This window comes from Malaclemys terrapin, chromosome 2 (genome assembly GCF_027887155.1).
Source record: "Malaclemys terrapin pileata isolate rMalTer1 chromosome 2, rMalTer1.hap1, whole genome shotgun sequence".
NCBI classification, from domain to species: Eukaryota; Metazoa; Chordata; order Testudines; family Emydidae; genus Malaclemys; species Malaclemys terrapin.
This window is the reverse complement of record NC_071506.1, coordinates 6,907,778-8,061,210: the sequence shown is the minus strand read 5'-3', so window position 1 is coordinate 8,061,210 and position 1,153,433 is coordinate 6,907,778. Positions and strand designations below refer to the sequence as shown.

At 45.3% G+C, this 1,153,433-nt stretch overlaps 2 protein-coding genes across 6 annotated transcripts; both read right to left on the bottom strand.

The window, feature by feature from the left end:
* Positions 1–269,954: 269,954 nt before the first annotated feature.
* LOC128831951 (t-SNARE domain-containing protein 1-like) lies at positions 269,955–969,673 on the bottom strand. 5 transcript variants are annotated; one of them, XM_054018910.1, is made up of 14 exons: positions 969,590–969,673; positions 879,786–879,858; positions 859,749–859,920; positions 777,399–777,520; positions 685,636–685,713; positions 671,114–671,183; positions 603,979–604,069; positions 595,992–596,066; positions 593,186–593,242; positions 546,053–546,220; positions 498,928–499,000; positions 486,488–486,570; positions 360,056–360,170; positions 269,955–272,191 (listed from the first exon to the last, which is right to left on the bottom strand). In XM_054018910.1, the coding sequence occupies exons 4-13, from the start codon at positions 777,481–777,483 to the stop codon at positions 360,075–360,077; spliced, it is 876 nt and encodes a 291-aa protein (XP_053874885.1). In that variant the 5' UTR covers positions 777,484–777,520; positions 859,749–859,920; positions 879,786–879,858; positions 969,590–969,673; the 3' UTR covers positions 269,955–272,191; positions 360,056–360,074. The 5 variants fall into 5 exon arrangements, with proteins under 5 accessions (XP_053874885.1, XP_053874884.1, XP_053874888.1 ...); XM_054018909.1 differs by lacking the exon at positions 859,749–859,920; XM_054018913.1 differs by lacking the exon at positions 859,749–859,920 and having other exon boundaries at positions 546,053–546,217.
* On the bottom strand, positions 467,265–471,876 carry LOC128831950 (uncharacterized). Its single transcript, XM_054018908.1, has 2 exons — positions 470,607–471,876; positions 467,265–469,982 (listed from the first exon to the last, which is right to left on the bottom strand). Exons 1-2 carry the CDS (start codon positions 471,142–471,144, stop codon positions 469,423–469,425), a joined length of 1,098 nt encoding a protein of 365 aa, XP_053874883.1. The 5' UTR covers positions 471,145–471,876; the 3' UTR covers positions 467,265–469,422.
* Positions 969,674–1,153,433: the final 183,760 nt, after the last annotated feature.

The following is a 1,153,433-nucleotide window of genomic DNA, read 5'->3' as shown; positions in this document are numbered from 1 at the left end:
GCATCCAGCAGGCAGGACTAACTGTTAAGGCTAAAAAGTGTCAAATAGGCCAAAACAGAGTGACTTACCTGGGGCACCAGGTGGGTCAAGGAACTATAAATCCCATACAGGCCAAAGTGGATGCTATCCAAAAGTGGCCGGTTCCAAAGTCTAAGAAACAGGTCCAATCCTTCTTAGGCTTGGCTGGATATTATAGGCGATTTGTACCCCACTACAGCCAAATCGCCGCCCCGCTGACAGACCTAACCAGAAAGAAACAGCCAAATGCAGTTCAGTGGACTAATGAGTGTCAAAAGGCCTTTAACCAGCTTAAGGCAACACTCATGTCTGACCCTGTGCTAAGGGCCCCAGACTTTGACAAACCGTTCCAAGTAACCACAGATGCGTCCGAGCGAGGCGTGGGAGCAGTTTTAATGCAGGAAGGACCGGATCAAGAATTCCATCCTGTCGTATTTCTCAGTAAGAAACTGTCTGAGAGGGAAAGCCATTGGTCAATCAGCGAAAAGGAATGCTATGCCATTGTGTATGCGCTGGAAAAGCTACGCCCATATGTTTGGGGACGGCGTTTCCAACTACAAACAGACCATGCTGCGCTACAGTGGCTTCATACCGCCAAGGGAAATAACAAAAAACTTCTTCGGTGGAGTTTAGCTCTCCAAGATTTTGATTTTGAAATACAACACATTTCGGGAGCTTCTAACAAAGTGGCTGATGCACTCTCCCGGGAAAGTTTCCCAGAGTTAACTGGTTAACAATTGTTTTTGGAATGAAACATATTGTTAGTTTTTATATAATCAGTAGTATGTCTAAAGGTACATGTGTCTTATTAACTCTGTTTTCTCCTAAAACTCCAGGAAGAAATCACAGCCAGTGTGGAACCGAACATCCAACACTATCTGTGATTTGGGGGGCGTGTCATAACTATAAAGGGAAGGGTAATAGCTGTCCTGTGTACAGTACTATAAATCCCTCCTGGCCAGAGACTCCAAAATCCTTTTCCCTGTAAAGGGTTAAGAAGCTCAGGTAACCTGGCTGGCATCTGACCTAAAGGACCAATAAGGGGACAAGATACTTTCAAATCTTGGGGGGGGAAGGCTTTTGTTTGTGTTCTTTGTTTGGGAGTGTGTTCGTTCTCGGGGAATGAGAGGGACCAGACATCAATCCAGGTTCTCCACATCTTTCTAAACAAGCCTCTCCTATTTCAAACTTGTAAGTAAATAGCCAGGCAAGGCGTGTTAGTTTTCCTTTGTTTTTCTCAACTTGTAAATGTACCTTTTACTAGAGTGTTTATCTTTGTTTGCTGTACTTTGAACCTGAGACTAGAGGGGAGTCCTCTGAGCTCTTTAAGTTTGATTACCCTGTAAGGTTAATTTCCATACTGATTTTACAGAGATGATTTTTACCTTTTTCTTTAATTAAAAACCTTCTTTTTAAGAACCTGATTGATTTTTCCTTGTTTTAGATCCAAAGGGGTTTTGGATCTTGATTCACCAGGAGTTGGTGGGAGGAAGGAGGGGGGATGGTTAATTTCTCCCTGTTGTAGATCCCAGGGGGGGGTTGGAACTGATTCACCAGGAGTTGGTGGGAGGAAGGAGGGGAATGGTTAATTTCTCCTTGTTTTAAGATCCAAGGGGTTTTGGATTTGTTTTCACCAGGGATTTGGTGAGGGTTTTTTCAAGGCTTCCCAGGGAGGGAATCCATTGATGGTGGCAGCCGAACCAGAGCTAAGCTGGTAGTTAAGCTTAGAAGTTTTTCACGCAGGCCCCTACATTTGTACCCTAAAGTTCAAAGTGGGGATCTCAGTCCTGACATGCTCCAACACCCTAATCAATTTTGTTGCCCTCTGCTGGACTCTTTCCAATTTTTCCACATCCTTCTTGTAGTGTGGAGCCCAAAACTGGACACAGTACTTCAGATAGGGCCTCACCAATGCCGAATAGAGGGGAATGATCATGTCCCTCGATCTGCTGGCAATGCTCCTACTTATACAGCCCAAAATGCCATTAGCCTTCTTGACAACAAGGGCACACTGTTGACTCATATCCATCGTCTCATCCACTGTAACTCCTAGGTCCTTTTCTGCAGAACTGCTGCCTAGCCACTCGGTCCCTAGTCCGTAGCAGTACATGGGATTCTTCCATCCTAAGTGCAGGACTCTGCATTTGTCCTTGTTGAACCTCATCAGATTTCTTTTAGCCCAATCCTCTAATTTGTCTAGGTCCCTCTGTATCCTATCCCTACCCTCCAGCGTATCTGCAAACTTTCTAGATGACCTCCTGATCTTCTAGGATTCTATAATTGGGCAATATGGGCCACAGGGTTGTTGAACTAATACCTTTCACCAGCACTTTGAAGTTCTAAACAGATTAAACCCTGGCCCCATTGAAGTCAATAGCAAAACTCCCTCAGCTTCAAGGAAGACCACTCCTCTCTCTATCCACAGTGGAAAGCTAAATAGCCTCAAAATAATGCAAAATGCCGATTCCTGAAGCCTAAGCTTGAGAAACACAAAAGAACCCAATTTCAGAGAGTGTTTTAACCAGGTCGGAAAGTCTCTGAGCAGCTCAGCTTCCCCATGGAAGCTTTTGTGGGAGCCTTTTACCAGATGCTCTCTTTGACCTCACTCTTATCTGAAAGGTGTTTAAACTGTAGTTATTTCAGAGAAAATCACTTTTATATCCTCAATTACCTAAATGATTGTTTTGCCCCCAGGATAAAGAAAAGAAGAACTATTTTTAAACAGTCAATAGGAGAGGAATGTAGTGCTATCCTCTGCCATCATACTGGATCGTTTTTACCAACTGGTAGGAAAAGCTGCAATACCTTAAAACTAAAAAGATTTAGAGAAAAAAAAATCACCTTCATGACATTTTATTTTTATTTTGTTTTTAGATAACATAAAAATAAAAAAGAAATGATGGTGTAAATCCTCAGCTAGTGTAAATCAACATTGCTCCATTGACTTCAATGGATCTATGCTAATATACATCCCGTGGGAATGTGGCCCTATCACGGGGTTCACTCACCACTAGAGGCGCCTCCTTGTAGTTACATCCGGGAATTAGCTCCACTCAGGTCTGACGCCCCCTTCCTCGCACAGTGGCCCCTCTCTCTCCCCAAGACTCAGGGACTTCCCTCTTCGTGACTCAGCCCTCTGGCCAGGTCACTATACTCCTCCCCTTCTCGGATAACAAAGTCTCTGGACCAGCTGTCCAGTTGGTGTCCCCAATGCTCCTGTGCCACTTCCCAGTGGCTAGTAGGGGGAACCCAGCCCCAGCCCCACCCTCTACACTAGGTTCCAGCTCAGGGACCCTATAACAAGCAGCCAAGATCTGCACAGTTCCACCCCTTGCTGATGTTTCCCTGGGTTTCTTCCTATCTAGCTCTCTCAGGCTTCCTTTCCCCACAGTTCCTCTGGGGCTGACCCTTTTTCTAGGGCTAGAACCCCAGGACTTATTCTCCCTCTTCGGTTTTCCCCTCCCCTCCTCTTTGCTCCCAGACAGTGACTGCAGACTTTCTCCCTGCAGCCCATTTCTGATGCAATTTCCTGGCTTTATAATCCAACCTACTCTGGCCCAGCTGAGCATCTTGTTCATTTAATCCTGGCTTTCCCTCCAGGTGCAGCCAAGTACCCTAACTGGCCCCTCAGGCCCACATTAACCCTTTTCAGGGCCTGTGTGGGGTACGTACTCCATCACAGGCCCACAATGCCCATGCTACCTAAAATTCCCCTGCAGTACAGAATTCTTCTTCCCTTCCTGAGCTAACAGATTGTTCAGTGTTCCTAAATGCCACGTTCCACCCTAGAAGTGATTCCATTTCAGTAGTGGGTTCCTAAATATAATTTTGCTTGCAAAGCACTTTGGTATCCTTCTGGATGAAAGGTGATATATAAATGTAAGTCACGGTCTCTCTGCCTATTGGCACTGTAGAACATTCCACACATATGTCTGTTTACATTCCATACATATGTCTTTTTCAACAGAAAATCTTAATGCTCTCTCTTTTTTTTAAGATAAACCATTTATTTACAAATAACTTCAGGCTTCACATTTAGGCTTCATATCCTAGCTACTCTGAATCACACACACAGTGCATCCACAGACGTGTCCAAGAAATCTATTTGACACAGTTTGGTTTGCATTAGATCTCCGTCAAATTCTCTTCACCCAGATGAGTTTTTGTATGAATAAAGTATGGGAGATTAAATTGTTGATACAACGGAGCAAAGCAAGACAACACACTAAATGTTTAACACACTGATAACACGGGTTTAGTAACATTTGCTTTACTCCAGTGCTCTACCTTCAGCATTGGCTCCCCATTGAATAAAGAAACCAATGTGGACAATTAAGTTAATTCACCTTTTGACTGAGCAGGAGGTGGAAGATTACTTGATTTTTTCACTGCATAGGGGGAAAAAATTATATGACTTACAATAAGTCAGTGATTATTCCCCTCTATTTGGCACTGATGAGGCCACATCTGGAGTATTGCATCCATTTTTGGGCCCCCCACTACAGAAGGGATGTGCACAAATTGGAGAGAGTCCAGTGGAGGACAACGAAAATGATTAGGGGACTGGGGCACATGACTTATGAGGAGAGGCCGAGGGAACTGGGCTTATTTAGTTTGCAGAAGAGAAGAGCAAGGGGGGATTTCAGAGCAGACTTCAACTACCAGAAGAGGGGTTCCAAAGATCATGGAGCTGGGCTGTTCTCAGTGGTGGCAGATGACAGAACAAGGAGCAATGGTCTCAAGTTGCAGTGGGGGAGGTCTAGGTTGGATATTAGGAAACACTATTTCACTAGGAGGGTGGTGAAGCACTGGAATGGGTTACCTAGGGAGGTGGTGGAATCTCCATCCTTAGAGGTTTTTAAGGCTTGGCTTACAAAGCCCTGGCTGGGATGATTTAGTTGGTGTTGGTCCTGATGTCTCTTTCAACCCTAATCTTCTATGATTCTAAGTATGGGTAGTAATGATTTTCACTGATTATAGAAATCCAGAGATGGAAAACACCTGATAGATCATAATGCCACTAGGAGACGGACTATTATAATCACAGCCATCTAATTTCACAAAGTGATTCAAGAACTTCTGGTTGGGCTCTAGCAGATCTTTAGAAAAACATCTGATCTTGATTTACAGCTGCTCCCCAGGTTACACAAACCTGTCTTACAGAAAAAGTTCTGTAAGCTAGAAATAGGAGGTTTTTTGCATAATTGTCAGGTATACGTTTCTGACTTATGCAAGGCATTCTGGACCAAAATGCTTGCATAAGTCTTTTTTATATGGAGACATGCCTATCTCATAGAACTGGAAGGGACCCTGAAAGGTAATTGAGTCTAACCCCCTGCTTTCACAAACAGGACCAAGTACCACTTTTTGCCCCAAATCCCTAAGTGGTCCTTTTAAGGATTGAACTCACAACCCTGGGTTTAGGAGGCCAATGCTTAAACCACTGAGCTATCACTCCCCTAGGGAGCATTTGAAAAGACTTAAAATCATGGAGAATTTATAGTATCCCTTAGGAAGGTATTCCCATGTTTATTAAAAATGTGCATCTTATTTCCAGGTTGAATTGTCCAATGTGCCCTTCCAGCCATTGGATCTTGTTATGCTTTTGCCAGCTAGGTTAGAAAGCCTAAGTGCAAATATTTCTGTGTAAATAACCTTATCCACATGTAAATATGGGTATGTGCATAAAGAACAACCATTCCTCAAATAGTCATGGAAATAAAGAATCATTTGTGTGAACATTCACAGATAAGCGAGGAAAACGAGGTGTGGATGCAACCAAATTGAAAAGCCATGCACAATTTACAAACCCACTCTTGACCCAATTCTAATATTGACAGAGTGGGGTAGAAATTATAGTTTCTGATCATGAAAATGACTGGCTTGTGTAAGGGTTTTCTATTGGTCACTCTAGAAATGTTGTGCAGTTCACTAGTACTCAAGAAAATCTTCACTCAGCGGGAACAATCACAGCAATTACCATTTAGTTTCAAATCTACCATTTCTGAAGAATGTGACTGAGAATTTGACAAACTACTGTTTCCAATAGTAACTAAGCCTAGACCCCTCACTGCCTCAGGTGAGAATATAGCCCTAAGACATGCTTGGTTGTGTTGATGGATATTCTAACTTAAGTGATGGCAACGAAAAAAACATCCATGCCCATATTTTGAGATCTGCCTGCAGCATTCGTAACTGAATGAGGCATAACTGAATCAACTCAGAGATCTAATGTGTATTGTCCTATTCTAGTAGCTAGTCCACTTAGTGGATAACAGCCTTCTACTGCTGCCAGCCAATGGAATCACTAACTTAGCACAGGTTGTGTTGGTCTGTGCTGTGGTTCTGAATTCACATCCTGCTCAGCACTATTAGTGGGGGGTTATTATGTCAACAAGGGTGGACAGGCTTTCACTGTGCTTGGACATGACAGGAAGTCGCAGCTCTGTCTCAAAGACCCAGCTACAGAATCCCATAAGGCTCAATCGCTTTCTTCTATCTCATGCAACACATAAGATGTTAAGCTTCTGGTCCACAGGGCACGTTGATACTAGTACACTCCAACCTGCCACCCTAGCTATCATCAGAATAGGAGCTGAATTCCGACAGAGGACCCAGTCCTGGAATCTGATTGGTAGAATGCTGGGCACCCTGATTGGTTCACAGCATCTATATAAACCCAGCATAGGAAGAGAAAGTTGTCCATGCCAGTGGGTTCTCCCTTCTCTGGACTACTTCCCCTGTGATACTTGCTCCTATTGCCTGCTGCTGATCTCCTGGTAACCTGACCCTGCCTGTCTTCTGACACCTGGTTTGTCCTCTGATCTGTCTTGGACTCTGACTTCCTGGTATTGGACCCAGCCCGACTCCTGCTCTGACCACTAGGTTAGACTGCCCATGATGCAGTCATGATATTAGGGCACTGAAACAGCAGGTACTGGTTAATGCAGAGACAGGATCTGGAACTTTCTGTTGAAAACCATAATTTTCTATTCTGAAATGCTTCTGTGGCACCACATGGGAGCTGTAGTTCAGGTGCCTTATGTTCCCACTCTCCTCTATGGGCTGTGCTCCCTGACTGGACTATATTTCCCATGATGCACTATGGTTTCCCCTTTTGCTGTACCACCACAGTGCATCATGTGAGTCATATGTAGGGTGACGTTATTGACATGAACTGTGACCGTATAGATCATTGTTGCAACCAGGGTCCTGTGGTTGCACCAGGTCTTGTACCGAGGAGGTCAAGTGGAGTGTCTATGGAAAGGTTGTAGTTTGCTGGTTATGATTATGCTGTCTGTATGTGTGTATCATTTTTGTATTTGAAGGTATGAATATTGGCTATGTACTTGTATCTCAATGTGTTTGATTCTAAGTAGCCTCAGTGAAGCATTTGGTCAGCTTCTTGAGAAAGGACTATTTTCAGTAAGTGCCCAATCAAGAAACACTTAACTGACAATGGACTTTGGGAGATGCCAATCCACATCGGAGCTTTCCTGGGAATGTTCAAACTAACATGTAAATAATGGTGTTGGTCTGCAAAAAGCTGAATCATTCATAGATATGTGACTTGCCCAGGTGTTTACAAACTCCATCTTGTTGCTGTGATTTTGCACAGGAGAACAAAGGGGTTTCTGCCCACAAGAGTAAGAATATAAAAGGCCCTGGAAACCCCTCCATTTTGTCTTCAGATGTCTTAAGAGATAGCCTCTTTATCCCAAAGAGATGCCTGAAAGAAACTGGAACAAAGGACAGTAACCACGGGGGTGTGAGTGATTGCTGAACCCAGACTAGCAAGGAGTCCAGTCTGTGAAAGAAGCTTATTGGACCATCTCTGGGGATGAGATTTCATCTTTAATCAGTTTCTTAATGTATTAGGCTTAGACTTGCGAGTTTTATTTTATTTTGCTTGGTTAAAAAAAAATTAGAACTGGATGGGACCTTGAAAGGTCATTGAGTCCAGACCCCTACCTTCATAGTAGGACCAAGTACCATCCCTGACAGATTTTTGCCCCAGAAACCTAAATGGCACCCTCAAGGATTGAACTCACAACACTGGATTTAGCAGACTAATACTCAAACCACTGAGCTATCCCTCCCCACAACTTACTTTGAGGGGAGGGATAACTTACTTTGTTCTGTCTGTTATTATTTGGACCCACTTAAATCCTACTTTTTATATTTAATAAAATCACTTTTGCTTATAAATTAACCCAGAGTAAGAAATTAATTCCTGGGGGAGCAAACAGCTGTGCATATCTCTCTATCAGTGTTATAGAGGGCAGACAATTTATGAGTTTACCCTGTTTAAGCTTTATACAGAGCAAAACAGATTTATTTGGGGATTGGATCCCAGTGGGAGCTTGGTGTCTGGGTGCTAGAGACAGGAGAACTTCTTAAGCTGGTTTCAGTTAAGTCTGCCACTTTTGGGGGACATGGTTCAGACTTGGGACTGTGTTGGAGTTGACTGGCGTGTCTGGCTCAAGCAGACAGGGTTCTGAAGTCCCAAACTGGCAGAGAAAATGGGCTTAGCGGTAGTCTCAGCACATCAGGTGACAGTCCCAAGGGGGTTTCTGTGACCCAGCCCATCACACATAAGTCCCGTTTTGTCCTGGACAGTCCCTTTTTTAAGCCCTGTCCCAGCTGTCCCGACTTTTTTGGCAAAACTGGGCATTTGTCCCATTTCTCTTGTCATTAGTTGCATGGGAGGGAGGGCTCGGGAGAGTAGCTAAGGCTGGGCCAATCCCAGGTGGGTGGGTGGCAGGGGGCCCGGAGCTGGCACCATTCAGTGTTCTGTTTTCCTTTTAGGAAAATATGGTCACCCTAGTCATATGACTGTGATGCATCTGCAAAAACCAGTTTTTATAGGACATTTCCTGTCAGCCTTCTCAGTATGGCAGTTTCTATGTTCCTACGAGAAGCTGGATTGAGGGCTTATTTCCACAGAAAAGTGTTTACCAGTTAGTTAAGCCAATATCTTTATACTGGTATAACTATATCCATTTAAATTCATACTTTCGTTTATACTGGTATAACTTCCCGGTGTCAACAAGGCCTGAAATGCAGAATACAAGAGCTGAGGGACGCAGAAAAGTGATCAGCCAAGCAGATGTGTTTTTATTAATGTCCTCTCTTATTCCAAGTGGGTGAAGATCCTTCTCTAAATAACTGTGTAACAGGGTGACTTGCCTTTGGGCTGGAGAACCTGGGGCTAAGTCAAACCTGATTGCAGGATGAGCCGGGCCTGTGAGAAACCAGGTGATTCTTTTATAAAAGGAGCCTGGTTTCAGTGCTGACAGAGCTCGGGGAGGGAAATAGCTGGAGGGAAAAGTCAGCGGGGGAGTAAGAATGCTCTGGCAGGGCCCTGAATCTGTAGGGAAAAAGCTCAGAGCAGGAAAGGAAGTGGTAGGGAAGAGAGTTAGTAAGGAAGGTTCTCTAGGCAGGGAAGCCAAGATCCTCATCATGCAGGGAAGAGACTGGGAGAGCGAGAGGGGAAGTAAAGAGGTGAGGTAGGAAGTGGCCCAGGGAAAACAGGAATACTGGTAAAGGAGCTGGCGTAGCTGTGCAGTACAGGGCCCGGGGCTGAACCCAAAGTCAAGGATGGGAGTGAGTGCCCCAGCTCTCCCCTAAGAAGGGGACGTGTGAGCCCATTGTAAGAGGGCAGCAGGCTGAGCTGAAGCCTGGCGGAGGAAGTACCCCAGAGAAGGAGGATAGGTTTTTGTTTGTATTTAAGACACTTTTGGACTCTGTCTGGGACAACTGGGACCTCAGAAAGAGTGAATTAAAGACGGGGACCCAGCTGGAGGGCTGAGTCACCAGGCACAAAAACGTGGGGTGTTAGCCCAGCGAGAGAGCTGCGATGCCATGGCTGGCCACGGAGGGTCACCAAGTAGTGAGCAAACTTACTTACAAACTGCAAGACGTAGCTTTCAAAGCAACTTTTATTTAAATGTTTTTCTCCATTCACTGGGTCTTTATTGCCTACAGAACCATGCAAAATAGAACTCTACCTTTCTTCTTCTTAGGTTATATACAAATTCTGTGGTGTTTCTCCATGCATTCCATTTTGCTGACTAATCAGGCTAAAAATATATAGATTTCCTCAGAGCCAACTGGAACAAAATACCATTCAGCATACGTCGTGCGATGCCAGGAACAAACTCAAGAGGAGTATTCTATTCACCTGCAGACAGCCAAACAGGAGGGGGAGAAAACAAACTATTTGTAATATTGTATCCAAGCTAGGGCATTTCTGATTGATGGGTTGTTTGTTGTTGTTGTTGTTGTTGTTTTTCAGATTACAATAGAGGTTGAGATTGGAATGAAATAATTTCACAATAAATCTGTCCAATGGCTTGACATATAACTATTGGATTAAGACAACAGTTCCCAAACTAAGCCCTCCTTCAGGAAAATGAAACTGGTCATTCCCCCATTTTACTTATTGTGTGTTATTAAAGGCCTACCCTGAGTGAACAGAATAGATTGTGTAGATCTTCATTATGTGATGCATCCTCTCCTTTCTTACACATTTTGAGGAGCAGTGAAATAATAAATACTCTCGAAATTTATGGTGTCATCACTGGGATCTGAGTTACTACCCATGGAGAAGCACAGGGTAGTTCACACTCAGAGCTATTGTCTCAGGCTCTTTGCAAACTCAGGCAACTCAGCAGCAGTTTCACGAGTCATGTTTTTCAAAACTTCTTTGAAGCTACAACAGCTAGAGATTTTTCAAAGGAAAGTTTAGAACTTAGAGAGCTAGGTATATGCCTCCACACACCCTCTCCAAATGAGATCTAGGCCCTGATTTTCTATATTCTGTAAAAACACATACTACAAGACAGTCCCAACCCTGAAGAGATAAACAACACAAGCAAATGGTCCTAGTTCTTGTTCTTTAGAGTATCTAAGGAGATGTACCACTGTGTGTCTCAGTTTATGAAATGGTGCATTAAGAGAGGTTGATAACGCGGTAGTTAGATTTCATACTGAACCAATGCCTCAAAATGATTTCAAGAGCCCCTGGGCTGCTGGTGGGTAGCATCTTTTGATTTGTAGTAAGATGAGGCCCTGAAACATAAACCCTTATATCAGAGGCCCAGTATGAGGCCTAAGGCCTGCACTAAAGTAATGGTCAAGACTTTGTTAACATAAAGCAAAGTTAAGCTGTGAGCCAGAGGCAGGCCTTGCTCACAGAAGCTGGCAAGGAAAGGCCTGATATTGCAAAAAGATACATACCTAAAAAGGTACTGGACACTAGATATCAGAACCCTCCAATACTTGCACATTCCACACACGTAACAAGGAAAAAGCTGACCCATCCTAAAGACAGGGGCAAAAGGGGAATATGATGGATAGAGTTGTTTTGTTCGAACCAACATGTACAAGGTGAGGGGTGGCACCTTACTGCGTAGAGGGGTTGCACCTCAATACGTCAGGAGTGATGTGTAACTTGTTTGTACCTGTGTATAAGAATACATCCCTGGGGCGGTGCCTTTGTCCGGCCTAGGAGGCAATGGAGTGTCCCGCCACTGACTGAGCTGTGTCCATTGTCAGGGGGCACAGATTCGTAGTGTGTCCTGTAGTGTCTGCGAGAAACTATTACTGTGCTTCGTTGGACAATAAACCTGGCCGGGTGCCTTCGTGCCTTATCGGAGTCTGTGGACATTGGGGGTTCTCTCGGGGTCTGCTGAGCTAGCGATCTGCAGAGCCGGAGCAGCACGCAGAGGGAACACACGCACGCAGCTGACTGTTATCAACATTGAACAGAGCAGAGCACCACACCGGTCGCGTCTGACAACATGGTTGAAACATGCAATTGAGCTCTTGACCATGTTTGCCCATAAAAAGAACAGAAAGGGGCTGGTGGATATAGCACTAGACTTGGAATTGAGAGATGTGGGTTTAGAACCTCTAGGTGCTCCTGTCATAAACACAATAAATAATAACATCCCATATTGCTCTTTGCTAGAATAAGGGCTTGCTAGAACATAGCAAGTTACTGCATGGCAAGCCAGGGTGTGCATCTACAGCCCACCAGCTTGCCATACACTAATGTCCCAGGTAGATACTGCTACACCACTGTAGGTTACTCTGCAGTCACTTGTTGTGTAGACCAGCCCCAAGAGGTGTTTAGCACAATATCCTCGCCAATGTCTAGTTCTACATTCCACCTACCTTAAATTCCTTCTGCAATTTCAGCTGGGTCCAGCAGTCTTCATTTTTTCCTCCCCGGCTGTAATCTAGCACTGCTGGGTTCTGTTAAACAGGCGATGTGTCCCATCACAGAGGTGGCTGCATTTTCTTGCTGGCTAATGAACTGATTTCGGTATAAGTGCGTTGCTACCTTTTAGGATTAAATATATACATGGAAGATAATAATGATTTAATAATGATTTGATTTAGTTGGGGATTGGTCCTGCTTTGAGCAGGGGGTTGGACTAGATGACCTCCTGGGGTCCCTTCCAACCCTGATAGTCCATGATTCTGTGATGGGGTTTTGATATACCCCTTGTACACACCAGTTTAATGGCCCCAGGCAATCCCCTGTCTTTCCTGAACCTGCAGTATGTTTGTAGCTAATTGATGAAGGAATGTGTGCTATAGAACAACAATAGATGTCAAGTGATCCTGAAATAAAAACATTCTGCTGAGTAAGTGTCTCCCAGGGCAGTCATAATGAACGTGATACCACAATTACAGGGCTGTGAAGTCACCCCCAAGATCTTCCAGTAGGAGGAGGTGACAGCAAGATGCATAGCTTTCAATTAAAGAGGCCAGCCCTGCCATTCTAGAGCTAAAATTCTCTCCATATCCCCGTCTACCATGGGCTTGTCTCACCTCTTTACAGTGTAATTTAAAGACATTAGAAGTTTTAAATTAAAACGATAGTAACCCTTCAGTTACTTAAACCTTCTATTACTTTCCCCTTCAGACCCAATTCTAGACAGCTGTGATTGGAATTGCAAAGCATGTCAGACTCCAATTCTATCATGTTCACCACAGCACCCAGCCGGAAAAGAAGAGCCATCCATTGTGGGTGACTTGTGCCGCAGTTAGTTGGATGTGAAGTTACTAACCCCAGATGACTTGCAGAGTCGCTCTCACAGAGCTCACGTGGGTAATTACCAGGAATGCATTACAGCCAGGGCTTTGCAATTGTCTGCTTTACTTGAATTACAACTCCTGATGCTATTAAACTCTATTTACATCCCGCAGCCACTTCCCAGGAGCCATGGGGCAGCTAGTTGAGTCTAAGTTTGAACACGCTCTGCATAGGAATTGCCGCACCAGAGCAGACCAGTCTTTCTCCTAGTCGATAGTCTGAGACTTGCGGGGGGAACACCCTGGGTTCCATTCCCGCATCTGCCACACACCCGATGGGTGACCTTTGGCCAGGCTCTTGCCCGGCCATCCTTTCTCTGCCTTGCCTGCTCAATTTGTAAGCACTTCATGGCATAGGCGCTGATTCCGTGGGTGCTCTGGGGCTGGAGCACCCATGGGGAAAAATTGGTGGGTGCTTAGTACCCACTGGCAGCTCCCCGCCCCACCCCCCATCCCAGCTCTCCTCCGCCTCCGCTCTGCCTCCGCCTCCTCCCCTGGGCACACCGCATCCTGCTTCTCCCCCTAGCTCCCAGCGTTCGCCACCACGAAACTGCTGATTCACGCGGCGAGCGCTGGGAGGGAGGAGGGGGAACGTGGCGCGCTCGGGGAAGAGGCAGAGCCAGGGCGGGGATTTGGGGAAGGGGTCCAATAGGGGTAGGGAGGGGGCGGAGTTGGGGTGGGGACTTTGGGGAAGGGGTTGGAATGGGGGCAGAGCAGGGGCGGGGAAAGGGTGGAGTCGGGGTGGGGCCAACGGCAGGGGAACACGAGTGCCCACCGGTGCCGGGGAAAGTTGGCCGTGCCTAGCATGGCCATGCCTAGCATGATGGAGCGTCTACAGGTATGTGTATACTGCAGCTGGGAGCATGTTTCCCAGCGTGAGCAGATGGACGTGTGCTAGCTCTGCTCCAGCTAATGCACTGAAAAGATCAGTGTGGTCGCGGCAGCCCAGGCTAGACACCCGTGTACAATCCCATCAATTGCTGCCAGTCCTGCCGCGGCCACCCCGCTATTTTTAGCACGCTAATTCGAGCAGCGTTAGCTTGCGTCTGTCTGCCCACGCTGGGAAGCACACTCCCAGCTGCAGCATAGACAGACCTGAGTCTGTGCCACTGCAATTATGCTACAACGAAGAGCAAGTGGTCAAAATGGGATGCTTCAGAGGAAGGTGTGAGAAATTCCCTCGTGGACAGTTATGCAATAACCTATTCACAGGTGAGGCTACGATTTTGGCACAGGTATTTTGATTAAACGTCACGGGCAGGATGCGGTCAATAAACAATCATGAACAACACGGAGCCCCACCGCCAGAGGTTGTAGCGGAAGCCAAAGAACTCGCCGACATCTCTTAAAATAACAGAATCATCGTCTGGGTCATAGGACCCCAACCAGCTCCGACCCTACCCACACTTTTAATTGCTCTCACTTGTGCCATTTTTATACAAGAACATTCAAAATTTTAAAATGTGAGGGAACAACCCTTTTCCCCTCCACACACACACACAAACAAACACACACACACGCAGCCCTCCAACAAGAGGTTTAATTTCACAGCCTTTGGCTTCCCTGTGTAGGAATGACAACATGTTCTGCTTTTCTTTCTGGTCAGTTGTCCCCCGACAATGCAAAGGCAGGGTCTGTGCAGAAGGCAGAAGCAGCCAGTGAAAATGTGAAATGAAGGGCAGTCACAAAAGAGCGAGCTCACCTTGGTGATTGTCCCCTTTTCAAGGGAAGGAAGCAATCAGGCACGACAGAAGCCAAAATGCATCAAGGCCACAGACCGGGCGCAAAGCACAGGAGTGGCATTCTAGGCTATTATTTCAGTTTGTTGCAATGCAATCATGCCAATGCATGGGGGGGTGGGGGGGGGAGGGAGGTACAGTATTTCTCTAACCTCTTTGAGATCCTCTGAATGGCTGTTTCTAGCCCTCAATACATAATTAGATATGACCTTTAGACACAGCCACTGATAACGAGAGCTCTGGAAGCCAAACTGGACCATGGAGAACACTGGAGGCATTGCACTTCAGAGAGCCACCTTGTGGCCCAATTCCTCCCATGATTCCCTGTGGTGCCAGGAAGGGAGACCCCTTTCCAGGATCCAGCACACACAGACCACCCTCCGTCCCATCAGGGTAGCCAGCTCTGCTGACTGGCTCACACAGGGGAAGGAAACACATCTCTAAACAGGTTCTGAGCCATGTGGACCCACTATGGGCTGAGCTTGGGAAGTCTTTATTGGGTCTTCTCTCCAGCACTGCTCCATAGAGCCAAGGGCATCAGCCCACAACACGTCAGAGACTATTTTACCAATTTTGTGATGTTCAGCTGGTTTTGAATTATTTAGGCCAATTAAGAAAAAGAACCTTTAGTTTTTCTAAGCAAAGGATATTATAGGTCTTTTTTCTTTGATAGGTGAAAAATGGCTCAATAGGGTTTTTTTTCCTCCAGCTTAAAAAAAATTCACATTTGGGCTGATGCAAAAGATCCTAAATTTCAGCCCAACCTCATCCTTTCTGATCAGTCAATATCCCCTGGGTGGCTGCTAGTTCTAAAAATCAAGACACTTTTCTGCTTTCATGGTCCATTACATCACTGCCTCTGGCCAGCTTTTTTTAATTTACACTAGAGTAGGGATAAAAGAAACTTGGTGGAATAATAGTCATGACTGGAGTACAGGTATTGAAGGGTATGTAATGTGAAAGAAAGAAAGAAAGAAAGAAAGATGTAGTGGAGTAGCATTGTGTATTGATGATGGGATAGACTGTAAAGAAATTAGAAGTCATAGAATGGATAAGACAGAGTCTGTTTCGGTCAAAATCATTTTGGGGAAGAAAGCGACTAGAGGCTCCCCTGGGATAGTGCTTGGGGTATGTTACAAACCACCAGGATCCAATTTGGATATGGATAGAGACTTCTTTAATGTTTTTAATGAAATGAATACTATTGGGGCTTGGGTGATTATGGGAGACTTTAACTTCAAAGATATAAATTGGAGGATACGTGCTACTAAGAATAGAAGGACCCAGATTTTCCTGGATATGATAGCCGACAGATTTCTTCACTAAGTAGTCACTGAACCAAGAAGAGGGGATGCCATTTTAGATTTGATATTAGTGAGTAGTGAGGACCCCATAGAAGAACTGGTTGTAGGGGAAAACCTTGGATTGAGTGATCATGAGTTTGGTGTAAACTAAATGGAAGGATAAACAAAAATAGATCTTGCAACTGGGCTCCTAGATTTCAAAAGGGCAAACTTTAAAAAATAAAGAGAATTAGTTAAGGAAGTGGACTGAACTGAAGAACTCAAGGATCTGAATGTGGAGGAGGCTTGGAATTACTTTAAGTCAAAGTTGCAGAAACTATCTGAGCCTGCCTCCCAGGCCAGGGGAAAAAATCGTAGGGAAGGGTTGCAGACCAATCTGGATGAGCAAGCATCTCAAACAGGTGATTGAGGGCAGGTCTACCCTAGAAGCGCTACATTGGCACAGCTGCATAATTACTCCACCCGCAAGGTGGAAGCTATGTCGGCAGGAGAGCATTTTTCACTGACAGAGGGCCAGTGTGGACAGCTCTCTGTCTTTTTCATACCCCTGAGTGACGTAAATTAGAACAACTAGAGTGGCAGAGTAGATATGCCCTCAGAGAAAGCAGAAAGCCTACAAGGAATGGAAGATGGAATGGATCAGCAAGGAAAGCTACCTCTTGGAGGGTCAGAAAGCATAGGGATAACGTGAGAACTGCCAAAAGTCCAACAGAGTTGGGCCTTGCAAAGGGAATTAAAACCAGTAGTAAAAGGTTCTATAGCCATATCAATAAAAAGAAAGCAAGGGAGTGGGACAGCGAGGATGGGGTGGAGATTAAAGATAATCTAGGTGTGGCCCAACACCTGAACAAATACTTTGCCTCAGTTTTTAATTAGACTAATTAAGAGTTTAGGGGTAGTGGCCGGGTGGCAAATGGGAATGAAGACATGGAGCTAGAATTTACCACATCCGAGGTGGAAGTCAAACTCAAAAAACCTTTATGGGACTAAACCGGGGATCTGGATAATCTCCATCCAAGAATATTAAAGGAACTGACACACGAAATTGCAAACCCAATAGCAAGAATTTGTAATGAATCTGTAAATTCAGGGGTCGTACCTATGACTGGAGAATTGCTAATATGGTTCCTACTTTTAAGAAGCGGGGTTGGGGTGGGGAAATGATCTGGGAAACTACAGGCCTGTTTGACTTCAATTGTATGCAAGGTCTTGGAACAAATTTTGAAAGAGAAAGTAGTTAAAGACATAGAGGTTAATAGTAATTGGGATAAAATACAACATGATTTTACAAAAAGCCATGATCTCCTTCTTTGAGAAGATAACTGACTTTTTTGACAAAGGAAATGCAGTAGATCTAATCTACCTGGATGTCAGTAAGGCATCTGATACAGTTCCGAATGGGCCAGCATACCCAGCACGCAAACACTCCTCAAACAGAGACACCTCCACTGGCTTGGGCATGTGTGCCAAATGAATGATGGGCACACCCCAAAGGATATCCTCTACGGCAAACTGGCATCTGGACAAAGACCCAAAGGACACCCAAAATTGTGTTTCAAGGATGTCTGCAAGTGAGACCTCAAAGAAATGGACATGGATGTGGATAACTGGGAAGATCACACTCAGGACCGCAGCCTTTGGAAACAAGAGCTGAACAAAGGTCTCCAGAGTTCCGAGAGGAAGCCGTCCAGCTTAGGAGAGGAGAAAAGAGCTTTCAGAAGGCAGAACCCAAAGGGCCAAAGAATCACCTTTAAATGTGACAGATGTGGCAGAGGTTGCTCTCTCGAGTGGGTCTCTTCAGCTGCCATAAAACCAACGGAGTAAATTCTTTACCTCTCAGGGGCGCCTACCCATGGTCTCTCAAGACTGAAGGATACCTACTACTACCACAGTGCCACATGGGAAATTATTAGTTAAATTGGAGAAGATGGGGATTAATATTAAAATTGAAAGGTGGATAAGGAACTTGTTAAAGGGAAGCCTATAACAGGCCATACTGAAAGGTGAACGGTTATTCTTGAGGGAGGTTACCGGTGGAGTTCCTCAGGGATTTTGTAAACTGGAGCAATAGAAATGGGATGATATGTAATAGTGCAAAGTGCAAGGTCATGTATTTAGGAACCATCAACAAGAATTTTTGCTATAATCAAGGGACATATCAGTTGGAAGCGACAGAGGAGGAGAAAGACCTGGGTGCATTGGTTGATCATAGGATGACTATGAGCCGCCAATGTGATGCGGCTGTGAAAAAGGCTAATGCAGTCCTAGGATGCATCAGGCAAAGTATGTCCAGTAGAGATTAGGAAGTGTTAGTACCATTATACAAGGCACTGGTGAGACCGCATCTGGAATACTGTGTGCAGTTTTGGTCTCCCATATGTAATAAGAATGAATTGAAACTGGAGCAGATGCAGAGAAGAGCTACTAGGATGATCCAAAGAATGAAAAACCCACCTTATAAAAGGAGATTCAAAGAGTTTGGCTTGTTTAAGCCTAACCAAAAGAAGGCTGAGGGGAGGGATGACTGCTCTTTATAAGTACCTCAGAGGGATAAATACCAGGGAGGGAGAGGAGTTATTTAAGTTAAGCCCCAATGTGGACACAAGACCAAATGTATATAAATTGGCCATCAACAAGTTTAGGCTTGAAATTAGATGAAGGAATGAAGTCCTGGAACAGCCTTCCAAGGGGAGCTGTGGGGGGAAAAAACCTAAGTAGCTTCAAAACTGAGCTGGATAAGTGTCTGGAGGGGATGGTGTGATGAGACTGCCTACAGTGGGATGTAACCAATCTGCAACTGCTAGTAGCAAATATCTCCAATGGCCGGTGATGGGACACTAGATGGGGAGGGCTCTGAGTTACTACAGAGAATTCTTTCCCAGGTGTCTGGCTGGTGGGTCTCGCCCACGTGCTCAGAGCCTGACTGATCACCATAGTTGGGGTCAGGAAGGCTTTCCCCCCCGGGTAAGATTGGCAGAGACCCTGGAGGTTTTTTGTCTTCCTCTGCAGCATGGGGCAAGGGTCATTTGCAGGTTTAAACTACTATAAATGGTGGATTCTCTGTAACTTGAACTCTTTAAATCACGCTTTGAGGACTTCAGTAACTCAGCCAGAGGTTATGGGTAGGGCTCCGTGTCTGTCACAGAGGTCACGAAAGTCACAGATTCCATGACTTCCTGCGACCTCCATGACTTCTGCAGCGGCCAGTGTGGCTGACCCCAGGGCCGCCGAAGCAGCTGGCCCCGAGAACTGCCTGAGCAGTGGTCCCAGGGCAGCTGTAGCAGCGTCTGGCAATTGCCAGAGCAGCCGCTGGCCCCCCCGGGCTCTCCCCCACCAGTGGCCAGAGTCACTGCTGGACCCACAGGGCTCCCCCCCCACCCCTGCAGTTGGCCCCGGCTCCCCGCAGTGGGCCCTCCCCCAAGATTTAATCAGGGGTATTTATGGTATAAGTCATGGATAGGTCACTGGCTGTGAATTTTTGTTTCTTGCCCATGACCTCTCTATGACTTTTACTAAAATACCCATGACTAAATTGTAGCCTTAGTTATGGGCCTATTTCAGGAGAGGGTGGGTGAGGTTCTGTGGTCTGCGATGTGCAGAAGATCTGACTAGATGACCATGATGGTCTCTTCTGACCTTAAAGTCTATGAGTCTATGCACTTACACCCCCCCAGAAGGATAATGTACCCCTTACAAAGGGAACGTTGCCATTCTGTGCACTAAGTTTACTCCCTACTGCTTGCAGACTCAGTGTTTCAATCCTCTCCTATTCAACAATAAGCTGTGTAGGTAAGAGGAAACTCTAGGCCTGTTGGATCTTATTTAATCTGAACTGGGTCACCCATAGGAATTGCCATACTGGAACCAGACCGTCTAGTCAGGTTTCCTACCTTCAATATACAATGATCTGGAGAGAGTAAAGAGGAAATAAAATAAAGCTCACAATTCACCTGGCCAGTTGTGCAATAGTGTAGATGAAAAAAGTTCTTTTGATTGGTAAGAAAACAACCCTGGAATTGGATTGCATATGGTATCATGAGATTCTCTAGATTACTATCATCATGTTCATTTCTACTTTTATCTTTGTGTTAGCTATTTGCTACTCCCTTAACTCCACAAAATGTAGCATCCAACAATGGACTGTTATCCCATTTAGTCTTTCTCTAGCCACTTGCGCTTCTCTCCCATGAGATTAATGTTTTCAAGTCATGTTACAACAATGCTGTAACCTTCAGTCCACTGGACATTTTACTCATTTTAAGTAATTCTCTGCCGTGTAAAGGCACCAGACTAACATTGTAAAGGAGAAAAGTAATGCCAGTGAAGTATTTAGCCAGAGTAACTGATAAATGATGTGTCTAATCAATTGTGGTATGGGTGATTTGATTAACTCCTCTGCTAGCAACTCCAGAGACTAATTACTGTCAATCATTTGCTTTCTATTCAGCTACTAAACAAATTCATTAGCTCTTAATTTTACCAATTCTAGGAACCATGAGCCTTCCTAATTGTCCTTCTCCATGGAAGCTCAGATGAAGCATTTCAGCTTCAGCGAAATGCTTCACCCAAAGCTCTTACAACTTCAAGCAGCTTCACCAAGCTCGTCCATGAATGTAATATGAGATTCCATGAACATTGGTGGCCAAAACAAAGTGATACATAACCTCTACATATTATCTTACAGAACCAGTCTTGTTTAAGCTGATACGGGTGACTTACATTTATGTAGCAAATTAGAAAAAAGACAGTCGGGGGAAGTTTGGGTTCTCACAGTAGTTCAAGAAGACTTTGGAATATCACAATTTATTTTAGATGGATGCCCGAAGGTCAAACCTAAAACACAAAACCCTGCTTCCCCAGTACTGAGCAAAAACTATTCTACCAGATATTGTAGAACCCACATGGTTCCAAGAGGTTCTAGGTGATCCTTTCAACACTAGTTGGATTTTTGATTGTTCTGAGCTTATTGGGACTTTATTGGGAAGTTTCTTCTGTTTAATCATTTTCTCCTTTATGCTGTTCTGTTTTAGCTCATGAGAAGGTTATCTCACATGAGTTCTGTGGAACAGTAATACAGCTATAAAAATGAATTCCTACCCCTCTTTTTTTTTTTGCTTCCTCAAAGATGGATCTGGACCAACACTTTCAGAAATCCAGTCTCTATAAATGGACCTGAATCTACCACCCTTACTAACAGGGTTTAAATTCAGCCAGAGCTCTCCAGAATAAAGCTCTGGTAAATATTTTCACTCCGCGAAGCTGAAGTCCCAAGCACTGAATGGGGACAGACATGGGGGAGCTCCAGGAAATAGTATATGAGAATTTAAGCCCTGCTTACTAACATAGGGTAATTATTTTTCTTCACAAATTGGCTGATTGATTTCCACTACTCATGGAGCAAGGTACCGCTTAGTGTGAATGAAGAGGCTATAGCCTAGCCCTTTGTATAGTCTGCATCCATCCTGAAATCCAGATGCATTTTTGTGGAGCTATTGACCTTGGCAGAGCTGCAAAGCTTAATTTAGCGTTGCTCTTTTCTTAAGTGAAATGTACATATTTTAACTGGCTTGGAAGTTGTGTGTGTGTGTGTGTGTGTGTGTGTGTGTGTGTGTGTGTGTGTGTGTGTTTCAGGCAATAAATGACTTCAGGCATTCAGATTCTACTAGTCAGTGAGATCTACCTTCCTCTGTTGTGAAGGCTACTACATTTGATAGTGAAACGGTTCAGGATATTACATACTGGCTATACTATACATAGATGCATGCTGCCAGGAGAAATTGAAAATATGTATTACCTGCACTTTTAAAAAAACTGTAATATTTTATTGAGGCTTTTAAAAACCTGTTTCCATCTCAAAAAAATGCTTCTCTTATTCTATGCACAAGCAGATTGCTAATTCCTTAAAGAGACAGGATCCAAATTAGGAGGGCCTCCCTTTCTATGGCTGGAGACAGGGTTCTCAAATTACATAATAGTCAAAACTCTTATTTCTACAAACAAAAAGCTATTTAGAAATGAATAACTATGAGTGATCTAGTTCTCAAGAGAAATCCTGCAATAACAAACCAGCACGTGCAGCCCAACACTCATTCACACCTTTAGTTAATTTGGATTAATTTTCCTGGACGTCCCCATGCAGACAAGTTTTACGTGTTTGTACAGTGCCTAGCGACCAGGACTCCAATCACGGTTGCAGCTGTATGATTATTACTACTGTAATACAAACAACAAATATTAATGGACCAACTTCTGTTGACCCGATAAAAGGTATTACCTCACCTACCTTGTTTCTCTCATATCTAGGGACCAACACAGCTACAACACCACTGCAAACAACAAACATGATTTAATGTGTTACTTAAATAGGGTAGCGCCCAGAAACCTCAATCAAGTGCTAGACCCTGTACAAACTTAATCAAAACAAACTCAGTTTTAGCTGATCCACCCCTGAGAGATTGACAGTTTTTCTAGCTATCTCGGAGCCTTTTCCAGGTAAACCTGCTGACTGGTGTCACATCCTCCATCTATTAGCCTGGGGGAAAGAATAATGGTAGGGTAGCCGTCAGTGGTACTACAGTGCAGTCCTAGCACATTTGCTTTCTCTGTAGTTCTCACATCATCTGTCTTCGTATGCATGGTACCTGTGGATTCACTTTATGGCATGAGTACAATTCCCTGGCCTTAGATTAATAGCTTTAAGACCACATTATGATCCTCTAAACTGACCTCATGGAAAACTCCGGCCATCGAATTTCACTCAGAAATTCCCACATTGAGCCCAGTGGCTGGGCTAGAGTGTATCTTTTAGCAAAACCCCCATTCTCAATGTAAAGACTCAAGTGATGGAGAATCCATCATCTCTCTTGGGAATCTGTTCCGCTGGGTAACTGCCCTCACTGGTAAGAAAGAAAAAAAAGTGTCTTTTCTTTCCACTTTGAACTTTGCTGGCTTCAATTTCCAGGGATTGGATCTTGCTGTGCCTTTCTCTGCTCAGTTAAAGCGTGCTCGACTGTCATTCTGGGGGTTATCTTTCCCAGGCTTGGGGGTTGCTTTGACTTTTTCAGAACTCGAAACCGAAATGACATGCTTCACCCCAGATTTAAGCAACACACAATCTCGATGTTATGCTTTAATCGAACTGAAGTGACATTTAGTCAAAGCTTGGCATTCCTGCTTCGCTCCGATGCCGTTGTTTTCACACTCCCAGCTTTTGCGCTGGACGTGTAATGTTTTCCCTCTTGAATTATTTAGCACGTGAAAAGCTGAGCTTTGTCACTTTTATTCCCATCCCCCGTTTTAGTCCCATCGACGTGATTTACAAATCCAGCCTTGCACCTAATGGCGCTGTGTATTTCCATTTCCAGTGCTCTCCTTTACTGTCGGCTCTCATTGGATGGGGCAAACTTCATCCCACAAATAACCAAAATTAATGTCAAATTGTATAAAGTGCTGCTTGAATTTCAATTATCCTATCAGAGCAAAATGCCTGTTTTCGGCAAACAGCAATAACATTATGCAGCTTACAGCCCCTGCATGCACTTTACTAGAAAGCAGTCAAGTCTAGACAAAAATACAAGATTTAGCAACCTTAAACCCAATCTGTTTCACATTTAGTTAAGGCCAATTTGCAGAGAGAAGAACAGCTGGCTCTAGGTTTCATCCAGGCCCCACTCCCCCCTTGATGTCTGTGGTTGAATCTCAGCAATTTCCTCCTCGCACAATGCGAAATGATTAGATCTGAACCCGACCCCCAAATGCTGGATGCAAAGACCCCCTACCTCTGGGGAAGTTCAGATCCAAGGTTTGTGGCTTAGCATGTCTCTATTAGAGACATTTCTGCATTCCCCGCATGGCACTGTTTGAATTGGCTGGGTGGGAGGGGGCAGGGATCTTTCTAGCTGCTGTTTATTCTGTTTTGATCAGGGCCCAGCATAGCCAGCATGTTTAAAAGAGTGCAGTGGCCTCGTTCAGCACTAAAACCAGGGGCCTTGTTGAACGCACAACATTGGGCTCTGAGTTCTGACCAAATCCGGTCCCTGTTGTGGGTGCTGAGCACTGGGAAAGCTCTCCCTGAGCTTTTTGGAAACTCTGGTGTCTAAAGCTGTGTGCCAAGCTAGACTCAACAGAGACAGTCATAGTTAATACAGAGTTAGCAGCGCATACCATCCAGTTATCCTGATTGGTTGTTGTTCCGAAAAAGGTCTCTCCATCCTATTGCCACTTTCTTGCTTTATCTCCTGCTCCTTTCATCCCTGTCCCTCCTACCCCCCACATCTGCATTGACAGATGATGCTCAGTCTCTGCGAACTGTCTGCAAGCAGCACTTCCTGTCACACAGTCTGACAGACTTCCTCTTGAATCTTCAGCTGGCTGATGCCCTACACATCAGATCATGTCCTGAAGATAGTCCCTCAAAACAGATTCCTTGGCAGACCAGTCACACTTGCTTTCTCATGCCTTCTCCCATCATTTGTCTTCGCACATGTATTGTGTCTGCATAGGTCATCTTCCTCCATACATTCATATTGGGGCATGAATGTACTTTCACTGGCCTTCGATTAATAGATTTTTAAGTCAGAAGGGACCATTATGATCACCTAGATGGACCTCCTGCAGAGTGATGGTTTGTTGCCAAGAAGGCTAACGGCATTTTGGGCTGTATAAGTAGGGGCATTGCCAGCAGATCGAGGGACGTGATCATTCTCCTCTATTCGACATTGGTGAGGCCTCATCTGGAGTACTGTGTCCAGTTTTGGGCCCCAGACTACAAGAAGGATGTGGAAAAATTGGAAAGAGTGCAGCGGAGGGCAACAAAAATGATTAGGGGGCTGGAGCACATGACTTATGAGGAGAGGCTGAGGGAACTGGGATTATTTAGTCTGCAGAAGAGAAGAATGAGGGGGGATTTGATAGCTGCTTTCAACTACCTGAAAGGGGGTTCCAAAGGAGATGGATCTAGACTGTTCTCAGTGGTACCAGATGACAGAACAAGGAGTAATGGTCTCAAGCTGCAGTGGGGGAGGTTTAGGTTGAATATTAGGAAAAACATTTTCACTAGGAGGGTGGAGAAGCACTGGAATGGGTTACCTAGGGAGGTGGTGGAATCTCCTTCCTTAGAGGTTTTTAAGGTCAGGCTTGACAAAGCCCTGGCTGGGATGATTTAGTTGGGGATTGGTCCTGCTTTGAGCAGGGGGTTGGACTAGATGACCTCCTGAGGTCCCTTCCAACCCTGATATTCTATGATTCTATGATTCTAAGGGCGGGTTTCGAAACCACACAGCATTGGCCTATCTCTGAATGATAAAAACTCCATTGTCTTTAATGCCTACACGATACCTTGTGATGGGAAGAACTCCCTTGTCAAATTAGCAAAGCCACCAAATTAACCTGTTTTAAATTCTTTCTTAAAATCTATCTTTGCTGTGCTGATGTCCCTCTGGCACTGGTCAGCCTGTGTCTAGACTACAAAGACCTCTGTGACTAACTGATGCAACAATTCCTGTCTCTATTGGTATCTTGTCATTAGTTAGATTGGGACTACAGTTACCACCATGACAACTAACCAATGCAAGTGAACCTGCCTCTATTGTTACCTTGTCCTCCCGCTTTTCACTTGGTTGTCTATTTATTCACCTGTGTGCGTTGTCTCCATCCTGGAGAGGAAGGGTGGTCAAAGGGTTAGGCTGATAGCACTGGATTCAGGACACCTGAGCTCAATTCCCTGGTCTCTCCCAGACTTCCTGGGTGACCTTGGGCAAGTCACTAAGGATAAGATCCTCAAAGGTATTTAGGCATCTAACTCATGGTGATTTGAGGCTCTGGGCTTTAGTCTCTCTCTTCTTTCATACCCATCTGTGAAATGGGGATAATCACAGTGCCCTACCTCACAGGGAGGTTGTGAGATAAATACATTCAAGACTATGAGATGCGCAGATATTACTGTCAGGGGGGCCCCATAGGCACCTCCGATAGATTGTGAGCTCTCTAGGCTACGACACTTTGTGTCACTGGTTTGTCCAATCGGACCTGATCCTAGGCTGGGATTGCTAAGCACTACTGCAATGTAATTAATTAATATTTGTGCTATTTTAGCAGATTCAGTGGGCTGCAGTGAGATGCGAATAGAGAAGACTCTTTGGCTGAAATCACTGCACAGTTCACAAGCTTCTGCTTCCCTTCTAGTCAAAGGCAGAGGCACGATCTTTTACTAACCAATCTGGACACACCGTTGGAGCAGGTTATAAAGAATGACTCTGAGGGTCATACTTGTGTTGTCCATAGCTACACTATTTCCCACTCTCCCCTTGTGGCCTTTGAAGTAGAGCTTGACGGCTTAATTACAGTGCTGGGGTGATGACCACGGCCATCCCATTCTGTTCTAATGGAACCAGCTCTTTCCTGGCAGGGTGGAGCTAGTCTAAGCCACACATCCTGTGCTTTTTCGCTTGCTTTTGACCCTTGAGAGTAGAATGCATGTCGGCATATGAAAGGATCACTCCTTAACAATCCCAGCTGAAGGGCACAATGGTTCTACAAAGTATGAGCAGCAAGTTAGTTTCCTTTCTAAGTTCAGAAGCAATGGATTCCCTTTGGGTGCTGCACTGGGAGTATTTCAGGCATTGGTGTGTGCGTCTGACTATGAAGTGAAGCCCTGTCCAGAGCTGTCCGCAACTATTGCAAAAGAACTTGAAACCGGACTCAGCCTGGTCAAGTGGGACTGGGGATGCGGGTTCACTGTAGGGCTAAGAAGGGACTCTTGAATTCTCCCCCTTCCTCTGCTTCTGGCTCACTCGGTGGCCTCAGAGGAGTCACTAAATATGCCTTAGCTCCACCACTACCCTCCTATATCAATGACAATAATAACTCTCTGGAGCATTATGAAAGAGATTGTATTTCGTTGCAAAAAGAAAGAGTTCGGTATCACTGGTCCCTTCAGCTAGGTTTGTGAACATTCGCTGTCAAATCTGAACTCAATTTTAACCAAACTCAGACCAGTTTATGGCAGAGACTGAAGCCATGGAGGGCTCTGGGGCGCCTCATGGTTTCAACCCCAAGCCTGTCGAAACCTGGCAATTTCAGTTGACTTAAGCATTGAGTTTGGGGATTGGTCAAGTCCAAAACTCAAAGGAAAACTAAAGATGCAAACTCGCATGAACCAAAACCAAACTAAAGATTGTCATGGATCCCTGGGAGTCAAAACTAGCAACTTTGCTCCACTTTAGTTCTGTCCTGGTGTGCGAACTGCTCACTGACACTTTCATAAGCTCACTGACACTTCAAGACAAGCTGGAGTCAGCCTTGTGTGTGACTTTGCAGCTATCCCTCAGCCCCACTGGTGATGTAGCTGATAATTAGGGATCTGGGTTGGGTGTGATGGAGCTAAATTATAATGACAGATCCCTGCTGTGGGGGATCAGGGAGAGGACTATTTAAACAGAGCTGTGAACTCAGTCAAGGGGAAAAGACCCAGCGGAGAAGAACAAGGGGAGCTCCCTCTCTGGGAAAGGCTTGGGGAAGCCAGGCTGGAAGAGGGAGCAGATCAGACTCATGTGGGGTTGAGATAGGGCCTGCTAGGAACAGGGAGATCCCTGCAGTAAATTGCCGGAGTCCTTGGGGGAAAGGATGCCGCAGCAGAAAATCTTCTGGGGAAGAAAGCTTTGGAGAATCTCTGCAGGACCTGAAGACTTTAGAGTGGCCCAAGAAGACTCAGACGGGAACAGGCTTTCAGCACCAAGGGAGTGGCCATAGAGAGGTGCAAGAAGCAAAGTCCCCTGTAGTGCTAGGATCTGACACCAGGGGGCGCTATGTCAGTAAAAGCAACCTATTACATGCACAGGTGTTCTACTCTGACCACAATTGTTTGGGTTGGATGCAGGAGTCGCTGGGTGAAATCGATGGCCTGTCTTATTATTATTTGTATTACAGTAGTGCGTAGGAGTCTACAAAGAGTGGGGCCCCAGTGTGTTATGCAGTGCATAAAGAGAGCAGAAGACAGTCCCTGCCCTGAAGAGTTTACAACCTAAATAGAAAAAACTGATGAAGGGTAGAGGAGAGGGGTGTAACTTACAGAGGGATGGCTTGTAAACTGCATGGTAGTGCCACCATTTTATTCTAAAATTGTGCTGTGGAGTTTTGACAGGTGGGGATGAGCTCAAGAGAAAGACGAGGGATGGGAGAGTGGGCACAGAGGGGTGACAGGGCAGAGGGAAAGAGAAGAGGGAAGGGAGGGCGGAGGGGAGCTCGAAGGGCAAGAGATAGCGAGGGAGGAAGTGGGTTGGAGCAAACACCCAGTCAGCACAGTGGGGAGCATGTCCAGAGTGAAAACTCTGTACAGCAATATGATGACATCATGGTCCCTGCTTAAACCGCCTCTGCAGCTGTTCCTGCCACCTTCAGTCACTGGCTGTTTTGCAGTAATGCAGGAGGTCAGACAAGCTGATTATCACGGCCCCTTCTGGCCTAAAAAGGCTACGGATCGGTCGCCTAGTCTACACTAGAAAAGGTTTATGGGTGGAGCTAGATCTGCAAGCTCTCCTATTGTACATGCAGCTTACCAGCAAAGAAGTATTTTGCCTGTGTAGTTTATACTGCTCTCCCCAGCTAACGTAAGCTGTATCAGCAAAAGCACTGCATGCCAGCGTAACTGTGTCTGCACTATGGCTTTTGCCCATATAGAGAAGTCACAACACAAAGGTCACATCCCTACGCAACACTATTCTACTGGCAAAAGTGTCTATTGTAAATCTGGCCTATGGCACAGGTCTTCCTCTAACTCCAGGAGAAGTGAACATTGGGGCCTTTTCTACCTGCATCATGAAGCACCACCAATTAACAGTGAAGTGGAGAAAAATCAATTGTATTTAAATGTGCAGAACAATTTTCCCAACCCCATTTGCGGATGTGTCAATATGGAACAGTCCTCTGCCTGTCATAATCAGTGTTAGGTAGGAGCTCTTGCTGCTTGGGTTTTGGTACTGGTAAAGCATTTGAGAGGGAATAAGGCATAGAGTTTGGATCTGGGTTTTAATTCCTCCAGAGTTCTGGTTTGAGCAGGTCTCGATTCAGCCCATGATAGACGTAAGGGCCTGAGATGCGATAAATGGCTCCAGATTCCAACTGCCACAAAGTTCAGGCACGCTTGGAGCTGGGGTCGTGGTTGGGGTGCTCTACTCACCGCTGGACAGTGCCACCTCCTGGTGGTTCTGGGGATTAGCTCGGCCAGGCAGATGTCCCTTCTGGCCGTTGTACTCTGTCTCTTTCTTTCTCTGTGGCCCCTCTCTTGTTCCAGGGTCTGCAGCTTCCTCTTCATGATTCGGCCCTTGGGCCAGGTCACTAAGTGGTTTCCCCTTCTGGGGGTATCAAAGTCCCTTCTTATGAACAGGTTCAGGCAATCTTCCCATTCCCTGCCCAGCCAGTGCCACTTCCCCTGTGGCTGGCAGTGGAACCTGGGCCCACACTCTACTCCGGGTTCCAGCTCAGGGACCCTCAAACCAATAGCCAAGCTCTATTCCCTCTTGAACCTTCCCTGAGCCTTTCCTACCTGGCTGGCTTCTTCCCCCCCTCTGGGTTTGCCAGCCTGCCAACTCCGTCCTCCCAGGGAGTAACTGTGGGCTACCTGCCTCGGTAGCCTCCAAGCACACCTCCTTTCCTCCAGGGAGTGACTGCAGCCTCCTCCTGGCTTTGTAGAAGCCCTGCCTGTTCTCTCACAGGTGAGCCTCCCTCCAATTAACTTCCTCCAGCCTAAATCTCCCCCCTGTGCAGCCTAATAGGCCTATTAGGCTCATGTGGCCAACTTCCACTCTTGCAGGGCCAATGTGGGCAGTGCACTTCTTCCCAGGCCCATCTCCAGTTGCATCTTCAGGGCACTAGGAACCTATTGTCCAAAGGCAAGAGGGGGGAAAGATTCAATCAAGCAAGTATTCAAATTGCAGTTCATTTACAAGTCAAATCCAAACCTGGGATCCACCAATCTGGCACTGCTTTCTACCTCTCCCATTCATGCAGGAAATAAAGACCCAGCAATCAGAGATTAGCTGGTGATTTTGCAGATGATGGACAAGGCAGAAGAGACTCCATCTCAGTCTCCCATGGCTGCATGAGCACTGCACTCTAATATGATAGAAAACTAGTTCTTGCCAGTAAAATAAGCAGCTCCATCTCAAAGACACATGCACAGGGAGCAGACAGAAGGTGTCCAGGTGTCATTTTAAAAATGCCTATTGTGATTATTACCACGCTTAAATGTTTCATGCAATTATCATTGAGAATCTGATGTCCTGGGTAAACTAACGGCAATTCGGAGAGCTGGCAAACTGCTATCTCCTAATGTGATGCACATCTGTGTGTCATCATCAGTTTACAGCAGATGCAGAATATCTATCCTGACAGGAAGCATTCAGCCAAGCCAACTTTTTTAATGCTATTACTTAAAAACACAGAGTTTATAAAGAGATTTGAAGAGGGATGTGGATTTAGTTTTAGAATGACAACCTTGGTGGCTGAAGTCCTCTCCTCATCTGCAGAACAGAGGCAAGAACAATACAAACTCGCCTGTGTTGTCACCCCCACCTCAGCCCTAGGAGTTCAGATTTCACTGCTCATTGAATCTTTTGGCTCTCCGCTGATTCAGCTAGTAAGGTGGTTGCTTGTCATGATGTGGCCACTTCTATTCTCTGAACTGGACAGAATCTACCAACTCCGTTCACATGTGCCACTGAATGGTTACAACTTTCTGTAGCTACTTAAACATGCTGGAATTGAACTTGTGATCCTAGAGGTTCAAGGCTCCATATTTTTAATGCAATTTTTAACATCAGCCTTTTTAATTTGGAAAGAAACCCGAAGTGTGATTGAGCTAACTGGTGTGTCAAGCAAGATCTATCTAGAGACACCAAATAATGCTCTGTAAAACAAAAGCCAAATTCTCCAAAAGTGGCCACTGATTTTGGGTGCCAAGATGCACCCAAAATGGAGGCATCCAACATCAGTGAAAAAGTTGCTCTCAATCTCAAAAAGGCTTTACAGAGTTAAATCATTGCAGAGACGCTGACCACTCATGCCTCCCACTGAATACAATGGGGACTGCTAATGCTCAGGGCCCATGAAAATTGGACAGGTGCCCACATATTGAATGTAACTGCCTACGCTCTGGTGCACTCAAGTTTGAAGTGTGGCCTCAACTTCACTGTTTATCCATCTGTGAAATGGGAATAACATTCACTCTTTTGCACTCTTGGAGATCCGTGGATGGCCAGGTTCTCTGTAGGTACAAGGTATTAGTCTGTAAAGTGCAATGCAAATTCTAAACATCATTAGTATTAAACAGACAAAAGGTAATTTTGGGTTGACTATTAAGCAGAAACTCCCTAACAATGAGATCTTATAAGAGTCTTTAACAATCCCTGAGGGAAGTGGTGGAAGCTACATCACTAGAGACATTTTGATCCAAATTTTCAAACGCTGCCTGTATATTTCCATGTTCTAATTTTTCTGAACACATTGCGGATGTCCAAGTTCTTTTCCCTCCCTAGAACTTGGATGATCATCTTCAAGCCTCACAGGCCTGCTAATGCTGCTTTAAGTTCATGAATGGACTATGATTATTTTCCTCTGCTATTGCCAGCACTACATGTCAGATTTTTTAGCACATAAAAAACGAGGGCAACCAAAATCAAGCACACAAAAACCTGAGCATGCAACCTTAGGAGCTGAGCTGAGGTTATTCTAGAAATGTTACCCTTAAAATTACACTGGAGAAAGAAGCACAAAATATACTGTAGCGAACAATCTTTTGCAGGTAGGGGAATGAAAAGGGAAGTCTAATAGCTCTTTTGTATCTCTGCCTTATATGACTTTGCAATCAAACTAAGGACAATCTTCAAGGGCAAGAAATGCACCATGTCCTATTTCCATCAGGTTCTCTGGTTCTATCTTGGGGCAAGACCTGCTGAAAGTGGACTTAAAGACCGCTATTAGGACATTGATTAGGAGTATTTAGGTTGGCGTTTATTACCAAATATAAATAAAACCCAACTCGTTTACAATATTAAGCATAGGCAAGGAAAGGGCACTAGCACTTCGAGACTGAAATGATCGTTACCAAGAAATTGTGTTGTCCAGTTACTCGCCTTCATGTAGGGAAAAACAATTATGTTGCGCGTTTTAACTTCTTTCTAAAGCCTTGTGAAATTGATTTCATACGACATTGAGACTACAAGAATAAAGCAGGACTGAGAGTAAAATGAAGGGTAGAAAGCAGACAAAATGGGATGTGCAATGCCTGGGTGTGTGGGTCTAATGATGAGGAAGCAAGGTTGACAGCCATTCTGGGTCAGATATTCCGCTGGTGGTGTCAGATGTAATATGTAGAATGTATATTTTAGGTGTTGGGACATGTGAAAAGATTCCTGGCAAGGAAAGAGAACAGCCACGTAAAAACCTGAGCCAGCAACCTGATCAGGTACACAACTTGGTCAGCAATCCAATCAGATAAACAACTGAGTTAGCAAACTAATCTTAGTGCTAGGCGGAAAAAGTGTTTATACAATATAGAATGAGTCTTTGTAATAGTGTATTTAAGGCAAGCACCTGAATGTAGGGGTGCGCTTTCATTTAACCCTATGCCTTGCCCTGTCTCAGTGGACTGATCACTCACTGAAGCAGCAAATAAACAACATACTTCTTCAGCTCAAGAGTTTGTGGACCTGCAGGTTCAGGGGAGGGAGGAAAGGAACCAGTCAATAGTTGGAAATCAGCACAGCTCCATTACAGTCCACAGAGCTGTGCAATCCCATGCTCTCTTCCATTCCACAGAACTACTCCAATTTACACCAACTGAGGTTCTGGATCCATCCATGTTTTGTATGAGCAGTGCAATTCCTCTCACATAGCCAGTCCCCCACTCACCCATCTTTGGGAAGGTATTTTTCAGTCTAGTAGTAAAGACAAGGGGGTGACATTATTTACCGAACCCAGGGCTGAGCTCTGATGCAAAGATGAACATCCTCAACCTGTGGTGAAGTCAGGGGAGTGAAGAGTCCGGCCAGGGGTGGCTCGCCAACAGCCCAAACAGTGTTTCTTCATCTTGTCCCCTTCATTCTGCCCAAGCAACACAACATGCCATGCCCTTGAGTCCTTTTGCCACTTGTCACTCTTAGCTCCATGTGAGCCCTGGTCTTGCACTCCTCTTTGTGCCCGCCGTCTACCCTCTTAGTTAAAATACCACCTCAATATGGACTTCTCCCAAGAAGCCCATAAACCCTTGTACTCCTCTCAATGGTGTGTCAACAACAGCTGCGTGAGGAGCCAAAGTTTCATGCAGGATGCTTCCGTGTAATGACATTACATGCATAGGAGGTAATTGGTCCAATTTACTCTGCATGGGTGAGGCCTCAGCTGGAGTACTGTGTCCAGTTTTGGGTGCCACACATTAAGAAAGATGTGTACCAATTGGAGAGAGGCCAGAAGAGGGCAACGAAACATGATCAGAGGATTAGACAACATGAGCTATGAAGGAAGGCTGGAAGAATTAGGCGTGTTTTTTTTCTAGAGAAGGGAAGGCTGAGTAGCAACATAAGTCATCAAATATGGAAAAGGTGGTGATAAAGAGGATGGTGACCGATTGTTCTCCAAGTCTACCAAGGGTAAGTCAAGAAGTAATCTGCCTAGTTTGCAGCAAGGGAAATTTAGGTTGGATATTAGGAAAATGTTCTAACTAAAAGGATATTTAAACACTCAAACAGGTTACCAAGGGAAGTTGTGCAATCCCCATCCATGGAGGCTTTTGAATATCAGTCAGGGATCTTTACTTAATCCTGCCTCAGTACAGGAGGATGGACAAGATGACTTGAGGTTCCTTCAAGCCCTGCATTTCTATGATTCCTCCTCTACCATAAGTCAGCAACAGCAGAGTTTCAGTCAAGGACTTTCCGCACCACAGTACACAGCTCTACCACTTGAGCTAAAAGAATAACTCCATTGGCTGGCAACAGTAGTAGGCAATTATTCTATAGTAAATGAGCCTCTGGAGGAGGGGTGACATGACACACATACTTTGCCACTGTGTTCCATGAGCACTTTCAGAGAAGACTTTTAAAATGTCCTTGTGTGTGGATATTAAAATATTTGCTGTGCGATTTCCTGTTGGGCAGGTGGGGTTAGTTCCACTCTGACTGCCTGTCACTGGTGCTGTACATACGTATACATTGGGATGGAAGGAGCTATATACATGTAAAAATATATATCCTTGTAATGGTATAAATATTCTGTATTGCTAATTGTATTTCACTTGAGGAACAATACCCAACCCGTCTCCTGAAGTAGACTGCGTTTGAAGGACAAAGCTCCAGACATGATGGCACTCTGCTTCCCTTCCGGTCTCCTCCACTCCTTTAGAGAGATTGTGTTTGCTTGATTGCACGGTGCTTACCGTGCAAAGGTGTGAGAAATCTACTTTGTTGTAGTCTTATCTTCTGATCAATGTATCGAAAGCCGGAGCTTTAGTTGGAGTCAGATTGAAGCCTAGTTGAAGGGATTTGCAGCTTTCGGAATCAGAGCTGCCAGGAAACAAGATATTGAGATAAAATAACGTGATCCATCCCTGGGATTTTAGAAAAGCAGAGAGATTTCTGTTACGTGTTGTGACCACTTTGCTATGACTTAGAATCTGAAGCAAACTTATTCCTGATAGGACAGATGTTTGGTTCCTGTGAACTGCTTTAGCTTGGGATAGCTAATAATAAAATTGGTGGAAGTAGAAAGTTTTATCAAATGCCTTAGTCCTATTGTATGGAGCAGCGAGATTACCTCAGACCTTAAGCGCTGTCTTTGTGAGTCATTAGCACTTCAACAAAGCAGCTTGACTAGCCAAGACCCCAGTTGGGAAGCCAGCTTTCGCTAAGATGTAGAAGGGTCAAGAAAACGCCAATCTGTTTGCATATAAAGTTGGTTCTGGGAAGGGTGAATTTAGCGCTTGTGGCAACAGCTGGAATGAGAAATCCTTTCACCTGTTCCCCACCCCCTACCCCCATTCTTTTTAGTATTAAGTTTAAATATTTCAATAGCAGCACATTCATGGTGGGGGATTGTGGGGGAGGGAGAGAGAAACTACGATATAACACATACAATGTTATTTTATAAATACTAACCATCCTTTGCTTTCTCCAATTATTGTCTTCTCGTACCAGGCCCCTGAAATAAGAAGGATGTAAAATATTTCTTTGAATGGAGGGCAAAAGCACATCAGTTGGGCCCAACCATCAGCAAACTTTGAGGGAGGGGGCAACACAATTTTTTTCTTTATTATTTGTATTACCAGGTACAGTGGTGCTGGAAAAAGGGGAATAGGGAGGCCGGGGGGGCCATGGCCCTCCCATTTTTCAGCAAGGCCCCTGCCCCCTCCTCTTCTCCCCTGAGGCCCTGCCCCCACCCCGGTCAGGCTGGTAGCTGGAGACTGGCCAGGGAGCCCAAGCAGCTGTGGGGCACCACACTGTGGACCCTCTACCTGCCCAGGGTGGGGGGTTCAGAGCAGCCCCAGCCCATTTCCCCACCCCCCCGCAGGCTCCCCTCCCCCACCCAGGGCAGGAGGGTCTGCAGCTTCCCACAGCTCCTGTGCACGGCTCTTACCTGGACCCAGTTGGGAGTCCGCAGCCTGGGCATGGTGAGAGCTGCACAGGCAGCTGTGGGGAGCTGCACCATGAACCCTCCTCCTGCCCTGGGCAGGGGGCCCGCGAGGTGGGAAAATGGGCCGGGAGCTGCTCTCGACCCCCCCACCTCAGGTAGGTGGAGGGTCTGCAGCTCCTGGCCCACTCCAGCTTCCGGCTTGGCCAGGGGCAGGGCCTCGGGCAGAAAAGGAGGGTCAGGGCGCCTGGTCCCCACACTTTGGGGCAGGCTCTGGGTACATAGAAGCCTTCCAGCCAATGTCTGCATCCCATTGTGCAAAGTGCTGTACATACACATAGCAGGAGATAGTCCTCACCCCAAAGAGCTTACCATCTAAATAGAACAAGGACGTATCGTTATCCCCACTTTCCATAGGGGAAAATGAGGCTCAGACAGATGAAGAGACTCACTCAAAGTCACCCAGATAGCCCGACAGGGTCAATCTCCTGAGTCCCAGTTTAATGCTTCAACCACAAGCTCATCCTTTCTCACATAATATTGCTCATCCAACTGGCATGCTCAGCATGGAAAGGTCAGTTCCCCCCACCAATGTAGCTTGCAATGGTGAGCTATCAAGAAAGAAGTATAGTAGAGCAGTTATGCATATTATGTGTCTCCCCCTCTAGCACAGGGAAAAGGGCAGGGAAAAGGTTCAGGGATTTCTCCCTCTGTGCAATTGTGGACACAAAAGATGCCCTCAAGGAAGCAGGTGAGGGCAGGGCAGATGCATGCCCCACCATGCGTCTTGGGTAGCTTGTGGAGAGACTGTGCCTCCCAGGTCACAATGCCTTCCTATCCTCCTCCTGTGGCGCTGTGGTTCAGTGCCTCCCCCACTGGTGTTTTTGGCTAAATGCCACAGTTCGGCCCACTGAACCTGAGAAGTGTATGGTTTAGTGGGAGTATCATAAGCATCCTCATCCTGATTGGTACAGCTGAGGCAGCAACCCTGAATCCCTTCCTCTGCTTAATCCAGTCAGACAGGTGTGGACTAACCTCATACTTCTTGGGAAAAACCTGGACATTTCAAATGAACCAAAGAAAATGTCCAGTGCATGACGATAGCATGCAGTCCGGAGCTTAGAAGGGGAAAATGGTTACATGCCATCACTGTCGAAAGAAATATTCCAAAACAGATGAACTTTGACTAGTCATTTCTGGATCAGTGCAAATTGATACAGCTCCATTGACAGCAGATTGCATTCACTGCACACCAACTGAGGAGCTGTCCTCTTATTCCTATCATAGCTCAACATACCAATAGCCACGCATTCTCTCTGCATACCGTTACCAATTATAATTTATTCACAGCACAAGCTAGCTGGCCTCCTCAGTGAAAATGTAACTATGAAACATCCCCCAACAATTCTCCTCTGATTTTCCAGGAACACTAAAGCACAAGAGGATAGAGAGGACAGTTCTCATTATTATTTATTATTATTATTATTATTACTACTACTTCAGTGGAAAGTTCTGGAGCTTTAATTTTCCACCAAAAGGTGAATGACCAGAGAAGAATCTCACAAAACTACCAGCTTAGATGTCAGTTGCAGTGTTGTTGGAGCCTTGTTGGTCCCAGGATATTAAAGGTGGGTGAGGTCCTATCTTTTACTGGACCAACTTCTGCTGGTGAAAGAGACACGCTTTCGAGCTTACACAGAGCTCTTCTTCAGATGCGGTTATTTCACCCATTTGCCTTGCAGTTCTCCAGATTGGATTTTTGTGACAAAACTGAATGTCTGGAGAGTCAAAATGTAAATAAAGAGTTCTGTCCTTCAAGTGTTCTGCCTGTGAGAGGAAGGTTAGCATCAGATTAAAGAGTGCGTGGAGAGCGTGTGTCTCTAAAGCTTTCATTAACCTTACAAAGTCTTCCCAGGTGAAAGTTCTAGCAGCTGCTCTGTCATTCAGATGGATTCTCTTGCCCTCATTTTGTTTTCCATTGAATCAATGTTATTATTTAATATTTCTATGATGCTAGCACTGTTGGGGTTCCCCTTACACCTCTTCCACTTGGTTTCTCGGCAACTCAGTTCAACTCCAGTCTCGCCACTCAGATTCCTTTCTATGGCACACTGCAAAGCTATGCTGAGTTGATGAGATGCAAGTGTAGGAGGTGGGTATAGGGTAGACCACACACTCAAATTTACACAGCAAACCTCTTCATATACATTTACACATATTATTGCATTTACTATACATTGCATTACACGTTTTTGGCTTGCCTTGGTCACTTTGTAGGAACCAATCTCTGAACAGCATGCTTTGTTCACACTCTGTCCACTCGCGACCTAACTCTTGAGTTCATCTGTACATTCCTGACTTATCTTGTCCATGGTTATCTTGTTCATAGTGTAAGCCGGGCCTGTTTGGTGTGGCACTCTGTCCCCCTCTACTGGGGCTAGGCCAGCTAGAGATGGATGAGCTTGCTACAGCCTTGGCTAAAAGATAGGTGTCTTTTTGCTCCGGCAGGAGAGGGAGCAAATTAAGAGGTCAGAGGATTGATCCTGGCTGCCAGTGACTCACCCAGAGACGTCAATGTTACAGTAGTAAACGGTTCCCGGAGCGTGCTCACTCAAACGTTCTCTCTTAGCTTACTGACCCATTTACATAGCTTAGCACAAATATTCCGTTTTCATCCTGCTGCTCAATTTACCTCCCTACTCCTGTTTTCCAAGAAATTTGCCTTCCCCTATGTTTAATCACTTATGTCAGGCCAGACCTGCATTCATACAAGCACTTAGAATCCCCTCTTGGATTAGGAACTGCACTAACATGCATTAAAATCAGCCCCTGCCCTGATGAGTTTACAGTCTAGACAAAGGGTCACAGAGGAGAGAAGGTTCATTATCCCCATTGTACATGTGGGGAATTGAGGCACAGAGAGATTTAAGTGACTCACCAGAGGTCACATACGGAGTTTGTCGCAGAGCAGGGAATGGGACCCAGATCTCCTGAACCCCAGTCCAATGCCTTCAGCGGAAGACCAGCCTTTCTCATGTTTTCTTCTGAAATTTGATTTTTTCAGACAAACCTCCCACCGCAATCCTCTGATCCCTGATCTCTTATCTTCATTTGTGTGGTGGCAAGGTTTGAACACACCATTTGAGATGTATTATCTAATGTAACCATTGAGTCATTAGTAACTCATTATTTTTAGTAATCATATTGGGATAATGACTGGGCAGGGCTCAATTTTTGGGTGCCCAAAACGGGGGCCTGATTTTCAGGAAGTGCCGAGGTCCCCCCACCTCTAGAAATCAGGCTCCATTAAGACGTTGAAACTTGAGCATCCAAAACCACTTGGTCACTGTCTGTGCTGGGACTTGGGCTGAAAAAGACACTGATGTTCTTCCTTGTTTGAGATGATGGAGTCCAGTTTCTCAGAAGAGCCTGCTGACCCTACCCTTTTGGCATTTTAAAAGTTGGCCAGAACTGGATTTCTCTTCGGCTTAAAAATTCAATAAAAAGACAAAGATCTTCTGTGTAGGATTTCAGATAATACCTCCCATTAAAGAGACTCACAAATCCAAGAAAATGACTGCAAAGGGGTCAGTGCGATTATAGGTTCAAATCAGGAAACTTATAAGTCTGACAACAAAACAAAAGCAGAGTTATTTATCCCCATATCACACACAAAGCTATCTGTCTTAGGTATTTATATAGCTCCCAATATTGTAGTAACTGAGTGCCCCACAATCCTTAATTTATTTATCCACCCCTGTGAGGTGGGACAGTACAATTGTCCCAGACTTACAGATGAAGGACATAGTACCTTGCACAAGGTCCCACAGTAAATTAGTGATAGAGCAGGGGGCTTGAATCCACGTTGCTCAACTCCTAGGGTAGCAACCTAACCACTGGATCATGCTTCTACTCATTTTATATTTACTCCCATCCCAAGCTCCAGCTGGGTGTGCGCCAAACCCCAGAAGGTTTGCATGAGCATCTGTGAGGACAGATCTCTGAGATGCCCATCGCTCTACCTGCTATCTATCACAGCACTCCACAGTCTAAAAGCTCAGGGCTAGAATTTCCATCGTGCCCAAGGTCTTGCTGGGGATACAGCAGAGATGGGGGAGAGTTCCAGCAGAGGCTTCAGGCAGCCCACAGTGGTTCACTGACTCTGCACTTCCTGGCCCTGGTGTAACTCAGAGCTGCTGAGAAGCAGGTCTAATCTAAACCAATGACATAAGGTCCCTTAGTGAACTTATGCCAATGGAGATCTGAGCTCTGCTCCTCCACAGCCCTTCCCATCCTGGGCACGTCTTCCCTCCTTGCACCAGGGACGGATGGGGCACCAAGAACCAATGTGATGTTCTGGGGAGCATCCAGACCAATAAGGGGTTCTGACATGGCCTGCCCTGAAATCCTGGGGGCCTTTGTGCTGTGTAGCTATGGTTCAGATCCTTGACACTAGTAGCCAGCCCACAAGCATAAGGTCTCACCCTGCTTCTCACCTGCCCAGTTAGTCTTTGCAGGGTGACCCCAACAACCTTCACAGTTCCAAATCTCCCCAAATCCGTCCTCCTCAAGTTTTTAACTACCAGACACTTTTTTTTCCCCTCTGGTTCATCATCCCCGAAGGCAAGAACCCAGCCTCCCAGATACCAGTTTGCAAACCAAAGACCTGCAGGAGATGAAAGTAAACAAAGGGTTTATTTAATAGAAAATCCACAGATTCCAAGATGAAATAGTGAGGGGAAAGCAAACACATATGGTGCGCTGAAAATAAACATAAAGACACAACCTCAGGCTTGATGCTTTCATATTAGATAAAATCCCCTTTTCTGATAAGAGTTACCTGTTGCCTTCAAGCACTTTCCCAGCATATCCCCTAACTAAAAGAAGGATCCAGCATTCACAGACACCCTGCCACCTCAAGACTGTCCCCCAAGTTCTGGATAAAACCTCAGTCCCAAGCCTGCTTTTAAAAGGCTTTTTCTCTCTCTCAGTCCAGGGTGGAGGGATAGCTCATTGGTTTGAGCATTGGCCTGCTAAACCCAGGGTTATGAGCTCAATCCTTGAAGGGGCCATTTAGGGATCTGGGGCAAAAATCTGTGTGGGGATTGGTCCCCCTTTGAGCAGGGGGTCGGACTAGATGACCTCCTGAGGACCTTCCAACCCTGGTATCTTATGATTCCATGATGAATCAAAGTGAGGAAATTCCATCTTGACTTGATGTTCAATAGGCAGGAGGATCTTCTCAGTTTGGAGTTGTCTCAGGGCAGGTCAACACTTAAAACACTGCATTGGCAAGGCTGCAGTACTCTACTGACGACACTCTACACTGACAGGAGAGAGTTCTCCTGTTGGTGCAGTTTACCCACCTCCGTGAGAGGCAGTCGCTATGATGGTGGGAAAAGCTCTCCCGCTGACACAGCCCTGTCTACATCAGTGCTAAGGTTGGTATAATTGTACCACAGTAATTCTGTAGTTTAGACCTGCCCTCAGTGTCTTCCCATTAACTCTAATGGTCCACCATTGTCTTTTCCTGGGTGGGACAATGGATAGATATTTGAAGTCAGTTTCCTGTAGACGACTGGTTTGGAGGGTGCTCTTTCCTGCTTGACTGCTCACTGCCCCGCTGTGAGGAGGAGCTGAAGTTGCACTGCAGATCGAGCACAGTTTTCTATAGACACCAACACGTACATTCATACCCACAGTCTGTCTAATGACCACAAAGTTCAGAATATTACAAGCTTTCATAACAGACCTTCCTTGATAGAACCAGGCCACGCTGCAGCAAGGCTTGTGGATTTATTTGTTTACTGTCAATGAATGGAGTGTTCCTGAAAGTGAGGCGCTCGCAATAACCCTGCAAGTTTCCCGCACGCACTCGCAACTCTGCCAACTGCAGGCGCTTCAGTCGGAGTTGCCGCCTGGCCAGTTACGTTCATTGCTTGGCTTGACCTGGTTTTTCTTTTTAAAGCCACCTGAAGCCAAACCCAAGCCAGCTGCGGGGATGTATCCAGCAATAACACAGCAGCTGCTTAGAGCCCCAATCCTGCAAGTGAGCGCCGTAGGGAAGCGTTCCTGCACCAGAGTGGAGTTCCTTACAAGGCAGAGGCCTAAGGCTGCTTACAAAGGAAGCTTGCAGCAGAATCCACAGCAATGCAATGGAGGTCTCACCCCCCTCTGATGCTGCAAAGGCAAAACACTGACTCGCTGGGCCAAATCTGATCACTGCCCCTGATTGAATCATAGAATCTCAGGGTTGGAAGGGACCTCAGGAGGTCATCTAGTCCAACCCCCTGCTCAAAGCAGGACCAATCCCCAACTAAATCATCCCAGCCAGGGCTTTGTCAAGCCGGGCCTTAAAAACCTCTAAGGAAGGAGATTCCACCACCTCCCTAGGTAAAGGAGAAGCTGGAGATTGAACCCAGGGCATCATACATGCAAAGCTGAGAGCTGCACGCCCCCATCCCCCAGCCTGCTCGTTTTGTCTTATCCACCTATCTTGTCTGTCAGACTACAAGTTCTTTGGGGCAGGGACTGTCGATTACTATATGCTTGTACAGCACCTAGCACATTGGGGACCCGACCTTGTAGGCATTACTACAACATTTATTATTATTATTTAACATCGATATATACAAAGCCCCAGCCGTTCTGCAAGAGGATGCAGTAAGAACCCAGCTGAACATTTGCTCCAAACTGGAACTAAGCCGTCTCCAAAGTTGAAGTCATCTGGGGAATTCATTTATTCTGATTTATCTATTACATCCATCCATCATTGCTTCTGATCAGGACGACAAGCAGGGCCCGGGAGGATGCCTTAGTAACTGGCCGCTTGTGGTCCCTCGGCACCTGCCCAAATTAGTTCAGGTTTGCGTCCCAGTCTGGGATTAATAACTATTAATCTCCACCCTGACTGTCTTCTTCTGAGCTTGTACCTTATCGTCCCTTTCCATCAAGTGCGGGGGCCTGATTCTCTGTACCCTGCTCTAACAGCCTGAATGGACCTTAACGTGTGTGGAAATGGTCCCCTAAGAATATCCGCTGGGCAGGGAGTAAAGCTGCTGCAAGATCTGTATGCCAGTCCTGCTCCCAGCAGCCCTGCAGCTACTGCCTTATGGCTATTCTCTGCTTCCCAGGCTCCATGGGGGACTATACGAAACAGAGTGTAATTTAAAGTCATCCTGAGGCTGCTCTAATTTACACCCAGAGCTGGGCAAGCCCTTACATAGCCCCAGAAAAAAGGAGCACTGAAATGGCCTAGCCTCTCTGGCCCTCTTCCTCCATCTTTGCCCCAAATGCAGGAAAAGTTATAGCTGAGAATCAGGCCCAGGCTTTTTTCCCACCTCCCTCCTGGTTTTAAGGACTAAAACAGTTAGTAAAATAAATAAATACATTCCTTTAGGAACGGGGTTTGTTTTCCTCTGGGATTTGCTTTCCATTTCCAGATTAGTGTAAGGACAGAATGTGGATTTTGTACTCTCCTCCCCTAACAACATAAGCATCTAGAAATCACAGGGCATTCCTAGCGTTGTCCCATCATTTCATCCGATCATCCATCTTAACTATCAGGCATAGACAAAATTTGAGACTGCAAAGATCCCTCTTATTATAAATGTATAAATCACACAGCAGGTCCAGTCCTCTGTCATGCTCATTCGGTACTTTGTCTCTTTAATGAGACCTCCAGCAATGATGCTGCTTAGTGTTTATAACATTCTGTCTTCCTGCCAGGGAAACCGTATGATTTGCAAGACAAATCGCAGAACTGTACCCAATATGGGCTCTCAAGATGTTTCCTGGGTTAATCATTATTTTTTTAAAGTTAATCTGTTGCAAATTTCTGCTTATTGGAACCTTGAAGTAATTCGTTTCCCATTACTCGTTATTACTTTTTTCTAAAAGATAGACGTCACCAAATTATGTCTGTATTAAGCATCTTGGATGCTGCAATAAAGGAAAACTTTAAAAAAGTAAATCCTGCACTGGAACCAGTTACTTTAATCTCCCTGGCTGTTACTAGCTTGTGTTGAAATGCTCTGCCATGAACTCTGTCTTCAAGTATTATTATTACTAGTCCCAACATGCGTTGGAGACCAATTAGTACCAAAAATTCTGATGTCTACATGGTAGTATAAAGGGAAGTATTAGCAGAGGAAGGATTGTAGAAACTGATTTTTCCCCTTACTTCTGCTCTGGTGTGAAATCAAAGACCAAGTCTGGTTCAAACGTCTTATAATTAAAATATGAGTTTCATCAAAAGCAGATAGAACTCCCTTCTGCAAATCACACTCTTCTGACAGTCATTGGTCCTACAGAATATTTATCCCAATTTCTGTTTCAAGAATGGCTGATAACTTTCTTATTGCAACATATTGAAAAGCAGCCAAAATCTTGAGACCTGTACTCAGGCAACACTGCCATGAAAATCATTGGGGGTTGGCTGAACAAGGGCTGAGGAAAACCAAATAAGGACTTTGGAGCCTGATTTAGGCAACAATTTGCCCCTCGCTCTGCCCTACTGCAAGGATCCACACAGCTCAAGGTGTGCCCAATTCTATCCTATATCCATCCAAAACAGAGAAGAGAAATGATCTTGCATTTGGAATCCAATTTAGCTTCTGTGGCTCTACATTTGACGGTGAGAGGAGGTTACTCAATAACCCGCTTTAGCTGATTTCATCAGATGACAGAAGCCATCATGGACAGAGGATTTTCTTGAGTGGCATTTTTCAGATGGCTAATCTTTGGCAAACTGTAGGGTGACAGCTGTACGGAGCCCTCCCCAGGTATGTATGACACTTCAGCAAACCATACCGAGCCTATCACTCTGCAAAAATCTGTCCTGTAGTGCAATCTCCGATTGACTAGACTGATGTGTATTAATTGCAATCAGGGCCGGCTCCAGCATTTCTGCCCCAAGCAAAAAAAAAAAAAAGCTGCGATCGCGTTCGGCGGTGGCAATTGGAAAAAAAAAAAAGCCGCGATCATCGGCGGCAGTTCAGCGGCAGGTCCTTCGCTCCTAGAGGGAGTGAGGGACCTGCCGCCCCCAAATTGCCGCAGGTGCCGCCCCTCTCCCTTGTTAAGCTGGTGCCTGGAGCCAGCCCTGATTGCAATACCACAAATATTAAATTAGCAATGGAATCTTTTTCATTAGCGCTCTCTCTCTCTCTCTCTCTTTCTCAAATTTGTTTGAATTATGCAGCTGAAAGGAATTTTTAGCCCAAGAAGCTTGTTAACTAAAATATACACCTCTACCTCGATAGAACGTTGTCCTCGGGAGCCAAAAAATCTTACCGCGTTATAGGTGAAACCACTTTATATCGAACTTGCTTTGATCCGCCGGAGTGCGCAGCCCCGCCCCCCCGGAGCAATGCTTTATGGCGTTATATCAGAATTTGTGTTATATCGGGTCGCGTTATATCGGGGTAGAGGTGTACTTCTTCTTTCCCTTGATTTCATCTGCCAAGAGCCTCAAGCAAGAGCGCAAGTAAGGATAGCTAAAAGGATAATAATTAGAGCATTTTGAGATCGTTTTTCTTTAAAATCACGTATATGGTATCTAAACTGCTTTCAGTGCTGCTTACAGTTCTTTTTGAAGTGGAAATGGCAGGGTTCCGTGATGTCTAATCTGTCATGTACATGAAGACACACAGCGCTTCTCATTGGTGGATAGGTCCCTGCCTGGTTCCCTGATGTTAATGAGAGGGAGGGAGCTTTGCTGGAAGCATTGTTGAGGAGAGACTTCTTCTAGGTCATTGTCTTCTTCTGGGTCTAGTTCTTGCTTTGGTGACACATCAGTTCCAAAGTGGTGCACAGAGCAAGATAGGTGGATAAGATAAACAAGCACGCTTGCGGGCGGGGGGGGCGTATTGTGGTGGCCAGAGGTATAACTGAAGAAAAGAATTGGATAAATTCATGGAGGATAGATCTATCAATGGCTATTAGCCAAGATGTTCATGGCACAATTCCATGCTCGGGGCAATGCTAAACCTCTGACTACCAGAAGTCAGAAGTGAAAGACGGGGTGGATTGCTCCATAATTGCCCTGTTCTGTGCACTGCCCCTGAAGGTCTGGTACAGGCCACTGTTGGAGACAGGATACAGGGCAAGATGGACTATGGTCTGGCCCAGTGTGGCAACTCTCATGTTCTTATTGTTTTCCGAAGCGCAGGCCAGAGTTATGACTTCTCAAGACGTTTCAGAAAGCAATACAAAGAGTTATATCCCAGGGCTATCATATCTAAAAGCCCTGGTCAGTAGGTGTTCCTATTTCCCAGTCGGCCTCAGAGAAAGAGTACACACTTACCAACCTGTTAGATGGGGAATGTGGCTTGGATGGATGAAGCTACATTTATAGCATGAAAACTTTCATTGTAGCACTAAGAAAACCATATAAGTCAGAAAGATCACTGGAGGGAGTGTTTAGCTATTAATGTAACTAGAATGTTCCTTGTCTGCAAGTTCAGGGTGCAGCTCCTTGGCTGTGCACATTGGAGTAGTTTACAAAACGTCCTTTGGGCTAAACCTAGACCTCACTGCTCTTGGGTGCCACCTATAGGAGGGGGGAAGTTGAGTCTTGGGGTTAAGTACTGGATGCAGACTCCAGAGAGCATTGTTCACTTCCCACTTCTGCCACATGGTTGCTGTGTGACCTTGGTTAAGTCACTACAGGTCACTACACTGGCTCCATTGAAGTCAATGGGAGCTTTGCCATTGATTTCAAGGGGGGCAGGATTTCATCTTTCAGTGCCTCAGTTCCCTGACTGGGGACGACAATACTTCCTTCTTCTCTTCCTTTGTCTGGCTTGTCTCTTAGCCTGTACGCTCTATCGGAGTTGGGCTATCTCTCACCATGTGTTTGACAGTGCCCGGAAAAATGGGGGCCATAATCTACATAATAAGAGGGCATAAGGAGCCTCTACCTTCACGCAAGTCAAATGAAGAGGCTGATGCACTAGCCTCAGCAAAGCATGGTCTGTAGGCTCATGTGAACATGCATAGCCCTCGCCTTCCAGCTCTACAGACAGGTACTGGTATGATATATAGTGTGCACATTTACTTGCAGACTGAAATTGGCTGGAATCATTGCTCTAACTCCTCTGCATAAATGGGAGGCTATAGGAAAACAACTTGCATTATGGATTGTCCACGATGCAAGGCACAGTCTTTGCGTTTTGGTAAAGGTCACCGATGTTGTTTGTTGTGGAGCTGGAAGCATGGTGCACTGTGACTTTTCCATGCAAAGAGCAAATGGATGTGGTTTCATCTCTGCGAAACAGACAGGCATGTAAATATCTGCTACCTAAGCCAGGCCAAAACTTGATCCACCAAGAACACAATCCCCACTCCCTAGAACAAGTCATCCTGCAATGGAAGCATGGGATGAAACTAAAACGCCAGCGCATGCAGACGGAATTGATGGGCTCATTCCAGTTCGTAGTGGGCAGATGTCAGCATCACAAAACTCACCATTGCAGTTGGCACTCCCGTTGCGTTTCCCTGGATTGAATGAGTAATACTAAAGTGTCTTCTCTGCAGCAGAAGTGGGCTCTCCAGAGGAAGGTTAAGGGACACTGATGCATAGCAGTATACAAAAGTATACAACTTACAGCCTTATGTCTTCAAAGCTCTGTACTAAGGCAGCTGCTTCATCCTCACAACACCCGTGGGAAGGTAACGTCACCATTTTACACATGAGGAAAACGTAAGGCTTTAGGGCCATGTTTTCAAAAGTGGCCTTTAATTTGAGGTGCCAAGGTCAGCCAAGAAGTCACTGGCAGAGGCAGGATTAGAATTCAGGAGCTCCCAGATCCCAGTTCACTAGATTGCATTGCCACTCTCAGTGCTTGCAGCCATCATCCCTTTTATTCATGCATAAAAGGAGAATTTTAGTTTTCAGGGTTCTCCTCTTCCAGCCCTAGACCCTCCAAATGTAAAACTCCCCCACTTCTGCACTTTCATAGCAGGAAGTCACCGATGTGGGTTGAGCACATTGCGATACGTTATTTATGTTGCAGTCACAAGTGTCACATGTTGAGACAGTTGCACGTTGAAGACACAGCTGCACTGTAACAAACCCGCATTTCACACAGGGGTGACTTCTGGGGTAGGGAAGCAGGGTGAAGACAGCAGTGCAAAAAAATTGCCTTGGCATTTTAAAATTAGACAGTGGTGGGTGGGTGACATTAAAATTGCATCTTACTTTGGAGATGTAGGAAACTAGGATTTCATGCTACATAGCGCCTCTCGTTTCTTCATAGCAGTTTGTAATCGGATGGCCAAGCTGAACACCAGGTCTGAAATAGCTACTTAGCTGGGAATTCTGTTGTTTACTCTCGGGGTGGAATTTTGGAACAATTCAGAATAGATGTTGTTGGGATTTTGTGGTTCCCAATGAGTCAGATGCTAGGCAGAATCAAGGGTCTTCGATTCAATTCGATTCGATTCAATTCGATTCAACAAGGCTTTCTTCAATGTGCACAAAGGGAGAGCTCCTGGTACAAAAATCAGGCAGTCCCCCAGCAAGGAGCCCCTCCCATGCTATTTTATAGCCCATGGCAGTTACATAACAAGTTACATAACACAAACCTTTCACCAATCATATTTAACCTTTTATACATGGATTTGTTCATCACATGCCCATACTTCTCCACTCCACATGCTGAGCTTGCCCCCCCCCCTTGGCCTTCTCTAGAATGTTCCTCGGGTGGTGAGCCACAGCATGCTTCTTTATGCATAAGTACCTTATAAATCACATTTTATTTAAAATGAACACAAGCATACCCTTCAATGTACATCTAGGAACTGAGACTGCAGGCAACACTTACGGGATGGCAGACTTTATCCTGGAAAGCAGTGACTGGAAAAATGTCTCAGGGGGTCATCATGAATAACCAGTCGAACATGAGCTCCCAGAACAGTGTTTTGGCTAAATGGCTAACATGATCCCAGGATGTATAAACAGGGAATGTTGAGCAATAATAGAGAGGTTATATTACTTCTGTCTGTGGTGCTGGCGAGCCCATTACTGGAATGCTGGGTCCAGATCTGGTGTTCACACTTCCAAACGATTGTACAAAGTCTGGAAAGGGTTCATTAAAGAGCCACGCACATGAGACAAGGTCTGGAAAATCTGCCTTACGGTGAAAGACTCAAGGAGCAGAATCTGTTATTTACCAAAGAGAAGGATAAGAGATCATGTGATCGTGGGCTGAAAGAGCTTGTCCACATGGCCCCACAGTGCAGACTATATAGGAGTGTGAGTTTCTGTGCACATTGAAGTGTCATGCGGTAACTGCCCCGTGTAGACCCTGCTAGTGTGAACTAAAAGGTGCCTAGTTTGGATTAACATAGATTATGTTAACACAAACTAGGGACCACTAACCGGGTCTCTATGGGAGCAATAACAGCACGACACTTTAGGGCATGCTACAGATCACAGCCCTGTAGCCCAGACTGTGGGGCTGTGTAGAGGAGCCCTAAGTACCTATGTGAAAAGTTGTTCAAAAGTTGACCCTTTAATCTAAGAGACTGAGGCATATCAAGGTTTAATGGCTGGAAGATGAAGCTAGACAAATTCGGAATAAGGTGACGATTTTTAACAGTGATGGTAATCAACCATTGGAACAATTTACCACGGGATGTGATAGGTTCTCCATTACTCTGGAGTCTTTAAATCAAGACTGGGTGCCTTTTGAAAAGAGAGACTATAATTCAACCACAAGTCATTGGGTTGGTGTAGGAACACTGGGTGAAATTCTCCAGCCTGTCTGATGCAGGAAGTCAGACTAGACGATCATAACAATCTCTTCTGGCCTTTAATCTATGAATAAAGCTTTTATGAATGCTGACTTGTACGGCTCGATTCTGCCCTGATTACACCGGTGTAACTCCAGCTGAGGTCAAGAGAAGCAGCGTGTGCATATCTGAGGGTAGAACTGGGCAATATGTATATTAATTCTACACTCTCAGTCCTCTGGAACACGCATAAAGCATGCGTTAGGTGACCTGGATGTGGACAGTCATGCCTAGTGGTTGGAGCAGGAGTCGGTAGCCAGGAGTTGGAGCCCAGGGTCAGAGCCAGAGCCAGAGGCCAGGAATCGGAGCCCAGGGTGAGAAACAGGTTAGCTGGAGTGGGGCAAGGCGCAGGGCAGGGCTGGGAACAAGTAGGTGCAGAAGCTATCACCGCCATAGGCAAATGCTTTGAGCAGTCACTGAACTGTTACTGCTGCTTCTGGGCTTAAGACCCTTCGCACCAATCAGGAAGTGTAGCAATCAGGCAGAGCTTGTTAGGTTGTCCAGAGACTGACTCTGCTGCAGGCCGTGAATCCTGACACCGTGAAAGGAAATTCCCAGCTTGAACAAAGGGTGTTGGAACTTTTCCTTACATGATCCTCTCTTAAAAAGATCAAATGAGATCAACTTGCCCCTCCACCTTCCACCCCCTCAGAATATCATCAACGCTGAATATAAATTTGCATGTGCTTACATATTGCTAATGAGCCTGCATAGTAATTTGACCTACCATAAATTAACGTTGTATCTCAAAGACCATGGAGAATTGAACCCCGAAGCGTCCATCACAATCCTTTCTATTTTCAGCAGGCAGACCCCATCGTTTTTTCTGAATTTTTTAAATCTACTTTCTGGCCTCTGACCTAAGACAGGAAGATCAGTTTTGGAGGTGAATGCAATGTAACAACCAATTGCCAGCTAACGGTGATGCTCCTCGTTTCAGAAATCAGAATGAGTTAGAATGAATGAATGATTATTCATTGTTTAGAGCTTAAAAGAAAAAAGGAGTTAGCAAGCCAATTCATGCTACATTTCCGGTAGGCACAGAACCCTCAAGTAACAATCACAGCTTTTGCTCCAGGAAAAGCAACAAATCCACCAAATATTACTTGGGGTGGAAAGAATAGAACTTTATTAAAAGGTCACCCGGAGGAGCAAGTTCGGGGGTCGTAATGCTACCATAGGAAGTGGCGTTCTACAGAGCACAGAGTATCATGCGGTTTCACTCTGATGTGGTTTCACGTTCCAGACACACATGCACGACACCAGGTATTATCCATTCCGTCACTGCGTTCCAAGCGAAAAGCCACTTCCACGTTCAAAGCAAAAATGTGTTCTGCCCTTTTTTTCCATGAGTTCCCCAGTAAATGCAAAAGTATTATGTTCTCTTAATTAACGAACTAGATCTAATTGCATATTTCCTCCAGGTGTCTTATATTATTAAAGAGTTTGTAAGAACACAACGTTTAAGTCAATGCGTGACTAAGTCAGATATCAAGATAGAAATGGATTGTGGTGCCGTTCCTCTGCTCATTAGATGTTCACAATTACAGATGTTCACTTCCTATGCTATGGACTGTTTTAGGCTGGTACTATATTTATCAACCAAAAAATACATTCAAGAACCCTTTCAGGCCAGACGTTCCTGAGCAAGAGTTGAACCATTGGTTCATAAATCATGTTAACAATTTCACTATCACTCCCTTACTTTATATCTTCCACTTAAAGGCATCCAGTCAGTGCACAGACTTCCTTCAGCTGAGCTGTATAAAGTAACATTACACAATGCTGCCTAAGGGTACGTCTACACTACCGACTGGATCCAGTGGGTAGTGATCAAGCTATCAGGAATCGATTTATTATGTCTAGTGTAGACCCAATAAATCGATCACCGATCGCTCTGCTATCGACTCCTATACTCCACCGCAGCGAGAGGCGGAAGCAGAGTCGACGGGGGAGCGGCGGCAGTTGACCCTGCACCATGAGGATGTGAGGCAAGGTGACCTAAGATACATCGACTTCAGTTACGCTATTCTCATAACTGAAGTTGCATATCTTAGGTCGATTCCCCCCTCCCCCCAGTGTAGACCAGGCCTAAGTCAATCTGAGTTTACTACATGGATGCAACTCTTGTGGGGCAGAGTCAAGGTCATGGTGGTGATTACAGTATGATTCTAGAACATAGAATCCGATCAGGGATCCATCTAGTCTAGCAGCCTGTCTCTAATAGTGGCCAATACCAAATGCTTCAAAAGAAAGCTTACAAAAGTATGTACTGGGCAATTATGGAATAAAAACCTAGCCATAAGGAAATTTCTTCCCCGCCCCCATCAACAACTTGTTGAATTATGCCCTGAAGCATGGATATTTACATCCTGTATTTTAACCTTGTGGTATTATTTGCATTAGAATAGTAAGGAGAGGTCCCAACTGAGATCAGGGCCCCGTTGGGTTAGGCACTTCACAAACGTGGCAGGAGATAGTCCCAGACCCAAAGAGTCCCAGACCCTAAATAGAAAAGGCAGACAAAATCTGGGAGGGGCATAGAAAGGTAAAGTGATTCACTCAAGGTCACACTGCAGGTCAGTGGCAGGAATAGAACCTGGGACTTTCCGAGTGCTAATATGAGCCCTTATCCTCGGGATCTGTTTTTCATGTTCTCATCTTCCATATAAATGTCTAATCTGTTTTGAACCTGAATAAGCTCTTGCCTCATTTGTATTTTGTGGCACTTATATTAGAAAAAAAAGACTCTAGGGGTGATCTGGGGAATCCTAGACCAGTAAGCCTTACAAAACTCCATATGACAACTGGCTGAAATGAATAGAATAGCAAAACGCATGAAATATCATGATACAATATGGTTTAGCGAGCACATTTTCTGCAAAGGAAAATCATATCTCACTAATCTCTTCTAATGCTATGAACATGTCAGTAAAGCAGCGGACAAAGGAGAACTGGGTGACATCATTTATTATGAATTCCAAAAGGTCTTTGACAAGGTCCCCCATAAGAGGCTCCTAAAGAAGATAAGTACTCATGAGGAAGAAGCAAAGTATTGTCATGGATCAAAAACTGACTAGGAGACAGAGGAAGGAGTAGGATTAAATGGTCAATTTTCACTGTGGCAAAAGGTTAACAGCTGTCTCAAAGATTTGTGCTGATCTGGAAAGGGGATGAGTAGTGAAATGGCAAAATTTGCAGATGACACAGAGTAGTTTAGATTAGTCACGACCAGAAAAGACGGCGAGGGACTTCAGAGAGTCCTAAACAAGCTGGGCGAATGAGCAACATGATGGCCAATGACATTCAGTGTTGATAAATGCAAAGTAGTGCACATTGGCAGGAAAAAAAATTAAACTACTTCTACATATTACAGGGTCCTAAATTAAGTAAATCAACTAAGGAAATGGACATTAGCTTTACTGCAGACAGCTCAATGGAGATCTCTGCCCAATGTGCAGCTTCTTCTTCAACGCTTAGCCGAACGGTCGGCTGTAGCGATTGTTCACCGTTTGGTCTGTTCCTGTGTGGCCGCTGGGGCTTGATGGGCTGAAAGTCCAACTTCAGAACAGACTTGATGCACCCATGTAATAAGGGGGCTGCCTCTGGGCTACCTCCACCCCTTGGTTGGTGGAATTTTATTCCAGATGTTCCAAGCCACCTGGAGAACTGAAAGGAAGAAATAGTCCAGTGGAGAGGTTACAAGGGAAGGTCGAAGTGCTGGACCCTATTGTTCTGTTCTGTGCATCAGTGTGCAGGCTGGGGTCTGCTGGACCCTAGTCCTGCTCTCAGAACACTCAGTATATAGAGAGCTGAATTCAGCTACCGCATTTCCCCATCCAGAATCAATGAACATAATTAGCAGATGAAAGATTTGCAGGAAATGGGTAATTTTCCATCTCGGTGGATAGTTGAGGAGTCAATGGGGGGTGGCTTCATTCCCTCATTCAGCCAGTTTGTTCACATTAGAAGGTGTAACTCAGCTTGTCTAATGCAGAAATCTTTCATCGGTTGAGATGCCTCTGTCCAGATGCAGCGTAGTGGCTCAGGCTGCGGTACAGAACATGAGGAATCAAGGGGCCAAATACTCAGCTGGTGTAAATGACCCTAATTCCATTTACTCCAGCTCAGGATCTGGCCCAAGATGCATTACTCCCAATCACATGCATCCACCCCCCAAACTGGATTTAAAGCAGATTGTGCAATATGAGCCAAATTCTGTTCTATTTTCCCTGGAGTGAATCTGGATTAATTCCATCAAAGTCAATGAAGTTACTCTGGATTTACCCCGGTGTAACTGAGAGCAGAGTCTGATGCTTTATATCCCAAAAGGGAGGAATCTGCATTGTACCCCTCCCCATTGGAGATCTGACACGTAGGCAAAGGAGAGAGCCAGCTGCTCTCTTGAGGAGTGGACAAGCTGGGGAGAGAGCATCAGACCTCTGAAAAGAGCCCTGGGCAGTGATGGAAGGATGAGTGTTCCCATTCTCACCTCTCTACCCACCCTACCTCACATGAACACATCTTGCCCAGGCTGCTAAAGAAGTATGATGCACAACAGGATAAGAAAGCTTTATGAGAGCAATTGTATGATGGGTTGCTTGTGATTGGGCGGGGGTGGGGGGGAAGGCAGGGCTGAATAGCCCTGATGCTCACTTCCAGTTTATGTCTTATGTTCCTAAAGCTCATGCTTCAGGGTGTCAGCTGGCCACCGACTGGGGTCAGGAAGGGATTATTCCCCCTCACTCTATTCTGGGAGGGTTTTTGTCTCCTTCCCCTGGAGCATCAGGGATAGCCATGGCTGGAGATGGTACATTGGGTGGGGAGGGCCAGTGCTCTGAGGTGGCACTGAGCATTTTCTCTCTCAGGGGCTTGACTGGCTGGTTCTCTCTCCCATGCTTAGAGTCTAACTAATTGGCATGTGTGAGGTCAGGAAGGACTTTCCCCCCAGGTTAGAGCAGGGCTGCCCAGAGGATTCAGGGGGCCTGGGGCAAAGCAATTTTTGGGGCGTCTTCCATAAAAAAAAGTTGCAATATTATAGAATACTATATTCTCGTGGGGGCCTGTCAAGGCTGGATCCCCACTTTGAACTTTAGGGTACAAATGTAGGGGCCTGCATGAAAACTCCTAAGCTTAACTACCTGCTTAGCTCTGGTTCGGCTGCCACCATTTCAAGGGATTCCCTTTCTGGGAAACCTTGAAAAACCTTCACCAAATCCCTGGTGAAAACAAATCCAAACCCCTTGGATCTTAAAACAAGGGGAAATTAACCATTCCCCTCCTTCCTCCCACCAACTCCTGGTGAATCAGTTCCAACCCCCCCCCCGGGATCTACAACAGGGAGAAATCAATCAGGTTCTTAAAAAGAAGGTTTTTAATTAAAGAAAAAGGTAAAAATCATCTCTGTAAAATCAGTATGGAAATTAACCTTACAGGGTAATCAAACTTAAAGAGCTCAGAGGACTCCCCTCTAGTCTCAGGTTCAAAGTACAGCAAACAAAGATAAACACTCTAGTAAAAGGTACATTTACAAGTTGAGAAAAACAAAGGAAAACTAACACGCCTTGCCTGGCTATTTACTTACAAGTTTGAAATAGGAGAGACTTGCTTAGAAAGATGTGGAGAACCTGGATTGATGTCTGGTCCCTCTCAGTCCCAAGAACGAACACACTCCCAAACAAAGAACACAAACAAAAACCTCCCCCCCACCCAAGATTTGAAAGTATCTTGTCCCCTTATTGGTCCTTTAGGTCAGATGCCAGCCAGGTTACCTGAGCTTCTTAACCCTTTACAGGGAAAAGGATTTTGGAGTCTCTGGCCAGGAGGGGTTTTATAGTACTGTACACAGGACAGCTGTTACCCTTCCCTTTATAGTTATGACAGGGCCCCTGCGGGGCTCGGGGCAAATTGCCCACTTGCCCCCCCCCCCCCCGGGCAGCCCTGGGTTAGAGTGGCAGTAACTTTGTGGGGGCTGCACCTTCCTCTGCAGAAATAGCCCAGTGGGGACGTTACAAGAGAAGGTAGAAGTGCCAGACTCTATTGTTCTGTTCTGTGCATCACCTGGGTGCGGGTCACTTGCCAGAATTATCTGGGTATATCTCACTTACCCAGCCGTTTCCAGGGTCCTTGGGCATTGGTGCACCTTGGTCCCTCCTATTCGCTGCCGGTGGCATGAAATAGTCTAGTCTCCAGTGTAGCCTTTTATTTTATGTAATGTTAATTATATTACAGCACCATGGGTTCAGCTCTGGCGGCTACAGTCGCAAGTTCAACAGCGTTATCTCTGCTTGTTCTAGATCTAGAGCTATAGATCACCAGTTGTAACTACAGACATACTCAAGTATCAGAGGGGTAGCCGTGTTAGTCTGAATCTGTAAAAAGCAACAGAGGGCCCTGTGGCACCTTTAAGACTAACAGAAGTATTGGGAGCATAAGCTTTTGTGCTTGCATCTGAAGAAGTGAGGTTCTTACCCACAAAAGCTTATGCTCCCAATACTTCTGTTAGTCTTAAAGGTGCCACAGGACCCTCTGTTGCTTTTTACAGACATACTCACATCCTCCCAGACGGTGTTAGAGTCTCATGACTCTCTCATGGATTGATCATCAAGAAGGGGATGGTCCCTGCTGGAGGATTCCCTTAGGAAGCTCAATTTTCCCATTCTGGGCACTCTTTTTATAATATGATTCTGTCTAAACCTATATTCTGAACATGTACATGAAAGTGTCCAGCCCTCTCTTTTCTTATTGGTCTATGTTCCTTAGGAACATAAGGGACTGAGATTTTTATAGGCTGCATAGGTTCTCTTTATTCTCATTAACATTGATGTACCACCTGTATCCTGTGCTTAAGACACGTGTTGGAGACCAGAGGTGCTTTTACAACATTTTTATAATGTAAAATTAATCTTCCAGCTAAATTTTTGCAATATTACCACTTGGTAGCTCTTTTCCCATAATCTTAGCGCATCGGGCTATTCCGCGGTCATTTACTTATGTCTGCTTGTCTTATCTCCAAGGCCTAAAATAACTAAGCTAAAATCTTGCAGGCCTCAGCATACAGGTTCTTGCATTTCGGCTTGTCTTACTTATATCTAATACATGATTTCTTCTAAATACTGATCAATGGCTAATACATTAATATCACTGGCTACACCAGTGGGTCTCCTTTACTTTGGTCTAATGTGGTTTTTGGGTTTAGCGTGTGGGCATTGGTGGCCTGTGATATACAGGAGGTCAGATTAGATGATTTACTGGTTCCTGCTGACCTTAAACACTATGGCTCGTGGTACACAGCACCCTCATCAGACCCTCACACATCCCTGTGCTGCAGCAGCCAAATACATCAGACAGGCTGGAAACGGCCCAACCTCTGAATAGCACAAGCATGAGAACCCAGTGGCAGAGCATAGACCCGGATACGTAGGGAACGGGGTTACGAACTGGAATTCCATCCATCAAGCCTTTGTGACCATGACCGTGCTATGGCAAGTGCCCCCAACAACGTTGTGCTCTTTGCTCTCCATTGTGAGCCGGGACCCTCATCCTCTCCCTTCAGCCCAATGCTTCTGGTGCCCTTGGCCCATGTGATATGTGGGATTTGTGGGTTCCTGATTGGGTTCCCAGCCCTCCCACCATCCCTGCTGGTGGCGTGTCAACCTGTTCACAAGGCGAGGGAGGTGCATCTAGAGTCTAGCTATTTGCCTGTGTGGTTTGCATCAGTTCCATTCCCCTGCCATATATCATAGTATTTCTGACCCTTCTTTTGACCATGCCCTCCTCCGCCTGTGCACCAGCACTGTCAGCACATTTTAAGGGGAACAGTGGGGTGCCAAGCCCACTGCTCTCATCCTTTGGTGAACTGTTGGCTGGACTATTTTAGCCCTTGCAATGGGGCCTGGGAAGACTTTGGGGGACCGTTTGGGGATGAATAAGATTAGCATCTACTATCTATCTAATCTATCAATCTAAGCACCATACTATCTGAATGCCAGTGTTCATGTCATGGTTGATTCTTTCTCTCCTTTCTTCTTCCCTCATGGAGCTTCTCTCCTGACAAATCTCAGCTTCCTAGGAGATGCCTTAAAGATGTGTAGCCTCCCATTTCATTCCCACCCCCAGAATCAGTCTCTCCAGGTCTATGTTGAGGGAAGAGCCAGGTGAAGTACGGAGACTAATGCTGCTCTTTGTTAAACCAACATAACCCCAGTCACTCAAGATTCACAATAGCATAAATGTATGTGGAATTTGGCCCCTTTAATTTCTTCACCCTGAAGCTTTAAAATTCCCTCACCCTTATAGGATGAAGTCTACTGATCACCACTGAGTTCCTGACAAAAAAAGACCTTCCTTTCCTGTAGTTCCACCTTAAATGCGTGGGTTTGCTATAAATGACTATGGAGCACTCAGCCTTCTGGAGCCATTGTACTTAATACAAAGGAAGACATTTTGCTTTCACAGTCAGTATCTCTCCTTGTGCATTTGTCCCTGGATGTTTGATTCCTAAGGGCTGAAACATAAACGTGCTAATAGTGTGTGTGTTTATTAAAAGGCTAGCAAAATCAGATTTTCAAAAGAGCAATCTTTACAGTTCACTGGTAAGTTTTTAGTAAGGTCACCGGAAACACATTTTTTTGCGTTCTGCCCCCGTTGCTGCTGCCAAGAGAACGGGTAGCTTAATTGCAATTGTCATCATTATGAGCAGCCAAATTAGACATGCATATGTAATGTATTTAAATTTACATAAATTGATTATTAGAAGAAATGGAAATTCAGAACAAGCATCTCCCCTTTGCACAGTGAAAGCGCTGTCCTTCTGTTGTCTTCATCAAGGACTTTGCAAACAAGTTTGCACCACCTCTGCATTTACTTTTTGGAGTCATTGTGGGCATGCCAGCAGTTCTCGTTCCCTTTGCAGTGACCTATAGCAAGGATGCTTGGGGATGACTCTTTGTGAGTTGACGGCTCCTTTGACTGAGAGCCCTATCTAGGTCCACTTGAACCATAATCTGAGGTCTTAAGAAGAACAGAGGCCTTTTGCCATACTAGGGATTGAACCAGGGACCTTCAGAGCTAAAGAAATAAGCTATTGTAGCTTGAGTTAACAAGCCAAGCCAAGTAGGAATATAACCACACCTCTCCTCTATGGATTGGACACAGAGGGGGGCAGTAATACACACTCACCAGCAGGTTACATTGGCCCTTTGCAGAGAGGTGAATATTGCCTCCATAGAACAAGTATAATCAAATCTCATACCTCAGCCAGTCATCTGTAGGGGTCAGGAAGGATTTTTTTCCCTGAGGCACAATTGACTAGATACATTCTGAGGTTATTTTTTTTGCCTTCCTTTGAATCATCGGAGATTGGCCACTGCAGGAGATGGGACACCCGATGGGGTGGACCAGTGCCCTGAGGAGGCACAGAGAATCTTCTCTCTAGATGCCTGGCAGGTAAGTCTTATTCACTTGCTCAGGATCAAATTTGGGGTCAGGAAGGAATTTTCACCCCAATCAGATTGTCAGGGAGCATGGGGGGGGAGGGGGAATTCACTTTGCTCTACAGCATGGGGCTAGGATCATCTGGGCATATCTCACTTAATCAATTCCCTGCCATTTCAGGGGCTTTGGGCATTGCTGGAAGCTTGGTCTCTCCGGTTCTCTGCCTGTGGCACACAGTTTAGTCTCCCGAAGACAGAAATGCTTGTGTCTAATTAAAGTTGTTAGGCTCAATATAGGGTTATCTGGGTGAAAACTAGTGGTCTTCATTAGTCAGGCAGTCAGAGTAGATGCTCAGATGGTCCCTTCTGGCTTTAAACTCTATGAAACTATGAAGTAAATGTGTCAATTTCTTTTTACAGCCAGCCTGGGCTGGTTTTGACCCAGTGACTGCGGGGTGAGAAGGAGAAAAACTCAACATGATTTATTGAGGCTCTCCAAAAACTTTTGACACAATCTCTCACAAGAGGATTTTGAGAAGACAAAGTTCAGATGTAGGTGAGAGGCAAAGGACTGGATCAGAAACTGGCTAAGAGAAAACAAAGAGTCAAAGAATCAACAGTTTGACTGTTTTCATTATGGCAGCGGGACGCTACAAAGTTCCATAGTCAGACTGACATTGTGTAATATATTTATAAACTCTGTGGAAGAGGGAGTTAGCAGTGACATAGCAAATTTTAGAGATGGCATTAAAGTATTTAGTGTAATCAAGACCAGAGAAGACAGCAAAGAATATCAGAAGGGCCTTAAATAGCCAGGTGACTGGGTAACATGATGGCAGATAGAATCCCGTGTTGACAGGGTAATGCACATTGAAAGGAATAGTTTGCACTATTCATGTACATTTCTGGGGTCTGAATTATCTGTATCAACTCAGGAAAAAGACCTGGGCATTGTAGCCCATAGGGCTAGCTTGCCTTTATTATGTTCAGCAGTAATGCATGGACCCTACAGGCCTGTATCCTGTAAGACATTAGCTTCAGCAGTTTTAGCATAAGGCTTGAGGCCTATGAACTTTGGCATGGGCCTAACGGAAAACCCCAAGTATTGGGGAGCTGAAAATAGAGTGTTTAAGGGGAAATTCTGACCACAGGAACATGCGTCCAACCACAAGAGTGCCATGGTGACGAATTGATGTACAAAACAATAACCGGTACATGAGTTACATCCACAGATATCTCACCACAAGAGGGCCACGGCAATGAATTGACATATCTGATAAAAAGTTGAGATCATTGATATACTAACCTATAGGAGAAGGGCACTCCAACATTCATTTATTCATTGGTGATCCCTCGATTCAACGGTGATCTCTACCATGGATTTACATATGGGTCCTGAGATGACTCAGGAGTCTGATCCTGGAACTGCAAATCCACACGCAGTAGGTACAGACATTTCCTGGCGGGCCAGCTGCCTGCTGGGAGAAAGTTCTTTCTTTTTTCTTCCTCCTCTTTCTCTTTTCAGCTTCGAGGGCAAAGCGCTTCTCCTCAAAGCGGGCCACTGCCTGATGGAGGATATGACGCCATTTGCGTCAGTCGGTGGCTTTCTGCTCCCAGCTTGTGATGTCCACATCAGTTTTCTTAAGATAGGTTTCAGTGAGTCTTTGCAGCATTTCCTCTGACCACCACGGGATCTCTGACCATGAGTGAGAGTAGAGGGCTTGTTTTGGGAGGCGAGGGTCTGGCATCTCCGCATAATGTCCGGCCCAGCGAAGTTGGTGCAGGAAGATCATTGCTTCAATGCTGGTGACATTGGCTTCAGCAAGGATGCTGGTGTCAGTGCGGCAATCTTGCCACTTGACGCAAAGGATCTTCCGGGGGCATCATTGGTGATACCTCTCCAAACTCTTGAGGTGCTGTCGATAGGTCACTGTAGTGGGGCGGACTGCCCCACCCCATGAGAGTGTGGGCTGCAGCAGGCCAGTGCGCCTGCGCAGACAGGCAGCCAATCAGAGCATGGCTTAGTGGGAGCCTATCGGGGCCCAGATTGGAGGCAGCCAATCAGGGCCCGGCTCAGCCCTATAAAAAGGCTGCTCAGGGAGAGGAGAGTCAGTCTGTCCCAGGCCTTCGACAGGGGAAGGTCAGTTTCCAGAGCAGGAAGACTAGCACCGCAGACAGCGCAGTGCTGGCCAGTCTCAGGGAGCAGAAAGGAGCTCTAGCCTGAGGCCTGCCAGGCTGCAGGCCCTGAAGGGAAGGGCCTAGCAGGTGCAAGGGGCCATAGGGGAAGCGGCCCAGGGAAGCGGACAGACGAGGGGAGAGAAGGAGGACAGCGAGGCTGCTGCCAGAGGGTCCCTGGGCTGGGACCCAGAGTAGAGGGCGGGACTGGGTCCCCTCCTTCCCCCCTTGCAGTACACCCAGCCATCGGCCGTAGGGCGCGGCCATCATAGACTACGCCATATCCCTGACAAGAGGGATTAGACTTTGGGGTGTGTAGTTGGACATGGTGGCTGGGGCATAGAGAGACTGCTGATCAACCCCCACCCCCCACCCCCCAGAAGGGGGTGTGAATAGACTAAGGGCACTGCCGGAGGGCAGTGGCTCGAAGAAGACGCCCCGAGTTGGGAGCAACGTGGGCTCAGACGCCAACCAAGGGCGAGACAACGGGTGGGACACCACCAAGAGAGGGCGCTCCACTGGACTGAGCTAATTCCCGGAGGTAACCAGCAGGAGGCTCCAGGTGGTGAGTCCCAACCCCGTTACGGTCACCCAGGTGTCACATCCATAGAGATGTGTAGGAGCAACAATTGTCTTATAGACCTGGATCTTGGTGTCCTGCCATAGGTCATGGTCCATGAAAACGCATTCAAGCAATTTCCCAAAGGAAGCACTTGCACACTGGATCCTGTCCTGGATCTCACTGTCAATTTTTGCGTTTTGAGAAAGTTGGCTACCGAGCTGTCAAAAGTGCTCAACTGTCTCCAGAGTCTGACTCTCAGTGGTGATGACTCCAACATGAGTAAGGTGAGGAAATACAAATAAGGAAGAGGGGAGAAACCCCTACTGAACATGCATCAGACATATCGGCATCAACATAACATGTTATAAAAGTGGCATCCTGGACCATAGACAGTAGGAGAAAGAGATGTAGTACTGGGGAGGTGCCAGAATGATAAGCACAGGTGATGAGGGGGAAGGTGATGGTGATAAGGAAGATAGTGGCTAACATTTCAGCTTGCCCTGAAAGGGACGGTGTGAGAATGGATGGGCAGAGGTGCTTTCTGTAGTATCTCTATCTACCTTACTGAGCTGGAGTGTTTGTGACTGTGCTAAATGGGCTAATAAACTATTTGTAAACATAGAAGAGTCCCTGTAGTGTGCACAGCGGGGTTCCCAGTGATATAATCATTTGAATAATACTGGGCCTGATCTTGGGACAAGAACCTGTCCAACCTTCAAAGTGATAACTGGGAAGTCTTAAATAATCAATATAATTAATACATAATCCAGAGATCAGGCTACAGATTTGCTGCCCAAACAGGGACCCCAAGGGATGCACAGGGGCAACCTCCCTACCCAGGATCAGTAACTCATCTTTAGTAAAAATTCTAAATTGAAATCCAGGTAATCTCTCTGTCAGAAACACTGCTGCTCGCCAGGGACTTCCTATTTTCCCTCAGCTGTTGTTTCTCTTTTCTATTTCTTTGCCTCTAGTATATTACTTCTACTTTCTTCTCTGCTTAACTTCACAACAGAGGGCGGGATATGCCCTCTTGGGGGGAATAGTAGACAGAGACTCAAGCACACGGATACACACACACACAGAGATCAAACAAAGGAACGCTCGAGGTCTTGACTATCAGACTCACTTGGCATGCCTTGTGGGTGACCATGTGTCTCCCACCATTAGGTCTCCATGGAAATTTTAACTGTATAAGGATTCCTCACTGCACACTAAGGGCATCCTTGCTGCGTATTATCGACTAGTCTTTGGGGTTTAGAATCTTTATACGCACATTAAGGGGCTTTGTAAGTTGAATTGTGTCGTAAGTATTGAGGTACCTGAAGTTGAAATTGCAGTTGCATCAGGGCCTGGTGACTCATGCTTTGAGGTGGCGGGAGAGTTGATTTATGTTTTGTGCCATCAAAAAGGCCGTGGTACTTCAGTCCCCTCTGCTCTCCCAGGCTGCACCCTGATCCATCTACCACCAGCTTGTTCCTTGCTACTCGGTAGGTCCCAACTAGGTAATCACCTCTCAATCTGCTAAGAACACATTAGCCATCAATGGAAGAGAGAGGGAGGGGGATGCTCCTTCCCTCTGCTTTTTCTTGGGACTTGTTTAAGTAATTGTTGAAACTGGTTAAGGGGTTAACTATTTAAGGAGGGATGCCTCTATATAAAGATAGTATTAAGTGCTTACTGTGTAGATTTTGAATGAAGCTAGTTAGTAAAATGTAATTGAACTTATTTGGTGTAGAAGTTGAGGTGAGTGGCATAGAGTTAGTCAAGATTTCTGGGAACCCAGCTGTGGTCGACCACAACACAGCATAAAAATATATTAAAGATCATGGAGGAGGTTTTGTATGAACGTAACATAGCCAGGCTATTTTTAACCACCCGAATCTGTGGGGTTTGATCATATGATCCTATGTTTAATGTAATAGTCGGGGAAAGTACAAAAAAAGCTGTACTTGCACATATCACAGACAACTAATGCTTGTCTGGAGGGAGAAATGAGAAACGAGACTGTCTAAGCACAGCTGTAAATAGAAGTCCAACTTCCACCAAAGGAGCGTGTTAAAATCCAGAGGACTAAATTAAATAATAATATAAAGGAATGGTTGAATAAAAAGTATCAAAGGAACAAGGGAGAAAAAACCCCACTTACCAGAAAGTAACGAAAGCTCAGTCCTCCCCGCGCCGTAGGTCTTAGAGACCCTGTAACTATGCATTTAGCCCATATCCTGTAACCCTGTAAATCTCTGTGCCTTTAATTTGTAATTTCTAAGACAACAGGAAACAAGAAGTCACTGAGGCTTTGACCAGTAGCTAACACGTTGCTGTAAAAAATGGAGAGGAAGTGCTTTTGGGCATTTTCTGTCTAGGAGGACAAGGAGAAATAGGCAAAGCAAATTGCTTCTAAGAGGAATCTGGCAGAATGATATTCAAATTAGGGACCCATAAAGCATCTAATTACAAGGTTCAGCATCGTTTTAGACAAGGCTATGTCTAATGTACATGTGCAAGGTAAAGCAAACCCTGTTTACTATCCCTCTAACCTGTAAATGGTGTGGGAAGCAGTAGGAAAAGAAGCAAGGGTAAAACCCTTGGGTAACATTCAAGCATTAAGTATTTATATTGTTTTGCTACTTGCATATTTGTATTAGTCAAATTGCAGCCACAAAACTTATTGGGTTTAAATCAGTTGCTGTGCATTATTATTCCAAAAATAGATATCGAGTTAGTTGTGATTCCAGACGTACCCCACATAGTAAAGGAAGCCAGCAACGAATCATATTTCTTCTTTACACAAAAAATATTGAAGCCTCTAACAAGCAAAATGTAGCAGCCTTTGCTACCCACAACATGTATCATGGTTATTGTTATAGGTTTTAATTCATCAAAATATAGGAAAAGCTGTGTTATCTGGCCCTGTACCAGCCAGAAAGCTCTATAAACCAGCATTTCTAATCTTCATGGAAAGTCCATTTTATAGTCCGGTTGGCGCGGGGCCGACAGGCTCCCTACCTGGCTTTGCATGGCTCCCTAGAAGCAGCAAAGTGTCCCTGCCGCTCCTAGGTAGAGGAACGGCCACGAGGGGTTCGGACTGCGGGAGGAGGTGCCGGGCTGGGGTTTGGGGCATGGGAGGGGGTGCAGGCTCTGGGAGGGAGTTGGGGTGTGGGGGTAGTTTTGGGGTGCCAGATCTGGGGGGGCGCTCAGCTCAGGTGCCTCCCCGCAAGTGGTGACCTGTCCCGGTTGCTCCTAGGCTCTGAGCGCTGCCTCTGCCCGCAGGCGCCTCGCCCGCAGTTCCCACTGGCCGCAGTTCCTGGCCAATTGGAGCTGTGGAGCCAGTGCTCGGGGCGGGGCAGGGTGGGGTGGGGGCAGCACGCAGAGCCACCTGACCCGCTTCTGCCTAGGAGCAGCAAGGACAGGTAGCCTCTTGCGGGGAGCCACCCAAGATGAGTGCCCCTCAGATCCGGCACCCCGCAGCCCCTCCTGTGCCCCCCAACACCCTGCCCTGAACTCCTCCCACACCCAAACTCCCTCCCAGAGCCCACACCCCCTCCCGCGCCCCAACTCCTAGCCCCGAGCCCTCTTCTGCACCCAAACTCCCTCCCAGAGCCCACGCCTTGCACCCCAACCACCAGCTCCATGCCCTTTCCTGCACCCAAACTCCCTCCCTCTTAGTTAACCAGCATTTTTCACTTACCAGCATCTCCCTTTCCCCCAACATGCTGGATAAAAAGAAGCTTTTACTGTAAAATGTTCAATTTATCTCTTGCAATTTTCCCTTTATATTTCCAGATAAATAAAGCACATGTTAATATTTTTCTCTTACCCACTTGTGTTTTAATCTAGGGTCTAAAGACTCAAGGGAAATGCCTTTGGCTCCTAACTAAATCATTAAACTTCTTTTATAGGCAAACCAAGGGGTATACCCAGGAAAAGTAATGATTTCAACCCTTAGGTTTCCTGGACCTGCTCTAAACATTTAATCCACTGGTGGAATGGTTTGTTGGTATGTTGGAATTATTTGTTTGTTTGCTAGATTGATGTTTTGTGTCACATCACTAGATTATGATTTTTCATACTTTTGGGGAGTTTTTGTTGCAACAGCAATAGTTTTGCGCACAAAGGGGTGAAGAGTAAAAATATTAATAGTAAAACATTTTTCTTTGTGGTACTACACTATTCCAATATTATAATTCGGGATTAACCCATGGGATTAGGATTGTCAACATATATAAACTGCCAACTGTGCACTGGGCCCAGTAGGGCTTCCCAACGCTTGATAATGATCCAACCAGCAGACCAAATTCCGTGATGAATCCTGGCCACGTACCACTCAAGACATGTTGCACATATGCTAAGAACATCGTCCAGCAACCTTCACTGGAGATTTCAACCATTATCACTCTGAGTGGGGATACACTGATTCGGATGTAAGAGTAAGGGTTTGCTGGCCTCGGTGATTAACAACGACTTTGTACTGATTCATGAGGGGGCAGGGATAGCTCAGTGGTTTGAGCACTGGCCTGCTAAACCCAGGGTTGTGAGCTCAGTCCTTGAGGGGGCCACTTAGGGATCTGGGGGCAAAATCAGTACTTGGTCCTGCTAATGAAGGCAGGGGGCTGGACTCGATGACCTTTCGGGGGCCCTTCCAGTTCTAGGGGATAGGATATCTCCATGATGCAAAACAACATAGCACATTTCTCTTAGCCAGATGGTCAAAAGTACTCACCTGATCTTTGTTGGGTCAGTTTGCTAGATAGCCATCCACAATCAATAAATCATAAAGTACTCAATAGCTTCCCTCACAGCCAACATAGACCATTACTCCTCCACATCAGGCTCCAGCTACCCATCATTCAAAGTTCAATTGAGCCTCAGTGGAATTTTCATAAGACAGGTTGAAAAAAGTTCTGCAATGCACTGGAATGTAGGGTGGCTACCATTCCATCATGTTGTATCCCAATCGATGAACCTACCGCCGATTCCAAGGAGCCATTTACAAAGCTGCATGTTCAGCTATACCATGGGGCTGTTGACCAATTTATACTCCCTGCCAAGTGCCGATTACCAAGCCTTGCTCAGGAAATTTGAATTAACTGGTGACCCAGACGTTGCAGACCATCTAATTGAGGGTCTGGATACTGCTAGGCTCACTCGGTAGAAGGAATCTGTGGAGAAGCTTGACTTCACTTATTCCAGATGGAAGTGCTGGAACCTGATCCACTGGCTGGTGGCTGCTCAACGACTTCCAGGCCAAAATAACCCACTGGTTAAGCCCAGTGAGGTTGCAAGACATCTAATGTGGGTAGCAAAGGTTCCGCTAGAGAAGTAATTTAAACACAAAGTATATGACAAATGGTGTCAACTTCAACATCAGAATGTGGGCAGGAGTCAACCAGAGCTACTCTGGGTCAATGAACTAGATAAGGCCCTTAACTCCATCAAACCAGGCCCAGCAGCGGGGTGTGATAACATCTCTCCAGAATTCACTAAGCACCCTGGACCAAAGGCGTCAGAGAGGCTCACTAATTTCAATATGCAGGTCATTAATGAGAAGAAGCTACTGCGCACTTGGCATCAAGCAAAGATTATTGCCATTCTCAAGCCAGGCAAGGACCCCCACAATGTGGTGATTTACTGCCCAATATCCTTGCTGTCAGTGTGTTTCAACGTGTTTGAGCGCTTGATCCTCCAACGAATCGCTCTGACGTTGAATGACGTCTTGCAGGTTGACCACATAGGGTTCAGGAAAGGACATAGGCACCTGTGATCAAGCCTTGGCCTTAACCACCTTTATTGAAAATGGTTTTCAACAAAATCTAAAGAAAGGACTGCCTGGGTGTGACCATCGCTAATGACATTGTTTGGCACAAGGCCTCCTGTGTAAACTCTCTCGAGTTGCCCTGCATTGGGTGGCCGAAGTAGTAGAGCTCTTCCTCCAAAATAAGTGGTTCAGAGTACACATAGGTGATCACTGCAGTTCCTGGAAGTGTCAGATTAATGGTCTTCCTCAAGGTTCAGTGCTTTCACCAATATTGTTCAATGTGTACATCAATGACTTGCCAGCAACAGTCTTGCACATGACATCTGCTGCAGCTATCAAGCTCAGTCCTTCTCAGAAATTGACAAGGTCCTGAATGGTGATCTGAAGCTCATGCCAGACTGCCGTAGTCTATGGCACCTGCAGCTGAGCTTTTCCAAGACAGTTTCTAGCATATTTCATTTGCATAATGCAAGCACAAGCCACTAGTTAAATATTTTCTTAAACGCCCCATATTTGCCATGAGGGAGCCTCCGTCAAGTTCCTGGCCAAGTTCCGTGAGAACAGTGACTTTCCTCTGTACTCAAACGTCTTCATCCACCCAACACAGTTGTCTTCTATACGCCCTTTATGGTTACTTATGCCACCACAGTACATGAGGCTGGAATCTGCTTGGCGTAATGAGTGGTCAGCGATGGCAGTCGTTAATCACTCTCTTGTCACTGACCCAACCTTCTGCCCATCAGGTTTTGACCTGCCAAGGCACCTGTGGTCATCCCTGAACTAGTTTGTAACAGGACAGAGCAATTGTGCGCCCAATCCCTTCAAATGACCTGCGTTGTAGACGCAGTCAACTTCGGACTATGTTGCATATTCTGGACAAGTGCCCGCTAACTTACTTTGATGGCAGGCTACCAGCTCTTCACCTGGTTGATGACGATGCTATCACAATGGCTGGACACACTGCGCATACGCTGAAGAAGAAGAAGAAGTAGAAGAAGAAGCAAAACACCCTGAAAGTTCAGACAGGTTTTAGGGTCTAATCCAATACCCACTGAAATCAGTTGAAAGGCTCTTATTGATTCTAATGGGATTTGGAGCAAGTTTATTAACCCTCATGCTTCAGGGCATAAGCTAACCTCTAACTCAGGGGGTAAAGTAGAAACTTTTCTTAGGGCAGGTTGTCCCATAACTGCCTACCGCAGGGCTTCTTCCGCCTTCCTCTGAGGCAGCTGGTACTAGTCATTGCTGGAGAAAAGATCCCACTGGTCTGATCAACACTAGCAGTTCCTAGGTCCTTATGATTGCAATAGTTATTTTATATGTATAAAATATTAATGATTATTAAAGCATATTCATTGACTTTTAATAACTATATAATCGGATGTGGGCCTTACATAGTTTATAAAGCTCATTAATTTTTGTATGTAATTGAGATGTGAAAAGTGCCTTATCGACCCTACATTAAATATTTATTTGAGACACTTGATTTAAAATGTGCTGTGTATATGTTTTGAGTGGATTCTAGGCTTAGGTTGAATACATGGGTTTTGCACTATAGTTCCACAGTACAATACAACTCAGTGAAACTCAAATCTCTCACCCATAGCATAGGAGGTGTTTACAGCCAACTGTAGATATCTCCAGAGATGAAAGCAAAGGTTGGCACTCTAATTAGCCAGTCAAATCTGCCTAGGTTCCCAGCACATCCTTGTAACAACTGCTGTTGCCCCTCACAGATAAAAACATGTTTCTCTGTATCCTTCTCTCATCAGTTCAGGCTGTCACAACCCTTTACCACAACGCTGTGTTTGGTTCTTACCTTGTAAGTGTTCTACCAGCTTTCTTTTTTTCTTCTTCCATATTTATGTCAAGGACTCCAAAATCCATCTCTGCCGGTGTCAGTCGTTATCTCACAGGGGTGCCTCCTTGTCACATTATGAGGGATGCGCTGGCTAGGGAAGAAAAATTGTCTGGCGTTCTTCAACAACGTCAGCCCAGCTTGAGTGCAGAACACTCCGTGTGGCGCTTGAGTGCCGCGTAGGGCGCACTGCCTGCCTTTCGCACCCATGCTTCACAGCCCATGAGCTTTCTGTTTCGGAGCCTGTAATGCAGAAGTGATTGTGAGCAGGGGGAAAATTAATTGTGGATGCAGAAAAAAAAATAACAACTGTGTTTATTGAGAAGGATTAATTCAACGACATGAACCAGCGAAGGAGAAAGGTTCTGGCTGGTTCCGGAGCTCTGTCCAGAGTGGTGTAGAGAGGCCAGACCCACTTCAGCAGTGGGTAGGTATAAATAGTTTATAAAAACCCAAGGGAGAATTCCCCCAGCACAGGTAGTGTGTTGATGTAATGCTGACAGACCCCAGTCAGCAGCACCTGGAATCAAACTTGGGACCTTTGGAGCTTAATGCATGAACCTCTACTGCCTAAGCTAAAAGACAGCTCCCTCTTAGCCAACCTACAGGTGGCTTCTCAAGCTCCAGGTAGTTTAGTTGCCACTAGAGGGTGATAGAGTGCCACACTAAGCAGCATGGGTTACACTGGGGTCACAATAGGGGTATGCTGAGGAAGGAGCCATGCCCGGGGCCATAGAGCACATTGTTACCGCCACTCTGGCTAGTGCCCCAGACCATGCAGAGGCTGTGGTAACTTATGGAATTGATATGCAAACTAGACACAATCAACTCAGATTAAATAAGGACTGGGAATGGCTGAGCCATTACAAACATTGAATCTATCTCCCCTTGTAAGTATTCTCACACTTGCTTCTTAGCTCAGTACAGACAGTTTGATATCTTGATTATCACTTCAAAAGTTTTTTTTTCTCCTACTTAATTGGCCTCTCAGAGTTGGTAAGACAACTCCCACCTGTTCATGCTCTCTGTATGTGTGTATATATATCTCCTCAATATATGTTTCACTCTATATGCATCCGAAGAAGTGGGTTGTAGCCCATGAAAGCTTATGCTCTAATAAATTTGTTAGTCTCTAAGGTGCCACAAGTACTTCTGTTCTTTTTGTGGTAACTTAGAGAAGAGTCAGGGTCGCCTAACGTATACTGGGAGTTGCTGCAGCAAGTGAGACAGCACAAAAATGGCTTTTGCCTGCCCTGGGAGCTGTCGTTTCCATCTTTCATAGTGAGCCTCCTAGGGATACGGCACAGAATCTGACCCATGGCCTCATCGGAATACAGCACTCTGATTAGTCGCAACCCCAGGCTTTGAGTGACCCTACAGAGCCGACTGTCAGAAGCTGGGACCGGATGACAGGGGATGGATCCCTCAGAATTGCCCTGTTCATTCCCGCTGAAGCATCGGGCACTGGCCACTGCTGGAAGACAGGATACCAGGCTAGAGGGACCCAGTATGGCCAATCCTATGTCCTTATGTTTATAGCCTGAGCCCATGTCACTGTGGCGTTGCAGCTTCTGGGAGCTGGTTAACCTTTAAGTGGGTGTCAAAGAGAGTGACTATGTGCGGTGCCTCCTGCAGGCTGCAGGTTTCCAAGCTGGCACCAAATAGGCAAGCATGGAGGGGACAAGATGAGGAAGGGGCTAAAGGATCCATATTTATGCTGCTCCAGCAGCTCCAAACTCTCACGTCAAGGGCAGCAATTACTTTTCCAGCCCATATACTAGAGCAGCAGCTGCATGCTTTGGGAGCATGAATTCAATGCCCACTTAGTTCCCCACATGATGCCCATTTATTTGGCCTTTGCAACAAGCAGGGGTGAATTTCCCCCTAAAAATGTGTTGGCAGGCACAGATTCCACATAGCTGGCAGGGTCACAGAATCATAGAAGTGTGGGACTGGACGGGACTTTGAGAGGTCATCTAATCCAGTCCCCTGCTCTCACAGCAGGACTATGTAATAACGACCATCCCTGACAGGTGTTTGTCTAACCTGCTCTTAAAAACCTCCAGTGACGGAGATTCCACAACCTCCCTTGGCAATTTGTTCCAGCATTTAACTACCCTGATGGTTAGGAAGTTTTTCCTAATGGCCAACTTAAACCTCCTTTGCTGCAATTTAAGCCCATTGCTTCTTGTCCTTGCCTCAGAGTTTAAGAAGAACAATTTTTCTCCCTCCTCCTTGTAACAACCTTTCACACACTTGAAAACTGTTATCATGTCCCCCCTCAGTCTTCTCTTCTCCAGACTAAACAAACCCAATTTTTTCAATCTTCCCTGATAGGTCATGCTTTCTAGACCTTGAATCATTTTTGTTGCTCTTCTCTGGACTTTCTCCAATTTGTCCACATCTTTCCTGAAATTGGGCGCCCAGAACTGGACACAATACTCCAGTTGAGGCCTAATCAGCGTGGAGTAGAGTGGAAGAATGACTTCTCGTGTCTTGCTTACAACACTCCTGCTAATACATCCCAGAATGATATTTGCTTTTTTGGCAACAGTGTTACACTGTTGACTCATATTTAGCTTGCAATCCACTATGACCCCCAGATCCCTTTCTGCAGTACTCGGGGTGAAAGTACCGGTATGCAGGGCAGCCGGGCTCCTGGGTAAGGTGTGGGGGGGGTGGCTCTGGGCCCCCAGAAGGGGTGAGGCCTCGGGCAGACGACGCCGGGCTGGGGCCAGACTCCCCCCAGCCACCCTTCAGCACTGCCTGGCCCACGCCGCCCGGGGCTCCGGCAGCGATTTAAAGAGTTTGGGGCTCCAGTCACTGTCAGGAACCCCAGGGCCTTTTAAATCGCCGGGCCCTGGGGCAGCTGCCCCTTTTGCCCTCCCTGCCCCCTGTCAGTGGCCCTGCCAGTACAGTGCTTAAAGCGCTGCCGTGGCAACTCTTTAACAATGGCTGTGTACCGGCCCGTACCAGCGGCCACTTTCTTACCAGTACGCCATACCAGCCCGTACCAGCTTACTTTCACCTCTGGCAGTACTCCCTAGGCAGTCATTTCCCACTTTGTATGTGTGCAACTGATTGTTCCTTCCTAAGTGGAGTACTTTGCATTTGTCCTTTTTGAATTTCATCCTGTTTACTTCAGACCATTTCTCCACTTTGTCCAGATCATTTTGAATTTTAATCCTTTTCTCCAAAGCACTTGCAACCCCTCCCATCTTGGTATCGTCCACAAACTCTGTAAGTATATTCTCTATGTCATTATCTAAATCATTGATGAAGATATTGAACAGAACCAGACCCAAGACCGATCCCTGCGGGACCAGCTGCTCCTCCTTCTCAGGCAGATGCACAGAGACCAGACAGTTTGCTCTGTGTGCGTTTGTGTGTGTGTGTCTTCTGGAAGAAACTCTAAAAAATGAGATTTTGGGGGCAGGGATAGGTCTGTGGTTTGAGCATTGGTCTCCTAAACCCAGGGTTGTGAGCTCAATCCTTTAGTGGTCCATTTAGGAATCTGGGGCAAAAATCTGTCTGGGGATTGGTCCTGCTTTGAGCAGGAGGTGGGTTGAACTAGATGAGGTCCTTTCCAACCCTGATATTCTATGATTTGTGTGGACAAAGTGATGCAGGGACAGCTTCATTCCCAATGCCTATAGGTTATCCAATGACCAATTTGTTCTCTAGTTGAAATGTGTGTCTCTTCTTATTTAATATTTATGTTACAGTAGCACCAACCAAAATCAACACCCCATTGTGGTAGTTTTGTGTTTGCAGGACACACACGTAGTGAGGAAACATTCCTTGCCCCCAAAAGCTTACAATATAAATAGCTGACAGAGGGTGAGAGGAGAAACCGAGGCAATATGATGTACCCCAGCACCAGTAGCAGAGTAGAACATAGACCCGTCTCCATACTCCCACACTGATTCCCAATCCTCTGGAGCACAGACTCTCCCTCTATGTCTTTCTTTTTTTCTTTCACGCTTATCCCAGTGTTATCTGATCACCACTTCGGTGGCCTCAGTCCAATCCCTAATGGACTAATGTCTGTATTATGATCACAGTTGGCACTAATTGGTACTCTTAATAGCCTCCACTGTGAGCTCAACGACTCGTTGTGCTGCTTTCTCACCTCCTGGTACCAGCGCCAGCGGAGATCTTGCGGAGTCAAGGCACAGCTGCTGGTGTCCTCTACCTGTTGTGTGGGTAACTAAAGACTTCAGTCTCCAGAGATGACAAGCCAGTATCTTTCCCAGATACTGAATCACTTTGAAATAAAGAATACGGAACTGTGCAGCAGATACTTGGGAGACATTTTGCATTTTCCGTATCAGACCTGATATTCCATTGTGGCTTTTCTTAGAAGCCTTTTGTCTGTATCTGCCAGCACAAATCAACATTGTTTTTATTAGAGGGATGATTGCTTGAACTGCTGCCAGAAGTTGTTTGGGTTATTTGGGGGTTTAGCAAGAGACATGCGCAATAATCTCTCTCTGTGTGTGTGGACTGGCTACTTTGTTTGCTTCCGATTCTCCACAGCCGCTCAGTTCCTTCTCTCGGCCCTGTCAATTTTGTTTAAAAAAAATAAACAAAAAGAAAAAGAAATCCTTGCCCCAGACAGCAGGTTCCAGCTATAATCGCATCCTCCCAGACCAGGGTTGCCATCAAGCTTTGGAGACGACCCTTTTTGAATTATTCAGAGCAATTTGTACTGTAATCATAAGCCTGTCAATACAGCTCTTCACGATTTTAATTCAAAAGGGCTTCGCTGCTATGCCCCGGAGCTGCTCTCCTCAGAGTTGGAGATAGTCCCTTTGAAATGCTCCCCTCTTCTGCGCTGCGTGGTGTGAACAAGGAGACGCTGCGCCGCTTGTTGTTTCGTGGAAGAGATCAATAGCTTAGAGCTAGTATCAGGGACCAAGGCATGCGTCAAACTGCACTGTTTAGAGATGCCATCAAAAGTTGGGATGCTCGCCCCTGTTGTTGTGGAAATGCTAATGGAAAGGAGCTGGCTTTGCAGTCATGGAGCCTGGAATGCAGCATGCTCCCATAGTTAGGGCACTGGACGGGGCCCAAAGAAGCTACAGTTCTAGTTCAGGGTCTGCCACTGACCTGCTGTGTGACCTTGGGCAAGTCCCTTCACCTTTCTTTCCCCTCCTACTCTATCAAGACTGAAACCTCTTCTGGACAGGGATTATCTGTCTCTATGCGTTTGTACAGCACCTAGCACAGTGGGGCAGCCAGGGACCTCTAGGCACAAACAGTACTGCAGATAATAACTAATAATAGTATCCAGAGGACACAGAGTTCTGAAGCCTTCGAAGCCCATCTGTCCAGCAGAAAGGGACGCTTGTTTCCTTTTAAAGGTACTCAGCATAATTCAATGGAATTCACCCTGCAGGCCAAGTAGAATTCACCCATGCAGAGTTCATTGCTAAACAGGGCCTTGGTGTTTAGGCTTTCTGCCCAGACTGCTGAATATCAATGAAAAGAGTAAACAAGGGGTTAACTCCGGCTCGCTTTGCGTCTCCCCTTGAATAGGTGCTCAGGTTTGGGGCTAAAAGAATGGCGGCTGAGATGCAGCAGAGGGAGCCTGCCTGTGGGAAAGAGACAGGATTCCATTCCCAAGTTTTGTGCAGATCACAAGCTGGGGAGTAGAACTGGTTGGAAAATTGTGAATGAAACATTTTTCCCATGAGGTACTGTGGCAGCTCAGCCACAGGGAGGGACCGCATTGCATCATGGGAGAGGTAGTCTAGTTGAGGACCAGGGCTGTTGGGGGGAAATGGGAGCACAAGGGACCCAGAACTACAATCTCCAGGGATCTCAGGTGGACACTGGGATTAACATTAACCCGACCTGACACATTTCAGCATTTCCAAATCCAACATTTTTTGTTCAGTGAAAAGTTTTGTTATTTAGATTTTTTTTTCTCTCCCAATTTGGGACAAAAACAGGTCTCACAATCTTGGAACTCCCCACAGGACAGAAATTCAGCTCAGGGAGGCCTCGAAGCGGGGGAAGAGATTTGTTTGTCCTAGTTATGCTAACTTGTTTGGTGTTTTCCAGTGATTGGAGTACAAAGTCTTCTTCTTTCTATTTTACTTATTCATCAAATGTTTTTATACTTGCAGCTGAGAGGCCCCATAGAAAACTTCCCCTTCTAAAACCCCAGCAGACTCCAACGATAATAACAGCAACAATAAAGAATCCGCCTCGGCTGGGAAACAAAACCCAGTCCGCTTGTTCTTGGCTTGTAATGATCATGCAAATACAAGCTGATAAAAGAGGGTAAGGCGGGCTTAGGTTTGCAACCTCTAAACGCATTATAAATATTGTATGGCGCCGTTCTTCACTGGAAAACCTTGGCTGATTAAATTAACTGGTTTGCTGTCCCTGCTTCAGTTGATGCCCCTGGGACATATTAAATATAGAAAGCTCTCTCCTAGGTTTCTGCACTGTTGCTGGTTTGAAGGAGGATTTATTGGTACGGGAAGAGAAGCAAGACCACTCAGGGCCCTGCTGGTTTGTATTTTCTGTCTTCTGAAACTGTGGGTATTATTTTTCCCCTCTGCCCTTTTCCTCCAGGAAAGTGGGGGAAAAAATAAATCAGCAAACCAACCACCAGCCTTCCTTTTCCTTATTTACCAAGCTGTCCCAGAGAAGGGTCAACCCCAAGCAAGCTTAATGATGGGTAAAAAAATGCATTTCTTTCTGTTGAGAAACTCTTGGGCTTTTTCCCCCCCTTTTCCTTGGGAATGGCTTTTACTTTTTAAATCGGTATCAAAACGAGTGGAGATGAGAGGCAGCAAAAGCTGGTTCTACTTGCAGCAGGAAGAAAACCCCCGCCTCCAGTTACAGAGGGTATTTACATACAGGGCTAATGGAAGAGGCAGTTTCTGTTTCACATGCTTGGTATAGGGGACCACAGTAGCACCTGCAAGGAGGGCTTGATTCTGCATTGCAAATGGCCAGGAACTGAAAAGGGAGTATTGCCCGAGGAAGGGGTCTGCTGGGGTGACTGTGGAAAAGCATTCTGAGACAGACTCTCTGCTGCTCTAATGGGCTGCGGGGGCTGTCAGGGAGCTGGTTATTATTCCCGGATTCTCAGACCTGGTGCTGTTCTAATTTGTGCTACCTGCCAACAGTCCCTAAAGGGCCATCCGCCACCTGGAGATGGCTGCCCCCTTTCCCTGACCCCAGCCCACCCCTTTCCACTCTTGACACATGCCTCATGCTGGCTTTATACTTGCTAGGGTCCCCCCATGCTGGGTATCTGCAGCAAGGGGCCTGAGGCCTGTGGGACCTTCCTGTGGGACTCTCAGGTGGCAGGAAAGGAGCGGGTCAGGGCAGAAATCCATCCCTCTCTACACAAGCATTTAGGTCTATAATTAAACTAAGAAACTACATGAATAGCAATTGCGATGGGCACTGAAGGGTCAAGGGCAGTTGGCACATTCAATTGGGGCGTACCCGGGGCCGGCTCCAGGCACCAGCCTACCAAGCACATGCTTGGGGTGGCACCTTGTAAGGGGCGGACAATCTTAGGGTGGCGGGGGGCGCTCGGGTTTTTTGTTGTTGTTGTTTTGGTTTCGGCCAGGAGGCGCTTGGGGGGTGGGTTGTTTGTGTTTCGGCGGCATGGCGTGGCGCTCGGGGGGGGGAGTGTTTCGGCAGCGCTCGGGGGGGGGGGTTGGTTCAGCGGGGCAGCGCTCAAGGTTTTGTTGTTGTTATTGTTTTGGTTTCGGCCGGGCAGCGCTCGGGGGACTGGGTTGTTTGTGTTTCGGCGGCGTGGCGTGGCGCTTGGGGGGGGGGGTGTTTCGGCGGCGTGGCGCTCGTTTTTTGTTTTTTTTCCCAGCGGCGCGGCACTCGGGGGGGTGGTGTTTCAGCGGCGCGGCACTCGGGGGGGTGGTGTTTCGGCGGGGCGGCATGCGGGGGGTGTTTCGGCGGCGCAGCGCTGGGGGGGGGTTCGGTCGTGCGGCACTCAGGGAGGGTGTTTCGGCGGGGCGCTCGGGGGGGATGTTACGGCCGGGCAGCGCTCATTTTTTTTGCTTGGGGCAGCAAAAAAGTTAGAGCTGGCCCTGGGCATGCCAAGCTCAATGAAGGATCAGACCCAGCTGGGGAAGCTAATATAAAGGGAAGGGACAGTCTTGGGCTCTCTCTTGAGATGGGAACTCTGACAACTACCCAAGATAGCTACTGAGATGCCACTGGAGGGAGGGAGCCCCTTTGCTGAGCCTTGATAAAAGGGTGGGAACTGGGTCTCCAGGGGGAAAGCCCTGGGAAGTGTGACTTGTCACCAGAGCTGGAAAGGACTCTGTGGAGCGTGGTGAGGGGCTGGGTATAGGCGCGGGAACTAGGGGTGCAGGGGGTGCTGCACCACCCCCAGGTTTTATGCTGGGCCCTGGCTGCCGGCCCTGTGCCTGGGAACCCATGCCCAGAACCCCGCTCCTAGCCCCATGCCTGGGGCTCTGCTCCTGGCCCTGTGCCAGCCCCCAGCTGTGGCCCTGCCCCCAGCCTTGGCTTCCTTACCCCTGTCTGGGTCTGCCCCCAACTCCCAGAGACCCGGCCCTGCTGCCGGCCTCAACTCTGGGGGATCAGGAGAAGGTATGGCAGGAGTAGGGTGGGGGAGGGATAGCTTGGTGGTTTGATCATTGGTCTCCTAAACACAGGGTTGTGAGTTCAATCCTTGAGGGGACCACTTAGGGATCTAGGGCAAAATCAGTACTTGATCCTGCTGGTAAAGGCAGGGGGCTGGACTCAACTCAATGACTTTTCAAGGTCCCTTCCAGTTCTAGGAGATAGGATATCTCCATTTATTTATAATGAGGTAAAAAGTAAAAAACTGCTTTCAGCACCTCCACTATTAAAAGTGTTCCAGCGCCACTGGGGCTGGGAAAAGGGGCCTAGAGACAGGTCAAGGTAGGAAGAAGTCCAGGGGTCTGAGGGAGCAGAGCTTGGCTGCTCACTACAGGTTCCTGGACTAAAACCCAGATTAGAGGGGAAGTCTGGGTTCCCCTACCAGCTGCTGAGGAAGGTGGTATGAAACCCCCTAGTACAAGAGGTAAGAACTAATGGAAACTCTGAGATACGGGGAGCAAGGCTTGCTGGGCCAGAGTCAGGACTCAAATCATTGAACTCCGTGTGCTGGTACCTAGGACAGAGTGGGACCGATCAGGACCTGGCTGGAGGGCTGGATCATGAAGAGACCTTGTGCCACTTAGTCTCTCTGCACCCCAGTGCCCGTGGGTGAAACAGGGTATGCCAGATGATGAGTCACTCTTCTTCTCCTCTGGATCTTCTGAAGGGCCAACTACAGACGTTTTCTCTTAACCCCTTTCCTGGTGCTGCCTGAGGGACCTTTCAGATTTGGAAGTAAAAACCATTTGCCAGGCCATCTCTGATACGTGGCGACAAGGTTCAGTTCTGCTTTGGATGCACAAGTGTAATTGCTAATGACTCCCAGAGGTAGGGTGGGTTTGCACCTCTGCATTAGAGGGAAGAATTTGCTGCCTTGTCTATGTGTGCTACACCAAGTTACTGCTTGTAGCTGCCTGGTACAGCCAAGGGTTTTGTTATATCTCTCATCAGCAGCCTTGATCCTGTTGACCATGTTCTGTTGAGCTGTCTGCTCCCTTGAGGAAGTAGACTTGAGTTATCCCATTCCAGTTTCCAGGGGCTGGTTTGGGGGGTGATTATTCATCTGCTCCAAGGAATCTCCAGTGCAAGGCCTAATTGTAATCACCCTCCCAGTTCAATGTGTATGTGAAGCCACTGGAGGAGATAGTGAGACCATATAAACTGTGGTTCCATCACCAATGTATTATTGAACTACAGCCATGCTCATCCCCATCATACCCACATGGAACAATGTCTTTGCCTTCCTATCCATAGCCAGGACTGGGGTGAAGAGGTGCGCACTCTGTTGGGTAAGTTCAGAGTTAATGTGGGTGGGATGGGGAACGATCTTGTAGACCTGGCGAGATGTTGAGGTTGGTGTTTTACCCCCATTGTGGGTGGGGGGGTCTCATGAATCCTTCCAAGAAGTTTGCAGTTCGGAGGTGATTTTGGCTGCCCATCCGCTCCCAGGGTTACCAAAGGTGTCACAGAAATGCCTGTTTATATCGATGACTTGATAGACATTTACAGTCTCTTTGCTCTGGTGATCTGCAGCTCTGTGTTGCCTAAACTGGATGATTGCTATGCTCTCTGTATGGGGCAGCATCTCTCTATGTGGGGCTCATCCAAATGCTTGTGTTGTGGGTGCAGACTGTGACTTTGTGCAGCCTTAACAGTGCTAACGTTTTCTTTGAGAGTTACACTGTCATAAGGAAGCAGACGGATGGTTTGGGGTTTAAGACAAAGAACTTGTATGTAGAACATCTGACTTCAAGACCAGTTCTGTTGCAGACCTCCCTGGGTCACTGAGGCTCTCTGTGCCTCCATCAGCATATGTGATATGGAGATGATAATGCTCCCCTGGTCTATTTTGATTGTAAGCTCTTGGGGGCAGGGGCAGCCTCTTGATCTGTGTATGTCCAGCAGCTGGCACAATAGCACCTTGATGTCAGTGGGGGCCTCTCGGCACTTCTGTCCTATGAATAACGATGCACAGTGTGGAGCATTTTCAAAATAGCGACATAAATAAACATATGTAGACAGTAAAAGGCTGCCATCATATTTTATTCACAACACCACACAACAAATAAATGCCGTCAGGCTGTAATTTGGGCTGGCTTCTACCGTTTCCCATTGGTTGCACGGTGGCCTGCAGCTTCCCTAACCTAAACAATGATTTAAGCAACACAGTAGAGCCAGTGCAGGGGATTTGTCAGTGGGACTTTCTGGCCCAGGTATTTCTCCTGACTCGGTTTGTCTGAGTTGAAGGGCTGTAAAGTCCCATTAGAGAGGGAAGAGCCTGTTGTGACTGCAAAGTCAGCTCCTGGTGTCTGTCCTTGTACCTTTAAGCAGGTCTAAAATAGTTCAAGGAGGAACTTGCTGTTTGGTGATTCCTCTTTCCCTTGTTAGCAAAAGCACCATGTGCCCTGGCGTTATTCCTGTCGTTCAGAGCTCTGTGGGGGCTTACAGCACATTCCCTGCTACCTGAGACCAACGCAGCCACGGATTAGCCTAGCAAATACCAAAGCATCTTGTCCCTAAAGGACCAGCTGATTGCTGAGTTCAGGAACCCAGTTGGGTTGGGTACTGCTATGAATTCTGCTAGATGGTGCAGAAGCCATGTAGCAGATCTACACATCTCAGTCCCAACCCAACCAAGGAATGCTCCAGTTCCCTACAAGCGCCCCCGCTGCTGTGACTGATTGCCATATTCTGCCAGGGGGGTGAATATTTTTGCTAGCGCTGTCGGGACCTTCTTGCAGAAATGTACTGGTTTCATCAGGAACATTTTGGGGGTGAGGGAGACTCTATGGCTGAGTGGTTCTGGACCTGGCCTGATCTGGAGTGAAAAGCTCTGTTCTGACTCAGGCAGAACCTGGGTTTCCCGCTTCCCAGGCTCGTACCCTAACCACCAGGCTACAGGGGGTACATCTACCGGGCAATCACAAAGCTACCCACGGCAACGAGTCTCAGAGCCCTCGTCAGCTCATAGGGCTCAGGCTGTGGGGCTGAAACTTGCAGTGTAAACATTCGGGCTTGGTCTAGAGCCCAGGCTTGGAGACCGGCCCTCCTCACGGGGTATCCGGCTTGAGCCTGGTTGGCTACACTGCAGCCTGAGATCCACGAGCCGGAGCCAGCTGACCCGGGCTAACCTCAGCCAAGCGGCAGGATTTTTAGAGCCGTGGAGACGTACCCAGCGGGTGAAGCCTGCACATGCCCAAACCTTCCCCGGCCACAATTCTGTATTCGCAAAAAGGAACCGAAAAACCTACAAAAGTCAGAAGTTGCTGTGGAATGTCATTGTTGTTCTCTGGTCAGCTCTACGTACGCACAACCTAAGAAGTCAGTTCAAGTACCCACAGTCCGTAGGCAATACCCAAAAGCCACATGCTGTCTAACTCCTCTGCTAATTTCACTTTATTCTGTGTCTCCTTTAAAATGAATGGATACGGGTCTGGGTTGTTTTTTTTTTTTTTCCAGAGGAATACAATGAGAAACATGCTCATTGACAGGCCCAACAAAGAAAGTTTCAGAGTAACAGCCGTGTTAGTCTGTATCCGCAAAAAGAAGAACAGGAGTACTTGTGGCACCTTAGAGACTAACAAATTTATTAGAGCATAAGCTTTCGTGGACTACAGCCCACTTCTATGCATCCGAAGAAGTGGGCTGTAGTCCACGAAAGCTTATGCTCTAATAAATTTGTTAGTCTCTAAGGTGCCACAAGTACTCCTGTTCTTCTTCCAACAAAGAAAGTAACAGAACGCCACTAGCTGTCACCTACAGCCCCCAACTAAAACCTCTCCAGTGCATCATAAAAGATCTACAACTTATCCTGAAGTATATGGGTGTATATATATCTCCTCAATATATGTTTCACTCTATATGCATCCGAAGAAGTGGGCTGTAGTCCACGAAAGCTTATGCTCTAATAAATTTGTTAGTCTCTAAGGTGCCACAAGTACTCCTGTTCTTTTTGCGGATACAGACTAACATGGCTGCTACTCTGAAACTTATCCTGAAGGATGCTCCCTCACTCTCACAGACCCTGGGAGACAGACCAGTCCTCGCTTACAGACAGCCCTCCAACCTGAAGCAAATACTCACCAGCAACTACACACCGCACAACAAAAACACCAACCCAAGAACCAAACCCTGCAACTAACCCCGTTGCCAACTCTGTCCACATATCTATTCAAGGGACACCATCATAGGACCTAACCACATCAGCCACGCCATCAGGGGCTAATTCCCCTGCACATCTACCAATGTGATATATGCCATCATGTGCCAGCAATGCCCCTCTGCCATGTACATTGGCCAAACCAGACAGTCTCTACACAAAAGAATAAATGGACACAAATCAGACATCAGGAATTATAACATTCAAAAACCAGTCGGAGAACACTTCAGTCCCCCCAGGTCACTCAATAACAGACCTGAAAGTGGCAATTCTTCAACAACAACAAAAACTTCAAAAACAGACTCCAACTTGAAACTGCAGAACTGGAATTAATTTGCAAACTGGACACCATCAAATTAGGCCTGGGAGTGGTTGGGTCATTACAAAACCTAAACCTAATTCCCCCCCTACTAATTTCCCCCTACTGTTACTCACACCTTCTTGTCAACTGTTTGAAATGGGCCACTCTCATTACCACTACAAACTTGATTTTTTCCTCCCTGGGTATCCTACTGTTAATTGAATTGTCTCATTAGACTGACCTCCCACTTGGTAAGGCAACTCCCATCTTTTAATGTGCTGTGTATTTATACCTGCTACTGTATTTTCCACTCCATGCATCTGATGAAGTGGGTTCTAGCCCACGAAAGCTTATGCCCAAATAAATTTGTTAGTCTCTAAGGTGCCACAAGGACTCCTAATTGTTTTTGCTCCTCTCTTTGTTCAGCAAACCTGACACTGCTAATTAGAGGTACTAACTGGTACATCTGATTAGACACACACAATCAGCTCTCCTTTTATCTCTTTCTACCTAAGATGCAATGGAGAAAAGTTTTTGAATTCTCTGTATCTATTATACATCAGAAGACTTGTTGGTAGGTACCGAAATGTCTAATACCAATGATACTCTAATTCCTCTCTCAGGATCAAAGCATGATGAGGTCTCTCTGTCTCTACAGAGCTCAAGATTCCTGTCAGGTTTTTTGCCAGATTGGTTATTCCTTAGTTACACATTTACTTACTGCAGTCACAGTAAAAGATGTATGTGCACTTTTCTCTCACCTTCTACTCACAGTAATTGATGTATGTGAACTTTTTCTCTTATATCTTTTACTGTGAGTAGAAGGTACATGCATTTTCCTCTTAACTTGTACTGTATTTACACATACTAACGCAAGGCCTGATCTAAAGCCCACTGAAGTCAATGAAAAGACTCCAATTGACTTCAGCGGACATTGGGTCAAGCCCTCAATGATGGCTAAATATTCTGTGATGAGAGAGAGGCTGAGCTGAATTCATTTGTCCACATTCCAGTTATTTTATTTTTCTCACCTCCAGTAACATTTTCTTCTCCCACCCACATCTTCATGCCTTGAGTCACACTGGCCCCTATGCATACAGTGACCTCCCAAAGATAAATTAGATTAGGCCAGTTTTGAGGCACATGCACTGGTATTTGCAGAAGTAGATTGTTCAGCATGGTAAATTAATGTGTATGGGATCATAGGCGTCGATTTCCCCTCTTCCCGGTGGGTGCTTGACCCACCCCGTCCCTGGCACCGCCCCCGCACTGCCCTCTTCCCGCCCCCATTCCACCCCTTCCCCCAAGTCCCCGCCCCTGCCCCACCTCTTCTCTGCCTCCTCCCCTGAGCGCACCACATCCCCGCTCCTCCCCCTCCCGCCTGGAAAGTCCTAAGCGCCATCAAACAGCTGTTGGGGGGTGGGAAGTACTGGGAGGGAGGGGGAGGAGTGGGGACGCGGCACGCTGGGTGGGGAGGAGCAGGGTGCTTGGCTGCCGGCGGGTGCAGAGCACCCACTAATTTTTTCCTGTGGGTCCTCAAGTCCCCGGAGCACCCACAGAGTCGGCGACTATGTATGGGATGGAAAAGCCATGCTTTATTTTCAGTAGCTTCCTAAGGATTGAGCACGGAACAACAAAACCCTTAGACGTAATCAAGGTTTTGTAAACTTTCCACTCAGGAAAGCCAAGGATTTGGAGAAAGAGGCAGACAGAGAGAATCGTAAATCTGATCCTCTTCTGTTGTCTGACCCAGTCAATCAAAAAAGTCCTTACTTCTGTGAAAGGAAGGTCAAACAAAAGGACGTACAGGTGAATGATTGATGGTTATGACTGGGAATTAGAAGATCAGCGTGCTAGACCTCACTTTGACATAGACTTAGTGTCTCACCTTTGGAAAGTTACTTAACCTCTTTGCCTCAGTTTCCCTGTATATTACTATTCATATTAGTTTAGTGCCTAGAATAGGACCTAATCGAGATCAAGTCCCTGTTGAACTCTTGATAGTCAATTTTGGACTTAACTATCTAAAGTAATGTTGTATCATCTGCAAATTTTGCCACTTCACTGTTTACTCATTTAACAGCCACTGAAATGGTTGAGAGAGGACTGTTTTGGTCAGCAATTCCTTCTGCCCTTGTTAGTACATCACAAGACATCAAACCACGTGCTGTCATGGTATCCCTATCATTCGGAGCCTCCCAAAGGATTAAAAACACCGTCTGTTACTTGTGAGTGCTTCAGACACTATCATGCCAAGTAAGAGGAAAGGGAACAATTCCCCTTCCAGAAATTTAACATCCTTGGGGGGAACGAGTGGGGGAACCAAAGACACCCACCACCTAGCATTTAACTTCAACAAGGGGACCTACACAAAAACCAGGAGGCTAGTTAAACAAAAATTTTAAAAGGAACAGTCACAAGAGTGAAATGCTTACAAGCGTCATGGAAACTTTTTTTAAGCACCATAATAGAGGTTCAAATCGTACGTATACCCTTCAATAACAAAAAAGTAAGAGGAGAAGAAAAGAGATGGTGAGAGACAAAAAAAAATCTTTTAAAAATTGGAAGTCAAATCCTACTGAGGAAAATGGAAACAAACACAAACTCTGGCAACTCAAGGGTATATGTATAATTAGGCAGGCGGAAAGAAGAATTTGAATAGGAACTTGCAAAAGATGCAACCTACCAGCAAAAAAAAAAATGTAAGTACATCAGAAGCAGAAAGCCTGCCAAACAGTCAGTGGGGCCACTGGGCAATGGAGTTGCTAAAGGAGCACTGAAGGAAGACAAGACTGTTACAAAGAATTCATTTAGCTTCTCTGCATCAGTCCTCACTGCAGAGGATGTGAGGGAGATTCCCACACGTGAGCTATTCTTTTTAGGGGACACGTCAGATGAACTGTCCCAGAAGGCAACTCCCATCTTTTCATGTACTGTTATAGATATCTTCCTACTGTATTTTCCACTCCATGCATCTGATGAAGTGGGTTTTAGCCCATGAAAGCTTATGCCCAAATAAATTTGTTAGTCTTTAAGATGCCACAAGTACTCCTCGTTGTTTTTCAAGACTGAGATGTTAATAGAGGAGGTTTGGGAACAAATTTGTAAGTTAAACAGTAATAAAGTCACCAGGACCAGATGGTATTCACCCAAGAGTTCTGAAGGAACTCAAATATGAAATTGCAGAACTACTAAATGTGGTATATAACCGATTGTTTAAATTAGCCTCTGTACCACAAGACTGGTGGATAGCTAATGTAATGCCGATTTTTAAAAGATTCGAGAGGTGATCCTGGCAATTACAGACTGGTAAGCCTAACTTCAGTAACGGTCAACTTTGTTAAAACTCTAGTAAAGAACAGAATTATCAGACACACAGATGAACAGGATTTGTTGAGGAAGAGTCAACATGGCTTTTGTAGAGGGAAATTTTGCCTCACCAAGCTATTAGAATTCTTTGAGAGGGTCAACAAACATGTGGCCATGGGTGATCCAATGGATATTGGGCACTTGGACTTTGAGAAAGCCTTTGACAAAGTCCCTCACCAATAGAGTTGCTAATTTTGGTTGAACATATTCCTGGAGGTTTCATCACATGATATAATCTTTAAAGAAAGACTAATCTTTAATTCTTGGAGACTCCAGGACAATCCTGGAGGGCTGACAACCCTACTCACCAAAGGCTCTCAAGCAAAGTAAGCAATCATGGGATAAGAGCAGCGGTTCTCAAACTTCATTGCACCGCGACCCCTTTTGACCCTGTAGTAGTTCTGGGGTGGGGCTCGTCCCTTCCCGGGGTGCCTGGGAGCCAGGCCGCCCCGCTACAAAGCTAATAACAGTTAGGGCCCCGACCTTTGGGCAGGGATTGAGCACACAATTGACAGTTCAGGGCTCAGGCCCTTAGGCAGGGGCTGAGCACACAATTAACAGCTCCGGCCCTGGGTCAGGGCGGGGCAGCAAACCAATAGTCAATCAGCAGCCCAGGCCTTGTAGCAGGGGCTGGGTCAAGTTGGGTTAGCCCAGGCCCTAGGGCAGGGCGGGGCAGTAAACAAATAGTCTGTCAGAGGCCCAGGCCCCTTGGACAAGGAGGAGGAGAGACTGCCACCCAGCGCGGGGTGGGAGGGGGGAACACAGGCCCACCCACTCCACTGTGTTCCAGCCCGGGGCCCTATCCGCAGCAGTCCGTCTGCCGCGCAGTCAGTGGGGATCCTGACCGCAACACACTGACATGGGTTCGGGGTCTGCTATCCCCGGGCCACTTCCCATCTCCTCCTCCCTGGGTACCTGTTCCTCCTGAGTTCCGTCTGCTGGGTTGCAGATCATGGGCTCCTCCGGGCCCCGAGCAGCAGGTAGGTTTGTCGCTCCCTCTGGGCCCTCGGCGGGGGGAAGCTCAGACCGCTCCTCAGGATACCGGGCTCTTGGCAGGCTCGGCCAGTCCTCCTCAGGGTACCGGGCTCTCGGCAGGCTCGGCCAGTCGTCCTCGGGATACCGGGCTCTCGGCAGGCTCAGGCCCGCGGGAGCTCGGGCACCAGCGTCTGTCCTCTCCCGCTGCCGGCCAGCTACTGAGCGCTGTGGCCCGGCCTTTATACTTCCTGTCCCGCCCCTTGACTTCCGGGGGGTGGGGACAGGCCGCGGTGGCTCCGCCCACTCCAGCGGCTGCCCTGGCTCGTCGCTTCCAGGGGCACCTGAGAGCCAGGGCGCCCCGCTACAGACCCCAAGAGGAGGGACCAAAGCTTGAGCCTGCCCGAGTCCCATTGCCCTGGGTGGGGGGCCAAAGCCAAAGCCCAAACCCCACCACCCCTGGTGGAGGGGGGGCAAAGCCCAAGGGCTTCAACCCCAGGCAGGTGGCTTGTAATCTGAGCCCTGCTGCCCAGGGCTGAAGCCCTCGGGCTTCGGCTTCAGCCCTGCATCGTGGGGCTCAGGCTTCAGCCCCGGGCACCAGCAAGTCTAAGCCAGCCCTGGTGACCCACTGTTGGCCGACAGGATACTGGGCTAAATAGACCATGGATCTGACCCAGTATGGCCATTCTTAGATTCTCATGTTCCATGGATATAATCTCATTACATCAGACCTGAATGTCCTACTCAGTGAGATAGAGCCAGAATCTTTTAAGTGTGCCACAAATGTTATTTATTTAGCACCAACCATGGGCTCGATGCTGTAGAGCAGGCAAAATCAAGAGTGCCTGCCCCAAAAGCGGGCAGTGTCCCAGGATCCATCCATGGCCCCTTCACCCTGCTCTGGTGAGAATGCTCAGGCAGATCTCCACACCAGGAAGTCCTCCTGACACGGTGGGTTTAGAGCTGGTGGAGCATGGGGACATGCTGAATGGTAGGGGGTGTGCCCAGAAGGTACTGCACTCTGGCTATTCTGGGCCAGCAGAGCCAAGCCTAGGGGAGCATTTAAGGCTGCTGTAACTCACAGCCGCCCCTCTTCACTGTTTCTTCTGTGTAGTCAGTTTCCTCTTTGCCTTGTGTGGCTCTTCCACACAGCAACCAGAGATAGAAACACAGGTTAAAAATAGATAAATGATGATAGTTAAACTACCAGAATTGGCGGGAAGACTCAGGGACAAGTGTAAGATGTGAAATTACTCCTAACTATTTTTTTAATGGAATTGATTTAGAGTTGATGGTCTCTCTTTAACAGATTTAAGTGTGGAAAAAATAAAAAATGCTCCATCCTTTTAATAGTGTCAGTTCAATGCAGTTCGAGTCCTTGCCCAGAAAATTAAGTAGAATCTGAGTGTATTATACTGTAGCTGCTTTTATACGCAAAGGTGTCTCCGCCTGCTTAACAAAATAGCAGTTTTGTTCCACTAGCAATGGCCGTGCATTGTTTAGCAAGTCAGTCCTTGGGTTAATTGGATTGAGGGTGCATACAAGAAATGTAAACGATGACACAGACTCAGTCACATCACAGAATGTGTGATGCAAATAATATATCTGCTAGAATGCTGTCCAAAACACGTAGCAAAAATAAGTTACACAAGATGCAACCGTAAGAGTTGCATGAAGTGCACTGTGTGTGCAAAGGTAGCAGTTTGCCAGCTGTTTTCGACAGCTGCACAGCCATCAACAGCTGCCGAGCCGAACTGTTTTTTTTTTTTAAATAATTTTTTTCTAAAAATACATGGGGAAAGATACTTTTTTTTCCCAGCACATGCAAAAAGTATGCTGATTTTGGTCCCGTTTCAGGAAAGCGTGTGTTTAAAGTTAACCAAGTGCTTAGCGCTGTTCCAAATCTGGCTAAGGTAATTCCATAGCCCCCCCCTTGCCACAGCATCCCCCATTGCCACTTCATGATCTTTAATATGTTTATCCTCACAACGCCCCCGAAAGGCAAGGAAGTCTGTGGCAAAACAGGGAATCTAACCCAAGTCCCAGACTAGTGTTTTAACCACCAGCCCATTTTTCCTCTCTATATACAGATACTTTCCTTGATTAGGGGTGTGTGACTGGAGTCCTAGGGGAGCCACTCTGCAGTTACTTAATTAGGGCAAGCTGCAAAGAATGGGGCAGACAATCCCCAAAGCTGGCGGTCATTCTAGTACTTAGAGCCACCAAGCGAGCCTCAAAACAGCGTCTGCAATACCTTACTGGTTACCCAGAATCCAAAACAAAGTTCCTTAAAGCCACCCAGCCTTAGGCCTCCACCCAGACACCCAAGTCAAATATGATGAGGATCACTGGAAATCTTATTCATCATATAAGAAAGTTTTACCAATCCCAAAGGATTGGACACATTATCTCCCAGGTTAATGGATATTCCAGATCTTATCCAAATACACGCTTACAACCAAACTAAAATTTATTTAAAAAGAAAAGAGAGAGAGTATTGGTTAAAAGATCAGTATACATACAGACATGAGTACAGTTCTGAGATCAGAGTCATAGCAGAGATGGTGAGCTTTGTCACTGCAAAGAGTTCTGTCAGAATTAGTCCATAGGTTATAGTCCAATGTTCATATTCAAGGTGATGCAGGAGGGACTGGAGATCTCAGTCTTATGACTCACGCTTCCCCTGCATAAAGAATCAAGCAGATCTCCCAAGAGCCTTTTATACACTTTTCTAGCAGCCTCTTGACCATGCAGTCCTGGGTGAACAATAGGTTTTGAAATAACCTTCTATTTCCCAATCATCACCGGTCATTTTACCACAAACTTTAAAAGACACATATAGGTAATGACATTATTTCACCCAAGATTCATCTAAATGTTAATATTCCCTTTTGAATCAATAGTGATAGTAATAGACAGGAACTGTCTGTTTCATGGCTAACCTCTAACTTAGGCCTAGTCTTCACTTACCGGCTGGTCCGGCAGCACGCCATCGATGTTCTGGGATCGATTTATCGCGTCTGGTTAAGACGCGATAAATCGATCCCGGATCAATCCCGGAAGTGCTCACAGTCGGCGCCGGTACTCCAGCTCGCCGAGAGGAGTACGCGGCATCGACGGGGGGAGACTTCCTGCCGCGTCTGGACCGCGGTAAGTTCGGACTAAGGTACTTCGAATTCAGCTACGTTATTAACGTAGCTGAATTTGCGTACTTTAGTCCGATTTGGGGACTTAGTGGGGACCAGGCCTTACTTGATAAGTAAACACATACAATTAAGTATCATAGGGGTAGCTGTGTTAGTCTGAATCTGTCAAAAGCAACAGAGGGTCCTGTGGCACCTTTGAGACTAACAGAAGTATTGGGAGCATAAGCTTTTGTGGGTAAGAACCTCACTTCTTCAGATGCAAGTCACAAACAATTAGTATCACCTCTAATTCTCTAACAATACAGGTTTGCATTTCAAGGTTCTAGCCTATCTAACATGGAATGGCTCTAATTACCATTTACATACTTTTCTAACATGTCTCTAAAGGTTGAATCTGGGTCAATTAGCCTGTGAGCTGCCTAAGCCTTTCTGACCATGTGTCACAAGGGGGTTTTTACTTCTTACACAGTCAACCTGTGGAACTCCTTGCCTGAAGATGTTGTGAAGGCTAGGACTATAACAGGGTTTAAAAGAGAGCTAGATAAATTAATGACGGCTAAACCCATTAATAGCTATTAGCCAGGATCGGTAAGGAATGGTGTCCTTAGCCTCTGGGGCACCTGTCATTGGCCACTGTCGATAGACAGGATACTGGGCTGGACGGACCTTTGGTCTGACCCAGTACGGCCATTCTTATATTATGTGCTTCCCACCTGCTACACCTGATTTGTCTGCTTCATCCACCTGTTGTGTCTTTTCATAAAGCTAGATTGTAATGTGCCCTTTCTCTGATTGGTTTGTGAAGCATCAAGTGCGATGGGACCCCAATTCTTGACTGGTCCCCCTCAGTGCTACCATTAAAAATAATAATAGCTTTTTACAGCAAAAAACATCTAATGGCTGTAGGGTGCGGGGGAAGGAAGGAAGAATCAGCAGCAGACATCCTCCTCCGCTGGCATCGCTCTGTTCCTTTGTGGTATGACAATCGCAAGTACAAAATATCTAGAGATAAAGTATCATTGAATATGATGAAGTATTTGAAAAACAATTAGAGCTCGTTGGAAAGAATGACACTTGGCAAAACTATTAAATTTGCTCTGCGATGCCTTCTCCCATAAGTATTCGTACGGCAATATGAGCCGGTCACCAGCGGGGCATGTGCAAATATCGCTCTATTTCATTGTGTTTACGTGGGAGCTAATTGAATACAATGGAACTGCTGGTATGAAATAACTGTCTCCTCTGGCCGGAGCTGACCGGAAAATGTGCCGCGACTCCCACTCTGAGGAGTGGATTTCACCACTAAGTGCCCTTGTTCCCCAGCAAAAATGACAAAACGATGATGCTTTATTGTCCGTAAAGGGCCTGATCCAATGAAAATCTCCTTCAATGTGCATCATAATCATCATACTCTGCTCTTATGCAGCACCTTTCATCTGTAGTTCACAAAGTAGGTCAGTATTGTTATCCCTGTTTTACAGATAGGGTTGACTTAACCAAGGTCACCCAGCAAGCTAGTAGCAGAACACGGAATAGAACACTGGTGTCTTAAGTCCCAGCCCAGCGTGCTATCCACTAGGCAAGACTGTCTCTATCAGCTGATCACCCTCTACCTATCAATGGCTTCTGTGTGAGCAAAGGCTGCTTTGAACTTCACATTGCTACAGGATAGTGAGCTCTTTGGGGCAGGGACCACCTTTGTGTTCTGTGTTTGTACAGTGCCTGGCACAGCAGGGTCCCAGTCCATGACTAGAGCTCCTACGTGCTATGGGAATATAAATAATAAGACCAGCTTGTGCCATTAAATCTCCATGCCAGGCGCAGTTGGATGCTGCCAGTAATGGGATGAGACGATGAAAAATAACCCTGATGAATATAATGTATAGCATCGCCTCCTCCCGATGTGGTACCAGCGGCTTCTGTAAAAATATAAACATGATTTTTTAAAAATCACATCTTTGCTATCACTTTCCTATAACTTCACTTATCTTCAGCAGGCTTCGGTTGAGGCCCACCATGCTATTGCTAGCAAAGGTTAAGGTGGAGAGTGGTAGATTTCCTACTGACCTCTACTGGTGTAAAACATGCCGCACCTAGGGCAATGGGCCCAATCTTGACGAAGTGCCATTCTAATATGAATCAAAGCCTTTATAGTTTTATAGTAGCTAGTGCACAGGGCCTCCTTTGAAACCCAATCAGAGTGGGACAGGAAATTCTTTTTTCTGTCTTAACTTTTAATGCAAATTAAATCTTTCTTTTTTGTCAACATTTTCTAGGAAATTTTATAGATTTTGTCACACTGAAAATCTCCAAATTGGAAATATTTTAGCTATTTGGGGTTTTGTTTTTTTCTTGATGAAAACCCCCAAATTTGGGACTCAGGAAACTTGGTTTCTATTCCCAGCTGTGTCACTGGCCTTGGGTTGGGCCAGTCACTTTGTGCCTCAGTTTCCCCATCTACAAAATGGGGCTCATGTTAGTGACCTCCTCTATAAAGTGCGGAGAGATCCACTAATAAAAAGTACTATACAAGAGTTAGGTGGTATTATTATGAATCAAGTTTCCACTTGGCATCTGACACTAGCGGCTTCCAAGAAAAATCTGGAAAAACATGCCCTGAATTTCTAACAAACTATGTTAAAAATAAATCATATCTGAGAGCTTCTCTGCACGGTGCATCAATGTGCCCCACAGGGCTGGACACTGTAGAGAGATCTCAAGTGGTGGCTTTAGCCGCCTGTGTACGCCCTGCTGACGTGCTCTAAAAGGTACCTAGTGCACGTTAATGTAGTACTGTCTCAAATGTGCACCAAGTACCATTCAGTGAGCCACAGCAGGGCCTACAGGCGGCCATTGGAGCATAACACTTCAGAGTGCTGTACAATTTCCACCCTCTGGCGCGCGTTGCCACATGGTACATTGCTAACAACTAAGTCTGTTGAATGCTGTTGACCACTTGGACATGGTGACTTCTGTGTCCTGCGCTGCCCGTCTTGCCAACCTTCTGGCCTTCACCTGGAACCTTTAAACACTTACTACCAGCTACCGCACCATTGCTCTTTGTAGAGCCTATGAAACTGCCCGTAGAATATGGCACGTTAATGTGGATTATTTTTAACTAAATGGCTGTTTTCGATATCACGTGAAACAGGGTAGAAATGGGGAAACAGGGTAGAAAAAGGAGTAATTACAATATCTGACCCTATAGGTCAGATCCTTGGTGGGTCTAAACTGAAGTCAATGGATCACTGCCAAGTTACACCAGCTGGGAATCTAACGCATGGTCATCTAGTCAGAGAGATCACCAGGGCTGCATTTGCAATGCTTTTTTGATGCATACTCTCTCTTCCCCGCCCACCCCCGCACTCTACTATATCTCCATCTTCCCAGGATCCTTCCTTTGCCCCTCTGCAGAATAAGAAGACCTTTCATCCAGTTGTCCCACTGTTGCTCATTTGCTCTCTGCCCATGCAACCTTCTCTTAGCCCTGGGCACCTCTTGCTGCTTCAAAGCGACTAATAGTTTCCTCGGTGTATTCCCCAATGCATCTCTCTCTCATAGTAAACGGTATCTTATGAAAACAATGCTTTGAAATTCACTAAAAAAATATTTTTAAATAAAAGCCGTCAGGAAGATCACAAATGTCTCTTTCAGCTCCATTTATCTGGATTAACGGAGCGAAATCCTCCAACCCGTGCCTCTTTTAAAGACAAAAATAAAAGAAACCCTTATGGCATTTTCCTGGGGTTCTTTCCCTCTGCTCCCTGCTAGAGGTAATTTGGAAAATTCCCCTACCTTATGATATAACTTTTTTAACAACACCACAGGTAATAGGAACTTTTGTGAAAGAGAAACATCACCAGCCACATCCTGATCGATTCACCCCACACTACCTGTGCCATCCCTATACAAATCCAGTGAAGAGGGCCGGACCTCACCTGGAGCATGAAAATTATTTCTGCTCTTTCTTTTCAATGTCTTAGTCAAATTCTTAAAGCCTCAATTTTCTCTGGGCATCTGTGATCCCAGTTCCATGCCCCCCCCCCCCCCCCACACACACACACACATTGTGAGCAAAGTTTTTTTCTGAATGTCTCGTATTAAAGAAAAGAAAATTCACCTAGCCAGCCAATGCAAAGATTCCAAAAGCTGGAAGCAGATGATTCAACAGGGGAAAATAATAAAGATGGCTTTGTGGTATTGGCACGCAGGACAGCTGGGTTCAAGTCCCAACTCTGCCACACATTTCCTGTATGATCTTGGCAGAGGCACCCAATGCTTCTGTTTCCCCCCTGTGAAGTGGAGATAACAACACTGCCTTTGTCTAGTGAGATTGTAAATTCTTCAGAGCAGTGACTGTGTCTTACTTTGTACAACACCTAGCACAATGGGGCCCTTGTCTTGTCTGAGACCTCCGGGTGGTACTATAATATAAATAGTGATAAGATAACACTAATCACCTTAGCAGATTCAAGAAGGGTAAACAAAGGAAAGGATATTGGCTTGGATGTCAAGAGTAGCTCAGGGTATAAATGGTATCAGATGTGAGTCTGTTGATTATTGCTTGCTTGGATGGAGCTGGCTGCCAGATTCCTAGCCACCACTTCTCCACCCTCTCGATCAGCGGTTCTTAATCAGGGGTCCGCAAGCAGGTTTCAGGGGGTCCGCCAAAATAAACCAGAGAGCAGGGCTGGTTTAAAGTCACTGGGGCCCAGGAAAGAAAGCCGAAGCCCGAGCAACTTAGCTTCACGGGGACCCCTGTGGCGTGAGGCCATGGGCAATTTCCCTGCTTGCTACCCCTAATGCCAGCCCTGGATTTTAATCTGCTGGATATGCAGAAAAACAGTTGTTGTGGCACAGGTGGACGGTGGAGTTTTTATAGCATGGGGTGGGGGGGAAGGGACCGAGAAAGAAAAGGGTTGAGAGCCTCTGCCCTAGATCAGTGGTTCTCAACCTTTCCAGACTACTGTACCCTTCTCAGGAGTCGGATTTATCTTGCATACCCCCACGTTACACCTCACTTAAAAACTCAGGCTTCTGCTTCAGCTGCGGGGCTCGGGCTTCGGCTTTCTGCCCTGGGCTCCGGTGAGTCTAACACTGGCCCTGGCGACCCCATTAAAACGAACTTGCTCACAATTTGAGAACCACTGATCTAGCGTATGGAACAGTATAAACAAGTCATTGAATGAATTTTCAGCGTCTGCTGACTTCGCTAGTGCTTTTTATGTAGCCTGTTGTAAAACTAGGCAAATATCTAGATGAGTTGATGTCCCCCCTGGAAGACCTCCGCATACCCCCACGGGGACACATACCCCTGTTTGAGAACCCCTGCTCTAGGTCACATTGGCAGGGTCTGGGGCATTGAACGAGGAGCAATTTTGGCTTTCCAGGTATCAGCTGTAGCTCGTGCCCCCCTCCCTTTCTTTCCCCATCTGTGGTTAGATCAGAACTTGTCTTCTAGCTCACACAGACCTCACCTCAGCTGTCCATTCTTGTGTCACCTCCAGGCAAAGAGAAGTTCAGCCATTTACACAAATACACAGCAGCTCTGTGTCAGAGCTGAAAACAGTGCCCAGGTCTCCAGATGTCCTCCAGTGTTGTTCTTTGGCCTTGAGAGCCTCCCCGAGACACCTGTTCTTAGCCTCAGGTACAGCTTCCCTTACACAAATAATTGACCTCCAAGAACACCGTCATTTATTAGCTAGCATGTCCTGGAGCTCCCTTTAGAAGATCAAAATTCTGCAAGGCATTTGTTTGGCTGTTTGCCCACAATTCAAAGCATTTAATATCTAGTGCAATCTTAAATAATTCATTAGCAACTCAATCTGCCTAGTACCTCTGTTGAGAATGCTGATGAATGAGGTTAAATGGGATTCCTGCTGTTTTCTTGTGCAGTTGTTGGTTTCAACTATGACAAATATATGGCTTACCAGCTATGCAAGGAGCAGGAAGGAACGAATGCCTTTTTGTCAATGAAATAAATGTGACGCTTTTTCCTCTTTGAAAAAATAAAGATGACTCCTCCCCACTTCACCCCGGGTGCTTCTAGGAGTGAGGGCTCCACTGCGTTGTACCCGATGAATTTGAACTAGGGATTCGTCCCTAAAGGCTCTGCTGGAAGGAGCAGCTCACTGGCTTCTAATACTCAGCACTGCCTCGTGCTGACCTGCTGTGATAACCAGTGTATAGTGAACACGTGGTTGTGTGTCCGTGTGGTGGCTAATGATTGGAAGTTGTTTGGTAGCCACGCTGCAAAATAGGTCCACTTCCTAGTTCCCAGCCACCCACCACACCTCACTATCACCATCGCAACTGGAGCTTGGTCTTTTAGATGGTCAGCTCTTTTAGGCCCAGTGCTGTCATTCACCACATGTTTGTACAGTGCCTCTCTGTGACGCTTTCTGGGGGTACCCAGGGTTATGAGGTACCCCGCGAACACCCGCCCTTAACGGGAGGGAGCCCGGTCTGCACCTTCTGTGGCTCAGTTCCCAACCCCACCAGCCTCTGGCAACACTAGCATGCCCCTCCAGGCCTACGCAGGCCCCGCTCCCTTTTTGCAGGATAACGATAGGCACACACCAGCTCCTGAGCCCTCCAAGCATCTCCCTCTAGCATCCAGGCCCCATGCCTCTGGACAGCCACAGAATTCACAGATCTGCTGCTCCCAAAGGAATAGTACACCCCAGCTTACCAGTTACACCCAGGATCACCACTCCGCTCAACACACAGCCCTTAGACATGCTTACAGTAAAAACAAGACGCATCTTTAACAAGGAACAGAGACTCAAGAAGAAGCTAGTAGATGGAAGTATTGGAAACAAAGGGTTACACATAAGATAAAAGCAACACACCTTCTAGAAGCTAGTGATACTCACCAGCAGTTTTCAGCCAGGTGGGCTGTGATTCCTTCGCCGTGACACAAGCTGCGCTCTCTGCTTGGCCCCTCAGTGAAGGATGCAGAGTGTAGTTCTGTCCTGACAGCCAGAGTCCAAAAATCCAGTCTTCACTTGTAAACGGGCCTCCTTGCTGCTGGTTTAGTTCCTCCTGTAAATTCCCTCTCTGGGAGCGCTCACTGCCCCTTCGTTAGCATTCAGCTCAGACTGGAACTGGGCCTCCATTGTGAACCGTACTATGTTCAATTTACATCTAGCCAGACAGATGGATCAACATCTTTTGCCTGAAAGAAACCTGTTTCTCACCTCTTGGTGACCAGCTCCCAGTCACAGACCTTAAGGCCATATTTTTCAGTGTATATGCACAACTCCTCACACATTATCTGTACATTCATCGCACAAGGATTTGAGGTCCAGTGTGACACAGACCTTACAAGATGCTGCTGGTGAACTAGAATGTAGACACCAGACCTAGGGTATCTCTGTACCCTTTGCACCACTGTGCTCTCTGCCAGCTGGCACAAGAGAGCCCTGGTCACACTAACACAATGGGGCCCTGGCCTGGTGCTACCACAGTATAACTAATCCGTAATAACTCATCTGTGCCTTCCTGGATGGCAGCCCCGGTGGAGAGACCAGGGATTATAAGAATGAGAAGGGTATGAAGAATGAAGGTCCCTCTCCTTACTAAAAGTGGTCCCTGAAGGTCAGGGCTGAGCTACAGTGACAAGAGGCTGCTGTGGGAATGCTTCTGCTGCTACTAGTCAGCAGACTGGGATGAGGGCAGTGTCGCCTAGTGGCTGGAGCAGGCAGCAGGCCTAGTGGCCAGAGTCAGAGTCAGAGTCAAAACCAGATGTCAGGAACTGAATACCAGAGCCAGGGGGTCAAGCCGGAGTCTGCAGTCAGGGGCCAGAGCCAAGGGTCAAAACCGGAGGTCAGGAACTGGAGCGAGCTGGGTATCAGGCAAGGAAGGGCTCAAGGCAGGGATGGGACAGAGGCAAGAGTGGGAGCAAAGCAGGAGTTGCAGGAACCAGGTAACACAGGAGCAGGCACAGCGGCGGGCATGAGCATTGAGACGCCAGCAAGCTGCTGCTGTTGCTGGCTTACGAGCCAGCCTGCTGGCCTCTGCCGTAAATCAGGTGGTGTGGCTAATCAGGCAGCTGCTGCAGGCCAGCTGTAGGGATGAGCTCTGCTGTGGGCCCTGATTCCTGACGCTTCCCACCCTGTCCCTGACCTGTTAGATAGAAAGCTTTGGTCTACTTCTATGGCATCTTCCACCAGCACCAAATTCACAACAGTAAATGGATGAAACCCCCTCTGCCAGCTGTGACTAGAAAGGTATTAACAGAGATGTCAGTTTTATATGCAAATTACACTTCAGATCATCCAGACTTCACTGTGGTGGGGCGATGACTCACCGGCACGGCGCCTCCTGCTGGTCGCCCTGGGAATTAGCTCTTCCAGCCCAGAGCGCCCTCTGCAGGCCGGTGTCTTGCCCGCCGCTGGCCCCCATGTCCCTCCCGGGTCCCAGTGCCCTTTACTTCAGGGTTCTGCCCCCTGCGGTAACCCACAATCTGGGTCTCCCCACCCCGGGGAACCTCCAGCCCTCTATCCGCACCTTGCCTCGGTGGCTACTGCCAGTCACCATCTAGCCCCCGCTCACAGGGGCAGACGGCAGTCTGTAAACCACGCATCATCAGCAAGGGGGGTTGGACCAGCTGCCCCTGCCTATCTGTGGGCTGCCCCGCCGCAGCTCTAGTACCTATTTGGCCCTGCAGCCTGGGGTTTTTCCTGGCTGGAGCTACCCAGCTCCCTCTGCCCTTCCCGGGCACTGTTTCACCTCAGTTACCCTTCTCAGTTCCCAGGCAGCCCAGTCCTTCTCTCTCAGGAAGCTAGAGAGAGAGTCTCTGCCCTCAACCCTCTTATAGGGCCAGTTATGGCCTGATTGGGGCGTGCCCCCTCCCTCCCCGCCCCCGTGGCTGCTTTCCCCCAATCAACCGAGCTTTTCCCCTGCCACAGCCCTCTCCCAGGGATGTTTTAAGCCCTTCAGGGAAGGAGCAGGGTGGCCACCCCGCTACATTCGCATTTGTGTTTACAATAATATCAGAAACCCTTGACATGAATAGACCACCTGTAATTCTGTGTTAATTTTCTATCACATGCACACATCCCTTTATTAAAATATTTGGGTTATTGTACTGTACATTATTATCCCTATTACTGTAAAACCTAGAGACCCCATGTAGGGCCAGGGCCCCATTGTGCAAGGCACTGCATAAACAGAACGCGAGGCAGCCTCTGCCCTCACCCGCTTACAGTCTAATCAGATGAGACAGACAAACGTTGGAAGAGGAAATGCAGGCGAAGTGGCTTCCCAAGTCACAGAGAAAGTCTGTGGCAGAGCTTGTAATTAGGATTGCCAACCCTACAGGATTGTCCTGGAGTCTCCAGGTATTAACAATTAATCTTTAATTAAAGATTATGTCATGCGATGAAATCTCCAGGAATTCGTCCAACCAAAGTTGGCAACGCTACTTGTAACTGAACCTAGATCTTTCAAGTCCCAGACACCTACCTTAACCACAAGATCATCCTTCTTCTCGGTGTGGAAGTCTTGCGACCAAAACTTATTTTTTCACTGGGGCTAACAAAATGATTTTATTTTGAATGCTATTAAAACCAGGATTCGAACCTTGTGGGTGTTCTTTTTAATGCCTTGAAAGATCATTACTCAGACTAGCATCTAACCGTGAAATATTTTTGTTTCTTGTAAAAATAATTTTATTCAAAAATACATTTGCCTGTGGCATTTAAAGGAGATGTAAACCAATATTTATGATCCTTTTCAAATAAAGTGAAACCTTCAGTTCTTCCCTTATGATGCTTTTGCTGGACGAGACAAGCTCATTCTTACTCCTTGAAAAGCAGTTTTTGACAAAATGCTGATCCTAACATTCAATTTGCAGAAGCTCAACTGTTTATCTGCTTCGCCCACAGACACCATACGGTGCATAATATGTAGGACACATTGAATGGTTGGAATTAGCACAACCATTTGTGAACTGCATATAAATGCATAATTTGCACCCTAATTCTCTGTGATAATAGGCAAATTATGGAAAGTGATCGCATCATTATTTTTGTAAAGTTGGCGTGCACTACTCAACACAGAACCAGAACTTCACGACATAATGGGCATACATTGTCAGAATGCCCTGTTAAGCGTGACTTGAACCAAGGAGTATTTGTGGTTTTGGAAGATTTTCCATACCGGAAATACAAAGGGTCATATTTTGCTCTCAGTTATAGCAACTGAAGGTCCTGCTCTAACAAACCATTAGGCTCAGATCCTCAAAGGTATTTGAAATCAATGGGAGTTAGGCACCTAGATAACTTTGAGGTTCTGGACCTCAAGCAGTTGCTTACCTTTAAGTAAGTCAATTGGACTGCTGGCATGCTTAAATTTAATTGCTTTCTTAAGTGCTTTGCTGGTCTAGACAGTATTTGGTCCTGCCATGCAGGCAGGGGACTGGACTCGATGACCTCTCGAGGTCCCTTCCAGTCCTAGAATCTATGAATCTATGAATCAAGGCCAACGCAAGCCCAGAATCAGGCCCACTGGTAGCAAACAGGCTCAAGGAAGAGTATGATAAGAGACAGGTGAAACACTTTAGTTTAAAAATCACAAGAATGGGGTTTTTTTAATGTATTTCAAAAGAGGTTGGTATTTTAAATGTTTTGTGCAAAACCTTTCTCAGCTTTTGGGCTGCAATTAATTTGTAATCGATTTTTCAAAATACCAGAGCAGGTGAATGTTTTGTGATGATCTGGATCTTTTCTAGTAAACTTACCTAAATCTTTACAGTCTAGAACCTGATCCAGAAAGAACAAAGCTTTCTCCCAGAAAATTCCTGTGCATCCCTATATTCGCAGGGCTGGAAATATGCCAATAACAGTCTCGCTTCATATTGCAATGTATTGTCTAATGTTAACCACTGCCCTCGACTGGATGTTACCAGAACTGCTCATCTGTGTGTCATAGGCTCTATATTGTTAGTAGCTAAAGGGGATTCTCACTCAGCTTGAGTGATAGGGCCTGTGCTTTTGGAGTAGGAGGATCTGAGTCCTATCCAAGCTGCCACTATGACATTAATGGCCTTGGTTTGCAGTTAAGGTAGCCTCAGGTTTATGGTATTTTAGTATGTCTGCAGGGGAAAGGTGCACTGTTTGTGCAAAAAGAAGAACAGGAGTACTTGTGGCACCTTAGAGACTAACAAATTTATTAGAGCATAAGCTTTCGTGGACTACAGCCCACTTCTTCGGATGCATATAGAATGGAACATATATTGAGGAGATATATATACACACATACAGTTTGTGCAAGTTAACTCTAGCCCTGCTCTAAGCCTAGCTTTTAACCAAACTTCTTGAATACTAATATTGATCAAGATTCAGAGATTGGTGTCAGGTTTGATCTAAGCTGTGGCTGGCCCTTAACTTCAGGCCAACTGGCTGGCCCACCTCGTGTACAATAGTGTTGGAATGGCTCGATAGCCGGTTTAGATTTTGCTGCCAAACTAAGGCTAAAGCATCAACATAAACACAAATGGAAAGCAATGTCTTTTGGATGGCAACTGGACTCTGCGGGGAGATTTGGTCAAGATCGTCTCTGCTGAGCCACCTTTCAGGCTCACAGCAGCCATTGCAGGTCCTGCACCGTTCACACCCGAAGACCGCACTGTCCCCATGTGCAGCGATGCACTGCTTCCACCCACAGCCTGAGGCAGGGAGGGTGCTGCGAGTGAGATAAACGCACTCTGAAATGAGACTTCCCCTATCTCCTCCATTTCACTCCACCGTGACTGCTGGAGCTATTCAGCACTGCAGGCAAGTAATCTCTTTGTGGGATGTTTTATCAGAAATCTTCACAAGACAACTATTCATCTTCAATCCTACTTTTATCAAGGGTTTCTTTTTGCCCCTTAAGGCTTTTGAGATATCAGTATCGTGCCTGTCACAAACAGTTACAACCTCATCTTCTCCACCATTACAGAAAATAAAGGAGCCGGAGAAGAATTGACATGGCATTCACAGAGATGAACAGCTGATCTAGGAATCAGAGAGAAACTGGCCAGCGGAATGGTAGTAGGTTGTCATGCCTGTCTGGATACCTCCCTAGCAATCATGAGGCCCAGTGTAAATATACTGAGGGGGGACAAAGGGGAACTGGGTTGTCGTGGGTTGTGTCCACCACAAAACTAGGATGTTTGGAGCCTTCCAACCACACAAGCTGTCAGGGACCCACAGCTGAACACAGAGGCAGCTCACTGTCCCCAGCTGATTCTGCTAACGAACATCCCCCCCTGACTGGATGAAAACTGCAGCAGGCACATTCCTAAATCTTGCATCAAGCCCAGGTCTCTTAATAGTGTTTCCTGCGTGCGGCTGCCTTTCTGGGTCCTGCCTCCTGCTCCTTGTCCCTGGTTCCTGGTCTTGGTTTCCTCCCCCGGGTTCCTGGTTTCCATTCTTGGCTCCTGCCCCTACTCCAGCTGATCCTCTGGCTCTGATTCCTGGCTCTCAGCTCTGGCTCGCTCACTGGACCAACAACTCAGCTCCCGATTCACCTCTGGCCTGGTCACCTCTGCACCAACCACTAGGGAACCCTCCTGCCTTGCAGGGCCAGCTCTAGGATTTTTGCCCCTCCCCAAGCAAAAACAATTTTGCTCCCTCCCCCTGTTTTTTCTTACTCCACCCGCGGCCCCTCCTCAATTCCGCCCCTTCCCCAAATCCCCAGCCCTGCCTCCTCTCCCCAGGCTCTCAAGCCTAGGAGGGAGGGAGGGAGAGGGAGAAGCAGCGCGTGCGCCGCGGCTACTCGGGGTCTCCCTCTCCCTCCCAGGCTCTCAAACCTGGGAGGGAGGGGGAGCAGCGGCGCGCAAATCAGCTGTTTCGCGCGCCGCGGCCACTCGGGATCTCCCCCTCCCTCCCGGGTTTGAGAGCCTGGGAGGGAGGGCGAGCAGCGGCGCGCGAGCGGCAGCAGCGGAGGTGAGTTAGGGCGGCCGGGGCACATTTTTAGGGGCGGCATGGCCCGCGCCAGAATGCCGCCCCTAAAAATGTGCCGCCCCAAGCACCAGCTTGTTTTGCTGGTGCCTAGAGCCGGCCCTGCTGCCTTGACCATTAGGCAGGACTGCCCACGCCTGATCCTTAACACAAATTTGACAGCGAAAGAGGCTCATTCTGATTCAGGAGACACTGGGAGTAAGAATCAAGGGCTTGATTCAACTCCCACAAAGTCATTTTAAAATGCCTACAGTATTTATACGCCCCCATTACGGTAGTAGCTGAGTGCCTCACAGTCTTGAATGGATTTATTCTGATGACATCCCTGCAGGATAGGGAAGTGCCATTTTATAGATGGGGAGCTGAGGCACAGGGAGATCAAGTGACTTGCCTAAGGTCACATAGAAAGTATGGCAGAGACAGGAACTGAATCCAGATCACCTGAGTCCCAGTCCAGTGCCTTAACTACAAAGCCATCCTTTCTCGGTGTGAGAAGGTGTCTTGTGGCCAAAAAGAGACTAGTAACTTGCCCACTGTCACATAGGAAGTCTGTGCCCAAGGTGGGAATGCTCTGTAGGTAGGAGTTGGATCAGGCCCCTAGAGCTCAGAATTAGGACTGGAGACCAGAACTCCTGGGTTCTGTTTTTAGTTCTACTGTCCCACTGGGTCTGCTTCTCGCTGCCTTGTTCTCGTTTATACCTGTACAAAGTGGGTGTCACCAGAACTCTTTGTGGATATGAAAAGACATCTGATATGGTCAGGATTTTACCACATGTGAGCAACATGAAAACTAGCACCGCCGAAATTCTCCTGGAAGGGCCAAGTGCTATGAGAATGGCTTTCTTGGACCAGCAAATGAAGCTGCTCTCTTGTCCTTGGCTTTCCACCAAGCACAATCAGACTAGCTTTGATATCTTTCTCACTTCACCGGGTACGGGGCAAGTAGTGCTAATGTGAGTAAAACACCCTTGACCTTCATCAAAGCATGAAGTTAAATCCAGCAAGTGCTGTTGAGTCTCTGGGTTCATCTCACAGACTCGCTGTGTCCAGGCTGCTCCTTATTCACAGAACACAATCTCTGAACCCAACCGTGACCCTCCTTCACAATCCTCCTCAAGACCCATCTTTATCTTATAGTCTATAAGAAACCAGACAGTCATTTATGGCTAGGTTGAAGGGTGGCTGGGGATCGTGGATGCTAACTTTATTGATTGATAATAATATTTTAAATATATAGATATTAAAATTGTATATATTTGTCTGTATCCCTCTTCGTTGCCCTTCCTAAGTCACTTGCCCTCTTGCATTGTAAACTCTTCAGGGCAGGGAACGTCTTTTTTCCTATCCATTTGTACAGCACCTGGCACAGTAGGACCCTGATCCTGATTGGTGCCCCTTGGCACTACTGCAATAAAAGTATTAAACAATAATGACAATGGCAGCCAAGGATGCAGTCAAAGAGAGCAACTTTTTGGGGGGTGAGGATTCCCAGCTGCCGTGGGCAACTGTCACAGGGTGAGCTGGTCCTTTGGGAGAGTTGGGGCTCAAAGTCTCACCTGCGCAAGGTATCACCTGTCTCCCCAAGTGAAGGGAATGACTTTAGAAGAGTCACGTGATAGAAGCATGTGACTCAAAACCAGGCCTCATAGGAGATATAAAGGACAGGTCAAGTTCAGTGAGCAAGGGAGTAGGAGGGATGTCTGAGCTGTGTTAATTGGGGATTCCCTCCTTAGCTCTCAGGCAGAGGGCCTGGGAAGAGTGTGCCTTCAGGAGCCAGCTAGGAAGGCCAGAATGTAGGGACCAAGTTTGCGGGAGGAAAACCTCAGCAGAGGCAGGACTAAGACACTGGCTCCAAAGGGATGAACCTGCTGGGTGCAAGTTTGTTATGCTTCCGTTTGAACTATATATTAATGAACCAGACCAAGAACGGGTGGTGTTTGACACAGAAAAGCCTAGGTGAAGTTGGTCGGAAGCCCAAGCAGAGGACAGTGAGATGGTGTCATGACTTGCATCTGAGACCTTGTAATCGCAACATCGATGTGCAGCTCCTCATAAATAGAGGTTACAAGGATGATGGTGAATCTGGCCCAGTCTTGCCATGCACTATCCAAAGGACATTCAAGGTTATCCAGACAGAGCAGAAAAGTTCATGAAGCTGCTCCAATGGCCAGTTTCCAAGGCACAAACCAAATTCAAGGAAGCGATGGCTGGTTTGCAGAGGTGGTTCAATTGTCCTTTGAGGCTACATTTCAGTCAGGTCAAACTGTTTAGCTAGCAGGAAAATGTAGTGCTCCTGGGGCAGAGAAGGAGGTGCAGAGGTCATTCAGACTCAGGCCTGGTCTACACTGCGGGGAGGTGGGAGGAATCGATCTAAGATACGCAACTTCAGCTACGAGAATAGCGTAGCTGAAGTCGACATATCTTAGATCAACTTAGAATCACTTACTTCACGTCCCCGTGGTGCGGGATCGACCGCCGCCACTCCCCTGTCAACTCTGCTTCCGCCTCTCGCCATGGTGGAGTTCAGCAGTCGACAGGAGAGCAATCGGGGATTGATTTATTGCATCTAAACGCGATAAATCGATCCCAGAGAGATCGAACGCTACCCGCCGATCCGGCGGGTAGTGTAGACATACCCTCTGTATGTGGGGGAAGAAAATGTACCAGTCAGTTTATTGCTGCTTCTCTTATGGGAAGGCCTTTACAAAGAGGTGCATCTTGCATTAGGGAAGTGGAAGGGGCTATAATGTGGAGTCAGAGGATGAAATTAAGAAAAAGGTAACTGTAAAATGAGTATCAGGAAATGAATGATGAGAGACAGGCTGTAGGGGAGAACTGGTGACCACAGATTCCAGTGATGCCAGCTGTATAGTTACTTGAACCAATGGATTGATACGTAGAAGTGGTGGAAGCCCCATTGATTAAGTCATTTACAAGTGGTCTGTACAAAGCACTGAAAAATAACACTGTAGGGAACAAGGGAACAATTCATGGACCAGACAAGCTAATATCTCTTTCTCTAACTACAGTTAAAGCAAAGTCCTGCCAAGTGGGAATAAGAAACCTTTGTTTCCAGTACTTCCAGTTTCCTGGCTTACCTACTTAGCCCACCTCCTGCCTTCTCAGCAGTTGTTTGAACAATCAAGATCAGGAATATCTACCAGCTCTAGACCTTTGTCTGCTCTCGCTCAGCTCAGGACTGAACCTTGAGTCATGATCTCGGTGACCCTATCTGCCCTTCCATTCCACTCCACTCATAGCTTTTATAAGCAAACTACTTTGGGAAAATAATTGAATGCAAGAATTAATATTTCTGTGGGCTTTTTTTCCCTCAAAGATCAATGTGCATCCAAGTGAAGACGCATGTGATCTGAAATACCATCAATTATGTTTCCACTTTGATGTCAACCTTTATATGATCCTCTGGCAGATCTGAACTAAAAGGCATACATTAATCAAAGGCTGTCTTTATTATTTCCCTGGCACCACTACCCTTGGAAAAACATCAACACTCCTATCTACTAGGAACATACTTGATGATAAATTGGATCCTTTTCAGGTAATAACAACATATAGTCTGTGAATAGCACAGATCTGTAGATCTTGAAGCGCTTTACAAAGGAAGTATTTATGAATGGGGGAAACTGAGGCATGCAGAATCACAGACAATGTGCATGGTACCTGGGAAAGAAGAGTGTTTAGCTTGCTGTTTCATCTATAGCCTCCCTTACCATAGTATCCTATTATCTCACATCCTTTAATGGGTTCATCATCATGACGCCCCCTCAGAGAGCAGGAAATACTTTTTAAGCCCATTTTCCAGATAGGGAACTGCAGCACAGAGAGTAAGACCCACAAAGGTACTTCGGTGCCTAAATCTTAGGTTTAGGTGCCTAAGTCCCAGTTTTGACTCCACTGAGAGCCACAAAACTTCACCGAGCCCTATAGGCACCTAAACTCATTCAGTGTAGAAGAGTGTTTGCAGTATAAAGTTCCCCAGGCACTTATGTTTCTGCCTCTGAGCATGTGCACTACTGCCACAATTCTAGGCATCTGGACCCCTATCTACAGTCTAAGCCCCAGAGCAACTCATGAACAGGAGGGAAGATAGCCCTTCGTGTGCCTAAGTCGCATGCAGGGCCAATCCGGCAGGCGTGCTCAGAGGTTGCCTGCCAGATAGGGTCCCACTGTAAATACTTAAATAGCTATTGGGCCAGAGAATGATGCTGTAGACCAGCGGTTAGGGCGCCTACTTGGGAAGTTGGAGACGCAGACTGCGGTCCCCCGGCTCTAATCACGCTTTCAATCTTTATACAAACTGGATCAGCTTCAACGGGAAAGACTGAGGGAGCCCTGCATCGAATATCCCATAGCATAGGAGTCCCCTGTTCAAATCCTTTCTCCCCCTTTGCCAGAGGGGGCAATTGGACCTGGGACTCCCACATCCCAGGGGAGTGCTCTAACCACTGGGCTTAAAAGTTTTAATAGGGGGCGTCCTCTGACTATTTTGTAGGGAGTGAGGCCAGCATGTAACTCGATGCCAAATGCCTTAGGCACCTAAGCCACCGGGGGGCAGGTTCTCATTTGTGGATCACTAGCAGAGATAGGTGCCTCCCTGCAGCCCAGACTTAGGTGCCTATTTCTGAGGGGGCGGGGGTTGGGCTGAGGACACAGTCCTCTTGTCAGCATCTCCCACTGGGAGCTTAGGCGGCACCCTGCCTAGCGCACTTGCCTTTGTGGATCACATTGTAAGGTGCCCATCTCTCCCCATTCATAGGGGCCTGACTCAGGCTTTGTGGATTGCAGTGTCGTTCTTGTGATTTTTCTAGGTGCCGTGACACTCAGCATTGTGACATCTAAGTCCCTTTGTGGATCTAGGCTCACACAAGAAGCCTGTGACAGAGCAGGGAATTGCACCCAGTTCTACCAGGGATCAGGCTAGCACGCTAACCAATGGACCAGCCTTCCTCCCAAGTAGATCAGAGCATCCCATGGACATTTTAGGCTATATTATACCCTGACTTTCACCTGCTGCAAGTTCATTGACTTCTCTGGAGTTGGGTGGCGTGTACATTAGCTTAGTAGAAGGCCCGTTATTTTTAAATTAAGGTTTGCTGTGAGTAAAAGGTACAATAGCCGTGAGTGATCACATCCCTTTGTAATGGATACATTAAAGCAGAGAGTGACAACTGTTGATCATATACACATGACACCCGCCAACTGAGCCTTCTCCTCAGGTAGGGAGGTTGGTAAGGATGGCTCCTAGTCCTTTCACCCGCCCCTAATCCAGGTAAATCCCTTTCACCCGCCCCTAATCCTTTCACCTAATCTGCTGTGATGGTAAAGGGGCCCCTGAAAATCAGGATTACTTTGTGGTTCCTTGGAGAGGCTCCCATGTTTTTCTCCTGTGTGATTTGTAATCTACCAATCTGGGCATTTATAACCCCATCTTCACTATGATATCAACCTCACATTATGCCGGTTAGGAATAATCATCTCCTCCCAACGTGGAAGCCAGACTGTCCCAGAAAGATGGAGCTTCCCCTGAATTCCCCAGGGTGGGGTAAGATGCCTCTCCACCATCAGAAGTACGGGTACCAGCTCATCATGCTCGCTGCCAGTTAAAGAAAATGGAGTGGCACCTCTTAGAATGGTCTGCAATGGATCCAGAGGCATTTTAGCTCCTGGTGTGAGTTCCTGTGCATGTGTTTCTGAGGCTATGTCTACGCTGCAGCTGGGAGGTTCCTAGCTCAGGTGGACGTACATGGGCTAGTTGTAGTATATCCGTGTGGCTATGGCGATTCAGGCGAGCTGCCCGTGTCTGTACCTAGGATCGTGGACAGGGCTGTAGTCAGGTGGCTAGCCCAAGCCGCCATCCATGCTGCTGCAGCCACGTTGCTATTTTTAGCATGCTAGCTCAAGCAGAGCTAGCACGTGGACATCTGCCTGAGCTGGAAATTACACTTCCAGCCGCAGTGTAGACAGCGCCTCAGACACCAGCAACCAAGGTATGTCAGCACTTGAGCACCTCTTTCCATCCAAAAAGAACAAGGAGTACTTGTGGCACCTTAGAGACAAACAAATGTATTTGGGCATAAGCTTTCGTGGGCTAAAACCCACTTCATCAGATGCATGCAGTGGAAAATACAGTAGGAAGATATATATATATTTATATATACAGAGAACATGAAAAAATGGGTGTTGCCATACCAACTGTAACGAGACTAATCAATTAAGGTGGGCTATTATCAGCAGGAAAAAAAAACTTTTGTAGTGATAATCAGGATGGCCCATTTCCAACAGCTGACAAGAAGGTGTGAGTAACAGTAGGGGGGGAAATAGCATGGGGAAATAGTTTTACTTTGTGTAATGACCCATCCACTCCCAGTCTTTATTCATGCCTAATTTAATGGTGTCCAGGTTGCAAATTAATGCCAATTCAGCAGTTTCTCATTGGAGTCTGTTTTTGAAGGTTTTTTTGTTGGAGTATTGTGACTTTTAGGTCTGTAATTGAGTGATGAGGGAGGTGGAAGTGTACATGGCAGAGGGGCATTGCTGGCACATGATGGCACTGCCATGTACATTGGCCAAACCGGACAGTTTCTACGCAAAAGAATAAATGGACACAAATCAGACATTCAAAAACCAGTAGGAGAACACTTAAGTGCACCAGGATCCATCTCCGAAAGCCTGTTCTCCAGCTTAGATCGGCGCTATTGTGGATCGAGATGTTTTAGGCCCAATGACTCATGTCTCTTTCATCTCCCAACAAAGTATTTTGTAAGTACAGCAGTTCAAAGCAAAGTAAAACCAGGTCTCTGTTCGGCCTCCCACGTGAATTCTCTGGCTGAGCTACAAGGACAGCCCTGGATACGGAGGGAAGATGGGATCTATTGAGAGAGCACTACACTTAGAGACTGCAGTTATTCAGAGCATGAGACTCTGTATTTCCAGCAGAGCTCTGACTGCGGCCCATTGTGCGGGAGATAGAGAATGTTCTTTCTGCCTGCACTCTGGGAGCTCTCAGGTTCAAGCTAACAGCAACACTCCTAGACCCCGAGTGAAATGGGGTCCCTCAAAGCTCTCCACCACGGCACATTTTAAAAGCTCTGAGGAGTAAAAACAAAAGCAGGATTGTGTTTGGTTTGTTTTTTTTGTTTTCAGCTGAGAACCAGCACATTTTGACATTGCATTTAGTGCAGGGCAATTACCAGCGGAATTCAGTCTTGCTTGCTGGTCGACATTGTGACCTACCCAAGGTGCAATCTAGACTAATGAGAAGCTGTGTCACCTCTGCCCCCTTTCCTGGAGTGCCATTTAAAATGCCTTGCTGCTGTATCCTCCGGCTCGGCTAGCTCAAACAGCCTCCAGCATGCAAGTCACTCCCAGCTATGTCTGTGTGTGAGCGGCAGCCAGCCAGCCACACCTTGGCTTGTAACAGCCTTGGTTATATTGCAGGGGGACCCCCAACGCACCCCCACCCCCAGAAATGTATGTCCTGTACTGCCCAACCCTCTCCTGCCACAATACAAATATGTTCAATCTGTTATTTCTTTACGATAATAATATGCCAGCTTATTAATTCAAATAGTTCTTCAGAAACTTCCACCTGAACACACTGGATTAGCTAAAACACTAAAATAAGATGAGTAACAGAGAGAGAGAGATTTTAAGTGAATACAAGTAATGAGGCATAAAAGTCGGAAATGGCGACAAGAAAAATAAAGATAAAACGCAACGGATGCCTAACTTAACAAACTATGTTAAATTCAAAGCAAAGTTTTTTCTCACCACATGCTCTCAATTGTCTTTCTGCCCACACTTCTTAGGTCAGGACTGCTTCCTCTGTTTAATGGCTGCTTCCTTTGGCCCTTCTCATTTAGTGAACTGATATGTAGGGATAGAGAGAAGAGGGGGACCCCTTGAGGCATAGGTCCCAACTTCCTCTCTAGTCAGGAGGTGCTCGACTCCCACTCTGTTCCAGGCCCTGCCCTCACTTCACCCCTTCCCCCAAACCCCACCCCCACACCTCTTCCTGTCCTTGCTCTTTCCCAGCCCCAGCCCCATTCCACCCCTTCCCCCAAGGCCCTGCCCCTTCCTACCCCACCTCTTTCCATCTCCTTCCCCCGAGCATGCCCCATCCCCTCTCCTCCCCCTCCCTCCCAGTGCCTCAGATGTTCCGCGGCATGCAGGAGCTACTGGGAGGGAGGGGGGAGGAGGGGAGCTTGGCCACCTATACCTGAGACATTTATTCCTCTATGTTATAGTGTCAGTCCCTCTCCTGGAAAACATTTCCAGCTGAGATTCAGGAGTCAGAGTGTCTATATGTAAGGATATTCCCTGCTGGTTTGCCCACCTGTTTGAACTCCCTTTGTCTCCCTTCCTGCTTGGTGACGCTGTGTGCTTCTTAATTGCACATTAAGCAATGCACATGTAACCCTTCTGCCAGGCCGAGTTGCTACACACATTCATTTGTTTGATTCATTTGCCAACCTCAGTTTGGAACATGTGTGAATAACATCTTGTAACTTCACAATGTTGCCACAAATATCTGACCAGGACAATATTGACGGGCAAATCATGAGTCTTCAAACGATACCTTACAAGTCAGACCTGCAGAGGTGAAAGTAAGCCGGTACGGCCAGGAACGGAGTACCGGTAAAAAAAGGTGCAGCAGTGTACCGGCAAATAAGGGAAGCATTCAGTACTGGCTTACTTTCACCTCTTTTGGCTGCATAAAAAACAGTTCAAACTCAAAGCTAATAAAAGCTTGGAAAGGGAAAACTCACTCTCACATCTGTTTGCTGTTTCTCTCCCTCTCCTCCTCCAGCCAGGCTGCCTGACGCGGCTAGGGTCCGCATTCCCCCGACCCTCCCACTCAGCAGGGGCTGTAGGGGCTCCCCTCTAGCTTGTAGCAGGAAACAGGGGGACTGGCTGAGGGAGAAGCCTGCCCAGGTAGCCTGCTGCCTGCATAGGAACAGTTTAAATTTAGCTGTTCACCCCGCGGTCTGAACTGCGGGATTAGGGGCTAGTTCTGGCATCCTTGTTAATTTCACTCACGGTTGTTTGGGGGGGGGAGGGGGATGACCAAAGCCGGGGCAGTTCTTTTCTGCCCTCTGGATGAGGCGATCTTCAATAATATAATACTCAAAAAATACAATCAAAATCAGGAACCATTTCCAAGTTCTCTATCGTAGATTTGAACTTGGAAATGGTTCCTGATTTTGATTGTATTTTTGTCATTATGAGTCAAACCAGTGCTCCATCTATTCAAGTACCCTGTCTCTAACAATGGCTGCTACAAAGTGCTTTAGAGGAAGTCCGAGAAATTCTACAGTGGATAATTTACGGAATAACTGTTCACCTGGGCAAAGTTCCTCCTAACTCTCAATACTTAGAGCTTGGTTTATGCCCTGAAGCATAAGAGTTTGTATCCCATTGGCAACTCCTGTTTATTATTCATATTAGCAAACACCTGGTGTTGCTTCTGGGCCTTTCCATCCTCTATGATCTTGTGATTCCCTCTGTATCTAACATTAAAATGATCAATAAGAGTAAAATCCATCCTGTGTAGAGGACAAATACAAAGACTGTGCACCCCTTAATTTTATGGCCGTGTTATGGAGGAGGTCGGACTTACTGATCAGAATGGTCCCTTCTGGCCTCAAAATTTATTAAGAGATATTCTGAGGTCCTAAGTGGTTCACAAAGGCACGTGCTGACTTCATGCATGGAGGTGAACTTTACCCTAAAACAGAGCCTTCAAGCTCTACAACTCTGCTGCAACTATTCAATGGAAGGTCTTTTTATTGAATGCAGCTCTCGAAGATTAAATAATGTGACAACAGAATCCTGGCTATTTAGAGATGAATTTGCTTAACGTGAGGAGCTAGTGTGCAGCTGACATTCTTATCAACTCCCACAAATACTGTGGTTAGGTTTTCGTTTTGTGTGCTTGAGCTTTGTCAAAGCATTTTATCTCCTGATGTTCCAAAATGGTTCTCTGCTGAGCAGAGGTACATAACAACATTTTTATTCTGATATTGATTTGGAAGCTTTCTGCACTGGTAACTATTGTTATCTTTCCAGCCATCGATGGGATAATGTGAGATTTCCCAGACTTTTTGTTCTTTGTTTGTACAGTGCCTAGCACGATAGGTCTTGATCCATGACTGGGGTTCCTAGGCATTCGTTATACAAATCAATACTACTAATAATTAATAGCAACAGAGAGAAGTGAGAAAACTTGGGTTAGCAGCCTCATTCATGACCTGCAGAAGTCACTGATTTTCTAATTGGAGATAGCAGACAGTTAAAGAGTTAATAATGTAGGTCTCACCCTATCTGGGAATGCGAATCATTTTGTGCCCCTTCTGGGTTATTATTAATAAAAACATTTACTTTTCATGTAACCACATGTGTTCTGCTGTGCTCTTTGCACCTCTCGAAATGATCCCATACAATTGGCATGTGGAGCTCCTTGCCACTAGAAAACATAGATTTTAAGGCCAGATATAATGGAGGCCAAGAGCTTTATAGGATAAAAAAGGAGTAGATATTTATAGGGACAGTGAGAACAATCCACAGTTGTATGATAGAATCATAGAAATGTAGGAGTGGAAGGGATCTTGATAGGTCATCTAGGCCAGTCCCCTGCACTGAAGTAGGACTAAGTATTATCTGGACATCCCTGGATAGTTTTTTTTTTAAAAGGAGGTATGTGAACCCATCTATTTCAGGACATTACCATGATTCAACTGGGGGTTAGGAAGAAAGCTCCATTATGTGCTAATTATTTCACAATTATCCACTTCAAGTTTTCTTTCACCTTCCCCTGAAGCATTTGGTACCAGCCACTCTCTAAGACAGGATATTGGATTACTTGATGGATCCATTAGGGAAATTTCTATGTGGCCAAGACCCAGAATCCATTTAATCCGGCCCCCCAAAATTCTCAGGCATATGGATAAGCATATGGGACCACTGAGAGAATGCTGGAGTCATTGGTCTGACCCAGAAGAGCAATTCTTTTGTTATCCTAAGGACTCCAGCTTTGGCTTTTTTTTTTTTTTTTTTTTTTTTTTTTCGAAACTATTTACGAAAAGAAAGAAAAGTTTCTTTGCTTAAGTTAAAAATTGCCGAGGCATGTTTTCTTTGATCAACACATAAGCGGAGGTGGTAGAAGACATCTGAAAGATAGTATCTTTTAAAAAAAAAAACACTGATCAATCCTTCCACACTTTTTTTAGTTATTTTCTTTTTGGGGAGAGGGGGGGTGTTATTGAACAAGCAAAAGTTACAACACTATGGCACAATCCTGTGAAGACAGAGGAGATTTCATTTATTTTTCTCAATAATAACACACAGTGATTTACAAGCGTCCCTTTTTTTTAAAACCCTGAATTCCTCAGCTGGTTTCCTCAAATGAGAGAAAGTGAGTGTGTGTGAGAGAGAGAATTAATATTTTTGAGAAGTTACGGTAATGCAGGAAGCCCAGCTAAACAAAAAGAAAATTAGGCATTGATCACAATATTTTTGCCCCACATTTTTCTTCGTGGTGCTAATTGGAGAGGATCCGTGAGTTGGACTTTGGTGTATAAATTACACGGGGGAAATGAATGTTTTCAGGAACTCAGTGGAGGATGAAGCGAAGCAGAACATTTTTCAGAGCTGGCTGGTAGCTCATTGCCTGGGGGCTAAGAAAAAAAAAAAAACTCAGAACAACCCATTACACTATTGATTGCAATTCCTTATTGTGCTTTAGTGATTAAAAAATCAACCACCCCATCTAAGCATTAAACCCTGATTAATCATTCTCAGAAGCCCAAAGGTAGTAAAAGGAGAATTTATTTAAAGTGTAGGTAAGAAGATCATTTTAGGGCCTGGTCTGTCGTTTTCCAACCTGTGTGTAACACCTTACCTCCTGTGGAAGGTTCCCAGCAAAATCCCAAACCTTGTGATACTCGGTACCTCACACCAGCGTCATCACGAACCTCTCCGTGAGCCTGGCACAAGTCTCAAGTGAATCTGTGAAGTCTCTGCGTAAAGACTGGGCGTGTCTTTAAAATTAGTCGGCCAACGTATGGTTCTTGAGACCGAGGAAGAGGTGGGGGACAAGGAGATGGGTGCACTTTCAACCCGGAAAGCACCTTTGTTGGCACACTGGATCCATGGCCGTGCCGCCATCCCCCCGCAAAATACACCCAGTCTGCAGTGTGATGTGCTATGGGAAGCAGTAGCAAACCCACTTGTGCTCCCCAGCATTATGCAGCCTCCTGCATAGAGGTAGGAGATGTCTTCCCACCTGGTTTCCCAGGCAGAACCTGCTTGCAATGCCCAGGCTCCATAAAAATGGATGGTTCACATTGATATTGTGCCTTACCCTGCTGCAGAGGGACACTGCGAGTACTGTGGTGCATCTGTCCCCTAGATATCTCTTGATGCCCCCCTGGCCAGCAGCAGGCTGCTTCCCAGCCCATCTCTCAGCCCCAGTCCCCAAATTGGCCAGCCTTCTCTTTGCAACCCGCTCCCAGATTGCTGCCACCAGCAGGTGGTTCCTACTCCCAGGCAGCCTCTGGGTCCCTCGGCTTTCCGGCGATTCTTCTCTTTACTGGCTGGAGGGATTCAGGATGCACTGCTGGCTGAATGTGGCACTGGGGGTTAACACAGTGCCCAGCAAGGAGCCACCAAGGTCGTTATAATATTTTCCACTAGCAAAACGGGAGAGGTAATTAATGGGCAGCTGTTTCCCTCAGAGCGCAGACTGAACTGAACTGGGACCAGTCCCTAGCTTCCAAAAGTCTAGTAAGTGCAAAGAACCCAGACTGGGAAGCAAGGGCTTAGTTTTGACTGGTTTAGAGGCTTAAAAAGCAGACAGACCAAGCAGTTATGCCACAGAAAATAGGCCAAGTTACTGAGATTCCTTAAGGCAAGCTGGTAACAAAGCAGAAAGGAGAGACTCCACCACAGTGAAATGCCAAAAAGGCAGAGGGAAAAAGACGGTGGAGTAGTGTGACAGAGGAAATGTCCATGTGAGGCCGACTCAGGCCACCTAGGAAATAGACCTGAGCTCTGGAAATTCCTGCTCCCAAAGGCATTTATTGGGAAGAAAACCCCCATTAAAAACAATAAGTAGGAAGACTTTTAACCCTGGAATAAAACTAAGACTTTGCCACCCAGAGTCCTTGGGGAGGCAATTCCATGCACAAATGGGGAACTGGGAAGTCATAGCCAACAACTAAACAACTGGTGGCTTGAGCACTACGGACTAAGAAAGACTTAAGCACCTGAGGCTATGTCTACATTACACAGCTTTTAGCAACACAGCTTTTCCGCTACAGCCATGCCGCTAAAAGGCGCGCAGTGCAGCCGCTGTTTGTCGGCAGGAGAGAACTCTCCTGCCAACAAAAAACTTTCACCCCCCCCCCAACAAGCGGCATTAGCTTTGTTGGGGGTTGGTAGGCGGGTGTTAACATCTCTGAATGACAAAAGTTTTGTCTTTCACTTGCCAGTGTAGACAAAGCCTGAGAAACATCAAGAGAAAGAGAATGCACGGAGTTGGAAATTTTCTGTTGAAACTTTGTGTGTGTGTGTGTGTGTGTGTGTGTGTGTGTGTGTGTGTGTGTGTGTGTGAAATTATCCTTTATGGGGCAGAGAGTCCCCACACAGGCAATGAGAGGGCTGAGGAGAATGAGAAACATCAAGAGAAAGGTAATGCACAGAGACGGAAATTTAGGGCTGAGGAGAATGAGAAACAGCAAGAGAAAGGTAATGCACAGAGCTGGAAATTTTCTGTTGAAACTTTGTGTGTGTGTGTGTGTGTGTGTGTGTGTGTGTGTGTGTGTGTGTGTGAAATTATCCTTTATGGGGCAGAGAGGCCCCACAGAGGCAATGAGATGGCTAAGGAGACTGACAGGCTCTCCACTGGCAAGGAAAGGGTTATGGAAAGCCTGTGGAGTGAGTTGGCCCCGCCCTGCGCCCTGCTACACTTGCAGCCAATGGCAGGTGTGGAGAGGGGAGATAAAAGGAGAGGGGCTAGGCCAGAACAGGGCTGACCAAGAAGGAAGACAGAGCTCTGTTTCTCTTGCTGGGAGAGAAGAGTGACTTCAGCCATGAGATGGAGCTTGCTTACCATCCAGGTCACTCCTATTGGATTCCCTGGGTAGGGAATCGGTGGAAACAGAGACTGCTTAGGAGACAAACCTTGAATAGAAGGTGTGGAGTGACTTGGATTTTTATTTGTTTTATTCACCCCTGATTACCTTTGAACTTTAAATGCCCTGAAAGGGGTAGAACTGAAGGTTGTTTTGGACCAGCAGGCTGAAGTCCCACTATACTGGGCATTGTTGTGACAGAGACATACCAGCAGAGACCTGCAGTTGGGTGAGTTGTTCCTGGAAGGGCTACATAGGGAAGCACCTGGTTATATGACCATTTTTGATGAACATTCTTGGGTTGTCACCCAAAAAATTGAAAATTGGCTTTGGGTTTTTCAATATTTAGCACTGAAAACCGAAAAGAATCAATTTAGAAAAAAAATATTTTTGTTCTCAGTTTTGCTGCAAGATTTCTTGGAAAAGCTCTAGGGTTTTGGCTGCTGAAACACCAAAAAAAAATTGGAAGGACATTTTCAAGGGATGAAAAATATCATTTTTTGTCTACATTTTTAGTAGAGGGACAAAACAGTTTCCCGATCAGCTCTAGAAAAGTCCCATGCAACTAAAAGGCCAGTTGACTGGTGGAGGCAGGAAATAGAACCACTATGGTATAAGCAGCGTCCCATCTGCATTCACCAGGAACTATGGATGACCACATCCCAGGGCAAATGCTCCTAGTGCAAAGGTATGATCTCGTAGATAAGGTATGATAATGACTCAGGCAGGGCCGGTGCTACCATTAAGGCAAACTAGGCGGTTGCCTAGGGCACCAAGATTTGGGGGTGCCAAAAAGTGGTGTCCCCAATTTTTTTTTTACAGCATTCCTGGGCTGGGCTGCCAGCAACGCGCTGACACGTGCGGCTCAGACTCCCTCTCCCAGCGCAGCGGCCGCTCCACTTCTCCCGCCTCCCAGGCTTGCGGCACCAATCAGCTGTTTGGTGCCGCAAGCCTAGGAAGGGAGGAGAATTAGAGCGGGGGTGGCGTGCTCGAGGAGGAGGTGGAGCAGAGGTGAGCTGGGGTGGGGAGCTGCCGCACGGCTCCCCGGGCCGGGGGGATGGGGAGCTGCCACGGGGGGGGCGCCTCAGGGCGGAGGGCTGCCGCAGGGCTGGGGGGCGGGGGGGGCGCAAGGTGGAAGTTTCGCCTAGGGCGCGAAACTTCCTTGCACCGGCCCTGGACTCAGGAGTCCTGGGTTCTATTCCAAGCTCTGCTGTGTGACTTTAGGCAGGTTTGCTTTGTTCTCCCTCCCTTTGTCTATCTTGTAATCTCTGCCATGGAACACTTAGTCTTTCACTATGTTTGCTAGTGCCTAGACCAATGGACCCCTGATCTTGTTGTCGGGACCTCCACATTCAACTAAAATAAATAATACTCGGTCCATGTAACAGGATGCTTGGGGTAATGTCGTGGCACAATCCTTTCTGCACTTCAGCGTCTCTCTTCGCCGAAGCACAGGCCAGAGTGTTTTCAGAAGGCACTACACAGGTTCTGGCAACCTTTCCTTTGAGTATCTTTAATGCCCTATGCTTTGGAGGAGGGACTTGACATTTGGCAGTGGGTGTCCTTTGCGTCAGGCTCGGCCACCAAGCCGAAGCCTGACGCAAAGGCCATCAAACTTGGTCACCAAATTTGACCAAGTTAGAAGCCTTTGAAAAACAGCAGTTCTCACATGTTCAGTAAAGGCTTCATAGATTTTAGCAGCTGAATTCCCCCAAAGAATGTCTGCACTGGACAGGCTCCAGCCCAAGGCTGAGCAGGACTTTCCTTGCAATTGCATCTTTGGGCTGCGACAGGCCCTGCTGGGGCCAGGTCTGGACACCTCAAATGAGAGCAGGGAGACTGTCTCTCCTGTGTGCCCATTGATCCTCTGCTGGGCCAAGGCTGCCTGACTTGAATGCAGAGGGGACAAGAGCCAGACCTGTGGGTGGGAGTAGGGGAAGTAGATTGGGACAATTTGTGGGGAGACTAGGACTGGAGGCTAGGAGATGGGGAGAGGGAAAATGGGAGGTGGAGCGGAGGAGACTGAGACTGGCTGGACAAAGAGACTGGGACTTGGAGCATGGGAAGACTAAAAGCCCGTAGGCCGGGGGGGGATTAAGACTGGATAAGGCGCTTGTGCAGGATGGGGACACTGGGACTGGCTGGACAAGGAGACTGGAACTGAGAACCAGTGGGACTGCAGTAGGCAACAGTGAAGCCTGCAAAGGAAACTACCGTAAAAGAACCAGCTGACTTTAAACTTTGTTTTCCGATCTGTGCTTTCCAAAGAATAAAAGGTCAGGATAGGAATCAGAAATGCCACTCTTAGATGACATAAGATTAGTCTGACACACTGCAAGGCAAATGTATAAGACTCTGGGACAGTTATTATATTGCAAATATCCACAGTTTAAATCGTTGCCTCGGAGGAAAGCTTTTGCCTGGAAGGAGATGCTTTGTTTTGGTTGAAATGAACACGCACTCAAGCTGTAAAAGGAAATTTCAAGCAGGCTCTAACGACAGATGATGTTGTGATGAATCCTGAGCTGCTTCGGACTTGGAGATTTCATACTTTGTTGTTGTTTTCTCTTGTTGTTCGTGTTGTTTGATCTAAAATAAAAATAACTCACACTGAAATGTTGCAATATGTTTGCCATATGGGTATGAAAACCCAAGAAAACAAAATTCAGATTTTCGTGCTCCAAAAAGACAAGACCGCTATCGTGTGAGATAAAGAGGATCTCCCTCACCGGCTAGCAGTATAGAATGTGATCCGTAGCGGAACAGCTCTGATTCCATCCAGCAGAGGGCAGTGCTGTACATGCACACCAGATAGTGTGCCCTTGTTGCCAAGAAGGCTAATGGCATATTGGGCTACATTAGTAGGAGTATTGCCAGCAGATCGAGGGAAGTGATTATTCCCCTCTATTCAGCACTGGTGAGGCCACATCTGGAGTATTGCATCCAGTTTTGCCCCCCCCCCCCCCCAACTACAGAAAGGATGTGGACAAATTGGCAAGAGTCCAGCAGAGAGCAACGAAAACAATTAGGGGGCTGGGGCACATGACTTACGAGGAGAGGCTGAGGGAACTGGGCTTATTTAGTCTGCAGAAGAGAAGAGTGAGGGGGGATTTGAGAGCAGCCTTCAACTACTTGGTGGGGGGTTCCAAAGAGGATGGAGCTCGGCTGTTCTCAGTGGTGGCAGATGATAGAACAAGGAGTAATGGTCTCAAGTTGCAGTGGGAGAGGTCTAGGTTGGATATTAGGAAACACTGTTTCACTAGGAGGGTGGTGAAGCACTGGAATGGGTTATCTAGGGAGGTGGTGGAATCTCCATCCTTAGATGGTGTCAAGTATCAGGGGTAGCCGTGTTAGTCTGTATCTACAAAAACAACAATGAGTCTGGTGGCACCTTAAAGACTAACAGATAATCTGTTAGTCTTTAAGGTGCCACCAGACTCCTTGTTGTTTCCATCCTTAGAGGTTTTTAAAGCCCGGCTTGACAAAGCCCTGGCTGGGATGATTTAGTTGGGGTTGGTCCATGATTCTATGATTCCATGATAGTTCATTCTTGGTTTTTCACTCAGTTCATTCAATTGTTTTCCTCTTTAACTTGCACGGATTCTTGTGAACTAAAGATTAATACAAATCGTAGAAATTAGAAATAGAAAAGGTCTCTTAGGACACTGAATTCAACACCTGCCAATGCAGGTCCGTTCCTTACAGTATGTGCACCAGTGTTTCATCCAGTCTAATTTAAATTAACCAACCAATGGGGCAGCCACTACTTACTCTGCTGTTCGGCAAAGTTCCCTTTGCACAGTTTTATTCCATTACTCCTTGTCACCCCAGGAAAATAACCATCTAAGCTACATTATGAATACTAAAAGAAGCTCATCATAAGTCTGCCACATTCCAGAAAACCCTCGCTGAGTCTAAAATGGTGAGAGATCCTATGTATTTTCTGACTTTCTGTTGTGACCTGTTTCTGCGCTCCTGTCCCTCCCTTCAAGAGCGCTATAGGGAAGGAGGCAGCACATTTGTTCCCTCTCTAACTCTAAATCCATTACCCATGGATTGGGCAAAATGCAGAGATGATCTAATCCTGATCTGGTTTCATGTCATGGCAAGGAAGAAAAAGGGATTTTTTTTTCAGTGTCCATTAACTAATTATTAAGTAATTCTCCATTTCAATAGGACAGTAAGGGAAATGCAAGTGAGGTCCTTCTGAATAACATACGACCTCATTGTGATGCATGGCATTAGAAAGAGGGAAGGTAACACACAGCAATAAGTGGTCATTAATGCTAAATTGCAATGTCATTCCTCTGGAACTACATGTTGTACCTTGTGTGTTTTAGAGTGTTCCTTCCTCATAATCAATGTGCTTACATTGACTACCAATTCTCATTTTTCCTGAGTGTATCTAACCTAGTTTAAAAAAAAATCTCCTGACTATAGATGCTTTCTTCATCTCTTGAGACTATTAGTCCTTCCCCTGGGATGAATAATCTATATTCCTTCTGTTCTTCTATAACTGTAACAAGACTGTGTCTGCAAATACAGTTGCATTAATAAGAGCCACACTTTCTCTGAGTCTAGATAAGCTATTGCTCCAGGCATTATGAGTCTGGTTTTCTGAACTGTGTTCATACAGTTATGCAGGAAAAAAAATTTATTTGCTATGGCCTGGCAAAGTTTCATGCATACAGACTGCCTTTCCGGTCTCAAATTGGGTATGTGCAAAAAGCCAATTAGAAATGCAAGTAACCATTTGTAAGCACATTCACTAGCTTTGCTAGCACAATAACAATTGTGTCCAACAAACTGTAGACACATCTTTCCATGTGCAATTGCTCATGCCCAACTTTCACAGTCAGGCCTTATAATTATACACAGTATGAAATTCTACCACTCAGGAGTGTATTTTCTCTTTAGGCCAGGCTTGCATTCGTTTACTTATGTTCCAAGTGCTCATCTCCTTTATGGCCAGGCACTCTGGGGGTTGTAGTCCCAGTGGGGTCAAGTGACCAGATGATGATAAGCTACAGCACAGCCTTCTGGGGGATAGAAGCCAAGATATAAAAAGAGCTGCCTGTAGCTCAGAAGGGACTGGAAAGGACCTGATATGAGTTTCTCCATGGAGTCCCCAGGAGGAAGAATGGGAAAGTAGCCAGCAAAGGGGACCATGGCCAGATGCTGGGGAAGAGAAAAAGGCTTGGGGCAGTAGGTTTCGGATATGGGCTGTGCTTTCTGGAAAGGGTGGGAGGAGCCCCTCATAAACTCTGCCTATGGTGGCCTCCTTTGCACTGTCTTCCCCATCTCTAGCAGCTAATTTAGACCTTGTCATTTTAGATGTATAGCAGGGATTTTTTTCCTTTATCAACACTGAATTTCATCTGCCATTTTGTTGCCCAGTCATTCAGCATTGTGATATCACATTGTAGCTCTTTGCGATCTGCTTTGGCCTTAACTATCTAGAATAATTTTGTATCACTGCAAATTTTGCCACCTCACTGCTTACCCCTTTTTCCAGATCATTTACGACTATGTTGAACACTGGTTCCAGTACAGATCCTTGGGGGACCCCAGTATTTACCTCTTTCCATTGTGAAAACTGACCAGTTATTCCTATCCTTTGTGTCCTATCTTTAAACCAGTTACTGATGCATGAGAGGACCTTCCTGTTATCCCATGACTGTTTACTTTGCTTAAGATCTTTGTGAAAGGCTTTCTGAAAGTCCAAGTACACTATGCCCACTGGATCACCCCCTTGTCTACATGTTTGTTGATCCCCTCAAAGAATTCTAATAGATTGGTGAGATATGATTTCCCTCTACAAAAGCCGTGTTGACTCTTCCCCAACAAATCATGTTCATCTATGTGTCTGATAATTCTGTTCTTTACTATAGTTTCAAACAATTTGCCTCATACAATAGTTAGGCTTATCAGCCTGTAATTGCCAGGATTGCCTCTGTCGCCGTTTAAAAAAATTGGCATTACATTAGCTGTCATCCAGTCACCTGGTACGGACGCTGATTGAAGCAATAAGCTACACGCCACAGTTAGTAGTTCTGCAATTTCAAATTTGAGTTTCTTCAGAACTCTTGAGTGAATCCCTGGTGACTCATTACTGTTTAATTTATTAATGTGTTCCAAAACCTCCTCTATCAACATCTGAGTCTGGGACAGTTCCTCAGATTCGTCACCTAAAAAGAATGACTCAGGCATCGGAATCTCCCTCATCCTTTGCCGTGAAGACCAATGCAAAGAATTCATTTAGCTTCTCTGCAATGGCCTTATCTACTTTGAATGCTCCTTTAGCACCTCGATCATCCAGTGGCCCCACTGATCGTTTGGCAGGCCATAGAGTGGTATCCACTTATTCCTATAACATATTTGACTCAGGCATTCAGTCTTTATTTGAAGGTCTCCAGAGATGGTGAATCCCTTGCTAGTATGTTCCAAAAGTTAGTCATCCTCACTGTTAGAAATTTGTGCCTTATTTGTAATTTGTGTTTCTCTGGTTTTAACTTCCAGCTGTTGGTTCTTGTTTTACCTTTCTCTGCTAGATTAAAGAGCCCTTTAGTACCCAGTATATTCTCCCTGTGGAGGTACTTGTACGTTATAATCAAGTCACCTCTTGATCTTCTTTTTTGATAAACTAAACAGATTGAGCTCTTTAAGTCTCCTTAAGCCTATCACCATGATAAGCTGATGAAAACAGCAACAATGTGAGGCTCTGCTCTCCCATCCCACCCCCGCCCCAAAAATATCCAGGAAAATTATGTGGCCACGAGGTTGGGAAAAGCTTGCTGGTCAATATACTTTGAGGCTACACCGCAGTATCTAGGCTTCAGTTAGATGAGTGCATTCAATGTTGGGCACCAGCTGTTCTTTTAAGGGCGAGTTCAGAGGAGCGAAACAAAAGAATGACAAAAGTCTGCAACATCCTACAAGATTTATGATAGCGAGAGGTTGGTTGAACTGTTCATGTCTAGACTGGTGAGAAGAGGCCAGAGGAGAATTGTAGTAGTTGCTTAAAGGGATGGTGTGCAAAGGTCAGGGATCAATTATTCTCATTAGTCAACTGGAGTAGAACAAGATGTTGCGTGACAAGCTAAAGCTGCTGCAGCTCGGAAGGTCTGAGCAACACCTCAAGAGAAACGTTATAATTGCAAACAGTGTAGCAGTGGAAGAAGTTGCTATGGGAGGTTGTGGAATTGCTACCACTGGAGTCATTCCAGATGAGACCCCATATATCTATGCGTTAGAGATAATAGAATCAATATGCCTGGGTTGCCATTGGGAAGGACTTGATGGCCCACTGGAGGTACCTTCCAAGTCAAATAATTCTATGCACAGCAATTGTCGGTGACATCACACCAGCTTCTTTAATTTGGGTACAAAGAGAGAGCAGGTATTAGCATTTAACAAGAGGCAGGCAGCCAACTCTGCAACCACAGGGGGCCTATATGAGGAGTGTAGTGTTCCCAAACGGTGGGATTTATGGACTCTGCTTATTGAAGCAAAGCAAGTCGGTATGAGGGATGGGATTAAAATTTACGAGCAACCAAGTCCCAGTCCCACCCTCAGACCCTGGATTGTAACCTCACTGAATCTCAGTTTAGGCCCTAAGTGAAAATGAGTCATCTGCTCTCCTGCCACTGCCTGATGGAGGTTTGTTCATATCAGAGATCTCTACTTCCATCAGGCACCGCTCTCAGATACGGATGGGTAGAAGCCGTCACAGGGATTGTAGGTCTGGACTGAGGTGAAACTAAGGTGACCAGATGTCCCAATTGTATAGGGACAGTCCCAATTTTTGGGCCTTTTTCTTATGTAGGATCCTATTACCCCCCTGTCCTGATTTTTCACATTTGCTGTCTGGTCACCCTAGGTGAAACTGTGGGGGCGGCCATGACTGGCATAGCAGGGGAGCTTGTTGGTCAGGATTAAGGTTTGCTGACAGAGCTGTGGGGGGCTATGAGGGATGAGCAGTGTTGGGGGCAGGGCTGGACTGCAGTGCACTGACAGAGCTCTGGGGGGTGCGGGATCAGGGACCAGATTATCTAGCTGTGCTGTGAATCCAAACTGAGATGCCATACACCTCACATCACACCTTCAGGCATCCTATAAACATAACAAGGACTGAAATATGAGACAGTGATGCCAGTCTGGATTGCATTGCAATGGCAAAGCTGGGAGGGTGGGGGCAGTGAAAGGGCTAAACCAGAAGGCAGTGCTGCAGGGTGGGTGTGATGGGGTGTTTACCCCGCACTTGCCTTGAAAGGGTTAAAGCAGATTGAGAAGGGGGCTAATTAACCCAACAGGCCACAGCTGAGAGGAATCAGGCGGCCATGCAATCCCTTCACTTCAGGAGGGAGCCCAGCTGAGGAGCAATGCGCTGGGTTGGGGCTGTAAAGATAGGAAATTGGGAGCAGAAAGGGGCTGCAGGGAAAGTCTGCAGTCACTCCCTGGGAGAAGGGAGGAGTGTTTGGAGGCTGCAGAGGCAGGTAGCCCACAGTTATTCCCTGCAAGGGGGAGTTAGGAGGCTGGCAAACCCCAGAGAGGGGGGAGTGACAGATGGTAGGAATGGGCTCAGAGAAAGGCAGTAAGGTCTAAGAGGGAACAGATCTGGACTGCTGTCTAGAAGGTCCCTGAGCTGGAACCTGGAGCAGAGGGTGGGCCCAGGTTCCCCTGCCAGCCACTGAGAGAGTGGCCCTGAGGCAGTGAATGGGAAGACTATCCAGAATTGTTGAAGGACCCTTTGGTACCCCAGAAGGAGAAAAGTCATATAGAGTCCTGGCCGGAGGACTGAGTCATGAAGAGAATATAAGAACATAAGAACGGCCATAACTGGGTCAGACCAAAGGTCCATCCAGCCCAGTATCCTGTCTTCTGACAGTGGCCAATGCCAGGTGCCCCAGACAGAATGAACAGAACAGGTAATCCTCAAATGATCCATCTCCTGTCTCCCATTCCCAGCAAACAGAGACTAGAGACACCACCCCTGTCCATCCTGGCTAATACCCATTGATGGACCTATCCTCCATGAACTAAAGAGGTAGCAGAAGCTCATGGAGTATGAGAGGGGCTGAAGACCAGGAGAGGGAGATGGAGTGACAGCATGTAACTGCAGGAAGGGGTGTCAACCCGGTGAGCTATTCCCCAGAGTGACCAGGAACAGGCACCATGCTGGCAGTGAGTGGAGCATGTCGTCACAGTGGGATTGAAGAGAACTGGGTGTAGGACCCAGAAGTGAAGAAGAAAGGTGGTTTAAAGCTCAGGATTCAGGTCCATGAAGGAAGTTCTTAAAAATGTATTGTCAATAATACACAGTCAAATCAAAACTATACACTTTGTGGTGCCACTATTTTGGGCCTTCCTTGTGTAACATCGAGAGATCCCGGTCGGGGATGGGCAGGATCGAACCGGGGACCTCTGGAGCTAGTGCATGAGCTAAAAGCCAACTGGCCGTTAGCTGAGGTTTTAGCAGACTCATTAATCTCTAAATGGCCTCGGTGCCACTAAATGGGACAGAACACCACACCCAGGAGGTGTGTGGGTTACACTCGGTTAAGATGCCTGCATCCTCCCAAACTGAATCTGTGGGATCCATATGGCCATTCCAGTTTGGCTTGGTGTAGTACATGGGATGGTGACAAGAAGCCATGTTAAGGAGCCTCACTTAATCAGCAAGAACAAGGAAATTCCTAGGCAAGCCTGCCTTGCTGTCCTCAAGTCAACCTATTGTGTTTTGGGATTGCAGAAGCTTGGCTGTGCAAGTTCACCTTCTGCTCTGAGACTGTTGCAGCTCCTAAGGGGGAGTTAAGCTTGGAGTAGCAAGTCTAACGCTGTATTTGTTATTCCGTTGTTTAACAGAGTTCCTCTATTGGACAATTTATACTTCAGCTAAAGAAATGAACAGTAATTGTCTGCTCACTGAGGCAGCCTCCCTGATCACGATGTTGGTGCCTTTGTGACAACCACAGCTGATAGGAAATAGAGAGGGTCCAAAACCAGAATGATTTATCCAAATACTTTACCCTCAGCCAGATACAACGGGATTCACAGTTATAATTTGCAAACCCAAAGCCACTCATGGTGTTGTTCAGCTCTCATGCACTAGAGGGGCCATGGCAGTGGAAGCCGCTGTGGGGGATGCACTGAATCAGTGCTACATATTCCTGCAACACAGCAGCATAGCCTGGGCCTCTGACCATCTGTGCTAGGACCTCTACCCCAGGTGCTACCTGACTCTCAGTTGGCTCAGGGAATTAGGAAGTCCAAATGCCCCTTTGTGCCAGGAAGATAGGTGAAGAGATTTTTTTTCCACTGGATGGACCAAATATCTGTAATAGGGCCAGGAAATAAAGTTTAACTTCACTCTGTGTGTCAGGCATTTATTGCATGGTCAGAGCTGGGTGGGATATGGGGTGACACCACTGGGTGAGCTAGACAGGGTGTAAGCATTTGTACGTGGAAGGGTACATCATGCTGTGATATATGGAGTCACAGTATGTCCTGGAGAGGAGCCATTTCTTCAATAAAACCACTACAACCGCAATTACAAACAGGCTTCCATGCAGCTTGAGTTCTAGCTTTGTCTCCCTTGGTTACCAGAGTCCATGCGCACAGTCTACAATGCCGTATGGTGCACAGTGACATCTAGTAGTTCAATCATATAACTGCAGGTAAATATATCATTATACATTGAGTGACTGGAGAGGGCAGCGGGGTGCTGGAATGAGCCTCAGGCCGGGTCTACACTGGGGGGGGATCGTTCTAAGATACGCAACTTCAGAGCGTAGCTGAAGTCGCCGTATCTTAGATCGACTTACCTCCTGTCCTCACGGTGCGGGATCAACGGCCGCAGCTTCCCCGTCAACTCCGCTTCCGCCTCTCGCCCCGGTGGAGTTCCGGAGTTGACGGCAGAGCGTTCGGGGATCGATTTATCGCGTCTAGATGAGACGCGATAAATCGATCCCCCATAGATCGATCGCTACCCGCCAATCCGGCAGGTAGTGTGGACGTACCCTCAGACTATGGAGTTCAGATAGGTGACTGCAGAGGCTGAGAACTTCTGCTTGCAGTCAATAGTGAAGTAGGAGAGAGATATGGTGAATAAACAGACAGGGGAAAGGGGCTACATGAAACAGGCCTCCCTGCACAGGCTCTAGGTTGGAAAGAATCTCACTAAAAAAAAAATGTGTATGTTCAATATAGTCACAGATCAAACAGACTTCAGAATCAAGACAACTCCTGGCAGAAGTGTTGAGGTCAATCTGTAGTGAACTGACCTTGTGCGCGTGAATGAGTGGTGTCTCCAAGTGGCTGGGCCTATAATATAAGACCTACTATTACTGTTAGCTATGAAAGATCTTGTTTTAGCTCAAGTGGTAGAGGCTTTCTTGGGGTTTTGGGGGAGCTGAAGGATCAGACTCAAGGGCCAGCTCTGCAGGAATGTGTGTGTTCTGCAGCATGTGGATTTGATACAAGTCACGCGAAAGAGCATCTTGAATTGATGTCTGAGAAGCAGAAGATGGAAAAGGCTGCTTAGGTCAACCATCACATCGCACTGGGAGCCTGGGTGGGGTTGGACCCTGCATTGCATGCTGAGCTGCTCTGGCCAATAATACAAGCAACGGGTCATCTATCACATCCCCTGGGGAGTCTCTCTCCTCCCAGGCACCACTGTAGTGTGCAGTATTTTCCTCCACCATGATGGAATTTATGTTTGGGCCACCTTGGTGTTAAATATTTATCTGGCTATGAATTATTTAGTATTTAGGAAGAACTTTCACAGTTTATGTTGTTTATGTGGCCAGCTGTTCCTGGGACCTATAAACAGTTTTAAGCTCTATACCAGTCAGTGGAGAGCTTCGTTTCATGTACTTACTTCTGATAGGCCCCACCAAGAGCCCAAACTCCTTTCTTTGTCTTTTATTTATGGAGCACTGACTGCCAGCCACGTGGTTCTCCAGCCAGACCATCAAACCCTGTCAGCTCAGAGATAGAGGGTGGGGGACACAGCATTCTCCTTACATCATCCGGAAGCAAGGAATGTGGTTTCAACACACATTGTTTTGACTGGGAAATCAGAGGAATGCAAAGATAATGAGACAGAAAAATAGCTTAATGACACTATATAAATCCATACTAAACCCACACCTAGAATACTGCATCCAGTTCTGGTCACCCCATCTCAGAAAGGATATAGGGGAACTTGAAAAGATCAGAGAAAGACAACAAAGATGATCGGGGTGTGGAGTGGCTTCCAAACAAGGAGAGACTAAAAAGATTATGATTGTTCAGCTTTAGAAAAGAGATGACTAAGGGGGAGGCAGGTATGACAGAGATCTTTATAAAATCATGAATTCTGTGGAAATAGTAAATAGAGAAGTGTTATTTACCCTCTCACGTGATACAAAAGCCAGAGGTCACCCGATGAAATCAATAGGCCGCAGGTTTAAAACAAATGAAAGGAAGTACTTTTTCACTCAGTGAGCAGCTAACCTGGGGTTGTGATGGCCAAAAATATACCTGGCTTCAACAAAGAACTGGATGCGTTTAGGGAGGATAGGTCCATCGATGACTATTAGCCAAGATGGTCAGGGATGCAACCCCATGCTCAGGGCAACCCTAAACTTCTGTCTGCCATGTGAGTGGAAGACTGGGTGAATCACTCCAGAATTGCCTGTTCTGTACACTCCCCCTGAAGCTCTGGTACAGGCCACTGTTGGAAGGCAGGATACTGGGCAAAGGGGACCATGGTCTGACCCAGTAGGGCCATTCTTATGTTAAGATGAACAAGCAAGAGAGTGCTGGAGGAATGAAAACACAATTATTAATGGGTAAGCCTTGTAGTAACTCTTAAACAGCTCTCCTAGTGGGTACCTCCCAGAAGTGGAAAGTTATTAGATTGGGTTTAGTATCACAGACATGGATAGGAAATTCTCCTAGTCGCCCAGGCTACTGTACGCACCCCTTTGCCTTCCTTCCAGATTTGCAACTAATCTTCTGCACTGTTTGGGGAAACCTGAACCAATCATTTTGTTGGTATAACAGACATCCTAGCCAACCTGGGAGGCCAACTTCACACATCTTCAGGGGCTCTCATCCCCAGAGGGCAGGGCCTCGGCACTTTCTGAAAATCAGGCCCCTTTAAGGTGTCTCAAGTTGAGCATATAAAAGTTGCAGCCCCCAAATCACCAGTTGCTTCCTATAATCTTGACCCCTTGATTGGATTTGAGACTTGAACCTGCCCAGCGTAGGTATGAGTGCAGCGTGTGGATAAGCATGAGGAACCAAGTGAGGAGAAGGATGTGGGGAGAACCAGGGAAAACCTGATCCTGCATTAATGAGAATGTTTCTGCATCGCCATCAGGTTACTCTTGTCAGGTCAAAGGATATGTCTGCGCTGCAAGTGTAGTGTGATTGTAGGCACGCCCGGGCTAGCTTTAGGTAACAATAGCCCATGCCACCACATCTACATGGCTATCTGCCCAAATACAAGCCAGGGGGGACCCCTGGGGACTCTGTTTGCTGGCCCATGCTGCTTCTGCTACTGTTACCTGTGCAAGCTAGATTAAAGGTAGCATGGGTGTGCACACCAGCACTACGTGCTCACCTTCATATGCTGTGTAGACATGCTCCAAGAGGGGAAGTGCACAGAAAAGCAAATCATTGGCTTACCACACTAAAGCCTATATGTCCTCAGACATCATTTCTCTGTTCATGCCCTGCCCCTTTCTTGCAGGCTAGAGCCTTAAACACAAGACCATCCCATCTCTCCCCAAAGCCTCTCTTTAAGATTAAGTGACTTGCCCAAGACCATGTGAGGGGACACTGTCAAAGCCTGGATTAGAAGTCAGTAGTTTCTGTTGGCCACTACAGTGCTTAGTTCATACCTTTTGTACATGTGCTCCTAAGCATCTAAGCATGAAGTAAGTGAATGTCTGTGGGTGTGTTCTGTTGCCTCTTCATACTTGAAAGGAGTCCTTCGGACCACTAATGCTTGAAATGACACATGTTTCAGTGGAATATTTGTCTTTAGGCAGATGACATCAAGAAAAGGAAGGAGGGGAGAGAAATCTGACAATATCTAATCTCCCAGAAACAAATGGAATGGGTTACCTAGGGAGGTGGTGGAATCTCCTTTCTTAGAGGTTTTTACGGTCAGGCTTGACAAAGCCCGGGATGGGATGATTTAGTTGGGGATTGGTCCTGGTTTCAGCAGGGGGTTGGACTAGATGACCTCCTGAGGTCCCTTCTAACCCTGATATTCTATGAAATGAGAACATTTATTTCAGATAATTAATTCTCAGTTCTCTGCAGCAGTGGTGATTGCAGTCAGTTCAGTTTAGCAGAAGTCTTTAATTTTGTACATCAATAAATGTTAAATCAGGGCATGGGTGCTATCAAGGACTGTCATTGTTTATAGCATACTCATCTTCATAAGCACTAGTCTATAGACAGAATATCTTTTCATTGAGGTTTGCATAAAAATATCCACCAAAATGCCTTACAAAATCAAGAAAATGCTGGGATCAAACCAACAGATTTTCTGTTAAGTTTGTAAAATTATGATGTGTGCTATCTCAAGCACTTTGGGGCCTCACCTTTCTCTTTGTGCACCATACAGAGAGCCAGTCCCTGTCCCAAAGAACTTCCAGTCTAAGGGTACGTCTTCACTACCCACCGTTTTGGCGGGTAGCAATCGATTTATCCAGGATCGATATATCGCGTCTCATTAAGACGCGATATATCGATCCCTGAACGCGCTCACCATCGACTCCGGAACTCCACCAGAGCGAGCGTCGGTAGCACAGTTGACGGGGGAGCCGCGGCCATCAATCCCGCGCCATGTGGACCCCAGGTAATTCGATCCAAGATACTTCGACTTCAGCTACGCTAGTCGCGCAGCTGAAGTTGCGTATCTTGGATCGATCTCCCCCCTAGTGTAGACCAGCCCTAAACAGATGAGACAAAGGGTGGAAAGTGAAATTGAGCACACACAGGGCAGTGACTTGCCCAGGGTCATGCAGCAGGTTTGTGGCAGAGTAGGAAATAAACCCCAAGCCTCCCATAAAATACATTGAGAGGAAGGATGGTTCAGTGGTTAAGGAGCTGACTTGGGCGGAGATGTGGATTTAATGCCACACTCTAACTCAGACCTTGGGCAAGTCACTTAGCCTCTCTGTGGCTCATTTCTTCATCTGTAAAATGGGCTTAATATCACTTTCCTGCCTCACAGGGGTGTTATGAGGATAAATACATTCAAGATTGTGAGGTGCTCAGATATACTGCCTCTCATTGCCAGAGTAAGTATACCAGATTGTGGTGTTAGTATTGTTTATAGTTCCTTCATTGTATGTCATAGAAAATTCCAAACTGATCAAAGGAAATATTTTAAACACAAGGTTAATATTAGCCTGTGGAACTCAATGTCACAAGGTACCACTAAGGTCTAGAGTACAACAGGATGCAAAAAGGGACCAGGATATATGTTGGACAATAAGAATATCCAAAGTTTTTGTATTAAATAATAAACAAGAGAAAGGGTAGGTTATAGTAATGGGTGCCATAAACATATTTAAGATAGATATCCACTGGGCCATACTACAGACGCAATGTTTCTAAGACTTCTCTTCTTGAATTCATTGAAAAGTCTATGACTTGATCTTTTTGCATTTGATGATGCTGTGATACGCATATTATCCTGCACTGAAAGATGCATAAATAAGGGGTGGGGGAAAGATGTCTGCATACCATGATATTTTTCCCCCTTCCTCAAAATCAGAAGACTGTTAAGTTGACATTTGTGATAATGCATTATGGCAGGTGAATTAGGCAAAGAGTTAATTAAAGTCTGAAAGTTAATTAATGAGATCCACTGCACATTAAACATCATTACTTCATCTGAAAAGAGTAATTAGAGAGTCGTTTGTGGTGCACTTTATTCTCCTGGGTGCTCCGCTGACATGCCACGTAAGTCATTCAATGTTAAGCAAATAAACCAGTGGTCACTGGATAAATGTGGCAAGTCAAACATTCCACTAAGATTTTCACCCTGTCTCTTTTTCCCTCCCCATAAGCCCATGGGTGGCAATGATCATTTGTGTGCCCCATTTCAGCAAGTTGGTCCTGCCTGGAAAATGCTTTGTTCTAGAAATGCAGTGTAGTTGGTCCCAGGATACTAGAAAGACAAGGTGTGTGTGGTAATATCTATTATTGGATCGACTTCTGTTGGTGAAAGAGACAAAATTTCGAGCTGCACAAAGCCCAGACCTGAAGAAGAGCTCTGGGCAGGGCCGGCTCCAGGCACCAGCCCTCCAAGCATGTGCTTGGGGCGGCACCTGGAGGGGGGCAGCGCTCACCTGGGGAGAGCGGGGCCGCAGCTGGGCTCGCTGCCCTCCCCACGGCGCTCTGGCCAGTCGGGGAAAGCGGGGCCACGGCCGAGCTCTCTGCCCTCCCCCCAGTGCTCCGGCCGGTCGGGGAGAGCGGGGCCGCGGCCAGGCTCACTGCCCTCCCCACGGCGCTCTGGCCGGCCAGGGAGAGCGGGGCCAGGGCCGAGCTCTCCGCCCTCTTCCTGGCGCTCCGGCCGCTGGGGAGAGCGGAGCCACGGCAGGCTCGCCGCCCTCCCCCGGCGCTCTGGCCGGCCGGGGAGAGCAGGGCCGCCCTCCCGCGGCACTCTGGCCAGCCAGGGAGAGCAGGGCCGCGGCCGGGTTCGCCACCCTCCCCCCAGCGCTCCGGCCAGCAGGGAAGAGCGGGGCCGCCCTCCCCCGGCGCTCCGGCCAGTCGGGGAGAGCGGGGCCATGGCCGGGCTCTGTGCCCTCCCCTGCCACGCTCCCCGCCGGGGGGGGGGGGTAGGCTTTTTTGCCTGGGGCGGCAAAAAAGCCAGAGCCAGCCCTGGCTCTGGGTGGCTTGAAAGGCTGTCTCTCTCACCAACAGAAGTTGATCCTATAAAAGATATTACCTCACCCACCTTGTCTCTCTGTTGTTCTAGAAAGGCAGCTTGCTGCAGTGAGCAGGGCAGCAGAATGGAACTCAGGAAACCTGTATTCTAATCCTGGCTTTGCCACTGCCTTATGTGCCCTTGGGAAAATCACTTTAACTCCTGTTTTCCGCACTTGGTCTAGTTAGACCGAAAGCTCTGCAGAGCAGGTGTTGTCTGTTCAGTGGCTGGCTTGTGAGCCTGGGAGTCAGGAGAACTGGCTTCCAGTCCCTGCTCTATCAACAGTCGCTCCGTGCCTCAGTTTGCTCAGAACCCATCTCTTCCTTGCAGTCTAACAATATTGATCCACCACTGAGTGGCAGTGAGGTCCAATGGACAGAGCAGGACCCTGTGTGGGTTAGGCCATCTAGATTCTATTGCCATGCTATGTATCTTTGGCCGAGTCACTTTTCTCTGTGCCTTGTCTATTTAGACTTCAAGATCTTTAGGGCAGAGATTGCCTCTTTCTGTGTGTTTGTACAGCATCTACCTGGCACAATGAGGCTCCAGTCTTGGTTGGGGTCTCTACACATTTTTTTTTTAAACGGGTAAAAAATCTCACCCCTTGAGACCTGTATCTACAGACGTCCATATCCATCCATATGTCCAGTTTCCAAGTGTTCCCACTTGAGTGTCTAAACGTTAGCACCTAAATAAAATGGTGTTAAGAACCCATAGCTCCCATTAAGTGTTTATTTAGGCACCTGTATGCAGATGTAGTGCCAACATTTTCAAACGTGGATGTCTTAAAGCTAGGCTCCTAAACCCAGAGGGGCCGCGACTCCCGCAAATGCTGATGTATCAGTGACAGTTGCAGGTACACAGATGGTTGGAAAATCAGCCAGACTTGCTTGGCGAGAGGTAAAATGGGTAAAACCCTAACTATAACACCCACATTAGAATGTGTTGGCCTGTATCTGACCTATTCTAATTCAGATTGTAGACCAATCATGACATTTTTCCTCTGATGTCCCTTATAACTCCGAGCACACTGTTGCTCAGTAAATAGCTCCTCATGCCTTCTACGTTGGAAGTCTTCCAGCCATGAGTAGCTTTGGCTGCAACTGTTGCTCCCAACAAACGCTTGGTGTATTGACATCTCTCTTGCTGTTTGTGTTAAGTCTCTCTCTCAAATTCATCTGGGGAAGCCTTTGAGAGAGCAGCTTATGTTTGCCCTCACACATAGGCATGGCAAATATGCTAACAGCTTGCAGCTGACTCCAAGTCTCACTGGTTTTCACGTAGACTTATTTTCATGCTGTTTCTCAGAAAGGTACCATTAGCAGCTACACATGTGTTTCCATTTAAGTCCATCGTTTCTTGTCTGTCATTATTAGCACAGTCTCTCTTGCCCCTCTGTAGGATCCTTCTATGCCGTTCCAGAATCACATTCCCCTGTAGCCTCTGACTTTTTTCCGGGCTGTGCACACTGCATTCTCTGAATCTTTCCTCCTCATGCAGGACTATCCCTGTAAACATTTGAATTCCGCATTCTCTTCTGTGCTCCCCATTTCTCTAAATGCTTTCTATCAAGTAGCCATCCAAAGCAGAAATTGTGGACACAGGAGTCTCTGAAGTGGCTTAATTTCAAATCTACCCTTATGGACATTGGCATATGTGCTTCCCCCCTGATTCCTTGCATCCAGCCCTCCTGATCTGAGGCCACTCTTTTGAAATACACATGGGCTCAATTACAAGGGCCAGACTGTTCCTGGTCCTTAAGCTGGTGCACAATGGGGGAGATGGATAAAGTTGTACGGGGCCTCCTCCATTCATTTTGACTCTTCATCTTCATCGTCCTCAACAGTCTCCTTGGAGATTGTGCATCACCTTGATCAATCTCTAGCTAGGTCCTTAAGGTGATCAACCTGGATATACAGTTTATGGACATCATTGACAATCTTATCGCGCCACCAAGGCTTTTGGCAACTACATGATCACTAGCCATGTAGCGGCATTTCTTGGTAAATACACTTTCTTGATAAACACGCTTGATTCTGCCTGTGCTCAAATGCAGCCCCTGTTCTCTCCTGAGTTTGCTGGTATTGTGCATGCCTGGAGACAGATGAGGAGAGGCAGACTATGGCCACCAGAGAGAAGAGAAGCAGCAGGACTTCCACACAGCGAGAAGTTTCAAATCGATATCAGGTCCTCAACATGGAAGCTAGAAGATACCACTCAAGATCTAGCAGGTCCAAGACTCCAAGTTAGCTCCTTGAGAATTCTAGGATGTATTTAATCAGGCCCTGGTGACTTGAAGATATCTAACTCATCTAAGTATCAGAGGGGTAGCCGTGTTAGTCTGAATCTGTAAAAAGCAACAGAGGGTCCTGTGGCACCTTTGAGGCTAACAGAAGTACTGGGAGCATAAGCTTTCGTGGGTAAGAACCTCACTTCTTCAGATGCAAGACATGCATCTGAAGAAGTGAGGTTCTTACCCACGAAAGCTTATGCTCCCAGTACTTCTGTTAGCCTCAAAGGTGCCACAGGACCCTCTGTTGCTTTTAACTCATCTAAGTAATTTTGAACTTGTTCTTCTCTATTTTAGCCTCTGATCCTACCTCATTTTCACTGGGATAGATATCCATTCGCTACTAATCTTTTTGGTGAAAACTGAAACTAAAATGTAATTTAGCACATCTGCCATTTCCACATTTTCTGTTATTGTTTTTCCCCCCCTCATTGAGTATCAGGCTTACCCTGTCCTTGGTCTTCCTCTTGCTTCTAATGTATTTGTAGAATGTATTTAATCTCTCTTTTTGGCACTGGTGCAACCTTTGCTGGAATGCCATGTCCAGTTCTGGTTTCCACAGTTCAAGAAGGATGTTGATAAATTGGAGAGACACCCAACGACTCAGCATTGCCCCAGGTATGTACCTGTACTGTAATGGATGACTGCAGGAATATTTACTCTCTGAGCAAACAGATGTCTGGTTCTTAGTCTAGCTGACAGCTCAACTGCATCAACTCCTAACCCTGCCTCCCTCCCAACTGCACAAAATTCATGGTTTATGTATGTTAAAAGTTTTAGAACTTTTAAAAATCGCACACCAAGTCAACAGATTAGGGTGTTTTTGGATAGACACTAAATAATAATCATAGGGTTAGAAGGGACCACAAGGGTCATCTAGTCTAAGATCTAGCTCTTACATAGTATGTCTCATCAGTAGATCTCAAAGTGCTTTACAAAGGATGACCTGTCATTTTACAGATGGGGAAACAGAGGCACTGAGTGGTTAGGAGACTTGCCCAAGATTAGCCCAGTGTCAGAGCAGGGGTAGAACCCAGGCCTTGTTGGCCATAGGCCATTGCTTTATCTACTAGATCACATTTCCACTTCAAATGCAGAAATCGAGGCCTGTGCATTCAAGATAAATTGTATTCTTTTATTTTGAAGTATTGCCTAGATACCATTTCTATTAGTTAATAAAGTAGTTTATAGTAGGTAGATTAAATACAGCATTAAATGTGGGATGAATACCCAACTGAACCATATTAGCACCAGTCATCCCCACAGAGAAGCAAGTATTAAAAGTGGTAATATAGTAATTGGCTCTTAAAGAACGCTGAGACCCACGATGTTAGGTCTTGACATACAATGCAAAGGAGTCTAGCCTAGGATTCAGTGGCATACACTGGTGTAAGCCTGTTGAAGTCAATGAGGAAAGTGGGTGCTCAGCATCTGTACAACCTAGGCCACTTGTCTAAGTATGGATTACGTAGGTGTGTAACTTTAGGTACCCTGGAAAATGCTGGAAAATCTTAGCACAAGTCCCAGTCCAACCACTAGGCAATACTGCCTCCCTCAAGGTCAAAGGAAAATGCAGTGCGTCTGGGGCCAGATGTGAGACTTTGCTCAGGTGCCGATAGAAACAGAGAAATAAGACTGAGTAAATGTGCCCCAGACGATGCCAACTCTATCTGTCCCTGCCCCAGTCCTTTTGCTCTAACCACACAACCACCCTTCCTTTATTGTGTCTATGCTGTCACGCTTTGATCCTGTTACTAGGGGCTACGGAAAGCATTTACTCCACAGTCACTAATGCTCCCCGAAGGCCTCAAGATAGAAACAGTTTCTTGACTTATTAGTTTATGTGAGAGCTCCAATGAAGGAGTCAGCTATTGCTGAATTCCCTGCCTTCAGCAGGCTGCATATTGAGAAGCAGCAGTTAATTGGCTCTAAGGATAAGGCAGGCAGGATGTAAAGAGAAGACACTAACCCCCAAATATTTTAGTATGTATGACTACAACTCGCATGCCGTATCTCTCCAGCTAAGCTTGAGTGGTAGCAATTACACGCTCAGGCAAACCTTTGAGAGAGGAGCATTCAGACATGCTAATGTTTGCAGAATCTCGCCTTTGTTTGGGACAAGGCTCAGGATCAGGCGAGACTTCTTATGCCTCCCCACACTCTGCTCAGAACTTGTCTCTTCCTGGAAATACGTTTTAGAATCTAACGTCTTCAGAGCTGAGCTGTAAAATAAACATCATGAAGGCTCTGGATGGGGACTCGAGAAGCCACAGGCTCCCTGGGTGATCTTGGATAAATCTGCTAGAGTGGGATTTTTCAGAAGGGCATAAAGGATTGAGGCACCTAAATCCCATTGAATTCCATCTCTCTGTGTACCTCAGTTCCCCTTTAAATACTTCTTTTGTCTGTCTCATTTATTTAGATTGGAGTGTCTCTTATGCAACCCACCCCCAGCCGGTGCGGTGCTCAGTCAATGGCTGGTTATGGCTAGGCCACTGAAAGGTGATTGAATCTACTACAGCCTTGGAAAACAGATGAGGGTCTTTTAGCTCAAACAGTGGAGGCTCATGCATTAAGATCCAGATGTTCTAGGTTTGATCCCCGCTGCTAGCAACACATCCAGGGTGCAGAGTGACAAGTGGTGGCCTGTACAGGGATGAACCCCTCATCATGACAATGTTAACCACGTGGCCTGAAGCACTAGAACGTAGGAAGTTCTGTGCTCCTATATCCTGGTGAATAGAGGGAAGAATGGCCTCAGAGCTGCCACATCTGTATAAGATACCCCACAATTCCAGATGGAGAAATGCTCCAGAGGGAAGTCGCTCTCTGCCACAATTTATTGATGAAAAGGTGGAAGTAGGGCTTCATTTGCATAAGTTTTCTACTGAGAATTCCTTGAGTTACATTTTAGGAGTCACCATAACTGTACACATACTCAGAATTGGTTGGGAAGGGGAATTGAAGGCCAAGGAGGCAAGGATTTTGACTAGCACATCTGAAGGCACCGGAGACAGGCCTGTGTGAGTGCATTTCAGGACTCTGGGACTGTACTATTTGCTGATACCAAACTGTGATTGGGGTTTACAGGGTGGAAGTAGTGAAGAGAAGGGATATTTGCTAGTGGACGTTCATGCCTATGGATGAGGGATCAAGTTAATGGATTATTATTAACATTGACTGGAAGAATGATATATATATATATCATTCATTTACATAAATGGCAGCTATGTTTTCCCAAGTTGATCTTGTTCGCTTCCCGCCCATAAAGTTTTCCTGTTTCTTATGCAGACATAGCACATGTGAGTGGGGCAGTATTGCCTGTTAAGGGCAGTCAGGGAAGCTATTTAGTGATCTCAGAAATTTGAGCCAGAATCATTTCATTTTAAGAGGGAGCCCTAGCTATTGAATCCTGCCCTTGTTACTGCCATTGACAACTGGTGGAAGAATTACACTTGTGTTTGTACAGCACCAAGCACAATGGCGCATCCATCTTGGTTGAGGCCTCTCAGTGCTGCCATAGTACAAATAATGAATCGACCGTCCCCCAAGTTTTTTGGGTCAGGAACCATGTTGTCATTCAGGTTTACACGATCAGGAGTAGGTCCTGACCTGGGCCTTGGAGCTCTAGTGTGGTAGCAGGACTTGGCCTTAGCGTCATGCAAAGCCCATTTCTCATTTCTCCGATATTTTTTGATTGATCAAAACCAGCTTGTAAATCATTAACTGCCCACAGCCCCAAGTCTATTATAAAGTTTTTTACATTTGATTTATGACATAATATATGAATCTTCCAAATGAACCCGGTGTTTTGTTTGAAGTCGTACATGACTCCAAGAATGAATTAGTCCTTATCGTCTCATCGCTCACATCTAAACTTATCAAATGCAGCCACCACTCCTCCCAAGTGGAACGGTTTGTAAACAGTGGCAATTAGACTTTTGTTCTGCTCCAAGCCTGGGACAGAGCAGAGAGAGAGGGAGAGAGACCTACTGCATTACAAGTGGGATTTCTAAATTACATATGCCGAAGCTCTAGTAAAACCCTTATCAAACAAAGCCAGCGAGGGGAAAGAAAGTGGACTAATTATCAGAGGGTGCTAGTAAATCAAAAGGAGCAACCAAGTGTATTTTGAAAAGTAAGATACATTGAGATAATTGAACCATGTAGTCTTACCTAAAAGATACTTGCCCATGTGTGAAAGCATTTATGCAACCTCGGTTTAAAGAAAAGCTGCAGTGGAAGGCAAAAGTTATTCTCGTCCCTCCATCTAGTTATGAGAGAAGAGGAGAAATTGCAGAAGAATTATTTTAGTATGCCAATGAAAAAGCATGATTAACTATTGGATAGGAACCTGCCATCTTTGTCATCTGAAGGAAGAGATGTTTCTAAGCCACCTAAGAAGAGTTGGTCAAAAATTTTCCATTTCTATAATTTTGTTGGAGCTGGCTTTTTGACAAAACTGACATTCTTGTGGGAAGGAGAATGTACAATTTAAAAAATAACGAAGGTTTTCATTAAAAACAACCCCCCACAAATGTTTGACCTTCATTGAAAATGTTATATGGGGCTGGGTGGTGACAAAACAATCATTTCCCAACCAGCTGTGCGCCTAAGGGATTTAGGAGTACACATCTTATTGAAAGTCACCGCAACCTCTGCTTCTAAACCCCAGAAGCACTTCTGAAAATCTTCCCCCAAGGGGACCTTGATCCAAAGCTAGATGACCTCTTGAGGTCCCTTCCAACTCTGATATTCTAAAGCTCAATGTCAATGTGGATCTTTCCATTGACTTCAGTGGTTCTGGGTCAGACCCAAAGAAAATGCAGCTCCCATTTGAATATGTGGGGAGAGGAGCGATTTCCAGTGAGGTTGTATAGTCAGTGTGGAGGACGTCGGGAGAATGCTAGAAGACACTATAAATATGGGGATATGCACTGGGGCTTCCTCTGAAAAAGAAGGGAAAAGAAGAGGCCAGTATGATTTTGCATGGACTGTTCCAAGATCTGAGGTTCAAGTCAAACCGGTGCTGTAAAGGGAAACCCAAGAGACAACTAAACAAGAGCACAATCAGTGAATACTTTCAGACATAAAGCACGGGCAGCAAGATAGCAGAATGGACAAGTATTAGTCACAGGCTTAAAGAGAATAAGTTGGGATTTATAAATACATCGGGGAGAAGAGAGAAAACAGGTTCATTGGTAAATGGAGACAGGTATGAAACTGATGACTTAAAAATGGCCGTGATAGTGGAGTGTTGTTTATTTTCTCTTTGCATATGGATTTTAAAGGAGATGCATGTAGAGAACTAGGAGACACCTTCTAAATGTACTGTAGATTGTCAGCTTGTCAGGGCAGGCACTACCCTTTTGTTCTGTGTTTGTAGAGCATCTGGCACAGTGGGGTCCTGGCCTCTAGACATTAGTGCAATACAAATAATTAATCAATATAGCTATTAGTAAAGGGCAACATGGAAAATATGAACATATACAGATCAGCCAGTCTGGATGAGATGCATGCTAGGATATTAAGGGAAATAACAAACAAACTTACTGAAGCAGTCACAGTTACGTTCCCAAAACCCCTGGGAAATTACAGAGGTAGCAGAAGAATGGAGAAATGCAGACCGAGCACTGATCTTCAAAAAAGGGCAACGCAAAAACTAATCCTGTCCATTGTGGGCCTGCAAGTCAAGTCTAACACCTGCCGCCAGTAATATAACGGTCCCAATGAGGAGAGAGGAAATCATTCAGTAGGGAACAGTGAGCAGCATGGAAGGTATGGCTCTAAATAACAGATCTGACCAGAAAAACTTGATTGTTGGTTTGTTTTTACTTTTAAAAATGACAAAACTAGTGAAAGAAAAGAACCTGGGAGAGCTTCGGATTTTAGTAAAGTGTTTGGGGCTATGGCCCTGACTCTGATCTCTGGGGTAAATCAGGAGTAACTCCATTGAAACCAATGGAATTACATCTGTATCAGAGGAACTAGACCAGGGATCACCAACCTTTCAGAAGTGGTGTGCCGAGTCTTCATTTATTCACTCTGATTTAAGGTTTCGCGTGCCAGTAATACATTTTAACGTTTTTAGAAGATCTCTTTCTAAAAGTTTATAATATATAACTAACTATTGTTGTATGTAAAGTAAATAAGGTTTTTAAAATGTTTAAGAAACTTCATTTAAAATTAAATTAAAATGCCCCAGACTGGTGGCCAGTACCCGGGCAGTGAGAGTGCCACTGAAAATCAGCTCGCGTGCCGCCTTCAGCACGCGTGCTATAGGTTGCCTACCCCTGAACTAGACCAATGTCTCATGCAGTCTCCTGACTACCTTCTAGCTCCACAGTGGTCCAGTTCTCAGGAGCTCCTGGTTGAGTCCTTTGGATGGGGTGTTCCACACTGTGGAGTAGGGGCAGAATCAGGTGAGCGAATGTAACCAGGATCAGCATGATTGTCTAAAATCCCCTAACCCTACCCCCTTCCCAGCCAAGCAGTGCAAGTTCTGGCCAGAGAGAGACTTCTGTGAGATCAAGGAACAGTGCTTGGAGGAGGCATTACCTCTTTCTGTCATCACATAGCAGGAATCCTGGGGGTGTTCCTCTCCTCCAGCAGCAGAGGCAGATAGGTCAAGCTGCTGCTTCAGCCAGTATTTTTGTAACCATTTAGGGTATTGTATTATTATTGTTTGTATCTAGGTAGCACCTACAGGTAGTACCCAGTGAGGAATCAGGGCTCCATTGTGCTAGGCATCTCTCTCTCTCTCTCCCTCTCCCCCCCCCCCCCCAAAGCTGGTTCCCTGCCCCAAGGAGCTTACATTCTATTGTAGCAAACCCCTGCAGTTTTCCTTTAAGCTCCATATTACCCCTGAGATCTTGAGCCTTTCCAGTGTGGTAAATATAACCAAGGAGTAATAATGCAGTTACTAAAAGCCGGTATTAGCCATAGAAGCTGTTTATAGTCATACACCTTTAGGATAGGATGACTCTGTGCTTCTTTCAGTGCTGATTTTAAGAATCATTAAGGAAGACCAGTACGCAAATGGATAGCTTTTATATATGAAAAAAATGGCTAACTATTGGTAGGAGGCATACAAATGACTAGATAGTGGTTCCGAAATCTCTCGTGCCGTGTTCAGTTGGCAGTTTAGCATCAAATTATGTTTATTTTTCTCTTCTATAGGGCACATTCATGCATAGCGGAGAAGCTTTAGAAATGTTTATGCATTCTAGTACTTGGAATAAAACGAGTCGAGGCTCCATTATAAGCATCACGTTGAAACTCCTATTAAGTGGATTCTGTAAGGATATATAATTTGGAAGATGCCCTGTGATATGAATAACAATATGAAGACAGTTTTGTTTTTGCAGTAACCACAGTAGAATTCTAGACACTGAAAATGAGAAGCAGCCGTAAAACTGCTTTTAACAGCTGCTTTGTAAGAAGTGAAGCCCTGATGTCATGCTATATAATCATAAGAAGATGGGTATGGCTTGGGGTTTATTATGGCCATGGGATGCAATTACTTGCTGTAGAAGGGGCTTTAATTTTTGTTGAATTAAAGGGAAAATAACATTATAATATAAAAGACATTCCAATTTCTAATCACTTCTGGCCAAATTTTATCCTCCCATATACTGGTTCCAAGAATTATGCACACAAAGCCAGGATTCAAATTTGACCTTGTCTTGTAAATGTAAGGAAGAGTAACTCACTAAAAAAATATTGGGTCAGCTCCTCACCTAGGTCAATTTACACCAGATGCGGCCCACTGTGTTTAATTGGAAGGCCACATGGTCTAGTGAATTGATCATGGAACTGGAAGGAAAAACCTGAATTCTAATCCTGTCTCTGCCACTGATTTAATGCCTGGCAAGAACAAATCGCTTAACTTTCTATAGGTAGGAGTGTCAATCATGGTGTTCCAGCCACTGGATCTTGTTATACCTTTGTAGACTAGGCTAGAGAGACTATTAACACATAATTGGACCTGTCTAAATGTTGTGGAAATGCTAGATGGTGCTGTGTGGAATAAGGTTGCATTCTCCGTTCTGATGCCTGGCCACTAGCGGCCTGTAGTTGAATATGCCATAACATATTCCCCAGCATGGTCTCTTAGAACAGCAGCACGTAACGATTACATCAATGGAAGGTTGGCTGTCGCCTGCCCAATAAACCTATTTATGGAAATCTTCGTGGCTTAAATCCAGTTAATACAATCAGTGATCTCAGCTAACCTTCAGTTCCCCAACTGTTAGGTCTCATGCACAACATGACTGTTGCATGGAAGAAAGTAACATCATGGTTATAAATTGTTTCCCTTAATATGCATGCAAGAGAACCTGGAGAGTCCTGAGCAACCCCTGACCTCTGGATAACCTTTGACGGAAAGGTCAGATTTTGGATTTCCACTGTACTCAGCAGCCCATGATGAATGAGTGTTCAAAACTTAATATTCTAGAGCAACAGGAACATGGACATTAATGGTGCTGGTGGGTCACCTGTTATAAGTATCTGTATTGCACTGCATCCTCCTTCATCTCTCAAGTTGCTGTGTGTTGTAAAACATTTGCCATGCCCCGCCCCAGCCCAGCGAAGGAATGATTCTTCTCTATTTTAGCTATTTCTACAGTGCCCATCACCCTAATATCCAAGGCCCCAATCCTGCAACTGACTTGGTCTGAGCAGACCCTTGCAAACATGGAGAAATCTGTTGCTTTGAATTGTCCTCTGCATGAGGGTTGCTCCCTGCTTCTCGGCTGCTGACTCGGACATGAGCTAAAGCAGTGGAGGAGCTGCTCTCCCTTATACCACTAGCATAGCAGAGGTTTGCTCCAATCCTGAAATGCCCCAGACACACCCCTTTTTCCCCTGTGGTGGAGAAGAGGGTGGGGGTATGACTGGTGCAGGAGTGGCCCAAAGCAGCCACAGGTATCTAGAGAATCCTTCCCCTCTCCGTCCCTAAAACAGTTAGCATATTGTCGCCAAGATACAAATAATAAATAGTAACAATGGGCTAAATCTTGATGCCTTTCTCAGTCAAAATCCCAGTATCTTCCTGAGGCCTGGTCTATGCTGGGGGGGGGGAAGGGGGGATTGATCTAAGTTACACAACTTCAGCTATGTGAATAACGTAGCTGAAGTCGACATACTTATACCTACTCAGCGCGGTGTCTCCACTGTGGTGAGTCCATGGCTGCTGCTCCCCCTTCGACTCTGTCGGCGCTGGAGTACAGGAGTCGAGGGGAGAGCGTTTGGGGATCGATTTATCGTGTCTAGACTAGACGCGATAAATCGACCCCCGCTGGATCGATCGCTGCCTGCCGATCCGGCGGGTAGAATAGATATACCCTGGGAAGTTCTGCATGGCAAAACTTTGAAGAGTGGGCTTCAGGATTTCTCCCTAGAACAGCACTGGGTGCACCCAAAGCTTTTAAATCAGAGATTGTAATGGGATTCCTGCTGGCCTCGCCAGAGGCATTCCTGAAGGTTCGTCCACGCGACCATGCCTTAACTTTGGGAGGATTTCAGTTTCAACAGCAGTTTGTAATGAAAACTGACATGTACTCAGCTCTGATCTCTCTCTCTCTCTGCCGTTGCTCAAAGCAAAAAAGCCAGAGGTGCCTCTGAGATTAAAGAAACTAAACACTGTTAAACAGGAGTGCTTCGTGCTGCTTACACAGTGTTGACTAAAGATGAAACCTTTTAGTGTATTAGACAAAGGCAAGGAGATTTCAATGGAGAGAGAAATAGGTCATGAAAACGAAGGCACTTGCTAGAACTATATAGGAAAAACGTTTCAGGGCTCACTTCCTTGGAGCTTTTTCTTCCGTCTGAATTCACCTTGGTTTGCATCCCCGAGTTTCATTCAAACCCTCAAACTTTCAAGCAAGTTCCTGTCACAATTATTAAGTTGCAACCAGTTTTTGAGTCCAAACCTCAGGCAGGTCCAATGGAACGACGCTATGTTGGCCAGATTTCTTCACAAGGTGCTTGAGCTTATTTTGTTTCAAAATTAAACAATTTAAAATGAATTTTTATTGAAATTGACATGATTTTTGCAAAACGTTTCAGTTTGGACAAAATTGCATTCCCCTCCCCCCCGATGGAAAACAGTTTTGTTGAACATTTTTTTTCAACCAGTTGTACCTTTAGGCACCTAAATACCTTTGAAAGTTGGTGTCTCTGGTGTTGGCTCAGAGCAGTTGATTGGGGTGCACTTGCTTTTTGCCTGTGAGGCCTGCTGAGATTTTGGTGTTTAAATAAAACTTCTCGTACTGGTTTACTTTGGAACTGCGTCCCTTGCCTCAATTAAGCACCAAGGTCACACTGGGAGAAAACTCCCCTCATTGTCTAGTGTCAATTCACCATCAGAAGTAGTGCTCTTATTTGTGTTGTCTGCTGATTGTCATCTCACGTTGTAAGCTCTCCGACACAGAGACTGTGTCACCAGGCTCTGTAGAGTGCTAAACGTTCTGGGCCTGATTCAAAGCCCAGAGAAGTCAATGGGAATCTTTCCTTGCCATAAAGAAGGATACCTGCCTGTCATTGTGCCTGGCACAATGGGGCCCTGATCCTTGATTGACGTTCCTAAGTGTTACCATAATACACAAAATAAATAGTAATAATGGGCCTATTACCAGTGCTCAACAAACATAATGGAAAAATCTGGGCTTAATAACCAATATCTCTACTCCTACAGTAGACTTCTAAAAGCACATTCAAAAAAACACTAGATAAATTCATAGAGGATAGGTCCATCAATGGCTATTAACCGGGATGGGCAGGGATGGTGTCCCTAGCCTCTGTTTGCCAGAAGCTGTTCTGTTCATTCCCTCTGGGGCACATGGCATTGGCCACTGTCGGAAAACAGGATACTGGGCTAGATGGACCTTCGGTCTGACCCAGTATGGCCGTTCATCACTGTTAAAGACAGTGAAGAGACATGGAGGGTAACAATGATATTACACCTCTACCCCGTTATAACGCTGCCCTCGGGAGCCAAAAAATCTTACCGCATTATAGGTGAAACCACATTATATCGAACTTGCTTTGATCCGCCGGACCGCGCAGCCCTCCCCCCACCCCATTCCTCCCAGAGCCGCTGCTTTACTGCGTTATATCCGAATTCATGTTATATCGGGGTAGAGGTGTATCAGTTATTGATGACAGGCTGAAATGAGATGGGGGAAGGCAAGCTCTGCAAATGTCCAATACTTCTGCTATGGCAGCAGAAAATGCCACAGCTCTGCTTTCTGTCCGGATAGCGAGATACGAAGTGATCCACTTAGGTTGTGGAAACACCCCTGTCAAGAGGAGAGGCTCTTAAAAGATTATGTCATTCATCCTCCTTCCCTCTGTCATACGCAAAGCAAAGCGGCTCTGATTCCTCACCCCAGACAGGTGTAATACTGCACTGTAAAAAAACAGACACTTTGTGTCCTGTTGTGTGTGTTTTGTGGGGCTTATTCATGCCTGTTTGGTGTGTGGGGTGTTTGGGATTTGGAGATCATGGTATGACAATAAATTATAACCACACCCGTTGTGTCTAGGAGCCCTGGTCATGAACAAACGCAGAACAAAACAACGGTCTCTGCCCCCAAAGAGCTCATATTCTAAATATGAGACAAGAAACAACACATAGGTACAGCCAGCCAGGGGAATACAAGGAAACAATGAGAGAAGGCAGGTCAGCAGGATAGGCAGCAGTATCAGTGCACCAGCAGCCAACCTGTGGGGGCTGGTACCTTAGTGTGTGGCTACACTTTAATCCAGAGGTGTAATTTCTAGCGCAGTGCGACATACCCGCGTTAGTTCTGAGCCAGCTAGCATTCCAAAGACAGCAAGACTGACAGGAGAGTTTGGTTGCCCCAAGCATGTACCTAGGGTCTGGGGGGGTGGGGAGAGGGAGCCCCTCCTGCTGCTCATGCCATCATGGCTACACTTCTAATTTTAGCATGCTAGCTTGATCAGAGCTAGTGTGGGGCATCACATTGTCTGGAGTGGTTCACAACCCTGAGTGCCAACCTCAGGGCAGACGATCAGGAAGCAGGGCAGACAAACCAAACTGACTGTTCTATCATTAGATTTCACCAACCCAGGAACACGTGAATTCCTGAAGCACTGTAACAGTCTTACATAGAGTCCCCTTGGGCACTCTAGTCTAATTGCCACCCAGGCAAGCTGGACTGAATGCTAGTTGGTTGCCATACACCAACGATCACAAAAGATTCAGGTTGCTTCCAGTCCCAAGAGACCAGTCACTTACTGCAGGTCAATTTGTATCTCAGGTCTCACAGCAAAGACAATGCTTGTAGAGAATCCTACAATAAACTAATTAAGGATTTATTAACTAGGAAAAAGAAACAAGAGAGTTATTTACAGGTTAAAGTGGGCAACATCTATATACTAAATGAGTTACAGTCTATGGTTTCAAAAGGAGACAGAATTGTAGCAATCTGTCCACACTGATTGTCTTGGCTAACCCAGCTTGACCCCAGAGATCTCTGCTTTTCTTCTGTAACTCAGGCCCTGTAAGAGTCCAAACAGCAAAACAGAGGAAACATTTTCTTGCCAGCTATTTGCTTCTTCCAGAATTCAAACTGACGGGACAAGGCCTTTTGCATATAGCCTCTTCCTGATATACGAAGGAGCTATTAACGATGTCTTTGTATTGTGATGTCCCACAATGGCCCATTTAGTTTTGATGGGCTTCTTAATGAGCAGGAGAGGATCACTTCTGACAGGTTCACTGTTTCAGGGCAAACATTTTTTAACAGTTATAAAGCAAAAACTTAAAGATTACGTTATAGCCTGTGATAAAGATTGTAAGTGAGATTAATGCACGGAGCAACTTAAACAAGCATTTCATAAAGTCTACACACTAAACACATTGTTAGAAGTTCAATACCCATCTTAACCATACTAACACATGGTGAGCAGAACCGGCTTCCAGCAATGAATTTGTCAGAGCTCAGCTAAGGCCTAAAGCCTTGGCAAGAGCTGGCACCTATTTGCCAACAACACATGAGTATGTCTCCTTGAGCTGTGAATTATATACTCCAGCTTGAAGTGTAGGCATACCCTTTGTCTTGTTTTCACAAAACCGTTTCAGATGGGTGTGGGTTTTACAAAACCAAACCACTGATCAGTTTGGCTCGAGTGCTCTTATAACTGGTCATTTCTCTCTGCAAAGCAATCAATTATAAAACCCCATGCAATGTACACACCATAGACAAAATACATTACAGACATAAACTTGCCCTCAGATTCATAGACTTTGAGGCCAGAAGGAACCATCATGATCATCTAGTCTGACCTCCTGCGCATTGCAGGCCACAGAACCTCACCCACCCAATCCTATAAGAGACCCGTAACCTCTGGCTGAGTTACTGAAGTCCTCAAATCAGGATTTAAAGACTTCAAGTTAGAAAATCCACCATTGACACTAATTTAAACCTGCAAGTGACCTGTGACCCATGCTACAGAGAAAGGCAAAAAAAAAAAAAAAAAAAAAAAATCCTAGAGTCTCTGCCAATCTGACCAGGGGGAAAATTCCTCCCTGACCCCAAATACAGCGGTCAGTTGGATCCTGAGCATTTATGCAAGACCCACCAGCCGGACACCCGTGAAATAATTCTCTGTAGTAACTCCGAGCCCTCCCCATCTCGTGTCCCATCACCAGCCATTGGAGATATTAGCTGCTAGCAGTCACAGCTTGGCTACATGCCACTGTAGACAGTTTCATCATACCATCCCCTCCAGACACTTACCAGGCTCAGGCTATGTCTACACTGCACACCTAACAATGACTCCTGCCAATGAAGCGCTGTCCGCACCAGTGCTTTTCATCATTAAAACTTTTGTCACTCAGGAAGCTGGGTTTTTTCACACCCCTGAGCGACAAAAATTTTAACGACGAAAGTGCCAGTGTAGACATCGCCTCAGTTTTGAAGCCAGTTAGATTTTTTTTTTTGCCCCCACTGCTCCCCTTGAAAGGCTGTTCCAGAACTTCACTCCTCTGATGGTTAGAAACCTTCATCTCATTTCAAGTCTAAACTTGTTGGTGACCATTTTATATCCATTTGTTCTTGTGTGCGCATTGGCACTTAACTTATATAATTCCTCCCCTTCCCTGGTATTTATCCCTCTGATGTATTTATAGAGAACAATCATATCTTCCCTCAGCCTTCGTTTGGTTAGGCTAAACAAGTCAAGCTCTTTGAGTCTCCTCTCATAAGGTAGGTTTTCCATTCCTCAGATTGTCCTAGCAGCCCTTCTCTGCACCTGTTCCAGTTTGATGGGTAGGAGAAAGCTGTGTGGTATTAGCAACCCCTGGCACCAGAGCTACATTTCTTGGTGGGACTCAGAGACCATAGAGACAGCTGGAACTGTTGTTTACTGTGTGTTTATACAGCGCTAGCACAATGGGGCCACAATCCTGATTAAGGCAACTAGGCAGAGCTGCTATACAAACAATAAATAATCAGACTAAGGCAAAATAAAGAAAAGTAGTCTATGTAGGGGAGGCAGTGTTGCCCAGTGGATAGCATACTGGATGGGGACTCAAGTGACCTGCATTCCATTCCTGGCTTTGCATGTGGGTGACCCACTCTCTCTGTGCCTCAGTTTGCCCACCTGTAAAATGGGGATAATATTGGCCTCCTTTGTAAAGCCCTTTGGGATCTAGTGATGCAAACGTGCTGTATAAGAGCTAAGCATTATCATTATTGTATTAAAAGTGCTAACGTGAGAACTGGGGGAGGGGGAAATGAGAGACTGAATTAAAAAATAGAGGGGAATGTAGGAGGAAAAAAATGTAGACTAGAAATTGGTTAAATGGAAATAGACAGCCATTTTAAAATGCTGTAAAGCTCCTAGAAAGATACGGGGGAGGGGGGCGGAAGAATAAAGAAAAAGGGAGGAGAGAGAACACAAAATAGGAGCTTTGGCCATAAAATTAAAATAATTCTACATTGTATTATTTTGCATGTAGAAAGAAGAGTCATTTTACAAGGTGGTGTCACATATTTTGGAGGTAGGTTTGGGGGAGGGGGTTGTTTCCCTCCCCCACTCCCTCCTTAGGCTGTTGAGGGAATTGTCCCTGGAGAAGCCATATTCTAAATACAGCTATGGACAATATTATTGTTGTACTGACAAGATAACACCTCCTCCAGGGCAGGCACACTTCAGAGTCCTAAAAGCTCTCCTAGTACACATGACCAGCGTTATACGGATGCTACGGTGTCCGGACAATGTACATGGATTAATATCCTAGAAAGATCTAAAATCAGGGCTGAGATTTGCACAGCTGCAGATGCTCCATTTCCATTAACATTAAGGCCCGGCTTTATATTAAGGTTCCATTTATAACTGGCTCCTAAAAGATTACTAAATGATTCATGGATGTTATAAGCATGTTACAGAGATGAGTAGTAGGTTTTATTGATGGTTACAGGCACACCAGTAGAAGATGTTTTAAATGGTTACGAGCACTTGGTCGGACACTGTAACCATCAGTTAACCACTGTGACGGCTGCTCCATTCATGGCCAGGATGGCACCTCTGGGGAATAGCTCACCAGGTCGATGCCCCTTCCCATGGTTGCATGCTTTTTGTCTCTCTGGGTGTGTGTGGCCCCTCTCTCGCGCCACGAGCAGCTGCTGCCTCTTCATGACTCCGCCCAGGTCACCAAATGGCTACCCCTTCTGGGGTTGGAAAGTCTCTTCCCACAGAAAGTCTTCCTAGTCACTGTGTAGTTGTGCCACTCCCTGAGCAGCTGGCAGGGGAACCCAGGCCCAACCTCTGCTCCAGGTTCTGGCTCAGGGACCCTCTAACCAGCAGTCCCTCTTAGAGCTCACTGCCTTTCCCTGAGCCCTGTCCTACCATCTGGCACACCCTCCTCTCTGGGGTTTGCCAGCCTCCTAACTTCCCTTCCCGGGGAATAACTGTGGGCTACCTATCCTAACAGCCTTCAAACACTCCTCCCTTCTCCCAAGGAGTGACTGCAGACTTTCCCAGCAGACCTTTCTGCTGCCAATTTCCTGCCTTTATAACTCCAACTCAGCTTGTTCTTCCTCAGCTGGGCTCCCTTACTGAGTCCTGGGATTACTTGGGCACTGATTCCCCTCAGCTGTGGCCTGTTTGGTTAATTAGCCCCATCACAACCATTTATTAAGAGTTCTATTCATTGTTTGTTGACTCTTTTATAAACAATGTATAACTGGAACCTGAAAATGAAGTGGAACCAAAATGCTACTAATAAGAAGGGGAGGAATAGCTCAGTGGTTTGAGCATTGGTCTGCTAAATGCAGGGTTGTGAGTTCAATCCTTGAGGGGGCCATCTAGGACAAAAACCTGTCTGGGGATTGGTCCTGCTTTGAGCAGGAGGTTGGACTAGATGACCTCCTAAGGTCCCTTCCAACCCTGATATTCTATGATCTACTTGGGCAGCCTTGAGAATCTGATAGATGGAGCTCAGAAAGATGGACAATGGGCAGAGAGATGGAAGCATAAATACAAGTCTTGGCAGGTAAAAATCTTTCCACCTGACCATGCAACATGGCACCCACCACCCAGTTCTCAAAACCGCAAGGCATGTCCTGTTAAGAGCCATCTATCTTGTCCCATGACAATGATTTCAATTAAATTAAGCATGTACAAAACATTCAGGAAATCATTAGATACAAAGTGTTTCTGGTGTACAGAATTAATTTAAGGAGCAGGAGCTTATGTGCCAATATAATTAAAGTGGTTTCATAATGGATGCACCAAATACCAGTTTACTACCTTCTTCACACATGATTTTATACAACCACATTCAACCTGGGGAAAAGCAATGCACTGCCTGTCCGCCACCAGCAACAATAAACCTCTTGGTTTACAAATAAATCTCTTCCGAGTAAATAAAGCGCTTTGGAAATGGTAGGTAATGCTCTGCCATTGTTAAGAGCTTGCCGAGGGCCATGATTTAGAGATTACAGCTGCTCCACAACAATAGCATTCAGAACAGAGCCAGAGTTAATTGGCCACACCACTAATTGAGGTCTGATCTCTGCAGTGGTGCCTGCACACAGTAGATGTATAGAATGCACCGCAACACCATCGACAGTGCTTCATCGTCGAGGCAGTGTTGTTGTTCATAGTAGTCACGGAGCCATTGGCTGGGAACGGGGGTCCAGAACCTGATAGTGAAGAAAATATGTAGTGTGAAAAATTCTGGGGTCTTTGCACAGGCAAATTCTCACGGAAGTCAGCAAGAGTTTTAGCTGAGTAAAATGTGAGTGAGGACTTCCAGGTTTGCCTGGTGCTCAGCACCTCTCAGGGTTTGGCCCCACTCACTTCGCTGGGAGTTTGCCTGTGCAAGGACTGAGCAACAGCAGAATAAGGACCCTCAGGATTTGACCATCTGGGTAGTGATAGGGGAACTCTGAGTGGAGAGTGGCTCAGAAAAGCACCAACATGCTTGGGTGGATTCTTAATATAACAAGCTGTGCGTGTATATGTGCACCATATGGGGTAGAGTCAGAACAACCCAAATCTGTGTCATATGCCCTATACTATTAACATTTAATGGGGATTCTCCTTTCCCTGAACTGGTAAGCGCCTTGTGATGTCAAAGTAGGAAGTACTGAGATTTCATAGATTATAAGGGCCCATCTAGTGTGACTTCCTGCAGAACACTGACCTTAGAATTCCATCCAATGATTCCTGCATCGAGCCCATAATTCCCTGCTGCTGTTGTGAATGTTGTGATTGGCCATGGGCTGCAGTATAGAAGGCAACTGAGAAGTTCTATGTGATCACAATTTTGTTATATTGTTTTATACAAATTAGATCGGCCACCTCTAATAATAAAATAAACAGCCTTGTCATTTTCACTCTCTTTCCTCCCTCCTTTGCTTTCAGCTCTGCAATCTCAGCCCTCAGATTTGCATGCTCCTTTTAACCTTCCTTGTACTTTGCATTCGGCACAGCCAACTGCCCAGCAGTTTAATATACAGCCCCTCGGATTTCGTTGCCAAGAGGTGCAACTTACTCTTTTATCTTCTTGGGCTGTCCCTTCCTGATGGTGATGTCAGTATCTCAGTACTCTGGTGGATTTAAGGGACAGACTGCAGATAGCTTAGTTTCCTTGGCAATTAGGGGACCAGGTTCTTTTCCGTGCCCCCAATTCTCATAGGTCTGTGCTAATACGCAGGGCAGCTTGAGTCACCACGAGCTTAAAAAGCCATGCAGGTGTTTAAGGACATTTGAACGTTATCAATCTTTTTCTCCCTCTTCCCTTACAGCTGTTTCGTGGAGATTTTCAAAGGCTATTTCCGCAGCTTAAGAGTAATGTTTAAAATATAAAACCCCACAGGAAAGGGCTGCTTCCAGTTGCTGCAAATCTGCTTCATTGTAATTAAAGTGAAAAATGTGTCTGTGGTGAAACCAAAGTTAGCTGTATCTAAGTATATCCTAGGTACTTATATGGCCCCCATTAAGGCCTACCAAAGTATTGGAGTACCTCACAATCTTTTAATGGATTTATCCACACATGGCCCCTGTGAGGTAGGGCAGCGCTATTATCCCCATTTTACAGGAGGAAAACTGAGGCATAGGGAGACTAAAGGTAACATTTTCATGAACACCTAAGTGATGTAGGAGTCTAAGTCCCTTTGGAAGTGGGGCCTAAGGCCCAGATTTTCAAAGGTATTTAGGTGCCTAACTCCCATACCTGTGAGGATCTGGGCATTTTTGTAAATTTTACCCTAATGGTCTTTCAGGCAGGAGCTGGGAGGAGCCTCCCAGCCCAAGCAGACAGATTCATGCTAGCGGGGCTCCAGCTCGGGTGTTAAAAAGTGTGGAAGTTGCACCTTGGGCTCTCAAGCGCACCCAGCCCCCTAGGCTTGAGAACACGAGCTCCAGCCTGAGCTGCAACATCCAGACAGTTATTTTTAGAGCACTTGCTCGAGCCCTGCTAGCGGAAGTCTGTCTGCCCAGGCTGAGGGGCTCACTTCACACTGCAGTGAGAACATACGTTAAGTGACTTGCCCAAGGTCACACAGGAAGTCTGTGGCGGAGGAGGTTATTTAACCCCAGTCACTTAAGGCACAGGCTAACATCCATACCTGTAAAAGGGGAAAGGGTCAGAGGGAAAGAGCAAAGACATTAGGGTAGCTCTTTAAGGATAGCTGCTGTTCTACAAACAGGCCCAACTTCCCTCTTGTAGGGAACCATCCCCTGTGCACCCAGTGTCACCTGAATGAGTGGGCTGCTTCTGGAAGGAAAGCCCTTGTAGATGGTAGCATGATATCCCAGGACTTGATCTTGCACGGGGTGACGAGTACCCTCCTGAGGTGCCTCCACCTCCCTTTTTATTATCACTGTATCTACATGTGCTAGGCATTCTACAAAGACAAGCTAGGAGATATCTGTAGTCAATGCATGGTAACAGATGGTAAATGTTGACTCTTTAATGTCTCCTGATGTAGCTCTTTGAACCTGCTTTACCTGTATGCAATATTTAATGTAGAAAGCGCTGTTCCTTGCAGCTTGGGGTCTGCAGTGCCAAAACCGATGGTGTCTCCTCCAAGAGGCCTAAAAAGCAGTTCATCCTGTGCCCTACTTCTAACAAATGATCCTCATTGAATATGCCCTGATGCAGCACACCAGGGTTTTGGATTAACGACAGAGCTGTGTATATGCTTGGCACTTCTTTTTTTTTTTTTCTCAAGTCCCCGTAAAACATTGCCAAATCCAGAGGGGAAAATTCCTGTAATCTATCACGAGAAATAGAAGAGAATCCAGTTTACTGCTGAGATATATCTCTCTTTTATGCCCGTAATTTCTTGCTAGTGCTTCAAATCAGCTAAATTGGGAGAAATAACAAGACGTAACAAGGTGAGAATGGAAAGTAAGATTGAAGGAGAAGTGTTGAGAAAGAGAATGATACCGCAGGCCAGATTTTGGCCTTTTAATCCATTGTTCGTGCTGTAGACCCAGGCTGAAGGGTTCTTCTGAGCTGCATAAGTAATGCACAATAAAGTGGCAGGTCTGTCACCCGTGCATCAGGTGCGGCCAGTCAGCTCTGTGAAGAGGTCTGCACTATACCTCCACCCCCAACTTCACCCTACAAACCCCTTTTAAGGAGCTGGCGCTGCTCGGCCACTAGCCATGAGCAATGTCTGTGCTTTCCACTGGGGTGCATCTCCACTGGGGTGCATCCTGCACTTAGGACAGAAGAATCCCATGCACAGTGTGCCCTTGTTGCCAAGAAGGCTAACAGCATATTGGGCTGTATTAGTAGGAGCATTGCCAGCAGATCGAGGGAAGTGATTACTCCCCTCTATACTGGTGAGGCCACACCTGGAGTATTGCGTCCACTTTTGGGCCCCCCACTACAGAAAGGATTTGGACAAATTGGAGAGAATCCAGCGGAGGGCAACGAAAGTGATTAGGGGGCTGGGGCACATGACTTACGCGGAGAAGCTGAGGGAACTGGTCTTATTTAGTCTACAGAAAAAGAGTGTGGGGGGGATTTGAGAGCAGCATTCAACTACCTGAAGGGGGGATCCAAAGAGGATGGAGCTGGGCTGTTCTCAGTGGTAGGAGATGACAGAACAAGGAGTAATGGTCTCAAGTTTCAGCAGGGAATGTCTAGGTTGGATATTAGGAAACACTATTTCACTAGGAGGGTGTTTCTGGTCTTACAGATATGTAATCAGCGTGGGTAGCACCTGTGATCTTCAGGTGAGTGATACTTATTATTGCCTGAAGAATGAATGGAAAGGGACAGGCAGGGGGGGTCTTGCAGATACATTAATTAGTGATTATTCTGAATGATTACACCTGTGATTTATTTTAATAGAACCACAGGTGTGCCTTTCCTTTGTCCTTAGGGCACTAGGCTACATTCTTCTTCACTGCCTTGCTCTGTTATGGCATGTGGCAGTGTCATTATAACAGTTGCCATGTCCCTCCCCAGAAAGGGCAGCATTTGTAGTGGTGAGTGTAATTAAGCAGTTCCTCCGTATTAAGAATCTGAGTCTTCTGTTCATATTTGCTATGCACATGGGTCCAGCCAATTTAGAGACGCCTGTGTTTGCTTCAGTGGTGCTTTGAAAATGCACACAAAGAAATAATCCCATGTTCTATATTCACTGATGTTCTTATGTCATGAGAAAGAGAAAATAACACTTCCTTATTTACTTTCTCCACACCAGTTATAATTTTATAGACTTCTATCATATCCCCCCTGAGTCATCTCTTTTCCAAGATGAAAAATCCCAATCTTATTAATCTCTTCTCATACGAAGCTGTTCCATACCCCTAATCATTTTTGTTGCCCTTTTCTGAACCTTTTCCAATTCCGGTATAACTTTTTTGATGGGGCAACCACATCTGCACTCAGTATTCAAGATGTGGGCGTACCATGGATTTATATATAGGTAATAGGATATTTTCTGTCTTATTATCTATCCCTTTCTTAATGATTCCCAATATTCTGTTCGCTTTATTGACTGTCACTGCACATTGAGTGGATTGAGCCTCTCTACTCTGACTGAAGATTCCTGCTTATGCATCCTAGAATCACACTAGTTCTTTTGACCAGTGTCAGATTGGGAGCTCATGTTCATCTGATTATCTACAAGACCCCTATATGTTTTTCAGAGTCACAGCTTTCCAGGATAGAGTCCCCCATCCTATAACTATGTCCTATCTTCTCTGTTCCTAGATGAATACATTTACATTTAGCAATAGTAAAAGCTATATTGTGTGCTTGTGCCCAGTTTACCAAGCAATCCAGATTGCTCTGAATTAATGAACTGTCCTCCTCATTATTTACCACTCTCCCAATTTTTGTGTTATCTGCAAACTTGATCGGTGATAATTTTATGTTTTCTTCCAGATCATCAATAAAAATGTTAAATAATGTAGGGCCAAGAACCGATCTCTGCAGGACCCCACTGGAAACTGCTCAATGACCATTCTCTGTTTACTGTTATATTTTGAGACCTATCAGTTAGCCAGTTTTCAATCCTTTTAAAGTGTTCCATATTAATTTTATATTGTCCTAGTTTTTTAATCAAAATGTCCTGTGATACCAAGTCAGACACCTAACAGAAGTCTATTATATCCACACTATTATCTTTATCAACCAAACTTGTAGTCTCATTGAAAAAAGATATCAAGTTAGTTGACAGGATCTATTTTCCATAAACCCATGGTGATTTGCATTAATTACATTATCCTCCTTTAATTCTTTATTAATCAAGTCCCATTTCAGCTGCTCCATTATCTTGTCCAGGATTAATGTCAGACTCACAGGCTTATAATTACGTCTCTGAGCAAATGCAGTCTGTGTTCTTAGCACTAACCGAGATGTCTAGACTTAGATTATGGGTTCAGTCTTGCAATCCTTATTAACACAAATAGCCCCATTCACATGCAGAAAGGTCAAAGGATTAGGCCCTACGGAAACTGCCAAAAGCCAAAGCAAGGCAGTCCAGAGCCAGCCCTAGACAGAATCCACAACCTGACATGGCTCCACCCCTGTGCCATGGCCCCTCCCATCCTTAGTGTGATTGTAGCTTTCAGTGCTAAGAAGAATGAGGCCATGAAGGCTAGAAACGATTTTTTTAAATAAATGAGCTAAAATTCTCATCTCAACATGAGCCTCTAGAAGCAGAGCTGGTCGAGGATGGAGGGGTGAGAATTCCCTTGCGGAAAATTTAGACTTTTCATTGAAAAAAACAAAACCCAATTTTGGGGGCGGGGAGGGGCAGAGATTTGATTTTGGGGGAGGGAGTTTGAACAGAAGAGGGGCTTGGCAATCAAAAACCAAAAAATAATTGGCTAAAATCTGCCAAAATCTGAAAAAAAATTCAGCGTAACATTGTTTAGTTTGGGGGTTTTGAGTTTTCTGATGAAAAAAAATCAAACTTTTTCAGAGAACGCTGACACTGGCTGCGAAAACTTTCATTGCATCAAAAACCCAATTTCCCATTGAAAAGAAATTTATACAGAAAATGTTCTACCAGCCCTATAAAGGAGCTGGAGTGCTAGGCATGTCTACACCGTAACTGGGTGGTGTAATTCTCAGCGGGAGTAGCCATACATGTGGAGCTCTAATTGACCTAGCAGGCTAACGACAGCAGGGTTGCCCCGTGGCCCAGGCTAGCTGTCAGGGACCCACAGCTGATCTCAGACGCAGCTGATTCATGAACCTTGCCCGCTGACTGGCTGAAACTCCAGCAGGCACGTTCCTAAGCCCTGCAGCAGCGCCGTATCTCTGGCTGCTCCACAGAGTTACAAGGCTGCATCTCTGTTTCAGGTCCTGCTCTCAGCTCCTTCCTTCCTCCCAGTTTCCTGCCCCTGCTCCGGCTGATATTTTGTGTCTGACCCTTGGCTCCTAAGTCTTGGTTCTGTCTCATTCCCTGCACTTGGTATTTGGCTTCTGACCATAGCTCTGCCCCTCGGCTCTTGATTCCTGGCTCTCAGCTCTGGCTCACTCTCTGGACTTGGTAACTCAGCTCCTGATTTGGGCTCTGACCACTAGCCCTGGTCACCTCTGCTCCAACCACTAGGCCAGCCTTCCACCCTGACCACTAGGCAAGAACGCCCACGGCCTGGTGCTTAACACTAGCTGCCCAAGTACATACCTAGGATCTCGGACGTGATTGTACTCAAGTGGCTAATCCATGCCACCATGGCCACGCTTCTATTTTTAGCATGCTAGGTCAATCAGAGCTGGCGTGTGTACATCCAGCCAAGCTGGGAATGACACCCCTAGCTGTAAAAAGAACAAGGAGTACGTGTGGCACCTTAGAGACTAACATTTATTTGGGCATAAGTTTTACCCCACGAAAGCTTATGCCCAAATAAATGTGTCAGTCTCTAAGGTGCCACAAGGACTCCTTGTTCTTTTTGCTGATACAGACTAACACAACTACCACTCTGAAACCCCTTAGCTGTGGTGCAGATGTGCCCAGAGTGCCTTTCCCTTAACCCAGGCCTGACGGAGCACACTGCACCAGTAGCAGGGCTCTAGGCTGGAGGCCACATCTCCAAGCTCCTAGTCTCATGCTTTTAAACACCGAGGCATGTTTCTTCTTACAGAAGGTAGGAGAATAAGGATTAATTTTTCCTGAGTTCCTGAGCCACAGCAGAGGGAGAAATTTGCTCATCGCCAGCACCCCCTTAGGTATTAAAAGTAAATAAGAAATAAACAAGGTGCTCCGTGGGGCTGATCCGAGCTAGGATTTTTTAGTACTGTTATTATTAACCAAGGAAGTGTCTGTGATTGGGAAAGACGTTGTCTATGAATAATGGAGGGGCTTCTTTTGTAGTCAAGTTCTGGATGCTTTATGATTAAATGGAGGTTGTTCATGAAATAATAATAAAAATAAACGCTGACACTATAAATCAACCAGAACCAATCTTCTGTCTCCCAGGAGTTACTGTAAGAAAATTAATTCTCTGCACACCCAGAAGCAAGCCTTCCAGCTAGGAGTAATTGATAAACTGTGTTTTGGCTCCCCTGTAATTAGGAATAATGGCTCCCTTCCTTTTGATTGAGCAGCGATGGCAGAAGTGACAAGTTGTATTTGCTTGTCGGGAAGAGTAGTGCTTTGTTCATCCTTCTGTGGGTTTTTTTCATGTCTTCATTGTGCGGCGTTTGATAAGTCAGGGAGGCAGCTGCTGGTTTGGCCTTGTTGAGATCCGACAGGTCCACATTCAGTTCAACCTTTGCTTGGACTCTTCTGAGCGGTAGGCTGATTTATGGAGCTTATCCACACGTACGCTTTCATTCGTGGCGGGCCAGATTCTGAGATGTCTTCCTGACCACGTGCATCTCTCAGCGTTACTCTGCCCCGCTCAGTGTGTTGCCCTTTATCGCTGCAGTCCATCAGCGCAGTTTGCAATCCACATGACAGAGCTATGTCCAAAGCAATCGGAATGACTCTTTCAGGTAAAATTTCATGAGACACTGTGTCAAATGCATTACTAAAATCAAAACATAGCGCATCGGCTGCAGCCCTTTCGTCTACTAATTTTGTGTTTCTATCAAGAAAAGCAATCAGGTTTTGTCTAATGTGATTTGTTCTTTACAGGGCCGGGCTGCTCGTTTCTGAAGGCTATTTGGGCAATCAAAAGGGATAGAAACTTCATTATTCTAAAAATTAAAGCTTTGATTCTGGGGAACACACAATAGGAAAGTCTCTGGGAAACTCATAAATGCTAAATAAGATTAAGGCCCATAAATCTTAATTAAACCACTCATTTAGCTGGTTCCGTTCTTTTCCTATTGTATGCAATTTGGGACTGGGTCCTTGCCTTCAAGCTTGTCTGTAAAGTGTCATGTACACTTATGAAGCTCCTGTACCCACTTTTGTGTTTTGTGTCAGCCCACATATGGTTTGTCCACATAGATATGCGTCTGCTACAGCTGTCAGCTAGAGGAGTTGATCCTTCAGCTCATGCTTTTAATACTGGAGATCCCAGGTCCAAGTCCCTCATGTTGACCACAGACAACTGTTATTACACTATAATAATGGGTCTATATATGTTATGTGACAACGTTCCTCCTCTATCTTGGTGGGTCCTGCGCTTATTGGCGGATTTTCTTGCCTCAGAGATTCACCATGTGGGTTGGGGAACAGCCCAGAGACCTTCCCCTCTGGAAGAACCCACAGTCCAGGTCAATTGGGAGGTTTGGGGGGAACCCGGGCCTGCCCTCTACTCCGGGTTCCAGCCCAGGGCCCTGTGAACTACAGCTGTCTATAGTGCCTCCTGTAACAGCTGCATGACAGCTACAACTCCCTGGGCTACTTCCCCATGGCCTCCTCCAAACACTTTCCTTATTCTCACCATAGGACCTTCCTCCTGGTGTCTGATAACGCTTGTGCTCCTCAGTCCTCCAGCAGCACACCCTCTCACTCTCAGCTCCTTGCGCCTCTTGCTCCCAGCTCCTCACACTCACACCACAAACTGAAGTGAGCTCCTTTTAAAACCCAGGTGCCCTGATTAGCTTGCCTTAATTGATTCTAGCAGCTTCTTCTTAATTGGCTCCAGGTGTCCTAATTAGCCTTAACTGGTTCTAGCAGGTTCCTGATTACTCTAGTGCAACCCCTGCTCTGGTCACTCAGGGAACAGAAAACTACTCATCCAGTGACCAGTATATTTGCCCTCTACCAGACTCCTGTACCCCACTGGTCTGGGTCTGTCATAGTTAATATATCTAATAATAATTCATCATTAAGAATTCCTTGGAATTCACATATTTTCCTTGCTCCAGCTTTGTGCATGTGTGAACGCAAAAGATCCCAATGACGCAATTTCCTCTGAATCCTTCCTGAGCCATCAGACATTGCTTAAGGCATCAGCAAGACTCTGCCATCGCTTTCCATGTCCCCTGTGTGTTTAAGTGCCATATCCTTTCCCTCCCAAAGTTGTGTATGACACAGGGATTTTTTTGGTCAGCCTCTTTTGTGTGTTCCTCCAAAGATCAAATGGCAGATGCTCTGGCTTCATTCTTAACACATTTCCATCTTCTTTTCTGATTAACTGTAGAGATAAGGAGTTGTTGAACGCTAACAAATCTGAGCATTTGTTATAAAATAATTCCATTGAATATTAGTATTTCTCAAATCATTTGCTTTCAAAGGAACTTAGACATTTGTCTGTACCTTTGGTGGACTTCCAGCTTTCAAACCTAAATGTTAAGAGGAAATAACATTTGAGTTGAAGATCTGTCGTCTGGGCTTTCCATTGTAGATTTTCGATTACCAAAGATGGTGAATGCAGCTGCCATCTTGCCAATCGTTTCGGTCTGGACATCTGCACCGGTTTGCGTGTTACTGCCAAATGTATGTGAATTGACTCACGTCTTGTATTCCTTTGCCTTCTAACGTAATGCTTGAGTTCAGAATGATTAAGCCTAAATAGGACCAAAAAATAAGGATTCAAACCAGTTTGTATTTTGCCAGTGGTGGAGAGCAACCCCATACGTTAATCACTGGGCTAAGTCCAGCTCAGCTCATTATGGTTCAAAATGCTACATCTAGGCTACCAGCCTTAGAGATCAAGCCTCATTCTAAGTGTCCTTGCTAGGGTTTGATACCTACAGATGGCAATTCGAGAGAAACTTTTGAGATTTCATAATTTAAGTGAATCAACTGGACAAGTGTCTCCTTGAGACCAGAATATGAGCAGGTTTGGTCAGTGATATTTCAGGCGCTATGGTTTCTATTAAATATTAATTCTTGAGAAAGACTGTTAATGCAGGGGGGGCAAAGGATGGTGAGTGGAGAGCTATGAGGATATGGATATAGCAGAAAGCCAGGCAGCCGGTGTCAGAGCAAAGAGCTAGGCAGCAGCTCAGCAGAGAGACGGAGTAGTTTTGGGAAATAATATTGTCTTCTTTGAACAAGAAAGTTCCATATTCAGTCTGGGAGAAAAATGACTCTTACTGGGAGTCCTCACCCTTGCCTCCCAAGAGAAATGAATTCCCAGTAGGTGCTAAGGTCTGTTGGATTGTGCATGGACCTAGCGCACAGCCCATTTGCATTTTATTCTTGGGTTAAGCAAAGAAACATCCACTAGTACATAATGTAAACAATAACACCACTGAAGATCCATTATTCATATAATTAGCAAATTCTGCTTAGTGAGTCAGGGTATGTCTACACTGCAATAAAACACCTAACTCAGGCTCACGGCAGAGCCAAGAAGAGAAGGCAGAGGACGTTTGGGCTCAGGTTGGAGCCGAAGCTCTGGGACACTGCAAAGGGGCAGAGTCCCAGACCCCAGGCTCTAGCTTCACCCCGAGTCTACTCTGCACTTTTATAGCCCGCAACCCAAGCCCAAGTGAGCTGACAAGGGCCAGACGCAGGTGTGTTATTGGAGTGTAGACATACACAGCCTTTCCATCTGAGGGGAACACACTGTTTCCCTATCGTTATAATGGAGATAATGATCATTCCTCTCCATACAGCTTTACAAAGGAGAGGAAGCGTTCCACAAACATGTACATGCATGTACTGTCAAACCTGCTGAGAGTTACGCCATAGTTATATCTGTTGTATCTCAATGAAATCAGTAGTGTAAAAACCATGTCGGAGTCAATGCGATTCGATAGGTGCAAATGGAGAGAAAGAATATGACACTGTACCTGGACAGCATGCAATTAATTAATTAAAATGCGGGGTCCTTCCTCCATTAGAAAATGCTTTGGGCTATTATTATTTTCCTAATTTTGGTTCAGGTTTGGCAGCAGATGTAATGTAATTGGTCACAGACACATACAGGAGACATTTCCAGGAATTCAAACTTTGCTTCTGCTTCGCAGTCACCCCGGCCACGTTTCTTTTCAGAGCAATTCCTCTCAGAATGCACTTCCTGTTTTTAAAAATACATCTGCAGTTACCAAAACCAGCCACTAGGAGGCAGTGTAACTGAAACGTTGCCCCTGTTGAAGCCAATCCTTGGACAAGATGGTCAGATCCCTGGTGACAGTATGATTTTAAACATGGCCACTAGCACTTTGCTGTATGGAAGACACAAACCCCTGCGATTTATTCTTTAGAGCAAGAGAAGTTTGCTATGAGGAACGTTGGGCTGCGATGAATAACAGCATGTTATCTGTATAACGGGAGATTGAGTGATGCTGTGGAACATAATGGAAAGCTGGCCAATCAATACCATGTTATTTTTCAATTTATCTTTACTAATTTTGCCCACTGTTTTCATTTGTGCCTCCGAGAGAAATGAATGGGTGTGAACACTGATTCTGTCTAAATAATAACTTTATGAAAGAACATAATTTAGACAAGCTGCACTTCCTTGCTAGAGCTCTAGAAAGTCACCGTTGTGCAAGGATCTGTGCTGCAATTGCTCTGGTCTACTGGTGGGAAATGAAGACCTGTGTGTGGTGGGTTGTATAAAGCACACTTTGGCACGGAAGGAATTCTGGGCCATGGTGACTCTGCCCCACCTGCAGAGCATGTTCCAGCTGAAGGAGGAGCTTAAAAGGGAGCCCGACTGCTCAGAAGGGGGCAGAGAGTAGAGGGAACAGACCTATCCTGAGAGCTCCTGCACAAGGGAACTTCAGAAGTCTTTGCTGTGAGTAAGCAGCTACCAGCTGAGCCCAGCTGGGCTGAAGGGTCAGTGATTTTCCTTTTTCTTTCTTATGTTAGACTTTGAGATGGGGCGGGGGGCGGGGGGAGGTGAATGCTAGGAAGTGGCCCAGGGAGGCAGCTTTGGGGCACTCCAAGGTGCTTGATATTGTTGCCTCTCATAGGGCTCCGGGCTGGAGACTGATGGAGTGGGAGGGCTCGGGCTCCTGTACCAACCACCCTTGTTACAGAAGGACCAAAATATTCCCTTCAGAAGTAAGAGGGAGTAGAAGTGCTGAAAGCCTCGATGTGAAGGTGAGCCACCTATCAGGGTCCAGAGGTATAGAATCATAGAAGATTAGGGTTGGAAGAGACCTCAGGAGGTCATCTAGTCCAACCCCCTGCTCAAAGCAGGACCAACACCAACTAAATCATCCCAACTAGGCCAGGCCTTAAAAACCTCTAAGGACGGAGATTCCACCACCTCCCTAGGGAACCCATTCCAGTGCTTCACCACCCTTCTAGTGAAATAGTGTTTCCTAATATCCAACCTAGACCTCCCCCACTGCAACTTGAGACCATTGCTCCTTGTTCTGTCATCTGGTACCGCTGAGAACAGCCGAGCTTCATCCTCTTTGGAACCCCCCTTCAGGTAGTTGAGGGCTGCTATCAAATCCCCCCTCACTCTTCTCTTCTGCAGACTAAACAAGCCCAGTTCCCTCATTCTCTCCTCGTAAGTCATGTGCCCCAGCCCCCTGATCATTTTCGTTGTCCTCCGCTGGACTCTCTCCAATTTGTCCACATCTTTTCTGTAGTGGGAGGCCCAAAACTGGATGCAATAATCCAAATGTGGCCTCACCAGTGCTGAATAGAGGGGAATAATCACTTCCCTCGATCTGCTGGCAATGCTCCTACTAATGCAGCCCAGTATGGTCTGAAGGCCCTGGGGACTCTATATATGTCTAGGACTCTGTTACACCAGAAGGGGACTCACTAAATTAATTGGTGACACAGCTGGGAGGGCCAATTCCCCACCTTCCAAAGGCCGGGATGTTGGAGTGGTTGCTGCTGAAAGTCCCAGTCTTGGGGGTGGGAGGAAGTGGAGGTCCAGGAACCTAACCGCTAGGCATTGCCACCAGTAAGCCCAATCCCCATCACAACTTGCCACTCACAAGGTACTTGATACTTTGATAGAATTACAGTTCCTACAGGTAGCCCCACTATACTGGACCAGCCTAGGTCATGTGATGTCAGATTAAGTGGCAGCTCAGTGAAACGCCAGAAGAAATGGCATAGTGGTGATACAAAGTCCTGCTGGCTTGAGCTACATCAGTGCAATTCACAAAGTGCCTGTTATAAATGGAAGTCATAGCTTCCACAGGGAAACACCTTGGCTACCTCAAAATAAAGGGGTCCTCTCCTCTAAGAGGTAGTGTGGTCTAGAGGCTAGAGCAGCAGTCTGACAATAAGGAGACTTTCTTCACTGCCGGAGCCTTTGGCTGCCGCATATAGTGCCTCAGCTCTATGCGACACCGTAAGTGTAGACATTGGCTGACTGACATGGGGCAAGTCACTTAGGTCATTATTTTCAAAACTGTTCTGATAGCTTTGGTTTTGGTGTACAACTTTAGACATCTGCTGTAGGGGCCAGGCTTTCAGAGGGATCTACCTTTTATTGATTTAAATGGATTTCGGGATCCAGGCCTACGCAACCGCAGATCCCATTGACATCCAGTGGAGTTGTGAAACTCTGAAAATCAGGTTCTAGGTGTGTCTTGTTACCAGTCATAAAGTTGGGCAACCAAATTAGGGGACACTTTTGAAAATAATGGTCTAATCCTCTCAGGGCCTCAATTTTCTCACCTATGGTAGTGATATGAACAGATAGCATGGTGCCTCAAAAGAGAATTGTTACTCCTTACTAAATAATGGCTCGGCTCCTTACCCGGTATAGATTGGCATTGTACTGTTGACTTCAGTGGAATGATATTTATAGCAGCTGGGGATCAGGTGCAGAACATTTGTAAAAAGAGACAGAGGTGCAACGTGGTATTAAGGCCAGACAGTGACAGAGGTGGGAATTGGAAAAGGAGGATTCCTGTATGCAGTACGAGACCATGCTGTCTCTAGCAGTGATGGAGAGATCCCCTCAACCAGTTGAAATTTTCAGGTTAAAAACTCACTAGCACAAACTTTTTTATTTTTCGTCACATTCCAGTACAGCATAATCATCATCATCATAAATAATTCCACTCTGGGAAACTTCTCCAGACCCTGAAATGTCATAGGAAGGAGGATGTGAAATGATGTGCCCAAACTTGCGTATATTTGCATGATTGACATGCAGCTCTGATAAATACAATATAAAAACTAAGCCATGGCCTAATCTTTCTTCCATCATGATCAGAGGGAAGTACTTAAGGTTTGACATGGCCGCTGTGTTCTCCAGGGGCTCATGAAGCACTCTCCCTCCCAGAGCTTCCCCGGGAACACTGTTGTTAATAATTTGTCCCTAGAGGTCCCAGCCAACATGAAGATGCTGTACAAACACATAGGGCCAGTTGCAATAGTCGCATTGATGCTCCACAACACCAGTTCCACTGACTTCTATAGGACCCCTTTTGGTGAAAGGTTCTAGGCCCAGAGGGGAGTTAGGCACCTACACACCACTGAGGATCTGGGCCCCCGTCAACATGAGGACATGCAGCACAGGCTGACCCATAGTAAAAGGCAGTTCCTGCCCTGAAGACTTTACAATCTGAATGGACACGACCATCCATTTTCCCAGGGTGTCTGCATCACCCTCTGCTCAGGCATGGGCCTCAGTTACACAGTCTGACCTTAGGACTGAACAAGTTACATACCACGCTGCAAGTGTTCAAGGCCTGACTGTGTGCCAGCTGCAGTGAATGGGTGTTTTGGCATTGACTTGAGTGGGGCTTTCTGGCTCCCTGAAGGTTCTGGGCACCTTTCACAGTAAGGCTACCCTAGCAGGCTTTACAAACATCATGATCATTCACATGTACTCTGCCAACAGTCCCTTCTGTGACCTTAACACAGAGAGTTGCCTCTTAGACAACTTTCTGCCCGTTATCATGTATCACAAACTGGTGCTGGGGTGCACTGATCCCCAAGCTATTTGAGGACATTTTCAATATCCTGCACTCCCCATCAGTGACCATCCTCTGAGAAGTCCCATCATTAAAAGCCTCCTGTGAGTGACAGTGCTCAGTGCTGTAAGCAGGGCTAATTAGTGTAGGCCCACTGAAGTCAAGGGCGGTCCTTCCACAGCATGCAAAGGGCCCTGGATCAGGCCATGAAGTCTGAGGTACCGGTACCAGAAGACTGACTCTGTGTGCTGCCAGGAAGGAGAGACTTGCCATGTGCTCTTTGTTCAAAGTATTTCAGAGTTGTGCCAGAGTCGTGGCATTAGATTTCCACTCATACTAGGCTGATACATGGGTTTATCTGAAGCTAGGTCCTCATTGTTCTTTGGCCTTGGGATGCTTTGCCAGCCTGGCTGGAGGACATGGGTGTTCAAAATTGTATATGTTTAATTTAACACTATGAAAAACTGAAATAGTAGTAGTTGGGTCCAACCAGCAAATTGAGAAGCCTTTTTCTTAGGCCTCCGTCACCATACCCTATAGCTAGCAACTGTAGTTTGTACGTCTCTTTCATACCAGGATCTCAGCCCACGTTAATTAATTAATTCTTATGGCATCCCCTAGGAGGCACATTGACATCGATTTTATTATTATGTCCATTTTACAAATGTGTAAACTGAGGCACTCACAGAGAAGTTAACTGAGTTGTCTGGCAGGGTCAGAATCAAGAAGTTCAGATGTACAGTCTCCAGTGCTAACCCCTAGACCACACTTCCCTCAAAGGTTATAGCACTTTGTGTGGCTGATATGATTTGTGACATAACAAATTGGTGGTCATCAAAGACTCCGCAGCTGTCACATAACAATAGGTATATTCGTTTAGAAAAAAATCCACACCCCACCAAAACAAAACAATCCATTGTGCACGCTTCTCCCCCTAGGTAGAGGATGAAAGAACAACCATGCAACAGATGTTAGTGCCATTGCTTAATGCACTACTAGAAGGTACTCAGATATTATGATGACGAGTGTGATATAAGAACCTATATAGAATAAAATAAAGCTATACCCCACAATGGGACTGTTTAGAAACTAACCTGTACACTACAGTAAGAACATACTGGCCAGACGTGCTCTTTCAGTAATCCTTTTCATAGAATCATAGAATCAAATCATAGAATATCAGGGTTGGAAGGGACCTCAGGAGGTCATCTAGTCCAACCCCTGCTCAAAGCAGGACCAATTCCCAACTAAATCATCCCAGCCAGGGTTTGTCAAGCCTGACCTTAAAAACCTCTAAGGAAGCAGATTCCACCACCTCCCTAGGTAACCCATTTCAGTGCTTCACCACCCTCCTAGTGAAAAAGTTTTTCCTAATATTCAACCTAGACCTCCCCCACTTCAACTTGAAACCATTATTCCTTGTTCTGTCATCTGCTACCACTGAGAACAGTTTAGATCCATCCTCTTTGGAACCTCCTTTCAGGTAGTTGAAAGCAGCTATCAAATCCCCCCCCTCACTCTTCTCTTCTGCAGACTAAACAATCCCAGTTCCCTCAGTCCCTCCTCATAAGTCATGTGCTCCAGACCCCTAATCATTTTTGTTGCCCTCCACTGGACTCTTTCCAATTTTTCCACATCGTTCGTGTAGTGTGGGGCCCAAAACTGGACACAGTACTCCAGATGTGAGGGGAATGATCACATCCCTCAATCTGCTGGCAATGCCCCTACTTATACAGCCCAAAATGCCATTAGCCTTCTTGGCAACAAGGGCACACTGTTGACTCATATCCAGCTTCTCGTCCACTGTAACCCCTAAGTCCTTTTCTGCAGAACTGCTGCCTAGCCATTCGGTCCCAAGTCTGTAGCAGTGGATGGGATTCTTCCGTCCTAAGGGCAGGACTCTGCACTTGTCCTTGTTGAACCTCATCTGGTTTCTTTTGGCCCAATCATCTAATTTGTCTAGGTCCCTCTGTATCCTATCCCTACCCTCCAGTGTATCTACCACTCCTCCCAGTTTAGTGTCAGTATTTTCAAGTTGCATTATATCTGTATGAATACAAGGAGAGGTAATACAAGGGCTTCGTTGTGCCATGCATTGTACAAAGCCATAGTAAGAAACAGTCCCTGTCCCAAGGAGCTTACAACTTAAAAAGCAAAGAGACTCACCCAAGATCACCTCACAAGTAAGTGACAGAGCCAGGAACAGAACCCACCATTTCTGAGTCCTATTAGTGGGTGCTATCCACTGGACCATGCTGCTAGTGGGGTTTAAAAGACACAGTACTATTGAAAAAAGAAGAACAGGAGTACTTGTGGCACCTTAGAGACTAACAAATTTATTAGAGCATAAGCTTTCGTGGACTACCGCATTCTTAATCTTTCCCTGTTTGCTGTATAGGATGCTGATCAGGTGGTTTCACAGTTTCTTTGAGAGTGTGTGACACAGTCTCTCAGCATAGTCTGTGTGATATGTAGATTGTAATGGATTTTTTACCTTTAGTCCTTTTGGTATGATGTCCATCTGCTTGCATTTGGAAAGGAAGATGATGTCTGTCTGTATCTGTACGAGTTTTTTCATGAGGTTGATGGATTTCCATTCCATACGGCTAAATGCAGTGCCTTGCATAATGACAGGTTTCAGAGTAACAGCCGTGTTAGTCTGTATCCGCACAAAGAAGAACAGGAGTACTTGTGGCACCTTAGAGACTAACAAATTTATTAGAGCATAAGCTTTCGTGGTCCACGAAAGCTTATGCTCTAATAAATTTGTTAGTCTCTAAGGTGCCACAAGTACTCCTGTTCTTCTTTGTGCGGATACAGACTAACACGGCTGTTACTCTGAGTACTATTGAAACTTCCTGAGTAGCTGTTCCTGTACAAGTTTCAGCCTCAAGACAGCACCTGAACTATGGGGTCAACTCTCAGATGTTGACAATTGCTGTAGTCACAATAGCACCAAGCCAGCAATTACGTTCAGTAGGGAACTGTGCAACTTGTCTTGTGTTGCACTGGCAATTGGTGATATTTAAAGTCCAAAAGGCGCTAAGATATCAAACTGCTTCTTTTCCTTTCCCTTCTTTTCTGAGAGAAGATGCAAAAGAGCAAGGGGAGTCACCTAAAAGGCCATTAGGGGCAACGATCAGAGAGTGAGAGAGCGCGCGAGTGAATGAGTATGTAGAAAGCAACACATCAAAACGCAGAGAGATCAAGGGATAGAAAAGCATCAAGAATGTGACTTTTATTGTGAGTGGGAACAGTGAAAGGGCGCAAAGATTGAAAATGAAAGCACACACACAACATGCAGAGTTATTATCTGGTTATTAGTCTGATGGAATAAGTGAAACCTGCAGATCTGAGAAGTTACATTTCTAGGTAGTGTAGTGCTGTTATAAAGACCCTGGAATCAGTTGTAATGATCCACTAGGGGAAGCTAGAGAATCATTTTGTTTGCCAGGCAGACCAGGTTAGCAGAGCTTGGGTTGACCTACCACAAGGGTAGTCAATAGGTGGAATGTGGACCAAACCTGGACCACCAGAGGCTTTTGAACGGGCAATGAAATCTTTTCACTTACTTATTATTATCATTATTGTTATTATTTTCTCTGGAATCTGGACCCTGACTATACCTTGACCAAGAAATTTGGACACCCAAACACCTCTCTTTCCTAGAGCTCATTCCAGGAGTTTCTGTCTATTTAATTTTACGGTCCCATCATTCTGGTATCTGAACACTTCACAACCATTGCTCTGCCTATCCGCAGAACACCCCTGTGAGGGAGAGAAGCATCATCTCCACCTTACAGCCAGGAGACCAATGCACAGAGAGATTGACTTGTCCACCTGGAGTCTGTGGCACAGACAAGAAGTGGACAAAGGCCTCCTGGAGGCCTTGCTTAGTGCCTTGATCACAGAACCAGCCTTCCTCACGTCCTCCTTTTTCTCTTAACGTTTAAGTACTTATATGGCCCCCTTTATGGTAGTATCTGAGCACCTCATAGTCATTGATGTACTTAGTGACTGAGCCAAAAGAAAACTCTCCACCAGTGTCTGAAAGGTGCAGACACCCAGCCTAGGGCGAAATGCCTGCAAGTGGGTCCAGGGAGCTATATAAATACAGTCCAGTATAAAGGCCTAGATAGGTAAAGTCCATGCTCATGGTTGCAACTTTGGCTTTGCTGCTAGGAGAGCGATAAAGGGGAGGGAGGGTCAGTTCTGGTGGTGATTTATGTGATTCAGAGACATCCTGCATGAAGAACATCAAGGTATTCCTTAAAAGCCACTGAAACTCCCTCCATGACTTTTGCGCACTATCCAAACAATCAGTATTTGAATAGCTGACTCTGGGGAAGATGCCATTAACATATGTGTACAAGATTTACCACATAGAGTATCCCAAGTGCTATATGTTGGAAAATAACTTCCTTTGAGAAGAAGATTGGTCGTGTCGTTAAAGCACTAACTTGGGATTCGAGAGATCTAGGTTCAATTCTAACCTCTATAATTTCGGGCAAATCAGTCGCTCTTTCTAGACCGCCACTCCTTCTGTGTAGAATGGGGATAATGATACTTCCTGTGCCTGTCTTGGCTATTTAATTTGTGAGGCCCAGATCCACAGAGAGACTGAGGCAGTGCAGTGCCTAACTGGTAGTTGCCTAGAAAACCACTGAAACAAGACTGTGATCCACAAAGCCTGATTTAGGTACTGAGGCTCCCTGTACAACGAGTGGGGAGAGATGGGCCCCTTAGAATGTGATCCACAAAGCCAGCACTCTAGGCAGGAAACCACCTAAGCTAGCCAATGGGAAATGTCAACCAGACGGGTGTGTGCTAAGCCCCACCCCTCTTGTACGGGGGGATCTTGGTGGACCAGTAAAGTGCCAGGACTGCTACTACTTATTGCTAAAAGTAACCAAGCCAGCAGGCCGTGAGTGGGCCTATACATCAGGTTTAGCATGACCGAGTCAGGAGGGGAGGGGGTTTGGGTGACTACAGAAGGGCAGCTTGACCCCGCGTGATGAGATCTCTGTTGAAATTGGTGATGTATGCGTTTAAGAAAAAACAGGAAGCTATCTATATGTGCCCTCAGAGATGTGTTTATCAGGGCCTCAAGACACGAAAAAACCACATCTGGCTAATTGATTATCAGAGGGAAATCTTGAAATTGCTTGGAATTGCTCGCTTAACAAGTTTTCTTTGAGTGATGTGTTATTGTAATACTAATGAATAAATACGGGAAGAAAGTTTGGGGTAGTTGAACTCTTCAGGGACTTTCCCTCTGGACACGTCTTGGGATCCCCAATGGCAGAAGGAAGATTGGCCAATCGGAAGACTGCTGCTGTGCCATTCGAGAGCCACACCCAACAAAAAAACTTCAAAAACAGACTCCAACGAGAAACTGCAGAATTGGAATTAATTTGCAAACTTGACACCATTAATATACCATTAATAGCCCACCTTTACTGATTACTCTCAATAGTATGGCAACACCCATTTTTTCATGTCCTCTGTGCATCTTCCCACTGTATTTTCCACTGCATGCATCTGAAGAAGTGGGTTTTAGCCCACGAAAGCTTATGCTCAAATAATTTTGTTAGTCTCTAAGGTGCCACAAGTGCTCCTCGTTCTTTTGACACCCAACTTTGGTAGTTATTGAGGGTTGGGGGATGTTTTGCTAAACTGTTGAGGACGTGTGTAAGTGCTTGATACTAAGTAAAGTATAGCTTTAAGTGAGAGCATTCTTGTATTGTCCTGTTTGTGCCAGCAACCTATTGGTCGAACAGCCATGTCTCCATAGATTTATTTCCTGAAACCCCCTCACACAGAGGAAAGTTACTAAGAGCTTTGGGTTGAAAGAACCCCAGGTAACACTCTCATGGAGATAGGCGCCCAAGTTCAGGCTGCTGGGAGGTGCCTATCTTTGCTTGAAATACATGTACCAAGGGCAGATAGGCAGACAAATACCTACATTGCCTGCAGGACCCAAAACAAAACAGCTTGGGGGAGGAACTCCCCTTTAGCCTAATGGATAGGGAACTTAGCCAGGATATGGAATGTAGCCCTAAGGATTAATCTGCTTGTTTGTATAAATATATCTTTTCTTATAAATTTGAGTATTTGATGTAATAGGCTTATAGATTTATATTGAAAATAAGTTTGGCTGTAATGCAAGAGACCTACAGGCCAAAACCCTGTATGTTAAGCTAAGGCAAAGTTAGCACATTTTGGGACCCTTACCCAGAAAAGTAAAAATAGATAAAACACCCACGCAGATGTCTAGAGACCTTTTGCCTAAACCAATAGATAATGAAAGATGGCAAGGGGATTTTTCAAAGTGGTACCCACAGACCTAACAAGTACACCACAAGTGCGTACATACCTGTCATCCATACGCACATACATAATAGCCTATGGGGTAAGTGTACCCTAACATTTCTGGGGGGGGAGGATGAAATTTGGGCATAAGAGGAAGGATTTCCGACCAATGCCCTATAAAAAGGCAATTCATCTCGCCATTTGGGAGGCAATCTACCCACCCATCTACTCTTCAACAACGTATTGATGCTCCCCATCTACGACGGCTATTAACTATTACTAGGCCATACTTTGTTTCTTTTCAAACTTTAAGTTTTAAGGGGACTAGGCTAAACTTGGTTTCCCTATGCTTTATTTCAGTTTAAGGCTTATTGAGTTAAGTTAAGTATCAGAGGGGTAGCCGTGTTAGTCTGAATCTGTAAAAAGCAACAGAGAGTCCTGTGGCACCTTTAAGACTAACACCTTTCTGTTAGTCTTAAAGGTGCCACAGGACCCTCTGTTGAGTTAAGTTAAAGAGTAAACGGCTTTAACAGCTCTGCATTAGCTTCCTCTGCTAGAGGTGTGAAAACGGAACCGCCACAGGCGTGGTCCCTTATCTTCCAACACCGGGTTATTAAAACAGCGTGTGAGTATTAACCAAAGTTTGCAGCACATCATATTGTATTATCATATGTATCTCTTGAATAACAGTAATACAATTGTAACTCTGTAATTCGAACTGTTCTACCATTTGCTTACTATTTCATTGATTTTAATAAAAGGGCTTTATGTCTATATCTGTCTCAGTGTAAGCTTCCTGTCATACCCCCGAAGGTCCTTTTTATAAACTCTGTGAAGCCTGATTCAAGACGAACTTTTATCTTCTGATCAAACAAATTGGCAAGCCTAAACCCACACTAATTAATAACCATAATAATTATTATTAATATCATTTATTAATTTCAAAATAATTAAATAAAATTAAATTAAGTGGATAAATTAAATCAATGTTATAACACACCCCAAAGCAGGCTACAGGAAGACCCACCTCCCCTGTTCAACTAGCCCCTCCTCCTGAAGGGGAAGAAGGAATTTAAACAGTGATTTGCCCAACTATTGGATTCTGGGATAGTCTAGTATGGGGTCCCTCAATCTCTCCTATTGAAGTCGTTCCACTTTAATTCAATAATTGGATAATTAAATATTAATTGGGCCAGTGAAAGAGTGAGGATGGCTCTACAGCCTTATGGTTAGAGCATGCACCTGAAAAGTGGCACCTCCCCGTTCAAATCCCTTCTCCCCCTCAGAAGGAGGGGAAATGTGAATTGGGGGGTCTCCCACATCCTAACTGAGTACCCTCTCCACTGGGCTAAAGATGATAAGGGCAGTTCTTCCTATCCCCCTGGCAGTTTAGTTTGAATTTGCCTGAGGGACCCTATCCGGTAGGCATGCTCAGAGGCCACCTAGCAGGTGCGGTCCTTGCACGTGACTTAAGGAGCCGAACACCCACCTTCCCTGGTTTGTGAATCACTCTGGGGTTTAGGCGGGAGATAGGCATACATTCACCTCGAGCGAGGCTGCAGAGGACGTTCTCAGATACCAAAACATAGGCACCAAGTGAGCGTAGGCACTTACAGGGTTTGACGGCAACTGAGCAGGTGGTGTGTGGATTGCAGTGGAGCCTAAAAATAGGACTTAGGTATCTAAGTACCTTCATGGATCGCACACTAAACTCTTTGGAACAGGGACTGTTTCTTACTTGATGATTTAAACACAACTCTTCCTAGTGAAGTGAATGTGGATTGCTCATGTTAACCCCATGCCAGCTCATATTGATAAGAGATTAGCCCTTGTGCTTTAACATTAAATGAAATTGAGGCTATCTAATAACACAAGAAGATGTTTTAAAAACATTGCAACCAGTTGGGCACTAAAATTCCCTCCAACTCCAAGCTCTAGGCATTCCCTGAAAAAATTCTAGGCACCTTTTCAATTGTCCTTTCTAGGGTCCTGGAAGAATCAGAAGATATACATATGATTGGGGGTGGAGAAATCTGACATTAAAGATATTTAATGCAAAAAATGTTGCTGTAGGTTTTTTAATATTCATCCTACCAATGTAAAGATTTATGACGTGCATTAAAAAAAAAACCAACAATCCTGAAATCTCACTTTAAGAGATTTGCATATTGCATTTTGGAAAGATTCACATCAGGCAACAAAGAGTAAAGAAATCATTAGTCACAGACAGAACAATGCTTTTTAAAGGAATGATTTGCAAGAGATTTACTGTAAAACATTACCAATGGCAAATGTAGGGTCGGCATTAAATATTGAGATGAATTTTATGGACTTCTTGGGGGGTTATTTCAGAGAGACACCTGGTCTAGCTAATGCAGGGTGAGGTATAAGGAGACCTAGCCAAACTGCTGCCCTACATTGTCAAATCAATTAATTATCCTGTATAAGTTTTGCCTTTCTGAAAAATAATGAGCCTACCCCATCTTGGTGGGGCTTAATTTGTAAAATGCTTTGAGAACCTCTGCTGGAAGATGCTGTAGAAATGCAAGGCGTTGTTCACATTATATAAACATGATATGATGGCATCCGAACCAATGGGTAGGATTCTTTCTACTGGCAGGAGAATTTGGAATGTTTGGACGTTCTGTTTGGGCGCCTGGGCAGACATGTGGTCCATTCCGTGCAGTCTCTTAATGGGCATGAAATGATTATGTCATGGTGCAGCCTGTCCTAGAAAGTTTCTACTGGGCCCCAAGGAGAAATGGGAAGGCAGAAACCAATTGCAGGGCCCTTACTGCAGAATTGGTCTTTCCTTTGCTCTTTCTCTTTATTTTGAAATAATAGAGGCTAAGGGGGAAATTTGTAAAGGCACAAAGGGAACTCTCAGAGTTGGTAGACAACTCCCACCTATTCATGCTCTCTGTATGTGTGTATATATATCTCCTCAATATTTATTCCAATCTATATGCATCCGAAGAAGTGGGCTGTAGTCCACGAAAGCTTATGCTCTAATAAATTTGTTACTCTCTAAGGTGCCACAAGTACTCCTGTTCTTTTTGCGGATACAGACTAACACGGCTGCTACTCTGAAAAGGGAATAGAGACACCCAACTCCCACTGACTTCTCTTAGGTATTTTTATCTGAGGGAAATACATTGGTAGAATTTCCTTGGGAGAGGCTACAGTGACTAGTAGCTGTGAGACTCCATTTTGAGCCAGTAAGGAGAGGGTTGATTGACCAGAACCTATTAGGAGGTGGAGCTAAAGAACTATAAAGTATGTTCTGGACCTAAACGAGTTCAGTGGTTTCATTTGTTTAGATGTCTGCTTTGTGGAGTTGATTCCATTATAGAAGCTTAGCTCAGTAAGAAGTCTGGTCCAGCTGTAAGGAGCTCATTCCTGCTTGGGAGTTCTGCATGCATCCGAAGAAGTGGGGATTCACCCACGAAAGCTCATGCTCCAAAACGTCTGTTAGTCTATAAGGTGCCACAGGACTCTTTGCTGCTTTTACAGATCCAGACTAACACGGCTACCCCTTTGATACTGCATAGCTCAGAGACTCACTTCAGCCTGGGACTGTAGCATAACTCAGAAGTTCTCTCCATCAGGGCCGGCTCTACTGTTTTTGCCGCCCCAAGCAGCGCGCCAAATTGCCGCCGCGGATGGCGTGGGCAGTCCGTGCGCTGTTAGAGCGGCACGCACGTTTCCGCAGCAGCAGCAAATCGGCGGCAGCTTCTGTCTTCAGCCGGAAGACAGAAGCTGCCGCCGAATTGTCGCCACCGCGGGCAGCTGAACATAGAAGCTGCCACAGAATTGCCGCCGCCGTGGAAACGCACGTGTCGCCCTAACGACGCACGGACTGCCCCCGTCGTCCGTAACGGGGGCACAATTCGACACGCTGCTTGGGGGCAAAAACACACGGACTGCCGCCCCTTGCAGATTGCCCCCCCCCAAGCACCTGCTTGGAATGCTGGTGCCTGGAGCCGGCCCTGCTCTCCATCTTGGGAGTTTGATTTTAGCTCAGAAACTTGCGCTAGCCTAGAAATCTAGGTTAGCTCAGGAGTTTAATCAAGTTAAGGACTATAGTCAGATGCCTTCCTTAATGAGCGCTTGTCTGTTAGGAACTCGCTATTAGAATTCTGTAATTCAAATAAGATATTCCCATGAGGTCTTAAATGAAAAAATCATGTATTTTTCTATATTTGTAATGGTCACCACACTTTCCTGTTCTTTTTCCTTTCACTGAACTTATAGGCCTTGGACCGACAATTCACATGCTATGGTTGTACTGGTATGTAGACCCCAATTCAGGAAAGATGGCTGATTCAGGTAACAGGCAATGGGAAATGAATCTGGTGGTCTCCCCACCAAAAAACAGAGGCCCTCATTTCAAACGGCATTGATCGGTGGTCTTTCTCGGCCTCTGCAGATAGGCCAAGGACTGAAGGGGCCAGAGAGGATGAACTCCACTAGAGTCAGGTGTGAGCAACCTGCCAGTCAGCGTTGAGGCTCGTTAGCAGGGCTGGGAGGCGCTCACAGCACTGCTGCCCATGCTGTGCCTGCCTTGTGGCTGAAGAAAGGAGTTCACGCTCCAGTGCTGTCAACCCGATGCCTTTTAAAATTCCTTTGACTTCCCTTTAAAGTAATATTTGTAAGGACAAAGGGGATGCACAGATAGTGCAGCTGTTCCAATCCCATACTAACAAGGTGTCACCGTGTCTCCGTGGGATGGATCTCAGCTAAGGATGCCAAATTCAGGACAAACTGCTGAGAAACAGGGCAGACTCACCCCAAACTGGTGATTATTCTATCATCAGATTGTACCAAGCCAGCAACAAAAGTAAACTTCTGTCTCACCACACTGGTTAACAAGAAACCAAAAATTCTGTTTCCTTAGGCATTCCAGCCCTTGGCTCACCACCCAGACACTGGACTTTATGATGAGTGCTTACTGAAAACCAATTTCACTAAATATAGGTCCTTCTAGTCCCAAGAGATCAGCCACTTAGCCAGGTCAATATATAACTCAGATCTTACCCAATAATCATGCTGATGCCGATCCTTTAGTAACTAAAAACTAAAGGTTTAATAATAAAAGAAAAGGAGAGTTAATAATGGTTAATAGATCATATACATGCAAAGTCCTTATATCACATTTGTAGCAGTGATGGCATAGACTGCTGGCTTGTAAAGTCTCTCTGGTAACTTCCAAAAGATTGGAAGGTTCTCAGTCCGTAGTTCAAAATGCTCCTTTTAGTTGTAAATCCACAATCCAGAGAATCAGGGCAGGAAAGAGGCAAAATGGAGATATCTCAGGGGGGGTTTTATATCCTCTGCCATGGGCCTGGAAATTTACTGTCTCAGACAAAGCTCACAGCCTCTGTTTGTGGAAAGTTACTGGCTCAAGATGGAGTCCAGGGTCATATGAGCATATCACATGTCCGTACATGCTTTGATGACTCACAGTGGGAAGCCATTGCCCATATTCTTGCTGAGGCATCCACAGGAAGGTTTACTGGGCGGGATGAGTTTCTTCCATGGCCCATTGTTAGAGTGAAGTGTCCTTAATGGGCCATCAACACACAGTTGGCCTTGATGTAAATCTGATCTGGTGGGTGTTACCCAGGAGTACAACACATGAATAAAACACAAGTCCATGGCTAATATTCATAACTTTGGATTCAAAGATGATACATGGATTTAATCAGGATAATCATGTTTGATGATTGGAAAATTTACATTGACACCTTACATGACATACTTTGTACAAGATTTGTTGCAATTGCATAACAGTGGTAATATCAATATCATATTCAATCATACAGCATCACACAAGCGTTCCGTGGGATAGTAAGTTTGCACATGACATTGTTCCCTGCCGTTCCGAGCCCCGTTCTCCTGTGGAGCAAGTCTCCAGTACTTCTCCAATGTGTGGCTACTGAAGAAGCGCGGCGAGACAAGCGCCTCACCCACATGTTCCCAAACACGGCCAGTAGTAGGTCAAATCTTTGCCTCCCCAACCTTGACAGTGTCCCTTTAACTCAAAGCCATTTCGCCTCGTTGTGATTAGTGTTATTACAATTATCAGAGGGGTAGCCGTGTTAGTCTGAATCTGTAAAAAGCAACAGAGGGTCCTGTGGCACCTTTGAGACTAACAGAAGTACTGGGAGCATAAGCTTTCGTGGGTAAGAACCTTCTGAAGAAGTGAGGTTCTTACCCACGAAAGCTTATGCTCCCAGTACTTCTGTTCTGAAGAAGTGAGGTTCTTACCCACGAAAGCTTATGCTCCCAGTACTTCTGTTAGTCTCAAAGGTGCCACAGGACCCTCTGTTGTTATTACAATGAATTTCAAGGGAAATTACAGTAATGGAACACTTAAAAGTAAAGAGTAACCACGTCAGCTTGCTGGCTATTAATTATAAATGCCATTCTCTATCAGGAATTCTATTTTATCTAAAAGTGGTGTGCTCTGAAATGCTTCTCTGGTGTTAATTAGATGGAAGGAAAGATGAATCAACAGATTATTTTGTGCTGGCTGGAGCCTGTCTCCGCTGCAGTGACAACCTAGATCCAAGGAATAATGTTGGCATTTTGGGGTCCAGGGCTGAGTTACTATGGTAATGAGTGCTACAGGAAAGCCTAAGCAGAGATGTGCAGGTTTACAGGTATTAGGTGGATGTTCAGTATAGTTTAACATTGCATTCATTACAGTCAGCCCCTGTTAGGTTGTTAGATTACTCCACTGGCATGATTTACATGTGACCTTGGTAGTTTGAGGAGAAGGACTCAGGGCTTATAGATTTTAGTCCTGACTCTGCTACTGATCCCTTGCATGGTCAAATGGAAGTCCCTTAACCTCTTGGTGGATCATTTTACCCATCTATAAAATGTGGATCCTTCCCTGATAGGAGTATCTTTATTTGTATAGGACCTGGCTGCCCCAGAATTATTGCTTTGTATGAACATGTAACTAAAAGACAGGCGCTGCCCCAGAATTATTGCTGGTTTAATGAGTTAATGTTAGGAAAGTGTTTCAGATCCTTGCATAATAAAGCTTAAGGGCCACATCTTGGTCTGGAGTAAGGGGGTGCAAGGGAACCACTATATTCCCCACTCCATGCAGGTGGGTGGAAGAGGGCAGGCAGTGGAGAGAGCCTAGGTTTCATTTCCCTTTCCATGCACTGGATAGAATAGCTGTACCAGCAGATGGGGAGATGTGGCCTGGGAGGAGGAATAGCTCAGTGGTTTGAGAATTGGCCTGCTAAATACAGAATTGTGAGTTTAATCCTTGAGAGGACTACTTAGGGATCTGGGGCCAAACAAACAAAAACTGTCCAAGACAGTACTTGGTCCTGCTAGTGAAGGCAGGGGACTGGACTCAACTCAATGACCTTTCAAGGTCCCTTCCAGTTCTATAAGATAGGATTATCTCCCTATATATATATTTATTTATTGGGTATAGACCTGGAACTCGCTTAGTCATCATCTCCATCCCAGGCCCCTCCAGGGCAGATTGTCTCATCACCAGCTAAGCCTGAAAGAAGTGTGAGGTTCCTTCTGATACAGTAACTTGCATCCTGATGTGGTGCAGCATCCTACGGAGTTGTGCAATCTAGGAATACACAGCTGGCCCTATTCCAAACCAGGGCCAAACTGATTCAGATGACATTAGCCATCTGAATCTTTGCCCAGAATGAAGACTTTCTTTGGACTTAAAAAAAAAATTATCTTTATTTTCTTTTTTCAAAATAAACATTTGTAAAAGCATAAGAATTGCCGACTGGATCATATCCACAGTCCATCTAGTCCACGACTTTGTCTCCAACTATGGCCAGCACCAGACACTGCACAGAAAGGTCCCAGAACTGGGCAATTATGGAATAACTTGCCCATATGGGAAATTTCTTCCCAACCCTCATCCACTATAGGTTGAATTATGCCCAGAAGCATAAAGGTTTATATCTCTTCCTTACTAATCTAGGTGGTTAGTCTCACCTCTATATAAAAATGACCAATCATTTTTAACCCAGCTAAAATCTTGGCCTCAAAGATGGGAATACACCTATTCCTGGTTCCTGATCGAACCCTTCTGCCAAATTTTCACCTGTGAGAGAATGAGACTCCCTGACTCCCCCTCCATGCCCTGTCCTCAGCCCTGACTGCAGCTGTTATCAAACTAAACGTTACGAGAATATACTTGCAAAATTGTTCTTTAAAAGGTTCTAGAGACAACGGCCAGGTTGTATTTCTGTGACAGTCAATAATGGCATGTGATAGGATAATATATAATTTCCCATGAAGTAGGAGAAATAATTTTCTTTAATCCAATATTTTCTACAAAGCTTGCTATTCTTGCGGAGCTGCATTTTTCACTGTACTCATTACCTGTTCATGTGAGTGAGGCAACAGGCTCTGGTCCAGCTACCACTAGAACTGAGGATTTCCTGAGCCTATTACTCTCCCAGCTGTTTAGATTCCAGCCATTGGCAGCGAAGCTGAACTTTCGTAGCCAATCGCAAATTGCAATCAGAATGTGCATGAGACCTTGGGCCTTGCTGATTCCCCCCCGCCCCCGCCGCCATCCTCCCGGTCTGTAAAAATAAATGCTTTGTAGATGGAAAAACCAAGAGCAGCTGTAAACCATACAAGGAAATTGGAAACAGTGATTCCTGTACTGCTGGGATATTTATAATTTTGGTGGTTTGAGAGTTCTCAAAGCCCAGGAGTGCCGACCTCTTGATTGCTAGCTCACCCCTTCTAATGAAACCACCATCACGAGTTTCCCAGATGAGGGGACCTTTGCCAGACACAATAACCCCACAGCTATATGACTGAAGGGAGCAAAGCGGTATCCTCTGACATCTTTGGTTTTTAAATAGGTACAAAGCATGGCAGGGAGGCTTTAAAAATAGCCCAGTTTAAGGGAGGCTATGTTGGAAGCTGGATTCTAAGGTGAAAATCTTGACCTCATTGAAGTCAATGGGAGTTTTGCTCTTGATTTCAATAGGGTCAGGATTTCACCCTAAGCACTCATCTCTTCCAGCAGGTTTACAAGTTACAGAGAGAAGAGTGGGCATTAGAAATAGTCTTCAGTCCCAGCAAAGGGAATAGGGGCCCCAAGATTTGGCAATTAGTGATGCTTTTAGGAATAATGTCATAGGCCTGGTCTACACTACGACTTTAATTCGGATTTATCAGCTTTAATTCGAATTAACCCTGTAACCGTCCACACAACGATGCCATTTAATTCGATGTAAAGGGCCCTTTAAATCGATTTCTGTACTCCACCCCAACGAGCGGAGTAGCGCCAAAATCGATTTTAGCAATTCGAATTAGGGTTAGTGTGGCCGCAATTCGATGGTATTGGCCTCCGGGAGCTATCCCACAGTGCATCATTGTGACCGCTCTGGACAGCAATCCGAACTCGGATGCACTGGCCAGGTAGACAGGAAAAGCCCCGCGAACATTTGAACTTCATTTCCTGTTTGCCCAGCGTGGAGAGCACAGGTGACCACAGATACCTCATCAGCTCAGGTAACCATGCAGGCTGATAATCGAAAAAGAGCACCAGCATGGACCGTGAGGGAGGTACTGGATCTGATCGCTGTATGGGGAGAGGATTCAGTGCTTGCAGAACTTCGTTCTAAAAGACGAAATGCAAAAACTTTTGAAAAAATTTCCAAGGGCATGATGGAGAGAGGCCACAATAGGGACTCTGAGCAGTGCCGCGTGAAGGTCAAGGAGCTCAGACAAGCCTATCAAAAAACAAAGGAGGCAAACGGTCGCTCCGGGTCAGAGCCGCGGACATGCCGCTACTACGCCGAGCTGCATGCAATTCTAGGGGGGGCTGCCACCACTACCCCACCTTTGTTCGTGGATTCTGGGTCGGGGATAGTCTCGACACCTGAGGATTCTGCCGATGGGGTAGAGGAGGAGGAGGAGGAGGAGGATGAGCTTGCAGAGAGCACACAGCACTCCATTCTCCCCAACAGCCAGGATCTTTTTATCACCCTGACTGAAGTACCCTCCCAAGCCAGTACCCAAGACTCTGACCCCATGGAAGGGACCTCAGGTGAGTTTACCTTTTAAAATATAAAACTTGTTTTAAAAGCAAACGGTTTTTAATGATTACTTTGCCTGACTTTGCATTCGCGGTCAGTTCAGCTACTGGAAAAGTCTGTAGCTACTGGAAAAGTCTGTTAACGTGTATGGGGATGGAGCGGAAATCCTCCAGGGACATCTCCATGAAGCTCTCCTGGAGGTACTCCGAAAGCCTTGCCAGAAGGTTTCTGGGCAGTGCATCCTTATTCCCTCCTCCATGGTAGGACACTTGACCACGCCATGCTTGCAGCAAGTAATCTGGTATCATTGCCTGACAAAGCCTGGCAGCGTATGGTCCCGGTGTTTGCTGGCATTCAAGCAACATCCGTTCTTTATCTTGTTGTGTAATCTTCAGGAGAGTGATATCACTCCTGGTAACCTGGTTGAAATACGGGAACTTAATTAAGGGGACAGAGGTGGCCGTTCCTACTGGGCTGTTTGCCTGTGGCGGAAAATAAATCCTTCCCTGCAGTTAGCCAAGCGCAGATGGGAAATTGGCCCTGAAGTTTTCCGCGTTTGGCTAGCAGGGATCTTCCCTGTTACCAGCCACGCGGTGGGGGGAGGGTACCGTGATCATCCCAGAGAATTCATGGCGAGGGGGGGGGGTCGGCGGCGGGGGGGGGTAGTTTGGTGCCTGCAGGGATCTTCCCTGATACCAGCCACGCGGTGGGGGGAGGGGTACCGTGATCATCCCAGAGAATTCATGGCGGGGGGGGGGGGTTAGTTTGTTTTCTGGTGCTGCTGAATGTTAACAGAAAAACCGCAGCACTCTACTTGCCTGAAGGGGCCCAGACAAGCCCCCCCACACTGCCCCCCCCCCAACTGGCTGAGATTGGCCAGGCTTCTGCAGCACTCTACAGGCTATGCTTGGTATGTGGGAAAGGAGGGTGCAGAAGCTGTAAAACAATGGCTTACCATGGCCGCATGCAAGCCGAATTCTGTTGCCCAGACCTGTGATCTCTAGCAGCAAAGCCACAAGCACTCAGCATTAAGAGGCAAAATGCGACCTTGCACAGAAATCACATGTGCTATGTAATGTGAACAGTGTTGGTCACCGTGAAAGAGTATAAGCATTGTTCTGCAAAATGTAGCTTTTAAAACAATTCTCTCTTTTTTCCCCTCCCTACAGCAGCTGCAAATTCCTCAAGCCTCCCTCCTCCATCCCGAAGGTTATCACAGATAAGGCGTCGTAAGAAGAAGACGCGGGAGGACATGTTTTCTGAAATTATGCAATCCAGCAGGAGTGACAGAGCTCATCTGAATGAGTGGAAGGAAACAGTTTCAAAGTATACGAAAGAAGTCAGTGAACGTGAGGAGAGGAGGGACCAACGTGAGGAGAGGAGGGACCAACGTGAGGAGAGGAGAGACGATCGAGATGAGAGATGGCGGCAGGAAGACCAGAGGATGAAGGATGCAACGCTGGGGCTGCTCCGGCGTCTGGTGGAGGTTCAGGAACGGCTGCTGGAAAACAGACTGCCGCTTCAGCCCCTGTTCCACCCTCCCCCCTCCCCATGTTCCGTATCCTCCTCACCCAGACGTGTAAGAACGCGGGGGGGGAGGCTCCGTACACCTTCCCATTCCACCCCAGTAGACAGCCCAAGCAAAAGGCTGTCATTTTTTTAACCTTTTCTTTGTGGCTTTTTCCTTCCCAGCAATCCTCCTCCCAAATACCACCCGGGTTCCCTCCCTCTTTTTCTAATCTATTAATAAAGAATAAATGATTTTTAAATGATAGTGACTTTATTTGGTTTGAAAGAAAGATGGGGGAAGGGGCAGGGTGGGTTCCTTACAGAAAATCAGTCAGTAAAGGGGGAGGGTTTTCATGAAGGAGAAACAAACAGATATTTCACACGGTAGCCTGGCCAGCCATGAAACTGGTTTTCAAAGCTTCTCTGATGCACAGCGCTTCATGGTGTGATCTTCTAATCGCCCTGGTGTCTGGCTGCGCGTAATCAGCAGCCAGGCGATTTGCCTCAGCCTCCCACCCCGCCATAAAGGTCTCCCCCTTACTTTCACAGAGATTGTGGAGCACACAGCAAGCAGAAATAACAATGGGGAGATTTCTTTGGCTGAGGTCAGAGCGAGTCAATAATGATCTCCAGCAACCTTTTAAACGGCCAAATGCACATTCTACCACCATTCTGCACTTGCTTAGCCTGTAGTTAAACAGCTCCTGACTCCTGTCCAGGCTGCCTGTGTATGGCTTCATAAGCCATGGCATTAAGGGGTAGGCTGGGTCCCCAAGAATAACTATGGGCATTTCAACATCCCCAACGGTTATTTTCTGGTCCGGAAAGTAAGTCCCTTGCTGCAGCCCTTTAAACAGAGTAGTGTTCCTGAAGACGCGAGCGTCATGAACCCTTCCCGCCCAGCCCGCGTTGATGTTGGTGAAACGTCCCTTGTGATCCACAAGTGCTTGCAGCACCATTGAAAAGTACCCCTTGCGGTTTATGTACTCGGTGGCTTGGTGCTCCGGTGCCAAGATAGGGATATGGGTTCCGTCTATTGCCCCACCACAGTTAGGGAATCCCATTGCAGCAAAACCATCCACTATAGCCTGCACATTTCCCAGAGTCACTAACTTTCGTAGCAGCACCTGAGTGATTGCTTTGGCTACTTGCATCACAGCAGCCCCCACAGTAGATTTGCCCACTCCAAATTGATTCCCGACTGACCGGTAGCTGTCTGGCGTTGCAAGCTTCCACAGGGCTATCGCCACGCGCTTCTCAACTGTGAGGGCTGCTCTCATCTTGGTATTCTGGCGTTTCAGGGCAGGAGACAGCAAGTCACAAAGTTCCATGAAAGTGCCCTTACGCATGCGAAAGTTCCGCAGCCACTGGGAATCGTCCCAGACCTGCAACACTATGCGGTCCCACCAGTCTGTGCTTGTTTCCCTTGCCCAGAATCGGCGTTCCATGGATAGAATCTGCCCCATTAACAACATGATCTCCAAAGCACCGGGGCCTGTGGTTTCACTGAATTCTGTGTCCGTGTCCGTGTCCATGTCCTCATCATGCTTGTCGCTGCGCTGCCGCCGCCGCTGCCTCCTCGCCTCGTTTTTCTGGTCCTGGCTGAGCATAAACTCCACGAGAACGCGCGAGGTGTTTGCAATATTCATGAGTGCTGTCTTGACCTCAGCGGGCTCCATGCTTGCCGTGGTATGGAGTCTGCAGTGTTCACCCACCCAGGAAAAAAGGCGCGAAAATGGTTGTCTGCCGTCCGTTGCTTTCATGCAGGGAGGGAGGGAGGGAGGAAGTGAGGCTGTACCCAGAACCACCTGCGACGATGTTTTTTGTCCCATCAGGCACTGGGATCTTAACCCACAATCCCAATGGGCGCGGGAGACTGCAGGAACTATGGGATAGCTATGGAATTGCTACCCACAGTGCAACGGTGCAGAAATCGACGCTAGCCCCGGTACTTGGACGCACACCACCGAATTACTGTGCTAGTGTGGCCGCACTCATTTCGACTTTATACAACCTGTTTCTCAAATCCGAATTATCTAAATTCGGATTAATCCCGTAGTGTAGACATACCCATAGAAGTGTCTGTCGTTTTCCAGTATTTCTGAGGTTGCTGCTGGAAGTGTCAAAATAACAGATCCCAACTAGCTAGTCAGCTTTGTTCATGTGTGTTCCACTGCCCACTCTTAAGTGGACTCAGAACGGTGCTGTTGCGTATCATAGTCCCTACAGTGCTAGAGCTAATGAAGCGTCTCCCTTAGCTCAAGTGGGGCAAGCCTGTGCTTTCAGTGCAGGAGGTCTGAGGTCTATCCTTGCCGTCATGTGAAGTTCCAAGTGGCCGTGGTGTGAAGGATGGTGACAGTCACCAGGTTCGGAGATGGCTTGTAGATTTGTTAAAATGTTGTTCCATGAAAGGCCGACTGGGAATTCCTATCTGACTCCAAAAAACAGCAAAGGCCTTGAAGACTGAGAGTTTATTCTAGCTAATGTAATTAGAAATGCTAAACCAGATTCTCAGCTGCTGTAAATCAGCTTTACTTCAATGGAGATACACTGAGTGACACCAGCTCAGGATCTGACCCAACTATTCTGACTTGCAGAAATGTCTAAGCCATTTTTAACCTTATTGTACTAGTTTGCCTCCATAACTTCTTGTGGAAATGAGTTCCACAGGTTAAATACCTGTTGCCTACAAAACTATTCCTTTCTATATCTTTTAAACCTCTTGCCTATTAACTTCATCAACATGTACCTTGTTTTCTTGTATTTCCAGAAAATGCAATGAGGAGAGTCTATTAGCCTTGCATTCATATAACCCCACTCTTCTTTCGAAACTAAATAGTCCAAGAGTGAGGTTTACAATGGGATTGCCATTAATTTTAACAGGAATTGGGCAGCAGAATCTCAGAATTTGCTTTGAAAAGCTCACCCTTAGTCCTTTTCATCTCTTGTCTATTGCTTAATCACCTCTAACCATTCACCTTTTGCTTCTGAAGAATTTTTATTGCTCACCTCTGGACCTCTTCCATTTTGGCAATGGGCAAATGCAACCCTCTTCTCCCTCGTCCTTTCTTTTGCCAGATATTTTTCTGAAATATGAAAGGTCATAAATCTTGAAATGGATCAAACTTTCTTTATCAGCCTTTAATATTTTCAGTGCTTTGAAATAAGATGGAATAAAAGAGGCAGGAATCAGAAGAGAGGAGGGAAATTGAATTGGCAGAGAGAATCCAATTAAAAATTAAAGTTTTATTAACATAGCAATATCCCCTGCACACTCAAATCTATATTCAAATACACATTTACCACTGCAAACACTTGAGTGCATAACCCACCGTTCTCACTGTGAGTCAGGTGCACTGCAGCTACATTGCTGGAGTAGAAATTATGCATTTTATTAATGACGCAGTGTCAGACAAGCCTGAATGCTCATATGTTTTACATGCCTGCCTTTCATTTGCAAGATTGTAATGATTTTTAGCTACTAATTATATATCCTGTGCCCATGGTGGCGGAAGATGACAGCTGTAATTTCCACAATCTCATTGAATCCTCTGTAAGGAAATTTAGCACTAGCATTAGGGAATGCTGATGGAGAATCTGATCTGTTTGAAATTCAGCTAGCAGCACCTGTATGTTGGACCCCATTGCCGCCTATGACTCAAGACTTCTGCCTTGATGGCATCCTAGCTATTGGCTCAGAATTAAGCTGAACAGTGGAAGAGAGAGGTAGGACAGATGGTGTACAAGACCGGCAATGGGACTGGGACTTAGAAGACCTGGGGTCTGGTCCTAGATCAGCCACGGGCTTCCTGCATGACCTTGGCCAAGTTACTTAATGTATCCTGCATCTCATCTCCATTTTGTAGACAAGGAATGCGCACTTAGATTCATAGACTTTAAGGCCAGAAGGGACCATCATGATAATCTAGTCTGACCTCCTGCACATCACAGGCCACAGACCCTCACCTGCCCACTTCTGTAATAGACCCATAACCTCTGGCTGAGTTACTGACACCCTCAAATCAGGATTTAAAGACTTCAAGTTACAGAGAAGTAGAACACTAGTTTAAACCTACAAGTGACCCATGCCCCATGCTGCAGAGAAAGGTGACCCCACCCTCCCCAGGGGACTCTGTCAATCTCACCAGGGGGAAATTCCTTCCCAACCCCTCACAGGGGTGTTGTGAAGATAGATTCATGAAAGTATCTGAAGCTCACATATGACAGTGACGAGTGCCAGCCCTTACTGACTCGCACTCCACATTGACTTCAGTGGGAGTGGAGTTAGGTCAGCACTGATTGCTTCTGAAAATCCCACTGTACACCTCTACCCCGATATAATGCGACCCGATAGAACACGAATTCGGATATAACACGGTAAAGCAGCGCTCCGGGGGGTGGGGCTGTGCAAGTTCAAAGCAAGTTCGATATAACACAGTTTCACCTATAAGGTGGTAAGACTTTTTGGCTCCCGAGGACAGCGTTATATCGGGGTAGAGGTGTACATGTTTAATAATAACCATAAAGAATTGGCCAGTGGAAGAAGGACTAGATGGCCTCCTAGGTCTTTTCCGTACCTGACATATACGATGTGATACCAGGATCTATGGTAGAACAGAGAAATCATTAGGAAACAATATATAAATCCACTGGCTGCAAATCACCTGGGATTACAGGGGCCTGAGGCTAATGTCTGATTTTCAGTGGGACTCACACTGCCTGGGTCCTGGCCACCAGTCCGGGGGGCTCTGCATTTTAATTTAATTTTAAATGAAGCTTCCTAAACATTTTAAAAACCTTATTTACTTTACATACAATTGTTTAGTTATATATTATAGACTTATAGGAAGAGACCTTCTAAAAACATTAAAATGTATTACTGGCACGCAAAACCTTAAATTAGAGTGAATAAATGAAGACTCGGCACACCACTTCTGAAAGGTTGCCGACCCCTGGTCTAGGGGTAAAAGTACCTATATGAGTTAGGAGCTTAAGTCCTGTTGATTTTCAGTTAGATTTAGGCTCCTAAGATCCTGATCCTCAAAGATATTTAGGTGTTTTTTAAATGGTGTTAGGCACCTAAATACATTCAAAGATCTGGGCTGATGTGCCTAAATCACTTTTGAAATGGACCGTAGGCTCCTCAGTCACTTAGGTGCTTTTGAGAATGTTTCCCTACATGTAAGATATGGTACACAATGGCATAGATATGCCAAGGAAGAATTTCTTCCTTAGATCTTTCAGGGAGAGGGGAAAAACTATACAAAATTCTCTGCGAGCCCTTGGAAGGTAAACTGCTCCTGAATTTACACTATGTTGTGTGACAGTATTTCTTACTGTAGAGTTCTTGGTAAGAAAGAAACAACTGCAACAAACAAAGAAACTTTCATGAAACAAACTTAATATCAATTGAAATTAATAGAAAGGCTGTGTTTTGTGGCTGTGAAAATACAAGGCAAAAGGAGATCTGAAATGAAACAAATCTTGAGTGTTTCAGGTAAACAAAATTGAGATGAAACTGTACAGTGTTGTTTGGTATGAGGAATGGAAAACAAATATCCTTGAAAATGAAACCTGACAGGAATAGCTTGGAAGGAGCTGTACCGTGTTGGCTAGTGGATTAGAGGCAGCAACTGAACTGAAAATTGTAGTGGTACCTTTTGTTTGGTGATGGGCTGTAAAGCATCTAACTGCTGGTTACCAGTTCAAAACTAATCCAAGCTAAAAGTGATTGAAAATCAGTGGGCCATCATTCATATTTGTTCACTCATATTTTCTCTTAAATAAACATTCCATTGTGCAGATTTCTACTTGGGCTGTCCAAGTGGATGTTAAACATTCAATGAATCATTTTAAAAAAAGTTCAGAGAGACCTTCTGTGCCCTCTCTGTCATGTGCAGTATTGGTCTACATTAGAACTGACTGGGCAAAATGTTTCTACAACTCTCTTTTGGCAAAAAAAATGTAGATGCGTGTCAACCAAAACATTTTGTGAATTCTTGTCGGTTTCGGTGAGAAAATAACGCTTTTGATGAAATGCTTAAAAAGTCTAAAAGTTTTGTTTGATGCACAATGACGTTCGACCCAAAATGAAAATTTTTGGCCAAAAATTCAGAACATTTTCATTTTGGGGCAAACCTCAAATGTTTATTTTTTTCAATTTTTCTGAACTATCAGTTAACCAAAAAATACATTATTTGCACAGCTCTAGTCCACATCTCCGTCTGTCTCTCTCGGCTGTATTTCATATCTGTCTGCATCTCTGTCTCTTGCTTTTTCTGCTCACCTTTCTCCCTCTCTGTCTCTCTCACCAAGGTATTTATAAGGGTCCCTCATTGCAGTTCTTCCTGTCTCTGTGTAAGCAGAGTCAGGATGAGCTCTACCCTGACATCTGGTGGCGAATTATGGCGAGGGTAGAAAAGAACTTCAGGGGCTGATCTTGTTTGCATAGGCACACCCACTGCCTAGCCTGGGACACCAACAATTGAAAGTGGTTACTTTGGCTGGTGTGGGATCCCCAGTTTGTCTGTTATTGGGACAGGAAGAATAAAGTGTTGTTACCCTGATTCTGTGAATCAAGGCCAGTGGAACTGTTGTATGACAGAAGGACTCACCAGTAACTAAGTAGCACTCACTAGACAAGGGGCATGGGTTACAAAACCCAGTGAATTGAGAGAGGCTGGGGACAGGTATGTGTACCTGACAGTATGGGCCTATTTTGAGGGCCCGGAACACCAATTGCACCACTCTCCACTGTTGAATAGCAGAGCTAAATTTGCTTCCATTAGGAATCTAGCTAGAAGTTGTTGAGCTGGATTCACTTTGGGCCAATGGTGCACCAGTACTGGGGCTCCCCTACTAAAAGCTGAAATTGCTAAAATTGCTGAGCTGAGATCACTGAGTACTGTGTTAACTAGTGGAGGAGCCTGAAGAAATATTGCTAAGCAGCTGGCAGAGCTGAGCAGTTTGTGGGATGGTTGGAGCGGCCCACGGAACGGAGAGCAGTTTGCGGGGATGGCTGGAGGAGCGGAACCATTTGTGGTAAAGACTGCAGCAGAACTCCACGGAGAGGTGGGGCAGTCAGCCTCGGACCATGTAAGGTGCCCCTTAACACCCTGTGTGCCCCCCCCTTTCTGCCCAGGCTGGGGGAGTAAAACTCAGATAAACTTTTGAACTCTGGGGCAGCACTGACCAGGGACAGAGACTTTGGGGTTGTTGGACTTAAGACCCTGAGGGGAAAAGGACACTGCCAAACTTACTTGGAATTGGGTCTTTTGCTCGTGGTTTATGCTATGAATCCTGTTTGTGGTGTTTCCCCAACATAATGCCACATTGTTTCCCTCCTTTATTAAAAGGCTTTTGCTACACTCAGACTCCGTGCTTGCGAGAGGGGAAGTATTGCCTCCTAGAGGCGCCCGGGGGGGTGGTATGTAATTGTCCCAGGTCACTGGGTGGGGGCTCGAGCCGGTTTTGCATTGTATTATTGAAACAGAACCCCTAGATACTGAACCCGGCCCTTGTTGCTGCCAACTTAGAGGGGCAGAAGGGTTACATTTGTAAAACTGGTTATATTGCCAAGGTTCAGTGAATTATTGCTGACCATGTGTTGGCTGCTCCATTTTTTTGCTACAGGTCTCTCTCTCTGACTTGTTACTTTGTAAAATTCTTCGACATACTTTGAATATGAAAGAAGCTATGAAATCCAAATGCTCTGCTATATGTGTTTATAATCTCATCTTCCCCAGTGGCTGACGTGGTAGATAATTGACTCCAGTTACATGGAGACATGACAGTTACTTCTATTAACAAGGAGAAATCTTTGATAGGCGCAGTACTTGTATCCTCTATGAATGCCTAATGAGGCAGCTACGTTGCTCTGATTGAAGAGTTCTGGAGAGTTCTGGGTTATTGTTGTTGTTTTTAAATTGTTAAGACAACTTTTCGCCAGGGCTCTGATTATAAAGCACACTGAAAACATGCCAGAAATACAACCTTTTAAAACCCTCGTTCTCATTTGAAATCTTATTTGACATTTTTAAGACACTGACACAGCATAAAAAAAAACCAACCTACACAAACAAAAAAGACAATAAACCCTAACATGAGTAAGTTGAATTGTTTGCAGAAAAGAGACCAGAAAATCTATTGGGTTGGCAAGACAACTACTCAGTCATCAACTCTGTTCCCAACATCGTCTCTGCCTCTCGCTGCAAATACACTTGCAATACTACCATCCACACTGCATCTAAACACCAAAAGGAGGACATTTCTGTCAAAAAATGAATCAATCTTCTCTCTCGCTGCAAGGTCCTGTGCCATGCAGGAATCATTCATTGGGCACTAGTATAAGGGAGAGCACGGAATAATAGAGATCATGCTCTGGTCTCGGGAAGACTGTTTTATTCATGACAGCATGTTTCCAGTACAACATGTTAGCAGAACACACGATTCACTTCTAACTCTGGCCTTGCGGTGGGCTTTTTCACTGCACCATTGCCCATTTCCTCCCTTCCATGGAAAATTTTGCAGCAGAGGAATGGATCCGTTACATCATTGTTCTCTTCTGAATGGAATTCTAAGGCTGTTAAAGGACTTGCAGGGGCCAGATCCTCCCTGTTGTACATTGATATAGCTCCGTTTGAGTTCAGTGGGGTGATGCTGATTTATAGAAGCCAGGGCCGGCTCCAGGCACCAGCCTGGCAAGCAGGTGCTTGGGGCGGCCGCTCCGGAGAGGGGCGGCACGTCCAGGTATTCGGTAGCAATTCGGCGGACGGTCCCTCACTCCTGCTGGGAGCAAAGGACCTCCCGCCGAATTGCCATCGCAATCGCTGCTTTTGTTTTTTGTTTTTTTTGGCTGCTTGGGGTGGCCAAAACCCTGGAGCCGGCCCTGATAGAAGCGGTGGGTCTGAACTCGTTCTTGTTCTTTTAGGGGGAGGATTGATTCCTTAGTACCTGCTCTAGCAGCCATAATGCTAGGGACCTTTTCCCCATCCTGTGCTCCAGGAGCAGCCGCTGTTGAACGTGTGAGCCTTATTCAGCTGTGAAGATGCTGGCTAGGAGCTGTCAGCTTCAATAGGCTCTGGGCGAGGGATGGTGGATCCCACAGAGCGGAGGGAGCAGCCGGCAAAGCAGCAGGCAGGAGGAGGCGTTCGTCTCACAGCTCTTCCCCGAGAGACGCAGTGAGGAGAAGCAGCAGCAGAGCCTCTTCGCCTTCAATCACAAGTGAAGATCGCCTGGATGCCAGCCCGTATGCTCAACGTCCTCTTGCTGCGACAAAGCAGCCTGGCGGCACTGGCTGCAAAGAAAAGCACGTCTCCCATGAGTAACGGTGATGGGTGTGTCAACAGAGGGCTTCGAGCTGCCACTTGACTGACAGGCCCGTGACAGAGCACTATTCCGCTGCGTCCTCGTGTGAACCGAATGGTTCCACAGGAGTTGATTCACGCATTTGATCGTTGATCCCTGTCATGCGCATGTTGACTAGTCTCCCGGTGAGCCTGCTTTAGAGAGAGAGAACTGACTGTGACAGACAGAGAGCCCTTCATTCATGTTTGGCGGCTATAGAAGTTAGCAAACAGAGAGCTGGAAAGCCAGGCACTGATTTTTTTCAATCGTGTTTCAGCTGTCATGAACCACCTCATGAAGCATATCAGAGAGGGTGAAATTAGCAAAGGCATAAAGCCCTCTACAAGGCCCAGACCAATTTGGGGCTGGCCAGGAGGGGGTGTGGGAGGTAGGTGAGAAGCCAGGCCGTTGAATCTATTCTTCTTCGAGTGATGGTCCCTATTGTATTCCACTATGTGTTACGCATGGGCAGCATGTGCCTGGAGCCGGAGAATTTGATAGTAGTGTCCTGGTTCACCTCCTCCCTCTGACCAAGTGGATAAAGGGCAGGGCAGACCGACTATCTCTCCAGTTCCTTCTCGCTGCCACATGATCCAGGCCAAAATCCCCTATACAGGTACTGGACTATGCCTAAGATTCTGGACTTCAAACTGTGCGCTTCTTGCCCACGATCCTTCCCTGTCAGTGACAACCACCAGCATTGTCTGTACTGCCTTGGGAAAGCCCACATTGTGACAAAGTGAAGTATCTGCCAAGTCCAGTGCTCTCGTAACATCACCCCCACAAATTCTCTGGATTTCATCAGGGCCACTTTGAATTCTGGCACTGCAAGAGAATACCTGCCCAAGGACAGGTTCCAGACCATGAACAATATCATAATCCAGATAACGGACAACCTCTGTTTAGAAGTCAAGGCATGTCTGTTTCTCTTAGGTCTTTTGGCTTCGTGCATGTATGTCACCCCATTCACAAGACTCCACCTGTTGCCTTTGAACAGGCTACAGTTCGTATACTGTCACCATTCTATGAACTTCATGGTAACATTTGCTGCCAAGGTGGTGTCTTCCCTGGTACGGTGGACGAATTTTTGGCAGGTATGTCTGGGAGTCCCATTTCTTCCTTCCTCACCAAACAAGACCATTATCAAAGATACATTCTGACTCGGTTGGGGAGCCCACACGGACAGCCACACGACACAAGGTAGCTAGATGTCTTGAGAGTCCAGGATGCACATCAATATCGTGGAGCTGCGAACAGTCTAGAAGGCATACAAGGCCTTTCCTCTGTTCATCCACGCTCACCATGTCCTTCTAATGTCCAACAAAGTTACAACCACCTTCTACATCAACAAGCAAGGAGAAGCCAGATCTGTCTCCCTGTGTGCAGAACTGGTCAGCCTGTGGAACTGGTGTATCATCAATCAATTCACGCTATTGGCAGTCTATCTTCAGGGGGGTGCTTGGTGCTTGTAGACTCCCTCAGCAGACATTTTGCAGTCAACCCAGGTAGCACACTTGTGGCTTTAAGGGTTACATTCTATACCCCAAGTCCCCAGTTAAGTCTCTGAACAAAAACCTAACAGCCTGAGCTTTGAGCTTTCACCCCTAGTGTTTTAGGTAGGATTCATTGAGGCCTGATTCCCCTTTCACAACATTTCAAATCACAAGCAAGTTACAACAAACCAAAATAAACACGAAGTACAGCAAAAGAGAGCAGAATCTGGTCTGTGTCTTTTACTGAATGCATTGCTTACAAATGATGTGAGAAGCAACAGAGGGTCCTGTGGCACCTTTGAGACTAACAGAAGTATTGGGAGCATAAGCTTTCGTGGGTAAGAACCTCACTTCTTCAGATGCAAGTCCTTAATTTAGAGATCTGAAGAAGTGCATTCTTACCCACGAAAGCTTATGCTCCCGATACTTCTGTTAGTCTCAAAGGTGCCACAGGACCCTCTGTTGCTTTTTACAGATTCAGACTAACACGGCTACCCCTCTGATAAATGATGTGAGGTTATTGGCCGTGAAGACCCAAGTCCTCTCTTTCCCCAGCAGGGGTAGACACAATATGGGCAGATGCAGCAGCCCAAGCTTCCCGCAATGCACCTCTATCTCAGAGGATAGCATTTAGCTGTTCAGTCTCCTTGTCCAGTTCAATCCTTGGTCTTAGCTGTAGGAAGAGAATGAGTCACCATGACTTGTGGCATGGACAATTGTCTGCAAGGAAATGAATCAGGATTCTCATGTCGCACAAATGGTAATGACTCAACCAACCTAAAAGGGATGTGAACCGACAACATGAAAGGTTCTACATACCCAATCCTAGTCCCCATTGCACAGCCATGGGGCTCCCTTTTAATCAGGAGGTCTAATGCATGCTGGGAGAGCTACAAAAAAGCAGGCAAGCAACAGAATATTCATAATGGTCTGGATTCTGCAACTCCCATGCCTTTGCCAGCTCTGCATTTGGCCCGTGGAGTTGAAATCATAAAATTAATTATTACTGAGGAATTGTGGGGTAATTTTACAATTTTAATGTTTGAACAAAAAGCCTTTAGTTGTTTTGAATGCATATTTAAAACAACATAACATAAATTTTTAAAGTAATACCCACAATGGATGACAAATGTGCCGTGTTGCTGTAATAACTTCAGATCTCTAAATTAAGGAACGTGGTTTGAAGTAATAATCATATTTTACATGCCAAGAGGCCTTTCATCTCAAAGGAAACAGAGCACTTTTTCGAGCTTCACAAATACACGTGCAGGTGTAATTGAGAGTAGCATACAGCTCTGAGCCTCTCATGATGGGTTTGATCCTGCACTTCCTGATGTTTATTCAAGCTGCTGCTGTTGTTTATATTTACAGCAGCACCTGCAGACCCCTACCAAGATCAGAGCTCAATTATGCTAGGTGCTGTACAGACACATAGTGAGAGACAATCGTTGCCCCATAGAACTTACAATGTAAATAGGGAAGACAAAGGGCAGGGAGAAGGGAAGTATTATTATCCACCCTGTACAGCTGGGGAACTGATGCACAGAGAGATTAAGTGACTTTCCCAGATCACAGAGGACATCTGTGGCAGCACTATGGTTTGAACCCTCCTCTTCTGAGTCCTTGCCTAATGCTTTAAGTATAAACAATCCTTTCCTTCTTATGCCATCACTCCAGTGGGTGCAGGATTTGTGTGCTGCATGTCTAGAGGTTATTTAAATACACTCGTTCAAATTCCGCTCCATTTACACAAGAGCAGCTGCATGGGTCACACCAGGTGTGGAGGACAGCAAAAAATGGCTACCCACATAGCTCATTCGCAGCAGTGTTTGATTTTATCGTTTTCACCCTGCACATTTCCTTGATCTCTACAGCTTGATCTAGGGATGCTTCTAAGAGAAGGCAGTGTTGTGTTGCTAATGTGTTGAGTTTCACTTCATAGGCCGAATCACTGTAGACTCCCTGAGAAATCCAGTTGTTTCCAGGCCTGGTTACACTGACTCTATTACAATGTAACCCCATCCCTGAGGCTAAAACCTTCTCCCTCATGCCTGCTGCTTGGAGTGACTTCTCCCCTTGCACCTCAGGGTTATGGGTCCTCTCGGCACCTGGTGCCTTCATCCAAGGCGTCCCCTCCTAGCCCTTGGAACACAAGGAGTTCTGTCTCTTGGGAAAATGTTTACTACCAAATAATTTAGTAGGCATGTAGTTTGATACACAAGGAATAAAATATTTATCACAATCTCCAAAGTAGCAAAACCTCCCGGGAACAAAGGATGAAGGACGAAGAAAGAGCAGGCGTAACTAGAATAATAAAATAGCAACAATACTTTAAGCTGTCCACTTCCTAACATTTACAACAGGCCCAAACCACCCAGCAGCCTCCCAGCACCTGCCTAGGCAGATAATGAGTTGAGAACCAGTTCCGTAGTGGGTGATGCAGCACTGTAATCGTTAGCCAGCTTAAAATGCACAAGCAACATAGATAGACATGGGATTTCTTGCAAGCCATCACCCCTGAAGGGTAGTATTGTCCTGAAGCTCCCTGGACAGGAGCTGGTGTGTGTCGGGGAGCTGACTCATAGCTTAGCAGCAGCAAAGCTCCCTCTTGCTGAGGCAGAGCAGTAACATAATTCCTCGCAGTTCTGAGTGACCCTTGTAGGACATCACAGTGGATGGAGACTGTTATGTGACTAAGTTCTGGACCTCAGCAAACCAGACAATGAACTAGGCTTGGCGCTATGCCTGCTGTACTGATTGGGTCTTGCTCATTGTATGTAAATATAGAGTTTTTTGCCTTTACCCCAAATGAAAGGCGTCTGTGGGTCCACGTTCCCAAGGACTCCCGAGTGTTTGTGAGTGGGGGAAAACGACCTACAAAGCTGAGGGAGATTCTATTGTAATTTCCCAGAGCCAAAAGCTGGAGTACAGCGCTGGCTGGGGGCTTGAGCCATCAATGGATTCATTTAGCGGAGGACCCTGTCACAGGGTCCACTGAGCGCTAGTGGAGCCTCCTCCGGGCCATCCTGGGGATTAGCTCTGCCAGGCGTTGCACCCCACTCTGGCAAGTATCAGGGGGTAGCCGTGTTAGTCTGTATCTACAAAAACAACAAGGAGTCTGGTGGCACCTTAAAGACTAACAGATTTATTTGGGCATAAGCTTTCGTGAGTAAAAACCTCACTTCTTCGGATGTGTCTTCACTTGTCCTGTCTTGCCCTGCTCTTGCTCCGGAAACTGCAGCCTCTAATTTGTGACTCAGCCCTCTGGACAGGTCACCCCATGGTTTCCCCCTTCTGGGGGGATGTAATAAAGTCTTTCTCAAAACAAACTGTCCTAGGCAGTTCACTGTCCTCTGCCTGGCCTGTGCCACATCCCCACTAGGTGGTAGGGGAGCCTTTACTCCACGTTGCAGCTCAGGGGCCCTCCGATCATCAGCCAAGGCCTGCACTGTCCTACCTTGTTGCTTCACCCTGAGCCTTTCCCTACCTTCCCCATGCTTGGGTTTGCCAGCCTCCTAACTCTCTCCTCTCAGGGAGTAACTGTGGACTACCTCTAGCCCCTAAAGCATCTCGCTTCTCCCAGGGAGTGATTGCAGCCTACTTCCCTGCAGCCTCTTTCTGTTGCCAGCTTCCTGGCTTATATAGGCCCCGCTTATTCCTCCTCAGCTGGCCACCATCAGCTATTAGGTCCCAGCCCTCCCTAGCTTCTCCTCTCAATACAGCCTGGGTAGTTAATAGGCCTGGCCACAGGCGCTGACTTTTCTTTTTCCCACTGGGCACTCCTCTCCCTCCCCTCCCCCTGTGTGAGCAGCGGGTGAGGCCTCAGGGGAAAGAGGCCGAGCAGGGGCAGGGCCTCAGGGCATAGCGCAGGGGGGAAGAGGCTAAGTGGGGGTGAGGCCTCAGGGGGGAGCATGGTGGGACCTTGCAGGAAGAGACCGAATAGGGATGGGACCTCGCGATGGAGCACAGGTGGAGCAGGGGGTAGGGCCATGGTCAGGGCAAGGGGTCCCACAAAAGATTAATCAGGCCCTAGGGGTGCTGAGCACCCCCCCCCATTATTTTTTAGTGGGTGCTTGAGCCCCAGAGCACCCATGGGGTTGGCGCCTATAGGCCTATCTGGACAGCTGAACCCGTTCCAGTCCTGTGTGGAGTAGACACCCCATCACAGACCCCCAGACAGAATGAAACCAGCCCTGGTTGCTGCCTTTGGCAGGGTGTTTTTTATTAGAATTATAAAAACTGTAGCATTTTTCATCTCAGTGCACATTACAAAGGTGGCTAAGTATCCCATTTTACAGATGGAGAAATGGTGGTACAGAGAAGTTAAGGACCTAGCTATGGCGTTCATTGCTTTGGAGGTGGAGTCTGGAGGTGCCCCACCATTGTGCTTTAGGAGCTCAGGGTGGAGGGCCCTTTGAAGAGGCCTGCAGCTCACTGTAGGGCTAGCAGACATGCAGAGGACCATAACCCTACCCCCATTGGGGATTCCAATGCTGGCAATGGCACCAGAAGCCTTGTAATACAAGTAGCCCTTGTAAAGACTGCAGTGTTGCACAACCCCTGAACAAGGGCTCGAGGGTGGTGTCTTGGATTCATTTCTTTGACTTGGCTTGGCTCACTTGGCTTTCCCACAGACACTGCCTAAACAACAAAGAAAAGAGAAGGAGAAAAGGGGGGCAGGGAGAAGAGGTGTATGCAAGAAGGAAGAGAGAGACAGTATGAGGAGAGGAGGGAATAAGAATAATATCCATCCAGCTCTTTCCTTCAGTAGATCTCAAAGCAGGTCAGTATCATTATCCCCATTTTACAGGTGAGGAAACTGAGGCACGGAGAGGGAAGGAGACTTGCCAAAGATCACCCAGCCAGGACTAGAGCCCAGGGCTCCTGTGTCCCGGTCCTGTAGTCTTTCCAGTAGAGCACACTGCTTACTGGATATGCCCATAATAACACAATGATTCACTGCCGTGGGACTAAAACCAGGTCCTTCTCTCACACACATCACCTATGTGGAGGGCTATTCATGTGATAATTATCATATGCGCTTTTGACTGCCTCTCCTAGATGCTGCCCACTAATCCACCTCCCCTGGGCCTACTGTTAGCTTTCCAAACCTCTGAACAGCTCATACGTACACTATTAACAAAAATCAATCTCCAGGGAAACGATTCTTTCTTTACTTACAAGTCTGGAATTTCTCCCCCATCTGGAAAAAATACACTGGCCTGTGGTTGTAGCCTGATTCTTTAATGGTTTATAATTGTATTGATTGCCATGGAATATTAATTTAATGAGCTGGGGGTAACAGGGTTCTAGTCCCAGAATCAGACACAACCAAATTAAAATTAAGTTCAATATCTTGTAGGGAGCTCCGGCTGTATGCCAAAGACACTCGCATTGAGGGCAAAGCAAAACCTTAGCCACTTTTATTAACACAATCAGTAAAGACGAGAAAGCTCCAAACCACATAAACAAATAGCAGTAATATAGTACTGGGGATATCTTGGCTATCATTCCTTGCATATGTTCATATACTTATATACTCACGTGCTTCCTTGGGGATCTAGTGGTAAGAGACAAAAGACCAGCCCTGTCCCTAGCATGCCAAATGCGTCCGATGGTCCAGACCCCAATGCCTGAAGGGCGGTGATGGATGATGACAATGAAGAGCTAAAGGGTCAAAGAGGGAAAGCTCACCCCTTGCTTACATGGTGGCCTGGTCTATTATAGAGCCTGGGGACTAACATGAATATTTATTCAGATGCCCAGACTCCAATGTCTATTTCTAACTTCCTCACCCTCATAATACTGGGATGTCTTTATCCTATAGGTTAACATAGTAATACCTTTTAGCTCATTATCATATACATCAACTACTGCTAACGCAAGTAGTTTAACATCTGCCAATGACTTTATCCTAATATATCCAAGCCCGGTATCAGTTCAATATTTCTGTGGTTGCCTCGTCTCATTATCATAGAATCATAGAATATCAGGGTTGGAAGGGACCTCAGGAGGTCATCTAGTCCAACCCCCTTCTCAAAGCAGGACCAACACCAACTAAATCATCCCAGCCAGGGCTTTGGCAAGCCTGACTTTAAAAACCTCTAAGGATGGAGATTCCACCACCTCCCTAGGGAACCCATTCCAGTGCTTCACCACCCTCCGAGTGAAAAAGTTTTTCCTAATATCCAACCTAAACCACCCCCACTGCAACTTGAGACCATTGCTCCTTGTTCTGTCATCTGGTACCATTGAGAACAGTCTAGATCCATCCTCTTTGGAACCCCCTTTCAGGTAGTTGAGAGCAGCTATCAAATTCAACCTGAACTATTGTTGGGTTTTGTTTTTTTTTCAGAACCGCCACCAAAAAAATCAGTTATTTGCCCAGCTCTACCGAGGCTACTAAAGCAGAGGAAGGACAGCCTTCTAGTAAAGCCTCCTTTCCTTTAAATCAGAGAAAAGTAACAGATACTTGCTCCAGGCATTATGCAGGCAGGGTGCTGTGTTCTTGCCTGCTCTCTGGGTAAAGTGTATAAAATTATTACTGATAACATATTTCTGTCCACTTGGAATTGCTGGTAATTACCTTGAGGCCGCTAGATGCTATAGTTGGCTATGAAATACTGTTTTCATTACAAAAATGCCACATCAGGCTTGCAGTCTGTGAACTGCAGAGATGACCCCAGGACACTGAATAACAGGAATTTGTCAGGGAGAGTTAAGAGAGGTCTTATTTCAAATGTATATTGAATGATTTTTAAGTTAGAGGCTATCGTGCTAGTTATCCAGCCATCTGTCTAAGTCTCTATCAAGTTACAGTGTCCTCGTATGCCTTCTCAGGCATCATTTCTCCCGAAGTTGCACTAGCAATGAGCTACAAGAGGCGTTAGCGATCAGAGCACAGGTATGTTTGTACTACAGTCGTGCCTGCCCCACCCAAAATCGGTGCTGTGCTCTGGACAAACACATTGTAAGAGACAGTGCTTGCCCGAAGGAGCTGACAGTCTGACCAGACAAGATAGAAAATGTTTTTATACCCCATTTTACTGATGGGGAACTAAGACAGGGAGCCATTGAGTCAGTTCCCTAAGGTCACCTGTGATATAGCTGGGACCTAAACCTAGATTTGGTTAAGTCTAGTGCAGCACTTTAACCACAAGATCAACCATCCTCCGTGAGCAACAGAGGGTCCTGTGGCACCTTTAAGACTAACAGAAGTATTGGAGCATAAGCTTTCGTGGGTGAATGCCCACTTCATCGTCCTCCATGGCACATAGTGTTATCAGCTCCCATTAACGTCAATGGCATACTTATAATTGCAGATGTGCCACTGACTTACTCTAACAGATTTATTTGGGCATAAGCTTTCGTGGGTAAAACACCACTTCTTCAGATGCATGTAGTGAAAATTCAGTATTTTCACTCCATGCATCTGAAGAAGTGTTTTTTACCCATGAAAGCTTATGTCCAAATAAATCTGTTAGTCTTTAAGGTGCCATCAGACTCCTTGTTGTTTTTGTGGATACAGACTAACACGGCTACCCCCTGATACTGACTTACTCTGTGATCTTGGGCAAGTCACTTAGCCCAAAAATTGCAAACCTGGGTGCCTACTTAGGTACCGAACACCATAATTATGCATCCAAATGGAAGTATTCTGATTTCCAGAGGTGATGAGCACCCCCAGATCTCACTTATGCAGCTCCTTCAGTAACAGGTTGGGGAAACCTGACTTGGCCCATGATTTATTGATCACACCAGTTGTGAAGCTAGATGTTGGAGCATTTCCACGCTCCATTGTAGATTAGAAAACAACTGAATGGGAAACAGTGGCTTCAAGCTGTTACTTGTCTTCATATTCAATTGCCCACTTGGTATTCATACTGCCGCAGAGCCAAGAGACCCCGATCTATATTGGGGGCTCCTTTGGGCTAGGCATTATACAGACACATGGACGTGCTTCCCCCATCCATAGAACTGAATCTGAGGAACAGCCTAGCCTCACTGCAGGAGAAAGGAGAGAGAGAGAGAGAGAGAGAGAGAGAGAGAGAGCATCATGCTGTGTATCAGCCTGTTAGTGGATCAGGAATGGACTGTAATGACAACCCTGAATGCAGCAGTGTGGAACCTGTTTGTGGGTGGGTCATACCCTCCTCTGACAGAGACCTGAAGGGTCCTTCTTCTGCCCTGTGCCAACACCTCTGTCACTTCCCAGTAACGTCTAATTGAATCAAACTGAAGCTAATACAGCTGAATTCTTCGGCTGGCAACCTGGGCCAGTGGACTAGTTGCCATTATAATGTCAGCACTTGCCAGCCATTCCCACACAACAGTATCCAAGCTACCTTAATTATCTGCTATTAATTATGAATAAGCTGATCTTGTTGTATTTCAGATCTTGTAGTGTGGACACCATGGGTAAACACTGTATGCTATTATGAAGACAGGGAAAACAAATTAAACACAAAGTTGGATGATACCCACTCTTGTATTTTATGATCTGATTAAGTCCATCCTATTATTGACTAAATCTGCTTGGTTTTCTTTGGCGTGTATAGCAAATAGAATTTCTCACTTGCTGATTCAATTATCTCTTGTATTTACACTGACATTGTTATGAGATGATAGCAGAATGACGAAGGGTGCTAGTTACCTCCAAAGACAATGGAGTTACTCTACATGGATAATGGGAAAGGTGCTGTAAGATGCATTGTTCAGCGATACAATTAGCACCATCATCTTAAGCCCTGGGCATCCTGTCTCTTGTAAATCTCTGTATCATTGACAATAATGGTGTCAACCTGTCATTATTTAGTCCAGTGCAATTAGTGTCCAAAGTCATTTCTCAGAGCCCGCTTTATGTGGAACAACATGCAACGCACGCGGTTATTAGTTCCCAATAATAAATCCTGCCATCCGCTAATGCACCGTGAGGGACTTAGAAAGAAGCTAACGCACGGTGGCAAGATAGAGAGCGGCTGAGACCTGGAGACAGAGTGAGCAAAACTGAGTCAGCTTGGATTAGTTAGGTTAGAGATTTCATACCTTTTATAGCCCAGCTTCTCAAGTGGGCTGTAGTCCACGAAAGCTTATGCTCTAATAAATTTGTTAGTCTCTAAGGTGCCACAAGTACTCCTGTTCTTCTCAGGGAAGCTGCTTGGATCTTCCCTCATAGCAAGACAGCTCAAATTGCAGCACTAGCATTCCATATCATAGAAGATCAGGGTTGGAAGGGACCTCAGGAGGTCATCTAGTCCAACCCCCTGCTCAAAGCAGGACCAATCCCTAGCTAAATCTTGCTTGGATAGTTGCCAGGGGGGCGGGGGAGGGGAGCAAGCCACTTACTAACTATAACGACTATCATCCGTCGAGAGAGTTTCTGCTCCACAATCTCGTCTCTCCCAGGGCTGCTGTGCTTCTGACCTTAAAGTCTATGATTCTATGACCTTCTAGAACAGGGGTGGGCAAACTTTTTGGCCCGAGGGCCACATCTGGGAATAGAAATTGTAGGGTGGGCCATGAATGCTCACGAAATTGGGGTTGGGGTGTGGGAGGGGGTGAGGGCTCTGGCTGAGGGTGCAGACTCTGGGGTGGGGTCAGAAATGAGGATGTTCAGGATGCAGGTGGGGGCTCCGGGCCGGGGCAGGGCTATAGGGTGCAGGGGGGGGAGGGTGAAGGCTCCAGCTGGGGGTGCAGGCTCTGGGGTGGGGCTAGGGATGAGATGTTTGGGGTGTAGGAGGGTGCTCTGGGTTGGGACCAAGGGGTTTGGAGGGCGGGAGGGGGATCGCGGTTGGGGCAGGGAGTTGGGGTGCAGGAAGGGGTGCAGGCTCCAGCTGGGGACGTGGGCTCTGAGGTGGGGTTGGGGATGAGGGGTTTGGGGTGTAGGAGTATGCTCTGGGCTGGGATCAAGGGATTTGGAGGGCAGGAGGGGGATCAGGGCTGGGGAAGGGGTTTGGGGCATGGGGAGAGGCTCAGCGGTGCATGCTCTGAGCAGCATGTCCCTTCTCCGGCTCATATGCGGACACGCAGCCAGGTGGCTTTGCACGTTGCCCCATCCGCAGGTGCCACCCCGTCCACAGGTGCCGCCACCGCAGCTCCCATTGGAGCACAGGAGGGGGCCATTGGAGCACGTAGGAGCAGGAGGGGGGCCTTGCTGCTGCTTCTGGGAGCCGCGTGGAGCGGCCCCTGACCCTGTGCCCCAACTAGAGCACTGGAGTGGGGCAAGACGCAGGCCCTGCTCCCCAATGGGAGCTCAAGGGCCGGCTTAAAATGGCTGGCAGGCTGGATCCAGCCCACGGGCCATAGTTTGCCCACTCCTGTTCTAGAACATCGGAGCCAGCTGGCACCACTGAATATTCCACTCAGAGCCCCACAAGTTTCAGAGATGAGGTTATAAACCTCTGTGCAGCTTCCAGCCACCACCTCAGTTCCTTCCGTGAATCCCCAGGGTGATGTTTTCCATAGCGGTTAGTAACTTGGGGTCATCTCTGCTTTTGTTTGCCCACCTTGAGGCGTCTTTTAAAAGCGGCTTGAAGATTTTCAGAAAACACCGAGAAAACAGAAAAGCAGGTGTTAACGGTCGGCATCCCAAATAAATAATAATTAATGGAGATATCCCGTCTCCTAGAACTGGAGGGGACCTTGAAAGGTCATTGAGTCCAGCCCCCTGCCTTCACTAACAGGACCAAGTACTGATTTTGCCCCAGATCCCTAAGTGGCCCCCTCAAGGATTGAACTCACAACCCTGGGTTTAGGAGGCCAATGCTCAAACCACTGAGCTATCCTTCCACAGGGATCCCAAATTCCTAGGGTCTTACACAAATCTTGTCCAAGAGTCTTGTGTGAGAGAGCGCTGAGCAAGAGTACGCAGAGACAAGGCGTGAGGGGTGCCACTCTTATTGTGGCCAGTTACTGTTCCTCCTGGAGCTAGTCAGAAAACAGGTGTGTGGGGGAAGGGAATTCACACACATGCACAAAATGGCCAGAATTTTTTTCATTGAAATTCCAAATTTTGACACACAATTTCATTGAAAAATTAAATGTTGGAAAATTCCAGCCAGCTTTGATTTTTTTTTTTATTGTTCTGTCTATTCCCATGTGTGGGGGGCTGTAGTGAGCAGAGACTCTCAGAAGGTGGGTGGAGGAGTTTTCCTCAGACAAGGACTGCAGAACAAGTGTCAGATCCAGATGCCGGTTCATCAGAGTAGTGCTCCGTAGTTGTGAAGGTAGAACTCCAGGGAGCCATTCCCATTGCTATGAGGGTAACATTACAAAACAATGTCACTAATGCTGCTTTAGGCTTAGTAGTGTGCAAGTCCTAAGAGCCTTAGGCGCTGAAACCCAGGTTGACCTATGTTGTGTCTCAATGCACAGGCTGATCTGCGTGGAGAGATGTTACATGCAAATGGCATTCCTTTTGCTCTGATCCTCAAAGGCTGCAAAATGCCTTAGCCTTACCCATCTAAAAACTCAAAGCCCTTCTGCTGCTTAGGGCATGGACTCTAGTTTCCTTTGGATTAGGGTGAGGTTTCAGAAAGAACACCATGCTCTGGAACTCAGAAACCACTGATGATCAAAATCTGGGATAAGGAAGCAGGACAATTTTACCCCTATGGAGTACATCAAAAGAAGGATCAGTCATTAAAGCTGCAGTCTTCTCATCGACACCATTGTGATTCAAAATGCCGGCCAAGAGTTTCAAAAGTGGAAGCCTGAAGTTAAGTTCCTACGTCTGTGTTTAGCCAACTAAATAAGTGGCTTGAGTCTTCAAAAGCATTGAGCAGCCAGTAGATTCAAGGGAAGCTGGAGTTCCATGTTGGAGCAGGTGCTCACAGCTTTAGAGATCATTTTAATGAAGTAAAAAGAACAGGAGTACTTGTGGCACCTTGGAGACTAACAAATTTATTTGACATAAACTTTCATGGGTTAAAACCCACTTCATCAGATGCATACAGTGGAAAATACGGTAGGAAGATATATATACACAGAGAACGTGAAAAATGGGTGTTGCCATACCAACTGTAACAAAATTAATCAATTACGGTGACTATTAGATGAGCTATTATCAGCAGGAGAAAAAAAACATTTGTAGTGATAATCAGGATGGCCCATTTCCAACAGTTGACAAGAAGGTGTGAGTAACAGTAGGGGGGGAAATTAGCATGGGGAAACAGTTTTTACTTTGTGTAATGACCCATCCACTCCCAGTCCACTGCTTGCATCCGATGAAGTGGGTTTTAACCCACGAAAGCTTATGCTCAAATAAATTTGTTAGTCTCTAAGGTGCCACAAGTGATCCTCGTTCTTTTTGCTGATACAGACTAACACGGCTGCTACTCTGAAACCTGTTTTAATGCAGTGTCTTTCATACGCAAGACATATATACCAGAGGTGATCAAATATAAAGAATAGGTCTCATGGTTATTATACAAGTCCTTCTTCATTCAACATTTGGGCTACCCAGAACAGGTCTAATGTCCCATCAGCATTCTCCATAGGCTTTCACCACTAGCTCTATGAGGGACATTTTTAAGTGCCCATCACGACAGTATCTGGGCAATCTTGCATACATTTGCCCATCAATGCAAGCTTAGCCATCCATTCACCCTCTTCCATAGATTCTTATCCTAAAGGTCAGACTCCAAGTGCACTGGGGAGGCCATGCCTACTCAGTAAGGAAATGCATGCATGAAGAGGTGGGTCTCGCAGAATATTTTAGAGATGGTAAAACTCAGGTTCCACCTAATCTCAGCAGAAGCTTGATCCAGTTGAAGCCTTCCCTTCAGTGCAGCTACACTGATGGACAGCAGCTGAAGATCTGGTTAATAGATTATAAGGATAGAAGGGACCGCTGTAAACCTTTTTGCGAACAGGGGCTGCTAACAGGGAGTTTCGCAAGGGAGTTCTCCAGGTGAAGGAGGAGCAATACAGCAACCTTTTGGGGTAAGTGACTGTCTGTAGTGTGTGTTTGTTTGTGTTTGAGGGTTACTTGCTGTGTGCTGAGCTTGTGTTTGTCAGTCTGTTTGTTTGTTTTGGTTGTTTGAAGGACCGTGTGCTGTGGCTGGCAGTTGGAAGCTGTGAGCTTCAAAGGAAGGTTTGAAAGCTAGAAGCCTCTGGTAAGTGGCTGAGCCTTAATCAGTGGGCGGGGCATTCATACAGGCCAGGGCTTTATAAAGCAGCGCACAAGCGACCAGGGAGCTTTGCGAACAGGGGCTGCTAACAGGGAGTTTCGCAAGGGAGTTCTCCAGGTGAAGGAGGAGCAATACAGCAACCTTTTGGGGTAAGTGACTGTCTGTAGTGTGTGTTTGTTTGTGTTTGAGGGTTACTTGCTGTGTGCTGAGCTTGTGTTTGTCAGTCTGTTTGTTTGTTTTGGTTGTTTGAAGGACCGTGTGCTGTGGCTGGCAGTTGGAAGCTGTGAGCTTCAAAGGAAGGTTTGAAAGCTAGAAGCCTCTGGTAAGTGGCTGAGCCTTAATCAGTGGGCGGGGCATTCATACAGGCCAGGGCTTTATAAAGCAGCGCACAAGCGACCAGGGAGCTTTGCGAACAGGGGCTGCTAACAGGGAGTTTCGCAAGGGAGTTCTCCAGGTGAAGGAGGAGCAATACAGCAACCTTTTGGGGTAAGTGACTGTCTGTAGTGTGTGTTTGTTTGTGTTTGAGGGTTACTTGCTGTGTGCTGAGCTTGTGTTTGTCAGTCTGTTTGTTTGTTTTGGTTGTTTGAAGGACCGTGTGCTGTGGCTGGCAGTTGGAAGCTGTGAGCTTCAAAGGAAGGTTTGAAAGCTAGAAGCCTCTGGTAAGTGGCTGAGCCTTAATCAGTGGGCGGGGCATTCATACAGGCCAGGGCTTTATAAAGCAGCGCACAAGCGACCAGGGAGCTTTGCGAACAGGGGCTGCTAACAGGGAGTTTCGCAAGGGAGTTCTCCAGGTGAAGGAGGAGCAATACAGCAACCTTTTGGGGTAAGTGACTGTCTGTAGTGTGTGTTTGTTTGTGTTTGAGGGTTACTTGCTGTGTGCTGAGCTTGTGTTTGTCAGTCTGTTTGTTTGTTTTGGTTGTTTGAAGGACCGTGTGCTGTGGCTGGCAGTTGGAAGCTGTGAGCTTCAAAGGAAGGTTTGAAAGCTAGAAGCCTCTGGTAAGTGGCTGAGCCTTAATCAGTGGGCGGGGCATTCATACAGGCCAGGGCTTTATAAAGCAGCGCACAAGCGACCAGGGAGCTTTGCGACCAGGGGCTGCTAACAGGGAGTTTCGCAAGGGAGTTCTCCAGGTGAAGGAGGAGCAATACAGCAACCTTTTGGGGTAAGTGACTGTCTGTAGTGTGTGTTTGTTTGTGTTTGAGGGTTACTTGCTGTGTGCTGAGCTTGTGTTTGTCAGTCTGTTTGTTTGTTTTGGTTGTTTGAAGGACCGTGTGCTGTGGCTGGCAGTTGGAAGCTGTGAGCTTCAAAGGAAGGTTTGAAAGCTAGAAGCCTCTGGTAAGTGGCTGAGCCTTAATCAGTGGGCGGGGCATTCATACAGGCCAGGGCTTTATAAAGCAGCGCACAAGCGACCAGGGAGCTTTGCGACCAGGGGCTGCTAACAGGGAGTTTCGCAAGGGAGTTTGGAAGGGGAGCAGGAAGGGGGCGAGGGTCCCTTGCCGGTTCCATCTGTTTTCTCTTGATTCCCCTTAATACCTATAAAGCAACTACATTCTAACTGTTTGCTTAAACAACCCTTTCAGCTGACAGGGGGCTGCAGACGGGAGTTTGACAGAGGGAGGCTTACGATGGTTAGGAAGACCCGCAACACCTGTGCCAGCACTGCTACTGTCTCCTCCACCTGTGCCTGTAGCCAGACAGAGTGCCTAAGCATGGATGCCTCTACCCAGATCCTGGTGTGGTTTTGCAAAGACTGTAACTTGCAATTTCCACTTACGGATATCCAGGCTGGGGGGACCATCCAATGTGAAAGGTGCCTGCTGGTGGAATCTCTCAGGCAGCAGGTGAGAGAGCTACAGGAGGAGGTGGCTAGGTTGAGGAGCATCCGTATCCACGAGCAATTCCTCGACAGTGTCCATGTGGAGACAGCTGAGGTAGCTGTCCCAGTACACAGGACTGCTGATACACCACTGGTGGAGGAGGAGATGGCTCAGGGTGGACGCTGGCAGCTGGTTACTTCTGGCAGCAGGCAGTGCTCCACCCTTGCTCCGAACCCTCCTGCCGTGGTTATAGGTAACCGTTATGCTCTTCTTGATACAGGAAAGAAGGAATCACTCCCTACAGTAAAGGAGGAGAAGCCTCGTACCCCTAAGGCTGGAGAGTCTGCTGCCACCACTGCGAATAGGAAACGTAGGGTAGTGGTGGTCGGAGACTCTCTGCTGAGGGGGACGGAGGCGCCCATCTGTCGCCCTGACATTTCATCTCGAGAGGTATGCTGCCTGCCGGGGGCCCGTATCCGAGACGTTACGGAGGCATTGTCGAGGATTATCCGGCCCTCTGACTACTACCCCATGCTACTCATCCATGTGGGCACAAATGATACTGCGCGGTGTGACACTGAGCGGATCAAGAGTGACTACAGGGCTCTGGGAGCACGGGTGAAGGAGTTTGGAGCACAGGTGGTATTCTCTTCAATTCTTCCTGTTAAAGGTAGGGGCCCGGGCAGAGACAGATGCATCATGGAGGTGAATGCCTGGCTGCGAAGATGGTGTCACCAGGAGGGCTTTGGCTTCCTAGACCACGGGATGCTATTCGAGGAAGGACTGCTAGGCAGAGATGGCGTTCACCTTTCGAGGAGAGGGAAGACCCTATTCGGACACAGACTGGCTAACCTAGTGAGGAGGGCTTTAAACTAGGTTCGACGGGGACAGGTGAGCAAAGCCCACAGGTAAGTGGGGAACATGGAGACCGGGGAAATGAGTCGGAAACAAGAGGGAGTGTGGGCTATATTGGCAGAGAGAAAGGAGAGTCAGGAAAAAACTGGGAGGAAAGATCAAACCAGTATTTTAGATGCCTATATACAAATGCGAGAAGTATGGGGAATAAGCAGGAAGAACTGGAAGTGCTAATAAATAAATACAACTATGACATTGTTGGCATCACTGAAACTTGGTGGGATAATACACATGATTGGAATGTTGGTGTGGATGGGTACAGCTTGCTCAGGAAGGATAGACAGGGGAAAAAGGGAGGAGGTGTTGCCTTATATATTAAAAATGTACACACTTGGACAGAGGTAGAGATGGACATAGGAGACGGAAGTGTTGAGAGTCTCTGGGTTAGGCTTAAAGGGGCAAAAAACAAGGGAGATGTCATGCTAGGCGTCTACTACAGGCCACCTAACCAGGTGGAAGAGGTGGATGAGGCTTTTTTCAAGCAACTAACAAAATCATCCAAAGCCCAAGACTTGGTGGTGATGGGGGACTTCAACTATCCGGATATATGTTGGGAAAATAACACAGCGGGGAACAGACTATCCAACAAATTCTTGGACTGCATTGGAGACAACTTTTTATTTCAGAAGGTTGAAAAAGCTACTAGGGGGGAAGCTGTTCTAGACTTGATTTTAACAAATAGGGAGGAACTCGTTGAGAATGTGAAAGTAGAAGGCAGCCTGGGTGAAAGTGATCATGAAATCATAGACTTTGCAATTCTAAGGAAGGGTAGAAGGGAGAACAGCAAAATAGAGACAATGGATTTCAGGAAGGCAGATTTTGGGAAGCTCAGAGAGCTGATAGGTAAGGTCCCATGGGAATCAAGACTGAGGGGAAAAACAACTGAGGAGAGTTGGCAGTTTTTCAAAGGGACACTATTAAGGGCCCAAAAGCAAGCTATTCCGCTGGTTAGGAAAGATAGAAAATGTGGCAAAAGACCACCTTGGCTTAACCACGAGATCTTGCACGATCTAAAAAATAAAAAGGAGTCATATAAAAAATGGAAACTAGGACAGATTACAAAGGATGAATATAGGCAAACAACACAGGAATGCAGGGGCAAGATTAGAAAGGCAAAGGCACAAAATGAGCTCAAACTAGCTACGGGAATAAAAGGAAACAAGAAGACTTTTTATCAATACATTAGAAGCAAGAGGAAGACCAAAGACAGGGTAGGCCCACTGCTTAGTGAAGAGGGAGAAACAGTAACAGGAAACTTGGAAATGGCAGAGATGCTTAATGACTTCTTTGTTTCGGTCTTCACCGAGAAGTCTGAAGGAATGCCTAACATAGTGAATGCTAATGGGAAGGGGGTAGGTTTAGCGGATAAAATAAAAAAAGAACAAGTTAAAAATCACTTAGAAAAGTTAGATGCCTGCAAGTCACCCGGGCCTGATGAAATGCATCCTAGAATACTCAAGGAGCTAATAGAGGAGGTATCTGAGCCTCTAGCTATTATCTTTGGAAAGTCATGGGAGACGGGAGAGATTCCAGAAGACTGGAAAAGGGCAAATATAGTGCCCATCTATAAAAAGGGAACTAAAAACAACCCAGGTAACTACAGACCAGTTAGTTTAACTTCTGTGCCAGGGAAGATAATGGAGCAAGTAATTAAGGAAATCATCTGCCAACACTTGGAAGGTGGTAAGGTGATAGGGAATAGCCAGCATGGATTTGTGAAGAACAAATCATGTCAAACCAATCTGATAGCTTTCTTTGATAGGATAACGAGCCTTGTGGATAAGGGTGAAGCGGTGGATGTGGTATACCTAGACTTTAGTAAGGCATTTGATACGGTCTCGCATGATATTCTTATCGATAAACTAGGCAAATACAAATTAGATGGGGCTACTATAAGGTGGGTGCATAACTGGCTGGATAATCGTACTCAGAGAGTTGTTGTTAATGGTTCCCAATCCTGCTGGAAAGGCGTAACGAGTGGGGTACCGCAGGGGTCTGTTTTGGGACCGGCTCTGTTCAATATCTTCATCAACGACTTAGATATTGGCATAGAAAGTACGCTTATTAAGTTTGCGGATGATACCAAACTGGGAGGGATTGCAACTACTTTGGAGGACAGGGTCATAATTCAAAATGATCTGGACAAATTGGAGAAATGGTCTGAGTTAAACAGGATGAAGTTTAACAAAGACAAATGCAAAGTGCTCCACTTAGGAAGGAAAAATCAATTTCACACATACAGAATGGGAAAAGACTGTCTAGGAAGGAGTACGGCAGAAAGGGATCTAGGGGTTATAGTGGACCACAAGCTAAATATGAGTCAACAGTGTGATGCTGTTGCAAAAAAAGCAAACGTGATTCTGGGATGCATTAACAGGTGTGTTGTGAGCAAGACACGAGAAGTCATTCTTCCGCTCTACTCTGCTCTGGTTAGGCCTCAGCTGGAGTATTGTGTCCAGTTCTGGGCGCCGCATTTTAAAAAAGATGTGGAGAAACTGGAAAGGGTCCAAAGAAGAGCAACAAGAATGATTAAAGGTCTTGAGAACATGACCTATGAAGGAAGGCTGAAAGAATTGGGTTTGTTTAGTTTGGAAAAGAGAAGACTGAGAGGGGACATGATAGCAGTTTTCAGGTATATAAAAGGGTGTCATAAGGAGGAGGGAGAGAACTTGTTCACCTTAGCCTCTAAGGATAGAACCAGAAACAATGGGTTTAAACTGCAGCAAGGGAGGTCTAGATTGGACATTAGGAAAAAGTTCCTAACTGTCAGGGTGGTTAAACACTGGAACAAATTGCCTAGGGAGGTTGTGGAATCTCCGTCTCTGGAGATATTTAAGGGTAGGTTAGATAAATGTCTACTAGGGATGGTCTAGGCAGTATTTGGTCCTGCCATGCGGGCAGGGGACTGGACTCGATGACCTCTCGAGGTCCCTTCCAGTCCTAGAATCTATGAATCTATGAATAAACAATTAGTCTAACCTCCTTCAAGCCATAGGATTCCAGCCAGTGATTCCAGGAGAGGAGGGAATTATTCTCCCTCGCTACATGAGGGCACACTGCTAGCCCCAATAGCTTGGGGTGGAACTAGAACTGGGAAAGCTGACAGAACCTCAGCTGGAGAGAGGAACCACCACTGGAATGTAATGCAAACTTGATCTTTATCCTTTCTGCATCTTCGCCACAAGTGAGCACTATGAATATTCTACTCTGGAGATTTTAAACCATGTATTCAAAAGCACTGAAGTCACTCGTATCAATTGTCTATGGCATAATTGAGCTCTATAAAGATTATTGAAATACCAGTGCTGCTATAAGAGCTATAAGTAATAATATAAATGATAAGATTTAAAAAATCCTTCTGTCCTCCCCAACCCCAAAAAGGAACCAACTTTGGAGTTTTCACCAGTTGAACTAATCAGTCCAAAGGAACAAATCATTGACTAAGGGCTTGGCTACACTTGCAAGTTAGAGCACATTAAAGTAGCCCCGGGCGCCCTAACTCCTGAGGTGTCCACGCTGGCAAGGCACATAGAGTGCCTGGACTCTGCAGCTGGAGCACTCCTGGTAATCCACCTCCACGAGAAACATAAAGCTTGCTGCGCCCCGGCTGAAACGCCCAGGCATCAGCGTGGACAAGGTGTTGCATTACTGCGCTGTGATTGGCCTCCAGAAACGTCCCATAATCCCCTGAAGTCAAGTGGCCACTCTGGTCATTGTTTTGAAATCGGCTGCAGGCATGCGGATATCCCCTTTCAAAGCTCCGTTTCTGAGTGGCGGCATGCTTATCTGCTCCGGGACAAAGCAAACCATTAGTGTGGAATGCTGCTGTTGTGAGTGTGTGTGAGAGCGAGGCAGAGGGGAAGGGGTTATGCTTCTGTCTGAGCTTACAAGACAGCATGCTGACACACTCTCTGCCCCCCAAAACACACTGTCTCTCCTCCCACATACACACAACACACTCCCTGTCACACTCCACCCGCCCCCATTTGAAAAGCACGTTGCAGCCACATAGCTACCACAAGGCACTGCTCTTTGTGGCATTGCAAGAGCTGCTAATGTGGCCACGCCAGTGCGCTTGCAGCTGACAGAGTAAACACATGGCAGCGTTTTCCCTGCTGCGGTCTCCGAAGGCTGGTTTAACTCCCAGCGCTTCACATCTGCAAGTGTAGCCAGGCCCTAAGTCCATCTCCAGAGAGCAGGACATGGGAGTTATGGAAAGGGCTGTATAAAACCAACTTCACCAGGACCTATTCATCCCCCTCTCCTATACCCTAGCATGGGTGTCCATGGGCTTATCCTCTACCAACTGACCATCTACCCCGGATCTCTTGTAAATGACTCCACTTTTGCCTCCAGTCCTCTGCTTGTTGGCCTTAGAGCTGTATGCCTCTTTCGTAGAAGTCAAAGTCGTAGAAGGCCGTGTTAGTCATCCTGCCAATGCAAGACTGGTGACCTGATCTCAAAAGCCCCATTTAGTCTTTCTGTTGACCTTTATGGGTTTTGGATTTGTGTTCTAACTGGACAAAGAGAGTTTTTCCTGTTTAATAGTTTGCTCTGCTGCTGGTGGCCTTAGAGCTTCGGTTTACGCTTTGGAGAGGTATCCTAATACTATGGCTAGCAACTCATGCTGGCTAGTCAAGCACAGATTCAAGCATAGGCAATAAAGGGCCTTGCCAAGGGCCCCAGATCTCCAAGTCTTGTGGTGACTGGCGCCAAATCTGAGCTTTCATTCCAAAGAGGAACTTCCTAAACCTCATAGTTGTGGGTGGAAAAAAGCTTAAAAGTGTGACCTGAGCATAACCAGTGGAGAGATGTCTGCCGGAGTCTGCACAGAGCCTGAGACAATATGTCTAAGAGGCATGAAGGGTGCCATTCACCTTAATGGGGCATTAATGCTGAGATTCACTGTTCTGGGGTACGGGAAAGGGGATGTGCCACCAACCCCACCTAAGCAGAAGGCTCTGGTTATGTCTCCATTGCATCTGGGAGGATGCTTCCCAGCTTGCGTTGACAGACAGGTGCTAGTTCTGCTTGAGATAGAGGGCTAACAATAGCAGCATGGCTGGGGTAGCTGGCTGGCAGCTTGGGCCACCCACCCAGATATGTACTTGGGGAGGGATGCCCGGGCTACCCCGGCTATGCTGCAATGTTTAATACACTAGCTCAAGCAGAGTTGGCACGTCTCTCTACCCAAGCTGGGAAGCATCCTCTGTGTGCGGCAGGAAGAGAAGAGTACAATGGGTCCATCCCACTCCCTCCAGCCCCTAGACTCAGGCTGCTGGACTAGGCACTGGGGTGCTTTTTGTTTAAAACCAAGCTGGCTCCCAAGGGGATGTTGGCTCTGCTGCGGCTCCTGGGGAGGGAAGGGGGCCCATTTTCCCACCCTTGTAAGGGCTGGTGGGGGGCAGCAGTGCAAGAGGCAGGGCTATGTGCATGGAGCTGGAGTGGAATCCATGTTGTGATGTGCCTGAGGCCTAAGCCTGCCTTACTCCAACCCTGGGTGTTGTGGTTGAAGGTCTTGCCAGCATAGCTACCTAGGGTCCTTGGGGCAGGTGATTCATTGTTTGTTTTTTCGTGCCGGATCAACAGCATTCCCTCCCCCACAGGAGGTACGTCAGAGGCAGCAGCATTCTGACCACCTCCTCCCACGTGGCCCATACCAAGTCAGCTCAACCTTTGATGTGGATGGAGTTTCGTCTCCCTGCCCAATCAGTCATGGATTTATGCTGAGGTTGACAAGAGGGGTGCTAACTGAGAGGGTGGTTCTTGGGGATGTGTCCGCATGTTCTCTAGGAGCCGGACTCGGCCCCATCAATTGGTTTCACTGACGGCAGCGGCGACCTGAGATACTGTGGTGCCAATATATTTCTATAAATGACCCATGTACTACCCGTGTAACCCAATTATATCCTACACTCACAGAAATAACAGAGATTCTTTACACACACAAATAAAATGTCATGTAGGCCCTGAGAATTCCATATACCAACTACAATCCAATGTATTTCATTTACAAGCCAATATATTACCCAATTTATAACCAATCTGTCATGCACATGAATCAATACAAATCATGAAAATGTACATGCATAACACGCTGTGCATAATTGAATTTTGTGCTCCCTTGCCTCTCATTACCCTGCCACAAACTGCTTGAAATAAACATCTCTGATTTCTTCCCCAGTGCAGATAACTCCAGGCAGTTTAGACCAGTACATCGGCTCCCCTTGCAGCAAACAGGGAATAAGCAGTCATGGAAGCGAATACAGGTGTATATTTCACTAAGGCCATAAGAATGGGAGGGTCAAATGGCAGCTTTTGGACCAAATGTAGGGTTTCACAATGCAGCCCATTTTTCACGCAGAGCTGTAGACCATTCAGAGTGCAGGTTCTACTGTGCAATCTTCAATGCAGTTGGCTTGGGTCAACATGGAGCATTGATGGGACCATCTCCTTGAGCCACATCTGCATATTTACCACGTGCAAGCGGTTCTATTTTGTGAAAATTATATGAAAACTTATGGTTCCTGGCAAGTTGCTGGTCTGGCTCTCAATTGAGTAAGAACTGGAAGTCCCTGGAATAAGATGTCTCATTCACAGTGTTTCAGGCACATCAGCAGAGGAACTCTGGTCTTTTGATTAAGGCTCCGGAAGGAGAACAGGATTAAATTCCTATCTCTGCAAGTCCTTTATGCAATCTCTCTGGCCCAGGTCCTCCAAGGGGTTTACCTGCCATTGAAATCATTGTGAGTTAGCTACCTAAGTACCTTTGTGGATCTGGGCCTGTGGGCCTCAGAGCTCCATCTGTAAAGTGAGGATAATAATTTTTCTCTACCTCAAAGAGCGGTTCTGAGAATAAATCCGTGGCTATTTATGACGTGATCAGATGATACATGTATTTAATATATGAACCAAGACAGAAAGATCCCTGTTTGCAATCAACATGCTGCAATTATGATGAGCTTTTTGTTGGAAGTAAACCAAATAATCCAGTTGCACTGGCCCAACAAGCTTATATCCAGCCGTTTAGGGGGAGCCGATAACCCATATTTTTGATCAATCACATTGACACTCCATCCATCCTTGGTCAGGAATGATTTCTATAGTTTTCAGGCACTAATCTTCACACCTTTCCAAACAGGTTCTCCAACTCTTGTTTGCAACACACCCATTCTCTGTCACCAGCTGTGATGCTGGACCAGAAAGGGTTAAGCAACTAGCAGGGTAAATGACCCATAAAGATGCAACCTTTATAGACATGTTAGAAAAGTATGTAAATGGTAATTAGAGCCAGTCCATGTTAGATAGGCTAAAACTTTGAAATGCAAACCTGTATTGTTAGAGAATTAGAGGTGATACTAATTGTATGTGTTAACTTATATCTTGTTAGCTGTTAGCCATGTAAACAGACAGTTCCTGTATATTACTATAGCTATTGATTCAGAGATCAAAAGGGAATATTAACATTTAGATGAATCTTGGGTGAAATAATGTCATTGTCTATATGTCTCTTTAAAGTTTGTGATAAACTGCTTAATGGATAAATTACCTTATGTTAATCCGTGTAGTAATTAACAGTGATGTTTGGGAAATAGAAGGTTACGTCAAAGGCCTGTTGTTCAGTCAAGGACTCTGTGCTGCCCAGGAACTGTATAAAAAACTCTCGGGACCTGATACTTTTTATCTCAGATCTGCTTGCGCTTTATTTCGGGGAAGCTTGAGTCGTAAGACTGAGATCTCCAGTCCCTCCTGGATCACCCTGAATATGAACATTGGACTATGACCTATGGACTAAATCTGACAGAACTCTTTGCAGTGACAAAGCTCACCATCTCTGCTATGAATCTGATCTCAGAACTGTACTCATGTCTGTATGTATACTGGTCTTTTAGCCAATACTCTCACTCTTTTCTTTTTTAATAAATTTTAGTTTCGTTAATAAGAATTGGCTGTAGGCGTGTATTTGGGTAAGAGCTGAAATATTCATTAATCTGGGAAACAATGTGCCTGATCCTTTCAGATTGGTAGGACTTTTTTATATGATGAATAAGATTTTCAGTAATCCTCATCATATTTGACTTGGGTGTCTGGGTGGGAGCTCAAGGCTGGGTTGCTTTAAGGGAACTGTGTTTTGGCTTCTGGGTAACCAGTAAGGTAGTATAGAAGCTGTTTTGAGGCTCGCTTGGTGGATCTAAGTATTGGAATGGCCACCAGCTTTTGGGATTGTCTGCCCCATTCTTTGCAGTTTGCCCTAATTGAGTAATGTGAGATTGTCTCCCCCACACTAGCATTTTGTCCTGGACACCACCTTGTCCTACTTCCTCATCTATGGATGACAGGTTCAGAGCTGGGTGAATCATGTTTAATAATGAATTTAGTTGACAAGTGAAGCCTCTTTTTCTATTTAGCAAGTCATTTTTGATCTGTAGATTTTTCATGGGCATTGGTGTATTTAATATTCAACAATCAATTTATTTCTATTGGACACACATGTTTTGATCCCCTGACACTTAGAAGCAAGTTTCAAGCATGAATTCTCATAGATACGATTGAATGGCCCATGTCAGCGTTTATCACCACTCCCGAATGATCACGTAAGATCCTATAAGGAATGACTAGAAGGACACAGGAGCTTTGGGATCAATTCTTAGCTGTGCTGCAGACTTCTCATATGACATTGGATAACTCAACTAATCTCTGCACTTCAGCTGCCCACCAATGAAATGGGGAAAATAATACTTCCAAACCCAGGAGGGATTTAAGATAAATTCAATACTACCTGTGTGTGCTAAGATACAACAGTCATGGTAGATGTAGAAGAGTGACAGAAATTTCACTTGCTGTGAATCTTCTTCAATATTCTCTTAAAAATAGCGGTTGAAGTGAACATTTCAGCTGATAAAACGGTTGCTTAGCCTATTCATTCAAAGCGAACCCAAAAAGAGGGTGTGAACACATTCAAAACATTTACAGTTGCCAAATAAAATCTGTGCGCTCGGTTTATTTTTGAAGTATCATACTCTGTTCAAATCAGGCCTAATAAGGGATTTTCATCTGCAGTGCTTGCTGTGGCATCTATACAGAGCACCAGGCGGTGCTTTGTATGTGTGTGGGGTAGTGGTGATGCTAGTGGGTGGTTGTTAGAGGACCTGCCAACTCAGCTCATCTGGCTGTAGCTCAGATCCCAGTGAGCTAGAATATGGGGAACAATTCTGAGTCATTCATTCAGGCTGATCCTCACATAACCCATTAGCACTGAACTATTTGAAAATAAATTGGCCGTTGTGCAATTTCAATCTTCAGGTTCCCATAGTGAGCGTGTAACCTCACCTATGATTCAGAAAATGAGCAGGCCCCTGTTCTAATATGCACAGGTCATGAGCCAGAAGGATACCAGCCAGGTGGAATTATTTCCCCACTAGTAGAAATGGCTATTATTTTCATTGGAATTTTGGTGGTGGTGGTGTCTCCAGAAACAAGAACAGTTCCCTGTGAGACTGCAGATAGAGGAGAAGCAAAGTGGACATCCTCATGGAGCTCACCAGGTGTGTTATATTCACTATAGTGACCCAGTGATGAGACACGATGCAAAGCCATCGGTGCTGCCATGTGACTGTGTGACATGTCAGAGGGGAAGGATGGCCCAGTGGTCTAGTCTGGAACTTAGGAGACCTAGGTTCAAGTCCCTGATCTAACAGAGGCGTCTTGGGTAACCATCTCAGGCAAGTCACTAAGGGCCAGATTTTTAAAGGTATTCAGGTGTCTACATTCCACTGAATTTATTTAGGTGTCTAAATACCTATAGAAATCTGGCCCTTGGTTTCTCTGTGCCTCAGTTCCTCAGCTGTAACATGAGGATAATGGTTACCTACCTCACAGGGTACAAATACAATAAGGATTGTGAGGCACTCGGATACCAGGGAATGGTGGCCATATCAACATCTGAGATTGTGTGCTTAGGGTTCTGCTCAGTTCCTTGTTCATATGGGATAGCAAATTCTAAACTGATCAGAGGAAATACTTTTCGATATGAGGTCAAATCAGCTGTGGAACTCACTGCCAGAAGACACCACTGAGGCCAAAAACTTAGCAGGATCCAAAAAGGAATTTAGGCCTTTCTATGGATAAAAAGAATATCCAGAGTTTTAATATTTAATATTTTTAAAAAAGAGAGTTTTGGACAGGGATGTAACTCTCATGCTTCAGGGCTTAAGTCAACCTTTAACTATCAGGGTCAGGAGGGAACTTTCCCTGGGGGCAGGTTATCCCATTATTGTGTATTACAGGGCATCCTGCCTCTTTCTCTGAAGCATCTGGTACCAGCCACTGTTGAAGACAGGATAGTGTACTAGAGGGATCCTTGGTCTGATCCACTTTGGCAATCCCTAGGCTTCCATGTCTTTGGGTTGAGAGAGGAGGGGACATCTGTGTTTCAGATTGAAGCTGGAGGTTTATGCTGCTCTTGGGCCCTGATGCATGGTGTGGAAGCTGATACTGTAAGGAGCTTAAATCCCCCCGAGGATTTCTACCTCATATTGTGGTTAGTAGGGAAGCAAGCTGTTCTAGAGTGACTGATTCCTGGCTCCTCGTATCTCTCCTAATAGAGCCCTAAATTCCATAGAACACAAGAACGGCCCTACTGGGTCAGAGCAGTGGTCTGTCTAGCCCTGTATCCTCTCTTCCAACGGTGACCAATGCCAGGTGCCGCAGAGGGAATGAGCAGAACAGGGCAATCATTGTGTGATCCCATCGTCCACTCCCAGCTTCTGACAAGGCTAGGGACACTCAAAGCATGGAGTTGTATCCCTGACCATCTTGGCCAAGAGCCATTGATGGACCATTCCCACACTGCATTACTGGTGTGTAAGTGCAGGAAGGCTTCCTCTGATTCAGGCGGGGTGGGAGATGATGCCATTTACTAGCTGTTCACTTCCATTCGCCCCCCAAGCCTGATTTTACATGAATAACATGCATTTGCACTGCTGTCCTCGGCCGCTCAGAACACAGGGGAGCATATGACTCCACGTATCTGTGACTTCATTTTCCTCCTCACTAACCGCTGGCTCCTTTCTCAGTCCAGAGAGTCAGAGGGATTCAGGGGCCAGCAATGTCCACGGTGATTTTTACTGTTTGCAATATGGTACTGCTGAGAGGCCCTAGTCAGGATCACCGCCCCACTGTGCTGGGCACTGAACCCAGCTGACACTAATCTCTGGCAGGGTTTACACTCTAAAGCAGGGGCTCCCAAACTGTACCTGTGGGGGTACGCGAGGCATCTCTGGGGGGTACGCAGGAGAAATTGTGCGATGGTGGATTTTATGTATTAATTATTTTATTCACTGCATTTTCATAATAGGCTACTCAGGCGAAGCTTGAAAACTCTGTGGGAATTTGTTATATGGTAGTTAATATACTTCAGGATGAGAATGTGAGAACACAGACTCACAGAGATGCTGATATATCTTAATATTAATATCTATGATATTAGGAAACACTATTTCACTAGGAGGGTGGTGAAGCACTGGAATGGGTTACCTAGGGAGGTGGTGGCATCGCCATCTTTAGAGGTTTTTAAGGCCCGGCTTGACAAAGCCCTGGCTGGGATGATTTAGTTGGTGTTGGTCCTGCTTTGAGCAGGGGGTTGGACTAGATGACCTCCTGAGGTCTCTTCCAACCCTAATCTTCTATGAACAGAGCCCTCACCTCCAATCACCATGCAGCGTGGGTTCAGTTGCCCAGCAACTGTCCAATCTAACTGAGATCAGAACATACTCAGGGTTGTTGTTTTCTCAGTTATATAAGTCACACTATAACTATATCTGTATGTAACAGTGAAATATGGACAGATAGTGTTAAGAAGAACACACAAAGTATCAGTGATGAGAAAGGTAGGGGTATGCGAGCAGCTGGTAGATCTAGAACGGGGTACACACTAATCATAGAATATCAGGGTTGGAAGGGACCTCAGGAGATCATCTAGTCCAACCCCCTGCTCAAAGCAGGACTAATCCCCAGACAGATTTTTGCCCCAGATCCCTAAATGGCCTTCTCAAGGGTTTAGCAGGCCAATGCTCAAACCCCTGAGCTATCCCTCCCCCCTAAGAAAAGTTTGGGAAACTTCGGCCTAAAGGCTGACAATAAAGGCAGCACAGTCCCGCTGAAACTGACTGTGAGAACAAGCAGCTCCTCATTTGTCCTTGTTCGTTTCAATAAAGTCAGAATTAGTCACGCAATTTAGCCTAAAAATTGCTGCATGTTCACTCTTCATTGTGGCGGTGGATTTAGGGTGTATTAGAACATAGCTGATCAGATTACTTTGAAGTTTCCATTATGCACTCATGAAACAACTACATATTAATTTCATTTAGCTCCTTAACCCCTTCTGTGCGCCGTGCAGCAAGCACTCAGGGGCTGAGATGGCTTAAATGCAGTGCCATTCATTTCAATAGAGCAGGACAAAGTAAAAGAAAGTTCCAAAGATGGAGGTCTAAAGATATAAGCTAAGCTGCATGTAGTCTTGTCAGATCTAAGCAGGCTTGGCATAGGTCAACACTTGATTGAGAGACCTATAAGGGAGATCCGGAGTAGCAGGAATTTATATTGGTTCCTACAGTCAAAGTGGAGGCATGCTGCTCTCTGAACCAATGTCTGTAGAAGTGCTGTGGTGATGAGATATAAAAATAACATCAAGAGTGCATGCTGCTATTAAAGAATCCACTGCCCTTTTCCCAAGTGTAGTGGTGCTGATTTTGGTCTCCTGACCAAATTCCAGTTTGGGTAATGACATGTTGCCCAGCTTAAATTCCCTGTGGATATTGTATTATTCACTTCTTGACCTAGATGACTGAGCAGTGTTACTGTGCACTCTTGAAGAGCTTTGTGTCCTATATCTGAGGGCATGTCTACACTTACCTCCAGAGCGATCGATCCAGTGGGGGTCGATTTATCGCATCTAGTAAAGACATGATAAATCGACCGCCGAGCGCTCTCCCATCGACTCTGGTACTCCACCGGAGCAAGAAGCGTAGGCAGAGTCAACGGGGGAGCATGAGCAGTCAACCTACCGCAGTGAAGACACAGTGGTAAATAGCTCTAAGTATGTTGACTTCAGCTACGCTCTTTTTGTAGCTGAAGTTGCGTAACTTAGACCAACTTAGCTCTCTCCCCCCACTCCCCGCCCCAGCGTAGGCCAGGCCTGAGGCTTTTTATGTCAATGGCGGATGAAGCAATTCCTGCACACATATTTGTAAGCATTTTTGGGTGGAGAGTGTTATATTCAGTCTTCTTTTCCGACATTGATTATACAGCTATGTGGCACTGATACGATTAATAAGGGAAGTGAATGGAATAGTTACAATGACACAATGCACTGGTTATTTTTCTCCCATTATTACAAATTTGAAAATGCTCCCATTTTGCCAAATCATTTGCTAGAAAGTGGTTCAAAATCTGAGCGAAAGGTGTCCTTGAAATTCAGTGCTGGGAACTGAAAATACTGCGTGCTTTTGTTGCAGAAATAGCCAGTTTGAGAAGTGGACCGTGACTTCAAATGAAGGTGAAAAATCCAGATACAAAGCTTTTTCTGAAATACTTTTACACAGCTTGGCTCTAATGACTAGTGTGGATGGGGTCTGAAAAAAAAAAGATATCCACCATGCTCCATATTCTATCTTCTGTCAATGGCTCCCTCGGGGGATCCGTGCTTTAGAAAACAAAGCAAGAAAGGTCTAATATTGGAAAGCCCACCTTAGCACCTGAAGAACAAGCTGCATTCCTTCTACTGTCTACATTATGAAATAGTCTTTTTGCTAAGATACCAAGCTGGGAGTCTGGAGTTCTGGGTTCCACAGTCCTCCCTGGTCAAGTCATTTAACTTCTCTGACCTCAGTTTTCCCATCTGTTAAACAGAGTTTATCCTATTTCACAAGGCTCTTATGAGGCTTAATTAATATTTGCAAATTGCATTTGATCATCTTGGGTGCAAGCACCAAGTATTATTAGTAGGATAATAAACCAGTTGGATTGGGAGCTCAGATTTCACTTTGGCTGAGGCCATGCAAGCCAAAGTAGAACCCAGCTGGTTGTTCTGTAGTAGAACCCTGTACTAGAACCCTGTGTCGTGCTGAAAGCAACAGAAAACCTTGCTTTTGCTAGTCAAAAGAAGTGGAGTTGGAGGGCACCCAGGGAGCTGGTATATGCAGTAATAAGGTACCATTCTTATACAGCTATAGCTCCACATTAGACGTGTAAGGCTGGTGAGGAGGGGAGGGTAGTAATAGGCAGGTAGTGGCAGCTGACTGGATGGCTCAATGTCATGCCCGGCATCTAATCTGTAGTGACCAGCAAACATCCTGGCAATACCATTAGTGAGCAATACTCCATGCCCTATAAGGTCATTTAGTAAAACAAGCTTGGTGGTCTCCAGCCAATTTCTCGTAGACAATATCCTTATCGCAGACACCAGCTCTAGATTTGGAACAGACTGAAATGATTTCTCAAACGTGAACATCTCTGGTGCTCCAAAAGACTCCTTTGTGCTATGAGACCAGAGTGAGATATTTCCATTTCTTCTTTACCTCTTGGCTTTACGGCACAGATTAATTCGATCTATTGTGCTTTTCCAGTCCTCAGACTTTCACTATTCTGGCCTCGCTAATATTTCTAGCATAGTGCTTATCGACCTGGTTCACTATTTTCAGACATGAAACTAGATGACCTCAGAATTTGGGGTGTTTCTCTCCAGATTTTGGGATCTGGAGCTGAAGGTCTCCAAAGTTCAGTGGTATTTGGATCTAGAGTTTTAATTAATGTCTATCCATCTCTAGTTTTTAAGAATCTGTATTAAACCGAGAGCTACTGTTGCCCATCGATCTGTAGCTCTTGAAAGGAAAAGCTCACTGTCTCTGCAAATGTATTCAGCGTTGTAGCTCTTCTCTAATTTAACTTCAGAAAAAAGGGCGTAACAGCTTGCCCCCGTTTCTCCTCTTGTAGATAGTGGAGTCAGGAGTGACTCCACTGAAGTCAATGGAGATGCATTGCTATAAGTGGGGAGAAGCCTGAGGCTTTTTATATTGAGATGTAGCCCTGTGGGCCAAAGCTCCTAGACGGAGGAGCTCTCTGATACCATATATTGATGAACTCCAGGAAGAGACAGAATGAGCCAGACTTCATTTGCATGGATGACACCATGTATGCTGGTGCAAACATTTTGGTTGTTTTGGTCATTACAATTTATTTACGTTTCAGGTGTAGTGGTAATGAAGTGTTGTCATCCTCATTGTGTGATGAAAGGGCAACAGAACTATACTGAATATTAGGTGACTAGCAGACACCACAGCGTTGGTCAATGTAATGTACCTTCTCTACACACATGTACATCATACACCATTTGAAAGCTTATTATATCTACTTTAAGTTGCGGTATGATGTGGAGCTATCAGGTGGTGCCATGACCATAGAAATGGGGATAAACAGTGACACGATTGACACGTTAAAAGACCATTTTGAAATATTTGTATTTGTTTCTATTAGTTTAATGACTCTATGTGTTATTTCAAGACATACAATTTGATTTCTTTGTGACTTCAAAGCATCACAACAACAATCTAAAGGGTAAAACAAAATCTAATAATAAATGTGCACAGGTATCATTGAAATGTAATAGCACTGGTGACATTTCTAGTCAACATCATTATTATCGTCTTGTTCATCATGATCTCTGTCAAGAGTGCCTGGGTTATGAGAGTCTTCATTGCCTGGGCACGTATACAGTCTGTGCAAGGGAAGATTGTTCTGACTACAGGCACCATTGACTGTGCAATGATCCCTACTGGTACAGGCACAGATAAGGTCTTGTAGAAGCTCAGATGCCATTGGGCCCTTGAGGAATACAGGAAATAGTTCATCGTCCACATTTTTTCCATCCATGTTGCAATGGTGATCCAATACCTGGTTTGCCTATGTGCAAAGGCATCCAAATCTTTGTTTGCCAAGATGTTCTTCGGACATGCTCATCAAAACTGACCTCCCATGGTAGGATTTTGGCCAGTGACTTGTACTTTTTAATGGCTAGATTGAGACACAAGCAATCCAGGTGTCTGTGGGTTTTTTCTTTCTCCCGCTGGTCATACAACACTGGTACTAACTTCCTTGCTACAGAAATTGCGGCTTGTCTATCACGCTCTCCCAGTTTGGCAAGATCTCTGAAGCGTTAACCTCCCTTGGTTTTGACAACACTAAACACCGATTTTTTTTCCCAATACTAAATGGGAATGACACAGAGTCACATCCTGTTAATGTGTGTATAGGAAGAAGTACTTTGCAGCAGTCAGGAGTGAATGCATCACAAATTGCATGCACAGGTATGAAGTTATGCTTGTCAATTGTGCTGGTAATGGTGCCTGCTTCAATCTACAGGTTATCTATGTATTTGATTTTTTGAAAGTAGTGAACAGTAAGGACCAGTTGTATCAGGTGACCTAATTACTATGGTTCCTTTGACACCAAGAGACCCAAAAGCCATACTGGCACATATTGCATGCAGAAGTATCCCTGAGTCCACTTCCTCTTGAGTGTTATATAAGTCTTGGGCTTCTTCAACACCTCTACTGTTGATAGATTTTGCTACTTCACCATTGGACAAGCCTCCAGCATGAAGGAGCATATGTGTTGGTTGCGCTCCTACACTCTCAGGTGCATTTTGAACCATATATTCACAGACATTTACAAGTGATTGCTTGTTGGATGCCATGTTTAGAAACTTTTTCCATGGAGGCATGGAGCATCCACCAATCACCTGATATTTCTTGCATCCAACCTTTAAGATCCTTTCTGGTGCTGCTGTTCTGCAGTTTTCACAGAGTTACTATTTTCATATCTGTCAAATCCTTCGTTTACAGAATTAACTTTGTCAAATCCTTTTAGGACCCGCCTCAAGTACTCAGCTGCCAGTTCATCCAAAGTGTGGAAGTTTTCTCCAGCCATCATTTGTCTGACAGCCATTGCATGTCTGATGTACACTGTGGTTTCTTTGTTGCATGCTCTTAGTGCCTGGATTATTTCAACTTGAACTTCCAGCGGATGTTCTAATTCAGCTTTGTTTGTTCTTCTCATTGTTCCATCAACATGGAACAGGACGTAGGCACAGATCCTACCTGGTGACTAAGAACAGTTACCATTGAAACATTATCTCTGTATCTTACTCTACAGAAAACAATGTCTGGACTGACAGCTGCTGTGATTGTCCCTTCCTTGCCAGATTTAAATTTGGTCTTCTTGGCCATGTCAGCATATGTTTTGATGCCAGCTTTTTTGACTGGGCTGAAGAAGCTATGTGTACCATCCGAATCAAGTTCACCTCTCACAAATCTCTCTGTTCTTCAGCAGCAGCTGCTATTTTCAGTAGAGACTCTTGTACATCTGATGTTACATGCAGTCCAATAGACATGTTGATAAGCACCTCTGGATGTGATTCAGGGTCAAATGGGTTTGTTAAATTGTTGATGACATGGTTGGTAAGAGCTGTAACATGCTCTTCATCCCGCTTCAGTGCAGAGGAAAGGACTTGTTTGCGGACTTTGTCTTCACTGCTTCTTCTTAAGCCACTTCTTTCTCTCATAGCTCTTGCATATTCATAATATGAAGCTGCGTATTGTCATCTCTAACTCTAATACTGACTTGTGTATAAGTATCTCTGAATTAAAAAGCTAGTTTGTAGAATATTTCAAAGACTAGAACTGCATGCATAGGCAATTACAAATTAAAACCTTCCACTAGGGAGATTAGATGCTACATTGTATGTACAAAAGCTTTCAAATGGAGAAGCATTATATTAGGAATTCACATACATTTATATCTAGCCACTGTGCAGTACAAACTATGGGCACACAATCTACTGCCACTAGTGTACAAACTTCAGTGTGAGACTGATCTGGTCAGCAAATTTCATTTGAAAATATAGAAAACTATTATAATCACTATTATATAATAATATAGAAAATTCTTATTCTATACTTTGACAATTGAGAATATGTGATGCAAAAACATTTCATGTTAGTGCACTGCAAAATGCTGATATTCACCATTTTTGCCACATGCGAAACAGTTTCATCATTTCTGAAAAATGCCCGTGCAAAACCGATATACATTCTTTAATACATTGTCGTTCGGTAGCTTTGACCAATAAACACAACATTAAGGTGTTGAAATTAACTTAAACAGTAAAAACTTGTCATAGTCGCGTTGCAGTGTTCTTGGAATGGTGCAAAAAATGACACTTTCCCATTTTGGGTACCGTTGTTTCACCTCACCAACAGACTTACATCACCACTTGACCGTTCCTTGTCATCCCTCATCTAAACGTATGCTTTCAAGCGATACATGAGGTGGGTGTGGGTAGGGTGAGTACATTAAACTCCAAAAAATGTCACTTTTTGGAGAATTCCCACATGCCTAGCCTGAGTGAAGAGTTGCCATAACCATAACGTCAGTCTCAAAGGGCTAAGCAGTAGAGCTGTAAATATGTGTAGAGAAGGGCAGGAGGGCGAAAGGGCTTCTTACTGCCTCAGGAGGAGTGGCTCCCTGGTGGCATGGACTCTGCTACAGGGTAATAACAGAATGGAAATCTTGAGAGATGAACTTGGTGGTGATGGTAGCTCTCCACTGAAGCTGCAGAGAGCAGAGCCGAATGAGTTCCAGTAAGGGTCCTTTTACCCAGCACCCACAGGGCTGAAATCACCATAACTAAGATGAATCGTGGTGACTTCCAACCAAACTGTGCCAGCGCAGAGACAGCACTGTGGGTAAAGATGGTGGCACGGCGAAAAATGATGGTGTAGATACAGCATTACAGCTAGAGGTGCTAACACAATGAGAGACGATCCAGAGATGGTGGCTAGTTGTCTCTTAGTGGAAACCAGGAATCCCCCTCGGGGCTAGAGATAAGCGCACTCCCAAGCTTTGGGACTTCATTAACCACTGGCAACAAACCATGAGTGGGGTGCAGCAGAGGGAAAAGGGGGGGAGGGAGAGAGAGACAGTGAGATGTCAAAGAGACCTTCGTCTCCTTGACATTCACACCAGCAGGTAGGGACACTGTGGGGCGGGGTGTTTTACTTATCATTCATATAACCATATGGTTGGTTGCTCTATTATCAGGTTTTCCCAAATTAATGCTGAGTTCCTTGTTCCTTTTATAGTTTTCCCTTCTTCTAGATGGACTTGCAAGTGGGGGAGTATTGCCGGTTAAGGGAATCCAGTATTGCCGGTTAAGGGAATCCAGTATTGCCGGTTAAGGGAATCCATGAAGCTATTTAATTTTTCAGGTTTCTGGGTGAGGGCTTGAGCTGCTGTGATTGCCAATTTTAAGAGGAAACCCTAGCTAGCCAAACCCAGCCCTTGTTGCTGCTGACAACACTTGGCAGAAGGGTTATAGAAACCAACTGTTCAATATTTAAATATTAAACTCCTTATTTTTAGGGGGGGGAAAGCATGGAACTAATATTAAAGCTGTCTGAGAACTTAATTCCAGCCTCTGACACTTTTGTTCCATCATGCCAATGTCACTCTTTTTAAAACGACATGGCTGCCTGCCAGCGTGAGGCTCAGAAAAGCCTATTGCGGGTACAAAGCTTGTTTTCAAATTATTTCACAGGTTCTCAGCACCGAGAAACACTTCTCGCAGGCCCTGTGTATGTGCGGAATCCAGGCTGGGCAAAGGGCTGGGAGTTTGTTATTTAAACATGATCCATTCTTCTCCTCAAGGTGTCCTTCATGGACTCAGCGTAAATTATCAGATAGTGGTATTGACTATGGAGAGTGGAAGATGGACATCGAAATTCTATGGCCTGTGTCATACAGGAGGTCAGACTAGATGATCCCAGAGGCTTTGGGCTGACCCTGGATAACAATGAGCCATAAGTTTGCAATGTGGCGTGGCGGCTGGAAAGGCCTGGGTGATGTTTGGCTGGGAACACGGCCCTGGATCAGGGTTGCAATGTCTCTCTCTACGGCCTTGCACGTGGAATAATGAGCTCAGTTCTGGGCACTTCATTATCTGAAAGATGCTGACAGATTGGTAGGGTGACCATACATCCCGTTTTGGCCTGGACAGTACCTTTTTTATGTCCTGTCCCAGCCATCTCGACTTTTTTGACAAAAGTGGGAATTTGTCCCATTTGCCCTTCCCGGCTTGATCAGTTGGCAAGAGGAAATGGGACAAATGCCCGGTTTTGTCAAAAAAGTGGGGTGGGGTGTGGAGGAAGGTGGGGGGAGCAATGATGCCAGCCCCACACAGTGGGGGAGTCAGGGCTGATGCAGGGGGCAGGCAGGGCTCAAGTGAGCAATGTCAGCCTCCCGCGGGGGGCAGGTAGGTCTCGAGCCATCAGCAACCACAGCCTTGCATGGGATACAGGCAGGGCTCGGGTGAGCAGTGACCCTAGCCTCGTGCAGGGTGCAGGCAGGGCTTGGGAATGTGGCTCGGGCCAGCCCCGCGTGTGGGAACGCTGGGGGAGGGCTCAGCCCAGCCCTTCACGGTGTCCCATTTTCCCTTTGGGAAATATGGTCACCCTACAGATTGGTGAGAACTCAAAGTAGATCAGTGGACCTGCTCAGCAATAGAAGGGGCTGGTTTGGGAAAGACTCCGACTGATAAGTAGATAGCGCTGGCCTAGGCAAAGACTAAGAGGGGACTTGGTAACTGTCTGTATGTGTCGGCACCAAGGAGGAATAGGAATTATTTAGGGTGGTGGGTATAACCAGGAGTAACAGGGTTAAATTAAGAACGGGAAGAATGCACAGATAACCAACAGTAGCACAGTGTGCACCTTTGGCTCTCCCTAGTGCATTAAGAGGTGGAGTCTACTACAGCCGCTGGTTAAAAAGGTTTCTCCTTAAACTCAAATAGTAGAGGCTCTTGCTTTTAGAAGTAATGGTCTGGGATCAAATCCTGCTGCTAGCCCGAGAGGGGTGTCATTATGCATCCTGGGGTGTCACAAAAAGGGGGAGCCGGAGAGCCACAGTGGGTCTGAATTTCAGAAGCTGTAGGCAAAATAAATAAAGGGAAATGTCATATTAAAGTGGTTTGGGTTTGAATTTTGCTGATTGCTTTTAGAAACCGAAAACAGACACATTTGCCCAGCATTGCTTGGCTGGATGCCCAGGCCGTGATTGAGAATATAACTGCAAGCCGGGAAGTTTTTCAAGTTTTAGTGAAAATGGCAATCGAACAACAATTTTTAGTAATAGCCAGGCTGAGAGGTTTGGATATTCAACCGAACCTCAGACAAATTACCTCAGTCTCTCAGAGCTGAATAAGTGAACTGGAAATCTGGCAAGAGCAGAATGCCTCTTGTGACATCTGGCTCCTCCGGCTTGGAGTTGGGAATGCATTTACTCTTCGAAAACAGAAACACACCCAGTGTTCTGGCATGAACCAGAGAACGTAGACAGAAGAAAGTGATCTGAATTTGGGGAAGAATTAACCAACTTCACCAGGAAACATGGCTCTGTGCCACGGACGACCTATGTTTGATTCCCATCTCTGCTGTGAGCTTAATACACTGTTGGTCCAATCGTTTAACATCTCTGTGTCTTATCCACACCTGCAAAGTAAGGGCGATGATATTTACTCACCAATGTGAGGAATGTTGAGATGTGTAGATGAAGGACCACATCCCTTGCTGGTGTAAATCAGCATAATTTTATTGACTGTGATGGAGTTACACCAATGTACACCAGCTGGGGATCTGGCCCCAGAAGTGTAACCATCTCCAGCACAGTTTGTCAAAAGTGTTTGGCCCCAAAACCTGTGGCACTGAAACACAGACAGCTCAGCTGTTACATAACCTTGTAGCTGTCAGCAACAGTAGCCAGTTATCCATTACGTGGACTAGCCACTAGAGGGGGATGTGACACACTTTTGCAAACATGGTACAAAAGAGCTAGTGAAAAGTTGATATTATTATTAGCATCACTAAAAATAGGACAAGTTAAGAGTCTGCTTCTGCAAGATACTGAGTGTCTGGGAGCAGGGATGCTCAGCAGGTCCCAGAAAGCACTCGGTATCTCCTAGGTTCAGCCTTTCCTGCTATGATTCTCAGCTGCCAGCTGAAGATGCACTGAATGTTTCCACTAAGAAAAGTCCCAATTATGTATTTTTACACACAAAAAGAGAACGTTAATGAATGGAAATATAACAGCCCTGATGATGCCGTGGCTCTGAGCTATCATCCCCAGACCTTGCCAACCTCTCAGAGGTTATTATTGCATTTAATTTGCGGGCAACATAAAAGCAGAGGGGAGAAAAATCAATATGAACGTCTGAGAATTTCTATAATGAAAATAAAAAGCATTTTAAATAGAAAGGTGGGACACCTTTTGTTAAAGAACCAAACGGAGAGTATAAAATAGTTTGTATCTGATAACGACGCTTACTGGGGCTTGCAAATTTTAGGATGGCTCACTTGGCAGCAGGGGTGTGGATTTTTCACACCCTTTAGCGATGTATTTATACCAACCTAATTTCCCAATGTAGAGCAGGCCTCAGTACCATGCACTTAACAGCTACCACATTTTCCACTACAACCTATTGTCATTATTAATTGTATGACAATAGCACCTAGAGACCTCAGCTTGAGACCAGGGTCCTGTGGTGCTTGGTGCTGTACATACACATTGTAAGAAACAGTCCCTGCCCCAAAGAACTTCTGACAGACAAAAAGCTGGATGCAAAACAAACAAACAAACCAAAACCCTTCAACAGAGAGGAGAAGTGACTTGCCGATAGTCATATAATTAATCAGTGGTTGAGCTAGGGATAGAACCGAGGTCTTCTGATTCCCAATCCTGTTCCCCACCCAGCAGACCTCCAAGTCTTTGTGTAAAACTCATTGAATTGTGCAGCATGCTGTGTTATTGTGTGTGAAACACACGTTGTTCTAGGCCGTAAGGCCTTCAGACATTGGCAGACTCAGCGACTACCCTGGGCATATGTACTTGTTTTATATAACTTTGTGAGGAAGCATGGCATGTTTGCATTCCCCCTTTAGAAAGTTTACCTCCCAGGGGTTCCCAAATCACCAGATTTCTGACAATTTCATGCTCTTTTGTTTTCCTGCAACAGGGGGACTCTCGCTCATGTTTGGCAAATGTTCAACAACAAACAACAAAATGCAATTCCTGGTTGGGTTGTCAGCGCATCTGACTGATGAAGGGTAACAATTTTCTTTCTGTAGCATGACATATCTGGAATGTATTGTTTCTGGGACCACATGAGCAGAGACCAAATTAAAGGCTTTCTCTTGCAAAAATAACCTAGCTACCTACCACTAGTTGTGCTAGTATTTCTTTTAATTGTACCAGGTTTAGAGTTTATATAATCTTGCAACACTGGCCACTAGAGGGAACCATGATCATATATGCCAGTGATTCTCAAACTTTTTTTTTCACGGACCACTTGAAAATTGCTGAGGGTCTTGGTGGACCACTTAATGATCTTTCCAAATGTTGTTTGTACCATTAGCTAACTATTGTAAAGTGCTTTGGATAAAAGTGCTATATAAAAAAACCCGTAATAATTAACGTTTTTTTGTTCTACAAATAAAAGCACACAACTCATATTTTAATATCAGTAGTCTTACCTTTCTAATGCGATGGATGTGCCCTCTCTCCCCTGCCGCAGCAGCCCCTGAGCTGGGGCTGGGAAGGAGGGGGGGGGTCTCTCTCTCTCTCCCCCACCACAGCAGCCCCTGAGCTGGGGCTGGGAAGGAAAGGGATCTCTCCCCTGCCACAGCAGCCACAGAGCTGAGGCTGGGAAGGAGGGCCATCTCTCCCCAGCAGCTGCAAATGCAGCCCTGAAGCTGGGGAAAGTCACCTCTTTCTCTGGCCGCCGCAGCCCTGCACATCCCAAATCCCCCCCACCTTCTCACTTCACTTCCCACCCCCACCTACCCTCTATTCCCCCCAAGGCCACCACCTGACCTTACATGTGCATCTTCTCCAGGGCCCAGGCACGTAATTAGTGGAGCCACGCCCACGCAGCTCCACTAATTAGGTGTGTGGCCACCTAGGCACGCACCTTAGAGGGAACTATCCGCGGACCACCTGAATGGAGCTCGCGGATCACTGGTGGTCTGCCGACCACAGTTTGAGAACCTCTGACCTCAGTGTACTCTCTATGCCATTATCCAAATGACTTATGAAGATATTGAACAGAACCGGACATATCCCTATAGGACCCCCCTCTATATGCCCTTCCAGCTTGATTGTGAAGCATTGATAACTACTCTGATTACACTTTTTCAACCAGCTGTGCACCCACCTTATAGTAGCTCCATCTAGGCTATATTTCTCATGTTTGTTTATGAGGGGGTCAGATGAGACAGTATCAAAAGACTTACTGAAGTCAAGCGATATCACATCTACTGCTCTCCCCCCAACCCTGGCATCCACAAGGTTTGTTACCCTGTGAGAGAAGGATATTAGGTTGGTTTGACATGATTTGTTCTTGACAAATCCATGATGACTGTTGCTTATCACCTTATTTTCTCATAAGTGCTTACAAATTTTTTGTTTATTTGCTCCATTATCTTTCCAGGTACCAAAGTTAAGGCGACTGGTCTGTAATTCCCTGGGTTGTCCTTATTCCGCTTTTACAGACAGGTACAACATTTGCCCGTTTCCAGTCCTCTAGGATCTCTCCCATCCTCCACGAATTCTCAAAGATGATCACTAATGGCCCAGAGATCTCTTTAGCCAGTTCCTTAAGTGTCGAGGATGTACCAGTATTTCCAACTTTTCTAAGTAATTGTTAACTTGTTCTTTCCCTATTTTAGCCTCAGATCCTACCCCATTTGCACTGATGTTCACTATGCTAGTCGTCCAGTCACTCAGTTGAAACCCTCTGAGATCTATCCATCTAGGTCATTATACACCTCTAACTCGATATAACGCGATCCGATATAACACGAATTCGGATATAACGCAGTAAAGCAGTGCTCTGGGGGGGGCAGGACTGCGCATTCTGGTGGATCAAAGCAAGTTCAATATAATGCGGTTTCACCTATAATGCGGTAAGATTTTTTGGCTCCCGAGGACAGCGTTATATTGAGGTAGAGGTGTATCACCGTAGAATCTTAGCACCTCACAATCATTATTGGATTTATCTTCGCAATATCCTTTGAGGCAGGGATATTATTATCCAGGTTTCACAGAAAGGGGCACTGAGACAAAGAGGATTAAGTAATTTGTCTTGGGTCACAAAGGGAGTCTATGGAAGTCTGTGGGGGGAGGGATAGCTCACTGGTTTGAGTGTTGGCCTGCTAAACCCAGGCTTGTGAGTTTAATCCTTGAGGGGGCCACTTAGGGGTCTGGGGCAAAATCAGTACTCGGTCCTGCTAGTGAAGGTGGGGGCTGGACATGATGACTTTTCAGGGTCCCTTCCAATTCTATGAGATAGGTATATCTCCATATATTATATTAAAAAGAGCCAGGAATTACCTCAGCTCGCTTGAGCCCAGTACCTGAAGAGCCAAGGCCACCCTCTCTGTTCAAGTCTGGTTTGATTGTTAGGGAGCCATTCGGTTTGGATATGTTCTCTGACCTGTTCCATTCATCTTTAATGCACAGCGCATGACTGTTAATGTAACACATGCATTTAGTATATTGCAGAATAGAATATTATTAGACACATCACCTTCAAATACACTGTTAATTCAAATATATCCTGTTGCCTCATATATAGTCTACAGTAAATATCAAGGAGAACCTGGCCAATTATATTGTTGTTATTTTATTATATAAATATTATTTAAAATCCAGTGGGGGTTATTCTATGACACATTTCACCCAGACAGCATACATTAATCATGTTATTGGCCATATAATGAATACATGACAATGCAATGCAGAAATTAAATGTGCTGCCTCCCAGGAAGGGAGGGAAGCCATCTGTAGAGGTACAGTGTGGTTTTCACATAATTACTGCATTAGCCGGAAGGCAAGATGCTCAAATGGAGAAGATTTCTGCTCGCATGACTTATTTTACAGCTCAAAGACGCTTTCCAAAATGTCCAGCCAACCATGTGGTCCAAACATTAATTACTGAAGGAGCCACTCCTGGAACCTCAATTAGGGGGCTAATTTCTCATGGCCCAAACAGAGTCTTCATCTCAAATGGAAGGGTGCAGGATAGAACATGTCCTGCATACAAGCGGACTGGTGTACCTTTAGAAAAGGAAAACTATCTGTGGGAATAGAGCAAACTAAGTAATGGCTCTTAGCCTGACAAAACTCAGGCACAAGTGTTAACTCCAATGGCGTGTTACATTGTGGAGACCCAGATGCTAAATCATATGGGAAGCCATATGTTCCCCGTGATGAATTAGTTCTGTTCACGACAAGAAATAAATTCGATTTCACAACATTATATTAAAGACCCGCTGATGCATCTAGGAAAACTTTGAAAACTGCTCTGCTTAGGAATGGATCTGCCTGCATGTTGTCATGTTTCCTGGCATTTCTTTTTTAGCTCTTTATAATTCTTTATTATTCCTGTTTCTTATTTTATCGCCTAGGAACCCAGTGATAGACCAAACTCCATTGTGCCAGGTTCTGTACAACACAGAACAAAAAAAAATAGTCCCTGTCCCAAAAAGTATAAGAGAAGAGAAAACAGATGGATATTGACAGAATATTATTATTATTATTTTATTAGGGCCCTTTACTTTAAGAACTTCCTACCTTCTTAATGCTGAATTAATAGTTTCTCGTTTGTCCATTTTGTTTTTTAACTAAAATGAAAACAGAACCTAAAATAACTAGGGCCAACATTTTGTAACACAAGTTTCTAATGTTTGGCTTCTAAGGCCCCATTGGAAAAGAACTGTCAATGTACTCCTCGTTGTTTTTGCTGATACAGACTAACACGGCTACCACGCTGAAACCTGTCAAGGTACAGGTAGACAAAGCATAATACAGAACAAAATATCTCCAGTCAGTTTTCCACTGTAAAAATGGAGCTGACGGCCCTGCGGAAATGACTAGGGTTAGTCAGTTTCTCTTTACAGCCCTTTTGAGGTCCGCCCGTTCCCCTCCCAGACACTAGGGAAATTCAGATTGAAGACTGGTGATTTGCTTGGTGCAGACTTAAGCTGTACTCTTCAAGTACACGTTAACTGAACACATATCACATGAATCAAAAAATGTGAAAACAAACGAACCATTCCTTGTGGGAGTACAGCAGACAGCTTTTCTGCACTGAGGATAATGAATGTGTGGAACAAGTTTCCAAAGACAGCAACACCATCCGTGTTGATGAATGTTTTGAGTAACTAGAGATACCCTTAAAAGGAAAACTGAGGAGGAGACTGAGTTTGGTGTGCTTAGCCTGGCCAAACGAAGGCTAAGAGAGGACATGATTACTCCATGTAAATACATCAGGGGGGATAAACACCAAGGAGAGAGAAAGCTATTGAAGCTAAAGGACGACATTGGCACAAGAACAAATGGGGCTAAAGTGGTTATGAATAAATGGTGACTGGAAATTAGAAGAAATTTTCTAATCATCAATGGAACAAGATTCTGGAGCAGTCTCCCAGTAGGAGAGAGGGCAAGAAACTTAAATGGTTTTAAGATAGAGATTGATAAATGTATTATGGGATTATAGGATGGCGTGGCCTGGGACATAAGAATGGCCATACTGGGTCAGACGAAAGGTCTATCTAGCCCAGTATCCTGTCTTCCAACAGTGGCCAATGCCAGGTGCCCCAGAGGGAATGAACAGAACAGGTAATCATCAAGTGATCCATCCCCTGTCTCCCAGTCCCAGTTTCTGGCAGTCAGAGGCTAGAGACACCATCCCTTCCCATCCTGATTAATAGCCATTGATGGACCTATCCTCCATGAAGTTATCTAGTTCTTTTTTGAAACCTGTTACAGTCTTGGCCTTCACAACATCCTTTGGCAAAGAGTTCCACAGGTTGTGCATTGTGTGAAGAAATACTTCCTTTTGTTTGTTTTAAACCTGCAGCCTATTAATTTCATTTGGTGACCCCTAGTTCTTGTGTTATGAGAAGGAGTAAATAACACTTCCTTATTTACTTTCTCCTCACCAGTCATGATTTTATAGACCTCTATCATATCCCCCCTTAGCCGTCTCTTTTCCAAGCTGAAACATCTCAATCTTATTAATCTCACCGCATATGGAAGCTATTCCAGACCCTAACCATTTTTGTTGCCCTTTTCTGTACCTTTTCCAATTCCAATATATCTTTTTTGAGATGGGACGAGCAGATCTGCATGCAATATTCAAGATGTGGGCGTACCATGGATTCATCTAGAGGCAATATGATATTTTCTGTCTTATTATATACCCCTTTCCTAATGATTCCCAACATTCTGTTCGCTTTTTTGCCTGCCACTGCACATTGAGTGAATGTTTTCAGAGAACTATCCACAATGACTCCAAGATCACTTTCTTGAGTGGTAACAGCTAATTTAGACCCCATCATTTTGTATGTATAGTTGGGATTATGTTTTCCAATGTGCAGTACTTTGCATTTATCAACATTGAATGTCATCTGCCATTTTGTTGCCCAGTCACCCAGGTTTGAGACATCCCTTTATAACTCTTCTGAGATTGCTTTGGACTTAACTGTCTTGAGTAGTTTTGTACTATCTTCATATTTTGCCACCTCACTGTTTACCCCTTTTGAATAGCAAGGGGTTGGATTCAATGACCCCAGAGGTCCTTTCCAATCCTATATGCCCATGAAAAAGCACCATGGGGCTTGCCAGCAGCTAGACCTAGATGGACTTTGTAGCCTTTTGTCCCAAAGTGTTATTAAGATACCCTGCCTGGGGCCAGTTCTGCCATCATGGAACTCCATGCATGGAACTCCATAGAACTTCACCCTTCATTGGCCAAGGGCAGAACTGGGACCACAGCCTGGTTCACAATGTCAGAGAAGTTGGGTTAAATCTGACCAATCGGGCACACCGAGATGCTACGACATGGGCAATGGTGTTATGGTTAAAGCTCTGGACAGGGATGCAGGTGATCTGGAATCAATTTCCAGTGGGGGCACAGACCCATTGTGTGACCTTGGGGAAGTTGCGCAAGCCCAAATTTTGCAATCGATGGGAGTGAGATGCCTAAATACCTTTCAAAATCTGGGCATGAATCTCTCTGTGCCTCTGAGCCCCATCTGTAACATGGGGATCAGTGGTACTGTCTCTCTTCCTACCCTTTGTCTGTCCTGTCTATTTAGACTGTAAACTCTCCAGGGCAAGGGGCTGTCTTTTACAATGTGTATGTACAGCACCTAACACAATGGGGCTCCAATCGTGGTTAGGGACTTTAGGCCCTACTATTAACAATACCAATGAATCACTATAGAGTTTTGGATTGCAACAGTTCAAGCCATTTGAAATTACATTACAAATTCCATTTTAGGAATAAACTACCTGTTGTTTGCCATTCAGTTTGTCCAGAGCAAGGATTTAATTCATTTGCAACAGATCTCTGTGATCTGCTACTAACAGGCCTGGTTTCTTGAGAATGTGTTGACAATACCCTGGTAATGACTATTGCTTGTGTAATGCTCAGGTGTTGCAACAAAAGATGTTGCAATTGCTAATTGGCTTGTGACAATGAGCGTGGTGAATAGTAACAGGTGACTTGTTTCTCTCTCAAAAGTAATTTAGGGACATAGCAATTGCAGTCCAACGGTCGTGACCCCAGTTGCTGATACATTCATGCCCTGAAGCATGACGACGGAAAGCCTTTGTTGGTCTTATTGCAATCTTGTCATTAGTCATATAAATCTTCAATGGTCACTGTTTTATGCTTTCCCCCTATGAAAACTGCATGCCCCTCCTCCTCCTTGTGGAAAGAAAGAAAGAAAGAAAGAAAGAAAGAAAGAAAGAAAGAAAGAAAGAAAGAAAGAAAGAAAGATATAATAAATGTTTTCAGGTCCTTTAAATTTGTATTTTATGTATGTATGTATTTATTTATTTATTTTTCAATCACCACCTTAAATTGCCATCCAAAAGTGAACTCAACTGGAGGTTAACGAAAGGACGTCCAGGTGTCCTTCATGATAAATAGGTACAAAAGGTAATAAATAAAACATGGCAATGCTAACCACTGGAGACAGCTGGGGCTTCTATCTGCTCTGTAATGAAATACTTAACCAGTGAACATATGTGATGTTTGAAAAAGTGACCTCTGGTAAGCTACAGAATATATATATCTTTTTTTTATTCTGTAGCAAATTTGGAGAGATGCTGAATATAAACCTGCAAAGCATGTGGTTGTATAAAGCCCCTTGGTTTCTTCCAGATGAATTTAGTGCTGGTGAAGGCAACAGTCTGGAGACTGATGCTGTCTGTCTTTCCACAGAACATGTAACAGCTGGGTGAATTTTGCCATCACCACATCACCAACATACTTTCATCCTGTTCTGCAGGGAGTGTCTCTAGTGAGGAGAGAGCAGTTAAATCACTCTAGCCCATTTATAGTCCTCAGTCTCTCTGCTGAAGCCACCAATCATGGTGTTACCGGGAGTGGTGGTATTTTGATAAGTGGCCACTCACAGCGGACTAAAATTGCCAAACTCATCTCATGTATGAAGTGTTGCTGTAGCTTTGTTGGTCCCAGGATATTAGAGAGACAAAGTGGATGAGGTGTTTTTATTTTTTATTTGACCCACTTCTGTTGGTGAGCGAGACAAGCTTTCAGGTTTAAAAATTTTATTAAGATGATGTTAAAAAAATGTGAACGGTACAGAGTTTAAGCATAGAAGTTTCTGGTTATCAAGGAATAACATACAGATTATCGAGGGTGCAAAGTTTGGTTTAAAATCGGGTGGCATAAGGAATAAATAATCTGCAATATCCCTGATTGGGGTAAAAGGTTGATGGGTCAAAGTACAGACATTGAGATATGAGAGTAGGCAGGTCATAGAGTGGCTATGTTCGGGTGTGGAGTATAATGAGTGGATGTGATGAGGAGGATGGATTGACCCTCATTTGGTGAGATTTAATGTTCAGTGTGTTTATGGTTCCAGTTCATATGATCCAATGGAGAAAGTCTCTTGGTCCCTTTCTCGTAGTTGAAGAACGATGTCACTCTGGCTCACGCCTCCTGGTACTGTCGGTGGCCGGTGATCTGCTCGATGTCGATGTCCCTGGACCAGCGGATGGTGTCTGAGACCATGAGGCGCCGCATGAGCCGTGCGTAGCATCGACCGATCCCGTAGGTCCGCAGCACATGCTCGTTGCAGGGGTCCCAGGCGCCCAGGGCTCCAACGATCAGGGTGTCCATCTGCAGCATGTAGCCCTTCGCTCTCAGGGTGTCGGCCAGGGGAGAGTACTTTTCCAGCGTACAAGCTCAGGTTTCGCGAAAGGCTGGGGTCCTGTTCTCAAAGGAGACCATGACGTTGACGAGGATGATCTTTTTCTGGCCTCATCAGTGACGACCACATCAGGTTGTAGCTGGCTGTCGGTACTGGGGATGGCGCAGTTCACGGAGATCTCCCCCAGGCGTGGTGCGATGGCTTTCACCAGGTGGTTCTGGATGGCGTTGTGGCGCAGCTGCCAGGCTCTGGAGTGGGGTTTGCAGCTGCACAGGACATGGGCAGGGTCTCGTTGGAGTAGCCGCACTTCCTGCAACGCTTGTCTCGGTTCCCGTGGCGGACGGCTCCGTTGAACGGGACACAGTTGAGCCGGGCACGGTGGATGAACCGCCAGTCGGCGAAACGGGTGAAGCCGCCCCCGGCGAGGAAGTGGTTGCTGGCGTTCCACTTGCTGGTCAACTCAAAGGCTTTACCCTGGTCCGGTTTACGCTTCAGGGTTTCCACATACAGCGAGTGGATGGCGGCCTTCAGAGTCCTTTCCAGCAAGCCCCTGGTGCTTGGGGTGATGATGGTGTTGTCGTCGGACCAATGCGCTTCCCCAGGCGACGCGTGGCATTGCGAGTGCGGGACCACAGTGAAGCGATGTCGCGCCCGTCTGGTCCGAATTCAACTACACAGAGCCCTTCTTCAGGTCTGGGAAAGGTGCTCAAAGACAGCGTGACAGCTAAATACAAGCTTGAACAGGTAGTTCAGCATAAGTAGCACATAATGTAAGGGCCAATTCAAGGGGAAGTGGCTCTGTGTAGCTTCAAAGCTTGTCTCTCTCACCAACAGAAGTTGGTCCAATGAAAGATATGACCTCACCCACCTTGTCTTCCTAAACTCATTTCATTTAATGCAGCTAGTCAAGGTGCCCACTTCACAGTGTGGACAGACTGCAGCGCTTTCCCTACTGCGCTCTATGAAGGTTTAAATAAATTAAATTTAAGTTAATGGAGATATCCCATCTCCTAGAATTGGAAGGGACCTTGAACGGTCATTGAGTCCAGCCCCCTGCCTTCACTAGCAGGACCAAGTGCTGATTTTGTCCCAAATCCCTAAGTGGCCCCCTTAAGGATTAAACTCACAACCATGGGTTTAGCAGGTCAATGCTCAAACCACTGAGCTATCCCTCCCCCCTGTAGCCAGGCCCTCATAGTGTCACAGCTTAATATAAGGTCGAATGGGTAGTTTAGCATAAGTAGTTAGCACATATTGTAGGGTCCCAGACTTGATTAATACCTCTAGGCGCTACTGAGCTACTATGATGAACACGTCATGACTTTCATGGCTGTCCCAAACTTCTGGTGATAGTCACGCCATGCCAGCCTGTGCCCTCTCGCCCCCGTTCAGAACACCACGACAACATATGCCGTCAAAGCCATCCCTAGTCAGGGAAGCTCTGAGTGTGGGATTTTCAATCTGACTTGTGTGCCGGACGCCCACAAATATTTTGGAAAATCCCACCCAAAACACGGGTTGAACTTTAAGCTTGTTCTTCAGTCCCATTAACTTCCATGGGACTGAAGCGTAACCTTAAGTGCTGGCTTGAATCGAGGCCTCCATCAATAGGTGGAGAGATGACACTTCATGCCGTACAGTTTAAGTCTCATCAGAAAGCTGTAACTCTACCTGCGGGCAGTGGTGTGGAAATGATACGGCTCTCCGTCCAGCGCGAAACGTTTCAAGTCACACAGGCAGACGGCAACAGCGGAAAGCCTGTAAATCAACTCTGTCGCTCTGGACAAAGTCCCCTCAATGTGTAAGATTGCCAGTGGCTCCTCTTACTGTTAAAAATATAACAAAAATAAGGAAATGGAGGATGAGGATGTAAATACATCTCAGGGGTCTGGTGACAACACACAAATCATTCAGGTTTTGCTCTTGTCACTCACCGTATTTATCCCTTTGTAGTTACCCATCACTCATTCTCTTGATTGATCTTTGGCTCTAGGTACATTGGCCATGGAAGTCCCTGTGAGTTTAGGCTGGACTGGGTCTGCAGAAGCAGGTTCCCAGGAAATGGGGGCTGGGTGAACACACAGAAGTGCACAGTGCGTAATTTGTAATGAAAGGGGTGCTGGGGCTCAAGCAATTTTTTTTACATTTAAAACTGATGCAGCAAGATCAGAGGTGCCAGAGATATGAATGGTCAGGCCTAGAGGTGCCGGGCATATGAATTGCCAAGCCCAGAGGTGCCAGAGATATGAATTGTCAGGCCTAGAGGTGCCGGGCATATGAATTGCCAAGCCCAGAGATGCCGGGCATATGAATTGTCAGGCCTAGAGGTGCCGGGCATATGAATTGCCAAGCCCAGAGGTGCCGGGCATATGAATTGCCAAGCCCAGAGATGCCGGGCATATGAATTGTCAGGCCTAGAGGTGCCGGACATATGAATTGCCAAGCCCAGAGATGCCGGGCATATGAATTGTCAGGCCTAGAGGTGCCGGGCATATGAATTGCCCAGCTCAGAGGTGCCGAGCATATGAATTGCCAAACCCAGAGGTGCCGGGCATATGAATTGCCAAGCCTAGAGGTGTCAGGGCTCAGCCCTGGCATGAATTAAGCTCCGGAATTATGTCTCTGTTCTGAAAAGTGACTTTGTAAAAATGACAAGGAGTCTGGTGGCACCTTAAAGACTAACAGATTTATTTGGGCATAAGCTTTCGTGAGTAAAAACCTCACTTCTTCGGCTGCATAGAGTGAAAGTTACAGATGCAGGCATTATATACTGACACATGGAGAGCAGGGAGTTACTTCGCAAGTGGAGAACCAGTGTTGACAGGGCCAATTCAATCAGGGTGGATGTAGTCCACTCCCAATAATAGATGAGGAGGTGTCAATTCCAGGAGAGGAAAAGCTGCTTCTGTAATGAGCCAGCCACTCCCAGTCCCTATTCAAGCCCAGATTAATGGTGTTAAATTTGCAAATGAATTTTAGTTCTGCTGTTTCTTTTTGAAGTCTGTTTCTGAAGTTTTTTTGTTCAATTATAGTGACTTTTAAATCTGTAATAGAATGACCAGGGAGATTGAAGTGTTCACTTACTGGCTTTTGTATGTTACCATTCACCTCGCTCTGCAGAAAACCAGCTCCACAGACAAATGCAACAACTTCTAAAAACACATGCAGCACAACAGAGCATTTCTCAGAGATCTAACTGCCTACACGCTTAGATAAACTGAACTTGAGGAATGTCCTTAGTGACCAAGTTAAGATTTGTATTGCCATTTACTCCTGCTAGCCCTGCAGAGCCAACACAGCTCAGAAAGTGTGATTGTGACGCTACTTGTTTGCTAAGGTCCAACCAGTTAGACCTGAGCAAATCCAGAAATGGAAAAGGGGTTGCGTTGCAATCAGGTCTGAGGGCACAGTTTAGCATTGTAAATTCAGGCTTAACAACTGAAGTCTTTTATAAAATCCAGGAAAATTCTTCTCTGTTGGCTACATAGTAAAATCCACAACTTTCATTATAGAACAAGCCATAGGTTGATATGGCAGTCCAATGACTTCTGCTTCCTCCTCCGTTTGGATCGCTGGGTGGGCTGAGGGCAAACCAACCACATGTATTTAAATATGGCAAAATGTAAAATCCTATGTCTAGGAACACAGAATGTCGGCCATACTTACAGGATGGGGGACTCTCTCCTGGGAAGCAGTGACTCTGAAAAGGACTTGGGCATCATGATGGATAATCGGCTGAACATGAGGGGTGATTAGCGGGCGATTCTCAAGTAGGAGTACAGAGGTTATTTTACCTCTGTATCTGGGACTGGTGTGCCAGTTGCTGGAATCCTGTGTCCAGTTCTGGCGTCCACAATTCGAAAAAATTGACAGGGTCCAGAGAGGAGCCATAATAAATTATTAAAAGTAATTGAAAACAAGATTTATTGTGATCCACTCAAGGAGCTCGATCTATTCGGCATAACAAAGAGAAGGTCAAGGGGCGACTTGATCACAGCCTATTTCTACCTAGGGGGAACAGAATTTTATAATGGAGAGCTCTTCAGTCTAGCAGATATAGGTATAATAAGATCCAGTGGCTGTAAGCTGAAGCTAGACAAATATAAACTAGAAATAAAGGGCACATGGCATCTGCGGTATGGACGAGATAAGACTAGATGAGCAAAACAGTCCCTTCTGGCCCTGTATTCTGTCAATCTATGAATGCAGTGAATCTGTGTTCACATTGCAGGTTGGCAGAGACTGACAACTCAGAGAAGGCAGCTTGTTTAGTGCCTGACAGTGGGACCCACTACAGCTAAGAAAGAACAAAAGTAAAGTCTCTATGAGCGAGCACACAGTGGGCCAGGTTCTCAGCTGGTGCGAATCACGATAGCTCAATTGAAGTCCATGGAGCTATGCCAGTTTATGCTACTTGAGGATCCAGCCCGATGTGTATGTCTCTTCTGTGACAATCGGCAGTGGACTGAACTCAAAATAGCTGCCTGGCTTTACAAACTCCAGTCAGAGAGATTTAACGGAGCAGTACACAGACAACGAAAAAGCCATAACAATTACATAGCTGAATACACTATCATTTTCGTAGGGATTCTAGGGCCACCCTGTTTCCCTCCTTCCACCTCCCCGAGCGTCTGATCCGAACTCTCGTGGGGTCAATTTATCCAGTAAAGTGCTGCATCTAACACCTGAACCGTGCGACATCTTTCTTTTCTGATTTTTCTCTTTTAAAGCTCCACTGTCAAGGTTTGTTAGGCAGAGAAATTGACAGGTACCTTAACAGTTGTTTTCAGTTTTATGGTCGGACTCATCTTAAGGATTCCAGTGGTGTCCCTTAAAAAAACGACAGCTTTATCTGTAAAGTCGATCTTTGCTGCATCACAACACAATTTATCTTCAATGCAAAAAAAGTAGGTTATTGCAGCTGTGAAGTTCACAGGCCAAATTGTGCCCTCGCTTATACGCATGAATCAGCTCCACACAGATGGAAATGAGGGTACAGGACAGTGATGCGTGGTGCTGAAAGCATCCTGACCTACCTGCGAAGTGCCTAGGGTGACCAGATGTCCCGATTTTATAGGGACAGTCCCAATTTTGTTTTTTTTTTCTTATATAGGTACCTATTACCCCCCACCTCCTGTCCCGATTTTTCACACTTGCTATCTGGTCATCCTAGAAGTGGCCGGCTATTTTCCTGGTTAGATGGACCACTCATCACTTTAGGTCCTATCTCATGAACAACCAGGACTTCATCCCTCCAGCCTCATTGACTAATTAAGGACAATTGCCACTATTAGGAGGAGGAGGAGGAGGAGTAGCTTGTGTATAGAAGTGCCTAAAGACCCCAGCTGAGATCAGGGCCCAATTGTGCCAGGCACTGTATGAACACGTAGGAAGAGATAGTCCCTGCCCATTACAACTGGTAAGTAGCTGGGAAATAATCTGAAAGGACTTGCGCAAAGGGAGGCTTACTCTGTACTCAGCACCCTTCTGCTATAGGTAAATAATGGCACAGATACACAAGTGGGCCGATTCATCCAAGCTGGCATTGAGATGTTACCTCAGTATCACGTCATTCCGATTACTATCTTACCTTTTACCCTCTGCTTCAGTTCTGCCTTGATTTTCCTGTCTCAAGACCTGTTAGAGCTGGAACCAACCTTGTGTACCTCAGGAAAGCTTGTAAAAGCAGCATGATCCAGTGAATAGCAAACCAGAGGATTGAGGTGCAGGACGGGGCTCAGGGCTGGGGTTGCGGTGTGGAAGGGGGTGCGGGATGTGAGCTCCGGGAGGGAGTGTGGGTACGCAAGGGGGCTCAGGGCTGGGGGTGTGGGCTCTGGGCGGGAGCTAGGGTGTGGGAGGGGTTTCCGACCTGGGGCAGAGGGTTAGGGTGCGGGAAGGGGTTTGTGGTGTAGGCTCCGGCCTGGCGGCACTTACCTCAGGCAGCTCCTGGTTGGCAGTGCAGTGATGCTAAGGCAGGCTCCCTGCCTGCCCGGGCACTGCACAACTCCCAGCTTGTCCATATCCTAGGCACAGGGAGGTCCAGGCTGCTCTGCGCAGTGCGCACTGCCCACACCCGCAGGCATCTCCCCAGCAGGCATCGCTCCCATTGGCTGCAGTTCCTGGCCAATGGGAGCTGTGGAGCTGGCGCTGGGGGCGGGGGCAGTGCGCAGAGTTTCTTTGATCGCCCCTGTGCCTAGGAGCTGGCGGGAAATGCCCGCTGCGTCCAGGAGCCACCCAGAGCCAGGGCAGGTAAGTAGCCTACCTTAGCTTCACTGCATCACTGACCAGATTTTTCACAGCCCAGTCAGCAGTGCTGACCAGAGCTGCCAGGATCCCTTTTCAACTGGGCTTTCCGATCGAAAACTGGACGCCTGTCAACCCTATGCCGTGTGGGTTGACGTTACATCTTTAATTGAGGGTTTTGTGTCATCTCCTTGCGTGCTCATCCCTGTGCCCTTCCCCACTGTGCTCCAGTCTCTGAGGAATGTGCTAGCCACACCAGCAGGTCACAGTACACTGCAGAAGTCTCCCTTCTGTAAAGCACAAACTGGTGGAACCAATGTTAGCTCCGCTAGGAGGCACCGTCATCCCTAGGACTGATCCTGGATTTTTCTCCAGTCACTGTCCCTGCAGCCCTGGGGTATTCCGGCTTCTGTGATCGATGGGACAGGATGACTCTGTCAGGTAAATAATGGTGTCCCTGGCACGGGGAGGAGGTCTCAGGCACAGCGGTGCTGCACTCATTCTCCCGTTTGGTTTCCAGCCCTTCCTGACTTGTTATGCCAGAGGCTTTGCCAGCAGCTGATGCACAACAGAAGAAAGGCATGATTCATTTAGAGTAACCGAGAGACAGCTTCCTGGCCTGAAACCAACCCCTACTTTCTCCACCTCCGCTTTCTAACCTGTAGCTTTCTGACCTAGCCCCTCACACGTGCAAGGGGACGAGAAAAAGACAATCTGAGCAAAGGCCTAGGAACCAGGAACTCGTGAATTTTAATAGCCACTGACACTCTCTGTGGCTAGAGGCAAGTCTTTCAAATGCTGCCTCAGTTTCCCCACCTTTAGAGCAGTGGTAACAGCAGTACTCCGTCTCACAGCGCTGCTGTGTGGGTTAGCTGGCCTTTGTGAAGTGCTTCTAAGAGGAAAAAATGCTTGCAATGATTATATATGCTACAGCAATACCAAGGAGAAAACAACCTGGGGGTGGGAGGCCAGGTCATAGGCTGTGCAGATAATTGTGTCCCTAAAGCCTGCTAAAAGGACATTTCCAGTCTTCTCCTGCTTTTAAAACACTGTGTATAATAGTACAGGGTGGAGATTAAATCTATCTATCTATCTGTCTATCTATCTATCTATCCCCATCCACCCCATCTATCTATCTATCTATCTATCTATCTATATATCCCCATACTGCCCCTCATCTATCTATCTATCTATCTATCTATCTATCTATCTATCTATCCCCATACTGCCCCTCATCTATCTATCTATCTATCTATCTATCTATCTATCTATCCCCATACTGCCCCTCATCTATCTATCTATCTATCTATCTATCTATCTATCTATCCCCATACTGCCCCTCATCTATCTATCTATCTATCTATCTATCTATCTATCTATCCCCATACTGCCCCTCATCTATCTATCTATCTATCTGTCTATCTATCTGTCTATCTATCTATCTATCCCCATACTGCCCCTCATCTAATCTATCTATCTATCTATCTATCTATCCCCATACTGCCCCTCATCTATCTATCTATCTATCTATCTATCTATCTATCTATCTATCTATCCCCATACTGCCCCTCATCTATCTATCTATCTATCTATCTATCTATCTATCTATCTATCTATCTATCTATCTATCTATCTCCATACACCACATCTAGCTATCTAATCTAATCTATCTATTCCTGAGGATTGAATATATATATTAGCATGTATGGGGTATATTTAACAGCACATGGTAAGGATTGTTGAGAATAGCTGAGTAGCTGTTCACAGTTTTTTTCCCTTTAACAAGTACCGGTTGTGACGCCGGCAGACCAAGTGCCAGCCAATGCCAAGGCCCAGAGGTCTCAGCTGGACCCAGTCTGGCTCACCTGAGTGCTGCTATTGTTACAGTATTAGACTTATAAAAAGGTGCTTAGTGTTTAGACTGCTTGGAATGCTTGTAAATTGCTGCATGCGTTAATCTCCCTTAGAACATGTGTATCCCGTGTTAGAAGTAATATTTGTGTGTTTGCTCTGTAACTGTTAAACTGTTTGCCCTGTAGCTGTAAATCACCAGACAGGAGAGAAGCATTAACAACTGTGAAATACTAGTTTGCCACAGGAGGTGTCATCTCCTGCCCAACAAAAGAAGGCCTATAGATACCAGAAGAACCATTGTGGCACGTCAGAGGACAAAAGATTTTGTTGATTACTTCCCCCCTCCCATGAAAAGGAGGCCTGCAACTGAATTCCTCCCAACAGCTGAACTTGCAAACTTGAAGCAGAAGAGGGGAAGGAATATAAGGTCCTAACAAGGAGAAACGGTATCATTTATGCTTCTTGGACTCTGAGGGACAAGAATTACTAACCATAAGCAAAAGATAAGTAATCCTTGTTCTTTTTGCTGATACAGACTAACACGGCTACCACTCTGAAACCTGTCACATAGAGCTTGCTTATTATAGAGGCATCTACTACCTTTTGAAACTTAAGACGGGGACTTATTTCTGTGTATAAGTGTTTACCTGCGTAAACCTTGTAAATAACTCTCTTATTGTCTTTTCCTAGTTATAAATCTTATTATTGGACTGACTACGAGCGTTGTTTTTGGTGTGAGATCTAAGGTGAAACTGACTTTGGGCATGTAACTGGGATAGGGTTGCCAGGCGTCCGGTTTTCGACTGGAATGCCCAGTCGAACAGGGACCATGGTGGTTCCAATCATCATTGCTGACCATGCCGTTAAAAGTCCGGTCGGCGGCACGCAGGGGGCTCCCTGCCTGCCCTAGTCTGTGCAGTTCCTGGAAGCAGCTGACTAGGGCAGGTCCCTGCAGCCCCTACGCTGGAAGCCGCACTAAGCACCGCTGGGACCCTACACCCCCTGTTGAACCCCAACTCTCTGCCCCAGCCCGGAGTCCCTTCCTGCACCCAAACTCCCTCCCTGAGCCTGGACCCCCTCCCACACTCCGAACCCCTCTGCCTGAGCCCAGAGCCCTCTCCTGCACCCCCAGCCCAGAGCCCATACCTCCCCACACACCCCAACCTGCTGCCCCAGCCTGGAGCTCTCTCCTGTGTCCCAAACCTCTCATCCCTGGCCCCACCCCAGAGCCCGCACTCCCTCGCTGCGCCCCCCGCACCTCAATCCCCTGCCCCAGCCCAGTGAAGGTGAGTGAGGGTGGGGGATCACAAGCAACGGAGGAAGGGGGGATGGAACAAGCAGGGGCAGGGCCTCGGAGAAGGGGGCGGGGCCTCGGGGAAGGGATGGGGTAGGGTGGGGGACAGGGCAGGGGTGTTCGGTTTTTGTGCGATTAGAAAGTTGGCAACCCTAGCCTGGGAGTAACCTGAGTGGATCCCCAGCTATCATGGCCACAGCTGGGGCAGTGCTCGTGTGAGTCCATTTGACCCTCACCAAAGCACTTCCTGGGGGGATGCTCAGAAATGCGCTGCCATGACCTCTGCCTGCTCTGAGTCCCAGGCAGGTGGAGTTAGGCTTTAACCTTCCCATAGCACCGTTCATCCCATAATCTCAACCATTACGGAGTTAGCCCTCCTGGTGCCTTTGTGAGGGAAGTTGGTGTTAGTCTTCCAGTTTGCATGTGGGGAAACTGAGTCAGAACAAAAACACAACGTGGCCTTGGCAGCACAGCAAGTGGATAATAGCAGAGCTGTGATTAGAGCTCAGAACCGCCTGAGTCTAGTCAGGATCTCAGCCCCCCCCAACTCTATGGTCTCTTGTCCTTTAACATTTGCTGTAAACACTTAGGCCCCTATTCTGTGCTCTGTGCTGGCTAATTTTGGAAGTGGTGCTTCTGGGTGGAATATGGAATATGTCAGTCAGGCTCCTGGTTTGTGGAGGCTATTACTTATCTGATGATTAGCTAGGATCATCCAGGTTTCTCATCCCTGTGGCATCCTATCAGGGGCTACGTTCTTTCATTGTTTGTAATGCGTGACGGTCAGCCAGCCTCATTCTGATCTCACTGACCCTGGTATAAGCCCTTTGATATCACTGGGATATGGGTCTGCTCTGAAGTCAATGGAAAGCCTTTACTCTTGAGTTACATGTGGGTAAGGGAGACCAGAAACAGGCGCCAAGAGTTGGGGCTGGCTGTTGTTGGAGGGGGTGGGGGGGATATCCCTCCTCCAGTAACAAGCGCTTGTGGTCTTTGCTGTGGAGATCAACAAGTTACACAGGTCGGCGGAAGAGTCTGTGGCCGAGATGATGGGGAAGAGGCCCCATGGACATAGGGTCGGCGGTCCCTTTATACTGAATCCTGAGCTGTTTCCTTGTGATGCTATAGGAGGCCACACAGCTGCCATGCTTAGGACATTCTTGGTAAACGTGCAGGTTGGCTTGTGTGAGGAGTTTGAAGGCTGATGCAGCCGCTGCTGGGTAAATTTCCCTGAAGCCTTTAGGACTGAGTCCTCATCACTGATGTACCAACATGGAAATGAACCAGCTTGTTAGAGGGGCGACTGTGGTGCTTCACAATTTGGAGGTAGCCCCCAAATATGCCCTTCTGTGATCCTCCTCAGGACCACTGCAGAGGTGTCTACAAGAACCAACAGGGGGTAATGGCTGCCGGGAAGGACGTTACGGAGCCTGCCTTCCAAAGCAAACCCTGCCCACTTTCTCTCCTTCAGAAGGCCAATGTGGCACTGACGACAAGCCACCCTGGCTGGAACCAGCTCTAGGACTAGCAGGAGCTGTACAAGATTCTCCCCACACAGCCCCACCAATGTACTTCGCTCCCAATCCAGAACCAATGGAAAGACTCCCACTGACCTCAGTGCAGTTTGGAGCAGGCCCCTACAGCTTCCCCTGCTATTCCAGTCCTGATCCGCTACGCAGCTTTGCCAATAAAGGTCGACCTTGAGTAGCTTTTTCCTCTTTCTGGGCCCCTTTCGAACTCTGACCTGCCACCTCCATCCTTTTCTAGTGCTGGACCCCACGCTTTCCAGCTCTGCCGAAGCAGCTGGGTCCTGACCCACAGCATTGCCTGTTAGTCCAGCCGTGGGCATCTCCTGAGCAGAGTGTGAGGCTTGGCTTCAATCGCTCTGCACTGCATGGTGGCTCTGTGATGGGCACAAATGGGAGCAAAGAGGAGACGATCAGCCTCCTTTTTTACTTGTCACTTGCAGGCTGACAGCTGGTATTTAAGTCCTTGGGGATGCAACTCAGGAGCACCGAGCCTCTGTACCTCCGAGCCTTCAGACCTCCCAGTTACTTCTGCCACAGCTCACAGAACAGCGCACTTGCCAAGTCAATGACGTCCCAGCAACAGAGCAAAACTAATTTGAGTGACACATGACGGAGCCGACGCGGCTTTGCTGAGAAGCAGACAAAGGCAGAATAGAGACCGTGTTGCTTAAAGCCACCAGTTCAGTGCCACCTGGGACTAGGTACCACTGCGGAAGGCCAGAGGCCTTCACCGTGCCGCAGTGCATGGCTGCTTGTCTGTTACTCTTACGTGAATCAACATATCCCTCTCCTTTCCCCAGGTGAAGGGTTGGCACGGACAATGCCAGCTCGGATGAATCAGCCAACCTGTGTACCTGCACCATCCTTTACCTAGAGCAGGAGGGTGCTGAATGCAGAGTAAGCCTCCCTTTCCTCAAGTCCTTTAAGACTTTTTTTTAAAGGGAGACTGACAAGCTCAAAATCATGGGGAAAATCCTGCCACTTAACTCCATGGCCCTCAGTGGAGCCACTCCTGATTTATACTAGTTGAGGATCTGGCCCATTCATATTTTAAAAACAAACTCCCTAACTGGATCTGCTAATAAGCTTAGGCTAATGACAGCAAAACCTTCCCACATCGGTGGTCGGACCATGGTGCAGAACAAGGCCCTGCCTGGGGATTTGTTGGTTTAATTTCACGGGGGCTCTTGTTGCAAACAAAAAATCCCCACCTAGTTTCAGGCCACATTCCGGTCCTGCCATTTAAGGTCATTGCATTGAGCTGCTCCCAAGGACCCCTGCAGTCACTGGGATGCCACATAGGCACATGCTCAAGCAGGGGTGGCCAACCTGAGCCTAAGAGGGAGCCAGAATTTACCAATGTACATTGCCAAAGAGCCACAGTAATACGTCAGCAGCCCCCCATCAGCTCCCCCGTTCCCAGTGCCTCCCACCCACCAGCAGCCCTGCCAATCAGCTCTTTCGTGGGGGTAAGGGGGAGGAGCAAGGGCATGGCAGGCTCAGGGGAGGGGCGGAAAGGGGTGGAGTAGGGGGCAGGGCCTGTGGCAGAGCCGGGGTTGAGCAGTGAGCACCTCCCAGCACATCGGAAAGTTGGCGCCTGTACCTCCAGCCCCGGAGTCGGTGCCTAGACAAGGAGCCGCATATTAACTTCTGAAGAGCCGCATGTGGCTCCGGCGCCACAGGTTGGCCACCCCTGTTCTAGAGTCTGGCTGAGAGTCAGGTGAGGGGGAAAGGACACAAGGAACCTTTTCTCCTCCGTTCCGCACCTGTGCAGGTGGAAGCCAGAAGCTTGGCGCTTGCTCTGTGGGAGGGCAAGGTGCAGGGGGACATTCACCTGGCTGATCGTGCTACCCACTCCAGGGAGGGGCGTGGTTTGGCAAGTCTGGTCATGGCCTCTTTGAACACTAGCTGGCAGCCCAAATGCTGCAGGAACACAAGAGAGAAATAGTCGCTGCTCCTCTGTGCACTCCCCACTTGGCTCCTAGAGGCATCATGCCTCTGGCAACTGTTTCTCTGGCAACTGTAGGCAATGCTCCTACATCCTTTCAATTAGCTGTGGCGGCAAAAGTCGGAATAGGCAACTGCATAGGTCAATTTCATTTTGTGTGGATGATCAGTTTCCCGCCCCACGCGCCAGCAGCACGTGGGGCCATTCTGGGATTTGCAACATCACAGAGGAGCTTTTCCGTCCCCAAGTAACTCTTTTCACTGAGATTGTTTTGAAAAGGTGACCAGGAACCCATTTCTATTCACATGGGGCCAAATTCAGCCCTGTTACAGCTGTGAAACCCCACTGACGTTGGGAGAACCAGTCAGCGTCACAGAAGACTTGGCCTGAACCTTCACCCAGGACGCCGATTGATCTTGTTTCCACTGTGGAAAGAGTTCCTTCGACGTATTGTCTTTATTGAACATTTCAGCATCTGAATAAAGTTCAGCCAAGTACCAGATGTTTGGAGCTCCCCAGCCAGATATAGCGACTTCGTCAGGAGCTTCCACAGTCCGTTAAGTCCTTTCATAATGCCCCTTTTTACAGCTTCATATGCATGTAGCGTGGAAGTCATGTCAATGCAACCGTCTGTTGCACAGCCCCTCAGCCTGCTTAAGTGGCCTGATGATTATCACCACATAAGGCCACTTAGAAATCTTCTAGGCTCCTTCAGGAAATGGGGCAGAACGTAGCAGCAGTCTCAGGCCCTGCAGTGGTTGCAATATCTGCATTGTCTGCTTTGGAAACTGGAAAGCCCCAGTGGAGCTTCTGAGCTCTCTGCTAGTGCCTGCCTAGTTTACTCCTCACAGCATTTAACATGGAGATGGGGCCCAGTCCCTGTGAAGCCTACAATCTTAGAATGGCTGTAGCGTTTCCTCCTATGGAGCTGAGAAGCTCTGGAGGGGTCAGCATGTGATTTGGGGAAGCAGGACACGCACTGGGAAGAACTGCCCTCAATAAGCAGCATCACCTTCCAGCTAGGAGATAGTTTTCCCTATTGACTATCAGTGGGAGGAAGTGGTTCCCTGGGAGACACAACGGTTGTCCAGATGTCCCAGTGGAGTGAACTGCTTGTCAAGGTGCTAGTGTTATAATTGTTGCCTTCTAGAGGAAGTGTTACTGAGTCTGTGCTCTGATACATGCCCAGTAACAGTGCTGCTGGTGTGGCAAGCCAGAGAAACACCCCACTGAAGACGTAAGGGAAGGAGATAAGGAGGTGAACAGACGTAGGTAGGGCCTATCTGCTGCTGTGAGAGGTGTCGGCCTCCGAAGTGTATGTTCACAGTTTGGTGAGCGCCCTGTCTGTCATTAGCCTATCACAGTACAAATGCAAACCCCACGGATTTCTCCTTCACTTAGTGCGGCCGCATCTCCTAGTCAGGCGCTTTCCCGCACACTGCATATACTCTCTGCTACACGCCCACTCTTCACCTTGTCTGCCAGGCTCTCCATGCAGTGTTTCTCCTAGCCCCACAGCACTTTCCCCAAGCACTCTCTGGCTACCCCTGTCGCTGCTCTCACTTAGAATATGTTTGCATTGCAATCAGGGGGGTGGCTAGCTTTAATCTAGCTAGCGCAGGTGCCGGAGCAGGATGGGCTGGCCGTGTGTGTAATTACCCAGTATTCTGGGGGTTGTACAACACACACTGAAGCCCATGAGGCTGCAGCTTCACCGCTTCCATGCCCAAGCTAGCTAGATTAAAGCTAGTTCAGTTATGTCTACTCGAGCGGCAATCACACCCCGTGACTGCAGTGTAGACACAACCTAAGGACCATTTGCTGCTGTCACTCTGTCAGGCACATTGTGCAGGGAAGCTACCATCCCCCCGGCCCACCTCCTGGTGTTCATACACACACATTCTCTGATGGGTACAGGCTGTCAGGTGTCACATTCAGCAGCCCACATCACAGACAGAGGCTGACCTGCACACATCACACCTGGGCTTCGCCAATACTCCCATGCAGAATTCAAGGCCTGGCTGCTAATCTACAAAACCTTTGACGGAGTAGGCTTAGCTATTCACCCGCCAAGACAACTGCCCTGTGCCGGGCTGCTGCAGCTAGCGAGATTGGCGCTGGGGGAGCCGCGTTCTCAGGGGCGGGACCGTTTTGCCAGGAGGAATCAGAAGCCCAAACCTGGCTGTGTTCAGATCAAAAGGCAAGATACAGCTCTTCAGTAAAGACTTTCCCTTGCAAATGAGCAACAGGACTAAACAACATCCCTGACCATACAATCCGCACACCCCTGCAATCTGGGGAACAGACAGAGGGAATGCTAGTGGCTCTTGACTCTGAAGTGTGATCTCCTTGTTACCTAAGCAATCAAAAGAATCACAGACACCATACAAATCCTACAGACAGACAGATGCACGGAGCATTTGCCAACTCCAGCTGCATTCTCCCAGCTTCTCTCTCGGGCCATCTTTCAGTGCTCTCCCCTACCTGCACCTTCCCCAGCCCCTGTCTTGGCAGTCCCATGCGTGCTCTGTCGCCAACAATCCTCACCTGATCTTCCCGAAATGCGTGCTCTCTGGATGCAGTATATGTGCCTGCTCTCTTGTCTTAGACTGAGGCAAACCCTTCACATGATGCACAGCCTCTCTCATGCACACCCTGCAAACACTTTTCCCCCAAGCACTCTCACATTGGACTTCCACGCACATTCATAGCTCTATTGGCACCTTCCTTAGCACCACTCATTCTCCACAAGGGGGCGTCACTACATCATAGGGATACGTACAGGAAATGGAAGGAGGGGCATGTCACCAAGGAAGCATACCTGAGAATAGCACGAGGCTGGAGGGACAAAAATCAGGAAAGCCAAGGCAAGGAATGAGTTACAGCTGGCAAGGAATGTTAGAGCCAACAAGAAGGGGTTCTTCAAACATGTCAGACACAAAAGAAAGATCTAGGACAGTGTGGATCCGTTGCCCAATGGAGCAGATGAGCCGGTAACAGAAGATGATAAAAAGGCGGAGCTGCTCAATGCCTACTTTGCTTTAGTCTTCACACAAAAAAGGGATGCAGATCAGGATAAGTAAAGAACACATCAGAGATCTTCTGATTAATTTGAATGAATTCAAGTCAGCAGGACCTGATGTTATTCACCCCAGGGTGCTAAAGGAATTAGCTGAAGAATTCTCAGAGCCTGGCAATAATATTTGCAAACTCATGGATGACAGGAGAGGTCCTGGAAGACTGGAGTAGGGCTAACGTGGTGCCCATCATTACAAAGGGGGGAAAGGACAAGCTGGGGAACTATAAACCAATCAGCCTGACCTCAATACCTGGGAAGCTATTAAAGCAATGTATAAAATAGGGCTGTCAATTAATCACAGTTAATGCAGTCCATTAACCGAAAACAAATTAACTAGATTTTTAAAAATAGTCACGATTAATTGCAGTTGTAATCACACTATTAAACAATCATAGAATACCAATTTAAATTTATTATAAGTAGTTTGGGGTGCTGTTCTACATTTTCAAATATATTGATTTCAATTACAACACAGAATACAAAGTGTAGAGTGCTCACTTTATATTATTATTTTTATTATAAATATTTGCACTGTAAAAAAGAAGCAAAAGAAATAGTATTTTTCGATTCACCTCATACAAGTCCACTCAGGCCTACTTCTTGTTCAGCCAATCGCCAAGACAAACAAGTTTGTTTACATTTACGGGAGATAATGCAGCCTGCTTCCTAAATACAGTGTCACCTGAAAGTGAGTACAGGTGTTCATATGGCACTGTTGTAGCCAGCCCTGTGAGTTATTTACATGCCAGATATGCTAAACATTCGTATGTCCCTTCATATTTCGATTTGTAGGCACTAATGTTCTACATTGTTTCGTTTTTGAGTGCAGTTATGTAAACGAAATAATTCTACATTTGTAAGTTGCATTTCCATGATAACTAGATTGCACTACAGTACTTGTCTGAGATGAATTGAAAAATACTATTTCTTTTGTTTATCTTTTTAGCCATAAAAATATTTGTAATAAAAATAGTATCAACTAAGCACCGTACACTTTGTAGTCTGTGTTGTAATTGAAATCAATATATTTGAAAACGTAGAAAAACATCCCAAACTATTTATAATACATTTAAATTGGTATTCCATTATTGTTTAACAGTGCGATTAAAACTGCAATTAATTGCCACTATTTTGTTTAATCTCACGATTAATTGCGATGATTTTTTAATCGTTTGACATCCCTAGTATAAAACATTCAGTTTGCAAATACCTGGAGGAGGAAGCAGCCAGCATGGCTTTACTACAAATCATGCCAAATCAGCTTGATTTCCTTCTTTGACAAAGTAACTACTTGGATGGATGGGGGAATGCAGTGGACATAATATATGTGGACTTTAGCAAGGCTTTTGACACAGTCCCACATGACGTTCTCATAAGTAAACTGGAGAAATGCAGGCTTGGTAGAATTACCATTAAGTGGATAGATAATTAGTTAACCGCAAACAAAGAGTAACTATTAATGGAACGATGTCAGATTGGAAGAAGGTCTCAAGTGGGATTACACAAGGATCTGTTCTGGGTCTGTGTTATTTAACATGTTTATTAATGACCTGGTTGTAGGAATAGAGAGCATACTGATAAAACTTGCAGATGACACAAAACTGGGGGTAGGGGGGTGAGGGGGGTGTTTTATAAACACTTTGTAGGATAGAAAATTCAACGTGATCTTGCTAAATTGCAGAACTGGGCTATAGACAACATAATGAAATTCAACAAAGACAAATGTACGGTGCTACACTTAGAGAAGAAAAACCAAATGCACAAATACAAACTGACGGATAACTGGGATGTATTAACAGGTGTGTTGTGAGCAAGACACGAGAAATCATTCTTCCGCTCTACTCTGCACTGATAAGGCCTCAGCTGGAGTATTGTGTCCAGTTCTGGGCACCGCATTTCAAGAAAGATGTGGAGAAATTGGAAAGGGTCCAGAGAAGAGCAACAAGAATGATTAAAGGTCTTGAGAACATGACCTATGAAGGAAGGCTGAAAGAATTGGGTTTGTTTAGTTTGGAAAAGAGAAGACTGAGAGGGGACATGATAGTTTTCAGGTATCTAAAAAGGTGCCATAAGGAGGCGGGAGAAAACTTGTTCACCTTAGCCTCTAAGGATAGAACAAGAAGCAATAGAACTGCAGCAAGGGAGGTCTAGGTTGGACATTAGGAAAAAGTTCCTAACTGTCAGGGTGGTTAAACACTGGAATAAATTGCCTAGGGAGGTTGTGGAATCTTCATCTCTGGCGATATTTAAGAGTAGGTTAGATAAATGTCTATCAGGGATGGTCTAGACAGTATTTGGTCCGTATTTGGTCCTGCCATGCGGGCAGGGGACTGGACTCGATGACCTCTCGAGGTCCCTTCCAGTCCTAGAATCTATGAATCTATGAATAACTGGTTTGTCAGCAGCACTGCTGAGATGGAGCTGGGAGTTGTGGTGGATCACAACCTCAACATGAGTCAGCAATGTGATGCTGTTGCAAATAAAGCAAATGAAGTTTTGGGTGGCATTAACATAGGCATAGCATGCAAGTCACGGGAGGCGATAGTACCGCTCTTCTTGGCGCTGGTTAGGCCTCAGCTGGAGAACTGTGTCCACTTTTGGTCACCAATGTATAGAAAGGATGTAGAGAAACTGGAAAGGATCCAGAGGTGAGCGACAAAGGTTATCAAAGGAATGGAATGCAAACGACATGAGTATAAGCTGAAGGAACTGAGTATGTTTAATTTGGAAAAGAGGAGATTAAGGAAGGACCTGATAGCTGTCTTCAAATACTTGACATGCTGCCATAAAAAAGATGGCAAAAAGTTGTTCTTTCTTTCCACACCGGGCAGGACCAGAGGCACTGGGTTCAAACTACAGCATAGCAGATTTAAGATTAAATCTCAGGAAAAACTTCCTAACTGTAAGATCAGTAGGACAATGGCACAGACTGCCTAGGGAAATCATGGAAACTCCTTCACTGGAGGTTTTCAAAAAGAGGTTGGATGGTTTAGACACAACACATCCTGCATCTTGGTAGGGGGTTAGACTTAGATGATGCTTGTGGTCCCTTCTAGCCCAATGGTTCTATGATTCTATGACAATATACAACCTCCACCTTGGAGACTAGTGCAGGGCATGAGCAGAATCCTACTTTTGTCACCTGACTTATGTGACTCTTTCCGCTGGTACACCTGAAGGGAAGAGAGCGATTCCAGTCCTTGGATGAATTTTCTTTTTGTGTGTTACTTGTAGTTGGCTTTGTCAGTGATATTTCGGGGGAGTGGGGTGGGGAGACGGGGTGGGTGGGAAAGAGAATTACTCCCAGTGTCCAAAGGGGGAAAGGCAAGAAGTAATGGGTAGCAACAAGAACACTGAAATGTCAAGCTTGATAGCAGCAAAATGTTTCTAACAGTGAGGTCAAGCAGGCCATGGAATAATTTCCCCAGGGAGGTGGTCAAGGCTCCATCTCTGGAGATGTTCACAGAGAAATTTGGATTGAACACTTAGAAAAGTCAGGTGATAGAAACTCTGGCAAGTGGATGGAGAACTGGACTGGGGTGGCCCAGGTGTGACCTCTCGCAGCCCTGAACTCTATCAATCTCTTTTAATCCTGCAAGATCCTTGAAATGCTTCATGAACATGAAGTGTTACTGTGATCCCGGCCGGAGCGAAGAAGCAGGGCTCACGCAAGTTCAGATTTTGAATGAGCCTACTGACGGCGCCCTGCCCGGATACAAAATCCGCGTCTGATCTGCAATCCGCAAACATGGTCCATGGATCGCCGCAGATTTGCAGGGCTCTAGATATAAAATGTTGACCTGCATCCATCCATGACCTGCACACATATCCCGCGGATCTCTGTATCCACGGATGTGGATAGCTGCAGACATAAAGCGGCTATGTGCAGGGCTCTACCTAGTGACTAAACTGAAAGGTGTATTTTGGAATGGCCAGGAGCCTAGCTGCAGATCTCAAGCAGTGACTCAGCTCCAAGGGAAACAGCGACTCCGATAGATACATTGGTCCCATGTTGTGACTCACCAGACAAGTAATCCGAGCAATTTTGAAATCACTTGAATGTCTGAGAGAGAGCAAATGCTGCTCCCTCGCGATGGCAGACCCATGCTGAGTCCACTTAAAAAAATACAGTGACAAGAACTCCAGCAGCAGTATTATCATCCACGTGCTGGGGACCATGCAATTCTTTCCTAAGGGGGGCCTTAAAACAGGCACACCACTGATGTAGCCTGTCCATGATTGAGCACAGTCAACAGCCATAGAATCAGCCCCACAACTGAGCACAGTCACCATGGCAACAGCCATAGAATCAGCCCCACAACTGAGCACAGTCAGCACGGCAACAGCCATAGAATCAGCCCCACAACTGAGCACAGTCACCATGGCAACAGCCATAGAATCAGCCCCACAACTGAGCACAGTCAGCACGGCAACAGCCATAGAATCAGCCCCACAACTGAGCACAGTCAGCACGGCAACAGCCATAGAATCAGCCCCACAACTGAGCACAGTCAGCACGGCAACGGCCATAGAATCAGCCCCACAACTGAGCACAGTCACCACGGCAACGGCCATAGAATCAGCCCCACAACTGAGCACAGTCACCACGGCAACGGCCATAGAATCAGCCCCACAACTGAGCACAGTCACCACGGCAACGGCCATAGAATCAGCCCCACAACTGAGCACAGTCAGCACGGCAACGGCCATAGAATCAGCCCCACAACTGAGCACAGTCAGCACGGCAAGGGCCATAGAATCAGCCCCACAACTGAGCACAGTCACCATGGCAAGGGCCATAGAATCAGCCCCACAACTGAGCACAGTCACCATTGCAACGGCCATAGAATCAGCCCCACAACTGAGCACAGTCACCATGGCAACGGCCATAGAATCAGCCCCACAACTGAGCACAGTCAGCACGGCAACAGCAATAGAATCAACCCCACAACTGAGCACAGTCAGCACGGCAACGGCCATAGAATCAGCCCCACAACTGAGCACAGTCACCATGGCAACGGCCATAGAATCAGCCCCACAACTGAGCACAGTCACCATTGCAACGGCCATAGAATCAGCCCCACAACTGAGCACAGTCAGCACGGCAAGGGCCATAGAATCAGCCCCACAACTGAGCACAGTCACCATGGCAACGGCCATAGAATCAGCCCCACAACTGAGCACAGTCAGCACGGCAACGGCCATAGAATCAGCCCCACAACTGAGCACAGTCAGCACGGCAACAGCAATAGAATCAACCCCACAACTGAGCACAGTCAGCACGGCAACGGCCATAGAATCAGCCCCACAACTGAGCACAGTCACCATGGCAACGGCCATAGAATCAGCCCCACAACTGAGCACAGTCACCATTGCAACGGCCATAGAATCAGCCCCACAACTGAGCACAGTCACCATGGCAACGGCCATAGAATCAGCCCCACAACTGAGCACAGTCACCATGGCAACGGCTATAGAATCAGCCCCACAACTGAGCACAGTCAGCACGGCAACGGCCATAGAATCAGCCCCACAACTGAGCACAGTCAGCACGGCAACGGCCATAGAATCAGCCCCACAACTGAGCACAGTCACCATTGCAACGGCCATAGAATCAGCCCCACAACTGAGCACAGTCAGCACGGCAACGGCCATAGAATCAGCCCCACAACTGAGCACAGTCAGCACGGCAACGGCCATAGAATCAGCCCCACAACTGAGCACAGTCACCATTGCAACGGCCATAGAATCAGCCCCACAACTGAGCACAGTCAGCACGGCAACAGCCATAGAATCAGCCCCACAACTGAGCACAGTCAGCACGGCAACGGCCATAGAATCAGCCCCACAACTGAGCACAGTCAGCACGGCAACAGCCATAGAATCAGCCCCACAACTGAGCACAGTCAGCAGGGCAACAGCCATCGAATCAACCCCACAACTGAGCACAGTCAGCACGGCAACAGCCATAGAATCAGCCCCACAACTGAGCACAGCCAGCACGGCAACGGCCATAGAATCAGCCCCACAATTGAGCACAGTCAGCACGGCAACGGCCATAGAATCAGCCCCACAACTGAGCACAGTCACCATTGCAACGGCCATAGAATCAGCCCCACAACTGAGCACAGTCAGCACGGCAACAGCCATAGAATCAGCCCCACAACTGAGCACAGCCAGCACGGCAACGGCCATAGAATCAGCCCCACAATTGAGCACAGTCAGCACGGCAACGGCCATAGAATCAGCCCCACAACTGAGCACAGTCACCATTGCAACGGCCATAGAATCAGCCCCACAACTGAGCACAGTCAGCACGACAACAGCCATAGAATCAGCCCCACAACTGAGCACAGTCAGCACGGCAACGGCCATAGAATCAGCCCCACAACTGAGCACAGTCAGCACGGCAACAGCCATAGAATCAGCCCCACAACTGAGCACAGTCAGCAGGGCAACAGCCATAGAATCAACCCCACAACTGAGCACAGTCAGCACGGCAACAGCCATAGAATCAGCCCCACAACTGAGCACAGCCAGCACGGCAACGGCCATAGAATCAACCCCACAACTGAGCACAGTCAGCACGGCAACGGCCATAGAATCAACCCCACAACTGAGCACAGTCAGCACGGCAACGGCCATAGAATCAGCCCCACAACTGAGCACAGTCAGCACGGCAACGGCCATAGAATCAGCCCCACAACTGAGCACAGTCAGCACGGCAACAGCCATAGAATCAGCCCCACAACTGAGCACAGTCAGCAGGGCAACAGCCATAGAATCAACCCCACAACTGAGCACAGTCAGCACGGCAACAGCCATAGAATCAGCCCCACAACTGAGCACAGCCAGCACGGCAACGGCCATAGAATCAACCCCACAACTGAGCACAGTCAGCACGGCAACGGCCATAGAATCAACCCCACAACTGAGCACAGTCAGCACGGCAACGGCCATAGAATCAGCCCCACAACTGAGCACAGTCAGCACAGCTACTACAGCCATAGAACCAGATCATAGAGCTTTGGAGGTGGAAATCTCCTTTTAGGGCACTGGGTACATCTACACAGGGATAAAAGCCCCACATCACGTCTGCGGCTGGCCCAAGTCAGCTGACTCGGGCTCGTGGGTTTCGGGCTCCAGGGCTAAAAAATTGCTGTGTAGCAGTTCAGGCTCAGACTGGACCGCGAGCTCTGGGCCCCTAGGTGGGTGGAAGGCCCTATCAGCTAACTCCTGTTTGCAGCTATGTTTATGTAGCCTCCGCTCTCCTGTGTCTCAGGTTGGCTGAGTGCCTTAAGGCTTTTAAGAGGTCGTGTTTAGTACAGCACTAGAAGCTTTAGGCTTTGCCAATTATTTTTATGTTTTACATTGTACGTTTTATGCCACTGGGGTTTGCAAGACGTCCTAAGACACGCGCCATATTTTCTCCATGTACCAAATCCCCAACAAACTAGCTTAATGTTCTTTTCCTCCTGTATTTCCAGTGATGTGACATCTAACCTTTCATGGCTTCCACTCCCCTGCAGAATCCAGGCACTGATGGATGGTCACTAACGTCCATCTCCTGCTTTTACACAGTCACTCCCCCCGCACCCCACCGGAGCCCACTGACAGAGGTTTGAGGCGCTCTCCTCTCTTGTGGAGGTGTCAACAAATAAACCTCAGAATTGCTAATGAAAGCAGCAGAGCGTATCTTCTAAATCTACAACTTCCTCTGTGCTCCCCTGTAACCTCAGCTTAGGGGCCTCGTTGCCCTAGTTATGTCAAGTGAAAAGCTTAAATTGTTCACATCGGTGTCAGATCCACGTTTGCTTATACTGTGGCTACCATCCCTGGACTGTGATAAGTGAGACATTCACTGTACCCTTTGTACAGTGGAATAGGGTTTTAAAAAGGTAATAACCAAATGACTTTCTAACCATTTATTTGCCATTACTGTTTTGCTAACTGAAACCCAACAAATTGAAGACATTTATGCCAATTATTAACAGCATCCCAGGCCCAGAACCTGCAGCATTTTATTGTGAAGCTGGTCAATTTCCACCATCACTGTGTATGAGCAACAACCAATTTACTTTTATGTAGAATTAAATCTATTAGTTTTCTGTCCATGGCAATGTCAGGCAAGGTAAGGCAGAGCTCATCGGCTGTCCAACGCAAATCATAAATTATAGGATCATCAATACGGGGAAGCAGCCAATTAAACTTCCTTATTACATTTCACTAAGTTGCCCCAGACCAATTATAACCATTTTTCTTTTTGGTCTAATTAGGTTCAACTCAACTCTGCTGTGTTGAAAGCTGTAATGAATGAACACATGAGAAACACAGTTCAGAATCCACGCAAGGGATCATTTATATGCTCTGAGCTGCTGCCTCAGAAACGGCTCTACCTAATTATGTGGGTTAATGCACTCATACTATATGGATGAATTGCAGCCATTTCCAATGTCTTGAGGCCCCCTAGACCGATAGAACTGTAGATTAATAAGTAGTTAGTGAGTGATCTGTTGAACTGTCCTATCACTCTTCACTTTTGCTTTGTGTCTGGAGTGCTAAAGAGGAGAAATATGTGAAAGAACTCCACTTCTTTGTTGTATCTCAGAAACTTGCTAGGTAGGAAATGAGCAAAATTGGTGAATGATGAGATACAGCACTTGATATTTCCAACTTCAGTGGGCTTTGGAGCAAACCCACAGTGCACAGGAAAAATAGCTGTCTCACTAATACAGTAGATTTTAGGTGTCTTCCATTTCATTCATTAGGTACATTTATATCAATGAATTTTAGTGGTCATGATACATCATAATGGGCACAGTAGAAGTACCGAAGATAAAATAGATATAGAGAAGAAAGGTTTGCCAAGACAAGATTAGAATTGACAAGGCTGGAGAATGTATTCCTATATATGTCCATAAAAATGGATGCAGCTCTGTTATATTCCCCTACAAATATTCCTGAGCACAGACCTGGGAAGGTCATATCTGGGGATCAGAGAGGCGTTTGGCCTCTACAGTCAGTTAATCATTGGCTTATCTTGCTGAAACTACTGACAAATATGCCACTGCGTGCTGCTTTTGTGATGTGATGACTTGTTCTTAAGACACTGGACAAAGACTCCCAGTCTATAGAAGTTTGACTCATTAGTGAGTAGTATGGTCCTCAGCTCATTAATTTTTTGTTCTGTGTTTCTTTAATTGTTTGAGTCATGTTCTCTTTACTTTTCTTCCACATTTGCCAGGGTTCAGAGACTCCTCAGTAACACCCATAAAAGGAGCATTTAGAATTCTCTCTCGTCTCATACAGTTCTCATTATTCACATCCAGCTGCTCCCCGTGCTCCTGATTGGGCATTTTGCCCAACCAGAACTGCCAGCTCTTGGGGGTTTGGGCTCAGAAGTCTGCATTGTGTGATATGTTAAGTAAGAGGAGACAGTGCCAATGTGTGTATTCAGAGTATTTATATTAATGAATATGGGCATTGGCAGAGTAAACAGCAGTTTAATGGTATTGCTGGATTAATCTGTCATGGAAATGGGAGGATGAATGTGCCTTCATAGTGTGCAAATCAATGAAAAACATAAATTCAAAGTTAATACATTTGTTTATAGCAATTTCACAGAATCATTATTTCTAAGATATGTTTTCCCATCGTCAATAGATGATATGTTACTAACATAGCTCCAACTGAGGATTAGTAGATGGCTAAAGGATTTCCAACACAGTCTTTCATCTCTGGGTCACTGGCTAAAAGGCCCTCAGGCTCTAGTGACCAAAAATGATTCCCATCTAGCAGCTGTTTGATGGTCTCAGTCCATAACAGGTGTCATGCTGATCACAACAAGCCACTACCGCCACTGATGTGACAGGGCAAACTTGCTTGTAGTCTGAGCTCGGGGCCTGAACTGCGAATGGATACTGAACTACACACCCACACCAGAGGTGATACCTCCAGGACCAGATAGAAAGACAGAATAGTCGCAGAAAATTTTGTGTCTTTTGCCCGCACTAAATTCACTTGAAAATATGTAAATTTCCATTCATCAAATGCTTTCTTGGTAACTTCTGCATGTTACCTATGTATATAACTAATAATTTAGCTGCTAGTTTGGGAGATATACTATTGGATGACCATAGAGGTCTTTTGCCAAACCCAATTTCTCTGATTCTATTAGTCTTTAGGTTTTGACCCTTAGCGGTGCTAAGCACCTGCAAATCCCATTGATTTCAATTGAGTTTACTTTTACTCAGCACCTCTCAGGATCAAGCCAAGTCAATGGCAAAGCTACCACTGAGTCAATGGTCCATGATCAAGCCATTCTGAACAACCTGATTTTCAGCCGGTGTGAAGTGGCATAGCTCTATAGACGTCAACGCAGCAGCTTAGGAACTGGTTCACTGTAGGTTTTTTAACATCTGTAGTGCTCAGAGAGATGTCATGTATTGAGGTGGTCAACATCTTTCACACAAAAAGGTTTTCGTTTGTGTTTGTTTCTTGGCAAAAAATTGCCTCTTTTTACAAATGCAATTTTTCGTGAAAAATTGTTGCTATTTCTGTTTCTCATAAAATTGTCCACATCTTTTACTGAAATTTTAATCAAAGGAATTATCAAGCTTTTTCATTTACTGAAAACTGCATTTTCTTAATGGAAACTGGGTTTTCGGGAAATGAAACATGTAAACATTTATTTCAATTACATTTTCAATACAATTTGCAATGACATGAGATTGTTTTCCAGTTTGTTTGTTTTTAAATCAGCTCTAGTTATAGACTTCCTGCTAGTGAGGTACAGTAGGGCTTAATCATAGAATCAGAGAAGATTAGGATAAGAAGGGACCTCAGGAGGTCATCTAGTCCAACCCCCTGCTCAAAGCAGGACCAATGCCCAACTAAATCATCCCAGCCAAGGCATTGTCAAGCCTGACCTTAAAAACCTCTAAGGATGGAGATTCCATCACCTCCCTAGGTAACCCATTCCATTGCTTCACCACCCTCCTGGTGAAATAACTGATCTTATTTCCTGATCTTCCATTGCTGTGTCCCCAAAATAAACAGGGCCTTTAAGAGGTGTTGTTTTGTGTATGTAGAGCTGTGAGTCTAAGGGTATGTTTACATTATGCTACAGTGCAGATTACGTGGGTGTGAGCTGCATAGTGCACCAAAGTGTTCTGCTCTAACTGCCCCATGTGGACACAGCTGGCACCAACTAAATGGTACCTTAACATAGTTCTCTTCCCAACAGATAAACTCTAAATCAACTAAACATCCAACTGATCTGTCTGCTAATGATATGCGTAATCCTAAAATGTCTTCATGTTTTGCCCGGAAGAGCAATTTCTAAAGCAGCAGTTTACTGTACGTGAATTTCCTCTGCCTGTACAAGATTATTTTTAAACCCTGTAAAAAAAGAAACCAACAAAACACATTGACTTTTATGGCTTTAAATGAACAAAATTAGCGATCAGAAACATGTTGAAAGAAAAAAGCTATAAAGCTGAACTATCAGTTAAACATATTCAAGCACTCTAAACACCAAGCTTCAGCAGCAATGAAATAACATTCCCAAGATACACAGGACAAGTAAAATCCATAACACAAGATCAAATACAGTGTGTGTCTTCAGTGAAGGAGATAAAGGGAAAAAAAAACATTCATGATCACTAATAAATGTTACAAAACGTAGCTTTTCTTTCATACAATTACAGTCTTTATTGGTTACAGCAGTTTTAATATCACATATCCAGTAAAGCAGAAATTGATATATGGCCTGAATGTGAAGTATCTTCAGAGTCCGTTCCACTTCATGGTGTGATCAGGTGCTCTGCAAAGATAAGGATAACTGATAAGTATTCATGGGTTTCTCTGAGGTGCTGATATAAAGTGCCCGCCCACGGAAGGATGGCTAGTCGAGACATTCCCAAATAAAGACATAATCAGTAGGACACATAATCCCATCAAAGTGTGCCTGGTTGGATCCAGTCTAGGCATATAGGAGAGTGCAGAGACTCTCTCGTGGAGGAGGCAGAAGTGGGGGTGGAGATGACGAGGGATTGGCCAACCTTGGGGAGAAAGCTTAGGCAGAGGTTTGTGTTCTGGTGCTGTTATTTGTATTATCAGTGGAGCCAAGCACCAGGAAGGCAGCAAGGCTGGCCTTAACAAAAAATAATGGAGTGGTGCACTAGACATTAATGAGTAGGATGCAGAGTTCAAACTCTAGGTTAGCTCATAAGTGAGACCATATCTAGCAATCTTGGCCGTGTTGCCATTTGGCCACATAATAAAACCAGGCTGTACTGTAAGTGATCACTTTCACACAACATTTGTAACTAACATCAATATAAATAAAATGTCCTGGCTCTATTATGCACCTTCATGATGAGGTGGATACTCTGGTCCAGTCTGGGGCCAAAGAGCAAGGGGAAAGGTGGTTTAGTATTAATTATCTTGTAATCCAACAATTTATTGGTGCCTATACGTGAAATCCTTCAGAAGACGTACTAAAAACAACAGCTTACTTTACTGTAAACCAACAAGATACCAAAATAGATGAGAATGATCAAACCCTGAAAACCCACAAAATACAAACCCACGTGAGTTATTTTAGTAGCAATTATTTGTATGAGAATAGTACCTAGGTGCCCCAATTGAGATCAGTGTCCCAGGGTGGAACGTGCCACATGAGCACAGAATAAGACGCATGATTTGCCATGAACACATGTAAACAGCATAAACTGCTAAAAAGGAAACACTAAAATCTTCATCTTCAGTAAATGAATTGTACTTATATTGTCACAAAAACACTGGACTGTGTTTCATGTGAGAGCTGAGAGGCTATGGGGAGAGGCCAGAGTAGGAATCATATAAACCTGCCTAGCTCTCTGAAAACATCCCCTTCTCTTCTCTCTCCCTATACTCTGCCGGGAATGCCGTACTTGGCTCCAATAGAAGAGTGAAAGGACAGAACAAGCCCCGAGAAGGAGATGGATGTTTCTGTAAGTGCCATGTACCAATATGGTAACTGGCAACATAAAGAGTGAAAATGGGTGTCCAAAAATGGATGCACAGCTGATCATGTTCCTCAACATTGTTCTTCTCACTGCAAGAAGTTGCTGGAGTTAATCTGGCCCAATCAAGCCATTCCTGTAGTAATGCCTTTTTAAGACAAGCTGCCTGTATTCAGAACATTTTCTGTGTGTGTGAGAGAGAGATCTCAGCCTAATGAATTCCCATGGATCGTGGATTGGCTTTTCCCTCTGAGGAGTTGGAATCCAAGCTTTCTGTTTGCACTGGGATGAGGGGCACCATATGTTTGACATGTAAACAAGCTCCAGTACCAACAGGAGCTGTAATTTTTGGCAGGGTGTGCAACTAGTGGGGATTATGTATCTCGATTTGTGGGCAGAAAAATATCTACATTACAAAACCTATTTAAATCTGGACTAGCTGATCTCTGGGCTGGGACACCAACCTGGCTTGTGTCTATATCCGGAGATGGATCCTTTGATGCTGTGGCCACAATCCAACTGAGAGAGAGTTTGGGCCATGTGGCCAGCATGGTGTAATCTTCATTTGGGGTTTAATTTAGGGCAACGTGAGTCCCTTTTAAGGACCAGCGGAAAGGATTTTTATCCTTCCAAATCCTAAAGTTTTGACTGAGTGCCTACTAGGGTGACCAGACAGCAAGCGTGAAAAATCGGGATGGGAGTAGGGGGTAATAGGAGCCTATATAAGAAAAAGACCCAAAAACCAGGACTGTCCCTATAAAATCGGGACATCTGGTCACCCTAGTGCCTACAATGATTGTGATTTATTCGTAGTGTGGTAACACGTAGGAGCCCAGGCCTGGACCAGGACTCCACTGTGCTGCACAAACAGATAACAAAAAGGCAGTCCTTGCCCAAAAAAGCTTACCTAATAATGACAGGAGAGGGCCTCCACTGGGGTCAATGGGCATTGCTACCCTGAAGCCATTAGCACTATGCCAAATTAGGACATCTGAACTTTAACATGTTAAGAAATAAAAATTGCCAGGAAGGCTAATCTAACATCAGGGCAATAATATTTAACAACCTAGGAGCCCAAGATCTTGGTGACACAGTCTTCTCCCACTCCCTCTATCTGACATTCTTCATTCAATCTTATTCGTTTGCTCTCCGTCCTTTGAGTGGGACTACTCGCACGAGTAATGGCTTGCAGAACGGGGCCCAGGGCATTTTCTGGGGACGGATCCAAAGTCTGCGGAAGTCAAAGGGAGTCTTTCCATTCACTTGTATGTTTGGATCAGTCTCGCTTTCTCTCATCCACTGCGGCGTCTAGTCTATTTGTCATTTTCCTACTCAGGGAGTTCAGTGACCAGCAGCCTGTTTATAATTAGTTTTTTCCTTCCTGCTGCTCCAACCCCCCTATATTATAAGGGGCATTCCTCCCTCACCCATTAGTGTTAATAATGGAGAGCAGTTGGTCTGAATGGCTAGGCTGTAGTTCACTAAGGTTAACTGCTGTCGGGGAAATGAGCCTTAATGTCCTTGTACGTTTTCAAAAGTCAAATGAGTGCAGTGTCATCTGGATAAGTAGCTGCGTGTGCTTGTGCTCGGCGTGGAGGGGGGAAGATATAGAGACTACAGCGGGCTAAAAAGAATGCCGGAGGGGGGAAGTTTTGTTTGTCTTGGACATTTGCTTCCTGTGACTAGTACAGCATCCGTTCATAGTTCAATGTGTAGAACTCCGGCTAAAAGCACGAACAGGAGCCAAGCCCCAGCATTTACCTCAGTAGGGGGCAGGCACAGGCACTTCTCTGAAATCAAACCAAACTGCAGGCTAGCGCCACAGCTTTGCCCCAGGTGCATGTTAGAGCAGCCACAGGGCTGCTCTAATGTATGTGGGCTGGAGCAGCCCCCCGTGGACCATTCCATCTGGCCAAGATCGCCAGAGCACATCACGCTCTTCCTCACCACATGCTGAAACTCTGCTGGGGGAAGCAAGTGACTTCAATCCACACTTGAGAGAATTCTCAATTGCCTCACAATGGCAGCCTTAGGTCCACTTTGCAACATTCCTTGCCTCCCTATCTCCTCCCCGTGCACTGCAGCAATTTAGCAGTCCCCTCATTTCCTCACCTAGTGCTATCCGCTCCTGCTCCTTGTGCTGCAGCTTCACAGAAGTTCTGCTTCTCCACTCTGTCTTGTGCTCTGCTCAGATCTGCGCTACGTCACTAAAGGCGCTTGCTTACTTTCCTACCTCCTGCTCTGCTTCCCTGCCCTGCCAGAGCTCCTTCACATTTTTCCGTCCCATGCTGCATACTCAGTGTGCCATATCTATCATATAATAATATCAGTAAGTGTTATTATAAAGCACCCCTCCCTGCCTGAGCTGTGGGACACGGGGATGTTCTGTTAATACAATTATACAGGCCCATTTTCTGTTCCCTGTTTACAGAGACTGTCTTCTCATGGCACAGGATATCCGACCTCGCCTCATTGATATGTTCTGCTAATTTGGGGATCACTCTTGATCCTGCAAAAACAACAAGGAGTCTGGTGGCACCTTAAAGACTAACAGATCCATTTGGGCATAAGCTTTTGTGGGTAAAAACCTCACTTCTTCAGATGCCACTTTTGATCCTGGCCATTTTGCAGATGGGCACCAAGAGATTAGGAGACTATGCCTATAGGCAGACAGTAAGCAAGTAACGGAGCTGGGCAGAGAAGCTGGGATGTCCAGTTACCTGCTTGAACCATTAGCCCATTGGTCTTTGCTAGTGCTGTGGATTTTGCGTGGAAGGCGCTCAGATACTTTGAGGAGGGATAGCAGTATAAACCCCAAAGATAAGCTAAAACCAATACTCTCTCTCTCATAGAATCATAGAATATCAGGGTTGGAAGGGACCTCAGGAGGTCATCTAGTCCAACCCCCTGCTCAAAGCAGTACCAACACCAACTAAATCATCCCAGCCAGGGCTTTGTCAAGCCAGGCCTTAAAAACCTCTAAGGAAGGAGATTCCACCACCTCCCTAGATAACCCATTCCAGTGCTTCACCACCCTCCTAGTGAAATAGTGTTTCCTAATATCCAACCTAGACCTCCCCCACTGCAACTTGAGACCATTGCTCCGTGTTCTGTTATATGCCACCACTGAGAACAGCCGAGCTCCATCCCTCTTTGGAAGCCCCTTCAGGTAGTTGAAGGCTGCTATCAAATCCTGCCTCACTCTTCTCTTCTGCCGACTCTCGGGAGGCTTTTCGCTGTTGCCCATCACCAAAGTAACTGAGCACCTCCAGGTAAACTAAAATGGCAACAGCAAAGTGGACATCATGTGGCCTTTGACTCTTTTCCTTTTGGGGAAAGCTTTGCTTGGGGTAAGCGCTCTGGGGTGCGGGCACCTGCTCTTTGTCTGAACCAGTGCTGCAAACAGGGATTCAGCTAGTGCCTCAATCAACGTTTATGGCCTGCTCACTGCAGTATCTGAGCACCTCCCAAGTGTGAACAATGGATGTTTCCCCCCATTTGACAGAGAGGGAAGTAAGGCCCAGAGAGATTAAGTGACTTTGCCCAAGGTCTAACAGAGAGTGAGTCTGATGCAAAGCTGGGGACAACGGTCTCCTGAGTTGTAGTCTACTGCTTTAACCACCAGGCCAGCCTTTCTCCAGATCGTCCCAGCACTTCGGTAGCTGAGTAACTTTACTCATATCAGTAGTTCCATTGAGCTTAGTGCACGGGACTTCTCATATGATGAAAGTTACTCACAACCCTCACAGTGGGAAAGGTTAGGGCCTTAGGTACCTTACTTTAAGGCCCCATGTTTGAAAACTGGGGCATGTATGTTTTATTTATCGTACTAAGTTACCCAGAGCCTGTTGGACATGGGATATGACATAAATACATAATTGTTATTACTGCACTATTATTTGCTTTGTGGCAGTCTGCCTGGGTTACATTAAAGAAGAAGAAGAAATAAAAAACATAACATGGCAGCCAAGGAAAACAACAATATATTCCAGCTCTTTGAAGCGAAATCTAATCAGACAGCAGATTAATCTGAGAACTGCACCATGGACGCAGGGAATCTGGTGGAGCTGCGTTTTTATTTAGGCCTTGTTCAGAGGTAATCTACAGGGCTGAGGGGATGCTTTCAGTAAAGTCTGCTTTTCCAGCAACACATATTGCTCCCTTCTAAATAATTCCTTTCCTCTAATTTGCCACAAAAGCTGTGCAGATAAATAAACTATATTCCCCTTTGCTACCAATAACTTCTTTTTTGTTATATGAACCCGCTTACCCTTGTCCCTAGTGGATATTTGTCCATGGCACAAAAGCCACTGTCAGATTTGGCACTGCTGGCTAGCTCTGCTTAGGAGCAGTGATGTACTGCCTGTAATTTAACAAGAGTTCCTTAACAGTTGTACATCCTGGGCTAGATTCACACGGGGGACTTGGGCATTGCCATCCCTACCTTTTAGCTGCCCTGCCACCCTGTGGCATTCACAGCCCTGAGTTAGTCGCTCAGGCTCGCCATGCATTGTATGGGGAGATTTAGGTGCCTAAGACTGGGATTCACAGAAGCCAGCATGCTAAGTGGGGAGCTGCCTAAGCCAGCCAATAGGAAATGCCAAGGAGAGGGATGTGGGTTAAGCTCCATCCATCAAAAGGAGCTAGGACCTAACTCTGAGCTGGAGGGAGGCAACGTCCTCTACTTGGGACTCACAACCTTGGAAACTCTCCTGGAGACAGATGCCTGAGTGACATCAGTACATTCTCAAGGAGAAATAAGGAGGTGGTGCCTTGCTTATACCTAGTACCCCACTGGTTAGAGTACTTATGCAGGTTGAGGGAGATCCTAGTTCAAATCTCCACTCTGCCAGGTTCACAGCAGATGCCCAGGTCTTCTCCCATAAAGGGGAATTCTGCAACCACTGGACCATAGAGTCATTCTCCTTCGCTGGCCCCAGGAATATTTATGCATTTCATACAAAGTGGAGAGACACCTGCCCCAGACTACCTTCCCAGTGGTTCATGCAGTGAGTTGGGAGACCTGGGCACAAACTCTAGTCCACATCAGACAGCAATGGCATTGGAACCTGGCTCTCCCACAGATGGGGAGAGTGCTCTAACCACTGGGCCATCGGGTATGGGGGCAGAGGGAGGAGAGGTCATCTCAGCCTAGGAGTAGGTGTACTAAGAGCACACCTACCAGATCAGACCCTGAAAACAAGATAGGTGTGGGAGCACTTAGCTTGTGAAGGCTACCCGGATTCTAGGTGCTGAGTAGCTCGCTAGGACTCAAGCAGCAGTATGCATGCCCTTGGCACAAACGTAGGCATCCAGGTGACGTTACTGAGGGAAATGTTGGTGCCCACAAATGTTAAGGGCCTACAGGGCTAGGCAGCAGCTGAGTGATGAGATTATGAATGCAAGTGGCACCTAAATGCTGGATTTAGGTGCCTGGAGGGGCAGTTAAGAACCTGTTTACATGGCGAGTTAGTGCGCAGCAAGCCGAGGTGTGAATCTACAACGCGCTAACTCAATGTGTGGACCCTGCTACGACGCGCTAATGTTCTGTAAGGCAGTTTGGCGTAGTACTTTTTCAAACTTTAATGGGACCAAGATTTGGACCACTGAGCCTATTGATGATATAGCACAGATTTCAGCTGAATAAACGGATGTGAGTTTTGGGGTGTGTATGAAGACCTCATTGGGGTTCCCCCCTTTTGGAGACATGGCCATATCTGCTATTTAGTGCAGTCGAGTCCATTATTATTGCAAAGGAAAAAAACTCCTTTGCTCTTCAGATGTATTTTAACGAGCCTCCGGAAGAAGTTGTCTCTGGCAAGAACCCAGCGAAGGTGTAATTCCATTAGAAGCAGGCATTCCACACTTCCCTTCATTTTCATGCTAGAGTTTTAGCAAAGGGCCCTTGAGAACACACTCCGACCCACCACAGTTTAAGAGTGACCAAGGATTGGCATGGCAGGGGATATTCCACATCAGACTGCAGTGCATTGGCAGGGCATATTCCAGTGGGAAATCCCCAACTGGATTAGCAATGGGGTGTTGCAGAGAAGGACTACAGTGCTTTGGTAGAGGACAACAGCGAGTTCCATTGGTCAGAACAGAGGTACACTGGAAGAGCTGTAGTGAAAATGCAGGGCTGGAATAATAGGCTATACTATCGATCAGAACCGAATGGTGCTGGTTCCACTTTGGGGACGGTGAGTGGCAGGACTGTAACAGAGCTGGGAGTTCTGGGGATCAGGATAAAAGGGGATCGGCTGAAATCCGAAGTTTTGAGAATACTAAACCTGGTGCTGACCTGACTTCCTATTTCCTGACTTTCAAAAGCACCATGTTTATCCCTCAAAATGTCCCCTCTGTTGCGAAATGTCCCTCCTACACTCTGAACTGGTCACAACAAGATCAGGCCTTCAAATGCAGGCACTCAGCTGCTGCTGGCTGAGAACACACCAAATCCATCCCCACTCACCAACAAACAGAAGCAGACTGGTCGGAGGGGGGAAAAGAAAAGAAAAGAGCTCCCTCAACCCCTTTTCTGGTTAGAGTACGAGACTGGATCTCTCCCATCGTCATTTCGGGAAGGGAATGGCTTACATAACACAGCATCGTCACTACCAAGACCGGGAGCCCAGGGTTCTGGACACTGTATATGCAAGAGCGACCCCCTAACCCACTAAGTCTACAGTCACAATAGCCAACGCAGACAAAGACTGGGAGAAAGACAGTGCGATCCCCTGCATTTTACAGCTGGGGAACTGAGGCACAGACGTGTTAAGGGACTTGCCCAGGATCACAAATGGAGTCTGTAGCAGAGTTGGATTGAAACCTACATCTCATGAGCCCCTCCTCCAATGCCTCAACCACAAGACCAGCCTTGCTCATCTCTGTCTGTCATTAGCAAAATCAAACAGAACATTTCTTGTGTGAGAGATTCCACCATATATAGATAGGAGCAGCCCAGAGCCTTATCTAAGAACATAAGAATGGCCATACTGGGTCAGACCAAAGGTCCATCTAGCCCAGTATCCTGTCTTCCAACAGTGGCCAATGCCAGGTGCTTCAGAGGGAATGAACAGAACAGGCAATCAAGTTATCCATCCTCTGTCGCCCACTCCCAGCTTCTGGCAAACAGAGGAAGTATTTGGTTGAGTTGGGGTGGGGAGGTGCAGGGCTGGTGCAAGGATATTTTGCGCCCTAGGCGAAACTTCCACCTTGCGCCTCCCCTCCCCTTCCTCTCCCCCCGAGCATCGCTTATTATAAACTTTCAAAAATGAATACTGCATAATGTGGCATTGTTCATTAGAATTAATACAGAGAGGGAGGATTTGGCCCATGAAACAATAACTGTATTAAGATGCGGCCTGTGAAAAAGTTTGAGAAACCGTGACTTAAATTTCGTTGGTGACATGATATAATATTCAGTATTGCCAACCTCAATTCAGAACTCATGAGTTGGGCCCCCACAAAATCCCTTGATATCTGACCTATCAGTCCTCATCCTCAAAGGAAACCTGCAAAACACTTTTCAAAAGCTGAGCCTGGGAGCTTGAATTCAAAACGTTGCTAGACATTAAAAATCATGATCTTCATAAAGATACTGGCTTTATGGTTAATTACAACAACTTGCAACCCACTAATCTCCCCTTTTGTCCTGGGATTACAAGGGAGTTAATGGGCTACTTCACCTTGAATGGTCCCCTTGAATATGTGCTAACTACTGGTGCTAAACTATCTGTTAGATCTAGTGTTTAGCTGTGACACTGTTAGTACCTTTTCAGACCTGAAGAAGAACTCTGTATAGCTCGAAAACTTGCCCCTCTCACTAACAGAAGTTGGTCCAATAAAAGATCTCACCTCATCCACTTTGTCTCTTTTAAATAATGTGACAGCACGAGGGATTGTATAAAAATCATGTGTCGCTGTAGCTAAACCCCATCACCCTGGTCCTTTTCAAGTGTTCATAGTATTAAGTTCAATAACAGATTTGCAGACCTTTGATATCTCTACTTAAAAATCACCTGACAACTTTCCAACAACTGATAAAAAGTGCTTTTTTGAAATGTTCTTTATAAAATAGGCCCCTCCCATATGATTTCATATTGTAAAGTTTGTCTTTAAGTTTAAACTAATATTTACTGAAACTTCTGTTTCTATTTGACATTGACTCCGCTTATGCATAATATGTGTTTCTTACTTTACTGATCACTTCCTTATCTGGGAAATGTGAAACCAACTGTCTTGGCATGATTTTCCTAGTTTTGTGGCTGTGTTTTATAATCAGTTGAATTACTTTTTAAAATGTTAGCTACATTAATTTATTTGTATGCTGTGGCTTTCTGAACAGTTTAAAGAGCAGGATACATCATTGCAACTGGAATTGTTTTCTTGATTTAAACACTGCAAATAAAAAAAGTTGGGGCATATTTTTGAAAGTTAGGTTAATGCAAATATCAAGTATTTAATCATGTAACTTTTTATATAAGTTGTTTTCTCATAGAAATCCCAGATTCATCCATACAGGGAAATACAACTAGAAAGTCCAGGGGTTTTTTTGAGCTGTGGAGGCTTGGCCCGTGCAGCATGTGGGGAAGGGGACCCCCGAGGGGCTGCAACTTACAACTCCCAGGTTCAGGTCGGCGCCGCAAAGGTTTCCTGCCAAGCCAGCCAGACGGTGATGGTCAGGAACATTTCCCGGGAACCCCACTCTGCCTGGTGGCCACGGTCCACAGCAGCATCCCTCCTAGTCCTGCGCCGCTTCCCACTGCCGCTCCCAGGGCAGGAGTCAACACCGGGCTCTGGTGATCTCCGGGGGACAGAGGCGGCGGGCGGCATCCGAGCGCGCAGCCGCCTCCTCCCTGGGCTCCAACTTTCCTGGTTCCCTGAACCGCGGGGCCCGAAGCAACTTCCTGCCCCTCCAGCTCTGGTTGCTGCTGCGCCGGGGAAGCGCCTTCCTAGCCCGGGGAGCATGGTCTGGAAAGCGGTGGGAGTCGGGAAAGTTGGAGCCCGGGGAGGAGGCAGCTGCGCGCTCGGATGCCACCCACCACCTCTGTCCCCTGCAGATCGTCGGAGCCCTCCAGCAGGGGCAGTGGCGGCGGCGGCGGCAGCTCACACACTGGGGAGCCGCAGAACCCGAGCGCGGCGATGGGTGAGTCGGGGGGGGGGGGTGCACAGGGGCTGCCGCCCGCATGCATCTGCTGCAGCCTGCAAGAGCGGGGGGGGGGGAGGGGTGCATAGGGCGCAGCTGCTCCCTGCTAGTGGCGCCGCCGCCTTTGCAGGGCTGCTGCCCACCCTGCGCCGCGCCGGCTCCTCCACGGCTGGAGCTCGCCACTTTTTGGCGTCCCCAACCACTTGGCACCCTAGGCGACCGCCTAGTTTGCCTAGTGGTTGCACCGGCCCTGGGGAGGTGAACCAAAGACTGCTACCCCTACACCCTCCTGAAACCAAGTGTAGGGAGACATACATATGCAGGTGTGTGGGGCATGTTGCAGCAGGAAGCCACCAAAGCTACAAGTTCCATGGGCCATTATAAGCAACTTAGATTCAAGTGGCAATGTGCAGCCCAGCTTCCTGACAATTAAACTGTGTGCTTTGCTCTGACTAAACAGTAAGTAACATTTCCGATCCCAGGGGTATATTTTCATTGCCAAAAAATCTTTTGCTTCTGGGTAAGTTGACCCCATCCCTTCTCTCCTCCACAGTCCCTCCCCCTAGCAGAGCAATGCAGTAGTAGAGGGTGATTGCAGTTTTCTTTTGGTCACTTAGCTACCCAAAACCACATCTGGTTTCATAATAAGCCATGACACTGTCTCCTTGACAACTCTGTCTCATGTCACTTTTCTCTGCCTCCTAGCTCTAGAGCGGCACTGGGAATTTTTGTAAAAGGCTCCGTCCAACCCTGGATAATAATTGCTTTTCCGTCTCCAGTAAGTGTTTTCTGCGTGATTCAGACAGTTAGCATATGCCCTGAACACACTATTTTGCGTTTGTGTTAGAAGTGAAACTGAGGTTGTGAGAGGTCTTCCGGCTCTGTTAGCACCCGCCAACAGGACACCTCCTGAGCTACCAGCACTGGGAGCTAATGGACTATACCCTCAACTAGTGTGAATCACTATAGCTCCACTGACTTCACTGACCCTACAGATTTACACCACCCATGAATCTGGCCCCCAAAGCCCATAGCCCTTAGCTCCTAGAGCTTCACTCCCCCCAGCTCCTTGTCCTCACTCCCTCCTCTAGGGCATTACCATGCCACTTCTGGTCTGAGAGCCTGACCAGCCCAGTGCAGAGCTCGCCTGCTACTCCAGAGCCAGGCTCCATCAACTCCTCCCCTGCCAACACAGACAGTTATGCTTCTGGGCATCTTGCACCAGAAGAGGTCGGAAAGAGGAAAACCTGTGCAAGCTGGCAGAAAAACCACGCTGATCCAGACAAGCTCAGCCAGGAGGGATCCCTTTCAAACCTAAGCCACCGGGATGAAGGAGGCAAAGGAATTCTGCTTCTCTGCTACAACAGCAGTGACGTCACACCCAGCAGAAACTTTCCAGTTCACAAATAGCTGCACAAGCCTAGACAGCTTCCCTTCAACCCCAGAATCCAGTCTGATCATCTTAGTTCACAAAGAAAATCACTTTCCTCTGGGATAGTCTTTTGGAACTCCAGTAACAACGTGAGCAAACGTCTCCAGTGCCATCTTCTTCAAAAGAGAGGAAGGGCAGGATTCCGGCAGAGATTACAAGTGGCAGAAGAACTCTGACTTCATCCCATTGCCTTGAAAAAACGGGTAGAAGCGCAATCAGCGCATGATCTAATCTAAGTGACATTAAACAGATGGCGTTGAATTGCCAAGAAAATCGCACGGCTCTCCCCATCAATGTGCTCTCTTTGCACGTTCAACTGCATTAATTCCGTGTAGCTACTCGTTTTTGTATTTACCTATTTATTTTTAACAGATGAGTTGGATTGCCATGGGGGAGTGAAGTTGTTAGCTTAATAGTCAGTAATCCTATCGCTGTTAAGCAAGAAAAATAAGGGGAGAGCATGGCACACATTTTTTCTGGAATCTGCTAAAGCTTCAGAAGAAGAGAAGGTTTCCTCCTGTTCTTGGCTGCCATGAAAGTGACTCCAGTGGTGACAAGGGCATCGGTGCCTTTGTTCCAGGGGCAGCTTTCAGGAGACAGCAGCTTGTGGAGATCAGCAGAGACTGTGTTCCCATAGAGACTTTTTAGTCATCCTTTTATTGCTAAAAGGCCATTTTAAAGATTCATCTGAAAAGACACAGACACCGCATTTGCAGGACCTGCTTTCCTCCCTGCCCTCACATCCAAGCTATGCTCTGAAGCATTCTTGTGCATCCATCGGGTTTTGTTTATTCTTTAACCCTTTCATACCCACACACAAGCCACCAGTAATGCAGGACTGTACAGGCCTCCACTTAGGAACTTTTTATCCTGTTCCCCAAATCAGCATGAGCTCAGAAAGTCCCAGTCAAGAGGTGTAAGTCTAGTCTTCCCTCTCCCATACTCGGAGCTAACAATACTCCCTTCTCTTTTATACTCTCAGAAGCTTTAGGAGTGAGTGGGCAGGGGTCATGGTTTCTTTAAGGCAATCATGCAAGATTCTCTCAGGTCCATTCAGCCACTGACCACTTTTCCTGGGGACAATATGTCTGGCAGACTCACATTTGGCAATCTCTTCTTACTGGAGGGAAGAGAGAGAGAATTATAGCTTTGTGCGGGAGACTCTCAGGAGAACATGATGATGAGAACCTGGCCAGAGAAGACAGCAGGGACTGGCCACTGCTTGGTACCTGACTTGAAACTTGATGAATCACCAGTTTGCTATAACATGACAAATCCTATGTTCCTATGGAAACATGTAGAACTACTTGCATTCAACCTTCTATTTAGGTGAACTATCAGTAGCACACGTTGCTTATTCAGATCAAAGTAGCTGTGGTGGCCGAGAGACAATTTCAGGGATGTGAATGCTGACACAGCAGGGAATGTAGCCCTAGTCTGACTGGTGTACAAATTATATTTAACACCCATTCCACATATCATTTCCTTTTCACTATATCTGGGAGCACACCTACCAATAGCTACAGGGCAGTACTAGATCTTTGCCTCAGCACTTGCGTTTAGCTACAAGCAAAATGTATCCTGTGAGGTGAAAAAAGGAAAGACTTGTTCACAGTGAAGCTGGAACAGACATATTCAATCTTAAGAGAAAAGGAGCAAATGGAATGGACCGGATTAATTTTTAAATCAAGAAGAATGTTTTTCTAAAAAGATACACTCTAGTTCAAACAGAAATTGGTTTGGGGAAGTTCTATGACCCGTGTTAGGCAAGAGGTCAGACTAGATGATCTCAGTGGTTCCTTTTGGACTTAGAATATAGGAATCTGCTCTGCATCTTTCCCATCCCTAACAATTCGTTAACCCTTGAGTGTATATTCTGGACTGAATCCTACAAGTCCATTCATGGTGTGCAGCAGGGGCTGGTGTGCGCAGGTAAGGTGAAGCACTAGGCTTGATGCACTGCACTGAGTGGAAGTATGATTCTGGGTCCACTGACTGTTCATTGACTTGTAAGAGCATAAGGCGAATAGGCAGCAAGGTGAGGGCAGAGAATAGGCCTGTCTGAGAAGACCTGGGTTAAAGTGAGTTAAAGAAGCAGACGCAGACTCTCTCCTGCATGAGAACTGATTGTTAGGGTCAGACCTGATGTCACTTACAGCTGCTACTGGGCAGCTCTTAGTTGTGCCACTGTTGTAGAGTGCTTACTAATCATTATTACTTGTGGTGCCTAGAACCCGAGCCCCTTTGTGCTAGGTGCTGTACAAACACATAGTAGACAGTCCCTGTCCCGAAGAACTTACAATCTAAATAAACAAAAGATCATATTGCCTCTATATAAATCCATGGTACACCCACATCTTGAATACTGTGTGCAGATGTGGTCGCCCCATCTCAAAGAAGATACATTGAAATTGGAAAAGGTTCAGAAAAGGGCAACAAAAATGATTAGGGGTATGGCATTCCATATGAGGAGAGGCTAAAAAGACTGGGACTTTTCAGCTTGGAAAGGGGGATATGATAGAGGTCTATAAAATCATGACTGGGGAGGAGAAAGTAAATAAGGAAGTGTTATTTACTCCTTCTCATAACACATGAACTAGGGGTCACAAATAAAATTAATAGGCGGCAGATTTCAAACAAACAAAAGGAAGTATTTTTTCCGCACAATGCACAAACTGTGGAACTCCTTGCCAGAGTATGTTGTAAAGGCCAAGACTATAACAGGGTTCAAAAAAGAACTAGATAACTTCATGGAGGATAGGTCCACCAATGGCTATCAGCCAGGATGGGTAGAGATGATGTCCCTAGCCTCTATTTGCCAGAAGCTGGGAATGGGTGACAGGGGATGGTTCACTTGACGCTTACCTGTTTTTTTTCATTCTCTCTGGGGCAGCTGGCATTGGCCACTGTTGGAAGACAGGGTACTGGGCTAGATGGATGTTTGGTCTGACTCAGTATGGCCATTCTTATGAGCCAGAAGGGGAAAACATACAAGCAGAGTGAACAATATGATGGTGGCAAATGCCATATTAGTTGCATGATTTTGGGGGTGGGGGAGAGGGAGAGTTTAATTTGGAGGAGATTGGTTACATGGAAAGGTTTAGGGATGCAGGATGAAGGGGATAAGATGGGGCAGAAGAGGCCAAAATGAACAAGTGTGTAGTGAAGCTGAGGTGAGCAGGCTGTGAGGGAGGAAGTGGTTTGGAGCAAACAGCCAATCAGCACAGGGCAGAGGACGTCAGAGACCATTGCACAATTTTGATTGGATGTCCAGCGGTCCCTGCTTTTGCTGCTGCTGCCCCTAAGCACTGGAGTCTCTGACTAGCTCTTCTCCGCATTTCCCCCCAGGCCTCATGGTGGGGTGGGGGGCACACACCAGTTGTGGATAGGCATAACAGAGTGGAACTCCACCATGCCCTCTCCCTTGTGCCCTCTAACCGCCTTGGTCAGTTTCATCCCATTACTCCTAATTCTATCTTCTTAGGCCTGGTCTACACTACGACTTTAATTCGGATTTATCAGCTTTAATTCAAATTAACCCTGTAACCGTCCACACAACGACGCCATTTAATTCGATGTAAAGGGCCCTTTAAATCGATTTCTGTACTCCACCCCAACGAGCGGAGTAGCGCCAAAATCGATTTTAGCAATTCGAATTAGGGTTAGTGTGGCCGCAATTCGATGGTATTGGCCTCCGGGAGCTATCCCACAGTGCATCATTGTGACCGCTCTGGACAGCAATCCGAACTCGGATGCACTGGCCAGGTAGACAGGAAAAGCCCCGCGAACATTTGAACTTCATTTCCTGTTTGCCCAGCGTGGAGAGCACAGGTGACCACAGATACCTCATCAGCACAGGTAACCATGCAGGCTGATAATCGAAAAAGAGCACCAGCATGGACCGTGAGGGAGGTACTGGATCTGATCGCTGTATGGGGAGAGGATTCAGTGCTTGCAGAACTTCGTTCTAAAAGACGAAATGCAAAAACTTTTGAAAAAATTTCCAAGGGCATGATGGAGAGAGGCCACAATAGGGACTCTGAGCAGTGCCGCGTGAAGGTCAAGGAGCTCAGACAAGCCTATCAAAAAACAAAGGAGGCAAACGGTCGCACCGGGTCAGAGCCGCGGACATGCCGCTACTACGCCGAGCTGCATGCAATTCTAGGGGGGGCTGCCACCACTACCCCACCTTTGTTCGTGGATTCTGGGTCGGGGATAGTCTCGACGCCTGAGGATTCTGCCGATGGGGTAGAGGAGGAGGAGGAGGAGGATGAGCTTGCAGAGAGCACACAGCACTCCATTCTCCCCAACAGCCAGGATCTTTTTCTCACCCTGACTGAAGTACCCTCCCAAGCCTCCCAAGCCAGTACCCAAGACTCTGACCCCATGGAAGGGACCTCAGGTGAGTTTACCTTTTAAAATATAAAACTTGTTTTAAAAGCAAACGGTTTTTAATGATTACTTTGCCTGACTTTGCATTCGCGGTCAGTTCAGCTACTGGAAAAGTCTGTAGCTAGTGGAAAAGTCTGTTAACGTGTCTGGGGATGGAGCGGAAATCCTCCAGGGACATCTCCATGAAGCTCTCCTGGAGGTACTCCGAAAGCCTTGCCAGAAGGTTTCTGGGCAGTGCATCCTTATTCCCTCCTCCATGGTAGGACACTTGACCACGCCATGCTTGCAGCAAGTAATCTGGTATCATTGCCTGACAAAGCCTAGCAGCGTATGGTCCCGGTGTTTGCTGGCATTCAAGCAACATCCGTTCTTTATCTTGTTGTGTAATCCTCAGGAGAGTGATATCACTCCTGGTAACCTGGTTGAAATACGGGAACTTAATTAAGGGGACAGAGGTGGCCGTTCCTACTGGGCTGTTTGCCTGTGGCGGAAAATAAATCCTTCCCTGCAGTTAGCCAAGCGCAGATGGGAAATTGGCCCTGAAGTTTTCCGCGTTTGGCTAGCAGGGTTCTTCCCTGTTACCAGCCACGCGGTGGGGGGAGGGTACCGTGATCATCCCAGAGAATTCATGGCGAGGGGGGGGGGTCGGCGGCGGGGGGGGGGGGTAGTTTGGTGCCTGCAGGGATCTTCCCTGATACCAGCCATGCGGTGGGGGGAGGGGTACCGTGATCATCCCAGAGAATTCATGGCGGGGGGGGGGGGTTAGTTTGTTTTCTGGTGCTGCTGAATGTTAACAGAAAAACCGCAGCACTCTACTTGCCTGAAGGGGCCCAGACAAGCCCCCCCACACTGCCCCCCCCCCCAACTGGCTGAGATTGGCCAGGCTTCTGCAGCACTCTACAGGCTATGCTTGGTATGTGGGAAAGGAGGGTGCAGAAGCTGTAAAACAATGGCTTACCATGGCCGCATGCAAGCCGAATTCTGTTGCCCAGACCTGTGATCTCTAGCAGCAAAGCCACAAGCACTCAGCATTAAGAGGCAAAATGCGACCTTGCACAGAAATCACATGTGCTATGTAATGTGAACAGTGTTGGTCACCGTGAAAGAGTATAAGCATTGTTCTGCAAAATGTAGCTTTTAAAACAATTCTCTCTTTTTTCCCCTCCCTACAGCAGCTGCAAATTCCTCAAGCCTCCCTCCTCCATCCCGAAGGTTATCACAGACAAGGCGTCGTAAGAAGAAGACGCGGGAGGACATGTTTTCTGAAATTATGCAATCCAGCAGGAGTGACAGAGCTCATCTGAATGAGTGGAAGGAAACAGTTTCAAAGTATAGGAAAGAAGTCAGTGAACGTGAGGAGAGGAGGGACCAACGTGAGGAGAGGAGGGACCAACGTGAGGAGAGGAGAGACGATCGAGATGAGAGATGGCGGCAGGAAGACCAGAGGATGAAGGATGCAACGCTGGGGCTGCTCCGGCGTCTGGTGGAGGTTCAGGAACGGCTGCTGGAAAACAGACTGCCGCTTCAGCCCCTGTTCCACCCTCCCCCCTCCCCATGTTCCGTATCCTCCTCACCCAGACGTGTAAGAACGCGGAGGGGGAGGCTCCGTACACCTTCCCATTCCACCCCAGTAGACAGCCCAAGCAAAAGGCTGTCATTTTTTTAACCTTTTCTTTGTGGCTTTTTCCTTCCCAGCAATCCTCCTCCCAAATACCACCCGGGTTCCCTCCCTCTTTTTCTAATCTATTAATAAAGAATAAATGATTTTTAAATGATAGTGACTTTATTTGGTTTGAAAGAAAGCTGGGGGAAGGGGCAGGGTGGGTTCCTTACAGAAAATCAGTCAGTAAAGGGGGAGGGTTTTCATGAAGGAGAAACAAACAGATATTTCACACGGTAGCCTGGCCAGCCATGAAACTGGTTTTCAAAGCTTCTCTGATGCACAGCGCTTCATGGTGTGATCTTCTAATCGCCCTGGTGTCTGGCTGCGCGTAATCAGCAGCCAGGCGATTTGCCTCAGCCTCCCACCCCGCCATAAAGGTCTCCCCCTTACTTTCACAGAGATTGTGGAGCACACAGCAAGCAGAAATAACAATGGGGAGATTTCTTTGGCTGAGGTCAGAGCGAGTCAATAATGAACGCCAGCGACCTTTTAAACGGCCAAATGCACATTCTACCACCATTCTGCACTTGCTTAGCCTGTAGTTAAACAGCTCCTGACTCCTGTCCAGGCTGCCTGTGTATGGCTTCATAAGCCATGGCATTAAGGGGTAGGCTGGGTCCCCAAGAATAACTATGGGCATTTCAACATCCCCAACGGTTATTTTCTGGTCCGGAAAGTAAGTCCCTTGCTGCAGCCCTTTAAACAGAGTAGTGTTCCTGAAGACGCGAGCGTCATGAACCCTTCCCGCCCAGCCCGCGTTGATGTTGGTGAAACGTCCCTTGTGATCCACAAGTGCTTGCAGCACCATTGAAAAGTACCCCTTGCGGTTTATGTACTCGGTGGCTTGGTGCTCCGGTGCCAAGATAGGGATATGGGTTCCGTCTATTGCCCCACCACAGTTAGGGAATCCCATTGCAGCAAAACCATCCACTATAGCCTGCACATTTCCCAGAGTCACTAACTTTCGTAGCAGCACCTGAGTGATTGCTTTGGCTACTTGCATCACAGCAGCCCCCACCGTAGATTTGCCCACTCCAAATTGATTCCCGACTGACCGGTAGCTGTCTGGCGTTGCAAGCTTCCACAGGGCTATCGCCACGCGCTTCTCAACTGTGAGGGCTGCTCTCATCTTGGTATTCTGGCGTTTCAGGGCAGGAGACAGCAAGTCACAAAGTTCCATGAAAGTGCCCTTACGCATGCGAAAGTTCCGCAGCCACTGGGAATCGTCCCAGACCTGCAACACTATGCGGTCCCACCAGTCTGTGCTTGTTTCCCTTGCCCAGAATCGGCGTTCCATGGATAGAATCTGCCCCATTAACAACATGATCTCCAAAGCACCGGGGCCTGTGGTTTCACTGAATTCTGTGTCCGTGTCCGTGTCCATGTCCTCATCATGCTTGTCGCTGCGCTGCCGCCGCCGCTGCCTCCTCGCCTCGTTTTTCTGGTCCTGGCTGAGCATAAACTCCACAAGAACGCGCGAGGTGTTTGCAATATTCATGAGTGCTGTCTTGACCTCAGCGGGCTCCATGCTTGCCGTGGTATGGAGTCTGCAGTGTTCACCCACCCAGGAAAAAAGGCGCGAAAATGGTTGTCTGCCGTCCGTTGCTTTCATGCAGGGAGGGAGGGAGGGAGGGAGTGAGGCTGTACCCAGAACCACCTGCGACGATGTTTTTTGTCCCATCAGGCACTGGGATCTTAACCCACAATCCCAATGGGCGCAGGAGACTGCGGGAACTATGGGATAGCTATGGAATTGCTACCCACAGTGCAACGGTGCAGAAATCGACGCTAGCCCCGGTACTTGGACGCACACCACCGAATTACTGTGCTAGTGTGGCCGCACTCATTTCGACTTTATACAACCTGTTTCTCAAATCCGAATTATCTAAATTCGGATTAATCCCGTAGTGTAGACATACCCTTAGAATGGGGTATTTGAAAGGAGGAGAAATGTTGAGGAAGGACCTCTCATGTTACACGTTATCAATAGTAATCTAATTGTTCCTGTTTAAAATTCTCCACCTACGACGTATTTAAGCCCATTTTTGGTGTGATGTTCTCTACACAGAGCAACGTCATTTTCATTGCCTTCTCTACCATGGTGCACACACAGCCCTTAAATCAGCCTAGTATAATTCCCAGGGTAATGGACTGCCTCCTGCCAGATTCATTTCTGTATACTAGCATTGTGTTTACCAGTACACTACAGGGAGCTGGAGGGGCTTGGGTGGTGTCTTTTATTTTCTTTTGAGGAGAAGGAAAAGAAGTGTAAATATTAACAGTAATTGAAAGGTTGATTATTATTGAATATTCTGCATAGTGCCATTTGCTCCACTTGTGCATATGAATGACGATAATTCTGTTTATTCATTGTTTTGATTATTACCTACTGGCATATGAAGGAGGCAAAACAAGGAAGGAGGGAGAGGAATTATTTAGGGGCTCCAAGGGGTGTAGGAGAAGAAGGGTATGAAACTGTGCTTATGTACATTGCTATTGGATAGGAAGCAATCTTTCCTAAGGGTGAAGTCTATTAAACAGTGGAAGAGTGTCTCAAGAGAAATGGTAGAAGCCCAATTGCTTATAACTTTTTAAATGACTTTTTGATACCACAGTGACTGGTGTCTTGGAAATATCTAAGATAGAAGAAGGAAAACTGAACTGGACAAAGCACTGGAGAATAAACTTGAGGGAACAATCATGAATCAACTGTGGGATGGAAAAGACCTATAAATCTGTCACGTCTAACTCCATGATTGTGGATGCTGTTTGAAAAGCAAAAGATTGTTGTTGTGGTTGCTGCTTGATCTTCAACACAAGGCAGTATTAGGATTTTTTCCCTAGACAATAGCAACCAGCAAGGCATTTTGACATGCCCTCGACTTTTGTCAGACTGATTCCATAGGAAGCACTATTCATCATAGCTTCAAGTAAAACATTAATCCTACATTTACCAAAAAGCAGGCGTTGCCCTCGCCTTAGGCAGAAAATTCACCTTCTATGAGACTAACAATGGCCCTTAAAATAATATTTATTGTCAGTTTCCTCCCCACAACTATCCAGACTCTTACCCTGGACCGACAGCTGGCAACTGCTAGGATGGCCAGGCTCAGGAATACCACAGGGAACTCTAATCCTGCTCCCTAGTCCATGTTCTCTGCTGGGCGGTGCCATAGCATGCAAGCTCTTAGCATCCTTAGCTTTGCGAACAGGGGCTGCTAACAGGGAGTTTCGCAAGGGAGTTCTCCAGGTGAAGGAGGAGCAATACAGCAACCTTTTGGGGTAAGTGACTGTCTGTAGTGTGTGTTTGTTTGTGTTTGAGGGTTACTTGCTGTGTGCTGAGCTTGTGTTTGTCAGTCTGTTTGTTTGTTTTGGTTGTTTGAAGGACCGTGTGCTGTGGCTGGCAGTTGGAAGCTGTGAGCTTCAAAGGAAGGTTTGAAAGCTAGAAGCCTCTGGTAAGTGGCTGAGCCTTAATCAGTGGGCGGGGCATTCATACAGGCCAGGGCTTTATAAAGCAGCGCACAAGCGACCAGGGAGCTTTGCGAACAGGGGCTGCTAACAGGGAGTTTCGCAAGGGAGTTCTCCAGGTGAAGGAGGAGCAATACAGCAACCTTTTGGGGTAAGTGACTGTCTGTAGTGTGTGTTTGTTTGTGTTTGAGGGTTACTTGCTGTGTGCTGAGCTTGTGTTTGTCAGTCTGTTTGTTTGTTTTGGTTGTTTGAAGGACCGTGTGCTGTGGCTGGCAGTTGGAAGCTGTGAGCTTCAAAGGAAGGTTTGAAAGCTAGAAGCCTCTGCTGACAGGGGGCTGCAGACGGGAGTTTGACAGAGGGAGGCTTACGATGGTTAGGAAGACCCGCAACACCTGTGCCAGCACTGCTACTGTCTCCTCCACCTGTGCCTGTAGCCAGACAGAGTGCCTAAGCATGGATGCCTCTACCCAGATCCTGGTGTGGTTTTGCAAAGACTGTAACTTGCAATTTCCACTTACGGATATCCAGGCTGGGGGGACCATCCAATGTGAAAGGTGCCTGCTGGTGGAATCTCTCAGGCAGCAGGTGAGAGAGCTACAGGAGGAGGTGGCTAGGTTGAGGAGCATCCGTATCCACGAGCAATTCCTCGACAGTGTCCATGTGGAGACAGCTGAGGTAGCTGTCCCAGTACACAGGACTGCTGATACACCACTGGTGGAGGAGGAGATGGCTCAGGGTGGACGCTGGCAGCTGGTTACTTCTGGCAGCAGGCAGTGCTCCACCCTTGCTCCGAACCCTCCTGCCGTGGTTATAGGTAACCGTTATGCTCTTCTTGATACAGGAAAGAAGGAATCACTCCCTACAGTAAAGGAGGAGAAGCCTCGTACCCCTAAGGCTGGAGAGTCTGCTGCCACCACTGCGAATAGGAAACGTAGGGTAGTGGTGGTCGGAGACTCTCTGCTGAGGGGGACGGAGGCGCCCATCTGTCGCCCTGACATTTCATCTCGAGAGGTATGCTGCCTGCCGGGGGCCCGTATCCGAGACGTTACGGAGGCATTGTCGAGGATTATCCGGCCCTCTGACTACTACCCCATGCTACTCATCCATGTGGGCACAAATGATACTGCGCGGTGTGACACTGAGCGGATCAAGAGTGACTACAGGGCTCTGGGAGCACGGGTGAAGGAGTTTGGAGCACAGGTGGTATTCTCTTCAATTCTTCCTGTTAAAGGTAGGGGCCCGGGCAGAGACAGATGCATCATGGAGGTGAATGCCTGGCTGCGAAGATGGTGTCACCAGGAGGGCTTTGGCTTCCTAGACCACGGGATGCTATTCGAGGAAGGACTGCTAGGCAGAGATGGCGTTCACCTTTCGAGGAGAGGGAAGACCCTATTCGGACACAGACTGGCTAACCTAGTGAGGAGGGCTTTAAACTAGGTTCGACGGGGACAGGTGAGCAAAGCCCACAGGTAAGTGGGGAACATGGAGACCGGGGAAATGAGTCGGAAACAAGAGGGAGTGTGGGCTATATTGGCAGAGAGAAAGGAGAGTCAGGAAAAAACTGGGAGGAAAGATCAAACCAGTATTTTAGATGCCTATATACAAATGCGAGAAGTATGGGGAATAAGCAGGAAGAACTGGAAGTGCTAATAAATAAATACAACTATGACATTGTTGGCATCACTGAAACTTGGTGGGATAATACACATGATTGGAATGTTGGTGTGGATGGGTACAGCTTGCTCAGGAAGGATAGACAGGGGAAAAAGGGAGGAGGTGTTGCCTTATATATTAAAAATGTACACACTTGGACAGAGGTAGAGATGGACATAGGAGACGGAAGTGTTGAGAGTCTCTGGGTTAGGCTTAAAGGGGCAAAAAACAAGGGAGATGTCATGCTAGGCGTCTACTACAGGCCACCTAACCAGGTGGAAGAGGTGGATGAGGCTTTTTTCAAGCAACTAACAAAATCATCCAAAGCCCAAGACTTGGTGGTGATGGGGGACTTCAACTATCCGGATATATGTTGGGAAAATAACACAGCGGGGAACAGACTATCCAACAAATTCTTGGACTGCATTGGAGACAACTTTTTATTTCAGAAGGTTGAAAAAGCTACTAGGGGGGAAGCTGTTCTAGACTTGATTTTAACAAATAGGGAGGAACTCGTTGAGAATGTGAAAGTAGAAGGCAGCCTGGGTGAAAGTGATCATGAAATCATAGACTTTGCAATTCTAAGGAAGGGTAGAAGGGAGAACAGCAAAATAGAGACAATGGATTTCAGGAAGGCAGATTTTGGGAAGCTCAGAGAGCTGATAGGTAAGGTCCCATGGGAATCAAGACTGAGGGGAAAAACAACTGAGGAGAGTTGGCAGTTTTTCAAAGGGACACTATTAAGGGCCCAAAAGCAAGCTATTCCGCTGGTTAGGAAAGATAGAAAATGTGGCAAAAGACCACCTTGGCTTAACCACGAGATCTTGCACGATCTAAAAAATAAAAAGGAGTCATATAAAAAATGGAAACTAGGACAGATTACAAAGGATGAATATAGGCAAACAACACAGGAATGCAGGGGCAAGATTAGAAAGGCAAAGGCACAAAATGAGCTCAAACTAGCTACGGGAATAAAAGGAAACAAGAAGACTTTTTATCAATACATTAGAAGCAAGAGGAAGACCAAAGACAGGGTAGGCCCACTGCTTAGTGAAGAGGGAGAAACAGTAACAGGAAACTTGGAAATGGCAGAGATGCTTAATGACTTCTTTGTTTCGGTCTTCACCGAGAAGTCTGAAGGAATGCCTAACATAGTGAATGCTAATGGGAAGGGGGTAGGTTTAGCGGATAAAATAAAAAAAGAACAAGTTAAAAATCACTTAGAAAAGTTAGATGCCTGCAAGTCACCCGGGCCTGATGAAATGCATCCTAGAATACTCAAGGAGCTAATAGAGGAGGTATCTGAGCCTCTAGCTATTATCTTTGGAAAGTCATGGGAGACGGGAGAGATTCCAGAAGACTGGAAAAGGGCAAATATAGTGCCCATCTATAAAAAGGGAACTAAAAACAACCCAGGTAACTACAGACCAGTTAGTTTAACTTCTGTGCCAGGGAAGATAATGGAGCAAGTAATTAAGGAAATCATCTGCCAACACTTGGAAGGTGGTAAGGTGATAGGGAATAGCCAGCATGGATTTGTGAAGAACAAATCATGTCAAACCAATCTGATAGCTTTCTTTGATAGGATAACGAGCCTTGTGGATAAGGGTGAAGCGGTGGATGTGGTATACCTAGACTTTAGTAAGGCATTTGATACGGTCTCGCATGATATTCTTATCGATAAACTAGACAAATACAAATTAGATGGGGCTACTATAAGGTGGGTGCATAACTGGCTGGATAATCGTACTCAGAGAGTTGTTATTAATGGTTCCCAATCCTGCTGGAAAGGCGTAACGAGTGGGGTACCGCAGGGGTCTGTTTTGGGACCGGCTCTGTTCAATATCTTCATCAACGACTTAGATATTGGCATAGAAAGTGCGCTTATTAAGTTTGCGGATGATACCAAACTGGGAGGGATTGCAACTACTTTGGAGGACAGGGTCATAATTCAAAATGATCTGGACAAATTGGAGAAATGGTCTGAGTTAAACAGGATGAAGTTTAACAAAGACAAATGCAAAGTGCTCCACTTAGGAAGGAAAAATCAATTTCACACATACAGAATGGGAAAAGACTGTCTAGGAAGGAGTACGGCAGAAAGGGATCTAGGGGTTATAGTGGACCACAAGCTACATATGAGTCAACAGTGTGATGCTGTTGCAAACAAAGCAAACATGATTCTGGGATGCATTAACAGGTGTGTTGTGAGCAAGACACGAGAAGTCATTCTTCCGCTCTACTCTGCTCTGGTTAGGCCTCAGCTGGAGTATTGTGTCCAGTTCTGGGCGCCGCATTTTAAAAAAGATGTGGAGAAACTGGAAAGGGTCCAAAGAAGAGCAACAAGAATGATTAAAGGTCTTGAGAACATGACCTATGAAGGAAGGCTGAAAGAATTGGGTTTGTTTAGTTTGGAAAAGAGAAGACTGAGAGGGGACATGATAGCAGTTTTCAGGTATATAAAAGGGTGTCATAAGGAGGAGGGAGAGAACTTGTTCACCTTAGCCTCTAAGGATAGAACCAGAAACAATGGGTTTAAACTGCAGCAAGGGAGGTCTAGATTGGACATTAGGAAAAAGTTCCTAACTGTCAGGGTGGTTAAACACTGGAACAAATTGCCTAGGGAGGTTGTGGAATCTCCGTCTCTGGAGATATTTAAGGGTAGGTTAGATAAATGTCTACTAGGGATGGTCTAGGCAGTATTTGGTCCTGCCATGCGGGCAGGGGACTGGACTCGATGACCTCTCGAGGTCCCTTCCAGTCCTAGAATCTATGAATCTATGAATCTATGAATCCTGCCTATTCTGAAAAAAGGTGACAGCCACAAGTGATGGTGCAATTCAGCGACTCGCTAAGTGTTAATGACTGCAAGCACTGACTTTGCTTAGGACTCTCAAGACCTGCTGCTGCTGCTGCCATCACCAGGGGTTGCCCTCCTTCCCCACCCTTCCCGGAGAACACTGGGAGTCAAAGGAGATGAATATTCATTGCTTACTAACTTTGAGTTCAATTGTGCCATGTAGGTATACACCCCATAGTAAGATGTAGAGCACATCCTGGGCGTGCTTAAGGAGAAATTCTGCCAGAGGGGACACCTCTCTGGATGAGAACATAGTTAAGTCTCCATATCTGATCAGTCCTCAGCCTGGGAAGTGACTGCTTTAAAGCAAGCTAATCAGTGCCAGCACAGCTGGTGGTTTTTGCGGTGTGGATACCTGTTACATAAGAATGGCCATACTGGGTCAGACCAAAGGTCCATCTAGCCCAGTATCCTGTCTTCTGACAGTGGCCAATGCCAGGTGTCCCAGAGAGGAGGAGGGATAGGTCAGTGGTTTGAACATTGGCCTGCTTAAACCCAGGGTTGTGAGCTCAATCCTTGAGGGGGCCACTTAGAGATCTAGGGCAAAATCAGTACTTGGTCCTGCTAGTGAAGACTCCATGACCTTCAAGGTCCCTTCCAGTTCTAGGAGATAGGATATCTTTATTTATTTAGAGAATGAACGGAACAGGTAACCATCAAGTGATCCATCCCCTGTTACCTATTCCCAGCTTCTGGCAAACAGAGGGTAGGCACACCATCCAAACCCATCCTGGTTAATAGCCATTGAGGGACCGATCCTCCATAAATGTATCTAGTTCTTTTTTGAACCCTGTTATAGTCTTGGCCTTCATGACATCCTCTGGCAAAGAGTTCCACAGGTTGACTATGCATTGTGTGAAGAAATACTTCCTTTTGTTTGTTTTAAACCTGCTGCCTATTAATTTCATTTGGTGACCCCTAGTTCCTGTGTTATAAGACGGAGTAAATAACACTTCCTTATTTACTGTCTTCACACCAGTCATGATTTTATAGACCTCTATCATATCCCCCCTTAGTCATTTGTTTTCTAAACTGAAAAGTCCCAGTCTTATTAATCTCTAAACCTGGGAGCTGGACTGAGATCTGGTGGTCTTTGTCCTCTCCTCCCCACCTCCATATCTGGCTTCCTATTTGTTTGGTGATGATAGCTTTCTGCAGACCAACACGCAATGCCTTATGTATGTATGAAATCTGAAGATGTTCATTTCCCCTTACTCTCTCCCCCAATAATGCTTTTGGGAAATACTGTATGTGCATCCTGTAATAAACAACTCCTTCCTCCCCTGGAACAGATGGTGTTGTGTACTCAAACTAAAAACAGTATCTACAGCAGCCACGCTCAGTAATGAAGGAGGAAAGCTACACGGACCAAGAAGGGAGAGGTCAGCAATGAGTAATCAGGAGGCCACTTTCTCCATGGTGCCCAAATGTCAAGATGAATAGGATGCAGTACTATTATGAGGAGGATGGAGATGCTGATGGTTCAGGCCATGGTATATTTTAGACCAAAATTCCCTCCTCTTTCGCCTTCCCCATGGGCTGCAGATATTTAAGGCAAGGCTAAAACACTGCTTAAAAAGCACTTACTTAATTAAACCTCAAATGCACAAATTGCTGTACTCTCAGAGATACACTCTGTGGTACTTCCCACCGCAGGCTACACCTCAGCCATATGGCACTTTAATAGATAGTAGCTGAGGGAGACCTTTTTAGTTTTAACAGATGGGTGGATGCTGTTTACTGAGAAGAAAATGGAAAGGGGAAAGAGAATGAAGGAGAGAAAAATGGAAAGTGCAACAGCCATTACCAAGATGCACTATCTTGTAACCATTTGTATTCTGCTCAGAGGGGGTGAGGTCTTGTTTTTCCGCTGTGGAAGGAGGAATTTCCACTGCTTCCCAAAATACTCAGCATCAGCCTCATCAATTTAGGATCCTAGAGATCTGTGGGTCACAGTCAATAGATGGGGAGTTTTCCTTTGATTAACTACACAATCCAGCTCCCACTGAAATCAACGGGAGTCTTGCCACTGACTTTAGTGCGAGCTGGATCAAGCTATAATTCTGCCAGTTCTGGGCCAGGATAAGAGCTTTAGAAGGCTGCTGCTTCCGCAGCTGTACCACCTAGCGCGGTGAGCTTTTTAGATGTCACTTGCAAAGTGGGGCTAGGCTGTGTAAGTACTTGGATTGAAAATCTCAGAAGAGAACACGGTGCTGCAGGATGTATTGTTGATGACTCAGTAGGTGGCTCGCTTCCCTTTGAGTCAGTGATGATCAGATGCTCCAAGACAAGCCACCTAGTGGATTAACAGGCTTTCAGACAGGTTTGTGGAGCATGGATATTAAGACTGGCACACAGTCACTGTCATAAAGGGATGACTCACAGCCTGGTGGTCTTCGTGGTTCCAGACATGTGACATGGGTCAGGGTTAACAAAATATTACTTGACTGGGATGAGTATCCATCGACTCCAGGTATATCTTCCTTTTTAAAGAATCGGATCAAATCAAGCATAACATCAACCAGAATCAACCTCCTCACGTTGGCAGAACCAACTCATGCAATACACATGTGGAGACATCTAGGATGGAGGTCAGCAGAAATGACTCCCGCGACCTCCTGACAGATTAGTCTCCATCTTTCTGGACACCTGTTAGTAATTTCTATCTCTGCCGCTCAAGGGCTTTCTCAGCACGCAGCACTTCTAGCTTCTTAATAATTCCTTCTGCAGGAGCCTGTTCAGCCATGCTAGGGTGGATCTGACACCTGTAATGGTGTTTGCTGCTCCTTGTTTGTGCTGTCACAGACTGAATGGGTGGGTGTTAGTACGGTCAGCATAGAAGCACTGTTAGTAGCATTCTGGATGTCTTAAAAACACACACGCCCAGGCCCAGAATCTCAAAGGTATTTAGGCCCCTATCTGCCTCTGTTGGCACCTAAGTCCACCATTTAGGTGCCACCTAACCCCAAGGCATCCAAGTCCCTCTGGCATCCCTATGCCAGGTGGCATTTGCAAAGCAACTAACAAGCTACACAGAGCCCTAGCTCAAACCAAAGCCGGGGAGGTGCCAAAACAGGTTTCTCCAATTAGGTGGGGGAACACACATCTCACCAGTGGGGCCCAATCCCACAGGTGTGCTCAGAGCTCGCCTACAACCTGATACCTGTCAGAGCCCAGGAGCAGCAGGAGGTCTGGATGCAGGATACAAGATAGGTGTGGGGGCAGCACAGCGTCCACACAGAAGACAGCTGGGAGCATGGAGTGAGCATCAGAGAAGTATCAGTTGTGAGCAGGAGACAGAGAGAGAGAGAGAGAGAGATGGTTTTGACTGCTAGGGCATGTGCTAGATTAGTGGTTGATCTGTCGTAGGTGGCTAACTCCAGGATAGGGTTGGCAGTTGAGCATCCTGAGCAGAAAGAGGCATCTATCTCTGGCCCATCAGCCAGGCACACCAGATCAGCTGCTTAGGCCTAAGCTCCTCCCCTCTCCATGCCCCTTTCTCCACCAATCTGCTTGGCACGTCACTCCTGGCTCGCTTCCGGCACAGCTTGCTGACTTCTGATATGCTGAGCAGAGCAGAATCTAAGTACTAAGTACCTTTGAGGATCTGAGTCCCAGTGTTCTCCTAATTGTATTTAGATGTCTTCTGTTCCTCATCTAGGATTGGCTCTGGGGCGGATGCTATAGCCTCTGTTTGGCAGCCAGTATTCTTTCTCACTTGCAATGTAGAGAACTGTTTGGCATTCTTGTCACAGTGTTGATTTGGTTCCAGTTTCTGGGCATATAATTCTTTTGCAACCACTTCAAGGTTAATTTTCTGTAGCTCAAGAAACTTGTTAGATACTGTCCCAATGTCCTACTGCTCATAGCTCTGAACTGTTGCTCCTAATAGAGCACTGAGAGGTGTATTGTCATATTTTGCAAAACCCTTGAATCCACCAGTTGTTTTTTTTTCATCAAGGTTTTTATTATTTGTACCAACTTCTCTGATAATCCACTTGACAGTGTATCAAAATGAATTGCTGACATGATTCACTCTGTGCCCCATCATTTATTATTATAATAACTCATCTGGAATCCCAAGGCAAGCAAATTACAATTAACCTGTGTTATTTCATTGTCACTCCGTGTATTCTGCAATAGCTCAATTTTTAAAAACATTAAGTAGTACACTCCACTAACAAGTGGCAATTTTTCCAGTTTAATTCTAATAGACCTGTGCCACACTTGGCTTAAAGGTGAGGAAGAATCTATTAGAGTTTACTTGGTTCTTTTGCATTCTCTTTCCTGTACTGATTGCAGATTTCACACTTGAACACCTTATCCTCCATGGCAGTATTCATACCTGACCACAGTAGGACACTCAAGCTCTGCTCTTACACTTTTCAATACTTCAGGCACTGCAGATTTTGCTTCATATTTTCAACCCCTTATTCAAAGTCAAATTTGTCATGACCCACTTAAATGTATTACAAAAGTGAGAGGGAAAATATATCAATGTTAAGCCTGTATAATTAATGTGTGTATGTGCATGTTTACTTTGTGAGGTTGACAGAGAATACTTGACTTTGAAGGATGAGGGTATGTGGGACTGAAATTTTCTTTGCTTTCCAATGTCATAAATTTTTCAACATCTCACAACTGCCATGCCTGCCTTTTGTGACCCTCCCCCTCGGTCACTGCTTGTGTAAGGATTGTATTTCTCACCAAGGCTAATTGTCTGGTATTCCTGTGCCTCACATTGGCCAATGCTGAATGGTTCAAAGGAAAGCATAAAATCCCAGTGATTAACCAAACTGCAATATCATATCATAATTAATTTATATTATAACAAGTAGGATTGGGGCTCCATTCACTGAATCATAGAAGATTAGGGTTGGAAGAGACCTCAGGAGGTCATCTAGTCCAACACCCCGCTCAAAGCAGAACCAACCCTAACTAAATCATCCCAGCCAGGGCTTTGTCAAGCCGGGCCTTAAAAATCTCTAAGGTTGGAGATTCCGCAACCTCCCTAGGTAACCCATTCCAGTGTTTCACCACCCCCCTAGTGAAATAGTGTTTCCTAATATCCAACCTAGACCTCCCCCACTGCAATTTGAGACCATTGCTCCTTGTTCTGTCATCTGCCACCACTGAGAACAGCCTAGCTCCATCCTCTTTGGAACCCCCTTCAGGTAATTGAAGGCTGCTATCAACCTCCCCCCTCCCCAATCACTTTTCTCTATTGCGGAAACTGCACGAAAATAGAGATAAATATGCTGCCTGCCCTGAAGGGTTTACAATATAATGGAACAACATACAAAGAGAGGCAGAGTGGGACACAATAATATATACAACCTTCGATACCTATATAGGTTTACTATTTGTTTTTAAGTTTTAGCTCAATAGATTTTAAGGCCCAGTGGGACATTATGATTATCACATCCTATTTAAAAAAAAAAAAAATTAATGGAAATATCCTATTTCCTAGGACTGGAAGGGACCTTGGAAGGTCATTGAGTCCAGCCACCACCCTTCACTAGCAGGACCTAGTACTGATTTTGCCTCAGATCCCCAAGCGGTCCCCTCAAGGATTGAACTCACAACCCTGGGTTTAGCAAGCCAATGTTCAAACCACTGAGCTATCCCTCCCCCTGGATGGAGTGACAGTTTATATGCTCCACACCAGAGAATTTCTTCCAGTAATTCTTGTTTCAAGTCCAATAACTTCTCGTGGAACTCGAATGTATCTTTTAGAAAGACATCCATTTTGCAGTGACATTGATGCATACAGGCATACCCTAAATATCCCTCAGCCTAACTATTTAAATGTGGGCTAATTTTCTGCAGGCTTTGTGGCAGAACTGGGTTTTGGATTTTGGAGAAGGGCTCTGAAGGAGGAGAGGTTAAAAGACTTAAAGATCTGCTTGTCATGGGAATCCCTTCCTGATCCATAGCTGATGATCATTTCAAGCATGAGGACTGAGAGTCTTGAATATTGATCTCTTAGCAAATGTAACTATCGGAGATATTTTCACTTCTATACATTTTTGAAAGTAATACAATATCAATTTGCTTTGTTGGTTTCACATTTTCAAATGCCACTGAGAGGGGGGCAGAGATTTCTATTAAGATGCTTGCCTTTGCCTTATTCTTTTGTTTCTTATAATTGGTGCCAGTGGGAGGATTAAATGTCATTTAGAATCTGTATTTAAATTGGAGTTGTTTAATTCCCCACCCCCCCCCCAAAAAAACTGCAATTGTTAAAAAATGTAATAAATATGTAACTTGCCTTAAGCAAATTCTCTCTGGAAACAGTACTTGCAGGAATTACAACACAAGCTGTGTCCATCTCCACCCCCCCGCCTCCCCCCCGCCTGCAGCATCACCCTTTGACTCTTTAATGAAACGCTATGCAAAAGAAAATCAAAATATTCCTTTGCAGACACACTCAGCCACTGCTGCCATATGTTGCTTGCCTTCGAGTATTTGCATTTGAAAGTCTTTTGCTATATTGCCTTCAGATCACATTTGAATAAAAGACCTCAGAAGAGACAGCTTTGAAGAGGAAACATCTGTCAAGGGCACTGGTGCAACACACTGGAGATGGCCTCATGGAGCTGAATGTTCCAGCGCAATTACCCAGACTTTCCTCTGGGCAGTAGCTCTTTAGCAGAAGTTTCCAAGCCTCTGGGCACCAGAAGAGAGGAAGCGCTATGCATCCACCTCCTGGGAGGGAAGAGCCCGGGTAGGGAAGGGGCTTCAGTAAGATCCCGTGTTGTTACGTACATTCGGAATGCCGCCTTACAAGGTGTGCGCAGAGCCTTCTCTGGGCCCAGTGGTGTGCACTAAACCTGCAGTGTAATATTGCCAGCAGGGAGCGTCTCTGCTCCATAGTCAGAGGAAAAGGCAAGAGTTTTGGACAGACAAGGAGGAAAGTCACGGCTACCAGGTTTGGGGCCAATTTCTGTTCATCTTACTCATACACGCAGCCCACTGAAAATCAGCAGGGAGTAAGGCAAGGAGGATCTGCGTCAGAAACCGTGATGGGGGTGGCCAGATCTAGTGGGTCAGAGCCATGGCAGTCAGGCCTAGTGGTTGGAGCCAGACTCAGGAGTCCAGAGCAGTTCGGTGTCCTTTGCATGCTTAGTGTGCACCACTTACTTTCTTTTACGTGACCCACATTGGGACAGAAGGGATGTATCACTATCTCCTATCATTGATTGTTTTGGCTGGAAGGCAGTCTGAGTAGCACCTCTTTGTGGAAGATAAAGTGCTCCCATCCACCTTTTGTAGATGGGATGGCTCGGGGCTGCACCGTCACGATTAGAAAGGAATGCACTGATACTGTGTCCATAGGCTTGAAAGAGGGGATCTGTCCGAATTTTGAAGGCAACGTTCAGGTGCCAAATGAGTGTTTCACAATCCAATGGGTGACAGGATTGTCACAAGAGTGGCAGGTGTGTGTAACACCAACATCCTCTTCCAGACGGGGTTTAGGAGGGACATGATCTCACGCAAGAGCCGTTTGTTCTTAAAAAGAACAGGAGTACTTGTGGCACCTTAGAGACTAACAAATTTATTAGAGCATAAGCTTTCGTGGACTACAGCCCACTTCTTCGGCTGCATATGCAGCCGAAGAAGTGGGTCTCTAAGGTGCCACAAGTACTCCTGTTCTTTTTGCGGATACAGACTAACACGGCTGCTACTCTGAAACCTGTTTGTTCTTAAGTGAGTATAAAGTCTGGGATTATTTAGTTTTTCATTATATTCTTGGGGGGGGATGGGAGGGGGGGCATGTTCTTTTATGTTCCCAAAGTTCACAGTGTATTGTTACATGTAAACTATGACAAATGATTAATTGGTCATTTCAAATGTTGTAACAATGGCATTAACCAATACAGCAAGTATTGGGAAAATCGAAGCCAGAGTTAGAGTAACTCAGTTCCAAACTCACTCTGCTGTGCTGTCATTATTGCTTTGCTGGGTCTCTTTGAAGCTTTCTGTGGCCCAGCACAAAGGGATGGATTAAGTTAGAACAGGGTCACCTTAACCCTGGCTTTCCTGGCACGGATGGGTTTAAACGAAACACATTATTTTAACCCTGGGTTGGGCTTTTTTTAATGTAAAGGTGAATTAAAAGGTGAATCTATGAATTCTTTTTTCAAACGAACAAACAAACAAACAAAATGTCAGTGCCAAATAAAGGAGAGAACAGGAGAAGTACTAAATGTGACAAGTATCAGAGGGGTAGCCGTGTTAGTCTGGATCTATAAAAAGCAACAGAGAGTCCTGTGGCACCTTTAAGACTAACAGAGGCATTCACCCACGAAAGCTTATGCTCCGATACATCTGTTAGTCTTAAAGGTGCCACTGGACTCTCTGTTGCTTTTTATTAAATGTGACATCATCATAGGACCTAATCACATCAGCCACGCCATCAGGGGTCGTTCACCTGCACATCTACCAATGCGATATATGCCATCATGTGCCAGCAATGCCCCTCTGCCATGTACATTGGCCAAACCGGGCAGTCTCTACGCAAAAGAATAAATGGACACAAATCTGACATCAGGAATCATAACATTAAAAAACCAGTAGGAGAACACTTTAACCTGTCTGGCCATTCAATGACAGACCTGCGGGTGGCAATTTTGCAACAGAAAAGCTTCAAAAACAGACTCCAACGAGAAACTGCTGAGCTTGAATTGATATGCAAATTAGATACAATCAATTTAGGCTTAAATAGAGACTGGGAATGGCTGAGCCATTACAAACATTGAATCTATCTCCCCAGGTAAGTACTCTCACACTTCTTATCAAACTGTCTGTACTGGGCTATCTTGATTATCACTTCAAACGTTTTTTTTCCTCTTACTTAATTGGCCTCTCAGAGTTGGTAAGACAACTCCCACCTGTTCATGCTCTCTGTATGTGTATATATATCTCCTCAATATATATTCCATTCTATGCATCCGATGAAGTGGGCTGTAGCCCACGAAAGCTTATGCTCAAATAAATTTGTTAGTCTCTAAGGTGCCACAAGTATTCCTGTTCTAAATGTGGCAAGTAAATGCACTGTAACACAAAACTGTTTGGCACCAGTCCTTCCATTATTTACCTCACAAGATGTTGGTCCAAATTCCCTTTTGTACAAGTTGTATATTCCGCTGCCGCACAGAAATTAGCCATTGGATTCAGGAGCCTCTGTTCCCATTCCGACAGCTAAAGCCATTAGTGGCACCCCCAGCAGTTTGAAGAATATATTGTTTGTATTACTACCGCAGCACTTGGGGTCCCTAGTCAAAGACCCCATTGGCCTAGGCATTCTACAGACAGAGAACAAAAAAGAGGTCCCTGCCTCCAAGAGCTTACAATCTAAACATCACACAAGAGATAGCAGATAAACACAGATAGCCGGGGGGAGTACAAGGAAACAAGGTCTCAGCACAACAGTGGCCTAACCATTGTCAAGCTCTGTGTAGGCATTGCGGCAAAGGAGAATTTTAAAGGAGGGTTTTAAAGAGGACAATGAGGTGGCTTTGCGGATGTCTATGCTCCTCCCAAGCATTAGGGGAAGCATGGGAGAGAGACGAAGATGCTCCTTGGAAAATTGAACAAGCCTGGGTCAATCAGAGGCAGGAGTCAATATCTCAGTAGTGAATGAGAGATAAGAGGTAGGGTGGGCATAGGCTGGGAAAGGCTCTGATTTAGGTCTTTCAGGAGAAACACAGAAATCTGAATTCAGACCTCAGCAGGTGAAAAGCCTTTTAGTTCTCGTAGCCAAACTGATGCTAAGAATGATATGAGGTGCAAGGACTAACAAACTTTTTTTAGCCGTGGTTCAGCTGCACCCACTGCTGACACCAGTTCTCACGCATGGGGTCATGTTTCTAGTTCGGGGAAGCCCTGAGTCATCAAGGCATCAAGCAAAGACTGGAAGTTAGATAAATGTTTTATCACCTTCTCTGTCTCCTTTACACAAAGTGTTTCTAAAGCAAAACCGGTTACCAAGGAGCTGTCTACATAACTTGCCTAAGCGGAATCTTGTTGTATTTTTGGGAGTTAAATGGAAATCGGAAAGTGAAATCTTTCCTTTTTGTTCCCTTAATTGCCAGACAAAGTGCAATTTTCTGTACTGCTCTATTGACCAGATGCCCTTGTCATTCACCATCTGACTACAGTAATGGAACCTGACGTCCTCTTTGTTGTTCCTCACTATGTTTGTATGAGTCACCATGCAAAATAAACCAGCTAAAAATACATTAGATACAGCTGGGGTTGCATTAAATAACAAAGCTATAAAATATCCTTTGTCTAATAACTTTTTTTTTTCAGACCTGAGGCTCAAAGTTTTCTGGATGTGCTATGTTCACTCAACATTGAAGCTATTTGCAGGACAAATTATGTATTTAGGGTGGAATGTTCAAAAACACATACAGCCAGATTTTTAAAAGTATTTAGGCGCCTAGGCAAATAGGCACCTAGTGGGATTTTCAAGAGTGCCTAAGCAGGCTAGTTGCCAGGCGCCTAAAATCTCACTAGACACCTATCTACATCTTCAGGTGTTTAAATTCCTCTGAAAATCTGGCTCCTAGTGATTTAGGAGGCAAGTTCCCTTCACAGTGAAAGGGACGTGCTCCCAAGTCACTTACCGGAAAAATGCAGCCATAGTTTAACAGCAAGAAACAAGATAATTGTTAATGGCTGCTATTGTTGACTCTAAACCACCTAGATACCTGATGTAGGAACTCCCCTTCTTTGTTTCTGTTCCTTAAGTGTTAAATTCACCCCCAAACAGATGTCTATGCATCACTAAGCCTTCAAAATAGGATGTGAGCAGTGCACAGACCTTGTGCCGGTCCTCTGCAGATGGGTGAATTTCACCCAGTAAGAGTTGTGTCCAAGGAAGTGTGGCCACCTTGAATGTTCAGTTTATCATTACTCTTTGTACCATGTTGAAGACTTTAATGAAGAACTGTAGATCAGTTCTGCTAAAACTAGAATATTGTGTTTAGGTCTAGGTTCATTAGCAAAAAATCGTCAATGAATAATTCAGAGGATGAAAAGATTGATTTATGAAGAATGATTAAAGGAAATTAATATCTACAATTTATCTTAATAGTGCCAAAGTGGAAATATGATAAGAGTAGATGCATTCACTAAGGAGGGGGGTGAGTTATTTCAGGTGGCACACAGAGATTTAGAACTAGGACCAATGGGATCACTAAAATGATTGGGGCGAGTAAAGAGACTGAAAAGATTGGGACTGTTTACTATAGACATGAGATGAATAAGAGGGGATACGATCGTTAAAAAGTAAATAAAGTAATTAATGATCTACAGAAGTTAGGTCAGAAGCTTCTGTTCTCCCTGTCTCAAAACACAAGAGCAAAAGAACATTCAATAAAACTGAAAGGCAGCAAGTTCAAATCTGATAGAGGAAATATGTTTTCACATGTGTAATTATCCTGTGGAACTTATTGCCACAGGATGGCAAGGCTAAGAACTTATCAGGGGTCAAAAATGGATTAAACATTTATATGGGTAACAAGCATAACCACAGTTATAATACTCAAAGCCAACTTTTTTTAAGGGATATAAAACCTCATATAACAGGGTTTAAGCCAATCTCTAGCTATCAAGAGTTACAATGAGACCTTCATGAGGGGGGATCATGCCACATCTTACTGCAGGGTTCTTGTACCATTCTCTGAAGCATCTGGTACTGTTGGAGACTGTATACTGGACTAAATGGCTTTTGGCAAACAGAGGGTAGGCACACCATCCATTATGACAATTCCTATGTTTCCTATGTACATTAAGCCAAGGAAGTTTTAGCCTGAAAAGCAAGTAAAACTCCTAACACTGAAATCTATTAGACTATAGAACATAAGAGTAAGGGAAATTGTATCAAAAAGGACATTTAAAACAAAATTGGACAGATCATTGGAGAGTACTATCTAGTGCAAAAACTAGAATCTCTTCATAATACTATATGGAACAACTATGCTTTGGCAGCAAGGTAACCAAAAAGATCTTCTTCCACCCCCAGGTTCTATGATTTTATGAAGGTAGGAAAATATGACATGCGCATATTTATTATAAATATTTATTCACCATGTAGCCTTCTGGGATACCGATCTTATTTTCTTGAGGGGCCTGGGAAGCGAGAGCTCATGCAATCTTACTGCACTTTGCATGGCGTGGCACTCAGGGTCAATAGGAAACAGCAATATTAAGCAGAAGCCACAATTTGAGTTTGGTTTACACTCACAAGGGTAAGAGGTATGTATCTTAAACACAGACAATATTGTCTTGAATTTCAAGAGAACAGATAAGTTATTCCAGCTATTTGGGTCCGTGTCACAGCATAAGTTAAACCAACAAAAATGACTTTAAATTTACAGGGCTCTCCTGGATGCTAAAATGTAGACATTGGGGTGAAATTCTCCTCTATGCTCAGATCCAGTACAAAGTCCAGACACCACTTAAATTCCATTTAAGCTCTCAAAAATAGAGCGTAAGTGAGATTTCAGTGTTGCGTAAATCTTGTGCTGGTCCTCTGAACAGGCATGAATTTCATCCTGGGTGAGATGCAAAAGAAGACAAATGTAATGATTAGATGGAGATGAAGGAACTCTGGGAGAAAAGCAGATGAGGAAATTGAGGCCCAGTGAGGTTAAATTGCAGAGACAGGTAAAGACTCTACGCATCCTTGCTTCTAGTCTTCTGCTCTAACCTGAGACACTGGGCTCCTTACAGCTCTGATCTCTGCAATTTTTATTGCCATTTACTGCTTCATCTAAAGATCTTTCTTTAACTTTGTGTGTGTGTGTTTGTCGGGGGGGGGGGGATTTCTGATTATTTTTTCTGATTATTAACTGATTGTTAATATCTCATTGGTGAGTGTGACTGGAGTTTCCAAACTCATCTTCTGCCTTCTTCCCAAAATGCTGATATTCTTATCTATAATTTATTCCTTTAGATTATCACAGGATGGTGAAATCATGCTTTGGTTCCTTTTTGCCATACGCTTTGATTTTTGTTTGAATTTCTTGATGGAAGACTTAACTGTTTAAAGAGAAGGTCACACAGTTTTGTTGGCTACAGTTTAACAATCAAATGTGAGAGTGTGGTCTAGTGCTTGGAATAGGGGAGTGGAAACTGGGATTCTTGGGCTCTATCCCATGCACTGAAAAAAGCTTTCTTTGTTGCTCCAGACAAATCACATCACTTGTGCATGCTTTTATCCCGCATCTGTAAAATATATATTATACAAATGGATGTAATTATTAAAAGCTCAATATTTACCACACCTGAGTGACAATAGTCAGTCTCTCATTCTAGATATAGGCAGATATTAATGGGAGCTTTGCTTGAGTAAAGACTGAGTAAAAACTGAATCACGACCTCAGGATGTGGCCAAATGGGAGTTTCACCTGATTATAGGAACAGAGGGTCCTGTGGCACCTTTAAGACTAACAGAAGTATTGGAGCATAAGCTTTCGTGGGTGAATGCCCCACAGGACCCTCTGTTGCTTTTTACAGATTCAGACTAACACGGCTACCCCTCTGATACTTGTCACCTGATTATGCATGTTGAGTTTAGGTTCATTAATTGCAAGGAAGGTTAAGCATTATTATAGGCATTTAAAATTAGTTAATAAAGGCACAGAAAAGTATAAATGGCTCACCCAAGGCTATACAAGAAGCAAACAATGCAATTAGGATTGAGCCCAAGAATCTGAGAATACAAAGCTTGAAATTCAATGACTATAGCTGTTGACTACAGTGGGATGGTCCTCTGTGATTGGTTTTGTACTCATGTCCTGTATAACTAGGTGCGGTGCAGAGGGTGCCAATCTTTATGCTGCTGTTGTACACATTTATTTTAAGCCTGATTTCCTAATGCCAAGGGCTTTATCTCCATTGTCATGCAGTTTATCTTGGATGTACAATCATTGGTTATCTCTTGGCAGTGGGAAGAGTGAATTGGTTTTGTCAAAATCTCAGCAGGTACCAATTGCATTTTTCTCCTATTTCTCTCCATTTTGCTGATGATGCATTTTTTCCTGATCTTATAATGTTTCAGAGTATCAGCAGTGCTAGAGAATCTTAGTTTTAACAGCCTCCATTTTAACAAGCTTGCCAGAATCGCCACTCACTCCTAGCTATGTTAGAACCTTGACTAATGCATATGTGTGTCCTCACATCACTCTAGATGATGGCAATTCTTTGTCTATTGGTCTGCCCAGATCACTTTATTAATAGGTTCTTAATCAGCAGTTCCACTGTAAATCTTATAAAGGTTATCCATACCTTGTTAACTTTTGATTGAATAGCTACACAGTCCAGCCACTTGAAAAGTACAAGTGCAAAATACAGCTGCATGCATATTATGTGGTGTTTCTTGCAGGGAATGCATTATATCTGCATTCCATGATTTGCACTGTCTGCCAACTGATTTCCCAGTGTGAGGTGTTGGTTTTGACCTACAGAATCCTAAATGGTTTGGTCCTGGCTAACTGAGAGACCACAATTGAATCCATTCCAGTGCAATCTGCTGAGTCATTTGAGATACCATAGGAGTCCCTTGGTTCCAATGGAAAGGGGTCAGTGGCAGGGAATCCTTGATCCAGGATTTACTGTGTCAGGAATTCACTCCTTCTTCCTCTCTAACTCCAGCAGAATCTGGATTTGGTCCCCTGGGGCGGGGTGGGAGGGTCATGGTCTGTTAGAAAATCTTTCTATTTCTAAGGTCCTGCTTGATGTAAGGCAGGGAACTGCATGGGGGGTTGAATCAACTGAAGGGGAAAAGTTTATTTTGGTGAGCAGGGAAGCCTTTTGATCTAAAGAGTTTGGGATGTCCTGCAACCATAATAATACTGAGTCAGATCACAGGAGACTATGATTTAGAACAATGGATTATACTTCGGTACATGTATACTGCACACTCCTTATGGTGGCGTGTAAAGTACATACACTGCACACACCCCGAACATGGGTAGAAATAGGAGCGTAGCCAGTGACGCACTGCTTAGGTGAGTAATGGATGGACATGTACCCTACATGGCTCTCTACTTGCACAAGCCCCGCCTCCCACATCTACACTGCTATTTTTAGCAGAATAGATTCCCACTGCCTCCCCGCTGCCAGGGAAAGATTCCAGTTGCCGGAAAGGCTCTGGCAGGGCGGAGACAGCAGGGAAAGGCCCTGCAGCTACCCAGAGCAGGAGCCTTTACCCATTGCCTCCTTCCTACCACAGCCTTTCCTAACCGCAGAGAGAGGCTCTGGCAGTGCTGGACTACCAGAGACTTTCGACACGGCCTCACACTTCCATTGACACATGTAGCTAAACATGGCAGTGTAGACACAGCTTGCTATTCACAGCAACATGTAGCTACACATACCCTACACGCCACTGCCAGTGGTGTCCAATACAGACATAGCCTTAAGTGTGCCCACATGAAGCTTAGGCAGGTACCAGGATCTAGCACAGAGACTGGGCACCACACTCAGCAATGGGGTAGGAAGGCAGCCTGCGGTGAGTCTCAATGGACAAGTAGCAGAGTTAAATGCTTGTACCAGTGTGACCCTAAGTGGCAGAGGGCCCACTGAACCGTAACGCCTGTTAGATCTGACACATTCACTAAATCTCACACACTGCTGTCAGAGTATTTACCTGCAAACAGTGTTGGGGGACACTTCAAATGAAAGCTGGTGACACACCAGTCATTAATATCATTGTGTAATGTATGTATGGGATGGTGTGTAAAGAGTTAGGTATGTGTGCTGGAAAGAAGTTCCTAAAATATGTTTTAGCAGCAGAGGTGATAAATGCGTTGTCCTAGACAGAGAAATGCTGAGTCGCCTGTTTATCTGGCTTAGCACAATGGAGGACACACTGCAGTCTGAACATAAGAATGTCCATTCTGGATCCGACCAATGGTACATGTAGCCCTATATCCTGTCTTCCGACAGTGGCCAGTGCTAGATGCTTCAGAGGAAATCAATAGAACAGGGCAATCATCAAGTGATCCGTCTCCTGTTGTCCAGCATCAGGCTGTTAGAGGCTTAGGGATACCCAGAGCATGGGGGTTGCATCCCTGACCATCTTGGCTAACAGCCACTGTTGGACCTTTTTTAAAATTCAGTTATAGTATTGGACTACACAACATCCCCTGGCAATGAGTTCCACAGATTGACTGTGCATTGTGTGAAGAAGTATGTCCTTCTGTTTGTTTTAAACCTGCTGCCCATTTATTTCATTGGGTGAGCCCAGGTTCTTATGTTATGTGACGGTAATTAACACTTCCTCATTCACTTTCTCCACACCAGTCAGGATTTTATAGACCTCTATCATATCCCCCCTTAGCTGTCTCTTTTCCAAGCTGAATAGTCTGTGTCTTTTTAATGACAAGTTTCAGAGTAACAGCCGTGTTAGTCTGTATCCGCAAAAAGAAGAACAGGAGTACTTGTGGCACCTTAGAGACTAACAAATTTATTAGAGCATAAGCTTGTAGTCCACGAAAGCTTATGCTCTAATAAATTTGTTAGTCTCTAAGGTGCCACAAGTACTCCTGTTCTTCTTTTTGTCTTTTTAATCTCTCCTCATATGGAAGCTGTTCCATACCCTTAATCATATTGTTGCCCTTTTCTGTACCTTTTCTTCTAATACATCTTTTTTGAGATGGGGTGACCAGACCTGCACACAGTATTCAAGGTGTGAGCATTGCATGGATTTATATAGTGGCATTATGATATATGCTAGCTTATTATCTATCCCTTCCCTAATGGTTCCTAACATTCTGTTCGCTTTTTTGACTGCTGCTGCACATTGAGTGGATGTCTTCAGAAGACTATCCACAATGACTCCAAGTTTTCCTTTTTGGGTGGTAACAGCTAATTTAGACCTGGTTGTAGGATTGTAACCTGCCGAGTTAAGTTTTTGTCACTAGAAAGCATAATTATATTTTTTTTATTTGTAACCATTTTCTGTTTCTTTTACCTCTGTTTAGTGTCACTCAAATCTCTGTTCTTTATTAATAAGTTTACTCTTGTTTTATTATAAATTCATCTCAGTGCTGTGATATTAAAGTGAGGTGAGCATTCTCAGCTGAGCCAATAGGCTGGCGTGTTTTCTGTCTCTCTGGAGACAGAGGACTTGGTATTTCTGTGGGCATCTAGTGACAGGGGCTGGATGCTGCAAGGAGATGCTTCTGGAAAGTTCGGGAACTGAAGCACACCCAAGGTTAACGTGCAAGGACCCGTTAGGACAGACAGAGTCCTAAGGAGTTTGTTTGGCTGGCTAACAGACTGGAGTGACAGAGAGCTGTCATGCAGTTTAGCACCAACAAATTCCAATTTTGCTAAGGCAGAAGGGGCGACTTACAATTCCAGGGGTCCCGAGAAAGCATCACAACGAGTAGTTGGGAACCTCTCCTCTAATGGGCACAAAATAGATAGAACTAGAGCCACCCCTGACATATATCAACCAAAGGGTGCCAGTTTACAACAGCTGAGGATCAGGCCCAGTTTACCAAACTAAACAGTCGGAATTATAGGTGATGCAGGTAGCAACCCATTTAGTTAAGGTTACCTGACACTTTTCATTGTAAGAACCCTGTTTTCAGTTGCTTGTAACTTTGCCATTGATACCAGACGCCTCTGTGTTCTTGGGGAACTAGGGTGCAGTATCCAGCCTGACTCATGAAAGACACCCGCCCCCCAGCCTCTGCTTAAACCAAAACCCATCAGAGGAAAAAACTTGCAGAGAGCAGTGAAGGGCATTGGGAGACACACCTAGACCCCTCCTGACAAGGGTGACAAGATTAAGACATCTCCATTAGCATACAGAATGGAAAGCAGAGACAAACTACCCTAGCTTCATCTGCATGAAAGATGGGACAGGAAGACATCTCAATTTACATATAGAATGGAGAACAGAGAACCACACTGAATTCTGGGACCAGAAAAAGCAGGGAAGCACTGCACCATGGGAATCTCTGCTCCAGATGCTAATGAACCTATGTCTGCACACACCCAGCTCAGCAATTATCAGACCAATTCTAGTAATGAATCCTTAATTGATATCCAAATACTGAAGCAGCCTAGTTGCATTGTGAGCTCCCTGGAAGAAAACACAACTCATAGCCAAGAGTGATCAGCTCCTATTGTCTAGCCTAAAGAAAACCCTTGAGTCATCAGCTTACCTATAAACAAATCTATTGTTCTCCCTTGAACAATTGTATTTTCTCTACAAAAATCCCTACTCACCCTCTAGTCAGGGTTCTGATGTTTAGGGTACGTCTTCACTACCTGTCGTATTGGCGGGTAGCAATCAATTTATCCGGGATCGATATATCGATCCCTGAACGCGCTCACCGTCGACTCCAGAACTCCACCAGAGCGAGCGGCGGTAGCGCAGTCGACGGGAGAGCTGCGGCTGTCGATCCCGTGCCATGTGGACCCCAGGTAATTCGATCTTAGATACCTCAACTTCAGCTACGCTCTTCGCGTAGCTGAAGTTGTGTATCTTAGATCGATCCCCCCCCAGTGTAGACCAGCCCATAGATCCAAACTAGGCATCAGTTCCACTGGAACTCCATCTTCTCCTGACTGATCATGCTGGGGGCTCTGCCTGTCTCCAGCACTCAGAACCCTCCGCTACCACCATCACCTGGGAACCCCGACCAGTTCAAGCCTCATGGAATGGGTGAGATCCCCTTCTTTCTCTCTCTCTGTTTTCCTTTCTACGTTAGGTATTAACCTTTAATAATGTATGTTATGTTGGTTTAGCCCTCCTTGTGTAGTTTTCAATAAATAACTTTTATGGTTAAGTTGGTTGCTTCTCTCCCTCTTGTTGAACTTCACTCTTCTGTGTTTTTAGCTTCCCCCATTCACTCTACAGCAACGCTTCTTTTACCTAAGCTAAAGATCCCTGCAGCGCCCAAAATACTGTGGGGTTTGCTCATCAAGTAGGTTATTGCCAGTACAATTGTGATGTGAGAATGGGGATAGTAACAGGCTGAATCTGGGGCACGTAAGGGTAACAGCTTGAAAGTGCTGCTTGACCCAGTCCATGGAGCCCAGGGGCATATAAGGAGAGGCAGCTTGAAAGTGCTGCTTCATCCAGCCCAGTGAGTCCAGAGACATATAAGGGGTCAGCTTGACAGTGCTGATTGACCCAGTCCGCTCAGACTTGCTCTGTTAATGTATGTGTGGGTGTGAGTGTTCATCCGGTTTTGGGGCTGAAGAAACCCAGCCCTAGGGAACCTAGGTCCTGCAGGGTAGCTCCATTGGGAGGGGACTTGCAGCAGGGAAAAGTAGAGCTCCATATGAAAACACAAGTGACACAAGCAGTACATTGATAGAATTACAGAATCCCCTTCCCCAGAAGAGTAACCCGAATAAATGAGCATACCCCAAAGTAATGGGCAAATCTGGAAACACCATTCAGGCTGAAATTTTCCAAGCCAGGTATCTTCCTGTGGCTGAATGTTTCTGGAAAATGTCAGCAAAAACAATTCAGCCATTTCTTGGAATGAGGTTAGGGAAAAACACATTGTTACCCCCTTGTTAAAAAATTCTTATACATTTTGTTGAGAAACACTGGTGAGGGGGAGGGAATCATACTGGTGTCTCAGGCAACCTTAATACTGGCAGTGCCTGATCTTTGAGTGCTTGGCTTTGCAAACTTAATGTTCTTTTATTGTAGTTTTTTGTATATAATATGTTATTCGCTCGGCTGGCTGCTAAACTGGCAATGGATTGATTTTAAAGTCAGATGCAAGACGTCCTTCCAGACACAGCCCACTATACCCAGGCCTCATTGGCGGTGATTGTCTCTGTGGGGTTGGCAGACTCTCCTGTTGTGAGAATGTCATGAGGTTCCTTTTTTATGATTCACACATTCCCATGCACTTTAGGAATGGGCCTTCGCAAGCTGAAAAATAAATACTTCCTATTTGCTTAGATTGGGTTTATTTTTCAAAAGCAACTGGGTTGGACCTAACTATCTAGTCAATTTGTTCTTCCTTTGTGAAGCTGAGCACGCTTTGCAGCCTACAGCTGAAGGCTCATTACTCCTCCCATGTGTTAGATACAATACGATAGGATGTGCCTTTGGGGGTTCTTATGCTTCATTTTGACGGAATTAGTTGCCACTGGAGGTGAGACATAACAGGCCTATTCGTTTTCTCAAGGCTGCATTAAAAACCTATTTATTCACAAGAACTGCATACATGCCTCTAGTGTCAATGGCAGCTTTATTCTGACTTCTACATAAAGTGCTCTGTGAATTCAATATAATTAATATTGCCTGTACTGTATTTTTAATGTAGTGCCTATCATCCCCGGTGCTTCTCTGACCCCAGTCTTCCCTACCGCTGTGTAAGGGCAGAGCAGAGATGAAGGGAGTGGGCTCACGGCACAGCTTCTCTCGTGGCATTGTTGCCACACCTGAAGCCCATGGGATTTTTCCAGGTGAGCTCATATTGGCCATGTTGGTATTAATAATCCCTTTCCCTGGGTGTGCTATGGCACCTCCCTTAGGTTACGGGGAAGGCCTTTGGCAGCATAACTCACAGGAGATGTTTTGTTGCATGTCTGGACGGGGATGGAGGCAGGTAGGAGCTAGTGCAGAGTCATATGGATGCTGCACAAATAGCCCTGGACTCCCTGGTTCTCAGGAGATCACTTTGGGTCCTGTACCTCATGGTGTTAGAGGAAGAGGACAGCCCCCAATGGAAGAATGACAGGAAGCTGCATATAGTCAGTTTAGGGGACAATAGGACCTTTAGCCCCTATTTCAATTATTGTAATTATTTAAAATTTCAATATAGCATATTCAGAGGTTGAACAATTTAACTCTTCCAGTCTCCTGTGGGCATCTGACATACAGTATGGCCCAGAAAGGGACACACACACGGTTCTAGCGATGGAGCATGTATAGACTCACTCTCTGTTCCTCTTAACATTGACTCAGCCCCTGAATGCATCTTCTGTGCCGCATGCAAGGAGTTAATACCACTAATAGATATTCTCAGCAGTCAGCAAAAGCCCAGATGCAATAGGAAGCAGTATAGTTGATTCAACAAGCGGTACTCTTACCCCTGAGGCAGTACGGCACTAATGCCTCAGTATAACTAAGGTCTCATTCTAAGGTCTAGATGAGGATCAACTGTGCCTGTATGAGACCAGTAATACACCTCGGCTGGGTCAGGAAAAACTCTGCTCAATTTTCAGATCAAGTAGCATTAAAAGACAAGAAATGTGGAACCCCATGATGCCGCTTTTACAAAGTCAGTTTTCAGAATACATACAAACAGATGCCTAGGGAGATTGTGGAAAGTCCTTCACTGGAGGGTTTTAAAAGGAGGCTGGACAACCATCTGTCTTGGATGGTTTAAACACAACAAATCCTGCATCTAGATGACTTTTGCAGTCCCTTCTAACCCTATGATTCTATGATCAGTCTTTAAAGTGACGTCCCTTCCGTGAGTGCCTCCCCCAGTTTTATCATATTTCATGTTCTATGCACACCAATGTTTATGGTATATTTTTACACATCAAAATTCCGTTCCTCAGCCTTCATGATGTGGCACCACCAGTCCCCTCCAGGGATCATCTCACAGAATGTGAGAAACAGACCTGATCTAAGCTATCTCAGTAGGACAACTGCAAACCAGCAGACATCCCCTCCCTTCCTTTTCCTGTCAGAGGGCACACCGCAATGCTTAGTATTCTCAGACTTCATCATCTATTACAGTTGTATCAGGAATAAAAAGAATAAAGGTATGGGGTAATAAAGGAGAAAGTTAAGCCATCTTGGCAGAGTAGCTATCATGTTGGCACTGATATGATGAACAAGTCACTAACAATAGGCTTCGAAACTGTCACTATTCATGGGATTTCTTTATCTTCCCCATCCCAAGGAGGTGAACAAGTGAAAATTTAGCAGCACTTGTTATAAAGATATTTGTCAGCAGTCACACAGCAGAGAAATAGCCAAAGGAAATAAAAATAACCCCACATATACTGCAGAATAAAAGTTAGTGGCAGCCATTCAGTTGCCTTTATGAAATAAGTTGGTGGCCTTGATTCAGTTCCTAGCAGGCAGATGCCCAGATAAGTAAAGCCACCATCCCAGTTTGGAAACATTGTTGGCATTCTCTGCAGAGAGGCTAGGCACTACATTCCCCTCTTAGTCCCAGACATGGTCCTGACCCATCAAGGCTGATGGACATTGATGGAACGACGTAGAGAAGATAGCACGGCTTGAGGGCCAGCCTGCATGTGATCTGTATTTGAACACTAGTTACGGAGGAACTGCTGCTACTGTAAATGACCCTAGTGCTCCTGCATAAGTTTCACCTGGTGGATCCATGGGGAACTCTTTGAATATAGTTAATCAAGCAAGTACCGAGGTCACTGGAATCTAAAACTGACAGACGCCGGGCCTAATCCAGGGTGTTTAAGCTGATGTAATTTACACCAACTTTGATTCTCTTAGATTCCCACAGACTCACACCCACGTACCCCACACTCCCTTGCATGTCACCTCTGATTCAAACTCCTCTCTTCTAATGTCAGAATTATGGCATTGCCTCCCTTGTGGCATTTGGTGAGTCACTTAACTTCACTGCTCCCATTCCTTCCATTAAGGCTGGATACTACTTACCTACCCCACAGGACTGTCGTGTGAGGATTAATAAAGGAATTTAAAGATGATAAATACTAAGGGCCAAATTCAGAGGTCATGGTAAAGCATTCCAGGACTTGGCAGTGCAGTAATCGTGAACACATAGTGAGTTAGTGCACAGCAAGCTGGTACGCTGTAGATTCACACGCTGGCTTCTTCTGCACTACCTCACCATGTGGTCAAGCCTTTAGACACCGCTTAGACTTATTTAGAAAGCGGAGGGGATGGGAGAGTGGAGTCCAGGGGCCTGAGCCAAAGCCCAGTGATATCAATGGGAGACTTGAATGGGATTTGGATCAGTCCCCAGGTATTGGACTCATTGCACCAATAGGTTTTTCATCCCGAAGTTTTACAGTGTATTTTTGTGCTTACCAGCATTTCTCTACCAAGATGTATTTTTCCTCCCTGTGAGTGTAATTCTCTAGCTTGATGTGTCAACTTCAATATGTTATTATCAGGACTTGTATAAATAAATATTTGTCATAAAAATCCTCGACACTTTTCAAACGACTCCAGATGTCTCCCCTGCAGACTATTTTCACTACATGATCAGAATTGGTAGCGAAATCACACACCTCTTCTCCCTAGCCTTCTGCTTCACATATTATTGAACCACTTCTGTACCTCAGCCTTTCCCGATTCGACGCCTTCCCTCACTGAAACCAACGGGAGCTTTGCCAGCTATTTCGATGGTCACAGGGTCAGGTCCCTAGACTTGGACATCTGAGCCCTGATCTTGGGCTGCATCTGGTCGTGCTCAGTCCCAAGGGGCAGGGCACAAACCCTACACACTGATGTCCTTCAGGGTGTGGCTGGGAAGGTACCCTTGCAGCCTGCCCATTAATCCCCTTTTCACTTCCCCTTCCTAAACCTCCCGCATCAGTCTCCCAGCTTCACAAAACAGCTTACAGTGCCCAGAATTGTTTTCCTCAATACTCTTGAAGCTGTAAAAGCACTGTCTCTGGTGCTACTAGGTTGAGGCCGGGTGCCCCCAAATTCCTAGTTCTGCAGGTGCTGGGGAATAAGGGGGCTCCTGAACCGCATAAAGGCTGTATGTCACAAGGTGTTCCCGAGGGAGTGGGAGGGAGTTGGGGTAAAGACAGAATTATCTATTTAATGCTAGTTCAAGTACCAGAATAGCAATGCTGGATACTCACATCCTTTATTTTGCCTCACAGTGGGTCCAGTATAGACAGCAGCAGTGCAATCATCTCGAAACTGCCCCGCTATTGGGCCTCAGCCCAGGCCTGAAGGCACCAGATTAAGGTGAAGAGGCTAATTCAGTCTTTAGGGATGTTTCCAACCCTAGCCTTGTCATCACGGCGGCCAACAAGGATGCCGGGTCGTGCTAGCGATGATGGTGAGTTTCGATGGCTTGGGAGAGATTTTCAAAGACACAAGTAGGTGCCAACCTTCCACTGAAAGCCCGTGCAAGTAGGACACCTTTGAAAAACTAACCCCCATCCACTAAAACTATAATCTTGCTACTAGCTCCACCTGTGACCTCATGACTTTAGTAGGGATCCGCACAGGCATGGGAGCCAGGGCATGGAGCCAGTACCAGGATCAGGGCCCAAGATGTGAACTGAGACCACCAGTTCGTGTCAAACAGATCATCTAGTACACCTGGGTCAAATTCAGCTCCTGAAGGGGAAAATTATGCATCCCATACCAATCCCTTAAGCTAGGGTTACCATATTTTGTGCCTCCAAATGGAGGACACTCCCCGGGGCCCCGCCCCCGCCCCCAGCCCCGCCCACGCCCCGCCCCAACCCCGCCCCCTCTCAAAGTCTCCGCCCCCTCCCCTGCTTCCCGCGAACATTTAATTCGCGGGAAGCCTGAAGCAGGTAAAGGGGGCTGGGGGGGGGGAGGAGGCGCGGCCCAGGCTGGCCCCCCGGCGGCTCCAGCCTGGGTCGGCTCGGGCCCTGGGGTGCCGGTCCCGACCGACCACCCCCGGCGGCCCGGCGAACCCCCCGGCTCCCGGCCCCGCGACCCTGGCTCCCAGCCCCGCGGGCCCGGCCCGGCTCCCCGACCCCGGCCCGGCTCTCGGCTCCCCGACCCCGGCTCCCCGACCCCGGCCCGGCTCTCGGCTCCCCGACCCCGGCTCCCCGACCCCGGCTCCCGGCTCCCCGACCCCGGCCCCGGCCCGGCTCCCCGACCCCGGCCCGGCTCCCCGACCCCGGCTCCCCGACCCCGGCTCCCGGCTCCCCGACCCCGGCTCCCCGACCCGGCTCCCGGCCCCTGGCCCCGTGGGCCCGGCCTGGCTCCCGGCCCCGCGGGCCCGGACCGGCCCCGCGCCCCCGGCTCCCGGCCCGGACCCCGGCCCCGCACCCAGCCCGGCCTGGCACTGCGACCCTGGCCCGGCCCGGCACCGGCCCCAGACAAAGGGGCCCCGGCCGAGCCTCCCGATTTTCCCGGACATGCCCGGCTTTTGGGGATTTCCCCCCGGACGGGGATTTGAGCCCCCAAAAGCCGGACATGTCCGGAAAAATCCGGACGTATGGTAACCCTACTTAAGCCATCCAGGGTATGTCAACACTGCACTCAGAGATGTGACTGCAGCACGTGTAGACCCACCCGAGCTAACTTTGATGGAGCTAGCTCCAATAACAATAGCAGCGAGCAGTGGCAGCATGGGCTAGCCACTAGGGTACAAACACAGTGACCCGGCTAGGGCTGTACATCGTGTACTGCCACCTATGCTCCTGGGTCTTCATTGCTGTTGTTGCTAGAGCTAGCTATCTTGGGTATGTCTACATGTGCTGCAATCACATCTCCAATTGCAATGTAAATATATTCTCAGTCTCTAATGCCCTCCAAAACTTCCATTCTTTTACTTCCCAGCAATGGACATTCTGGCCTGAGGTTAACCTGGTAAACTACATTCAAGAGGCAAGAGGCATGCACTGTCATGGAGGACAGCCCAGAAACGTGAAGACAGAATGCACAGGGCACATGCCTGGAGAGATCGGAGCTGGACTGAAGAGTTAAATTAAATATTTCCCGTGTATTATCCAAGCTGGCAAACGATATGGTTTTCAGTATTTTCTTTCGGTGCATTCAGAAGACACACAATATATTATCCTATATTTTGCTTTCATTGGTTCGTATTTTTCCATTATTAAGAACCAGTGCTTAAAGTGAGAAAGATCTTGCGTGAGCTGAGTGCTGGCAATCTGCCCAGCTACCGGTGATTTTCCTGAGTGAAGGGGGACATATATTTTTTATTCCTTTCTGCTTCACTTAAACAAGAATAACAAATCTGCAGCGATAAAAAGAATAAAGCAACTGTTAATTCTATGGCTAATTCTGCTGCTTTCCTCCCCTCCTAAACTCATACATGTGCTCTAGCGTTACAGCAGTTCCCTTGTTTTCCCATCTCTCCTCTGTGCTCTGCTTCCCAGCTCCAATCTGTGCTCCCGCACTGCTTGTAACAAGTCTGTGTGCTGCAGACAGCATGGCCATTATGTAAAGCAGATACTCCTGAGGACAGGACCCAGGTTCAAAACTAAAGGAAAGTCTCCCTCAGCTATCAGGAGTGGTAGGATGCTTATCCTCTGTGTGAGTCAGCTACTAGAAGGCACTCTGATTACACACCCTGGACCAGTACACTGCCAAATTCCTTCCACCTGGCTAGTCGAAGCTCATCTTCAGAGGGACAGTGCCAATCTACAGCAGACATAAGAGTTGCCAGATAGCAGGTGGTTGTCACATGCAGTAGCACTGAGAGAGCCCTTGTGTGAGTTAAACAATTATCTCACCCAGCTGTCAGCAGTAGAAAGGCCTTTAGCCACACTGTAGGTCAGCCACCCTCAGGGAACATGATCACATATACTTAAATAGTTCATCACACCATACTTTCCAGTCTGTCTCTGTGGTCTCTTCCAGATCAAACCATCCTGCAGCATTACAGGAGCTCCCCTGCTTCCCAATCACCACTCTGGGCTCTGCTCCCCCAGTTCAGATCTACAATGCAGCCTCTTAGGAGCTTCCCTATTTCTCTGTTCTCTTTGCTGAGCACTGCTGGGGACGCAGCTACCGATCCCCTTGAGACACCATCCACTCGGCTGCTGGATTGTCATTTAAAGTTAATAATGATAAAATTCTACTACCCAGGCTGAGACGGGCTCATGAAAAGGAGAGCAAACAAAGACAGAATTAGAACAAAGCACAGAAGATGAGCAAAACTGTGGATGCTGATTAGCATATGGAATTGCAAATGAGCATTTAGTAATGAGAGGGGAAAAACATAAGGATTAACTTTTAATGAGGCTCCAAAAACAGGCTCTCAAATTTTGTAGGCCTCTCTATTTACACTTGCAACCACTCCCATTTATCCAAAAAATGTGGGATTTTGCTCACACTAATCTTTCCTTATAACTTCAGACCGGCTTTGTTTACTGGGTAGGAAATTGTGTTGCTGGGCTGGACTGGATGGGTCAGATAATCTTATTGCTTCTGTTACAGGCTGTAGTTTTACAGGTGCTTTATTAATTAAGATATCAAATGCTCTAATCCAAGGATTCTCAAACTGTGGGTTGGGACCCCAAAGTGGGTCACAACCCCATTAATGGAGTCACCACGACTGGTTTTGGCCCTGGGCCCCAAGCCCAAGGCCCATCACACAGGGCTGAAGCCAAAGCCTCACCACCCAGGACTAAAGTTACATGCTCTTGGGCTTCAGCTTTGCCCCCCTTCACTTGCCCCATAACCTCAGCCGTACAGAACGCAATGCCATCCACAGCCTCAGAAACAACTCTGACATTTTAACCAAAGGGACATTATAACTGACAAAGGAGGTGCTGTAGTCATCATGAACGGGCCAGATTATGAACAGGACTCTCCAACACCACATTCTACAGGTTACTATCCTCTGATCCCACTGAGGAGTACTAAAAGAAACTACACCATCTGCTCAAGCAATTCCCTGCTACAGCACAGGAACAAATCTACACAGACACACCCCTAGAGCCCCGACCAGTGGTATTCTATCTGATACCCAAGATCCATAAACCTGGAAATCCTGGATGCCCCATCATCTCAGGCATTGGCACTCTTACAGCAGGATTATCTGGCTATTTGGACTCTCTCCTCAGATCCTACGCTACCAGCACTCCTAGCTTTCTTCCAGACACCACCGACTTCCTGAGGAAACTACAATGCATTGGTGATCTTCCTGAAAACACCATCCTGACCACCATGGATGTAGAAGCTCTTTACACCTATATTCCACACGAGGATGGACTACAAGCTGTCAGGAACAGTATTCCTGATGAGGCCATGGTACACCTGGTGGCTGAGGTTTATGACTTTGTCCTAACCCACAACCATTTCAGATTTGGGGATAACTTATACCTTCAAGTCAGCGGCACTGCTATGGGTACCCACATGGCCCCACAGTATACCAAAATTGTTATGACTGACTTAGAACAACGCTTCCTCAGCTCTCGTCCCGTAGCGTCCCTCCACTACTTGCGCTACATTGATGACATCTTCATCATGTGGACCCACGGGAAGGAGGCCCTTGAAGAATTCCACCTGGATTTCAACAATTTCCACCCCACCATCAACCTCAACCTGGACCAGTCCACACAAGAGATCCACTTCCTGGACACTACAGTGCAAATAAGTGATGGTCACATAAACACCACCCTATACCGGAAACCTACTGACCGCTATACTTACCTACATGCCTCCAGCTTCCATCCAGGACACATCACACGACCATTGTCTACAGCCAAGCCCTAAGATACAACCACATTTGCTCCAATTCCTCAGACAGAGACAACCACCTACAAGATCTTTATCAAGCATTCTTAAAACTACAATAACCGCCTGGGGAAGTGAGGAAACAGATCGACAGAGCGAGAGGGGTACCCAAAAGTCACCTACTACAGGACAGGCCCAACAAGGAAAATAACAGAACACCACTGGCCATCACGTACAGCCCCCAGCTAAAACCTCTCCACCGCACCATCAACGATCTACAATCTATCCTGGAAAACGATCTCTCACTCTCACAGACCTTGGGAGGCAGGCCAGACCTCGCTTACAGACAGCCCCCCAACCTGATGCAAATACTCACCACCAGCAACTACACACCACACCACAGAAACACTAACCCAGGAACCAATCCCTGTAACAAACCCCTTTGCCAACTCTGTCCCCATATCTACTCTAGCGATACCATCATAGGATCCAACCACATCAGTCATACCATCAGGGGCTCGTTCACCTGCACATCTACTAATGTGATATATGCCATCATGTGCCAGCAATGCCCCTCTGTCATGTACATTGGCCAAACCAGACAGTCTCTATGTAAAAGAATGAATGGACACAAATCAGCCATCAGGAATGGTAACATAAAAAAGCCAGTAGGAGAACTCTTCAATCTCCCTGGACATTCAATAACAGGTCTAAAAGTAGCCATTCTTCAACAAAAAAAACTTCAAAAACAGACTTCAAAGAGAAACTGCAGAGCTACAATTCATTTGCAAACTCAACACCATTAATTTGGGCTTGAATAGGGACTGGGAGTGGCTAGTTCACTACAAAAGCAATTTTCCCTCTCTTGGTATTGACACCTCCTCATCAATTATTCGGAGTGGACCACATCCACCCTGACTGAATTGGCCTTGTCAACACTGGTTCTCCACTTGTAAGGTAACTCCCTTCTCTTCATGTGCCAGTGTATTTTTCCTTGTATCTGTAATTTTCACTCCATGCATCTGAAGAAGTGGGTTTTTTACCCACAAATCTTATGCCTAAATAAATCTGTTAGTCTTTAAGGCGCCACCAGACTTCTCATTGTTTTTATGTTCTTTGTTTTTACTCACTTCATGGCACTGTTGCCCCCTGACCTCAATTGAACTTGGACTGAGTAATGACTGTGTTAAAAGTGAGGGCCAAATTCTGATTTCACTTACACGGAAGTAATTTCACTGACCACAGATGATTTACTGTGGTGTAACTGAGGTTAGAATCTGGTGCTGGGTGCGGTCTTGAGAACCTGTTCCATGAACAACAACTCTGCCTGCAGCTTCCTGTAGCACTGGAACAAGATACATTTTAACTTCAAAATCATACAAGATTCCTGGTTGTGCTTGATTTAAAACCAAGTGAAACTCAAGTGATTCTCGCTTTGAACTTTTGGGATAAAACTCCAAGCAAAACCGCTTGGAAGATTATGCACATGAAGTGATTTGCAAGCAAATGTTTGCATGAGCCCCTGTAAAGTAAAACCAATGGATTTGGAATAGTTCTAATGCAGATGCCAGAAAGAACTTGTCCCATTTCATCACGATGGTATACACACGTATGGCCAAATTCTGTTCTTAGTTACACCAGTGTAACATCTGGTGTAACACCGGAGAAATTACAAGCAGAATTTGGCCCGTTATATATTATCCAGAGCCAAACACATCATCCATCCTCTGCACTCTACAGTTGCACCATTACATTCACTTCCATAATTTCACTGCCCAGATGTGGTCCTTCTTCGCTGGACCATAATGGAATAATATTTCTTTTTTAATATCTCCAGCCTACCAAGCACTGAAATTCAAGACATTTTTGAGAAGGCATGTTCAGCTCATACACTCTGCAACTCCATCTTTTTACAGAGGACATTAAACTGATGCTAATTGGAGCCAAAAAATAATTTCTGTTGCAACTGACCGTCAGCAGGGACTTCTTTTCCTTCCTTTTTGTGTCAGAAAGTTAGTTTTACTGGTGGAAGAGACAGAAGCTGCATGTAAAGACATGGTGGAATCGAATATATGTATTTCTGTATTTTTTGCAGGAAAAGCACCAACAAAGCAAAGTCCCATTACATCATGGTCTCTGCCTTGCTAGCTTATCCCACCAAATAGGAATCAATATTACGCAGGTCACCATTTCATTACATTCTTATGCCCTAATTTTAAAGTATACTCCAGCTACTGGACTGCATGGTCCTTGCCTGTCGATTCAAGTGCTCATGCCAAGGCAACCTGGAAACTGCATTATGTAGGATTTCTTATACCATTTCCTTTGTGACCATAAAGTGATTATGGCCCTCATTACCAATGGTAGATGTCTGCACTATTGTATTTAAATGTATTAGTGCCTTCAACGTGGCACATGGTAATTTACATTTACAGTCGTTTCCTTTTAATCGTCACATTTCAGTCACATTCAGCAAATTACACTTCCTGAGCCCTGGCAACAATTCCTTTCGTTGGAATCACTCATTGGCAACCTGGGGTGTTTGTCTGCAGGGGGTTAGCTGCTTCTGTCCTTTCCTTTTCCGGAATTACTTCTTCCCATCGTTCATTCTTAAAGTCGGTGCTCCCAATGGTCCCATTCCAGCCATGCACTTAGGCTTGTGCTTAACTTTAAGAATATGAGTAGTTGTGTTGACTTCAGTGTTGCTGGATCTGGGTCAGTATTGAAAAATGGCAAAAATGTAATCAAATGAACCTTTTTTCTTTTTTTAATTCTTTTTTTTAAAAAAACAAACAACTCTTTGACTTCAGAAGATATTTTTCCTGTGAAGTGCTTACAGATGATTATTTCAATTGGGGATGGAGATGGTAGCTGAAGAAAGTAAAAAAATTGGTGAAACGGGATCACCGCATCATTTTAAAAAACAATTCAAGCACTCTCCATCATTCAAACGATACACTCTATGCAAAGGTATCACTTCTCTCACTACTGAAAGGCAGCGGTCTTGTGACCCAAGAACCTTTTGATGCCTACTGGCAGAGGGCACAGGGGTACATGAGGGTTGCAGGGATCCCCTGAGTCTGATATTTACAGTCTCATTCACTAAGGAGTGTCATGTGAGATCTCTACTGCAAGCCTGTGTCACACCAAGCATAATCTTTGCAAAATGTATGTGTGTATAATATGAAAGGAGATATTTATATACATATTGGAACTTACGTTCCGAAGACCTTGTAGTTAAAGGCAGGTCACCCAGAGGCAGCACGCTGCAAGACTGATTTCACTGCACAGGCGGTGGGAGACACTTATCTCCCTAGCTGACCATTGCGTACGGTGTGTCTTACAAAGGAAGTCGATTTGCATACTGAGTCAAATGCTAATGAAGAGATTGCAGGGACTTCAAGACAAGAAATTAACAGGAAGAGGTGAATAGCAGGGGAGAGAATCCTGTTTACTGGTAAAGAACAAAGGACTGGTCCATATATCTAGGGATGCCGATAGATGTCCCTGGATCCTTCACTGGGGAAACAAGCTACCAGTGGGCTTGAGCTCATGAAAAGAGGGTCTCAGCCATCCTGGTTGAAAAATGCAGAGAGAAGGACTTCAGGGTGAGCAGCACCTTATTAATCAAGAGGGCATCTTGATAGTTGAGTTGAGGCTCTAGAATGTGTGTTATGATTTTATTTTATATGTAACTCTTTGTTCCCAATATTTCTTCTTGCTATCATTGGAATCGCTGTTTTTGTTAAATAAACGTAGACTTGGTTTCTCTATGAACTGCTCTCAGTACTGCGTGTTAAGTGGCGTGTGTTCTAAGATGTGACTAGTAAACTGTGGTGTGCTGTTGCTTTGGGAATTGAGGACCTGGTAATTCTGTGAATGGCCCAGTGGCTGGACACAGCTGGAACACCCTTCGATGGCTCGGGGGTGCCTATCGCTAGCCTGCATGAGGGGACAGCGGAGCCCAGGTGGCCTGAGACGGGAGTGCTTGTGTTACCTGTGGCTGGTGGAACATAAGAACATACATAAGAACATAAGAACGGCCATATTGGGTCAGACCAAAGATCCAGCTAGCCCAGTATCCTGTCTACCGACAGTGGCCAATGCCAGGTGCTCCAGAGGGAGTGAACCTAACAGGTAATCATGAAGTGATCTCTCTCCTGCCATCCATCTCCACCCTCTGACAGACAGAGGCTAGAGACACCATTCCTTACCCATCCTGGCTAATAGCCATTAATGGACTTAACCTCCATGAATTTATCCAGTTCTCTTTTAAACGCTGTTATAGTCCTAGCCTTCACAACCTCCTCAGGTAAGGAGTTCCACAAGTTGACTGTGCGCTGTGTGAAGAAGAACTTCCTTTTATTTGTTTTAAACCTGCTGCCTGTTAATTTCATTTGGTGGCCCCTAGTTCTTGTATTATGGGAATAAGTAAATAACTTTTCCTTATCTACTTTCTCCACATCACTCATGATTTTATATATCTCTATCAGACCCCCCTTAGTCTCCTCTTTTCCAAGCTGAAAAGTCCTAGCCTCTTTAATCTCTCCTCATATGGGACCCATTCCAAACCCCTAATCATTTTAGTTGCCCTTCTCTGAACCTTTTCTAGTGCCAGTATATCTTTTTTGCGATGAGGAGACCACATCGGTATGCAGTATTCAAGATGTGGGCGTACCATCGATGGCAATAAGATATTCTCCGTCTTATTCTCTATCCCCTTTTTAATGATTCCTAACATCCTGTTTGCTTTTTTGACCGCCTCTGCACACTGCGTGGACGTCTTCAGAGAACTATCCACGATGACTCCAAGATCTTTTTCCTGATTCGTTGTAGCTAAATTAGCCCCCATCACAAATATTGGAGTCGGGGAGCTGACCCCCAACAGGAACAGAAAGGCTGCCTCACACTAAGGGCAGGTGGTAGCGAGGTACCTAACCCCAAGAAGCATCACACACACTTGGGTGGAATGAAGCTGTTGTTTTGCGGAATGAAGTGGGATATCCTACTTAATACACAAAAACTTGTTTCCTCTGCTGTTACCTCTGTCTCCTTGGTCCCTCCTATTAGGTTGTCTCACCTGCCATTACCTAACTGACAAATCCTTTGGGGTAGGGACTGACTTCTGTCAGCATAGCTGTAAAGTGCCTAGCACAATGGGATGCTGATCCTCAAGTGGTGTTTCTAGATGCTATTGCAATAACAATAATAAATACAAAATAAGAAAAATACTGTATCCAAATGAAATGGCAGAAGAAATTAAGGTCAGGAGAGCAATTACCCAGCCTGGAATTTAGGTATGACTCTGTGACAAATTCTTGGGAAAGTGCCATGCGATCTTTAATGACTCTGGCACCTCCAATTGCAACTCCAATGCCCCCTAACACCATGCTGAGGCCCTGTTTCAGTTCTAGTTCAGAGAGAAGTAGGCCACCTCCTGAATCACCAGCACTACCCCTACTGCAACTCCAGAGGTCTCCCAGACAAGAACAGGCCAGACCTAAGAGCTTTAAGTAAGACATCAATCTGAGGTAGCATGCCTACAGACATACAAAGTCCACAGGATGAATCCACCCCATGATTGAACCGAAAAGCCACCCTTTTGAAACCTTCCTCACTATTGTGATTGACACGCCAGTCTTTCTAAAGGAGGTTGGGCAGTTGTGAAGGAACTGAGCAAGCCATGAATTTTGTATTCAGGCCAATGTTTCTCAGTCAGAATGGTTCTGAATGAGCGAAGTTGAACAAATGAGCCCTGAACAGATACACTGGTTCACTTATCTCCCAGCTGCAGTCTCCATTTAGCTCAATAGCAGATTTTCTAATCTCTGTTTCACCAGCATTAGTGTCGAAGAATGATGAGAAGCTCAGTGAAGATTGTAAGGCAGATTCTCAGTTCTTTCTCTTTGCAAGTTAGCAATTTAATCCTTTATGGCTTATGTGTGTGTGTGTGTTGCTGCCCAGTGCAAGTTGGTTTAACACTTCACTTTCTTGCTACAGTGACTGGCTTTACCAAACAGCTAAAACAGGCAATGGTAAGGAGCTCTTTGGAACATAAAAACTAATTCATGGACCATCTAATGGTCTGTAACATGCACACAGGGGATGGGAGGAGTAAAGCAGAGGGGAGCATGTGCATTCTGGCCATCTCGTTAATTCATTCAGTCATAGGAAATGGTTCTACAAACCTTTATTGCCTGGAACTTCTGAATGGGAGTTCGATACTCAGAGGGCCTATACAAGTGTCCTCATGGTTAACACCATGACACGCTGTGAGGGAGAGGAGGGATGGTATAAATGAAGTATTAAGTTGAATTTTGCATATATTTGAGGTTTGTCCCTAGCTTCAGCTGGCTCTCAGATCTGTCATCTTTTTTATTTCCACAGACAGCAGCAGGGAGAGGAAAGCTGGTCATGTGGTTAAGGCACTGGACCTAGCACTCAGGAGACCTGGGCTCAACGTCAGGCTCTTGTGGAATCTTGGAGAAGTCACTCGGAGCCAAATTCCACCACAGTTCCTTGTTCTTATATAGCCTGATTAAGGGTGGCAGGATATAATCTCTCTGTCCCCCTTCTGTAAAACAGATAATAATACATCCCTACCTTACAGAGATCTTGTAAGGATAAACTGGTTAATGCCAGGGGCATTTGTATACCGTGACGGGAGTCAAAAAAGTACCCAGGGCTGGATTTCCAGTTAGGAGGAAGGAAAAGGAGGGGCGTGGCCAGTGTCCCGTTCACTTGCATGGGGAGAGTGCGGCTGAAACGCCGCGCTGCAGGAGGGACGGAAGACACCCAGGGACCGTTCGCCATGGGGAGAGGTACAGTCCCCTCCTTGTGCCTTGCCTGGGGCGGGTGGGCTGTGCCCCAGCTCGGGCTGGGAGTGCCGTGCGTGGCAGGGGGTCTAGTGCCTTCCCAGAAAGGCTGTGTTTATATTTCTTTTCTTTTCATTTTTTACGGAAAACATGAAGGTTGGCTGAAGCTGCTGAAGATGCTGTGTCTAGGGGCATGTAAAGTGTAAATCCGGTGTTGAAAGTACCTGAATATAATAGAAACTGGTTACAGTAAAAAAGAAGCTCAGAAAGAAATGGTGGCCACAACAAAAAGAAGGCATCTGATCATATCTCTTCTCTGGGTGTCTTTGAATTTTGGATTATTTTACCGACAACAATGAGTTTTCACTATGGTTAGCATTATAGAACCAACACAGCTATGTGCGAGTGAGATGGAATGGCTATTGTCATCTGAATAATTAACAGGGCTATTGTTAGCTGAGTACCAATTGCAGAATCTTTACTAATGGGATAAGAGGGAAGGTTCTCTCATGGATTGGTAACTGGTTAAAAGATAGGGAACAATGGGTAGGAATAAATGGTCAGTTTTCAGAATGGAGAGAGGTAAATCGTGGTGTCCCCCACGGATCTGTACTGGGCCCAATCCTATTCAACATATTCATAAACAATCTGGAAAAAGGGGTAAACGGTGAGGTGGCAAAATTTGCAGATGATACAAAACTACTGTGACAAAGTTCTGTCCTTGACTCCATGGGTCCTGCGTTTCCTGACGGATTTTTGCTAGCCTCAGAGGCTCACTGTGACCCTCCACATAGCCCTCCTCTCTAGAGGCAAGGGTCACAGTCTACTGAGCCATTTTCACCGTAAGCCAGCAAGGGAGGTGAGGAGAAACAACCCTCCCTCACACAGTCTCTGTTGTCTCCCAGTATCAGTGATTAATCAGGGAGGGGAGGGGGGAGCCCGGGCCCGCCCTCTACTCCAGGCTCCAGCCCAGGGACCCTAAACTTAGCAGCTATGAAAGCTGACTTTTGGAAATAGGGCATGTACAATTCCCTGGGCTACTTCCCTACAGCAGCCCCCACTCAATATCTTCTTCACAATTACCTCAGGGCCTCCTTCCTTGCACCTGATATGGATTTGTACTACTTCATTCCTCCAACAGCACAGCTCCCTCCTATAGCTCCTGACACCCACCCCACACTGACTAACTGAGAGGCTTTTAACTAGTTCCACCCAGTCCTTAATTGGCTTCAGGTGTCCCAATCAATCTAGCGGTCTCTCCTGCCTTCTAGAAGGATCTTAATTGGCCCCAGGTGTCTTGATTAACCTGGAGCAACTGCCATTTGTTTACCATGGTACCAGGGATTTGTTTAGCCTGGGGCTAACATACCTGTTCCTCACTACTTTACTGTAGCCATCTGGCCTTGCCCCATCACACTACTCAAGATAGTTAAATCCCAGGCAGACTGCGAAGAGCAACAAAAGGATCTCACAAAACTGGGTGATTGGGCAACAAAATGGCAGATGAAATTTAATGTTGATAAATGCAAAGTAATGCACATTGGAAAACATAATCCTAACTATACATATACAATGATGGGGTCTAAATGAGCTGTTACCACTTAAGAAAGAGATCTTGGAGTCATTGTGGATGGTTCTCTGAAATCATCCACACAATGTGCAGTGGCAGTCAAAAAAGCGAACAGAATGTTGGGAATCATCAAAAAAGGGATAGATAATAAGACAAAAAATATCATATTACCTCTATATAAATCCACGGTACACCCACACCTTGAATACTGCATGCAGATGTGGTCTCCCCATCTCAAAAAAGATATATTGGAATTGGAAAAGGTTCAGAAAAGGGAACAAAAATTATTAGGGGTATAGAACGGCTTCCGTATGAGGAGAGACTAATAAGACTAGGACTTTTCAGCTTGGAAAAGAGGCAACTAAGAAGGGATATGATAGAGATCTATAAAATCATGAGTGGTATAGAGAAAGTAAATAAGGAAGTGTTATTTACTCCTTCTCGTAATAGAAGAACAAGGGGCCACCAAATGAAATTAATAGGTAGCAGGTTTAAAACAAACACAAGAAAGTATTTTTTCACTCACCGCACTGTCCACCTCTGGAACTCCTCTCCTTGCCGGAGGGTGTTGTGAAGGCCAACACTATAACAGGGTTCAAAAGGGAGCTAGATAGATTCATGGAAGATGGGTCCATCAATGGCTATTAGCTAGGATGGGCAGGAATGGTGTCTCTAGTCTCTGTTTGCCAGAAGCTGGGATTGGGTGACAGGGCATGGATCACTTGATGATAACCTGTCTGTTCATTCCCTTTGGGGCACCTGTCATTGACCACTGTCAGAGGACAGGATACTGGGCTTGATGGACCTTTGGAATGATCCAGTATAGCTGTTTTTATGTTCTTATGCAAGATTCAGAAAGAGTACCTGGATTTTCAGATACCAGAGGAGGTCTAATCAGTATTGAAAGGGATACCTCCAAATACAACCTGGTGAGCTGCAGGAAGAAATGCTGAGTAATTCAATAGATGACATTTTCCTTCCCCTCCCCATGTCTAATTTCAATTGATCTACTACCCCAGGATGATCCTGGGGAGTGCTATTTAGCTCAAGGGGTTGTCTGATGGGCATGACACTGTGGTCTTCATTGCCAGTGATTTGTTAAAGATTCTTCAATGCTGTTTACCTTGATGTCCTAGCCAAATTCTATTTTCTCAACTTTAAATCCCCTGTATAGTTTCATTTGTGTATTGTTGCTACGAGCTGGTTAACAGCTCATGTTTCACCCCTTAGTAGGATACTTTTAATTGATGCGTGAAGCAATTCCATTATAGGTGAAGTTGGTAACGTTCTTTTGAAAAGAAAGGCACTGTATTAAAGTAAGAAATTGACAGTGTGGAGCATCTTCAGAGAGATTTGTATTAACAATTGACACTAGTAAATTTAATGTACATTAGTAGTGTCCAAGAGTGCTAATCTTGATTGTGCTAGATGCTGTACAAACACATTCCCTTTCCTGCAGAGCTTACAATGTAAGAAAGGTCAATAAGCTCTCACTAAATCTGAAAGAAATCAGACAACAGCACCACACTTGAGTAAAACACTAGAGTGATTCAGGAAATAGTGAAGAAAAAGTACCCTGTACCTCTTGGCCAAACCTTAAAGGAAACATGATAACTGTGTATGCCTATTTAAAGAGTACAAACACCCCAAGTGAAAACCTAGTGCAATTGTAACCAATAGCAAAATTCCTATTGAATTCAGTGGGACCAGGATCTGAGCCCAAGGAGGGAGGGGAATTGTTTAAGGTAGTCATAATGGAGATAACTGGGATGAAATGAAGAAAAGGAAAACAGAGTAATTTAAAGAGGGGGCAGGGGAATCCTAACTGTGAGATCTACTGGATTGTAGACTAGTCTCTCCCTGCTGGAAGTCTCATTGCTTGGCACCTATACAACTGGACTGGACAAAGCATATGTTCCTCTAACGAGCCAACCCTGCACTCCAGAGGGTAATAGATTGGATGATCATTTATTACCTCTGATATTTTCTAAAAGCAGGGGATAGGACTATGGTCTGCAAGGAAAAAGACTTTATGTGTTAAGACTATCAGTTGAGTGAATGCATGTTTCATCAGGAATAGATCAGATACTAGGGTAATAGGTGCCTTAATAAATAACTTAGAAAGATTTACATGGTCCCAATTGTGTTCCAAGGCACTTTGGAAACACACAAAAGACCCTTTTCCCAACTCTGGTCAGCTCAAGATTTAATCCTTCGAGAGTTTTATTTCCTACTGTTAAAGTCCTGTTAGTTTGATAACCCTGATTTAGTGATTCATTCGTTGGGGTACTAAAAATTAATGACATCATTTCAGAGCATTCCCAGCTCTCATGGATGGATGAGTGAAGTGTGCATCCTTCCAGTGTTTGTGCTGGCGTAACTCCCTCGTTCCCAAAGTGCTGAGGGAATCCCCCCTTCTTTAAACTACTCGAGGCCATTAATTCCCAAAGTTCACAAAATAGTACTCTAGGAAGAAAAACTAAAGTAGTTAGAAGCAAGTGGAAGACACAGGGGGTGACTTCTAAAATGGTTACTGGAGGGGAAAAGGGGATTACAGCAAATCCGAGCTATTTGAGCCAACACAGACTGCTGGGCAAGGGAAGAGATGTAGATGTGTTTTTGTGCATTCATGAATTTATTTAGATTCTACTGGCTGAAAAGGCCACTGAACCTGCCTTTCTCATTTCCTGTTGGCAGAAGGCACAATCTCAATGCAATTAAAAACAAAATCCATTTAATAAAACCACAAATCACACTCAAAAGCACCAGCACGCCTCCCAGATACCAGTGGAGCGTACAAAGCGCAGCATTGCTCAGGGAATTTGGCAGAGAAAGTTCAAGGCATTCTTAACCGTCCTACTAGTGATGTTTTTGATAAGTGGCAAGCTCAGGAACACAGTAGCATTTGGGGATGGAAGGAGACTTTGCAGCCCCTCTACACATCCACATTTCTCTCTCTCTCCTGCTTATTGTGCCCTGTGATGTCTTTTTCACTTGAACTGACACAAATGAGAGAAGATTGGGGTTTTATATAAAAGTTCCAATATTTCTGGCAGGCGCTTCCCAAGGCTGGTCAAAGTTTGTGAGTGACGCACAGAATACGTTCCGGCTGGGGTGGCATGACCATAGCTACCATTAGCTCAGTCACAGAGTATATGTCCATGAGGTGGTAACTACACACTGCCTCCCAGCACATGAGATGCCAAATTGGGCTGGCAGGTGTCTGAGAATAGGTGGAATGGGATGGCCTAGAGAAAGGCAAAACCCTCCACTTGGCTAACTGTGAGATTCCCTCAGGTACCCAGTGGGTGAAATAACACTTTCTCTTAGCTAGTGTAACTGCATGATGATATTCTTATTCACATAGGTCTTCAATTATTTTTATACAAATCTTGATAAGCTATTTGCTTTACAATGCTACCCTGTGGCAGTGAATTCCACAGGTTAATTACGATATATGTTACTTTTTCTTTGCCCATTTAAACGGGTAAAAGCTCACTTTTGTCTCTCTTGGTAGAGCCACTGCCTAGAGACCACGTGGTTCCTGAATTCAAGTGCTGGCTGCAGTAATGTACAGGAAACAGCTAGTCCAGTTGCTGAATAGTGGCTTCAGGTAACTGATCAAACTCTTATGTCTGGCCATCTGCAGGTATACACAAGCCCCACCACTTTGATACTGTGGAGTCATCATGTTTCTCCTCTGTTTCCTCCACCCAAAATCTTCCGCTGACCTCAGACATTGCAACAGTTCAGAGAGCGCATTGCTGTCAGTGCCGGGTGATAGATAAGTTCCAGTGGAAGTTTTCACGGGTATAACTGCTATCCTTTGTTCCTCCACATCCCCGCTAGTAGCAAGAGGCAAGTCCTATTCAACATATTCATAAATGATCTGGAAAAAGGGGTAAACAGTGAGATGGCAAAATTTGCAGATGATACAAAATTACTAAAGATAGTTAAGACCCAGGCAGACTGCGAAGAGCTACAAAAGAATCTCTCAAAACTAGGTGACTGGGCAACAAAATGACAGATGAAATTTAATGTTGATAAATGCAAAGTAATGCACATTGGAAAGCATAATCCCAACTATACATATAAAATGATGGGGTCTAAATCAGCTGTTACCACTCAAGAAAGAGATCTTGGAGTCATTGTGGATAGTTCCCTGAAAACATCCACTCAATGTACAGCAGCAGTCAAAAATGCGACTGGAATGCTGGGAATAATTAAGAAGGAGATAGAAAATAGGACAGAAAATATCATGTTGTCTCTATTTAAATCCATGGTATGCCCATATCTTGAATACTGTGTGCAGATGGTCAAAAAAGATATATTGGAATTGGAAAAGGTTCAGAAAAGAGCAACAAAAATGATTATGGGTATGGAATGGCTTCCATATGAGGCGAGATTAATAAGACTGGGAATTTTCAGCTTGGAAAAGAGATGGCTAAGGGGAGATATGGTTGAGATCTATAAAATCATGACTGGTGTAGAGAAAGTAGATGAGGAAGAACTAAGAGTCACCAAATGAAATTAATAGGCAGCAGGTTCAAAACAAATAAAAGGAAGTATGTCTTCACACAACGCACAGTCAACCCATGGAACTCTTTGCCAGAGAATGTTGTGAAGACCAAGACTATAACAGGGTTCAAAAAAGAACTAGATAAATTCATGGAGGATAGGTCCATCAATGGCTATTAGGCAGCATGGGCAGGGGTGGTGTCCCTAGCCTCTGTTTGCCAGAAGTTGGGAATGGGAGACAGGGGATGGATCACTTGATGATTACCTGTCTGTTCATTCCCTCTGGGGCATCCGGCACTGGCCACTGTCGGAAGACAGGATACTGGGCTAGATGGACCTTCGGTATGACCCAGTAGGGCCATTTTTATGTTCTTATGACAGTCACATTCATGCATGCCTGGAGCACCTGGAACCACTAAAGCAGCTGCTCCTACAAGCTGGAACTCCCAAGTGAGGCAGAGCTCACCTCACTTGAGCTGGTGTATTGTGATCATTTTGCAAGTCTGCTGATTACAGTGGATTGGAAGTTCATGGCACCTCAAATGCTCAAGGGATACTTCAAAGGAAAGAGACGGAGAAGGAGGAGGAGAATAGGAAAGAATTTGCATTTTAAATGTGATGCTTCCATAAATGAAAAAGAGGATTTTGGAGGCTGGCCACCAAGAATAAAAACCCATCAGAAGTGACACAGGATTAACTCTTTAGTGCTGTTTCCCAGTAATATTACCACCCCCAGAGCCACTGTGCAAATAAAAGGCCTGGATGGATACACATTTTCCTGCCCTTTCTGGGAAAGGTGTCGCCTAGAACACAACCTGCTCTTTGAGGCTCTTGTGACAGCTAGAAGTGGTAGGATAAGGTGGCCGCATCTCCAGGAAAGTATTTCTACAAACCTAAGAGGCTCATTTGGGTTTGCGTGGACATGGTAAACTTCAGTCATCTTCAAGTGGGCTATTCAACTAGATGATGCATCTTCACAACGTCCATTTAGATTTGCAGCAACATTTCCCCAAAGTGTTACTCCTTAATGTGCCACATCATAGACCATGCTGGAGTGTTTGTATCTCAGGAAAAGACCCCTGCTCTTTGGAAACCAGAACACTTTGAAGGAGGAGAGAGGCTGGAGGTGTACATTTCCGATGGAAGAGTTTGCAGGAAGGAGCATGCCCCATTATTGTTGGTACTTTAAAGATACATAGGAGACACAGTCCCTGCCCTGAATAGGTTACAATCCACTCCCTCCCCTATTTCCAACTGTCCCTTGCACCACATGTACTCAGATACCACAGTGATGGGCACACCATAGGAATCTAAACAGGAATCACACTACTCCCATCACCAAAAATCGAGCTCAAAGAGCTACTCACAATTAAATCTTATCTAGCCACATCTAATTGGAAAGCTAGTGAGCACAGGCTGGGAATGGGGGATAAGCTATAAAAGACATAGCTAGGATTTAGCAGACAGAATGCAAGACTGGGCATCAGCAGTCCTGGGTTCTATAGTTGGCTCTACCACTAGTGACTTGCTGTGTGACCTTGGGCAAATCTCTTGAACTGTGGGCCTCAGCTTCCTCTATCAATACAAGAGGAATGATGAGACACGCTTTATAAAGTGCTTTGAGATCTCCGGACAATGCACTGCATTATGTAAATGCAAAGGATGAATATTATTATTGTTATGCAGACGAAGGGGAAAACATGGCTCTTTCCTGCTTTGTAGCCTCCTTATTATTATTCTGATATGGAAATTAAAAGGTATGTCCACAGTCGCTGAAAGACAAACAGAATAGCCAACATAATTGGAGGGAAATGTCACTTACTAGAATCTCACATAAATAGTAAAAAAAAATTGTAAAATTTAGATGATAAAAAAAATGTCAAAACATACAGTATCCAGCTCCCATTAGTGGCAAATGGCTCTCATTTGATGTAATTTGAGTTGCTTTGACAAATGTATCTCCAGGCTAAAGTGAAAAGAAAAACACTAGAGTATAAATATAACCTTCCTTTCATGAGCCTCATTCCAATCATCATCATCTTTTTATTCCTCGAGTCTCAAAAAAGCACTATTCAGTTCTCATCAGGACAGACTCTTGTTCATTGAGCTGCTGACTTCACTTGCAGGAAATAAATGGATAAACCCCGTACAGTGACTCAGGTTACAATGAAAAGGGAAGTAGGATTCAATCCAATGTACAAAACCCATGCTTACTGGCCCTGTTTCAGCAAAGTACTTAAACAGGGACTTAAGTCCCAGTGAAATCAATGGGACACATATTTAAGTTATTTGCAAAATTATGGCCATTGTAACAAAGAGGATGAAGATATGAAAATGATACATTCATTGAAGTAATTCATATGTAATATATCATAATTCTGGGCTGAATAGCTCCTGGCGAAAGGCACTTGTGTAATGCCTTTAATAAATAATAATACCTAGTTCTAATATAGCACTTTTCATCCAGTGATCTCAAAATGCTTTTCAAAGGAGGTCAGTATCATTATCCCTCATTTACAGAAACTGAGGTAGACATGACTTGCATGTGGTCACCCATCAGCAGAGCCAGATTAGAACCCACATCTCCTGAGTCCCAGTGCAGTGCCCTATGCTGCCTTGGTATGCAATGGATTTAGATACAAATTGCCACAGGGGCGAATCTACCAGCACAAATGTAAAATTGGGGGTGCAGGCAATCACAAATATTTTGCAAATAGCAGGGTATTGGTTCAATGCAACAGTATTTCCAAATGTGCTAAGTTTTGTGACCAGTCTGCATCAATCAGATGAGTATATGCATTTGAGAATGGCTATACAAATTGGATCATTAGTAACTGTACTGGACATTCCATACATGTATTTAATTACTCATTTGACATAGAATGCATGCTATTTTGGCCTGTTATATCATCAATATGCACTAAGGTCTTGATCCAGCAAAGTGACAACATAGGCACCTCAAAACCAGGGCCAGCTCTGGCTTTCTGGCCGCCCCAAGCAAAAAAAAAAAGAAAAGAAAAAAAAAAACCTGCGTCGCGGCCGGAGCCAGGGTGCAGGGGACTCCCTGCCCTGCAGATGTGCCCCGGCTAGCAGGGGCAGAAGGAGGGAGCGGGGGGAGAGAGAGAAGGGGGGCGGCCAGGGCTTCAGCAGGGCGCTGCCACGCGGCCCCTCCCACCTTGCCTCCTGCCAGGAGGGCTCCACACCACTCCAGGTTGGCTGGGAGGGAAGGACGTGGGCTGCCCTGCCGGGCTTGCTGCAGGGCGCTCCCATCCTCCACGCCGCTGCTCCCTACAGGGCGGCCGGAGCAGAACAACAACACTCCCCCCCCCCCCAAAAAAGCGGCCATGCCGCCCTAGGATTGGGCGGAATGCCGCCTCCTACAAGCTGCCGCCCCAAGCACCAGCTTGCTCGACTGGTGCCCGGAGCCGGCCCTGCTCAAAACATATTTGGGCAACTAAATAAGTAGCCTGATTTTCTGACATTTGCAACTCCCATAAGAGCTAATGATAGCTATGGTCACTCAGCCTTTCTCAGATGGTTTTTAAATCAATAAAGATGATAATAAGCTAAGATGAGCCCAAATCAGAGCCAGGATCTCAACACCTCTCCACCTTTGGTTTGACCATCCAGCACGGCCATCTGAGCCAGTAGGTGAAATCCTCAAGTGCTTGCTCCCACCGGATTTTGTCACGATAATCCATGATATAAGAAAGGATGTTGAATACAGTCATCTTCTTTTGAGCTGTATTCCAAACACGGAGGTGAAGCATGATCAATATTTGCCCCACACACAAAAGAGCAGATTATTAACAAGGAAAAATATATTAAATTTCCACCTTGAGTTGGTGACATATCCGACAGAGTGGAAAATAATGACATGTTATAAAAACAAAAGAAATGTTCATCATGAAGGAAAGTGACCTGTCACAACCTGTTACAGTTTGTTAGTTACACAGAGACACCCAATAGCTGGGATCAGTGGGCAAAAAATAGATCCAGCAGACTTCATGGTGTTGGCCCTGAAATTAGTAGGATAAATTAATCGCTGGGGCAATTCTAATGACTTCAGTGGATTTGTAACAGGGAAGTATTTGATCCATTTTTCTAAACTCATTTTTAAAGGAATCATAAAATCATAGAAGTGTGGGACTGGCAGGGACCTCGAGAGGTCATCTAATCCAGTCCTCTGCATTCAAGGCAGGACTATGTAATAACGACCATTCCTGACAGGTGTTTGTCTAACCTGCTCTTAAAAACCTCCAAAGACAGAGATTCCACAACCTCCCTAGGCAATTTGTTCCAGGACAGGAAGTTTTTCCTAATGTCCAATCTAAACCTCCCTCGCTGCAATTTAAGCCCATTGCTTCTTGTCCTATCCTCAGAGGTTAAAGAGAACAATTTTTTCCCTCCTCCTTGTAACAACCTTTTATGTACTTGAAAACTGTTATCGTGTCCCCCCTCAGTCTTCTCTTCTCCAGACTAAACAAACCCAATTTCTTCACTCTTCCCACATAGGTCATGTTTTCTAGACCTTTAATAATTTTTGTTGCTCTCCTCTGGACTTTCTCCAATTTGTCCACATCTGTCCTGAAACATGGCACCCAGAACTAGACACAATACTCCAGCTGAGGCCGTATCAGCGCAGAGTAGAGCAGAAGAATTACTTTGTGTCTTGCTTACAACACTCCTGCTAATACATCCCAGAATGATGTGCGCTGTTACACTGTATTTCTTAGCCTGAGAGGAGAAGCTGGATCTAGTGGCAGAAGACAGGACTGGTTGCCTTAAACTCCTGAGTTCTACTCCTGGTTCTCCTGTATGGCCTTTGGCAAGCCACTTAACCGCTCTGTACTCAGCTTCCCCACCTGTAACACCAGAATAGTCATAGCTACGTATCTCACAGGGCTGCTCTGAGAGTTAAGTTCATGTTTCCAAAAGGCTTGCCGGATGAAAAGCTTGCAGTGGTATTATTAATATCTGCATTAAAATGCCTTCAGTTGAGCAGCACTGTCTTACATTCCTTTTATGAAATGGTGCAATCTCTTTTTATGCCCACAAAGACAGTAGCTGTGTTCATGTTGAGCTCTAGAATGGACAAAGCTCTGTTCCCGAAATACTCCCCTTCCACAATATCTGTCTGTAAATCCATTTCTAATGGATTTTACAGTTGGCTACACGCAGCAATACAGTCTATAGCGAGAGAAGAAAGTCCCTGAACTAAGCTTTCATAAAGCCTGATAGTGTGCGTCCCTTCATGCCCAGAATCATTTCAATTATTTTCTTTTGTCTAAAACTTTTGTGAGACCTTGATGCTCGTGAATGTTTTAAGTAGCTACATTTTTATTAACTTAATAAATACATGACAATAGAGCGTGTGTACAGATGTAAGCTATCTAGGGACTTTTACGGCCCCTCGTTGCCATAGTAACTGAGCAACTAACATACCTCCGTTAATTCATCCTCCAAACACCCCAGTGAGTAGGGAAGTATTACCCCATTTTTACAGATGGCGAAGTGCCCCGAAGACTTTACAGCATAAATAGACAAGACGAAGTCGGGGAGTGCTATTATCCTAATTTACAGATGGGGGACCATGGCACTGACCAATTAAGAGACTTGCCCCAACTCACACAGGAAACTTATGGTAGAGCCAAGAACTGAATCCACATCTTTGTATCTCTGACCAGTACCTTCTCCACCCCCCAACCCATCCTTCCTGTAACATGTGCAAGACCAAGTACCAGGGCTTGGTGGAAGGGAACTCAGGGTCACAACAGCATGCATAGGCTGTGCTCTTTGCAGGAAGGAAGGACTGGTGGATTGCCCTCTCCCATGAGGGTGCACTCCTTTTTGTGAGTCCTCCTGACTGTTATTTTTGTGGGTGCCTGAGCCTCACACTGAGTGGCTACAGGAACGGCAAAAGTGCAGTGGGATGGGCAGAAGGGACTCTCTAGTGGCTCTTCTCCCTCACAGCAATATCTAGCTAGCAACAAGCTGAAGCAGTGAGGAGAGGGAGCAGGCTGTGAAACCTCTCTGGCTAGGCTGAGTGTAGTCAGAGTTGGAGTCCCCACTTTGTATTTTCAGAACCCTTTTTCCCTCGTCACCCTGAGCAGCAGCAGTGTGGGAGTGGATCTGTAGCTACTCGCTCCTCCAAACTGCCCCTGGCCAATAACTGGCTGAAGGACTGAGAGGAGGTGAAGTTTCCACCATTCAGCACAGTCTGCAGCTTTCTTTCCTCCCAATGGGACTCTCTTGTTTGAGGAGACAAGAAATTGCATGGACCTTTAAAAGGTGTGCCCTCCCTGCTGCAAATAAGTACCAACTCAGGAGGATTCAGTGCACCACCTACCGTATCCCCAAGTCACTTCTTGCAGTACATTCACTTAGGTCCTCCGTCGAAACATTAAACCAAGCTGCTATTACTTAGCTTAAGGGAACACTAGGAGCTCAGAGCCCACGGTGATAGGGATGCAGATTGCCGCTCTCAGTTAGCAAGAGGTACATGGGCACACATCCTCAAAGGTATTTAGGTTCCTAACTACAATAGGAATTAGGCCCCTAATTATCTTTGAAGATCTAGACCAGAGTCTATGAAATCGGCATAATCAGAGGTTCTAACTGCATGCCAGCAACAATGCAGCTTTTTCTCCAAGAAGATATTTCTCCCTTTGGGGTAGAGACCCTCAGGAATTAAGATGGGAAAAAAACAGAATAAAGTCAACAGGTGTGTTTTCCTTCAGAAAAAAATGCCCTGTATCTCTCTTCTGAAATGCTCTTATCCTCACAAACAGAAGGAAGTGGACTTACCTGCGCTATCATTTCAGCTATTACTCTGAGTACAGAGAGTTAAAACAAATTATTGGACCTCATACCAAGCGTAGGCCAAGTCCCAGTGAGCTCACTAAATGCTGATACAGTTTTAATCCTGATTTCATTAACTCTGTGTCCTTTTTTATAAAGCTGGCGGGCTATTTGATGATAAGAAAACCGCATCGATTTAGACATGTGAATGGATGGTAAATGCAAATGCTGGAAGCACTGGAGAAGGTTCACAGCGGGGCTTTCAGACAGAGTAAAGATTTTATAAAGTGTCAGATCAGGATTAGTTGGGCAGGCTGAATGTCAAGAGTAAAAGCAGCAGTAAGGAAAACGAAAGCAAAAAGATCTATGGAGTGGTGATTTTGTTGGTGGTGGTGGAAACCGCAATTAAAGAAAATGAACTTTCCTCTGTAAGTACTTCAAAAAAGAGAGAGAGAGAAAGAAAGGAAAAGCTCACCGAACATCAAAAGGAGATTTAAAAATATGACAGAAAGCAAAGCCCCAGCTTTGAATGTTTTATTTGGGAATCAGGAGATAGTGCAACAAAACAGGACTGACAGGGCTAAACTTTTTCCAACACATTTCAAAAGGAGATTTGGTGTCTGAATTATAGTACAGAGGCTAATCCTCTTGCCATTTTTGTTTTGAAGCACTGGCAGGTAGGCTGGATGGAGGATGGGCAAGTACTGAGGAGAAAGCGTTGATAAAACAATCGCACAAAAGCCACTGTGCATGGGAAGCAGAGGCCTTGGAGTTAGAAGACATGGGATTTATTCCCCGCCGCTAGAGACTCGTGGTACGACATTAGGACCCAACAGCCTGAGTCAGCAAAGCACTTACAGCAAATGCTTAACTTTAAGTACATGAGTAGATCCGTTGACTTCGATGGTTTGCCTCTGCTTGCCTTCAGTGTGCTCAAAGTTAAGCAGGAGCTCAAGTGCTTCATGTGCTCAGAGTTAAGCAGGTGCTCAAGTGCTTTTCCAGAGCGCCACTAATTTCTTATCCCGTTTTTCATCTCGGAGTCTGTCTCCCCGTGTCTAAAATGGGGATTATGACATTTACCCACTTTGGTGAATCGTATTGCTCGCTGTGGACACAAAGTGTCATCACAGTAAGTGCAGTTATCTTTCTCAGTAGCTATGTACTGGAGTTGGGTTCAACGCTCAGTCTCTTTCCAGGGGCCTGCAGAGAATGACGACGCCTTCTCGATTCCCGGCGAGAGAAACACTTTGTATTTGCCATTCCTCTGGCGAACTGGTGGGCCTGAAAAAGAAGCCCATCCATTCTCTGCAATCATCGTGTCCACCCTTGAGGTGAACTGTGATCAGCCAAACTGATTGCTGAAAGCATTTTAACTCCTAGCACAGACAAGCCCAAAGACATTACGAAGAGCTATGGTAAATGATGCAGACTTCTGCTAGCTAAGCCGTTAAATCTTCCTTGCTTTCTAAATGGCAGTTCCTCATGGCTGCCAAGTTTGGGGCAGCTCCACGTGTCACTGTATGAGTTATATGAGCTAATTTGGATAATTATAAATCATTTACATAGGTCCATAAGCTTGGAAGTATGGTAGGGCTACTTTCCCCTCAGAGGCTCTCTCAGGCGGGGGTAGCATGTCTAGTGGAGGGGGGGAGGAACGCTGGAGAGAAGCCTGAGGTTGCGGTGCCTTGCTGAGGGAGTCTGGAATCAGAGCCCTCACTTCTCACTGCCTACTCCTCCCAGCAGGGGCACAACAAGAGGGGAAACAAAGAGGCTGCATGGGTGACTGGCTGTGTGCAGAGCAGGCACTACCAATCTCTCGGATCTTGGACACACAAGATCTCTGCAGCAAGAACGCGTGACAGGGCTGCCGGATGGGTGACTAATTTCTCCCTACTGTTACTCACACCTTGTCAACTGTCTGTAATGGGCCACTCTCTTACCACTTCAAAAGTTGTTCTTCCTCCCTTGGTATCCTGCTGTTAATGATTTATCTCGTTAGACTGACCTCACACTTGATAAAGCAACCCCCATCCTTTCATGTATTTATACCTGCTCCTGTATCTTTTACTTCATACATCTGATGAAGTGGGTTCTAGCCCATGAAAGCTTATGCCCAAGTAAATGTGTTAGTCTCTAAGGTGCCACAAGGACTCCTCGTTGTTTTTGCTGATACAGACTAACACAGCTACCACTCTGAAATGTGAAATGTAGGACACCTGGCAGCCCAACGATCACATTGCTACTGCAGCCAGGGACAGCGGGGACCCTTTTGATATCTCCCTCGATTTAAACATCTGGAGACTGGAAGCGGCGTGTTCTCAGTAGAGATTCCTCAACTGGCCTGTGTTCCCCTTACTGGTCTTCCAGAGGCTGATCCTGTTGACCTTCATAGCATGGTGCCAGGCTCCCCTCTCCACTCACTATTGTAAGTCAGTGGGAATTGGGCTCCCAAGTCACTTAAGTGCTTTTGAAAATCCCACCCTAGTGTTCAAAGGAAAACTATGGAGGGATGTGGGGGGAAAGGGTTCCATCTACCTTCATACCAGATGAGTTGCTCTCTATCTTTGTGCATTCACATACAGCTTGTCAGATAAGCACATGTTTAAGTCAAACAATAGCAATGATTACCAGAAGAGGGGATTTCTGTCTCGCTACGGGAATGAAACCATTGTTCTCGTCTTTGATCGGTTTGTAAGAGGATGGGCGCCCGTGACAGCCCTTCTCTACCATTCATGGAAAAGAAAAAGAATGCCCTGACACCTGATGCACAGAAATCATTCCAACACAGAAAACGTGCACGCAGGGCTCAGGTCACTCCAGTTGTAAATCAGCCTACAACGCACATTGTTTTGTAATAGCCACTTTGAATCAACAGTGTTTATTTCTGCAATAAATCTGCATGTCTACAGGCCATGCTCTTTTGCAAGCCAGCCTACTTCCAAAGGAGGCACCCATGTGCACATGGACATACCGAAAACAGGCCTGAGGCTCTAGCTGTCTGTACTTGGGCCTTCAGCTACATGAAAATGATAATGAAAGTGAAATCTGGCTGCTGATTAACTCCAGGCTATTTAATCCCTCGCCGTAATTGAAGCAATCACCATGTTTGTCCCTCATCACAGTCATAGAGGTGGATTTTCCTCCCCTCCCACCCAAGTGTTTTATAGCTAACATGCATCAGGTTGTTGGTGCGTATGCATGTTGGTTTCAGGGAAGAATTAGTAGGATGGCTTCGGTAAAGTGAAATTCTAACAACAGGCAATTCTACCGAATTGCAATTTGACTACAGCATCGGGAAAATAGGGATGTCAGCGGATTCATAAATACCTGTGAGTTTGGCCAGACAAGCCGCACTCAGATCATTCCGCCGCCTGCTCCTAATGCCTCACCGAGACTTCAAAATTTGACAGTGACCCAGTGTAAATGAGGGATGGGGTCAAACACTCCAGGGGCCCGGTGACTGCAAAGTTGCTATCCTTAAGTGGAGCAACCACAGCTTACTTCTAGTCACAGAATTATCGAGCAGGGCAGGGCAGTCCCAGCCTCAGGGACTCGATAGGCTGAGAAAGCACGTCCTGCTATGTCTGTAGTATGAGCAATGGTTCTTGTCTGATTGCTGCTGAGGGTAAATGGAGTACAGCTTCCAAGGAGTCTAGGAGACAAGGGAGAGTCTAGAAAGCCAGAAAATATCATGGGAATTTACTAATGGAGAGAAATATGTAACCGGCACCACTTGTGTAAAGGCTAACAAGACAGCAGCGATTCACATTTTAATATCAGGTGAAATCCTGGCCCCATTGAACTCAATCGGAGATTTGCCACTGAGTGGGGTCAGGATTTCACCCCCAGATGCTGGCTATCCTTTTCTGAAAGCCCCAATAAAGGAAAGGAAAAATTGGTCCAGAGAAAACAAAGGGAATCCCAAATTCTTCATGCAGATAAGAAACGACCATTTCTAGCCGATTGAGAATGACTGGTTCTCTTTTTATTGCTGTTTGTAAACTTTGGCACATCTCACAGGAGCACAGGGTGATGGATAAACTACTCTAGCATCCTGTCTCTGACCGTGGCCAGTGCCAGATACTTCAGAGGAAGATAAAATAATTTCCTTTTCTTCCTAGCTTAGGCCAGGACTAGAAGCTGAAGTTGTGAAATACTGGGCCAGAGCCTCACCTTGTGAAAATGAGCCTAACTCCAGTGCTGAATGGCACTGCTTCCATTTACACTACCTAAGGACTGGGCCACTGAAAAGTAAAGCCAAAGGATCACAATGTCTCTGGCCTGAGTAGTGTGAACAGATGTCCCGATTTTATAGGGACAGTCCCCATTTTTGTGTCTTTTTCTTATTTAGGCTCCTATTACCCCCCCACCCCTTGTCCCGATTTTCCCACTTGCTGTCTGGTCACCCTAGGCCTGAGGAAGCCCACAAAGTAGTAGAGGTGAAATTCTGACTCCGTTGAAGTCAATGAAAGTTTTTATACTGGACTTCAGTGGGGCCAGGATTTCACCCTGGGAATTTACATCAGCTGAGGCTCTGGACCACAAGGTTTATATCAGCAGGGAAAAGGTTTTTGACCCTTAAAAACAATTTAGATCACGTCTGGGGCAAAGATTTGGCACAATTCTGATTCATCCCTCCCTAATTACCAATCTCCAGATCTTCATTACGCAGACAGAATTGGAGAAAACCTAAAAGGTAATTTTTTCTCCTGGTTATTTAGCTGGCATGGGATGAATACTTGAGTCAGATTTGGTTTGTGCGTGAATCCACTGACCATGAAGGCAATTCAGAATCACATGGAGAGTGGTTTATTTAGAAAAAGAAAATCAAACCAAACCACACCCAGTGGAGCAGATAATCTGGTGATGAGGTGAACCCTAGTCTTCTCTTATGCACCAATCAGGCGGGTTTTGGTATAAGATCTTCATTTTGACTGTCTTTGAGACAATACAAAAGGAGTGAAGTACAGTCTGAGAATTCCCCTCACAGCAAAACTTACGTGTTAAACATACAAAGCCTTGAAAGCTGGAGCAATGCTGTGTTCCACATCTGCTGTAGCTTGCAGCCATTAGACACACTCAGGGTTAGCACAATAATTGTGCAAAGGGGTAGGGGGCACTGTGTGTTAAAATGATGATTCAACCTCACCTGAACCCACTACAAACAACACTGGAAAAATGAGTAGACCAAAGCAGGCCTGGAAAATTGATTCTCCAGTGGCAGAGACTTCACACTGCCCCCAGTAACCTGACAGTTGCAGATGTATCTATTTAGGCACCATCTTCTTTAGGGCAGCTGAGTATTTATAAACAGGCCATTTCAAGTGTGGAGGGTCTGCATTTTGGCCAGCTTATGAAACTGCAGAGGCTTGTTGCTAGCGTTCCTCCTGCAAGTTTCTTGATAATACAGTTATTCATGATAGGCATGGGAAAAGTGTGGGAGACATTTCTGGGCATGCTAAGATAGTGTCCAAATGAGAGTCTGAGGCAGTGGAACAAAATCATAAATATTGTACATTATGTAATGCCTACAGCTCAGGATGCTTCACACACACCCTGCCCGAAGATACATTATTAAACCCACGGTCTGTGCTGAACTGGACTGCAGCCGTAAGCAGGACAGCCATTTCTAGTGCCCCTCTTCCATTATCTCTAAACAGCTCAGCACACACCGGGCATTAGTCCTACCTTTTACTAATTTGATTCATGGCCCTAGACTTCTTTTGAGAACATTCCCACAATGCTTCAGAGGAAGAAACATGGGAATTAGTGCACAGAGCACTTGCTGGTGGAACATGGAGAAACAGCTTGTCACATAATGCCAACTCTCTAACTTCTTCTACGAGTTGAGGCTCTTTTCGGCAATAAGGAGCCCAGAGGCCTGCAAGTGCAGCTGGAGATGAGAAGGAGGAGCATACATCTCTTTATCTAGGTTTGGTTCATGCTCTGAGACAATCTGGTTTATGGGACACTCCTGACTTCTGGAGAGATCCCATTTGTAAGAGACTGAGCGAACTACTTTAGCAAGAGGTGGATGGACAGGAAATAGGGGAGTGCGCACAAAACCATCCGTCTCCACAATTGCTGGTGAACCTCGAGACACACAACTGACAGTGTACATGGCTGCCGTGGTGTATTTTCAGTACATTGTGGAATCCAAAACATGGTCCCCACCCTCAAAACATGTAATTGTTCACGACTCACTACAAACCCTGGAGTGGTGTTTCTAAGATATTCTTTACCTGTTTCTCTATCAGCAATGACAAAATAATTCTCCTGTAACCAATTGTTTCCAGAGAAATCCTGCTACATCCTTTAATTAGATTCTGGTCCAGAAAAAGCCCAACAGGTTATTTTCCCCTATCCTAACAGACATTTATTTCATTCTTATGTGGATCACTAGACAGAGCAGCTGGGCATTCCAGCCTCTTCAGGGCTTCTGTTAATGCACTAGCAACCTTGTCCACAGAGGGAAAATAACCAGATACTTATATATTCTCTGCAGCTGAGTTTGTAGACACAATTATGTAATAACCCCACTCGCCTTGCTGTAGCAATGGGAAATACATCCCCAAAGGTCTAGCATTAAAGGCCACACTTTTAAAATTGTATTTCGAGGTTATTCAGAAAAATATCTTTAATAATATAACAAGGGAAAACAAAGATTTTGCTAATATTTCCCCTTTGATCTTTTAAGTCAGCATCCTCTTCCTCCTTTCCTCTGTGTTCCACACACAAAAGCCTCAAGACCTCAAAGATTTCCCCAGGGAGCCGATTGAGCCTGACAGGAGTATGACATTCACAAAGTTCATTGTTTTGGGAGACAATATTCATGCAGGAAAGGATTCAGGTAGAATAACACAACCCTGCCTACCTGCTGCCTTCTCCACCTTCTCTCCACACCCACACACAGAGCCAGCATCCTCTGTTTTAGACACTGAGACTGAATGTGGACACAAGAGCTATGTCCTTCCCCTCTCAGGAGGCAATCAGAACTCTCCCTTTCTCCAGGCAAGGGGATGCTATCACTGTGATATCAAAAAATCCGGGGCTCCACCAAATTCCCAAACCCACTTAAACCAATGAGTAGAAGAATCAGTGAATCACAATGACTAGACCCTGTCTGCTGCGTCTGCTTCCATCCCACTTCACCTCCAGCACTCAAGGATCTCCGTGGTTCTTGGACAACCCAAGACAGAAAAAGCAGGTAGAGAGATAATTTAAGCACAATGGAGGAGAGGGCGGGGGACATTACTTCAATAATACAAGAACAAAGTGACATTTCATTAAATTCAAAGGTGGCAAATTCAAAACTGATAAAAGGAAATACTTTCTCACACAATGTCTGAATAAACTGTGGAACTCATTGTTTCAAGAAGTCACTGAGGCCATGAATGTAACAAGATTCAAAAAGGAATCATATTTATATGGATATCAAGAACATCTGGAAGTATCATAACAAAAATATATGTAAGGGATACAAAAACCTCATGATCCTAAAGGCCAAGGACCTGTAAGTCCTACTGATATTAATGTAAACTGAATTCTTAGCACCTCTGAAAATCAGGGTATTTCACTGGATGCTTAGAGATGGGCTGTCATGGCAAATGTTTAGGGGTGTTGCAAAGTTTAAATTAATGTTCACAAGTCACTTTGAGATTCTCAGTTTAAACAGGCACTAGAAGCCCCTGGGGAAATGTTGAATTATGCTACAGATTGTAAAAGAGATGCCACGCAAGATTCGGATTGGACTATGAAAGGTGACGAATGCCTACAACTGATTTCAGTTCAAGCAACAATGAGACAGTTAGATCTGTCTGAAGTGGGTTTTTTACCCATGAAAGCTTATGACCAAATAAATCTGTTAGTCTTTAAGGTGCCACCGGACTCCTCACTGTTTTTGTGGATACAGACTAACACGGCTACCCCTCTGATATTCAGTTCAAGCATTCAGCAGTTTGAAGATTAAGCCCTTTAAGAGGGAGAAATGACTTGTGAATTATGGCAAAATTTATTTAGGAATAAGTCTGCCTACATATGATGGGGTCTTTGTATTTTTCCTCCCTTGTACATTACTTTAAAAGGAATTTTGCATGAAGTAGGATCTTGTTTCTTAAGGTGTCCTGCTCAAGGTGTCCTGCCCTTGAAGTCATAGGTAGAGATCAGCAAATAACAGATTTTTTGCTTTGGGGGCCAAACTGAAAAAATCAAAATAAAATCCAGTTTGATTTGAACCAAAACCACATTTTTTCAAGTTTTTTGGTTGAATCAGAAAACTTGAAAAAAAAAAGTTTCAAATCGACCTAAATATTTTGAATTGAACCAAAACAATTTTTTTAAACTTTTGATTCATACTGAGTTGACCAAAACATTTCAGTTGATTCAAAAAATTGTTTTTTATTTTTGATTTTGGCTGTTTAGGATATTTTTCCACCCTTTTTAAAAAAAAACTGGCCTGATTTAAAATTGAAACACTGTTTTGAATCAAAAAGTCAAAATGAAATGTTCTATTACAACTTTTTGTTTCCCCGCAAAAGCATATTTCAGAAAAAAAAAGGGAAAAACCTTTGCCCAGCTGTAGTCAGATGCTTCTGTTTGTGACATTGCAATTGGGGCCATGGAAATACTTGTGAAGTCACAAACAGAGGAGAATAGGCAACAAGCAGCAAGATCAGATGAAGTCTTCAGAAAACTCCATCAATACTCCTTCTGAAACTGACAGCCAGATTCTGATCTCATATAAACCAGTGTAAGAATCTGGCCCAATAATCTTGCCAGAGTAAAAACTGAGTAAGGACTTCAGGATCTGAAACATTAATTATAGATCAAGAGACTATAAATATCGAATATACCCTGATGAAAAAAAGGAGAATCACTTCCAGAACAAAAGAGCTTTTGCAAAGTTATTGACTGTTGGCTCCTTTGTAACTTCCTGAAGAAATGACACAGGCGGCTCAGAGAACAGGGTGGATTAATTCCGTCCTGTGACTGGCAGCTAGCAAATATGACAACGTCTTCTGTGACTCTTGAGACTGATACAGGACTGCAAATTGGGCCTCTCTCATGACCACTAAGAAATGTACAGTGCACTGGTAAAAGCAGAGCCAATAAGTAAAGCTGCCCCCATGGTATCAATTTAAAAAGCAAAAAGCAATTCCATGGAACAAAGCTATCTGTGTTTTGCCCTTATTTACAATGTTCATTAGGTCGATGTATTGCTACATCCCACACTGCCTCTTAGGCAGGAATTGCTGTTGCGGCTGCAACGTGATGCACAGTGCAAGAAACACACAGAACGTGCTACAGAATTTCTGTCACGAGGGTGGCCAGTCTGGTGAAGAGAGGGCATTGTAAGCACCGTGTTCTGGGAGCTAACAGAACACCAATGCCAGCTGTCAGTTTTGCCATCTGTGTCCTCAACAGTATAGATAATCCCCATAGAAAGAGTCTCCAATTACATTCACTGGTGTTTTACTGATATCTCCTGCCCTGAAATCCCTTTCCCTCAGCTCCACAGGGTACTGTATATTGTCTCTGAAAGTCCTCCAATGTACCGGAAAAGTTCAGTATTAATGACACCAAGTAGGGCTCTCTGAGGCTGATTTAGCACAATTGAGTAGTCTAGAAATCTCTCCTGGTGTGTTGGGTCCAACTCTTAGTAATCAGGCTCTGAGATGAGGAGTGGCTTAGGCTATACAGCATGAAGCCCTTGATAGAGGCATTCCTATGGTCCTCAGATCATACCCAGTGGCTGTGAACTAAAACTGTGGATTTTATTATTCCCACTGCAGTCAGGAGACCAGGTGTAGAGCACAGAGGGGCATAACAGAGTACAACAAGGCACTAAAGAAAATAGCCAAGACCTGAAAGCATGAGGAAAAAAAAAACCAAAACACGTATCAAACAAGCTGCTAGAGTGTATGTCCTCTTGGAGTGGCGAGATAAAGCACTTTGTCACAGAATGCACCAATTAAATGGACTGGACATGGCTAACTGTGACTGCAAAGGAAAAAAAGAAAACCAAGTCAAAGCAATTTCTCCAGCTTGATCTGATGGTTATTTCATTTTAAGCTGAGAGAGAGTGAGTAAGAGAGTGCACCATATGTTCAGGGAATGGTTAACCCCTATGGGCCTGATTCTCTCCTTCTGTGTAGAATTGGGCCCTCAAACTGGAGGGAAAGGAATTAGAAACTGCACTAGGTATTTCATTGAACGGTTCCCTTAAGGCGGTGTCTCAATTAGTTAAAAGTATAGAAGCGCCTGAATTTTTAGCTCTTACCACCCCTTAAACTTCGGGAAAGTTGAGATCTGAATCTGAACTATGTAGCAAAGCTCCCAAGCACAGGGAGGAACAGACTAGACCAAGAAATAGAGAGTCGACTGAGACTGCTAATGAGGGTAACAGTTGCCATGATAAGAGATACGATGTAGGGCACTTGGAGGACTGATTTCACACAGGCCACCAAGCTGCCATCAGATGGCAACAACACTGAAGTCTTGACTGACTTAAGGTGAATATGAATGAGCAACTGAGAAATGAAGGGCTCTTTTATACAATTACCTCTATCCAAATCCTCTTAAATTTATAGATTAAGGCTAAAGGGACCTAGTCTGGCTTAATGTCTATCACAGTTCATAGAATTTCACCCAGTTACCCATGCACTGACCCAACAACTTGTGTTTGATGACATCCAGAGATGGAGAATCCACCATGTCCCTCGGTAGTTTGTTCCAATGATTAATCACTGTCATTGTTAAAACTGTGTGCCTTATTTCTGATTGGAATTTGCCTGGCTTCAGCTCCAGCCATCAGTTCTTGTTATGCCTTTCTCTGTTAAAGAGCCTTTTCAGTGCCCAGTGTTTTCTCCCCATGAAGGGATATGCCATAATCAAATCATCTCTTGATCTTCTTTGTGATAAACTACACAGACTGAGCTTTTTAGCCCTTACTGTAAGGCATTTGTTCCAAGCCCTCAAATCATGTTAGTAGCTTTTCTCTGTGTTCTTTTGGTTTTCTGCACCCGCTTGCCCATGAAGTATCCTAGACTCTGGGTGGAAACACTTTGTGTATAAGTAAGGACGAGAGACCCAATGGAGATATGCTTCCAGGATCAGGAATTCTAACAATTATTAAGCAAAGGCATTGTTAACGTAGGGAGATTTCTAGGACTGTCAGCAGGATACTATCCCTTTAAGATGTTCAGTGACTTATACCAGACTGGCTAAGAGAGCAGCTGCAACATGGTTACATGATGAGCAATTTGACTCCAAAATGCCCTGTTACTTCATAATCCCCGAGGTGGAAACACAAAAACATACAGACATCTCCAGGAGTTTCTCCATAACCTCACTAGATGCAATGGATGCTTTTCTCTCCATCCTCAGTCAAGAATGCCTCTGGGGATGAAGTGACATACTTAGGATAGGGCTTGGAGATTTCATAAGAACAGCTGGTCCCTCTGAGCGCACTGAGCTGAAGGACCGATGGCACCACTGTTACTTAGGAAATTCACAAGAAGAGCCACTCTCTTGTTTATTTTTCAAGTAACAAACGATGAATCCTATGGAAGGAATGGATTTGCTGTACCTGCTTCACATCTGATTTGTGAAAGAACAACCTGCTTTTTCCTTGTAATAAGGACCTTTATTTATTTTTGGGGTATCAGGATTGCTGAAATCATTAATTAAAAAAAATCTATTACAAATTAATCATTAGCTAGGTCCAAAATATGATCAGCTGGGTCTGGGGACTCTCAGTGTAGTGACATTAAGGTATTTCATCCTGGGATGTGAACTTGAAAGCTAGAGATATTTGGCCTGATCGGTACCAGGATGGGAGAAAAATCAAAAGTGATTTAGCAGACAGTTACTTTCCCACTGCCAACAATAAAGCCATGGTCCAGCAAAAACTCAGGAGCCCGATGCTGTAGCCTCTCCTTGATGAAATGTAAAACTGGAGTCCTAACTAGTTGTCCTCATTATAGATCTCACAGCACATTCTATAAGTCTAGGGATGTTAGGTTCAGTGTCCTCGCCTCCTTCAAATTGGAGTATTTATTTTCTGTCTCTCAATGAGATACTTCAGTTTTTGCCTTGAATTGTTGTGCAGAGCTGCTGGGCATGGAAAAAGACAGCTGATGCATTTCTCCCTAGAGGTGGGTAAAGTGATACCTGTATATAAATGAGTTGTTTGTACAGCATTTTGGGATCCTTCTGCATGACAAGTGGCATATAAAGGTCAGATGTCATTACGTCACCATGTTGGTACATGTCTCACGTGAGACGAAATAAGAGAATCACAGAATCATAGAATATCAGGGTTGGAAGGGACATCAGGAGGTCATCTAGTCCCACCCCCTGCTCAAAGCAGGACCAATCCCCAACTATCCCAGCCAGGGCTTTGTCAAGCCAGGCCTTAAAAACCTCTAAGGAAGGAGATTTCACCGCCTCCCTAGGTAACCCATTCCAGTGCTTCACCACCCTCCTAGTGAAAAAGTTTTTCCTAATATCCAACCTAAACCTCCCCCACTGCAACTTGAGACCATTACTGCTTGTTCTGTCAAGAGGACATGTCCAGGCTGAATCCAATACAATCCAGTCCAGTTTTTATGTTTTTATTGGTGCCGCTGTTGAGGAACTGGTATTTTATGCACTAGGTCGTTAGTTGTTCGACCACTGAAGGATGACGGGAAAATTGAGTATTCAGTTTTTCCGAGGGCTGTACTGAGTCATTAGGATCCCCTCCCCAAACACATGACATTCTGAAAGAAGATTAACTCTCATTTTCCTGCTGGGCTTTTCATTATCATTAGGTTATTCTGGCTCTGTGACTGCACCACTCTAACAGATTCAAAATAAAGTGTTACTCAGGGTACGTCTCCACAGCAAAGAAAAACTCGCGACTGGCCCATGCCAGCTGAGAGCTTTGGGCCCCTCCCACCTCGCAGGGTCCTAGAGACTGGGCTCCAGGCCAAACCCGGATGTCTACACAGCAATGTAACAGCAATGCGGCCCAAACCCCACCGGCACAGGCCAGCCGCAGGTTTTTCTTTGCAGTGTAGACATGCCCTCGTAGGCCTTAAATGCTTCCAGGTTTAGCCACGAGTTGATAAGATTTGTGATTTCCAGGAGTTGAGGATGTTTGATTTTGTACACCCCTAACATCACTACATACTCACATAAAGTAGCCCATGGGATTGGATTTTGTTCTCAGACATACAAGTGCAAATCCAGACTAACGCCATTCCGGTCACTGGAGTTCTGCCAGATTTACGCTGGCATACCTGATCAAAAGCTGGCCTGTGCCGTTTGTTTATATGTGAGAGAGAGAAATAAAAAATAAAAAAAAAGCCAGAGATAAATTGTGCAATTTAGACAGAGCCCTGTTTGGAGGGGAATGCAGAGCCAGCTGAACCAGGAAGAGTGGGGGAGGGAGGGTGGATGCCTCAGGAAGTGATGTGTCTCTTAAGGTGTACACACTGTGCAGGGTCTATCCGTGGTGCAGATTGTTCCCCCGACACGGAAGGAGGCAGGAGGCATGGCTGTGGCATTCCTCACATGGGCTGCACAAGTGAGGGGGAGATTTCTGCAAGCCCACCAAGGGCCGATCTCAGCTTGGCCTAGACACCGAACAGGCTTCGGCATGCATAGAAAGTTAGGGAAAGATGCCAGGAAGACTGCACTGGAGTCTGAGTGCCTCAATTTCTTCAAAGCATGGGTGCAGAATAGAAAATAGCAATGCAAGTTTCCCCATGTCTACCGACAATTGGACTCTGACCACTCACACATTTCATCTAGCCCCCCAGCATCCTTTAGAGGGTAACAATTGTCACATCTAACTTCTAAGGGCTGGATATGAACCAACAAATTAGAGATACACCACTCTAGTCATCACCACATCCCTGAGCCATCCACTTATCCCATCCTTCATCCATATGATATGATAAAGAGTCAGATACAAACTCCCACCTGTAGAATCTCAGCGAGATCAGTGTTTGACGGAGACTGCAATAATTACGACAACAACCAGCAGAACGGCCATTCCGACAGAGAGAAGGCAACACTTCATCTTCCTGGCTCGTTGCTAAGAGAGAAAAAGGAAACAGAAATAAATACATATATGTGTTCATTGAACGATGCAGAGAAAGTCTGTGAAGAAATCTCGCTGCACGTCGATCTCCACGTCCAGGACCGGCTGAGTCACACGCAGGATGCTAGGCTACAGAAGACATGCCTTTTCCTCAGTGCAGATCCACCCTTCTGTGCACCCTTCTCATGGAAAATGCTCCCTTGAAACTCGCAGCCATATTCCTCACGCACTGCTCTTCCCACTCAGGCCATTACCTGCTGACACTCACTTATTGCCATCACTTTCAATGAGGGACTTGGTCAGTGCTGGGTGTTTGGCGAAAGGGGTCAAGACTACCTTCCTACTGCCAGGATAAGAGGCTGTCTCGGCACAAATCTGTAATAATCCCAGCCATGCAAAAATACAGGTCATTTCTTAGGCCGGCAAAGATGCGTTCAGCATCCAAGCATTCTGATTTCCATTCAGATTAAGGTCAAGAGCCAGATATTTGCTCCTGGAAGTTGTAACCTTGACATCCACTTCTGTCTAAAGCAAAAGTAAATGAGGTAACCGGACAAGAAAATTGCAGATGCAATTCAGTGTTGATCAATGCAAAGTAATGCACATTACAAAACATAATCCCAACTATACATACAAAATGATGGGGTCTAAATTAGCTGTCACCACTCAAAAAGGAGATCTTGGAGTCATTGTGGATAGTTCTCTGAAAACATCCGCTCAATGTGCAGCAGCAGTCAAAAAAAACGTAACAGAATGTTAGGAACCATTAGGAAAGGGATAGATAATAAGCCAAAAAATACCATAAAGTCACTATATAAATTCATAGAATGCCCACACCTTGAATACTGCGTGTAGTTCTGGTCATCACATCTCAAAAAAAGATATATTAGAATTGGAAAAAGTACAGAGAAGGTCAATAAAATGATTAGGGGTATGAAACAGCTTCCTTATGAGGAGAGATTAAAAAGATTGGCACTGTTCATCTTACAAAAGAGACGACTAAGGGAGGATATGTTAGAGCTCTGTAGAATCATGAATGGTGTGAAAAAGTCAATAAAGAAATGTTATTTACCCCTTCACCTAACAAAAGAACCAGGGTCACCCAATGAAATTAATAGGCAGCAGGTTTAAAAAAACCAGAAGGAAGTACTTCTTCACACAATGCACAGTCAACCCGTGGAACGCATTGCCAGGGGATGTTGTGAAGGCCAAAAGCATAACTAGGTTCAGAAAAGAAGTAGAGATGTTCATGGAGGATAATCTATCAATGGCCATTAGACAAAATGGTCAGGGATGCAACCCCATGCTCTGGGTGTCCCTAAACCTCTGACTGCTAGAAACTGGGACTCGATGACAGGGGATGGATCACTAGATAAATTGCCCTCTTCTATTCATTCCCTCTGAAGCATCTGGTACTGAACAGTGTCAGAAAACAGGCCACTGGGCTAGATGGACCATTGGTCTAACCCAGGGTGGCCATTCTTATGTTTTTAGATTTACCCAGTATCTTCCACAGCTGTAATACCACCTTTATCTTTGGGGGAGGGATAGCTCAGTGGTTTGCGCATTAGCCTGCTAAACCCAGGGTTGTGAGTTTAATCTTTGAAGGGGCCATTTAGGGATCTGGGGGGGAAAAATATGTCAGGGACAGTAGTTGGTCCTGCTGTGAAGGCAGGGGACTGGACTCAATGACCTTTCAAGGTCCCTTCCAGTTCTATGAGATAGATATATCTCCATATTAAAATCTATTTATAACCTCTGTCTCATGAGGTAATTCCTCATTCCCTGTTTAACTGGATAGAAAAATGGAACTCCCATAAAGCCATTGGAATCATAGGTTCACTTTAATCAAAGCTCTTTCTTGGATGCACTATATAAAACCACATTAAATGAGTTCCCCAACATAGCTCACATAGTATAACGCCGCTCACTCTGAGAGCCAGCCAGAGAGAGTGAGCACTTTCCTCCAGCCCTGTGCTCACCAGCCCAGATAATAACAACTAGGCATAATCAAGCAACTACATATATCTACAGTCCTTTCTTTCAGCTACTGCTGCACTTTGGGATAAAAGAGCTAGCTAATTTGTGTACTGTCATCCACTTTCTTTCCTGGTCAGTGCTGTAAACACCTTCCTAGTCAGCACAAATTCCCCTAAGTTCTTTGCTCATGGCATCATTGCACCATACATACCTGACTTACATTGCATTTGCTATCATTTAAAACTAGATCAGTGGTTCTCCAATTATTTAGAAGTGACAGGGGTCCTCTCATGGACCCATCTCCTCTCCCAATGCCCAAATTCCTCACTGCCTATTTCTCCAATTACCTCACTTTATGGACTATCAGGCCCATGGTACATAGTTTGTGAACACTGGGTTAGATGGGGCCATGGATTACAAAAGGACTTTATTTTGCATTTCAAAGCCATTGAGAAACTTGAATGTTGATGTTTTGTTTCTATGAGAAGCAACAGAGAGTCCTGTGGCACCTTTAAGACTAACAGATGTATTGGAGCATAAGCTTTCGTGGGTGAATACCCACTTTGTCAGACGCATGATGGTCACATGTGTCTGACAAAGAGGGTATTCACCCATGAAAGCTTATGCTCCAATACATCTGTTAGTCTTAAAGGTGCCACAGGACTCTCTGTTGCTTTTTACAGATCCAGACTAACACGGCTACCCCTCTGATACTTGTTTCTATGAGGTTTTTCTAATATCAGTTATTAGAGATCTTTAATAAAAATGCTGAGGTCTCTATAACCTCTCTATAGCTCCTAAACCATGGTTAGAAGTAATTAACCTTGGTCTCCTTTCCTTCATCCAGTTTACAATTACTCACACACTACTAAGGGTTTAGGCGATTTAACTATACATCATTTCTTATGCATGTTTTGATAAGGAATTCTCCCTCAGGCACACTGGCAAGGAATGTAGATGGATTTTCATTTTCCTCCCTGGTTCTGAGTGGGAAGCATTATGATCATGTCGGCATATGTGTGTCAGTCAATTTGCCGTGATCGTAATGAGGAGAATGCCAGTGGGCCCTGGTCCTTCCCGTCATCATTCGCTATAATTTTAACTAATTTTTCCACCTATTAAAGTACATTTCCCCTTTTCAATGACTGAAGCTTCACTTCCAAGCGGGGACTTAATCAAATACATTCTGAAGAGCGGCACACGTGAGATAAAAGGCCTGCTGCATCCTTTTGTTTACCTTTAGCCTTAAGTAATTTCAAGTCAAAAAGGGAGCATTGCCTCTGCTTAAAATCACAAAGACTATCTTGAAATGACTAATTCTTGTCCGGTTCTAAAAATCAAAGCCTCTTTTGCATCAGTAGGGAATGCTAGTGGGCCATTTAGCTTAGAGCAGGATTGACTTCATTATTCTTAAACTGCACTAACAGTGAGCTTCAAAGGCCTTAAATATCAGCTTCAATGACAATTTCAGATTGGCTGTTTCACTGTTCAACTGTTTCTGGAGTTTGCAGAGCCGAATTTACCAATTTTCACTGGTGCAATCTGAGAGAAAAACATGACCATATGAGATGGCTACACAAAGGTGTAGGGCAATGGAGAAGCAAGGCCTTAAAATTTATCCTAATATTTAACTTAACATTTTCTAAGTTCTATCCTGGTTGACAAATTACAATAATGGCTCCTGTTCTCTTTATATCACCACTTTATGGATTTAGCATGTCACTCCTACATGCTTCTATAATCTGTTTTAGGTGTTACAGCCCTTTCCTCTTAATTCCTCATCTCGTTCTTTCATTTTTCATTAAGGCAAACGTTCATTCCATTGCAAAGACAATTTGCACTTTTCATCTGTATTTCAGTCTCCATTCAAAAAACTTAGCATGCCATAGAATACCTGAGTAGGGATAAATAATATACTATATGCATATGTTGCATTCATATACCACTTTTTATCCAGAAGCATCCACAGGAATTTCACAATTGTAATGCCATATACTGGAATCCCCTCACATGCCCCCAAATGCAACCACCTCTGGGTTCAATAGGAACAGGAACATTTCACAATAGTTCAGGAAAGGAAGGGAAGAATATCATACCCAAATGAACTCACAAGAGGTCTTTTGGCAAGCAGAATATAAGTACTCAAACTAGAACATGGCTATGGCACTAGAACTAAATCTGCTGCTCTTTAAAAAAGCATCATAAATTTTTGGTCACCAAGGATACATCAGCACGCCAGTTTTACATCCCAAAGATGGCCCCTCTCTCAGCACATTGCTCTCTATCGCACGCGATGGTCTTTCGTTCAACACCTATTCACAGGGAAGAATATTACTTGGTAACCCGCCAACTCCAGTTCCTGCAGCATCTGTGCTTTCCATGGAGGATTTCTCAGAATGGATCAGAGCTGAACCAGTTCAGCATGTGACATCAGAGGCTGGAGTGGTTTGAGTGAGAAACTGTCTATGGAAACAGCTGAGGTCAGTGCTATTAAAGCCAATCAGCAATGATTTAAGTGAGGACCTTGTACCTTCTCCATTAGGCTAACAAAGGAGTTCCCTTTTCTCCTTACAATATCAGCATGGCACTGGCTAACTTAGAAGCTTACTGAATGCCAGTTTCCTAACCGCCTCTCTCACTATCTGGAGGCTGTAATGGAAAGGACACAAAAGAGCCCATTTGTGAAGAAAAACCTTTGTATTTTTGTTATTGATTCTGCTGTAAAGCAGCCAATGCCATTGACCTCGATTGGTAACGGAGGAATGGCAGGCTCTCCAGAGGTCTTACACCACAAAGCACTCAGCTACTTGGGAACATCAGCAGTTCACCTCTCAGTAAATGCAACACAGAAATGAAAGCCGCAATTACTTTTTCAAGCCAATTCCTTCTTTTGCAAGGTGTCTCTTTAACCCATAATGCAGGTAGCCAAAGGAAATGACATTCAGTCTTATTCAGGCTGTCCAGCCCCACCAAGGGACTGAGGCATAGTCTTCATGATTGAAGACCTGTGATGAAATCTTGTCCACAATGAAGTCAATGGCAAAAGAACATAAGAACGCCAGACTGGGTCAGACCAAAGGTCCATCTAGCCCAGTATCTTGTCTTCCGACAGTGGCCAGTGCCAGATGCCCCAGAGGGAATGAACAGAACAGGCAATCCCTAAGTGATCCATCTCCTGTCACCCACTCCCAGCCTCTGGCAAACAGAGGCTAGGGACACCAGCCCTGCCCATCTAGGCTAATAGCTATTGATGGACCTAACCTCCCATATGACATCAGTGGGGCCAGGATTACACACATAGAATCTAATGTTCAATCCCAACCCAAAGGATATACAATTTCCCGCATCTCTTTTTTCTTGACACATAATCTGAATGTGACCTTTACTCTTCTTCAGAGCAAAATCTCCTATTTACCCTATTTAAAACTCCGCTTGAGAATCCCCTATTTACTCCATTATCCTTTGCTCCATTCCTTCTTCCTTGACCATCCTAAAATATCTTGCACTGGGTCTATCAGAACCCAGACCCCATGGTTCCTGGTATAGCCCCAATTTCTAATCCCTACAACATTTGCAATATAAACAGTGTAGTATTGTGCTAGCTCGTGAGCACATTATTTATTACATCTACAAAAAAGAAAAAACCTACGTCAGAAAAAAGTTATGCTTGCAAATCACTTAATAGTTAGGAAATACCAGAATTCAGGTTGCCTATGTTACCATACTTCATCCCCTTGTGCGTATGCATTACATGATCCATATTTTTTTTCCCCCACACAACCGCCACCCTATTCACTAAACGGATACTTATTCAATATTTTTTTCCTTCACATTCAATAGGTGGCCTGGTTTACCTCACACAATCCAAACCCTGCACTGAACACAAAATTATTCATTTCCTCATGAGCGTTTCTCACTATAGTAATTGAGTGTGTCACAAACATTAATTAATTAATCATCACAACACCCTGGTGAGGTGAGAGGTTGAAGCTATCTCCACTTAACAGATGAGGAACTGAGCCACAGATTGATGCCAACATTTTCAAAAGCGGCCACTAATTTGAGGAGCCCAATTTGAGACACCGAGGGCCTGATTTTTCAGTGAATTTCGCGTTTTTATAACCCTTTATATGTTCAAAGTACCGCTCCAATCAGCTTCACTCCCTGCATCCCAGCTAAGGTTACACCTTTGAAATGCAAAAAAACCCCAACAACCCAGCACCACCACCCTCCTGCAGGCAAGCCTGCTGCAACCCCAACCTCCAACCACAATGTAACTCCGCAACCCCCCTTTCAACAGCCACTTATAGAGACTCAAACTCTCTCTCACACACCTGTGCGGTCCGCTCGCGTGTTGGTGGGCAGACAGCTGCTTGTATTTTCAACAGTTTTGATCGATCATCACTTAAACTGCGGAAGTGGGAACACTGCAGCATCGTTAGCTGGACACAGAAACTTTTAACATTAGCGACAAAGAGTCCTGTGGCACCTTATAGACTAACAGATGTATTGGAGCATAAGCTTCCATGGGTGAATACTCACTTTGTCAGATGCATGTCAGATCCAGACTAACATGGCTACCCCTCTGATTTTTAGCATTAGATATCCCCATGTACTGTGATAATAATGTAAATCTTTAGACACACGTAAAAAAAACCCCGGAAGATTAAATTATTTTTCTGGCATCGGGCAAATCCATAAAAAAATTGCCAGGCCGGTCAAATATTGGCCAGTGGTAATTCTGCCTCCTGCCCTACCTCCTCCGCATCCCTTAATCCTTCCCACTCTAGGGTTCCTGCAACCCCCTCTCCACCTCTACCCCAACATCCCAGCTAGGGATGCCAACCCTCCCGATTTTGCCGGGAGTCTCCCAGAATCTGGCTCTGTCTCCCGGAGGCTACTGAAGCCAAACTGGGAGATTTTAGGCGCTAAATATCCGGTGATGCAGCAGGGCTAATGTAGGCTCCCTGCCTGCCCTGGCCCCGCGCTGCTCCCGGAAGCAGCTGGTACATTCTGCTGCCCCTGTGGGGGGCAGGGGTCTCCACTCGCTGCCTGCGCCCTCAGTACTGACTCTGCAGCTCATATTAGCCGGGAACTGAAGCCAATGGGAGCTGTGGGGGCAGTGCCTGCAGGCAGGGGCAGCGCATGGAGCCCCTGTCATCCCCAAAAGGGCGCAGGGACATGCTGGCTGCTTCCGGGAGTGACGTGCAGAGGAGCAGTGCGCACAGCCCCCTGACCCCGCATACCTCAGGCGGCTCCTGGTCGGTGGCACAGCGGGGCCAGGGCAGGCGCCACCCTTGCAGCGCCTATTGGCCACAGTTCCCGGCCAATGGGAGCTGTGGAGTAGGAGCTTGGGGTGTGGGCAGCGCATGGAGACCCCTACCCTGCCCCAGGGGCCTCAGGGACATGCTGGCCACTTCTGGGAGTGGCGTGGGGCCAGGGCAGACAGGGAGCCTGCCTTAGCCCCACTGTGCCACCGACCGGGAGCCGCCCAAGGTAAGCGCTGCCTGGCCAGAGCCCACAACCCCTCCCGCACCCCAACCCTGTGCCCCAGCCCTGAGCCCCCCTCCAGCACCCAAACTCCCTCCCACAGCCTGCATCCCGCACCCCTCCTGCACCCCAACCCCCGCCCCAGGCTCAGCCCAGAGCCGGCACCCCCTCCCGCAACCCAACCCCCTGCCCCAGCCTGGTGAAAGTGAATGAGGGTGGGAGAGAGCGAGCGATGGAGGGAGGGTGGATGGAGTGAGCAGGGCGCGGCCTCAGAGAAGGGGTGGGGCAGGGCGGGGCCTCGGGAAGGAGCAGGGCAGGGAGCGGGGCAAGGGTGTTTGGGTTTGTGTGAATAACAGTTGGCAACCCTAATTCCAATCAGGCGTCTTCCTCATTCTTCTCCAGCCTGCCTGAGTGCCAGCAGAGGAAGCATTGAGAGCATAGGACAGACAAGTCTTCCCACTTTCAGTGCCTGTGCCTGGTGCAACTGCATCCTCTGGCTGCCTGGAGAACCAATTTCAGGAAAAATCCTGCTGCTCAACTCCCACAGCCCCAGGATGGAGCATACTCAGTTGCTCTCTGGGGCATGTGCTGTCCAGTTTGCATGTAGAAGCTGTAAGGGGATACAGCATGCTCAATGCGGATGGAAATTTCAGAGAATTTAGCTGCCAAAAATCTAACAAGTCTCCAATGAGCAAGTGCAAACTAGAATTTTTGGAGGTTTAGAAAGCAGTCAATTGTTCAATGGAATGGCAAAAGGCACATCCCTGACATTAATGCAATCCCACTGCCAAATTTCAAGTCACTGTTCCAAAGCACAGAGGAACTACAACTTCTCAACAAAACAGTACTATGCGTTTGTAACATGGGAAAACACCACATTTCCCCCTAATTTTGTTCTTGAAGGTGCCTGAATCATTTTAGCTGAAATTTAAACAAACTAAACCAAACAGCAAACAGAAAACCAACAACCAAGCCAAACAAATCTCTTTAGGCAGATGCCTAGTATGGAAAATTTCAGCCTGAATTGTCTGGCAAAGTTTAAGCAGCTAAAAACAGGACAAATATTGGGCAACCTTAATTATAGGCAGAACTACCTACACCACCCAGCTTAGTCTGGAGAGCAGATGGGCCAGATCTTCGGCTGGTGTAGAACAGCATTGATCCGCTTATGTGCACTAGCTGTGGTTCTGGTCCAATGTGTTTTGAGCCTATTTTAATTGCTGTTTCTAGTATCATGCAAGATGCGCAGGATGAAACGGTCTAAAATCTTTTGATCATATTAGAAGAGGAAAAAAATGCAAAAAAAAAAAAAAAAACCTGTAAGAAATTACTGATTATAGTCGTTATTTTTGCTTTAATCTCAGGATTTATTAGTAACGTTACAGGTCATGTTTTAAGCCCGACAGTGCCCTTTACACACACAATTGAAACAGTGAATACCAAACATCAGGGAAGAAGTCAGTGAGGCTATTTAGGGACATGAGTAGAAAGTGCTTTATAGTGACAGGAGAGGTGGATGTTGCTGTTGCTGTGAGCCTGAAAGAATCCTTTGCCTTAACGTACCACAGAAGAAGCTGTAGGTCACATCTTACGGGCTGGAAACTATTTATCAGTGGGAGGGAAGTGAAATGTTAAAAGGCTTTTTAATTATGCCACAATAGATAGTTAACCAATTAGAACCATTCAAAGCTGCTGAGGCACTGGGCCCAGAGGAGTGAGTTACACCCTGGAAAGTATTAAGAAAACACAGTTGCCAGGGCAAAAGAAAACATCTTTGTTGCTAAGAGTTTCAAAAGCTTGCTTGGAATGAATCACAGAAATGTAGGGCTGGAAGGGACCTTGAGAAGTCATCTAATCCAGCTGTCTGCGCTGAGGCAAGATCAAGTAAATCTAGACCATCCCCGACAGGTTTCCCTAACCTGTTCTTAAAAACTTCCAGTGACGGAGATGCTACCACTTCCCTTGGAAGCCTATTCCACAGCTTAACTACCCTTATGATTACAAAGTTTTTCCTAATATCCAACCTAAATGTCCAGAGTTGCAGATTAAGCCCATTATGTCTGTCCTATCTTCAGTGGAAAATGGAGGACAACTGATTACCATTGTCTTTATAACACCCTTTAATTTATTTGAAGAATGTTAGCAGGTCCCCTCTCAGTCTTCTTTTCTCAAGACTAAAGATGCCCAGTTTTCTTAACCTTTCCTCTTAGGTCAGGTTGTCTAAACCTTTCATCATTTTTGTTGCTCTTCTCTGGATTCTCTCTCCAATTTGTTCACATCTTCCCTGAAGTGTGGTGCTCAGAGTGGAACCCAGTACTCCAGCTGAGGCTTCACTAGTGCCCAGTATAGCAGGACAATGCCCTCCTATGTCTTTCACATGACTCCCCTATTAATGGAACACAGAATGATAGTAGCGTATTTTGCAACTTCATTTTTGACTTATATTCAATTTGCGATCCATTATAACCCCCCAGAACTACCACCTAGACAGTTATTTCCCATTTTGTAGTTGTGCAATTATTTTTTTCTTTCCCGAGTGTAGTACTTTGTCTTTATTGAATTTCATTTTTTTTTTAAATTTCAGACCAATTCTCCAATTTGTCAAGGTTATTTCAAATTCTAATCATGTCCTCCAAATTGCTTGCAACCTGGCCCAGCCTGGTGTCATCCACAAATTATATATGTATGCTCTGCACTCCATTATCCAAGCCATTTATGAAAATGTTGAATTGTACAGGACCCAGGACAGACCCCACTAGATACATCCCCCCAGCTGGACAGCAAACCACTGATAACTACTCTTTGAGTATCGTCTTTCAACCAGTTGTGCACCCACATTATATTAATTTAATTTAGACCACATTTCCCTAGTTTGCTTATGAGAATATCATTTGGGATTGTGTCAAAAGCCTTATTAAAATCAAGATATAGCATATCTACAGCCTCCCCCCTATACAGGGCCGGCTTTGGGCCGATTCCCCCGAATTGTGCCCCGCGCCTAAGAGGGCCCTGCGCAGTGCCGTAACAAGGGCGAGGCGATCGGGCAGCGTCCCTGCTGGAAGGAAAGCTGTGCTGCTCTCCCGGAAGCAGCTGCTGCTATGGCAACGAGAGAGGCTGACGCTGGCTGGCAGAGGACTGAGGTAGAGGCTGTTGCACGTCAGGAGAGGGAGAGGGGAGGACGGAGGCACACATGTGCTTTGCAGCCTTCCCCTCCCCTCCCCCGGCACCCACCTGGAGGAGACGCCGAGGGGGCTTCCGGTCCGGTGGGAGACAGGATCATCTGCAGTGGACCTCACTCACCTGAGCAGCTGCTGGGGCTTCGGTGAGTGTTTGACCCTGTGATTCCCCCCCAGGCACCACTCCTGCAAACACTGGGCAAGGGGCAGCCCCATCCCCCACCCCCACTGAGGCTATGGTGAGGGGCAGCAGAGGAAGGAAGCCACATGTGATGGCAGACCCCTCCCCCCCAGCCCCTCTCTGGCCCCCAAACTCTGTCCCAGAGCCTGCACCCAGCCCTCCGCACTCCCTTCCAGAGCCTGCACCCCTCCACCCATCCTGCACCCCACCCCGTGCCCCAGCCCGGAGCCTGCACCCAGCACCCAAACTCCATCCCACAGCCTGTACCCTACCCCACCCCGCCTCCTGCACCCAAACTCTGTCCCAGAACCTGCACCCCTCCCCCCTCCCCATGCACCCCCTCCTGCACCCAAACTCTGTCCCAGAGCCTGCACCCCTCCCCCCTCCCCACACACCCCTTCCTGCACCCAAACTCTGTCCCAGAGCCTGCACCCAGCCCTCCGCACTCCCTCCCAAAGCCTGCACCCCTCCACCCATCCTGCACCCCACCCCATGCCCTAGCCCGGAGCCTGCACCCAGCACCCAAACTCCGTCTCAGAGCCTGTACCCCCATCCCCTTCCCCACACACCCCCTCCTGCACCCAAACTCTGTCCCAGAGCCTTCACCCCAGACTCCATCCCAGAGCCCAACCTCTCAACCGTCCTACACCCCAATCCCCTGTCCCAACCCAGGGCATGCACCCCAGACCTCCTCCCCCGCCCCAAACTCCTTCACAGAGCCTTAGGCAGGTGGGGGGCAGAGATCGGGGGGGGGACGGACGGGCTCTGAGCGTTCTGGGCACCACCAACATTTCTACAAACCTGCCGCCCATGATACTTGGAGGGGGGGTGAGGAGGTGTTTTGTTTTTTTTAGTCATTCTTGCCGGGGCCCCGTCGAAACTGTTCGAATTGGGCCCCGCGCTTCCTAAAGCCAGCCCTGCCCGTATATGCTAGACAAGTAAACCTGTCAAAGAAGAAAATTGGGTTGGTTTGGCATGATTTGTTCTTCGTCAAAATGGCTTTGTCATTACTTACAATCCTGTTGTCCTCTAGGTGCTTACAAAGTGATTGTTTAATAATTTGTTCCAGAATCTGCCCAGGTATCAAAGTTACGCTGACTGGTCTATAGTTCCTCAGGTCATCTATGTTCCCCCATTTTAAGGATACGTATTATGTCTGCCCTTCTCCAGTCCTCTGGGACCTCACCCAGCCTCCACTAGTTTTCAAAGATAATCACTAATGGTTTCAAGATTTCTTCAGCTAGATCCTTAAGGCAGTTTTTGGTGACGAAACAGTGGAGATGTACACACTGCAATGCCACTTTGGGTGACAAAACTCTTCAGTTTCAGCGACAAAATAAAACCACCTGGATGAGAGGGATAATGCTTTTTGCAGCAAACTTAAAGTGACAAAGCGTCAGTGTAGACACTGCCTTTCGTTATATTGCCATAACTGGCCTCCCTCAGTATCCCACAGCGCCTGCCATGACCACTCTGCTTATTGTCTTGAAATCAGCTGCTCTGTAGACATGCGTCCCTCCCCTTTCAAAGCTGTGGGAAGTTTCTGACAGCTGAGCTCTGGTAGCAAAGAGCAAATCATTAACATGGAACGCTGCTCTCTCCTGGACTAGGAACACAAAGGAAGTAGGCAGGGTGTGTGTGTGTGTGTGTGTTGCAGAGCCAGGGGGGAAGTGGGGGCTGATGTCGGTGGTAGGCTTGCCAACTGTCTAATCGCACAAACCCAAACACCTTTGCCCCGCCCCCTGCCCCGCTCCTTCTCTGAGGCCCCGCCCCTGCTCATTCCATTCCCCCTCCCTCCGTCGCTCGCTCTCCTCCATCCTCACTCACTTTCACTGGGCTGGGGCAGGGGGCTGGGGTGCGGGAGGGGGTTTGGGGTGTGGGCTGAAGGGTGGGGATGAGGGGTTCAGAGTATGGGAGGGGGCTTGGGGTCCGGGCTCTGGGAGGGAGTTTGGGTGAGGGAGGGGGCTCAGGGCTGGGGCAGGGGAGTAGGAGGGGGTAAGAGGTGCGGGCTCCGTCTGGGCGGTGCTTACCTCGGGTAACTCCCTCAGAATTCCCCCAGAAGTAACAATGGGATAGCTACCCACAGTGCACTGCTCTCCGTGTCAATGCAAGAGCTGCTAGCCTGGATGCACTCTGCCGATACAAGGACCATAGTGTGGACATGCAACAGCGGTTTACTTAAAGCACTTTAATGAAAATGGCATAACTTTTGGGGACAAAGCTTTGCAGTGTAGACATAACCTTACTTATGTGAATATTCTTTAAGCTATTATTTCCCCTTTTGGCTTATGTTTCTTTCCCCTTGTTGTTAATCTGAATTGTGTTTAGTACCTGGTCACAATTTACCTTTTTAGTGAAGACAGAAGCAAAATAGGCATTAAAATACCTCAGCCTTCTTGATGTCATCAGATATAAGCTCTCCTTCCCCTTTAAGCAGAGAGCCTAGATTTTCTTTCCTCTTTCTTTTTTCTCTTAATGTATTTATAGAACCTCTTTTTATTGCCTTTTATGTCCCAACTAGGTCTAATTATTTTGTGTCTTAGCCTTTCTGATTTTATCCTTACATCTTTGTGCTATTCTTTTGTACTCATCCTCAGTAATTTGTCCATGTTTCCACATTTTGTAGGATTCCCTTTTAATTTTAAGGTAATTAAACAGCTCCTGATGGAACCATCTTACTATTCTTCCTATATCTCCTTTGAATCAGGTTAGTATGCTGGTGTGCCTTTACTATTCATTATTTTAGAAACTGCCAACTCTCCTGAACTCCTTTTTTCCCATATATTTTCTTCTATGGGATCTTACCTACCAGTTCTCTGAGTTTGTGAAAGTCCACTTTTTTGAAATCCATTGTCCTTATTCTGCTGCTGGAAAGGGATAGCGAGCCTAGGAAAAACTGGTGCTATTCCTCTATTTAGAGGGTCAAGAAAATGTGGAGTCACAAAATGGTGGGGAGTTTTGCACAGAAATGTGAAGGGCTTTTCTGTCTTTAATCTGTATGATTCCAGGGTCTATGCTTTTTCTCAGCCTACTGCTGGACAAAGGCATCTTTAGCGCTCCTTCTGTCTATCATGGGTTCTACAAGAGAATGGGTGAAGGATCTACAGTGAATGGATGTTGTTCATGAAGGCATGTGATCATTAGCCAAGCTCATCTGCACAATGACTATCTCTCTGTGCTGCTCCCACATATAGCCCCTGGCATAGGGGGCATGCCAGGGATGGGGATAAGGGCGGCAAAGGAAAGGAGTAATGCATAGAGCACTATGACTCTACCCCAGGACTTCATCCTTCTTCCTCACACTCCTGCTCTTCTACAAGATGTAAACATCTAGGGTACACCTTGCCTACCAGTAGAGCTTTATGACACGGTGCTCTCTCTCAGTTCAAGAGGAAATGGTGACCCACTTTCTGGACAACAATTCTTAGAGCAACCTTGATGTCAAGCAGAGAAGAAGCCATCTCTCTTCCTTCTTTCCCAGCAAATAAGGTTACAGTGATCCCATCTGCTTTACACTAGCAGGAATATTTTATGCACATTACACAAAATAAATTTCTAACCAGAAAGGACTGGGTAAAGATGACCAAGGGAGAGGGGAATTTGAAAACACTCCAGTAATACTAAAAGACTTTCTGGATGGTACAAATAATCACTTGAAAAACAAAGAAACCTCTGAGGATTTATCCATCATGGAGAACACTGTCTTCTGGATCCCAGCCCTATCCTGAAAATATCAGAACCACCATGAACTGAAAAAAAGACTCATTCACAGTCTGCAGTTGTCATGAGGGAATTTTTTAAGTGCCCCTGTTGGGCAATGAAAACTCATCTTCATTGATTTTCAAGTAGCTGTTTCCTTTGTTGCAGGAGGTGAAAATAGTTCAATATAAGATGGCCCATTTTATATGCAATCTGTATAAGAATCTAAGGACAAGACCGAGCAATCTTAATATAGGTGATCAGGTACCTACATGAGTAACACTGCAAATGTCAGTACTACTCATGTTAATAGGTGCTCACCAAAATGAGTTAGGACTTCTCAATCTAGCCCTAAGCATATCATCATTCTCTAGATATTCTATGCAGGTGCTCTAGAAAGGTGGGAGGGAAACAAATATACAAGTATAAATTACTACATATCTCTAAATCCAGTGATTTCCCTGGATGTCATGGGTAGTCAGCACACTTCAGGATCAGGCCCTTTGTGAACTCACCTCTACTAAAATCTCTGGTTACAGTAAAACTGAACTATGAGAAAATGATTTCCTGATAACAGGTTTCCAGGGCATTATTATTATTATATTCCATTGTATTTCATAAGCTCTTTTAGTTATGTTGTACACAATCACACCTTATAACGAAATAAACAGACTGTGTTACTGAAAGGGAACTGAGGCATGTAACCTTTAAAGTGTGTATAAATTAAAACACACTGACCAAATCTGGTGACCTTTATGGTGTAACTTCTTTAAAAAGTAACATAAAATATCACTGCTTCTGAAGAGAGGCTATAAAAGGCCAATAATATTAGTATGCACCTTTTGGTGTATTTAAATGAGAAGGAAGCAGTCTGTTTATAAGACCATAATATATTTTTAGCAGGAAAAGGCCATCCCACCATTCATTATTTCCTCAATCCCCTCCCATCCCAGACATTAATCTGTATCTCGTGGAGTAATTTATACTTTTCTCCAGCAACTTTGTCTTTGTATCTACCACTTTGCACCTGTAGTAGTTTCCATTCTCTCTTAGTTTTCTCATAGCTACTACAATTTGTTAATCTCCTATGAGTGTACTATAAGCAGAGCTGGTAGCACTGGTACTGGGCTCGATGGACCTTTGGTCTGACCCAATATGGCAGTTCTTAGGTTTTTATGCTCTTATGTTCTCTGTATCAGAGATGCGCTTTTGCTATTTCTGTGAAACTCATCGACATTTGGCTGAGTTATGAGCCTCTGTAAAACCTCAGTTCACACATGCTCAGTAGAGACTTGCTGGAATCTCTGGAGAATTTAGCTGCCAAATTCCATTTGCACTGAGCATGTTCCAGCCCAGGGCTGCAGGGTTTGAGCAGGACTTATCCTGCAATAACTTCTCCCGTCAATTAGGGGCTGTTGCCAAGGCTGCACAAGCTGTCTTAATTGTGGCATTTCCTAACTTTTGAGTGCTTGACTTTGCAACCTTACGTTCTTTCAGTTTTGTTTTGCTTAACATCACTGACAATTGCAAATGCCTTACATGCCACCAGCACTTGAAAAATATTCATGGTAAAATAAAGGTGTGGGCAAATCTCATTCAGAAAGTGGCAAGATCAACCTTGGGAGTCGATGAAAAAAATCTCTACAGATCTCTTCACTGGCCCTTGTCTACTCTACCACAGAATACTGCTCACGCATCTGGACACATCAGTTCTCAACACCACCACGTGGATCATTACAGGCACAGTAAAATCAACGCTACAACCGTGGCTTCCCATACTGGCATTCATCCACCCAGGGGCGGCTCCAGGCACCAGCGCGCCAAGCGCGTGCCTGGGGCGGCAAGCCGCGGGCGGCGGCCTGCTGGTCGCCATGAGGGTGGCAGTCAGGCTGCCTTTGGCAGCATGCCTGCAGGAGGTCTGCTGGTCCCGCGGCTTCAGCGGCAATTCGGCGGCAGGTACGCCAAAGGTGCGGGACCGGCGGACCTCCTGCAGGCACGCCGCCGAAAGCCGTCTGACTGCCGTGCTTGGGGCGGCAAAATACATAGAGTCGCCCCTGCATCCACCCACCCAAATTCATCACAACACAAGAATCTTTCAGGAGTTTCACTGAATGAGGAACAAGGATTTTCCAATATCCAAAGAGCAGATGTGCCTTACTTCTCCATAAATGGGGACTGAGACACAAACCTATTTGTGACTGTAGAAACAGCTCTCAAATTATGGAACTCCTCATTACTCAATGTCCAAAAAAAAAATCACATCCTAGTGATATCTCTGCCACCCCTTGAAGCAATCAATTGGATCACCAACCTAGACTTGGACATTTAATATTGCTCTTTTTAAGCCAAAAGAAGAAGACGATGACGACGACATGATAATGGCTGACATTTCAGAAGGAAGGGAAGGAAACTGCTGTCTATAGGCCCCTGCCTCATTTGTTGCAAAAGGTGGAAAGTACGTAGTGAATGAGGCAGGGGATTGCAGCAAGAGAAAGGAGAGTCTCATGGCTGACATTTCTATAGTTTCTTTCAAGGCACCAGGCCCACCCACTAGTACATTACAGTGAGTGATCCAGGTAGGTATCCTTCCTCAACACCCTGGTACACGGTGACACAGACTCCAGAAGAGGTATTCTGCTAATGGTATATCATCAATACTTTGTAAAATCACTGTTAGGAGTTAGTGAATCCCCGGGTTATAAAGTTTACAAGAGTTTTCCATAGAAGAGTCAAAGCTGTATATAAGTAAATAGTTAATAGATATGCTGCCAGTAAATGGCGCTCAAGAACATGTTGCATTGTTATTGGGTTTGTAGGACAAATAAACCTTTTTATTGTTGTGCACTACAAATGGCTTCTTGCCTTCAGCTGTTTGCATGCAGCTCTTAATAAACATGGTAGGTGCGAGTTTTGCTATGGAACACAGTCAGTGGACACTGAAAACCAAATCACTTTAGTCTCATCAGAAAGAGCCTTACTATAAATATGCTTCAATACAAGGAGTTGCAGAAGGCTTCTTTAACAGACTCCAAAAAACCACAGTGCTTTGTAAGTGAGAGTACTTTTAAAACCACAGAGCACAATTTCCTCCCAGACAGGTTATTTTTCACTAGTTTACAAGCATTTATCACGTTGCTGCTGATGTTTTGCAGCATGAGAACTAGTTAGGAGCAAAGTGCTAAATACCAGTGAGTAAACTAAATTGAAAACAGGCATGATAATCTGCTTCTGAAAGAGCAATAAATTCTGTGATAGAGAGTAAAGCAGGGATGGGCAAACTTTTTGGCCTGAGGGCCACATCTGGGTATGGAAATTGTATGGTGTGCCATGAATGTTCACAAAATTGGGAGTTGGCGTGCGGGCTCTGGGTGGGGTGCGGGCTCTGGGGTGGAGCTAGAAATGAGGAGTTCAGGGTGCGGGAGTGGGCTCTGGGCTGGAGCAGGGGGTTGGCGTGGGGGGTGGTGAGGGCTCCAGCTAGGGGTGCGGGCTCTGGGGTGGGGCTGGGGATGAGGGATTGGGGGTGCACAGGGGTGGTCTGGGCTGGGACCGAGGGGTTCTGAGGATGGGAGGGAGATCAGGGCTGGGGCAGGGGGTTGGGGTGCAGGAGGGGGCTAGGGGTGCAGGCTCTGGGCGGCGCTTACCTCAAGCAACTCCCAAAAGCAGCAGCATGTCCCCCTCCGGCTCCTATGCGGAGGCGCAGCCAGGCAGCTCTGCATGCTGCCCTGTCCACAGGCGCTTGGGGCGGGGGCAGCGTGCGGAGCCTCCTGGCTGCCCCTACACATAGGAGCCAGAGGGGGGACATGCTGCTGCTTCAGTGAGCTGTGCGGAGCGTGGCAAGCTCCGGACCCTGCTCCCTGGCAGGAGCTCAAGGGCCAGATTAAAATGTCTGGAGGGCTGGATGCGGCCCGCAGGCTGTAGTTTGCTCACCCCTGGAGTAAAGAGATGCACAACTCTGCACTTAGCATGACACAGCAGGGATTTACAAGCTGACTCTATTGCTACATTACAATGTCTCAACCCTCCCAAGCCCATGTGTGTGACATGGGGCTTTACAATGGACAATAGAGACAGAAAATGAGGAGCAGAGCAAAAATAGCAAGAGACGCTCCTTTAAAGGATGCTGAGTTCATCTGATTTCCCATAAACTCCGATTCAAAGTCCAAATTTTCCAATATCAGTTAATTGTTATAACAAACAGTATTCGACAAGTTTGCCCTCAACTGAAGCCAATGGAGTTACAACAAGGAATTATTGGGCCCTGTGTGTCGTGGGTCGGTTGGGATGGAGATAGATTTGAGCCTAAACATGAGTGACTTACTTTTTAATTGGTACTGATGAGAAACTGGTTAGGAGAAAATAAACCCAAATGAGTTTTTCAATGTCTGAATAATGTTTTCGCCTCTATCATTTTTCACAGCAGCCTGTGTGTTTTCACATTTCAGACGGATCAGAAGTAGAAAAGCCATGAGAGAAGCTGTATATACTGGCAATTTCAGGAGAAAGACATTTCTCCTGAGATTGCCTGCCCAGTTTTGCAACTAGAGATCCAGATAAGGTTTGACAAAGGATCAGAGTTCAGGACAGCCAGGAGTTCAGCATTAAAGGGAAAAAACAAACAAACAAACCCCCACACATGAGCTAGCAGATGAAGCACAGAACTGTGTGTTAGACTGGGGCTCTATCTTATGCTCTCCAATTGAATTGCTATGTGAGCTAACAAAAGCCACTTAACTTTTGTGCCTCAGTTTCCCTATCAGTAAAATAGGGATGTTACCACTTAAATTATATGTAGCACAGATAGCAACACCAACAGTTAAGATTGCCTAGTGCTTTCCATTTCAAGATCCTGCTTTCGGTTGCTTTTAACTTTGCTCAACTTAAATCGCTCAGGCTGAAGTTTTCCATGCCAGGTGTCTGACCGATTAATTAATTAATTAAAGTATTTCGTGTCCAGACAAGATGCGATAAATCGAACCCAGAAGTTCGATTGCCTGCCGTAAGTATAGACAAGCCCTTGGTGTACCACATATTTGAGTCACGGCTCTAGCACACGTTTCAGGTGAATAAAACAAATGAACGGTAATTTTTCTATAATTGAATTTTTGTGGGACTGGCGTGTGTGTGTGTGTGTTGTGAGTGTGTGTGTGTGTGTTGTGACGGTCACAAAACCAAGAAATAAAGTCCTTATGAAAAGCAACATGCCGACAATCACGGAAACACAAATCTTCCGTTTATTCACAGAATAGTTATTATAGTTATACACAGCAGGAGGCATGCGAGTTTCCTTTACACTGTTCCATGTCAATGTCCCTGTAACCTCACCGGCAAGAATCGCTTCTAAGGGTAAAAGGGAAGTTCAGTCCTTGGCCTCTCTCTACCAAGTCTGCCAACCAGGAGGTCCATTAATGCCAACAGTGTGGTGATAGGGTTCTAATGCTGTGGAGCGTTTAATGGGGCTCAGCTGTGTACTGCAACGATCAATGACACCAATCATTCTACAAAGTAAATCCATTAATAGCAACAATTACAGGGCATGCTGTAAAAAATTCTGTTCATTTAGCTTGCCATGAAAGGGGTAAAATTACTTAGGCCTTTGAGTGGTTTCACACTGCCTGGAAAAAATATTCTTAAAGAACATAATTCACAAAATCTAAAAGAATCTGCCTTTAAAAAAAAAAACAAAAAAAAACAAGTTGCCAAGTTGTGGCCAATTTACAATACCTGTAATAGCAAACAAGCATAATAAACCCATTTAGACTGTGAAAGTAAACGTCGATCTATGAATATTTCTTCTGATGGATAAAGATAGCGAAGAAATAGAAAACCCCAACATGATGGGAGCAAGAGGGAGATGCTAAAACACATTTTGCAGCGCAGTTATAAATAACCTTTAGCCCAGGCAAAACCTTTTCAATTACATATCTGTCTAAAATATCTTTATAGTGATGCACAAGAAAAAATAATCTGAGGCACTAGAAAAAGCTTTGCAGAGATGAAATAATAAAGTAGATGGTGACACTGTTTTCTTTAAAATGCACAGGGCCAGATGCTGAACTGTGCCTGAGGAGCAATTCGCCCAAATGGTGTGTACGAAGGAAGGTGCTTGCAAAGATTGCAGTTCGAACCCTCTTGATCCTTGACTGGGCCAGTACCAGTGTGGTCCCCTGACACAGATTAGAAGAGCCTGAAGCTTCCTGGAAAGATGAGGGATCAAACCACCTTACAGTGTGAGGCTTACATAAAGAAACTTTCAAATGAGGTACACTGACTCAAGGGTTATCTGTCGGAGTGGGCAGTTTGGATAATATAACTCTATCAAAAAGAACAGGAGTACTTGTGGCACCTTAGAGACTAACAAATTTATTAGAGCATAAGCTTTCGTGGGCTACTGCCCACTTCTTCCGAAGAAGTAGCCCACGAAAGCTTATGCTCTAATAAATTTGTTAGTCGCTAAGGTGCCACAAGTACTCCTGTTCTTTTTGCGGATACAGAATAACACGGCTGCTACTCTGAAACCTGAAATAACTCTATCAAACCTTCATCCCAAACTCAAACCACAGATGGTTTTGCGCTTCTAAGAATTTCTCGTATGTATTTCTGGGTTCCACCCAAACAAAATATACCAGGAGAGAGACTGTTCTGATGATATTTACTGGAAAATTCAGAACCAGAAATCTCATGAGAAAGCCTGTTCTTCGGGCATTCTGAGGTCAATATTCATGATACCAGGGCTTTGAAGACTTTTGCAATAGGTGTTCGCAGTTTTAGCTACTCTTGTGAACCAAACCTCTCAACTTTTTGAGGGTGTCCCAGTTCTAGTTATGTGGAGTTGATGAAAGCCTCTAACACTCCATTCCTCTTTTCCTGGCACTCATGACAGGAGCTTAAATCTACATTTGAGCTCTACAGGAGGAAAATATCTATATATTCCCCCCGCCCCTTCTCTTGTCATAGCCTCCATACGTACCATATTAATTTGTTGAGTTCATCTTTTTAATGCTGGCTTCTTTAAGTCATTAGCGCTCCTTTTTAGTTCTAATCCTCTTATTTGGTAATCAGTCTGAGTCTATCTTTTTAGGGATAATTTAAGTTTCTTGTGGAGATCAAGGAAAGTTTTCTCTTGATCTAGTTCACAGACTCAAACTTATTTGTCAGTGGCCAGGAATGCCATTTAGGCCTTAAAATGCTTTGCTGGGCTTCTCTCTTTCCTGTTGTTGGCCTTTATATACAGGGTGAAAGGGCAGGTTTTTAAAAGTGCATTTAAGGCTGTTGAAAAGTGCTTGAGTGGTAATTACAGATATTAAAATCCCCAGAATGGATCCACAGCACAGGCAGTGGCAGCTAACTTAGTTCCACATGACCAATGTCCCTCAGCTGCACCAGCCACTACTCATTCAAATTCTATTCCTACTCATTCCCGAAACTGCCAGGCAGGTGCTGCTATGTGATGTGCGCCCTATTCACCTGGAACCGGGCTGAGACCATGAACTAATTTCAGGGCACCAGACAGACATTACATAGTAAAAAACCACCCAAACAAACGTTCAGTCACCCTGACCCAATTTCCTATTTTAACTGCTAAACCGATCCAGACCTCTGCATTACCAGTTTTCTGAACCATCCACTGCCCTCCAACATGTTTTTAAGAGGCAGACAAGTCAGTAAGTCAAGTCATCATCAATCCTCTCTTTGATACTCTCAAACTGAAGTCCAGGCTATCTCTGAGCAAATCAGCCTAGAGGACGCCGCAAACTAACTAGAGCAATGGGCAGTAGTAGGATGATAATGCAAGTTTACCTGTTCTGTTATTTCCCAAGCACTCTTCCAAAGCCCTATTCAGGAAGGAATTTCATTTACCCACCTAACAAAGAGCAGTAGGCAGCATGCACCGTTACCTTTCTCTTTAAAAACTAATGTTCAATGGGGGGGGAAAAGGCATCGGGGGCAGTCTCACATCAACTAACCCATTACAGTGAATTAATTAAACAATTATATTAGCCAAGCCTTCCCTTCTGACATGGCACAGCTGACATTAATTGGGCCACAATCAAGATAGTAATTCAGGTTAATTGGAATCCCACTGTCAGCAGCTATCAGCTTGCTTCAATATGCTGCTGTCATTTAAGAATAATTAATCATGGATGACTTTATTGGATGGTGCTGGTTGACAGCTGATAGCGTGGCGAGGCTTGAAAAAGCTGGTGGATTGCTTTGGGCCCACCGAGGAAGAAAACTAGCTACTTTTCTAGGGACTATGACACTGCCACTTTATTCTCCATGATCCAAATGTATTAAATGATGTGTTGAAATGATAAAATCTGATGATTTTTTCATACATATGCAACGGGGGTGGGGGGAGGGAGTCAAAGCCACTGAGCCACTATGGTGAGAGGCCACAGGTCTGTCTACAGTTCACAAAGGCCTTGGGCATCTAGGAAACAACAACAGGATTCAACAATACAATAGTACATGCAACATAGGAAATGAAATGGTGAGACTCGCCCAGTTAGCTGCTCCATCCCAGTTACTTTTCTCCAGCCTTTAAAATAGCATTACTGTGAATTAATAACATTATGGGAAGTTAAACGATCTATTGGTGGAATCTCTGCACTAAGTGCCGGGGAACTTACAACAGCAAATATTTATTTGGTAATGACCAAAGTGAGGACTCGCAGAGTTGTTGTAGGGGGGAGGGGGAGGAAATAGCTAGACATAAAAGCACAGGACAGAAATCGCTTAGGGTGTTCTATGGGGAATAAAAGGAATAAATTAAGCCTGGGAGAAATTGAGGCTAGATTTCAGGTGAGATCTATTACACTTTGGAATAGTTTCCCAAAGGGAAGAACAGGAATCCCCATCACCTGAGTCATTTAGAACTGTATTTGACAAAGCACTAGAGAATATATCAGAAGGGGCAGTGGTGTTTAGGATGGGATTTACAGGGTGGAGAAGACACCCTAGTAGGAGTTCTCTTTCTAACTTCTTGGATTCTTTTAAGACCTAATTATACAGCCACAAGAACCCATTTCTAGGTGGCCACAATGCTCAGTAGCAAACTTCTGATGGAAATCAGACAATGCAGCTGAGGAAGAATATGGCTTTCTCTGGCAACTGAACCAAATTGTACTCAAGAAATGTTAGTGCACAAATTCCAGCTGTGAAGGTGTTTTCTTACTACATTCAATTGCAGAAGCTGGATTTAGGGGAAGACAAAAGGAAGCATCTTATTATGTCCTCTCTCCATGGTAACTCTATTTTAGCTATCAATACTGATGGGCAATGTAACCGATGTGCTTATTTCTTTTCAATGACCCCGTCACTCCTTTCTCCTTTCCTAATCATTGCTATCTGCTGTTTAATCCCCCACCCCCCCATCTCCCAGTCTACTAGGCTCAATGCTTCTTTGGCTTTACTAACTTTATATAGTATAGACCTTGGGAAGTCGTCTGTTGCTGTCCCGAGGTAAATCAGTACAGTCTGGGTCACAATGCAGAGATCCTTGCTGGTAATCCATCCTAATCAACATAGTGTCAAAAATAATCCAAATCCTAATTTCACCCAATTATCCCTTTGAGTCCAATAACTCACGATGCTTCTCAAGAGATGCATGAAGTGATGGAAGGGGGCTCTTTGTCACTTGAGGGACTCCATTCTATAACTACTGTGAGTTGTGACAGATACTATGCACAGATGGAATGTCCAAAGACAGTAACATCAGCTTTACAAATGTTGCATCGATATGGACTGGGAATTGTGTTCAGGCTCAATGGGATCGTTACAGGAGAATTTGCATGACCTGTGACTCAGAGGGGTAGACTCTGCAGGAAAGATTTACAGTATTTTGGTCCTATTATCATCCCCATGTGAAGACGGATAACTGTGTGGCAAGCTAAGACTTGAATGGAAGCTATTTATTGCTTTTAAACTATGTTTACTCTGTAATGCTTTTGTTCTGAATAAGTACTACTTTGCTTTTGAAAGGCTGGCAAGTCACTGGGTAACCCTGTGAATGTCCCAGAGAGAACAGGACTGCAGGTGCTGAACTACAGTCAGACTTGTTAAAGTGATCACAGTGAATTACAGTCTAAATTCTTAGTTTAGAGTGAGTCGCAGGACTCCACTCCAAGCCAGGTGATGGCTAGAGGCTTAAGAGCTAAGTGAGAAGCCCACACGGAGACCATGAAGGGGCCAGAGGTGCAGGTACCTCAGGAACTGTGACATCAGTAAGTTCTTCCCCAACAGGAAACTCAGTCATTCATCCTCTGCCTACCACTAGATTGGAGGGTTTATTCTACACCATATGACTAGATTTAAAGAGAAGTATAACCACCCTATCATCTCTCTCTCTTTTGGCCGTTACATATTTTCTGTGGGCCAAATCATGCACTCAGGTTTTCACCTGAAAGTTGTAAAGCATTTTGGCATACAGCTTGGATGAAATGCAAAATACAAAGAAATTGTATTATATTGTACCATTAATACCTTGAGACATCAAGGTCATAGATCAGATTTAAGGCTTTGGATCCAGGGGAAAAAAAACTTTCAAATGACATATGGCACAATCTTCCTCTCCTATTACTCTACGGGGATTTAAATTATAGTGACACAGATAATATTGATCAACTAGAGCCCAGATTTCTTAACCTGCATGGCAAAGCTCACCTCTTTTGCTGGGGATTTGGGGAGAAGGTCAGTTGATGAACATAATATAGGGGGTTTGATTCAGGTTCATTGTCATTAGGATAGTCATGGACTTGTGTTAATATTTGAGTTAAGGTACGTACATAGCCCCTATTATCATAGAATCTATGCACCTCACAGTCTAATACATTTATCCTACAACACTCCTCTGAGTGGCACTGCTCTCAAACCCATTGGGCAGATGGGGCAACTGAGGTACAGAGAGACTAAGGCCCAGATCCTCAAAGGTATTTAGGCACTTAACTCCCATTGAAACCAAAGTGATTTGCCCAAGGTCACACAGGAAGTTTGTGGTGGAGCAGGAAATTAAACCTAGGTCTTTTGAGTCTGAAACTAGCACCATAATATGTAGACCATAAATTGGTTTGAGAGATTGTTAACTTTCTTACTGAATATTGCATGTTGGTTATTGTGAAGTGAAGTGCCTAGATCACAAGACTGGAGGTGTCCAATTTAAATGACTGCCGTCAATATCATCTCAAAAATATTTTTGTTCCAAAAATGAGTTATAACAGCAAAACACAAAGCACTAAGCATTAAAAAAATATTAGATGTTCACATCACAAAAGCACCACTACTGTTAGCTGTAGGGAGGCCAAGCATCAAATGGGCCATGGATATTGAATTACTCTCCCCTCCCTAGAGGTGGTGTGTGGATTGAATCACATTGGCAGTGAGGAGAGGCTAGCTCTGCCTTTGCTCATGCATTACTGGTTCTGGTTGTAAACAGGGGACTCCATTCTCCAGGGCCCTCAAGCCAACATCTTGCATGAGCACAAAAGTCACTACATACGTTTAAAATAGTAAGCAAAAAATATATATATTAAGCACATCTAGCAATGAAACACCATGAAACATGTAAATCAAGAGAGGCTGTTTCAGCCACGGCGGAGTGAAGCAAATTGTTAGCTGATGTCAAGCTAGCTCAACGGGGAAGGAAACTCCTGGACCTCTATTGGTTTCCAGCCACCCTCTAACATCTGGTCTTTCCTGCTTCCAACAATTTAGAGGCTATGTGAATGATACAATGGGCTGCCATCCTTAAAGCTTTGGCCCTTTCACTGGCACTGATGCCAAAGGTAGAAAAGAGTGATCTCCACTGAGCATCTTTATCCTGGGCACTAATCCACAAATCTTGCCTTTCTCTCTTGCCGATTTTCATTCTTTTCATGCAAAGATCTTTTGCATTTTTTTGTTTGTTTGTTTAAATGAGGCTCAGAAGATGATCCAGATGGTGTGCCTGTTGCTTTTACTTCCCTGTTTTATTTTTCTTGTCTTAAAAAAGATACACTTGATGCCTCCTAAAAAAGAAGTCTTTGTAAAACATTGTATTTAGCAAAAATGATGTTAAATAGCTATTGGGGTATTTTTGTGTTATTTTGACTCCTAGGCATATTTGCATAAAAGCAGGCTCTTTGTTTCATCAGAGTTCATCTGCTCCCACAGCTTAATCCCTTACCAGAAATAATAATTCATAATGGAAAAACTACAACAGTTTCAGAGGTTCAGCTTAGATAACCACCTAAATATTTAGATGCATCTCTAGACCTTTTTGTCCGGAAAGCTGACAAGAAGTGGCTTCTAAAAAAAAGGATCCATTATATTTTTACAAATAAGAGATGTCCCAGACCTCAGTGTTACTTCACATCCAAATGACAGCACTTTACAGCAGCCTTTTAACCTCAAGCTGGGGTCCTGGCTCCCAAGGAAGCTTACTGAATCATTAGCACTAACTCCTGAAGCACTTGGGAAATGGTTCTAGAGGTCTCCCATCCAAATTCAACTAACCCTGCTTAACTTGTGAGAGCTGATGAATCACAGCCTACTTGGTAGCCTGTATACCTCTGGGCATTTAAGGTATCTGAGCTGATGAATGTGTAACTAGCATGCAGTTTTGCAGTCCCTCTGTTGTTCTCATTAGCTGGGCTCAGGCATCGGTCTCGACTGTCTGCTCAGAACTGCAATGAGTCAACAGAAGTTGGAAATGAGGTTTGTGGGTAAATAAACCAGTTCTGCTTCCAGTTCAGTACTCTCGTTGGCTTCAGGATCATCAATCTTTTCCTTACCATTAGTTTATTGTACTTTAAACTAACAGATTCAAAATCTTTAGTGATTTCTTTGCTTCTATAAATATAAGGGCACTAACTCCTTCTTGTGTAACTCTGCTGTTGGGTAAAGGTGCTGGATTGACACCCAAACAAAGTCCTCCAAGTAGAAGATGGGCTGCATCCATGCCAGCTTCCCTATGCTTCCCTCTAGTCCTGCATTCTATCCCTGATCTGAAGGACCACCTGTAGAGGGAAGAGAGAAGTTCTGTCTCTGTGGTCCATTCAAGGCTTAGCCTTTGCTATGATTACTGACTACGATGTTAATGTTATTGGTGGCAGCACTTTCCCACTAAGATCTGCCCACTAGGAATGAATATGAACCCCCTATTCACTCAGAACTCTTCCCCAGCAACTCACCTAATGTAACTCAATACCTAAGGCCATCACACAATGATGACTGTTCAACTGCCCTTGACCAGATTTGAACTAGGAACCTACAGGTACATCAATGAAAGGCCCATCTTACATATTAGAGGTTTAATTATAGGATCAAGCTGTGATGAGTTACCACTGAAGCTGCCTAAGCGTGAGTTACTGCTGAGCCTAAGTCACCCCTGAGCCAGATCATCTGACTCATCAGGCTTAGTAGGCTTGGGCTCAAAGGTAACTCAGATTCAGAGGTAACTCATCGCACATACTGTTGTGTGGTTGATGAGCAGTCACAGAAATTTCAGCTGGGCATGTTTAATGTAATGCAGCTTTGAAGATGCTGGGTCCTGTCTGAAGTGATGGGAGTGCAGTCTAGTGGTGGGATCAGAGAGGGAGGACTCCAGCATTCTATCCCCAGCTCTGCCAGTAGGTCAGAGTGTGACCTTGGGCACACCAGTCACCCTCTCTGCACCTTAGCTTCCTCACCTGTAAAACTGACATACCACCTTACTTCATAGAGAAAGTCTTATGAATCACAGAATCATAGAATCTTTATTATAATGATTGGAAAGTGCTTTAGGATTCTAAGATTAACGACACTATCTAAGTTCAAAGTAATAGTGTTCCACCTTTAAAGCTAGAAAGGGAAAGAAAAGGGCACACAGTGTGGGAGAGGGTTGAGTGTTTCTGAGAGGAGGAGCGACTATACAGACTGCTCAGATGTTGTGCTTGTCTTGAATAAAAGCTTCATCATTTCCGAATGGAATTATTAAAATTATATTTTCTATGTAAATGTATGCATAAAATGAGGCATTTTAGATAAATCTATTTGTACATACTTAGATTGCATTTCAGATAAATTATTCAGATATGCAATTTAGATCGATCTGTATGAAGTGTATTTATTTCCTAAGTAATGTTGTCTAAAATCCCATATTTTCTAAGTGGATGACAAATGCTATAATTTTAAAAAAGCATATATTCCACTGGGGGAAAATGACAGCTTTGTGTAACCACCAGGAACGTCTCTTTTGAGAAATTAGGCTTACAGGAAGTATTCATTAGCCCTACAATAAAGGGGGCTATTTCCATTTGCTTTTTCCTGAGGCTCATCAAATTAGGATCCTGATCCCACAATCTCCTGTGTTGTGGCCAGACTGCTGCACCCACAGAGTGTCCCACTGACTTTGGTGGGGATCTGTGTGGACACAGTGATATGTTCACCTGGAACAAGTTGCAAGTTCCAGGGCTAAGGCCTCCCATTAGCAGACCCCTTGATGTCAGTGGAGCACCATGAGAGTCAGGGACTAGAAATTATCCTCCCAAACAAATTACTAAGAAGAATCTTACTAAGAAGAATATGAAAAGCAAAAGGCTCAAACGTTAGTTACTCTTTCTCTTCTCTCAGAATCACACATCACATTATCTTCTCACGTACACTGGTGTAAATCAGGAGTGATTCCAGTCATGTTGTGCAATAAGGTGTCCAGTCCTGGTGTCCACACTTCAGAAAGAATGTCAACATATAGGAAAGTGTTCAGAAGAGAGCCAGAAGAATGAGTCACATTCTGGAACACACGACTTACCGTGAGACATGAAACTCAATCTCATTAATTTATCAAAGAGAGGCTGAGAGGTAACTTGATCACCATTTATAAGGACCTTGATGATTACCTGTCTGTTCATTCCCTCTGGGGCACCTGGAACTGGCCACTATCGGAAGACAGGATACTGGGCTAGATGGACCCTTGGTCTGACCCAGTAGGCTGTTCTTATGTTCTTATGACCTACATGGGGAGCAGATTTTTGATAGCAGAAGGTTTTATTAATCTAGCAGATCAAGATAGAACAATGGGTGGAGGTTTAAGCTGGAGAAATTCAGACTAGAAAAAGATTAACATTTTTAACAATGGGGGTAAATAACCACTGGAAGAGCCCGCCTAGGGATGTGGTGGATTTTCTGTCACTTGAAGCTTTGAAATCAAGAGTGGATGTCTAAGAGATCTGCTCTAGCTCCTCCAGAAGCAGTGGTCTTGATTCAGGAATTACTGAGTAAAATTCTATGGTTTGTTATGTAGGAGGTCAGAGTAGATGATCTTAATGGTTCCTTCTAGCCTTAAAGTCTATGAAGTTAATGGAGTTATATTGGTGCAAAATGGCAAGAGGGGAGTATCCTCTCCCACATACTTCATCTTGGGGAATGCTGGATTCTTTTCAACTCTTGCTTATAGGAGGACGACGATTGAGTTGGGTGGTATGAGGATTGGCATATTTTGTTTGAATGATTTTTGAGTTTACATCTACCATGATGTCATGGTAAATTGTGAATAAATATTGTTATAAAAACATTTTGCAGTTACATAGCCACCCTATTATAGATCCCCCTTTTATCTGAGGATCTCCAAGCACTTCCGAGAAATGAAATAACTGGGCAATACGTAATGGAAGAGCTGAAGCACACTGCAGTACTGTGACTGTGTCACAGTCACCCAGTGAGTCAGTGACAGAGCTAGATAGATAACTTTTGAGTCCTGCTTCCCAGGCCCCTGTTGTAACCAATGGAACACACAGCCTCCAGGTTTCTATTCAATCTCTGGGGAAGTTAATACATCTACAAGTTGAGAGAATTGTTCATGATCACAAAGCAAGTGAGTCAGAGCACCAGGAAGTGACTTCAGAATTCCCGATTCCTTGTCTTGTGCTCTAACCACTAGGTTGGGGATTTCAAAAGTGCTCAGCATTGGCCTAATTCTGCTCCTTTTGAAAATCTCACCTTAGATGAAACTAGCTTCTTCCATGAAGGAATTTAGTAAATGAAGTCTAACTCTAGGAAATCAACTGCACTATAAACAGAAATGTTATATTCCTGGCAGTGTGCAGCTCAACGTTTAATTTGTACTGCAATGTCTGCTTTCCACCTCTCAGTGTCCAGTTGCCTCTCCCAGGATGACCTTGTAGCTCAACATCCCTGAACCAAATTCATGAAGAATGGCTCTTACCTCAGATTTCATCCAGGTGCTACCTGGAGTGTGGAGTGGATGAAAGTTAATTTGTTTGTTGTTCTGTGCTTGCTGCTTGCTGTGTGCCTGATTGAATGACCTTTATAGTGGGGTCTATTTGGGGACTTGTGTGCTGAACCTAGAGGCCTGCTAGACAAAGCTGAGTGCTTTCTAACAAGGGTATAGCCTACCATCCTTTGATCCCTAATTACTTTAGGATCCCTTGACAAGGGGGTGGGGCTACTCAGGGAGAACAGGAGTTTAAAAAGCCAGCTCCTAGGTGATCAAAGTAGCTAGTGAACACGAGCAGCAAACATTCTCCAAACTTCATCCAATAAACTTCATCCAATAAACATCCTCTCACCTCCTAAAAAAACGCCACCAAAAACCCTGCAAGAATAAAAATAATGCAGACAGAAGCAGAGTGGGGGCTATCCAGTTTATTGCACTGAATGCAGCATGTATGATTACCTGCCTTGTGGGCAGATGGCATATGTGTGCATTCAGTGCTAGTAGCTCATGGTCCTCAGAGACCAAATATGGGCTCTTGAGACCAGAGCGGCTGAACTGGAGAAGCTACGGGAGATAGAGAAGTACACAGAGGAGACTTTCTGGGACACAGCAGAGCAGTCCTGCTCCCAGTCTGACAGTCCCTGTGCTGTTGAGGAGGATGAAAGTCTTGGGGAAGGAGAACTGGAGTGGAAGGAAACTATCTCATAGTTGGGACCCTCCTTCCAGATGATGTCATGGGGTGGCCGTGGTACATGTAGGTACCGATGACATAGGGAAAGGAGGAAAGTGGTCCTGTAGCCTAAATTTAGGCTGCTAGGTAAGATATTAAAGTCCACGACCTCTGTGGTATGAGATGATGATGCAGGTTTTAAGTTTATTCAAAAATGGGGAACCTTCTGGGAAAGGAGTAACCTATGCAGGAAGGATGGACTCCACTGAAACCAAATGGAACTAAATTGCTGGCATGTAAAATTAAAAAGTTTGTAGAGGAGTTTTGAAATTTAGGGCTAGGGGAAAGCTGACACTCTGGAAGAGCACATGGTTCGTTCAGAGACATCCCTTAGGGGAGGATCTATTAACAGGGAATCTACATCCTAGTAAAGAAAAGAAGATAGAAGTTGCTAAAGTACAGATAGGAGCCAAAGAGAAACATGCAAATGAAAGAGTCCCATTCAATTACATTACATAAAGGCAGCCAACTAAATATTTACAAATTTTATAAGTGCTTGTGTGAGGGGCAACTGCCCCTCACTGGTAGATAAGGGATTAAAGCCACCCTGGGGAGGCTGTGCGGGAGGTAGCTAATGAGGAAAAGGCTTATAGTGCCAGCCAATCAGGAGAAGCTTTATTGGAACTTTATTCAGTTTACAGAAGGGAGAGATGTAAATAGTGGTTCTCCAAAAGGTCGTGCTGGACCCAGTGCTGTGCAACATATTTATAAATCATCTGGAAAAAGGGATAAACAGTGAGGTGGCAAAGTTTGCAGATGATACAAAATTACTCAAAATAGTTAAGTCCAAAGCAGACTGCAAAGAGTTACAAAGGGATGTAACTGGGTGACTGGGCAACAAAATGGCAGATGAAGTTCAATGTTGATAAATGCAAAGTAATGCACATTGGAAAACATAATCGCAATTATACGTTCAAAATTATGGGGTCTAAATTAACTGTTACCACTCAAGAAAGAGATCTTGGAGTTCTTGTGGATAGTTTTCTGAAAACATCTGGTCAATGTGCAGCGGCAGTCAAAAAAGCAAACAGAATGTTGGGAACCATGAGGAAAGGGATAGATAATAAAACAGTAAATATCATAATGCCACTAAATAAATCCATGGTACACCTACACCTTGAATACTGCGTGCAGTTCTGGTTGCCCCATCTCAAAAATATGTATATTAGAATTGGAAAAGGTACAGAGAAGGGTAACAAAAGTGAATAAGGGTATGGAACAGCTTCCATGTGAGGAGAGATTAAAATGACTGGGACTGTTCAGTTTAGAAAAGGGACGACTAAGGGGGAATATGTATCAGAGGGGTGGCCGTGTTAGTCTGTATCCACAAAAACAACGAGGAGTCTGGTGGCAACTTAAAGACTAAGAGATTTATTTGGGCATAAGCTTTCATGGGTAAAAACCCCACTTCTTCAGGGGGGATAAGGTTGAGGTCTATAAAGTCATGAATGGTGTGAATAAAGTGACTAAGGAAGTGTTATTGACCCCTTCCCAAACACAAGAACCAGGGCTCACCCGATGAAATTAATAGGCAGCAGGATTACAACATAGAAAAGGAAGTTCTTCTTCACACAACACACAGGCTCTATATTCCACTTGGAAATGACTGGAGGTACCCAGGAGGTGAGAGAGGGAGGACTGAGCAATTTGGTCCCTGAAAATCCCAGTTCACCCACATAACCGCCCCCCCACCCCCGTCCACTATTAGAATCAGCAATCAAGTGGAGGAAAATAAACTAACTTGACCACTTCTCAGTGACAGGCCACGTTCTGAACATGGAGCCATCTCCCTCTCCTGTTTAAATGTAGCATGTGCTGTACAGAGCATTACCCCATCATTTTTCAGTTTATGCTGTTCTGAAACAGCAAGAGTGATCAATCATTTACTTATCGCAGGAGCAAAACAGACTTTTTGTGGAGAGGGGGGAAAAACGCTACATTAAAGGAATTTTGCCAATTTGAGTGTTCCACTTGACAACTATTTGCATAATAAGGTTTTGCCAAGATAAGAAGATCGGTAATTTTCAGCGGCGTGGAAGAGATTGAAGTTTTTAAGCTTTCTGCCCACTATCTGCACACTCACAGCCTTCCTCTCTTGATCTATGGTTCTTTTTTAAGTCCTCCGTCTGTCTCCATTGTGCAATGAATTCCGTCACTCTCAATTGTGTTCTTGAGCAGTGGAAGGGAGTTTGCATTTTGATTATAAAAAGGTGCCATCAGCTCTTATTACAATGGAAAACCCGTCTTCATGTGAAATTCTAAGGCACTTATAAGCTTAGTCTCCTCCTCGGAAGCCGCCTGTAGATCATGCTGTCACCATTTGACAGGTCCCTGAATGGGCGCGGATAGAATAAGAGTCAGGTTGCTCTGGGAGAAGAGAGGTCTGGAGAAATGGAAGCTGCAGCAAATCCAGTTTCAGATGTAAGGAGCTCAAGGGATGATGGGAGGAATTTAGCGGCACAAATGCCTTCATGTAAAAGTTGTTACACATGCAACTTGAATTGGTGCACTGAATGGCTATCTGGAGGAAAAGGCAGGCAGAAGGATTTCAGGCTGTCAGCTTAAGTTAATTTCCTTCCACCCACCCTCTTGAGCCGGTTTCTCTAACTCTAAGCCTCGTCAGCAATTTTCTGCCTGGGAGTGTGAGAGAGGAGGAGGAACATAGCCATGGGTCTAACAGGTCAAGCACTGAATTCTAGTAGAAATATCACAGAGAAATGCACCAGAAAGACGAGAATGGTGGAGGAACATAGAAGGGAGAAATCAAATCCCATCAAGCATCCCCATGCACTTTCCACATATACCAAGCCCAGAGCCGAACAAAGCTGTACCATGGGGATGTTTGTATTCATTATTCAAGTCTCATATTCAAATCTCACCACAGGTCCCTTCTCAGGGTGAAATTAAAACCCCAGATCTGAATCCCTTCCAGTTTAGGATTAAAGTTAACCCTGGTTCACATCTGAATTTTGCAGGCCAGGACCACTTTTATGTATTACTTACTTCTGCTCTCATCTCTGTACCTTCTTATTACAGTAGTACCCAGAGGCTTCACCTGAGATCAGGGCCCCATTGTGCTGGACACTGTACAGATTGTATGATACTCGCCCTGCTCTGAAGGGCTCACAAGACTGTGCTGGCAAGACAGAGAACAAATGGGAAGGGAAGGAGAGGCACAAACATTTGCCCAAGGTTACACAGCAGAGCCAGAACCAGGCCCAGTCTTTCCAGTCTAGTGCCCCTGTCAGTAGAGCAGGGGTGGGTAAACGACGACCCGCGGGCCACATCCAGCCCATCAGACCATTTAATCCAGCCCTGAGCTCCTGCCGGGGAGCGGGGTCGGGGGCTTGCCCCGCTCTGGTGCTCCAGCCAGGGAGCGAGTAGGGGGCTTGCCCCGCTCCACGCGGCTCCCAAGAAGTAGCCGGCATGACCCTCCTCCGGCTCCTACGTAATATGCGGAGGCGTGACCAGGTGGCTCTGCGTGCTTCCCCCTCAGCAGGTACCGCCCCGTCTGCAGGCACCACCCCCGCAGCTCCCATTAGCCGTGGTTCCCGGCCAATGGGAGCTGCAGGGGTGGCACCTGCGGATGGGGTGGCGCGCAGAGCCACCGGGCCGCACCTCAGAGCCAGAGGGGGGACATGCTTCCGGGAGCTTGCAATAAGCACTGCCCAGAGCCTGCACCCGAGGCCCCACCATGCCCTAATCCCCTGCCACAGCCCTGATCCCCCTCTTGCCCTCCGAACCCCTTGATCCCAGCCTGGGGCCCACTCTTGTACCCCAAACCCCTCATCCCTGGCCCCACCCCTGAGCCCGCACCCTCAGCCGGAGCCCTCAGACCCCGCCCCCATATTCCAACCTCCTGCCCCAGCCCTGATATCCCTCCTGCCCTATAAACCCCTCGGTCCAAGCCTGGAGCCCCCTCCTGCACCCCAAACCCCTCAACCCGGCCCCACCCCAGAGCCTGCACTCCCAGCCAGAGCCCTCACACCCCTCCCCCATACCCCAACCCTCTGCCCCAGCCCCCTCATGGCCAGCCCCACCCCAGAACCCTCACCCCCCCCTGCACCCGAACCCGGAGCCCCCTCCCGCACTCTGAACTCATTTCTGGCCCCACCCCAGAGCCCGCACCCCCAGCCGGAGCTCTCACCCCCTCCCGCACTCCTACCTACAATTCCGTGAGCATTCTTGGCCCGACATAGAATTTCCATACCCAGAGGTGGCTCTCAGGCCCTCAGGCCCTCACCCCTGCGCTATGCATCATGCCTCCTGTCCTGGTCAATTCTGCCCTGTAGCACTTACTTAAAACTCCCATGATCCTCTCTCCTTTGAAATCCCTTCACAAAACCTAATTTGTAAATGACAGCTTCTTATAGCCATTTGGTCATGCAGATATTTAAAAAAATATATATTCACAATAACTAAAGCCTTCATTATCTCCAAGATAATAACAGTAATCCTCAGCATTTCCACAGCACTTTACATATTGAAGCACTTTGCAATAATTAACTAATTAGTCCTCATGACACTCATCTAAATAATGTTATCCCCTTAATACAGAAGAAGAAGCTGCAAGAGAGAATAGCAATGACTTGTCTAAGGCCATACATCAAGTAAGGGGTAGAGGCAAGATTTGAACTCAAGTCCTTCCGTCTCCCACTCGTTGGCACGTTCCTCCAAACCCTGTGTTCCTAACACTCCTGCTTTTATTAGGAGAGTTTTGATGTTTGATTTTCTTTAAGCCCCGGCTCGTGTAGTCAAAATAAGTTGTATCCCTTCTGAAAACATGACCCAAACATGACCCATGTGTAACCTAGAGGCCCAGAAATCAGAAGGCAAATTAAAAATAATCTAAAATTTATTACTAAAAATCTCATGATTTTTAAATCAATCTCATGATTTTTGGAGGCCGTACTCTTGAGCAGTGGTTCCCAAACTTGTTCCGCCGCTTGTGCAGGGAAAGCCCCTGCTGGGCCAGGCCGGTTTGTTTACCTGCCGCGTCCTCAGGTTCGGTCGATCGCAGCTCCCAGTGGCCGCGGTTCGCTGCTCCAGGCCAACGGGAGCTGCTGGAAGAGGCGACCAGTACGTCCCTCTACCCGCGCTGCTTCCAGCCAGGGGCCAGGGGCTTTCCCTGCACAAGCGACGGAACAAGTTTGGGAACCACTGCTCTTGATTCTTGACTGCTTGGTGTTGACAATACTGCAGGCCACAACAGATTGTATTTGTTTTTTTTTTAATTTTCCATACCCCTTAAGCAGAAATAAGAAGATCTGGAAAAAGAGTCTTTGGGAGGGGGAAAAGATAAGAAGGTATCTTGCATTGAACTGTCACTTAATGACAAACTCTTAAGAAAGCATGCTGTGATTAAACTAGGAAAAGAAAGTGTAAATTAGAAAATTCTGCATTCAAATCTCTCCTGCAACAGCCAGGGAGTCATGAAACTCGAGCCCACTTTCTGCTGCTTTTGCCATTACAGATAGTATAGATTATAAACCATTATTGTAGTAGTATATAAAGGCCTCTCCTTCAGGGGTGAGGTCCCATTGCACTGGGCACATTAGAAACGAACAGGAAGACACCATCTCTTCCACCAAGAGATTACAAGTGAGTATGAGTAATATCGGGACTGAAGGAGGAGCAGGGAGGAAAGGAGAATGGAGATTATGAAAATAATGTTCCCCTTGGGCTACAAGTTTGTTATGTCCATAACTTGATGCTTCCAACTCATTTGAGAGTTCATACATAGAGATTAAAAAAAAAACCTATAAAAGGTCAACTTCTCAGATGGTGTAAACGGTGCAGGCTCATTAGCTACAAAGGAACTGCATCCGTTTACACTAGCTGAGGATGTGATCCAGAATCATCTGTATCTGACTGCCATCCCACTCAACCATCACGGGGTTGGCTGACTTCTACAGGCATCACAGCAGAAAGGAGACATGGAGAAGAAGAGGGGAGTGGTCCGTTAGATTCATTCAGGGAAGACCTTCTGTGAGTAAGAATCAGTTGGCATGATGATTAAATCAACATCAGGGATATGGCGTAATAGAAGTAGTGTGATGGGAACAGAAACTTTTCACAGGACCAACATGCGGCATATGGAGTTTTAGAAGCCGCAGTGACTGTGTGTGTGTTATTGCACCTTTATTATGGATAGCCTTTGTTGCAGGATTCAAAAGACTTGTTAGTTGGCAGCAGTTCTAGCTGGAATTATGCCCTATCTATGCAGGGGTTCTTTACACCAGTGTAGCAACACAAATGCACCCCCCGTCCCTCCAGCGTAGATACACGGCAACAGTGGAAGATAAGGCAAGGCATGCAGCAATTTTTAAATAAATAAATGGAGCTATCTGATGTCCTAGAACTGGAAGAGACCTTGAAAGGTCATCAAGTCCAGCCCCCTGCCTTCACTAGCAGGACCAAGTACTGATTTTACCCCAGATCCCTAAGTGGCCCCCTCAAGGATTGAACTCACAAGCCTGGGTTTAGCAGGCCAATGCTCAAACCACTAAGCTATCCACACCCCTCAATGCAACTTACCCTCCAGTTTTAAACCAGGTAATCTGTACCCGTGCAAGGCCTGTTCATCACTCGTGCAGCATTTCTACACCACACATGTAATGCTGGCATAGCTGAATCAGTGTAGCTAACCACCGCAACCCCCCCCCCCAAAAAAAAACCTTGTATAGACAAGGCCACAGAGACTGGACTAAGAATGAAAGAGGACTGGGTGTGGCTTGTAACGAAAGGCCACTGTACTAACTTGATTCATTTTTGCTGACATTTTGTTTTCTTGCTTTTGTCATTTTGATCCAGTTAAAGGAATTACTGTTAATTTAAAAGGGCACAATTGGCTCTTGGAGAGAAACGGTTATATGCTGTAACTACGGTTTTTCGAGATATGATCTAGATGTGTATTCCACATAGGTGTACTTGTGCCTAGTACAACGAAGCCGGAGAACGCTGCCTAGCAGTGCCTGTAGGGGCAGCGCGTGTGTGTTGTGGCTGGGATGGAGGATTGTTGTTTCTTCTTCTTCTTCTTGGAGATGCAACTTGTATTCCATGTAGGTGACTCCCAAGCAGTACTCACAGGAGGTGGGTCCTGGAGTCCATTTAAACAAGGATTGCAGGGCTGCCTTCCCGAAGTTTGCATCGTCCTGGATGCTACGGTAATGGCATAATGGTTCATAAACATATGAATAGAGGACCAAGTGGCAGCCCTGCAAATGTTCAGTATTGCAATGTCACTTAAGAATGCCATTGATGTAGCTTGCGCTCTCACAGAATGAGCTCGCACCCTTTGAAGGGGCGTACTCAGAGCTATTTCATATGCCATCTTGATACAAGAGGTTATCCACCTAGAGATATCTGCAAAGAGACTGCTTGTCCCTTCATATGATCTCCATATGACACAAACAGACAAGGTGACGCACAAAAAGATTTAGTACTGTCCAGGTAAAACTCTAGACATCACCTGACATCCAATGTGTGAAGATGTTGCTCCCCGGGGGATAAACGTGATTTGAGAAAGAACACAGATAAATATACTTCCTGGCTCAAATGAAATGGAGACATCACTTTAGATAAAAATTTTGGCTGTGGCCACAAGGTCACTTTGTCTTTGGAGATTTGCATGTAAGGAGGCTCTGTCATCAAAGCCTGCAGCTCACACGCTCTCCTTGCAGGTGTTATTGCCACCAGGAACGCAGTTTTTTGACACAAAAGGAGAAGATGCCAAAGGCTCAAATGGAGCACCCATCAGCGCTACTAAAATCATATTAAGGTCCCACAAAGGAACTGGTTCTCATACTGGTGGATGGAGATGAAAGATTCCTTTCAAGAACCTTGCTACCCTAGGATTGGAAAATACTGATCTTCCACGAATGGGAGGCTGAAACGCTGAAATCGTCACCAGATGCACCTTCAATGAGCTAAGTGCACTCTCCAATGACTGAAGCTGTAACGAGATGTCCTGGAAACAAGCCAGCTTCAGCTGAACTGAACCACCACATCGAGAACTGCTTCCGGCTGCCTGAATAGGCTATTCTGGTAGAAGGCTTTCTATGAGTGAGTGGAACCTGTCGGACAGCCTGCAAACCTTGTTTTTCCTCCTCATTTAACCACACAGCAGCCAGGCAGGGAGATGCAGCGAACTGAGTGTGGGATGAAAAATCTGACCGTGATTCTGAGTCAGGATGGTGGGGTGAAGAAGAAGAGATATGGGATGCCAAATTGATAAGCAAGAAGGTCAGAGAACCAACATTGCCTCAGGCATGCCGGGGAAATGAATCATAGAATCGTAGAATATCAGGGTTGGAAGGGACCTCAGGAGGTCAGAAAAGGGGTTAAAGGCCAATCAGGGCTGGACTGGCCCATATAAAAAGGGCTGTAGAACAGAGCAGTTTCAGTCACTCCCTGGAGCTGGAGAAGGGAGGAGGACTGGCTGCCTTGCAGGCAGAGGGCAGCAAGCACCCTGAGCAGAGCAACGCTGCAGGCAGAGACCCAGGGAGCTAAAGGCAGCTACTGTCAGGCTGCAGGGATCTGCAGACTGAGGCCCTGATACAAGGGCAAAGAGAGTGCTGGAGCCACTGAAGGAAGTGGCTGGACCGTGGACTGCAGTTTGCCACTGAAGGGAGTGGCCGGACAGTAGACTACAGGTCCCGCCGGAAAGGGGGGATCGTAGAGCGTGGCACAGCCAGAGGGCAGTGGTAACTGAGCCCCAAACATCATGAAAGCGAGCCAGCCTGTCCCTGAAGGGAGGACAAGGATACAGAGGTCACAACTGCATCTCTGTCCTGGACATACAAGTGAAAATGGGCACTTGGTAGATGCTGGGGGAGGGGGAGAGAGAGGAGCCAAACTCAGAACTTGAAGGCCTCTGCCTCTGGGATATAGTACCCTTTCTGGGGTAGTCACACTTCCTCAGGGGAGGGAAGGACTGCCCAAAGGGGTGCTGTGGGCAGTACTGGGGAAACTGCTGCTGGAGCATCTCTGCACTGCTGGAGTATACACCCCCAACTAGCATAAGGTGGCCCTAGAGACTTTAAACAAGGGCAGAGTTTCATCACTTATCTGGAAAAAAGCACCTAACCATCGACGGGCAGATCCTCAATGTTCTGTTACACCTCGAGTGCAATGCCAGAATTTTACAGCCAAGACACTCCCCTCAGGATTATCACTGAGGCCATAACTCTGGCCGATGTCTCAGCCACACCCAAAGCCGACTATAAAGATATCCTGGCCACCAGACAACCCTCAGCTACACAGGCTCGAAATTCATCCTTGGAAGCCTCAGGTAATTGGTCCATGAACTTAGACATAGTTGTCCAATTAACAAAAGTGTATTTGGACAGCAATGCCTGCTGGTTTACCATATGCATTTGCAGGGAAGTGAGGGTATAGATTTTTCTACCCATTACGTCCATTCTCTTGAACTGTCCATTATGTCCATCCCCTTGGCTACAGACTTTTACCTGCCTTGCCAGGCCCTGTCATTCACCGCAGCTACAACCAGGGAATAAGGCACTGGGTGGGAACAAAATGCTATGTAGGTACAAAATAGCTGCATTCGTGTTTCTTCTCTCCTCCCCGATCTACAGGCCTCAATTGTGGCACTGGTTGCTACTTACCTAATATCGCAGATAGGAAAGTCTACAACATTCACGTCTACAGCAAGAGACAATGTTCTGCAGTGAACAAGTTACAGGTCTGGATGCCAGGATTGGGGCCGGTTGGGAATTTTTTGACAATACTTCTTCGTTGCAAAATGCCCATTTTTTTAAAACCAAAACTGTTTGCAGGAAAGGGTAAGTTTTGACAAACTTCCCATTTCAAAAATTTGAAAAAAAATGTGAGGTTGTCAAAATGCCACATTCCGACATTTTCAGAATGAAACGGTTCAATTTGTTTGCTTTGCAGTGATTTCTTTGCTTCAAAACTGAATTTGTAATAACAATATTTTTTATAAATGAAAGTCAAAATTGAAGCAAAGTATTCTGAAATTATCAAAATGAAACATTTTGATCCACCTGAGCTTTTTTTTTTTTTTCTAGTTTGCAAAATATTTTGAGATTTTGACCGTTTGGTACGGCTATGGGATGGTAAAATGTTTCAAAATCTTTAAAAAAAATGCCATTGGCTGTGGAAAATGTTTCCCGTGCACCTTTAGTCAGTAACTCCTGATTTCAAATCCAGATTTTGACTCTGATTTTGCACAAGGCATTTAAACACTCTGTGCCTCAGTTTCTCCATCAGTAAAATAGGGTTAATATACCCCTTCTTCAGACAGCAATAAATAGTATTAGGTATCAGTGCTTTCAGGTTAACAGTGCTAAGTATTGTACGTTCAGCAATTGTTTGCACCTTACACCATAGGTACTACATAACTGCTCCTGCGTCACCAGTAGGGATGCTGTGAGCTTGACTTTGCTCAGTAGATAGAGTAACTTTGCTTGTCCTTCTTAAAGACACACTACCCTGGGGGAAGAAAAATCACCACGATTCCTTTGCTATACAGCACAGTGCAAGATAGAAATTTGTGATCCTCATGCAGACGATCATTTTCCAACAGCAGACTGCTAAGGTCTGAGGTGAGAACATTTTCCCAACCTGGCTCATTACCAATCAACTCTTTAATTACGCCTACTGAAGAAGTAATGCAAAGCGATGTTCCTGAGTTTGTCCCTAATTAAAAAATACAGTATTTAAAGCCTGCATGATGATTCCCTTTTGCTGAAATCTTTAATCTGTAGGAGAAAAAGTCTCTGAAGCCTTGATTAATAACAGGACCGAGTGCTCCACAGCTGAAAATGCCAGGGTATTAAATTTCCCTGTCGTCTGGTGTCCCCATCTAATAGAGATCCTGGCAATGTTACTTATGTGATAGTGTGCAGAATAATTGAGGCATAAAGTTATAGAGCCCGAATGAGACAAATGATACTAATTCTCCTGAAGACAAGGCTGACGTGGATGTGGGCACTAATGCAATAAACAAGGTACCTGGGTAATTACATCATTAAATAAAATAAATGGCCTTCCCCTAAAGTGTTATCCGTGAAATCGGATGCCAGGGTAAGTAAGATGCATTGAAATCCCAGCAAATTACACTGTATGGGAGCGAGGAAAAACACACAGACATAATTGTCTTAAGCAGAACTGCTCACCATCCAGAAATCTGACACTTATTTTAAGTAAAATGTATTAAAAAACCAATGAATTATACAAAGGTAAATGCATGGGATGATTCTTACTGAAAGTTTCACTTCGGTGGCATGTAAAATCACAGATTGCTATAGGTCTGCTTCCAAGATAGTTTGGGAGCAGTCTGTATCAGAACGGACCCCAAATACGCCATAGCTGTATCACTGCAAATATATGATCTTGGCTGGTATCACAAGCTATGCCTGTTTTCATCTGGTTACAACTCAAGTGGGAGACCTTCTAGAAAACACAGGTGCTAACAGGCATGAGTTGACTTTATTTACTGCCATATGATTTTTGCCAAGACTAGTTATTGCAAATCACATTACACAGATTATCCCCAGTGCTGGTAATTTAATACATGGACCTCTTATTTCAGTGTCACTAATAAACCAGTGGTCTGGCATTGAGTCAGCGGGCACTGTGCTGTCTTTGGCTACGATGGAAAATCAAAGTCCTCACCATCTGTGGTCATTAAAAATCCCTATTTTGTTTTGTGAACGATTGGGGAGTTAACCCCAGTGTACTGGCTAGATTGCAATTTCTGCCAATTTGTTTACTTCCTGTAGTTTCCAATATACAGTTTCCTTCACTTCCTGTCCTAAACTGCGTACTAACAAACAAATACTGAGTTCTACCCCAGAAGTGCCTGCATTACAATGGTAAGTGGTGTGATCCTCATGCACAGAACCAGTGACAGATCCCTTTAGGTGAAGGAACTATTATGAATGTAACATAAATGAATACTCTAATAATAGTTTGGTAATACCCAAGCAGACAAATTTCCATGTGTGACCAGCTGAAGAAAATAGAGCACTTTTGAAAACCGCGCTTTTACAGAAGGTTGGAGTTGCAGGGAGATAATTCTCATGCCTTTTGGGGTGGGAGAGGATTAGTTGAACTGTATGTTCTTTGGTGCAGAGACCACATAGTCTTAGCTGTATTGTAAGGTGCATAATGGTAGATCATAGGGGAAAAGGATATAATACATAGAGTAAAGAAGGTGTGTTGTATTAATTTAGATGGAATAAAGGACCCAAAGTGTCATGCCTCTGAAAGTGCCCTACATTAAACAGTTTTACACAAGGTTTGGGATTTGATACATAGAGATCTCAGGGTGCTTAGTACCATGGCAAACACATGATAAAATTAATGACAAAGGTTAGACACTGATTAGGGTGACCACATGTTCTGATTTTATAGGGACAGTCCCGATTTTTGGGTCTTCTTATATAGGCTCCTATTACCCCCAACCCCTGTCCCGATTTTTTACATTTGCTGTCTGGTCTCCCTAACATTGATTGATTTGAAACAAACAAAAGGAAAAGAACTGAAATGAAGTAAGGAGCGTTGAAAATGAAACTGATTGATTAAGAAAACAAATCTAATCGATACCTATCAAAGTCCCACTTTGAATATTGGTCGAAGTCTCTTATTTAGTGAAACAGCCAATGGTGGAGAAGAAAGGGGTTCATACTGTTCAATTCCGAGTTGGGGATGATAGTCACTTTCTTGCTTTAGACAGACAGACACTGAAGGGAGGGAAGAGATAGGATAGTAAAGATGGAGAGAATACGGCTTTGTTAATGTTCTCAGGACATAGGGCAGGTGGGCAGTTATGGATGATGATAACCATGACACCTGTTGATCTGGACCTTGGCTCACCTCCCTAGTCAGGAACATCGTCTGGTTGCTTTGGTCAGTTCCCTCTTCTTCACCAGTCCTTCTTAGGCTGGGCAGAGCTGGCTGGGTCATCTCATCCTTTTGTGTCGGTACCATGCAATATAGCTGATTTCAGGATCAGGTGAAAAGCTGAGGGTGGCGGGGGGAAAAACAGGAGGCACATGCAGGGGGACAGAAAGGAGCATATGTGGGAGGAGAAGACAGCAGGATCTCATACATATCAGGTTGGGGTCCTCATTGGTTCAGTGATGATAGTCAATGTCCCCACTGGAATATCAAGGTCTGCTGTTTAATGATTACCTGTTCTGTTCATTCCCTCTGGGGCACCTGGCATGGGCCACTGTCGGCAGACAGGATACTGGGCTAGATGGACCTTTGGTCTGACTCAGTAGGGCCATTCTTATGTTCTTATGCTGTCAATTCGATCTGCCTCAGCCATTGTGATGATAAAAAGTTCCCCTTTTCCCCCTCCCAAAGACTCTTTTTCCACGCCCCAAAAAGGCAATGGGTGGAATAATCCATCATCCATTCTTTTGTCCACCAATTAAGGCCTAATTTCCAAAACACCAATTTTGGTTCATTGATTACTGATCCTCTTCTCCTCTTGTTTACCAGTCAAAATCTTTATGACACTCCTTGAGTGCTATCAGTAGATGCTTTGTTTAAATTAATGAATTCTGTCTCCTTCTTACACCTATGAACCTTTACCCACTTGTAGTAGTTCCGGGGTGGGGCTCGTGCCTTCCTGGGGCGCCTGAAAGCCAGGCCGCCCCGCTACAAAGCGAATAACAGTTCAGGGACCCGACCTTTGGGTAGGGGCTAAGCACCCAATTGACAGTTCAGGGCTCAGGCCCTTATGCAGGGGCTGAGCAGACAATTCACAGTTCTGAGCTCAGGCCCTTTGTGCAGGGGCTGAGCAGACAATTAACAGTTCTGGGCTCAGGCCCTTTGTGCAGGGGCTGAGCAGACAATTAACAGTTCTGGGCTCAGGCCCTTTGTGCAGGGGCTGAGCAGACAATTAACAGTTCTGAGCTCAGGCCCTTTGTGCAGGGGCTGAGCACACAATTAACAGTTCTGAGCTCAGGCCCTTTGTGCAGGGGCTGAGCAGACAATTAACAGTTCTGAGCTCAGGCCCTTTGTGCAGGGGCTGAGCACACAATTAACAGTTCTGAGCTCAGGCCCTTTGTGCAGGGGCTGAGCACACAATTAACAGTTCTGAGCTCAGGCCCTTTGTGCAGGGGCTGAGCAGACAATTAACAGTTCTGAGCTCAGGCCCTTTGTGCAGGGGCTGAGCGGCCAATTAACAGTTCTGGGCTCAGGCCCTTTGTGCAGGGGCTGAGCACACAATTAACAGTTCTGAGCTCAGGCCCTTTGTGCAGGGGCTGAGCAGACAATTAACAGTTCTGAGCTCAGGCCCTTTGTGCAGGGGCTGAGCACACAATCAGCAGCTCCGGCCCTGGGTCAGGGCGGGGCAGCACACCAATAGTCAGTCAGTGGCCCAGGCCTTGTAGCAGGGGCTGGGTCAGTTTGGGTTAGCCCAGGCCCTAGGTCAGGGCAGGGCAGCCAACGGATAGTCTGTCAGGGGCCCAGGCCCCTTGGACAAGGAGGAGGAGAGACTGCCACCCGGTGCGGGGTGGCAGGGGGGAACACAGGCCCACCCACTCCACTGTGTTCCAGCCCGGGGCCCTATCCGCAGCAGTCCATCTGCCGCGCAGTCAGTGGGGATCCTGACCGCAACACACTGACATGGGTTCGGGGTCTGCTATCCCCGGGCCACTTCCCATCTCCTCCTCCATGGGTACCTGCTCCTCCTGAGTTCCGTCTGCTGGGTCGCAGATCATGGGCTCCTCCGGGCCCCGAGCACCAGGTAGGTTTGTCGCTCCCTCTGGGCCCTCGGCGGGGGGAAGCTCAGACCGCTCCTCAGGATACCGGGCTCTCGGCAGGCTCGGCCAGTCCTCCTCAGGGTACCGGGCTCTCGGCAGGCTCGGCCAGTCCTCCTCAGGGTACCGGGCTCTCGGCCGGCTCGGCCAGTCCTCCTCAGGGTACCGGGCTCTCGGCCGGCTCGGCCAGTCCTCCTCAGGGTACCGGGCTCTCGGCAGGCTCAGGTCCGTGGGAGCTCGGGCACCAGCGTCTGTCCTCTCCCGCTGCCGGCCAGCTACTGAGCGCTGGGGCCTGGCCTTTATACTTCCTGTCCCGCCCCTTGACTTCCGGGGGGCGGGGACAGGCCGTGGTGGCTCCGCCCACTCTGGCGGCTTTTCTGGCTCATCGCTTCCTGGGGCGCCTGGAAGCCAGGCCGCCCCGCTACACCACTTTTCACCAATTAGGCTAACAATTAAAGTAGGCATTCAAGGCCCCAATTATTACAACAAAGTGATGAAGTGAAGCCGTCTGTAGATTACGATGACTGGACAATCTCAATATATTTCCTTGTGAATATCAATCCAAATCACACAACTATTACATAGTGTGGAACCAACCTTTCTGAATGATTCAGCAGTGTGATCAGAAGAGGCCCCTTATTAGAATAAAAGCATATTTTAGAGTAATGACAAGCTAGGGTGCCCACCTTCAAAGCTTGATCTGTGGGGATATGCCTCAGTTAACCTGCATAATGCACTCACTCATCCTCTGCCCAGCTCTGTAAGTCCCTATCATTCAGGAATACCAAACTTATTCTGTTAAATAAATAAATACGATAAATTAAATAAAATATTTCTCTTGGATTTTGCTTAACCCATTTCATATAAAGTGAGTTTTATGTAGGCAAATTCATTTTCAGTTCTTCATTTCCATTTTCATTGTAAGGCTTAAATCAATGTCAGATCAACGGTTGAAAATATTCCACTCAATAGTTATTACATTTCTTCTTCCTCCCTTTGTCATGCAATCATTTTCTACACAGATCAGCTGAAAATTTGGCCAGTGCTTAAGACATTTAAGTGTATGAAAAGCAGAGTAATTCTACAAATCAATCCAATGGAGAATTAACATCAGAAGCACTTTTGTCAACAAGAAGGACTGACTGCAAGGGAAGGAAATTCTAGCCAACTTGCCCTGAACCTAGCCTCAGCAAGTAACTGGGAGGTTTGGGGTGGGGACAACATTCTGTTACTAATGCTTTCACTGCTCAATGATATAATTACAGGACAAATTCTTCACTCTTTGGACAGGCAAAACTCCTGTTGGCTTCAGTGTGAGCATCGTCTGAATGAGGAGAGAATCAGGGATTATGGACCGTAGCGAGAGAACCTCAAAAAGCTACTGAGTTTGACTCTGAAGTTGGGATACAGGAGTGAGATTTTCAAGAGAGCTTAACTGATTTAGAAGCACAAGTTCCTTTGAATGGGATGTGTCCTCCAAAGTTACCATATGAAAATTCCACCCCATATCTGAAATATCCAGAACCAGGGAATCTCTGTGCAATATTTCCTATGCTTCTTATTCATAGAATATCAGGGTTGGAAGGGACCTCAGGAGATCATCTAGTCCAACGCCCTGCTCAAAGTAGGACCAATCCCCAATTAAATCCCCAAATGTCCCCCTCAAGGATTGAACTCACAACCCTAGGTTTAGCAGGCTAGTGTGCAAAGCACTGAGCTATCCCTCCCACCAATGGGCTACTGGAAGGAAGTTGAACAGCATTTCTCATGGTATCAATATCCTCATCCTTTGTTGCTCCAGGATCTGCGAGATCTTAGGACATCCAAGGGAGAACGTTTCTTGCCCATTCTTCCATAGGCAGGCTAAGCCCTGCCAAATGGATGATGTCTTAGGAACTTCTAAAAAATTGAAGCTTGCAAAATTTTCTATGAAGCTTTAATCCCCTTAAGGGTGGTTCAGTGGGTGAGCATGAACCAGTGAACTATCCACTAACACTGATAGTTAGGCTCAACCAAAATTTAGCCTTCTTCTTAGTCTAGACGCAGTGTAACACCTTAAATTTGATTTTAATGGGTCGTGTTCTAGCCTAGGCTTCTTGAGCTCCTACCTAGATTAGAATGTGACTATCTAAAGTTGAGTTAATGATCTTTCCCTGTATCTACAATGCCAAAAAGTTTGGATTTCAGTCAGGCTTAGCTAGCATGTGTTAGCTAAGTCTGACCTAAACTTGTTTTGACTCGGAAAAATTATCAAAGCCATAGTAAGAGATGATCCCTGCTCGAAAGATAGTACAGTGTAAATAGACAAAACAAGACATGGGCAGGAGGAAAGGGAACTGAGGCACAAAGATATAAAGTGTGACTTGCCTAAGATCACATGGGAAAATTGTGGCACAGCCTGGTGATGGAAACCAGAACTCCAGTGTCCAGTCCACTCAGTAACACTGAGCTCCTCTTGTAAAAGACACCCTTTTTCTGCAAGAAGGATGTAATTTAAAGATTCCAGGATTTGGTACCTGATTTTGCAAGGATGAAATAAACTAAGCTATTTCTCATGCAAAATCTGTTTGCTCTGAACTGTGATCTTATATTTAATCCCTTCACAAGATAATGTTCTGAACATCAGTGAGCTTTGCATGATAAAATCTACTTCAGTGAAAGACTAGTTGAGGTTGATTTAGGTCTTGGTCAAAATTCCCAGATACATTCATTTGCATTGATAAAAAAGGAAGTATTTTTCAGGTCAGAAAATAGAAGGTGGCCCTGTCAAGAATACTTTACCTTGCTGTTTGCTTCTTTGATTCCTGGACATGAATTTCACAAACCTCTCCATTTATAGACTCTGTACCTTTCCCTGAAGATACAGTGCAGATAATGTCAATAAAATGCTCTCCATCAAGTCAGTGAGTTGGAAAAAGATTTTGTACTTCTCAGATATTCTTCTCAGAGGCTAAACTCCTGGATGGCTGCAGAAGGTTAAATAAGGTAAAGTGAGACTGTCAGCGCTACAAGCTCTCTGCTTCTAATAGCAGTGAGTTTCATTAAAAATGGAGCCCTCAGATTAGCAGATCATAACAATATATTTAAGGCCCGTGGGCTCCTTCAAATTCTAAGATCTTTGCAACAGACAACTGCTGTTGGAAACCAAATGAAGGAAGTTGAACTTTACAAATTAGTTTGAAGTTCTAGTTAAAGAATAATAATAGCCACACCATATATTTACAACAGGACGCCTTTCTTTCTAAGATCTTAATGTACTTTTCAAATCATGGCCCAGATGATTCCCTCCTATGGAAACACCAACTGGAGGGTCAATAGTCTTAACAGGGCTTGAAACCACATAGAATACGTTGCATCACATGGTAAGCGGAGAGCTGGGTGTAACTCCTTGAGGACAGGCAGTGCTTGTAAGTCTCCTAGTCTGCAGATAACCTTCATTGTATGGAAATCCATCATGTCTTGGGACACACAGAGAAGGCTAAAACGTTATGCTATACAGGCACCCCAGCCATGCCTGGGCTAAGTCTTCCAACACAGAGTGGGAGCCCACATTACATGATGCTGATGCAGTGAAGAGAAAATTCGGTTTGCATTCTGCTTTACTCTTGCTTGGGATGGGGTGCGGAAGAGATCCCTTTCCCACAATGCACCCTTGCAAGAAAGGGCAGGATTCTGCTCATTGGTTGATATTAAATGGTTATTAAAAATAGTGAGAAGTCAAGTAATGAAAAAGAGAGGGAGAGAGAGAGAGAGCGCCCACCTACGCTCTTCACAGAGTAATCTGAAATTTGCAATTTTTCCTACAGTATGTTGTATTTTCATCCTCTGCCAGTTCCTGAGTTAAGTGGTGCATGGAGCCCTTTAAAGACTAATTTTTTTTTAAGAGCCAGGTACAGAATATGGATCAAATACAAACTGTTCATTACAAATTCTCCTAATTTGGAAGGATTCCTCTAAACTAGGCCTTGGCCACTTGTTATCACTTACTTTCTATTACCAATGAGCATGAAAGACTCTAAGGCAGCCAAAAAATTCAACATAACCCAACACCACCAAGCAATTACAAAACTCTGTTAGCAGCTGATCTCAGATTGTCTTCACTAATTAAAACCAACTGTCAATAATAAAACCTAGCCACGTCTACACCACCCTGCCGATTTGGGCACCTCTGTGTGAGAATTAGGCATGTAACAGGCAGCCACATTGACAACTGCGGCCCCGTAAAGAGAGCACTTTAGAATGCTCTGGAATGAAAGGTTATCACATTATTTAATTTCCTGGAGATGGTGATAGGTTTGGACGTGCAATATCCTTTTGAATGATAATTTCTATGTTAACGCATACACAGAAAGAAACATGTTAGTGTATCGGCCATAGGGTGGCCAGACAGCAAATGTGAAAAATTGGGACGGGGGTTGGGGGTAATAGGAGCCTATATAAGAAAAAGACGCAAAAATTGGGACTGTCAGTATAAAATCAGGACATCTGGTCACCCTAGTCGGACAGTTTCTCTTCTGTGAGACAGACACACACATTTGATCTTGCAAATGGGTTTGGGCCTCTTATTGGTCACGAGAAAACCAGCTGAAACTGTTGACAGATAGAGTAGCTACGTAAGAGACTGCTCACTTCCTCTGCCAAAGCTACAGTAAAAACAAACTGTTAACATGTAACCTCAAATGCAGTTAAATACTCTGGGCCAAATCCAGAGCTGGAGTAAATGGCCACCATTCCCATAGACATCATAGACCACTTAGTAATAAATTTGTTGTTCTCTCTCTGCGTATGGTATGTACGTAATCAAGTCACATATGGCTCCATAAATTCAGCCACACATGACAGATGTAACAGTTAATAAAGCATATCCCAGTTATCCAGCATAGCCCGGAGAGTAGGACCACCAGCATGGATGGTGGCATGGAGCAGTGGACATACCTTTCTCAAAGAAGAGAAAATTGACAGGGGAGACAAAATGTCTCTCTCTTGAGCTGGTATTTCTACTGATGCTGGTTAATAGGATATGGCCAGCAGAGGAGGGAAAACGCTGCCACCTGAGACTCGGATATTGATTTCAATCTCATGGAGAGGCCATCCTTGAGGAACTGGAGGTTGGGAGTAATGTGGAGCGTGTGCATGAGCAGATGGCTCAATTCCAGGCATCAGAGTAAGCCTTAGAAGTGGAGTGGTCCCTTGATGCAAACCCTATAAAAGGTATTCTTGTTGGAATAGCCTGCCCTTTTCAGTAACTCCCATTCAGTGGCCATTCAGACATTTCAAATCCCTATGCAGAAATGGGTGTAGAGGGCATAAATATTTCCCTGGAGGCATGTGTAAAGAGTACCTGGAATTGGCTGTACTAGCTTGGAGAACATGGGTCCTGTGAGTCACTGCACATTTACCAGAATGATCAGGGCTTTTTCTCTTTAAATATTTTTATACCGTTTTGGTTATAAGGGAAGGCTGCTTCTCTGTGCTAGGCTGCTAGTCCCTATTCAGGAATGCCTTAATGCAGGATTCCCTCTGACAAATGCAGAACTCAGCAACCATTCTCCTTGATGCAATGATCTCTGGCTAAGCCAGGATGTATTCACAGTTGTGTGCCTCGTGTAAATATGGTTCATAGTCATTCCACTTCCCCTCGGAGTAGCAACTAGGTTTCTAGATGGTTTCCCTCTATGGATTCATGAATGAGATGGTGGCGGTGGTGGTGTCTGACTTCACCATGATGTGTCAGTCTTCTAGGCCATGTGGGAAATGCAATAGGACCTGGTAGACTGTTACCTCTCTACAGAGCATATGCTGGTTTTGTTGCTTTGATGGGTAACCAGAGTTCTTGCGCTGAGCCCATCCTCCATCCTCATAAGGTGGCATTTGATGTCAGTGTTCCCCTGTGATTCACTTGAATCAATATTCCTTGTAGAACTTTTTTGTCTACCAGTGATCTGACCCTGTGATCCTAACTCAGGCAACACTCCCACTAAAGTCATCAGGAATTTTGCCTGTATACAGGCTGTTTCATAGGACCTAGCATGCCTTACCATGCTGGCTTCAAATACAATCTGCAAAGTTGTGGATTTAGTCAAGCCTTTCTGGCCCTAAATTTAGAATCAGATGGATTTAAATTTGATCCTACATCTCTCTAACGCCAAGCTAGTGTGCATAACTGAAGGTCCCAGGAAACCTATTTGTACTGATTTATTTACAATTGCGGATAAATCCCTTGGAAAGGGACATCAGTTCCACGCGTCCAATGGGAATCAGAAAGCAACAAGCTTCATATATAGGCAAAACCGAGATACATAAAGATCTTGAGAAAGATTGGAAAGTGGAGGAGCGATGGAGAGGGCTGAGGAAGCTGGATCATGAAGGGCCATGTGCCAAGAGCCAAGCTGTGAGGGGCAGAGAGCATCTGACCAGTGAGGCTGACTGCTGACTGCATTGAAGAAGTTGTCCATCATGGATTGTCTATGGTGCAGGACAATTTCTTTGACTGACAAGAGGTTAGGACTGGAATGTTCAATTCTAGATGGCCCTCATACCAATCTAGCTGCAGAAAATTTCATTTGAGTTTGATTCCCTATGGTGAACAGTGGGGATGTGCAGTGCAGGGCATCTCAGCAGAGGCAGTGTCCCCCAGGTAGGGCTCACCAGCTTGATGGTAGGCTAGAGGCACCCTCAAACCCAGCCAGCTTTCTGTCACACGGCCAAAGCCTATGCTGGGCGTGAGGCTTGTGGGAGAAGGAATGCTGCCCCAGCTCCACCCATGGTGCAGTGAAGCCCGGAGGTTACTACATGTCTAATAAGAACATAAGAATGGCCACAATGAGTCAGACCAAAGATCCATCTAGGCCAGTATCCTGTCTTCCAACAGCAGCCAATGCCAGGTGCCCAGGGCTGGCTCCAGCATTTTTGCCGCCCCAAGAGCCGGGGGGGGGGAAGCTGTGATCGGCGGCACTTCGGCGGCAGCTATATCGCCGCCACTTTATTCTTCGGCGGCAATTCAGCGGCAGGTCCTTCCCTCGGAGAGGGACTGAGGGACCCACCGCCGAAGAGCCAGACGTGCTGCCCCTTTCCGTTGGCCGCCCCAAGCACCTGCTTGCTGTGCTGGTGCCCGGAGCTAGCCCTGCAGGTGCCCCAGAGGGAATGAACAGAACAGGTAATCATCAAGTGATCCATCCCCTGTCGCTCATTCCCAGCTTCTGGCTAACAGAGGCTAGGGACACCATCTCTGCCCATCCTGGCCAATAGTACTTCACTCTCCAAGCAGCAACAGTCTTTCCTGCCTCCATTCCTCCCCTATTTTTAGTAGGATAGAAACAGATGAGGGAGTCACACAGAAGTGCCTCCACCCACCCCCTTTCAAATCCTCACTGTGCACTGCTGAGCAGGAGCCCCCTTCGAACTGGGGGTGTTCCTTGGTCACGCTCCCCTGCTCTGCTGCAAAAGGGACCGCTCTGACCCAGAGGAAAGGACAGGATTTACTCAGTAGTACTGCCTCGGGGGGGTGAAGGGTTCGGATGATCACACTCATTCCACCCTCGATCACTAATGCAGCCCAGCCCAGAACTTAGCCCTTAGGGTAGCGGCTGAATTTTGGGTGCCGTTTTTATTATGTTTTGGAGTGGTTATTTAAATATCGACTTCCAGGCACTGCAATCTTTTAATTGTCCATCAGGGCATTCACCACCAAGGACGATGCAAATAGACAGCCAGTGAGTCAAAGTCATCTATGCTTTTTACCACCGCGAAGGAACCAACTGCACAACATGCTTTGTATGAAAACCAGTTTTTAGTGCCTGGCGCTGTGGCAATCAATCCTTTTACACTCTGAAAAACATATATGTGAAGGTTTAATATTCCCCATCTGTTACAAGCCCAGTGCTGTAGCAGCAGCCTTTTCTATTTCATACTGAAGCAGAGAAACAAACCCTCTTCCTTGTAAGAGGGGTGTGTGTGTAAATAAAAGAATACCATCACCCAACGGGGATGCTGTGACTAATTGTGTGCTATACTCATGCCAGCCGAAGGAAAAAGACTATTACTGTGCACTTGAGATCACTTAGAAGAGCCCACGGGGAAACGCTGGAATATTACAGCCAAAGTAACACACAGAAACAATGTCTACGAATACCCCGGGGGCCCGTGAAAATGAGTTCGCTCCAGAGGTCAAATATTAACAATTTGTGTGTGTGCGCTTTCTGTTGCAATTTCATTCTCTCCATTTCAGCATGGATGGGAAATATCACGAGACCAAACTTTGATTCAAATATTACAGGGATCAACACAATGCGGTGCACCGGGGTAAAGCTAACACATGAGCATATAGGGTGTGACAGCTGCAATATTAATAAGATGAATGGGAGTAAAACATGATAAAACCCCCCAAAAGTGATCCTATCCAAGCGGATGGCTTGCTCTGCTATCTGTACAAGCAAGCAATGAAGGTCGGGTCTTGTGGCATTCAGCTGGCCCAAAGATGATTGCTGTAGCTCTTGGTTTTGAATATTTTTACTATTTTATGCTACTCTGGAATGATTCAGTGGAGTGGGAAAGAAAGATCGAGAGAGGGAGTTGGGATGGAGAAAAGTCAGGAGAGAGACAGATGGGTTGGGAGAGAGAGCGGGTAGATGGAGATAGTCATGTGAGGGTCAAAGAGAGGGAAGAGAGCACGGGATTGGGAAGATTCAGGAAGACAGGGAGAAGGTGAACAAGGAGAGCTGGGTGTAAGAGACAGTGGAGATGTTAAGACGGGTTCTGATCCCGCTGGCAGAGCTGGGTGGGCAGGCCTTGCAGAGCTCTGTTGGAGTCATCCAAGCTCCTTGTGGGTGGAAGGGCACATTCCTCACGTACCCAACTGCAGGGATCATCGGGTCATGGATAGACATTGCTGGTTCTACAGTACATCCAGCATTGTTTAGTGAGTCTTGATAATGGGACACATTACTGCTATATGCTCTGCTGGAAATACTTCTAAAGGTTTTAATCAGGGTCATCCAAATTACTATTTACTTAGGCAGCACTTCACAATCCGCTGCTGCCCCTGTTGTGTATTTTGATCCAAATTAGTAGCTCTGATCCCCGATGTTATGTCCAAGCTGGGACTCTCTCTAGGTTTCCTCATTATGCCGTTGACAATATTTACATTAAAGGGCACTGGGTTTCAAAGCCAATAAAGTGCCAGGCCTGGTGTGAAACTATCCCCAAAGTGAGCATCATTTCAATTTCCAAATACAAAATTGCTGTGGCATATAAAAGAGGGTAGCGTGCATTGTAAAGCAAACTAAGCTTGCTATGTTCAGCACTAAATTTTTAACAATGCCTTCAGAATCAGCAGAGCATATAAAACACACAACTGTCCTTCAGGTTTTGGGGTTATTTTTTTCCCTTTTACATGCAATATGTGAATTCCTTTTCTGCGCTCAGGAATCTCAGGTGCAGAGAGTAGCAAAAATAGCCCGAGCAGACTGGTGGTTGCAGCTGTGCAGATGGCTTTCATAGATTCATAGATTCTAGGACTGGAAGGGACCTCGAGAGGTCATCGAGTCCAGTCCCCTGCCCGCATGGCAGGACCAAATACTGTCTAGACCATCCCTGATAGACATTTATCTAACCTACTCTTAAATATCTCAAGAGATGGAGATTCCACAACCTCCCTAGGCAATTTATTCCAGTGTTTAACCACCCTGACAGTTAGGAACTTTTTCCTAATGTCCAACCTAGACCTCCCTTGCTGCAGTGTAAACCCATTGCTTCTGGTTCTATCCTTAGAGGCTAAGGTGAACAAGTTTTCTTGAGACAAGAGACCCCATTCTGCATGAGTAGGAGCCGGGGGTGGGATGCCAATGCCAAATCTGTAAAGATATTTTCTATTCCCCAGTTTGGTAAGCAGTCACAAATCCGAGTCCCATCTCAGGCACTACATACTGCAGGTTGTCAATCTTACCTGTTACAGCAGCAGTAACAATACAGTAGCCTACATGTATACTGTGCCCTTTTATACCAAAGGGTGTGACCAATTGGCAAAGGGCAAGGGGAACACAGAATATCACAGGGATCCCCAGGTGAAGTATGTGCACAATAATTCACCAAAAGAGAGCACATAAGGTCTCTACAGAGAGCCAACAGCCCACTGGTCATCATCATCATTGCAAATTGCATGTATGGATATTTAAGAAGTTATGTACCTATATTGAAAATTATGTTCTTTAAGCCTTGACGTTAAAGGCAGGTTATCAGGAGGTGACGTACCTTGGACAGGTTCTGTTCAGGCAAAGGGCGGTAGACTCTTATATTTCTGTATGGTCATTGTGTATCTCACAATGCAAATCTATTTGCATAGAGAGCTACCAGCTAATCAAGACTGTAAAATTGACAGAAAGGAACACACAGCAGGAGGGTGGCCGGTTTACGAATAAAAATCAAAGGACTGTTTTAATATACAGTGCACTCCTGTTATAAGAATCACATCGGTCATGGATGATTTGATTCTTATAAATGGAGTATTTTAGCAGAGGAATGATTTTGTCCCAGTGGTTTTGATCACTATATGCGGTTGATTCTTATAAACCGAGTGTACTGTATCTGGGGTTGTAAGAACACAGACAAGTATCCTTTATTGGGGGACAAGCTGGTCACATGTTTTGTTTCATGAAAAAGGGATCTCAGCCAGCCCTGGCTTAAAGATTCTGAAAGGTCTCTGGGGTGAGCTTTAGTTGAATAAAATTTCATTTTAGAATGTGAGTTAAGATTTTATTTTAGCTGTAACCATTTGTTTCCATTATTACTACTTGCCATCCTTTGAATCTCTTCTCTTTGTTAAATAAATTTGGGCTTATTTTTATTATAAGCCTATCTAAGTGCTGTGTTAAGCAGAGCGGAGATCTGATGTGGGATTGGTAAACTGGAGTGCACAGCTTCTTTGGGAGCAGCAAATCTGCAAATACTGGGAATGTCCAGAGGATCAGGGCCTGGACACACCACGGAACTGCTCAGAGGCTGGGGTTGGAGTGTGCCTATCGCTAATCTGGAGAAGGACAGCAGAGCCTGTGCAAGCTGAGAGGGGAGTTCTTGTGTTGCCCGTGGGTGGTGGAGTCAGGGACCTGACCCATGGCAGGAGCAGACAAACCTTCCTCACACTAAGAGCAGGTGGTAGTGAGGTGCCTCATACCCCTGGACACACCAGGAAGTGTCACAGTGGCGGTGTCAGCAGGACCTGATGAAATTCATCTTAGGGTACTTAAGGAACTAGCTGAAGCAATCTCAGAACTGTTAGGAATTATCTTTGAGAACTCTTAGAGGACGGGTGAGGTCCCAGAGGATGGGAGAAGGCATACTTTAGTACCTAAATTAAAAAAGGAGGAACTGAGGCACTGAGAACTAAAACAGGATTTGAACAGGTAGGATATCAAGATCTGCAATACCATACCATCTGGAGTGAGATATTCAAAGGCAAAAGGGCATCTGATAGGCACCTAGCTCCTGTTCGTGCCTTTCAAAATGACCCTCCGATTGCCTAAGACTTGACTCAGGCCAGGCATCATGAATGATGGGAGTGTGAAAAGGGAAATAATCAAAACAAAAGCAAAAGAATCCTGTTCACTTCATCTCCATTGGAAATAATTTTTTTTCCCAAATGGAAAAGGACAAAGTTGAAAGATGTGAAGATTCTTATGAAGTCTAAGGGCTGGTCCACACTAAGCCCCCAGTTCGAACTAAGATACGCAACTTCAGCTACGTGAGTAATGTAGCTGAAGTCGAAGTATCTTAGTTCGAACTTAAAGGTACTTACCGCGGGTCCACACGCGGCAGGCAGGCTCCCCCGTCGACTCCGCCTACTCCTCTCGCGGAGCAGGATTACTGGCGTCGACGGCGAGCACTTCCGGGATTGATTTATCGCGTCTAGACAAGACGCGATAAATCGATCCCAGAAGATCGATTGCTTGCCACCGAACCAGCGGGTAAGTATAGACATACCCTAAAATGACCACAAATAGTCAGGACCCCAATATCAGAAAGACAGCAAGCCAGACCATCACGGGTGCAAATTCACATATCTCCATTAATGTCAATGGAGCTACAATGCTTTACACCAGGGGAAGATCTGAGCAAGCATCTTCAGCAGCACTCACACCATGCTGGAGTGTTAACTCTGACCATATCACAGACTGAATGACCGCTTTCTCCAACACCTTGGTTTCTCCCCATCTTTGACTTGTCCTACTTTTGCTTTGGGCCTGATCCTGTGAGGCATTGAGTGCTTCCTCTAAGGTGAAGAGGTCCCAGGATCTGACATGAGGCATTCAGCACTTTTAAGAGACTCTTATTGACTTCACTGGACTTTGGATCAGGTGAAAGGACCTTAGCTTGTAAAATCTGAAGAGCGTATACCCTTGGTTGAGCAGCTGCTCACAGAGTCCTGTGTACCAGCAGACCCCAATTTCCACTACTACAGGAAGTCTGGAATACAATAGCGATGGCATAAGAAACTTCCAGAACCCCCTCTGATCCTTGTCCAGTCAAGCCGCTATTCCCCAGTTTCATGTAACTGAAGTGTTCTGAACAAAACCAACTGAGGAGCCATCTAGGCACTCTCTTGGCTATGAACAACAACCAAATACTCAGGCATACAAAGAAGACAAAATATATGCTCAGTGCCACAGATGGGCAGCTTGCCCTCTGTGTTTCATATGAAGGCATGTTTGTCCCACTATTTGCTCTTCTCAAGACCTATAAATATCTTCCTCCGTGCACTTTTTTCCTTGCAATAGGCTTCTCAGTGTCCTCCTTTCACTCAAAATACAGGAGCATGCAGAGTTTTTATGCAAATTATTTTCTTAAATTTTTATGACGTATGCTGAATCAAGCCCTTTACTGTGAACATCCTTTATGATGCTATAAATGTAGAATAGTCCTCAAATTATCCACGTTCCATTGACATGGTGGAATTAAAACCTGCTGAGGGATGCACTGACTGGAACTTGCAAGAATTCAGGAATAAAATAACTTTTATTGCTTGTAAAAATCTGGGATATAAATGGAGGTATTTACATGTTTAAAATAGTAAGTAAGGTGGCTGAGAAACTAAAGAACCATTTCATTTTTTTCTGTGCTAACTGAAGATTAAAATAATAAAATTATTGCAATGCTTTGTACTTTAATAGCCCCTTTTGCTCTAGGATCCCAAAGCCTGTAAAAGTTGGGAATTTTCAAAGAAGTCTAAAAGATTTAGGAATCCATGTTAATGAGAATGGGCACCTAACTCCAGCAGGCTGCTTTGAAAATTCCAACCTATAAACTTAAATTAATTAAGCCTCATTCACAACATTCTTGAGAATAGGATATTATTTTCCCAGATGGGAACATTGCAGCACACCGAGGTTAGATGGCATTGGCCACTGTCAGGGAATGGGAACACAGGACTCCCGAATCACAGTCTCCACTTCCATCATACTACATTACATCTTCTTCTCAGCGCAGATCATGACCTATGTGCATGCTTCAGTGTGAGGCACAGTAAGTGGATGTAGAGTGGACGGTCTTTGCATAAGAAAGTTTTCACAGTTAAAAATGGAGCATTTCCAGAAAATCTGTGACCGTCCCCAGCCATTTCACTCCTCATCATTAGAAAGGGCCTGAGGAATAGATTAAAAGCACAGGACTTTTCTGTAGGGTCTTGAAATCACTGCTTGAGTATTTAGCTGTGTACAGAGTTGTTGGCATTCACCTTTTCGCTGCCCTGATATGGAAATGTTTAGCACTGTCCTTCTGGTCACTGGTACTGGACAGAGAAGATTAACTTTAGGGAAGGATATAGATTCCTTGGTGAAAAAGAGGATCTCCTTATAGATACATAGGTTCAACTATAGGTGATGGCTTGAAATGAGTCCCAGGAGAAGGGTTCCATTACATCTTCTGTGGAATATTTATCTTACATCAATGTTCACCTTGCATCATTTTGGATGACATTTTCAAAGCTGCCCAAGAGATCTAGATGCCCAACGGCCAACAGAGATCCCAAAAGGGAGGTCAGAAGTCACTTCAAAGTGTGCTTTGACTTATTGGCTGCATGTTTCACATCCTCAAATTGTCACCTTGCAATTCCAACAGCGCTACTCATGCTGCTGATGCAAATTCACCTTTTACATGCTAGTATCACCCCTTTGGATAAGATCCCGGAATATTACTAACATCCAATCAATGGGTCTCATCTTTCCATGTGTGTCTCCTTTCCGTCCCCAGTCTTTCCCCCTCTCCTTTCAGTTTTAGTTGCAATCAGAGGCCTGGATCTGACCATCTTGCTTAGCATCCCTTCCTGCGACACTGGTGCATTCCACTCTCTGACACAAATCACAGAGACCTTCTCCTCGTGGTTCACCAATGTTTCACTCCTTCCACTGATGCCTTCTTTCAATTTCCAGTGATGGGTTCCATTCCTGACACCCCTCTTCCAACTGCTACTTTCTTCTCCTGACTTGCTGTCCAGTAATATGTGAGTAAAAGTCACTATATTAGGGAACTGTGGAGTTAAAATTGAAATTCTGTCTTATACTCAGGCTCATTGCACCTAGGAATTGCCAGGATTTGCAGACTAGTAGGTGATCTACTGGACCATATGAAGTGAAGTACCTGTGCACAATGTGAGTGAAATAAGGATAGAATATCATCCTTAAAGCCTGGCTGACATTTAAGTAGTCAGCATAGTCCAGTGGATAGGGTACTGGAGAAGGAATTAGGAGATCAGCTCTGTCACTGGCCTGATGCACGAACATATGAGGTGATCTGACTTGCCATGTGCCTCTGTTTACCCTCTTACCTTTTGTCTGACATGTTTGGTTAGAATACAAGCTCTGCTTCTTTCTATGGGTTTGTATGATGCCTAGCACAATGAGACCCTTATCTCAGCTGGGGCCTCCAGGGGGTGGCTATAACATAAACAGCAACGATATAAGGCTTTAGAATCCCAGAGCACATCATAAATTTAAACAGATCAACATATAATGCAATTACTCTACCCACTCCTGAAATGCCGCAGCCTCTGGGGTGGAAGTTAGTGACTTATAAACAGCACACAGGCACTGCACCGGGGAATTGGGACTGACTAGTGATCTCTCTCAAACTTGTTCCTCAGCTGCCAGCACTTAAAGGAATTTAAAATGCAGACCACAAAATAGATGATAATAAATTAGAAAACCAGCAGTCTGCAGAATAAGTTGCACACACTCCACAAAAAGCTATTGAGGAAAAAATATTGCCATAAATTGTGTTTAGCACAGTGCGTTAAGTCGGAAGCACAGCCTTGATGAGTTACAATAAGGGTTTGAAGACCAGCCATTTGAGTCCTGTAGAATGCCAACCAATAATGTTACTGTCTAAACAGGCCCCTGGCTGATGGGGAATGGTCGGTGTGCGGACCTCCCAACACCAAGCATTGGAACTTCATCCTGTGGGTACCAAATCCACCTCCCCCACAGCGTCTTCAGCAGGAGATAAGGATGCTCAGCGTCCCTCAGGGTTTGAACCTTTGTGTTTGCTTCAGTGGAAGCAGGGTCAGGTCTGAACATCCCCTATCTGAAAATCCAGCTTGGCAAAACCACCCTGAAAATGTATCGGCTCAGGCACAAACTACTGACTTGCCCCATACTATGATATATATTTTTTGTTTGTTTGCTATAATTTTGATATTTAGAAAAATTTGCAGCTAAAAGGTAGGGAGATTTTTGGGTCCAGAGCTCCCATATATTAGAAATAGCCAGTGGAGAATTCCTCTTCTGGAGGGATGGCTTCTGCACCAGCCACCCAGCCCACCACAGAGGGTGTTCCAGGGGGAAGGGGTGGGCCAAGGAACGGCAGGGCTTAGCTCTGCTACACTGATTCTCTACCGACATGAGGTCTCTTAGGGATTTTATGCCAGTTGCATAAGCTCCTTGGATGCTCTAATTCATGACAGGGACAGGCTGGCACTCAATCAGGGAGCCATCACCAGCTCCCAGATGCCCCCTCCCCCATCACGGAATAGAGACTGGATTCATTTTCCTCAGGTTGTTTTTGAAGAAACTAAGCACAGTAAGTCATGTCTGATTTCCATTATAATTTTGCCTGCAATTATATCTAAGCATAAACTAGGGAGCAAGCTTGGTTTGAAAACGACACATCCCTCTCAGCTGCACCCAGCATTCATGGAGAATGGAGGGACACAAAGGGGCCAGTTGCAGCTCCCAGTTCTAATTCTGTACCCGGTTCTATCCCAGTTCTGGCATAATTTACAGAAAACTGAAGGCTATTCTGGTCTATGCTGCAGAATTATGGGCTCCCCAAGGGGCAAACCTACACCTACAGCTCTGGCCACGCTGCTCTTGCTCCAACACCCCCACATGCCAGGGGGATTCCCTCCATCAGGTGACCATATTTCCCAAAGGCAAAATGGGACTAGCTGGAGCCCTCTCCCCACCCCTGCTTGGGGCTGACTTGAGTCGCTCGCCCAAGGTGCCCTCCCCAAGCGGGGCTGCCCCGAGCCATTCACTCCAGCCCCTTCCCCCCACCACCACATGAGGCTGGGGCTAGCATCACTGCTTGCTCGAGCCCTGCCTGCCTCCTACTCAATCCCTACCTCCCCCCCCCCCACGGGGCTGGCGTTGCCGCTTGCCCCACCCCCACGTTTCTCTGCACCCCCCCTTTTTTGGCAAAAGCGGGCATTTGTCCTGTTTGCTTTTCCCAACTCGATCAGTTGGCAAGAGCGAATGGGACAAATGCCCGCTTTTGCCAAAAAAAAGTCAGGCTGGCCGTGACAGGGCTTAAAAAAGGGACTGTCCTGGCCAAAATGGGACATATGGTCACCCTATCCCTCCACAATGAGGGAATCCCTAGCTAGAAAAAGCCAGTTGCTTTCTAGAACCTTTGCACTGCCAGATCAACATAAAGGGTTCTGACTGTAGCAGAAATCTGGCCCCCTGTATTCAAATATTTAATACGTTATCCTTTATATTTCTCTCGTATTCAAGGAACATTGTGCAAGCCCTCCAGTGGCTAATTTAACAAATCCAAATTAGTATAGATTTGTAAAGTCTGTTTAGCCTAATCGCTAAATTGTTTCCCTTATATTTCAAAGTTCAAACAATCTTCAGGGGGTGTTTTTATTAAAATGTCCTCATTATTATTTCCTCCCTCTGGGTCAAAAATGGACCATTGTCTCTACCACACTTAATTATCTTTATGAGCCCCGAATTTTCTGCAGCCATTGGAAAATAGTTAAACTCCTTTAGTTGAAGAATCAAAATGCCATGTTAATTTTTCCCAGGACATTGTGGCATGAATTAAGGGAATAGTCTTTGCACTGTTGCCTTTAGTTTACATAAAAGTTTGATTCATTTTTCCTTTGTAATTCTCATTATATTTTTATGGTATTCATAGAGCAAGATGAGTTCCCTCCTATGACACATTTAAGAGCGATACATATCCATGCATGTTAACTACACACTGTGAAACCTAGCCGCAAAATTATCTGCCTGGTCCTGCACTTGTGACGCTAATAGCACTTTTGACATTGAATTTAGTGTGAGTGGGATCAGGGCCTATAATCTAACGGCATCAAGGCCAACACTGTCTAAATTGGCTGCCTACAGCAAGACACCTAAATCCATATTCAGGCACTTAAATAAAAGTGGCCTGCTTTTCAAATGTGATGAATGCCTGCTGTTTCCACGGAGGTCAATAGGAGCTGCAGGTGTTCAGCACTTTTGAGATTGCAGCTACTTTCATTTAGGTGCTTACATAGGGATTCAGATGCCTAAAGTTAAGGCCCCAAGCTTCATCTTCGTTCGCTATCAATTCAATAGTTACATTTTCATCACACCGGGCCAGATTGATCCATAGATTGCGAGGCCTGAAGGGCCTGTTGTGATCATTTCATCTATTCTCCATAAAATAGACAAGAGAAACTTCCCCCAAATAATTCCTTTCTGAATTAGAGCATCTGTTTTAGAAAGACATCCAGTCCTGATTTAAAAATTGTCAGTGACGGAGCTTGCTCGTGTGTACGGTGGCTTGCCAATGGGAGAATGGGGTTCACAGGTGAGTCCTTAATTATTTGTTTTGTCTCCAAGTAGTTTACACTGGGCCAAAATCTTGACACTATGCTAGGAGCAAAACACTCCAGAGTGGTCTGCCTGATTTGGATGGTGCCGCTTGTGTGTAGATTTTGGAATCATAATGAATAGACTAGTGTGACCCAAACACACCTGTATTCACACCTTACACAAGATTGTAACACTCTTTGTGCAAATTATACCATTTAAAAACTAACACCACACTGATCATCAATATTCTTGTGTAATGTATGTACAAAAGGCGTATTAAGAGTTATGAACACAAGTTGAAATCATGACTGCAATGTGTTTACCAGACAAGCCCGGGGAGTGGGTAAAACTGGTTTCTCAAAGTCAAACTGACAAGCTGACTCCTGTAGCCAGGTGTCAAAGCTGATTGGCAATCACCTGTCAAGTGGCCATTTTTTGGCAATGAAGGGTGACAGGAACAGATTGATTGGCATTTTAGCAAACAACAACATGGAACCTCTTTCACCACCAGACTCCATGTCTCTATCCTCATAGCTGGAATGAATTTTATCTAGGGGTGACCTTCAAGACAATGCATTTCAAAGGGTGACTGGACTATAAAAGTGAGGGGCAAAAACGCTCCACGCTTTCTCTCCTTATCTCTTTCTCTCACCTAAGAAGACACAGGAACCAGCCTTTGGGGGCATTCCTTACCTGAGAATTTGGTCAATACGGTTGCTGGCAATCTGTGAGAAGGATTTTACCTGGGACTAAATCTAGTCTGTTAAGTTTTAGCTACCAGAAAGTGTTTTATCTTTATTTCTCTTGTAACCACTTCTAACTTTCATACTTTATACTTGTACTCAAAATCTACCTCTCTGTAGTTAAATAAACATGTTTTATTTTTTAAAATCAAAACTAATTCAGTGTTGTGTTTAAACTGAACTGCTTGGGTAACTCCATTTAAAGTATCAAACTGCTAAGCCAGAGCTTATTAACCATCCAAAGTCCATTGCTGTTACACCTAGTACCCCTCGCCCAGGGCATAACCTGCACAATTCCTCTGCCCTTCATGAATACAGTAATGATAACAATCTATTCTCATGTTTACATAGCAAACCAAATTCAAAAAACCATACAAGACTTGGTAGGTGGAATTATGGGTAAGTGACATTATTACTTATGTAAATGAAGATGGCCAAGATTGGCTTGTCCCCTTCCCAGTAGATGGAGCAGACAGTTCTGTTCCTCTAGGTCTTCTAGCAATAGGGCTCACACATGCATTCTACTAATCGGCACAAGCAGTGTGTCTACACTGAAAGAAAAAAAAAACCCTGCAGAATCGAGTCTCAGAGCCTGTGTCAATAGAGTTGGGCACGGGGGGGCTCAGGCCATGAGGATAAAAACTACAATGTAGGTGCTCCAGCACGGGCTGGAGCCTGGGGGAGGGGGGAGGGTCTGAGATCCCAGGCTCCAGCTCAAGAGGGAACATCTACACTGCTATTTTTTGCCCCACAGCCCAAGCCCTGCGAGCTCAAGTCAATTGACCAGGCTCTGAGACTCAGTACCGTGGGTTTCTCTTTGCTCTAATAAATTTGTTAGTCTCTAAGGTGCCACAAGTACTCCTGTTCTTCTCTTTGCACTGTAGACATACACAAGGTGACTCATACCTCCACTGATAGCAGACCCCAGAGAAGCAGCTATGTTTTGGAGAAGCCTCCATAATCTCTCCTCTCATCAGTGAGTGCAGTAATGTAGCCAGTGATGTATAAAAGTGACCAAAAGGTGGGAAGAAAAAGAGGTAAATAAAGAGCTTAACTCAAAGGAGGTGGGACTGGAAGCCAGGACTCCGGGGTTCCATTGCTGGCTTCATCATTGACTCCTTGTTTGATAGCAATAAAGTCCTCAGATAAAACTGCCATATAAATGGAAATTATTATTGTTGTAACCTCAGCAACAAACAAAGGGAAAGGTGAAAACTCTATAAATTCCACCTATCTGGAATTAATGAAACTGAAGGCTTTGCCTTGGAATGCTAAAATTGCCGTTGATGTGATGAAGGATGGTCCATTGTCAATGCACGCACAAAGCTGAGGGGGAAAAATGATTTTGCAAAAAGCAGCTCAAAGCTAAACTCTGCCACATTCTCTGCCATTTCATGGGATACTAACCAAAGAAGCGACTTCAAGTAGCTATTAATTTGCCCAATTATGGCTCATAGATGTTGGGTTTCATTTTCCAGAACCTCTCTCTTTCCTTAAAACTTGTCAATTAGTCCCTGTGTGACATTACAGCCTTCACCAGATAGGGATTTCAGGGCTTATTAGGGAAGATTTTTATATTATTCAATAATTTGTGTGTGTGTGCACTATGTCCACAAATCTCTACCCGTAGGCATGAAAAAAGAGAGAGAATTTAGCTTCTTAGCATTTCTACAGTGGAGTAAACAAACATGCCATTTAATCTTAATAAAAAGAGAGGTTTAATAACGCAGTCTGTTTTCAGTGACTGAGACCAACCAGATGTAAAATGCCCATTAGCATTAGTAGTACAATGACAAATTACCTACCTAGTACAGTACTTTATTTGATATAGAGTCTTTCAAACCAACTGTGCCCTGACATGCTTTAGAATTAAATAATACCATTACAGAGTTAAATAACAGCAGAGGAAGGGAAAAACTAGCAGACAAGGGAGAGATGAGCAGTTTTCAGCTGAGGTTTGAAATGAGACAGAACAAATGTGGTAAGTGCACAAGCTGTAGAGGAGACGGCTCTCCCGCCAGCAGACGAAGTAGTCTGGGAAGTGACAGAGGAGGCCGATGCTAAACAATCAAGGAGAGAGAAAGTGTGTGATGGAGGGCGGAGTCAGTCCATGGAAGGTTTTAAAACCCAGAAGGGTCATATGAAACTGGCTCTGGAAATGAATGAGGAGGTGTCTAGAGATGGGCATAGTTTGGGCTCGCTTCTTTGTAAATGTAGGAAGTTGGCAAAAGCATTCTTTATGAGCTGGTGTCTGGTGAACTGGAACTGGGGTGGCAGTAGCCAAGATAAGAGAACAGAGGGCAGGGAACAGGGGGTTGAATGGGGGCAGGGGTCCCGGGGGGCAGTCAGGAAGGAGTGGGGGTTGGATGGAGTGGCAGGGAGCAGTCAGGGGACAGGGAAGGGGGGTGGATGGGGCAGGGGTCCCTGGGGTGGGGGAGGCATCAAGGAATACAGGGGTTTGGATGGGGCAGGAGTCCCGGGGGATGGGCCATGACCCCCTCGTGGGGTGAGGAGGGAACCGGTTGTTACGATTTTAGCAGCTCATCACTGTTACAAACTGATTGTTTAATAATTTGTTCCAATGTATTTTCAGGAACTGAAGTTAGGCTGACTGCTCTATAATCCTCCTGGTCCTCTTTGTTCCCCGTTTTTAAAAACAGCTACTGTGTTTACCTTCTGTGGTCCTGTTGTCCCCCCATGAGTCCTCCAACATAGCACTCCTTCCCCCTAACCCCTGTTCATCTGTCTTAGCAATGTGAGCGACTTGGGATAGAAAGTGTTTGGCACTTTGTGGGAGCTACTGGAAACAAATAATAATAGGCAAGGAACCCTGCTTACAGATTCTTGTTTCCCTTTTATCTTCAGCATTCTTGCCCAGGCTGCATGTAAACTCCCCTCCATTTCCATTTCTCCTGCTCTTGCTCTGAGAATCTATTTTCTTTCACAAACCCAGAATGTAGGTGACTCAGTATATATTCTTAGCCGTTTTAGCTCTGAATCAGTTCAAGCTAAGCTCTTGTGCACTGACCATGGGCTATTCTAAGTCAGAAATACGGGATCTAACTGGATCACCTATTTGTGTTTCCAAAATCACATTAAAGGTTAACATACCAAGTACAACTAACAAAGACTTCTGCTAAATACATTCTGAAGCTATTTACTGTACATCACTGGACACTTCATTTGCAAAGCCTTCTTTGATCTTTGACAGCCCATTTGATCTTGTGGCTGGGGAACTCAGAGTCTGGGGTCTAATCCCAGCTCTATAAATGTTTTTCTGTGCAGCCCTGAGTAATTTACATAACAGCTCGGCCTGTTTCCCAGTTGACACATGAGGGATAATAATACTGACCTACCAAAACAGAGACGTAGTATGGTTCCATGAATTTATATTTGTAAAGCACTACGTAAGTGACATTATGATTTCCATGCTGACATCAGCCCTGCTTTCTCTTGTGTTTGAACTGGTATGCTGTGTAGAACAAGGAACTGAATTAGGGCCTAATTCAAAGCCCACTGAAGTCAACAGGAGTCTTTCCCTGGTTTTCAGTGGGCACTAGATCTGTGAAATCAATGCCAAAATTCCCGTTGATTGCAATACAAGCAAGATGACACACTTTGTAAGCTGCTGGGAGCAGGAAGATTTTATTCCATGGAGCTGCTCTTCAATTGGTGCAAATCAGAGTAGCTCCATTGACTTAAATGGAGCTTCACCAGTTCACACTGGGTGAGGATCTGGCCAATGTCTGTATAAAGCACCATGTACACTTGTTAGAGCTAGTCAGAAAACTTTCAATAAAAAACCAAGAAAATATGTTTGTAAAAATGGAGTACTTACAAGACTGGATCATGGCACAGGCATAACAGACTTGCGCCAAAGTTGAGTGTTGTCATCAGCATCTCAGCTTTCTTTCTTTTTTAAAGTATTTTTTCCTATCTTTCTGAGGTACGTATATGGCCCCCAGTACCATAGAACCTGAGTACCTCACAATGTCTAATGCATTTATCTTCAACATCCCTGTGAGGTAGGGAAGTACTGTTATCCCAAATTTTCAAATGGGAAACTGAGGCACAGAGAGAGTATGCTGGAAGATCACACTGGAAGTCTGTGGTGGAGCAGGGAATTGAATCCTGGTGTCCCAAATCCCAGGCTATTGTCCTAACCACTCGACCATCCTTCATCTCCTATGGCTTGCAAAGAAAAGCATGTGCAACTGTCATTTGGAATTTGCCAGTTTCTGGAGCTCTGATCTGAATCTTTAGGGGTCCTACCAAAGGGTCCCTACCACTAGGATGGCTGCAAAAGCCCTCTGACCCCATTCCCAGCATGCTTGGAGACAAAAGAAAACCGAGGTTTTCTGCATAGGATGATCTTGAAGAGAAGTCCAGTGGGCCAATGAGAAGCCAGGGCTGTACAGCCCTCAGCAAATTAACTGATGAAAGGGGACAACATGACTTTCAGAGAAAGAAAGAGTTCCAGTGTTTGGAAGCTGGGCATGAGGGAGTACAGTTCAGGGGAACGCTTACAGAATACCCTTTCTGGATGGGAGTTTTTGCACTGGGAGTTTTTGCACTGCTCTGAGACTCTAGTTGCACGTATCAGGTCGCTCCAGCACTGTAGTGACCAACATCCAGAGAGAGAGAGAGAGAGATAGATCCAACCTGACGTTGGCTACTGAGAGCCTGCCGATCCCCTAGAAGGATTCCACACCAGAGCGTGAAGAAAAGTAAAGTGACGTTTGTTTAACCTGGCAAACACCACAGCATTGCGACACTGTGTCTCAGGACACCCAGCCTCAACTTACCACCTGCTTCAGGAAGAGAGGTAAGGTTGGAGTTTGTGTTAGGAGGTGGAGTACTGGCTTGTTTATAAATATTTGTTGATTTTAACCCCTTTCTTTCCCAGATCCTAGTATCCTGTTCCTAACAGAGTCACCCCTCTGTTGTACTTTTGTTTTTGGAGTGACATTCCTTTGCTAGAGTTTGTTTTGTTTACCTTATTGTCTAGAGCGTACTGGGGTCTACATGCTTTGCCAGCTAGTAGCGTTACCATTGATGTTCTCGAGGGACAGCACCGCTGTGCATATGGCACAGTGAAGAGTCACTTTGAGTGGAGGCACCGCGCACCAAGAAAAAAGAACTCCAGGTCTCACCCCATGCAAGGAGAGGGGAGAAGCGTCTCCAAATATTGGTGATAGCAAGTACCAAGGAGAGAAAAGTGAGGAGTCTAAGGTGCACCTCGGGGAAGCAGCTACACATGAACATGTGAACAGATTATAACTGATATAGAGAAGTCTGCCTGAGTCTGCACACAGCTTGCAGCAGAGGGAGAAGCAGCAGCCATTAGATCCAGGGAGGAAGCCATCCAGCCCCTCCACACACTACCACCACTGTGCACTAGGCTCCCCGCCTTAGGGGTGCCACTGCACCCCATGTTTGCTACTTTTGACTCGGAGGCAGCCAACTGATCCAACTTCTAATGGGGTGGTGGTCAGGGGGGCCGTGGGTGGAAGTGTGCTGAGGGCCCCAGATTGCTTTACTCCAGCTCTGGGTGTTTAAGAAAAATTCAGCAACTTGTACAGTTAACAGAAATTAAATTATTTGAGAAAGTTCTAATCCATCTCTGTTTTAGGCGTGTGTAAAGATAGCCCCTTAGTCCTGCAGGATCTCATTAGTGATAAAAGCTTCCACGTTATTGCAATGCATTTGTTTCCATTAGTGTGTGTGTGGTGTGATGCTGCTGGCTGTGTGTACATTAAGGTGCGATTGCTATTAAAATAAAAAAGATTGAGGGGGGCAAAGCAGAGGCCTTCCCAGGACTTATTCGCTTCACTCTGCCGTGCGCTTTTCATCCCGTAAATTTGTTATAGCTCTGGTTCCCAAGCTTGAGTGAACATTCATCTTCCTTCCTTTACATATACATCCAAACAATGCTGAGCTGCTGGTTTGGCAATAAAGAAATGAGACTCACATTATTGGCTTTGCATTAGGTTTGTTTATAAAAGACAAGGCATATTAATCATAGATATCTATGCTGGGAGAAGCATGCAGCAATGCAAGAAATGTATTCATTACAGAAAGCAGGATGTCAAGCAGACTAGGAGCTGCTATGGATTGATGCACCAGCTCCTCAATCCCTCTGCCTCATAAAGAAAGCTGACTTTGTTGTAGCTCAGGTTTGAAATTCGCATTAACCTCTTCCACGGCAGAGTCCCAGCACAACTTTTGTGCAGTGGTATAATCCAGCTTCTTTTCTTTGCAATGCCAACACATTGAAATGTTGGCACTTCCATTGGTAATACGTGGCCAGTGATGTGCTGGCAATAGTTTAACAAGGGGCTCCTACAAAAATTATCCCCCTTAGACTGTTATATAACAGCATGTGCCAAGCACATATGGGCTACTAGAGAGCAGAAGGGACAGACTGGAAATCTATTTGTTTACTTTCCCTTTTAGGGCAAATTCTGCCTTGATATGCACTTTGTGGAATCCCACTTAAACACCAGTGGGATCCCATGGGAAGTAAATCAGGGAAGGGTTCGTTTTTAAAGAGAAACACTTTTTTAAAACCTTAAGTAAGAAGAGGCAGTGCCACTTGACCAATGACTATTAAGCTTCATTTTGCTGAAAATGCTTGTTATCTCTTGCCGACATATACAATGAGTTTATTGGTAATAAAGCCTAGAACTCAATTTGTGTAATTGCAACGTAAGGGAAAGGGATCATGGGGGATGAGATGTTTCCAGGGAACTTTACTTTGAGTTATACCTGCCATTTGGTGCTATCTGTTCCATTCCAAAAGAAAAAAAGGTTCTTCTGAATTATTTATGTACTCTAGAAATAAGGCATCTCTGGCAGAGAAGATTTAGCTGCACCAGAAAGATGGTACACTCAGATACTGGGAAATCACTCAAACCTATTCTTCAGTTTTGTGGCAGAAATTTAACAAGAGGCTCAAGAGGCTCCCATCTAGCACATGGACACACCTGGGAGAGTTCGTCGGCCAAGGACAAACTCAGCCATCACAATCTGGTTGCGGCCTTTTGTCAGCATTGCGATGTCACAGTATGGCATTGCTTCAAAATGCCATCATGCTACGATGCACTATTGTGACATAGTGATATAATGCAGGTCCTGGAAACGGTATCTGGAACTGTGGACATCCAGAAACACGCAGGAATAACTGTTAATCGTGGCACAAGGATTGGTGGCAACACAGGGGTAGCGCTGGCAGTTCATTTTGTCTCTAGGTGCCAGGTACATTCAGCAGCGCTGAAGTGGCTAAGAAACATTCTTTGATAGAGAAGATGTTTAATGGGAGGCTTGACTGCACATGGACATCTTGCACAGATGTCAGCTCATGAACCGAACCTTGGGGTATTTTTGCTGAGCAAGGGGGCGTGCATAGTGTTGATGGCAGGCAGAACAGATGAGTGTGGCAAAGGAATTGGGGACAGAGCAAGACATTTAAACAGGGATTCTCCAACTAGCAACAACATGAGAAAAGAGAGAGAATGTTTCTGTTAAGAGACCCCAGCACCCAATAGTGCAGCAGAAACCTTCACATGTTCACAAGAGCATAAAAAGTAAATAGTGGATTGTTTTATTTTGTCAAAAAGGAGCAAGGCTGTAAGAACTGTAATGGGTGGCGAAGCAAAGAGCCAGCGGCCTGGGGTAACATGACATCTGTATAAAACAGCAACTGCTCAGTCGGAACAGCTGGGACCCAGATCTTCAATTTGTAATAACAGTGTAGCCTGTGGGTGAAAAAGTTTGCCCCTCTCCCTGTGGAGGGCAGATCTATTTATGGATGAGTATGACTCTACTGGGATACACTTCTCTTGCTACTCAACTGAGTCTTGATTTCAGAAATTGGATGAAGGAAATTCCCACTGGGGTGGGGGAGGGATCAAACCCTGTTATTCTCATGGGACAAAATTAACTTTTGTGCAAAGAGCTAGCAAAAGGTCTATACAGCACACGGGTACAAGCTAAGCCTTCAGAACTACCCTTGCACTTCCCTGTTGCTCCAGGGTGAATTTCAACAAGGATGAATACCTGCGGCCATTGTGGTGTAATCCTTCCTGCAGCCTCTATTTCTGATCCCTTTGCCGGGCCCCAGCAGAAGACAATAGAGGTTAGAGAAGGCAACACAACAGTCTGCAGGAAACCTCACACCTGCACAAATAGAGCATGAGCGAGCCTGTAGGGCAGGAGGGAGTATACCCAAGCCTTTTATATTGTCAGTTATGCTCTCTACAGTCTTTGTTCCTCCGCTACGGAGGTAAGACAGTGGGATGGAAAGAACTGTTCATCCATCAGGTCCATCGTCTGTCTCTATAATATGGCAATTTGGCTCTCACAGCCAGCAGCCCTGACCATGATGGATTCAACACCCCATATCCATGCAGGTTCTCCACTCGATTCCTTCCTCCAAGAAGAATCAATCACATCTTGCCTTGCCTGCTAGTCTCCCCAGCAAAAACTGCCGGAAGGAACAGAGAAGGCTGGAAAGACAAGCAAAATGAGTCACCCCCCTTCGCATCAAACACAGTCAGCAGCAGCTGCAGCCCAATTCAGCTCAATAGTTTACAGGTGTCTCCAGGAACGACTGTCATAAAAAGCTCCCGAAATACTTTCTTTTTCCTTTTTTTTTTTCTTTTCGAGCATTTTAAAATTTGTACAGCAACAGTTACCGAATGAAAGCAGGAATTAACGGAAACGAAAGGAAATGAGAGACACTGAAGGAAAAACAAACATAATCATCTCCAGCTGCAGCTCAATTAAACAACCGTTCAGAGAAAACTACTCATTCACAATTTACCCCCAGAAATCCACTTTCTTACAGTCTCTTCAGGCTTTCGCACCACACTAGCACATTCCTCTTTAAAAGGTAATTTTGGGCTCTTTTGAGACAAATAGCAATTCCTTCACACTCCAGGGGGAAGGAAGCAGGTGAGGGTCCGGTTCATACCTGCTCGAGGGCAGGGATAGAAAGAGGAGGCTTGCATCTCTCTTATTCAGGGTGTGCCCTAACGTGCCCATAGGGCTTTCTTAAATTGTGCCCCTATTTCAGTGGCCCTTATGAGACAGAACCGCCACATCCATCCTGGCCAAATCCCCTCCCTCCTCTTGCCTGCCCCTAATGCTTCCAATCGGCACCTGAAATGCTACTTGGGCCTGGGACTGCAGGGCAGCCAGTGCAGAGCTGGCACAGCCTAGCCGGTGCAGTCTCCCTAGGGCTATGATGAATCGGGCCAAAAGACTTTTCCTTCAGAGCCTGAAGTTAATGTTATAGACCCTCCTGTGCCTTCCCCAGCAGATATTGGTTCCTTTCCTCTTATCAGTCTGAAATGACACCAACCCCATGATCATCTGATAAACTGCAGCATTCATAAGCCCTGGTGGAAGAGAACTTTTATCCCTCCATCTCCTTCCTAAATGTAGCTGCACCGGTGAGATTATCTAGTGTCCTGCAGAAGTCCCTTTCATCACCTGCTGTGATCACCCACAAGGGTGTGACTTAAACTAGAGAAGATCAATGGAAAACTCTTTCCTAGTACCTGTTAGATGAGTTGAAAATTTTCCACAATCTGGATTCTGCTCAGGCATAAATCCAGCTGTAACTACATCAATGTAAATAGAATTACTCCAGACATTCACAAATGTAAGTGAGATCAGAGTCTACTCTATGTTTGAATAAAATAACAAGGCTCCCTCCTTCCTTTACATCTGTTTTACATCACAGACAGACAGATAATTTCATCCAAGAATCTCAAGGTAATTAAAATGTTAAGCCTTTCAAACACCCCTGTGTGGGGGGAATTATCAACAATGTATGTTATAGATGGCAAAACTGAATCATAGAGACTAAGTACCAAACTTTCAAAGGTGGCCTCTAATTTTGCACGCCTTCATTTCCAGTGCCTGACACTTCAGCCTGATTTTCAAAAGCACTGAGCACCCATGACTCCAACTGAAGTTATTGGAAACTGCAGGTTCTCAGCACCTTTGAATATCAGACCCACAATGTCTATAGTTGGTTAGCCCAAAATTGAGGCATCCCCAGTGATCACTTTTGAAAATGTTGGCCTATATAATTTTCCCTGGATCACAGTGAATCAGCAGCCGAACCAGAAATAGACCAATGATGATAGATCTCCTGCTCCAACCACTACACAGCACTTCCCAATGCTCATCCAAGTGACACTGTTGATTTCCCCATCTCTCAGTCAAGCAGCAGAACCACAGGTGTGCTGACGTAGATTTGCTACTGATGTTCATAGTGAGTAACAAATAACTTGCTATCGGTACATTTTTATTAGAGGAATACACAACTTATTGCCTCCTTACAAGGTGAGGGGTATAATGGATTTATAAAAGATGAACACAAGACAACTACTAGGTAATCATTGTAATTACCATTATTTGGGGCTTTGGTTATAAAAAAATATATTTGTGCTACTTTGAAAGTCTAGAAACCACTGAAGCCTGAATAATCATCTTTCCCTGAACTCATTCCCTTGTAAGAACTGCCTTCATGCTGATTCAAATACTTGTATCATGGCTGAGTATAATTATCTCAGTTATACAACAGGATGTTAGAACAAACATCATGTGCGTAGTTGTTAGTTTTATTAAGTTTAGGGTAGTTAGACTGGACAGAGAACAAAGGTGAAGAGAGCAATCAGACCTTGCTGGGAGGAGGGCCAGAATGAGCCTCTTCGTTATGATGATGATTATCAAGCTATGAATCCAGGCTCTAGTCATCCCGCAACTCAATGACTACAACTTCCTTCTCTCCTCGTCATCCTTCTTTCGTCTCATCATGAAGGCACCATGAAAATTATCTTCCTTTTCCAATGTTCTGACCACATCCACATACTTGAAGGACCCTTGAACCAGATTCTATAGATGATTCAACCATTTCTTCTTCACCTTTGAAGGACTACACCACACTGAACTCACTCACCTATTGTCTTGTGACTCAGTCTACTGTGGAAGTATTGAGGCTACGTCTACACAGCGGAGTGAGTCTTCCAGCCTAAGCTGGGGCTCACACTAGCTCTCTAAAAATAGCTGGATCGACAGTGCTTTGAAGTTGTGGCTTGTGTCCGAGGCTTCAGATACCAAGGTCCAGCCTGAGCTTCAACTTTGAAGCACCATCTATACAGCTATTTTTGGCGCTAGCACAAGCCCTGCCATACCAAGTCTATCAACCCAGGCTGGGAGGCTCACTCCCATGGGCTCCAAATTGCTGTGTAGACATACCCTGAGAGGCCCCAGTTTCAATCAGGGCTCCATTGTGCCAAGTGCTGTATATACACCTAGTGTGAGAGAGTCCCTGTTCCAAAGAGTCCCTACAGTCTAAGTAGCCAAGACAGAGGGTGGAAGGGCAAACAGTGGCACAGGGAGATGAAGTGACTAGACCAGAGTAACATGGCAGGTCAGTGGTAGAGATGGCAATAGAACCCACCCAGGGCCCTTTCCACTGGGCCGCATTACCTGCCTTCTGACCCAATTCACTGTCCTGCACACTCCTCTCTTCATGCCATCTTTCACTCTGCCTCTTAGGTCTGGAACAGTCTCCCAGTTAATGTACACAAAGACCCCTCCTTTTCCTTTTATAAAAGGCCCAATTCGGAAGCATTGACCGCCATGAGCACACACCTCTCTGGGATTGCCTGACAGACATGTATCTGTGTCATCATGTCTCTTTTTGGCCTATACTCGCTCAGGGGAAGGGGAAGGGATTTTGTATCTCACACCCTGACCAATTGGAAAGTGCTGGGCACATATTTTGGAGCTCTGAGAATGATAGATAAATAATAGTGATGTGACTGAACCAAGATTTTCTATCTTTAACTTCTCTTATTCATTGCAATAAATTGCAACTGTGTGAAAGTGACTGGACTGAGTGGACATTTTAAAGAGGTGTTATCGATTAATGCTCTGGCACTGAGAGATGAGAATTACTTGGCAAAATGTCTGATTTAATGTATTTAAATTCCTTTTGGTGCTAGAGAAAGATGCCCATTTGACAACCTTGGAGACCGAAGTTCTCAGTAACCTGGTTTACACTCAGAAAAAAAGATGTGCTCTTAACATGAGTGAACTAACACAAGGTAAAATCCTGGTGAAGACAAGGCAATCTGTAGTTTTCACATGAGTTAGCAGGTCAAGTTATATCCTAGGCTCCCCCATAGTCTTTATCCCAACCTACTAACTTGGGTGAAAACTACAAATTGCCTGGTTTTCACTAGGCTTTTCCCTCATGTTAGTTAACTCAAGCTAAGAACACACCTTTGCTAAGGCATGCCTTTGCTCACCACAGAATTGGTACACTGTGGGCAGTGCCACTACAAGCTACCACAAACACACTATCCCACAATATGTCTTATTCCTAACATGGAGGTACAATGTGTAGGGATGAGAGGGAAATTAGGTCTCGGTGGTGCATTCAACCCATGGTCTCTCTGCTGAAGCTAAGGTTGCCAACGAATGCCAGTTGTGGTGGTGTTTTACGCAATGTGAACTCCTGCACAGAGACCACTGTTTCTGTGGCCCAACTTTCAAATGCATTTTGAACTGGAGACAATTGGCGGGCAGTCCAGATCTTGTTGCTTCAGGGTTGTCAGTGCTTAATCTGGTGTACGAGACACCAACATCACTATTCCGCATTGAGGATGAACAATTTTCATTCCGTCTGCTAACTGTGCCCAGCTATGCGCCTGCCACAGATTATTTTTCACGATGCACTCAGTGGCATGCCCTAATCCCATGCCACCTCTACCCTGACACAAGCTCTAATTTCCACTAGTAACCTTGCGCTATCTGGGCTCAATTTTATCATCCCGTATCTGGGAGTTACTCAGTTGAGATCCTTCTTTATAAAGGAATTAGACTCCATAAAATGAAGTCTGGAATTAGGCACTGATCTCTCAAACTTAATAATAGACATTACACAATGTGTTGCTACCTCCATGTGCATGGCACACAAGGTAAAGCACTCTTCACATTCTCTCCATGTGCAGAGTACATCATAATGAGGTTAATTTTGCCCACTGCATGAAGGCAGCAACAACAACTAGGCCAGAAGCCATTATTATTATTTATACTGTATTTACAGCAGTTGCCACAATGTGATTGATGCTTTGCAAAGATTCTGAAATGGCCAGCCTCTGCTGCAAGCAGCAAAGAATGAAAAGACAAATAGATCAGGAGACAGAGGTTGGGGTGGTGGGGAACAATAACAGGCAATTATATTCAAGTCAACTTAATCTATCATCAGAAATGCAGCAGAAGTGGGTCTTACAGAAAAGGTTAAAGGTGAACATAATAAGGGCCGTTTGGATGAGTTTAGGGAGGTTGCACCATGCATGGGAGGTAGAGTCAAAGGTGGCACAAAGGTGATTGTCGGAGAAGCTGATAAATGGATCAGCAAGGCTGGGGACATAAGTAGAACAGAGACAAATTCTCTAAGTACAGCCAGCATATATGTATATATGAAACAAATTACCCCTCCCAGGTACTTCATCCAGAGGTGAGAGAGAAAATAATATCAAGATCAGTGCATGCTTCAAGAAAGTCACGCTCCAGCCTCCCAGCCCCCATGTCAACATTGTCAGATGTTGCAGTTGAAAAACAAAAATGTAATTTGGAAGCATGAATGAGTGGGGATGAAAACGACATGCCTGCCTAGCAAAATAAGTGGAAAACAATGGGGGGGGGGGGAGAATAAAAAGAGAACGAGAGAGAGGGGCAAAGTCGTTGATAAGAAGGAAAACTTTTCCAGTTGTCAAAATCAATTTTATTCGGAGACTTCCCAGCCTTTTCATTTAGGAAGCAATGAAATTCTATTTGTCCCCTGTTCATTTTCTACATAAAATGCCACTAAGCCACTAGCTTTCGGCAACTGCACAAAATGTAATAGGTTAGGACTGAACATCTGAAAATATGTGAGGGTTTTTAATGAAACCAATTTATATCAGTTTGTGCCAGCGAAAGGGCTGAGGCAACTTAATTTAGTTTCATTTTCACACATTTGTGGCCAAAGCAAGGATTCACTTAGTTCTAATTCAGCCTTGCTTCCATATGCCTGGCTAAGCCATTTCCAGCTGATTTAGCTGGTGACCTCTATTAAACAGCCAGGTGTTCAGCTTTATGAAATGGATAAACTCTTGGTACCGATACACCAATGCTGCATTCAGTGCCTCATCTGTGCACTTTTTTAAAGAAGAGTTTATTTATTGCATGTGCGTCAAATTGCAAACACAAGTTCTTTTTGCAAACGAGGGGAAAATTTGTATCTGCAAAGCTGGCTATTCTCCTGGCTTTAACCTGGCATTCCATCTGGGAATGATATATGCAACATCATCAACTGATCACAAAAATACATATGAATAAAATCAGCTCTCCGAGGACCTAATTCTGATCCAAGGTTTTCTAGTTTTACATTGTTGTAACTTCATTGACTTCAATAGTGCTACTCCTCGTTTACATGAGTGTGAAGTCAGAATCAAGTATATATAGTTTGACCATTTGTTTCCTAACCTCTGCAATAGCAACAAAGGCTTATTTTGCAACGCTTACCTGAAAAACGGGCCTTCAAGAATCATAGAATCATAGGACTGGAAGGGACCTTGAGAGGTCATCTAGTCCAGTCCCCTGCACTCATCTCTCTCTCTCTCTCTCTCTCTGCACTGATTGATGCACTGATTGATTAAATGACTTTTCAGGAATATGAATACTAATGTGACAAAGCTCAACATGTAGATTGGGTGACTGAGAGAAGTGGAAATGTGAAAGGGAACATTCCATCATTCCTCACTGAAATAACCAGGCTGAAACCTAGCCGGGGTTGCTAGTGACTGAGAATCATTGACACCCAATGACTGTTAGGTGACCTATGTAACTATTGGCCCTTTGTGAGCATTCTCACAGGAACGACAAAGGGTTGAAGTTCTGCTTTCACCCTGGAGGTTACTCACTCTGTTCAGAGTGAGGCAGATTGATGAGGAAGCTTGTGGTGCTGTTTTATTTGATCTGTGGCTGATCAGGATAAACAGAGGATTTTAGTCTCAAGAGCTGATACAGAATGTGAACACTAAATTCACTTACACATTTAAGTAAAAGGGAGGAAACTTCAACTGGGGGAGATAAACCATCTGGAGTTGACAGTCCTGTTGCCTAGAAGAAAGGTTGGGCAAATCAAACCAAGCAATCCAAATCAAATAAGATCCAACCCGAGCATTCCTTACAATCATAAATCCATTCTAAATCAAAGCTTTTGTGAGGTCCAACAGAGTTGAGTTCATTTCCCAGACAGCCTGTTTTTATTTTTATGTTTTGGATATGCTTATAAGAAAGCTTAAAAAGATTTTACTAAACCATTGAAATATCAGCTTCTACCAGTCCTCAGATACTACAGTGATGGGAATTCTAGAAATTCCTCACAGAGACAGATGAGATAGACTTGGTGAATGGTTGATCAAGTCCAATATCATGCCTGTGCATAATGTCGTATGTCTGAAACTTCAGAGGAAAGAAAAATGCTCCCAACACCAGCCAGGTAAGTCCTAAAACACCACGATAGAGGCCATCTGTAGCGAGGTGGTCTGGCTCCCCGCCGCCCCGGAGGGGACGAGCCTCCCTGGACACCAAAGTGGGCGGAGCCAGCAAACCCTGCACCCGCCCCTCAGAGGTCAAGGCGCAGGACAGGAAGTATAAAAGCCCAGAGCTGACTTGAAGCTCAGCCACCGGAGAGACCAGACGCCTGTGGTGTAGCTCCCAGTGGGGAGACCATAACGATCAGCGGCCGAACCGAGGACTGGCCAGACCAGCCAATGCCTGATGCTAGCCCGAGCCCAGAGATGCTACCAAGCCTACCGCTCGCCCATTACCCCGAGGAACTGCCAGGCCTACTGTTTGCCAGTTACCCCAAGGAGCTGCCAAACCAACCGCTCACCAGCTACCCCGAGGAGCCCATGGTGTGTGACCCCGTGGAGGACGCCGTCCGGACCCAGGTACCACTAGAGGGGGAGTTAGGAAGTAGCCCGGGGGCAGCCGACCCGAGTCCGGCTGCAACACTGCCAGAGCCCACGTCAGTGTGTTGCGGTCAGGATCCCCACTGACAGCAGCGGGTCTTCTGCCGCTGCTAGGGCCCCGGGCTGGGACGCAGTGGAGTGGGAGGGCCTGCGTCCCCCCTGCCACCCACCTCGCAGGTGGCAGTCTCCCCTTCTCCCGGCTGATCAGAGCCAGGAGCCTGGGGGTTTCCTGTTGAACCTGTTTTCTCAGCCCCTGCCTGAGGGCCTGAGCTACCGACTGTTTGTTGCCCGCCCTGACCCAGGGCCTGGTACTATTGAACTGTTTGCTCAGCCCAAGCCAAAGGACCGGAGCTGCTGATTGTTTGCCACACAGCCGAGCTAATTCCCCGACACACCTGGTCCAAGTAGCAAGTTGGTCTGGCTCCCTGCTGCCCCGGAGCGGGACGAGCCCTGGTCGAACCTCCCTATACCATCTTTGTGGTTTTTCTAGCCTGATTTGATGGCTTCAGTGGAACTCGTGTCGGTGTATAGACATTATGCTGGTCGTCTGTCCAGAAGTGAGTTTTTTCCCCTAGAATGCTGCATAGGCAAAGTGCATTTTCTAAACTGAAATAAGAAATGAGATCACCTCTCTCCCTTCCTTAACAGCAGGCATGTCAAAGAGTACAACTTATCTCTTCCTGGGCCATGGATGCAACTGCAGTTGCTTGAGCGCGTAATGGATTCATCAGATAACTCAGGAATTTGGGTGTCTGTTCTGCCAATCGTTCCCAGATGTGTTTTGAAAAGCAAATGTACACCGCATGCTGGGCTCCCATCCGATTTACTACCTGAGCAGAAAGTAATCTTCAATAATCATCTGTTCTGTATATTTTTAAAGCGCAGTTTTAATCAGAAAAGTTACTGTCAAAATAACATCATGGCCTTCCATATTTCTTCTCTCTCAACACTGCCTGGACCGAGTTCTTTCACTTTACAAGGCAAATGTTGATTTGTCTAACAGCCAGCACCATAAAATTTCCCAGGGATTTGACCATCAAAGTGTCTGTTCTTTTTGCTTCTTATATCCTCGCCAGTAACAAAGTTTCTACAAGGAGAACTTAGATGACAATTTTGCCAGGGATGTACAAGGCAGACTAGAATCTAGTTCACTATTTCATAGCTGCTTTGGAATCTGCAGCGTTAATAGGAATAAAAAAATATTTTTCAGTAAATAAAGAAAATCTAACTTTAAGTCACAAAGGGACAGATCCTCAGCTGGTGGAAAAGGCAATAGCTCCATTAGTGGAAACTACACCTGTTTCTACCAGCTGAGGACTTGGTCCAAGGGGAGGAAGTGATAGAAGTAGAATTAAAGAGCATGTTATTTTACAGACTACAGTCACACTATATGAAGATTGATGGGGACAAGGTTGTAAAACCTGCTGTGTCTTTTTATATTCCTATATCTATTTGCAAAGTTTAAGTCCTTAAATGAGTTTCCTTTTAAAAGCAAATTCCTCAAGGCTTTATTTTTTTTAATGGGCGCCAGGAATGCTGGTTCTATTCCCACCTCTGTCCTGCTGACTTGCGTTTCAACCTTAACCATTTAACCTCTCAATGGAGAAACTCACTTTAATTAATGAAGCTTAATTAAAGCAACCCTATCAACCGCACCATATTATGTCTGTGAGTAGTCACCACCAACTTATATTATTAAAACTCGACATTTTATAAATCCATTTTACTTTTCACTACTTACGCTCTATTTAGTTTTGCATTTCTCTTAGCCAGGACCTTGAAGTCACCTTCACTGTTTGTTTACTCTTATTTTCACTTTTGGGTTCTGAGTGCTGCAGCGTTTGTGTTGCAGTCTCAAGCTTCCAACGGGTTTTGGTAAAGAGCAGCAGCAAGTGGGGAATGATTTTTTTTTAAATGATGAAAAAGCTCTTTGTAAAAATCAAATTCCTTTAATCTACAGTAATATCAGATGTTGGCAATCAGAGCTGACTCCTGCAGACCCAGATCCCTCTCAGAAAGCCAGCGGTACAGGTTCCCTTCCGAGCATCATTAGTTGTCAACAGCACAGCGTGCCGGTGATAATGGTGTCAATATTCATGACTCCGCCTGCTGATGTTTTCATGTCCTTAATTCCGCCTGTCATTCAGTCTTTTCCGGTATTATGCAATCCAACGTACAGAATGGATGCAGGCAATCTCACTAATGGGGGTGGGGGGCAGAGTTAGCAGCATCGGGAGTACTTCTGTGGAGAAGTGATGGGTTCTGCAGCCAGTTTAGCTACACTACTTGCCATCAAACTCTCACCCAGCAACAAGTTCAAGTTGGGTACTTTGGTATATCTCCACCATGGTTATGCACAATTACTTACATAGGGATCACATCCAAATGAAGAGGAGTTGGTGGAAATGATGGGAATTTTCTCGGTATATCACTCTGACAGGACTGTGATCAAATGCAGACAGGATTACAGATTTAACACACCTGCTGCAAAAGAGAATGTTGAGTAGAGATCTGGATGTATACTTCACCTTCCCAGAGACTGTGTGCGCTGAGATCAAGAATTTTGGTTAATTACAATGACACGGGCCAGCCAAGGAGTTCAGATCCAGATCCAAATATCCTTCAAATTCAAAGGTGTTTGGATCTAGGATTTTTTAGTTCCTTATAATAATGGAGGCCACATATGAAGTTCACGAATGCTCAGACTGGGAGATTGTTTTGGGCTTCTATCTACAAAACGGCACAAGAAACATTTTGAGGTGGTGGACATACAGTTTGGGGAGCAGAAACTCTACAAAGAGAATACAATAGTAAGCATCTTAAGGGTTAGTTGGTAGCATTTGCAAGGGAGCTAGAAGGCCATCAGTTCAAGTACTGCACTGCATGAGGTATTATGATCATAGGTCATGTTGTCACAGAATCCCATAAATGTTTCTTCCCTTCTGCAAAAAGAAGAACAGGAGTACTTGTGGCACCTTAGAGACTAACAAATTTATTAGAGCATAAGCTTTCGTGGACTACAGCCCACTTCTTCGGATGCATATAGAATGGAACATATAATGAGGAGATATATATACACACATACAGAGAGAGCATAAACAGGTGGGAGTTGTCTTACCAACTCTGAGAGGCCAATTAATTAAGAAAAAAAAAAAAAAAAAAAAAAACTTTTGAAGTGATAATCAAGCTAGCCGAGTACAGACAGTGTGATAAGAAGTGTGAGAGTACTTACAAGGGGAGATAGTCAACGTTTGTAATGGCTCAGCCATTCCCAGTCCTTATTCAAACCGGAGTTGATTGTGTCTAGTTTGCATATCAATTCTAGCTCTGTAGTCTCTCTTTGGAGTCTGTTTTTGAAGTTTTTCTGTTGTAATATAGCCACCCGCAGGTCTGTCACTGAATGACCAGACAGGTTAAAGTGTTCTCCCACTGGTTTTTGAGTATTTTGATTCCTGATGTCAGATTTGTGTCCATTAATTCTTTTGCGTAGAGACTGTCCGGTTTGGCCAATGTACATGACAGAGGGGCATTGCTGGCACATGATGGCATAGATCACATTGGTAGATGTGCAGGTGAACGAGCCCCTGATGGTATGGCTGATGTGATTAGGTCCTATGATGATGTCACTTGAATAGATATGTGGACAGAGTTGGCATCGGGGTTTGTTACAAGGATAGGTTCCTGGGTTAGTGGTTTTGTTCAGTGATGTGTGGTTGCTGGTGAGTATTTGCTTTAGGTTGGGGGGTTGTCTGTAAGCGAGGACAGGTCTGTCTCCCAAGATCTGTGAGAGTAAAGGATCATCTTTCAGGATAGGTTGTAGATCTCTGATGATGCGCTGGAGAGGTTTTAGTTGGGGGCTGAAGGTGACAGCTAGTGGTGTTCTGTTATTTTCTTTGTTGGGCCTGTCTTGTAGGAGGTGACTTCTGGGTACTCGTCTGGCTCTGTCAATCTGTTTTTTCACTTCAGCAGGTGGGTATTGTAGTTTTAAGAATGCTTGATAGAGATCTTGTAGGTGCTTGTCTCTATCCGAGGGATTGGAGCAAATGCGGTTATATCTTAGAGCTTGGCTGTAGACAATGGATCGTGTGGTGTGTCCTGGATGGAAGCTGGAGGCATGTAGGTAAGTGTAGCGGTCAGTAGGTTTCCGGTATAGGGTGGTATTGATGTGACCATCGCTTATTAGCACAGTAGTGTCCAGGAAATGGAAACTCCGGTTTGAATAAGGACTGGGAATGGCTGAGCCATTACAAACGTTGACTATCTCCCCTTGTAAGTACTCTCACACTTCTTATCACACTGTCTGTACTCGGCTAGCTTGATTATCACTTCAAAAGTTTTTTTTTTTTTTTTTTTCTTAATTAATTGGCCTCTCAGAGTTGGTAAGACAACTCCCACCTGTTTATGCTCTCTCTGTATGTGTGTATATATATCTCCTCATTATATGTTCCATTCTATATGCATCCGAAGAAGTGGGCTGTAGTCCACGAAAGCTTATGCTCTAATAAATTTGTTAGTCTCTAAGGTGCCACAAGTACTCCTGTTCTTCTTTTTGCGGATACAGACTAACACGGCTGTTACTCTGAATCTTCCCTTCTGGTGTGTGATAAACCATGTGAAGCTGCTCTAGATCCGGTCTTCCACTGCAGTGGACTGAGCCATCAAGGACACTGTTTGGAATAGAGTGAGGATGCAGGCCCATATATAGGTCACACACAGAGACTACTCAACTGCTAGGAGAGAAGGCAGTAGGAAGGGACAGGTTCTGATGGCCTGATCTAATTGCTCCTGCTGTAGATGAGAATTGGCATTAGGAGTCACTTCTTGGATTCTTCCAGCCCCACTCATGTAGAAAAAAAGGTGCTTCATGCCAATAGGAGGTAACTTCCAAAGACTTTTGAGTTAGCCAGATAGGCTCGGCACATTTTGGGGGAAAACAACAGAAGAAGAGCAAGTACAGACATATTTGCATGCCCCTTCTTTTAAAAAGCTGGACCATGTTTTGAAAGTACATCTCTACCTCGATATAACGCTGTCCTCGGGAGCCAAAAACTCTTACCGCGTTATAGGTGAAACCGCGTTATATTGAACTTGCTTTGATCCACCGGAGTGCGCAGCCCCCCCCCCCTCCCCTCCTCCCGGAGCGCTGCTTTACTGCGTTATATCCAAATTTGTGTTATATCGGGTGGCGTTATATCAAGGTAGCAGTGTAAATAGTGAGCTGCTGATTGTTAATATATTTCATTTTTACAAATGGAATGGAGTTTAACTTAGACACTGAAGTTTCATCAAGATCTTTCTTTCTTTATTTGTTTTGCTCAGTATGAAAGCCAGATGGCTGTGGTGCTACATTGCTTAATCCATGCTGATACTATGCTGATGCTGATACCCACTCGACAAGAAAAGAAGGCTAACAGGCCTTTTCTAACATGCTTCTGGGGATACCCAGAGCTGTGAGCCACTGTTTTACTCCTCTGTCTCGGCAAGGGTGAGTTTTGCTGGCAATTAGACTATGTCAGCGCCCTGCCACACCTGCCTGTCTGCCTCATCAGCAAACTCCTCAAGGCTCTCCTAGCTCAAACCTCGCCTAACGATCAGTGAACTCCAGCCCCTGAGCTCCTCAGAGATGTTTCTCTGCAATATATGACACCTTTCTGTGCACTTACAGAAGATACTAAGTTTGCTGCTCTGTTAAAAAGTCAGTGACATCACTTTTTATTAATTTAACTGGAGTAACTGCATCCTTCCCTTCAAACACAGCACAGAGTTGGTTTATAGTAAAAGTAAAACAAGTTTATTAACAAAAGAGCATGGATCAAGTGATACCAAGTAAAAGAGGTAAAAAGATAGAGATGGTTACAAGCAAATAAAACACGCATCTAAAAATCTAATACTTAATCTAGCAAAATACAGTCTTTGTTCAAGTTTCCTTTCTGGCTTTTTACTGGCCTGCCTGGCCAGGATCCATCACAGAGATCAAATCACTTGGCTTCTTTGTCTCCTGGGTGGAGGATAAAGACGGAGTTTCTCTGTTCCTTATATCCCCAAAGGGACTGTCTTTGTCTTACAAGTCAAGAAGGCCTCGTGAGGATTCAGTCTCCTGTCTCTCTCTGGGGTGCAGGAGCCATGTTAATTCTCTGTCTCTCAAGTTCAGGATCAGGATAAAACCTACTTGTTTAGCCTAATGGCTTTGTTTACTGCTAATATGCAATTTGAGGTAATCCCACATTCCTCTGTCTAGAACAGAGCCGTTTATCACCTTTACCTAGGCTAGGATGCCTGGTCTAAAACATGTACTAGTAACATCATACAGGGGAGAATTCATAATTTCACATATAATATTAACACATCCATTTTACAATGATATCAATAGTCAGTGTGTTATTAGCTTTCATACGATACCTCACGAGGCACATTTTGTACAAATATTATTGCAGTAGAGTGTAGGGTGTGAGTACACCAGTGCCTCGCGTCACAGCAGTCATTAATAGATTGCTTTGGAGGATCTACGTCCAAGCCCAAACCACTGCTCCTGAGACTGGCTTTTATCCAGAGTGATGGGAGGTCAGTCAGTAAACAGGATTCTAAGGACAGCTCCACCAAAATCAATCCACTAAAGTGTTCTATGCAAAAAAGATGAAGGGACAGAATGTCAAGGTATTTAGGTGCCTAAAGTTGCAATAGGCACTGTAGCAGGGTGAGCACCTGCTCCGGCCCTGGAGGGGTTGGAAAAGCCCTGCAGAGGGCTGGGGCTGGGCAAGGTAAAACCCTGGCTGATTGGGGGAAGTGGCTGCAGCTGGGGCCACACCCCAAACTAAGGAACTGGGCCTTATAAGAAGGCCTGGGAAGCCAGAAGCGGAGAGAGTCTCTCTCTGACTGGAGAGGGAGACAGGCCTGGTTGCTGGGGAACTCACCAGGGGACCTAGAGTGAGGCAGGGCTGGGAAGCCCTAGGCCAGCAACACCCCAGGCTGCAGGGCCTAGTCTTAGGCCCACCTTAGGTATTGGGCTTGCAGAGGGGCAGCCTGAGGGTGGGTAAGGGCAGCCAGTCCAAACCCCTTTGCCTATGATGAATGGCTGATACTGCAGTCTGCCCCAGTGAACGGGGGCTAGATGGAGACTGGGCAGTAGCCAAAACTGAGGCAAAGTGGGGACAGTGGGTGGGGATTCCCCTGGGTGGGAGAACCCAGAGAAAGTGGGGTACTGCCAGGGGAGCAGCACTCAAGACAAGGGCACAGGGGTCCTGCGAGGGACATGGGGGGCCAACGGCAAGCTGATCACTGGCCTGCGAGGGTGCTGCTGGGTCAAAGAGCTAATTCCTGAGGACAACCAGCAGGAGACGCCGCAGGGGTGAATCTGCACTGTGCTACAGCACCCAATGGAATTGGCACAAGCACTAGGAGCCTAACTCCCCTTGGAATCCATGTGAATTAGTCACCTAGGTGACTCATCCCACTGGGCGCCTATCTGCACTTGTACGAGTGTAAATACTTTAGAAAATTTGGCTTTAAATAAAACGCACGCCGTCCTTCTCTGCATGAGCATGGGGAGGTTAGGGAGAAGTCAATGAAAGACTCATCTGTGTTTACAAAGAAGCCACAATAATTGTCAGGTACCTCAGATTTTTATATCTATATGTGTGTCTATATAATTTCACATTTTGACAGCTCTTCAAACAGTAAGAGGTTTTTTGACTGAGACAGGAGCAGATCAGTTAATTATCACCATTTCTGAGCACTGGAAAAGCTATTAAAGTAGACTTTTTTGAGCATTTTTTGATATTAAGCCAGCAGAGGGATGATTGAATCATTAAAATACATTTTAAGGTTTGGGGTTTTTTTTTCTTCCTTTCCCTTTATTTTTATTTTTATTTTTTTTAGTGGTCGAGTTAGGTCTGTCACTCCTTCTAACTCATACTCTAAAGCAAACTGAAGCATTTTGCCATGTGGAATTATTTTTTCAACCACTACATGCTTATGTTTTACCTCTCAGTCCCTTTCCCCTCCTGCAGTGGATCATAGATTCACAGATTATAAAGCCAGAATGAACCACTGTGATCATCTAGTCTGCCCTCCTACATAGCACAGGCCACAGACCTTCACCCAAATAATTCCTAGCTATTTTTTTAGAAAAAATAAATAGTGATGGTGAATCGACCAAAACCCTTGACCAATTCTTCCAATGATGAATCATTCTCACTGTTAAAAATGTACGCCTTATTTCCAGTCGGAATTTGTCTAGCTTCAACTTCCAGCCTTTGGATTGTGTTACACCTTCCTCTGCTAGACTGAAGAGGCCACTATTAAATATTTGTTTCCCATGTAGATACTTACGGACGGTAATCAAGTCACGCCTTAACCTTCTCTTTGCTAAGCTAAATAGATTGTGCTCCTTGATTCTATCACAATAAGCCATGTTTTCTAATCCTTTTATCATTCTCATGGCTCTTCACTGACCCCTTTCCAATCTATCAACACCATTTTTGAATTGTGGGCATTAGCACAAGACCCAGTATTCCAGCAGCGGTCACACCAATGCCAAATACAGATGTAAAACAGCCTCTCTACTCCTACTTGAGATTCCCTTGTTGATGCATCCCAGGATTGCATTAGCTCTTCTGGCCACAGCATCACGCTGGGAGCTCATGTTCAGCTGATTATCCACTACGATCCCCAAATCTTTTTCAGAATTACTGCTTCCCAGGATAGACATCCTGTAAGAATGGCCTACATTCGTTGTTCCCAGATGCATACATTTACATTTAGTGGCATGAAAAGCTTACGTTTAGCTGTATTAAAATGCATGCAGTTTGATTCATCGAGGATACAGCAGGTTCCTTCACTTCCTACATGATTGATCAACACCTGCAATGGAATCCAATAGGATCCAACCAGGTTATTTCCATACATTGGGCAGCACAAGTGAAATGACTTTCAGTGCTTTCCAAATAATCACTCCCTCAAGAGAATAATAATGGGCATATCAGAGCAGTTTTGATTCAGATTCTCTCTTTGAATGTTTGCATTGGTTCCTGCTAGTTGAAGTAGAACTGTGATGAGAAATGGAGTGGGCAACACTCTTCGAAGGGCTTGTAAACCTCAGGGATGGAGAAAAGAGAGAGGATTAAAGGGCTTTCACAAAGCCTGACCCACTGAGTGAGCGAGCCGGCTCTGGCAGACCATTGTATTGTACTTCAGCAAATGATGCATCTTTGATGCCAGCACTGGGCTGCTTTAATCGGCTACCAGTTGGGGCACGATAATGCGAGAGAACGTATTTTCAAGGAGAAGCTTTATGGGGAGGGCAGACACAACACTCAAGCCTGCAGTGTCTTTAAAGGAAATAAGAGATGCTGTTTGGAACCCTTGTTACCAGATTCAAAAAGCAATGTCTTTATTTTCCGTTTTCATAGCAACATTTTAAGGTAGAGACAGACTGGAATTGCATAAAGCTGGGTGAAAATCAGCCAGGTAGGCAGAGGGGAAGGGGAAGGGAGTGAGTTTGAATTCAGATGTCTCTGTGTCGCTAGCTGTTATAATGATAACCTAATATATGAATTAAAGCTGTCTGCAAGTGTCTCTGTGCCCACTGTTTCCAACCTAAGAATGTGTGAGTTTGGTTGGTGCTCATGACAGTGATACTAATCTTGTGGTCAAGATACCTGAGTGGGACTCAGGAGATCTGGATTCAATTCCCATCTCTACCACAGACTCCTTGTGTGACCCTAGGCAAGTCACTTAATGTCTCTGTGCCTTACTCCCCCATCTGTAAAGCGGGGATGATAATACCCCTTTTCTCCCCCACTTCATCTGGCTTGTCTATTTAGATTGCAAGCTGTTTGGGGCAGAGTCTATCTCATACTATGTGTACAGTATGTTGCACCATGGGGTCCCCAGTGTTGGCTGGGGCCTTTAAGATGTTGTTGTAATCCTAATAATGAGGAAGGGAGGCAATAATAGCAGTGGTTTGAACTATGTATACTGTGTGGGTAAGCAGCATCCACAATTTCCTGTGTTCTCCCCCTCTGCCAATGCCTCTCACTCCTGACGTGCCTTAGGAGTGTTGGTTGGTTGGTTGGTCTGGATTTTAGTGGGCTGATGAGGGTTTAGGAGGGAACAGAATGAGGTAAAGGTGAGGGGTTGTGGCACATTGGGATTGTGCCCCAAGCATAGAGGAAGGCACAAGAGGAGGATGAGGAGAAGGAACATACAGGCTGAGAAGGCTGGCACCCTCTGATACAGTGAAGGGGGAGAGGGAGCCATGGTAAACAAAACATAGGCAACCAAGTAGTTCTATGGCAAGTTGATGAACAAATGAAGCTAAAGCTGGCACTTGTAGAAAAGGGATGAGCTCAAACTCAGGATGGCCCGAACTGAAGCGATGGATGGAAACTAAATTGCTTGACCTGCCAGAGTCCTGGCTCTGCACGGGAATCACACTCAAGCTTTCACTGGGCTTCCATCCTTGAGCAACACTATGTTCCAATGTCCAAGTGACTCACTTTGTAAACCCAGCTCTGGAAACCTACCGTTTAAACAGCACATTTCCAAGGCCACCTCCTGCGCACTGCTCTGGGAACATTACTGCTACTTTGCCTTTCCACAGAACTCCAACTCAACAAGCTTCAAGCGATTTAGAGGTGGTAGGCAGGCCTTCCACACCCCCTGGGAACTAGGGAAGTATAACTGTACCCATTCAGAGAGGGGCAAACCGAGTGGATTAAGTGGCTTGCCTAAGGTCAGATAGGCACTGGCAGACTTCATATGTCTGGACTCCCAGGCCACTGTACTAACCCCTAAACAGCACCCTCTTCTTGCTCCCTGCTCCCTTTGTCTATCTAGAGGCAACTACTGATTGACCTGGAGAACTGTACTGCCAACCAGCACAGAATCCATGACAACCGAATTTCATAGGCAGCCACAGCTTTGTACTCAGCCCGAGCCAAGCTGGCTACAGAAGGTTGAACTTCTTAGCTGGGATAGAATATATTTATTGTGGTTTTAGGGCACGAAGCTAATTCATGTTTAACTCTCATTAAACCTGTCAACCTTCCTTGCGGGCTTGCAGTCTTTCCAATAGATCCCTTGTTAACTTTTCAAAACAACAGTTCCCGCTGAGGAAGGCACTTTTGCACGATTAGCTTAATGCTTTCAGAGCTAGGGCCAATTGATTTTATTGTTCATAAGGTAGACACACAGAGGTGGGGTTGCTTTTGCAGCTTCTACATTGTCCAGCTGTGTTTAGCCCTGAATATCCACATCCGTCCTTTCTACCGTGGAGAGAAATGATTTACAGTGAGCCAGGGCCTACGGTTTTCACTCAGGATCTGCCTCTCTTCTAACGTTCTGGTGCAAATCAGGAATATAGCTACAGCAGACATGTAAGACTAGGGTAACTGTGAGGAGAAACAACTTAATTATTTCATAGATTCATAAAGTTTAAGGCCAGAAGGGATCATTAGATCATCCATTCTGACTTCCTGAATATCACAGTATAATAAATTTCACCTACTTACCCCTGTATTGAGCCCAATAACTGAGGGTTGACGCTGGTGTATCTTCAAGGTGTTCAGTCTTGATTTGAAGATATTAAGATACAGAGAATCTACTGCTTCCCTCGGTGCTTCTTTCCAATGGGTAAATCACCCACTCTGCTAAAAATGTGTGCCTTACTTCTGAAGTGAATTTGTCTAGCTTCAGCTTCCATTAGCTCTTGTTGCATCTTTCTTTGTTAAATGAAAGACCCCGTTAAGTACCCAGTATTTTCTCCCCATGTAATCAAGTCACCTCTCAGTCTTCTTTTTGATAAACTAAACAAATGGAGCTCTTAAAGTCTCTCATCGTAAGGCATTTTCTCCAAATCATTTTTTTGTGTGGCTCTTCTCTGTATCCTCTTCAATTTTTCAACATCCTTTTGAAAAATGTAGCACCGGAACTGGAAACAATATTCCAATAACAGCCTCACCAATTCTGTATACGGAGATAAAAATCACCTCCCTAATTCTTCTTGCTACTCCACTGTTTATACACCCAAGGGTCATGGTAGCTCTTTGTGCCACAGCATGGCACTGGGAACTCTTATTCAGTTGTTTGCCCGCTATGACCTCTAAATCCCTTTCAGAATCACTGCTTTCCAGGATACAGTCACCCGTTGTGTAGATGGAGCCTGTATTCCTAGATGTACAACTCTGCATTTCACTGTATTAAAAAATAATTTTGTTTACTTGGTAACCTGGGCCAATTCAATCTAGATCGCTCCATACATCTGCCCTGTCCTCCTCATTACATACCAATCTTTGTGTCAACTGAAAATGTTATCTGCATTGATTTTATATTTATTTCAAGATCATTGATAAAAATATTGATTGGGAGAAAACTTGTTGAATAGCATCAAGGCCTATTACTGCTCCCTGTGGGACCCCACTAGAAATACCCCCATTTGATGATGATTCTCCATTAACAACAACTTTTTGAGATCTGTCATTTAGCCAGTTCTTAATCCATTTAATGTGTGCGGTATTGATATTGTATAGTGCTGATTTTTAATCAGAACATTGAGGGATACTCACGCAAACACCTCACAAAAGTCTAAGGATATTACATTTATCTTTATCAACCAAACCTGTAATCTCATGAAATAACCATTAGGAGAGGAAAAGGTAATAAGACAGAAAATATCATAATGCCACTATAGAAATCCATGTTACGCTCACACCTTGAATATTATGTGCAGTCCTAGTCACCGCATCTCAAAAAAGATATTAGAATTGGAAACAGCTTCCACATGAGGATAGATTAAAAAGACTGGGACTGTTCAGCATAGAAAAAAAAACAAATGAGGGATATGACAGAAGATTATAAAATCATGACTGGTGCGGAGAAAGTGAATAGGTAAGTGTTATTTACCCCTCCTCATTACACAGGAACCAGTGGTCACCCAATGAAATTAATAAGCAGCAGGTTAAAAACAAACAAAAGGAAGTACTTCTTCACACAGTGCACAGGCAACCTGTGGAACTCATTGCCAGGGGATGCTGTGAAGGTCAAAAGCATAACTGGGTTAAAAAAAGAATTAGATGAGTTACTGGAGGATAGGTCTATCCATGGCTATTAGCTAAGATGGTCAGGGATACAACCCCATGCTCTGGGTGTCCCTAAATCTCTGACAGTCAGAAGCTAGGACTGGACAACAGGGGGACGGATCATTCGATAATTGCCCTATTCTGTTAGTTTCCGGGGAAGCATCTGGTACTGGCCACTATTGGAAGACAGCATACTGGGCTAGATGGACCATTGGTCTGACCCCATATGGCCGTTCTTCTGTTCTTATGTTAATGAAATTAGGCTTGTTTGACAAGACCTATTTTTCATAAAACCACATTAACTGGCATTAATTATATTCCTATTCTTTAATTCTTTATCAGTTGAATGCTGTATCAGCTATGCCACTGTTTTGCCCAGGACTGATATCCGGCTAACTGGCCTATCATTACCCAGGTTATCTTAGTTGCCTTTGTTGAATTTGATGCAACATTAGCACTCTTCCAGGCTTTTGAAATTTCCCCAGTATGCCACTTTACTGATGTTAATGCATGGTATGTACTGCAACTAATTCACATAAAGCATATCATGCTATTGTTGAAGAGACTTATTCAGAAATTCCATTGTTACTGAAGGAAGACAAGGAAGACCCAGTACCAAAATCAGTCAAAAGTAGTATTTTGCCATTTGAGCAATAAAATATTGAAAACTTTATCATTACAACCACCTTATTTTCCCCTTTTGGTTGAATTCTACTGTATCAAAATTGAGGGACAACACTTGCTAATTATTATTCTTAGTAGTAGTATTATATATATGATCTACTTCTTTTCATGTTTTTTTCTATGTACAGAAAACTGCACGCCCAACCGAGATCACGGCCCCACTGTGCTACATGCTGTACATACAAAATAATACATCAAATAAAATAATAATCATTAATATTACCATAGTGCTTAGTAACCCTCATCATGGCCCAGGACCCCACTGGGCTAGCCACTATAGAAACAGAGAACAAAGAGACAGTTCCTGCCTCAAGAGCTTACAATCAAAATAGGACATAGGTGAAATCAGGTTCTAGAAGTTATTAGATAACTAGTGTCCCCCTTCTTAGTGTGCATTCAGCCCATGAAATGGTTCTCGTGATGTAATATTTTTATCTTGTAGATCATTGGCTGAGTGATCTGTCACTTACCATTGGGGAGGGGAAGTGGTAGTATGTGTGACTTTCTGTGAAAACCCAAACTAAACAACAACGCTCCTCATGTAGTTGGATTAAGCTTCCTTATCAAGCAGTTTGTAAAATGGGTGGTATCTGAGGAACGAGAGAATAGAACTAAAGCTCCAAGCCTCAGTCCTTTTGGAGGCCCCCTCCTCAGGGCTTATTGTGGCAAATGATCACCAAAAACAAACAAAAAACACAACAAGCAAGTCATCTGACATACACTGGGCAATTGATTATCCCCTGCTTTAGCCAGCAAAGAGGGGAGGAAGAATTTCTCTTCCCCTTTCAGCCACTGTCCTCTTCTTTTTATACTCCACCCCAAGCAGCCAAGTGTCCTGCAACTAGAGATCCCAGTTTTAAAGGGCCCAAGAGCTGTACCTGGCACACACATGCCCCAAAACCCATTGTCCTGTTTCACAGTTGTTAAATTTCTAATTTACCTCCTTACTCTTCAAATGCAATAGCTAGGACTAGACATAATTTGAGCAAATCTGCACCCAACATGCCTCTGCTACTCCAGATTTTCAATACGTGGCCCTGCTACTCCAGTCCTGGGGCCCCTCACATCTGCTACTGGAGAGAACCATAAGCAATGCACAACACAGCTTTATAAACAGCAAATCATGCTAGAAAATCTCAATCACATTTTGGAGACAATTACAACATTGAGTAAGACGGGCAAATGCCCAGAGTCTGCAGATGCAGCTCACTAAATTCATTCCTTACAAACCAAACCAGCATTAGAATTCAGATCTTCAGACTAGAGAACTTTAACAAAGGGTTAACAAACAAACAGTGAACAAGTTTCTTTGTAGATCTTTTTTCCTCTTCAAAAACTATATTCTGAGAGTATAAATAACAGATTCATATACTTCATAATAACTAGAATCTATTATTCAGAGGAGGGCAATGGTGTATCATGGTCAGAATTCAGACCTCTGTCACAAACTGGTTCATGACCTTGGGCAAAATATAGGGATGTTATCCTTTGTAAAGCACATTGACATCTGTGGATGAAAAGCATTGTACGGTATAAGTGCTAAATGTTGTTTATTATTGAGGAGGCACTCAGATTATACAGAATCTGGATCTCAGTGCCAACAAAGCTGTAACCTGTACCATAAGTAACTCTCTGGTTCGCACACATTCCTTCCTGATCTTCCTTCGCCAGATCGATTTGGTGTCTCCAACAACACTGGAGTGGTGGCTGCTAAGTCCATGATTTTCTCTCTCACTAGGTTTGGAATGCATTACAGTTAGCTTTCTTCTAAAATTGACTCCCTCAAATGCTGTGTACAACCATCCCATCCATGAGCTATTTCTGTTCTAGCCTGACAAGGACAGTGACTGAAGTGCAACTCTATTGATTAAATACCTCTTTTTTTTCCTGTAACAGTCCAAGGCATTTAATCAATATGGCAATGCCTTGTACCATGGTCCAAAGGCATAATCCCCAATGATCATAAACTGCCTCTGAGAATCAGAGGTAAGTGATTTTATGACTTGACATCTGTTGAAATGTCCATGTACGGTTGCAACAGATACATATATTTTCCTCTACAAACCAGTTACATAAACAGAAGTAAATATCACTGTGGCAGAGATGTATAGTTTCAGGTTGAGGAACAAGACCCTTTTGATATAATGATTTCAAATACATCCAAAAGAAGAGTCTTTTGTAGAAGCACCTCTGTTCTAGGCACCATACATTTGCTAAAGGCATCTGTGACGGAGTGACGTCCTGCTCGTGTCTTCTGCTCTGTCTACACACATTGTTCGGAGACCTTTTGCTGTTAAGCCCCACCATGTGGTTTATTTATATTTCTCTTCCTGCCATCTTACTGATCTATACACCACATCATTTACAACAGCAGTTTCACCTCAGCCTTCTGTGCCTCTTCTTGGTGCAGGCTCCGCTAACCTGCCTTGTTTCCCCAGTCCTTCCTTCCTGTGCCACCTTCTACCCTCTGTTTTAATGGGCTAATTAGTCCTTTAATCCTCCCCAGCCCATTTTAATCCTCTGTTAGGCTCAGGGAGGGGCATTAATGTGTGTTTAGGTGATCAGAGTGCTGGCTCAGCTGTTGGTTCCCAGTACTCTGTCGCAGCATCTCACAATCTATGGTACTTATGTGGCCCCCACTACTATGGTATCTAAGCATCTCAATTTTTGTTTTAGTTTCTTAATCTCACAATATGCCTCTGAGGAAGGGAAGTGCTATTATCCTGAGGTACAGGATACCAATGGAATCAATGGAATTTGCCCAAATACCTTTGGAGATCTGGGCAAAGAGACTAAAGCCAGGTCTACACTAGAAACTTTTGTCAGCAGAGTAATATTGGTTACGGATGTAATTTTTTGGGTAACATTTCTATACCAGCAAAAGCACTAGTCTCGTTTGATAGTAGATATTTCATCTTCTGCTCATAGGCCTGGCTAAAAATGCTGTGAAGTGAAGGCAGATAATGGTAACTCGATGACTGGTAGCTGTTCTGAATGACAGCACCTCAGAGCAGACGAGCGTGTTAGCTTTTCCCACTCAGGACATGGTGTAATAAGAAGCACATGTGGCCATCACTCCCTAAGAGCACTGTGTGCTTGGAAGGAATTTTAAAGGACACCTAATCAATGAGAGAGACAAGGGAGGTGAAGTAATATATTTAATTGGATCGACCTCTGTTGGTGGAAGGTAGAAGCTTTCAAGCTACACAGTGCTCTTCTTCTGGTCTGGGAAAGGAAATCAGGCTGTCTGAACTAAATACAAACTGAAATAAATTGTCCTTTCCTATTGCCTAATGCACTTAGTAGGAGCTGATACAGGAGTAAAGTGCTCATCTCACACTGACCATCAATAAAGGCCAGTGGGTATTGGCATCTAACTCCCTTAGGTGCTTCTGAAAATCACATTGAAGATATGTAATCACTGGAAGAGCAATTCAGCGGCAGTATGTACACAGCCAATTTCAGTGATAGCTTTCTGTCTGCATCGATAATCTGAGTGCCGATCCTAAGTGTGGCATAAGGTTCCCAGGGCCAATAGGTAGATAAAATTCACATCTATACTTAATATGTCTCTGAAGTTCCAATGACCCAGAGCAACGCAGAGCCCTCTGGTTTGTAGGGACACATGTAAAATAGCACGTGATGCCCTATCTATTTCCTTCCCCTTCACAGCCTGGTCAGTTTGATCTTTGCTGGTGCCACACTCACACTCAAGAACAGGGACAGGTCAGATGTATCCAACTGGTGTGAGATCCATAGAAGATTGGGGCCCCATGAGGCCTTCTATGGCCACTAGAGTTTTTGAAATTCTCCCCAAGACTGCCAATAAAGCTACCAAAGAAACAATGTGAATTCAAGTCAGTGGTTCTCAACCTTTATCGTGACTCCATTCTGAAAGAGACAAAAGGGCCAGGACCATCTGCTCATAGTCCCATCTAGCCATAAAGAAAGGGAGGGTGATTCTAATGCCCCTTCACCTATTCGTGACCCCCAGATTGAGAACTCCAGGGTAAAGTCATTAGGAGTAAGATGTGCTCTAGGGCATGGCATGCCTGGACACTCTGTACTGAGGAGAATTCCACCCTACGGGGAAGAAGAAAGATTGCCCCACGGGCCCAGTGCTTAACTTTGAGGACTGGGCTCAATGACCAGCTCTGCCACAGGCTTCCAGAGTGACCTTGTGCAAGTCACTTACTCTCCTTGTGTCTCCTCTGTAAAAGGGGGATAATAGTATTTGCCCACCTCCTGCTGTGAAGACACATTAAGGGTGTTGAGATACTCAGATATTCGGGTGATGGAAGCCATCTAAATACCTTAGATAGACAGAATTGAAAACATTTCTCCTACAACTTTCCATAGCCTATCCAAAGGCCAGGCAGGTCTTGAAAAAGAGTGGCTATTGAAATGCCAAGATGGGATGAATGAGGAAGGAACTTTACAGAGAAATGGATAGTGATTCGCTTGAGATTACTTTACACTTACCCAGTTATAATGGGTGTCTGAAAAAAAAATTGGCAGGCTTGAATGTTATAAAGCTGAAATATGACCTCAAATGCAGTAACACTTTATTTAGAATGGCCTTCTCCCCATCCCCTTAAACATTTCCAATAGCGCAAAGATTTTTTCTACTGCCTACAGGTATCTGACTTCCCTGTATTTATTCAACATGGAACAGATTGATTTAAATCTTTGCCCAGGGTTATTTTTTCTACATTGCATTAATTTTAACACATAAGAGAAGGTCATATATGTGGCAGAATATCCCATTTGGGACAGCAGAAATAGCTGGGCTATGGGAGGGGAAATACACACAGATTTAAAGGGACTCTTTAAATATACAAATGCTCTCTCTTTACTGGGGTGGGGGAAAACAATTACCTTTACATTTCTTGGAAGCACTGCAAGGATGGCTTATAATGCCATTAAAGTGAGAATCCATAAAAACCTGATCAACTAAATGCCATTTTCAAGAGTCCTGCTTGCAAAGGAGCTCTGACTTGTTAAGGACCATTGTAAACTTTAATGCAATCCAATTTCTGATCATTTAATCCGATGTGCTTGAAAATTAAAACCGGGGCCAAATTCTGTTTTCATCTTCCCCAGGGTAAATTCAGAGTAACTATTGATTTCCATAGTGACTGCAGATTTACACTGGGTAAGATGAAGGCAATGAATGAAAGTCATCTCTCCAAACCCAACCGTGGGAAAGACAACCAGGCAAATCAGCTTTGCTTGGCCACAGGATGGGGATTGACAACAGCAAATAATTCTCCCTCTAATAAGGCAGTGGCAGAAATTCTTCATTGTCTGGGGTATTATCCGTGGGAAGAAGAGCTCAGTTAGATAAAGATACATTGTTTCTTTAATTAATGCCCCCAACAAAAGAAAATGAGCAAAAGAAGACATAAATATGGAACTCTTCTGAGAAGGAAAAAAATGCTCAAGGATAGAAAATAATTGTTTTAATCCTATTAAGATGATGATTAATAAAATGAAAGAAAACAATGTTTCAATTAGGTTATGTTTAAAGCTGTTTCACTTACAATCCATTTCTCCTTCCTGGAGTTCTCATTTGCATTATTTTTTACCTCCCTGGTAATGTTCCCTTTCACTGATGCCTAAAGTGCTTAGAGATGCAAAACTGGGGCACAAATGCATATCAGCTTTCTGGCATTACTCCTTTGTGAACAACAGGATGGGGGTGGGGAGAGGAGGTACAACCAATCTGCAACCTCCTCTTTGGGTAACCTGTTCTCTCTCCTTAGAATCATAGAATATCAGAGTTGGAAGGGACCTCAGGAGGTCATCTATCCAACCCCCTGCTCAAAGCAGAACCAATCCCCAGACAGATTTTTGCCCCAAATGGCCCCCTCAAGGATTGAATGCACAACCCTGGGTTTAGCAAGCCAATGCTCAAACCACTGAGCTATCTCTCCCCACCCCCCCTTCTCCCACCTCCCACTCCCCACTCATCTTTAGGGTGGAATCTCCCCAACGATGGAGCATCCTCAATTCCCATTGGTAGTTGAATGTTCACAGCACCACCCTTGGTAGGGCCCTTAGGCTAGGTCACTGCAGAGTTAACTCAAGTTTTCTACACTCGAGTTAACTCTTCTGAGGTTGGCCTGACCCGAGTGAAGGCAGCTGCCCCAAGAGATAACACTTGTATGGCACAGAGTGAACGGACTGGTGGCACAGAGTGATTGTGTGAGCAGTTGGAGACTTGTGCTAACTTAAGATGTAGCCAGTACTCCCTGACGGGCTTACCAACGCCAGGTAAAAGTATCACCACATTTAAGTTAAGTGTTTGTGTTTGGAGGAAACCCAAGTCAGGGCATCACTTGAGTCAATACTGCAGTGAAGACAAACCGTCTGTTTCCTGCTGGAAAGCAAGTCTTCAGTTCAGAGAACTTACAAGTTACCCAGGCCCAGAGACTATATCACTGAATGTAAGTGAGGTAATGAATTCACTAAACCACCTGGAACCTGTGCTTTGGTATTACAGGATGTCCCTCAACTTTCTCTTTCCTGTGCTTTACAAGGCTAAAATAAACCAGACTTGGCAATTCAAGTTAGTGTACATGAATCTATGTCACCCATAAGGTGGGCTGCCACATGCTGCTGGCCAAGGGAAAACAACTGGCATATGACCATCATAAAGGACAGGCAGAAGGTGCCTGTAGGTCTCAGTGAAGTGGCCCAAGAGATCGTACGGGGCTGTTGGTTCAGCCCATTATTATTTCTTTAAAGTTGAGGTTTGTTTGGCTCTGGCAGTTTGTTTCAGATCTGTGAGCTGGTAGAATGACACAGCAGAAAAAAACAGAGAGGCAATCAGTTGGGGTCTTCTCCACAAGGAATAATGCTTAGAACAAGAAAGCAACATAAATTAGCAGACGCACAAAAGGAAATGGAAAACTTTGGATTTACCCCAATCCTCTGATCCTGGCTGTGGAACCCAACGTTCCCGAAGCCACTCTCCCCTTCTGTCACCCAATCAGTCAATGAACAGCCCTTCCCCTAAGCACCTGTGTAAGGACAGGGAGGAGCTGAACGTAACTCCTCGTTCACCAGGAACAGATAATGCCCCTGTACACCCGTCACTGGGCCCATCTCCAAATTAGAACTGGCATTTCTGAGCCTCCATCTGGGAGGGAGCAGTCTGGCTGGCATTAGTGGTCTGGCCTCTTTCATAGGTTGCATGGGAGACTGCAGACTATTGTGAGCAGTTTTCTTCCTGATTTAGAATGGGATTTCAAATATGCAAGAGCACGTTCACTTTCCCTTTCATTCCATTAGGTGCAAATCCCATGATCTAAACATCAGGAAAACTTCAGTGTGTAAAAATTAAGGCTGTGTTCGGCATAGGTACGGGGAACAGGCCTCAATATAGAAGTGGGTAAAGAGGATTTCCTTCTCACTGAGTATTACAAAGAGACACATTTTGGCATCGATTCATCATGTTCATTCCCCAATCTGAAGTAGAGCTGAGTGGAAAACCAAGCGAGGAAAGCAGCTTTTCACCCTGAAAAGCAATTTTCTGCGTGGCCAGAAAAACTATGTAAGATGGGATCCCAGGAGACCTCACAGACCTGGGACTGGAAAAAAATAAATAAATGAACCACTGATGTGCTCCAATGGCTTAATGCTACTGGGGAAAAAATAAAAGAAAACAAAAATATAGCAAGTCTCAATAGAATATTGGGCACATATAACTAAGAACAGCATCTGCAGTTATGCTACAAAGACAAGTTATAAGTGCTTTTTCACTCCATGTGCTTCTGGGTATAAGAAGGTCACCAGCTGAGGTCAGAAAGACATCTCCTCCACAGGGAAAAATTCAGGTCATGGATGTGTGCACACAATTCTCACTGACTGTAAATGGAGTTGCACACACGCATACACCTCAGGACAAAATTTGCTCGTGGAATATTTTATAATTAGGTGAATTATAGGAGTTCATAGTGTTATATCTAATCAATATAATTCTACTCACGCTGGTTTTACCCCACCCAATTCAGTGCCGCTATGAGACTCAGGCCCAGTACTGCATTACTCTCCCTTCAGCATCCGATGTTGGTCATTTATGGAGATTGGCTATCAAACTACATGGTCCATTGGAGTTCTTTGGTGCTGCAATTCATCTATTGATGTAAAACTGTTACACATTGCCTGCGTTTCTCCCCTTTGCTTTCCTACCTTACATCCAGGCTTCTCCTGAGGGTGTGATTTCTGGATAAACAAGATGGATTTCAGAGGGGAGTAAACCAAATTTCTAAAAGGTCTGGAAAATAAGATGTGCTGACATATGAAAAGGCTCAGAAAAGATCTGGAGAAAAAACAGGTTAATCGCCTATGAACTCAAAAGGATGTAAAAAAAGGAGACATTAGTTAGTAGGGTCAGGACAAGAAGGGCAGGGCTAAAACTGCAGCAGAGGAACTTTAGTTTAACTCTTAGCAAAAAATGCTTAGAAAAACTGCCATAAGAGCACACTAGGCAATGGATCGAGCTGCCAAAGGAGCATAAAGAATCGTCTTCACTAGAAGTGCTCAAACCTACTGACAGCCATCAATCAGGCCTGGCGAGGGACAATACAATCAAGCCAGCTCCACACAATGGGGATGAGACTAGATGACCTACTCTAGGGGCTTGGTCCTGAACTACTGAGTCAATGAAGCAGGAGCAGGCTTCAGGTCTCTTCCAGGGCGGTGGGTGCTGGGAGCTGAAGATAATACTTCTCAGCTGGCTATAGAATAAACTGTATATGAATAGCTCAGAAATCAAAGGAGATTTCCCCCAGTTGCTTAGCTAGAATCCCAACCCAACCCAACCCAACCCAACCCAACCCAACCCAACCATAAGGACTGTTTACTTAATGCACATGAAGTGCATAAATACTATGGAGATGAAGAGATATATTAAGTTGACAGACCACTGTATCTCCAATCTTCAGACTAAATGCTGTCTTAAGGATGCATGCTTGTTTCCCATCGACTGCAGTGATAGCTGTGTGGGTATGTATGTGTCAGGACAAAACATTGGCTCTTGGATTTTAGAAGTGATGCAGTTGATATTTTCACTACTTACGTGCTCAGGCAGTTTATGATCTGCATAAGAACATCCATTCCACAATTTGTTCAGTTCTAATTAGCTTTCGATGCTAAAATGCAAGGGATGCCAGAGTGAAGTAAAAAACTGATGCTCTCTCTCTCTCTCTCTCTGTAGGCAGTGTTGCCGAATGAGACTGTGGATTGATGTGGCAGGAGTAGTTAATTTCTGGCAGCCGCTGAAAGCATATGGTGACGTTTATCCATGCACGTGGGTGCCATGCAATACGATACCTCTGAGCCAGGCAGGCAGTGCAGGCATTTCATTACTTCTCCGTTCAGCAAGGCCAAAGCACGAAACTGATGAGGAAGCGAGAGATGCTCCCCTGGATAAGAAGCTCCAGGGCTAGACTGTGGTCCAGATTCTGCTCTCAGTGACACCAAGAGGTTTCTGGTATAACGCCACTGAAGTTACTCCAAATTCACAGCAGTGCAACTAAATTTGGCTTTATGGCACTATTTTCATCTATATTGCATCCCCAAAAGTGTTTCAAAACTTAGTGCCCAGGAAAAACTAAGGAAGAAGTGAATTAAATCTGTACGGTAGACAGTGCCACCATTGTTTTCCCTCTCCCCCAACCACACAAGTGTCCTATGGGTAAACTGTTCCTCAGCCTGACTCAGACAGTCCAATCACGCAGCCTGCCCTGGATGGCCTTTTCCTCTCACTTCTGAGTCCTTGATCTTTCGGACAACCGAGGCAGCTGTGCTACATTACCACGTGCGACTGACTCACAGCTGCAACTAAGCCCTCTCCTTATTGCAGGACCCAGAATTCAATCTGCTCCAGGAAACAGGACGTGGCTAAATGTTCAACAATACACCTATTTCCAGGAGGGCAAAGAAATATGTTCTCCGTGCGGCTTGGAACTCTGAAAGATCTGCTGATTTACCTCTGTTCTTCATCTTATAGACCCTTAAAGAGACTGCATCTTGGTTGCCATTCCTGTCTCTGGAGTTCATTATTTAATGTCACCCAGTCATCCGCAGAAGAGGAATCATTCCTGCATGTCACAAGATATTACATTCTCTTAATGCCTTGGGCTGACTCCACATCCCTTGTTGGTTTGTGGAAAATGAGAGGCGGATGAATCAAATCCAGGTTTCCTGAATGACAGTGATAAAGAAACTTCTCTAGGATACCAACTCAGCAGTCTCCTTGTTGAATAAGCATCAGCAACAACAATATGAGAATTTACAGGTCAGTACAGGTTTGAGAAGTCCCTCCATCCTGCAAAGAACCCAAGGAGTGAATGAAATGCAGTTGTCATACTGCCAGAAAATGAACTTTACATCTGTGTGATAAAATAGTGGGCATTGAATAAAATTCTCAAATCAACACACGCATCAAGGCCAATATAAAGGTTTCCATGTTTGTAGGCACAAAAGAATGCAATTGGCTTAATAATGATAGGATATTTTTCAGAGTAATAAAATATGGTTTCTTTTAATTTGCCTTCCATTTTTTGAAATGTAGAGAGAGCACTTAGGTCATGGTTTCAAGTTTTTCTCTTCAATGATAAGGACTAGAAACTTCCTTTTTTGTTTAAAATGAAAGCTGAGATTCTCATGTAATCCTGTGACTCCAGAAGCTGGGGATTTAAGAAAATATCGGGATATCACGAGGCTCAAGATAAAACCACGAGAACTGGCAACACTGCTAGCGTTGTGGCTGGGTTTACATATATTTGCATTAACAATCTATCAAGGTACCTATAAAGCATCAATCACTGCAATACTCAGGCATGAATTTCCCCAAATACTTTACAAATGTTAATGAATTAAAGCCCGTGAGATATTATTATTACCATCACCCATGCAGTAGAATGGGACTAACTGCTGGAGCAATAACCTCTAAGATCCCTGCAACATTACTTTATCCTGTTGTCACATAATACCCTTCCTTTCCATCCCTGTACCTTCACATTACCCCACACACCTATGGCTGGCTGCTCATAGTTGAAAATGTTCATTGATGTAAAATGTGTTGATTTTTTTCCACAGTGATTTAGTTTGAGGAAGGGTTTTCCCTCCCTACGGTATTCTCCAGGCAGCCAGGCTCCCCTCTCCAGGCCCTGATCCCATGATCTAGTCCAGCATAAAGTTTCCTAACCCTCCCCTATGTATTCCAACAAAACGTCAGCATTTCTTTGCGCTGGCTGTCCGGGCCTCAGCTGCTGCACTGTTCTCCAGGCAGCATGCCTCGCCGGCGTAGCTTTCTGGCTGCTCCACAGTTCCATAGCTACAAGTCTGGCTAACCAAACCCCGGATGCTTGGCTCTATGGAAGAGTGCAGGGGGCTTGCACTGTAATCCAATCCACTCCCCTTTGTGGAGAAAGCTGGGGAATGAGAGACAGGTGAAGGCAGGGCCCAGCAGGGCAGGGAGACAAAACAAAATGCTTGGCTGCAGCAAAATGATTTCCAGAGGTTCTGATCAACTGCAGCTCCCACCAAAAGCCAATGGATTATGTAGATGCTCAGCATATCTGAAAATCAGGCCAGTCCTAAATATGGCTTTAGGTCCCTAACTGTAACTACCTAAGCTTGAAAAATGTAGCCGAAGCAGAACATCTTCTGGCTACAAAGTTTTTTCATGAGATAATTATTTGCTTGTGACATAGTCTGAATATGGCCTGTACTTTACGTCCCATGCTGCACTGTGATCTCACGTGCCAAACAGGGTTGGGGCCTGTGGGTACGTGAATGGGAGATTTCTAAGGCACATCTAAACACTTCAGAAAGAAACAGTAAAAGGCAGTCTTCTGTAGCAGCCACTGGGGCACTGTGTTGTGGGACATACCTCTGTTCGGGCTCACTGCAGCATGGGTAACTACATTCCATCAATGTCAATCCCCCTGCTGGTTCAACTGGATTCTTCTCTTCCTTAACTAAACTGTTTTCTAGTGGTGTTGTGTGCTAATGGAGCCTGATCTGACCATCATTACAGCCAGTGGGCGACCTCCCCTGAAACAGTTGCTGCATTTCACCTCCAAGAGGGATGATATTTCAGTGCTGGTAGAAATGATCTGTATGTCCAGTTTACAGAGCAATTTGTAAAATGCTTTGTGATCCTTGGGGAAGAAGGGCACGGTCAGAAATCGAAGATCGTCACAAACACATTCATTACATTTATATACATTTGAAGTGCTTGCTGTTTAATACATTACAAACGTAAAAATAAATGCAAACCTCCAGCTTTTTATATCAAAAGATAATTATAATATGTAAACTTCATTTTTGTGCACTGATGTTAAAGTATATTACACTCTGAGGGAACTTACTTCGTTCACTGGGTGTTTTATGAATATAAGGGAAGGGAGGGAAAGGAAAGAAAATACTTTATAGTGCTATCTGAAAGATGCTTATGCCACAGAAAATGGTATAATCTTTACAGCAAGAGGGAATAAAAGACACAGGGGTGCTTGTCTTTGACACTAAGGACCCTTTACACCACTCTGACAGCAAAAACAGACCTTAAAGTGGGTGTATATTATATTTATGCTTACTTTAAGGCCCCTTTATACTGTTAGAGAGGTTTAAAGCTGCCTGAGTGTAACCGTGTATAAGGCCACAATGTAGCCAAAGTCATTCAGTGAAGGTGAATCCTTCCAAGCATCAAGCTATTTCAAATAACTGCCTTCTGATTTGCAAATGTTAAAGTGGATTTTGAGGTCAATAGAAGGGTTGGGATATAGGCTCTATAGCCAAGCACCATTTGTTTTTTATTTAACTCTTTGCAGTAGATGAAAAAAAACTGGGATTCTGGCAAGATTCTGGTAATTGAACTGTGCTAATTCTTACCAAGAATTTATTTGGCTATTTCTTCAATGGAGATTTTTAGATCCATTTACCCTTTGCCTGGGCACAGAGTGGCATTATTCTTAATAAACTGATTTGGTGTGCCCTAGAAGTTTCACACTTTCACACTGGATTATGCACTGGAAAGGAAGGAAACCAATTCAAACATAAAAACAGGGGACTGTCCAATGAAACTGAAAGGCGGCACACTCAAAACCAATAAAGGGAAATACTTTTTCAAGCAACATATAATTAGCTTGTGGCTCTCATTGTCGTATGATGTTGTTGAGGCCAAAAACGTAGCAAGATTCGAAGAGGGATTGGATATTTATCTGGATAACAAGAATATCCACAGTTATAATACTTAATGCAAACAAAAAGGCTTGGAAGGGATATTAAACTGCAGGCTTTGTGGTATAAGCCATTCTCTAAATATTAGGGATCAGGATGAGACCTCCATGGGGGGCAGGTAAATCCCCACTGTGGGGTTTCTTGCACCTTCCTATAAAACAGCTGGTGCTAGTCTCCATTGGAGACAGGCTGCAGGACAACATGGACCTTGAGTCGGATTTGGAATGCGGTACTGCCGACCTCAAGGGTTCTCCTTCTCTGGAGCCGCATTGTTTTTTCAGTCTTTTCTCTAAAACCGTGTGGACTAGACCTTTAGGGTTTTTAAAAGGAAAACTCAGATGCTTATGTATTCCCCAAGAGTTGAGGCTTTCAGGAAAAACACAAATATTATGAGATTCGTGATAAAATCAGTGCAAGCTGGCAATGTTGAACTGTATTATTGAGTATTATATTCCTACAGTCCTAAATGTCCCATTCATTCTTACATCGTGTGTCTTTCAAACACAAAGCTAGTGAGAGAGTCAGGATAGGCTGAAGGGAGAATGAACGGAATTCCGTATGCTTATACTTAGAAAAACTGTCTTATTTGCTCATTAAAGAACTCTCACCATTATTATTAAATCAGCAAACATAATCCAAATAGCGATAAGAACTCCATCCTGCTCCCATCAATGTCAATGACAAATTTCTCTTTGACATCAATGGAAGCAGGATCAGGCTCTCACGTTCTATAGCCTTGGCAATGATTTCTTTTATTTTTTTTTTAAACCTGTTCCTAAAAATGTTTCTGGAAAAGAATAATATCCACGGGGGACAGACTCTTAAGAGTAAAGATAAATATGAACAGAGTTTATTTTTATATGTTTTGGATTTATGTAAGAAAAATATCTTTCACAATAAAAAGAACTGATACAAAATTGTTTCTCATAAATGGACAGCGCTGCTGGTTATAAAAAAGAATGATATCCTGTCCCATATTGGGCAACCAAAAAAGGCTATGTGTAGAATATACCCAAGAATCTTGACCCACTAAAAAAAGAGCTACTGTAGCATTTACCGTGACCTAGAAAACACGAGGAATTTTTTACCCATCATAAAAAGTGTTTGTTTTAGAGAATGGTCTTTAAAAACTCTGAAAATGGTGTTTGAGAAGAGTCTGTGTTTCTGTTTAGATCTCCTCTTCGACTTTCAAGATCATTCCCGAGAACACCTCGATCCCTGACTGCCCCACAGACTCGCCACTGGCTATCCGGGAGGGCAGACGGGCAGAAGTCCCAGAGGTGCAGTCTTGCACAAAATGTACTGTCTCCCTGCATGGCTGCTGGTAGTCGACCAGCTTCTCCAGCGTCCGGTTGAGTGACTCGACGTTGTCTGCCAGCCTCTTGTTCTGTTCCACTAAGTTCTCCAAGATGAGGTTCTGCTGGATCATGAGGGAGCTCTGCTGCTGGTACCAGGAGGACAAGAGGGTGCTTTGCTGGAGATGGGCATCCATCAGCTGCTTCTCAAACTCTGAGACGTTGTACTTCCGCTTAGGATGCCGGGCAGTCTGGGATGACCGCCTCCCATAGGTAGCCCGCTGCTGCCTCTGTGGGGAGGAAGGTGGGGAGGGAGAGGAAACTGAGGTGTGCAGTGCCCCCCGTTGCTCTAACGCATCTGTCTCAGCTGGCATAGGCATTTCAATAGTCCTCAAAGGCACCCATGTGCAACCAGGCACTTCCTCCTCCTCATCTGTGGGGGATCAAAATATCAAAACATGAGTTCTTTACACGTTAGCAACATAGAAAGCAGCCTCTTTGGTTAATATGCTAAAGGAACGATGTCTGCTGTGTGGGTGTGCATATGAGCTTAGGAAAGGGGCATTAGTTTGACTGTGTGCATGTGAATGTCTCAATAGGTCTCGTTCTTTGCATTTGTGAACCAGAGGGATCTCTCTCTCTCTCTCTCTCATGTAATTGTTTCATCTGAAATATTAGGTGATAAGGTCCTGGGACGTTAAATTTCCTCATGTCCCGTAGAAGATTTCCTGCTCTGCAGAGTGAATTCCTTTGAGTAACTCCAAGCTCCTGTACAAGGAGGCATCCCTGTCCTGAAGGATGGGGCTGAAATGTAAGACTCCAGGATCAAAAGCTGTTGTGTGAGAGATTCTGCCTATTTGAATCTGAGATTTCATTTGCAGAGTCCTCTCTTGCCATAAGGTTGGCTGTTGCAATCTAACTTTGCAGTGGAGATCACTTCACAGCCACCAAAGATAACCTTATAGAGAAAGGCTCCTCACCCTCCCCTTTCCCCCCAGCTTTCCCCAGTCTGTTGATGTGTGTGGATGGGATGAATGGTTTGTTTAGGACTCTTTACCTGACTGAAGCTCCAGAGTTATGTGAGGGCCATCAGTGTGCATAACATCATCACCACCACCACCATCCTCCTCCTCTGCCACCACTCTGGCCTCAGCCTCTTTAATAGTCTCCTCCTGCCCAAGCAAAGGACTTTCCAAAATCCGCACCAGCACAGTATCAGGTCTGGGCTCCCCCGTTGAGCGACTCATCTCCACCAGCTTCTCCTTGGTGCGCCTCTTCATATCATCCCATCTCCTCCGGAGGTCCCGGGTGGTCCGGGGGGACCTGGCAACAGCATTGATCTTCCTGGCAATGCTGCACCATATCTTCTCCCTCTCTGGCTGGCTCAGGTTGACTCTCTCACTCCCATAGAGCCTAGCGTGGTTTTTGGTCACCTCTGCCACCAAAATCTCAAGTTCTACAGGAGAAAACTTTTCCTTCCTCTTCCGGGGGCCAGCAGCCATCTTAAATCTGCTCCTCTTGCAAAAAATGAAACAGGAAGGGGCAATTTGATGCTGGATTCTCATCAGGACCACTGCACATTGAAACACTCTCATGAAATACACATGCTATGCTGATGCTGGTCAGTTCCTGCTCAGGCACTGGGGCATAATGTGACAAAGTCCATAGCTGTGTCCTTGCTAACAATGACAATGACTAAGAAAATGGTATACGAGGGGGCTTGATGTTACTAGAGCGTCACTGGAACAGAAATGAGGAGACACACAAGGATAAAATCCTCAGCTGGTGTAAATTGATGTACCTCTATTGACTGCAATGGAGTTATGCTGATTTACACCAGCTGAGGATCTGGGCCACAATCTTTAACAGGTTGAAATAACCTTTGGGTCAGATCCTCCACTCACTAGCCCTGATATAACTGAGGAGTAACTCCAGTAAAGTCAAAGTGGTGCAGGTCTGAGGAGAATCAGGCTCACTGGACTTTCTCAGGCTCAGAACATCACACATAGCTGGAGAACCCCATTTTTTTCTTGCAGCAGTTTTACACTGTGCAATTCCAATGACTTGAGGGGAGTTACTTCTGAATTACACAAAAGGAGAATCACCCTTCTAGAGTCTGACCCTGATCTCACTTACATTTAGACAGCAGTTTAACCCCCTTGACTTCACTAGAGCCACTTCTTATTTACAACCATGACTGTGATACAGAAACAAGCCTGCAGAGTCTGCATGTTAGAGTTTCGGCTGCTTAAAAAGGGAGGTTAACAGCATCAGATGGTAAGAATCATGCAAACAAGAGACAGAAAAGATATTTGGGGCCAGATTCACTGGTATAGCATGGTGGGGTAAAATTGCTGTGAATCTCGTTTATCTGGCCGGTTACGCAGGGTTTTGCAACTGCTTTGCGGCACTAGTGACACAAAATAGCTGGAGGTATAGATCCATTACATCATCTTGTGCAACTCTCTGCCAGTGCAGAATTATTCCCAGAGGTCTAGTCTTCAGTTACACTGTTAGAACTATAGTCAGCAGGTGCAACTCCCATAGAAGTCCTGGTGCCAAATTCAGCAATGAAGTAAGAGGGGGTGTAAATTGGTCAGGGAATGGATGTAACTGTAACTTAAACCAATTTGGCAGTCACAGGAAAGGGGATGTAATTAGGGACAAGAGAGGAGAGGGGACGTAGCAAGAAAAGCAATAGAAGGGTTCAAGATAAAGTGGGTGTAGGATCGGTAGAGGGAATGGGATCACTTATCTACAACCTCCTTGTTGGCCGCTTTTCTTATCACAGCGTTCTCTTTGGGCCTCTCTGTATGTGAGGAACTCATTCTTAAAACTTGACAAATTATACCTCTTTTCTGATCTAATTACAGGTAACTTGCACCATCTTTTTATCACTGTTGATTCTGGTCTACAGGGTGACACATTTCCCTCTAGGAGTTTGGTGTCCGGCCACATACATTTCTGGTGCTTTGTAGGTTACACAGAGTAAATTCTGGGATGGAGGGCATGCTTCTCCTCCAACTTACACATTGTGTAAATAAGAGCAAATCATTGTGTACTGAAGTCACTTGTGTGAAACATGTGCAAATGCCAGGAGAATAGGGCCCAAATGAATCACTGTTGATTTACACTGGTTTAATTGACCCAAACTGTCTCTGGATCTGTGAAAAATTTATAGAACACAACATTCAAAAAAGAAAAAAAAAACAACAACTAAGTAACCCAAATTAGTAGTATTTAAATGGCTCTGTTTTATTTTAAGAGTGTTACAAATACACCTAAACAGTCACTGATTTTAATTTAACAAACACGTTTCAACCTCTGCTTAAAAAGAGGGGAAAATATCAGGTTTTCATTTTAAATTTATCCCCATAGTAAATTACATTTGTCAGATTCTGAACAACAATCGGGTGTGTGTGGGGGGGAGAATATCAGTTTCCCTCTTTTTTAACTATCACATAATATGAAAAACAGAAGGATGCTGGAATTAAATGGTAGTACACCTCTACCCCAATATAACGCGACCCGATATAACATGAATTCAGATATAATGCGGTAAAGCAGTGCTCTGGGGGGCGGGTGGGGGGTGGCTGCGCACTCCGGCGGATCAAAGCAAGTTCGATATAACACAGTTTCACCTATAATGCAGTAAGATTTTTTGGCTCCCGAGGACAGCGTTATATCGGGGTAGAGGTGTAATAGCAAAACTGTTTTAATGAAGAATACTTAGCACTAACATAGTATGTCACATTTATGAAAGAGCAGCACAAATATGAACTTACCCTTACAATAGCCTTATTAGATACACAAGTATGTTTCACACAAATAAAGACAAATATTTCTTTATGCTGTAAAGTCATCTTGTGGAGTTCCCTGATATTGGTAAATTATTAGGGTTGGTTTTAAAAAGATCTGTATAATAGTATGGCCAGCAATATCACTGTCTGTAGTTATGCAAGCTAGGGGATGGACAATCAAATCTTATGATTCAGGAGGTGGGACCAAGCAGGCTAAGGAACTGATCCAATCCCACTGAATTCAGTCGGACTCTTTCTTTTGCCATCAGGCCCTAAATGCATTATTGGGAGATTTTACCTTCTGCTGAAGCACTAGGTGTCAGCACTAGGTGTCAAACAATGAAAGAGACAAGATACCAGAGGTCGGCAGATGGATTGATATTCTGATATGATTAGAGCAGGGGGTTGGTTTTGAATATTTATCAGACAGCTTCAGTTCCTCAATATGTTGCTCATTTAAGATGCAAATAATCGCAAAGAGGCACCTACCTAACTTAGGACAAAATCCTACATCAATGAAGTCATTGCAAAACTGTCCTCTGATTTTAGTGCTTCAGGATCAGGATTTTAGTAAGGTTTTAGCACCAAGTATCTGGTTTGCATATCAAATAGCATGCAGGAGAACAAGAGCTTAAAAATCACAATGGATTTCAATGTCCATGGGCCTGACTCCCATTTAGATGCAGCGTGTATTTACATCAACATTTAGTTCGCAGCAAGCTGGGGTGTTGCATTAAGTGTCCACCTGGCCCTTGCTGAAGCGCACTATCAGTTCCTCAGTGTGCTTCTATCGACCCTGCTTTGAAATGGGAATAGATCAAAGCACACCAGGGAACTGTTAGTGTGCATCAGCAAAATCCACATGGACCATTAGTGTGCAGCAGGGTAGTGCTGGGTAAGACTCATACTCCAGCTTGCCACAAACTAAATGTTCCCGTAGACAAGCCTTAAGGCGCCTTTACACTGCCAGTGTGATGTAAAGGGGCCTTAGTGTATCTGAAAATCAGGTCCAATGGCCTTATTGGCTTGCAACGTATAAAAGTACACCTCTACCCCGATATAACGCGGCCCTCGGGAGCCAAAAGATCTTACCGTGTTATAGGTGAAACCGCGTTATATTGAATTTGCTTTGATCCTCCGGAGTGCACAGCCCCGCCCCTCCGGAGCGCTGCTTTACCGTGTTATATCCGAATTCGTATTATATCGGGTCGTGTTATATTGGGGTAGAGGTGTATTACCAAAAGGAATATACCAAATATTAGTAGTGATAGATTATACTGCAAGCTGCTGCTGTTGCACTCAATGGGCCTGATTCTCAGTTACACTCACAACACTCAGAGAAAGGGGATCTTGAGGTAAATGAAAATCAGACACAAGGACTTCCCACAGTGCAGGAAATGGTTAGATTTCTAAGGCCTGATTCCTCTCTCTTTTCCACCTTGGTGTAACTCCATGGATTTCAATGGAGCTAGTCCCGAGTTACGCTTGCGGACTCAGATTGTTAAGTTAATACTCTCTCTTAGGTAATTAGTACCCCAATGGTTGCATAATTTGCCACAGGCTCTTTAAGCACCATAAGTGATCAAGGCCTTTGTTTTCCATCTCATCTGAAAGGCCCCATTCTCCAGAAGCAGAGCCCCTAATTCAATGCTGGGACACTGGTTCGGCAATGTGTCAGAGAGAAAGGACTGCATCCTAAAATGACTCATTGCAATATGCTCTGGGCTTCTTGAAGCTCCCCCATCCAAACCGTAGTGAATCTCAGTCCCACTGAGTTTACAAGATATGAGAAGATGACAAACTAGGAGGTATGATTGCATGGCCATGTTGCTAACACATACATATATTGGACATTTTTAAAAAGTTAGCACTATTTATTTGTAATGATATACAGTTCATGGGTTTATTTTTAAAATAATGCACTTCCATGAATGTTTGAGATGATTTTAAGAATTGGGCTCTCCAAATTATATCCTGTAGTTGGCCCAATAACAAAAAAAGAAACTTTCAGCTGCTTAGGAAAGCACTTCAACAGGCCAGAGTTGGTTGCCAGGAAAGATGAGTTGGCAGCATAACCTCAGCTAGTGAGTACTCTATCCATACCACCGGGGCACATCAGACAAGCAAAGTAGGGTCAGGGGCTTAGTCAGTATATTGAACATAAATATCCAGGTGGAAAAACGTTCACCCACACATGTGGACATGTACCACACACCCATTCACAGATGGGTAAGACATCGTACTGCATAAACTCTGAACTCCTATCAGCAGCCGGGATACTCACATGAACTCCACAAATGCTCTAGTTCCGAGTCAGCTTGACAATATTGTCTATAATTCCCTTCAAGTCAAATGGTTCAGTCTAAATATAATGAAGAATGTCTGGTCTGATATTTTAAACAAAGAATCCCCCCTTACTGAGGAGATCATGACTTCACTATGGCCTTGTCAACACACCTAACGTTACTAAGCCACCTGTTTCCTGCAGCTGTCTGGTTGCCTTGCTAGCTCTACTATTCCTTACAAAAAGTTATGTTCCTAAATATGCAACCATGATAAATTTAGTTTATGTAAAGCTATTGCATCCTGATGTTGTTATGCCCGGTATGCATCAGGCTGAATTCACTCTTGGCCTTATGTAACAGACTCTGCCTCATTGACATGTCCTGCCATACAATCTATATCAGGGGTCAGCAACCTTTCAGAAGTGGTGTGCCGAGTCTTCATTTATTCACTCTGATTTAAGGTTTCGCGTGCCAGTCATACATTTTAACGTTTTTAGAAGGTCTCTTTCTATAAGTCTATAATATAGAACTAAACTATTGTTGTATGTAAAGTAAATAAGGTTTTAAAATGTTTAAGAAGCTTCATTTAAAATCAAATTAAAATGCAGAGCCCCCTGGACCGGTGGCCAGGACCACTGAGTGCCTCTGAAAATCAGCTCGAGTGCCGCCTTTGGCACATGTGCCATAGGTTGCCTACCCCTGATCTATATAGTACATTTCTCTCATGAAAACATAGAATCATTTGGGCCAAAACACGTGATGGACAAATTTTGTTTCTTTTAAACAAACCACTGGCCAGGATTCAAAAATTAAGATGATTAAACTAACACCGCGCTACAGAAATCATCTCCCCTGATAATCCGAATGAAGAGATGCTTAGATGTTATCAGAATTCTTCTGCAAAACTGCCCCTTACCACTCACAAGCATCCATCTGAAAGCCCTAAACAAACCTTATCCCAATAAATATTTGATCACACAGATCCATTGTTTAGAGGAAAAGTTGGGTTTAAATAAATGTTATGGCTCAGACCTTGCTGAGGTTAAATTCCTGCATTCACTCATCTCATTTATCACTTGGACTGCAGCTGACTCAAATACCATTTCCTATGGTAAGCAGCTGTTTTGTAATGGGCCGCATTTACAATAAAATAAAACACACATACAGACAGAAGCTGCTTCAGAATAAAACACTCTGCAATCTGTAATCTCAGCCTGCCTTTCATATGCAGCCACTGGAGCAGGCAGAAAAGAAAGTACACTTTTTATCAGAACCACCTGCAGCAGCCTATTTGTCATTGGAAGTTAAAGCACAATACAGTTTAATTGTAAAAGGCATTGTTCATACCACAATCCCTTGCAAGTTCACAGGATATTGCTACAATAAGGAAGGATGAGAGTAGGCAGGAACAGTGGAAAAGGAGTGGCATGAAGGTGTAGCCCATTACTTCATTTTATCATTCATTCATTGTGTGTTGTATGATGTTATGATTAACTAACATGCTATGTCATATATAATACTTGTATACTAAATAGATTTAAGTTGTAGGACTATAGAATAATAGATTGATCAGTAGTCAGAAGGGATAAGTATGCATTAGGTATCTAGGTAAGTAGGGCAGAAACACAAGGCCTACAGGCTCGGGCCTGTACGTTTTAGCTTAGCATACTAGGCAATAGGTTTAAGAAATGCTGATATAAGTAAGTGAACCAAAGAATGACCCTATGACACAAGTTTATGGGAAGAGATGTACCAATGAGTGGTATTGCGAAAAATTAACTGTAAGAGTAATTTTGAGTACAAGTCACATGCACAGCGTGTTAGGTGTAGTCAGAATCACAAGAGAAAAGAGGTTTCAAAGTAGCAGCCGTGTTAGTCTGTATCCGCAAAAAGAATAGGAGTACTTGTGGCACCTTAGAGACTAACAAATTTATTAGAGCATAAGCTTTCATGGCCTACAGCCCACTTCTTTGGATGCATATAGAATGGAACATATATTGAGGAGATACACACATACAGAGAGCATAAATAGGTGGGAGTTGTCTTACCAACTCTGAGAGGCCAATTAAGTAAGAGAAAAAAAAAACTTTTGAAGTGATAATCAAGATGGCCCAATCAAGAGAAAAGAGGTCTCCCAAATTGGATAAAATGAGTTCCCTATGGGAAAACTCCAGCAAGAACCATCCCTCTACTGATGATCAATTGGCAAGGCAGCCATCAAACCTTAACAATATCATTAAGGATGTGAGTATGACTATATTTCTAACTTGTGCATAGGTCTTTATAGGATTTCTATATGCTTGGGTACTCATAACCTGACCTGTAACTTTAATAAAATTGACAAAACAAACTAGACCTTGTACTTGCCAATGGATGTGTATGTCTTTATGTGTTCCTAGAGACCCTAAATCTGAAGCAAGTAGCAGAGGTGACTTTCACTCTGCTAAGCTGGAAACTGTTGCCACCAGAGCTGAACCCACAGTGGTGCAATACAACATTACTAAATTCACTTTAAATAAAATAAAAGGTTAGAAAGGACTCCTGTGAGTAAGTGGGGAAGTAGACCATAGAGCATGAATATAGGCATCCTGACAAGGTGGATTTTGACCTGCATGGGACAAACAAATTAGTAGGATCAATGCAAGTGAACAGACTGTTCAAGGTAGCTGTGATGATGGCAGCAAAGGGTCAACCCTGAAAATGAAAAAAAAGGGGATGGGGGATTGAGAAAAGTCCAGAATTGGTAGAGGAGAAGGAAGATGTAGGGATATTGGGAGCGAGATAAGATGGTAGAAGGAGAGGAGATCAAGAGAATGAGATGCAAGAGGAATGAAGAGCTGGAAAGTGAGGAGATCAGTTATATATACTTATGGAAGTGGATGGGAAGGTGCGGGGTGGAGGTTTTTGAAAGGGGCTGGTTAGTGTTAGTGTGTACAGAGAAGTAATGCTTCAGCTTGGAGAACAGAAAGTAGTTATGATGGGAGTGCTGCTGGGAGAACACAAAGGATGCAGTTAGAATAAGCAAGACATGAAGGAACAAATCCATGAATTAGCGATTCAGTACATTTTGGGAGGTTTATTTATTTGTGAAGGGACTGTCATGACTTGGGACCATGGGAATTTTGGCTGGTAGGAAAGTTTTGTTTCTACTTCTGGGGAAGGGGTTCAAACAAAGGCTTATCTGTAAATTTTTAAAAAAATCACTGTTTTAATGTAGTTTGCTTAGAACCTTTGCAATGCTTTGAGCCCCCGTTACAAGTTTTTATTTAGCTCCCATTACATTCATAGACGGAATCGCTACAGAACAGCTTTAAAATCCCCCAAATAAAACTTTCAATCAGTGCTAATTACTAAAACGAGAAGCATGTTCAGCCATATTCATTCTCCAGACACACATGTCTAAGCAATAACCCACAAGAAATTAGTTACCACTTCTCTGCCATTACTCATCAGTTAGGATTCTGACCTGCAAGCACTTCTACTCTTGCATTCCCATGAGACAAAGTAATCGTGTTGTGTTAGTGTGTTACATTCACATTGCATTGAACAATGATGTGGCATCAATTTGCAGTGACTTCTCAGCATATCATAATGCAGTCTCATGGATTAAGATGCAATCTCATTGCATCATGGCACTACATCATCATAGTATACACAAAATAAATTTGGGACGAATTATGTGCTTGGTAAATAAGGTTCCAAGGACAAATCTATAGAAATCAAGACTGCCCTACAAATTTCAGAACAGTAGCACTCCTTTATCAGAACAAATGATTTAGTTGGTGTTGGTCCTGCTTTGAGTAGGGGGTTGGACTAGATGATCTCCTGAGGTCCCTTCCAACCCTGATATTCTATGATTAGTAACCATGAATTGCATTGTGAGGTTCAAAATGCCAAGGGACTTCAAGAATCTGAGAAGGTAAAACTGGAGCTCAGAACAAACTAGTGGAACTTTTTTATTTACCCTGCTGTACCTCTGTTTGACAAAAAAGAGAACATAAAAAAATCCAAAGTAGCTATTTTTGCACATGCTGAAGCCAGCCCTTCATTGGTAGCCTCCAGATCCACTGATAGATGTGTCTCTATCAAATAACCCAAAAAGATACAGAGCATTCCTGTAAGTGAAAAGCATGGCGTGGTAGTCCAGTGCATTGGAATATCATTTCAGGCCCACACCAATCTCAGTTTCCTAATACCAGTGAAGATGAGAAAAGCCAGCCTCTGGTGATCAGGAGTGAAGTCAGAGGACCTCATGTGGAAATGTGACCCTATGTTGCATTGATCATAATGACTAACACTTATGACACCTTCAGCATTTTATCTCCTTCATTTTTCTTCAGAGAATGACAGGATTAAATGACCTAGATTGTGCTCTAGTCATCTGTCAGAAAAATAAATTTAAGGCAACTAATAATTAGCACATAATAAAAAGAAATGGAATCAATCATAGAATCGTAGGACCGGAAGGGACCTTGAGAGTCTTCTAGTCCAGTCTCCTGCACTCAAGGCAGGACTATGTATTATCTAGACCAGTGATTTTCAAACTTTTTTTCTGGGGACCCAGTTGAAGAAAATTGTTGATGCCTGTGACCCCCTGGACCTGGGGATGAGGGGTTTGGGGTGTGGGAGGGGCTCAGGGCAGGGGCAGAGGGTGAAGGCTGCGGAGTAGGGCTGGGAATGAGGGGTTCAGGGTGTGGGAGGGCAGGAGGTTGGGGTGTTGGAGGGGATCAGGACTCTGTGCTGGGGCTGAAGTGTTTGGGGTACAGTAGGGGTTCTGGGTTGGGGGGGCTCAGGGCTGGGACAGGGGGTTGGGGTGCGGGAGGGGGTCAGGGCTCTGGGCTGGGGGTGCAGGCTCTGGGCTGGGGTCGGGGATGAGGAGTTTGGGGTGCAGGAAGGGGTTCCAGGTTTGGAAGGGCTCAGGGCTGGGGCAGGGGATTGGGGCGCGGACTTACCTCCGGTGGCTCCTGGTCAGCAGCGCAGCTGGGGTGCACCATGAACCATGATGCACCCTGGAAGTAGCCAGGAGCAGGTCTGGCTCCTAGGCGGAGGCGCACAAGCAGCTCCGTGTGATTCTCGCCCGTAGGCACCGCTTCCCCCAAATCCCATTGGCCGGTTGCTCGGGGCGGGGGCAGCGCGCAGAGCCCTGTGGCCCCCCTGCCTAGAAGCCAGACCTGCTGCTGGCCACTTCTGGTGTCAGAAAAGGTAGGCACTATCCTGCCTTAGCTGGGCAGCACTGCCAACGGGACTTTTAACGGCCTGGTCGGCGGTGCTGACCAGATCCAGGCAACCTGCTCCTTACATGCCGTGACCCACCTGTCATGACCCAAGGTTTGAAAAACTCTTGATATAGACCATCCCTGACAGGTGTTTGTATAACCTGTTCTTAAAGATCTTTAATGATGGAGATTCTACAACCTCCCTAGGCAATTTATTCCAGTCCTTAACCACTCTGATAGTTAGGAAGTTTTTCCTAAACTTAAACCTCCCTTGCTGCAATTTAAGCCCATTGCTTCTTGTCCTATCCACAGAGGTTAAAGAGAACAATTTTTCTCCCTCCTCCTTGTAACAACTTTTTATGTCCCTGAAAACTGTTATCATGTCCCCCCCCTCAGTCTTCTCTTCTCCAGACCAAACAAATCAAATTTTTTCAATCTTCCCTCTAAGTCATATTTTCTAGACCATTTAATCAATTTTGTTGCTCTTCTCTGGACTTTCTCCAATTTGTCAATGTCTTTTCTGAAATGTGGCTCCCAGAACTGGACACAATACTCCAGCTGAGGCCTAATCAGCGCGGAGTAGAGCAGAAGAATTACTTCTTGTGTCTTAGGGTGGGTCTACACTACCCGGTAGTTCGGCGGCAAGCAAACTGAACTTCTGAGTTTGACTTATCGAGTCTTGTCTGGACGAGATAAGTCGAACCCGGAAGTGCTCGCCGTCGACTGCGGTACTCCAGCTCGGCGAGAGGAGTACCGCGAAGTCAACGGGGGAGCCTGCCTGCCGCGTCTGGACCGAGGTAAGTTCGAACTAAGGTACTTCGAACTTCAGCTACGCTATTCACGTAGCTGAAGTTGCGTACCTTAGTTCGAATTGGGGGTTTAATGTAGACCTGCCCTTGCTTACAACACTCCTGCTAATACATCCCAGAATGATGTTTGCTTTTTTTGCAAGTGTTACACTGTTGACTCCTATTTAGCTTCTGATCCACTAAGACCGGCAGATCCCTTTCCGCAGTACTCCTTCCTAGGCAGTCATTTCGCATTTTGTATGTGTGCAACTGACTGTTCCTTCCTAAGTGGAGTTACTTCAGATCATTTCTCCAGTTTGTCCAGATCATTTTGACTTTTAATCCTATCTCCAAAGCACTTGCAACCAATCCCAGCTTGGTATTGTTTGCAAACTTTATAAGCTTATTATCTAAATCATTGATGAAGATATTGAACAGAACCAGACCCAGAACTGATCCCTGCTGGGCACCACTCAATATGACCTTCCAGTTTGACTGTGAACGACTGATAACTCTGGAAATGGTTTTCCAAGCAGTTGTGCACCCACCTTACAGTAGTAGCTCCATCTAGGTTGTATTTCTCTAGTTTGTTTATGAGAAGGTCATGCAAGACAGTATCGAAAGCCTTACTAAATTCAAGTTATACCACATCTGCCACTTCCCCATTATCCACTAGGCTTGTTACCCTGTCAAAGAATGCTAGAAGGTTGGTTTGACATAATTTGTTCTTGACAAATCTGTGCTGTTACTTATCACTGTATTATCTTCTAGGTGTTTGCAAACTGATTGCTTAATTATTGCTCCATTATCTTTCCAGGTACTGAAGTTAAGCTGATTGGTCTGTAATTTCACTTTTTAGAGATTGGCACTATATTTCCCCTTTTCCAGTCCTCTGGAATCTCCCGTCTTCCATGATTAATCGCTAATGGTTCAGCTATCTCTTCAGTCAGCTCCGTGAGTATTCTAGGATGTATTTCATTAGGCCCTGGTGACTCGAAGACATCTAACTTGTCTTAGTCATTTTTAACTTGTACTTTCCCTATTTTGGCCTCTGATCCTACCACATTTTCACTGGCATTCACTATGTTAGACATCCAATTGCTACTAACCTTTTTGGTGAAAACTGAAACAAAAAAGTCATTTAGCACTTCTGCCATTTCTACATTTTCTTTTATTGTTCCCCCACTCCCCTCATTGAGTAATAGATCTATCCTGTCCTTGGTCTTCCCCCTGTTTCTAATGTATTTGTAGAATGTATTCTTGTTATGCTTTGGGTCTCTAGAATTATAGCTTCATAGCAACATTGGGCTGGAAGAGACCTCATGAAGTCATCAAGTCCAGCAACTTGTGCTATAGAAGGACCAAGTAAACTTAGAACATCCCTGAAAGGTGTTTGTTCAATTTGTTTTTAAATGCTTCCAGGGATGGGGACTCCATGACTTCCCTTGAAAGCCCATTCCAGAGCTTGACTACCCTTAGAGTTAGAAAGTTTTTCCTAATATTTAACCTAAATCTTCCTTGCTGCAGATTAAGCCCTTTACTTTTTGTCCTACCTTCAGTGGACCTGGAGAACATTTGATCATTGTCCTTTTTATAACAACCCTTAACATATTGGAAGACTGTTATCAGGTTCCCTCTTAGTCTTCTTTTCTCAAGGCTAAACATGCCCAGTTTTTTTAACCTTCCTCACAGGTTTTCTAAGCCTTTGATCATTTTTGTTGCTCTCCTCTGGACTCTTTCCAATTTGTCCACATCTTTCCTAAAGTGTGGTACCTAGAATTGGACACAGTACTCCATCTGGGGCCTCACTGGTACCGAGTAGTGCGGGATAATTACCTCCTGTGTCTTACAAACAGCACGCTTGTTAATACATCCCAGAATCATATTAGCATTTTTTGCAGCTAAATCATATTGACAACTTATATTCAGTTTGTGGTCCACTATGAAGGTTAAGCTTGTCCAATGCTGAACAAACATTTATACCAGGGCACTGAACATCCTCACTAAAATAATTAACTCGGTTATGCCTCTGGGCTAACGTAGCACCTCTTTCACTCATAATATCATGGTCAGTAGAAATTCACCCACCACTTCCCCTGCTTGTAGTTCAGATACAGCAGGCCAGATCTCAACTGGTGTAAATCAAAAGTCAATGGAGCTATAGAGATTTACAGCAGCTGGCAAGGATTCAAGACACACTATTAAGATATTATTTCTCTTCATTTAACTCCTGGATAGATACAGAGAGTATGCGTATTAACCTCTGTCTACGGTAGACATATGGGCCCCTGTCACCATAATATCTGACCACTTCAAAATTTTAAAATATTTATCTTCACAATATGAGGTGGGAAAGTGCTATTTTCCCTGCTTTACAGCTGAGGAACTGAGAAATAGAGAGTCTAAGGCCCAGATTTGTAAAAGTATTTAGGTGTTGCTGCACTCAGCATTACAACACCTAGCTGATTTAGAAGTATAATTCCAGTTTTCTAAAAGGATTTAGGCAATGCCTAAAGACTTTAAAAATCTGGGCCTAAATGACTTGTCCAAGGTCTCTCAGAAAATCTGTTGGGGAGCTGGGATTTGAACCCACACCTGGAACCCAAGTCTTAAGATAATGCCCTAACCACTGGACCAGCTAATCTTTCCTGCTACTAAAGAGATACATTATTATTCAAGTACACTTACGTACACAGGGCTGTGTTCATACATACACACACATATTATGAAGCAGATGCCCCTCTTCCGCAAGTACATCTGTGGCAAATTGAACAAGTCTCCAAGCACAAACGCAAACAGGGGAGGCCGCAAAGCCATTGAAGATAAGCTACAGTGTGTTTCTCGCATGGGTTTTATATAATGAGAAATTTCTAGTTTCCTCCATATAGATAGATAGACAGATGGGAGGGAGGATGGGGGGAGTCACAGCAGAGAAGCAAAATGCTGCTGTCAGCACAGATATCTTGGGCTGAGGGGAAGACAGTTGCAAAAGTAAAGTACCAGGCAAAGTTGCTTAGCCAGAGCATACTTGTATTGGTTTAAATATTTTTATCGCTGGCTGAAAACTATTTTGTAAGAGTTAAAGAAAAGCTATTTGCTTATGCTTTGTTATGGTCATGTCTGGGTTGCGGCCAGTGGTCCATGTTGCATTGCTGAAGCTACTGTTCTATGCTCTGTTTGAACACTATGCTAAGTAACCCATCACTTTAACTTTATTCTCAACAGAAATCTCTTTATTAAGGACTACAGTCGGTCTCAAACTCAAATATTTCAACACATTCATAAAGAAGAGATATGTAACAAATGCATGTAAGCCAGCCTGCATTTATAGGAGAACCCCAACATGCCATGGGGTGTGGGTAATAGCAATACACATTGGCAAGGGAGCTACACAGAGAGATAGAGTAGAGCAGCGCAAGGAACGCTAATGGCTTTAAAGGGTGTGACATTCCAACCAGTGCAGCCCCTTTCAAGCCAAGTGGTCTACAAAATCATCCGGCTCATCAGTCTGTCTCAAGTATGTATTTATAAACATCCAACACTAAGTATGTAAAACGGTGGTTTAGTTTGGTATAGTATTATCCATACAGGATATTCTGTTCATTATGCTATGAACTGGAGGGATCTGGAATGCAGACTCTACAAAGAGGGCAGAGTACAATCCCATGGATCGTATCTAAAGTTTGTTGACAGGGAAATTCTGTTAAGCAGAGTTCAGTAATCTCGGGTTGTTCCAGGCATGTGGGGTAATTCATGAACATACCCAATTTATTCCAACCACAACATTGCCTATAATACATTATTGACTAAGAGATTTGTGCATAAATGTGTGCTTCTGCCCCAAACATATATTCAGTGTTCCCCCGCTATAGATTTAGGTCATGCCAATGTTCCACAGAAATGCTTCTGCCTGAACAGACATTATTATTACGTGCTTAATCACCTACAGAACCTATAATCAGACAATCAGGGCAGACTTTAAAAAGCATACTATTTCATCGCCTGTGAACAGAATCCTGCAGTCTCTACTTGGGCAAAACTCCTAATGAGTTTTGCTGAGTAAGATCTTCAGAATTATGCCCTACATTAATTAGCAAAGAGAAGGTTCTGTTCACTCACATGTTATCTAAGCTATAATTTTTCATAAAAATGCCTACAAGTTTGGATACAAGCAACTAACTTTGGGCTTTAATACATTTATGTTTCAGAAAAACAAAGTTTATCTTAACAACTTTTGGTCTGTCTAATCCAATGTAAGTAATAATGAAGCTTTAATGGATTTCGGATTTTTTCCCCCTGTCTTCATGACTAGAAAGTATTGACCTCAAAAAGTCAAGCTGTTCTTTTTGGTCCAGCTATTTTCAAACAAGACTAACTTTTTTTAGTGTAATTTACTCTTGCTCTGATGAAAACAAAATGAAAATTGCCTTAAAAAGTGCTGAAAACCATTTCGTTATCCGTTATTTACCAACTGCATCTTGTCTGCTGGCAACACTCAGTTGCTTGATTATAGGGAAACATTCCAGTAAGAAGAACATATATGCTTAAATGATGCACTTTTTATGCCATCCTTCCAAGAACAACAGTAGCTAATTGCTCAGTTTCCTACTGGGAAATGTCTCTTTAATATGCAGATCTCTAAATGACTACTCCAAATCCAAGTTGCCAACACTAGTCCGTTAATCATATGAAAGACTTTAGCTTTCACTTAGACTACTCTTTATTATACTTCCAGGTAGTGCAAGAACACAGCAGAGTTTGTGCCATGTGCTCATGGAAATAAAACAGCTTTCAACTGTTTTAATTAATTTTACTGAATGTATCTATAGGATTTTTTAGACCAACTTACTTGGTGCTGACTGGCTTTAGCCAACTGCTCATTGGCTGATTCTACATTAGAAGATGCAGTCTCAATGTTGGCTTCAATACTGTCTGTAAATTAAGATAATAGAAGGTAATTACATGGTACAAAGCTAAAGGAATAATTCACACCAACAACAATGCAGTAATTTAATGGGGGGCATGAACAAACAGGAAAGAGCCACACATCCTTTTGTTTGCAAGTTCGGAAAGCGAGGGGGTGCCCATAAGGGCCACCCAACATTTGGCAAAAAGAAGGAGCCTAACTCATCCCAGAGGCAGAGTAACTGGTGAATATCATACAAAATGGAAAGGTTATGAGCCTGATCCAATGGAAAGAATCCATGGGCTCCAATGGATCAGGGCTTCTATACGACTGGTAATCTCACTGGATGGGAGTTACATTCTAAAATGGGATACAGGAGGTATATCACATTTGTGCTTCTTGATTTGTCCTGCTATAAAGATCTTTGCTTTTTACCTCTGAGTGAAGAAAAAACATTTGGAAAAGAAGGATTAATAACTACAGAGCGCAGCCAGTTGAAGGGGGGGGGTGAGGAGGGAGGAATCAATACATGCCAGTCAAAGAAAGCAATGTTTTCAATGGACACCAGTCCTGTGTTTAGAAACCAACATCTATGTTCCAAAAGCTGCAATTAAGAGTTAGATTGTGTATCAAATAGAAACATCACAGTCACAGCCAAATCGTTCCCTCAGAGACGCGCACACAGCGACTACTGGTCTCAGTGGGAGTTGCATGTTTGCACTGCAGAGGAGAAAGCAGACCACTGGGTATACATAAATCACCTGGGGGAAAGTACTATAGGTAGAAAGTTGGGACTAAGATTTCAGGGCTTGATCCAACTCTCCATAAAGTCAATGGAAAGACTTTACGTGACATGGTAATTGAATGGATCCTTGGTACAGAAAATTGGTTTAATTAATTTATTCTTTTATTTTCAAAACAGAGAAAATTAAAAAAGGACATTTCTGTGGAGTGGGAAAAGCTGACCTTTCAGATGCTGTTATGCACTCATAGATACTTTTCAGAAGATTTGTTTTATTCTGTTTTGTAAATGAAACAATTTTGTAAGGCTGCTCATACACTTGGGCACTTATGATACCTTAAAGAAAATGAAATGAGTTTAATGTGTGGAAACCTACTCAAAAGCATTCATCACAACTTGGGGGGGAGGTCCTACTCTTTTCATTCTTGAATACGTGCATCTGTATTAGCAGTGCAGAAACTCTATGGGCAGTGCTATTAAGAATTGAGATGCCATAATTTAATGGCCAAATCCTGAGCATCTCAAAAACAGTTTTTAACCAAGGACCTGACCCGGCAACAGAGGCCTGAGCCTGTGCAGAGATTCACTGAAGTCACTGGTTTCTGACCAAATGGTTCTTTTTTGCATGATCAGTGGGAATGGAGTGAAAACTGCATGATGAGCTCAGGATTTGACCCAGAAGCCTATCAAATTTGCCTTTATAAGGACAGATGAGAGCTATTATGATTCTATCTATCTATCAATCAGCCCAAAGGGTTCACTTACAGTCTTATGTTAATTTTAGTATACTGCTGGAATGACAGATTATTTTCTCCCCCTTTTGTTTTCAGTGCTAGCAGAAAATAATTGCATTAAATCACTCTCACACACACGTTCAAAACCACTACCATCCAGTGCTACCTCTGATCTCTCTTCTGTTGGACACTGTCAAGTCAGCTCATAGTGCCTAGGTATGTCAGGAGTCTCTAGCAGTAGATTATCATACAGACAATGGAAAAAAGCATGTCCTTTCCATTTGAAACCAAAGAGTTGGGGTGGGAAGAGCACAGTGGTGCCTGAGCATGCTCCTTAGGGCAGAGAAAGCTGTATGGGGCTGGGAGTGTTTCTCTCTTGATGTCTGTACAGCTATGGGAATTTAATCAGTGCTTGGTAAATAGCAATTAACATGTGTGCCCAGCTTCCATGGCTGTCCATATGGGCTTGTCTACACTGGGAAATTACTTTATGCTAAAACACAACTCTGAGGAGTCAAGGTAGATAACAGGATGCTAAATGTGACTTAGCACATAGCATAGACAGGGAATATCAGGTGTAACATTTTGTCAGCTAGTTGTGGTTAGCCCTAAGGTTGATGAATCCTGGTCACGTGCCACATGAGGCACATTGTGCCTACGCTAAGAATATCATGACCAGCTGGGACAATGCTAAACAGGACAGTGCTTGTCTACAGAGATTCTCAGCTGGTATGAGAGTAGCAGCCATGTTAGTCTGTATCCGCAAGAAGAACAGGAGTATGTGTGGCACCGTAGTCTCTAAGGTGCCACAAGTACTCCTGTTCTTCTTTCAGCTGGTATAGTAAGTGCAGCTCCATAGAAGTCAATGAGGCTACAACAGTTTACACGAGCTGATCCTGTCTAATGTTCTGTTACCATAACTCCACAAGGTCGTGCTCTAGTACAGTATAATCTCCCAATGTAGACAAGCCCTGGGAGCAGGGCCGGCTCCAGGCACCAGCGAACGAAGCAGGTGCTTGGGGCGGCCAACGGGAAGGGGCGGCACGTCCGGGTCTTCGGTGGCGGGTCCCTCAGTCTGTCTCGGAGCAAAGGACTCACTGCCAAATTGCCGCCGAGGAATGAAGCGGCGCGATTAAGCTGCCGCTGAAATGCCGCCGATTGTGGCTTTTTTTTTTTCCTTCGCCGCTTGGGGCGGCAAAAAAGCCTGAGTTGGCCCTGCCTGGGAGTTAGACACATGTACCTGGATTGGCGAGAGGGGACATGACACAAGGTAAATAAGGAAACAAGTGACAATCAGAAACAAGCCATAGCAAGTAACAGGAGACATGCTCACTTTGGGAGCATAAAGCAAGGCAAAATTGCCAGTTCATAGGAGATATATTTAAAGAGGACAGTTAGTCTTTGTCCGATAATGGAACAGCCTTATACAGAAATTCAAAAAAAGTTGAGTAATCTGATTTGTCTAATCAAAGCAAAAGAGCTTGTTGTTTTCTTCCCTAGTGTTACCTAGGATCCCAGGACTTTACATCTCTTCTTTCATGAACGGCCGCAATTTAACAGGCCCTTTCCCTAGGGAAATAACTTTTTGAGCATGGAAGAGCAACACAAAATTCTTTAGATTCCATGAGGCTTTTTTCAGAACAACCAGCATCATGCTTTGCAAACACTATATGTTAAATTGTTCCACAATGCAAACACCCAGAGTACTAGGAATCTTTACTGAATGATGACCTAAATGTTACATACGTAATGGTGTGATGTTACAGAGGAAAAACAAAAAACTGGGCAAGCTGCCTGCCCAGCTGGCAGGTTCCTCTAATGTCCAGAACTCCAGCTTTGCCACGAGTACAAAAGATTTGAGATGAAAGATCCTAATTAACATTTGCTATAGTAGTTTGCAATCCTAAGGGGCAGGAGAAAAAAAAAAAACCTACAGAGCGAGCACTGCATGAAAAATGAAGCATACATAGGTAATGTGGTGGGCTTGTCCTCACTGCTAAAAAAGATGCAATTTTTTACCTTGGGGATACTAACATGTATGAATTAAGGAAAAAAACATAGTGAAGTCCAGGCACTTTAGTTTTACCGTAAGGTAACTCGCAAAGTCAGCCCCTGGAAGAGGTATAGAGCTGTTAAACACGTGATTTACCAGGCGGTAAAACTGAAGTGCCTGGTCTTCTCTGTGGTTTTACCTCAGGACAGCTCATGTGTGTTAGTTACCCTGAGGTAAAAAATGCACCTTTTTTTAGCAGTGAAGACAAGTCCTGTGCAAAATACTGATTTCCACTGATTTACACACAAGGGAGAGAGTGAGAGAGATGTAGTCTAGGCATCAAAACACAAACATGGTAACCAAGAATTACTGGGGCAAGATCATCCAGTCAATTATCTGTCCACCACTTCACTGATTTTAATAGGACATCCTGCATGCATACAAAAGGATGATCCCAGCTACAATGACTCATTGGGTGGCCTCAGCCAAGTCACTTGGGCTGTGATTTGCAAATGGGCCTTAATCCTTCCTATCTCACAGGGGTATTAATCAATGATTATGACATTTTTTGAAGAGAACAACATTACTGAAGTGCTAAACATTGTGATTTGCATTTTATTTCGTTACAGTGATAACCTGTTGTGACAGAGAGCTGGGAAAGAACAGCTGATCCAGCACTCTGGCCACTGCAACTCTAATTAGTTGCTCTAGAGTAGAGCTGATTAAGAAGAACTGGGCCTAATTGATGGATTGGGCTGGGCTGTGGAGAGCTGAAAGGCTAGTTAGCCCATTAGGCAGAAGGTAGAAAAGACAGGGGAAGCGGGGAAGGTGAGAAAGGGAAGCTTTCAGAGTCACAGCCCAGCGGGATCTCCCAGGAGGAAGATTCTTTCTGTGTAATCCCTCCTTGGCTAAGGGAGTTAAGGACTGTATGAAATTGTAAACAGTGGGCTGCACATGTCTGTGAAAGTGGTGGGGAGAACACTGCAAAATAAACCACATGAGGTGCTTACCAGAAGAAGATCTCCAACTATTTGTAACTTCAAAAGAGACCAGAATGAGACCCTACCCTGTCACACCTCTGCTTAAGGTCACCTCGTGTCTATGATCAACCAATGTTAACGGACAGCAAAATCTTCTATGTGAAATTACATAAGTGAAAGTGAATTCCATACTTAACGGCATCTAAGTCAAAGTGCTCGGGGTGGTGGGTTTTTTTCATTTTTTTGTTGCACTGTGTTGAACAGTCACCGGTTATAATAGGACAAAATCAGGGTCCTCACAGTGGTCATTATTAATTGGTTTCACTGGGCAGGTAATTGTGTTAGGGCTGGTTGAAGAACAGGATTTTGCAAACAAATTTAAAATAGCTTCTTTTTTGAAGGGTTTGCAATGGGTCCATTCTGTTTTCCAAAACATTGTTCATGACGTTTCTTTAAGCAAAATGATACCTATATTTTTATCAAAAATTTTTTCATAAAAATGTCAGTAAAAATTTGGTGTGAGACATTGTGAAAAATGGAACATAAAGTCAAAATGTTCCTTTTTTTGAATAAAGGCCACATTTCGATGAAAATGCTTTAGTGAGAAAAATTTCAACCAGTTCTAATTTGTACGTAGTACGAATCAAGTCTTGAGTCATTCTTTGTGGTCTGTGACTGTGAGGTGCTGAGAATCCTTAACTCAAAGAGCATTTCACAGGACACACCCTGTTTTGCCCTGTGCTAGATTGGGGACTTAGCTCTCATTGATAGATATGGGAGTTCTTCCAGAGTAAAGCTTAAAATGACAGTGTTTGGTCATATCTAAACGTGTGTAAGTCAACCTGCAAAATCAGGTCTATAGAGTATGTAAAATATGTGCTCTCCCAATTTAGCAATGAAGGTAAGTGATCAGGTTAACTTAACGAGGTGCAATTTGTAGCTCCCTAAGCCATCAAGACCTGGGGGTATTAATCCCCAATGGAGGGCAACCAGCATCCACATCTCTACCCTATCCAAGGGTTTCTCATGGGAGATGGCAGCTCTGATTTCCGCAAAGGGTAACATAAAAGACCCCTGCCAAGGTGTTGTGCCAAATGAGTGAACCCAGCCAGCACTTTTAAAAAAATCTCTCTATTGACTCCTTGAAGATCAAAGTGGAGCAGACATTATAACCACCATGAAATGCCACAACCTGCTGCTTGCTGGATTTGCCTTCATCAAAGGCCCTGTGCCCTCGTTTATACCAGCAGAAGTGGGTGTAAAGTTGTGTACTCACATTAACATTACTTCACCTACCTTTAGTCCCAGACAAAGCAGTGATTTGCACTGCTTAGTAAATGACAGATGCCCTTAAAATGTGGTTTGGAAATATTTAAACCTCCATAAAACCTATCCAAATTGTAGAATTATACCATAGTGTCAATAGCTTATCATTTATGCAAAATTCATTTTACATGCATTATCAATCTCAGAATATTTTGCAAGTCCATTCAAGCCTAGAATTATGCCAAAAATAAATAAAAATAAAATCTCAGGGACTCAAATGTATAATCTATCTACTCCTATAACTCAGTGGACTAATCCAAAGGTGTCAACTCTTCCCAGTCAGAGGAAAATATCAAGACAATGTGTCCGATTCATTTAAAAAAAAGGTGTGTATGTTTGCTTGTTATTTTGGAAAGGCTGAATTTTGCCTCCAAAGTAAAATCCATGATATTTATGATTTGTCTTTCCCTTGCAATGGTTGGTTTGATTTACTTAACCTATTCATAACATGGTATCCCACACGCTACCCTTATAAGACAGAGTGTGACGCCTACCAGCAGAAATAAACCAACAACTCAGCTGGTTGTACATTTATGACCCTTCCCGCTCAATCACAGGATTTCTGGGAGTTCAGAGCACAGCAGTGCAGCTTCCTGATAACAACTTCAGATGAACTGGGCTTCACGCTCACAGCAGCAGAGAATTCTACTGGTGGCAAAAAAAAAAAAAAAAAAATCATAAAAAGAAGAGACCCCCGTCCACGTCCACGCAGCTAGTTTCTTGTACAAAATTATTTGGCTCATTAGCTGCAACTACAACAACCCAGTCACATTAAGAAGATCAAATACAGAACAGCAGACACATCTTTAGGCATTAGTAAACTTATAAGTCTGTAATCACCCATTACTCTTTTCTTTACAAAACACACACACTGTCTTCCTAACACCATTAGCATTATAAAAAGAATGTGCAAACAATGGGGCCAGAGACAGAAACTCAGAGACATAGACTTTAAAACACAGAGAAATAAAACACAAAGACTCATACATTCCTTGCACCCCCTGCCACTATGGGTGAAATGAGAAGAACAGAGAAGATCAAACTAACCTGTGCCTGCCTCCTGAGAAATACGCTATGGCTGGTACTGTTTATAATAAAGCTGTTAGTCATAACTGTGTTGAGAAGAAGACAGAGTAAACCGGCTCCAAAGTATACACTTTGGTTCAACAGATTCTGAGTTATGTCTTCAAAATAAAATGAAAAATGTGTGCCTCATCTGAAATAGATAAGTAGCAACTTCAGAAAGACTTGGATGCCACTGTGCACAACTTCTGGAGAAGTGGTACCCTGCTCTGACACATAACTCCATGTCTTACCCCAGGAACAGCTAGACATGAAAGAGCCAAGTGAGGATTCTGCAGGGCACAAAGAACCAACGAGTACATAAATATATCCATCAATATAATTGTCTCCTCTGATATTTAGGAAGTGTTACCAACTGAATGGATATGAATATGTAGACCCCATTCTATTGTAGAAAGGTTACCAGAAATGTTAAGTCCAGGTATTCAGGGACCATTCCCAGGATGCATTCATTTTTCACATGTCCCAACTCAGCCACAGGACAGTTTAGTTAACGATCCAGCTGTCTGATTTTCCAAATTCTCTTGTTTTATTGTATTTGATAGCAGACTCCATCCAGTCTCCAGGGGACTCTTCATAACAAAGCAATTCCTGTGCCACTAAGCCATCAGTCACAGAACATACATGAAGAATCTTCCAAAGTGACCTGAAGAGGCTTGCAGAGGACATGAGTGATGGCTCTTTGTGGTTGATCCCAGGACACTGTGTAAACTCTTTTAAGCATGCTACATGTTAAATCCCATGACTTTGCAAATGAAGCATCACTCTTTTGAAAAGACATCAGCCAAGATGGAAGTACCCAGCTTTAGGAAATGATGCTGGCCAAACAGGGCTGGTTCCAGGGGACAGAAGAGGCTATGGTGGTGGCAGGTGCAGGGTGCTCTCCCAACCCCCAAAACAAATAATCTCAGTGATCCCACATTTACATCAATACAAACACATTTCCCTTTCATAGAGTCATTTATTAAGACTGGGGGGAAATGACAATGATGCATTCAAACAAATATCAACCCAGCTAAAGGACTACATTTATTGACCCAACTGAACAATTTTCTCTATCCCTCAATGTAACAAGAAGATGAACCAACTGACACATTTCCCCTGTTTCCTGGGCAGGCCTGCATGCTGAAGGCTGGAAGACACCAGGTATGTGAATTCTCTAAACTATTCAAGCCTCCAAATCAGGCTGCATTACCAAATGTCCTTGTCCTCAGCCTTATTATTCTTAGTCCGAGATGTCCAGACTTCAGGATGTGGTGAAGTGCAATATCAGTATCAACCAAAATCTAAAAACCAGGCAACTCAGACTCAGCAACAGGAGAAGGTGGATGGGTGGCAAATGTGGTAATAAGAAATGGAAGAAAAACAGGGGTGAAGAAAGTTCTCATCTTCATGTCATACAGCTTCCCTTCCCTGACAGCAGGTCTTGCTGTGAAAGCTGTGATCTGTACACCTTTAGGCACGACAAAGAGGTAGCTGGAGCTGGTGAATAAAGCATTGAGTTCCTGTGTTTCCTGTGCTGTAGTCTTGGATTGATTGTGTGGATGTACCAGTCTTTGAGTCTCTTGCTCTTTTCAGGAAACAGGTTGGGGGTATGTATGTGCTCTACTTGAGGAATGAGTGTTGGTGGCAAAATGGCCTGATGGGGGGTGGGGGTGGGAATGGGTAATCGTTATAATCCTAGTAAACTGCTTTCAGAATAATCTGGCGCTCAGCGGTGAGAAATGTGATGAAGCTGTAAGCAGTGAACTTACTTGTGATGTTTGATGTAGGATAGCTTACATAAGGATTTGGCTCTTGCACTGTTTCGGGATACCAAAGAGATTGTTTATGTGTATGGGAGAGGAAAGCATCTCCTTCTTCCTGATGGGCACGAGAACCGCAGTATTTTTTCTGTCATGGGTTAAAAAAATGCAACGTGCACATTATTTCAATCCCCTGGACTCCCTCTTGCAACACACACAGCAGACTCCAGAGATGGATAGATGTGTGTTCGCCCAAATCATGTGCTAATGAGAATGATATTGCCGGCTATGTCGATGATGTCTCCTTCAAATCTGCTAGATGCAGGGCTAGATTCTCCTTGCACTAATACCAATTATACATTGACTTATTGGACTTATTCCTGATTTACACTGGGGTATGTGAGAGGAGAAACCAGCCCATACAGTGTACAGCATATTCTTTAACAGAGAATGATGAGTAAATTTTGAGCTGATGAGTACTGCAGAGTGGCTGAATGTGTGTGTGCTTATGTATATGTAAATGTTGCTCTGATAATTGCACCAGTGTAACTTACTTCTCAAGGTGTCAACTCCTTGACCCTCTCCTTGGATGGTTTGAGTGGAGAACGTTTCTGCTACCATTCGCTCCACTGGAGTGAGGACAAGGGACTGTGGTGGCCCTCCTCCAGCTGCAGCTCTCTGATGTTCCCCAAGTTTTTTCCTCACTACCCCACGGAGATCTCGCCATTTGTGTTTCAGATCCCCCATATCCCGCCTGCAATACCCCAGAACATTGACAGCTTGTAGGATCTTATTCCACACTCTGTGCTTCTTGGCAGGGGTCCCCCTTAAAGCCCCAAAAAGTAGCTGGTAGTGTTTGGTGACCTTCTGCACAAGCACTTCAGTCTCCTGTGGACTAAAATTGGGTTTCCTTGTCTTGGTCCGCGAGTGTTGTCCTTGACGTGGCGTTCCAGTAGTATAGTGTGTGAACATGGTAACATTCCCGCGAGCAGTAGGGTCAGAAGTAGAAGCAACCAACTGAGCAGCAATCGCAGACTCTGGTGTGGAACTTCTCTTGCATGTCAACATGTTGAGGTTGGTTCCTAGAAAGGTACCAAATGCTGGGTATTTATATGCTATTTAATAAGGTAGCGTGTACTTTCCAAATGAGGATTTGCGCACCTTCCTTATATTGTTTAATACAAAAGCAGTGTTTCCCACACCCACATCTGAATCCTGTTTGAAAATGTAAACTCCCGCCCACTTGCTGATCCCTGGCTGTGCAAGCCTGTCACATGTAAGTTGACATCTCAGCTAACACATGGGAAAAGTCCAATGCCACTGAAATTGCTGTCTGCATAACTACAGGAGTTAACTTCATTTCCTTCGTGAGCGCTTGTGTCAGTTATACAAAGGAGCAACCTCTCACAGGTGATCATTCACTGATTACCAAAGCTGGCGTAAAACAGGACTGTGAGTGGGGATCCAGTACAGATTTATGGATCATGTCCTGCAATGAGGCAGGGAGGCAGACTAGATGATCCAGTATCTATCTGTATTTGAAACTATTCGGGGTTGCTACTGCCCTGGACTGAAAAGAGTTTTGTGCCTGATGCAACGGCAATCTGTGTCACTATTTTTTAATGAATCAGGACCATCGCTATTGTGATCCTCAGTTCCACGTTCAATGAACCACTAAAACAGAGGAAAATGCTGCTACTGGGAACACAGATCACAATCCTTAGGGATGGTGATATCTGTACAGAAAATGCAAAATGTCAGAGATGCATCCTCAAGGATTCTGCATTTTTCCTCCTTCATTCATTCCGCCCATCCCTTGCATGGCAACAAACTTCCCTCCCTTTAAGAAGGACTGTGGTCATGTTGACTCAGAAGCTAGCTAACTTGGTAGCTAGGTGAGCTACAGAAGGTTCCTTGAAAGAACACGGGTCTCCCCCCAGGGGTGAGCACAAACTGCCTTTCTATTGCTCCCAGCAAGCCCAGGGCAGGCACGAGTGAGTGTGAGATCTGATCGTGTAACATGGACACAACAGTATGTTTTGCTGGCCAGCCTGATACTCCCCCACTAAGTATTTTTTTATTTATTTAAATGAGGAGACACAGTTGCAGAACTTTCATCTCATGTGTATAACAGGCAGAAATTAAAACCTTGGATGTGGTGAGAACTCCCCCTTATCATCAATGCTGAATTTTCACTGTGGGTGTTTCAACTCTCTTTACCTTCTGATTCCTCTCACTTGTGTGTAACATAAATGTCAAAAGATAAACAGTGGGAACTTACAGCAACTGAGTAGGGAGATATCTTGACTGGCTGATTGACTGAAAAGCTACTCAGAAAGAAAGAAAAAGGTTAACAGTGCTACTGGAAAAATAATGCCTCCTATATAAAAGCAGTAAAAGCATGATGCTGGTTTAAAGACAAAAGGTCCTACTTTCTACAGCTTTTTGTTTTCTCCCAGGCAAGTTAATATCAGGGCCACTTCCACCGCATGGGTAACGGTTTAAAAAATAAATCTAGCCGCAAGGAAGTTGGTGACAAGGGTCATGAAACTAACTGATGTATGTTGTCATGTCCCTCAAGGCATTAACATCTGATACGCCTCCTGAAGCCCGAGCGGATTCAGAAGTTATCTGTGCACAAAAAGAGCTGCCAAACATGCACAAGATCAAAAATGAATTGTTGCAGATGTCATCTTGATTTTGCTCTGTGTCTGTGAATAAACAGTCTGTGTGATGGCACTTGCACATTTCTGTTTGGATGGACATGTCTGCAGCTTAATGGACACTTGCCAAAGACTGCGTGCTTGGCAAGGAAACAGTGGGATCAATAGTCAGACTGGAAGTATTTCTCCTTTTATGATTTCTCTCTTAGGGTCTGGTCCAACTCCCACTGACTTCTATGAGAGCTGCAAGTGCTCAGCATCTTTGCAAATCAGGCTTCTTTTATATTTAGGTCGCTAAAGTCTCACTTAGGCACTCAGGAAATTTTGGCAATTGTTTAAGGCACTGGATAGTTCATTTTATCTCATACATGCTGTAAAACAAGAGGGAGAGAAACATATCTGACCCTTCCTTCCCTTAGCTGTAACAGGAGATGGTCATGAAGGAGCTGAGGGGACAGGACATTTTAAAAGATCTGGATCTCCTATATTTTGCCTCTATTTCTTCCCACTGGTCACCACTCCCTGTCAATGATGCGCTTGATGTTGGAGAACAAACAGTCAATGACTAGGCATTTCCTCTGTTCCCCTGCGTTCCACCAATGCACAAGCATGCTGCCTCACTATGGTCCAAAACCCTGCCAGCGGGGGAGCAAGGAGGGGTCAGGCTCTGGACATATGTTTGGACCATGTGCGTGTCAGAATATTATGGCTCAAGCTCTATTAAGCAGAATCAAGCTATACATTTTTCTGCAGCGACAATAATTTTTCATTCCAATTCCAGAGGAAAATTAACAATGTCTTCCCATTCTAGTTATGGGTATGTCTTCCCCACCCTATATCCAACAGCTAATGGATTGTTCTTCCTGTGAAATCTGTTTTTAAGCTACCACCACCAGTAACTATCCCAAATATCACAGAGGACAGCTTTTCAAATCCAAGATGGTTTCCATGGACAAAATCCCCTATGGTCTCAGTGGCAACTCAGTTGTCTTAAGCAGCCATGGCATTGGGATCATTTTGGCCCCTAAAACTCTTTTGTAGGTGAGTTGCCACCTCAGATCTGAATGGCAAAATCAGATAATAAAGTACATACCTTAACACTAATGGTGATACCTACCTATTGTGTCGCCTTGTTCATAAACCATGGAGGCCAGGTCTTTAATGATCTGGTTTACATCCAACATGTCACTCTGAAAAGGTGAAAGGTCACAGTTAATGATCAACAGATACATCAAAACCCAAAAGAGTTGCCCAGTTTCTCAATCTTGGAAACATATTTTTTCTTCTGCATAGAACAGTGATGACCAAATATTCTCACTGTACCTTAAAAGGGCCCTTAAACAACACCATAATTTGTTGCACTTCAGTTACCAAACTTTGCACCTGAACCAATTGAGTTGCCATGTAAAAGGAGGAGGTCGAAAAATTAGACTACCCAGCTGCTTAGAATAACGTGCAGCACTAAAGAACAAAAACCAGTCCTCCCCTATTTCTAAGGAGCTGTGTTTGAGGGATACCATTCATCTAGGACAGCTGATTCTTCTGTACTAAGTTCTCTCAGTGTTGCGTGCTTGTGGTGAAATACCATTATTAAGTGAATGGAGAGCTGATAGAAAGAGTGTCAGATTTTGAAATCTCTTTATCTTTAGGTCAGTTAGGGCAAAGCTATGTGATGAGTGGGTCTATTTACACCTCTTCAAAGTGTCAAATAATTAACTAGTTAAAGCAACAGTAACTCTTCTGAATTAAAAAACAGCAACTGCAATAATGTTTCTAAATTAGAGCCTGTAACAAACTAGCATGTAAGAACATCATCAGATCTTAGCTTCATGTAACTCTGGCTCTCAGAAGGATGATTAATCTGTAAATGGGATAATACTGAATACAATAGAGAAAAGGCTCCTGTTAGCATACCAGAAAAGGACACTCATACAGAACTTGTTGCTATAACTTTTGAATTTTTATAGCACCTTTTTCATGCAGAAAGATCCGACCTTGTTTCACTATCTATCTTAGGACACAAAAACATTATGCTGAGTGTGAGTGAAGGCTGCTCAGTGTATAACAGAACTATCACAACATTTTAATACAGGCGCCACCATAATATAGCACTTCTGATACATAGATAAATCGGGGGGTGAGGAGGAGGAGAATTAACCAATTGATGCCAAATACAATGCATAGCACCAGAACGAGAGCAAACCCTTACTCCTGTGTGAAGTGTCACTGGATCATTAATGTCCATACGGAACGGTCCATCTCTCAGGACATGATCCAAGCATGGTAACCACTTTTGCCAGTATTCACTTTCCTTTGCTCCGCAGAGAGGTGTTTTCAGAGCCGGTGCATTGGCATAAGGCATATAGGAGAGCAACTCTAGTTGACTGTAAATCCCAGGGGAGGAGCACCTTGTTGACTCTACTGGGGCACTGAGGGGAAAAACACACATACATATTCCCCACAACACATGTGGGAACGCTCTCATGGAGAAGTGTAGTTTCTCTCTCCCCTCAGACTCATCCCACGTGTTTTCTCACAGGAGATGATTTCCTCCCCCAACTTTTAAAATCGCTTTTAAGGGACTCCCTCCCACAGTTAACTGAACAGTAGGCTATTCACCTACTTTAAGCCTGCTGGGAGTAGAATCTGTGGTGCAAAGGAGTCTAAATGTCCCCAACCTGATGGTCAGACAACTAAACTATCCCCTTTGATTAATTTATAAATGGTTCCAAGTGTATCTACATTTGTTTTTGAAATTTATTATGTAATTGTGAGTAGAACAGTACTTAATTATATAATGCAGTTGAATCTCATTAATTTGTAATGAAGCCTGGGAGAACCATTGTGAATTACTGAATATGGCAAATTTCCGAGCTAGTGAACAAATACGAGAAACAAAAGCTAAAACACCAAAGGATAGGGTAATGCATCACAAAATGCCCTGTGCTCGCTTCCTTGTCAAGTGCAGTCTAGCTTTAATTATGTATGAGAATATTCATAACTAGTAAATGTTCTGCGGAATATTTTATAAAAGTAATGAAGTTTAAGTAACACGAGATCACACTCTAACACTATGGTAGTAAATCATTGCCAAGAAGGCAGGTGCCACTGTAGTTTTTCTATGGGGAGTGAGGATTAGCAAAGTGTGAAAGAAAGAGATGGCACATGGGGATGGGGGTGAAGCAAAATTCACATAGGTCTCTTGGGACTAAATACATCCCAGTTAAAACTTGGTTTCTGTGAGTTGAACCAGAGAGGATTTCACCTGTCTTTCAGTCTGTCTGTCCCAGCAATGGAATGGAATCACCATAGCATCTGTGTACTGATGTCTGCATCAGTAGCTACATTTGGTTTCATGGTGACTATGTGGCTATAATGCAAAATACATCCCTGCAGTAATTACACTGAAGTCAATGACAGACAAGTGAACAAACTTTGTTTCAGAAGGATCAAATGACATACCGCCCAAACTGATCCTCAAAAGCTAATTAAACTGCATATATTGTTGTGATATTTGCACATTAAACTCAGTATATTACAGTATAAACAAAAAGAGAAGAACTACAGAGATAATGTATTAAACATTATTAGCCACACACTGTAGTGCTTGCTGCCTATCATACCCAATTATTTATTAGAGCAAAATAGACTTCCCCCCCTGCCCTGTGAGTCCAATATCTCCCTTTCAAATGTCCATAACAATGCTTGAAGATATTGCTACACATCGGTGCAGCAGAGAAGGTACCATGGACACCAGAAGGTAAAAGGCTAGCAAGGAAATGAACTTAGAAATTGTTGACTGTGGTATTAAAAAGCAAAACAGAGCAAGTTGCAAAGTGGTAAGTACAGGATAATATAACCCACAGCATGGAATTTGTTGAATAATTTAACCAGTCACTGCAAAGTGTCCAAGTAACTGAAATGTGTTAGCAAACAAAAAACAACTTTTCAGAACAGACAATATCTGAGAGTTACATTCTCAGAGCTTCCTGCCAGGAATCAGTACATCATGATGAACCACTGAACTTTCCTGTCACTGGGAGTTTGCCTGTAAAATGAAAGTACTTCTATTTTCCAAGTTTCTACACATTATGCATGTTTCACAATGGAATATAGTGTCTCACAAATCCCCTTCACTTCATAGAAACAAGAAACCCTTGATTTACTAGAGCTTGCTATTGTTTCACATATTCTATGTCTGGTGGTGGTGGTGCTGGGTGGTTGGTGATGGTGGTTGTTGTTCTTTGTTGTTGTTTTGTTATAGTGCCTAGCAGTCATGGTCATGGACCAGGACTCCATTGTGCTAGATGCTGGACAAACACAGACCAAAAGGACAGTCACTGCTCCAAAGAGATTACAATCTAAGTATAAGACAAGAGAAACACTGGATACAGACAGAGCAACAGAGTACTAGGAAACACGGAGACCACACACTCATGTATGTAGGTCCACGTATATTTAAACACACGCTTCTCTCTTAAGTGGATTAACATTACAGGACGTTGCAGAGGACGCATGTGTTAAGGAGGGATTGAAATGAAGAGAAGATAGCCAATTGAAGGCTAATCCAAAGTCTACTGAAGTCAATGGAAAGTCTTCCACTGACTTCACTTGGCAATGAATCAGGCTCTCAGTGCAAAAGGAAAGAAAAGGCATTCCATGTGAAAACGCCAGCACAAAACGTGGAAGGAGGCCAAACCGGGAGAAGGATACAGATGACGTGCCAACCAGAATGACTTGTGTGGACAGGGAGGAGGACAAAAGGAGATCTGAGATGTATGCAGAGAGGAAATTGTGTCGCAGCTTGAAGGGGAGGATGATAAGCGTTAGTGAGCAAGAGGAAGTCAGCGTGGAGAATCTGAGAAGGGAATTACATGGTCAGACTGGTGGGAGAAGATGAAGATTTTTAGCCGGCAAGGTGCTCGGTGCCTCTGGAAAGCAGTGAGTGCTTGCCATCTGCCAAATGATTTCAGTGGGAGTTGTGAGCGCTCTGCACCTTGAATGACCGGGCCCTTTATACTGTGTGTAGACTAGACAGAGGAAGACAGGCAAACAGACGTGGCAAGGGGGGGGGGGGGGGGAGGGAGGACACAAAAGGGATGGTTGCAGTAGCTGAGATAGGAGATGACCAAGGCAAACATAATATATGCATAATTTGCATGATCTGTAAATATTGTTTAACGCTCTCACACTTCAAGGAACACAAACAAGCTGCATTAGACCTATCATACATATAGAGAGGGAAGAACAACAAGCAAAAAAAAAAACATCCTAGAAAATCACCAGGCTCAGATGGTTTTACAGGGATAATTTACAAATTCTTTTAAGAACTATTAACAGGCCGGTTAACTAGAACGTTACACCTCCCAACAGAAGGCTCATTTTAACATGCCCACATTTTCAGCATTCTTAAAGCCAAAGAGAGGACAGCCTACCAGCCCATTTCAGCACAGAACATACATTTCAAACATATTCACAAAAACAGCAATGAAAATGTTAGCTCCTCCGACAGCCATTCTCACTCCTAAAGGTGTCAAGGTTTAGCAACAGGGCAAACATTTACATTTGTCCCCACATGTAATTTTACTCTCAAGACACTCTAAATTCCAGCCACAAGAACAATGCTAAATAAACAAGAGGTGACTTCATTTGCATTCCAAAGGGACAGGCCAGGGATGCCCTCACTGTCCCTTCTCATTCACTTCTGGTCACATCCTGCAGTTCTTGATCGATATTGACTTAATCCTTTTTCAGGGAAGTGTCCCACAGACATCAAAGGGAGTTTGCCTGAGTACGGAGAGAATAAAAAACTGAGTAGAGAGCTCAGGGTTTGTCCCTTTAGAGGGAGAAAGAACCTCTAGTCTTAAATAAATTGGATAGAGGAATCGAAATGAACTACTAAATTAATCATATCTGCGTATGCAGATCATGTAGGGTTCTATATGCAAACTCCTGGGTCTGCCCTGCCAGTCACACGATGAATGATCAACAAGGGCTGTTATAAAATGAACTGGAAGCAGACAGAGATATTGGGGTAGGATCTCAAAGGGGTAAAACACAGCATATCTTTGTGCATGTCAATACAGTAACGCAACCCAGGAAATATCCAAAATGTGTTACCCTTGGGGTAGCCCTCCCGCAGCACCCTCCCAGGGCCAAGGCAAATGTAACCATTGGGGAACACCCACTCCAGGTGCCCAACATGTGTTATAATAGGGAAGCACCGTTCACGGTGCCCAGTGTGCATTACTCTCAGGAGCACATTCCTCCCACTGTCCAGACTGTGTAGCACACCGAAAAGAGCATAAGGATGGATATTTCTCAGTGTTTAAACTCAAACATAGTGCAAATCCACTCCCCCACTCCTTTCTGAGGGGGGGCAGGGAGAAGGGACATAAAAAGGCAGAGAGCTTCTTTGATGCTAGATGGACAAAAACTAAATCTCACCCGCAACTGTCTTTCAAGGAAATATTTTTCTCTTGTCTACAGCTGGGGAGAAAAAAATGACATCCTATAAATCAAACTGAGCCAGGCTAAGCAACAACAGACCAGCTGAAAATTGTTTCGAGGGCAGAAGCTATCCAGAACAGCAATTACAGCCTGAGTTAGACCTCCTCTGGGACTGCTCAACAACCAGCACGGGGAGTTTCTTTCTCCTTCTCTCGCTCTATTTTGTTGTCTTAATGGTCAGTGCCATCTTGGGAAGTGATGGCACCAGGCTGAATAATTAAAATAGCTCTGTTGAGCTTCATCATCTCAGCCCCTAAGCTGACTGGGGACAGCAGGCTCCAGGAGCACTGCAGAGACACCGCGCTCGACAGCAGGAGCTGAGTGGATGGGTTTTGGAAGGCGTGATGTCTAGCTCTCATCAGACCAATGTGATGCCATTACGTAGAGCCTCTGAACAGGGAGGGATAGAGAGGAAGGATGCTGGAAACCTTTCCCTGTTAACATGATTCATTTATTAGGGCCTAGGTAAGAAATAATGCAGTAATATGGCAGTCCATCTCTGGTCCAGGCAGTGGAGTGAATTCAGATGTGGTGAAAGGTGCTGGACTGATGGCTTGGAACATCAAAGCCCTTTATTTATTCAAAAAAGAGGCAGAAACAGTACGTGCTTTCTCCTCACTACTCCCTGGGAACATGGTTCGGTACTGAGGTAGAGGCTAAAAGGGCAATTTAGACACCAGAAACCAGTGGTTCTCAAACTAGGGCTGCCGCTTGTCAGGGAAAGCCCCTGATGGGCTGGGCCGGTTTGTTTACCTGCCGCGTCCACAGGTTCAGCCAATCGCGGCTCCCATTGGCCATGGTTCACTGCTCCAGGCCAATGGGGGCTGCAGGAAGCGGCACGGGACGAGGGACGTGCTAAATTTTTTTTCAAAACAAACTATTTTGACATTTTGTTTTGAATCAACATTCAAACCATTTCGTTTGATCTGAATGATTTTTTTTTTTAATTTCTGATTTTTCATTTTGGTAAATAAAACTTCATTTTGGTTCTAAACTAACTGATTCGTTTCCCAGATTTTTCAGTTTGGACACCCAACAAAAAAAATTATTCAGTCAGCTCTACGTATGAGTAATTATTTAATATCTTTTATCTACTTCTTATACACACACACAAAACACTGAAGTTACCAAATTGCCCCCTCGGCTAAAATTATATGCAACCTTGGGTTCCTACTACCTTTACTCTTTCTTTGTGTTCTGGATGCCCTATTGTGTTTGGTCCCTATTTAGTTTATAGGCTCTTTGGGGTAGGGATTTTCTTTCATTGTAAGCATGTACAGCACCCAATACACTGAGGCTGTGATCTGGATTGGCACCACTGTAACTTTGCACTTTTAAAGCATCTTCCATCAGACAATCTCACAAGACCACCCCTTCCAGGGTGTGTGTGCGCATGTGTGTGCGTGTGTGTAAAACTTGTTTTTCTCCCTCCCTCTGACCTCCCTCCAAAAGAACCTCACCCAAGATGTTAGATAAAGGGTTGAGGCTTGGCAGATTACAGAGATAGAAAGGCAGTCTAATTCTGTCTGAACCAGCACAATGCAGAACGGTTATCTCAGCCCCCATTCCCCTCTAAACACTACATTTCAAGATAAGCGTGAACACTGAAATGTTCTGATAACAGACAAATAAACAAAAAGAATTGCTTTTCCTTGCTTCTTTTTGACAACAAAAGCTGCATTTGATTCCACTTTATCTTCAAAGCAATGGAATGATAGTTTGGTATCAGGGAGAGGAGAGCAAGGAACGGCTTGCATCAGAAAATAGAGAAACGATATTCTTGCGCAGGGAACCAAAAAATTACCCGACTCTGTCAAGGGGTAGAACAAATTGAACAATGTTTCAAAAGTCTTTTGTGATGCATGGCAGAGCATGTGTTTCCTAATTAGGTACAAACATCCCTTACCCACACACACCCCATTCCAAATGCTCACCCAGCCTACAATGAGGAGTTGCTGGCAGTGAGGGAAAAGGTGAAGATCTGCACACAAAGTAAATGACGGAGGAAGGTGTTTCATTACTCTCCTGAGTACAAGCGATAATGTCGGCTCTGCTCTCTGACAGTGATAATGCCACAATTCTTATTTCCTTTCGCTCCACATCTGATGTTGCTGCACTTTGTTAGTCCAGATGACTGAGGCCTCTGGGACTTTGCAATTCATATTGGGAAGAAATAATGTCAAAAATGCATTAGGCTGGTCACACCTAATATTTATAGCTTGTGAATTTATTCATGTATGTACTTATTTTTACTGTGATAAGGCACGAAAACATGCACACACTCCAAACCGAATGGTGTGATCCCCAGAAGATGAGGTTTTCTGCTACTTTGCCACCTCGAAAAATAAACACCTCCCCAGCACACAGACACAGAGTTTGAAGGAAGAATGTACTTGTGTTTGAGAAACTGGCCTAGAAATCTAGATATGTAGGTTCTATTCCCACCTCTGCCATAGATTTCCTGTGTGATCTTGGCCAATGCACCTGTCTCAGTTCTCCAGGTGTCACAGAGCTGTTGTGAGGCTAAATTGACATTTGGAAAGTGCTCAGAGGCTATCATAAGGGCTACAGAAAAAAAAAAAGAAATAAAATTAAACACAAATAAACAAGCACATGACATGGTGGCATCTGCATTATGGATACAAAAATGTCATTTATACAAAACGTTTCCCTGATGGAGTGGATTCATTGAAAAATAGACGTTAGCGCTCATGATAGGTGACAACATAGAATCCACAGAAAAATTACAGCAGACACAGCTGTAACACAAACTTCACCCCACAATTATTCACCATCCCTGACCTGGAAGAGTACTTCTATGGGTAAGAGAGTAACTCAGTCTTCATGGCCCATTCAACCCTCGGCCTCTCTGCAGAGCCCAATAACAGTACTCCAATTAGTTGAAATTGTGATGGGTTGGTTTATGATGTGGATGCCTGTGCACTAGGAACTATTAGACCATAGTGCCTAGTTATTCTAGAGAGGTTTCTGAACAGCTCCAGTGAGCCATGGGCCTGTTAAGCAACAAATTACTGAAAGCAAGTTATGTGGGTTCATGTGATATCCTATGAAAAATGCTTTTAACTGGGAATCACTATATCAATGAGATGACATATCTTGAACTCCTTGGGACCATTTACTCATTTCCAAAGAAAAGGGCTTCAAATACTGTCAGCTACAGTTTTTTTTGTTTGTTGTTGTTGTTGTTTTTTTTTGGTAGCTGCTCAGAAGAAGAAAATCTACTGTGTACTAAGTAATCAAGGACATGGAAATCCATAACCAAAACCTGAGCTGAATATCTCACACACTTGCCTTTTCTGCTATATACCTCAGATTCTGGTGTGTAAACTAATACAGGTATTGAGGGAAGTAGTAGTAATCTATCAAACTGACTGATACCAGCCCCAGGAAAGAGAAGTTTATTGCAGGCAGTATGTTCTTATCTTCAAAAAATAGAAACTGTGCAAAGATTATGACAAAAAGCTAAGCAGTCTGCACTCTTTATACACTTTGTTTGCAGCACTATTAATTCCGCACTCTGGATTTATTTCCATGAGGGTCATTTAACTGGAAAAATATGAAGGATAAATTCATTTTCTTTTTAGGAGTGTTCTGGGAAACGGAGCAATTAGTGTAATCTTAAACTGTCAATTGCCATTCAATTATTTTACTTAAATATGATACTGAATGCAAAGTGTGATCTGCAGTTATCAAGTACAGGGCTCATTTGGGGGGTGGAGGGGCGGTGAGAGAACCAGAGAGACCTGGCAATGTAACAACTAGGAATTTTTCATTGCTAGGTTGCCAGTTCAAATCCTTCTCACTAAGGAATTTAATGGGCAGCAGGTTTAAAACAAATAAAAGGAAGTGCTTCTTCACACAGTGCACAGTCAACTTGTGGAACTCCTTGCCTGAGGAGGTTGTGAAGGTTAGGACTATAACAGGGTTTAAAAGAGAACTGGATAAATTCATGGAGGTTAAGTCCATTAATGGCAGTTAGCCAGGATGGGTAAGGAATGGTGTCCGTAGCCTCTGTTTGTCAGAGGGTAGTGATGGATGGCAGGAGAGAGATCACTTGATCATTACCTGTCACAATCACTCCCTCTGGGGCACCTGGCATTGGCCACTGTTGGTAGACAGGATACTGGGCTGGATGGACCTTTGGTCTGACCCAGTACAGCCATTCTTATGTTCTTAGCTGAAAGTCGTTAGCATCAGCTGAATGGTGGCTCGTGTGTGTGAAATAATGTTATGGGTTCAGATCGTAGTGAGGTCTGCATCACCCAATGCCAACTGGCACCTGTGCTAGCAGTGTAATCTAAGGCATTCAATGGAGACAGGTGATTTACAAATTCCAGCCAGCCACCATGGATTGAATGGATCTGAAGTAAGAACCACCCACGCACTGCAGAGGCGACTTTCCAAGTTGGGGTTGGAGCACAGTGGTGGCGAAGTTTGCATCATACTGTTGGCAAGCAAGTACTCAGGGACCCCATCTTTTTTGTTCTGTGTTTGTACAGCACCTAGCACAATGAGGCCCTGGTGCTATGGTAAACCAATTACTAAATAACAACGACTACTCCATAAGCTTTCGTAGGCTACAGCCCACTAGCCCATGAAAACTTATGCTCTAATAAATTTGTTAGTCTCTAAGGTGCCACAAGTACTCCTGTTCTTTTTGCGGATACAGACTAACACGGCTGCTACTCTGAAACAACTACTCCAGTTTCCAGGACAGGTCACAATTCAGGAATTTTCACCGGCACTAAATTAATTAAAATAACTTGAAAAAGAAAACAAACAAAAAAGACAATCTGCTGCATGCCAACCATTTTATATCAGTTCAGCATCATTGTTTAATTCTGCGTTAGCTACTCTAATTATACGGTTAGCTGAGATGTTCTTTACAATTAACTAACACATTAACAACCAACCCCTGGACAACCTTACTAGAAATGACTCTGTGTGTGTTTTAAATAAGGGTTTGTGTTTCCAGTAGTAGAAAATCAAACATCTTTAAAGACTGAGTCAGATAAAAAAAAAAAAAAATGACCTGCAGCCTTCTAGGCAGTATAAGACTTGGAGTGCTTCCAGTGTTGGTTGCATGGTGAAATTACTCTTCCAGGAGGAAGCCAAGGCTAGAACTTGTGAATATTTGGCAAAATGGAAATGTCCACAGAAAATGTCTGATTTCCATGAAGTTTTTCAAGTTTTCATCCAAAAATCAACCCCCCGGAATTTAGAGATTTTCAGTGGTTTACTTATTTGTGCCATTGTTGCGAGTGCTCTCCTGAACACAGGGAATATTCCTTGCTAGCAGCTTCAGGGTTGCAAGACTCAATCCGCTACACATCAGCCGGCAGAGCTAGCTAATGTGAAGGGGTTGCACTCATCTGAGGTGTGACACAGAAGCCTAGCTCTCCAAGAGCTGTGGCAGGCATTTGCCTCCTTAAGACACAATGTCTCCTGGGGCTTGTCCTGGGTTGGTACAGTGCTGCGATGAATGTCTTAATGGCATGATCTAGCCCAAAGAGAAGAAACTTTGTCACAACCAGGACACAGATAATGGCTGTCCCCACTATCCCCTCTGTGTGTTCCCTAGTCACCAGTGCCTATTGTGGATACGCCAGACATTGGGTTAATTGGACTGTGGTAATTAGACAATCCTGTTGTTGTCACTCACCCAGTGTAATATTTTCAGTGAATATCTAAGCTAGTTAAAATGTAAATACCGGGCCAAGGCATCCAAGGGATGATTTATTAGAATTGCATCATAGACTTGCAGAACATAAGGCTCGAAAGGCCTTTTTAATGGTGAACTTCTATCGTAAATGCGTAATGATTTTTTCTAGTCTGCACCTGAACATTCTGTGACAGTGACTCGACAAGCTTCCTTTGGAAATCAGCCATCAAACGCCAAATAATTGACTTCGCTGTAACAACCCTGTTCCTAATGTCTAATTTACATATTCCCTTCATTAGTTCTAGCAGATATTCCTTGCTATGCTCAACCTTAGCCATCATAAATTATTCTACCCCCTTTTCATTGTTGAATTTTCTTGAGGCTGCCCATGGTTAATGCTTAGACTTGCTGTTCATAAATTAGACCTAATCCGTTTGTCTCTTTCCTCTCCCCTTCTCTGGAATTCTCCAATTTATCACTACAAGAAGTAGCCACAACAGCTCTAAACTCTAAGGAAATTGCTTATTAGGTGAAAAGTAAAATCAAAGGTCCTGACCACTTATATGGACATTAAAGATCCTATGACAGTTTTTACGCTTACTGACTACCTACATTTACCCTACAGTTTCAACCGGATATCTAACTTTTCACATCCTGGCCTAAATTATGGCACTGTGTTGCTGTGTGCTGTTAAAACAGCTGCCTTGTTCTACCTCAGAGGTGGCTGCATATCTGCTTGAATTGCCTCACAGAGATGTGGTAATACTTAGCCACTGTTTGTAAAGTGTTCTGAGATCCTCAGACTATGGGCCAGATCATATGCACAGGGTTGTGCAGAGAAATGAGAGCGTCTAAAGCAATACCTTACTTCTTGTACTGGCAACCCACATTGTGGTTTAGCAGTGTGGGGGGAGACAGACTCCACAGAGCTGCTACATCCTCTCCTGCGGCTGAGTGGATGGAATGGGGCAGAGAATGGGCAGACGCTTGGCTTTGATCCCCCAACATGGCAGCCAGTATAGGAGTGCCAGTATGCCATGAGAAGTACACTGCTTGGCAAAGGGCACTTCCCCCTGCTGCAAGGGAGGCTGAGAGGGGCTCTGTGACTCACGGGATGTTTACACTGCAGCTGGAAGGTGTGATTTCAGCCTGAGTAGACATACCTGTGCTAGCTTTGATCAAACTACCATGCTAAAAATACAAAAGTAGCTGTGGCAGTGTGACTGGCACAAGGCGCTAGCTGCCCGAGTATGTGCCTAATGTCCATCTCTTCTTCTACACAGCTTGTATTATAGGCAGTTGTGCCCATTCTAGGACCTCTTCTTTACTTATTCTATTAGTCCATTTTACACTTGCACTGAAAGCTGTTCTCTTTGCCCTGGATCAACTTATTATTTTCCCAGGACTCTGCTCTATCTAGAAGATCTTAAATTTGGTGTTTTTACAGAATCACGTCGGACTTCCATGTTGTATTAACTTTTTGAATTACAGCACTTGCTTTACCTATTCTGGACTTTATATCAAATTTGCAGTCACCAGTATTCTGAATGATGTTACTCATCTAAGCAAATTTAAGAGTTTTCAGGGCCTCGCCTTCCAAGTAGATAAAATCATCAGTAGGTAGATTAATATTCATAACTTTTGTCTTTGAATTACTGATAAGGAGACCTATTTTCTTGGAAGAATTTGCAAGAGCATGTGTCTTTCACCGCATATCTTCAGCTGATTTATTCATAAGACAGTAGTCATCTGCAAAACCTTTGACCCATTTACTTTGAGAGGCTAGTTCTCATAAGGACTTGTATTTGAAACCACTTGCAAACATGGTTATGGCTAAACAAAATTGGTAACTGGCTTTATGTCCAAACATGTTTGTGACTGGTTTTAGAGCTATATCACTCTGTATCATGAGAATCTATGTTCAGAAACCATGCCAGACACTTGTCAGCAGGTAGTCTCATCTGACACGATTGCTATCAGAGCATGTTGCCTTCTATAATTGCTTGAATTATTAGTATTTAACACCAGCCTTGTCTTTGCAAAAGCCCACCTAATACACACACACACACACTCACCTTTCTCCAAGCTCATTCCTTTGACGTTTATTTCTTAAGATTATTTTACACAAACAATTTAAGAGCAGATGTTTATTCTAGTCACATGGTTCTAGAGACAGAGCTAATCCATTAAAGTCAAGGTAGCGACTCAATATTTACCCTCTGTAACAAAGATCAGAACCCAGTGCACAAGTTTCTTACTTTTTTCCTCTTGTACCTGTGCCGCTTTGCTGCATTGTGGCCTGTAGGCTAATAGCAGGGAGCGAGGGTGAGCATCTCTTAATGGAGATGTTATAGATAACAATGTCAAAGATTCTCCAAAGATCAGAGAATAGGAGGTGTCGCAGAGCAACACAATGCATCTTGCCACCTTTAGCCTCAGAGGCTTGAGAATATTTGATCTATAGCATACTCAGTGTCTGCCTCACCAGCTTCAGGCCTACCACAGCCAGGGGTTGTGTGAAATGCCACAAATCAGATTGTGGAAAGGGAAATGAATCACTCAATGGCAGCTGAAGAAGGGACTATGTTTTGTTTTTTAAGCTTTACACAAAAATGGTCCATGGAAAGAAACTTGGGCCATGTCTACACTATGGGCACTTCAGCACTGCAGCTATACCGCTGTAGTGTAGATATCAGAGGGGTAGCCGTGTTAGTCTGAATCTGTAAAAAGCATCAGAGGGTCCTGTGGCACCTTTAAGACTAACAGAAGTAAGAACAAGTTTCAGAGTAACAGCCGTGTTAGTCTGTATCCGCAAAAAGAAGAACAGGAGTACTTGTGGCACCTTAGAGACTAACAAATTTATTAGAGCATAAGCTTTCGTGGACTACAGCCCACTTCTTCGGATGCATATAGCTATATGCTATATGCATCCGAAGAAGTGGGCTGTAGTCCACGAAAGCTTATGCTCTAATAAATTTGTTAGTCTCTAAGGTGCCACAAGTACTCCTGTTCTTCTTTTTGTAGAAGTAAGAACCTCACTTCTTCAGATGCAAGTTTTGCATCTGAAGAAGTGAGGTTCTTACCCACGAAAGCTTATGCTCCCAATACTTCTGTTAGTCTTAAAGGTGCCATAGGACCCTCTGTTGCTTTTTGTAGTGTAGATGGTTCCTACATCGAGAAAGGGGGTATTTCCATCAATGTACATAATCCAGCTCCCCAAGCAGACCGTCGATCTAGCTGAGGCTAGGTTTGCTTACCTACTGTGCTCAGTGCGGTGAATTTTTCACACCCTAGAGTGACAACGGTAGGCCAATCTAAATGTTAAGGGTATGCCAGGGAGTCTCCAGATTAACATTAGGTTTCTTTTAAAGTGTACAGAAGTCTAAATGACTGACACCTCTCCACCATAGCACAGAAACTGGTACAGCAATTCCCTTTACATACATCTTGCTTCAGACATCAGGGATTTTGGGGTCCGGCAGGCTCTAGCCAGTGTAGGCAGAATCAATGTAAGTTGGCTCTGATCTTTCCTCTCTGGGTGTTTCCAATGGAAAGCGAGGGGCAATAGTCTCCTCACCTGTGCAGTCCCACGAGAACTAATCCCATCATACCACTTATTCAACATCTGTGTGAGCCTGCCAGGAGACATCATGCAGTACCATTGCTCGTGACACCAACGATATGCTGATGACACACAGTTTTCTTTTCCGCCCTAGTACAAATGTTATTCCAGATATTCCAGCCCCGGAAGAGGCGGGGCCTCGGCGGAAGGGGCGGGGCCGTGGGGGTCAGCATCCCCCAACCAGTCCTTTCAGGCCGCCTGGCCTGCGGCACCCGGGGTTTCCGTGTTGATTTAAAGGGCCCAGGGCTGCTGCGTCCGGGGCCTCAGGCCCTTTTAAATCGCCGGCCCCAGGGCAACGGCTCCCTTTGCCCTCCCTGCCCGTCGGAGGCTGCGGGGGCAGGAGGGGCAATGGGGCAGGGACATTAAAGCACAGCAGGGCCTTTTGCCGCGGCAGCACTTTAATGTTGCTGTGCCCCCCGCCAACCGGGGCATGTGCAGGACCCTCAAAGCGCTGCCGCAGCAAAGGACTGTCCTTAAAGCGCTGCTGGGGCAGCGCTTTAATGTCCCTGCCCCTTTTGCCTCCCCTGTCGGCGGCTCTGCCGGTAAGGACCCTACCAGCAGGGCCACTGACGGGGGGAAGGAGCAGCGATGTTAAAGCGCTTTAAGGGCGGTCCTTTGTCGCGGCAGCGCTTTGAGGATCCTTAAAGGGCCGCCGCAGCAAAGGACCATCCTTAAAGCGCTTTAACGTCGCTGCCCATCCCGCTCCCCCGTCGGTGGCCCTGCTGGTACGGACCCTAGCGGCAGGGCTGCCGACAGGGAAGGCAAAAGGGGCAGGTACATTAAATCACTGCTGCAGCACCGCTTTAATGTGGGCAGGGTATGGGCCGGTGCGGGTTACCGGCCCCTATCGGCTCACTTTCACCCCTGAATGTGCGGTACAACATCACGGCCCTGCTGGATCCATCTCTGATCCTAGGCTCTCAGATAAAAGCTGGAGACAAAAATTCCTTCTCCTAGCCATGGATGGCTAGGTGAATGCAGCCCTTGTTAAGAGAGAACCACCAACGTGCCATGTTTATTATTATTATCGTTGTTTACACTACAATAATGCCCCAAAATATAAATGTATACTCCTTTCTTTTTAATCATATTTTTTGTTTGTTTTTAATTGATTTTCCCCATGTCCTCCTTCCCGTCCTCCTGCCCCTGTAATCTGCCTCCTCACAGCCACCCAAGCAGGTGGACAAAAGCATGTCCCACCAGTCCCCTGAATGCTACGTTGGTTAGCTACCTGGAACAGAATGTTGTTGACAGTCTTCACCTTCCGAAGCCTGGAAGGTGCTGGGCCTGGCTACCTTAAGCTTCTGTTAATGGCCCCTGTTCAGAGTCACTGAAGGTGACAGAGCTCAGAGCATCCCTACTTGGAGTAAGGGAAAGAGCTTTTTTGATAGAAGGCCCACCGCTTTGGCAGAGCTTCTTCTCAAGATCAGGCTGAGACAGTCTTACCACCTTCAGAGCACAATACGAGCCTCAGGTTTTTGGGTAGTCTTTTTCACACAACTGAGCAGAGGTTACTTGATTTCTCGTGAGCAGGACCCTGACTTCAGTAACATGAGAATAAATGGAGACAGGAAGAGACCCTTTTCCATTTGTAGGTATCCCCTACACACATTCTATTCTGACAAGAGAGTCCAGTTGCTTCTGGCATGTATGTTTAATCGTAACAGATCTGCATAACAGTTCTTTGCATTACAACTGTCAGTGGTGCATGACTTCCCACATTGGGAATATTTTACTACTTAAAAAGAATATTACTGTGACTTTTAACCTTGCATACTAATAGAAATGACAATCATACGCTTTGGACCAACAACTTTGTCTCTTTCCTACCAACGGCGCTCTAGTTCAAACACCTCTGTGGATCTCAGCTAGGACCGCGTTACATCGGGAGAGAGGGGGCTTTCTCGGGTAACAAGGTCAAGACATTTAAAGCTGCATAGGACAGAATGACAGACAACCAATGCAGAACCTGGAGCTCAAGTTTCTGCTGCTCATCGTGAAGTACATTTAAGAAGCAGCCCATTACACAACTTCCCCATTGCTGCTTGTCAAGATGAAACCAGACAGTCACCCCTGTTCCGCTCAGCAACCCTACCCACAAAAATAAACTGCAGCAATCAATAAACCTTCACCAACTTATCAAAAGTAATGAAGATATTTTAGGTCATTATACAGCTATAGATACCAACCGGACAGCAGGATCTCACTTCATTAGCAGAGAACAATAACATTTCTAGGCAACGCATGCTATCAACCCAAGGCCCATCAATCAAGTTTGTTGTGAAAACCTTGCACTTAGAAGCTGTCAAGCATGTCTGTAGTGATGGACCAAACTCTTTTATGCTTGTAATGCCAGCATTTACCCAATACAGAAATAAAACATTTTTTTCCCCAAGAAAATGTTAATTCAGAGTAAATGTGATTTATCAACGTTATTACAAACTTTTAAACACATTTATTCAGCTGTTCCTCAGCTGAGGCTCCCAGCATTCAAATAAACTCTCAGTGGACTGTTTTGAACTCTCAGTTCTATGTTGTCAACAGGCTAAGTATGGTTCTAGTACTGAATAGGTGGCCTGGGCTCATTCTAGGCAGCACAGAGTTGATGGTGGTTGGAAGAGGGAAACCTTCGGAATATCCTGGGCAGGAGGGAGAAGGTAACCACACCCACGCCTGAGGAAATCTGCTCTGCTAAAATCAATGTGCTGTACAACAACATGGTCCTGCTGTACCCATCTGTGATCCTAGACTCCCAGATAAAAGCTGGGCCAAAATGCCTTCTTCCATTCATGGCTGGCTGGTAGAATGCATACTCATCTGACAGAGAAGAACCTAAGAACCATTTGTATTATTAATTATTATTCATAGTGTTGTTGTAGCCATGTTGGTCCCAAGATATGAGAGAGAGACAAGGTAGGTGAGGTAATATCTTTTATTGGAACTTCTGTTGGTCCAATAATAGATATTACCTCATTTACCTTGTCACTCTCATTAATTATTATTATTTATAGCATGGTAGCATTCCAAAATATAAATATATACAGCATTGTTTCTTGTCATCATATTTTAATTAACATCAAATATTGGTTGAGATGAGTCCTTGACCAAATCAATTCATAATCACTGAAATGGCTGGAGTGATTGGTAAGGGAATAGGGACCTCTGGTTTGCTTTCTACTCCAGCTGGTTAGCTAGTGACATTAGGCTAGAATTATCTGATGGCTGCTTCGTAACCATTCTGAAACAAATGAATAGTCTCTCAGTCTGGTTCTTAGTGGCAGCTGTTCATCCACTGCCAATAGATTAGGGAACACAAGGGTTCTGTATATGTGGACAATCTGATATAACTGCACCTACCTCAGTTGTTGCAATGTTTTAGACAACAAACTTTTTCCTTTCTTTTATTTTGAAAAGATATTTGTATTTATTTAAATAAATAAATTAATGGAGATATCCTATCTCCTAGAACTGGAAGGGACCTTGAAAGGTCATTGAGTCCAGCCCCCTGCCTTCACTAGCAGGACCAAGTACTGATTTTGCCCCAGATCTCTAGGTGGCCCCCTCAAGGATTGAACTTACAACCCTGGGTTTAGCAGGCCAATGCTCAAACCACTGAGCTATCCCTCCCCCCCAGAGAAAGGGCCAGATTGACAGGTCAGGAGATTTAAGCCCTGTGTTTATCTACAGAATGGGCACACAACTGGGAGACCTGGCCATGAGTCTCAATCCTGACCTTAAATCATCCAGTTCTGGGGGTGAAAGGGAAGTTGGCTCATTCAGGCCAACAATGATGCCAGCTGTATGGTAACATTCGTAATGTGGATATCTATGCACCGGTTACTGAACTGAGACCCACCATCTCATTGTACCTAGCTCACTGAAGAGCCATCAGATGGTAATAACTTTCTACTTTTACCAACCTGGTCTGGATTTGCCTGTTTCTTGTATTCACTGAAGGAGACGCTAAAGTACATTTGCACATCCACAATCCACCCCCTTTTGCATTGTTCTGTCCCACCCACTAAGCATCCCCGCCACCAGTCCTTTAGGATGCATCAAAACCTGACCACTGCAACTTGTGGTCCAACAGTCCCAGACCGTGCAGTAGTGCCAAGGAGCTGTTATCAGATGGCATAAATTAGTCCAGCCCTAAAGGGGCTTAACGGTCCTTCAGCAGCCTCCAGGATCAGAGAAACACAGGGGTTTCTTTAATCCACCTTTCCCACCCCTAGATGTTCCCCATCAAGGTCCCGTGCCCCACAGGAATTAGCGAGGGCAAAGGATCTGGCCCAATCTCCTTTGCATATTTTACCAGTGTCAAACCCAGAATTACTATGGGTGTCTGAAAATAGCGTCCTATTTTTCAAAAGGACCATCAGTGCTTGCACTCAGCCCCTACCCCCCTTCTTGCTTGTGAATTATTAAGGACACCCATGTTTCGATTTATTGTACTACCAGAATGGTTTATTAGAGGAGGAGAGATGTTTCTACTCAAATTCTATCCCTGACATGTGCATAGAGCCCTCACCTCTGTCTGAAACCTCCTTGTTATTTCATGAGAAAATAGATTGCCATAAATTTCTGCCCTTTATAGTGTTCAGTGACAGAACGGAGGTGCCCTCAATCACATCTGTTTATCCTGGTAAGCACATTTATAAAGCTATTTCCCATCCTGCTTATTCTGTCACACTGTGGCTACTTTAATGTAGCATTTTATCACTTGTCCTGAGGCTGCTAACAGCTGCCAATTCCAGGGCTTCATTCCAAATGCAATTTTGTTCTTTTTCTTTCCCCTTCCCCTATCTTTCTCTTTATTTCTAACTTTGGGGGGAAGGTAAGATGAAAATGATGAGCTGCAGTTATTTCCTTTTCCCTTTAACTTACAGCTGCTGTAATCACGTAACATGAAGCTGTGTTATAGTTAACACTGGAAAAGTTAAACTTCAGTAAATTGAGGCTGCATTTCTGTTTGCTCTTAGCCTTTTTTGCTTTTTCCTGATAAATTCTCTGTTAATGCTTCTGATTTTAAATTCCCCTATTCCTTTGCTGGGCAGAAATTGGATTGTTCATCTCACAGGAAGGCCCTCTGCATTCTTGCTTGCTGTGATCTGCATGCCTTCCCAGAATTACCTCAATCAAACGAGAATAGGCTGCAATATGATTCAAGCTTCTGCAGAAGGGAAACTTTACCCAAGGAATTATACAGGGGGATTAGTCATTCTTGTCACTATTCAATAGTAGCCATAAGGCCGAATTTGAATCCAGAATGCAAAGACATAAAGCGGGAGGTGTGTGGGTGTGGGTGTGTGTATGTGGGTGTGTCTATACAGTTCTGTTTAGTTAAACAATTAAGAGACAAACATTGATCTCACTGATGCAAGTAGCAAAACTCCCACTGACTTCAGTAGAAACAGAATTTGGCCCAAAGAGAGGAAACTGAACAGAAATGAACCCATTTTTCATTGACCGCAAGGAGATTTTCCACTATTAGCAATGCTATTTGCAATCTTCTAGCCCATCATGAATGGGGCTAACCTCAGCCCATCAAACACTGGGACTTTAGATTTTACTGCAGTAAGGCTCTGTCTACACTAAGCACCGCTGTAAGGTCTCCTGTGTAGCTGCCTTATGCCACCGGCATAATGAAACCATCCCCAATGAGAGGCGATAGCTACGTCGGCAGGAGAGCGGCTCCTGACGACATAGCGCTGTCCACACCGGCACTTCTGTTGGTGAAAGTTTTGTTGGTCAGTGGTGTTTTTTTCATACCGCTGACTGACAGAAGTTTCACTGACAAAAGTGCTAGTGTAGACAAAGCCTTAGACTCAGATTCTTGGTAAAAAGCAGAGACACTGAAAGGTTAAGTGCTTCTTTACAGTGTAGGTGTTTCCTCTGTTGTCTCAGCATGAGCGTTGCTTATACCTTAATGGTAACTTTTACTTTGTTCAATGGCCCAATAAATAGACTTCTAAGTAGCAAGACGGCATCACCGCCGTGAGCCTCTATAACACTTACATGGTAAAACAACGGAACCCTTCGGGCAGAGAGGAGATCACGCACTCAAGGCCAACGTGGTTTTGCTGAACGTTATACAACTGAATGGAACATGAGCTTGTACTTGACATCCTATACCCACTGGACTCCACTGACAGCAAGTTATTGGATCATGCCATGTGCACTAAGGGGACGTCTACCCAGGGATAAAAACCCCACGGCTGGCCGGGGTCAATTCACTCAGGTTCGAAGGTCTCAGGCTCCAGGGGTGAAAAATAGCTCTGTAGACATTCTGGCTCGGGCTAGAGCCTGAGCCACAATGTCCACCCAGTGATTTTTAACCCCTCAGCCCAAGGCCCATGAGCCTCAGAAGGGTGAGCCAGGCGTGCCGCAGGTCTTTTATCCCTGTGTAGCTGGACCCTTAGAGAGGGACAATACAAACCACGGGGGGTTTCCTCCATGGCAGTAGAGAGCAGAGGGAGAGAGTTATTTTATTTTCTACTCTGCTGTTTATTTACATTCATAAGCCACAAACAAAGCCATTCAAACCCATTAATGAGGTTACTGATACACTATGCACTTTTACTTATCACCTCTGATCCAAGGATCCTAAAGAACAATTCACATTAAGTAAGCTTCATTGGGAAGGTAAAGTGCTATGAGGTACACTCCTACACAGCTGCCCCTCCTGTCTCAACTTGAAAGTTATAGCTATGGCTTCCCTGGTACTGAAGACTGAATAGCTAAACTTGTGCAGCTGTTGTGATGACGAAATTATCTCCATGAAATCCAGTTTCCTTCTGTGCACAGAAAGGGTTTTCAACTGGCAACCGCCTCCCCACATCTCTGTTTCTCTCCTATTTCCTCAAGCTTTTTAGCACACCTTGTATTAGTGTGGGGACAGATTCAATTTTTGTTCGCAGAAGCAGATTCAATATCCTCTGCAGGTTGTAAATCTCCCAGGTATTGCTGCCATGACACAAATGGGAGAAAAATGCTTCGTGTCAACATTGGCCTTTTTTGTCAGTGAGGTCCGAAAGAAGAAAAATGAGAGCCCAGACTTCATTAGCAGCCAATTCTAAAGAGGGGGGGAAAGGCCTTTTGGTGCGGATCACAAGGGTTTCAAGTGCCAGAAATGGCCGTGATTTTCCTATGTGTTGGGAAAATGAGAAAGGAAAGTAAAAAACAGCAGCGGTTCCACACCCTAGTTTTCTTCCTGGTTTTACATTTTGAAGCCAAGGTGACGGTGTGTGGCTTTCTCTCTTGGACCATGTGTACAGAGAGCTCCTTAGAACATTGAAGTTGAATGGAAAGCCAACCTGACCATCCACGGGCTCACGGCGCTGGTGACATACAGCGGGTGCATCTATCTCAGAAAAGGTAGCTTTATTTGTTCAAGGTCTGCAGCTAAACCACCATCTCAGAGGTTCAGACAAGGTCAAGAAGGTTGAAATGAGTGCTAAGCAGACACCCTCTTAAAATCAGCCCTCTTTAAAGTGTGTCTAGTGAAGCACCCAAAATCACTAGTCAATTCTCAAAATCTTGGCCTAAGCTGAGCTATTGTGTTGTCACACAATAAGGTCATGTCACAATGTGAGGGCACTGCACCAGGAGACAGCATTGCAATTTGCCAACAAGTCATACCGTGGCTGCATACGAGTTTTTCCCAAAGGAACAACCCTCAAAAGATGGCCAATATGTCTGCCCCCTCAATGTTTTTATTTGGTTCTCTTAAATTCTAAAAAATCAATGATTTCTTCAGAATGACTCAATTGATTTCCCCCCCTAAAATGAAATTAAACCTAACAGTTTCAATATTGAGGACTAAAGTGTTTTTCCATTCTCTCTCCAAGGCATGCAGTAATTTTGGCCAGAGGGCAACTTGCCAAAATACTACCAAGCTTGCCTTGAAATCCCTGAGCAGAAGATTTTTAGTTTGTTCAGTAGAAAAACTGAAGCTAAGACACGTTTTTTTTGTATTTTCATTTCCACAGAGTCAGATACTAAATGCATTTAGTCATGCAGCTCAGCTACCCACAGTTCATAGAATCATAGAATCATAGAATATCAGAGTTGGAAGGGACCTCAAGAGGTCATCTAGTCCAACCCCCTGCTCAAAGCAGGACCAATTCCCAGCTAAATCATCCCAGCCCGGGCTTTGTCAAGCCGGGCCTTAAAAACCTCCAAGGAAGGAGACTCCACCACCTCCCTAGGTAACGCATTCCAGTGTTTCACCACCCTCCTAGTGAAATAGTTTTTCCTGATATCCAACCTGGACCTCCCCCACTGCAACTTGAGACCATTGCTCCTTGTTCTGTCAGTTCTCAAGATCAGCTCCATCTCTCCAACAACCAAAGAGGCATTATTACTAGGGAGGACCAGAATGTACTGAGACTCCATCAAAAATTCATATCAAATCGTTTTTGAGGACCCACCAGGAGCAGAAAAGATGGATTCTCTTAAATCAGTCTATCCTCAGAGCACAAGAGGAGCACAAATGAAAGCAGGCAATAAGTAAGAAGGAAATTAGAATGGTTAAATAGCTAAAGAATTAAGAACATGCAACAAGAGAGTCTATAAGCATATCAGAAACTGGGAGCTTGAGAACAATTTGGTGAGTCTGCTGGATCACCCGAAAAGTACCCGAACAAACCGATAATTTAAAAAGCATAAGTCACCAGGCCCAGGTAGTACATCCAAGAATCCGGAAGGAGCTTGAGTTTGGCACGATTGAGTAGCTAACAAAAATAGGCAATCTTTTGTTAAAAAACAGCCACTGTTCCAGAGGATTTCAAGGGAACAAATCATAGGGTTGGAAAGGACCTCAGGTTGTCATCTAATCCAACCCCCTGCTCAAAGCAAGACCAAGCCCCAGGCAGATTTTTACCCCAATTCCCTAAAGGGCCCCAACAAGGATTGAACTCACAACTCTGGGTTTAGCAGGCCAATGCTCAAACCACCGAGCTACTCTTCCCCCCGTATAATGTACCTATATTTTTAAAAAAGCTCTAGACCTGATCTGTAGAATTATAGACCAGTAAGCATTACATCTGTACCCGGAAAATTGTTTGAAATGACAATTAAAAACAAAACACCATGGAGCTTATGATATGATAAGGTCTAACCAGCATGATTTCTGAAAAGGGAATGGTGTCTCATTAATCTCTTAGAATTCTTTGAACATGTCAATAATGTAGTACATACGGAGAACTGATTGACAATTTTTTTTTCCAGTGTTGTAGCTGTGTTGGTCCCAGGATATGAAAAAGAAAAAGTAACGGAGGTAATCTTTTTTTATTGGGCCAACATCTGTTGGTGGAAGGGGAAAGCTTTCAAGGTTCACAGAAGAAGAGCTCTGTGAAGATCAAAAGCTTGTACCTTCTACCAACAGAAGTTGGTCCAATAAAGGAAATTACCTCAGCTACCTTGTGTGTCTCATAATTTTTTTAGACTTCCAAAAGGTCTTTGACAAGGTCCCTCACAAAAGGTTACTAAAGAAGTTAAGTAGTCATGCGGTGAGAGGCAAAATATTGTCATGGATCAAAGCCTGCTTGGAGACAGAAAGCACAATGTAGGTCAATTTTCATCATGGCAAGAGGTTAAGACCAGGGTGCCTCTCAGTTCATGTGTTGTTTAATGTATGTAATAATGATCTGGAAAAGGGGGTAAGCAGTGTGGTAGCAAAATCTGACACAAATTTATTTAGGTTAGTCAGAGCCAGGGAGGACTGTGAGGAAGTTCAGAGAGACGCAATCAAGTCACGTGAATGGCCAACAAAATTCAACTTAAATTAATGCTAAGTAATGCACATTGGAGGGAAAAAATAAACTACTTGTACACCTTACAGGGTTCAAAGTTAACTTTATGAACTCAAGATAGGGGCATCACTGTAGACAGCTCAATTAAAATTTCTGCTCAATGTTCAGCTGTGGACAAAAAAGTAAACAAGATATTAGGATGCAAAAGGAATGGGATGGTGAATAATACAAGGTTGTCAGTCTGGCACACATATCAGCTCTAAATTCACTTCAAAAAGAAGAACTAACTAATTTAACACTGCACTACCAGTAAGATCCCAACATATTTGTTATCACTGCTAAGGCTATACCGATGCTGCAGAGGCACCAACCAGCTCAGCAGGACTTGTGCCACCTGATATCTGACGAGGAGTCACCACCACACCTGGCTGAAGGTTAAAGAAACATCAGAGAACGTGGAGCACAAAACCATCTGCTCAACTGCACCTTCAGCTTGACCTACTGCGATAAAGTGTTATTCTAACACCCACAGAAACAAACTACCTGTGAAGCAAAAGCTCTCACTTTTCCAAGTACTGTCATTCCAAAGCTATTGCTGCTGCCTGTTTGATGACATAAAATTAGGGCTGTCAAGCGATTAAAAACATTAATCGCAAGTAATCACGCTGTTAAACAATAATAGAATGCCATTTATTTAAATATTTTGTATGTTTTCCACATTTTCAAATGTATTGATTTCAGTTACAACACAGACATGAAAGCTTATGCCAAACAAATGTGTTAGAGTCTAAGGTGCCACAAGGACTCCTCGTTTTTACAGAATACAAAGTGTACAGTGCTCAGTTTATATTTGTTTTTCTTACAAATATTTGCACTGTAAAAAACAAAAGAAATAGTATTTTCAATTCACCTAATAGAAGTACTGTAATGCAATCTCTTTTTCATTTGTAAGTTCAATTTTCATGATAATGTACAAAAAAAATCTGCATTCAAAAATAAAACAATGTAAAACTTTAGAGCCTACAAGTCCAACCAGTTCTACTTCTTGTTCTGCCAATAGCTCAGACAAACAAGTTTGTTTACATTTGCAGAAGATAATGCTGACTGCTTCTTGTTACAATGTCACCTGAAAGTGAGAACAGGCGTTTGCATGGCACTGTTGTAGCCGGCATCACAAGATATTTACATGCCAGATACGCTAAAGATTCATATGTCCCTTCATGCTTCAACCACCATTCCAGAGAACATGCGTCCATGCTGATGATGGGTTCTGCTCAATAACGACCCAAAGCAGTGTGGACCGACTCATGTTCATTTTCATCATCTGAGTCAGATGCCACCAGCAGAAGACTGAAATTTTTTTTTTTGGTGGTTCGGGTTCTGTAAATCCCACATCAGAGTGTTGCTCTTTTGAGACTTCTGAAAGCATGCTCCACACCTCATCCCTCTCAGATTTTGGAAGGCTCTTCAGATTCTTAAACCTTGGGTCAAGTGCTGTAGCTATCTTTAGAAATTTCACGTTGGTATCTTCTTTGCATTTTGTCAAATTTGCATTGAAAGTGTTCTTAAAATAAACAACATATGCTGGGTCATCATCCGAGACTGCTAAAACATGAAATATATGGCAGAATGTGGGTAAAACAAGAGCAGGAGACATACAGTTCTCCCCAAAGAAGTTCAGTCACAAATTTAATTAATGCATTTTTTTTAAACTAGTGTCATCACGTGGAAGCATGTCCTCTGGAACAACGGCCGAAGCACGAAGGAACATGTGAATCTTTAGCGCATCTGGCATGTAAATATCTTGCACCACCAGCTACAACAGTGCCATGCGAACACCCGTTCTCACTTTCAGGTGACATTGTAATTCAGAAGTGGGCAGCATTATCTCCCATAAATGTAAACAAACTTGTTTCTCTTAACGATTGGCTGAACAAGAAGTAGAACTGAGTGGACTTGTAGGCTCTAAAGTTTTATATTGTTTTGTTTTTGAGTGCAGTTATGTAATAAAAAACCCTACATTTGTAAGTTGCACTTTCATGATAAAGAGATTGCACTACAGTACTTGGATGAGGTGAATTGAAAAATACTATTTCTTTTGTTTATTCATTTTACAATGCAAATATTTGTAATCAAAAATATAAAGTGAACACAGTACACTTTGTATTCTGTGTTGTAATTGAAATCAATATATTTGAAAATGTAGAAAAGCATAAAAATATTTAATAAATTTCAATTGGTATTCTGTTGTTTAACAGTGCGATTAATCGTGATTACTTTTTTTAATCACAATTAATTTTTTTGAATTAATTGTGTGAGTTAACTGCAATTAATCAACAGCCCTACATAAAATATTTGATTTCAAATCAACGATATTGGCCGAAAACTATTAAACAAGGTTATCAAATGTTTTACAAACATTAATTATGTAAGACTTACAACACCCTCAGTGTAGGTCAGTATTATCCCCATTTCGGTGATCAAGAATTGAGGCACAAAGAAGTAAAGTCCCTTCCCCCTCTCCCCCAAGGTACACAGCAAACCTGTATAAGAAGAGGCTGGAATAGAACTCAGTTCTGTCCCCGGCACTCTAATCACAGGATAAAACTGAATATTGCTTAACTAGTAACTTGCAGTTTTGAGGTAGCTGTGTTGGTCCCAGAATATGAGAGAAACAAGGTGGGAGAAGTAATATATTTTACTGAACCAAATTCTGTCGGTGAGAGAGACAAAAGTTGACCCAATAAAAGATACTTCCTCACCCACCTCTTCTCTTTAACTAGTAAATAGAGGAGATCTTTTCAGTCTTCTCAGAATATTAAGGGGAAAAGAGAGCTATACACAGATTAATTGTTGTACATCATGCTTTTTTGGAGGACTGTGAAAACCAAACAAAATAATAAAAGAAGCCAAGATGTAAGTTTAAAGGGCCAGATTCTCAGCCTTTGTAAATTGGCATTGAAGTGAAGGCTGCTACATCAGTTTACAATAGCTGAGGATCTATCCCACAATTTCTACAAGTAAAATTACCCCTTCTCACCAAACTTCTTAAAGGTGTGGGGAGGAAGATAACTTATGTTTAAAAACCACTGATTGCTAGCATATTTCCCGGGTCTGTTTCCTACCAGGCGATGGTCTCGGAGAAGTTACAATCCTTGTTTTGTGGTCCACATAAAAAACACAAAAGGAGGAGAGTTCCCTTAAATCTTAATAGGCGAGTTGTAAAACTGTGTGACATTCAGCAGCACCTGGAGTTAAATGTAAAGACTCAGGACTAAAAGATGCAAAGTCCTTAATCCTCAAATGGGGTGACGGATGACTGGGAAAGAAAAGCAGGGCTGGTTCCTTGCCTGCCCCCACCGTGTGCATGTGAAGCTCTGTATTCACTGGCTCAGCAATTCCACAGTCCTCTTTTTTATTTTGTTTGATTTCTGTAACATGACTTAACGACTACAATGCATGAAGTCACCTTCCTTAACCCTTCATAGTGGTGTAGGGCAGAAGCCTGATAAACTGATTGGAGGAGCATGGCTTATCGCCATCTGCCAGTGCTGAATTATTTCTCCTGCTTTAGCAACAAGCACAGGCTTGCGAAGGCCATCTGAATTATAAGGCTTGGGATTTGTCCCTTTCCCTTTCAAACTACCCCACATTACTAAGGGTACATCTACACTACAGGGGGGAGTCGATTTAAGATACGCAAATTCAGCTATGTGAATAGCGTAGCTGAATTCGACGTATCGCAGCCGACTTACCCCGCTGTGAGGACGGCGGCAAAATCGACTTCTGCGGCTTTCTGTCGGCGGCGCTTACTCCCACCTCCGCTGGTGGAGTAAGAGCGCCGATTCGGGGATCGATTGTCGTGTCCCGACGGGACGTGATAAATCGATCCCCGAGAGGTCGATTTCTACCCGCCGATTCAGGCGTGTAGTGTAGACCTAGCCAAAAGGAGAATACTGCCCTACCACCATCTTGCTGATGCTGATCCATAGAGGGTCCACATATTACGTGGGGGCTGAAAATAGGAAGGCAGGAAAATCAAAAGCAGTCCTCAGACCTTCCTTTCCTTGAGGGCGCAATCCTGTCAAGTGCTGAGCTCCTTCAGCCCCCAGGCCAGGCTCCCAAATGAGCTCTTCAGCTGCAGAAAGCCCTAACCAAAAGTGAACAGAGCCTGTCTTGATTCTGTTTTAACACCGCCCTCTTATCAGACACAGGGATGGGGGTGTGAGAGGCTGATTTGTTCCACTGGAGAGGCTTAGTTTACCAGTAATAACTAGTGTTCTGTTATCATTCTGGTTGCTTCCTTTTTATTCACATCTAGCGAGGAGTGCAGCAGGGAGGGAAGGAGGAGATTGAATGCATTCGGTGCAGACAGAGGTGCTCCAGTGGATTTATTTTAGGGATTTTAATATAAAGAAGGCAGCAAGACCCAGGAACTCCTGCTAACCGAGTGATCTTGGGGCTCTGGATGCTGCCACTATTTGCTAATCAAATCAGGCTGATTAGCTGAAATTTGCATAACAATATGTTTAGAGTGTCCGCCTAAAAGGTGCTAAATATGACACTTGGCTGACTCAGCACAGCTCCCTAGACAAACTCTACTTCACAGTTTGTCTGCACCCCTGTGTCCTCCAATCTCCCCGGCTGGGGAGGCCAGACCATTGCTCTCATTCCACTCCAAGGAGAACGGGAATAAACACTAAATCGTAGTGCTGGTGATGAGAGTAGGAACAACAGCCCTAGTGATTGAGACCCTCCATTTATTCTCTGAAGAGACACGCCATGGGCAGCAGCAACGTAAGGGCCCCTCCACGCCACCTCTGGGGCCGAGAGGACAGTTGCAGCTTTGTGCCCTATTTCATATCAAACTTACTACCACATAGTGCCAATTGTGTCTGATCAACTGTGTCTGGGATTGGACCATCAATCTGATTTCACAAATGACGGTCAGCAGCCTTCCAAAGGCACTTTTGGTCACAAGGAGCTTGGCCTGTGAGAAAGCTGGAGATCTTGCAGTGAAAGGCTCTGAATCCCATAACCTATCCCTCAAACTAGCCAAAGAGAACACTCTGATTAGTTTGCGCTCCTCACCCAATGATAGACTTGGGTATTCCCCTCTGCACTGAGGCTTTTCATGACATCCCCAGCCATGGGGGAGAAGCATCAGGGAGTCTCTTATTTTATTGTACGAAAAGATCATTCCTGGGCATCGAACAGCACAGTGCCTTTAACTCTTTCCCCTCCCAATTTGTCCCTTTTACCAGCCTGAGAGAAAGATTTTGCTGAGAAGCTTGATATATGCCAGATGGCACCGTACAATAGCACCTAGAGCACACGCCTCCTGAAATAGTGTGGCCAGCAGAGAACCTCTGCTTTAAAATCAGCGCATGCTAATCAACGTCTCTGATGCAGAGCTCTGCACATGACCTTGGAGCACTGTATCTACCCGCTTCTGTTAGGAGAACATCAGCCTGTCCATCCCAGGGCATTGAAAGAGATGAATTTTATTTTAAGAGTTCAACGTATTTTTATCCAACACAACTGACCCACCTGTAGTATTTCCTCCAGATCGGTTTAAAGTGTACACATGTCTTAGTTGCTCCTTTCCTCCCTGCTCCCCTATATCTCCAACATCCTTCACAAGGCAGTAAGTTATCTTTCTCCTTGACAGAGCAATCTGCTATGTGCCCTCAGAGAGACAGGCTGCTATTTAGCTTCACTTGATAAAGTCATGATATCATGGGCTAAACTTCAAAGCACAGCAAGCTCCCCCTGTAGGGAAGATCTGCCTTCAAGTTACAAATGACTATTAGCATTTTCCCTGAGCTTCTTCCAAACTGGATAGATTACAATCATCTTTTGTCAGCAACAGTATTCTCCAACTGCCTAGCAATTCAGTGCACAATTTTAATCCTGGCTCTGACTCTCTGGTTTTAGGAAAATCACTGACATATTTTAGAGCTGCACTGGCCTGAAGCTGCAGTAGCGCAGCAATGAATGAGGCCCAGTGTGTCTGAGAGTCCCCAGATGCAAAATGGGATTGAGAATATGGACTCCTGGGGGAATTCTGCACGGAAAAAAAAAATCTGCACCAAAAAATTTAAAAATCCTGAGTACAATATTTCCAAATTCTGCAAAATTCTGTATATATTATTTGTCAAAATAACACAATATAATTACACCAGGTACAATGATTTTGGTAATTTATTTCAAAATACCTGTCAGCAAGTATGTCTGTAACAATACAGACAATGAAAAAGATTCAGGATTTTTTTTTTTTTTTGACAAATAGATTCCTTACTAGGCATATTAATACAGAACTCCGAGTAATAATCATTTAAACTACAGTACAGAACTGGTATTTCCTGCACCACTCAGAAGCAGAGCAAAGGCTTGAGGGAGTCAGAGGTAACAGAGGAGCTGAGAGAAAGGGAAGTAATTACTGGGAAGGAGCCTGGGTTTGAATTTGGAGGTTTGTTGGGTATGGGTGGGAAAAGTATGGAACAGGTTGTTTTGGGAGGCGGGAAGTGATTCTTAGGGAACCTCCCCCATGCAGAGCCTGGCTGACCCCTAGCTTTTCTAATTCAGTCAGGTACATCTGCCTCCCTCCCCATCTGTCCCTGCACCCCACTCCTCATGTGTCCCTGTGCCCCCACTCAGCCACCCCTTGTCCCCCCATGTGTCCCTGCACTCCTTCCCCTGTTGCCATGTGTCCCCGTGCACCCACTCAGCCACCCCCTTCCCCCACGTGTCCCTGCACGCCCTCACCCTGTCCCCATGTGGCCCTGCATCTCCACTCCTATTCAGCCCCTGCCCCAGTCTGTCCTTCCCCCAATAGCCCTTATGAACTCCAGTCACTGGAATGGCTGGGGACTGAGCAGTTTTGAAAATATGGCCACCTGATCTGGGTGCCTAAACAGGAGCTGAGCTCTTCTGAAAATCTGGTCCCAATTGTGTGTGTTTAAACATTTTTGAAAATCTGGACGAACATCCTTTAACCATTCTTTTTACATGAATGGCACACCTCTAGCAGCCATTCAATACACAGCTGATGATATCACATTGATTCAAACTTATCTGCATGAGTAGTATAGAATAAGTGATGGCATGCGGTGTTATAAAGTTTTTGTTGGCACAAATTAGGGGATACGGCATAACTCGGGGACGGCAAAGCTCCTACGGGAGTTCTGCAAGTGACACTCAATATTTTCAAGTAAGCTGAGCAGCACGTATTTTGCTTACGGCATTCATCATTTGTACCATCTGATAATGTAGTCATCTTAGTCTTCAAAATGGATTTTTTAAAACCTGCCCTTTGCTCTTTCCCTTTGACAGTGATGAGTTAATAGAGAAATCAATATAATATTAATAGATGAACAGTGAGTAAAAAAAATCATTCCACTAGACTGCATAGCCCCAGTTACACCGTGATCTGTTCCTAGTTTGCTCTCAAAACGGTGCTTCATGGGCAGGGTAAGTACATGTGACATGAGTTTCATCACAGATGACAGCTAGACAAATGAACTTGCATTAGATTCTCTCTCAGGCACTTGTACGTGAGAGAAAAATTGTTAGACAGAGGTTCAGCATCTTCCCAAAAGCCAAGGAGAGTGTCAATTTCAGAATAAAAACTCATCAGTTCCTGGTTCCTCGCCCTGTATTCAGGCTACTCCTCTCTGGCTAAATCCTGGGCCCACCAAAGTCAGTGGAAAAGTACATTGCTTGCTGTGTCTTGTTCCTTCATTACAAATGAGATTTGGCCTGTGCTTTTCCATTAGGATTGTGTGCTCATAAACAATGCTTTGTTCTGTGTTCTGACTTGTTATAACTGGCCCATGGGGTAGGCAAATACTGGTACATAAAATCCTGTATTACTTCATAAACTACTACTAATAAAAAAAACAAAACACACAACTTGAAGGAGCAGTTTTTAAAAAAAGAAAACAGTTCACTACAGGTCTGCAGGAGGCAAGGAAAATTAAATTAAAATTAAATTCCTTTCATGGATTGAGAACCGGTTAAAAGACAGGGAACAAAGGGTAGGAATTAATGGTAAATTCTCAGAATGGAGAGGGATAACTAGTGGTGTTCCCCAAGGGTCAGTCCTCGGACCGATCCTATTCAACTTATTCATAAATGATCGGAGAAAGGGGTAAACAGCGAGGTGGCAAAGTTTGCAGATGATACTAAACTGCTAAAGATAGTTAAGTCCAAAGCAGACTGTGAAGAACTTCAAAAAGATCTCACAAAACTAAGCGATTGGGCAACAAAATGGCAAATGAAATTTAATGTGGATAAATGTAAAGTAATGCACATTGGAAAAAATAACCCCAACTATACATACAATATGATGGGGGCTAATTTAGCTACAACAAGTCAGGAAAAAGATCTTGGAGTCATCGTGGATAGTTCTCTGAAAATGTCCACCCAGTGTGCAGAGGCAGTCAAAAAAGCAAACAGGATGTTAGGAATCATTAAAAAGGGGATAGAGAATAAGACTGAGAATATATTATTGCCCTTATACAAATCGATGGTACGCCCTCATCTCGAATACTGCATACAGATGTGGTCTCCTCATCTCAAAAAAGATATACTGGCCCTAGAAAAGGTTCAGAAAAGGGCAACTAAAATGATTAAGGGTTTGGAACGGGTCCCATATGAGGAGAGATTAAAGAGGCTAGGACTCTTCAGCTTGGAAAAGAGGAGACTAAGGGGGGTATGATAGAGATATATAAAATCATGAGTGATGAGGAGAAAGTGGATAAGGAAAAGTTATTTACTTATTCCCATAATACAAGAACTAGGGGTCATCAAATGAAATTAATAGGCAGTAGGTTTAAAACAAATAAAAGGAAGTTCTTCTTCACGCAGCGCACAGTCAACTCGTGGAACTCCTTACCTGAGGAGGTTGTGAAGGCTAGGACTATAACAGAGTTTAAAAGAGAACTGGATAAATTCATGGTGGTTAAGTCCATTAATGGCTATTAGCCGGGACGGGTAAGGAATGGTGTCCCTAGCCTCTGTCTGTCAGAGGGTGGAGATGGATGGCAGGAGAGAGATTACTTGATCATTGCGTGTTAGGTTCACTCCCTGTGGGGCACCTGGCATTGGCCACTGTCGGTAGACAGGATACTGGGCTAGATGGACCTTTGGTCTCACCTGGTACGGCCTTTCTTATGTTCTTATTATGTTCTTAAATTAATAACAGTCCTCAGTGTCAGCATCCAAAACTGAATTTATGTGCTTAAAATTGCCTGCTCCATTTACTCTGTTTTCTGTGAGAACATCACTGTCATGGCTAATGTATGAAGAGCCAGGGACCCCTTGCTAAACAGGGTGGAACACAAATGACACCTCACCATAAAATGCTTTTCTCCTTTATGCCAATTTTAATTAACTTTTCAGTGACCCTTTCCTCATAAGCCCGAAGATCCCTTTCCTTTCAGGGACCCATAGGGTTCTCTCACCTCCCCCACCCTCAAGCTCCTCAACAACCCCACATGAGCCAAAAGAAGGTAGATCAGGGTTGCCTCTGAAGCAAATATAGCTATTTTAGGTTGGGTTGGAGGGTGGATTGCTCAAGGGTTACACCAAGTGAACTCCCACTACTACTCAGAGGACAGGGTTAGAGGAAAATGCCAGAGGTGCACCCATCAGTACTGACTTTTTACATGCTGTACCCATCAGAGATTGAGAGGAGGGGTAGCACTGGAATGCGTTACCTAGGGAGGTGGTGGAATCTCCTTCCTTGGAGGTTTTTAATGCCCGGTTTGACAAAGCCCTGGCTGGGATGATTTAGCTGGGAATTGGTCCTGCTTTGAGCAGGGGGTTGGACTAGATGACCTCCTGAGGTCCCTTCCAACCCTGATCTTCTATGATTCTATGTTTCCAACTACAGGCTACAGAAGATGAGAGCTGGACAGATATTCCAGTAACAATACTTTGCTCTTCTGTAACACTCTTTCCATGGATCAAGGCACTTTACATGCATTAGTTAAGCCACACAATACTTCAGCAAGGTAGACAAATACTATCCCAATTTTACAGATGGGTAAACTGAGGCACAGAGTTCTTACAAGAAATTATTTCCCCAAAGATCAGAAATACAAATCAATGGCAGAACAAAGAACACAACCCAAGAGCACAAGGAGTCAGAACTACAGCACAACTCCAGAGCACATGGGTAAAATATCTTGGCTGGCTTATGCACATTGATTAGCATATTGTTAATTAGCAACTGGGAGTGAACTGGCGTTCGTTTGACAGACAAGTTGCAATTCCAAGTCCCTTACGCCAGCCAATTATAAGAGAGAAAATAGAAAATAGCTGTATTAATGCAGCACACAGTGTTTCTACTGTACACTTCACTACAGAAATATTACCTGTGTAAGGTATTACCTTTTGTGAGAGAGTCATCATCTGGTAATGGAAAATTAGGCCAAAAAGGTGCAGTAAATCATGAAGAGGAAAGGCATCTTTTCCAGCACAGGCAGCATTAACATTAGATTCTATCATTACTCTTTGTCACCAAACAATGCTTCAACCACAAGCCTTATTTTTGCTGTTACACGTCTATATCTATCCATCCTTCTGTCACATCTTTATGTATCACTACACAGATGACAAGATATGGGACTTTAAATCATCCACATTATTATGTATGCAGATATAGGGTTTTTAAAAAAAATATTCACAGACACTATGTGTGTGCGCACACATGCATATATATATATATATACACAAACACACAAGCACTATATATACTGTGTGTATGTATATATGCACACACACATATATATAATGTGTGTATATAACATACAAAACCCTATAAATATCTATATACTTAATAATGTGCATGATTTAAAGTCCCATATCTTGTCATCTACATATTGGTACATGCAGATGTGACAGAAGGTGGATAGATATAGACATTTACAATAGCAGAATCATTGCTTGTGGTTGTTTGGGGACAAAGTGAGAGAAATGGGAGTAGAGGGATGTATATTTATTTATGCATAAATAATGTAGATGGTTTTATGTACAATGTGTATATAGTCAAGTGTGGGTTTATTATTATTATTTTATTTCCTCTGTAAACGAAATGCTTAAACTTTAGCACATGTTTAAAATCCATCCCCATGTAGCTGAATATCTGGGTTTTGGTTACTATAAGTCTGATCTAAGCCCACTGAAGTCAATGGAAAGAACTCCTGTCAACTTCAATGGGGTTTGGATTCGGTCCTATGACTCTAATAGGGAAGAGGAAAACAATAATTAGTGGATATTAGAAATCTCTAAAATGTACATCAAATAGCTTTCCCAATACTGTCACAGCTGTAAAGTCTGATATCTCAGGACCTTCCAGAGACAGAAATAAGTGTTGTGGGTCCCACTGAGAAGCTGACCTGTTTCCTGGAGAAACATGAGATGCTGGACCTTAGGGTCAAGCACTGAACACTGTGGACCCTAGAACTCAAACCAGAATCATGTTTGGGAGGAAGATGGAAACATTTTTTTAGTTGTTGATAATGACGAAGATGATGATGATGATGATGATGAATGGCAGCTGCTTGACACTGCACAGAAGTTTGGAATGTTTGAAGTATACCTCTAAGGCTACGTCTACACTTGCAGATGTGGAGCGCCGGGAGTTAAACCAGCCCTTGGAGACAACAGCAGGGAAAGCGCTGCCATGTGTTCACACTGTGCTCCCTGTGACTGTGGAGCATGTCCACATTAGCAGCTCTTGCAACCCCACAGAGAGCAGTGCATTGTGGGAGCCATCCCAGTGTGCAAGTGGCTGCTGCATGCTTTGGAAAGGGTTTGCAATCCCTAATGGGGCAGGCACAGCATCATATGATGCAGGTTTCCCAATCCCATTGTTCCATGGGCATCCTACTAGATTGCCAGCTGCTTTTCAAATGAGGGGCAGGGGGTGGAGGGTGATAGGGAGTGTGTTGTGTGTATGTGGGGGGAGAGACAGTGTGTTTTGGGGGGCAGAGAGTGTGTCAGCATGCTGTCTTGTAAGTTCAGACAGCAGCAGGGGGAAGGGGGAAACCCGACATCAGTCCCCACCCCCCCGCCTCTCTCTCTCTCTCTCTCTCTCACACACACACACACACACACACACACACACACACACACACGCACGCCTCTGCAGCAGGAGCATTCCACAGCAGTGGTTTGCTTTGTGTCCTGGAGCAGACAAGCATGCGGGCTGTCAGAAATGGAGCTTTGAAAGGGGATATCTGTACGCCTGCAGCCGAGTTCAAAACAATGACCAGAGTGGTCATTGACTTGACTTCAGAGGATTATGGGACGTTTCCGGAGGCCAATCATAGCGCAGTAATTCAACACCTCATCCACACTGATGCCCGGGTGTTTCAGCCGGGGCACAGCAAGCTTTATGCTTCTCGTGGAGGTGGATTACCAGGGACGCTCCAGCCGCGGGGTCCTGGCGCTCTAACTGCCTTGCCAATGTGAACACTTCAGGAGTTATGGCGCCCAGGGCTGATTTAATGCGCTCCAACTTGCAAATGTAGACAAGGCCTGAGAAATGGATTAGAGTCAGAATGCTGGTGAAGTGGTCAAAGGTTCATGACAAATGAATTTACCACAACGTAGTACCACATGCTATATTATCACATATGTACCTCCTCCAGTGTGGATGGATTGCATTTAAATGATGGGTCAGACAGACATATATATACAGATGTCAATCATTCAGCAGCCAGTGGGAAAGAAAATAAATAAATAAATCATTTAGCAGGGACTCTGCTTAGCATTGGTTTGTTTTTCATTTATGGATTTTATTTTTTCCCCTGGGAAAAGTGAATTTAGCAAAACCAAAATTGCAACGCCTGCATTCAGAAATACAAAATCAACTGGAAGACACAACTGACTGAAAGATAGATCTATCTATCTTTCCACACCTGGTCCACTGTATTCGACAATGAGAGCGCTTAACTCCAGAGACTAGCAGCTATAAAAAAAATGCACTGAATTCTCCCTGAAACCGAGGAGCAAATCCAGTAGCTCAGGATAAAGGGAGTTTATAAATCTCTCAACTGTACTGATTAGCTCTTTGATCTCATCAAGAGTCATCCCAATCCCAATTTTTCAACACAGTCCATATTTTCATGCCCCCTACAGTGCTCACTTGCATAGCACTTAAAAACTCTCCCAAAATAAGCTTATTAAGGCACACAATTCAGGTCAGGATGATGAGAACATAGCGTCATAATCTAGTGCAATTTTGAAAACAAGTGTTTGCCCTGTTTTTTCCTCTACAACATCTCCAGACTACATTATTTCCACGCTAACACCAAAATAGGGCCCCTGTATAGGGCCTTCAAAGTAAAGACAAATAGCTTATGTTTAATGTGCTGGAGAAAGAGGAACCAGTGGAGGAATACCCAAGATACGATCAAAGTGATGAGCAAGAAAAACGATCTTCACAGCAGCCTTTTGGCATAGCTAGCTTTACTTGTTCATATCATCACTTGCTACAGAATCTCCCTATTTCCCGAAGGCTTCCCTGTTATTTCTGTGCATCTACCATTTTACTTTCAGACTTGTATATATATTTTCCCCAAAACATACTCTTCACTTACCTTCTCCCCAGCAATAATACCAAAGAAACCTAAGGGAGATTATCATGATCAACTCATTGGTTATCAGCGTGTAATACAATACAGGGGTGCAGAGAATACAGTCATTTTGGGATGTAAACACAAGTGTCATCATGCCACAGACTAGGGGCCTGATCCGAAGCCCTCTGAAGTTAGTGGAAGTCTTTGACTTCAATGGCCACTGGCTCAGGCCCTGGGGAATTTCTAGTTCTGTTCTACATAGCTCTGGTGTGACCACAACTAGGTATTATATATAGTCCCAAACACCTTGGTAGCAGAAGAAAATGAGTAAATTAGTGTGACAGATATGGCAATTTCCTGCAATATCTTTTGGAGATCTTGCTGTATTAAGTTTACGTATCATTGCGGGCCAGGGATTGAAGGTAGTTCTATGGGGAAAGGTGACCACAGCTCCTCTAGGAATTAAGAAATGTGCACGTGTGTTTATGTGTGTAGGGGTGATTAGGCAAATTCACTCAGGCTGTAAACCTGCAAAGGAATGCCACCACTTGGAGAGGCTCACATATACTAGTTCAAACTGGATTCTCCGAAGACCAACAGAAAAAGAAATGATTTTTGGATAAATAGCCTGAGTTTAGACTAACACAGAACCTTCTTTCTGATCTAGAAAATGGAGAGGACTTTCTGTGCAAGGGGCTCCCCAATCCTTCCTGGGAGGAGTGGAAGGATTACTGAGGTCCCATAAGACTATTGGGTGACCGCTGGTAACTTTTTAGCAGACATATAGGAACTTTAATTGTTTTTAATAAGTTTTCTCTGTAAAGCTTTCACCTTAAGAATACATGTGCTTGCTTAAAAGAGCAGTGGGGTAATTTGTGACTGCTGGCAATTACAGCTGTTCATAGCCTTCGGACAGGAAGCAAAGCAGAGACACTGACCTTTTGTTGTGGATATCACAGAGTAAGCTGGGAACTGTGCAGTCTGGAAAAATCCCTGGTCAGGAGGGATAGAGACATGTGTCTTCACCCAAGAGAGGTGACAGCTGAGGAGCCAGGGGCCTAGAGTGGGTGCCCTTGGTGGACCACAAGCAGGGAAAAACAGGTTCAGTTGTCCTGAACTGTGACAATTAGATGGAATACAGAGAACGGAAATAAAGTGATTGAAGAGCAAGGGAGATTAACTTGTGAGCAGGACAATAACTGTCTGTTGGTATTTGAAGAGTGTAAATGTCAAGGAGGAAGAAGAATTATTGAAAGGGCCCAATAGAGTTTTACTAGGTGTAGAGGGCTGAGAAAGAAGAAAGAGATATTTAAGACGAATAGAGGGAAGAATTTCATCAACAGTGAAGTCTACTGGACCATGAAATAGTCTCCCAAAATAAATGGAGGCAGTCCTATAGCTTGGGTCATTTAAAATTAAATGGACAATATATTCAAGCATATTCTGTAGGGAACAATCCAATACTGACTCCCAGGGGATGGACATGTCAAGCTAATAGGTAGTTTCTATCTCTAATGACTATGAGTTTCCAATATACTATAGTGAATTGGTGTATTTGAACAAATTGGATGTTTCATAGAATCATAGAAATGTAAGGCTGGAAGGGACCTCGATAGGTCATTTAGTCTAGTCCCCTGCACTGAGGCAGGACTGAGTATTATCTAGACCCTACTTGATAGGTGTTTGTCTGATCTGTTCTTAAAAACCTGTTCTGTCAGAGATTCCACAGCCTCCCTAGGCAATTTGTTCCAGTGCTTAACTACCCTTACAGTTAAGAAGTTTGTCTAACCTAAATCGCCCTTGCTGCAATTTGAGGAAGTTACCTACCTGTAAATGGAGGTTCTTTGAAATGTGTGGTCCCTATTTGTACCCCATACATGGGTGTGCATGCGCGCCATGCATCTGAGTCTGGAAGTATTTCTTAGCAGTGTCCGTTGACCCACACATGCATAGTGCGTTCCCTTGTGCTTGCAGCCAAGGATATAATAGGTCGTGCAGGATGATGCCTCTCCAGTGTCCCTCTTACCATCGTGTAGTCCAGTTGTAGATAAATCTCTGATAATTTTCATATGACTTTACATTGTGCCTCTTCATATAACCTTGTGGTGGGTCTACCCACGTGTGACCTCTGTTTTCATGGGACTTTGTATCAAAGCCTCATTTAGAAACTTTGCATTACCCTTGGTATAATATTATAGCCCCTAAGGATAGAATAAGATAGAAGAAAAATTTCTTTTTGCTAGCAGTAGAACAAGAGCTCTTCCCCCCCACTCTTAATCAATTGCCCTGTTGAATGAATGAGGTGTGGATGAGCAAGGCATGGAAAGCAGCACCTCCAGACAGCCTCAACTGTTGGAGAGGGGCTGGGAGCCAGACCCAAGGACAATAAAACGTGTCAAGTGGGCTCATTAAAAACAAGCAGACATACCGACGGCCTCGGGGGTTAGAAGCAAGCACCTTCTTTTGGAAACACCCTCTTTGCAGCATTGGGACAACACTCAAAAGAAAGCAGCACAAAGGACCAATGGACACAGACACAGAGTTTGAATCTGGTATAGATTTGCATAAGAGGAAAGCTGCTATAAAAGTGAGGTGTCTTGCAGAGGACCCCGGGTCTCGTCTTGTCAACATGGGAGCATCGATCCGGATCGGCAGAAGCCCGGCTCCACCCCCTCCCCCATCTAACTCACCTGGCCAGTGCAGTTAAGGGGGGCAACTAATTGGTAACAACAAGACGGAGTGTGTTTGTGTGTGTGTGTGAGTGTAAGTGTAATATATTATATGCATATAATACAGTGTTAATGAATACATGTATTACTAATAAATGTGGCGTTTTGTCTTATTCCTCCTGAAAACATCCTGTGCAGTACTTTAAGTACAACACAGTCTGCACAGAGGGGATGGAGAGCAGGTAGTGGAATACAAATAGGGACCACACATCTCAAAGAACCTCCAGTTCATAAACAACTTGTGCCTCCTGATAGCGGTGGGGCACAATGTAAATGGAGGGACACGTGACTACCCCAGATGTCTCCTCTTGGAAGAACTTCCAGCCCCACCTCCCTGGGCCAGGGCAGCCAATCCCGCTGACTCCTAGGGGGCTGAGGCCACAGGAGCGGGGAGCACGTGCCTCTTGGCCCGGCTGGGGCCAGCCCAGCTGAGCAGAGGCCTGGGAACCCTCATCTGGTGCCTTCCCCAGCAATAATAGTGACTTTCATCCAGGGCTGAGCATGTGAGGTTTGCAAACAATAATAAGGTATATCCAGCTAAAGCTGGAGAGGTGTGTGGCACAATCCAAAATGTCCATATCATTCTCATCACATTTCTTTCAAAATAGGTTTTAAATTAGTACTGTTGATTGCAGAAGGATTGCTTAATACCGGCTTAATGCAGCATAATGATGGAGAGACATAATACACGATGCTAATTTTCTTATATTTTATCCTCTTCCTATTAATTAAAGAATCACTGAAGCTCTGTATGCAAGAATGGATACGTTGTGTAGCCCTCACAAGGTCACTGAATGCACGTACAGTACCAGTTATCAATGCAAAGTGGGTTTCGGTTGTGATGTCAGTGGAAAAACAAATTCTTAAGAAACAGAAATCTGAATCCCTGTCACCATATGCAAAATGGCTGAGTGAATTATCTAACACTTAGCTAATGGGGAATTAACATTAGGTGGGAGTAATACTTGGAAAGCCTACAAAATCAATAAGAATCTTATTTAAAAATAAAGGTGTGTTATGTCTGTGTACTTTTAGCAACCTTGTAGCACCTGGAGTGAAATCTTCCACACCTGCTGGGCATCTTCCATCTGCTCATCACAGGAAGCTTTCATCTAGCATTTTCAGTTACAGGGAAGTGACAATGTCTTCTGTGCAGGGCAAGGGACGGTAGGAACACGCATAGGGAAAGGAAGCTGCTACATTCTCTCAATAATATCACAAGAATATGACCCCCCCCTACCACTACCTAAGAAAAGACCATTACATCCACGCTTCTTAGCTATCAAATGTCTCCTCCTCCAAAAAAAGAAGCCACGCTCTTCAGCACTGATACATAGGAGAAAGCAGAGTGCAAAGTATCCGTACAGCCTAGACTGCACCTGTGAAATTCATAGATTCATAGATTCTAGGACTGGAAGGGACCTCGAGAGGTCATCGAGTCCAGTCCCCTGCCCGCATGGCAGGACCAAATACTGTCTAGACCATCCCTGATAGACATTTATCTAACCTACTCTGAAATATCTCCAGAGATGGAGATTCCACAACCTCCCTAGGCAATTTGTTCCAGTGTTTAACCACCCTGACAGTTAGGAACTTTTTCCTAATGTCCAACCTAGACCTCCCTTGCTGCATTTTAAACCCATTGTTTCTGGTTCTATCCTTAGAGGCTAAGGTGAACAAGTTCTCTCCCTCCTCCTTATGACACCCTTTTAGATACCTGAAAACTGCTATCATGTCCCCTCTCAGTCTTCTCTTTTCCAAACTAAACAAACCCAGTTCTTTCAGCCTTCCTTCATAGGTCATGTTCTCAAGACCTTTAATCATTCTTGTTGCTCTTCTTTGGACCCTTTCCAATTTCTCCACATCTTTTTTAAAATGCGGTGCCCAGAACTGGACACAATACTCCAGCTGAGGCCTAACCAGAGCAGAGTAGAGCGGAAGAATGACTTCTCGTGTCTTGCTCACAACACACCTGTTAATACATCCCAGAATCATGTTTGCTTTTTTTGCAACAGCATCACACTGTTGACGTATGCCCCACATGCCTGAATGAATGTCTATATCCTCTACCCCAACAGGGCAGCCTGTCCTTGGTCTCTTTCTAAAAGTTCCATCTTGATAGGAGGGCTGGGCCTTTTCACTTTGTGGACCACCTTCTGTATGAAAGTATACTGTGAAGACATCTTTTTAGGACTGTACTATCTTCAAGACATTGCACATTTATCTTGTTCAGGTAAGTCCATCCTGGATCATTTTTCTCCCTTCAGTTCATCAATATTATTATTACTGTAAATTGTACATACAGCTGGGAATATCCAGATCATTGGACTGGGGATATTTTAATTTGTGTTTAGTTGTATACAATACCCAAGGTGGTTTTACCAGTACAACCTGAAATAAACACCTAAGTATACTTAAGAGCAGCAATATCCCAAAGTACAAATATATGCAACATACTGCAGTGATCCACATTATAGATGGCTCTGCAGGACGCTCAGCCACGAGAGATTCCAGCAGAGGTTTTCACTGATATTGCTGTCAAACTCACACTCACAGACAGGTACAGATGCTAAAATGGAGGATAAGCTTTCACAGCTTCACCGCTGGGAACAAAAATATTCAATGACTTTCTGTATCTTGGACATCAGCACTACCATTCAACCAACTTCAGCAGTGCATAAAAGGAGATTTACCCCTAGAAGACAAAATAAGTCTCCCATTTATAACATCAAATCATATCTAATTCTTATCTCTATTTAAAAGCAGCATATAATCTCTTTTGAAAGACATAGTGAATTGGGCCACAGTTTGAACTTTTGTCCTCTTTTTGCACTGTTGATTGCATCACACTTTTTGATACACTAATATCCAAATTCATTCTGATAAAATTAGCTGAATTCAATTAGACAATAAAGAGTATTTCTTAATCAACTGTTCTGATTTATTCTGAAGTCCTATCGTTAGGTTCATCCTTCGTTTAAGTGTGCTTAAGTTTATGATTGACAATGTTCTCTGTTCTCAATCATTTATTGGTTAAATTCAAGCAACTGAGTTTTCCAAAAATGCAAACTGAATTTTTTAAAAGAAAAAAATATATACATAACTCAATCCTATCTCTTCTTAAAAAAAGCTTGTGGTGCCTTTTGACGTTGTATTTATAAACCTTTGTTCTGCCTTTTAGTAAAAAAACCACCCTGTAATATTGTAATTTGATTCCTTTCCTTCACCATTACTACGTTAAGAACCTACATATTCTTAGATAAAAGAGCAAAATATTTAATTATGAAGGTCGGAGGGTTACAGTATTTTCTTTTGCATGATCACTGGTATTAGGCATTGACTGCTGATGGAAATAGAGGAAACAGGAAGTAGATGTATGTATAGAGTAAGGTGGATTGTTCAACCTAGCATACAACAACATATCTGGGTACAGTAACTCCTCACTTAACATCATCCTGGTTAACATCGTTTCGTTATTACATCGCTGATCAATTAGAGATCATGCTTGTTTAAAGTTGTGCAATGCTCCCTTATAATGTTGTTTGGCAGCCGCCTGCTTTGTCCACCGCTTGCAGAAAGAGCAGCCCGTTGCAGCTAGCTGGTGGGGGCTTGGAACCAGGGTGGACCGGCAGCCTCCCATCAGCTCCCCGCTTCCCTAAGTTCCCTGTACAGCAGCCGCCCAGCAGGCTATCAATTGCCTGCAGTTCAGCTGTCCCTCCCCCGACTGCCATGTGCTGCTCCTGCCCTCTGCCTTGGAGCTGCTTCCGGGAGCCTCCAGCTTGCTGTGCAGGGGGTGGGGAGGCAGAGGGGTGCTGATGTCAGGGTGTCCTAGGGTTACCATATTTAAAAAATAAAAAAAGAGGACACTCCACGGGCCCTGGCCCCGCCCCTTTCCCACCCCTGGCCCCGCCCCTACTCCACCCCTACTCCGCCCATTCCCCCAAAGTCCCCGCCCTAACTCCCCCTCCTCCCTCCCAGCCACGCGAAAAGGGCTGCCCAAGCACTACCAGCTTCACGGTTTGCCGGGCAGCCGCCAGACCCTGCACCCCCGGCCGCTTCCCTAGCACAGCTGGACCCCGGGAGGGGAAGAGCCCAGCCGGGGGAGCAGGGTCTGGAGGCTGCCCGGCAAACCCGTGAAGCCGGTAGCGCTCGGGCTTTGGGCAGCCCCTCTGCCTCCAGACCCTGCGCCCCCGGCCAGGCACTTTCTCTCCCGGGCTCCAGCTGCTCTGCTCCTCCCCTGACTCTTTGGCTCTGTTTAAGAGCCAAGCTGCCCGAGCCAGCGCTACCGGCTTCGGGCAGCCCCCTTGCCTCCAGACCCTGCGCCGCCGGAGCAGAGCAGCTGGAGCCCAGGAAGGGAAGTGCCTGGCCGGCGGCTCGGGGTCCGGAGGCAAGGGGGCTGCCCGAAGCCGGTAGCGCTGGCTCAGGCAGCTTGGCTCTTAAACAGAGCCGAAGAGTCAGGGGAGGATCAGAGCAGCTGGAGCCCGGGAGGGGAAGTGACCGGCCAGGGGCGCAGGGTCTGGAGGCTGCCCGGCAAACCATGAAGCCGGTAGCGCTCGGGCTTCGGGCAGCCCCTATGCCTCCGGACCCTGCGCCCCGGGCCGGGAACTTCCCCTCCCAGGTTCCAGCTGCTGTGCTCCTCCCCTGACTCTTCGGCTCTGTTTAAGAGCCAAGCTGCCCGAGCCAGCGCTACCGGCTTCGGGCAGCCCCCGTGCCTCCGGACCCCAGCCGCCGGAGCAGAGCAGCTGGAGCCCGGGAAGGGAAGTGCCTGGCCGGCAGCTGGGGTCTGGAGGCACGGGGCTGCCCGAAGCCGGTAGCGCTGGCTCGGGCAGCGTGGCTCTTAAACAGAGCCGAAGTCTGAGTCAGGGGAGGAGCAGAGGAGCCGCGGGAGGGGAAGTGCCCGTCCGGTATTTTTCCCAGACATGTTTGGCTTTTTGGCAATTCCCCCCGGACGGGGATTTGGGGACCAAAAAGCCGGACATGTCCGGGGAAATCCGGACGTATGGTAACCCTAGGGTGTCCCCCTCCCAACGCTTCTGCCCCCCGCTCCTGTACCCCATCTCCACAGAGCAGGGGGGACAGGACAGGGCTCAGGATGGAGGGAGCTTGCTGGCAGTAGCTGCTGTCTCAACTTGTTGATCTACATAAAAAGACAATGTACTTAGAGTGGGGTCAGCGTACTTTAAGGGGAAATGCGCATTTCTCTCTCTCACACACACAGTGTGTGTCTCTGTCTCTCCCTCTTTCACACACACACACACATACACAAGTGTGGGGGTGGGGGTGGGGGTGGTGCAGGTGCATGTGTGTATAAGACAGACACACACACACACTGTGTGTGCATGTGTGTCTGTGTCTGTCTTACACACACATGCACCTGCACCACCCCCACCCCCACACTTTGGAAAGTGGAGGGAGTGGTGCGCTCCAGTGGGATAGTGTGGGTTCACCATCACGTTCAGTTTCCAGAGGGAATGTTTGCAGGCACAGCCATGCTGTCTCTCCTTCCTCCTTTCCTGCTGCCTTGTAGAGTGTGAGGCTACATTAACAACAATGCGTTAACCCTTGAGGGGTCAGCTAAGTTCTAGTTCATCATTTAGCAGTAAGGCATTCCCTGGAAAATAGCCCACCCTCTTCCACCCTCTGACTTCACCACCTCAACCAAGATTCACAATCATTGCTGTGTACAGTATTTTATATATATATATATATATATATACACACACACACACACACACACACACACACACACAGTCTTTTGTCTGGCAAAAAAAAATTTCCCTGGAACCTAACCCTCATTTACATTAATTCTTATGGGGAAATTGGATTCACTTAACATCGTTTCACTTAAAGTAACATTTTTCAGGAACAGAACTACAACGTTAAGCGAGGAGTTACTGTATATCAGTGGTAGTGACAACCAGCCAATAGCAGAAAGGATGCCAGTAAACTGCATCTGTTCCACGTCTCTCACACACTGGGTCTGATCCTCTGATCTTTATGCACACAAAGCTATCACTGATCACAAGAGAACTCTGCCTGCACCGGCACTGCAGCCCTGAGCCCAATGACTCTATAGCGCTATAGACAATGAGGCAAAATATATGTTTAAAAACATTTAATCCTAAACACTAATTCCTTTAACTGTCATCAGTGACTATATGGCACTGTAATTCTTCCTTGCTCTACATGTTCCAACTATAATATACACCTGAAAATGCTCCCAACACCTAATGGAGGTGTCACAACTCCAACAATATACAACCAACATTTTCTTCTTGCTTCGAAGTGTCTACCAGGTGGCTAAGCTAATGCCAACTCCCACTTCCAAGCCAGCTGGTAGTGAAGGCTACTGACCTCAATCTGCTGAATGGCTTCTTCCCGCAGACGGATGGCCTCCAGGTCCTCTTCTGTGATTTCCGAGAGCAGGGCTTGATCCTGACTCTGGTTCTGCCACATGCCATCTCCTCCATTAAAAATCTTCTCATCATCAGCCAGGTCGGAGAAGGGGGTCCTGGGACTCTGCTGAGATGGGAGAAAGGAAGTAAAACAGGGTTAGATTTAACAGCATGGTTACTGCCTTACCTTCTAGGCACATTATGCAAAACACAGCTCCATGTACCAGATATAGCGCCTTTGGAATGCCCCACCTTTATGGAAATCACTCCTGTCCTGGCTTCCCAAGCCACCACACACTTATTCTATTTAAATTCTCAACCTATGTATCATTGTGGACTGCATTTGTGGCCCACAATGTGTTTCGTGGGCTGCAGGTTGAGAACCACAGCGCCCCTCACCCTAAAACTGCCCAGAGTCCCTGTGCCTAGCGCCCCACCCAGAGCAGGGTCAGGAGTGGAGCCCTGGGTGTGGGCAGCCGGATCCCAATACGGCCACGTGAAGCCAGACAGCAGCCAGGACCCGGACCCTGCCACGCAGGGCTAGGCAGCAGCTGGGACCCTCAGCACTGTGCCAGGAACGGAGCACCCAGAGAGGCTGGCAGCCAGGTCCTGAAAGGGGGGGCCAGGAGTGGAGCCCCACCTAAAATCTGGGGCAAACCCCTTAGTTTCCAGAGCCCTCCGCCAAACCTACCCAAAGACCTACTCTCCCACCCCGTGCCCCACTGCGGCACTCACCAGCCTCTTGCTGGTAGGAACGCTGGTGCAGGCTGCAAGACACTGTCTCCCCCTCAGCCAACCCCACCCCCTGCCAGACCAGAATGGCAAATTTTGAATTTTTTTTTAGCACAGAGCTGGGCCGCAGCTGTATGCTAACTGAGCTGCATGTGGACCATGGGCCGCAGGTTGAGAACTGCTGAGATAGATGATGGGTAGAAGAAGGTAAGTATTATCCCTGTTCTATAAATGGGGAACTGAAGAGGTCAAGTGACATGCCCGAGGTAACATGGAAGTCTTGGTAGAGCTCGGAATTGAACTGAGATCTCCTGAGACCCAGGCCAATGCCTTATCCACATCATCTCTCTCATCATATATTAGATCATATATCTCATCATATAGGCCCTGATCCAGCAGAGCACTTATGCACACATTTAAGTTTAAGCACATTAGTCCCACTCATGGGACTGTTATTACTTATTATGTCACTTTACCAAAGCATATGCAAGCATATGCAATGTCCCTACGCTGAAGACTTTATGATCTAATTTACAATACACGAGTTATCAGAGAGTAACAAACCATATGTATGACGGGAGTAGTAAGGAGAGCTGTAACAGCAATACGATAATACAGTTATCACTATGGGCAACTCATGGCTCCACTTTGGTTTGCTTTTTGAATTAACTCGCTGCTCACACAACAGGTGTTCGTTTTTAGGAAGCATTTAAAGCTCCGCATGGTGTAACATTAAGCATGTAAGTGGCTCCATCAAACTGGCATTGCTCCCAGTTTTGCTTATCAAAAGTTAAACTAAAATGGCAGTTCAGATGTTTGCAACGTTATGAAGTTGGAGGACGACATGGTGGTTGCTACCTCAGCCACAAGTGTCTCTCAGGGGCTGTGTTTCGGAAGGAAATACTTTGTTACTTTGCAATGGTCCTGGTTCTGAATGTTGCCAAGTGCCCTCAGTTTCCATTGAATGAATGAGAACCAAGAGCTCTCAGCAACTCACTGGAGTTGCACGGCACCCTGCAAAATTGGGTCCTAAAAACTGCAGTAAAAAGCAGTCTGGTCACCTTGAAAGGGATGACGACCCCTGTCACGGGGTATGTGATTGAAGAGAAAAAGAGCACCTGTAAAATTATCTCTGTTTTTTGGAGGAAGTGTGAAGGGGGAGCAAAGAGATGGGAATACAGGGCCCAAGAGTTTCAAAATGGGTGCCTAAACTCAAACTCTTAAGGTCATATTTCCTCATCTAATGTGTGTTGGATTTTCAGAAAGGCTGGGCATCTGGCTCTCCGACTTCAGTTGGATCTGCTGGATGTTCAGGGCATTTGGAAATCAGACCACTTATTTAGGTGTATAAATATGGACTTAGGAATCTAACTTTAGGCACCCATTTTTGAAAATCTTGGCTGAGAAAAATCAATAAACTGTAAGGGGAGAAGTGAGAATAGGGGATGGTTTGAGGCTGTATGCATAAAAATGGGGGGAACATTAAAAAAATGTTCCCCAAAGTTATAAATAGAGAAGGAGATCCTTGCCATCATATTTTCCATTATTTCTTCCTCTCTTTCCCTGAGAACTATTTTCTGGAGTGGAAGGATATGTTACAAAAGGAAACATCACAAAAATAAGGTTTAAAAATGCATTAACAATTACCAAACAATATTTTAATAGCATTAAGACATTCCAGGGGGTGTATTATTGGTCCAGTAATAGATGTGTCAGATAGTTGAAAGCATATGGCAGACTGCCTTCACCACCCGAGGCACGTATTAATTGACCAATAAAACACCCTGGAGTACCCTAATTTAACTCTTGTAGCTATGAAGGTCCTGTATTTTCCACTTCGTGCATCTGATGAAGTGGGTTCTAGCCCACGAAAGCTTATGCCCAAATAAATTTGTTAGTCTCTAAGGTGCCACAAGGACTCCTCGTTTTTTTTTTTTTTTTTTTAATTTATTTAAATGTGTAAAGAAATCTAATTTGATGTAATATTTTGGATTGTAAATTATATTTTAATTGGGTTTTACTTGTATTTCCTTTACATTTTAAATTTTGTTTGTTACTGTGTTTGCCAGTGTTACACTGATAATCAACAAAGTTAGAACGGAAGCACTCGATCTTCCATAGTTAAAGTTGCTATCTGAGATGGGCTTAAAATGAGGCGTAATTTCCTGGTTTCCTCTATACATATGTGGCTTTTCAGAATGAAACCCTGGTGCTAAATTTTATGCTATTTGAATTTTCTATGTAATGGTTGTTTGGATTCTTTTTATAAATTTTTAATAGGAAGTGTCTGAGGTTGGTCTGTTCTTGAAATTTGCCTGTGGCAGACTTCTGTCAATGTGTATCTTTAAAACAGACATTATATCTGCAAAGGTATTGGTAGAGAGGTGAAAAAGTTCAGTACTTGTGATGTGCTGGATAGTTTTTGAAAATAATTTTTTAGGACTAAGGGTCATTTTTTGTTGTTATTCAACATATGTGAAAACTAATGAACAAACAGTAGCCAAGACACATTCTCTCCATTGGATAAAATCTTCTCTGTAGGATAAAATCTTTTCTGCCTGCAGCTACGGTTTTATCAGGTTTTATCCTACAAATAAGGTTTTATGTGCAGTTCTTGATAGAAAAAGTTGTATCAGGCCGGATGGATAAAAATTCTGTCAGTAGCTGTACTTCTCTAGCAGATAAAATCTTCACTTCAGCAACTGCGCTCAGGGGTTCTGAACCAATTTGTATAGTGGGGGTGCTGAGAGCCATTGACCCAAACTGTAAACCCTGTATCTGATGGAAACCACTTCAAGCCATGGGCTGTGGCAGCGCCCCAGAACCCTTAATTCCAGCACCTATGGCTGCGTTTCTGTGACACATTCCCAGAAATTACCTCCACGGAGTTCTACCCCCCTCCAGCTGCTTAAGTATTTTAATGGGAAAAACGTGTAGGAAATTAATACACAAAAAACTTAATTGTGAAATGGTTAAAGTTACCACACACAAGACACATAACAAAAAGAAATCAACAAAGCACAGAAATGAAAAGTTAAGCCACCTAATACTATAGGCCCTCTCTTTTTCCACCCACAAGCACAACCTTACAGCTACTGTATCTACTGTACACCGGAGACCCTGCACAGCATATCTTCAGAGGACTAGAGAATGTACCATACAAAGAACATTTGCTATGTCCATGACTCAAAACTACAGCTCTCTTTTACACATCTAACTTTCAAGACACTATTACTGATGCTTTTTACAAGTTCTGCTCCTACTGGAAATTAAAAGAAACAGACAAAACAGTTGGATAGGTACTAGAGGGAAAGACCAGGGAGTGCTGATGTAGCTAACACACATGTATTATTACAACATGCTGATATTTTGCTGACTTTTCAACCCTAACTAGGCTTAATGTGAATTCAATTTATCACATTGCATTATGTTAGTGGTGAACACAGTCTTCTCCATTGGCTGTCTCTAGAACAAGGGATCCTTGAAATGTCATGGCTCCCTTGTCCACATGATCTCAACTCTTGGATGCTGTCTTTCACAGCTTTCATTTTTGACTAGGTAGATGCTATTAAGAGGTCTTGCATGTCAAACTCTGTCACTTGCTTCACTTTCTTTTATTACAATAGCTATGACAAAGCTGTCAGTGTCCTCAGAACTTGTGGGAAGCAGGTCTTCCAACTGGAGTGGCAACCTCATTCTGGAAGACAAGGGGAGACACACAACATTTACACAACTTCTTCGCCATCCACCCACACACTTTATATCAGGGGTCAGCAACCTTTCAGAAGTGGTGTGCCGAGTCTTCATTTATTCACTCTAATTTAAGGTTTCGCGTGCCAGTAATCGAGTTTAACGTTTTTAGAAGGTCTCTTTCAATAAATCTATATTATATAACTAAACTATTGTTGTATGTAAAGTAAATAAGGTTTTAAAAATGTTTAAGAAGCTTCATTTAAAATTAAATTAAAATGCAGAGCCCCCCAGACCGGTGGCCAGGACCCGGGCAGTGTGAGTGCCACTGAAAATCAGCTTGCGTGCCGCCTTTGACACGGGTGCCATAGGTTGCCTACCCCTGCTTTATATAATTAAAGCTTCCCTCATAATCAGGTGTATTCAAGTTCCATAGGAAGTTGGAAAATGCCTTTTCTATCCCAGATCACACCACTATGACCCACACCATCCCATGGCAGTAGTTTGACATCCAGCTCCACTAGTGGCCAGTTCCTAACTAACGGCATACAGAGCCATTTCATTTCTAGGTCGTCAGTTCAAAGCCAACCCAGGTTATATACTCAGGGCCGTCCTTAGGCACACACCTCTGCGTAGGGCACCTGAAAATTTGGGGCACCCCGGGTCTTAGTGTCCACCCTCCCGCCTCTTCCTATCCCTGTTCTGACCCTTCCTGCAGGCTCCCACCACAGCTGGCTGCTGCAGCCTGGTGAGTCTTCCTCGGAAGGGGATCTAGTAGTGAAAAGTGAAAAAGCCTCCAGCCTGCCAGACCTATTAGCACAACACTGAAACTGTTAAAGAGCCAGTCACATGGTAATAAAGCCATTTAACAGGCATTTGCCAACCTCCAGGTATATACTGTCCATTTCTGAATTTACTGACAAAAACGGTTGTGCATTACCATAATATTTACTCAGAACATGTCAGTCTACAGGACCTTAGTTTAAAATTTGCTTTAAAATATTTCATTAATGTGTTGTTGAAGATTATAAAATCACATCTCTAAAAAATCCTTGCACAGATTTTTAGATGCACCATCTGAGTATTCATGTTTAGCCTTAAATGCTTGGATCTTCAAAAGACCACACGACTCTAAAATACACGTGTGTGCCCGGGCTGCCGTCAGGCATAGGGGCACCACGTTAATAATATTGCATAGGGCCCCATAAATCCTAAGGACGGCCCTGTATGTAATAATAATACCTAGCCTTGTTGTGCACACTGTACTTGCAAGATTTCAACAGAGTCACTCCGGATTTATATCCATGGAACGGAGAGGAGAATTTGGCTCACATAATCAAACTGAATTCTACAAATGACAAGTTGGTCCATGACAACCATTCACAAGCACATAAATCTGTAATGCAATGGGAACTTCACGCACAACAGGTAACAAACCAAACCGGGGTGATGTCCCTCCTTTACGCCTCAGGATTTCCTGTAACCCTAGCAGGAATACGACCACAGTAAGGAATCACCCACACACCTACCTTTCTTCATGTAAGGTATCACATCTCATCTAGGGAACTTTTTGGCTGCACATTTGCACAAACTGCAAACACACCAATGGAGAGATGTGTATCTCTTACTTTACAGTCTGTGTATACATCTACAGAGTTGGACTAACTTTCATGAGGATAATCCCACTGTCAGTAGCATGCATGAAGATTAACATTTAATTGCACTTTGAATAATGAGGCCAGACTGCCTACATTAACGAACACGAAAATGCTCTACAGCAATGGCCCAAAAGACCATTGCTTGCAATACCACTCGTTACAAAGTTGGAATGTTACTGGTGAATTTTTAGTACATATGTTGGCATGAACAAAAATGACATGGAATAGCCAGCTCTGCCTTCCCAGCTGCAATATATAGCTACATTAAAAAGATACAAATTAGATTAGATAATCTTTCTCAAACTATCCTTCCAAAACAACAATCTTTCTCAAACCATCCTTCCAAAACAACTAACCTTGCAGACTCAGAAAGATTTACAGATGTATCTCGTCAAGCAGAAGCCCAAAGCAATTACAGGTAGAAAAGCCTCAGGCAGCCACAGAACAAGTGGCCTGGGACTTCTAAATCTTTTAGAGAAGTGAAATAGTGATATTACAACTTTGCATTATCTTTCACACAGAAGAGAGTAGCAGTGATTGGTAACCAGAGCTCCGTTATCTTATGAGAGGTACTTTACCCTGTCAACGGGGGGAAAAAATCCAATCAGAATGTATCCATTCCAGGCCCTCCTCTCCCACTCAGCATGACCTTTATTAGACACTGTTAGAGACATTAATTTCAGCTCCTAAACTACAGCTGCTTTAAATAATATATCTTCTATCCATAGCACTTGCAGCTTCAACATGCACAATTACAGAAATCACTCCAACTTTTTAAACTATGTAAATATAATTATGATGTACCACTGTAGTCTGAGAATAAACTCTGTGTGTGTGTGTGTGAGAGAGAGAGAGTCTGTATTTGTGTCTGTGTCTGTAGTGCCTTTACATTTATTGTAACTAGGATCTTTCCTAGGTTGCTGTTTTTCTAATCAACACTTGGTCAAGTTTCGACTGGAATAAGATGGTACCAAAGCCATGCAAGAAATAAACCATCAGTTCTACTGATTTTCTGTTATGTGCCAGTACTTGCAGCTATGGGGACAGTGAAATAGTGGGACAGATTTCAGAGGGGTAGCCGTGTTAGGCTGTATCACGAAAACCAACGTGGAGTCCTTGTGGCACCTTAGAGACTAAGAAATGTATTTGGGCATAAGCTTTCGTGGGCTAAAACCCACTTCATCGGATGCATGGAGTGGAAAATACAGTAGCAGGTATAAATACACAGCACATGAAAAGCTGGGAATTGCCTTACCAAGTGTGTGTGGGGGGGTCAGTGCTAATTCAATTGGCTTGTTAACACTGACCCCCACTTGGTAAGGCAACTCCCAGCTTTTCATGTGCTGTGTATTTATATTCCTACTGTATTTTCCACTCCATGCATCCGATGAAGTGGGTTTTAGCCCACGAAAGCTTATGCCCAAATAAATTTCTTAGTCTCTAAGGTGCCACAAGGACTCCACGTTGGTTTTGCTGAAATAGCGGGAGGCATCTGCAATGTCAGTTCGTATTTCAGCACATCTATATTTGTGTTTAGCATTTTTCATCCTTCTAATCGCTGAAGTCATGAAGCCTATAGAAAGGTGTATTCGTCTCGTGAAACTGCTGGCGCTGGAAGAGACTTGGTAACAGAGCAGCTAGTTCATCTCCCCTACGGCTTTCTTCTCTCATGTTGCAAGAGCTTATTACCTCTCCTAACCCGTCCCTGGTGATCTTGACCTCACAGGGTTCTTCCAGTCCCTAGTTAAGCTTACTATACTTTGAGCTTGGATGAATTAAACTATGTGCCTGTGACAGTACAGGTGGAGGAGAAATAAACCACGGTTTTGAGGCTCAGCATTCTGAATCAAAAGGGCTCTTCACAGATAGCGTGTCTTTGCAGCCCCAGGTGACCCAGGTCAGCCGAAATCTAAAAGAAGAGTTCTTCTGAGAGAACCCCCTCAAAGAATAATTAGTCTGACTTGTACTCGCCCTCACGCCAACATGTGTCGGCTCCCTGAAATGATGGCATACACCTGTGTCAGATATTGAGAGAGCTGAGTCTTCAGTACAATCTTTCACTGTAACTATCACCTGCCTATCTGTACCTACCTGTAACTATCACTAAATTCTTAGGCATGCTCTGTAAGAAAAAAGCTTTGCCCATTTCTTCTTCCAGTCTTCTCCCTCCCTTTATTTGAGGGCTTTATCTACAGTGCCAACAGATGGTCCGGCAGCAATGTGAGTGAAGTGGAATAATAATGACAAGTAGAGGCACTACCAGTCCCTTCGCCACAATCTCATAGTGATTTTAAAAGAATCCATTTCATTTAACGAGCAAAGTTTTGATCACAAACGTCCATGACCCCCAGACTCGGATACTGTGCTGTCACCAGCTTCAGACGGCATCTGTATATATGCAAAACGACGCAGACAAACGTTTCCTGGGTTTGGGATAAATGTGTGCTGGCTGGTATTTTTATTGCACAGCATCACATTTTTTAAAGCTGTTTCTGCCCTTTCCTGGCTGTCTGAATTATAGCCTCATAATTCTTAGACTCCACAGCATTCTGCCCACTGGCAAAGTTTTCCAGCTGCCACAGCTGAAAACTGTACAGTACATCTCTTCTATAACCTGAGAACAGGCAGAAAGCCACTCCACGTACAGCTCCCTCTCTGAATTCCTCATACAGCCATCATTTCGGTATCTAGGTACCAATTACAAGGATTAGTAGGAGCAACATGGTTGTCTAAGAGGAACCACATTCTGTGCACCTCCCAATAGACAGTCATGCTTTCGGATGGTTAGTTTGAACACTGATTATAGAAGAAAATGAGAAAAGGAAGAATGCCACTGGTTCCTTTGGTAGCATCCTTTATTATGGGAAGAGGAAAATCTTTCTTTGGCTTCTGACGGGGGCAAGAACCAAACTCAGCCTGATTTCCAGTGGCAGGAAATTCAAAAGACAAAGGTCCGTGAATGAAAATGCCCTGCCCTTGAGAGTTTCACCTTCAGCACAGTGACAAAACCCCTGCTGATCATAGTATTCTTGGAGTGAATGTGGGGGGATTAAAACAGAACGGGAGGAAGGTGATGGGAAAGCAAAGGGACACAAGTGACTCCTTTTCCATCTCAGAGAGGGGACGAATGACCAAGACAAGATTTGCTGCATGCTAATGGCATTTGTGCAAAATGGAGTACGCACATGGTATTATATATCAACACCGAACAAATGCATTGGTGGGCTACGTTCTCTGCGATGCACAGTGAAAGAATTCATAACTATTATCCACTAACTGCTTTTTCGGATTGTCTGAGTGCTCAGTCACCTTCATCCAGGAACAACTTTGACCTCAGCAGAGCAAATAGAAGCCTCTTTGGGAATAAAGACCTTTAACACTTTTTCTGCTGACTGCTGCCATAGCTTCATTGCCCCAAAGTTTGATATATGTTTCCATACTTTAGAGAGTTAAATATTTACAACATAAGACTCTATTGTAAAGGTTTGAGCACTGTGCTAACATGTGACTGACCCATGAGAAAAGCCTGCCTATTTCACAGCCTCTGTATTGTTCAACTTCGTGGTGTAACAATGAATTTTCCATAAGTTGATCCCACATTAGGGTGACTACATTAATTTCGGTCTACTAGCCAGATTCCAGCTTGGGTAATCATATTTCATCTACCTTCATGCCTGTTGCAATTTCAGTTGGTATGGGATTCTTTACTTCCTACCAGGAAGAGAACACAAGTTTCCTGGATCCCCGGCCCGGTGTCCAAACCACACTGAAGTTGTAGAAGCATAAGGAAAGGTTCACCCTTCTCCTGGCCTATACATCCAAGTGTTTTCATTCCTTTTGCTAGCCCATGTGACCAACGGTGTCAGTTTTATGTCTCATCCATCTCTAACAGTATAACAAGGCTTCACACCACATAGGGATACTGGCACTGACACTAAAAACCCAAATACCAGCTATTATTTACAGGCTTTTCTTGTCATGTATCAGTCTTGTATTTGAACACCTCAAATGGTAATGAACTATGGGCCACAGCATCCCTGTGAGGTAGGGACATACTATCCCCCTTTTACAGATGGAGAAATTGAAGCGTAGAGAGCTTAAATGATTTACTCTGTGTCACACAGGATGTTTCTCCAAGGAATGATAACTAACAATAAAATAATAATAAAATAACAACAACCAACAACACCTGGCTCTTAAATAAGTCTTTTCATCAGTAGATCTCAAAGTGCTTTACAAAAGAGGTCAGTAACATTATCTCCATTTTACAGATGGAGACACTGAGGCACAGAGCGGTTAAAACAATTTGCCCAAAGTCACTCAGTAGGCCAGTGTAGAGCCAGGAATACATTCTCCTGAGTGCTATATCCACTAGACTGCACTGCAAATATACTGAATTACTGACATTAGTTTCAGTAGAACCCAGGTTTCCCATCAGGGTCTAACTCAGCTCTGCTTAATTTGTAGAAAGTCATTAGATTAGAGCCTGAAGTGGCAAAGCTGAACAAGAAAAGTCTCCGTGGTAGAAGCAAAAGCCTGCACATGCGCACAAGGGGAAGGGGAACGGGGGGGCAGAGGGGGGGGGTGTTCAAGGCTTTCACACACCATGTAAAATATTTGTTTTTATTTAACCATAAATTTGCAGCAGTAAAGTCTCTTGATCCAAGTCTGATTGCATACAGCTGTTTGTTAAGTGTTACATTAATACTACACACAAAACCTTAATTGTTTTTCTTCGGGATATTTTTATTTTTAATTAAAATAGAAACAAAGGTAATAAAAAATGTGAAAGGGAAACCAAATGACAGATACCTGCAGAGAAACAACACACACCAACTGAACTGAACATACCGGAAATTTAATTTGGAAATATCTAACAGCCTTCACTAGACACCGAGCTATTGAGAGTTCTGCAACACAGCCCATTGTTACACTTGCCTCTTCTCACACTGAGGTTCAGCATCGTAAGCCGGAATGCCGAAGTCTTTGCAAGTTCTCTTTTATTCAAAACCAGGAAGGGCTGCAATTACACTGATCAGTTTTGTCTTACTGTTACTTTGTTCTCTTTTTGTTGTACCCATGTGCTGTCTCTTGTGTAAGCAACTTGGGCGGAGGCGCCTTTTGTTATGTGTCTGTACAGCACCTATCACGTCGGCGATCTCTCAGGGTCGAGGGTGATCTCTTTCACAAGTTTTATTTTTCATGGGTCCTTTGGTGACTGAGAAGTCCAATCCTTGAGCCACAGGCTCCTTGGCAGACATTGCAGGTGGTGTTGGAAGACAGGGATGGGCCGTGATTGCTGCGTGACTGTTGTCTTTTCTTTCTTTTCTGGCGTTTTTGTGCTATCAGGGCAAGGCGGTTTCCCTCAAAACTGGATGTTCCCTCTCCGACAAGTCTTCACCAGTTATCCCTGCCCTGGGTTGCTGTCTCCAAGTGTGTGGTGTCGATGCCACATCTCTTGATGTTTATCTTGAGGGTTCTTTAAAGCGTTTCTTTTGGCCTCCCTGTTTCCTCACTCCTTTGGTGAGTTGGGCATACAGCAGTTGTTTTGGTAAGAGTACATCAGGCATGCGCACACTGCCTGCTCCATCTCAGCTGGTGCTGGATAATCAGGGTCTCAACATTGAAGATGTTGGCCTCTGTGAGACACTGACATTAGTGTGATGATCCTCCCACTTTATGTTGAGGATCTTCCGAAGAAAGTGCTGGTGCTGGCGTTCCAGGTTTTTCAGGTGTTTTCTGTAGGTCACCCAAGTCTCACAGCCGTAGAGGAGAGTTGGGATTACCACCGCTTTATAAACTAAAAATTCAGTATGTGTTCTGATGTTGTGACTGTTGAACACCCGGTGAGACAGTCTGCCAAAGGCAAGATTGGCACAGTGAATTCTGTGCTGAGTCTCGACGTCTATGTCTGCCCTCTGTGAGAGATGACTGCCAAGATAGGCAAAGTATTCTACATTGTCCCATTCTTCTTTGTCGATGTAGATCTTCCTTGCTGGGTCTGATGATCGATCAAGGACTGGCTGGTGGAGAACTTTTGTTTTGCCGATATTCAGAGTTAGCCCTAGGCTTTTGTAAGCTTCGGAGAAGCAATTAAAGGCTGTTTTTAGATCCTCCTTTGAGAGTGCTACTACAGCACAGTCATCTACATACTGGAGTTCGGTTATTGTTGCCAATATTACTTTAGTTCTGACCTGGAGACGAGAAAGGTTGAAGAGGTGGCCGTCAATCCGATATTGGATGCCTGTGCCCTGTGGTAGATGGTCTTGGGTTAACGTTTTCATAGCTGCTAAGAAGATGGAGAAAAGGGTGGGTGCAATACACAACCTTGTTTTACGCCTGTTTGGATGACACATGGCTCAGAAGTAGAGCCACTGCACAGGATGGAGGCAGTCATCTGATTGTGGAGGAGTCTTACAACGGCGATAAATTTGCTTGGGCAGCCAAACTTTGACATGATTTTCCACAGAGCCTCACGGTTCACAGAGTCGAAGGCTTTGGTCAGATCGATAAAGGCCATATACAGCTCCAGGTGTTGTTCTTGACATTTTTCCTGGATCTGCCTGGCTGCGAAAATCATGTCGGTTGTGCCTCATGATGGTCTGAAGCCGCACTGGGGCTCTGGAAGTACTTCCTCTACAAGAGGGAGCAGGTGATTCAGTAAGCTTCTAGCAAGAATCTGCCCAGAAATGGAGGGGAGGGCAATGACTCAATAGTTGCCACAGTCGGCCCTGTCTCCCTTTTTGAAATGGTGACAATGTTAGCATTCTGTAAGCCAACAGGAATTTCTTTGGTGTGCCAGATTTTGAGGAGCAGCAAGTGAAGCTTGTTAGTCTGTGTTTCTCCCCCCACTTTCAGTACTTCAGCTGGTACCTGGTGCTTTATTGTTCTTCATTTGTTTAATTGCTTTGCAGACCTCCTCAGGTGTTGGTGGGTTGACAAGTTGTTGTTGTCAAACCAGTCCTGAATGGTGGCGGGTAGCAAGGCCAATGGATTTCTCGCAAACCTCATGGATGGTCTGTCTTAGGGCTTCCCAGTCTTCTTTGACACTTGTGTTGTCATTTCCAGGTGTGCATATGGCGTCTATCACAATGGGGCACTGATCTGTGATTGTACACCCTAGGCTCTAGTGCAATACAAATAATGAATAATCATCTGCTTTAAAAGGGCTACCCGTCCTACCAAACATCACATTTTCAAAGTTATTTTCTTTCCCTGGGTACACAACAAGTTCCAGACTTGGCCAGAATACATGCTACTGGTGATGTAGAGATTGGGTGAAAGGGAACATACTTGTAGCCTGCCTGTAATTCAGTGTCTAATTCTAATTTCTATATTCTTCAGTACACAAAAATGGCACAACCCTACTCAGTCTAGCCTATACGGAAGGAAATTGTTAACTAATAAAGGGTTCTACTACATTCTAGGGATATGTAATATGCAGTTTTAGATAAACAAATGAAATTACACTGAGAACATAGAAACTGCCTCTCACATTATGGGGGTTCAAATCCAGACCAGTGAGGGGTTGTGTCACCACATGTCCTGCAACCTGGAGGCCTTTCCATGCTTTGCTGCTATAGTTCTATACCTGGGATGCTCACAGGTAACCTACACAAGCATGCAGTCACACCCTGAGTGTCTATGTGCTAGGCAGTCCTGTGTGCTAGACAGCTCTGACCCCAGAAGCCTACCTAATGCCCTGCTTTCAGGCTTCCACCAGACCTTACAACCCCAACTCCACTCCCAGTCCTGAATTTCCCTCTACAACGCCTGCCCTGAAGTGTCCAGCCCTCTCCTGGATCACCCAGAGAAATAATAAGGTACATTGCCGCTGTAAAGAGCCATCATATTCCGCAGTTTACTACTTTAACTGGAGTTAATATTCACGGCAAGTTGAACACAGCCCTGAGGTGGTTTATAATAAAAATAAACAATTTTATTAACAAAGGAGCAGAGATTCAGTGGGTTCAAGTATAAGGCATGAAGCTACAAAGAATTACAAGTACAAATAAAAATAGAGTTCTAATGGCTAAGACTTAATTTAACAGCTACTGTTCAAGATAAAATCCTTACTGCATGCTCCTAGCAAGATAACTCAAACGGGCTGACCACCCCTTCGGCAAGGACCTCTCCACATAAGAACGTCCCTTGTCTCCCAGGTGAATAGGGGCTCTCTTCCCCTCACTCTATATAATCCAGTTCCCAGAGACCCTAACCCCCACTTAGGCTGAAGGATCCTTCTTTCTCAGCTTTCAAGAACTCTCCCCTCTTATATCTGCCCAGTGATGGATGCCTGATATGGCTTTCGGCTTCTGCTTATATCTCCCAAAATTCCTTGTTAGGAGAGGCAAAATGACCTCATGCTGTTCTTCCCTTCCTGTGGCCTTCCTATCCCCCTGCTAATTCTATGCAAATAGAGCTTTGATTGTTTTTGATCACACCTTGCTTAATTTCATGGGAGACAGGCAGATAGCTGTGACATTCCCACCTGTCAGGGTGGGAATTCTTTCTTCCTTTGTTTGCCCACACTATTTAGACATAATATCCATGAGTATTCATAATCCTTCCTATAGTGGTAATAGATGCATTTTAAAATGATATTAATAACCAGTCTGTTGCAGGAATTCATAAAAGATCTAGCACAATACACTTCTATAATACAGTAGTATACAATCAATTGATTCAATTGCTGATCATTTGAGGCTCAGACCCCCCTCCCTCTTTATAGCTCAGATAAAATTCCTCTTCCCGCTGGGGGTTAGCCAGGCTGTCTCTTCCCCCACTTGTTAGCTTGGTAGCTTTGTTTATCTGGCATGCCAATGTATGGTCTTTGCCTGATGATCAGGCTGGCCCAGACATGCTGACACCCAACCCCCTTGTGAGCGTTGATGGTTCTGTTTACCGCACATGAAAATTGCAATACTATTGTCTCTGGTCAACCCTGCTCATATGTATTCCAGACCTGGGCAGACCTGTTTACCAACTCCCCCTTACCTGCCTCGTTTAAACACGTTTCAGTCATAATTCCAGCATAGATCACTCTTAACACATACCATGCACATACATCAGTCAAGACAATTAATGATTAGTGAGTTATGAGCCTTCCAATGACATATTATGACACCTTTTAGATACAAATTATAACAATAGTGAATTGGGGTACATTGAATTGATCGGGCCTGGTGAGACTCATTACTAGTGAGCCCCCTTGCCCTCTGGCATTGGTATGTTCAAAGGGCATGTCTACACTTACCTCCAGAGCGATCAAGCCAGCGGGGGTCGATTTATCATGCCTAGTGAAGACACGATAAATCGACCCCTGAGTGCTCTCCCATCGACTCCGGTACTCCACCGGAGCGAGAAGCACAGGCGGAGTCGACGGGGGAGTGTCAGCAGTTGACCTACTGCAGTGAAGGCACCGCAGTAAGTAGATCTAAGTATGTTGACTTCAGCTACATTACTCACGTAACTGAAGTTGCGTAACTTAGATCGATCCCCCCCTCCACCCCACGGTGTAGACCAGGCCTTAGTGTCACATTGCCATATTGGAATGGTCCAACAGTTTATCTAGTATCGACTTTTAACTCCTACAGAGGTCTGCAAAGCATGTTTCAAAGAAAGGTAGAAAAGGGCCATAATGAACCTGAATAATCTGCCCTCTAGGGAGAGCTAATAAACATTTATTGTGATTGTGGCATGATGTTTGTGTGCAGCATCATGCTGCGCTACAGACATGCACTGGGTCACACATGACAATGGAGTGGATCTTCATCCAGACAAACAAGGTGGGTGGCAACTCTCAATACAAGATCAACAAAGTTTAACAAAACAAAAACAACAAAAAAAGAATGAAAGAAATATATAAACCTCATTCCCATTAACAACAACAATATAGTCATTACTGATACACTGGAGATTTCAAGAAAGAGGAGCTGAAGATTACAGGCAAATTCTGTCATAAATGTATATTTGCAACCAAAATGAATGCAAAGTGAAATAAAGATGGGAAGCATAAATATTATTCAACTGAATAAAACAGCATATCTGAGACTGTTTGCCATGGAGAATTAAGTGCAAAACATTTTGCTTCTTAGCTAATTTATTCAGTGTAAGTTCTTTATAGGGCAAGAAGTTGTTAACTTAATTTTTCAAATGGTGGCAAGAAGTAGGAAGTGGGTACATGGGAACGCTACAGACCGATTTATTTTCCTGGAATATTCCATATTGTATTTGTGTTATATGTTCATCAAGATGGTGACCTTTCATTAACGAAACTGTTCAGCCCAGCAGATGCATAATATGGAATTAGCAAGAAACATCCCGATGGTTTTTACTAGGCTTGAAAAACTATCAAAATATTTGCAGCATAATAAATCGTGAACATGGAAAGAGAGAAAAGATCCTGAACAATGTTCTGTTCAGCCCCTCAGGAACTTATCACTACAGCATAAGTGTTCAAAATGTGTACATTCTTCAAAGAACATCAGGATACTGGCTTACCTAACTGTATTGTAGATAGATGGTCCACAGGGGGACCTGTTAGTGAAGGCAGGGGGCTGGACTCAATGACCTTTCAAGGTCCCTTCCAGTTCTAGGAGATAGGATATCTCCATTAATTAAAACATTAAAATTAAAATTAATTAATTATTAGATAGCCTTGGGATCATGACTTCATTGCCTTTTTATAGGCTCACATACTATTCTTATTCCGTGTGTTGTCTTATTTATATTGTTGAATTTCTGCAGTTATAGTGTCTGGACCATATCTCAGCAAGTCTATTCCAATTGTTCTTAATGTAAGAACTTTCCCCCCTTAGTACTTAACCTAAATGTTTCCTTCTTTAGCTTCAGGCCATCAGCCCTAGCATCAGATCATCTAACCTTGTAAATAAATTACCCATTCTTCATGTATATTGTCACCTTGAAGGTATTTATAGACTGTAATCATGTCTCTTCTGGGTCTTCTTTCCTGGACTACATACATTTAGCTCCCTCATTTTCTCACCTGATGGATTATATTCCAGCCCTTGTGTTATTTCTGTTGTCCTTATTTGTATTCAATTTTTTTAAATATCTTTCCTGAACTGTCAAGACCAGGACTATAAGTAATACCCTGGGGTGATTACCAGTGCTCTGTAGCTTATATCAGTTTCCATACTTTGTATTAGCACCTTTCATCCAAAAAATCCAATGATTTTGCAAATGCTCAAGTGTATTCTGAAAAACCACTGCAAATACAGCAGCAGTGGCTACACGCTTATGGTCGCTCAATAATTTTCTTAGCAGATGGGCTCAATTTACATGTTAAAAAAAAGTTGATTCTCACCTCCCTCCACCGGCTGGTCGTCTCAAAGAGAATCAAATTCGGATCCTTTCCATCTCACACATCCTTATTACTAATAAAGGTTCTACCTGAATAAAACCTAAGCAACTTCACTGTCAATAATGGAATTTCACCTGTGTAACTGACTGAAACTTGGCAAACAATTTCACTGATGATCCACCAGATGGAACAGAACCCTGCTCACTTTTCTGTAGCTGCCTGCCTTGGGTCTGCACGATTAACAGGAGTACACAGAACTAAAATCTTATTTTAGTCATTAAAACCGGCAGATCTACCTCTGAACACACACAGGCGGCAGGTCTCTTCTGTAAGAAGAGGGCATTTTTACACAGTCACTTTTAAGCCTAGAATGGCATTCAAGCCTCACAGTACCCTCTGAGGTGGATACGCATTAGATTCTAGTTTGTTACAGATCAGAATGTGGCATTGAGAAGTTACTTGCTCAAAGTCACACAGTAACGGTGTCTACATTAGAGAATTGTACCCTTGCAGCTTGCATCGGTTCAGAACATCCCTCTTAGGCATCCTTTTTCAAGTGCACAATGTACTGCCTCCGCACAGAATAGTCCCTGCAAACACTGAAGAGCACATATATTTCTGCACTTATCCCATAATGCCTGGCACAGCTCCCTACAGCAGGTGCAAAATGACTATGGTATAATGTAGATTTGTACCTGCTCACATTTTTGTTGTCTCCTGTACATTTCTGTTCTGTATGAGGAGCCACATATGCATTGTGGGGACCAGGGACTATATTGCCTTTGTGTTCATTAATGCTGCTATGCAGGGTGTGAGTTCAGAGACAGGCAACTGGACAGAGCAGAGGTTAGCAGATACTTCCTCAGCCCTATATCCTACCAGCTTGGGAGGAAGAGAAGAGCAGGACCATTCTGGGATTGCAGTAGAAAGAGAATTTGCAGCACTGGTACCAATTGCTACCTATACTGGCACTGCACCAGGGGGAGATTGGCTCAGTAGAGGATAACATGGTGGTTAGATGGTTACACTTGCTTGGAGCAAGGCTATACCCAACAGAAGAATCAGCTTGAACTATTGACGGGAATCTCACATGTGGCCATGAGCTGTGTTGCATGTATTTGTGGATCCCAATGGTGGGTAGCACGTCTAATTTATCGAATGGCGGACATGGCCAAGGAGGCAGTGACAAAGTTGGGACTGACTGTCAGTATGCTGCGCTAATCACTAACCCACATTTTTTCAATTGAATGATTTTCTCTTCTTTCCTACCAGAGACCACCTCCATCTTGAGAAGTGCTGAGTGCCTTCTGCCGAAGGCGCTCAATTCCTACTGCAGTCATTGACATTGGAGGGCACCCAGCATCCCCCTAGGATCAGGACCCTAATAGGTTAAAGATACAGTAAGGACATGGAGTGATCAAAGCTATATATTGGTACCCTTCGAGACCACGCTGCATCAAAACGTTGATAGATTCCTCCTGTATTTGCTCATCTTTAAAGGGTTATGACCTGGACGTTAGAGCATCCGGTAAATTGATATAATGTGTGGTTAAAGGGGACTAATGGCTACAGTAATTGATTGTTTGATGAATAGCCAGAGAGCCCTTTCAGTATGTGAGTTTCTGCTACAGTCCAAGACATTTTCACTCTCCAGTTAACCCAGCACTGATTGCTCACATGAATTATCTCCTTCTCTGACGGCAGATATCATTTTTCCTAATAAAGACTGCATAAGAAACAAATGGAGGGGGGAAATAGAAAGTAAAATCCTTGAAGTTGTGTCCTGTGAAGAAGAAATAGAGTCTATTGCACAGAGACACAGATTATGGAATTTGTACTGCCCAGACAAGAAGTTTTTGTTTCTCCACACTGTGATGCTCAAATGACACAATAGATGGGAAGAAGCTGGAAGGTCAATTTAAATTAGATAAGGCACCCATGACAGCCAAGGGAAGAGTACTGAATGCCGAAACAGGGAGAGTGTTATTTCAATTTTGATCCTGCTCACCACCTTCCCGGTTCCTCTCCCTTTCCCCACCACAGGCTGTGCTCGTATGTTACGAAGATTAGTCCCATCCTTCTATATAGGGCTTTATTCTGCAAGTGCCCCAAACTGGGTGCTCAGCTCCTTGAAGCAGGCGCTTAGCAACTTGTGGGATCAGTTCATTAGTGGGTAAGATCCTGAAAGCAGTGACCTATCTGCCTGACACATTCCTAGAACATTCTTGTTGATATGTGAAATAAAAAGATTATCATTAATATTGGTTTAAAAATCACCCAGATATTATGACTACTCGCCTTCCTGAAATGTACAGACATGAACAGAACATCAAAGGTCTCCAGACCAAGAATCAATCTGGGGGCAAACTTTGCCAAGCTAAGCTTCAGTCAAGGGCCGATTGTTACAGAACCCAGCATGACCAGGAATAACTAGACGAGGCTGCCTGCTAATCCCAATTCATTTCAGAGCTACACACTTAATATGCTGAAAGCTGCTGCAGTTTGTAAATCTGCTTTTATTGAAAAATTGGTGATGAGCAAAATGCATAATGTTCTCTATTAGTCTCCATCTTATGTGCTTCCCCTGGGCATTGAGATATTCTTATCTTGTTTTCCTAGCTGTTCCTCAAGCATATTTACATTGTCAGTTTCACAATAGGTATCATTATGTCAATAGGAGCAATTTAAACATTAATAGCATGGTTATGGGCAGAAATGCAACTGATCATATCACATGCTACTAAAAGGAAAACATATGTCACAGAATTGGCTTAATTGTTCTTTGTTCTGGAATCTTATCTTTGCCAAAAGTTCTACTTGGAGAGGAAGGGCGGTGGGGAGACAGTCAGAGGGAGAACAGATGAAGAAGAGAGGACTGTGACCTGACAAGAATGAATGAAGGTCAGACGATGCTGATGAGAGGAAAGTGGGAGACAGAGAGGGAAGATAAGAGGGCGTTGCTAGAGACACATGGTGAGTCAGAAGCAGAACCAAGAGTAAATCTGACTCCCAGTTTCAGATTATTATAATGTATAGGCCATGGTGCCCATATCAGATGAAGGGCCAGCTCCTCACAATCACAAAACTAATCAATTGTGTGACCCTAATGGATCAGAGCAACTGAGGAAGATGGGATTCCCAACATCCCAAATATATTTCTAGAGTGTATGTGGGGCAGTAAGGTGGTGGTCCTTCCCAACCCAAAATGCAGCTCTTAGTTTAACCCTTTCAAATACTGTTATTTGCATGCATCACCAAGTGTCCATTTGTGAATAAAAATTACTGCAGTTAAGTGTCCCATCTCATTTATAGTCAGACAAACGAACCAGTTGTTCATTTGTCTCTTACACCCCTAGTAAGGTTTTTGCCAGCACCTCCTGGCAGACACACTCAAATCTTATTTACTATAGAGGGGTGTCAGTAATTAAAGACTCTCTGTTACACAGTAACTGCATTGATTCTCTGAAGTAACACCAGTGATTCAGAACAGAATTTTGCCCGGTGTTATAATACACATGCATGAGGGGACAGAGAAAATGTTACATGCACATTTCCTGTGCTCAACTGTGCTACTTGAAAGATCTCTTAAAACTGGGCCAGATTCTGACATCTTTACTTATGCTGAATAGTGCCTTACTCTCTGTGAAGTCGTATTAGATCTAATGGAGTAAGGTGTTACTCAATGCAAGTAAAGGTGTCAGAATCTTGTCCACAGCTTTTTCTATAGAGTATTTAACCTATATTTATGTTGCATTTTTCTTTTCCATTTGTCTCAAGTGCCCTTGGTTTTTCCCCTGATGCTGCTTAGATAAAATACAGCTTAGTTTTACTAGCCTACAGACATAGACCTGATCCATACATTCTCAATAATTGGTTGGACTCAGTCAGTACTTGGATGGGATACTTCCATGGTGTGCATGACTCAGGAAACCAAGGAATTCCTCCAAGGCTCTGGTAAGCCAATCTCCCAGTGTGCCGTTAGGAGCTGTGATGCTGGTAGGCCAAATGCCGGCTCTTGCCCAGGCTGCAGGCATTAGCTAAGAACTGACAAATTTATAGCTGGAAACCACACTAGTTCCCCTGTATGTGAGTTTTACTCAAAATAGGTATTAGTTTGTAAGAATGTATTTAGACTCCATGAAATGCTTGAAAGTTGTTGCATACCTTAATCTCATTTGCAATGTCGTATTCCATGTTGTAAGAAAATATGCAAGTTTTGCTTTACCACTTTGATAATGTTTGCTCTGAATGTGTGAACTCAGGCCCAGGAATCATCCCCCCGCCCATCTACAGGGACTATCAAAATCAGATGTGTCATCAAGGGCCACTGCAATACAAATCATAGAATCATAGAATATCAGGGTTGGAAGGGACCTCAGGAGGTCATCTAGTTCAACCCCCTGCTCAAAACAGGACCAATTCCCAACTAAATCATCCCAGCCAGGGCTTTCTCAAGCCTGACTTTAAAAACCTCCAAGGAAGGAGATTCCACCACCTCTCTAGGTAACCCATTCCAGTGCTTCACCACCCTCCTAGTGAAATTTTTTTTCCAAATATCCAACCTAGACCTCCCCCACTGCAACTTGAGACCATTACTCCTTTTTCTGTCATCTGCTACCACTGAGAACAGTCTAGATCCATCCTCTTTGGAACCCCCTTTCAGGTAGTTGAAAGCAGCTATCAAATCCCCCCTCATTCTTCTCTTCTGCAGACTAAATAATCCCAGTTCCCTCAGCCTCTCCTCATAAGTCATGTGCTCCAGCCCCTAATCATTTTTGTTGCACTCCGCTGGACTCTTTCCAATTTTTCCACATCCTTCTTGTAGTATGGGGCCCAAAACTGGACACCGTACTCCAGATGAGGCCTCACCAATGTCGAATAGAGGGGAACGATCACGTCCGTCGATCTGCTGGCAATGCCCCTACTTATACAGCCCAAAATGCCGTTAGCCTTCTTGGCAACAAGGGCACACTGTTGACTCATATCCAGCTTCTCGTCCACTGTAACCTCTAGGTCCTTTTCTGCAGAAAGGATTGGTTAATGGCCCTAGGGCACCTGGGAAATGCTACCTGCAAGGAAGCTCATCCTGTGGGATTGGAAGCTGAATGAAGGAAATAAAATAAAGCTACAGGAAAAGTTTCCATCTTTTTGGTTGTTTGAAATCTAAATGGTCACAGACTCTTAACTGAAGCCAGCTAACCCCAGGGACTACCTCCTGGGTCTGCCCTGAAGAACACTTTGAATTGACAGCTCACTACAACTCTGTACTCTTAGGATTTAGATGGTAACTCATTGGTGTTTGCTTGCTTTAACCTGGAAATAGCTCTCTGATTCCTTTTTCCTGGTTAATAAACCTTTACATAGTTTATTACAGGATTAGCTAACGGCATTGTCTTTGGTGTAAGATCTAGGGCACCAATTGATCTTGGGTAGGTGACTGGTCTCTTGGGAGTGGAAGCAACCCGAATGTGGTGTGATATTTGGAGTAAGCGACCATTTATCACTAAGTTCAGTTTGTCTGTTTGTCAGGATAGAGTGGAGAGTTTAAGGGGACTTTCAGTGACTGTTCCAGTGGTCCAGGGGGATCACATTAGTTACTGGCTTGGTGAAATCCAATTAGAGAACACACCTTAGTTTGCGGGGTCTGCCCTGAGGTAGGCACTCGGAGCCACTTTGGAAAGCGTGATCCCGCCAAGGCTCTGGCAATCTGGTGTCCCAGTGTGCTGTTAGGTGTGTTTTGATTTTGGAGGAACAGCTTTTGGCTGAGATGTAAAAATGAGGTTTTAACCACTGGTGATCATGAAAGATTTCATGGCTTTTTTTAAAGATTAACAGTGTTAGTCCCAATGTCCTGCCAAATTTATGCTCCGGTAATTACATTCCGTCTGTCAAAATAGATCCTACAGATTCAAATGAACATGGTGGCATTCTGCACTTCCTGTCCTAAACTTCTGTCTAGTGTTGCAGTGTACTTTTGGTGTCCAGTCTTGCTCCCACTGAAGATAATGGCAACATTCTCACTGTCGGCAGGATTGGGCCGTTACAATGGTAGACATGATCTACCCTAGAGGTGGCTGCACTTTTGTGGAGGTGAAGTGAGTAAGCTATCTAGAGAAATAAATCCTGGGGGGAAAAAAAGAGTCCTCAATCAGGATCATCAAAGGGAATTTTGCCTGAATAAGAGATTAGTAAAAACAGAGTATGATCTTCAGAAATTGGCCCACAGAGTATATAGTCAATTAGTGATGTTTGTGAGACACATTAGGCCCCGTCAGGATGAAAGGTTCTAAATAAATGCAAGGTAGATCCTTACTAATCTTATTTCACACCAGTGCAATAATGAAATTCAATGATTTCTTTTGTTCTTCTCCTGTATTGTAGCAGATGAGCCAAGCCCAGATCAATAAAAGGCGCTTATTGGCATTACTGTTTCCTTCAGAGCTGATGGGAAGAGTTTTACAGAACAACCTGCCAAGTCATCTTTCCTGTAGCATTTCCTCCATATATTTCACCCAGAGCCTAATTTTCACACATACAGTGAGAGTGAATCACAGAGGAAAACAATTCCAAGACAGAAAAGATACTGCAGACCAGCTCCACTATTGTGTCCCAGGCCCTATGACAGAATCAAAGATATCTTCGCAGTAGTCAGTGGAAGAGCATGCCAAAAGGAACCAGATGCCACTGTTTGTGAGGGCGACTACCGTACATCTGAGTATAGGAGACCTGCAATAGCTAATTTATGCCTTATGGATGACCCAGCCCCAAACACCAGTGCAAGTGAATGAGAGAATTGATTTATTTCATGACTGCATTGTAAGGACAATTTAGGGTATCGCTAAAATGTAATGAGACTGGCTAAAAGTAAATAACGTCTATAAGAGGCCAATCCTCTTCTGATCCTTGGAGACTTCAACAATGGGCCTGTGAAATGCATGTGCCATCTGTGCAACTGCTCCGGACACTGTGCTTTTCTGGATGTTCAGCTCTATCAACATCTCCCACCATGCAACAAACCGCATGACCTTCTCCTCACCCCTTGCTTTGAAAGATGAGGTTGTGGTGACAAGGAGAGCTGGCTGAAACGGGGTGGATTTAGTTGGGGATTGGTCCTGCTCTGAGCAGGGGGTTGGACTAGATGACCTCCTGAGGTCCCTTCCAACCCTGATATTCTATGATTCTATGATGAGAAGAAGTTTCAATCATTCCAAATTTGCTTTTGTTCTGATTCAGAATGAAAGCAAAGTTACCTACATTTCTTCGTGAACAGTAGATCCCTGAACATTTCATTTCAGAAACACCAAAATATGGTGTTCCTGAAACAAAACATGGGAAACTGACATTCTTGTCTGTTTGACAGCTGCTATTCACTACTCTTGAGTAGGAAGCATGGGAGCCAGATGGCCTGAGATCCTGGAAGCCCTAGTGTCCAATCCTAGGACTTCCAGTCTCCAACTTTGTGGCAAGGACCTTGGCAGCCCTGAGAGCCTCAGCTCAAGCAGGGGGCCTGGCAGCTCGAAGAGACCTGGCTTCAGTCATGGCTTCCAGGACTGCCTGCCCCAGACTGTGCAGCCTAAAAGTCCCCAGAGACCCAGGTGCCACACACTCTGCTGTGGATTGTCAACCCTGGAACACTGGTGGGTTTCCAGTGGTGTGTGTGTGTATTTTCCCCCCAGCTACTTTACATTCTAAATGTTTTCAAGGCTCCTGGATCTGAAAAAAAAGAGGCAGTTTTTACCTCCAGTGAGATTCTGGAAAATAAAGCAACGATTAAGATGATTGCGAGCAAACTTGGATCTCTGTAGGGGGCCAGTACCAGGAAAGCAGTAAACAGTGCTGGATAAGGGTACAGCAGGTTTTACAGTGATTGATGTCATTGGGCACAAAATAAAAAATATCCCCAAATAAGCAGATCCTACCTAAGACACGAACACTAACAAATTCCCAAATGCAACAGGCGCATATTTGTGAGATAAGAAGAGAAACACTCAAGAAAAGTGAGGCACCAATTCAATGGGAAAAATACCCCACAGAAAAAAACACTTCTACCCATTCTTGCAGTTCACCATTCATGAAGGAAAACTGATGAACTTGCCCATTTTCCAGACCCTTCTTGGCCATTGCAACCTCCTCTCTGTCCTTCTTTAAAATCCCTGTTCACGGTCCATTTCTACCAGGATACCTATGACAATCAGGACCATTAACATTACTTGATATCACTAATGTTTCTACAAATATGGGTTAACTGATATCATTAATATTTCATGCTAACTTGTATCTTAAAACGAACAAAAAATCTGCTCACTTTGCAGGTAGCTGGTCTCTATTATCACAAGCTCCTGTCACTGTTACCCTAGCCCTCTCCCACCCCTTACATTTGTCTACTACACCTGTGTCTTGTAGTAGTTAGGCCCTGATCCTTCATGCAGGCAGACACCTGTGCCCATCCATGCAGAGTCCCACTGAAGTTAACAACGGTCTGCGTAGGCAGAGAGCACTTCAGGACTGGAGCCTTAGACAGTACATCCTTTGGAATAGAGACTACCATGAGATCTGCCATCTGGCCGACACTGGAGATTGAGCCAGACAACTCCTGAGCTAAAAGCCTGAGTCTCTACAGTTTGAGCTGATGAGCCGGCTGTGTAGCTGGGCGGTAACAGACCCATATCCTCTGTGGAGTGGTCAGAGAAGGGGACATGTAACACACACACTGACCAGTGGGTCACACTTTCTCTTACTAAGTTTCTGCCCAGCATCCAATGAAATGGGGATCTGAGATTAACTAGGGCCTCTGGACACTACTGTCATACAATAAACAAACTTCAAGTGTTTATGATTCATCAAATCCTCTCCTCCATCACTGTTATCAGAGTGTTCTACAAAATGGACGCCTGTATATGTGAACGTGGTTAGCTAAAATGTAATCTGCCTGTAGATGGTGCTCGGGACTATGCAGCATTGTTGATAGGTTTTCTAGGACCAATACAAGCTCTTCTTGTTGTGTACTGCAAATGGCTTCTGGTGTGCAGCTCTTTACATGGAGCGCTTAATCACACACAAGCTGCCGGATGGGACCACACATTACGCCATCAAGTCTTCTGTATCCAGCTTCAAGTAGAGACCAATAACATGCTGCACAGGAAGCCAGCTCTCACCTTGTCCTATAAATCACCTACCGATTGTACAAGAGGGGAGCAATTGCCTTCCTGACTGTCTGTGAACTTTTATGCCCAGAAGCATAAGCTTTGATTACTCCACTTTGCTCCAACTCCTGCCAGAACAACTACAGACATATTGTATCTCCACTGCTACGATGATCAATATCACCTACAACACACCTTTCAAGATCCATGGATCCTACACATGCCTATCACATGTGGGGAACCTCATTCAGTGCACTAACCTCCCCAATAACAACTATGTGAGTGAAACCAGGAATTTAAATAGTGTCTATTTAACAGAACATAAGAACAGCCCTACTGGGTCAGACCAAAGGTCCATTTAGCCCAGTATCCTGTCTTCTGACAGTGGCCAATGCCAGGTGCCCCAGAGGGAATGAACAGAACAGGTAATCATCAAGTGATCCATCCCCTGTCGCCCATTCCCAGAACCCGGATTATTATTTGTATTAAAGTGGTGCCTAGAGGCCTCAACTGGAATCAGGGCCCCAACATGCGAGGTGCTGTATATACACATACTGAAGAAGTGTCCCCGCTCTGAAGAGTTTACAGTCTAAACTGACAAGGCACAGAGAGGCTTAGTGACTTGCCTAAGATCACACAGGAAGTCGGTGGCACAGCAGAGAATTAAGCCCAGTAGGTTAGTGCCCCAACCACTGGGTCATACTGGCAATAACATTAGAGCCCTTTTTACAGAGGGTTAAGCTCAGATACGGAGATACCTAAATGGGACCTGATTTTCAGAGGTGCTCAATACCCACAACATAAGACTTTGAGAATGGCTGTGAGTGCTCAAATCAGATCCAAGCCATCTCAGGCTGGACACCCAAAAATGAAGGTGCTGTTAGTGGGCACTTTTGCGGGTGGTGGGGGGCGCAAAATAATTTGCTCAGGAAGTCACAGGGAGTCTGTGGCATAGTTGTGAACAGAACCCAGGAGCTCTGACTCCCAGTTCCTTGATTTAGTCACTACATTAAGTTAAAAGCTTTCTGGATGTTGACATTTGGTACTGCAAAGACCTCATTAGGCTGTGTACTGGTCCACAGTTCAACTGATGAATGTTTAACATAATTAGAGTATTGTCTTAGGCTGGACTTGATGTATGGCTGCAAAAACAGACACAGTTATTAGATAAATCACACATAGTGTACACGTGCAGAGCAGAGAACTCCTGTTCTTTCACTCCAAACCCAGGCCTCTACCGAGTGAGTCACCAGCAAACTCGTTTTGATTGCTACAGCAATAGGTTCCTGATCCTCTCTGGGCTGGTCACTAGATGGCGACATCACCCTCGCTCACTCAGACACAAATACAATACATTGCAGAATCCCTTGTTAATTGCTTTCTCAAACAGAAGGTATATCGACACAGCAGCTAGACATCCATGGCTGGCCCATGCTAGCCCACTCGGGCTCACGGGCCTCAGGCTGCAGTCTTGTTTCATTGCTGTGTCGACTTCTAGGCTTGGGCTGGAGCCCATGGTCGTGGACCCTACCGGGCGGGAGGGTCCCAGAGCTCAACCTCCAGTCCAAGCACAGATGTCTGCACAGCAACAAAACAGCCCTGCAGCTCGAGCCTGGCAAGTGTGAGTGGGCTAGCATGGGCCAGACACAGGCTTTCCTTTGCAGGGTAGACCCACCCAGAGAGGGTGGGCCTGAAAACAGCTGACAGATATAAATAAAAAAACACCAAGTCACGGAAGAATTTGTCCCATTTCTTTCTTAAAATTGCAAATCTTTTCTTTAAAATTCAATTCTCAGATCCCAGTTCAGACAGAAAATACGCATATACTTTTAAAAACAAAATAATAATAAAACTAAAAACTTCCTTTCTAGCCCCCAGCCAAGACAGGAGCTGAAGGTGCCAAGTTTCCGCTAACAACAGATGTTTTCAGCAACTCCTGGAAGAAGTCCTTCTCCAGGGAAACATGAAAAAACCGGTTACTTACCTGTACTGTGGCTGTTGTTCTTCAGAATGTGGGTGTACGTGTACTGAGCTCAGGTGTGTGGGTGCCCAATGCACTGCTACCATAGCCGTAGTTTGAGGGGACAGGGCGAGCAATGCCCGTCATGGAGAGGCAAAGCTTGGGGGGGGGGCACAAGGGGTCACATGCCACCGGTTCCCAATTTCTGCGGAGGGGCTCTGTCCTTCGCATGCTGCACCTCCCTTCCCCCAGCAAGTTTCCAACCCACTTGGCGACTGTCTCCTAGTGAGGGTGGCCACACTGGGATGCTGCCTCCTGAATCCCAGTGCCTGTTGTCATCTGAACATGTGCTGGGGGCCCTGCCTGGCCATCATCCTGTTTCTTGTACAAAGGTGAGTGCCCGTGGGGGGGCAGGGCAAGGGAGTGGAGCGGGACAGGGGAAATGGAGGAAGGGTGGAAGAGGCAGTGGGGAAGGGAGGCGGATGGTATAGAGCAGCGGGAAGAGAAGGATAGGGGAATGGGGCAGAAGGATGGGGAAGTGGGGGGAGGGGGATAAAGGCAGAGAACTGTGGGAAGAGGAAAGGGGATGGGCAGGAAGGCAGCCGCAACAGTACTGGGAGGCATCAGAGCAGCAGTATCCGGTGCTGGAGTGGCCACATCTCCTGGGCTCCAGTCACCACAGCAGGCAGCAGCAGCTGGGGTGCCCTATATAAGCTGACCCATCTCCCCCCGCCTCCATCATCCGCAGCACCAGCAGCCCAGGTACCAAGCCAGGTTGGGGGAGAGAGCCAGTGAGCCAGGGGAACTGGCTTCAGTGCATGTTCACACATGCACATATATATGTGTTGCTCACCGAAATATAGCAGTCAAACTATGCCTATGACTGGAGCCCGAGTTTTCTGCAGCAATAACATGGGGCGGCATAGGTGCTCTGCACATCCTCTTGGTCTCTCCCAAGACTATGTAAAGGTGACACTGCCCAAATCCTCTCAGTTACAATCATAGAATATCAGCGTTGGAAGGGACCTCAGAAGGTCATCTAGTCCAACCCCCTGCTCAAAGCAGGACCAATCCCCAACTAAATCATCCCAGCCAGGACTTCGTCAAGCCTGACCTTAAAAACCTCTAAGGAAGGAGATTCCACCACCTCTCTAGGTAACCCATTCCAGTGCTTCACCACCCTCCTAGTGAAAACGTTTTTCCTAATATGCAACCTAAACCTCCCCAACTGCAACTTGAGACCATTACTCCTTGTTCTGTCATCTGGTACCACTGAGAACAGTCTAGATCCATCCTCTTTGGCACCCCCTTCCAGGTAGTTGAAAGCAGCTATCAAATCCCCCCTCATTCTTCTCTTCTGCAGACTAAAACAATCCCAGTTCCCTCAGCCTCTCCTCATAAATCATGTGCTCCAGACCCCTAATCATTTTTGTTGCCCTCCGCTGGACTCTTTCCAATTTTTCCACATCCTTCTTGTAGTGTGGGGCCCAAAACTGGATACAGTACTCCAGATGAGGCCTCACCAATGTTGAATAGAGGGGAATGATCACATCCCTCGATCTGCTGGCAATGCCCCTCCTTATACAGCCCAAAATGCCATTAGGCTTCTTGGCAACAAGGGCATACTGTCGACTCCTATCCAGCTTCTCATCCACTGTAACCCCTAGGTCCTTTTCTGCAGAACTGCTGCCTAGCCATTCGGTCCCTAGTCTGTAACAGTGCATGGGATTCTTCCATCCTAAGTGCAGGACTCAGCACTTGTCCTTGTTGAACCTTATCAGATTTCTTTTGGCTCAATCCTCTAATTTGTCTAGGTCCCTGTATATCCTATCCCTACCCTCCAGCATATCTACCACCCCTCCGAGTTTAGTGTCATCTGCAAACTTGCTGAGGGTGCAGTCCACACCATCCTCCAGATCATTAATGAAGATATTGAATAAAACCAACCCCAGGACCGACCCTTGGGGCACTCTGCTTGATACCGGCTGCCAACTAGACATGGAGCCACTGATCACTACCGATGATCTAGCCAGCTTTCTATCCACCTCACAGTCCATTCATCCAGCCCATACTTCTTTAACTTGCTGGCAAGAATACTATGGGAGACCATATCAAAAACTTTGCTTAAGTCAGGGAATAACACATCCACTGCTTTCCCTTCATCCACAGAGCCAGTTATCTTCTCATAGAAGGCAATTAGATTAGTCAGGCATGACTTGCCCTTGGTGAATCCATGCTGACTGTTCCTGATCACTTTCCTCTCCTCTAAGTGCTTCAGAATTGATTCCTTGAGGACCTGCTCCATGATTTTTCCAGGGACTGAGGTGAGACTGACTAGCCTGTACTTCCCCAGATCCTCCTTCTTCCCCTTTTTAAAGATGGGCACTAAATTAGCCTTTTTCCAGTCATCCGGGACCTCCCTCGATCACCATGAGTTTTCAAAGATAATGGCCAATGGCTCTGCAATCACATCCACCAACTCCTTTAGCACTCTTGGATGCAGCGCATCCGGCCCAATGGACTTGTGCTTGTCCAGCTTTTCTAAATAGTCCTGAATCACTTCTTTCTCCACAGAGGGCTGGTCACCTCCTCCCCATGCTGTGCTGCCCAGTGCAGTAGTCTGGGAGCTGACCTTGTTCGTGAAGACAGAGGCAAAAAAAGCATTGAATACATGAGCTTTTTCCGCAACCTCTGTCACTAGGTTGCCTCCCTCATTCAGTAAGGGGCCCACACTTTCCTTGACTTTCTTCTTGTTGCTAACGTACCTGAAGAAACCCTTCTTGTTACTCTTAGCATCTCTTGCTAGGTGCAATTCCAAGTGTAATTTGGCCTTCCTGATTTCACTCCTGCATGCCTGAGCAATATTTTTATACTTCTCCCTGGGCATTTGTCCAATCTTTCACTTCTTGTAAGCTTCTTTTTTGTGTTTAAGATCGGCAAAGATTTAACTGTTAAGCCAAGCTGATCGCCTGCCATATTTACTATTCTGTCTACACATTGGGATGGTTTGTTCCTGCAACCTCAATAAGGATTCTTTAAAATACAGCCAGCTCTCCTGGACTCCCTTCCTCCTCATGTTATTCTCCCAGGGGATCCTACCCATCAGTTCCCTGAAGGAGTCAAAGTCTGCTTTTCTGAAGTCCAGTTGCTTTGCACCGGAATATGTGTGGCTCAAGTCTCCAGTGAAGAGGGGATGGAGGGTGGGTCATGGGATAAAACATGTGCAACCACATCTGGAAGCACAATGGTTAAAATACAGATAACAAGTAACTCACAAATATACTGTTAGGAGGCGAAGCTAAGAGTCTATATAAACAGTGACTGCGGTATTTCTCCCAAAGTTTGCATCAGATCTTGAAGCAATAGTAATGGCATAATGATGAGTAAAAGTATGCACCGAGGACCAAACAGCATCTGTACTAATGTCCAGCATGGGGTCGTCCCTTAGAAAAGCTACCAAGGAAGCTTGAGCGCTTGTTGAATGAGCCAGTAGTGTCAGTGGAGGAGGAGTGCACCCTACCCCCTACTGCATCCTGATCCAGGAAGTACCATCTGGTAACTGTCTGTGCCTTGCTTATCATTTTCAGCATATGAAACGAAGAACTTAGGAGACTGCCTGAAAGGATTGGTCCTGTCCAGATAGAAGGCCAGTGCTCGCCTTATGTTCAAACTATGCAAATGTTGTTCATTCCTATTTGAGTGCAGCTTGGGGGAAGTGGAGGGGGGGAAGCTTGTCTGGTCTTGTCCGGTTCAAACAAAAAACGGATACCACTTTAATTTAAAAATTTGGATGCAGCCTCATGGCTATTTTATTGAAAAAACTGCATATATGGAGATCCTGCCATCACAGCTGGAAGCTCACCCACTCTTCCGGACGACATAATGGTGAAGAGAAGGGATGTCTTTTGGGGCAGGTGAAGCAAAGAACAGGTTGCCAAAGACTCAAATGGACACCCATCAGAACCACTAATACAGCATTGATATCCCCAAAAGGTACTGCATCGTTAGCAAGAAGAAAAGAGTAAACAATCCCTTTTAACAATCTAATGACCACAAGGTTGGGGAAAAAAACAATGTATCTTCTTGAATGGGAGGATGGACACCTGAGATCTCTGCTAAGTGGACTCTCAGGGAACTTAGAGAAAGACCTAAGAATTTGAGGTATAACAGGTATTTTAAAACATCCTGAATTTTAGTTTCTAGCAGCTGTACTCCCTGGCTAGTGGACCAGATTGAAAAATGCTCCATTTAGCTAAATATGTGGACCTAGTGGACTGCTCCCTACTACTAAGTAATATCTCTTGATCTGCCACTGAACAGCGCTTCTCCATTTGATTTAATTACTCAACAGCCAGGCCATGAGGTGCAGAGTCTTCAGATCCAGGTGCCACATTCATCCATGCTGTTGGGACAGCAGGTCTGGAAGAGGAGGCAGAGGACATGGGACTTGAACTGAGAGACTGTGAAGATCGGAGAACCAGAACTGTCTTGATCAGGCTGGACCAATAAGAACCATCTTGGTGTGATCTTGCCCCAGTTAGAGAATAACCAATAGGATGAGTAGAATAGAGGGGAAAGCATACATGAGACCTGGTCTCCATCTCAGGAGAAAGACATTGATTAGTGAGCCTGGACTATGACCCAATCAAGAACAGAATTGACAACATTTCTTCTTTTCTTTTGTTGTGAATAGGTTGAGTGCTGGAATACACCAGACTTGGAAGATGGTTCTCAGTACACCATTCTTGAGGGACCACTTGTGATTCTGTGAGAATCTCCTGCTGAAGTGATCAGCCAACTGGTACTGGGAATCAAGTAAGTGAGTGACAATGGGAATAATGGATCCCTTGATACAAAAGTCCCCAAGTTCCATCACTTCTTGGCTAAGCTGATCAGACCATGCCCTTCTCTGTCTGTTTAGACAGTATATCACAGTTGTATTGTCAGTCAGTATCTGAACTGACAAGCCCTACATGTAAGGGAGAAAAGCACATGAACTGCCCAAAGCTCGAGGACATTGATACAAAGAGCTGTTTCTCATTCTGTCCATAATGCTTGAGTTTTCAACCCATGAAGGTGTGCACCCCATCCTATAAATCAATTTCTCCAGGAGAAGATCTGGGTCCAAGGGTCTGTCAAAGACCAATGAGCAAATACCCACACAACAAGCTGCCACTTTAAGCCCAGTGCGCACCGGATGCCACCAGTGCCCAACACCAAAATTAACTACTAAAATAGCTAAGATAAAATAAAACAATACAGGAAACCTAATTCCGGGGTACTAACTGCTGACTAGCTATTTATGGGGAAGGTAGAGAGCTAAACTCAGTGACTACGCAGAAGAAACATCTGTGAAGCAAACCGCACAGGGAGCCCTGACTCAGGCAATGTGTGATGAGAAGGAACTGAGCAGGGCAGAGGCAGCATCGCCCTTACATTACCTCAGGACAGCCCACAAGCTGGCCATGGCGCATGAGCCGCCGCAATGGGCACACAGGCAGAAAACTCTCAGGTGTGCTGGGCGGACACACCCCTGAGTGGAATACACACATGCAACCATTCAACGAAGAATCTTAAACTCAGGGGAATTAACTGACTTTCCAATATGCTGTTTCATGAGGTAGCTGCATTGGTAAGCCCTTCCTCAGCCATCTGGGGGCTAAGGCCCCTGTCCTCCCCAGCCTGACCTTGCTTAGATTGTGGGTCTTCCAGACATGATAAGAAAGAACATACTATACCACCCCACCAAGGCGGTGCCCCAGTTCCATCCCATTACTAACCAGACCGAGTAGCTGATCAGGTGCATTGGAGAAATAAGTTGCTTCACAAATGGGTTGAAACAATTTACTTTTCTGCAGAGCAAGATGGGAGGAAGGAAAAAAAAAACACGTGACTCTGAGGCTATGTCTATACTGCATAGTTAGCCTACGTGATTGGCACCTGGGTCCGAGCACTCGGGTTTATAGAGTCCAAGACCAGAAGGGAGCATTGTGATCATCTAGTCTGATCTCCGGCATCACACAGACATTGCCTGAATCAATTCCTGTTTGATCTAGATGAGATCTTTTAGAAAAAACATCCAATCTTGATTTAAAAATTGCCAGTGATGAAGAATCCACCACAACTCGTGGTAAATTGTTTCAATGGTTAAATACTCTTGCTGTTAATTTTTTATGCTTTATTTCCAGTCTGAATTTGTCTAGTTTCAACTCCTAGCTACTGGATGTTGTTACATCTTTAGGTTGAAGAGCCTATTTACAAAAATTTGTTCCCATGTAGGTACTTATAGACTGCGATCAAATCACCCCTTAACCTTCTCTTTGTTGAGCTAAATAGATTGAGCTCCTTGAGTACATCACTATAAGACATGTTTTCTAATCCTTTAATCATTCTTCTGGCTCCTCTCTGAACCATCTCCAATTAATCAACATCCTTCTTGAACTCTGGGCACCAGAACTGGACACAGTATTCCAGCCGCAGTCACTCCAGTACCAAAAGCAGAGGTAAAATAACCCCTCTAGTCCTGTTCAGATGCATAAACAGGGGAGCTCACATTCAGCTGATTATGCACCATGACCCCCAAATCTTTTTCAGAGTCACTGCTTCCCAAGATAGAGTCCCCATCATGTAACTATGACCTGTGTTATTTAGTCATAGGTGTGTACATTTACATTTAAGCTGTTTTAAAACACAGTGTTTGCATATACCCAGTTTAGCAAGCGATACAGATTGCTCTGTATCCATGACCGGTCCTCTTTGTTATGTACCACTTCCCCCAGTTTTTGCATCATCTGTAAACTTTATCAATAATGATTTTATGTTTTCTTCCAGGTCATTGATAAAAAGGTTAAACAGCATAGGGCCAAAAACTGATCTGTGCAGGACCCCACTAGAAACTCACCCGTTCAATGATGAGTCGCCATTTACAATTACATTTTGAGATTTATCAGTTAGCCAGTTTTTAATCCATTGAATGTGTGCCATGTTCATTTTACAGCATACTAAGGTTTTTCTCAATCAAAATGTTTTGCGGTAGCAAGTCAAACGCCTTACAGAAGTATATTACTTTTGTACTCTTACCTGTACCAACCAAACTTGTAATCTTGTCAAAAAAAAAAAAAAATCTCAAGTTAGTTTGACAGGATCTGTTTTCCATAAACCCATGTTGATTGGCATTAATTCTATTACCATTCTCTATATGCCATTCTATACTACCATTCTCCTTGCCCTGTGAATAGAATATACATACAGGCAAGGCTGTACTGTAAAGTCACACCCTGTGCTGCTGGCTGTATCTTAGAGAGGCAAAGCTGAAAAGGGAATATCTGTCTCCGGTTCATTAATGCAATTTACCAAGGACTTGTATCTTCATCCTAGTGATGGAAGGGTTACTCTATTTTTAAATGTATTCTTCTGGGGAAAATACCACTGCCATTCACCTTTAATCACGTTATAAATGCCACTGTCAAAGAGGGTTTAGAAGAATACAATATTCTTCTTTTCAATAATCCATCTCCTCAGGGGTTTCAATGCATTAAATAATGCTGCATTCACTTTGGAACAAGGTGACACACTGGGTAAGGTTTCACATTTGTTTCCTGGTAACTGCATGACTTTTGCCAGAGCAAGAGTCGATTTCAACTCTTGCAATGTGATTTCTGAAGGGGGAGGGGGCGGGGAAATGGATGAGGTCATCTAAATGCTGAAGCATCACCATCACCCAGGCTAAACCCACCCACCCTTCCACTGAGCATAAACGACATGCCTATTCCATCAGCAGCTTCCTGCTCAAGGAAGAAAAATAAAAACAAAATTGTGCAGTGAACAAAATCCATGCAAACACAACCAGTCCAGGAATTAGCTTGATTTTTATTGTATTTTATTGCTACGGAGACCTTAGATTTGCTACCGACCAATACTAACGTTAATCAGTCCAGAGATTTGAGCCTATATTTGTTTTAAATCTACCACTGAAGCCTGCACAAAGCCAGCTGCAGGGGGGGAAACTGCACCCACGTCCCAAACAGGCTGTGCATTGGACAAGGAATCGCTGGCATGGGCCAGCCTACAGGCAGCAGTGCTGGCTGTGACTGCACAGCAGTCTTTATAATTTGTGCACTGGGCAAGGACTCTGGCTTCTGTCAATGCATAGCCAGCAGCACCGGCTGTGGCTGCCTACGGCACTGTCAATATATGTGCACTGGGCAGGGAGATAGGCATTAGTCGGTACATAGGCAAAAGCACTGTCCGAGACTCCAGTAAGATCTGTCTAGATATTGGGCACCGACCGACCAACTGACTGGGGGGGGAGGGATAGCTCAGTGGTTTGAGCATTAGCCTGCTAAACCCAGCATTGTGAGCCCAATCCTTAAGGGGGCCACTTGGGGATCTGGGGCAAAATCAGTACTTGGTCCTGCTAGTGAAGGTAGGGGGCTGGACTCGATGACCTTTCAAGGTGCCTTCCAGTTCTAGGAGATGGGATATCTCCATTAATTATTTATTATTATATTACACTCTTATACACAGTGGTCCCCTGTAAAATCTTTCCAGTTAGGCCTTAACTAACACCGTGTCAGGGTTTGTACTCTCCCTTATACTTAGCATCAGAAATAACATGGGGGCACTGTAAATATTTAGATAATTAAGTCAATCTAAAAGTGTTATAGAGCAATCTCTGACTAGGGAGGCTCACTGAAGTGGACACTGGTGGAGCCATGTTATGTGACTGAGCCTAGCTCACTAATATCAAGCCCCCATAGCACTGTCTTCTAATTAACAAGGCACATGCAGGCAGGCGTTTCATTTCAGTACCTCACAAGCCACCCACACACCCCTGGCGTCACTGTTTCCCACACTCTCATTCTATGTGCTCTACATCTTGAGCGCGGAGAGAATAGCCGCAGGATTAAAGAATACAAATGCAAGCGCTGACACAGGAAGACAGTGAGTCTTGGGGTACTCATTTCAGACAAAACAACCTGTCATTCAGCCTGTGTGAAGACTCTGATAATGACTCAGAGACTCGGGTATGGGATAGGAGCGGCTGAATATGCTGGCTTAAACATCAAAGCACACGGACTATTGTGGAGGCTTAGCACAAGAGAATCACTCTCTCTCGCGGCTCCTCCTACAAATGACCTATTCCCTTTTGAGCTCTCTCTCTCTCTCTCTCGCTTTCAAAAAATCCTGTCATTGAATATGTAATCTTTCGCCCATGTGCCAGATACAGACAGCTGCATTTTCCAGTTAAATCAGCAACCACTCCACCTGTGGCTATGATTTTTGGCAAACCCCACACATGAATAATAAACTATTGACAGTGTGATGGGAGATCGCCAAGGAAAATCCAGGATCTTGTTTGGAAGCAGTATCATTAATTCAGGAGAGGGCAGCTTTGTCCCCACAGTGTTAGAGGACAAGGTGTCTCAACTGTCTCTCCTGAATGCCTAGTTTAAAGCTCTTTTAATCAGTTGTGCCAACCTCCACCCCAGAAGTCTATTCCCCTCCCTGTTCAGGTGGAGTTCATCCCCTGAGAACAGTCCTCTGTTCGTGAATGCCTTCCAGTGGTCAAACACCCCAAAGCCCCCCTTATAGCACCACTGCCTGAGCCATCTGTTAATCATCATAATCTCGCTTTGCCTTTGCTCTCCTCCTCTACGGACAGGTAGAATCCCATTGAAGATCATCACCTGAACCTCCATTTCTTCAAACATCTTCCCTAGCCTGGCATAGTCTCCCTGGATGCATTCCAGCGAGAATCTAGCTGTATCGTTTGCTCCTACATGAAGGAAAATCAGTGGATTCTTTACAGCTCCAAATAGGATCCTCTTCAGCCTCAGGTTCACATCCCATATTTTAGCTCCCAGGAGACAGAACACCCTTCTATTCGCTGGATCAGATCTGGTGACAGGTCTGTCTGTTCTTCTTAGTAGGGAGCCCCCAAACCCATAGACCTGCCTCTTCTTGGTGCTGATGCGATTCCCCAGCCTTCCCCTCTCTGTTCTTTCTAGCTGCAAGTCCTCTTGTCTTGTGTTCTCACTTGCAGTCTTCTGCAAGTATTTCTCTGTTCTCCTGGGGCTCTGAATGCTGGCTATCTCCATTGACTCTTCCCCTCATCTTGTAGGACTAGCCGCTCTTCTCTTATTCCTTGCCCTCCCAACTCTTGTTACTGTTTGCTGTACCCCATCTTTAGTCTCCAACTCAGCAAACCTGTTCCTGAGCTCTCCTTCTCCAGCCAGTCTTTTCCTCTGCATGGTTCTCATAATCACACACTTCCACTGGCCACTCTCGTCACCCTCACAGCTCTCCAGTCCAGCTTGCACTTGCAAGTCTTGGGATTTCTATTCAGCTGCTCCTTGGCTTCCTTCCATCATCTGCTTGAATCTACTTCAAACTCAACCATAGTTTCTACCTGCATCTCTAAACCTCAGATCTTCTCTTCCATCAGCTGGCACTTCATACAAATGAAGCTCTTTTCAGGTACCTGCTCCAGGATATTGTACATGCCACAACTTCCACATCCAGTCATAGAATCATAGAATATTGGGTTGGAAGGGACCTCAGGAGGTCATCTAGTCTAATCCCCTGCTCAAAGCAGGACCAATCCACACAGATTTTTACCCCAGTTCCCTAAATGGCCCCCTCAAGGATTGAACTCACAACCCTGGGTTTAGCAGGCCAATGCTCAAACCACTGAGTCATCTTCATGGTCTCTTCCATTCCTTGGGTCACCACCGCTGCTGCCTCTGTAGCTGTCATAGCCCTCCCTCCTAAGTTCCTGTCACGGAGGAAAAAAAGAAAAAATACACACACACACAACAAAAACAGAACACCACACACATCCTCTGCCAGACTTCCGGTACAAACTCTCCATTCCAAGCTCAGTTTGCTGGCTCCTCTGCCATGGGCTGGCTTCTTAGCTAGAAAGGCCCCCTAATCAGGGAAGCCCTGCCCGTAATCAGGAAAGCCATGACCCCCAATTGGGGTTCTGTTATGATCAAAAGCTCTGCTTTAGAGAGAAAGTTTGGGTTGGGTGAAAGTGTCACTTTGTCTATCTGAAGAACTGACCATGGAGGATTCACCATCAACGCCTATAGCTCATTCGCTCACTGTCTCCTAACCAACGTCATAGCTAATCAGAGTGCTATAAAATCTTCTATAGTCTGATCAGGTGACTGCATTAGTTTAATCAAGTCTTGTTTCAGTTCCCAGTGAAGGGCCATGAACCAGAAGAAAAGTATTCAATTAACATAGTTCATCATTACGGGGGTGGTTAATGTTCAAATAACCTTGAACAGATGTACCAATTGACATTATATTTTCTAGATAAGCTGCAGACAATCCTGATTGCTTAAGATATACCAACTAATCCAAAACATTAGGAATTGGGACTGACATTAGGATGAGCCATTTGTTAGACGATCATAATAAAAATCTGTTCCATTTGTATGCAAAAGCCTTCTTTTTGTCAGTCTGTATGACTGTAAGAGGATGTTTTGTATTTCAAAAAACCCCCAAACACTTCATGTCTATTCAGTTTGGATTCCGGATGAATATATCATTTTGACATAGCAATCCTCCAAAAAATGTTGGGATGAAAAGTATGATACAGAGTAGTTACATTAAAGTCACTGTGGACATAATTTATATTGACCAGTAATAATTTATTTTAATTGTAATCTCTTTGGGGCCATTTTGTTCTGGTTGTGTACAGCTCCAAGCACAATGAGGACCTGCTCTCTGACTGGGGCTCCTAGGTGTTATGGTACTACAAATAAATAGATAACAACAATAATGGGACAATAAATACCACAAAATTACCACAGCTATTTCCTCTTCTAAGTATAGGAAATAAAGGGGTAATCCAAAACCCATTGAAGTAAGCGGATTGATTTGAATGGACATTTCATCACATCTCAACTGCAGTACTTGACATAGCATGTTTGGCAAATATTGTCTTTTCAGATTGTGGCCACAGTAGAGGTATGATAAATTATGTATAAAGTCAATGGATGATTCTCGTTAAAGCTGAAGATTAAATCTTAATGTCCCAAATGAGAATTTTGTTGTATTCAGCAACAAAGAGGAATTTAAAGAGAGATGCACACACACATGCATACACAAGCGTGCAAATGCCCGTGCGCACATACACAAAAGAATCAGAAGTCACACTTCCTGCAAGGAGGAAGCGCATTTAAAGCCGAGATAAATTGGTGTGATTTGCAGAAATAATCTCTTTAAATGTAAACAGAGATTTATTAGCCTTCTTTTAAAGAAACATAATTTGTTGACCCTTGAAAGGAAGGGTCAAGTAGTCATACAAAATAAAAAATAAAAACATTTTTTTGGCAACTGCTCCGTTCAATGGTAGTAATTATCCTCTTCCCCTGAGTGGGAAGGAGGAAATAGAGAGGGTGGCATTATACGATCAGAATTACAGTCATTTTATTTTCTAAAAACACCAGAAAAAAAGTGTTTCGGGTTTTTTTTAAACTGTCAGTTTGGATTTTGCCAATTTCTGGAAAAGTTCCAGTTTACATTTGATTCCTTATTTGTAACAAAGTTGTACTTTTCCCTTCCAAACCTTTCCAGGGATCAGTCAGGAAGGATGCGTGTTGAGGGGATCCATTATCAGTCGATTAATAAGTAAAACTGAGTTCACGACCAATTATAATAATTGAAGACCCTGTGAGAACCTTGAGCAAAAGAAAGAGCCCTGATGAGAGTTCACCCATGCAGAATACACTGGAGCTGCTGACATACTGACCCATTCAAGACTAGCGATGGTGTTCAAGCTGGATCCTCACTGGTCCATTTCAGTGTAGCTGATGGCATGGCAGAGTACTTGAGAGCCCTTCAGCTTTAGAACTCACTCCTCCTTTTCATTCAATATAGCTTGGACTTGTTTATCTTCAGGGCACACTGCAGGGCACGGGGCGCTGGACTAGATGACCTCCTGACATCTCTTCCAGCCCTAAGCTTCTATGATGCTATGATTTATGGCACACTGAAAGACTCCTCTTTCATAGAATCATAGAATATCAGGGTTGCAAGGGACCTCAGGAGGTCATTTAGTCCAACCCCCTGCTCAGTGGGGTGTTTGGGGAAGGAGATGTTATATGAGATGTAATAACTGATAAGAACAAGATACTTTTCCTCAATTCTCCTTTGCTACATGGTTTAAGGAGGTACAGCCCTATTTTGCGGAGTTGTTGCTGGCTTTTGTTTTTTACATTTGATTGTGCGTTTATGTGCCTGTTAAAAGAGTCTAGAGCTTGTGATCAGTGTCTCTTGGTAGATACTGTAAAGCCAAATAAGCAAAATAGAATAATTCATTAAACATGAATGCAGATACCTTAAAACAAAGTCTTCTTAAGTTTCACTTTGCATCCTTTAAAGCAGTGGTTCTCAAACTTCAGCGCATTGCGACCCCTTTCTGACAACAAAAAATTCTACACAACCCCAGGAGTGGGGGACCGAAGCCTGAGCCCGCCCAAGCCCCATCACCCCGGGGGTTAGAGGGGCAAAGCCGAAGCCCCACTGCCCCAGGCCAGGGGGCCAAAGCCCAAGGGCTTCGGCCCCAGGCAGGGGGCCTGTAACCTTAGCCCCGCCTCCCGGAGCTGAAGCCCACGGGTTTGGGATTGGGCTTTGGCCCTGGGCCCCAGCAAGTCTAAGCCAGCCCTGGCAATTCCATTAAAATGGGGTCCTGACCCACAGTTTGAGAACCACTGCTTTAAAGCATTGCCACCAGAGAGGGAATGCAAAGGAAATAAATTACTTCCCAAAGGACTCTCATTAGGATTAAAGTAACTGAACATCTCACCATGCCCTGCCCACTAGTACAAGTGGAAGATTGTAGGGTAGGGATTCCATCAGTTTTTAAACCTGTTACAATAAATTGCAATGGGGTGGGGGGGGGGGGGGAATACACCCTCTGCATTATGGCAGCATTCTCATGGAGATTTTTCCTGCTCAAACATCAGGAAATACACTGTGTGATTTCCAAAACAAGCACAAATCAGCTCTCCTGCACATATGTTGCATTTTGTATCACTGTACAAGGTGTTAACAGTAATGCCTTAAAATATGCACAATATAGTTGAGTTGCTGTGGGAACCATAATTTTGAATTTCCTGACTCCTGTGCGGATGGGGAAAAAAATCAACCGTAACAGTCATTGCTTTAACATCAGCAAGTTTTATACATTTAATTTCTTTTGTATATTTTAAAGAGGGAGAAAACAAAAAGATCCCAGATGGATTATAGAAGGAAATACACACACACACACAAGTTTAAATCTGATCTGAGCATGTCCATCAGGGAATTGTACATACAAGCACATGTACCTCAGGTATTGCAGGCACCCAAGCTGGGCATATGCAAATCTGCGTATGTACACAAGTATGTTTTGAAGATGTGGGCCTGTCAGATATGAATTTCCACAAAAGGACATTTCAGAACCACCATTTCACATGTACTGAAGTAAAGTCACCAACCTTAAGTGGCAAAGAGTAAGATATGAAGAAAAGGGACTTCCAGCTGAGACATGTTTAGCCCAGCCCCTAACAGCTTAGCCAGGGGAAAAAATCTCTTCTGCTTCACTTAGTAAACATGCTATCTTTGAACCTCGACAGTCCCAGTTTGTGTCTCAGCTGTGGTTACATACAAGCTAAACATCAAATCAGGACAAGCATGAAATCCCGCCACAAACTAGGGATCTCCGCTAACTGGTGAAGTCCACTCCAGTGACTGACGCTAGATGTCTAACACAGTAGCAACATAGCAGTAAAACAACTGGAGCATTTATTTTTAAAATTTTCACTGTGTAATACAAACTGGATTCTTCTGATATCCATGATGCTAGCTCCTTCCTTTGGAACTCTATTCTGTCCTGATAACATTTCTCAACTTATTTATAAATCACTTGTCTGGGATTTTATCTTCGTTGGGCAACTATGTCACTGTCATCCCTTCTGTCATCACTGTCATCCACAAATCAACGGTGACTGATCTTCAGTGGCGGAGCTGGCCATCTTGGGCTCCACTCTTCAAGGGGCTGAGAACTCTCCAGAAATAGTTGGTTCAGATTTTGAATAAAGGTTCAAATAATTTCACCAATCCTCGTTAAAAATCAATGGCCTGATTTTCAGAGGATTTTCAGAGCAACTGCTCCCGTTAAGTTGAACATAAGCTGTGGACGCTCAGCATGCCTGAGATTCAGACCAGTAGACTATAGCCTGGTAATGCCTCCAACGTCACAGCTTATCAAGCGAACAATATTTTATGTTAGCTTAATTTTTAATCCTGACTGAAGCCAAAGAAATTACCCTAAATCCATTTAGATCCTTAACTGCAGCTTTGAATAATTTTCTTGCTCACCATTTAAAGCACCTAAAGATAATAAAAGATAATAAAGCACCTAAAGATAATAGAAGTTCTCTTATGAATATTAAATCAATTTCCCCAAATTACTGAGGTTTTAAGGGCTAAATCAAGTCATTGTTTTATATTGGCTTTAGTGGGTTCAGGATTTAGCTTATGAAGAATATGTACAGGAAGCAATTCTGGTAAGATCTAACAGTTACCTATTTTCTTTTAAAAATGCAGGTTAAAAATTGCTTTCAGTTACATACAAAAGCCAGTGTAGCTACACTGATGAATCATAGAATATCAGGGCTAGAAAGGACCTCAGGAGGTTATCAAGTCCAACCCCCTACTCAAAGCAGGACCAATCTGCAGACAGATTTTTACCCCAGTTCCCTAAATAGCACCCTCAAGGATTGAACTCACAACCCGAGGTTTAAGCAGGCCAATGCTCAAACCACTGAGCTATCCCTCCCCCTAGAAGGAGAATGTGGCCCAAGATGTCCAATATTTCTGTGGCTATCCACACAAGATCCATAGCTGGCGTAAAACAGCCTAGCTCCATTGAGGTCAGTTTAGTCTCTCAGATTAAACCAGTTCAGGAAGGCTTCCTTCATTTAAGAAGGACACTTAAGCATGTGTTTAGCTTTAAGCAGGTACTTAGATGGTTTCTTGACTTAGGGTGTTAGTTTCCACCAAAGATATCATATTCACAATGAACCACATTGTATTCCCATTGTAATCAATGGAAGTTTGTACATTGACTTAAGTGGAATCAGGATTTGGCCAACTAAGATACAAGAATATGCCATTTGGGATCATGTACAATATTCTGTCTATGATTAATCACCACTGGCTGAGGGTAAGTGTGTGTGAGGGGAAAGACATCACAAGGCAATAAACACATAACTGAATAACACAATTAAAGTATCTTCATTCCAAGGTCCAAAGAGCTAATGGAACCATTTAACAAGGCGGCTTTATCTGAGATTAAAGAAATACACGAACACCTCAGCAAACTAATACCAACAAAGTCAGACATAGAACCTTAATTATTTGAAACCTGCAAATTAATATGAATTTCTGGCCAATTTCTTTTCCATAGTTGCAGGATCATTTGTGAATCCACCCCACTCTCCACAACTCCCTAGCAGAGATGGTCATTTTTTTTTTAAACAACCTGATTTTACACATGAAAAATGCCGGTTTCTCAAATCCAAAGTTTTCTGCAACAAAAATTAAGTTTTGCGAAAGAAATCAATTATCCATTGGCAAAAACTGAAATGAGGGCTACCTGGCTGGAAGATTCCTGTCAAATTTCACTCTTGGTCAGTGAAACTGACAAAAGCTTTACTGGAGGGTGCCTGACACTCAGCACCCTGACTCTCTTCCTGCCTCCCCCAACCAGCTCCCGGAGCCAGAGAGGGAGAGGACAGGGGCTCTGCTTTCCTGATGCCTTGCCTTTCCCTCTCTCCCAGGGGTGTGGGAGTGTAATTGTCAAAAGCCTTCAAGGCAAGCAAGCTGGGAACCTGAAACATTCCATTTCAATCCTCCAGAAATGGATTTTTTTCTGAAACAGTTCCCATGAAACATTTCATTTGTATGTTGGCAGGATTTCGTTTTTTCAAAAACATGAATATTTTGCAGGAAGGAATTTCTGTTTTCCTGACAGCTCCTTATTGATAAGCACCAGTGCTATTAACATACAGAGATGTTAAACATGGGCTGGATGGAATTTAGGATGCAAGGTGGCCAGAGCTCCAACTAAGAACAATAACAAGGGAGGAAAATGTGAATTTACAGGCAAACTGGAATATCTTTCAAAAATCCCTTGAAGGAAACTTTAGGGTACCTTTTTCAAATGTAGACACTTAAGTGAGGAGTTGAGTTCCATGCTCTGGTGTCCCAATATCAGTTTTAGGCACGTAAGTGCTCTTCTGAATGTCACAATGTAGGATTTGAGGGACAACTTCATTTTACGTAACACAAGAACTAGGAGTCACCCAATGGAACAAAAGGAAGTATTTCTTCACACAACACACAGGCAACCTGTAGAACTCATTGCCAGGGGATGTTGTGAAGGCCAAAACTACAATAGGGTTTAAAAAAAGACCTAGATAAGTCCATGGAGGATAGGTCCATCAATGGTTATTAGCCAGGATGGTCAGGGATGCAACACCATGCTCTGACTGTCCCCGTTCTGTTCTGTTCTAGAAGCAGGGAATGGGCAACAGGGGATGGATCACTCGATGATTGCTTGTTCTGTTCATTTCCTCTGCAGCGCCTGGCATTGGCCACTGTCGGAAGACAGGCTACAAGGCTAGATGGACCATTGGTGTGACCCAGTGTGGCTGTTCTTATGTTCTGGGTGTAACGCTACTAAAGCCACTGGAGCTGCATTTAGGATGATTTTTTTCTCTGGGCATGTAAGTCCCTTTATGGGATTGGCTGGTGATTAGTTATTTTTTTCGATATATTATGCTTAGTAGTTATCAAAGCTCCTAGAGCCAGGGAGAGGCACTTTGGGTGCATGCGTGTAAATACATAGGAGAAAGTCAAATACATAAATAATGTAGAGTAGGGGAATACCTATATTGCAATACAACGCCTACGGCACCAAGCCTCAGAACCAAGGTCAGCTGACTTGGGCTTGGGCTGCAGAGCTAAAAATACCAGTGTAGACATTTGGGCTCAGGCTGCAGCCTAGGCTCTGAGACCCACCCCTCTCACAGAGTCTCAGAGCCTAACCATGAATATCCACACTACAGTTTTACAGCCCTCGGCTGACTCAGGCCTCTGCAGGCCTTTTCTTGGAGTGTATAAATTCCCTATGTGACCACACCTTAAAAATGAGGTCTGAGATACAGTATCAAAAAATTCCCTACTTGTAAAAACAGTTAGATGTGAAAAAATCTCCCCAAGAAAGTCCATTTCTAGAGACATTTCAGAGTGGACAAAACAGTAGAAAGCATATGGTGGGGAATAGGCCTGTATTAGCCAGGGACTGATCAAGATCATTCAGCATTTGTATTTGTTAGGATTCTATGATCATTGCCATCTGCCAAGGGTGACACATGCTACTGAATGATATACAATTTTAAAAGGAGGAACAACCCCATTGAATTCAATGGCGCTACTCCACATCAGTAAGGGGATTACAGACTAGCACTTTATTAATGCTTCATTTATTGTCCTCTAAAGTTCAAACACACATACCTACCTGTTTGCTGCTTCTCTGCCCAGAAGGAAGCAAAGCTTTGGACTTCTCTGCTATTTTCTGCCAAAGGAAAAAAAAAAAGAGATTGGAGTCGAGGCTTCGATGGTCAAATATTGCGGGAGAAAAATCACATTTTACTCTTTTTTCATTCATGTTACATTTTTAAAAAATAGAAATTAAAATAACCCTGTAGCTTAGCAATGGAAAAACTGCCTTGAAGAAGTAGACCTTTCAGGAATTAAGTCATTTAAGCTTCAAGCATGACAAGGTTATCAAAACCAAAATATGCATTTAAGAAATGACAGTCAGGACGTGGGTAAGTAGCAATTTACCAGTCAGTTCAGCTTCCTGCCACAACCGGGCATCTGCAAAATGCAACAGCTAATTTTGGCACTATGGGATTTATTTAAGAAGTCAGACGCACGGCACAGATGGAATATGCTGATGAACATGTATCTAACAACAAACTCATTACACAGATATTTTTGACTTGTGATTTAACAAGACAATGCCATCTAATTTAGACCCAGCACTTAGGTTTTTGAAACAGAGGAGGAAAGGGTGTATGAAGAGACATATGAGTAGAAATAATACAGTGACATTTCTATTATATATACACACTTTAAAGGCTAATTAGTTGGGGATTGGTTCTGCTTTGAGCAGAGGGTTGGACTAGATGACCTCCTGAAGTCCCTTCCAACCCTGATATTCTACGATTTTATGGAAACGTTTTAAAAAACACTTTCCTGCAGCGTTGGAAACCCAAACAAACAGCCTGGCTCTAAGGCAGGAGAAACAGTAAGTGAATCTTCCCAGACTACTTCCACCATCACATGCAAAAAAGTAAACTGTGTCAATGGTGTAGTATACATGAGGGTTTTTTAAAAAATAATAAAGTCTTTCGACTTCAGTAATATAATGTGCTATCGACAAAGGGGCCAATTCAGCAAAGCACTTAAGAACATGCTTGACTTGAATGGGTCTTAAGCATCTGCTTACAACTAAGCACATCATTAAAGAGCTTCGCTAAGCAGAGGTGGGACAGCCCACATTTAAAATTAAGTACAGGTTAAAGTGGTTAATCAAGGCCAGAGGAAGAACTAGTTGTTATTCAGATACTTGACTTTTACCCTAATGGTACCTCTTTGGTACCCATCAGAAACAAAACTGGTTTGTGTGTGTGTTTAATCAAAATAAATAAAATCCCATTAGATCCTCACAGAAAGTGTCTTGTATGCAAGTGTTAGGGCTGGATTGTATGCTTCAAATAGTTCATTTGCACAGAATCCTCCTTTTCCCAACTTTCGATACAAGTGCATGCAACTCCCATTGCAGAAGGGTAAGTAAGGAGCTCAAGTTTGGCCAGGCTGTGCTTCAGCAGGGTTTGGAGCACTCAGGCAGATGCCTCATTGAGTAGGGCTGGCTGGGACTTTTCCCACAAAGTGGCTTTTTTGCTGTGAAATGCCAATTTGTTGAAACTGAAGCGTTCTGTGGAAACGGTTCGGTTTTGATGAACTTCAGCTGAAATGCCAGCTCGCCTAGCGGTTTGCTGGGGAGCCCAGGTTTACAGGGTCTGTAGTTCCAGGGCAACCCTCCCATGTGGACTAGGAAGACCTGAGACACCCAACTCTAGCAGGGGCTCCCAGGTTTGTCTACACAACCCGTAGAAGCTGGGTGGAGAGACTCGGGCTAGCAGGATTTATGCTAGCGCTCTAAAAATAGCTTTGAGGCTCAGTCCCACAGGCTGTGTAGACACAGCCTCAGGGTATTGGCTTCCAACTCCACTGCAGTTGGGGCCCCCAACTCTGAGGCAGTGTGCATTGTGGGGCTGCCCCAGAGCCAGGGATCCTGAGAGCCCAGGGAGTCCTATGGAGCCGGGGGTAGCTGGTTGCTCTGTTTCAGAATAACCAAAAGGAAACATTTCAATTTTTCTCAAACAACAACAACAACAACAAAAATCCAGAATTTTCTTTCTGCAGGAAATTTCAAAATGTCTAGTCTTCGTTCTGGTTTGACATTAAAACTTTTCTTTAAAATGTCAGAATCTCCTGTGGAATGGAAATTCCGAATTTTGACCAGCTCCGAGGCTGTCGTATGTGGAACAGACGATAGGAGAGAGGACAGGATTGGGGAAGTAAATTTGTGAGTCATCAGCATAGAGATGACTGGTGAAACCTTGCAAATGGAGGTGGTCACCCAGGAATAAGATGGGGAGGGAAAACAGAAGGAGAGGATTGGCTTTTGGTTACTTCATTTAACAGTTTGACCTGTTGCAGTATTTTCTATTCAGCTATAGGCCTCTGGAATCCTTAGGGTCTTAAACTTTTAATATAGCAGAGCTGTCAAGGTAGGTCAATGTTTAAGCCTAACAATGTGGGACAGTGTCACTTTAAATCACATACGTAAGAGCAACACTGCACACTAAAGTTTCTTTTTCTCTTTCACCTCCCCTAAAGACACACAAGCCATCCTGCAGCTGTTGTGTCAACCCTACGCTGCGCCATGCTGTGCCGTCATCACAGTACTACAGCTGCCCCTGACATTCAGCCATGGATGGATGGAGCCAGTTTACCAGTAAATTATTTTATATGTTGCTATTTCACTAAATGTTTTGCAGTATTTCCATACACTATGCCACAAAATAACAGTACGAATATGTTGCAATAATCATGCTATATAACACACACAAAAAGACATGAGACACCCTATTGGCAAGTTCCATGTTCTTGGGAGTCCACAGTTGCTGTTGATCAACATATTTCCAAATCCACAAATCAAAAAGTGAAAGAAAGTGCGGGAGTCCTATTACCTTTTGCACAGCTCCATATCGCTGGATGGCATCAGACAGCTGGTTATTCAACCTGTCCAGCTGAAGTCGCTCTTGCTGTATTTAAAAGACAAAAAGAAAAGTAACAAAATCATTACTAACCAATAAAAGGCTGACAATTCAGCAGAAAGTGATTGTGTATGACCTTGAGCTGTGATCCTGCAAGATCTCCTAAGCAAAGTAGCATTAGATCTGCCTGGTATTGGAACAGTACCTGAATTACTAGAAATACCAAGGTGCTTCAGCAAGTTATTTTGGTTAGTGAGTAAGGGGATGCTTCACCCTTTGAGTTTTCCTAGTAGTCTCCCATGTATATACCAAACTGGACTGATTTTGCTTAGTTTATGCAATCTAGCACTTCCAAAGGTAGGGCTGGACACTATTGTTGGACAAATAAAACTAGATCAGAAACAATACAAGAGAAAATACAATAGGGAACAATCCCAGACTATTTGTCTCCTAGAATACTTTATTATTTATTTAATAAATAGACTACGTAGTAGCTGGACTACACGACCTAATAGGCCTTTTGCATGTCTAATTTCAACAGGCCAAATCCCGAAGCCCTTATATTTCACTCTGACATTACTAAGTCTAGTCTAAAGAATAAACATTTGCTGGTAGGAAAGTCGCTTATGGATGTGATTTTTATGACATTTTTACACCAGCAAAAGCCTAATGCAGATGTAGTTATACCAAGAAAAAAAATATATGTTTGCTAGTATGGCTTATTTCACTCAGGAAACTGGTACAATCTACAAGGGCAAAATGACTTTTTTTGCCAATATAAGCTGTACAGATATACCAGCAAACCTTTCCTAGTGTAGATCTGGCCTAAGGCAAATTCCCATTGGCGTCAGAGTGAGTTTGACTTCAGGCAAAATCTGAGTAAAGACCTCAGGTTTTGTCCATATGATTTCACAGGAGGTCTGTCAGACATCATGACATTCATTTTAGGGCTGGTCAAATCATATCTGGAGAATACATTAGTGGATGAATTTCACCGGTACTCACAGAACGTTATATTCAGCAAATACTTTTTGCAGCATTCAATCAGCAATATTATTCAATGAGTACATAATGTGATGAATATCAGTGCAACTTGCCAAAAAAGCAGAAAAATGCCTTTTCCGCTATTCGGCCAGATCTAATTGATATGAATTATCATGTCACACTGATGATGCTACAGTCAAGAAACCATTGAGAATATGTAAGCTTTATTCTTGTTACAAATCCCCATATTCTCTTTTGGGAAAACAGAGTATTTGTTCACGAGCTGCAAAAAAATACAAAATCAAAATCAAAAAACAACAACAAACACTCTGTATCCATTATACAACAAACACACAAAATGGAGCAATACTATAGGTATATTGAAAATGAAAAGCAAACATATTACAGGAGGATGCTCTAGACACCACATTTTAATTCATGCATTTATTTAATGACAACACATCTATAGAAGAGATGTTCTCAATGGAACAGAAAGTTGTAGCATGGTCTCCTGCAGCTCTTTTTAATGCCAAGGCAGACCCCAAATGTCTTTGATGCAGGGGACATTGATTCTGGAAGAATGAATGTCACATCAAAAGGAGTTTATTTGGATGATGACAAATGACTGATTTGATCATTTTGTCTGATGGATGATTCTGTACTTGGTCTGTACTATGCCATTAATAATCATCTTCATTCTGATTGGCTTAGGGACAAACGAGTTCTAATCAGAGGCCGGCTTGTCTATACATTTACCGACATGCTGGGAAGCAGGGCGTTCTCAGTAACAAGCCCTCCTCTCTGGAATTCACTTCCCTGGGACATATGCCTGAGTTCAAACCTGACCACATTTATGAGAGGATACGAGATGGACTCTTTGCTCAGACCTTCCCTATAACTGCCATTCTAGAATTTCTTATTTTACTATGTTTCTCCCACTTTAAAGTCAGGGGTCACTGAATACTTGTTCTAGTATATGGGAAAGTTGTCTTTCATATTTATATCTTGTAAAGGACAATTAGTGCAGTGATGAGTACCTCATAAATACTTGGAATAATACAGAAATAATACTAATAAAATGGTGCTCATAAAAGTATTATTATTATTATTAATAATAACAACAACAACAACAATACCACCAATACTTTCCTTGTAGGAATAAACTGATTTATTATTTTATTTTTAAACCTTCTTCGGCAAATAATGGGGGACCATACTCCACTCTGTTTGACTAACACAGCTTCTCCCACAACTTATATTGAATATACTCTAAGCAGCATTGAGAGATGTAGTAATGGATATCATGACAGTTAAAAATAAGGTGCACATTGTTTGCATCACAAACAAACACAGCCCGACAAAAGCCAGAATAGTCTTTGCTCACCATGGTACCCAGAACAAGAAAAGTTCTCTCCCTGATTCACGGGTTCAGTGATTGAAATTAAAATCTCTAGTAATTAAAATCTCTTTTCTGGTAGCAATATTGTTCCAGAGCCTCTTTAGCAAATGGATTTGGGGAGTCCCTCCTTTAGATGTTAGCTATTTGGGGATAATTGGAAAAAATGAGTGCTTGGTTATGGACATTAATGAAATTCCAAACACAGTCCCGTCCCCCCCGGCTCCTGATTGAGAACTTTGCAACCAGCGTCAGTGAGGATTAGCAGAATATCACAATGAGCAAGAAGGGCTGGATGAAAATAAGAGCCACCAGCACACATGGTTTCAGTCCCCAGATCACTGAGTGGGTGTCTCCCCACCTAGTTCCAGTTCCCAGGTTGTTTAATCCACCCCCGGTAACTGTACTGATCAAAATCCATCCAAACCCAGTCCAGCACCCATTGGAGTCAATACGAATTTTATCACTGACTTCAAAGAGAGCAGGAGCTCTTAAAATTAGGATTTCAGTAAAAAAGGAAGCCTAAGCCAGCAGTACTCCTCCAAATAACATGCGATAAACAGGAATAGTTCAATGGGCTGCAGCATTATTGTTCTAAAACGGAGGGTTTGGGACCAACACTATAGTATTTTTTAATCAGTGTGTATGTTGAATCATCTTCCAGAAAGCATCAGTGGTTCAGAACAATCCTCTGAAGCCTTGGAACTTGCATCTTAAAATTCAGGCCCCTTCAAGGCTAAACTATTCAGGTTTGCATAGAGATATGTTGGGAGAAAGGGAGGGGACATCATTTAAAAAAAAAAACGATCGTGTATTACAATCACTGCTCAAAAACATCTAGCAACTCTGTGCATGTTTTATTGTTTCAGACATTGCTGAGGAATAGGGAGGTATATTTTAGAAGGGATGGGAGATGCCTGATTAAATTATTAAAAATCACTTAATAACAATAACCACATCCGGCTCTTCCATCGCATTTCTCATCTTCAGATTTCAAAGCACTTTAGAAGATGGGAACATGATCCCCATTTTAGAGACAGAACACCATCCCTTTTGAACAAGCTTTACAAACATGGATTCAGACATGTTCTCTGCCCTAAGGAACTTATCTAATGAGATCATTCAAACCTAACATTAGCCCTATGAGAAACACTTGCACCCTAGCCTGGCCCAGTGTCAGAAAGGGGCTTTTCGGTGTGAGCCCTTTAATGTTGGTTAGAGATAGCACCAGCATGACTGCGTGTCCAGCTAAACCAGCATCCTGCCTCCTCTCACATGGATCCAATCAGTGGTCTATCTACACCAGCATCTATTCCTGATATACTATGAATTCATCCAGGTGGGCCTCCTGCTTCCAACAATTCTAGCCACTAAATGATGCTTCAAAGGAAGGCAGGGGGGAAAAAATCCATAATGCACTTGGCTGGTGGCACATCACTGTTGGACAAGAAAAACTTCTTGTGCAAAGCAGTACACAGAAAAATGGATCAGAAGGGACTGACTATAAAGCTTTAAATCAATGGAAGGTTTCTCATGCTATAAGAAACTTTACAAGAGGAAAGCTTTGGAACACTATCCACAGATTCCCCCAGAGTGACTTAGAGACCCAGCAACCAATCCCTATCAGAGCCATCTGTTTTATATAAGGGAGAAAGTCTACAGGTTTTACATCAAAATTTGTAGGTTTAATTATTTAAGCTCCACACTGTTATAAAGCAAGAATAAAAAAAAGATTTGTTAAATTAATTGACCAGGGAGAGGAAAAGTTATGATGTGATGTCAACACAGAGTTGCGAGTTTATTTCTTCTATTACCATAAACGTTTGCGTCTCTTTTCCTTTCTGCTCTTAAATATACTTTCTTTAATTTAAAAACTTTCCATCCATTACAGTGAAACCTGTTCTGACCACAGCCTCCTCTGCTGGAATCCACCCGGGCTTCAAGGGCTGATAATGACATTCAAGCATATGGCATTGCCATTATTTTTCAGCTCACCTTATTTGACTTCCCCTTGGACCCAATTTGGGTTGCACAGAATAACATGGGGATCTGCACAGAATGGCCAGGCCATCACATCTTTATAAAGTCAGTGAGGCATCTTCTGTTTCATTCCAGCCAGCTTTGATCTGACCATTCAACAGCCCCACAGCTCATTCTCTCTCTGACAAAGGCTACCGCGACCCTCGCTCGAGTATTCATTTGCTGCTACATCCTTTTCTTTACCGCTCAATACAGGCGGGCAACTGTAAGAAACAATGCTTGTGCTCCTTCATAAAACATGGAGTTTTACATTAACACAGCTTCAGCCCCTTAGGGACTATATGGACAAACCCTGAGTTGGGCAGTTCTACTAATACTTGTTCTAGGAGGAGGGACACTGGGAGCAATGTCTAGGAAGGAAGAAAATGTGGAATTCTGGGGAACATCAGGGCGGGAGGGAGAAGATGCAAGGATAGTTTGGGGGAGCAGCAGCCCTGGACCCACAAGGAGGGCAAACGCAGAGTGGGAGAGAATGTTGTACGGGTATATCAAGGAGACGCAGCTGTGGGGTGGAGAGGTAGCCGAAGCTGCAAGGGAACGTTAGGTAGTGAAAGCTACAGGAAGAGCAGATGTGAGGAGAGCTCAGATTGCTGAGAGTGCACCAGGACACAATCCAGTAAGGAGAAGGTATGGCTCGTGGGTCCATGCTCGAGTAGGGTGGGTAAAGGACTGGTAGTTGAGAGACAGGGATTATATTCTTGTTTTAGCTACTGAATTACTGTGTTACTGGGGTCTGTCATTTAATAAATACTCAAGTTGATTCTGTTCTCCAAGATGAGCACCAAAGGTGCTTAAGCAAACTAAGCAGTCATCGGGTAAAAGGGAAGATCCTCTCATGGATCACTAACTGATTAAAAGATAGGAAGCAAAGGTCAGGAATACATGGTCAGTTTTCACAATGGAGAGAGGTAAATAGTGGGGCCCCCCCAAGGACCAGTGCTGTTCAACATATTCATAAGTGATCTGGAAAAGTGGGTGAACAGTGAGGTGGCAAAATTTGCAGATGATAGAAAGTTATTCAAGACAGTTCAGTCCAAAAAAGACTGCCAATAGTTACAAAGGGATCTCACAAAACTGAGTAACTGGGCATCAAAATGGCAGATGAAAGTCAATGTTGATAAGCGCAAAGTAATGCACATCAGAAAATATAATCCCTACTATACATACAAAAGGGGTCTAAATTAGCTGTTACCATTGCATTTACGGGCAATGTTTGTGGGGAGGGATAGCTCAATGGTTTGAGCATTGGCCTGCTAAACCCAGCCTTGTGAGTTCAATCCTTGAGGTGGCCACTTGGGGATCTGGGGCAAAATCAGTACTTGGTCCTGCTAATGAAGGCAGGGGGCTGGACTCGATGACCTTTCAAGGTCCCTTCCAGTCCTAGGAGAAGGGATATCTCCATTAATTTCTATTTCTACCATTCGAGAAAGAGACCTTGGAGTCACTGTGGAGAATTCTCTGAAAACATCCACTCAATGGGCAGTGGCAGGCAAGAAAGCTAACAGAATGTTAAGAACCATTCACACAAATAGATAATAAGACAGAAAATATCATAATGCCACTATATAAATCCATGGTATGCCCACACCTTGAATACTGCATGCAGATCTGGTCATCTCAAAAGAGATACATTCGAATTGGAAAGGGTAAAAAGAAGAGCAACAAAAATGATTATGGGGTATGGAACAGCTTCCGTATAAGGACAGATCAACAAGACTGGGATTGGTCAATTTAGAAAAGAGATGAGTAAGGGGGGATATGATTGAGGTCTATAAAATCGTTAATGGTATGAAGACAGTGAATAGGAGGTGTTAGTTATCCCTTCACATACCACAAGAACTAGGGGTCACCTGATGAAATTAATAGGCAGCATGCTTAAAACAAACAAAAATGAAGTGCTTCTTCATAGAACACACAGCCAACCTGTGGAACTCATTGCCAAAGGATGCTGTGAAGGCCAAAAGTATAAATGTGTTAAAAAAAAGAACTAGATAAGTTCCTGGAGGATAGGTCCATCAACAAGATGGTCAGGGATGCAACCCAATGCTCCAGTGTCCCTAAACCTCCAAGTGCCAGAAGCATCTGACATTGATCACTGTAGGAGACAGGATATTGGGCTAAATGGACCATTGGTCTGACCCAGCATGGCCGTTCTTATGAGCACACAGCAAGCCCTGTCCTCTTCCCCAACGAGAATGCGATGGACCAAATTCAGCAGTGACATAAATGGTGGTAAGTTACACATTAGAAATAAGTTGGTCAGAAAATGGGTGTAAGTGGCAAATTGTTAGAAATTGCTGGACAACCAGTAGGGGTGTAACACACACAATTTGGGTGAGTCAATGGGAGATGCACCGGCTTATGTTAGGAGCTGCTGCTTCTTCTCCTTCTTTCCTATGTCTGGTGTAGAGCAGCAACTACAATTTCACCTGAAGTTGATCAAGCCAAATGGCTACATCAGGAATAGCACAATTTATTGCAGTAATGCCTCCTCCACATTTATAAATTGGGCAGTACGTAGCGATACGTTCGATGGTCTGCCGTGGGGAACCACACTTGCACACCGGGAAGTTCTTGATTTTCAACTTGTACATTAGATGTCCGCATCTACCAAGGTTGGTTCAGAGTTGACCAAGGTGACCATGGAAGGTCAAACCCAGGAATCTTTGGCATGGGATCCAGCACAAGATACTTATTTTTAAAGTCTTGTTTAGCCCAATCTGCTTTCTGATCATAGCCTGATTGCATGTGGCTAAATAATTGTTCCCAGAAAGGCTTGCAGGACTTATGACATTGCGGGGGGCACTGTCAAGATCTTGGTGGATAGGGGTTGAATATACCCCTGCAAAAATTGGGGCTGGCATAAATTATAATATGGTGAGGAACTGCCTTAACTTACAAAGTGAGGCTTTGAACCCCCATCTCCCCCATCCTGGGTGAGCGTTCTACCTACCGGGACACTAGGCATAAGGGGACCACCAGCAGAATTTTTTGTGCGAGCTTCAGCATGCTCTGATTTTCCCATCTCTGCCTCTCAGTATGTAAATTGAACATATTTGCACTCAATGAATGCCACACCATATGAGTGTCACTCCTTTGCCACTTACATCCACTTTCACCTATTTGTAGACTCACCTGTACCCAGTGTGTAATTTGTTCCTCTCTTGACATCATCACTGACTAGTGTCTAAGGATTTCTATGGGACCTTCCCCTGCTACTCCAGTTGACATGTGGGCGCTTAAGTTTTAAACACAGTATAGGAAAGAGCTGGGATTTCACTATGTGGCTGTAGATTTCTAAGTTAATGAGAGCCAGCCTCAGGAGAGAGCTCTTTCCACAAGTCCTCAGTGGTCCCTTGAATCTGTTTTGCAATGATGATTTATCGAGGCAGCATGCAATTCAACACTATCACTATATCAAAGCAAAGAAAATTATAAAGATACTGAGGTCAGCAACTTTAAGGCACTTGCTGCCCACCACTTATCTTTAAAAATCAAAACCGAACTTTCTATCTAAATGGCATCTCAAAAGGCACATACCCTAGATGAACCTCTGACAATCTCAGACAGCTGCTTGATAGCTTTCGTGCTGGTAGTAACGGTTTTATTGGTCTCTTGCTGGGTTGCATGCCTGTAGAAAAAAAGAGACCATGCAAATTACAATTTAATTTTATAATGACTCACTCACATAACTCTCATAACACACTACAGCTATAACATCAGAATACACACAGGCTATGCTATGAAGCTGTGACGGCAGGTATAAATAGCAGAAGCAGCAACATGAAGGTTGGATAATAGTAAATGCTAGAGAGGGGATCCAGCAAATGGTCACCAGTTGTAGTCAGCAAGAGATATGGGTGTGGATCTGTGGTTTAATATGGGATGGTGCAAAGGGAGTCAGTGGTGGGTGGAGGGAAGCAGACAGACTGTTACAGATAGCTGGTTTGGCAATAACAGAGGAGGAGAGGAAGGCTGAACAGAAAGAGAAAAAAGAAAAAGAGGGCCTATAACAGAAAGAGATGTGATGAAGGAACTAGATGAGGACGAAGTAGGTCAGGATGAGGTTTGGCATTCCGATCTGTATTTTACACCAAGAGGGTACTACCAGTTGGTAAGGTGCACATGCTGCAGTTGTGGCTACAGACGGTTAAATGTGCTAGCAGGAAGCAAGACTAATCCATTCTGTTATCTGACTCTCTAGTGTTCATGATGATTATTTCTTGGATTTACTGAGTGCTGACAGCCTGCCCAGTGCTGCGCAATGCAGAGGGAGACACAGAGGGCTACATGAGGACATTGCCATGGAAGATCTAGAAGACCAGGAGACAGATTCTGTATCAGGCAGTAAAAGTAGGTCAGGATGAGGTTTAGCAGGGGGATTTAGGTGCTGCAGTGCACCTAGAAGGTTAGGCAGCAGTTGAGCGGTGGTTTTGTGAATTCCAGTAGCACCTAAATGTTGGATTTAGGCACTCAAAGTAGCAGTTAGGTGCCTAATTCTCCCTGATTAATCTAGTCCAGACTCCGCCCAAAGAAGTTTACCAGCTAAATCAAACATGGCTGTCAGTAGGAAGATATTAATCCCAACCCCTCACTCATATTGTATTGCTCATCCCCGCTAGAAGAGTGAAGTCTCATTAAAAGTTGGGCAGAAATATGAAAACCAAGTGCATAAATTACAGGTGAACAGAACAATTACTTCTTAAAAACAGGCTTCCAATGCCTTACTGGTTATCCAACACAATAGAAAAACAAAGAAATCACTTGAATGCATACACAGCATATCACTACATGAGGCTTAGAAGACATTTTTACAAGGCCACACGCAGCCATTTTTACATGGTCTTATGCAGCCAATCTACCAAGTTAGTAGTCAAACATACTATGTTTGCATTAGAAATACAGATCCGTCTATTATCTTCTCTACCAAACTCAAGCAGAGGAAAAGGCCTGGTAGTTTTGAAGAGAAGTAACACAGATTCCTGCGACATCTGGAGAAAATCACCTTTTTTCCCCTTCAGTGGCACCCTACAACCAGAGTCCATAGTACCTCTATGGAGTGATGAGAGGGCAAACGAAAGAGACAATCATTTATCCTGCTGCTATCACACCACACAACCTGGGCCTGTATCTAATGGATAGTAGTTCATACAGAAAATAAACACACATTGGTCTTCTGTCCCACAGTCGCACTGTGCCAGCGCCCACCCACGGGTGTCCCTGCTATGGGCCCACTACCCCTCTCCACCCCAGTACCACGGGCACTGTCAAAGGGTGTTCTCTTCCAGGCCCTCACGCCAGCCCTTCTAGCTTCTCCTTTTTGGAACAAACCCAGCTAAAAAAGAAAGTCTTTCCAGGGCACAAATATATTTTCCTCCACAGCCTCCACTTTTTGTGGTCAGGGCACCACACCCCCCACTCTGGCTTCCTTTTCCTGTCTGGGATACAAAGCAGCTGGGCCTGGATGCCTGATGAGCTCCAGGTGCCTTATCCTTCTAGAATCTCTGCTTTTCCCTGCCTGTTCTTTGACTCCAGCCAAGAAGCACATGGTAGGGAGGTAGATTTGGAATCTGACTCTTTCCAGGCAGTCCTCAGCCCATGTCCTGAATCCTCTTAATGCCTAGACATTAGCCACTGTCAGAAGACAAGATACTGGGCTAGATGGACCACTGGTCTGACCCAATATGACCATTCTTATGTTCTTAGTATATACACCATCACAGGCACATTGTACCAACCTGCCATATACACACTGTACAATTGACACCCTCCCTTCCTGCCACGGCAACGTTGTACCATATGCACCTTACAGCAGTCTGACACATGCACTCTGCCCTAGGGGCACGACGTTCCATTGTATTCACCTCTGCAGCAAGCCTATGCAGGATCCATCAGTTATTAAAAAGAACTCCAGAAACCCCCAACAGCTGACACAGGTAGGACGGCTGTCTGTGATCAAAATCCAGTAATTTTATGCATCGTACCTAACAACCCTATAAATGAAAGATAATATTTCCTGAGCCATAGAGCACCACTTCAGATGCACATTAAGGACTCAGCAATACTATGCAGAGGAAGTGGACTCCTTTGTCACCACAGAGGCCAAAGATCTAAAGAGAAACTAAGATGTAGACAGGTATTTAACTATTTTAATTGGTCATAAGTAGAGTTGGGGAAATTTTTCAGACAAAGAGTTAATCTGTGGACAGCTTCAGTTTCAGTCAACCTAAAACTATTAATGAATTTGACACAAATTCATCAAATAGTTTCAGCCATTTTTTAGGGCTTAGATGCCATTCACAGAATGGGAGGAGGTAGAAGTAGTGTGCTCACCTTATAACTTTGAGCCCAGTGGTCAGGGCACTCACCTGAGATGTGGGGCAAGGACATGAATTTGGCTCTCCCCCTCCCTGCTGAGTTCCCTATCCACCAGGCTATAGAGTACTCTCTATCTGCAGATGATAGAATGGAACAGCTGTAACAGGAGAGATTGAGAGAGATCAACACACCAGAATATTCTGTAGCCCCCAATGTCCAAGGCATACACCCACAATGTGGGGGACCCACATTCAAATCCCTGCTCCATATCAAGCAGAGGGGGAAATTGAACCTGGGTCTCTCACATCCCAGTGAGAGCTCTAACTACTGGGCTTGAAGTTGGCCACCAACACCACAACCACCGCCACTTGCTCACTGTACCTCAAAAATTTGCAAAACTAGTCCTTCATTTCCGTTGGTTTTAAGTTAAAAACTGCATGGAAACCAAACCAAACCAGATTGTTTCAAGGCATACAAAATATTTTGTCTGACTCAAAATGAAACTCGTTGCCTTCTTCAATTCACCAGCATGTGTCAGAATTTTGGAGTTGGTTCAAGTTGAAAAGATTTTTTTTTAACTGCCAACAAATTGAAAAATCCATTATTCACCTCTCTCTCCAAATAACATTTGGTTATTTCATGATCCCCTTAGCTACTCTCTTATATTTTTATTGATTTATGGAAAATATCACATCCCATCATATGCAAAGTGTTAGGGAGTGTTACAGTGGGACAGACTGAAAACCAAACTCTCCATCATCATTACATCTTCTGTCGTGAGGAATACCTCATAGTCCAATCCCCAAATCAGTCATCCTACTAAGTGCCTGACTTCCATGAGTGAGGGTTCCATGATTGAGAAATACTTCCTTTTAATAGAATTTAATATAGAACAAGACACTAGAGTTGATCCTCAGTCACCTTCTTAACCTCAAAAAATTGTCTATCTATAGAAGTTGGAAATTTCCATATGGACAATCCCCATCCCGAAAGTAAAAGGCCTCATTGCTTCTATACATTCAATTCTTTTCCATGTCTGAAGTTGAGTAAAATCCCAGCTTTGTTTGGATTCTAATATACATTTTGACCTTACATACAGTATATCAGCAGTTCTCAAACTGTGGGTCGGGACCCCAAGGTGGGTCACGACCCCATTTTAATGGGGTTTCCAGGGTCAGCATTAGACTTGCTGGGACCCATGGTTGAAGTTGAAGTCCAAGCTCCACCCCCACCTGGGCAGCAGAGCTTGACTGCCTCCCCTTCTCCCCTGATGGGGTCGGCAGAGCTCGGGTTGCGGACCCCTCCCCACCGACCTGGGGCATGGGGCTCAGGCTCTGACCCCTCCCTCCTGGGGTCATGTAGTAGGAACTTTATTGTCAAAAGGGGATCGCAGTGCCATGAAGTTTAAGACCCCTGCAGTACATAATACATTCAAGTCTGGTGTAAACTTGTAACTTGGATCCTTCAATTTGTCTGCCTTAAAAAAATTGCTCTCTATCCCCCTTTTAAAACACATTTTTAACAACATTTTAGTGCTCAACTTTGGCAGTTGCAAGTGTGTTGTCAGCATAATTAACTTACTATGCTTCAGCCTCAGAGATACATTCAGAAATCAGACAGTGATTATATTTAATTTACATTAAATGCTATTAAGATCTTCATTAAAAATAAAGGCCTTGGAATTCCACCTCCTGCAGCATTTTATTTTACTTTAATATGCAATGGTAATAAGATATGCCGCTACTATTATTATTATTAGCTTCCTCCATATCCCTCTCCCTATGGAACTGTGCAAGTTAATTAAAGGGATGTCTCAGATGAATACAATTTCATTTTGAGAAAAGTCAGCCACACAATAGTAAGTTAAATATATGATCTATACAGATATAGTGTGAATATTTTATATATGCTGAAAAGAACTACACTGGCTATCATGATGTACTGCAGGACTACAAATGGGATGGAATTCTCTTAGGGGGAGTAAACTTTTCTGATTTGTGTGTGTTTATAAGAAAGGATGCAAAGATACTGAACTCTATAAACCACCAGTGGCGAAAGCTTAGCCCACATAATTCTACAATCAAACCCGTGGCTGCCATTTTCTTTAACATGGAAGTATGGCCCATTGGCTGTATAGTTCCTAGTATGCAGTTCAGACAGGTCCTAGACTAAGAATTGCTTATTTGTTGGCACTAAGTAATGGTATGAACCAGGAACTGTGATCTTAGATTGTATTCCCAGCCCTGCCACTGACTTGCTGTGTGATTTTAGTCAAGCCATTTTTGCTTCAATTTACCAGAGCTGTGCTTAATTTATCCAGTTTTAAAATGAGCTCAAGTGAGAGGCAAGTGAAGTGATCTCTCCATTTCCCTCCTCTACCTCACCGGGGTGTAATGAAGCACGCTCAGGGTAGGCGGCACGCGAGCTGATTTTCAGTGGCACTCTCACTGCCCAGGTCCTGGCCACCGGTCCGAGGGGCTCTGCATTTTAATTTATTTTTAAATGAAGCTTCTTCAACATTTTAATAACCTTATTTACTTTGCATACAACAATAGTTTAGTTATATATTATAGACTTCTAGAAAGAGACCTTCTAAAAACATTAAAATATATTACTGGCACACAAAACCTTAAATTAGAGTGAATAAATGAAGACTCGGCACACCACTTCTGAAAGGTTGCCGACCCCTGTGCTAAACATTCTGTTCTACCTCGCTGTAACACTGTGAGTACCTTTCCCAGACCAGAACAACAGCTGTACAAAAGCTTGTCTCTCTCACCATCAGAAGGTGATCCAAATAAAAGATATTATATCACCCACCCTGTCTCTCTAGTTTGCTTATGTTATCTGAGTTGGCAGGGTCTCAGAACAGCATCAGCTCATATCAGGGATCTGCAGACACACTGCAGACAGTACCAGAAAATCTGAAATTAATACCAGAAGAACTCAGTGACTTTAATAATGATTTAATTTTCAGCCTATTTTTGGAAGAGAATTTAGGAGGCGAGAGGAACCCATAATTGCTATTTCTAGGATGGCCAGGAGCCTTCTGATATGAGGCTGCATTTCAAAACAGGTTTTCTTAAAAGGAACATTCACACCCACATGCATGGAAGATTTTCAAAGCAACTGGGGGGGGGGAGATTTAACCACACAAGTCTGATTATTTTTAAAACATCTGTGTGTGCACGTGCACACACACAACACTAAAAAAAAACTATGTTAAAAATGTCACAGCTGTGAAGTCAAGCACTCAAGAGTACTGAGATTGAACCTGTGGGCCTTCATTCACGCTGCCCTCTTTGCTTGGAATAAACCTCCACTTTTCTCCATAAAGTGGACCCTTTATATCTCTCCATAAAAGCCACCTCCTTCCAGGAATTCTTTCTATCTCTTTCTCCTCATCAGTAATCTCACCACTCTCTCCTTTACCTGGACTATGGTTCAATAACATGTCTCTGTTTTGTCTGCCTGAGGCTATGTCTACACTGGCAACTGGACAAAACATTTGTCTTTCAGAGGTGTTAAAGAAAACAAAAACAAACCCTGAAAGACAAAAGCTTTGCCATGACAAGTGCCAGTGTGAACAGCACATTGTTAGCAGGAGCACTCTCCTGCCAACAAAGCTAACCCTGCTCGCTGGGTAGAAAAGCCTTAGAGTAACTTCTTTGGGGCAGGTGACATACCTTATTTCATGTGCATGGGTCATTTATGATGCTATACAAATGATTATTAAGAAGCTACAGAGAGCATTTTAAGTCTGGGCAAATGCAGCTGTGACCCCAGCCATTGCTCCATCATTCCTGATTAGTAAACCATGCCTCCTTATCTTCTGTGCAAACTCCTACCTCTTCAGCAGGCTAAAAGGAGTAAACACACATTATTATGGAAGTACAGCTGTTGGGGTAGATGCAGCCATGCACACAGGGGTCTAAAAGTTTGGACCAGCCATACACAAAATATTTAGATGCCAGCAACAAGCACAGTAATAACAGACTGGGCAGAGCTAGACTGAGGCATTCAGGACACTTTCAGGATAATCACTGGCAGCTATTTCTGACAGGTCAAATCCCAGCTGAAAGTTCAGAGTTGGGGTGAGGTGGAGATTACAGATCAGATTGTGTGGATACCACATATTGCCAAGAGAGGAGACATTTGGGCACTCTCCCTTTTATACCATTTCTCTAAACCAATTTATGGAGTTTACAACACCTTAACTATCAAAATATCATTTTAATGACTTAGAATTTATACTGCTTCTTATATCCAAAAAGGATCTTAAAGCACTTTATACATTACCTACAATAAAAGGAATCCTTTCATCCGCTACTGCAAGACAGCTACCTCTGGTGACAACTCTTCAATCAACATGGAAGCATTTTACATCCATTTTGCACAAGTGTACATGACCGCTCAAGGGGTAGGGCCTTAAAGAATTAGGCCTAGCAACTCGACACAACAGTTCAGAACTGAAGACTAAAGCACACAATTAAAACCGGAATTGAGAGAGGAACTTGTTTGCAACAGTTATGTCACCAACACTGTAGCCAAAACTCTGCATTGGAGGGGCGGTGGGAGAGGGAATAGAGGGGGAAAAGCACACTTCAGAAAGGGTACGGCTGATTTCTCTTACACACATCTGTGCCCTAACAAAAGAGCAATACCATGGTTTTCATGTACATGTCAAGAATGTATCTATAATTACCTACATGGAGAGCAAATATTTAATAATGGGCTCTTCAATCTAGCAGAGGAAGGTATCATATGATCCAATGGCTAGAAGTTGAAGTTATACACATTCAGACGGGGAATAGGGAATAAATTTTGAACACAGAGTAATTAAGTATTGGAACAATTTACTAAGGGTTGTGGTGGATTCTTCATCACTGGCAATTTTAAAATCAAGATTGGATTTTTTTTCCCCAAAAGATCTGCTCTAGGAATTATTTTGGTGAAGTTCTATGGTTTCTCTTATACAGGAGGACAAATTTAGGGTTGCCAACTTGGTAATATTTAAAAACCAGACACTCCAGCAGGAGTGCCGGAATCTCCCCTGCCCCGCCTCTTCCCCCCAACGACCCAACCCTGCCACGCCTCTTCCCCCAAGGCCCTGCCCCATCTACTCCTCTTTCCCCCTCCCCCTCATCACTCGCTACTTTTCCCCTCCCCCTGCCCAGGTCAGGAGGGACTTGCATGCAGAGCCAGGGCTGGAAGCTGCAGCCGCCCGACGCAGGTAGGAGGTGGCCCCAGCTGAGTAGGTGATGACCCAGCGCCTCCCCACCTCTCCCATCTCTGGGTGTCAGGTCCTCTTTTCGACCAGACTTTTTTGGGCACCTGGCCACCCTAGTCAGACTAGATGATTATAATGGTCCCATATGGCGTTGGAAGCTATGAATCTATGAATATTTATTGTGCCAGCTTAAACTTCATTAGATTTTCTATCCCATTTGGTGTCTAAGATTTGCAAAGCAACTGAACAATTTTATGCATTTAGAAGTTGGTGATCAAGGAGGTTTGACTATAATTAAGACAGGTTGCACACTGTATCGTATAATATATGCTCCTCAGATGATACTCTGGTCTTTTGCACAGCAACTGGAAAGTATAGCACAAATTGTAATTTGTTTTTATAAAAGAAGAAAAAAACTACTGTTTACTATGCGGCGAGATGGGTTATATAATTGTGACAGAATGTACCCGTGTCCACACCCTACACACTAGTGAAATAATCTTTGTACAAAGTATGCCTTGCGAGGTATCATTTGAAAACTCATAATTTGCTGGTCATTATTGCCCTGGTAGAATATGTGTGGCGATGTTGTGTGTGAAGTTATAAGATTTCCCTTTATGATGTTATTAACACATGTTCCAAACCACAGCCCTATCCAAGCAGAACTTGGCAAATCTGTCCCAACAAAGGAATGTGTGTACTGCCAAAATTGCAATTAAGCAGTTAACAGAGTCATCAAGCAGGAAGGGGAGACAAAGGAAGCTCAAACAGGTGGGAAAAAACACCAGGGGACATCTTTCCACATAAACTCTTCTTCTCCTGAATCTTGGCTGGAAATGTTTTTCAAGGGGAGGAGTGACACTACTAAAAGGAAGGCCAAACACCCCAGGGTCCCCCTCTCTCTCCTCCTGCCCATCTCATTCACAGCACCTGAAGCCACAAAGGAAGAATTCATTGAATTCTGGGAGAAGGGATCCTGAGTTAAGAAGTCAGTAAGACTGCTGAAAGCAAATGTTGAGAAAAATGTGTTTTAAATTTAACATCGTTTGTTAAGTTAGGCACCAGTTGCATTTTAGCTTTATTTTTTTTGTAACCATATCTGATCTTTATGCCTCATTACTTATACTCACTTAAAATCTTTCTAGTTAAAAAACGTGTTTTATTGTTTTATCCAATCCAGTCTGTTTAAATTGAAGCATCTGTTTAAATAAGACTTTATATAAACTAGAGAGAGCTGGGGGGTTAAGACATACATACCTGGGGGTGGGGGGGAATCTAACGCTGGAGGTGTGTTGGGGTCACCCTGCAGTATAACCAAGGCTGGTAAGAGCCAAGGCGTGGCTGTCTGGCTGCCGTGCACACACAGACATAGCTGGGAGTGACTTGCACGCTGGAGGTTGTTTGTGAGCAGTCCGGGCTGGAGGGTACAGCAGGAAAGCATTGTAAAAGGCACCCATGTTAGAGGGCAGTGATGACATGGTGACTTATTGGTCTGGATTGTACCCTGGTATGACACAATGATCTCACATCTCTGGCTCAAGCATTGATATGGTGAACATCTGCATTTACATAAGTTCCCTACATTCTTTTGTTGTAAGGAGCATGAAAACAAGAGGGCACAGGACGGAAGTGTAAGGAAGATTGTTACCATTCCCCTTTATGTCTTAGGGCCAGAGTCTGTGAAGCACTGAAGTCAATGGGAGTTGAGAATGCTCAGCATCTCACAGGATTGGGCCCATAAATTATAAAAAATTGTATATTGAATTTTACATACATAATAATTTGCATAGCTTCAGACATTCCTCTAGTCTCCAAACTCTACCAACCACGGGAGCAGCTCCAGTGGCATGAGGTACTCCTGAGAGTCCTTGATAGATCCCGGGAGAGAAGGATGACTTGGTCACAGTCCATAAGTACCTGCATGGTTAACAAACAATTGCTAATCTAGCACACAAAAATATAAGAAGATCCAGTAACATGAAAAGTTGTTAATCTAGTAGACAAAGATATAGATTCAATATCAAGATATAGATCCAAGATCCAACAAGAATCAATGACCAGGCCCTGAGATTCCCAGTGCAGCAATGTTGTAAAACATTGTCACATCACCATCAGGCTAGTCCAAAACAGTGCCAGTTTACATCATCTGAGGATCTGACTCAGTGAAATGAATTGTTCTATTAAGACACACGTATAGTAATGCAACTGCTGATGCAATAAGAGCCTTTAAACCGAGAGCACAGAATAACCAACTATAACTGGGGAATTAATGCGTTATGGCCAAGATGCAATATCGTGCCTTACCGTCTAGATTTTCTGCTGTTGCTTGCATATGCAGAGAGAGGTTAAAGCACAATGCATCTTTCAACTGAGCATTTATTGCAAAAGTAAACAGAAGAAAGGCAAGCTGGAAGAGGTAGTTATTTAATCAAGTCTTAGGGTACTTTTGCTGTACCATTAAGTCTCAACAGTAAGAGCTAAATCCACTTGTTCTACCTCCAAAGCAAAGTTCTACACTGTTTCATGTTCACGTCTAGGACTTACTGCTCCACTGACTTGCACTTCGTGCAGTCATTTACATCTGGGCAAAGGGAGTGCAAAACAGTATAACTCTAATCTGGCAACATATACGCCTACTTCACATAGGTGCAAATTAGTCAAAGTACAAGTCAGGGGAGAACGGGGCTATTGGTTTCCAGTTTCAGACATGAGGTTAAATATACCATATATTTCTGTGGTGCCATTCATCCCAAGTTATCCCAGGGTTTTTTAAAGGAAAATGAAGCACTTCACCTGCCACTGAAATGCAGCCATCTCTAGGGCAGGACATAGCAAGAATTCAATAAAGAACAGATCTATTACTCAATAGTTTAGGACTGAGATATACTTTATCCAGTTCTAGCTATATACAGAATGTTATGAAGGCACAGTGTATTACATAAACCAGAATTTGGCCAGGACACTGTAGGTAAGCCCCTAATCCTTGCAGAAACTTCCATGGGATCTATAATGTCCATCTCTCACGATCTCCATTTTACAGCTCTCACTAAAAAACACAGACGTATCCAGCAACGCTGTTAGGGTACGTCTATACTTACCTCCGGGTTCGGTGGTAAGCAATCGATCTTCTGGGATCGATCCCGGAAGTGCTCGCCGTCGACGCCGGTACTCCTGCTCCGCGAGAGGAGTAGGCAGAGTCGACGGGGGAGCCTGCCTGCCGCATGTGGACTTTTGGTAAGTACCTTTAAGTTAGAACTAAGGTACTTCGACTTCAGCTACGTAGCTGAAGTTGCTTATCTTAATTCGAACTGGGGGGTTAGTGTGGACCAGCCCTAAGAGGGAGAAGGTTTCATTGTTCATTCCAATCAGAGATCATCACACCCCACAATCTTATTAAATATTTACAGGCAGCTGACCTTTAGCCCTCACCAAGAAATATGAAATCTGAATGAACCCAGAACACGATCCTGTGGGCTTACCAACACTTTTCAGTTTTACACCAAACTAGTAATACATTTCACTTCCAGTTACTTTTTCATTCTCTCTCCCACGCCTCTCTATTTTTGCCAAATGTGCAGCAATTCCAGTACCAATAAGACTGTCAGTTGGAACCACAGCAAATGTCTTGCTACAGCTAAGCTATGTCACATACACCGCTTTCCCTTTAACCACTAAGCTTGTTAGTTTATTAAGGAAATAAATTAAATTAATTGGCCATAATTTGGTTTTGAGGAACCCCTGGTTGCCTGGAGTTTATCACCTTATTTTCCTCCAGATGCTTACAAATTGACTACTTTATTAATTGTTCTTGCAGTTTAGGTGGTATTGAAGTTAAACTTACTGGTATGCAATTTCCTAGGTCCTACTTTCCCCCTCCTTCAAAAAAAATATGGCTGCTTGTCCATTTCCAATCTGTTGGGACCTCCCCTGTCCTCAGTGAGCTCTTATACATAATTGCCAACAGTTCCAGTGCTACTGCTGCTAATCCCTTTAGGCTTCCAGGGTGAATTTCATCAAACCCTGAGGATTTGGGTTCCATAGCTTGTTCTTTCCCAGTTCTGCCTTGTGACTTCTGCATTTCCTGAATGGGCAACAGGGAACGAGTCACTTGATGATTACCTGTTCTGTTCATACCCTCTGGGGCACCTGGCATTGGCCACTGTCGGAAGACAGGATACTGGGCTAGATGGACCTTTGGTCTGACCCAGTGTGACCGTTCTTATGTTCCCCATTCATGACTAGACCGTGCTTAAAACCCTGCAGTAGGTAGGGTATGGAGGCACACAATCCTGGCAACAGCTTTTTCATGCATCAGTCAGAAAATGTCCACACACAGCTGCTGCTACACGCTTTTTCCAGAGTGCTGAGTGCATTCCTCACCTGCCAGCTCAGCTCATGTGGATGGTGCGGAGCTAGGGCAGTTCTGTTCCATGGCTACAGGGGCCACAGGAGAAGATGGCATTTTGGAGCTGACAGCTGCAGCTTTCAGGGTATTGATTTGGGGTAATGTGCTCCACTAAGTGCAGTGGGCTAGTGTGGTGGCAATTTTTCAGTAGCTTCACCAGTTCTAGCTCCTCACTGCTGGCTCTTCCACTCCTCCTGTGGTGTGCGACATGCGGAAATGCATCACAAGGAGCTGGGGGGGGGGGTCAGAGAGACCCGCTCCTCCCCCATCCCAGAAGCCCCGAAACAGATGAGGAGCAGGAGACTGAAAAACTGTATTCATGTCCCCCCTCTCTGTCAGATGGGGAGGGAGGGAGCAGATAGTATTTTCCCCCCAGGCCTTCCCCGGCCTCATTCACTGCACTCATTGAGGGATGGTGTTCAGTGAACAAAGCTGATGTTCAATACTCCTTTTTATCGTAATCGGACATTGCCTGGCCCTGTGCCTCACTCATTACACATCATGCAGGCAACTTGAATGTTCTCACTTCCTGACTTTTGAGCGCTTCACTCTGCAGTCCTGACATTTCCTTTTTAATGTAGATTTTGTGGGGGAATGGGAGGGAGAGAGAGAGAAGAGAGAATGCGTGTATAACAAACATATATTTTGGAATTGTGGGGAATTCACTCCCCTGTGTGTGTCACAGTAATAGACAAGCACGGTGAGCTATCTTGTTGTTTTATTGGATTTTATCTCCAATTATAGTTTCACAGAGTTTAGGTCAGAAGGACTATCAGATCATAAAGTCTGACCTCCTGTATATCTCAGGGGATAATATTTCACACAGACACCCCTATATTAAGCCCAAAACTTTAGTTAGATGAAAGCATTTCTGCCACAGGCAGAGAACAGGAGAGACCAAGATGACCACTAATGCCCAAGGCCCCTGCAATGGCAGGGGATTGATTAGGTGAGATATGCCCAGATGATTCCAGCAGGTGGCCTGCATGCCACATGGCAGAGGAAGACAAGAAAACCCCAAGGTCCCAGCCAATCTGCTCGGGGGAAAAAATCCTTCCTGACCTCAACTCTGTTAATTGGTATAAGAGTTTGGAGACCCCAAATTTGCCCAATACCTCTAATCCCATGTGAAATCGGCTGTTGGCATTCACTGATCTTCTGCCTCGGCTATAAAAAATAAATGGAACAAATAGAATTCAGTGGAGTTACTCCAGGAATGAAATTAGCCCATTATTTTTCTAGCTCTTGCTTTTAGCAGTTAACACAAGCTTAATGCTTGGTACAGCACTTTATCGACAGTGATGACAACTGTGTGTTGTATACTACAAGAAGGAATACAACTGCCAAAGAAAATATGATTGATTTAAAAGTTACATCAACCCCAGGATGAGATTAAACATAAGGTACATGACCATAACATTTATGGCCCATCTTGAATCAAGGGTTGTATACACACTGAATTTGTTACCATCAGCTGTTTTCCCTTTTTAATAGGTCATGTAAGAACACAGACTGAAAAAATGCATATTGCAGAGATCCAGTGGGATTCCAGTTCTACTAAACAGAAGTCCATCTGTTACTTCAGTCACTGGGCAAGCACTTCATAAAATCTTCACATCAGTGTTAATGGATGTTGCACCTAAATTTGAATTTTTGAGACTCTGGAGAATGCAAATGGAAATCTATTTACTTTAGATATTTAAAGGAGATGCAAAATCCACCAAAAATAAGAGTATTTTATAAAATCACTAGATTATGGAATCCTTCTGCATACTGGTCAATACTCATGTGAAGTTCCATTGATTTAATGTAAGACCACACCAACATGAGTTAAGTTAGTGCAATTCAGCTTTTGGGTGAGGTGGGAGGCAGATCATCAGAGAGAAAAGACCTTCCTACTCTTCCTACATCATAACTTTCAGGTAACGCTTATTTTAAATATTAGCATTGAACACATGAAGTTTATTTGTTTTGAGATAAAAAACAGTAGCACAACAACCTAGAAAATGAAGGGTAAACTAGAAGAATGAGGTAGTAATGCTATGACTATGTCGACAGTGGAAAAAAAAAAGGTGAGTTCCAATGACTCCAAGATCTCTCTCTTGACTGGTAACAGCTAATTTAGATTCCACTATTTTATATGTATAGTTGGGATTATGTTTTCCAATGTGCATTACTTTGCAGTTATCAGCATTGAGTTAAAAGCTGAACTGCTGTGTCTTCACTGTCATTTTGATATGACTTAGCTAACTCGAGTTAAGAACACATCTTTTTATGCAGTGTTGGCATACTCTCACTTCTTATATGCAGGCAGACATCTATTTTGTTTAGCTTCTAGATGGTCTAGGGAAAAGGAAACAAATATTAACGTGTAGTAACAAATTGCTTTAGAACGTTTTTTGATTTTTTTAAGAGTGGAGAGACAACTAAAAGGAACTGCACTGAGATGAGAAATGGATCTCAGATGCTCAGCTGACACACGTTGCTCTATGCTGTATACTTCATAAGCCCCTTTAAACCCTACATCACGGCAACTTTCTGAACGTGTAAGGGCAAACTGTGAAGTGCAGATGAGGTTAATATTTTTCTGCTGTGTAAATTCCAATGCACTCAAAATATCAAGTTCTTGATCTTTGAGTATTTTCTTCCTATTTCCTTCACTGTCCTTTCCGTTCAGATTATGTTTCATTCTGACTTGTCTTTCCATTGCAGTAACTTAAATACAGCAGGCGGAAAGATCTGTCTGGTTGGTTGTAGCTGTTGTTTTAATGACTAAGTTTCCAAAAGGCACAAAATGTAAAAGCAAATACTGCAGGTGAGGTTTCTGTCATGCCCAGCCCCACGTATCATCGATTTAAAGATCCTTCAGGCTGTAAAATGACAATAATGCATAATTCCCAGTGCATTATACACACTGCTTTTCCCCAGCACCCTCTGGCTGACATTGGCTCATAAAGCAACCTAGCAGCTAGATTACCAAAACATGGGGCACGTTATTGGCCAATAAAACATCCGCAAGAGTGGCCATGTGAATAAGGACCACATTTGGGGATACAACGGGCAGTAAATTTTGCACGAGCACCCAAAAGGCAATGCTATTACAGCATTATTCAAATCACCATTCATGGTGCATGATGAGAGGGTTTTAGTACATGGGTAAGAAAATGTGTATTTCCAAGGTGAGAGAGTGGCCATTAGAATGCATTGGCCAGGTTGTGGCCAACCTGTGGCTCCGGAGCCACATGCGGCTCTTCAGAAGTTAATATGCGGCTCTTTGTATAGGCACCGACTCCGGGGCTGGAGCTACAGGTGCCAACTTTCCAATGTGCCGGGCGGTGCTCACTGCTCAACCCCTGGCTCTGCCACGGGCCCTGCCCCCCACTCACCTCTTCCTGCCCCCTCCCCTGAGCCTGCCGTGCCCTCGCTCCTTCCCCCCCAGAGCCTCCTGCACACCACGAAACAGCTGATCGGGAGGTGTGGGGAGGGAGGGGGAGGTGCTGATCGGTGGGGCTGCCGGTGGGTGGGAGGCACTCGGAGTGGGGTGAGGGAGCTGACGGGAGGCTGCTGACGTATTACTGTGGCTCTTTGGCAATGTACATTGGTAAATTCTGGCTCCTTCTCAGGCTCAGGTTGGCCACCCCTGGCACTGGCACTGTCAAAAAAATTAAACGTATGGAATATATTTCTCTAGTAAGAATTTGGTAGAGATATATAACAAAAAAGATACACAAACAGAAGTAATCCAGGAAGTTATGTCTAAAAAAAAAAGAGTTTGAAGTTGACAGGATCTGAACTTCTGTTTTTGGTAAAGACAATGCTATATTTTTTGCTGGGACAAGGCAATGCACCACATTTATAATGAACTTAGATATAGTGAGGTATGATGGAAGTCCCTAATATCTCCAATCCATTGAAATGTAAAAATTCTAAGTCCACTTATCAGGAACTCTGCTGCTGATAGCAAATTTGTTCGTTGGGGGGAAACAAATGGATTCATTTTAAGAGTAGCTGTTAAGAGTCCAATGTGCGTAGCTGAAAGAAGAAAATTACTTGATGAAAGATCAATAATCTCTCCTCTCCCTGAAGTGAAGTCTATGCATAGAAAAAAAACCACCTCAGGACTTCATTCTCTGCTGCCTGTGGGTTTGCGTTGTCATTTATACCAGAACAAATACCAGAAAATGCTACCAAATAAGTAAGGCAGTGTATAACAACCACTTTGCAATCACCTTGCACTTTTATAAACAACTATGCAAAGAATCAGACCCATTGAAAAGCTGAGGGACTGACAAACTCTGACCCAATATACTGTCCGTCAAAAAGGGACTTCCTGATTACTGAATAATACAATAACTTGACTTGAACACAAATTCTTAAGAACACTAAATAGTGATTTTACTAGGTATATTTGACAGCTGCCATACTTTGTGCCAAAGGATCTATACTGCTAACGCCTATTAAAAAAAGACAACAGAATTATGTCTTAAAGGCCCAAAATACCATACCATGGTGCTACTGGAGTGTTTTATTGGTTTTATTTCAAATTAAGGGGTCACACATCAAAACATCTGACTCAAAGGAGAAAGACCCTAAATATAATTACTTTCCCTTCAAAGTGAACATAGGGAAATAGTTTTCTTGACCAAAGTTGACTTCTTTTTTTACAGAATGGAAAACTGGAGAACTCATCAGTGAATTAATTCAGTGAATAATGATAGCGTGGCCTACCAAAGCAAAGATGCCCTTCTCTAACATGCTTGTCAGCTATCTCACATTTATTAATTATTATTTGTATAACTCTGGTACTTAGACGCACATACAAACCTCAGAAACACCTGGGCTGCCTTTAGGTTAGCTTCAAGACCAAAGGCAAAGCCGTTCAAACACAGTCATTGAAATTAAGAGATGAGAAAGTGCTAGCAGATCAGAAAGTAGACTCTTCTCTAATGAAAAGAGAGCACTGTTCAAACATCTCTTCTTCCCTAGTACAGCTACCTTTAATCCAGTGCTTGCGGTCGGTGGATAGCGTTACATTTAATAAGACTTAGCGCTGGGGAGCTTGACAGCTCCAGTATGAAGCTTGATTTTGTTTAATTTCAGCTCAAGTTGAATTTGTTACCATCTGATTTGCTCCATGGCTGACATGAGAGGAATTAGTGGCCAATTCCTGGGTTATGGAGTCACATTACTAAAGGCACAATCACAACTGGCACTGACTGGACCTGAGGAAGAGCTCTGTGTAGCTCGAAAGCTTGTCGGTCTCTCTCACCAACATAAATTGGTCCAATAAAAGATATTACCTCACCCACCTTGTTTCTCAGCTTGTTTACAGTCTAGTTAAGGAGAATACAGATCTCCCCACGCCATGAAGACTAGAGTGGCCACTTCAGGTGAAGGATCGCTTCTTTGGTGAAAGCGTGCACTGTTGCTACATTTGCCCTACCAGCATTCTGAATAAACAGAAGATTTCCATCTGTGGAGCTGTCAATGTAGCACCTTTCACTGGCAGTGAATTCACTGAAGAATGTTTTTTGGAGGATGGATATTCTCTTAGCATGACAGAAAATGCTTCTGAAATAAATGTAGTCAAACTTTACTAATTCTGGGTCACTGAGAACGAAAATGATGCTTAAAGTTGTTGATTGGCTCTAGTTTTCAAGATATGCTATTGGGTCAGTATATACGACTCTTGACTTGGGAATGGCGGAGGATAAGTGAGTTATAAAGAGAAGGGATCTCAATTTAAACCAGAAATGACTAAAATACATCTTTGACTGGATCTATGAATAAATCTATGACTGGGTTTGGACAGTACTTGCCTTTTAGGCAAAACAATGAATGATGCAATCTGAAGCTGGTATTGCGTCATACATGATATGAATTGCATCATGTTATTCCTAGAAGTCATGGATAATGCAATCATAATGAAGCTTACATCACTCTGCTGAACAAATCACCAGGACATTGCCACAATGGAGAAACGCTATCAGGGCAAATGGAGCCCATCAATGCTTGCAGACTATTACTGGACAGTGACAAGAGATGCTCCATTTAATGAATACAAGAGACAAGCCAAGAAGCACCGAGTAGACGCTGAATAGGACTAAACTATGTACATAATAGTTTTTTGCCTTTTGTTTCATAATAAATTTTATTTATATAACCCTTTTGCTGATTTTTAAAGTGTTACATAAACAGGACAGGTGAAATATTATCATGTAAAGCAACCATAAACACATGAAAAGACCTAGGTTTACAGTTTATGATTAAAACTCTACTATCTACACAATATACATAGACATAAAATATAAAAACTTAAATATCTTAGAAACAGTAGCCAATCAGTTGTTTTAATTGTCGTATTTGAATTCAGTACATCAAAATACATAATAAATAGCACATTTTATCTCTGAAGCAGACGACTTCTCAAAAATTGTAGACCAGTATTATGGGAACAAGTAAATAACTTTTCCTTATTCACTTTCTCCACACCACTCATGATTTTATATACCTCTATCATATCCCCCCTTAGGGTATGTCTACACTACCCGCCGGATCGGTGGGTAGTGATCGATCTATCGGGGATCGATTTATCGCTCTGCTGTCGACTCCTGTACTCCATAACTATCTTGAGCAGTTTAGTATCATCTGCAAACTTTGCCACCTCACTGTTTACCCCTTTCTCCAGATCAGTTATGAATAAGTTGAAAAGGATTGGTCCTAGGACAGACCCTTGGGGAACACCACTAGTTATCTCTCTCCATTCTGAAAATTTACCATTTATTCCTATCCTTTGTTCCCTGTCTTTTAACCAGTTCTCAATCCATGAAAGGATCTTCCTTCTTATCCCATGACAACTTAATTTACGTAAGTGCCTTTGGTGAGGGACCTTGTCAAAGGCTTTCTGGAAATCTAAGTACACTATGTCTACTGGATCCCCCTTGTCCACATGTTTGCTGACCCCTTCAGAGAACTCTAATAGATTAGTAAGACATGACTTCCCTTTACAGAAACCATGCTGACTTTTACCCAACAATTTATGTTCTTCTACGTGTCTGACAATTTTATTCTTTACGATTGTTTCAACTAATTTGCCCAGTACTGACGTTAGACTTACCGATCTGTAATTGCCGGGATCACCTCTAGAGCCCTTTTAAAATATTGGCGTTACGTTAGCTATCTTCCAGTCATTGGGTACAGAAGCTGATTTAAAGGATAGGTTACAAACCATAGTTAATAGTTCCACAATTTCAATTTGAGTTCTTTCAGAACTCTTGGGTGAATGCTATCTGGTCCCGGTGACTTGATACTGTTCAGTTTATCAATTAATTCCAAAATCTCTTCTAGTGACACTTCAATCTGTGACAATTCCTCAGATTTGTCACCTACAAAGGACGGCTCAGGTTTGGGAGTCTCCCTAACATCCTCAGCCGTGAAGACTGAAGCAAAGAATTCATTTAGTTTCTCTGCAATTACTTTATCGTCTTTAAGTGCTCCTTTTGTATCTCAATCGTCCAGGGGCCCCATTGGTTGTTTAGCAGGCTTCCCACTTCTGATGTACTTAAAAAAACATTTTGTTATTGCCTTTGGAGTTTTTGGCTAGTTGTTCTTCAAACTCCTTTTTGGCTTTTCTTATTACATTTTTACACTTAATTTGGCAAGGCTTATGCTCCTTTCTATTTACCTCACTAGGATTTGACTTCCACTTTTTAAAAGATGCCTTTTTTATCTCTTACTGCTTCTTTTACATGGTTGTTAAGCCACTGTGGCTCTTTTTTTAGTTCTTTTACTGTGTTTTTTTTTTTTTTTTTTTTTTTTTAATTTGGGGTATACATTTAAGTTGGGCCTCTATTATGGTGTCTTTGAAAAGTGTCCATGCAGCTTGCAGGGATTTCACTCTGGTCACTGTACCTTTTAATTTCTGTTTAACTAACCTCCTCATTTTTGCATAGTTCCCCTTTCTGAAATTAAATGCCACAGTGTTGGGCTGTTAAGGTGTCCCAACCGGTCCTGTTATAGTTACCTCTTGGACCAGATCCTGCGCTCCACTCAGGACTAAATCAAGAATTGTCTCTCCCCTTGTGGGTTCCTGTACCAGCTGCTCCAAGAAGCAGTCGTTTAAAGTATCGAGAAATTTTGTCTCTGCATTTAGTCTTGAGGTGATATGTATCCAGTCAATATGGGGATAATTGAAATCCCCCACTATTATTGAGTTCTTTATTTTGATAGCCTCTCTAATCTCCCTTAGCATTTCATAGTCACTATCATTGTCCTGGTCAGGTGGTCGATAATAGATCCCTACTGTTATATTCTTATTAGAGCATGAAATTACTATCCATAAAAATTCTATGGAACATGTGGATTCATTTAAGATTTTTACTTCATTTGATTCTACATTTTCTTTCACATATAGTGCCACTCCCCTCTCCCCTGCCGGCATGACCTGTTCTGTCCTTCCGATATATTTTGTACCCCGGAATGATTGTGTCCCATTGATTGTCCCCACTCCACCAGGTTTCCATGATGTCTATTATATCAATATCCTCCTCTAACACGAGGCACTCTAGTTCACCCATCTTATTATTTAGACTTCTAGCATTTGCGTACAAGCACTTTAAAAACTTGTCACTGTTTACTTGTCTGCTCTTTTCTGATGTGTCAGATTCTTTTTTATGTGAATGTTTCTTGTCTGATCTGGCCCATATTTTATCCTCTTCCATCCTCTCCTCCTGACTAAAACCTAGAGAATCTCTATCAATAGACGTTCCTCTAAGACAAGTCTCTGTCCGATCCATGTGCTCCTCTGCAGCAATTGGCTTTCCCCCATCTCCTAGTTTAAAAACTGCTCTACAACCTTTTTAATGTTTAGTGCCAGCAGTCTGGTTCCACTTTGGTTTAGGTGGAGCCCATCTCTCCTGTATAGGCTCCCCCCATCCCAAAAGTTTCCCCAGTTCCTAATGAATGTAAACCCCTCCTCTCTACACCATCGTCTCATCCACGCATTGAGACTCTGAAGCTCTGCCTGCCTACCTGGCCCTACGCGTGGAACTGGGAGCATTTCTGAGAATGCCACCATAGAGGTCCTGGATTTCAGTCTCTTTCCTAGCAGCCTAAATTTGGCCTCCAGGACGTCACCTCTACCCTTTCCTATGTCATAGGTACCTACATGTACCATGACCACTGGCTCCTCCCCAGCACTACACATAAGTCTATTTAGATGCCTCAAGAGATCCACAACCTTTGCACCAGGCAGGCAAGTCACCATACAGTTCTCCTGGTCATCACAAACCCAGCTATCTATGTTTCTAATGATCGAATCTCCCATTACTAACACCTGCCTTTTCCTAATGACAAACAAAAGAGGAAAAAAATGGGCTTAAGAAATTCCTTGGGTGTGTTTTGTTTTCTTCTGTTGTTTTGTTATATTTTGCTTCTGTCCTCTCCTCCTGCAGCTACCAAGAGAAGAGTTTTCATCTGATTGTAACAGCCCAAAAGGAGTATCTATGGTTCTGTTTCAATTTCAACACAACTTTATTGACATGTCAAGCTCCACACATGTTACCTGTCAGGGGTAAGTAAGATCTGCCCATGGTAGGGCTACAATATTGTTTGGGGTTTGTCACATGAGTTTCCCATTGCCTTCCATTCCTGATCTGGGGGCAAATTGAATGTAGCATGATGTCATATCTGCTATATCTCTTCTTTTTCCCGGGACCAGAAGTAGTTTTTCCTCATTGCTTGTTGATGAGAAGTTTTATTATTTCTGATAGTCTGAGGAAACCTCTCTCACAAAACTACCTCACATTTGGGTCACTGCTGCAGAAAGGGTCTGACTAAATCTCTCCTCTATCCCACTGGCTCAATCTCAGTTTGATTTTAAACCCACTTGCCTTCAAAAATACGTTTAAAAAAGGGATCCCTTGTCCTATCTCCTCCAGAACAACAATAATAATCTATAAGCAAGCCAAAGCACTTTCCTTAAAGGGATTCTGTGAAGGTTGACTGGCTCAACATTTGATTCCCACCTATCAGTTTCCTCAGTCAATTTATATTTGTCACCCAACCCTAAAACAAAAGGCGTTAGTGTTCTTTCCCCCTGAAAAATAACAATCAGTGCCAGCAACTCAGGACTAGCGAGCAATGTTACCAGATCAATTAAAGCATAGACACCTGAGAAGGATGGAAGCATGACTATTCTGTGAGAAACCAGATTTCAGCCTCAAGGTTTCAAGAGATTATGATATCAAGAACAAATGGATATAAACTGGACATTAGGAAGTTTAGACTTGAAATTAGACGAAGGTTTCTAACCATTAGAGGTGTGAAGTTCTGGAACAGCCTTCCAAGGGGAGCAGTGGGGGCAAAAGACATATCTGGCTTCAAGATTAAGCTTGATAAGTTTATGGAGGGGATGGTATGATGGGATAGCCTAATTTTGGCAATTAATTGATCTTTGATTATTAGCAGGTAAATATACCCAATGGTCTGTGATGGGATGTTAGATGGGGTGGGATCTGAGTTACTACAGAGAATTCTTTCCTGGGTGCTGACTGGTGAGTCTTGCCTACATGCTCAGGGTTTAACTGATTGCCATATTTGGGGTTGGGAAGGAATTTTCCTCCAGGGAAGATTGGCAGAGGCCCTGGAGGTTTTTCGCCTTCCTCTGCAGCGTGAGGCACGGGTCACTTGCTGGAGGATTCTCTGCACCTTGAGGTCTTTAAACCACGATTTGAGGACTTCAATGACTCAGACATAGGTTAGGGGTTTGTTACAGGAGTGGGTGGGTGAGATTCTGTGGCCTGCGTTGTGCATGTCAGACTAGATGATCATAATGGTCCCTTCTGACCTTAAAGTCTGTGAGTCTATGAGTCTATGTCATTTTTTTAAAAAAGGAGAAAAAATGTTAGAAAAATGCCTCCTAATATCTATGGGTAGTATCTTTTTAACACTCAGTGTTTGGAACAATACTGCTCCAAATGCAAATAGCTTACAGGATGGCAAATGGAATCATAGTGACTAGAGAAAGAAAACACCTCTATGATCCGCTAAGCCATCTCCCATGGGCCAAAGCAGGTAGGGTAACCAGCTGTCCTGATTTTATAGGGACAGTCCCGATATTTGGGGCTTTTTCTTATATAGGCTCCTATTACCCCCCACTCCCTGGCCCGATTTTTCACACTTGCTATCTGGTCACGTTAAAAGCAGGATTGTTCCTTACCACAAACTATCAGTCTAATTCCATTTTAAATCGTTCAAGGTAACACTTCTACCACTTCCCTTGGAAGACTACTACTCAGTGTAACAGTTCTCACCATAAGGAGAGGCTTAGATTCATAGATTCCAAGCCAGAAGGGACCGTTGTAATAATCTAGTCTGACCTCCTGCATAACACAAGCCATAGAACTTCCCCAAAACAATTCCTAGAGCAGGTCTATTAGAAAAACATCCAATCTTGATTTTAAAATTGTCAGTGATGAAGAATCCACCAGCACCCTTGGTAGATTAACCAGTGGAACAATTACTCTCACTCATAAAAATTTACACCTTATTTCCAGTCTGAATTTGTCTAGCTTCAACTTCCAGTCATTGGACTGTGTTAGATCTTTCTTTGCTGGATTAAAGAGCGCATTTTCAAGTATTTGTTCCCCATGTAGATACTTACAGACTGTAATCAAGTCACCTCTTAATCTTCTCTTTGTTAAACTACATAATTTGAGCTCCTTGAGTCTATCACTATAAGGCATGTTTTTCTAATCCTTCAATCATGGCTCTTCTCTGAACACTAATTTTTTCAACATCCTTCTAGAACTGTGGGCACCAGAACTGGACCCAATATTCCAGCATGGTCACACTAGTGCCAGATATAGAAGTCAAATAATCTCTCTGCTGCCACAAGAGAGTCCTTGTTTATGCACCCAAGGATTGCATTAGCTCTTTGGGCCACACTGTTGACTCACATTTAGCATGTGGTTCACGATGACCCCCAGATCCCTTTCCGCAGTACTCTTTCCTAGGCAGTCATTTCCCATTTTGTATGTGTTCAGTTGATTGTTGCTTCCTAAGTGGAGTATTTTGCATTTGTCTTTATTGGATTTCATCCTATTTACATCAGCCCATTTCTACAGTTTGTCCAGATCATTTTGAATTTTAATCTTCTCCTCCAAAGTACTTGCAACCCCTCCCACCTTGGTATTGTCCATAAACTTTATAAGTGAACTCTCTATGCCATTATCTAAATCATTGATGAAGATATTGAACAGAACTGGATCCAGGACCAATCCCTGTGGGATCCACTCGGTATGCCCTTCCAGCTTGACAGTTAACCACTGATAACTACTCTCTGGGAACAATTTTTGAACCAGTTATCACCCACTTTAGTAGCTCCATCAAGGCTGTGTTTCCCTAGTTGTTGTTTTTTTTTAAATGAGAAGGTCATGCGAGATTGTATCAAAAGCCTTACTAAAGTCAAGATATACCACATCTACCACTTCAAGTGCCCATAGTTTGCCCTCCTCAAGGAGCACAAGTATGTAAACTGCAAAAGGTATGACCCCATTATTATGCAGGCCCTTGTGGACCACAGGAGCTGATTTATGGACACCAACATGGGCTGCACTGGAAAAGTTAATGATTTCAGGGTTTCTTGATAATTGGGATAATTCATTGTCATAAATAGAGTTACTGTCCCCACTGTTATCTTAGGGGACCCACACACCTCTTTTTGCCTTGCCTTATGAAACCATATCCAATCTCAGAGGGTTTGGCCAAAGAAGGCTCAGTTATATTCTCAACAGGTACAGAATGGTGGTTGAATGTGTGTTTGGCAAATTGAAATCCTGCTGGTGCTGTTTATAGACACGTTTGGATGCCTGTGTCATTATGCCGTCCATATTATTGTGGCTTGTTGTGCTCTCCATAATCTTTGTGAAGCCAAAGGTGAGTCATTTGCCCCTGAATGGAACTAGGACAGTGATGGATTGCTGAACTGTGCACCTATCACAGCTGGGGCTGGATGCACCCGGGCAACACAAATTAGGGATACTCTGTGGTTCCACCTTATGGACTTGCACGGGCCAATGGAAGAGAGAGAATAGTACCTTGTGAATGTGCTTGTAAAACCTTTACAGTAAATGAAATCCTGTCACATCAAACAGAATTCTGTGTAGATGGAAGGGGGTCTGTGCTTGCACCTTAGTCTGGGTTTAAATTGTAGTGTAGACGTATCCTGTATTTGGAGCAGCCTGCTATGAGGAGCTGCACAGGAAGTGCTGCTGCAGCAACAGAGGGACAATTGAAGGAGTCCCCAGTGAGAAACACCCATGACTTATCCTAGCCAGAAAACCTACAAGTTCTCTATTTGCCTTTAATAGAGAAATGGACTGGAGGTGGAGTGGGCATCCCTGATACAAGGCCTGCGGGGCCCAAACCCTCTCTTGGACCGTTCCTAGGGGCCACCGTGAAAATTGCTATGTGTATCTTGAATTATAACTGCTCAAGTAACTATACCTAGGATATTTGCCACCTTTTCCTTTCCTGTCAGCAGGGTTGAAGAAAGGGGGGAAAACAGGGGGACAACTGTACCAGGGCTCTGAGCTCAGAGGGCTCCCCAAAACATCTGTGACTGGGGTGAAATGGCAAGGGGTGGGGCTGCAGTGAACACGTTGTACTGGGGCCCCAAATTTCTCCCAACAGGCCTGCCTGCCAGCTCCAGTAAAATATCCTTTCACTTCAGCCCTGCATCTGAATGGTTAGTGGGATCTACCAGGGTTGGAATATATAGGTCTAGCAGTTTATGGGCCTTCAGTACTTGCCTCTTAGTCATAATACACCTAGCACACTAAAGAGTACTTTGAGAGGTCTGGTGTACCCGAACACTCATACCAATTATGGACAACCCACCCACACATTTGCTTCTTGTGCAACAAGCTGCTATTCATTCATGTGTCCCATGCAGAAATGGAGTGCAGGGTGTGAGGAATCAGGGTTTGCTCTTGTTTAGCTTTTACCAAACTCGCACACACACACACACCCCGCACACATGCATAGCAGGGGGGGCTACTTTTGCAAGGTCTATTTCTGACATTGCCACACTGCATTATGGAGAGCAGATGCCGTGGCAGTGGGGGGCATAACCACAACCTGATGCCCCAAGTTTGCCTTTGCTTTTAAATGTGATAAGATTTTAAAAGGAAAAGGAAGCTTCACAAACTAACTACTATTTTTTTAAAAGATCATATAGGCTGTTAAAGCACTGGGCTGGGACTCAGGTGATCTAGGTTCAATTCCTGGCTTGCCAGGGACTTCATGTGTGACCTTGGCCAAGTCACTTAAATGTTTTATGCCTCAGTTCCCCATTGTGTAAAACAGGAATAATTGCTACTTCCTTTCTCCCACCTGTTGTCTGCCTTGTATATTTAGAGTGTAAGCTCTTTGCAGCAGCACCTAACACAAGGGGGGCCTGATCTCAGCTGGGCTTCAACTTTATTAAAAGTAATAAATAGTGACATCTTATCTCAGCAGCTAAAAGTATAAGGCATGATCTGCCTCCAGTTTTACACGACGGTAATTACATTAGCTTCACTGGAGTTACTCTAGGTTTACACCTGAGTAACAGGGTAGAATCACACCCATTGATTTCCAGGAGTTATTTTCTATTCCTGTCATTAAAATGAGATTCTAACCAAGCAGTGCTAGTCATTCTGCAAACAAATTCAAGTATTATTTCAGTTTATCTACCTGACCTCTACTTGCTCTTGTACATAAACTCTCTTAATTATTCACGGTTCCTGCAGGACACGCATTCCATTATCTTCTATTTATAACCTACGTTAGCTGTAAACAAAAGAGGAGGTAGTGCTCAGGTTCCTGCCTTCATAGTCCTGTTGCATTTCCTTCTTATTCTCTTCCAGGTGCTCTCTGCCTACAGCACTCTCCTTTATCCTCTTTAAATGTGTTCTCTTTGTTTTCATTATAACTTTCTGTGACCATTCTTGGGGCTATTTAAAGGAAGGCTAAAAGGAGGCAATGCTTGTGCTAAGGGAATTAATAGTATTATACAGAGTCTTTCCCATCTAGGTCAAGTCCAGCCCCGATTGGTAGTCACCAGAACTTATCTGATGGCTAGTCAGTGGTCTATATGTGGTAAACACAGTCCACAGTGGGCAGGTGTGTACTTCACAAAAATCACCTCTGCAAATAGTACTAATTAACTCCCTTGTAGGCAATCTCAGCAAAGAAAAAATGATGGAATGGGCATGGACATGGGTACTGCGAAATCTACTCATCTCCTCGAGGTGGCCCTACCAGAAGACTGATACTGGTGGGTTAGTGTGGGGAAAGCTCACAGTGCAGTTGGGTCTATTGCTTCCTTTCTGTGAATGTCACTTGGGTCCTCAGGGATGTCAAGGCAACTCTTTTCTGGGGCATCAAATTCAATGGACAAAAAGAAATGAAAGGCTTTTGAACAATCATAGAATCATAGAATATCAGGGTTGGAAGAGACCTCAGGAGGTCATCTAGTCCAACCCCCTGCTCAAAGCAGGACCAATCCCCAACTAAATCATCCCAGCCAGGGCTTTGTCAAGCCTGATCTTAAAATCTCTAAGGAAGGAGATTCCACCACCTCCCTAGGTAACCCATTCCAGTGCTTCATCACCCTGCTAGTGAATTTTTGTTTACTATCGTGACCTGTCCGTGACTTTTACTAAAAATACTGTAGCCACCCTAGCGGAGATTTTGCTGTGCACTTAAAGGAAATTCAACTGGGCTTCCCAACTGGGCTTCCCATATTCTTGCAGGGTTTAGAATGGAAGAAGCCCCCCAGAAAGGATTCCCTGTATCCCAGAGCAAACAAAAGTATCCCATACACCTGCTACTGTTGAAAAATTTCAACACGTTTTGCCTGGTTTAAAACCTACTCTCTCTTGCACTAACCGAAAAAGAAACAATTAATCTTGATTCAGCAAAACTTTCCTAAATCCCTGTCCTGAAAAATAATTAATTCATTTACAAACAAGCACCAGAGAACTCAATTAAGAGATAATCATCATTGACAAATATACATACTGGGATACAAAATAAGACATCCAGTCTGCTGGACTCCTGACATGATTTTCACTGCAGGACGGGTACCCCCAGGGCTAAAGTCCCTTTTGTGCAGCCAAAAAGATCTTCATGGGTTTGCAGGTGGCTACACATGCTCCCTGAAAGCTCAGCCTCTGTAAATGTTAACTCCCTTCCCAAGGATTGTGAGGCAGCTTCTTCTTATGCCATTCAAATGATTAAATGGAAACCAGTAGGAGATCTCAGAACGACATGACTGAAAGCAAGTTCTCCACAGCCCTTTCAGGGCCATAAGAGTCCCCTCTATGGCCCCAAAAGTACACAGTCCACTACACCCCAGAATGCCCCCACATTCTTTCTAGCTGAAAAAAACTCCCTCTGAATTACAAACACTACACTCCTTCATTGAGGGGGGCAGCTGTGCCTGTCAGCAAATGCTCCAGCACAGCACAAGGACTCCATAGCACTCCCAACTGGATCCTCTTGAAGTCAACAGGAGCATAGGCTGTTGACTGTAATGGGACCAGCATTTGGCCACAGGAAATGAGGAGGTAATATCTGTGAAGAGGAATCAAACCTGGGACTTCCACTTGGCATTACTACAGAGCTTTATTACTATGGGCCACCAGGACAGCCCATAAATATGGCTTAAAGATGATTTTAAGTGTCCTAATTAATGTGTATATTTAAAGCTTAGGTACTAAAATCCAATTAAAGTACAACACGGAGTGAAAATTAATTCTTTAATTATTCTAGGTTTCTTGCTAAATCGTTCACAGCTTAGTTTTCCATCAGCCAGGAGCACTGATCCTTGGCACTGCCACTTTGCTTTCCAGGAGAAAATGTCTTTACCATCTCCAGCTGAAATAGGAGATGACCTACAGTTGCCCAAAGATATTGTTGCCTTTTGGCCCAAGCAGTTAGCAAGGCTCTGAATATTGTTGTTTCCACTGGGAGAAGAAATTGAAGACACAAGTCAAATATTTCTTTGATGAAACCTTGTTTATTCACAAGGAATGTTCACAAAGTCCTGTTTCTCTGAACACAGTATGAAACACACACTATAGGCAGTTTCCTTGCTCTCCATTTGCAAGCAAGTCCTGTGCTCCAAGCAGCTCTGTTTCTCTGCTCCCTCCCAGGGACACTCTCAGGATTGCTTCTCTTGCTTTCTGCCTCTCTTACAGACATAATGAATCAATTCCCTAGCCCCCGCATTTGCAATCAGTCCGAGGGCAAGACCTCAGACCACCCACTTAGCCCTGCTCAGCCTTTGCCACCGGGCTGATTTCCTTGGATGGCAGCTTCCATTGTCTCCAGCTATCTCACTGCGTAAAGGAGCTTAATTGCTTCTTTCATTTAAGCTTGAAAGGCTTTAAGTAGGTCTGTAATTAGCTACAGATCAAACCTGCTTCGTGGAAGCCATTATCGTCTCCTGGCACAGCAATATTACCATCCCCGAGGTCTGTGCTATGTCCTTATTAGTTTCTCATCTAGGAAGGTAAAAGGACTGTTCATATTGGGGCACATTTTGAATCTGCTGCTCGTTGACTTTACATCTGTTTCTTCTAATGCAAGGCCTTAATTATTTATTTTGACAGCTTGCATTGTTTTGTGAACAATTACACTTTGACATGTATTGTGCTTAAAATAAGCTTGGCAACACAAATTGGGTTTCTAAATTCCCCACAGATTAATAAAGAAGAAAACATTTTTAGGGTGGTATGGTGATTCTGTAGGGCCCTTGTGTTTCTGTGTCCTTGCAACAGCCCTATAGAGGATTTTGGGGCGTGGGGTCCCTTCTAAGCTGACGTGACTGCAGGTGAAAGGTGCCCCTGGTCGAATACCTCAAATCCTGTCCTGAAAGGATCATCTCTAAAGATAAAGTATCAGTAATAGGAGGAGGAGTACAAGAGCACCTAATGACCCCAACGAAGATCAGTGCCCCATTGTCCTATGTGCTGTATGTATACATAGTGACAGACAGGTCCCTGCCATGAAGAGTTTGCAGCCTCACTAGAAAACAGAAAAAGGTGTGGGAGAAAAGAAGTGTTATTATCCCCATTTTACAGATGGGAAACTGAGTCAAAGAGTGATTAAGTGATTTGTCCAAGTGACACAGGAAGTCCGTGACAGAGCAGGGAACCAAAACCAGATCTGAATCCCCATCAAAAACCTTACCATAAGATCGTTCTTTATTCTTCCACGTTTGGCAAATCTATGGTCTCTCTGTTCAGATGATGAACTAAACCTTATACACATACTCCTAATACTTACACAACTCACCCCAGACTCTGTAATAACACTGCTGTAAACGGTGGTGTATCTGACCATTATTGTAGGGTATTTTAACTTTCTTTTTTCCTAAGGGATAGCGACAGAAGTTATTTTTGAGAGGAAAGACTGGATGAAGAAGACCAATTCACTTCACACAAGCTAGTGAACAGGTGGCAGATGATACAGTAAGGACTTCCACCCACTACTGGCCTGAGACAGAAATTCAGCCCTGTGGTTGTTAAAAACCTTGGACATGAACACACATGATCACAGGAATTAAGATGCTTCCCTATCTCTCAGCTGAAATGTCAAACGAAGGACATACGCAAATATTCAGATCTGGTCCACACTACAGAGTTAGGTCAACGCCAAGGCAGTTTACATTGACCTAGATAAGTGCCTACATTAAAATTTCACTCCCAGAGACATAACTTCCCCGACTCCACCTTCACAAGCGGCATAGAGTCAAGGTCAATGTAGGTAGGTTGATGCTGTATAAGTGTAGACACTGCATTGCTTATGTTGACTATTACTGTTTCAGGAGCCCTCCCACAATGCCCCACACTGACAGTACAATCGATATAAGCGCTCTGGTGAGGACGTGCACCGCTAATACAAGGATCAAGTTGTAGACACACACAAGCGATGTAATTACTGCAGTATGCCGATGTAAGTTAAGTCAACCTAATTTTGTAGTGTAGACATGGCTTCAGCATGGAGCAAATGAAAAGGAAGGTGCTGAGAGCTAACTGAGGAGGCAGCTAGAGCTTCTTTACTTAGGTCTAATGGTCACAGCATGAATTCCTGCCTTCTAGTCCCAGCATTGCTACTGACTTGATGTGTGGTCTTGTGCAAGACCTTTGCAGATATGCTGTTCCAGTGGACTGGGCACGAGGACTGGGAGGCATGAGACTTTTCTTATTGTTATCTATTATTTAATTGTATCCTTACCTCCATCATTAAACAGTGGAAACAGATGTGCTATGAGGCTTGACATGTCTGGAATGTATTGAAAACCTCCGATAAAGGTGCCGTATAAATGAAATGTAATAATATTGTCCTGGTATGTTAGATCCACTTGGGGTACACAAATGTTCAAGTATACAAAGTTTGTTTGGTTCTGTTTTTAAATGTAACCTCACCATCAAAATTCCACACATTTCCCCCCCAGAGCCTTTACTGATGGTTTCAAAATAAGCTTTTTATCTGCCTCTGCGTTCTGTGCTGGCAATCATCTCCCACACAAGTGACACCACCACTTATTGCTGTGGCCAAATGCATATTAGTGTTAATGGGACCACCCCTCGAACCTGTGGAGAAAGCCTGAAGACACCAATTTGTTCCTGAATTCCAAAGGACAACGTTAATGTGCTAATTTACTTCACCCATCACCCAGTACTTACTGAGAGAGGCCACAGCTTTCAGATGTTCATCAGGCCTAGTTAACTTTTAAATCAGGCACAAAACATCCTGCACCATCTCACAACATGGGCTTACAGGCTTTCAGTTGGTTTTCAGCTACACAGCCCCAGTGATTGCAAAACCTGAGGCATGAAAGGAGCTGTGGGAAGTTCAGCATGTGCTCCATACGATAATGTGCTATGATTAATATTACCGCTCTTACAGTTTGATACCCTGGTGATGTTCAACTGAGGGAGTCATGCAAGGGAGTTCAGTGTAACCTATTATTATACTTGTCACCACTGCCCGTACACAAACTTCAATTGTCTCTGCTCTAAAGAGCAAGGAGTAGTTGGCATTTTCACTGTTTACAATAGACAATTTCCTGTCCTCCCTCAGATAACCTCATTCCCCCTGGTAACTTATCTTTGCAGTTCCCATCCCCATCACGGCCTAGTTCTGGAGAACAAAGGCACCCAAAGTCACTCTCTCTCTTGGGCCAAAAGCAGCCCAGGCTCTCCTAAAATGTGGAGTGCAGCTACCAACCAAAGCAGAGCACAGATCTCAACAGCTTGGAGGGGAAGATTTGGCCAAAGGTACCAGGGAAGTCCCTCTTCTTAGCAAAAATACCAAGGGAGCTCTAATGTCCAGGCAGAACTTTATTTTTAAAATCTCCTTTGAAAGACCCATCCCCAGTGAACAGCACTCGACGTCTCTACCTCAGAAAGATAAAAAGCTCCTGGTGGTTTCATGGACTCTGAAGGAGTGATCCTCCCCTGCCTTGCACCTGGTGTAGTCATTATACTCCCCCTCCCCCCGCACAGGTGTAAAAGTGTCCCTGCTCTGAGTTGCTTCGAGATCCACAGATTAAAGTTGCTGAAGTGCAAAGAGTTATTAATATTTTTAAAGCCGGAAAACTGACTGAAAACCAGAAGTGGACTCTGAGTGGAAACTCCGCGGGGGAACATCATGTACAAAGCCTGCCCGTCCCCTTCACTTCACAGGTATACTTAATTCTGCCTTCCTTCCCATTCAACCTATGCAAGAGGTGGCGAAGCAAAGAGTTCCAGAGTAGCAGCCGTGTTAGTCTGTATCCGCAAAAAGAAGAACAGGAGTACTTGTGGCACCTTAGAGACTAACAAATGTATTAGAGCATAAGCTTTCGTGGGCTACAGCCCACTTCTTCGGATGCATATAGAATGGAACATATATTGAGGAGATATATATACACACATACAGAGAGCATAAACAGGTGGGAGTTGTCTTACCAACTCTGAGAGGCCAATTAATTAAGAGAAAAAAAAACAAAGTTTCAAAAAACTTTTGAAGTCCCACCTGTTTATGTTCTCTGTATGTGTGTATATATATCTCCTCAATATATGTTCCATTCTATATGCATCCGAAGAGCAAAGAGTGGAGAAGTTACACATTTCAGGTACGGATAAAAGGGGGAGGGGACCCAGCAGGTCAAAAACAGCCAAGGCAGCAGACCTCTGAAAGGCAGCCAAGGTCACAGAGACTTCTGATGAGCTGGAAAACATATGGACTTCCGTTGCTCAGGCTAAGGCTGTTGGCATGTCATAACTGACCACGAAGTGGAAGACTGTAAGGGAAGGACGGACTAGGGCATGAGAGAAGCTGCGTGCCACTGCTGTTAAGACAGACATATGTTTGCTCACTGCAGCCCTGTTGCTTTTTAGTTTGCAGAGCTCTTACTCTGGATGTCTGCACAATGCTCCATGGACTTCTTTCTTCCCCACTGAGAGAGGGGCAGCTTTAACATGTGGACTCTGCATTCTGCCGCCAATGCCGATGGCAGCCATGTGTAAACACATTCCATGAAAAGTAAATAGTTACGCATATTAGAAATAAATAGTCACATGACTCTATTATTATAAACGCTGCTCTGAACCAGCACTGAGTTATTCTGGGCCTGATTGTCACACCCTTCCGCAGGATGAATAGCTGCACAGAAATCAATGGGACTCCCATGGGGTAAGGTAGTACTCAATGTACGGGTGGCAGAATCTGGTCTGTAGTCCTTAGCATTCAAGCTATAAAAGATTTATATAGGAAAGAGTGAGGAGGACTAAACTGGGTCACAGAAACTGACCTCCCCTCTCGCCCCTAGTAGTGGTCCCCATGCTGTTACTCTTCTGTGGAGACAAGAAAGCGGCAGTCTCCAGGGCTCTCACTCCAATCGTCAGATTCACTCAAAACTCTTCCCGCAATAAGCCGCCAGAAAAGAAAATAGTTCTGGTCCCAGCAGCGTGTAGCTGGGACACGTTTCCACATTGCCAGAGGGGCAGGGGGCTGTGTGCGCATTGTGTTTCACACACCGTGATGGGCTGTTTACCCTACACATGTCATTAAAGGGTTAATATGGGCAGGAGAGGCCAGTTAACTAGCCTGCTTGCATCCACAGGGTTGGCCAGGCTTAATTAGAAATAGCCCATCTGGGGAGGGGAGTTCCCCCACCCCAATAAAGAGCTGGGTGAGCCACTTGGCGGGGAGAGGGATAGCTCAGCGGGGGGAGGGATAGCTCAGTGGTTTGAGCATTGGCCTGCTAAACCCAGGATTGTGAGTTCAATCCTTGAGGGGGCCATTTAGGGATCTGGGGCAAAAATCTGTCTGGGGATTGGCCCTGCTTTGAGCAGGGGGTTGGACTAGATGACCTCCTGAGGTCCCTTCAAACCCTGGTATTCTATGATTCTATGAGAGACCCAGAGGGAGGTGGAGCAGCCTGGAAAAGGGCTGTGGAGAGAAAAGCAGACAGGCGTCTGCCAGGGGTCAGCTGGAAGCCTGCCTGGAGAACAGAGACCCTCCGGAGCTGCAGCCTGCTGAACCCCTGAGTGAGGGGAGGAGTATGCCAGTCCCTAGGCTGATCAAAGTACAGAAGCCGGTGGTTAGAGAGTGTAGTGCAGCAAAGACACACCTGCAATGAGATGGCAGTCCGCTGAGCCCAACCAGGCTGAAGGCTTGGTCCTGTGTATATTTCTGTTGCACTTTGGTAAAGGACTCTGTGGCCCTTGAAGGGACAGTGTTCTGCAAAGTGCTCTGCCTGGAGGGCCAGGGCACGCTAATGGCCACAGTTGGCTAAAGGACAGGGGAGGAAACCGAGGCAAAGGTGCTGCAATGCCACATCTGGCCAGGAGGCAGCATACTGGAGCAGCGTTCACACATGCACATTTCCCCTCTCTCTCTCTCTCTCTGCTCCAAGTACAATTATTGTGGCTTGACGCCAACCAGGCAGAACCTGGTCATGGGCTCCTGGTGATGGGAACTTCGCTCTGGAGAAGGTAGCAGTGCTACGACATATCCGTTCAGCCACAGGGTAGGCCAATTGACACCAAAGGTGAGTGACACTGACCGGGGAAGGGGTGACCCGGGCACCTGGGAGATGCCCTGATTAAGCATATCTTCTGGGAAGCCTCCAGTGGAATGGGGGGGCTTAGGGGCTCCCCAAATATACGACAAAGATTCTCTCTCCACCTGGGCAGGAGGGGACAGCAGTGATGCACATACTCGCTCTCCCGTGGGGTACAGCTGCTCCATTTAGCACTGGACAACGCAAACTGCCTCCTGCCCCACCCCCACCCCACCCCATGGGAATGAATTAAGAACATGGAGCAAAATTCATCCTCAGAGTAATTCAATGGATTTACACCAGAGAGGGAAGTGGCTCACCGGGGTTCATCCCAAAGAGATGATAGTGCCACTTGAAGCAGGTGGGGCTGATTCTTTAGGGAGCTCTAGTACAGTGGTTCTCAAACTTTTGTACTGGTGACCGCTTTCACATAACAAGCCTATGAGTGCGACCCCCTTATAAATTAAAAACAAGTTTTTATATATTTAACACCATTATAAATGCTGGAGGCGAAGCGGGGTTTGGGGTGCAGGCTGGCAGCTCACGACCCCCCCCCATGTAATAACCTCACGACCCTCTGAGGGGTCCCGCCCCCAGATTGAGAACCCCTTCTCTAGTAGCTGGAAAGCTATCAGTCCATGATTCGAAGACACTTGCTGCACAAAGCAAACCCCAGAGTGGCTACGTTCAATACACTCCTTTGGTTGGTTGGTTTTATACAGTCTCCAGCTGGCAATCTCATCAAAGAGGGACTGAAGGAGACGGGAGAAGGAGTTGGAGACAGAGTTAAAAATGGACTCTTCTCTTCCTGATGGAGATGTTGTTCTCAATATTATCAGAAGGGGGCGCTGGAGAAAGACAGGTCTCCAACCGCCTAACAGTTCTCTATTCTACTTGTGTACCCAGCAGAGTAACTCATTAGTTAATTATCTGTATGGCTCTTTGGAGATGAAAAACACTATATATAAAGTGCTAGATATTATCGTAATTTGCCATGTATTAGTACATTCCTAAAATATTTTGCTTCTATGCATTTTTAATTGGCTAACAAGTCACACTTGTGAAGTTATAACCTCTCAATCAGCCAATCAGATTCTGCCTATCATAACACCCTTTGATATTATATTTCACGCCTGGGGGGGTGATAGCAATGATTACACAGTTAGCCACACCTGTATTTAAAAGCAACTTCAATCATCCCAAGGTGAAGTGATCATTAAAACTTAACTCTCACACACAAGAACAATGGCAAAGGTTCTCCCCCCACACCACCACTTTGTTAAGTAGCATTTAGTCAGGTCAGTGACACGGCATTCTGGGTTGTGTAGTTTAAATTGCCTGACTCAGCAGAACCAGATGGCATAGTACATGGGTTCTCAGTCTGGGAGTTGTAACTACAAGACATCAGGCACATGACCAGCTGGACCACAGGGGATCCTGGCTACATCTAGGCTACGTGGAGGGAAGAGGGAATCCTGGTATGGAAAAAGAGGGTCATGGTATGGAAAGGGTTTAGAACCACTGGTTTACATACTGGCATACGTAGCAAGTAGCCCACCTACCTTTCAGAGGTAGTGATTGATTTGGGTTAAACTCTGGGTTAAATAATGCAAGAACAATTTTAGGGGGGGTTGGGTTTTTTTTTATTATTAATATTTTTTGTACATGAAAAATATTTATGAGGTGGTGGGAGGATGTTCTATGACGGTGTTGATAATTACTTTCTCCAAGGAGCTAAAACAAAGGAGAAACCATTTCTAACCCCAATAAACTGACTTGATTCCTTCTTTGCAACTCCAGTGTGTCCTGGGGACTGTTGCTTCATTCAGAGCTGACACACATTTTTTCAAGAGTATTTCGAGCAGTAGGAGTTATAGAATTTCTCTTGTTGGGTGGTCTCTTTACATGCCCAGTGGCCAGTTAAAAGCCTTTGATGTGCCTTATATACGGTAGAGAGCATTGAAAATTTGCTGTTCAGAATTGTCAATAAATACTACATCATCAGCAAAAAATAATACAGCAATTAACTATACCTATATAGAGTTTTTCATTTTTAGATCTCAAAGCACTTAACAGAGGTGGTCAAGAATTATCATCTCCAATTTTCAAATGGAGAAATTGAGGCACAGAGAGGTTAAGTGACTTGCCCAAGGTAACCCAGCAGGCTAACAACACAGCCGGAAATAGAACCCAGGTCTCCTGAGTCTAAGGCTAGTGCTCTATCCACTAGGTGACAATGCTTCCCCTAGAAGGCAGCTCAGGTAAGCCTGTGGCCAGCCAAGTGGGGCAATTTCCAAGAATCTGGAGGAAGGTCAGCCCTAAAAACAGCCCTTTGCTATACAGCCTTCTGCTGATAAATCATAGGATCAAATTCAGCCTGGATCAGTAGCCACCAAATTGTCACCACATGGTGGCCGTCTGATGGCCATTCTCAAAAGAGCGCGGTGGTTCTCACTTCAGAGTTGAGGTGCATTGGATGGGAGGCGTGGGGAGCCTTGTACACATACTGAGAGGCTCTAACCGCTCCGCAGGTCAATAGAAGCTTTCAGTTTCCACTGCTACCAATGCAGCACTACATTTACACACAAGGTGTTTTGAAGAAGAAATAAACTCTGGTTGTGACATCGACTAAGATGCCTTCTAGCAACCCGTTTTATTGCAATCATTACTAACATTGCTGTCCTGATGCTGTAAACACTGTAGGTGTTCTACATGCTGTATTTTGATATTTAAAAGACTGTTGGATAACACCAAGAAAAATAGCCCGTGCTTCAGCATCATGGTAATGAGTGCAGGATATAGATACATTTGGGTATATGCAATAAATCAAGCACATGGGCTACAATGAGTTACTTCAGTCATAGAACTCTGCCGGTATTCTTTCACCTGAACATGTTACATTACCAATGGCCCTCATCCAAAATCCAGTGACTTCAATGGGTATGAGGATCCGATCCTATCTGTTTTTATAGCCCGTTCATCACTGTGGTGCCTGGTATTATGCAAGTTATTTTCCCTTTACATCTTTGCAGATATACATTCACGCACCAAACTAATTTGTTAATAAAATAATAAATCATATGTCATCAATGCACAGTATAAGCTACAGGCTCTAATGGGGCTGCCTGCAGTGGCTATACAATCAGCCTTGCCCATTTTATACCTCTGCAAAGGGGGTGGGTATGATACGATTAGGACACTCAGCTAATGCCCTCTGCTAATTCCCAGACAAATGTCAGCTGCCCAAAGCGAGAGTGAAGTGAAGGTGGGGCCACTGTTCTGTGCCCACTCCATGATGACCAGAAAGGCTTGCTGGATACAGAAGGAAGTGCACACACCTCCTGTTTAAAGGGTGGTGGGGCTACAACTGCAGTGCCCACTCACTGGGAGTCCCAAGAGAAACCGTGACCGTATGTGCCAGAATTCCTCCTGGTGGGTCCCACCAGCATGGCCCTTCCACACTCCCCAGCGTGGACCAGGGCTTAGAGAATAAATATGTAGAGAAGATCGGATCAACAAGCTAATGTGACATTCATTGCCATGCCAGCCATCAGGAAGCCACATTCCAAACCTGTTGCTGTGTTCTATATTTCAACCTCCGCCTGACGTCAGGTGGATGTATTGCATAGGCAAAGCTATTAGCTCAGAGTGACTCATGCTGCTAATGCAGCTCTCCCTATTGGAAGATCTGGATAGGAAACAGTGTTTCGCATATAAAATGAGGCCTTATTACTTTCCTCCAGTTGTGGGATGCAGCCAAAGTAGGGAGCCAGAGAGAGGAATAGGAGTTTTCCTTTAGGGAGGCTGGTGTCAGAGCATAGGTTCTGTAGAGATCGTTGACAGGAAGCAAAGAAACGAGTGCATGTTTTCTAGCTCATCTGCCCCATGTCCCAGCCTCCCACCTAGATACACAGGAAGAAGTCATGTGTGATATGGGGAAAGCCTTGCAGTGGAACATAAAAAAAAAGGGGGAGGGCAAACAGGCTGAATTGTAGCCTCCCGGGGCCTTCTGCTGCTTAGAAGGCGTTGTGAGAAATTCATTGTTAGTCATCTCAGGACAAATCCATGTCATGCTGCCCCTTCCATGCCAAGAAGATGTTTTAAATGCTGGAGCAATCCCGGCCCCGTGAAGATTAACAATAGAAGGAAAAGCTCCCTCACCCACAGGCACTGATACACATGCACAGATTGATCATGGATTGTTAAATGCTGCTGGGTCTGCCCTGATGCAGAGAAACTATGACAAACTGATGACTCTAAAAGGCTAAACACTCAGGCACTCCGCTCAGATTAAGCTGCTGTTCCCCACTCACATCTGCCAAGGCCTTGCTCTCCCACTGTGGAAGGCACTTGCTGCTCCCCACAGGAAAGGCCTTCCATAAAGACGACCCCCGCCCCCCCACTCCCCCAGTCTGGCGAGAAGTCTGAGACAATCATAATGGGGTGGGCAGTGGAGAGATGGGGAACCTTAAATGACACCTCATGCATCATTACTCCCTCTCACAACCCACTACACATTTAGACTCACCGAGACTAACATGGGTGGGTCTTATTTGTAACCTCAATCCCAGGAACAGCAGAAGTCTATATTCACTGACAGGTGGTTAAATATATATTAAAAAAAAAAAAAAAAAAAAACTCAAGCTGTCCATCTACAGTCAGATTAGTCCCTTTCTCAATGGAATGAAATCAGATGTCACCTATCTACCACATCTAAGAGCTTTCTATGCCATCATTGTCATATTGAAACACCTAGTAACACACTGTGCTCTTTGCTGTTGCATCTGCACACACGGTGAGCACGGCAGAGCAAGACTACACAGTTCTCGGCTAAAGTCATTTGCCAACCTACCCCCACAGTGGTATTCCTGGAGCCAAAACAATGACTACTGGGCTGAAGGCAAAGAGTTGACGTCAGGAGGTTGGTGAACTCTTTTGGGGACAGATATCTCTGTCTTACCCTGCTCCTCACAAACACATACAATCCTGTATTTCCAGCTCCTAGGTGGTGCTTTCAGATCTGAGGATAGCCCTAGAGTGGGAACGAATGACAGTGCCAAACCCACAGACCTAGAAAGCACATGATTCAGAGAGATACCTATTTCTGCACCACTGGCTTTGAAGTCGAACCTGGAACCATCTTAGGTTTCAGACGCAGAACTGCAGAGGCCACACCAGAACCAGACGGATCTGACAAGTCTGATGTATAGGATCTGCAATTGCTAACGATGGCCATCTTCTCCCTCACCCTTTTCTTTGGAGCGACACAGCCGGAACCAATGACATGATCCTCGGTTCCTTTAGAAGCTAGATGGACAGATGGTGCTTTTGACACCTTGGTAGCTTTCACAGGAGGATCCGACAAAACAGGAACAGGACCCGGAACCAATGAAGACCCCCAATCTCCTGGATCCTTTAGGCACCTTAGCCTTGCTAGATGAAGCAACCAAAGGTGAAACATGCCTCTTAATCTTCACTTCCAACAATCACCCAGAACCTAACGGTTTAGCAGCAACAACTTCTTTAAGCAAGAGCACCTGCAGTCTATCTGACATTCCTTATACACTCCGGGGGTGAAGGCCTGGCAAATAAATAGAAGGAGAGTGGCCTTCCACGAGGCATTTAAGGTACCTAACAGTCATCCGATGCTGGGAAGACAGCAGGACATGAAGCACATCTCTTCAAATCCCAGCTTCTTCTTTGGTTCTGCCATTACATAGAATTGAACCTACAAACTATGATAGCTAACTATAACTACTTTAAACTACACTAGAAAAAAGCCACCCAGGTGCACTGAATAGGAGAAAACCCCAGATCCGAGACAGAGGAGCAGTGCACTTCCATCTGGTTTAGCAGCTGGAAGGAACTGAGGCTGGAGAGGATGCAGCGCCCCCTTATATAATCTCACCCTCAGAACGTACAGAAATGCTAAGGGAAGAGGCAAGAGGGGGGTGAGCACACCCTGTAAAAGGCACTGCTTGTATAATGTTCTACTGTTAGGTTGTTCCACAAGGCGCAAAACCCACGAGTGGAAAAATGCTGAGCCACCTCAAAGAACTGTTGGCTTTATCAGTTCAACTGGGCAGAGGTGTCGGAAAGTGACATTTTCAGCAAGATTTCTCCTTTAAAATGGGATGTGGGTGGGTACTTTGAGGCCAAAATGTAGGCTTTGTAGGTTCAGTAGAAAGATTTCCACGACTTTTTTTTTTTTTCTTAATGAAGTCTGAAACTCAGAAAGGGAAAATAACTAGCCAAGAATTGACCCTATTCTGTCTATTGCCATTTTCCCTGTTGAATGAAATATCACACTGATCAGCTATAAAAAGTAAATTAGATTTAAAAAAATGATTTGTCTAAAACCACCCAAATCATAAGGTTTCCTCTCACTCCCAGTGAAAACCAGACTGTTAACCAGACAGTATCTCTAACATACAGCGCTGCCTCACTAATTCAGACTAATGACTAAGGGCCTGAGCCAAAGCCCGTTGAACTCAATGGAAAGACACCTGTTGACTTCAGCAGGCCCCATCCAGTGAAGCACTTAAGATCATGAGTAGTCCCATTGTCTTCACGTGACTAAAGTTACTCGCATGTGTTTCCAAAATAAGGGCCTTAGTTCTGCACTCTCCTACTATCTTCCTTAAATCTGGGTGAAGAGTGGCTGACCTTGGATTGGTGACTGTCTCTATGGCCATATCTAACCTGAAATTAAAAACCTGCACCTGGCCCCTGACAGCTGGCTCAGGCTGCAGGGCTGTTTAACGGCAGTGGAGATGTCTGGGCTCAGGCTGGAGCCTGTGGTCTAGGACTATGTAAGGTGGGAGGTTCTCAGAGTCTGAGCTGCAAACCAAGTCGGAAAGTCTACACCACAATTGAACGGACTCTTAGCCCAAGCCCCAAAAGCTGGCATGGGAGAGCCATGGGTGTCTAACGGCAGTGTAGACATGCCCTATGTGTACAGTGCCCAGCACTTCTATGGCACTACAGTAATATAAAGCAAATAAACAGTAATAAATAATAATAATACATTCTGTACAAATTACACCTCTACCCCGATATAACGCAGCCCGATATAACAGGAATTCGGATATAACGCGGTAAAGCAGCGCTCTGGGAGGGCGGGGCAGCGCACTCCGGCGGATCAAAGCAAGTTCGATATAACGCGGTTTCACCTATAACGTGTAAGATTTTTTGGCTCCCGAGGACAGCGTTACATCGGGGTAGAGGTGTATAAGGAGTGTGGATTAGAGAAATTAGATTCTTTTGCAACCCTTCTATTCAGAATACATTATGTTATAAAAAGACAGGCACCTTTTTATATTTTTAATTATAAGTAATATTCTTCTGAAATCAATCCTACTCTTCATTTTATCCAGAAATTATTTGGAGCTCAGATACTGTGTCTTCCAGGTGTCTCTGCACATTTACAATCATCTCATAATGTGCTAAGGGTAGACTTTTAAATACAATATGGATTTTTTTTATTTTTTTATATCTTTTTTGAAAAATGATTTATTTTTTCTATTTTTTTTCCAGGAAATCTCTTGGTTTCAGTTCAACTACCCTGCTTCTAGGAAAACAAGAGGGGGTACGGGAATACCTAGTTGTATCTCATTCATCCTAAATCTCTCCCTTTTTTCATGGTAAACCCTCCATCCCATTCCACCCAGCCCACATTTCAACTTCTCTTCAACCTCCACCAATAATGCCACAGTGCCATGTACATCTTTTACTCCCCTCTCTTTGCTTTCTCCCATACTATCTTTTTCTATGGAATATCCTCCCCATTCCAGTTTACCAAGCCACCATTTTCTGCTGGTCCAATGTCTCAGTGCCAATTCTGGTGGCTTATGTCCAGCTGATTTCAGTCCTAAGACTTTGCAGGCAGACAGATATCACCGGGATGGATGTGGTATTAAAAACCTAAAAGAATGCTGCACACTGAAGTCCCTCACTCAAGACTTCCTTCTTCTACACTGCCCCCAACAAGGGATATAAGGACTTATTACATTTAAAAAACAAGCACCTAACTGTTCCATCCCCCTGTTCCTTAGGCATCCTGTCTCCTCTGTGTCCATCATTTAGGGCCAATTCCTGCAAATACTTACGGACACAGGGGCAGATTCTGACTCATATTGAGTAGCACCTTACTCCACAAATAGCTCCACTGATTTCAGTAGAACCATTCATGGACTAAAGATCCTATTCACTGTGAGCAAAGTTATCACAATCTGACCTGGATGTAGTGCCACTGACTTTAATGGGATTACTCAAGGTATTATTTGCTATGCAAAAGAGGAAGCCCTGACTGGGATGATTTAGTTGGGAATTGGTCCTGCTTTGAGCAGGGGGTTGGACTAGATGACCTCTTGAGGTCCCTTCCAACCCTGATATTCTATGATTCTATGAAGTGTTTGTAGAAGTGAAACTAGCTCTTTGGGGCAGGGACTGGGTACTTTTTCGGCGTGTACAGCACCAAACACACTATGAATGCTTAATAAAAAGGTATAACCACAATTGACTCCCATCCAAATGCGATATATTTTCTCAGCATGCCTCTTCCAAAAAACCCCCACAAAAACCAAACATAAATGTACAGACAGTATAAAACAATGCACCAGATGAACACTGAATCTGTACACAAAAAGCCATGTTTACGGTTTCATGCTATTACATGGCAATAAATTATATTGCTCAGAGGTGCTTGTCATTAACACTGCAAAACAGTGGAGAAGAAAAAATTGGGCCACCGAGGTGCTTTTAACATTAATTCTACCCATCTGCACAGGAATAATTTCCTTTTGCTGATCAGGCACAGTGGCTCATGCATAAACCAAATCCCATCCCTTCCCACCTCAGAGACCCACTGGATGCAGCCAGGGAAGCTGGACTGGAAGCAGCTCCAAGTGTTGCTTTATATCTGTATTACTAGGATGGGGAGATTGGTAAGATTGCTCAATTAATCTAAAGAAAATGTATCATTTCAGATAAATGAGAGAAGAGTATATTGGAATGAAATTGGCTCTGGCTTTCCAAGGGCTGTAGGATTACTCTGTGCTTTGACATCTGTATTGTTACCTATCAGCTCTGAGTTCTTGGGGAACCAGGGCGCAGTACTTAGCCTGTCTGACTCACGGAAGACCTTCCCCCCGCCCCCTGCCTCTGCTTGAAACAAAGCCAATCGGAAGAAAGACTTACAAAAAGGTGGTGGGAGACACACCTAAACCCTCCGGACAAGGGTGACAGGATTAAGGAAACTTCCCTAGCCTCATCTGCATCAAAGAGGGGACAGGGAAGCATCTCCAGTAGCATTCAGAATGGAGAACAGAGATTCCAAGTTAATGTGTGTGTTCCTCTGATTCTGGGGCTGGAAGAACCCAACCCTGGGGAACTTAGGTCCTGCAGGATAGCTCCATAGAACGCAAGTGACACAAGCAGTACATTGATAGAATTACAGGAACCCCCCAGAAGAGTAACCCTAATAAATGAGTGTACCCCAAAGTAACGGGCAAATCTGGTAATAGTATTTAGAAACATTTTCACAGACACATATAATGTATTTTGCTACAACTGAAATACAGTTGTTGCTGATGAATGCGTACATCTTTTTGGTTTTTCCACTGTATTTCTACCCACTAACCATTAACAATTATACACACACACAGAGTGAGAGACAGATACATGAAAATACATGACAAATACAGTCCATCTTTTGGCTTCTCCCATAGTTTCACCTTCAGAACATGTGTGACATTCTTGATTAGGCCGCAGACACTAAGAGCACCCATTTAATCAATGAACCTACAGTTCTGAAATGCATTATCCCCCCCAGTGCATACAGCTAACATATGAAATCAGCACACACATTACTAAATCCTTTCAAACACAGAGATCACAGTTGCGTGTTTAATAAGAGCTTGGATAGTTCTCTGTGACAATATGTCCCTCTGTACCCCATCAACAGCATGGTGCCTAGAGATGTCCTGAATCATTTCAAAGGATGCTCCCTGATTTGGGAGAAGTGCCAAGCAACGCTTTGTCTGGCTTGTGTGGAGGCCCAGAAGATCATTATTGTCATGACCCAACAAGTCGTCCTGAGAGTAAGAGCAAAAAATTACACAAACTAGTTTCTCATTGAGTGGCCCGATCCCTTTGCAACTCCATTTGGCAAATGTTTTTGTTATCCATACAAACCCCACGCAAGTCAAGTCACAGGCCTAGTAGTCATCATTCAGTACAGTCACTTCCAAGTTTTCTGCTCTCGTATTTTCTTCTCTCTTTTTCCTATTCTTTCGTCCCTGTAAGTAGAAAACCTTTATGGCAAGTGTAATGCTAAAGGCAGCACTATACTGGCAAAACAGATGCTCTTTTTTAATTGTCCATCTCCCAGGTATAATTGGTTGAGGTTAGACAGACATAAAACAGACAAGAGTAGGAAAAAGGAACCTTTCCCAGCTCTTTTGGGAAAAGAATCCCCACCTAGATTTGGAAATAAATTTAATTATTTTTCTAGATTCAGTTAAGTTCACTTTTTTAACGATCCAATTAATATGTTTTGGCCCATAATCAAGATAAAAATAGGTAACCTTTACCCCCGTCATCCTGCTCCCTTGTTTTTGGCAGCTTGTTAGTTACTTGGTCACTCAGGCATAGCTAAGGAGGAAAGTGTGACATTCGAAGCGCTGCTGATGCCACGTTAGAAAACTTGGAAAAAACATCTCTATTTGGATTCTACTTCTATTTGGAAATTATCTGGTCACTACATGCTCTGTTTTCTGGGTATTTCCCCACCTTCTCCTGTCCCATTATGTACGGCCATTTGCATGAAAACAGGACCTTTGTTACACAGTTCATCTGCTCCTGCTTTGGTCTAGTTCATCATACTCATGCATGGATTAAAGACTGATCCAAGGAGTACAACTTCAGTCCCTGGGCTGGATGGGCACTTAGGTCAACAGAGATGCCAAACCAAAGGCTAGGGTCCACAAGCAGAAAGATGGGAAAGAGAGAGAGGGGAAGAAGGGACCTGGTGAGGATGGAGGCTGCCAGGTTTGGACTAAAGGTTCATCTGGGCAAGTACCTGTAAGACAGCAGAAAGAAAGATACATCTTTGAAATAGGACAAATTCTAGTGGTTTCAGGCCTTGGTTAGCCTGAGGCTTGGACTGTGCTACAAAGTTAAAGTCAATGTTTTACATGATACATGGCTGTTCGTTGTGTTATTGCTAAGTCAAATAAAAGGCTGAAATAGCTCTGTAGGTTACAGCTGGCATGGCCTTGTCACCTAGGAATGTGGGAAAAAAATCACACCCCCTAGGCAACATAACTATTCCAGCAAAACCACCAGTATAGTCACTGCTATGCTGACAGAAAAGTGTTTCTGTCGATGTAATTCAGGTTGTTTGGGAGGTAGTGTAGCTACGCCGGCAGAAGAAATCCTTGTGCTAGTTTATGCTGCATCTACACTGGGGGGCCTCTGCTGGCTTAACTATACCGACTAAGGCTCTAGTGTAGACAAGCGCTTAATCAGCCACTGTTCAGAATCATCTTCACAACAAAAAGCAACAGAGGGTCCTGTGGCACCTTTAAGACTAACAGAAGTATTGGAGCATAAACTTTCGTGGGTGAATGCCCACTTCGTCAGACGCAAGAGCTATCTTCACAACAGTCAATTATGACGTGACACAGAAAATTATGTCTTCTGTTAGGGAATAATCAGTGGGCATGGGTGAACTTCTAAGACCCAAATATCCTGAAATCATAGATATTAGAGATGTAGGAGAACTAATTAAAATTACAGAGTCCACCTTCTCCTAGCCAGTGCAGTAGTATTTTCTATAGCAGGGTGGGCAAACTACGGCCCATAGGCCGCATCCAGACCGTCAAAACTTTTAATCCAGCCCTCGAGCTCTCGCCAGGGAGCGGGATTGGGGGCTTGCCCCACTCCTGTGCTCCAGCCAGGGAGCAGGGTCAGGGGCTTTCCGCATGGCTCCCAGAAGCAGCGGCATGCCACACTCTGGTTCCTATGTGTAGGGTCAGCTAGGGAGCTCCGCACACTGACCCCGCCCCAAGCACCCCCCCCATTGGCTGGGAACTGTGGCCAATGGGAGCTGCAGAGGCAGCGCCTGTGGGCAGGGCAGTACACGGAGCCTCCTGGCCAAGCCCCCCATAGGAGCCGGAGAGGGGACATGCCACTGCTTCCGGGAGCTGCTTGAGATAAGCGCCGCCTGGAGCCTGCATCCCTGCCCCCCTCCCGGCACCCCAACCCCCTGCCCCAGCTCTCATCCCCCTCCCACCCTCTGAACCCCTCAGTCCCAGCCCATAGCACTCTCCTGCACCCCAAACCCCTCATCCCCAGCCCCACCCCAGAGCCTGCTCCCCCAGCTGGAGCCCTCATCCCACCCCTCCCCCCCATACACACACCCCAACCCTCAATTTTGTGAGCATTCGTGACCCACCACACAATTTCTATAGCCAGATGTGGCCCTCTGGCCAAAAAGTTTGCCCACCCCTGCTCTATAGCATGTTTTAATGTGTTTTATGTATACATTTTTGAAGCTGGTATCCCTGCTAATAAAGCCTCTGGTCTGCCCTGCCTGAGGATTGGGGCCCTGGACTGTGCTCGGTACCCCTGGTCTGAGAGCCTGGGTTCCCAGACTATACCTGGCTTTACCCTACCTGAGGGTTGGGCTTTAGACTGTTGGTGTCCTGCCCCGTCTGAGCGCTCAGGCCCCTGGACCACTCAGTGCTCGACCCCGCTGGAGGCATTGAACCCCGAGACTGCTAACTTCCTCCTTGTCTAAAACTGTTATTCCAGGGGCATGACAGCCACTAGGCGTGGCCTCCTTCAGAGATTGATGGCGAGGAAGGGCCACACGGGTCTACACGTTTACAGAACTCATTTTATAAACCTCAGTTTTAGGAGCTTCCAGTAACTGTCGACTCCTAGAATTCAATACAATTTTCTCAACTTCAAAAAGCGTATTAGTACGACAATGTATATAAGTGATGCTGAAGAGTGGCCGCTATACATGCCTTTGGGGGTGGGAGAGATGGGGAGAAAGAGAAAAAAAAGGGCAAGTTAGAGTACGTGTGTATAAGAGACTGATACCAAGTTTTCAAACCAAATCAGATAGTAAATGGTGGGATTGTTCTCCAGATTTCCCATATCTAAATTCAATTAGAAACACAAAGACAGAACAGGGATGATTGCCAAATGGAGAGCCAAATGCACAGATAAAGAAAAGCTGGTTTCACACTGAGGCCGTGGCTATACTCAGGACTTCCTAGCGCTGCCGCGGCAGCGCTGTGAAGCGCGAGTGTAGTCGCGCCGCCAGCGCTGCGAGAGCTCTGTCGCAGCGCTGCAAGTACTCCACCTCTCCGAGGGGAATAGCTTGCAGCGCTGTGAGCGAGTGTGCAGCGCTGCAGACGCTGATTGCACTGGTGCTTTACAGCGCTGTACTCGCTGCGCTCGGGGAGGGGGGGGGCGTTTTCACGCCCCTGAGCGCAGCAAGTTGCAGCCCTGTACAGCGCCGGTGTAGCCAAGGCCTAATGTTTTAAGTTTTGTGAAGAAAAAGAATCCTATTTCTGTAAAATTCAATTCATTAGTTCATATCTTTATAACAGATAAAAATTGAAATGTCACAAGCAGCTAGATCGGGGAGGGCAAACTTTTTGGCCCCAGGGCTGCATCGGGTTTCCAAAATCGTATGGAGGGCTGGTTAGCAGAGGCTGTGCCTCCCCAAACAGCCAGGCGTGGCCCAGCCCCTGCCCCCTATCCGACCCCTCCTGCTTCTCGCCCCCTGACAGCCCCCCCAGGACTCCTGCCCCATCTAACTCCCCCTGTTCCCTGTCCCCTGATCGCCCCCAGAACCCCCGCCCCTGACTGCCCCCCACCCCATCCAACCACTCCTCTCATTCCTGACTGCCCCCCCCCCCCCGCCCAGGAACCCTGCCCCATCCAACCACCCCTTCTCCCTGTCCCCTGACCGCCCGGAACCCCCACCCCAGACTGCCCCCTGCAGCCCCATCCAACCCTCCCCCCCATTCCTGAGTGCCCCCCGGGACGCCTGCCCCATCCAACCACCCCTTCTCCCTGACCACTGACCACCCCCGGAACCTCCCCCGGACTGCCCCCCGCCGCCCCATCCAACCCTCCCTCTCCTTCCTGACTGCCCCCCCGGGACCTCTGCCCCCATTCAATGCCCCTGTTCCCTGCCCTCTGATCGCCCCAACCCCGTCCACACATACCCCGACCACCACCCCGAACTCCCCTGCCCTCTATCCAACCCCCCCTGCTCCCCGCCCCCTTACCGTGCTGCCTGGAGCACCGGTGGCTGGCAGCACTACAGTCGCGCCTCCCAGAGCACCAGGACAGGCAGCTGCGCCGCCCGGTTGGAGCCAGCCATGCCACCGCGCAGCACAGAGACCGGGTCAGGCTGGGCTCTGCAGCTGCGCTGCCTCAGGAGCTCACAGCCCCGCCAGCCAGAGAATTGCGCCGGAGAGAGCTGAGGCTGTGGGGGAGGGGGAACAACAGGGAGGGGCCGGGGGCAGCCTCCCAGGCCAGGAGCTCAGGGGCCGGGCAGGAGAGTCCCACGGGCCGGATGTGGCCCGCGGGCCATACTTTGCCCACCTCTGAGCTAGATGAAAGGACCGGGATCTAGGATTCCTGGGCTTATTACAAGTTTTATGAATAATTCACTAAGTAACCACGGATAATTTACTTAACCTCCCTGTGCCTCAATTTACTCATCTTTAAAATGGAGATAATATTAGCATCTGTACTTTCTTCACTGGGGATTTAATTAATGTTCACCTGTACAGCATTTTCAGATCCTTCAATGGATAAGGGCAAAATGTTATTCACATTCCACAATATCATTACCAAAAACGAATTGAGAAAAATACCCATTAAAAATGTCAGTTTCCTTTTTAAGCCTCTAGCTGAGATTTATAATTGAAATGCAAACTGACCTTTACATACTGTACAGTATGGCTAAAATGTTGCTAAAATATATAATTCTAGTGGGGACAGCAGGTGAACTCACTACTCTCTGTATTGCAATTATCTTATCTTTTATTTATAGTCTTCAAATAAAGCAGCACATCTGGATTTTCTCTCTGCATTCTAGTTGCACACCATCCAAGAATCAGAGGGGTAGCCGTGTTAGTCTGAATCTGTAAAAAGCAACAGAGGGTCCTGTGGCACCTTTAAGACTAACAGAAGTACTGGGAGCATAAGCTTTCGTGGGTAAGAACCTCACTTGTTCAGATGCAAGTAATGGAAATCTCCAGAGCAGGTATAAATCAGTATGGAGATAACAAGGTTAGTTCAATCAGGGAGGGTGAGGTGCTCTGCTAGCAGTTGAGGTGTGAACACCAATGGAGGAGAAACTGCTTCTGTAGTTGGATAGCCATTCACAGTTTTTGTTTAATACTGATCTGATGGTGTCAAATTTGCAAATGAACTGGAGCTCAGCAGTTTCTCTTTGGAGTCTGGTCCTGAAGTTTTTTTGCTGTAAGATGGCTACCTTTACATCTGCTATTGTGTGGCCAGGGAGGTTAAAGTGTTCTCCTACAGGTTTTTGTATATTGCCATTCCTGATATCTGACTTGTGTCCATTTATCCTCTTGCGTAGTGACTGTCCAGTTTGGCCAATGTACATAGTAGAGGGGCATTGCTGGCACATGATGGCATATATAACATTGGTGGACGTGCAGGTGAATGAGCCGGTGATGTTGTAGCTGATCTGGTTAGGTCCTGTGATGGTGTTGCTGGTGTAGATATGTGGGCAGAGTTGGCATCGAGGTTTGTTGCATGGGTTGGTTCCTGAGTTAGAGTTGTTATGGTGCGGTGCGTGGTTGCTGGTGAGAATATGCTTAAGGTTGGCGGGTTGTCTGTGGGCGAGGACTGGCCTGCCTCCCAAGGTCTGTGAAAGTGAGGGATCATTGTCCAGGATGGGTTGTAGATCACTGATGATGCGTTGGAGAGGTTTAAGCTGAGGACTGTAGGTGATGGCCAGTGGAGTTCTGTTGGTTTCTTTTTTGGGCCTGTCTTGTAGCAGGAGGCTTCTAGGTAATCATCCAAGAGGGTTTTAGGGTATCAGCGCTACAATCTAAATCTCTTGTCAGCCTGCTACTGAGACTATCCATTGGGCAAAGAATTGACTTGTTTAGGTCCTCTCCCTTCCCAAGTTGTCTCATTAACCAGTATTAATCCATGCTCAACTCCATTTGCAGCCTATTCGCTCAGATGCTTAAGTGTTCCAAATCTTTCTTTAACTTATTGAAGAAAGGGACTGCCATTGTTGTCTATGCCCTCTAATGTTGTTTTATTGATTACCCTGATATTCTGTACCATCGTCAGAAACGTTTACAGTCCGACACCTGTGATGAAATACACCAGGCATCTGTATTATTTGACAATTATACTGAAATGAGCAGTTTTCAATCCACTTCAACATTATTCTTCCCCATTGTGATTCAAGTGGTCTGAGAGAGGGGGGCACAGTCTAGTGGCCGGAGTACATGTCAGAGGCTCAGGAACTATTGAGTTCTACTCCATGTTTTGAAAGTGACTTGCTATTTTACATTGAGGAAGATACAATATCACTGCGTTTCAGAATAGTGGCACTGCCAACCCCAAGTGATCGAAAATCATGCATTAGGCCTCCCCAAAATGATGAGACTGTCTTAAAATCAGGAGATAAAAAAAAAAGGAGGGGGAGCTCTATTTATTTGCCTTGAGGCTTTTGAGCCTTTGGGTTACACTGTGGTCCAGCTTTTCTCCACAACCACAAGAGTTTAGAAACTTAGTAGTTTTTTTATCAAATAGTTTCAACGGTTAGTAAATTTAGCAAAATAATAATAATAATAATAAAAATTAAATAAATAAATAAATAAAAAGAAAACCAGTGCAGAAAAAGGATATAGCAAAGTAATACTCTCATGGACGTACCTAATTCTTCTGTGGTTTGACTTGCCTCAAAAGTTAATATATGCAGATAAATGTGCATATATTAACAAGTAACAAGGTTAACCAAGAATAGGGTACCGACCTAAGGGATAAATAACAGTCTTCTGTAGAATAAATCCATGAAGCCACTTCCCAAATTCCCAAAGTTGTGACATCAGTAAACAGGTGGCTAACAGACAAGTAAATGCAGTGATTCTAAAAAGGTGCCTTGGCTTCTCTCCTGTCTTCCTATTTTTTTTGTCCAGCATTATGCAGATGTCCTCCACTGTGCTCCTTCCCTACAGTTTTCAGAGTAGCAGCCCTGTTAGTCTGTATCTGCAAAAAGAACAGAAGTACTTGTGGCACCTTACAGACTAACTAATTTATTTGAGCATAAGCTTTCGAAAGCTTATGCTCAAATAAATTTGTTAGTCTGTAAGGTGCCACAAGTACACCTGTTCTTCTTCCCTACAGTGTATTCTCAAATTATTTGTCTAGTTTAGTTTTAAGTTACTCACATGATGTTGTTTCCACCAGTTCTCTTAGGAGACTCCTCCATGGTTTAAAAGACTGCACGTCAGCCTTGACTAAGTTTTGTTTTGCTTAAACAAAACATTATTCTGCAGGTATAACCTACAGCTTCCTTCCCTTCCTTTGTTGCCGTCCTTTAGCTAGACAATGGTTCTCACCATGTAGAGTTTTAAAAGTGGAACATGTATGGACTCCTCTATTACACGAAGGACTAATTTGTAGGAACCACAGTATTATTATGAAGCTAGACCAGGGGTCGGCAACCTTTCAGAAGTGGTGCGCCGAGTCTTCATTTATTCACTCTAATTTAAGGTTTCGCGTGCCACTAATACATTTTAATGTTTTTAGAAGGTCTCTTTCTATAAGTCTATAATATATAACTAAACTATTGTTGTATGTAAAGTAAATAAGGTTTTTAAAATGTTTAAGAAGCTTCATTTAAAAAGCAGAGCCCCCAAACCGCTGGCCAGGACCCGGGCAGTGTGAGTGCCACTGAAAAATCAGCTCGTGTGCCGCCTTCGGCATGCGTGCCATAGGTTGCGTCCCCCTGAGCTAGACTGATTACTTTACCAAAGAACCACACAGCACACCATCCCACTATCGTACAAAGTAGACCTTACAAAAAAAAAAGGCTTGCCTAATTATATCCACATATGTTCCAGAGAACATTAATTGCTTCCATAGACATGCTGCAAAAATGCCACAGCCCAACAATCAACGTCAAAGGATCAGAAGAAATGCCAGGCTAGTTGAAGGGAAGACGCTCCTGGCTTTAGGGTCGACGTAAATCTCGGGAAATAAAGGAGACTTCACATAGAGCCAATGTAAGTATTTCACTAAACATTAGCATGTTTGGATTAACATGTCAGCCCCTTAAGGACTTGACTGCAAAGGGAATGCCTGGCCCTGACAGCAACATATACTGTGTGTGTGTACATGAAATATTAAGTAATCGTCTTCCCACAAGCCCCTTTCCATTCTATCGATGAACTGCATTGTGCAATGTGCAACCACAGGGACTACGGTTTACAAGGACCCGAGCCATTTCTTTAAAGAGTTTTTGACCTAGGGATGTTTACAAAACTGTGCCTAAGAATCCAAAGGCTTGTCACTCCAGTTAGCATTTCATAATGCAGCATTTTCCAAGCTTTATGCCTGTGGACATTCTACATCAGACTACAAAACTATTGTCCTTTGCTGGCAATGCTAACAGATGGTGAAAGTCAGTTTGCTCTCTTTCCGCACAGGAGGTCGATGGAGAAGTGATTAAAAGTTTTAAAGCCATTTTTCAAAGTGTTGCTGAACTCTTTAACCTACTGAAATATTGTTTCATGATATCAAGTTATAACTATGTAAGAAATAAAGCAAAACAACAAAAATATCAGGTTTCTGGTCATGGAAGCAGAAGAGAAGACTTGAATATTATTGAAACGGTGAGATCAGAATGGGTCCTAAATAAATTACACAATCTGAAGAAATACATAAGAATAAAATTATAACAATCAATCTACATTGTACATTTCACTAAAAGTTTTCAAAGTACATTTACAAAGACGGGCAAGTATAATCTCTATTTTACACAGAGCAAAAATGAGACTCGGAGAAGTTACGGCTATCGTTTCTAAACTTCAAATATGTAGCTTGATTTTTAGCTATGCTGGGAACCTGCAAGTGCTACTGAAGCTAGGGATAGGTATGTTTTAATCTTAGGAAACACAACTGGAAGAAAACTGGCCCAAGGACACACAGCATGTCAGTGGCTGAAATAGGAACAAGATACAGATCTCTCAATCCCCAGTCCGGTGTTCTAACTACTGACTCTCAGCTCTCATCTTTAATTCAACCACGGAGCTCCGCCCCAGCTAATTAATCCTAAATTGGGCCTGGCGCAGCTTCCAGGTGCGAACAGGAGCACTAATTATGTTCCGGCTTCAATGAACCCTTTCACTGCCAGTGTGGGGTAAACACCTCATAACAATCTCCCTGGCAGGCTGATGTTTTTGTTTGTTTTTAATGGCAGCTGTTTGAAGCCACCTGGGGGGGTTGGAATGCTAAGAGAAGTTTCAGAGAAGCGGATTAATGGCCAGAGGACAGATGAAGTGGTCAAAGGTGTGTGATAAACTTATTTATCTGAAGTTCCGCAGTTTATCACATGCTGCTGCAATTTATCATATAGATGTCACATTTCTGGTGTTTTAGGATTCTAAAGGATAAGAGATGTCACATAAATATAAGACATATTTATTAATGAGGCAAGGGTATTATAGTTAAATGTAAATGGTGCAGTCTGGTAACCCTGTTTTACTGTCAAACCAATATGATTTTTCATGTCAGAAATTGATGGCAGTAGTGATAAATAAAGGACAGATAAAGTTAATCCAGCTGCTCTGAGTTGAACAGAGAAGGTATTACTTTGAAGGGTTTAACATATTAATGGAATCAAAATGACACTTCAAAATATTTATGGAAATCTTTTTTAAAGCTTATACATGAAGAATAACAAACCCCTATAAAATATTATTAAAATCCTAGCCGCAATTAAACATGCTGACACTTAAAAGCGTCTGTCTGATTTACTTAAAAATCTTCTTCCAGGAAATTAACAAAGTGTCTGGTGGCACCTTAAAGACTAACAGATTTATTTGGGCATAAGCTTTCGTGAGTAAAAACCTCACTTCTTCGGATGCATAGAGTGAAAGCTACAGATGCAGGCATTATATACAGACACATGGAGAGCAGGGAGTTACTTCACAAGTGGCGAACCAGTGTTGACAAGGCCAATTCAATCAGGGTGGATGTAGTCCACTCCCAATAATAGATGAGGAGGTGTCAATTCCAGGAGAGGAAAAGCTGCTTCTGTAGTGAGCCAGCCACTCCCAATCCCTATTCAAGCCCAGATTAATGGTGTTGAATTTGCAAATGAATTTTAGTTCTGCTGTTTCTCTTTGAAGTCTGTTTCTGAAGTTTTTTTGTTCAATGACAGTGACTTTTAAATCTGTGATAGAATGACCAGGGAGATTGAAGTGTTCACTTACTGGCTTGTGTATGTTACCATTCCTGATGTCCGATTTGTGTCCATTTATTCTTTCGCGGAGGGACTGTCCGGTTTGGCCAATGTACATGGCAGAGGGGCATTGCTGGCACATGATGGCATATATGACATTAGTGGATGTGCAGGTGAATGAGCCCCTGATGGTGTGGCTGATGTGGTTGGGTCCTCTGATGCTGTTGCCAGAGTAGATATGGGGACAGAGTAAGCAACGAGGTTTGCTACAGGGATAGGTTCCTGGGTTGGTGTTTCTGTGGTGTGGTGTGTAGTTGCTGGTGAGTATTTGCTTCAGGTTGGGGGGTTGTCTGTAAGCAAGGACTGGCCTGCCTCCCAAGGTCTGTGAGAGTGAGGGATCATTTTCCACGATAGGTTGTAGGTCGTGGATAATGCGCTGGAGAGGTTTTAGCTGGGGGCTGTATGTGATGGCCAGTGGTGTTCTGTTATTGTCCTTGTTGGGCCTGTCCTGTAGTAGGTGATTTCTGGGTACCCGTCTTGCTCTGTCAATCTGTTTCCTCACTTCCCCAGGTGGGTATTGTAGTTTTACGAATGCTTGATAAAGATCTTGTAGGTGTTTGTCTCTGTCTGAGGGGTTGGAGCAAATTCGGTTGTATCTTAGGGCTTGGCTGTAGACAATGGATCGTATGATGTGTCTTGGATGGAAGCTGGAGGCATGTAGGTACGTATAGCGGTCAGTAGGTTTCCGGTATAGGGTGGTGTTTATGTGACCATCACTTATTTGTACTGTAGTGTCCAGGAAGTGGATCTCTTGTGTGGACTGGTCCAGGCTGAGGTTGATGGTGGGGTGGAAATTGTTGAAGTCCAGGTGGAATTCTTCAAGGGCCTCCTTTCCGTGGGTCCATATGATGAAGATGTCATCAATGTAGCGCAAGTAGAGGAGGGGCACTAGGGGACGAGAGCTGAGGAAGCGTTGTTCTAAGTCAGCCATAAAAATGTTGGCATACTGTGGGGCCATGCGGGTACCCATAGCAGTGCCACTGACTTGAAGGTATAAGTTGTCCCCAAATCTGAAGTGGTTGTGGGTGAGGACAAAGTCACAAAGCTCAGCCACCAGGCTTGCTGTGGCCTCATCAGGGATACTGTTCCTGAGAGCTTGTAGTCCATCCTCATGTGGAATATTGGTATAAAGTGCTTCTACATCCATGGTGGCCAGGATGGTGTTTTCAGGAAGAACGTCAATGCACTGTAGTTTCCTCAGGAAGTCGGTGGTGTCTCGAAGATAGCTGGGAGTGCTGGTAGCATAGGGTCTGAGGAGAGTGTCCAAATAGCCAGATAATCCTGCTGTCAGAGTACCAATGCCTGAGATGATGGGGCGTCCAGGGTTTCCGGGTTTATGGATCTTTGGTAGTAGATAGAATACCCCTGGTCGGGGTTCTGGGGATGTGTCCATGTAGATTTGTTCCCGTACTGTAGCTGGGAGTTTCTTGAGCAGATGGTGTAGTTTCTTTTGGTATTCCTCAGTAGGATCAGAGGATAGTGGCCTGTAGAATGTGGTCTTGGAGAGTTGCCTGGCAGCCTCCTGTTCATAATCTGACCTGTTCATTATGACTACAGCACCTCCTTTGTCAGCCCCTTTGATGATAATGTCAGAGTTGTTTCTGAGGCTGTGGATGGCATTGCGTTCTATACGGCTGAGGTTATGGGACAAGTGATGTTGTTTGTCCACAATTTCAGCCTGTGCACATCTGCGGAAACACTCTATGTAGAGGTCCAGTCTGTCATTTCGACCATCAGGAGGAGTCCATGCAGAGTTCCTCTTTTTGTAGTGTTGGTTCCTGTGGGTCAGTGCACTGTTCAGTGGTGCGTTGAAAATATTCCTTGAGTCGGAGACGACGAAAGTAGGCTTCCAAATCACCGCAGAACTGTATCATGTTCGTGGGGATGGTGGGACAGAAAGAGAGTCCCCGAGATAGGACAGACTCTTCTGCTGGGCTAAGTGTGTGGTTGGAAAGATTGACAATGTTGTTAGATGAGTTGAGGGTACCATTGTTATAGCCCCCAGTGGCAGGTATTAGTTTAGATAGCTTACAGTCCTTTTTCCTCTGTAGAGAAGTGAAATGTGCATTGTAAATGGCTTGTCTCATTTTTGTAAAGTCCAGCCACGTTGAAGTTTGTGTAGAAGGCTGGTATTGTATGAGAGTCTCCAGTTCTGAGAGCTCATTCTTGATCTTCTCCTGTCTGCTGTATAGGATGCTGATCAGGTGGTTCCTCAATTTCTTTGAGAGTGTGTGGCACAGTCTCTCACCATACTCAGTGTAGTATGTTGATTGCAATGGATTTTTTACCTTCAGTCCTTTTGGTATGATGTCCATCTGTTTGCATTTGGAGAGGAAGATGATGTCTGTCTGTATCTGTGCAAGTTTTTGTTGAGGTTGATGGATTTCCACTCCATACGGCTAAATTTAGTGCCTTGCATGTTGTCAAGTATCAGGGGGTAGCCGTGTTAGTCTGTATCTACAAAAACAACAAAGTGTCTGGTGGCACCTTAAAGACTAACAGATTTATTTGGGCATAAGCTTTCGTGAGTAAAAACCTCACTTCTTCGGATGCATAGAGTGAAAGCTACAGATGCAGGCATTATATACAGACACATGGAGAGCAGGGAGTTACTTCACAAGTGGCGAACCAGTGTTGACAAGGCCAATTCAATCAGGGTGGATGTAGTCCACTCCCCATAATAACAAACAACATCACTTGACCCATAACCTCAGCCGTATAGAACGCAATGCCATCCACAGCCTCAGAAACAACTCTGACATTATCATCAAAGGGGCTGACAAAGGAGGTGCTGTAGTCATAATGAACAGGTCAGATTATGAACAGGAGGCTGCCAGGCAACTCTCCAAGACCACATTCTACAGGCCACTATCCTCTGATCCTACTGAGGAATACCAAAAGAAACTACACCATCTGCTCAAGAAACTCCCAGCTACAGTACGGGAACAAATCTACATGGACACACCCCCAGAACCCCGACCAGGGGTATTCTATCTACTACCAAAGATCCATAAACCCGGAAACCCTGGACGCCCCATCATCTCAGGCATTGGTACTCTGACAGCAGGATTATCTGGCTATTTGGACACTCTCCTCAGACCCTATGCTACCAGCACTCCCAGCTATCTTCGAGACACCACCGACTTCCTGAGGAAACTACAGTGCATTGACGTTCTTCCTGAAAACACCATCCTGGCCACCATGGATGTAGAAGCACTTTATACCAATATTCCACATGAGGATGGACTACAAGCTCTCAGGAACAGTATCCCTGATGAGGCCACAGCAAGCCTGGTGGCTGAGCTTTGTGACTTTGTCCTCACCCACAACCACTTCAGATTTGGGGACAACTTATACCTTCAAGTCAGTGGCACTGCTATGGGTACCCGCATGGCCCCACAGTATGCCAACATTTTTATGGCTGACTTAGAACAACGCTTCCTCAGCTCTCGTCCCCTAGTGCCCCTCCTCTACTTGCGCTACATTGATGACATCTTCATCATATGGACCCACGGAAAGGAGGCCCTTGAAGAATTCCACCTGGACTTCAACAATTTCCACCCCACCATCAACCTCAGCCTGGACCAGTCCACACAAGAGATCCACTTCCTGGACACTACAGTACAAATAAGTGATGGTCACATAAACACCACCCTATACCGGAAACCTACTGACCGCTATACGTACCTACATGCCTCCAGCTTCCATCCAAGACACATCATACGATCCATTGTCTACAGCCAAGCCCTAAGATACAACCGAATTTGCTCCAACCCCTCAGACAGAGACAAACACCTACAAGATCTTTATCAAGCATTCGTAAAACTACAATACCCACCTGGGGAAGTGAGGAAACAGATTGACAGAGCAAGACGGGTACCCAGAAATCACCTACTACAGGACAGGCCCAACAAGGACAATAACAGAACACCACTGGCCATCACATACAGCCCCCAGCTAAAACCTCTCCAGCGCATTATCCACGACCTACAACCTATCGTGGAAAATGATCCCTCACTCTCACAGACCTTGGGAGGCAGGCCAGTCCTTGCTTACAGACAACCCCCCAACCTGAAGCAAATACTCACCAGCAACTACACACCACACCACAGAAACACCAACCCAGGAACCTATCCCTGTAGCAAACCTCGTTGCTTACTCTGTCCCCATATCTACTCTGGCAACAGCATCAGAGGACCCAACCACATCAGCCACACCATCAGGGGCTCATTCACCTGCACATCCACTAATGTCATATATGCCATCATGTGCCAGCAATGCCCCTCTGCCATGTACATTGGCCAAACCGGACAGTCCCTCCGCGAAAGAATAAATGGACACAAATCGGACATCAGGAATGGTAACATACACAAGCCAGTAAGTGAACACTTCAATCTCCCTGGTCATTCTATCACAGATTTAAAAGTCACTGTCATTGAACAAAAAAACTTCAGAAACAGACTTCAAAGAGAAACAGCAGAACTAAAATTCATTTGCAAATTCAACACCATTAATCTGGGCTTGAATAGGGATTGGGAGTGGCTGGCTCACTACAGAAGCAGCTTTTCCTCTCCTGGAATTGACACCTCCTCATCTATTATTGGGAGTGGACTACATCCACCCTGATTGAATTGGCCTTGTCAACACTGGTTCGCCACTTGTGAAGTAACTCCCTGCTCTCCATGTGTCTGTATATAATGCCTGCATCTGTAGCTTTCACTCTATGCATCCGAAGAAGTGAGGTTTTTACTCACGAAAGCTTATGCCCAAATAAATCTGTTAGTCTTTAAGGTGCCACCAGACACTTTGTTGTTTTTGTAGATACAGACTAACACGGCTACCCCCTGATACTTGACAACATTCCAGGAAATTATGACTCTAAAATACCTTTCTACTTTTCACTTTTTAAAACAAAAGAATTTGAATTTCTTAGGAATAAAAAACATTTTAATGGACGATATTTTTAAAGCCAAAACCTTCAAGTTATAAAATGTAAAGTTAATATAAAGAATAGTCAGGCTTTTTTTCACAATGATTTGAAGGTAATATAAAAGCATATAGGGCATAAGCAGTACTGAACACTACAGATCTAGTAATAAGAGCATATGGGGATCAGCCAGTCTAAATGCTGCAGATCTAGTAATAAGAAAAAAACATCCTCCGGGCAAAGGGTGTTTATCCATTTGCATAATGAGTGCCATTTTCATCCTGTATCCAACCCTTAAACCTGATAGAAAGAGCTCCAGGATCTCAACAGTGGAGAGGTGTAGCAGAAGATGGGTTTCTCCTACCTTTTCAACTAGCTTGTTCAAGAAAACGAGGTTGGATACTAGGAGTAAATTCGCTAGAGCTGTACAGTCCAGTGGTGTCTTACTGAGTACTGCCCAAACCATTGAATATTTTGGAATTGATGGCATGTGTCCTTCTACAAAGGTGTCAGTAAGCATCTCCGTCAAGAGGGGACCCCAGTGATCTCAAGTGGGATCTTTAACTAATACATTTACAGGTTCTAAGAAGGGACCATTGTGATTATGTAGTCTGACTTCCTGTACAACACGAGCCATAGAACTTCCCCAAAATAATAGCTAGAGCTAGGGTGACCAGACAGCAAACGTGAAAAATCGGGACAGGGGATGGGTAATAGGAGCCTATATAAGAAAAAGACCCAAAAATCGGGACTGTCCCTATAAAATTGGGACATCTGGTCACCCTACCTAGAGCATCTCTTCAAGAAAAACATCCAATCTTGATCTAAAAATTATCAGTGATAGAGAATCCACCATGACCATGAAATGGTTCCAATGCTTAATTACTCTCACTGTCAAAAAATTACATCTTATTTTAGATCTGAATTTGTCTGGCTTTAACTTCCAGCCATTGGATCATGTCATACCTTTCTCTGCTAGAGAGAACTCATTATTAAAATACGTGTTTCCCATGTAGGTAATTATAGACTGTAATCAAGTCACTCGTTAACCTCCTCTTTGTTGAGCTTTACAGATTCATCTCCTTGAGTCTATCACTATAAGGCATGTTTTCTAACCCTTTAATCATTCTTGTGGCTCTTCTCTGCACTTTCTCCAATTTATCAATATCCATCTTGAATTGTGGACACCAGAACTGGACTCAGTACTCCAGCAGCAATGGCACCAGTGCCAAGTACAGAGATAAAATAACCTCTACTCCTACTCCAGATTCAGGGGCATGAAGAATTTTCAGTTAGACGACTTTTGTTTTGTTTTGAATATTTAATAAAGAAAACATGAGGGGCCTGGGCTTGAGTTGAATGTGGTGATTCAGATTTCTGATAGTGTGTCAAGTGTTTCTCATTATGCCGGTAGGCTTCAAACTGGGAGTGAGATGTTTCTTTTTCTGGGAGCATTGTATGGTTTCTTTCAGGGAAGAGAGTATCCCACATTTGGGTAACCTTTTCCACAAAATATGTTGGCAATTCTTCACAGCATGTGATGCTGGCTTTTGGGGTAGTGGGAAGGCAAACAACTGATGAAGTAATTAACCTTCCTGAAAAGTTCTACTGGTTACTTAGCGATTTCAATAACCAATGAGATATATGATCTTTTCCTTTCTATCACGGCTGCTGAATAACAGTGTGGTGAGCCATAAATGTCTTTTGGCACAGTATGCACCCCAAGGGAGAACAGGTGCTTAGCAGGGATACAGCATGGCTGAAAGCCAAGTACCACAAGCAATCCAAAAGCTCTGCTTTCCCCTTCACTTGGGAAAAGAACCATTGCCCTTGTCGCATGCCAGAGCTGTTCAGCTAAATTCATTATTCTCAAAGTATTTTGGACTTTATTTTCAGCTTACTTTAGTTTCAGTACTTACATCAGGGCCATTACACAAATCTTAACAAAAGCATTGTACTTATATAACTTCAAAAAAACTATGTTAAAAGAACATTAAGATTGCAAAGTGAAGCACCCAAAAGTTAGGAAATGCTCGGATTAAGGTTGCCTGTGCAACCTTAATTCAGCCCTCTTGTGCATATGCATCATGACAGTCTAATTACATGATCATATACCATTTTTTTCTACCAAACACTTGGCCTCATTCAATGCACAGAATAGGCAGTATTCCTTTGATGGGTAACTACTGAATATTCCATTTGATACCCCTCATTCAATCTGTGGTCCCCTTGCATTATTTACTGCACCACAACCAAACTCAGCGCTTGAATACAGAATTATTAATTTCCTCATGGGCTTTTCACTGATGCTCTCCTGGTAGTTTACAAACATTATTCAATATCTCTTCACAACACCATTGTGAGAACAGGTGGTATTATTGTGCCCATTTTACAGCTGAGGAACAGAGACTAAGGCCCAGAAAAGTCACTCATCTAATGTCGGGCAACCAGAAAATAAGGAACACACAATTCACAGCCAGCTGTGAACATTTTGGTTTAAGTGACTGGTCCAACCTCACACAGAAGCTGTGTGGCAGAGGCAGAAACAGATTTCAGTTCTTCAGGGCAGCATTCAACTGCCTTAACCATGAGACCTTCCTTTCTCTCCCTGCATCCTCTGGATCATTCACTACACGCCTCCCAACTATTGCAACAAATGAGGCAGAGGTCCTACCTACAACAGCCTTCTTCACTACACAACCCTGATTTACACCCAGAGCACGTCCATCTTGTGCACTGAATGAGGCAAGGGGTCCTGTGGAAGAAACAACATGTGATCAAGTAATTAAAGATTGTATCATCATAATGCATATACAAAAGGGGACCGAATTAAGGTTACAAAAGCACCCTTGATTATGGCCTTTTGAGTGCTTAACGATGCAACCTTAACATTCTTTTAACATAGAAAAGTACATCCTCAAACTACGTTTTTTCAAGCTTACAAAGTTTTAAAGCTTCAAAATTGGAAAAAAAACAACCACCAAATATTTAACTCTGTGGAACCACATTGTCCCCCACATGGATCATCAGCAGGGTTGGGATCTTTAAATCCACAGCACAGTCCTCTAACCCTTGAGTTAATAAAGCAACTGATAGCATTAGAAAGTTTAAAAGAACAGGAGTACTTGTGGCACCTTAGAGACTAACAAATTTATTAGAGCATAAGCTTTTGTGGGCTACAACCCACGAAAGCTTATGCTCTAATAAATTTGTTAGTCTCTAAGGTGCCACAAGTACTCCTGTTCTTTTTGAGGATACAGACTAACATGGCTGCTACTCTGAAACCTGTCATTAGAAAGTTGTTATCTTTTATGTAGACCTGCCACTAGAGGGGGATGGAGGAATACACATTGCCAGGACCACTGAATTATGTGCACTCCAGCCCTGGACACCGGTGACCCTTTGTGACAGAATGAGTATGTCTGTAAATAAAATAATATTTAATAGCCAAAGAGCTTGAGGGGGTGTGATTCAGATTTAGCAAAACTCCATCAAGCCAGGTGAAACTGCCCTACTCAATGAACAAGTGAACAAACCATTTTACTTCTGAGGCAGGCTAGTCTTTGAAATACAACCTCTGGGGTATGTTGTTAATCTTTCAAAAGGTAGCTATTAAACATCTTTGTATCCTCAATGGGCCATCTCTTAGGCCTTGACTAGACAAACCCAGAGAGAAAGCAGCATTTCCCTTACCTTACCCCACTTCATTGCACATGAAGGTAATTCAGAAAAATTGTTTGCAGAGTGGAGGTGTTGCTCTTGATTAGGATGGGAAGCCTGGCTGGACACAAAACTGCCGCAGGGTGTGGCAAGATCTCTGACTGCATGAAAGACAGCTGAGATTCACTTTCTCTCATAACAGGATGGGGTAGGAACTGAAGTCAGACACAGATTGCTTTTTGGAATACTTAAGGGCTGTGTTTTCCCTCCGTAACTTTCAATGAGAATGTCTGGCCTGGTTTAGCTTATGCCAACTATAAATCTAGGTATGTTACACAAGCCATTTTTTAACTCCATTTATTTTGTTTTAAAATAATCTTGTTCTTACGAAGCAATCTGCAGTTGTGTGTGGAGAAGGTTCACCCTGCACCCCTCAAAAGAGGGGTTCCGGGTGGCAAAGAGCTTCTGGAACTTAAACCCCACCACTCAGATCTTGGACAATAAGACAGGGCAAAGGCCTCCACGCCTAGTGAAGCGTGTTGCAAACAGCTGTGGCAGACAAACAACTGGGCTGATGCCAACAGGACCCAGGAAAAGACAAGAGTTGGCAGTGACTATGCTGGATCTAGAGACCTATCTTGCAGGGCCTTTCATCACACACAAATACAATAGAACCTATTTATTGTGAAGTCCCCTCTCCCCCGCCCACACATACACTAATTTCACTCTAATCAGAGAGATGTAGACACAAAATATGAAACCAGAATGTGCGGCAATTTTATTATCTAAATAAAATTCTACTCAAATGTTGTCTTCACGGTAATGCTAAAAGTAATAAACTTACCAAATGTCCACTCATTGCTCCCTGAACATTTTCTGGGTTAGAGGATACTCAAGGAGAAATGTGTGACAGTCTCAGAGGGGGAAAGAGATTAAACCGTAACTGTTTGCTGCAGAGGTAGCACGCACAGCTCAGAGGTCTCTTCTGAACAATTACCAAGGAGCAGCACCCGAGGAACAGCTGACCATACTACATTTCTCAGGTAAAACGCCACCTGCCATGACTAATGCATTAGGTAATGCTATCTCAGAATGGCAACTACAGTGCTGAACTGTTCAGTGCATCCAGGAGGCAAGGTAGCTATGCCGACATACAGCCTAGGGCATTAGCTACATCTAGAAAGTACACACCTGCCATGTTGCTAAATGCAGCAGTTACATTCAGGTAAACACACCTGCTTTGTGCTGGATGTTTCAGACACACCTGTACGTTCTGTGTGGGTGAAACATCAACAAAAAGTAGCAGCCCGGTGGTGAACAATCAGCAAGGACACTGCAGGCTTGAAAAATTACTTCTGTCCCATCCTCCTGTTCCAGAGGGTGTTGGCTGCACTATAGAATCTTGGAGGGGTAAAGCAGGGAGAAAGAAGGTGGGAATCTTGGGTTCCATCTTTAAAAGAAGAAAATGTAACCCGGAATAAGAGCATAGGTGCTGAGTTTTTCTTCTGCCCCGAGGTCCCACCCTCATACTGCCTCTTCCTGCCTCTGCTCCACCACCTGCCCCGAGGCCCTGCCCTCACTCCGCCTCTTCCCACCCTGCTCCGTCCTCTCCCCAAGGCTCCCGCCCACTCACTGCTCTCCGCCGTCCTCCACGCCTCTCCCCCAGCACCCAGAAGCTGTTTGGTGGCACCTGATCATCTAATTGGGAGCGCTGCCCAACAGCTGATTGGGGGGGTGCCGTCAAACAGCTGTGGCTGGTGAGTGCTGCTCACCCACAACTTTTTTTCCATGGGTGCTCCATCCCTGGAGCACCCATGGAGTCAGCGCCTATGAATAAGAGCAACATTCTGCCGTGAGATGTACGTCTCATGAGCTACATTCATAAAAAAGTGGATAGAATTGATTTCTAGGTCTGTTGTCCATTATAAAAGAAGCATTTTAATAGCAAATTGCACCACACTTAGAAAAGCCATTTTAGTGTGTATACAATGAAAATGTGTGTGTTAGCGTTACAGAGAGAGAGAGAGAGAGAGAGACTATCCAAATCTGCTAGAAGTGAGATGTAACATACTATTTTGTGTCATTTGATGTGTTCTGACCCATGCCAGTTTTGACACCATAATAAGCTGTTCTTTGCTATAAATTTATGTCTTCCCATTACCCCCTCTTCTCTCCTCTTCGCTTGACTGTACTTGGCAAGGAAAACCTACTTCAGCTTCCAATTCTGGCCATCACATTCACATTAAAAAAATAATTAACCAGTCGTTTTCCTTTATCCACTCACCAGCCTTCTCAAACCAGCACAAAGGAAGTTTTGTAAAATCAATACACTTCCTACCAACATTAATCATAAATGTGAAGTAACAAAAAGGAGTTGTGCAAAAAGTGGTCCAGCTTTATAACGGGGGAGGGGGAGAGAAAATAGATGGGAATGATATGGAACAAGAGAGACAGAGATCCCCAGCAATACAAAATAGACTCACAATCCATCTCGCAGCTCTTGCGTATCATTCGATGTCCCAAGAGATCGAAGGGTTCTTTCCAAGGAAGTCACTGTCAACACAAAAAGAAAGAAAAGAGAAAGAAATGACACCACATTTCAGACAAAAGTATTTCTATGTTTAAATGGGGTTTCTTTCAAACCCGTTCACTAATAACTAACCTATGGACAAATAAAAACACAGAGCACAGCAAGAACTGAAGGTCAGACAATACTAACTCCATCAGAGGACATTAATAATGTGGAATAATCCTTTTGCATCTTGAGTGTGTATTATACATATTTGTTATTTGTGGAGACCATAGCTGTACAAAAAGATTTACACCAACTCAGATAAACTAAAGAAAATCTCTCCCCCATAGACCTTACAATTGAACAACACAAGCCCAAGAGTGCCCTTTGGTCATTTTCTGTGGTACATCTTCTAAAAAGATTCAGAGGAGGTACAGAAGAATGCTCGGTTTAAATTAATGATCTAAGGATAAGGAGTGGCATGAAAGGAGCAAAATATGTAATAGAGGAAGGAGAAGATGGAACAGTCTATTATAAATGAATTAAAAGGAAGGAGGCCATGCAAGAGGTTAAGCTGGAATAGAGTTGTGGGGCATATGGAAGGCAAGGCTAATCTAAATTTTATGTGGATAATGAAGAGCCAATGGAGACAGTCCAGCAAATAGATATAGTGAGAGAGTAGCAGGAAAGGAAAATGATCTTGGCAACCTTGAATGAGCTCTGCTCCACACTCCAGAAGAACAAGGTCACTGACACTATGTCCTGTGACCCCCTCACGGTCACTGTCACTATGTCCCATGGGGAAATTAGGCCCCCTGTCTCCCAAATATGGCAATCAGTTCAACTCCAAGTGTGTCTAACCACTGTTAAGCATCTACCCCAACTGTCCAGCCTGAAAGACTGTTGGTATCCAAGTAAATGTCCTTTTCATCCTGAATTCGAGATGCAGATTTGAAATCCTAAAATAAGACACCCCACAAAAGTCACATGGGTTGCATAGTCAATTGGCGGCCACATTAAAGAGTCTTTATTCTTTTTAATAATTAAGAACAAAAAGGTAAATCTCACATTCATGGTGTCATCAGATTAGTCCAGTGGATCCCAGAGCAGCACCGAGGTAGTGTAAAAATGGAGCAGACTGCAGCCACCTCCTTCTTTAATACAGTGATATAGCCTCTGGAACCTACAGCTCCCACCTGCAACTGTCCATCTTCATCGGAGCAGCTTTCCATTGAGAGAGAGAGATGACTGCTTGCTGGGATCCCGAGTCTCTGCAAACCTCACACCCTTGCATTAGAGACAAGGGTGGCTGCAGCTGCGTGCTGATCTCCACAGGTTATGCTTTGTCCATCCTTATACTACAGACATTCATTTTTCCCCACTCCTAGACAGTGTCCATTAATTCTCATCAACCTGCACTTTGTTAGGACCACAGGAACTGCTATACCAGAACAGATCAAAAAATCAGTTTCTCCTTCTCCGACACTGGCCAATGCCAAATGCTTCAGAAGAAGGTGTAACCCCCCAGTAACTACCTAACCAAGGTTTTGTTTACGGTTGGCTTGCCTTAGTATGGAACTCCCGAGGGGCTAAGAAACAACATTGCTGCTTTCCACTCACCCATGCTCTTGCTCATCTCCTCCCCCGAGTCTCATTCCATCCCATTCTGTTCCAAACTAGAGGCCGGTCACAAGCTGTAAATGTGAGGAGGCATCGCTCTCCAAGCCAATGAATCATCCAAATGCTGAAGTTTTTATTCAGGCAAAAATCCTTCCCCCTCCCCCGCCCCGTGTAATAGGTAACCATTGTGACTGAGCCCGAATCCGTTCCAGGGCTTAGCTCCCTCCCCTGTCCCATCAGTGGTTTCTTCTTGAGCTGGCGTAAGCCATAAAAAACCATCATGGCAGTTAAACTGCCACTGCACAAACATTCTGGGCTCCCCTCCCTTCCAGTGTGCACGATGGGCCCACGTACAGAATGGAATGCAGGCCGAGGCCCTTTTACAGACTGTCACCCCATCTCCCACTAATCATTTTTGTTGCCCTTCTCTGTACCTTTTCCAATTCTCTATTGGAATTGTACAGAGAAGGGGGAAAATAAAAAGTGATTAGGGGTATGGAACAGCTTCCATATGAGGAGAAAGAACAGGAGTACTTGTGGCACCTTAGAGACTAACAAATTTATTAGACCATAAGCTTTCGTGGACTACAGCCCACTTCTTCGGATGCATATGAGGAGAGTTTAAAAAGACTGGGACTGTTCAGCTTGGAAAAGAGGTGATTGAGGGGGGATATAATAGATATCTATAAAATTGTGAATGGTGTGGAGACAGTGAATAAGAAAGTGTTATTTATCCCATCACATAACACAAGAACCAGGAGACACCCAATGAAATGAATAAGCAGCAGGTTTAAAACAAACAAGAGGAAGTTCTTCCTCACACAATGCACAGTCAACCTGTGGAGATAATTGTCAGGAGATGCTGTAAAAGCCAGAACTATAACTGGCTTCAAAAAAGAATTAGATAATTTCATGAAGGATAAGTCCATCAATGGCTGATAGCCAAAATGGTCAGGGATGCAACCCCCATACTCTGGGTGTCCCTAGCCTCTGTTTGCCAGAAGCTGGGAGTGGACGATAGGGAATGGATTACTTGATTCTGTTTTGTTCATTCCCTTTGAAGCACCTGGCACTGGCCACTGTCGGAAGACAGGACACTGGGCTAGATGGACCATTGGTCTGAACCAGTATGGCTGTTCTTATGTTCTTATGTTTATGAGGGGTGCTGGAGGCACCAGTGCAGGACTGGCCTGCAGCAATGGGCCTGATCTTACATGTAGCTAAGCATCCTTACCTCTCATGAGAATTGAGGGGCTCCTGCACCTGGCAGGTTCGGGACCTGTAAAAAGGCTTCAATCAGGTCAGAGATCACCATGCAGTGGCAAATTACAGTAGGTACAGCCCTGGAAGTTAAGAGCAGGCTGACCCCCACAATGAGCACCGTGGGCTCTAAGGCAGTTAGCAAGAACAGTTTAAACTCTCCTCCAAGGCCTCATCCTCTTGCATCTTGACTGTTGCAACCTCCTCCTTCTGGCCTCAAAAAATCCCATCATGCCCCACTCATATCCATTCAAAATGCTGCAGCAAAGATCATTTTCCTGGTTCTTTGCCTCAACCATGTCAACAACAAAAAACGCATCACGTTATCGCTGAGGGGTAGGGGGTAAGGTCCTCCTTCACAAGTTAAGCCCCGCCCCACTTCATTGTGCGGTTTAGTCTCCCAAGCTGCAGCTGCTGCCAGTGAACACATCTTTTGAACTTTGCCAACCCAGAATGTTCTAGATCTTACAGGTACAGTTACCACAGTTGCAAGAGGCAACTCATGAGGCTCTTGCTGAGAAGGGGAGACACTGAATGACTTCATTATATTTTAAAAGCTGAGTTCCAGCTTCCATTCTAATCTTCCTGTTTCAGTTGTTCAGGACTTCCTCACACAAATTCCATGTTTTGTCTCAGCCGAAGGGAGTGATTTTTTTTTAAACTTTGAGCCAAAGAGGTGCTTTCGAATTTTGCAACTGGGAAAAACAAACAAACAAAGCTACCTTTCCATATGTTCCCATTGGAATGGTTGCAGCTAGAAACTTGGCTTGTTTTGCACTCCACAACGACTTAAGATTTATGAAAATCAGCCCAGCAGATTTTTAAAGCTAACAATGAGACGCTTGTAAATCAACAACATAAGTTGGCTCTTATTACTTATGTTATTTAATCTATGCCACAAAATACACAAGATACAGAAAAGTGACTAAGTTAAATCCAGAAGAAAAAATTCTCCTTTTGAATGTTTGATGTCTGAACCTCAATGTTGAATCAACAGTAGATGTATTTATTTTTCCGTCTTGCATTTAACATCCGTCTTGCATTTAACATATCAAGTATGTAAGCACTGTAGGATCTTTCACAATGAAAGACACTAAATAAATACAGGCTATTATTATAATTTATCTCTTGGATTTTCTCAAGACATTCTCAATGGTACAAACATATATACATCACCGGTTGCTCTAGTACCGTAAGTCATGAAAAAAGAACAGATAACTGGTATGGGCTCATCACCTGACTGTGGAAATGGGAAGCCAGGAAATCCTAAATGCTAACCCTTGTTCTGACACTGACTCCATCTGTGACCTTATCCAAGATACTTAATCATTCTGTGGTTTAGTTTTGCTAACAGTAAGGCAGGAGTAATATTTACCTCTCTCACAGGATTAATTCATTTATTTTTAACATACCTTAACAGTGAAAACTGCTACATAAGCAATAAGAATTACCCATTTCAGGAACCTGGATGGTGTGACAAACTGCATTGTCACCCTGAGATACTGGGGTGGGGATGGTCAAAAAATTTTCTATCACAACTGCTTTTTAATGGAAAACTGGGCTTTTGACTAAAGTTTTTTTTTTTCATGAGAAGTGTCTGCTTTTTATGGAAAATTTCAACTTATCATCAAAAAGCAGAACACCCAAAAATCAAAAGGTTTTTTGGTTCATTACCAAAAGTTTCAATTCCAAAAAGCCACACCAGGTGCCCCAACCCAAGGGAGTTGCAGTTCCCAGGTTTTCTGACCCCCATCTTCCCAATGAGCTAGCTTCCCCAGCCAGACTACGTGTCCCATGATGTGCTGTGGCCATGGAACTTTCGCTATGCACCATGGCTGCTCAGGAAGAAGGGGGACTGTTCTGCACCATGGAAAATGTAGTCCAGACAAAGCCCAGCAGCCCATAAAGGAGAATGGGAGCACAAGACACCTGAACTACAACGCCCATGAGGAACCACGGTCGCATTTCCTTTTTTTTTTGGTTTTCAATCAAAAGCGTCGGTTGATTTTTTTCAAGTTTTGATTTTTCACTAAAAATCAACATTTTTTTAATTTTCAATTTCAACATAATTTTCTATGAAAAAATTCTGACCAGCTCTAACAAAATGGAGAGAAAGAAGAAAGCTTGCACATGAAAGGAGAGGGGAATATTAGTTGCATTCTCCATAAAATCCCTGCCAGCTGGCTGGAAATACCCAAGAATAGAACAAAGTCTGCTTGGTCCTTGTTATGTTTCCCAAAACCCAAACAACCAATAAAGCCTTTTAATTTAATTAGAATGATTTTAATTACAGGAGGAGAAAGAGTATCAACAAAATAGTGAAGTGAGAGGGTCCTTGTTTACAAATTTCATCCATCCACCCCACTTCATTCTTTGATTCAATCTCCCACCAACACCAGCTACTTCTAATGACAAGTCTGCTGGGCTCTGAATCCATAACGTTCCAGTTCCTAAAGGCCCAGTAAACATTCACAGTCATCACAGTTCATAAAGCTCCACATACCCAAGTTCCTGAAACACAGTTCAAAAATCCCCAAAGATTCATGCTGCAATATGACCCTTTTAAAGTTGCCACGGTCGATGGGATCTTGAGTTATCCATATAAGTGCCAGGCACAGGCTGGAGCAGCTGTAATAATTAATGCATCCAAATTTCAGAGATGAGTTATATATTGGAGAAGTGAAGACGTGAAACTCAGTGGGGTCTCAGCCAGTTGTCCCTTTTTTGCCCTCTCCCCCCCCATACACACACCTTTTACCTCCCATGTATTTTTCCAACTTGCACACTAGGGATGAGATAGTCAAAACTACCTAGGGGTTTTGGATGCCTGATGCAGTCTGTGACAAATTGACTCACCAGCCAGTGTGCTGTCTTGGACCTGGGTGAGGCATTATTGTTTTGGGTTATTTCTCTCTGTAATCCCATCAACCGGCCATTCACATGTTGTGGTGGTCCCCTTTGTCTTGTGACTTGGCCCTCCGGCCAAGTCACATTTTGTCTCACAGCTTTTTTGGTAAATCAGAGTTCAACTCAACAATAGTCCCAAGACAGGTCATCGGCCTCGGTCTAGGCCCAACAGTCCTCCTGGCCCTTGAGTTTGGGATCTTTACACAAGCCTCTTCAGTGAGGTTGTAGGGAAACCCATTCCCTCCCTCTGTCCTGTGTTCGAGCCCAGAGACCTGCAGCAAGCAGGTAAGGTCTGTCTCACTGGATCTCTTGATTCTTCCTACTCTGACCTGCCTTCTCGGGGGGCTCACATTGTTGGCAGGGTCCCAGGTCCCAATATGACAAAGGAAAGAGAACTATCCTAGCAGAGATAAAGACTGGCACCAGCCCTTCTGTCCCACAGTTTCCGTAAGGGTCCATCAGTCATCTGTACTACTACTCCAGATCCGCAGGAAATCTAAGGCACCTTGGCTCTCTGTTGTGCTACGCTCTGGAGCTGATGATGAAAGGTCTATCCATCGCCTAGGGCTGGGGCCTTCAGAACTGAGTTTCTCTTCCTCCAAGTCTGGCATGCTTCACAGGAACAGTGGGGTGCGGCAGCCTGAGTCCACAGCTGCTCTTTAACCCCTTTCTGTGTAGCAAGGGGTTTATATACCCCCAAGTTGTCCTTTGATTTGGCTGTAAACCAGGGTCACCTCCCCACCTTCACTCATCTTCTTTGGGCTTCCCCAGGTTGAAATTAAAAGGTGCTTGATAGTAACAGGATCACCTGGGTATCTTGGCCAACACTTCCTCATCTCTACAAAACAGGATCTAGTATCCACAGCGGTGTATGGACAATTTGAGAACACAAACAGCTGCTGCCTTTGTCTATACATTCACCTCAGTGCCAACATCTCACTCAATGCTTCGTAAAGCACTTGGAGATGCAATATGATGAGAGCCCCAAAGTCGTTACACTTTAGCTAATAATTATTTTTTGTGTGATGTACAGAGTGGTCCAAAGGATAAATTGAGGGTTTTCACTAATGTCCGTTAGCTTCTCTAACAGCAGAGTTTAACCTTTCTAGAGGTCTCCCACACATGATAATTTCCTCCTGGGTTTTTTTATATCCACATTCTTAACAAATCAATCTAAAGTGCAATCTATATATCGCCCATTTCCAAGATGAAACATGACAGCTTCTAAAAATATTTCAAGGCCAATTAGACCTTCAGAGAAGAACTCAATGCAGCAGCAAAACACAGTATGGTACTTGCTATAATGAACTCGTCAGATAACAGAATGAGTCAAGGCGGACTGCGCATTCTCAAATATACTCAATTGATGAGACTGGATTACTGTTATGTATATAATTCAAGCACAGAAGAAGTCGCTCATCATGATGATGGTATGTTTTTGACTTCCACAGAGAAAACCATGACAATTCAGAGTGAAGGCTACCCCCTTAATGTCTTCGCACTGCCAAACTAGGGAGATCTATGGAAGACAGACTGATCTGATATTCCATGGGTTCTGTGTAACAGCAGCATAGATCTTTGATATTGTGCTCTTTAGAGCAAAGAAGTTTCTTTGAGACACGTAATATGTCAACACCAGGTGCAGAGCTATGGAAAGGCCAATTTTTGACCCAATACAGCGGTGTTGCTTTTAAAGTGTCACAGGCTCTTTGCTCAGTGCAAGAGCATTTGGGCTGGTGACCCAGAAGTCATTTCTAGCTTTAGCATCAGTAGTGTAGTGGAGGGTAAATGTGGGTAAATGGAGTTTACCCACTCCTCATTTGGGGAATGTGAAGTTTAGTCTTTTACCACTATGCCACTGATTAGCATATTAGCATTTAAACACAGTGGGACAGATCCCTAGTGGGCGTAAATCAACAGAGCTCCACTGACGTCACAGGGACTGCGCTGATTTGTGTAAGTTCAGGATCTGACTCAGAACATTCATATATTCTCTTGGAAGCGTTAAAATCAATTGGTCCCAAAATGGCAACCAAAATTTTACAGCATCTCAGGGACAATGCAGAATCCTTTGCTCAGCCCCTCTGATCAAAGAAATGGGATGCACACTGCATGTGACATCATTAATAAGCAAGTAACAGGAATCTAAAATAGAAGAGCCCTATTAGAGCATTCAGATTTCCCAACTGGCCAGTGCAGGATTGCTCCCTCCCGTGCATTTTTAAGTGATTAGTCCTTCAGACATGATCTACTGAACCAATTCCTTTTATTGGTGGTGTTTATTTTTATTTATTTATAAGGCATTTACCAGGTGGCAGCTAAGTGCTGCTCAATAAAAAAAAAAGAACACAAACCCCTTTATAAAAAAGTAACTACAAAAGTCACCAATCAGCTAAATGCCATCCATAACCTTGGAATTTAAAAAAACAATCTGGCACAAGCACAAAACCCAATAGCTATCAGGCAAACCTCCCTACCCACAAAGAGGACAGTTCCTAAACATCAAGAGGAATGAGGAAAACAGACACAAAAACACAGGGAAGGGGCCCAAAACATGGCTTCAAAAACCTAGGCCACCTAAACAAGCCAAATGTTTACTCTAGTGCTACATATTTCTTAGACACCTAGCATCATAATTTCTAAGCAGTGAGACAGCAAACTAGCAGAATATGAATTGCATTGTGTGCTACAGCTATGATTCAAAATCCTCTAACTCTACAGGAGCGAGTGATGCAATAGGGAGACAATGTTGCCTTGTGAATAAAACACAGAGCTGGCACTAAGAAGACCTGCCTATTCATGGCTCTGTCACTAGCCTGCTGGGTAACCTTGGCCAAGTCACTTTCCCGCTCTGTGCCTCAGTTTCCCCATCTGTAAAGTGATACTGACCTCCTTTGTAAATCACTTTGAAATCTATGGATGAAAACACTACACGTTAGTCTAATAGATTGAGTGCCACTAATTTATCCACAGATCCCCTTCCAGCTTTTTGTTGCATCATTTTACCTAATTTTGCTGTTTCACCAATCTCATGCCGGGACTTTTTCCCCTTGCTGGTCACACCAATCTTTGTAACAGCCTGCCTTCCCCAGTGGTGTGAGTGCCAGTGCATAATCTCAGTAAGAGCAGCGGATCACAGAAGGCGAAAATAAGTGCAACAACATCAGTGACCAGTACAGCATCAATAAGCTATTTTATAGATATCTCCTCATTCCAAAGGATACCCAAGCGCTTTAAAAGCATTATAAATTCATAGATTTTAGGGCCAGAATGAACTATTCCGATCATCCAGTCCATCCTCCTGAGGAACACAGGCCATAGAATTTCATCTCGCAGTTCCTGTATCAAGACTATAACTAGTTGAACTACAGCTACATTTTACAGAGACATCAAATCTTGATTTAAAGACTCCAAGTGGTGCCGAATCCATCATACCTCTCAGCAAGCTGTTCTAATGGTTGGTCACCCTCATTTTTAAAGTTTGATTTGGTCTAGCTTCAACTTCCAAATAACTGGATCTTGTTCTGCTTTTGTCTGCTAGATTAATGAGCCTTGTACTATCCGATATCTTCTCCCCTCATAGGTATTTGTAAATCGTGATCGAGTCACCTCTTGAATTTCTCAATAAGCTAAATGAATAGAGGCCTTTTGTATCTTTCCAGTCCTCAATTCTTGAGGCTCTTTTCTGAACCCTCTCCAGTTTTACACCATGTTTTATAAAGTATTGGCATCATTATTCCAGTAGCGGAATAAAGAAATCATTTCAGACAACACTGAGATGCAGACACTTGTGATAGAGAACACAACGTCAAACAACAACAGTTCAGAACAAGAAGTGAAGAGTACTCTAAATACTTAAAAGTTCAGGCAGAATTTAGTAGTTACATACAAAATGAAATCGGACAAGGATATTTGTGATAAATCCTGATCTCTTTTGAGAAGTGTCACAGATTCTTGAATGACCATAAGCAGCCAGAAACTGTGGTCTATATTCAATCTGCAAGACTAACCCTAGGACCACGCTGGGTCATGATATCAGAACTCTTTCTGAGGAATTTCACTCCTTTCTGCAGCACTTGGCTTTTTCCTGGAAGTATCTCCTCTAAAGCAGCAAGAGTCCCATTGCCACCACAAAGCATCTCAAAGGTTAGCAGTGAAACCATTCTTTCTTATTGCCATTCAACTTCCTAAGTGCATGATTCCTCCCCCGCCCCCCGCCCACACATATCACAAATGCTTTGTCTACACTACAAATGCTTTCCTGCTATCAGTATACTGGTACACCTATACTGGCAGGGCCCCTGAGCGTTGATATAACATTAGCTGGGCCGATAGAAGCACTTTTCTGTTGGCATATTTGAATCTACAACACGGGAATTGCCAGCCTGATTATGTTTCACACCCCTAACTGGCACCACTATGCCAATAAAACTTTGGAGCGTAGACCTGGCCAAAGTGAAATTGCTGAAATTTCCGTTCTATAGCAGGGACTTCCATAACTTTGAGTCACCAAGAGCCACAGTGGCAGCTTGCCAGAAGCCCAAGAGCGTGCTACACAAGCTATATGCACACTTTTTGCCATCAACAAATTCAGGCTGGAAATTAGAAGAGGATTTCTAACCCTCAGAGGGATGAGGTTCTGGAACAGGAGTTATAGAGGAAAACAACGTAATTAGTTTTAAGAAAGCGCTTGACAAATCTATGTGTGTGACTGCATGACAAGGTTGCTTGTGATGGTTGGGGAGCAGGGCTTGACAGCCCTGGGTGTCACTTTCAGTTTATATCTTATGTTCCTAATGCTCAGGCTTCAGGGTTTCAGAAGGCCACTGGCAGGGGTCAGGAAGGGATATCCCTCCCCTCGCAGTGCATTCTGGGAGGTTTTTGTATCTCCTTCCTCTGAAGCATCAGGGATGGCCACATATGGTGATAGGACACTGGACGGGGTCGCACTGAGCATTCTCTCTCTCTCTCTCTCTCTCAGGTGCTTGGCTAGCTGGTTCTTGCTCATATGCTCAGGGTCTAACTGATCGCCATATGCGGGGTTAGGAAGGAATTTTCCTCCAGATCAGATTGGCAGTGACATTGAGGTGGGTTTCGCCTTCCTCTGCGGCATGTGGGTCACTTCCCAGGATTATCTGGGTATATCTCACTCAATCATTGTCCTGCCACTGTCGAGTCCTCATACACTAGTGCTCCTCAGTCCCACCTCTACCCCTTGGTCTCTGCCTGTGGCAAATAATAGACTGATCTCTTGTGGGTCTTATTTCCTTTGTTGTTGGGTTTTGTGTGTGGATGCTGGGTGGTGCTGGTAGCCTGGGATATACAGAAGGCTAGACTAGATGATCTACTGGTCTCTTCTGGCCCGGATCTCTGACACACTAATTTGCATAACTGTATAATCAGGATAAACTAATTGATCCTCTGTGTTATGAATGAAACTGACTCTTTTTTAAATTATTTCAGTGACAGGTTCAGTATCGTGCAAGTTTTACAGGTGGGGAAACTGAGACTCAGAGAGATTAAAGCCTTGTCTGAGGTCACGCTGCAGGTCTGTAGAAGAGGCAGAATTGAATTCTAGAAGTCTTGACTCCTAGTTATAGTGACTTGATCCTATTCCTTACCTACTTAAGTTCTTATGATGTGTCAGTCACTGCTGGCACAAGGAAGAGAACCCAGAAGTCCTGACTCACAGGCCTTCTCTCTAATCATTAGAAAGCACCTCTGTGATGCTCCATACCTCAGGGCAACACCCAGCACCCCCATGTTCATCTTTATAAAATAATTGTGTGGTATCCAATGCAAACTTTGTCATGTTGGGTGTTTTCGGAAGGCTCATAATGCACTGAGTATGGTTGTTATAGTGATGTTATAGTAATTGTTACAGTCATGTTATAGTAAGGTTATAGGTCAGGGGTAGGCAACCTATGGCACGCATGCCAAAGGCGGCACGCAAGCTGATTTTCAGTGGCACTCACACTGCCCGGATCCTGGCCACCAGACCGGGGGGCTCTGCATTTTAATTTAATTAAGCTTCTTAAACATTTTAAAAACCTTATTTACTTTACATACAATAATAGATTAGTTCTATGTTACAGACTTATAGAAAGAGACCTTCTAAGAACATTAAAATGTATTACTGGCACGCGAAACTTTAAATTAGAGTGAATAAATGAAGACTCGGCACACCACTTCTGAAAGGCTGCCGACCCCGGTATAGGTTATAATTTCATGTATACAGTTATGAGGCTGAAAATCTATCCTCATGGCTTGAAGCAAGACCATGCAAAAACTCTCCAAGAACAGAGGGGTAGTTAACACCTCGTCAGGGCATGGATGGGACAAACCCAGCCCAGCCTCACAAAAACAATGGACACTGGCTTAGGCAGCAATAAAAGAATCTGTTAGACCCTGGATGGAGTCACCCCCTTCCTTTGGGCAGTTTGGGACTGTGATGAGGTAATGCTCACGTGACTCAGGGGAGGGTGGCAGGGCGGCAAAGCCAAGAGGAAAGAAAGGACATGATAAAAGGGATCATGACATTTTGCCATGCTCGCTCCCTCTCTTCCACCTCCATCTACAGACACCATCAGCACCAAGCGACTGAAGCGCTGATCAAAGGGGGGAGCGTGGCTGAAGGGCAACCAGGCTGGTGAGAAGCATCTAAGTTTGTAAGGTTTCAGAGTTGCAGCCGTGTTAGTCTGTATCCGTAAAAAGAACAGGAGTACTTGTGGCACCTTAGAGACTAACAAATTTATTAGAGCATAAGCTTTCGTGGACTACAGCCCACTTCTTCGGATGCATACAGAGTGGAATAAATATTGAGGAGATATATATACACATACAGAGAGCATAAACAGGTGGGAGTTGTCTTACCAACTCTGAGAGGCCAATTCAGTAAGAGAAAAAAAACTTTTGAAGTGATAATCAAGCTAGCCCAGTACAGACAGTTTGATAAGAAGTGTGAGAGTACTTACAAGGGGAGATAGATTCAATGTTTGTAATGGCTCAGCCATTCCCAGTCCTTATTCAATCCTGAGTTGATTGTGTCTAGTTTGCATATCAATTCCAGCTCAGCAGTCTCTCGTTGGAGTCTGTTTTTGAAGTTTTTCTGTTGTAATATAGCCACCCGCAGGTCTGTCATTGAATGACCAGACAGGTTAAAGTGGTCCAGTGGGAGAACACTTTAACCTGTCTGGTCATTCAATGACAGACCTGCGGGTGGCTATATTACAACAGAAAAACTTCAAAAACAGACTCCAATGAGAGACTGCTGAGCTGGAATTGATATGCAAACTAGACACAATCAACTCAGGATTGAATAAGGACTGGGAATGGCTGAGCCATTACAAACATTGAATCTATCTCCCCTTGTAAGTACTCTCACACTTCTTATCAAACTGTCTGTACTGGGCTAGCTTGATTATCACTTCAAAAGTTTTTTTTTCTCTTACTGAATTGGCCTCTCAGAGTTGATAAGACAACTCCCACCTGTTTATGCTCTCTGTATGTGTGTATATAGATCTCCTCAATATTTATTCCACTCTGTATGCATCCGAAGAAGTGGGCTGTAGTCCACGAAAGCTTATGCTCTAATAAATTTGTTAGTCTCTAAGGTGCCACAAGTACTCCTGTTCTTTTTAAGTTTGTAAGGACAGTGAAAGTGCTTTTATATCATTTGACCAAATCTGACTTGTTGTGCTTTGATTTATAATCACTTAAATCTATCTTTGTAATTAATAAATCTGTTTGTTTAGTCTACCTGAAGCAGTGTGTTTGGTTTGCAATGTGTCAGAGGCTCCCCTTGGGATAACAAGCCTGGTACATATCAATTTCTTTGTTAAATTGACGAACTCATTTAAGCTTGCAGCGTCCAGCGGGCATAACTGGACACTGCAAGACAGAGGTTCCTAGGGCTGTGTCTGCGACCGGAGATATTGGCTAGTGTCATTCACTTGCAAGTAGCTGGGAGCAGCTTACATGTTGTGCGTGAACAGCCCAGGTGTGGGGGCTCTCACAGCAGAGCAGGGTAAGGCTGGCTCCCAGAGTCAAGGATTGGAGTGACCTAGCAGATCACCAGTCCAGATAACACCAGAAGGGAACGTCGCAATCTCCTTCTGTCATTCACTGTCTTACAGCTGAATCTTACAAGGTGCTACAACCACACCTCCTATTAACTTTAGGGAGTGTTGAAGGTCCTGAGCACCTCTCAAGAGGCACTCAGCACCCTGACCTACGGGGCCCTTAGGAAGCAGTATCCTAAACAGACACATGGGGAATTACCAGGAACAGCATTCCCATTTGATACAGAAGGAAGAATAAAGGAAATAGTAGCTGTTTTGCAAGCTAATATGACAGGCTCTGAACTTTGTAGCATTGCAACACTTCAGAGAAGCAGTGTAGCTTGTTCCACCTTTCTGCCTTCTAATTCCTTATTGTAACAGATGACATAATTAAAAATAGAAAAGGATGCAGTCTCGGCAAGGAGGGGAATATATCTCTGCCTATTTAATGCAACATATGGGGGAATATTTTTACATCTTATAAAGAAATGTGTATTGTACGTGTGCTGGAGCTCATGAGGCACGGCAGTAAAAATGCATTAATATCTGCTCCCTGACAACAGGGCTTGCTGAATGCTGTATACATGCTTACAAGTCATCAGCAGGACCGCATACAATTGACTAGGAATCCTTTCATTATACGCACCATTGGAGTTAATTCGGAAGATGTTGGCTGAAGTTTCCTGAAACAATTCCTGGAGTTCGTTGGGATCGATCTGGGTGGCTGCAACAAGACAAGGAGGAGAGCGCATATTAATACATCTGGCCAGCGTATCACCATGCCTTGCTTAGCAAGAGACTAACATCAGAGCAGAGCCTCTGAACCGGCATGCACCAAAGAGAGGGACATTTATCACAGCTTTGTCCCTATACTTTGTTGTGGTTGTTGTATATATTTAACTAACACAGTTACCTCTGAAAGTTAATGGGTTGAAAGTGAAACACGGGTTCTAACAATATAGGCCCAAATACAACCTCATTGAGGTAAAGGGGAATCCTTCCACTGACATCAACAGGCTATGGTGCAGAGACAGAGCATTTACCGGGGCAGGTTTTTACGGGCTGCCTTTCTTCATGTGGCCACAATTTGCAGGCACAAACAACTATAGTGTAGTTTTTCACCCACAATTATTTTGGAGGCAAGTGATTCCATTTAGGCACGTAGGTTGATAGTTTCCGAGCTGCCTAAGGCATTTGGATGCCCACATTCCCATACAAATGACTGGGAATAGGACATCCAACTGCAATGGTGGCTCTGAAAATCTCAGCTCCGATCCCCTGATTGTAGCCACATGTCAGGGAGTTGCACATGCAACACTGGGATTATGTAAATATTTGTATAAGACCCTTTTAGAATCAAGGCCCCATTGTGCTAGGTGCTGTACAAATACGTGGTAAAACTAGGCTCCCGCCCGGATGTATTTATTATTTTATCTGAGACATGACACAACCATGTGCACCCATCCAACTAGTTGAGGCTAGACTGAAAAATCAGGTCCTTAATCACCAAAGCAGTTTATAAACATAACTAAACCACAAGGTTCCTGTCAAGAAGTCAGGCAGGTGCGAGAAAGTAAGAATCCAGCTTGACCCTGAACATGGGAGCTTTGAAGGAGTGGCAATTAGCAAGGAATTTTTTTTATAGAGCGAGTGAGCGTATTTGATAAAGGCAACCAATGAGAAATGAATACAAGGCCTTCCTCACAACGTCACTTTGCAGAACTGGATTACAGATTAACAGGCCTCTTTGTGTATACATACATGGGCTCACACCCGCACCCCTAAGAGGTAGGGTGGATGAAGGCCAAATGTGATGTTGAACCACTCATTTCACGCTTCCCCCCCAAAAAATAAAACACTGACCTCCCCGTGCAAGCCCTTCCCCATCTCCTGACCCCAACAGATTCTCCATCCCAGTCTCCCCAGGTGGGACTTTCATCTTCTTTCTGCTCCCGATGCCATGTGCCTGCCCCCAAATGCAGCAAGCAGATAGCCAGCTGGCAGCAATCAACGGTGTTGTAGTCCCTGGTGACCTCCCCCTCGCTTACTGGTCTGCCTGAATCCCCTCTGTTATCACCCAGTTACTAAAGAACGTCCCATATCTGTCCCTGAGCAGAAGGTGGCACTAGCTGGTATGAACCAGAGTTTTCCCATTTCCCACCTTTAAATTTATATGAATATCCCTATCCCATCAATGTCCTCACAGCCTCAGTAGCAGGGAAGGAGGGGCAGGAGCAAGTTTGAACAGGCATCCCTGTGATTTACTTTAGCTGGCATTTGACTAAGAAGTACATGGTTCATTTTTTTAAATTCCTTCCTCCTAAGTCAATCCCCTCAACTTTTCCATCATATTTTCATTCTGACTTGCAAAAGCCAGGAATTACTGAGCAGAAGTAATCAGGTCATGCGTAACTCTCTCCCCAGAAATTTAGCTCATTCACAGCCTGATCCAGTTCCCATTAAGTCAATGGCAAATATTTTAATAGTGCATTATTAGCCCTTTAGTTCTTTGCTGAGGGCATCAGAACTGTGGGTGACATTACAATGCAGTCCCTGATTCAGGAAGGTTCCTGAACAGGGTTACTCGTGTGCTTATAGTTAGGTACATGATTAAGTTCGTTACTGAATCAGGACCCAAGTAAACCGAGATGTACTCAGACAGGCGTGACTGGTAAAAGACAGCCTAGTCCCCAACGTGAAAACGCCGACAGACCCTCAGCTAGAACAGCACTCACTGAAACACAGTTAGTATTCCATTAAATTCCCCAAACAGCCTGGACCGGAGTGGTTCATGGGCTTCTGTAGAGGGACTGTCCTGCAGGAGTAAATTCAACCAGCAGGAGTTTACGGGGTGGGCAAACTATGGCCCTCAGGCCACATCTGGCCTGTGGGACTGTCCTGCCTGGCCCCTGAGCTCCTGGCCCAGGAGGCTAGCCCCTGGCCCCTCCCTTGCTGTCCCCCCTCCCCCGCAGCCTCAGTTCGCCCCGCTGCCGGCGCAATGCTCTGGGCGGCGGGGCTGTGAGCTCCTGGGGCAGCGCAGCTGCAGAGCCCAGCCTGACCCAGTGCTCTGTGCTGTGCGGTGGCGGCGTGGCCCGGCTCCAGCCACCAGTGCTCCAGGCAGCACGGTAAGGGGGCAGGGAGCGGGAGGTTTGGATAGAGGGTAGGGGAGTTTGGAGTGGTGGTCAGGGGGCAGGGGTGTGGATGGTGGTGGTGGGGAAACAGGGGGTTGAATGGGGGCAGGGGTCCCGGGTGGCAGTCAAGAAGGAAGGGGGTTGGATGGGGCGGCAGGGGGCAGTCCGGGGGAGGTTCCGGGCGTGGTCAGGGGACAGGGAGAAGGGGTGGTTGGATGGGGCAGGGATCCCGGGGGGGCCATCAGGAATGAGACGAGGGGTTGGATGGGGCGGCGGGGGTCCGGGGGTGGCAGGGGACAGGGAGCAGGGGTGTGTGGATGGGGCAGGGGTCCCAGAGGGGCCGTCAGGGAACGAGGGGGTTGGATGGAGCAGGAGTCCGGGGGGGCAGATAGGAGGTGGGGGCCGGGCCACGACCCCCTCCCGTAACCGGCCCTCCATACAATTTACGAAACCCGATGCGGACCTCAGGCCAAACAGTTTGCCCACCACTGATTTAAATGCTGAATCGCCCAGAAAGCAGGATTTAGGATGATTCCACCAGATGTGGGAGCAACGCATGCCTGCATATTGGAGCTCATGAAATGCAAGAGGGAAGAAACACTTTCGCAGATACCTTATTGATCGACGCAATGTTCTGAAAATTAAGACCAGAGGAAGAGCATAAGGATGGCCCAGTGGTTAGGGTGCTGACTTGGGAGACCTGGCTTCAATTCCCTGCTCTGCTACATACTCCCTGTGTGACCTTTAACAAGTCACTTTTCAATCTGTAAAATGAGGATAATAGCACTGCCCTGCCTCACAGGGGCGAGTTATGAGGATAAATATATTAAAGACTGTAAGATGCTCAGACACTGTGATAATGGGGCCAGAAACATAGTTATAATAGGACTAACAAGACACACATGCTGAACCCTGAGATATACAATGGAGAAAGGGAACCACCTCTGAACAAAACATCTTTAACATCAGCTAGAAAGCTGCCACAAATTTAATAAGGAGTACACTGTATCGTGAAGTGCTGATCTGTTAAAGAGGCTGATATTTCCTGGCCCCATCTGCAGCCCCACATCTCCTACTGTAACACAACGGCTATTTCATTATTTATTTTGGGGGTGCTGCTATTTTAGCTTTAAACCTCTGGTGCAGTTTAGAGTTGCCACACATGGAGAAGCGATTCTCACCCTGGGACTGTTCAGGAGGAATGCAACAGCGAGAGTAACAAGTACAAGCTCTCTATTGAAAAAAGCAATTTAAAAAGAACACATCCACATTGCCAAGTGAAGTGGAGATTCCACAGCTAAGCTACTTACTGATGCCATAAAAAAAGGAAGGCGGAGGGGGGGAAGAACATGAAAGACAGTTGTGGCCAATAAAAATTATGTGTTTCAGACTTCATAAAGCTTAGTGTTAAAATATTACGATTCGCCTAGATGAAATATGGGGTTGCCAATATGCAGTAAATATTTTGCATGCCCTGAAGCTAATACAGTTCAGTGCCAGGAGTGAGGAAAGGTGAACTGTAATTATAGCTGATATATTGAAGGCAGCATGGAGTTTTTGGTACAAGTGTTGCAGAAACACATGTGCAAATCAATTCTCCTCCACTTTAGTTTCCATTTTTTTTTCCTTTTCCATTCACTTGTTTGCATCATCCCCTTAGAAGGCATCAAGAAAAAAAAACCAAAACCTCTATTGCTTCCGCTTTTGCTTCTCGCATTTGGAGAACATCAATTCAATTATTTCCATTTTCTCAACTTTCTAAAGTAGCAGCAGCCAACATGAGTGCTTGTGATCTTTGTTCCATAGTTTCAAACATGCCTCAGAACGTTTCCCCACAAAACTACACATGAAACCACATCTGTGTATATGAACCAGGTGTTTTGGCACCCAGCTACCCAATATGAGTGAGCAAAGTGTGTTTGCGTGCAATTTTATGGAAACACAGTCCCCTGAAAATGTGATCCGAAGCATTTGTAAAGCCCTGGAAATAGTGAGTGCTTAATGGTTCACTTTGCTGCAGATGGTGAAATGTAAGTCCTAGTTTTGATTGATCACACCAAAATGGTGGGAGGGGTTCTTTTTCAAGTATTTCCAATTGTTTATTTGTATGACAATAACACGTACGGGACCCAAATGAGATCAGTGCCCCATTGTGCTAACACTCTTCAGACACGTAGTGAGAGACAGGTCCTGCCCCAAAGAGCTTACCATCTAAACAGACAAGACGGAGAGTCGAAAGAGATACTGGTGAAGTGACTAGTGTGAGGTCAAACAAGGCTGAGAACAGAAACTAAGTGACTTGAGTTCCATTCCAGAGTCATTGCCATTGGATCTAGCTGCCGGGGGGGTTGGATGGGTCGGGGATTCTGAGGGGGGCAGTCAGAGGGTGGGAAGTGGGAGGGGGAAGATAGGGGGCAGGGGCCAGGCTGTTTGGGGAGGCACAGCCTTCCCTACCCACCCCACCATACAGTTTCAGAACCCCGATGTGGCCCTCAAGCCAAAAAGTTTGCCCGCCCCTGCTGTATAGGATCAAACTCATGAGGCCCCAGGAAGTTGGCCTATGGCTCTGCAAAATGGAGAGGGGAAAAGCAGTAGCATATGGTAGGGAGAACAAGAATGGTGGTCTCTGGGAAGCAGGAGGAAATCAGACTAGATCGCGAGAAGGTTAGTTAATGCCATCTGTATTAAGGCGTTCAGATAGTACAGTAAAGAAGGCAGAAAGGTAGGGTAAAATGATATCTAATCTTTTCAGAGTCTACTGTTACAAAGTGTTGGAGATATATGCATGGCGGGGCCCCCGACCCAGCACCCTGGTGGGACAAGCCCCAGATCCCACTCCCGGCGGGAGCTTGCAGGCCGGCTTAAAATGGCTTGCGGGCCTGATTCAGTCCATGGGCCGTAGTTTGCCCACCCCTAGTCTAACCCGTTCTCAAAAACCTCTAATGACGGAGACAAAGGCCTGTCAGGAATGGTCTCGTTATTACTTCATCCTGCCTTGAAAAAAAGTCAACAAAAATTGTGTTTGCCCTGCATCACTTTCATTATAATTACTGCACACAAAGTGTTACTTAGATTGTAAACTGTTGCAGACAGGAGCATCTCTTTGTTCTGTGTTAACGCAGTGCATAGCACAATTGGGACCTAATACTTGACTGGGGCTCCTAGATGCTACCATAGTACAAAGAAGAAAAGAAGAAGAAAGGAATACATAGATTATAGATGTAATAAACAAGATGCATCAATGCAAGGATTTTTCCCCAGAATATTATTCTTTTAGCCAGCCTTTGAATACAACAAACTACCAGAGCAGATTTGGATTAAAAGCTTAAACACCCAGTAGCGGCTGAAAGGCAGTGTTGTTGCATGCGTGTAATTTTAAAGTCATGTGTGTAAAAGAGCTGAAAGTGGCTGAGAACGTAAAAATTGGCCAGTAATAGACCACGAATCCCAATAATGATTGAAAACAAACGGTTACCGACCTTTCGTAACTGTTGTTCTTTGAGATGTGTTGCTCACGTCCATTCCATTCTAGGTGCGCGCGCGCTCAGAATGAGTCTGAGGCCCCCTTTTGCTTTCGGATTAGGAAGTAATGGGAATAGAGCCCTTTTCCCTTCATGTCCCGAGGGACCTCCTCCCCCGCCCCCAGGTGCAGGAGGTCTCAACCTCTTGAACAAGGAATTGCTCATGAGAAGGGTCCCTGAAGAGGGACGGGGTGAATGGGGGGTGGGAGTGATGGGTGACCAAAATTGCAGGGTATAGCCCCAAGATACTATGTCCAACATCCAGCAATCCCAGGTGACCCGCAACCAGGCCGAATGGCAGAGCCGAAGATGGTCGAGGAAAGAACAAGGTGGATCTGGAGAATTGCAAACCGTCGCTCTCGAGTGTACCTTCAAAATGAGCACTTCTGGCCCCCGGGATGCTTTGCCGGGCCGGGCTGCACGGGTGAGCAGGAGGAGGAAGGGCGGCGATGAAGAATGCTCGTGTCTATCCCTTCTCCTTGCAGACCCCTGATGAGGCTGCCAAGGCCCTAGCAGCGGGAGCGGCCGGAATTGCATCCGTGCAGACTGCAGCATATGCTTGCCCAGCGAGCGAAGGGAGGGCCAAGTGTCCTTCAACGCATGCAGTCTCGCATCCGTCTGCCCCGAAAAGAGTCCATTCCCATCGAACGGAAGGTCCTGGGTAGAGGTCCACATCTCTTGGGACAAGCCGGCGGGCTGAAGCCAGGAACTGCGCCTCAAGACCACCACCGAAGCGACCACCCTAGTCGCCGAGTCCACCGGGTCCCATGCTATCTGGAGAGAGCACCTAGCTGCCGCAGAGCCCTACTCCACCAGGGTGACAAATTCCTGGGCCGGACCCTGAGGAAGGGACTCCTCAAACATTAAAATTGTACCTACCCGAGAGAGCCTGATGGTTCACCACCCGGAATTGCAGGCTGGCTGTCGAATAAATCCTTCTCCCAGAAAGATCCAGTCTTTTGGCCTCTTTATTTTTTGGGAGTTGAACTAGTGTTTCGTTGAGAAAACCAGCGAGCCTGGAGGCAGGTGGGTATAAAGGTACTCATACCCTTTGGGATGAAGTACTTCTTTTCAGCCCTTTCGGAGGTGGGAGGGATCGATGATGGAGTTTGCCAGAGGGCCTTGGCAATTTTCAGGACCCCGTCATGCACTGTTAATGCAACACGGGCCAGGGTAGAGGCTGAGAGGACATTGAACAAGGTGTCCGCCTGCTCGACCATCTCCTCCCATTGCTAAGCCCAAGTTCTGGGCCACCCATTGAAGCAGGGCCTGGTGTTCTTTAAAATCGTCCGGTGGACTGGCCCTCAAGGGTCCCACGACTGCCTTGTCCGGGGATGAGGACAACAACTGTACCGCCGGGGAGGCTCCGGGGCATCATCCCCCATGGGGGAGGGGAGTTCAGGGTGGGCACTGTCTCCTCTACCCTGACCTCTGAGTGGGTCTCATGCTCTAAGCCCGGTGCCGCCAGCTATTGCTCCAACGTGGCAGCAGATGAGCGCTGCAAAGTGGGAATCGTCATCACCAGCATGCCCAATGCACTCCAATAAAGCCACTGCGCTGGCCACTGGACATGCTGCCAAGGCAGCACTGTAGAAGTCGATGCGGCCTCAGGTGCCCAATTGTGCCGGTGGGGTCATGGCGAGGGGCTGAACTGCCCTTCCGTGCCGGAGTAATCCCCTTCCGGTGACTACAGTGGGGCCGTTGACGCCTATGTCTGCCTGCTGAGCATCACCGCCGGAGTCCGGAGTTTGGAGTGGGAGGATCGGTGCCACTATCAAGAGGGCGGGGGCCGGGGGGGGACCGGAACCGCAACGGGGAGTGCTCCCATGGAGCAGGCAACCAGGATCTGAGCCAAGAGGATGATTGGCGGGAGGGCAAACGGTGCCAGTAGAATGGAAACCAGTGCCTCCCCCTAGGCGATCCGCGTTGAGATGGCATGGACCATGATCACGGTGTTAGTGACCGAGGGTGAGCACTAGAGGATCTGGGCCGCGACGCCGGAGATCGGTGACGCGGAGCTGGAGAGCGCCGCCTTGTTTTGGGGGATCGGCGGCACTCCACTTCCCCCTGAGGGGGTCTTAGCGGATGGCTTGCCTTCCTGGGGAGCCTTTACACGCTTCCTGTGGCATGGCGGAGGCCTCTGCTCTCTCAGCACTGGGGGATCTTGGAAAGGCGTCGATGCCACCAGAAGTTTGGGTCCCCTACCACTCCCGGGAGTTGGTGGTGGATCCTTTAAGGAGCTAAGGGCCCTGACCAGGGAGGCATGTCCACATGGCTCCAGAGTGGCTGGGTGGCCCGAACTGGGTCCTTTGCCCGATGCCCCATGGCCTTTCTTGTTTGGTGACGGGGAGCAGTGCTTCTTTGTTTTCTTTCTGGGCGCTGGTGAGCAGTGCTGGGCGGAGCCCAATCCCGGGTGTGTGCTGCGCACTGACGCCGAGGTACTAGGAGAGTCTTGGTGGGACTGCTCAGAAGCCAGATGAAAGCCAGGCTCCATGAGGAGACCACGCAAACTAATATCCTGCTCTTTCTGAGTCCTGGGTTGAAATTTTTTACAAATACTACACTTGTCCTTCACATGTGATTCCCCCAGGCACTTGAGGCAGCTGCTGTGGGGGTCACTTACAGGCATGGGCCTGTTTCAGTGCACGCAGGGCTTAAACCCCAGAGACCCGGGCATGCCCCGCCTGGGGCAAAGTCCCCTCTGGGACTCTAACTTCTAACTCCTAACTACACTTAACAACTACTTAACACTAACTACGATAAACAACTATTTACAAGGCTGTAAGGCTCGAAGTCAGAAGAAATGAAACCACTAGCCTTTGCTATGCAAGGAAAGGCGCTCCAACTAACCACCACAGGCGGCAAGAAGGAACTGAGAAGGCTCAGTGCCGGCAGCACCTGATATACTGACACATGAGTGCAGCACTGAAGGGGGCGCCACAGCCTGCCCTATGGATATCACTACAGGAAAACTCTCCAACGACTGCGTACGTGGGCGTGCACACACCTAGAATGGAATCGACATGAATCATAGAATCATAGAATATCAGGGTTGGAAGAGACCTCAGGAGATCATCTAGTCCACCCCCCTGCTCAAAGCAGGACCAACACCAACTAAATCATCCCAGCCAGGGCTTTGTCAAACCGGGCCTTAAAAACCTCTAAGGATGGAGATTCCACCACCTCCCTAGGTAACCCATTCCAGTCCTTCACCACCCTCCTAGTGAAATAGTGTTTCTTAATATCCAACCTAGAGAGCAAGCATTTGAAGAAGAACTGGGAGATATTCTAAACAAAAAGAACTCTCAGCCATGTTTGTACTTTACACCAACACAACAGACATTCTAGGCTTCAGAGTGACATTTGGGGTTATTGTGTGTGCTAGTTCTGTTGCTACGTGGGTGGCTAATTGATTTGTGTGTGTGGTTTATGTTGTGCTGGGAGAGTTGTGGGGGTTTGGGCAGTTGGCAAAAGAGGAGTGTGTGCTGCGGTGAGGGGCTGTGTGTGTTTGGGGTTATTGCTGATTGTGTTGTGGTGTAGGTGGTTGTGTTCATTTGTGTCGAGGTGGGTTGTCTTGGGAGATTTGTGTGGGTGGCAGGTGGACACAAAGGTATGGCCCTGGGACCAAGTAATCTACAGTCTGTGCGGTCTCCTGCATACAACCAATGAAACTGCTGCATGCAAATTAGTTGCAGAGTAAGAGTACTGATTGGTTGAGTTTCTTCTGCTACCACAATGGTCTAGGACTCTTGGCATGTGGGAGGCTAGGCGCAAGCACCGGAAGCTCACTGGAAGGGGCGGGCTCCGGCACACAGGCCATGGCCCCGCCTCCTGCTCCACCCCAAGGCCCCACCACCACTTGGTCTCTTCCCCACTCTGCCCTGAGGCCTCACCCCCCACTCCACCTCTTCCCCTAAGGCTCCCCCGCTAGTGGCTCACTGCCCTCTGCCACCTCCCCTGAGGACCCGTGCCCAACGCTTGCACCTCTTTGTCCCCCGCCCCCCAGAGAACCACGGGCAAGGGGGCGGGGAGAGACGGAGCGAGGGTGGGGCCTCAGGGGGAAGAGCGGAAGGGGGTAGGGCCATGGGGGAAGAGACTGAGCAGGAGCGCAGGTGGGGCCATGCTCCGGACGCCGGTGGCTCCCCCACTTCTCGGGAGCGTCTGGCGGTGGCGCTCCACAGGTGGCAGGCCAGTGTGCCTCCAAAGGGAGGTGCGCCGCAGCCCACATTTCTTACCCCGTTTGGGGAGCCTCTTATACCCGCCGTCCATGCCCACAACCATGCTTGTAGCTTCTTCAATTGCTTTCCACTGACACCATAGACATAATAGGCTTCACAGTGACACACACTGACATTCCCGGAACCTTATAATATAGATAACATGCCCTTATGGTATAGGATACAACCCAGGAAGGGAGCAACATTTCCCATGAATGAAGTGTGTGGGGCGGGTGGTTTTTAGGATGTCATCCACTTGTACGGAACTCAAATCACAGCTTAGAGATGGAGAAGACTTTTTAGGGTATCAAGGCCACTCTCTGGTCAAAATAAAGAATGTCCTTGGGTGCTTTGTCCAATCCAATTTCAAAATGACTCAGCGTTCCCCACGTCAAAAAGCTTGCCTTGAAATTCAGCACATGTAAACAAATCAGAACCGAGCTTTAGGAACACAGTTCTGCATACCAACAAGAAATGGCTTATGAATAAAAAAAGGAAACATTAATATAAATACATTTTCAGATTGTAATCAAGGTTCAATCAGACCTGCCTTGTGTTATTTTTAATTAACTTGTTTTTATTCTCTTTTGTTTCCTTCTTTAGCATACGTGCTAATAAACTGCTGTTCAAGAAGAGCACAGCAACCTGCGCTAGGTGCATGACTAATTCGATAATCGTGCCATTTCTGTCTTTCTACAGTTTGTCCTTAACGTTTAGAAGGGCATGGATACTGCCAGGGACGTAGTGCAAGTTTATACCACCCCCCTCTCACCTCATCGGTGGGGAGTAATGGTTGGAGCAGAAGGCTAGGAATGAAGACACCTCTGTTCTCTGCCAATGACCCCATATGTGCCCTTCCACAAATCACTTTACCTCTTGGCACCTCAATGTACCACACAATAAAATGGATAATTTTATGTGTGTTCTAGGGAACCATTATCATTGCATCTAATGTAACATTATTCAGTAGATGGACCATGCTCTGAGTTCTCTTCAGATTTATACATGGGTAGGGTAGTTAGACTATACTGCTCATTTCAAGGAGCATCTTGTCTACAACTAGGCTCCTAGAGGAATATTACCCAAAAGGAATCTTGCACTGAGCTCTGAAGGAAAGAAGATATAGATTCATAGATTCCAAGGCGAGAAAGAAACATTGTGATGATCTAGTCTGACCTCCTGTACAACACAGGCCATGAAACTTCTCCAAAATAATTCCTAGTGCATATTATTTAGAAAAACAGCCAATCATGATTTTAAAATTCTCCATAATGAAGAATCCACCACAACCCTTGGTAAATTGGTCCAATGGTTAATTACTCCCACTGTTAAAAATGTGTGTCTTATTTCTGGTCTGAATTTCTCTAGCTTCAACTTTCAGCCATTGGATTGTTTTATACCTTTCTCTGCTAGACTGAAGAGCCCATTATTAAATATTTGTTCCCCATGTAGCTACTTCCAGACTATAATCAAGTCACCCCTTACCCTTCACTTTAAGCTAAATAGATCGAGCTTCTTGAGTTTATCATGATAAGGCGTGTTTCTAATCCTTTAATCATTCCCATGACTTTTCTTGGACCCCTCTCCAATTTATCAACATCCTTCTTGAATTGTGGACACCTGAACTGGACACAGGATTCCAGCAGTGGTTGCACCAGTGCCAAATACAGAGGTAAAATAACCTCTCTGCTCCTACTGTAGATTCCCATAATGAGTGTTCTGAAAAATAAGTAGCCCTAGCAGTATTGTGGTAGGAATTAAGCAACTTCTAATTTTGGTAACATGGAATTTTGGTTTCAGCTGGGTAGTTTTATAATTAAGAATGTTCCTACTTTTTAAACCAACGAGGAGGAAAATATTAAAGGTTTTGCATAATTCTGATTTATTACCAAGACACAGTTTACGAGGTTTTAAAACACAAACGATTTGAATCATTTTTACTCGGAGTGGATTAGGAGAGTTTTAAGACAATTCATTTTTTGACTGAAATAAATCAGCCAAATGGAAAATGCACATTTCACTTACAAAATGTCCATATCTACTCCCATCACCCACCCTCGCAACACGGAATGCCTAATCCACGTTTCATTCTTTGTGCTGTAAAGAACTAACAGAAAGATGCATTAGGGTGGTTTCAACCTGCCTTTTATAGGAACATTCAAGTAGCTTAGGCAGTGGAAAAAGGGAGATTTAAAATGTTCCCCACCATATTTTCATGATTGTATATATTTAACTTCACTAAAAAACAGGTTTTATAGTTTGCACCAAAATAGTCCCAGAAGTGTCTGCAACCCAAATATTATAGCACAGCAGCAATGCAGAAAAAACGTACATGAAACTGACCAACCTACAGTCATAGTCCAAACTAAAGGAAATGCAAAATGTAAACAGGCACCAAAAATGGTGGCAAGTGATTGTGTGTTTAAGCTTTAATAATCTAAACATTTATTGGCAACATAAATTAAGAAACATTGTTGTTGTTGTTCTTATTTTAAAAGGCATTTATTAATTAATATCTAGGTTTCATTGATGCACTCATCATTGGAATGCCTTTAAAATGCCCTTTTAATAATCTACATTACTAACGGCAACACGAAAAAATGATTTGTTTCCTTATTTTGGCATTGCCCCATGTGATAAACAGGAAGTGATATCATAGAGGAATCAGCCCACCAAACAGAAAGAAAGAAATTCTTAAATCTTTTGTTACAAGGCAAGATGAATTCCAATGAGAATCACCAATGTTGCTGGGTATTTTTTTTTCCTGTCTCTAAATTATGAATGTCTTCAACAAAATCTTAAAGTATCATCTTGATAACCAAAAAGTGTATTGGATAAAAGGTTAGTCATAAAAATGAGTGAAAAGTGTGTGACCCCAGCAGATAAAATACATCATTCATGAGATTACCTTCCCCAGCACTGCGTTGGAGGGCTTCCAGTGTTATGATGAGTCACAAGCGAATGGGAAAGATAATGACTGTGTGACAAGCAAGTATGCCTCGATAGCGGTGACAGTCAGATTGAGATGAACAACAGTGTGGGAGATGGGAGAGCTCTCCTCAGAACTCCGAAAGCTGGCAGCCAATAAAATACACTTCACTGGTTTTTCTAGCAAATGCAAGACTGCAGAGGAGGCAAGAGTCTGCAGTTGTACCCACCATGTACTGTGATTATGTCAGCACCCACATGGTAAGTAGGAGTAAGACAGGACTGTATGTGGATGGGATATCTCCAAGAAAAACCTGTGTTGCATGCAGGGAAGTGTTGTTTTGACTCCAGAAGGGGACACTCTTGTCCCTATGACAATTCTAGACTTGAAGTTACGGAGTGCTGCACTGCTGAAGGTGTGGGTTTTTTGACAGGGTATGAAACCAAGTTCCCAACCACTGTGTGATCATCCCAGATCTGACAACGCTTTCTGTAACAGAAGGATTTGAGCCACGTATCTTGGCCAGATAAGTTGAGTAATTCAATCTGGCCTGCCTAGTAGCTCTGGTGGTTTCTTTGAAAGTTGCATATAGGGTGTTTCATTCTCCAGGTGTCACAAAAGGATGGTGCAGGAGAAATGGATTGAAATTTTGTGCATATAAATCAGCAAAAGCTACAGAGACACACTCACACAGAGTGGAGAAGGCGATGCCACAGCAAAGCAAGCTGACAACTGGCATTTTAGCAGACTATGCTGTCAGTCAGAATCATAAACAAAGGTACTTTACAAGGGTACAGCATCGCAAGTCCTTGCAACAGATTCAAAGAAAAACACGTTTAGGATGATAATACAGACTAACACGGCTACTGCTCTGAAACATGTTTAGGACGGCAGCTGCTAAGGTGACAGAGGCCACCTGGCTAGAAATGGTCAGCCAACAGGCCAATAAAAAAGGAATGGACAGAGAAATGGAGTTTTCCTTCAGTAAGCTCCTCTTCCCAGAAGTCTTTTCCAATATTTATAAGGAGCAGGGTGTGACGCTGGCAGACTAGGTCAGTCCAGGGCCACAGGCCACTTCACTTGCTATTAGCATAGACTGTAGAAGAGTGTATTGGGTGTTTAAACTTCATGAAAATGAATGGGTTGTTACTTATATTGTTCTCATTTGCCTGTTCCTGTATAATGCAATAGCAAACATTTACATTGTGTATAGTCCTGTAAATAAATAACACATCTGTGATGGGGCGGCTGCCCCTCACTGGTATGTAAGGAGTTAAAGCCACCCTGGGGAGGCCTCGCGGGAGGCAGCCAATAAGGAAAAGGCTTGTAGTGCCAGCCAATTAGGGCGAGGTTTATTGGAGGAGCTTATCAGGGCCAGGCTGGCCCATATAAGAAGGTGCTGCTGAGCAGAGGAGGGGGCAGTCACTCCCTGAAGGTCGAGGAAGGAGGACTGGCTGCTTAGAGGGCTGGAACACCATGGACAGAGCAGTGCTGGGCAGGGTCAGCAGCGTATGAGAAAGCTCCAGGCTGACGGCTGCCAAACTGAGGCCCTGATACAAGGACACAGGAGGTGCTGGGGCTGTGGGGAAGTGGCCCAGGGAAGGAGACGGTGGAGTTGGAGGAGGGGCAGTAAGTGGCTGCCAGCTATAGGGTCCCTGGGTCGGGACCCGGAGTAGTGGGTGGGCCTGGGCTTCCCCTCCCACCCCTTTCTCCCACTGGCCACTGAGGGAAGTGGCCAGTACGTGGACTGCAGTTTGCCACTGAGACGAGTGGCTAGAACTTCAGACTGCAGAGTGCCACTGAGGCAAGGGGTTGGATTGAGGACTGTCGGTCCCCTGGAAGGAGGGAAAGAACCGAGTGGAGCACAGCCAGAGGACTGTGTCCAGAAAAGGATGATGCAGTCCGGGGAGTGACACGGGTCCTGGACACGGAGACAGGAGTGACGACAGGCGAGACACCACCTGAGGAGGGTGCACTGGCAACCCCGAGCTAATTCCCAGGATGGCCAGCAGGAGGCGCCGCGGTGGTGAGTCGAACCTCATCACACCATCAAACAGGAATGAAGTCTTGAAGAAGAGTGCTAGCTTCAAAGCAAGTGGTCATTGTGTGTAATGATCGAAGGTCAAAGATTCAAAATGCATTCCCCTTTCTCTGTCATGAAAGGAAAAACCCAGGTGGGTAAAGACACTGCCAGCTTGCTTTCTGTGTAAAGGAGCTATAAATATGGGTACAAAAAATGGTCCATCATCTCTGGACTGTTTGGATTCTAACAGGGCAAAATAACTGAATGAGAAGACGGAGATCCCCAGAATTATTCTGAGTAGCCCTGAAAGACTTTAGGGAAACTGGCAGTGTGTTACATTACTACCACCATTTAGAGTTACAAACTGTGATTTACCTGTTATTATTTTACCTGCTTGAACCTGTCAATAACTCTCATTCTTTTTTCTTAACTAATAAATCTATAGTTAGTTTACTCTAGAATTGGCAGCCAGCATTGTCTTTGGTGTAAGATCTGGAGTATCAGTTGATCTGGGGTAAGTGATTGGTCTCTTGGGACTCGGACAAACCTGATGTGGTGTGAGTTTAGGTTTAAGTAACCTTTAATCGCAAAGTTCAGTTTGTCTGGGTGGCAAGACAGACTGGGGAGTCTACGGGGACTGTCTGAAACCTGTGACTCCCTGGTGAGACTGGTATAGTGATCTAGGAGTTACTGGCTTGGTGAGATCTAATTATAGAACATACCATCGGTCTGGGCTGTATGCCCTTGTTTTCTGACAGTCTGCCCTGAGACAGGCACTCACTGTGGTGAGCCACTCCAGAGAGCGTGACACAGGGACATACTAGAATTTTTAATAGAAGGTTATCATCACTGTCTGTCTACCATAGACTGTGGAGCCGGGGGTGAGGGAGCACCCAGACCATGGCCTGACCTCTTTTTGGCTGGGCCAAACCTAAGTGGCACTGCGATCCCATGTGCCAGGTCACAATGCCATTCACTCATATTTGGCCTGTCCACACCTCCATCATGTCAGAGGGGCAGTTGGGCCAATCTGAGTGACACTACAATCCCGCATGCCAGGTCACAATGCCACTCGCTCAGATTTGGAGCGGGTGGGTGTAGGTTGTCATGGGCCAGGGGGCAGGCTGCTGTTGGGAGGGGAATGCATGACGGGGAAGACGAGTTTCAGGAGTGGGAGGCAAATCTATGGCCCACACACATTTCAAATGGCGCTTCGCAGCCCCTGCCCTCTACAAATACACAGATGGATCACTTTAGCCATTACCATAATGCAGCCACCTCTTGAGTGGAGCATGATACAGCAACACTAAACTGCAGTTTAGAACAGAAAGCAAAAATGAATGTTGTATTCAACTGAACTTCATGGCGGGGAGAGGTAGGATGAGGGATTTAATTTGACTGCAAGAATTAACCGAAGTAGAAATTGGCCTGAACACTGGGACTAACTCTCATGCAAAATGTCCTAGGACTTTTAATGACCATAACTGGTCAGGACCTTGGATTTGCATTTTATCTACAAAAGCACCCCTAACAGCACAGCCCTCCCACGTGTGACCATGTGAGTTAGGAATAAACATGTATATGAAGTGGGAGAGTAATTTAAAAGCCACTACCTAAACTGCGCCTCTCATTGGGATCGGTAAAGTTCAGATGTTGAATTCTCTTTGTCTTTGATAACACTGACTATCAGCAATGAGTAAACTGGCTCTAACCTCTTTTATCACCTAGGTGTAATAAAGATGTTTGTGGGATTCATTTCCACTTAGTACAGATCAGGCCAGTTGTATTAGGATTCCCTAACTTGAGCTTAGTTTCCATCTCACAGATCTGCCAAACCTCCTCATTTTATTTCTCCCCAGAGGCTCCTGGTTTTCAGAATAACCCAGTTTGAGCAAATCCCCAGGAGCCAAGATGAGTGAGGTACTATCTTTTACTGGACCAGCTTCTGTATCTCACCCACCTTGTCTCTCTAATATCCTGGGACCAACACAGCTATAACAATACTTCATACAAACACCAAGGAAGCAGTCCAGTATTCACTGAGCACTCCATCAGTCCCTCTCCCCACTTCCCTCTTCTACAGAGGCAACAGCAGGTGGAGTGGAACTTCTTTTATTATTTATTATTTTTTCTTGTTAAGCACCAAGAATGCATTTGGTGTTGCAAAAGCAGAAGAGAAGACGTGACCAAGGAACTACCAATCTATGAGGTAGCACTTGAACAATGCAAAACGAGTCTGCTCCACAGTTTAGAACAAAAAAATCAAAAAGTTTACTACATTCAGCTGAAGCTACAGTGGGCATGTAGTTTTTCCAATTGGTATTTGTTTAGGGCAGTGAACCTTCCACCTCTACTCTTTTACACACACACACACACACACACACACACACACACACACACACACACACACACACACACACACACACACACACACACACTTTTTAAAGACCAGATCAAATTGGTTCTATATTTCCTCTGAACAAGGGCACTTTGTCAATTAAGACCATAATGGGGCAATGTTTCACAAAGGTACATATTGCATCTGTCAACCCTAATCCAAGAGAGACCCAATCCCTCTATGGGTCAACCTGTAAACTAAGCTACAGAGATGCAAATTCAGAGTATCACCATTTAAATCAATGGAGTTATTCTGAATTTACAATTCACACCACCCTATAGTAACTAAGATCAGAATCTGATCCTCAATATCTCATCTTAACAGAACATATTTTGCTCACACACATACACTACCTCTCCCTCCCACAAAATAAGAACAGGGTACCACAGATTTTTAAATACCCCCCCCTGCAGTATCTGCAATCCAAACACTGCAACAATGTGATACTGATGAGAACTAGGAAGTTAAACTGACAAGACACTGAAGACTGGCGTCATCGTCCAAGCTGAGTGACTTGCAAACAACAAACAGTGCAGATGGTGAAAGGCAAATTATGTATTAAAAATTCTCTCTGTTCCAAAGATCCCGTGGCCTGATTTGGAGAGGTGCTCAGCACCCCCAATTCCCACTGAAGTTAATTGGAGCTCTGTGTACTCAGTACCTTTGAAAATCAAGCCAATTTAAGGCTTTCGGGAAACAAATGAAAGGAAATTTACATTTTGGGGAGGGGAGGGGGAATTGTTTGCAGTTTAAAATATACCAGATGTGATTCTGAACTGGCATCTGTCCTACACCGGTGTAACTTGGGTTCAGTGGAGTCACTCCAGATTTACACTGGTGGAACTGTGTAAAGCCTCCTGCTTTTTACCTGACAGCCTCCGTTCAAATGCTATTGGAAACTGCTTTGGTTATTTTCTGACCCTCTCTCTGTAATGGGAATGCTGAGCCTGGAACGGAATACGCCTCTCTGACCCAGTTTAGAAGGCAGGAGAGTACTACACGGTTGTTTTTGCACAAGCACACCCTCGCACCTCTTCTCTATGCAATTGTTAGCAAGACAAATGAATAGGTTAGCAGCAGGGGGATAGCAAGAAACGTCTCTGAAATCCAGTCTACGTCAGGACCACAATAATATAATACAATGTTCTAGCAGAAGAAGCAGGACGGCTGCCAAATTTCTGCTCTCCCACACTCCCGCTCACTGATATTTCATCAACTGGCTTTTAAAGGCTAGGGAGAAGCCGCCAGAGATCTTATCCTTGTGTTTAGGGCTATGGGGGGTAAGTGGGAGTCAGAGATGATCATTCGAGGGGGATTGGTCACTCAGTGCCCTTAAGAGAAGGCGGGGCTGTCATTTCATGCCTTTCCTCTCCACGCAGCCCCCCCACTCCACCTTCCTTTCTTTCCCTCCCCCATCCTCCTACTGAACACTCTTCCCACCCACCCTGTGTAAAGTCAGCAACAACATCTGCCTCAGAAATCTCCTCACGATGCATCTTAGGAAGCATGTGAGATGCACCAGCTCCCCCACCCTTCCAAAGAAATTCCCCTTTCCTCTGCCAGGGCAGGTTACGGACATAGCAGCCCTGAAATCCGTGTGCACTGGCTAGCCACATATGTGCATTTCAGTGCGACTGCGTGTCATCTGGAGCAATCCCTCAGAACTCCACCTCTGCCAGTGCACGCTGCTGCACAAAGCTCAGATTTCCCCCTTTCCACTGACCCATTCACTCTACTCCCTAGGCAGGGTGTTTGCCACGGGGAGCAGGAGCAGTTCTCCCCCACCCCTGCCCTCCTTATCTTGGTTTGTCGTCCCCCCCCCCCCCGACTTTTCATCAGTCACTATGCAACATTATGTCTTCCACCCCCACCTTTGGGCCTGGTCATTAGGAAAACAATAGTTGCCTTTTTTTTTCTCTCATTCATGATGCTGTTTGGGACAGAGATGGTTCTATATGCTGACCCCTCACACACATTTTCTTCTGAAACAATGCCACTGCCCCCAAGGGAGAATAGGACATACAACTAGAGCAGTGGTTCCCAAACTTGAACAACCCGTGAACCCCTTTCACTAAAATGTCAAGTCTCATGAACCCCCTCCTAAAAATGAATATTTCCAGAGATTTTCTCCCTTACCTCAGCATATATTATAAAAGTAGTGATCTTGGAAATATAACATTTGTTTTTATGACATGCTTATTACACACTATTTATTAATCGTTATTTATCATTACAGTATTTTTATTACATTATGAAAATGGCAACACTCTTCCAAGGGAGGGATAGCTCAGTGGTTTGAGCATCGGCCTACTAAACCCAGGGTTGTGAGTTCAATCCTTGAGGGGGCCATTTAGGGATCTGGGGCAAAAATTGGGGATTGGTCCTGCTTTGAGCAGGGGGGTGGACTAGATGACCTTCCAACTCTGATATTCTAAGATCTCACTTTTGTAGCCTGTATCACTTTTGATTAAGCCTGTTATAAGACAAGGCTCCTATCAGAGGTGCCAGTAAAAAAACGGGATGCAGGGCCAGGGGGGGCACCGCCGGAAAAGTGGGGGGGCCATGGGGCCACTGGAAAAAAAGGGGAGGGACCCATGGGCGAGGAGGGCGCCGACGCAGGGGCGGCACATGACCCTCATCGCCCCCTGCCCCCCGGCCGGCCATAATGGCGCCGCTGGCTCCTATGTTTCATCAAGGAGTATCAGATGTGAAACTGCAGGAAGGTATTTAAGAAGCCAACTCAAAGAGTTCCTCCTACACAAGCATTCAGGCCTTGAGCAGTCCAGGCAAACAGCGCACATGACAACAAAGCTTGTTCTTCATCATCATTTAAAAACACTAGCAGCCTATTTAATTTTAAAAACAGCAAAAAATATCCACCTCCCTTTCCATTTCGTATAAGGGGTCTTGAAGTTGAAATCTCCTCAGTGTGATAGAGATGCTTGCTTTGATCTGCTTAGCTCTTGGAAGTCCCCAAGCCTTCAGGCTGCTGGCCCGGGGTCCCTATGGACAGCTCTGTCCACCATTAGGGATTTTTCCCCCCTAGAATCCCCATTCACGAACCCCAGTTTGGGAACCACTGAACTAGAGTGACAGGATCAGTATGTTCTCTGGTCTACAAAGCCAGCACTGATTCTTTCCCAGCTGCCAACAACAGAAAAGAAAATCCCAGTAGTTTACACCCAGGGAAGATGGTTCTATGCAGAGCAGCTCTGGGTGCAACACATTTGATCCACTCACTACGATCTCAGATCCAGCTGCCTCCACTCACTCCCATCCGCCTTCCTCCCAAACCCCAGGACTGCTCTTTCACAAAGCAGGCACACCCCTCGAGCAACCCAAAGCAGCTGGGCTTAGAAGAGGAGCTTCAGCCAAGCAGGCACTGCAGCCTTCCCACACAGCATCTGTCTGCAGTACTTCTCGGGCCATGGAAGGGAGAGGGTGAGAAGGTATCTTCATTTTTGCCAGGAGGGGCTGTCTCTTTCCAAGAGCAGGCCAGGTCCCAGTGTTTGAGCAGAGCAGATTTCCATTCCGAATACATTTAGGAAAAGCCTCTCGGAGGCTCCAGGTAGCTTTGCCATAAAATTAACAATACAATCAATATCAAACAGTTAAACCACCTGTTACGCCCTACACCGAAACCAGAAAACAATTGAGCAGAGGGTCACCCTCACCACCACAATCGCTATCCCTTATCATGCCTCTCTGCCCCCCAAAAGCTTTGTGGGGAGGGCAGTTAGGAGCCCTATGACAGTCAGTGGGGGTTGGGTGCCAGACTCCCTTTAATGATACAGATCTCCTCTGCAAAGCGCTTGGACAGCTGCTGCTGAAAAGTGTGATGTACGAGCGAGGCGGTATCACCATCATGCTCATCACTGTCGTTCTGGTGAAAATCTACACCAGGCTAAACAGATGCAACGTTCCCAAGAGATCAACAAATCCAGGCTATTTTGGACCAGGGTGGGAGAGCACGATACAAATCTGAAGGCCCCCATGGTAACACTCTGCAGGCAATCCCATCTCTTCCGTGCCAATGGACACCCAGCTCGAGTGTCAAGCAAATAAGAATTCTCTCCAATGGGCAGATATGGGGGGGAAAATCGACCCCTTAAACTCCACATTCTTCTAAGCAGTCAGCGAAGATCCCAGAGCACTGGTGTTAGGTGCTGCCCATGAGATTCGCTGTTTACTGAAGTGGGCTGCCACATTCTGGAGCAGCTTCTGTTTCTGAGTCATTATCACGTGTCACTCAAAGTACAGCACAATGCAGAAAACTAAGCGCAAGGCAATGGAGGCATGAGTTCTGGTAGCAAATCTGTGCCAGAAAGTCAGACAACCATCTCCTGCTTAAGAGGGGAGGAAAAGAAATCTGTCTAGAAGCCGGTACTTTATGGTCAGCTCCTGGGGATCCAATAATATCCTCTCCTCCCCATTGTGAAATCTAACAAATGAGGCGCTCACATCCTCGGGTCAAATCACATCTTCTGGTCACTTCCCTCAACCTGCCAACTTCCTTTTAGTCTTACCCAGACTTCAGCCAGCTGATGTTCATTCACATCCCACTCCTTACGCAATGCTGGGCTAAGCGTTCCACACCACTGGCTGGGTCATGAGATAGAGACACAGAGCTGGGGGTCATCCGCATTTATTTTTAGTTCCTTTCCAGAGCAGCCCAATTAACTATCACCATTAGTGAGTTTCAACTGTCGATTTTAGCTCTTAAAAGTCAGCCCCCCCCACACACAGTATCTTTGGTAATTAGAACACACAAAATGACTGAGACAGTTTGTAAGTAAAAAATGACTCATCTTTACATGTGATCTCTCTACAAAAGGTCCCTACATCCCCTCGGGAAAACCTCTACTTTAACATTGTTACTAAGTATCTAGTTTCTCTAAGGGCATGGCTACACTTGCAGACGTAGAGCGCTGTGAGTTAAACCCGCCTTCGGAGAGCGCAGTAGGGAAAGCGCTGCAGTCTGTCCACACTGACAGCTTCAAGCGCACTGGCGTGGCCACATTTGCGGCATTTGCAGCAGCATTGGGAGCGGTGCATTATGGGCAGCTATCCTAGCATGCAAGTGACTGCAACGTGCTTTTCAAATGGGGGGGGGGGGGGGGGAGTATGGAGTGTGACAGGGAGTGTGTTGTGTATATGTGGGGGGAGAGAGAGTGGGTTTTTGGGGTGCTGTGAATTGTCAGCACATTGTCTTGTAAGTTCAGACCCCCGTCTCCCCTCACCGCCTCTCTCTCACTCACTCAAAGCAAACAGTAAATGTTTGCTTTTCTCGGAGCTGATAAGCAGCCGGCTTCTCCGAAAGGGAGCTTTGAAAGGGCATTTCTGCATTCCTGTAGCCAATTTCACAACAATGACAAGAGTGGCCACTTGCCTTAACGGGATTATGGGACGTTTCTGGAGGCTGATCAGAGCGCAGTAACACAACACCTCGTTCACAGTGACGCTGGGGCGCTCCAGCAGGGGCGCAGCAAACGTTATTCCACTCGCCGAGGTGGAGTACCAGCAGCGCTGTGGCTGCGGAGTCAGAGCGCTCTACGTGCCCTTGCCAGTGTGGACGGGGAGTGAGCTAGGGCGCCCGGGGCTGCTTTATTGCGCTGTAACTCGCAAGTGTAGCCAAGGCCTCTGACATGTGAGAAACCAGGAGTCCTGAATCCTAGTCCGCAGCGCCTAACATCTAAACAACATACTCTGCTGCTATCCAAACTAGGGCTTTGATCTAGCAAAGCTGGACTTTAAGCACAAGACAGTGCATATGCCTACGGTTAAAACACATGCTTAAATGCTTTCCTCTGTTGTAGCCTAACACTTTGTCTACACTGGCACTTTCGACGTTAAAACGTTTGTCGCTCAGGGGAGAGAAAAAACACACCCCTGAATGACAAAAGTTTTAATGCTGAAAAGCGCCGGTGTGGACAGCGCTTCGTCAGTGGGAAGCTACCGTCCCTGGTCGGAGGTGGTTTTAGTTGTTGCCGGGACAGCTCTCTCCCGGCAATAAAGAGCGGCTACATAATGCACCTTACAACAGTGTGGCTGCAGCGGCACGGCCGTGCCGTTTTAAGGTGTGCAGTGTGTGAAAAAATGCTGCGAAGTATCATTGCTTGCAGCCCCTACTGTTAAGCCCACGTGACACGTCCCAGGGGGTACATAAGCATTGTTTGTAAGGGCTGGGAGCGAGCGCTCAGCCCAGGTCTGACTAAAGCGATGAAGTCTACAATACGTTCTTCTACAGTGTATAGAGAATACCACAAACACTGCAGCCGAGCTGTAGCTTTTCATATCGCCAACTTCTGTTGGGCAGTGTCCAAGCATGAGAGACTGACATCAGAGCCACTGAGACAAAGAAGATACATGATTCTGGGATCCCCAGCTGTGGGGGGGAGGGGTGGGTGGTACCTCAAAGTTCATGACAATCCATCCCCCCCACAGGGAATCACCCAGAACGTCACTGCTGCTGCAAAGACGGAGCTGGCAGGGCTGTGAAATCGTGTTCTCTTACCATCCCACGTAAGAGTCTTACATTACAATCGCTGGGGGAACACACACGTGCACAGGCCCTGAGATTAACGGTACCCTTGGAAGGCAGAGGTTACCGAAGACAAAGTGTCAGCAAATGCACTGTCAGTGCAGTAAGGCGTGGGGGGGAGGGGAGAAACGTGGTTTTGGATTTGAGCCCAACCAGTTATTTCTCATTACTGGTGTTTTCCAGTTGCTGACAGAGAACCGGAAACAGGCGTCAGAAAGAAAGACAGATACACACAGAGGAAACAAATCCTGAGTATGACACGGCAAATAGCTTCTTCCAGGGGGATCAGAAAGACGAGGAGTTTTTAATCTTGATTCACAGCTGCAGATATAATTCCTTTTTGCAAAAAGCAACAGAGGGTCCTGTGGCACCTTTAAGACCAACAGAAGTATTGGAGCATAAGTGTTCGTGGGTGAATGCCCACTTCATCAGATGCAAGTTTTTTGCACACCTTTTTGCACACACCCACTTCCACCACACTCGTGCCGCTTTCCTTGCCTGAGGAGGTTGTGAAGGCTAGGACTATAACAGCGTTTAAAAGAGAACTGGATAAATTCATGGAGGTTAAGTCCGTTAATGGCTATTAGCCAGGACGGGTAAGGAATGGTGTCCCTAGCCTCTGTTTGTCAGAGGGTGGAGATGGATGGCAGGAGAGATTGATCATTACCTGTTAGGTTCATTCTCTCTGGGGCACCTGGCATTGGCCACTGTCGGAAGACAGGATACTGGGCTGGATGGACCTTTGGTCTGACCCAGTACGGCCGTTCTTATGATCTCCTTTCTTCCCCAAACAAATCCTCCACTTCAGCATAGCTAAGGGAAAACTTGCCAGAGGATTGCGGCATCAAGGACTAAAATCACAGTCCTTCCAAAAAGACTAGCTGAGTAATTGCAAGATCACAACACGTGGAGGCACAGCTCCACACCAGGTGGCTTCAGGGGGTCTGCACTTCAGTGGTAGGTCAAATGCCCCCTACGTGCACTGGGCCTGAATTCACTGTAGTTGTTAGGAGGTGTTGGGTGCTCAGAACCACTCAGGGTCAGGTTCTCACTTTCTGTAACCAGTGTGGTTAGAGAAGGGCCATCCACACCCAGGCACTGTTTCTCTTCTTAGGTTGAAATGTTCGCGTCTGCTTCACTGCAATACGGAGCCAGCATTCCCAGCAGCAACTCCAGGGCTGACAGCTCAGTGCAGAACCCGCATGCGACACTTGAAGCTGCCTCGTAAAACCTTTGTGAATCATCTCTCTTTGGTTAAACGGTTCCATGGAGAGTTAAGGGGGAAATCTTCACTCAGCCCTGCCAAAACAGCTACAGAGACAGTCAACTGCTCACTTTCCCTAGCTTAGTGGATGGTTTCCCCTCCCCCCCGTAACAGCAGCTTTCTATGAAGGATTGTAAAAAGGTCAGCATCAAGGCTGGTAGGTCTGATAGAAAATATACATACCAGCACACTGCTCCCACTGTGTCCCACCCATGATTCCAACCCCTTCCTGCGAAGCTGAGTGATGACTGGCATGCCACTACTTAATGCCGGAAAATGACAGGTCTACTGATGCACCTTGGTCTTATCTGCGGTAGCTCAGCTACTGTAGTATGGAAGCCCCACAAAGATCAGTCTGTGCCCACCAATACTAGTCTTGCAAGCAGTTCTGCTGATAAACCTAAGCCCTCACATCCGTCTCCTCCTTGTTATTGTAGCATAGGGATCTCACACAGCTCTGCACGGTACCTCAGACTCAACAAATGAAATCCCTTTTAGTCCAGTTCTGGATGCCTATCATGGCTTTGCAACAGTACCTCCCATCCTGACGTACAGGAGGTCCTACGCTAGTCCAGTGCCTAGCTTCTTCTGTGCATGATTTGCAGTCTTTGCCAGCTATGTAACAGATTTGTGATGTTTGCAGACAGTCATTCAGGTGGGACTGTCACATTCATTTTGGCTCCTGCCCCAGAAAAGGAGTTCAACCCAGGTGTCAGTGATAAAGGCCAGCCGCATTCTCAACCTGGTAGTGACCTTCTTGTCTTTCTGACCAATTCAATCCCGGGCTGGGAATCTGCGGATTTCCTGAAATGGCTGGACTTGATATGGGACGATATGCAGATCTCTGCCAACTGCTGCAATTCACGATTCAAAAAACCCTGCTGCAGGTCACTCCTCTCCCCTCTTCCAGGTGGAGAGAAGTCTTTTGTAATAAACCAAAGCTCTTTTCCCGGTCTTTTAGTATGACTCCGAGTGCAAAGAGCATGCAGTTCCTGAGGTTTCCAAGAACAGATGTCAGGACAGAAGCGCAGAAGAAATGATGGACTGCAATTCTCTCTGAAGATTCAACAGGATGGAATGAGAGTTTCCTGGAAACAGTGAGTTTTTGGGGTGTGTGTGGTGACCGAGGAGCCAAGCTCCCTTCCCTCCCGGCCATTTATGAATCAGGCAAGGAGGCGGACCACGAACTTGACCAAATCCAGGGGCATCCACGACAGTTCAGATGCGTGAAGCTGAACATCAATGTGGTTAATCAAAGGGAACTAAGCAGATGGATTAGACTTCAAACCGGGTATATGGGGACATTGTGACGTCCAAATCCCCTGGGTCTGTGTGTCTTCCAAAGGCAGGCCCACATCCAAGTCTGTCTTCGCCGCCTGGAGACAAACAGCTTGATTGTCTACGGTGCTGAGCACCCACAGCTCCATGGATGTCATTCCGTACTTATGGAAAGCAGACCGATATAAAACGAGTGCCCAATGAACAGTACACAACTCACTCACTGGGGTTTGTATCAGGTTTGGATATTCCAATGGCTAAAGCAGCTGAAGGGCATGGGGAAGAGAAGAATGGAGGTTGGTAATGGAAATATTGATAAACAGCGGCTATTCCACACCAGAGGTGGATGCATTTCAGTTGTCAGAAGGAAAGCAGACTGGATTCTAAATCCTCTGCTACAGTCATTTAGCCAGACTACCATGGAGAAATGATTCTCGAGGAGGACTGAGAGCCAGGACTGTTGGGTTCTTGTCCAGACGCCACACAAACTCACTTTGTGACCTCAAGCAAGTCACCAAATCTCTCTCTGGGTCTCAGTTCCCCTACCTGGTCAGTGGGAATAACTGTTTTCCCTACCTTAGGAAAGCACTTCAAATCCCAGGGGGAAAGCACTGAATATAACTGCCAAGTACTATTGTACTTTATGAGAAGTGTGTGGGAAATCAAGGTGAAATTCTGTGGTCTGTATTGCACAGGAGGGTCAGACTGCATGAGCATAATGGTTCCTTCTGGCCTTAAAAATCTATGAACCTAAGGGATGAAAGACACCCTATGAAATTTAATATACTGTCACTTACTATTATGACCAGAGTCAGGCAAAGAATAATTTCCTACCCATTCTTTTCACATCTAGCACTACACAGCTATATATACAGGCACACAATTAGCAAAAAGTGACTGAAGAGATGAACAAAGGAACTTCGAATGTTCCAATAACTTTTTTAGCTACAAATATTGCATGGGCGGAAAACAATTTTTTTTTAAATGTCTCTCTATACCCAGGCTATGAATATCATTAAAATCCTGTTCTGTCTAAGTGAGCCAGGATTAAGAACAGAGATTTCTACTCTGTTGTCTTAAAAAAAGATCAAAAGTATAGGAAGGATGAAAGGCAGAGCTCCCATGCCCTAGAGGTTATAGAGTAATTGGAGGTTGACAGCGCTTAACCTGCTTTTAAATCAAAGACTATCGATGCATAGAGATCTGAATTTCATCTTGGTGCCTTTTTTTAACAGCTCTTGGTTAATTCAACCAAAACGCTAATAAGATCAGGCTATCCTGAAGCAGGCATTTACAGTACAGTATAATCCTCAAGATAAATATCCATAAGTAAGTCCCAACTGATTGTTACATGTATTATCCTGCACTCAGTGACTAAAGTGTGGATGTTAATGTTACATTAAGAGACAGGAGTACGGAATATTTTGGATCCCTCAGAGGACAGAAAGGCATTTTTTTCTTTTCTCTACATGTTGTGCACATAGCATTATTAACTGGAATGATGCAATTCATCTGAGATATCATAGTGTTTTGCATAACTTCATTGACGCCTCAGAACTTGGATACACTCCACTTCAAACAGGAATTATTCCTGGCCCGTGTTATGCAGAAGGTCAGACCACAGTGGTCCCTTCTGGCTTTGGAATCGATGACCCTAAACCATCCTGTTCCATAAGGAAGCGCTACTATCCCTCTTCTGCAGATGGGGAAACTGAGGTACAGAGTTTATATATAACCTGCCCAAGTCTACACAGCAAGTCTGTAACAGTGATGGGAATGGAACCAGGGACTCCTAATACTCAGATGCCCTTTGGATCATGCCCTTAAAGAGGTGGCTTTTGTAAGAGTGTTTCAGTGGGCACAGGTGTGGTGACAACTCCAAAGCCCCAGGACAGGGATGCTCAGTCTTTGCAAAACCAAGGACTGCACTGATCAATACACCAAGAACCTAAGGGACAATTATACACATCACGTATATCTATAACCAGCAATTGCTACTAACAGATCTCCCTAGTCTCCCATTGATATGCAGGTTCAAAACACCAATAGGAGCATTTGTCTGTGCGTGGGTCTATCTGTCTCTCTGTGTGTGGGTTTGGACAGACTATTCTCCAAATGGCCAGTAAAAGTCATGCTAAATATATTCTGAAAAATCTAAATAGAGGCTAAACAAAGAACAGCTATTGTTGAAATTATTATACACTAGTGAGACAAGAAAACCCAATTTATTAATAGAGGGAACACCAGAGAAAAAATATGCTAGTGTACATTAAGAAATCACAGTCTTATCTGCCTTGCATGCATAAGTTATACAGTCCTTGTTGATAATATTAGAAAATAACCCTTAGGGACTCGCTGGTTCTAAGGCTGTTAATGAGAGACAGAATGTCTCAGCTCTTGGTTCCCGGCTGAAATCCAACCCAGGTCAGAAGTTACCTTATGGTTTTAATGTGATCTACTGTATGCAAAGTGAGTATACCGGCTGGAGCCAAGTTCCCAGTAGAACGCATAGGTGCTGGAACTAGGGATGCTACCGCACTCCCTGGCTTAAAGTGGTTTCCATCAGATACAGGGTTTACAGTTTGGTTCAATGGCTCTCAGCACCCCCATTATACACATTGTTCCAATGCCACTGATAGACAGGGATCCACCCCACCAGTGCCACTTATTGGGGCCCTTTTATGGCTGACAACAGAGTGGGCATGGACACAACCTTCCCCCCTTCCCATAAAGAGAGTCCCATCTAGGTATGGGTTGAGCAGGGCGCAGTGGCATCAGGGAATCTTCAATGTCCAGGACTCCTGATCCAGTAGCACTCCCCACCACTCACCCCACACGCACAGAGAACACAATCCGGTTTGCCAGTGCTGCTGCCCTGGCATAAAAGTTTGGTGATGGACAAATCTCTTAAAGTAAAAACCTGCCTAACCCCAATATATTGCCCGGGTTAGCCCATTTTGGCTAAAAAGTTTGTCTTATTTCACCACATTGTGTAATTTTCAGGGATGTGTGTGAGGGAAACAAACCACCACAAGAAGCACAGCCCAAAAGAAACCGTGCAGCACCTGAACCAAGCTATTTGCTCACTGAGATTTTAAGCCCGATGTTTAGCCACATTTCTGCTGTAGCTTCTTGCTCTGAAAGAAGAGTGCTTTGGCAGCACAGCTGATGCTGTAAATGATACGCAGTTAGCGTTGCTGGACTAAATGACATTAAATTGGGCAAGCAGAACTCCGACTATAGGATGAAAGACAACTAAACACAGAGAGACAGGCACAGATAGACACATAATAGTAATTTAATTCCTACGTATTCGATTTGGCAATACTTGCATTACAGTCAAGTCAATAAAGCAACTTTGAACGGAGTTTAATTTGATGTGACAGACACATCAATCTGTCTGAGAAGTTGCCTCAGGGTCCAACAGCACCATGCAAAGAGGAAAAGAAAAGATTAACATTCTGGCTATTATCTTTTCAGTGCTACTGAGACTGCTAAGGCAAGAGGTCATTCATTGTCTAGCTAGGATGGGCAAACTTGTTTCCTGGTAAACACAGCCAATAGGTTTTCCCCTCTTAGGGATATAGGGAAATCCCACAGCAGTTGCAATGCATGATGTCCTGCAGCTCGCATACAAAGATACTGACTGTTTCACAGTAATCTGTGACCCTGCACCAGGCATGTTTGGCCAGGTGCCCATTCGACTGAGTTTGGGAGCTAAGATCGAGGGAAGTGATTATTCCCCTCTATTCAGCACTGGTGACACCACACCTGGAGTACTGTGTCCAGTTTTGGGCCCCACACTACAGAAGGGATGTGGACAAATTGGAGAGAGTCCAGCGGAGGGCAACGAAAATTATTAAGGGGCTGGGGCACATGACTTATGAGGAGCGGCTGAGGGAACTGGTCTTATTTAGTCTGCAGAAGAGAAGAGTGAGGGGGAATTTGATAGCAGCCTTCAACTACCTGAAGGGGGGGTTCCAAAGAGGATGCAGCTCGGCTGTTCTCAGTGGTGGCAGATGACAGAACAAGGAGCAATGGTCTCAAGTTGCAGTGGGGGAGGTCTAGGTTGGATAATAGGAAACACTATTTCACTAGGAGGGTGGTGAAGCAGTGGAATGGGTTACCTAGGGAGGTGGTGGAATCTCCATCCTTAGAGGTTTTTAAGGCCCGGATTGACAAAGCCCTGGATGGGATGATTTAGTTGGTGCTGGTCCTGCTTTGAGCAGGGGGTTGGACTAGATGACCTCCTGAGGTCTCTTCCAACCTAATATTCTATGATTCTATGATTCTAAGCCAACATGGGATATTTTTGATTAGGCAATCAGGTCTAGCAAGATAGAATAGTAGCCTTCCTGATGAGAAATTACACAGCACCCACTGTCTCACTGGTGGTCACTCAAAGCTGCAACTGGAAGGGCATCATATGTTGCCAGGAGGAGCTTAAAATTAATACCATTAGAAGACAGTGTTCCACATTCCTCAACTGCAACAGAGGCAGCTGAGATCCGGGGAAGGACAACTGTTCCGGATGCTTGTAGTCAGACACATTAATAATAATAAAATACTCTCATGCATGCTTACCTTTCTTTGAAAAGGGCTTGACAAATTACTATATACAGGTATATATAACGTGAAGGGGTTTACAACCGCACCTGGACGCGGAAAGGGTTATCAAACTGCTGTAAACTCAATCAGCCTCACCCGCCACGGATGCCAATCATGAAGGAAAGGGCTAAAAAGAGGAGAGCCCGCAGCTGGCGGCTGGCTGGGAAGGAGAGCAGACCTACAGCTCTCACTTGGGGAGCCAGGAGCGGAGTGAGATTGCTCCCTGTCAGAGTCTCCCAAGAAGGAAAGCAGTCCCTGACACGACTGTGTGGATCTCCCGCTGGTGACTGAATAAGGCTGTGACAGGGGGTGTCTCACCAGAAGGGAAGGACTGAGAGTTCAGGCTACTGGGCAGATGAACAAATAACCCCAGAGAAGCAGAAAACTAACCCAGCGGGGACAGATTCCTTTATTTTGTGTTTGTTTTGGACTGTTAATTTGGTCTCTGCGACCCTGGAAGGGAGTTGAACTCATGCAGCGATCTGATTGGAGGTCTGAGCCATGTCAGTCAGCAGAGTGGGCTGGACATTCCATTGGGGGAAACTGAGGCAATGCTGCTGCAGCGCTGTGCTCTGCAATGAGGCACACAGGGGCTGGTGATGCCGCAACAATACATCACACTAACCACTTCACCCACCGATGAAGTGCACCCTCCTCTGGGGTGAGACACACCATCTCTTTAATAGTGCCCCGCAGCACAGCACATCACTTTACAAAAGGAGGTGAAGAATAGCGTGTATCCAATTAAGCCTGCAGAAAAATTATAAGCCAGCAGAATATAGTTACCCAAACCAGAATATGGCCATGACACCAAGGTTATACACCTCTACCCCGATATAATGCAGTCCTTGGGAGCCAAAAATCCCTACTGCATTATAGCTGAAACCCCGTTATATTGGGGTAGTGGCGGCAGGGTTCCAGCGGTGATTTAAAGAGCCCGGGCTCCAGCCGCGCGAAGCCCCGGGCCCTTTAAATTGCCACCCGAGCCCCGCTGCCGGAACCCTGGGGTAGCGGCGGCAGGGCTCCGACGGTGATTTAAAGGGCCCGGGGCTCCCCACAGTGGCCAAAGCACTGAGCCCTTTAAATCGCTGGCCGAGCTCCGCTGCCGGAACCCTGGGTAGCGGCGGCAGGGCTCCAGCGGTGATTTAAAGAGCCCCGGGCTCCGGCCACTGCGGGGAGCCCAGGCCCTTTAAATCGCCGGCCGAGCCCCACTGCCAGAGCCCCAGGGTTACCGCGCTATACGCGAACCCATGTTATGTCAGGTTGCGTTATAGCGGGGTAGAGGTGTACCAATCCCCAACCAATTATTCCATATGGTGTCTCCAAGGATAAAATCCAATGATTGATCCATCAAATAGTTACTTCCACAACACTATAATTAAATGGTAAATGATGCCACACAAACTATGGCAAATGTAGGTAGAGATACACGAGCTATACTGGGGCATTGCACAAATACAGCTTTGTGCAAACACAATTTTCAATCAGGCAAAAATCACATCGACACACTTTGCATCTGTGGCTCAGGCGGATTAGGGTGTGAAATGTAATTAATGTGTTCTAATCAGACGGAGGTGATAACATACCAAACAAACGGGGCATGTAGATTTCATGTTTTACAGTAACATTTTCTAAGTGTATCTACATGACTAAGCTGATACTTCCTAAATGAATGCTGCAGTGTATAATAATATATGCACTGTATAATGTATGGAGAGAGAGAGAGAGAGAGAGAATACAAATACAGGACTTGATCCAAACCCACTGAAGTAACTGGGAGTTTTTCCATTGATTTCAGTGAGCATTGGATCAAACCCACAGTACCTCAAACACAACAATGACGCGGGTCATAAGAGAACATGGATCTACAGATGCCTCATTATTACAAAAAAGTGACTACAAAATGCACTGCCCATTACTGAATTGTGTGAATTAGCAGGGAGGTGGATAAAGGATTAAATAAAACCCCACCAATGTATCACCAGAAGTTCTCGGTTCATTTGTCAGCTGCAATTCAGTTGTAATTTCAAAACTACGTATTGTTGTATATAACTTTTACAAAAGAATGTCTCAGAATGGATCCTCACTACAACAGCTGTTATTAAATCCTGGCTAAAAGCAGCACAGAGAGGCCTCCAATTTTCTTGTGCAAATAAAAAGTGGCTGTTCAATAAATTGTTCAAGTTTGAATGTACATACAATTTTACTGACTATATGTCGCTTACGTTATTATCTTGTGTGTTCCATGCACTTCACAGACATCAATCCATCCTCCTGGCCTCTCAGTGAGACACACAAATATTAGTACGCCCTGTTTTACAAATAGGGAAACTGAGGCAGGCAAATGCCCAGGGTTACAGACTGTCCGTGTCAGAGGCTGGGTTCCAACTCAGGACTTCCTGACTCCCACCCGTGTTCTCAGATCACTAGTTCACGCCTTCTGATTACTGTAATAATTTAATTAAAACAATCATGTATCTGACAAACAATACTGCATGGTCTAACCCAGGGGTGGGCAAGCTACGGCCCAGGGGCTACATGAGGTCCTCCAGATGTTTTAATCCAGCCCTCGAGCTCCAGCCAGGGAGTGGGGTCCGGGGCTTGCCCCACTCCACGCGGCTCCCAAAAGCAGCGGCACGTCACCCCTCCAGCTCCTATGCATGGGGCAGCCGGGGGCTCTGCACGCTGCCCCTGCCCCAAGCGCTGCCCCTGCAGCTCTCATTGGCAGGGAACCGCAGCCAATGGGAGTTGCAGGGGCAACGCCAGCGGACAGGGCAGCGCACAGAGCCACCTGGCCGCGCCTCCGCTGCTTGAGGTAAGCGCTGCCCAGTGCCTGCACACCTGATCCCCTACTGCGCCCCAACCCCCTGCCCCAGCCCTGATCCCCCTCTGAACCCCTTAGTCCCAGCCCAGAGCATCCTCCTGCACCCTGAACTCCTCATTTCTGGCCCCACACCAGAGCCCTCACCCCCTCCCGGCATCACAACTCCCAATTTTGTGAGCATTCATGGCCCGCCATACAATTGCCATACCCAGGTGTGGCCCTCAGGCCAAAAAGTTAACCCACCCCCAGTCTAACCTAATTAAACTACAAACTTTTCCTTTAGAAAACATGATTTTTTTTTTAAGAGACATTTCTGTATCACACTGAGGGGGAGCAAATGGAAGAAAAAGATTGGTGCTACAATTGTTCAAAGAACCAATCAAGCAATCCATTTCACTGATTACATCTCCACGCACCCCCCGAATGACTTTGCTTGCATGCTGAATAAATAAATAAATACATACATATATACACATTTTGCAATGCTTATCTTTGCTTTTTCTCAGCTGCCTCGGCCACTTTGTCTCCTCCCACCAGTCCCATTGTGAGGCAAAATAAGTGCTTTTTTTAAAGAAAATGACAAAATCAAAAGCTCTTTCATTCTGCAAGACCTCTATGTTTCACGGCATATTATTGTCTAACACCATGTTGTTATCTGCTGAGAACAGAAACATAAATTAAGACCTTTTCATGCACATTTGGCAATTATGTTCTGTTATGCAAAGCTCTTTTCCCCCCTGCATAAGTATTAGCTCTTTATTTTAGTAGATGAGATTCCAGGAGAACTTAAGTTAGGGATGTGAGGAGGTAGGTGAGATGGAGTTTCTGGATAGCACAGTGAATGATGACAGGGGGACCCCATTCTGAAGTGAAACTACATATGCAGTGGTTGCCATTAAAAAATCAACTTTGGCCAAGAGACACCACCACAGCTGTCTCCTATCCCAGTGGGTCTCAACTATTTCCACAATAGGACTCCATGTTACAAAAAAGAAAAAACAATATGTTCAGGACCCCCAACGTATCCAACCATAAGGAAAGGGAAGATGGAGGCAACCCCCTGAAATCTGTTCATGACCCCAATGTGGGTCATTAAGCCCCAGGTTGAGAACCCACGTTCCATTCCAAGTGTACAGACAAGCTATGGTAGGTGAAATAGTAACTGTTGCCAAATGTTGACTTCTCAGTATGAACCATTGTATTTAAAATTCATAACTCGAAATAAACTGTTCTGGGAGGAGTGCATGGTTTCCCATGGAGGAACATAAGAATTGCCATACTAGACTGGAACAATGGTATCTCCAATCTGGTATTCTGTATCAGAAAGAGGCCACCTCCAGAGGTGGTTGTAAATGCCCCATGCAGGACAATTATGCAATAAAATGCTTCCTGGGGGCATGGGAGTGCCGTTCCCCGCCACCCCCTCAGCCCAAAACAGTTACTGGTTGGTTTAGTCCCTGAAGCATGAGAGTTGTCGCCCCTTTAAAAGTTTTCGTTTAGATAGTGTCACTGAAAATGATATCCTTAAATGTTTAATACTTTTTTCTCAAACCTGCTAAGTTCTTTACCTAAAGAATATATTGTGGCAATGAGTTCCAGAAGATTTTTGTGTGGTGGATTAAACATTTCCTTTTTATTTCCCCTACTTAAAATTTGTGAGATTTTAATTGTATTGCAAACAAAGGAATGGGAGCAAGGACTCCTGCGTTTTATTCCTGGCTCTGCTGGCTGACGGTGTGACTTGGGGAAAGCCATTCATCGTTATGCAGCTCAGTGACCCTATTTATAAAATAAGGATGATAATTGGCTTGCCATGCTTTGGTGCTATGAAGGTTAATTCATCAATGTTTGTGAAGCGTCTGAGATGTTTAGTTGAAAGGTGTTAAAGAAGGGCAAAGTATTATTATTGATTCCTTATGGAGCAAATTCTGGCTTGAGAAATCCACTTGCATTAAGTACATAACAATAATAAGTATAACCAACTACAGGCTCAATCCTGCAAGGTGCTGAGCACGCTAGCCAAAATCCAGTGAGAGGATTTAAGCATGTGCTTAACTTCAAGGGCCTGTGTAGACTCTCTGAGTTCAGCAGAACCTGAATCCAGGTTACAAAGCATGTTGTCCCCAATTCTAGGTAACCTGCCCTCCACACAGAAAAGGAGCATGGTAGAGAGAAAAGGAACAGGCAGTAGATTCTGGGTTCCAGATTCAGCTCTGCTGTTCCTTTGCTGTGTGAGGTTAGGCAAGACACTTAACCGTTAATATCTGTTTTGTTTTGAATTTCATTGGCCAAGGGGACATTCAATGAAACTGAAAGGAATCAAATACAAAACTGAGACAAGGAAGTATTTTTCCAGTCAATGAACCATTAAGCTGTGGAACTCATTACCACGGAGGGGGGTCAAGAAATAACTAAATAAAATTCAAAGAGGGACTGTCTGTTTAAACGGATAAAAAGAATATCTAAAGTCATAACAGTTAATGCAAAAAAAAAAAAAAGAGAAGAAGGAGAGAGAGTTTTGAAAGACATAAAAAAAAAATCTCACAATTCAGGTTTTATCCTCCACCTCCCTACTTTGGGCTTTTTGCACCTTCCTCTGAAACATGTGGTGCTGACCACTGTCTGGGACAGGATATTGAACCAGAAGGACCACCAGTCTGATCCCGTGTGGTAAGTCCTCTGATCGTATGCAACTTTTCTGCCTCAGTTTCCCTATTTGCAAAAAGAGGATAATACTATTTACCAACCTACAGCACAGTGGTGTAGTGAGGATTATAAGGTAAGTCAGACACGAGAGCCCTCAGATGCTGTGGCAATGAGAGCTAGCCCAGCGGCTATAAATAAATACAAAACCGAATGTGCTACACTACATACAAATGATTAGTATTGTGACTGCAGGTGTTGCGGAAGTGAGAGCACTTTAGGAGGAATGAAAGAGGGCTCTGGGAAAAGGAGGGGTGGCGTTCCTACAGGACAATGCAAGCATGCCCCAGCTCACACAGCCTGGGGCCAGCCTTGCCCACAGCATTTGAGAAAGATATGACGCCCCTGTGATGGCATAGGTTCGTATGCATATAAGCAGCGAGAGGATGTACAGTGGATCTTGGAACCACATCTCCATTTCCTCAAAGGCATCAACGTGGCGTCTTGACAGGGAGAACTGTAGCCATTAGTGCAGCTGTGTGCGCCGCTATTTCGAGGAAATATAAGTCAACACGGTGGGATCTCTCCTTTCACTTGCAGGATCCTAGAAGACAGGCTTTTCTATGCTGGTGGAAACACGGCGGCATTGCAATGCTACGCTGCAGCCCCCAAGCAAGCCAAATTCAAACTTATAATGCCCCAGTTTCATTCCCAGCCGGCTCAAAATACTCTGGTTTGTATAATATCATTCCATTAACCTAGCCCTATTGAAAGAGATCACCTCTGAGCTGTCTAAGGATTTATACCATAGTGGTGCGCATGGTATCTAAGCACCCATCTCAGACGCTCAGGATCATGGTACCTGGAACAGCCATCAGCTCCACTTACCAGTTCTCCCACCTGAATCTATTCAGGGGAACAGCACATTTCTTGGGAGACAGAAGTTAGCACCCACAGAGAGATGTATATTTTCAAAGTGCTCTGAAAATATGGGGCCCTAAACTCCTGCTGGAATAATTGCATGGAAGTCAACAGAGAATCAGCCCCATTAACTAGGCGGTAGGTAAGCACGACTGTTACCCCCATTTTACAGATGGAGAAGCAGACGGGGAGCCTGATTTCAGACGTGCTGAGACAGCCACAGCTCCCACTGAAATTAGGGAATTAGCCTGAGGGCAAAGAGAGAGTCAGCAAGACAGAGTGATTATTAGAACTCAGGAGTCCCCAGCCCCATCTCCCAAGCTAATTTCTCTAGGCTTGTATGGAGATAAGAAGTGCCCATAACTGTACACTAGTTTGTACAATGGGGAAACAAACCTCTTCAATACCATCTTTGGTATTTGCCAGCAGATCGAGAGAAGTGATTATTCCCCTCTATTCGGCACTGGTCAGGCCACATCTGGAGTATTGCGTCCAGTTTTGGGCCCCGCACTACAGAAGGGATGTGGACAAATTGTAGAGAGTCCAGCGGAGGGCAATGGAAATGATTAGGGGGCTGGGGCACATGACTTACAAGGAGAGGCTGAGGGAACTGGACTTGTTTAGTCTCCAGAAGAGAAGAGTGAGGGGGGATTTGATAGCAGCCTTCAACTACCTGAAGGGGGTTCCAAAGAGGATGGAGCTCGGCTGTTCTCAGTGGTGGCAGATGACAGAACAATGAGCAATGGTCTCAAGTTGCAGTGGGGGAGGTCTAGGTTGGATATTAGGAAACACTATTTCACTAGGAAGGTGGTGAGGCACTGGAATGGGTTACCTAGGGAAGTGGTCGAATCTCCATCCTCAGAGGTTTTTAAGGCCCAGCTTGACAAAGCCCTGGCTGGGATGATTTAGTTGGTGTTGGTCCTGCTTTGAGCAGGGGATTGGACTAGGTGACCTCCTGAGGTCTCTTCCAACCCTAATATTCTATGATTCTATGATTATCCTTTTCTCAATGATGTTTACAGCTTGATGGGAGAAGATGTCGAGTGAATAATGAACGCTGCATTTGTGGTCAACATCCACTCCGATGGCACGACGTACTGTGCTTAATGCTTCGTAAAGTGCTGTGGAACATTCGATTCCTATTTCAAATTATGCCCCGGAGGACTGAAGCCATCATTGTCAGCTTCTGATACAGGCATGTTCAGCTAGCCTCACCCTGACTGAGTGTCGCAGAATACATGGACCTGAAATGTAAAGGGGAACTGACTCACTAATGAATCAGATCCAGCCATGAGTAACACGTGGACTAATGCATAGAACGTAGAAGCCTAGCATCTCAGGCACACTTCCTTCCCTACTTATTTGATATACGGTATCTGCCTCAAATGCTACTGTTCGGGTTGGTTTATGAACCCATTTTAGAGATGTTGCCTGCCTGCCAGACCAAAGATAGCTCACCAAGAATCCGCTCTTTACAGCACTAATACTGGAGACATATTCTAGATGCTTCAGTCCCAAAATATGACCTACTCTACCTCAAATTGTTAGTCTCCGAATGGAAGCACTCAGCTACTGCAGTTATGAAGGGTAAGTAGACAGGAATTCCCTCTGGAATTGATACAGCTAGTTTTGTTTGTTGGTTATTTATGTGTGTTTTGTTTTTTAAATATTCTACCACTCTCTTACAGGGAGCTTATTAAAATATAACAGCAATATATGCAAGCCCTACAAAAAACATTTTTTTTTCTGTTCTCTTTTGGTTCTGTATCATTAATCATCGCTTGCATAATTGTGCTGACATCAGTGATGATGTTCATACCCAGGCCAACATGGCTTGGCGGGATGAGCCAGCTAGCCAAGTGCTCACTGTTGAATACTTATTATATGATAGCATTCAGAAGCCCCAGCCAGGATGAGGGTCTCATCGTGCTGTGTGCAGTACAAATACATATGATTATGCAGTTTCTGCCCTGAAAAGATTACAACTGAATGCTTCTTGGCTAAAGCAAACACATGAGTTTGCCATCCATCACTTCTACTTGTTCTCTCAAAGGGGCCTAATCCTGCAACCTTACTTATGTGAGTAATACCCCTGAAGTCAGTAGGGCTACAGGATTGGTACCGTAACGTGACCGCAGTCAGAAAAAGACAACACCAACTTGAGATCATGTTTATTCCTACTCGACAAATGAACCACAAATGTGCTCAGATTACAAGTCAAATGATGTTTTTCTATCTGCCAAGGCAGTAAACACCTAAAATCTGGCCACCCAATTGTTCTTTCTACCTCTCACGCCTTCATCAGTAATAAGCATTTTGCAATCAGTACTTAGCTGTCAATTCTGATGCTAGCACACACAGCAGAACAGACTGGCTCTCCGACAGCTGGCTTGGCTTCTGCACAGCCAACAAGGGCAAGAACTTGGGTTTGTCCTTGTAATTAGCTAAGCTGAGTCAAAGACTCAAAGGAAGCACCATGTCGAGTAGCGCTGTTTTTCTTACCCCGTTCGGTTTCTTTCCTTCCAAAAGGATGTCAGATAGCAGCTCTCACCCCATTGCCTGTTATCATTTCAATACTGCCAGGGCCTGCTATATGCTGTTCTGGAAAACTTTGGACTAAGCAAATAAGGTGGCTATTTACAGCCTTAGTGACTTACAATTCTATTCTGTAATATAGGATCTTACACTGACCTCATCGCCGTAGTATCTGAGCGCCTTCCAGAAGTGCAGTAAGCAATGCGACTCCCATGTGCGCTGTGTGGTCCACTCACTCTCTTCTCCTCTCCTCAGGGGGAATTATGTGCACAGGGCCGTGTTTTGGTTTGGTTGGGTTCTTTTCTTTTCTTTTCTTTTTCTTTTTTTTTTTTTTTAAGATGGACATGGGGCTTGGTGCTTATGATTCCTCGCTCTCTCTTTTTTCCCTCCCCTGGAATTCAGCTGATTCCACCCTACGGGACAGGAACTGCCCAGCACCACAGATGGCATTTTACACTCCAGAAGTGTACTTTTAATAAGCCCTAACCTGTGAGCAGTACTTAGAATCATAGAATATCAGGGTTGGAAGAGACCGCAGGAAGTCATCTAGTCCAACCCCCTGCTCAAAGCAGGACCAACTCCAACTAAATCATCCCAGCCAAGCCTTTGTCAAGCTGGGTCTTAAAAACCTCTAAGGATGGAGATTCCACCGCCTCCCTAGGTAACCCATTCCAGTGCTTCACCACCCTCCTAGTGAAATAGCAGAGAGGTCCTGCCTATTTTTCCTTCCTTCCTTCCTCCCTCCTCTTCTCACCTTCCAAATCAAAGCAGCACCAACCATGTTACATAACCCTTTGCAAGTGAAGGAAATGCAAGTTACAAGAGTAAGAGTCATTGGAAAAAGAAAAAGAAAAGAAAAAATGCATTAAAATGCTCAGTAAAAAAAGCCATGATGGATGCTGCCACAATCCCAGTTTTCCAGGCTGCGTGCACTAGTCATTCCATTAGTTTACAACCACTGCAGTTTACATTTCCTTAGTGACTTTCATTTTCATATTTCCTGCGTTCTGGTGTCTCGCCCTTTGAGGCAGCTACTTCTTCCTTTTAATACTGCCCTCCAACAGAACAGTCTCCAATGTCTTGGCCAGTTGCATTGTAAAACTCTCAAGTGATGGACTTCTGAAGAGCTCCCCATTAAAGACGTTTTTTTCTCATGCAATACACAGCATCCCTTCCAAAGTTTTTTGGACATCTAGAAATGCCAAATTTGAATGATGCCCACTGGAGAATACTGTATTCACTCACCCCAGAGTCTGCTGGCCTTTGTTCTTTATAGACAAAGATGCTCATGCCCCTCCCCACACTACTTTTTCTTGCTTTAAAAGGCGCATTCTTCTGTATAACTGCTATCATTGTTTCCCTATGCATAACAACAGTCCTTATTCCACTTGTCATGTGATACCTGTTTGCTACCTCCCAAACTCTATGGGTCTTTCTTTAGCTTCTGAGTTCGAGTCTGTGACTTGTTTCGAGCCTGTGACTGTTTGCTCATCACCGTGACTAGTGTCTGCAAGCGAGGTTTGTTATTCTACAGAAGGTGAAGCGCAGGAAACTAGGCAGGAGGCAATTAAGATGAAAGGAAAAATTGGGTTGGACATCAGGAAGCATTTCCAAACAGCAAGAACTGTTAGACTCTGAATTAGTCACCTAGGGAAACAGTTGAAGCCCCATGATGTGAGGACATTTAAAACCGCTCTGGACAACGCAATGGAGAACATACAGTAGAGAACTATCTTGCATTCATCCCCAGAGGAATAAGCTGCAAGTGCCTTATTTGTTCTTTGTGTCTCTAGGATATACTCATGTTAGAGAAGGCCCATCTTGGATGGACGGAAACCCACATTGTTTTCCTGAACGTCTGGATTCTTTTTGTCAAGTGCATGCAACATTCAGTACCTCGCCAGGGCCCCTAAGGCTGCATCCTGCTTTATGAACTACTCAGACTTCAATTACCTTTAAACTTTGGAATGTCTCAACTCTTCCCCTGACAGATTTACTGACTAATAAAAACAGCATATGTTCATCTGACTATTAAAACTGACATGAGTGAGTGTGCCCCTCACAAACAGCCCCCAGGCTCCTGTACAAGCCACCTACCCCTACGATCTGTGTGCTATTTCTAGGCGCCTCTCTTTGGGGAAATGGAGACAGAAGAGCAATACCCTAGATACTGGCAGCAGAAGACAGATTAGCTGTAACAAGTTGGCAGTGTTTGCCTGAGACACTCCACCCAGATAGCATGTGCTAAATCCTGCGGAGAAAGGGTTAAATGGATTAGACTCACTGAGGCAGGTGGCTTTTTATCCCACCCGAATACAAGGGAAATGAGAGTGGCTCTCTGAGGGACAGGACCTCGGGTGTGGGCTGAACAGTTCTGAGATGGATCCCTGGGAGCAGCCATGCCTGTGGAGGAGGTTTGAGTTAACTCTCATTGTGTTACTCGGCATGTCTTAGTTAATAAAGTCAAACCCCATGAAGGGTAATGATTTGGATTTTACATTGTGCGTAGACGGTGTTTGCACAGCAGCTTGGGAGAGGCACCTGCTCACAAGTGGACAGAAAGAAAAATATAGGCCATAGAGTGGCAGAACTGTATGTACAATTGCTGTTCCAATTCTCTACTGACTGATTCATGTAGCAAGAACCTGTAATTACTATAACTTAGGACTACAAATCAGTAAGTTTAGCTGAAAGCTCTGTCACTCACCTCCAGAGGAACCTGCTAATGGCAAACACGGATCCCGTGTCATTTGCAACTCCGGAGGCAAGTTCTCCTCTAGGTCGTGAACAACCTGGGAGCCCATCAGTCAAACTCTCCCTGCCCAGTTGCCAGAGAAACTGAAGGTGCATGAAGTCCTCAGCACCATAAATTCAGCTAAGACATTAAAAACCCATTAGAGATGGATAATGAAATTAAGAAGAGAAGCAGCTACAGGACCCACTCTTTGCTGAGGGAGTCCCACTAGTACTCAACAATGTGTCTAGCTGAGCACTGACAAAGAACAAATTGCATGTTTGAGACAGGAGGGGAAATAAAGAAGGCAACATGGTTCTGCTTGGCAGAGATGTGTAATAGATTCTGTCCACAGAGAAGTCTCCAGATCTGACGCTTTCAAACCACAAGAGGATGACAAAGGAGAGCAGTGCTAAGCACACAAAGGATAATCTATGGTAGGGTGTTTATGACAATGCATCACATCTGGGGCCAGTGGAATTAAAGTGATCCAAAACTCTGCAGCAGGCAGCTACATCCCAATACCTGCCCATCACTTTGGCCTCTGACACCAAAAAATTCCCAGACTCCTCCACTCAGAACCAGGTACACTTTCTCCTATCAACTGGCACCAGTGTGGGAACGTTTATTTTGTTACTGTCACAGAGAGATGACAACAACCTCAACACAGATCTCAAATTGAACAGCACCATGTACTGTGAGTAAAGCATCATAAATACCACGGGGGAAACAGAGGCAGAGTTTTTAAAGTGACTTGCTGTGGGCCAGAGCATCACAGCTGGGGTTACACCTCTGGAGTTCCTGGCTCCCAGTCAATGCTCTAACCACCAGACAGAGGGTGTGTGTGTATTTCCGTCCCCCTCTCCATCTGTGGAGGGGAAGATGGGAGTTTCCCATTCAAAGGCTTCTTGCCACCCCGGTGAGTTGGATTTACAGGTCACTACAACAGTCCATGCAAAATATGCAAAGTAGTATCCCAAATAAAAATATTTTTGGAAATAGAGTGAGGACAACCTCTGCTACCTGTTCAAAGGGCATCTGGGCTTCCACCCACAATGACTGATCCTTGGGCATGACAATCACAAGTAGGGGTGCATCATGCACCCTTGCTAAGCTACAGCAAGCACCAACTCTTTCGCAGCACATGAATTACTGTATCCACTGGGTATCGAGTGAAATCTATCAGAAGTGACCATTTAAGGACAAGAGAAAAAAAACACGCTGCCCCTAGTAGATGTGGTTCTTTAAAGATCAAACAGAACGGAGCTGATTACCTTGGAGACAATTCAAGGTCTAGGAGTTGCCTATTGAAGATGGTCCGTACTCTTCACTGCAGGTTCCATTGTATTTTTAAATTGCTTTCGGTTGTACTCATTGTGTGTGTCTAGACGGAGACTTGGGTTTAAACATCTCATTCTCTCCTGTGTTCCCAAGTGCCGGTGTCGTGCAGCAAACGAACCATCCTAAAGTCATTTTACTACAAACAGCACTTTGTGCAGCTGTGGCTTGTGAATGCCACTTAGAGGATAACAACTGACATCCAAACAGCAACTTTCTCCAAAGATCCCAAAGCACTCAAGAGGGATCTCCAACCTATGGGCCAGATTCTACCCTCAATTACATTGTGTAAATCTGAGACCATTCCCTTCACACATGCACCTCAAATTACAAATAGGATTACTTCAGATTGACACCAGTGTAAAAGAGTAGGATATGGCCCTATATGCTCTTTTCAGGAACTGTTTCACCCACTATTGAAACACAACCACCTCTGGCATGGAATGTGGCAGCTGTTTAACATGCAGATTACTGCACCCAGCTAAAATGACAGAGGGCTTTAACATTCATGAAGTATCCCGAACCCAAGACACGGAGTATTGTCTCCAGAAGGCCAAGAAAGGAGAGATTGACATTTTTTCCCCTGTTCCAAGTACAGGAGCAAACGGGAGAGTGGGAGGAGAGGGAAGCATGCTTTTTAAAAAAACAGGAGTACTTGTGGCACCTTAGAGACTTGTGCCACAAGTACTCCTGTTCTTTTTGCGGATACAGACTAACACGGCTGCTAATCTGAAACATGCTTTTTAAAGTAATTTGTGACCAATCTCTCCGTTCTTTACTTCAAAATCGCATACCAAGCTATACCAATGTGCATGCAAGCAATGAGGTGCACACTGAGGACTTTACTCAGACAAACTCTCATTGAGTTTAGTCTTTCCAAGAAGATACTGCAGCTGCCATAGGAGTTTTCCTGGGCAAAACTTAGTACAAGCTGCAGAAGGACCAAAGGACCTGATGTTCTACAAAGCATCATCATTAAGTTATTTTGGCCATGTCTTTGCCAGCCTTTCATCCCCAGCTTCACACCCTCCTCCAACCACTCTTCCTTTGTCTACAGTACAGTTAGAACGCGAGAACCACGGCCAGTTGGGCAAAACTTATATCAAGCTACACTAACAGCCCCGAAGATACACAGCGCATCCTGACACACACCGTGAGAGTAATGCATAATAAACTCCCATGGCAAGCGGATTACAAAATGGACGGGGGGAAGGGCACTCGTTGGGTTTAAGTTTAGCAGACGGCATAAAAGAAAGCGTGATAATAACAGAAACCACACACAGCAGATTCTCACCAGAGTCACAAAAAAGCAGACGGAGAACTCACCTGTATTCTACCTATTTATCAAGACACATCCATGGCCCTGTTCACCGTTCACCTTATTCGTACGAGTCTCACGAGTAATTGATTTATTGCCACATAGGTGGGGAAGTATCATCTCCATTTCACAGATGGGGAACTGAGGTGCCAAGAGAGGAAGTTACTTGCCTAACGTCACACAGGGAATCTGGGGAATGAACCCAGCTCTCCTCTGTACCAGCCCCGTGCCTTCATCCCAAGAATATCCATCCTCTCAGTAAGGGTCGAACCCAGGAACACAGCTTATGTAGCAGGCTGGACACACTGCAAATCTGGGGCTGGGGGGAAGGGAAGGTGACAGAAACGTTCCACCTCACGCTGTGAAGTGCCTGCGTAGCTGCTCCCTAGAGGCTATTTCTGTCCAATGTGGCTCCACCATGGGGGCCAATAAGGAGGACTGGAGAGACACCCTGGCCTGCTCCCTACCACCGCAGAGACCTCATGCTCCTCAATACGCAAGGGGTGAGCACCCTACATGTAGCTTCCCAATGCACAATGCCCTCGGGAGTTGGAACCACATCAGTTCCACCTCCAAGGGACCTCTGCAGATAACATAACAGGGCTTTGTACTAAGGGGTTTGGTTAGCCACTCGCTCCCCTTCCCCCCATTTCCTTTTCTTTACACACACACACACACACACACACACACACACACACACACACACACACAGAGCAATAATGCAGAACCCTCTACAATCCTCCCAGTAAGTGCGCCAGCGGGCCTCATAAGCTTCCGGGAAATAAATCTCAGCTAAAGACACAAAGGAAAAGAAACCCGGCAGCCTGCTTCATTATTCATTGACAAGCCCTGCAATGAGATCACAACTACTTTCATAAAAACAGATGTCTTCTTTTATTTTATTTGCCCCATCCCTAACCTGTTTGTATTTATACAAATGCAGCTTTATGGCTATTTACTCTCTTATCATAACAACAGTACTCTGCCCTTCTAAAGCACATTTCATCAGAGCACCGCAAAGCAGCTTTACAAAACATTATTTCACCACACGACACCTGCGTGAGGCAAAGCAGATAGGTATATAGGAATCCGACCAGTGGTCGATCCGCTCCGGTATCCTGACAGTGGCCACCACTGCATGTCTGGAGGAAGGTGCAAGAAACTCTAAGTGTGCAGCCCTAGGACAATCATCCCCAAAGAGAACAATCCCTTCTAACTCCTAAAGCAGAAGGATGTATATTCTGGATATTTTTGTTATTCATATTTATGTCTGATCTGCTTTAATCCTGCTAAAATCTTGGCCTCACTTACATCTTGTGACAATGGGTTCCCCAGGCTCATTGGACGCTGAAAGGACCCCCACTGTCAGTTGCAGAATACCCTACCTAATAGGGATGTTTATTCCTAAACTGCATCAGTTATGCCCTGAATCATGGAAGCTTTTTATCCATACCTACACATAATTTATAATCTATCAAACGTAACCGTGGATACTGATTTCAATTACAACACAGAATACAAAGTGTACAGTGCTCACTATTTATTTATTTTTGATTACAAGTATTTGCACTGTAAAATAACAAAAGAAATAGTATTTATCATGAAAGTTGAACTTGCAAATGAAGAATTATGTACAAAAAATTGCATTCAAAAACAAAACAATGTAAATTTTTAGAGCCTGCAAGTCCACTCAGTCCTACTTCTTGTTCAGCCAATCACTCAGACAAACAAGTTTGTTTACATCTGCCCACTTCTTGTTTACAATGTCACCTGAAAGTGAGAACAGGTGTTCTCATGGCACTGTTGTAGCTGGCGTAACAAGATATTGATATGCCAGATGTGCTAAAGATTCAAATGTCCCTTCATGCTTCAACCACCATTCCAGGGGACATGCGTCCATGCTGATGACAGGTTCTGCTCAATTACAATCCAAAGTAGTGTGGACCGAAGCATGTTCATTTTTATTATCTGAGTCAGATGCCACCAGCAGAAGGTTGATTTTCTTTTTTGGTGGTTCAGGTTCTCTAGTTTCCACATCAGAGTGTTGCTCTTTTAAGACTTCTGAATGCATGCTCCACATCTCGTCCCTCTCAGATTTTGGATGGCACTTCAGATTCTTAAACCTTGGGTCAAGCGCTGTAGCTATCTTTAGAAATCTCACATTGGTATGTTCTTTGTGTTTTGTCAAATCTGCAGTGAAAGTGTTCTTAACATATCGGGTCATCATCCGAGACTACTATGACATGAAATATATGGCAGAATGTGAGTAAAATAGAGCTGGAGACATACAATTCTCCACCAAGGAGTTCAGTACAAATTTAATTAACACTTTTTTTAAAAAATGAGCGTCATCAGCATGGAAGCATGTCCTCTGGAATTGGGGCATACAAATGTTTAGCATATCTGGCATGTAAATATCTTGGAACGCTGGCTACAACAGTGCCATGAGAACACCTGTTCTCACTTTCTGGTGACACTGTAAATAAGAAGTGGGCCGCATTATCTCCCGTAAATGTAAACAAACTTGTTTGTCTTAGCGATTGGCTGAATGAGAAGTAGTACTGAGTGGACTTGGAGGCTCTGAAGTTTTACATTGTTTTGGTTGTGAGTGCAGTTATGTAACGAAAAAAAAAATCTACATTTGTAAGTTGAACTTTCACAACAAAGAGATTGCACTACAGTACTTTCATGAGATAAACTGAAAAATACTATTTCTTTTGTTTATCATTTTTACAGTGCAAATGTTTGTAATAAAAATAATATACACTTTGTATTCTGTATTGTAACTGAAATCAATATATATGAAAATGTTGAAAAACATCCAAAATATTTAATACATTTCAATTGGTATTCTATTCTTTAACAGTGCAATGTAAACTGTGATTAATCGTGGTTAATTTTTTTAATCACTGTGACGTATGGCTAGAAAGGGTTAAACATTCTGCAAAATAAATAACCCTCAAAAGACAGGTGGGGAGATAATGTCTGTGTTTTTGTGTATTTACATATGTCTGAGTAGGGCGGACAATGTAATCAACAGTCCTGTCTGTGCTGTATTCTGATAATTCAGAGGTCAAAAGAGTATCCTGTCATTTAAATGAATTGTAAACAAGGGCTATCTCGGTATTCATCTCTCTTTGAAATGTACTGTCAATGGTGGAGGAACAAGCAAATTGCCTTATGTTAATTCTATCGCTAAGTACAGGTGATGGACCTCCTTCAAAGGCATCCCACTGACCTTTTGAACTCCAACTTGTCAAAGACGACATGAAATTGCATCAAAGATCCTTGGTCCTGATTCTGTTATCAAGGAACTGCTTAGGCTTCATCAGGGGCAGTTTGAGTTGCAAGACTGAGGTCCCAGTTATGCTGGGACGCCCTGAATAGGAGATTTGGACATTGGACTATAACCTATGAACTATTTCTGAAAGAACTCTTTGCAAGTACAAAGCTCACCATCTCTGCTACGCAATGGAACCTCAATGAACTGAACTCATGTCTGTATGTATATTGATGTTTTAACCATACTCTCTCTCGCTTTTGTTTTTTAATAAATTTGAGTTTAGTTAATAAGAATTGGCTGCAACATGTATTTGGATAAGATCTGGAATATTCAATAACCTGGGAGGTAATGTGGCCAATGAAATAAGATTTACAGAAATCATCACATTTGACTTAGGTACCTGGATGGAGGCCTGAGGCTGGATCACTTTAAGGGAACTGTGCTGTCTGGACTTCTGAGCAAACAGTAAAGTAATAAAGAAGCTGTTTTATGCTGGCTTGGTAAATCTAAGTATTGGAATGCCCACCAGCTTTTGGGGGGATTGTCTGCCACATTCTTTGCAGTTCAACCTAATTGAGTGACTGCAGCTGGCCCCACTGGGATCCCGGTCAGAAGTGCGATTAATTTTTTTGAGTTCATTGTGTGCGTTAACTGCGATTTATCGACAGCCCTAGTAAAAAAGTATAACTACACTCGATCATAAGCCGACCCCCCCACAGATGGATAAGTAAAAATGGATTTTTTTTATGACCCGTTCATAAGCCGACCCTATAATTCAGGGGTCAAAAACGTTGGTTCCCGGGCCATCAGGATAAGCCGCTGGCGGGCCGAGATGGTTTGTTTACCTCGAGCATCTGCAGGCACGGAGGTAAACCTAAGTAAACAAAGTGTCCCGGCGCGCCAGCGGCTTCCGCTGACAGGCCGGGACAGCAACTGGTGGGGAAATTTTTTGGGGGGGGAGAAGCTGGGGGCCAGGGGAGTAACCCCTGTGACCACCCCCCACATGACCCCACCCCTAGCCCGGGACCCCCACACTCTCCCCATCCCATCCCTTCCCACCTTATCTGGGGAGGGTCAGGAGAGGATGTCTCTGGCCTGACTGGAGCTGCTCTGTCAGGCTGGGAGGTGCGGGCGCAGCCTGCTCCGGTGGGCCAGACCGGGCGGCGGGGCCGCAGCATGTTCCAGCAGGCTGGGCCGGGCGGCACGGCCACAGCGTGCTCCGGCGCCTGGGCGGCTCGGCCACAGCCTGCTCTGGGGGGCTGCAGCCTGCCACCCCGGAGCTGCGGCTGCTTCGGAGGCTGGGGGGAGAGCAGCGTGGCCAGAAGCGGAGAGACTCTGGCCCCACCTCTTCCCTTCTGTTTCTGCTGGCTGTGCTGCCTCTCCTTGCTCCCTCTGTTTGGGGGGCGGGAGGCTGTGTCCCACCTCTCCCTCTCGATACCCATTCATAAGCTGACCCCCTTCTCTGGTGCTTCCCTTTTTTACTAAAAAAAAAAAATCGGCTTATGAACGAGTCTATGCAGCATATGCTAAGTATTATATCTGCTTTATGGGGGAGAAATGACAGACAGACAGCTAAAAGAGTAAGCTAGGCCTCCCTGCAACAGGTGCGGCAGAGAGCCATTCTACACGGTATGCAGTTCAGGTAGGGCCCATCTCAGGCTGTGTTAGAGACGGATAGGGAAACAGTCATGCCTGAAGCACTGACTCACCCCAGAGTTGGCTTTTCTGGGCAAGGCCCCCAGGACATATCAAGACAACCGCAGTAATGGAAGCCCTTGCGTCACCGTGTTTAAAGACCCCCTCTGCCCCCCAGCAGAGCCAAGGAGGTCCATAACACCTCCTGACAGAACTCAGACAGGCTGCCACTTCCACATGCTCAGTCTTACGGCAGACACAACAGAGCCTTTGAATGATGTGCGCAAGGTTTCCAAGTGAGCGGACTGTAGAGCTGGGAGCAGAACCCAAGCGACCTGGCTCCCATTCCTGTTTGTAGCCACGAGAGAGCACTGTCCCCGTTTCCAGTTGAGGATGGCTGAGTTCCCATAGCAGGTGACCAAGTGAGAAGACAGAGCAAGAGTCACTGATGGTGCCCTCAGGTCTATTTAATGTTAGTGGGATGGAAAGGAAGGAAAGCACTTGGCTCATAACAAGATCCAAGCAGCAGAATGAGTTCCATAATGCCAGGTATAGCATTGAAGTATGGGTCTATTTCAGGAGTGCGGGAACAATTTTTATAGTGGGGGTGCTGACGATGGAAACCATGCAGGGGCATGCACAAGCGGAGCAAGCAGAGGTGCGCGCGCACCCCCGCCCCCAAAATTGGTGAGGTCAGAGAGCTCCTCCAGCCCTGCGGCCACGGTGGGGGCACAGACATACTCCTCCAAAAGCGGTCCAATTTAAATTCCTGCACGTGCCCCTGAACCTATGTAGTTGGTGTTTGTTATTACTCCTTCAAGCCACACCTCCAGCCTCCCCAGTTCCAGCACCAGTGCCCTATTCATTATCCACATTTGTAAAAATAAGAAAAATAAGGGAAGAGGAGAAATCCCAGAGCACCAAACGCCTCTGCATTACAGCATGCCACCATCTGGCTTTTAAAAATGGCCAAGGTAGCCAGTAAAAACATTCTTTTTCCAAGCCAAGAAAACGTTCTATTTTCAGTTCTTCTAAATCCAGCATCGGGACGAGGAGGCCACGTCTCGATCCACAATCTCTGTAACCAATAAAGTTATTTATATACTACATGGAACAGGGTTCTTGAGTCTGACCTCAGTGTTCTATTGTTCAGTTGCAACACAGGGGCTTTGGACAAGGCAGCTAGGTTACTATTTCACTGACTTCTATAAATGTTACCATCCTGAAGGGTCTCTAAATATAGTATGCATCTGTATTGACTTTGCCAGTCTTGTATGACAAAAAGCTATGGCCTCAACCAGTGGCAGTCATTAAAATATCTCACAACACTTTCCCTTAGAGATTTACCCGTGTTGGAATACACCACCACCATGTAACAAATTGTGGTCAGTTTGTTACATGGTGGTCAGTTTCTCTGTTTCAAATCCCATGGGGACTAGTAGGACTACAATCCAGAACACCAGGCTGGGACACTAATCCAGTATTAATTCAGAGCAAAGAGCGCCACCTACTCAATCACAGTTTTCCCTTTCTTACAATACATGGGTTTCCTTTGAGGTTACCCATCCAAATCACTGCTTAGTTTATGAGATCTTCCACAATGGCTATTTGACTGCAGATTAACTCGTACAAAACGATCTCTAGCAAATTAATATTCATTTCCGGAACAGGAAATAAATATCACACGAGGTTTCATACAACCTCCTAGCCCTTACGTTAGCCTTCTAGTCACCTTCTTGTCTTAACACCAGGCACACCGTTTCACAGGGCAGTAACAAACAAACCCGTTGCAAGGTGATATCTCCATCTTTCAGACAGATAAAATCAAGGTGCAGAGAGGATATGTGACTTACTCAAGGGCACAGAGTGAGTTAGTTGCACAGCCCAGAACAGGCCTGCAGCACATGCCAACATCACATGAGAGGATGCTGTCCAATGTGTCAGGCTCTCGATCCAGGCAGTCAAGCCTGGTGGGTTGGAGCAGTGGTCGAAGCCACAGGTAGGATGAGGATTGGGCCAAGGGCTGTGCTGAAACTGGGTCCGGGGACAGGCCATGGGTCAGAACCAAGGTCAGAGCGTACAGACAAACCAAATCAGTATCAGAGTGGGAGTCTTGATGCAGGCCAAAGGTCAAAACTAGGTTGGAGTCAGTCTGAATGTCTGGGAGTCATGGAGGGCTGCAGGGCTGGAGTGGGTCAGTTACAAGGCTGGAACAAGGCTCGGGTAAGGCTGGGACAGGAACAGGAGCTGGATCAAGGGCCGACTGGAAGCCTGGGGAGTCGGTTACACTGCGAGGCAGCAGGAGGGTTCCTGGCTGGGTAGTGTTGTTGCACAGAGTAACCTGAAGCCCAGGTGGGGTCAATGAAATATCTGTGCCTAGGGGGTCCTCTAACCAGGGCCCTGCCCAGGGACAAGCTGCTGCAGCGTGCCTGAGGGCTGGGTCACTGCAGGCTCTGTCGGAGGGGTGAGTCATAGAATCATAGAATATCAGGGCTGGAAGGGACTTCAGGAGGTATCTAGTCCAACCCCCTGCTCAAAGCAGGACCAATCCCCAACTAAATCATCCCAGCCAGGGCTTTGTCAAGCCGGGCCGTAAAAACCTCTAAAGATGTCACTGCAGCTGAGTTGCTGCAGCCCTCGTCTGGCTGCAGGTTTGCCTGACACAATGACCATCAAAATTAGCACTTCTACAGCACTTTATAAATAATAATTAATCCAACCACATCCATGGGAAATGTCTCTACGTACGTCCTTCTGGAAGTAGATGAGGGGAAATCGAGTTACTGCACTGAAAACATTCGCTTGGATATCCATGCAAAATGCATTTTGGCCAGGCTTTCAAGGGATGACAATCATATATTCTTACTTGCAGTATAATGCAGGACAATCCATCTGAGCCTACAGGTAATGTTCCCCATCTCGGATCAGAACCCATTACGAACTTTTCCTAAACCCAAACAATGCGAGTGCCTGTTTCAATGAAGGAAGCGGTTTATTCTGGTTGTCTAGGGCTGCAGGCCCTTCCCCTACGGGATGCAGGCTTTCAATAGTCAGCGTTTGCGCTAGGCACTTTGAGATCAGCAGTCTGGTTTGAGTGCAGGGCATAGTTGCAGTGTGCACCAAGGAAAAAGTGAATGTAAATATGCTGGTGCCGAACGATGAAAGCGTTTATGCAGGTCCATAAACCAATGTCACTGCCTGCACTTGAGGAAACCTGGCCAAGAAAAGCAAGGGAGAGAAGGACAGGAACTAAAAAGAGCAAGCATGGAAAAACAGAAGAGAAGGGAAAACAACCCTAACAAACAGAAACGTTTCCAGCAGATGATGAGTGCAAATGGCCCAACCACAACTACTCTGATGTCACTTAGGGTATTAGGACTGCACCTCATGTAGGAATACCTGAGCTAGCTTTAATCTAGCTAGCTTGGATCCCAAAACAGTGAAACTGTAGCAACACAATCTTCACTGTGGACTGTGTAAACCCACCTGGAACGCTGGGTAATTACTCCTGGGGCTACCTCACATTGCTGCAACTTCACAGTTCTGGGACCCGAGCTAGCTAGATTAAAGCTAGCTCTGGTGAATTAGCTGTGATTCCAGTCTAGACACACCCTCCGATTCCAAGGTTACTGGCACCTCAGAACTATCTAGGTGAGAGTGGCAGACTGGCATTTTGTTTGAAATCTGTTATTTCTCTTAAAAAGTGTTTAATTTACCAAGACCTGGAAGAGACTGTGATGCCCACATAAGAACGGCCATACTAGGTCAGACCAAAGGTCCATCTAGCCCAGTATCCTGTCTTCCGTCAGTGGCCAACGCCAAGTGCCCCAGAGGGAATGAACAGAACAGGTAATCATCTAGTGATCCACCCCCTGTCACTCATTCCCAGGTTCTGGCACACAGAGGCTAGGGACACCATCCCTGCCCATCCTGGCTAATAGCCATTGATGGGCCTCTCCTCCTCCATCAGCAGCTCTGTGGGCGGTATGTGGGAGCAGGATGGGGAACACTTCACCCTGCCCCTGCAATAACAACGGAGCAATTTCCAATGGTGGGCAAAGTTATAACTGAGCACCAGGGCTCACACTGTGCGAGGGGGGGAAAGACAACAGCGAACAGCACCTTTGGTTTCCAGGAAGAAACGTGCATACACTATCTGACATTTTTCTCACTCTGCAGTTGGAGGAGGTCTCCAGGTTGATTTGAAAGAACTCTTCAGGTTTGTTTGCATGCTTAAAAAAAAAATGTTCTACCAGAGGCTCTGAAAGGTTAATCCAGGATCCAGATGTCTGAAGCCACAGTTCAGATTACTGGTCCCTTTACAAAGCAGCCACAGATAACTAGCAAGTTTCTTGAGCCCCTCTGTAATCATCCTCCCTAGAGGACAAGTTTTTCTCCGGCATGGATCAGCCAGAACTAAAAGAGGCGATAGCAGCCTCATTTCTAGAAAATCTTGTTAATGAACAGTTTTCAAGAGCAGAATATGTTGGATAAAGGAAAGAGAGAGAACAGTAGGGCAGATGGAGGAATTTTTGGTGGAAAATGGCCTGAAAATATGTTTATGTCTAGTTCTTCCCCTTTGGATGCAATTAGTGGAACTCCAAAGCCTCTGTATGCATTCTGTCTACAACGCCCAAACCTGAGATTGTGGATTTATCCCATTGTGGTTGCAGAAACAAAAGGCTAAGAAAATGGCTCTGGAACAAGGAGTCTTCCTGTTCCTTCTCATCTTTTCTCCCCTGCCAGTGTGGTTTGTTTGTGAAGATACGTAGGAGGCTAGAGAACTCACAAGACATAGCCACGATGAACACACTTGCAGATTGATTTCCTCTTCCTAAGGCCCTTCTGTTGCAAACATGTAGGTATGTTCAGAGTTTTATTCCCCTTGACTCCAATGAGACAACTCATGCTTAAAATCAAGCATGTGTCTAAGTATTTACAGCATCAGGGGCTGAAACTATAATTTTTCTCAACTAATGTTTCTCTCAGTGGCATAAAGAGTCTTTGTCACTTCAAAAACAAAAATTGCTTCAGTGTTAACAACGAAAAAAGTTTCAATAATTAACAAAAGTTATTCAGACTTTTTTTTTTTAAATACACAGGGCAAAATATAGTTAGGCTCCTATATCCATATTTAGGCACCTAATGGTGGAATTTTCCAAGCCTCTTGGTGACTTCAAAGCATAAGTCCCATTGTCCCATAAGTCAAACTGCAAATCCAGAGGAAGGAATACAGCTAGACCAAAGCATTTCAGCCGTCTTGACTTGTGGAAGTTCAATCTATCAGAAAGCGGGGTATGTTGCAAATACAGTACAGACAATTGGCTTATTAACGATGTGTCTGATTGTGTGTTTTTCTCAGAGTAAGGATATTCATGAGGCTCTTGTCTTGTCTTTTTGCAGCACAGATGAGAATTTTAAGTGTAAAACTTTTTTTGAAGAGTAATAAATATTTATGACAATTCTGAAATTCCACTAACAATTAGGAAACGAAAGGAACAAGTACAAAAGATCCAGCAATTGAAGACTATAAAAGGGAGGAAAGTAAAGAAAGAGCAACAAGTAAATAAAAAACCCAAGTTAGTATTTAAAAAACTCATTCTTTTATTAAATGAAAATTAGATTTTTAGCCCCTCTGCTGCTGTTAGATGCTGGCTTCAGACCATTAGCCCAGAGGTTCTCAACCCGCGGCCCGCATGCAGCCCAATTAGCACCCAGCTGCAGCCCAGCTCAGCTGTGTGCTAAAGACCGTGGGCTCCAGGCTCCCAGCTGCCCTGCCACGGTGGGCTCCAGGGTCCGGGCTCCTGGCTGCCCTGCCTGAACAGCGGAGCTCAGGGTCCAGCCATCCGGCTGCCACCCCGCTCCATGGGGTCCTGGCTGCCCCCCGCAGCGGGGTCCAGGGTCCATCCGGGGGTGGGGGCCAGGCAACCAGCTGCTGCCCAGCCCCACACAGCCGGGTTCAGGGTTGTGGTCCTGGCTGCCACCCCTTGGCCCCGCACAACAGGGGTCGGGGGTCCCTGCACAGCAGGGTCCAGGGTCCCTGCCCCACGCCCAGCTCTCCGCTCCTGGCCCCACTCTGTGGAGGCGTCTCTGGGCAGAGGTTGCTGAGCATAGGGGTTTGGGGGGGGGGAGTTACGTGGTGGGGCACTGTGCTTCTCAACCTGCATCTCAGCTAACACTTTGTAGGCTGCATATAAAGAGGCTGAGAAGCACTGCATTAGCCCTACCAGCCAGCTAGTGTTCAGAAGTCCATTAAAGGAGCCAAACATATTTTATCCTTCCCTATCCATTTAAATATTCCATTCCATTAAATAAACCTGAAGCACCGACTGTTGTATCTGATTGTAAAAGATAAAAACTTCCTGCTGTGTTTTGTCATAAAGACAAAATCCTTCTATACTGTGTTTTGAAAGGACCGTATCTTTACAAATCTGTGATTTGTACCCTTTTTACAGTAGCAAAATAAGATGGGGGAGGGAGAGTAAAGCATTCATTCAGGCTTATTTTGTTCAGCATATCACCTCAATTGCCTCCCAAAAATTTGGGAATTTTCTGAAACTTGAAACATACCCTCCTCTTAATGAAGAGACTCTGTTAATGGTCATTCAGTGCGGTTCTTGCACACCAGAATTGCTCCCTGTGTGAATCCAGAGCCACATTAGCTGACCGTACAAAAATATCTTTGTATTATTTTTTAATCCTCTTAACACAGCTTTTTTTCTCTCTCCTTTACCTACTATTACATCTGTATACATATTTCTAGCACAGCAATCCCCTTGCCATCTAGGTGCAGCCTTTAGGATCAGCGAGCGCTAGTAGGTGTGGGAATGTTATCTAGCGTTTAGAGCTGAGAAGCATCAGGATTCATGGATTCTAATCCTCAATCTGTAAAAAGCAACAGAGGGTCCTGTGGCACCTTTGAGACTAACAGAAGTACTGGGAGCATAAGCTTTCGTGGGTAAGAACCTCACTTCTTCAGATGCAAGTAATGGAAATCTCCAGAGGCAGGTATATATCAGTGTGGAGTTAACGAGGTTAGTTCAATCCTCAATCTGTTACTGCTTCCCTCTAGGACACTGGGCAGGTCACATGTCGGGTATGTCTACACTGCATTCGGGAGTCTGCGGGAGCAAGCCTCCCAGCCTGGATCCGCAAACTCCGGCTAGCACGGCTCAGCTTCAGAGCCCAAGCTTCACCCCAAGCAGCAGCTTCAAAGTTAGGCACTCAGGACTGGTCTATACGACCACTTAATTCGCAGCAAGATGAGGTATAAATCTACACCACTAAGTGTCCATGTGGATCTTACTCCGTGCACTAAAAGTTCCCCAGGACACTTTAATCTGCTCCCATTTAAAGGGGGGTGGGGGAGAAGGGCAGTCTAAAATCCACTAGGGAACTTTTAGTGCGTGGCAGAAGGCTCCACTGCAGGAAAGATGTACACCCCAGCTTGCCACAAACTAATTGTTCATCTAGACAAACCCTCAGAATCACATGAATACATCTGCACATGCCTTATACAAACAAATCCGAAGGGAGATTTAGGTTAGCTATGAGGAGGGTAGTCAAGCTCTGGAAGAGGCTTCCAAGGGAGGTTGCGGAATCCCCGTCATTGGAGGTTTTTAAGAACAGGTTGGACACACACCTGTCAGGGATGGTCTAGGTTTTCTTGGTCCCGTCTCAGCACAGGGGCCTGGATCAGATGACTTACAATTCTGTGTGGTTGCATAGTGGCTACCTGCACACACTTATTTTCAAAACCCACATGTAGTGAGGCAGAGTGGCCTCCCTCCCCACGAGAGAGCAAAAGACTATTACACTCCCCTTGGAGGGCGGAGCCTAGATCGCCCCGCCTCCCTCATCGGAAGTATCGGGGCGTGGCCAGAAGTATAAGAGGCAGACCCTGCAGCACAGTTCGGGCAGAACCTGTGGAGGAGGAGGACGCTCCGCCTGTTCTGCAGCATCCCAGATGAGAACCTATGTTCCCGATCCCCAGATGCCAACGAGGACTGGCCCCGAGTGCCTGCCACGGTGTACCCCGAGGAGCCGGAAGAGACCTGGAGGCCACAGGTACTAACCCCCAGGGAGGCAGGAAGTAGCCCAGGGGCAGCCCCAGTGCAGCCGGCTGTGGTTCAGTCGGCGTGTTGCGGCTGAATCCCCACCGATGCAAGGGCAGCTGAGCATGCGCCTGCCAGGGCCCTGGGCTGGGACCCAGTGGAGTAGGGTGAGCCTGCGTCCCCCTGCCACCTCACCCTGTATGGCCAACTCCCTACACTTCCCTGAGAAGCTCCTGCTCTGGAGAAGGAGCCTCCCTTACCAGTCACCCTTGTAGACTGTTTGTTTGCTGGCTGCCTGAGTCTCCTCAGCCCAGGCCCCAGCTCAATTACAGACTCCGTTTAAGGGCTGGCAGCTTGAGCCGCCCACGCTCAGGCTAAAGCCTGACTGTGACTGTTGGTCGCCCAGGCCTAGTGTAGGCCCTTGACTGTCCTGTGGACTCTGGCCCTGGCCAGACGGGACCGGACTGAGTGGCCTCCCTCCCCACGGGAGGGCGAGGGACCATTACACCACCCCTTCGCTTCTCTGGGTACAGTTTTCAAAAGCAGCTGTCGGTCTGTCTACACTGCAACCGGAAGCGTGCCACCCAGCCTGGGTAGACAGACACGCGCTAGCTGTGCTAGAGCTAACGAAGTCAAATGAGCAGTCTGGACGTTGCAGCATGGGCAGCAGCACGGGCTAGCCGCTCAAGCACAGACCCTGGGGTCAGGAGGCTTGTGGGACAGCTAGTCTGTGCCTCATCATCCATGCTGCTATTTCTAGTACACTAGCTGGAGCAGAGCTGGTATGCGTCTGCTAGGGTTACCATATTTCAGCAAGCAAAAAAGAGGATGGGAGGAGCCCCGCCCCCATCCTGCCCTAGCCCCGCCCATGCCCCTCCCACTCCCCCCCTCAGAACCCTCAACCCTCCCCCCGCTCCTTGTCTTCTGACTGCCCCCTCCTGGGACCCCTGCCCCTAACTGCCCCCCAGGACTCCACCCCCTACCTAAGCCTCCCTGCCTCTTGTCCCCTGACTGCCCCCTCCTTAGACCCTTCCCCCATCCTAACTGGCCCCCTAGGACCCTACCCCCTACCTGTACCCTGACTGCCCCAACCCTTATCCACACCCCCACCCCCAGACAGACCCCTGGGACTCCCATGCCCCATCCAACCACTCTCCACCCCCTGACAGCCCCCCCAAAAACTCCCGACCCATCTAAACCCCTCTGCTCCCTGTCCCCTGACTGCTCCAATCCCTCCCTTCTCCTACCCCCTGACAGCCCCCCCCCAGAACTCCCAAACACCCCCTCCCCGCTCCTTGTCCCCTGACTGCCCCCTCCTGGGACCCCTGCTCCTAACTGCCCTCCAGAACCCCACCTCCTACCTAAGCCTCCCTGTTCCTTGTCCCCTAACTGTCCCCTCCTAATATCCCCCCCAAAATGCCCCCCAGCACCCTACCCCCTACCTATACCCTGACTGCCCAAAACCTTATCCACACCCCCACCCCCAGAAAGCCCCCCCGAACTCCCGACCTCCCCCCCGTCTCTTGACTGCCCCCTCCAAAACCTCCCTGTCTCTTCTCCGACCCCCTGGCTCCCTTGTTGTGCCTTCGCCTAATGTCTCTGTGAACTTGCTCAGGAACGGCCTGAGCCGTTCGTCCCGGCACGCTGGACAGCAGTGGAGGAACTCCAGACTGCTGGAGGTGATCTGCGAATGCAGGGAGGGAGGGAGAGATCTCTGCTGCAGGGGAAGCGGAGAAGGGGCTCTCTCTGGCTGTCGGAGCCCCATGTAAGTGGCACCATCCGGCCGGCTGCCCTGTTAGCCGCGCGCGCTCTGCGGGGTGGGGTGGGGGGGGGGGGGAGTCCAGACATTTACAAATTCCCCCCAGACACTATTTTTAGCTCAAAAAGCCGGACATGTCCGGGGGAAGCCGGACGAATGGTAACCCTAGCATCTGCCCAGGCTAGGCGGCTCGCTCTCAGCTGCATTGTACATGTACCCTACAGGGTCTTAGGAGGCCAAGACCCTCTGACTTTCAGTCAGACTTAGCCTAATGGCCCGAGTGTAAACGTCTTCAGGTGTCTCAAGATGCCAATAGGCACTTCTGAAAACCCCACTCGACTCCCATTGACTTCAAAAACAAAAACTCCCACTAGACATTTGTCTGCATCTTTAGACACCTAAAGTCTTTTAAAATTTTGGCTTTAACTTTTAGAATATGGGACAGGGGCTCCTGATACTGAGATGCTGTGATGGGGTGTATAGACTCCATGCAGACAAAGAAGGTGCCAGAGATGCCCTGGGAGGCAGGGCTAGTTCCACCCGTCTGGACCCGTCAATCATGTGTGGTTGGGAGGAGGCCTTTAGAAGGGAGGAAACTGCAGTCAGCCGGGGGGGCAGGAGCAGGACTGCCCTAAACAGGAGACTGCTGGAGGGACTCCTGGAGCCACAGAGTAAACTCCAAGCCGGGAGATCTTCACCCTGGCCCTACGGAGAGTGCAGCGAACTCCCAGGGTAAGCCAGAGAGACTTCAGAAGGAAGGGCAGGGCTCCTTGCAAGTTGTAAGGAGCTGGGGCCTAAGCTGAAGACACCTAGTGCAGATAACTGGGTGCAGCCAGGTTCTCCCACCATCTGGGTGAAGCTCCTTAGGGGGATTTATTTTCACAGATGCTTTTGAATGTTTTCGTCTCTGCGCCTCAGATTCTCCATCTGTGAAACAGGAAGCTACCTACCTACTTTATCAGGATGCTGGTGACTTAATCCCTTAAATCACCCTTAATGCATTTGGAGAGCTCGGGATAAACAAAGCACCGTCATCACCCCGCAATAAGCAACAGCAAAGAATAGATTTGAAAGGGATAAAACACATTGACCTTCTATTAACGCGCTTCTATCTGGCACGCTTAAAATCTGATTCCTGTAAAGCTGCCAAATGAGACTGTCCTTGGCTCCAGTGGAGGGGGGGGGGGGAAGACCCAGAGGTGAGCGCCTACTTAGTTGAAGTACTCGCAAAGCGGGGGACGAGGCGAAGAACTGATTAGGATTCCTCTCACTTCTTGGCAACAGATTCTCCAATGCCAACAAGAGCCGGCTGCCCCCGTAAACGACAGCAGGCAGCGTCGGGCAGTATTTTACTATATCTCATTTTCCTAAATCAATGCAGCTCAGGGCTGGATTGACGATAGCCAGACCCTCGATGTGTGTGAGAGCTCGTAGTGCACAGCCCGCTTCAATATTTCCAGTTGGGAATCATGTACTGTACTGCCAAACAGACAAGATGCTGTGTGGTGCGTTGGCTGCCTACCCTCATGCCCATCTGTCAGGATGGCACTGCGCCCGCTCAATAGTTGCATGGATCCTTGCCAGTGGCATAGGTGCCAAGTAAACATGGGCTTAGATGGGCTAGGCTTGGCTAAGTCTAAAAGTAGCATTTCTGCCGCTGGAAGCCCCTTTTCTCTGTAGATTTACAGAAACGCTTAGCATCCCATGACCCCCTGCAGACACTGTCTCCCACTGTGCGCCCCCTAGCATTCAGGCAAGGTGCTGCGGGCGAGCCCTGCCTTAGTTTACTGTCAGCTGGATACAGACAAGTCCAAACAGACTTTGTGTGTTAAGGAACAACCCCTTCAGAAGGTCTCATTATTGGCCACAGAAATTAACGAACATCAGCAAGACTTTATTCTGGTACCCGCGGGGCATCTGCCGTTCCAGGGTCAAGTCCAACTAACTTTGGAGAACCTCTGGTTCATTCCTTCGGGGCTCTTGTTCCTGTCCCCTGGAAACAGTCACTGAGTCCTTCTCTTCAAGGTACTCCTAGCTCCTTTCCCCTGGGGAACTGTCTCTATGGAGCCTTCCCCCGGTTCCTTCTACTGGGCTACTCCTGTTCCTTCCCTGGGACCACTTTCCCTTTGCCTTCCCCTTACAAGCCTCTTCTCCTCAGAGGCACCTTCCTCCTGATTCCACTCCCCTGACTGAACCTATTTATCGTGTGCAAATGCTCCTTTACTAATTCATAGATTCCAAGGCCAGAAAGGTCCACTGTGATCGTCTAGTCTGACCTCCTGTGCAATCCAGGCCAGAGAACTCCCCCAGAACAAGTCCTAGAGCAGATCTTTTAGAAAAACAGCCAATTTAGATATAAAAAATGGTCAGTGACGGGGAATTCACCACAACCCGTGGTGAGCTGTTCCAAAGGTTAATTACACTGACTGTTAAAAATTCATGCCTTACTTCCAGTCTGACTTTCTCTAGCTTCAACTTCCAGCCACTGGACCGTGTTACGCCTTTCTCTGATAGACTGAAGAGCTCATTATTAATGAGTTGCTCCCCATGTAGGTACTTCCAGACTGGGAGTCACCCTTTCACCTTCTCTCTGTTAAGCTAAATAGGCTCGAGGAGCTGAATCTATCACTATAAGGTAAGTTTTCTAATCATTACATCATTCTCATGGCTCTTCTTTGCATCCTCTCCAATTTATCAACATCCTTCTTGAAATGTGGGCACCTGACCTGGACACAGTATTCCAGCAGCGGTAGCACCAGTGCCAAATATGGAGGCAAAATAACCTCTCTACTCCTACTTAAGATTCCCCTCTTCATGCATCCAAGGATTGCACTGCCTTTTTTGGCCACAGCACGGCAATGGGAGCTCATGTGTAGCTGATTATCCACCATGACCTCCAAATGTTTTTCAGAGTCACTGCTTCCCAGGATAGAGTCCCCCATCCTGTAAGTATGGCCGACATTCTTTGTTCCTAGCTGTACGCTTTAAACTGACCTTTATAATCAGCCACTTGGAACAACCAATTACTCCCAGGTGGGTTTTCAGAGGGCTGTCATAGGCAAGCTAGAGACTATCTCCCCTTAAATATGACACTCCCCACATTTAATATAGTACTAAATAAAAACAAATCAATCCATCAGCCATCAGTGGGAGAAAAAAAAAAGAAGATGAGGTGGTACTTCAGGCTGCCACAAAGTCAAATGATCTTGTAGCCAGGATATGTCAGACACTGGCACTGCAAACCAACCAGAGAACGTAACAAGTTCTCTGGGAAAGGTTTGTCCCAGACAGACAATGCTTGTAATTAGTTATATTACAGTAGTGCACAGAAGCCACCCCTAAGATCAGGGCCCCATTGTATTAGATGTCACACAAATACATAGTAAGAGAAAGTTCCCTGAAGCACTTACAGTCTAACCAGACAATGCAAAGGGAGGGAGAAAGGAAGTAGAATTATTCCAGTCACAGACAGATCGAGTTGCTCACCTTCACACAGGAACTAACCCAGCTCCGAGCTCCTCAGAACAAGTTCAGTGACTTAATTGCAAGATTATCCTTTCCCCTACAAGGGAGCTAACAGAAAGGGCATGAATCAAGCCCAGTTCACTGTGCTGATTTGCATGAATCCATCCCCGTAGTCTCAAAAAGTGGCAAGATGGTCAGGGATGCAACCCCATGCTCTGGATGTCCCTAAACCTCTAATTGTCAGATGTTGAGACTGGACGAAGAAGACGGATCACTCAATAATTGCCCTGTTCTGCTCATTCCTTCTGAAGCATGAGGCATCGACTACTGTCAGAAGACAGGATATTGGGCTAGATGGACCGCTGATTTGACCCACTATGGCCATCCTTACGTTCTTAAACATTATTCATGGATTTAGACACCCAGTGTTCTGAACACTTAATATGTAAAATACATGGCAAAGCTACTCGCTCCAGTCTTTCCACACCAGGTAGGCTCCAACTTAAAATGACACAGTAAGGTAGCCAAGAATAGTGACTGTTGATATGGCACCCAGAGCGTACTAGAGGTTGCAGGTAAAAAGGAATACACTCCAGCACTTAACTCTGCACAGCCAACTGCACTAGCAGGAGTAAGCGTCCAGTCTGGTGCTGCTGTCTTGAAGCATGCCACTGGTTTTTGTCCTTTAAATCAGTAGCTCTGATTCTGAATACACACGCAGGGCGCAGTCAAGAGGGGCAACTTCCACAGTCACTTTTAAGAGCAGAACCACATATTTATCATTGCTTCTGGTGGATGGATGCACCAAAGAACCCTGTGAATGACTGGGGCGTGCCTGGAGGAACCTTCTGATACTGGAAAAACTGGAGCACTAACGGGAGTTTGGCAGGCTTCCCAAACTTTGATTGTGGAGTGCAGCTATATTCTGAGAAGTGACTATGCAAAATGGCATTTAGTGGGGTCGTTGTTTAGACCACGATTAAGGAAAATAACACTATCCAAGAATCCCTGAAGCACAGGCTTGGCTTTAAGCATATGCTCAAATCTCATTAGGCCTCAACCAGGCATTATTACCTATAGGCTGTGTTCTCCAGGCAGACAGAATAGATAATCACAATGGTCCCTTCTGGCCCTTGGATCTACGAGTTGAACTCAATGGCACTTAAACACATGCTTCAGTGTTTTCCTGCATTGGACCTCTCCAATCCACGCCATTCAGTTTAACTGTACAAAGATAGTTTATCACGCAGCTGTAAGCACATCTTGGGATCTGAGCACAAAGCTGCATTCTCTCCTGCTCGCCACCAGCACTAAGAATCAGAGCTTAGGTAACAGTTCTGTCAATGTTGCAGGAACCGGAGTAGAATCCAGCTCACCCTTTCCTAGCTGTGTTGGCTCTGTAGGGCAAAAAGGAGTAAAACGTTCTCACTCATTTCTAGTCAGTGTCCATGAGACTGTCCACATGGGGCATAATATTGATATAACTACAGCAGGGGTCCGACTGTGATAGGCAATGTGCACACAATCCCTCCCCCTAAGAGCTCACAAGCTACATTATAGACAAGATGTGAGGGTAGCCAACAGTGGAGGGAAGTGAGAGGAGAAAGGAGAATGAGAAAATCCCTACCCTGGGTCATTAGGGGAATCTCTATGCAGGGTAACAGTGTCAGCGTGGCAGTGAGGACCTGACCTCCTAAGACTTTTCCTTGAACAGACTGTCCATTGATCAATCATGTTCTAATATCCCTGAAGGCCTGGTTGAGAAGGGGTTCTTACAGCCTCTCTGATACCTAATCTTTTCTGTCACACCCCTTTCCCCAAACTCCCCCACTCACAGTCAGACTCCCAGACTTACTAAGCACTGACTAGAACTGCTGACATCACGGGAGCACCTCTGGTTTTGCTGAGATGGGAAGGGAGCTACTGAGGGGTGCCTCCAAAAATCTGGCTGTGCAAGAGGGTTAGGGGTGGGCAGGGGGGGAGACTACAATAGGCCCCTGCTCCTGGTGCAGAAGGCTACAATTACTTCTGCTGAGTCTCTCCTTCCTGGTAGATGCTGGGGACTTCTTAAAGGGCCACCTCCTGGAAATTCTGTGCAGAGCTCTAGCCCACATGGTCCTCCTTATGGAGGGGCACTGCTGAAGCCACGTACTCCCACTTTATTTTGAAATTATCTCTCAAGACAACATTAAAGTCAACCGATCTCTGAGACAGAGAAACCAAGGAATCAAATATGAAGGCATCTTGCCCAAAGAATGCAGGCGAAAACATGCTTCCTCGGAAATCAGCCTCAATCGCGTCTAGACTAGATGCGATAAATCAACCCCCGCTGGATCGTTTGCTGCCCGTCGATCCAGAGGGTAATGTAGACAAGCCCTTAGAAACTTAGCATGTCAGCACTTGAGAAACACCTGGGGAAGCGGTGTGGGGTGGCAAGTGGTTATATTGGGGAATTCCAAGTCAGGACTTCTGGGCTGTATTTTCAGCTGAGTTACTGTATTTTCGTGACTTCTGCCATGTTGCTCAATCTCTCTGAGCTTTGGGTTCTCCAGCTATAAAATGGGGCTAACACTCACTTTCTAAATCCTCAGAGATATGATATCCAAGCTGAGTATTATTATGGATGAGTTATTACAGTTTAATAAAACTGCAGCACTTAAACTTATTCCATGCCCCTTCTAGTCCAGGACTTCAACAGTGTTATAACGAGGTGGAGGTTGTCTTCTAAATTCTAGATATCCAAACATACAAAAATGTCCCAGTTTATCACTGGGGAAATAAATAGCCACCGTTTATGTAAGTCGCACAGTATCACATGTTCTGCAGTTGCAGAGCAAGCCAGCAGAGGGAGAACAAGCTAACAAACTTCATTCATTCCCCAATCTTTATGGACATTAAATGATCACATTGGCACAGAAATGAGAAAGTCACTAAAGCAAAGCAGCCAAGTTAATAGACACTGCCAAGATCCCCCCCACTTCCATTTACCAGCTAACCTCACATTTACTTACTAGTTAGTTTATAAATAGGTAGCGCCTTTGACCTTTGCTGCACTTCTTTGAAAATAGCTGTCTCTGCTACCCAAAATGGGTTCATAATAATGATAATGGAGCAAGTAATTAAGGAAATCATCTGCAAACACTTGGAAGGAGGTAAGGTGATAGGGAACAGCCAGCATGGATTTGTGAAGAACAAATCATGTCAAACCAATCTGATAGCTTTCTTTGTTAGGATAACGAGCCTTGTGGATAAGGGTGAAGCTGTGGATGTGGTATGCCTAGACTTTAGTAAGGCATTTGATACGGTCTCGCATGATATTCTTATCGATAAACTAGGCAAATACAATTTAGATGGGGCTACTATAAGGTGGGTGCATAACTGGCTGGATAACCGTACTCAGAGAGTTGTTATTAATGGTTCCCAATCCTGCTGGAAAGGCATAACGAGTGGGGTACCGCAGGGGTCTGTTTTGGGACCAGCTCTGTTCAATATCTTCATCAACGACTTAGATATTGGCATAGAAAGTACGCTTATTAAGTTTGTGGATGATACCAAACTGGGAGGGATTGCAACTGCTTTGGAGGACAGGGTCATAATTCAAAATGATCTGGACAAATTGGAGAAATGGTCTGAGGTAAACAGGATGAAGTTTAACAGAGACAAATGCAAAGTGCTCCACTTAGGAAGAAAAAATCAGTTTCACACATACAGAATGGGAAAAGACTGTCTAGGAAGGAGTACGGCAGAAAGGGATCTAGGGGTTATAGTGGACCACAAGCTAAATATGAGTCAACAGTGTGATGCTGTTGCAAAAAAAGCAAACATGATTCTGGGATGTATTAACAGGTGTGTTGTGAGCAAGACACGAGAAGTCATTCTTCCGCTCTACTCTGCTCTGGTTAGGCCTCAGCTGGAGTATTGTGTCCAGTTCTGGGCACTGCATTTTAAAAAAGATGTGGAGAAATTGGAAAGGGTCCAGAGAAGAGCAACAAGAATGATTAAAGGTCTTGAGAACATGACCTATGAAGGAAGACTAAAAGAATTGGGTTTGTTTAGTTTGGAAAAGAGAAGACTGAGAGGGGACATGATAGCAGTTTTCAGGTATTTAAAAGGGTGTCATAAGGAGGAGGGAGAAAACTTGTTCACCTTAGCCTCTAAGGATAGAACAAGAAGCAATGGGTTTAAACTGCAGCAAGGGAGGTCTAGGTTGGACATTAGGAAAAAGTTCCTAACTGTCAGGGTGGTTAAACACTGGAATAAATTGCCTAGGGAGGTTGTGGAATCTCCATCTCTGGAGATATTTAAGAGTAGATTAGATAAATGTCTATCAGGGATGGTCTAGACAGTATTTGGTCCTGCCATGAGGGCAGGGGACTGGACTCGATGACCTCTCGAGGTCCCTTCCAGTCCTAGAATCTGTAAGCCTGCCTAAACCAACCTAATGTATGACTTAGATCCTACACTGTTGCTTCTTCCATGCAGCAACAACCATCTACTTACCTAGTACTTATAGTGTCCCTATATTATTCGAGTGCCAGGTCGAAATCTAATACCCAATCCTAACTGAATCTTCCCTCACCGGTAGGGTGACCAGATGTACTGATTTTATAGGGACAGTCCCGATATTTGGGGCTTTTTTTTATATGGGCTCCTATTAGCCACCACCCCATCCCGATTTTTCACACTCGCTATCTGGTCACCCTACTCACTGGACAAAACCTAATGTTCAATCCCAAATTCCTTCATCCTTCCACATGTCCTTCCAATCCCAGCTAAGCCTCAATGCCCAATCCCTACCTGTTTACATCTGACAGTTCCTTTCCCATGATGTTTGATCTTTAATCCCTCCTCACTTCTAGCTGCCATTTCTTTCCCCTAGCAAAGGTCAAAACTAGTAGAGGAAAAAAAGAGTTTATTTCCAACATTTTTGGATACGGTAACGGAACGGAACAAGGAACGGAATGTAAAAATTAAATTAAATTAAATTAAATTAAAGCTAAAAGGTGGCTGAACAACATCATTTGAAAATGCATTATCTCGTGTAGATTGGTCATTTCATATACTGAGATAGTTTATGTGTGTGCATATAACATGCAAATATGCAGATACATACTTTGTGTAAATGGATGTATCTATCTATATATCTAGGTTTTTATTCATCACCTCCCACAAACGACTGCATATAAATCTTTCTTCCAACACTGTTGCAGGGAACAAGTTTAAAAGGTATTGTTGGGAAATATCTGTAAATGCAGATATAGTGTGAGAATGCTGATATATTAATTAATACCCATAGAAAGTGGCAGTCCGTTCCGCAAAGAGCTTACACTCTAAACAGAAAGGAGTGATTCAGGTCTGCAAGAAGGGGCACAGAAAGGTGAACTGACTTGTCGAAAATCATACAGCACGTCATTGGCAGAGCTGGGAATAGACTCCAGATCCCCTGAGTTCCAGCCCAGTGCCCTACCTATCTGCTAGAACATTTGGCCTTTAAAATTTAAGAGCAAAGACAAGTCCCAGAGACATGTTTTGCCTTTAACTCTGAAAAGTAGATCGAAGTGTTTTATCACAAGCTCAACATTTTGCATGTGTTTTTACATCTGTTATTGCAGTTTTGAATTACAGTATTACACATTTTATTATACACTGGGCTACACAGTATGATCCATGTCTACAATAAAAGACCACTTAAGCATGTCATATGTAAAAGGGGCCACTTTGATATTAAAAATCTGATATATGAAACATACACCACCTAAGCTGCATATCTAATACATATCTAAACTGCATATACATTAATGGATTCAATTGATTAAAAATGGCTAACTGATAGTTCTCGAAATATAACCGTAAATGGGGAATCATCATCAAGCAGGTTTGTTTCCAGTGGGGTCCCACAGAGATTGGTTCTTAGCCCTACGAAATTTAAGATTTGTATCAATGACTTTGAAGAAAACAATAAAATCATCATGGATAAAGTCTGCAGTTGACACAAAAATTGAGGGAGTGGTAAATAATGAAGAGGACAGGTCACTCACCGATTCACAGCAATCTGGATCACTTGGTAAACAGGGTGCAAGCAAACAATATGCATTTTGATATGGCTAAATGTAACTCTGTGTGTGTGTTGTGTCCACGCACACATATGAACACAGAATGTCGGCCATACTTACGGGACGGGGGACTCTGTCCTGGGAAGCAGTGACTCTGAAGGATTTGGGGGTCATGGTGGAGATGAGCCCCTGATGTGATGATGTGACCAAAAGAGCTAATGTGATCCTGAGGTGCATAAATAGGGGAATTTCAAACAGGAGTACAGAGGTTATTTTACCTCTATATTTGGTCCTGGTGCAACCCCTGCTGGAATCCTGTGTCCAGTTCTGGTGTACACAATTCAAGAAGGATATTGACAATACTGAAGTATATTGGAGAGAGTTCAAAGAAGCACCCTGAAAATGATTAAAGGATTAGAAAACAGCTCTTATTTGTGAGAGAGTCAAAGACCTCAATCTATTTAGCTTAACAAAGAGAAGACTGCAGTCTAAGTATCTACATGGGTAACAAATATTTAATAATGAGTTCTTCACTCTAACAGAGAAAGCTCTTACACAATCCAGTGGCTGGAAGTTGAAGCTAGACACATTCAGACTGGAAATAAGGCATACATTTTTTGACAGCGAGGGTAATTAACCACTGGAACAATTTATGAAGGGTAGTCTTGGATTCTCCATTACAGATAATTTTAAAATCCAGATTGGATGTTTTTCTAAAAGTTTTGCTCTAGGGATTATTTTGGGGACGTTCCATGGCCTTGTGTTATGCGAAAGTTCAGCCTAAACCAGGGTTACTCAACCCATGGGTCGGGACCCAAAACAGAGTCTGTAAAATGTTTCAAAGGGTCACCTGGCAGCGCCTGTCTCACGGGGCTAGCTGGACTCACCTCCCTGCTCCAGGCACTGCAACCTCTGGGGTCCCAGCACCACTCAGGGTAGGACCAGCCGTCATGATGACAGGAATCCGGTTAGGCCAAATTTGAGTGAGTGGCACTGCAACCCCATGAGCCAGGTCACAATTCCAGTCGCACAAATTTGGTCCAGTCAGGGGGCGGGGCCAAACCTGAGAGGTTGTACCATCTCGAGCGGAGAGCCAAGCCCAGCCAGCCTCACAACACAGGAGCTGCTGGAGTTTGCCACTGTGGGCTGAGTGCTGGGCAGAACCCAACCCCATCGGGGCGGGGAGAGGGAGGGTGGCTGGACCCTACCAAAAGCCACCCCAGGGCCTCCATCCCCAAACTATTTACTCAGTCACAACAGGCCATAAACATTTACCAATGGGTCCTGAGCCCAAAGACGTTGAGAACCACTGGACAAGATAATCACCATGGTCCTTTCTGGCCTTGGAATCTATGAATCTGTACTTTGCTGCAGGTGGAGTAGCTAACACAGCCAGATATTGCCTGAATGTGCTTGTATTTTTACATGCTATGTAAAAAATAAAGGAGGAAAATTCCAGCCATATGGCTGGTCAGAGGTGCAGGAGGGAGCGTGTATACCAGGTATTCATGGGAATGGAGGGCATGATTGCGCATGCATTCTCGAATGGGTTAATTAGACACACTCAAGTATGAGTTGTCTAGAATTACCTTGAGGAGGTTTTGCTGACTGGCAGGAGATGTTTGTGCTTTGTTTCATACAATGCGCTTCACACATTAGCAGCTACTGTGTGTCTGTTCTAACCCCATGCATGATCTGACAAGAGGCTGCGAATGTATAGTCTCGATCTCGGAGTAAAGGCAGGGGACCCGTTAAAAGCATGATTAAAAGGAACCTTTCCAGTGGGAATATCACAGGATAGATGCACAGTGTGACAGTACCATTCTGGTGAGTCATCCATCCATCAGCATCAGGCTGAACTGTTAAGTGACATTTCTGTGGGCTAATGGTATTGCAACTGAGAGTTACACACACACACATCCCTTCAGTCCCCTGTAATTCAGGTATGAACACAACCTGACTAAAGCAGACACAAAACTCAGCTCCATGGGACTAGCCACTGCCCAATATTATGACTCAATGCCGATACTATGGTGCAGTTTGTAGCTGCTAAACTTTGTGCCCGGGACCAAAACTCTATGTGTTGCCCCTCCCCTGTCAAAAAGCTGCAGGCAGAAATGTTGACCATAACTGATGTAACAAATAAAAACGCAATGTTCACTCCGTTCTATCAGGACCAATGCTGAAGGTCTAAAACTGGCCACGGAGACTTCCCTGACACAATGGCTGAAATACAGACATTTCAACTCAAGGAACAAACGCAGCACTTAACTACATACAGACTGTGATTACCCAGGTGAGAGCTGATGAGTCAACACATTAAAGATACTGTACATTAAGGGAAGTTGATTCATAGACTCAGAGAAATTAGAGATGAAAGAGACTTATTTAGGTCATTTAGATTATCCCCAATGGGGCAATGTAAGTGGCTTCCCACAATATATTCCCTGGTGCTTCATGTAACAGACTGCTAAATGGCTCCAGTGAAGGGACCTCTACCATTTCCTTTCCTCAGTCTAATATATGTCATCAGTAGAAAATACTTCCCAATATTCATCCAAAACTTATTTCCCTTTGCTCAGTTTTCTTATTCCAACTTACCCCCTATGTCACTCAAAATACCCACCTAACTCTTTAGCGTTTACACCCTTCAAAGGCACACGGATGTTTGGGCCACTCAAAAGAAGTCACTGTGAGGATTCATAGATTCCACAACCCGAAGAGAGTCGACTGTGACCATCTAGTCCGACCTCCTGTAAAACACAGGCCCTAGAACATCCCCTAAACAAACTCCACTCTGGATGGATGGATGGATGGATGGATGGATGGATTTCAGGAAGAACTCCGCAAATCCAAAATCAAGGAGCTTGCCTGCCCCTACAGAGAAGTAAACCCACCCTGGAACACTTTCTAGGTCCATAGCATGAGAACAGGAATAACGCTGATCCCAGACGTGGGGCTGATGCAATGACAAAACGACTGATGGGACCACCAGGAAAATGTGTTTATCACACTTGGTTTTGTCCATGGGACGGGACAGATTCCCGCAAATGTAAAGACCATAGAGTGGGGAAAGGATCCTTGTCTTATGACTTGGGTCTGAACTATGACGGAGTAGAAAACGGAAGAAATGCTATTTTGAGGAGATGTTTAAATAGTTCAAAGTCTCCCTATAGCAGCAGCTAGTATTTCCGGTTGTATATTGTCTAGGAAGACGCCGCTAACACTGATTTTGTTTTTAAAGAATGGAAACTCTAGGTATGATTTTTAACAAATTTATTTTGGTGAGGGAAATTAGAAGAGCAATGCTGAACACCAGGGTTGGGAGGTGGGGGAAGAAATGTTACTAACAGAGTTTATCTTTACCCCAGAGGCTTTTTAATGAGATATGCTATTTCTACAGCACTGATATGGCTCATTAACACATCTGTTTACTCCACTGGGTTTTTTTTTTAAATTATTCACTAGTTACTTATGTAAATATATTCACCAGTTAGCATCGCTGAAACATAGATTAGGAGAAACACTTATAACGTTATAACGGCTAGAAGGAAGGGCAGAAGTTTCCAACATGGGAATTAGGCCCCCATAGTTTCAAAGTTAGATCTATTAGCAATTTTTTTTTGTTACAAACAAGTTGTTCATTATGCTTTTCCAACGCATCTTCTATGTTGAGGTTTTATTTATTCATTAAATCACTGGTAAGATCACAGTCAAACAACAATAGCAATCTCTTCTAAAACTACTGCAACCAGACTAGGGAAACAAAGAATATTCTGCCACACAGGTGCCAACTCCATGGGCGCTTTGGGGCTGAAGCCCCCATGGAAAAAAAAATAGTGGGTGCTCAGCACCCGCCACCCACTGCTGCTCAGCAGCTGCCACCAATCAACTGTTTCATAGCAGCCGCTAAACAGCTGTTTGGCGGCTGAGGGAGGAGCCCGGCGGAGGGCGGAGAGCAGGGAGCGGCAGGCGGGCGGGACCTCAGGAGAGGGGTTGGAGCAGGGCCGGAAGAGGCAGAAAGAGAGCAGGGCCTCAGGGGAGGGGGCGGAGTGGGGGTGAGGCCTTGGGGCGTTGCAGAGCTGGAGCACCCTCAGGGAAAAAAAACAAAGCTCAGAGCCTATGTTCTGCAACGTTATTAACAGGATTAACCACCACAGAGAAACCTACCACACAGCACCTCTTTTGTTGAATATATATATATATATTTTTTAAAAGGCTTTTTTGAATCCGTACAGTGGGTGAGCTTATTTTGGGTTTCAGATTGAGTACGGCTGTATGCTCTTGGGCCTAGAAAATTGTCTCTGACACCCGGGCAAAGCCGTGTGTCTAGAACAGAGATTCAACAATCAACACTGCTGGGTAATACATTTATATGGCACCATTCTCACAGTATCTGAGCACCTCGCAATCTTCAATGTATGTATCCTCACAACAGCCCTGTGAGTAAGGCAAGTAAAACTATCCCCATTTTAGAGATTGGGAACTGAGGCACCAAGTGGCTAAGTGACCTGCCCAAGGTGACACAGACTGTCTCTAGTAGAGTAGGGATTTGAACCCATGTCTTCTAAGCTAGCATCCTAACCACTGGACCATCCTTTCTCTCAGTGAGGTACCGTATACCCTTTGGCAAGTTATTTTACCTCTCTGTGCTGAATAAGAATGGGGATAATACTGACCTATCTCACAACTTCATTAATATTTGTGATCTCAGGTCTTTATATAAAAGTTGCTATAGAAGAGTATTTCTTTAATGGCTTGTCTACATATGCACCAATGCAGCTGAGTCGCTGTAATGCTTAGTGCAGACACTACCTACTTCATCAAAAGAGCTTCTCCCGTCAGCATAGGTATTCGACCTCCCCGAGAAACCCTCCTGTCAACATAGTGCTGTCTACACCAGGAGTTGGATTGATATAATTGTGACGCTTGCTTATACTGACATAAATCTATATCATAGAATATCAGGGTTGGAAGGGACCTCAGGAGGTCATCTAGTCCAACCCCCTGCTCAAAGCAGGACCAATTCCCAACTAAATCATCCCAGCCAGGGCTTTCTCAAGCCTGACCTTAAAAACCTCTAAGGAAGGAGATTCCACCACCTCCCTAGGTAACCCAATCGAGTGCTTCACCATCCTCCTAGTGAAAAAGTTTTTCCTAATATCCAACCTAAACCTCCCCAACTGCAACTTGAGACCATTACTCCTTGTTCTGTCATCAGGTACCACTGAGAACAGTCTAAATCCATCCTCTTTGGAACCCCCTTTCAGGTAGTTGAAAGCAGCTATCAAATCCCCCCTCATTCTTCTCTTATCCAGACTAAACTATCCCAGTTCCCGCAGCCTCTCCTCATAAGTGATGTGCTCCAGCCCTCTAATCATTTTTGTTGCCCTCCACTGGACTCTTTCCAATTTTTCCACATCCTTCTTGTAGTGTGGGGCCCAAAACTGGACACAGTACTCCAGATGAGGCCTCACCAATGTCGAATAGAGGGGAATGATCACGTCCCTCGATCTGCTGGCAATGCCCCTACTTATACAGCCCAAAATGCCGTTAGCCTTCTTGGCAACAAGGGCACACTGTTGACTCATATCCAGCTTCTCATCCACTGTAACCCCTAGGTCCTTTTCTGCAGAACTGCTTCCTAGCCATTCGGTCTCTAGTCTGTAACAGTGCATGGGATTCTTCCGTCCTAAGTGCAGGACTCTGCACTTGTCCTTGTTGAACCTCATCAGGTTTCTTTTGGCCCAATCCTCTAATTTGTCTAGGTCCCTCTGTATCCTATCCCTACCCTCCAGCGTATCTACCACTCCTCCCAGTTTCGTGTCATCTGCAAACTTGCTGAGGGTGCAATCCACGCCATCCTCCAGATCATTAATGAAGATATTGAACAAAACCAGCCCCAGGACCGACCCTTGGGGCACTCCGCTTGATACTGACTGCCAACTAGACATGGACCCATTGATCACTACCCATTGAGCCCAATGATCTACCCAGTTTTCTGTCCACCTTATAGTCCATTCTTCCAGCCCATACTTGTTTAACTTGCTGGCAAGAATACTGTGGGAGACCATATCAATAGCTTTGCTAAAGTGAAGGAATAACATGTTCACTGCTTTCCCCTCATCTACAGAGCCAGTTATCTCGTCACAGACGGCAGTTAGGTTAGTCAGGCATGACTTGCCCTTGGTAAATCCATGCTGACTGTTCCTGATCACTTTCCTCTCCTCTAAGTGCTTCAGAATTGATTCCTTGAGGACCTGCTCCATGGTTTTTCCAGGGACTGAGGTGAGGCTGACTGGCCTGTAGTTCTCCGGATCCTGCTTCTACCCTTTTTTAAAGATGGGCACTACATTAGCCTTTTTCCAGTCATCTGGGACCTCCCCCGATCGCCATGAGTTTTCAAAGATAATGGCCAGTGGCTCTGCCATCACATCTGCCAACTCCTTTAGCACCCTCGGATGCAGCGCATCTGGCCCCATGGACTTGTGCTCGTCCAGTTTTTCTAAATAGTCCCGAACCACTTCTTTCTCCACAGAGGGCTGGTCACCTTCTCTCCATACTGTGCTGCCCAGTGCAGCAGACTGGGAGCTGACCTTGTTTGTGAAGACAGAGGCAAAAAAGTCATTGAGTACATTAGCTTTTTCCACATCCTCTGTTACTAGGTTGCCTCCCTCATTCAGTAAGGGGCCCACACTTTCCTTGACTTTCTTCTTGTTGCTAACATACCCGAAGAATCCCTTCTTGTTACTCTTAACATCTTTTGCTAGCTGCAACTCCAAGTGTGATTTGGCCTTCCTGATTTCACTCCTGCATGCCTGAGCAATATTTTTATACTCTTCCCTCAGACGTATCATTACTCACCCACTAACCTGGATTACCAGCCATAAACAAATTGATTGACTGTCAATTAAAAAACAATAATTTGCATTGATTTTGTTGAGCACTATGGCTAATTACTAAAATGCTATACTAATAACAAAAAATTGCTGGTTTTTACTGACATATGCAAGAGTCACTCAGGAAAAATTTGAACATCCTGTAAATGTGTGGAGGATGGCTCCCAGGTAACCCAGCCGTATGCAGTGCTGAGGGGAACAGACTGTGATGGTCAAATAGAAAAGGGCGTTGGACAGAGGGTAAATGCACTTTTACCTCATACGTCTATACCTGTAACAGCAGCCCCTCTACATCAGGGTTTCTCAAACTTAATTGCACCGTGACTCCCTTCTGACAACAAAAATTACTAAAAGACCCCCAAATGGGGACCAACCCCCATCCTACGGGGTGCCAAAGCTTGAGGGCTTCAGCCCTGGGCAGTGGGGCTTGGACTTTGGCTTCAGCCCCGAGCCCCAGCAAGTTTAACGACAGTACAAGCGAGTGTAGTAAGACAGACGAGAAGTTACTTAGACTGTAGGCTTTCTGGGAAGGAAACAACTTTTTATTCTGTGTTTGTACAGCGCCTGGCACACTGAGGTCCTGACCCATGACTAGGGCCTATAGGTGCTACATCAATACAAATGATGAACGAGTAGCAGTCGTCAGGGGTGAGCGTTCAGATAGTACAGGGGTCAGTGCAGCACAAGAATTCAGAAAGCTGTTCCTCTAACAAAGCATTGTAGTAAGCGTGAAAGCCACTCTGGGAGATGCATGAAGCCCCGATTCTGCAAAACAGCTAACCCCATGCTTAATTTAAGTTGACTTCAACAGGACTACTCATGTATTTAAGTTAAACAAGTGCTTAAGCGTTTGCTAGATTGGGGGCCCAAGTCAGCATTATCTTCTATGTGACTTACAAACACCATCAGAATTGTCACAGGACCAGCAGAAGGGACTTAATGACCACATGGCCATGAAACCAGAACACTGAGGCGCTGCTATTCTGCGCACATGGCCCGTGGTCCCCTGGCTTCTAGCAGGGGTCTCACACAGAACTCCACCTTCCTTGGTATTTGCAGGCCTGTCCTTTGCCCCTTGCACATCTCCTCCCATTCCCTTGCTGTCAAAGGGACAACACCGTGTAACATATCTCAGTGGTTCTCAAAGCCAGTCAGACGCTTGTTCAGGAAAAGCCCCTGGTGGGCCGGGCCGGTTTGTTTACCTGCCGCGTCCACAGGTTCGGCCAATCGCAGCTCCCACTGGCCGCGGTTCGCCGCTCCAGGCCTATGGGGGCTGCGGGAAGCAGCGAGGGCCGAGGGACGTGCTGGTCACCCTTCCTGCAGCCCCCATTGGCCTGGAGCGGTGAACTGCGGCCAGTGGGAGCCGCGACCGGCCGAACCTGCGGACGCGGCAGGTAAACAAACCGGCCCGGCCCGCCAAGGGCTTTCCCTGAACAAGCGGCAGACCGGCTTTGAGAACCACTGACATATCTCACTCCGATACTGCACTGCTGCAAATCTTCCCTTGCTGTGTGATTTTACATGGATGGGGAATACATGGCTCTAAATACTTCACAATCCCTAGGATACTGGTAAATCCCAAGGCATGTTTTTACCATCAGGAGTGAGTGGTCAGTTTCCAAAATCACGGTAAAAGGAGCTATGTGGGAATGGAGGGATGTGAAAAGGAGAGGAAGAGGAGCCAGTGGCAGTGAGAAGAGGCAGGCGTAGTTTGCATATCTCCCATTCCGCAGCATAGCATGCCAAGGCTGGGTAACCTTGTCCACAGGGTTGATGCTGCAGCCAATCATGCAAGGCAATCTTGTGAGTAGGTTTGATGGATTTCTGATGTGTTAAATTTGGCAGTTACAAACCAAGTGTCAGAATAAATAGAAAATCTCGTTCTTGGGGCAGGGGGAACCTGGCACCCGTGCGGGCACGAACTTCATAAACAGCTTAAACAACAAAGAGTCTGGTGGCACCTTAAAGACTAACAGATAAACAGCTTAAGTTTGTCAATGGAAACTTTACCAGTAATTATTCTGCAGCGTGGAATGGTGCATTTAATGGTCCTGAAGTGAAAAAAAAAACAAGCAAATTATTCAATGAACTGAAAACAGCTAATGCACTGGGTCACTAAAGCAGCCACTTTTCACTGTGTTTTATTTCCCTACTGCTGCCGTGACAAGTCCAAAGCACCTGCAGCCCCAACGAGGTGTGTCAGGCAGCAAGTGCCTTGTGTACTCTCACTATTACGTCAGGACCAAATTCAGCCGTTGGTTACGCAGTTCACACTACAATCAGTGTAACTGAGAACAGATAGCTGGCCCATGGAAGGTATAAGCTGTCCATGCAATAGCTTCTTAGGCTCTCAATGAAATAATATGCTGCAGTAATAATAATATTTAAATAGAAATACAGAATCGAGAAATGTCAGGGTGGAAGTGACCTTGAGAGGTCATCGAGTCCAGCCCCTGCTCTGAGACTGGACCAAATAAACTCTGACCATCCCTGGCAGGTGTTTGTCCAACCTGTTCTTAAAAACCTCCAATGTTGGGGACTCCACAGCCTCCCTGGGAAGCCTATTCCAGAGTTTAACCACCTTTAAATTAGAAAGTTTTTCCTAAGATCTAACCTAAATCTCCTTGGCTGCAAATTAAGCCCATTATTTTTGTCCTACCTTCAGCAGACCTGGAGAACAATTGGTTACCATTCTCCTTATCATAATAATAATATATGGAGATATCCTATCTCCTAGAACGGACCTTGAAAGGTCATTGAATCCAGCCCCCTGCCTTCACTAGCAGGACCAAGTACTGATTTTGCCCTAGATCCCTAAGTAGTCCCCTCAAGGATTGAACTCACAACCCTGGGTTTAGCAGGCCAATGCTCCCCCTCTGAGCTATCCCTCCCTCCTTAACAGACCTTAACGGATATGAAGACTGTTATCATGTCCCCCTTCAGTCTTCTTATCAAATATGCCCCGTTTTTTTAACCTTTCCTCAGAGGTGAGGTTTTATAAACCTTTTTATCTTTTTCTTGCTCTCCAATGGACTCTCTCCAGTTTATCCACATCTATCCTAAAGTGCAGCATCTAGAGTTGGACACAGTACTCCAGCTGAGGCCTCACCAGTGTCAAGTACAGTGGGACAGTTACTTCCTGTCTCTCATATCTGGCACTCCTGTTAATATGCCCCAGAATGATATTAGCCTTTTTCACAACTGCATCACACTGCTGACTCATTCAATTTGTGATCCACTATAACCCTCTGATCCGTTTTCAGTAATACTACCCCCTAGCCTGTTATTCCCCATTTTGTAATTCTGCATTTGACTTTTCCTTCCTAATTGAAGTACTCGGCACTGTCTTTATTGAATTTTTATCTGGTTCATTTCAGACTAATTCTCCAATTTGTCAAAGTCATTCTGAATTCTAATCCTGTCCTCCAAAGTGCTCGCAACACCTCCCAGCTTGGCGACATCAACAAATTTGGTAACCACACTCTCCACTCCATTATCCAAGTCATTAATGAAAATACTGACTAGTACCGGACCCAGGACTGACCCCGTTGGACCCAAGATATCCCAGTTGAAAGAGAACCACAGATAGTCTGTACTCAAAGAGTAGTTTTCAACCAGTTGTGCACCCACCTTAGAGTAATTTCATCTAGACCATATTTCCTTAGTTTGCTTATGAGAATGTCATGTGGGACTGGATCAAAAGCCTTTCTTAAAATCAACATCATGTCTACTGCTTCCTCCCTATCCACTAGGTCAGTAACCTTGTTAAAGGACGAAATTAGGCTGGTTTGGCATAATTTGTTCCTGGCAAATCCATGCTGACTATTACTTATTACCTATTATCCTCCAGGCACTTCATAATTGTTTAATAATTTGTTTTAGTATCTTTCCAGGTATCAAAGTTAAGCTGACTGTTCTATAATTTCCCCTTTTTAAAATATGTATTATGTTTGTCCTTCTCCAGTCATACGGGAGCCCACCTGTCCTCCATGAGTTCTCAAAGATAATTGCTAACTGTTTCAAGGTTGCTTCAACTAGTTCCTAAAGTACCCTAGGATAAATTTTATCAGGCCCTGACGACTTGAATACATTCAGCTTATCTAAATATTCTTTAACCTGTTCTTTCCCTATTTTGGCTTCCCCCTCAGCTTTCTTGATGTCATCGGTTATTCGCTCTCCTTCCCCGCTAAGTAGAAGAGCTACATTTTCTGTCATCTTACTCCAAATGTATTTGATGAACTTCTTCTTATTGCCTTTTATGTGCCTTGCTAAATGTAACTCGTTTGTACCTTGGCCTTTCTGATTTTGTCCCTGTGTGTCTGTACCCCTTTTCTTTTCTTTTATACCCCTCACTAGCAATTAGTCCATGTTACCACTTTTTGTAGAATTCCTTTTTGATTTGCAGGTCATTAAAAAGCTCCAGTTGGAGCCATATTGGCCTCTCAATATTCTTCCTGTCTTTCTTTTGCATAAGAATATTTTGCAGTTGTACTTTAATACTGTCTTCTTGAGAAACTGCCAGCTCTCCTGAACCTCTTTACCCCTTAGATTTTCTTCCTATGGGGCCTTATCTACCAGTTCTCCCATTTTGTTAAAGTCTGCTTTTTAAAGTCCATTCTTATTCTGTTTCTGTCACTCCTTCCTTTTCTCAGGCTCATGAAATCTATTTTATGAGTACAAGTCTTACCAGCCTTGCACAGGACCGTCTATCCAAGGATCTCATGGTGCTTTACAATGTCAAGTAAGTATTAATCTCATTTGACAGAGGAAATTAAATAACCAGCCAAGGTTCTTGCCAGTAGTCTGTGGCAGTGTGTGAAATAGAACCCCAGAGCCCCAGTGTCCTATTCTAATCAACTGCTTCTCTACAGTCTGAAAGATCTGATACATTTTTTCTTCCTAAATTATAACCAATTTGTCATTAAAACACAAACTTTTTTTTTTTAAATAAAAACATTTTAACATTATAGGGACAGAATTTCTGCAAAAACATGAGGGCACCCAAACTCTGCTGCACCCTGATTTCCAAGCAGATGCATGCATGTGAAAACCCGGGTTGAGTTGCTGACAGCAGACGCTTTTAAAAGTCTTGCACATGCTGTCTGCCCAGATGTGCAGGGCTCAGTGAGCATCCACTGGAAACCCTACTAGTTTGAAAGATGCTATCTGCTTCCCCAGTTGATAGTGAACTATTCTGGAGCCAAGAACTATCCAAACCAGTGGAAGTATTGGAAGGTACCCAACGTACAGAGAGTGTGACATATGTTACTATGTAGTAAAGAGTCTGTATTAGAAGACGCACATTTTAACTTGCTTAGGAGAAGCTCCCTGTAAACACGGTGACAAAGTTCCTCCTCTACCTTGGTGGGTCCTGCACTTATTGGCGGATTTTCTTGCCTCACAAATTCACTGTGTGGGTCGGGAAACAGCCCAGAGACCTTCCCCTCTGGCAGAAGCCACAGTCCAGGTCAATTCCTCCTGTGTCTGATCAGGAGTTGGGAGGTTTGGGGGGAACCCGGGCCCGCCCTCTACTCTGGGTTCGAGCCCAGGGCCCTGTGGACTGCAGCTGTCTAGAGTGCCTCCTGGTACAGCTGTGTGACAGCTACAACTCCCTGGGCTACTTCCCCACAGCCTCCTCCCAACACCTTCTTTAGCCTCACCACAGGACCTTTCTCCTGGTGTTTGATAATGCTTGTACTCCTTAGTCTTCCAGCAGTATGTCTTCTCACTCTTAGCTCCTAGTGCCTCTTGCGCCCAGCTCCTCACATCCTCACAAACTGAAGTGAGGTCCTTTTTAAACTCAGGTGCCCTGATTAGCTAGCCTGTCCTAATTGATTCTAGCAGTTTCTTAATTGGCTCCAGATGTCTTAATAATCCTGCCTGTTTTAATTGGTTCTAGCAGGTTCCTGATTACTCTAGTGCAGCCCCTGCTCTGGTCACGCAGGCAACAGAAAACTACTCATCCAGTGACCAGTATATTTGCCCTCTACCAGACTCCTGTACCCCACTGGTCTGGGTCTGTCACAACACCTATAAAACTAACTCATTTTCCTCCTTCAAAATCTGCCTTCAACTCTTGCCGTGATGCCTACAAAAAACTTGTCAACAATTAGGCAGCTGGTGTGCTGAGACCACTCCCTATCAAGCTGATAAATGTTGTCCCGTTCCCTGGTGCTCCCATCTGTCTATATGCACCTGTTGTGTCGTCTTATACTTGGATTGTAAACTCTTTGGGGCAGGGACCTCTCTTTGTTCAGTGTTTGTACAGCACATAGGCCAACAGGATCCTGGTCCATGACTAGGACTCCTAGGCAGTTGGATAATAATCAATAATAGTAACTGGGTAAAGCCACCTATGGAATTAGGATTTTACACTATCCGTAGATGAGCACTTGAAAGGAAAGAGAAGCTAATTTTCCATCTCACTAAAGTTTATTTACTACTTTTCTCTGAACTTTGCAGGAACATGGGTGCCCAGAAGCGAACATAAACTCCAGGCATGGCTGCACTAAAACTAGACAGGTGAGAGACCATTACCTGTCTGCTTTGTGACACGGTATTCAATTCCTGAGAATTAACCACTAATCCAAATGGCTCCTTTGCCCCTCTACTACACCTAACTATTGCAATGTAAAATCACTCTCGCTCATCCTAACCCACCTTAAAATTACCATGGCACAGTAAGATAAGTGAAGACCAGAGAAGCACCTTTAAGAATTACCTGGCTTGTGGCATTTTAACAGATGCCATTTGCATTATTTTGACCTCTATGTATTTTTATATGCAGTGGATCTCTGTTCATTTTTCCCCACCGAACAGTAACCCTGGAAGAATGGGTTCACTACAGCAGGGCATATTGTCACACTTTAACAATTCAGGGCTTTACTTCAACTTCACTGTAACAATATTTCATTTCTTCCACATGTACTGCAGGCAGATGACACACCTCCTGTTTGAAAAAATTCCTATCCCGCCAGGATCATTTCAGTCTTTCAGTCTTTCCAGGCAGAGAAGCTGAGTTCTGCACATTTTAACAGTGAATCTTCACTAGTGCACATCCACACCACCTTTGACTTTTGTGTGCAACTTCTGGTGCACAATTGCAAGTTGGACATGCACGAAAGTGCACTTTTGGAAATTCAGTTTCATCTGAGTCTTTGGGATGAGACCTTAGAAATAAGGACCCTGTCTGTTCTGTGTGGGCAGTTTATAAGAGTACAGGAATATGTCCCAGCGTATTAGCCAAAGATATGTCATTATTATGCCACCTGCTTTGCCTCAGTTTGTTGCCATCCTCCACCCCAGAAGTGGCTGCATTTCAGTAATATCATGTGTGAGTATACTTTGTAAAGCATGCTGGGATCCTTCCGGATAAAAGGTGCTATATGTCATAAATGAAAAATGCTCTGAATAATCTGAACATTTTTATTTGGCTTTTTTTTTTCTCCAACAAAGATATTTTTGGGCCCCAAAACCTCCATAAATTTGGGTCCGAGATCCATTCCAAAATTATAGCAAAAGGAATCCATAAATCTTTCTAAATAGTTTGGCTAAAAAAGGGCAAAGCCTGTGCAATCCAAGACCTTGTTATCAGATTTTTTCCATGAGCAGCAACATTCTAATCATTATAATTCCATTCGTCATCGTGTCAGCTCAAGAAGGCTTTTTCCTCACTTCCAAATAATGTATCTTCTCTTGCTAGGTGAGTACATGAGGATCTAGGATCAAGAAGGCTTTTTCCTCACTTCCAAATAATGTATCTTCTCTTGCTAGGTGAGTACATGAGGATCTAGCACAGAGGAAAAGGAGCCAAGAAGTACTGGAAATACAACTGGGCAAGGGACTTTTTCAACACTTTTTTTTTTGGTTGCCCCTTTCATTGATCTCCAAAATAAACTCTTGGAAGATAAACATTTCTTCCTGAATGCTCTTCTTCCTTCGTGGTGCATATCTTGTTATAGAGTCTCAACATCCACAGCTCAGAGCTGGACACAATAGTTTCTTGGCATATGATTATCATGCCAGGCACGTTAGTTTGTTATGGTAGCCATACCTGAGAGCGCTGCACCACACTGCTTGTTATTGCATGGTAAGGCCCATAAGAATAGGGTCTCACAATTCATGGTTCTGTTTTTTTGTTTGCACATCACTCCTGTTAGAAGTGTTAGTAATAATGTAGGATTCCGGTCTGTATATTCGCCGGAGATAGAATTTGGGATCTTGTTTGCCCACTTCAGTTTTGATACTTTTATATTCTTACTAATATGTGTGAACAAAGACACTTTGTGTTGCTTCTGCCTAGCCAGATGGGTTTGTTAGTACAATGGGAACATATAAGAACAACTACAGTGTTACTGGGTATGATGGGAGAATAATATACGAGCATACACTTGAAGACTGCCTCAACTCCTATCTCAAGGCAAGGTCAAGCAACAGACAGGAGGGGCAAGGGGGAGATGGTATAAGAAACACTAAGGCCAAAGAAATGCCTGTCCCTGACTGAAATAAACCTCACTCCTTACCCCCTCATGGAATACAAAAGAGGGGAGATGAAGAACCCAGACTCCCGACCCTCCAACAGGGCCAATCAGAGGGGGGGCCAGGAGGGCCATTTGGCCTGGGTCTCAACCTCAAAGCTCAAAGGAATTGCTTCAAGAAATACTCAAACTTGGACTCTCTGGGGTGTTTCCTAATATCACAATTGCATTGTGTATTTTTGTCAGTTTGCCTGCATCAGTGGCTTCAGGTGAACACAGCTTCAATGTGTTGACGCAGGTAAAGAACTATCATCGTTCAACTGTGGGACAAGAGCGTTTGAATGGGCTCGCCATGCTTAATATCAACTGTGACATTGCACGAAAGCTAGATTTTTCCTCAATAATTAGTGCATTTGCACAGGAAAAGGCTAGAAAAGCGTTTATTAAATTAAAAAATATTCAAATTGCGTCTCACTCTTTTTTGGGTGCCTTATTTTGTTTTCATGTGTCGTCGTTTTTTTTATTTTTATTATGGCTAGGGGCCTCAAAAGCTGGAAGTAGCCCAGGCCTCTGGACCGCTGAGAGTGTCTGCCCACCATAACAAAACACGACCATAAATTGTACGAGGTGGGACCAAAGGCATGCACTACAGGTAAATGTATGCCTGCTAAGAAGGGGGGTGGACAGGACACTGGGAAACAAGGCTCATGAGACCTATGGATATGCTTGCTTAAAACTAACCCCAATAAACATTGCATTGCCTGCACTTCGGATTTCCAGTCTTCTACTTTCTGTCTGCGTGACAAAAACCAGGGGAGGGGGTAAAGGAAAAGCCCCCTAACAACTACCGGGCTGCACACCTTGGTTTGTCATTGTTGGATTGTTACTGAATAAGGGGGTGCTGGCACCCATTTGTTAAATATAGAGTAAAGAACATTATTTTCAAGAACACACATATATCCGTCAAGGATTATATTCACCCGGCAAACAGATTTATGTCAAGTATCAGAGGGGTAGCCGTGTTAGTCTGAATCTGTAAAAAGTAACAGAGGGTTCTGTGGCACCTTTAAGACTAACAGACCTGTTAGTCTTAAAGGTGCCACAGGACCCTCTGTTACTTTTTACAGATTTATGTCGGAGACGAAAGGAGGCCATACCCCTTTATTCTGACCCCACTGTAGGGTTTCTACCCTGAGCAGGTTTTCTCATTAACTCAGTAATCCATCTCAGGAGAGAGTGGAGACAGAATATGGGTTTCCAAATCAGCCTCCCTTGACATTTAATTCACAACAATATTTGGGAATCCTACAATGAAAGACAGCCCACAGGTGTCACTCACTCTGTCAGGATTAAAGGGCAAAGAACACGGCAGAGGCTCCAATGACACTGAAGCACAGAGATGAGATGCAAAGAAGACAAAAAGGTTCTCCAGGCCAACCCACCCGCTCCGCAGCTAGTACAGAACTGCCCCCCGCTGCATCTTCTAGTGCGCCGGCTAGTCCTTGTCCAGATGTCCCCGAGCAACAGGGCCCCCAGTCTCATCTTATTAACTTCTATTTATACCCCTTTCTGCCCTCCCCTCCCCCAAACACACACTCCCTTGCACAGCCAAAAACAAGGAGATTTGCAAAGTAATTATTAATACTTATTGTAGTACAACGAATAATCATTTGGAATTCTCACATGGAAGGCACAGTAAGAGGGCAAACTGCTCAACAGACATGACCAAACCAAGGCAACATCCCTCTCAGATAGGCTGATGATGTCCACTTATACAGATGAGGAAACAAAGGCAGTAACAGAACCCAAGACTCCTCGCTCAGGTTCTGAACAAACGAGACCAAGGCTCTTCCTGCCCCCATTCTTAAATTTTGGAAAGCTCCTATGTAGCACTGAACAAGCCTCAAGGCCCAGGAGAGAAGAAGTAATCAACAAGCCAGAGAGACAGGCAATCCCTTGATTTTCAAAAGCCAACCAAGTACGCTCACTACTGAGCAACTGGAAGATTCACTTGCACTTGCCTGAAAAATAAACCTGCCAGTCTTCTTTGATCTGTACATGAACACAGCCTGAGAACAGCAGGAGGGATGGACTCAGTGTCAAAGCTTTGTGCACCAGATAACACCTTACAAAGACTCCACACTAACCTAGCCCTGCGTTCTGGGCTTCTGCTGTCACTGTTCTTTGGCTTCCCAGAATACCCCATTCTGCTTCACTTCCAGAGAATTCATCCTTCCAGGAGCAATTGCTTATAACTGACAACTTGAATTTGGCTCAGGACTTAAAATTCTGTTTAAAAAAAAAAAAAAAGCCAAAACTCATAAGAAAACCAAAACCCAACAGAAACATTTCCATTTTTTATTTCCCTTCTCGTGGCAACACCTGATTGGACACAAGGAAACATTCCTTCTGGAACATTTGCAGCCCATTTGCAAAGTGCTAGCACAAAGCCTTTACCATGGTGCATAGGCTTCGTGCTGGCCCTCTGCACAGGGGTGAATTTCACACTAAATCAACCAGCACAAACTGTGACAAGCAAATGGGGTTTATAAAACCCCTCTGTCACTAATTATATATAAGTGACCAAAGCAGAAGGAAAGACAATTCGCTAGTTTAATATGGATGATTTTTAAACTGATGTCGTCCCTAGAATAAAATATGCAGACTTTAAAACTCCAAAAAGCACCTCTCTAGGTCCGTTTTTGAGCCCTCTTCCTGGAACATCTGAGTGTTTCCACCCATTGTATAGCAATGTAACAAAGTAGTTTGGTCTCCTGCTAAGATGGCAAACGTCAGCCCTCCAATGGTGCTGAAGATGCACAATGAAAGCAAAGTTACATAGGGGGCGTGTGCACTGAGATTAGGATGGGCTTGGGACAGGCTGGGCCCTCCTCCTTCCTCTTTGCCAAGCCTATCGCAGCTCCTCTAGGGGTGTGGATCTTTCCTTGAATCACAGCCTCTCCATGTTGCTCTAGTCCAGGGGTGGCCAACCTGTGGCTCCGGAGCCACATGCGACTCTTCAGAAGTTAACATGCGGCTCCTCGTACAGGCACCGACTCCGGGCTGGAGCTACAGGCGCCAACTTTCCAATGTGCCGGGCGGTGCTCACTGCTCAACCCCTGGCTCTGCCACAGGCCCTGCCCCCACTCCACCCCTTCCTGCCCCCTCCCCTGAGCCTGCAGTGCCCTCGCTCCTCCCCCTCTCTCCCAGAGCCTCCTGCACACCACGAAAGAGCTGATCGGGAGGTGCGGGGAGGGAGAGGGAGGACTGATCCTGTGAGTGAGAGGTGCTGGGGACGGGGGAGCTGATTGGGGGCTGCTGATGTATTACTGTGGCTCTTTGGCAATGTACATTGGTAAATTCTGGCTCCTTCTCAGGCTCAGGTTGGCCACCCCTGCTCTAGGACCACCAGGTGGACTATCCACTAGGATACCCCACTCTGCACACATGGGAACGCACCAAGGAATCAGCTCCCACTCACTGTGAGTGGAGAGAAACCAGCCTTGCCATCAGTAATGCTGTAGACCACCCAATGCTCCTGCCCACTGCTCTCTCCAGGTTTCCACAGCTCACTCATTACCGTGGTATCTGAGCAAAACAGAGTCCACCACTCCCCTCCTCCCCCCCCGCCCCGCAATACCCTATCGGGAGCAACATTTCCTATAACTGTCTGCCTCAGAGGAGGGCAGGCACAAGAACAAACTCTTTCAGAAAGCTAAAGCACGAGGGCGCAGTCATTAGCTCCCCTTTGTGTTATGATAGTTGTATTATGAGTTTGCTTGTATAAAGCGCAGCCTCGCACTGTGCATTAGAGGCCATTTAAAACATACAGGTTGACATCTGGACGCTTTGCCTCTTTTTACTTTATCATTTCCAAAGCCCCCCAGGAAAGAAGGGGGTGGGAGGACAGGGAGCTTTGGTTACAAAAAAAAAGTGCAGCCATTTGCTAAATGTTATTTCTGGGTTTGCATGTATTTACCGAGTGACTCTCTGTTCCCACTGCTGTCATGTAATAGCACACTGCACAGATTAGATGCAGCATCCCCGTGAGTTAATGTACCCACAGTGAACGCATCATGCCCAGTTTCCCTCTGCACATCATTCCAATTGTAAATACACCTGGAAGACAGGAACAGAATCCCATGTCTGCCAGTGAAATGCTCTATCTCCAGTCCCCGCAAACGCCTCTAAAAACACTGCAAGCAAAAGACCCCAGCTCAACTTATATGGTAAACAATGTCGTACACGAAATTCGTGCCCATGGTAGGTCATGTTGTATGCACTAGTTCAATGACCGATACATGAATCAAACCCAACAGAATGAGCCACCATGCAACGTGCAAAAGCAAGCATCATAACATGCAACACAGTAACTCGATCACGCCTCAAGACTGAGGACACGGTGAAAACTGATCAGTCCCCAGCATTCGCCACACATCCTATTATATTAGAACAAGGCAGACATCCAATGATATTACAGAGCTGGAACTACAGAATCACAAAAATATTTCTTCACCTAGACGACAAGCCAACCTGGGGAACTCACTGTTGCAAGATATTACTGAATTAAATATTGTCTCTGGAGCTAAATAAGATTGAGACCATTGTCAACATCAGTAGCAGTGCAAATTAAGAGCCCAACTGTGCAATCCTTAAGGGCTTGTCTACACAGTACAGCAATGCGCGCTATCGTGATGTGATTTCTAAAGCACACTAACGTATTGCACTTTAATTGGAATAGCAGTATGTTACTGTTCAAGAAAGATGAATTCAAACTGGAACAGGTGGTAGGAAGTGCTACTAGGATGATCAGGGGAATGGAGGGCCTATTTTATGAGGGGAGACTGGAGAAGCTAGGCTTGTTTAGCCTAGCAAAAAGAAGACTGAGAGGGGATATGTTTGTTCTCCATAAATACATCAAGGGGGTAAACACCAGGGAGAGTGAAGAGCTATTTAAACTGAAGGACAATGCTGGCACAAGCACAAATGGGGATAAACTGCCAGGAATAAATTCAGGCTGGAAATTAGAAGAAGATTTCTAACTATCAGAGGGGTGAGGTTCTGGAACAGCTTCCCAATAGGAGCCATGAGTCCAAACAACTTAATCAGAGAGAGCTGACCAAATTCATGAGTGCCATTGTATCACAAGACTGCTTGTGATGATAGGAGACAGAGCTCAGCACACAGCCCTGGGGATCACTTCCTGTTTGTGTCTTATATTACTAAAAGCTCATGTTTCAAGGATTCAGACAGTCAACCTGCAAGGGTCAGGAAGAGATTTCTCCCCTGCTCTCCTGCAATGTATTCTGGGTGAGTTTTTGGTCCCCTTTCGTTGAAGCATCAGGGATGCAGATGGCGAGAGATGAGACACTGGACAGGGTGGACCAGGGCTGTGAGGTGACACTGAGCATTCTCTCTCTCTCGCAGGTGCTTGGCTGGCTGGCTGGTTCTTGCTCATATGGTCAGGGTCTAACCGATCACCATATGTGGGATAGGGAAATAAATTTTCCCCTGGGTCAAACTGACAGTGACCTTGTGGGTTTTTCACCTTCCTCTACAGCATGAGAGTGCAGGTCTCTTGCCAGGATTATCTGGATATATCTCACTTCATCATTGTCCTGCCACTGCAGGGGCCTCAAATACCGGTGCACCTCTGTCCTTCCTAGCTCTGCCTGTGGCACATAATAGTCTTGTCTCCTGTGGGCTGTAATACTTGGGTCTAATTTATGTTATTGGGTTTAGTGTGCGGGTGCTGGGTGGTGCTGATGGCCTGGGAGAGACCAGAGGTCAGACTAGATGATCTGCTGGTCCTTCTGGCCTTCAGCTCTATTAATCTATCATTTTAAGTGCACTAAGGAACCTTTAGTGCACCAGCAAGGTCTGCACCGGTCAATTAATGTGCAACACATTTGTGCGCTTTGGAAATCACACCCCAGTAGCACGTGTTACCCAGCAATGTAGACAAGCCCTTACTCTTGTTGGACAGTAATTACTCATGCGAGCAGCCCCACTGAAGTCAGGACTATTTGCATAACTGATCCTCAACATAAGGGTTGCACAAGATAGCCCTAAAAGATTGAACAATTAAATCATGTACTTTGAGGGGGCAGCATGCTGGTCAGGGAACAATCACATACCTACACCCACTACATAGCACTGCATAGTAACTAGGTACGCAGTGGTGGGATGTATGTTTTCTTCTGAAGCATCAGGTACTGGCTACTGGAGGGACTATGGACCAACAATATAATTTGCCCGGGCAATGTTACATTCCTATGACATATTGCATGACATGTCTTGATATTTTTTGACATGTTGTGAGACCACTTGGAAAGCAACTCACATCTTCTGTCTGGCTCTCAGTACTGAAGTCAGAGAAGAGGGGCTAGAAGAGATCTTTAACTTGCCGTCCTTGTGCCTAATCACCACACAAAATGATCTACCATATAGTGTAGCATTTGGCTACTGAGATCCATCAGCCTTGTTATACATTAGCAATTAAAACTGCCTTCCCCGGCTTAGTCATGAAGAGTAAATTATAGCACGCAATCAATACTTTACCTAGGGGCTGATATCCTTGTCTTGATGGGCCTCCAAAGGGGTTCCGGCTTCCGAATCCGCTCCCATCAATGGAACCATAAGACATTTTCTACGGAGCGGTGAATGCAGATTTTCTCTTAAGGCTGAAAAAGGACACAAAGAAAGAACAGTTGGCTAAAGTCCACAAGCATTGTCTAAAAGACCCTGCAAAGGAAATAAAACCCAGAGCTTTCCTAGTAACCTTGTCCACCACTAGTGAGAGTAGAGCACCGGTGGGGTGAGGGGGGTGGTCAGGTCTCCTGAGTTATGTCCCTGCCCTTTCCACCGACCCGCTGTGTGACTTTGGGTAAATCACCTCCCCTTTCTGTGCCTTAAATGAGCATAACACCACTCGTCGGGGGTTGGGAGACTTCATTCTTTACCGTGTGCACCATGCTTTGAGATCCTCAGATGGAAGGCGAGTGCAGGGGAGTGTTAGCAAAGGAACTTAGCCATTGCCTTCTGCAGCATTGTCGCTACAGAGCTGGACAGGAGTCCATCCGTCACACTGCAGGCTTGACGAGCGCTAGAGAGACAGTTTATGGCCATATCATAATCTCCTGGGCCTCCGGTACAAAAACTGCAGCCAGAGTTTTTTCTCCTTGCCTGTAAAAAGATGCTGCATCAAGCAGCAATAGACTGAATTCAATACAGTTCTGGCAGCTGCAAGCCTAAATCTCCTCCTTCATCTCCTCCTTGCCTCTGCAACACGCACCCACCTCTGCCCCAGAAGCCTTAGATTATTTCGAAGGGCTCCCAGGACTCAAAGGGCCACACGTGACTTACCCTGGAGGCCCGGGGAACCTGATGGCCCAAAGAAATAAGGACCAACGTGCTAAGGCAGGGTTGGTAGGTAGCCAGGAAGTGGCAGAAGCGGCAAACAGGGGAAGGAGCAGCATGAGAAGTGGTGCTGGCTCCCCCACTCCCAGAAATGGCAGACCCTTCTCCTTGCTTGTGGTGGTGAGGCCAGGAAGAAGGACAGTGGATGGAGAAGCTGATGGCTGCAGATGGGGCTGATGGCTGTGACAGTAGATTCCCTGCTGAGAAGGTGACAAGGACCATACAACAATGGTTTTCCTGTCCCTGCTCAGTTGGGATCCCTTCACTGGAAATGGTGCCTGCAGCATGAGAGAAGGCAGGAACTGGGAGCCAAACAGCTGTGTCTGCACTTAAGATGCATGTTGGGCTGAAGGGTATAATAAAAACCCAGACACCCCCCAAGTACATACACCAGCAGCATGGTCCAAGCAGCTGGGGCAGGAGGCGGGGAGTCAGCAGACCTGGGGTTCTATTCCCAGCGACTCGATGTGTAACCTCAGGCAAGAAAGACGCCTGCTTGGTGCCTCAGTTTGCCTGTGCGTATAATGGGGATAACACACGTGCCCCGTTTTGGAAAGATACAAGTCTGGAGTTATCTATGAATTACCTAGTCTAGGTGTATCGAAGGTACGAAAGAGCAGTTTCTGTAGGAATTATTCATTGCAATTTATTCATGGCACCAGCTACCAAAGCCTGCAGCAGAAGGCGAAGTCTGTTGCAGTGAATCTGCAGCACTTCATTGCAATCAGCCTGCAGGAAGAGCAGAGTCACCAGACCCCACACCTCCACTTGGACTTCGGCCGCAGAGTCTCCGGACCCCACACCTCCGCTTGGACTTCGGCCGCAGAGTCTCCGGACCCCACACCTCCGCTTGGACTTCGGCCGCAGAGTCTCCGGACCCCACACCTCCGCTTGGACTTCGGCCGCAGAGTCTCCGGACCCCACACCTCCCCTTGGACTTCGGCCGCAGAGTCTCCGGACCCCACACCTCCCCTTGGACTTCGGCCGCAGAGTCTCCGGACCCCACACCTCCGCTTGGACTTCGGCCGCAGAGTCTCCGGACCCCACACCTCCGCTTGGACTTCGGCCGCAGAGTCTCCGGACCCCACACCTCCGCTTGGACTTCGGCCGCAGAGTCTCCGGACCCCACACCTCCGCTTGGACTTCGGCCGCAGAGTCTCCGGACCCCACACCTCCCCTTGGACTTCGGCCGCAGAGTCTCCGGACCCCACACCTCCGCTTGGACTTCGGCCGCAGAGTCTCCGGACCCCACACCTCCCCTTGGACTTCGGCCGCAGAGTCTCCGGACCCCACACCTCCCCTTGGACTTCGGCCGCAGAGTCTCCGGACCCCACACCTCCGCTTGGACTTCGGCCGCAGAGTCTCCGGACCCCACACCTCCGCTTGGACTTCGGCCGCAGAGTCTCCGGACCCCACACCTCCGCTTGGACTTCGGCCGCAGAGTCTCCGGACCCCACACCTCCCCTTGGACTTCGGCCGCAGGCAGCTGCTGCACGTTTTTTCCTTTTAAGCTTCAAGACACCAGGCAAAATTACTGCTGCCATTAGTAGTATGTGTGGGCAATGGAATCCATGACGTTCCAGGAAGCCACTTACTGCGCTTTTCCAACTGGCGCAATGGCACACAAACGGAGAGCTGTGCAATTTATCTCTGCCTCAAGAAAAAAAAAAAACAAGGACTAATCGACTCCCATTTGCACTCCAGTTCCCTGTCAAGTTGCAGATCTCATCCAAAAGTGGAGCCGCATTCCTGCACGGAGGGGATGTGCCAAGAGATTCCTAGACCTTGTGGCAGAACCAGCCTCCAGTACAGTTGGCCCCCAGGAATGAAGCTGTAATAGCCCTAAAGCCAAAGGGGAGATTCAGCGCCGAGAAGCCAGACAAGAGAAGCTACAGTGAAAAAGAAACTGAGTACAGGAGTCAAAAGGCACGAACCAATAAAAAAAGCATAACTGATAGGGCTCTAACAATAAACACAGTTCCTCACACTGCTCTAGTGTCTTTCAGTTGAGGATCTCAAGACATGTTACAAACATGAATTAGGCCTCAACATCCCCATGAAGTAGGTACGTTTTCGGCTGAGTAAAACTGCAGCACGGAGTGACAGAGCTGGGAACAGAAGCTAGGACTCACAACACAGACCCTTCTTCTAACTACGAGACAACACTTCCATCTAGATCAGGGGTCAGCAACCTTTCCGAAGTGGTGTGCCGAGTCTTCATTTATTCACTCTAATTTAAGGTTTCGCGTGCCACTAATACATTTTAATGTTTTTAGAAGGTCTCTTTCTAAGTGTCTATAATATAGAACTAAACTATTGCTGTATGTAAAGTAAATAAGGTTTTTAAAATGTTTAAGAAGCTTCATTTAAAATTAAATTAAAATGCAGAGGCCCCCGGACCAGTGGCCAGGACTCGGATAGTGTGAGTGCCACTGAAAATCAGCTCGCGTGCCGCCTTTGGCACACGTGCCATAGGTTGCCTACCCCTGATCTAGATACTTATAACCAAGAATCTGTCACAGGTATTTTTAGTAAAAGTCAAAGACAAGTCATGGCAATACACAAAAAATCACAGAACCCCACGATCTGTCTGTGACTTTTACTAAAGATACTGGGGGGGGGAGGGGTGTTAGGGGAACTAAAAATGGGACCCCACACCTGCCACTGCTCCAGCCCCAGCTGCTGCTCCATTGCTCCGGCGGCGTGGGCTGATCATCAGTCCTCGGGGCAACCCAGCAGTGGCAGCCTCTGCTCTTGCAGCCTGGGGCCGCTGCTCCTGCAGCGGGGGCTGACCACTGACCCTGGGCCCTGAGCTGCTGCTGACCAGCCCTGGGGGCTGACCCGGCCACTGCTCTGGTGGTGGGGGCTGACCACCGGGACCACCAGCCCTGGGCCACTGTGCCGGCAGAAGGAGCTAAACACTGCCTCTGCGGGCTGACCTGGCCCCAGGCTGCTGCTCCTGGGCGGGAGGGAGGCGGGGGGTGGGCGGGGGGCTGACAGCTGCTACAGCCCTGCTGCTGTGGCACGCTGAAGCTAAAGAAGTCACAGCGGTCCAGTAAAGTCATGGAATCTGTGACAGACTCGTAGCCTTACTTATACTAAGGCTAAAATCAGTCACGGCTTCTGTGATTTTATGAGCCCTCTGTGACTTCCTCAAAATTCCACTAATTCAGCCCCGCCACCTGTAACTTACCTTCACAGCGCCCCCTGTGGCGGGGGTCCCCAGGCCACTGCCCTGACTGCTACCCCCTAATGCCGGTCCTGTCTACGTTTTCGTGATTTGTTTATTTCCCACGTTCTGTCTGTGACTTTCACTAAAAATACCTCTGCCAAAGCGTAGCCTTACTTATAACCCTCATTACTGCAGTATCTGGGCGCCTCATGATCCTTAATTTACTTATCCTCACAACTCCTCTGTGAGGCAGGGCAGGACTGTTATCCCCATTGTACAGATGGGGAACTGAGGCACAGAGAGACTAAGTGATTTGCCCAAGATCACATGGGAGTATGCGGCAGAGCAGGTAACTGAACCCAGGTCTTCTGAGTCCCAGGTTAGTGACAGAAATAGTACACTGTATGGTCATGCACTTAAGGTCTAACATTAAGAATTTCTGCTACAAGCTGGGGGTTCACCACGTGGAAGCGACAGAGGAGGATGAAGACTTGAGTGTGCGGCTCGATCAGAAGATGACTATGAGTCAGCAATGTGATATGACTGTGAAAAAGCAAATGTGATTCTAGGATGTATCAGGAGAGGCATTTCCAGCAGACACAGTGATGTATTAATGCCATTGCACAAGGCTCTGGTAAGACCTCACCTGGAATACTGTGTGCAGTTCTGGTCACCCAGGTTCAAGAAAGATGAATTTTAATTGAAACAGGTGGCGAGACAAGCTATGAGGATGGTCAGGAGAATGGAGGACCTGTCCTATAGAATCATAGAATATCAGAGTTGGAAGGGACCTCAGGAGGTCATCTACTCCAACCCCCTGCTCAAAGCAGGACCAATTCCCAACTAAATCATCCCAGCCAGGGCTTTGTCAAGCCTGACCTTAAAAACCTCTAATGAAGGAGATCCCCCCACCTCCCTAGGTAACCCATTCCAGTGCTTCACCGCCCTCCTAGTGAAATAGTTTTTCCTAATATCCAACCTAAACCTCCCCAACTGCAATTTGAGACCATTACTCCTTGTTCTGTCATCTGCTACCACTGAGAACAGTCTAAACCCATCCTCTTTGGAACCCCCTTTCAGGTAGTTGAAAGCAGCTATCAAATCCCCCCTCATTCTTCTTTTATCCAGACTAAAAAATCCCAGTTCCCTCAGCCTCTCCTCATAAGTTATGTGCTCCAGCCCCCTAATCCTTTTTGTTGCCCTCCGCTGGACTCTTTCCAATTTTTCCACTTCCTAGTTGTAATGTGGAGCACAAAACTGGACACAGTACTCCAGATGAGGCCTCACCAATGTTGAATAGAGGGGAATGAGCATGTCCCTCGATCTGCTGGCAATGCCCCTACTTCTACAGCCCAAAATGCCGTTAGCCTTCTTGGCAACAAGGGCACACTGCTGACTCATATCCAGCTTCTCGTCCACTGTAACCCCTAGGTCTTTTTCTGCAGAACTGCTTCCTAGCCATTTGGTCCCTAGTCTGTAACAGTGAATGGGATTCTTCTGTCCTAAGTGCAAGTCTCTGCACTTGTCCTTGTTGAACCTCATCAGGTTTCTTTTGGACCAATACTCTAATTTGTCTAGGTCCCTCTGTATCCTATCCCTACCCTCCAGCGTATCTACCACTCCTCCCAGTTTCGTGTCATCTGCAAACTTGCTGAGAGTGCAATCCACGCCATCCTCCAGATCATTAATGAAGATATTGAACAAAACCAGCCCCGGGACCGACCCTTGGGGCACTCCGCTTGATACTAACTGCCAACTAGACATGGAGCCATTGATCACTACACGTTGAGCCCAATGATCTAGCCAGCTTTCTATCCACCTTACAGTCCATTCATCCAGCCCTTACTTCTTTAACTTGGCGGCAAGAATACTGTGGGAGATCGTATCAAAAGCTTTGCTAAAGTCAAGGAATAACACATCCACTGCTTTCCCCTCATCCACAGACCCAGTTATCTCCTAGCAGACTGGAAGAGCTTGACTTGCTTAGCCAGGCAGAAAGAAGGCTGAGCGCGGATATGACTGCCCTCTATAAATACATCAGGGGGTAAACACCAGGGAGTGTGCAGAGCTATTTAAACTGAAGGACGATGCTGGCACAAGCACAAATGGGGATAAACTGGCCACAAACAAATTCAGGCTGGAAATTAGAAGAAGGTTTCTAACCCTCAGAGGGGTGAGGTTCTGGAACAGACTCCCAACAGGAGCTGTGGGAGCAAACAACTTAATTAGTTGAGAGAGAGAGAGGAGAAACTGATGACTGTGACTGTGCAATAGGGTTGCTTGTGATGGTGGGGGCAGGGCTCAGCAGCCCTCTGGTTTCTGTCTTATGTTCCTAAAGTTCATGCTCCAGGTTTCCAACTGGCCACTGCCAGGGGTCAGGAAGGGATTATTCCTTCCCCACCCATGTTTTCTGGGAGGGTTTTCGGTTTGGTTTGGTTTGGTATTTTTGTCTCCTTCCTCTGAAGCATCAGGGATGGCCATGGCTGAAAAGAGGACATTGGGCGGGGAGGGCCAGTGGTCTCACGCGGCACTGAGCTTTCTCTCTCTCTCAGGGGCTTGGCTGCCTGGTTCTTGCTCACAGTCTAACAGATCGCCATGTGTGGGGTCAGGAAGGAATTTCCCCCCAAGTCAGATTAGCAGTGACCTTGTGGGGGAGGGGGAGATTCCAGCTTCCTCTACAGCATGTGGGTGTGCGTCATTTACCAGGATTATCTGGGTATATCTCACTTCATCATTTCCCTGACTTTGAGGGGGCCTCGGGCATTGGTGCATTTTGGTCCCTCCTGTTCTCTCCTTGTGGCATATAGTAGTCTAGTCATACTAATTTTGGCTGTTGGATTTAGTGTGCAGGTGCTGAGTGGTGTTGGTGGCCTGTGCAAAGTCCTAGGATTGTCCTGCCCTCCAGCTGGGAATGGAATTAGGAAAGGGAGGCAGGAATGCTAGAGGAAAGAAGTCATGAGAGGAGCAAGAGGAGACCAGCATGAGGGCTGGCACAGTGAGCTCTGATCTTCAGAGACACAGTCTAGGAGTTAGTGAGAACTTCTGTTAAATGCTTTGCTCTGCCACCCCCACCCCCACCCCGCAATTGGGTGGCCCTGTGTAAAGAAAGGGGTGGTGTGGAGAATGAGACACCCAATTACCCCTCCTAATTCCTCTGCTATTTATCCTTCCAATGGGAAGCTTGACAAGATACAGCACAACTTTATTCTGAATTGCGTTATTAATGCCAACTGAGAGACTCTGTTGCCTAATGGACCAGACCCAAGGTTTTCCTGAGGGTGTGTTGGGGGCTGGGTAGCAGGGGACACCATCTGCTTGGGAGCGGATACAGCGCTGGAAATCTTGAGTTAGCGGAGATTGTATATGAGCCTAATGGCTCAAAGAGGAGAGAGACTGGAATCACTCCTGGTGGACAAGCCACGTGTGGCAGACAAACCACTCACTCACATACAGCTAATGACAAGGGAGCTGTAAACCAGGGACTAAATGCTAAATTATCTTCCCATTAGGTCAGGTCAGCCCAGCACTCACTGATGGGACAGGCAGAGTCATCGTCTAGAGAGGTGAGATGCAGGCAGAGGGGCACGGGAGGAATCTAAGAAAACTACAGCTTCCCTGCTCACATCACGGGGAATAAAAGGCTGAGGACTCTGGCTTGTTCTTGAATTATTAGGGCCTGATCCTGCCATCCAATCTGTGTGGGCAGATTCCTGGGCCTGCACACAGCCAGTCTCTGTCCGCACAGATCCCATTCCAGGATCGGGGCCGTAGCCTGTTCTGCGCTGCATATCGCTCAAAAGCTAGCTTCTCTTCAAAGTGAGGCCACCATAAGACACGGGGTCGGTTTCCAGCGATGGAAAGTCCACCAAAGCAGGCTGAACTGGTGGAAAGGGGCCACAACATCCCCCTACGAGGGGGATCAAAGGAGGCTAGCGCAGCCCAAGCCGTGGTGGCACTAACAAGAAATGGGGCGTGGCCTTAGAGCATGGTGAGGGAGCATCATACTTACCATCAGCCACTCCAATTGCCAGAGCTCTTACCTAGCGCAGCAAGAGTCCCTGCCTGAGACCCACAAGAGAGGGCAGTGGTGACAGCGCTTAATCTACTAGACGGGGCTTAGCAGGCACAGGGAAGTGGGATGTACAGCTCCCAGATCAGCTTCATTCAATCTATTTCCACACGCCTGCCCTCTTCCACATAAGTGTCTCCATCAAGTGACGTTAATCCTGGAACATGGTGTTCCCTCAGTCTTGGGAACCCTCAGTGAATTTTGTGATATTTGGTGTTTCTCTTAAAGCTCCAGCCTCCAGAGTCATGGGATCCTGATGGGATCTCGGCTTGGATTTTTATTTATTTTTTTTTTAAATGTACGTTTTTAGCCCTCATGGTTGTGGAGAAAAGTTTGAAAATGGGAATCCTACCGGCTCAAAACCAGGAGGCAAATGAGAATAATTGCGATTTTTTTTTTATTTAAAATCTTTAGATTTTGGGGACCCTGATTCATGATTTGTGGAAACTTGGGATGAGCAATACTGTTAGGAAAGTATTTAGAAAAGCTGAATGAGCACAAGTCCATGGGGCCGGAGGCGCTGCATCCAAGCGGGCTAAAGGAGTTGGCGGATGTGATTGCAGAGCCATTGGCCAGTATCTTAGAAAACTCATGGCGATTGGGGGAGGTCCCGGATGACTGGAAAAAGGCTATTATAGTGCTCATCTTTAAAAAAAGAGAAGGAGGAGGATCCGGGGAACTACAGGCCAGTCAGCCTCACTTCAGTCCCTGGAAAAATCATGGAGCAGTCCTCAAGGAATCAATTCTGAAGCACTTAGAGGAGAGGAAAGTGACCAGGAACAGTCAGCATGGATTCACCAAGGGCAAGTCATGCCTGACTAACCTCATTGCCTTCTGTGACGAGATAACTGGCTCTGTAGATGAGGGGAAAGCAGTGAACATGTTATTCCTTCACTTTAGCAAAGCTATTGATACGGTCTCCCACAGTATTCTTGCCAGCAAGTTAAAGAAGTATGGGCTGGATGAATGGACTATAAGGTGGACAGAAAACTGGCTAGATCACTGGGCTCAATGGGTAGTGATCAATGGCTCCATGTCTAGTTGGCAGTCAGTATCAAGCGGAGTGCCCCAAGGGTCGGTCCTGGGGCTGGTTTTGTTCAATATCTTCATTAATGATCTGGAGGGTGGCATGGATTGCACCCTCAGCAAGTTTGCAGATGACACGAAACTGGGAGGAGTGGTAGATACGCTAGAGGGTAGGGATAGGATACAGAGAGACCTAGACAAATTAGAGGATTGGGACAAAAGAAACCTGATGAGGTTCAACAAGGACAAGTGCAGATTCCTGCACTTAGGACAGAAGAATCCCATGCACTGCTACAGACTTGTGACCGAGTGGCTAGGCAGCAATTCTGCAGAAAAGGACCTAGGAGTTACAGCGGTCGAGAAGCTGGATATGAGTCAATAGTGTGCCCTTGTTGCCAAGATGGCTAATGGCATTTTGGGCTGTATAAGTAGGAGTATTGCCAGCAGATCGAGGGATGTGATCATTCCCCTCTATTCAGCATTGGTGAGGCCTCATCTGGAGTACTGTGTCCAGTTTTGGGCCCCACACTACAAGAAGGATATGGAAAAATTGGAAAGAGTCCAGTGGAGGGCAACAAAAATGATTAGGAGGCTGGAGCACATGATTCATGAGGAGAAGCTCAGGGAACTGGGATTATTTAGTCTGCAGAAGAGAAGAATGAGGGGGGATTTGATAGCTGCTTTCAACTACTTGAAAGGGGGTTCCAAAGAAGATAGATCTAGACTGTTCTCAGTGGTACCAGGTGACAGAACAGGGAGTAATGGTCTCAGTGGGGGAGGTTTAGGTTGGATATTAGGAAAAAAGTTGTTCACTAGGAGGGTGGTGAGGACCTGGAATGGGTTACCTAGGGAGATGGTGGAATCTCCTTCCTTAGAGGTTTTTTTAAGGTCAGGCTTGACAAAGCCCTGACTGGGATGATTTAGTTGGGATTGGTCCTGCTTTGAGCAGGGGGTTGGACTAGATGACTTCCTGAGGTCCCTTCCAACCCTGATATTCTTTGATTCTATGTTACCTTCATCCAGCTATACAGGCTGTTCCTCTGGAGTAAGTTATCAACTTCCCATCCACGAAGAACCTCGAGCTCTATTTATGGATTCACTTTGCTGTCATGAGTTTCACAGGGAGAGGCTGTGGTGGCGCTTTGTTCCTCCATTAGCATCTCTCCTACCTGGGGAATGGCAGGGTCACAACAAAAAGTACCTGCACTAGGTCCCAGTTTATTTCTCAGACACGAACAATTTATCAGATACACCTCAGGATTAGGATTATTTTAATCCTTGAGTATGGGCAGTGGTTACAGCAACTGCCTAGGAGTTGGAATTTCCACATTCTGTTCCCACCTCTGCTAAAGGCTTGCTGTAAAACCCAAAGTTTTCAGAAATGACTTGTAACAGTGTTTTTGGGTGACCAACTTGACACTCTTCTTAATAGATTTTAAACCAAAAGGAAGTATTGGGACCATCTAGGCTACCTATATAACACAGGCCAGAGAATTCCACCACTAATCCCTGCATCAGACTCTACAGTCTTTAGCTGAACGACAGCACATCTTTTGGAAAGGCATCCATTCTTGATTCCAAGTGAAGAAGAATAAACCACGTCCTTCGGTGAGCTGTTCCACACAGTTAAAACATTGCATCTTACTACCAGTTTGAACAGTGCAGACTTCAGCTTCCAGCCTTTGGGTCTTACTATACTTTTGCCTCCTAGCTTGAAGAACCAAGATACGTGCCTCCTATGTAGGTGACAGACTGATCACATTGTCTCTTAACTTTCTCTTGGATAAAGTAGATTGCTCCTCTTTAAGTTCTCATTACAAGGCCTGTTTTCCAGACCACAGACCATTTTCAAAAGGGGATAGTTGAGCATTTTCTGAAAATATTGACCGTAACACCTAAATCTTAGTTTTCTCACCTGTAACATGGATAGAATTACATTGACCTGCCTTGCACGGATGCTGTGAAGCTAAACTTACTAACACTGAAATGCTTTTAGATCATTGGGGGAGATATACCACATATAGTTGTATAATATTACTATTAATTCCAAGTCCTTTCCAAATGGTTTGTTCTCCAGGCTCCAATCTGTCAATTATGCTGGAGTCATGTCACTTTCCAGGCTTTTGTTTTCAGGGATTTATTCAATTATTAAAAAAAACGATATCGTTCTGGAATATCACCTGGAGAAATGCCACTCTTTTTCCTCAGAGATCCTGAATTTCTGAACAAGTTCTATTGCCAGAGTTCTTCTGAAAATCGCTGGTTTTAACACTGAGTTGGTATAATTGCACCAATCCCTACGCTCTCGATGAGCTTCACACCGAATGTGTCAGAGGTCAATCAGAATAGCTGTAATGGGATAACTTGAAAAAAAAAATGTGTCTTTAAGCTAATTTATGCTTTTAGTTCTTCTGTGATGCTTGCAATATTAACATTCAGTTCTCTGGCGGCTTAGTACAAGGCAAGTTTAAGAAGCAAAATGTTTAAAAGCTTCAAAATTACTTGCAGCAAATGACTGCGCAGTGCAGTTCTCCAGAACTGGTGTCCCAAGAGTTCTGGGACAGGATGAGCAGGGAGCCAGATAAGACTGGGTATTTCCTCCCCCACCCCCACTTTGGTTTCCAAATTAATTTCAATGCTGGTGAAAGGTGCCTAGAGATGGAAGTAGTGCTATGTCTCCATGGCAAAGGCAGAGATCCTGCAAGACTCCCCATCAACACTGCTCCACCAAGGTGCCTCAACCTTGTTATAGACTGGAATTCTCTCTTGAAGGCTCCAATGGCTGATCTAGTGGCCTTGGATAATCTCTTGCCAAGGCCACCAGCTGTCAACATCTATCATTCTTCCTCTGGCACAGTTGTGCATGGCTGTCCAAGCAGCCAGATGTGCTGAACAAGTAACAGAGGCCAAGCCCTAATAAGCCTACAGTCTCTAGCACAAGTTGCCCCAAAACTTAGAACAATACAACCGAAGAGAGACTGGGGTGTGCTCTTTATAGCTAGAACTCGATACAAAACAGCTTGATCTTCAGGAGAATCTAGAGGGATGGGTAAGATCCGTGGGCTGTTCTGGGTGACTGGGAATTCCTTGATTCAAAGCACAGACACTTGATCATGGCTGCTTTGCCTGGGGGTTTAGTCAGCGCTGTGTAGATACCCAAAATCCTACATCTGCATGCACTGGGCTCAAAGTAAAACCCAGCATGAGGGAAGCAGCTTCTTTTGTTGTTCCAAAGACCTTGTCAGAAACACGGAGAGGCTCCTTTCAGGACATTACATCCTTAGGTTTTTCCAAACATGGAAACATCTCGTCCAGGAATTAAGTCCTCCAAAGTAATTGAAAGTCTTTGATCTGTTCATTGTGGGTATCATTGCACATGATTCTCAGGAGCTGGGTGGTTCAGCTCAGGTGGAGAGGCTAATGGGGTGGTACTGAAGTCACTGTGGGGTACTGAGATATTCAGGGTAGACTATGCCTTAGATGCCTTCTAGGACTCTGTGCACTGAATGTATTTTGCCTAGCTTGGCCATCACTGGCTTGCGGACCCCACTGCTGACAATTTCAACTCCAGAGAAGCAAGAGCAGCCATCTGTGGTGACCAGAAGACGTCCTTCAGCAGTGATATCACAAAAGTTTCACAGACTAGGTGCAATGGAGCAGCTGGGTTCCCAGGGATAGCAGCATGGCACAATAAGCAGGTGGGATTCAGAGGTTATAAGGTCTATTTCTAGGCACAAGATTTTTTTCTCATAGGAGCAGTTAGGGTTTTAGGATACTTTGGTAGTTAGCTCAATAGCATGGCCCAACAGGGAGGGAGGGAGAGTAGATCTTGGGGAATAAAGGAGTAATCCATCATCTTTTATGCAACATACTGAAAACGCTTCTGGAGTCTGAGCCACCAGCATCTAAACGCTGGTTTCCATTGCTTATCTTCTAGGCCATACCAACCAACAAGGCTGCAGTGGCCATCAGGCTTAGATAATGGAAATAAAACAGTTTTGAGATCTGCTCCTGAAAGGCATTATCAGTTCACTTGGCCATGGTGTGAGGTTCTGTTTTAACTGAAGCCTAGCTAATGGTCCAACACCCCTTCTCTTACTCCCAGGAGAAAATGGCAGAGGAAGAGAGAGAGTTTACTTCCAAAATGTTCCCATCTTTGCTGCACTGAGCCGTCGCCTGGGTTAATCGGTTGGGTTTTTTGTAGTGCCGTCTTCTCTTTGCCATTTCATGCCATGCTGTCTGTTTTTTGTGAACCCTGCATGTAGAACAGTCTTAATCTATCACTGCACTAAGCAAACACAGAAGTATTACATATTTCAGTGAACAGCAAAATTAAATTTCTAGTCAGTTCAGGAATCCAGGCTTCATCTTCCTTTTCGCTGGTTATGGATTATGAATATTAATGCAAAGCTGCTGTAAACGAACAGGGAGGAGGGAAGAAGGGGGTGGGAATCAGGCGCTGTAATTTGCTCCTGTGTAGCCGGAGCAAAGCTATTAACTTTGGATGATCCATATGCAGACAAACAGAGACGGGGGTGTTACACTTGTTCAAATTAATAGATACAATCAGTGTTTGTGCACTGGCATCAGATATCAACAGGCTAAAGGAGCTAGTGAGGAAGATATTGCAGAGACAGGCACACAGACGCTTAGACCACAGTTAAATTTGAGAATCCCACTTTGTGGGAAGGAGGCACCTGGCAGACAGCATGTTTAAAATGACAGAATCGTGGATTACTACATCTAGATGTCCTGCTCCCACCACTAAACATACTGTTCTCCAAGCCCCCCCATTCCTACTGTTCACAGGAAGACCTTGCAATTGCAAGTGCAAGGTTTCTGAGAAGCTCTTCAAGCACAGGCCTGTACCAACACGGATACTCATGGGCAGCCTCTCTAGAAATACTTCTTGGACATGGCTAAAGACGTAGTAATATGGTCCAATAGAAAAACGTGGCAACGTGGACATAAGAATTCTGGAGTGCTCCAGCAACAATTCACAGGGAAGCCATGAACAATTCCCTTAACCTTTTCACTTCAGATTCCCTACTGAAAATAGGAGATAGGGTCGGCAAGTGATGTTATCTGTGAACATTTTGAAGGCCATGAAGGATAACAGAATGGTTATTAACAAAGCCCTGGCTGGGATGATTTAGTTGGGAATTGGTCCTGCTTTAAGCAGGGGGTTGGATTAGATGACCTCTTGAGGTCCCTTCCAACCCTGATATTCTATGATTCTATGATTAAGTATCAGGGGGTAGCCGTGTTAGTCTGTATCTACAAAAACAACAAGGAGTCTGGTAGCACCTTAAAGACTAACAGATTTATTTGGGCATAAGCTTTCATGGGTAAAAATCGGAAGAAGTGAGGTTTTTACCCACGAAAGCTTATGCCCAAATAAATCTGTTAGTCTTTAAGGTGCCACCAGACTCCTTGTTGTTTTTGTAGAATGGTTATTGTTATCTAACAATTAGTGGAAGATACTCCCCTGAAATATTCCCAAGTAAGGAGGGAGGAGAGTGGTTAAATATAGTCCAAGGAGGGTGAAATTGAGCAAAGGAAAGATACAGGTGAACAACAGGTAACATTTCCTAAGGGTGAAATCATTCAGACTGTGACATAGTCTTCTTCCCCCTCCCAGAGGCAAGTGCCATCACTGGAGTCATTTAATGTTGGTCAAGACAAAGGCACCAAAGAACCTTCTGCAGGCGAACAAGTGACAGAGACCATTTTTATCCCTAATTTTTGTGAGTCTGACTTCTTAGTCCCTCGCCTGGATGCCAAAAACACACACACACATTCCAAGAGCTGTCAGAATGATAAAGTAGCAACATTTACTCACAGATCCCCACACAACATGTCAGAAACACTGCATCCAGCTAACGCTTACAGCCACTGATCTTATGTACAAACCCTTCCTTGAAAAAAGGAAAGAGAAGAGGGTGAGCTTGTGCTCAACACACCCACTGCTAGACAAAATCAGGTCTATTCCAGAATTTCTTCCTTCTGGCTGCCAGATGTGCTCCTACAGCCACTCTTTAATTCACCCAGCAGAGGCCTTTTACTAGAACCTCAGATCACAAATACAAATTTTCTTATTTACGTCTCTAAATTAATTAAAAGAGAGCCGTTCACTGAGAACACATCCCGCTATGGTACATAACGCATTGACGTTTTAAAGCCATGGATGGAACCTAGCAGCCGAGATGCACTCAATCCCCTGGTTTGCACACTGAAACGGAACACACCTGTGAAGTAAAGAATAAAATATTAGCCCCGTTTTACGGACAAGGTGAAGTGGCTTGACCGAGGCTACGTAGTGAGTCAGCAGCGGAGCAGAGATCAGAGAACAGGATGACAACCTGGCTCCTAAAGCCAAATTCATTCCTAATTTAACCTCTCTGATTAATTCAAGCCTCTAGAGCTCTGTGCATTATACCACTCACAAAACTGTTTTTTTAACCTCCCCCCGTGCCACAATTTTCTTTCTTACGTTTTCACTATTTTTAACATGCTGTAATATTCCCTGAACTACTCCTCCCACTGCCACGTGCCCCAGACTGACTGGGTTGTAAATTAGCACATAGGATGTCAGAGACAGAAACAAATTTTTAAAAGCATGCAGTTCAGCCAGGATTCAAAAACAACAACATCCTTCATGAAATGCAAAGGATCTGAAAGGTCCCTCTAAATATAATATAATATAATATAAGTAAAAGGAGATAATTAATTAATTGGAGATCATTAAAAGGAGTAAATCTAGCTCTACCATATCTCAGAGAAGATCTTAACTAGTAGGGAAAAGCAGATTCATTATTATGGACAATAAAGAGAGGAAAAGAAGGGACCTCTTCAAGAGGAGAATAATTCCTCTGATCACTTCTCTCCCCACATATATCTTGTCAATCTGGATTAGGATCGCCAACTTTCTAATCACACAAAACCAAACACTCTTGCCCCGCCCCTGCCCTGCTTCTTCTCCAAGGCTCCGCCCCCACTCACTCATTCCACACACCCCCGCGCCCCCGTCGTTTACTCTCCTTCACCCTCACCCACTTGCTCATTTTCACCGGGCTGGGCCAGGGGGTTGGGGTGCAGGTTTTGGGGTGGGCCAGGGAGGAGGGGGTTGGGGTGCAGGAGGGGGCTCTGGGCTGGGGGGTGGAGCCAAGGGGTTTGGAGTGTGAGAAGCGGCTCTGGGCTGAGGCAGGGAGTTGGGGTGTTGGAGGGGATTCGGGCTCTGGGCTGGGGGTGCAGGCTCCTGGGTGAGGCCAGAAATTAGGGGTTCAGGGTGCAGAAGGTATTCAGGGCTGGGGCAGGGAGTTTGGGTGCAGGAGGGAGCTCAGGGCTGGGGCAGGGGATTGGGGTGTGGGAGGAGGTGAGAGGTGCGGGCTACAGGCGGCACTCACCTCGGAGGGCTCCCCAGAAGCTGCGAAGTGTCCCTTGGCTCCTAGGCGGAGGTACGGCCAAGTGTCTCTGTGGGCTGCCTCTGCCTGCAGGTGCCACCCCTGCAGCTCTCATTGGCCACGGTTCCCTGGCCATGCCTCTGCCTAGGAGCCGAGGGACATGTCACCGCTTCCAGGGAGCCGTGCAGAGACAAATAGGGAGCCTGCCAGCCCCACCAAATGGACTTTTAATGGCCCAGTCAGCAGGGCTGACCGGAGCCACCAAGGTCCCTATTCGACCGGGCATTCCAGTCGAAAACGGACACCTGGCAACCCTAATCTGGAGTTCTCTAAGGCCTGGTCTACACTACAGCGTTAGGTCGACGCAAGGCAGCTTACGTCAACCTAACTCTGTAAACGTCTACACTAAAATGTCACTTGTACCAATGTAAGTCACCCGCTACGCCAACTTAATTCCTCCTCTGCAAGAGGCATAGTGCTTAGGTTGACATACTTAGGTCGACACATAGTCAGTGTAGACAAGTGCTGATCAGAGAGAGTAGAAGAAGGGGAATAAAAAAATTGAGCAGTCATTTTTCCCCTCCCTCGGCCAGGGGAGTGTTCTTTACACAGTACATTCCCTACTGGGTGGTGGCCTGGCCAGTTTTTAAATGGCTGAGTGATAAGAAGTGATTTTTCAAATCCTCTTCCTCATTTCCTCCAGCCCCCAATCACAATTGAGACTGGTGTGAAGTAAAGTGCTTGTATTTTGAATAAAGAAAAATATACCATTGCTGAAATACTGTCACAACAAAGCAGAGTGATATGATTGTCCAATGCTCGCGGTTCTCAAAGCCACACAGGACTGTACTGTACATGACACCCCTCCCCTCCCCCATTCTGACCTATTATTGAACATTAAGAGTATCAATGCCTGGATGCCTCAACCAGATCAACCCACTGTGCTAGGTTAGACCCTATACAAACACAATAAAGAGCAGTCGTTGCCCCAGAGAACTTACAGAGGTAAAATAACCTTTCCACTCCTACTTGAGATTTCCCCCTTTATGCATCCCAGGATAGCATTAGCCCTTTTGGCCACAGCATCACACTGGGGGCTCATGACAGCTGATTATTCACTAGGACCCCCAAACCTTTTTCAGAGTCACCCCCTCAAGTAAGATCCCCACTTCATTTCACAGCGGCTGTATTAGGACTGGAAGTTCTTCTCCTGCCGTCATGAGATAATGCAGGGCTGGGACTGCCTTTGTTTCAAATGCTACTGATTAAAAGAAAAACATCTTTCCATAAGAGTGGCACATTTTGAAAACTATTTTTGGTACCACCAAGTGGCAAAAGCAAGCCCTGATGCTTCCTGTCCATCATGCAAGCAACTATTTGAAATGATGGTAACACAGAATGTCCACAGGCAAGAAACCAAACAGTTTTGCAAACTAGAAGGGAAAAAAATGATCTAAACCTACATTTTTTTAAGACACCCATCCATTTATCAGGAAAGATTGAAAGAAATATGTGCAGTATAGTCTGGCCAAAGTACAAATAATCTGGATATGATAACTCTCGGCAGTTATTTGAAAAGGGATGAAGATGCAGGAGGGAGAGGAATTGCGAGGATGATCCAAGGAAATTGAATGCATAGAAAGTCAAGGTGAATTTGTGTGAGACAGAATCTTTTAGAATGTGAAATATTCACCCAAGGGAACTGATGGAAGAACCCAGCACCTGAGTTACTCAATAATAAATTCAACTAAGCACCGGATAATATTCTAATACATTGCAGAGAACAATCCCAGATCAATCAGGGAAGAAGGAAGAGAGGGTCTAGATGACTGGATTGATCTTCTCCTTATGAGTACTTTGCTGTCAAAGGAGTTTCTATCTCAAAGTCTCTTTCATCAAAAAGTTTATGAGGGACACAGGGAAGACTGCTGACAACACAAGGTAGCATAAAGAGGCAAACTCCTTATCAGTCAGCCACTGTTTAAAACAACTTATAATGAGTACAATTTATTTATTTATTTGGTTGTGTGTGTCCAAAAGAAGCCCAAGATCACGCAGACAGATTCCATTCTTCAAAACCAACATACGCGCTAACGCTATACCGAGCTAACCATATCTGTCAGTCATGCCAAGAGTTACAGAAAAGGAGCAGGTTGTCAATTATAAACTGGAGAAGATGAAAAGCTTCATCTCAGCTGGCTACCCGAGGTTCTACTTCAGGTTTGTTAGCTGCATACTTAGGGATTTATTCTCCCACTGATATGCCCAGACAGCACCTGATAGCGTCAAGGGAAGCAATGCATGAATATGGAGGGGAAAACTAACACCTCGCTAATGGGTCTGAGTCACAAAAGAGATAAAACACCAAGACTTGAACAATAAGTGCTTTACAAAAAAAGTCACTAAAATCTCAGACTCCACAAAGCAAATGGAAGAAATGCAGGACAAAAGAGACTCTACCCATCAGCTCCCAAACATCAATTCAGTCGGTCTTCACTGCCAAAAAAGCTGTGCTTACATCAAGTTAGCTACCTTGATGTACAATCCTAGTGGAGACAATGCCTGGCAGTTTCAAATGTATCTTGATGTAGCCGGCTGAGGTCAACCCCAAGTCGGGGACAGACTGGGTATAGGGTTGACCACCTTGCCTAGCTACATGGACATTAAAACTACCCGGGCCTTGACTCAAGCAGGATTTCACCTCAAGATGCTATCTCCAGGTTACACACACCCTTCTTTTTTTTTTCTTCAGTGAAGACAAAGCCTCAGTCCAAATACTCACTGTCAAATAGCCAGTTCCTCATTATTGGTAAATTGGGAAACTAACTAAAGCAAGGGGGGGAAGGGAAGGAAAGTAAAATGGAAAGGTATTAAAAGGGATACAAGGAATTTCCCACCCCATCCTCCCCCAACCCCCCAACCCCCCCAAAAAACAACAAAAAAAAAACCCTTGCAAATTTTCTTCACACTCCCTCTAAGCTGATTTTAAAATTTCAGGTCACAATATTATGAAAACCTCTTGCAATCACTCCCCATCCCCCCACCCCTTTTCTTTGTTTGTTTAAAGGGTTTGGATGGGGAGATGGGTGTGGGGAAAAAGAAGAAAGGAAGCAGGGATTGGATGGCTCCAGAGACTGAAGACCTGAAGTCCGGAAGAGCTGAGTGCGAACAGCTCTCCGTGACTTCAGCTGGGATTGGAGGTGCTCAGCATCTCTGAGAATCAGGCCATGGGAATGCGACATGGAGAGTTTCTCTCGGGCATTCCTGGACAGCCAGCTTTCTGAGTCAGCCGCAACAAAAGGCAGCGTGGGTGGGTAGGAAATTCTGGGTCCTAGTCATGGTCCTGCCATTGAACTGCTGGGAGACCTTGGCACTTCCCCTCTCTGTGCCTGTTTGTCCTCCCACACTTTTGCCTGTCTTGTCTATTTAGGGCTCTTCGGGGCAAGGACTGTCGCTTACTCTGTGTAAATCTAGCGCCCAGCACATGGTGCCCTGATCTTGGTTGGGGTTTGTAGGTGCTGCTACAATACACGTAATTGGGGAAAGAGTCCAGCAGAGAGTCCTGGGGGGACTCTTGCAGGCAATGGGAGAGAGGCAGATCACCAGTTAAAAGGGAGTGGTCAGGGAAGCAGGATAACCAGAGAGTATAATGTGGGGGAACCCAAGAAAAGAGACATGGTCTAAGGCAGTGGTTCTCAACCAGGGGTGCAGGGCCCCCGGGGGGGGGGGGCGCCAAGCAGGGCTGGCATTAGACTCGCTGGGGCCCAGGGCAGAAAGTCGAAGCCCCACCACATGGGGCTGAAGCCCGGAGCCCCGAACCCCGCCACCTGAGGCTGAAGCCAAAGCCTAAACACCTTAGCTTTGCAGAGCCCCCTGTGGCATGGGGCTCAGGGCAACTGCCCTACTTGTCACGCCCTAATGCCAGACCTGGCTTTTATATGCAGAAAAACAGTTGTGGCACAGGTGGGCCGTGGAATTTTTATAGCATGTTGGGGGGGCTCAGAAAGAAAAAGGTTGAGAACTCCTGGTCTAAGGGGAAAAGATCAGGGTGGATAAAAATCAATGATTTAAAAAAAAAAAAAAAAAAAATGGATTTTTATTTCAATTGGATTTTTTTTTTGATAAAATGCATTTTGAGGAAAAAACCTATCTAAAGAGTTTTAATTAAGATACATTATAGCTCAAAGATCTCTCATCACGGAATAGGGATTATAACTTCTAATTCTATAGGTTGAGACATATATTCATGTAATGTTTAAGAAAAGTTTTGTAAATGAGTTCTAATAGTTCATGGATTAAGGATCCAATTTTATGGGGTTCCAGGGGCTTCTGTATAGATTATTTGGTTAATCTTTCTATCTACCCAATGGGACTCAGTGCTCAGTCTACAACAGTGGTCTCCAAACTTTTTTGATGGCGCACCCCATCAGTAAAAAAATTTTGAGCACGCACCCCCTGCTCCCGGCCGAACTGTCGAAGCAAAAAAAAAAAAAAAAGCTGAGGGAGGGAGAAAAAAATAAAAATAAAGCGGCTCTGCTCTGGTGGTGCTCCTCCTGCCGCGCACCCCGAAGGATCCTCTTGCGCACCCCACTTTGGAGACCACTGGTCTAGAAGATACCCTCAGACATGCTTAGTTTTGCAGTTCTCAAACTGTGGATTTGTGTCTCCGGAGATAACATGCTTGTTAACAGCAAAAATGTATGTAAATAAATAAATAAATAAATATAGAGAGGTGAGAAATAACAGACTTCAACCCTATTGTCCCTCTGCTAATTTGTGTACACAGAATCAATCCCTTACCTCTCTCTAAAAGTACAAAGTTTCAAAAAGTTCAATGAATAGAAGATTGTTGGGGGTGGAACAGCTCTGGACAAGGAGAAGAAGTCTGGAGATAAATGTGAGAAGGGAGGGACAGGCAGTAGAAACAAAAGTGAAACGGTTTGAGCAGCATATTCCAAAAGTCTTGAGGTCTTTCCAAGTGTAGCCTTCATTGATTTGAGATCTACCATACCAGTCTCTAACTAGAAGGGAAAACCTATAATGGCAGCAGGCCGTAAAAGAGACCCAGTTTGGGAATAGGAACCATTCAAGAAATGTTTGCTGATGATGTTTTAAAGAAAGTCACACCAATGAAGGTGGAAGTCACTTAAGCACTTGGATTCAGAGATTGTTGAAGTGATAATCTCTCTTTTAACAGCAGTAGCTTCTTCTGCCAGTGTAGAAAGAATATTTTCTTCCTTTGGACTAATTCATTCCAAATTGAGAAATCGTTTGGGACCTCAAAAAGCAAGAAAGCTTGTTTTTCTTTTCCAGATTATGAACAAACAGGAAAATGAAGTTGAAGATGACTGAGTTAGCTGCAGAAGCCAATATTTAAAGTTTCTCATGTTGACCTGGCTGACATAGTCGATTTAATTTTTGTTTTGTTTTCTAAATATTTCATTTAACTATTTTAGTTAAAAACAATTTTAACAAAAACAAACCTGATTTTAAAAAATTTAAATGTTTAACTAAATTCAAAAATTCATATGCTTGTTTTGTTCAAATATTATATGTTTGCTGTTGAAGAAAAAAATCCAGACTACATAACGTTGTTGTTTTAGTTAAATAAAACAATTTCAATGTCTGTGTGGTGATGTTCTCCTCCTAATACAGCATGGCAAGAAAATCCTCCAAATATTAGTGATTAACCTCTAGAATTGGAGATAGTTCACCTCCCAATGACTTCATAAATATCTGCTTCAATCACCTTTGGTAAATGAAATAACCAAACAATCATTCATTTTCTGATATACCTGTAAAACTAATTTGAAAAGATTTCAAAATAAATCACTTTAAAAATGAATAGCATGTGCCTTCTAAAAATGAAACCGACATCTATCTCTGAGTTGTGAAGAATATGTATTAAGGTTATAGCAACCAACAAGAATGCACTTTTATGTAGAAATCCATGAATAAATCGAGTCTTCCTGACTAGTGATTTAAATCATGATTTAAATCAATTTGATTTAAATCATGATTTAAATCAATTTGATTTAAATCAAACCCACCCTGGAAAAGATCCAATGAACTAGTCTCAAAAGCAGCAGAGAGCTCAAGGATGCATACAGGCCCTGTGATCTAGCCAGAAAGAAGTAATTAGAACCCTTGGTGTTTCACTGCCCAGTCCTGTTACCACTGAATTCCATGGTAATACCCTCAAATTGACTTCATCACAACCCTTGAGGGCTCTGGGGCAGTGGGGATGCTGAGATGCAGAGAAAATACCATCCACTTCTGCTCAGCTGGAAGGAGAATGGCTTTGGGTAACACAAGAGAGGGCAGAGGGGGAAGACAATGGTCTGATCTTCAAGGGAAGGCACAGGGGCCAAAACAAGTAATCTCAAATAGTGCATTTGCTAAGAATAACTGGCATTGGCAGCTCCCCAAGGCAGCCTGCCAGTCTGCACACGGCCATGGGAGCAGCACTGCCAGGATCCCCCCAGGTAACCTTAGGGTGAACCTGTTTGGCTTCTCTCCCTTGGTACTGTGTAATGCTTCCCCCGCGACCTCCATGGCTTGCTTGTGTGTGTGTGTGGGGGGGGGGGGGGGGGGGTTCTCTCTGGCTTGGTACAGTAGGATCCTGTTTATGCGGAAGCACCGGAAAAGCAAATTTGAGGCCAGCAAACTCCTGCTGCCGACAAAGGGAGTGGAAGGGCTCCTCTCTGTGTGCAGCTCACATAAACATCACATTATAACCACAGCCCATGCACGGTTGGAGGGGGGAGGACACAAGCAGAGACAGGACATTCCCTTTTAAATGGCAACAGTCTCGCTCTCTGACTAGATACAGCTTAATACGGCCCATTGTCACAGGGAGGAAACAGTCCCTCTGGCAAGAGAGTTTTCCTCCAAAATTCCACGTCGGGGCCTTTACAATGCTCAGCTTGCCATCCTGAACTGATACGATGCAAACAGCTGCACCGTGCCTCAAACCTGCACTTCACCACAACGTGCCTCCAATCACTCTGCTTTGCTTTTCACCAGCAGCCTGCCCATTGCACTAGAGTGAACATAGTCACACTCCATTTTCCTGATTGCTGGTTATTGATGGCTGGCTGGCTATCACCATCACACACAAGTATAAGAGCAACTCAAGTAGGGCAGACCTGCCGGTCTCTCCTGCCTGGAATCCTGTCTCCAGCTGTGGCCGGTAGCTAACACTTCAGAGGAAAGCAAAAACACTTCTGATGTTGTACTTAGCCAAATGTGCAGTGTTTTACTGCAGGAAGGAAGAACGGCTGGACATACACATGTACACATACACCCTTTATCCAGGCCTCATATACGCATCTTAGGCCTTAGTTTACTTCTCTGTAAAATGGGAATAATACTATTTGCCTACTGTGCAGGGCTGTTGTGAGTCATACCGCAGCTTGTGATGTTTTGGGGATCATTGAGAGCAGTAAGGAGTTCCTGTAACCACCTGTCCTGGAACCTTCGCTGTCTTAATGTCAGAACCTTGACACTAATAGCCAGCCTATAAGCATAAAAGTCTCACCCTGGCTTCCAGAATCCTAGTTACTCTTTGCATGGTAACCCCAGCAGCCCTTCTGATCCCCAGCCTCCCCAAATCTGACCACCTCAAGTTCTGAACTACCAGACACAGACTTTTCCCCTCTGGTTCATCACTCCGGCAGGAGTGAAACCTGCCCCCAGTTCTGAGTTCATTTTGGCACACAAACACTTCACAGAGGTTCCACAACAGAGACTTACTTGGGGTAAAAATAAATAAAAACTTTATTTGACAGAAAAATCACAGACTCAAAGATGAAAAGTAAGGAAAAGCAGAGACATACAAGTTACACAGCAAATGAACAAAGGCACAGCTTCAGGTTTTCCACATCTGTATTTGCAAAATTCTCTTTTCTAATACAAGTTACCTATTTTCTCTGAACTATGTCTCAGTGTACCCCCTTCAGAGAGGAGATCCAGCATTTCAGGGACACACCGCCTAGATAGTGGTCCTTGATTTCTGGATAAAAATCCTCAGCCACAAGCCAGCTTTTAAAAAGCTTCCCCGCCCCCTTTTCCCCCCCTCTTCCTCCTGGCATGAGGACTCATGGTTATTCAGAGTGAAGCAAACCTCCCTCTTTTCTTCATTTTCCAAGACTGGGGTTTTCTTTTCAGTTTCAATGTCTTTCCATTAACTCGAATGGTCCATCCTTTGTCTTTTCCTGGGTTGTACAATTAGGGTTGCCAACTTGGTAATATTTAAAAACCAGACACTCCAGCAGGAGTGCCTGAATCTCCCCTGGCCTGCCTCTTCCCCCGAGGCCCCACCCCACTCAGCCTCTTGCTCCGAGACCCTGCCCCCGTCCATTATTCTTCTCCCCTCCCCATCACTGCTCGCTCGCTGCTTTTCCCCTTCCACTCCCCGCCCGGGTCAGGAGGGACTCGCCTGCGGAGCCAGGGCTGGGAGCTGCAGCCGCCCAATGAAGGTAGGAGGTGTCCCGGCTGAGTAGGGGCTGATTGGACACTGTCAGGTTCCCTTTTCGACCGGACTTTCCGGTCGAAAACTGGGCACTTGGCCACTCTATGTACAATCCTAGGTGCTTAGAGCTACTCTCATCTGGCTGGAGAGGTGGCCCCTCCCTGCTTGGCTGACCACCTCCCTGTTGTAAGGTGGAGCTGAATGTTGCAGCACAGATTATGAGCTCAGCTGTATATCTACACAAATACATCAATTCATAACCACAATCTAAGCACATATCTCACAATGACTCTCAAGTTCAGACACTACAAGCTTTCACAAAAGATCTTACCCAACATATTTTTATACCACAACCAGCGGATTCAATTGCTTATTCTTTAGAGGTTCACACCCTCGGCCCGATCTCTCCTTGGGGTGTCTGGACCCAGATTGTCACCCAGCTGTGAAAGCACAGTGCTATGGGCTCTGAGAAGAATCAGATGGAGGTGGAAAGGGGTGTGTTGTGTTCTGCTGGCTGTTCTATTTTATTCATTTTTGTTATTTATGGCCAGGGTTCTTAGTCCCTTCAACAGATGGGATTTGTAGGGTTTTCCTTTTCTTTTCTTTTTTTTATAACTCTAATGAAAATACATACATTAAAGAAATAGAAATGCTAAATGTTATTCTATATCCAGCTCATTTAACCTAACAGGCCCCGATTTATTATTATTGTTTGGTTTAGTCTTGTTTGTTCTTGTGAATTAATGCCACATATAGGGCAGGATTTCAGATTCGATAGGATATTTTTCCTCCCATTCTGCACTTTTAAACATGGTTTTTTGTTTGTTTGTTTGACAGTTTTTTTCAAACCTTTACGAAAATGCCATTTTATAACGAATGAATAAATAGCAATGAAAAAAACCTCTGTAATGGAGTTAGGATATGGTCCAAAACACTTGTAATTCAAATATCTTATTGCACCCTTCTCTTTTGTTATGTTACCAAATATAGATATATATAAAGACGTCCAGATCTACAGAAGCAGAAAAAAACATCCAGGAAAATTACAGCTACAAACTGCCTGTACTGAAGAAAAGTGTTTTTATGGGAAAATGAAACTGAAATCTCAAGAATGAAATGAAAAGCGTGAAATAGCATGTACAATAAGCGAACCAGCAGAAAAAGTAATGGTGAATAAAGGAGATTTGACAAAGAAAAATAAATAGGCATTGGTGATGGGCTGAAGGAAAGGGAAGAGGAGACACATAAGAATAAATCAGACAATCAGACTCAAGAGTGGTTTGCATCATTTATGAGCATGTTTGCTTTGCATTCTGGTCTCTCTACAGTACCCATCCCCATACCTTGGAGCTCCCTCGTGGTTCTGGTAATTTCCCCTCCTCTGTAGGTCCACAAATGGGGAAGAGAACTCCTGGCATAGATGGTAGCTCATGTGGAGAGCAACCCAGTGGTCAATGTGTATTACGTATCCCTCTCTTTGCCTGATCCACACAGAAAGTGAGTCTGTCAAAGCCCCAGCTATGGAGCCTGGCTCTTTAGCTTAAGCTGTAGAAAGTCAGCCAAGACAGTAGCCATCACATATGCACGTAGGCAGCTTGGACTAGCGGACAGGGCATCAGAGTAGGAGTTATAATCATTGTTCTGCCACGTCCCGGCCATGTGACACTAGTCACTTCCACTCTCTGTACCTCTTCCCCCTCCTACCTTTTCTCTGTCTTGTCTATTTAGACTACAAGCTCTTCAAGCCAGGGGAGTCTCTTACTCCACAGTGCCTCGCACAGCGGGGTTTTCAAATGTGACCTCTCGTTTGGGGTGCTTAGCTTTAACCACACAGACCGAAATTCTCCAAAACGGGTGCCTACCGTTTATCTCCTCAATCCACATTTAGGCTCCTATATACGGAGCCTGGTTTTCAGAAGCAATGAGCCCCCAGCAGCTCCCATTAAAAGAGAATGAAAGCTGCCACTTATTATATAGGTGCCTAGACTCCAAGTGAGGAGCCTTACTTTCGGACCCCTTGGGTCTCATTTTCACTAGGGCTGAGAAGTCATTTACTTTCCATGCCTCAGTTTACTCACCATTTACATGCGGATACAAACAGCCACCTTAAGGGGTGTTGTGAGAATTCAGAAGGAAGTGCTTTGAGAGCCTTAGATGACAGATGTAAAGTGTTATTCATATGAAATTGTCTCTCTGTGTAGCCTGAGTTCTGCATCCTCCTTAGGGGCAGTCATGGTTCTTGCACTACTGCAATCATGTGACGGGCCTACGATTAGCACATGGAGAACCACTCTACCAGCCTCCTCCTGCAGAGTTCTATTAAAAATAGCTATGGAAACAGGCTGGTTCCTAGTTAAATGCATTTGGATTGCCTGATTTAATAGCTGGGAAAAGAGAAGACTGGAAGGTGACTTGATCACTGTGTACAGGTACTTACACATGACAAAGAGATGTGACAGTGGAGGGCCGTTCAACCTTGCTGACAAAGGCATAACGAGATCTAATGGCTGGAAACTGACGTTAGACAAATTCAGCCTTGAAGTCAGATGCAATTTCCTAGCTGTGAGGGCAATTCAACACTGGAACAGTTTACCAAGAGGGGTGGTGGACTCACTGTCATTTAAAATGAGTTTAGACATCTTTCTAAAAGACGTACTTTCAATCCAGCTTCAATCTGCATATCCCGGTGTTCAGAGCGCATGATCATGGCAGTCCCTTCTGGCCTCAGAGTCTATGAATTTACTCTCAGCCTACAGCTGCCTAGGGTAATAAATATTCTTGTGTAATGCTCAAAGACTAATACATCCAATGGAAAAATAAGTAAATATTCCATTTTCTGAGGAGGCAAAATATATTCAGAGGCAGGAAAATTACCAGAACCACTAGGGAATTCCAAGATGGGGATGGGTAAGGTAGAGAGACTAGAATTCAAAGCAAACATGCTCATAAATGATGCAAACCACTCTTGAATCTGATTGATTGTACTGTTTCAAGAGACGTATCCTATTCTGATTCTGGAACTCAAACCGTGGCAAGATCTCAGCTTCAGATGAATTATTCTCCCCAGCCAAGAACAGAAACAAAATACTCATCTGGTCAGCAGGGTTTTCGATAGAAGTATTACTATCTGTTGCTCTTTCACTTACATGGTGGAAATGACTGCAGTCACTGACAGTGCCTCGGAGTTACAGATCCATAGCACATTATACACCTCCCAAGGCTCATAAAGCTTTAAAATCACTGATTAGAAAGTCAAGTCTGGATGATCTATGATGGCTAGTTAATCCCAAAGAGAAGGACTCTTTTTCTAAACCCTCACAGTATGCATTCAAGGTTCTGTATCTTATTAGTATCCAAATTCATACTCCAGTTCCTAGCTCCCCTCTATTGTTATTTCCTCAGTAGAGAATATTGTCTCATCAGATCACGCCTAATTTTATTTGGAAAAACCTTAAAGAGAAATCTACTATAGGAAGATGGAAAACACTACCTTTCCATTAAATATAGAATTTTGGGGGGTTTGTTTTCTTTCAAATCTGAACCCAAATCTCCTTTTCCAGACTATAAAGGAAGCCACAAAAGCAACAATGAGAGATTCTATCAGGCAGGGGATCCTTCAAAACAATATATGTGATGCCCAAGTCAGAGGAACTGGACATTGGAATTGAAGCACAGTTTAATTGTTGTAACTCCAAACATAAAATTACACAATTAAACCAAAAAGTTCCATGAATTTTAAAGAGCCTGGGGCTAGACTGGGACACACATACTCATCATTATACTTTATTCCTTGTATAGTTTCCTTTACTTCCATGAGACCGCTCAAGGAGTAAGGTGTGCTCTGTGTAAACACAGGCAGCACAATTTGGCCCATAATGATTAAATACTCATGAGGAAAAAACGGATATTGCTGCTAGTTCATCTGAGTATTAGAAACAGTTACATCAGTTCGATTCTGCGGGGCGCTGTCTATATCACCGGTGCTGTAAATAAATGCTTTTATTGTAAAACCAAGAGCATACAAGCTGCAAAGGGGATGGATAGGCCCATTTTAAATAGATCTAAAAAAATACATGCTTCTATTCCATTAATGTGAGGGGTTGTCTCAAAACGCATTTTCAAAGTCAATTCAAGAAGTTTTAAGATTGTTGTTCTCTGTGGATAAAATTAAGCCATAAGAGAAGTGAAGGCTAAAAAAAGAACGCTGGTCCAGATGGATTCCCTGCTGAATTCTATAAAATATTTACAGATCTTCTGTCACCAAAACTTACGCTTCTTTTTGACGAGATGGAAGCCAAAGATTCCACCTGTTCCCTGCCCCTGAGAACCCATAACAATTTGCTGGAAAAAAACTCACAGATAACCTTGTATTTGAAATTATTACAGGACACTTTCACTTATCAACATTGATTCCAAAATATTTGTGAAACATAGTTCAGTTGCTACTCCCCCACTTTATTTAGCCCCCAAATTATCCTCATTTAGCTTCCAGGGCCTAGAAGTTTCCACTAAAATAGACTTTGCTCAGATAAACTCAAGATGTCTAATGTCACTCATGCAGTGAATGAACAGATCATTTATGTAGCCGTGCTGTCTTTAGGGGCCAAAACATATTTGACCATATATAATAGGATTATAATATCCATGTTTTTCATTAGTTTGGGGTTAGCCAAAGATTTGTCAATTACTTTATTATATGAAGTTACCTTTGCCAGCCTCTTGATCAGAGGAGTCTGATCTCATTCAGCCTCTGTTCACAGATAGACCAGACAGAGGTGTTGTTTTTCATTTCACTTGTTAGTTTTGGTCCTGATTCTGCCATCCCAACTCACCCTGAGTAGTACCTTACTCTGCAAGTAATCCCAACGGTTCGAACAGGACTCATCGAGAAAGGTGCTACTTAACGTCAGTAACGCTCTCAGAATCCAGCCCCTTACTTTTAGAACCTGCATCTACCGGTACTTAGGGATTGATATCTAGGGATTTACCCGGACAGTCCTGCAGTAAAGACATTGGGACTCAGGAAAGGCAAGTTCAATTTGTGGATTCTTCACAGACTTCCTGTTTGGGACCGTCAGCAAGTCCATTCATCTCTCTGTGTCCCCCTCCCACATTTTGTTGGGCCTGCATAGTTACACCATAAGTTGTTCAAGGCAAAGATTGTCTCTTGCTATGTCTTTCTCTGTTGCGGTCTCCAGGGACTACAGTAATTCAAATAATAATTAACTCTCCCAAGCAGGCCTGCTCTAATATCTCTTGTTACTGGGTTAACAGGACAAAAACTGAAGCTTTCCATCTTACCTCATTCCACTTCCCAGCCCATTTTGCCCATCACCCTGTGAGAAGGGAGTCTGTAACACATTAAGTATTCAATTTTTATCTGACCTTGACTCAACTGATCAACTTAGCATTATGCGTCTTAAAAGAAAAATAAAAGATGCAGTAACTAATTGGTCTCCACTGGATGGTCTCTGGTCAGAGCTATTAGAGACCACCGTTAATTTACAATTAGTAAGTTGCTCCTTCCTTTCCCTTCACCCTTTCAGGAATGTCTCTAAGCAAGTTTCTATGACCATCAGTCACATTTAAAAGGATCAGAAAAACACTCCTCCGCGAGTATATGGGCAGGGTGGATTTATCTCATATTTCAGTTCTCAAGGAATTTATTGTGAAGCAAGTAGTACAATGATTGAAGAATGACATAGATGTCTCTACAGGCTAAACATGGAAAGACATATAGCTACTCATTCTCCCATTGTACCACACACCGTCTCCCTTCCCTCCACTTTAGAATTGCATCCTATTCCCCATGCGACTGTAAAGGACTTTAGATGGGGGAGCAGCTTACTCAACCATCAAGGATCTCATGCTTTATGATCTTCCTTAGAGTCAAGTCCTTGCTTTCTATGAAGCAAGTTAGACCTAAATCATGGACCTAAATCAGGCAACTGAATTCTACGGAACGTTGTGCTATTGCTAACGGAGCATGAAATCATCCAGTGCTCTGTGCAGCTCCTGAAGGAAGCAAGAGGACAGGCTTGAACCACTCTCTGAGGAGGACCAGAGGGGTAGTAGCCACCCGGGGTTCATAAGCTACATTCAGCAGTGCCTCATGGGGGGGGAACCTTCCCTAAAAGCACTGCAGCAGGTCTAAGCGCCTCCGCCAGCTTCAATCCCCTCTGCCTTTCAACCTAGCTGTGTCCCACCATTCCCCCAGCCACTGTGGATGGAGCTCCTGGAATAGTGGAAGGACAAGTTGAAAATGGCCACTGTGAAAGAAAAATCTGATTTATATGGCAAACACCGATCTATATACACACAACCTCTGGACAAAACGGTAAAGGTTAAGAATTTCATCTGAAGAAGCTGGCATGTGGATATGGGCTTGTGTCAAGGAAAGGAAGCGGCTATGGGAGCAGGTAGTATAGGCATGTGATCATTGGTGGAATGGAATGTCACCTATAGGAACGTTCATGTTGCGTTTTGACCTGTGTCTACCTCCAATCCGCACGTTCTCAATTGCAATACATCATGGTGAGCTCAAGCTGCACAAAACTGGTCTGTCCATTAATGACTCTTGCTGGTTGGCTAGCAGGCAACACATTTTATTCAAACCTTGTTTCAAGGTCTCCATGAACCAATTATTTTGGTACCAACTAACTAATAACCAAATTAAACCCAGTTTGTAAAATTATTAGATGACATGCTATAGTCAGAAAATATAGCTGAGTATGCAAAAGTTTATAAACAGAAAACTCTCAAATGCAGTGACCACCATTAAAAAAAATTGCCAATTACCTCCTACGTTATTTTACTGTGGCAAAGTATATCTTATATGTAATATATAATGGCAATCACCCGTATGTATTAACCTTAGACGTTAAAATAAGCTTTCAAGATCAGAAGGGTGACTGCACAACTTCATATTATAGACCACTGAATCCATTCACTTCTTGATTGAACAATTTGAGAGTGGTTCTCAAGCGCGACAAGATGGAACAGCTTTTAATGTTAGGAATTCTATAACTGAATATCTCATTTAATATCATTTCTCACCTTCCGTTCATTATCAGTGACTTCTTGGTTTGGTATCTTTCCTATCTTGGTATCTTTCTTTTTAATTTGATTTTTGTGCCTATATATTGTTTAAAGTTGAGTTAAGCTTTTAAGAGAGAATAATAAACCCTCCACCATGTCTCTGTGATGGACAAGGCAATACGAGGCCTGAAGAAAATAAGAGTTTTCAGACTTCCATGTGTAACACGCTTGTAAAGCGTCTGTTACGTCCTCTGCTAGGGTATGTGTGATGATCCCCAGGGGTACCCAGAGTTGTGAGGCACCTCACCACCATCTGCCTTAGCATGAGGCAGTCTTATCCATGCCTGCGGTGGATCATCAGCCTCCAGCTGAAACCATCACCCTCCAGCAGCAGAAGCTCTGCGTTCCAGGCTTCCACAGGCCTTGCTCTCTCTGTACAGTCTAGTGAAAGGCACAAACCAAGCCTCGAGTCCTCTCAGCATTCCCTGTCGCATGCAGCCCCTTATCCATTGGACACTCTCAGAATTACCAGGCCTGCTGTGCCAGCTTGTAAGATTCACTCAGGACTACCACCTTGTTTAACACCACAGCTCTTAGATATATTTATAGTGAAAGCAAGAATAATTGTGTTATCAAAGCACAGAGATTCATATAATAGTGAGGAAGAATATTGGAGACAAATGGTTACATATAAAACAAAACCGTAATATGCTTGCTAGAGACGAAACTTAGCTCACAGGTTAACCTCAAGTCTAAAGAAGCTTGTTTCACCTGAAGTTCTCTCCAGTGTTTTCATCCAAACCTGGTTGAGACCCTTCTTTCATGAAGTAAACTCACTGTCTATTCACTTCCTCGGAAAAGGATGACAGGATGTCTTTTTTGTTCCCTAAATATATGAGAACAAATCTGTAAGGTGAACCTCAAGATAGTCAGCCCCTTTCTCCCCTCCCCCCCCCACTCACTTTGCTGTTTGCTTTTCCTGTTACTTCTCTCTCTATGAAGTTTTTACAAATCTTTATTAGCATTAAGTCCAGACTGGTGAGAGGAGACCCATTGGGAACTATACAATACTTAATTTACATGTAAACAGCCAGCTAGATAAACACGTTTTGTCTGACAGAAAACCTGTTTTTCACCTTTGCTGGTGACAAGTCCCTGGCTACAGACTTTAAGAACACATTTGCAGTGTATATACATAACTGCTTACACAACCTCCGTACATATTTTTTGCCATGCTACTGATGACCTGTGCGGCACCAGCTTTTATCTGAGACCTCCCGTGATGCTCTTTTGGTGAATACCAGATTCAGAGGAGTCCTGTGACCCTAGGGTGACCAGACAGCAAGTGTGAAAAATCGGGACGGGGTGGGGGGATAATAGGAGCCTATATAGGAAAAAGCCCCAAATATCGGGACTGTCCCAATGTGACCCCTTATGCACTGTCTCTGTGCCCCTTGCTAGTTGGCACCAAGAGGTTCCTGGGTCCCAGTATGTCTTCACAGAAGAGTTTACCCAGACTCTTACCCTGCTTTTAGCCCAAACTCCCTTCTGTCTACACATAAACCCCTTAAAAACCTGGATGTATAGGTGTTTCGAACCCAGGGCTGCCTGCCCAGCTAGGGGTATAGGTTAGAGCTTGGGTTTTGCTATAAACTGAGCTCTAATCCACCTACTTTACAGTCTGGATATAGCTGAAGGGTTACGAAGCCCAGGTTTTGATAGTCCTCCGATGTTATCCCACAATCCCTGAGGGCTGTATTTCCTAACTCTTCTACCTACTCGCTTCCCACTCGCCTCCTTGGCACTGGAAGCCATCTGCTAATGGCTAGTCCAGTGGTTCTCAAACTACTGTACTAGTGACCCCCTTTTACATAGCAAGCCTCGGAGTGCAACCCCCCTTATAAATTAAAAACACATTTTAATATATTTAACACCATTATAAATGCTGGATACAAAGCGGGGTTTGGGGTGGAGGCTGGCAACTCGCGACCCCCCCAGGGGCCCCGACCTCCAGTTTGAGAACCCCTGGGCTAATCCATATAAAGTATAAAACCCTACACTACTCCTGACAGCTAATTTATCTCCTTTAAGCTCAGTGATAATTCAAAGTCTGTGCATTGGTACTAAGGATTCCAGGTTCAAACTTTGATCACAACTTGTGTTAGAGATTATTACACACAGGAAAAAAGACCAACGGATCTTAAACAGAATCTATCCTTGTGCAATTTATGGGGCCAGAGTTTTCCTTACCCTGTTATCCTTCCCTGGCTATGTATCCATTTTTTGGAGGGAGGGGAAGGGGGGAGCAGGTAGGAGACCTCATAAAGATGCTCTTAATTTTTCCTTTTATTCCCCACTAAAAGCACCTTACGCATTCTTTATTTCAACTCCATATTTGTACATCTCCTTCCCTGCGTCACCCACCTCCATCCTAGAGGATGAAAGCTAAAAGAATTTTAAGTATTTAATGGATGTTGCAGCATTTCGAAGAAGTGGGCTGTAGCCCACGAAAGCTTATGCTCAAATAAATTTGTTAGTCTCTAAGGTGCCACAAGTACTCCTGTTCTTTTCAGAAATGTGTATTTTGCATGGACAGTGAAACTAGCCTAATCTTTTTCAGCATTGCTATTGTCTGTCTCATTGCTTAGCTCTGCCGCCCTAGCACTGTCCGGTTTTCGGGGATCTGGCCACTAACACAATACTATTGTGTTTGTGGGTTTTCCCTCATCCACAGGGGCCCAGGGAAAGAAGTGTGTGTGTGTTTTTCTGTTTTTATTGTTTTATTTATATCTATTTAGATTTTGTAACTTTAAAAAAATTGAGCCTAACCTAACACACATTCGGTGACAGCATCCTTTCACACACATTCAGATTTCTTATTTGGATATCAACGTAAGGAAGGATACGCTATTGCCTTACGCTGCAGAAGAAAAGGCTGTCGTTTGAAAGGCCCCAATCCTGTAATGAACTGAACACACGCACAGGAGTCCCACCTGCACACCGCTCACTGCAAGATCAGGGCTTAAGAAACTATGAAGAGGAAAGATTGCCCTGTGTTTTACAGCGCAGTTCAGAGAAGCTCCACCATAGACTTCCTGTGGGACTGTGGGTAAGTTCCAACCTCTTTAGGCCTCCATATCTCCATCTATAAAACAGAGATAGTATACGTCTCTCTCTCTCTCTCTCTCTCTCTCTCAAAGGGACTTGTCAGATTTCTTCAACTGATTTAATAATTCGTGAATATTTGTAAAGCGCTATGAGATTTTCTGATGCAAGGTGCTACAATCAGGCAGAAACAAGGCAACAGGTATCCCTGTAGCATCAAAACTCTTCATAGGTTAAGGCTTAACTCACAAAACGGAGCCTTCTTTAGTCTACGATGCCTCATAATTAAGCTTGGCAGAATTTGATTTTTTTTTAATAATTTTGATGGATAATATCGATGCTTATTTTTAAGCATTTTTTCTATTTTTATCAATTTAAATTTTCACAGTTGCAAGAAATGATGGCAGTGTCAGATAATTATTTCATGACAGTTTCTAAGAAGTTCTCAAGAAGCATATTTTTTTAACTTTCCCTATCTGTACATTTCAATTTTCATCAATAGAAATATTTTTTTCATCATTTACCGACACTCCCCAATAAAAATCGAATCCTTCCACCTTTTAAGCTTACTCACAACGCAGGACTTGTACTCTACTGTGCTTGGTGCCTTAGATGACAGATTCCATTCCCCTTTGGTCCCAAAGGGAATTTGTATTTACCATTTGCCTACAAAGATCTAATTCTGGACTTCTGGCTGTGAGCTTCTGTCCATCCATTAGAGACTGAACTGAACATTCATCTGACAGCAAACCTGCTGTTTGCTCTCTCCAGAGGGCAGGCTTTTACGAAGCAAGTTGGAGACACTTCCTTCTCCCATAGCTCACAAACCTGATGCAATAAGAGAAGTCTAGACTGCTCCAGTTCTCTGGTTGTTCACAATGATCACTTAGCAGTTTATAATAAGCCCGTGGGGTGGGGTGGGAGGGCAGGAAAGTGGGTGCAAACAAAAGCTATGCAGGATGCAACCTGTATTATTATTTTTTTTAATTAAAGGTTTTTTTAAGCAAACTGAAGCTCTGGTGAGAGACGCTCCACCAACAGGCCTGCAGACCAATGTGCTGGAAGACTGTTTATCCAAGGGACAGCAAAGGCAGGAGGAATTTAGGCTACCCCCACTCTGTGTCTCCTGCCATTTTGACGCAACCCGGAGGGTGGAACCCCTTTCCAGGGCTGAGAAGGGAATTCAGCCTCTGTAAGTGATTCAGTCCAGACCTTTCCAGCCAAAGCTGGCAATAAGGGTTTCAGTCATGAGGGTGGTTTGTTTGGTGTACACATCTGTAGGCTGGGTGAATTGTAAAATAAAGTTTTAAGTGGTGCATAGGACTTGCGCTGGCCCTCTGCTAGGGGTGCCAACTTTCTAATTGCACAAAAACGAGCACCCCTGCCCCTCCCCTTCTCCAAGGTCCCGCCCCCGCTTGCTCCATCCCCCCTCCCTCCATCGCTTGCTCTCCCCCACCCTCACTCACTTTCACCGGCCTGGGGCAGGGGGTTGCGGTGTGGGAAGGGGGTCAGGGCTCCGGCTGGGAGTACAGGCTCTGGGGAGGGGCAGGGGATGAGAGGTTTGGAGTGATGGAGGGGGCTCCAGTCTGGGGTAGGGTGTTGTGGGAGTGCGGGGTGCAGGCTCCGGGAGGGAGTTTGGGTGCAGGAGGGGACTCTGGGTTGGGGCAGGTGTTTGGGGTGCGGGAGGGGGTTCAGGGTGCGGGGTCCCGGTGGCACATACCATGGCTCCCAGGAAGCGGCTGCCAGTTTCCTGCAGGCCCTGCATGGGCGGCCAGGGAGGCTCTGCGCGCTGTGCTCACACCTGCAGAGCGACCCCCGCAGCTCCCATTGGTCACGTTTCCCGGCCAATGGGAGCTGCGGAGCTGGCCCTGAGGCGGGGACACTGCACGGAGCCTCCCTGGCCTCCCATGCATCTAGGAGCTGCAAGGGCCCTGTGGACGCTTCTGGGAGCCATGCGGAGCTAGGGCAGGCAGGGAGCCACCAAGGTCCCTTTTTGACCAGGCGTTCCGATCGAAAACCAGACGCCTGGCAACCCTACCTTGTGCCCAGGAGTGAATTTAACCCTAAGTATGTCTGCAGTGGGGAGGTGACTGCACCATGCATTGACTAGGGTTCCCACCCATCCGGTTTTTATCTGGAGAGTCTGGTTTTCGGGGATCTGGCCACACTAAATGGCACTGGAACCAAAAGTCCGGTTACCGCAGGCACCAGGTCATTAACCCGCGCCAGCCCCGGCTCAGCCAGGGCCACTGCCTACCTGCAGGCAGGCTCCTTGAGACAATCCAGTGAGTGATGGGGGGACTGAAAAAAAGGAGCCATAGGGGCCGGGCCTTGGGGGCAAGAGGCAGAGAAGGGAGCAGGGCCCGGGGGGATGAGGCGGAGACGAGGAAGGGGCCTCGAGGAAAGAGGCCGTGCAGGGTGCGGGGCCTCGGGGGTCCAGTTACCAGCAATTAGAAAGGTGGCCACCCCAGCATAGACATACCCAAGCTAGCTTTGATTTTGCTAACTCAAGTAACAACAGCAGTGAAGCCACGGTACCACCGGCGGCAGCCACTGGAGTGTGTACACAGGGTTGGAGAGGTCTAGCCCATGCAGACACCCATGCTGCTGCAACTAGCTTTGATCTAGCTCTGGTACGTCTACACGTGCTGTAATCACACACACACACCATTGCAGTGTAACCATACCCTCAGGGATCCACCAGGCCTCAAGCTCAGCAATCAGAGGGTAACAACTTTCATTCACTGCCTAAAAATCTGCATTCAAGTCGGGTGCCCCAGATAGACATGGTTCAGTATCCCACTTCCATGCCCCTAAGTGCTGCAGGTTGTGTTCTTCTGGATTTGAAAGAGGCAATTCAAGCTGTTACAGAGCTCCGCATACCGTCCCAATCAATTTCAGACCCGCTCAGCACAGCAGCACTGAAAAGAACTCTTTCGACATCTTCATCCCTTACATGTAGGCTTTTACCATTATTCCCACTGAAACCAATGTCATTGCTTGCAGCAGTAACGTTAATCTTTGCAGTATCATGGACCACACCAATGACTTGTTGGGAATAGGGGAAACAGAGGCAAACAGAAGGGAAGTGACTTGTTCAAATAAAGTCAATGCTCCTTTATATGTGTCTGGGTGGCGCTTTGCATGATTAGGTCCTGATCCTAATGAGGATCTCTGTATGCTACTGTAATAACAACTATTCATTTTCTTCCCTAACAAAGAGATGGGAACTCAATTAGAGTTGGGCCACTCGTCTGGTGTTGTTTGTTTGTTTGCTTTTGTTAAAACATTGTTAATAAAAACAAATTCTAACATGGAAAATTTTCATTGTGGATAAGATTTTCCAGTTTTTTACTTGAAAAACCAGAAGTCACATACTTTTTTCTAAAAATTGTTGTTTAAGGTAAAAAGTTTTGGTTTTCCGTTTTCAAAAAGCAATTTTTTTTAGACGTAGGTTTTTAAAATCTGGGGGAGGGGGGGAATCAACTTCATGGAAAAAATTCAAACGTGACATTTTTCAAATTTTCCCAGGGAAAATAATTGGCATTTTTCTATTAGCTCGAATACCAAACACATCACATGCCTCTTGGAAAAGTGGAACGTTCGGGTTACTTGCGAAGTAACTCCCTGCTCTCCATGTGTCAGTATATAATGCCTGCATCTGTAACTTTCACTCTATGCATCCGAAGAAGTGAGGTTTTTACCCACGAAAGCTTATGGCCAAATAAATCTGTTAGTCTTTAAGGTGCCACCAGACTCCTTGTTATTCAGGTTAATACTGTATGTAGCTTTTTGCCTCTGTACACATACACAGAGACAAACACACAGCTCTCTTCACACATGTGCAATCCCAGTGAAGCAAATTTGTTTACAATTCAGATATTTGAATAGCGTTTTGAGATCCACTGGGTGTACGTTGCTCTATCACCAGTCGCTTTCCCTAGCAGACTAGCTTTTTTCAATTAATAAGGCAGAAACTGCAGTCTTAGGTCCTATGGGGATGCAATGCACTGAGCTGCGGGTATTATGCCGAACGTTGCTTCTCGTCAGGGCCGGCTCTAGGCACCAGCCCTTCTCAAGCCCTTTTTTTTTTTTTTTTGCTTGGGGTGGCAAAAAACCTGGAGCCAGCCCTGCTTCTAGTTACTGTCTCTCAAACTGTGCGAGCAATATGGAAACCGTCTCCAGTACCTATACATTACGAGATTACCGCTGTGTCTGCTATGCTATGAGCTGGCGAACAAGCCTCTGACGTTACTGCCCTGCATAACAGAAAGAAACAAATCTAAGCCTCAAATCCCACAGGTGCAAAGAGCTCAACACCACAACAACGAGGCACAAAGCAGGTGGGAACAACAGGGCGGGTCAAAAGAAGGCAACACACCTGCAGCTCTCCTCAACAATACACCAAAGCATGGCAAGCTGGAATGATGATCACATAGCAGCTGTCCGCCAGGAAGCCCTAGCAGACGAAACAGCTGCCACTTCAAACCATTCACTCCCCCGAGAGGAGGTGAGGCTGTTATGTTGAAGGGTTCGGAAGGGGAAGGCCGACGCAAGGAGAAATTCTACTCCAGATTAATGAGTGTTTCAATAGAATAAATCATCATTAGCTGCTGCTAATAATTTTAAAATTGAAGTAACTTCACATTTAACACCACTGACTTAAGGTTAGTTCTGTACCTCAGAACTCTTCTACTGCAGTGCAATAAACAGCTTTCATTTCTCTGCTCCCCCGCTCGACTCCTCCCACTCCCCCTGGACTTTCTCCTTCTGTCCTGTCCTTCCCTTCCCTCCACTCTCTGCTGTCATATGAGTTCCTCATTCAGGTCCCTCCTTTAAGCTACACCAACCATTGAGAAAGTCATTTACCTGGAAGCTGGAGATTGTCAGTACCTCTCTCATGTATTTTTTCCTGCCTGGAAATTGTAGCTAGACAAATTCAGTCTGGAAATAACACGGACGCTTTTAACAGGAAGGGCAATGAACCATTGGAACAATTTATCAAGTGTTGTGGCGGATTGTCCATCACTGGCCATTTTTAAATCAGGATTGGATGTTTTGCTACAAGATCTGCTCCAGGAATTATTCTGGGGAAGTCCTATGGCCTGTGTGATACAGGAGGCCAGACCAGATGATCACAATGGTCCCCTCTGCCTTTGGAATCCCGGAATTGACCAAAATCATCTCCTGCACAAAATGATGACTTAAGCCATGCCAATCTCTAGGGAACTCTGCCCATGTCTTATCAAGTGTGTGAGATTTTTTATGGCCCTACTTTCAGGATCAGTAACCCCAGGGCCAATGCAAGGATATTTTGCGCCCTAGGCAAAACTACCACCTTGCGCCTCCCTCCCCACCCCATTCCCTCCCCTCCCCCCGGAGCATCGCTTATTATAAACTTTCAAAAATGAAAACTGCATAATATGGCATTGTTCATTAGAATTAATACACGTTCGGCTTGAAAATGTATTAAATTATTCAGTCTACATATTTAATAAAAATAAATGAATAACCTGACAGTGTTGACATTGTTATTGTTTTCACTTTGCACAACATAGCATGGATCTTAAAATAAATCACATACATTATACACAATACACTGTCACTTCCGTCCTTCATTCTTTCATATCGAAGTCTACTACATTTTATTCTACCTTTATAATATCTAATTATTGTTATTAATAAAATTTATAAAATTAGAGCCTTGCATGGTGTCAAGTATCAGGGGGTAGCCGTGTTAGTCTGTACCCACAAAAACAACAAGGAGTCTGCCAGCAACTACACACCACACCACCGAAACACTAACCCAGGAACCAATCCCTGTAGCAAACCTCGTTGCCTATTCTGTCCCCATATCTACTCTAGCAACACCCTCAGAGGACCCAACCACACCATCAAGGGCTCATTCACCTGCACGTCTACTAATGTGATATATGCCATCATGTGCCAGCAATGCCCCTCTGCCATGTACATTGGCCAAACCGGACAGTCCCTACATAAAAGAATAAATGGACACAAATCGGACATCAGGAATGGTAACATACAAAAGCCAGTAGGTGAACACTTCAATCTCCCTGGACATTCTATAATAGATTTAAAAGTCACTATTCTTGAACAAAAAAACTTCAGAAACAGACTTCAAAGAGAAACAGCAGAACTAAAATTCATTTGCAAATTTAACACCATTAATTTGGGCTTGAATAGGGACTGGGAGTGGCTGGCTCATTACAGAAGCAGCTTTGCCTCTCCTGGAATTGACACTTCGTCATCTATTACTGGGAGTGGACTACATCCATCCTGATCGAATTGGCCCTGTCAACACTGCTTCTCCACTTGTGAGGTAACTCCCTTCTCGTCATGTGTCATTCCAAGCATCTGTAACTTTCACTCCAGGCATCTGAAGAAGTGAGGTTTTTTAGGAAAGCTTGTGCCTAAATAAATCTGTTAGTCTTAAAGGTTCCACCAGACTCCTTATTGTTTTAACAAAATTAGAATGGCGGATACTCTGTCATACTGGGGGATCGGGTTTGGTGGGGAAGGGGAGCAGACCAGGTTCAGTCACTGGGAGGATCAGGTTTGGCTGGGGAGGGGAAGGGAAACAGACCGGGTTCGGTCACTGGGAGGATCGGGTCTGGCTGGGGAGGGGAAGGAAGCAGACTGGGTTCAGTCAGTGACCGTGACGGTTTGAGTTTGGCCGGGAGGAGAAGGAAGCAGACTGGGTTCAGGTCAGTGGGTGTTCGGGTTTGGTTGGGGAGTGCAAGGGGAGCAGACAGAGTTCAGTCACTGGGAGGATCAGGTTTGGTTGGGGAGTGCAAGGGGAGCAGACCGGATTCGGTCACTGGGAGGATTGGGTCTGGCTGGGGAAGGGAAGGAAGCAGACAGGGTTCAGTCAGTGACAGTGACGGTTTGAGTTTGGCCGGGAGGAGAAGGAAGCAGACTGGGTTCGGGTCAGTGGGTGTTCGGGTTTGGCTGGGGAGTGCAAGGGGAGCAGACCGGGTTCAGTCACTGGGAGGATCGGGTTTGGTTGGGGAGTGCAAGGGGAGCAGACCGGATTCGGTCACTGGGAGGATTGGGTCTGGCTGGGGAGGGGAAGGAAGCAGACCGGGTTCGGTCAGTGACAGTGACCGTTTGAGTTTGGCCGGGAGGAGAAGGAAGCAGACCGGGTTCGGTCACTGGGAGGATTGGGTTTGGTTGGGGAGTGCAAGGGGAGCAGACAGGGTTCAGTCACTGGGAGGATCAGGTTTGGCTGGGGAGGAGAAGGGAAGCAGACCAGGTTGGGGTGTGGAGAGGGGAGAGGGAGCAATCTGGGTTTGGCCGGGGGGTGTCGGGCGGGGTAGGATTCAAAGAGCCACAAGGTGAAATGGGCACTCTCCTCTCCAGTCCCTGGCATGCAACAGCGTGCCAAGTGCAATTGCAACAGGGCAATGGGAGCATGTCGCCTGCTTTGCCTTCAGGAGTCCATCCTGCTGGGGCATTGAATGCTGGGCTCTCGCTCCAGCAGGGGGGCGTGGGGCAGGCAGGACGGTGAGGCAGAGAGTGCGCGACCCTCATGCCAAAGGAGGGTCGGGAAGGTAGAAAGCTGGGGCGCAGGGAGGTAGGTTAATGCCGCTTAGCTTCCGCTCCACGCGAGAGAGCCGCGGCGTCCCTCCCTTCTCTTCCCAGGGAGCAGCAGAGCCGCCTCTGCCTGCAAATCCTGCAGCCGGCTCTCCGAGCAAGCCGGCCCCGGCTGCACCGCACTGACAGCACAGCTCAGCCCCAGCGGGGGTCTTACACTTCCCACCGCAAGCTGCTCCACTCTCCTTCTGGCTGCTGTGCAATCAACAAGACAGGAGCTATTACTGTGTAAATGTACCTATCTGTACATTCACAATCAAAGGCCTTCCCTGGCTTTCTAAATGGCCGGAGAGCAATTCATTGGGCGCGTGGTTCTTATCATATACCTCCTACCTCCCTACAGCCTGCGGTCTGCAGCCAGCGTCTTGATTGGCGGCGGCGCCCCCAACTCTTAGCGCCCTAGGCAGCTGCCTAGTTTGCCTAGTGGTTGCACGGGCCCTGAGTAACCCCCTTCCAAGCACTGGTCTTAAAAACCATGGATCCGAGTCAATTTCAATCCCCAACAACAAATATGTTATTTTACTCTCAGGGTGTAACTGAAAAAGCAAACACCACTTTCCTCCCTGGTAGCTGTTTACACTCTAGTCTTACTTTCATTTAGGCAGAAGTGTTTAAATTATACAGCCAAATTCCACCCTTGCCCTTCTGCATTAAATATTAAAACAGATGTTTTTTGTTGTTTGGTCTTCCAATATCCTTTTTACAAAGGAATGCCTGCTGCAAACTGTCTGTGTTCTACTTTCCATTAGTGTTGTTCTATATGAATTATTACATTACACACATCTATCTTTCCCTCTGATCTCAGTACAACATTAAACCTTTGTTTGATAGTGGAAGTTTACAACACCCACCCTATCTCTCCTACCACAGTGCTTCTTTTATGCAAACACAACTCTGAACAAAAATCTCCTTTTCTGCCAGCACGTACAAGACCTTTCATATTATCTATTGTAGTAAATATAGCACTAGATGAACTAAACACATGCAGTAAAAGGAGAATTTAACTGAATGGAAAACTAGTAAATCTTGGATGACGGATTAAATTCTAGGTCACAGCTTGAGATGCTTGCTTGTTTGATTTACTGGGCCAGCTTTGGGACCCAAAAGTGTGTGAGGATTTAAAGTGACCAGCAAACAGAAAAAACTGTGTGTATGTGTGTGACGTTCCCCTCTGGTGTTATCTGGACCGGTGATCTGCTAGGTCACTCCAATCCTCGACTCTGAAAACCAGCCTTACCGTGCTCTGCTGTGAGAACCCCCACTCCTGGGCTGTTCACGCACAGCCTCTGGCATGTCAGCTGTCCCAGCTACTTGCAAGTGAATGACACTAGCCAATATCTCCGGTCTCAGACACAACCCTAGGAACCTCCGTCTTGCAGTGTCCAGTTATGCCCCCTGGATGCTGCAATCTTATATGAGTTCATCAATTTAACAAAGAAATTGATACGTACCAGGCTTGTTATCCCAAGGCGAGTCTCTGACACGCTGAACATGGGGGTGCAGGGTGTTCCCCCGAGGTACAGCGCATCACACCTTCCCTCTTAGTTTACTGAAAGAGGGTGTGGCACTGACTAGCTCGAAGGCAGTTTGTGTTATACTTCACTTGGCCTCCAGCCATTAAGGCTATGATGCAGCATACCTCAGTTTCCCCTTTCACATACAGCAAACCAGGTTTGTTATGGTTTCTCTGCTGTGATCAGCTTTAAATCTATTTACAGGTATTAACTGAGAACTAGCATTACCATAAGGTTTAACATCCGCGTTAAAATTCTTATCCCAAAACTTAACATTAATACCAAAAATTTTTTATCACAAATGGGCGTTTACAAGTATCTTTATGATAGCACGCCCTCTGTTCAGATAATGTAGTTTGAGGTTAGTTTGTTCATTGCCCATGGTGTCCTTTGACTCTCTCCCATGTAATCAGTCACTGGCTTTTCTTTCCCTCCAGTGTTCCCTTCTGTATGGGCTCTTAATTTAATCATGTTTCTGGCATTTTGATATCTCAGGGTCTGGCAAGATAAGTGTCCAGAGGAATCCCGCACATTGGCTGGCCCTTTGGGGAGCAGTCTCCCAACCCCAGGACTGTACATATGTAGAAAATCCAGCTCTCCTTTTGGGATTACCCGGTGTTTCCCCCTCCTAGAACTGAGTCCTTCCTTGCCCCCTTTTCCTAGAGGACTATGAGCTGTGCTCTGTGGGCTAGGTGTGTTTACCCTTTGATCAGATTCACCTTTTCCCAGCAGCTTTCCCATAACTGTTCTCTGTGTCTCACCAGCCTGGGGGAAACACCCCCTTCTCTGTCAGTTGGGTCATTTCTGTTCTCACAAACTACCACCTGCCTATGTCCTGGTCTCAACTCCTCTGCTGTCCTAGGCGTTAGAGCTGCATCTTGATGTAAAGAGACACAGTTACCTTCCAACAACTTTTCAGAAATAGCATCCTGAAAAACTGGGACCTGGATTGGGGTACCCTCCACCACCCCTTTCTCTGTCCCTAAGAAGTCAGCTGAGTGACTGCTCCCCTCCAGGAGGTCAGTGACACAGTTCCTTCTCAAAACCTGGGTCACAGGCTGAGTGCCTGGGTGCACAGATGCTGACCCAGCCATCCTCCTAGTGTCCTGGGCATCCTGCCCCAAATGACTAGTGAGACATTCCTGTACCCCGACTATTCCTTCCCCAGTTTCCTCCTCTGGGCCCACTCCTAAGACACATTTCTCTGTGTTCCCTAGGAATGGTTCTGTCTCTTGTACATCTGCAGAACTCTGCCAGCTAACACCTGGGACAGTTTCCTTAATCCCTGACAACACTTCTCCTGCCCCTGCGCCTGAGGGCATGTTGCCTTCTGCTGGAAAGGAACTAGTCTCAGCCCCTCCCACACTTGGAAGCACCCTGCTTCCCTGTGTTACAGAGTTACAGGAATCCTCACGCACCTCAGTGGTTTCTGAGATCCCTTGTTCCTTCTCTGAGCTCTCCTCTGAGACACATTGCTCTCTGCTCCCTAGAGCCGGGTTTATCTCTGGTTCAGCTGCAACTTGCTGGCATCGAACAACCTCTACCTGGCAGGCATTACACCCCCATCCCTTCCTGACGTGATGTTGCCTCCAGCTGCAGTGCAGGAGTTGGTCTCAACTACCCTCCCACCTGGAAGCATGTGGTTTCTCCCTGCTGCAGAAGAATCAAGGAGACTCTCTCCCATTCTCTCAGCAGTTCCTGAGACCTTACCCTTTCCCTCGGGGGTCCCAGCATAGAACTCCCTCCTGCTGCAGGTAAATACTTTAACCTGAGCTACCCGGAAAAAATCATTACCCGGAGCAGGTCGACTAGGAGGTGTTCCATTACCCCCACAGTCAAAACACTTTCCAAACCTTCCCAAACCACATGGATTTTAGCTAGGGGTGCGAGGAATCTGCTTTCGTCCACCTCCACAATCTCTGCCATTTGGCCAGGTAACATACTAACCTTTGGACCACACTCTGCTTAACCAGAGAGATCTGGGCCCCTGTATTCCTCTGCCCCAAGTATTCCCTGCCATCAACTTGGACAGCCTTAATGTGCTCCATATCTGGTTCTGCAGAAGCTAACCTCACAAAACCAATATGATAGGCTTCAATTGCTTGGGGGGGTTCAGTGTTGAGGACAGCAGAATTAACATGAGCTACTGTTTGCCTTCTTCCTCCTAGCACAGGACATTTATTCCTCAGGTGGTCAGTGAAATTACACTGATAGCACCTTTTGAGCTCTTCTACTTTTACAGGAGATTTTGGATGAGAGTTAGAGGAATGTTTTTGGGGAAAAGAATGTTTAGGCTCCCAACCCCCTTCTCTCTTCCCAGGGGCAAAATGAGATCCTCCCTTCCCACCAGTTTTAAACCCCTCTTTCTGTGACCTGCCCTCAATAGACACTTGATTCTGTTCGAACGCATCAGCTAAAAAAGCCATCTCATCCGCAGACCACAGCTTGGGACCCAGTGAGCTAACCTGAGCTCAGCAGAACCCTGTCCAAGATGTGCCTTCTGTCAGCAGGATTTTCCAATGCAATGTCCACTTCTCCTGCCACACCACCCACGTACTGGTCCCTTCTTCCCTGGCTTCCCCAGACCTTTCAGCTTCCCATCCTGACTTCAAGGCTCCTCATAACCTAGCTCCTACCTCTTTTCACCGTCTCAACCACTGCTTGGTCTCCAGCCCAACTGCGTGCACTCCTCCCAGTCTCACGGATGTCTCAGGAGCTCCCACCCTGACCCAGCCTACCACATCCCCTTCTCCTTCAATTACTATTTATTTGTTTTCCAGTACTGCCTAGAGACTCCAGTCAAGACCCAGAGCTGGTCAGCAGCAGAAGCAAGAACAGAATCCATGTGGCCGAAGTCCAGGGTCCTAGCCACTAAATCACACTTACAAATCCCTTCTACTACGAGGCCTATGTCAGTTGTCCTTCCCCCTTTCCCACAAGAAACGAAGGAGAGAGATGGCCTGAGAAAGAAGTAAGAAAACCAGACAAAAGACAGGGAAACTGTGGATGCTCGCTGAACAGTGTCCCACTAGGAACTGTCCTGGCCTGGCAGGGGATGGTCTGGAGAACCCAACACATCTTTTCCATCTAATACCTGAGTTCATGAATATAAAACATCCAGCTATTCACAGCTGAATGCAAGCCACTGCTGAGCAGCCAAGTTTGCCTGCAGTCCTGCTGCCTCAACCAGCATCTAACCACGGCTTCACAAAGTGCTTTGAGCCTGAAAAGTGCAATAGAAAACCGCCGTCTAATTCCATTCGCAGTGTTACCAACTCTCAGGATTTTGTCACGAGTCTCATGATAATGATCAGTTTCCTTAAAGCCCCAGCACCTGGAGTCAAGTGGGTATGTGATGATGTCAGCCTTTATTCTTCAAGAAAAAGTAAGTTTCTAGCCCTCGTGGCTGAGAAGAAAGCTTTAAAATGTGACTCCAGTGCACCCTAAATGCTCAAAAAGCGGAAGGCAAATAAACAGACCCCCATACATCATCTCATGATTTTAAAGCCAGTCTCGTGATTTTTGGTGCGCCTGACTCATGATTTTTGAGCATTTGGGGTTGGCAATACTACATTCATTGCTGGCCTTGCTCCCCAGAAGCAGCGTGCAACATTAAAGGGGACACAAAGAGAGGGGCGTTGAGTCCTGATTCCCCAGAGGGGCTCTACTGCAGAGGGGAGGGAAGAACAGCCTGAGCACCCAGATCCAGAGGGGCATGAGTGAAAACAAGTCGGGATTCAGTGTGCGGCCTGCTCCCCGCACAGTGCTGGGCCATAACAGACGGGTACGGAGGGAGAGGCAGCAGGGAACGTACCCACAAATTGTGCACTTCTGGAAAGGGCTACCGGCTGCCAGCCCAAGCAGCTCGCAGCCATGCCCCGGGGCACCAGCTTGCCAGTGTGGGTGGAGCTCACGTGACCCAGGCCACTCTGTGCCTGCAGGTTTGGCAGCATTGTCTGAACTAGCCCTGGCAGGGAGCTTGTCAGCTCCAGGGGAAAGCAGGTGGAAGAGCCCCTCAGAGGGTGTGGAAAGAGGTGAGTGGCAGGTCAGTGCGGGGTGGGAGAAGGAGATGGGAAAAGCTGATCTATGCCCTGCCTCTCAGCTCCACGAACCCTTACTCTGACCCGACTTCTTCCTGCATCATAAACAAAACTGTCCCACGCATTTACCCCTTTCCCTGAACCCACCCGTCCCACACCTGACGCTGCGGCAACGGCACCCAGGAAATTACACCGGCAAGGTTTGGGTGAAGCCAGGAATGCTGCCCTCTTTCTTCCCTCTAAACGAGGCAAATACGCAGCTTTAAATTAGTCAAGGTTCCTTCCCACTCGTATTCTCTAGCAAGGACACACGCTTCCCATGTGGGGGAAGTCAGAGAGGAAGGTGGGAAAATGGGACATTTCCCCGTCCCTCCACACAGCCTCATGGTTCACAGCTATCATGGATGCTCGAAGGGCACAAAGACGTGCCAAAAACCTGGGAAGTCAACTCTACTTAGAACAAGTGAGTGTGCGCACTAAAATACAAACACAGTCTGTCTATGGGTATGTCTACACTACCCGCCGGATGGGCAGGCAGCAATGGATCCAGTGGGGATCGATTTATCGCGTCTAGTCTAGACGCGATAAATCGACCCCCGAGCCACGAGAGGCGCAGGCAGAGTCGATGGGGGAGTGGCAGCAGTGGACTCACCACGGTGGAGACACCACGGTAAGTCGATCTAAGTACATCGACTTCAGCTACGTTATTCACATAGCTGAAGTTGCGTAACTTAGATCAATCCCCGCCCCCTAGTGTAGACCAGGGCTATGTCTTTATACCTCACCTGTCACCACAGTTTCCTATAGAGAATGGCAGCATGGCTGAGAGATCTGCCCATGCATATGGGTGACAGGGACTCCTCTGTTATAATACTGGCTCCGCCACCGAGGGAACTGGCTCTGCCACCAACTCCCTCGGTGGCCATGGGAAAGTCATTGTCCCTCACTGTACTCAGTTTATCTGTCAAATAAGGAGAATACTTACCTGCCCAGCAAGGGTTAATTAAAACATGGACAGTGCTTTGAAAAGTAGAGCAGAACATAGGGATAATAATGCTTAGTACTAACACCTGTCCTAAATGACTGCATCAAATATATCAGATAATGTAGCCTCAGAGTAGAGAGCATTTCAAGCTCAACTTCAGACAGAATTTTACTATATGTTTTAAAAGAGTCACTTATGGGAAGGTCAGATATGGCCCTTACAGGTGGTTCCACTCCGTTTGTATTGTTAAAAAAAAATCAGTCAGGCTTTAACAAATCCACCTAAGTGAACCTGGTCTCTACTCCCATCCCGACTCCCTCTGCTCACACTAGATAATCTCTTTGGCCATCCACACATTCTTGTTACTGTCAGTGCAAGTGCCTTCTCCTCTGCATCTCTCCTCAGAGCTAAACACTCAAATGCTCCATCTAACTGCAAATCTCAGCAGAAAGCATCTTGTTTCCCCTCTTGCCTCTTCATTTCTAGCTCCCTCTATTCTTATTTCACTCTGGGTTCCATTCTGAAATAAAAGACACCATACAGGATGGAGGCCTTATACCACAAGAAAGCTAAAGGAAGCTGAAGATGCTCAACACCACACATGACTGGGCCCTGACTCTGGATGTGGTGTTCAGGAGTGTTTTTTGCAAAGAGTAGCCCTTTAACCCTGTCAAGGCTGGATCCCCACTTTGAACTTTCGGGTACAAATGCAGGGGCCTGCATGAAAACTCCTAAGCTTAACTACCAACTTAGCTCTGGTTCCGCTGCCACCATTTCAATTTTTCCCGCCCTGGGAAGCCTTGAAAAACCTTCACCAATTCCCTGGTGAATACAGATCCAAACCCCTTGGATTTTAAAACAAGGAGAAATTAACCATTCCCCCTCCTTCCTCCCATCAACTCCTGGTGAATACAGTTCCAACCCCCCCCCGGGATCTACAACAGGGAGAAATTAACCATCCCCCCTCCTTCCTCCCACCAACTCCTGGTGAATCAAGATCCAAACCCCTTGGATCTTAAAACAAGGAAAAATCAATCAGGTTCTAAAAAGAAAGCTTTTAATTAAAGAAAAAAAGGTAAAAATCATCTCTGTAAAATCAGTATGGAAATTAACCTTACAGGGTAATCAAACTTAAAGAGCTCAGAGGACTCCCCTCTAGTCTCAGGTTCAAAGTACAGCAAACAAAGATAAACACTCTAGTAAAAGGTACATTTACAAGTTGAGAAAACAAAGGAAAACTAACACGCCTTGCCTGGCTATTTACTTACAAGTTTGAAATAGGAGAGACTTGTTTAGAAAGATGTGGAGAACCTGGATTGATGTCTGGTCCCTCTCAGTCCCGAGAACGAACACACTCCCAAACAAAGAACACAAACAACAACCTTCCCCCCCCCAAGATTTGAAAGTATCTTGTCCCCTTATTGGTCCTTTAGGTCAGATGCCAGCCAGGTTACCTGAGCTTCTTAACCCTTTACAGGGAAAAGGATTTTGGAGTCTCTGGCCAGGAGGGATTTTATAGTACTGTACACAGGACAACTGTTACCCTTCCCTTTATAGTTATGACAAACCCCCTCATCGGCATGTTCCTACTGCCCTGGTTCTGATAATTGACACTACAAAGCAAACTTATGTGAGTCACCATGTGCTCGGTGTAATTCAGGCCATTCACAGGGTCTGAAGAGAGTTCATTTTTCTTAGTCTGATTATCCTTCCTCTGCCACTCAAGAGCTTTAAAGATGTAGCATCTTGTTTACAGGAGTGTTCTGTGCACTAAAGAGGGAAGGACAGCGGAATATTTACAAACTAAGGAGATAAAACATAAAGCTTACGATTACTTGACATGACATATAGTAAATAAGAGACAGAAAAAGGCTTCTAAGGTTTGTACAAGGCCTGGATTTGTCCTTCCACACTTTTCAAGGAGCGACAATGCATGTTCCACACAGTTGCCATCTTCCATAGAAACAGCCCACCTCCCCCCCATTAACATTTCATAACAATTTTTCCATCAGGAATGACATTTTAGAACTGAACTTTTTAAAACAACTTCCTGCTCTCCTAACACAGAGACAAGAATAATACGAAATCTCTGTCTTAAACATAACAATCAATATGATCGGGGGAGGGAATTCTATTGATTGAGCCATTTAACCAAGGTATTTAAGCCCTGATGCAGAATATAAGTGCTATGCATTAGCTATTTAAAAGCTCCTAATTCTAGCTTTATAGCTTTTTCCTTTCTCCCTACTTCAGCTCAATTCAAAAATCACATTGCACTGAGATATTTTTTACTCTTTATGTCACCAGGGATAACAATATTCAGTGGCCGGGAGCTGACGTCAGCAAAGATCAGAAGGGAAATCGGATGCACATTTTTAACACTGAAGAAAATTAACAACTGCAAACATTCACCAAGGGATGTGGTAGATTCTCCATCACTTGAGGTCTTTAAACCAAGATTGGCTCTCTTTCTAAATGATCTGCTGCAGCTCACCCAAAAATTAGGGGCTGATGCATGAACCACTTGTTGACATTTCAAGGTCTGTGTTCTGCAAGAAATCACAGTACAGGAACGCCATTGTTCCTTCTGGTCTTAGCAATCTACGAAAAACCGCACATGTGATAAGTAAAGTGAGAGAAAGAGATACACACAGACTACAGGGATTCTACAAACCCCCAAGAACATTCTCCTCCTTACCCACGTGAATCTGATTAAGTAGGGCACATGAGTTTTCACTACAGCTGGGTGAAATATTCGCAACCAAGCCTGAAAACATGAAAATCTTGTAGTTCATCCTAGACTTGTTAAAGTTTTCACTGATGTTTTGGGACACTCTGTACCTCAAAGTAGCACCCTGGAATCCTCATATTCACCTCTCTTGTATAATGATGATGTGTTTTGTACAAAGCATACCTTGTGAGGAATCATTTTAAAAGTCTTGATCTGTTCAACACTAATATCCTGTTGGATTGTATGTGAAGTTATGAAGTATTGTTATATGTGACTGAAATATGTTGTGAGGTTGGGAACACCTAGGGCATACAACAAAGGGGTAGCAATCACCAGCCAGACAGGTGTTAATGGGTCATCAACACCCAATCCGTTATCCCAGAGACTTCTCAGAGAAAGCATGTACACTACGGACTAACACAGGATCTTCCAAGCCTGCTGGAAAAAAGTATAAAAGAGGGAAAGTGACTTCATCACTTTGCCTCTCCCCCCACCTTCCCCTTCCTCCCCTCTTCCACCCTCCACCCCATCTCAATACCTGGAAAATCATCTGGAAGAAAAAGACTTTGAACTGGGGAGTTTGGTCCCAGGCTGGAATAAGGTTCAGTCTGTGTATTGAGGCACTGTAAGCTGCTTGTACCATCTGTTAGGATGAGACACGGCTTGATTCAAATCTTGCTTAGTCTCTTTAAATTAGAATTTTGACTGCAAATTTATTTTTGTTTCTTAAGTAACCAACTCTAATCTCTCTGCCTGCTACTTATAATCACTTAAAATCTCTCTTTCTGTAGTTAATAAATCTGTTTTATATTTCACCTAAAACTCTGTGTTTTGGGAGAAGTGCTTGAGGGATCTCCGCTCAGACTACAAAGGCAACTGTGTGTCCATTTCACACTGAGGGAGTGGGGAACGACTGAATGAACTTTCACTGGCCAAGGGAGTCTTGAGCACTGTAAGACGGTACAGTTCTGGGGTGCAAAGCTTGGAGCTGGGGGAAATTGGCTGGAGCCTCTCTATTGATGGTTCATTAGTGGCTGGGAGAGCATTCATGTAACCAAGTTGAGTGTGTCCCTGCCTGTGGGTGGCTGTGTAAGTTCAGTGCCTGTCAGAGGCTTGGAGCTTGACATGAGCATCAGAGTGTGAGGGACATCCCAGGCTGGTGGGTTTGGAGGACTCAGCAGTCCCACAGTCCAGGTTGAAGTGGGCAGTAGTCCATGAAAGCTTATGCTCTAATAAATTTGTTAGTCTCTAAGGTGCCACAAGTACTTCTGTTCTTTTTGCAGATACAGACTAACACGGCTGCTACTCTGAAAACAGCCCAGGTTGCACCCCAGGGACCCCATCACAGGTTCACAAACCTTTCCTATGAACTGGGGCTCAGTCTGGAAACAACCTGGGCCAGTTTATTTTTTGTACCACAGTAGCCATGGGCTCCCATCAGGACCCAATGGTGCTAGGCATCAAGCACAAACAAAACAAAGCCCTGGTCTACACTGGGTGGGGGGAAAGGGGTCGACCTAAGATACGCTAACTTCAGCTACGCGAATAGCGTAGCTAAAGTCGGCGTATCTTAGGTCGACTTACCTGGCCGTGAGGACGGTGGCAAGTCGACTGCTGCCGCTCCCCCATCGACTCCGCTTCCGCCTCTCGCGGCGGTGGAGTTCCGGAGTCGTCGGGGAGCACGATCGGGGATCGATTTTATCGCATCTACACTAAACACAATAAATCGATCCTCGATAGATAGATCGATCCGGCAGGTAGTGAAGACCTGCCTAAAGACAGAGCTTTCAATGTGCATATTAGGCAACAGAGGGATACAGAGGGACTCATCCTAATCATAAAAAATTCACAACACAGTTTAATGGTGGGAAAAAAGCTGAAATAGTGATTTCAGATGAGATTTGTTTTCTGAGACTGTAACAAATCTATTATCACCTAGGATTTCACCATGGATACAGTTACTCAGCACTTCACAGTTGCAATCAGGATAAACAGAATTCCAATTTACCTGCTTCAAAAGCGGAGCTAATAAGAGAATCACTGTTTACCCGTGAGCAGTATAGAGTCTTGGAAACATAGCAGACTAGTTCTGGGTCTGTCCAGTGGAGAGCAGTGTTATGCACACATGAGCACGTGCACAAACACACATGAGTCCATTCCATTATTTTTAAAAGTCTTTCCCTATTTCACAAACACCACTTCAGATTGTTATAACTGACATGATTTTTAAAATGTAATCGACTTTTTATTCTACTGATATGCTGGTGGTTTGCATTTGCACCTCATTTACCTTGGACAGTAGAATTAGAGTGCTGAATTATAGTGGAGAATCCACCACTCCCCTGGGTAGTTTGCTCCAATGGCTAATCATTGACTGACTGACTGTTAAAAATGTGTGCCACATTTCTAATTTGAATTTGTCTGGTTTCAGCTTCCAGTGACTGGCGCTTATTAGGGCTTTCTTCTCTAGATTTAAGAGCACTTTAGTGCCGAATATTTTCTCTCCACAAAGGTATATACACTGTAATCAGATCACTGCTCAGTCTTCTTTTTGATAAGCTAAACAGATTAAACTCTTGAATATTCTCACTGGAAAGCGTTCCTCCCGGCCCTCAAATTTTGTGGCTCATTTCTGAACCCACTCCAATTTTTCGATAACCATTTTAAAATGTGGGCACCAGAACTGGGTGCAATATGCCAGTATCGGTCTCATCAACGCTGAATATAGAGGACAAATAACCTCCTTCCTCCGACTCACTACCCCATTTATGACAGGTTTCAGAGTAGCAGCCGTGTTAGTCTGTATCTGCAAAAAGAACAGAAGTACTTGTGGCTCCTTACAGACTAACGAATGTATTTGAGCATAGGCTTTCGTGGGCTACATTCAGATGCATAGAATGGAACATATAGTAAGGAGATATATATACATACAGAACATGAGGCTAATTAATTAAGAGGCTAATTAATTAAGATGAGCAATTATCAGCAGGAGAAAAAAAACTTTTGCAGGGATAATCAAGATGGCCCATTTTAGACAGTTGACAAGAAGGTGTGAGGATACTTAACATGGGGAAATAGATTCAATCTGTGTAATGACCCAGCCACTCCCAGTCTCTATTCAAGCCCAAGTTAATGGTATCTAGTTTGCATATTAATTAAAGTCCCAGGATCACATCCGCACTTTTTGCCACAGCATTGCACTAGGATTCCTAAATCCTCTTTAGAGTCCTGCTTTCCACAGTACAGCCCCCCATTCTGAAGGGATGGCCCGTATTCCTTGTTCCTACTCTGCATTTAGCTCTGTTAAAATGCATTTTGCTTGAATGTGCCTAGTCTACCAAGTGATCTAGATCAATCTGTATGACTGCCCCTACCCTCATCATGATTTATTACCACACTGCCAATCTTTGTGTCATCCGCAAATTTCATCCACAGTGATTTACTTCCATATCATTGATGAATAGCATCAGGCCTAGTACCAGTCCCTGCAGAACCCCACTAGAAACACCCCCATTCAGTAATGATTCCCCACTGGTGACTACTTTTTGAGCTCCATCAATTAGCCTGTCCTTAACCCACTTAACAGATGCTTTAATGATATTGGAGAGTACTAATTTTTTTATCAGAACATTGTGTGGTATTAAGTCAAACATATTATGAAGTCTAAATACATCTCTACCCCGATATAACGCGGTCCCCGGGAGCCAAAAAATCTCACCGCCTTATAGGTGAGACGTATTGGGTTCGGGCCGGTACGCCGTGCTGGACTGGACCGGCTTCCCCAGCGGTGATTTAAAGGGCCCGGGGCTCCACACGAATTCGGATAGAACACGGTAAAGCAGCGGGACTCAAGTAGTGCTTTAAAGGGCCTGGGTTATATCCAGATTCGTGTTATATCGGGTCGCGTTCTATCGGGGTAGAGGTGTATATTAAATCTATGCAGTTATCTTTTTCAACCAAATTTGTAATCTCCTCAAAGAATGAAATCAGGCTTGTTTGAAAAAAACTATTTTCCATAAAACCATGTTTACAGGCATTAACTTTATTTCTATCCTTTAATTCTTGAATCAGCTTTTCCATTTTTTTGACCAGGACTGATGACAGGCTAAGTGGCCTATAGTTACCTGGGCCAGCCTACTTATCCTTTTTGAATACTGGCATAACATTTGCACTCTTTCAGTCTTCTGGAATTTCCTTGGTATTCCAAGATTTAAAATTACATCAGTGATATAGAGATCTCCTCAGCCAGCTCTTTTAGGACTCTTTGGTACAAGTTATCCAGGGCTGCTGAGTTAGAGACGTTTATCCCTGGTAGATGTTATTTAACATTTTCCTTGGTTACTAATAGACTGGAAAGTACTTCATCATCCACATGTGGTAGAAATACAACATCCAACTTCTTTCCAAATATACAACAGAAATATTTATTGACCATTTTTGCCTTTTCTAATTTATTATGAACAACTTTACCATCTCCATCTAATAATGAGTCTATGCCACTGCTAGGATTTCTTTTGTTCACAATCAGAGGGGTAGCCGTGTTAGTCTGAATCTGTAAAAAGCAACAGAGGGTCCTGTGGCACCTTAAGACTAACAGAAGTATTGGGAGCATAAGCTTTCGTGCTTGCATCTGAAGAAGTGAGGTTCTTACCCACGAAAGCTTATGCTCCCAATACTTCTGTTAGTCTTAAGGTGCCACAGGACCCTCTGTTGCTTTTTGTTCACAATATAGTTAAAAATTCCTTTTATTTATCCTTAGCCCAGCCAGCCAGCCATGGATTTTTCCCTAATGTCTTTAGCATCCCTTATCAATTTTCTGTGATTCATATCTTCTCATTTATATCAATTGCTATTTCCCTTTTCCATTTGTTATATATTGTCTTTTTACTTCTAATTGCTGCCTTTGCTTTGCCACTGAACCAGGATGGGCTTTTAAGCCACAGTTGTCCTCTTTCTTGATTGTGGAATTGTGGCTTACTTGGCCATCTAATAAACTCTCCTTAAAGAGCTCACAATTTTCATTCACATTTTTCTGTCTCAATTTTTCCTGCTAGTCAACTTTCCTCAGAATTTTCCTCTGCTTTGGGAAATCAGCCCTTTTGAAGCACCAAGTATACACATAACTCACTGGGACTATCTTCTCTTTGCTCATATCAAATGTGATCAGGTCATGATCATTGGTCCCTCTACAACTTCCAGCCCAGAGATGACAGATTCATCTTTATCTGTCATAATGAGGTTCAAGATAGAGTTTCCTCATGTTGGGTGAAAAATCGTTTGTGTCAGAAAATCATCTATATTTTTTAGAAATTCTAAATAATGTTTTACTACTGCCTGCATGAGACCTCCAGCATATGTCTCCCAAACTGGAGTTCTACATAACAGAGTTTTTCTTTCCACACATTACAGAGAGGTGCTTAAGGAGTAACTCCTCCTGTTCTTTCGGTTGATTCAGTGGTCTATAACACAGCCCCGCCAATACCTCCTTCTTGGGTTTAGTTAGCACACTGATCTGTATGATCACGGGTGGCGTGTATCAAAGGCTAGGGGAGGCTGTGTCTCCCCAAACAGCCTTGCGCCCATGCTCCGCCCCTAGGCTCCCTCCTGCTTCTCACTGGCGCTCTGCGGCTCTTCCCCTGTGGCTGGAGCCCGGGGCTGGGGCTGGGGCTGGGGCTGGGACCAGCCTGCAGCCAGGAACTCTGGGTGGCTGGAGCCAGTACTTGTGCCGCCCGTCCACCCAGCGTTCTGGGGCTGGGGAGGGTGGGCACTGCCCGCCCGGCACTCTCAGGCTTAGGGGACCCACGACACCCACCCAGCACTCCAGGGCTTTGGGTTCTGGTGGGGGAAGGGAGGCGGGAGGGGCAGGGCCTCAGGCAGAAGGGGAAGGCTGGGCCAGTGGCTAGCCTCCCCAAGCCCATGGTTCACCCTCTGCCTATGTGTATGATTTCAAGATCCTGTTCTCCTGAGTTATCAGTGACTTTAAAACAAGTAACAGTGTCTTTAATGGAGAGTGTCAACGCCTCACACACACACCCTTCTTTATCAACTCTATCCTTCCTACACAGGTAATAACCAGTGATTCTGACATTCCAATTATGCAAATCATCCCACCAGGCTTCAGTAACACTAATTAGATCAAATTTCGGCTCATGCATGAGCCTTTCCCATTCCACTTGCTTGTTACATTCCGTTCTTCTGCACTAGCACAGTGTGACAGAGGGATATTTAAATTTCAAAAAAATCTTAATTTGTTTTAATTTAAATTCATGAAGATGCTTCTATTTTTGTGAATTAGTAAGTTTCTACCCTATGACATGCCTGGAAAGAGAACGAAAGAAAAGAGAAACACTCCTCTAAGTTGTGTGTTTTAACGGGCGGCCTCTTAACAAGATCTTGGGCATTAGGAACAAGCGAGCGCCAAATCTAGAACACGTAGGCTAAAAGGTGCTCCAGGATCAAATAATTAGGCTCTCAATCTGCCACCATAATCAACCCATGCTAAACTACAGCTGGGTACTTAGTCTACTCTCGCTGAAGATACAGAAAGGCATCAGTAACATGCCATCCTACAAAACACATCAACAGACTGACCAGGAATTGCTGTCCAGGAGAAAACAGACAACACAGCAGGTGGAAATTCAATGGAGAGACTCATACAACCCGCTACTTGTCCCTTGGGACTTTCAATTGGGAAGCATTAAAGGATCCCCAGGTACATTTTTCCTCCTCCCTAAGAAAGGACACGAGCCCTAGGGTCCTGGCCAAATTCCCACTTGGATAGTACCATTCAACCTCCCTAAAATTCCCACTCTGGAAAGTTTCCTATGTGAAACTGTTAGACAGTGTTTCTGTATGCTGTTAAACAGGTACTATACCCCATCCCAGAAGGGGCTGCATTTCAGCACTGGGCAAAGTATTTACTGTATATGTAACAAACCAAATTTTGCTCTCAAATACACTCATATAACCCCAACCAACTTTAGAATAGAAGATGCTCTAGAAATGTCCTCTAACTTTTATTTTTATTAGCAACTAGTCCCATTTCACGGTCTCGTAGTGTATGCACTGGGCTCCCACGTGGCCATCCAGGGGTCCAAAATGTCAGTTTTATCATTAAAAATCATTTCCAAATGCACTTTTCACAGTTTATTCACAGCAAAGAGTGGCTCCTTACTGAGTGAACTTTCAGTTCGTTTCAATGAGCAGAACTGGTTCAACATTTCCCATAAACTCCTGCATCCCTTCTACGTAATTCATACTTTGAATGGTTATTTCTTCCCATTGACAAACAAGAACACAATGTGTTGGGTTTCACTTTTATGCCTTTCAACAGGGTGAAAATGCTGTCTATGTATTTCATTCCAGAGGAAAAGTTGGAAGAACCAACAACTTGCCATAATTAAGGTTAGAAACATCAATTAAAAGTATCTCCAATTTATGATATTTTGTTTCTGCCAAGGACAAAACTGCTGTTTGTGTCTGTAATGGAAGAATTACAGATCCAGCCAGATGGAGAGTGCCATATAAATATAAAATTATTATTATTATTGAGGCTTTTATTCAGTTCAAGTGAACATACTGCGGCAGAATGGAAAGCTCCCTTAACGGTACGATCTATACAACGGCCTAGAAGCCAAAGATGGAAAAGATCTCATTAGGACATCAAATCCATCCATCGGGGGCCAGTGGAGCATTGTACCACTGGTCTATTCTCCATCACATTGTCAAGACCAGTTTTCAGTGTATCAAGGCTGGAGCTTCCATCACTTACATTGCAGGCAGGAAAACAGATTTATCTGAGAACTGTTACACATCAATTAAAAATCTGAGGACAAAAGAAAGAGGTAAGAAAGCAAGATGTGTTCATGCTTATGTAGCTTGCCTGCTTTGGAGCAGATCCAGGAAAATGCAGAGCACGCTCCTGGATCCCACAGACATCAATAGGAGCGGAGACACTTTTCCTTTAAACTTACCCAATGTCCTCCTTCCACTCTGTATCTCAGGATAAAAAGATAGAGCAGAGCAAATGAAAGCCAGCGTGTCCAAAAAATAATTTACTGGCATGCCCAGGTTTCCAGCCAATAGGACTGTGTGTAGCAATTATGTGTAATTTATTTAGTCACCAATAATTAGTCCCCTAACTGTGCCTCTGAGCTGAATCTGTATCGCCTCATGCGGAGTCTCTCATAAGGCGGCATCACAGAAGAATGAAGCAGCACCAACTTTAAAGTGGATTAATCAAAAAAACCAAATAACTTTGAATATTTCACAGCCGCTACGGACAACTTAATCTTGAGCAGTTTTAGCTTAATGGCTTGAGTACTAGCAGGTTAACCATGTACTGCGGATTGTCAAGAAGGCACTTCCAGATGCTGCCAGTTGGGTTCCATCCAAGATCACAGAACAATTTAGCCTCTGTAAGTGCCCCCATCTGAGCTGTACAAGCAATCAGACTCTCTCCCTCGCTCCCTCTCATCTTCGGTCATAAGGGAGGCTTCAAGCCAAAGGGAACGGGAAGGGGGAGGAGGAGCACATTCTAGCTGTGCTCTTCCTATTTCACTAATTGGTTGCATTTATGGAATCACATTTCGCATTAAAAGAGCCAGTCGGCTGTAATGAGATTCTCCAGCATCCTCCCACAATTGGACAGGAACAACTGGGTGTTTTTTCTGGGGTTTTTTGAGACAGAACAAGTCTAATATATTACACATTTAAAAAAAGAAAAGAAAAAAGGGGTTTTGTAATACAATTGTAACATCTAAGCCAACTTATTACTGAGCGGTAGGGGACAGGGACAAAAAGAACAGACGCTCTGCAGCACATTGCAGATAATAAAAAGTCTTGTTATTCTTCAGTGTTTGCCTAGTGCAGTTCCACTCTGAATAGCTACCATTAAGTTTGATGTAAGCAATGCTTACCTTGCTGGGCACAAGTTATGTTGGCTGGAACACTAGACAAATGACGTAAGATGATTCCAGATTTTGGCCAATACGCTATATAGACAAAGCTTGGCAGTGCTCTGATTTGAAAAGAAACATCTGAGAACATATGGAATTCCTTTGTACAGGTGAGTGTCTCAGAACATACAGCTATTTGAGCACTAATAAGTCACCCAACCCCGCTGGTTACAGAAAACTCTGGAGGGGCATCCGGTAACACAAGAGGGACTATGTAAAAATAACACCATCTTACCAAATGTATCTGCTCCCTGTGTGTCACAGAGTCAGCACCACTACCTTTCCTGACCCAAAACAAGATCCAACTCCCATTAGCGCTGCAAAAGCCGATGCCACTACAGGGAACAGTGAGATGAGAGTCTGTTCTGCCTCACACTTCATCAAAAGAACTGTCAAGCTCCATTCTGACTGCTGAATCTTTATCACCGGTAACAACGTACAACAGAAAGAGCAACCAGTTCTCCAGATTCCAGACTGAGTTCGCAGCACTGCTAGTTAGGGAAAAAAACAAAAATCAGTTTTTTTGTGTATAGTAAACTGAGCACATTGGGACAACATTGAGAGAAGAAATATTGGACCCTATGCCACCATGTCATTTGTAGAGTCACTTTTCTGATTACAACTGTACTTTAAATGGCAGTTTTAAAGGTTACTGAAGTCCCCCTTTAGCCATATAGTCTTAAATGAACTTTGAAGAAACACAAAATACATGCACAAACAACCCACTGAGAAGCCACAAGTTGAGGACAAAACTTCTGGATGAATACTGCAAAAAGTTTTCCACAAATAAACTTGATTTTTTAAAGGGCTGGCCACTGGCTGGGCCTGCATTCTTAAAGCATTTGCTTTCCATGAATATTCTAGCAAATGAGTTGACTGGCAGGAATATCTGAAGCAGTGAATCGTCAGTGATTATTGCAGAATATTCTAATTCACGACTGAGAGCATTTTTACCAGAACCTTGATTTAGACAGCAAGACTTCATCGACTCAGGGAACAGAAGTATATCATATGACCTGCATTTCCAAGCAAAATGGCTCTCTTTTCAAATACTGATAACATGCATTGCCAATAGGGCTACACTTCAAGATTGCAGTGTGTGCCTGTTTTTGCCCCTCTAACAGCCTATCTGACCTTTTGCCCTTCAGCAGCAAGTTTAATGTAAAATGCAGATGTAATCTTTATTCGTCTAAAGCCTTGTCTACACTGCCACTTTACAGGGCTGAAACTTTCTCGCTCAGGGGTGTGAAAAAACACCCCCCTGAGCGCTGCAAGTTTCAGCGCTGTAAAGTGGCCGTGTAGACAGTGCACCCGCACTGGAAGCCGTGCTCCCAGAGCTGGGAGCTACTCCTCTCGTAGGGGTGGGGTTTTTTTTACAGCGCTGGGAGAGCTCTCTCCCAACACTGGTGCCGCGACTACACAGCCATGTAAAAGCGCTGCCGCATGACTCACGAGAAAAGCTCAGCATGTGATTCCCTCTGCCGATTCCACGCACAACCACCAAACGAGAACATCCAGCAGACCGCTCACATTGTGTATCTATATATATAGCCATGACATTTTAAATTTGCTAATTGATTTTAAAGGGGAAAACTAATCTTTTAAACTATTGGCAGATGAAAAGCTTTTTAGTGCTGTTGACTTTTTTTTTTTTTTTTTTTAAAGGCCTAGTTTTAAAACTGCAAGTTTGCCATGGACAGACTCCAGTAGGGAGGTAAGTGCCTTTCACTTGGAAGTTTTTTTCCTCCTTTTGAAAGAAAGAAGAAAAGAAAGAATGAACAAACTTACCTTACAATGTCTTTTAAACTGCCTGACCTCTACGGCTTTGAGTACAGCATATCTGATTCGCTTATGCCTAGTGCGCAGTCCCATAGTGGACTTACTGCTCAAAAGCATCATTAAAATAATTATTACTGATCAAAACAGCAGCTTCATGGACAGAGCTAAGAAATGCCTTGAAAAACTCCTCTCTCTTTCCTTTATATCACCATTCATTGAGCACTCAGGGGAATTAAATCTAATTACTGGAGTTTTTAATTTATACAGACATTGTGTCCCATCCCAAAGGTGACTGCAACTCTGGGATGAGGAAAAGTAAATATATTTAGATTTTGGTATTTAGCTATTCTAATGGAAGACTAGAGCCATACCTGTATACAAATTTGTAATTCTTTAAAGCAGTTTGAATCTTGAAAAAAGGCACTATATGTTAATACTCGCATCCAAATAAAGCAGTCATTTGCTTATTATCAATGACTTTTCAATTGCTCCATATTTGGGGGTCTCGGCCGTGCTTTCCTCAATGAGTGTCTGTTCTAGGCACTATCGAATCATCACTCCCTCTAGGAACAGCAGAAATTGACCATAAAAGGAACGCAGTGATCAGAACTATCATTTGGCTGGAAAATTAAGCAGATTGCTTCTCAGGAATATATTTGGAGCCAAACTTTCACATTTAGCCACATGCAATGGCATGCATCCATTTGTATGCACTCAAGGCCTCATTCAAAGCCTACTGAAGTGGATGGGTTATTGTTGTTATTTATTATTTGTACTTCCATAGCACCTAGTTGCCCTCACCCAAACTCAAGATTTATCAGAGCTGCGTATTTTCAATACTACTTCATAGTGCAGAATCCTGTTGAATGAGAAAGTATGACATGTCCAAACTGTCTTCATTCCATACAACCTGCCTCAGAAAAATCCTCCGTATCTTTTGGCCCGGAACAATCTCAAATCCAGATCTATTGACACAGTGCAGCCAAGAGGATCTGAGCACCATCATTGCCAGGAAGCTTTGGAGATGGATTGGCCATGTGCTTCGGATGGAAACTGATTCCATAACCAGAGTAGCAATCAGATGGACACCTGAAGGCATGCAAAAACGAGGCCGCCCGAAAACAACATGGCGAAGAGCTGTGGAAGCTGAGCTGAAAAACCTGGGGCACAGCTGAGGAACCATTGAAAGACTTGCCAGAAACAGACGGGGGTGGAGGAGCTACAGTGCTGCCCTAAACACCAGAGATGTAATGGGAACATGTCCCGGGTGGGGGTCAGCTCCCCAACTTCACCACCCACAGGCAACACAAGCACTCCCCTCTGGGCCTGGAGGTCCCACTGTCTACAGGTTAGCTATAGGCTCAATCCAATTCTCACATCTTCCGAGTGTCTCCCTGGACTGTCCAGCCCTGTTCCACTGGACTCTTGCCACATTCACGGATTCTCTGTGTCTCAAGAAACAGGATTTACCAGTTCCACCTCTGACCACCGCTCCACTGAACACACAGCACCCTAATACGTTTACAGTGAAATCACACACAAGCTTATCTAACAAAGCACAGAGATTCAAGTAACAGCAAGTAGAAGTATTGGAAACAAACGGTCACATAGGAACCGAAATCATAACACACATTCTAGAGCCTAGACTTAATTAACTAGATATGCTCATCTCTTGTAGAGTAATGCTCACCCAAAACTGCTGCAGTGCTTTTGACCCTCCTTTCATGAGATAGACATGCTGTCAGCTTGCGTCCTAGGTGAAGGACTCATGTTTCTTTGCCCCTTAAGATATACCAGTACAATCCTTTGTCTTTATTCATAAACAGAACCCCCTCAGCCTTCCCCCGCCCTACTGTTTGTTTCAACTTGTAGATTTCCTTTCTTGTACATTTCACCTGCGACTCAGTATGCAAGTAGGCATACATTATGAGGCATACAATACAGAAATGACCAGACAGGAAGATAGGTGTTTTACCTCCCACCTGAAAGAAACTGTGACCCAAAGAACCTCTGAATGCCAATTGACAAGGGGGTGCAGGAGGTTACAGGAATTTCCTGAGTCTGGTATATATTCCAGTTCACCAAAGAGTGCCATGTGAGGTTTCAATAAAAGCTGGTATCACACTAGTCTTCAATATCATTGTGAAACACATGCACAGACACGGTGTAAGAATTATGTATATATACTGAAAATATGTTCTTAAAGTTTGCATCTGAGGGGCTGGTCACCAGCAAAGTTGAAAAGCTGGTTTTCTGTCAGGCAAGAGATATTTACCCTTCTACCTGTTTACATGTATATTGAGTATTGGCTCATTCACAGTGGGTCTCCTAACACAACTCTCAACTGATGCAAATGAAGGACTGTAAGAACTACAAAAAAACCTAGCAAGAAGGAGGAAAGAGTTGGGGAGCAAACCATATCTTGAGGTGCACTGCAAAGGTTTGCTTTATTATATTGGGGGGGCAGAGAAGACACGTGGGCATCCCTCACTTAGGAGGTAAAGAGACAGTGGATTTGTTTCATGAACGTGGGATCTCATATGGAGATATCCTATTTCAACCAGGCTTGGCTGAAAATGCTGGAGAAGACTTTGGTGAGATAGAATCATAGAACTGGAAGGGACCGCGAGAGGTTATCTAGTCCAGTCCCCTGCACTCAAGGCAGGACTAGGTATTATCTAGACCATCCCTGGCAGGTGTTTGTCCAACCTGCTCTTAAAAATCCCCAGTGATGGAGATTCCACCACCTCCCTAGACAATTTATTCCAGTACTTCTGACAGTTAGAAAGTTTGTCCTAATGTCCACCTTAAACCGCCCTTGCTGAAATTTAAGCCCATTGCTTCTTGTCCTATCCTCAAAGGTTAAGAAGAACATTTTTTGTTCCTCCTCCTTGTAACAATCTTTTATGTACTTGAAAACTGTTATCATGTCCCTCTCAGTCTTCTCTTCTCCAGACTAAACAAACCCAATTTCTTCAATCTTCCCTCATAGGTCATGTTTTCTAGACCTTTCATCATTTTTGCTGCTCTTCTCTGGAGTTTCTCCAATTTGTCCAAATCTTTCCTGAAATGTGGCGCCCTGAACTGGACACAATACTGAGGCCTAATGAGCCCGGAGTAGAGTGGAAGAATTACTTCTCGTGTCTTGCTTATAACACTCCTGCTAATACATCCCAGAATGATGTTTGCTTTTTTTGCAACAGCGTTATACTGTTGACTCATATTTAGCTCGTGATCCACTATGACCCCCAGATCCCTTTCCGCTACAGATAAGCTTCTTTAGACAGGAGATTAACCTTTTATTTAAATTTAGTCTCTAGAAAGTGTGTTACGGTTTTGTTTTATATCTAACCATTTGTTTCCAATATTATTACTTACCATTACTTGAATCTAGTCTTTGATAATCAACTTATTCTAATTTTCACTATATTTCAGTGCTGTGGTGGTCATGTGTGAATCTTACAAGCTGGTATTTACTGTTAGTTTCAGAACAGCAGGCCTGGTAATTCTGAGTGTTCAGTGAATAAAGGGCTGGACACTGGAGGCAACGCTCCAACTATCCACTGGTCAGCGTGTGCTCATCACTGCCCGTACAAAGAGAGCGAGGCCTGCAGAGGCCTGGAAGGCAGGGTTTCTGCTGCCAGCGGCTGGCAGATTCAGGGAGGCAGAGCAGGGACAGACAAGATTTGCTCACGCTAAGGGCAGCTGGGTACCAGGGCATCCCAGGAACGTTTCCCAGGCATGGTTCACCTGCTTGAACTCCAAGAACATAATTTTAACATAGACACATAGCTCCCTAAATAGTATCCACACACCCATTTTGCAATGGTTATGACAACCAGTGAGGCACTGGCTCCCAGTAGAGCCCTCACATGCCACCCTTCAGTGAACTATTTCACATACACCCAACCCAAGGGATGCCTGTAAAATCCTATGCAACCCCGTCCTCTGCCAGCTGGCATCAAGGGGTGCCTGGGTCACTGTGCTATGCACTGGTCAGACAATGCACAAAGTGACAATCCCCGTCCCAAGCAGTTTACAATCTAAGTATGAGACAAGAGATGGATACACACAAACAGGGGAGTACAAGAAAACAATGAGACAGTACCGGTCAGCATGACAGGCAGTGGTCTCTGCACAGCAACAACCTAACCATTGTCATGTTCTTTGCAGGTGTCATGGCAAAGGAGAGCTTGAAGGTCTCCTTCGATTAATTTCAAATGGCTTGGGATCAGGCCCTGAGCGTGAGCACACCCAGATCAGGCATTTGTTGCAAGCACATGGCCAATTAGGCATCTAACTGAACATAGACACACAAACATACCTTAATTGCATGCACGTGCACACACACAATATGTGTGCACCTAAATGAGCCATGCAACCGCATGCACACAATCAACTTTGTAGACAACTTTGTTGGTTATTCTAACCAGCTACTTCGACAATCCCATACACACTTCCATGCAGTTACTCTCACAAGTATACACAATGGGCCAAGGACACCAGATGATCACAAAATCCCTCCCTGCCCCTTGGCATGGCATTGCACAAGCGGGTGTGCTACAGATGGGTCCGGCTACATGTGCAGCATCCAATCTTGGCCCCTGTCTGACACACAACATTGCAGTAGTCGGACCATGAGCTTGACAGCTCCCACTTGCTTACCTGAGATCTTGAGCATCCGACTTAAAACAGATTCTTGTTTTTAATCCTTTTCCCCATTCCCAGCTCTAGCCCCGACTGACATGACACTCCAGCCACAGCAAAAGACACCCTACAATGCAGGCAGGAAAATAGGAGGATGGGTAAAACTAATGCCAGGCCAGGAATGGCTGCCTGTGGGCTGATGAACATAAGTCCATTAAATACAAAAGACAGAGATAGCATCGAGTTTTTGCTGGGCTGTCAAACAAAACTAGTATCATGATGAACTCACTGAGGAAGGGAATTTCAGGACAGGCAGGGAACAATCCAGGTGGATTCTGCTAGGGTCAGATCCTCATTTCCTCAAGATACCCGTAGAACCCCCTTTCCCTTTTATTACTGTTATAATGGACTCCTATTGCTGTTCGCACTGCTCTCTCTTTAGTTCTCTCCCAGGAGACACTGATCCCTAAACAGTTTCATTTTCTTTTCTCACTGGGACCTATTCATGCGCTAACAGTCTGGCAGTGGATGCAAAGCTGAAGGCAGACAGAGGGAGGGAAGGAGCAGAGAAAAAACACACAGAAAGCAAGAAGAGCCCCATGACCTCTCTTGTAAGGAGAGATGCTTTCTGCCCTTGCACTGCTGCTGCTGATTCCGCCCCCCCCACACCTCCTGGCCCCCCAGACAATGGATGAGAGAAGTAACAGACACTGCTTTTACGTGAGGCTTCACAGTTTCAGGAAGCTCTAAACATTAATTAATCCTCATTATATCGCTGTGTGGCAGGTATTATCCCCATATGAGAGGGGGGAAACTGAGGCACAAAGTGGCTAAGTGTCTTGCCCAGGATAGTCAGGGGTCCAGCCTGGAACCCAGGAGTCCTGCCTCCATTTCCCCCGTTCTAATCATTACGCACTATGTCTGCTGAGTAACCGTTTGTACTGCAACGATGGCTGTCGTCTTTCCTTGTCCACAAACTGGTGGGCAAACTAACACCTCCTAGTGCTCTGAAAAAGAAGATCTTGCAGTGTTTATTTCCTCCCAGCAAACCAATGGGGAAGAGGCACAAACACACTCTTAAAGCTAAGGAGTCAGGATTTTTACACGACCGTCTAATATTACAGCAGACCTGGGAGCCAACGGAGATTAATGGGTAATAAATGGAAATTATTTTAGGCAGCATGGGGCATCTATAACTGCATTACAGTAATACAGATAATAATAATACTTCCCCCACGCCCAGCTCTTCAACAGTCGATCTGCCAACTCTACAATAATCCAAGCCTCCCCCTCTGGACCATGACACCAGAGACCAAAAGAACATTAATCAGATTTGTTCCGTCATTACAAGAACGGGGGGGGGAGGGAAAAAATCATCCAAATCAGAGAGGACCTAATGGTTTGCATCTAATCTGCTTCAATACATGCCTCCCTTTCCGCATGGATAGTTCAGGATTGCTCCCTTTGGTGTTTCCTGCAATGCTTCGTCCAGTGGACGTGGAAGTGTCCCCAGCAATGGGGTATTCCACCAGTTCCTCCAAGGAGATCACTGCGCTGCAAGACGTAGATCTGACATTTTAATCAACCCTAAGCCTCCGTACACAACCACTGCCTTCAGACATGAAAAGCACAAAGTGCTCTCCTAAACATCATGGAGGTTAAGATTTACCCAGTTTCTACAAGCAATTATCCAAGAAAGCTTCTCCTCCAGGGATGATAAACACCATAAATGGGGTTATTTTCTGATATTTCACTTGTGATCTCCAGAGAAAGAAAACTGCTGCCTTACTTCTCTTAAAAAGCCAGCAATATGCAACTGAGACAGGAGGGGATATGAGGTGTAGGGAGGGAGTGGCAGGAGATGCTGAATTTAATGGCAGCCTATTCACAAAATATGAGGGCACTTTCGACATGAACGTAATAGAAGCAGACAGCTCTGGGGTTAACTGATCAAAATAATTTTAGGAGCCTTTTTGTAACGGCAATGAATTAGACAGCAGTGCTTGTGAGCTATAATGGGATTGATGCAGCTGTTCTTTCAGCATAGCTCCGCTGGTCCTAACAAACAGAGACATATGGAACTCTTCTGGGCAACTATAAATGAGCATTTTTCAAAATAATAAAATGAAATCAAAACGCCGAGAGGAGAGTTAACTTTAATTATTGCATTTGGGGTAATTTTTCATCTTGTGCTTATCACTTCACCGGCTGGAAGGGTTGGGTTTTACTGGTAAATGTTAGTTCACCCCGTGCACACACAAACCAATTAATAAAATATTTCCATTGATAATAATCAGAATGTATAGACAGGCAAAGAAGGAAACATGCTGCTTGGGAACTTGGTGGAATGTGAGTTAAGGATAATTATTTTGTATATTTTGACATGTGATGACAATTTTTGAATCTTTTGGTATACGACCATTACATAATTATTGTCAGATCCCCTCATTGCGTGACCTTCCCAAAAAACGTCCTGCAACTGCAAAAATGTAAATCGATTTAAAATGCTGTAAAATAAACATTGATATTATCAACTGAAATTATTAAAACTTGCATTCTGCCAAACCTAATTCCAAAGAAGTACACTGAAAGTTATGCCTCTTTACATTACAGAGGGTCTTTGAGCCCAACAGATCTCAAAGTGGTTTATACAGTATATAGGGATAGGATGGCCTCATAACTAACACATGGAGCCTCTGAATGATTTGGAAAATGTCCTACATTCTGTACCTCAGTTTCCCCATCTATAAAACACATGGGAATAATACTGACCTACCTTATAGCAAAGCAGTTTGAGATTCTATGATGAGAGGAAGCACAAATCATTACTGCGATACATGTACTGGAATAAGGTTGCCACTGAAATGCAGCCACCCTTGGGGTAAAGGTAACAGTCAGATGGTCAACTGGCAAACAGAACATGACACAACATTTTGGGAAGTGGGGGAACTTTCAACCTAAGACACCGCAGCAAACCCACATTGTTACAAATGGTGCCACTGGATCTTCCGTAGTGACAACGTGCAAAACTAACCTCAGATTTTACGGTTGCGCCATACGATCCATGCACAGAACTCAATTCATCTACCTCCCGAAGATGAAGAGGTGGGTTGACCCAGCCAGAATGCATGCCTGTGACGCGCTATCAGACTGCCCAGGATGGAAAGAAACCCTTTGAAGTAAACATGAGCTGCCTTCGAAAGCAGAGACGATTCTGTGGCATACAGACATGATGGCTCAGACAAAGACACTGTCCAGTAGTATAGTATGATTGGCTTTTTCGGTCTTAAAAGAAGAGATGACTTAGACGGCAAACTGTTTGGGGCAGGAAACATTTTTACACGTGGACGCATGTACACAGTTGGGGCAGAAAGTCCCGTAGGGCTGCCGGCAGAGCGATTTGAGAAACGAACAAAAAGGTTTGTAAAACGTGTTGGGTTTTTTTTTCCTATTTTGAGACCTCAACGTGAACATTTTCAAAACAGGTTTTAAAAGTCAAAACATGATCGGAATTTCTCATTTACCAAGATCCCAATGTTCAGTAAAGCATGTAAAATGTAGATCACCATTTTGCGAAAGAGGAGCTATAACGTTTCTTATTTTTTTTTAAGTCAACATTTAGTTTTCAAAAAGGGCAATTTCCAAAGAAAAAACTTTAAATTTGAAAAATATCAACCAGCTCTGAATTTCACATCCTACCACAATGCAATACAGTAACAAGCAGCAACATCCACCCAATGGAACTTGCCTCCTCACCCACCATGCGAGGAGTTTGCTGCTGTGACAATAATCTGTGACCTTCGGCTCCAACTGGATTTCAATTGGACTATTCAGACAGTGTTTTTGAGTTACCCACGTGGGTAATTGGGTCACACTTTGTATTAAGGGTTCGTTCATTAATCATTAATAAATGATTGATCTATTATTAGTCTCCCGCAGGTCAAGATGTTGCTTCTAACCATGGCATATAACAGTCTACCATACCTTGGACTGATGTGCTTATACCCATGTGTAACTGCTGCTGCTCATGTCAGTAACATATGTGACAGACCCAGACCAGTGGGGTACAGGAGTCTGGTAGAGGGCAACTATACTGGTCACTGGATGAGTAGTTTTCTGTTCCCTGAGTGACCAAAGCAGGAGCTGCACTTGAGTAATCAGGAATCTGCTAGAACCAGTTAAGGCAGGCAGGCTGATTAGGACACCTGGAGCCAATTAAGAAGAAGCTGCTAGAATCAATTAAGGCAGGCTAATCAGGGCACCTGGGTTTTAAAAAGGAGCTCACTTCAGTTTGTGGTGTGAGTGTGAGGAGCTGGGAGCAAGAGGGTGTGCTGCTGGAGGACTGAGGAGCACAAGCGTTATCAGACACCAGGAGGAAGGTCCTGTGGTGAGAATAAGGAAGGTGTTTGGAGGAGGCCATGGGGAAGTAGCCCAGGGAGTTGTAGCTGTCATGCAGCTGTTACAGGAGGCACTATAGACAGCTGCAGTCCACAGGGCCCTGGGCTGGAACCTGGAGTAGAGGGTGGGCCCGGGTTCCCCCCAAACCTCCCAATTGACCTGGACCGTGGATTCTTCCAGAGGGGAAGGTCTCTGGGCTGTTTCCCAACCTACATGGTGAATCTCTGAGGCAAGAAAATCTGCCAGTAAGTGCAGGACCCACCAAGATGGAGGAGGAACTTTGTCATACATACTATATCAGGAAGAGAAGGAGGATGGTCCAGTGGGTACGAAGCCCTCCAAGTACAATTCCTGCCTCTGCCATGTGTGGCCTGGGGAAAGGCTCTCTGTTCCTCAGTTTCTCATCTGGAAAAGGGGGATAACACCTCACAGTGGTGTTGTGAGGATAAAGACATTAAAGACTGTGAGGTGCTGTGATACAGCCCCTCTAAGTATCTAAGACAGGTGGATAACATTCTTAAGGAACCCTTTACAAACCACAGAGAGATACTTCATATTAAGTCAGGGGTTCTCAAACTGGGGGTTGGGACCCCTCAGGGGGTTGAGGTAATTATATGGGGGGGGCGGTTGTGAGCCTCCACCACAAATCCTGTTTTGCTTCCAGCATTTATAATAGTGTTAAATAAAAAAGTGTTTTTAATTTATAAAGGGGGGGGGGGTCACACTCAGAGGCTTGCTATGTGAAAGGGGTCACCAGTACAAACGTTTGAGAACCCCTGTATTAAGTGTTACCTTAAGTGCTTGCAGGACTGGGGCCAGTGCGATTCTGGAGGAAACATGTCCCAAACATACATCAGAATTCAGCAGACTCCTTGATAATGGGAAATTCCTCTCTCCATTAGCAAGCAGGATTGCAAGCACCTGAAACAGAGGCTCATGACCTGTGTTGTCAGCTAATCCATCCCACCCAAACACCAGAATGGGAATGTTCCCGACAGTCCCATTCCCACTGCTTAGGCAAGTTCAGTTTGCAATAACTCAAGCTATGGTGCGGCCATGACCTCCCTGGGGAGATTATTCCGCAGCCTTACAGATCTCATTGTGAGATCATATTTTCCCCACTCTAATCATCAGAGAAATTTGACAGCTACAGAAATGTAATAAGCCCACCAGTCTGATTTTATATATATTCTGGATTGAAAAAGATGAAAGGCTACTTAGTTAAGAGAGAAATAATTCTACCAGCCTCAATTTGCAGCCCGTGTGTACAGGGAGGGGAAACTAAAGGAGCTTATATTTCTCTTTGTAAGTTCAGAAACATAACCTAGGCACCAATGCCCAGCTGGCATCAGGGGGACAACACTGAAAAAGGCTAATAAAGACGTGTCAGACATCTAATGAAGAAAAAGTACTTGTGAGTTCATACAGCCTTTTACCAATGTGCCAGGTGAGAGGGTTGGGGGGAAGGAGAGACTGTCTGGTTATGAACCACACATCCAAGCAGCTGTCTAGTTTGGGGCCAATTGTGTTATTGCCTAATCTGACTGGAACGTAAGTGGAAACAGATTGCAATGAACAGTAAGTACATAGGAGCAATACCATAGTGAGCAATGTTAATTTCATTGTTACTGCCATATTTAGCCAGTTCGGGGGGTGGGGGATAGTCTACCTAGTCTCAATGCAGAAACAATGGGGCATGGTCAGGGGAAAATAGATGGTAGCAATTATTAATAAAAGAAATCTAAAATGATCACCCCACATTCCAATCCATCCCATAAAGCCATATCTTCTGAGAAGCCTTTCACTGTTAATCCAGCATAGAAAGTAAGTGCATTTCAGCAAAGGAAAATGTACTCTGTCTTGCAATTAGACAGTTGCATTCAGTAATGAGCAGCGCATACTGTGTGTCTGAATCTGCACCAGGTGCTTCTGTTCAACAGCGACTGCGCCAAGACCTGGTGTGCACTGATTTTGGACTTGAACGGTGTCAGCCTCACAAAAAAGCAGCGGTACTTGTGAGTTTCAGGACATTCTGAATGGCTGAAATCTCGTGCGATTTCAGTTGTAGCTGAACTGAAACACAGACCCCTTTTGGTCAGGCCGGAAACTTAGAACCAAAACGGAAGCAGTGAAGTTGAATCTGGGAATGCAGCACTGACCACCACTCACTCCCAAATTCAAAGGGATTCAGATTAGACAAGAGGCTCCATCAATTGCAGGATCCACTGGGGAGGGAGTGTTTTCATCCTCTATTATTTGGGACAGCGGTGAGCAGACTGTCAGGGCTATATAATTAGCAGAGCGCCCGCTAAACACAAATCTTTACATAGTTTAAAGGAAAACAAGAAGTAAGAATGCTTTTGTGGTTAAAGCAGAGGAGCTCAGCAAACAAGCATTCAGTTCCTGGCTTTGCCAGACATGTCCTGCGTGACCTGGGCCAAATCACTCCGGCCTTGATCCGCAATATCGATAAGCTTGTGCTGAACACCACTCATTTCAGTGAGGCATAAGCAGTGGTGAGCTGGAACTGGTTCGCACCGGTTCACAAGAACCGGTTGCTAAAATTAGATGCTGGTCGAGAACCGGCTGTTAAAGGGCCGGGCGGGTGGGCAAACAACTTTGGTCCGTGGGCTACATCCGGCCCACGGGACCGTCCTGTCCCCCACCTAAGCTCCAGGGCTGCTCCTGGACGCCGTGCACTGCGGCTCCGGGAGAGGGGGGAGGTGGGGGTAAGCGGCATGGTAAGGGACCGGGGGGTTGGATAAGGAGCAGGGAGTCCCAGGGACAGGGAGTGGGGGGACGGGGTTGGATGGGGCAGAGGTTCGGGGGGGGCGGTCAGGGGGTCTGTCGGGGTGGTGGTGGATGGGGTGGGGGCAGTCAGGGGACAGGGAGCAGGGTGAGTTGGGTAGGGGGTGGGGTCCTGGGGGGCAGTTAGGGTGGGGGGGTTTGGGAAGGAGTGGTCAGGGGACAAGGAGCGGGGGGCGTTGATGGGTTGCGGCTTCTGAGGGGGGCAGTCGGGGGCAGGACATGGGTGGGGGTCAGGATGGGGGGGATAGGCTGTTTTGGGAGGCGGGTGGGGCTTGTACTCACCGAGCAGTTCCCTACCGGGTGTTCAGCAGCGGGTCCTTCACTCGCTTCGGCACTGAAGGACCCGCCGCCGCCATGCCGTCGAAGACCCAGCAGGTAACCGATTCCTAAGATTTTGGCAGCTCATCACTGGACATAAGCATGTGTTTAAGTGCACGGATGAATCAATCAGGGCCTTACTTGCACTGTCTCAGTTCCCCATCTGTAAAACGGGGATAATAAAGATCACATCTCCCAGGGGAATTGTGCTGATGAATCATTAACATTTACAAAGGCCATATAAGTAGATAGACAAAAGGGTTACATTTTCTGTTGGCAGGTTTCAGTGGTAGCCGTGTTAGTCTGTATCAGCAAAAACAACGAGGAGTCCTTGTGGCACCTCAGAGATTAACAAATTTATTTGGGCATAAGCTTTCGAGGGCTAGAACCCACTTCATCGGATGCATGAAGTGAAAAATCTGACATCAGGAATCGGAACATTCAAAAACCAGTAGGAGAACACTTCAGTCTCTATGGTCACTCAATAACAGACCTCAAAGTGGCAATTCTTCAACAAAAAAACTTCAAAAACAGACTCCAACGTAAAGCTGCAGAACTGGAATTAATTTACAAACTGGATACCATCAGATTAGGCCTGAATAAAAGACTGGGAGTGGTTGGGTCATTACAAAACCTAAACTTAATTTCCCCAATACTAATTTCTCCCTATTGTTACTCACACCTTCTTGTCAACTGTCTGTAATGGGCCACTCTCTTACAACTTCAAAAGTTATTTTTCCTCCCTTGGTATCCTGCTGTAAATTGATTTATCTCCTTAGACTGACCTCACACTTGGTAAAGCAACCCCCATCCTTTCATGTATTTATACCTGCTTCTATATTTTTCACTTCATGCATCTGATGAAGTGGGTTCTAGCCCATTTTCTGTTGGATGTTTTGAACAATTTAGACCATCTACATTTATTCTGATCTCTTAATTCTTGACCCCCATCCCCTCACCCTACAGTTCTCCCTTACCTCCTTCCCGAAAACAGAGAGAAAAATACACTCCCATCTTTAAATAAAACTACATTGCAAGACTCATGGAGCTAATATTAAAGTTTTATACGTATTCAGTTAGGAAAATAGGAAGGTCTTTGCAAGGTCTTGCCTATAAAAAGAATTAAGTTAATTCAGCAGAGATTAGACACTCACATTAATATTGTCTGAATCAGAAAGTCTTCAAATGAAAGAGTTCTTTAAAATTAAAAGAGAAATTACGAAAGAATGTGCAATGGAGTTACAGAATACAGAGGAATATTAATGGGAAGAATTCATGTTCTGGTTCACTCCATTTACAGCCATGCATACCATACTCCTAGGGGAATTCTGTGCCAAAAAATCCAAAATTCTGCATATTTTATTTGTCAAAATAATGCAAAATATTCACACCAGTTTCACTTACTTTGGTGATTTATTTAAATTACCATACAGAAAAAAAATCACAGTAACTGTTCAGCATTTCCTAAACACATGAAAGTTAAATTACAAATACTTGGCAACCAATACCCTGCATTCCAGTTATAATCTTGGATTTTCATTTAAAGTACATTACTTTTATTTTGGTGTTCTATAAAGTAGAATGTAAAAAGAACGAGGAGTACTTGTGGCACCTTAGAGACTTGTGTGTGTGTGTGTGTGTGTGTGTGTGTGTGTGTTCCTACTGCATTTTCCATTGTATGCATCCGATGAAGTGGGTTTTAGCCCACAAAAGCTTATGCCCAAATAAATTTGTTAGTCTCCAAGGGCTGGTCTACACGGGGGGGGGGAGGAGGAGGAGGGGGGTGGATCGATCTAAGATACGCAACTTTCAGCTACGAGAATAGCGTAGCTGAAGTCGACATATCTTAGATCGATTTACCTTGGGTCCTCACAGCGCGGGATCGACGGCCGCGGCTCCCCCATTGACTCCGCTTCCGCCTCTCACTCTGGTGGAGTTCCGGAGTTGATGGGGAGCGCGTTCGGGGATCAATTTATCGTGTCTAGACGAGGTGCAATAAATCGATCCCTGATAGCTCGATTACTACCCGCTGATCCAGTGAGTAGTGAAGACATACCCTAAGGTGCCACAAGGACTCCTCGTTCTTTATGCTGATACAGACTAACACGGCTACCACTCTGAAACCTGTAAAGTAGAATGTCGCTTTAAATTGCTCAGACTTTCACACATGAAATCAGAGTTTTGCTACTCATTGTCCTGCATTTTTTTTAAAATGAATAAGTAAAATAGATAAGAACAGACTTAAAAATTTTATTAAGATGATGTTAAAAAAAAAAGTGAACAGAGTTTGAGCATAGAAGTTTCTGGTTATCAGGGAATAATGTACAGATTATCAAGGGTGCAAAGTTTGGTTTAAGATCGGGTGGCATAAGGAATACATAATCTGCAATATCCCCGATTGGGGGTAAAAGGGTCAAAGTACAGCCTTTGAGATATGAGGGTATGCAGTTCATAGAGTGGCTATGTTCGGGTGTGGAGTATAATGAGTGGATGTGATGATGAGGATGGATTGACCCTCATTTGGTGAGATTTAATGTTCAGGGAGTTTATGGTTCCAGTTCATATGATCCAACGGAGAAGGTCACTTGGTCCCTTTCTCGCAGTGGGAGAACGATGTCACTCTGGCTCACGCCTCCTGGTACTGTCGGTGGCGGGTGATGTGCTCGATGTCGATGTCCCTGGACCATCGGATGGTGTCTGAGACCATGAGGCGCCGCATGAGCCGTGCGTAGCGTCGACCGATCCCACAGGTCCGTATAAAATAGATTCTAAACTGTAATCTAACCCCACTGTGCCCCTGTGACCCCGGGAAAAGCGAGAAAGCACAAAACCGTCTTAGCTGTCATTTACAATAAGCCTCCTTTACAGCACTCTGGCAAGGTAAAGGAGCCTTAATTGACTAAGAAGGGGAACAATTAACTAACCATGGGAACATGAGCAGCCTGCCTGTTACATTTCTGCTCCGCCTCTGGGACAGAGAGAGCCCTACACCTGCAAGCTTGGGATGCAGCAAGAGTGTCTCTCACTGGTTCGCACACAGGCAGGCGCCCAGCTCCACCCCCTTAACGTCTCTCCATGGATGTGCGTGCGTGCACACACACACACACACACCCTAGCCTACCTCCTCCCCCCCCACGGTGATCTGCTCTCTGCTGCTGGCTGCTCCTAGCAGATGCCCTTTCCCTGGCAGCCCGGGCATGTGTGTTCCCCACAGATTTCTTGGCTCCCCCGTTTTTCTGCGGGGGAGCCAAGAAATCTGCGGAAGATATGAATTCTGTGCCCCCACAGGGGTGCAGAATTCCCCCAGGAGTAACTCCATTTCTCGGCCCATCATGAAGACAACAGAAAATATGAAAAGGCAGAAAAGAAGTGAAAGAAAGGAGGGGAGGAAAGAGTCAGAGTCCAAAGCAAAGGATTCTTGGGAACATGCAAAAATTTGCAGCAATTTCAAATTCAGCAACAAACAAGGGAGTGCTATCTTGCAAAAGTCAGGACTTCTGGGTCTTCCCAACTCTGCCATTCACTCACTAACGTGGCCTTGGTCAAGTCACTTAGCTGCTATCCCTCAGTTCACCTACCTGTAAAAGGGGGATCATACCTTTGCAAAAGGAGTTAAGGAGACTTAGTTAATTCATGTTTGTCAAATACACCAAGAACCTCTGAAGTGTTTTCCTGCAGAGGTATTGTTAAACAACCACATCCAAAAGCACACATAAAGCCCAAGAGTGATACCTGCACTTAGAAAATGACGACATCCAAGCAAAAGGCTGCTGAGCGGAAAAGCTGGGGTCACTGGAAGATTGATTATGTGTCACCTTTTTATGTGGGGAAGAACATTAAAAAGAAGGGAATTTGACAGAAGTTTTGATTTGGTCTTTTCCACTACTATTTCCCATCAGGTGCCTGTGATCCACTGAACGAAAAGCAGACAAAAGAACATAATAGAAGGATAAAAACACAATGCTCAACCAAGAAGCAAGGTTCTGTCATGTTTTGGCCTTGGAAGGCTTCAAAAATCGAGAAAGCTTCTGAAAAGGAAGCACTAACCACAGACAGGAAAAAAAATAGTAATGAGTGCTGATGCTGAAATAGCATCCCTACCACCAGCGAAGAAACCTCTGGGCAGAGCATTCAGAGAAACAGCCAACTCCCGAGCTCTGAGCACAGGGCTGGGAGCCAGGAATTTGTCTAGACTGGCTCTGCACTGACTCTCTTTGGGAACATGGGTTTGGGCCTCAGTGTCCCCACCTGTAAAATGGGAACATTAGTACATGGCACTTACATAGCTCTTTGCAGTCTGGAAGTGCTGTACAAACATACAGCACTGTCCTGAAAATGCTAAGTAACAGACACATCCCTCAACCACATTCCACCCGACAGGGAATTTCTCACTGACTTGGAAACAAATGGCAGTGAATTTTGACCAATATAAGGAACTGGATGCAGCCCACAAAAGCCCTAGACTGTGGCTTTTAGCTGTTCTTTTCCTTTAACTGCAGAGTGGAAGCAAAACTGATCCACTGCAAGGTTTTTGAGGTTGTTTTGGGGCTGCTGACATTCAACAATAAGTAACGCCCCTCCCACCACCAAGGAAATAGCACTGCTACGTTTTTCATTTAAAAATTATATAACTGCATATATGCAAACTAGGTGCTGCCTTGAAACTCATGGCAAATTGTGACTCTGTGTCTTTGTAATACCAAGGTTGGACATCCCACCACGGGAGTTCTTAGGAGCACAACGAGACTTCAGCACATGCTTAAGTGCTTTGATGAATTGGGGTCTGCCTCCTCACCCCACCACCCTTGCACTAGCGCGTGTCGCCCTCGTTTGTGTCACATCTCAAATCATAATGGAGGCCCTGTGGGGCAGGGGCCTTGCCTTTTATTTGCAAAGCATATTTTGGGGACGCTAAAGAATATGGGGTTTCTTCATGATCCTACTTAAATAAGAAGAGATGACAAGGTGACATTCAGAACAGTCACTTATAGCAGCACTGGTCTAAAAAGGAGGATGAATTAATAGGCTACTCCTTATCCTATTATAGTCTGTGGGAATTTTCCTAAACTAAGGAAGGTCAGAACAGCCCCATAGAGACCAGCATCCCACAACAGAAAAATACCCATTGGGAAAAGTTGCCATCATTACTAGTCAATTAAGATACATTGTATACAGTGCAATGTCTTATAACCCAGATACTACGCCACACAGTATGATTATGAGGAGACATTTTATTGTAGAAACTAAAGTAAAACCACAGCAAATAAAACAGTATTTAACAACCCTATCTTACAGCTTAACAGGTACTGCTCACAGGAGTAAGGGTAGCATGACAGTGGCACCGCTTTACGTCTCCAAAGTAAAGCCCAATGACATCAGTCTAAGGCCTTGGCTACACTTACCAGCTAGTTCGACGGCTGGAAATCGAAGTTCTGGGTTCGACTTATCGCGTCTAGTCTGGACGCGATAAGTCGAACCCGGAAGTGCTTGCCGTCGACTGCGGTACTCCAGCTCGGCGAGAGGAGTACCGCGGAGTCGACGGGGGAGCCTGCCTGCCGCGTGTGGACCAAGGTAAGTTCGAACTAAGGTACTTCGACTTCAGCTACGTTATTCACATAGCTGAAGTTGCGTACCTTAGTTCGAATTAGGGGGGGTAGTGTAGACCAAGCCTTAGTCTTTCCCTTGACTTCAATGGAGTTTCTATCAGAGCCTGTGTTTCTAACTGTAGGTTTCAGTACAGACTATTACAGTGTATGTTATACTAGTTACAGTGTGTTCTATCACACATGCCTCAGCACGCTGTCGTACTATGGACTATAGTAAATATTACACCACATCTCCACATACTATTGCGTGTTTGAATGTTGGTAACTAATAGCAGGGTTTCTACACTCTGCAGCGGCAGTCAAAAAAGCAAACAGGGTGTTAGGAATCATTAAAAAGGGGATAGAGAATAAGACAGAGAATATCTTATTGCCCTTATATAAATCCATGGTACGCCCTCATCTTGAATACCGCGTACAGATGTGGTCTCCTCATCTCAACAAAGATATACTGGCATTAGAAAAGGTTCAGAGAAGGGCAACTAAAATGATTAGGGGTTTGGAATGGGTCCCATATAAGGAGAGATTAAAGGGGCTAGGACTTTTCAGCTTGGAAAAGAGGAGACGAAGGGGGGATATGATAGAGGTATATAAAATCATGAGTGGTGTGGAGAAAGTGAATAAGAAAAAGTTATTTACTTGTTCCCATAATACAAGAACTAGGGGCTACCAAATGAAATTAACAGGCAGCAGGTTTCAAACAAATAAAAGGAAGTTCTTCTTCACACAGCGCACAGTCAACTTGTGGAACTCCTTGTCTGAGGAGGTTGTGAAGGCTAGGACTATAACAGTGTTTAAAAGAGAACTGGATAAATTCATGGAGGTTAAGTCCGTTAATGGCTATTAGCCAGGATGGGTAAGGAATGGTGTCCCTAGCCTCTGTTTGTCAGAGAGTGGAGATGGATGGCAGGAGAGAGATCACTTGATCATTACCTGTTAGGTTCACTCGCTCTGGGGCACCTGGCACAGGCCACTGTCGGTAGACAGGATACTGGGCTAGATGGACCTTTGGTCTGACACCATATGGCCGTTCTTATGTTACGTACACAAATGCCATCGTCAGTCACTATAACTTCACTGTACTATTTTAATACAGCTTCATTACAGTATATTAACACTGTAGTAAATACCATAGCTTCTGCAAAAACTCAATGGCAGGATTTTCTTTAGTGATGTACTAACATTTTACTACAATAGTATTTTTCCCATGGCAAATGCCAATTCTCCCTATTTTTCCCACAAAGTATTGACGATGTTGAACCTGTTCTGTAGATAGAATGAGGATTTCAGATTCCAGAGCCATCAGTCTGGAGCCTGTTACCCCAAAATCTCTCCTAGCCCCATGGATTTCAGTGGTATTTAAAAGTGTATGTCTGTACATCGATTTCATACGTTAGCAGGTGTGGTGTGGTTGTGTGGGTTTTTTACATATATAAATGCTCCATTCCAGAGTTAAGGTTTATAAGCCAAATAATGTATTTTTGAAGTTCACACACACATTACCAAAAGATCAACTCTGAAAAATATTCAAGAGCATGTTATTGGGAGCCAGATATTCACAAGTGTGTGCACACTTCTGAAATTCAGCAAACTTAAGCCCTGCTTTCTTTCCCACCCAGCATAGGAGGAAGCATTTCTCATGCATATTCAGCCTCTCTACACAGCAAATCCCAGACATTTTCACAGGTCTCCTCCACCATAAAACCTATAACCAAAACCAAAGACTCCCATCTCTCTAGGATAAGCAGAGCATGATCTCGCTGGAGTGGCATAGTGTGGTGTTCTATTAGATATTATTTTCAAAATACTCACACGTGGCCAAGGGTAAGCGTTACCAGCTTCCTGTGTTATTCTGAATTCTCTCCCAGCCGAGGAACATACGGTACCTCCAGTGCCCCTTTCAAACCTCTTCTCCAGGAGTATGTGGGCTGAAATATGCTCACAGCGATGGAATGGTGCCCCAAGCTCTCCTTCAGAAACCTCCCTACACAAAAGGAATTGCAACAGCCATTTATCCCCAAGGACAGGTCTATCCAAAATTCTCAGGTAAACCACACCAGAAACACAGGCTTGGTTGCCTCCAGACCTTGTGGGAGCAACAACAGGGCTACCTATGTCAGAGGTAACCCAAGGAAACTGTGTATTTCCTTTCATCATGGATTCATACTCTCCACACATTGTTGAACCAGGAATCTACTCCACCACACAGTCTTTGTTCTGGGATTTTATCCCCTGGACTGGGAATTACTATGGGATCCAGCAAGGATTAAACTATTGGCATAAGCCAGGTAGGGCCACAACCCAACACAAATTTAGCAAGACTCTGCCAAGTCTATACGGGAAATCCCATGCCCAGGACCAAAATAATGTGGGACCAGCAAAATGACAGTGTGTGTAAGTGAGTGTGTCCTGGACAAAGGACAAACTGGAAAAGGTGGCGGCAACCTTACCTCCAGCCCAGCCTTACCCACCTCAGAACCAAGATGGAACCTGACTTAAGAAGATGAACAAAGTCCAGCACTCAAAAAGAAGGCCAACGGAGTCCAGCACTCAAAAAGAAGGCCAATAAAAAAAATGTTGAGGTGCCCACTCAAATAGGGGATGAAGGTGTCCAAGGGGGAGTAGAAGCAGGGGAGAGATGAAATTTCAAAGACAAACAGACCCTGATTCATTAAAGAACCTAACGCACACGCTGAAGTCCCATGGGACTTACACACACAGTTTGTTGAATTGGGGCCATAGTTCTGGCTTTCCCAGGCTCGGTGCAGTCGTGGTCAGGAAACTGAATGCAAAAAGGACATATCCTTGTTTCATAGTAATTTGTCCCTCCCTCACTTCTATATTAAAATTCTCTCCTTTGGCAAGTCGAAACACGATGCATCTATTTCACTGCCGCTCAGCCCAAGAGCCGAAAATCAGGCTCCTCTTCCCGTACCCATAGATCACAGCCAACAGCAAACGAAGCCACAGCTGGACCTGAGCTGATGATGCTGTGCAAAAGGCAGAAGAGAATCCCATTCACTCCCTTGGAGTTACAGTAGACAGGGTGCAATAAAAACTGGCTTTCCTCAGCTTAGTAGACAGGCACACAGTGAGCAGATGTCAACAGCACCAAGGTGCACTCTTTAGATCAGAACTTTGATTTAGGAGCCATATCCTACATAAACACTTAGCACAGAAAATTGTTTTTTATTTGTATTATGGTAGCACCTAGAGGCCCCAGTCAGGGATTAGGTCTCCAGTGCACTGCACACGCGTTCGTACACACACACACACAGCGCATGCCACAAAGAGCTTCTGGTCCAAGCATAAGATGAGAGGACAGATAGATACAACAGACAGGCAGCACAATGTCACTGGGAGTCAATTACAGTACGTGCACAACCAGAGTTCACAGCACACCAGCTGCCTAAACCATTATCAAGTGTTTTGAAACCCCATTCTCCTGTGGGGCCAAGCTCCAAACTGGGCCCCACTGATGGACTGGCACAAGAGAGGAGCAGAGGTAAGGAAAGGGGATCAGTCAATTGTGGTGACAAACCAAAACAGGAATGAGACTGAAGGGATAAGGAAAAATTAGTTCCAAGCTTCCAGTAGGGCTTATGTAAGAACTGTGAAGATCAAGATTTTAAAAAAAATAAATTAAAAACCACGGGGAAAAAGTCTGACTGCTGTTCCCATCAGGGTCTCTTTGTCCTTGATTCACCCCACTGGCTAGGCATTGCATGTCAATCTCAAAGTAAAACATTTTAACCAAGCTTCAAATCACTATAATTTGAATATTTAACAAGGTACTTTCCCTTCAACTACATCCAGGGAGACAGATGAAGTTTTCTGTAGCTGTAATTTGTTATGACAACATACAAGCAGGACCAGAGCCATGATGGCAGGCCTCAGGTACCCACCGCAGATTCAATGCCCTGCAAAGAGCTCCCACAAGAGCTTAAATAAGAGACATCACCAGCACTGCTGAAGTGACCAGCCGTTCAGACATCCCTTTGCTGGGGTGGTAACCTGTGCTTTCTTCAGTTACATTTTACCCTCCAAATATTCACAGAATGGTGTGCACCGATTGTGTCAAGGGTCAGCGATGATTAACTTCCAGTACAGACTGTGATTCTGAGATCCCTTCCAGACCCCCAGAGCAAAGAGAACATTTCAGATATTTATGGTATTCAGATTACACAATAAAGAAGAGACACCCCTACTGAAGCTTGAAATGCCCTAATTAAAACTTCGGCCAGCAGCCACAAGGACCAAAACACTGATAACGTAAGCCTGCCAGTTGGCAGCATTAAAATCAAAGAGAGTCAACAATTCCCATTTCCAGATGACATCAAGCTAGGAGGGGTTGCAAGCACTTTGGAGGACAGGAACAGAATTCAAAACAACCTTGACAAATTAGAGAACTGGTCTGAAACAAACAAGATGAAATTCAATAAAGACAAGTGGAAAGTACGCCACTTAGGAAGGAAAAATCAAATGCACGATTAAAAAAATGGGGAATAACTGGCTAGGCGGTAGTACTGCTGAAAAGGATCTGGGGGTTATAGTAGATCAAAAATTGAATATGAGCCAACAATGTGATGCAGTTGAGAAAAGGGTTAATATGTTTCTGTGGCGTATTAAAAGGAGTGTGGTAGATAAGACACAGGAGGTAAGTATTCCGCTCTGCTCGGCAGTGGTGAGAGCTAAAGTACTGGGTCCCACACTGGGTGTCACACTTTAAGAAAGATACGGACAAACTGGAGAGAGTCCAAAGGAGAACAACAAGAATGACAAAAGGTTTAGAATACCTGACCTCTGAGGAAAGGTTAAAAAACCTGGGCATATTTAGTACTGAGAGACGATGATTGAGTAGGGATCTGATAACAGGTCTCAAAATGCAATTCTGAATGGGTGTTTCCATTGGGGTTCACAGGGATCGGTTCTTGGCCCTACGCAATTTAACATTTTTATCAATGACCTGGAAGAAAACAAAATCATGACTGATAAAAAATGGAAACACCACAAAAATCGGGAGAGTGGTAAATAATGAAAGGGACAGGTCACTGACATAGAGCGATCTACATCGCTTGGTGAGCTGGGTGAAACAAACAATACGTGTTTTAATACGACTAAAAGTAAACGTATACATCTAGGAACCAAGAATGTATGCTATGTATACCAGATAAGGGACTCTATTCTGGGAAGCAGTGACTCTGAAAAAGATTTGGTGGTCGTAGGGGATAATCAGCTGAACATGAGCTCCCAGTGAGATGCCATGCCCAAAAGGGCTAATGCAATTCTTGGTTGCATAAACAGGAGAATCTCAAATAGGGGTAGAGCGCATAGGCATCGACTTACTCAGATCCAGGGGGGGTTCTCGATCCCCACACCGCCCCAGGCTCCACCCCTGCTCCACCCTTCCTCCAAGCCCCCACCCCGCCCCACCTCTTCCCGCCCCCGCCACACCTCCCGCTCCTTCCCCTCCCCCCGAGCGCCTCCTGCACACCATGGAACAGCTGATCGCGGCACGCGGGAGGCGCTGGGAGGGAGAAGGAGGAGCCAATCGGCAGAGCTGCTGGTGCACAGGAAGTGATGGGGTGGGGGAGGATGGGGAGGTGCTGACCCATAGGGCTGCCAGTGGGTGTTGAGCATCCACTATTTTTTTCCATGGGTGCTCCAGCCCCAGAGCACCCACAGAGTCGGTGCCTATGGTAGAGAGGTTATATTACCTCTTTCATTGGCACTAGTGCAATCACTATTGAAATGTCTTCTAATGGTAGCCAATTCCAGATGCTTCAAAGGAAAGGAACAGAAAAGGGCATTTATCAAAAGATCCATCCCCTTATTGTTCAGTTCCAGCATTTGTCAGTCAGAGGCTTAGGGACACCCAAAGCATGGGGTTGCTTCCCTGACCATCTTTGCTAACAGCCATTGATGGACCTATCTTCCATGAAATCATCTAATTATTTTTGAACCCATATATAGTTTTGGCCTTCATAACATCCCCTGGCAACGAGTTCCACAGGTTGACTGTGTATTGTGTGAAGAAGTACTTACAATCCATAAGTACCCACATGGGGAGCAAATATTTAATAATGGACTCTTCAATCTAGTAGAGAAAGGTGTAACATGATCCAGCGGCTAGAAGTTGAAGATGGAGAAATTCAGATTGGAAATAAGGTGTACATTTTTAACAGTGAGGGTAATTAACCACTGAAATAATTTACCAAGGGTCGCAGTAAATTCTCCATCACGGGCAATTTTTAAATCAAGCTTGGATGTTTGATATGCTCTAGGAATCATTTTGCATAAATTCTGTTGCCTGAGTTATCCAGAAGGCCGGTCTAGATTATCACAATGGTCCCGTCTTGCCTTGGAATCTCGGAATCTCTGAACAGTCTTCAAATACATTAAGGGCTGTTATAAAGTAGAAGGCAATCAATTGTTCTTCATTGTCCATTGAAGGCAGGACAAGGAGTAATTAACTTAACCTGCAGCAAGGGAGATTTAGGTTTGATATTAAGGAAAACTTTGTAAATATAAGGATAGTTACTTACTGGAACAGGTTAGCTAAGGAGGTAGTGAAATCCCTGTCATGGGGGGTTTAAGAACAGGTTAGACAAACACCTGTCATGGATGGTCTAAGTCAGTGACTCTCAAACTTTTGGACTGGTGACCCCTTTCACATAGCAAGCCTCTGAATGCGACCCCGCCTGATAAATTAAAAACACTTTTTAATATATTTAACACCAGTACAAATGCTGGAGGCAAAGCAGGGTTTGGGGTGGAGGCTGACAGCTCGCGATCACACCATGTAATAACCTTGCGACCCCCTGAGAGATCCCGACCCCCAGTTTGAGAACCCCTGGTCTAGGTTTACTTGGTCCTACCCTAGTGCAGGTCTGTCAAGGTCCCTAAGAGGGCCTCCATTTCTATGGCTCTATGAAATGACACCTACTAACCAGAGGCTGAAAAGAAGCCTGGAGCCTCTAAGCAGGGTCTAAGAACAGGCAAAAATCCCATCACATCAATGTTGGCTGACACAGAGAGCAAAGCTTCCTACCAGAGGGCTGTCCTTGGGAACTCGCTTGTGGATCTGAAACACAAAACCACCCCCAAACTCTGTATTTCAATGCTACCTCTGGTTCACATGTTTGTAGAGTTTTATACAAACAATAAAAAGGACATCTTATCCATATGTTCTAGGCTCCCTCGACATTACTTAGATTACATCCTAACTGTAGAAGCATTTTAAGATACCTCACCATCAGGAAACTTATCAACTCAGTGGTATTTCCTAACTTCTGAGTGCTGGATTTTGAATGCGTAATAGCGTTCTTTAAGAAGAGTTTTTCTTTATGTAATTGCTATAATATTTGTTTACAGTCTGACAGTGGCCAAGTCGTGATATGTGAGTGGAAGGGAAGAGAAAAGAAACAAATCATGCACCTAGTCAGTGTCTGGCAAAACGTGTAGGAGGCAGACATTTCTGACTCAAGCAAGCAATCAGTTTAAAACCAGGTGGAGAATTGGAGCACGCACCTTCAGCTATTAAACTAGCGCACATCTCCTCCCTCGGCACACAGAATGTTTTCCTCTCTTCTGGGCGCTGCACTCTAAGCTGCAGAACTGCCACTCGAAGGGTCATCCTGCTTCATCCCAGTTCCCCTAAGACTGAGGTTCCTCTACAACTGGAGAAGGAAGAACAGGTCCCAGATATGACCATGCAGCACCACAGCTGCTACAAGTTGCAGGTATGTCTTAACAATCCACCGAATGTGCGATCAAGTCAATGGAATACAGTGGCAGGGGAGGTGCCGTTGATGTCCAGCAGCTAAGGGGTTACTTACATTTCAAATTTCACCCAGTGTATTTATGCAGAACAGCTACCCTAATCCACTACCAGCTAAGGGCTGCGTTCTCTCACAGCAAGGATGGACTTGGTAATGAACTGTGATGTTTAAAAACGGATTAGGGCTGTTTGGTTTAATATGCATCTTCAGACTATGCTAATGGAATCATTACATTTACATATAGGGCAGGGAGCTATTTTGCAGGAAAGCATTTAGAAAGGAACCCTGAGTCGACAAGCAATAGCTTTATGGCCATGAGGCAAACCGAAAAGCTGGGTGAACGGGAACACATCTCCCATAACAGAAAGCAAGCTGCAGAAGGCTCGACTCCGAAGGCTTTCTGCTCGGAGGTAAGGACAACACTTCCAACTGCAGCAAGATGGACCGGCAGTTATAATGCTCCATTAGAGGGGGCTCATTTGTAGACATCAAGACAGCAATGGGAGAGTGAATTGGATTCTATTCTGACGCCAGTATCAGCAGCTGAATTCTTAAATAAATTCAAGTCGCAATTCTGCCCACTGTTACACCCGAAAACAATAGGGTTTGCAAACATGTAACTGGTGACAGAATTTGAAGACAATAGGATTGTACAGGTGTATCTGACAGAATAATCTGCCCTACCAAAATCCTTGGGCTAGCCCTTCATTGCAGAGCTAACAAATCATTGACAGTCGAATTACCTCGAGTTAGGCCAATCTCAAGTGAGAGCAGTTGCACTGTGCGACACCACTGAAGTTACACAGAGTGGTTGTGTCAGCAGCTGAGGAGTTGTGCTAACTCGAACTAGAGCCTATACCCTGACGGATTGGCCAGCTTGAATTCAAGCACCGCCACGCACTCAAGTTAAAGGGTTTTGTATGTGGATGGAACTTGTGTTAGGGGCTGTGAAGACACACGCTTTGAAGAACTCAATTTAACTCTCAGATCCCAAGATGAGTTTTGAAGGACCAATGCAGGGGCAGGAAGGTGGATGGCTCATTCCTATCTACTAGACCTGGCATAGTCCAATAACTATCTTATCTATCTATGTAGGGTTCTATACTGCCATCTATCACCATGGCATTTGTGCACCTACCACATAAAACCAATAGCAAAGTCCCTATCAACTTCATGAGTCTCTGGCATATCTTCCTTTTCGGTGTCAAAACTCTGTTCAGGATAGGGAGCAGGGGGGAATGGCATGGGGTGTTCATGGTTTGTGCATCATTGATAGTGGAAAGGCTTTCTTAAAGAGGAAGAAGGGCTTGCAGTGTTTCCTATGGCTGGCCAGACTCTGGGTTCTCCTGATCTCCTCTAGAAGATTGTTCCATAGCTGGATTCCCTCGACTGAGAATACTCTGCTCAACTCTCACATGCTTCGTGCTGGGCTTAGTGACCTGCATGCCCCAAAGGAGAACAGCTGTCACTGTAGTTCATAGATCAAAATTCAATTTTTGATGTAGTTGGGGCTTGATCCATTAATTGTTCCAAAGATTAGGACCAAGGCCTTAAACCGGCATCGAAAGCTGATTGGAAGACAGTAGAGAGATTTGAGCATAGGCCAGGTATGCTCATGGCAGCCTGAGCCAACAAGAAGGCGGGAAGCCACATTCTGTACCATCTGGAGCTTGTGAATCGTCTGCACATTCAGCCTCAGAGACGAGTTACAGTAATTCAGCCTGGAGGTGACGAATGCCGGGATCACTGTGGGCAGGTCTTCATCTGGGAGTTTCCTAGCACGCTGGAGGTAAAAAGGCATTTTGGGAAACAGATGCTACCTTGTCATCCAAGCTTAGTGAGTGTCCCTAGCCTCTGTTTGCCAGAAGCTGGGAATGGGTGACAGGGGATGGATCACTTGATCATTACCTGTTCTGTTCATTCCCTCTGGGGCACCTGGCAATGGCCAATGTCTGAAGCCAGGATACTGGGCTAGATGGACCTTTGGTCTGACCCCGTCTGGCTATTCTTGTGTTCTTATGAGTCAGGCAAGACCCCAAAGCTTTGACCACTTTGACAAACAGGGGCTGTGAGCCTTCGATGGGAGGTGGAGACAACGTCATGGCCAACTCATCAATGTATTTCCCCTTTCCAACCAGCATCACTGCAGTCATGCCTGTGTTCCGCTTGCTCGTCATCCTGTAGGCATTCTGATGTTCTAGTCGTGGTGGTGGTGCTTGCGTCAGTTGAGGTAGATAGTGAATGTAATCAGCATCCTGCTGGCAACTGAGCCCAGGGTGTCTCACTATTTCTCCCGGTGGTCTTATGTTGATACCAAAGAGAAGTGGGGATAGGAAGGATCCCACCAGGGGAGCACCCCTGGAGAGGAAAGACAGTTACCCATCACCACACAAGAATTCTGCCAGAAAGGAATGAATGCCACTGTACTGCTGGGCCTTCTACTCCTGCTGTGTCATGTAAACGTCTTTCTGATACACTGTGGTCCACTGTGTCAAAGGCTGCAGAGAAGCCCAGCAGTACAAGCTTGGAGTTATCTGTGTTCATGATCACAAAGACGTCATTGTTTTAGTGCTGCTAGAGCCATCTCTGGTCAGATCCCTGGTCTGAACCCTAATTGTGAGGCATCGAGGATGCTGGCCGATGTCTCATATGTTTGAAGAGAGATATTACTTTGGAAACTGCAACAAAACCCACCAGCTGCGACAGGGTCTAGAATGGTCCTGACCTATATTTGATCTGTGAAATCGTATTGCTTAGTGTGTTGTCTTGGAAGTCAAATGTCTGTTTTATCACTTCTCTCTCATCATCTCCATTCGTCCTCCTTTACCTGGCATTTCATCCATTGCTAACTATGAATAACTCATTATTGTGTAGTAGGAATGCAAATCATCCTTCCCTTACTCAACTATTTGCATACTGCAGTTGTAGTGGATGAGACAAAATGAGACAACAGGGGGCGAGAAAAAGACAGGCCTGGCTTTAGTCAGGAATGAGCCAATAAGACCAACCAGCAAACCTATGAAGTATCTAAAAACCCTATTCTCCCTTCCTCCTCCTCATAGCTTTAAGACTTGTTTTGTCTCTAGAGGTTTTAAAAACAAATGGATCTGTTTTCTTTAGTCTTACATCAAACCCATCAATTTAGTGTTTTCATGTTTATTTTTTAAATCCAAAGCAAAATATTTCTACAGCTAGAAATGGGAACAAAGTTACAAGTCACATTAATGATCATAAAAGAAAAACAGATACAAAGCTACACTATCTCGCATGTGGTCAGGTTTTCATAGGTGTTGTAATTTCAATAAATGTGTTGTGCTCAGGGAAATGAGGAACTCTACTGACTAGAACCAGGCAAAACAATATGCATGCTTCCACTCCAGCATAACTTAGTGCCCATGCATCTCTCTCCTGGCCAGCAACACCACTTATTATTCCAGGCTCCAGATAAAAATAAAGCAAAGCTGTGTTGTGTGTATTTTTTAATTCTTTCGACAAAAGCAGGAGGAGGTACAAGAAAGAATTCCTCTTCAGTTTATAATAAAAGTAAAGCACTAAACAGAGATCAATGTTTGTGGCAAAGAACACAGAATAATACTCAGGTGAAATCATTTGACACTTAACAAACCCTATTATAGCTTTGCCAAATTTGATTTAATTGTGTGACAGATTTGGAAAGCCATTCAGGCTTCGAGATTAATTATGAAAAAATAGAAGCTTTATCCATTTCTGGTCTTATAATTGTTAAGGAGCAGTTCCACTCTGCAAAGCAATTCCAAAATGTGCTCAATTTTTTAGAGAGAGAATTGTTTATCACCCCAATTTCATGAGCCAACTCCTCTGATCACAATCTAACTTTCTCTTGTATGGTTCCCTTATAATTAGACAACAAACTAAATGACCTGATTTACTTATAAATAACTCTCTAATCTACAAGCAGCTCTCCCTTTCCCCTTGTTTTGGTTGTTTCCCTTCCTCTTTCATCCCAGGTCATTACCTGCCTAATTTAGTTTATAAACTCTTCAGGGCTGGCATTTTGCCTTTGTTATTGATAGGCACATCTAGAGCAATCATCACCGTAGCCAGCCAAGCATTTTTTTCCTACGGCATTATATACACAATGACAGTGGGTGTATATGGCACCAAGCTACATTGGAGCCTCTAATCAAAGAAATTAAGAGATGGAGGAGGAGGAGAACAATCAGATCAGTTCATCCACCTACCCCTGTCAGTACCACACTGTTCTGCTTGTGTTTTCTAATATTTTGTCCAAGCTAGTCATATACCATCAAAGCGATGGTGCTTCCATCATGTTCTTTAGGAAACTTCTCCAGTCTAACAGCCATTTCTCTTAAGTAGGCTTTCCTGATGTTCCGCCTCAAGTATTCTTTTGCTCAGTTTTATCCCATTTCTCCTTGCTATAATCCTCTTTCCTATCCCACCCTAATGGATTCCTCTGAAACCTAGGGCTTTGCATCCTTTGACTATTTGCTCGCCCACCATGACCTCCCCTCTTTGTCATCCTTTGGCCAGTCCCTACATGTTTTGTTCTATCTACTGTAACACATATAACAAACAATGGTCCTATGACCAAAGCGTTCAGCGAGCAATGACCTTTGCCAACCGGCAGGACAACCAAACTACTCTGTGAATTATCCGACGTGTCGACCAGGAGGTGGCAGGAATAAGAGACACAAGCTACTCCGGAGACAGAGGGAGGATCAGGGAGAAGAGAACTGGCTGAAGACGGGGTTTGAGCGCAGCGCTCCTCAGATTTCATTAACTAGGAAGAAAAGAAAAAGTGCTGTCTGAAGGAAAGAGAAATACCAAACGGCACTAATGGGCCGAGAGCCAGTGAACAATCAATGGCTGCACTGAAGTGGAGAGCAATGCAATCCAATATAACTAGTTTATATAGAGTCTGACGTACAAGCCTTCAAAAAGCTTCTCTGAGTTAATTTCCATCTTCCCTCTGCTATTATTTATGGAGGCCAGGGCAGAGGAGAAGAGAGACACTTTCAGATGGTATTTGAAAAAAGATGCGGCGCCAGTGAGGCAGGGAGATACAGAAAGGCTGTTTCAGGAAACATGCACTGCAGAGGAGAAGCTCCTGGACCAACCGTGGTGGGACACCGTGATGGGACAGAAAGAAGGTCACTACCGGACGAGTGGATGGAGATTCTCAGGGCAAACTGGGGGAAGTCCTGTTCCATGGCTCCTTCCCTTGCTCACAGTGCCTTTACTGGGGGAGGTTCGGAGGGGGAGAGATATTTGTCTGTCATCTTATGAGGACCTTTCCCAGCAGAATAGGTTTTTAAGAAGTATGAGGACTGCCATATAGTTCAGGCTCAAAAATGTCTCCTTCCTTAACAGAAGCTACAGTGAACAGTCACAATATGTGTGCCCCCAACTCTGCAAGTCGCTCCACACACCACTGGGTGAAGTCCCAGTCAAGTCAATGAGGTCCCACCATGCAGCAGACTGCAGGCCTGGAGCCTTCAACAGCTCCATATATATAACATGCAACAAGTGCATTAATAAGGAAGCAAGCTTGAGCACTGATCCAGGAAATGAAAAGGTTGCACTGCACATAGCTCATATCAAGTTAGATAATTAGGCCTATTATTTTTCGGTGACCAACTTGAGATAGCTGGTGCCTGATTTGCAGAGGTGCTGAACACTCAGAGCTCCTCCTGCAGTGAAAGGGAGCTAAGGAAAATCAGATCTGTTATCTCAAGTTAGATTCCCAAAAACCAAGTGCCTGATTCTGTGAGGTGCTGCACGTCCTCAGGCAGGGCTCGTTTCAGTGGGAGCTGAGGGCAGTCAGCACCTTGTAGGATCAGGCATTTAATGGTCTAACCTGTAGTCTACATTATTACTTATATTCACATAGCCAGGTAAGCCTGGCGACTGGAACCTGACTATTTTGTGTGATATGCAAATGTTCAGCCTCAATGCTGCATTACCATTTTTATTATACATACATACATACATACACACATACACACACACACACACACACATTCGCACACTCCCTGTTTTAGTTTAAGAGGCAGAAAGAGAATAAAAACAATCCCCCCTTCCTAGCTGGCACTCTGGGGTTGTTTGGCACATCCCAGAAGATTTTTACATTCAATCCTCTTCATAAACAAAGCCTGCAGCTGCAGGTTCTTGTTTGGCAAGGGAGGTTTTTTGTTCACCTTTGTTAACTTAGCTGTGGCTGATGCACGATGCTGTTTTTATTGTAAAAAAGCCTAGAGCTTGACAACAGGTTTGTTCTAAATGATGGAAAGAAAAAGATTCTTTAATGCCATAGGCTTTTTAGTTAAGTTGTTGCCTAAAAGGCTTTTAAAATTATTTTCACCCTCCCCCTGTCCCAGGTTATAACTTACCAAGCAACTCCTCCTCATTGAGAACTAGTCACATGTGAAGTTTATTCTGTGTTCATACAATGCCTAATACAAAGATGCCCAGATCCCAACTGGGACATCTGGTTGCAACCACAATCAAAAAAATAATAATTTTAAACCTCAGACCATTTGGGGTGGAGGTCGGAAGTGGACTATCGAACAGTTTGTATACAAATAACAACTGGGCAAAGTAAATTTCTTCCTAATTCAAACAATTCATGAATTTTGCCCAAGCTTCCTAAAGAACTCACTCTAGATAGTTTTAATCCCAAAGCAGGAGCTGGGGAAGTTATGAGCAAATACAAATAGTAGCTGTCATTGAGATGAATTTGCAACACCCCTCTGAGAAATAACCATCACTCACTGATTCACTACTTCTCGCTGCAAATGGTGCTTGTGTCTCTCACTAACAGCTACCATTTAATCACCCAGCCTTCTCATTGTATTTAAGTCACCTGACTTTTTAAAAGCTGATTTCTCACTACAGAATGGAGCCAGTTGAAAGGTGAAATTAGGAACATTCCATCAAAACTTCTCATTTTGCATTGAAATTTTGAAATTAAAAAAAAAAGCCATTACTAAAGGAAAGGTTGGATTTACCTTCTTTTAAAATGGGATTATAATCTCTCTTATTACATCACACTTTCCTGTCTTGTTAGATGCTAATGGGAAATATCCTTTGGGTTCTGGTTACCATTTGTGTGGGACCCTCAAATATGGTTTACGGTCTCTTGGCTCCTCTGCTGTGATCTGCAACCACCATTAAATTCTATGCTAGAACTGCACTAAGATATGCAACCCTGTGATCCACAACTCAACACCCTGACTACATCACTATCGCACCCCGATTTCTCTCCTGTAGGACAGTAAACTCAAAAAGAGAAGGGGGATTCTCATTTCGTTTCTGTAGTGATCCCAGCTTTGCAGGCAATCAGGTTCATGGGCTGCTACCTATTCAGCTACTAATCAATTCAGCCTTTCACATCCTTAAAGCAACCCAAAACCTCTCCTTCCCTCACTGCGTTAACAGGGGTGTCCGAGGGATCAGCCTCTCTTACAGAAATCCTCACAAGCGCTTGATGCACAAGCTGATAGGAACACGGCTGCCATCCGAAGATTGCTCAGAGACCTGCCCTTGTCTAAGGGAAGCCTCCAAAACACATGATAGCGAAAGATTATGGAGGAGGAAAAACTGAGCCTGGGCATGCAGATAGCATAGATGAGCATATTTTGATCTGAGAACTGTCTGCGCCACACAGCACTGCTAATAACATCTCTCCTGCCACATGCCAGGGTCATGTGCAACTCACAAGAAGATTCATAGATTTTAAGGCAGCATTAAGATTATCCAGTCTGCCCTCCTCCCTTTTTATTTTTTTAATATGGAGATATACCTATCTCATAGAGCTGGAAGGGACCTTGAAAGGTCATCGAGTCCAGTCTCCTGCCTTCACTAGCAGGACCAATATTTTGTCCCAAATCCCTCTCAAGGATTGAGCTCACAAACCTGGGTTTAGTAGGCCAATGCTCAAACCACTGAGCTATCCCTCCTGCGTACCAGAGGCCAGAGAATTTCACATGGTAATTCCCACCGTGGAGAAAATTATGAGTTAGGTCACCGTACCTCAACTGTGGCTTTAAGACCCAGAAGAGAGGATTCCACACCAGGCCATGGAAAAACCTGGACTTTTTATTTAATTTTATTTTTAAACCCTGAATATTTAGTCCAATTCCAACACCAAAAAATACAGACACATGAAAAGCAATTGACATAGGGCTAATTTCTCTCCCTCAATCCCAAGTATCCAGTCTTGGAGAAGGCAGGGGACGAGTGGGGCAATGGGAGAAAGGTTCCTGTGCCTACCAAGCACAGACACCACAGCAAGTCCATAGTGGAGTAGTAGACCACGGCACAGCAGGAGAAGGCTGGGGAGGGGACATGTTTTCACAGAGTCAGATGTTTTCAAGGCCACAAGAAACCATTACAATCTGGCCCAACCACCTGCGTGGCACAGGCCATAGCATTTCATCCAGTGATTCCCCCCACAACATTTGGGTAAGTTTGACTAGATGGTTTAGAAAAAGACATCCAAGGTTTGCTCTTAGCAATCGCAGCTTTCAATTGTCCTGTATGCCCCTTGCCATTCATCAAAACAAATGCTCCCCTCCCTCAGCACCCGTCTTTTCCCATAGACAGGGATATATAACAAGAGAAGTGTCTCTCAAAGCTAATAGATGACTTCAGGGAACTCAGAAGCATGCTGGAGAAGAAGAATGTCCAAGCGATCTTCTCGGAGATCCTTCCTGTCCCACAAGCAAAGGGAGACAGAAGCTTCTGGAAGCGAACCGCTGACTAGGTAAGTGGTGTAGGGCAGAAGGTGTGGCTTTTGTGAACATTGGTCCACCTTTTATCGCGAGAGAGGGCTGTACAGTTTGGAGTGGTTCCCCTTCTACTGAGGGGGAGGCAATCACCTTGCGGGAAGCAGGCCTAGAGCAATCAGGAGTGTGTTAAACTAATAACAAAAGCAGAGGGTAAAAAGAGGGAACAAATGAGAACTTATTTATAATATAAAAAAATCGAGATGTTGAGAAAAAAAACTAATCAACAAACCAACAGTCACAAAGAGAAGTAATTCTTTAATTGCCTATACATCACTGCTAGGAGCCTGGGTAATAAACAAGAGGAATTGGAATTAATCATTTATGAGCATAAATTCAATCTAGTTGGTATTACTGGAATGTGGTGGGAGGATGTGCATGAATGGAATGTCACAATCAATGGTTATAACCTATTCAGGAAGGACTGAGTGGGCAAAAAGGGAGGGGGAGTGGCACTCTATGTCAAATATGGCATTACCTGTTTCCGAGTCACTAATAACACAGCAGAAAATCATCTTGAATGCTTTATGGATCAATCTCCTAGCAGACAGAGCCCAAGATGGGATACCAGTTGGTGTTTGCTACAGACCAACGAATCACACCGGTGAACAGGATGACCAGCTCCTTTAGATTTTACCTCCAATGTTGCAGAGATAATCTCCTTCAGCACACTGAGGCAGGCACATCTGTGCTCTCCTGCACCCTCTGCTGCTGCTTCAACAGCAGGTCCACTACTTCCCAGAGCTGAGGCATCAAAGCTTATACTCCAACAAGAACGTTTTTAAGCCACATTAATTTTGAGCTCTGCCAGAAACAGCGGGAAGTCTAAAATAACGTTACCCAAATGAGAAAGCGAGACATCCAAGCTGGTGAGGAACTACGTAGCATTTTCCAGGTTCCAGATGGTTATTTCAAAGAATGAAGAGAGAAAATATTTTAAAGAGAGAGATACAATTTAGACAGCTCATAGAAGCATCTCCTTAAAGACCAGAGAGAATTAGAACAGTGAAGAGAGGTCCTAGCAAACAGGACATTCAAATCCATTGAATCAACATTACATACAAGGTTCGCTCTTCAGGCATTTTTGTTAGGAATGGTCCCACTCTATTCCTGGGGGGATGGTGATTATTTTATTTAATTGCAATTATGCACGTTTAAAACACAGAGAAGCACATCGCAGGAACTAGGCACAGCAGAGGGAAACAGGCAACACACAATTCGGCCATTTGGTGGCATCAAAATTTTAATTAAAAAAATCCCAAGTAATATTGTAAAGAACGCAATATTGGCAAGCACCAACATGCACCCAACGATCCTACAGTGCTTTTGAAATACTGTCTAGTCCCACGAAGAGTGGGGATATACTAGCCAGGAATGATCAGGTGGTTAAAACTGCAAGTCAGGAAGTTTGGGTTCTGCCAAAGGGCTGCTGTATGATTTGGGGCAAGAAACCTTTCCACTCCTTAGTTGTCCTATCTATAAAAGAGATATTCTGATACTACCTCACTAACAGTGAATGTTAGTGGCTTAATTCACAAACACACACAAAGATCAGAGGATCTTAATAAAAAGATGACTTGTCCCCCCATGACAAGCACTAACACGGAACACATTGCAATGAGGTCGGATGCAGAGCACGGCTGTTGTCTCTAATTTTTCATTTACTTTAGCATGCTCTGGGAGAGGGCAATATTTTGAGCACGCTGCAGTAAAACATGAACTCTGAGCCAGCATGCTTCAGTCTAAAAGAGGTAAGAGCAGCCAGTAAACAACCTAAACAAGAACATAAGAACGGCCACACTGGGGCAGACCAAAGGTCCATCTAGCCCAGTATCCTGTCTTCCAACAGTGGCCAATGCCAAGTGCCCAGGGGGAATGAACAGAACATGTAATCATCAAGTGATCTGTCCCCTGTCGCCCGTTCCCAGCTTCTGGCAAACAGAGCCTAGGGACACCATTCCTGCCCATCCTGGCTAACAGCCATTGACGGACCTAACCTCCATGAGTTTATCTAGTTCTTTTTTAAACCCTGTTATGGTGTTGGCCTTCACAACATCCCCTGGCAAAGAGTTCCACAGGATGACTGTGTGTTGTGTGAAGAAATACTTCCTTTTGTTTGTTTTAAACCTGCTGCCTATTCATTTCATTAGATGACCCCTAGTTCTTGTATCGTTCCATCGGCAACGTATCAAAGTTAAGAAGAAAATAACCCCTGAAGTCTACGAGCAGGGTTAGCATCACACAATGCAGCTGTGTGGCAAAAAGCTACAGATCCCACTGCAAAGCCGTCTAACACTCATCTGGCTTTATAAGAGGTCATTTTGTGTCAGTCCCAGGTTGCACACGGTCACTAGTATGGAGAGCTAAACCCAGCTGAATTAGGTAGGATTCAAAGGGACACCATCAACTCCGATTTAGATATATTCAGAATCCCGGCGCCACGAGACATCTGTCTATATTCTGAATCGTTAGTTTTGCTCTGAAGGGTGTTTTCAGCAGGCAAACCTCCCAGCAGGGGTTGTCGAGACGCAGTCTAAAACTATAGGGGTATCCCACTCCTAAGGGCCATGCTAAATCCAGGCTGCTGCCCCCTGCAGAGCCCTGGGCAGAGGCAAAGCCACGGATGATAAGACCCTCGGCCTTTAAGCATCTCCCCTCCCACCCCCGAACAACCTCCCACAAGTTCCGGTATGCATTCCTCATGTCCTTGACCCACTGAGTGGGTGGCTGAACCTTAAACATGGCTTCCACCGCAATGCACGGAGCAGGGAGGCCCAGTGTGAACAGCAAGTATCAGAATGTGCTCAGATACCATGGAAACGGGCACAGAACAGGATGTGTAAACAAGCACTCTCAGGGCGCACGATATACAGAACTGCAGTCTGTGCAGACGGGCTGTCACATTTAACACACATCAGCTGAGTGTAGGTAAACCACGGCCCAGTCCCGGATGACATGATGCATAGAAAGTAAAGGCAGAAGGGACCATTACAATCACCTAGTCCGACCTCCTGTATAACGCAGACCAGGGAATTTCATCCAGTGATTGCTGCATCAAGCCCGTAACGTCTGGTCTAGCTGCAACATACTGATTTAAAGACTCCAAGTGATGAAGGCTCCAGCACATACCTAGATAAACTGCTCCAGTGGTTAATTCCCTTGACTGCTAAAAGTCTGCAATGTTAAACACAATGTGCTTGTCTGTAGCGAGTGCAAAGGGGTTAGTTACAACTCCTCAAGGCCGCATTCCAGCCTGACCTAGTTTTCAATCCTCAGCCTGCAAAGGAAATTTTATACCAAAACAAGTCAGCACTGGAGAATTACCAATCCAGCGGGAGAGCCCACACAGGGAAATTTGTTTTTCAGGGGTGGTTAGTTACACAACAAAACGGAAAGTGATTTGTACACTGACAATCTCTCTTGCAGGGGCAGGCTGCGATCTGAGGCCTTAGAACACTAGATCTTTACATTTGTTTTTTAGGCAAAATTGGTGCTAGGAGGACAGCCCCTATTTTGAAATTCTCTATCCACAGAGGAGGGGCAACAACATTGCAAGCTTCCCTTACCCTGACCCGGCCACCTGGAAAGACCAGGGAGCTGAAGTCTCCATCCCCATTAGCGTTCATATAGAACAGTGCCACTTTCCTGATATCAAAGCAGGAGTCCATCTACAGCTCCCATGCCCCTGCTGTAAAGATGCAGAAAATAGAGTGGCACCCACAAGCTAAGAGTCCTAAAAAAACCCCCAAAATAACCCAAACCCACAGACACTTCCCAAGGAACAAAGAAAGGCACAGGAGGCAACCCAAGAGCTGCAGAGCAGTGTGACCGGTAAAGGGTCACAAACTCTCAGGTCATGCAGTGAACAAATCATTTACATTAAAGTTAAGCCTGGATTCAGGCTGCAAAAACAGCCATTCAAAACCCTACTCTCCCCCCGTCAATGGTGGAGCTATGGGATCTAACACTGAAACACACAGTTTCTACGCTCAAGCTACTTAACGAAAAAGGCAGCTATGTAAATCAATGGCTGCGTCCTACAACTTGAAGTGCAGGAATTCTGGAAGCCAGGGGAACAAAGCCGCGATTATAGGAAAAGTTATGTACACACTGAATGGATCTTTGCTTGTCCTCCCTCGGCCAAGGATGGAGCTTTCCTTGTGAAATGTGCTGGTGAAGCAGATGGCAAGTCCCCAGCGAGGTAACTTTAGCACGCCCGTGCTCTTCCAGTGCCAGGAGAGTGGTTTGAACACTCTGGGGCTCCTCAACTACACCCAGTGTGGGTGGCATGGACCTGGCAAGTGCAAGTCGACACATCTGCAGTGCCACAGGCCATAAATCATGGCATCTCCTAGAGCACTTCACACGTAAGTTTCCATTTCACATCACACTTCAGCCCAATGGCAAGACTTTTCACACAGGGGTAACCAAATTGTTCACCCACAAAGTCTATCTTTGAGTGACCTGACTTTCAGAGTTGCTGAGCACCCGTAGCTCCAGCTGATCTTAAGGGCTCAGCTTCAAGCAACCGAATCTCAAAACATTGGCCGATGGACATACATTACCAATGAAATGCAGCTAGCTCTGGGGCAGAAGGGATCAGCCAGCTAGTGTAAAAAACATTTGGAACTGCACATGGAAACACATCCTGTAGAATACAACCTCTGGGACAAGACTAAGATGCACTCTGAACAAAACTCATCTGCACTTTGGGGCAGACTAAGGCAGGATCCATGAGATGTGTGCCCTACAGGCAGAACCCCCACAAGGACCAGCAGGCAAGGGTGCAGCATTTGACCCACTTCTGCTAGCTAGCGACCTGTGGGGTGGGATGGGCTGTGTCAGGTGATAGGGACAGCAAGGATGCAGGAATGGGAGGGAAACAAGTATGGCTGAGAGTCTGGTCAGACTGGGTAAACTGGTAGTTTTTTCATCACAGTAGCTAACATGATTTGAAATGCCACTTAGTGTAGACACAGCTTAACATCTTTAAAATAACATTACCAGGAGCCTTTGCGGAGTCTTGCAGGGAACAGAACGTCTGCTTGGACAGACCGTGTTTCAGAGTCTAATATTTTGATGGAACACAGCCCCATTTTGCAAACCCTGAGCCAAAGAGAGAGTGCTGTGCCTCTAAATACATGATGAAGAACCAGAAACAACCCATCCAGTCTGACCAAATGTGCAAGATGTTCGTGACTGTACAACCAGTGTCCAAGACTTCCACCACCTCCCAACTCACAGCAACCTCTCCAATCATAGACAAGATCTTTCCCCCTTACCTTATATCGGAAACAAGGTCCTGTAGAGTTGCTTTTATTCTGTTCTCCCCGTCAGACAAGAATCCTGTGCAATCTGGAATGAAAAACAGAGATTGCTGAGTGGTGTTGGAGTGGAGGGGAATATGCCACATTCCCTATTTTCATACACAGATACTTTCACAGCTGCTCCATGTCTTTGACTTCTGGATTCCAGGAACAGCTCATGTACTTTGGGCTGCACATCATGACTGAGCACAAAACCAAGCAACACTTATCGCTTATACCACATGTTACACACATTAATCAGAACTTCTCTGAGGTAGTGGAGGGTTATCCTCATTTTAAAGATGAGGAAACAAACAAAGGAGTTAAGGGACTTAGAAATCTTCCAGATTATCAAGTGTATTTATGTACTGGGGGGGGGGGGGTGAGGGACAAAACTCAAGGGATTTCTCGACTCCCACCAATAACTTTTAAGGAACGGCCTGGTTCCTTTAGGGCCTCAATCCTGCCAGGTGCTGAGCATGCTGGCCCTGGTGCAGCACTTCAAAGCATGTGTAGCTTCAAGCATGTGAATAGCCCCATTGGATCATGCCCCAGATGTTTCCCACTGTAAGTACTGACCAGTTTCCAATGTTTTTTGGCACCTTACCAGGACTTCAGTTCTCTCTCATCCAAACGATGGAACCTCCAGCACCACAAAACCACTAATGCCTTAGTGGGGTGCTGATAGAGAAGGAAAGGCACTATCTAGTCAACCACTTGGAAGGTCTCCCACCAGATTCTGCTGTGGTCTCGTATCAGCCAGGTACTGACCAGTTTCTCAGAGATGCAATAGCGTGCTACGGCTACATGCTGCCAACACTTCTATCCTCAAGTAGACGGACTGCGGTTGATGGCCTTTTGCCTCAGTAAACAGAGGATCCTTAACATACCACGGTCCCTTGCAATAGCTGGTAAGAACTATTTTTAGTGGATTTAATTGGAAAATAAGAATAAATGCCTTTGCCCGTTAGCCATCGATCTGTTATCAGAAATGCTAATGAAAAATCTTTAAATGATAACTATCCCAATTCCTATGTTTGATAAATAATGAATAGCAATGTCCTTTACTTATTCAAATCCGAAGCATAAATACCTAGTGTTTTGCTACATCTTTGGTGATTCTGGTCCATATACTGAACAACCTCCCCAAGTCCAATGCTCTTTCCATTTTAAATTTTACAGTAGTAAATACCACACTAGCTTATATTTATATTAACTCTCTCTCTCACACACACACACACACACACACACACACACACACACACAAAGAGATCTCTTAAAACCTGAACTATGTAAGTTCCCCTACCAGATGTTACTCAGCTAAAACTCCCATTATTAATCATTATTAATATTTGTATTACAGCACTGCTTAGAAGCCCCAACTGAGACCTGCGCTAGATACTTTGTAGACACATGGTAAGAGACAATCCATGCCCCCATAAGATCTCAGTCTAAATAGACAAACCAGAAAAAGAGCGGGAGGGAAAACAGAGGTACAGCGAGGAGAAGTGAAGGGACCTGCCCAAAGTCACATGGTAGGTCAGCAGCAGAGTCAGAAATAGAACTTGGGTCTCTTCACTCTCGGTTCACGACCCCACCCACTAACACGCTCTCTCACTCTCTGATCAGTAGTTCTATGTGAGAGGTGGCAGGATCGCAGTCTCTCAGGAAGAAACTAGAAGCAAGGTAGATCAACTAGTTTAAAGTTTCTGAATTTTCAAAAAAGTCAATAGAAAAAGGTTCAGCCAGCTCTAACTGGTAAGTCCTATTCTCTCCCTTTTACAGATGGAGAAAGTGAGGTACAGTTCCCATGGTCACCCAGTAAATCTTATGCATACCCCGGTTTTTGGATCTGGACTCTAGAGATGGCCCAGACAAGCTATTGTGATTTTTGACACTTTGGATGGCACTTCTGTGAGTACTGTGAATCATCAGCCATAGACTACAGCCCCAAATTACTGTCTCTCTTGAAATATTTCAATGTCATCACCTGTGTTCTCAGAAAGAACCTGAAAGCTGGATTTAACCCAGACAGAGTTGGAAGTATGGGGTTTAGTCAGCAGGTTAGCCTTGTCTCATTCATGGGGCATTAGGTCTATCACTTCCCTCAGTTAATCAGTATCCGTCATAGTCAAATTAAATCAGGGGTTCTCAGCCTTTTTCTTTCTAAGGTTCCCCCAACATGCTATGAGAACTCCATGGCCCACTTGTGCCACAATAACTGATTGTCTGCATATAAAAGCCAGGACCGGCGTTAGGGGTTAGCAAGCAGGGCAATTGCTTGGGGCCCCACAAAGCTACATTGCTCAGGCTTCAGTTTCCGCCCTGGGTGGTGGGGCTCAGGGCCCTGGATTTCAGCCCCATGCAGTGGGGCTTCGGCTTTCTGCCTTGGGCCCCAGCAAGTCTAGTGCTGGCCTTGCTTGAGGCCCTCCGTGAAGCCTGCTTGAGGCCCCCCTAGGGGGCCCCGGGCCCCTGGTTCAGAACCACTGAACCAGGTCTCGCTTTTGCCAAGCATCCCAAGTAGAGAGGATGAAGAATTTTTCGATGAAACATTTTTTCGCCAATAAAAGCCAGCTGGTCAGAACCAAAACCGATTGGCAAAACAGAGCCGTTCTTCACAAGTCTCCCAGCTCGAAGTATTTTTGCAAAAATCATTTGAAGTCGTCGAAATGTCCCAATTTGCCTCGATCAAAATGAAAAGTTGTGGGTCTTGAAGTCAAAATGACTTTTTGTTGGAAAATGGTAGTAAATTTAGACTCAAAAAGATTAACGGGGGAAAGTCAAAATTGAAACAAACCATTCTGATTGACCCGAACCCTTATGTTTGTTTGTCAGTTCATGAAAAAAATTTAAATTTTGGCCTTTTTGTTCTTTATTTATTTTTTAAATCTCAAAAATTCTCACAGGACAGGAAACTCATTCCCACCCAGCCCTAGTCCCACGCACCCTTATTCTGCCAGGTTTTCACTGCTGTCTCTTAGGACAGCGAACTAAGCACGGGGGACCACAGAAAGGGATTCCTGACATCTAATCCTGGGTCTGCCACTTGCCTGACTGTTCCATCCCAGGAGAGTAAGTCAAGGTGGTGAAATCTGACCAGTTGATAGGTTCCAGAGATCTTGATTTTTGCCTAATACCAAGAGAGCAGATTAAGACTGAATGTAATTGCTAGAGGGCTTTCCCTTTCATGCCCTCCCCTGAGTCTTGTCACGCAGATAGAAAGCAGAAGACCAGAAGTCCGAAGTGCAGGCAATGCGATGTTTATTGAGGTTAGTTCCAAGCAAGCATAACCAGAGTTCTACATACCGGCAGAGTCTGTTTCCCAGTGTTCTGTTTCCAGCTGTGACGCCGCAAAGCGTTTACCCCGTGTCCCCCTTCCCAGCTCTGACATGCCAGAGCCTTGCCCTGTGTCCCCTTTCCCCTCACACCCACAGATAGTCAATTCAGTCCATAACTTCTGAGTAATTCTTCACCAATACTAGGCGTTCTTATAGTAGCATCTGCAAATCATGCTTTCTATCATCTCCAATTGGCTAGGAAACTTCATCTCCTCATGGGAAAGGATGACCTGGCCTCACTTACACACACTTTTGTCACCTCCCATCTGGACTCCAGCAATGCTACCAACCTAGGCATGGGGTTATCAGCCCTCAGGAAACTCCAACTAGTACAGAACACTGCAGCATGTCTGCTCAGCAACACTGGATGCCATGAGTACACCATACCTGTCCTGCGCTCGCTAAACTGGCTTCCCATAGAACAGTGAGTCAAGGTCTCGGTCCTTTATCTTCAAAATGGACCAATGGAGTGGGCCCAGCATACCTAAAAGATTACCTGATGCTCCAGGATGAAACCCACACTCGAAAACTTCGCTCCTCAGACAATGGAACTTTCTAACATAAGGGTAAAGCTCATCCATGCAGGAGACAGAACTTTCTCAGGGACTGGTTCAAGACTATGGAACAAACTCACGGGAAAACGGGCCCATGACAAATTTCCCCACCTTCTGCTCTACGGCACGATTCACCAACCTGCCTTCTCTAACACACATGAGAGCGGATACATTTAAAATGAAAACCCAGCTAACCCAAACAAAACACCGCCCTGCACACACAACTCTCCCCTTAGTGAAAAGATGAGAGAGAGAATGAGCCACCCATAACAGGTGTTAGTCATATTGCATAATGTGCAGCCGGAAGACGCCCACATCCCACAGTGATGAGAGTAGGATAAAAGCTAGTATATTATAACGACAGAAGCCTTAAGAACTCAGTCTAGTAATAGGGTCAGGCAGGAAAGGGAATGGGGGGCTGAGAGGGTAGAAATCGCAAGTGCAGTTTAATTAATGAAATACAGAATGTTGGTAATTTCCAAGCAGAGTAAGTTATACAGAGTCCTTGAAAGGAGAGATCACCCTGAGACCCTAACAGGATAGAAGTAAATACATTTTTAAAAGGGAACAGGCCTGATTTTCAAAAGCGCAGAGCACCCACAATCCCAGCTGACAATAATAAGGGCTATGGATGCTCATCAGCTCTGAAAAATCAGGCACAGGGAACTTGTTAGGGCAGGATGCGACGGAGGCATCTTATTAAGAGTCACAAAAAGGACAAAACACTTTACGAACAGCAGACTGAATCCTCTGCTGGATTACAGCAGAATAGCTCGACTGAAGACACCAGAGCTAGGATGAATTTATACCATCTGAGAATCTGCGCCTATCTGCAGTGACATATGCTGAGACGACAACGAGAAAGAGGGTCAAATCCTCATGTTTCAGGGTCTACCTGGATCACCAGCTGAGGGCCAGGAAGAAATCATCCACGTTCGGAACCCAAGGTGTATGCACCCAGTTAGCAGAGGAGTATTATGGGTCTGGGCTTCACCTGAAGCCTCCAGCCACCGGAGGAGACACAGTATCAATCTCTGTTGGTAGAGGAATTGCCATTGCATTCAGAAAAACAAAAATAGCGGATCCATTTCAGAGATCAAGCCAGACTGAAGTAACTGGTGCAAAAATCCTCAAGGGCTTGGTAATGATGATGCAGTTTTATGAGCAATTCTCCTGTTGAGTTATGTGTTTGACCCACAGGAAGTGGGCAGCTTTCCTTTATCACCTCCCTTATTAAATGAAAATGCCATTCAGACTTACAGAAACACAATACTAATAGAGAGGTCATACAAGGGGGACACAGCATCCTCCTTGATTAGTCAAATCATGTCCAACAAGGCTGCCGGCTGGAAAATTACCTGGTGGGTTACACTGGAATTCTCCTGACTTGCCACACTAGCCATGCCTGGCCGAAATACAGCAATCCTCCTCATATGTAAGTCGCCTCTGGGGCATACACCGACACACTGCCCAGATAAACCAGGTGTAAAATATAGTGACTTTTACCTGTGTCAATATCAACACCTTCGATTACTAAAGCGGGAGGAATTTTAAAAATCTATTTTAATTTCCACTGCCTACCATAGGTACTTATCTGGCCCCTGTAATAGGATCATCTGAGCACCTCACAGTCTTTAATGTATTTATCCTCACAACACCCCTGTGTGGCAGAGCAGTGCTATTATCCCCATGTTACAGTTGAAGAACTGGGGCACAAAGAGGCTAAGTGTCTTGCCCAAGGTCTCCCAGGAAGTCTGTGGCAAAGCAAGGACTTGAACCCAGATATGACGTTTCCCAGGGCTACCCAGGGTTATGAGGCACCTTGCTACCACCTGCCCTGACTGTTAAGAAGGCTTGTCTGTGCCTGCTGAATGTTAGCTCCCTGGTTCTACCAGCCACACAGTTTGAGCCTAGAGTCACAGAGCTAGATGAAGTAACTAGACTGCCCAGAGCCAGGTGGTTTGGCAGCATGTGGGATTCAATGGAGTAGTGACCATACAGTGTGGCGCCGGGCCAGGTTGTAAAACTGATCTCCAGGAAGAGAACACCACCACTGCATGCAATTGACCAGACTATGCCTACCCTTTCACCCTCTGCAACTCCAGCAGACATCATCGGAGCCGGGTGAGCAACAGTCAGGGCACGTGCTGGCTCATGGCACTTAACTTAACACTCAATCTGCAGTTGTGAATCACTTGTTCAGAAACTAGTTACACCACCTACCCTTGCGTTCCTCCCCTCGTTTCACTTTCATGCCCCAGCAGCTGGCTGGTATACAGGCCCTCTCTGGCACCTCCCTGTCCCTGCTATGCTGACAAAATTTGCCTTCACAGTGCTGTTGGAGTCTTTAAAGCAGATGGTTCCAGGTAAGTTCACTGTCCACATGGTTGAGAATTCGTCCAGGTTAGCTCATGGTATCATGCCCTCTGCAACAAGCATGGGACTATCCCAGATACTTTCTGGCTCAGTGCACTCAGCTTCCCACACTCAGGACCTATATTTCTGGGGTGGGACTGGAGGTGTGAGTGGTGGTTCCACTATTGCCACAAACAGTTACCCTCTTCCAGTTTGAGATCAAGGCATCCTCTTCACCATCGTAGCCAGCCACCCATTTCATCAATCCACCCTGGGACGTTAAAGGGTTCACATAACTCAGGGGAGAATTTACCCTACTGCCAAAAGAGCCCCATCAATGGCTTGGTAAGACGTAACCACCTTTCGTCCTCAACCATCAATATGGCAGTGCCTAGCCACTCTCAGGTCAGCATGTTACCGATGACTGAGACGGACACAGCAGGCAGGGAGATAGCAGGAGTGCCCATAATAGGAGTTATAGGCCAAGGATAGCAAACTGTGCAATGCCACGGCTCTAAGGGAAGGGAGGAAAAAAGAGTATCTTCACTTCCACCACAGCATCTGCATAGACCTGATCAGAAGCAACATTCCAACCAGGTCATTCCTACCAGCCTCGGCTTCAGCGCAGTCAAGGGGCAGGTCTTCACTACCCGCCGGATCGGCGGGTAGTCATCGATCCCCGATCACTCTGCCGTCGACTCCAGAACTCCACCACTGTTGAGAGGCGGAAGCGGAGTCGACGGGGGAGCGGCGGCAGTCGACCCCGCGCCGTGAGGATGCAAGATAAGTCGATCTAAGCTACGTCGACTTCAGCTACGCTATTCTCGTAGCTGAAGTTGCGTACCTTAGATCGATTCCCTCCCCCCCCGGTGTAGACCAGGGCAAGCATATCACACTAGGAGGATTCTAATCCATGCCAGGGATAAGCTCACTTGGAATCAGGTTGGATTATCAGCTTGGTCAGGGGATCAAAACTCCACCTACGGGGAGACAACGGCAGATGGACATCTAAATGTTCCAGCCCTATCTACCATGATAATATAAAAGCTGCATTGCCAGCCTTGAGTCTGGTACTGTGGTACAGTCCCATGTCATCAATATCTTACTGGATACGGGATATCTTATTGGAATCTATTCTTCAGTACTGATACTTTTGCAGTATTTTTACTTGGGGTGTGTAAATACAACAATAAGGCACCCATGATGTTGTCCTGTGTGACCAAAGATGACCCTGACGATTGTATTATGTCTTGTGAGTACGGATGTGGCTAAAGCAGCTAATGGGCGAGCGGCAGTCCTTTCTGCATGAAGTGCACAGGTAGCTCGATGCCGAAGAAGAGATTACAATCTGCGCCTGTTGAGTCCGCCGCTGTTTACGATCCAGCCCCTGTGCCTCAAGAGCCATACAGTCATTAATCTCCAACTGGGTAACCCTATTGTTGACTACTGCTCACCAGCATGGTCAATCTGTTGCTGATGGCTCCCAGCTGCCAACGCCAATGTTGCACTGTTTCAAGTGATGCTTCAGTGTGTCCTTGAAGCGTTTCTTCTAGCCGCCACATAGGCGGTTGCCCACTTCCAGTTCCCCACGGAGCAACTGCTTTGGCATTCTGGTGTCGGCCACCCTCAACACATGACCAGCCCAGCGTCATTGGGATGCGCTGAGCACGGCTTTGATCCCTGGGGCGTAACTACGTTCCAGAACCTCAGTATTGGTAACTTTATCCTGCTATTTGATGCAGAGCATGGCACGCAGATGTAGTAAATCGAACTTAGCTAGAAGCTTAATGGGATGCCTGTGTCAGGTCCAGGTCTCACACCCGTACAAGTTGGACAGCACAATGTATAGGCTTTTAGATTGGTTTGAAGCTTAATACCATGTCGCTGCCAACTCAGCCTGATAGTCTGCCAAACGATAAACTGGCTTTGTTGATACTACTTGTCAGCGCCTTGTCTATAGTATCATCATTTGACAATACACTGACAAGACAGCAGAAGGCTATAACTGCACTTAGCTGTGTGTTGCTAATGGCGATTTTCAGTTTCGGGTAGGGTTTCCCTGGAACAGGTTGATACATGACCTTGCACTTTTTCAGATGGATTGTCAGCCTGTACCTTTCTGCAGACTCTGAGAATCTGTGCATAATCAGTTGTGTCTCTCCTACATACAACCAAGGCACAGTAGCCCTAGAAAGACAGAGCCTGAGCAACAAGTGTGGATGACAGAAAGAAGAAGTGGGAGGAGCCACTTATCTAAGACATGAAAACAGATAGATACATGAGTGGTTGTGTTCTCTGCCACAGGTTTTACCGAGACAGCAACAGACAGCTCTGACCACCGCAGGACCACAGAAATCAGAGGCAAGAAAGAACAGCTACATCATGCTGACTATCACGCCCTGCCGGAAGCATTTGCTGTATGATGGGCTAATAGCGCCATGTGACACCCACTGGCATACCTCCTGCTCCCGCGGCTGCTTCCTCGACTCAGACTACCCCCAAACACTAACACAACCAAGAGCAGTGTGCGTACCTATGCTCAGAAATGTAATGTACGGAGCGCTCGGCTCTGAATAATACAAAAGCGTGGCGTATTTCTGTTAGTGCCTTAATTGCTACGTGTCTGCGCCTTCTCTCACCTCTTCTGTCATTTACAAATTTCAATTCCATCTAAAGCTCCACTGACCCCTCTTAGGCTCTCCCTTCAGAATGCGATTGTAATTCAACATAATTAGGCAGGACAGAAAGCCAGGACCTTTTTACATTGTCAACTGTATTTCATTTGTTGGACATGATAAAGAGGCTCTAATTTAATGCTCAGGCTGGTCAATGGTACATTACTGATTCCGTCAATTTCCCACTGGATGCTCCAGAGACTAAGACAGTAGAATGTAAGGAGGAATTTCTCTCTGAACAGCAGGGATGGGCCCTGTAACACCACTCCTTTGGGAGGAAGATTCTCCAGACAGACGAGAAAAAGGGCACAAGAACTGGGGGCTTGGAAGGCTGGGGTGGGGGACGACCTGATAACAGTCTTCAAATATGTTATAAAGTGGACTGTGCTCAACAGTTCTCTATGTCCACTGAAGCCAGGGCAAGAAGCAACTGGCTTAACTCGCACCAAGGGAAATTCACGTTAGCTTTCAGGAAAAAGTTTTCCAATTACAAGGACAGTGAAGCACTAGAACAGGTGACTTAAGGAGGTCGTGGAATCCCCATCACGAGGATTTTAAGAATGGGTGGCACACACCCCACCCGGGCCAGGATGGTCAATCCTGCCTCAACCTCTTGCGATCCCTTCCAGCCCCGCATCTTCATGATTCTATGACCCCAAATGGACTGATAGGATTCCAGAATGCCTAGCTGCGAGGGCCTGTTGCCTACAGAGCCTCAATGTGCAGGAAGAGGTTATGAACCAAACCTGCATGGAAGCTGGAACCTGGATTTCGTGTCTCATTCAGTGAGCTATAAGGAAGGCCTGTGCCGTAAGCCCTGTGTGAGATTCTTACAGGCCTGATGCTCTGAGAAGGGCTCCAGGGACATACCTCTGCTCATGACTTAGTAAGGAGAGGGAAGGAAGCAAGCTCACCCATACGCCATTTTCACCCGGGGATAATCCAAATATCTTTGCCATTTATCTGCATGGAGTAGTACGCTGCCCCTCCGACTGCAAGCTATATAGAAAAGCACCTTTTCCCAAGACACAGGGAAGGCCTTTGGGTGTCCCGAATCCTCCTGCACAAAATGAACATCTGATTTTAAAGGGCTAACTTCAGCAGGCCAACTTTAAATATTCACATCTAAGTATTATGGTAGAGGGGGCAGACACAGGCCCTATAGATTGTATGCGGAGACTGGAGGTGTCACAGGGTGACTAGCCCTTTAAGTGGAGATGGGTCCGGCCCCACCTGTAACACATTTAGCTCACCACCCCAGATGGAGAAAATGAGCAATGTCTCAAGGTAAGCAGATAATGTGACTGAATGAAGCCTCCCGAGTGTAGATAAGAGTAGTCTGTAGAGAATTAAAGGGAGACTCCAAAGTAGGAGGCCTTGGGCATTGCTGCTTGACAGAGAACAGGGACAGACTCAAAGGCGCAGGAGAGCTGCAGGAACAGCTCTACACGGAGACTCTGCCTAGCTCCCAGGCAGAAAGCCAGGGGTGCGGCCTGCAGGGAGCAGGACCCCGGAAGGCTGGACTGTGGGCAGTAAGTCTTAGAACAGAAAGGCTCAGCTGGGACAGGACTGAGAGTACGTCTATACTTACCCTCTGGTCCGGCGGCAAGCAATCGATCTTCTGGGATCGATTTATCGCGTCTTGTCTAGACGCGATAAATCAATCCCGGAAGTGCTCGCCGTCGACGCCAGTAATCCTGCTCCGCGAGAGGAGTAGGCGGAGTCGACGGGGGAGCCTGCCTGCCGCGTGTGGACCCGCGGTAAGTACCTCTAAGTTCGAACGAAGGTACTTCGACTTCAGCTACGTTATTCACGTAGCTGAAGTTGAGTATCTTAGTTCGAACTGGGGGCTTAGTGTGGACCAGCCCTAAGAACCCATAACCAAAGGTTATGAGCCAGCTAGAAAGGCTGGGTGGGAGTTCTTGTGTTTCCCTGTGAACTTTGCTAGTAAAACCCCAATTCCAAGAAGGGGTGTTATTTGACACATGAAAGCCTATCTTGCAGCTGCTGGGGAGACCAAGAAGGGGAAACTGAGGCAGGGGCTAGCCCAAAAAGGATCCAAGCTCCATGACATTACGAACGGCCATGGCATGCAGTAGAGTGACAACCATGAAATCCCAGGTGACCACAGATGTGTTAGCATATATAAATCATTGTATACCTAGGATTTCCTGTGTTTATTTTTCCGAAAAGTCTTTATTTTGCACAAATTATACATGTTTCAAATGGTATATTTAGACTTGGTTGGTTGGTTTGTCTTTTAAATAGCAAACATTTTAGTTCAAGTTCTCCTCTCAGTATCCAGATTCAATTCAAACCAAGGTTTTTGTGCTCGAGACAGGAAAAGCTAAAAGCCACAGAAATGCATTGGGCAGCTCCCTCCATCTCTAGCTGGGTTATTTAAATTGTCAGAAACAGAGTTTAGGATATAACCCAACAGACATCTCCCTCCCCCGTCCCCCCCGGGCCTAAAATCTGAAATTTCAAACTGGTAAAACTGATCATTTTAAATGCTTAATGGAAAAAAAGAAAAAAGGCAATCTGCCGAGGGAAAAGAAATCTTAGGGGTATTTTTTTAAGTTTAAGCCTACAACCAGAAACCCTCATTATGCCTCTGCATTCTATGCTGGACATGCAATAGCCCTTACTTATGTGATCTGGTATATCTCAAAGTAAAAATTAATCACCTTTAATTATGTACATTATTCTGATTAAAAGAAAACAGCGAAGCTGTGAACTCCTGGTTACTCAAGACTTAGACATTTAATACAGTTCTCTTGTACCTATAACTAGGGCCCTATCTATTTCACGGCCGTGAAAAACGTTTCGTGAAATAAGCCCTTCCCCGTGAAATCTAACCTCCCCGTTGCTGCTGGGAGCTCCTAGCTTCAAGTCCCCACTGGACTGGGGAGGGACAGGACTTGTCCTTGCATGGCAGCTCTGGTGGGGAAGAGCGGGGAGATCAGACCCACTTCTGGGTACCTTTTGGGTTGGGAGTCCCCCGGTTACAACACTGTGAAATCTCAGATGTAAACAGCTGAAAACATGAAATTGACCAATTTTAACACCCTCTGGCCGTGAAATTGATCAAAATGGACCGTAAAATTAGTAGGGTCCTACCTATAACCTAACTGCCCTATGACTTCATTCCATATTTAGGTGGTAGCCTCCACTTTTAAGGTATCTTTCTACCAGAGAATCAAAGGTTGTTTTTGTTTTGTTTTTTTTAATGGCTGTGACTTAGTTCCAACTCCTAGAGAGAATCAGAGAAGCAGCATGGCCTAGTAGATAGATTACTAGACTGGAACTCAGGAGACCTAGGTTCTATTCCCCATCCTGCCACTGCTCTGATAAATGACCTTGAGCAAGGCACTTCTCCCTGTGCCTTGGTTTCTCCATCTGTAAAATGTAATTATACTGACCTCCTTTGTGAAGTACTAGAGATGAAAAGCGCTATATAACAGGCAAGTATTATTATAAGCAGTGGTAACCCCAAAAGAATTGTATAGGCAAAACAATGCGGCATTCTAACTGAAAACAGGTAGAAATCCCCATCAGAACCATATAAGTCTTTATGATCGAAAAATAAACCCCAGCAGATTGTCGCTGGAATTATGTGAATCATCATGTTGTTATAGCAACTTCATCTCTGCATCAAATCTAAAAACCAAGCACAGTTCAAATAATATAAAAGCATTAGGTAAAAATGATATATAACGAGATAAAAATGGATGGGCTCAACCACAGAGCAAAACCCCCACATTTCTCTCGCCTCCTCACCCCCCTCTGAAAACATTTTCCTTTCTGTATTTAAATAAAGGTGGGGGGGGGGAGAAACATAGAGTTTATGGTAAAGAAATACAGTAGTTCACATCATCAAATTCTATTATGACACTACAATCAAGGTCCATTAAACCTTTGTAAATTAAAATTGGGGAAAATGAGTAAAGCCAAATGAAATTCTGAATATTTCCAGAACACCCTTCAATCACTGACCCAGTTGTCCCTGAGCATGACAGAATTTACCCACTGCCTGAACATTCACATCCAGTTCCTCACTCACTGTTTTGAACACTAATATATAGTGTATCAAAGGCTGCAACATTTCCTCCTGATCTGTATAGAATGTCTTGAAAGCTAACGAGTTTACTGGTTTCACAGGTACAACACTACAACTTCAAGGAATCCAGTCTAAAAGCACAGCAGCACGGTTGCTTCCAAGTATAGCCTTTTTATAGCACAAACTGAACTCCTCCTGAAAACTGATAAAAAATAAACATTCTTCAAGTATGTGTAATATTGTTTCCCTTAACTTATGCACTGTCTCACATTCTCTGCCTTAAATATGAATTCCAAAAATGATGAAGGGAAAGCATTTGTGGACAAAGGTTTTGTTATGTGACATGAATGTGTTTTCTGTTACTGTCTTCCTTTCAAGGAATTATACTGCTGGAAGACAGCACTGTCTGATTGCAGTTTACTCACTAGTGGTGATTGACAGACTTTCTGTAGTGAGTGTAAGGGTCTAAGCCATCCACTTCTGCAGGATGCAATCTTCCATTTAAACAAGTGAAACAGGCAGGTAGGAGGGGAAAAGTAGTAGTTGAAAAGTTGTCATTGTCTACACTGGGGGGGGGGGGAATCGATCCAAGATACGCAACTTCAGCTACGCGAATAGCGTAGCTGAAGTCGAAGTATCTTGGATCGAATTACCTGGGGTCCACACGGCGCGGAATCAACGGCCGCGGCTCCCCCGTCGACTGCGCTACTGCCACTCGCTCTGGTGGAGTTCCGGAGTCGATGGTGAGCGCGTTCGGGGATCGATATATCGCGTCTTAACGAGACGCGATATATCGATCCCGGATAAATCGATTGCTACCCGCCGATACGGCGGGTAGTGAAGACGTACCCTAACTCTTATAGTTACAATGACAACTTTTCAAGCAAACTGCATCTATGAGAGCCAGTGTTATCTTCCTGAACCTGCAGGCAGATAGACCCAGTGCTTCTGCTGCTGCTCAGAGCTGTCCGAAGCTACAACAGAGTGACTGTGGCTATTCAGGACTTTGCGGACAGCAGTGAAATGGACCAGAATCAGATCAGTTTAACTGTGCTGCTGATTGGCAGCAATGTGTGTAGCATTAGAAGCAGTGTGTGGAGCAAGTCACTAGGGACGAGGATCTACAAAACAGAGGTTGGGAAAGGAGTAGGGCAGAGGGGACACCCCCTTTGCAGCATCCAGAAAGATGAAGGAAGGGTGGAGTACAGGAGACATACACCTGCACTGGAGCATCAGGAGGTGAAGGGGAGTGCTTCTCCTTTCTTTCAGTAAGGAGGAAGTGGGGCTCCAGATTTATACAGAACATAACATTTATCCCTTTGAATTAGAGCGCCTGGGTTTTTTTGTTTGTTTGTTTTTTATTATTATTATTTTATTTTATTTTTGTTTTTTTGGTGGGGAGTGGGAGCGAGCAAGGAAATAAGAATGGTGACACAAAAAATGTTTCACTGTGGATAGAAGGCTTCAATCCAGGGATAAAATTTTCAAGTCCCAGATAAGCTATTTTTGTGATGTGGACTGCACAGTTCAGTTCACACAGGCCAACACCCATTACATGATAACTTTTTGGTCACTATTAACTTTGGTTAGAAGGGAATGTGCCATCTAGAAGTGAAAAGATTTGACCCCCAAACCCAGCACCCTAAGAAAGCCAGTCTTCTGCCATCTCCATTCCAGTGAGGAATGATTACATTTGCTCTGATTACTTTTGGGAAGCATATATGGTTGTAAGATGAAGCAACAGCTCACCTATTAACGACTACCCTGCAACTCTAGTATGATCCCATCCAGATTCCCAGAGCTGGGCCAGGAGGCACCTCAGAGCTTTTCAGAGCACAATGTGACAATTAATATAAGGCAAATTAAACACACCCAAAACATGATTTTAATACTCAGCTCTGATCCCAACAGGGGCAGCAGATTAATCAAGAAGAGGACAGTAAAATATTTTCACTAATTGACAATTAAAAATAAAGTGATAAAAAGTAACAGCCTGATTGCTATTCTCTCATAACCGAAGAGGATAGAGGCACCGCCCTCCCCAAATGGGAGGGGTTTTTTTAAATGCATTTCTTCATTAAAGTTTCCTCGTAGGCTGGTGGAATGAGTCACCTTTTCCCTGCTTCAATATGAAGGAAAAAGTGGGAGGGAAAGACTTGCACAGCTTTACAAACACCTGTTTCGCCCCGGCTGTTCCAAAGCAAAAGGCTTTTATCCCAGGGCGCCCCAGATAACGTGAAGCAGCCCCAAATTTCCAGGCCAGCACAGGGGCTCCCTAACCCTTCTTTCCCTTACTACAGAGGTGAAGAGCTCTCCCATGGCCTCAGAGCCTTGCTCTATCCTCAGATGCACAGCTGTACACCCAGCCCTCAGCATAACTCTGTCGAGCTGCTTTCCTCTGCAGAAGGAATATGGGGAGGAAATTTGCTTCTCTCCCCACCCCACCCCCTGCAGCGCTTTGGTGACAGACTCACTGGCTCATGAATACAGATGGGACTTTCTGTGCTCCAATCAAATATAATGAAGCGAGATCACATAAGCCATTATTATCAACAGCGCGAGTCATGTCATCTCTCTTCCCCACACACGGCTTGCGGAGTCAGAGCAGCCTCTAACTCAGAGCGTGCTGCAGGGCTCCATGTGAGAAGCATGTGACTCTGGGGATGGGGGAGAGCTCGCTCTTATTTCATAACTGGCTCTTCAAAGCTTTCAGGTCAGAAAAGGTCCCAGAGCCAAGCTGGCAGGCAGGTTCTCACTTGTTCGGTTTGTCACAGTTCGCCCCTTCGCGGCCGAGTCACTGGGGCGGTGGGGGTTAGACAACCCTGCAGGTCAATTCTGTGGAGACAAGAGGAAATAGTTCCATCTGGGAGACAAATGAGCAAGACAGACAACATGCTGTTGCCCTCGGCTTTCCAACACCTCCCCAGAGGCAGTAGTTTAAGGTCCTCTTTGCTTGTTTTATAAACTTGGAAGAACCAGGCAGCTCAGGAAATAATAACTGGACTCTTACAGAAGGATTTCTCTCCCAAGCCCCGCACAAACATTTCTTCAGCCCCAGCAGCCCTCCAAGGCAGGAAAGGAATATCATTCCCAACTAACAGATGGGAAAGTCGAGGCAAAGAGGTTAAAAGCAACTTGCCCAAGATCAAAAGGAGTTCATGTTAAACCTTTTCGCCCCCCTGCCCTTACCAGTAACAGACTGTCTGCAACCCCCCTCCATTACTGCACAGCCCAGGCTTCCACAAGCTGAAGGCAGAGTTGGGGGCAGAACTGGGGATGGGGGAGGAGCTGGGACTAGAGGCTGAGCTGATCTGGCGGCAGAGAGGGGATGAGGGCAGAGTCAGGCTGGGGGCAGCGCAGGGGTGGAGGGGAGCTGCGGCTGAGATCAGAACTGGTCTGAGGATGGGGGGAATGGGGGCAGAGCCGGACTGAGGCCGGAGTGGAGCGAAGGCTGCTGTCGGAGCTGGTCTGGGGGCGGAGAGGGAGTGAGGGCAAAGCTGGGCCTGGAGACGGAGCAATTCTTGGGGCCGAATATAGGGCACTCCCTTCCCATCCCCCATGGGAGCTGGCCCCGGCCCTGCCACGTGCCCCCTTGAACATTCCTTTGTGTGCCCCCCCAGTGATAACCATTGTACTAGAGCATGCAGTCCCCTTCCCCAACCGCACATCCCTAATGGGAAGAGATAGCAGCCTTTTCACCTGTAGGTTGCCCATGTGATTCCAACTTATGTTGTAGGGGCTGAAATTCGCTGTCATCTGGTGTCTCTGTGATGACCTAGAGGAAACCGGTTGGTGACCCAAGTCTGGTAGCATCTGTGACGGGTTCAGTCACAGAGACCCCCTTGTGACTGTCACCTGATGTGCTGAAATTACCTCTGAGCCTGTTTTCTCTGCCAGTTTGGGACACCAGAACCCTGCCTTGTTGAGCCAGACATGCTAGCCTGCTGCAACACAGGCCCAGGGTCTGGGCTACACCCCCAAAGCTGCAGACTTTAACTAAAAACAGCTCAGCAAGTTACCTGTCTCCAGCACCCAAATGCCCAGCTCCCAATGGGATCCAAGCCCCAAATAAATCCATTTTACCCTGTATGAAGCTTATACAGGGTAAATTCGTAAATTGTTCGCCCTCAATATCACTGATAGAGAATATGCACAGCTGTTTGCTCCCCCAGATATTAATCATGTACTCTGGGTTTATTAATAAACAAAAGTGATTTTATTAAATATAAAAAGTAGGATTTAAGTGGTTCCAAGTAACAACAGACAGAACAAAGTAAGTCACAAAGCAAAATAAAACAAAACACGCAAGTCTAAGCCTAATACATTAAGAAATTGATTACAGGTAATATCTCACCCTCAAAGATGTTCCAATAAGCTTCTTTCACAGACTAGACTCCTTCCTAGTCTGGGACCGATCCTTTCCCCTAGTACAGTCTTTGTTAGATCCAGCAGACATCTTAGGTGGAAACCAGGGGCTCTCTCATGACTGGCAGCCTCCTTTGTCCTGCTCCACCCCCTTTTATAGCTTTGGCACAAGGCGGGAATCTTTTGTCTCTCTGGGTCCCCACCCGTCCTTCTAAATGGAAAAGTACCAGATTTAAGATGGATTTCATTATCAGGTGACATCATCACATGTCACTGTAAGACCCCTAGTCTCCATTCCCCATGGGCTGGACCGCACGTACACAGGGAGGTTTTCAAGTAACTAAGGCCATTTACAACTGATTGTTTCTGGAGCACCCTTAATGGCCTCCACTTAATATGTCTACATCAAAAATACAAATTTATAGCTTATTCTCCTAACTCCAGATATAGAAATAATACATGCAAACATATAGGATGAACACACTTAGTAGATTACAAGCTTTCTAATAACACCATACAAGGGGTATTTAGCGTAAAGCATATTCCAATTATGTCATGTTCATAAGCATACTTCCATAAAGCATATGGAGTGCAACGTCACAGCATCTATTAGAGAAGTGTCTTTGTTGGCAGACTCAGTATATAGGCATGGAGGATTAACTATCTTTTCTCCTGCCATCTCCATTCGGGTCAGGAATGAGGCACATATTAGCAGGGCAGTAAGTGGCTCTCACAATGCCCATGCTATATCGGTGCTCCTCCGGCATAGAAGGGATAGTGGTCTCCAGGGCCATCAAGCCATAAGCTCTGAATTCACTGGCGAGCAAGTGCCATCTTTCACAGCCAGGGGCAGCAGATAACATTGGAAACAAAAAAATGTGGCTTGGGACTTGGGTTGTGCTGCTCCTCGGCGGTATGGCTTACCAGCATCTCTTGTGTTCTCCATCATCTCTGCTTTCGCATATAAAGAACTAGGTCTCTAGCTATTATAGTTGTGAAGAAAACCTCACGCCAGTGAACCAAGTGTACCCAATGCAGAGATGTCTACCAGAGTCTGTGGCAAGCACTGAACAAACACCTCTGAGAGGGATGGGCTGCCCCCTGCATCTCAGGGAGGTGTTAACACAGTTGTCCAGTGCTGACAGTTAACGTTAACATTTAAATTATTTATTTCCTCCTTTAACAAAGGGGGTGGGGGGTCAAGCCCAGCAAAGGCCACAGACGCGTTAAAGCCCGACTGAAGGGAGTTAGCTCAAGGAACAAGCAGGTACAATCATACTCTGAATATCTGCACAATTTACTGAGAGAGGCGCCTCAGATGGGTGAAGCTTAATTTGTGGGCAGAGACTGGAAGAGTACCACCATAGTACCACTACTGTCCCCATCTCTACTCCCCCCATTCAACTTCTGGTTGGGTTAAAAAGCTTGTGATCCAGAGAACAAAATTTCTTTGTTAACCTGCTGCAGGGCAACTATTACTCAGGGTTGAAAGGTAGGAGTCCAGCCACCAGGTGCCAAAAGCCTTCCAGATCTGCCTAGGCAGGTGCAAAAAAGACGTTTACAAGGGACAGAGATTCCAAAAATAAACAAAGGACACTTCAAAAGGCAGAGTATGGTCCATCTGTGTGCCCAATCCCACTGAATCAGATACAGGTGAAGAGAAAGGACATTTTTATGGTTAAGGTACTGACTGGAACTGTGAAGATCTGGTTCATTTCTCACCTCTGCCACAGATTCCCTGCGTGACCTTGGACAAGACATTTGACTGCTCTATGTCTCAGCTCCCCAACTGTAAAACAGGCATAATACTACTTCCCTTCTCCCCAGTTAAACTGTAAGTTCTTTTTGTCACTCCCAGTATGTTCAGTGCTTAGCATAACGGGGCCCTGGTCTCAGCTGGGCCCCCTAGGAGCTACTAGAATACAAAGAACAAGCTACATCCATCCTTGGTGTAACTCCACTGTTTCCCAGTGTTCCCAATGGTGTTACACCAGGGAAGAATTTGGCCCCCACCAATGGCGTTACACCAGGGAAGACTTTGGCTCTCTGCTTGTGTTTGGTTTCGAGATGGCGCAGCAGGGCTGCGAGGCGGGGGTTGTTTGCAAACTGCTGCATGTTCACATTTCGTGCTTCACGTGTCAGTAATTTCCCCTCTCACTTAGAAGGGCGCACTTCACTTTTCTAAAACGTAGTAATTTATTCTATAGGGAACAACAGTGCAAACAAGTTTGTGTGCAAAAGTGAGAAAAACAAGCTCATGCCACATAAAACAGTAATAAAAACAGGATCCTGGGGGCCTAATTCACTTACACCATGGATGTAACCAGAGCGCCAGCCCGCCAATCCAATAACACAGCTGAAACATGGGTGATCTGATTTGAGGTCAGTTGCCAGCAGCAGTACTATATATTGTTTTTAAGTGGCCTGCACAGCACCACACAAACACAGCCGTGATTTCTGAAAGAAGCAAGCAGTTTGCCTTTGACTATATTTGAAAAGTCGTGGGAAGAGTTTGTAGAGCAGTAGCCCTACGAGAAGGCGGGAGACAAACAAATGCAAAGATGCTTGGAGCCTGGTCACCATCATCCCTTAAGTGTAACCTGCATCTCCAATGAAATAATCAAAAAGCCTTTTACCATGTGACAGTCCCTGCCCCAAAGAGCTCACAAAGGACAACAGATGGATACAGAAAGACCAACGGGGGGAGAGCAAGGAAACAGTGAGACAATATTGATCAGAATATTAATCACAGCAGCCAGCAGCCCAACCGTTGTCAAGTTTTTTGGTAGGCATCCCGGAGAGTTTTAAGAAGGGAAGGAAGATAATGAGTTAGTTTTGTGGGTGTTTACAGGGAGCTCCTTTGAAGCACATGGGGCAGCAAGGGAGAAAATATAAAGGTCCTTGCTTGAAAATTTAACATATGGGAAATAGAGGCTCACAAGACAGGCTGCTCAGAGGCGAGGATCGACAGCTCAACAGTGGATGAGAGATGGTAGGAAAGGTGAGGATTGACTGGGAAAAGCCTTGAAAGTGAAGACGAGCAGCAAAATAAACAAACAAATGGATCCTTTAAAAATATTAGGGAATAAGCAGACGCAAACACAGTAGGTAGTCCCATAAAAAGAGACCGATATAGCTGCTGGTGAGGATTTACATGATTTATACAGGGAAAGCTCTAAGACATGCAAAAAGAACAGGAGTACTTGTGGCACCTTAGAGACTAAGAAATTTATTAGAGCATAAGCTTTCGTGGACTACAGCCCACTTCTTTTGTTGAAGAATTGCCACTTTGAGGTCTGTTATTGAGTGACCATAGAGACTGAAGTATTCTCCTACTGGTTTTTGAATGTTCCGATTCCTGATGTCAGATTTTTCACTTCATGCATCCGAAGAAGTGGGCTGTAGTCCACGAAAGCTTATGCTCTAATAAATCTGTTAGTCTCTAAGGTGCCACAAGTACTCCTGTTCTTTTTGCGGATACAGACTAACACGGCTGCTACTCTGAAACCTCTAAGGGTACATCTACACTACAGGGGGGAGTCGATTTAAGATACGCAAATTCAGCTACGTGAATAGCGTAGCTGAATTCGACGTATCGCAGCCGACTTACCCCGCTGTGAGGACGGCGGCAAAATCGACTTCTGCGGCTTTCTGTCGGCGGCGCTTACTACCACCTCCGCTGGTGGAGTAAGAGCGCCAATTCGGGGATCGATTGTCGCGTCCCAACGGGACGCGATAAATCGATCCCCGAGAGGTCGATTTCTACCTGCCGATTCAGGCGGGTAGTATAGACCTAGCCTAAGACATGGGTATAACAATGAAGTAGCATCAAGGTGGGGAGGATGAAGTAGCTATTTTCATTTGGACACTGTGTGTTATAAATGTGAATTTATTAGGTTAATATTAAGGAGGATAAACATCTGTATAATCCAAATGATTATATTTTCTCAGTTTATGTATGTTAATAATGACAAAAATAAAATAATGGAACAAACAGCCATCAGATGATAACTTTCGATCCCTATCAAGATTTGCGCTGGTGCCCTAATGGTAGAAGGCTCCACACATCCACTACCAGCCATAGGCAACACTTTCCCTCTCCAGCTTTCTTAAGCCAGAGGGAGAGCGGAGTGGAAAGTGGAAACGCTGAGATGAGGAAGAATTCCAGGTCACCCTTCAGGGAATCTCCCCCATACCAACCAGAAAAAAAATGTACAAATATGTTGCAGGACTTTTAGTCACGTCATGTTTAAAAAAGAGCCATTGTAGGAGACAAACAGACCGTAAAATATGCTGCCACTCAACTCATTCCCTATCTAATTACTCCAAGTGTCCCAGATACAGCACTCACTCATGGTATCCTTTCCAAAACTGGACAGTCTTTCAACTCCAAGCTGACAGTAGGAGGTGCTGCTTTCTGGAAATCGTGTACACAAAACAATTACAGCGGAACCAATACACTGGAGAGTCAAATCCACTAGGGGACTTTTGTTTCTCAGCTCTTCAGGGTACCTGTCTGTCTTTGTTTCTATAGTGCCATGCTCGTGTACCGTGATTCATAAATGATGGACTGCAATAATTAACCCTTGTGCAAATAAAGTTTGCCTGTGGTTCTGTTCTACTCAGTGGGGTTCAGAGCAGTAGCTGGAACATTAGGTTTATAATGACTAGGAAACTGCAAAATCAATTCTCTTTAGTGCTGCTCTCTTTCAGGAAACTCCCCTGTTGCTATTTTCCTTCAACAAGGGAAAAAAGGGGGGGAAATACATGGATTAAGACACTGCTGTTCTACTAGTCTGGCAAGAGAAAAAAGGGAACTCTATCACTGCATCTTCTTATAGACCCAGAACCTGTGGCTACTGGGAGTTTGGCTGATCAGACTGGGAAGGAGAGGAATTTTTGGAAACCAACAGACAATAGCCAACGAATACAGTGCAAGCACTAACACATATGTGGTCAGGAACAATCTTGCATTGGCCAGAGATGGACTAGATAACCAAACAGGCCCCCTCCATCTCCAACAGGCAACCTTCCCATTCACCCAACCTCTGCAAGGCAAGTCACCTACTGCTAAGAACAAGGTGGCCAAAAAAACCTGAGTGCCTAAAGTTAAAGCAATGAAACCCATATTTAGACAGCACTTTGGCCTGATTTTGACTATGATTGCTCAGTGAGTCTGAAAAAAAAATTACCTCACCCATTTTATGTAAGTACCTCACCTCCTTGAACTTACGCATTATGCAGGGCAGGCAGGCAGGACCCCAGGCTTGTGTTCCCTGTAAGCTAAGACGGTCTCTGTGTCATACACACACACACAGTTTCTGTGTGTGTGTGTGTGTGTGTCTCTCTCTCTCACACACACACACACACACACACACACACACAGTCTCTTTCACACTCACCTCCCAACACATACTTGTATTATTGTTGTGACTTCTTGGTACTTCCTGCAATGCACATACATTCTCTGTAATTTTATTCTTTCAAAGTGTATTTTGTGTTTTGACTGGTCTCTGCATTTCATAATTTTTATTTCTCTCTTACCCTTACATTTACTTCTTTGAGTTGTGAGTTCTAAAATGCCTAACCTGTGCTGGGTGGAGTAATTATCCCTATGATAACTTTTTAAAAATATATATTAGATCTAGGTTTTTTGTTTCTACTGGTGGCGCACATCTGCACATATCTCGGTGCACATAATAACATTTATTCCGCACATGGATGGAAAAAATTAGACGGAACATAGACATGGGGCTGGCAACCGCAGCCAGGAGCAGATCCCCAGGCACGGGGCAGGCAGACGGCACCCCTTGGTGCAGGCAAGCAGCCAAGGCTGGGGCCAGGAGAGGAACTGGGCAGCGCTCTCTGTCCGCCCCCTGTAGGGGCTGGTCTGGGCTCCAGCCACGCCACCCCAAACATTTCTCCACACCCCACAGCGCGGTGCACCGCACAGATTGAAAACCTCTGGTTTAGGCATTTTTGCAACATCCTTCTATTCACTGCATTCTACATTAATAAATTCAGTGAGGTCCTTCCCACTATACTCAGTACCTTGCCAGCTGTCATTCAAGTCTATCAACACCAGAAACCCGCTAGGATTAGTAAAAATCACTTGTGTTTATCACTTTAAACTTATCCTGCTAATGAACTAGGTCAAGCTGAAAATCTCAGTTTACATTATCAGCCATCATGATGTTAAGATAAACAAGCAGTGGATGAATCAAGTTGTTTCCAGTTAACTTTGGATCACAGGAATTGCCATACAGTATCTGAGCGGACCATCTACTCCAGTATCTCGTCGGACAGTGGACAGTACTATCTCATTCAGACAGCAGTACAAGAAATCCTGTGATGAACAATTATGGAAGAACTTTACTCCTGGGGGAATTCTGCGCCAAAATATTAAAAACTCTGTGCATATTTTCCCAAAATTCTGCATATTTTATTTGTCAAAATAACACAATATAATCATGCCAATTTCAATTATTTTGGTAATTTATTTCAAAAATACCTATCAGCAAGTATGTCTGTAACAAAACAGAGGACAAAACAGATTCAGAAAATGTTTTTTGACCAATAGATTATTTACTAGGCATATTAATACAGAACTCAGAGTAATGATTCAATACAGAAACAGATTTCCCGCACTGCTTCTTGGGGAAGTCAGGGGTAAGGGAGGAGCTGAGGGAGAGGGAAGTAACTGCTGGGCTGGAGCCTGGGAGTGAACCTGGAGGGTGGTTGGGTTTGGGTGGGAGAAGTATGGAACAGTTGGGGGGGGGGAGTGGCTTTATGGGGGGAGGGATAGCTCAGTGGTTTGAGCATTGGCCTGCTAAATCCAGGCTTGTGAGTTCAATCCTTGAGGGGGCCCCTTAGGGATCTGGGGCAAAATCAGTACTTGGTCCTGCTAGTGAAGGCAGGGGGCTGGACTCAATGACCTTTCAAGGTCCCTTCCAGTTCTAGGAGATAGGATATCTCCATTATTATTATTTGTTAGGGAGTTGGGGAGCCTCTACCATGCAGACCCTGGATGACCTCTAACCTCTCCTATTCAACAAGGCACATCTGTCAGCCAAACTGTGCTAGCCCTGAACACACAAATAAGTAAAAGACAGCCCCTAGAAACAAAGATTTCATTCTGCAGTTTATGGGAAGCAAAGGAAAAAACGTATCTACAGATTTTAAGACCATTACAAAAAAATCAAGACTTCTGCAGTGTGTACACTAAGCTGAAAATTCATCAAACTTTCCAAATAAAGCTCTGTGCAACACTACTCATAATACTCAGGTATTAAGAATGCAGCTATAATGATTTATTTATCTCACACAGCAGCAGGACTTCGCACAAAACCACAAGGGACCCAATGCAATGACAATCTTCTCCGTTAATCCAGGAACTATATTTTATTGAATACTTAAAATGTGGTTACATGTTAACAAAATGACATCACGCCATGAGGTTCTATAAATTATTCTTTCTCCGTATTTCCCTACCTGGGAGGCTGAATGAAGTGCTTTGAGATCCCTGAATAAAAGGCATGAGAGAAGTGTAAAGGATTGTTCAAATACCAAGCTCTGGTTACAACTCAAAAGATTTTTTTTTTCTAACTGCTAGATCTACAAACTCCATCTAAGATCTGACCATGCAGCCCAGCCTTTTAAGCCTCACCTGCACCAAGGAAATTTTACAAACACTGCCCACCATTAACACTGGGTCTGCTTTTAGAAATGATGCCTTCCTGTAGACAAGCTGTCCCATGCATTTTAAGCACCATGCCAATGAGATGTGCTCTGATAAAAACACTAGCAGATGCAAACCGCAGCTAGCAACAGCGGAAAACTTTTCACAAGAATTCCCTTTTCCCTTAAATCATTACCAGTAGCAAAGATTTGAAGGTTGGAACTCAGCTGACAATTCTGTGAGTGACACATGAGCAAAATAGACTTCAGGTCACTCGCCCACAATGGTAGTGGCTCTGCAGAGCTAACTAGTAAGAAAACATGTTTTTGTGTTGTGAAGTGAGCAGATGTGAGTCAAGTTACACTGAGTAAGGACTTACACCATTCTCTGACCACAGCTACAATTTGAAGAGGAAATAAACATGTACAAGTGAAATCATCATGCAGTAACATATGCAGGATAACAGACTGTCATATACTGCAAATCATCTATTATAAATACCTGTTAGCAGTGATTTTTAAAGCCGTCTAGGGGATTCAGACCCAGGGAGAGGTTTTCTAAGGCACAGATGGAGGTTAGGTGCCTAACCCTTATTTGTACCTTTGAATACATCCTCTATTATGGTACAAATTTCAGTGGAAGTTGTGCATCTACATCCCCTACGTGGCTTTGGAAAAAATGTCACTCTTTAGGTCTATACAAGTGAATATTGCAAGGTTGGAAAAAGCCAGAACACTATGAAGCAGGCGTACAGTTAATATCGTTTGAGGGTAATAACTGGTCATCCTATAGAAGAAGTCACCAAATTGTGGGGCGCACCCCCCTGATGGGGGCCTGGAGGAAAGTTTGGGGGGGCACAGCTGGGCCCAGGCCAGTCCCCATAGGGGGTGGGGAGGCAGCGCCATCCAGCCCTGCTCCACTTCCAGCTCTGCTCTGGCCCCACCCCCAGCCGTGGCCCCAGCTCCCAGTCCTACCCCCAGACTCATCCCCTGACAGTGGCCTGGCAGCGGCTCCACACTCGCCCTTCCCCCAGACTCGGCCCCTGACTGTGACTCCATTCCCGGCCCCAGATCCACCCCCCAAGCTGCGGCCCCAGCCTCAGCCCCTATTCACATCCCCCACTCCCCAGGAGCTACAGCCCACTCCCAGTGGCACAGGGGGAGCGGAGAGGGGCAAGGGGAAGCATGACTTTGAAAAGTTTGGGGACCACTGGCCTATCGCATCTTCCATCAGAGGATCTGTGAGTAGCTTCTGATTAATGTTGAATGCCCTTGTGAAGCAGGTAAGCACTATTTACATTCTACAGGTGAAGAAACTGAGACTAGCGTTACATGACTTGACCAAGGTCAAAGAGAAAGTCAGAATCAAAGCTGGGATTAGAATCCAAGTTCCTTACACAGGCTCATATACTTTAGCCACCGGTTCATTACGCCTCCATTAGCGGACAGCAAGGTTTTGTTTTTCTTTTTTCCTTTAATTTAAAGCATGGAGGGGATGCTGACAATTAATTTTAATTTCTACTCACTAGTCTCAGAATTCTTTGGACACGTCAAAGCAGTGGATAAAGGAGAACCAGTTGATAATTTATTTATACTTTCAAAAGGCCTGGCACCAAGAAGCTATTAAAAAAGCTAAGTAGTTATGGGGCAAGACGCAAAGTATTATTATGGACAAAACCTTGCTCAGAGACAGAAAGCAAAAAGTAGGATGAAATGGTCAATTGTCATCATGGCAAAATATCAACAGCATGGGTCTGTTCTAGGTCCCGTGTTATTTAATGTATTTATTAATGAACCGGAGATGGGGGAGAGTAGTGAGATAGCAACATTTGCAGATGACAAAGTTATTTAGGTTAGTCTGAACCTAAAAAGACAGTGAGGGATTTTAGAGAGACCTAAATAAACTAGGAGAATGGGCAAGATGATGGCAAAAAAATTCATTGTCAATAAATGCAAAGTACTGCACCTGGGGATGGGAGGGAACAAATCACTTCTACTCCTTACAGGGTCTAAATTAAACTTAAGGAAGGGACCTAGGCGTCACTATAGGCAACTCATAGAAAGACCTCTGCCGAACATGTAGGTGCTGTCAAGATGTTTGGATGCACTAGGAATTAGACTGTGAATAATGCAGACAATATTCTGATGCCTTTATATAAATCAATGGAGTGGCCTCAGCTGGAATACTGTGTGCAGTACATGTCACCCCACCTCAAAAAGGATATTGCAGAACTAGGGGGCGAGGGGTCCAGAGAAGAGTGGTAAGAATGATCTAGGGCCTGGAAAAATAAACTCCATTGAAGAGATATGGAAAACATTAGGATTGTTATCTTAGAGAGAAGATGATTGAGAGGGGACATGGGAGAAGTCTAATAAGACAAGAACAAGGGAACACTCAATTTAATTAAAAGGTGAGAAAATCAAAACCAATAAAAGGAAATACTTTTTCGCACAACTGTTATTAAACTGTGGAACTCAATGCCACAGGACACTGTTGAAGCCAAGACCTTAACAGGATTCAAAACGGGACTGGACTGTTCCATCTACTTAAAGAATATCCAGAATTGTAATTAATTGTAACAAATGTTGGAAGGAATATTAAACCTTGTGTTTCAGGGCTCAAGCCAGTTTCCAACTATTAGAGAAGTGGATGAGACCTCATGTGGACAGCAGATTATCCCTCATCTACCTACAGTGGGATTCTTGCATCTTCTTCTGAAACAGCTGGTGCTGGCCCCCGCCAGACAGGATACTGGACTAGATGGATCTTGGGTCTGATCCAGTCTGACAATTCCTATGTCCTCATAATTACAAATCTCACTGTCCCACACAGAGAAAGTAAGACGCCAATCCACTCCTGATCACCCTATGTAACTACAATTCTATATTTTATTATAATGACAATGTTTTGTGCTTGAGACATTTGCCCATATGATTTGTTAAGTACATATCTTTAGGCTTGGCAGAATTCGACTTTTTTTTATAATTTTGATAGATAATATTGATGTTCACTTTTAAGCATTTTTTTTATTTTTATCTATTTAAATTTTCACAGTTCCAGGAAATTATGGAGGGAGGTCAGACAAAAATTATTTAATGACAGTAGACATTGAGATTCAAAAAGTTAAAGCTTAACTGTTAAAACACAAATTGTCAACATCACATGTCAAAATATTCAAAGTAAATATCCTTAAATCAAATGCTAATAAGTTCTCAAGCAGCATTTTTCTTACTTTACCTATCTGTACATTTCAATTATTATAGATATTTGGTCAGTGTGTGTAAGGTGAAATCGACGTTTACTGACATTTACCAATAAAAATCCAATCCTTACTAGACTACAGATACTACGTTTGCGCCACAGCTCAAAGAGCATTGAGACTGAGGAATACAAAGTCAGGCTGCACATTGAGTTACTCTTGCCTGCATTATCACTTCAATGCTTAAAAAAAAAAAAAGCTGTCATGTTCTCTGCTAGCAAACTTAGGTGGGATGAGTAAGTGGTTATTACAGGCAAAAGTTTGTGTAGCTGCTGATGTACTTGAGACGGGAGTAAAAACGTAGTTTACATCAGATAGGAAATTCTACCTCTCCATTCCTCCCGACAATTGACTAATTTTCATAACATTTCAAGTTGCCTTTCTGCAAACTTATCTTTTACCGTTCTGGTGAAACAACTAAGCAACTGTAAATTCTTGCGGATTGGTAAATGTCACAAGCACAGTTCAGCTGTTCTTGAAAGATTCTTTCATAAACATTTAAAAGGACAATTAATCAAATGCAGTGCTATGTGCTAAAGGTCTGCCGCTGAGCCTGGTCTGTGTAACAGAATGCCCCAAATTATCTGTTGGATGGATGTTGTGATCCAATTGCCTCTCTGCATTTGGGGAGGTAGAAGGGGGTGAAAAAGAAAAAAAAAGAAAACTAGTTTCAAATCAATCCAGAGGCAGCCGTGCTATAAGAGACTGAAAATTATTTTTGTGAACAACAGAAAGCCCCAAAATAAATCCTAAACTGCCTCCATTGTGGTGGAATGAGCAGGAGTAAATGTTCAGACCAGAGGATGCCCATGTATTTGGAAAGGTGTGGAAGAAGTAAATCTCTGTTCATGTTCTCTGATAACTCAGCCAAATAGCCTCCAAAAAAACAACAACAACAACAACAATGGAAGAGCCAAAATTTCTTGAAGTTCGCACTCTAAAGAGGTGCTGAAAAAGGCCAGGAGAGATCTTTACTACCAGCAAACAGCTTACCATGTATTGAAGACCTCCTTTGTTAACTGGCAAGCATTGGGAAGGACACAGCCTGCTCAACCCATGTTCCAGAATATGGTAGTAGATGTTGAAAGTGGTTGGACTCAGGTGTCCTTCTGCATGCCTGCCAGTTGCATGCTCAGTCCACCATTATGGAGGCAATTTAGGATTTATTTTCGGACTTTCTGTTAAAAAAATAATTTTCAGTCTCTTATAGCACGGCTGCCTCCAGGCTGATTTGAAGCAGGGTTTTTTTGTTTGTTTTGTTTTGTTCTTTTTCACCCTGTCCCAACCTCCCAAATGCAGAGAGGAAATTGGATCACAACCTCCATCCAACAGATAATTTGGAGCATTCTGTTACACAGACCAGGTTCAGCAGCAGACCTTTAGCACACAGCACTGCATTTGATTAATTGTTCTTTTAAATGTTTATGAAGGAATCTTACAAGAATCTTACAAGCCGAACTGTGCTTGTGACATTTACCAAACCACAAGAATTTACAGTCGCTTAGCTGTTTCACCAGAACTGAAAAAGATACGTATGCAAAAAGGAAACTTGAAATGTTACAAACATTAATGAATTGTCGGGAGATACAGAGTGGTAGAATTTCTTCATTTCTTCTGCAACTGGCAGCCATGGGGAAGGACATACCCTGCTCATTTCCCATTCCAGAATAGGGCAGCAGATGTTGAAAGTCATTGGACTGCAGTCATTAGCTGAAGTTAACCAATGACTGCTTTCTCCTCCTCTCCAGCTAGTCCCAATAGCTGATGAGCTCCTTCCAGTCACTGCAGGTGACGTGGAAATGGTGAAGCTTAAAAAAGATTTATATATATCTCTATAGAAAGGGATATATAATCAATGACCAGAGCTAATTTTATTTTATAGAGCCATACCCTCGATCCATTTCCTCTACTGCATCCAAACCCGTCAAAGATGTTAACGACAGTCACGCAAACAGATCTTGCCGGTATGGCCTTTAAGAGCTTGGGCCTTTACCATTAACTGAAGTGCAAACCTCAGAGGTTGGAAGAACACACTGTGCAGGGAATTAGTAACATAATACGTAATCATTCACCTCTAGGTCATCAATTCATGTCCATCCCTGATCAGGAGAGACTAAACACCGTTCAATGTCTGGTGATGACAAGCGTACAGTTAGCATCAGTCTAGCAGACAAGTGTCCAGATCACACATCACTGCAATCATCACTAACTGGCACCTTTGTTGAAATTCTCATCAAAGGCCAAGGGAAAGAATGGGTATGAAAACTCTCATTCTAGAGATGGTCTTTCCAGGCTGGGGTTGGAGCACATTGTCTGAGCAGTGCGAGGCATCTTTCCCATGCTGAGGTAACTTTCTATGATGTTCCTATTCTGCGAATACAGCTGGTCAAAAAAATTTGAATTTTCCAACAACAAAAGATTCAGAATTCCCCTGTCCCCATTCTTCAAGCAGTGCTAGCTCTAGATTTCAGCCTTGAAGAATGACCATCTGGGACTTTCTTTCAGCACTAAATTCACTTGCATGAAAAGATCCATAATTTACTACAGTATGTACTGCTAACACAACCACTGAGAACATTGCTAGAGCACTGCATTCCGTTTAGACTACCAGATGGTAATAAAGATATCGATAAACTGAAGACAATAGAAAGGCACCAAAAATATTTTTTACGATGTCGCTTGCTTAAAAGGGAGCTAATCACATGTTATTTAGATTCCCTTCAGACCAGCTTTCGGTCTAGAACAGAGAACGTTTTGGTCTCAAAAGTTGATGACCTCCTTCCAGCAATGTGCAAAGGTCAGATTCTGGAGTCCTGGAGGATAATCAGCTGAACATGAGCTTCTAATGCAACACTGTGGTCAAAAGAGCTCATGTGATCCTGGGATCTATAAACAGGAGAATACTGAGTAGGAACAGGGAAGGCATATTGATTACCTCTGTTATCCGGGGTTCTTCCAACCCAAAGTTCTTGGTAACTTTTACTCTGTGCAAGGAGGTGTCAGGAAATAAATCAGGGGAGACACGGCCGTCCGACTGATAGATGGCTGGCACAAACAGGACAACACAAGAGTGCTTTCACCTAAAGCTAAACTTTACTAGTCTCAAGCACTTACACACGTCCACAACAAGATTAGTAAAACACCCCCAACCCTCGATAATTACCAAATCTGAGTGTGGCTCTCGAGTGGCACAGTGGCAGCCCGTCTGCCCGTGGGGAACACTAGATGCATCCAGAGGGAGAGACCAGTCCCGAAGAGTCCCCCAAAGGAGTCCCCCTATCTCAAGTTTTCCCCCCTTATTTATACATTAGTAATAGAATGACATGTCCCTTAAAGAAAACTTGTCAAGCAAACAGTTCAAATGGGCAAGCAAGAGGCTCCTTCTGATTGTTGATTAACTAGGTGTGGATTTTTCCAGAGCCTGCAGCCTTAAGACCCCAATAGACATTCCTGAGGGTACATCCTGCTCTTTTCTAATGCATGTATCAGCAACTTTAACACAATTTTTATCAGGAAGTCAAGCTGCCCTTTCTGTGGCACCCAAAAACCCCTCCCCTCCTGCCTTGGTCAAGCTGAGATTGCTGAATGGCCAATTTACAGCTTGCTGACTAGGCCGCCTTTAACAATAAGCCACAGTGGTTTCAGGCACTTTACTGGTTTTTCCAAAGTCTCCCCGTACACCTCTGCATTTACTTCTGGTGCAACGAGTCCTGGAATACTGTGTTCAGTTCTGGTGTCCACAATTCAAGAAGGATGTTGATATATTGGAGAGGGTTCAGAGAAGAGCTACAAGAATCATTAGAGGATTAAAAAACATGCCCTATAGTTAGACTCCAGGAACAAATATTTGACAGCAAGCTCTTCAACCTAGCAGAGAAAGGCCTAACACAATCCAGTGGCTGGAAGTTGAAGCTAGACAAATTCACAGACTAGAAATAAGGCATGAATGTTTTAACAGTAAGGGTAATTAACCACTGGAACAATAAAAGATCATTTATATTTGAACTAGAGAATAAATCAGAGAAGTCCTATGGTCTGTGCTATACAGGAGGTCAGACTAGATGATCACACTGGCCCCTTCTGGCCTCATAATCTCTGAATCCCTATGTGGATTCTTTTAGACACATCAACTGCCCTTGATACTGTCGGCTCTGAGGTTTTGTTAACTTCCCTGCAAATCTTGAATTTGAAGAGATCACTTAGTTTATTCTTTCCTCCTGAAGCTAGAGGATAGCATTGGTCAAGTACTCATAAGCCTTGAGGGATCTAGTGCCAAGAAATGCACAGGGATCTATTTTGTCAAACAGGGAGGCAAAGTGGATGAGGGGCTGCAGGTGGAACATGAGATTATCTGTGCTTGGCTGCCATTAGTAAACAGATGACACACAACTCTGTCAGTGGCGTAGACAGTGCAGTGTCTTCACTGTCCCAACTGTGATCAGGGCTGGAGTATTTCACACTGTAGTCCAAGACGAGAGCAAAAAGCTCTCAACAAGTTCAATTTAAACAAGGAGATGATGGTTGGCTGGATCTTAGATCGATTTCTAAACAAAGCCAAAAGCAAAATTCACACACCCAAGCAGTTCAGAGAGGAACTCATGTATCTCTAAAACAAAGATGATCACGCCACCTGGTAAAGGTGGTACTTGGTCACATCTGGCCTCTATAACTCCACTTGGTAATGTCAACAATGTTTCATTTAACGTAGCTAGTAGGTGGAACCACACAGTTGTGCAACTGAAGAAAGTAATCTTGGAAACTCCAATGATCAGCATCCCCAAAATATTCTTCCTAGTGCTCTTACAACACCTCTTCATACCACATGTAGGTTCCAACAATCTGACTCTGTCAACCCCTTCAGCGTTTATTGGCAGACTAGAGTTTTCTAAGCAACAATTGTTTAGCTGATGTATTTAGATTTCCTGCCATGCAGCAGTACTGACTACATGAACAAACAGAGAGGTTCTGGTGAGCTTTAATCATGTTCAGGAGGTGTGCTTTAAATCACGAATAGACCACTATCTGAGTTTGGAAGAGAAAACTGACCTTGCCTGCATTGCTGAGAATTGGTTTTACTTGTTTTCTTAAAAAAAAAAAACAACACACTTATCCATAAATGTTCTTAGTGCTTTGACATACAAATACAAACCATCTTTAACTACAAAAGCCAATACAGCAATTTATCCAAACCAAAAGGGAGGGGAAGCAGCTCTGCTCAGTCACTGATCCCATCCACAAACACACTCAAGCTCCTCCCAACACCCCCAAAATCCTGAGATTGAGAGAGACATTCCAGCATACCCTGAATGTCAACAAATCTGGGTTATTTTGCACCAAAAGGTATAGGAGAGCCCCATCATGGAATACATCTTGCCAGCAGCTCCCTCCCACTTAAAATCAGAGATCTCCAGCCAATGCAAACCAAGAAAGGCATCAGCATCAGCCAGAAAGAAGAAAACAGGTAGCAGAAAAGCAGTCCTGCTTCTCACCCCAGGCACCACTGCAAAAGAATCCTCTCACCACATTAAAAAAAACAAACCCTAAAACACTCTCAATATTATCTACAAAGTAAAGGACAGAAGAAGCCAAGAACTCCTACTTACTCAACTACAGATCCCCAGATGAAGATCCCATGGACTTCTTAGGAGGAACTAGCAGACCTGCCATCCCTACGTCATTCCTCAGAGTCCTTTAAGGCTTTTTGCCGCTCTTCAGTGAATTGTCTGACATTTTTTTGGTATTGAGAGCCCAAGAACTGTACTCTATATTTCAAGGGTCCTGTGGCACGTTTAAGACTAACAGAAGAATTGGGAGCATAAGCTTTCGTGGGTAAGAACCTCACTTCTTCAGATGCAAGAAGTGAGGTTCTTACCCACGAAAGCTTATGCTCCCAATACTTCTGTTAGTCTTAAACGTGCCACAGGACCCTCTGTTGCTTTTTACAGATTCAGACTAACATGGCTACCCCTCTGATACTTGATATATTTCAAGGGTGGTTGCACCAGAGCTGTACAACAAAAAAGACCACCAGCTCCTTGGTTCACATAATGATGCATCTCCATGTAAAGAGCATCTGGAGAAAGCTAATGATTCCAACAAAGTAACCATATTAAGGGAGGATACAACCTTACACATATTGGCTTTGGGCCCCAATGCACCTCAGCCCCTCTATTCTCTACATGTGGCACATTATAGTCTAGAGTCTCCTGCGGGTTGTAATACTTTGATTTCATTTCGGTTGCTGGGTTAGTGTGCAGGTGCTGGGTGGTAAGAGTAGGCTGTGATATACAGGAGGTCAGACAAGATGATTTATTGGTCCCTTCTGGCCTTGAACCCTATGACTCTATGACACTTTAGAAGGATTCAAAGATATTTAACCCCATCCATAGTTCCATCATTTCAGAGCCTGTAAATACTTTACTGTTCACTTGCCCACTAGCTGATACCTGAGAATCCATCACCCTCTCCCTTTCTAGAGTTAACACCATGTCTGCTGAACTACAATATGAAATACTCAAATGCAACATGAAAAAAAGCCAATCACATTTTCAGCCTTCATGCAGATTCATGAGAACAAGCTGTGTCATCAGCATTGCTCCTCCATGTAAAACTCCAGAGGCCAGCACATCTCCCCATAAAAAACTTCTCTGTATTTGAGATACTGGACTACATGGTAAAAGAGTCTGCTCCTTTGGTTTCTAGTTTTATCTGAGAACTTGACTCCAAGAGCTCCCAGAACTCCCATCGAGGGGTGCAGGTTGTTACCAGGGGGGAGGGATAGCTCAGTGGTTTGAGCATTGGCCTGCTTAAACCCAGGGTTGTGAGTTCAATCCTTGAGGGGGCCATTTAGGGATCTGGGGCAAAATCAGTACTTGGTCCTGCTAGTGAAGGCAGGGGGCTGGACTCAATGACCTTTCAGGGTCCCTTCCAGTTCTAGGCAATAGGATATCTCAATATATTATTATATATTATTGATTTAATGGTGACATAAGAAAGGAAGAGGCTTTGAAACTAACCTTTTGGTGACTATTATTGTCCAACAGAAAGAGACTCTGTACTCCCACCCTCACTGACTCCCACTGAAGTCAGTGCAACCAGGGGGTTGCCTGTGATAGCAGCAGACTGGACTCAATGACCCACGAGGTCCCATCTAGTCCTAGGTCCCAATGTCCCATTGGTACTACTCTTGCACACATAATTAAGGAACTTGCTGTACTGAGGCTCTGATTTCTTAATAAAAGTGTCACTAAAAAAAAAATATAAAAAAAGCAGCTAAAGTTAGGAGCAACTTCTTAAGAAGAGGTAGGGAGAATACCAGCCATTAAGGAAAGATTAAAGGGATAGATGGAAAGGAAAACTAAACTTAAATCTCACCCACTCATCTCATCCAGGAGCATCAATATTACAAGCTCACACAAACCTCTGGCTGAGGCCTCACCCACTTCCTCTTGAAAAGCTTGGTAACATGTCAGACATATCTTCTCAAACATGCTCTGCAAATAAACCCACTGCTTTCCAGATGGAGCAGGATTAATCATAGATTCAAATCAATACTCTAAACGAAAAGTACTTGGCACATGAAGTCCATTGAAACTCTACGGCGGGAACTTTAAGGGGAGGAATAAAATATGCCACACTTCATATCAGGAAAAATAAATGTTCTCCTAGAGTGTTAGAGTCTTCTAAGGACATTCCTAAGTGCTGCTGTACAATACAGTCTGCCCTTCAAACCTATCTTCTTGTTTTCAAAAGCCTCCATTAAGTTACCACTAGTTAGTTCATGGACTTTCCCTCCCTAGCTGGTACGAGAACCTTCCTGGAACATTATTACCCTTTCAAACATCACCCTGTTCTGCCGTTAGAAGGACTCACATGCAATTCAAGAAAATAAAGGACAATGATATGAAAAACACAAGCGCATGCTTTTCTAAAGTAATATCAGAGTTCGTATCTCAGGGTGTGAGCAGTCGTTTAACAACCAATTGGAAAATGTTATCTGATCCAGTGCTTCCAAGTAGCTCCTGACTGGGCACGGGTCACAGGGCATTATGGCACCAAATAACAGACATCTCTTACCATATCAGATGGTTGTCTGCTCTACTGGCCTGAACCTTCTCATTGCCTCTTCTTCCATCAAACTAATATGTGTGGAAGGGACTATGCAAAATACAGTTGTATTGCATTATCCAAAATACACTCGTGCACCAGAAGAAGCTGCAATGGCGTCTGGCAGTCAGTTCACTGAATCAATATATGGTAGCTTTTGGATCCGGTGAAGTGGAGAGTCGCACACATTCAGAGATAAAGGTGTGAAAGTTTCATACGACTGAAGCTGTTGCTGTGCACGGAATGGAAGGCAGTTTCTAATATTAGGATATAATTCTGCTGTAATTTTCTTAGAATGCTTTCAATCTTCAAAGCACTTTACAAACATTTAATTAATCCTCTTTAATCCCTGTGAGGCAGCTGACTATTGTCACCTCCATTTTAACGGCAAGAAAATGTTCAGTGATTTAACACACGACCACAAAGACACACTATGTCAGAATCAGGTTTAGGATATCAGAGTTTCTACTACCTAGTCCTCTAAGACTCCATCCCTCTCTTGCAATAAGCCAGATCTCTTTCTATCCCAGGACATACCCTTAGAAGAAACTAGATGTTTCCATCTCAATGGACTTTTGTTCCCCTTGCAAGTGGTGTTGTTTTTAAAACAGTAATACAAGGATACCTGTAATTATTATTTATTCAGTCTATAGAACCAAAAGTTTGCCACGTTGCTTTACAGCTGAGTAAAATGCAAGGTCCCTGTCTCCAACCTAAACAGAATGGAAAATGAGGAGGGATGCATCAATAAGCAAGTCAAGCGGTGATGTCTAACTGGCCTCTTGACATTTCCATGGTTTTCATTATTGTGTTATTCCTTAGAATAGAGAAGGAGGAGCCAATGTAGAAATTAAGGCCCCAAAATTATGAATTATTGCTATTCAAGAATTTCCAAGGTGTCAAAGCTGTTTAGAAAAGACAGGACAGAGGGCTGAGAGAAAAAAAAAATCAAGGTCTAACAGCTAAATTTCTTCAATAGTCAGCAAAGAGTCCTGTGGCACCTTATAGACTAACAGATGTATAGGAGCATGAGCCATGCATCCGAAGAAGTGGGTATTCACCCACGAAAGCTCATGTTCCTATACGTCTGTTAGTCTATAAGGTGCCACAGGACTCTTTGCTGCTTTTACAGATCCAGACTAACACGGCTCCCCCTCTGATACTTCAATAGTCAGGAAATTCAGAGTGTACTGCTTGTGCAGCTAAAGAGGAGCCCCTTTTTTCCCTGGCTGTGAAAAATTAAATTCTATCAAACACTAAGGTATTATATGATGTGTCAGACACAGCAGGCAAATGGGGAAAATGATGAAATATAACGATTAAATGAAGTTATATGTATAAAAGGGAAGTTGAGTATAAGTGATATAACTTTGGGCAAAATATTGTAAACTTTAATGATGGGGTTTACCTCTTGGGAAATCTTGTTGGGGGGGAAAAAGGGGCTGTGTTCATATTGATTTCTTTTAGTTTAGTCAAGTGAAGGAGTAAGGCTAATATCTGCAATCAAGCATGCTTATGTCATCAAGTTAGTGAAATACACCTGTGCCAAAAGAAGCAGTCAATAAAAGGAACTTAAACCAAATACTGTGTTTACAAGGACACCTGATCACAGAGTGAAGTAATCAGAAACGTAATTGTTTGAGCAATAATACCCAGATTCAGCTCAGCCATACACACCAAGGTCCCACCATTGTTGTTAAAACAAGGAGACCAGGAATGGAAAATTCCTGGAATGTTTCAGCCTGCTGGAGAACAACAGTTCTTGAAGTGATTTTGCGTTGTATGAAGGATTGTTAAAACAAGTTTAAAGAGCATCAAGAACAGGGAGCGACTTTGTATAAATTATATGAATTTTAAACTAGACATTTCAGCAGCTTGCAGAGTTCGGAAGGAGAAACGGCAACTTGAGCAAGCAGAACTGCAAATTTGGCCAAGGGATGCACCCCAGTGGAGGCCCACTGAAAGCAACTTGGAGAGGTAAGTTGCTGACCAGAACTTGCACAGTGGCTGGTTTGCTATGCCCCAAGATGGTTGTACCAAAAGGTATGGCCTAATTTGTCTTATGCAAGGTGGTGTGACAAGATGTGTTGCACGAAGATGGGAAAATATCAGCCCCAGTTGCAAGAACTCAAATGGTTACATCTCATTCCCTGACTGGATGGTGAGAGCAGACAACCTAACTTCCAAGGAGAGAGGTGGGCGAAAAACATAACTGGCTTCAAGACTGAGCTTGATAAGCTTATAGAGGAGATGGTTTGAGCATTGGCCTGCTAAACCCAGGGTTGTGAGTTCAATCCTTGAGGGGGCCACCTAGGGATCTGGGGCAAAGATCAGTACTTGGTCCTGCTAGTGAAGGCAGGGGCTGGACTCGATGACCTTTCAAGGTCCTTTCCAGTTCTATGAGATAGGTATATCTCCACATATTATTATTATATTATTATTTATTACAATGGCATGTAGCCGATCTGCAACTGCTAGCAGCAAATATCTCCAATGGCCGGTGATGGGACACTAGATGGGGGGGGCTCTGAGTTGCTCCAGAGAATTCTTTCTCAGGTGTCTGGCTGGTGGGTCTCGCCCACATGTTCAGGGTCCAACTGATTACCATAGTTGGGGTTGGGAAGGAATTTTTCCTCCGGTCAGATTGGCAGAGACCCTGGGAGGTTTTTGCCTTCTGCTGCAGCGTGGGGCACGGGTCACTCTCAGGTTTAAACTAGTGTAAATGGTGGGTTCTCTGTAACTTGGGAGTTTTTAAACCATGATTTCAGGATGTCAGTAACTCAGCCAGAGTTTATGGATCTATTAACGGAGTGGGTGGATGAGGTTCTGTGGTCTACAATGCGCAGGAGGTCAGACTAGATGATCATGATAGTCCTTTCTGACCTTAAAGTCTATGAGACACCTGGAAGAAGACTGAGGTCTTGGACTGACCATCTGGGAGTCCTCCTGGTGATTTCAAGTCCCTATCTCGGAGAGGCACCTTTGACTGTCTATTTTCTACCAATTCAGTTTGCCTGACGGTGCACCAGGAAAAGACTATTATGTCCTTCCTTCGCTCCAGCTGTGTTTGCAGTGTCAACTCCTGCCGTGAACAGTAACTGAGCTGAAAGCAAAGATCTGGTGATGAGTAACACCCAGACTTTTTCTTGGGTGACGACCCTAATCAATCAGTTGACCGCTTCCTGAAAGTGGATGGCTAATTAGTAAGGAAGTGTGCATGCTTATGTATGTGCTTTAAAGACTGTCACGGAGTTAGTCTGTTTCCTTGTTTTGTAACAGCTTCCAACTGAGATTGTTGTAAAGAGGCTTTAGAACTAAACAAATTACTGTTGTTAGCTAAGTTTGTAGAACACAGTCTACTGTCGGTAATGATTTCATAGTCTTTCAAGTTCCAGGTGTATACAGACATAAAGTGAGACCAAGTGTGAGAGCTTCTTGCACTGTACTCAGTCTATACAATTTGTCATAAATGTAGGAGTTTATGTGAGATAGGAGTGTTCGTCAGATCCTGCGGTTAATATAACTTGTGGGAAAGTAGATTAGAAAGAGTTGACTGCTAGAAATCCATTGGGAAGATGACTTTGGTGAACTGGCAGATACAGAAGTAACTGACCAAACTGTTATGATCTAGTTTTGGATTGTTCTTCCTCTGCTGTATTAACAACACCAGAGTTGCTAACCAATTAGCACAAGAGAGATACCCAAGAGGCAATCAAAATTAAAAGAACCCTAAAAAGGGTGATACAGGTAATCAGTTGAGCAGTTGCTTATCCAAGGTTTGTTTTATGCTGTAGCCCCGTGGGCTAGCTTGCTTTTATTATATTCTGCTTTGCATTATATTCAGCAGTAATGCAAGAAACCCACAGGCCTGTATCCTGTAAGACATTAGCTTCAGCAAGTTAGCATAAGGCTCGCGGCTTATGAACTCTGAACAGATAAACTTTGCACAGATACATGGTCCAGTGGAAACCCCAAGTAACGGGGAGCTGAAAATAGAGTGTTTAAGGGGAATTTCTGACTACCGGAATATGAGTCCAACCACAAGAGTGTCCTGGCAACGAATTGACATACATAACAGGTACATGAGCTACATCCACAGATACCTAACAACAAGAGTGCCATGGTAATGAATTGACGTATATGATAAATTAAGATCATTGCTGTACTAACCTATAGGGGAAGGACATTCCAAAATTAGTAAGGTAAGGATATGCAAATAAGGAAAAAGGGAAATACCCCTATTGAATATGCATCAAACACAGTGTTGTCAGCATATCATATTATGAAAGCTGCATCCCAGCCTAGGGGTGATAGGAAGATGATGTTATCCTTAGGAGGGCCCAGAATGATGGTCATAGGTGATGATGGGGAAGGCGATGGTGATGAGGAAGATGGAAGCTAACATTTCAGATTGCTCTACAAGGGATGTTGTGCGTATATGGATGTGCAAATGTACTGAGTCTGATCTTGGGACAAGAACCTGTAAAGTAATAACTGGGGATTCTTAAGTAATCAATGTAATAATATAAATAATTACATAATCTAAAGATCAGGCTACAATACCCTATCTTTCTCACACAGTTACCAATCATAACTCTATATAAGAAAGTTACCTACAGGTTTTGTGGACAGAAATTTTCTCAAGAAGAATCTTTCAGTGCATGCCAAGTTTCAGACAGGTATTGTTCGATACATCCAAAATACTAAATGGGCTACTCCTACAAGAGGTTCAGGCCTTTTATTTGACCTCATCTAACAGTGGTTCAGAAGATTTTAGCTTAAAAAGAAGTGCCAAAGTCTCATGTAAGCATGGTGGCAAACTCATCAGCCAAGGAAGACCTCAACAATTATTTCCTACTTTACCAGACTTCTTTCCTAAAGAAATGTCCCCTGTGGAATATAGTATTGCACATTTCTGGGGGCGTGGAAGGTGTTTTACATCTCCCTCTGATGCATCCTGGCATTGGACTCTGAAGGAGAAAGAATACAGGTCTAGGTGGGGTACTAGTCTGCTTAAGTCTGGCAAATGAGGGGATTTTTTATTGTATTTTTAATTATCTGTTTTTCTCCCTCAGCTAAAATAAGAACTACGCCACACCAAAAACTACCACAAAAAGAATGGTGATAGCACCAATCAGGGCTGTAATAACCAACACTAAGTTTATGACAAAACCACCTCTTGAGTCACCCTGAGCTAGTTTATACTGTGACAGATATGACAGTATCCTGTGATATGCTGGATAATATTGATCAAGGTGTGTGTTTTTCAAATACTTTTGTATGCTGACAAAGTATAATTACACTACATGCATAAACTGTGTGGCTAAATACATAAACGGTGATGAAGTGGTTTCTTATTTTCAGACAAAACCAGCAAAAATTGTGTGCTGCGTGAAATATCTTTTCCTCCCACCCTCCTCTTTTCTAGACTGTCTGAAAGATCAATTAAAATGCTTTTGCACACAGCAGGCAGAACAAAGCACTTTCGGAAAGATGAAACAACTCACTTTGTTTTTAATATGAGTGCTAAAGAAAACAAGTATAATGGTTTAAAGATTTCCATAGTGAGAAAGTAACCGCTGAAAGCTCAATCATCCATTTAGAAGATGCAAAAGGGATTTCTTTAGTCTTAAATCTTGGCAAACTTTTAAACACTCTTATACAAATTTTCTTAATGTGGTAAAAAAAAGTAGGAAAACTTCTCCCAGCACCATACCAGATTAAAAAGTAGAAGTTCACCCAATATACACACATACACACACACAGTTCTACATAACAAACTGCTGCCATCATTTATCTACTTATAAATTCTTTCGAGGACTTTCCAAGCAATCCCACCTATATTTTAATATATTACTCACTCAGGCAAGATACAAGAGTGACAGCCATGGATTCTGGTGTTCTCTCTTTACCCACCTAGTCAGCATTCTGGGAGCCCCAATGCAAGCTTCCCTTACAACGCCCAAGCCACATGCCTCACTCTGATCTGGATAGAGATACATCAGAGGTGTGCGGTCAGTTCAGCTTACGCTTTGGCCTACTGGCACCAATTTTTGACGGTAATTTTGTGAGGTGAGCATCTGTGGACAGGACTGAGACCTGTCAACTCATTTCAGACAGAAATCAGAGGACAATAACATCTGGTTACTATCCACCTGGGGCAAACGTGAAACTGATCAACTAGAGGTTCAAAGTTTCCATATCTCATTCCCAAATTCCCCTACGCCACACAGTCCACCATCCATGACCAACCTTTGCAGAGGCAAAGTAAGAATAGATGAATACTGAAGCTGGATGATTGTCCAGTTGGTAACAAGAATAGTTCTGCTTGACCTCAAGTGTTTAAACCGTTGCAATTGCCAGCCCCCTAATCCCCCGCCACCAGGATCACCACAGAGGATGTTTTGCCGCCTATAAATTGGGTGCCTGCATTTCAGGCCGAGCTACCCAGGAGGAGGAACTTTCCTTTCCTATCCTCTTGTCAATACTCATGCTAGTGGTCCAGTTGGATGAATTTTCCAGCCAGCTCTGCTTTCCTCAGCTTCCTTTCTTCTCTCTCAGGTAGCATCAAATGAAAACATTTCAAGAAATAAGGCAAAAATGGAATTGTACCCATTAACACTTCATCTTCTCAACTCTTGTAAACTCAGCAATTCACAGATTATAAGGCCAGAAGGGAATGACTGCGATCTAATCCGTCCTCCTGTGTAACAGAGGCCACAGGGCTTCCCTGCATTAATTCCTGTTTGAACTAGGGCACATCTTTTAGAAAAACATCCAATCTTAATTTAAAAATTGCCCATGATAGACAATCCACCACGAACCTTGGTAAGTTGTTTCAATGGTTAATTATTCTCACTGCTTAAAATTTGCACCTTATTTCCAATTTGAATGTGTCTAGCTTCAATTTCCAGCCATTGGACCATATTTTACCTTTGTCTGCTAGACTGGTGAGCTTAATATCAAATATTTCTTTCCCACCTAGGTACTTATGGACTGTGATCAAGTCATCTCTTAACCTGCTCTTTGCTATGCTAAATAGCTTGAGCTACCCGAGCATCTCACTACAGGGCATGTTTACCAATTCTTTCATCATTCTTATGACTATTAAGAGCATAAGAATGGCCATACTGGGTCAGATCAAAGGTCCAGTATCCTGTCTTCCATGAGTGGGCAATGCCAGGTGCTTCAGAGGGAATGTTCTGGCAATCAGAGGCTAGGGACACTACCCCTGCCCATCCTGGCTAACAGCCATTGATGCACCTAAACACCGTGAATTTATGTTCTTTTTTGAACCCCGTTATAGTCTTGGCCTTCACAACATCCTCTGGCACAGGTTAACTGTGCGTTGTGTCAAGAAATACTTCCTTTTGTTTGTTTTAAACCTACTGCCTATTAATTTGGTGACTTGTACTTCTTGTGTTACAGAAGGAGTTAATAACACTTCCTTATTAATTTTTGCCACAACAGTCATGATTATATGGACCTCTGTCATATCCCCCCTTAGTCGTCTCTTTTCCAAGCTAAAAAGTCCCAATATTATTAATTTTTCATCATATGGAAGCTGTTCCAAACCCTATTTTTGTTGCCCTTTTCTAAACCTTTTCCATTTGTAATATATCTTTTTTGAGATGGGGTGACCACATCTGCACACAGTATTCAAGATGTGGGTGTACCATGGATTTATATAGAGGCAACATGATATTTTTTGTCGTATTATCTATCCTTTTCCTAGTGGTTCCTAACATTCTGTTCACTTTTTTGACTGCCGCTGCACACTGAGTGGATGCTTTCAGAGACCTATCCTCAGTGACACCAAGATCTCTTTCTTGAGTGGTAACAGCTAATTTAGTCCCCGTCATTTGATATGTATAGTTGGGATTATGTTTTCCAATGTGCATTACTTTGCATTTATCAAAATTGAATTTCATCTGTCATTTTGTTTCCTAGTCACCCAGTTTTGTGAGATCCCTTTGTAACTCTTCACAGTCTGCTTTGGACTTAACTATCTTGAGTAGTTTTGTATCATCTGCAAATTTTGCCACCTCACTGTTTACCCCTTTTTCCAGATCACAACAACAAATCGTTTTCATCTACTGATAATTCTGTTTTTTTACTATAGTTTCAACCAGTTTGCCTGATGCTGAAGTTAGGCTTACCGGCCTGTAACCGCCAGGATCACCTCTGGAGCCTTTTTTAAAAATTGGTGTCACATTATCTATCTTTCATTCATCTGGTACCGAAGCTGATTTAAATGATAGGTTGCATACCACAATTAGTAGTTCCGCAATTTCACATTTGAGAACTCTTGGGTGAATCCCATCTGGTCCTGGTGACTTATTACTGTTTAGTTTACCAATTTGTTCCAAAACCTCCTCTCATAACACCTCAATCTGGGACAGTTCCTCAGATCTGTCACCTAAAAAGAATGGCTCAGGTCTGGGAATCTCCCTCACATCCTCAGCCATGAAGATGCAACTCGGTGCAACTCTCTAAACCCAGAGTGACACTGAGCCAGAAAGGGTTAAAACAACTAGCAGGCTAAGTGACTCAAATTCAACCTTTAAAGACATATGAGAAATGTATATAAATGGTAATTACGGCTATTCCTTATAAATAGCTAACAAAGCCATGTTAAATAGGCTACAGCTCTGAAATGCAAACCTGTATTGTTAGAGAATTAGAGGTAAATACTAATTGTATGTGTTTACCTATATCTTGTTAGATGTTAACCATGTAACCAGATTAGCTTGTGGATGCTAATTCCCTTTCATGTCTTAATTACATTATATTATGCTTACAGATGGTTCAGTTAACCTTAAGATCAAAGATTTAAGATATTGCAGGAAATAATATTACTTACATGGTCTTGATCTTAAATTGTCTGTGCCATAATTAAATCCCTTGATTGTCTGAATGGATAATTGCCATATGTTAATTAATACTACTAGTTTTCCTGTGTATACATAGGAAATAGGGATTTTTACTTCAAAGCAAGGATGTGCATTACTTACTCTGCATTCAAGGAAAGCCTGTTGTGTCACCATGCTGTCAAAAGGGTATAGTAGCCTGTCAGAGATCTATAAAAGAACTCTAGGACCTGATCCTGTCATCACAGGTCTGCCTAAGCCTGATCAGGGGAAGCTACAGTCGGAAAACTAAGGTCTCCAGCTCCAGTCTGGATGACCCTGCTAATTCTCGTGCAAGAATTTGAACAAACTCTATATATGGACGGCCTATTTGGACTACAACCTATGAAACTGATTCTGAGGGAACTTTTTAAACTCAGCAGCTCACCATCCTTACTATGAAACTGACCTAAGAACTTTACTCATATCTGTATGTATAATGCTCTTTTAACCAGTACTCTCTCTTTTCTTTTTTAATAAATCTTAGTTTAGTTAATAAGAATCGGCTGTAAGCATGTATCTGGGTAAGATCTGAAATATTCATTGACCTGGCAAGCAATGTGTCCGATCCCTTGGGATTGGTAGAACTTTATACAGTATATGATTAACAAAATTTTCAGTAATCCTCATCATATTTGACTTGTCTGTCTGGGTGGGAGCCCAGGAGTGGATTGCTTTCAGGAAGCTTTGTTTTTGGCTTCTGGGTAACAGTAAGGTATTGTAGAAGCTGTGTTGTTTTGTTACTGACTTGGTGAATCTAATTATTAGAATAACCACCAGTTTGGGAGATCGTCTTCCCCATTCTTTGCAGTTTGCCTTGACTGAGCAATCTCAGTGTGGCCCCTCCAGGCACCAACGGCCAGACCTACTCTAATCCTTCTTGAATTGTGGACATCAGAACTGGATACAGCATTCCAACAGTGGTCGGCCCAGTGCCAAATACAAAGGTAACGTAACCTCCACATTCCTACATGAGATTCCCCTGTTTATACATCCAAGGACTGTATTAGTCCTTTTGACCACAACTTTGCTCTAGGAGCTCATATTCAGCTGATTATCCACCTGACGCCAACATTTTTTTCAGAGATACTGCTTTCCAGGATAGAATTCCCTATACTGCAAGTATGGCGTACATTCTTTGTTCCTAGACATGTAACTTTGTATTTGGCCGTATTAAAATGCATATTGTTTGCTTGAGTCCAGCTTCTGTATCAATTTCCTCTCCCCTTCATTATTTACTACTCTCCCAATCTGTGTGTCATCTGCAAACTTTACGAGTGATGATTCTATGTCTCAGTAAATGGCTCTGCACCTGCATAGTAAGGATGAGCCATGAGGCCCTTTGTAAGGCTGTCTAATTTGACAGAAAAAGGTAACAGTGAAATTCTCAATTACTATGCACAGGACATTAATGCAGCTCTATTCTAGTTTATTTAAAGGAGGCAAAGAGGGGGCAAAAGCCTACTGATTTACCTGGTTAAGAAGGGCTGGATAATCACCCTACCCTATAGACAGAAGGTTTGCAAGACAGACAGGGAACCCAATTTCTGATCCAGTTAAGCCAGGGCAATAGTTAAGTCAGTGAAATTTTAAAAAGTGGTGGCACAATTGGGTTGTGCGCCATTGGCATTTGTATCCTGTGTGGATAGTTGAGGTCTGTGAGTCATAGTAGACTAGGGCCGTAAGAACAAAACTTAATCAAATGTAAACAACCTGGGTTTCTCTGTGAGGGACCCTAATCAATCCTCTTTAAGTAGGAAAATACATTGCAATCTGCCAATTGACCAGTAGGGGGAGTTGGTGCCTAGAGCTTTGAGTCAATCATGCATATGAAGTTTGGGTGGAGAAAATGCAAATTACTAACTCTTAAAAAGTACCACACTCAGAATATTTTAGGCTGTTGTCTGAGAAACCTAGAACCAGGTGGGCAGAGGCTGCAGAGCTCAGATAATCCTATAATCCAAACTACAGTAAAAGGGAACGGAATTAAGTACTGAACCCGATGAAGAAAACAAAGCTTATTTTTTTCCCCTCTAGGTAAATTACCTCCATCTCCCTGCAGCGTTTGATGGAAAAAATCTGCTTGGAAGAGAAATAAAAAAGGAAACAGAACCTGAAGCTTGGGAAAATAAACCAGTGCAAGAGTCCCAATCCACTTTGTGAACCTGAAATCCTGTGGGGACTGCGTTCCACAGAGGAAACACTGCAAGGGTAGCAAAGAGCACCAGTGCTATTGCACCAAGAGGAAATCATATTGATGGCAAACTGCAGAGAAGAAATGGACAGAAGGACACTAAGCAGACAAGCTAACACTGAACATTGCATCCAAATTTTAATGGAAAAGCAGCATAAGTCTTATCTGGCAGGGAGTGAGTTTTAATGGTCCTGTACCTGTAAGATCTTCTCAGTGCTAGGAACTCATTAAGTGTTGTACTGGGAACAGTGGTGAGATCACTTTTATATTCCTAGCCATGCTGGGCTACAAAATAGGGATCAGATTGGGGCCACTGAGAGGAGCTTAAAACACTGATTTTTTGTTTCCTGTTAATCTTATTAACCAGTGCTGGTGGTTAGTCAGTATGTGTAATATGTTAAAAGGGCTGTATTGCATATTATTGACTCAATATTGAAGGTATACTTTGGTGCTACATGCCAACTCCCCACATCATGGGATACTCTATAAAATACAGGCCTATTGCATATTAACTCTCCCCATATCATGGCATGACAGAGGTAGGGTAAGAGGAATCCTTTACAGATATCCTGACGTCAGTAATGGTGTGTTTAAGGAGAATTAAATATAAGTGCTATTTGATGGGTTCCGAGAATCTCTTTCAATCCCTCTATTTCTTCCAGTTCGGTATAATCCAAGAAGGGTAGATCAAAAACCACAGAATGAAAAAACATTTCCTGCAGCTCTGGTCTGTAAAGGCAGTAAGCAAAGCAGAGCTATTCCAGCCACGGTGCTAGGGACCGTAACAGCATTCCTGGTAAGAACTGAGCGTTTCCTTTAAACGACACGTGGTGCTGGAATCACCAGTACAAATGACATTTTAAAAGGCCAGTCCACTGCAGCTTGACAAGTGAAGCCTTGTGCAGCTGAAGGATCAAAGAAATAGTCATCAGTTACTGACGAGCCATGATGGGCACTGAGATTCTCTGCCTCATCAACATGTCTTTCAGCTTGGCGGCCTGAAATAATGCTACTGAATGGCGAGCATGCTTCCTTACTGAACTGAAGAGACCGGACAAGGACATCGGTGGACCGCCAATTAGGAGGAAATGAGCTGATATGAAAAATTGGCTCCTGAAATGGCTTCATCCACCTGATAGGAATGAGGAAGACTAGCATTTGTAAGCATTCCGCTTTCATTTTTTAACCCCATCCCAGATACTCTTCTACATAACACAGAGTCACCTCTCTGGGTGGCTGAAGGGGCCAGCACTTTGCCCTCAAGAAGCTCAGTCCAGCCATGGGATGCACAGACTAGGGACCAAGAACATTAGGGGTCACAGAAGAGGAATGGCAAAATTAGTTCTCTGACCTACAGTTTTACTCTTTCCCAGCATGGATCTGCTGTTCTGTTCACATGACACAATTATGGATCCTAAGATAAGTTCCCCAATTTCTTCCCCACCCCTTTTTAATTTTAAACTGAACGCTCCTCCTGATAACATGTTTGCTGAACAGTTATTACTGGGACAACAGAGGTAGGTAGGTAGGGTCTGTGTGTTTATTACCATGAAATCTGAGCCTTATTTGACATTCCATCTTGTCCTGGACAGAGGAACAAATCCTATGCTGTGCATATATTCAATGGCAGATAGGCATAAAGAGGGTCACAGACTGAACATCCAACCAGACCATCTCAAGGGCCTAGCTAGAGATCGATACAGGTAGCCCTTGATCTCCAAGGAGGCTATGTCCCTTTGGGATTAACCATCATGACGGATGAGGACAGAAAAGGTCCCTGCAGAGCAATACTGGTAGAACTCAAAATCACAGAAAAGAAAGTAATTTTGCTTCCCTCCTGTACCGGATCCACTGTTCAACAGAAGACATCATTCATGGAAAGCAACAAAGCAGGGAGCATCGTCCACCAACCATCTAGGCAGTGTAGCAACAGCGAGCAAGCACAAAAATAGTAACTATAAACAAAGGAGAGAGAAGACTGTGGGTCAAACAAAAGTGAAACCAAGTAACCATCTCATAAATTGAGATTAGCCTGAGATTATAAAGACGCCATAAAGATTATTCAATTAGCTTTGAACTCAAAAATTACTACTTCCCAGAAGGAATCATTTTTTTCTCTCTCTACATATATATTAAAGAGATGTCTGTAGAGACTCCATAGTGAGGGTTGTACTGAGGTTCGCACTTAAAGCAGGACTAACCTCTCTGTTTCACACTTTAATGATTGAATTTATTGCACTAAATTTGGAGACTAATTCTTCAGAAGGCAATTGAGTTTTCTATCCATTACTTTTAAGGAGAAGTCTTTACTAACATATGCAGAGGAAACATTTTTTTAAATGCTCCCTTTTGGAAATGTTGCCATTTTTCTCAAATGTCTGACTCCCTCCAGCTAAATCACCAAAGTCCCCGCACTTCAGATGACACACACAGAGCAAACTCAGGCACCGACCACTTTAGAACTTCTAAAGTTAGACACAATGGGTTATTCCCCTTATACGGGTAAATATCATCATCTCCCAACTAAAGAGGCGTAGATACGTTAAGTGACTTGCCCAACATCCACAAGTCTGTGGCAGAGCTGGCATCAGAACCCTGGAGTATACTGTCCAGCCCCTTAGCAAAAGCCATTAAACTGCAAGACTACCACGTCTCCTCATGTGGGAGAGTAACATTCGCCACCTGTATACTGAAAGCACCATGCAAGGAAGTTCTCCAATTTGAAAATGCACTCAGAGTGAAAGCCCTCCTTGAGGTGCTCCATCCATTCATCGAAATCCTTCTCCCCAACAAATGGCTTTACCCTATCACCATCTCTTCCCTGACCAGTAAGAGATGGGCAGTACATTCCTACCACTTCAAAAACCTACCCTCCCTCGGAGATGCTATACTTTTCTTCAAGGGTTTTTCCTGGTCTCTCCCTAAATTAGGTCTATGCCATTTTAGTCAGCAACATCTTGACAAACTGATCAACATTTCTTCTTTGTTACTGCACTGTACAGGGGTCAGGTTTTATGGTTTCTAAAGACAAGGCTCCAATACCTAATACCATTGATTAAATTTTGTGTTCAGCCGTTGTGGAAATAATTTGATGATGCTTATGCCAGGTCTTGCAATCCTCCTCTACACCACTATTTATTTATAAAACTCTACGGACACCCATTGCATAACTTTACACACAAACACAACACACATGTTACATTGCAGAACAGAAAGCTACTCACTCATCCAGCTTTAAGATTTACATAAACACCTACCAGCAAATACACTAATGATACAGACTGATAACATACACACTAAAAAACCATCAAGCCCTACCCAGCACACCCAAAAAGATGACTAATCCACCACAGGCTAGAGGCGTAAGGATTTGAATTCTCCAGTCTGGGAACCAAGGCAGAGAACATTCTGCCAACAGCATCCTCCATATTATAATGAAGGGGGAAATCCAGCTGGAGCACCACTGCAGGTAGAGGAGGAGGTCAGGTAACCCAGTCCCATACCAGTTATGGCTCTGTAACTGAAAATCAAACATGTCAGGCCCCTGCTACCTTTGACACCGGCTCTTGGAGGGCCTTTGTCTCTTTCTCACCTGCATGCTGTATCAGAGCATGTTCAGTGTTCTTGGTAATACTGCATGTGAGAAAACATCCCTCTAGTGCCACCATCATCTCTCTGGGAAAGCACAGTCCTTTACTAATCGCTTGCTGTACACTACCGTTTCAGAAGCTCTCTTTTCAAAGTTCCAATAACTCACAAAGATGGTGAAGCTCTGAGTGAGTTATAGAGGCCATTCCTGACAACTGCAGTTATCTATCTTCATCCGATCAATTACATGTTACATTTATACAAACATTAAACATTCTGATGATTTATCTCAGCTCAAAAAAAAAAAAAACAGGAAAATTTGCCTACAGTGAGCTCAGATGTAGCATGACTCTTCACAGTGAAGTCCTAAAAACAAGGCTACTTTGTCTAGAGGATGGAGTTCGGAGCCGAAAGCCAGGAACACTTCTACTCTGGTTTCTGCCAATAAATTCCAATGTGGCTTTAGGATGTTTTCAAACTCAGATGCCTACCATAAGGCATCTAATCCCTATTTCACTGCCTAAATAAAAATGACTTAGATTTCTGGGCAGCGGAGCCTCTGCCACTCCCAGTGAATGTCAATGAGCGCTGGAGCACCTCCTAAATATAAGATCAGGGCCCCAAATCTAGGCACCTACACTTCAAATGTTTCTGTGTGTCTCAGTGCCCCTATTTCATAGGTGGGTAAACATTATGCCCACCTCTCAAGGCACTTAATAATTGTGCAATGCTTCGAACATGTACCTCTACAAGTACAAGAGACCACGTTATATTATTTCAATACACCACACTCGACAAATCTCTTTTGCTTTTCTGCTCAACTCTGTTCATTCTCTTACCTCATCCTCCCATGTCAGCACTAGCCCACTGGGGGCCCTAAGCCAGAATATTTTTGCCCCCGCCCCCCCCCAAACCACACATACTAATAATGAATAGGGGGCCCCTTTGAGCCGCTCTTGCTTAGGGTATGTCTATATGTACAGTGCTGCAGCGTGCCTGGTGAAGACAGTCTATGCTGATGGGAGAGAGCTCTCCCACTGGCATTAAAAAACCCACCTCCGCAAGCAGCATGAGCTATGGCAGTATGAGAAGCTCTACCACAGAGATAGCACTGTGCACACCAACGCTTATGTCGGTGTACTTACGTCGCTCGGGGAGGTGGAATATTCACACCCCGGAGCAACATAGCTTTTGCCAACATAGGCTGAAGTGTAACATAGCCTAAATCTACTTATGCCTAGCACCAGCTCTGTCCATCCTCCCATCCATCCCCACCCCACGTGTCTTGTCAATCAGGTCCTTTCTAAGCTTTCTGGGAGAGACTCTCTCTTTGTTACATGTTATAATGGATCACAAAGTAAATATGAATCAACATTGTTCAAAAAACCACACATCATTCTGGGATGTATTAACAGGAGCGTTGTAAGCAAGACACAAGAAGTAATTCTTCCACTCTTTTCAGCACTGGTAAGGCCTCAACTAGAGTACCATGTCCAGTTCTGGGCACCGTTTGGGAAACATGAAAACAAACTGGAAAAAGTCCAGAGAAGAGCAACAAAAATGATTAAAGGTCTAAAAAAAACATGATCCACAAGGAAAGATTAAAAAATTGGGTTTGTTTAGTCTGGAGTAGAGAAGACTGAGGGGGAACTGATAACAGCAGTATGTAAATGGTTGTTATAAAGACGAGGGTGATAAATTGTTCTCCTTATCCAACAACAAGAAGCAACAAGCCTAAATTGCAGCATGGAAGATTTAGGTTATACATTAGGAAAATCTTCGTAACTATCTGGGTAGTTAAACACTAGAACAAATTACCTAGAGAGGTTGTGAAATCTCCGTTATTGGCGGTTTTCAAGAACAGGTTAGACCAGGGGTCAGCAACCTTTTAGAAGTGGTGTGCCGAGTCTTCATTTATTCACTCTAATTCAGTGGTGGTTCTCAAACTTTAACAACCTGTGAACCCCCTTCACGAAAATATCAAATCTCGCAAACCCCCTCCTAAAAATGAATATTTCCAGGGATTTTCTTCCTTACCTGAGCATAAATGATAGAAGCAATGATCTTGGAACTAATTTGTTTTTTTTTATGACATGCTTATTACACACTATTTATTATTACATTATTATTTATCATTACATTATTAATTTTATTACATTATGAAAACAGACTAGGTACCAAATGGCTAGGCAGCAGCTCTGCAGAAAAGGACCTCGGGGTTACAGTGGATGAGCAGCTGGATATGAGTCAACAGTGTGCCCTTGTTACCAAGAAGGCTAGTGGCATTTTGGGCTGTATAAGTAGGGGCATTGCCAGCAGATCGAGGGACGTGATCATTCGCCTCTATTAGGCATTGATGAGGCCTCATCTGGAGGACTGTGTCCAGTTTTGGGCCCCCACACTACAAGAAGGATGTGGAAAAATTGGAGAGAGTGTCCAGCAGAGGGCAACAAAAATTATTAAAGGGCTGGACCACATGACATATGAGGAGAGGCTGAGGGAACTGGGATTATTTAGTCTGAAGAAGAAAAGAATGAGGGGGGATTTGACAGCTGCTTTCAACTACCTGAAAGGGGGTTCCAAAGAGGATGTATCTAGACTGTTCTCAGTGGTACCAGTTGACAGAACAAGGAGTAATGGTCTCAAGTTGCAGTGGGGGAGGTTTAGGTTGGATAGTAGGAAAAACTTTTTCACTAGGAGGTTGGTGAAGCACTGGAATGGGTTACCTAGGGAGGTGGTGGAATCTCCTTCCTTAGAGGTTTTTAAGGTCAGGCTTGACAAAGCCATGGCTGGGATGATTTAGTTGGGGATTGGTCTTGCTTTGAGCAGGGGGTTGGACAAGATGACCTCCTGAGGTCCCTTCCAACCCTGATATTCTATGATTCTATGAAACGGCAACACTTCCAAGATTTCACTAATTTTGCTCCTATCACTTTGATTAAGCCTCCTACATATTTCATCAAGGAGTACCAGATGTGAAACAGCATGAAGGTATTTAAGAAGCCAACTCAATTAAAGAGTTCCTCCCACAAGCATTTGGGTCTTGAGCAGTCCAGGCAAACAATGCACAACTACAACAAAGCTTAAACTTGTTCTGCCAGGAAGTCATGGTACTGGGGCTCAGGCTGCCGGCCCCTGCGTCCGGAGTCCCTAGGGATGGCTCTGTCTGCCATTACAGAATTTTTTTCTGAGAACCCCCCTGATAGATTTCATCCAGGGATGATCTAGATAATACTTAGTCCCGCCTCATTGCCGAGACTGGACTAGATGAATTATCAAGGTTCCTTCCAATCCTACATTTCAATGATTCTGTTTCTATGCAGTGCCTAGCACAATGGGGTCCTTATCTCTGACTGAAGAGGCACAACACACAAATAATTAATAATGCTCCAACAGTGATTTTAGTGGAGCTTTACTGATAGCAAAGTATTGTTTGTTCGTGAAAAAAAAATCACTAAGGGGGTTGACTTATATATACACACAGCCATAGATGCCGACTCCATGGGTGCTCAAGGACTGGAGCACCCACAGAAAAAAAATGGTGGGTGCTGAGCACCCACCGGCAGCCCCCCTATCAGCACCGTCCCCTCCCCCCAGTGCTTCCTGCCTGCCACAGATCAGCTGTTCTGCAGAGTGCCGGAGGCACTGGGCATTGAGAAGTGAGGGCAGGGCGCGCTCAGGGGAGAGGGTGGGAAGAGGAGGGGTAGGGGTGGGGAAAAGAGGCGGAGCAAGGGCAGGGTGGGAAGAGGCAAGGTGGGGGTGGGGCCTTGGGGGAAGGGGTGGAATGGGGACAGGGCCTGGGGCAAAGCCAGGGGGAGCACGACCACCCCCGGCACATTAGAAAGTCCGTGCCTATGCACACAGCACCAGCACGGTTTTTAATCCACCACAGATATACATGCAACATGCACATCATGTCAGTACAGAAATATCATAGTAATGATTCTGAATGTGAGAGGTGGGTCTTTGTTGATGCTATGGTTATCATAAGGCGTTTTTGTGACCAAACCAAAGAAAACTGGCTCAGAGAAATAGTAGGAGGATGTCAGGTAGGCGTTTAATTTGATTGACAAGTGATATCATACCTGTTAAGATCTATCAAAAGCCTGTTTTAGATCACAAGTCATTAGCATAGTATATGTGCAGACTTACTGAGTCCACATACATATTTTTATCTGAATGCTTCTTATGCATGAAGACTAGAGAGCCAGAATCCAGTTTCCTACACAAGACAACCTGGGGGCGGAATGAAAAAGCCCAGTTTTTGTCATTAATGAAGTCTTCAAATACAGGAGGGGAACAGATCTTAATTTCTGGTCTTGGCAGGGAAATGAACAATGAGTGAATTTCAGATAAGCTGCTTTTCCCAAAATAAGAGTATTTTAAATACCTGTCTTTATATAGTGCTATACTCCACCGAGGCACTGTACAGACATGAGCTACAACTAAAGTTCTCCCATATTCTGTTAACATTTCAGAAGGCTGTTTTGATTTTTAAGAAATTATCAGTTTTACAAGGTGAGCTGCAATGACTGAGAAGTTGCTTAAGGCATGCAATCAAGGCCTGCTTTGAAAGTGTTCAGTTCTGGTTGCGAATAACAGGATTCTACATATATTCAAAACCTAACTAATACAGGATGCTAAATATGTAGAATAAAAGGACACTGTCAGATCAAAGCAGGATCACAGTTTAGTTTGGTAAAAACAAAGTTTTAAAAAACTCAAGACAGACAGAAGTGTTCCAGTGAGGGGTTTTCCCCCTACAGATTGTATTAAAAGAGAGTTTCTGTTTAAATTCAAGCCTTTAACAAACAAAATCTCTGCCAGCCTTTTAACTGTCTCATATGACAGCCAGAAACTGAAATTGACTAGAAAGAAATGAAGCTGACTCATCATTATCCAAGATAAAAGAAAAGCAAACAGTGAATAAGCACTTATGGGGAAAAGTTAGATTTTCAAATTATTCAAGTATCATAATATAAGGCTTATTAATTACACAAGGTAAGGACAATTCTGTTTAAAAAAAAAAAGATTTTCTTTAAAGATCTACAATGTGTTATTCTCTACTGGAAAGTCAAAGCAAGCAAAGTGAAATTCAAGACTCCTGGTCCTATTCCCACTTCAACCATTGACTGGTTGGGTGACCTTAAGCAAGTCAGTTAACCTCTCAGTCTCTCAGTTTTCTCACTTTTAAAGCAGAGGTTATGAGGGTTAATTAAGGGCTCTGAGATTCTTTGATGCAAGATGCTACGTGGGTCCAACCCTGCAGGCAAAGCACGAAGGAACATTAGAACTGAACTGAGTGGGAGTTCAGGATTCTGAGTACATGTTGCAATATCAGCCCTTCAATTACAGTTTTTAAAACTTCTAGGAAGATGCTGCAAATGGACAATTAGAGAAAGCAATGATGTAGCACTTGAGAGTATATAGTTAAAAAGTCATTGACATGTAACTTGAGAGAGCTGAAAAGATTTTCCCCCGACAATTTAGACTAAATATCCAGACTCAAAGTTAATTCAAGCACATCGTGGATGAAGAATATAAAATGTAACATCACAGCTGTAGGCCTTCCCATCCCTCCACCTGGCATATTATTATTGCTGATAACCAGTAGCAGACAAATCTGGCTCATGGTGAATCTGAGTTAAATAAACAAGAGTAGCACATTCCCCTGCTTCAAGTTCAAGACCAATCTGGACAATCTGCTTGGGTTATAAGCAGGGCAGAGGCAGCATGTTTATCCCCTAGAAAGGATAACTGTGTTGTCCCACAAACAAACCTCAGTCAATTCCTTCCAGTCAATGTCTGCTGAATTAGAATCCACCACCACCAGACACACACAGTTCAACACACGTGGTTACATATTCTATTCTGCCCCTGTGAAACATTTACACTTTAGTGTGGAAATGTGGGATTTCCTCAACCCACCCATCAATACTGTGTATGATTTAATTTTTAGTTGCACCATTCGTAAAACTGCAGAGCAGCTAAAGCTAAGAAAAGGTTTTTTAAAAAGGCCAAAAATAAGAGCAAGTGGGGACACCGATAAGGCCCTACTTGAATCCCGGGATGATTGTCAAAAAATCGTGGCTGAGGTGTGGACGAGCCATGGAAAATTGCAGAAAAGTAATAATGGACCTTATTATTTGCAGTAATAAAATCCATTATTACTTTTCCGCGATTTTCCACTGTCAGCCACCTGGGACTGAGAGCAGTGGCCCGGGGCTGACCACGGAGGCTCTCAGCCTCGGGACGACCAGGGCTCCCGCTGCCAGCCCCGTGCATGGCAAAGCTCCCACCGTCAAACCTGTGATGGAAACCTAATATTGAGGAATCTGCAATTTCTGCAATATTGCAAGTTAAGTAGGGCCTTGGGCACTAAACAAGAGGTCAGGCAAGACAGAAATGAATGTTAATACAGCAGGTCTGGCAAACAGGTCAATGTAGCACTTGCCATAACATATCCAGTTGTTGGTTCACCAAGATTAGCAGTGGCCCAAACCCAAATGCTTTAGAAGACGATATCTGGCCAAATGTCCAATGGTGTGCACTAGCAGGAGGGAGAAAGATTCCTTCCTGACTCCAGCAGTCATCAATTTAAACCATGAAACATGATATTTAATTACCTTTATTTTACACTCACATAGCTCACTGGCTGGAGGATAGGAATTCAACTAGGTTTTTTGAGTGGCCTTTTCAAAGAAGTGGAACCTGCTGACACTAGAAATAAATTTCAGGCACTTCACTGGCCTAGAATTTCTTCACTTTCTAAATGTTGATGCCCAGAAGAAACAGTTACTGCAATCATGATTCAGGACCACAAAAGTGCTGCCTTTCACCCCCTGCCTCTTCCCCCACCCCCCAACTTTTTAACTTATTTGCCTCCCTCTCCAGTGGTACCATCATGAAATCGGCAATGAATAAAATAAAATAAAATAATATAATTTGTATTTGTGTAGCACTTTCCAGTCAAAGGTTTCAAAGCACTGCACAAACAGTTATGCTTCCCTACCTCAAACCCGTTTAGTGAATTATATCCATTAACAACTTGAGAATTTGAAGCAGAGTTGAAGTGACTTGCAAAGGCTCACATAGCAAGTCATTGGCAGAGCTGAAAATACAACCCAGATCTCTGGACTCCGTATCCCACTTCCGGTAGCCACTAGAAAACTCTTCCCTGGCCAAGGCTCAATAATCATTTGCAAATGAAAGGCAACTAGAGTTTAATGCTGCCGCAACCCTCAAAACCCAGAGCTACGGAGATTAAATTACATTTTGTTTTGCCAGTGCTAATCTAATATTTTCCAAAGGTGCATACATTTCAGTCCATTAGCACAACAGCAATTCAATGTAGAAAGGAAAGTTTTAGAATAAACATGCCCCGTTCACCCTCTGGATGAAATCCCTGGATTAAATATTTATTCGAACACACTGCTCTGATGGTCTGTGCGCAGTGCCAAAACCACCGTAAGGTTTCTTCTGAAAACCATTTGCATACTAAAGGTTCATTGAAGAGAAAACCCAGTGTTATAATGCTACATCGTGGGTGTAGGCTGATCTGTGCATTGGACTGGGGACCAGAAAATTGTGATGTAATCCCAGTTCTTCACTGACCTCTTCTACGCCATATATAAACCAGCCTCAGTTTTCCCCATTTGTAAAAATGGGAGCAATACCTACTATTTCTACACAGACTGTACAGTGCTTTGAAAATTAGAAGTGTTATATACAATATAAGTGATAACATTATTTTCGTCTCACATCTGCTATTATAGACACAAGGAAAATGTTTCAGTGAGGAACCTTTAACTGGGGAGAGGAAGGAATTACAAGGCTCTTCAGAAGTTGAGAATGGCAGGTGGGTGGCCGGACTATGGATGAAACCATCAAAACCAGACAGTTCCGGGGTGCTTGGATGGCTGGAGTATGGATGGAACCATCAGAACCAGAAGGATCCAAGGTGCTCTGACAGCCAGACTGTGGATGGAACCGTCAGTACCAGATGGTTCAGTAGTGCTTGGATGTCCAGACTATGGTGTCTCAGATCTGGCAGGGCACTCCCTTCTGAGCCACGCACCAGACTGCAATGAGGTGAATTCCAGAGTGCTTTAAGTTAACAGAGTCTGAACCGAGTCCAACCACTGCTCCAGTCTCAAGTATGTGCCAAGGCCTACTCTCAGGGCACAGATCTGCTGTCTAGTACCCCAAATCGTGAGAGCTGGAACTCATTGTCCAGCTGCTAGGCCCTCTGGGTACAGAGGCAAACCTTCAGACACTCCCATACTTATCATAGAATCATAGAATATCAGGGTTGGAAGGGACCTCAGGAGGTCATCTAGTCCAACCCCCTGCTCAAAGCAGGACCAATCCCCAGACAGATTTTTACCCCAGTTCCCTAAGTGGCCCCCTCAGGGATTGAACTCACAATCCTGGGTTTAGCAGGCCAATGCTCAAACCACTGAGCTATCCCTCCCCCCAAAACACACCCTCTCCTTTTCCTAGGGTGCTAGGGAAGTCTGGGATAATAGTGGTTGGACTTGGGCCCGCACAATGCAGTGCAGATTCAACAATTCCTAACCTGAGGTTACAAATGAGTGTAAATGCTCAAGCCCTAGGCTAACAAACCCAGGGTCTGCTAACGGGAGTTCTACAAACCCTGGGCTTACACTGCAGTATAGACATACCCCTTGCTGCCCTAATGAGGGAGTCTGAAGTGTCTGAATTGCTGGATGACTTGCACTTTCCTCTGCCTTCTCTCATCAGTAAACTCTGTTCTCCAAGAGAGTAAATATTTTTGGCAAGATGTAAATGGGCCCAGGGAATGACACCGATAATGCAGAGTTATTTGTCAAACACTGTGTGGGGAGCTGAGGGTCACAGCCCAGCTACCAAACCAGGGAGTCAGTGGTCACTCCTGCCTAGTTCAAGTAGTCATGCAGGAGACCAGATACAATAGCCAACCAGGTCCAACCTGCCCAGGCAGGCAAGTGATGGAGTGGTAGCATGCAGAGCCGCTAGGGAGAGTCTCCTCACTCAAAGTCTATGCCTTCTGTTGTGGTCTCAGAGAACCTGGTTGCTACGGAACAACTCCCTCCACGCACTGACCTCGAACGAAAACACTAGTGTACTCTAAATCGAGCGAGGGTGGCAAAGACTGGTGACAATATGACCAAGTGGAAGCTGAGGAATGACCCCAAATGTCAATGCGGAGAGCCTAGGCAAGCAAGCCCTTGAATGCTGCCTGATGCAGCACCCTCCATCAACCTCCTGTATCCCAAGGAGCTATTTGAGATAAGTGATCACACCGAAATTTGGCTGCAGGTTTGGAGCAATAAGCTATGATGATGATCCTCACTCAACAATAAGCCCCTTCCTGAACAGGCTTCAAGGACATTCCCATGCAGACTTTCATTGACCAGAAGCACAGTGGCTGCAATGTGGGATGACGAGATTAAACTAGGTTCGACGGGGACAGGTGAGCAAAGCCCACAGGTAAGTGGGGAACATGGAGACCGGGGAGATGGGTCGGAAACGAGAGGGAGTGTGGGCTATATTGGCAGAGAGAAAGGAGAGTCAGGACAAAACTGGGAGGAAAGATCAAACCAGTATCTTAGATGCCAATATACAAATGCGAGAAGTATGGGGAATAAGCAGGAAGAACTGGAAGTGCTAATAAATAAATACAACTATGACATTGTTGGCATCACTGAAACTTGGTGGGATAATACACATGATTGGAATGTTGGTGTGGATGGGTACAGCTTGCTCAGGAAGGATAGACAGGGGGAAAAGGGAGGAGGTGTTGCCTTATGTATTAAAAATGTACACACTTGGACTGAGGTAGAGATGGACATAGGAGACGGAAGTGTTGAGAGTCTCTGGGTTAGGCTAAAAGGGGCAAAAAACAAGGGAGATGTCATGCTAGGAGTCTACTACAGGCCACCTAACCAGGTGGAAGAGGTGGATGAGGCTTTTTTCAAGCAACTAACAAAATCATCCAAAGCCCAAGATTTGGTGGTGATGGGGGACTTCAACTATCCGGATATATGTTGGGAAAATAACACAGCGGGGAACAGACTATCCAACAAATTCTTGGACTGCATTGGAGACAACTTTTTATTTCAGAAGGTTGAAAAAGCTACTAGGGGGGAAGCTGTTCTAGACTTGATTTTAACAAATAGGGAGGAACTCGTTGAGAATGTGAAAGTAGAAGGCAGCCTGGGTGAAAGTGATCATGAAATCATAGAGTTTGCAATTCTAAGGAAGGGTAGAAGGGAGAACAGCAAAATAGAGACAATGGATTTCAGGAAGGCAGATTTTGGGAAGCTCAGAGAGCTGATAGGTAAGGTCCCATGGGAATCAAGACTGAGGGGAAAAACAACTGAGGAGAGTTGGCAGTTTTTCAAAGGGACACTATTAAGGGCCCAAAAGCAAGCTATTCCGCTGGTTAGGAAAGATAGAAAATGTGGCAAAAGACCACCTTGGCTTAACCACAAGATCTTGCACGATCTAAAAAATAAAAAGGAGTCATATAAAAAATGGAAACTAGGACAGATTACAAAGGATGAATATAGGCAAACAACACAGGAATGCAGGGGCAAGATTAGAAAGGCAAAGGCACAAAATGAGCTCAAACTAGCTACGGGAATAAAAGGAAACAAGAAGACTTTTTATCAATACATTAGAAGCAAGAGGAAGACCAAAGACAGGGTAGGCCCACTGCTTAGTGAAGAGGGAGAAACAGTAACAGGAAACTTGGACATGGCAGAGATGCTTAATGACTTCTTTGTTTCGGTCTTCACCGAGAAGTCTGAAGGAATGCCTAACATAGTGAATACTAATGGGAAGGGGGTAGGTTTAGCGGATAAAATAAAAAAAGAACAAGTTAAAAATCACTTAGAAAAGTTAGATGCCTCCAAGTCACCCGGGCCTGATGAAATGCATCCTAGAATACTCAAGGAGCTAATAGAGGAGGTATCTGAGCCTCTAGCTATTATCTTTGGAAAGTCATGGGAGACGGGAGAGATTCCAAAAGACTGGAAAAGGGCAAATATAGTGCCCATCTATAAAAAGGGAAATAAAAACAACCCAGGAAACTACAGACCAGTTAGTTTAACTTCTGTGCCAGGGAAGATAATGGAGCAAGTAATTAAGGAAATCATCTGCAAACACTTGGAAGGTGGTAAGGTGATAGGGAACAGCCAGCATGGATTTGTGAAGAACAAATCATGTCAAACCAATCTAATAGCTTTCTTTGATAGGATAACGAGCCTTGTGGATAAGGGTGAAGCGGTGGATGTGGTATACCTAGACTTTAGTAAGGCATTTGATACGGTCTCGCATGATATTCTTATCGATAAACTAGGCAAATACAATTTAGATGGGGCTACTATAAGGTGGGTGCATAACTGGCTGGATAACCGTACTCAGAGAGTTGTTATTAATGGTTCCCAATCCTGCTGGAAAGGCGTAACGAGTGGGGTACCGCAGGGGTCTGTTTTGGGACCGGCTCTGTTCAATATCTTCATCAACGACTTAGATATTGGCATAGAAAGTACGCTTATTAAGTTTGCGGATGATACCAAACTGGGAGGGATTGCAACTACTTTGGAGGACAGGGTCATAATTCAAAATGATCTGGACAAATTGGAGAAATGGTCTGAGTTAAACAGGATGAAGTTTAACAAAGACAAATGCAAAGTGCTCCACTTAGGAAGGAAAAATCAATTTCACACATACAGAATGGGAAAAGACTGTCTAGGTAGGAGTACGGCAGAAAAGGATCTAGGGGTTATAGTGGACCACAAGCTAAATATGAGTCAACAGTGTGATGCTGTTGCAAAAAAAGCAAACATGATTCTGGGATGTATTAACAGGTGTGTTGTGAGCAAGACACGAGAAGTCATTCTTCCGCTCTACTCTGCTCTGGTTAGGCCTCAGCTGGAGTACTGTGTCCAGTTCTGGGCGCCGCATTTTAAAAAAGATGTGGAGAAATTGGAAAGGGTCCAAAGAAGAGCAACAAGAATGATTAAAGGTCTTGAGAACATGACCTATGAAGGAAGGCTGAAAGAACTGGGTTTGTTTAGTTTGGAAAAGAGAAGACTGAGAGGGGACATGATAGCAGTTTTCAGGTATCTAAAAGGGTGTCATAAGGAGGAGGGAGAGAACTTGTTCACCTTAGCCTCTAAGGATAGAACCAGAAACAATGGGTTTAAACTGCAGCAAGGGAGGTCTAGGTTGGACATTAGGAAAAAGTTCCTAACTGTCAGGGTGGTTAAACACTGGAACAAATTGCCTAGGGAGGTTGTGGAATCTCCGTCTCTGGAGATATTTAAGAGTAGGTTAGATAAACGTCTATCAGGGATGGTCTAGACAGTATTTGGTCCTGCCATGCGGGCAGGGGACTGGACTCGATGGCCTCTCGAGGTCCCTTCCAGTCCTATAATCTATGAATCTATGAGATCTGACGCTGTAAAGCAGAGGAAATGGGGCCTGGATCTGAAAGGCCCTGGAAATATGGGGCAGAGAGGGCTGAAAATAACTGTAGCTTACCATTTTAACCCCTTGCGTGCTGAGATGCAGTGCAGAAAAAGGGGTTGTCCCTCCAAGGAGGTGCTGCTAGTTACAAAAGGAAGGAAAAAGTGCTCACAGGGACACAAAGGGGTTCCCTTCCCAACTGCATCACACAAAGCCCTACAACAGGTAAAGAGTAGGTGTAGAACAGCTTTCAGTGAAGTCAGAACATATGCCCAATAGTCTTTTCGCAATGCTTTGGCTGCCCTCTGAGGTTTGCTCTCTATGTATTTGTGTAGAGGTCGAGGCAGGAAAGGAACGGAGGGTGGGTAAGACTGGTGTATGTGGAACCAGTCAAGCATGTAAAGAGCACAAATGAATGGACAAATGCATTACTCGCCCTGCCTCCAAAGCTGCAGTATACACTCCAACGATTAGCTGGATTGTTCCGCGTCAAGCTAGCACAAGCTCCACAATAAGCTGTCATACCTTGGTCTTGCTTAGTAAGCATGCGATTTACCTCTGGTAAGGATGCTTTTTCCTCTTCCCCTCCTCCCCTGTAGCTGAAGGCAGGGTAGGTCAAATGCATTTGGCAGGAGGCCCCACTGAGCAGGGCTACAGGTGTCATACAGATTTCGAGTCACTGACGAACCAGTAAGAAGAAGCCCCTGGGAGTTGTCAGATGGGCCAAAGGAGAAGGGACGTTAAAGCTTTGAGATTAGGGAGAAGAGAAGCTCCATTTAGATAAGAAAAGCTTTAGCCTGTGTTTTCCGCATGCTGCCCTTTATGACACTGATGGTGACGACAGGTGGGTAACCAAGGAGATACTTGGGGCATGTCTATACTTACCTCTGGAGCGATCGATCCAGCAGGGGTCGATTTATCAGGTCTAGTGAAGACGCAATAAATCGACTGCCGAGCTCTCTCACGTCGACTTCGGTACTCCACCAGAGCAAGAGGCGCAGGCGGCATCAACTGGGGAGCATCAGCAGTCGACATACCGCAGCGAAGACACAGCAGTAAGTAGATCTAAGTACGTCGACTTCAGCTATGCTATTCACGTAGCTGAAGTTGCATAACTTAGATCGATCCCTCCCCCCAGTGTAGACCAGGCCTTAGATTGTAAGCTCTTCCGGGCAGAGGCCGTCTCTTTGTTCTGTGTTTGTACAGTACCTAGCACAACAGGGCCGTATCCTGGTACACTACGGGGGCTCCTAAGCACTACCACAATACAAGTTATTAATAATAATAAAAAGAGTATAGAAAAATAGACTGTGAGAAAGGGAAATGAATAGGAATGGAAGGAGAGAATACCTTGGCTGGGGAGGTAGGCAAGAAATGGGGCAGGTTGTGGAAGATGCTATGGAGAGCTCTCCCACACTTAGATATTACAGAAAGCCATCACGGGGAAGGATAGCAGATCCAGGCCAGAGCAACGAAAGAGGAAAGGAGAAAATGCATCTCTGAGTGGAAATGAGAGCATTTGTGATTGAAATGCACGGATGTACATGGGAAGCTAACAAGAGAAAATGGAATCTTTTCTGCACTTCTACTGCAGGGAAGATTCCATCTACCTGAAGCTCTAGTGATAGCTCAGCTGAGTATTATATACTGTCAACGGAGGGAATTCTTCACTTCCATCCTGGTTTTTCATTCATGCTAGAAACCAGGGGAAAAGATAGCATCTAGATAGATTTGTCATACATCCCTGTGCCATAGAAGGGAAATTCAGAGTTGAGCATCCTTTCTTATTATAATATCACAATACTTTCTGTACCACTCAATAAGATTCATTTCAATGGGCCCAGTTTTGACATTTGGCTAGGATGAGAATGAGTTATAGTCAATGAGGAGCCATGAAACTTCACTATGTTGCACGATCAGTACTTTATTTTGAAGAAACAGTAATTTTTCCAAAGCAGAGTAGTGAAAAGCCTGAGGCCAGCATTTTCAAATTTGAATACCAAAAGTTTGGTACTTAATTTCAGTCAGGCACTTACATTTAATGCAAGTTGCAGGTTCTCTTGCACACTGAAAATCAGCATCACACATATCTGGCTGCCTAAATACCATTTTCAGTTTCAAAGTTTTAACATTTTGACCTTGGTTGTCATTAGGAAAAAAGCTCCCACTAAAACGACCTGATTTTTCACCACCACTAAAATTGTGAACGATTTTATTGCTTGTAAGAGAACCTCAATAAAGGCCACATAGCACTGGCAGATCTGTGCATGCTTCCCCGCTAACAGTTCTGCTGATTCACGTCAGGCCTGAGCTGCAACACCCGCCGATATTCCAGCACTGGGCTCAACGTACTGATAGTTCTACCAGTGAACTTTATATCGCTAGTCAACTGCCCATTACTCCATCCCCACTTACTTCAACAGAACGAGCACCAAGCCCCAGACCTTCTGAAGCTCATCCATCCATCTGAAGCGATACTGATACACAAGCCAAGAACCTGGACATACCCAGACTTGGCAGGGTGTATTTGTGAACTTGCTGGCTCTCAGGACAACGTTCCATTCCTACAACTACAAATGTGTATGGTTCAGACAGGGCAGCATGCTTTTAACAAAATAAGGCACCATCTAAACCGAGAAGGGATTTCTTAAAGAACCAGATCTTCAGTGGGTGTCAATGACAATTGAGACCAGATGAGGGTCTGACCCCAAATGCTGGTGGCATTAAGGAAATCCCCACAATGCTTAGGAATCATGCAAAAGCCACTGCCACTCATTTAGTAATATGTTTATACTCACAGCCCGGCCAAAACACCAATAAGCACTAGAAGATTGAGGTTGTCACAAATAATTATAAATAAAACTGGTCAAAAATGAACATTTTTTGTGAACCAATTATCAACGTTCACCCAGGTCTACTAGTAAACAACAGTTACTTCATTAGGTTCTGTCACTGCATGAACAGCCACAGACACAAAATGCCTGCTCAAAGGATACAGTTTGCAAACCACATTTAAGATGCTAAGAAACACAGTGAGGGAAGAAATTGCTCTAAGCTGCACAGCACCTGGAAGGCTGCATATCAGACAATATAATTTTTGCTAATTAGTGATATTATCTACTTAACTCTCCAGATCCAGATTTCACACAGGCCTGGTACAGTAACTACCATAAAAAGTTTGCTTTGATTACCATTAACAAAGATCTGCAGCAAAAACCCTTCACACAATGCTTTTTAGGTTAGCACCTTAAATGGAGGATCTCCTAATGTTACCAGATAATCCACACATGTGGCAGCACTGGTATACTTTTACCACTGTAGAGAGATAAAATAGCCCCCAGAAGGGACAGATGCAGCTGCAATAAGAGAAGGAGAGATGTATTCACTAAATGGTACTGCTACAGAAAGTTACAAATGCACATTTTAGCAGAGAGGTACTGTACTTACAAAAGCCACAGTAAAATTATACAAACTCAATTGATCAGCATCTGCAGTTCCCATTTCAAGGCAGATGAAAGAGCAATAAATAGCGAGCTAAGAAAATCAGTCATGCACAGCATTTTATTAAATAAGATGTTAGCCAGTGAGTCAGCACACTTCTATTAGGTTCTTGCAGAGTCTCATCTAACTTTCCCATTACTAAACAGATTACTAAACAGATAAACGGCAGTGCCTTTTTTTTTTTAATGTCTTTAGCGCAAGATTTAAATATAAAACAAATTGCACAACAAAAGCCTTTTGGCTAGAACCAAGTGCAGTATCTGAAGTTTTCTCCATCAAGAGCTCTGAGCTTGTAGACAGACGTTATGGATGATCTAAGAGCTCTTTCAAATTTTTAATAGGATATGCTTATTCATCTTAAACTATATAGAAACAGATCCACAGCGATTTAGTCACCATATAATAAGAGATACAGGTAGCAACACCTAGAGTGACGGTTGCCCAACACTTTCTTGTAAAGACCCTCTTTTCAGTTGCTTATAACTTTGCCAAACCTTAACCATTCATGCTGAAATGTTCCATGTTGGAAATTGGACGTCTATCTTGTGCTGTATTTTTCTGGACAGATTCAACAAAAATGATTCAGCTGTTTCTCAGAATGAGGTTAGGGGAAAGTATACGATCCTTGCGCTCCCTTCTAACCCTATGATTCTGTATTGTTTGCCCATGTTAAATTATTCTTACAGCTGTTTTGCTGAGAAATATTAGCACTTCCATGCTTTGGAACAAGGATTTGCCCTGGTGTCAGGATTGTGACTTTTGCCATCTGCATAAAAATCAACCCAAATTTGTACAAGTTATGAGCCTCTGAAAATTTGTTTGCACATACTGAATAGAGACTTGCTAGAGCTCAGCAGCTAAATTCTCAAACAATTCTGTCTGCAAAGAACTTACTCCAGATCCCAGCTGAGCATGACTCTCCCTGCAGTTGTTCCTCCCAGAAGCCAGGGTCAATGTGGCACAGGGCATAGGAACAGAACTGGAAGACTAAGAGCACAGAAGAGACAATCCCATATCTAAAACTGTATTTTTTCTACAGGACAGACCTGCTTTAGGGATGAATCAGGGTTGTGTAATGAAGGAAACTGTTTGTAGGACCCCTGCCTCGTTTATTGCAGAAGTTGAAAGGTGTGTACTGAATGATGCAGGGGATTGCTGCAAGAGAAAGGATAATATCATGGTTAAGGAAGCTGAAGGCTGCCCTAGAGAACTGGATTCTATCCCTGCTTCTGCCACAGAGCTCCTGGGTGATGCTGGGCAAGTCAAATCAAAATGTTCACAGGCAATCACTGAATGCATGTTCTTCATTTTCTGGGTGGTCAATTTACTCCACTCAGATCTGGTTTGGTGAAGTTTGGTGCACTCCCAACTGTGGCCAATAGGAGTGTCATAAACACATCGAGTGCTACATAAGGCAAAGGACGCTGAAAAGTCAGGTCCTAGATGCCACAAACTGGGCACCCAAAATTAGTTGACATTTGACACTGATGTCTCTGTACTTCAGTTCCCCATCTGTAAATTGGGAATAACGTCACTGCTTTACCTCACAAGGGTACTGCAAAGATACATTTGTGTAACGTTTGTGAACCACTCAGATGCTACAGGGATGAGCGGCATATGAAAGTTTATGAGGAAATTAACGATTCTGTATTCACAGCAGTGTTTGAATAGTGTGCAGTAAAAGAAGCCCAGGGCCACACGTTGAATGATGAAAATAAAACAAAAATACTATTCGTCCAGTGCGCCCTGTCCATCCTGCGCACTGAATGAGGCCGGGGTCCCGTAGGAAAAAAATAATGTGATCATGTAATTACACACACACACTCCCTGTGTTCAAAACATCGCTCTTCATCAATGTCAAGTGTCTTCACGCGCCTCTTCAACATCCACCTATTTTACCTTGCTTTCAACCAGGGATTTTCACTCCTGTGCTCTGTAATCTTTCCTTGTGACCTAACAAGAACAGGTGTAAATACAGAAATTGCACTGATTTTAGCTAACGATGTAATGCTGCTGAACCAGTTCAATTAAATCAATGCAGCAACATCACAAGTTTAGTTAAACGCATGCAACTTCTGTATGTAAATGAACCCCGAGTAGAATTCTAAAGTATCAGAACTCCGGAACAGGACTTATATTTATGTTTTCCCTAACTTAATGTTCTAGGGTTGCCTAACAGATTTTTAAGATCTTTGTAGTAGGGGCCATGCCTTGTGCCATATACAGGCCTAATTAGCGTGGGGAATGAGTGCAAAAAAAAATGAAAATGTTACACAATAAAGAGCACAAAACACTTTACAGCTAATTAATCTGCACTTTTATTGAGAATTTATAAAGATAGTATGACAAAAAATACCCACATAAGCCATCATAAGCATTTGCTCAACAAGCACTAAAACAACGACACTTCATATCAACATATTTTTTTAAGACTATACAGCTCTGCAACACAACAAATGTGGCATTTTAGGGCACATCTACACTTAAAACACTGCACTGGTGGAGCGGCGCCACTCTAGCACTTTAATGAAGATGCTCTAAGCCAACAGGAGAAAGCGCTCCCATCGGCTTAGTAAATCCACCTCCCCGAGAAGCAGTAGCTATGTTGGCGGGCGAAGCTCTCCCGTCGACACAGCACTGTCTACACGAGGTTAGGTCGATATAACTACTTTGCTCAGGGACGTAAGTGCTGGAACTGGGGGCAGGGGAATGTTTCCATTATATACAAGAAAATGTCTCTCAGCGCCCCCACTACAAAAATCGTTACATCACCCCTGCTCAGGGGTGTGTATTTGTCACTCTCCTAAGTGATGCAGTTATACTGATATGTCTGTAGTGTAGACCAGACCTTAGGACTGGTCTTCACTATGGGGAGATCGATGCTGCTGCAATTGATACAGCGGAATCGATTTAGCGGGTCTAGTGAAAACCTGCTAAGTCAATGGCAAAGCCCTCTCCGGTTGACCCCAGTATTCCAGCTCTCTGAGAAGAATAAGGTAAGTCGACCGGAGAGTGTCTCCCGTCGATGCAGCACAGTGAAGATTCTGCGGTAGGTCGACCTAAGCTATGTCAACTATGTGAATAACGTAGCTGGAGTAGCGTAACTTATATTGACTTACCCCGGTATTGAAGACAAGCCCTTAGTTTGATACCCCATCCAAGAGGAAGTTGGAATAAACATTGTAGTTTTATTTTACACCAACCCCTGCTAGACTTAACTATACAATTCATTTTCTAATTGCATTGGAGCTGTCATATTGGATCAGAGTAGTGATTCATATTAATATCCTATCTCTGACCATTGCCAGTTCTAGATGCTTCAGTGGAAGGTGCAAGAATCCCTGGAGGAACAAGTTATGGAGTAATCTGTGTACAGGAAAAGTTTCTTCCTAACCCCCATCATTTTATGCTCATGCCCTGAAGCATGAAAGTTTATCTCCTTCCCAGCAATCTTTTGATTAAATAGCACAGCAAGTGAGCAGTCAACACGAATAGCTACTGAGCATAAGTCCCACCACAACCAAAGTACAGTGGATTTTAAAATGTGCTCCTTATCGAGTCAGACCCCAATCCTGCAAAACAAAGTTACAAATATGTGTAAATAAACACTCCAACTTCCTCAGCCTGGCTTTGACTATCAATTTTATTGTCAGTAAAATATTTGTTACGAGCTGGCGGGCTGGAAATCAGAGTGAGTTTAGAGAGGATGATTTTTTTTTTAAATCAGCTCTTTCTCTTTAACTGAACACTCCCATACAGTATGGGAAAGCTAGGCCCAACAGCATCGGGCCAGATCACAAGAACCAGAGGATGAAATGTACCCAGTTAGTTTTACTAAACAAGAAATGGACAAGAGAAATGCAAACAAGGGACACCCACTCTCCCACTCTGCAAGCAGTACAAGTAAATCAGATGTACCAGTATTTAATTCTTTATACTTTAATAATCTTAGGTATTATTAGCAATACAGGTAAAGGAAACTGTTAAGTGCGATTGTTATATTGATCTCTTCAGCAGAAGTAGAATGCCAATTAAAAATGCAAAGCGATGTTTTTAAAATGCCAAAATTACTGATCGTTTGGTGGAAATAGCTGTTTCTTCGTTAGAGCTCTTGTGTTTGGGTGTCTTATTATATAATGATTAGGGGATAAAACGTGGGGAAGCAGTGTGGCCTAATGGACAGAGCACCAGACCTTCACCAAGTCACTTCATTGCCCTGTGCCTCAATAATGATATTGACCTCCTTTGCAATACTCTGAGATCTAAAAGTTGGTTATCATCATTAAGTAGGCACTGCAAGATCGTCAATTTCTAATCATCAAATCCATCCCAGCAACAATGAATATTCTGCCTGGCAATGTCAAGAGAAATAGCTTAACCATTTTAAACTTTTTTTTTTTCTATTTTGGTATATTAAAAATAAAACATCCAACAAGAGACAACAGGTAACATAACATGCTAAGTTCCCCGTAAGCTGTGCGGCCGCCTGGCCGCGCAGGTAGGAAGAGGCACCCCCCCCCCCCCCCGGCCCAGCCCAGCCCAGCCCCGCCAGAACTGCCACAGCCTTGGAGAGGAGCCCCTCCCCTGGCCCGGCCCGGCCCAGCCCCACCAGAGCTGCTGGGGAGAGGAGCCCCTCCCCCAGCACAGCACAGCCCCTCCGGAGCTGCCGCGACCCGGCCCCGAGCTGCTGTGGCGAGAGAGGGCTAGAGGGAGTCCTCTCTCCCCGCTGCAGCCCCAGGGCAGCCTGCACTCCAAGCCCCTCATCCCTGGCCCCACCCTAGAGCCTGCACCCCAACCCTCTGCCCCAGCCCTGAACCTCCTCCTGCACCCCAAACCCCTCATCCCCAGCCCCACCCTAGAGCCTGCAGCCCAACCCTCTGCCCCAGCCTTGAGCCCCCTCCTTCACCCCTCACCCCTCATCCCCAGCCCCACCCCAGAGCCCTCACCCCCTGCACCCAACCCTCTAGCCCAGCCCTGAGCCCCCTCCTGCACCCCAATCCCCTCATACCCAGTCCCACCCCAGAGCCTGCACCCCCAGCTAGAGCCCTCACTCCCCGCACCCCAACCCTCTGCCCTAGCCCTGAGCCTCCTCCCAAACTCCGAACCCCTCAACCAGACCCCCACCACACATACACATACATAAGGCCTTAACTATAGTTTAGACACAAATATTAAGGCTTCAGTTCTGGAAAGCAGTTAAGCACATGCTAAACTTTAAGCATATGCTTGAATCACAAGTTGAACAGGACAATCCACACATCATTAAAGTTCCCAGAGCTATGTAGGCTCCTGAAGTCATGTAGGTCTGCAATTGTGAATCCCAATGCAGGATCAGGAACTTTATGAGCAAAACTTACCCCGATGCACAATGCGTCCCTTACCAACTAAAACCCCAATTCTAAATAAACTAGATGCAGATAGTCTCCTGTGCCTGCATGGAGCCCTAGGGTGACCAGATGTCCCGATTTTATAAGGACAGTCCCGATTTTGGGGGCTTTTTCTTATATAGGCTCCTATTACCCCCCACTCCCTGTCCTGATGTTTTACACTTGCTATCTGGTCACCCTATGGAGCCCCCACTTTAATCAGCAGGTCTCTGCACTGCCACAGGCACCACTCCATGCTGAACTCATTGCAAAATCAGAGCTCGAGGCAAATTGAAGTTCTAAATTAAGAGATATGCAACTTAAGTGGTGCCAAGGGCCTCATGTGGACACACTGCCCGGGTGTGAATTTCACTCAAAAGAAGAAGAAATGTTTTACCATTTTTTTATATCAGTTAAAAGTTTGTAGATTTACCTATCTGGCAATCCCCTATGCACGAGAAACCAAGTGAAAGTGATTCAGCTAGGTTCACTCCCCAAGCTAAGTGAAGAGTAGAAAGAGAACAGAAAGGATTTAAAAAAATAAATAAAAAAAAAAAAGATTTGTATAGTTCTTTCTATTTTAATCTATTCAATAGCTTCATCAATGATTTAGATAATGGCATAGAGTACACTTATAAAGTTTGCAGATGATACCAAGATGGGAGGGGTTGCAAGTGCTTTGGAGGAGAGGATTATAATTCAAAATGAGCTGGACAAACTGGAGAAATGGTCTGAAGTAAACAGGATGAAATTCAATAAGGAAAAATGCAAAGTGCTCCACTTAGGAAGGAACAATCAGTTCCACACATACAAAATGGGAAATGACTGCCTAGGAAGGAGTACTGCAGAAAGGGATCTGGGGGTCATAGTGGACCACAAGCTAAATATGAGTCAACAGTGTCACACTGTTGCAAAAAAAAGCAAACATCATTCTGGGATGTATTAGCAGGAGTATTGTAAGCAAGACATGAGAAGTAATTCTTCTGCTCTACTCCGCGCTAATTAGGCCTCAACTGGAGTATTGTGTCCAGTTCTAGGAGCCACATTTCAGGAAAGATATGGAGAAATTGGAGAAAGTCCAGAGAAGAGCAACAAAATCAATTAAAGGTCTAGAAAACATGACCTATGAGGGAAGATTGAAAAATTTGGGTTTCTTTAGTCTGGAAAAGAGAAGACTGGGGGGAGGGTGGGGGAGGAGGGACAGGGATACATGATAACAGTTTTCAAGTACATAAAAGGTTGTTACAAGAAGGAGGGAGAAAAACTGTTCTTCTTAACCTCTGAGGATATGAGAAAAAGCAATGGGCTTGAATTGCAGCAAGGGCGGTTTAGATTGCACATCAGGAAAAAATTCCTAACTGTCAGGATGGTTAAGCACTGGAATAAATTGCCTCAGGAGGTTGTGGAATCTCCATCATTGGAGATTTTTAAGAGCAGGTTAGACAAACACCTGTCAGGGATGGTCTAGATAATACTTAGTCCTGCCATGAGTGCAGGGAACTGGACTAGATGACCTCTCAAGGTCCCTTCCAGTCCTATGATTCTATGTTTTTATGACAGAGACAGGGAATCCAAAATATTATTTTTATCTTGAGAGCACCCCTTTAACATTTGCAAAAGAGTCAACAATTCAAAATATCATGTTATTTTAGCTACCTATTTTAAATAATAGGGGGTGTGGTGGCTATGATCATTTAAAAGCTGTCTAATACGAATATTTACCTGTACCATTTTTTTTTTTTTTTAGTGCTGTAACATCTACATGGTTTGCAGCAAGAACGTGAAATTTGGCAGGTGGGTAGTTCTATGCACAAGGAAAGTGCCATTTGCTTTCCCTGCGAAAGCATGTTCAGATTTGGCAACATCATAAGTCACCCCAAAAAATGTACCATTTATATTGTGCTCTGTCAAGTAGAGCTTGCTTAAGACTTGCTTCTAAAATTCCTCAACATTTAATATGCAGTGCATTTGCCCCCCAGCATGCCATGCAGAAATGGACCACAAAATAGATCTTTCTCCCAATACCCATTGGCCACTGGGGTACATTGGGCTGGGAATCAGGAAGCCATGCATTCTACACTCACCTTGTAGCCCAGTAGGCCAGCTTACCTGTATTATATTCATTGCTTTGTTATTTTGCTTTATTATATTTAGCAGTAATGCAAGGAACCTACAGGCTTTTATCCTGTAAAATCTGGCTTTAGAAAATAGTGTAAGGCTTAAAGCCTATAACCTTTGGTATAAAGGTATATACTTAAGTAACTTATAAGTTATAGGAAACTAAAAGTAGCACGCAAAAGAGGGAATTTTGTCCAAAATACTGACATTAGCCACCCACAAAACACAGCTGACCCCAACACAAAACATAGCTAACACCAGCATTTAAAAAGTTCCGAACAGGACCTTTAACTGCAAAACTGCCATAACAGCAAATTAACATGTATGCTAATAGGGTAACACCATACATATACTAACCTATAGAAAACAAACACCTTAAGGGGAGAAAATACAAATAAGGACCTTTATTGTATATGCATTGGTCATGGCAGCGTCAGCGTAACCTACTATAAAAGTAACAATCTAGGGGCAGCAAATAGTTAACCTATGTAAGGATGTAAACCTTGGTAGGGGCCAAAATAATGGCCACCAAAAAAATAAAAACAATAACGGTAATAAAAAAAATAATGGTTAACTATAAAAAATAAGGGTGTAAGTATGAACGTCCAAATGTACTTTCCATATTATTTTTATTTGCTTTGTTAAGTTTAAGTGTGTGTATAATTGTTGCTAAATTATTAATACATTATATATTTATATATATAAAAAGTTTCTATAGCGTAAGTAGCAACAGAGAGTCCTGTGGCACCTTATAGACTAACAGATGTATTGAAGCATGAGCTTTCGTGGGTGAATATAGTGCGAGTGTTGCACCTGTGCACATCGGGGTTCCCAAATTATATGATAATTTTACAATAATCTTACTGGGCCTAATCTTGAAACAAAAACCTGTTAATCCTCAAGTTACAATTATATTTACCCAGCTTTGGGTCAGGCTACAGATGGCACCCCAGGTGGGACCCCGAGGGGCGCACAGGGGTAACCTCCCTACCCAGGATAGGTAACTCACCTCTGAACATTCTAAATTAGTATCTAAATTAGAAATCCCGGCAACCTCTCATTCAAAAGTTGGTGCCTGTCAAAAACACGCACTGTCACTCAGCAGGAAACTTCCTCTTTTTCCCTTCAGCTGTTGCTCCTCTTTTCTGGTTCTTTGCCTTCAGTCTATTATGTCCACTTTTCTTAGTAAGAAAGAAAAGGCAGTAACACAAGCAAACATCAAAAAAAGAGGTGCACTAAACTCAATGTTTTAATCATCAGGCATGCCAGGAGCAGGAGGATGCAAGTGGGGTGATGTGGGACATCAGCCTGGTTGCACTCCTTACTGTATATACTTAACTAGTCACTGGGGTTAAAATCTTGTAAAATCTCTTATACACATGTTAAGGGGGCTTTTAAAGTAATCAGTCATTGTTAAAATAGCAGTAGCACAGTGCATGGTAACCCACACTTTGAGATGGCGAAACAGTTAACAAATTGCCGCCAAAAAGCCGCAGTACCTCAAAACTTGGTACGGTTCAAGCTACCTTCATGTCAGTCCCCTCAGCTCTCCTGTGCTGCGCCTAAAGCCGTCTCTGACCAGCTTCCCCCTTGCTGCTCAGGAGATCCGGACTAGGTAATATGCCTCATGGTAAGCTAATCAGTCAAGAAAAAAAGATACCACTCGGTGGGTCGGTCCATTGGGGGAAGAAATACCTCTAGGTGGGTCGGTCCATCGGGGAAAAAAATACCCCTCGGCAAGTTAATCCATCAAAAAAAGAAAGAGGGAGCAAACCCCCCCCTCCCCTCTGTTTTTCTTAAAACTTGTTTATGTAATCGTTAAACCAGTTAAGGTATTAATTATTTAAGATAAATCATCCCTATATATATGTGTGTGTGTATGTGTCATATAACTTACGTAAGCTTTAAGTAAAAGTTAAAAAGAGTGAAGTAAAGTTGGTAAGTAATAACTCAAATTAATTAAGTAGTTATAATAAATAACATAAATTAATAAATAAAAGCTAGAAAACGGTCTAAGCACAGCTGTAAGTACAAGTCCAACTTTCACCTAAGCAGGGTGTTAAAATACCAAAAAACGAAATTAAATAATAATGTAAAAATGGTTAATTAAAAGGTATTTAAAAAAAAACAAAAAAACCTTTACCAAAAGGTACCAAAAAATGTGTTCCCTCACGGGTCATAAAACCCTTGTAGCCATGCCTCTTTCCCATATTATGTATTTCACCGAGCCAACAGTTTCTGTGCCTTAACTTGTAATGTCAAAAAAATCCTCAGCAGCAAAATCATTAAGGCTTTTCTAGCAGTTCCTAGAAAGAAAAAGTGCTTTTGTATTCTGTGCTTAAAAAAAATAAAAAAGTAGGCAAAAAAACCTGCTTCTAACTCAAGTTTAGTTAATTAATAACTAAATAATAACAGATAATTAAAATTAAACCCCCCTAAACATTTAATCGTATATAAAAAGTCCTCCAGCAACAGTGGTAGAGGGGGGATAAAGTAAGCCAAATACTTTCATCTTAAAAAATAAGCAAATAAATGTTATAAAATAAAAAAAAGGTAAAAAAATTTCCTTTTAAATAAAAAAAACGTTATGTCTAATATGTCTAATGTGCATGTACAAGGTAAAAAAAAAAACAATACTCCTAACCTGTAAGTGGTAAAAGCAAGCAAGGCACATCGCTCGCCCGCACCGCTTCCCGCCGCCCCCATTGGCCCGGGACGGCGAACCGCGGCCAGTGGGGGCCGCGATCGGCCGAACCTGCCGTGTCAGCAGGTAAATAAACTGGCCTGGCCCACCAGGGTGCTTACCCTGGCGAGCCGCATCCCAAATGTTGCCGACCCCTGATCTATCTATCTATATCTAGCTATCTTTACAGGTGCTCAGCAATAAAACAAAACCCTCAAAAATAACCCAAATCCAGCTTACAGCACTATGCTAACAGCATTGTTCCTCCTCTGCAGCAGTTTTAAGGTCCTAACAGTTTGTTCAAAAAGGTAAACTCACAAGCTCCAGTGTTTGTACCATGTAAAACAAACAAACAAACAAAAAACTTTGTTGTAAACCTCCAAATAATAAACTCTTAATGCTAAAGTAACCATGGGCTAAAAAATATAAAAACACTCTGTGGTACATTAGTGCCTTCCTTAAAGCCATATAATTTCATCCCCAGTATGTCAAACTAAAAAAACAATTAATATAAAAACACTTTTGTTGCTCTGGTGCAAAAACACTCTTTGGTACATTGGTGCCATAACCAAAACTAACAGTATTAAGTTTATTGCCTAAACTAATATGATCAATATATATACATATATATGTCTTAAAATATAATATGGATAAAAACTAAACATATGGTAAAAGGGTATACCAAGTAAAGGTGTAACCCTCAGCTAACACATGTAACCATGTCACTTGTAGTAACCTAAAAAAACCCTATCCTTTCATCAACATCAGTAAAAGGTGGCTATACTTATATCAAAAATATCATAAAAACCATACGTCATATATCAATTTCTGCATACAGTATACATATATAGCATAATTATGGGTTTAAAAAGCCCTGCATTTAATTAAAAATATATAGTTGCAATTTAGTAGTAGTAAAATTGGTTTTAAATATAAAACAAAAAAAGCCACTTGCTCTAATCCTTATTAAAAAATTCCACTGCTTTCTACAAAGGGCAGCTCAAATATGGGGTCTGTGACACTACACCCTAATTAAAACTCTTATTTAACTAAAATGGCATTATGGTACTTCCTTAACTGGGTCCAATCCAGATAAGAATGTATTTGGTCACTTGGCAGCTCCACTCAGTAGGTCACCTCACAAATAATGTCTACTACTATCACAGCAATGTACCTCCTCTGGTAGTATTCCCCCCAACGTAAAAAGTTTCACTAATGGCCTGGTGTTCTAACAAAAAAATCAGTACATCAAAGTAATGTCTAAGGTAAACACACTGCGGTGTGGCCAAAAAAAAAGGTAATAACAAAATCTGTCGTCAACTTCATCACTGGTAACCCGCCTGGTTAACCAAGTACACCTCTACCCCAATATAACGCGACCCGATATAACATGAATTCAGATATAATGCGGTAAAGCAGCGCTCCGGGGGGGGCGGGGCTGCGCACTCCGGTGGATCAAAGCAAGTTCGATATAACGCGGTTTCACCTATAATGCAGTACGATTTTTTGGCTCCCGAGGACAGCGTTATATCAGGGTAGAGGTGTATATAAATGGTAACATTTATCAAAAATGGCGAGTATGGCAATAACCAAATATCAAATTATTTTATGCTCAACGAAGTGTAAGGTCACATTAAATTTTGTTACACCCCACAGGTATTTATACCCACATCTTAATTGGGCAAATGGTGCTTCCATCAGTCATCTAGTGGATAAAAGGCACAGGCTTTAAACATACAGTAAGGCTCTAATTTAGGTGATAGGGTTCATTGGCAATTCACCCTATCAAGGGGGAACCTGTAGCCCAGTGGGCCAGCTTACCTGTATTATATTCATTGCTTTGTTATTTTGCTTTATTATATTTAGTAGTAATGCAAGGAACCTACAGGCTTTTATCCTGTAAAATTTGGCTTTAGTAAATAGTGTAAGGCTTAAGGCCTATAACCTTTGATATAAATATACTTAAGTAACTCATAAGTTATAGGAATCTAAAAGTAGCACGCAAAAGAGGGAATTTTGTCCAAAATACTGACATCAGCCACCCACAAAACACAGCTGACCCCAGCACAAAACATAGCTGACATCAGCCACTCAGGTATGTTAGCAACAAGAAGAAAGTCAAGGAAAGTGTGGGCCCCTTACTGAATGAGGGAGGCAACCTAGTAACAGAGGATGTGGAAAAAGCTAATGTACTCAATGATTTTTTTGCCTTTGTTTTCACAAACAAGGTCAGCTCCCAGACTGCTGCACTGGGCAGCACAGTACGGAGAGAAGGTGACCAACCCTCTGTGGAGAAAGAAGTGGTTCAGGACTATTTAGAAAAACTGGACGAGCACAAGTCTATGGGGCCTGATGCGCTGCATCCGAAGGTGCTAAACGAGTTGGCGGATGTGATTGCAGAGCCATTGGCCATTATCTTTGAAAACTCATGGTGATCGGGGGAGGTCCCGGATGACTGGAAAAAGGCTAATGTAGTGCCCATCTTTAAAAAAGGGAAGGAGGAGGATCCGGGGAACTACAGGCCAGTCAGCCTCACCTCAGTCCCTGGAAAAATCATGGAGCAGGTCCTCAAGGAATCAATTCTGAAGCACTTAGAGGAGAGGAAAGCGATCAGAAACAGTCAGCATGGATTCACCAAGGGCAAGTCATGCCTGACTAACCTAATTGCCTTCTATGAGGAGATAACTGGCTCTATGGATGAGGGGAAAGCAGTGGATGTGTTATTCCTTAACTTTAGCAAAGCTTTTGATACGGTCTCCCACAGTATTCTTGCCAGCAAGTTAAAGAAGTATGGGCTGGCTAAATGGACTATAAGGTGGATAGAAAGCTGGCTAGATCGTCGGGCTGAACAGGTAGTGATCAACGGCTCCATGTCTAGTTGGCAGCCAGTTTCAAGTGGAGTGCCCCAGGGGTCAGTCCTGGGGCCGGTTTTGTTCAATATCTTCATTAATGGTCTGGAGGATGGCGTGGACTGCACTCTCAGCAAGTTTGCAGATGACACTAAACTGGGAGGAGTGGTAGATATTGGTCCTGCTTTGAGCAGGAGGTTGGACTAGATGACCTCCTGAGGTCCCTTCCAACCCTGATATTCTATGATTCTATGAAAAAAAGGTAACATCACCATCCAAAAAGTTCTGAACAGGACCTTTAACTGCAAAACTGCCATAACAGCAAATTAACGTGTATGCTAATAGGGTAACAGCATACATATACTAACCTATAGAAAACAAACACCTTAAGGGGAGAAAATAAAATAAGGACCTTTATTGTATATGAATTGGTCATGGCAGCGTCAGCGTAACCTACTATAAAAGTAACATCCTAGGGGCAGCAAATAGATTAAAAAGATGTAAACCTTGGAAGGGGCCAAAATAATGGCCACCGGAAAAAATAAAAACAATAACAGCAATTAAAAAAATAATGGTTAAGTATAAAAAATAAGGGTGTAAGTATGAACGTCCAAATGTACTTTCTGTATTATCTCTATCTGCTTTAATTTTAAGTATGTGTATAATCCTTGCTAAATTATTAATAAATCATATATTTATATATATAAAAAGTTCCTATAGTATAATGTTGCACCTGTGCACATCAGGGTTCCCAAATTATATGATAATTTTACAATAATCTTACTGGGCCTAATCTTGAAACAAAAAACTGTTAATCCTCAAATTACAATTATATTTACCCAACTTTGGGTCGGGCTACAGCCTCTGTTAATTAGTGCCCTGCACAACATTTAGAACTGAGCAAGGCCTAGTACCCCCACTGAGAGATTACACAAACTGGCAACAGAACACAGATCTCCAATACAGAAGTCCCAAGTTTGATGCATTTAGCCACGCTGCCTCTCAGAAAAGAATCTGCCAAATCTCCGTTCTTAGCAATACTGTCCATAAAAAGGGGCTGTTCATGCATTCTTAACACTCTTTCATTGTGTTAGGGAGCTTCCTCTAGTAGCTTGTTGACATAGGTTAACAGCCTATTGCTGCTGCCAGAATTTGGTTTTGCCTTTTTTCTTTAAAATAAACCTTGTGTAAGTAACCATCATAATGCGTACACACAAAGGGGAAGAAATAAGGTAGCCTGGGCATCAAGTCTAGCATTTTTAAACTTCTGAAAGCTTGATTTTGCAAACTTCACATTATGTTAACATAGATACATACAAAAAAACTCTCTCTCTAGGCACGCTGCAAGTATGTGTTCTAAAGGGAATCATTTTTCAGGCTCTATTTCTACAACTGCTACCCACACAAAAAAATCCCAGCGTTGACTTCAGGGGGAGTTTGCCTACATAGGGACTGCAATACTGGATGCAATATAGATGCTAGTACAGGTCTGTCGCATCTTAGGAGCATTTAACATGTGCGATTTCAGCTTTACGCAGTCGGCAAAAACAAAAACAAAACAAAAAAAAGAGAAAAATAACAATTTAAATACTGTTTCTGTAATGCAGGCGATTCCGCCCGCCATTACACTCAATGTAATTTTGACTATAAGCAATTTTCGCTTTAGGCGCTGACTGAGGAACGTAACCCCAGAGTAAGATGAGACAGACCTGTACGGATCTATCATCCTCCATTCAGCCTCTAACTTTACAGCCCATAACTTGGGTTAAAGTTTTCACTCATATTTATCAACGGGTTCTGTAATAGTGATACCGCCCACTGTTAAGAACAGCGATTCCAGAGCAGACACCCTCCTGTAAAATAGGGCCCCAATCCTGCAAGCTTTTCTGCATGCACACACCTGTACACTAACACATAGAATCATAGAATATTAGGGTTGGAAGGGACCTCAGGAGGTATCTAGTCCAACCCCCTGCTCAAAGCAGGACCAATCGCCAACTAAATCATCCCAGCCAGGGCTTTGTCAAACCGGGCCTTAAAAACCGCTAAGATGGAGATTCCACCACCTCCCTAGGGAACCCATTCCAGTGCTTCACCACCCTCCTAGTGAAAAAGTTTTTCCTAATATCCAACCTAAACCTCCCCCACTGCAACTTGAGACCATTGCTCCTTGTTCTGTCATCTGGTGCCACTGAGAACAGTCTAGATCAGTGGTTCCCAAACTTTAACAACCTGTGAACCCCTTTCACTAAAATATTAAGTCTCACGAACTCCCTCCTAAAAATTAATATATCCAGGGATTTTCTCCTTTACCTGAGTATAAATTATAAAAGTAGTGATCTTGGAAATATAAAATTTGTTTTTATGACATGCTTATTACACACTATTTATTATTAATTATTATTAATCATTACAGTATTTTATTACATTATGAAAACGGCAACACTCTTCCAAGTTCTCGCTTTCCTTTTGTAGCCTGTATCATTTTGAATAAGCCTGTTATAAGACAAGGCTCCTATGTTTCATCAAGGAGTATCAGATGTGAAACAGCAGGAAGGTATTTAAGAAGACAACTCAAAGAGTTCCTCCTACACAAGCATTCAGGTCTTGAGCAGTCCAGGCAAACAACGCACATTACAACAAAGCTTAAACTTGTTCTTCATCATAATTTTAAAAACAATACTAGCTGCCTAATTAATTTTAAAAACAGCAAAAAAATATCCACTTCCCTTTCCATTTCTTATAAGGAGTCTTGAAGTTTAAATCTCAGTGTGATAGATATGCTTGCTATGATCTGCTTAGCTCTTGGAAGTCCAGGGGCTCTGGGCTGTTGGCCCTATGGGGTCCCTATGGACAGCTCTGTCCACCATTAGGGAATTTTTTCCCGAGAACGCCCTGTAACATTTTGTGAACCCCAGTTTGGGAACCACTGGTCTAGATCCATCCTCTTTGGAACCCCCTTTCAGGTAGTTGAAAGCAACTATCAAATCCCCCCTCATTCTTCTCTTCTGCAGACTAAACAATCCCAGTTCCCTCAGCCGCTCCTCACAAGTCATGTGCTCCAGCCCCCTAATCCTTTTTGTTGCTCACATAGCTTCACTTAAGTCAGTAGCTTCTGCCTAAACACAGAGTCTGCCCAGGCAGAGTAGCTTGCAGACTCTGAGCTCAAGATTGTACATAATATTTATACAGCACCCAAAAATTTGCTACACACTTTGCAGAGCCAGTAAGACATATGCCCTACAATCTCATTTCACACATGACAAAGTGAAGAGTGTAACATCAAGGGTGGCAGGGTTACAGCAGTGCTAAGATCACCTGGTTGCAGTTACACTGGGCACAAGTCTCTATGCTTCCATTAAAGCCACATTTTGGGTTTTATTTACATTAACTCATTGCTTGTAGGTGGCGTGGAAGAACTGAGTTTTGGGGAGGGAATGATGAGAGACATTTATTGCTTGGTTAGCAGGCACAGGGAAGGCGTTCTGCATGTAGGTGTTATCAGTGAAGAAGTCAGAGCCAAGTGTGGGAGATGAAAACAAAGAGGACATCAAGGCTGGAGTCAGTGACTGAGCAGAGGAGAAATGTTTTCACCCCTCTGCTCACAGAGAGACTAAGATTAAAAGTCAGAGATGTAGGCTGGGGCTGAGTCATCATTAATCAACCCAATAAAAAGCTCGAGAGGTATAATATGCCACTCAATACCTTACTGCCCTCATGACTAAGAAAAATACCAGCTTAATTAAAAGGATCACTAGCAGGGTAGACATATATTTTAGAGGATGAGTCTTACCCTTGTCACCACTAGTTGAAACGGGGGGAAAAAAACATTTAAAATCTAGGTTGCTTTTCAACAATTTGTCTTGACCACACAAACATATACATCCCTACTTAACATTACACATGCAAGTAGTGACATATTCACATGCTTAAAGTTAAGCACGTGCAAATATTGGGTTGCAAACACTGTAGGAGACTATTTGAAATTCCAACAAGTGGTTTTTGTGACGAACTGGGACTGTTCTTGCTGGGGTGTGGGAATGCTGACAGGGGAGTGTGACTAGGATGGTCTGCATCGGAGGATGGGAGTCGGCCCGAGGGAACATACCTGAGCTTGTAACATGAGAACCCAGGAGGGGGTTGGAGGTCAGGTGACTCCGGGGCCCGGGAAACTGAACAAAGGCTGTGGGAGGGGTCGCTGAAAGCAGAGTGCTGGAAGCAGGCTGGAGAGATGGCTGGGAGGCAGAGATGGCTCTGACCCCCCAAGGGGGGTGGGCTGGCATGCCCTGGGACCCCAAGCTGGACCTAACTGAGGGGGGCCCTGTTGTCTGTGCCTGCAAGACCTGTCTTGGACTGTATTCCTGTCATCCAAATAAACCTTCTGCTTTACTGGCTGGCTGAGAGTCATGGTGAATCGCAGGAAGCCGGGGGTGCAGGGCCCTGAGTCCCCCAATACTCCGTGACAACTGGTGGCAGCGGTGGGATCTACTGCACCCCATGGACGGCGCTTCCTGCAGTAAGTGACTGGGGAGCAGTAAAACGAAGGGGGATTGACGGGGACCAGGCCGGCTGAAGAGTGGGAGAGAGACGGTTATTACCCCTGGGAGTGTGTGACCAGCGAGAAGGACTTTTGCAGTAACAGGGTCCCCCGGGGGGATCGCAGCGAGTGGTCCCAGGGGCGGAGGAGTCTGCAGCTCGACCCTGGCAGAGAGGCGGTGACCTCGAGAAGGGCTGGCACACTAGGGGTCCCCCTGGGAACTGTGGGGAGCTGTGAGCACACAGGCCGGTGAGTGGCCAGCAGGAAGATGTATGCCAAGCGGCTTAAGAGCGACCTGGTGGAGCTGTGCAAGCAGAGGCGGCTGCGCATTGGGAGGCTCACCAAAGAACAGCTCATTGCCCAGCTGGAGGCGGAAGATCACGCGAATGAACTGATCCCTGTGTCTCAGGGAAGCAGCCTGGCAAATGCAGCGCAGGCACCAGTGTCTGTCCCAGCTGGGAGTGGTCAGCCGGCTGCTGAGGGCTTCCCGAGACCCCTCCTTCCTATGCCTAGGGGAAGGGTGGGGAGGAGCCCAGCAAATACCGAAGGCGCCATGACCCCCCCGGCCAGCAGGGGATCCCCCCGGCGAAGCCCGCCGGCCAGCAGAGGATCCTCCCGGCGACGTTCGGCATCCGGGGAGCGGAATTGGCTGGAATGGGAGAAAGAGCTAAAACTGAGAGAGCTGGAGGATCGTGAACGACAGAGACAGCATGAACGGGAGGAGAATGAGAGACAGAGACAGCATGAAGAGAGACAGAGACAGGAGAATGAGAGACAGCGTCAGCATGACCTGGAACTGGCGAGATTGAAGGGCAGCGAACCCCCGGCTGCGGTGAGTGAGGGGGGACCCGGGACTGCACGGAGCTTTGATAAGTGCATCATGGCCCCATACAAGGAGGGGGAGGACATGGATGACTTCCTGGAGGCCTTTGAGACGGCCTGCGAGCTGCACCGGGTTGATCCCACGGACAGACTCCGGGTCCTTACCCCCTTACTGGACCCCAAAGCCGTGGCATTGTACCGCCAACTGGGAGAGGCAGAGAAAGGGGACTACGAACTATTCAAAAAGGCCCTGCTACGTGAGTTTGGGCTGACTCCTGAGATGTACCGGGAAAGGTTCCGGAGTCAAGATAAAACCCCTGAGATCTCATATCTGCAACTAGCCGTCCGCATGGAAAGATACGCCAGCAAGTGGGCTGGTGGGGCCCAGACGAAGGAGGACCTGATTAAACTGCTGGTACTGGAGCAACTGTATGAGCGGTGCCCATCCGACCTGAGGCTGTGGTTGGTGGACAGAAAGCCAGAGAACCCGCGACACGCCGGGCAGCTGGCTGATGAGTTTGTAAAGAGCCGGTCAGGGGGTGGCAGGGAGGAGCCCCAAAGGAACAGGCCCGCCGCGATGCAGAGAGAGAGTCACCCTGGGACCTCCCAAAGGGGGAATATGGGGAATCCCCTCCCACGGGGAATGCCCAGCATCAGGGACAACCGACCGGCTCGAGGGGACCCACGGGACCTGAGCTGCTATTACTGCGGCCGAAGAGGCCACGTTCGGGCCCAGTGCCCCAAGCTCAAGGACAGACTGAGCAGACCGAACCCGCACCGGGTTAACTTGGTAGAGGCCCAGACGGACGAGGGGCAGGCTTCCCACGCAAGAGGGGCTGGCAGCTTATCAACTGCTCAAGAGAGAGAAGGGCCCCCGGCCAGCTTCTCTGGGGGGCCAGATGCTCCGGATTCAAAGTTCTCCGTTTACAGGGTTGGCGCGGGGCTGTCCCTGCGGAGCGAGTGCCTTGTTCCCCTGGAGGTGGATGGGAAGAAAGTTTATGGATACTGGGACACGGGCGCAGAGGTGACACTGGCCCGGCCCGAGGTGGTGGCCCCAGATCGGGTGGTGCCCAACACCTTCCTGACCCTGACCGGGGTGGGCGGGACCCCATTCAAGGTTCCCGTAGCGAGGGTACACCTGAAATGGGGGGTCAAGGAGGGCCCCAAGGACGTGGGAGTGCACCACCATTTGCCCACTGAGGTGTTGATGGGGGGGGACCTAGAGGACTGGCCAAGCAGCCCCCAGACCGCCTTAGTCGTGACCCGTAGCCAGAGCCGGCGAGGGGCACTACGCCCTGACCTTGGGAAGGATGTCCCACCGGAGGCACCGAACCCTTCCAGGGTGGGGAGGGAACACCCAAGGACAGGCCGCGGGGTGGCTGGGGCTTCCGACCCAGCCGACGAGAGGGAGCAGGTCCCCATCCCTGTCCCAGCTGCTGAGTTCCAGGCCGAGTTGCAGAGAGATCCCTCCTTGCGGAAGATAAGGGACCTGGCCGACCTCAATGCGGTACAGACCATGGGACGAGGTGGCCGGAAAAGGTTCCTGTGGGAGAAGGGGTTCCTGTACCGAGAATGGGCTCCCCCAGGGAAAATGGAGTCAGGGGGGATCAGGAGGCAGCTGGTGGTACCCCAGAAGTATCGCCGCCAGCTGCTGTGCCGGGCCCATGACATTCCCCTCTCAGGGCACCAGGGAACCTGGCGTACCCAGCAGAGGCTGCTACGGAGCTTTTACTGGCCTGGGGTCTTTGTTACTGTCCGACAGTACTGCGGATCCTGTGACCCCTGTCAGAGGGGGAGGAAGGCCTGGGACAAGGGGAAAACAGCTTTAGGACCCTTGCCCAGCAATAAGGATCCTTTCCAGAGGGTGGCCAAGGTTAAAAGGGCGGCTCTAAACCAAGAGAGCCCAAAGCACAGACCTCCAGACTGGAGCGCTGGGAGAAGACCACAGCCCAGTTGGAACCCCAGAGGTATGGGGGTGGGAAAAGGGCACAGGCCGCATAAACCTTCCCACATGCGAACTGCGAGTGCCATCAAGCACCCCCGACCTAAGGGGGGGCGTGAAACTGGAGGGGCCTGGTGTAATTCCCACCAAGGAACTGGAGGGATGCGGGGGCATCCATGGGAACGGGGGTAGGTTCGAACTTCCCCAGGTCACTGGCTAAAGTGACCCCGCTCAGTTCGGTCTCGAAGGGGGGAGAGATGTGACGAACTGGGACTGTTCTTGCTGGGGTGTGGGAATGCTGACAGGGGAGTGTGACTAGGATGGTCTGCATCGGAGGATGGGAGTCGGCCCGAGGGAACATACCTGAGCTTGTAACATGAGAACCCAGGAGGGGGTTGGAGGTCAGGTGACTCCGGGGCCCGGGAAACTGAACAAAGGCTGTGGGAGGGGTCGCTGAAAGCAGAGTGCTGGAAGCAGGCTGGAGAGATGGCTGGGAGGCAGAGATGGCTCTGACCCCCCAAGGGGGGTGGGCTGGCATGCCCTGGGACCCCAAGCTGGACCTAACTGAGGGGGGCCCTGTTGTCTGTGCCTGCAAGACCTGTCTTGGACTGTATTCCTGTCATCCAAATAAACCTTCTGCTTTACTGGCTGGCTGAGAGTCATGGTGAATCGCAGGAAGCCGGGGGTGCAGGGCCCTGAGTCCCCCAATACTCCGTGACAGTTTTCAGTTGATGTTCTTTTTCTTAATTGTGAAAACATTTTTATTGTTTTAGAAAATATTTATTTTTGATATATTTTACAAACCAAAACACAAGTTAGACCTATATTTCCTGACAGTGTCCCTTTAAATGTCTGATTTTGGTTGATATTTATATTATGAATCTAGTTTTATGTGCATTTATAAAGACATTTAGATCTTTGGAAATTTAAAAATAGAGCAGGATTCTTCTGTATATGATTACTCAAAGGCTGTGTAGAAAGTGATGCTTTCTAAATCTGAAAAAAGTTGTAAGAAGTTTTGCTTGCTTTGTTGGATTTTGATAGAGGTGTTGCTAGTAACACCTTCCTAGAGGTAATAAATGGCATTTTAAAAACATGCCATGTAATACCACGTAGTAGTCACCAGGAAAACAATTACCCTATCATATCCACAAGTGACATAACTGGGCAAAACCTTTTATTTAACAATGGCCAGAACGGATTATTGGTACCATGAAATGTTTCCCCCAAGCCATTTGAAAACCAAATCCTGTGGTTGCCAAGCATGAAACACACTGATATGGAATGACATAGGGGAAGGGGAGTTCAGGTAACTGCCACTGTGCAAGATATACACTCTCTGCAGACGCACCCTAGGAGAAGTTGAGAAGAGAGCTCAGCTGTGACACCTGCAGGCAGTTCTCTGGAGGGCGCACTCCAAGAGGAGACATGGGTAAAACTGACACCTATGCACCTCCCACTCCCTGGTAGGGCACCCCCAGGAGAGATGGGAGAGCTCCAACAGCTGGTATTCATTCACACACCCTCAGTGAAATGCCTCAGGAGGAGCAGAACGGGGAGTCACATGAATGGTCAGGCTGGTGAGCCAGCTCCCTTCTACATGTCCCTCCACCTCACTATGGGGGACCAACAGGTGGAGATGAAGGGAAGCCACTGGATCCCAGACTCTCCTACTGGACAGGTGCCCCAGAGGGAGCTCAGGTCCCTGATACATGCACCCTCCCCATCTGCAGAAGGCTCCCTAGAGGGAGGCCAGGTTCAGGTACTGGAGAAATACAGAGATACCCTTCTGCTGCAAACGGAGAGAATGATAACCCATGCCCCTGACCCATACACCCTCCTTCTCTCCACATGGGGACCCCACAGGCCCTGACCCACACCCCCCCTTCTCTCTGCAAGGGGACCCCACAGGCCCTGACCCCCCTTCTCTCCACAGTGGGACCCCACAGGTCCAGGCCCACACCCCCCTTCTCTCCACAGGGGGACCCCACAGGTCCAGGCCCACACCCCCCTTCTCTCCACAGGGGGACCCCACAGGTCCAGGCCCACACCCCCCTTCTCTCTGCAGGTGGACCCTGCAGACCCTGACACCTCCCTCTACAGGGGGAACCCACAGGCCTTGACCCACCCCCCCTTCTCTCTGCAAGGGGACTCCACAGGTCCAGGCCCACACACCCCCATTCTCTCTGCAGGGAAACCCCGCAGGCCCTGACCCACCCCTCCTTCTCTCTGCAGGGAAACCCTCCCCAGGATCCCGACCCCCACACACCCTCCTCTCTCTGCAGGGGGCCCCCCACAGATCCCCCGCCATCCGTCTGCAGGCGGGACCGCGCAGGCCCCGACCCACGCACCTCCCGCTCCGCAGGGCCCCGAGGCCGGGCGCCCCCCGCCGCACGCAGCTCACCTGCAATTGTGCGGGCAGCGCCGGGGAAAACCCAAACATCACGTGACCGCGCGACCGCCCCGCCCAGCGGAGGCCGCCGCGCCAACTACAACTCCCAGCGAGCAGCGCGCCGGGCAGGAAGGGGCGGGGCTCCCGCAGGCGGCTCCTCCCCGCCCCCCGCGTCATCGCGGGGTAATGCCCAGCCCTGGCCTGGCGCTCCCCTCAGCCCCCACCTCCCGCGAGTCCCGGCCCCGATCCTGGCTCCTCATACCCTGGCCCCGATCCTGGCTCCCTCCCCTCCCCTGCCCCTCCCCTCCTGGCCCCGATCCTGGCTCCCTGCCCCTCCCCTCCTGGCCTCGATCCTGGCTCCCTGCCCCTCCCCTCCTGGCCCCGATCCTGGCTCCCTGCCTGGCCCTGATCCTGGCTCCCTGCCCCTCCCCTCCTGGCCTCGATCCTGGCTCCCTGCCCCTCCCCTCCTTGCCCCTATCCTGGCTCCCTGCCCCTCCCCTCCTGTCCCCGATCCTGGCTCCCTGCCTGGCCACGATCCTGGCTCCCTGCCCCTCCCCTCCTGGCCCTGATCCTGGCTCCCTGCCCCTCCCCTCCTGGCCCCGATCCTGGCTCCCTGCCTGGGCCTGATCCTGGCTCCCTGCCCCTCCCCTCCTTGCCCCTATCCTGGCTCCCTGCCCCTCCCCTCCTGTCCCCGATCCTGGCTCCCTGCCTGGCCACGATCCTGGCTCCCTGCCCCTCCCCTCCTGGCCCCGATCCTGGCTCCCTGCCTGGCCCCGATCCTGGCTCCCTGCCCCTCCCCTCCTGGACCCCATCCTGGCTCCCTGCCCCTCCTCTTCTGGCCCCGATCCTGGCTCCCTGCCTGGCCCCGATCCTGGCTCCCTGCCCCTCCCCTCCTGGACCCCATCCTGGCTCTCTGCCCCTCCTCTTCTGGCCCCGATCCTGACTCCCTGCCTGGCCCCGATCCTGGCTCTCTCCCCTCCTCTTCTGGCCCCGATCCTGGATCCCTTCCCCTCCCCTCCTTGCCCCGATCCTGGCTCCTTGCCCCTCCTCTTCTGGCCCCAATCCTGGCTCCCTGCCCCTCCCCTCCTGGCCCCAATCCTGGCTCCCTGCCTCTCCTCTTCTGGCCCCGATCCTGGTCATGTCTCATCCTTCCCATCCTTGGCTCTGGTCCCAGCCCCAATCCTGAGTCCTCATCCTCCCTGCGCCTCCCATGCTTGGGCCTAGTCCCGATCCTGGCTCCTCATCCTGCTCCCTTCATCCCTGGGCCCTGGCTAACCCCATGCCCCCTCCCGCTCCCTTTTCTCCATGCCCCTAAACCAGGGATTCTCAAAACTGGGGGGTGGGACCCCTCAGGGGGTTGTGAGGTTATTACAGGGAGGGTCATGAGCTGTCAGCCTCCACCCCAAACTCCGCTTGCCTCCAGCATTTATAATGGTGTTCAATATATTAAAAATGTGTTTAATTTATGAGGGGGGTCGCACTCAGAGGTTTGCTGTGTGGAAGGGGTCACCAGTAAAAAAAGTTTGAAGACCCACTGCCCTAAGCATACTGGGCTCCAGTTACCCACAGCCTTCTCCCAACCAGTACTTGTGCTGCTGTTGCCCCACAACCCTAGCCGGGTCATGGCTAGGACACCCTCTAGACCAGGGGTTCTCAAACTGGGGGTTGGGACCCCTCATGGGGTCAGGAGGTTACATGGGGGACAGGGTCATGAGCTGTCAGGCTCCACCCCCAAACCCTGCTTTGCCGCCAGCATTTATAAGGGTGTTCAATATATAAACAAGTGTTTTTAATTTATAATGGGGGAGAGGGGGCGCACTTAGAGGCTTGCTATGTGAAAGGGGTCACCAGTACAATAGTTTGAGAACCACTGCCCTATACCTAGTTAGTGAGGTTTGCACATCAGCCTGCAGGTGCCTGCTTGCAAACCTGAATGGCAAACCCCAGACCTGTATTAGATTCTGTGAAACTCTTCAAAAAAACAAGGGATGAGAAACAATTTCATAAGGTTTTCATTTCACCAGGTGGACGTAAGGTTGCCAGCTTGCTACTCGCACAAAACCGAAGATTCGTACCCCACCCCCTGCCCTGCCCCTCCTCCGAGGCCCTGTCCATGCCCGTGCCTTCTCTGAGGCCCCGTCCCCTGCTCACTCCATCTCCCCTCCCTCTGTCGCTCGCTCTCCCTGCACCCTCACTCACTCGCTCATTTTCACTGGGCTGTCTCAGGGGGCTGGGGTGCAGGAGGAGATGAGGGCTCTGGCTAGGGGTGCGGGCTCTGGGGTGGGGCCAGAAATGAGTTCAGAATGTGGGAGGGGGCTCCAGGCTAAGGCAGTGGATTGGGATGCGAGACGGGATGGGGGGTGCGGACTCTGGGGTAGGGCCAGGGATGAGGGGCTTGGGGTGTACGAGGGTGCTCCAAGCTGGGACCAGGGGTTCAGAGGGCAAGAGGGGAATCAGGGCTGGGACAGGGGGTTGGGGGGGAATGAGGGCTCTGGCTGGGGGTGCAGGCTCTGGGGTGGGGTTGGGATCAAGGGGTTTGGAGGGCGGGAGTGGTATTGGGGCAGGGGGTTGGGCCCCAAAGGGGATTAGGGGTGCAGGCTCTGGGCGCCGCCAGGGCCGGCTCTGGCTTTTTTGCCGCCCCCGGCCCGCCGGCGGTGAGCGCAGCAGGGGAGGGCGCCAAGCCCGGACGCGGCCCCGCTCTCCCCGGCCGGCCGGAGTGCCGCAGGGAGGGCGGCGAGCCCGGCTGCGGCCCTGCTCTCCCCGACCGGCCGGAGCGCCAGGAGGAGGGCGGAGAGCCCGGCAGGGGCCCCACTTTCCCCAACCGGCCGGAGCGCCGCCCCCCTCCAGGTGCCGCCCCAAGCACATGCTTGGTAGGCTGGTGCCTGGAGCCGGCCCTGGGCGGCACTTATCTCAAGCAGCCCCCGGAAACAGTGGCATGTCCCCCCTCCGGCTCCTACATGGAGGCGCGGCCAGGCAGCTCTGCGCGCTGCTCTATCCGCAGGCCCCACCCCCACAGTTTCCGTGTCGAGCCAGAAGCAGGGAAAAGCTGGCTGCTTCCCGGGAACCACACTTCACGGAGGCTAGCAGGGAGCAGCGCTGCCAACCAGACTCCTGGTTACCCTAGGTGGAGGGTTAATTTCCTCCCTTGAAAAATGGTTTTACTGGTTTATGACACCACTGCACATATATGATGGCCCTAAAGCAAAACCGACCATTCTAGACTAATAGAGGTGCAAAAAGCAAACAGTTTGCATGAAAGAAGAAGAGTCAGTTCCATTTTGATCATTGCAGGTGTTATGCGTTACTCATAAAAGCAGTGTAAAGTCTTTGGGGAAGGGAATGTGCCTTCTTTTGTGTTTGCCTGTGCTTAGCACATGGTGGATGCCACCAGAAACATAATAAAAATAAAATTAACTACATTATTATTAAAGTGCTGAGAGTGTGCTCAGTTCTGTACAAAGCACAGTAAAACACAGCCCCGACTCCAAGGGCGTTTAAAATCTAAATGGCTTGACAATCCAATTCAGGCACACGATGCACTTGGTGACCCACGGAATAGCTTTGTCTTAGCTCATAACTGGATTTTTTGTTTGTTTGTTTTTTATTAGGTATGTGACAGCAGTTTTACTGAAGCGGGCTAGCACTGGATGGCTTCACGGAAGAAGTGAGTTATAAGGAGGGATTTTCTTGATAGGGCCTTTAAACGACATTTCATTTTAACAAGGAGTTGTCAACTCTGCTGCTTTTCCAGAAATATAATGCTGCACCAATAGCCCTGCCAGAAAAGTTTTAAAAGGGCTGAGGGGCCACCTAAGCCTCCATAAACTTCAAGATATTACAGCGCCAAACCACAATCAGAGCTGTTTCCTTGATCTTTTGCTGCACTGATAAATCATTTATTGGTGCGGCCTTTGCAGAAAATCCCTAAGGGAAAAGGCCATAAAAATGCACTGATAACAAAATGCTGCTGTCCTGCTTGCGGTGTGCAAATGCCTCTGATCTGGTGGCATATTCTATTTTTTGCTGTTCTTTTTTTGGCCCACGAAAAGTACAGATTAAGGGCTTGTCTTCACATACAGGTGCAGCTGCGCCACTGTAGCACTTTAATGAAGACGCTGCTACGACATCAACGGGAGAGTGTCTCCTGTCAGCATAGTCAATCCACCTCCCTGAGAGGCGGTAGCCGTGGCGACGGGAGATGCTCTCCCATCCACATAGCGCTGTCTACACAGGGAGTTAGGTCAGTATAACTACATCGCTCAGGGGGGTGGATTTTTCATACCCCTGAGCGAAGTAGTTATACTGTTATAGGTCTGTAATGTAGACCTGGTCTAAGATCAAAAAAGCAATGTGCAAAATTCAAGACAGTCTAGTGATTTTCCAAACAGATAGTGTTTACTTCCAGTTGAGCCCTGAGAGAATAAATAAATAAAAAAGTGGTAGTATAAGTGTGCATGTACCAGTAAATGACACAGTCCCTACATAAAATACAACAGACAGTGGGTTCTAGAGGAGAGGAAGTAGGAGGATTACAGGAGGATGATAACATGATTGCTTTGGATTGCAGTGTGTGCATCTTGCTAGTTCTGAATATGAAATAATGCTAGTATATCAATACTTGGGTTAATTAATAATACAGTAATAATACTCTGTATATTTCCACAGCACTTTTCCAAGGATCTAAAAGTGCTTTACATGCATTATGGCTGGTCCTTGTTATTACCAATACTTACTTATCTATTATTGTTTTTCAAGAAGAGTCAAGGGCCTTTGGCATATTGTTGGTGCAAGCCCTTTATGGGGAGAGCAAGAGACCACAAAGTGTCCAAACTGGTACATTTATTGAAGGGGGATAAAAAACAGAATGAACAGCTGATTTGTTTCATTCACATGTTTGAGAATCATCCTGTCTGGACTACAGCGACTGAGGCCCGTGATGTGATTGCTTATTTGAGGAGGCAGAGAACTGCATTTCTTTAATGCTAGATTAAGTAGCAGTGACAAGAGCGTGGATACTAAGATAAAATAGTCTGTGTTTGCCAACCGGAGAACGTTGCACAACTGCATCAACTCTCCGAAAAGCAGGCAGAGGATGGATTCAGAGCGGTGACACAGCAATCCTGATGGATTTCTCTGCAGTCAGCAAAAGACAAATCTGCCAAACCCAAAGGTTTAAATATCAGAAGAGAAAGCAGAGTTAGAAATTCAGATTTATTTCCAGCATGGAATACACACAAACCGTGTTCCCGGTGTATGTAGCCCTATATGGTACCACAAGCAAGCAGCACAGGGTCTTGAAATATACAGAAAAAAAACCCAGCTTGGGGATGGTGGTTCTGTTTCTGATTTTCAAAGAGCTTCTTCAGACTTTGATTGCATCAACTTTCTTCCCAACAAGTGAACTGCCTCAGAAGTTATGTTGGCCGGTTGTGTGACCCTGTTTAGAGTTTGCATATTATAGCTGTGCCCAAAGCTCTTGGTAACTTTTACTCTGTGCGAGTGTCAGGAAATAAATCAGGGGAGACACGGCCATCCGACACATTCCTGAGGGCACATAGACAAGCTTCCTGTTCCTCTAAAACGCGTGTATCAGCAGTTTCAACACAATTCTTATCAGGAAGGACGGGGGGGGGTCAAGCTGCCCTTTCTGTGGCACCCAAAACCCCCTCCCCTCCTGCCTTGGTCAAGCTGAGACTGCTACATGGCCACTTTACGGCCTGCTGACGTGGCTGCTTTTGTTACCCGAAGAAGCCCGGGTAACACTTGTAGCAATAAGCAATCGTGCTTTCAGGCACTTTACTGGTTTGCCAAAATCTCCCGGTACACTCAGCTGCTGCTCTCTCCTTAGCTCGGCTCTACTCTGGCTCAGGCAGCTCCACTTCATACTCAGGGAGGGTTGCAGGCTCTTGATTCCCGCAGTGGCCTGCCTGCCTTGTCAATCCAGCTGACTTGGAGCATTTCCCTCTCCCCGTTGATCATGGGAACTGTCAGTCTCAGGCTCCTGATTTCTCATCAGACCTTACCCCTTTCTCCTGATATTAACACCCCCTTACACAGTCAAGTCCAATCCTAGCTCTACCACAGACTTTGGTGAGCGTTTGGGCAGGTTGATGAAAGCTCTGTCTCATTTCCTCACCTGCAAAATGGCGGCAATACTACTTCCATAGTCTATTTTGTCTACTGAGGCTGTATGCCCTTTGCGGCAGAGACTCATGCGTTCCTACAGCTCCTAGCACAGTGGAGCCCCAGTCTTGGTTGGGGACGCTGATATTACCCTGGATTTGAAGGGTGTGTGTACCCCAGAATGTGATAAAGCCAATTGCAACCATATTATGTGCATTCAGCCACCACGAATTAATAAAATAGAACACCACATAGTTAAGGGCTAAATGAGAAGCAGGCTCTTAGAGGCAAGGTCAAAATCTAGCAGGCAGTTTCTGCTAATCAGAATGGAGGAGAGGAAGGAAAGTAAATAAATGAGACTAAAGAAGATAAGTGGATGGAAGACTGAGTCCAAGTGCCTCTGATATTAGAAGTTTATTGAAAGTTAGGAAAAGTGAGGATCCAGTAGGGGTCATTATGACCTATGTGTTTTGTAGAAGATAGTTATAAAAAACTAGCTAATACAGTGTACTTTGAAGCAGTCCTCTGAAGCCATCTTGAAATACGTTTTTACTCACAGCTTTTCTCCCCAGCGGGTGAGCAACTGGCCACTGTGTACCTGCTGTTAACTACTCGATACTGTTCCAGAGTTTAGATAAATATCTGGGATGTTCTAAACTTATGGCTTATGTCTGTGTATGCTTAAATCTAATAAAGTGCAGTGTTAGACAAGAGCATGCTTACTTGCATTAATCCTTGATCAGACGGAGTTGCTGTGTTTCCACTGATTTATTCCTGACACTCTCTGGAGTGAAATAAGTAAGTTACGAATGCTGGGGGTTCTGAAAACCCCGGGTAACACTACGTGCTAATTTGTGAAGATGAGTGATCACACATCAAGATATTACCTGCCTAAGGGTCAGAGATTTTGAAAAGCTATGTGTTTTTTCCACACAGTTTCTGGACTTCCTCCCAGGTGTCATTCTTTTATTAATACAGAGTGCTCTCATTTTGCTGAGGTGAGGGCTGTTTTAGTAACATTCCAGGAGCCACAAAGACTACGCCCCGTTTGTAAATACGGGAAGCAGCCTGCCTTTGCTGTTTGCTTGTCATTAATACAGAAGCATGGGCTACAAAGACTACAGACTCGAGTGTACAATTCTTCAACTTGTTCCAGGTGGCCTTCTGCTTGGCTCAAGTTTGAGTATTGCATTGATGTTTGAGTCTCTCTGCAGGCGAAACCTCTGTTGCGAAGAGGAAGGCAGCTATGTGCCCCAGTGCAGAACTCCATGGGCTGCAGCTACAACTTGGAGGTTGGGCGTTGGCAGCCTTCCTGCCAATGGCATCAGATTCTGAACGTCTATGAGGGGAATAGGTTTAAACATCTTTGGCCTGGTCTACACTATGACTTTAATTCTGATTTAGCAGCGTTAAATCGAATTAACCCTGCACCCGTCCACACAACGAAGCCATTTATTTCGAAATAAAGGGCTCTTAAAATCGATTTCTGTACTCCACCCCGACGAGCGGAGTTAGCGCCAAAATCGATATTATCATTTCGAATTAGGGTTAGTGTGGCCGCAATTCGATGGTATTGGCCTCCGGGAGCTATCCCACAGTGCACCATTGTGACCGCTCTGGACAGCAATCTGAACTCGGATGCACTGGCCAGATAGACAGGAAAAGCCCCACGAACATTTGAATTTTATTTCCTGTTTGCCCAGCGTGGAGAACACAGGTGACCACAGATAGCTCATCAGCACAGGTAATCATGCAGGCCAATAATTGAAAAAGAGCACCAGCATGGACCGTACGGGAGGTACTGGATCTGATCGCTATATGGGGAGAGGATTCAGTGCTAGCAGAACTTCGTTCGAAAAGACGAAATGCCAAAACTTTTGGAAAAAATCTCCAAGGGCACGATGGAGAGAGGCCACAATAGGGACTCAGATCAGTGCCGTGTGAAAGTCAAGGAGCTCAGACAAGCCTATCAAAAAACAAAGGAGACAAACGGTCGCTCCAGGTCAGAGCCACGGACATGCCGCTTCTACGACGAGCTGCATGCAGTTCTAGGGGGGGCCGCCCCCACTACCCCACCTCTGACCGTGGATTCCGAGGCAGGGGTAATCTCATCAGCTACACCTGAGGATTCTGCGGACGGGGAAGAGGAGGAGGACGACAAGCTTGCGGAGAGCACACAGCACTCCGTTCTCCCCAACGGCCAGGATCTTTTTCTCAGCCTGACTGAAGTACCCTCCCAAGCCAGTATCCAAGACCATGACCCAGTGGAAGGGACCTCAGGTGAGTTTACCTTTTAAAATATAATACTTGTTTTAAAAGCAAGCGTTTTTAATGATTACTTTGCCCTGAGGACTTGGGATGCAATCGTGGCCAGTATAGCTACTGGAAAAGTCTGTTAACGTGTCTGGGGATGGAGCGGAAATCCTCCAGGGACATCTCCATGAAGCTCTCCTGGAGGTACTCCAAAAGCCTTGCCACAAGATTTCTGGGCAGTGCAGCCTTATTTCGTCCTCCATGGTAGGACACTTGACCACTCCGTGCTTGCAGCAAGTAATCTGGTGGTATTGCATGACAAAGCCTAGCAGCGTATGGTCCCGGTGTTTGCTGGCATTCAAGCAACATCCGTTCTTTATCTCACTGTGTAATCCTCAGGAGAGTGATATCGCTCATGGTAACCTGATTGAAATACGGGAATTTAATTAAGGGGACAGAGGTGGCTGTTCCTACTGGGCTGTTTGCCTGTGGCTGAAAAGAAATCCTTCCCTGCAGTTAGCCAAGCGCGGGGCGGGGGGGGGAATTGGCCCTGAGCTTTTTGCGTTTGGCTAGCAGGGATCTTTCCTGTTACCAGTCACGCGGTGGGGGGAGGGGTATAGCGATCATCCCAGATAATTCATGGCGGGAGGGAGGGCGGGGAGTTAGTTTGGTTTCTGCAGGGATCTTCCCTGATACCACCCACATGGTGGGGGGAGGGATAAAGTGATCATCCCAGAGAATTGGATGTGTGTGTGGGGGGGGGTGTTAGTTTGGTTTCTGCTGCTGAAGGTTAACAGGAAAACCGCAGCAGTCAACAGGCTTTGCTTGGCATGTGGGAAAGGAGGGCGCAGAAGCCGAAAGACAATGGCTTACCATGGCCGCATGCAAGCTGAATTCTGTTGCCCGGATCTGCGTCTGTGATCTCTAACACCAAAGCCACAGGCACTCAATATTAAGATGGGAAATGCGACCTTGTGCTGAAATCACATGTGCTATGTAATGTGAATAGTGTTGTTCACCATGAAAGAGTATAAGCATTGTTCTGTAAAATGTATCATTTTAAAAACTTCTCTCCTTTTTTTCAACCCTCCCTCCAGCAGCTGCAAATTTTTCAAGCCTCCCTCCTCCATCCTGAAGGCTATGTCAGATAAGGCGGCGAAGAAAGAGGACGCGAGACGAGATGTTCTCGGAAATAATGGAATGCACCCGCAATGAAAGAGCTCATTTGAATGAGTGGAAGGACACGGTATCTAAATATAGGAAAGATGCCAGTGAACATGAGGTCATGAGGAATGCTCGAGATGAGAGGTGGCAGGCTGCAACGCCGGGGCTGCTGCGTGATCAAATGGACATGCTCCGGCGTCTAGTGGAGCTTCAGGAACGGCAGCAGGATAACAGACTGCCGCTGCAGCCGCTGTATAACCTCCTTCCCCCCCACCATGTTCCATATCCTCCTCACTCAGACGTGTAAGAATGCGGGGAGAGGCTCTGTGCACCCTCCCACTCCACCCCAGTGGACAGCCCAACCAAAAGGCTGTCATTATATTGAATTTTTTCAGTAGCCTTTTACTTCCCTCCTATCCTCCTCCCAAACCTCACCCAGATTACCTTGTCGGTTCTCTCCCTATGTTTATAATCAATACATGATTTTTAAATGATAGTGACTTTATTTCCTTTAAAAGCAAGCTATGATTTAAGGGGGGAGGGTGGTTTGCTTACAGGGAATGAGTCAATTAAGGGGGCGGGTTTTCAACAAACAGAACTTTCACACCGTAGCCTGGCCAGTCATGAAACTGGTTTTCAAAGCTCCTCTGATGCGCAGCGCTTCCTGGTGTGATCTTCTAATCGCTCTGGTGTCTGGCTGTGCATAATCAGCAGCCAGGCGATTTGCGTCAGCCTCCCACCCTGCCATAAAGGTCTCCCCCTTACTCTCACAGAGATTGTGGAGCACACAGCAAGCAGCAATAACAATGGGGATATTGGTTTGGCTGAGGTCTGAACGAGTCAGTAATGAGCGCCAGCGACCTTCTAAACGGCCAAATGCACATTCTTCCACCATTCTGCACTTGCTCAGCCTGTAGTTGAACAGCTCCTGACTCCTGTCCAGGCTGCCTGTGTATGGCTTCATGAGCCATGGCATTAAGGGGTAGGCTGGGTCCCCAAGGATAACTATAGGCATTTCAACATCCCCAATGGTTATTTTCTGGTCCGGGAAGTAAGTCCCTTGCTGCAGCCTTTAAACAGATTAGTGTTCCTGAAGACGCGAGCGTCATGAACCCTTCCCGGCCAGCCCACATTGATGTTGGTGAAACGTCCCTTGTGATCCACAGGTGCTTGCAGCACCATTGAAAAGTACCCCTTGCAGTTTATGTACTGAGTACCCTGGTGCTCCAGTGCCAAGATAGGGATACGGGTTCCATCTATCGCCCCACCACAATTAGGGAATCCCATTGCAGCAAAGCCATCCACTATGACCTGCACATTTCCCAGAGTCACTACCTTTCGTAGCAGCAGCTCAGTGATTGCTTTGGCTCCTTGCATCACAGCAGCCCCCACAGTAGATTTGCCCACTCCAAATTGATTCCCGACTGACCAGTAGCTGTCTGGCGTTGCAAGCTTCCACAGGGCTATCGCCACTCGCTTCTCAACTGTGAGGGCTGCTCTCATCTTGGTATTCTGGCGCTTCAGGGCAGGGGAAAGCAAGTCACAAAGTTCCAAGAAAGTGCCCTTACGCATGCGAAAGTTTCGCAGCCACTGGGAATCGTCCCACACCTGCAACACTATGCGGTCCCACCAGTCTGTGCTTGTTTCCCGGGCCCAGAATTGGCGTTCCACGGCTATAACCTGCCCCATTAACAGCATGATCTCCAAAGCACCGTGTCCCGCGGTTTGATAGAATTCCATGTCCATATCCTCATCACGCTCACCGCTGCGCTGCCGTAGCCTACTCCTCGCCGCCTGGTTTTGCAGGTTCTGGTTCAGCATAAACTGCATGATAACGCGCGAGGTGTTTACAATGTTCATGACTGCTGTCTTGAGCTGAGCGGGCTCCATGCTTGCTGTGGTATGGCGTCTGCACTGTTCACCCAGGAAAAAGGCGCGAAACGGTTGTCTGCCGTTGCTTCCCTGGAGAGGGAGGAGGATATACCCAGAACCACCCGCGACAATGTTTTTGGCCCCATCAGGCATTGGGATCTCAACCCAGAATTCCAATGGGCAGAGGAGACTGCGGGAACTATGGGATAGCTACCCACAGTGCAATGCTCCAGAAATCGATGCTAGCTCCGGTACATGGACGCACACCACCGAATTAATGTGCTTAGTGTGGCCACATACATTCAACTTTATACAATCTGTTTCCAAAATTCGAATTATATACATTCGGATTAATCCCATAGTGTAGACATACCCTTTGTCTACATTCTGCGTTTAGCTATGTTGGGTGTTGCAATAACAGCAGCAGCAGCAACAACAACAAAAACAACCCAATAATCTACATGCAACCATAAAAGGAAAAACTAAACTGGACACAAATTAAGTAATACTTTACTAATATAAGTGACAAGTAATTCACTGAACAAATCATTCTCGCCCACATTGTAAGGTTTGAATTAATGGTTGCTTCCTGTCCTAAAATTGCAAGAAAGTCATGAGATGAGATCTGCACTCCTGCAAAAGAGAAGGGTCTGTTAAGGCCTTGAAAGCTCTGTCAGGCACTTCGCATTCAGTGAAGTATATGTACAATTGTAAAGATCATTAGGAGCCATCTTTTATGATAAGCCATGCTAGCAGTTGTCAGAGGAATTTGCAAACAGGCTGCATTGGTAAACAACTGGACAATAAAAAAAATAAAAGAAATTGAAATTTAGGATGACATCCCAAGTTTATGGGAGTTTAGCTGGTCTCCAGCTCTCTCAAAACCAGAAGCTGGGTTGTTCGCTGTAGATAACAGGTTGTAAATGTAGCCTGTTTTTCTCTTTGCAAGTTGTTTGCAAACTAGTCTTGATGTCTGTTTGTTATTTCTATTATGGTGATAGCTAGGAATTCCAGTCATGGATCAAGGTGCTGTATAGACAAGTACGAAGACAACAAACCCTGTTCCAGAGCTCTTACAGTTTACGGGCAGACATGATGCAACAGGTGGGTCAAACAGACACACCCATGGCAGTGGATGTGTAGACCATGAGGGTGTTGTTTGCTTATTTAAAATGTGTTGAAATGCAAATAGAGAGCATGCCTTTAGGCCTAAAGTTTAAGCTTCATATTAGCTAAAGTTAGGTTTGTTAGCATGAGTGAATAGAGGTATAAATAGAAGTGACTCAAGGCATCATCTTGGATCATGTAGTAAATATATTTTTGTTTTAACTGGTTTTTAACAGGTGTTGTACAGGGATTTTTGGAAGTTTTGGAATATTATTAATGGCAGAATTTGCATTGATGCAAATGATCATTAGAAGGATGTTTGATATTAATAGTAAAAATAAGATATTTAGCTTTGGGGGTATGGAAGATTAAATATGGTAGCAGAAGAGTAGTTATGGTAAAAGGTAGATTTAATGTTGATTGACCTATTATAATTTACTACAAATAGGGTAGCTCCAAATGTATGGGGCGTGCCATACACCATCAAACACAGCTTAAAGGAAGGATCCTACACCCGTTCCTTCAGGGATGATCACCCCTTGGTGTTATTACATCTTTGTAATGTGAGTATAAATATAGAGTTAAGTTGTTATACTGTAGCGTTTTTGTGCACGCTTGCTTTAGTTTGATCATAATAACATTTTGAATTTCATCCCTCATTGTGTCACTCACGGTTCTTAGACTGAATTAAGTAAATCACCTGTAGCCGAATCAAGGACTAAACCTTGGGCTGACATTATTTTTAAATTTTGCATCTAATCATATTAATGGGAATATCTAAATCAAAGATCACAGATGGAAAGACTAAGGGCTAAGAATAGCAGAAGATTCAGCTCATCACTTGCCTAACCAGTGCCTGACAGTACTGATCAAGAGCCATCTAGACGTAGGTCTTAAGGAAGGATTCTGCCAATGTACTAGTTATGCATAAGTTCTCATTCAATAGTTTGAGCAATAATGAATTTGCAAAAGAGTCCACTTCAACAATTCACTCTTATTTTTAAGCCACGCAGTATTGTTTCTGTTCCTTGAATAGGTGACACATTTTAAAGGGAATACAATAAAATAGGAGATAACAAATCCTTTGTTCACTTTCCATTGTGAATTTTAACATAAATCATCAATCTTGCTAAAGCTATTGAGACTCATGAACATTTTCTCAGATAGCCGGCAGCCATGTGAATACCTATAACAGGAGCCCACAAATAATGCTGGTGTAAGCAGAGGCTGAATGATCTCTCCCCTGACAGCTAGCAAGGGAGGGGGAAAGACTTCAGGAGCAACTGGTATTTACATGAACATACCTACTCTGTGCAGGTATCCAGCAGATAGAACTGTGTTGCCCAAATGATTAACTTTGGCTGGTGTTGGGTTAACAAATCACTTTAATACTGAATGCAGGGGTAGTGAAATGTTGCTATCGATGTTGTTGTCTTTATTGTATGAGTAAAGGGGAGCAGAACTGTGCTTAGCCTGTCTTGATTGAGGGGGGTCACCCTCAGCTGAAAGAAACCCGCTAAGTCAGGGGCTCGACTGCCAGACCCCTATGAAAGTAAGAGGGGGAGGGGACAGGTGTCCCTGCAGGAGGTGTGGACTCTACCTAAGGGTCCCCAATCTGGTTTAACCTGCCCCTCCCCACTGTTCAAAGATAGAGCTAAATGGGCTCCGTTAGGAGTCTTTTGTTAAGTGCTCACTAGAGCTGAAATCACTTGTGGTGGGACAGCATTTCTGTCTAGCCTGCTTCTGTTTCTCCCATTAAGAGCTTGCAATCACTAAGAGCTGACAGTCGCTAAGAGTTGGGTGGAATCTCAAGAGACTGACCTGCAGAGGTCACAGCACACAGGCAGATGGCCGCAGAAGGTGATCAACAAGTGACTAGCGGGTGGCCAGCCAGAGCAAGTGCTCAGATGGCGGAGCAAGCAAGGTGCCTTCTTTCCCCTCCCCCTGGGTAGGAGGTGAACTCACACAGATGCACCTCTGAACTGTGGCTCCTCACTGACCAAGGACAATCACTGTGAGTGGGGTGTGGTGAGGGAGCAGAGAGGAGCACAGTAAAGGAACATTTGGTGGTAGAACTTAAGACCATGAGGCAGAAGACACTGCCCCATGCACTCTGGGGTGGGTGTCCTGCTCAGAGTTTTAGGATTATGAATCCCGCTTGCAGTATTTTCCCTAATTAATGTCAGGTGACTTCCTTCCTTTCATTAGAAGTTTCTTTTCTACACTCAGACTCTGTGCTTGCGAGAGGGGAAGTATTGCCTCTAAGGCTATGTCTACACTACGCCCGGGGGATCGATTTCAGATACGCAAATTCAGCTACGGGAATAGCGTAGCTGAATTCTATGTATCTGATCCGACTTAACCCGCTGTGAGGACGGCGGCAAATCGACCGCCGCGGCTTCCCCATCGATGGCGCTTACTCCTACCTGGGCTGGTGGAGTACGCGCGTCGATTCGGGGATCGATTACCGCGTCCCGACGAGACGCGATAAATCGATCCCCGAGAGATCGATTTCTACCTGCCGATCCGGGCAGGTAGTGAAGACAAGCCCTTAGAGGCGCCCAGGTGGTGGTGTGGGTGAGTAGTTTTCCCAGGTCACTGGGTGGGAGCTCAAGCCGGTTTTGTGTTGTATTGTTGAAAAGGAATCACTAGAAATTGAACCCGGCCCTGGTTGCCATTGACTCCACCTGCAGAAGAGTTACACTGGCTTGAAACTGGCCTGTGTATTTTCAGTTATGATTATGAATCTGTTTTTCATTATTCAACCAGCTCATTATGTGTTTGCAATAACTACTAGTCATTCATCCCATTTTCAAAAAAGGTGCCACAAATGTCCTGAATATTCAGTTGTTGATAGCATGCGTGAATTTGAAGGCTGATGTTAAGACAATTTCAGTCACCGTAATTCTGCATCAGCAGCAGCTCATTGCAGTGATGGGGGTATGTATAGGGCATATTTTTCAAAAGTGTCTTAGGAGCACAAGTCCTATTTTCAAAAGTAACTTAGACACATAGAAGCATAAGTCTCACTGAAAGTCTCCTATGTCGTGAGTCACTTTTGAATGATTTAAACTCCTTTTAGGGCTTGTCTATATGAACTTTTAGTTCATAGCAAGCTGGGTTATGAATTTACCCTATGCTAGCCTGCCATGGACTAACTGTCCATGTGGACCCTGCTGATACAACAATGTTAATGTGCTTTGATTTAGTCCTGTTTGAAATGAGACTAGATCTGAGTGCATTAATGAACTGCTAATGCAGGGTCCACATGGACAGTTAAACAGTGGCACGCTTGGGGTATCTTTGCACCCCAGCTTGTCACAAATGTAAAATTCATGTACATAAACCTAAGTCTTGGTCTGAGAAGGTGCAATTCTTTTGAAGTTAATGTTGTCACATCTGTTTATAGGACCGGAGAGAGGTAGAGTTCCTTTGCGCCCTGACTTCTCTCTTCTATGCTGTGTGAAGAGGAGAATTCATGCAGCAGAGTGCCTAAATGTAAATAACTCCAGCAAAGAAACATCCACCCTGTCACTTTGGGAGGCTGTTCTACATTCCAACTGACCATGGCTACATCTTCACTACGGGGGGGGGGGGGGTCGATTTAAGATACGCAAATTCAGCTACGCGAATAGCGTAGCTGAATTCGTCGTATCGCAGCTGACTTACCCCACTGTAGGGACAGCGGCAAAATCCACCTCTGCGGCTTCCCGTCGACGGCGCTTACTCCCACCTCCGCTGGTGGAGTAAGAGCGTCGATTCGGGGATCAATTGTCGCGTCCCATTAGGACGCGATAAATCGATCCCCGAGGTCAATTTCTATCCGCCGATTCAGGCGGGTAGTGTAGACCCAACCCATATCTTTAGGGGCTTCTTTATGATGTTCAAACTAGATTGTACCTTGGCTCAGTTTCATCCCATTACTTTTAATAATCACTTTATGAACCACCTTAAATAATAATCCTTTAATGGTGATGCTCTCCAACTATTTATGGAGGGGTTCTCGTATTCTCCCCTAGTTTTCTTTTAGCTGATCTGTGTTCATTCCGTTCCTCTAGCCACTCCTCACAGTTCAAGGTACCTCTTAGTCCTTAATCAGCCGTTGTTGCCTTACTAGAGTCTTTGTAATTTGTCTGTGTCCGTGGATGTGTTTCTGTTTGTTTGGCCCATCTTAAAGCAAATCATACCCTCATGGGAAAAAAGTCTTTAGGATTTAATAGAAAATGATATCCCTGTGAGGGATTAATCTCTTATAGAATAATAAAGATTCTAGCCCGGTGATCAACATACAGAATTGTGTTTTAAAAAAAAAAAAAAACTATTGAAAGGAGATAATTCAGTGTTAAATCCTATTGATTTTTTTTAGTGTAATTACTGTAGAACCCAATTGACTTCATCCCTATTAACTCTATAAGCTTTTCCCTACAGGCTGGGGACATAGCAGACCAGCTTGCCTCAAGAGAATGTAGGTTTAGAGTTGCTTTGGTAGGTTACATCTTGCTTTGTGATCCCAAGATGGAATTTGCAATATTAATATGAAATATTAATAATTTATCTTCTGCTTTAGCTTGATTAGAAATGATGGGGGTGTGTATGAAAGGAGGAGCAACTAACTAAATCATTATAATGAAGCATTAGTGACCTCCAGTGTAACATAGGCCATAATCACTATATCACCCTGGTATCCATCATATGAAAGCATTCTCACCATATCCTTCTCAATAACTATGCAAAACAGACATGTCAAACAAGATTCTTTTGTAGCCAAGGAGGAGGAGATGTCAGAAAAGCTTCCATTTTATGGGCAAATCTAGGGGTGTGGAGGATATATCTGTAGATATGATATACCTCGATTTTAGTATAAGGCTTTTGACACAGTCTCCACATCACATAGGGAAATGTGGTCTAAATGAAATTATGTAAGCAAAGAGTAGTTATCAATGGTTTGCTGTCAAAATAGGAGGGGTGTCTAGTGGGGGCTCCCCACGGTCTGTCCTGGGTCTGGTACTATTCAGTATTTTCACAAATGATTTGAATAATGGAGTGTAGAGTATGCTTATCAAATTTGAAGATGACTTGAAGCTGGGACAGGTTCCTAGTATTTTGAAGGACAGGATGCGAATTCAAAATTCTCTTGACAAATTGGAGAATTGGTCTGAAATCAGCAAAGTGAAATTCAGTAAAGGCAAAGTACTACACTTAGGAAGGAGAAATCAAATGCACAACTAAAAAATGGGAAATAACTGGCTAGAAGAAGTGGGCTGTAGTCCACGAAAGCTTATGCTCTAATAAATTTGTTAGTCTTTAAGGTGCCACAAGTACTCCTGTTCTTTTTTTGGCTAGACAGTAGTGCTGCTAAAAAGTATCTGAGGTTATACTGGATCACAAATTGAATATGAGTCAACTGAGTGATGCAGTTATGAAAAGGCTAATATTCTGGGGTGTATTAACAAGAGTATAGTTGTCCTGCTGAAACTCAGCACCGGTGAAGTCTCCGCTGGAGTAGTGTGTTCATTTCTGGGTGTCTCACTTTAAGAAAGATGTGGACAAACTGGAGAGCATCCAGAGGAGAGCAACAAAAATAATGAAAAGGTTTAGAAAACCTGACCTATGAGGAAAGGTTAAAAAACTGGGCATATTTAGTCTTGAGCAAAGACGACTGAGGGGGCACCTGATAACAGTCTTCAAATATGTTAAGTGCTATTATAAAGGGGACGGTGATCAATTGTTCTCCATGTCCATTGAAGGTAGGACAAGAAGTAATGGGCTTAATCTGCAGCAAGGGAGATTTAGGATAGATATGAGGAGAAGCTTTCTAACTTGAAGGGTAGTTAAGCTCTGGAATAGGCTTCCAGGACAGGTTGTCGAATCCCTGTCACTGGAAGTTTTTAAGAACAGGGTCTGGGTATACTTGGTCCTGCCTCAGTGCAGGGGCTTGGACTTGACCTTTCAAGGTCCCTTTCAGCCTGTTAGTTCAATAATTCCATGAAATGCAGCTGGGGAAGAAGGTAAAGAGCAACATGTAGTAAAGAGATTGACCTGAAGACAGCAGCTTTGGGTCTTAAAAAAAAAAAAAAAAAAAGCTTCTGGCGAGTGGCGTACCAAGGACACATCACATCTTCTGCACCAAATCCATCAGACTCCTAATACAATTGCAACAAAAAAACATAAGCAAAGCTGTCAAAGCGACCTCCTCCAATCAAATATTTTGTTGTTTCCTAATAGGACAGGTTGTTTCTGGAGTGTAACTACAGCTCTTAAAATAGATTGGCACCTGTTCATCTAATGAATGGGACTGATCCTACTCTCAGTGAAGTCAACTGGAAGACAATGGGGCCAAATCTCTCCACTGCTGGCACCAGAGAATCCTGCACTGCAACTCCTCTCATCTATCTGCCTGACCAACTCTCAGTTTCTTTGCAAATATCAGCAGAAATGGTTCTCCTTGCTTCTGCCTCTGTATTTCTGCCTCCATCTGCTAGCATTTATTAACATGACAGTTGTATTTACAGCAGTTCTGTAATGCACTGTTGGATACAGTTTGAACAAAGGATGCTACCTCAAACAGAGGTATTTTGTAACTTAACATTTCGATTCTGGACTTAATTGGCCAATGGCACAGTTAGAAAACTACTTTTACTTTGATAACAAAGGCTGTTTTCCAGTCAAATTGCTTACATACCAAATGCTCAATTGCAAGGAATATTGGCAGACTACCTCTCCATTTCTTTGCAAGTATCAGCAGAGGAAGCCTGTCTGAATGCTCCTCTAAAGAAACACAAGTTTGGCTTTTACCTCTGAATTTTAGGGCTACATGATAGTGATCAGAGATTTCCTCGAAGAGTGCAACTCTGTTAGTTCATTGCAGCATATCTTTTTCTTGTTGTTATGTGCAAGCAGTTTAATAAAACGTTATTACAGCAACAGTAAAGCCAGGCCAGAGAGCACTGAGCATTTCCCGAACAACCTTATTTCAGCCCATTTAAAGTCCAAAAGAGGTTTGGACCATGGCCCATCAAATCTTGACACAAAACAGATGTTTTCATCAAATATTGCAATGGTATCAATACGTTCCATGGTAGTGATTAACTGGCAGGTATGATACGTCATGGGTAAGATTCACTGGCTATAGAGTTTGTATTCTGGCTGTGGGCCACGTTACGCTGGGGAAAATCTGAATTAACTCCAGTGAAGTCAATACAGTCATCTCCAGATTTCCATCCGTGTCACTAAGAGCTGACCCTGCGTTTTTAGAAGTATTGTACTTGGTGAATTAGAAAAATCAACTTTGCATCCTGGGTAATGATAAGTCAATCCTTTCATCAATAAAGCGTGTCCAATGCTCTAAGTGAGCCTAGTGATTGGTTTTATTTATGAAAGCTGGAGAATTTAAATTGAACCTCGTCACCACTGTGGATAGGGATGACGAGTGGCAAAAAAAATTAATGTTGACAGAACTAAAGGAACGCATGCTGGGCGAAACCATCTTAACGCAATGGGGAGCGAACAGAACTGAACTAAGGGTGTGGGGAGGAAAACTTGGGAGCAGATTTTGAAGTAAATAGCGGACACTGGGGCAAATTCCACTTTCCATTGACTTCAGTGAGAAAAGGATTTGGTCCAGTTTAGGGAAGGAAAAAGAAAAAGGCCACACAGATGCCTAGATCAAAGACAAGAATAAACAGTGAAGGGTAAATTCTACACCAGTGCAGCAGGCATTGCATGGTGTAAGCAAGAGAAGAATTTGGCCCCTTCAATGAAGCTACAATAAGGAGGATGCCCTTCCAAACCGGCACCAAGAGCACTGCTAAGGGTAAACTGAGGGGGGTTTCATCTGCTAAACCTAAGGTCAGGGTTCTTCCCGACAACACTAGCATCTCAAGGACAAGTGGAACCTTCATTTTTTATGATGCTCTACTGGCCTGGGCTGCAATCAATCTTGCTAGGCAAAACACAGAACCCTGAACTCATGACATGCCTGGGAGATAAAAATTATAGCGAGAGAGCACACTTTAAAGCATATTTATTTGTAATTTTTAAATCTACATATAAAGAGTTTAATTCTGCTGCCACTGAAGTCAAAGCTCCCCATGACTTTAATAGGAACAGGATCAAATACATATTCTACTACATATTTTTTTGAACTCTGATTACAGTCATTGACTAGCTAAGAATTGTCCAGATCCTATTATTTTTGTTACTCTGCCTTCCACAGCCCTCACCCCACCCAGCCCTGCCCTTTGTCTCAGCCATGTGGTGTAGAGGAGTGGACTCACCCAGCGGTGCCTCCTGCTGGTTGTCTCGGGAATTAGCTCTTCCAGCCTTCTGGAGCGCCCCCTGCAGGCTGGTGATCCACCTTACCACTGCTTGGCCCCCCCATGTCCATCCCAGACCTGGTGCCCTGTTGTCTGGAGTGCTGCCCTCTGGCAGTACACCCCTCAATTCTGGGTCTCCCCCTCCCAGGGGAACCCCCACCCACTATCCTCACTTCACCTCAGTCTTGGCTACTGCCCAGTCTCCATCTAGCCCCCATTCACTGGGGCAGACTGCAGTATCAGCCACTCATCACAGGCAAAGGGGTTTGGACTGGCTGCCTTTACCCACCCTCAGGCTGCCCCTCTATAAGCCCAATACCTAGGTGGGCCTAAGACTAGGCCCTGCAGCCTGGGGAGTTGCTGGCCAAGGGCTTCCCAGCTCCTAAGGCCTTTCCCCAGCCCTGCCTCACTCTAGGTCCCCAGGTGAGTTCCCAAGCAGCCAGGCCTGTCTCCCTCTCCAGTCAGAGAGAGACTCTTCCCTCTGGCTTCCCTGGCCTTCTTATAAGGCCCAGTTGCTCGGTTTGGGGCGTGGCCCCAGCTGCAGCCACTTCCCCCAGTCAGCCGGGGTTTTATCTTGCCCAGCCCCAGCCCTCTGCAGGGCTTTTCCAACCCCTCCAGGGCCGGAGTGGGTGCTCACCCCGCTACATGTGGTCTGTCCTATCTTTTAGATTATAAAATCTTTGAGGCAGGGATTGCAATTTTCTACATTTGTGTGAGCCTAAAACAGTGGGGTCCTGGCCTGGTTGGCCTCTAGGTGCTCCCACAATAGAAGTGATAAAAATCATAATTAATACTGAAATTAGATCTTAAACTGGACACTTGTGTAGTCATTTACACCTGGCAAAAGCAGGTGCAAATAGGTCAGGTGATACAGGAATGATGAGGTGGAGGATGGTGGGTGAGGAGAGAAACCTGTATTCTGCAGCAGCTCTGTTAGGCTGCTCCTCCCTAGTGGGTGGGGCAGTAACAATAAAACATGGGTGGGGTTAAAAAGACCTGGAGTGGCTGTAGCCAGTGACTGAGGTTGGAAAGGACTCTAAGGGGACCATCCCGTGACACCATACAATCATAGAATAGAATCATAGAATATCAGGGTTGGAAGGGACCTCAGGAGGTCATCTAGTCCAACCCCCTGCTCAAAGCAGGAACAATCCCCAACTAAATCATCCCAGCCAGGGCTTTGTCAAGCCAGGCCTTAAAAACCTCTAAGGAAGGAGATTCCACCACCTCCCTTGGTAACCCATTCCAGTGCTTCACCATCCTCCTAGTGAAAAAGTTTTTCCCAATATTCAACCTAAACCTCCCCCACTGCAACTTGAAACCATTACTTCTTGTTCTATCATCTGCTACCACTGAGAACAGTCTAGATCCATCCTCTTTGGAACCCCCTTTCAGGTAGTTGAAAGCAGCTATCAAATGCCCCCTCATTCTTCTCTTCTGCAGACTAAATAATCCCAGGTCCCTCAGCCTCTCCTCATAAATCATGTGCTATAGCCCCCTAATCATTTTTGTTGCCCTCTGCTAGTCTCTTTCCAATTTTTCCACATCATTTTTGTAGTGTGGGGCCCAAAACTGGACACAGTACTCCAGATGAGGCCTCACCAATGTAGAATAGAGGGGAATGATCATGTCCCTCGATCTGCTGGCAATGCCCCTAATTATGCAGCCCAAAATGCCGTTAGCCTTCTTGGCAACAAGGGTACACTGTCGACTCATATCCAGCTTCTCGTCCACTGTAACCCCTAGGTCCTTTTCTGCAGAACTGCTGCCTAGCCATTTGGTCCCTAGTCTGTAGCAGTGCATGGGATTCTTCTGCCCTAAGAGCAGGACTCTGCACTTGTCCTTGTTGAACTTCATCTTGCAAGAGCGATGTAGGCCACTGGTACTCCATTATCAGTCACTGAAAACAGTTATTGGCAGGCAGCATTTAAACAATTTGCATCTTCCTACCAGTTACCCAACACACATTCTCCGAGCAAGCCTCCTTTACCATCAGAAAATAAACACCTAATGCAAATCGTACAAGAAAAAAAATCAATAAAGCTCTTTGGCAGTACTTACGGAAGGGTGCACAAATGTAGGGAGGGGGCAGGAATTATAAACTTTGTGATGACACCTCAACCAGTTTTTTTCACAAGCGCCTGGAAACAGGAGACACCTGACATACTGCAGAGTATATTAGTAGTGAAATATGTGAAGTACTAGAGGAGATTGGAAGTGGGAAAATATTTGCTATGCTGACTGACAATGCCAATAAAATGAAAGCAGCATGAGATGTCATAATGGACAAATATCCATGTATTACTGCAATAAGATGTGCCTCCCATTGCCTAAACCTGCTTCTTAATGATTTCATGAAGTTGGGCACACTGGAAGAGATCTATAAAAGAGCAAAGAAAAGTTATAAAATGTGTGAAAACTGCTCATATTGTAGCTGCAGTCTTTAAGAAGAAGCAGGAAGAAACGCGTGCTAAGAATAAAATGGTAACACAAACTTTCCAGCAAACCAAGATGGGGAACTGTAGTGATGTCATTTAAAGGTTTGTTAAAAAAACAAAGACCTTCCAGAAACAGTGCTAACTGAAGATCTTAAAGGAGTTAAAAATGTCTGACTCACTATACTTGCTGATGATATCTTTTTGGATTCACCTGCAGAACGCTGAAGATTCTTCAGCCAACTGCTTCTGTAGTCACTGTATCTGAATCAGAGAAAGCACTTTTGTCAGACATTCCGCAACTTACAGCCAAGAGAAAGTCAACTGTTTTTGACAATCTAAGTGCATCTCCACTCACCAGCCAGGAAGAAGTAAAAGTGAAGTACTTTATTGGTAGAGAGGAAGAATTTCGCTGCAAACCAATACATGATGTTGCAAACCTCTTAGATCCAAGGTTCTAAGGGAATAATGTTAGTGATGATAGCAGTGTTTATTTGACTGGATTACTAATCAAACAACACACTTAGGACTAGATGTTGGAAAAATACTTTCAAATGTTGCCAAATAGAGACGCTCTTTAGGTATTTGGTCCAGGTGCGCAATCTGGGAATCTGCCAAGCATATTGCTCCAATAAGATAGTGACTAGGCCTTTAGCCAATACAACCTCCGACTCCTGGGTGGGGATTTGTTGCATTACTGGGGGGGAGGGATAGCTCAGTGGTTTGAGCATTTGCCTGCTAAACCCAGGGTTGTGAGTTCAGTCCTCAAGGGGGCCATTTAGGGATTTGGGGCAAAAATCTGTCTGGGGATTAGTCCTGCTTTGAGCAGGGGGTTGGACTAAATGACCTCCTGAGGTCTCTTCCAACCCTGATATTCTATGATTTCTTCTGCTTCCGATTCCTCCATCTTCTGCAGCACATGAAAGAAACTGGTCAATGTTTAGAAATAAATCATAGAATATCAGGGTTGGAAGGGACCTCAGAAGAATCATCTAGTCCAACCCCCTGCTCAAAGCAGGACCAATCCCCAGACAGATTTTTGCCCCAGATCCTTAAGTGGCCCCCTCAAGGATTGAACTCACAACCCTGGATTTAGCAGGCCAATGCTCAAACCACTGAGCTATCCCTCCCCCCATATACACATATATATACACACAAAATCAAGAAACAGGCTTGAGGAGCTGAGGAGCTCGTTTCCATTCATGCAAATCTTCAGTTTAATGAAGTACGTGAAAATCACAGCGAAAGTTCAGAATCAGAAGTTGTGGATCTTTCAGACACAGATTCTGATTAGAGAAGTCACAAGGAAAAACTTGAGTTGTGCTAGCATTCCCAAGATTATATTAGTAACTAAATTGTTGGTCTTAAAGGTGCCACAGGACCCTCTGTTGCTTTTTACAGATTCAGACTAACACGGCTACCCCTCTAAATTGTTTAAGTTATACTTGTTTATCAGATGGCTAGTTTTGCCTACAATTAGGACATTAACTCTATATATGATAGTGCACTATTAAAAAGCCTGATGTTTACTATAAACTTTGGCTATATACCCAAATGTACAGTGGGTCCTTCATATTGTGCTGTGTTAACTACGGTATAATGAGTCTATGTAGGAATGTTCATTTTCCAAGCTTTTGTCTCTAGAAACATGAGTTTCTCCTGTATTTGCATTATAACATAAGGTCTCTATTTACATACCGTTTCTGAGCCGGGTAGATATAATGTTCCTTTTTGTTTACAAGTCAACAATATTGATGCTTTCTGTTTTTGACATTTTAATTTCCCCCCCTGTTTGAGAAAGATGTCAACAGGCAAAAAAAAACAAAAAAAAAAAACACTTAAGTACTTAGTGTGCAGCTCCGTCTCTACTACTAGGTATGTTTGTCATTATTCAGAAGTAAAGTATTTATACTTATTTATTTCAGAAATATACCGAACAGTACATTCTACCTGCTAACTACATAATACATATATATCATGCATTTTTCATTCTTATAGAAGTAAATAAAGTTTAGTTTCAATAAGTAATTACTCTAGATATTTCAGTTTCCCCCCAAATTTCCATATTTTCCCCCAAAAACAAGAAAACTGGGTTTCTTCCATGCCTTCAAAATTTCTAGAAATTTTACATTTCTAAAGCGGCAGAGCACATCCCCTCATGGTATGATGTGACACTAGAGGCACTCTGCCCTCAATTGCCTCCTGGTTCTCCCATTAATTCATTCATAGCCCAGAGTGCTTAAAATAACATTCCCCCTTTGGAGGATACCATTAACTTGGGTTTGAATAGAGACAGGGAGTGCCTGGTTCATTACACATATTGAATCTATTTCCCCATGTTAAGTATCCTCACATTTTCTTGTCAACTGTCTAAAATGGGCCATCTTGATTATCACTACAAACGTTTTTTTTTCTCCTGCTGATAATAGCTCATCTTAATTAATTAGCCTCTTACAGTTGGTATGGCTACTTCCACTTTTTTCATGTTCTCTGTATGTATATATATCTTCTTACTATATGTTCCATTCTATGCATCTGATGAAGTGGGCTGTAGCCCACGAAAGCCTATGCTCAAATAAATTTGTTGGTCCCTAAGGTGCCACAAGTACTCCTGTTCTTTTTGTAGATACAGACTAACACGGCTGCTACTCTGAAACCCCTTTGGAGGGAATTTCTAACTTATAGTACAGTCATCTTTGGCCCTACAGGCCCAAATCCTCCCTCTTTCTTGGGGTTTCCACTTCACCCTTCTTCCAGGGCTTCAAGACCCAACTCCTGCAGAATTCCCTCTGAGTCGAAAACCTCTGCCAGCCACTGGTCTCACCGGAGAATCCTTTCCTTAGGTCTCTTCCTAACCTGCTCCCTGGACTCACAATCTCCTTTCCCTTGGTTCAGGGGCTTCACAGCCCCCTGTGGAACTCTATACCTCAAAGCAGCACCCTGGAATCTCCACATTCACCACTGTCATATAATTATGACATATTTTATACAAAGCATGCCATGTAAGGTATCATATGAAAGGTCATGATCTGCTGAAACCCATTGTTCTGATTGTTCTGTCCAAATATGTATATTGTTAGTGTATATCAAGTTATGGGATTTTGCTGTATGGTTGTTACTGAAATATGTTGTAAGTTTGCTAGAGACATACAAGAAGGCAAACCACTCCCAGGAGGGTGCTCAGTGGCCGTTAATCAGCAAGGGAGTTGTAATCAAGGGATTTACAATTCAATGACAGTGGCCCAAGCACTACACAATGGGGACAGCTCAACTCTATGACTCAGCAAAGCCTGCCAGGACATGTCTGGGCAAGTATCTCTAGGTACATGGACTAAGGATATAAAATAGGGAACAGTGGCAGCATGCTTTGCCCTTTCTCCTCCCCAACCTACACTGCAAGTAACAAAAATGCTGAGAAGATGAAAACTTCAACTGAGAGGACTAGTCCAGGCGTAAGAGAGGCCTGTGTATTAAGAACTGAAACACCCAGCGGGGTGAGAAAAGTGTTTGATCTAAATCAGGGGTCGGCAGCCTTTCAGAAGTGGTGTGCCGAATCTTCATTTATTCACTCTAATTTAAGGTTTCGCGTGCCAGTAATACATTTTAACGTTTTTAGAAGGTCTCTTTCTATAAGTCTATATTATATAACTAAACTATTGTATGTAAAGTAAACAAGGTTTTCAAAATGTTTAAGAAGCGTCATTTAAAATTAAATTAAAATGCTGATCTTACGCCAGCAGCCTGCTCAGCTCACTGCCAGCCTGGAGTTCTGTTCATCTAGGCCGGCAGCGGGCTGAGCAGGGCCTGCGGCCGGGATCCCAGACCTGGGGGGGTGGTGTTTCAGGGGTCAGGGCAGAGGGCTGGGGGTTCAGGGCAGAAGGCTGGTGTGTGTGTGGGGGGGAGTTCAGAGATCAGGGCAGGGGGCTGGGGGCTGGGGGGGATGCAGGGCAGAAGGCTGGGTGTGTGTTGGGGTGGGGGGGGTTCAGGGCAGAGGGCTGGGGGTGTGTGGGGGTGCAGGGCAGAAGGCTGGGTGTGTGTTGGGGTGGGGGGTTCAGGGCAGAGGGCTGGGGGGTGTGGGGGTGCAGGGCAGAAGGCTGGGTGTGTGATGTGTGGGGGGTTCAGGGCAGAGGGCTGGGGTGTGTGGAGGGTGCAGGGCAGAAGGCTGGGTGTGTGGGGGGGTTCAGGGCAGAGGGATGGAGCTGTGGGGGTGCAGGGCAGAAGGCTGGGTATGTGTTGGGGTATGGGGGGTTCAGGGCAGAGGGCTGGGGCTGTGGGGGTGCAGGGCTGAAGGCTGGGTGTATGTTGGGGTGGGGAGGTTCAGGCAGAGGGGTGGGGGGAGCAGGGCAGAGGGATGGGGGTGCTCGGCTCGTGGGGATGCTCTCAGCCCCCTGCCCTGAGTGGCTCATGGCAGGGGGCTGGAAGGGATATGCCCTGTTCCACCCCCTTCCCCCAGGCTCCACCCCTACCTCTCTCTGCGTCCTCTACGGAGCTGTGTGCACGCTGCCGCTCTTCCCCCTCCCCCTCGCTAGGGCCATCAGCTGATTGGCCAGGGATGGAGAGGGGGTGGGGAAGGAAAGAAGCAGAGGAGGGGGGAAGCTTGGCTGCTGCAGAACCAAGCTTCTGCCTCCTGCCCCCGCAGGGGAGAGCGGTGGGCAGGGGGGCTGGGGGCCGGGACCATGGCAGGGAGCTGCGTGCCACTCAAAATCGGCTTGCGTGCCATGTTTGGCACGCATGCCGTAGGATGCCGACCCCTGATCTAAATACTGCCTACTGTAATAGAGTTTAAGATTTAGATTATGCGCTTATCTTTTATTTTCTTTGACAACTATCTCTGACCTCTTATGCCTACCACTTATAATCACTTAAAATCTATCTTTCCGTAGTTAATAAATCTGTTTTCTATTTTACCTAAAACAGGGTGGTTTGGTTGAAGTGCTTGGGAAATCTCAGCTCAGGTACAAAGGCTGGTGCGTGTCCTTTCCACATTGAGGGAGAGGTAGACTGGGTAATAAACTTACACTGGTCAGGCTTCTAACCAGGGCAAGATGGTATAGTCTCGGGGTGCAAGGCTGGGAGCTGGGGGGAATTGGCTGGTGCCTTTCTCTGTGTGATTCATAGACTCATAGACTTTAAGGTCAGAAGGGACTAGTATGATCATCTAGTCTGACCTCCCGCATGATGCAGGCCACAAAAGCTGACCCATCCCCTTTCCCTTGACTCAGCTGTTGAAGTCTCCAAATCCTGTGATTTAAGGACTTCAAGTCGCAGAGAATCTTCCAGCTAGCGACCCCCGCCCCATGCTGCGGAGGAAGGCGAAAAACCTCCAGGGCCTCTGCCAATCTACCCTGGAGGAAAATTCCTTCCCGACCCCAAATATGGCGATCAGTAGAACCCCGAGCATGCAGGCAAGATTCTCCAGCCAGACCCTCATTGACCATTGATACTATTTACCAGCGATGGCACGCTGTTGATTGATTGACTAAAATCACGTTATCCTATCAAACCATTCCATCCATAAACTTATCTAGCTTAATCTTAAAGTCAGAGAGGTCTTTCATGAGTGGCTCAGGAAGCATTCATACAATCTAGCTGGGTGTGGGGCTCCACATGCTGTTGTGCTGAGTGATAACAGGGCTTGGAGGGGTTTGCTACTTGTCACTAGCAAAGCATTGTGAGAGACACTCCAGGCTCGAGAGTTAAGGGGGACAGCGGTACCTCAGTTCCAGGTTGTACTCTAGGGATCCCCTCATACTCTCCTTCCTGGGGCTACGCTGTGATTCAGGCAGGCTCCCCCAGCATCCAGATTGTGGTCCCACTCCAAAGTACCTTCCTTAATGCCTCCTGATGTTTACTCCCTGCCATGCCCAAACTCACGGCAGTGTTTTAACATGTTCCCGAGGCAGTCACCTGCTTAACACCTGGTCCCTGTTCCAGCTTGTCTGCTGATCCCCTGTCCTTAAAAGGACCATGCCTTAAAATAGGGATTGTCTGGGCCCAGGGCCCACTGCTCTTAGAGGGAGCAGACCACCCTATTACATCTCCCAGCATAGGTAATTAATTGTAGCTGCATGTACAATAAACATGTTTAAATTGGAAGGGTGAAGGTAGTCGTAATTATGTCAGCTGAGAGACTGAAGAAAACTAATCACTGTTAATAGTTACAAATGTGTCAGCTTTCACTAGCACTAAACTTAAAGAGTAATCCACATAAAGCATTTTTTATATTATACAGGGCCAGATCCTCCGCTAGTGTAAATCCTCATAGTGTCTCTGAAGTGAATGGAGTTATGCCAGTTCACAGCAGTTGAGAATTTGGCCCATGATTGTTATCATTTTAAGAACATCCCTTTAAGGTCAAAACATTTGACTCATTTAAGCAACAGTTTAGTAGTATCCTAGCGTACCGGAGTATGGAAAGAGACTGCAAATCATTCTCCTGCGTTCCCCTATGTTTATCTATATCAGGGATTGGCAACCTTTGGCACGCGGCCTGTTAGGGAAATCCCCTGACGGGCCGGGACGGTTTGTTTACCTGCAGCATCCGCAGGTTCAGCCAATCGCAGCTCCCACTGGCCACGGTTTGCTGTTTCAGGCCAATGGGGACTGCGGGAAGCAGTGTGGGCCGAGGGATGTGCTGGCCGCCACTTCCCGCAGCCCCAGTTGGCCTGGAACGGCGAGCCGCAGCCAATGGGAGCTGCAATTGGCCGAACCTGCGGATGCTGCTGGTAAACAAACCGGCCCAGCCCGCCAGCGGATTTCCCTGATGGGCCGCATACCAAAGGTTGCCGATCCCTGATCTATATTGTCAAGATGAATGCATGTATCCTTAATACCATTTCTCTTACCACAGCAAGCCCAAATACCATATTATCTCACTGGTGAACTCCAGCAGATGTGTTGTATTGGGAGAGGGGGAAAAGAAGGTCCCATTTTATCAAATTGGAGCGGGGGCGGGAATCTACACTTGAGCATGACTCAGAGAATCTCATGAAAATGAAGCAACCAGCCTCTAGCTGGCTCCATACCCGTTAATCAGACATGTCGATATACTTAAACTCTAATTCGAGATCTGATAAATAACGGAGTAAAACAATTTCTAAAAAAGTTGTATTCCTATGACAGGCACATAACAATAAGTGTTAATAACAGTAACTTCAATTTATATAGAGCTTTTCATTGTAAGTGATCCCAAAGCACTTTGTAAACTGATATACAAACTAGGAGACTGATCCAAAACCTTTTGAAATCAATGGGAATCTTGCCACTGATGTCAAATTAACTTTTGACCAGTTCTTAAATGCAGTTCACCCACTGCTGAAATGCAGCCACTTCTGCATTAGAACACAGTGCCTGTTGAACAGCATGGAAACCATTACACAAGAGTTTAGGACAGTAGGTGAAGAAGACTACCGCATCCAGTTGGAACTTTCAGTGGAATTTAAATAGGGAGTATATAATTACCAAGCCTGGAATGAGGCCAGGACTGAAGTTGGATGAATAACAGATTTTTCAGCTTGCTGGCAGTTTAAAACAAATAGTTTCAGGTAAAACCAAAGATAACATATTTTTTGGCAAATTGAAAAGTTAAAAAAAAGTGAGTTGAAATATGTCTATAATGTTGAAATGTGACATTCAATTTTGAACCAAAAAATTCCAAAAATTTCAGGTTTTTTGACAAAAACAAGTCAAGGATTCACAAATTCGTGGGCAGAGGAGAAGGTGGTGGTTTTGGGGGCACTACTGCTGCCTCCCTGAAAAATTTTAACTCACATACACCAGACTATCCCATAGCCTAGTGGCTAGGACGTGCTCCTACAATGTGGGCGACCCTATTCAAGTCTCTTCTTCACGTCAGGCAGCCAGGGGAACTGAACCAAACCGAGGTCTCTCATATCCCAGGTATGTTTCCTAGCGACTGGGTTAATGCTTATAAGGGAAGCAGTGGCGGTGATGCTTCTTCTTCTGACTGTTTTGTGAATCCTTTGCTTACTTTTGTCAAAACGCCTGAAAGTTTAAATGAGCTTTTTCAGGTCAAAATGAAAGATTCCATTCTGATATCACTGAACTGTTTTGATTTCTTCAGTATGGTTGAAACTATTTGGCCAACTCGACATGAAGTCATGACTACTTTCAGTCAATCCAAAACTGCACACTTTGGCGAATAAACTATTTGCCTGAAAAGTTTTGCCCCTTTCTCGTCAGGGCTCTGGGATTAATATTCTCTATTCTTATGAAACAATGCTGTGGGATCTTTCATGACTACAAGCAGTCAGGAGTTTTCATTCTCATCCCAAATGAAGGTCTCCTCCAGCATCAGGCATGCTGACTCACAGGGAAGATAGCCTCTGGCTACGTTTTCTGCACTACCCTGCCTCTCCCTTAAAGGTCGGCCCTCCGGCTACAGACCAGTCCTGTCCCTGTTTAGCTTGTGCAATCTTGCGGTTTGACTGCATACAATAAACTTGTTGATCTGAAACTGCTGTTGTGTATGTTACGTGACGCCTTATCGTCATTGTTTTATAGAGATACACGCACCCTGCCAGACCTACAGTGCAACCTCTGTTCTTCCAGAGAAAGGAAACAGGACGAGACTCCTTTCCAAGGCATTGTTCTTTTAGTCACCCGGTGGGAGCAGAGCTGAATGACAACACAAAGCTTCCCTCCACACCATTTGCAGCACTGAAAGGATGGTTCTTTGCCACTGCTGTAAATCTGGAGTAACTCCGTTGAAGTCAATGGTCTTAGAGTGTGAGTGAGTTTAAAATCAGGGCCAGAGATTGCAAACTGAATCCGGTCTCCTACCTGGCAGTATGGAGCACTTAAGCCTTAAGTCACAGGTGTTACCTTGTGCTTTCGCCATCAGTCTGTTACATCTCCCTCTGCTCTCATCTTTCACTTACATTGTAAGCTCTTCAGGGCAGGTACTGTTTGTGCGGTGCCTAGCACAATGGGGTTGGGTCCTCTAGGTGCTACCACAATACAAATTTTAAAAAATTATTTATTTACATTTAATACATTTCTTTGATTTCAAAAGCCTGGTTTTCCAAAGAATCAGATCAAAACTCACCTACAAAATGTGCAGCTATAGCTCGTCACTCTAATATCTGGCAACGGGCGCCTTTAACAGAAAAGGTGAATCCATTTTGCAAGTCCTAGTCAAGCCTGGGTCTCAGCTGAGTGTAGACATTAAAGGCCAGATTCTGCCACCCTGACTTACGCTGAGCTTCAGCACAATGACTTGTGTGACTCCTCGCGTGAGGTGATGCTCCTCAACTGGAGGAGGCCGTTCAGAATCCGGCCACCTGTCAATCAGTGCTCTAGAAATAGCTAAGAGAGGCCGACCTTCGACCTGCCGGGTTTGTGCTTGACACCATAATTCAGATATTGCACAGCAGGAAAGAGAATTGGGGTTCCGGTCAGAAAGCACTGACGGACAGATCTTCACAGATCTTCAGGGGCCTAAAGATGCAGATTGGCACCTTGTGGAATTTTCAAAAGTACCCAGATGCCTAACTTGCCCTGAAGTCAAAGGAAGCTTTTGTAAATACCTTTAAAAATCTGCCCCATAGCTCTCCGAGGCTCTGTCTACACTAGGATCTTATTGCTAAGATTCCCACTGTTGCTGCCTCTATTTCAGCTCTGAGGTGAGTAGCTACTACAAGGTCCCTAGCCCCAGATGGCCACTAGCATTGTCAGCACCGCATTCTCCAGCCCTGCTCAGCACAGTGAGTGGGCCATGTTGCTTAAACATGCTGGCATCTGTTGCCTTGTCCCCCCCATTGCTACCATCAGCCAAGTCACAAAGGTGGGACATGGTAGAAGCGTTTTTTAGTGTAGACAAGGCTAAAGGAAAACATTACTGACGCCACCGAATCCAGCATGTTACCATGATCACAGACTCATTCTCAGCTGCGGTGGGGGAGGGGTGACTCAGGCAGCTAAATTTAATTAAAGCATACGCTCTTGGGCTTTCCAGTTATATATTCTTAAGTCTACCCCCTCTCCATCTTCTTTTAAGGTCAATACAGAGTTTGTAATCCCTTTGAAAGGTTTTGTTTTTTAGTAGCCTGCAATCTCTCTCATTCTAATATTTGACTCTGTCTCCACCCATCCCCTTCTGATAACCCATAGAAACACTAACAGCAGAACAGTGGGACCATTCCAGAGAGGGTGGCAACACTAGGACCAGCCAGGTAAGACGTTCCCATCCAGATACAGGGGGTCCCCGGTATACATTTCCCCCTTATCCATTGTTTCAGATATCCATCTCTTATCAATAGAGGAAAGTATTCTAAGTTACGTTGGTCCTGATCCACATATCCGTCATTTGCACAGATCAGGACCGACATGAATTGGAACGTTCCCCTATTGTACAGTACATTACTGTACTTGCGTCCGTCGACCACGTTCCAGGCTTATTACCTATGGAGGACGTTCTCCGTGCTGATTAAGGAGACGGCAGGTGAATGAAAGCCCAATGTAAAGGAGTATTGGAAGTCCTCCAGCATCTTGAAGGGTGTGGAAAACCTTGACGTGTCATGGGAAAAGGTCACTTTGCAATGTATGAGTGGTGTTTGGCGCCATGCATGGCCAGATGCTTTGTGGGATTTGATGCCGTTCCTGCTCTCAAGTAAGGAATTATCAAGTTGGCAAAGGAGGCTGGCTTCGAGGAGGTGGAGGAGGAGGAGGATGTACAGGAGTTGTTGGAGTCTCACGTTGAGCAACTGACAAATGAGGAACTGATTGAGCTGGACCAACAACGGGTAGCCGAAGAAAGCAAGGACGATGATGACGACAACGTAGGGCAGGAAGCCAGGAGTCTGACGACAAAAAAAATCTCTCCTGTTTCTTTGGCTTGCTGGATGAGATGATGGAAATCACACAGAGCGGTGATGCTTTCCGTGAACGGTCTGCCAAAGTCTCCAGGGCGCTCAATGATGCAGTGGCTTGCTACAGGGAGATCTATCGTTCAGAGATTCATGCAGAAGAGCAGACATCGATAAAATCCTTTTTAAAGACTTCTGCAACCAAAAACCAAGCCCAAGAAAACCCAGCTGCCACCCCTACCTAAGTTTAGTGTAATTGACACTGTTTTATACTGTATTACTGTACTGTTTTTACTGTATCAAAATGTTCTGTGTGTTTGAACGGTGTTAGTAGGGTTCTACATTATTTTATTCAATGGTCTATGTGTAAAATGTGTACTGTATAGTCTATCACTGGAAAAAGCTACACTGTTTAGGTGAAAAGAGCATTGTCATAGGCGAGTGTGGTGAAGTTGTGAACATATTCCCCCCTTATTTCATTATTTCTTATGGGGAAAATTCCCTGGTATATGTCATTTCGGTATCCGTCGCCCTTTTCAAGAACGCAACCCCAATGTAGCCAGGGGACCCCCTGTATGAAATAAAAAGACAGACCGCATAGCAACTGAACAGGGTAGCAGGCTCTTGCAAAGAGCCCCAGAAGAGGGAGCATCCCTTCCCCATCCTCAGATACCCATGCCCAGCCCCGTACCCCCATGCAGCTTCTCATCCTATTGTGCAGACAAACCCCCTTTCAAGTGCTACTCCTGGGCAATAATTGCGATGGCTCAAGCCAGAGGCATGCAAGTGCAAAGCGGCAGCCATTTTGTGAGCCGCCTGCCTTTTTGCTTGGTTGGGTGCAGTTAAGCATTGTGGCCAGCTAGGCTAACCCAAAAGGGCATTCGTTAGCCATTTCAGCAGAGTAAGCTGCCATCCAGGATAAGCCGTTACCTGCTGTGCCCGCCCAGTGTATCTTTGCACACAACAACCAGGAAAACGGGCAAAGGACAGCAAAGAGGCTTTAACCGGCAAGGCGAACCCCCCTTGTATTTTTATTAGAGCTGACATTCCCCGTCTGCCCCCGACTTGTTGAGTAATCCCAGCTCGGCTCCTGAGGTTTTGTCCCAAGCCGCATACAAAAATTCACGGAAAAGGACAAACTCCATTATTGATGAGCTACCAGAAAGGCATTAAACATTTATGTAAAATAGATCTCCTGCAGAGACTCAAATAGACCTTTCTTAAAATTATTCTTCCTTCCAGCTAGTATGAGGCAGGTTATTCCCTGCTCTCACATGCCTTATCTGCAGCAAAGAAGCATACTGCATATGGTCTAGTGGGACAGCCTTTTTTCTTGCTTTTAAGAGCTCACCCTGCTTGAAGGTTGGTGGCCTTATAAAGAGAGATCAGAAAGATGTCACTTTGGGAACTATTTTAATGCCAAACTGTCTACAGCATTTTTAAACGCCCTGCGAGAAAATTACATCTAGGATAGGTTTCTTTAGCTGCTGTTGTGAGTTTTACACAGTTGGGCTATTGCTGTAAAACATGAATTCTTTGTCTAGGGGTCACATTCATCCTGCTGTTCTCAAATGAAGACAGGACGTGAGTCCCACTATGGAAAAGATCGAGAACCACTGTTGCACACAGTTATGTGATAGAGGAGAGTGCAGCCCTTTGTAAAAGGAAATGATACGAGTTTGTGAGGTCTTTGAGATGGGGGCTGTCTTTTTGTTCTGTGTTGTACAGCTCCAGGCTCAATGAGGGCCTGGTTTACAGAACAAATAAATAATAATAATTCTCTTTCCAAACACAGACAGCCTAATCCTGAGCAGTTCAAATACTTGGAACTCTTATTGACTTCAAGGGAAGTTGTGGGTTCTCAGCATTTCTTGGGGGAGGAGGCAGGGGGCTATAAAAAACCAAGCCCTTAGGAATCTGTGCCAGAAGGAGAAGTGTCCCCTCTCCAAGAAGTGCAGACTCACCCTTGGGCTCCAGTAGTGAGACTGGTCAGGCAAGGTTCACCTACGAGAGGAAACAGCAGATAAACAGAACTATAGGTGATATCTATGGCCCTACATGCAAAGTGAGGTCAAAACTAAAAGGAGAAACGTGCAGGAGAAGTGACTGGAACCTTGTGTTAATTGGAACACCCTGGCCTAACTTTGCCATCAGACAGACACATTTTACTCCCAATGTGATAAGTAGGAATCATGCATGAATGCGGATGCACGTCAGATACAGCCCCTGGTGGTCCCTCAGTTCCAAAGGGGAGCTCTCAACCTCCCTGCAATGGCAAGGCCCAGTCTTGGGCCCTGAACAAAGGCAGCAGCCCGGGTGTGACTCCAAAACTCCCTACTGCCTTCCCAAGTCCAATTCCTCACCTGAGGCAAGTGGAACGGAAGCCAAGTCACAGCTTCTGAGATTCTTCCATCTCAGTCAAAGCAGGGTCACTTATGTAGGCAGAAGAAACAAAACTAGAGGTCCACACTTGTCCCTTCAAAGGTGTCTTGAAAGCACTTTCCAAGCTGGAACAAACACAGCATTCTTGCAAATAAAATAAAATAAGATTTTAAAAAGCAAATCACAAAATCTCTCCCATCACATTCCCAAACTATTGCCTCACTCCCAGTACCATACCAGTTTCCCTAAGCCGGTTTCAGGTGGGCTAACCAGTGGCAACTATTTCCCAGCTGCATCTATTAACTCTTGCTCTCTGCAGCCAGGGCCCAGAAATAGATGGTATGTGCCCATACCGGCACCTCTGTGAAGGGGAAGCCAGGCTCCAGGAGCTCAGAGACCTGTTTTGAACATCAGCTGGGAGTGGCATGGCATTTTGGTGACTCGTATGGGTGGAGGTTATTTTGTGGGCAGAGCTTGGATGAGTACCATCTCCTTTCCCACCCTCACTCCAAAATCATCTCCTGACTGGTGCCCGGGCGCATGCAGGCAGCACCAGAAAGAAGAGGCAGTGTAGAAGAAGGTGTAAAAACAAGAGTGGGAGAGGGAGGTGCAGATAGTGGTTAGGCATAGAGAGGAGGGAGTGAATGGGGTATTAGGAGGAAAGAGAGCAGAGATGTTGACAAGTGGAGTTATGCAGAGTTATGCAGAGCCCTAGCGGTCAGGACTAGAAAGCTGAATTTGACACAAAAGCGAGAGTCAAAGTTGACCTTACGTGTCTTCTTGACCTTGTTAACTTTGAGCAAACCCTCAGCAGTCTGGGATGGATTCCTTATTTTAAATCGTTAAAGTGGAGCCAAATCAAACTAGATTCTGAGCAGGCAATGAAAAACCTTTTATTGTGCCAAGAACGGACTGCGCACCAGGCACTCTAAATCCACAGTCTAAATATACAGGTTCATAAATCTTGTGCGTGAAATAAAAACAAGAGGAAGGACACTGATTTATTATATGTTTATAGGCATGCTTAGGTGTTACTCATAGTAATAATAATTGTGTCCTCCACGCTCCATGCGCTTGACTTGGATTTGCGGTTCTCTCGCTTACAGTAAGTGTCAGGCCAATATGTAATGTTGCTGGAACAGCGATGGGTGCTCTACAGTTTAGCTTATACCCAGTTTCCCATTATCCCCTCCCTGGAATGTCTCTAAAGAGAAAGCGATCTCCCTGAAATTTTCCATGCAGCATCTCGTCCCAGGGTAGAGATTTTTTCCGAAAAGTTTGGTGAAAGTCAGGAGAGGCAGCTTAAAGGTATGGGGCCATATCCTCAGCTGATGTAAGTTGGCTTAGCTCCACTGAAGTCCATGAAGCTACACTGATTTACACCGAATGAAGATCGGGCCCTGTGGTGTTCGAAAGTTGACTTGTCCTTGACTTTTGAAAATGTAGTGCGATTGAAGCTAGCTGGGGTATGTCTACATGAACTAGAGTCACACCCCGTGGCTGCAGTGTAGACAGACCCTTAGATGCTAAGCGGGGCTGAAGGTCCACCTGAATACGAATTCTCCTGGACATCTACACACTTCTCTCTACCAGGCTTGAGATACGGGGTCAGTTGTGTAGTCTCTCTAGCCTCTCTGATTATTACCAACTGCTAGGCTCTTTCGGCCCAGTAGGTAGTACAATATTGTAATCCATTCTCTTGCACTGCTATTCTGAGGCTTTTTATATCTCTCTGGGCTGACTCCTGATATGAGGAGATGAAACCTTTGCAGACAGGGCTAAAGTTATTAGCACGGCAGGAAGTAAACTCCAAAAGCCCATCAGTAGGAGTTGTGTTTCTCTCAACTGGTCTGGAAATGCCATTCCCTCTCAGTCTAAAACTGGGGGAAATGAAGCACTATTCTCTCATTTAGTTGCAAATTTAGAGGTAAGGAAAAAGCTGTTACATTAACATCCTAGAAGATACTAAAGGGCTCTGTCGCAGGGTGACTGGATACTGGGTACTTAAGAACATAAGAACGGCCCTACTGGGTCAGACCAAGGTCCATCTAGACCAGTATCCTGTCTTCCGACAGTGGCCAATGCCAGGTGCTTCAGAGGGAATGAACAGAACAGGTAATCATCAAGTGATCCATCCCATGTTGTCCATTCCCAGCTCCTGGCAAACAAAGTCTAGGGATACTTCATAGCATGATTTTGCATCCCTGCCCATCCTGGCTAATAGCCATTGATGGACCTATCCTCAGTGAACTTATCTAGTTCTTTTTTGAACCCAGTTATAGTCTTGCCCTTCACAACATCCTCTGGCAAAGAGTTCCACATGTTGACTGTGCGTTGTGTGAAGAAATACTTCCTTTTGTTTGTTTTAAACCAGCTGCCTCTTAATTTCATTTGGGGACTCCTAGTTTTTGCGTTATGAGAAGGTATAAATAACACTTCCTTATTTACTTCCTTCACACCAGTCATGATTTTACAGACTTCTACCATATCACCCCTTAGTCGTCTTTTTTCCTTAGCATTGTCAGGGACAGAGAACACTGCCCACACCTAGGCTTTGCTTAGCAATTTGGATCCCCCGATTGGAGGGGCAAGGGCTTACCCAGAAATAACCCGAGGGAATGGGTGAAATCAAACACTTATGGGCTATGCGGTGGGCATTAAAATGAATGAAGCTTGGAGCAGTGTCCACACTGCCATGGCTTGAGAGCAGAGCGGCAAAGGACTGATTAGGCCAGGGAGGCTGATCTATCGTCTCCCACATTAGAGATGGATCCTCCGTATTGCCCCCTATTCCATTCATTGATAGGGGACTGCAGCGTCCAGGGCCATTAGTCTGGTGGTTAGTCTTTCACCAGCACTGAATTCACATTAAAGTGTACACAGTCCAGACATACCCTTACAAACAAATCATGAAATTACCCTTCCGAATTCCCATCGCTCATGCATGTGACAATAATAAATAATAATTGGATAAGGCAATAATTTGCCGCCTGGTGGAAGAAGTCCTGTCATCTCATTCACACCATTACTGCCAAATCAGTCCTTTAATCATCTATTGAAAAATGTTGTTCTCACACGACAAAGCTCCCTCATAGACTACTATTCAGGTTAAGCGGTTATTGCTGCAGTCTGTTATGTTTGGCCTTCTATTCCAGGAGAAGAAAATGTTGTGTAACATATTCTCTGTATGAGTCACAGCCACTGCTGTCGGGCCTAGCAAGGAGGAAAACTGCAGGTTAGGGCATTAATTGTGTCAGCCACCTGAATCTCCAGAAATTCTCATGATATCTGTGCCCATGGGCAGAAATACTCATTAGTCATTTTACATACAATAGCCAGATTCTGCTACCCTTACACTGGATAACACCTTACACCAGGAATAGTACCCACTGAAATGGATGGAGGTACCTGCACACTAAGGTCCTACTCCCCCTGAATGGGAGAGTGCGGCCCATTGTAATTATCATATGATGGGGAGAGGCATGTGTGAGTTGTACAGCAAGAGGTGTCATTTACAGCAGTGGTTCTCAAACTAGGGCCGCCGCTTGTGCAGGGAAAGCCCCTGGCGGGCTGGGACGGTTTATTTACCTGTCGCATCCGCAGGTTCGGCCGATCGCAGCTCCCAGTGGCTGCAGTTCGCCGCTCCAGGCCAATGGGGGCTGCAGGAAGGGCGGCCAGCACGTCCCTCGGCCCACAGGCCTGACAGTTAATTTAGATTCTCCTCTTGCATATTGGTGGGCTCATTAAAAAAAAAATCCCCAAATTTGAAGAGTGACCCTTCCATCAGAGGTCATCAGAAAGATCAATAATTTTAGATTTCAACTATTCCAGAGCCCTGGCCTGCACCTTAAGGGACACATTTACAGAAAGCGTATGACTTTCTTCATGGTACTGGTCATGCTGGGTTTGATGCCTCATGTTTAGAGAAAGGAGGGTCATCTGAGATCATGAGTTGTACATTTTCTCGGCCGAAATCCAACAGATACATCTATGCATTTAGGGGGAAGATGATAAAAATGGCATTGATTTCATCAGCGCATGCTGCCGTTTAAGAGGTAGCGAATGGGCGGTGAGATGTTTGCTCTATGGGATATTCTGTTGCACGCTGATGGCAGGGTGAGTTACAAAACAGCATTATAAGAACAGGCTGTTATTCAACACAGCACTTCCACCACATTTGAACAGGTCTAAGCAATAATATGGTCTCATGATATAGATTTATCCCATCTGGCAGCTTCCCAGTGCTTTAAAGGTCTGATGATTTGTTTTTACCATGCACTAAGATTATTTATCACATGGTTATCACCTCAAATTATGATACCAATATATATTTATAGCTTAGCAGAACCATGGGATACATTGCATTTAGCATGCTTCTTTGACCACCTTGCCTGCAGTCCTTCCACCACCACTCTGACTGCTTCTAACACTGCAAACGTCTGAGAAGCTCCGTAACAGCTGGGTTTTTTTTTTTGGTTTTTTTTTTACACAATATTTCTCTGCCAAAGATCTTTTTTCCCCTCAAAATGAGGAATTTCCATCCAAATTTGCACCACTACAAGGCACAGGATGGGTTATAGTCCATCCTGCATCAGTAACATTTAAAGAACAGGAGTACTTGTGGTACTTTAGAGACTAACAAATTTATTTGAGCATAAGCGTTCGTGGGTGACAGCCCACTTCATCGGATGCATAGAATGGAACATATGGTGAGGAGATAGATATACACATACAGAGAGCATGAAAAGGGGGGAGTTGCCCTACCAACTCTAAGAGGCTAATTAATTAAGATGAGCAAGTACTCCTGTTCTTTTTGCGGATCCAGACTAACACGGCTGCTACTCTGAAACCTGTCAGTAACATTTAAGTACCTATATCTCTCAGCTCTGCAAGGCTAGAAATGGGAGAATTATGCCTGTATAGGTGTTCATACTGCACTCATCACCGCAGTGTTTCACTCACTGTTGGGAAACCCCCTTTGTGGCTGGATCTGGGGATCAGCTCTCACTCAGTCCGGCACCTCCTCCTTTGGGTGTGGTGTGGTCTCTTTCTCTCTCTGGCCTCTGCGTGCTCCATCTTTGTGACTCAGCCGCCCCCCGCCCCCCCCCCCCCCCCCCCGGCCAGGTCACTATAGTCCTCTCCTTCCAGGGTACCAAAGTCTAGCTTCAGTCTCAGGCAGTCTTCTGATCCACTTCCAAGTCTATGCTACGTCCCCAGTGTCTGGTAAAGGAACCCGGGCCCGCTCACTACTCCAGGTTCCAGCCCAGGGAACCTGTCGGCAGCAGCCAAGCCACTGACCCCATGGCTGTTTCCCTGGGCTCTTTCCTACCTCTCGTCTCTAGCTTCTGGCCCTCTAGATTTCCCAGTGGAGCTTCCTGGTGGCCACAGGTGCTGACTTTTGTTTTTGCTGGCGGGTGCTCCACCACCCCAAGGCTCCGCTCCACCTCTTCTCAGCCCTGCTCAGTCCCCTCCTGTGAGGCCCCCCCACCTACCTCTCGCTCCTCTCTCCCCCTCCCCTGACCGCCTCCCACCCACTCCTCTCAGCTACCTTCCCCCAGGCTCCCCGTTCCCGCCTGCTGCTCACTCGTCTCCGCCCCCAAGGCCCCAGTCACCCCTTGCTCCTCTTTGCCCCCTCTACCAAGGCCCCACTGCTGGCTGCTCATTCATCTCCCACCACCAATTTCCTCTCTTGATAAACCTCGCACAGCTCCTCCCCGAGCTGGGCTTCTTCAGCCATTAGGCCTTATCAGGCCCTGGCTCTCCTAGAAGGGTTATTGGCCTATTTCCCCTGTTCAGGCCTTGTGTGGGATAGATACCCCATCACATCTGGGGCTGATTTTCAGATTTCTGAACACCCACAACTCCAACTGAAATCAAGGAAAAATGGATGTGCTAAGTACACCGTAATGTTACAACATATTTATAGCCAGAGAGAGATTTTATATATACATATACAGAGGCACCTATTATATGTTCACCCACACTCATATATGTATACAAATATACATAGACAGTACATCTAGCTATGTGTGCATGTGCTTATATGCATCTTTCATAACAGATTTACAGTTAAAAGAGGCATTTTGAATGGAACATTTAAGACAAGTTTAAATGATCCTTCATATGCAAGAGCCATTCAAAACTACAGATGGAGGCTGTAGTTCTTCCCAATTATAAATGTTCAAAGCCTGTACATTAACAATAGACTTGCTTCCTCTTTAAAGGTGTTAAAGATAATTTTAATTGGTGTATGAGTTGGTTTGCTGAAAGAAAAAATATCAGAGCCAAAACATTCCTATGTTTTTAATTAGCTGCACTATAGAGAGACCTCTCTGTTTTTCGCCTTTCTTAAAATCTAGCTTAAAGATGAATAAAAATAATGGATGATGTTGTGTTTTGTTTTGTCCCTGTAGAGAGGCAGACTGCCCCACTCCCTGAGAATTTAGGCTGCAGCAGGTCAGTGGGCCTGCGCAGATGGACAGCCAATACGAGAAGGGCTTATTGGGACCCAATCAGGGCCCAGGTTGGAGACAGCCAATCAGGGCCAGGCTCAGCCCTATAAGAAGGCTGCCCAGGACGGGAGCAATCAGTCTGTCCCAGGCCTTCAACAGGGGAAGGTCAGTCTCCAGAGGTGGGAGACTAGCACTGCGGACAGTGAAGTGCTGGCCAGGCTTGGGGAGCAAAAGGGAGCTCTACCCCGTAGTCTGCCAGGCTGCAGGCCCTGAAGGGAAGGGCCTAACGGGTGCAAGGGGCTGTACGGGAAGCAGCCCAGGGAAGTGGACAGATGAGGGGAGAGAAGGACAGCGAGGCTGCTGCCAGAGGGTCCCTGGGTCGGGACCCAGAGTAGAGGGCAGGCCTGGGTCCCCCCTTCCCCCCTTGTAGTACACCCAGCCATTGGCCGTAAGGAGCGGCCATCATAGACTATGACAGATCCCTGACAAGAGGGATTAGACTTTGGGGTGTGTGGTTGGACATGGTGGCGGGGGTGTAAAGAGACAGCTGATTAACCCCCCCACCCCCAGAAGAGGGTGTGGCTGGACTGAGGGGCACTGCCGGAGGGCAGTGGTCCTGAAGAGGACACCGCGAGCTGGTGAGCGACGCAGGCTCAGACGCCAACTGAGGGCGAGATGATGGACAGGACACCACCAAGAGGGGGCGCTCCACTGGACAGAGCTAATTCCCAGAGACAACCAGTAGGAGGCGCCAGGTGGTGAGTCTCAACATTGTCACAGTCCCCTTGTGACATTAACGTATTGAAAGTCTGCCATGTCATTTTTGAAGTTTTTGGTCCTGATTCTGAAAAACCCATTGCGTGGTTCTGTCCAAAGCCCGCTCAAGTCAAGGCCAAGCTTTTCACTGTCAGTGGGCTCTGGGTCACAGTGTTGCCATCTCTCATGTTTTTTTCAGGAAGCTCCTGATACTTAGAGGCAAGTGGTTATGGTGAGAATCTCAGCTTCCAGTTAGGAAAAAAGCCATTTCTAGCTTTACTGGTTGTGGGGAAGAGCTTGACCACATGATCTGAGTGCACTCTGAAGGCTCGGAACCAGAAAGCAAATAAAAATAACCCACATTTTATATATATTTTTTTCAATCTCACGATTTCTAAGCCACTCATGATTTTTGGGGACCTGACTCACGATGGTTAAATGTTTGGGGTTGGCAATACAGGATCAAGCTGCAAGTGCTTAACGTTAAGTGTGCAAATAGGCCCAATGAAATCAGTGCAACTGCTCACGTGCTTAAAGTTGACCATGCATTTAAGTGTTTGCATGACAGGGGCCTATAAAAGAAATACTACTTGGGGCCTAATCCAAAACCCATGGAAGTGGTTAACTTCAGTGGCTTCTGGATCCAGCTCTAAATGATGGAATAAAGAATTTTTGGAGTAGACAGGATTTTGATGTGTTAATTGAGTTACAGGTTGTATGAGAACAGCATGATAACCTCAGGTGAGATTTTTTTATTAAAGTTTGTAACAGATGCCTGGGTGGCCAGATTGCCTAGTGATTAGACCACTTGGTCCTCAACCCCCAGATGGACTGAGTAGCTTCAGTCCTTAAGGACTGTGGGGGACCCAGACCCTCCCTGTCCACTGGGTCATCTTCGGTGAGCTTAAACACAAAAGGGAAGCTTACAAGAAGTGGCAACTTGGATAGATGACTAGGGAGGAGTATAAAAATATTGCTCGAGCATGCCGGGGTGTAATCAGGAAGGTCAAAGCACAATTGGAGTTGCAGCTAGCAAGGGATGTGAAGGGTAACAAGAAGGGTTTCTACAGGTAGGTTAGCAACAAGAAGAAGGTCAGGGAAAGTGTGGGACCCTTACTGAATGTGGGAGGCAAACTAGTAACAGATGATGTGGAAAAAGCTGAAGTACTCAATGCTTTTTTTTGCCTTGGTCTTCACAGACAAGGTCAGCACCCAGACTACTGCACCGGGCAGCACAGTATGGGGAGGAGGTGAGCAGCCCTCAATGGTGAAAGAACAGGTTAAGGGCTATTTAGAAAAGCTGGACATGTGCAAGTCCATGGGGCTGGATCTAATACATCTGAGGGTACTGAGAGTTGACTGATGTGATTGCAGAGCCATTGGCCATTATCTTGAAAACTCGTGGCAATCGGGAGAGGTCCTGGACGATTGGAAAAAGGCAAATATAGTGCCCATCTTTACAAAAGGGAAGAAGGTGAATGCAGGGAACAACAGACCGGTCAGCCTCACCTCAGTCCCTGGAAAAATCATGGAGCAGGTCCTCAAGGAATCCATTTTGCAGGAGGAGAAGAAGGTGATCAGGAACAGTCAACATGGATTCACCAAGGGCAAGTCATGCCTCACCAGCCTGATTGCTTCTATGATGAGATAATTGGCTCTGTGGATATTGGGAAAGAGGTGGATGTGATATATCTTGACTTTAGCAAAGCTTTTGATACGGTCTCCCACAGTATTCTTGCCATCAACTTAAAGTATGGATTGGATGAATGGACTATAAGGTGGATAGAAAGCTGGCTAGATTGTCTGGCTCAATGGGTAGTGATCAATGGCTCCATGTCTAGTTGGCAGCCAGTATCAAGCAGAGTGCCCCAAGGGTTGGTCCTGGGGCCAGTTTTGTTCAACATCTTCATTCATGATCTGGATGATGGGATGGAATGCACCCTCAGCAAGTTTGCAGATGACACTACATTGAGAGGAGAGGTAGATACGCTGGAGGGTACGGATAGGGTCCAGAGTGACCTAGACAAATTGGAGGATTGGGCTAAAAGAAATCTGATGAGGTTCAACAAGGACAAGTGCAGAGTCCTGCACCTAGGAAGGAAGAATGTCAGGCACTGCTACAGGTTGGGGGCCAACTGGCTAAGCAGCAGTTCTGCAGAAAAGGACCTGGGGATTAAAGTGGACGAGAAACTGGATGAGTCAACAGTGTGCCCTTGTGGCCAAGAAGGCTAACGGCATATCGGGCTGCATTAGTCGGAGCATTGCCAGCAGGTTGAGGGAAGTGATTATTCCCCTCTATTCAGCACTGGAGAGGCCACATCTGGAGTATTGCGTCCAGTTTTGGGCCCCCACTACAGAAAGGATGTAGAGTCCAGCGGAGGGCAATGAAAATGATTAGGGGGCTGGGGCACATGACTTATGAGGAGATGCTGAGGGAACTGGGCTTACTCTTCTCTTCTGCAGACTAAATAAGGGGGGATTTGATAGCAGCCTTTAACTACCTGAAGGGGGTTTCCAAAGAAGATGGAGCTAGGCTGTTCTCAGTCTTGGCAGGTGGAAGAAAAGGGAGGAATGGTCTCAAGTTGCAGTGGAGGAGGTCTAGGCTGGATATTAGGAAACGCTATTTTACTAGGAAGGTGGTGAAGCACTGGAATGCGTTACCTAGGGAGGTGGTGGAATCTCCATCCTGAGAGGTTTTTAAGGACTGGATTGACAAAGCCCAGGCTGGGATGATTTAGTTGGTGTTGGTCCTGCTTTGAGCAGGGGGTTGGACTAGATGACTTCCTGAGGTCTCTTCCAACCCTAATCTTCTATGGTTCTATGGATCCCAGCCCAGGGCCCTGTGTATGTCAACCCCTGTTCAGGGAAGGAAGAGGTGTCCCTCTCAGCAGGGAGTCAGAATCCACCGCCCTGGGCTACTACCTACCAGTCTGTCAGGAGCATGGCCCCTCTCTAGTCCAGTCTCCTGGCGGCTTACTCCACATAAGATTCCCTCTGGGGTCAGGACGGCACTTTGCTGCGGTCCTAGGTTCTTTCAGGCAGGGCCACCACAAGTTGCTGAGGGCAGGTCCCACAATGTCTCTGTGGTTCACTCAGTCCCTTACCTCTGGTGCTGGGGTTGCTTCACAGCCTCCTTTTGGCTGGGGAGCCAGTGTGTACTTCCAGGCGGCTGCCCTGATTGGCAGGTCCGTGCTCTGTCCCTTCAGGAAGGAAGTTAGCTGGTTCCTGCCTCTTTGCCAGTGAGCTGTGAATTGAGCTAGGCTCTCTTCTTTTATCTCTCCCTCCAAGCCTGGCACTGGTTACAGGTATAGCGGGGCGGGGCTAGCTGAACCCAAAGGCTTTCTTTAACCCTTGCTGTGACAGCTGGCAGTTTCTCGGCTTTATCACAAAGTTATACTGTATTGCCTTTTTTGTTTGCCTGCTGTGATTTAAAGTACTGAATAATAAAAATGCACACATTATATTCACCCAATTATAGTGACTGGGTATTAATTTCATTTGAATGTTGAAAAGGACATACTAAAGTTTCTGGGAAATCTTTAAGTTTTGATTCAAAATTATGGGACAAATTATATTGTGATACCTATGTAAATTGATTCATGTCCAAAGACAATAACTAGAAGGCTTGGGTTGAGATATAAATATTATTTTTAGGAAGCCTGGAAATGAAGATAATATACTCACTACACAGAGGATTATTGTTAAATACAATTATTTAAAATAAGGCCTTTATGCAACATGAATGTTGTACTGTTAATTTGGGACAAAGGGGAAAGAGTTACAACCAACATTACCTGAGAGGTCACATGCCACGTAGTAATTAAGTCAAAAATGGTCTTTCATAAGCAAAAAGAGTTAATCCAGTCTTGTCAAACCATATTTGACATTTCAAGAAAGTGAGAAAAGGATATAGTGGATCTGGAAAATGCCAATAAATATTATCAAGAGTCTGGAACAGCTTCCATATGAGGAAAGGCTAAAAAGGTCGGGACTGCTCAGCTTAGAAATGAGACTACTAAGGGAGGACATGATAGTGGTCTATAAAATCATGAATGGTGTGGAGAAAGGGAATAGAAAAGTGTTATTTACCCTTTCCTGTAATACAAAAAACAGGGGTCACTCGACTGAAATTAATAGAAACAAGAGGAAGTACTTTTTCATACAACACACAATTAACCTGTGGAACTTATTGTCATGGCCGGTTGTGGTGGTCAAAGGCATAACGGGCTTCAAAAAAGAACTAGATAAGTTCATGGAGGCTAGGACCATCAATGGCTATGAGCCAAGATGGTCAGGGATGCAACCCCAAGCTTGGAGTGACCCTAAACCTCTGACTGCCAGGAGCCAGATGTGGAAGACAGGAGTGGATCACTCTAGAATTGCTCTATTCTGTACACTCCCCCAGAAGCACTGGTGCTGGCCATTGTGGGAGACAGAATAATGGGCAAGATGGACCACGGTCTTGTCCAATATGGCAGCTTGCCGTAGGGTCAGTACCCCCGTCACCTCAGGGGTGGGGTACATGCATGGTAGCCTTGCAGTTAAGTCAATATGGTTTCGCTCAGCCACTGAGCTGTGTAGTCTAATGGCCAGAGTCAACAGGACTCCACTTGTCTGCAGGGAAGTGTGGCCCAATGGCCGGAGTCAATAGTGCTTCCCTTGACTGCAGGGGAGCATGGCCCAATGGCCGGCATCAATACAACTACCCTCGGATGCAGGGTAGGGTGGCCTAGCGGTTGGAGTCAATACAGCTTGTTTTCAGCCCCCCTCTTCTTCCACCTAGGGCTCCCCTGGGGTTTGGTCACCCAACCTTCCAGGATTGGGGTCAGGTGCTTGCTTCGTAAGGCACCTTCCTTGGGTAGTTGGGTCAATTCCCTGGCTGTCATCCGTCTTTCTACCAGGGTGATCATTTCATCGTAGGTGGACAGATTGTTCTGGCCTACCCATTTGTGGAGATCTGGCGGCAGTCCCCGCATGTAATGGTCCATGACCAAAGTCTCCAAAATCTTCTCCAGGCTGCACACTTTGGGCTGTAACCACTTCCGTGCGAGGTGTATGAGGTCGAATAGCTGGGACCTTGCAGGTTTTGTCTCCTGGTATTTCCACTCATGGAACCTCTGGGCTCGTACTGCTGCCATTACCCCTGATGGTGCTAGGATCTCTGTCTTCAGCCAGGGAAGTCAGAGGTGTCCTTGGCAGGCAGATCAAAGTAGGCCTTCTGGGCCTCTCTGCACAAAGAAGGGGCGAGAATGCTGGCCCACTGATCCTGGGGCCACGCCTCACCCTGAGCAGTCCTTTCGAATGAGAGGAGATATGCCTCTACGTCATCTTCTGTCATCATCTTTGGCAGACAACCAGTGGCCCTCAGGGTTCACGTCCCATCGGAGCCTTGGGCCTGGGTGATGAGGATCTTCAGCTGGTCCACTACCTCTCGCAGGAGGGCTTGATCTTGGGTCGCCTGGTCCACTAATAATTGGTTGGTTTCCTGCTGTAGCTGCATAGACTCCAGTTGTGCCATCGCCTGAACCCGGGTGGCCTCCTGCTGGGCCGCCATGGCTTGCACCAGAGCTCTCACCTCCTCCTCCATTGTGGTACAAAGCAAAAACCCCAAACCCCAGTGCACTTTTTTTAACCTCTTTCTTCTGCCACACTGTGAACAAAAATCCCACCGCTGACACCAGTTGTGACAAAGCTCCAACCTTGTCTCAGTGGGTCCTACACTTCCTGGCGGATTATGCTAGTCTCGGAGGCTCACTGTGACCCTCCATGTAGCCTTTCTCTCTCTAGAGACAGGGGTCACAGCCTACTGAGCCATTTTCATCATAAGACAGCAAGCGAGGTGGGAAGAAGCAACCCTCTCTCGCACAGTCTCTGTTGTCTCACAGTCTCTGTGATTAATCGGGGAGAGTGGGGGAGGGGAAGCCCAGGCTCACCCTCTACTCCAGGATACAGCCCAGGGATCCTAATAGTAGCAGCTATTGGTAGCTGACTTTTTGAAACAGGACGAGTACAATTCCCTGAGTCACTTCCCCACAGTAACCCCCACTTCCTCAACATCTACTTCACCCTTACCTCAGGGCCTCCTTCCTTGTGCCTGATAGGGTTTTTACTGCCCAGTTTCTCCAGCAGCACAGCTTCCTCCTACAGTTCCTGACACGCACTCCTAACTGACTAACTGGGAGCCTTTTAACTAGTTCCAGCCAGCCCTTGATTGGCTTCAGTTGTTCCAGTCAACCTAGCTGTCTCCACTGCTTTCTAGAAGGATCTTAATTGGTTCCAGGTGTCTTAATTGACTTGGAGCAACTCCCATTTGGTTACCATGGTAACAAGGATTTGTTTAGCTTGGGGCTAATATACCTGTTTCTCACTACTTTCATATAGCCATCTGGCCTTGCCCTGTCACAACCCATATAATAGAAAGACAGTTCCTGCCCTAAACAGCTTACAATCCACGTACAGGAAAAGAGACAACAGATGACAAAGCCCTGGCAGGGATGATTTAGCTGGGGATTGGTCCTGCTTTGAGCAGGGGGTTGGGGAGTTAGATGACCTTCTGAGGTCTCTTCCAACCCTGATATTCTATAATTCTATGGACATAACAGAGAGAGGGACAACAAAGTAGCAGTGACTGATTAAGAATAAAGTAATAAGCAGAGCTCACAGATGATTGGGTTATATTAGAAAGTGTTAGGCAACTTTAATAACAAGCATTGCTTCCAACTCCTTCTGCAGTAAAGATATTCCTCTTTTATTTCTCAAAGATTTGTTGCTTGCACCTTGATAACAATGTCACTTACTTCTCCGCTCTTCTGTAGGTTTCTTCTCACACTGCCTTCGACAGTGGCTTGGTTTATGATGATGTTGACAGAAAAAGCCCCAACCAAATCTCTCTGAAGCTTCCTATTTCTATCACTGATGGAACTGCTTTAGTTAACGAGCCCTTTGTTTGTTAGGCTTGATGTTGCTGATTTATTTTAGTTGCCAAAAATTTATCTGCAAGAAAAGTAAGGTAGGAGAAATCACCCTCATCATGCGAGGCAGGCATGACTTTCCAACCAGCATTACTGGAAGGAACATAATTGGGAACAAAGCCTGCATTGGCGTGCTCCCCAACCTCAAAGACAGAGCAATCTTGGGACTCCTCCAGCAAAAGCAGCTTGAGCTGGCAAAATGTCCAATGAAATTCAAGGGAAGGGTTTCCTTTTTTTCCCTCCCCTTAACCTGCAAGTTCACAGAGGGGTCAAGCGAGCCTTAGATTTTGAAACGATTCCAATCCCATGGAAGTGAGAAGCCACCTTGGGTATAAAGACACCAACGCTTGTCATTATCATATAGCTCCAGGACATCTATATTCTCGGAGAAGAGGCTGAGCAAGTTAATGAGATGAAACCATTTTGAAGCAGTTGGAGGAGAGGAAGGTGATCAGGAACAGTCAACATGGATTCACCAAGGGCAAGTCATGCCTGACCAACCTGATTGCTTCTATGATGAGATAACTGGCTCTGTGGATATGGGAAAAGAGGTGGATGTGATATATCTTGACTTTAGCAAAGCTTTTGATACGGTCTCCCACAGTATTCTTCCCAGTTAAAGTATGGACTGGATGAATGGACCATAGGGTGGATAGAAAGCTGGCTAGATCGTCGGGCTCAATGGGTAGTGATCAATGGCTTGAAGTCTAATTAGCAGCCAGTATCAAGCAGAGTGCCCCAGGGGTTGGTCCTGGGGGCAGTTTTGTTCAACATCTTTATTAATGATCTGAATGATGGGATGGATTGCATCCTCAGCAAGGTCGCAGATGACACTAAGCTGGGGGTAGAAATAGATACACTGGAGGGTAGGGATAGGGTCCAGAGTGACCTAGACAATTGGAGGATTGGGCCAAAAGAAATCTGAGGTTCAACAAGGAAGTGCAGAGTCCTGCACTTAGGATGGAATAATCCCATGCACTGCTACAGGCTGGGGACCGACTGGCTAAGCAGCAGTTCTGCAGAAAAGGACCTGGGGATTACAGTGGACGTGAAGCTGGATATGAGTCAGCAGTGTGCCCTTGTTGCCAATGAGTTTAGCAGCATATTGGGCTTCATTAGTTGGAGCATTGCCAGCAAATTGAGGGAAGTGATTATTCCCCTCTATACTGCTGAGGCCACATCTGGAGTATTGCGTCCAGTTTTGGGCCCCGCACTACAGAAAGGATGTTGACAAATTGGAGAGAGTCCAGCGGAGGGCAACGAAAATGATCAGGGGGCTGGGACACATGACTTACAAGGAGAGGCTGAGGGAACTGGGCTTGTTTAGTCTGCAGAAGAGAAGAGTGAGGGGGGATTTGATAGCAGCCTTCAACTACCTGAAAGGGGGTTCCAAAGAGGATGGAGCTCGGCTGTTCTCAATGGGGGCAGATGACAGAACAAGAAGCAATGGTCTCAAGTTGCAGTGGGGGAGGTCTAGGTTGGATATTGGGAAACACTATTTCACTAGGAGAGTGGTGAAGCACTGGAATGGGTTACCTAGGGAGGTGGTGGAATCTCCATCCTTAGAGGTTTTTAAGGCCCGGATTGACAAAGCCCTGGCTAGAATGATTTAGTTAGGGTTGGTCCTGCTTTGAGCAGGGGTTGGACTAGATGACCTCCTGAGGTCTCTTCCAACCCTAATCTTCTATGATTCTATCTGTGGTGTCACCAGCAGAATGTGTGCTGTCCATTTCTGCACTTCAGAAACAGTAAGTCCTGCTGGAAGAAATCTCTCTTTGCTTACAAAAAAAGTAACATCACTGGGATCTTCTAGTAGAAACTGAGGAGTGAATTAATGTTGGCCAAAGGTGCTGGACTAAGAGCCTTGAGGAATTCTACAGAAGGCAGGTACAACATAAACATAAGCATTGCCAGCTGTCCTCACACCACTGCCAATGACTCTGAGCCATGAACTGGAAAGAACAAATCTAGGAATATGAGAACAGTTCAGACTCCTTGGCCTGTCTGTGGAGAAGACTCACAACTGGGGTTTTGCTCTTGTGCCAATATCAGGTGCCCATCTCTATGCTCATTTCATCCTTGATGCTACTAACCTATTAAGGTGCCAGAGTTGTGGGTGGCAGTTATGATGTGGACCCTGGACCCACCAGTAAAGGAACTGACAATACAACATGCCTTCCACATGGTTATTGTCACTAATGACTTGGACCAGACTCAAAGGGCTGACTCTAGTTACATTTAGTCCCTCATTTTGTAATACACTTGCATTTAATCCTTGATGCTATTAGTGTTTTAGGGCATTTTAAGGCACCTAGCTATCGAACCCTGCACCTTCATTGGCAAGAGGGGATTGCTTCAGAATGACAAAAGATCTGGCTCTAATGCACTCTGCAAGGATGGAGAGAGCTCAGGCTGGAACTCCTGCTGGTGGTTCCTGCAGAGCCGTACTCAGCATTATCCCTAAGAAACCAGGCAGACACCTTGTGGCACTTTGATAGGCGACTGAGTCATGAGATGGGCCTGCACTGCGAAATTTGGATCCAGAATTCAAATACTGCAGCAGGTGTTTGGAGTTGAGGTGTTGGCTTGGACCATTATAGAGATCGAGGGCCAGGTAGGAAACCCTCTCGAAGTTCTGTGCCGTTTTGGTTTAGTTATCATGAGTGTAAGCAGAGTCAGGATGAGCTCTACCCTGACATCTGGTGGTGAATTATGGCGAGGGTGGAAAAGAACTCCAGGGGCTGATCTTGTTTGCATAGGCACACCCACTCGCCTAGCATGAAACCACAGCAACTCAAAGTGGTTACTTTGGCTGGTGTGGGATCCCCAGTTTCTCTGTTATTGGGGCAGGAAGAATAAAGTTTTGTTACCCTGATTCTGTGAATCAAGGCCAATGGAACTGTTGTATGACAGAAGGACTGAGTGAGTCATTCACCATTACCTAAGTAGCATTTGCTTGTCAAGGGGCATGGGTTACAAAACCCAGTGAATGGAGAGAGGATGGGGACAGGTATTTGTACCTGATGGTGTGGCCCCCTCCCCGAGGGGGTTGAAACACCAATTGCACTACCTCCTCTCTCCACTGTTGAATGTCAGAGCTAACTTTGATTCCCTTAGGAGTCTAGTTACAGACTGCTGAGCTGAGTTCACTTTGGGCCAATAGTGCACCAGCACTGGGGCTCCCCTACTACTAGCTGAAATCACAAAAGAGCTAAAGCTATTTAAGAGCTGAGATCACTGAGGCTGTGTTAACTAGTGGGGGAGCCTGAAGCTATATTGCTAAGCTAACTTAGCTTAGCGGGGGTGAGCGGAGCGGAGCGGCTCACAGGTCGGTGAGCGGAGCGGCTGGAGGAGCAGCTAGCAGAGCAGAGCCTTGTGGGAGCGGCCCAAGGGACGGCCGGAGTGGAGTGGCGCAGCTCACAGGTCGGTGAGCGGAGTGGAGCGGCTCACAGGTCGGTGAGCGGAGCGGAGCAGCGCGGCTCACAGGTCGGTGAGCGGAGCGGAGCAGCTGCCAGAGCAGTTCGTGGGACTGCAGGTGGAGTGGAGCAGTTCGTGGTGAAGGCTGCAGTGGAACCCCGCGGAGAAGCAGCCGGTTGGCCTCGGATCACGTAAGGTGCCCCTTAACACCCTGCTCACCCCCCCCCTTTGAACTCTGGGGCTGCACTGATCATGGACAGAGACTTTGGGGGGTTGTCGGACTTTTGGGACTTTTGTGATTCTTGGGTTGCTGGACCCAAGAGACTTTGGGATTGGTGGACTTTTGGGACTTTGGTGATTCTTGGGTCGCTGGTTTCAAGAACCAACGGGAGAGGACACGGCCCAATTTGCTGGGGTGGGTCTTCGCTCATGGTTTGGTCTAAAAACTCTAGTTGTGGTGTTTTTTCCATTTAATGCTGATGTTGTTTACCTCATGTTATTAAACATTTTCTGTTACACTCAGACTCCGTGCTTGCGAGAGGGGAAGTATTGCCTCTTAGAGGCGCCCAGGGGGTGGTATGTAATTGTCCCAGGTCACTGGGTGGGGGCTCGAGCCGGTTTTGCATTGCGTTATTGAAACGGAACCCCTAGATACAGAACCCGGCCCTTGTTGCTGCCAACTTAGATGGGCAGAAGGGTTACATGAGAAACAACAATTATTTTACACTCACATATGCAAAGCCCTCGAAGTGCTCTTCAAACCTTCATTCCCCTGTGACATCGGTAGGTATCATAATTCCCACTTTAAAAAGTAGGGAAACTGAGGCACCTAGCAGTTGGGACACTGAGTCAACGGCAGCCATGAACAGAACCTAGGAGTTAAGTACTTAATACCAATTGCAGCCTAAGGATGCATATTTGCATGCTCTGTTTGTATTCTAATTAGCCACCCTAAATACAGCTTTCTACCTATATTCAGTGTCAAGATCCAGCCTCGGAAGAAAACATGCAAAATATCTGAAGGCGAACCACAAGGAGCCAGAGAGCTCTAGGGATAATTTAAACGTCTGGAAGAGGCCTTGAAGAGAAGCATAAAAAGAGCAGACTTCTACATCTGCATCAGAGTCTGGCAGAAAAGGGGAGATTCCTGCACCACAGCTGCGTATTATACACAGCAAGGGTGGGACTTTCTGAAGCCCTCAGCCCTGGCCTTTTTCTGACTACTGCGGGCTCAGTGGTAAAACTCCCATTGACTTCAGTGGGAGCTGAGCTAGGGCAATGCTGATTGAGTTTGACAAGCTCAGCCTAAGGGCTTGATTTGCAGAGGTCCTGTGGACCCACCATTCCCGCTGCCTTTGATGGAAGGGTGGGTGCTCAGGGTTTGGTGGCTGGGAAAGGAATCTAGGTTCAAGAGATTGTTCTGCTGTAGGGCACTGAGGCTTTGGGGACTGGGATTTGTGAAGTGGAAATCAAAACGACAGAGATACTCTTGGCTCTGTGGTGGCAGTGGAAGCCTTCCTCTATCCCCCCTCCTCCAGCCATTCCATGAACAAAGCCTGGGTATGTCTAGCCAGCAGGTGATAGCTTGTCTGCTCCATCACATGGATCAGCAGTCACGTCACTCTCCCCGTCAGTGCCCGGCCTGGGGCTGGGGAAGTGAATGATCCAACCAGCAGACCAAATTTGGTGATGAATCCTGGTCACGTCCCACCTGAGGCATGCTGCGCATATGCTAAGAAGAAGACTGACAGCCCGATGGTCAGAATTTCTCACCATGTGTCCACACAGGGGCTACGGTGGTGCCAGTTGCCCCAATGTGATGCTGACACTTTCCCATTATCTTCAAACTCCAACCAGAGGTTGATCCAGAAAGAGGCAAAGCTCAAGGTGGAGTGAGCCTGTTCTCTGTAGGCCCATCAACATGATCACTTGGTTTGGTGGGGTGTAAGAGTACCTAAAAGTGCCCCAGTGCGCTCTGGTCCCCTCTCATTTCAAAGTGGGTGAGATCAAAGCGCCCGGCAGTGCTTTTAGTGCCAGCAGCTGGGTCCACACGGACATTTAATGTATGGCAGGCTAGGGTGGGGTTGTTATACCCCTGCTTGCTGCAAATTAAGTGGTCACGTCTACGATCTCAGAGAGAGCTTGTACTTTTCTACAGGTGAAAAAATACCCTGTAGCTGGGATCTAGGGCTTGCACACATCTCTGCTTTTCACCTCTGTTCTGTCAACAAGTGCAGAGGAAACCTAAACCCAGTTGTCTAAAAAAAGTCTGTTTCCTGGGGCTTCGTGCCTACAGATTTTAACACAGAAATGTGAGCGCACACATATGTGGGTGTGTGGATGTAGGTGGTAATTTAAGGGTCTTGCCATCATCAACTCTTCTGGGAAGATTTAAAATACCACTCTGCCTGTAGGCAGTGATTTCAGGACTTTCTCCTAGCAAATTAAAACCCAGTTCTTTTATTTTTTTGTAAAGTGCATGCGTAGGTGGTGAGACCGGGCTCACCTTTGGCAACTCTGATGTAAAAATAAAACTTGTAAGACATTTAAAAATTCAGAGAAGGTTTCAGATCTTCCTGCAGCCAAATTAGCACAGATACATAGAGTAGACAGTAGCATGGCGCAGATATGGGGCCTGCTTGTTGTTTGTATTACAGTAGCCTCTAGAGGCCTAATTGAGATCGGGGGGCCCATTATGCTAGGTGCTGTACAGACACTTGTAACTTTAGCGCCCTCGTGGCCAAGATGGAGTCGGCTCTGCAGGCAGTTCTGGCCGAGAGAAGGCGTGCGCAGGAATGCAGCAGGAAAAATCCTTCCACCCCAGGGGCACCTGTTCCAACCCCCACAGAGTGAACACACACACCCACTGGAAAAGCACAATGGATATAAGAAAGGGAAATATTTATTTACAGAGGGATGAGAGGAGAAAAACAACAAGGGGAAATATAGGGAGAGCAGTAAAACAGGGTTGCATTCAAACCAAGGCCCCACGGGCCCAGTGGTAGCACAGTCTGGAAGGGCAGACACTGAGCAATGTGTCTGCACACAGAGTTCAGGAGTCCTGAGCAAAGTTCCAGTTCATTGGTGAGTCTTGGGTGCTCCTGGTCGTCTTCGGCGCCAGTGAACTTTCCCCAACAAACCCCTCCAGTGCCCTCTTCTGCCGCTCTCTGAAAAGCAACACAGAGCAACCACCTCCCCACTTAACTATCTAGCAACCTCCCTCCTTGTTCCCAATGCAGAGTCACCAGCCCCAGTATTCACAGCCCCATGCAGCTCTGGGCAGCCGTGATACTGGGTCCAGCTCCGGCCTGTGCTTCTCCGGCAATTCCTCCCTGGCACAGTGCTCCTGTCCTGGGGTGTCCCCGATCGGCCGCCCTGGCCTTCCCAGACTCCAGGCAGGTTCTCTGCTGCTTCACTTTGCGAGGGCCTGCGGGCTGCCCCTCTCTCTCCCTTTCAGCTTCAGAGTCACCCCCTGGAGTTTTCCTTCTTTTCTCTCATTCTCCCCCTCCCCCCTAGGAAAAAGATTTAGAGGGGCCATGCTCTCTAAACCCCAAAGGGGTTACACACTGCAAAAGAGACATTTCTTGTCCTGAAGAGCTTACAGTCTAAAGAGAGAAGTCATACAAAGGCTGGGTGATGGAAAGTATTATTATCCCCATTTTACAGATAGGGAAATGAAGCACAGAGCTATTAAATAATTTTCCCAAGGTCATATACTGAGTCAGTGCAGAGTTGAAAACTGAATCTCTGGGTCCCAGTGCAGTAGCCCTCGTTCCTCTCTTGGTCTTTGTTCTGTTGACATCAACAGGTGTTTTGCTATTGATTTCAGTAGAAATCAGGATGAGGCCCACTGTATGGACCAAGGACAAAATCCCGGTCATAGTTAAATCAGTGACAACACCTCACATTGATTTAATGACATCGTGTAGATGTCTAGTCACCATGGTGACGGGTATGGCCTAGGAACCTGGATAGGCAGATGGAAACAAAGGATGGGTGTGGTCCCAAATCCTGAAGTCCTTACTCAGCCAAAATTCCCATTAAGGTCAGGATTCAGCACTTCCTGCAGTACCTAAGTGTTCACGGTGGTCACCCACCCAATAAGTATTTACCCAGTTTGGGTGTGATGGGATTACAGCAACCTGTTGTGTAGCTGCAGATCTGTTCTTTGCTTGCTCATAGGGCAGGACAGTGTACCTGATCACCTCCTCTTTTTAGGTGGGTTTTTATCATCCTAATTCCAGCAGCTGTCAGTCTTTCAGAATCTGCCTGGCTATTAATAGTCAATATATTTATTATAAAGGCACATACACACGCACCCCCACGCTCTTCTGAACTCCGTACAGCTGGGTTTATTTTTCACCCCAAGAAAGGCTGACAACAGGCTGGCGTTCCAGTGTTAACTCAGTGCATCTGGAGCTGTTCTTCTTTCTGGATTCAGCTCTGCATTACTGTGCTGCAGCTGTTGCTGCGGATACTGCGGTTGTGCCTTAAGGTAATATAGGCATTAAGTCCACCAAAGCACTGTATTCGGTAGCGAAATTGATGAATCGAAAGTGCGTGGGTCACGACTGCAGTGCACACACGCCACGGACTAAACTCCCAAAGTCCTGTCCCAGCATGCACTGGGCTCAGTGTAACAATCATAATTAGGGTTACCATACGTCCGGATTTTCCCGGACATGTCCGGCTTTTGGGGGCTCAAATCCCCGTCCGGGGGGAAATCCCCAAAAGCCAGGCATGTCCGGGAAAATCGGGAGGGAGGGCTGGGCCGGGGTCGCGGGGCCGGGCGCGCGGTGCCGGGCCGGGGTCCAGGGACGCAGTGCCGGGCCGGGGCCGCAGGGTCGGGCCGCCGAGGGGGTGCGCTGGGCCGCGGGGCCGGGAGCCGGGGGGTCGGGCCGGGAGCCGGGGTGCGCTGGGCCGCGGGGCCGGGAGCCGGGGGGTCGGGCCGGGAGCCGGGCCGCCGGGGGGGTGCGCTGGGCAGCGGGGTCGGGCCACCAGGGGGGTGCGCTGGGCCGCGGGGCCTGGGGGTCGGGCCGGGAGCCTGGCCGCCGGGGGGGTGTGCGTTGGGCCACGGGGCCGGGAGCCGGGGGGTCGGGCCGGGAGACGGGCCGCCGGGGGGGGTGCGTTGGGCCGCGGGGCCGGGAGCCGGGGGGTCGGGCCGGGAGCCGGGCCGCCGGGGGGGTGCGTTGGGCCGCGGGGCCGGGAGCCGGGGGGTCGGGCCGGGAGCCGGGCCGCCGCGGGGGTGCGCTGGGCCGCGGGGTCGGGCCGCCGGGGGGGTGCGCTGGGCCGCCGGGCCCGGGAGCCGGGGGGTGCGCTGGGCCGGCGGGGGCCGGCAGTGCTGGGCGGGCCGGGGGTGGTCGGCCGGGGGCCAGGGCCGGCACCCCAGGGCCCGAGCCGACCCAGGCTGGAGCCGCCGGGGGGGCCAGCCTGGGCCGCACCTCCTCCCCCCACACCCCCCCTTACCTGGCCAGGCTTCCCGCGAATTAAATGTTCGCGGGAAGCAGGGGAGGGGGCGGAGACTTTGGGGAGGGGGCGGAGTTGGGGCTGGGGAGGGGGCGGGGCTGGGGGCGGGGCCAGGGCCCCGTGGAGTGTCCTCCTTTTGGAGGCACAAAATATGGTAACCCTATCATAATGGTACTAGTACCTGATGTAAGAGGAGAGACACTGGTATTTAGTGTATTGGTTAGATACTCGAGATCCTTGGATGGCAGGAACTAAGGCAGGGCAAAGTACTCATCTCAGGAGGCTCGGCCTGGACACAGGGGTGTTTGTTTTAAACAGTTCTCTTCTTTAGCACACACAGACACTGCTGCCGTTGTAGAGGTTGTCTGTAGTAATAGAGGAATTGCCATGCGGGACCAGTCCCATGGTCCATCATGTCCAGTATCCTGTCTCTGACAGTGGTCAGTGCTAGGTGCTTCAGAGGAATGGTATGTAGCTGCGGTATACAGGGGGGAGGGATAGCTCTGTGGTTTGAACATTGGCCTACTAAACCAGGGTTGTGAGTTTAATCCTTGAGGGGGGGCCATTTAGGGATCTGGGGCAAAAGTCTGTTTGGGGATTGGTCCTGCTTTGAGCAGGGGGTTGGACTAGATGACCTCCTGAGGTCCCTTCCAACCCTGATAGTTTATGATTCTAACTCAGTTGCAGGGAAAATTTCCCCCTACTCCCCATTAGTAGAGGCAGGGCCATTCAGAGGGCCTGGGGCAAAGCGGGGGAGCTGTGGCACTTGTACTCACCTGGCGGCAGTCTGGGTCTTTGGCGGCAGGGGGCCCTTCAGTCACTCTGCATCTTCGGCAGCACTGAAGGGCCCCCTGCTGCCAAAATGCCGCCCAAGACCTGGGCCGGGGCCCGTCCAGGGCCTGGGGCAAATTGCTCCACTTGTCCCCCCTCTGGGTAGCCCTGAGTAGAGTTTGGCTTATCTTCTGAAGCATGAACATGGATAGTCCCCTCCTAACCCTGTTTGTTGACCCCATTCAACTGAGCTCTTTGGCACAAGGAGTATCTTATTATATGTTTGCAAACCGCCTACCACATTGTGGGTCCTGCTGTGCTCCCAAATAATGATGCTTGACTGGTTTCTGACCAATTACCACTCTCGTTCGCTGACCAACGGCTTTGCTCTTCAAAGTCGATGTCCCCAGCAGGACTTCAATTTTTGTTTCCAGTTTTTAAAAATGTGCCCATTAAATTTCCCCCAGCGTGGAGATACAAATCTGAAAACAGACGCCACCAGATGGGCAACCGGCATTAACTGAGGATATGTCATCATTGCAAAAAACCCTGCACGTCAGCAGGTCTCAGACCTTGGTCAGCTGACTCGGCCTCGTGCTAGGGGGCTAAAAATAGCCATGCAGACATTTCCGTTCGGCCTATGAGACCCTCACCAGGTTTCAGAGCCTGTGCTCCAGCCAGGTGGGAAAGTCTACTGTAACAAGAGCCAGAGTCAGTTGATGCAGGCTATGGGCCTCTCTGAAGTGGGGTTTTTTTTGCACTGTAGATGTACCCTGAGACTCTACCCCCAATCAAAGATAACATCAGTCCCCGCTACTCTTGCTTGTTAGGCCGATGCCTGGGAATACGGACAGGCTGTACCCTGTGCCCTGAAGTTCAGCAAACCTGGGCTCTCTGGCCCTCAGAGGAGGCAAATTCCTCAGCTAAAGGGCCTTCCTTTGTGAACGCCCTGTTCTCAGTCTCCAGGCCTTTAATCTAGGGACAGTTAGCCGGAGCACAATGGCTGATCTGCACGGCTATGACTGAAGAGCGGGAGGTCTCTCAAGGAGCAAGGCCCCAAGACACATAGGCTAGGATTTTCCTTAGGAAGTTCCGCACTGAATTTCACTGGGAATTAGGTGCCCAAGTCCCTTGGGCTCTTGAGGAGAATCTTATCGCAGCAATTTAAAGACCAGTATTGGTACCCAGAGATGCCTGCCGAATCAGAGAGGAAGTTAGTGCAGTCCTTGGTCTTTAGCCAGCCTGCTCTCCTCTGGCCTATCTGGGCCAGGCAGTGAGAAGGCACCAGCACCGTGAGTCTGATTAGAAAGAGACTGCCTGTCATCAGAGAGTCGATGACATCAAAGTCCACACAGCCTCCTCCGAAGAGGTGTCTCAATATAGCCTGGTGGAGCCATTCAGTGCCGGTAAACATTTACCCCCATGGGATCTCTGAGCAGAAAGGACAGAACCTCTCCAGGGCGTTCCTGGCCACCCACTTCAAGCAGCAAAGTCCTCAAGTTAGCATTAGGAGAGCTGTTCAACCCATGGGCCTTCCACTGGTCCCCTGCCACCACATTACAAGGTATGGCACAGAATCATAGACTCTCAGGGTTGGAAGGGACTTCAGGAAGTCATCTAGTCCAACCCCCTGCTCAAAGCAGGACCAATCCCCAGACAGATTTTTACCCCAGTTCCCTAAACGGCCCCCTCCAGGATTGAACTCTCAACCCTGGGTTTAACAGGCCAATGCTCAAACCACTGAGCTATCCCTCCCCCCATACCCATAATCGCCTACAGAGGACCTGCCACTTCACACGCTGCAATCCCCAAGATAAGGTGCTCTGACGGTATATTAAGAACAGGCCGAAAGCAAGATGCAGGGACATAGGTAACAATACTCTGCACTTTAAGACCATCTTCTATCTGAGGATCTCCAAGCACGTTGTGACCAGTAGGGAATCAAGCCCCTCTGTGAAGTATAAAATCCCATTCTCCTAATGAAAGGACCCGTGTTAGCCACTGAGCAGTGCCTCTGTGCATTTATCGACCCATGCAAGTCATTAGGACATCTTATGCTGGGATTCTAATTCGCTCCTAGCATAAAATGCATAGATTCCAAGGCCAGCAGGGATCATTGTGATCATCTAGTCCAGGGGTGGCCAATCTGTGGCTCCGGAGCCACATGCGACTCTTCAGAAGTTAATATGCGGCTCCTCGTACACCTACTCTGGGGCTGGAGCTACAGGCGCCAACTTTCCAATGTGCCGGGGGTGCTCACTGCTCAACCCCTGGCTCTGCCACAGGCCCTGCCCCCACTCCACCCCTTCCTGCACCCTCCCCTGAGCCTGCTGTGCCCTCGCTCCTCCCCCTCCCCCCCAGAGCCTCCTGCATGCCACGAAACAGCTGATCGGGAGGTGTGGGGAGGAAGGGGGAGGTGCTAATCGGTGGGGCTGCCGGTGGGTGGGAGGTGCTCGGAGTGGGGTGGGGGAGCTGATGGGGGGGCTACTGACGTATTACTGTGGCTCTTTGGCAATGTATATTGGTAAATTCTGGCTCCTTCTCAGGCTCAGGTTGGCCACCCCTGATCTAGTCTGACTCCCTGTATGAGGCAGGCCATAGAACTTCCCCCAAAATAACTCCTAGAGCAGATCTTTTTAGGCAAACATCCAATCTTGTTGCATACTTGCAGTCTCTTTACCAGGTAAGGAGGCCTAATATGTTTTTGCTTTGGCCTGAGGCCATCAGTTGAGCTCCTTGCTGCAACGATATCGTATTTTTGTTCCTAATCAGCTTCTCTGCCACATAATGCAGCCTTTTCCCACACTCCTATATCATTCCACTTAAGTATTTCAGAGCCCGGCTGCGAAGGTCTAGTCTCTAGGAATGAAGGAGCTAATTAAATAGTGGTAATGCAGTGTTATGGCTGAGATTTTAAATACATTAAACCCAGGACGTTCAAAGCAAATCAGCTTCCTTGCGCATGTGGTACACTGTGTGTTAGTGTTTACAGGGAAAACTTATGCCCTAACAGAAGGGTACAAGGTGCTCCAATTGTATAGATCCCAGACTAAGGCAGAAGAGACATTGGCTGCTTCAGGACTTGTTGCTTTATTACAGAGAGATGTAATGTGATAAACTTCTACCAAGATGGAAGCGAAAGGTCAAATGCAGACCTGGGGTAAGCAGTGTGTGAAGCTAGTGAAATTGCATCCACTTATGGTAGGTGTGATCCTGGGACTAGATCCTCAGCTGCTGTCGAGATATGCTCAGGACAGCTCCAAATCCTGGAACTGGCTTGGACGCTGGTTAGGTCCCCAGCGTGATTTAAGGGTCCATTGCAGCTGGTAGGCACTGCTGGAGATTAAGGATGTTCTGGTCCTTTCCCCCTTTCCCCAGATTGCAATGCTGGGTGCAGCTGTAACATGGAAGCCGCTTGCTGCTTAAACTGATCTTAAGGCTTTGTGCCACAGTATCAAGCAGCAACCAATGGGGCGAAAGATCCAGAAGACGACATGAAAGTTATTCATGTTGCACACCCACTGACCGCGAAAGCTGTGCAACTTGCACTAGGTTGCCACAGACACCCAGATACTGAACAACACACTCTGCAATGTGTTGGGCCTAGGAACACACAATCACACAGGTTTATAGAGACCTCCACTTACTAGGATGTGTATCCAAGGCTATTACATGCTTACTCCCAGATATGTAGAACAGGGGCTAGATTGTGTTGCTGTGGGAATGGTGACAGATATTGCAGCCACATGCAATGTTTTGGGGACCATATTGTATTAAGTTTATGACCGTGTCTACACTAGCAAATTTACAGTGGCAGAGCTGTACCCGATGCAGCTGCGTGGCTGTAAGATGGCTTGTGTAGCTGCTCTAAGCCAGCGGGAGAGAGCTCTCCCACTGACATAGTAAAACCACCTCCACGAGTGGCATTAGCTTTGACAGCAGGAGAAGCTCACCTGCCATCATAGCTCTGTCCACACCGGCGCTTCTGTCAGTGAAACTTGTGTCGCTCGGGGTGTGTTTTTTCACACCCCCGAGTCACATAAGTTATACTGACAAAAGTGGTAGTGTAGACATGGCCTATGAATAGTTTATGTATCTGTGGGCCAGGGATTGTATGCTGGCAGGAAGTGAGGTTTTTACCCACGAAAGCTTATGCCCAAATAAATCTGTTAGTCTTTAAGGTGCCACCAGACTCCTTGTTGTTTTCACAGCTCCCCAGGAACCAAAAACAGTGGGAAGTAATTAGGGGACACAATACCTTCGAAAGACGAGCCTGGGAGCATAACTTCATAATTTTGTTAGAAACTAAAAATCATGGACTTATGAAAAACACTGGAGTTATGGCTCACTACAGCAATCTGTAACCACAAAACGGATCCTTTGTCCTAGGACTGCAGAGGAGTTAACTGTCCACTTCACCTTGGGTGGGCTCTTGCAACATGTGTGAACTCTTTATGCTAAACAAGCTGTTCCACCTTGTATTTAGCTGTGACACTCCGTATCTTTCCCAGACTTGAAGAAGAGCGCTGTGTAAGCTTGAAAGGTTGAAATGTGTTTCTTTCACTAACCGATGTCGGTCCAATAAAATATATTACCTCCCCGACCTTGTCTCAGGTTGTAAACACCTCCAGAGAGGTACAGGAGAACGTCAGAGTTACGAACACCAGAGTTACAAACTGACCAGTCAACCCCACACTTCATTTGGAACCAGAAGTATGCAATCAGGCAGCAGCAGAGAGAAAATCAATCAATCAATCAAATATAGTACAGTACCTTGTTAAACGTAAACTAGTAAAAAAATAAAGGGAAAGTTTAAAAAAAAAGATTTGGCAAGGGAAGGAAACTGTTTCTGTGCTTGTTTTATTTAAATTAAGACGGTTAAAAGCAGCATTTTTCTTCTGCACAGTAAAGTTTCCAAGCTGTATTACGTCAATGTACAGCTATGAACTTTTGAAAGAACAACCATCACATTTTGTTCAGAGTTACAAACTTTTCAGAGTTATGAACCACCTCCATTCCCGAGGTCTTCGTAACTCTGAGGTGCAGGAATGTTATTGGTTTTTATATATTTTCCCAGCAATGCTTTTACCCTATAAAGGTATTTTGCTTTGTGAAGGCTGGCTGGTAACCGGCAGACACTGTTGTAGCCTCTGGAGAAAGGTTAACCCAGGTGCTGGATCCCAGTCAGTGAGGTGCAGAGGGACTACAAGCCCTGTCTGGAGGGTGAGAGATGTGGGTGTCTGCCTGAGAGAGATAACGACTGGGATCCTGACATCTTAACTAGGTGCCCTCGAGGAAGACCCAGGGCCGGAGGAGGCCAAAGGTGCATTTAGCCCTGAAACTGTGACAGGAACCACATCTAATCCTCGGCGGACAGCGGGTAGATCAGAAGAAACGCCCCCATGATTGGCACTAATTGGCCCCCTGGTTGGCAGTCTCAGCAGATGGACTGAGCTGGGTGTGGAGAGGGAGCAGCCCCCTCACTCCTCGAGGTGGAAGCCGGGAGTGAGGAAAGCTGGCGCTGCGGTTGCTAGGGCTGTGCCGGTGGGGGGAGAAATGGAGAATTAGCTGGCTGGTGTTAGATTCATTAATAGAAAGTGAAAATTAAGAGGAGAATTGACGCTGCAGAATTGGGCAGTGAGTCAGCAGTTCTGAGTCAGCAGATCGTGGCCAAACCAGTGCTGAGTCAGCGCCGCGTTCCTCTCACTCTCCTTTCCCCCACTTCATGCCTAGCTTCCCCAAGCCCACGACACACTGTTATCTAACAGCCGCTCTCTCACTGCCAGAGGCTGTGACTAACACTGTGCCGAGCTGAGGAAACTCTTTTTGTTTTCCCCAGTTGAGTTCCTGCGGCACATGGCCCCGCTCCCCCAGAGTTTTTGCTGAGTAATTCTTCCAACATTCTCCAATGTCTTGAGAATTCCGACCGACCTGTTTGCCTTCCCACTGGCCCTTTAAAATAACACCTTCCTTCCTCTGCCTCTCATAACTCAGGGGGAGGCAATACTTGGTCCAGCTCACAGTGAAATCAATAGATAGACTCCCATTGATTTCAATCAAAGTTGAATCCGGCCTGCGGTAACTCTGCCTTCAGGGGGTCTGATTTCCCCTGTGCCCACACTGGATGTTGGGATGGACGTGGCTTCAGGAGAACGTCACACTGGTGTAAATTAAGGTGTGAATTTAAACTAGAGCAGGAGGCTGTGTGGTCGTTTATTTCACTATCATAAGGACACAGGACTGGAAGGGACCTCTTGGGTCATCAAATCTGGTCCCCTGTTATTACAAGCAACCATCTCACATAATAATAATAATACCCCCCTCCCCCACCCACACACCCACTACTGCATTGGCCAGGAATCCAACCTAGGTTAACGGCTGGGAAGGCACCGCTCACCACTCTACCATCAAAACACCTCAGGTCTGCTTACTTTCGTTCAGTTTAAACCTTATCCTCATCAATTAAAATAAACCAAAATAAGCCACTGTTAAACCAAATCAGTGTCCACACAGCCTCTCGCAGTTTAGTTATATCAACTTCACTATTGCCAACCCACAAATATTCAACACTCACAAGTCATTTCCTTCTCCCTCAAAATCACAAGATTGGCTTAAAAATCATGAGGTTTTAAAAAAATGTCTGGTTTTAGACTCTTTAGGGTGCACATGGATCACATTTTCAAGCTTTTCTCTGCAACCATGAGAGCGAGAAACTTGCTTTGGTTTTAAATGGAAGCTGAGGGTCATGGGGATTTGCTCATCTCCAGAAGTAGGGGCTTTAACTAAGGCATCAAATACCATGATTGGTTGGCAAGAATGTGGTTTAAAAGTTGACTCAACTTACACCAGCTCAACGTTCTTGTTCAGACAAGCCCTAGCCCCCACTGGCTTCACTGGGAATGGCTTGTCTCCTAAGGAGAAGAAAATGGGGCCTCAGGTTTGGAATGCCTCCATAGGTTCAAAATTAAAATCTCACCATGACATCATCCCTTCATTGGTACATAAAGTGAGTGCTTTGACATTTACCAGATGCAAAGGAATCTTTGTCATTAAACAGCTAATGCCCCTTTTCAATACAAGCAGCAGGTTACCTTGTTCTCCCTGTCCCAAGTTTCCCCTTCCACCATTGTTCCATAGTATGCTCTGGGCTGGTTGGCTGTATTTCACTCACGTATATTATTCTCTATGGTTTGTAGTGCAGTAGTGCTTAGAGGCCCATCAAAGTCATGGCACCATAGCATTCAGCGATATGTAGGTACAAAATGCCTTGGCATGAAAGCTGCCCTGAAAATGGAAGATAGTATTACTAAACTGCATGCATGAATGTAGTACTGGTGCCAGCTTAACAGCCCTGCAGACAAGAGCCCTCTGTTTCCCTCCAGGGTGGATACAGCATAGGTAACAGTAGTACAATAGCAACCCACAGTTCAGTGAGTGTTGTGTCCCACTCTATGCTTGATCCATTGACATTACAAACCGGTTATGTGTCTTAGTCATTTATCTCAAGCTACAGCATCTCATGTGCTTAGCGGTGGAGGTCCAGGGTTTAATCCCCATTGACAGCTAAGATAAAAGTCATTATACAACCTTTGCCCAAATTCTCCTGCCACTGGGCTCCAGCTCTGACCCCAGGGCCAGTCTCCATGGTCTACTCAATCCTTGGCTTCACTCCGAAGATTCTAATTAGGAGGTGAGCTCTCATTCTGACTCCTGCGTAGAGGGCATCCATCCACTAGCGACCACCAAACTCATTTCACACTGGCTGGAAGACAAGACTATGAAGCACTTATCTAATTAAATGTCTGCTCATGGTGGACAAGATCCTCATTGCTCTCTGTGCTGCAGGTATAAAGACAAAATCCGGCCTTGTCACCATTTGTGTTATAAATCTCCGTTTTGGGGGCTTATGCCCATCTTCCATTTTTAATCACATCTGGCAAGAGCCCCGGCACACAATATCTCAGCCTGTCAAGTATCAGAGGGATAGTCGTGTTAGTCTGTATCCACAAAAACAACAAGGAGTCTGGTGGCACCTTAAAGACTAACAGATTTATTTGGGCATAAGCTTTCGTGGGTAAAAAAACACTTCTTCAGATGCATGGAGTGAAAATTACAGATACAGGCATAACTATACTGGCACATGAAGAGAAGGGAGTTACCTCACAAGTGGAGAACCAGTGATGACAAGGCCAATTCAATCAGGGTGGATGTGGCCCACTCCCAATAATTGATGTGGAGGTGTCAATACCAAGAGAGGGTATTGCCTGTTCCCCACTGCCACACGCCCCACAGGCCATGTCGACCCTGCGAGAAAAAAAACACGGCAGCGAGTCTCAGAGCTCGGGTCAGCTGACTTGGGCTCGTGGGGCTTGCATGATGGGACAATAAGCAGCAGTGTAGACGTTCCCGCGTGGGCTGGAGCCCAGGTTCTGAAACCCTCCCCTCTCGGGAGTCTCAGAGCCCGGGCTCCAGCCCCCGTCTGAACATCTACATGGCAATTTTATAGCCCTGCAAGCCCAAGTCAGGTGACCTGGGCCAGCAGCCAGGAGCAGCAGAAGCGCCCTAAAAGTGGGAGGACCACAGACGCCTGAACCACATGCCAGCCCCCCTACACTGCTCCTTCTCCTTGAGCCCCACCCTTGCGCTGCCCCTTCCCCATTAGGCCCTGCCCTCATGCCACCCCCTCCCCCCAAAAACCCCACCCCATCCCACCCCCGTGCCACCTCTTCTCCCCAAGACTCCACCTGCGCTTGCTCCTCTCTGTCCCCTCACCCCGTCGCTTGCCATTACGGCAGGTAAAAAGTGGGAGGGGCCATAGTCCCCTGGCCCAGCACCCCTTTTATCACAGTGTAGATGTACCCAGAAAGGCTATAGCAGCAAGAAATGCTACTTGGGGCCACCTCAGCTTGCACCAGTACCTGAACTGTCTCCCACAGCTCCCAAACAGGGGAGGTCCCAGTTGGTGCCCCTGAGTCCAAGTACAGATTAAGTTTCCTTTGGTGTCTGCCCTTGCTGTGTGACTAATGGATGCTGGCCACAGCCATGATTATAATCAGTAGGAATTGAACCCAGGACTTCTGGCACCATCTGCTCGCAGGGATCCTTTTGTGTGGATCAGATTGCTGGGTCAGGGCCTCACTTATTTAAACTTCCTGTTTAAAAAGTAGGTGTATGTGCTGCCATTGACACCATTTGCTTAGCTTTCTATCGTAAGGCTTTAAACTGCTGCTCGTCACCGCAGTGTCTGAGCATGTTCCAATCAACAGCAAAGTCCCTAGTGGATTCAAAGAGGTCTCTGGCACACCTCCCCTTTGGGGGAAAGAGCTCTGTGTGTGGTACATGTTATGGTTCTTGGGGTACCCAGGACAGTGAGTCACCTTGTTACCCTGGCCTCTAGCAAGGGGGAGTTTTGCCTGTGGTAGCTGGGTGTTAGTGCCACAGCACCACCAGCCTTTCAGCCCCTCAAACACTCAATCATGCACAAAAAACATCCCCGCTCAACGAGATGTCTCCTCAATGAATGGATACAGAGTGTCTCTCCTCACTCTGTGTTCTACTGAAATAATCTCCTGTCTTTATTCATAGTCAGGGCAATTCCCTGTCTGTTATAACGTTCCTTTTTTACCTCCAAGTGGTTTTCATTGGCTACAGTTGTCTTTGATGGTTTTCCATTGACTGTGCTTGGTTGGAGCAAGGGTGGACAACTGAACCTTGCATTAACTCACCAGCTGACCAGGGAGGGTTGGCACCTCCCTCCTACATAAATAGGCCATCACCCTGCTGATTCCTTTTAACCTTAAGACCATAAAGGCATAAACTTCAATACAGTGATATTATTCCTTAAATATTACCCATAAACACATCATGCCATGATTATGAACATCGGTAAGTTGCAGACTTTCAGTAGAGACCTTACATGTTACCCTTGGTGGACAAATACCCTGTAAGCAATGTATTTGATGTAGTGAGTTAGTCGGGTCTGAGATGAGAGTTGTTTGCAAAGAACAGGGGACTCTTTGCCATGGAGCCTTTGTGTCATAGTAGGGCTTTTGTTTTTCTTATGTTATTAGTTTCCTTTTGTTGTTGTTGATTGGGGGTTTGTGTAGCATAAGGGATGTCAGTATTGTGAGTGTCTTTCTTCTGGGGGAAAGGCATCTCACATTTTTTACTTCCCTAAGCATGGCCAGTAAAGTGAGGAGCTGGTCAATTTCACTTTCTGTGTATAGTCAGTTTTACTATCTGATTCTTAGAGGCTTGTGGTAGCAGGACTTACTCATTGTGCACTGAGAACAACTCGGTGATTTGTACAGGCACATCAGCATGATGTTGGCTTTAGTTTTCCAAACAGTGCTGGAGAATCTTTAAATCCAGCCCTTGGCACTTGCTAGACTTCATTTAAATGAAGAAAAACTCATCATGAAAACAGTGACAAGCTCTACATTTTGGGGCTAACCTAAATTATTCCCATTTAGTAGGAGAAAATATGTAGACAGCTTCTCCTTTCTGTAGTCATGCAGCAAAGCAGCACTGTACTTTCTGTATACTCATTACAATAAAAGTTGTTTAAATAACAAAGAAAATGCCTTCAGAATTGTCTTCCCCCCTCTGTTTATTCAAACTGTCTCCCTCTCTTTGCAAACTTGGCAAGCAGAGCCTGGCATCGCAGCCCAGGGGACACCTGTTAAGTAAATAGGCTCAGTGTACAAACGCTGCAATTCATGGCAGAGTTTTCTGGCTCCCTTAGACAGTTACTTTTTGGTCATTATCATACAGTACAGAGAGATTGTTTGTATTTCTCCATTTCATTCAGGCGGCCTCTCTGTTTGCAGTGCAATTCATGTGACCCATGCATGCTGCATACTTGGAGTAAGTAGGCAATGAGGATTTTTATTCAAGCCCTAGTCATAGGTCACCTTAGTCACAGAGGAAGGGGAAAAAATGATGAAACTGGATTCTTATGTAAAGGAGAATCAGGCCCCATGTCACAATTCTTTTTCTTCTAGCACAATACCCCTGGCTGCGATGTCAGTGGGAAGTGAACAAAAACCCTGGATCTAAAAGCATAAACTATTACTGGTGAAGGCAGAAATCCAGGTTTGCTAGCAGGGAGCAGTAGTAGACTCGTAAACCTTTATTTAGCCACTAGAGGGAGACAGAGAGCTAAACGGTGTCAATATGGGTTGCGTAGTACATGGCCAGAGAGCCAGGAAGAATAGAAGCCACCTAGCAGCAATGCAGTGTGCTAGCAAGGCACGTCTTCTTTGCTGCTTTCCTCCTGTTTGTGGTTAGCAGACCTCTCACCTGTAGACACACGGTTGTTGTTTTTTAACCTCTCTTCTGCTTTTGTCTGCTAAATGAAAGAGCCCTCTACCGTCAGAACTCTTCTCTCCATGTAGGTACTTGGGACTGCGATCAAGTCGCCTCTTAGGGTACATCCACACCGCCAAATAAAATCCCCTACACCCATGACAGTGAGTCTCAGAGCCCAGGTCAACAAACAAGGGCTCACAGGACTTAGGTTATGGGGCTAAAAATATCAGTGTAGGTAGTTGGGCTCAGGTTGGAGCCCCAGCTCTGAGGCCCTCTTTCTTCGCAGGGTTTCAGAGCCTGGGCTTCAACATGAGCCTGAATGTTGCCATTTTTAGCCCCATAGCATGAGTGCTGCGAGCCCGAGGCATTTGCCCCAGGCTCAGAAACTTCCTGCCATGAGTCTTTTTTTTTTTTTTTTTTTTGCAGCGTAGATGTATCCTCAACCTTTCCTTAGATAAACAAAATAGCTTGAGCTTCTTTAATCGCTCCCTGTAAGGCATGGGTTCCAGACCTCGCATCTGCCCTTCAGCTGTTTTCCAAATCCTCTCCAGTTAGTCAACATCCTTTTTAAAATGTGGACACCAGAACTGGACACCATATTTCAGTGACTGTCTCATTAATGGCATATATGGCGGCAAAAACACCTCTCTTTTTCTACTCAATAGTCCCGTTTGTATACATCTAAGAAGCACATTTGCTCTCTCAGACACTGAATTGCACTGGCAACTCAAGTGAAGCTGGTTGTCCACCATGACCCCTAAGTCCCTTCCTTAGGGCATGTTTACACTTACCTCCAGAGCGATTGATCCAGCAGGGATCGATTTATCGCGTCTAGTGACGATGCGATAAATCGACCACCAAGTGCTCTCCCATCAACTCCGGTATTCCACTGGAGTGAGAAGTGTAGGCGGAGTCGACGAGGCAGCATCAGGAGTTGACCTACTGCAGTGAAGAGGTAGGTAGGTTTCAGAGTAGATCTAAGTACATCGACTTCAGCTACGTTAGTCAAGTAGCTGAAGTTGTGGAACTTAGATCGATGCCCCCCACCCCCAGTGTAGACCAGGCCTTAGTCATTGCTTTTAAAGTCCCCCAGTCCCATCCTATATCTATCACTTACATTCTTTGTTCCTAAGATGTCTGCCTTTACATTTAGGTGCGTTAAAACAAATGTTGTTCAAGTGAGCCAGCTTTCTGTGAGATCCAGATCTCTTTGTCCCTCCCACTCTACTGTTATTGAGTCTGCTGCAATCTTTGCCAGCAGTGATTTTCTTCCAGATCAGTCAAAGAGATAATGAAGAGCATTGGGCAAAGTACATATCCCTGCGGTACCCTTCAAGCCCAAAGGGAACATTGTGATCATCTAGTCCAGGGGTAGGCAACCTATGGCATGCGTGCCAAAGGCGGCACACGAGCTGATTTTCAGTGGCACTCACACTGCCCGGGTCCTGGCCACCAGTCCGGGAAATCTGCATTTTAATTTAATTTTTAAATGAAGCTTCTTAAATATTTTAAAAACCTTATTTACTTTACGTAAAACAATAGTTTAGTTATATATTATAGACTTATAGAAAGAGACCTTCTAAAAATGTTAAAATGTATTATTGGCACGCGAAACCTTAAATTAGAGTGAATAAATGAAGACTCGGCACACCACTTCTGAAAGGTTGCCGACCCCTGATCTAGTCTGACCTCCTCTAGAATACAGGACATAGAAATGCCCCCCAAATAATTCCTAGAGCTGATCTTTTAGAAAAAAAATAATCCCTTCTTGAATTAAAAATTGCCCGTGATGAAGAATCCACCGTGAGCCACGGTAAATTGTTCCAAGGGTTAACTACTCTCACTGTTAAAAATTTACGTCTTCTTTCCAGTCAGTTTCTTTAGCTTCAATTTCCAACCATTGGATCGTGCTATACCTTTCTTTGGTAGACTGAAGATTCTATTTGGTATTCGATTTGGTAGAATAAATTCTTAAATATTTATTCCCTGCGTACATATTTATAGACGGTAATCCAGTCATCCCTTAACCCTCTCTTTGTTAATCTAAATAGATTGAGCTCCTTGAGTCTATCTTTATAAGGCAGGTTTTCTAATCCTTTAATCATTCCTGTGGCTCTTCTCTGAACCCTCTCCAACTTATCAATATCCTTCTCGCGTTGTGGGGCCAGAACTGGACACAGTATTTCAGCAGAGGTTGCATCAATGCCAAACACACGGATAAAATAACCTCTCTATTCCTATTTCAGATTCTCCTGTTGATGCATCCCAGGATTGCACTACCTCTTGTGGCCATAGCATCATACCGGGAGCTCATATTCACCTGATTATCCATCACAACCCCCAAATCCTTTTTAGGATTCACTGGCCCCGCTGCTTTCAGGCCAGGACATTTTTTAAAATATATGATTTTTAACCTGACACAAGTCCTTTCAACTAATCATCTAGAGATTTTAAACAGATCTTTGAACAAAACATTACAAAAAATCCCCATCGGACAACGATTCTCCCATTTACAATTATTAATGGAGCTCTATCAGTTAGGCAGTTAAGAGACAGCCAAGTTGTAACCAAGTTCCCAGATGCAGTGATACTTGTTGTGCAGACAGAACACAGAGATCCAATTTCAGAAATCCTATTGGCCTCCAAGAGTTAGAAAGAGCTGTTCACTTTCCCTCACTGTGGTTTTGCCTCATTAGTTGAATCAATTATTTATACTGTGAAAAATGCTTCTCTTCAGTCGTGTTGATTTTATTCTACATATCAGCAAGTGTAATGTACTTTTATTTCAACTCCTAAAAATATGCATATAATGTAACCTGCTGATTTTACTGGTATCATTTAATTTTAATTGTAGCGGGAGCAATATGGCTCTCAAAAAACATGAGATATTATACAGTAATTTTATTTACTGTACACCTTTGTAAATCAGAAGCTTAACAACACTTCCCCCCCAATTTAATGGAAGAACGGCACAGCTGGATAAAAGTAATTTATTAAGCCAGCTCTTTGTTTTAATATGTTCCACTCACACAGTACGGTGTATAGCCAAAAAAGCAGAAATAGCAAGCCGGTAGCTTGTGATTTTGCTACATCAAATCAGAACAGCATATTCCCATTTTCTAAACCAATGAGGATGAACTTTCCTTTAGGAAAGTCACTAAACATAAACAGGAAAATCAAATGATTGCAAGCCACAGTGGTTAAAAATCACTGGGCCTGCATCTGAGCTCAGCGGTTTGAGAATTGGCTTGCTAAACCCAGGGTTGTGAGTTCAATCCTTGAGGGGGCCATTTAGGGATCTGGGGCAAAAATCTGTTTGGGGATTGGACCTGCTTTGAGCAGGGGGTTGGACTAGATGACCTTTTGAGGTCCCTTCTAACCCTGGTATTCTATGATAAGCTGGTGTAAATCAGCAATAACACAGTTGAATTCAATAGTTACATCTGGTTTATCATGAGGCAAATGAGGTAGGCTCAGTTGTTTGTGAACATCAATAACATTTTTTTTGGGGGGGGGGGGGAGGGATTGAATGCTTAGGGGGTTACTGATAGGTCACTAGCTCAAATCCAGCTTCATAGGTCTGATATAAGCATTCACGCATATGACCAAACAATCAGCCGGGGAAAGGTTTCAGTAGCTACTAACTTAGAGCTTGATCTTTCAAGTTGCGGAGCACTGTGAAGTTAAGCGCATGCTTAATTTTAAGTATGCGAGTTAGTCCCATTGACGCCCCTGGAGCTGCTCAGGTAAGAAAAGTTACTAAGCGCTTGCAGAGTCAGTCCGCTGCCTTGCTCTATCGTCTTTCTGTGCCCTGCTAAAAACCTGGGGCCTGCTCCAAAGCTTGACCAAAAGGCTTGACTTCACTGAGCTTTGTATCGGGCTGTTGTTGCGTTCCACCCCAGAGGTGGATGCAGTGATGCGTACTGTTCATCCGCTTGATACTTTTTAAAGCCCCGTGGGATCCTGAAAGGAGCGCTCTCCATGTAAGCTATTATTAGCATCGATACCTTCATGTGTCGCTGTGTATGTCACCCTGTGTGCAGTTCTATGCTCCCACACGAGTGACTCAAAATCTGCAGAATAATTAGTGTGAGATTTTTCTTCCAAATCTGCAGTTTTGAGTAGCAGCTAAAATTAGGCTTTTTTCTGAGGATTTTTTTATTTTAGATGCACTATATATAAATGAAGCTCGCACGGCAAACACTGAGGCTCCAGCCCTGCCATTGGCAGAAACTTCTAGAAAGATGGGAGAGTGGGCTGCTGTTATAAGAACCAGTGATTGACAAGTCTTATGTTTCATCTTGGGTCTGATGAGGGAGAACAAAAAGCCAGTGGTGAGGGAGCTCAGATGAAACTCGGAGAAAGGAAATGATCAGCTAAGAACATGCTTGATGCAGGTAACAGCCTTAGTCAGTGAGTCACATTATTAGGGTCCATTATTATGATCACTGGATCTGGGCAAAATATTTTATGAAAATCGTTTTTTTGCTGACAAAAGGCAGATTCGGGTTAATCAAAACGATTTGCAAATTCGGGTTGCATTCGGCAAATAGATTTGGCAAAATAATAAAAAGGGAAAACTTTTCAGAAATGTCAAGATGAAACATTTTGACATTTTGTTTCCGAAAGCTGTTTTGTGTCAGAGTTTACCTACATTTAATTTTAAAAACCCATTAAATGATATTTAGCTCTCCCAATGAAACAAACCTAAATGATTCCCCCATAAATCATCTCAGATAGAACACAACATTTGGTTTGATCTAAAACAATTTTTTTTCAATCTTTTTGGTTCAACCAGTCAACCAAATTATGAGATTCATGGGTACAACATTAGCTGGCAAACAAAACAATAACGAGACATCTGCCCATCCCATTTCTAGAGTATCTTTCACATGTAATCTACTGTCAGCAGATCCCAGGGTTTGTCATTGCTTGACTTGAAGCCAGGAGATTGAGGAGGGTGAGGAAAGCCTTTGATGAGGTTTAGTGCCCTCTCCCATCTCGGTGCAGCTGAACCATCCCCTTCAAAAGGTGACCATATTCCCTGTCCCCTAAGAGATACTGCTCCAGGCCAAGATTTTCAAAAGCGGCGAGTGATGTTGAGTGTCCAACCTGAGACACCTGTAAAAGAGCCCAATTTTCAGAGGGTGAGGATGGTGTATTTTCTGAAACTCAGGCCCTCTTTATGGTGTCTCACATAGAGCTCCCCAAAACTGATCCCCTCCAAAAATCCAAACCCTGGTCAGTTTTGAAACCTTCGAGCACAAGTTAATGAATTTGTTTGATTTCAGTTTAGACAAACACCCCAGGAAGTGGGAGCAGGTATCCTTTGCTCTATGTCATTTAATCATTTGCTATCATTACGGAAAAGCTCAAAGGGATTCGGCCTCCTGGCAGACTGGGCGCCGATGGCCTTTGCTCTAGGGGCTGCTGATAAATTCCTTAAAAAGCCCAATTATAAAATCAGCAGCACCATCAGCCATTAACCCCCCGTCAGCCACCAGCCGTCATCTCAGCAACAACCAACAAAAACCCAGCAGGACAAACGTAATGAAGAACGCCAGCCTAAGCCTTCCCACTCTGTTGCAGGAAAGGAAAGCGAATAAAGGACAATAAACTCAGACTATTTTGCAGAGCGTAGGAGGGAGTCCCAGTGCTGAGTGGACCACAGAGAACATCATACCAGGTTCCTCTTCTCTCTCATGCCCATCGCCTTTTGGTTCAGGAGCCTCCACTGACCACAGCTGCTGGCAGCATGGTATGGTGTGAAGGTATATAAGGAATACAACTGGGGCCAGAGGCCTGAAGCTGCTGGCTGGCTGCTTAGCCCTGCCCACTGCACCTGAGAATGAGCTGGGACTTAATTACCTGACCCTTATAAAAGAGGGCAGCAGGAAATGAAAGAGGGGATTGCAAAAGCTTCCAGAAAGCTGAGGGGCTGTGCTCACAGTGGACTGCTCCTGGAGCTACCGCAGAGAGGAATTGCACCAGAAACCAAAAGGACGGAGGGAGACCGTGTGGAGTCCTTTATTGCTGAGCTCGGAGGGAAGAGCCATGAAATTCTGGTTACTGGCATGAGGAACAGATCTGGGGAAGCAACTACTCGGCCTGCACAGATTTTTGAGGGAAGAGTTTGTAAGGTTTTGATTTTGTTTTTTGAGAAGGTTTAAAATAAAATGACTAACGCTGCTGGAAACTTCTTCCCTGGCTCGCTGGAGAAAGCTCAGACAGAATTCATCCAGGCCATAAGCTGCCTCTGCAAGCTCAACGCCCAGTCTGGTAGAAGGAGAGTGTTGTAGGAACAGCCCCAATCCTTTTATACATCGGGAAATTCTGAGATCTGGTGCTTTGCCTTTGGAACGCACCAGGTTATTCCAAAGAGCAGGTATTGTCAACAGTGTTCCCTGTGCCTGGATTCCTGGGCTTCATGCTGGCACCTCTGGCAATGACTCACTTCAGATGCTGAGGTTTGGATAGTCCAGGGGATGGAGTATTTGGATTTTGGAGTGTTTATCTTATCTGCCTTTCACTCCATATTGCTACTTATGTCTGCAGAAAGCCCTGAGTCGTGAACCTCAATGACATGAAAAGCATCAATTTAAAGAGAGGAACAAAGTGCTGGAAAATCATACTGCGACGCTCTCTCTTATGATGGCAAAGAATGGGATTGGATAATCTAACAGGCCTTCTCCAATGCTCATCTCCTTGATGAGATTATCTATCTGATCTCTCTATTTCTTGGCAATTCATTGTGTTGTATTCCATTGCCTACATATCTGAACTCCCTCAAGTGGTGATCACATGAGCTCTCATACCAGGCCCAGGTCTGGTTGGTATCTGGATGGGAGACCAGTAGGATCCATTGTTGATTTGGTAGAGACTCACACTCCTCCCTGTAAACCAGTATCGAATCAAAGTCCTACGAGAATGGTAGATTCATATATAAGGTCAGAAAAGACCATTGTGATCATCTGGTCTGGCCTTGGGGCAGCTCCAGGTGCCATCTTTTGGCTGAGATGTAAAACCAATGCCTTGATCACCTGTGGCAATTGAAGATCTGTAACTTTATTTATTTAGCTTTGCTGTCCTTTCTGAATTCCAGCTACTGTACCCATATTTTCTCCGCATTAATCCTCCCTTGTAGGGTCAATGGGATTCAATATTCTTCTTCACTTCCTGGCTTGGACTGTTGTATAGTGTTGCTGCGTGCTGCCGAACAGCTGCTGTGCTCCACCCCAGACCAAGTTGCAGGGGTGGGGGAAGTGGTTCCAAAGTGAAGTGCTTTGGGATCCTTCTTCAAAAAAGGTGAAATGGAATAAGAGTAGGCTGAATAATATGCATTAACACCCCCAGGACACAATATATTGAGGATCAGGTCAAATCAGACATGGAGTGGATCACCTCACTCACTGCAGTTTCTAGTACCGAAGACTGATGCACTGAAAAGAGTGAAAAATAAAATGTATGTATAAAACTGGGAGATCATTATGAAAAGGCAACCCGCAGATCTGTCGCAAGTCTCAACCAAGACTCTCAAACGCGTTTGAAAAGTGCTCTTTATGTCTCACCGCTCCGCTTTGTCAGACAGTATCTGATGCTAGAGAAAGCAATAAAAGTCTTTATATGAATGCATTAAAATTTAAAAAGCACTGCGGTTACTAGCTGGGTATTTAAAAAGCAAAACAATAACGACAGCCGCTCGGTGCACTCCTCGGCCAGAGAGATACAGCATGGAGCATTACTGTGGAGAAAGCAGAGGCTTTGTTTCCAATACAGTCCCCGCTCTTTCAACGTGCACCACCTCCCTCCCAAAATAAATAAATCTTTTAACAGTGAGAGCAATTAACCATTGGAATAATGTACCAAGGGTCATGGTGGATTCTCCATCCCTGACCATTTTTAATCAAGATTGGAGGTTATTCTAAAAAATCAGGCCAAGGAAGTGTTTTGGGGAAGTTCCCTGGCCTGTTATATACAGGAGGTCAGACTGAATGATCCCAACGGTCCCTTCTGGCCTTGGAATCGATGAGGGGGGGGAATGATTGAACTAATGGATATGAGAAGGGACCAGGAGCCACAGTTGTTTCACTGTATAAGGCAGGGGTGGTCAAACTGTGGCTCACAGATCACATGCGTCTGTTTTACCCTACATCCCCCCCCCATTCTTACCCTACCAGACTGGGGGCGCGGCGCTTGGGAGCTCTGCCTTGCAGCGGGATGATGGGGTAGGGGCTTCTGCCCAGTGGGGAGAGGGTCTCGGGGCTTCAGCCCTGTGGGGTACACTTGCTGGGGCACGGGACTTCAGCAGGAGCAGGGATGAAGCCCTGAGTCCCAGGAGGTGCGCCCCAGCTCTCGAGCTTCTGAAGATTGTCGTATGCGTCTCGGAAGGTCAGTAAGTTTGGCCACCTTTGGTATAAGGTCTGTTTGCAACAGGCACAAGATTGTCACTGGAGCTGGTCAACACATTTCCATCAATATGATTTTCAACTAAAAAAATGGCCCTTTTCTCCCTAAATGAAAACTTTCACTGACCATATTTTTTTGTTTGAAATTTTCTAGTATTCGACAAAGGCCCCAAACCCAAATGAGTCGATGGGATACCCCATTTAAAAAATGAATTGATGGGATACGCTGTTTTCTTTTGTTTGGGGGATTTTTTTGTTGAAAAACTATTAGATTCCCATGAAAATATTTGAAAGACAACCCTAAGCTTTTTAAAATTTCTTTCTAATCTCTTTGCAGAAAATAGGTCTAATTTTCTGACCAGCTGTAATTTATTATTAATTCTTATTACTGGATCATCAAAGGGCCCCAGTTAGGGGTCTGGGCCTCATTTTGAAAGCACAGTATGAAATCTCATACTGCTTGCTTACAGTCTAGTTCAGGGGTTGGCAATGTTGCCTGCCTAAAAAGGCCCCGAGATGGCAAACAGGAGTTCGTCGCCCGGTGTGCTTGGCACCAATAAAAACACCGAGGCAAGTCAAGTTTATTTCAGAGCTCTGAAATGGCACTAGGAGACCAGCATGTCTCAAATCAAGTGCCGCACATACAAATACAATTTTCCCTTTTATATTCCAAGCAGTTTCTGTGTAAGCCTTTGTTCTGTTACTCCCTCTTACCCCTCCCAGCCCTCCCTTCTGTAGCAGTTACAATTAGAAAAGTTCTCATTCGTCTGCTTATCTTTTGGCCTTGCAAGGCTTGTTTACAGCAGCTGCCTGCCAGAAAACCTGACCCTTACATTTCTGCTTCAACATGTAAGCACTTAGCACAGAAGTAGGTGAAAGTTCTCAAGATGGAGTCACTGTGGTTCAGGTAGGCCCAGAGCAGAAGAGCTTCATCGGCACTTTTGGCCTTCCACTCTCTCGAGTTACCTGGTAGCTATGCCTAGTGACACCAACAGCAACCTTTCAGAAGTGGTGTGCCGAGTCTTCATTTATTCACTCTAATTTAAGGTTTCATGTGCCAGTCATACATTTTAACGTTTTTAGAAGGTCTCTTTCTATAAGTCTATAATATATAACTAAACTATTGTCTGTAAAGTAAATAAGGTTTTTAAAATGTTTAAGAAGCTTCATTTAAAATTAAATTAAAATGTCTTAGAGCCCCCTGGACCGGTGGCCAGGACTCTGGCAGTGTGAGTGCCACCAAAAATCAGCTCGTGTGCCGCCTTCGGCACACGTGTCATAGGTTGCCTACCCCGGTCTAGTTTATAAGATGTACTTCTATGAGGTCAGCTCCTGAGTCCATTGACAACCTCCTCCTATGCTGGAAACTGACCATTTATTTATTCTTACTCTGTGTTTTCCATGGTAGCATTCTCTGAAATGCTTCCAGTTCCAGGCCCAGGGCCAATTAGACAGGCAGAACTGCAGGGTCTCAATGCGTGGAGGAGGCGATGGTGTAAAGAGGAAGGGTTTAGATGTATTAGGAAGTGGGGAAACTTTTGGGAAAGGGCGAGCCTTAGGAAGGATGGACTCCACCTAATCCAAAATGGAACCAGATTGCTGGCACTTAAAATTAAAAAGGTCGTGGAGCAGTTTTTAAACTAAGGGCTGGGGGAAAGGTAACAGGTGCAGAGCACGTGGTTCAGGCAGAGACATCCCTTAGGGGAGGATCTATCAGTGGAGATTCTCTATGTCCTAATAAGGAGGAGAGGATGGAAGATGATAAAATACAGGTAGGATCTGATGAGAAACAATCAAATGAAAAAGAATCCCATTGAATTACATCATGTAATGGCAGACTGCTAAAAAGTGACAAGCTTTTAAAGTGCTTATATACAAATGCTAGAAGTCTAAATAATAAGATGAGTGAACTAGAGTGCCTCATATTAAATAAGGATTTGATATAATAGGCATCACAGAAACTTGGAATGAGGATAATCAATGGGACACAGTAATACCAGGGTACAACATTTATTGGAAGGACAGAACAGGTCATGTTGGTGGGGGAGTGGCACTATATGTGAAAGAAAGCATAGAATCGAATTAAGTAAAAATCTTAAATGAACCAAACTGTACCATAGAATCTCTGTGGATAGTAATTCTAGGCTCGAATAATAAGAATATAGCAGTAGGGATATATTACCAACCACCTGACCAGGATGGTGATAGTGACTGTGTAATGCTCATGGAGATTAGAGAGGCTATAAATATAAAAAACTCAATAATAGTGGGCGTTTTAACTATCCCCATATTGACTGGGTACATGTCACCTCAGGAGGGGATGCAGAGATAAAGTTTCTTGACACCTTAAATGACTGTTTCTTGGAGCAGCTAGTCCTGGAACCCACAAGAGGAGAGGCAATTTAATATGGAGATATACCTATCTCATAGAACTGGAAGGGACCTTGAAAGGTCATCGAGTCGAGTCCAGTCCCCTGCCTTCACAGCAGGACCAAGTACCATCCCTGACAGATTTTTGCCCCAGATCTCTAAATGGCCCCCTCAAGGATTGAACTCACAACCCTGGGTTTAGCAGGCCAATGCGCAAACCACTGAGCTATCCCCCCAAAATTATTGACTTAGTACTAGGTGGAGCACAGGAACTGGTCAAAGAGCTGAATATAACTGGACCACTTGGAAATAGTGACCATAATATAATTAAATTTAACATCCCTGTGGTGGGGAAAACTCCATAGCAGCCCAACACTGTAGCATTTAATTTCAGAAAGGGGAACCACACAAAAATGAGGAGGTTAGTTAAACAGAAACTAAAAGGTATGGGACAAAAAGTGAAATCCCTGCAAGCTGCATGGAAACTTTTTAAAGACACCATAATAGCGGCTCAACTTAAATGTATACCCCAAAGTAAAAAAATATAGTAAGAGAACCAAAAAGGTCCCACCGTGGGTAAACAACAAAGTAAAAGAAGCAGTGAGAGGAAAAAAGATATCCTTTAAAAAGTGGAAATTAAATCCTAGTGAGGAATATAGAAAGGAGCATAAAATCTGGCAAGTGAAGTGTAAAAGTATAATTAGGAAGGCCAAAAAAGAATGTGAAGAACAGCTAGCCAAAGACTCAAAAAGTAATAGCAACACATTTTTTATGTACATCAGAAACAGGAAGCCTGCTAAACAGCCAGTGGGGCCACTGGATGATCAAGATGCTAAAGGAGCACTCAAGGATGATAAGGCCATTTCAGAGAAACTAAATGAATTCTTTGCATTGGTCTTCACAGCTGAGGATGTGAGGGAGATTCCCAAAACTGAGCCATTTTTTAAGGTGATAAATCTGAGGAATGGAACCAGATTGAGGTGTCATTAGAGGAGGTTTTGGAACAAATTGATAAACTAAACAGTAATAAGTCACCAGTACCAGATGATATTCACCCAAGAGTTCTGAAGGAACTCAAATGTGAAATTGCAGAACTACTAACTGTAGTCTGTAACCTATCGTTTAAATCAGCGTCTGTACCAAATGACTGGAGGATAGCTAATGTGACGCCAATTTTTAAAAAGGGCTCCAGAGGTGATCCTGGCAATTACAGGCCTGTAAGCCTGACTTCAGTACTGAGCAAACTGGTTGAAACTATAATAAAGAACAATACTGTCAGACATATAGATGAACATAATTGTTGAGGAAGAGTCAACATGGTTTTAGTAAAGGGAAATCATGCTTCACCAATCTACTAGAATTCTTTGAGGGGATCAACAAGCACATGGACAAGGGGGATCCAGTGGATATAGTGTACATAGATTTTCAGAAAGCCTTTGACAAGGTCCCTCACCAAAGGGTCTTAAGCAAAGTAAGCTATCATGGGATAAGAGGGAAGGTCCTCTCATGGATTGGTAACTGGTTAAAAGATAGGAAACAAAGGGCAGGAATAAATGATCAGCTTTCAGAATGGAGAGAGGTAAATAGTGTCCCCCAGGGGTCTGTACTGGGACCAGTCCTATTCAACATATTCATAAATGATCTGGAAAAAGGGGTAAACAGTGAGGTGGCAAAATTTGCAGATGATAAACTACTCAAGATCGTTAAATCCCAAGCAGACTGCGAAGAGCTACAAAAGGATCTCTCAAAACTGGGTGACTGGGCAACAAAATGGCAGATGAAATTCAATATTGATAAATGCAAAGTAATGCACATTGGAAAACATAATACCAACTATACATATATAATGATGGGATCTAAATTAGGTGTTGCCACTCAAGAAAGAAATCTTGGAGTCATTGTGGATAGTTTTCTGAAAACATCCACTCAATGTGCAGCGGCAGTCAAAAAAGCAAACACAATGTTGGGAATCATTAAGAAAGGGATTTATATAAGGGCAATAAGATATTCTCTGTCTTATTCTCTATCCCTTTTTTAATGATTCCTAACATCCTGTTTGCTTTTTTGATTGCCGCTGCACACTGCGTGGATGTCTTCAGAGAACTATCCACGATGACTCCCAAGATCTCTTTCCTGATTAGTTGTAGCTAAATTAGCCCCAATCATATTGTATGTATAGTTGGGGTTATTTTTTCCAGTGTGCATTACTTTACATTTATCCACATTAAATTTCATTTGCCATTTTGTTGCCCAATCACTTAGTTTTGTGCGATCTTTTTGAAGTTCTTCACAGTCTGCTTTGGTCTTAACTATCTTGAGCAATTTGGTATCGTCTGCAAACTTTGCCACCTCACTGTTTACCCTTTCTCCAGATCATTTATGAATAAGTTGAATAGGATTTGTCCTAGGACTGATCCTTGGGGAACATCACTAGTTACCCCTCTCCATTCTGAAAGTTTACCATTTATTCCTACCCTTTGTTCTATGTCTTTTAACCAGTTCTTAATCCATGAAAGGCTCTTCCCTCTTATCCCATGACAACTTAATTTACGTAAGAGCCTTTGGTGAGGGACCTTGTCAAAGGCTTTCTGGAAATCTAAGTACACTATGCCCACTGGATCCCCCTTGTCCACTAATAGATTTGTAAGACATGATTTCTCTTTACAGAAACCATGTTGACTTTTGCCCAACAATTTATGTTCTTCTATGTGTCTGACAATTTTATTCTTTACTATTGTTTCAACTAATTTGCCCAGTACTGACATTAGACTTACCAGTCCATAATTGCTGCAATCACCTCTACAGCCCTTTTTAAATATTGGCATTACCTTAGCTATCTTCCAGTCATTGGGTACAGAAGCTGATTTAAAGGACAGGTTACAAACCATAGTTAATAGTTCCGCAATTTCACATTTGAGTTCTTTCAGAACTCTTGGGTGAATGCCATCTGGTCCTGGTGACTTGTTACTATTAAGTTTATGCATGTTTATTAAGTTTATTTAAGTTTATTGCATGCTCGAGCAATGTTTTTATACTCCTCCCTAGTCATCTGTCCAAGTTTCCACTTCTTGTAAGCTTCCTTTTTGTGTTTAAACTCACTGAAGATTTCTCTGTTAAGCCAAGCTGGTCACCTGCCATATTTGTGACTGTGACAGAACAAGGAATAATGGTCTCAAGTTGCAGTTGGGGGGGTTTAGGTTGGATATTAGGAAAAACTTTTTCACTAGGAGGGTGGTGAAGCACTGGAATGGGTTACCTAGGGAGGTGGTGGAATCTCCTTCCATAGAAGTTTTTAAGGTCAGGCTTGACACAGCCCTGGCTGGGATGATTTAGTTGGGAATTGGTCCTGCTTTGAGCAGGGGGTTGGACTAGATGACCTCCTGAAGTCCCTTCCAAACCTGATATTCTATGATTCTATGATTTGTTATTCTTTCTGCACATTGGCATGGTTTTTCCTGTGCCCTCAATAAAGCTTCTTTTAAATACAGCCAGCTCTCTTGGACTCCTTTCCCCCTCATATTAATCTGCCAGGGCATCCTGCCCATCAGTTCCCTGAGGGAGTCAAAGTCTGCTTTTCTGAAGTCCAGGGTCCGTTTTCTGCTGCTCTCCTTTCTTCCTTGTGTCAGGATGCTAAACTCGACCATCTCATGGTCACTGCTGCCCAGATTGCCACCCACTTCTACTTCCCCTACCAATTCTTCCCTGTTTGTGAGCAGCAGGTCAAGAGAAGCACAGCCCCTAGTCAGTTCCTCCAGCACTTGTACCAGGAAGTTGTCCCCAACACTCTCCAAAAACTTCTGGGATTGTCTGTGCACTGCTGTATTGCTCTCCCAGCAGATGTCAGGGTGATTGAAGTTCCCCATGAAAATCAGGGCCTGTGATCTGGAAACTTCTGTTAGTTGTCCGAAGAAAGCCTCTTCTACTTCATCCTCCTGGTCTGGTGGTCTATAGCAGATGCCCACCACATCACCCTTGTTGCTCTCACCTCTTAACGCAACAGGCTTTTCTCCAGTTTCATATTGGAGCTTTGAGCAATCATACTGCTCTCTTACATACAGTGCAACTCCTCCACCTTTTCTCCCCGACCTGTCCTTTCTGAATGGTTTACACCCATCCATGACAATGCTCCAGTCATGTGAGTTATCCCACCAAGTCTCTGTTATTCCAATCACATCAGAGTTCCTTGACTGTGCCAGGACTTCCAATTCTTCCTGTGTTTCCCAGGCTTCTTGCATTCGTGTACAGGCACCTAAGACAACTAGCCGACTGCCCTACTTTCTCAGTATGAATCAGGAAGCCTCCCCTGTTGCACCCTCCTTCTTGTGTTTCCTCTCGGTATCCCACTTCCGCACTTACCTCCAGGCTTAGGTCACCATCCCCCAGCAAACCTAGCTTAAAGCCCTCCTCACTAGGTTAGCAAGCCTGCCTGAAAAGATACTCTTCCCTCTCTTCATTAGGTGGATCCCATCTCTTCCTAGCATTCCTTCTTCCTGGAACAACAGCCCATGGTCGAAGAATACAAAGCCCTCTCTCTGACAACACCTGCGTAACCACACATTTACTTCCACAATTCGACCCCTACCTGGGTCTTTTCCTTCAACAGGGAGGATGGACGAGGATACGACTTGCATCTCAAACTCCTTTATCCTTCTTCCCAGAGCCACATAGTCTGCAGTGACCCACTCAAGGTCATTCTTGGCAGTATCATTGGTGACCACGTGGAGAAGTAGGAAGGGGTAGTGGTCCGAGGGCTTGATCGCTCTTGGCAGACACTCTGTCACATCCTGAATTCTAGCTCCAGGCAAGCAGCACACTTCTTGAGTTTCCCAGTCTGGACGGCAGATGGATGACTCCGTCCCCCTTAGAAGGGAGTCCCCGACCACCAACACCCATCTCCTCCACTTGGGCGTGGTGGTCGTGGAACCGCCATCTCTAGGACAATGCATCCCATGCCTTCCAGTCGATGGGGTCTCCTTCTGATCCCTTCCCTCAGATGACTCTTCCAATAATAAGGAATAAGGAAGTGTTATTTACTTCTTCTCATAACACAAGAACTAGGGGTCACCAAATGAAATTAATAGGCAGCAGGTTTAAAACAAACAAAAGGAAGTATTTCTTCACACAATACACAGTCAACCTGTAGAACTCTTTACCAGAGTTCACTCTTTGTGAAGGCCTAGACTATAACAGGGTTCAAAAACGAACTAGATACATTCATGGAGGATAGGACCATCAATGGCTATTAGCCAGGAAGGGCAGGGATGGTGCCCCTAGCCTCTGCTTGCCAGAGGTTGGGAATGAGTGACAGGGAATGGAGCTCTTGATGATTACCTGTTCTGTTCATTCCCTCTAGGGCACCTGGTATTGGCCCCTGTCGGAAGACAGGATACTGGGCTAGATTGACCTTTGGTACTATCCCAGTATGGCCGTTGTTATGTTCTTATGTTCTCTTTCTTGGCCAGTTTCCGATCCAGGAGACAGTTCTAACTCTTACCCCAGGATCATTAATGGCCTCTCGTGGATTTTGTCAAAGGATTTTTGAAGTCCACCTAGATAGGATCGAAGCACTGGAACATGGATGGAGAACAGGCAGTCCTTTGAAGGTTCGGGAGGCTGCACCTGGATTCTACTTGGCTGAGGCTGGAGAGCAGGGGCATCAGAGATTAGTGCTCCAGTATGCTGAGTACTGTTATTATCATACACGTCCTGTTAGCTTGCACTCAAAATAAAACATAGTTGCATCAAAGGAACCCAGGACCATCACAGAAAGGAAAAGAACGCTCATTCTCTGCTGACGATTCAGATTAAGATGGTCTCATGTGTTGCTCAGTGACCATCTGCTGATTATTTTTTCACTTTCAGTTTGATAAATGCGATTCATGGGTCTCTCAAAACAGAGCTTCCCGTAGGCAAAAGTATTTGCAAGCCTGATGAAAAAAGGCTCCTTCCAAAATAGCAAAGGACGGCTTGTCTAGTGAATAGAGCAGTGGCTAAATACTCAAGAAACCTGAGTTCAAGTCCCACCTCTGTCATAGATTCCCTATGTATCTGCAGGCAAGTTGCTTAAGCTACCCCATGCCTCAGTTTTCCTGTCTGTAGACTGGGGCTAACACTTCCCTACCTCACAGAGGTGTTGCGAGGGTGAAATCCAGTAACAAGGTGCTCAGAGACTATGGTGATGAAGTCCATGGAAATACTTAGATAGGCAGACCAGGCTGTGTGGAACCTATTGTAGATGAGAAGGGTGGTAGATTTCATAGAACCATAGAGTTAGAAGGGACCTCAGGGTTATCTAGCCTCCTGCCAAGATGCAGAAGTTGGTTTTCTAAAGTGAATTCACTGATGGTGAAAGGAGCTAGCTTGGCACCTCTTGAGCGGGAGCGCCTCTGTTTACACCCAGAATGGGTACAGTACTAGCAGCAGCAGGGTGAGCTCCCCACCACCACTGCCTCAACCATGCCCGGAAGGGACTATTTCTAGGGGTGAGACGGGCGGATCACTCTCCCTGGCCTATCCAGCCCCTCTGCTGGGGCTACCAACAATGGGAGCCAATTAGTGCCAGCCGTGGGAGGGGATCTTGGTGATGCAATCACCTGTCTAGTGGAAACGGGAGCAAACTCTCAGCTTTCAGTCTAGATACAGGGTCAAATACTTCCAAAGTTTGTGGGGGTTTGTGTGACAGCTGCCCTTCTGGCCAACCCAGTGGGGACTGATCCGGCAACCTCCAGTATTAAAAGCATGAGCTAAACTGCCAACACATCCTCTTGGGGGATGCAAGAGACTTGTAGCCCATGCAGGTCTGCACAGAGGGGGACCTGTAACACATACTCACCAGTAGGTTACAGCTAGACCTGGGGTTGTGGTTTGGGGCCACCCACTCCACCATCACCTCCTGAACATGGTTAGAGTGCCTCTCAAATTCAGCCCCCTTGGGATAACAGGGAACCATCCAACTGGCGCACAGCAAGTAGGGAGGAGGTTTTGGCTAAGGATATCAGCCCAAACTCCTTGTCTTGTGACAAGTTCTAAGGGGTTTTTAGCATCCCGTAGAACCTCTGAAAGGCATCCTATAGTCAGCTGCATGGTGGTTCTCTAGTTCTAGCTCTTTTCTATGCTAGTGCTCAGTTCAGAACAATTTAAATTGACTCTGGTGGGACTTGAACCCAGGATCTATTTCAGGCTCATGTCCTGATTCAGCCAGGACTTAAGTGCCATTGATATTGTGAGACTTAAGCACACGATTAAGTGCTTTGCTGAATCAGGTTCTTGCAGATCAGTTCTCTAAGCATGGAGACATGCAGCAGAGTAGTGGACCCTAGTTTCTATTATGGGTTGTGTACATGTGTGGATAACCCGAAAGAAGAAGTTCACCAGTGATTTCTTGTTAGCCTCTGTCTTAGCTGATCTCATTTTTAACTAAATAACTTTCGCTGCATGATATGCAGTTGCAGGCTAGACGTTTGCCAACAGCATGCACCAAGCTTCAGCTGGCAAATCAATCTTGAGCTGAATTATACCATTAAATGGAAATCATTGATATTTTTCCCCTTTAAACTGTCTTATTTAGTTTGCAATTTTCAGATTATACTGTTAGCAGCTTTTATTGCTCATTTTTGTTGTTCCAAAACCAAGGAGTTAAAAGCATCTGCTGCTTAGCTTTCATAAGCAAATCCATCACAAGATAAAGTCAAGGAAAAATAGAAGATAAAAAAGAGAGAGAAAACAAGATCAGGTTTTGGCTCGGAGTCATGCAGTGGTGGATTTCAGTTAGATGAGAAAGTTTGATGGGCTCATTGAGGAATGCTACTGCAAACACATCTCTTGGGAAAAATAAAATTCTTTGCCCTTTTCTAGAGCTTTTCAGCCATCACTTTCGGAAGGTAAGTACAATTCTCCCCATATAACAGATTGGGGAAACTGAGCCTAGCGGTATTGTTAATGGTGATGGTGTTAAGGAATAATAATTAGACATGTTGCAGACAAACAGGAGACCGGGTTCCCTGCCCGGAAGGATTTACAGTCTCAGAAGACAACAAATAATAAGGAACGGAACATAAGAATGGCCATACTAGGTCAGAACAAGGGTCCATCTAGTCCAGGATCCTGTCTTCCGACAGTGGCCAGTGCCAGGTGCTTCAAAGGAAATGAACAGAACAGGGCAATCAAGTGATCCATCCTGTCGTCCAGTCCCAGCACTGGCAGTTGGAGGTTTAGGAACCCCGAGAGCATGGGGTTGCACCAACAGACATCGAGAAAATAGACAAGGAGCTATTGCACATGTCTTCTTTTCTTCCATGATGATCATTATCACAATCAATTTTGCTCACTTACAGACACTCGTAGGAGGACTAAGGGACCACACACCCCGTGGGAGAAGCGTCTTTTGAGAAGTTTCAGAGTAGCAGCCGTGTTAGTCTGTATCCGCAAAAAGAAGAACAGGAGTACTTGTGGCACCTTAGAGACTAACAAATTTATTAGAGCATAAGCTTTCGTGGACTGCAGCCCACATATGTGATATGCATCCGAAGAAGTGGGCTGTAGTCCACGAAAGCTTATGCTCTAATAAATTTGTTAGTCTTTAAGGTGCCACAAGTACTCCTGTTCGTCTTTTGAGAAGGAACTCGAGAGGGTGGAGGCCTGGCAGTTAGGACGAGGGAGGTGGTTCAGGAAGTAGGAGCTGCCTGGCAGAAGGCACAGAGATGAAGGTGGCATGGGGACATGAAGGCTGTGCCCACAGCGAGCATTTACTGCCTCATACATCCCGCTATTGCAACCCACAACTAGTTCCACCCCATCAGTGGCATTAACACAAGAGTCGTAGCAACACCTCTGGCTCTTCTTGGGTTGTGTGCAATGAGGGACTGAACCCGGGGATCCTAACACATGCGCCTCTACTACCTGAGCTGAGAGAGTCAGCTCTGTTAGGCCAGCCGGTTGCAGACTTATTAACCTGTATTTGTGGCCCAGCTATAGGGAATGGGCAGGAGATAAATTGGGCCAGGCCTTGAAGCCAATCGTTCAGATGGAGTCAGTCAAAGCTCATTTAGAATCTAGACTTCAGGGATCTGCCTGGGCAAACTAAAAGGAGTTTATAACTGGAGGGAGGGAGAGGAGCTTTGCCAGTTTAATTTTTCAACCAAGAAAATTATAAACCAGAAAGCCAGGCTCCTTTTGCCAGGTGCTTGCCTGCACATGCCGTTAAATAATCAAATCTGTTCCCCGATGTGCCTGGCTAAGCAAACCACATCTGAGTGAAGGAACAATGTGCTTCTGGATTTGGAGAGCACGGCCAAACAGCAAAAGCACTGCTGTGTGTCTATTTCTCATTTGTAGAGCCATCCAAATGGGTTGTGCCAGTGCCCTCTTAGATCTGGAAGCACTTAAACTATAATGCCCAGTACTGGTGCCGGGGTTTTTTGGGGCGAGGGGGGGGGCAGGGTCAGTTCCAAAAGCGTGGCACTGAACTGAGGGAAGGAGCTAGAAGGGCTCTCTGAACAACCTCAGCTGGACCACTTTGGCTTCCATCCCAAATGGGGGAAAATACAGTACAGGTAGGATGGGTTCAGCTGGACCTGAGCTAAAGACCATATTCATCTTAGGCCTTGCAACCTGCTGGTACCCATGCCTGGAAAACATCTAGGAACAAATGCTGTGTCTGTAGATTCAAGGAGCGTCTCCAGGGGGAAGATCCTCAGCTGGTCTGAATTCTCATAGCTCCATTGACTTCAAAAGTTATGACAATGTACACCAGCTAAGGACCTGCCCCCAGGTGTTACCAGCCAATGGTCAGATGCAGTGCCTAGCGCAGGCAGCCCTGAAAGTGTAACATCCCAAACACTCTGTTTCTAATCACCCTATGGAGCAGTTCATCCATCGTAAGGACCAGCTGAACCCAGACACATCAGTGAATCATCCAGATTCAGTTCGGACGCAATCTCAGAGAGAGGGCAACACTGAGCCCCCTTAAATATGGATAAATAGACATAGAGTGGAGAATTAAAAAGTGAATTGTGTAGATGGCCCCCTCATTGTAGGATCTGCCATGTATTTATGGATCCACCTTCACAGCAGCCTCTAAGATAGGGAAGTACTATCTGCATTTAACAGGAAGAACTGAAGCACAGAGAGATTAAGTGACTTGTTCATGGTCACTCAGAGCATTTTGAGTAGAGCTGGAACAGAACCCAGAAGTCCCAAGCTCTATCTTAGTTCTTTGACCACAAGGGCATCCGTCCCCACTAAGAGCCAATGAGAGAGCGATGCAGACCTTTGTTATATGTTAACTACAATTAGCTACCGATTTGGGGGTGGCAGGGTGAAATTGAAACAAAGACAAAAGTCGAGGAACATTTTCAATAAAAGAAAACTGCTGATTCACATGTTTTTAAAAGTGGAAACACAGTTTAATCATTTTTTTTTGCAGGAATGGGGGTATCATTAGCGAGCCGGTGAGCATGTAACTACATGCATTTATTATGCAAACAGCTATGACAATGACGGTCTTCAGCACAAAATGATTGCATGTCATTAACAAGCAGGAATCTAAGGGTGAGACCCCAGTAGGGCACTCACATGGGATAGCATAATTGGATAAAATATTGTGAGGCCATGAAATCCCAATTTGCTAGTTTTTCTGATGCAGTCCGGCTCTTATCTGGCTCCCTTGACCGTGCCTTCAGAAGCTCTGGAACTGGGAAGATCGGGTACAACATAAGTCCTTGCTACAACCTCTCCTATACAGAGGAAGACTATCTTTGAGCAGAATTAAAAACCGCAGCAAAGGCCGTCACATCAGTGCTAATGTCCCCTTGTGCAATCGCCAGTTAATGCTAGCTTTTTTCAGCATTTTAAAATGGATCCAGCGCTGGTGAAGGGAGCTCAACTGACGGCCCAGGAGTCTGAAATCTCTGTCGAGTCCCAGAACAGGCAGAAGCATCTCTTGCAACTCTGCCAACGTGCCTCAACATGAATGAAGAGGGATTAAATCTAGGAATGAGAGGGAGTTTGGTCTCCTTGCCCTCTCTACCGTCACAGCTACTAAGGGAGGCAACTTGGGTTAATAGTGAAGGGGAAGATGCTGTTGTTGTAACACAGACAGATACCCACTAGCGTCTATACTGAGACCTTTTCACACAGCCTCCACCTGTGACGTTAGTGGCTCATCACTACCAACCCGAGCAGATGCAAGCAGGTAAAACAAAAGTTTTGCAGATTTTAATACTGTAAAATAAATCCGTAGCCAATTGGGAACGTCACAGCTGTCACTATCGTGGCCACGTCAGCCACTGAGAAACCAAGGGTGGCTGTGGTGATGGAACCCAGAATCTCCAGCTCCAAAAGCACAGGCCCCTGCTTTTTGAGCGAATGGGAAATCACCTTTGGCTCGCAGCAGTATAGGAACAATGACACATAGCTGAAGAACTCTGCTGGCCCTTGCAGAGGTTAGTGGTACACATGCACACTAGCCAGTTAATTACAACGTGAACACAAATGTTTTTCATAGGTTTTGTTAGAAATTTCACACTCCCCTGCACTATTGGAAACCCAAAGACAACAGCACGGAGCTGCTAGTGGGTAAGAACCCAAATAATATACAAATATGGGTTTTTTTTCAGTTTCTATTTAAAATATAAGGGGCCAGATCCAAAGTTAGTGTCAAATCAGCATCATTCATTGAAGGCAAGAGCTAAACCAGCTGAGACAACATTTATATGTCCAATATGTCCCCTTTAGACTTTGTATTTCAACCACGTCACATGCTTTCTGTTCCCCTTGCTCCGCTTTTAGAAGTAAGAACTTTATGGCCTTAGAATCTACAGTCGGAAAGTGTCGTGGGAACAGGAAAACTGATACCACAGGGCCAGATTTTCTTAGCAGAGAGGGTGCAGCTGAGCCCTTGAAAATCTGGTCAGCGGAGAACCAGAGATGCCCCATACTTTATTAAGGCTGCCACACAACATTGCCTGCTCCTGTCTAGGATGTGGAGGTCCAAAAAGCCTCTTGAATTGAATGTGGCTACACCGAAAGGGCCTAGAAGCTGATCGCATTTGCCCCCCTGCCAATAGTGTTGTTGTTGGATGGTCATATTGCGGTAGTCCCTGGCCGTAGCATAGTGCTGGAAGAAAGTTTGTTGGTGCAAAGAGCCTTCCTCCCTTGCCCTGCTCACATGCCTGGCACAGAGCCACAGATAATTGCAATCTGGTGGGGCATGCGGGGACTGTGCCCTCCCTGTGCCTATGGGGACACAGTCACCCCCAAGAGGGTGAGGAGAACTTCCATTCCCTGCACTGGGCTATTGGCTGGCTAAACCCACTAACCCCCAGGATGGTGAATTCTATCTCTAGCTGTGCCTTTGGGTCATACAAGGGTGCCTGGTTCAAGTCTAAAGTCCTACAATACCTGTCTCCTAATTAGCAGTGCACGGTTGGCCCACTGGGGGAACTGAGGCTTGTCCCTGTGATAGAGGGAGGCAAACGTCCCAGGGCCTGATTCAGATCTCGCACCAGAGTAAATAAAGAGTGTCACTCCCTTGTGTATGATGGTGCCTCATACTTTGGGATAAATCCAGGACTAACTTACTAGCATTAGGAAGAAACTTCCCACCTAGGCATATTTCTGGAGGTGCCTTTGCCAGCCAGTGTCTTCTTTTGACTGGGTAATGTGACTGCAATGCTGCCTCGGTTCCCTCCCCGCTGCCAACAGTCATTTGCCCCTGTGCTTTCTCATGTTACTCCAGCCCTCTGGCTAAGTTGCTCATCATCTCTCCCGGTCTAGGGCAATAAAGAATCGGATAGCTCAGGAGTCCAATGAGCCTAGTGGAAGGTCAGTAATCCCAGGCCCCCATGGTGTCATGACCCCTCTTCTCCAGGAGGGTTTACTGTCCCCTTTGCTGGGGATGGGAGGAAAACCCAGGCCCACCCACTCCTCTAGGTTCCAGCCCAGGGATCCTGCATTAAGCAACTGGACCAATTCCTTGCAATCACTAGCTGCTTCCCTGGGCTGCTTCATACTTCACCTCTCTTATAGGCCTTTTCTAGACTCATGTTTTCTGTGTCTCTCCCTCCGGAAGTTCCCTGGCATCTCCCTGCCAGACTGTTGCTGGGGAAGTCTCCTCTCAGCAATCCATCTGGCACCCACCCTTCTCCTCTGCACTGCAGCCTTCTTGTTCCTCAGCCGCTGCTGGCCCAGCAGTTAGCTGCAGGTGAGGGGACCGCTAGCCTTAGTGGCTGTGGTAGAATGAAGTCTGTGCACTCCATGAAAACATGTTATCACATATTCATCCTTCACGAGGTTTCACAGCTTCAACAAAGCACCGGACACGGACCAGTGGATGAAGGTTGGCCTAGAACAGAGGTGGGCAAACTATGACCTGTGGGCCACATCCGGCCCGCAGGACCCCCCTGTCTGGTCCCTGAGCTCCTAGCTCAGGAGGCTCGCCCCCGGCCCCCCCCCGCCCCGTTCCCGCTGCCCCGCAACTACGCCGCCACATGGGCAGTAGGGTGGCACACTCCTGCTGAGCAGCACGGCGGCGTGTCTGGCTCCGGCTGGGTGACGCGGCTGCCAGACATGCTGCTCTGAGCGGCATGGTAAGAGGGCCGGGGATGGCGTAGGGGGGTTGGATAAGGGGTGGGAGGTTCCGGGAGGCAGTCAGGGGACAGAGCAGGGGGCGGTTGGATGGAGCGGAGGTTCTGGGGGGCGGTCAGGGGACGGGGGCAGGATTGGATAAGTGTGGGAGTCCCGGGGGGGCCTGTCGGGGGTGTGTGCGTGTGGATAGGGGTCAGCAGTCAGGGGACTGGGAGCAGGGGGGTTGGATGGGGGTGGAGTCCTGGGGGCGGTTAGGGGAAAGGGGTCCCGGGAGGGGGCAGTTAGGGGACAAGAAGCAGGGGGGGTTGGATGGCTTAGCAGTTCTGAGGGGGGCAGTCAGGGTGCGGGAAGTGGGAGGAGTTGGATGGGGGTGGGGGCCAGGCTGTTTGGGGAGGCACAGCCTTCCCTACCCGGCCCTCCATACAGTTTTGCAACCCCAATGTGGCCCTCGGGCCAAAAAGTTTGCCCACCCCTGGCCTAGAATGACCATTGATCTGATCCAACGTGGCAGTTGCTGTGTTTCTATGTAGAGGGATCTTTGTTCATATCTGTATCCTTGTGCATCTTGTGCCATTGGGCCTGAATCCTTTTGTTCCTGCGTGCATTCCGGTGCATCCTGTGTGTGTGTGTGTGTGTGTGTTTGAGCTCTCATGCATGAGTGTGCACATATGCATGCATGTTTACGTGGGCCTGTACCTTCCTGCATGGAGAGGTTCAGACTGAGAAACATCGAAGACAAGTGGCAATAGAACAGTCTGCTGCCTTGCCTTGCATGTATTTGCATTCACTTTGTAGTCGGGCTCTATATGATTCTGGCTGTGGGTTTTTCCCCCCAAAGGAGTTTAGGTTATGGCTGAAAGTAATAAGATGATTTTCACTAACCCATAAATCTGCTGCCGGCTTGCTACCTCTCCTGCTGAGAGAGGACACGGGCACTTGTTTGTCTGAGCTATTGCTCTGAACAATGTCAAGTTTCTCCCTACCAGAACAGTAGACATGCAAAGAGCCTTCTGAAAGCACTTCTCTTGTTTAACACGGGCCGAAGGCTTTAGCTGATTTAGGACATTGATTACACAGGGCGTGGGGAATTTTTGTAGTTTCCTTTTTACATCTGCTGTTGCTTTTTTACGAAAAGCATCTATGAAAGCCCAGGAAACTTCGTTTAGAAACAGCTTTCCAGCAGTCCTAAAAACCAGCATGTTCTGTTTTGATCCACTGAATGGCTATTTCACACACCTCTCAGACATTGAAGCATGATGACGCAGGGTCAGTGCTTTTCCAGTGCCGGACTAATTGGCAATTAGATCCATGCTCCATGTATCGGTGCATCTTGGATATGGGCAAGTTAGCTGAGATAATACAAAGGTGATGCTGCTTGAGGAGAGCAGCTAGAGAATATGGTAAGGTTGATGTCTGCCCCTATAATGGAATGGGTATGCCTGTAGGCTCTTTGGAGCAGGAAGAATCTTTTTGGTTATGTGTTTGTAGAGTGCCCAGGTGCTAATGTAATACATATGCAATTAATTAATGTAATAATAATTAATACTCTTTGCCAATGCAGCTTGCAGCTTAGGGGTACTGCTATATCCCTGGTTGCTCCTGGAGTCCTAGATGACTTCTGTGTCCATCTCCTTGCACACACGTGTTACACCTGTTTTTAAAAAGGTGCTTGAGCAATCCTGGGAATTAGATCCCAGTGAGAGGAAAACTGTCTGAAACTACAATTACAAATAGAATTATAACATATCTAGCCCTCTATGACACAATGGGGAGAAACCTGCATGTGTTCTGTAATGGAAAATCATGCCTCTCTAATCACCTAGAATTCTTTGAATGTGACGGTGGGAAACTGGTTGGTATGTCCACATTTATTTGCATTTTCAAAAAGCCTCGACAAAGGCCAGATTCTCAAAGGTATTTAGGGGCTTAACACACATTGATTTCAATGGGAGTTAAGCCCCTAAATACCTTTGAGGAATTGTGCCAAAGTCCTTTCCAACAGGCTATTCAGGAATTAAGTAGTCCTTGGGTGAGAGGTGAAGTGCTGTCATGGATCAGCTATTGAGTAAGAGAGAGAAAACAAAGAAGGAACACATGGTCAGTTTGCAGCATGGGAACAACTGGGTTCCCAAGCTCCCACTACTATGATTGGTGTTCTGGATTCGTCAGTGATCTGGAACAGGGAGTGAGCAATGAGATGGCAAAATTTGCAACTGACACAAAATTATTTAGGTTAGTCAAGTCTAGAGAAGACTGGATAGTGTGATCCAGCTTCTAGTGGGGCACTTAGTCTGAGGGCTCTTCTTCCTGGACCCAACCGTCCCCCGATTGGTTCAGAACACTTTTCATTGTGAGCTCACCAGGCAATCTCTGCTACCCGGACCACAGGTGGCACTGAGACCACAGGGCAAGCACCGCATTTGAAAATCTGCAGCCTATGGCCTGTTACAGATTTACGTTTGATACAGCACCTTCCATCTCAAAGTGTCTCCAAGCACTTTACAGACCACATCCAGGAATCATTTTATCTCTTATGGCGATGTTAAAAACGATCTAGAGAAAATACTTCCCATTTTTTGCCCACCTTGTAGTCCTAAACAATAGGTTTTCCACTACATCCCCAGGGAGACTATTCTACAGTTAGCTCAGGGAGTGTTCTTCACACAGTTCCTCCCATTACGCCTTCCTACCCCTGTCCACACTTCAGACAGCCTTAGCCAAGAATTAACCCTTGAAAATCTTCCCTCAGGACTTTTGTTCCTTCCAGCCCCGGTGCTCATGTTTCTCCCTGCAACATTCAGCCAGGAGAGGGCTCCACAAGCCGCCCAGCACGGGAAAGGAGAGCACCACTGGCAGGGACCGGGTTTGGGAGGGAGCGCCCCTGCCTGAACACAGGACCAGCAGGCTGGAGGTTGCAGTCTAGGAAGCTGTGATAGCAAGTTGGGTAGCAAGCAGCTTGGGAGCTGGGGCTGGAGGGCCTAGGAGCTGGAAGGAGACATACCCTGCTGCTGGCAGTGAGCAGATGTAGCCGCAGCAGGAGGACACAGGCAGATGGGACTCTGAGACCCTCCTGCCCTTGGACTGCCCCAAAGCCTGGCCTGGGAACTGCGGCTGTTTGGTTCTTCATGTTGCAATGGAAAGCAGTCACGCCAAGGGCAGCTGCACCTTTCATCGGTTGCAGCCCTAGCTAAAGAACCCTCTGTTATTTCCTGGGAATCTGTTTGGGACCCTAGTAAGGGGTATACCCCAGGATACCCCAGCATTTGCAGTGCCCGCAGCGCCTGCCTCTCAGCACACAGCAAGCGTCCAGGGGACTGGTGTTCCACAGCACCACCTGCAGGGGGCGTGGTTACGTTTTTAGTAGATGGCATTTTCCACCCCAAGACAAATCTCACTTTGTTATTTCCTGCCTCGTGTTATTTCTTGGTCCTGAGTGGTGGTGCAATCCTCCCAAATTTGCTACTGAGCATGTCTTGTGTCCACCAAGGTACACTCACTCTCCTCCTCCACATCGGTAGTGGGGATGTTAAATGAGACCAGACCTGACACTGATCCTACTCCAAGCCAGGGTTCCTAGATGAGCCAGTATTAATTAATATCGTGAGTGGCACTTGCTGGCTACTCTGCACAGCACTGTTCACTATTTGATGAAGAAGGATGACCCGCCGCTGAGGCACTGGTCAGGGACTCAGGAGATCTGGGTTTCTCTCCCTTTTCTCCCACTGATTTTCTACGTGAGCTTGGACAAGTCCCTTCAGTTCCCTGAGTTTATGTCAGACTGGGGTTAACAGTCTGCAGGTGCATTGTGGGGATAGAATCATAGAATCACAGAAGATTAGGGTTGGAAGAGACCTCAGGAGGTCATCTAGTCCAACCCCCTGCTCAAAGCAGGACCAGCACCAACTAAATCATCCCAGCCAGGGCTTTGTCAATTGGGGCCTTAAAAACCTCTAAGGAAGGAGATTCCACCACCTCCCTAGGTAACCCATTCCAGTGCTTCACCATCCTCCTAGTGAAATAGTGTTTCCTAATATCCAACCTAGACCTCCCCCACTGCAACTTGAGACCATTTGACAGGGAAACAAGCCTTGTGGATGGGGGGAAGTGATAGATGTGGTATATCTTGACTTTAGTAAGGCTTTTGATACTGTCTTGCATGACCTTCTCATAAACAAACTAGGGAAATGCAACCTAGATGGAGCTACTATATGGTGGGTGCATAACTGGTTGGAAAATCGATCCCAGAGAGTAGTTATCAGTGGTTCACAGTCATGCTGGAAAGGCATAACGAGTAGGGTCTTAGAATCATAGAATATCAGTGCTGGAAGGGACCTCAGGAGGTCATCTAGTCCAACCCCCTGCTCAAAGCAGCACCAATCCCCAGACAGATTTTTGCCGCAGATCCCTAAATGGCCCTCTCAAGGATTGAACTCTCAATCCTGGGTTTAGCAGGCCAATGCTCAAACCACTGAGCTATCCCTCCCCTCTTGCAGGGATTGGTTCTGGGTCCGGTTCTGTTCAACATCTTCACCAGTGATTTAGATAATGGCCTAGAGAGTACACTTATAAAGTTTGCGGACAATACCAAGCTGGGAGGGGTTGCAAGTGCTTTGGAGGATAGGATTAAAATTCAAAATGATCTAGACAAACTGGAGAAATGGTCTGAAGTAAATAGGATGAAATTCAATGAGGACAAATTAGGAAGTTGGAAGGAAGGAACTTCGGAAGGAACAATTAGTTGCACATATACAAAATGGGAAATGACTGCGGAAGGGATCTGGGGGTCATAGTGGATCACATGCTAAATATGAGTCAACAGTGTAAAAACTGTTGCAAAAAGAGCAAACATCATTCTGGGATGTATTAGTAAGAGTGTTGTAAGCAACACATGAGAAGTAATTCTTCTGCTCTACTCCACGCTGATTAGGCCTCAACTGGAGTATTGTGTCCAGTTCTGGGTGCCACGTTTCAGGAAAAATGTGGACAAATTGGAGAGAGTCCAGAGAAAAGCAACAAAAATGATTAAAGGTCTAGAAAACATGATCTACGAGAGAAGATTGAAAAAATTGGGTTTGTTTAATCTGGAGAAGAGATGACTGAAAGGGGACATGATAACAGTTTTCAAGTACATAAAACATTATTACAAGGAGGAGGAAGAAAAATTGTTCTTCTTAGCCTCTAAGGATAGGACAAGAAGCAATGGGCTTAAATTACAGCAAGGGCGGTTTAGGTTGGACATTAGGAAAAACTTCCTAACTATCGGAGTGGTTAAGCACTGGAATAAATTGTCTAGGGAGGTTGTGGAATCTCCATCATTTGGGATTTTTAAGAGCAGGTTGGACAAACACCTGTCAGGGATGGTCTGGCTAATACTTAGTCCTGCCTTGAGTGCAGGGGACTGGACTAGATGACTTCTTGAGGTCCCTTACAGTTCTATGATTCTATGATTGCTCCTTGTTCTGTCATCTGCCACCACTGAGAACAGCCCAGCTCCATCCTCTTTGGAACCCCCCTTCAGGTAGTTGAAGGCTGCTATCAAATCCCTCCTCATTCTTCACTTCTGCAGACTAAATAAGCCCATTTCCCTCAGCCTCTCCTCAAATGTCATGGTCACCAGCTCCCTAATAATTTTCATTGCCCTCCGCTGGACTCAGTACAATTTGTCCACATTCTTTCTGTAGTGGGGGCCCCAAAACTGGACACAATACTCCAGATGTGGCCTCACCACTGCTGAATAGAGGGGAATGATCACTTCCCTCAATAAGTCTGGAGTGGAAATGATACTGCGGTATAGGTGGTCATCTCAGTACCTATATCCACAGATTGCTCTTTGCTTGAAGTGCCGCCTCTGATTTCCAATCCAGGATTCCTAGATGAACCGGTATTAATTAATATTGTGAGTAGCATTTTGTGAGGGGCTGTCATGAATGCTTTCCCATAAACCAGATCTGTTAAATCTACAGCCTTCCCTTCAGCCATTCATTTTATATTAAAAAAATTAATTTTGCAGCTGCAAATGTGAGTCTGATTAAAGTCTCAGGGGGTAGCCGTGTTAGTCTGTATCTACAAAAACAACAAAGAGTCTGGTGGCACCTTAAAGACTAAGTGGGGACAGAGTAGGCAACGAGGTTTGCTACAGGTATAGGTTCCTGGGTTGGTGTTTCTGTGGTGTGGTGTGTACCTGTGGTGCCTACTCTGTCCCCATATCTACTCTGGCAACAGCATCAGAGGACCCAACCACATCAGCCACACCATCAGGGGCTCATTCACCTGCACATCCACTAATGTCATATATGCCATCATGTGCCAGCAATGCCCCTCTGCCATGTACATTGGCCAAACCGGACAGTCCCTCCGCAAAAGAATAAATGGACACAAATCGGACATCAGGAATGGTAACATACACAAGCCAGTAAGTGAACACTTCAATCTCCCTGGTCATTCTATTACAGATTTAAAAGTCACTGTCATTGAACAAAAAAACTTCAGAAACAGACTTCAAAGAGAAACAGCAGAACTAAAATTCATTTGCAAATTCAACACCATTAATCTGGGCTTGAATAGGGACTGGGAGTGGCTGGCTCACTACAGAAGCAGCTTTTCCTCTCCTGGAATTGACACCTCCTCATCTATTATTGGGAGTGGACTACATCCACCCTGATTGAATTGGCCTTGTCAACACTGGTTCGCCACTTGTGAAGTAACTCCCTGCTCTCCATCTGTCTGTATATAATGCCTGCATCTGTAGCTTTCACTCTATGCATCCGAAGAAGTGAGGTTTTTACTCATGAAAGCTTATGCCCAAATAAATCTGTTAGTCTTTAAGGTGCCACCAGACTCTTTGTTGTTTTAGTCTGATTAAAGATGCTGGATCGATTGAAGCGCTCAGCGTGGCCACCAACAATTACAGCATGGACAGTCACTGAGCAAATGTTCCCAGCTCTACCGTCCACCAGCATGCTTCATTTTTGAGGTGGAGCGGGCTGGTCAGCTCCTCGACATTCTTCCAACTGCCAGCAGGGGGTGGCCTACCATTGGATAATGTGGAAGCATGACCACCACACGCTGTGTTTATACCTGCTAAATCACTTCATACCCACCGGTCTTGAGAAAACAGTGACTTTTGGTCACCCCAGACCTGCACTAGATATGAACTGATGACAACGGGGAAGTCTACATAACCCAGTGCCAGAATCTGACCCGCTCAAGCCTCCTTTATAATAAAAGTCTCCGAACACTGCCATGTTGCTGGTCATGAAGCCAAGACAGGGGATTGTTGTTGGACTTGGGAGAATTATGATATAAGATGGGATGGAGGATCACAGTTCTGGAGATCTATTGGAAACACTTCTCCACGGAGATATTTTGGGCCTGGTTCCCACTGCCATTTGCACTGTATAAATGAACACTGGGCCTTTCATACCCCCTGCTACCTGCAGTTCCACTCCGCACAGGAAGGATTTCCCCTCCTACTGAGGACCTTCGGTCTGGATGGGTTGGGGAAGGAAAGTGACTGAAATGGAGCTGGCGTGTTAACTCTTTGCTATGGGGACTGGGTTGTGGGTTCTTTCCATTACAGAACTATGGGTGATGAATGACAGAGAAATGAGATGCAGTGAAATGTGGCATTCTGTTCTGTGCTTGACAAAGGGCCACCGATCTTTGGTCAACAGTCTGCCTCCAACCGTAGTGACTGGGGACCCGATATCCACCGAAAAGGACCATTTGAGTCAAGCGTCTACGATGATCTGCAGCTGTTGACCAGAAAATGTCCGTGGATATAGACACCGGTCAAACTAGGACCTTGAATCCAAACTCCTTGGGATATCAGGATGGAGGGGGTGAAAGGATTCAATTCCCTCAGCATAAACCCATCTGTGTGATTTTGGTTGTGTCACAGGGACTTGTCCTCTCTTTTTGTTTGGACAAGAGCAAACTTTCACTAGGGCAGGTTTTTTGTGAGAATGAGGCTCAGGGCAGTGAAATTCTCACTGATCTGACAAGATTCCCACCCTTTTGGGGGTGAAATCTTGGACGAATATCTTGTGTACCTGACTCCCAGCCCTTATTTGTCCTTTGATCCTAAAGTCAAGCCCTTACCTGAATCTGGCTCTGCCTCTTTGAGCTATTACCCTGTGCTAAATAAAACAAGCAGGTGTGATTCGAGCAGGTCTCTACCACACTGAATCCACCTCAGAGAGCTTTTATCACCAAGTGGGTTAGTGGGGAAGGCAAAAGATACAAAATAACCCCACCCTCTTTCCTCTTCCAGGATAAATCCCTTCCATCTTTGGTGCCACCACTAACCATTTGGCCCCGCCACAAGAAATACGCTCGAATGAGTCAAAAATAAAACCATTCCACTGCAGTAAATGAATAAATATCATCAAATGACAGAGGTAATGTCCCGCTGTGAAAAATATATCGCCCCTAAGTGGGGAACGAGCTGCTCCTTGAGTGAAATGAGAGTCTTGAGCTGTATTTTCCTCTGCCCTGTGAATGCTTCAGAGGAAAATGCTGGGGCAAGAAGTCAGAATCAGCATTTAAATGGAAATCTGAGAAGCGCCGTTAGCCCCAGGGGAATGAAACCACTAGGAATTAAAAAGGAAAACCCTGCAACATGTGCGTTTCTGTGGGTGATGGCTGTGAGGCGTCCCTGGGCCAGCCACTGTGTCTAATTTGTGATGCACTAGTGGTTGGAACTGCACAAAGCCCATCAGTCTGGGCCTGAGGGATAATTGTCTTTGATTCCACTGCAGGTTGGAGATTCTCCACCACCCATGAGCATGGATTTGCTTTCCAGTGAGCCCCAACTCTTCAAGACCTCTGATAGGCTCCCGTCTTTTTGGACACTAGCCAATTCTCTCAGTCCCCGACCCCTCTGCCTGCTCCATCACCCCCTTTGAGCACCTTGCTGTCTTCCCCTCCCCTTCTCTGCTAGTGAAAAGTGTTGCATTGCCAGGTCTGGCTCCTCCATTTGTGCTCAGAATAGATACAGGTTTCAGAGTAGCAGCCGTGTTAGTCTGTATCCGCAAAAAGAACAGGAGTACTTGTGGCACCTTAGAGACTAACAAATTTATTAGAGCATAAGCTTTCGTGGACTACAGCCCACTTCTTCGGATGCAACCAAGAATAGATACAGTATAAGCAGCGGTAGTGCAGCCTTCTCCCATCAGTTGGCTTCCAGTTTGGCCTAAGGAGTCCACTTCTAGGTGGAAGAAGGAAGTTTACTCCTTCTGTCCTGAGCTAGCTAACAAAAGGTATGTCTTCACTACCGGCTGGATCGGGTGGGGATCGATTTATCGCGTCTAGTCTAGACGTGATAAATCAATCCCTGAGCACTCTCCCGTCGACTCCTGTACTCCAGCGCCACGAGAGGGGCAGGCAGAGTCGATGGGGGAGTGGCAGCAGTCAACTCACCGTAATGAACACATCACGGTAAGTCGATCTAAGTACATCGACTTCAGCTACGTTATTCACATAGCTGAAGTTGCGGAACTTAGATCGATCCCCCCCACCTAGTGTAGATCATAGAATCATAGAATATCAGGGTTGGAAGGGACCTCAAGAGGGACCATCTAGTCCAACCCCCTGCTCAAAGCAGGACCAATTCCCAGCTAAATCATCCCAGCCAGGGCTTTGTCAAGCCGGGCCTTAAAAACCTCCAAGGAAGGAGACTCCACCACTTCCCTAGGTAACGCATTCCAGTGTTTCACCACCCTCCTAGTGAAATAGTTTTTCCTGATATCCAACCTGGACCTCCCCCACTGCAACTTGAGACCATTGCTCCTTGTTCTGTCATCTGCCACCACTGAGAACAGCCGAGCTCCATCTTCTTTGGAACCCCCCTTCAGGTAGTTGAAGGCTGCTATCAAATCCCCCCTCATTCTTCTCTTCTGGAGACTAAACAATCCCAGTTCCCTCAGCCTCTCCTCATAAGTCATGTGCTCCAGACCCCTAATCATTTTTGTTGCCCTCCGCTGGACTCTTTCCAATTTTTCCACATCCTTCTTGTAGTGTGGGGCCCAAAACTGGACACAGTACTCCAGACAAGGCCTCACCAATGTTGAATAAAGGGGAACGATCACGTTCCTCGATCTGCTGGCAATGCCCCTACTTATACAGCCCAAAATGCCGTTAGCCTTCTTGGCAACAAGAGCACACTGTTGACTCATACCCAGCTTCTCATCCACTGTGACCCCTAGGTCCTTTTCTGCAGAACTGCTACCTAGCCATTCAGTCCCTAGTCTGTAGCAGTGCATGGGATTCTTCCGTCCTAAGTGCAGGACTCTGCACTTCTCCTTGTTGAACCTCATCAGGTTTTTTTCGGCCCAATCCTCTAATTTGTCTAGGTCCCTCTGTATCCGATCCCTACCCTCTAGTGTATCTACCACGCCTCCTAGTTTAGTGTCATCTGCAAACTTGCTGAGAGTGCAGTCCACACCAGATCATTAATAAAGATATTAAACAAAACCGGCCCCAGGACCGACCCTTGGGGCACTCCACTTGAAACCGGCTGCCAACTAGACATGGAGCCATTGATCACTACCCGTTGAGCCCGACGATCTAGCCAGCTTTCTATCCACCTTACAGTCCATTCATCCAGCCCATACTTCTTTAACTTGGCGGCAAGAATACTGTGGGAGACCGTATCAAAAGCTTTGCTAAAGTCAAGGAATAACACATCCACTGCTTTCCCCTCATCCACAGAGCCAGTTATCTCATCATAGAAGGCAATTAGGTTAGTCAGGCATGACTTGCCCTTGGTGAATCCATGCTGACTGTTCCTGATCACTTTCCTCTCCTCTAAATGTTTCATAATTGATTCCTTGAGGACCTGCTCCATGATTTTTCCAGGGACTGAGGTGAGGCTGACTGGCCTGTAGTTCCCCGGATCCTCCTTCTTCCCTTTTTTAAAAATGGGCACTACATTAGCCTTTTTCCAGTCATCTGGGACCTCCCCCGATCGCCATGAGTTAGAGGCTATGAGATCAGGCCAAAGGTACTAGTTAGTACTAATGAGAGGATAGGCACCTGAAACTGGACTGAGACCACCAACTTGTTTCCTATAGGCCACCACCTAATGGTAACAGCAGACACTCACTATCAGCCTGGGCTAGATTTGAACCAGTGACCTAGAGATGGAAGAGATTTTGGGCCAGTATCATTGCTGGCACACGTGGACACAGCTCCACTGACCTCAGTGGAATTGTGTCTATTTACATCAGCAGTCAATTTGGACTCTGGTATTCTGATTTTTGAACCCAATATGATCAATGTTGCAACTACCCATATGTTCCAGAGCAGGCCGGGGAGAGCTCCAAGCACGCAAATAAAGTCCACAGTAATTCGCATAAATGAGAGGGAGATTTGGAGTTAAATACTACCCATGACTGCTCCCTTCTGTGTTAGCTCTGGTAGTATTGGGAAGTAGGAAGTTAGTGCATAACAGTTTAGGACAAAAAGAACAGGAGTACTTGTGGCACCTTAGAGACTAACAAATTTATTAGAGCATAAGCTTTTGTGGACTACAGCCCACTTCTGGACAGGAAATGAAGAAAAATATTGTGGGGAGGAAGGATGGTGGAGGGATTACGGCATTAGCCAAACACTTGGGAGAATTGGCTTCAAGTCCCTGCTCTGACACAGATTTCCTGCATGACCTTGGGCAGCTCCCTTAATCTCTCTGTGCCTCAGTTCCCCTTCTGTACAATGGGGATAACAGCCCTACCCTATCTCACAAGGGTGTAGTGAGGCTAAATGCCTTAAAGACTGTGAGGTGCTCAGTTAGTGTGGTGATGGGGGCCTGGGACAGGGTGTTGGGCCCTCTGTCCCGCCAGCTCCCATTTAGGGGGGGCAGGTTAGAGCTGGCTGGATATAACCTGGCCCTAATTGGGGAGGCAAAGACAGCTGCCTCCTACGTAGCCTGGGGCTGTATAAAAGCCTCAGGGGAAAGAAGCCACGGGGAAAGCAGAAAGAAAGGGAAAATGCAGGGAGTGGAAGCAGGGAGGTAGCTCTTCTCTCCCTCCTGCCTGCAGATGGTGAAGGGCCAACTGTACATGGTGAAACAGTGATGAATAAACTGCACCAGTGGATACTAACCCCAGGATCTCAGAGTGTCTTTGTGGACTTGGCAGAGGTAGGAACAAAGAGGGCCCTGCCGCACTCGGTTACAGGGCCATATATGTGCCTAAGATAGGTGTATCCAATAGAAAACGTCATGAGAATTAGTAGGCTGAATGCAATCACCCGAGTTGGAATTTGGCTAGGACACACAGATATCCTGGCCCACAAAGTGCCATGGGATATCTAGGCAAAGCACTTCAACACGTGCTTAACTTTAAGCTTGTGAGAGTCCCACTGAAGTCCGTGGGACTAGTCACGTACTTGAAGTCCCTGCTGAAACACGGGCTTAATGTCCGTGGGCAGCAGAACCTTTGAGATCCTGTCTAAAAGGCAGGTCTTCTAGCAGCACAGCCCTCCCCCATGCAAAGGTCTAGGCTCAGCACTTATCCAGAGAGAAGAACATCAAATACTGAATGACCAACACCACCTGCCCCAGCACTCTGGGTTACCCATCCAAGCACTGACCAGGCCCAACCCTGCTTAGCATCAGTTTGAGACTTTGCTAAGATCACAACCCAGGAAACAAGCACCAGAGGCACATTTCTTCCCCACCATGAGACAGTAAAACTCCACTTGCACTTGAACACCTTGCCCTAGTTATTTCGGAAGTGGAGAACTTCAGGTTATCTTTCCAGAGGCTGTCAAACTGAAGAGTACAAAGAAGTGTCATTTAATTAACAACTTGCCACCATCAGCAAGAGTTAGTTTTAGCACAACCCAATTCATTTTGGAATTGGATATTTCGGGTACAAATAAGACAGCGATGAGCGTGATATACAGTGCTTGTAAATTTACTGGTAATAATTTTTAGTATTCTTTGAAAATCAATTTGAAGTTCTATTAATTTACTTCCCCCCAACCCCTTCGAACCATTCAGATTTAGATCATGGAACCTGTAATATTTTTATACAAATAATTTCAGTTACCTTTCTGCAGTTCTTTTATGCCCTTTAATTGTACTGCATTGTGGTTTTCCTACTCTTCTAAAATATAGAACCACTTCCATTACGAGTTAAATAGGAAACACGGCGCTTGGGAAGATTTCAAGCCCACCCAAATCTGCGCAAACCCAGCTGCCTCTGTTCAGATACCTCCATCTATCTTTCTCATCCATCCTTCTGGCTGGACTTGACAGTTCAGATCTGAATACGGGGATGTGGGGGAGTTCGCGGTGGGGGGGAGGGTAGGGAAGGGAGAGTTGGACAAGCACTGCTCCACCCAATCTGCTTTCTCCCAACAAGAGACTGATCATGCATACAGAATGGTAATTAACAGCAGTAAATCAAGAAAAGTAAGTTTGATGTGCTGAATTTTTATTTCTCCTTTCTTATTCCCCCCTCCGTTTTTGTCAGGGTTAATCTTTGTACATATGTATACAGAGACAGGCAGAAGGAGGAGAGACTTTTAATAAGATGGCATGAAACTGGATGTAGTTATTATTTATTCTATGGATGCTCCAAGAGCCCCAGCTGAGAGTGGGGCTGTGTTACGCTAGGTGCTTTACAGACAGTTCCTGCCCTGAAGGGCGTGGCTTCACTGCATGGATAACTCAGGTGATTGGCACCTGGGGTAGCCTACCTGGGCTGTGAGCATTCCTTCTGCAAAGCCCTAGATGCATTACTGGGTCCTCACTGGTTCTGCACATGTCTGTATGTCTGGGGGCCAACCCATGGTTATTTGTGCTGCGACGCTCTAGGACTCTTTCCTGGAATTGTGGATGCACTTGTCTTTCCTTCAGGGGGAATTGTGGGAAGGGCACTGGAGAGCTCTCAGGACTTGAGTGACTTTTGGCTGTGTCCTCCCTGCACCGTGGGTGGGTTCCAGCCTGAGCTCTCAGCTACACCCCCAGCCGGGTAACCTTGCCTGGGCCAAAAGCAGCTCCAAACCTGGGTCAGAGGCTTTTCTTTGCGGATGGTCGGGAAGTTTTTACACCTGGGAAAACTGACGCTCAGAGAGTTTCAGAGCACAGGCCACAACATGTGTCAGTGGTGGAGCTAGGACTAGAAATTATCCTGCTCTCTATTACTCTAGCTTTATGCTAGTGTGATTTCACTAAGCCCTGGCCTGCTTGTATGCCTGCTGCTCAGGTGATGCTGCCTGCATTGCCCCAAATCATAAGAACATAAGAACGGCCATACTGGGTCAGACCAAAGGTCCATCTAGCCCAGTATCCTGTCTGCCGACAGTGGCCAATGCCAGGTGCCCCAGAGGGAGTGAAGCTAACAGGCAATGATCAAGTGATCTCTCTCCTGCCATCCATCTCCACCCTCTGACAAACAGAGTCTAGGGACACCATTCCTTACCCATCCTGGCTAATTATGGGCACAGTGTTGGCATTGCTATCTCCTACACCGCAACCCCTTCTACTCCTTACAGAGAGGGGCAAGGAGGGGGACCAGGCCACACTCTGGCTGTCTCCAGCCCATGGATGATCCTTTGCAGGCTATTGCCAGGTGGAGCAGAGCAGGTTGGCGCAACCACAGGGGGCCAGGACTGGGGTGGAGAATCAGGAAGACACAGCCAGCTCTCTCTGCTGCACTGAGCAGATCTCCCCCATTGCAGAGAATCTGGCCCAGCATAAACCCACGTAACAGCGTGGAGAACCAGGCCCTAAAAGCTCCTGCCTTGCAGTCCCACATTCAGTCCACTCCACCTCCCTGTCTCTGAGGCACGGCTGTTCCAGGCTTCATCGAATCGACTTGTTTAGGAAATCACCCCGTTCCTCCCCCCTCCTCCCCTGTGCTATGTTGGCCACGTGGAATTGCTTTTAGAGGTTGCTGGAGGGTGAAAGTGTTTTATACCTTTTGTAAAATAAAGTGCTGCAGAGAAAAGAGTGCAGAAGACAAACCAACCAACCCATTTTCTTATTTGCTGCTACACATCTTCCAGTCTGGTGAATTCCTCCTCCGGAATTAAAAAGCTCTGTTAGTAGAGCTTCGGCTTGCCCCTTGACAGTTAGCAGCGCATGATTTAGATCAATACGGCAATCTCTCGACTGCTATTAATAATATCGCACTGCATGTACAAAAGAGCTCTTTCCACCGAGGAGCTAATGTGGGTTTATAAGCATTAATCCATTAACCCTCCCAACAGCCCCTGTGAGCTGGTCAAGTATTGTTATGCTGGAAGATGTTAATGGCTGCCAACAGGTGGGTCTTTGATCTGTGGATAGTCACAGATCTGGTTAAAGCCTCGGAGGATGCTAAGCGGCCTGCTTTGAGGCTAAATGGAAGGAGTAATTAAACTCTCATTGAAATCAATGTGAGGTTAGGCCCCTACGTACTTTGAGAATCTAAATCCGTGCTTCGTCCCTTACCATTTGGTTTTGGTTGGAAATCCTTCACCACAGGATTCATTTTGCTGGTTTATCACTAGGCCTGAAGGTCCGATGGGTGTAACCCACTGGCTCAAATTGTTTCCTGGGTTTAATCCCAGCCAGAGCTCCACTCCCGATTGCAAAGAAGAAAACCCATCCTTCCGTCTCTTACAACATGCTGCATCAGCCGTTAATTTAGCTCCCGTCACAGAGAGGAAATCTGCCAACTGCAAAATCCCACGGCCACAATTCCACCTCGGGTCCTGGAGGCAGCTGGTTTTGAATGGTGCAATCCCAGTCCCCACCAGCAATGCTTGTGATTGAGGGACATCTCTGGCACCTTGCGGAAGAATGTTGATTTGCAGCGTGGCTGTTCATCTCAGAATCATCAGGCCATTTTTAGGGGCCATATAATGGAATCTCTTAGGAGGGCCTCTTTCCCCTCTTAAAGGAAAACTGGTCTGTAGAATAAAATACTCTAATCCCCACAGGCGCTCTCCACAGCTGCGGAAGTCTTTGGCTCCCGTTGATACTATTGGGAGCTAGGGGAACTCAGTCCCTCTGAGAATCAGGTGACTGTCATTTAGGTGCCGTGTGGCTTCTGTTTGTGACTGCTGAGCACTGTTGAAAATCTGACCCTAAATATGGATGTAGGGGCCTACCTGTGGGCATCCCATTTTGGAAACCTTTTCAGGAGCGGTTACAGTTCAATTCGATCCTAGCAGCTCAACTTCCCCCCTCCCACGTGCATCTCCTTGCATTGGTCTGCATTTCATGTGCCCATCATGCCCGCCAATTGTGCACATGCAGCGATAGGGCCTGGTTCTAGAAATGCTTATTCCCACCCGCAGTGCTTGTTCACGAGAGTCGTCACACGGAGGGGACAGGTGGGTGTTGAGATTTGCTGGCTATCTTGTCCCCTTAACTTGCTTCCAAACTCAGCAGATAGCGCCTCCTGTGTTATTTCCCCAATAGCAGAGCTCTCCAGCGGAAATGCTTCCAGTCTGCTCCCACTTCACCTCCGGTCGCTTTGGCATGGCCGCTGGGCACAGAGAAGCCGGCAGAACTCTCGGGTAACACGGAGTCTCGCGGGCGATTTCAATCCCTGTCCACCTCAAACTTGATGCCTACCTCATTTGCGGTCGCTGCGCCCCCTTGGATCCCGCTCTCTGTCAGCTTCTTGCTGGTTCCCCTCTGACAATCTTAAATGAATACAAATGGATTTTCTCCAAGTTAATTCTTTCCCATAACGTCTTTTCTCCCCTCCTACCTCACACTCTCCATCCCTGAGGACTGCAGTCCTCCCCGGCTCCCCTCCCCCAGCCTCCACTACCATTGTAATACAGGGCTGTAATTTATACAATTTCTTCTGCTGGCTACTCTTAATTGTCTAATTTGTAATATTCCATCTTCTTCCCATTTCATCTCGCTCAGAACTCCCAGGCTGCCTAAAATAAATGTGTATTTTTAATTCTAAGTTGCCTAATTTAATTGCATTAATACAGCACATCAGGTTTCAGCCAGTAGAAGATCAGGTTTTATTTTATTTCATTCCCAGACTGCTGCCGTCTCTCCCTCTCCCCACACCGACGTCCCAACACACAGCCACATCTCAGGCAAAGCCTGGGGTTTAACTGGCCAAGGAGCTGCATTAATCCTTAGGGAACTTGCTGATTACCAGGGGGGTGTCACCAGTAGATATAGTACGGTCAGGTCCCTCCCTCTAAGCCTATACAATGACCACCTCCCACTGCTGCAGTCTCTGACCGCTCTGTCAAGAAGGCTGTAGCAAGGCTTGCCCAGTCTGGCTTCGGGTCCTGCCACTGCCTCAGTTTACCTTCCAATCTCAAATCAAACAAGCCACCCTATTTGGTATTTTCACAAGACTGCTCCCTTTCTAGGCCTGGCTTATTGCATTAAAAACAACCTAAACCTCCTAGCCCTTGTGCTGAGGGTCAGTGAGTCCTTCTCAGCTTCAATTCTCTCTCTATCAGAGCTTCCCTTGCCCATAGCCCTCCCTCCAGGTTCATGGTCCTTTGAAGCCCACGTAGCTGCGTCTTTTCAGGCATATCCCGCAATGGCTCCTGCTCCATGGAGATGTCTCCACCAGGCAGGAGCCCTGAGCGCTTGAGGGATTTGTCACCAACATCTCTTCCCCCAAATCCTCTCTGACAGGACTCAGGCTGCCCTTATATTCTCCAGCAGGCCTGGTCTCCAGTCATATGCTCTCATCATGTGACTCCTAGATTCATTCACCTCAGGAGGGGGGGCTAAGCCAGCACAGGCGTAGCTGAGCTCCCAACCCTCTTAAAGGTGACACTGGCAAGCAATCTTCCCCAACAGGAGGATGGGCCTGGCCGACAATGGCCCAATAAGCCATCTCTCTAAGCAGCTTGGTCTCTCACTCTCTTTTCCACTTCAGCAACTGGGACGGGCTCTGAGAGGTGGTTGCAGTGGGTGCATATCTACCCCACACAGCACGTAATCAGCCCTTCCACACCTTAACGGGGTAACCCACACTAGCAAGAGCTAGGAGATCAGGTGCCCAATTTTCGACCAGAAAGTCCATGTGAAGAGGGGACCTGACTGTGTCCAGTCAGATCTACTGACTGGACACCCAAAGTCTGGTTACTGTGAGCGGGGGAGGCAGGGAGGCGCTGGGGTCATCACCCGCACCAGCCCCTACTCAGCCGGGGCCGCCTCCTACCTGTGTTGGGTGGCTGCACCTCCCAGCCCTAGCTCTGCAGGTGAGTCCCTCCCGACCCGGGTGGAAGGAGAAAAGCAGCAAGCAATGAGGGGGAGAGTGAGGGGGGAAAGAGGAGTAGATGGGGGTGGGGCCTCAATGGAAAAGGTGGGGCAGGGGTGGGGGTTTGGGGGGAGAGGTGGGGCAGGGGCAGGGCTTTGGGGAATAGGCGGGACTGGGATGGGGCGTTGGGGGGAAGAGGCAGGGCAGGGAAGGTTCTGACACTCCTGCTGGAATGTCCAGTTTATAAATAATTACCAAGTTGGCAACACTAGCATGAGACCACTGCCAGTCTTCTTCCTCCATATCCCTCCAGGGCTTTTACTCTGCGAATGGGTACGAGGTTTTATTTCCGAGCTGGGTGCTCAGGGGTTTTGAGTGGTTTGTTTATTTAAGGTAGTTAGTAGACTGAAGTAGAGAAAAGCCATTCATTACCAACAGAGCAGCCTACTTACGGTTGGTCCAGACTCACACTCAGTCCACAGTCCTCTCTTTCTCCCTCAGACTCTGCCCTCGACGTACAGCGCCTTTCACCTGCAGGCTCCCAAGTCACATTTGGCCACACCCGGAGCAGCCCAAAAGCGTTGCTGTCTGAAGACTGGTGTGGCTAAATGCACTGGTGGATCTCAGCCCAGTTCCTAGTACAGAGATGTCCTCATTGCAAAACCCGCCTTCACAATGGACCCTGATCAGTAGCAGAACAAGGAATACAAACACTAACGGGATGTGATGAGTGGACTCCCTAATTTCCCCTGAAGTGAAGAGATGAGGCCCTTTGTAGAGGTCCATATGGGGAAGCTCATGCTTTAGCTATCCAGTGTTGTGCCTTCTTTTGTGAACGGAGATGGCTGTCAATCTGGAACCATTCACCAGCACTGCACTCCCTCCGTTTCTTATAAACCTCACAAAAGGTATGGCTCTGGGGCTCGACCCTTCACTGCCTTAGGCCAGTTTCAATCAGGAGTAACTGCATCTAAGCCAATGGAGTTAATGCCAGTGCAAAGATCAATGCAAAAACTTTATTGAGTGAGGCCCCAAATGAGCAGCGAATCAGGTCCCTTGTCTACAGTGGATAATCATTTCTTCTCCTTGGTGACTGTACATTCCTTGTCAAGACACGCTGTCACCACCCCTGCGCTCTTTCGCCTGAGTAATAGTGCAGGAGTGTTAATGAGAAAATTCCAGTAGTAAATCCCATTTGAGTCTCAAGATGTGTCATTCTAAAAATACAACCCGAGATTTCTGAAACGGGCTTTAAGATCCCCCTGAAGCTCTCAATTAGTGGTGTAGCGGCAGCCTGGCTGGAGCTGAGAACACAAGGTCTGAAACCGGGTGGGAGGTGTCAGATTTGGAACGTGAACTGGAGCAATGCTTGTGTAACTCGTCGCCATAGAGCGTCTGACCTCTTTAACAAAGAGCAACTGCAGGTGGACTGTATGGAACTCGGACGAGGACCCATTTTGACGGGCTTTTTCTGGACATACGTTTACCATGTGTGCCGGTAATTCAGGGCTTTGCACAGGCATGCTGAGATGACCGTGCATGCCTGAATATCTCCAGGTTTTAATGTGTGCCCCTATGGTAGGTGTTAAGAGCTCCATGTATAGAGCTCTATTTGGGAAGCCATTTGCAGGGCACAATAACGATACTTTTTATCCGTCTTATAAAACCCATGAATTACACTGCATGTTCTTCAGCGCCATCTACTGCCATGTTATCTATGTCTAATTATTTACATATACACAGGCATCTCTTTTTTATTGAGCACTCCTGGAACAGTAGGTAGTCACACAAGGTACCGGTGTGCACCTTGGGCTTCCTTTTAGGAAAATACTGCTCCAAATGTTTAGTGGATTTGGAAAAGGTGTTAACCCCAGACAGAAACACGGATGTACAAAAAATAAGAAAGACGAGCTAGTTTACAAGGACCTCTTTGTAATTTGCACCAGGATGTTTGATATTGATACTTGAGTAGGGCAGGTCTCAATGGAGCATTGATCCTGCAAACTGCACACGGATGAATTCAGGTGCAGTTACCTCCCAAATGACTTTCTCGGCTCACTGATTGGGTAGGTGATACAGCCCAGAGAGGTGCTACCTACAATGATCAGTGCAGTCTTGGGTAACCTTTTTTATTTTTGGCAAATAGTAAGTGAGCCAATAAAAGGATTTCTTAGCGCACCGAAAGCATTCATGAATTTGGGTTGAATTCAGCAAATTGTTTTGTCTGAGGGAAGAAAGAAATCTGGACACAAGAATTTTGGAAAGATTGAAATGGTTTAGATCAGTGTTTCTCAAACTGGGGTCGTCGCTTGTGTAGGGAAAGCCCCTGGCGGGCTGGGCTGGTTTGTTTACCTGCCCCGTCCACAGGTCCGGCTGATCGCGGCTCCCACTGGCCACGGTTTGCCGCTGCAGGCCAATGAGCGCTGCGGGAAGCGGCGCGGGCTGAGGGACGTACTGGCCGCCGCTTCCAGCAGCTCCCAATGGCCTGGAGCGGCAAACCGCGGCCAATGGGAGCCGCGATCAGCCGGACCCGCGGATGTGGCAGGTAAACAAACCGGCCTGGCCCGCCGGGGCTTTCCCTACACAAGCGGCGTCCCCAGTTTGAGAAACACTGATTTAGAAAACATTGACCCATTTGGTCATTTTGTTTCAAACTGACATTTCAAAACAAAAGGTCATTCTGAACTGACACCTGACATGTTTCATTCAACCCGAACAAATTGTTTGTGTTTGGTCAAGAAAAACAAAAAATATTCCGTTTCGGTTTGAAGCGGAGGGACTTTTTTCCCCCTGGGATTTTTCGGTTCAGTATTCGCTCAGCTCTAGCCTCAGTACCAGGAAGACTTAGACAAATTGTAATGGAAGCTACAGGAAGGAGCAATGAAAATGCTGCAGGACTGGAGGGGTGGATCTGCAATGGAGTGAAGGAAGTGTAGCGTGGCTAATGGGAGACACAACCCTCTTAGATCAGCGCATACTCACAAGCTACAAACATCAAGGAAGGAGCAGAATTGCTCAAGGGGGTACGGTGATACTGAAAGACTGATGGGATGCAAATGAACAAAGGAAAACTTAAAGTGAATACCAGGAACAATTTTCTTACAGTGAGCTCTAGTAGGGCCAAATTCTGGGAAGCAGAGAACACCCACAGTTCCCATCAGCTTCCATGGGGTTTGCACAGCCAGGCTGCCAGGCTGGGGAATAAGCTGCTAAGATAAGTGGCAGATTCCTTGCTTGAGACAATCACTATCTGATAGTACAACGTACTGGAGAAGATACCACAGATGCTTAGATTCCACGGTGATAGACAATTTAGGAAAATCTAAGGTAGATTGGCCTGGAATTTATACTGACCCGGAATATATTACATGCCCTAATAGGGCTTTTCCATTTCTAATGTCTGTGATTGTCAAGTCCCAGCAATCCCATTGGGTTACTCTTCATTCAGGCAATAAGGAACAAGTTCAGTGTTAAATATGAGCCCGGGACAAATTCTTTGCTCAAAGGGCCAAATTCTCTTCTGGTATAAATTGATGCAACTGCTTCTTGAAGTGACCAGCAGACAGTATGGGCCTACATGCTTTCCTTTGAGAAAGCAATGGATTTCCTTGTGTTACTAGTGGCTAGAGGAGCTTGCAAGAGAAGCCACTTGTTCTCTCTCTCTAGCACTGGACAGTGCGAGGGAGGAGATCTCTTTGACCAGGACACAAGATGAGATGCACATTTTACACCTCTAAGTGCTTCATTGGGGTAATTTTTGTGTGTGGTGGCTGTTGACATGTAATTTTATGCAGACACTCTTGAACAACAACTCATTTTTTAGAGTAGCAGCCGTGTTAGTCTGTATCCGCAAAAAGAACAGGAGTACTTGTGGCACTTTAGAGACTAACAAATTTATTAGAGCATAAGCTTTCGTGGACTACAGCCCACTTCTTCGGATGCATATAGAGTGGAATAAATATTGAGGAGATATATATACACACATACAGAGAGCATTTCTCCTCCATACGTAACACACCAGCCTGAGAAACCTAAGCAGCAGACAAGATGATGTCTTAGCAGGTTGTACTGTGCTTGTTTAAATGGAAGAATCAATTGCCCTGGAGACCCCCATGTTTCTATAAGCCACTTTGGCATTTAGGCTGAAGGCTACTCCTCCCAAATTCATCTCCTTGAAGGACAGAAGCATGAGGGATTCATAAAAGAGGTTCCATTCCTAATTGTGAAGCAGTAGGGACGATGCAAGGAATTGTGGGTAAATGGTCTCCTGGCCTGAATTTTTCCATAGTGATGAACTAAGAAAAGCACTTGTCAGGGAAGGCATTGGCAACCCAGGCTGGAGTGGCAGCGCTGAGTTTGCTAAACAGAATGAATACCTGCCATGTACAAGGGTGGTGGGAGTTAATTAGCATTCCCCAGTGAGATCTCAGCATGAGTCATGGAGTAGCTGTATGGTCTAGTGCAGCAGTTCTCAAGCTGGGGGTCATGACTTCCAGAGGGATCATGTCTTTCCCATATTGCTAAATGGGAGGGAATACCTAGCTAGATGGGTGGAGGAGTTGCAAAAGAGCTCATGATATGGAAAAGGTTAAGAACCACTGGTCTAATGGAGTAGGGTTCTGGAAGTCAGGATTCCTGGAATTGATTCCAAGGTCGATTAATCCTGTATGATCATGCATGGGCAACTTGCTTGCTGTAACCTCTCAGGCTCTCCTTTCTCCCCATTTGTAAAATGAAGGTAACAATGCTGCCCTTACCTACTCAGGTTTACTTAATGTTTGCAACACGATTTGAGATCTGAGGATGGAAGGTTTTAGGTAAGTGCAAAATGTTATTCTATTGATAGCACTGGACAAGCCATTATTTGCAATGTTGTAAACAATGATTTGAGAAAAGCACAATTTATGGTGGAATCCGTGTAGTGTTATGTTGTGACAGGGCAGCAGATGTACTGACTGGTATGTGTTTGTTGAGTACTCAGAGCCCTCTGATGGATAGAATCAGGCCTTTAAAAAGTATTTGCAAATTAGGTTTTCCTCTGATGACTGGAGAGCTGGAAAATAAGATGTGCCTAGAAGTGTCACATTCTAGTTGGTAGCTGTGGTGGTTAATCTATGTGCCAATAGACTGTTTATTCATGTCATGATATAAGGAATCTCAGTCTTTCTTAAATGGGAGATGTTTATTACGGAATACTACTATTAGCTACAGACAAACAGGATTCCACACTACTTGAGTTCAAGCTTTGTCTCCCTGGTTCACCAGGGACCACACCCTGCCTGGAATTTTATTCAGCATACAGACATCTAGTGGCTGAGTCATATAACTGCAAGTACTGGTAAATGTTACAGTGTCAGTACGTTTGTCAATGTCTCAGTGGTACCTTTGTTTTGAGAAAATCCTCACCTCTAATGTTTCAGGTGACATTAGGGCAGATGACGAACAACTAACATCCCATGCTTTTTGAATGAAAAGGAAAGGAGTATACACATAGACATCCTCTATGCAGGCAGGGTTCCCTACGAAACAGAGAGGCCTTTACCTCTATAGCAATATCCATTTCCTGCAGCTGGCGATTGATAGCTAGACAGCTCTTTCAGTACAAATGTCCACCCAAGGCAGAGACCTAAAGAGAGAACGCTGGGACTGCAAGCTCTTTTGGGCAGGGACTGCCATTTATTATGTGTTTGTACAGGACCTTGCACAATGAGGACCTGACCTGGCAGAGACAGAAATACTAAATAAATCAATTTCCACCATCAGAAGCAGCAGCTACCTCGGACTGAGAAAATGATTCATTACTTTTATCTACTGAATTATTCACCCCACTGGTGCAAAAATAGTTTGAAATATGGAGAGTGAGACTTGTGCAGGTCATAAGTATGAATCTGGAATCATTCTTGTATTGAATGTAAATGAGGGGTGGTCAACAATTTTCTGCTGGAATTCCTTTGGACAAAGCCAATATTTTCACCCCAAAAGTGTTGATTGTTGTCAAAACTTTTTGGTTTACAGCAACCAAACACAGACATATTTCAGCTTTATGCCAAAAAATGTAAACCCAGCAACAATCAATAGAAAAACATGTGGTTTTCAGATTTTTGTTTTTTAGATGGAAACTGAACAGTTTAGACAAAAATGGGTGGGGGGGAAGGTGTTTTGCAAAAAAATGTCACAGGAAAAGAAATCATTTCCCAACCAGCTCTAGTGGAAATGCCAAGGAGGGACAGGAATTGTTTTAATGTGCCGAGGCATAATGAGGAGAAATTGGATAAATTAAACAAGGTGACTATCAGGGAAGCACAGCGGTGAGGTATAATTACCTATAGACTAGATTCCCGAGGGATATGGTGGAAGCTTCCTCACTTGCACAGAAAATTGAATTACATTCAGTAATATGAGTTGGAATCCTGCGCTAACAGAGCTAAAGGAACATACTGCACAGAAATACATTTTCACTTATTTCAAATAAGTTTTAACTTAACTTTCCCATTAATTTCCCTTCTGTGAAGTCCTCTGGAACCTCCTGGCTGGTTGGGAACACCTGAAAATGATGCTTCACTCTGATATTATTCCTCTTGATGATGCCAGGGGATGAGTCGTGCTGGGATGTCTCCAGCAAGTCAGAAAGAGCCAGAGGATTTAACCATGCGGGGAGAAGGAATTTAATGAAAAAAGTTCAAGCATATTTCAGTGCTGATTGCTCCCATAGCCTGGATAGTGGGGGCGTCTAGAGCATATTGCTAGAATTAATTCACTTGATTTTAGCTTTGCTATTTACCTTAAACTTGGAGTGTCCTAAATGCTGGAAGCTATACGGCAAAGGACAATCCTGTAGTCATCTCCAGAGCATGCAAGCGATGGACTGAGAGGTCTTTCTCAAATGATGTGGGCCAAACTCTGAACTCCATACTCTGTTTTCACTCAGACCTTACTCAGGCAAACTGCCATTCAAGACACCAGGGGTGAAATCCTGGCCCTGTTGAAGTCAAGAGCAAAACTTCTTGATTTCAGCAAATCTAAGATTTGACCCTGGGAATTTGGCATGGATAAGGACTGAGTTGGGTAGGACGTCAGTCGTAGGGCCTGATACAAAGCGCATTGAAGTCAATGTACAGGTCTGTCGCCTCTTACTCTGGGGTTACGTTCTGCAGTCAGCGCGTAAAGCGAAAATCACGTATAGTCAAAATTCCATTGAGTGTAATGGCGGCTGGAATCGCCCGCACTACAAGTATGGTATTAAATTGTTATTTTTCTCTTTTGTTTGTCTGTTTTGTTTTTGCCGACTGCGCAAAGCTGAATTCGTGCATGTTAAATGCCGGAAGATGAGACACACCTATATTTCTTTCCACTGACCCCAGAGAACTTCGGATCAGGCTCTTAATGTTTGAGAAATGTATTGAAATGACAGTATTGGTGCATCAGTTCCTGTATATTTATAAGCAGCAGGTAGAGTGACCAGACAGCAAATGTGAAAAATCAGGACACGGGGTGGGGGGTAATAGGGGCCTATATAAGAAAAAGACCCCAAAATCGGCACTGTCCCTATAAAATTGGAACATCTGGTCACCCTCACAGCAGGTAGAGTTCACGAAGGGGCAGTTCAATCATCCTCACATCTTCCTATCACCAGTGTGCAGATATAACCCTATGCCGGTCCTACTGAGCCAGATTCTCTTCTAGCCCTAACTGAGAATTCTTCCAGCTGGCATAAAGTCAACACAGCTGGCTTTTATGCTCTGCCAGTTCCTAGCTGCTGTATAGTCTCTTGGGACCCACAGAGGACTGGCATAAATTAGATCAGTCCTTAGGCTGCTCTAGCTCATGCCACGGCTGGCACAGATGTGATTTGTGAATCAGGGAGATGTAACCAGCTGCCTGATGCCTGCCTCTTCCCCTGTACCAAATGGACCTTGGTAGGAGAGAATCTTGTCCACCATCTCAAGGGGTGAAAAGGGAGTGGAGTCTCCATAGCCTATTCAATCCCTGGCCAATGTAACCCACTGCTTAGTGTGTGTTAGAATCATAGAACATCAGGGTTGGAAGGGACCTCAGGAGGTCATCTAGTCCAACTCCCTGCTCAAAGCAGGACCAATCCCCAACTAAACCAGTGTCCCAGTTATGTGTCCCAGTCCACAGAAGATTGCACGCTACAGCTCTCTGCTTGAAAGGCTAGTTCTTTAGCTCAAGTTGTAGAGACTCATGCTTTCACATCTAGAGTTCCCCAGTTCAGTTCCTGGTGTGTTGGCCAAGAGAGCAGCCACTGTGCCTGCGAGGGCTACTTGTGCTAATGGTATATATGAAGACACCTGAGCACTTGCAGGAACGCTGATTTAGCCTAAGTGAACTAACTATTCCATTCCTAGCCTGTGTCCATTGGGTAACAATAGTAATTATAGTCGTAGTAGCTCTGATATCTTTCTTTCGGGCACTTTTGACAAAACAATATTGGTTTTACTGTCTGTGCAGGAAATAAAGTACACAAGGAACAAGCTAAATTAAAAAAACAGTGCAAATAAAATACAGTAACGTCTCTACCTTATTGGAAGTACTTAGGGACAGGAATGAATTAGGATATTGGTTTTGCTGTCCGCCCAGGTCTTTCCAAAGAATGCCGGTGGCGGATACACTTTCAGGAATGTAAATGAATGCAAAACTAATGAGATCCCATTAATAGTATTATTAAGTTACCCAGCAAACGCTATTCATCACTGTAAACTCATTTAGCAGGAAAGAAACTCAACCGAATTACGGTAGGGTCCTTGGCAGTTTCCCAATAACTATGATGAATAGGGCTGGTTCCTGACAGCTTACTGACACATTCGCAGCTCCCAGAAACTCCCCTACACCCCACCCTCAAATTGGATTTCAGGAGACTCATTATAGGAACTTGTGATCTGTCTGACGGAAAAGTTTCAGTGGGGTGGGGGAATGACCAAGACAACAGAGAGCAACGAATATCACTGCTGCCGTTCTATTTTGACCTGCTCTGAATCCATGCAAGGGGACATTCTTTCCTTCCCTTCACCCCAGCAAAGTACAATTTCCTGGCCTCAAACCACAGCCTTCAGCTTTGCTAGGGGTCGTGAGGAAGGGACATTGAAGAGGGAGCACAGCGCTCCATCTTGATACAGTAGGTGGAGCCCAGAGAACGAATTAACCAGCTCACTGCCACTGTGCTAACATGAGGAGTGAACTTGTGGAGCCGAGCAGGGACAGGCATCCATCAGGGAGAAAGAGAAACCTTAAAATAGCATGAGTCTATGTATGAGTGAAAAGAAAGTTCACCTTCTGGCCCGGGTGAAACCCACAGCATCTATCGATCAGCTTGTCATCAGTAGCAGACAGATGGGAGGAACGGATGGGAGGAGAGATAGATAATACTGGATTTTGAGATCCTTTTCCCCCTGGATTGTTGGTGTTATTAGCATTTATTTCCCTAATATTTCTGCCCTCTCCACACATAATAAAATGAGTGAGATTGAGGGAATTACCAAAGTGTACCACCAGTATGTGGCACAAGCAAAAGCAATGGCAACTCTGGTTTCTGGAGAGAGAGTATAACCCTCCTTAGCGGCACTCTCCAATGGAAGTCTCTTCTATCCATGCCCATGACACTTTACAGCCAAAAAAAAAATAGTAAGTTTTTACCCCAAGGAGCTTATAGTTTAAAGGCCAAATGGTGACTCCCCACATCCCTGACTCACACTGGTGATCAGTGACTCATGTGAGCCGTCCCACTGAATTCAAAAGGGAAGGCCAAAATGTGGCCTGAAGTTAGACATACCACATATAAATCAGAGGGTGAAGGAAGGGCTTACTCGGCATCGACTGATGAAGCAGGAGAGGTGGGATGAAGGGGGCAATGGAAGGTTAAGCTCCGGTCCTACACACATTACCTTAGAGAACGGGGGGTGAAAAAGGGCTTTTGTGGCCATGCTCATCTGTTGAATCAAAGTATTTTTAGACCCAGCGCAGCTGCTTTTTGTAGGTAAAAAGAGAGAGGAAAGGAGCTGAACATCTCTCAAGTGAAATCAATTCACAGTTAAAAATAAATAAAGAAGCCTCTGTTATTAATCTTCATTTTGGCAGGAGAGCTAGTTTGCCTTGGGAACAGGAGATTAGGAGAGCAGCAGCGGGCGGCTGGTCTGATGATCCTGACAGTCGAGCTGCATGCTCTCCGCAACTGTTTGCATTACTTTTTGCAAATAACAATGGGGGTATGAGCACAGGCGTGCCATTGGGGGTGCTGTTCTGGACCTGGTGAGAGGGCACCGAGGGAGAGGTTGCTGGCATTTCCCTTATCTGACATGTCAGGAATGACCACACTGCGAGAATCAATTACTACTGTAATAGCAGGAGCCAATGTTACATTGACTAATGATGATTACTATTAATGGCAGAATTTTGTAGCAGTGCTCAGATATATCACTGGAAAATGTAGGTCCTCATTATCAGCAGCCACACAGGTATTTCTTAGGCACAATTTGATATCTGGGCAAAATTTGGTCTAGATTTATATTATTAAAGAACGGTTTCAGAGTAGCAGCCGTGTTAGTCTGTATCCGCAAAAAGAACAGGAGTACTTGTGGCACCTTAGGGTATGTCTATACTTACCTCTGGGTCCGGCGGTAAGCAATCGATCTTCTGAGATTGATTTATCGCGTCTTGTCTAGATGCGATAAATCGATCCCGGATTGATTCCGGAAGTGCTCGCCGTCGACGCCGGTACTCCTGCTCCGCGAGAGGAGTACGCGGAGTCGACGGGGGAGCCTGCCTGCCGCGTGTGGGCCCACGGTAAGTTTGAACTAAGATACTTCGACTTCAGCTACGTTATTCACGTAGCTGAAGTTGCGTATCTTAGTTAGAAGTGGGGGGTTAGTGTGGACCAGCCCTTAGAGACTAACACATTTATTTGAGCATAAGCTTTCGTGGGCTACAGCCCACTTCTTCGGATGCATAGAATGGAATATATATTGAGGAGATATATATACACATACAGAGAGCATGAACAGGTGGGAGTTGTCTTACCATATCTGAGAGGCCAATTAAGGAAGAGAAAAAAACTTTTGAAGTGATAATCAAGTTAGCCCAGTACAGTCAGTTTGATAAGAAGTGTGAGAATACTTACAAGGGGAGATAGATTCAATGTTTGTAATGGCTCAGCCATTCCCAGTCCTTATTCAAGCCTAAGTTGATTGTATCTAGTTTGCATATCAATTCCAGCTCAGCAGTTTCTCGTTGAAGTCTTTCAGAGTAGCAGCCGTGTTAGTCTGTATCCGCAAAAAGAAGAACAGGAGTACCTGTGGCACCTTAGAGACTAACAAATTTATTAGAGCATAAGCTTTTGTGGCCTAGTGGGCTGTAGTCCATGAAAGCTTATGCTCTAATAAATTTGTTAGTCTCTAAGGTGCCACAAGTACTCCTGTTCTTCTTTTTTCGTTGAAGTCTGTTTTTGAAGCTTTTCTGTTGCAAAATTGCCCCCCCAGGTCTGTCATTGAATGACCAGACAGGTTAAAGTGTTCTCCCACTGGTTTTTGAATGTTATGATTCCTGATGTCAGATTTGTGTCCATTAATTCTTTTGCATAGAGACTGTCCGGTTTGGCCAATGTACATGGCAGAGAGGCATTGCTGGGCATTGTTCTTATTAAAGAACAAACAATATATTCCAGGATAGGATGCATGTGTTCTCCATACCCCCTTCTCATCTCAAACTAGCTAACCACTAAAGGATGGAAAAGGTTGTTAATAGAGCTGATTGTTTCTATGACATTTTTTATTTTTTTTATTAAAAAAACACAGTTTTTGTCAAAATTGAAAAGTTGAGAAAACCATGTCGATTTTGACAAACTTTTGATAAGAAAAGAATGAAAAGAAGCATTTTGATAATGACAAAATGTCCCATTTTGACTTTTTCATATTGGAACATTTCAATTTTTCATTTTGAAATGACTTTCCAAAATGAAATCAGTAGGTTTTTTTATACCAAAACATTAAACAAATAAACAAACAAAAACAACAAACAACAACAACAACAAAACCCTTTAAAAAGGCCCAAACCAGAACAAAATATTTCAGTTTTATCCAAATGAAAATTTTTGATTGTTTCCCTGGAAATTTCAAAATGTTTTGATTTTGGTTGGTTTCGGAACAGAAAATAATTCAAAATTGTGGTATTTCCTGTGAAATATAAAATCCTGTTCTTCACCAGCTCTAATTTTAAAGCACTAAAACACACAGACATAAAGATGTAGGTAAATAATTCATGATGAATGATGTATTAGATGCATTTCACCTCTTAATCTGCTCAAATGCATTTACTCTTTGAATATATTTGCCATATGCTGTCTGCCAAGAATTCTTGGTTTGTAACTGTTTCACAAGCAATTGGCCATGATATTCAGGTTATTTTGTTTGGTCACGTGGGTCATGATATTATTTCTGTTCTCTTTGGAATAGATTGTCCAGTCTGCTAAGGTCATCATCATCTAGTGTAAAATGCTCCCATCTTTTAATGGTTACCTAGTTTGGGGAAGAGTCATTTTATGTAAATCTGAACCAGGTAGTGCCCAGGTATCAAATTATGCTTACTAAATACCTGAGTTGCTGTTGATAACAACAAGGGCCTAAGTTATATATAGATAGATAGATTTCAATGGGATCTAGGTTCCTAAATACCTTTGAGGATCTGCATCTCAGTGACTAGACATTTTGGGTGCCTCCATTTTTATGGTGGCCCAACTTCAGACATCTTAAAAGAGTGTAAATTTCCAATAAGCACTGAGCACTCACCCTCTGAAAATCAAGCCCCTTTAATGTCTTTCAACCCACATCAGAATATTGGCACAACACTAGCACGCTTACAGTCTTCTGGGAATTTTCCCAGTATTCCCAGACTTATTAAAAATTAAACAACAGAGTGCTAAAGAACTCCTAAGTCAACTCTTTTAGGTCTCTCAAGTAAAGCTATCTAGGCCTACTGATTTAATGATACGTCTCCCTGGGAGATGTTTAACAAATTCCTTAGTTACTAATGGTCTAGAAAGTATTTCAGCATCATGTGATACAAGCACATCATCCTACTTCTTTCCACATACAGAACAGAAATAATTACTAAACACTTAAGCCTTTTTTGCATCAGTGTTAATCTTACTATCTCCATCTAGTAATGGTCCTATACTATTGTTAGGATTTCTTTTGTTCTTAATATACTAAAAACACTCCTCCTTGCTGTTCTGAGCCTTGCCAGCCATGGATTTTCCCCTGATATCTTTAGCTTCCCTCATCAATTTTCTATACTTCATAACTTCTAATTTTCATCAAGTGCTATATTTTCCCCCTTTTTTACATTTGTTATATATTGCTTTTTTATCTTTAATTTTTCCTTCACTATTGAACCAGGATGGACTTTTAGCCAAAGTTGTCCTGTTTCTTGATTGTGGAATCATGGCTTTTTGACCATCTAAAAAGCTCTTCTTAAATAGCTTTGAATTTTCATTCACATTTGTCTGCTTAAATTGTTCCTTCCAATCAACTTCACTGATAATTTTCCTGAGCTTTGAGAAATTAGGTTGTTTTGAAGCACCAAGTATATACATTACTGGTTGGGACTATCCTCTGTTTGCCCATTTTGAATGTAATGGGGTCATGATCACCAGAGGTGAAGTTACAGGCAAAGGGGTGTGTGTGGGGGAATAGCTACATTTTTGTCACTTGGAGAGTATTTTTGGAGGCTTCCAAATCAACCACAAAGAAGACTCTAAACAGCGAGTTGGTGTGGGGTGTGATTATTGCAAGCAACACTGCTAAAATGTTTTGAAACATATGGGCAAGACTGGGTGTGTTGTTTGCTTCCATGGAGCAAGCGGATTGTCAACATTTGTGGCAAACAGTTCAGCAAGATTTTAAAAAGAGGATGTGTGGGAGCTCACTTTGTAAAAGAACAAAATGTGTGAAACCGGCCTTTTAAATGCCTAAGGAAGGCCACAGTGTATGGGAGATCATAGGAGAGGGGCTAAACTCAGAGGGGAGAGAAGGAAATAGCATGGGTTCAAACTGTGAACAATTGATAACATTTGTAAAGTATCTAAATGACTCAGGAGCCTAAGCCCCATTAACTTTAATTGGGATTTGACTCCTAACACACTTAGGCCCAGATCCTCAAAGGTATTTAGGCACCTAGCTCCCACTGAAATCAATGGAAGTTAGATGCCTGCCTTTAAGGATCTGGGCCTTAGGCACTTTTGAAAATTTTACCAAATAACTGCCAATATTTTCAACCTTAGGGCTGAGATTTGCAAAATGAGACGCCCAGCTCCCATTGCCGTGGATGTCGAAGTCCTCTGGACTATGTTGAAAATCCCCACCTAGATCTAAATCCATATTTTGGCATCAAAATTAAAGTGATTTGATTTCATGAGGTGCTTCTTGGATCTCTTGTGGCAAGCCTCCACCACCACTTGTCTTCTGTTGTCCACCCATGTCCTCGCTCCCCTAAGAGTCCACCTGCCTCCCCAGCCTCTACCCTCCTACAGCAGGTCGACTGTGGCAGCATTGCCCATAGAGGAGGGGAGTAAGTTCATAATCTTAGAAATGTAAGGTTGGAAAGGACCTTGAGAGACCATCTAGACCAGCCCCCTGCATTGAGACCAGACCAAGTAAACCTAAATGATCCCTGACAGGAGTTTTATCTAATCTGCTCTTAAAATCCTCCAATGACAGGGATTCCATAGCCTCCCTTGGAAGCCTATTCGAGTGCTTAACTACACTTCCAGTTAGAAAACTTTTCCCAATCTTCACCTTCACTTTTTCCTGTCAATCGGGGTCATCAGCTCTTGTTCATTGTCTCGAAGTGTTCTTGTCATTTGAGTCTTCCAAGCTGACGCCAACCTTCCTCATGTCTTCCTTCAGCATCCCAAATCACCTTTTTCTAGGTCTTTTTTGTGGTCTTTGTCCCATGACTGCTAGCTCTTGTACTCTCTGGACAACGTATCTCAGATCTTGTCATCTTGCATAACCCAGCCATCTCAGTAGATACTCCCTCAGCTTTTCCACCGTGGGGGCTACCTATTCCATGGCTCCTACAGCTTCATTGTGTAGCCTACCAGATGTCATCGTGGCCAGTATCCACCTGAGCATTCTCATTTCGGCTGTGTGAAGTAGTTGTTCTTTCATCCCCATTGGCCAGCAGTCTGACCAATACTTCATAGCTGGCCTAATCATGGGGGGATATGATAGAGGTCTATAAAATCATGGCTGGTGTGGAGAAAGTAAATAAGGAAGTGTTATTTACTCCTTCTCATAAAACAAGAACTTGAGGTCACCAAATTAAATTAATAGGCAACAGGTTTAAAACAAACAAAAAGAAGTATTTCTTCACACAATGCACAGTCAACCTGTGGAACTCTTTGCCAGAGGATGTGGTGAAGGCCAAGACTATAACAGGGTTCAAAAAAGAACTAGATAAGTTCATGGAGGATAGGTCCATCAATGGCTATTAGCCAGGATGGGCAGGGATGGTGTCTCTAGCCCCTGTTTGCCAGAAGCTGGGAATGGGCGATAGGGGATGAATCACTCAATGACTGCCTGTTTGTTCATTCCCTCTGAAGCACCTGGCATTGACCACTCGTACTGGGCTAGATAGACCTTTGGTCTGACCCAGTATGGCTGTTCCTATGTTCTTACCTTATACCTTGTCTCTTTAGTTTACTTGACATATTATTATCACAGAGAATTCCCATCAACTCTGTCTACTTACATCAAGCGCTCTTCAGGCAACTCCTAACATCTGCATCCACATTCTCACCATCATGGCTCAACACTGAATTGAGGAATTTAAATTGTTGCACAGAGTAACTCTATACAGCCTACTTTTACTGACTTCTCGTTGTTCCTCTCACAATGAAGCATTGCATGTATTAAGGCTTTTGTTAGCTGATCTGTGAGCCATTTTCTTCTATTGCAGGCCTCCATAGTTCTAGGTACCTTTCCAGTTTGTATTTTATCTGCACGGCTCAGCATAATGTCATCAGCGAAAAGCATGCTCCATGGAGCCTCTCCCCATATCTCCTGCATCAAGGTGTTCATTACAATCACAAATAGGAATGGGCGTAAGACTGATCCTTGATGTAGAGTTACCCTCGCAGTGAATGACTCATGGTAGCCACAGCTGCTTCTCAGTACTCCTGTGCTACTCTCAGACATGTCCATGATAGTCTGAACGTATGTCTCCACCCGATAGTTTCTAGAGAATTGTTATGGTGATGTCTGGGGTTGCACTACCATAGACCTTCTCTAAATCCACAAAGACTAAGTACAATTTCTTGTGTTCCTCCCTGTAATTCTCTTGCAACATTCGGGCTGCAAACACTGCATCCATGGTTGACCTTTCTGAATTTGCGGTTGCTTGCTTGGTACTCCAGCTCCTCCCAAAGTCTTTTCTTGATCATTCTTTCCAGCCATTTCATCATGTGACTAATTAACTTGATGGGTCAGTAATTATTACATTCTTGCCCATCTGCTTCACACTTGAAGATAGGGTATAGCTTGTATCCCACATAACTTTTGACCATTCTTCTTTTCTGCCATGGCGTAAACCTTTCTGTCACCTTTCTTTTTGTCTCCTGCACATCGCTGGACCACCATCACATCTCCTTGTCACTAAATTTCCCTCCTTTCATTTGGCCACGGGCAGCTTGGGTACTTTCTGTAATATGTAATATGGATATTTCCCCCCAAACCTCATTGTTATCATCATGGTTGGTTTGGTCGTTGTCCAACCTCTGTAGAACCTCATCCTTAAATCTCAGACTAATTTTGCTATCCATGAGCCTCCACCATTTTCTCCTTTGTTCCACAACTTGTCTTTTGTCCCCCACAACCTTTTTCACCCACAAATCCATTATAAGCTGTCTTTGTTGCCCTGCAATCTGTTCTCCCGGGGTCACTTTGCAGGTGGTCATGTTTTTTAGATCTCTTCGTCTTATCAGGAACTTGTCAATCTGGGACCTGTTGGCATTGCTCTTGTATGTAATTAAGTGCTCCCCCCTCTTTAAAAAGTATGTATTGGCTCTGGTTAACTGTAAGATAACCTCACCAGCTTCATTTCTTGTTCCAAAACCTCATCCTCCGTGACAATCGTCATAGCCCTCACTGAGTTTTCCCACATGTCTGTTGAGATCTGTTCCAATAATCAATTACTCAGCTTGTGGTACTTCACTGATCATTTGGTCCAGGGCTATCTGGAATTCCTCCTTCTTAATAGTACAACCAACCTGCGGTGTGTATCTATATATAACATTAAATATTTGTTCTCTGCTCAGTGCCATTCTAACTTGCATCAGCTGGTCACTCTTTCTTTGGATGAAAGTTTTTCCTAATATCTAACCTAAATCCCTTTCTGAAGATTAAGCTGATTACTTCTTGTCCTACCTTCAGTAGACATGGAGAACAATTGATCACCGTCCTCTTTATAACAACCCTTAACATATTTGAAGACTGTTGTCAAGTCCCCTCTCAATCTCCTTTTCTCAAACCTAACCATGACTCGTTTTTTTTAACATTTCTTCATAAGTCAGGTTTTTTAAACCTTTTATCTTTTTTGTTGCTCTCCTTGACTGTCTCCAGTTTGTCCACATGTTTCTTAGAGTGTGTTGCCCAGAACTGGACACAGTACTCCAGCTGAGGCCTCACCACTGCTAGCAGAGCAGAACAGTTACCTCCCGTGTTTTATACACCTCTACCCAGATATAACGCAATCCGATATAACACGAATTCGTATATAACGTGGTAAAGCAGCGCTCCGGGGGGCCAGGGCTGCGCACTCTGGTGGATCAAAGCAAGTTCAATATAACGCAGTTTCACCTATAATGCGGTAAGATTTTTTGGCTCCTGAGGACAGCGTTATATCGAGGAAGAGGTGTATATTCCATTCCTGTTAATACACCCCAAAATGATATTAGCCTTTTTTTGCAACTGCATCATATTGGCTCATATTCAGTTTGTGATCCACTATAATCCTAAGTGTACTTTGCACTTTTCAGACCAATTCTCCAATTTGTCAACGTCATTTTGACTTTTAATCCTGCCTTCCAAAGTGCTCGCAATCCCTCCCAGCTTGGTGTCATCTGAAAATGTTATTACCACACTGTCCACTCCATTATCCAAGTCATTAACTAAAATATTGAATAATGACGACGTCCATTTCATCCACAGTGAATCTGGGTTGACTCAGACTCCTTTCATCCTCTGTTATCCGTGCCGTCTCCGGCTATCGGTTGATCTGTCTTTGTTAGGTTTCTATACGGATGCCCATTACCATGGTATCAAAATCCACATAAAATCAATAGCAATAGCAAAGCCCCATGTGGGTTCCAAGGAGTCTCTGGCACGTCTCCCTTTTTGGGATGAACATTTAGCGTGCGGTAAGGTTTTTGGGTTTATTCTTTAAAATGGATCAATTCATTGTTATTATTGGTTAGTGTTATTATCTTGGCTCCTGGGAGCCTCAGTCATGGAGTTGGAGACCATTGTGCTAGGGGCTGTACAAACATAGAACAGAAAGACGGTCGCTGACTGTTTTTTTTTTGTAAGCTCGATTTGGTTCAGGGTTTTAGTTTGTTGGTTGGTGGTGTCTAGAGTAAAGGGGGCGTCGGTGTCATTCTAATGGTGGAAAGGCCTTTTCAAAGAGAAAGGTTGGGCAGCATTTCCAAAGGATGATCAGATGCTTGGATTGCCTGATTTCCTCTGGAACATTGTTCCATAGCTGGCTCCCCTCCACTGAGCATGCCCGGTTCCCAGCTCTCACACACTTCATCCGTTACCCGCAGGGGCTGCTGTTGCAACTGTTCCGCTGCTCTGGTCACTCAAAGAGCTTTTGATAAACGCCTCCTTTTGAGTTGCGTGCTGTGGAAGATGCTGATTCGTTAGCACGTGTTCATTATTCAGTAGCATGTATTAATATTTTCCCCATGGGTGTTTCCATGCAGACCGAGAAAACGTGCATACGTATCTGAAAATTACAGAGGGATCTGGTCTCTGAAATCCCTTTGTGGCCCTCCCCTCCCTTTCCCCCCAATCCTTTCTCTACTGCCCTGAGCTCAGCTCATACCCAAACCGGAGCTCAGCAACATCCCTACGACCCGGGTGGGCCCCCGAGAGCAGTGTGGGTTTGTAAAGGAGAGGTTGCTATAGAAATAGTGCCGCAGAGACATGCTTTCCAGTGAACAGGGCTCCTGCAAGGTTTATGTACTAGGAAGCGCCACTCAGGAGTATGTGTGTCTCACAGCCGCACGGCAAGAACAAAACTATTCTGTCTCAGCACTGCCTGGTGCTGTAGCTCAAAGGGGAATAAGGGGGTTAATGGCTCTTTTCCTCACTCCCGCTGCAGCTGAGACATGCAAGAGGGGCGTGTAAGGGCAAAACCAGCCGTTGCTGACTTTTGAGAGACTACCGCTTTCATTGCCACTGTCAGAACATGGCAGGTCTCTATTTACTCTGATTGGTCAGGTTCTGAATCCGGTCCCTCTCATTAATCTGCATGTCATAGGGTGCCCAGATTCCACCCAGCACTTCACATAGGCACGTGTGGCCATGGACAGCACTGGAGAGCCAATATTTTACTGTCAAAATCACCCAGTGCTTCCCCCGCTGAAATGGAAAAGGGACATTTTAGCCTCCATTAAAATTCCCTGGGAGAGACGTTCAGACCTGATGACACCTCTCATTTTCTTTTTTATAGATATAGTCTTTGTTCCCTGCCAAAGGGCCAGATTATTTCCATCCAAGGAGCTACACCTCCTGCAATTCCACAGTTCCTCAGTGCAAACCTATTCCCCACTGCAGCACCTGCTCCAGTGCTTGCATAGCTCCCGTTGCAGCAGGTGGCATACGGAGTTCTGCAGCACCTGTCTGGAATTGCTGGTCTGCACCACACTGCTGCATCCTCAAGGACTTCACGTCATGAGTGAGGATCATCTTTCACTCCACGTTCTGCATTAACTGGTTTCCTCTATTCCTTTCTGCTGTGCGGTGGTTGGTCCCTGGGCACTCCTGATTTCTAGTTTCTAGTTTGCACAGCAAGTCATGATTCTCGGGCCCAGAACATGAATCCATGCTCAAGTAATTTCCTCTCTTGTCAACTGCAACCTTGTGAACAATCAGCTTCCTTCTTGCCCCACCTCTCCTGCTGTCTCTCCCCTGAATCCCTGCACCAGCTTCCCTTCTTCTGCCACATAAAGTTCTTTCTTACACCTCATGAAACATGACAACTACACAGCTGTATTTCCATCCTTTTCTCTTACATCCCCTTTGGCCCAAACAGGCATCTCTCATCCACTGCTACTCCATGTGATGTTACTCACCTTTGGTTTTAGTTAACTGGCGTTCTGGTGGGTGGGGTTGCACTCTTGTTGTTTTCTTTTTATAGATATTGCATTGAACTAGCTAGTGTGTATTTACCACTGCCCTCTCCAGGACAGAATCCAAACTCTCTGCCTGTGGGTCATGGACCATGTACTGGTACAGCTTAAAGAGATTTTCCTATAGCCCATGTGGTATGGACCTGTGCTTCAGCGGTCTGACCAAAAGACCACTGAACTCAATCAAGAGACTCCTATAGACTTCAGTGGGCTTTGGATCAGGCAGGTGTAAGTTTGATCCCCATTGTTGCTGCAAAGTCTGAAATGCCCCCGTGATGCCACATCTGTGACAAATGTGAAGTCCTGGATGGCCATCGATTTGTTACAATATCGTGTTTGTTTCAGGTAATTCACTTGTCCCTTTCCCTTCCCCCAGGGTGCTTTATGGCTTTCCATTTCATTTCTCTTCGTATCCCAACCTGGCTAGGTGAGCCACATTTACTTTCATCGCTGTATTTGACGTTTAGATTTCACTGGAATTAACTTAGATCCTATCACTTTTATTGCTTTTTTCAGCTCTTGCCATCCTGACAGTAGATTATTCCAAGCAGTAGGTGGCCCAATCAGTTGTTACCATCAACTCCAGTCTCATTTCCTGAAAATCTGGTTACGTAAAAGCTGATATATATATATATATAAGCGTTTTGTGATCTTGTCATATATAATAATCCCTTTGAAAGTAACTTTAAGAAGTCACGGCACAGAGAGTAACCTAGAAAGGAGTGCCAGTTCCAGGCAAAGAAACCAGAGCTTTCAGAGGGTTCCTTAATATTCAGTGTGCACAGTTCTTAAAAAAGTTAGGAAGGGGTTTTAAAATCTGGATGTCTCCTGGGATTAGTTATAAGATGTGGAGTCTTTCACGTCCTCAAGGCTGTCACTTCATCTCTGGCCCACGTCTGTTTGTTACCAGGGATGAGTCTGAGCCCAAAGTTTAGATCCAGATTGCGGCTTCCTTCTTTTTCTAAAGGACCACCATGATTTGGTAACTGTAGTACGGAGCTGCTGAGTTGAATCCTACATCTGGTCCCAGTCCTGGGTGACCTGAGCTCATTAAGCAGTTTATTTAGCTAAAGCAGTAGAAGGGTGCGGTTTTGGAGTCAAAAGTCATACGTTCTATGTCCCATGTCCCTTCCGTAGTCGTAGCCCTTTAAAACTCCTCTTGGCCTGGCAGAAGGGGAGTGATTCATTTACAGGAACTCAGTGTAATTCAGTGGAAATCCCTTCAGGGCAGGAGGAATTTTAAAGGGCCATGGTCTCTATGTCAGGTCAGGCTTCACTGTGAACATGACCTTTGCATTTGCTAGGTTAGCGGCTCTCAACCTTTTCCATACTGTGACCCTTTCACTCCTTCAGGACCCCTTTCCCACTAGCCAGGATACCACCTCCCAGGTAGTACTATGGGAAGGGTGGGATGGTGGTTACCCTGACACCTGTTCATGGCTCCTGAAGTGAGAATGCCTGTGCAAGATGAACCCAAATTCTTTCCTGTGCTCTTGTTTCCCCAAGCCATGCTTTTGGAGACTTCTCTCGGCAACGTCTCCAATCAGACGACATTAAGATCACTTGCCACCGGCTTCTGTTTTATTTAGCACACCCTGGCTGGTTTTCTAGGGCTACATCTGCAGCAGCCTCTGACCTTGCCGGTTTTTCAGCAAGCAGCAGTGTGGAACGAGCCCTCCAGGAAGATGTTCAGCTGTTGTTTGGTATAGTTGTTCCATGCTCTTCCTGCAGACGATGCCAGGTGAACTGAATGGCCCCATATTCAAGCCTTTTAACAGGTGTTCCTTTACCTGTGTCAACCCTGGGCATGAAGGAGCTATTAATGCTTAGCATGCTAGGGACTACACTGGAGCTATAACCTTCATTAGTCACTGGGTAGGATAGTAGGACCAAACAGCTCAATGAAGCCAGTAGATTCCTATATTCATGGGAGCAACACATCCTGCCCTGGGGAAATATAGTTATTTTTCTTTCTGCGTCTATAGTTCATCTGAGCCTCCCTTAAATATCCATGTTACGGACTAATAATTTACCTTTCTTTAGCGTCTTCCGCCCAGGGATCTCAGACCACCATGTAAACCTTCATGTCGTAATCCTGACAACGCTCCGAAGAGGTGGGCAAAGATCCTTACTCTTGCACACCTTTCCATCCAGCCCGTGTCGCTGGGCTCTGAATGGCTAAGCTACGGGTCACAGGGCTAGCTGCAACACCTGCCCCTCCTGGACTGCACATGCACTATCCCCGGAGAGCGATGGCTCAGGCACCATCCCCTCACAGCTCCTGGGTATGACTGGACTGTGTATGCACCATCCCCACTGAGCGACTGAGCATGCAATATCCCGCTGCTGCCAAGACTTCCCCTGCAATTGGTTCTCCCAGGCACCAGTGCCTGCCGTGGCACCGGAACTGGGAGCAGGGGCTTTGTCTCTCCTAGGCTCTCAACGGTCTCGCTGCTAGTACCCAGGAGCTGGAGGAAGGAGGCTGCCTGGATTGCAGAAGGGTGAAGAATGGGGAGGAGGTGGGGGAACAGAGGGAGTAGCTCAGGGAGAGGTTGGGAAGAAGAATTAGGGTTGGGGATGGGGCAGGTGAAGGAGTCAGGGAAGGGATGGGGTGGGGACAGCAGTAGGAGCTGGGTAGGAGGTAAGGAGGAGCAGAAGGGGACAAAGATGCTGCGGGGAGACAGGGACAGAAGAGTATAAGCACTAGAGCACATTCCCCTAGAGAACCTGGGATTGAACTCATTTTCCCTGCATCTCTACATTCCTTTGCTGCTGGCGAACAACTGTGAAACCTCCTGGCGCGTTGTGCGACTCCGTGCCCTGCTACTGGCAGGTCCACATAAAAGGTAACAGCCCTCTACTGTTACCAGTGGCTTTATTAGCTCAATGGTAGCGGATTGTAGTATGGATCTAAAGAGCCCAACCCTGTTGATTATCCAAGCGGCAGCAAAGTATGGTTCCACCGGATGAAATATTTGTGGGGCATTGGGTTTTTCTCTCTCCAATTTTTAAGTTATTAAAAACATAGAGAATTACATGAAAAACCCTACATCCAATTAATGTTAAGGTTGCAAAGTCAAGCACTCAAAAGTCAGGAATTCCAGAGTTAAGTTTGCCTCTACAACCTTAACTTTCCCCTTAGTGTGTATGCATTATGAAACAGTCTAATTACACTATAAGATACTATTATTTCTCTGGGATTCCTGCCTCATTCAGTGCACGGGATGGACTTTGCTTTGGGAATGAAGCAGGTTGCACAGCGAATGAGGCTGTTGTCTGTAGCACCCCGTCTCATCTGTTGCAGTAGTTGGGAAATATGTGGTGGATGAGGCGGAGAACTTCAGGAAGAGAAGGGAGGGGCATGAATGCCCCCCTGGAGAATTGGATTCTGTCCCTGCCTCTGTCACAGAGTTCCTATGTAATGCCAGAAACAAATAAACCAACATGTTCCACAGGTGGTCACTGCATATTCCTCATTTTCTGTATACTGAGACCCCTAAGGTCTGATTTGCAGAAGCTGTCAATGAGAGCTGTGCAGTGAACATATAAGGTGCTGTAGAATGTAAGTATTCTCACACTTCTTATCAAACTGTCTGTACTGGGCTAGCTTGATTATCACTTCAAAAAATTTTTTTCTCTTACTTAATTGGCCTCTCAGAGTTGGTAAGACAACTCCCACCTGTTCATGCTCTCTGTATGTGTATATATATCTCCTCAATATATGTTCCACTCTATATGCATCCAAAGAAGTGGGCAGTAGCCCACGAAAGCTTATGCTCTAATAAATTTGTTAGTCTCTAAGGTGCCACAAGTACTCCTCTTCTTTTTGCAGATACAGACTAACACGGCTGCTACTCTGAAACATGCATTCTGAAAAGTCCTCAGCTTGTCAAATTGGGCACCCAAAATTAGTTGACACTTGTGGCCTTAATCTCTGTGCCGCAGGTCCCCCTCTGTAAAATGGGTCCAATAATACCACCTCACCGGGGTGTTGTAAAGATAAATGCAATAATGTTTGTAAAGCACTAAAAAGCTAGGATGAGAGGAGCATAGAAAAACCCATGGGGAAATTAAGAATTCTGTATTCAGTGCAGGATTCAGATGATGTGAAGTCAATAATGCATAGGACCACACATTGAACAGTGAGAATAAAAAGAAATATTGGATAGCTACCCATTCAGCGAGCGCTGCCCTTCTGTGATCTGAATAAGGCTGGGGACCTGTGGAAATAATAGTATGTGATCGTGTAATGAAAGACTATTACAATGCAAACACACAATGGGGCCACATTAAGGGTATGTCTACACTACGAAATTAGGTCGAATTTATAGAAGCCGGTTTTACAGATATCGGTTTTATACAGTCGATTGTGTGTCCCCCCACATTAAATGCTCTAAGTGCATGAAGCTGGCGGACCGCGTCCACAGTACCGAGGCTAGCGTCGACTTCCGGAGTGTTGCACTGTGGGTAGCTATCCCACAGTTCCCGCAGTCTCCGCTGCCCATTGGAATTCTGGGTTGAGATCCCAATGTCTGATGATGCAAAACAGTGTCGCGGGGGGTTCTGGGTACATGCCGTCAGGCCCCTCCCCCTCCATCAGAGCAACAGCGGACAATCGATTCGCGCCCTTTTACCTGCGTTACCTGTGCAGACAACATACCACGACAAGCATGGAGCCCGCTCTGCTCAGCTCAGCTCACCGTCACCATATGTCATCTGGGTGCTGGCAGACGTGGGGCTGCATTGCTACACAGCAGAAGCCCCTTGCCTTTTGGCAGTAGATGGTGTACTAAGACTGATATCCGTCGTCGTCGTATTCCAGTTCAATCAGAGACACCTGGGCAGACATGCTTTGTCTCCTGGAGACTCAGTCCTGCCAGCAGTCCGATTGAACCGTATTGACGATGATGGCTAGCAGTTGTAGTACAGTATCTTCTGCCAAGCACCCAGAAGATGCCGAGGGCTATCAGTCATGCTGTACCATCTGCTGCCAGCTTAAGATGTAAAAAATAGATGTATTCATTTGCTTCCCCCTCCCTCCGTGAAATCAAAGGCCTGCTAAACCCAGGGTTTTGAGTTCAATCTTTGGGGGGGCCATTCTGTGTGACAGTTGTTTGTGTTTCTCCCTGATGCACAGCCACCTTTGTTGATTTTAATTCCCTGTACCTGTACGCCATGTCGTCAGTCACCCCTCCCTCCCTCTGTCAGTTTCGCACCTTTTTTCAGACCAGACGCCATAACACTGGGATCATGGAGCCCGCTCAGATCACCGCGGCAATTATGAACACTATGAACACCACACGCATTGTCCTGGAGTATATGCAGAGCCAGGACATGCCAAAGCAAAACCAGGACCAGCCAATGAGGCGATTGCAGCGTGGCGACGAGAGTGATGAGGAAATTGACATGGACACAGCCCTCACACAAGGTACGGGCCCCAGCAATGTGCAAATCATGGTGTTACTGGGGCAGGTTCATGCCGTGGAACGCCGATTCTGGGCCCGGGAAACAAGCACAGACTGGTGGGACCGCATCGTGTTGCAGGTCTGGGACGATTCCCAGTGGCTGCGAAACTTTCGAATGCATAAGGGCACTTTCATGGAACTTTGTGACTTGCTTTCCCCTGCCCTGAAGCGCCAGAATACCAAGATGAGAGCAGCCCTCACAGTTGAGAAGCGAGTGGCGATAGCCCTGTGGAAGCTTGCAACGCCAGACAGCTACCGGTCAGTCAGGAATCAATTTGGAGTGGGCAAATCTACTGTGGGGGCCGCTGTGATCCAAGTTGTCAGGGCAATCAAAGACCTGCTGATATCAAGGGTAGTGACTCTGGAAAACATGCAGGCCATAGTGGATGGCTTTGCTGCAATGGGATTCCCAAACTGTTGTGGGGCGATAGACGGAACCCATATCCCTATCTTGGCACCAGAGCACCAAGCCACCGAGTACATAAACTGCAAGGGGTATTTTTCAATGCTGCTGCAAGCCCTGGTGGATCACAAGGGACGTTTCACCAACATCAACGTGGGATGGCCGGGAAACGGGGCCGGCTCCAGGCACCAACCTACCAAGCACGTGCTTGGGGCGGCACCTGGAGGGGGGTGGCACTTCGGCCGGCCGGGGAGAGCAGGGACGCCCTCCCCTGGCGCTCCAGCGAGCTGGGGAGAGCGGGGCCCCGGCCGGACTCTCCACCCTCCTCCTGGTGCTCCGGCCAGTTGGGGAGAGCGGGACCGTGGCCGGGCTCTCTGCCCTCCTCCCAGCGCTCCAGCCGGTCGGGGAGATCGGGGCCCCGGCTGGGTTCTCCGCCCTCCTCCCAGCGCTCCGGCCGGCTGGGGAGAGCAGGGCCGCCCTCCCCCGGTGCTCCAGCCAGCCGGGGAGAGCGGGGCCCCGGTCGGGCTCTCCACCCTCCTCCCGGTGCTCTGGCCAGTCGGGGAGAGCGGGGCCGTGGCCGGGCTCTCCGCCCTCCTCCCGGTGCTCTGGCCAGTCGGGGAGAGCGGGGCCGTGGCCGGGCTCTCCACCCTCCTCCCGGTGCTCCAGCCAGTCGGAGAGAGTGGGGCCCCAGCTGGGCTCGCCGCCCTCCCCCCGGCGGTCTGGCCGGTCAGGGAGAGTGGGGCCACGGCCGGGCTCGGCGCCCTCCCCTGCCATGCTCCCCGGGGGAGAGGGCGACGGGAGGCTTTTTTGCCTGGGGCAGCAAAAAAGCCAGAGCCGGCCCTGCCGGGAAAGGTACATGATGCTCGCATCTTCAGGCACTCTGGTCTGTTTCGAAAGCTGGAGGAAGGGACTTTCTTCCTGGACCAGAAAATAACCATTGGGGATGTTGAAATGCCTATCGTGATCCTTGGGGACCCAGCCTACCCCTTAATGCCATGGCTCATGAAGCCGTGCATAGGCAGCCTGGACAGTAATCAGGACCTGTTCAACTATAGGCTGAGCAAGTGCCAAATGGTGGTGGAATGTGCATTTGGATGTTTAAAAGCGCGCTGACGCAGCTTACAGACTCGCTCAGACCTCAGCGAAAAGAATATCCCCATTGTTATTGCTGCTTGCTGTGCGCTCCACAATATCTGTGAGAGTAAGGGGGAGACATTTATGGCGGGGTGGGAGGTTGAGGCAAATCGCCTGGCCGCTGATTACGTGCAGCCAGACACCAGGGCGGTTAGAAGAGTACAGCAGGGTGCAGTACGCATCAGAGAAGCTTTGAAAACGAGTTTTGTGACTGGCCAGGCTATGGTGTGAAACTTCTGTTTGTTTCTCCTTGATGAACCCTCCGCCCCCCCACACCCGGTTCACTCTACTTCCCTGTAAACCAACCACCCCACCCTCCCCTCCCCCCTTGGAGCACCGCTTGCAGAGGCAATAAAGTCATTGTTACTTCACATTCATGCATTCTTTATTAATTCATCACACAACTAGGGGGATGATTGCCAAGGTAGCCCGAGAGGGGTGGGAGAGGAGTGAAGGAAAAGGATACACTGCAGTTTAAAACTTTAACACTTATTGAAGGCCAGCCTTCCGATGCTCGGGCAATCATCTGGGGTGTAGTGACTGGGTTGCCGGAGGCCCCCGCACCGTGTTCTTGGGCGTCTGGGTGAGGAGGCAATGGGACTTGGGGAGGAGGGCTGCAGCAGCGGACTCTGCTCCTGCTGCTTTTCCTGCAGCTCAACCATACGCTGGAGCATATCAGTTTGATGCTCCAGCAGCCGGAGCATCGACTCTTGCCTTCTGTCTGCAAGCTGACGCCACCTATCCTCTTCAGCCCGCCACTTGCTCTGTTCATCCCACGATTCAGCCCACCACCTCTCCTCTCTTTCATATTGTGCTTTTCTGTAGTCTGACATTGACTGCCTCCACGCATTCTGCTGTGCTCTTTCAGCGTGGGAGGACATCTGGAGCTCCATGAACATATCATCTTGAGTCCGCCGTTTTCTCTTTCTAATCTTTGCTAGCCTCTGCGAAGGAGAAACATTTGCAGCTGGTGGAGGAGAAGGGAGAGGTGGTTAAAAAAGACACATTTTAGAGAACAATGGGTACACTCTTTCACGTTAAGTTTTGCTGTTCACATTACACAGCACATGTGCTTTCGTTACAAGGTCGCATTTTTCCTCTTATATTGAGGGCCTGCCAGTTTGCTGTGAGAGATCACTCACGCTGTGCCAGGCAACAGAATTCGGCTTGCAGGCAGCAATGGTAAGCCACAGTCTTTTGGCTTTTTTAACCCTCATAACATGTGGGAATGGTTTCAAACAGTAGCGCCCTCATTTCCCATACCAAGGACCTGTTGGGTTGGCCATTTAAAATGGGTTTGCAATGTAAAAGGAGGGGCTGGGGTTTCCGGGTTAACATGCAGCACAAACCCAACTATCCCTCCCCCACACACACACCCAATTCTCTGGGATGATCCCTTCACCCCTCCCCCTCCCCACCGCGTGGCTAACAGTGGGGAACATTTCTGTTCAGCCGAGCAGGAACGGGCACCTCTGAATGCCCCCTTAATAAAATCGCCCCATTTCAACCAGGTGACCGTGAATGATATCACTCTGCTGAGGATAACAAAGAGAGATAAGGAATGGATGTTGTCTGCATGCCAGCAAACACCGGGACCATACACTGCCATACTTTGTTATGCAATGATTCCAGACTACGTGCTACTGCCTGGCATGGTAAAGTGTCCTACCAGAGTGGACGGGATAAGGCAGCCCTCCCCAGAAACCTTTTGCAAAGGCTTTGGGAGTACTTGAAGGAGAGCTTTCTGGAGATCTCCCTGGAGGATTTCTGCTCCATCCCCATACACGTTAACAGACTTTTCCAGTAGCTGTACTGGCCGCGAATGCCAGGGCAAATTAATCATTAAACACGCTTGCTTTTAAACCATGTGTAATATTTACAAAGGTACACTCACCAGAGGTCCCTTGTGTGCCCTCAGGGTCTGGGAGCACGCCTTGGGTGAGTTTGGGGGTTACTGATTCCAGGTCCAGGGTGATAAACATATCCTGGCTGTTGGGGAAACCGGTTTCTCCGCTTCCTTGCTGTGAGCTATCTTCATTGTCTTCATCATCATCATCTTCCGCGTACCCCTAACCCGCTTCCCTGTTGCATGTTTCTCCATTGACGGAGTCAAAGCACAAGGCTGGGGTAGTGGTGGCTGCACCCCCTAGAATGGCATGCAGCTCCGCGTAGAAGAGGCATGTTTGCGGCTCTGCCCCAGACCTTCCGTTTGCCTCTCTGGCTTTGTGGGAGGCTTGCCTTAGCTCCTTAATTTTCACGCGGCACTGCTGTGTGTCCCTGTTATGGCCTCTGTCCTTCATGGCCTTTGAGACCTTTTCTAATATTTTGCCATTTCGTTTACTGCTACGGAGTTCAGCTAGCACTGATTCGTCTCCCCATATGGCGAGCAGATCCCGTACCTCCCGTTCGGTCCATGCTGGAGCTCTTTTGCGATCCTGGGACTCCATCATGGTTACCTGTGCTGATGAGCTCTGCGTGATCACCTGTGCTCTCCACACTGGGCAAACAGGAAATGAAATTCAAAAGTTCGCAGGGCTTTTCCTGTCTACCTGGTCAGTGCATCTGAGTTGAGAGTGCTGTCCAGAGTGGTCACAATGAAGCACTGTGGGATAGCTCCCGGAGGCCAATAACGTCGAATTCCGTCCACCCCAAATCCGACCCACAAAGGCCGATTTTAGCGCTAATCCCCTCGTCGGAGGTGGAGTAAAGAAACCGGTTTAAAGGGCCCTTTAAGTCAAAAGAAAGGCTTTCGTCGTTTGGATGTGTCCAGGCTTAATTCGATTTAACCCTGCTAAAGTCGACCTAAACTTGTAGTGTAGACCAGGGCTAAGGTTGCATGGACAATTTTTAGATTGGTATTTTCTAACTTTTGAATTCTTGTCTTTGTAATCTCAATGTTATTTTAATATCATTATATCAAAAAAACCCCACACGCATCCAGAAAACCAACCCCCCCAAATGTATATACCATTGATGAGATCTAGCTGCAGCTATGGGGGGGCTGTGGATTCAGACATGGAGAAGGTCTCTAGCTCTGTCAAGCTATCTTTTCTACAAGTCTTCCTCTTCCTTCTAGACCCTGAAAGGTGCAATACAGTCTGAGCTGTATCCATTTCCTGTTCTTTAGATCAAGCTTAGAGGAAAAAACTAACCAAAGCTTCTTGAGCAAAAGCAGCGAGGATTGAAATGAGAAGGTTGCTGTGATGGTTAAAGGGCTGGTGCTGTTGGAAAGGAGAGAGCATCTTCTGTGGCCAGGTGAGAAGGTTCCCCTTCATGTGATGCATTTCTCGGTGTCACTTTCCTGCCTGTAGGTTACTGTGTATTACTTATTTACTTTGTAAGTTACTCACTGCAGCAAGTTTCATAGAATATCAGGGCTGGAAGGGACCTCAGGAGGTCATCTAGTCCAAACCCCTGCTCAAAGCAGGACCAATCCCCAGACCCCTAAATGGCCCCCTCAAGGATTGAACTCACAACCCTGGATTTAGCAGGCCAATGCTCAAGCCACTGAGCTATCCCTCCCCTTCCTTAGTATTCATTAAAGTTCTGGAACCATCGTCAGAGGCACCACTGTCCCCTTTGTTTTGTACAAAATTAGCGTGAAACCCAATTGTAACTGTACTCATGTTAGGAAATCTAAGTTAGGTATTTCGTTACGGTGTCTGTAGTATAACAATACAACAGAGCTGGGGAGTTCCTGATAAGCCTTTAAATTGCGTTTAATTAGAGAGCTGTTATATGGGGTACATATGTGCCAGGTGATAGATACGAATATAATCATGGAGTTACGGGTCACACACTGGACATTAAAGTGCAGTGATATTCAGGAAAAGAACCGTGTAAAGACCACACCTTTATAATCAGCTGCTTCGCTCTCTGTAGGGCATAAGTTTCATATGGTCTGTTTTAAATCAGAGGTGCTGGGACAATTTGTATAGTGGGGGTGTTGACAGCCACTGAACGTATATGATGGAAACCACTTTAAGCCAGGGGGTGCAGCCGCACCCCCAGAACCCCAAGTTCCAGCACCTATGTTTTACAGAGTTTAATTATGTGTTGAACCTGCTCATTAAGGATGTTTTTCTGATCTCACATATGCTGCTTTTGCACCAGTGGAGTTGCTCCTGATTTCCACCACTGTGAACTCAAAATCAGGTCCAAAGAGTCCACAATAGATTGATGTAGGAAACAGGGTTTGTGTCCTGCAGTGTAGTGTGTAGCCAGTTCAGTAGAGAATCCATCTCTCCATAGATCTGAAAGTCCAAGATCTTCAGTGCCTCTTTGACAGTTTCTGTAGCATATATGTAGCAGTTCAAGTCGTACAGCCAGTCCCATCCACATGATGGGAGAAAACCATGGTAAACTGGGCCAAATAGAGAAGTAACTGGTTGAAATTCTATGGCTTCTGATATACTGGAGGTCAGACGAGGCGATCTAATTGTCCTTTCTGTCGTTAAAAATCTATGAAAATATTCCCTGCTATGCATGTCCAAAATACTCCGATCTGTGACTTACTAAGAGTTCACTGACTTGCCACTTAGTTCTGTGGTCCTCACGGCTCATACAAGCCACGCAGGGTCAGGCTGCATTGTTGCTTGAAGGGGAGACATCCAACGAAGGCCCAAGTACTCTAGGATGTTGCATTAGTGATCCAGTTGGGGGCTCTCTTCCTTCTGGGTCAATAGCAAGCCAGTGCTTCTGCCCACTCGTAGGGCCTAGTGAATAGTGGTGTTATTGCTAGAGTCATGGCTGACTTCCTTTGATAAGTTACATCCTACTTATGTTAATTCCCCTTCCAATTTCATTTCCATGCTGGGTTTTTCTTCCCTGCCTGCTCTACACTGTTGGGTAGTGTTGCTGTGTGCTGCTGCATTTCACCCCACAGATGGTGGGGGAAGTGACCCCTGTTGTGTAGCATGTAAAACACTTTGGGGTTCTTTTGAGAAGAAAGGTGCTACATTAATGCAAGCTATTATTGTTAGTTAAGCATCTTCCCCTCCATTTGGAGAACAGATATTGTGAGTTGAGCTCACTCACCAAAATGAGATCCCCCATCCTTCTGCTGAATGTATTTTCTGGACACAAAATGAACAATTTGTTCACCTGAATGGCTTCCCAACGCTTTGCACTATGAAAAGCTGGCAAGCAGACCTTGGCTCATTATTTGTAATTGCTATGGACATTTGTGTGAAAACAGAATCTTTGTTCCTCCGCAGGCCTGTTTATTGCTCCTTGCTTATTCCATTCCCTACATGAAGTCACCTTGTAGCCATTTCAACAGCAGCCACTTGTCATGCCATAATGGAAGGTTGTGACTTCAAGTGAGGAAAGAGCAGCAGGAGAAAGTGAACTAACTCCTAAGCAACAAATATCTTGTTTTGACCCATCGGGATGGATTCTGATCTCAGCCACACTGGTATAAATCAAGAGTGACTCCACTGAAGCCAATGGAGTTAGCATAGTGTTGGATCAGGGTAAATGAGAGGATGGGTATAGTGAGGTAGAGAGAGAGGCCGAATGTGTAAAGCGGTTTAACGTCTCGGTGAGTGGGTATAACTGGCTGTTAAGGGCCAGATCTCAGGTGGTATAATTTGCATAGCTTCATTGGACTCGCGGGGACCTAGCTGTAAGAGTCTAACTGATACGAAGTCTAAGGCATTCTAAATGGTGTGATCCACACCACACATCTGGACGGGAGTGGTGTAGTTGTAAAAGCATTTAACAAGAGGGTGCAAGAAGTAGCAAATCAAACTAACCTTCTCAGCCTCTTTTTTAACCCACATCTATTTCCTGACTCTTAGCGTACAAGTACCACCAGCTTAGCTTACACCGGCTTAGCGTGTCCTTCACTTCCAATGTCTCACTCACTGCGGGAGCTCCAGTAACCTAATGGTGCCACCTTCTCAACTGGTGTATATCAATGCCATTGAAATCAATGGAGCGCCACACTTTTATACCAGCTGAGGATCAGGCCAACAATTCAGTTTTTCAATTCTTTAAGAAGAATCAGGGCCGGGCGCGGGGGAATTAAATAAAGAAAACAGCAGGAGTTTGATTCAGTTTGGAGATTTTAAAGTCGCCACTGATCAAATCCCGAGTTCTCCTAGTGTATTAAAAAAAATTGCCTCCATCTATCTCCAGTAAGTCTGAAACGTGTGCATCTCTGACCGTGGCAACTTCACCCTCTCAGATCTGGGGCAGGTTTATTTTCTCTGAATACTTTATTATTTCACGTATTTACCTTCACATGGTGGGCTGCTCCTCTTGACTAAAATCTCTAGTGAAAGATTCACACTTCAGCATGAGTGGCTAGATCACTTCCTCCCTTTTGAACTGCTGCAACTTCTTTCACTGCTGCCTTGGCTCCAAATTTCCTTTTTTGCTTTCAGATCAATACGAAACTCTCGCTTTAAAATATATATATATGAATACCAAGCCTGAAGGAAGGGAGAGAGCCCCAAGGAGAATGCGAGACAGATTTGAGGTCATGGGAGTTCTCCTTCCATAGCCAGCTGGGACTGTTGATTGCCCCATACAAAAATAAAACAACAAAAATGTAGCATCTTACAACACAGCTCAGTTTTGTTGTCACAGAAGATCTGCAAGAAGAACAAAAGAAGGAAGAAAGTTTCTCACAAGTGTTCACTCTTTTCTAGACTATTATTTTAATTCCTGTACTGAGATGTGTTGGGTTACAGATTCAGGCACACTGGACCTGAAGATTAGGGGCCTCCTTCTGATCTTGCTCATGCTGATTTTACACAGGGGGAAGCTCCTGATTTACATTGGAATAAGTGGGATCAAAATCAGGGCCTACGGTTGTGCCAATCTTCTCCTTTCCAATCTGTGGAATCTTCATAGCAGGGCAGATGGTAGGACCAGAAAAGGCCTTTTTGGACATCAATGGCCTGGTGGTCTTCTCATGCCAATGTAAAGTAGGAGTATCTCCATTGCTGCCAGTTGAGTTATGCTGGTGTAATTGAGAGGAGAGCCAGACTCAGACTGTTCTCTGTTTCCTTTCTCCCCTCACTGTGTGCTCAACATTTCACTACATTTATTTCTCACTAGGACCTTCTCCATCCTGCTTATAGCCATTTTGGTTAACATATCCTCCACAGTCCTCCATTTTGGATGGGCTTCTTGTTGTCCCTTAGATCTAATTTGGCGCCCTTTTTCTCAGTATGTGTCCCTGATTGGACAGTTGTAGCCCTGTTGATGTTTGAATCTTCTAGGTTGTTAGTGTGGGTAGCTGCTCTGCAACTCTGCCTGGTAACTGGTGGTAAGTCTGCCCAGCAACTGGTGAGGCAGGGAAAAGGACACGTGACCCTAACAGAGACTATATAGGGCCTCAGCTCGGTTTGCTCGTTGCTCTTTGTCCTACTGGCAGTCTGTGTCCAGGGGAAAGCAGAGGTGAGCTCTGTTAGTACTGCAATCAAGAAAGAAGACAGAAGATGAGAAGACCTGCCCTACTTATCATCGGTCCTGATCCTATCCTTGGCGAGGATTCCTGATGACAAGTCCCTGACAGTGGCTCCTGGGTTCCTATGGCGGTTCCTGGTCAGAGAGTTGTAGTCCTCAGTCCGGTATCTTCATTTCTTGCACAGAGACAGTATAGTGGAGAACTTTTTGTACACTTACTGCCCACTCATTTGTGTTGGTATTTGGGGTCTTTAAGCCCTTGTTATTTTAAACCTCTGAGTTGTTTGTACAGTAAGCCCTTTGGTTGTTTAAGCTTACCATCTGTGATAGCTTTATTGTAGGGGAGGGTTGGTGGAGATGGGAGGCCAACAGATGATAGAGGCTGACTAAGAGGGCAAACCGAGGTTGGGAGGGATCCTACTATTTGGATTCCTAAACTGACCAGGCAGTTAGGGAGTGAATTGTGTAACATGCTCTTTGGTATTTCCTATTTCCCTATTTGTTCTGGTAAGCAGGGAACACTGGAGACTCGTTAGAGCAGATAGGCCAGGAGTCTGGGTCCTTGGGTTCTATTCCTGGTCCCACCTCTGACACATTGTGCAACCTTTGCCAAGTCACTTAGCCCTAAATCTGCAAAAATTGCCTTTAGTTTGGGATTTTCAAACCAGGTCTCTTTTTTGTGACTGCAGTTTTGCACCTGCAGTGGATAGCGAGAAATAGAAAAGCATGAATGAACTATGAGTGCAGAATTGTAAAAAATGGAGGCCCGACAAGTTTAGAAGCAGAAGCAGAAGAGTTGATTTCTCTCTGTGAAGGGCTGCCTGTTCATTGTCCATTGTATCTTACTGTATAAATGGCTGGTCTTTTGTGTAGCATCCAGTCCATAAGGTAATGAGAGAAGCAATGGGGAAAGTGCTAAAACCCTGGATTCAGTAAACCTCTGCCACAAGCTTAAAGCCAGCCATGGTGTCTGAGCTCAGACCTGAGCCAGGCACACACCAGATCCTGTCCCATTCTCAGTGAGCTCTCATCCCTCAGGGCGTACACAGGAGCAACACACCAAGGCCTGGCAATGCCTGGCAGCCCGTTCTAGACTTTCTGTCCTCTCACAACACTGTCTGTTCCCTTCCCAAGGAATATTCACCACCTAAATCCCACTGACTCCAGCACCCCAACTCAGGACCCCAAACCCACCCTTGATTTCTGTCATTGACCCTATCCCAAAATTCTTTGCAGCTGCTTACTGAGGAATTAAGCAGTGCATGGGTCTTGTGCTGGCTCTGAGAAGAGTAAATTTCACTGTAATATGAACATCTGGCTCTAGGCTTCCAGTCATTTTCTTCCCTTTCCAGCAAGATCATCCCTTCAGACAAACCCACTTTAATTTAGTTCCTCATCCCACCCAAGTCCCTGATGTGTTGTTGACTGGAGAATGTGAGACAGAGGCCAGGAAGAACTATTCCAGCTCCCCTGGAGAAGTGGAGCCATATATAAGTGTAACCAGGTTGCTGGGGTGGCATCCCCTTGTGGCCCTTTCGGGTCTCTTCTGGTGTGTCTCTATCCCAACAAGGTCTAGCAAAGCTGTGCTTTGCAGCCCTGGCAAAAACAACCTTCAGTCCTTCCCCTTTTGAGGCATTTAAGATTCAAAGACAATCAGGAACCACAGCAACACTAAATGAAACTCAAAGGCAGGGTCATCTCACAAACCTTTGGTGGGGCTCCACTTTTCTATTCAAGGCTCAGCTCCCAAAACGTGTGTGCTTCTGGTCGTCCCTTCCAGGAGGGCTGATCCAGCGGGCAAGCACATTCCACCTCGGGGCCGCAGTCACACTTCTCGCCCACAAGGAAAGACCTAGAGCTCCACCCTCCTTCCTGGTCAGCCCCAAACTGGGCTGGGCCCTCCTTTTATCTCTCCTCTCTATCCCTGCAGTTGGTTGCAGCTATAGAGGGGCGGGGCAGCTCAGTCCACAGGCTTTCCCTAACCCTTTCATTGCCAGTGAAGAGCCTGCCATCCTCCTTAACCCCCTCGGTGCCCCATCACAAGGTTTTATTTTTACCTTCTCTACTTGTGATTGCCCAATCTCTATTGCTTTGTAGCATACACACAAATAAAGCTGTGATAATAGCGCAATGCTTCTGCTTTGCGTCAGATCCTCAATCAATCCCAACAGCCATTTATTGCTCCATATTCTACCAAGCAAGAGAGAGTCTCTCTTAATTATTTCCTCCTGCAACTTTGAGTGTTGCGGAAATGAGACAAACAGTTCCCCTAAAAATAGCCTGCAACATACAGATCAGTTTTCTATTTCGTGCCTTTATAATAATAATTCTCTGCGCTTCTCTGGCATGGTGCATCCGAGAAACTCGGAGCACTTTGAAAACAGTAATGAACGAAGCTTCACAACTTCTCATTCCTGTGAAGTGGGAACCTGTTATACTCTCCATTTTCCAAACGGAGAATCCGAGGAACAGAAGGTGAAATCCTGTCCCCATTGAAATCAGTGGCAAAATTCCCATTGTCTTCAATGAAGCCAGAATTTCAACCAAAGCGAGTAAGAGGTTATTGAAAAATCAAGGATGTGTTTATACAATGGAGTCCAGCTCCCATCTGGGATCTATAGGTGCTAACAAGAGGCAGTGTTACCCACTGGGTAGAGCTCTGGGCGGGGATTGGGGAGACCTGAGTTCTATGCCCATTGACCTGCTGGATGGCCTTGGGCAAACTTCACTGCTCTGTGCCTCAGTTTCCCCATCTGTAAAATAGGAATTTTGGTAAAGCACTGAGATCTACTGACAAAAGGCGCTGTATAAAAGCTAGATATTATTCGTAGTAAAGTAATATATAGAATGAATACACAACACTGACTTTTCACAGCTGAACGAATTGAGTTATTTTGGACACAGTGTTCAATGACTTGCCCATTTACTGCCAAGTTGCATCACCTAACTGTTGTTTGCTAAGTAATCATACACGTTCTTCTGGTGACTGCAGAATCAACAGCCTGAAACCTCTCACCAACTCCTATTCTTTGCTGTTGTGTCTGAATTGCCTGTTGACCTAAAATCTGTGATTCCAGGTGTAATTCATCATCTAGTCTGGCCCGGTTAATTCTCTCCCTTAATGCCGCTTTCCAGGGCAATAGGCGAGGTTCAGCCTCTGAAATATTGACCAAAGCATCTTGAATTTATTACCGCAGGTTTATCCCAACATTCAGTTGCTTTGGATGTAATGCCACGTGTTGCCCTTTCTGTAACAAATGTTAGCCGCCGCGGCTGCGGGGAAAAGCTCCACGAATCTGTGCATGTGATGAACACCATCAATTACGGGCAAGATTGCCTTGCATCTCCCCTTGCAATCAGTTTCATTAAAGCAACAGCGCTTCCAGTAAAAGAGGATTATTTATTTAATTCAATGATTTTTCACGTCACCAATGGCACATTGCCCGAGCACCTCACATTAGTTATTAAAACTAGGTACAACGTTGTTTTATTACCATTACTTGGATAACCGTTGGGCTTAGGAGCTCTAGCCGGAGTCTCATTGTACTAGGCATTGTACAAACACAGACTAAAAAAACCCTGCCCCTGCCCCAAGGAGCTTACAATCTAAGTGTAAAACAAGAGACAACAGATGGATACAGACAGACAGAAGGAAGGAGTATAAGGAAACAATGAGATAATATTGGTCAGCATGACAGGCTGTGGGCTCTGCACATCAGCAGCTAGGGCAGAGGTCCCCAAATTGTTGGACTCACCCCCCCTCCCTTGGGGGATGCAGAAGAACATTGTGCGGGCATGGTGGGGCTGGAGGCATCAGGGTCCTGCCACACTCGTCTCAGGAAAGGAGCAGTGGAGAGGTCCTCCAAGTGGGCTAGAATGGCTGCAGGGGAAGCAGCCAATCAGAGAGGCTGCAAGGAGCTAGCGAACAGTAGCAGCTAAAAGGCCAGTTTTACGAGGGAGTTTACAGAGGGGGCGTGGGAACCCGGGGGGCTAGATACACTTAACATTCTTTAAACTTAAAGCCAAACATACCCCCTGATAAAAACAAAACATCAACAAAGGAACGACTGCAGGAGTAAAAAGAGAACGCAGGCAGAAGTCCAGCAACAGAGTGGGGGCTATCCAGTGTATTGCACTCAATGCTGCATGTATGATTACCTGCCCTGGGGGCAGGTGGGGTATGTGTGCATTCGGTGCAAGGAGCTTCTGGCCCTCAGAGACTGTGTACGGGCTTTGGAGACCAGGGTGGCGGAACTGGAGGAGCTAAGGGAGACAGAGAGGTACATAGATGAGACTTTCTGGGACACAGTAGAATGGTCCCACCCCCGGTCTGACAGCCTCTGTGCTCTTGAGGAGGATGAAAGTCTCAGGGAAGGAGAACATCCAACTGGAACATCCTTCTGTTGAATGCATTTCCCAGGCACAAAATGAACAGTTTTGTTCACCTGAATGGCTTCCCAGTGCTTTGTATTATGAACAGCTGGCGAGGAGACCTCAGCTCGTGACGTTTAATTGCTATGGACATTTGTGTGGAAACAGAATCTTTGTTCCTCTGCCGTTCAGCTTACTCCTCCTTGCTTATTGCATTCTGCACGTGAAGGCATCTCGTAACCATTTCCACAGCCGCCACTTGTCGTGCCACAATAGAGGGTTGTGACTTCGAGAGAGGAAAGAGCAGCAGGAGAAGGTGAACTAACTCCTACAACAAACATCCTGTTTTCCTGCATAGGGCTGGATTCTGTCTACCCTGGTGTAAATCAAGTGACTCCACTGAAATCAACCGTGTTAATGAAGGATACAACCAAGGGTAAGTAAGAGGAGGGAGCAGAATGAGAGCGAGGCCTAATGTATATGGTGGTTTAGTGCCTCGGTTAGTGGCCGGAGCTGGGAATTAAGGGCCAGATTCTCCACCAGTATAAATTAAAATCAGTGGAGCTATGCTGATTCACACCTGCTGAGGATCTACATGTCTGGAGAGGCAAAGGGAGTCAAAACCAGTCTGATTCAGACCAAGGGGCTGGAAGAGAGTTGCATAGCAATAGAGGCATCTAACAAAAGGTGTAAGAATATGTAAATTAAAGTAATCCCTTGAGCCCCTAATTTGACCTACACTTCCTTCCATCCCCTGAGCTTGTAAATTACATTCCCTCTGTCTAATTCACTTGTCACTGTCACTAGTGGAATGCCCAGCAGCTTAGCTGATTTAAGTGGAGTGAAACTAACTGTACCAGGCCCTCAACTGATCCCAATACGTCAGTTTACAGCAGCTGTGGATCTGATCCAGCTAACTTTGAGTTCCATAGAATTACTCTTGATTTGTTCCAGTGTGACAGGAGAATCCAGTCTCCTGGGTCGAATTCTGCTCTCAGTTACATTTGCATAAGCCTGGAGTAAATCAATGAAGGCAGTGGAGAGAATTTGGCTCCATGTCCCAATAACAACAAATACTGGAGAAGAAAAACACAGAAAATATGAGATTTATTCAGAATTGGACCAACAGCTGCTTTGTTAAAACAGCACCAAGCCAGAGGAACGCCATTGACTTCCATGGGGAAATCCAGAATGACTCCAATTGAGAACAATTTCTACATTTTGCCCGTGGCCTGGGCACCTCTCACTAGTTATTAAAACTACGTACAAAACTGTTTTAAAACTAAACCCAAATCTCATAATCTGCTGCCGTCCAAAGTCCAACCAGACAGATAGAACCGGGATTGCATTGTGTGCTGAAGCTTATAAGACTCAAGTTGAAGTGGATGCAGAGCATGTGAACACTTGCCTAAGGTAGTGTGTGTTTAGAATATCCTGTTGCCAGATTGCCTCCATAAATAAACACCAAGAGCAGATTGTAACCGCCATGGAAAACCACGCTGGGTGAGAGACCATCACTCAGGACTTGTTTACGTTGCCCCGCAGTTTGGACTAGAGGGGTATATGACTAGTAGAGTGCACCAAAATGCTGCAAGTAACTCCCCCATGTGGACGCTGCAGATGTGAATAGGGTGACCAGATAGCAAGGGTGAAAAATAGGGATGGGGGTGGGGGGTAATTGGCACCTATATAAGACAAAGCCCCAAATATCGGGACTGTCCCTATAAAATTGGGACATCTGGTCACCCTAGATGTGAACAACAAGGGTCCTAGTTTGCATGAATGTAGTCTGGTTTGAAGAGGGCTACTTCAATGTGGACTAGGAAACTTGTATTCTTCTTCGAGTGTTTGCACATGTCCATTCAACTTAGGGGTGTGTGCTCGCCACATGCACTGGTGCCGGAAGTTTTTCCTCTCAACAGTATCCATAGGGGAATGGCTCTGGCGCCCCCTGGAGTGGCGTGCACATGTTGCGGTATATAGGGCGCCACCAGCTCCCCCCACCTTCAGTTCCTTCTTGCCACCAGTGACGGTGCTGGGACTGTTGCTGCTTCCAGTAGCGCTGTTGCTTTCTCATTCGTACAAACTTGTTGATTCTGTGTGTTATAGTGTATGTAGTTTTCCTGTTAGTGTTAGTATCCCTTAGCAAATAGTTAGAGACTTCGTAGGTCCCGAACAGGCCTTTGCCTCAGGATGGGGCATGCCCCAGTTCCCAGACTTTAAGCCCTGTGATCGCTGCAAGAGCCCCATGCCCATTAGTGATCCACACAGCAGCTGTCTACATTGCTTGGGCGAAGGGCACATTAGTGATAAGTGCAAAATCTGCAAGTCCTTCAAGCCCAGGACAAAGGAAGAGTGCAACATTTGCTTAAGAGCGCTCCTTATGGAGTTGGCCCTCACCCTGGCACCGGAACAACGCTCTGACTTGGGGCCAATCACCATGATCTTGGTGCGCAGTGCCCCATCGGGGACTGTCCACTGGCCAGCACCGGTCCCCATCCATGGCTCCAGCCAAGAAGCCCAAGAAGACAGTGCGAGGTCGGTCTCCAACCTCCCATGAGGGAAAGGATAAGACAGAACGAGCAAGGTCCCCTGCCAGGCAACGCTTCGCCCCTGTCGGGAACTCGGGCCCCAGCTTCCGTTGAGTGGTGTAGCCCAGCCCGATCCTTGCCTTAAAGGAAGCCTGTAGCAGAGCTGAGATCAGAATTCAGAGCTCCTGACTGGCAGACCTCTGCCTGCTTTAATCAGCCTGGGGGGTCCAGAGAGAATCATCTGAGAAACGCGGCAGTAGAAGGTTCTGCGAGGGACGCTATGACCAACTTCAGTGCACTCATCCCCTACGCGATCAGACCTTTGAAATGCGGGGAGGAATTTCCCTAGAGGGGGCTGAGTGATCATGATTACAGTGACCTAACATCTGTGCTTCCAAAGCGATGACTTTACCTTAGTCATTACTGACATATATTTTTTTTTTAAATGAAACATTTAATCATCATTAGCTTGCAATCTGCCATGCTTGTGTAATCATCCATTATTTGTCTTTTACCTATGCCTGGGCCCAAGCTAGCACCCCAGCATCAGCCATCCCTCACTTTCCACGGGGTACAGTGTTTGCCCCAAGGAAAATTGTGCTTGGGTTGGTTGATGGGCAGTTCTCCTCATGTTTCTTTTAAGGGGTCTGTAGCGGGGTGGTTACCTGTTCCTGCCCTTCGGGGCTTAAAACAGCCCAGGAGAGGGCTGTGGCTGGGGCAAGAAGCCTGGGCTGATTAGGGAAGGTAGGCTTAGCTGTGGCCAAGCCCCAATCAGGTCCAGCCTGCCCCTATAAGAGGCAGTGAGCCAGGAGCCCAGGCAGTCTCCCTCTGCCTGTAGAGGGAGAAGGGCCTGGCTGCAAGGTGCTAAGTAAGGAACCTAGATTGGAGCAGGGCTGGGGAAGGGCCAGAGGAGCTGGGAGCTCCGGCCTAGGAAAGCCCCAGGCTACAGGCCTGGTAAGGCCTCTTAGGTACTGGGTTGCAGGGGACAGCCCATGGGTAGGCAGAGGCAGCAGGTCCAAAACCTCCTTTGCCTATGATGAGTGGCTGACACTGCAGTCCGCCCCAGTGAGCGGGGGCTAGATGGGGACTGGCAGTAGCCTAAGACTGAGGTGAAGTGGGGATAGTGGGTGGGGGTTCCCCTGGGAGAGGGAGACCCTGAGACCGAGGGAGTTCTGCAAGGGGGGCAGAAACCCAGTGAAGGGGCACTGGGTCCTGGGAAGGACACGGGGGCCAGAGTGAGGTAAGGCGGATCACTGGCCTGCAGAGGGCGCGCCTGGCTGGAAAATGAGCTAATTCCCGAGGACGACCAGCAGGATGCGCCGCAGGGGTGAGTCCACACCCTTACAGGGTCCCTGAGAGAAGACCCTTCCCCCCTGAAAATGTCTGGGCAGAGACCCTTCTTTCTTTCCGCCAGGCTTCTAACAGCAGGAATTCACACCCTTTTGCCATCACGTTTTCTGAAGCTGGCCAGCCACCTTGTTTCTGTAGCTGTGAATTCCTTTCCAGAAGGAGGGAGAGGGGAGAAGGAGAAAAGCTGCCACGCTCGGTACTGTCATTTGGATGGTGAGATTAACTGTAAAAAAGGCTGAGGGGCTATAAATGAATTGAAAAGCATCCAGAAATGGCAGACTCCCAGGCCAGGTTCTGCTGAATAGCGTCACCTCTGCTCTTCAGGTTTTGTTCAGGTGTTTTCGCCCATCTATGTTTGAAGCAGTGGTTGACGGGAGAAAAGGGGAAATGGTCAAACAGGATAAAAAACTGGGAAAAGGAGGAAACAGCTCTCAGTGCCAGGCTTCTGACATAACAATAAATAAAAGTTGCCTCTCACATGGGGGATTCCCTAGTAGACTGAGTGTGATGTTAGTTATAGATAAAACCAGATCATACTCTTCATTCACTGTTGTGTCAGCTGTTTCTTCCAATACCTGCGAAGATAAATGGCAGGATTTCCCTGTGCAGAATGCTGTGTGCAGAGGAACTTTCTTAGAGTTTAAGACAACAGCACGCAGAGCTCCTGATGTGGTAGGAGGGAACAGATGCTATACAATGAGGATATCCATTAGGCTTGTTGCATTGCAGGCCCCACAAATTCCTGCTCATATAGTCACTATTCCTAGAGAAAGCATTTGCTTATGCAGTAGTAGATATTGTGCAGGTGTAGAAGGAACAGTGGGTTGATCTGGCATAAAAAAAAATCTAGTGTTCCTGTTTCTCTCCATCTGACTGCTTGCCTGAGCTTTACAGGCACTAGAAAAGAACCACAAATGCCAGGTGAGTCTGATTTGCAGAAACCCCTATGGATCACAAGTGGCCACCTCATGTCTCTGGATCCAACCTGGGAATGGCAAAGTGTCTGGACCTCATCTGCCATTCCAAACAAGCACATTGTTACTGACGCAACAAACTGCCCTGCTGGCTTTGACCTGTCATGAAGACTTTGGGCCGCAATAAACCACATCCAAGCAAGCCATGGAAGAGGTAGCTACTTGAGGCACAAGTGGAAAATCAGAGACTCCCCCTCATGCGACTGCAGTGAGAAAATCTAAATCATCTAACGCATCATAAAGCAGTGACGCAAAGATGGATTCAATAGTGAAGTGGGTGAAGGCCGTGAAATGGTTTATGGACATACGGCTGTATCTATAGACCGTTGCCCTGTAGATGTCATGCGTGTGCACAAGAGAGTGCTAGGATTAGGAGTCAGCAGTCTTGGGGTCATGTCTAACTAGAGCTAGCTAAATAGTTGGAAAAAAACCCAGCGTTTCATTGATTGTAAATCATGTTTTGGTTCATCCGTGTTTGTACCTGTTTACAGCTGCTGATCTTTTGGGCTGATGCTTTGCATCATCTAGCTTGAGGCAAGGCATGAAGCAGGATGTGTGGGGGAAGTGGCCAACATACAGTGACCTACAAGACAGAGGCCAGAATAGACCTTCTCAAACAGCACTCAAAAGCAAACACAATTATTTGTGTCAGGGTGACAAGAGAAAACCAAATGTAAAGTGCAGCCAAATAATTCTCTCTCATCCGCAGTGAGGCAAGAAGCTGGGTGTTTGGTCAAGCACATAATAATTCAGATAATATAGATGGCCAGATGAAGAGACTGTCTAGCAAAGGAACGCTGCACATCCTTAGCTGGTATAAAGTGGTGTAGCTTCACTGAGTTCCTTGCAGGATCTCTGCACCAAAAAAGGCTATTGACTTCAATGGAGCTACACCAGTTTAGACCAGCTGAGGATCTAGCCCTGTATTTTTTAGCATGAAGGCCATTAGCCCAGGGACCAATAGAAATGGAGCCATGGTAGGAAAGCAACAGAGTCCTGTGGCACCTTTAAGACTACCAGAAGTATTGGGAGCATAAGCTTTCATGGATAAGAACCTCACTTCTTCAGATGCAAGATACCATCTGAAGATGGTAGGAAAGGACTCTCCTGCACTCTCAGACATGACATATGCCCCCCGAGCTTCCTCCTTTGTCACAACAGGCATGGCAGTGAGTACCGTCAGCAAATAGGGGTCACACGTTTACCCCGTTTTTCCCCCGGTAATTAACAATAACTCATTTTCAAGCAGACCAGTTCCCCTGGTAGGTGGCCATGTCCTCATATCTGAAACTTTTGTTTTTGGTGGAAAGATATCAAACGGCAACAAGAAGCTCAAACTAATACATGTAGAACCAGGAACTGTGGGGAAAGTGTTATTTTGCATAATATTGTTATTAACAATCCTAAGTAGGGTCATATGCACCAAGCACAGTAACCATCAACAGTAGCACTGTCGGAGTCAGTAGCTGATAATCAAGAGTTCAGTCAATAGTCAATAGTCACATGTAATTGCGGGGGGTACAACTGAATGTTCATCGCTATGCAGCGTTATCAAGCAAAAAGGGTTTGTTACAATGGCACTGTTCAGCAGCAGCATCCAGATGGCACGTAGTTACTGGGGACAGTTTGGAAGCACGAGAGCCCTTTGTGATGGAGAGATGCTGGACTGAACTGTCGGCAGCTGTAGCATGGTGCTGGGGAAAGGTTTGCTGGTTGATTTCTTAAGTTGCTGATGGAGTTTAGTCTTTGTATCCCCGATGATCTCGTTATAACTCAAAAACATGCTCACTTGCTTCCTGGCTGGTTAGGTTTGGGGGGACATTGGGAGAGGGTGCAAGACTGGGTAGCTCATGGGCTGGGGGTGTTTCGAGTGTAGGGGACCCTGGGAGGAGCCTGACGGCTGTCTAGATTTGGTGGGTACTGAGAGGAAGAAGCTATAGGAGAGTGTTTTTGGGTTAGAGGTGTGGTCACCCTAATGGGACTTAGTGGGCTGTGGTACTTTAAGGATGCCTAAAATGGGCCATCTGCATGAGGGAGTGTGATGGGGTATTCACCCCACACTTGCCCAGAAAGTTTGATGTGGATTGAGAAGTGGCCTGCTGGGTTAATTAGCCCTCAGCTGAGGGGAATCAGGTGCCCAAGTAATCCCAAAACTCGGTGGGGGAGCCCAACCGAGGAGGAATGAGCTGGGTTGGGGCTATAAAGACAGGAAATTGGCAGCAGACGGGGCTTCTGTACAGCTTAGTCTTGTTCAGGCCCTGGTCTGTACTGGCTTTTGTAAGGGCAGTCAGTATATCGAGCCTCTGTCAGAAGGCCTGTGTTCGGGCCTTCTGTGTTACTTTGGCTGACATAAAGGAGGCCACCCAGTTCTTTTTCCCCACATTAGTGAACAGCTTATGCTCTGAATTATGAAGGTTTACAGCCCTTTAAAATTAATGTAACTTTATTTTTTACCCCACCTAATGGAACTGAAAAGTCTTATTAATGTAAGTGTGACGGGGTATAGAAACCCCGCACTAGACAGGAGGGGGTTAAGGAGCAACGCTGGGCTCAGGAAGCCATGCGCCGCTGCCCGTGCCAAGCATGCTCAGGTTGGAGGTGGGGTTTAAAAGGCAGCCAGACCTCTCAGTTGGGGACTGGCAAGACAAGGAGCAGGACGTGCTCTGGGAGCTCCAGGGGAGACATGGCCAGATCCCGCAGCAAGCCTGGGAATGGGGGGATCTGTGGCACCAGAGACTGGGACCAGGTCAGAAGCCTGGAAGGCACCGCTCCCCAGGGACAGACAGCAGACAGCTGGGCTGCAGAGGGCAGTAGGAAGTGACCCAGGGAAGCTGACTTGAGGCTGACGCAAGGCACCGCAGCATGAGTGAAGCCAAACCAGCCTCCAGGGCCCTGGGTCAGAACCCGATGGAGTGGGAGGCTTTGGGTTCCCCTACCCCTCCGTGAACTACACCCAATAGGTGGGATTGCCCTAGAGACTGGCACCCACTAGGCAAGATTGCCACCAGAGGTGAACCATTGGATGTAACTGACACCTTGGGCTCTAACCACTATGCGGGAGATGCTGCCTCCCTCCCACAGAAAGCTATTCATAAACGTCCAGTGTTTTCTGGATATTACATGGTTGTTTGCCTCAATAATACCAGGCGGCAGCAAGCTTCAGGAGTTAGTTGTATGTTCATTACCTATTCATTTATTTTTTTCTGGGGAGAGGTGGGACACTTGATTTTCCATGTCATGCTTTCCTCACCCCAGCTTCCCCTGGTCCTAGTAGCCACCCACTTCCAAGAAGTTTGGTTTATTGGGGACTGTCAAATTCCTAAGCGGTGCCTTCGTAACCTTGCTTGGAATCCCAACTCCAACAGTGAGAAACCGCACTTTGCTGTAGATTATCCGTAAAGCTCTTGGGGATACTGCAGGAAGGATGATACCTGTCGTCAGATGCTACCGGTGTGGTGCTCTGTTCTGTTCAACGTTGATATAAATCGGCAGCGTGTGTGTGTGTTCCCTCTGTGTGCTGCCCCGGCTCTGCAGATCGCTGGCACAGCAGACCCTGAGAGAACCCCCAATGACCACAGACTCTAGTAAGGTATGAAGGCACCTGGCCAGGTTTATTGTCAAACAAAGTACAGTAATAGTTCCCTCTAGACTCTACTCTACAGGACATACTACGAATATGTGTCCCCTAGCAATGGACTCAGCTCAGTCAGTGGCGGGACTTTCCACTGCCCCCTAGGCCGGACAAAGACATCCACTCAGGGATGTATTCTTACACATAGGTACAAACAAGTTACACCTCAGTCCTGACGTATTGAGGTGCAACCCCTCTACATAGCAAGGTACAATCCCTGTACGCAGTAAGGTGCAGTGTCTCGCCTTGTACATGTTGGTTCAAACAAAACAACTCTATCCATCATATTCCCCTTTTGCCCCTGTCCTTGTTATCTGTGTGGAATGTGCAAGTATCATAGTGTTCTGGTATCTCTAGTGTGCAGTAACTGTTAGGTATGTGTATTTTTGCAGCATCAGCCCTTTTGTTGCCAGCTTCTGTGAGCAGGGCCTGCCTCTGGCTCATAGCTTAACTTTGCTTTATGTTAGCAGAGTCTTGACCATTACTTTAGTTCAGGCCTTAGGCCTCATACCGGGCCTCTGATACCAAGGTTTATATCTCAGGGCCTCTTCTTACTACAGTACCCTTCCTCAGATATTAGAAATGCAGATCGCACAGCTCTGAGGTGAGCTGATCAGCTCTCCACTGCCCACTATTCTCCAACAGGGACGTCAGTGGTTTCCATAAAATTCAGATCATTGCTGTGCACAGAGAGATGGTGTCATAGGAGAACTACCTCTCAAACCGGGGGTTAGCCGTCTGGCCAGCGCTTGCAATTCTTCTTGTGTTGGGATTCGGGCTGGAGCTGGAGCCCAATCTCACAGTAACTCGAGACGCTTCAGCCCGCTCACGAAGTTGACCTCTCTGATTGGCTGCTTGCCCCACTTGCTTGCCTATTGGGGCAGGGCAACCAATCAGCTGCTTTAGGAAGAGCTCTCTTGCTCATTCCCTGCCTCCCCTCCGCAACCCAAAGCCAGTCACAGAGGAAGAGGGCAGGGGGAACAGAAACTCTAGGCAACTCCACTCCTTCCTCTGCTCTTCCCTTTTCTCTCCCTCCCTGGAACACCAGGCCTGGGTGGGGACAGAGGAGGTGAAGAACTTGGAAGGGGGAGAGGGGACCCTGCTACAACCCCCCCCCAGGCATGGGAATGGGGTCTGAAGAGCCCCAGGGGGAGCAGACGTGAAGCTGGGGGAACTGATCTGATGGGGGAGTGAGGGCTGTGGGGGGGAGGGGGACATGAACTGATGTGGGTGGGGTTGGTGGGTAGAACTGTTGGGGTGGAGAACTGATTTAGCCGGCCTACTGCGAAAGGAGAAGCTTCCAGGCAGCTCAAGGAGGAGAGAGCCTGCCTGGGGGGAGAAAGGACGGAATTAAAAAGTCCGCTCAGAGAAGCTGATCGAGGGCTGCAGCCAAGGGGGAACAAGGGTTGAACTTGAGGGGCTAAAGACTAATTGACCAGTTTCAAGTGCTCTCCCCATGGAGTGACTTCGTACAGGAGTCAGACAGGGGAGTAAAGCGCAATGCACCTGCAGGGCAATGCTGTGCCACAAGGGGGCGTCTTGACACTCACCTGCCACAACGCAGAATGAATAGTGGGATTTCCGAGGCTCCCCTCAAGGAGGGATGACCAAGCAGCGAAGCGTGGACCTCTTCCTCAGCCACGAGACATTCACCGCTCTACCTAAATTCCACACCCGTTTCAGTGGGAGGCCACAGTCTCCTTCACGTCCTCAACTGCAGTGTAAGGCACGTCTCCACTCGGTCCCCCCGAACGTGCCGCATCCTTGCTCCTCCCCGCTCCCTTCCAGCCTCCTGCACGCCGCAAAACAACTGATTGTGGCAGGCGGGAGGCACGGGGGGGGAGGGGATGCGCTGATCTGCGGGGCCCGCTGGCGGGCAGGAGGCACAGTGGGGTAGGGGGGAGGGGGGAGTTGATAGGGAGGTTGCTGGTGGGTGCTCAGCACCCACCATTTTTTCCCCATGGATGCTCCAGCTCTGGAACATGCATGGAGTCGGTGCCTATGATTTTTAGCCCCGTGAGCCTGCGTCAATTGACCCAGGTTCTGAGACTCAGTGCCTTGGGGTTTTTGTTGCAGTGTCGACATACCTGTAGTGTCTCCTGTGTGTTGTGCTAGAGCTGCCATGTTCAACCCCAGAAAAGGTGAGATGGGTGCGGTGGGGTGGGGGAACTGATTCCTTTGTAGGCTTTATAAATCGATCTGCAGTGTTTGTTATTTGTTTGGGAGCCTTCAGGATGGAGAGCACCATAAATATTCGCACACTAACATTTGGGTGTCTCTCTCCTTTAACGGGCTGAGGACGTTGAAAGTAAATACAGTAACTCCCCACTTAACGTCCTCTCACTTAATGTTGTTTCGATCTTACGTCCCTGCTCAATTACAGAACATGCTCCAATTAAAGTTGTGCAATGCTCCACTAGAATGTCGTTTGGCTGCCTGCTTTGTCCACAGCTGGCAGCCCCCCATCAGCTCCCCTACGCCCCTGCCCCACAGTGTCTCCCGCCCACCGGCAGACCCCACAGATCAGCACCTTCCCCCTGCTCCTCCTGCTGGCAGCAGTCAGGTGGCTTGCGGCATTCAGGAGGCAGGAGGGAGGGGGAAGGAGCGAGAATGCAGCGTGGGAAGTAAAGGGGGAGGCGGATGGGGGGAAGAAGAGGCGGGTTAAGGGTGGGGGCTTGGGGAAAGGGAGGGGAGTGGGCGGTGTCGGAGAAAAACTGAGTTCTCACTATTTGTTTAGGTACAGCAAGTCAGAGCTTTATTAACTCTCACATGTGCAGAGGGAGAGCAAACAGGTCTCTCTCCCTGGTAACTAATTACAGCAAGCATTTATACCTTTCATTACAAAAATAATGAGGGACAGCAGCATTTTTGTTTATACATAGGCCATCTTGATATCTCATTTCCTCAGTTGTTTTGACTCTTGCCAACATACAATTATTTTCTATACCTTATCTACCCAAGGTCTTCTACACTTTATCTATGCTGAGGTCATCATAACTTCTTACACAGCTCTTTCTCACCCGCCTCACACAATCCTCGCTTCTACAAACCTCGCGTTATCAGGGTTACAGTTAGCCTGACTCTTGCTAACAAACGTCATGCATTACAGTTCCCTTCTGTCAGTTCTTTTCTCTGCTTCCACAACCCCCCCTTTTGTACTTCTAGTACAACAAACATTCTCAAATCTCTATTTGCATCAAGTCCTGGACTTCTGATTCTAAATCAGATGCTTCAACCTTAGGGGTTTTGATTGGATGCAATGACAATGCATGATTAGCATGAACATGAAAGGTATTACTATTATTACGTCTTTTACAACAACAATAACATAATCCTAAACTAACTAATAACAATACAAGCAATAACATTCCCATAGCAATACTATAATGGGGGTTGTTGTACAGCCTTTGTCATAAAGCACAATACATCATATTTAGTACATAAGGTAGCTACTCTATAAGCAGTGTGAAAGGCATACTTTTCTACTTGATATACATTTTGAAGCATGTGAATTTGCCCTTGTACCTCAGAGATTTTCTGAATCTCAGGTAACAATGAAAGCAAATTTTGAAATCTATCAGATAGTAAGCTAGTCCAATTAAAGGGTATCTGGAACCTAAGGGCTACTTGAAAAACTCTATCTGCAGGCCAATAAATGATATGATTGCCTGCAGTGGTAGTGAGATTAAAATGTATGTCTTGCAATGTAGTGGCTTTAACATACACACAGCTATCATTAGCTTAAAAAAATAAGTGTCCTGTCAGGGTAGTTCCTTGTCCCCTACCCTCCCAGCAAATGTAGTCATGAAGAGTAACAACTTCTCCTGGCTTCAGTTTACGGATACACTGAAGCTGTGGGGGTTGTAACGGCCAAAATGTCCATTGTCTCCCTAACCCCACCCAAATGTCAGATGTAATCCCAGGAGCACTGACTAAAAATCGATTGGGCATACCAGGAGGTCTAATTTCCCAGATGTCTCGGTGAATTACCCAATCCCACATGCATCCTCCCCATGGACCCGGCAGGATACGGTATGTGGGAGCCCACACCCCCCGTACCGGTCCATATGCTTGGAAGGAGCACTGAGAACATCCACACTTCCACCCAGAAAGTTTCCAAGTATGTCTCCATGGCCACAGGTCAGATGGCACTCCTGACGTGTCTGTAAGGGCAGTGGGCCAAGCCTGGTGCTCTAGATCATTCCGAATGGCCATTAGCTAGTCATTCAAGAAATCCTGAATCTCTGAGCATGCTAGATCCCACTGCAATGCCTTCCCAGCCTCAGTGATATTCAATACCATCTCTGTCAGCAACTTCTGGGTCATTGAACTAGGGGCAGAAATAACATGTAACTCACCAACTCCAGCCTGTACCTGGGTTAGTTGTGCTCCAGAAACAAGGCCTATGGCCTTCTCTAGTTGGCCCAATTTCTCATCATGTTCCTGGTTCTTAAAAATATTCCAGACTGCTACTGCATTATTGGCCCCATCCCACAGGGATCCGGTCAAGTCTCTCTTCTTTCTAGAAGAAATAACCCAAGCCCTCTGTTGTGCTAATCTAATGGCAGCCCCCTGTGAGCAATTTGGGTATGTAGAGGTAATCTGGAAACTGGATAAGGGTAATGAAAATTTAACAGTCCCTAGTGTAGTGTTAATCACAGTTCATTGATATCCTAATACATTTCTTTTTGGTGTAGTACTATACCACATTCCCAAGCATGGGTCCCACAAGTTTCTTCCTGCCAGTGTATAATTCTTTGTTTCTTCACCAGGGTCAGTTCTTAATGTCTCTTGTAGTCAGGAATCCCTGGACTTTGTGGTTTCAATGAAGCAAGTGTTCCTTCTTCTCTTTTCCTGAAACAGTGTGGTTTAGCATCATACAGGGGAGAGGTTACTAGCACATCACCCTGTAATGGTTTTGCTTCTTCTAGAAAAATCCAGAGGCACAGTAGGTCTGTCAGTGGACAAGGGAGAGGTTACTAGCACTTCACCTTGTCTTTTTTTTTCTTTCTTTCTTTTTCCTGCTGTCCAGAAGACACAGCAGAGCTAGAAGGAGAAATAGGCTTATCATCAGTCGGAGAGTCCTCCCGAGGTGGAGGGGTCTTTTTACAGTGAGAAGCATGGGTCCAGGCAGGTAGTCCTTGGCACTTCACAGTGGTGGTGGTGGTTAACAGGACTTGGAAAGGGCCTTTCCAGTGTGGAGCCAAAGCAGTCTTTCGTTGATAGACTTTACGTAGACTCAGTCTCCTTGTTTCAATGAATGGCAGGGCTGCTAGGGTCTTTGGGTAGCACTTCTTTTATCTGTGAGAAAAGAAACCTAACACATTTCATTAATGCCTGGCAGTGTTTTTCAGATCTCATAGTTGCTTGGGCACATTCAGGCCCCCCTTTTCTTGGCTATCAGCCAAGTCTTAGCTGTGGGCAGTGTCCTTGGATGGTGCCAGCATCTTATCTTTGGACTGAGCTTGCTAGCTATTTTTTCTCAGTTAACTCATTCTGTTCTTTTTCCTTCTCCCCTTCTTGGCTTCTTTTAACCTACAAAGGAAACTTCCACTCTTCACTTATACACCTTTTCCCAACAATGAACACATACACATTGCCATTATACAGTACATTAGTCTTATTATTCAATGTATGCCATGTACACCCTTCCAGTAAAATAACTTTATTACAGAGCTTTGGACCAACAAACCAGGACAAGCACACCCACTTTTGAGGAGTCCACTCAGTACAACCTCAGGTGTCCAATAGCTTTCCTCCCTCCCCAGCCCTCTGGCTAGAAATCTGAGGTAGCCAGAAGGATCCCATGGGCAATATGGGGAGTGGGTTAACCTTCCATGTCCTTGCTTCCAAAGACTGTTGGTATGCAACTCTTAACAACAATTTTTTTCAATTAAAAAAAAATCTGGCCAATGAAGTTTTTTTTTTCTTACTTAAGCAACTGTATTACACTTTAGTATATCACATTTTCCTGATTTATCCAAACACTTTTTGTATTCCAAGTTGAATAAAACAAGTATCTGCTTTTTTTTTTTTTTTTTTTTTAACCCTTCTATTTAATTTTGAACTAGACTGTCTTATGAAAATATTAAACCCAACAATTCTGGCCACAAGACAAACACCACAAGACAGGACAAAGAACACAAAAATAATTCCTATTGTACCAGTAAATGCATGGTACATTGAATGCTGTTCAGCTGGCATCCGTTTTCTCTGATGATCTGAAAGACAAAAGAACAGAGGTCTACCCCTTCTGGGCAGTCAGTCATTGCTTAAAATATTTCCTTTATATACACATACTCTTGTTGATTTTAGACAAAACAGAGGAATTATCCCATATTTCTTTGTATTTGTTTCATAGGCAGCCCAGGTTTCAGTGGCTTCTACCTTATTAGTTAGAAAATTGCATTAATACAGATGCTTTCTGGCTTGCTTCCAGATCCAAAGCTATCCACAGCTTAAAAATTCTTATGTAAAAAGTCACAATTAACTTTCCCAGACTTTTGATTGCCTTTTACTTCTAACTCCTGCTTTCAAACACCCAGTGATCTGAAAGAGACAACACAACCTATATTGGTAGGTTTGCATTTCTTTTACCTCTGCTACAATATACACTGCACATGTTCTGGGGAAAATGCACATCCTATCCACAATTCAATTTCCACAACACTAGCCACATCAATTTCTACACAAGGTGTAACTGTTTCTTTTGTGCTTACAAAATCTCCATGCACCCCTAGTAAAGTGACAGTTCGACCACACAGAGCCAGGGGCACTGTCCTTCTCTCTCTTTTTACCAGATCTTTTATCTGCTATTTTGTTACCCAAAAACAAATTCAAATCTTTATTCTTTCCTGAACACCGGGTAAAAGCCATTTACTTAACATATAATTCAAAGGGCTATCCTTAAAGAGTTTTACCAGAGACCCACCCATCTGCCTGCTGATACTCTAACAGAGAATTACACAGAGAACAGAGGGAATTATGGCCTAATAGGATCCTATTACAGGAATTTCTACTAATACTGACCGCTACAGGGGACGGGACAGAAGGATCCCAATTCAACCTCAGAGCTTCATTGCACGCGATGGCTTCCACTCTGAGGAATTACGAATGAGAGGCTCAGTTCCATCCACACACCTAACACCTAAATGTATAAGACAGAAATTCATTAACCGGAGTCGCCATTAACTGTCACCAAAATATCGGGTCCACCTAGCTGAGAGCCAATAACAGCCAGACAGGGATAAGGAAGAGTTGCTTTATTCTGCAGAAGAAAGGAGAGCCTTGCACCTTGGTACAAAGACTCTGTCTTACACACATTTTACCATTTCAATTATTATCCTGGGGATTTGAAATCCCCCATGCTTATAATTACTTACTCCTTTCCTTCCACTATGCCCTCAAAGTTTCCAACCTGTTCTCCAATCTCTCTATCTATTACCTGCCCGCTTGGGCCCGATCCTGCTTTTCTCGCTGAACCGTCCCTTCCATGGGCACCAGCTTTTTCACTACCAATTTAGATAGGAGGGTGGGCTTCTCAACTAGCCCCCACCCTTCCTGGTCTCTTCTCTTAAACATTCTTACTCACAAGGCTACCCAAGTCCTCCCCCGTGAGGCTTGCCACTTGGGCAAAACGCATTGCCCATTGGCATTTAACTATTCAATTTTCTCTTGTGGCAAACACACTGCTCTTACAGCATATGCAAACACAAATGGTTAAATTCTGACAAGTCCCTGAAGGACCGGTACTTGCTTAGCCAGTGCTTCCTTTTCTGCCTGGAAGTCCTGTCTCAAGGCTTGCAACTTGCCCTGGGCGTAGGTTTGAGTTGCTGCCTGGTTCATGATCTATGCTCTTAATTGCTCAATTCTAGTTATCAAGTACACAACTCTTCCCTTTTCTCCAACTTCTCTGTTGCCCAGTCCTGCTACGACTGGGGTAGATCCACCTGACACCCTTCCCGGTCAGCCGGGGTGGAAAGAGGAATGCTAAATCCCTCTCCGGTTCTCAGACTTACTGCGGCTGAGAGTAGACACACTTTCATACTCACACACGTACGTCCAGACTGGCCACGTCTGTGTATAACGTTCAGAGAAGGTGCTGTGCAATCTCCAACTTGCTTCCTCTCTTGGGAGGGCAGTTCTTTTACACCCTGAGGTCTCCTGGGGCGTCTTTTCAGTGATTCCAGTCCAGGCCGGCTGCCTGTGGCTTCTTCAGCTTCCCCAAACCACGCCAGCTCCAGGGTCGCAAAGGCAGACTGTTGGATCTCACTGGACAGTTAAGCTTTGCAAATGTAATCTCAGCACTTTAACTTGTATTGCCTTTGGTTTGACTATGTCTATATTTTTCACAGTCAGCTGGGGCCGAAAGCAGTTTTTCTTTATACTTAGTCTGGTCTGCATTGATTCTTGACCTTGAACGCAGATTAACTTTCTCTTTATCTCTGGACCAAGCTGAATTTCAAATTAACCCGTTCCTTTCCTCAATAGACAAATTGCTCCCATTTGTGTCAGAGGCTTTTTTGTGATTAAAAGCTCCTCTGAGATGTATGATCTTATCTAGATTGAAGGTACCTTCTAGTGGGCATTGTTTAGATGAATTTTCACGCGTGTAATGATTCCAATTCTCTAAATACCTGCAGGTTTTAGTACCATAATGTACGTACATGAAATAAGCTGGGGTACCCTTAGTGGGTGAGAGGGAATCCTTAGACTGTCCTCCACCCATTTTCCAATCACACACACAGGGAGGAGGATGCCCTGTCCGCGCTAGCGGCACATAAACTAAGGATCTCTCCCTACAGGGTATTCACACAGGAGAGACTAACGAGGATGGCCACGACCCTCCTACACCTCCCTTCAGCAAAGAGCGTCGGCTAGTCTCAGAGAGACGGCGCCGCTTACTCTGTTGCATCCAGTGAGATGATCAGACTGTCAGTGGCTCACACGGAGAGGAAAAGGGGAGGGAAGATGGGTGCACACACTCCTAGACCCAGGTAGCCTCCTCGCCGGACGATGCCAGGCCGAGTCAACCTACATGGGTCGGATCTCCTAAAAGATCCTCTAGTTACCGGGCTTGCGTTAGAGTAGTTCTGGTCACGAGCCAAAAGACTTCGCAGAGTACTCTGGGCGTCTTCCGGTAACACTCAATTCACACTGGTGTACACACACACACAGACCACACACACACCAAGGCCTTATACCAGGTACTACTCCTGAGTACCTCCAGGTACTATTCCCAAGTACCTCGATGCATCACTTGAGGCGGTAAAAACCCCTCTTGAGGCGGTAACAACCCCTCAACACAGGTGCAAACCTTATGCACCTAGCATATGCATACAGGGGGCGGCAAACAATTCCCCTATTACGCCGCTCAGCATCTGACCTTGCTGCACAGTCAATAAGTTCGGATGGCGTGAGCCCAACAGGGGCAGACGGCCCCACGGACAGTCCTCCTCCGACACCCCAATAGAGATTTCAAAAGGTCTCCTACCTCTATTGTGGCGCCATGGGGTTCGAAGGGGAACGATCCGTAGCAGCTGCCGGTGCCTCTGCGGGCGTTGCCATCCCGGACGAGCCCCCAAATTGTCGGAGAAAAACTGAGTTCTCACTATTTGTTTAGGTACAGCAAGTCAGAGCTTTATTAACTCTCACATGTGCAGAGGGAGAGCAAACAGGTCTCTCTCCCTGGTAACTAATTACAGCAAGCATTTATACCTTTCATTACAAAAATAATGAGGGACAGCAGCATTTTTGTTTATACATAGGCCATCTTGATATCTCATTTCCTCAGTTGTTTTGACTCTTGCCAACATACAATTATTTTCTATACCTTATCTACCCAAGGTCTTCTACACTTTATCTATGCTGAGGTCATCATAACTTCTTACACAGCTCTTTCTCACCCGCCTCACACAATCCTCGCTTCTACAAACCTCGCGTTATCAGGGTTACAGTTAGCCTGACTCTTGCTAACAAACGTCATGCATTACAGTTCCCTTCTGTCAGTTCTTTTCTCTGCTTCCACAGCGGGCTGAGGGTTGAGCCCTCCGCGCCTGGTGCTTGCAGAGTAGGGGAAGCTGCTGCTGTCCAACGTGCTTCTCCTAGCCTACAACACCTTCAGCCTCCTTGCCTGCCTCATTGTCTCCAGTGCCAGTGGGCTGTGCCTGTGTGGGATAAGGCGGGGGCACCTCCCAACTATAGTACTGTACTGTATGGCAAAAAAAAATTCCCTGGAACCTAACCCCCCCATTTATATTCATTCTTATGGGGAAATTGGATTCACTTAACATCGTTTCACTTAAAGTTGAATTTCTCAGCAACAGAACTACCACGTTAAGTGAGGAGTTACTGTATGTCAAACTTAATAGGCTTGCTTTGAAAGCTTACCTGGCAGATATTTTTGAATACCTACATGTGTTAAATACCTCCCTTCAAAGCCGAGACACTTCTGTCTTTTCTGTCACTGACAAAATCGAAAGGTGGATCAAGAAACTTTCCTGTGACATGCTGGTGAGGCAAGTGGCAGTTTTGAAGTGTTTTTTTACTGGATGACTTTTTGGATGAAAATGCTTTGCCAAAGTGTGACTTGCAACCCAGTATCATCAGCCACCTGGAAAGCCTTAAACTGCAGATTTGGGAGTACTTCCCCGAAAAGGATCGGAAAAGAGGGCATCTAGTAAAGTGTTCTCAAACAATTCCCAATTATCATTCACATTTTTCTGTTTAAATTCTTCCTCCCAACTGATTTGGTTCATAACTGTCTTCGGTTTTCAGGGTGGTCGCCGTGTTAGTCTGTATCAGCAAAAAGAACATGGCGTCCTTGTGGCACCTTAGAGACTTATGCTCAAATAAATTTGTTTGTCTTCAGTTTGTGATTCTGTTTTCATAGTACAAATGTGATCAATTCATGATCACTTGTATCCAGTGCTTAATTTGTGATGGAAGACGTGCCAGGACTCAAACAATAACGATGGTGTCCTTTGCACAGCACAATCTCTCACACAGAGTATGTGCGAGGTCACGCCTTGCATGCTACTGCCAGAAGAGGTGCCTGGGATGAGCCCCGGCATGTCCCAGCACAAAGTAAATTTTGCTTGTACGTAAGCGATCATTAATTTTTAGTTCTGTGATCAATTCCTCTTTTTTTGTCAAGACAAGATCTAATATAGAATTTCCCCGTGTTGGATGCAACATTTTCTGAGTGAGGAAATTGTCTTCCATAATACTTAGAAATTCCAAGGGCATTTTAGCACTGGCAGCACGAGCCCTCCTGCATATGTTACTCAAACTGAAGTCCCCCATGGTCACACAGTTTTTTCCTACACATTATAGATAGGAGGACACTAGTGACCTGTTAGCTCTCTCATGCTCAGGGATCTCTCCACTAGGGTCCCAGACACCGAGCTGCCCCTCTTACTGCAGTATAGATGCAGTAGCAGGAAACTGAGGACAAAGAAACACATCAACACAGCTGCCCTGGCTACAAAACAATGTGGATGGAGAAGATTAAAATCTCAGACACCAATAATAAAGGGCACAAAAAGCAGTGACACAAATGGTGGCACCAGTTCTTTTGTTGCTAGTGTGGCTAAAAACCCGTGCACAGGAGCAAGTCACCTCTCACAACCCCTACTCTCCCACCCCTTCAAATTGCTCTCCAATATGGCCCCTCCCAGCCTCTACATATCCCGCCAGCCAAGTCCATCCATATCATGGCCCCTCTCAGTCCCATAGGCAACCAAGCCCCCCTCACTGGGTTCCCTCCAAACTCCCTCAACACCCGCAGCCTCTTAAATCAACCCATATGATGGCTCCCCAGCCTTATTGGCACCCCTTGCCCTGCCACATCCCTCCATATGGTTCCCCCAAAGGCCTCTAAACACCCCAGGCTTATTAAACACCACCCAGCCCCTTACCCAGCCAACCTGTCTAAGCTGTATGTCTTAGTGACAACAAAAGAGAAATGCCACAATTCCTCACTTGGCCTTCGGGGGCAGTTCACACTTGGGTTAGGGCTTCTCAGGCCTAGGGCCTGGGATGCCCCTTTCCCTCAATTTCCCTAGCAGAGGAAATGATTTATCAGATGGCACGACCCTTCAGCACAGGCTTCAATCGCACAGTCTGTTGCTTCACTGAGGGCCAGTGTGTGTTGTCCTGGTGATGCCGTGGTTCCCCTGCTGTCCCCCGCTCTTTGGATGCTCCACCTGTGGGGCAAGAATTCCACTACCGGCCTCACCCCACAGAATCTGTTTTTTGTGCCCTTCATGAGAACCAAAGGCCCTTCCCCTTGAGAGTAACACCCGGTCAGATCACAGTGTCTCCTTCCCCAGGCTAATCCTCTGACTCTGGGGCACATTTAACGGTCTGGAGCGGCTGCTGGATCTGGGCTCCCAAGAGACCCTGTCAGGCCCCTGCCTATTGCTGTCTGGCTGCAGGGCCCTGAGCTGCCCTAGCCTTCGCTGCTTTCCCTCAGGCTCTCTGCAGGTTTGTATCCAACTCCCTTGCTCCTTGCCCAGCCTCCCAGCTGGCAGGCTCCTTGTTGCATCTTCCAAGAACCAGCTCCCTTCTTGGGAAAGACCCGGGTCATGGTTTGCCACCTTCCCTCTCCCCATTGGCATGGAGAGGGGCTGGAGCTGCTGTTCCCTGTCTGCTGATCTATGACCATGCAGCTGGGGAGGGAGAAAGTGATGAACCTGCTGCCCAGGAGACTCGTCACACTCTCCAGTTCAGTGTCTCTGAGTCTTCCCCAGGAACTGAAGTTAGCGGAGGTGTTCGAATTTACAGGGGGGCTGGAAAATGACTAAATTGGCAACACTGGGGCTTGTACTGTGGTTTCTAGCCCGTGCTGAAGCCGGTACCCAGAGCCATCCTTTGGGTAAGGCGAATCGGGGCGACCACCTTGGGCCCATGCTTTGGGGGGCCCCGCACTTTGATAAAATTGGGACTGTCCCAATATTTAGTCCTTTGTCCCAACCAATGTACAATCGGGATGCCATTTGTCCCGATATTCAGGTGAGGAAGCGGGTGGGGAGGTGAGGCAGGAGGCGGGCGGGCGAGCGGGGTGAGGAGGCAGGCGGATGGTGAGAAGGAGAGCGGTGGTCGGGTGGACGGGGGCAGGCACTGGACAGACGGTGAGGAGACTAGCGGAGAGACTGATTTGTCCTGGGCCCCACACCCCTCTAGGGATGGCCGTGCCAGTACCACCACGTCTATACTACTATTGTTACCTGTCCCTGCTACATTAGAGGGAGAACGGACACGCCTTCCCATGCTACAATGACACCTTCATCTGCAGTGTACCCTCAGAGCCCCAGCCCTCCTCCTGTCGAAGTCAATGGCGAGACAGGATTGAGTTTGATAGACCAGACCCATGCTCAGATTAGGGCCTAACAACAGCTATTTACCTACTTGACAAGGGTACGGTGGGAACTAATTAGTTAATGATTGTGAGGAGCGTTGAAGATATTCAGCCCACCCCAAAGCCTGTTGCAGTCAATCGGAGTCTTTGTATTAGCTTTAGTGCTAGGGCCCCTGGGTATGTGCTCTGGTTGCTAGCATGTGCTGCTGTGTCTACACTACTACCATTACCCATGCTAGCTCAATTAAAACAAATGCAGATCATAGAATCATAGAAGATTAGGGTTGGAAGGGACCTCAGGAGGTCATCTAGTCCAACCCCCTGCTCAAAGCAGGACCATCCCCAACTAAATCATCCCAGCCAGGGCTTTGTCAAGCTGGGCCTTAAAAACCTCTAAGGAAGGAGATTCCACCACCTTCCTAGGTAACCCATTCCAGTGCCTCACCACCCTCCTAGGGAAATAGTGTTTCCTAATATCCAACCTAGACCTCCCCCAGTGCAACTTGAGACCATTGCTCCTTGTTCTGCACCTCTCTCCAGCTGTGCCTACACATGCTAAAATTACAGCTTCCCTCACAGTGAAGACCAGTGTTTCTCAAATGCAGCCACCGTGGTCGTATGCGGCCACCAGTGGGTTTTTTTTGTGGCCACGACAGCCGCCACAGCATGGGCCGAGACTGGGAGGGCCAAAGCAGTGGCCTCTCTCTGCAGCGCCCAGCTGTGGCTCCTGGATGCGCTGCTTTGGTGTTTGGACTGGCGCTGCCAGCAGGATTGGCACCCTTCACCGCACAGCCTCCTCGGGAGCTCCGGGAAGTGCCTCTGGCCCAGATGCAGACTTCCTCCTTTCCCCGGGGTGCTCAATCCCTGTTCAGCTCCAGGCCCTGCCCCCACTCCACCCTTCTTCCAAGGCCTCACCCCTGACCCTTCCCACCCCAGTCCGCCCCCTCCCCAATTTTGTCCCAACCCCACTCCTCCCCTCTGCCCCCCAGAGCCTCCTGCACGCCGTGGGACAGCTGATCACGGCGGGCGGGAGGCGCTTGGAGGGAGGGGGAGAAGTTGATCAGCAGGGGAGGGAGGGGAACTGTCTGCTGGTGGGTGTTAAGCACCCGCTAATTTTTTTCCATGGGTGCTCCTGCCCTAGAGCACCCATGGAGTCAGTGCCTATGGCCTATGGAGACGTGGTGCCAGAGGTGGCTTTTGTCAGTGGAGGTGGCTTCTGCGTTTAGTTGTTGGGGTGCTCCCCCACTCCTACCCAGCTGAGGCGTGTGGAATCTGGGTACTTCGCAGGTGGCTGGTGAGTTCCTGACCCACCTTCCCCGGGGTGGCAGGGCTCCAGCTTTGGCTTAAACCCCGAGGGTGGCAGGGCTCGGGCTTGGAAAACTTGTCAGAGAGGCCATCAGCAAGAGATGGTGGCTGCACTCTGAGACCACCAAAACATGTGTGGTGAGAACTCCGGTGTAGACATACCCCACGACTGTCCATTGCTGATAAAATGCACCTGTGCAAATAGGTCTATAAAAACAAGCGGCATTTTTCATTTGTATCTAAATTAACTGCATTTTTAATACGACAAATCACACAACAGAAAACATAGATGTGCTTTTGCTTTGTCTTGTTTATTCAATTTGATTTCGTTTAATCATCCCTGTGTTGTCAGAGCTGTCATTATGAATCTGTTTAAGTGTGCTGAGCATAGTTCACAAGCACATATCCTGTATCCTCTCTTGTAATCAGATATTCTTTTACGTGGTTTGCACTGTTCCTAATGAGCTGTAGAATACTTGGTTTATGAGCCTTGTTTTAAAGTAGACAATCCATTTTTTAAAAGTAAAGACTCAGTAAAAATGAATTAAGGACCTCACAATTTGCCTCTATATGAGAGTTACACTGTACCAACGACATAATCCATCGAGTCCCTGTTACAAATCAGCATACAAAGGTAATACGGGTGGGTGGAAGTGAACCCAGGCTCTCTGAAGCTCAATGCATGAGCTGCTACTGCATGGGCTAAACACCAACATGGCTTTTAGCTAAGGCTGTAGTAGACTCATTAAGCTCTAAGTGGTCTCAGTGCCACTAGAAGGGGACAGAGCACCACACCCAGGAGGTGTGTGGGTTACACAAAGAGGAGGCAATGTGGTCTAGTGGTTAGAGCACAGTATTTGGCATTAGGAATTGTAGGTTGTATTCCAGCTCTGCCATTGACTTTATTATTATTTATATTAGTGTAGTGCTAAGGAACTCCAATCAAAGATTAAGGCCTCATTATACTAAGTACTGAACAGACAAGTAACAAAGAAGACAGTCCCTAACCTAGATTGTTGAGTCTGCAGGTTCGACAGGATGCACCAGATGGTCAGAACAGACTGATGGGATTGTGTGGAATGGAAGGAATGGGTGTTGGTAATCCATTGCTGACGATGATGATATTGTCGCAATTCTCATCTATGGCTATGCATATGATTCCTAAGTCCAAACCCTGATGCACAGCGTCAGCCCCACTGACACATGGGAAGTCAGTATCTTTGATGTTTGATGATGCGGTCTTTCACATGCAGATTGGAGATGATTTGGTCGATCCTGCTCAAACTTGTTACACGTTGATCGTGTCAGAGATCACCAGGGAGTCCTGTTCTGAGCCATTTGCTTTGGGATTGATGCCAGCTCACTGGAGACTGCTCTTCAGATTATCTTTGAAGCGCTTGTACAAACAACCCTTCTTTTGCCCTGACTCAGCTCCCCATACAAGATCTGTTCTGGGAGATGGTGGTCTTCCATTCTGATGACATGTCCGGTCCACCTAAATTGTGCTCTCAGTAACATTTCCTCAACACTGGTTGTGTTTGCTCTCTCAAGGACCATAATATTGGTCACTTAGTCCTGTCAGCGAATGCTCTTTATTGAGGGGAGGGAGCGCATGTGAAATTGCTCAAGCTGTTTAATGTGACGTCTATAGAGTCCACGTCTCAGATCCGTACAGGAGAAATGTTAGAGCACTGCACTGTAGATCTTCAATTTGGTGGGGAGACAAATGTCGTGTGGGTTAAGGACTTTTGGTTAAGGAAGGAATGGGTAACAATAAAACAAATGGAGTTGACCAGAAAATCGTAAGTTGCAGCCTGTCACTTCCCTAACAAATGCCAGATGGGAGCGACGTATAACCACCATGGCAGAGGAAGCTGTTAAGGAAGGATTTGAAGAAAGTGGTGGGTGATCTCGGCTAAATCACTTAACTTCTCTCTATGCTCGGAACAATGAGCCTCAGTTCACCCACCCACTTTGAGGTCTCTGGATGAAAAGCCCTATGTGAGAGCTAAGTATTGCTGTCAGCCGGGATTTTTATTGTAATCTAAATTAATGTTTTAAAATTATTAAAAAATATAATCACATGCCTGCAATTTAATTCCTATGCAACCCATGCAAACCAAAACACAAATTTGCTTTTCTTAGTATTATTTGATTTGATTTAATCATCCAGTGGGTTTCAGAACTGTAATTATGAGTCTGCTTAAGTGTGCTGAATGTAATTTAAAAAGTGAGAGTCTCTCCGCTTGTTTGATTATTTTTGCCTACGGGCTGCATTGCTTTTCAGGACTGCTAGGTAAACCTTGTCCTGCATCACACTTGTTTAAACAGTGGGGCTAGACTGAGTCTGGGCAGAGCAGAAATCCCTTCTCTTCTCCTTTTTATTGACCATCCTGAAAATAAGCGACCGCAAATCAAGGATTTCCAAGGAGATTCCATCATGGACATTTTAAGCTCCAGCAAAAATCTGTCACGTGCACCCAACAGGATTGCAGGGAGCGAGCCGGATTCCCCTGCATTGACTCCTCTGGACCTCGACACTGCTGACATTGAGAGTAAAAAGAACAGGAGTACTTGTGTCACCTTAGAGACTAACAAATGTATTTGAGCATAAGCTTTCGTGGGCTACAGCCCACTTCATCGGATGCATGGAGTGGAAAATACAGTAGGAAGATATATATATATATACACAGAGAAGATGAAACAATGGGTGTTACCATACACACTATAAGGAGAGTGATCAGTTAAGGTGAGCTTTTATCAGCAGGAGAGAAAAAGAACTGTTTGTAGTGGTAATGAAAATGGCCCATTTCCAGCAATTGACAAGGAGATACGAGGAACTGGGGGGACGACGACGACTAAGCATGAGGAAATAGTTTTACTTTGTGTCATGGCCCATCCACTCCCAGTCTTTATTCAAGCCTAATTTAATGGTGTCCAGTTTGCAAATTAATTCCAATTCAGCAGTCTCTCGTTGGAGTCTGTTTTTGAAGTTTTTTTGTTGTAATATTGCGACTTTTAGGTCTGTAATCGAGTGGCCAGGGAGATTGAAGTGGTCGCCAACTGGTTTTTGAATGTTATAATTCTTGACGTCTGATTTGTGTCCATTTATTCTTTTGCATAGAGACTGTCCGGTTTGGCCAATGTACATGGCAGAGGGGCATTGCTGGCACATGATGGCATATATCACATTGGTAGATGTGCAGGTGAACGAGCCCCTGATGGTGTGGCTGATGTAATTAGGTACTATGATGGTGTCCCCTGCATAGATATGTGGACAGAGTTGGCAACGGGCTTTGTTGCAAGGATAGGTTCCTGAGTTAGTGTTTTTATTGTGTGGTGTGTGGTTGCTGGTGAGTATTTGCTTCAGGTTTGGGGGCTGTCTATGAGCAAGGACTGGCCTGTCTCCCAAGAGCTGTGAGAGTGATGGATCATCCTTCACGATAGGTTGTAGATCCTTGATGGTGCGCTGGAGAGGTTTTAGTTGGGGGCTGAAGGTGATGGCTAGTGACGTTCTGTTACTTTCTTTGTTGGGCCTTTGTAGACTCTCTCTGCTCCATTTTCAATGCTCCTCCTCAATGCAAGCCAGGTGCCCAGCCAAACTGGAGCTGCTCTGGGGAAAGAGGAAGAAGAGGCAACAGTTTGCTGCCTCATGGCATTACAGGCAAGGCGAGGAGAAGGACAGAATGAGGGGGCAGATGTTCTAGGGCAGGGGTGGGCAAACTTTTCGGCCCATGGGCCACATTGGAGTTGCGCAACAGTATGGAGGGCCGGGTAGGGAAGGCTATGCCTCCCCAAACAGCCTGGCTCCTGCCTCCTATCCGCCCCCTCCCACTTCCCGCCCCCTGACTGCCCCCCACAGAACCCTGACCCATCCAGCCCCTCCCTGCTTCTTGTCCCCTGATTGCCCCCTCCTGGGACCACAGCCCCCTATCCAACCCCCCTGCTCCCTGTCCCCTGACTGCCCCGACCCCTATCCACACCCCTTCCCCATGACAGACCCCCTGGGACTCCCACCCCCTATCCAACTGCTCTCTGCTCCTCGCCCCCCTCCCAGGACCCCCTGCCCCTAACTGCCCCCCAGGATCCACCCCCTTATCCAACCCCCCGTGCTCCCTGTCTGCCCTCCCTACCCCTATCCACATCCCCGTCTCCTGAGAGACCCCCCCGGGACTCCCACTCCCAACCCTCCCTGCTCCCCATCCCCTGACCGCCCCCCCAAAACCTCCAACCCATCCAACCACCCCCCCCTCCCTGACTGCCCCCAGGACCCTCCGCTCCCTTAACCAACCCCCCGGCTCCCCGCCCCCTTACCAGCAGCAGGAGCTTACAGCCACAACACCCGGCCAGAGCCAGCTGCGCTCCCCACACTGCCCAGTGGGAGCGGCGGGCCAGAGCGCTACTTGCATGGCGGCGTGACTGTGGGGGAAGGGGGGACAGCAGGGGAGGGGCCGAGGACTAGGCTTCCCGGCCGGGAGCTCAGGGATCGGGCAGGACGGGCCCACGTCTGTTCTAGGGGAAGCATGCAGGGGAACAGACTAGGGGGACAGGTACTCCAGGGAGGAATGGATTGAGACAGACTGGGGCTGTAGGGACTCTGGGGACAGACTGGGTGTGGGGAACTGGGAGCTCTAGAGGGGAAACAGACTGGAGGGACTAGGGCTCTGGTGCGGAAGCAGGGAGTTCTGGGAGGAACAGAGTAAGCGGTTGGGGGCTCCCCTTGAACCTCTGTTCCCCTTTGAGATCTTGTCCCTGCTATTCTGTTAACCTCAGCTTCTTCCACTGCTCCCTGGGGGGCTGGCAGGGCTGGGTCACTCTGAGGCTCTGCATACTGAAACCCACCCCTCCATCCCACTGAAATATCTGCAGGGAGAGGCTATCGCCCTGTGAGTACTCTAGCACCCTCGTGGTTCGTTAACCCCTGCTCTGTATGAATATTGCCTGCGGCACACCGGAAGGTGGGTCTTGAGCTCTCTCACTTTGATGCAAGTGGGGCCTGGGCACGAATAATTGGAGACCCTGCTGCTCTATGTGACTCTCTTGGCAGGGAGCCTCCATTTAAAAACAAAATAAACTAGACAGCCAGCTGAGTATATGCAAGATCTGCTTCATAGCGGAGGTCTACAGTGCAGCCTCGCCACCCTTCCCTCAGTGCCTCAGACATGACAGCCCGGGAACATCCCCTGCAGATCCCTGACTCTGGAACTACTGTAGAGCCTGTTCCCAAAGAATCTGTCTAATATTTTACACAGCGAAAGATCAGACAGGAACCTGGGAGTTTAGTCAGTGCTGTGTTTATACGAATACAACGCAGACATGATGAATGCAGGTCACCGTTATATATCTCACTATCCGGCTACTGGGCCTACTAGTGGTAAATAGATTCATAGATTATAAAGCCAGGAGGGAGCATTGTGATAATGTAGTCTGACCTCCTGTATAACACAAATCATAGGACTTCTCTGAATTAATTCCTGTTTGAACTAGAGCAGATCTTTTCAAAAAACATCCCATATAGATATAAAAATGTCCAGTGATGAAGAATCCACCATGGCCTATGGTAAGTTGTTCCAATGGTTAATTACACTCAGTTAAAAATGTGCACCTTATTTCTAGCCAAGTCTAATGCTTCTCCTGATGTCAAGTGGTTAAAATATAGGATTGGGGAGTGAAGAATTTTGGCATGTTTTCCAGGCTCTAGTTTTGTAGCCTTGGGCAAGTTACTGACACCCTCTTCCTCACTTTCCTTCCCTTAAAATACAGGGGTGGCGTTAATATTAATGATTTAGGGTCAAATTCTCAGCAGTATAACAGACAGCAGAATTTAACTCTGAATGTTTGGAAAGTGCTTTGAGATTGTTAGATGGAAGGCGCTATACAAATGCAAAGTATTCTTAGGATGAATGCAGGTAGTCAGGTAGCCCACAAGACAATGTGCTTGCTAAAGATGTAGTGTAATGTGTGGGCAAATCAGCTGAATAAAACACAATCTGTTTAAGCAACTCATTTGAGAGCAAAACTTCACTATATGCCAATGCTGGACATATTCCTTAGCTTAAAAATGTAATTTACAACACCCACTTGCTATTTTTGGAGGATTCCAGAAGGATCACAGCACTCGAAACTATCCCCGGTCCTGTTTCAGTAATGTGAGTTAGCTATTTCATCTTACTAAGGCAGGAACATGCAGTACTTAGCATTTCCAATCAGACTTTATTCAATTTATTTTCAACAGCTTTCCCCTCATGTCAAGTGCTCTGAGAGGCGATAAAGATAATGCATTCCCACTGGAGACAAGGGATAAAACAACTTTAGCACACAAATAGGTGTACACTGATTCCATCCTTTTAGCGATGAGAGATTTTGGCTGATGGCACTGGTGTAGAAGCGTTAGAGGTGTGTTCCAGGGATGATACAAGGGGTATTTTATTTCTATCAAGGGTGTGACACACAGGAGTACTTCTGAAAAGCAGATCTTTATTTGTTGGGCCCACTTACATGACCTGGGTCTGAGGTACAGAAGGTGAATACCCCGACATCAATATCGCAGGGGTCAGTCTCCATTGAGTCCAGTGGCTGCTGTCTTCTTTCTTTCTTTCTTTCTTTCTTTCTCAAATGTCAAATGGAAATAAAAATTAGGTCATTGCAACAGGGTGTAGCAGGGTCCCCCCCTTGGTCCAGCCTCTGCTCAGCTCCAAAAATCACTCAGAGACCTTCTGGCTCAGCAGTCACTGGTGCAGTTTATTTCCACACTTCAAACCCACCACATATCACTCCGGGTTCCAGCCTTACCGGCTTCTTTTTTTCCCCCCTTGCATCCAGGAGGGAAGAGCTACCCCTCTCCTTCCACTCTCTGGTTTCTCCCCCACCCCCTTTGCTTTCTTCCTGCTTTCCTCTGAGCCTGTATATAGCCCCGGGCTAATCAGGGTGGCAGCTGTTCCGCCTCTGCCAATCAGGGTCAGGTTCCTCTAGTCAGCTCCAATTCACTTCCCTTAATTGGAGCTGGAGCGACAGGGCTGGCTCAGCAGTTCCTGGTCAGCAACCTGTCACAGTCCTCCTAAAATAACAACCACAGACTAAGAGAGCCAACTAATAACACCCACAAATAAAAAGAACTAGATGTCACAGTGCTGGACATTTGTCAGTAACTACCATTTCCGAACTGTGCAAGGTTTCTGATCGCACAGCTGCTTCTTGTTCTCAAAACAGTTCTTTCTGTGAGGGCCTGTTCAGCCACTGGGGTGGAACAGCTGTTTAGAACCTCTGTTAGCTGCTCTGGCGTTTCCTGCTGTCAGTGACTGAGCAGGCATGTGTTACTTCTTTAAGT

Coding starts and splice junctions, on each gene's coding strand:
- LOC128831951 (XM_054018910.1), bottom strand. CDS start 777,483: ATGTCTTATGGTTCCATTGATGGGAGCGGATTCGGAAGCCGGAACCCC. Junction 593,243..595,991: donor GATATGGAGCTGTGCAAAAG/GTAATAGGACTC, acceptor TTCCTTTGGCAG/AAAATAGCAGAGAAGTCCAA. Junction 360,171..486,487: donor CTAAAGCCAGTCAGCACCAA/GTAAGTTGGTCT, acceptor TTTCTCTCTTAG/CAACGAGCCAGGAAGATGAA.
- LOC128831950 (XM_054018908.1), bottom strand. CDS start 471,144: ATGAGAGTGTTTCAATGTGCAGTGGTCCTGATGAGAATCCAGCATCAA. Junction 469,983..470,606: donor AACTCTGGAGCTTCAGTCAG/GTAAAGAGTCCT, acceptor GATCCCCCACAG/ATGAGGAGGAGGAAGTGCCT.